Source organism: Rhynchophorus ferrugineus, unplaced genomic scaffold, assembly GCF_030347505.1.
Source record: "Rhynchophorus ferrugineus isolate W39M unplaced genomic scaffold, kcgeb_rfMv2 rfM3, whole genome shotgun sequence".
Lineage (NCBI taxonomy): Eukaryota > Metazoa > Arthropoda > Insecta > Coleoptera > Curculionidae > Rhynchophorus > Rhynchophorus ferrugineus.
In genome coordinates this window covers 38,460,682-39,614,114 of record NW_027472582.1, presented here as the reverse complement: position 1 = coordinate 39,614,114, position 1,153,433 = coordinate 38,460,682, and the positions used below count along the sequence as shown (strand labels likewise).

Sequence of the window (1,153,433 nt, the reverse complement as noted above, 5' to 3'; positions counted from 1 at the left end):
TGACTAAACACATACCGAATTTCTGACTAAAGCAAACCAAACGTTACATCTGACCAAAGGAAACCCATACCACACCTCCAACAAAGGCAAACGAAACCAAACGACTGATCAAAGCAAACCAAAAAAGCAAACCGAAGCCAAATCTCTAAAGAAAGCAAACCCAAACCAAACCTTTTACTAAGACAAATCCAAACCAAACCTTTGTCCAAAACCAACCAAAATCCAACCAAATTAAATCTGCGGCCAAAGCAAACCCAAACGTAACCTAAACCTAAAGCCAAACCAAGCCCGTTCCAAACCATAACAAATCTCTGATCAAATGCAAGCAAACAAGCAGCCGAAATTCTGATCAAAGCCAACACAAATCGAATCCCTGACCAACGCAATTCAAACCAAATCAAACCTCTAATTAAACCAAACGTAAACTCAATCCCAAAACAAACCCAAATCCAATCCTAAACTAAACCCAAACCAAAAACAAACCGAACCAAATCCAAACCAAACTCAAACCAAATTCAAACCAAACCCAAACCCCAATCTAACAAAACCCAAAAAAAAACAAACTCAAACACCAACCAAACCAAACCAAACCCAAACCCAAACCCAAACCAAAACCAAAACCAAAACCAAAACCTAACCCAAACCCAAACCCTAAACCAAACCCAAACCCAAACCCAAACCCAAACCCAAACCCAAACCCAAACCCAAACCCAAACCCAATCCCAAACCCAAACCCAAACCCAAACCAATACCAAAACCAAAATCCAAACCTAACCCTAAATCGAACGAAACGAACGAACTAACGAAACCAAACCCTAATCAAACACAAACCAAAGCCTAAACAAAACCAAACACCAACAAACATCTATACGCTGCCACTACTCCTGTCTTAATTTAGTAGATCAATTTTAATCCCTTGGATTTTTTATGCTTGTGGGCCTTAGTGTTGTCGCACACTCAAGTCAAACCTCTATGAAAGCAGACCAACACCAAACCTCTGATCTTGCTGTGTGAACTGTAAATCAGGAAATCATACAAGAACCACCAGAGGAATCGTACCTAAAATACCAAATCAAAAAAAAGCAAACGCAAACGTAACCTAAACTTAAATCCATACCATACCCGTCCGAATGGTAACAAACCAAACGGAAACTCAATCCCAAACCTAACCGAAACCAGAACCTAATCAAACCCAAACCAAGCCCTAACCAAAACCAAAAACAATCCTAAACCAAACCCAAACCCAAACCAAGCCCCAAAACAAAACCAAACCCAAACCAAAAACAAACTAAAACCAAAACAAACCCGAACCGACCCCAAACTAACCTAACCTAACAGAAACCAAAACTTAATCATACCCTACCCAAACTGAAACCAAAACCTAAACAAAACCAAACCCTAACAAAAATCCATACGCTGCAACTCCTCTTTTCTTAATTTAGTTGATAATTTTTAATTTTAATGGGAATTTTTTATGCCATCCCAAACCCCAACAAATCTTTGATCAAATGCAAACAAACATGCAACCGAAGTTCTGATCAAATACGACCCAAACCGAATCCGTGACCAAAGCAAATCAAACCATAATTCTAACCAAACCAAACGGAAACTCAATCCCAAAATAAACCCAAATCTAATCTGTGAACCAACTAAACCAAAACTCCACACAACAGACGGTTGGTTTATGTATATAGAAAAAGATTAGAATTGACACTTTGAATAATAATTTGAGGATATGAAGTGATTATAGCTTACTGAAATAAAGAAGCGATATTACAATGTGTAACCTTTTTTCGTCTTAGGACTTTCTTTTGCTTGTGGGCCTCACTGTTCTTCTTTCCCGCACGTCCTAGTCCTGTCAGGGCAAGAAGGGATTAAAGGACAAAATCGATAATCTTCAAAATATGATTATAAAGTATATGAATCTGGATTTTGATGTGCGGACAGTAAACCAGGAAATTATAAATATAGAAAAAAGTATCAGAGAAAATTTGCGCAAAATATCATACCAAACGAGATATCTGATTAAACTAAGCCCATACCAAATTTTTGAGCAAAGCAAATCAAACAGTACATCTGACCAAAGAAAACCCATACCAAACCTCCAACAAAAGCAAACCAAACCAAACGACTGACTAAAGCAAACCAAAAAAAGCAAACCGAAGCCAAATCTCTAAACAAAGCAAACCCAAACCAAATCTTTTACCAAAACAAATCCAAACAAAACATTTGTCCACAACCAACCAAATTCCAACCAAACTAAATCTCGGACCAAATCAAACCTCTAATCAAACCAAACGTAAACTCAATCCCAAAACAAACCCAAATCCAATCCTAAACTAAACCCAAATCAAAAACAAACCGAACCAAACCCAAACCCAAACCCAAACCCAAACCCAAACCCAAACCCAAACCCAAACCCAAACCCAAACCCAAACCCAAACCCAAACCCAAACCCAAACCCAAACCCAAACCCAAACCCAAACCCAAACCCAAACCCAAACCCAAACCCAAACCCAAACCCAAACCCAAACCCAAAACCAAACCCAAACCCAAACCCAAACCCAAACCCAAACCCAAACCCAAACCCAAACCCAAACCCAAACCCAAACCCAAACCTAAACCCAAACCCAAACCCAAACCCAATCCCAAACCCAAACCCAAACCCAAACCCAAACCCAAACCCAAACCCAAACCCAAACCCAAACCCAAACCCAAACCCAAACCCAAACCCAAACCCAAACCCAAACCCAAACCCAAACCCAAACCCAAACCCAAACCCAAACCCAAACCCAAACCCAAACCCAAACCCAAACCCAAACCAAACCTAACCGGAACCAAACCCTAATCAACCAAAACCAAAGCCTAAACAATACCAAACCCCAACAAACATCCATACGCTGCCACTCCTCCGGTCTTAATTTAGTTGATAAATTTTAATCTTGGGGATTTTTTATGCTTGTGGGCCTTAGTGTTTTCGCAAACTCAAGTCAAATCTCTAACCATATCAAACCTATATCAAAGCAGACCAACACCGGACCTCTAACTAACGCAAACCCAAACACAAACCCAAGCCCAAACCTATAACAACCCCTAACCCAAACCTAAACGAAACCAAGCCCTAATCAACCAAAACCAAAGAATAAACAATACCAAACCCCAACAAACATCCATAAGCTCCGGTCTTAATTTAGTTGATAAATTTTAATCTTGGGGATTTTTTATGCTTGTGGGCCTTAGTGTTTTTGCAAACTCAAGTCAAATCTCTAACCATATCAAACCTCTATCAAAGGGTACCAACACCGGACCTCTAACTAACGCAAACCCAAACACAAACCCAAACCCAAACCCATACCAACCCCAAACCCAAACCTAACCGAAACCAAACCCTAATCAACCAAAACCAAAGCCTACACAATACCAAACCCCAACAAATATCCATACGCTCCGGTCTTAATTTAGTTGATATATTTTAAACTTGGGGATTATTTATGCTTGTGGGCCTTAGTGTTTTTGCAAACTCAAGTCAAATCTCTAACCATATCAAACCTCTATCAAAGCAGACCAACACCAAACCTCTAACGAAAGCAAATCAAAACAAACCTATGACCATAGCAAACCCGAAACAAACCTATAACCAATTCAAGTCCAAACAAAAACTCCAACCAAAGCAAACCAAATGTTTGTCCAAAGCAAACCCAAACCTAAACTGTGAACATACTAAAAAAAAATTCCACACAACAAACGGTTGGTTTATGTATATAGAAGAAAATTCGAATTGACACTATGAATAATAATTTGAGGATATGGAATGATTATGGTGGACCGAAATAAAAACGCGATATTACATTGTGTAAATTTTTTCATCTTAGGACTTTCCTTTGTTGTGGGCCTCACTATTCTTCTTTCCCACACGTCCTAGTGCTGTCAGGAGAAGAATTAAAGGACAAAATCGATATTCTTCAAAATATGATTATAAAGTATATAAACCTGGATTTTGATGTGCGGGCAGTAAATCAGGAAATTATAAATATAGCAAAAAGTATCAGAGGAAACTAGTGCAAAATATCAAATCAAACCAGATATCTGACTAAACTAAACACATACCGAATTTCTGACAAAAGCAAACCAAACATTACATCTGACCAAAGAAAACCCATACCACAACCCCAAAAAAAGCAAACCCAAACCCAAACCCAAACCCAAACCCAAACCCAAACCCAAACCCAAACCCAAACCCAAACCCAAACCTAAACCCAAACCCAAACCCAAACCCAAACCCAAACCAAAACCCAAACCCAAACCCAAACCCAAACCCAAACCCAAACCCAAACCTAACCGAAACCAAACCCTAATCAACCAAAACCAAAGCCTAAACAATACCAAACCCCAACAAACATCCATACGCTCCGGTCTTAATTTAGTTGATAAATTTTAATCTTGGGGATTTTTCCAATTCTAAACTAAACCCAAATCAAAAACAAACCGAACCAAACCCAAACCAAACTCAAACCAAATTCAAACCAAACCCAAACCCAAATCTAACAAAACCCAACCAAAAACCAAACCAAACCAAACCAAAACAAATCAAACCAAACCCAAACCCAAACCCAAACCCAAACCCAAACCCAAACCCAAACCCAAACCCAAACCCAAACCCAAACCAATAACAACCCCAAACCCAAACCTAACCGAAACCAAACCCTAATCAACCAAAACCAAAGCCTAAACAATACCAAACCCCAACAAACATCCATACGCTCCGGTCTTAATTTAGTTGATAAATTTTAATCTTGGGGATTTTTCCAATTCTAAACTAAACCCAAATCAAAAACAAACCGAACCAAACCCAAACCAAACTCAAACCAGATTCAAACCAAACCCAAACCCAAATCTAACAAAACCCAACCAAAAACCAAACCAAACCAAAACAAATCAAACCAAACCCAAACCCAAACCCAAACCCAAACCCAAACCCAAACCCAAACCCAAACCGAAACCCAAACCCATACCAACCCCAAACCCAAACCTAACCGAAACCAAACCCTAATCAACCAAAACCAAAGCCTACACAATAACAAACATCCATACGCACCGGTCTTAATTTAGTTGATATATTTTAAACTTGGGGATTATTTATGCTTGTGGGCCTTAGTGTTTTTGCAAACTCAAGTCAAATCTCTAACCATATCAAACCTCTATCAAAGCAGACCAACACCGGACCTCTAACTAACGCAAACCCAAACACAAACCCAAACCCAAACCCATACCAACCCCCAAACCCAAACCTAACCGAATCCAAACCCCAATCAACCAAAACCAAAGCCTACACAATACCAAACCCCAACAAACATCCGTACGCTCCGGTCTTAATTTTGTTGATATATTTTAAACTTGGGGATTATTTATGCTTGTGGGCCTTAGTGTTTTTGCAAACTCAAGTCAAATCTCTAACCATATCAAACCTCTATCAAAGCAGACCAACACCGAAAATCTAACTAACGCAAACCCAAACACAAACCCAAACCCAAACCCATACCAACCCCAAACCCAAACCTAACCGAATCCAAACCCTAATCAACCAAAACCAAAGCCTACACAATACCAAACCCCAACAAACATCCGTACGCTCCGGTCTTAATTTTGTTGATATATTTTAAACTTGGGGATTATTTATGCTTGTGGGCCTTAGTGTTTTTGCAAACTCAAGTCAAATCTCTAACCATATCAAACCTCTATCAAAGCAGACCAACACCGGACCTCTAACGAAAGCAAATCAAAGCAAACCTATGACCATAGCAAACCCGAAACAAACCTATAACCAATTCAAGTCCAAACAAAAACTCCAACCAAAGCAAACCAAATGTTTGTCCAAAGCAAACCCAAACCTAAACTGTGAACATAATAAACCAAAATTCCACACAACAAACGGTTGGTTTATGTATATAGAAGGAAATTCGAATTGGCACTCTGAATAATAATTTGAGGATATGGAATGATTATGGTGGACCGAAATAAAAACGCGATATTACAATGTGTATACTTTTTTCATCTTAGGACTTTCTTTTGCTTGTGGGCCTCATTGTTCTTCTTTCCCACACGTCCTAGTGCTGTCAGGAGAAGAAGGGGATTAAAGGACAAAATCGATATTCTTCAAAATATGATTATAAAGTATATGAATCTGGATTTTGATGTGCGGCCAGTAAATCAGGAAATTATAAATATAGCAAAAAGTATCAGAGGAAACTTGTGCAAAATATCAAATCAAACCAGATATCTGACTAAACTAAACACATACCGAATTTCTGACCAAAGCAAACCAAACATTACATCTGACCAAAGATAACCCATACCACACCCCCAACAAAAGCAAACCAAACCAAACGAATGACCAAAGCAAACCAAAAAAAGCAAACCGAAGCCAAATCGCTAAAGAAAGCAAACCCAAACCAAACCTTTTACCAAGACAAATCCAAACCAAACCTTTGTCCAAAACCAATCAAAATCCAACTAAACTAAATCTCCGACCAAAGCAAACCCAAACGTAACCTAAACCTAAAGCCAAACCAAGCCCATTCTAAACCATAACAAATCTCTGATCAAATGCAAGCAAACAAGCAGCCGAAATTCTGATCAAAGCCAACACAAATCGAATCACTGTCCAAAGCAAATCAAACCAAACCAAACCTCTACTCAAACCAAACGTAAACTCAATCCCAAAACAAACCCAAATCCAATCCTAAACTAAACCCAAATCAAAAACAAACCGAACCAAACCCAAACCAAATTCAAACCAAACCCAAACCCAAATCTAACAAAACCCAAACAAAAATCAAACCAAATCAAACCAAACCAAACCAAACCCAAACCAAACCCAAACCCAAACCCAAACCCAAACCCAAACCCAAACCCAAACCCAAGCCCAAACCCAAACCCAAACCTACCCAAAACCAAACCCACCCAAACCCAAAACCAAACCCAAACCCAAACACAAACCCAAACCCAAACCCATAACAACCCCTAACCCAAACCTAAACGAAACCAAACCCTAATCAACCAAAACCAAAGACTAAACAATACCAAACCCCAACAAACATCCATAAGCTCCGGTCTTAATTTAGTTGATAAATTTTAATCTTGGGGATTTTTTATGCTTGTGGGCCTTAGTGTTTTTGCAAACTCAAGTCAAATCTCTAACCATATCAAACCAAAACCCAAACCCAAACCCAAACCCAAACCCAAACCTAACCGAAACCAAACCCTAATCAACCAAAACCAAAGCCTAAACAATACCAAACCCCAACAAACATCCATACGCTCCGGTCTTAATTTAGTTGATAAATTTTAATCTTGGCGATTTTTCCAATTCTAAACTAAACCCAAATCAAAAACAAACCGAACCAAACCCAAACCAAACTCAAACCAAATTCAAACCAAACCCAAACCCAAATCTAACAAAACCCAACCAAAAACCAAACCAAACCAAAACAAATCAAACCAAACCCAAACCCAAACCCAAACCCAAACCCAAACCCAAACCCAAACCCAAACCCAAACCCAAACCAATAACAACCCCAAACCCAAACCTAACCGAAACCAAACCCTAATCAACCAAAACCAAAGCCTAAACAATACCAAACCCCAACAAACATCCATACGCTCCGGTCTTAATTTAGTTGATAAATTTTAATCTTGGGGATTTTTCCAATTCTAAACTAAACCCAAATCAAAAACAAACCGAACCAAACCCAAACCAAACTCAAACCAAATTCAAACCAAACCCAAACCCAAATCTAACAAAACCCAACCAAAAACCAAACCAAACCAAAACAAATCAAACCAAACCCAAACCCAAACCCAAACCCAAACCCAAACCCAAACCCAAACCCAAACCGAAACCCAAACCCATACCAACCCCAAACCCAAACCTAACCGAAACCAAACCCTAATCAAACAAAACCAAAGCCTACACAATAACAAACCCCAACAAACATCCATACGCACCGGTCTTAATTTAGTTGATATATTTTAAACTTGGGGATTATATATGCTTGTGGGCCTTAGTGATTTTGCAAACTCAAGTCAAATCTCTAACCATATCAAACCTCTATCAAAGGGTACCAACACCGGACCTCTAACTAACGCAAACCCAAACACAAACCCAAACCCAAACACATACCAACCCCAAACCCAAACCTAACCGAAGCCAAACCCTAATCAACCAAAACCAAAGCCTACACAATACCAAACCCCAACAAACATCCATACGCTCCGGTCTTAATTTAGTTGATATATTTTAAACTTGGGGATTATTTATGCTTGTGGGCCTTAGTGTTTTTGCAAACTCAAGTCAAATCTCTAACCATATCAAACCTCTATCAAAGCAGACCAACACCAAACCTCTAACGAAAGCAAATCAAAACAAACCTATGACCATAGCAAACCAAATGTTTGTCTAAAGCAAACCCAAACCTAAACTGTGAACATACTAAACCAAAATTCCACACAACAAACGGTTGGTTTATGTATATAGAAGAAAATTCGAATTGACACTCTGAATAATAATTTGAGGATATGGAATGATTATGGTGGACCGAAATAAAAACGCGATATTACATTATGTAAACTTTTTTCATCTTAGGACTTTCTTTTGCTTCTGGGCCTCACTGTTCTTCTTTCCCACACGTCTTAGTGCTGTCAGGAAAAGAAGGGGATTAAAGGACAAAATCGATATTCTTCAAAATATGATTATAAAATATATAAATCTGGATTTTGATGTGCGGGCAGTAAATCAGGAAATTATAAATATAGCAAAAAGTATCAGAGGAAATTAGTGCAAAATATCAAATCAAACCAGATATCTAACTAAACTAAACACATACCGAATTTCTGACCAAAGCAAACCAAACATTACATCTGACCAAAGAAAACCCATACCACACCCCCAACAAAAGCAAACCCAAACCCAAACCCAAACCCAAACCCAAACCCAAACCCAAACCCAAACCCAAACCCAAACCCAAACCCAAACCCAAACCAAAACCCAAACTCAAACTCAAACCCAAACCCAAACCCAAACCCAAACCCAAACCCAAACCTAAACCCAAACCCAAACCCAAACCCAAACCCAAACCCAAACCTAAACCCAAACCCACCCAAACCCAAACCCAAAACCAAACCCAAACCCAAACCCACACTCAAACCCAAACCCAAACCCAAATCTAAACCCAAACACAAACCCAAACCCAAACCCACAACAACCCAAAACCCAAACCTAACGGAAACCAAACCCTAATCAACCAAAACCAAAGCCTACACAATACCAAACCCCAACAAACATCCATACGCTCCGGTCTTAATTTAGTTGATAAATTTTAATCTTGGGAATTTTTTATGCTTGTGGGCCTAAGTGTTTTTGCAAACTCAAGTCAAATCTCTAACCATATCAAACCTCTATCAAAGCAGACCAACACCGGACCTCTAACTAACGCAAACCCAAACACAAACCCAAACCCAAACCCACAACAACCCCAAACCCAAACCTAACGGAAACCAAACCCTAATCAACCAAAACCAAAGCCTACACAATACCAAACCCCAACAAATATCCATACGCTCCGGTCTTAATTTAGTTGATATATTTTAAACTTGGGGATTATTTATGCTTGTGGGCCTTAGTGTTTTTGCAAATTCAAGTCAAATCTCTAACCATATCAAACCTCTATCAAAGCAGACCAACACCCAACCTCTAACGAAAGCAAATCAAAGCAAACCTATGACCATAGCAAACCCGAAACAAACCTATAACCAATTCAAGTCCAAACAAAAACTCCAACCAAAGCAAACCAAATGTTTGTCCAAAGCAAACCCAAACTTAAACTGTGAACATACTAAACCAAAATTCCACACAACAAACGGTTGGTTTATGTATATAGAAGGAAATTCGAATTGGCACTCTGAATAATAATTTGAGGATATGGAATGATTATGGTGGACCGAAATAAAAACGCGATATTACAATGTGTAAACTTTTTTCACCTTAGGACTTTCTTTTGCTTGTGGGCCTCATTGTTCTTCTTTCCCACACGTCCTAGTGCTGTCAGGAGAAGAATTAAAGGACAAAATCGATATTCTTCAAAATATGATTATAAAGTATATAAATCTGGATTTTGATGTGCGGGCAGTAAATCAGGAAATTATAAATATAGCAAAAAGTATCAGAGGAAACTAGTGCAAAATATCAAATCAAACCAGATATCTGACTAAACTAAACACATACAGAATTTCTGACCAAAGCAAACCAAACATTACATCTGACCAAAGAAAACCCATACCACACCCCCCACAAAAGCAAACCCAAACCCAAACCCAAACCCAAACCCACCCAAACCCAAAACCAAACCCAAACCCAAACCCAAACCCAAACCCAAACCCAAACCCAAACCCAAACCCAAACCCAAACCCAAACCCAAACCCAAACCCAAACCCAAACCCAAACCAAAACCCAAACCCAAACCAAAACCCAAACCCAAACCCAAACCTAATCCCAAACCCAAACGCAAACCTAAACACAAACCCAAACCCAAACCCACAACAACCCCAAACCCAAACCTAACGGAAACCAAACCCTAATCAACCAAAACCAAAGCCTACACAATACCAAACCCCAACAAACATCCATACGCTCCGGTCTTAATTTAGTTGATAAATTTTAATCTTGGGGATTTTTCCAATCCTAAACTAAACCCAAATCAAAAACAAACCGAACCAAACCCAAACCAAACTCAAACCATATTCAAACCAAACCCAAACCCAAATCTAACAAAACCCAACCAAAAACCAAACCAAACCAAAACAAACCAAACCAAACCCAAACCCAAACCCAAACCCAAACCTAAACCCAAAGCCAAACCAAACCCAAACCCAAACCCAAACCCAAACCCAAACCCAAACCCAAACCAATAACATCCCCAAACCCAAACCTAACCGAAACCAAACCCTAATCAAAAAAAACCAAAGCCTAAACAATACCAAACACCAACAAACATCCATACGCTCCGGTCTTAATTTAGTTGATAAATTTTAATCTAGTGATTTTTCCAATCCTAAACTAAACCCAAATCAAAAACAAACCGAACCAAACCCAAACCAAACTCAAACCAAACTCAAACCAAACTCAAACAAAACTCAAACCAAATTCAAACCAAACCCAAACCCAAATCTAACAAAACCGAACCAAAAACCAAACCAAACCAAAACAAACCAAACCAAACCCAAACCCAAACCCAAACCCAAACCTAAACCCAAAGCCAAACCAAACCCAAACCCAAACCCAAACCCAAACCCAAACCCAAACCCAAACCTAAACCCAAACCCAAACTCAAACCCAAACCGAAACCCAAACCCAAACCCAAACCCAAACCCAAACCAATAACAACCCCAAACCCAAACCTAACCGAAACCAAACCCTAATCAACCAAAACCAAAGCCTAAACAATACCAAACCCCAACAAACATCCATACGCTGCCACTCCTCCGGTCTTAATTTAGTTGATAAATTTTAAACTTGGGGATTTTTTATGCTTGTGGGCCTTAGTGTTTTTGCAAACTCAAGTCAAATCTCTAACCATATCAAACCTCTATCAAAGCAGACCAACACCAGACCTCTAACTAACGCAAACCCAAACACAAACCCAAACCCAAACCCAAACCTAACCGAATCCAAACACCAATCAACCAAAACCAAAGCCTACACAATACCAAACCCCAACAAACATCCGTACGCTCCGGTCTTAATTTTGTTGATATATTTTAAACTTGGGGATTATTTATGCTTGTGGGCCTTAGTGTTTTTGCAAACTCAAGTCAAATCTCTAACCATATCAAACCTCTATCAAAGCAGACCAACACCGAAAATCTAACTAACGCAAACCCAAACACAAACCCAAACCCAAACCCATACCAACCCCAAACCCAAACCTAACCGAATCCAAACCCTAATCAACCAAAACCAAAGCCTACACAATACCAAACCCCAACAAACATCCGTACGCTCCGGTCTTAATTTTGTTGATATATTTTAAACTTGGGGATTATTTATGCTTGTGGGCCTTAGTGTTTTTGCAAATTCAAGTCAAATCTCTAACCATATCAAACCTCTATCAAAGCAGACCAACACCCAACCTCTAACGAAAGCAAATCAAAGCAAACCTATGACCATAGCAAACCCGAAACAAACCTATAACCAATTCAAGTCCAAACAAAAACTCCAACCAAAGCAAACCAAATGTTTGTCCAAAGCAAACCCAAACTTAAAGTGTGAACATACTAAACCAAAATTCCACACAACAAACGGTTGGTTTATGTATATAGAAGGAAATTCGAATTGGCACTCTGAATAATAATTTGAGGATATGGAATGATTATGGTGGACCGAAATAAAAACGCGATATTACAATGTGTAAACTTTTTTCACCTTAGGACTTTCTTTTGCTTGTGGGCCTCATTGTTCTTCTTTCCCACACGTCCTAGTGCTGTCAGGAGAAGAATTAAAGACAAAATCGATATTCTTCAAAATATGATTATAAAGTATATAAATCTGGATTTTGATGTGCGGGCATTAAATCAGGAAATTATAAATATAGCAAAAAGTATCAGAGGAAACTAGTGCAAAATATCAAATCAAACCTTATATCTGACTATACTAAACACATACCGAATTTCTGACCAAAGCAAACCAAACATTACATCTGACCAAAGAAAACCCATACCACACCCCCCACAAAAGCAAACCCAAACCCAAACCCAAACCCAAACCCACCCAAACCCAAAACCAAACCCAAACCCAAACCCAAACCCAAACCCAAACCCAAACCCAAACCCAAACCCAAACCCAAACCCAAACCCATACCCAAACCCAAACCCAAACCCAAACCCAAACCCAAACCCAAACCCAAACCCAAACCCAAACCCAAATCCAAACCCAAACCAAAACCCAAACCCAAACCCAAACCTAATCCCAATCCCAAAAGCAAACCTAAACACAAACCCAAACCCAAACCCACAACAACCCCAAACCCAAACCTAACGGAAACCAAACCCTAATCAACCAAAACCAAAGCCTACACAATACCAAACCCCAACAAACATCCATACGCTCCGGTCTTAATTTAGTTGATAAATTTTAATCTTGGGGATTTTTTAAATCCTAAACTAAACCCAAATCAAAAACAAACCGAACCAAACCCAAACCAAACTCAAACCAAACTCAAACCATATTCAAACCAAACCCAAACCCAAATCTAACAAAACCCAACCAAAAACCAAACCAAACCAAAACAAACCAAACCAAACCCAAACCCAAACCCAAACCCAAACCTAAACCCAAAGCCAAACCAAACCCAAACCCAAACCCAAACCCAAACCCAAACCCAAACCCAAACCCAAACCAATAACAACCCCAAACCCAAACCTAACCGAAACCAAACCCTAATCAGCCAAAACCAAAGCCTAAACAATACCAAACCCCAACAAACATCCATACGCTCCGGTCTTAATTTAGTTGATAAATTTTAATCTAGTGATTTTTCCAATCCTAAACTAAACCCAAATCAAAAACAAACCGAACCAAACCCAAACCAAATTCAAACCAAACTCAAACAAAACTCAAACCAAATTCAAACCAAACCCAAACCCAAATCTAACAAAACCGAACCAAAAACCAAACCAAACCAAAACAAACCAAAACCAAACCCAAACCCAAACCCAAACCCAAACCTAAACCCAAAGCCAAACCAAACCCAAACCCAGACCCAAACCCAAACCTAAACCCAAACCCAAACTCAAACCCAAACCAATAACAACCCCAAACCCAAACCTAAACCCAAACCCAAACCCAAACCCAAACCAATAACAACCCCAAACCCAAACCTAACCGAAACCAAACCCTAATCAACCAAAACCAAAGCCTAAACAATACCAAACCCCAACAAACATCCATACGCTGCCACTCCTCCGGTCTTAATTTAGTTGATAAATTTTAAACTTGGGGATTTTTTATGCTTGTGGGCCTTAGTGTTTTTGCAAACTCAAGTCAAATCTCTAACCATATCAAACCTCTATCAAAGCAGACCAACACCGGACCTCTAACTAACGCAAACCCAAACACAAACCCAAACCCAAACCCATACCAACCCCAAACCCAAACCTAACCGAATCCAAACCCTAATCAACCAAAACCAAAGCCTACACAATACCAAACCCCAACAAACATCCGTACGCTCCGGTCTTAATTTTGTTGATATATTTTAAACTTGGGGATTATTTATGCTTGTGGGCCTTAGTGTTTTTGCAAACTCAAGTCAAATCTCTAACCATATCAAACCTCTATCAAAGCAGACCAACACCGGACCTCTAACTAACGCAAACCCAAACCCAAACCCAAACCCAAACCCAAATCCAAACACAAACCCAAACCCAAACCCAAACCCAAATCAAACCCAAACCCAAACCCAAACCCAAACTCAAACCCAAACCCAAACCCAAACCCAAACCCAAACCCAAACCCAAACCCAAACCCAAACCCAAACCCAAACCCAAACCCAAACCCAAACCCAAACCCAAACCCACCCAAACCAAAATTCAACCCCAAACCCAAGCCAAAGCCCAAACCCAAACCCAAACCTAAACCCAAACCCACAACAACCCCAAACCCAAACCTAACGGAAACCAAACCCTAATCAACCAAAACCAAAGCCTACACAATACCAAACCCCAACAAACATCCATACGCTCCGGCCTTAATTTAGTTGATAAATTTTAATCTTGGGAATTTTTTATGCTTGTGTGCCTTAGTGTTTTTGCAAACTCAAGTCAAATCTCTAACCATATCAAACCTCTATCAAAGCAGACCAACACCAGACCTCTAACTAACGTAAACCCAAACACACACCGAAACCCAAACCCATACCAACCCCAAACCCAAAACTAACCGAATCCAAACCCTAATCAACCAAAACCAAAGCCTACACAATACCAAACCCCAACAAACATCCGTACGCTCCGGTCTTAATTTAGTTGATATATTTTAAACTTGGGGATTATTTATGCTTGTGGGCCTTAGTGTTTTTGAAAACTCAAGTCAAATCTCTAACCATATCAAACCTCTATCAAAGCAGACCAACACCAAACATCTAACGAAAGCAAATCAAAACAAACCTATGACCATAGCAAACCCGAAACAAACCTATAACCAATTCAAGTCCAAACAAAAACTCCAACCAAAGCAAACCAAATGTTTGTCCAAAGCAAACCCAAACCAAAACTGTGAAAATACTAAACCAAAATTCCACACAACAAACGGTTGGTTTATCTATATAGAAGAAAATTCGAATTGACACTATGAATAATAATTTGAGGATATGGAATGATTATGGTGGACCGAAATAAAAACGCGATATTACAATTTGTATACTTTTTTCATCTTAGGACTTTCTTTTGCTTGTGGGCCTCATTGTTCTTCTTTCCCACACGTCCTAGTGCTGTCAGGAGAAGAAGTGGATTAAAGGACAAAATCGATATTCTTCAAAATATGATTATAAAGTATATGAATCTGGATTTTGATGTGCGGCCAGTAAATCAGGAAATTATAAATATAGCAAAAAGTATCAGAGGAAACTTGTGCAAAATATCGAATCAAACCAGATATCTGACTAAACTAAACACATACCGAATTTCTGACCAAAGCAAACCAAACATTACATCTGACCAAAGAAAACCCATACCACACCCCCAACAAAAGCAAACCAAACCAAACGACTGACCAAAGCAAACCAAAAAAAGCAAACCGAAGCCAAATCGCTAAAGAAAGCAAACCCAAACCAAACCTTTTACCAAGACAAATCCAAACCAAACCTTTGTCCAAAACCAATCAAAATCCAACTAAACTAAATCTCCGACCAAAGCAAACCCAAACGTAACCTAAACCTAAAGCCAAACCAAGCCCACCATAACAAATTCCAAACCATAACAAATCTCTGATCAAATACAAGCAAACAAGCAGCCGAAATTCTGATCAAAGCCAACACAATTCGAATCCCTGACCAAAGCAAATCAAACCAAATCAAACCTCTAATCAAACCAAACGTAAACTCAATCCCAAAACAAACCCATATCCCATCCTAAACTAAACGCAAATCAAAAACAAACCGAACCAAACCCAAACCAAACTCAAACCAAACTCAAACCAAATTCAAACCAAACCCAAACCCAAATCTAACAAAACCCAACCAAAAACCAAATCAAACCAAAACAAACCAAACCAAACCCAAACCCAAACCCAAACCCAAACCTAAACCCAAACCAAACACAAACCCAAACCCAAACCCAAACCCAAACCGAAACCCAAACCCATAACAACCCCAAACCCAAACCTAACCGAAACCAAACCCTAATCAACCAAAACCAAAGCCTAAACAATACCAAACCCCAACAAACATCCATACGCTGCCACTCCTCCGGTCTTAATTTAGTTGATAATTTTTAAACTTGGGGATTTTTTATGCTTGTGGGCCTTAGTGTTTTTGAAAACTCAAGTCAAATCTCTAACCATATCAAACCTCTATCAAAGCAGACCAACACCAAACATCTAACGAAAGCAAATCAAAACAAACCTATGACCATAGCAAACCCGAAACAAACCTATAACCAATTCAAGTCCAAACAAAAACTCCAACCAAAGCAAACCAAATGTTTGTCCAAAGCAAACCCAAACTTAAAGTGTGAACATACTAAACCAAAATTCCACACAACAAACGGTTGGTTTATGTATATAGAAGGAAATTCGAATTGGCACTCTGAATAATAATTTGAGGATATGGAATGATTATGGTGGACCGAAATAAAAACGCGATATTACAATGTGTAAACTTTTTTCACCTTAGGACTTTCTTTTGCTTGTGGGCCTCATTGTTCTTCTTTCCCACACGTCCTAGTGCTGTCAGGAGAAGAATTAAAGGACAAAATCGATATTCTTCAAAATATGATTATAAAGTATATAAATCTGGATTTTGATGTGCGGGCAGTAAATCAGGAAATTATAAATATAGCAAAAAGTATCAGAGGAAATTAGTGCAAAATATCAAATCAAACCAGATATCTAACTAAACTAAACACATACCGAATTTCTGACCAAAGCAAACCAAACATTACATCTGACCAAAGAAAACCCATACCACACCCCCAACAAAAGCAAACCAAACCAAACGACTGACCAAAGCAAACCAAAAAAAGCAAACCGAAGCCAAATCTCTAAAGAAAGCAAACCCAAACCAAACCTTTTACCAAGACAAATCCAAACCAAACCTTTGTCCAAAACCAATCAAAATCCAACTAAACTAAATCTCCGACCAAAGCAAACCCAAACGTAACCTAAACCTAAAGCCAAACCAAGCCCATTCTAAACCATAACAAATCTCTGATCAAATGCAAGCAAACAAGCAGCCGAAATTCTGATCAAAGCCAACACAAATCGAATCACTGTCCAAAGCAAATCAAACCAAACCAAACCTCTACTCAAACCAAACGTAAACTCAATCCCAAAACAAACCCAAATCCAATCCTAAACTAAACCCAAATCAAAAACAAACCGAACCAAACCCAAACCAAATTCAAACCAAACCCAAACCCAAATCTAACAAAACCCAAACAAAAATCAAACCAAACTAAACCAAACCAAACCAAACCAAACCCAAACCAAACCCAAACCCAAACCCAAACCCAAACCCAAACCCAAACCCAAACCCAAACCCAAACCCAAACCCAAACCCAAACTAAAGCCCAAACCCAAACCCAAACCTACCCAAAACCAAACCCACCCAAACCCAAAACCAAACCCAAACCCAAACACAAACCCAAACCCAAACCCATAACAACCCCTAACCCAAACCTAAACGAAACCAAACCCTAATCAACCAAAACCAAAGACTAAACAATACCAAACCCCAACAAACATCCATAAGCTCCGGTCTTAATTTAGTTGATAAATTTTAATCTTGGGGATTTTTTATGCTTGTGGGCCTTAGTGTTTTTGCAAACTCAAGTCAAATCTCTAACCATATCAAACCAAAACCCAAACCCAAACCCAAACCCAAACCCAAACCTAACCGAAACCAAACCCTAATCAACCAAAACCAAAGCCTAAACAATACCAAACCCCAACAAACATCCATACGCTCCGGTCTTAATTTAGTTGATAAATTTTAATCTTGGCGATTTTTCCAATTCTAAACTAAACCCAAATCAAAAACAAACCGAACCAAACCCAAACCAAACTCAAACCAAATTCAAACCAAACCCAAACCCAAATCTAACAAAACCCAACCAAAAACCAAACCAAACCAAAACAAATCAAACCAAACCCAAACCCAAACCCAAACCCAAACCCAAACCCAAACCCAAACCCAAACCCAAACCCAAACCCAAACCAATAACAACCCCAAACCCAAACCTAACCGAAACCAAACCCTAATCAACCAAAACCAAAGCCTAAACAATACCAAACCCCAACAAACATCCATACGCTCCGGTCTTAATTTAGTTGATAAATTTTAATCTTGGGGATTTTTCCAATTCTAAACTAAACCCAAATCAAAAACAAACCGAACCAAACCCAAACCAAACTCAAACCAAATTCAAACCAAACCCAAACCCAAATCTAACAAAACCCAACCAAAAACCAAACCAAACCAAAACAAATCAAACCAAACCCAAACCCAAACCCAAACCCAAACCCAAACCCAAACCCAAACCCAAACCCAAACCCAAACCGAAACCCAAACCCATACCAACCCCAAACCCAAACCTAACCGAAACCAAACCCTAATCAACCAAAACCAAAGCCTACACAATAACAAACCCCAACAAACATCCATACGCACCGGTCTTAATTTAGTTGATATATTTTAAACTTGGGGATTATATATGCTTATGGGCCTTAGTGATTTTGCAAACTCAAGTCAAATCTCTAACCATATCAAACCTCTATCAAAGGGTACCAACACCGGACCTCTAACTAACGCAAACCCAAACACAAACCCAAACCCAAACCCATACCAACACCAAACCCAAACCTAACCGAAGCCAAACCCTAATCAACCAAAACCAAAGCCTACACAATACCAAACCCCAACAAACATCCATACGCTCCGGTCTTAATTTAGTTGATATATTTTAAACTTGGGGATTATTTATGCTTGTGGGCCTTAGTGTTTTTGCAAACTCAAGTCAAATCTCTAACCATATCAAACCTCTATCAAAGCAGACCAGCACCAAACCTCTAACGAAAGCAAATCAAAACAAACCTATGACCATAGCAAACCAAATGTTTGTCTAAAGCAAACCCAAACCTAAACTGTGAACATACTAAACCAAAATTCCACACAACAAACGGTTGGTTTATGTATATAGAAGAAAATTCGAATTGACACTCTGAATAATAATTTGAGGATATGGAATGATTATGGTGGACCGAAATAAAAACGCGATATTACATTGTGTAAACTTTTTTCATCTTAGGACTTTCTTTTGCTTGTGGGCCTCACTGTTCTTCTTTCCCACACGTCTTAGTGCTGTCAGGAAAAGAAGGGGATTAAAGGACAAAATCGATATTCTTCAAAATATGATTATAAAATATATAAATCTGGATTTTGATGTGCGGGCAGTAAATCAGGAAATTATAAATATAGCAAAAAGTATCAGAGGAAATTAGTGCAAAATATCAAATCAAACCAGATATCTAACTAAACTAAACACATACCGAATTTCTGACCAAAGCAAACCAAACATTACATCTGACCAAAGAAAACCCATACCACACCGCCAACAAAAGCAAACCCAAACCCAAACCCAAACCCAAATCCAAACCCAAACCCAAACCTAAACCCAAACCCAAACCCAAACCCAAACCCAAACCCAAACCCAAACCCAAACCTAAACCCAAACCCACCCAAACCCAAAACCAAACCCAAACCCAAACCCACACTCAAACCCAAACCCAAACCCAAACCTAAACCCAAACACAAACCCAAACCCACAACAACCCCAAACCCAAACCTAACGGAAACCAAACCCTAATCAACCAAAACCAAAGCCTACACAATACCAAACCCCAACAAACATCCATACGCTCCGGTCTTAATTTAGTTGATAAATTTTAATCTTGGGAATTTTTTATGCTTGTGGGCCTAAGTGTTTTTGCAAACTCAAGTCAAATCTCTAACCATATCAAACCTCTATCAAAGCAGACCAACACCGGACCTCTAACTAACGCAAACCCAAACACAAACCCAAACCCAAACCCATACCAACCCAAACCCAAACCTAACCGAAACCAAACCCTAATCAACCAAAACCAAAGCCTACACAATACCAAACCCCAACAAATATCCATACGCTCCGGTCTTAATTTAGTTGATATATTTTAAACTTGGGGATTATTTATGCTTGTGGGCCTTAGTGTTTTTGCAAATTCAAGTCAAATCTCTAACCATATCAAACCTCTATCAAAGCAGACCAACACCCAACCTCTAACGAAAGCAAATCAAAGCAAACCTATGACCATAGCAAACCCGAAACAAACCTATAACCAATTCAAGTCCAAACAAAAACTCCAACCAAAGCAAACCAAATGTTTGTCCAAAGCAAACCCAAACTTAAAGTGTGAACATACTAAACCAAAATTCCACACAACAAACGGTTGGTTTATGTATATAGAAGGAAATTCGAATTGGCACTCTGAATAATAATTTGAGGATATGGAATGATTATGGTGGACCGAAATAAAAACGCGATATTACAATGTGTAAACTTTTTTCACCTTAGGACTTTCTTTTGCTTGTGGGCCTCATTGTTCTTCTTTCCCACACGTCCTAGTGCTGTCAGGAGAAGAATTAAAGGACAAAATCGATATTCTTCAAAATATGATTATAAAGTATATAAATCTGGATTTTGATGTGCGGGCATTAAATCAGGAAATTATAAATATAGCAAAAAGTATCAGAAGAAACTAGTGAAAATATCAAATCAAACCTTATATCTGACTAAACTAAACACATACCGAATTTCTGACCAAAGCAAACCAAACATTACATCTGACCAAAGAAAACCCATACCACACCCCCCACAAAACCAAACCCAAACCCAAACCCAAACCCAAACCCACCCAAACCCAAAACCAAACCCAAACCCAAACCCAAACCCAAACCCAAACCCAAACCCAAACCCAAACCCATACCCAAACCCAAACCCAAACCCAAACCCAAACCCAAACCCAAACCCAAACCCAAACCCAAACCCAAACCCAAACCAAAACCCAAACCCAAACCCAAACCTAATCCCAAACCCAAAAGCAAACCTAAACACAAACCCAAACCCAAACCCACAACAACCCCAAACCCAAACCTAACGGAAACCAAACCCTAATCAACCAAAACCAAAGCCTACACAATACCAAACCCCAACAAACATCCATACGCTCCGGTCTTAATTTAGTTGATAAATTTTAATCTTGGGGATTTTTTAAATCCTAAACTAAACCCAAATCAAAAACAAACCGAACCAAACCCAAACCAAACTCAAACCAAACTCAAACCATATTCAAACCAAACCCAAACCCAAATCTAACAAAACCCAACCAAAAACCAAACCAAACCAAAACAAACCAAACCAAACCCAAACCCAAACCCAATCCAAAACCCAAAGCCAAACCAAACCCAAACCCAAACCCAAACCCAAACCCAAACCCAAACCCAAACCCAAACCCAAACCCAAACCAATAACAACCCCAAACCCAAACCTAACCGAAACCAAACCCTAATCAGCCAAAACCAAAGCCTAAACAATACCAAACCCCAACAAACATCCATACGCTCCGGTCTTAATTTAGTTGATAAATTTTAATCTAGTGATTTTTCCAATCCTAAACTAAACCCAAATCAAAAACAAACCGAACCAAACCCAAACCAAATTCAAACCAAACTCAAACAAAACTCAAACCAAATTCAAACCAAACCCAAACCCAAATCTAACAAAACCGAACCAAAAACCAAACCAAACCAAAACAAACCAAAACCAAACCCAAACCCAAACCCAAACCCAAACCTAAACCCAAAGCCAAACCAAACCCAAACCCAGACCCAAACCCAAACCTAAACCCAAACCCAAACTCAAACCCAAACCAATAACAACCCCAAACCCAAACCTAAACCCAAACCCAAACCCAAACCAATAACAACCCCAAACCCAAACCTAACCGAAACCAAACCCTAATCAACCAAAACCAAAGCCTAAACAATACCAAACCCCAACAAACATCCATACGCTGCCACTCCTCCGGTCTTAATTTAGTTGATAAATTTTAAACTTGGGGATTTTTTATGCTTGTGGGCCTTAGTGTTTTTGCAAACTCAAGTCAAATCTCTAACCATATCAAACCTCTATCAAAGCAGACCAACACCGGACCTCTAACTAACGCAAACCCAAACACAAACCCAAACCCAAACCCATACCAACCCCAAACCCAAACCTAACCGAATCCAAACCCTAATCAACCAAAACCAAAGCCTACACAATACCAAACCCCAACAAACATCCGTACGCTCCGGTCTTAATTTAGTTGATATATTTTAAACTTGGGGATTATTTATGCTTGTGGGCCTTAGTGTTTTTGCAAACTCAAGTCAAATCTCTAACCATATCAAACCTCTATCAAAGCAGACCAACACCAAACCTCTAACGAAAGCAAATCAAAACAAACCTATGACCATAGCAAACCCGAAACAAACCTATAACCAATTCAAGTCCAAACAAAAACTCCAACCAAAGCAAACCAAATGTTTGTCCAAAGCAAACCCAAACCTAAACTGTGAACATAATAAACCAAAATTCCACACAACAAACGGTTGGTTTATGTATATAGAAGAAAATTCGAATTGACACTATGAATAATAATTTGAGGATATGGAATGATTATGGTGGACCGAAATAAAAACGCGATATTACAATGTGTAAACTTTTTTCACCTTAGGACTTTCTTTTGCTTGTGGGCCTCATTGTTCTTCTTTCCCACACGTCCTAGTGCTGTCAGGAGAAGAAGGGGATTAAAGGACAAAATCGATATTCTTCAAAATATGATTATAAAGTATATGAATCTGGATTTTGATGTGCGGCCAGTAAATCAGGAAATTATAAATATAGCAAAAAGTATCAGAGGAAACTTGTGCAAAATATCAAATCAAACCAGATATCTGACTAAACTAAACACATACCGAATTTCTGACCAAAGCAAACCAAACATTACATCTGACCAAAGAAAACCCATACCACACCCCCAACAAAAGCAAACCAAACCAAACGACTGACCAAAGCAAACCAAAACAAGCAAACCGAAGCCAAATCGCTAAAGAAAGCAAACCCAAACCAAACCTTTTACCAAGACAAATCCAAACCAAACCTTTGTCCAAAACCAATCAAAATCCAACTAAACTAAATCTCCGACCAAAGCAAACCCAAACGTAACCTAAACCTAAAGCCAAACCAAGCCCACCATAACAAATTCCAAACCATAACAAATCTCTGATCAAATACAAGCAAACAAGCAGCCGAAATTCTGATCAAAGCCAACACAATTCGAATCCCTGACCAAAGCAAATCAAACCAAATCAAACCTCTAATCAAACCAAACGTAAACTCAATCCCAAAACAAACCCATATCCCATCCTAAACTAAACCCAAATCAAAAACAAACCGAACCAAACCCAAACCAAACTCAAACCAAACTCAAACCAATTTCAAACCAAACCCAAACCCAAATCTAACAAAACCCAACCAAAAACCAAATCAAACCAAAACAAACCAAACCAAACCCAAACCCAAACCCAAACCCAAACCTAAACCCAAACCAAACACAAACCCAAACCCAAACCCAAACCCAAACCCAAACCCAAACCGAAACCCAAACCCATAACAACCCCTAACCCAAACCTAACCGAAACCAAACCCTAATCAACCAAAACCAAAGCCTAAACAATACCAAACCCCAACAAACATCCATACGCTGCCACTCCTCCGGTCTTAATTTAGTTGATAATTTTTAAACTTGGGGATTTTTTATGCTTGTGGGCCTTAGTGTTTTTGAAAACTCAAGTCAAATCTCTAACCATATCAAACCTCTATCAAAGCAGACCAACACCAAACATCTAACGAAAGCAAATCAAAACAAACCTATGACCATAGAAAACCCGAAACAAACCTATAACCAATTCAAGTCCAAACAAAAACTCCAACCAAAGCAAACCAAATGTTTGTCCAAAGCAAACCCAAACCAAAACTGTGAACATACTAAACCAAAATTCCACACAACGGTTGGTTTATGTATATAGAAGAAAATTCGAATTGACACTATGAATAATAATTTGAGGATATGGAATGATTATGGTGGACCGAAATAAAAACGCGATATTACATTGTGTAAACCTTTTTCATCTTAGGACTTTCCTTTGCTTGTGGGGCTCACTGTTCTTCTTTCCCACACGTCCTAGTGCTGTCAGGAGAAGAAGGGGATTAAAGGACAAAATCGATATTCTTCAAAATATGATTATAAAGAACATGAGTCTGGATTTTGATGTGCGGGCAGTAAATCAGGAAATTATAAATATAGCAAAATGTATCAGAGGAAACTTGTGCAAAATATCAAATCAAACCAGATATCTGACTAAACTAAACACATATCGAATTTCTGACCAAAGCAAACCAAACATTACATCTGACCAAAGAAAACCCATACCACACCCCCAACAGAAGCAAACAAAACCAAACGACTGACCAAAGCAAACCAAAAAAAGCAAACCGAAGCCAAATCTCTAAAGAAAGCAAACCCAAACCAAACCTTTTACCAAGACAAATCCAAACCAAACATTTGTCCAAAACCAACCAAAATCCAACCAAACTAAATCTCCGACCAAAGCAAACCCAAACGTAACCTAAACCTAAAGACAAACCAAGCCCATTCTATACCATAACAAATCTCTGATCAAATGCAAGCAAACAAGCAGCCGAAATTCTGATCAAAGCCAACACAAATCGAATCACTGTCCAAAGCAAATCAAACCAAACCAAACCTCTACTCAAACCAAACGTAAACTCAATCCCAAAACAAACCCAAATCCAATCCTAAACTAAACCCAAATCAAAAACAAACCGAACCAAACCCAAACCAAATTCAAACCAAACCCAAACCCAAATCTAACAAAACCCAAACAAAAATCAAACCAAACTAAACCAAACCAAACCAAACCAAACCCAAACCAAACCCAAACCCAAACCCAAACCCAAACCCAAACCCAAACCCAAACCCAAACCCAAACTAAAGCCCAAACCCAAACCCAAACCTACCCAAAACCAAACCCACCCAAACCCAAAACCAAACCCAAACCCAAACACAAACCCAAACCCAAACCCATAACAACCCCTAACCCAAACCTAAACGAAACCAAACCCTAATCAACCAAAACCAAAGACTAAACAATACCAAACCCCAACAAACATCCATAAGCTCCGGTCTTAATTTAGTTGATAAATTTTAATCTTAGGGGATTTTTTATGCTTGTGGGCCTTAGTGATTTTGCAAACTCAAGTCAAATCTCTAACCATATCAAACCAAAACCCAAACCCAAACCCAAACCCAAACCCAAACCTAACCGAAACCAAACCCTAATCAACCAAAACCAAAGCCTAAACAATACCAAACCCCAACAAACATCCATACGCTCCGGTCTTAATTTAGTTGATAAATTTTAATCTTGGCGATTTTTCCAATTCTAAACTAAACCCAAATCAAAAACAAACCGAACCAAACCCAGACCAAACTCAAACCAAATTCAAACCAAACCCAAACCCAAATCTAACAAAACCCAACCAAAAACCAAACCAAACCAAAACAAATCAAACCAAACCCAAACCCAAACCCAAACCCAAACCCAAACCCAAACCCAAACCCAAACCCAAACCCAAACCCAAACCCAAACCCATACCAACCCCAAACCCAAACCTAACCGAAACCAAACCCTAATCAACCAAAACCAAAGCCTACACAATACCAAACCCCAACAAACATCCATACGCACCGGTCTTAATTTAGTTGATATATTTTAAACTTGGGGATTATATATGCTTATGGGCCTTAGTGATTTTGCAAACTCAAGTCAAATCTCTAACCATATCAAACCTCTATCAAAGGGTACCAACACCGGACCTCTAACTAACGCAAACCCAAACACAAACCCAAACCCAAACCCATACCAACACCAAACCCAAACCTAACCGAAGCCAAACCCTAATCAACCAAAACCAAAGCCTACACAATACCAAACCCCAACAAACATCCATACGCTCCGGTCTTAATTTAGTTGATAAATTTTAATCTTGGGGATTATTTATGCTTGTGGGCCTTAGTGTTTTTGCAAACTCAAGTCAAATCTCTAACCATATCAAACCTCTATCAAAGCAGACCAACACCAAACCTCTAACGAAAGCAAATCAAAACAAACCTATGACCATAGCAAACCAAATGTTTGTCTAAAGCAAACCCAAACCTAAACTGTGAACATACTAAACCAAAATTCCACACAACAAACGGTTGGTTTATGTATATAGAAGAAAATTCGAATTGACACTCTGAATAATAATTTGAGGATATGGAATGATTATGGTGGACCGAAATAAAAACGCGATATTACATTGTGTAAACTTTTTTCATCTTAGGACTTTCTTTTGCTTGTGGGCCTCACTGTTCTTCTTTCCCACACGTCTTAGTGCTGTCAGGAAAAGAAGGGGATTAAAGGACAAAATCGATATTCTTCAAAATATGATTATAAAATATATAAATCTGGATTTTGATGTGCGGGCAGTAAATCAGGAAATTATAAATATAGCAAAAAGTATCAGAGGAAATTAGTGCAAAATATCAAATCAAACCAGATATCTAACTAAACTAAACACATACCGAATTTCTGACCAAAGCAAACCAAACATTACATCTGACCAAAGAAAACCCATACCACACCGCCAACAAAAGCAAACCCAAACCCAAACCCAAACCCAAATCCAAACCCAAACCCAAACCTAAACCCAAACCCAAACCCAAACCCAAACCCAAACCCAAACCCAAACCCAAACCCAAACCCAAACCCAAACCCAAACCCAAACCAAAACCCAAACTCAAACTCAAACCCAAACCCAAACCCAAACCCAAACCCAAACCCAAACCGAAACCTAAACCCAAACCCAAACCCAAACCCAAACCCAAACCCAAAACCAAACCCAAACCCAAACCCACACTCAAACCCAAACCCAAACCCAAACCTAAACCCAAACACAAACCCAAACCCACAACAACCCCAAACCCAAACCTAACGGAAACCAAACCCTAATCAACCAAAACCAAAGCCTACACAATACCAAACCCCAACAAACATCCATACGCTCCGGTCTTAATTTAGTTGATAAATTTTAATCTTGGGAATTTTTTATGCTTGTGGGCCTAAGTGTTTTTGCAAACTCAAGTCAAATCTCTAACCATATCAAACCTCTATCAAAGCAGACCAACACCGGACCTCTAACTAACGCAAACCCAAACACAAACCCAAACCCAAACCCATACCAACCCAAACCCAAACCTAACCGAAACCAAACCCTAATCAACCAAAACCAAAGCCTACACAATACCAAACCCCAACAAATATCCATACGCTCCGGTCTTAATTTAGTTGATATATTTTAAACTTGGGGATTATTTATGCTTGTGGGCCTTAGTGTTTTTGCAAATTCAAGTCAAATCTCTAACCATATCAAACCTCTATCAAAGCAGACCAACACCCAACCTCTAACGAAAGCAAATCAAAGCAAACCTATGACCATAGCAAACCCGAAACAAACCTATAACCAATTCAAGTCCAAACAAAAACTCCAACCAAAGCAAACCAAATGTTTGTCCAAAGCAAACCCAAACTTAAAGTGTGAACATACTAAACCAAAATTCCACACAACAAACGGTTGGTTTATGTATATAGAAGGAAATTCGAATTGGCACTCTGAATAATAATTTGAGGATATGGAATGATTATGGTGGACCGAAATAAAAACGCGATATTACAATGTGTAAACTTTTTTCACCTTAGGACTTTCTTTTGCTTGTGGGCCTCATTGTTCTTCTTTCCCACACGTCCTAGTGCTGTCAGGAGAAGAATTAAAGGACAAAATCGATATTCTTCAAAATATGATTATAAAGTATATAAATCTGGATTTTGATGTGCGGGCATTAAATCAGGAAATTATAAATATAGCAAAAAGTATCAGAAGAAACTAGTGAAAATATCAAATCAAACCTTATATCTGACTAAACTAAACACATACCGAATTTCTGACCAAAGCAAACCAAACATTACATCTGACCAAAGAAAACCCATACCACACCCCCCACAAAACCAAACCCAAACCCAAACCCAAACCCAAACCCACCCAAACCCAAAACCAAACCCAAACCCAAACCCAAACCCAAACCCAAACCCAAACCCAAACCCAAACCCATACCCAAACCCAAACCCAAACCCAAACCCAAACCCAAACCCAAACCCAAACCCAAACCCAAACCCAAACCCAAACCAAAACCCAAACCCAAACCCAAACCTAATCCCAAACCCAAAAGCAAACCTAAACACAAACCCAAACCCAAACCCACAACAACCCCAAACCCAAACCTAACGGAAACCAAACCCTAATCAACCAAAACCAAAGCCTACACAATACCAAACCCCAACAAACATCCATACGCTCCGGTCTTAATTTAGTTGATAAATTTTAATCTTGGGGATTTTTTAAATCCTAAACTAAACCCAAATCAAAAACAAACCGAACCAAACCCAAACCAAACTCAAACCAAACTCAAACCATATTCAAACCAAACCCAAACCCAAATCTAACAAAACCCAACCAAAAACCAAACCAAACCAAAAACCTAAACCCAAAGCCAAACCAAACCCAAACCCAAACCCAAACCCAAACCCAAACCCAAACCCAAACCCAAACCCAAACCCAAACCAATAACAACCCCAAACCCAAACCTAACCGAAACCAAACCCTAATCAGCCAAAACTAAAGCCTAAACAATACCAAACCCCAACAAACATCCATACGCTCCGGTCTTAATTTAGTTGATAAATTTTAATCTAGTGATTTTTCCAATCCTAAACTAAACCCAAATCAAAAACAAACCGAACCAAACCCAAACCAAATTCAAACCAAACTCAAACAAAACTCAAACCAAATTCAAACCAAACCCAAACCCAAATCTAACAAAACCGAACCAAAAACCAAACCAAACCAAAACAAACCAAAACCAAACCCAAACCCAAACCCAAACCCAAACCTAAACCCAAAGCCAAACCAAACCCAAACTCAGACCCAAACCCAAACCTAAACCCAAACCCAAACTCAAACCCAAACCAATAACAACCCCAAACCCAAACCTAAACCCAAACCCAAACCCAAACCAATAACAACCCCAAACCCAAACCTAACCGAAACCAAACCCTAATCAACCAAAACCAAAGCCTAAACAATACCAAACCCCAACAAACATCCATACGCTGCCACTCCTCCGGTCTTAATTTAGTTGATAAATTTTAAACTTGGGGATTTTTTATGCTTGTGGGCCTTAGTGTTTTTGCAAACTCAAGTCAAATCTCTAACCATATCAAACCTCTATCAAAGCAGACCAACACCGGACCTCTAACTAACGCAAACCCAAACACAAACCCAAACCCAAACCCATACCAACCCCAAACCCAAACCTAACCGAATCCAAACCCTAATCAACCAAAACCAAAGCCTACACAATACCAAACCCCAACAAACATCCGTACGCTCCGGTCTTAATTTTGTTGATATATTTTAAACTTGGGGATTATTTATGCTTGTGGGCCTTAGTGTTTTTACAAACTCAAGTCAAATCTCTAACCTTATCAAACCTCTATCAAAGCAGACCAACACCGGACCTCTAACGAAAGCAAATCAAAGCAAACCTATGACCATAGCAAACCCGAAACAAACCTATAACCAATTCAAGTCCAAACAAAAACTCCAACCAAAGCAAACCAAATGTTTGTCCAAAGCAAACCCAAACCTAAACTGTGAACATAATAAACCAAAATTCCACACAACAAACGGTTGGTTTATGTATATAGAAGGAAATTCGAATTGGCACTCTGAATAATAATTTGAGGATATGGAATGATTATGGTGGACCGAAATAAAAACGCGATATTACAATTTGTATACTTTTTTCATCTTAGGACTTTCTTTTGCTTGTGGGCCTCATTGTTCTTCTTTCCCACACGTCCTAGTGCTGTCAGGAGAAGAAGGGGATTAAAGGACAAAATCGATATTCTTCAAAATATGATTATAAAGTATATGAATCTGGATTTTGATGTGCGGCCAGTAAATCAGGAAATTATAAATATAGCAAAAAGTATCAGAGGAAACTTGTGCAAAATATCAAATCAAACCAGATATCTGACTAAACTAAACACATACCGAATTTCTGACCAAAGCAAACCAAACATTACATCTGACCAAAGAAAACCCATACCACACCCCCAACAAAAGCAAACCAAACCAAACGACTGACCAAAGCAAACCAAAACAAGCAAACCGAAGCCAAATCGCTAAAGAAAGCAAACCCAAACCAAACCTTTTACCAAGACAAATCCAAACCAAACCTTTGTCCAAAACCAATCAAAATCCAACTAAACTAAATCTCCGACCAAAGCAAACCCAAACGTAACCTAAACCTAAAGCCAAACCAAGCCCACCATAACAAATTCCAAACCATAACAAATCTCTGATCAAATACAAGCAAACAAGCAGCCGAAATTCTGATCAAAGCCAACACAATTCGAATCCCTGACCAAAGCAAATCAAACCAAATCAAACCTCTAATCAAACCAAACGTAAACTCAATCCCAAAACAAACCCAAATCCCATCCTAAACTAAACCCAAATCAAAAACAAACCGAACCAAACCCAAACCAAACTCAAACCAAACTCAAACCAATTTCAAACCAAACCCAAACCCAAATCTAACAAAACCCAACCAAAAACCAAATCAAACCAAAACAAACCAAACCAAACCCAAACCCAAACCCAAACCCAAACCTAAACCCAAACCAAACACAAACCCAAACCCAAACCCAAACCCAAACCCAAACCCAAACCGAAACCCAAACCCATAACAACCCCTAACCCAAACCTAACCGAAACCAAACCCTAATCAACCAAAACCAAAGCCTAAACAATACCAAACCCCAACAAACATCCATACGCTGCCACTCCTCCGGTCTTAATTTAGTTGATAATTTTTAAACTTGGGGATTTTTTATGCTTGTGGGCCTTAGTGTTTTTGAAAACTCAAGTCAAATCTCTAACCATATCAAACCTCTATCAAAGCAGACCAACACCAAACATCTAACGAAAGCAAATCAAAACAAACCTATGACCATAGAAAACCCGAAACAAACCTATAACCAATTCAAGTCCAAACAAAAACTCCAACCAAAGCAAACCAAATGTTTGTCCAAAGCAAACCAAAACCAAAACTGTGAACATACTAAACCAAAATTCCACACAACAAAGGGTTGGTTTATGTATATAGATGAAAATTCGAATTGACACTATGAATAATAATTTGAGGATATGGAATGATTATGGTGGACCGAAATAAAAACGCGATATTACATTGTGTAAACCTTTTTCATCTTAGGACTTTCCTTTGCTTGTGGGGCTCACTGTTCTTCTTTCCCACACGTCCTAGTGCTGTCAGGAGAAGAAGGGGATTAAAGGACAAAATCGATATTCTTCAAAATATGATTATAAAGAACATGAGTCTGGATTTTGATGTGCGGGCAGTAAATCAGGAAATTATAAATATAGCAAAATGTATCAGAGGAAACTTGTGCAAAATATCAAATCAAACCAGATATCTGACTAAACTAAACACATATCGAATTTCTGACCAAAGCAAACCAAACATTACATCTGACCAAAGAAAACCCATACCACACCCCCAACAGAAGCAAACAAAACCAAACGACTGACCAAAGCAAACCAAAAAAAGCAAACCGAAGCCAAATCTCTAAAGAAAGCAAACCCAAACCAAACCTTTTACCAAGACAAATCCAAACCAAACATTTGTCCAAAACCAACCAAAATCCAACCAAACTAAATCTCCGACCAAAGCAAACCCAAACGTAACCTAAACCTAAAGACAAACCAAGCCCATTCTATACCATAACAAATCTCTGATCAAATGCAAGCAAACAAGCAGCCGAAATTCTGATCAAAGCCAACACAAATCGAATCACTGTCCAAAGCAAATCAAACCAAACCAAACCTCTACTCAAACCAAACGTAAACTCAATCCCAAAACAAACCCAAATCCAATCCTAAACTAAACCCAAATCAAAAACAAACCGAACCAAACCCAAACCAAATTCAAACCAAACCCAAACCCAAATCTAACAAAACCCAAACAAAAATCAAACCAAACTAAACCAAACCAAACCAAACCAAACCCAAACCAAACCCAAACCCAAACCCAAACCCAAACCCAAACCCAAACCCAAACCCAAACCCAAACTAAAGCCCAAACCCAAACCCAAACCTACCCAAAACCAAACCCACCCAAACCCAAAACCAAACCCAAACCCAAACACAAACCCAAACCCAAACCCATAACAACCCCTAACCCAAACCTAAACGAAACCAAACCCTAATCAACCAAAACCAAAGACTAAACAATACCAAACCCCAACAAACATCCATAAGCTCCGGTCTTAATTTAGTTGATAAATTTTAATCTTAGGGGATTTTTTATGCTTGTGGGCCTTAGTGTTTTTGCAAACTCAAGTCAAATCTCTAACCATATCAAACCAAAACCCAAACCCAAACCCAAACCCAAACCCAAACCTAACCGAAACCAAACCCTAATCAACCAAAACCAAAGCCTAAACAATACCAAACCCCAACAAACATCCATACGCTCCGGTCTTAATTTAGTTGATAAATTTTAATCTTGGCGATTTTTCCAATTCTAAACTAAACCCAAATCAAAAACAAACCGAACCAAACCCAGACCAAACTCAAACCAAATTCAAACCAAACCCAAACCCAAATCTAACAAAACCCAACCAAAAACCAAACCAAACCAAAACAAATCAAACCAAACCCAAACCCAAACCCAAACCCAAACCCAAACCCAAACCCAAACCCAAACCAATAACAACCCCAAACCCAAACCTAACCGAAACCAAACCCTAATCAACCAAAACCAAAGCCTAAACAATACCAAACCCCAACAAACATCCATACGCTCCGGTCTTAATTTAGTTGATAAATTTTAATCTTGGGGATTTTTCCAATTCTAAACTAAACCCAAATCAAAAACAAACCGAACCAAACCCAAACCAAACTCAAACCAAATTCAAACCAAACCCAAACCCAAATCTAACAAAACCCAACCAAAAACCAAACCAAACCAAAACAAATCAAACCAAACCCAAACCCAAACCCAAACCCAAACCGAAACCCAAACCCATACCAACCCCAAACCCAAACCTAACCGAAACCAAACCCTAATCAACCAAAACCAAAGCCTACACAATAACAAACCCCAACAAACATCCATACGCACCGGTCTTAATTTAGTTGATATATTTTAAACTTGGGGATTATATATGCTTATGGGCCTTAGTGATTTTGCAAACTCAAGTCAAATCCCTAACCATATCAAACCTCTATCAAAGGGTACCAACACCGGACCTCTAACTAACGCAAACCCAAACACAAACCCAAACCCAAACCCATACCAACACCAAACCCAAACCTAACCGAAGCCAAACCCTAATCAACCAAAACCAAAGCCTACACAATACCAAACCCCAACAAACATCCATACGCTCCGGTCTTAATTTAGTTGATATATTTTAAACTTGGGGATTATTTATGCTTGTGGGCCTTAGTGTTTTTGCAAACTCAAGTCAAATCTCTAACCATATCAAACCTCTATCAAAGCAGACCAACACCAAACCTCTAACGAAAGCAAATCAAAACAAACCTATGACCATAGCAAACCAAATGTTTGTCTAAAGCAAACCCAAACCTAAACTGTGAACATACTAAACCAAAATTCCACACAACAAACGGTTGGTTTATGTATATAGAAGAAAATTCGAATTGACACTCTGAATAATAATTTGAGGATATGGAATGATTATGGTGGACCGAAATAAAAACGCGATATTACATTGTGTAAACTTTTTTCATCTTAGGACTTTCTTTTGGTTGTGGGCCTCACTGTTCTTCTTTCCCACACGTCTTAGTGCTGTCAGGAAAAGAAGGGGATTAAAGGACAAAATCGATATTCTTCAAAATATGATTATAAAATATATAAATCTGGATTTTGATGTGCGGGCAGTAAATCAGGAAATTATAAATATAGCAAAAAGTATCAGAGGAAATTAGTGCAAAATATCAAATCAAACCAGATATCTAACTAAACTAAACACATACCGAATTTCTGACCAAAGCAAACCAAACATTACATCTGACCAAAGAAAACCCATACCACACCGCCAACAAAAGCAAACCCAAACCCAAACCCAAACCCAAATCCAAACCCAAACCCAAACCTAAACCCAAACCCAAACCCAAACCCAAACCCAAACCCAAACCCAAACCCAAACCTAAACCCAAACCCACCCAAACCCAAAACCAAACCCAAACCCAAACCCACACTCAAACCCAAACCCAAACCCAAACCTAAACCCAAACACAAACCCAAACCCACAACAACCCCAAACCCAAACCTAACGGAAACCAAACCCTAATCAACCAAAACCAAAGCCTACACAATACCAAACCCCAACAAACATCCATACGCTCCGGTCTTAATTTAGTTGATAAATTTTAATCTTGGGAATTTTTTATGCTTGTGGGCCTAAGTGTTTTTGCAAACTCAAGTCAAATCTCTAACCATATCAAACCTCTATCAAAGCAGACCAACACCGGACCTCTAACTAACGCAAACCCAAACACAAACCCAAACCCAAACCCATACCAACCCAAACCCAAACCTAACCGAAACCAAACCCTAATCAACCAAAACCAAAGCCTACACAATACCAAACCCCAACAAATATCCATACGCTCCGGTCTTAATTTAGTTGATATATTTTAAACTTGGGGATTATTTATGCTTGTGGGCCTTAGTGTTTTTGCAAATTCAAGTCAAATCTCTAACCATATCAAACCTCTATCAAAGCAGACCAACACCCAACCTCTAACGAAAGCAAATCAAAGCAAACCTATGACCATAGCAAACTCGAAACAAACCTATAACCAATTCAAGTCCAAACAAAAACTCCAACCAAAGCAAACCAAATGTTTGTCCAAAGCAAACCCAAACTTAAAGTGTGAACATACTAAACCAAAATTCCACACAACAAACGGTTGGTTTATGTATATAGAAGGAAATTCGAATTGGCACTCTGAATAATAATTTGAGGATATGGAATGATTATGGTGGACCGAAATAAAAACGCGATATTACAATGTGTAAACTTTTTTCACCTTAGGACTTTCTTTTGCTTGTGGGCCTCATTGTTCTTCTTTCCCACACGTCCTAGTGCTGTCAGGAGAAGAATTAAAGGACAAAATCGATATTCTTCAAAATATGATTATAAAGTATATAAATCTGGATTTTGATGTGCGGGCATTAAATCAGGAAATTATAAATATAGCAAAAAGTATCAGAGGAAACTAGTGCAAAATATCAAATCAAACCTTATATCTGACTAAACTAAACACATACCGAATTTCTGACCAAAGCAAACCAAACATTACATCTGACCAAAGAAAACCCATACCACACCCCCCACAAAAGCAAACCCAAACCCAAACCCAAACCCAAACCCACCCAAACCCAAAACCAAACCCAAACCCAAACCCAAACCCAAACCCAAACCCAAACCCATACCCAAACCCAAACCCAAACCCAAACCCAAACCCAAACCCAAACCCATACCCAAACCCAAACCCAAACCAAAACCCAAACCCAAACCCAAACCTAATCCCAAACCCAAAAGCAAACCTAAACACAAACCCAAACCCAAACCCACAACAACCCCAAACCCAAACCTAACGGAAACCAAACCCTAATCAACCAAAACCAAAGCCTACACAATACCAAACCCCAACAAACATCCATACGCTCCGGTCTTAATTTAGTTGATAAAATTTAATCTTGGGGATTTTTTAAATCCCAAACTAAACCCAAATCAAAAACAAACCGAACCAAACCCAAACCAAACTCATACCAAACTCAAACCATATTCAAACCAAACCCAAACCCAAATCTAACAAAACCCAACCAAAAACCAAACCAAACCAAAACAAACCAAACCAAACCCAAACCCAAACCCAAACCCAAACCCAAACCTAAACCCAAAGCCAAACCAAACCCAAATCCAAACCCAAACCCAAACCCAAACCCAAACCCAAACCCAAACCCAAACCCAAACCCAAACCAATAACAACCCCAAACCCAAACCTAACTGAAACCAAACCCTAATCAGCCAAAACCAAAGCCTAAACAATACCAAACCCCAACAAACATCCATACGCTCCGGTCTTAATTTAGTTGATAAATTTTAATCTAGTGATTTTTCCAATCCTAAACTAAACCCAAATCAAAAACAAACCGAACCAAACCCAAACCAAATTCAAACCAAACTCAAACAAAACTCAAACCAAATTCAAACCAAACCCAAACCCAAATCTAACAAAACCGAACCAAAAACCAAACCAAACCAAAACAAACCAAAACCAAACCCAAACCCAAACCCAAACCCAAACCTAAACCCAAAGCCAAACCAAACCCAAACCCAGACCCAAACCCAAACCTAAACCCAAACCCAAACTCAAACCCAAACCAATAACAACCCCAAACCCAAACTTAAACCCAAACCCAAACCCAAACCCAAACCAATAACAACCCCAAACCCAAACCTAACCGAAACCAAACCCTAATCAACCAAAACCAAAGCCTAAACAATACCAAACCCCAACAAACATCCATACGCTGCCACTCCTCCGGTCTTAATTTAGTTGATAAATTTTAAACTTGGGGATTTTTTATGCTTGTGGGCCTTAGTGTTTTTGTAAACTCAAGTCAAATCTCTAACCATATCAAACCTCTATCAAAGCAGACCAACACCGGACCTCTAACTAACGCAAACCCAAACACAAACCCAAACCCAAACCCATACCAACCCCAAACCCAAACCTAACCGAATCCAAACCCTAATCAACCAAAACCAAAGCCTACACAATACCAAACCCCAACAAACATCCGTACGCTCCGGTCTTAATTTTGTTGATATATTTTAAACTTGGGGATTATTTATGCTTGTGGGCCTTAGTGTTTTTGCAAACTCAAGTCAAATCTCTAACCATATCAAACCTCTATCAAAGCAGACCAACACCGGACCTCTAACTAACGCAAACCCAAACCCAAACCCAAACCAAAACCCAAACCCAAACCCAAACCCAAACCCAAACCCAAATCAAACCCAAACCCAAACCCAAACCCAAAATCAAACCCAAACCCAAACCCAAACCCAAACCCAAACCCAAACCCAAACCCAAACCCAAACCCAAACCCAAACCCAAACCCAAACCCAAACCCAAACCCACCCAAACCAAAATTCAACCCCAAACCCAAGCCTAAGCCCAAACCCAAACCCAAACCTAAACCCAAACCCACAACAACCCCAAACCCAAACCTAACGGAAACCAAACCCTAATCAACCAAAACCAAAGCCTACACAATACCAAACCCCAACAAACATCCGTACGCTCCGGTCTTAATTTTGTTGATATATTTTAAACTTGGGGATTATTTATGCTTGTGGGCCTTAGTGTTTTTGCAAACTCAAGTCAAATCTCTAACCATATCAAACCTCTATCAAAGCAGACCAACACCGGACCTCTAACTAACGCAAACCCAAACACAAACCCAAACCCAAACCCATACCAACCCCAAACCCAAACCTAACCAAATCCAAACCCTAATCAACCAAAACCAAAGCCTACACAATACCAAACCCCAACATACATCCGTACGCTCCGGTCTTAATTTTGTTGATATATTTTAAACTTGGGAATTTTTTATGCTTGTGTGCCTTAGTGTTTTTGCAAACTCAAGTCAAATCTCTAACCATATCAAACCTCTATCAAAGCAGACCAACACCGGAACTCTAACTAACGTAAACCCAAACACAAACCGAAACCCAAACCCATACCAACCCCAAACCCAAAACTAACCGAATCCAAACCCTAATCAACCAAAACCAAAGCCTACACAATACCAAACCCCAACAAACATCCGTACGCTCCGGTCTTAATTTAGTTGATATATTTTAAACTTGGGGATTATTTATGCTTGTGGGCCTTAGTGTTTTTGAAAACTCAAGTCAAATCTCTAACCATATCAAACCTCTATCAAAGCAGACCAACACCAAACATCTAACGAAAGCAAATCAAAACAAACCTATGACCATAGCAAACCCGAAACAAACCTATAACCAATTCAAGTCCAAACAAAAACTCCAACCAAAGCAAACCAAATGTTTGTCCAAAGCAAACCCAAACCAAAACTGTGAACATACTAAACCAAAATTCCACACAACAAACGGTTGGTTTATGTATATAGAAGAAAATTCGAATTGACACTATGAATAATAATTTGAGGATATGGAATGATTATGGTGGACCCAAGTAAAAACGCGATATTACATTGTGTAAACCTTTTTCATCTTAGGACTTTCCTTTGCTTGTGGGGCTCACTGTTCTTCTTTCCCACACGTCCTAGTGCTGTCAGGAGAAGAAGGGGATTAAAGGACAAAATCGATATTCTTCAAAATATGATTATAAAGTATATGAGTCTGGATTTTGATGTGCGGGCAGTAAATCAGGAAATTATAAATATAGCAAAATGTATCAGAGGAAACTTGTGCAAAATATCAAATCAAACCAGATATCTGACTAAACTAAACACATATCGAATTTCTGACCAAAGCAAACCAAACATTACATCTGACCAAAGAAAACCCATACCACACCCCCAACAAAAGCAAACAAAACCAAACGACTGACCAAAGCAAACCAAAAAAAGCAAACCGAAGCCAAATCTCTAAAGAAAGCAAACCCAAACCAAACCTTTTTCCAAGACAAATCCAAACCAAACCTTTGTCCAAAACCAACCAAAATCCAACCAAACTAAATCTCCGACCAAAGCAAACCCAAACGTAACCTAAACCTAAAGTCAAACCAAGCCCATTCTAAACCATAACAAATCTCTGATCAAATGCAAGCAAACAAGCAGCCGAAATTCTGATCAAAGCCAACACAAATCGAATCACTGTCCAAAGCAAATCAAACCAAACCAAACCTCTACTCAAACCAAACGTAAACTCAATTCCAAAACAAACCCAAATCCAATCCTAAACTAAACCCAAATCAAAAACAAACCGAACCAAACCCAAACCAAATTCAAACCAAACCCAAACCCAAATCTAACAAAACCCAAACAAAAATCAAACCAAACCAAACCAAACCCAAACCAAACCCAAACCCAAACCCAAACCCAAACCCAAACCCAAACCCAAACCCAAACCCAAACCCAAACCCAAACCCAAACCCAAACCCAAGCCCAAACCCAAACCCAAACCTACCCAAAACCAAACCCACCCAAACCCAAAACCAAACCCAAACCCAAACACAAACCCAAACCCAAACCCATAACAACCCCTAACCCAAACCTAAACGAAACCAAACCCTAATCAACCAAAACCAAAGACTAAACAATACCAAACCCCAACAAACATCCATAAGCTCCGGTCTTAATTTAGTTGATAAATTTTAATCTTGGGGATTTTTTATGCTTGTGGGCCTTAGTGTTTTTGCAAACTCAAGTCAAATCTCTAACCATATCAAACCTCTATCAAAGGGTACCAATACCGGACCTCTAACTAACGCAAACCCAAACACAAACCCAAACCCAAACCCATACCAACCCCAAACCCAAACCTAACCGAAACCAAACCCTAATCAACCAAAACCAAAGCCTACACAATACCAAACCCCAACAAATATCCATACGCTCCGGTCTTAATTTAGTTGATATATTTTAAACTTGGGGATTATTTATGCTTGTGGGCCTTAGTGTTTTTGCAAACTCAAGTCAAATCTCTAACCATATCAAACCTCTATCAAAGCAGACCAACACCAAACCTCTAACGAAAGCAAATCAAAATAAACCTATGACCACAGCAAACACGAAACAAACCTATAACCAATTCAAGTCCAAACAAAAACTCCAACCAAAGCAAACCAAATGTTTGTCCAAAGCAAACCCAAACCTAAACTGTGAACATACTAAAAAAAAATTCCACACAACAAACGGTTGGTTTATGTATATAGAAGAGAATTAGAATTGACACTATGAATAATAATTTGAGGATATGGAATGATTATGGTGGACCGAAATAAAAACGCGATATTACATTGTGTAAATTTTTTCATCTTAGGACTTTCCTTTGTTGTGGGCCTCACTATTCTTCTTTCCCACACGTCCTAGTGCTGTCAGGAGAAGAATTAAAGGACAAAATCGATATTCTTCAAAATATGATTATAAAGTATATAAACCTGGATTTTGATGTGCGGGCAGTAAATCAGGAAATTATAAATATAGCAAAAAGTATCAGAGGAAACTAGTGCAAAATATCAAATCAAACCAGATATCTGACTAAACTAAACACATACCGAATTTCTGACAAAAGCAAACCAAACATTACACCTGACCAAAAAAAACCCATACCACACCCCCAACAAAAGCAAACCCAAACCCAAACACAAACCCAAACCCAAACCCAAACCCAAACCCAAACCCAAACCCAAACCCAAACCTAAACCCAAACCCAAACCCAAACCCAAACCAAAACCCAAACCCAAACCCAAACCCAAACCCAAACCTAACCGAAACCAAACCCTAATCAACCAAAACCAAAGCCTAAACAATACCAAACCCCAACAAACATCCATACGCTCCGGTCTTAATTTAGTTGATAAATTTTAATCTTGGGGATTTCTCCAATTCTAAACTAAACCCAAATCAAAAACAAACCGAACCAAACCCAAACCAAACTCAAACCAAATTCAAACCAAACCCAAACCCAAATCTAACAAAACCCAACCAAAAACCAAACCAAACCAAAACAAGTCTAACCAAACCCAAACCCAAACCCAAACACATACAAACCCAAACCCAAACCCAAACCCAAACCCAAACCCAAACCAATAACAACCCCAAACCCAAACCTAACCGAAACCAAACACTAATCAACCAAAACCAAAGCCTAAACAATACCAAACCCCAACAAACATCCATACGCTCCGGTCTTAATTTAGTTGATAAATTTTAATCTTGGGGATTTTTCCAATTCTAAACTAAACCCAAATCAAAAACAAACCGAACCAAACCCAAACCCAAACCCAAATCTAACAAAACCCAACCAAAAACCAAACCAAACCAAAACAAATCAAACCAAACCCAAACCCAAACCCATACCAACCCCAAACCCAAACCTAACCGAAACCAAACCCTAATCAACCAAAACCAAAGCCTACACAATAACAAACCCCAACAGACATCCATACGCACCGGTCTTAATTTAGTTGATATATTTTAAACTTGGGGATTATATATGCTTGTGGGCCTTAGTGATTTTGCAAACTCAAGTCAAATCTCTAACCATATCAAACCTCTATCAAAGCAGACCAACACCAAACATCTAACGAAAGCAAATCAAAACAAACCTATGACCATAGCAAACCCGAAACAAACCTATAACCAATTCAAGTCCAAACAAAAACTCCAACCAAAGCAAACCAAATGTTTGTCCAAAGCAAACCCAAACCAAAACTGTGAACATACTAAACCAAAATTCCACACAACAAACGGTTGGTTTATGTATATAGAAGGAAATTCGAATTGGCACTCTGAATAATAATTTGAGGATATGGAATGATTATGGTGGACCGAAATAAAAACGCGATATTACATTGTGTAAACTTTTTTCATCTTAGGACTTTCTTTTGCTTGTGGGCCTCACTGTTCTTCTTTCCCACACGTCTTAGTGCTGTCAGGAAAAGAAGGGGATTAAAGGACAAAATCGATATTCTTCAAAATATGATTATAAAATATATAAATCTGGATTTTGATGTGCGGGCAGTAAATCAGGAAATTATAAATATAGCAAAAAGTATCAGATTAAATTAGTGCAAAATATCAAATCAAACCAGATATCTAACTAAACTAAACACATACCGAATTTCTGACTAAAGCAAACCAAACATTACATCTGACCAAAGAAAACCCATACCACACCCCCAACAAAAGCAAACCCAAACCCAAACCCAAACCCAAACCCAAACCCAAACCCAAACCCAAACCCAAACCCAAACCCAAACCCAAACCAAAACCCAAACTCAAACTCAAACCCAAACCCAAACCCAAACCCAAACCCAAACCCAAACCTAAACCCAAACCCAAACCCAAACCCAAACCCAAACCCAAACCCAAACCTAAACCCAAACCCACCCAAACCCAAAACCAAACCCAAACCCAAACTCAAACTCAAACCCAAACCCAAACCCAAACCTAAACCCAAACACAAACCCAAACCCAAACCCACAACAACCCCAAACCCAAACCTAACGGAAACCAAACCCTAATCAACCAAAACCAAAGCCTACACAATACCAAACCCCAACAAACATCCATACGCTCCGGTCTTAATTTAGTTGATAAATTTTAATCTAGTGATTTTTCCAATCCTAAACTAAACCCAAATCAAAAACAAACCGAACCAAACCCAAACCAAACTCAAACCAAACTCAAACAAAACTCAAACCAAATTCAAACCAAACCCAAACCCAAATCTAACAAAACCGAACCAAAAACCAAACCAAACCAAAACAAACCAAACCAAACCCAAACCCAAACCCAAACCCAAACCTAAACCCAAAGCCAAACCAAACCCAAACCCAAATCCAAACCCAAACCCAAACCCAAACTCAAACCCAAACCAATAACAACCCCAAACCCAAACCTAACCGAAACCAAACCCTAATCAACCAAAACCAAAGCCTAAACAATACCAAACCCCAACAAACATCCATACGCTCCGGTCTTAATTTAGTTGATAAATTTTAATCTAGTGATTTTTCCAATCCTAAACTAAACCCAAATTAAAAACAAACCGAACCAAACCCAAACCAAACTCAAACCAAACTCAAACAAAACTCAAACCAAATTCAAACCAAACCCAAACCCAAATCTAACAAAACCGAACCAAAAACCAAACCAAACCAAAACAAACCAAACCAAACCCAAACCCAAACCCAAACCCAAACCTAAACCCAAAGACAAACCAAACCCAAACCCAAACCCAAACCCAAACCTAAACCCAAACCCAAACTCAAACCCAAACCGAAACCCAAACCCAAACCCAAACCAATAACAACCCCAAACCCAAACCTAACCGAAACCAAACCCTAATCAACCAAAACCAAAGCCTAAACAATACCAAACCCCAACAAACATCCATACGCTGCCACTCCTCCGGTCTTAATTTAGTTGATAAATTTTAAACTTGGGGATTTTTTATGCTTGTGGGCCTTAGTGTTTTTGCAAACTCAAGTCAAATCTCTAACCATATCAAACCTCTATCAAAGCAGACCAACACCAGACCTCTAACTAACGCAAACCCAAACACAAACCCAAACCCAAACCCAAACCTAACCGAATCCAAACCCCAATCAACCAAAACCAAAGCCTACACAATACCAAACCCCAACAAACATCCGTACGCTCCGGTCTTAATTTTGTTGATATATTTTAAACTTGGGGATTATTTATGCTTGTGGGCCTTAGTGTTTTTGCAAACTCAAGTCAAATCTCTAACCATATCAAACCTCTATCAAAGCAGACCAACACCGAAAATCTAACTAACGCAAACCCAAACACAAACCCAAACCCAAACCCATACCAACCCCAAACCCAAACCTAACCGAATCCAAACCCTAATCAACCAAAACCAAAGCCTACACAATACCAAACCCCAACAAACATCCGTACGCTCCGGTCTTAATTTTGTTGATATATTTTAAACTTGGGGATTATTTATGCTTGTGGGCCTTAGTGTTTTTGCAAATTCAAGTCAAATCTCTAACCATATCAAACCTCTATCAAAGCAGACCAACACCCAACCTCTAACGAAAGCAAATCAAAGCAAACCTATGACCATAGCAAACCCGAAACAAACCTATAACCAGTTCAAGTCCAAACAAAAACTCCAACCAAAGCAAACCAAATGTTTGTCCAAAGCAAACCCAAACTTAAAGTGTGAACATACTAAACCAAAATTCCACACAACAAACGGTTGGTTTATGTATATAGAAGGAAATTCGAATTGGCACTCTGAATAATAATTTGAGGATATGGAATGATTATGGTGGACCGAAATAAAAACGCGATATTACAATGTGTAAACTTTTTTCACCTTAGGACTTTCTTTTGCTTGTGGGCCTCATTGTTCTTCTTTCCCACACGTCCTAGTGCTGTCAGGAGAAGAATTAAAGGACAAAATCGATATTCTTCAAAATATGATTATAAAGTATATAAATCTGGATTTTGATGTGCGGGCATTAAATCAGGAAATTATAAATATAGCAAAAAGTATCAGAGGAAACTAGTGCAAAATATCAAATCAAACCTTATATCTGACTAAACTAAACACATACCGAATTTCTGACCAAAGCAAACCAAACATTACATCTGACCAAAGAAAACCCATACCACACCCCCCACAAAAGCAAACCCAAACCGAAACCCAAACCCAAACCCACCCAAACCCAAAACCAAACCCAAACCCAAACCCAAACCCAAACCCAAACCCAAACCCAAACCCATACCCAAACCCAAACCCAAACCCAAACCCAAACCCAAACCCAAACCCAAACCCAAACCCAAACCCAAACCCAAACCCAAACCAAAACCCAAACCCAAACCCAAACCTAATCCCAAACCCAAAAGCAAACCTAAACACAAACCCAAACCCAAACCCACAACAACCCCAAACCCAAACCTAACGGAAACCAAACCCTAATCAACCAAAACCAAAGCCTACACAATACCAAACCCCAACAAACATCCATACGCTCCGGTCTTAATTTAGTTGATAAATTTTAATCTTGGGGATTTTTTAAATCCTAAACTAAACCCAAATCAAAAACAAACCGAACCAAACCCAAACCAAACTCAAACCAAACTCAAACCATATTCAAACCAAACCCAAACCCAAATCTAACAAAACCCAACCAAAAACCAAACCAAACCAAAACAAACCAAACCAAACCCAAACCCAAACCCAAACCCAAACCTAAACCCAAAGCCAAACCAAACCCAAACCCAAACCCAAACCCAAACCCAAACCCAAACCCAAACCCAAACCCAAACCCAAACCAATAACAACCCCAAACCCAAACCTAACCGAAACCAAACCCTAATCAGCCAAAACGAAAGCCTAAACAATACCAAACCCCAACAAACATCCATACGCTCCGGTCTTAATTTAGTTGATAAATTTTAATCTAGTGATTTTTCCAATCCTAAACTAAACCCAAATCAAAAACAAATCGAACCAAACCCAAACCAAATTCAAACCAAACTCAAACAAAACTCAAACCAAATTCAAACCAAACCCAAACCCAAATCTAACAAAACCGAACCAAAAACCAAACCAAACCAAAACAAACCAAAACCAAACCCAAACCCAAACCCAAACCCAAACCTAAACCCAAAGCCAAACCAAACCCAAACCCAGACCCAAACCCAAACCTAAACCCAAACCCAAACTCAAACCCAAACCAATAACAACCCCAAACCCAAACCTAAACCCAAACCCAAACCCAAACCCAAACCAATAACAACCCCAAACCCAAACCTAACCGAAACCAAACCCTAATCAACCAAAACCAAAGCCTAAACAATACCAAACCCCAACAAACATCCATACGCTGCCACTCCTCCGGTCTTAATTTAGTTGATAAATTTTAAACTTGGGGATTTTTTATGCCTGTGGGCCTTAGTGTTTTTGCAAACTCAAGTCAAATCTCTAACCATATCAAACCTCTATCAAAGCAGACCAACACCGGACCTCTAACTAACGCAAACCCAAACACAAACCCAAACCCAAACCCATACCAACCCCAAACCCAAACCTAACCGAATCCAAACCCTAATCAACCAAAACCAAAGCCTACACAATACCAAACCCCAACAAACATCCGTACGCTCCGGTCTTAATTTTGTTGATATATTTTAAACTTGGGGATTATTTATGCTTGTGGGCCTTAGTGTTTTTGCAAACTCAAGTCAAATCTCTAACCATATCAAACCTCTATCAAAGCAGACCAACACCGGACCTCTAACTAACGCAAACCCAAACCCAAACCCAAACCCAAACCCAAACCCAAACACAAACCCAAACCCAAACCCAAACCCAAATCAAACCCAAACCCAAACCCAAACCCAAACTCAAACCCAAACCCAAACCCAAACCCAAACCCAAACCCAAACCCAAACCCAAACCCAAACCCACCCAAACCAAAATTCAACCCCAAACCCAAGCCAAAGCCCAAACCCAAACCCAAACCTAAACCCAAACCCACAACAACCCCAAACCCAAACCTAACGGAAACCAAACTCTAATCAACCAAAACCAAAGCCTACACAATACCAAACCCCAACAAACATCCATACGCTCCGGTCTTAATTTAGTTGATAAATTTTAATCTTGGGAATTTTTTATGCTTGTGTGCCTTAGTGTTTTTGCAAACTCAAGTCAAATCTCTAACCATATCAAACCTCTATCAAAGCAGACCAACACCGGAACTCTAACTAACGTAAACCCAAACACAAACCGAAACCCAAACCCATACCAACCCCAAACCCAAAACTAACCGAATCCAAACCCTAATCAACCAAAACCAAAGCCTACACAATACCAAACCCCAACAAACATCCGTACGCTCCGGTCTTAATTTAGTTGATATATTTTAAACTTGGGGATTATTTATGCTTGTGGGCCTTAGTGTTTTTGAAAACTCAAGTCAAATCTCTAACCATATCAAACCTCTATCAAAGCAGACCAACACCAAACATCTAACGAAAGCAAATCAAAACAAACCTATGACCATAGCAAACCCGAAACAAACCTATAACCAATTCAAGTCCAAACAAAAACTCCAACCAAAGCAAACCAAATGTTTGTCCAAAGCAAACCCAAACCAAAACTGTGAACATACTAAACCAAAATTCCACACAACAAACGGTTGGTTTATGTATATAGAAGAAAATTCGAATTGACACTATGAATAATAATTTGAGGATATGGAATGATTATGGTGGACCGAAATAAAAACGCGATATTACAATTTGTATACTTTTTTCATCTTAGGACTTTCTTTTGCTTGTGGGCCTCATTGTTCTTCTTTCCCACACGTCCTAGTGCTGTCAGGAGAAGAAGGGGATTAAAGGACAAAATCGATATTCTTCAAAATATGATTATAAAGTATATGAACCTGGATTTTGATGTGCGGGCAGTAAATCAGGAAATTATAAATATAGCAAAAAGTATCAGAGGAAACTTGTGCAAAATATCAAATCAAACCAGATATCTGACTAAACTAAACACATACCGAATTTCTGACCAAAGCAAACCAAACATTACATCTGACCAAAGAAAACCCATACCACACCCCCAACAAAAGCAAACCAAACCAAACGACTGACCAAAGCAAACCAAAAAAAGCAAACCGAAGCCAAATCGCTAAAGAAAGCAAACCCAAACCAAACCTTTTACCAAGACAAATCCAAACCAAACCTTTGTCCAAAACCAATCAAAATCCAACTAAACTAAATCTCCGACCAAAGCAAACCCAAACGTAACCTAAACCTAAAGCCAAACCAAGCCCACCATAACAAATTCCAAACCATAACAAATCTCTGATCAAATACAAGCAAACAAGCAGCCGAAATTCTGATCAAAGCCAACACAATTCGAATCCCTGACCAAAGCAAATCAAACCAAATCAAACCTCTAATCAAACCAAACGTAAACTCAATCCCAAAACAAACCCATATCCCATCCTAAACTAAACGCAAATCAAAAACAAACCGAACCAAACCCAAACCAAACTCAAACCAAACTCAAACCAAATTCAAACCAAACCCAAACCCAAATCTAACAAAACCCAACCAAAAACCAAATCAAACCAAAACAAACCAAACCAAACCCAAACCCAAACCCAAACCCAAACCTAAACCCAAACCAAACACAAACCCAAACCCAAACCCAAACCCAAACCGAAACCCAAACCCATAACAACCCCAAACCCAAACCTAACCGAAACCAAACCCTAATCAACCAAAACCAAAGCCTAAACAATACCAAACCCCAACAAACATCCATACGCTGCCACTCCTCCGGTCTTAATTTAGTTGATAATTTTTAAACTTGGGGATTTTTTATGCTTGTGGGCCTTAGTGTTTTTGAAAACTCAAGTCAAATCTCTAACCATATCAAACCTCTATCAAAGCAGACCAACACCAAACATCTAACGAAAGCAAATCAAAACAAACCTATGACCATAGAAAACCCGAAACAAACCTATAACCAATTCAAGTCCAAACAAAAACTCCAACCAAAGCAAACCAAATGTTTGTCCAAAGCAAACCCAAACCAAAACTGTGAACATACTAAACCAAAATTCCACACAACAAACGGTTGGTTTATGTATATAGAAGAAAATTCGAATTGACACTATGAATAATAATTTGAGGATATGGAATGATTATGGTGGACCGAAATAAAAACGCGATATTACATTGGGTAAACCTTTTTCATCTTAGGACTTTCCTTTGCTTGTGGGGCTCACTGTTCTTCTTTCCCACACGTCCTAGTGCTGTCAGGAGAAGAAGGGGATTAAAGGACAAAATCGATATTCTTCAAAATATGATTATAAAGTATATGAGTCTGGATTTTGATGTGCGGGCAGTAAATCAGGAAATTATAAATATAGCAAAATGTATCAGAGGAAACTTGTGCAAAATATCAAATCAAACCAGATATCTGACTAAACTAAACACATATCGAATTTCTGACCAAAGCAAACCAAACATTACATCTGACCAAAGAAAACCCATACCACACCCCCAACAGAAGCAAACAAAACCAAACGACTGACCAAAGCAAACCAAAAAAAGCAAACCGAAGCCAAATCTCTAAAGAAAGCAAACCCAAACCAAACCTTTTACCAAGACAAATCCAAACCAAACCTTTGTCCAAAACCAACCAAAATCCAACCAAACTAAATCTCCGACCAAAGCAAACCCAAACGTAACCTAAACCTAAAGACAAACCAAGCCCATTCTATACCATAACAAATCTCTGATCAAATGCAAGCAAACAAGCAGCCGAAATTCTGATCAAAGCCAACACAAATCGAATCACTGTCCAAAGCAAATCAAACCAAACCAAACCTCTACTCAAACCAAACGTAAACTCAATCCCAAAACAAACCCAAATCCAATCCTAAACTAAACCCAAATCAAAAACAAACCGAACCAAACCCAAACCAAATTCAAACCAAACCCAAACCCAAATCTAACAAAACCCAAACAAAAATCAAACCAAACTAAACCAAACCAAACCAAACCAAACCCAAACCAAACCCAAACCCAAACCCAAACCCAAACCCAAACCCAAACCCAAACCCAAACCCAAACTAAAGCCCAAACCCAAACCCAAACCTACCCAATACCAAACCCACCCAAACCCAAAACCAAACCCAAACCCAAACACAAACCCAAACCCAAACCCATAACAACCCCTAACCCAAACCTGAACGAAACCAAACCCTAATCAACCAAAACCAAAGACTAAACAATACCAAACCCCAACAAACATCCATAAGCTCCGGTCTTAATTTAGTTGATAAATTTTAATCTTGGGGATTTTTTATGCTTGTGGGCCTTAGTGTTTTTGCAAACTCAAGTCAAATCTCTAACCATATCAAACCAAAACCCAAACCCAAACCCAAACCCAAACCCAAACCTAACCGAAACCAAACCCTAATCAACCAAAACCAAAGCCTAAACAATACCAAACCCCAACAAACATCCATACGCTCCGGTCTTAATTTAGTTGATAAATTTTAATCTTGGCGATTTTTCCAATTCTAAACTAAACCCAAATCAAAAACAAACCGAACCAAACCCAGACCAAACTCAAACCAAATTCAAACCAAACCCAAACCCAAATCTAACAAAACCCAACCAAAAACCAAACCAAACCAAAACAAATCAAACCAAACCCAAACCCAAACCCAAACCCAAACCCAAACCCAAACCCAAACCAATAACAACCCCAAACCCAAACCTAACCGAAACCAAACCCTAATCAACCAAAACCAAAGCCTAAACAATACCAAACCCCAACAAACATCCATACGCTCCGGTCTTAATTTAGTTGATAAATTTTAATCTTGGGGATTTTTCCAATTCTAAACTAAACCCAAATCAAAAACAAACCGAACCAAACCCAAACCAAACTCAAACCAAATTCAAACCAAACCCAAACCCAAATCTAACAAAACCCAACCAAAAACCAAACCAAACCAAAACAAATCAAACCAAACCCAAACCCAAACCCAAACCCAAACCCAAACCCAAACCCAAACCGAAACCCAAACCCATACCAACCCCAAACCCAAACCTAACCGAAACCAAACCCTAATCAACCAAAACCAAAGCCTACACAATAACAAACCCCAAGAAACATCCATACGCACCGGTCTTAATTTAGTTGATATATTTTAAACTTGGGGATTATATATGCTTATGGGCCTTAGTGATTTTGCAAAATCAAGTAAAATCTCTAACCATATCAAACCTCTATCAAAGGGTACCAACACCGGACCTCTAACTAACGCAAACCCAAACACAAACCCAAACCCAAACCCATACCAACACCAAACCCAAACCTAACCGAAGCCAAACCCTAATCAACCAAAACCAAAGCCTACACAATACCAAACCCCAACAAACATCCATACGCTCCGGTCTTAATTTAGATGATATATTTTAAACTTGGGGATTATTTATGCTTGTGGGCCTTAGTGTTTTTGCAAACTCAAGTCAAATCTCTAACCATATCAAACCTCTATCAAAGCAGACCAGCACCAAACCTCTAACGAAAGCAAATCAAAACAAACCTATGACCATAGCAAACCAAGTGTTTGTCTAAAGCAAACCCAAACCAAAACTGTGAACATACTAAACCAAAATTCCACACAACAAACGGTTGGTTTATGTATATAGAAGAAAATTCGAATTGACACTCTGAATAATAATTTGAGGATATGGAATGATTATGGTGGACCGAAATAAAAACGCGATATTACATTGTGTAAACTTTTTTCATCTTAGGACTTTCTTTTGCTTGTGGGCCTCACTGTTCTTCTTTCCCACACGTCTTAGTGCTGTCAGGAAAAGAAGGGGATTAAAGGACAAAATCGATATTCTTCAAAATATGATTATAAAATATATAAATCTGGATTTTGATGTGCGGGCAGTAAATCAGGAAATTATAAATATAGCAAAAAGTATCAGAGGAAATTAGTGCAAAATATCAAATCAAACCAGATATCTAACTAAACTAAACACATACCGAATTTCTGACCAAAGCAAACCAAACATTACATCTGACCAAAGAAAACCCATACCACACCGCCAACAAAAGCAAACCCAAACCCAAACCCAAACCCAAATCCAAACCCAAACCCAAACCTAAACCCAAACCCAAACCCAAACCCAAACCCAAACCCAAACCTAAACCCAAACCTAAACCCAAACCCACCCAAACCCAAACCCAAACCCAAACCCAAACCCACACTCAAACCCAAACCCAAACCCAAATCTAAACCCAAACACAAACCCAAACCCACAACAACCCCAAACCCAAACCTAACGGAAACCAAACCCTAATCAACCAAAACCAAAGCCTACACAATACCAAACCCCAACAAACATCCATACGCTCCGGTCTTAATTTAGTTGATAAATTTTAATCTTGGGAATTTTTTATGCTTGTGGGCCTAAGTGTTTTTGCAAACTCAAGTCAAATCTCTAACCATATCAAACCTCTATCAAAGCAGACCAACACCGGACCTCTAACTAACGCAAACCCAAACACAAACCCAAACCCAAACCCATACCAAACCAAACCCAAACCTAACCGAAACCAAACCCTAATCAACCAAATCCAAAGCCTACACAATACCAAACCCCAACAAATATCCATACGCTCCGGTCTTAATTTAGTTGATATATTTTAAACTTGGGGATTATTTATGCTTGTGGGCCTTAGTGTTTTTGCAAATTCAAGTCAAATCTCTAACCATATCAAACCTCTATCAAAGCAGACCAACACCCAACCTCTAACGAAAGCAAATCAAAGCAAACCTATGACCATAGCAAACCCGAAACAAACCTATAACCAATTCAAGTCCAAACAAAAACTCCAACCAAAGCAAACCAAATGTTTGTCCAAAGCAAACCCAAACTTAAAGTGTGAACATACTAAACCAAAATTCCACACAACAAACGGTTGGTTTATGTATATAGAAGGAAATTCGAATTGGCACTCTGAATAATAATTTGAGGATATGGAATGATTATGGTGGACCGAAATAAAAACGCGATATTACAATGTGTAAACTTTTTTCACCTTAGGACTTTCTTTTGCTTGTGGGCCTCATTGTTCTTCTTTCCCACACGTCCTAGTGCTGTCAGGAGAAGAATTAAAGGACAAAATGGATATTCTTCAAAATATGATTATAAAGTATATAAATCTGGATTTTGATGTGCGGGCATTAAATCAGGAAATTATAAATATAGCAAAAAGTATCAGAGGAAACTAGTGCAAAATATCAAATCAAACCTTATATCTGACTAAACTAAACACATACCGAATTTCTGACCAAAGCAAACCAAACATTACATCTGACCAAAGAAAACCCATACCACACCATCCACAAAAGCAAACCCAAACCCAAACCCAAACCCAAACCCAAACCCACCCAAACTCAAAACCAAACCCAAACCCAAACCCAAACCCAAACCCAAACCCAAACCCAAACCCAAACCCAAACCCAAACCCAAACCCAAACCCAAACCCAAACCCAAACCCAAACCCAAACCCAAACCCAAACCCAAACCCAAACCCAAACCCAAACCCAAACCCAAACCCAAACCCAAACCCAAACCAAAACCCAAACATAATCCCAAACCCAAAAGCAAACCTAAACACAAACCCAAACCCAAACCCACAACAACCCCAAACCCAAACCTAACGGAAACCAAACCCTAATCAACCAAAACCAAAGCCTACACAATACCAAACCCCAACAAACATCCATACGCTCCGGTCTTAATTTAGTTGATAAATTTTAATCTTGGGGATTTTTTAAATCCTAAACTAAACCCAAATCAAAAACAAACCGAACCAAACCCAAACCAAACTCAAACCAAACTCAAACCATATTCAAACCAAACCCAAACCCAAATCTAACAAAACCCAACCAAAAACCAAACCAAACCAAAACAAACCAAACCAAACCCAAACCCAAACCCAAACCCAAACCCAAACCTAAACCCAAAGCCAAACCAAACCCAAACCCAAACCCAAACCCAAACCCAAACCCAAACCCAAACCCAAACCCAAACCCAAACCAATAACAACCCCAAACCCAAACCTAACCGAAACCAAACCCTAATCAGCCAAAACCAAAGCCTAAACAATACCAAACCCCAACAAACATCCATACGCTCCGGTCTTAATTTAGTTGATAAATTTTAATCTAGTGATTTTTCCAATCCTAAAATAAACCCAAATCAAAAACAAACCGAACCAAACCCAAACCAAATTCAAACAAATCTCAAACCAAATTCAAACCATACCCAAACCCAAATCTAACAAAACCGAACCAAAAACCAAACCAAACCAAAACAAACCAAAACCAAACCCAAACCCAAACCCAAACCCAAACCTAAACCCAAAGCCAAACCAAACCCAAACCCAGACCCAAACCCAAACCTAAACCCAAACCCAAACTCAAACCCAAACCAATAACAACCCCAAACCCAAACCTAAACCCAAACCCAAACCCAAACCCAAACCAATAACAACCCCAAACCCAAACCTAACCGAAACCAAACCCTAATCAACCAAAACCAAAGCCTAAACAATACCAAACCCCAACAAACATCCATACGCTGCCACTCCTCCGGTCTTAATTTAGTTGATAAATTTTAAACTTGGGGATTTTTTATGCTTGTGGGCCTTAGTGTTTTTGCAAACTCAAGTCAAATCTCTAACCATATCAAACCTCTATCAAAGCAGACCAACACCAAACATCTAACGAAAGCAAATCAAAACAAACCTATGACCATAGCAAACCCGAAACAAACCTATAACCAATTCAAGTCCAAACAAAAACTCCAACCAAAGCAAACCAAATGTTTGTCCAAAGCAAACCCAAACCAAAACTGTGAACATACTAAACCAAAATTCCACACAACAAACGGTTGGTTTATGTATATAGAAGAAAATTCGAATTGACACTATGAATAATAATTTGAGGATATGGAATGATTATGGTGGACCGAAATAAAAACGCGATATTACATTGTGTAAACCTTTTTCATCTTAGGACTTTCCTTTGCTTGTGGGGCTCACTGTTCTTCTTTCCCACACGTCCTAGTGCTGTCAGGAGAAGAAGGGGATTAAAGGACAAAATCGATATTCTTCAAAATATGATTATAAAGTATATGAGTCTGGATTTTGATGTGCGGGCAGTAAATCAGGAAATTATAAATATAGCAAAATGTATCAGAGGAAACTTGTGCAAAATATCAAATCAAACCAGATATCTGACTAAACTAAACACATATCGAATTTCTGACCAAAGCAAACCAAACATTACATCTGACCAAAGAAAACCCATACCACACCCCCAACAAAAGCAAACAAAACCAAACGACTGACCAAAGCAAACCAAAAAAAGCAAACCGAAGCCAAATTTCTAAAGAAAGCAAACCCAAACCAAACCTTTTACCAAGACAAATCCAAACCAAACCTTTGTCCAAAACCAACCAAAATCCAACCAAACTAAATCTCCGACCAAAGCAAACCCAAACGTAACCTAAACCTAAAGTCAAACCAAGCCCATTCTAAACCATAACAAATCTCTGATCAAATGCAAGCAAACAAGCAGCCGAAATTCTGATCAAAGCCAACACAAATCGAATCACTGTCCAAAGCAAATCAAACCAAACCAAACCTCTACTCAAACCAAACGTAAACTCAATCCCAAAACAAACCCAAATCCAATCCTAAACTAAACCCAAATCAAAAACAAACCGAACCAAACCCAAACCAAATTCAAACCAAACCCAAACCCAAATCTAACAAAACCCAAACAAAAATCAAACCAAACCAAACCAAACCAAACCAAACCCAAACCAAACCCAAACCCAAACCCAAACCCAAACCCAAACCCAAACCCAAACCCAATCCCAAACCCAAGCCCAAACCCAAACCCAAACCTACCCAAAACCAAACCCACCCAAACCCAAAACCAAACCCAAACCCAAACACAAACCCAAACCCAAACCCATAACAACCCCTAACCCAAACTTAAACGAAACCAAACCCTAATCAACCAAAACCAAAGACTAAACAATACCAAACCCCAACAAACATCCATAAGCTCCGGTCTTAATTTAGTTGATAAATTTTAATCTTGGGGATTTTTTATGCTTGTGGGCCTTAGTGTTTTTGCAAACTCAAGTCAAATCTCTAACCATATCAAACCTCTATCAAGGGGTACCAACACCGGACCTCTAACTAACGCAAACCCAAACACAAACCCAAACCCAAACCCATACCAACCCCAAACCCAAACCTAACCGAAACCAAACCCTAATCAACCAAAACCAAAGCCTACACAATACCAAACCCCAACAAATATCCATACGCTCCGGTCTTAATTTAGTTGATATATTTTAAACTTGGGGATTATTTATGCTTGTGGGCCTTAGTGTTTTTGCAAACTCAAGTCAAATCTCTAACCATATCAAACTTCTATCAAAGCAGACCAACACCAAACCTCTAACGAAAGCAAATCAAAATAAACCTATGACCACAGCAAACTCGAAACAAACCTATAACCAATTCAAGTCCAAACAAAAACTCCAACCAAAGCAAACCAAATGTTTGTCCAAAGCAAACCCAAACCTAAACTGTGAACATACTAAAAAAAAATTCCACACAACAAACGGTAGGTTTATGTATATAGAAGAGAATTAGAATTGACACTATGAATAATAATTTGAGGATATGGAATGATTATGGTGGACCGAAATAAAAACGCGATATTACATTGTGTAAATTTTTTCATCTTAGGACTTTCCTTTGTTGTGGGCCTCACTATTCTTCTTTCCCACACGTCCTAGTGCTGTCAGGAGAAGAATTAAAGGACAAAATCGATATTCTTCAAAATATGATTATAAAGTATATAAACCTGGATTTTGATGTGCGGGCAGTAAATCAGGAAATTATAAATATAGCAAAAAGTATCAGAGGAAACTAGTGCAAAATATCAAATCAAACCAGATATCTGACTAAACTAAACACATACCGAATTTCTGACAAAAGCAAACCAAACATTACACCTGACCAAAGAAAACCCATACCACACCCCCAACAAAAGCAAACCCAAACCCAAACACAAACCCAAACACAAACCCAAACCCAAACCCAAACCCAAACCCAAACCCAAACCCAAACCCAAACCCAAACCCAAACCCAAACCCAAACCCAAACCCAAACCCAAACCCAAACCCAAACCTAACCGAAACCAAACCCTAATCAACCAAAACCAAAGCCTAAACAATACCAAACCCCAACAAACATCCATACGCTCCGGTCTTAATTTAGTTGATAAATTTTAATCTTGGGGATTTCTCCAATTCTAAACTAAACCCAAATCAAAAACAAACCGAACCAAACCCAAACCAAACTCAAACCAAATTCAAACCAAACCCAAACCCAAATCTAACAAAACCCAACCAAAAACCAAACCAAACCAAAACAAGTCTAACCAAACCCAAACCCAAACCCAAACCCAAACCCAAACCCAAACCCAAACCCAAACCCAAACCCAAACCAATAACAACCCCAAACCCAAACCTAACCGAAACCAAACACTAATCAACCAAAACCAAAGCCTAAACAATACCAAACCCCAACAAACATCCATACGCTCCGGTCTTAATTTAGTTGATAAATTTTAATCTTGGGGATTTTTCCAATTCTAAACTAAACCCAAATCAAAAACAAACCGAACCAAACCCAAACCAAACTCAAACCAAATTCAAACCAAACCCAAACCCAAATCTAACAAAACCCAACCAAAAACCAAACCAAACCAAAACAAATCAAACCAAACCCAAACCCAAACCCATACCAACCCCAAACCCAAACCTAACCGAAACCAAACCCTAATCAACCAAAACCAAAGCCTACACAATAACAAACCCCAACAGACATCCATACGCACCGGTCTTAATTTAGTTGATATATTTTAAACTTGGGGATTATATATGCTTGTGGGCCTTAGTGATTTTGCAAACTCAAGTCAAATCTCTAACCATATCAAACCTCTATCAAAGCAGACCAACACCGGACCTCTAACTAACGCAAACCCAAACACAAACCCAAACCCAAACCCATACCTACCCCAAACCCAAACCTAACCGAAGCCAAACCCTAATCAACCAAAACCAAAGCCTACACAATACCAAACCCCAACAAACATCCATACGCTCCGGTCTTAATTTAGTTGATATATTTTAAACTTGGGGATTATTTATGCTTGTGGGCCTTAGTGTTTTTGCAAACTCAAGTCAAATCTCTAACCATATCAAACCTCTATCAAAGCAGACCAACACCAAACTTCTAACGAAAGCAAATCAAAACAAACCTATGACCATAGCAAACCAAATGTTTGTCTAAAGCAAACCCAAACCTAAACTGTGAACATACTAAACCAAAATTCCACACAACAAACGGTTGGTTTATGTATATAGAAGAAAATTCGAATTGACACTCTGAATAATAATTTGAGGATATGGAATGATTATGGTGGACCGAAATAAAAACGCGATATTACATTGTGTAAACTTTTTTCATCTTAGGACTTTCTTTTGCTTGTGGGCCTCACTGTTCTTCTTTCCCACACGTCTTAGTGCTGTCAGGAAAAGAAGGGGATTAAAGGACAAAATCGATATTCTTCAAAATATGATTATAAAATATATAAATCTGGATTTTGATGTGCGGGCAGTAAATCAGGAAATTATAAATATAGCAAAAAGTATCAGATTAAATTAGTGCAAAATATCAAATCAAACCAGATATCTAACTAAACTAAACACATACCGAATTTCTGACCAAAGCAAACCAAACATTACATCTGACCAAAGAAAACCCATACCACACCCCCAACAAAAGCAAACCCAAACCCAAACCCAAACCCAAACCCAAACCCAAACCCAAACCCAAACCCAAACCCAAACCCAAACCCAAACCCAAACCCAAACCCAAACCCAAACCCAAACCAAAACCCAAACTCAAACTCAAACCCAAACCCAAACCCAAACCCAAACCCAAACCCAAACCTAAACCCAAACCCAAACCCAAACCCAAACCCAAACCCAAACCCAAACCTAAACCCAAACCCACCCAAACCCAAAACCAAACCCAAACCCAAACTCAAACCCAAACCCAAACCCAAACCTAAACCCAAACACAAACCCAAACCCAAACCCACAACAACCCCAAACCCAAACCTAACGGAAACCAAACCCTAATCAACCAAAACCAAAGCCTACACAATACCAAACCCCAACAAACATCCATACGCTCCGGTCTTAATTTAGTTGATAAATTTTAATCTAGTGATTTTTCCAATCCTAAACTAAACCCAAATCAAAAACAAACCGAACCAAACCCAAACCAAACTCAAACCAAACTCAAACAAAACTCAAACCAAATTCAAACCAAACCCAAACCCAAATCTAACAAAAATCAACCAAAAACCAAACCAAACCAAAACAAACCAAACCAAACCCAAACCCAAACCCAAACCCAAACCTAAACCCAAAGCCAAACCAAACCCAAACCCAAACCCAAACCCAAACCCAAACCCAAACCAATAACAACCCCAAACCCAAACCTAACCGAAACCAAACCCTAATCAACCAAAACCAAAGCCTAAACAATACCAAACCCCAACAAACATCCATACGCTCCGGTCTTAATTTAGTTGATAAATTTTAATCTAGTGATTTTTCCAATCCTAAACTAAACCCAAATCAAAAACAAACCGAACCAAACCCAAACCAAACTCAAACCAAACTCAAACAAAACTCAAACCAAATTCAAACCAAACCCAAACCCAAATCTAACAAAACCGAACCAAAAACCAAACCAAACCAAAACAAACCAAACCAAACCCAAACCCAAACCCAAACCCAAACCTAAACCCAAAGCCAAACCAAACCCAAACCCAAACCCAAACCCAAACCTAAACCCAAACCCAAACTCAAACCCAAACCGAAACCCAAACCCAAACCCAAACCCAAACCAATAACAACCCCAAACCCAAACCTAACCGAAACCAAACCCTAATCAACCAAAACCAAAGCCTAAACAATACCAAACCCCAACAAACATCCATACGCTGCCACTCCTCCGGTCTTAATTTAGTTGATAAATTTTAAACTTGGGGATTTTTTATGCTTGTGGGCCTTAGTGTTTTTGCAAACTCAAGTCAAATCTCTAACCATATCAAACCTCTAACAAAGCAGACCAACACCAGACCTCTAACTAACGCAAACCCAAACACAAACCCAAACCCAAACCCATACCAACCCCCAAACCCAAACCTAACCGAATCCAAACCCCAATCAACCAAAACCAAAGCCTACACAATACCAAACCCCAACAAACATCCGTACGCTCCGGTCTTAATTTTGTTGATATATTTTAAACTTGGGGATTATTTATGCTTGTGGGCCTTAGTGTTTTTGCAAACTCAAGTCAAATCTCTAACCATATCAAACCTCTATCAAAGCAGACCAACACCAAACATCTAACGAAAGCAAATCAAAACAAACCTATGACCATAGCAAACCCGAAACAAACCTATAACCAATTCAAGTCCAAACAAAAACTCCAACCAAAGCAAACCAAATGTTTGTCCAAAGCAAACCCAAACCTAAACTGTGAACATAATAAACCAAAATTCCACACAACAAACGGTTGGTTTATGTATATAGAAGGAAATTCGAATTGGCACTCTGAATAATAATTTGAGGATATGGAATGATTATGGTGGACCGAAATAAAAACGCGATATTACAATTTGTATACTTTTTTCATCTTAGGACTTTCTTTTGCTTGTGGGCCTCATTGTTCTTCTTTCCCACACGTCCTAGTGCTGTCAGGAGAAGAAGGGGATTAAAGGACAAAATCGATATTCTTCAAAATATGATTATAAAGTATATGAATCTGGATTTTGATGTGCGGCCAGTAAATCAGGAAATTATAAATATAGCAAAAAGTATCAGAGGAAACTTGTTCAAAATATCAAATCAAACCAGATATCTGACTAAACTAAACACATACCGAATTTCTGACCAAAGCAAACCAAACATTACATCTGACCAAAGAAAACCCATACCACACCCCCAACAAAAGCAAACCAAACCAAACGACTGACCAAAGCAAACCAAAAAAAGCAAACCGAAGCCAAATCGCTAAAGAAAGCAAACCCAAACCAAACCTTTTACCAAGACAAATCCAAACCAAACCTTTGTCCAAAACCAATCAAAATCCAACTAAACTAAATCTCCGACCAAAGCAAACCCAAACGTAACCTAAACCTAAAGCCAAACCAAGCCCACCATAACAAATTCCAAACCATAACAAATCTCTGATCAAATGCAAGCAAACAAGCAGCCGAAATTCTGATCAAAGCCAACACAATTCGAATCCCTGACCAAAGCAAATCAAACCAAATCAAACCTCTAATCAAACCAAACGTAAACTCAATCCCAAAAAAACCCATATCCCATCTTAAACTAAACCCAAATCAAAAACAAACCGAACCAAACCCAGACCAAACTCAAACCAAATTCAAACCAAACCCAAACCCAAATCTAACAAAACCCAACCAAAAACCAAATCAAACCAAAACAAACCAAACCAAACCCAAACCCAAACCCAAACCCAAACCCAAACCTAAACCCAAACCAAACACAAACCCAAACCCAAACCCAAACCCAAACCGAAACCCAAACCCATAACAACCCCAAACCCAAACCTAACCGAAACCAAACCCTAATCAACCAAAACCAAAGCCTAAACAATACCAAACCCCAACAAACATCCATACGCTGCCACTCCTCCGGTCTTAATTTAGTTGATAATTTTTAAACTTGGGGATTTTTTATGCTTGTGGGCCTTAGTGTTTTTGAAAACTCAAGTCAAATCTCTAACCATATCAAACCTCTATCAAAGCAGACCAACACCAAACATCTAACGAAAGCAAATCAAAACAAACCTATGACCATAGAAAACCCGAAACAAACCTATAACCAATTCAAGTCCAAACAAAAACTCCAACCAAAGCAAACCAAATGTTTGTCCAAAGCAAACCCAAACCAAAACGGTGAACATACTAAACCAAAATTCCACACAACAAACGGTTGGTTTATGTATATAGAAGAAAATTCGAATTGACACTATGAATAATAATTTGAGGATATGGAATGATTATGGTGGACCGAAATAAAAACGCGATATTACATTGTGTAAACCTTTTTCATCTTAGGACTTTCCTTTGCTTGTGGGGCTCACTGTTCTTCTTTCCCACACGTCCTAGTGCTGTCAGGAGAAGAAGGGGATTAAAGGACAAAATCGATATTCTTCAAAATATGATTATAAAGTATATGAGTCTGGATTTTGATGTGCGGGCAGTAAATCAGGAAATTATAAATATAGCAAAATGTATCAGAGGAAACTTGTGCAAAATATCAAATCAAACCAGATATCTGACTAAACTAAACACATATCGAATTTCTGACCAAAGCAAACCAAACATTACATCTGACCAAAGAAAACCCATACCACACCCCCAACAAAAGCAAACAAAACCAAACGACTGACCAAAGCAAACCAAAAAAAGCAAACCGAAGCCAAATCTCTAAAGAAAGCAAACCCAAACCAAACCTTTTACCAAGACAAATCCAAACCAAACCTTTGTCCAAAACCAACCAAAATCCAACCAAACTAAATCTCCGACCAAAGCAAACCCAAACGTAACCTAAACCTAAAGACAAACCAAGCCCATTCTAAACCATAACAAATCTCTGATCAAATGCAAGCAAACAAGCAGCCGAAATTCTGATCAAAGCCAACACAAATCGAATCACTGTCCAAAGCAAATCAAACCAAACCAAACCTCTACTCAAACCAAACGTAAACTCAATCCCAAAACAAACCCAAATCCAATCCTAAACTAAACCCAAATCAAAAACAAACCGAACCAAACCCAAACCAAATTCAAACCAAACCCAAACCTAAATCTAACAAAACCCAAACAAAAATCAAACCAAACCAAACCAAACCAAACCAAACCCAAACCAAACCCAAACCCAAACCCAAACCCACACCCAAACCCAAACCCAAACCCAAACCCAAGCCCAAACCCAAACCCAAACCTACCCAAAACCAAACCCACCCAAACCCAAAACCAAACCCAAACCCAAACACAAACCCAAACCCAAACCCATAACAACCCCTAACCCAAACCTAAACGAAACCAAACCCTAATCAACCAAAACCAAAGACTAAACAATACCAAACCCCAACAAACATCCATAAGCTCCGGTCTTAATTTAGTTGATAAATTTTAATCTTGGGGATTTTTTATGCTTGTGGGCCTTAGAGTTTTTGCAAACTCAAGTCAAATCTCTAACCATATCAAACCAAAACCCAAACCCAAACCCAAACCCAAACCCAAACCCAAACCCAAACCCAAACCCAAACCCAAACCCAAACCCAAACCCAAACCCAAACCCAAACCCAAACCCAAACCCAAACCCAAACCCAAACCCAAACCCAAACCCAAACCCAAACCCAAACCCAAACCCAAACCCAAACCCAAACCCAAACAAAAACCCAAACTCAAACTCAAACCCAAACCCAAACCCAAACCCAAACCCAAACCCAAACCCAAACCTAAACCCAAACCCAAACCCAAACCCAAACCCAAACCCAAACCCAAACATAAACCCAAACCCACCCAAACCCAAAACCAAACCCAAACCCAAACCCACACTCAAACCCAAACCCAAACCCAAACCTAAACCCAAACACAAACCCAAACCCAAACCCACAACAACCCCAAACCCAAACCTAACCTAATCAACCAAAACCAAAGCCTACACAATACCAAACCCCAACAAACATCCATACGCTCCGGTCTTAATTTAGTTGATAAATTTTAATCTTGGGAATTTTTTATGCTTGTGGGCCTAAGTGTTTTTGCAAACTCAAGTCAAATCTCTAATCATATCAAACCTCTATCAAATCAGACCAACACCGGACCTCTAACTAACGCAAACCCAAACACAAACCCAAACCCAAACCCATACCAACCCCAAACCCAAACCTAACCGAAACCAAACCCTAATCAACCAAAACCAAAGCCTACACAATACCAAACCCCAACAAATATCCATACGCTCCGGTCTTAATTTAGTTGATATATTTTAAACTTGGGGATTAGTTATGCTTGTGGGCCTTAGTGTTTTTGCAAATTCAAGTCAAATCTCTAACAATATCAAACCTCTATCAAAGCAGACCAACACCCAACCTCTAACGAAAGCAAATCAAAGCAAACCTATTACCATAGCAAACCCGAAACAAACCTATAACCAATTCAAGTCCAAACAAAAACTCCAACCAAAGCAAACCAAATGTTTGTCCAAAGCAAACCCAAACTTAAACTGTGAACATACTAAACCAAAATTCCACACAACAAACGGTTGGTTTATGTATATAGAAGGAAATTCGAATTGGCACTCTGAATAATAATTTGAGGATATGGAATGATTATGGTGGACCGAAATAAAAACGCGATATTACAATGTGTAAACTTTTTTCACCTTAGGACTTTCTTTTGCTTGTGGGCCTCATTGTTCTTCTTTCTCACACGTCCTAGTGCTGTCAGGAGAAGAATTAAAGGACAAAATCGATATTCTTCAAAATATGATTATAAAGTATATAAATCTGGATTTTGATGTGCGGGCAGTAAATCAGGAAATTATAAATATAGCAAAAAGTATCAGAGGAAACTAGTGCAAAATATCAAATCAAACCAGTTATCTGACTAAACTAAACACATACCGAATTTCTGACCAAAGCAAACCAAACATTACATCTGACCAAAGAAAACCCATATCACACCCCCCACAAAAGCAAACCCAAACCCAAACCCAAACCCAAACCCACCCAAACCCAAAACCAAACCCAAACCCAAACCACAAACCCAAACCCAAACCCAAACCCAAACCAAAACCCAAACCCAAACCCAAACCCAAACCCAAACCCAAACCCAAACCCAAACCCAAACCAAAACCCAAACCCAAACCCAAACCTAATCCCAAACCCAAACGCAAACCTAAACACAAACCCAAACCCAAACCCACAACAACCCCAAACCCAAACCTAACGGAAAACAAACCCTAATCAACCAAAACCAAAGCCTACACAATACCAAACCCCAACAAACATCCATACGCTCCGGTCTTAATTTAGTTGATAAATTTTAATCTTGGGGATTTTTCCAATCCTAAACTAAACCCAAATCAAAAACAAACCGAACCAAACCCAAACCAAACTCAAACCATATTCAAACCAAACCCAAACCCAAATCTAACAAAACCCAACCAAAAACCAAACCAAACCAAAACAAACCAAACCAAACCCAAACCCAAACCCAAACCCAAACCTAAACCCAAAGCCAAACCAAACCCAAACCCAAACCCAAACCCAAACCCAAACCCAAACCAATAACAACCCCAAACCCAAACCTAACCGAAACCAAACCCTAATCAACCAAAACCAAAGCCTAAACAATACCAAACCCCAACAAACATCCATACGCTCCGGTCTTAATTTAGTTGATAAATTTTAATCTAGTGATTTTTCCAATCCTAAACTAAACCCAAATCAAAAACAAACCGAACCAAACCCAAACCAAACTCAAACCAAACTCAAACAAAACTCAAACCAAATTCAAACCAAACCCAAACCCAAATCTAACAAAACCGAACCAAAAACCAAACCAAACCAAAACAAACCAAACCAAACCCAAACCCAAACCCAAACCCAAAACTAAACCCAAAGCCAAACCAAACCCAAACCCAAACCCAAACCCAAACCTAAACCCAAACCCAAACTCAAACCCAAATCGAAACCCAAACCCAAACCCAAACCCTAATCCAAACCCAAACCCAAACCCAAACCAATAACAACCCCAAACCCAAACCTAACCGAAACCAAACCCTAATCAACCAAAACCAAAGCCTAAACAATACCAAACCCCAACAAACATCCATACGCTGCCACTCCTCCGGTCTTAATTTAGTTGATAAATTTTAAACTTGGGGATTTTTTATGCTTGTGGGCCTTAGTGTTTTTGCAAACTCAAGTCAAATCTCTAACCATATCAAACCTCTATCAAAGCAGACCAACACCGGACCTCTAACTAACGCAAACCCAAACACAAACCCAAACCCATACCAACCCCCAAACCCAAACCTAACCGAATCCAAACCCCAATCAACCAAAACCAAAGCATACACAATACCAAACCCCAACAAACATCCGTACGCTCCGGTCTTAATTTTGTTGATATATTTTAAACTTGGGGATTATTTATGCTTGTGGGCCTTAGTGTTTTTGCAAACTCAAGTCAAATCTCTAACCATATCAAACCTCTATCAAAGCAGACCAACACCGAAAATCTAACTAACGCAAACCCAAACACAAACCCAAACCCAAACCCATACCAACCCCAAACCCAAACTTAACCGAATCCAAACCCTAATCAACCAAAACCAAAGCCTACACAATACCAAACCCCAACAAACATCCGTACGCTCCGGTCTTAATTTTGTTGATATATTTTAAACTTGGGGATTATTTATGCTTGTGGGCCTTAGTGTTTTTGCAAACTCAAGTCAAATCTCTAACCATATCAAACCTCTATCAAAGCAGACCAACACCGGACCTCTAACTAACGCAAACCCAAACACAAACCCAAACCCAAACCCAAACCCAAACCCAAACCCAAACCCAAACCAAACCCAAACCCAAACCCAAACCCAAACCCAAACTCAAACCCAAACCCAAACCCAAACCCAAACCCAAACCCAAACCCAAACCCAAACCCAAACCCAAACCCAAGCCCAAACCCAAACCCAAACCAAAACCCAAACTCAAACTCAAACCCAAACCCAAACCCAAACCCAAACCCAAACCCAAACCCAAACCCAAACCCAAACCCAAAGCCAAACCAAAACCCAAACTCAAACTCAAACCCAAACCCAAACCCAAACCCAAACCCAAACCCAAACCCAAACCCAAACCCAAACCCAAACCCAAACCCAAACCCAAACCCAAACCAAAACCCAAACTCAAACTCAAACCCAAACCCAAACCCAAACCCAAACCCAAACACAAACCTAAACCCAAACCCAAACCCAAACCCAAACCTAAACCCAAACCCACCCAAACCCAAAACCAAACCCAAACCCAAACCCACACTCAAACCCAAACCCAAACCCAAACCTAAACCCAAACACAAACCCAAACCCAAACCCACAACAACCCCAAACCCAAACCTAACGGAAACCAAACCCTAATCAACCAAAACCAAAGCCTACACAATACCAAACCCCAACAAATATCCATACGCTCCGGTCTTAATTTAGTTGATATATTTTAAACTTGGGAATTTTTTATGCTTGTGGGCCTAGGTGTTTTTGCAAACTCAAGTCAAATCTCTAATCATATCAAACCTCTATCAAAGCAGACCAACACCGGACCTCTAACTAACGCAAACCCAAACACAAACCCAAACCCAAGCCCATACCAACCCCAAACCCAAACCTAACCGAAACCAAACCCTAATCAACCAAAACCAAAGCCTACACAATACCAAACCCCAACAAATATCCATACGCTCCGGTCTTAATTTAGTTGATATATTTTAAACTTGGGGATTATTTATGCTTGTGGGCCTTAGTGTTTTTGCAAATTCAAGTCAAATCTCTAACCATATCAAACCTCTATCAAAGCAGACCAACACCCAACCTCTAACGAAAGCAAATCAAAGCAAACCTATTACCATAGCAAACCCGAAACAAACCTATAACCAATTCAAGTCCAAACAAAAACTCCAACCAAAGCAAACCAAATGTTTGTCCAAAGCAAACCCAAACTTAAACTGTGAACATACAAAACCAAAATTCCACACAACAAACGGTTGGTTTATGTATATAGAAGGAAATTCGAATTGGCACTCTGAATAATAATTTGAGGATATGGAATGATTATGGTGGACCGAAATAAAAACGCGATATTACAATGTGTAAACTTTTTTCACCTTAGGACTTTCTTTTGCTTGTGGGCCTCATTGTTCTTCTTTCCCACACGTCCTAGTGCTGTCAGGAGAAGAATTAAAGGACAAAATCGATATTCTTCAAAATATGATTATAAAGTATATAAATCTGGATTTTGATGTGCGGGCAGTAAATCAGGAAATTATAAATATAGCAAAAAGTATCAGAGGAAACTAGTGCAAAATATCAAATCAAACCAGTTATCTGACTAAACTAAACACATACCGAATTTCTGACCAAAGCAAACCAAACATTACATCTGACCAAAGAAAACCCATATCACACCCCCCACAAAAGCAAACCCAAACCCAAACCCAAACCCAAACCCACCCAAACCCAAAACCAAACCCAAACCCAAACCCAAACCCAAACCCAAACCCAAACCCAAACCCAAACCAAAACCCAAACCCAAACCCAAACCCAAACCCAGACCCAAACCCAAACCCAAACCAAAACCCAAACCCAAACCCAAACCTAATCCCAAACCCAAACGCAAACCCAAACACAAACCCAAACCCAAACCCATACCAACCCCCAAACCCAAACCTAACCGAATCCAAACCCCAATCAACCAAAACCAAAGCCTACACAATACCAAACCCCAACAAACATCCGTACGCTCCGGTCTTAATTTTGTTGATATATTTTAAACTTGGGGATTATTTATGCTTGTGGGCCTTAGTGTTTTTGCAAACTCAAGTCAAATCTCTAACCATATCAAACCTCTATCAAAGCAGACCAACACCGAAAATCTAACTAACGCAAACCCAAACACAAACCCAAACCCAAACCCATACCAACCCCAAACCCAAACTTAACCGAATCCAAACCCTAATCAACCAAAACCAAAGCCTACACAATACCAAACCCCAACAAACATCCGTACGCTCCGGTCTTAATTTTGTTGATATATTATAAACTTGGGTATTATTTATGCTTGTGGGCCTTAGTGTTTTTGCAAACTCAAGTCAAATCTCTAACCATATCAAACCTCTATCAAAGCAGACCAACACCGGACCTCTAACTAACGCAAACCCAAACACAAACCCAAACCCAAACCCAAACCCAAACCCAAACCCAAACCCAAACCCAAACCCAAACCCAAACCCAAACCCAAACCAAACCCAAACCCAAACCCAAACCCAAACTCAAACCCAAACCCAAACCCAAACCCAAACCCAAACCCAAACCCAAACCCAAACCCAAACCCAAACCCAAACCCAAACCCAAACCCAAACCCAAACCCAAACCCAAACCCAAACCCAAACCCAAACTCAAACCCAAACCCACCCAAACCAAAACCCAACCCCAAACCCAAACCTAAGCCCAAACCCAAACCCACAACAACCCCAAACCCAAACCTAACGGAAACCAAACCCTAATCAACCAAAACCAAAGCCTACACAATACCAAACCCCAACAAACATCCATACGCTCCGGTCTTAATTTAGTTGATAAATTTTAATCTTGGGAATTTTTTATGCTTGTGTGCCTTAGTGTTTTTGCAAACTCAAGTCAAATCTCTAACCATATCAAACCTCTATCAAAGCAGACCAACACCGGAACTCTAACTAACGTAAACCCAAACACAAACCGAAACCCAAACCCATACCAACCCTAAACCCAAAACTAACCGAATCCAAACCCTAATCAACCAAAACCAAAGCCTACACAATACCAAACCCCAACAAACATCCGTACGCTCCGGTCTTAATTTAGTTGATATATTTTAAACTTGGGGATTATTTATGCTTGTGGGCCTTAGTGTTTTTGAAAACTCAAGTCAAATCTCTAACCATATCAAACCTCTATCAAAGCAGACCAACACCAAACATCTAACGAAAGCAAATCAAAACAAACCTATGACCATAGCAAACCCGAAACAAACCTATAACCAATTCAAGTCCAAACAAAAACTCCAACCAAAGCAAACCAAATGTTTGTCCAAAGCAAACCCAAACCAAAACTGTGAACATACTAAACCAAAATTCCACACAACAAACGGTTGGTTTATGTATATAGAAGAAAATTCGAATTGACACTATGAATAATAATTTGAGGATATGGAATGATTATGGTGGAACGAAATAAAAACGCGATATTACATTGTATAAACCTTTTTCATCTTAGGACTTTCCTTTGCTTGTGGGGCTCACTGTTCTTCTTTCCCACACGTCCTAGTGCTGTCAGGAGAAGAAGGGGATTAAAGGACAAAATCGATATTCTTCAAAATATGATTATAAAGTATATGAGTCTGGATTTTGATGTGCGGGCAGTAAATCAGGAAATTATAAATATAGCAAAATGTATCAGAGGAAACTTGTGCAAAATATCAAATCAAACCAGATATCTGAATAAACTAAACACATATCGAATTTCTGACCAAAGCAAACCAAACATTACATCTGACCAAAGAAAACCCATACCACACCCCCAACAAAAGCAAACAAAACCAAACGACTGACCAAAGCAAACCAAAAAAAGCAAACCGAAGCCAAATCTCTAAAGAAAGCAAACCCAAACCAAACCTTTTACCAAGACAAATCCAAACCAAACCTTTGTCCAAAACCAACCAAAATCCAACCAAACTAAATCTCCGACCAAAGCAAACCCAAACGTAACCTAAACCTAAAGCCAAACCAAGCCCATTCTAAACCATAACAAATCTCTGATCAAATGCAAGCAAACAAGCAGCCGAAATTCTGATCAAAGCCAACACAAATCGAATCACTGTCCAAAGCAAATCAAACCAAACCAAACCTCTACTCAAACCAAACGTAAACTCAATCCCAAAACAAACCCAAATCCAATCCTAAACTAAACCCAAATCAAAAACAAACCGAACCAAACCCAAACCAAATTCAAACCAAACCCAAACCCAAATCTAACAAAACCCAAACAAAAATCAAACCAAACCAAACCAAACCAAACCAAACCCAAACCAAACCCAAACCCAAACCCAAACCCAAACCCAAACCCAAACCCAAACCCAAACCCAAACCCAAACCCAAACCCAAACCCAAACCCATGCCCAAACCCAAACCCAAACCCAAACACAAACCCAAAATCAAACCCAAACCCAAACCCAAACTCAAACCCAAACCCACCCAAACCAAAACCCAACCCCAAACCCAAACCTAAGCCCAAACCCAAACCCAAACCTAAACCCAAACCCACAACAACCCCAAACCCAAACCTAACGTAAACCAAACCCTAATCAACCAAAACCAAAGCCTACACAATACCAAACCCCAACAAACATCCATACGCTCCGGTCTTAATTTAGTTGATAAATTTTAATCTTGGGAATTTTTTATGCTTGTGTGCCTTAGTGTTTTTGCAAACTCAAGTCAAATCTCTAACCATATCAAACCTCTATCAAAGCAGACCAACACCGGAACTCTAACTAACGTAAACCCAAACACAAACCGAAACCCAAACCCATACCAACCCCAAACCCAAAACTAACCGAATCCAAACCCTAATCAACCAAAACCAAAGCCTACACAATACCAAACCCCAACAAACATCCGTACGCTCCGGTCTTAATTTAGTTGATATATTTTAAACTTGGGGATTATTTATGCTTGTGGGCCTTAGTGTTTTTGCAAACTCAAGTCAAATCTCTAACCATATCAAATCTCTATCAAAGCAGACCAACACCGGACCTCTAACTAACGCAAACCCAAACCCAAACCAAACCCAAACCCAAACCCAAACCCAAACCCAAACCCAAACCCAAACACAAACCCAAACCCAAACCCATAACAACCCCTAACCCAAACCTAAACGAAACCAAACCCTAATCAACCAAAACCAAAGACTAAACAATACCAAACCCCAACAAACATCCATAAGCTCCGGTCCTAATTTAGTTGATAAATTTTAATCTTGGGGATTTTTTATGCTTGTGGGCCTTAGTGTTTTTGCAAACTCAAGTCAAATCTCTAACCATATCAAACCTCTATCAAAGGGTACCAACACCGGACCTCTAACTAACGCAAACCCAAACACAAACCCAAACCCAAACCCAAACCCAAACCCAAACCCAAACCCACAACAACCCCAAACCCAAACCTAACGGAAACCAAACCCTAATCAACCAAAACCAAAGCCTACACAATACCAAACCCCAACAAACATCCATACGCTCCGGTCTTAATTTAGTTGATAAATTTTAATCTTGGGAATTTTTTATGCTTGTGGGCCTAAGTGTTTTTGCAAACTCAAGTCAAATCTCTAACCATATCAAACCTCTATCAAAGCAGACCAACACCAAACATCTAACGAAAGCAAATCAAAACAAACCTATGACCATAGCAAACCCGAAACAAACCTATAACCAATTCAAGTCCAAACAAAAACTCCAACCAAAGCAAACCAAATGTTTGTCCAAAGCAAACCCAAACTTAAACTGTGAACATACTAAACCAAAATTCCACACAACAAACGGTTGGTTTATGTATATAGAAGAAAATTCGAATTGACACTATGAATAATAATTTGAGGATATGGAATGATTATGGTGGACCGAAATAAAAACGCGATATTACATTGTGTAAACTTTTTTCATCTTAGGACTTTCTTTTGCTTGTGGGCCTCACTGTTCTTCTTTCCCACACGTCTTAGTGCTGTCAGGAAAAGAAGGGGATTAAAGGACAAAATCGATATTCTTCAAAATATGATTATAAAATATATAAATCTGGATTTTGATGTGCGGGCAGTAAATCAGGAAATTATAAATATAGCAAAAAGTATCAGAGGAAATTAGTGCAAAATATCAAATCAAACCAGATATCTAACTAAACTAAACACATACCGAATTTCTGACCAAAGCAAACCAAACATTACATCTGACCAAAGAAAACCCATACCACACCCCCAACAAAAGCAAACCCAAACCCAAACCCAAACCCAAACCCAAACCCAAACCCAAACCCAAACCCAAACCCAAACCCAAACCCAAACCCAAACCCAAACCCAAACCCAAACCCAAACCCAAACCCAAACCTAAACCCAAACCCAAACCCAAACCCAAACCCAAACCCAAACCCAAACCCAAACCCAAACCTAAACCCAAACCCACCCAAACCCAAAACCAAACCCAAACCCAAACTCAAACCCAAACCCAAACCCAAACCTAAACCCAAACACAAACCCAAACCCAAACCCATACCAACCCCAAACCCAAACCTAACCGAAACCAAACCCTAATCAACCAAAACCAAAGCCTACACAATACCAAACCCCAACAAATATCCATACGCTCCGGTCTTAATTTAGTTGATATATTTTAAACTTGGGGATTATTTATGCTTGTGGGCCTTAGTGTTTTTGCAAACTCAAGTCAAATCTCTAACCATATCAAACCTCTATCAAAGCAGACCAACACCCAACCTCTAACGAAAGCAAATCAAAGCAAACCTATGACCATAGCAAACCCGAAACAAACCTATAACCAATTCAAGTCCAAACAAAAACTCCAACTAAAGCAAACCAAATGTTTGTCCAAAGCAAACCCAAACTTAAACTGTGAACATACTAAACCAAAATTCCACACAACAAACGGTTGGTTTATGTATATAGAAGGAAATTCGAATTGGCACTCTGAATAATAATTTGAGGATATGGAATGATTATGGTGGACCGAAATAAAAACGCGATATTACAATGTGTAAACTTTTTTCACCTTAGGACTTTCTTTTGCTAGTGGGCCTCATTGTTCTTCTTTCCCACACGTCCTAGTGCTGTCAGGAGAAGAATTAAAGGACAAAATCGATATTCTTCAAAATATGATTATAAAGTATATAAATCTGGATTTTGATGTGCGGGCAGTAAATCAGGAAATTATAAATATAGCAAAAAGTATCAGAGGAAACTAGTGCAAAATATCAAATCAAACCAGATATCTGACTAAACTAAACACATACCGAATTTCTGACCAAAGCAAACCAAACATTACATCTGACCAAAGAAAACCCATACCACACCCCCCACAAAAGCAAACCCAAACCCAAACCCAAACCCAAACCCACCCAAACCCAAAACCAAACCAAACCCAAACCCAAACCCAAACCCAAACCCAAACCCAAACCCAAACCCAAACCCAAACCCAAACCCAAACCCAAACCCAAACCCAAACCCAAACCCAAACCCAAACTCAAACCCAAACCCAAAACGAAACAAAAACCCAAACCCAAACCCAAACCCAAAAACAAACCAAAACCCAAACCCAAACCCAAACCTAATCCCAAACCCAAACGCAAACCTAAACACAAACCCAAACCCAAACCCACAACAACCCCAAACCCAAACCTAACGGAAACCAAACCCTAATCAACCAAAACCAAAGCCTACACAATACCAAACCCCAACAAACATCCATACGCTCCGGTCTTAATTTAGTTGATAAATTTTAATCTTGGGGATTTTTCCAATCCTAAACTAAACCCAAATCAAAAACAAACCGAACCAAACCCAAACCAAACTCAAACCAAACTCAAACCATATTCAAACCAAACCCAAACCCAAATCTAACAAAACCCAACCAAAAACCAAACCAAACCAAAACAAACCAAACCCAAACCCAAACCCAAACCTAAACCCAAAGCCAAACCAAATCCAAACCCAAACCCAAACCCAAACCCAAACCCAAACCCAAACCCAAACCCAAACCCAAACCCAAACCCAAACCCAAACCCAAACCAATAACAACCCCAAACCCAAACCTAACCGAAACCAATCCCTAATCAACCAAAACCAAAGCCTAAACAATACCAAACCCCAACAAACATCCATACGCTCCGGTCTTAATTTAGTTGATAAATTTTAATCTAGTGATTTTTCCAATCCTAAACTAAACCCAAATCAAAAACAAACCGAACCAAACCCAAACCAAACTCAAACCAAACTCAAACAAAACTCAAACCAAATTCAAACCAAACCCAAACCCAAATCTAACAAAACCGAACCAAAAACCAAACCAAACCAAAACAAACCAAACCAAACCCAAACCCAAACCCAAACCCAAACCCAAACCTAAACCCAAAGCCAAACCAAACCCAAACCCAAACCCAAACCCAAACCTAAACCCAAACCCAAACTCAAACCCAAACCGAAACCCAAACCCAAACCCAAACCCAAACCCAAACCCAAACCAATAACAACCCCAAACCCAAACCTAACCGAAACCAAACCCTAATCAACCAAAACCAAAGCCTAAACAATACCAAACCCCAACAAACATCCATACGCTGCCACTAATCCGGTCTTAATTTAGTTGATAAATTTTAAACTTGGGGATTTTTTATGCTTGTGGGCCTTAGTGTTTTTGCAAACTCAAGTCAAATCTCTAACCATATCAAACCTCTATCAAAGCAGACCAACACCAGACCTCTAACTAACGCAAACCCAAACACAAACCCAAACCCAAACCCATACCAACCCCCAAACCCAAACCTAACCGAATCCAAACCCCAATCAACCAAAACCAAAGCCTACACAATACCAAACCCCAACAAACATCCGTACGCTCCGGTCTTAATTTTGTTGATATATTTTAAACTTGGGGATTATTTAGGCTTGTGGGCCTTAGTGTTTTTGCAAACTCAAGTCAAATCTCTAACCATATCAAACCTCTATCAAAGCAGACCAACACCGAAAATCTAACTAACGCAAACCCAAACACAAATCCAAACCCAAACCCATACCAACCCCAAACCCAAACCTAACCGAATCCAAACCCTAATCAACCAAAACCAAAGCCTACACAATACCAAACCCCAACAAACATCCGTACGCTCCGGTCTTAATTTTGTTGATATATTTTAAACTTGGGGATTATTTATGCTTGTGGGCCTTAGTGTTTTTGCAAACTCAAGTCAAATCTCTAACCATATCAAACCTCTATCAAAGCAGACCAACACCGGACCTCTAACGAAAGCAAATCAAAGCAAACCTATGATCATAGCAAACCCGAAACAAACCTATAACCAATTCAAGTCCAAACAAAAACTCCAACCAAAGCAAACCAAATGTTTGTCCAAAGCAAACCCAAACCTAAACTGTGAACATAATAAACCAAAATTCCATACAACAAACGGTTGGTTTATGTATATAGAAGGAAATTCGAATTGGCACTGAATAATAATTTGAGGATATGGAATGATTATGGTGGACCGAAATAACAACGCGATATTACAATGTGTAAACTTTTTTCATCTTAGGACTTTCTTTTGCTTGTGGGCCTCATTGTTCTTCTTTCCCACACGTCCTAGTGCTGTCAGGAGAAGAAGGGGATTAAAGGACAAAATCGATATTCTTCAAAATATGATTATAAAGTATATGAATCTGGATTTTGATGTGCGGACAGTAAATCAGGAAATTATAAATATAGCAAAAAGTATCAGAGGAAACTTGTGCAAAATATCAAATCAAACCAGATATCTGACTAAACTAAACACATACCGAATTTCTGACCAAAGCAAACCAAACATTACATCTGACCAAAGAAAACCCATACCACACCCCCAACAAAAGCAAACCAAACCAAACGACTGACCAAAGCAAACCAAAAAAAGCAAACCGAAGCCAAATCGCTAAAGAAAGCAAACCCTAACTAAACCTTTTACCAAGACAAATCCAAACCAAACCTTTGTCCAAAACCAATCAAAATCCAACTAAACTAAATCTCCGACCAAAGCAAACCCAAACGTAACCTAAACCTAAAGCCAAACCAAGCCCACCATAACAAATTCCAAACCATAACAAATCTCTGATCAAATGCAAGCAAACAAGCAGCCGAAATTCTGATCAAAGCCAACAAAATTCGAATCCCTGACCAAAGCAAATCAAACCAAATCAAACCTCTAATCAAACCAAACGTAAACTCAATCCCAAAACAAACCCAAATCCCATCCTAAACTAAACCCAAATCAAAAACAAACCGAACCAAACCCAAACCAAACTCAAACCAAACTCAAACCAAATTCAAACCAAACCCAAACCCAAATCTAACAAAACCCAACCAAAAACCAAATCAAACCAAAACAAACCAAACCAAACCCAAACCCAAACCCAAACCCAAACCCAAACACAAACCTAAACCCAAACCAAACACAAACCCAAACCCAAACCCAAACCCAAACCCAAACCCAAACCCAAACCCATAACAACCCCAAACCCAAACCTAACCGAAACCAAACCCTAATCAACCAAAACCAAAGCCTAAACAATACCAAACCCCAACAAACATCCATACGCTGCCACTCCTCCGGTTTTAATTTTGTTGATAAATTTTAAACTTGGGGATTTTTTATGCTTGTGGGCCTTAGTGTTTTTGCAAACTCAAGTCAAATCTCTAACCATATCAAACCTCTATCAAAGCAGACCAACACCGGACCTCTAACGAAAGCAAATCAAAGCAAACCTATGACCATAGCAAACCCGAAACAAACCTATAACCAATTCAAGTCCAAACAAAAACTCCAACCAAAGCAAACCAAATGTTTGTCCAAAGCAAACCCAAACCTAAACTGTGAACATAATAAACCAAAATTCCACACAACAAACGGTTGGTTTATGTATATAGAACGAAATTCGAATTGGCACTCTGAATAATAATTTGAGGATATGGAATGATTATGGCGGACTGAAATAAAAACGCGATATTACAATGTGTATACTTTTTTCATCTTAGGACTTTCTTTTGCTTGTGGGCCTCATTGTTCTTCTTTCCCACACGTCCTAGTGCTGTCAGGAGAAGAAGGGGATTAAAGGACAAAATCGATATTCTTCAAAATATGATTATAAAGTATATGAATCTGGATTTTGATGTGCGGACAGTAAATCAGGAAATTATAAATATAGCAAAAAGTATCAGAGGAAACTTGTGCAAAATATCAAATCAAACCAGATATCTGACTAAACTAAACACATACCGAATTTCTGACCAAAGCAAACCAAACATTACATCTGACCAAAGAAAACCCATACCACACCCCCAACAAAAGCAAACCAAACCAAACGACTGACCAAAGCAAACCAAAAAAAGCAAACCGAAGCCAAATCGCTAAAGAAAGCAAACCCAAACCAAACCTTTTACCAAGACAAATCCAAACCAAACCTTTGTCCAAAACCAATCAAAATCCAACTAAACTAAATCTCCGACCAAAGCAAACCCAAACGTAACCTAAACCTAAAGCCAAACCAAGCCCACCATAACAAATTCCAAACCATAACAAATCTCTGATCAAATGCAAGCAAACAAGCAGCCGAAATTCTGATCAAAGCCAACACAATTCGAATCCCTGACCAAAGCAAATCAAACCAAATCAAACCTCTAATCAAACCAAACGTAAACTCAATCCCAAAACAAACCCATATCCCATCCTAAACTAAACCCAAATCAAAAACAAACCGAACCAAACCCAAACCAAACACAAACCAAACTCAAACCAAATTCAAACCAAACCCAAACCCAAATCTAACAAAACCCAACCAAAAACCAAATCAAACCAAAACAAACCAAACCAAACCCAAACCCAAACCCAAACCCAAACCTAAACCCAAACCAAACACAAACCCAAACCCAAACCCAAACCCAAACCCAAACCCAAACCGAAACCCAAACCCATAACAACCCCAAACCCAAACCTAACCGAAACCAAACCCTAATCAACCAAAACCAAAGCCTAAACAATACCAAACCCCAACAAACATCCATACGCTGCCACTCCTCCGGTCTTAATTTAGTTGATAATTTTTAAACTTGGGGATTTTTTATGCTTGTGGGCCTTAGTGTTTTTGAAAACTCAAGTCAAATCTCTAACCATATCAAACCTCTATCAAAGCAGACCAACACCAAACATCTAACGAAAGCAAATCAAAACAAACCTATGACCATAGAAAACCCGAAACAAACCTATAACCAATTCAAGTCCAAACAAAAACTCCAACCAAAGCAAACCAAATGTTTGTCCAAAGCAAACCCAAACCAAAACGGTGAACATACTAAACCAAAATTCCACACAACAAACGGTTGGTTTATGTATATAGAAGAAAATTCGAATTGACACTATGAATAATAATTTGAGGATATGGAATGATTATGGTGGACCGAAATAAAAACGCGATATTACATTGTGTAAACCTTTTTCATCTTAGGACTTTCCTTTGCTTGTGGGGCTCACTGTTCTTCTTTCCCACACGTCCTAGTGCTGTCAGGAGAAGAAGGGGATTAAAGGACAAAATCGATATTCTTCAAAATATGATTATAAAGTATATGAGTCTGGATTTTGATGTGCGGGCAGTAAATCAGGAAATTATAAATATAGCAAAATGTATCAGAGGAAACTTGTGCAAAATATCAAATCAAACCAGATATCTGACTAAACTAAACACATATCGAATTTCTGACCAAAGCAAACCAAACATTACATCTGACCAAAGAAAACCCATACCACACCCCCAACAAAAGCAAACAAAACCAAACGACTGACCAAAGCAAACCAAAAAAAGCAAACCGAAGCCAAATCTCTAAAGAAAGCAAACCCAAACCAAACCTTTTACCAAGACAAATCCAAACCAAACCTTTGTCCAAAACCAATCAAAATCCAACTAAACTAAATCTCCGACCAAAGCAAACCCAAACGTAACCTAAACCTAAAGCCAAACCAAGCCCACCATAACAAATTCCAAACCATAACAAATCTCTGATCAAATGCAAGCAAACAAGCAGCCGAAATTCTGATCAAAGCCAACACAAATCGAATCCCTGACCAAAGCAAATCAAACCAAATCAAACCTCTAATCAAACCAAACGTAAACTCAATCCCAAAACAAACCCAAATCCAATCCTAAACTAAACCCAAATCAAAAACAAACCGAACCAAACCCAAACCAAATTCAAACCAAACCCAAACCCAAATCTAACAAAACCCAAACAAAAATCAAACCAAACCAAACCAAACCAAACCAAACCAAACCCAAACCAAACCCAAACCCAAACCCAAACCCAAACCCAAAACCACACCCAAACCCAAACCCAAACCCAAACCCAAGCCCAAACCCAAACCCAAACCTACTCAAAACCAAACCCACCCAAACCCAAAACCAAACCCAAACCCAAACACAAACCCAAACCCAAACCCATATCAACCCCTAACCCAAACCTAAACGAAACCAAACCCTAATCAACCAAAACCAAAGACTAAACAATACCAAACCCCAACAAACATCCATAAGCTCCGGTCTTAATTTAGTTGATAAATTTTAAACTTGGGGATTTTTTATGCTTGTGGGCCTTAGTGTTTTTGCAAACTCAAGTCAAATCTCTAACCATATCAAACCCAAACCCAAACCTAACCGAAACCAAACCCTAATCAACCAAAACCAAAGCCTAAACAATACCAAACCCCAACAAACATCCATACGCTCCGGTTTTAATTTAGTTGATAAATTTTAATCTTGGCGATTTTTCCAATTCTAAACTAAACCCAAATCAAAAACAAACCGAACCAAACCCAAACCAAACTCAAACCAAATTCAAACCAAACCCAAACCCAAATCTAACAAAACCCAACCAAAAACCAAACCAAACCAAAACAAATCAAACCAAACCCAAACCCAAACCCAAACCCAAACCCAAACCCAAACCCAAACCCAAACCCAAACCCAAACCAATAACAACCCCAAACCCAAACCTAACCGAAACCAAACCCTAATCAACCAAAACCAAAGCCTAAACAATACCAAACCCCAACAAACATCCATACGCTCCGGTCTTAATTTAGTTGATAAATTTTAATCTTGGGGATTTTTCCAATTCTAAACTAAACCCAAATCAAAAACAAACCGAACCAAACCCAAACCCAAACCCAAACAAAACCCAACCAAAAACCAAACCAAACCAAAACAAATCAAACCAAACCCAAACCCAAACCCAAACCCAAACCCAAACCCAAACCCAAACCGAAACCCAAACCCATACCAACCCCAAACCCAAACCTAACCGAAACCAAACCCTAATCAACCAAAACCAAAGCCTACACAATAACAAACCCCAACAAACATCCATACGCACCGGTCTTAATTTAGTTGATATATTTTAAACTTGGGGATTATATATGCTTGTGGGCCTTAGTGATTTTGCAAACTCAAGTCAAATCTCTAACCATATCAAACCTCTATCAAAGGGTACCAACACCGGACCTCTAACTAACGCAAACCCAAACACAAACCCAAACCCAAACCCATACCAACCCCAAACCCAAACCTAACCGAAGCCAAACCCTAATCAACCAAACCCAAAGCCTACACAATACCAAACCCCAACAAACATCCATACGCTCCGGTCTTAATTTAGTTGATATATTTTAAACTTGGGGATTATTTATGCTTGTGGGCCTTAGTGTTTTTGCAAACTCAAGTCAAATCTCTAACCATATCAAACCTCTATCAAAGCAGACCAACACCAAACCTCTAACGAAAGCAAATCAAAACAAACCTATGACCATAGCAAACCAAATGTTTGTCTAAAGCAAACCCAAACCTAAACTGTGAACATACTAAACCAAAATTCCACACAACAAACGGTTGGTTTATGTATATAGAAGAAAATTCGAATTGACACTCTGAATAATAATTTGAGGATATGGAATGATTATGGTGGACCGAAATAAAAACGCGATATTACATTGTGTAAACTTTTTTCATCTTAGGACTTTCTTTTGCTTGTGGGCCTCACTGTTCTTCTTTCCCACACGTCTTAGTGCTGTCAGGAAAAGAAGGGGATTAAAGGACAAAATCGATATTCTTCAAAATATGATTATAAAATATATAAATCTGGATTTTGATGTGCGGGCAGTAAATCAGGAAATTATAAATATAGCAAAAAGTATCAGAGGAAATTAGTGCAAAATATCAAATCAAACCAGATATCTAACTAAACTAAACACATACCGAATTTCTGACCAAAGCAAACCAAACATTACATCTGACCAAAGAAAACCCATACCACACCCCCAACAAAAGCAAACCCAAACCCAAACCCAAACCCAAACCCAAACCCAAACCCAAACCCAAACCCAAACCCAAACCCAAACCCAAACCCAAACCCAAACCCAAACCAAAACCCAAACTCAAACTCAAACCCAAACCCAAACCCAAACCCAAACCCAAACCCAAACCTAAACCCAAACCCAAACCCAAACCCAAACCCAAACCCAAACCCAAACCTAAACCCAAACCCACCCAAACCCAAAACCAAACCCAAACCCAAACCCACACTCAAACCCAAACCCAAACCCAAACCTAAACCCAAACACAAACCCAAACCCAAACCCACAACAACCCCAAACCCAAACCTAACGGAAACCAAACCCTAATCAACCAAAACCAAAGCCTACACAATACCAAACCCCAACAAACATCCATACGCTCCGGTCTTAATTTAGTTGATAAATTTTAATCTTGGGAATTTTTTATGCTTGTGGGCCTAAGTGTTTTTGCAAACTCAAGTCAAATCTCTAATCATATCAAACCTCTATCAAAGCAGACCAACACCGGACCTCTAACTAACGCAAACCCAAACACAAACCCAAACCCAAACCCATACCAACCCCAAACCCAAACCTAACCGAAAACAAACCCTAATCAACCAAAACCAAAGCCTACACAATATCAAACCCCAACAAATATCCATACGCTCCGGTCTTAATTTAGTTGATATATTTTAAACTTGGGGATTATTTATGCTTGTGGGCCTTAGTGTTTTTGCAAATTCAAGTCAAATCTCTAACCATATCAAACCTCTATCAAAGCAGACCAACACCCAACCTCTAACGAAAGCAAATCAAAGCAAACCTATTACCATAGCAAACCCGAAACAAACCTATAACCAATTCAAGTCCAAACAAAAACTCCAACCAAAGCAAACCAAATGTTTGTCCAAAGCAAACCCAAACTTAAACTGTGAACATACTAAACCAAAATTCCACACAACAAACGGTTGGTTTATGTATATAGAAGGAAATTCGAATTGGCACTCTGAATAATAATTTGAGGATATGGAATGATTATGGTGGACCGAAATAAAAACGCGATATTACAATGTGTAAACTTTTTTCACCTTAGGACTTTCTTTTGCTTGTGGGCCTCATTGTTCTTCTTTCCCACACGTCCTAGTGCTGTCAGGAGAAGAATTAAAGGACAAAATCGATATTCTTCAAAATATGATTATAAAGTATATAAATCTGGATTTTGATGTGCGGGCAGTAAATCAGGAAATTATAAATATAGCAAAAAGTATCAGAGGAAACTAGTGCAAAATATCAAATCAAACCAGTTATCTGACTAAACTAAACACATACCGAATTTCTGACCAAAGCAAACCAAACATTACATCTGACCAAAGAAAACCCATATCACACCCCCCACAAAAGCAAACCCAAACCCAAACCCAAACCCAAACCCACCCAAACCCAAAACCAAACCCAAACCCAAACCCAAACCCAAACCCAAACCCAAACCCAAACCCAAACCAAAACCCAAACCCAAACCCAAACCCAAACCCAAACCCAAACCCAAACCCAAACCAAAACCCAAACCCAAACCCAAACCTAATCCCAAACCCAAACGCAAACCCAAACACAAACCCAAACCCAAACCCATACCAACCCCCAAACCCAAACCTAACCGAATCCAAACCCCAATCAACCAAAACCAAAGCCTACACAATACCAAACCCCAACAAACATCCGTACGCTCCGGTCTTAATTTTGTTGATATATTTTAAACTTGGGGATTATTTATGCTTGTGGGCCTTAGTGTTTTTGCAAACTCAAGTCAAATCTCTAACCATATCAAACCTCTATCAAAGCAGACCAACACCGAAAATCTAACTAACGCAAACCCAAACACAAACCCAAACCCAAACCCATACCAACCCCAAACCCAAAATTAACCGAATCCAAACCCTAATCAACCAAAACCAAAGCCTACACAATACCAAACCCCAACAAACATCCGTACGCTCCGGTCTTAATTTTGTTGATATATTTTAAACTTGGGGATTATTTATGCTTGTGGGCCTTAGTGTTTTTGCAAACTCAAGTCAAATCTCTAACCATATCAAACCTCTATCAAAGCAGACCAACACCGGACCTCTAACTAACGCAAACCCAAACACAAACCCAAACCCAAACCCAAACCCAAACCCAAACCCAAACCCAAACCAAACCCAAACCCAAACCCAAACCCAAACCCAAACTCAAACCCAAACCCAAACCCAAAACCAAACCCAAACCCAAACCCAAACCCAAACCCAAACCCAAACCCAAACCCAAACACAAACCCAAACCCAAACCCAAACCCAAACCCAAACCCAAACCCAAACACACCCAAACCCAAAACCAAACCCAAACCCAAACCCAAACCCAAACCCAAACCCATACCAACCCCAAACCCAAACCTAACCGAAGCCAAACCCTAATCAACCAAAACCAAAGCCTACACAATACCAAACCCCAACAAACATCCATACGCTCCGGTCTTAATTTAGTTGATATATTTTAAACTTGGGGATTATTTATGCTTGTGGGCCTTAGTGTTTTTGCAAACTCAAGTCAAATCTCTAACCATATCAAACCTCTATCAAAGCAGACCAACACCAAACCTCTAACGAAAGCAAATCAAAACAAACCTATGACCATAGCAAACCAAATGTTTGTCTAAAGCAAACCCAAACCTAAACTGTGAACATACTAAACCAAAATTCCACACAACAAACGGTTGGTTTATGTATATAGAAGAAAATTCGAATTGACACTCTGAATAATAATTTGAGGATATGGAATGATTATGGTGGACCGAAATAAAAACGCGATATTACATTGTGTAAACTTTTTTCATCTTAGGACTTCCTTTTGCTTGTGGGCCTCACTGTTCTTCTTTCCCACACGTCTTAGTGCTGTCAGGAAAAGAAGGGGATTAAAGGACAAAATCGATATTCTTCAAAATATGATTATAAAATATATAAATCTGGATTTTGATGTGCGGGCAGTAAATCAGGAAATTATAAATATAGCAAAAAGTATCAGAGGAAATTATTGCAAAATATCAAATCAAACCAGATATCTAACTAAACTAAACACATACCGAATTTCTGACCAAAGCAAACCAAACATTACATCTGACCAAAGAAAACCCATACCACACCCCCAACAAAAGCAAACCCAAACCCAAACCCAAACCCAAACCCAAACCCAAACCCAAACCCAAACCCAAACCCAAACCCAAACCCAAACCCAAACCCAAACCAAAACCCAAACTCAAACTCAAACCCAAACCCAAACCCAAACCCAAACCCAAACCCAAACCTAAACCCAAACCCAAACCCAAACCCAAACCCAAACCCAAACCCAAACCCAAACCCAAACCCAAACCTAAACCCAAACCCACCCAAACCCAAAACCAAACCCAAACCCAAACCCACACTCAAACCCAAACCCAAACCCAAACCTAAACCCAAACACAAACCCAAACCCAAACCCACAACAACCCCAAACCCAAACCTAACGGAAACCAAACCCTAATCAACCAAAACCAAAGCCTACACAATACCAAACCCCAACAAACATCCATACGCTCCGGTCTTAATTTAGTTGATAAATTTTAATCTTGGGAATTTTTTATGCTTGTGGGCCTAAGTGTTTTTGCAAACTCAAGTCAAATCTCTAATCATATCAAACCTCTATCAAAGCAGACCAACACCGGACCTCTAACTAACGCAAACCCAAACACAAACCCAAACCCAAACCCATACCAACCCCAAACCCAAACCTAACCGAAATCAAACCCTAATCAACCAAAACCAAAGCCTACACAATACCAAACCCCAACAAATATCCATACGCTCCGGTCTTAATTTAGTTGATATATTTTAAACTTGGGGATTATTTATGCTTGTGGGCCTTAGTGTTTTTGCAAATTCAAGTCAAATCTCTAACCATATCAAACCTCTATCAAAGCAGACCAACACCCAACCTCTAACGAAAGCAAATCAAAGCAAACCTATGACCATAGCAAACCCGAAACAAACCTATAACCAATTCAAGTCCAAACAAAAACTCCAACCAAAGCAAACCAAATGTTTGTCCAAAGCAAACCCAAACTTAAAGTGTGAACATACTAAACCAAAATTCCACACAACAAACGGTTGGTTTATGTATATAGAAGGAAATTCGAATTGGCACTCTGAATAATAATTTGAGGATATGGAATGATTATGGTGGACCGAAATAAAAACGCGATATTACATTGTGTAAACTTTTTTCATCTTAGGACTTTCTTTTGCTTGTGGGCCTCACTGTTCTTCTTTCCCACACGTCTTAGTGCTGTCAGGAAAAGAAGGGGATTAAAGGACAAAATCGATATTCTTCAAAATATGATTATAAAATATATAAATCTGGATTTTGATGTGCGGGCAGTAAATCAGGAAATTATAAATATAGCAAAATGTATCAGAGGAAACTTGTGCAAAATATCAAATCAAACCAGATATCTGACTAAACTAAACACATACCGAATTTCTGACCAAAGCAAACCAAACATTACATCTGACCAAAGAAAACCCATACCACACCCCCAACAAAAGCAAACCAAACCAAACGACTGACCAAAGCAAACCAAAAAAAGCAAACCGAAGCCAAATCGCTAAAGAAAGCAAACCCAAACCAAACCTTTTACCAAGACAAATCCAAACCAAACCTTTGTCCAAAACCAATCAAAATCCAACTAAACTAAATCTCCGACCAAAGCAAACCCAAACGTAACCTAAACCTAAAGCCAAACCAAGCCCACCATAACAAATTCCAAACCATAACAAATCTCTGATCAAATACAAGCAAACAAGCAGCCGAAATTCTGATCAAAGCCAACACAATTCGAATCCCTGACCAAAGCAAATCAAACCAAATCAAACCTCTAATCAAACCAAACGTAAACTCAATCCCAAAACAAACCCATATCCCATCCTAAACTAAACGCAAATCAAAAACAAACCGAACCAAACCCAAACCAAACTCAAACCAAACTCAAACCAAATTCAAACCAAACCCAAACCCAAATCTAACAAAACCCAACCAAAAACCAAATCAAACCAAAACAAACCAAACCAAACCCAAACCCAAACCCAAACCTAAACCCAAACCAAACACAAACCCAAACCCAAACCCAAACCCAAACCGAAACCCAAACCCATAACAACCCCAAACCCAAACCTAACCGAAACCAAACCCTAATCAACCAAAACCAAAGCCTAAACAATACCAAACCCCAACAAACATCCATACGCTGCCACTCCTCCGGTCTTAATTTAGTTGATAATTTTTAAACTTGGGGATTTTTTATGCTTGTGGGCCTTAGTGTTTTTGAAAACTCAAGTCAAATCTCTAACCATATCAAACCTCTATCAAAGCAGACCAACACCAAACATCTAACGAAAGCAAATCAAAACAAACCTATGACCATAGAAAACCCGAAACAAACCTATAACCAATTCAAGTCCAAACAAAAACTCCAACCAAAGCAAACCAAATGTTTGTCCAAAGCAAACCCAAACCAAAACTGTGAACATACTAAACCAAAATTCCACACAACAAACGGTTGGTTTATGTATATAGAAGAAAATTCGAATTGACACTATGAATAATAATTTGAGGATATGGAATGATTATGGTGGACCGAAATAAAAACTCGATATTACATTGTGTAAACCTTTTTCATCTTAGGACTTTCCTTTGCTTGTGGGGCTCACTGTTCTTCTTTCCCACACGTCCTAGTGCTGTCAGGAGAAGAAGGGGATTAAAGGACAAAATCGATATTCTTCAAAATATGATTATAAAGTATATGAGTCTGGATTTTGATGTGCGGGCAGTAAATCAGGAAATTATAAATATAGCAAAATGTATCAGAGGAAACTTGTGCAAAATATCAAATCAAACCAGATATCTGACTAAACTAAACACATATCGAATTTCTGACCAAAGCAAACCAAACATTACATCTGACCAAAGAAAACCCATACCACACCCCCAACAGAAGCAAACAAAACCAAACGACTGACCAAAGCAAACCAAAAAAAGCAAACCGAAGCCAAATCTCTAAAGAAAGCAAACCCAAACCAAACCTTTTACCAAGACAAATCCAAACCAAACCTTTGTCCAAAACCAACCAAATCCAATCTCCGACCAAAGCAAACCCAAACGTAATCTAAACCTAAAGACAAACCAAGCCCATTCTATACCATAACAAATCTCTGATCAAATGCAAGCAAACAAGCAGCCGAAATTCTGATCAAAGCCAACACAAATCGAATCACTGTCCAAAGCAAATCAAACCAAACCAAACCTCTACTCAAACCAAACGTAAACTCAATCCCAAAACAAACCCAAATCCAATCCTAAACTAAACCCAAATCAAAAACAAACCGAACCAAACCCAAACCAAATTCAAACCAAACCCAAACCCAAATCTAACAAAACCCAAACAAAAATCAAACCAAACTAAACCAAACCAAACCAAACCAAACCCAAACCAAACCCAAACCCAAACCCAAACCCAAACCCAAACCCAAACCCAAACCCAAACTAAAGCCCAAACCCAAACCCAAACCTACCCAAAACCAAACCCACCCAAACCCAAAACCAAACCCAAACCCAAACACAAACCCAAACCCAAACCCATAACAACCCCTAACCCAAACCTGAACGAAACCAAACCCTAATCAACCAAAACCAAAGACTAAACAATACCAAACCCCAACAAACATCCATAAGCTCCGGTCTTAATTTAGTTGATAAATTTTAATCTTGGGGATTTTTTATGCTTGTGGGCCTTAGTGTTTTTGCAAACTCAAGTCAAATCTCTAACCATATCAAACCAAAACCCAAACCCAAACCCAAACCCAAACCCAAACCTAACCGAAACCAAACCCTAATCAACCAAAACCAAAGCCTAAACAATACCAAACCCCAACAAACATCCATACGCTCCGGTCTTAATTTAGTTGATAAATTTTAATCTTGGCGATTTTTCCAATTCTAAACTAAACCCAAATCAAAAACAAACCGAACCAAACCCAGACCAAACTCAAACCAAATTCAAACCAAACCCAAACCCAAATCTAACAAAACCCAACCAAAAACCAAACCAAACCAAAACAAATCAAACCAAACCCAAACCCAAACCCAAACCCAAACCCAAACCCAAACCCAAACCCAAACCCAAACCAATAACAACCCCAAACCCAAACCTAACCGAAACCAAACTCTAATCAACCAAAGCCAAAGCCTAAACAATACCAAACCCCAACAAACATCCATACGCTCCGGTCTTAATTTAGTTGATAAATTTTAATCTTGGGGATTTTTCCAATTCTAAACTAAACCCAAATCAAAAACAAACCGAACCAAACCCAAACCAAACTCAAACCAAATTCAAACCAAACCCAAACCCAAATCTAACAAAACCCAACCAAAAACCAAACCAAACCAAAACAAATCAAACCAAACCCAAACCCAAACCCAAACCCAAACCCAAACCCAAACCCAAACCGAAACCCAAACCCATACCAACCCCAAACCCAAACCTAACCGAAACCAAACCCTAATCAACCAAAACCAAAGCCTACACAATAACAAACCCCAACAAACATCCATACGCACCGGTCTAAATTTAGTTGATATATTTTAAACTTGGGGATTATATATGCTTATGGGCCTTAGTGATTTTGCAAACTCAAGTAAAATCTCTAACCATATCAAACCTCTATCAAAGGGTACCAACACCGGACCTCTAACTAACGCAAACCCAAACACAAACCCAAACCCAAACCCATACCAACACCAAACCCAAACCTAACCGAAGCCAAACCCTAATCAACCAAAACCAAAGCCTACACAATACCAAACCCCAACAAACATCCATACGCTCCGGTCTTAATTTAGATGATATATTTTAAACTTGGGGATTATTTATGCTTGTGGGCCTTAGTGTTTTTGCAAACTCAAGTCAAATCTCTAACCATATCAAACCTCTATCAAAGCAGACCAGCACCAAACCTCTAACGAAAGCAAATCAAAACAAACCTATGACCATAGCAAACCAAATGTTTGTCTAAAGCAAACCCAAACCTAAACTGTGAACATACTAAACCAAAATTCCACACAACAAACGGTTGGTTTATGTATATAGAAGAAAATTCGAATTGACACTCTGAATAATAATTTGAGGATATGGAATGATTATGGTGGACCGAAATAAAAACGCGATATTACATTGTGTAAACTTTTTTAATCTTAGGACTTTCTTTTGCTTGTGGGCCTCACTGTTCTTCTTTCCCACACGTCTTAGTGCTGTCAGGAAAAGAAGGGGATTAAAGGACAAAATCGATATTCTTCAAAATATGATTATAAAATATATAAATCTGGATTTTGATGTGCGGGCAGTAAATCAGGAAATTATAAATATAGCAAAAATTATCAGAGGAAATTAGTGCAAAATATCAAATCAAACCAGATATCTAACTAAACTAAACACATACCGAATTTCTGACCAAAGCAAACCAAACATTACATCTGACCAAAGAAAACCCATACCACACCCCCAACAAAAGCAAACCCAAACCCAAACCCAAACCCAAACCCAAACCCAAACCCAAACCTAAACCCAAACCCAAACCCAAACCCAAACCCAAACCCAAACCCAAACCCAAACCTAAACCCAAACCCACCCAAACCCAAAACCAAACCCAAACCCAAACCCACACTCAAACCCAAACCCAAACCCAAATCTAAACCCAAACACAAACCCAAACCCACAACAACCCCAAACCCAAACCTAACGGAAACCAAACCCTAATCAACCAAAACCAAAGCCTACACAATACCAAACCCCAACAAACATCCATACGCTCCGGTCTTAATTTAGTTGATAAATTTTAATCTTGGGAATTTTTTATGCTTGTGGGCCTAAGTGTTTTTGCAAACTCAAGTCAAATCTCTAACCATATCAAACCTCTATCAAAGCAGACCAACACCGGACCTCTAACTAACGCAAACCCAAACACAAACCCAAACCCAAACCCATACCAAACCAAACCCAAACCTAACCGAAACCAAACCCTAATCAACCAAATCCAAAGCCTACACAATACCAAACCCCAACAAATATCCATACGCTCCGGTCTTAATTTAGTTGATATATTTTAAACTTGGGGATTATTTATGCTTGTGGGCCTTAGTGTTTTTGCAAATTCAAGTCAAATCTCTAACCATATCAAACCTCTATCAAAGCAGACCAACACCCAACCTCTAACGAAAGCAAATCAAAGCAAACCTATGACCATAGCAAACCCGAAACAAACCTATAACCAATTCAAGTCCAAACAAAAACTCCAACCAAAGCAAACCAAATGTTTGTCCAAAGCAAACCCAAACTTAAAGTGTGAACATACTAAACCAAAATTCCACACAACAAACGGTTGGTTTATGTATATAGAAGGAAATTCGAATTGGCACTCTGAATAATAATTTGAGGATATGGAATGATTATGGTGGACCGAAATAAAAACGCGATATTACAATGTGTAAACTTTTTTCACCTTAGGACTTTCTTTTGCTTGTGGGCCTCATTGTTCTTCTTTCCCACACGTCCTAGTGCTGTCAGGAGAAGAATTAAAGGACAAAATCGATATTCTTCAAAATATGATTATAAAGTATATAAATCTGGATTTTGATGTGCGGGCATTAAATCAGGAAATTATAAATATAGCAAAAAGTATCAGAGGAAACTAGTGCAAAATATCAAATCAAACCTTATATCTGACTAAACTAAACACATACCGAATTTCTGACCAAAGCAAACCAAACATTACATCTGACCAAAGAAAACCCATACCACACCCCCCACAAAAGCAAACCCAAACCCAAACCCAAACCCAAACCCAAACCCACCCAAACCCAAAACCAAACCCAAACCCAAACCCAAACCCAAACCCAAACCCAAACCCAAACCCAAACCCAAACCCAAACCCAAACCCAAACCCAAACCCAAACCCAAACCCAAACCCAAACCCAAACCCAAACCCAAACCCAAACCCAAACCCAAACCCAAACCAAAACCCAAACCCAAACCCAAACCTAATCCCAAACCCAAAAGCAAACCTAAACACAAACCCAAACCCAAACCCACAACAACCCCAAACCCAAACCTAACGGAAACCAAACCCTAATCAACCAAAACCAAAGCCTACACAATACCAAACCCCAACAAACATCCATACGCTCCGGTCTTAATTTAGTTGATAAATTTTAATCTTGGGGATTTTTTAAATCCTAAACTAAACCCAAATCAAAAACAAACCGAACCAAACCCAAACCAAACTCAAACCATATTCAAACCAAACCCAAACCCAAATCTAACAAAACCCAACCAAAAACCAAACCAAACCAAAACAAACCAAACCAAACCCAAACCCAAACCCAAACCCAAACCCAAACCTAAACCCAAAGCCAAACCAAACCCAAACCCAAACCCAAACCCAAACCCAAACCCAAACCCAAACCCAAACCCAAACCCAAACCAATAACAACCCCAAACCCAAACCTAACCGAAACCAAACCCTAATCAGCCAAAACCAAAGCCTAAACAATACCAAACCCCAACAAACATCCATACGCTCCGGTCTTAATTTAGTTGATAAATTTTAATCTAGTGATTTTTCCAATCCTAAACTAAACCCAAATCAAAAACAAACCGAACCAAAATCAAACCAAATTCAAACCAAACCCAAACCCAAATCTAACAAAACCGAACCAAAAACCAAACCAAACCAAAACAAACCAAAACCAAACCCAAACCCAAACCCAAACCCAAACCTAAACCCAAAGCCAAACCAAACCCAAACCCAGACCCAAACCCAAACCTAAACCCAAACCCAAACTCAAACCCAAACCAATAACAACCCCAAACCCAAACCTAAACCCAAACCCAAACCCAAACCCAAACCAATAACAACCCCAAACCCAAACCTAACCGAAACCAAACCCTAATCAACCAAAACCAAAGCCTAAACAATACCAAACCCCAACAAACATCCATACGCTGCCACTCCTCCGGTCTTAATTTAGTTGATAAATTTTAAACTTGGGGATTTTTTATGCTTGTGGGCCTTAGTGTTTTTGCAAACTCAAGTCAAATCTCTAACCATATCAAACCTCTATCAAAGCAGACCAACACCGGACCTCTAACTAACGCAAACCCAAACCCAAACCCAAACCCAAACCCAAACCCAAACCCAAACCCAAACCCAAACCCAAACCCAAATCAAACCCAAACCCAAACCCAAACCCAAACTCAAACCCAAACCCAAACCCAAACCCAAACCCAAACCCAAACCCAAACCCAAACCCAAACCCAAACCCAAACCCAAACCCAAACCCAAACCCACCCAAACCAAAATTCAACCCCAAACCCAAGCCTAAGCCCAAACCCAAACCCAAACCTAAACCCAAACCCACAACAACCCCAAACCCAAACCTAACGGAAACCAAACCCTAATCAACCAAAACCAAAGCCTACACAATACCAAACCCCAACAAACATCCGTACGCTCCGGTCTTAATTTAGTTGATATATTTTAAACTTGGGGATTATTTATGCTTGTGGGCCTTAGTGTTTTTGAAAACTCAAGTCAAATCTCTAACCATATCAAACCTCTATCAAAGCAGACCAACACCAAACATCTAACGAAAGCAAATCAAAACAAACCTATGACCATAGCAAACCCGAAACAAACCTATAACCAATTCAAGTCCAAACAAAAACTCCAACCAAAGCAAACCAAATGTTTGTCCAAAGCAAACCCAAACTTAAAGTGTGAACATACTAAACCAAAATTCCACACAACAAATGGTTGGTTTATGTATATAGAAGGAAATTCGAATTGGCACTCTGAATAATAATTTGAGGATATGGAATGATTATGGTGGACCGAAATAAAAACGCGATATTACATTGTGTAAACTTTTTTCATCTTAGGACTTTCTTTTGCTTGTGGGCCTCACTGTTCTTCTTTCCCACACGTCTTAGTGCTGTCAGGAAAAGAAGGGGATTAAAGGACAAAATCGATATTCTTCAAAATATGATTATAAAATATATAAATCTGGATTTTGATGTGCGGGCAGTAAATCAGGAAATTATAAATATAGCAAAATGTATCAGAGGAAACTTGTGCAAAATATCAAATCAAACCAGATATCTGACTAAACTAAACACATATCGAATTTCTGACCAAAGCAAACCAAACATTACATCTGACCAAAGAAAACCCATACCACACCCCCAACAAAAGCAAACAAAACCAAACGACTGACCAAAGCAAACCAAAAAAAGCAAACCGAAGCCAAATTTCTAAAGAAAGCAAACCCAAACCAAACCTTTTACCAAGACAAATCCAAACCAAACCTTTGTCCAAAACCAACCAAAATCCAACCAACCTAAATCTCCGACCAAAGCAAACCCAAACGTAACCAGACCTAAAGTCAAACCAAGCCCATTCTAAACCATAACAAATCTCTGATCAAATGCAAGCAAACAAGCAGCCGAAATTCTGATCAAAGCCAACACAAATCGAATCACTGTCCAAAGCAAATCAAACCAAACCAAACCTCTACTCAAACCAAACGTAAACTCAATCCCAAAACAAACCCAAATCCAATCCTAAACTAAACCCAAATCAAAAACAAACCGAACCAAACCCAAACCAAATTCAAACCAAACCCAAACCCAAATCTAACAAAACCCAAACAAAAATCAAACCAAACCAAACCAAACCCAAACCAAACCCAAACCCAAACCCAAACCCAAACCCAAACCCAAACCCAAACCCAAACCCAAGCCCAAACCCAAACCCAAACCTACCAAAAACCAAACCCACCCAAACCCAAAACCAAACCCAAACCCAAACACAAACCCAAACCCAAACCCATAACAACCCCTAACCCAAACTTAAACGAAACCAAACCCTAATCAACCAAAACCAAAGACTAAACAATACCAAACCCCAACAAACATCCATAAGCTCCGGTCTTAATTTAGTTGATAAATTTTAATCTTGGGGATTTTTTATGCTTGTGGGCCTTAGTGTTTTTGCAAACTCAAGTCAAATCTCTAACCATATCAAACCTCTATCAAAGGGTACCAACACCGGACCTCTAACTAACGCAAACCCAAACACAAACTCAAACCCAAACCCATACCAACCCCAAACCCAAACCTAACCGAAACCAAACCCTAATCAACCAAAACCAAAGCCTACACAATACCAAACCCCAACAAATATCCATACGCTCCGGTCTTAATTTAGTTGATATATTTTAAACTTGGGGATTATTTATGCTTGTGGGCCTTAGTGTTTTTGCAAACTCAAGTCAAATCTCTAACCATATCAAACCTCTATCAAAGCAGACCAACACCAAACCTCTAACGAAAGCAAATCAAAATAAACCTATGACCACAGCAAACCCGAAACAAACCTATAACCAATTCAAGTCCAAGCAAAAACTCCAACCAAAGCAAACCAAATGTTTGTCCAAAGCAAACCCAAACCTAAACTGTGAACATACTAAAAAAAAATTCCACACAACAAACGGTTGGTTTATGTATATAGAAGAGAATTAGAATTGACACTATGAATAATAATTTGAGGATATGGAATGATTATGGTGGACCGAAATAAAAACGCGATATTACATTGTGTAAATTTTTTCATCTTAGGACTTTCCTTTGTTGTGGGCCTCACTATTCTTCTTTCCCACACGTCCTAGTGCTGTCAGGAGAAGAATTAAAGGACAAAATCGATATTCTTCAAAATATGATTATAAAGTATATAAACCTGGATTTTGATGTGCGGGCAGTAAATCAGGAAATTATAAATATAGCAAAAAGTATCAGAGGAAACTAGTGCAAAATATCAAATCAAACCAGATATCTGACTAAACTAAACACATACCGAATTTCTGACAAAAGCAAACCAAACATTACACCTGACCAAAGAAAACCCATACCACACCCCCAACAAAAGCAAACCCAAACCCAAACACAAACCCAAACCCAAACCCAAACCCAAACCCAAACCTAAACCCAAACCTAAACCCAAACCCAAACCCAAACCCAAACCAAAACCCAAACCCAAACCCAAACCCAAACCCAAACCTAACCGAAACCAAACCCTAATCAACCAAAACCAAAGCCTAAACAATACCAAACCCCAACAAACATCCATACGCTCCGGTCTTAATTTAGTTGATAAATTTTAATCTTGGGGATTTCTCCAATTCTAAACTAAACCCAAATCAAAAACAAACCGAACCAAACCCAAACCAAACTCAAACCAAATTCAAACCAAACCCAAACCCAAATCTAACAAAACCCAACCAAAAACCAAACCAAACCAAAACAAGTCTAACCAAACCCAAACCCAAACCCAAACCCAAACCCAAACCCAAACCCAAACCCAAACCTAACCGAAACCAAACACTAATCAACCAAAACCAAAGCCTAAACAATACCAAACCCCAACAAACATCCATACGCTCCGGTCTTAATTTAGTTGATAAATTTTAATCTTGGGGATTTTTCCAATTCTAAACTAAACCCAAATCAAAAACAAACCGAACCAAACCCAAACCAAACTCAAACCAAATTCTAAACCAAACCCAAACCCAAATCTAACAAAACCCAACCAAAAACCAAACCAAACCAAAACAAATCAAACCAAACCCAAACCCAAACCCATACCAACCCCAAACCCAAACCTAACCGAAACCAAACCCTAATCAACCAAAACCAAAGCCTACACAATAACAAACCCCAACAAATATCCATACGCACCGGTCTTAATTTAGTTGATATATTTTAAACTTGGGGATTATATATGCTTGTGGGCCTTAGTGATTTTGCAAACTCAAGTCAAATCTCTAACCATATCAAACCTCTATCAAAGCAGACCAACACCGGACCTCTAACTAACGCAAACCCAAACACAAACCCAAACCCAAACCCATACCTACCCCAAACCCAAACCTAACCGAAGCCAAACCCTAATCAACCAAAACCAAAGCCTACACAATACCAAACCCCAACAAACATCCATACGCTCCGGTCTTAATTTAGTTGATATATTTTAAACTTGGGGATTATTTATGCTTGTGGGCCTTAGTGTTTTTGCAAACTCAAGTCAAATCTCTAACCATATCAAACCTCTATCAAAGCAGACCAACACCAAACTTCTAACGAAAGCAAATCAAAACAAACCTATGACCATAGCAAACCAAATGTTTGTCTAAAGCAAACCCAAACCTAAACTGTGAACATACTAAACCAAAATTCCACACAACAAACGGTTGGTTTATGTATATAGAAGAAAATTCGAATTGACACTCTGAATAATAATTTGAGGATATGGAATGATTATGGTGGACCGAAATAAAAACGCGATATTACATTGTGTAAACTTTTTTCATCTTAGGACTTTCTTTTGCTTGTGGGCCTCACTGTTCTTCTTTCCCACACGTCTTAGTGCTGTCAGGAAAAGAAGGGGATTAAAGGACAAAATCGATATTCTTCAAAATATGATTATAAAATATATAAATCTGGATTTTGATGTGCGGGCAGTAAATCAGGAAATTATAAATATAGCAAAAAGTATCAGATTAAATTAGTGCAAAATATCAAATCAAACCAGATATCTAACTAAACTAAACACATACCGAATTTCTGACCAAAGCAAACCAAACATTACATCTGACCAAAGAAAACCCATACCACACCCCCAACAAAAGCAAACCCAAACCCAAACCCAAACCCAAACCCAAACCCAAACCCAAACCCAAACCCAAACCCAAACCCAAACCCAAACCAAAACCCAAACTCAAACTCAAACCCAAACCCAAACCCAAACCCAAACCCAAACCCAAACCTAAACCCAAACCCAAACCCAAACCCAAACCCAAACCCAAACCTAAACCCAAACCCACCCAAACCCAAAACCAAACCCAAACCCAAACTCAAACCCAAACCCAAACCCAAACCTAAACCTAAACACAAACCCAAACCCAAACCCACAACAACCCCAAACCCAAACCTAACGGAAACCAAACCCTAATCAACCAAAACCAAGGCCTACACAATACCAAACCCCAACAAACATCCATACGCTCCGGTCTTAATTTAGTTGATAAATTTTAATCTAGTGATTTTTCCAATCCTAAACTAAACCCAAATCAAAAACAAACCGAACCAAACCCAAACCAAACTCAAACCAAACTCAAACAAAACTCAAACCAAATTCAAACCAAACCCAAACCCAAATCTAACAAAACCGAACCAAAAACCAAACCAAACCAAAACAAACCAAACCAAACCCAAACCCAAACCCAAACCCAAACCTAAACCCAAAGCCAAACCAAACCCAAACCCAAACCCAAACCCAAACCCAAACCCAAACCCAAACCCAAACCAATAACAACCCCAAACCCAAACCTAACCGAAACCAAACCCTAATCAACCAAAACCAAAGCCTAAACAATACCAAACCCCAACAAACATCCATACGCTCCGGTCTTAATTTAGTTGATAAATTTTAATCTAGTGATTTTTCCAATCCTAAACTAAACCCAAATCAAAAACAAACCGAACCAAACCCAAACCAAACTCAATCCAAACTCAAACAAAACTCAAACCAAATTCAAACCAAACCCAAACCCAAATCTAACAAAACCGAACCAAAAACCAAACCAAACCAAAACAAACCAAACCAAACCCAAACCCAAACCCAAACCCAAACCTAAACCCAAAGCCAAACCAAACCCAAACCCAAACCCAAACCCAAACCTAAACCCAAACCCAAACTCAAACCCAAACCGAAACCCAAACCCAAACCCAAACCCAAACCCAAACCAATAACAACCCCAAACCCAAACCTAACCGAAACCAAACCCTAATCAACCAAAACCAAAGCCTAAACAATACCAAACCCCAACAAACATCCATACGCTGCCACTCCTCCGGTCTTAATTTAGTTGATAAATTTTAAACTTTGGGATTTTTTATGCTTGTGGGCCTTAGTGTTTTTGCAAACTCAAGTCAAATCTCTAACCATATCAAACCTCTATCAAAGCAGACCAACACCAGACCTCTAACTAACGCAAACCCAAACACAAACCCAAACCCAAACCCATAGCAACCCCCAAACCCAAACCTAACCGAATCCAAACCCCAATCAACCAAAACCAAAGCCTACACAATACCAAACCCCAACAAACATCCGTACGCTCCGGTCTTAATTTTGTTGATATATTTTAAACTTGGGGATTATTTATGCTTGTGGGCCTTAGTGTTTTTGCAAACTCAAGTCAAATCTCTAACCATATCAAACCTCTATCAAAGCAGACCAACACCGGACCTCTAACGAAAGCAAATCAAAGCAAACCTATGACCATAGCAAACCCGAAACAAACCTATAACCAATTCAAGTCCAAACAAAAACTCCAACCAAAGCAAACCAAATGTTTGTCCAAAGCAAACCCAAACTTAAACTGTGAACATACTAAACCAAAATTCCACACAACAAACGGTTGGTTTATGTATATAGAAGAAAATTCGAATTGACACTATGAATAATAATTTGAGGATATGGAATGATTATGGTGGACCGAAATAAAAACGCGATATTACAATGTGTAAACTTTTTTCACCTTAGGACTTTCTTTTGCTTGTGGGCCTCATTGTTCTTCTTTCCCACACGTCCTAGTGCTGTCAGGAGAAGAAGGGGATTAAAGGACAAAATCGATATTCTTCAAAATATGATTATAAAGTATATGAATCTGGATTTTGATGTGCGGCCAGTAAATCAGGAAATTATAAATATAGCAAAAAGTATCAGAGGAAACTTGTTCAAAATATCAAATCAAACCAGATATCTGACTAAACTAAACACATACCGAATTTCTGACCAAAGCAAACCAAACATTACATCTGACCAAAGAAAACCCATACCACACCCCCAACAAAAGCAAACCAAACCAAACGACTGACCAAAGCAAACCAAAAAAAGCAAACCGAAGCCAAATCGCTAAAAAAAGCAAACCCAAACCAAACCTTTTACCAAGACAAATCCAAACCAAACCTTTGTCCAAAACCAATCAAAATCCAACTAAACTAAATCTCCGACCAAAGCAAACCCAAACGTAACCTAAACCTAAAGCCAAACCAAGCCCACCATAACAAATTCCAAACCATAACAAATCTCTGATCAAATGCAAGCAAACAAGCAGCCGAAATTCTGATCAAAGCCAACACAAATCGAATCCCTGACCAAAGCAAATCAAACCAAATCAAACCTCTAATCAAACCAAACGTAAACTCAATCCCAAAAAAACCCATATCCCATCTTAAACTAAACCCAAATCAAAAACAAACCGAACCAAACCCAAACCAAACTCAAACCAAATTCAAACCAAACCCAAACCCAAATCTAACAAAACCCAACCAAAAACCAAATCAAACCAAAACAAACCAAACCAAACCCAAACCCAAACCCAAACCCAAACCCAAACCTAAACCCAAACCAAACACAAACCCAAACCCAAACCCAAACCCAAACCGAAACCCAAACCCATAACAACCCCAAACCCAAACCTAACCGAAACCAAACCCTAATCAACCAAAACCAAAGCCTAAACAATACCAAACCCCAACAAACATCCATACGCTGCCACTCCTCCGGTCTTAATTTAGTTGATAATTTTTAAACTTGGGGATTTTTTATGCTTGTGGGCCTTAGTGTTTTTGAAAACTCAAGTCAAATCTCTAACCATATCAAACCTCTATCAAAGCAGACCAACACCAAACATCTAACGAAAGCAAATCAAAACAAACCTATGACCATAGAAAACCCGAAACAAACCTATAACCAATTCAAGTCCAAACAAAAACTCCAACCAAAGCAAACCAAATGTTTGTCCAAAGCAAACCCAAACCAAAACGGTGAACATACTAAACCAAAATTCCACACAACAAACGGTTGGTTTATGTATATAGAAGAAAATTCGAATTGACACTATGAATAATAATTTGAGGATATGGAATGATTATGGTGGACCGAAATAAAAACGCGATATTACATTGTGTAAACCTTTTTCATCTTAGGACTTTCCTTTGCTTGTGGGGCTCACTGTTCTTCTTTCCCACACGTCCTAGTGCTGTCAGGAGAAGAAGGGGATTAAAGGACAAAATCGATATTCTTCAAAATATGATTATAAAGTATATGAGTCTGGATTTTGATGTGCGGGCAGTAAATCAGGAAATTATAAATATAGCAAAATGTATCAGAGGAAACTTGTGCAAAATATCAAATCAAACCAGATATCTGACTAAACTAAACACATATCGAATTTCTGACCAAAGCAAACCAAACATTACATCTGACCAAAGAAAACCCATACCACACCCCCAACAAAAGCAAACAAAACCAAACGACTGACCAAAGCAAACCAAAAAAAAGCAAACCGAAGCCAAATCTCTAAAGAAAGCAAACCCAAACCAAACCTTTTACCAAGACAAATCCAAACCAAACCTTTGTCCAAAACCAACCAAAATCCAACCAAACTAAATCTCCGACCAAAGCAAACCCAAACGTAACCTAAACCTAAAGACAAACCAAGCCCATTCTAAACCATAACAAATCTCTGATCAAATGCAAGCAAACAAGCAGCCGAAATTCTGATCAAAGCCAACACAAATCGAATCACTGTCCAAAGCAAATCAAACCAAACCAAACCTCTACTCAAACCAAACGTAAACTCAATCCCAAAACAAACCCAAATCCAATCCTAAACTAAACCCAAATCAAAAACAAACCGAACCAAACCCAAACCAAATTCAAACCAAACCCAAACCTAAATCTAACAAAACCCAAACAAAAATCAAACCAAACCAAACCAAACCAAACCAAACCCAAACCAAACCCAAACCCAAACCCAAACCCAAACCCAAACCCAAACCCAAACCCAAACCCAAGCCCAAACCCAAACCCAAACCTACCCAAAACCAAACCCACCCAAACCCAAAACCAAACCCAAACCCAAACACAAACCCAAACCCAAACCCATAACAACCCCTAACCCAAACCTAAACGAAACCAAACCCTAATCAACCAAAACCAAAGACTAAACAATACCAAACCCCAACAAACATCCATAAGCTCCGGTCTTAATTTAGTTGATAAATTTTAATCTTGGGGATTTTTTATGCTTGTGGGCCTTAGAGTTTTTGCAAACTCAAGTCAAATCTCTAACCATATCAAACCAAAACCCAAACCCAAACCCAAACCCAAACCCAAACCCAAACCCAAACCCAAACCCAAACCCAAACCCAAACCCAAACCCAAACCCAAACCCAAACCCAAACCCAAACCCAAACCCAAACCCAAACCCAAACCCAAACCCAAACCCAAACCCAAACCCAAACCCAAACCAAAACCCAAACTCAAACTCAAACCCAAACCCAAACCCAAACCCAAACCCAAACCCATACCAACCCCAAACCCAAACCTAACCGAAACCAAACCCTAATCAACCAAAACCAAAGCCTACACAATACCAAACCCCAACAAATATCCATACGCTCCGGTCTTAATTTAGTTGATATATTTTAAACTTGGGGATTAGTTATGCTTGTGGGCCTTAGTGTTTTTGCAAATTCAAGTCAAATCTCTAACCATATCAAACCTCTATCAAAGCAGACCAACACCCAACCTCTAACGAAAGCAAATCAAAGCAAACCTATTACCATAGCAAACCCGAAACAAACCTATAACCAATTCAAGTCCAAACAAAAACTCCAACCAAAGCAAACCAAATGTTTGTCCAAAGCAAACCCAAACTTAAACTGTGAACATACTAAACCAAAATTCCACACAACAAACGGTTGGTTTATGTATATAGAAGGAAATTCGAATTGGCACTCTGAATAATAATTTGAGGATATGGAATGATTATGGTGGACCGAAATAAAAACGCGATATTACAATGTGTAAACTTTTTTCACCTTAGGACTTTCTTTTGCTTGTGGGCCTCATTGTTCTTCTTTCCCACACGTCCTAGTGCTGTCAGGAGAAGAATTAAAGGACAAAATCGATATTCTTCAAAATATGATTATAAAGTATATAAATCTGGATTTTGATGTGCGGGCAGTAAATCAGGAAATTATAAATATAGCAAAAAGTATCAGAGGAAACTAGTGCAAAATATCAAATCAAACCAGTTATCTGACTAAACTAAACACATACCGAATTTCTGACCAAAGCAAACCAAACATTACATCTGACCAAAGAAAACCCATATCACACCCCCCACAAAAGCAAACCCAAACCAAAACCCAAACCCAAACCCACCCAAACCCAAAACCAAACCCAAACCCAAACCCAAACCCAAACCCAAACCCAAACCCAAACCCAAACCAAAACCCAAACCCAAACCCAAACCCAAACCCAAACCCAAACCCAAACCCAAACCAAAACCCAAACCCAAACCCAAACCTAATCCCAAACCCAAACGCAAACCTAAACACAAACCCAAACCCAAACCCACAACAACCCCAAACCCAAACCTAACGGAAAACAAACCCTAATCAACCAAAACCAAAGCCTACACAATACCAAACCCCAACAAACATCCATACGCTCCGGTCTTAATTTAGTTGATAAATTTTAATCTTGGGGATTTTTCCAATCCTAAACTAAACCCAAATCAAAAACAAACCGAACCAAACCCAAACCAAACTCAAACCATATTCAAACCAAACCCAAACCCAAATCTAACAAAACCCAATTTAGTTGATAAATTTTAATCTTGGCGATTTTTCCAAAAACCAAACCAAACCAAAACAAACCAAACCAAACCCAAACCCAAACCCAAACCCAAACCCAAACCTAAACCCAAAGCCAAACCAAACCCAAACCCAAACCCAAACCCAAACCCAAACCCAAACCCAAACCCAAACCCAAACCAATAACAACCCCAAACCCAAACCTAACCGAAACCAAACCCTAATCAACCAAAACCAAAGCCTAAACAATACCAAACCCCAACAAACATCCATACGCTCCGGTCTTAATTTAGTTGATAAATTTTAATCTAGTGATTTTTCCAATCCTAAACTAAACCCAAATCAAAAACAAACCGAACCAAACCCAAACCAAATTCAAACCAAACTCAAACAAAACTCAAACCAAATTCAAACCAAACCCAAACCCAAATCTAACAAAACCGAACCAAAAACCAAACCAAACCAAAACAAACCAAACCAAACCCAAACCCAAACCCAAACCCAAAACTAAACCCAAAGCCAAACCAAACCCAAACCCAAACCCAAACCGAAACCCAAACCCAAACCCAAACCCAAACCCAAACCTAACCGAAACCAAACCCTAATCAACCAAAACCAAAGCCTAAACAATACCAAACCCCAACAAACATCCATACGCTGCCACTCCTCCGGTCTTAATTTAGTTGATAAATTTTAAACTTGGGGATTTTTTATGCTTGTGGGCCTTAGTGTTTTTGCAAACTCAAGTCAAATCTCTAACCATATCAAACCTCTATCAAAGCAGACCAACACCGGACCTCTAACTAACGCAAACCCAAACACAAACCCAAACCCATACCAACCCCCAAACCCAAACCTAACCGAATCCAAACCCCAATCAACCAAAACCAAAGCATACACAATACCAAACCCCAACAAACATCCGTACGCTCCGGTCTTAATTTTGTTGATATATTTTAAACTTGGGGATTATTTATGCTTGTGGGCCTTAGTGTTTTTGCAAACTCAAGTCAAATCTCTAACCATATCAAACCTCTATCAAAGCAGACCAACACCGAAAATCTAACTAACGCAAACCCAAACACAAACCCAAACCCAAACCCATACCAACCCCAAACCCAAACTTAACCGAATCCAAACCCTAATCAACCAAAACCAAAGCCTACACAATACCAAACCCCAACAAACATCCGTACGCTCCGGTCTTAATTTTGTTGATATATTTTAAACTTGGGGATTATTTATGCTTGTGGGCCTTAGTGTTTTTGCAAACTCAAGTCAAATCTCTAACCATATCAAACCTCTATCAAAGCAGACCAACACCGGACCTCTAACTAACGCAAACCCAAACACAAACCCAAACCCAAACCCAAACCCAAACCCAAACCCAAACCCAAACCCAAACCAAACACAAACCCAAACCCAAACCTAAACTCAAACCCAAACCCAAACCCAAACCCAAACCCAAACCCAAATCCAAACCCAAACCCAAGCCCAAACCCAAACCCAAACCAAAACCCAAACTCAAACTCAAACCCAAACCCAAACCCAAACCCAAACCCAAACCCAAACCCAAACCCAAACCCAAACCCAAACCCAAACCCAAAGCCAAACCAAAACCCAAACTCAAACTCAAACCCAAACCCAAACCCAAACCCAAACCCAAACCCAAACCCAAACCCAAACCCAAACCCAAACCCAAACCCAAACCCAAACCCAAACCCAAACCAAAACCCAAACTCAAACTCAAACCCAAACCCAAACCCAAACCCAAACCCAAACCCAAACCTAAACCCAAACCCAAACCCAAACCCAAACCCAAACCCAAACCCAAACCCAAACCCAAACCCAAACCTAAACCCAAACCCACCCAAACCCAAAACCAAACCCAAACCCAAACCCACACTCAAACCCAAACCCAAACCCAAACCTAAACCCAAACACAAACCCAAACCCAAACCCACAACAACCCCAAACCCAAACCTAACGGAAACCAAACCCTAATCAACCAAAACCAAAGCCTACACAATACCAAACCCCAACAAACATCCATACGCTCCGGTCTTAATTTAGTTGATAAATTTTAATCTTGGGGATTTTTTATGCTTGTGGGCCTTAGTGTTTTTGCAAACTCAAGTCAAATCTCTAACCATATCAAACCTCTATCAAAGCAGACCAACACCCAACCTCTAACGAAAGCAAATCAAAGCAAACCTATGACCATAGCAAACCCGAAACAAACCTATAACCAATTCAAGTCCAAACAAAAACTCCAACCAAAGCAAACCAAATGTTTGTCCAAAGCAAACCCAAACTTAAACTGTGAACATACTAAACCAAAATTCCACACAACAAACGGTTGGTTTATGTATATAGAAGGAAATTCGAATTGGCACTCTGAATAATAATTTGAGGATATGGAATGATTATGGTGGACCGAAATAAAAACGCGATATTACAATGTGTAAACTTTTTTCACCTTAGGACTTTCTTTTGCTTGTGGGCCTCATTGTTCTTCTTTCCCACACGTCCTAGTGCTGTCAGGAGAAGAATTAAAGGACAAAATCGATATTCTTCAAAATATGATTATAAAGTATATAAATCTGGATTTTGATGTGCGGGCAGTAAATCAGGAAATTATAAATATAGCAAAAAGTATCAGAGGAAACTAGTGCAAAATATCAAATCAAACCAGTTATCTGACTAAACTAAACACATACCGAATTTCTGACCAAAGCAAACCAAACATTACATCTGACCAAAGAAAACCCATATCACACCCCCCACAAAAGCAAACCCAAACCCAAACCCAAACCCAAACCCACCCAAACCCAAAACCAAACCCAAACCAAAACCCAAACCCAAACCCAAACCCAAACCCAGACCCAAACCCAAACCCAAACCAAAACCCAAACCCAAACCCAAACCTAATCCCAAACCCAAACGCAAACCCAAACATAAACCCAAACCCAAACCCATACCAACCCCCAAACCCAAACCTAACCGAATCCAAACCCCAATCAACCAAAACCAAAGCCTACACAATACCAAACCCCAACAAACATCCGTACGCTCCGGTCTTAATTTTGTTGATATATTTTAAACTTGGGGATTATTTATGCTTGTGGGCCTTAGTGTTTTTGCAAACTCAAGTCAAATCTCTAACCATATCAAACCTCTATCAAAGCAGACCAACACCGAAAATCTAACTAACGCAAACCCAAACACAAACCCAAACCCAAACCCATACCAACCCCAAACCCAAACTTAACCGAATCCAAACCCTAATCAACCAAAACCAAAGCCTACACAATACCAAACCCCAACAAACATCCGTACGCTCCGGTCTTAATTTTGTTGATATATTTTAAACTTGGGTATTATTTATGCTTGTGGGCCTTAGTGTTTTTGCAAACTCAAGTCAAATCTCTAACCATATCAAACCTCTATCAAAGCAGACCAACACCGGACCTCTAACTAACGCAAACCCAAACACAAACCCAAACCCAAACCCAAACCCAAACCCAAACCCAAACCCAAACCCAAACCCAAACCCAAACCCAAACCCAAACCCAAACCCAAACCAAACCCAAACCCAAACCCAAACCCAAACTCAAACTCAAACCCAAACCCAAACCCAAACCCAAACCCAAACCCAAACCCAAACCCAAACCCAAACCCAAACCCAAACACAAACCCAAACCCAAACCCAAACCCAAACCCAAACCCAAACCCAAACTCAAACCCAAACCCACCCAAACCAAAACCCAACCCCAAACCCAAACCTAAGCCCAAACCCAAACCCACAACAACCCCAAACCCAAACCTAACGGAAACCAAACCCTAATCAACCAAAACCAAAACCTACACAATACCAAACCCCAACAAACATCCATACGCTCCGGTCTTAATTTAGTTGATAAATTTTAATCTTGGGAATTTTTTATGCTTGTGTGCCTTAGAGTTTTTGCAAACTCAAGTCAAATCTCTAACCATATCAAACCTCTATCAAAGCAGACCAACACCGGAACTCTAACTAACGTAAACCCAAACACAAACCGAAACCCAAACCCATACCAACCCCAAACCCAAAACTAACCGAATCCAAACCCTAATCAACCAAAACCAAAGCCTACACAATACCAAACCCCAACAAACATCCGTACGCTCCGGTCTTAATTTAGTTTATATATTTTAAACTTGGGGATTATTTATGCTTGTGGGCCTTAGTGTTTTTGAAAACTCAAGTCAAATCTCTAACCATATCAAACCTCTATCAAAGCAGACCAACACCAAACATCTAATGAAAGCAAATCAAAACAAACCTATGACCATAGCAAACCCGAAACAAACCTATAACCAATTCAAGTCCAAACAAAAACTCCAACCAAAGCAAACCAAATGTTTGTCCAAAGCAAACCCAAACCAAAACTGTGAACATACTAAACCAAAATTCCACACAACAAACGGTTGGTTTATGTATATAGAAGAAAATTCGAATTGACACTATGAATAATAATTTGAGGATATGGAATGATTATGGTGGAACGAAATAAAAACGCGATATTACATTGTATAAACCTTTTTCATCTTAGGACTTTCCTTTGCTTGTGGGGCTCACTGTTCTTCTTTCCCACACGTCCTAGTGCTGTCAGGAGAAGAAGGGGATTAAAGGACAAAATCGATATTCTTCAAAATATGATTATAAAGTATATGAGTCTGGATTTTGATGTGCGGGCAGTAAATCAGGAAATTATAAATATAGCAAAATGTATCAGAGGAAACTTGTGCAAAATATCAAATCAAACCAGATATCTGAATAAACTAAACACATATCGAATTTCTGACCAAAGCAAACCAAACATTACATCTGACCAAAGAAAACCCATACCACACCCCCAACAAAAGCAAACAAAACCAAACGACTGACCAAAGCAAACCAAAAAAAGCAAACCGATGCCAAATCTCTAAAGAAAGCAAACCCAAACCAAACCTTTTACCAAGACAAATCCAAACCAAACCTTTGTCCAAAACCAACCAAAATCCAACCAAACTAAATCTCCGACCAAAGCAAACCCAAACGTAACCTAAACCTAAAGCCAAACCAAGCCCATTCTAAACCATAACAAATCTCTGATCAAATGCAAGCAAACAAGCAGCCGAAATTCTGATCAAAGCCAACACAAATCGAATCACTGTCCAAAGCAAATCAAACCAAACCAAACCTCTACTCAAACCAAACGTAAACTCAATCCCAAAACAAACCCAAATCCAATCCTAAACTAAACCCAAATCAAAAACAAACCGAACCAAACCCAAACCAAATTCAAACCAAACCCAAACCCAAATCTAACAAAACCCAAACAAAAATCAAACCAAACCAAACCAAACCAAACCAAACCCAAACCAAACCCAAACCCAAACCCAAACCCAAACCCAAACCCAAACCCAAACCCAAACCCAAACCCAAACCCAAACCCAAGCCCAAACCCAAACCCAAACCCAAACACAAACCCAAAATCAAACCCAAACCCAAACCCAAACTCAAACCCAAACCCACCCAAACCAAAACCCAACCCCAAACCCAAACCTAAGCCCAAACCCAAACCCAAACCTAAACCCAAACCCACAACAACCCCAAACCCAAACCTAACGGAAACCAAACCCTAATCAACCAAAACCAAAGCCTACACAATACCAAACCCCAACAAACATCCATACGCTCCGGTCTTAATTTAGTTGATAAATTTTAATCTTGGGAATTTTTTATGCTTGTGTGCCTTAGTGTTTTTGCAAACTCAAGTCAAATCTCTAACCATATCAAACCTCTATCAAAGCAGACCAACACCGGAACTCTAACTAACGTAAACCCAAACACAAACCGAAACCCAAACCCATACCAACCCCAAACCCAAAACTAACCGAATCCAAACCCTAATCAACCAAAACCAAAGCCTACACAATACCAAACCCCAACAAACATCCGTACGCTCCGGTCTTAATTTAGTTGATATATTTTAAACTTGGGGATTATTTATGCTTGTGGGCCTTAGTGTTTTTGCAAACTCAAGTCAAATCTCTAACCATATCAAACCTCTATCAAAGCAGACCAACACCGGACCTCTAACTAACGCAAACCCAAACCCAAACCAAACCCAAACCCAAACCCAAACCCAAACCCAAACCCAAACACAAACCCAAACCCAAACCCATAACAACCCCTAACCCAAACCTAAACGAAACCAAACCCTAATCAACCAAAACCAAAGACTAAACAATACCAAACCCCAACAAACATCCATAAGCTCCGGTCCTAATTTAGTTGATAAATTTTAATCTTGGGGATTTTTTATGCTTGTGGGCCTTAGTGTTTTTGCAAACTCAAGTCAAATCTCTAACCATATCAAACCTCTATCAAAGGGTACCAACACCGGACCTCTAACTAACGCAAACCCAAACACAAACCCAAACCCAAACCCAAACCCAAACCCAAACCCAAACCCAAACCCACAACAACCCCAAACCCAAACCTAACGGAAACCAAACCCTAATCAACCAAAACCAAAGCCTACACAATACCAAACCCCAACAAACATCCATACGCTCCGGTCTTAATTTAGTTGATAAATTTTAATCTTGGGAATTTTTTATGCTTGTGGGCCTAAGTGTTTTTGCAAACTCAAGTCAAATCTCTAACCATATCAAACCTCTATCAAAGCAGACCAACACCGGACCTCTAACTAACGCAAACCCAAACACAAACCCAAACCCAAACCCATACCAACCCCAAACCCAAACCTAACCGAAGCCAAACCCTAATCAACCAAAACCAAAGCCTACACAATACCAAACCCCAACAAACATCCATACGCTCCCGTCTTAATTTAGTTGATATATTTTAAACTTGGGGATTATTTATGCTTGTGGGCCTTAGTGTTTTTGCAAACTCAAGTCAAATCTCTAACCATATCAAACCTCTATCAAAGCAGACCAACACCAAACCTCTAACGAAAGCAAATCAAAACAAACCTATGACCATAGCAAACCAAATGTTTGTCTAAAGCAAACCCAAACCTAAACTGTGAACATACTAAACCAAAATTCCACACAACAAACGGTTGGTTTTTGTATATAGAAGAAAATTCGAATTGACACTCTGAATAATAATTTGAGGATATGGAATGATTATGGTGGACCGAAATAAAAACGCGATATTACATTGTGTAAACTTTTTTCATCTTAGGACTTTCTTTTGCTTGTGGGCCTCACTGTTCTTCTTTCCCACACGTCTTAGTGCTGTCAGGAAAAGAAGGGGATTAAAGGACAAAATCGATATTCTTCAAAATATGATTATAAAATATATAAATCTGGATTTTGATGTGCGGGCAGTAAATCAGGAAATTATAAATATAGCAAAAAGTATCAGAGGAAATTAGTGCAAAATATCAAATCAAACCAGATATCTAACTAAACTAAACACATACCGAATTTCTGACCAAAGCAAACCAAACATTACATCTGACCAAAGAAAACCCATACCACACCCCCAACAAAAGCAAACCCAAACCCAAACCCAAACCCAAACCCAAACCCAAACCCAAACCCAAACCCAAACCCAAACCCAAACCCAAACCCAAACCCAAACCCAAACCCAAACCCAAACCCAAACCCAAACCCAAACCCAAACCCAAACCCAAACCCAAACCAAAACCCAAACCCAAACCTAAACCCAAACTCACCCAAACCCAAAACCAAACCCAAACCCAAACTCAAACCCAAACCCAAACCCAAATCTAAACCCAAACACAAACCCAAACCCAAACCCACAACAACCCCAAACCAAAACCTAACGGAAACCAAACCCTAATCAACCAAAACCAAAGCCTACACAATACCAAACCCCAACAAACATCCATACGCTCCGGTCTTAATTTAGTTGATAAATTTTAATCTTGGGAATTTTTTATGCTTGTGGGCCTAAGTGTTTTTGCAAACTCAAGTCAAATCTCTAACCATATCAAACCTCTATCAAAGCAGACCAACACCGGACCTCTAACTAACGCAAACCCAAACACAAACCCAAACCCAAACCCATACCAACCCCAAACCCAAACCTAACCGAAACCAAACCCTAATCAACCAAAACCAAAGCCTACACAATACCAAACCCCAACAAATATCCATACGCTCCGGTCTTAATTTAGTTGATATATTTTAAACTTGGGGATTATTTATGCTTGAGGGCCTTAGTGTTTTTGCAAATTCAAGTCAAATCTCTAACTATATCAAACCTCTATCAAAGCAGACCAACACCCAACCTCTAACGAAAGCAAATCAAAGCAAACCTATGACCATAGCAAACCCGAAACAAACCTATAACCAATTCAAGTCCAAACAAAAACTCCAACTAAAGCAAACCAAATGTTTGTCCAAAGCAAACCCAAACTTAAACTGTGAACATACTAAACCAAAATTCCACACAACAAACGGTTGGTTTATGTATATAGAAGGAAATTCGAATTGGCACTCTGAATAATAATTTGAGGATATGGAATGATTATGGTGGACCGAAATAAAAACGCGATATTACAATGTGTAAACTTTTTTCACCTTAGGACTTTCTTTTGCTAGTGGGCCTCATTGTTCTTCTTTCCCACACGTCCTAGTGCTGTCAGGAGAAGAATTAAAGGACAAAATCGATATTCTTCAAAATATGATTATAAAGTATATAAATCTGGATTTTGATGTGCGGGCAGTAAATCAGGAAATTATAAATATAGCAAAAAGTATCAGAGGAAACTAGTGCAAAATATCAAATCAAACCAGATATCTGACTAAACTAAACACATACCGAATTTCTGACCAAAGCAAACCAAACATTACATCTGACCAAAGAAAACCCATACCACACCCCCCACAAAAGCAAACCCAAACCCAAACCCAAACCCAAACCCAAAAACAAACCAAACCCAAACCCAAAGCCAAACCAAACCCAAACCAAACCCAAACCCAAACCCAAACCCAAACCCAAACCCAAACCCAAACCCAAACCCAAACCCAAACCCAAACCCAAACCCAAACCCAAACTCAAACCCAAACCCAAACCCAAACAAAAACCCAAACCCAAACCCAAACCCAAAAACAAACCAAAACCCAAACCCAAACCCAAACCTAATCCCAAACCCAAACGCAAACCTAAACACAAACCCAAACCCAAACCCACAACAACCCCAAACCCAAACCTAACGGAAACCAATCCCTAATCAACCAAAACCAAAGCCTACACAATACCAAACCCCAACAAACATCCATACGCTCCGGTCTTAATTTAGTTGATAAATTTTAATCTTGGGGATTTTTCCAATCCTAAACTAAACCCAAATCAAAAACAAACCGAACCAAACCCAAACCAAACTCAAACCAAACTCAAACCATATTCAAACCAAACCCAAACCCAAATCTAACAAAACCCAACCAAAAACCAAACCAAACCAAAACAAACCAAACCCAAACCCAAACCCAAACCTAAACCCAAAGCCAAACCAAACCCAAACCCAAACCCAAACCCAAACCCAAACCCAAACCCAAACCCAAACCCAAACCCAAACCCAAACCCAAACCCAAACCAATAACAACCCCAAACCCAAACCTAACCGAAACCAATCCCTAATCAACCAAAACCAAAGCCTAAACAATACCAAACCCCAACAAACATCCATACGCTCCGGTCTTAATTTAGCTGATAAATTTTAATCTAGTGATTTTTCCAATCCTAAACTAAACCCAAATCAAAAACAAACCGAACCAAACCCAAACCAAACTCAAACCAAACTCAAACAAAACTCAAACCAAATTCAAACCAAACCCAAACCCAAATCTAACAAAACCGAACCAAAAACCAAACCAAACCAAAACAAACCAAACCAAACCTAAATCCAAAACCCAAACCCAAACCTAAACCCAAAGACAAACCAAACCCAAACCCAAACCCAAACCCAAACCTAAACCCAAACCCAAACTCAAACCCAAACCGAAACCCAAACCCAAACCCAAACCCAAACCCAAACCCAAACCAATAACAACCCCAAACCCAAACCTAACCGAAACCAAACCCTAATCAACCAAAACCAAAGCCTAAACAATACCAAACCCCAACAAACATCCATACGCTGCCACTAATCCGGTCTTAATTTAGTTGATAAATTTTAAACTTGGGGATTTTTTATGCTTGTGGGCCTTAGTGTTTTTGCAAACTCAAGTCAAATCTCTAACCATATCAAACCTCTATCAAAGCAGACCAACACCAGACCTCTAACTAACGCAAACCCAAACACAAACCCAAACCCAAACCCATACCAACCCCCAAACCCAAACCTAACCGAATCCAAACCCCAATCAACCAAAACCAAAGCCTACACAATACCAAACCCCAACAAACATCCGTACGCTCCGGTCTTAATTTTGTTGATATATTTTAAACTTGGGGATTATTTAGGCTTGTGGGCCTTAGTGTTTTTGCAAACTCAAGTCAAATCTCTAACCATATCAAACCTCTATCAAAGCAGACCAACACCGAAAATCTAACTAACGCAAACCCAAACACAAACCCAAACCCAAACCCATACCAACCCCAAACCCAAACCTAACCGAATCCAAACCCTAATCAACCAAAACCAAAGCCTACACAATACCAAACCCCAACAAACATCCGTACGCTCCGGTCTTAATTTTGTTGATATATTTTAAACTTGGGGATTATTTATGCTTGTGGGCCTTAGTGTTTTTGCAAACTCAAGTCAAATCTCTAACCATATCAAACCTCTATCAAAGCAGACCAACACCGGACCTCTAACGAAAGCAAATCAAAGCAAACCTATGACCATAGCAAACCCGAAACAAACCTATAACCAATTCAAGTCCAAACAAAAACTCCAACCAAAGCAAACCAAATGTTTGTCCAAAGCAAACCCAAACCTAAACTGTGAACATAATAAACCAAAATTCCACACAACAAACGGTTGGTTTATGTATATAGAAGGAAATTCGAATTGGCACTCTGAATAATAATTTGAGGATATGGAATGATTATGGTGGACCGAAATAAAAACGCGATATTACAATGTGTAAACTTTTTTCATCTTAGGACTTTCTTTTGCTTGTGGGCCTCATTGTTCTTCTTTCCCACACGTCCTAGTGCTGTCAGGAGAAGAAGGGGATTAAAGGACAAAATCGATATTCTTCAAAATATGATTATAAAGTATATGAATCTGGATTTTGATGTGCGGACAGTAAATCAGGAAATTATAAATATAGCAAAAAGTATCAGAGGAAACTTGTGCAAAATATCAAATCAAACCAGATATCTGACTAAACTAAACACATACCGAATTTCTGACCAAAGCAAACCAAACATTACATCTGACCAAAGAAAACCCATACCACACCCCCAACAAAAGCAAACCAAACCAAACGACTGACCAAAGCAAACCAAAAAAAGCAAACCGAAGCCAAATCGCTAAAGAAAGCAAACCCTAACTAAACCTTTTACCAAGACAAATCCAAACCAAACCTTTGTCCAAAACCAATCAAAATCCAACTAAACTAAATCTCCGACCAAAGCAAACCCAAACGTAACCTAAACCTAAAGCCAAACCAAGCCCACCATAACAAATTCCAAACCATAACAAATCTCTGATCAAATGCAAGCAAACAAGCAGCCGAAATTCTGATCAAAGCCAACAAAATTCGAATCCCTGACCAAAGCAAATCAAACCAAATCAAACCTCTAATCAAACCAAACGTAAACTCAATCCCAAAACAAACCCAAATCCCATCCTAAACTAAACCCAAATCAAAAACAAACCGAACCAAACCCAAACCAAACTCAAACCAAACTCAAACCAAATTCAAACCAAACCCAAACCCAAATCTAACAAAACCCAACCAAAAACCAAATCAAACCAAAACAAACCAAACCAAACCCAAACCCAAACCCAAACCCAAACCCAAACCTAAACCCAAACCAAACACAAACCCAAACCCAAACCCAAACCCAAACCCAAACCCAAACCCAAACCCATAACAACCCCAAACCCAAACCTAACCGAAACCAAACCCTAATCAACCAAAACCAAAGCCTAAACAATACCAAACCCCAACAAACATCCATACGCTGCCACTCCTCCGGTTTTAATTTTGTTGATATATTTTAAACTTGGGGATTTTTTATGCTTGTGGGCCTTAGTGTTTTTGCAAACTCAAGTCAAATCTCTAACCATATCAAACCTCTATCAAAGCAGACCAACACCGGACCTCTAACGAAAGCAAATCAAAGCAAACCTATGACCATAGCAAACCCGAAACAAACCTATAACCAATTCAAGTCCAAACAAAAACTCCAACCAAAGCAAACCAAATGTTTGTCCAAAGCAAACCCAAACCAAAACTGTGAACATACTAAACCAAAATTCCACACAACAAACGGTTGGTTTATGTATATAGAAGAAAATTCGAATTGACACTATGAATAATAATTTGAGGATATGGAATGATTATGGTGGACCGAAATAAAAACGCGATATTACATTGTATAAACCTTTTTCATCTTAGGACTTTCCTTTGCTTGTGGGGCTCACTGTTCTTCTTTCCCACACGTCCTAGTGCTGTCAGGAGAAGAAGGGGATTAAAGGACAAAATCGATATTCTTCAAAATAGATTATAAAGTATATGAGTCTGAATTTTGATGTGCGGGCAGTAAATCAGGAAATTATAAATATAGCAAAATGTATCAGAGGAAACTTGTGCAAAATATCAAATCAAACCAGATATCTGAATAAACTAAACACATATCGAATTTCTGACCAAAGCAAACCAAACATTACATCTGACCAAAGAAAACCCATACCACACCCCCAACAAAAGCAAACAAAACCAAACGACTGACCAAAGCAAACCAAAAAAAGCAAACCGAAGCCAAATCTCTAAAGAAAGCAAACCCAAACCAAACCTTTTACCAAGACAAATCCAAACCAAACCTTTGTCCAAAACCAACCAAAATCCAACCAAACTAAATCTCCGACCAAAGCAAACCCAAACGTAACCTAAACCTAAAGCCAAACCAAGCCCATTCTAAACCATAACAAATCTCTGATCAAATGCAAGCAAACAAGCAGCCGAAATTCTGATCAAAGCCAACACAAATCGAATCACTGTCCAAAGCAAATCAAACCAAACCAAACCTCTACTCAAACCAAACGTAAACTCAATCCCAAAACAAACCCAAATCCAATCCTAAACTAAACCCAAATCAAAAACAAACCGAACCAAACCCAAACCAAATTCAAACCAAACCCAAACCCAAATCTAACAAAACCCAAACAAAAATCAAACCAAACCAAACCAAACCAAACCAAACCCAAACCAAACCCAAACCCAAACCCAAACCCAAACCCAAACCCAAACCCAAACCCAAACCCAAAGCCAAACCCAAACCCAAACCCATGCCCAAACCCAAACCCAAACCCAAACACAAACCCAAAATCAAACCCAAACCCAAACCCAAATTCAAACCCAAACCCACCCAAACCAAAACCCAACCCCAAACCCAAACCTAAGCCCAAACCCAAACCCAAACCTAAACCCAAACCCACAACAACCCCAAACCCAAACCTAACGGAAACCAAACCCTAATCAACCAAAACCAAAGCCTACACAATACCAAACCCCAACAAACATCCATACGCTCCGGTCTTAATTTAGTTGATAAATTTTAATCTTGGGAATTTTTTATGCTTGTGTGCCTTAGTGTTTTTGCAAACTCAAGTCAAATCTCTAACCATATCAAACCTCTATCAAAGCAGACCAACACCGGAACTCTAACTAACGTAAACCCAAACACAAACCGAAACCCAAACCCATACCAACCCCAAACCCAAAACTAACCGAATCCAAACCCTAATCAACCAAAACCAAAGCCTACACAATACCAAACCCCAACAAACATCCGTACGCTCCAAACTTGGGGATTATTTATGCCAAACTCAAGTCAAATCTCTAACCATATCAAACCTCTATCAAAGCAGACCAACACCGGACCTCTAACTAACGCAAACCCAAACCCAAACCAAACCCAAACCCAAACCCAAACCCAAACCCAAACCCAAACACAAACCCAAACCCAAACCCATAACAACCCCTAACCCAAACCTAAACGAAACCAAACCCTAATCAACCAAAACCAAAGACTAAACAATACCAAACCCCAACAAACATCCATAAGCTCCGGTCCTAATTTAGTTGATAAATTTTAATCTTGGGGATTTTTTATGCTTGTGGGCCTTAGTGTTTTTGCAAACTCAAGTCAAATCTCTAACCATATCAAACCTCTATCAAAGGGTACCAACACCGGACCTCTAACTAACGCAAACCCAAACACAAACCCAAACCCAAACCCAAACCCAAACCCAAACCCAAACCCACAACAACCCCAAACCCAAACCTAACGGAAACCAAACCCTAATCAACCAAAACCAAAGCCTACACAATACCAAACCCCAACAAACATCCATACGCTCCGGTCTTAATTTAGTTGATAAATTTTAATCTTGGGAATTTTTTATGCTTGTGGGCCTAAGTGTTTTTGCAAACTCAAGTCAAATCTCTAACCATATCAAACCTCTATCAAAGCAGACCAACACCGGACCTCTAACTAACGCAAACCCAAACACAAACCCAAACCCAAACCCATACCAACCCCAAACCCAAACCTAACCGAAGCCAAACCCTAATCAACCAAAACCAAAGCCTACACAATACCAAACCCCAACAAACATCCATACGCTCCCGTCTTAATTTAGTTGATATATTTTAAACTTGGGGATTATTTATGCTTGTGGGCCTTAGTGTTTTTGCAAACTCAAGTCAAATCTCTAACCATATCAAACCTCTATCAAAGCAGACCAACACCAAACCTCTAACGAAAGCAAATCAAAACAAACCTATGACCATAGCAAACCCGAAACAAACCTATAACCAATTCAAGTCCAAACAAAAACTCCAACCAAAGCAAACCAAATGTTTGTCTAAAGCAAACCCAAACCTAAACTGTGAACATACTAAACCAAAATTCCACACAACAAACGGTTGGTTTTTGTATATAGAAGAAAATTCGAATTGACACTCTGAATAATAATTTGAGGATATGGAATGATTATGGTGGACCGAAATAAAAACGCGATATTACATTGTGTAAACTTTTTTCATCTTAGGACTTTCTTTTGCTTGTGGGCCTCACTGTTCTTCTTTCCCACACGTCTTAGTGCTGTCAGGAAAAGAAGGGGATTAAAGGACAAAATCGATATTCTTCAAAATATGATTATAAAATATATAAATCTGGATTTTGATGTGCGGGCAGTAAATCAGGAAATTATAAATATAGCAAAAAGTATCAGAGGAAATTAGTGCAAAATATCAAATCAAACCAGATATCTAACTAAACTAAACACATACCGAATTTCTGACCAAAGCAAACCAAACATTACATCTGACCAAAGAAAACCCATACCACACCCCCAAAAAAAGCAAACCCAAACCCAAACTCAAACCCAAACCCAAACCCAAACCCAAACCCAAACCCAAACCCAAACCCAAACCCAAACCCAAACCCAAACCCAAACCCAAACCCAAACCCAAACCCAAACCCAAACCTAAACCCAAACCCAAACCCAAACCCAAACCCAAACCCAAACCCAAACCCAAACCTAAACCCAAACCCACCCAAACCCAAAACCAAACCCAAACCCAAACTCAAACCCAAACCCAAACCCAAACCTAAACCCAAACACAAACCCAAAACCAAACCCACAACAACCCCAAACCAAAACCTAACGGAAACCAAACCCTAATCAACCAAAACCAAAGCCTACACAATACCAAACCCCAACAAACATCCCTACGCTCCGGTCTTAATTTAGTTGATAAATTTTAATCTTGGGAATTTTTTATGCTTGTGGGCCTAAGTGTTTTTGCAAACTCAAGTCAAATCTCTAACCATATCAAACCTCTATCAAAGCAGACCAACACCGGACCTCTAACTAACGCAAACCCAAACACAAACCCAAACCCAAACCCATACCTACCCCAAACCCAAACCTAACCGAAACCAAACCCTAATCAACCAAAACCAAAGCCTACACAATACCAAACCCCAACAAATATCCATACGCTCCGGTCTTAATTTAGTTGATATATTTTAAACTTGGGGATTATTTATGCTTGAGGGCCTTAGTGTTTTTGCAAATTCAAGTCAAATCTCTAACTATATCAAACCTCTATCAAAGCAGACCAACACCCAACCTCTAACGAAAGCAAATCAAAGCAAACCTATGACCATAGCAAACCCGAAACAAACCTATAACCAATTCAAGTCCAAACAAAAACTCCAACTAAAGCAAACCAAATGTTTGTCCAAAGCAAACCCAAACTTAAACTGTGAACATACTAAACCAAAATTCCACACAACAAACGGTTGGTTTATGTATATAGAAGGAAATTCGAATTGGCACTCTGAATAATAATTTGAGGATATGGAATGATTATGGTGGACCGAAATAAAAACGCGATATTACAATGTGTAAACTTTTTTCACCTTAGGACTTTCTTTTGCTAGTGGGCCTCATTGTTCTTCTTTCCCACACGTCCTAGTGCTGTCAGGAGAAGAATTAAAGGACAAAATCGATATTCTTCAAAATATGATTATAAAGTATATAAATCTGGATTTTGATGTGCGGGCAGTAAATCAGGAAATTATAAATATAGCAAAAAGTATCAGAGGAAACTAGTGCAAAATATCAAATCAAACCAGATATCTGACTAAACTAAACACATACCGAATTTCTGACCAAAGCAAACCAAACATTACATCTGACCAAAGAAAACCCATACCACACCCCCCACAAAAGCAAACCCAAACCCAAACCCAAACCCAAACCCACAAAAACCCAAAACCAAACCAAACCCAAACCCAAAACCAAACCAAACCCAAACCAAACCCAAACCCAAACCCAAACCCAAACCCAAACCCAAACCCAAACCCAAACCCAAACCCAAACTCAAACCCAAACCCAAACCCAAACAAAAACCCAAACCCAAACCCAAACCCAAAAACAAACCAAAACCCAAACCCAAACCCAAACCTAATCCCAAACCCAAACGCAAACCTAAACACAAACCCAAACCCAAACCCACAACAACCCCAAACCCAAACCTAACGGAAACCAAACCCTAATCAACCAAAACCAAAGCCTACACAATACCAAACCCCAACAAACATCCATACGCTCCTGTCTTAATTTAGTTGATAAATTTTAATCTTGGGGATTTTTCCAATCCTAAACTAAACCCAAATCAAAAACAAACCGAACCAAACCCAAACCAAACTCAAACCAAACTCAAACCATATTCAAACCAAACCCAAACCCAAATCTAACAAAACCCAACCAAAAACCAAACCAAACCAAAACAAACCAAACCCAAACCCAAACCCAAACCTAAACCCAAAGCCAAACCAAACCCAAACCCAAACCCAAACCCAAACCCAAACCCAAACCCAAACCCAAACCCAAACCCAAACCCAAACCCAAACCCAAACCAATAACAACCCCAAACCCAAACCTAACCGAAACCAATCCCTAATCAACCAAAACCAAAGCCTAAACAATACCAAACCCCAACAAACATCCATACGCTCCGGTCTTAATTTAGTTGATAAATTTTAATCTAGTGATTTTTCCAATCCTAAACTAAACCCAAATCAAAAACAAACCGAACCAAACCCAAACCAAACTCAAACCAAACTCAAACAAAACTCAAACCAAATTCAAACCAAACCCAAACCCAAATCTAACAAAACCGAACCAAAAACCAAACCAAACCAAAACAAACCAAACCAAACCCAAACCCAAACCCAAACCCAAACCCAAACCTAAACCCAAAGCCAAACCAAACCCAAACCCAAACCCAAACCCAAACCTAAACCCAAACCCAAACTCAAACCCAAACCGAAACCCAAACCCAAACCCAAACCCAAACCCAAACCCAAACCAATAACAACCCCAAACCCAAACCTAACCGAAACCAAACCCTAATCAACCAAAACCAAAGCCTAAACAATACCAAACCCCAACAAACATCCATACGCTGCCACTAATCCGGTCTTAATTTAGTTGATAAATTTTAAACTTGGGGATTTTTTATGCTTGTGGGCCTTAGTGTTTTTGCAAACTCAAGTCAAATCTCTAACCATATCAAACCTCTATCAAAGCAGACCAACACCAGACCTCTAACTAACGCAAACCCAAACACAAACCCAAACCCAAACCCATACCAACCCCCAAACCCAAACCTAACCGAATCCAAACCCCAATCAACCAAAACCAAAGCCTACACAATACCAAACCCCAACAAACATCCGTACGCTCCGGTCTTAATTTTGTTGATATATTTTAAACTTGGGGATTATTTAGGCTTGTGGGCCTTAGTGTTTTTGCAAACTCAAGTCAAATCTCTAACCATATCAAACCTCTATCAAAGCAGACCAACACCGAAAATCTAACTAACGCAAACCCAAACACAAACCCAAACCCAAACCCATACCAACCCCAAACCCAAACCTAACCGAATCCAAACCCTAATCAACCAAAACCAAAGCCTACACAATACCAAACCCCAACAAACATCCGTACGCTCCGGTCTTAATTTTGTTGATATATTTTAAACTTGGGGATTATTTATGCTTGTGGGCCTTAGTGTTTTTGCAAACTCAAGTCAAATCTCTAACCATATCAAACCTCTATCAAAGCAGACCAACACCGGACCTCTAACGAAAGCAAATCAAAGCAAACCTATGATCATAGCAAACCCGAAACAAACCTATAACCAATTCAAGTCCAAACAAAAACTCCAACCAAAGCAAACCAAATGTTTGTCCAAAGCAAACCCAAACCTAAACTGTGAACATAATAAACCAAAATTCCACACAACAAACGGTTGGTTTATGTATATAGAAGGAAATTCGAATTGGCACTCTGAATAATAATTTGAGGATATGGAATGATTATGGTGGACCGAAATAAAAACGCGATATTACAATGTGTAAACTTTTTTCATCTTAGGACTTTCTTTTGCTTGTGGGCCTCATTGTTCTTCTTTCCCACACGTCCTAGTGCTGTCAGGAGAAGAAGGGGATTAAAGGACAAAATCGATATTCTTCAAAATATGATTATAAAGTATATGAATCTGGATTTTGATGTGCGGACAGTAAATCAGGAAATTATAAATATAGCAAAAAGTATCAGAGGAAACTTGTGCAAAATATCAAATCAAACCAGATATCTGACTAAACTAAACACATACCGAATTTCTGACCAAAGCAAACCAAACATTACATCTGACCAAAGAAAACCCATACCACACCCCCAACAAAAGCAAACCAAACCAAACGACTGACCAAAGCAAACCAAAAAAAGCAAACCGAAGCCAAATCGCTAAAGAAAGCAAACCCTAACTAAACCTTTTACCAAGACAAATCCAAACCAAACCTTTGTCCAAAACCAATCAAAATCCAACTAAACTAAATCTCCGACCAAAGCAAACCCAAACGTAACCTAAACCTAAAGCCAAACCAAGCCCACCATAACAAATTCCAAACCATAACAAATCTCTGATCAAATGCAAGCAAACAAGCAGCCGAAATTCTGATCAAAGCCAACAAAATTCGAATCCCTGACCAAAGCAAATCAAACCAAATCAAACCTCTAATCAAACCAAACGTAAACTCAATCCCAAAACAAACCCAAATCCCATCCTAAACTAAACCCAAATCAAAAACAAACCGAACCAAACCCAAACCAAACTCAAACCAAACTCAAACCAAATTCAAACCAAGCCCAAACCCAAATCTAACAAAACCCAACCAAAAACCAAATCAAACCAAACAAACCAAACCAAACCCAAACCCAAACTCAAACCCAAACCCAAACCTAAACCCAAACCAAACACAAACCCAAACCCAAACCCAAACCCAAACCCAAACCGAAACCCAAACCCATAACAACCCCAAACCCAAACCTAACCGAAACCAAACCCTAATCAACCAAAACCAATGCCTAAACAATACCAAACCCCAACAAACATCCATACGCTGCCACTCCTCCGGTTTTAATTTTGTTGATATATTTTAAACTTGGGGATTTTTTATGCTTGTGGGCCTTAGTGTTTTTGCAAACTCAAGTCAAATCTCTAACCATATCAAACCTCTATCAAAGCAGACCAACACCGAAAATCTAACTAACGCAAACCCAAACACAAACCCAAACCCAAACCCATACCAACCCCAAACCCAAACCTAACCGAATCCAAACCCTAATCAACCAAAACCAAAGCCTACACAATACCAAACCCCAACAAACATCCGTACGCTCCGGTCTTAATTTTGTTGATATATTTTAAACTTGGGGATTATTTATGCTTGTGGGCCTTAGTGTTTTTGCAAACTCAAGTCAAATCTCTAACCATATCAAACCTCTATCAAAGCAGACCAACACCGGACCTCTAACGAAAGCAAATCAAAGCAAACCTATGACCATAGCAAACCCGAAACAAACCTATAACCAATTCAAGTCCAAACAAAAACTCCAACCAAAGCAAACCAAATGTTTGTCCAAAGCAAACCCAAACCTAAACTGTGAACATAATAAACCAAAATTCCACACAACAAACGGTTGGTTTATGTATATAGAAGGAAATTCGAATTGGCACTCTGAATAATAATTTGAGGATATGGAATGATTATGGTGGACCGAAATAAAAACGCGATATTACATTGTGTAAATTTTTTCATCTTAGGACTTTCCTTTGTTGTGGGCCTCACTATTCTTCTTTCCCACACGTCCTAGTGCTGTCAGGAGAAGAATTAAAGGACAAAATCGATATTCTTCAAAATATGATTATAAAGTATATAAACCTGGATTTTGATGTGCTGGCAGTAAATCAGGAAATTATAAATATAGCAAAAAGTATCAGAGGAAACTAGTGCAAAATATCAAATCAAACCAGATATCTGACTAAACTAAACACATACCGAATTTCTGACAAAAGCAAACCAAACATTACACCTGACCAAAGAAAACCCATACCACACCCCCAACAAAAGCAAACCCAAACCCAAACACAAACCCAAACCCAAACCCAAACCCAAACCCAAACCCAAACCCAAACCTAAACCCAAACCCAAACCCAAACCCAAACCAGTTGGGTTTGGTAGTTGATAAATTTTAATCTTGGGGATTTCTCCAATTCTAAACTAAACCCAAATCAAAAACAAACCGAACCAAACCCAAACCAAACTCAAACCAAATTCAAACCAAACCCAAACCCAAATCTAACAAAACCCAACCAAAAACCAAACCAAACCAAAACAAGTCTAACCAAACCCAAACCCAAACCCAAACCCAAACCCAAACCCAAACCCAAACCCAAACCTAACCGAAACCAAACACTAATCAACCAAAACCAAAGCCTAAACAATACCAAACCCCAACAAACATCCATACGCTCCGGTCTTAATTTAGTTGATAAATTTTAATCTTGGGGATTTTTCCAATTCTAAACTAAACCCAAATCAAAAACAAACCGAACCAAACCCAAACCAAACTCAAACCAAATTCTAAACCAAACCCAAACCCAAATCTAACAAAACCCAACCAAAAACCAAACCAAACCAAAACAAATCAAACCAAACCCAAACCCAAACCCATACCAACCCCAAACCCAAACCTAACCGAAACCAAACCCTAATCAACCAAAACCAAAGCCTACACAATAACAAACCCCAACAAATATCCATACGCACCGGTCTTAATTTAGTTGATATATTTTAAACTTGGGGATTATATATGCTTGTGGGCCTTAGTGATTTTGCAAACTCAAGTCAAATCTCTAACCATATCAAACCTCTATCAAAGCAGACCAACACCGGACCTCTAACTAACGCAAACCCAAACACAAACCCAAACCCAAACCCATACCTACCCCAAACCCAAACCTAACCGAAGCCAAACCCTAATCAACCAAAACCAAAGCCTACACAATACCAAACCCCAACAAACATCCATACGCTCCGGTCTTAATTTAGTTGATATATTTTAAACTTGGGGATTATTTATGCTTGTGGGCCTTAGTGTTTTTGCAAACTCAAGTCAAATCTCTAACCATATCAAACCTCTATCAAAGCAGACCAACACCAAACTTCTAACGAAAGCAAATCAAAACAAACCTATGACCATAGCAAACCAAATGTTTGTCTAAAGCAAACCCAAACCTAAACTGTGAACATACTAAACCAAAATTCCACACAACAAACGGTTGGTTTATGTACATAGAAGAAAATTCGAATTGACACTCTGAATAATAATTTGAGGATATGGAATGATTATGGTGGACCGAAATAAAAACGCGATATTACATTGTGTAAACTTTTTTCATCTTAGGACTTTCTTTTGCTTGTGGGCCTCACTGTTCTTCTTTCCCACACGTCTTAGTGCTGTCAGGAAAAGAAGGGGATTAAAGGACAAAATCGATATTCTTCAAAATATGATTATAAAATATATAAATCTGGATTTTGATGTGCGGGCAGTAAATCAGGAAATTATAAATATAGCAAAAAGTATCAGATTAAATTAGTGCAAAATATCAAATCAAACCAGATATCTAACTAAACTAAACACATACCGAATTTCTGACCAAAGCAAACCAAACATTACATCTGACCAAAGAAAACCCATACCACACCCCCAACAAAAGCAAACCCAAACCCAAACCCAAACCCAAACCCAAGCCCAAACCCAAACCCAAACCCAAACCCAAACCCAAACCCAAACCAAAACCCAAACTCAAACTCAAACCCAAACCCAAACCCAAACCCAAACCCAAACCCAAACCTAAACCCAAACCCAAACCCAAACCCAAACCCAAACCCAAACCTAAACCCAAACCCACCCAAACCCAAAACCAAACCCAAACCCAAACTCAAACCCAAACCCAAACCCAAACCTAAACCCAAACACAAACCCAAACCCAAACCCACAACAACCCCAAACCCAAACCTAACGGAAACCAAACCCTAATCAACCAAAACCAAAGCCTACACAATACCAAACCCCAACAAACATCCATACGCTCCGGTCTTAATTTAGTTGATAAATTTTAATCTAGTGATTTTTCCAATCCTAAACTAAACCCAAATCAAAAACAAACCGAACCAAACCCAAACCAAACTCAAACCAAACTCAAACAAAACTCAAACCAAATTCAAACCAAACCCAAACTCAAATCTAACAAAACCGAACCAAAAACCAAACCAAACCAAAACAAACCAAACCAAACCCAAACCCAAACCCAAACCCAAACCTAAACCCAAAGCCAAACCAAACCCAAACCCAAACCCAAACCCAAACCCAAACCCAAACCCAAACCAATAACAACCCCAAACCCAAACCTAACCGAAACCAAACCCTAATCAACCAAAACCAAAGCCTAAACAATACCAAACCCCAACAAACATCCATACGCTCCGGTCTTAATTTAGTTGATAAATTTTAATCTAGTGATTTTTCCAATCCTAAGCTAAACCCAAATCAAAAACAAACCGAACCAAACCCAAACCAAACTCAAACCAAACTCAAACAAAACTCAAACCAAATTCAAACCAAACCCAAACCCAAATCTAACAAAACCGAACCAAAAACCAAACCAAACCAAAACAAACCAAACCAAACCCAAACCCAAACCCAAACCCAAACCTAAACCCAAAGCCAAACCAAACCCAAACCCAAACCCAAACCCAAACCTAAACCCAAACCCAAACTCAAACCCAAACCGAAACCCAAACCCAAACCCAAACCCAAACCAATAACAACCCCAAACCCAAACCTAACCGAAACCAAACCCTAATCAACCAAAACCAAAGCCTAAACAATACCAAACCCCAACAAACATCCATACGCTGCCACTCCTCCGGTCTTAATTTAGTTGATAAATTTTAAACTTGGGGATTTTTTATGCTTGTGGGCCTTAGTGTTTTTGCAAACTCAAGTCAAATCTCTAACCATATCAAACCTCTAACAAAGCAGACCAACACCAGACCTCTAACTAACGCAAACCCAAACACAAACCCAAACCCAAACCCATAGCAACCCCCAAACCCAAACCTAACCGAATCCAAACCCCAATCAACCAAAACCAAAGCCTACACAATACCAAACCCCAACAAACATCCGTACGCTCCGGTCTTAATTTTGTTGATATATTTTAAACTTGGGGATTATTTATGCTTGTGGGCCTTAGTGTTTTTGCAAACTCAAGTCAAATCTCTAACCATATCAAACCTCTATCAAAGCAGACCAACACCGGACCTCTAACGAAAGCAAATCAAAGCAAACCTATGACCATAGCAAACCCGAAACAAACCTATAACCAATTCAAGTCCAAACAAAAACTCCAACCAAAGCAAACCAAATGTTTGTCCAAAGCAAACCCAAACCTAAACTGTGAACATAATAAACCAAAATTCCACACAACAAACGGTTGGTTTATGTATATAGAAGGAAATTCGAATTGGCACTCTGAATAATAATTTGAGGATATGGAATGATTATGGTGGACCGAAATAAAAACGCGATATTACAATTTGTATACTTTTTTCATCTTAGGACTTTCTTTTGCTTGTGGGCCTCATTGTTCTTCTTTCCCACACGTCCTAGTGCTGTCAGGAGAAGAAGGGGATTAAAGGACAAAATCGATATTCTTCAAAATATGATTATAAAATATATAAATCTGGATTTTGATGTGCGGGCAGTAAATCAGGAAATTATAAATATAGCAAAAAGTATCAGAGGAAATTAGTGCAAAATATCAAATCAAACCAGATATCTAACTAAACTAAACACATACCGAATTTCTGACCAAAGCAAACCAAACATTACATCTGACCAAAGAAAACCCATACCACACCCCCAACAAAAGCAAACCAAACCAAACGACTGACCAAAGCAAACCAAAAAAAGCAAACCGAAGCCAAATCGCTAAAGAAAGCAAACCCAAACCAAACCTTTTACCAAGACAAATCCAAACCAAACCTTTGTCCAAAACCAATCAAAATCCAACTAAACTAAATCTCCGACCAAAGCAAACCCAAACGTAACCTAAACCTAAAGCCAAACCAAGCCCACCATAACAAATTCCAAACCATAACAAATCTCTGATCAAATGCAAGCAAACAAGCAGCCGAAATTCTGATCAAAGCCAACACAATTCGAGTCCCTGACCAAAGCAAATCAAACCAAATCAAACCTCTAATCAAACCAAACGTAAACTCAATCCCAAAAAAACCCATATCCCATCTTAAACTAAACCCAAATCAAAAACAAACCGAACCAAACTCAAACCAAACTCAAACCAAATTCAAACCAAACCCAAACCCAAATCTAACAAAACCCAACCAAAAACCAAATCAAACCAAAACAAACCAAACCAAACCCAAACCCAAACCCAAACCCAAACCCAAACCTAAACCCAAACCAAACACAAACACAAACCCAAACCCAAACCCAAACCGAAACCCAAACCCATAACAACCCCAAACCCAAACCTAACCGAAACCAAACCCTAATCAACCAAAACCAAAGCCTAAACAATACCAAACCCCAACAAACATCCATACGCTGCCACTCCTCCGGTCTTAATTTAGTTGATAATTTTTAAACTTGGGGATTTTTTATGCTTGTGAGCCTTAGTGTTTTTGAAAACTCAAGTCAAATCTCTAACCATATCAAACCTCTATCAAAGCAGACCAACACCAAACATCTAACGAAAGCAAATCAAAACAAACCTATGACCATAGAAAACCCGAAACAAACCTATAACCAATTCAAGTCCAAACAAAAACTGCAACCAAAGCAAACCAAATGTTTGTCCAAAGCAAACCCAAACCAAAACGGTGAACATACTAAACCAAAATTCCACACAACAAACGGTTGGTTTATGTATATAGAAGAAAATTCGAATTGACACTATGAATAATAATTTGAGGATATGGAATGATTATGGTGGACCGAAATAAAAACGCGATATTACATTGTGTAAACCTTTTTCATCTTAGGACTTTCCTTTGCTTGTGGGGCTCACTGTTCTTCTTTCCCACACGTCCTAGTGCTGTCAGGAGAAGAAGGGGATTAAAGGACAAAATCGATATTCTTCAAAATATGATTATAAAGTATATGAGTCTGGATTTTGATGTGCGGGCAGTAAATCAGGAAATTATAAATATAGCAAAATGTATCAGAGGAAACTTGTGCAAAATATCAAATCAAACCAGATATCTGACTAAACTAAACACATATCGAATTTCTGACCAAAGCAAACCAAACATTACATCTGACCAAAGAAAACCCATACCACACCCCCAACAAAAGCAAACAAAACCAAACGACTGACCAAAGCAAACCAAAAAAAAGCAAACCGAAGCCAAATCTCTAAAGAAAGCAAACCCAAACCAAACCTTTTACCAAGACAAATCCAAACCAAACCTTTGTCCAAAACCAACCAAAATCCAACCAAACTAAATCTCCGACCAAAGCAAACCCAAACGTAACCTAAACCTAAAGACAAACCAAGCCCATTCTAAACCATAACAAATCTCTGATCAAATGCAAGCAAACAAGCAGCCGAAATTCTGATCAAAGCCAACACAAATCGAATCACTGTCCAAAGCAAATCAAACCAAACCAAACCTCTACTCAAACCAAACGTAAACTCAATCCCAAAACAAACCCAAATCCAATCCTAAACTAAACCCAAATCAAAAACAAACCGAACCAAACCCAAACCAAATTCAAACCAAACCCAAACCTAAATCTAACAAAACCCAAACAAAAATCAAACCAAACCAAACCAAACCAAACCAAACCCAAACCAAACCCAAACACAAACCCAAACCCACACCCAAACCCAAACCCAAACCCAAACCCAAGCCCAAACCCAAACCCAAACCTACCCAAAACCAAACCCACCCAAACCCAAAACCAAACCCAAACCCAAACACAAACCCAAACCCAAACCCATAACAACCCCTAACCCAAACCTAAACGAAACCAAACCCTAATCAACCAAAACCAAAGACTAAACAATACCAAACCCCAACAAACATCCATAAGCTCCGGTCTTAATTTAGTTGATAAATTTTAATCTTGGGGATTTTTTATGCTTGTGGGCCTTAGAGTTTTTGCAAACTCAAGTCAAATCTCTAACCATATCAAACCAAAACCCAAACCCAAACCCAAACCCAAACCCAAACCCAAACCCAAACCCAAACCCAAACCCAAACCCAAACCCAAACCCAAACCCAAACCCAAACCCAAACCCAAACCCAAACCCAAACCCAAACCCAAACCCAAACCCAAACCCAAACCCAAACCCAAACCCAAACCCAAACCCAAACCAAAACCCAAACTCAAACTCAAACCCAAACCCAAACCCAAACCCAAACCCAAACCCAAACCCAAACCCAAACCTAACCGAAACCAAACCCTAATCAACCAAAACCAAAGCCTACACAATACCAAACCCCAACAAATATCCATACGCTCCGGTCTTAATTTAGTTGATATATTTTAAACTTGGGGATTAGTTATGCTTGTGGGCCTTAGTGTTTTTGCAAATTCAAGTCAAATCTCTAACCATATCAAACCTCTATCAAAGCAGACCAACACCCAACCTCTAACGAAAGCAAATCAAAGCAAACCTATTACCATAGCAAACCCGAAACAAACCTATAACCAATTCAAGTCCAAACAAAAACTCCAACCAAAGCAAACCAAATGTTTGTCCAAAGCAAACCCAAACTTAAACTGTGAACATACTAAACCAAAATTCCACACAACAAACGGTTGGTTTATGTATATAGAAGGAAATTCGAATTGGCACTCTGAATAATAATTTGAGGATATGGAATGATTATGGTGGACCGAAATAAAAACGCGATATTACAATGTGTAAACTTTTTTCACCTTAGGACTTTCTTTTGCTTGTGGGCCTCATTGTTCTTCTTTCCCACACGTCCTAGTGCTGTCAGGAGAAGAATTAAAGGACAAAATCGATATTCTTCAAAATATGATTATAAAGTATATAAATCTGGATTTTGATGTGCGGGCAGTAAATCAGGAAATTATAAATATAGCAAAAAGTATCAGAGGAAACTAGTGCAAAATATCAAATCAAACCAGTTATCTGACTAAACTAAACACATACCGAATTTCTGACCAAAGCAAACCAAACATTACATCTGACCAAAGAAAACCCATATCACACCCCCCACAAAAGCAAACCCAAACCAAAACCCAAACCCAAACCCACCCAAACCCAAAACCAAACCCAAACCCAAACCCAAACCCAAACCCAAACCCAAACCCAAACCCAAACCAAAACCCAAACCCAAACCCAAACCCAAACCCAAACCCAAACCCAAACCCAAACCAAAACCCAAACCCAAACCCAAACCTAATCCCAAACCCAAACGCAAACCTAAACACAAACCCAAACCCAAACCCACAACAACCCCAAACCCAAACCTAACGGAAAACAAACCCTAATCAACCAAAACCAAAGCCTACACAATACCAAACCCCAACAAACATCCATACGCTCCGGTCTTAATTTAGTTGATAAATTTTAATCTTGGGGATTTTTCCAATCCTAAACTAAACCCAAATCAAAAACAAACCGAACCAAACCCAAACCAAACTCAAACCATATTCAAACCAAACCCAAACCCAAATCTAACAAAACCCAACCAAAAACCAAACCAAACCAAAACAAACCAAACCAAACCCAAACCCAAACCCAAACCCAAACCCAAACCTAAACCCAAAGCCAAACCAAACCCAAACCCAAACCCAAACCCAAACCCAAACCCAAACCCAAACCCAAACCAATAACAACCCCAAACCCAAACCTAACCGAAACCAAACCCTAATCAACCAAAACCAAAGCCTAAACAATACCAAACCCCAACAAACATCCATACGCTCCGGTCTTAATTTAGTTGATAAATTTTAATCTAGTGATTTTTCCAATCCTAAACTAAACCCAAATCAAAAACAAACCGAACCAAACCCAAACCAAATTCAAACCAAACTCAAACAAAACTCAAACCAAATTCAAACCAAACCCAAACCCAAATCTAACAAAACCGAACCAAAAACCAAACCAAACCAAAACAAACCAAACCAAACCCAAACCCAAACCCAAACCCAAAACTAAACCCAAAGCCAAACCAAACCCAAACCCAAACCCAAACCCAAACCTAAACCCAAACCCAAACTCAAACCCAAATCGAAACCCAAACCCAAACCCAAACCCTAATCCAAACCCAAACCCAAACCCAAACCAATAACAACCCCAAACCCAAACCTAACCGAAACCAAACCCTAATCAACCAAAACCAAAGCCTAAACAATACCAAACCCCAACAAACATCCATACGCTGCCACTCTTCCGGTCTTAATTTAGTTGATAAATTTTAAACTTGGGGATTTTTTATGCTTGTGGGCCTTAGTGTTTTTGCAAACTCAAGTCAAATCTCTAACCATATCAAACCTCTATCAAAGCAGACCAACACCGGACCTCTAACTAACGCAAACCCAAACACAAACCCAAACCCATACCAACCCCCAAACCCAAACCTAACCGAATCCAAACCCCAATCAACCAAAACCAAAGCATACACAATACCAAACCCCAACAAACATCCGTACGCTCCGGTCTTAATTTTGTTGATATATTTTAAACTTGGGGATTATTTATGCTTGTGGGCCTTAGTGTTTTTGCAAACTCAAGTCAAATCTCTAACCATATCAAACCTCTATCAAAGCAGACCAACACCGAAAATCTAACTAACGCAAACCCAAACACAAACCCAAACCCAAACCCATACCAACCCCAAACCCAAACTTAACCGAATCCAAACCCTAATCAACCAAAACCAAAGCCTACACAATACCAAACCCCAACAAACATCCGTACGCTCCGGTCTTAATTTTGTTGATATATTTTAAACTTGGGGATTATTTATGCTTGTGGGCCTTAGTGTTTTTGCAAACTCAAGTCAAATCTCTAACCATATCAAACCTCTATCAAAGCAGACCAACACCGGACCTCTAACTAACGCAAACCCAAACACAAACCCAAACCCAAACCCAAACCCAAACCCAAACCCAAACCCAAACCAAACCCAAACCCAAACCCAAACCCAAACTCAAACCCAAACCCAAACCCAAACCCAAACCCAAACCCAAATCCAAACCCAAACCCAAGCCCAAACCCAAACCCAAACCAAAACCCAAACTCAAACTCAAACCCAAACCCAAACCCAAACCCAAACCCAAACCCAAACCCAAACCCAAACCCAAACCCAAACCCAAAGCCAAACCAAAACCCAAACTCAAACTCAAACCCAAACCCAAACCCAAACCCAAACCCAAACCCAAACCCAAACCCAAACCCAAACCCAAACCCAAACCCAAACCCAAACCCAAACCCAAACCCAAACCCAAACCAAAACCCAAACTCAAACTCAAACCCAAACCCAAACCCAAACCCAAACCCAAACCCAAACCTAAACCCAAACCCAAACCCAAACCCAAACCCAAACCCAAACCCAAACCCAAACCTAAACCCAAACCCACCCAAACCCAAAACCAAACCCAAACCCAAACCCACACTCAAACCCAAACCCAAACCCAAACCTAAACCCAAACACAAACCCAAACCCAAACCCACAACAACCCCAAACCCAAACCTAACGGAAACCAAACCCTAATCAACCAAAACCAAAGCCTACACAATACCAAACCCCAACAAACATCCATACGCTCCGGTCTTAATTTAGTTGATAAATTTTAATCTTGGGAATTTTTTATGCTTGTGGGCCTAGGTGTTTTTGCAAACTCAAGTCAAATCTCTAATCATATCAAACCTCTATCAAAGCAGACCAACACCGGACCTCTAACTAACGCAAACCCAAACACAAACCCAAACCCAAGCCCATACCAACCCCAAACCCAAACCTAACCGAAACCAAACCCTAATCAACCAAAACCAAAGCCTACACAATACCAAACCCCAACAAATATCCATACGCTCCGGTCTTAATTTAGTTGATATATTTTAAACTTGGGGATTATTTATGCTTGTGGGCCTTAGTGTTTTTGCAAATTCAAGTCAAATCTCTAACCATATCAAACCTCTATCAAAGCAGACCAACACCCAACCTCTAACGAAAGCAAATCAAAGCAAACCTATTACCATAGCAAACCCGAAACAAACCTATAACCAATTCAAGTCCAAACAAAAACTCCAACCAAAGCAAACCAAATGTTTGTCCAAAGCAAACCCAAACTTAAACTGTGAACATACTAAACCAAAATTCCACACAACAAACGGTTGGTTTATGTATATAGAAGGAAATTCGAATTGGCACTCTGAATAATAATTTGAGGATATGGAATGATTATGGTGGACCGAAATAAAAACGCGATATTACAATGTGTAAACTTTTTTCACCTTAGGACTTTCTTTTGCTTGTGGGCCTCATTGTTCTTCTTTCCCACACGTCCTAGTGCTGTCAGGAGAAGAATTAAAGGACAAAATCGATATTCTTCAAAATATGATTATAAAGTATATAAATCTGGATTTTGATGTGCGGGCAGTAAATCAGGAAATTATAAATATAGCAAAAAGTATCAGAGGAAACTAGTGCAAAATATCAAATCAAACCAGTTATCTGACTAAACTAAACACATACCGAATTTCTGACCAAAGCAAACCAAACATTACATCTGACCAAAGAAAACCCATATCACACCCCCCACAAAAGCAAACCCAAACCCAAACCCAAACCCAAACCCACCCAAACCCAAAACCAAACCCAAACCCAAACCCAAACCCAAACCCAAACCCAAACCCAAACCCAAACCAAAACCCAAACCCAAACCCAAACCCAAACCCAGACCCAAACCCAAACCCAAACCAAAACCCAAACCCAAACCCAAACCTAATCCCAAACCCAAACGCAAACCCAAACATAAACCCAAACCCAAACCCATACCAACCCCCAAACCCAAACCTAACCGAATCCAAACCCCAATCAACCAAAACCAAAGCCTACACAATACCAAACCCCAACAAACATCCGTACGCTCCGGTCTTAATTTTGTTGATATATTTTAAACTTGGGGATTATTTATGCTTGTGGGCCTTAGTGTTTTTGCAAACTCAAGTCAAATCTCTAACCATATCAAACCTCTATCAAAGCAGACCAACACCGGAACTCTAACTAACGTAAACCCAAACACAAACCGAAACCCAAACCCATACCAACCCCAAACCCAAAACTAACCGAATCCAAACCCTAATCAACCAAAACCAAAGCCTACACAATACCAAACCCCAACAAACATCCATACGCTCCGGTCTTAATTTAGTTGATAAATTTTAATCTAGTGATTTTTCCAATCCTAAACTAAACCCAAATCAAAAACAAACCGAACCAAACCCAAACCAAACTCAAACCAAACTCAAACAAAACTCAAACCAAATTCAAACCAAACCCAAACCCAAATCTAACAAAACCGAACCAAAAACCAAACCAAACCAAAACAAACCAAACCAAACCCAAACCCAAACCCAAACCCAAACCCAAACCCAAACCTAAACCCAAAGCCAAACCAAACCCAAACCCAAACCCAAACCCAAACCTAAACCCAAACCCAAACTCAAACCCAAACCGAAACCCAAACCCAAACCCAAACCCAAACCCAAACCCAAACCCAAACCCAAACCCAAACCAATAACAACCCCAAACCCAAACCTAACCGAAACCAAACCCTAATCAACCAAAACCAAAGCCTAAACAATACCAAACCCCAACAAACATCCATACGCTGCCACTCCTCCGGTCTTAATTTAGTTGATAAATTTTAAACTTGGGGATTTTTTATGCTTGTGGGCCTTAGTGTTTTTGCAAACTCAAGTCAAATCTCTAACCATATCAAACCTCTATAAAAGCAGACCAACACCGGACCTCTAACTAACGCAAACCCAAACACAAACCCAAACCCAAACCCATACCAACCCCCAAACCCAAACCTAACCGAATCCAAACCCCAATCAACCAAAACCAAAGCCTACACAATACCAAACCCCAACAAACATCCGTACGCTCCGGTCTTAATTTTGTTGATATATTTTAAACTTGGGGATTATTTATGCTTGTGGGCCTTAGTGTTTTTGCAAACTCAAGTCAAATCTCTAACCATATCAAACCTCTATCAAAGCAGACCAACACCGAAAATCTAACTAACGCAAACCCAAACACAAACCCAAACCCAAACCCAAACCAACCCCAAACCCAAACTTAACCGAATCCAAACCCTAATCAACCAAAACCAAAGCCTACACAATACCAAACCCCAACAAACATCCGTACGCTCCGGTCTTAATTTTGTTGATATATTTTAAACTTGGGGATTATTTATGCTTGTGGGCCTTAGTGTTTTTGCAAACTCAAGTCAAATCTCTAACCATATCAAACCTCTATCAAAGCAGACCAACACCGGACCTCTAACTAACGCAAACCCAAACACAAACCCAAACCCAAACCCAAACCCAAACCCAAACCCAAACCCAAACCCAAACCCAAACCCAAACCAAACCCAAACCCAAACCCAAACCCAAACTCAAACCCAAACCCAAACCCAAACCCAAACCCAAACCCAAACCCAAACCCAAACCCAAACCCAAACCCAAACCCAAACCCAAACCCAAACCCAAACCCAAACCCAAACCCAAACCCAAACCCAAACACAAACCCAAACCCAAACCCAAACCCAAACCCAAACTCAAACCCAAACCCACCCAAACCAAAACCCAACCCCAAACCCAAACCTAAGCCCAAACCCAAACCCAAACCTAAACCCAAACCCACAACAACCCCAAACCCAAACCTAACGGAAACCAAACCCTAATCAACCAAAACCAAAGCCTACACAATACCAAACCCCAACAAACATCCATACGCTCCGGTCTTAATTTAGTTGATAAATTTTAATCTTGGGAATTTTTTATGCTTGTGTGCCTTAGTGTTTTTGCAAACTCAAGTCAAATCTCTAACCATATCAAACCTCTATCAAAGCAGACCAACACCGGAACTCTAACTAACGTAAACCCAAACACAAACCGAAACCCAAACCCATACCAACCCCAAACCCAAAACTAACCGAATCCAAACCCTAATCAACCAAAACCAAAGCCTACACAATACCAAACCCCAACAAACATCCGTACGCTCCGGTCTTAATTTTGTTGATATATTTTAAACTTGGGGATTATTTATGCTTGTGGGCCTTAGTGTTTTTGCAAACTCAAGTCAAATCTCTAACCATATCAAACCTCTATCAAAGCAGACCAACACCAAACCTCTAACGAAAGCAAATCAAAACAAACCTATGACCATAGCAAACCAAATGTTTGTCTAAAGCAAACCCAAACCTAAACTGTGAACATACTAAACCAAAATTCCACACAACAAACGGTTGGTTTATGTATATAGAAGAAAATTCGAATTGACACTATGAATAATAATTTGAGGATATGGAATGATTATGGTGGACCGAAATAAAAACGCGATATTACATTGTATAAACCTTTTTCATCTTAGGACTTTCCTTTGCTTGTGGGGCTCACTGTTCTTCTTTCCCACACGTCCTAGTGCTGTCAGGAGAAGAAGGGGATTAAAGGACAAAATCGATATTCTTCAAAATATGATTATAAAGTATATGAGTCTGGATTTTGATGTGCGGGCAGTAAATCAGGAAATTATAAATATAGCAAAATGTATCAGAGGAAACTTGTGCAAAATATCAAATCAAACCAGATATCTGAATAAACTAAACACATATCGAATTTCTGACCAAAGCAAACCAAACATTACATCTGACCAAAGAAAACCGATACCACACCCCCAACAAAAGCAAACAAAACCAAACGACTGACCAAAGCAAACCAAAAAAAGCAAACCGAAGCCAAATCTCTAAAGAAAGCAAACCCAAACCAAACCTTTTACCAAGACAAATCCAAACCAAACCTTTGTCCAAAACCAACCAAAATCCAACCAAACTAAATCTCCGACCAAAGCAAACCCAAACGTAACCTAAACCTAAAGCCAAACCAAGCCCATTCTAAACCATAACAAATCTCTGATCAAATGCAAGCAAACAAGCAGCCGAAATTCTGATCAAAGCCAACACAAATTGAATCACTGTCCAAAGCAAATCAAACCAAACCAAACCTCTACTCAAACCAAACGTAAACTCAATCCCAAAACAAACCCAAATCTAATCCTAAACTAAACCCAAATCAAAAACAAACCGAACCAAACCCAAACCAAATTCAAACCAAACCCAAACCCAAATCTAACAAAACCCAACCAAAAACCAAACCAAACCAAAACAAACCAAACCAAACCCAAACCCAAACCCAAACCCAAACCCAAACCCAAACCTAAACCCAAAGCCAAACCAAACCCAAACCCAAACCCAAACCCAAACCCAAACCCAAACCCAAACCAATAACAACCCCAAACCCAAACCTAACCGAAACCAAACCCTAATCAACCAAAACCAAAGCCTAAACAATACCAAACCCCAACAAACATCCATACGCTCCGGTCTTAATTTAGTTGATAAATTTTAATCTAGTGATTTTTCCAATCCTAAACTAAACCCAAATCAAAAACAAACCGAACCAAACCCAAACCAAACTCAAACAAAACTCAAACCAAATTCAAACCAAACCCAAACCCAAATCTAACAAAACCGAACCAAAAACCAAACCAAACCAAAACAAACCAAACCAAACCCAAACCCAAACCCAAACCCAAACCTAAACCCAAAGCCAAACCAAACCCAAACCCAAACCCAAACCCAAACCTAAACCCAAACCCAAACTCAAACCCAAACCGAAACCCAAACCCAAACCCAAACCCAAACCCAAACCCAAACCCAAACCCAAACCCAAACCAATAACAACCCCAAACCCAAACCTAACCGAAACCAAACCCTAATCAACCAAAACCAAAGCCTAAACAATACCAAACCCCAACAAACATCCATACGCTGCCACTCCTCCGGTCTTAATTTAGTTGATAAATTTTAAACTTGGGGATTTTTTATGCTTGTGGGCCTTAGTGTTTTTGCAAACTCAAGTCAAATCTCTAACCATATCAAACCTCTATCAAAGCAGACCAACACCGGACCTCTAACTAACGCAAACCCAAACACAAACCCAAACCCAAACCCATACCAACCCCCAAACCCAAACCTAACCGAATCCAAACCCCAATCAACCAAAACCAAAGCCTACACAATACCAAACCCCAACAAACATCCGTACGCTCCGGTCTTAATTTTGTTGATATATTTTAAACTTGGGGATTATTTATGCTTGTGGGCCTTAGTGTTTTTGCAAACTCAATTCAAATCTCTAACCATATCAAACCTCTATCAAAGCAGACCAACACCGAAAATCTAACTAACGCAAACCCAAACACAAACCCAAACCCAAACCCATACCAACCCCAAACCCAAACTTAACCGAATCCAAACCCTAATCAACCAAAACCAAAGCCTACACAATACCAAACCCCAACAAACATCCGTACGCTCCGGTCTTAATTTTGTTGATATATTTTAAACTTGGGGATTATTTATGCTTGTGGGCCTTAGTGTTTTTGCAAACTCAAGTCAAATCTCTAACCATATCAAACCTCTATCAAAGCAGACCAACACCGGACCTCTAACTAACGCAAACCCAAACACAAACCCAAACCCAAACCCAAACCCAAACCCAAACCAAACCCAAACCCAAACCCAAACCCAAACTCAAACCCAAACCCAAACCCAAACCCAAACCCAAACCCAAACCCAAACCCAAACCCAAACCCAAACCCAAACCCAAACCCAAACCCAAACCCAAACCCAAACCCAAACCCAAACCCAAACACAAACCCAAACCCAAACCCAAACCCAAACCCAAACTCAAACCCAAACCCACCCAAACCAAAACCCAACCCCAAACCCAAACCTAAGCCCAAACCCAAACCCAAACCTAAACCCAAACCCACAACAACCCCAAACCCAAACCTAACGGAAACCAAACCCTAATCAACCAAAACCAAAGCCTACACAATACCAAACCCCAACAAACATCCATACGCTCCGGTCTTAATTTAGTTGATAAATTTTAATCTTGGGAATTTTTTATGCTTGTGTGCCTTAGTGTTTTTGCAAACTCAAGTCAAATCTCTAACCATATCAAACCTCTATCAAAGCAGACCAACACCGGAACTCTAACTAACGTAAACCCAAACACAAACCGAAACCCAAACCCATACCAACCCCAAACCCAAAACTAACCGAATCCAAACCCTAATCAACCAAAACCAAAGCCTACACAATACCAAACCCCAACAAACATCCGTACGCTCCGGTCTTAATTTAGTTGATATATTTTAAACTTGGGGATTATTTATGCTTGTGGGCCTTAGTGTTTTTGAAAACTCAAGTCAAATCTCTAACCATATCAAACCTCTATCAAAGCAGACCAACACCAAACATCTAACGAAAGCAAATCAAAACAAACCTATGACCATAGCAAACCCGAAACAAACCTATAACCAATTCAAGTCCAAACAAAAACTCCAACCAAAGCAAACCAAATGTTTGTCCAAAGCAAACCCAAACCAAAACTGTGAACATACTAAACCAAAATTCCACACAACAAACGGTTGGTTTATGTATATAGAAGAAAATTCGAATTGACACTATGAATAATAATTTGAGGATATGGAATGATTATGGTGGACCGAAATAAAAACGCGATATTACATTGTGTAAACTTTTTTCATCTTAGGACTTTCTTTTGCTTGTGGGCCTCACTGTTCTTCTTTCCCACACGTCCTAGTGCATTCAGGAGAAGAATTAAAGGACAAAATCGATATTCTTCAAAATATGATTATAAAGTATATAAATCTGGATTTTGATGTGCGGGCAGTAAATCAGGAAATTATAAATATAGCAAAATGTATCAGAGGAAACTTGTGCAAAATATCAAATCAAACCAGATATCTGAATAAACTAAACACATATCGAATTTCTGACCAAAGCAAACCAAACATTACATCTGACCAAAGAAAACCCATACCACACCCCCAACAAAAGCAAACAAAACCAAACGACTGACCAAAGCAAACCAAAAAAAGCAAACCGAAGCCAAATCTCTAAAGAAAGCAAACCCAAACCAAACCTTTTACCAAGACAAATCCAAACCAAACCTTTGTCCAAAACCAACCAAAATCCAACCAAACTAAATCTCCGACCAAAGCAAACCCAAACGTAACCTAAACCTAAAGCCAAACCAAGCCCATTCTAAGCCATAACAAATCTCTGATCAAATGCAAGCAAACAAGCAGCCGAAATTCTGATCAAAGCCAAAACAAATCGAATCACTGTCCAAAGCAAATCAAACCAAACCAAACCTCTACTCAAACCAAACGTATACTCAATCCCAAAACAAACCCAAATCTAATCCTAAACTAAACCCAAATCAAAAACAAACCGAACCAAACCCAAACCAAATTCAAACCAAACCCAAACCCAAATCTAACAAAACCCAAACAAGAATCAAACCAAACCAAACCAAACCAAACCAAACCCAAACCAAACCCAAACCCAAACCCAAACCCAAACCCAAACCCAAACCCAAACCCAAACCCAAACCCAAACCCAAACCCAAACCCAAGCCCAAACCCAAACCCAAACCCAAACACAAACCCAAACCCAAACCCAAACCCAAACTCAAACCCAAACCCACCCAAACCAAAACCCAACCCCAAACCCAAACCTAAGCCCAAACCCAAACCCAAACCCAAACCCACAACAACCCCAAACCCAAACCTAACGGAAACCAAACCCTAATCAACCAAAACCAAAGCCTACACAATACCAAACCCCAACAAACATCCATACGCTCCGGTCTTAATTTAGTTGATAAATTTTAATCTTGGGAATTTTTTATGCTTGTGTGCCTTAGTGTTTTTGCAAACTCAAGTCAAATCTCTAACCATATCAAACCTCTATCAAAGCAGACCAACACCGGAACTCTAACTAACGTAAACCCAAACCCAAACCCATACCAACCCCAAACCCAAAACTAACCGAATCCAAACCCTAATCAACCAAAACCAAAGCCTACACAATACCAAACCCCAACAAACATCCGTACGCTCCGGTCTTAATTTAGTTGATATATTTTAAACTTGGGGATTATTTATGCTTGTGGGCCTTAGTGTTTTTGCAAACTCAAGTCAAATCTCTAACCATATCAAACCTCTATCAAAGCAGACCAACACCGGACCTCTAACTAACGCAAACCCAAACCCAAACCAAACCCAAACCCAAACCCAAACCCAAACCCAAACACAAACCCAAACCCAAACCCATAACAACCCCTAACCCAAACCTAAACGAAACCAAACCCTAATCAACCAAAACCAAAGACTAAACAATACCAAACCCCAACAAACATCCATAAGCTCCGGTCTTAATTTAGTTGATAAATTTTAATCTTGGGGATTTTTTATGCTTGTGGGCCTTAGTGTTTTTGCAAACTCAAGTCAAATCTCTAACCATATCAAACCTCTATCAAAGGGTACCAACACCGGACCTCTAACTAACGCAAACCCAAACACAAACCCAAACCCAAACCCAAACCCAAACCCAAACCCAAACCCACAACAACCCCAAACCCAAACCTAACGGAAACCAAACCCTAATCAACCAAAACCAAAGCCTACACAATACCAAACCCCAACAAACATCCATACGCTCCGGTCTTAATTTAGTTGATAAATTTTAATCTTGGGGATTTTTTATGCTTGTGGGCCTAAGCGTTTTTGCAAACTCATGTCAAATCTCTAACCATATCAAACCTCTATCAAAGCAGACCAACACCGGACCTCTAACTAACGCAAACCCAAACACAAACCCAAACCCAAACCCATACCAACCCCAAACCCAAACCTAACCGAAGCCAAACCCTAATCAACCAAAACCAAAGCCTACACAATACCAAACCCCAACAAACATCCATACGCTCCGGTCTTAATTTAGTTGATATATTTTAAACTTGGGGATTATTTATGCTTGTGGGCCTTAGTGTTTTTGCAAACTCAAGTCAAATCTCTAACCATATCAAACCTCTATCAAAGCAGACCAACACCAAACCTCTAACGAAAGCAAATCAAAACAAACCTATGACCATAGCAAACCAAATGTTTGTCTAAAGCAAACCCAAACCTAAACTGTGAACATACTAAACCAAAATTCCACACAACAAACGGTTGGTTTTTGTATATAGAAGAAAATTCGAATTGACACTCTGAATAATAATTTGAGGATATGGAATGATTATGGTGGACCGAAATAAAAACGCGATATTACATTGTGTAAACTTTTTTCATCTTAGGACTTTCTTTTGCTTGTGGGCCTCACTGTTCTTCTTTCCCACACGTCTTAGTGCTGTCAGGAAAAGAAGGGGATTAATGGACAAAATCGATATTCTTCAAAATATGATTATAAAATATATAAATCTGGATTTTGATGTGCGGGCAGTAAATCAGGAAATTATAAATATAGCAAAAAGTATCAGAGGAAATTAGTTCAAAATATCAAATCAAACCAGATATCTATCTAAACTAAACACATACCGAATTTCTGACCAAAGCAAACCAAACATTACATCTGACCAAAGAAAACCCATACCACACCCCCAACAAAAGCAAACCAAACCAAACGACTGACCAAAGCAAACCAAAAAAAGCCAACCGAAGCCAAATCGCTAAAGAAAGCAAACCCAAACCAAACCTTTTACCAAGACAAATCCAAACCAAACCTTTGTCCAAAACCAATCAAAATCCAACTAAACTAAATCTCCGACCAAAGCAAACCCAAACGTAACCTAAACCTAAAGCCAAACCAAGCCCACCATAACAAATTCCAAACCATAACAAATCTCTGATCAAATGCAAGCAAACAAGCAGCCGAAATTCTGATCAAAGCCAACACAATTCGAATCCCTGACCAAAGCAAATCAAACCAAATCAAACCTCTAATCAAACCAAACGTAAACTCAATCCCAAAACAAACCCATATCCCATCCTAAACTAAACCCAAATCAAAAACTAACCGAACCAAACCCAAACCAAACTCAAACCAAACTCAAACCAAATTCAAACCAAACCCAAACCCAAATCTAACAAAACCCAACCAAAAACCAAATCAAACCAAAACAAACCAAACCAAACCCAAACCCAAACCCAAACCCAAACCTAAACCCAAACCAAACACAAACCCAAACCCAAACCCAAACCCAAACCGAAACCCAAACCCATAACAACCCCAAACCCAAACCTAACCGAAACCAAACCCTAATCAACCAAAACCAAAGCCTAAACAATACCAAACCCCAACAAACATCCATACGCTGCCACTCCTCCGGTCTTAATTTAGTTGATAAATTTTAAACTTGGGGATTTTTTATGCTTGTGGGCCTTAGTGTTTTTGAAAACTCAAGTCAAATCTCTAACCATATCAAACCTCTATCAAAGCAGACCAACACCAAACATCTAACGAAAGCAAATCAAAACAGACCTATGACCATAGAAAACCCGAAACAAACCTATAACCAATTCAAGTCCAAACAAAAACTCCAACCAAAGCAAACCAAATGTTTGTCCAAAGCAAACCCAAACCAAAACGGTGAACATACTAAACCAAAATTCCACACAACAAACGGTTGGTTTATGTATATAGAAGAAAATTCGAATTGACACTATGAATAATAATTTGAGGATATGGAATGATTATGGTGGACCGAAATAAAAACGCGATATTACATTGTGTAAACCTTTTTCATCTTAGGACTTTCCTTTGCTTGTGGGGCTCACTGTTCTTCTTTCCCACACGTCCTAGTGCTGTCAGGAGAAGAAGGGGATTAAAGGACAAAATCGATATTCTTCAAAATATGATTATAAAGTATATGAGTCTGGATTTTGATGTGCGGGCAGTAAATCAGGAAATTATAAATATAGCAAAATGTATCAGAGGAAACTTGTGCAAAATATCAAATCAAACCAGATATCTGACTAAACTAAACACATACCGAATTTCTGACCAAAGCAAACCAAACATTACATCTGACCAAAGAAAACCCATACCACACCCCCAACAAAAGCAAACCAAACCAAACGACTGACCAAAGCAAACCAAAAAAAGCAAACCGAAGCCAAATCTCTAAAGAAAGCAAACCCAAACCAAACCTTTTACCAAGACAAATCCAAACCAAACCTTTGTCCAAAACCAACCAAAATCCAACCAAACTAAATCTCCGACCAAAGCAAACCCAAACGTAACCTAAACCTAAAGACAAACCAAGCCCATTCTAAACCATAACAAATCTCTGATCAAATGCAAGCAAACAAGCAGCCGAAATTCTGATCAAAGTCAACACAAATCGAATCACTGTCCAAAGCAAATCAAACCAAACCAAACCTCTACTCAAACCAAACGTAAACTCAATCCCAAAACAAACCCAAATCCAATCCTAAACTAAACTCAAATCAAAAACAAACCGAACCAAACCCAAACCAAATTCAAACCAAACCCAAACCCAAATCTAACAAAACCCAAACAAAAATCAAACCAAACCAAACCAAACCAAACCAAACCAAACCAAACCCAAACCAAACCCAAACCCAAACCCAAACCCAAACCCAAACCCAAACCCAAACCCAAACCCAAACCCAAACCCAAACCCAAACCCAAGCCCAAACCCAAACCCAAACCTACCCAAAACCAAACCCACCCAAACCCAAAACCAAACCCAAACCCAAACACAAACCCAAACCCAAACCCATAACAACCCCTAACCCAAACCTAAACGAAACCAAACCCTAATCAACCAAAACCAAAGACTAAACAATACCAAACCCCAACAAACATCCATAAGCTCCGGTCTTAATTTAGTTGATAAATTTTAATCTTGGGGATTTTTTATGCTTGTGGGCCTTAGAGTTTTTGCAAACTCAAGTCAAATCTCTAACCATATCAAACCATCAAAGCAGACCAACACTGGACCTCTAACTAAGCCAAACCCTAACACAAACCCAAATCCAAACCCAAACCCAAACCCAAACCCAAACCCAAACCTAACCGAAACCAAACCCTAATCAACCAAAACCAAAGCCTAAACAATACCAAACCCCAACAAACATCCATACGCTCCGGTTTTAATTTAGTTGATAAATTTTAATCTTGGCGATTTTTCCAATTCTAAACTAAACCCAAATCAAAAACAAACCGAACCAAACCCAGACCAAACTCAAACCAAATTCAAACCAAACCCAAACCCAAATCTAACAAAACCCAACCAAAAACCAAACCAAACCAAAACAAATCAAACCAAACCCAAACCCAAACCCAAACCCAAACCCAAACCCAAACCCAAACCCAAACCAATAACAACCCCAAACCCAAACCTAACCGAAACCAAATCCTAATCAACCAAAACCAAAGCCTAAACAATACCAAACCCCAACAAACATCCATACGCTCCGGTCTTAATTTAGTTGATAAATTTTAATCTTGGGGATTTTTCCAATTCTAAACTAAACCCAAATCAAAAACAAACCGAACCAAACCCAAACCAAACTCAAACCAAATTCAAACCAAACCCAAACCCAAATCTAACAAAACCCAACCAAAAACCAAACCAAACCAAAACAAATCCGTACGCTCCGGTCTTAATTTTGTTGATATATTTTAAACTTGGGGATTATTTAGGCTTGTGGGCCTTAGTGTTTTTGCAAACCCAAACCCAAACCCAAACACAAACCCAAACCCAAACCCAAACCCAAACCGAAACCCAAACCCATACCAACCCCAAACCCAAACCTAACCGAAACCAAACCCTAATCAACCAGAACCAAAGCCTACACAATACCAAACCCCAACAAATATCCATACGCTCCGGTCTTAATTTAGTTGATATATTTTAAACTTGGGGATTATTTATGCTTGTGGGCCTTAGTGTTTTTGCAAATTCAAGTCAAATCTCTAACCATATCAAACCTCTATCAAAGCAGACCAACACCCAACCTCTAACGAAAGCAAATCAAAGCAAACCTATTACCATAGCAAACCCGAAACAAACCTATAACCAATTCAAGTCCAAACAAAATCTCCAACCAAAGCAAACCAAATGTTTGTCCAAGCAAACCCAAACTTAAACTGTGAACATACTAAACCAAAATTCCACACAACAAACGGTTGGTTTATGTATATAGAAGGAAATTCGAATTGGCACTCTGAATAATAATTTGAGGATATGGAATGATTATGGTGGACCGAAATAAAAACGCGATATTACAATGTGTAAACTTTTTTCACCTTAGGACTTTCTTTTGCTTGTGGGCCTCATTGTTCTTCTTTCCCACACGTCCTAGTGCTGTCAGGAGAAGAATTAAAGGACAAAATCGATATTCTTCAAAATATGATTATAAAGTATATAAATCTGGATTTTGATGTGCGGGCAGTAAATCAGGAAATTATAAATATAGCAAAAAGTATCAGAGGAAACTAGTGCAAAATATCAAATCAAACCAGTTATCTGACTAAACTAAACACATACCGAATTTCTGACCAAAGCAAACCAAACATTACATCTGACCAAAGAAAACCCATACCACACCCCCCACAAAAGCAAACCCAAACCCAAACCCAAACCCACCCAAACCCAAATCCAAACCCAAACCCAAACCCAAACCCAAACCCAAACCAAAACCCAAACCCAAACCCAAACCCAAACCCAAACCCAAACCCAAACCCAAACCAAAACCCAAACCCAAACCCAAACCTAAACCCAAACCCACCCAAACCCAAAACCAAACCCAAACCCAAACTCCCAAACCCAAACGCAAACCTAAACACAAACCCAAACCCACAACAACCCCAAACCCAAACCTAACGGAAAACAAACCGTAATCAACCAAAACCAAAGCCTACACAATACCAAACCCCAACAAACATCCATACGCTCCGGTCTTAATTTAGTTGATAATTTTTAATCTTGGGGATTTTTCCAATCCTAAACTAAACCCAAATCAAAAACAAACCGAACCAAACCCAAACCAAACTCAAACCAAACTCAAACCATATTCAAACCAAACCCAAACCCAAATCTAACAAAACCCAACCAAAAACCAAACCAAACCAAAACAAACCAAACCAAACCAAACCCAAACCCAAACCCAAACCAAAACCCAAAGCCAAACCAAACCCAAACCCAAACCCAAACCCAAACCCAAACCCAAACCCAAATGCAAACCCAAACCCAAACCAATAACAACCCCAAACCCAAACCTAACCGAAACCAAACCCTAATCAACCAAAACCAAAGCCTAAACAATACCAAACCCCAACAAACATCCATACGCTCCGGTCTTAATTTAGTTGATAAATTTTAATCTAGTGATTTTTCCAATCCTAAACTAAACCCAAATCAAAAACAAACCGAACCAAACCCAAACCAAACTCAAACCAAACTCAAACAAAACTCAAACAAAACTCAAACCAAATTCAAACCAAACCCAAACCCAAATCTAACAAAACCGAACCAAAAACCAAACCAAACCAAAACAAACCAAACCAAACCCAAACCCAAACCCAAACCCAAACCTAAACCCAAAGCCAAACCAAACCCAAACCCAAACCCAAACCCAAACCTAAACCCAAACCCAAACTCAAACCCAAACCGAAACCCAAACCCAAACCCAAACCCAAACCCAAACCCAAACCCAAACCAATAACAACCCCAAACCCAAACCTAACCGAAACCAAACCCTAATCAACCAAAACCAAAGCCTAAACAATACCAAACCCCAACAAACATCCATACGCTGCCACTCCTCCGGTCTTAATTTAGTTGATAAATTTTAAACTTGGGGATTTTTTATGCTTGTGGGCCTTAGTGTTTTTGCAAACTCAAGTCAAATCTCTAACCATATCAAACCTCTATCAAAGCAGACCAACACCGGACCTCTAACTAACGCAAACCCAAACACAAACCCAAACCCAAACCCATACCAACCCCCAAACCCAAACCTAACCGAATCCAAACCCCAATCAACCAAAACCAAAGCCTACACAATACCAAACCCCAACAAACATCCGTACGCTCCGGTCTTAATTTTGTTGATATATTTTAAACTTGGGGATTATTTATGCTTGTGGGCCTTAGTGTTTTTGCAAACTCAAGTCAAATCTCTAACCATATCAAACCTCTATCAAAGCAGACCAACACCGAAAATCTAACTAACGCAAACCCAAACACAAACCCAAACCCAAACCCATACCAACCCCAAACCCAAACTTAACCGAATCCAAACCCTAATCAACCAAAACCAAAGCCTACACAATACCAAACCCCAACAAACATCCGTACGCTCCGGTCTTAATTTTGTTGATATATTTTAAACTTGGGGATTATTTATGCTTGTGGGCCTTAGTGTTTTTGCAAACTCAAGTCAAATCTCTAACCATATCAAACCTCTATCAAAGCAGACCAACACCGGACCTCTAACTAACGCAAACCCAAACACAAACCCAAACCCAAACCCAAACCCAAACCCAAACCCAAACCCAAACCCAAACCAAACCCAAACCCAAACCCAAACCCAAACTCAAACCCAAACCCAAACCCAAACCCAAACCCAAACCCAAACCCAAACCCAAACCCAAACCCAAACCCAAACCCAAACCCAAACACAAACCCAAACCCAAACCCAAACCCAAACCCAAACTCAAACCCAAACCCACCCAAACCAAAACCCAACCCCAAACCCAAACCTAAGCCCAAACCCAAACCCAAACCTAAACCCAAACCCACAACAACCCCAAACCCAAACCTAACGGAAACCAAACCCTAATCAACCAAAACCAAAGCCTACACAATACCAAACCCCAACAAACATCCATACGCTCCGGTCTTAATTTAGTTGATAAATTTTAATCTTGGGAATTTTTTATGCTTGTGTGCCTTAGTGTTTTTGCAAACTCAAGTCAAATCTCTAACCATATCAAACCTCTATCAAAGCAGACCAACACCGGAACTCTAACTAACGTAAACCCAAACACAAACCGAAACCCAAAACCCATACCAACCCCAAACCCAAAACTAACCGAATCCAAACCCTAATCAACCAAAACCAAAGCCTACACAATACCAAACCCCAACAAACATCCGTACGCTCCGGTCTTAATTTAGTTGATATATTTTAAACTTGGGGATTATTTATGCTTGTGGGCCTTAGTGTTTTTGAAAACTCAAGTCAAATCTCTAACCATATCAAACCTCTATCAAAACAGACCAACACCAAACATCTAACGAAAGCAAATCAAAACAAACCTATGACCATAGCAAACCCGAAACAAACCTATAACCAATTCAAGTCCAAACAAAAACTCCAACCAAAGCAAACCAAATGTTTGTCCAAAGCAAACCCAAACCAAAACTGTGAACATACTAAACCAAAATTCCACACAACAAACGGTTGGTTTATGTATATAGAAGAAAATTCGAATTGACACTATGAATAATAATTTGAGGATATGGAATGATTATGGTGGACCGAAATAAAAACGCGATATTACATTGTATAAACCTTTTTCATCTTAGGACTTTCCTTTGCTTGTGGGGCTCACTGTTCTTCTTTCCCACACGTCCTAGTGCTGTCAGGAGAAGAAGGGGATTAAAGGACAAAATCGATATTCTTCAAAATATGATTATAAAGTATATGAGTCTGGATTTTGATGTGCGGGCAGTAAATCAGGAAATTATAAATATAGCAAAATGTATCAGAGGAAACTTGTGCAAAATATCAAATCAAACCAGATATCTGAATAAACTAAACACATATCGAATTTCTGACCAAAGCAAACCAAAAATTACATCTGACCAAAGAAAACCCATACCACACCCCCAACAAAAGCAAACCAAACCAAACGACTGACCAAAGCAAACCAAAAGAAGCAAACCGAAGCCAAATCTCTAAAGAAAGCAAACCCAAACCAAACCTTTTACCAAGACAAATCCAAACCAAACCTTTGTCCAAAACCAACCAAAATCCAACCAAACTAAATCTCCGACCAAAGCAAACCCAAACGTAACCTAAACCTAAAGCCAAACCAAGCCCATTCTAAACCATAACAAATCTCTGATCAAATGCAAGCTAACAAGCAGCCGAAATTCTGATCAAAGCCAACACAAATCGAATCACTGTCCAAAGCAAATCAAACCAAACCAAACCTCTACTCAAACCAAACGTAAACTCAATCCCAAAACAAACCCAAATCCAATCCTAAACTAAACCCAAATCAAAAACAAACCGAACCAAACCCAAACCAAATTCAAACCAAACCCAAACCCAAATCTAACAAAACCCAAACAAAAATCAAACCAAACCAAACCAAACCCAAACCAAACCCAAACCCAAACCCAAACCCAAACCCAAACCCAAACCCAAACCCAAACCCAAGCCCAAACCCAAACCCAAACCCAAACACAAACCCAAAATCAAACCCAAACCCAAACCCAAACTCAAACCCAAACCCACCCAAACCAAAACCCAACCCCAAACCCAAACCTAAGCCCAAACCCAAACCCAAACCTAAACCCAAACCCACAACAACCCCAAACCCAAACCTAACGGAAACCAAACCCTAATCAACCAAAACCAAAGCCTACACAATACCAAACCCCAACAAACATCCATACGCTCCGGTCTTAATTTAGTTGATAAATTTTAATCTTGGGAATTTTTTATGCTTGTGTGCCTTAGTGTTTTTGCAAACTCAAGTCAAATCTCTAACCATATCAAACCTCTATCAAAGCAGACCAACACCGGAACTCTAACTAACGTAAACCCAAACACAAACCGAAACCCAAACCCATACCAACCCCAAACCCAAAACTAACCGAATCCAAACCCTAATCAACCAAAACCAAAGCCTACACAATACCAAACCCCAACAAACATCCGTACGCTCCGGTCTTAATTTAGTTGATATATTTTAAACTTGAGGATTATTTATGCTTGTGGGCCTTAGTGTTTTTGCAAACTCAAGTCAAATCTCTAACCATATCAAACCTCTATCAAAGCAGACCAACACCGGACCTCTAACTAACGCAAACCCAAACCCAAACCAAACCCAAACCCAAACCCAAACCCAAACCCAAACCCAAACACAAACCCAAACCCAAACCCATAACAACCCCTAACCCAAACCTAAACGAAACCAAACCCTAATCAACCAAAACCAAAGACTAAACAATACCAAACCCCAACAAACATCCATAAGCTCCGGTCTTAATTTAGTTGATAAATTTTAATCTTGGGGATTTTTTATGCTTGTGGGCCTTAGTGTTTTTGCAAACTCAAGTCAAATCTCTAACCATATCAAACCTCTATCAAAGGGTACCAACACCGGACCTCTAACTAACGCAAACCCAAACACAAACCCAAACCCAAACCCAAACCCAAACCCAAACCCAAACCCACAACAACCCCAAACCCAAACCTAACGGAAACCAAACCCTAATCAACCAAAACCAAAGCCTACACAATACCAAACCCCAACAAACATCCATACGCTCCGGTCTTAATTTAGTTGATAAATTTTAATCTTGGGAATTTTTTATGCTTGTGGGCCTAAGTGTTTTTGCAAACTCAAGTCAAATCTCTAACCATATCAAACCTCTATCAAAGCAGACCAACACCGGACCTCTAACTAACGCAAACCCAAACACAAACCCAAACCCAAACCCATACCAACCCCAAACCCAAACCTAACCGAATCCAAACCCTAATCAACCAAAACCAAAGCCTACACAATACCAAACCCCAACAAACATCCGTACGCTCCGGTCTTAATTTTGTTGATATATTTTAAACTTGGGGATTATTTATGCTTGTGGGCCTTAGTGTTTTTGCAAACTCAAGTCAAATCTCTAACCATATCAAACCTCTATCAAAGCAGACCAACACCAAACCTCTAACGAAAGCAAATCAAAACAAACCTATGACCATAGCAAACCAAATGTTTGTCTAAAGCAAACCCAAACCTAAACTGTGAACATACTAAACCAAAATTCCACACAACAAACGGTTGGTTTTTGTATATAGAAGAAAATTCGAATTGACACTCTGAATAATAATTTGAGGATATGGAATGATTATGGTGGACCGAAATAAAAACGCGATATTACATTGTGTAAACTTTTTTCATCTTAGGACTTTCTTTTGCTTGTGGGCCTCACTGTTCTTCTTTCCCACACGTCTTAGTGCTGTCAGGAAAAGAAGGGGATTAAAGGACAAAATCGATATTCTTCAAAATATGATTATAAAATATATAAATCTGGATTTTGATGTGCGGGCAGTAAATCAGGAAATTATAAATATAGCAAAAAGTATCAGAGGAAATTAGTGCAAAATATCAAATCAAACCAGATATCTAACTAAACTAAACACATACCGAATTTCTGACCAAAGCAAACCAAACATTACATCTGACCAAAGAAAACCCATACCACACCCCCAACAAAAGCAAACCCAAACCCAAACCCAAACCCAAACCCAAACCCAAACCCAAACCCAAACCCAAACCCAAACCCAAACCCAAACCCAAACCCAAACCCAAACCCAAACCCAAACCTAAACCCAAACCCAAACCCAAACCCAAACCCAAACCCAAACCCAAACCCAAACCTAAACCCAAACCCACCCAAACCCAAAACCAAACCCAAACCCAAACTCAAACCCAAACCCAAACCCAAACCTAAACCCAAACACAAACCCAAACCCAAACCCACAACAACCCCAAACCCAAACCTAACGGAAACCAAACCCTAATCAACCAAAACCAAAGCCTACACAATACCAAACCCCAACAAACATCCATACGCTCCGGTCTTAATTTAGTTGATAAATTTTAATCTTGGGAATTTTTTATGCTTGTGGGCCTAAGTGTTTTTGCAAACTCAAGTCAAATCTCTAACCATATCAAACCTCTATCAAAGCAGACCAACACCGGACCTCTAACTAATGCAAACCCAAACACAAACCCAAACCCAAACCCATACCAACCCCAAACCCAAACCTAACCGAAACCAAACCCTAATCAACCAAAACCAAAGCCTACACAATACCAAACCCCAACAAATATCCATACGCTCCGGTCTTAATTTAGTTGATATATTTTAAATTTGGGGATTATTTATGCTTGAGGGCCTTAGTGTTTTTGCAAATTCAAGTCAAATCTCTAACCATATCAAACCTCTATCAAAGCAGACCAACACCCAACCTCTAACGAAAGCAAATCAAAGCAAACCTATGACCATAGCAAACCCGAAACAAACCTATAACCAATTCAAGTCCAAACAAAAACTCCAACTAAAGCAAACCAAATGTTTGTCCAAAGCAAACCCAAACTTAAACTGTGAACATACTAAACCAAAATTCCACACAACAAACGGTTGGTTTATGTATATAGAAGGAAATTCGAATTGGCACTCGGAATAATAATTTGAGGATATGGAATGATTATGGTGGACCGAAATAAAAACGCGATATTACAATGTGTAAACTTTTTTCACCTTAGGACTTTCTTTTGCTTGTGGGCCTCATTGTCCTTCTTTCCCACACGTCCTAGTGCTGTCAGGAGAAGAATTAAAGGACAAAATCGATATTCTTCAAAATATGATTATAAAGTATATAAATCTGGATTTTGATGTGCGGGCAGTAAATCAGGAAATTATAAATATAGCAAAAAGTATCAGAGGAAACTAGTGCAAAATATCAAATCAAACCAGATATCTGACTAAACTAAACACATACCGAATTTCTGACCAAAGCAAACCAAACATTACATCTGACCAAAGAAAACCCATACCAAACCCCCAACAAAAGCAAACCCAAACCCAAACCCACCCAAACCCAAAACCAACCCAAACCCAAACCCAAACCCAAACCCAAACCCAAACCCAAACCCAAACCCAAACCCAAACCCAAACCCAAACCCAAACCCAAACCCAAACCCAAACCCAAACCCAAACCCAAACCCAAACCCAAACCCAAACCCAAACCCAAACCCAAACCCAAACCCAAACCCAAACTCAAACCCAAACCCAAACCCAAACAAAAACCCAAACCCAAACCCAAACCCAAAAACAAACCAAAACCCAAACCCAAACCCAAACCTAATCCCAAACCCAAACGCAAACCTAAACACAAACCCAAACCCAAACCCACAACAACCCCAAACCCAAACCTAACGGAAACCAAACCCTAATCAACCAAAACCAAAGCCTACACAATACCAAACCCCAACAAACATCCATACGCTCCGGTCTTAATTTAGTTGATAAATTTTAATCTTGGGGATTTTTCCAATCCTAAACTAAACCCAAATCAAAAACAAACCGAACCAAACCCAAACCAAACTCAAACCAAACTCAAACCATATTCAAACCAAACCCAAACCCAAATCTAACAAAACCCAACCAAAAACCAAACCAAACCAAAACAAACCAAACCAAACCCAAACCCAAACCCAAACCCAAACCTAAACCCAAAGCCAAACCAAACCCAAACCCAAACCCAAACCCAAACCCAAACCCAAACCCAAACCCAAACCAATAACAACCCCAAACCCAAACCTAACCGAAACAAATCCCTAATCAACCAAAACCAAAGCCTAAACAATACCAACAAACATCCATACGCTCCGGTCTTAATTTAGTTGATAAATTTTAATCTAGTGATTTTTCCAATCCTAAACTAAACCCAAATCAAAAACAAACCGAACCAAACCCAAACCAAACTCAAACCAAACTCAAACAAAACTCAAACCAAATTCAAACCAAACCCAAACCCAAATCTAACAAAACCGAACCAAAAACCAAACCAAACCAAAACAAACCAAACCAAACCCAAACCCAAACCCAAACCCAAACCTAAACCCAAAGCCAAACCAAACCCAAACCCAAACCCAAACCCAAACCTAAACCCAAACCCAAACTCAAACCCAAACCGAAACCCAAACCCAAACCCAAACCCAAACCCAAACCCAAACCAATAACAACCCCAAACCCAAACCTAACCGAAACCAAACCCTAATCAACCAAAACCAAAGCCTAAACAATACCAAACCCCAACAAACATCCATACGCTGCCACTAATCCGGTCTTAATTTAGTTGATAAATTTTAAACTTGGGGATTTTTTATGCTTGTGGGCCTTAGTGTTTTTGCAAACTCAAGTCAAATCTCTAACCATATCAAACCTCTATCAAAGCAGACCAACACCAGACCTCTAACTAACGCAAACCCAAACACAAACCCAAACCCAAACCCATACCAACCCCCAAACCCAAACCTAACCGAATCCAAACCCCAATCAACCAAAACGAAAGCCTACACAATACCAAACCCCAACAAACATCCGTACGCTCCGGTCTTAATTTTGTTGATATATTTTAAACTTGGGGATTATTTAGGCTTGTGGGCCTTAGTGTTTTTGCAAACTCAAGTCAAATCTCTAACCATATCAAACCTCTATCAAAGCAGACCAACACCGGACCTCTAACGAAAGCAAATCAAAGCAAACCTATGACCATAGCAAACCCGAAACAAACCTATAACCAATTTTGTTGATATATTTTAAACTTGGGGATTATTTATGCTTGTGGGCCTTAGTGTTTTTGCAAACTCAAGTCCAATCAAAAACTCCAACCAAAGCAAACCAAATGTTTGTCCAAAGCAAACCCAAACCTAAACTGTGAACATAATAAACCAAAATTCCACACAACAAACGGTTGGTTTATGTATATAGAAGGAAATTCGAATTGGCACTCTGAATAATAATTTGAGGATATGGAATGATTATGGTGGACCGAAATAAAAACGCGATATTACAATGTGTAAACTTTTTTCATCTTAGGACTTTCTTTTGCTTGTGGGCCTCATTGTTCTTCTTTCCCACACGTCCTAGTGCTGTCAGGAGAAGAAGGGGATTAAAGGACAAAATCGATATTCTTCAAAATATGATTATAAAGTATATGAATCTGGATTTTGATGTGCGGACAGTAAATCAGGAAATTATAAATATAGCAAAAAGTATCAGAGGAAACTTGTGCAAAATATCAAATCAAACCAGATATCTGACTAAACTAAACACATACCGAATTTCTGACCAAAGCAAACCAAACATTACATCTGACCAAAGAAAACCCATACCACACCCCCAACAAAAGCAAACCAAACCAAACGACTGACCAAAGCAAACCAAAAAAAGCAAACCGAAGCCAAATCGCTTAAGAAAGCAAACCCTAACTAAACCTTTTACCAAGACAAATCCAAACCAAACCTTTGTCCAAAACCAATCAAAATCCAACTAAACTAAATCTCCGACCAAAGCAAACCCAAACGTAACCTAAACCTAAAGCCAAACCAAGCCCACCATAACAAATTCCAAACCATAACAAATCTCTGATCAAATGCAAGCAAACAAGCAGCCGAAATTCTGATCAAAGCCAACAAAATTCGAATCCCTGACCAAAGCAAATCAAACCAAATCAAACCTCTAATCAAACCAAACGTAAACTCAATCCCAAAACAAACCCAAATCCCATCCTAAACTAAACCCAAATCAAAAACAAACCGAACCAAACCCAAACCAAACTCAAACCAAACTCAAACCAAATTCAAACCAAACCCAAACCCAAATCTAACAAAACCCAACCAAAAACCAAATCAAACCAAAACAAACCAAACCAAACCCAAACCCAAACCCAAACCCAAACCCAAACCCAAACCCAAACCTAAACCCAAACCAAACACAAACCCAAACCCAAACCCAAACCCAAACCCAAACCGAAACCCAAACCCATAACAACCCCAAACCCAAACCTAACCGAAACCAAACCCTAATCAACCAAAACCAAAGCCTAAACAATACCAAACCCCAACAAACATCCATACGCTGCCACTCCTCCGGTCTTAATTTTGTTGATATATTTTAAACTTGGGGATTTTTTATGCTTGTGGGCCTTAGTGTTTTTGCAAACTCAAGTCAAATCTCTAACCATATCAAACCTCTATCAAAGCAGACCAACACCGAAAATCTAACTAACGCAAACCCAAACACAAACCCAAACCCAAACCCATACCAACCCCAAACCCAAACCTAACCGAATCCAAACCCTAATCAACCAAAACCAAAGCCTACACAATACCAAACCCCAACAAACATCCGTACGCTCCGGTCTTAATTTTGTTGATATATTTTAAACTTGGGGATTATTTATGCTTGTGGGCCTTAGTGTTTTTGCAAACTCAAGTCAAATCTCTAACCATATCAAACCTCTATCAAAGCAGACCAACACCGGACCTCTAACGAAAGCAAATCAAAGCAAACCTATGACCATAGCAAACCCGAAACAAACCTATAACCAATTCAAGTCCAAACAAAAACTCCAACCAAAGCAAACCAAATGTTTGTCCAAAGCAAACCCAAACCTAAACTGTGAACATAATAAACCAAAATTCCACATAACAAACGGTTGGTTTATGTATATAGAAGGAAATTCGAATTGGCACTCTGAATAATAATTTGAGGATATGGAATGATTATGGTGGACCGAAATAAAAACGCGATATTACAATGTGTATACTTTTTTCATCTTAGGACTTTCTTTTGCTTGTGGGCCTCATTGTTCTTCTTTCCCACACGTCCTAGTGCTGTCAGGAGAAGAAGGGGATTAAAGGACAAAATCGATATTCTTCAAAATATGATTATAAATTATATGAATCTGGATTTTGATGTGCGGACAGTAAATCAGGAAATTATAAATATAGCAAAAAGTATCAGAGGAAACTTGTGCAAAATATCAAATCAAACCAGATATCTGACTAAACTAAACACATACCGAATTTCTGACCAAAGCAAACCAAACATTACATCTGACCAAAGAAAACCCATACCACACCCCCAACAAAAGCAAACCAAACCAAACGACTGACCAAAGCAAACCAAAAAAGCAAACCGAAGCCAAATCTCTAAAGAAAGCAAACCCAAACCAAACCTTTTACCAAGACAAATCCAAACCAAACCTTTGTCCAAAACCAACCAAAATCCAACCAAACTAAATCTCCGATCAAAGCAAACCCAAACGTAACCTAAACCTAAAGCCAAACCAAGCCCATTCTAAACCATAACAAATCTCTGATCAAATGCAAGCAAACAAGCAGCCGAAATTCTGATCAAAGCCAACACAAATCGAATCACTGTCCAAAGCAAATCAAACCAAACCAAACCTCTACTCAAACCAAACGTAAACTCAATCCCAAAACAAACCCAAATCCAATCCTAAACTAAACCCAAATCAAAAACAAACCGAACCAAACCCAAACCAAATTCAAACCAAACCCAAACCCAAATCTAACAAAACCCAAACAAAAATCAAACCAAACCAAACCAAACCAAACCAAACCCAAACCAAACCCAAACCCAAACCCAAACCCAAACCCAAACCCAAACCCAAACCCAAACCCAAGCCCAAACCCAAACCCAAACACAAACCCAAAATCAAACCCAAACCCAAACCCAAACTCAAACCCAAACCCACCCAAACCAAAACCCAACCCCAAACCCAAACCTAAGCCCAAACCCAAACCCAAACCTAAACCCAAACCCACAACAACCCCAAACCCAAACCTAACGGAAACCAAACCCTAATCAACCAAAACCAAAGCCTACACAATACCAAACCCCAACAAACATCCATACGCTCCGGTCTTAATTTAGTTGATAAATTTTAATCTTGGGAATTTTTTATGCTTGTGTGCCTTAGTGTTTTTGCAAACTCAAGTCAAATCTCTAACCATATCAAACCTCTATCAAAGCAGACCAACACCGGAACTCTAACTAACGTAAACCCAAACACAAACCGAAACCCAAACCCATACCAACCCCAAACCCAAAACTAACCGAATCCAAACCCTAATCAACCAAAACCAAAGCCTACACAATACCAAACCCCAACAAACATCCGTACGCTCCGGTCTTAATTTAGTTGATATATTTTAAACTTGGGGATTATTTATGCTTGTGGGCCTTAGTGTTTTTGCAAACTCAAGTCAAATCTCTAACCATATCAAACCTCTATCAAAGCAGACCAACACCGGACCTCTAACTAACGCAAACCCAAACCCAAACCAAACCCAAACCCAAACCCAAACCCAAACCCAAACCCAAACACAAACCCAAACCCAAACCCATAACAACCCCTAACCCAAACCTAAACGAAACCAAACCCTAATCAACCAAAACCAAAGACTAAACAATACCAAACCCCAACAAACATCCATAAGCTCCGGTCTTAATTTAGTTGATAAATTTTAATCTTGGGGATTTTTTATGCTTGTGGGCCTTAGTGTTTTTGCAAACTCAAGTCAAATCTCTAACCATATCAAACCTCTATCAAAGGGTACCAACACCGGACCTCTAACTAACGCAAACCCAAACACAAACCCAAACCCAAACCCAAACCCAAACCCAAACCCAAACCCAAACCCACAACAACCCCAAACCCAAACCTAACGGAAACCAAACCCTAATCAACCAAAACCAAAGCCTACACAATACCAAACCCCAACAAACATCCATACGCTCCGGTCTTAATTTAGTTGATAAATTTTAATCTTGGGAATTTTTTATGCTTGTGGGCCTAAGTGTTTTTGCAAACTCAAGTCAAATCTCTAACCATATCAAACCTCTATCAAAGCAGACCAACACCGGACCTCTAACTAACGCAAACCCAAACACAAACCCAAACCCAAACCCATACCAACCCCAAACCCAAACCTAACCGAAGCCAAACCCTAATCAACCAAAACCAAAGCCTACACAATACCAAACCCCAACAAACATCCATACGCTCCGGTCTTAATTTAGTTGATATATTTTAAACTTGGGGATTATTTATGCTTGTGGGCCTTAGTGTTTTTGCAAACTCAAGTCAAATCTCTAACCATATCAAACCTCTATCAAAGCAGACCAACACCAAACCTCTAACGAAAGCAAATCAAAACAAACCTATGACCATAGCAAACCAAATGTTTGTCTAAAGCAAACCCAAACCTAAACTGTGAACATACTAAACCAAAATTCCACACAACAAAGGGTTGGTTTTTGTATATAGAAGAAAATTCGAATTGACACTCTGAATAATAATTTGAGGATATGGAATGATTATGGTGGACCGAAATAAAAACGCGATATTACATTGTGTAAACTTTTTTCATCTTAGGACTTTCTTTTGCTTGTGGGCCTCACTGTTCTTCTTTCCCACACGTCTTAGTGCTGTCAGGAAAAGAAGGGGATTAAAGGACAAAATCGATATTCTTCAAAATATGATTATAAAATATATAAATCTGGATTTTGATGTGCGGGCAGTAAATCAGGAAATTATAAATATAGCAAAAAGTATCAGAGGAAATTAGTGCAAAATATCAAATCAAACCAGATATCTAACTAAACTAAACACATACCGAATTTCTGACCAAAGCAAACCAAACATTACATCTGACCAAAGAAAACCCATACCACACCCCCAACAAAAGCAAACCCAAACCCAAACCCAAACCCAAACCCAAACCCAAACCCAAACCCAAACCCAAACCCAAACCCAAACCCAAACCCAAACCTAAACCCAAACCCAAACCCAAACCCAAACCCAAACCCAAACCCAAACCCAAACCCAAACCCAAACCTAAACCCAAATCCACCCAAACCCACCCAAACCCAAAACCAAACCCAAACCCAAACTCAAACCCAAACCCAAACCCAAACCTAAACCCAAACACAAACCCAAACCCAAACCCACAACAACCCCAAACCCAAACCTAACGGAAACCAAACCCTAATCAACCAAAACCAAAGCCTACACAATACCAAACCCCAACAAACATCCATACGCTTCGGTCTTAATTTAGTTGATAAATTTTAATCTTGGGAATTTTTTATGCTTGTGGGCCTAAGTGTTTTTGCAAACTCAAGTCAAATCTCTAACCATATCAAACCTCTATCAAAGCAGACCAACACCGGACCTCTAACTAACGCAAACCCAAACACAAACCCAAACCCAAACCCATACCAACCCCAAACCCAAACCTAACCGAAACCAAACCCTAATCAACCAAAACCAAAGCCTACACAATACCAAACCCCAACAAATATCCATACGCTCCGGTCTTAATTTAGTTGATATATTTTAAACTTGGGGATTATTTATGCTTGAGGGCCTTAGTGTTTTTGCAAATTCAAGTCAAATCTCTAACCATATCAAACCTCTATCAAAGCAGACCAACACCCAACCTCTAACGAAAGCAAATCAAAGCAAACCTATGACCATAGCAAACCCGAAACAAACCTATAACCAATTCAAGTCCAAACAAAAACTCCAACTAAAGCAAACCAAATGTTTGTCCAAAGCAAACCCAAACTTAAACTGTGAACATACTAAACCAAAATTCCACACAACAAACGGTTGGTTTATGTATATAGAAGGAAATTCGAATTGGCACTCTGAATAATAATTTGAGGATATGGAATGATTATGGTGGACCGAAATAAAAACGCGATATTACAATGTGTAAACTTTTTTCACCTTAGGACTTTCTTTTGCTTGTGGGCCTCATTGTTCTCCTTCCCCACACGTCCTAGTGCTGTCAGGAGAAGAATTAAAGGACAAAATCGATATTCTTCAAAATATGATTATAAAGTATATAAATCTGGATTTTGATGTGCGGGCAGTAAATCAGGAAATTATAAATATAGCAAAAAGTATCAGAGGAAACTAGTGCAAAATATCAAATCAAACCAGATATCTGACTAAACTAAACACATACCGAATTTCTGACCAAAGCAAACCAAACATTACATCTGACCAAAGAAAACCCATACCACACCCCCCACAAAAGCAAACCCAAACCCAAACCCAAACCCAAACCCACCCAAACCCAAAACCAAACCAAACCCAAACCCAAACCCAAACCCAAACCCAAACCCAAACCCAAACCCAAACCCAAACCCAAACCCAAACCCAAACCCAAACCCAAACCCAAACCCAAACCCAAACCCAAACTCAAACCCAAACCCAAACCCAAACAAAAACCCAAACCCAAACCCAAACCCAAAAACAAACCAAAACCCAAACCCAAACCCAAACCTAATCCCAAACCCAAACGCAAACCTAAACACAAACCCAAACCCAAACCCACAACAACCCCAAACCCAAACCTAACGGAAACCAAACCCTAATCAACCAAAACCAAAGCCTACACAATACCAAACCCCAACAAACATCCATACGCTCCGGTCTTAATTTAGTTGATAAATTTTAATCTTGGGGATTTTTCCAATCCTAAACTAAACCCAAATCAAAAACAAACCGAACCAAACCCAAACCAAACTCAAACCAAACTCAAACCATATTCAAACCAAACCCAAACCCAAATCTAACAAAACCCAACCAAAAACCAAACCAAACCAAAACAAACCAAACCAAACCCAAACCCAAACCCAAACCCAAACCTAAACCCAAAGCCAAACCAAACCCAAACCCAAACCCAAACCCAAACCCAAACCCAAACCCAAACCAATAACAACCCCAAACCCAAACCTAACCGAAACCAATCCCTAATCAACCAAAACCAAAGCCTAAACAATACCAAACCCCAACAAACATCCATACGCTCCGGTCTTAATTTAGTTGATAAATTTTAATCTAGTGATTTTTCCAATCCTAAACTAAACCCAAATCAAAAACAAACCGAACCAAACCCAAACCAAACTCAAACCAAACTCAAACAAAACTCAAACCAAATTCAAACCAAACCCAAACCCAAATCTAACAAAACCGAACCAAAAACCAAACCAAACCAAAACAAACCAAACCAAACCCAAACTAAAACCCAAACCCAAACCTAAACCCAAAGCCAAACCAAACCCAAACCCAAACCCAAACCCAAACCCAAACCTAAACCCAAACCCAAACTCAAACCCAAACCCAAACCGAAACCCAAACCCAAACCCAAACCCAAACCCAAACCTAAACCCAAACCCACCCAAACCCAAAACCAAACCCAAACCCAAACTCAAACCCAAACCCAAACCCAAACCTAAACCCAAACACAAACCCAAACCCAAACCCACAACAACCCCAAACCCAAACCTAACGGAAACCAAACCCTAATCAACCAAAACCAAAGCCTACACAATACCAAACCCCAACAAACATCCATACGCTCCGGTCTTAATTTAGTTGATAAATTTTAATCTTGGGAATTTTTTATGCTTGTGGGCCTAAGTGTTTTTGCAAACTCAAGTCAAATCTCTAACCATATCAAACCTCTATCAAAGCAGACCAACACCGGACCTCTAACTAACGCAAACCCAAACACAAACCCAAACCCAAACCCATACCAACCCCAAACCCAAACCTAACCGAAACCAAACCCTAATCAACCAAAACCAAAGCCTACACAATACCAAACCCCAACAAATATCCATACGCTCCGGTCTTAATTTAGTTGATATATTTTAAACTTGGGGATTATTTATGCTTGAGGGCCTTAGTGTTTTTGCAAATTCAAGTCAAATCTCTAACCATATCAAACCTCTATCAAAGCAGACCAACACCCAACCTCTAACGAAAGCAAATCAAAGCAAACCTATGACCATAGCAAACCCGAAACAAACCTATAACCAATTCAAGTCCAAACAAAAACTCCAACTAAAGCAAACCAAATGTTTGTCCAAAGCAAACCCAAACTTAAACTGTGAACATACTAAACCAAAATTCCACACAACAAACGGTTGGTTTATGTATATAGAAGGAAATTCGAATTGGCACTCTGAATAATAATTTGAGGATATGGAATGATTATGGTGGACCGAAATAAAAACGCGATATTACAATGTGTAAACTTTTTTCACCTTAGGACTTTCTTTTGCTTGTGGGCCTCATTGTCCTTCTTTCCCACACGTCCTAGTGCTGTCAGGAGAAGAATTAAAGGACAAAATCGATATTCTTCAAAATATGATTATAAAGTATATAAATCTGGATTTTGATGTGCGGGCAGTAAATCAGGAAATTATAAATATAGCAAAAAGTATCAGAGGAAACTAGTGCAAAATATCAAATCAAACCAGATATCTGACTAAACTAAACACATACCGAATTTCTGACCAAAGCAAACCAAACATTACATCTGACCAAAGAAAACCCATACCACACCCCCCACAAAAGCAAACCCAAACCCAAACCCACCCAAACCCAAAACCAAACCAAACCCAAACCCAAACCCAAACCCAAACCCAAACCCAAACCCAAACCCAAACCCAAACCCAAACCCAAACCCAAACCCAAACCCAAACCCAAACCCAAACCCAAACCCAAACCCAAACCCAAACCCAAACCCAAACCCAAACCCAAACCCAAACCCAAACCCAAACCCAAACCCAAACCCAAACCCAAACCCAAACCCAAACTCAAACCCAAACCCAAACCCAAACAAAAACCCAAACCCAAACCCAAACCCAAAAACAAACCAAAACCCAAACCCAAACCCAAACCTAATCCCAAACCCAAACGCAAACCTAAACACAAACCCAAACCCAAACCCACAACAACCCCAAACCCAAACCTAACGGAAACCAAACCCTAATCAACCAAAACCAAAGCCTACACAATACCAAACCCCAACAAACATCCATACGCTCCGGTCTTAATTTAGTTGATAAATTTTAATCTTGGGGATTTTTCCAATCCTAAACTAAACCCAAATCAAAAACAAACCGAACCAAACCCAAACCAAACTCAAACCAAACTCAAACCATATTCAAACCAAACCCAAACCCAAATCTAACAAAACCCAACCAAAAACCAAACCAAACCAAAACAAACCAAACCAAACCCAAACCCAAACCCAAACCCAAACCTAAACCCAAAGCCAAACCAAACCCAAACCCAAACCCAAACCCAAACCCAAACCCAAACCCAAACCCAAACCCAAACCCAAACCCAAACCCAAACCAATAACAACCCCAAACCCAAACCTAACCGAAACCAATCCCTAATCAACCAAAACCAAAGCCTAAACAATACCAAACCCCAACAAACATCCATACGCTCCGGTCTTAATTTAGTTGATAAATTTTAATCTAGTGATTTTTCCAATCCTAAACTAAACCCAAATCAAAAACAAACCGAACCAAACCCAAACCAAACTCAAACCAAACTCAAACAAAACTCAAACCAAATTCAAACCAAACCCAAACCCAAATCTAACAAAACCGAACCAAAAACCAAACCAAACCAAAACAAACCAAACCAAACCCAAACCCAAACCCAAACCCAAACCTAAACCCAAAGCCAAACCAAACCCAAACCCAAACCCAAACCCAAACCTAAACCCAAACCCAAACTCAAACCCAAACCGAAACCCAAACCCAAACCCAAACCCAAACCCAAACCCAAACCAATAACAACCCCAAACCCAAACCTAACCGAAACCAAACCCTAATCAACCAAAACCAAAGCCTAAACAATACCAAACCCCAACAAACATCCATACGCTGCCACTAATCCGGTCTTAATTTAGTTGATAAATTTTAAACTTGGGGATTTTTTATGCTTGTGGGCCTTAGTGTTTTTGCAAACTCAAGTCAAATCTCTAACCATATCAAACCTCTAAAACCCAAACACAAACCCAAACCCAAACCCATACCAACCCCCAAACCCAAACCTAACCGAATCCAAACCCCAATCAACCAAAACGAAAGCCTACACAATACCAAACCCCAACAAACATCCGTACGCTCCGGTCTTAATTTTGTTGATATATTTTAAACTTGGGGATTATTTAGGCTTGTGGGCCTTAGTGTTTTTGCAAACTCAAGTCAAATCTCTAACCATATCAAACCTCTATCAAAGCAGACCAACACCGGACCTCTAACGAAAGCAAATCAAAGCAAACCTATGACCATAGCAAACCCGAAACAAACCTATAACCAATTCAAGTCCAAACAAAAACTCCAACCAAAGCAAACCAAATGTTTGTCCAAAGCAAACCCAAACCTAAACTGTGAACATAATAAACCAAAATTCCACACAACAAACGGTTGGTTTATGTATATAGAAGGAAATTCGAATTGGCACTCTGAATAATAATTTGAGGATATGGAATGATTATGGTGGACCGAAATAAAAACGCGATATTACAATGTGTAAACTTTTTTCATCTTAGGACTTTCTTTTGCTTGTGGGCCTCATTGTTCTTCTTTCCCACACGTCCTAGTGCTGTCAGGAGAAGAAGGGGATTAAAGGACAAAATCGATATTCTTCAAAATATGATTATAAAGTAATTGAATCTGGATTTTGATGTGCGGACAGTAAATCAGGAAATTATAAATATAGCAAAAAGTATCAGAGGAAACTTGTGCAAAATATCAAATCAAACCAGATATCTGACTAAACTAAACACATACCGAATTTCTGACCAAAGCAAACCAAACATTACATCTGACCAAAGAAAACCCATACCACACCCCCAACAAAAGCAAACCAAACCAAACGACTGACCAAAGCAAACCAAAAAAAGCAAACCGAAGCCAAATCGCTTAAGAAAGCAAACCCTAACTAAACCTTTTACCAAGACAAATCCAAACCAAACCTTTGTCCAAAACCAATCAAAATCCAACTAAACTAAATCTCCGACCAAAGCAAACCCAAACGTAACCTAAACCTAAAGCCAAACCAAGCCCACCATAACAAATTCCAAACCATAACAAATCTCTGATCAAATGCAAGCAAACAAGCAGCCGAAATTCTGATCAAAGCCAACAAAATTCGAATCCCTGACCAAAGCAAATCAAACCAAATCAAACCTCTAATCAAACCAAACGTAAACTCAATCCCAAAACAAACCCAAATCCCATCCTAAACTAAACCCAAATCAAAAACAAACCGAACCAAACCCAAACCAAACTCAAACCAAACTCAAACCAAATTCAAACCAAACCCAAACCCAAATCTAACAAAACCCAACCAAAAACCAAATCAAACCAAAACAAACCAAACCAAACCCAAACCCAAACCCAAACCCAAACCCCAACCCAAACCTAAACCCAAACCAAACACAAACCCAAACCCAAACCCAAACCCAAACCCAAACCGAAACCCAAACCCATAACAACCCCAAACCCAAACCTAACCGAAACCAAACCCTAATCAACCAAAACCAAAGCCTAAACAATACCAAACCCCAACAAACATCCATACGCTGCCACTCCTCCGGTCTTAATTTTGTTGATATATTTTAAACTTGGGGATTTTTTATGCTTGTGGGCCTTAGTGTTTTTGCAAACTCAAGTCAAATCTCTAACCATATCAAACCTCTATCAAAGCAGACCAACACCGAAAATCTAACTAACGCAAACCCAAACACAAACCCAAACCCAAACCCATACCAACTCCAAACCCAAACCTAACCGAATCCAAACCCTAATCAACCAAAACCAAAGCCTACACAATACCAAACCCCAACAAACATCCGTACGCTCCGGTCTTAATTTTGTTGATATATTTTAAACTTGGGGATTATTTATGCTTGTGGGCCTTAGTGTTTTTGCAAACTCAAGTCAAATCTCTAACCATATCAAACCTCTATCAAAGCAGACCAACACCGGACCTCTAACGAAAGCAAATCAAAGCAAACCTATGACCATAGCAAACCCGAAACAAACCTATAACCAATTCAAGTCCAAACAAAAACTCCAACCAAAGCAAACCAAATGTTTGTCCAAAGCAAACCCAAACCTAAACTGTGAACATAATAAACCAAAATTCCACATAACAAACGGTTGGTTTATGTATATAGAAGGAAATTCGAATTGGCACTCTGAATAATAATTTGAGGATATGGAATGATTATGGTGGACCGAAATAAAAACGCGATATTACAATGTGTATACTTTTTTCATCTTAGGACTTTCTTTTGCTTGTGGGCCTCATTGTTCTTCTTTCCCACACGTCCTAGTGCTGTCAGGAGAAGAAGGGGATTAAAGGACAAAATCGATATTCTTCAAAATATGATTATAAAGTATATGAATCTGGATTTTGATGTGCGGACAGTAAATCAGGAAATTATAAATATAGCAAAAAGTATCAGAGGAAACTTGTGCAAAATATCAAATCAAACCAGATATCTGACTAAACTAAACACATACCGAATTTCTGACCAAAGCAAACCAAACATTACATCTGACCAAAGAAAACCCATACCACACCTCCAACAAAAGCAAACCAAACCAAACGACTGACCAAAGCAAACCAAAAAAGCAAACCGAAGCCAAATCTCTAAAGAAAGCAAACCCAAACCAAACCTTTTACCAAGACAAATCCAAACCAAACCTTTGTCCAAAACCAACCAAAATCCAACCAAACTAAATCTCCGATCAAAGCAAACCCAAACGTAACCTAAACCTAAAGCCAAACCAAGCCCATTCTAAACCATAACAAATCTCTGATCAAATGCAAGCAAACAAGCAGCCGAAATTCTAATCAAAGCCAACACAAATCGAATCACTGTCCAAAGCAAATCAAACCAAACCAAACCTCTACTCAAACCAAACGTAAACTCAATCCCAAAACAAACCCAAATCCAATCCTAAACTAAACCCAAATCAAAAACAAACCGAACCAAACCCAAACCAAATTCAAACCAAACCCAAACCCAAATCTAACAAAACCCAAACAAAAATCAAACCAAACCAAACCAAACCAAACCAAACCCAAACCAAACCCAAACCCAAACCCAAACCCAAACCCAAACCCAAACCCAAACCCAAACCCAAACCCAAACCCAAGCCCAAACCCAAACCCAAACCCAAACACAAACCCAAAATCAAACCCAAACCCAAACCCAAACTCAAACCCAAACCCACCCAAACCAAAACCCAACCCCAAACCCAAACCTAAGCCCAAACCCAAACCCAAACCTAAACCCAAACCCACAACAACCCCAAACCCAAACCTAACGGAAACCAAACCCTAATCAACCAAAACCAAAGCCTACACAATACCAAACCCCAACAAACATCCATACGCTCCGGTCTTAATTTAGTTGATAAATTTTAATCTTGGGAATTTTTTATGCTTGTGTGCCTTAGTGTTTTTGCAAACTCAAGTCAAATCTCTAACCATATCAAACCTCTATCAAAGCAGACCAACACCGGAACTCTAACTAACGTAAACCCAAACACAAACCGAAACCCAAAACCCATACCAACCCCAAACCCAAAACTAACCGAATCCAAACCCTAATCAACCAAAACCAAAGCCTACACAATACCAAACCCCAACAAACATCCGTACGCTCCGGTCTTAATTTAGTTGATATATTTTAAACTTGGGGATTATTTATGCTTGTGGGCCTTAGTGTTTTTGAAAACTCAAGTCAAATCTCTAACCATATCAAACCTCTATCAAAACAGACCAACACCAAACATCTAACGAAAGCAAATCAAAACAAACCTATGACCATAGCAAACCCGAAACAAACCTATAACCAATTCAAGTCCAAACAAAAACTCCAACCAAAGCAAACCAAATGTTTGTCCAAAGCAAACCCAAACCAAAACTGTGAACATACTAAACCAAAATTCCACACAACAAACGGTTGGTTTATGTATATAGAAGGAAATTCGAATTGGCACTCTGAATAATAATTTGAGGATATGGAATGATTATGGTGGACCGAAATAAAAACGCGATATTACATTATGTAAACTTTTTTCATCTTAGGACTTTCTTTTGCTTCTGGGCCTCACTGTTCTTCTTTCCCACACGTCTTAGTGCTGTCAGGAAAAGAAGGGGATTAAAGGACAAAATCGATATTCTTCAAAATATGATTATAAAATATATAAATCTGGATTTTGATGTGCGGGCAGTAAATCAGGAAATTATAAATATAGCAAAAAGTATCAGAGGAAACTTGTGCAAAATATCAAATCAAACCAGATATCTGACTAAACTAAACACATACCGAATTTCTGACCAAAGCAAACCAAACATTACATCTGACCAAAGAAAACCCATACCACACCCCCAACAAAAGCAAACCAAACCAAACGACTGACCAAAGCAAACCAAAAAAAGCAAACCGAAGCCAAATCGCTAAAGAAAGCAAACCCAAACCAAACCTTTTACCAAGACAAATCCAAACCAAACCTTTGTCCAAAACCAACCAAAATCCAACCAAACTAAATCTCCGACCAAAGCAAACCCAAACGTAACCTAAACCTAAAGCCAAACCAAGCCCATTCTAAACCATAATAAATCTCTGATCAAATGCAAGCTAACAAGCAGCCGAAATTCTGATCAAAGCCAACACAAATCGAATCACTGTCCAAAGCAAATCAAACCAAACCAAACCTCTACTCAAACCAAACGTAAACTCAATCCCAAAACAAACCCAAATCCAATCCTAAACTAAACCCAAATCAAAAACAAACCGAACCAAACCCAAACCAAATTCAAACCAAACCCAAACCCAAATCTAACAAAACCCAAACAAAAATCAAACCAAACCAAACCAAACCCAAACCAAACCCAAACCCAAACCCAAACCCAAACCCAAACCCAAACCCAAACCCAAACCCAAGCCCAAACCCAAACCCAAACCCAAACACAAACCCAAAATCAAACCCAAACCCAAACCCAAACTCAAACCCAAACCCACCCAAACCAAAACCCAACCCCAAACCCAAACCTAAGCCCAAACCCAAACCCAAACCTAAACCCAAACCCACAACAACCCCAAACCCAAACCTAACGGAAACCAAACCCTAATCAACCAAAACCAAAGCCTACACAATACCAAACCCCAACAAACATCCATACGCTCCGGTCTTAATTTAGTTGATAAATTTTAATCTTGGGAATTTTTTATGCTTGTGTGCCTTAGTGTTTTTGCAAACTCAAGTCAAATCTCTAACCATATCAAACCTCTATCAAAGCAGACCAACACCGGAACTCTAACTAACGTAAACCCAAACACAAACCGAAACCCAAACCCATACCAACCCCAAACCCAAAACTAACCGAATCCAAACCCTAATCAACCAAAACCAAAGCCTACACAATACCAAACCCCAACAAACATCCGTACGCTCCGGTCTTAATTTAGTTGATATATTTTAAACTTGAGGATTATTTATGCTTGTGGGCCTTAGTGTTTTTGCAAACTCAAGTCAAATCTCTAACCATATCAAACCTCTATCAAAGCAGACCAACACCGGACCTCTAACTAACGCAAACCCAAACCCAAACCAAACCCAAACCCAAACCCAAACCCAAACCCAAACCCAAACACAAACCCAAACCCAAACCCATAACAACCCCTAACCCAAACCTAAACGAAACCAAACCCTAATCAACCAAAACCAAAGACTAAACAATACCAAACCCCAACAAACATCCATAAGCTCCGGTCTTAATTTAGTTGATAAATTTTAATCTTGGGGATTTTTTATGCTTGTGGGCCTTAGTGTTTTTGCAAACTCAAGTCAAATCTCTAACCATATCAAACCTCTATCAAAGGGTACCAACACCGGACCTCTAACTAACGCAAACCCAAACACAAACCCAAACCCAAACCCAAACCCAAACCCAAACCCAAACCCACAACAACCCCAAACCCAAACCTAACGGAAACCAAACCCTAATCAACCAAAACCAAAGCCTACACAATACCAAACCCCAACAAACATCCATACGCTCCGGTCTTAATTTAGTTGATAAATTTTAATCTTGGGAATTTTTTATGCTTGTGGGCCTAAGTGTTTTTGCAAACTCAAGTCAAATCTCTAACCATATCAAACCTCTATCAAAGCAGACCAACACCGGACCTCTAACTAACGCAAACCCAAACACAAACCCAAACCCAAACCCATACCAACCCCAAACCCAAACCTAACCGAAGCCAAACCCTAATCAACCAAAACCAAAGCCTACACAATACCAAACCCCAACAAACATCCATACGCTCCGGTCTTAATTTAGTTGATATATTTTAAACTTGGGGATTATTTATGCTTGTGGGCCTTAGTGTTTTTGCAAACTCAAGTCAAATCTCTAACCATATCAAACCTCTATCAAAGCAGACCAACACCAAACCTCTAACGAAAGCAAATCAAAACAAACCTATGACCATAGCAAACCAAATGTTTGTCTAAAGCAAACCCAAACCTAAACTGTGAACATACTAAACCAAAATTCCACACAACAAACGGTTGGTTTTTGTATATAGAAGAAAATTCGAATTGACACTCTGAATAATAATTTGAGGATATGGAATGATTATGGTGGACCGAAATAAAAACGCGATATTACATTGTGTAAACTTTTTTCATCTTAGGACTTTCTTTTGCTTGTGGGCCTCACTGTTCTTCTTTCCCACACGTCTTAGTGCTGTCAGGAAAAGAAGGGGATTAAAGGACAAAATCGATATTCTTCAAAATATGATTATAAAATATATAAATCTGGATTTTGATGTGCGGGCAGTAAATCAGGAAATTATAAATATAGCAAAAAGTATCAGAGGAAATTAGTGCAAAATATCAAATCAAACCAGATATCTAACTAAACTAAACACATACCGAATTTCTGACCAAAGCAAACCAAACATTACATCTGACCAAAGAAAACCCATACCACACCCCCAACAAAAGCAAACCCAAACCCAAACCCAAACCCAAACCCAAACCCAAACCCAAACCCAAACCCAAACCCAAACCCAAACCCAAACCCAAACCCAAACCCAAACCCAAACCCAAACCTAAACCCAAACCCAAACCCAAACCCAAACCCAAACCCAAACCCAAACCCAAACCTAAACCCAAACCCACCCAAACCCAAAACCAAACCCAAACCCAAACTCAAACCCAAACCCAAACCCAAACCTAAACCCAAACACAAACCCAAACCCAAACCCACAACAACCCCAAACCCAAACCTAACGGAAACCAAACCCTAATCAACCAAAACCAAAGCCTACACAATACCAAACCCCAACAAACATCCATACGCTCCGGTCTTAATTTAGTTGATAAATTTTAATCTTGGGAATTTTTTATGCTTGTGGGCCTAAGTGTTTTTGCAAACTCAAGTCAAATCTCTAACCATATCAAACCTCTATCAAAGCAGACCAACACCGGACCTCTAACTAATGCAAACCCAAACACAAACCCAAACCCAAACCCATACCAACCCCAAACCCAAACCTAACCGAAACCAAACCCTAATCAACCAAAACCAAAGCCTACACAATACCAAACCCCAACAAATATCCATACGCTCCGGTCTTAATTTAGTTGATATATTTTAAACTTGGGGATTATTTATGCTTGAGGGCCTTAGTGTTTTTGCAAATTCAAGTCAAATCTCTAACCATATCAAACCTCTATCAAAGCAGACCAACACCCAACCTCTAACGAAAGCAAATCAAAGCAAACCTATGACCATAGCAAACCCGAAACAAACCTATAACCAATTCAAGTCCAAACAAAAACTCCAACTAAAGCAAACCAAATGTTTGTCCAAAGCAAACCCAAACTTAAACTGTGAACATACTAAACCAAAATTCCACACAACAAACGGTTGGTTTATGTATATAGAAGGAAATTCGAATTGGCACTCTGAATAATAATTTGAGGATATGGAATGATTATGGTGGACCGAAATAAAAACGCGATATTACAATGTGTAAACTTTTTTCACCTTAGGACTTTCTTTTGTTTGTGGGCCTCATTGTCCTTCTTTCCCACACGTCCTAGTGCTGTCAGGAGAAGAATTAAAGGACAAAATCGATATTCTTCAAAATATGATTATAAAGTATATAAATCTGGATTTTGATGTGCGGGCAGTAAATCAGGAAATTATAAATATAGCAAAAAGTATCAGAGGAAACTAGTGCAAAATATCAAATCAAACCAGATATCTGACTAAACTAAACACATACCGAATTTCTGACCAAAGCAAACCAAACATTACATCTGACCAAAGAAAACCCATACCACACCCCCCACAAAAGCAAACCCAAACCCAAACCCACCCAAACCCAAAACCAACCCAAACCCAAACCCAAACCCAAACCCAAACCCAAACCCAAACCCAAACCCAAACCCAAACCCAAACCCAAACCCAAACCCAAACCCAAACCCAAACCCAAACCCAAACCCAAACCCAAACCCAAACCCAAACCCAAACCCAAACCCAAACCCAAACCCAAACACAAACCCAAACCCAAACCCAAACCCAAACCCAAACCCAAACCCAAACCCAAACACAAACCAAAACCCAAACCCAAACCCAAACCTAATCCCAAACCCAAAAGCAAACCTAAACACAAACCCAAACCCAAACCTAACGGAAACCAAACCCTAATCAACCAAAACCAAAGCCTACACAATACCAAACCCCAACAAACATCCATACGCTCCGGTCTTAATTTAGTTGATAAATTTTAATCTTGGGGATTTTTCCAATCCTAAACTAAACCCAAATCAAAAACAAACCGAACCAAACCAAAACCAAACACAAACCAAACTCAAACCATATTCAAACCAAACCCAAACCCAAATCTAACAAATCCCAACCAAAAACCAAACCAAACCAAAACAAACCAAACCAAACCCAAACCCAAACCCAAACCCAAACCTAAACCCAAAGCCAAACCAAACCCAAACCCAAACCCAAACCCAAACCCAAACCCAAACCCAAACCCAAACCAATAACAACCCCAAACCCAAACCTAACCGAAACAAATCCCTAATCAACCAAAACCAAAGCCTAAACAATACCAACAAACATCCATACGCTCCGGTCTTAATTTAGTTGATAAATTTTAATCTAGTGATTTTTCCAATCCTAAACTAAACCCAAATCAAAAACAAACCGAACCAAACCCAAACCAAACTCAAACCAAACTCAAACAAAACTCAAACCAAATTCAAACCAAACCCAAACCCAAATCTAACAAAACCGAACCAAAAACCAAACCAAACCAAAACAAACCAAACCAAACCCAAACCCAAACCCAAACCCAAACCTAAACCCAAAGCCAAACCAAACCCAAACCCAAACCCAAACCCAAACCTAAACCCAAACCCAAACTCAAACCCAAACCGAAACCCAAACCCAAACCCAAACCCAAACCCAAACCCAAACCAATAACAACCCCAAACCCAAACCTAACCGAAACCAAACCCTAATCAACCAAAACCAAAGCCTAAACAATACCAAACCCCAACAAACATCCATACGCTGCCACTAATCCGGTCTTAATTTAGTTGATAAATTTTAAACTTGGGGATTTTTTATGCTTGTGGGCCTTAGTGTTTTTGCAAACTCAAGTCAAATCTCTAACCATATCAAACCTCTATCAAAGCAGACCAACACCAGACCTCTAACTAACGCAAACCCAAACACAAACCCAAACCCAAACCCATACCAACCCCCAAACCCAAACCTAACCGAATCCAAACCCCAATCAACCAAAACCAAAGCCTATACAATACCAAACCCCAACAAACATCCGTACGCTCCGGTCTTAATTTTGTTGATATATTTTAAACTTGGGGATTATTTAGGCTTGTGGGCCTTAGTGTTTTTGCAAACTCAAGTCAAATCTCTAACCATATCAAACCTCTATCAAAGCAGACCAACACCGGACCTCTAACGAAAGCAAATCAAAGCAAACCTATGACCATAGCAAACCCGAAACAAACCTATAACCAATTCAAGTCCAAACAAAAACTCCAACCAAAGCAAACCAAATGTTTGTCCAAAGCAAACCCAAACCTAAACTGTGAACATAATAAACCAAAATTCCACACAACAAACGGTTGGTTTATGTATATAGAAGGAAATTCGAATTGGCACTCTGAATAATAATTTGAGGATATGGAATGATTATGGTGGACCGAAATAAAAACGCGATATTACAATGTGTAAACTTTTTTCATCTTAGGACTTTCTTTTGCTTGTGGGCCTCATTGTTCTTCTTTCCCACACGTCCTAGTGCTGTCAGGAGAAGAAGGGGATTAAAGGACAAAATCGATATTCTTCAAAATATGATTATAAAGTATATGAATCTGGATTTTGATGTGCGGACAGTAAATCAGGAAATTATAAATATAGCAAAAAGTATCAGAGGAAACTTGTGCAAAATATCAAATCAAACCAGATATCTGACTAAACTAAACACATACCGAATTTCTGACCAAAGCAAACCAAACATTACATCTGACCAAAGAAAACCCATACCACACCCCCAACAAAAGCAAACCAAACCAAACGACTGACCAAAGCAAACCAAAAAAAGCAAACCGAAGCCAAATCGCTTAAGAAAGCAAACCCTAACTAAACCTTTTACCAAGACAAATCCAAACCAAACCTTTGTCCAAAACCAATCAAAATCCAACTAAACTAAATCTCCGACCAAAGCAAACCCAAACGTAACCTAAACCTAAAGCCAAACCAAGCCCACCATAACAAATTCCAAACCATAACAAATCTCTGATCAAATGCAAGCAAACAAGCAGCCGAAATTCTGATCAAAGCCAACAAAATTCGAATCCCTGACCAAAGCAAATCAAACCAAATCAAACCTCTAATCAAACCAAACGTAAACTCAATCCCAAAACAAACCCAAATCCCATCCTAAACTAAACCCAAATCAAAAACAAACCGAACCAAACCCAAACCAAACTCAAACCAAACTCAAACCAAATTCAAACCAAACCCAAACCCAAATCTAACAAAACCCAACCAAAAACCAAATCAAACCAAAACAAACCAAACCAAACCCAAACCCAAACCCAAACCCAAACCCAAACCCAAACCCAAACCTAAACCCAAACCAAACACAAACCCAAACCCAAACCCAAACCCAAACCCAAACCGAAACCCAAACCCATAACAACCCCAAACCCAAACCTAACCGAAACCAAACCCTAATCAACCAAAACCAAAGCCTAAACAATACCAAACCCCAACAAACATCCATACGCTGCCACTCCTCCGGTCTTAATTTTGTTGATATATTTTAAACTTGGGGATTTTTTATGCTTGTGGGCCTTAGTGTTTTTGCAAACTCAAGTCAAATCTCTAACCATATCAAACCTCTATCAAAGCAGACCAACACCGAAAATCTAACTAACGCAAACCCAAACACAAACCCAAACCCAAACCCATACCAACCCCAAACCCAAACCTAACCGAATCCAAACCCTAATCAACCAAAACCAAAGCCTACACAATACCAAACCCCAACAAACATCCGTACGCTCCGGTCTTAATTTTGTTGATATATTTTAAACTTGGGGATTATTTATGCTTGTGGGCCTTAGTGTTTTTGCAAACTCAAGTCAAATCTCTAACCATATCAAACCTCTATCAAAGCAGACCAACACCGGACCTCTAACGAAAGCAAATCAAAGCAAACCTATGACCATAGCAAACCCGAAACAAACCTATAACCAATTCAAGTCCAAACAAAAACTCCAACCAAAGCAAACCAAATGTTTGTCCAAAGCAAACCCAAACCTAAACTGTGAACATAATAAACCAAAATTCCACATAACAAACGGTTGGTTTATGTATATAGAAGGAAATTCGAATTGGCACTCTGAATAATAATTTGAGGATATGGAATGATTATGGTGGACCGAAATAAAAACGCGATATTACAATGTGTATACTTTTTTCATCTTAGGACTTTCTTTTGCTTGTGGGCCTCATTGTTCTTCTTTCCCACACGTCCTAGTGCTGTCAGGAGAAGAAGGGGATTAAAGGACAAAATCGATATTCTTCAAAATATGATTATAAAGTATATGAATCTGGATTTTGATGTGCGGACAGTAAATCAGGAAATTATAAATATAGCAAAAAGTATCAGAGGAAACTTGTGCAAAATATCAAATCAAACCAGATATCTGACTAAACTAAACACATACCGAATTTCTGACCAAAGCAAACCAAACATTACATCTGACCAAAGAAAACCCATACCACACCTCCAACAAAAGCAAACCAAACCAAACGACTGACCAAAGCAAACCAAAAAAGCAAACCGAAGCCAAATCTCTAAAGAAAGCAAACCCAAACCAAACCTTTTACCAAGACAAATCCAAACCAAACCTTTGTCCAAAACCAACCAAAATCCAACCAAACTAAATCTCCGATCAAAGCAAACCCAAACGTAACCTAAACCTAAAGCCAAACCAAGCCCATTCTAAACCATAACAAATCTCTGATCAAATGCAAGCAAACAAGCAGCCGAAATTCTGATCAAAGCCAACACAAATCGAATCACTGTCCAAAGCAAATCAAACCAAACCAAACCTCTACTCAAACCAAACGTAAACTCAATCCCAAAACAAACCCAAATCCAATCCTAAACTAAACCCAAATCAAAAACAAACCGAACCAAACCCAAACCAAATTCAAACCAAACCCAAACCCAAATCTAACAAAACCCAAACAAAAATCAAACCAAACCAAACCAAACCAAACCAAACCCAAACCAAACCCAAACCCAAACCCAAACCCAAACCCAAACCCAAACCCAAACCCAAACCCAAGCCCAAACCCAAACCCAAACACAAACCCAAAATCAAACCCAAACCCAAACCCAAACTCAAACCCAAACCCACCCAAACCAAAACCCAACCCCAAACCCAAACCTAAGCCCAAACCCAAACCCAAACCTAAACCCAAACCCACAACAACCCCAAACCCAAACCTAACGGAAACCAAACCCTAATCAACCAAAACCAAAGCCTACACAATACCAAACCCCAACAAACATCCATACGCTCCGGTCTTAATTTAGTTGATAAATTTTAATCTTGGGAATTTTTTATGCTTGTGTGCCTTAGTGTTTTTGCAAACTCAAGTCAAATCTCTAACCATATCAAACCTCTATCAAAGCAGACCAACACCGGAACTCTAACTAACGTAAACCCAAACACAAACCGAAACCCAAACCCATACCAACCCCAAACCCAAAACTAACCGAATCCAAACCCTAATCAACCAAAACCAAAGCCTACACAATACCAAACCCCAACAAACATCCGTACGCTCCGGTCTTAATTTAGTTGATATATTTTAAACTTGGGGATTATTTATGCTTGTGGGCCTTAGTGTTTTTGCAAACTCAAGTCAAATCTCTAACCATATCAAACCTCTATCAAAGCAGACCAACACCGGACCTCTAACTAACGCAAACCCAAACCCAAACCAAACCCAAACCCAAACCCAAACCCAAACCCAAACCCAAACACAAACCCAAACCCAAACCCATAACAACCCCTAACCCAAACCTAAACGAAACCAAACCCTAATCAACCAAAACCAAAGACTAAACAATACCAAACCCCAACAAACATCCATAAGCTCCGGTCTTAATTTAGTTGATAAATTTTAATCTTGGGGATTTTTTATGCTTGTGGGCCTTAGTGTTTTTGCAAACTCAAGTCAAATCTCTAACCATATCAAACCTCTATCAAAGGGTACCAACACCGGACCTCTAACTAACGCAAACCCAAACACAAACCCAAACCCAAACCCAAACCCAAACCCAAACCCAAACCCAAACCCACAACAACCCCAAACCCAAACCTAACGGAAACCAAACCCTAATCAACCAAAACCAAAGCCTACACAATACCAAACCCCAACAAACATCCATACGCTCCGGTCTTAATTTAGTTGATAAATTTTAATCTTGGGAATTTTTTATGCTTGTGGGCCTAAGTGTTTTTGCAAACTCAAGTCAAATCTCTAACCATATCAAACCTCTATCAAAGCAGACCAACACCGGACCTCTAACTAACGCAAACCCAAACACAAACCCAAACCCAAACCCATACCAACCCCAAACCCAAACCTAACCGAAGCCAAACCCTAATCAACCAAAACCAAAGCCTACACAATACCAAACCCCAACAAACATCCATACGCTCCGGTCTTAATTTAGTTGATATATTTTAAACTTGGGGATTATTTATGCTTGTGGGCCTTAGTGTTTTTGCAAACTCAAGTCAAATCTCTAACCATATCAAACCTCTATCAAAGCAGACCAACACCAAACCTCTAACGAAAGCAAATCAAAACAAACCTATGACCATAGCAAACCCGAAACAAACCTATAACCAATTCAAGTCCAAACAAAAACTCCAACCAAAGCAAACCAAATGTTTGTCTAAAGCAAACCCAAACCTAAACTGTGAACATACTAAACCAAAATTCCACACAACAAACGGTTGGTTTTTGTATATAGAAGAAAATTCGAATTGACACTCTGAATAATAATTTGAGGATATGGAATGATTATGGTGGACCGAAATAAAAACGCGATATTACATTGTGTAAACTTTTTTCATCTTAGGACTTTCTTTTGCTTGTGGGCCTCACTGTTCTTCTTTCCCACACGTCTTAGTGCTGTCAGGAAAAGAAGGGGATTAAAGGACAAAATCGATATTCTTCAAAATATGATTATAAAATATATAAATCTGGATTTTGATGTGCGGGCAGTAAATCAGGAAATTATAAATATAGCAAAAAGTATCAGAGGAAATTAGTGCAAAATATCAAATCAAACCAGATATCTAACTAAACTAAACACATACCGAATTTCTGACCAAAGCAAACCAAACATTACATCTGACCAAAGAAAACCCATACCACACCCCCAACAAAAGCAAACCCAAACCCAAACCCAAACCCAAACCCAAACCCAAACCCAAACCCAAACCCAAACCCAAACCCAAACCCAAACCCAAACCTAAACCCAAACCCAAACCCAAACCCAAACCCAAACCCAAACCCAAACCCAAACCCAAACCCAAACCTAAACCCAAATCCACCCAAACCCACCCAAACCCAAAACCAAACCCAAACCCAAACTCAAACCCAAACCCAAACCCAAACCTAAACCCAAACACAAACCCAAACCCAAACCCACAACAACCCCAAACCCAAACCTAACGGAAACCAAACCCTAATCAACCAAAACCAAAGCCTACACAATACCAAACCCCAACAAACATCCATACGCTTCGGTCTTAATTTAGTTGATAAATTTTAATCTTGGGAATTTTTTATGCTTGTGGGCCTAAGTGTTTTTGCAAACTCAAGTCAAATCTCTAACCATATCAAACCTCTATCAAAGCAGACCAACACCGGACCTCTAACTAACGCAAACCCAAACACAAACCCAAACCCAAACCCATACCAACCCCAAACCCAAACCTAACCGAAACCAAACCCTAATCAACCAAAACCAAAGCCTACACAATACCAAACCCCAACAAATATCCATACGCTCCGGTCTTAATTTAGTTGATATATTTTAAACTTGGGGATTATTTATGCTTGAGGGCCTTAGTGTTTTTGCAAATTCAAGTCAAATCTCTAACCATATCAAACCTCTATCAAAGCAGACCAACACCCAACCTCTAACGAAAGCAAATCAAAGCAAACCTATGACCATAGCAAACCCGAAACAAACCTATAACCAATTCAAGTCCAAACAAAAACTCCAACTAAAGCAAACCAAATGTTTGTCCAAAGCAAACCCAAACTTAAACTGTGAACATACTAAACCAAAATTCCACACAACAAACGGTTGGTTTATGTATATAGAAGGAAATTCGAATTGGCACTCTGAATAATAATTTGAGGATATGGAATGATTATGGTGGACCGAAATAAAAACGCGATATTACAATGTGTAAACTTTTTTCACCTTAGGACTTTCTTTTGCTTGTGGGCCTCATTGTTCTCCTTTCCCACACGTCCTAGTGCTGTCAGGAGAAGAATTAAAGGACAAAATCGATATTCTTCAAAATATGATTATAAAGTATATAAATCTGGATTTTGATGTGCGGGCAGTAAATCAGGAAATTATAAATATAGCAAAAAGTATCAGAGGAAACTAGTGCAAAATATCAAATCAAACCAGATATCTGACTAAACTAAACACATACCGAATTTCTGACCAAAGCAAACCAAACATTACATCTGACCAAAGAAAACCCATACCACACCCCCCACAAAAGCAAACCCAAACCCAAACCCAAACCCAAACCCACCCAAACCCAAAACCAAACCAAACCCAAACCCAAACCCAAACCCAAACCCAAACCCAAACCCAAACCCAAACCCAAACCCAAACCCAAACCCAAACCCAAACCCAAACCCAAACCCAAACCCAAACCCAAACTCAAACCCAAACCCAAACCCAAACAAAAACCCAAACCCAAACCCAAACCCAAAAACAAACCAAAACCCAAACCCAAACCCAAACCTAATCCCAAACCCAAACGCAAACCTAAACACAAACCCAAACCCAAACCCACAACAACCCCAAACCCAAACCTAACGGAAACCAAACCCTAATCAACCAAAACCAAAGCCTACACAATACCAAACCCCAACAAACATCCATACGCTCCGGTCTTAATTTAGTTGATAAATTTTAATCTTGGGGATTTTTCCAATCCTAAACTAAACCCAAATCAAAAACAAACCGAACCAAACCCAAACCAAACTCAAACCAAACTCAAACCATATTCAAACCAAACCCAAACCCAAATCTAACAAAACCCAACCAAAAACCAAACCAAACCAAAACAAACCAAACCAAACCCAAACCCAAACCCAAACCCAAACCCAAACCTAAACCCAAAGCCAAACCAAACCCAAACCCAAACCCAAACCCAAACCCAAACCCAAACCCAAACCAATAACAACCCCAAACCCAAACCTAACCGAAACCAATCCCTAATCAACCAAAACCAAAGCCTAAACAATACCAAACCCCAACAAACATCCATACGCTCCGGTCTTAATTTAGTTGATAAATTTTAATCTAGTGATTTTTCCAATCCTAAACTAAACCCAAATCAAAAACAAACCGAACCAAACCCAAACCAAACTCAAACCAAACTCAAACAAAACTCAAACCAAATTCAAACCAAACCCAAACCCAAATCTAACAAAACCGAACCAAAAACCAAACCAAACCAAAACAAACCAAACCAAACCCAAACCCAAACCCAAACCCAAACCTAAACCCAAAGCCAAACCAAACCCAAACCCAAACCCAAACCCAAACCCAAACCTAAACCCAAACCCAAACTCAAACCCAAACCCAAACCGAAACCCAAACCCAAACCCAAACCCAAACCCAAACCTAAACCCAAACCCACCCAAACCCAAAACCAAACCCAAACCCAAACTCAAACCCAAACCCAAACCCAAACCTAAACCCAAACACAAACCCAAACCCAAACCCACAACAACCCCAAACCCAAACCTAACGGAAACCAAACCCTAATCAACCAAAACCAAAGCCTACACAATACCAAACCCCAACAAACATCCATACGCTCCGGTCTTAATTTAGTTGATAAATTTTAATCTTGGGAATTTTTTATGCTTGTGGGCCTAAGTGTTTTTGCAAACTCAAGTCAAATCTCTAACCATATCAAACCTCTATCAAAGCAGACCAACACCGGACCTCTAACTAACGCAAACCCAAACACAAACCCAAACCCAAACCCATACCAACCCCAAACCCAAACCTAACCGAAACCAAACCCTAATCAACCAAAACCAAAGCCTACACAATACCAAACCCCAACAAATATCCATACGCTCCGGTCTTAATTTAGTTGATATATTTTAAACTTGGGGATTATTTATGCTTGAGGGCCTTAGTGTTTTTGCAAATTCAAGTCAAATCTCTAACCATATCAAACCTCTATCAAAGCAGACCAACACCCAACCTCTAACGAAAGCAAATCAAAGCAAACCTATGACCATAGCAAACCCGAAACAAACCTATAACCAATTCAAGTCCAAACAAAAACTCCAACTAAAGCAAACCAAATGTTTGTCCAAAGCAAACCCAAACTTAAACTGTGAACATACTAAACCAAAATTCCACACAACAAACGGTTGGTTTATGTATATAGAAGGAAATTCGAATTGGCACTCTGAATAATAATTTGAGGATATGGAATGATTATGGTGGACCGAAATAAAAACGCGATATTACAATGTGTAAACTTTTTTCACCTTAGGACTTTCTTTTGCTTGTGGGCCTCATTGTCCTTCTTTCCCACACGTCCTAGTGCTGTCAGGAGAAGAATTAAAGGACAAAATCGATATTCTTCAAAATATGATTATAAAGTATATAAATCTGGATTTTGATGTGCGGGCAGTAAATCAGGAAATTATAAATATAGCAAAAAGTATCAGAGGAAACTAGTGCAAAATATCAAATCAAACCAGATATCTGACTAAACTAAACACATACCGAATTTCTGACCAAAGCAAACCAAACATTACATCTGACCAAAGAAAACCCATACCACACCCCCCACAAAAGCAAACCCAAACCCAAACCCACCCAAACCCAAAACCAAACCAAACCCAAACCCAAACCCAAACCCAAACCCAAACCCAAACCCAAACCCAAACCCAAACCCAAACCCAAACCCAAACCCAAACCCAAACCCAAACCCAAACCCAAACCCAAACCCAAACCCAAACCCAAACCCAAACCCAAACCCAAACCCAAACCCAAACCCAAACCCAAACCCAAACCCAAACCCAAACCCAAACTCAAACCCAAACCCAAACCCAAACAAAAACCCAAACCCAAACCCAAACCCAAAAACAAACCAAAACCCAAACCCAAACCCAAACCTAATCCCAAACCCAAACGCAAACCTAAACACAAACCCAAACCCAAACCCACAACAACCCCAAACCCAAACCTAACGGAAACCAAACCCTAATCAACCAAAACCAAAGCCTACACAATACCAAACCCCAACAAACATCCATACGCTCCGGTCTTAATTTAGTTGATAAATTTTAATCTTGGGGATTTTTCCAATCCTAAACTAAACCCAAATCAAAAACAAACCGAACCAAACCCAAACCAAACTCAAACCAAACTCAAACCATATTCAAACCAAACCCAAACCCAAATCTAACAAAACCCAACCAAAAACCAAACCAAACCAAAACAAACCAAACCAAACCCAAACCCAAACCCAAACCCAAACCTAAACCCAAAGCCAAACCAAACCCAAACCCAAACCCAAACCCAAACCCAAACCCAAACCCAAACCCAAACCCAAACCCAAACCCAAACCCAAACCAATAACAACCCCAAACCCAAACCTAACCGAAACCAATCCCTAATCAACCAAAACCAAAGCCTAAACAATACCAAACCCCAACAAACATCCATACGCTCCGGTCTTAATTTAGTTGATAAATTTTAATCTAGTGATTTTTCCAATCCTAAACTAAACCCAAATCAAAAACAAACCGAACCAAACCCAAACCAAACTCAAACCAAACTCAAACAAAACTCAAACCAAATTCAAACCAAACCCAAACCCAAATCTAACAAAACCGAACCAAAAACCAAACCAAACCAAAACAAACCAAACCAAACCCAAACCCAAACCCAAACCCAAACCTAAACCCAAAGCCAAACCAAACCCAAACCCAAACCCAAACCCAAACCTAAACCCAAACCCAAACTCAAACCCAAACCGAAACCCAAACCCAAACCCAAACCCAAACCCAAACCCAAACCAATAACAACCCCAAACCCAAACCTAACCGAAACCAAACCCTAATCAACCAAAACCAAAGCCTAAACAATACCAAACCCCAACAAACATCCATACGCTGCCACTAATCCGGTCTTAATTTAGTTGATAAATTTTAAACTTGGGGATTTTTTATGCTTGTGGGCCTTAGTGTTTTTGCAAACTCAAGTCAAATCTCTAACCATATCAAACCTCTATCAAAGCAGACCAACACCAGACCTCTAACTAACGCAAACCCAAACACAAACCCAAACCCAAACCCATACCAACCCCCAAACCCAAACCTAACCGAATCCAAACCCCAATCAACCAAAACCAAAGCCTACACAATACCAAACCCCAACAAACATCCGTACGCTCCGGTCTTAATTTTGTTGATATATTTTAAACTTGGGGATTATTTAGGCTTGTGGGCCTTAGTGTTTTTGCAAACTCAAGTCAAATCTCTAACCATATCAAACCTCTATCAAAGCAGACCAACACCGGACCTCTAACGAAAGCAAATCAAAGCAAACCTATGACCATAGCAAACCCGAAACAAACCTATAACCAATTCAAGTCCAAACAAAAACTCCAACCAAAGCAAACCAAATGTTTGTCCAAAGCAAACCCAAACCTAAACTGTGAACATAATAAACCAAAATTCCACACAACAAACGGTTGGTTTATGTATATAGAAGGAAATTCGAATTGGCACTCTGAATAATAATTTGAGGATATGGAATGATTATGGTGGACCGAAATAAAAACGCGATATTACAATGTGTAAACTTTTTTCATCTTAGGACTTTCTTTTGCTTGTGGGCCTCATTGTTCTTCTTTCCCACACGTCCTAGTGCTGTCAGGAGAAGAAGGGGATTAAAGGACAAAATCGATATTCTTCAAAATATGATTATAAAGTAATTGAATCTGGATTTTGATGTGCGGACAGTAAATCAGGAAATTATAAATATAGCAAAAAGTATCAGAGGAAACTTGTGCAAAATATCAAATCAAACCAGATATCTGACTAAACTAAACACATACCGAATTTCTGACCAAAGCAAACCAAACATTACATCTGACCAAAGAAAACCCATACCACACCCCCAACAAAAGCAAACCAAACCAAACGACTGACCAAAGCAAACCAAAAAAAGCAAACCGAAGCCAAATCGCTTAAGAAAGCAAACCCTAACTAAACCTTTTACCAAGACAAATCCAAACCAAACCTTTGTCCAAAACCAATCAAAATCCAACTAAACTAAATCTCCGACCAAAGCAAACCCAAACGTAACCTAAACCTAAAGCCAAACCAAGCCCACCATAACAAATTCCAAACCATAACAAATCTCTGATCAAATGCAAGCAAACAAGCAGCCGAAATTCTGATCAAAGCCAACAAAATTCGAATCCCTGACCAAAGCAAATCAAACCAAATCAAACCTCTAATCAAACCAAACGTAAACTCAATCCCAAAACAAACCCAAATCCCATCCTAAACTAAACCCAAATCAAAAACAAACCGAACCAAACCCAAACCAAACTCAAACCAAACTCAAACCAAATTCAAACCAAACCCAAACCCAAATCTAACAAAACCCAACCAAAAACCAAATCAAACCAAAACAAACCAAACCAAACCCAAACCCAAACCCAAACCCAAACCCCAACCCAAACCTAAACCCAAACCAAACACAAACCCAAACCCAAACCCAAACCCAAACCCAAACCGAAACCCAAACCCATAACAACCCCAAACCCAAACCTAACCGAAACCAAACCCTAATCAACCAAAACCAAAGCCTAAACAATACCAAACCCCAACAAACATCCATACGCTGCCACTCCTCCGGTCTTAATTTTGTTGATATATTTTAAACTTGGGGATTTTTTATGCTTGTGGGCCTTAGTGTTTTTGCAAACTCAAGTCAAATCTCTAACCATATCAAACCTCTATCAAAGCAAACCAACACCGAAAATCTAACTAACGCAAACCCAAACACAAACCCAAACCCAAACCCATACCAACTCCAAACCCAAACCTAACCGAATCCAAACCCTAATCAACCAAAACCAAAGCCTACACAATACCAAACCCCAACAAACATCCGTACGCTCCGGTCTTAATTTTGTTGATATATTTTAAACTTGGGGATTATTTATGCTTGTGGGCCTTAGTGTTTTTGCAAACTCAAGTCAAATCTCTAACCATATCAAACCTCTATCAAAGCAGACCAACACCGGACCTCTAACGAAAGCAAATCAAAGCAAACCTATGACCATAGCAAACCCGAAACAAACCTATAACCAATTCAAGTCCAAACAAAAACTCCAACCAAAGCAAACCAAATGTTTGTCCAAAGCAAACCCAAACCTAAACTGTGAACATAATAAACCAAAATTCCACATAACAAACGGTTGGTTTATGTATATAGAAGGAAATTCGAATTGGCACTCTGAATAATAATTTGAGGATATGGAATGATTATGGTGGACCGAAATAAAAACGCGATATTACAATGTGTATACTTTTTTCATCTTAGGACTTTCTTTTGCTTGTGGGCCTCATTGTTCTTCTTTCCCACACGTCCTAGTGCTGTCAGGAGAAGAAGGGGATTAAAGGACAAAATCGATATTCTTCAAAATATGATTATAAAGTATATGAATCTGGATTTTGATGTGCGGACAGTAAATCAGGAAATTATAAATATAGCAAAAAGTATCAGAGGAAACTTGTGCAAAATATCAAATCAAACCAGATATCTGACTAAACTAAACACATACCGAATTTCTGACCAAAGCAAACCAAACATTACATCTGACCAAAGAAAACCCATACCACACCTCCAACAAAAGCAAACCAAACCAAACGACTGACCAAAGCAAACCAAAAAAGCAAACCGAAGCCAAATCTCTAAAGAAAGCAAACCCAAACCAAACCTTTTACCAAGACAAATCCAAACCAAACCTTTGTCCAAAACCAACCAAAATCCAACCAAACTAAATCTCCGATCAAAGCAAACCCAAACGTAACCTAAACCTAAAGCCAAACCAAGCCCATTCTAAACCATAACAAATCTCTGATCAAATGCAAGCAAACAAGCAGCCGAAATTCTAATCAAAGCCAACACAAATCGAATCACTGTCCAAAGCAAATCAAACCAAACCAAACCTCTACTCAAACCAAACGTAAACTCAATCCCAAAACAAACCCAAATCCAATCCTAAACTAAACCCAAATCAAAAACAAACCGAACCAAACCCAAACCAAATTCAAACCAAACCCAAACCCAAATCTAACAAAACCCAAACAAAAATCAAACCAAACCAAACCAAACCAAACCAAACCCAAACCAAACCCAAACCCAAACCCAAACCCAAACCCAAACCCAAACCCAAACCCAAACCCAAACCCAAACCCAAGCCCAAACCCAAACCCAAACCCAAACACAAACCCAAAATCAAACCCAAACCCAAACCCAAACTCAAACCCAAACCCACCCAAACCAAAACCCAACCCCAAACCCAAACCTAAGCCCAAACCCAAACCCAAACCTAAACCCAAACCCACAACAACCCCAAACCCAAACCTAACGGAAACCAAACCCTAATCAACCAAAACCAAAGCCTACACAATACCAAACCCCAACAAACATCCATACGCTCCGGTCTTAATTTAGTTGATAAATTTTAATCTTTGGAATTTTTTATGCTTGTGTGCCTTAGTGTTTTTGCAAACTCAAGTCAAATCTCTAACCATATCAAACCTCTATCAAAGCAGACCAACACCGGAACTCTAACTAACGTAAACCCAAACACAAACCGAAACCCAAACCCATACCAACCCCAAACCCAAAACTAACCGAATCCAAACCCTAATCAACCAAAACCAAAGCCTACACAATACCAAACCCCAACAAACATCCGTACGCTCCGGTCTTAATTTAGTTGATATATTTTAAACTTGGGGATTATTTATGCTTGTGGGCCTTAGTGTTTTTGCAAACTCAAGTCAAATCTCTAACCATATCAAACCTCTATCAAAGCAGACCAACACCGGACCTCTAATTAACGCAAACCCAAACCCAAACCAAACCCAAACCCAAACCCAAACCCAAACCCAAACCCAAACCCAAACACAAACCCAAACCCAAACCCATAACAAACCCTAACCCAAACCTAAACGAAACCAAACCCTAATCAACCAAAACCAAAGACTAAACAATACCAAACCCCAACAAACATCCATAAGCTCCGGTCTTAATTTAGTTGATAAATTTTAATCTTGGGGATTTTTTATGCTTGTGGGCCTTAGTGTTTTTGCAAACTCAAGTCAAATCTCTAACCATATCAAACCTCTATCAAAGGGTACCAACACCGGACCTCTAACTAACGCAAACCCAAACACAAACCCAAACCCAAACCCAAACCCAAACCCAAACCCAAACCCACAACAACCCCAAACCCAAACCTAACGGAAACCAAACCCTAATCAACCAAAACCAAAGCCTACACAATACCAAACCCCAACAAACATCCATACGCTCCGGTCTTAATTTAGTTGATAAATTTTAATCTTGGGAATTTTTTATGCTTGTGGGCCTAAGTGTTTTTGCAAACTCAAGTCAAATCTCTAACCATATCAAACCTCTATCAAAGCAGACCAACACCGGACCTCTAACTAACGCAAACCCAAACACAAACCCAAACCCAAACCCATACCAACCCCAAACCCAAACCTAACCGAATCCAAACCCTAATCAACCAAAACCAAAGCCTACACAATACCAAACCCCAACAAATATCCATACGCTCCGGTCTTAATTTAGTTGATATATTTTAAACTTGGGGATTATTTATGCTTGTGGGCCTTAGTGTTTTTGCAAACTCAAGTCAAATCTCTAACCATATCAAACCTCTATCAAAGCAGACCAACACCAAACCTCTAACGAAAGCAAATCAAAACAAACCTATGACCATAGCAAACCAAATGTTTGTCTAAAGCAAACCCAAACCTAAACTGTGAACATACTAAACCAAAATTCCACACAACAAACGGTTGGTTTTTGTATATAGAAGAAAATTCGAATTGACACTCTGAATAATAATTTGAGGATATGGAATGATTATGGTGGACCGAAATAAAAACGCGATATTACATTGTGTAAACTTTTTTCATCTTAGGACTTTCTTTTGCTTGTGGGCCTCACTGTTCTTCTTTCCCACACGTCTTAGTGCTCTCAGGAAAAGAAGGGGATTAAAGGACAAAATCGATATTCTTCAAAATATGATTATAAAATATATAAATCTGGATTTTGATGTGCGGGCAGTAAATCAGGAAATTATAAATATAGCAAAAAGTATCAGAGGAAATTAGTGCAAAATATCAAATCAAACCAGATATCTAACTAAACTAAACACATACCGAATTTCTGACCAAAGCAAACCAAACATTACATCTGACCAAAGAAAACCCATACCACACCCCCAACAAAAGCAAACCCAAACCCAAACCCAAACCCAAACCCAAACCCAAACCCAAACCCAAACCCAAACCCAAACCCAAACCCAAACCCAAACCCAAACCCAAACCCAAACCCAAACCCAAACCCAAACCCAAACCCAAACCCAAACCCAAACCCAAACCTAAACCCAAATCCACCCAAACCCACCCAAACCCAAACTCAAACTCAAACCCAAACCCAAACCCAAACCCAAACCCAAACCCAAACCTAAACCCAAACACAAACCCAAACCCAAACCACAACAACCCCAAACCCAAACCTAACGGAAACCAAACCCTAATCAACCAAAACCAAAGCCTACACAATACCAAACCCCAACAAACATCCATACGCTTCGGTCTTAATTTAGTTGATAAATTTTAATCTTGGGAATTTTTTATGCTTGTGGGCCTAAGTGTTTTTGCAAACTCAAGTCAAATCTCTAACCATATCAAACCTCTATCAAAGCAGACCAACACCGGACCTCTAACTAACGCAAACCCAAACACAAACCCAAACCCAAACCCATACCAACCCCAAACCCAAACCTAACCGAAACCAAACCCTAATCAACCAAAACCAAAGCCTACACAATACCAAACCCCAACAAATATCCATACGCTCCGGTCTTAATTTAGTTGATATATTTTAAACTTGGGGATTATTTATGCTTGAGGGCCTTAGTGTTTTTGCAAATTCAAGTCAAATCTCTAACCATATCAAACCTCTATCAAAGCAGACCAACACCCAACCTCTAACGAAAGCAAATCAAAGCAAACCTATGACCATAGCAAACCCGAAACAAACCTATAACCAATTCAAGTCCAAACAAAAACTCCAACTAAAGCAAACCAAATGTTTGTCCAAAGCAAACCCAAACTTAAACTGTGAACATACTAAACCAAAATTCCACACAACAAACGGTTGGTTTATGTATATAGAAGGAAATTCGAATTGGCACTCTGAATAATAATTTGAGGATATGGAATGATTATGGTGGACCGAAATAAAAACGCGATATTACAATGTGTAAACTTTTTTCACCTTAGGACTTTCTTTTGCTTGTGGGCCTCATTGTTCTTCTTTCCCACACGTCCTAGTGCTGTCAGGAGAAGAATTAAAGGACAAAATCGATATTCTTCAAAATATGATTATAAAGTATATAAATCTGGATTTTGATGTGCGGGCAGTAAATCAGGAAATTATAAATATAGCAAAAAGTATCAGAGGAAACTAGTGCAAAATATCAAATCAAACCAGATATCTGACTAAACTAAACACATACCGAATTTCTGACCAAAGCAAACCAAACATTACATCTGACCAAAGAAAACCCATACCACACCCCCCACAAAAGCAAACCCAAACCCAAACCCAAACCCAAACCCACCCAAACCCAAAACCAAACCAAACCCAAACCCAAACCCAAACCCAAACCCAAACCCAAACCCAAACCCAAACCCAAACCCAAACCCAAACCCAAACCCAAACCCAAACCCAAACCCAAACCCAAACTCAAACCCAAACCCAAACCCAAACAAAAACCCAAACCCAAACCCAAACCCAAAAACAAACCAAAACCCAAACCCAAACCCAAACCTAATCCCAAACCCAAACGCAAACCTAAACACAAACCCAAACCCAAACCCACAACAACCCCAAACCCAAACCTAACGGAAACCAAACCCTAATCAACCAAAACCAAAGCCTACACAATACCAAACCCCAACAAACATCCATACGCTCCGGTCTTAATTTAGTTGATAAATTTTAATCTTGGGGATTTTTCCAATCCTAAACTAAACCCAAATCAAAAACAAACCGAACCAAACCCAAACCAAACTCAAACCAAACTCAAACCATATTCAAACCAAACCCAAACCCAAATCTAACAAAACCCAACCAAAAACCAAACCAAACCAAAACAAACCAAACCAAACCCAAACCCAAACCCAAACCCAAACCTAAACCCAAAGCCAAACCAAACCCAAACCCAAACCCAAACCCAAACCCAAACCCAAACCCAAACCAATAACAACCCCAAACCCAAACCTAACCGAAACCAATCCCTAATCAACCAAAACCAAAGCCTAAACAATACCAAACCCCAACAAACATCCATACGCTCCGGTCTTAATTTAGTTGATAAATTTTAATCTAGTGATTTTTCCAATCCTAAACTAAACCCAAATCAAAAACAAACCGAACCAAACCCAAACCAAACTCAAACCAAACTCAAACAAAACTCAAACCAAATTCAAACCAAACCCAAACCCAAATCTAACAAAACCGAACCAAAAACCAAACCAAACCAAAACAAACCAAACCAAACCCAAACCCAAACCCAAACCCAAACCTAAACCCAAAGCCAAACCAAATCCAAACCCAAACCCAAACTCAAACCCAAACCCAAACCCAAACCCAAACCCAAACCCAAACCCAAACCCAAACCGAAACCCAAACCCAAACCCAAACCCAAACCCAAACCTAAACCCAAACCCAAACCCACCCAAACCCAAAACCAAACCCAAACCCAAACTCAAACCCAAACCCAAACCCAAACCTAAACCCAAACACAAACCCAAACCCAAACCCACAACAACCCCAAACCCAAACCTAACGGAAACCAAACCCTAATCAACCAAAACCAAAGCCTACACAATACCAAACCCCAACAAACATCCATACGCTCCGGTCTTAATTTAGTTGATAAATTTTAATCTTGGGAATTTTTTATGCTTGTGGGCCTAAGTGTTTTTGCAAACTCAAGTCAAATCTCTAACCATATCAAACCTCTATCAAAGCAGACCAACACCGGACCTCTAACTAACGCAAACCCAAACACAAACCCAAACCCAAACCCATACCAACCCCAAACCCAAACCTAACCGAAACCAAACCCTAATCAACCAAAACCAAAGCCTACACAATACCAAACCCCAACAAATATCCATACGCTCCGGTCTTAATTTAGTTGATATATTTTAAACTTGGGGATTATTTATGCTTGAGGGCCTTAGTGTTTTTGCAAATTCAAGTCAAATCTCTAACCATATCAAACCTCTATCAAAGCAGACCAACACCCAACCTCTAACGAAAGCAAATCAAAGCAAACCTATGACCATAGCAAACCCGAAACAAACCTATAACCAATTCAAGTCCAAACAAAAACTCCAACTAAAGCAAACCAAATGTTTGTCCAAAGCAAACCCAAACTTAAACTGTGAACATACTAAACCAAAATTCCACACAACAAACGGTTGGTTTATGTATATAGAAGGAAATTCGAATTGGCACTCTGAATAATAATTTGAGGATATGGAATGATTATGGTGGACCGAAATAAAAACGCGATATTACAATGTGTAAACTTTTTTCACCTTAGGACTTTCTTTTGCTTGTGGGCCTCATTGTCCTTCTTTCCCACACGTCCTAGTGCTGTCAGGAGAAGAATTAAAGGACAAAATCGATATTCTTCAAAATATGATTATAAAGTATATAAATCTGGATTTTGATGTGCGGGCAGTAAATCAGGAAATTATAAATATAGCAAAAAGTATCAGAGGAAACTAGTGCAAAATATCAAATCAAACCAGATATCTGACTAAACTAAACACATACCGAATTTCTGACCAAAGCAAACCAAACATTACATCTGACCAAAGAAAACCCATACCACACCCCCCACAAAAGCAAACCCAAACCCAAACCCACCCAAACCCAAAACCAAACCAAACCCAAACCCAAACCCAAACCCAAACCCAAACCCAAACCCAAACCCAAACCCAAACCCAAACCCAAACCCAAACCCAAACCCAAACCCAAACCCAAACCCAAACCCAAACCCAAACCCAAACCCAAACCCAAACCCAAACCCAAAACCAAACCCAAACCCAAACCCAAACCCAAACCCAAACCCAAACCCAAACCCAAACCCAAACTCAAACCCAAACCCAAACCCAAACAAAAACCCAAACCCAAACCCAAACCCAAAAACAAACCAAAACCCAAACCCAAACCCAAACCTAATCCCAAACCCAAACGCAAACCTAAACACAAACCCAAACCCAAACCCACAACAACCCCAAACCCAAACCTAACGGAAACCAAACCCTAATCAACCAAAACCAAAGCCTACACAATACCAAACCCCAACAAACATCCATACGCTCCGGTCTTAATTTAGTTGATAAATTTTAATCTTGGGGATTTTTTAAATCCTAAACTAAACCCAAATCAAAAACAAACCGAACCAAACCCAAACCAAACTCAAACCAAACTCAAACAAAACTCAAACCAAATTCAAACCAAACCCAAACCCAAATCTAACAAAACCCAACCAAAAACCAAATCAAACCAAAACAAACCAAACCAAACCCAAACCCAAACCCAAACCCAAACCCAAACCCAAACCTAAACCCAAACCAAACACAAACCCAAACCCAAACCCAAACCCAAACCCAAACCGAAACCCAAACCCATAACAACCCCAAACCCAAACCTAACCGAAACCAAACCCTAATCAACCAAAACCAAAGCCTAAACAATACCAAACCCCAACAAACATCCATACGCTGCCACTCCTCCGGTCTTAATTTTGTTGATATATTTTAAACTTGGGGATTTTTTATGCTTGTGGGCCTTAGTGTTTTTGCAAACTCAAGTCAAATCTCTAACCATATCAAACCTCTATCAAAGCAGACCAACACCGAAAATCTAACTAACGCAAACCCAAACACAAACCCAAACCCAAACCCATACCAACTCCAAACCCAAACCTAACCGAATCCAAACCCTAATCAACCAAAACCAAAGCCTACACAATACCAAACCCCAACAAACATCCGTACGCTCCGGTCTTAATTTTGTTGATATATTTTAAACTTGGGGATTATTTATGCTTGTGGGCCTTAGTGTTTTTGCAAACTCAAGTCAAATCTCTAACCATATCAAACCTCTATCAAAGCAGACCAACACCGGACCTCTAACGAAAGCAAATCAAAGCAAACCTATGACCATAGCAAACCCGAAACAAACCTATAACCAATTCAAGTCCAAACAAAAACTCCAACCAAAGCAAACCAAATGTTTGTCCAAAGCAAACCCAAACCTAAACTGTGAACATAATAAACCAAAATTCCACATAACAAACGGTTGGTTTATGTATATAGAAGGAAATTCGAATTGGCACTCTGAATAATAATTTGAGGATATGGAATGATTATGGTGGACCGAAATAAAAACGCGATATTACAATGTGTATACTTTTTTCATCTTAGGACTTTCTTTTGCTTGTGGGCCTCATTGTTCTTCTTTCCCACACGTCCTAGTGCTGTCAGGAGAAGAAGGGGATTAAAGGACAAAATCGATATTCTTCAAAATATGATTATAAAGTATATGAATCTGGATTTTGATGTGCGGACAGTAAATCAGGAAATTATAAATATAGCAAAAAGTATCAGAGGAAACTTGTGCAAAATATCAAATCAAACCAGATATCTGACTAAACTAAACACATACCGAATTTCTGACCAAAGCAAACCAAACATTACATCTGACCAAAGAAAACCCATACCACACCTCCAACAAAAGCAAACCAAACCAAACGACTGACCAAAGCAAACCAAAAAAGCAAACCGAAGCCAAATCTCTAAAGAAAGCAAACCCAAACCAAACCTTTTACCAAGACAAATCCAAACCAAACCTTTGTCCAAAACCAACCAAAATCCAACCAAACTAAATCTCCGATCAAAGCAAACCCAAACGTAACCTAAACCTAAAGCCAAACCAAGCCCATTCTAAACCATAACAAATCTCTGATCAAATGCAAGCAAACAAGCAGCCGAAATTCTAATCAAAGCCAACACAAATCGAATCACTGTCCAAAGCAAATCAAACCAAACCAAACCTCTACTCAAACCAAACGTAAACTCAATCCCAAAACAAACCCAAATCCAATCCTAAACTAAACCCAAATCAAAAACAAACCGAACCAAACCCAAACCAAATTCAAACCAAACCCAAACCCAAATCTAACAAAACCCAAACAAAAATCAAACCAAACCAAACCAAACCAAACCAAACCCAAACCAAACCCAAACCCAAACCCAAACCCAAACCCAAACCCAAACCCAAACCCAAACCCAAACCCAAGCCCAAACCCAAACCCAAACCCAAACACAAACCCAAAATCAAACCCAAACCCAAACCCAAACTCAAACCCAAACCCACCCAAACCAAAACCCAACCCCAAACCCAAACCTAAGCCCAAACCCAAACCCAAACCTAAACCCAAACCCACAACAACCCCAAACCCAAACCTAACGGAAACCAAACCCTAATCAACCAAAACCAAAGCCTACACAATACCAAACCCCAACAAACATCCATACGCTCCGGTCTTAATTTAGTTGATAAATTTTAATCTTGGGAATTTTTTATGCTTGTGTGCCTTAGTGTTTTTGCAAACTCAAGTCAAATCTCTAACCATATCAAACCTCTATCAAAGCAGACCAACACCGGAACTCTAACTAACGTAAACCCAAACACAAACCGAAACCCAAACCCATACCAACCCCAAACCCAAAACTAACCGAATCCAAACCCTAATCAACCAAAACCAAAGCCTACACAATACCAAACCCCAACAAACATCCGTACGCTCCGGTCTTAATTTAGTTGATATATTTTAAACTTGGGGATTATTTATGCTTGTGGGCCTTAGTGTTTTTGCAAACTCAAGTCAAATCTCTAACCATATCAAACCTCTATCAAAGCAGACCAACACCGGACCTCTAACTAACGCAAACCCAAACCCAAACCAAACCCAAACCCAAACCCAAACCCAAACCCAAACCCAAACCCAAACACAAACCCAAACCCAAACCCATAACAACCCCTAACCCAAACCTAAACGAAACCAAACCCTAATCAACCAAAACCAAAGACTAAACAATACCAAACCCCAACAAACATCCATAAGCTCCGGTCTTAATTTAGTTGATAAATTTTAATCTTGGGGATTTTTTATGCTTGTGGGCCTTAGTGTTTTTGCAAACTCAAGTCAAATCTCTAACCATATCAAACCTCTATCAAAGGGTACCAACACCGGACCTCTAACTAACGCAAACCCAAACACAAACCCAAACCCAAACCCAAACCCAAACCCAAACCCAAACCCACAACAACCCCAAACCCAAACCTAACGGAAACCAAACCCTAATCAACCAAAACCAAAGCCTACACAATACCAAACCCCAACAAACATCCATACGCTCCGGTCTTAATTTAGTTGATAAATTTTAATCTTGGGAATTTTTTATGCTTGTGGGCCTAAGTGTTTTTGCAAACTCAAGTCAAATCTCTAACCATATCAAACCTCTATCAAAGCAGACCAACACCGGACCTCTAACTAACGCAAACCCAAACACAAACCCAAACCCAAACCCATACCAACCCCAAACCCAAACCTAACCGAAGCCAAACCCTAATCAACCAAAACCAAAGCCTACACAATACCAAACCCCAACAAACATCCATACGCTCCGGTCTTAATTTAGTTGATATATTTTAAACTTGGGGATTATTTATGCTTGTGGGCCTTAGTGTTTTTGCAAACTCAAGTCAAATCTCTAACCATATCAAACCTCTATCAAAGCAGACCAACACCAAACCTCTAACGAAAGCAAATCAAAACAAACCTATGACCATAGCAAACCAAATGTTTGTCTAAAGCAAACCCAAACCTAAACTGTGAACATACTAAACCAAAATTCCACACAACAAACGGTTGGTTTATGTATATAGAAGAAAATTCGAATTGACACTCTGAATAATAATTTGAGGATATGGAATGATTATGGTGGACCGAAATAAAAACGCGATATTACATTGTGTAAACTTTTTTCATCTTAGGACTTTCTTTTGCTTGTGGGCCTCACTGTTCTTCTTTCCCACACGTCTTAGTGCTGTCAGGAAAAGAAGGGGATTAAAGGACAAAATCGATATTCTTCAAAATATGATTATAAAATATATAAATCTGGATTTTGATGTGCGGGCAGTAAATCAGGAAATTATAAATATAGCAAAAAGTATCAGAGGAAATTAGTGCAAAATATCAAATCAAACCAGATATCTAACTAAACTAAACACATACCGAATTTCTGACCAAAGCAAACCAAACATTACATCTGACCAAAGAAAACCCATACCGCACCCCCAACAAAAGCAAACCCAAACCCAAACCCAAACCCAAACCCAAACCCAAACCCAAACCCAAACCCAAACCCAAACCCAAACCCAAACCCAAACCTAAACCCAAACCCAAACCCAAACCCAAACCCAAACCCAAACCCAAACCCAAACCCAAACCCAAACCTAAACCCAAATCCACCCAAACCCACCCAAACCCAAAACCAAACCCAAACCCAAACTCAAACCCAAACCCAAACCCAAACCTAAACCCAAACCCAAACCCACAACAACCCCAAACCCAAACCTAACGGAAACCAAACCCTAATCAACCAAAACCAAAGCCTACACAATACCAAACCCCAACAAACATCCATACGCTTCGGTCTTAATTTAGTTGATAAATTTTAATCTTGGGAATTTTTTATGCTTGTGGGCTTAAGTGCTTTTGCAAACTCAAGTCAAATCTCTAACCATATCAAACCTCTATCAAAGCAGACCAACACCGGACCTCTAACTAACGCAAACCCAAACACAAACCCAAACCCAAACCCATACCAACCCCAAACCCAAACCTAACCGAAACCAAACCCTAATCAACCAAAACCAAAGCCTACACAATACCAAACCCCAACAAATATCCATACGCTCCGGTCTTAATTTAGTTGATATATTTTAAACTTGGGGATTATTTATGCTTGAGGGCCTTAGTGTTTTTGCAAATTCAAGTCAAATCTCTAACCATATCAAACCTCTATCAAAGCAGACCAACACCCAACCTCTAACGAAAGCAAATCAAAGCAAACCTATGACCATAGCAAACCCGAAACAAACCTATAACCAATTCAAGTCCAAACAAAAACTCCAACTAAAGCAAACCAAATGTTTGTCCAAAGCAAACCCAAACTTAAACTATGAACATACTAAACCAAAATTCCACACAACAAACGGTTGGTTTATGTATATAGAAGGAAATTCGAATTGGCACTCTGAATAATAATTTGAGGATATGGAATGATTATGGTGGACCGAAATAAAAACGCGATATTACAATGTGTAAACTTTTTTCACCTTAGGACTTTCTTTTGCTTGTGGGCCTCATTGTTCTTCTTTCCCACACGTCCTAGTGCTGTCAGGAGAAGAATTAAAGGACAAAATCGATATTCTTCAAAATATGATTATAAAGTATATAAATCTGGATTTTGATGTGCGGGCAGTAAATCAGGAAATTATAAATATAGCAAAAAGTATCAGAGGAAACTAGTGCAAAATATCAAATCAAACCAGATATCTGACTAAACTAAACACATACCGAATTTCTGACCAAAGCAAACCAAACATTACATCTGACCAAAGAAAACCCATACCACACCCCCCACAAAAGCAAACCCAAACCCAAACCCAAACCCAAACCCACCCAAACCCAAAACCAAACCAAACCCAAACCCAAACCCAAACCCAAACCCAAACCCAAACCCAAACCCAAACCCAAACCCAAACCCAAACCCAAACCCAAACCCAAACCCAAACCCAAACCCAAACCCAAACCCAAACCCAAACCCAAACCCAAACTCAAACCCAAACCCAAACCCAAACATAAACCCAAACCCAAACCCAAACCCAAAAACAAACCAAAACCCAAACCCAAACCCAAACCTAATCCCAAACCCAAACGCAAACCTAAACACAAACCCAAACCCAAACCCACAACAACCCCAAACCCAAACCTAACGGAAACCAAACCCTAATCAACCAAAACCAAAGCCTACACAATACCAAACCCCAACAAACATCCATACGCTCCGGTCTTAATTTAGTTGATAAATTTTAATCTTGGGGATTTTTCCAATCCTAAACTAAACCCAAATCAAAAACAAACCGAACCAAACCCAAACCAAACTCAAACCAAACTCAAACCATATTCAAACCAAACCCAAACCCAAATCTAACAAAACCCAACCAAAAACCAAACCAAACCAAAACAAACCAAACCAAACCCAAACCCAAACCCAAACCCAAACCTAAACCCAAAGCCAAACCAAACCCAAACCCAAACCCAAACCCAAACCCAAACCCAAACCCAAACCCAAACCCAAACCCAAACCCAAACCAATAACAACCCCAAACCCAAACCTAACCGAAACCAATCCCTAATCAACCAAAACCAAAGCCTAAACAATACCAAACCCCAACAAACATCCATACGCTCCGGTCTTAATTTAGTTGATAAATTTTAATCTAGTGATTTTTCCAATCCTAAACTAAACCCAAATCAAAAACAAACCGAACCAAACCCAAACCAAACTCAAACCAAACTCAAACAAAACTCAAACCAAATTCAAACCAAACCCAAACCCAAATCTAACAAAACCGAACCAAAAACCAAACCAAACCAAAACAAACCAAACCAAACCCAAACCCAAACCCAAACCCAAACCTAAACCCAAAGCCAAACCAAACCCAAACCCAAACCCAAACCCAAACCTAAACCCAAACCCAAACTCAAACCCAAACCGAAACCCAAACCCAAACCCAAACCCAAACCCAAACCCAAACCAATAACAACCCCAAACCCAAACCTAACCGAAACCAAACCCTAATCAACCAAAACCAAAGCCTAAACAATACCAAACCCCAACAAACATCCATACGCTGCCACTAATCCGGTCTTAATTTAGTTGATAAATTTTAAACTTGGGGATTTTTTATGCTTGTGGGCCTTAGTGTTTTTGCAAACTCAAGTCAAATCTCTAACCATATCAAACCTCTATCAAAGCAGACCAACACCAGACCTCTAACTAACGCAAACCCAAACACAAACCCAAACCCAAACCCATACCAACCCCCAATCCCAAACCTAACCGAATCCAAACCCCAATCAACCAAAACGAAAGCCTACACAATACCAAACCCCAACAAACATCCGTACGCTCCGGTCTTAATTTTGTTGATATATTTTAAACTTGGGGATTATTTAGGCTTGTGGGCCTTAGTGTTTTTGCAAACTCAAGTCAAATCTCTAACCATATCAAACCTCTATCAAAGCAGACCAACACCGGACCTCTAACGAAAGCAAATCAAAGCAAACCTATGACCATAGCAAACCCGAAACAAACCTATAACCAATTCAAGTCCAAACAAAAACTCCAACCAAAGCAAACCAAATGTTTGTCCAAAGCAAACCCAAACCTAAACTGTGAACATAATAAACCAAAATTCCACATAACAAACGGTTGGTTTATGTATATAGAAGGAAATTCGAATTGGCACTCTGAATAATAATTTGAGGATATGGAATGATTATGGTGGACCGAAATAAAAACGCGATATTACAATGTGTATACTTTTTTCATCTTAGGACTTTCTTTTGCTTGTGGGCCTCATTGTTCTTCTTTCCCACACGTCCTAGTGCTGTCAGGAGAAGAAGGGGATTAAAGGACAAAATCGATATTCTTCAAAATATGATTATAAAGTATATAAACCTGGATTTTGATGTGCGGGCAGTAAATCAGGAAATTATAAATATAGCAAAAAGTATCAGAGGAAACTTGTGCAAAATATCAAATCAAACCAGATATCTGACTAAACTAAACACATACCGAATTTCTGACCAAAGCAAACCAAACATTACATCTGACCAAAGAAAACCCATACCACACCCCCAACAAAAGCAAACCAAACCAAACGACTGACCAAAGCAAACCAAAAAAAGCAAACCGAAGCCAAATCGCTAAAGAAAGCAAACCCAAACCAAACCTTTTACCAAGACAAATCCAAACCAAACCTTTGTCCAAAACCAATCAAAATCCAACTAAACTAAATCTCCGACCAAAGCAAACCCAAACGTAACCTAAACCTAAAGCCAAACCAAGCCCACCATAACAAATTCCAAACCATAACAAATCTCTGATCAAATGCAAGCAAACAAGCAGCCGAAATTCTGATCAAAGCCAACACAATTCGAATCCCTGACCAAAGCAAATCAAACCAAATCAAACCTCTAATCAAACCAAACGTAAACTCAATCCCAAAACAAACCCAAATCCCATCCTAAACTAAACCCAAATCAAAAACAAACCGAACCAAACCCAAACCAAACTCAAACCAAATTCAAACCAAACCCAAACCCAAATCTAACAAAACCCAACCAAAAACCAAATCAAACCAAAACAAACCAAACCAAACCCAAACCCAAACCCAAACCCAAACCCAAACCCAAACCTAAACCCAAACCAAACACAAACCCAAACCCAAACCCAAACCCAAACCCAAACCGAAACCCAAACCCATAACAACCCCAAACCCAAACCTAACCGAAACCAAACCCTAATCAACCAAAACCAAAGCCTAAACAATACCAAACCCCAACAAACATCCATACGCTGCCACTCCTCCGGTCTTAATTTTGTTGATATATTTTAAACTTGGGGATTTTTTATGCTTGTGGGCCTTAGTGTTTTTGCAAACTCAAGTCAAATCTCTAACCATATCAAACCTCTATCAAAGCAGACCAACACCGAAAATCTAACTAACGCAAACCCAAACACAAACCCAAACCCAAACCCATACCAACTCCAAACCCAAACCTAACCGAATCCAAACCCTAATCAACCAAAACCAAAGCCTACACAATACCAAACCCCAACAAACATCCGTACGCTCCGGTCTTAATTTTGTTGATATATTTTAAACTTGGGGATTATTTATGCTTGTGGGCCTTAGTGTTTTTGCAAACTCAAGTCAAATCTCTAACCATATCAAACCTCTATCAAAGCAGACCAACACCAAACATCTAACGAAAGCAAATCAAAACAAACCTATGACCATAGCAAACCCGAAACAAACCTATAACCAATTCAAGTCCAAACAAAAACTCCAACCAAAGCAAACCAAATGTTTGTCCAAAGCAAACCCAAACCTAAACTGTGAACATACTAAACCAAAATTCCACACAACAAACGGTTGGTTTATGTATATAGAAGAAAATTCGAATTGACACTATGAATAATAATTTGAGGATATGGAATGATTATGGTGGACCGAAATAAAAACGCGATATTACAATGTGTAAACTTTTTTCACCTTAGGACTTTCTTTTGCTTGTGGGCCTCATTGTTCTTCTTTCCCACACGTCCTAGTGCTGTCAGGAGAAGAAGGGGATTAAAGGACAAAATCGATATTCTTCAAAATATGATTATAAAGTATATGAATCTGGATTTTGATGTGCGGACAGTAAATCAGGAAATTATAAATATAGCAAAAAGTATCAGAGGAAACTTGTGCAAAATATCAAATCAAACCAGATATCTGACTAAACTAAACACATACCGAATTTCTGACCAAAGCAAACCAAACATTACATCTGACCAAAGAAAACCCATACCACACCTCCAACAAAAGCAAACCAAACCAAACGACTGACCAAAGCAAACCAAAAAAGCAAACCGAAGCCAAATCTCTAAAGAAAGCAAACCCAAACCAAACCTTTTACCAAGACAAATCCAAACCAAACCTTTGTCCAAAACCAACCAAAATCCAACCAAACTAAATCTCCGATCAAAGCAAACCCAAACGTAACCTAAACCTAAAGCCAAACCAAGCCCATTCTAAACCATAACAAATCTCTGATCAAATGCAAGCAAACAAGCAGCCGAAATTCTAATCAAAGCCAACACAAATCGAATCACTGTCCAAAGCAAATCAAACCAAACCAAACCTCTACTCAAACCAAACGTAAACTCAATCCCAAAACAAACCCAAATCCAATCCTAAACTAAACCCAAATCAAAAACAAGCCGAACCAAACCCAAACCAAATTCAAACCAAACCCAAACCCAAATCTAACAAAACCCAAACAAAAATCAAACCAAATCAAACCAAACCAAACCAAACCCAAACCAAACCCAAACCCAAACCCAAACCCAAACCCAAACCCAAACCCAAACCCAAACCCAAGCCCAAACCCAAACCCAAACCCAAACACAAACCCAAAATCAAACCCAAACCCAAACCCAAACTCAAACCCAAACCCACCCAAACCAAAACCCAACCCCAAACCCAAACCTAAGCCCAAACCCAAACCCAAACCTAAACCCAAACCCACAACAACCCCAAACCCAAACCTAACGGAAACCAAACCCTAATCAACCAAAACCAAAGCCTACACAATACCAAACCCCAACAAACATCCATACGCTCCGGTCTTAATTTAGTTGATAAATTTTAATCTTGGGAATTTTTTATGCTTGTGTGCCTTAGTGTTTTTGCAAACTCAAGTCAAATCTCTAACCATATCAAACCTCTATCAAAGCAGACCAACACCGGAACTCTAACTAACGTAAACCCAAACACAAACCGAAACCCAAACCCATACCAACCCCAAACCCAAAACTAACCGAATCCAAACCCTAATCAACCAAAACCAAAGCCTACACAATACCAAACCCCAACAAACATCCAAACTTGGGGATTATTTATGCTTGTGGGCCTTAGTGTTTTTGCAAACTCAAGTCAAATCTCTAACCATATCAAACCTCTATCAAAGCAGACCAACACCGGACCTCTAACTAACGCAAACCCAAACCCAAACCAAACCCAAACCCAAACCCAAACCCAAACCCAAACCCAAACCCAAACACAAACCCAAACCCAAACCCATAACAACCCCTAACCCAAACCTAAACGAAACCAAACCCTAATCAACCAAAACCAAAGAATAAACAATACCAAACCCCAACAAACATCCATAAGCTCCGGTCTTAATTTAGTTGATAAATTTTAATCTTGGGGATTTTTTATGCTTGTGGGCCTTAGTGTTTTTGCAAACTCAAGTCAAATCTCTAACCATATCAAACCTCTATCAAAGGGTACCAACACCGGACCTCTAACTAACGCAAACCCAAACGCAAACCCAAACACAAACCCAAACCCAAACCCAAACCCAAACCCACAACAACCCCAAACCCAAACCTAACGGAAACCAAACCCTAATCAACCAAAACCAAAGCCTACACAATACCAAACCCCAACAAACATCCATACGCTCCGGTCTTAATTTAGTTGATAAATTTTAATCTTGGGAATTTTTTATGCTTGTGGGCCTAAGTGTTTTTGCAAACTCAAGTCAAATCTCTAACCATATCAAACCTCTATCAAAGCAGACCAACACCGGACCTCTAACTAACGCAAACCCAAACACAAACCCAAACCCAAACCCATACCAACCCCAAACCCAAACCTAACCGAAGCCAAACCCTAATCAACCAAAACCAAAGCCTACACAATACCAAACCCCAACAAACATCCATACGCTCCGGTCTTAATTTAGTTGATATATTTTAAACTTGGGGATTATTTATGCTTGTGGGCCTTAGAGTTTTTGCAAACTCAAGTCAAATCTCTAACCATATCAAACCTCTATCAAAGCAGACCAACACCAAACCTCTAACGAAAGCAAATCAAAACAAACCTATGACCATAGCAAACCCGAAACAAACCTATAACCAATTCAAGTCCAAACAAAAACTCCAACCAAAGCAAACCAAATGTTTGTCTAAAGCAAACCCAAACCTAAACTGTGAACATACTAAACCAAAATTCCACACAACAAACGGTTGGTTTTTGTATATAGAAGAAAATTCGAATTGACACTCTGAATAATAATTTGAGGATATGGAATGATTATGGTGGACCGAAATAAAAACGCGATATTACATTGTGTAAACTTTTTTCATCTTAGGACTTTCTTTTGCTTGTGGGCCTCACTGTTCTTCTTTCCCACACGTCTTAGTGCTGTCAGGAAAAGAAGGGGATTAAAGGACAAAATCGATATTCTTCAAAATATGATTATAAAATATATAAATCTGGATTTTGATGTGCGGGCAGTAAATCAGGAAATTATAAATATAGCAAAAAGTATCAGAGGAAATTAGTGCAAAATATCAAATCAAACCAGATATCTAACTAAACTAAACACATACCGAATTTCTGACCAAAGCAAACCAAACATTACATCTGACCAAAGAAAACCCATACCACACCCCCAACAAAAGCAAACCCAAACCCAAACCCAAACCCAAACCCAAACCCAAACCCAAACCCAAACCCAAACCCAAACCCAAACCCAAACCCAAACCCAAACCCAAACCCAAACCTAAACCCAAACCCAAACCCAAACCCAAACCCAAACCCAAACCCAAACCCAAACCCAAACCCAAACCCAAACCTAAACCCAAATCCACCCAAACCCACCCAAACCCAAAACCAAACCCAAACCCAAACTCAAACCCAAACCCAAACCCAAACCTAAACCCAAACCCAAACCCACAACAACCCCAAACCCAAACCTAACGGAAACCAAACCCTAATCAACCAAAACCAAAGCCTACACAATACCAAACCCCAACAAACATCCATACGCTTCGGTCTTAATTTAGTTGATAAATTTTAATCTTGGGAATTTTTTATGCTTGTGGGCCTAAGTGTTTTTGCAAACTCAAGTCAAATCTCTAACCATATCAAACCTCTATCAAAGCAGACCAACACCGGACCTCTAACTAACGCAAACCCAAACACAAACCCAAACCCAAACCCATACCAACCCCAAACCCAAACCTAACCGAAACCAAACCCTAATCAACCAAAACCAAAGCCTACACAATACCAAACCCCAACAAATATCCATACGCTCCGGTCTTAATTTAGTTGATATATTTTAAACTTGGGGATTATTTATGCTTGAGGGCCTTAGTGTTTTTGCAAATTCAAGTCAAATCTCTAACCATATCAAACCTCTATCAAAGCAGACCAACACCCAACCTCTAACGAAAGCAAATCAAAGCAAACCTATGACCATAGCAAACCCGAAACAAACCTATAACCAATTCAAGTCCAAACAAAAACTCCAACTAAAGCAAACCAAATGTTTGTCCAAAGCAAACCCAAACTTAAACTATGAACATACTAAACCAAAATTCCACACAACAAACGGTTGGTTTATGTATATAGAAGGAAATTCGAATTGGCACTCTGAATAATAATTTGAGGATATGGAATGATTATGGTGGACCGAAATAAAAACGCGATATTACAATGTGTAAACTTTTTTCACCTTAGGACTTTCTTTTGCTTGTGGGCCTCATTGTTCTTCTTTCCCACACGTCCTAGTGCTGTCAGGAGAAGAATTAAAGGACAAAATCGATATTCTTCAAAATATGATTATAAAGTATATAAATCTGGATTTTGATGTGCGGGCAGTAAATCAGGAAATTATAAATATAGCAAAAAGTATCAGAGGAAACTAGTGCAAAATATCAAATCAAACCAGATATCTGACTAAACTAAACACATACCGAATTTCTGACCAAAGCAAACCAAACATTACATCTGACCAAAGAAAACCCATACCACACCCCCCACAAAAGCAAACCCAAACCCAAACCCAAACCCAAACCCACCCAAACCCAAAACCAAACCAAACCCAAACCCAAACCCAAACCCAAACCCAAACCCAAACCCAAACCCAAACCCAAACCCAAACCCAAACCCAAACCCAAACCCAAACCCAAACCCAAACCCAAACCCAAACCCAAACCCAAACTCAAACCCAAACCCAAACCCAAACCCAAACCCAAACCCAAACCCAAACCCAAAAACAAACCAAAACCCAAACCCAAACCCAAACCTAATCCCAAACCCAAACGCAAACCTAAACACAAACCCAAACCCAAACCCACAACAACCCCAAACCCAAACCTAACGGAAACCAAACCCTAATCAACCAAAACCAAAGCCTACACAATACCAAACCCCAACAAACATCCATACGCTCCGGTCTTAATTTAGTTGATAAATTTTAATCTTGGGGATTTTTCCAATCCTAAACTAAACCCAAATCAAAAACAAACCGAACCAAACCCAAACCAAACCCAAACCAAACTCAAACCAAACTCAAACCATATTCAAACCAAACCCAAACCCAAATCTAACAAAACCCAACCAAAAACCAAACCAAACCAAAACAAACCAAACCAAACCCAAACCCAAACCCAAACCCAAACCTAAACCCAAAGCCAAACCAAACCCAAACCCAAACCCAAACCCAAACCCAAACCCAAACCCAAACCCAAACCCAAACCCAAACCCAAACCAATAACAACCCCAAACCCAAACCTAACCGAAACCAAACCCTAATCAACCAAAACCAAAGCCTAAACAATACCAAACCCCAACAAACATCCATACGCTCCGGTCTTAATTTAGTTGATAAATTTTAATCTAGTGATTTTTCCAATCCTAAACTAAACCCAAATCAAAAACAAACCGAACCAAACCCAAACCAAACTCAAACCAAACTCAAACAAAACTCAAACCAAATTCAAACCAAACCCAAACCCAAATCTAACAAAACCGAACCAAAAACCAAACCAAACCAAAACAAACCAAACCAAACCCAAACCCAAACCCAAACCCAAACCTAAACCCAAAGCCAAACCAAACCCAAACCCAAACCCAAACCCAAACCCAAACCCAAACCTAAACCCAAACCCAAACTCAAACCCAAACCGAAACCCAAACCCAAACCCAAACCCAAACCCAAACCCAAACCAATAACAACCCCAAACCCAAATCTAACCGAAACCAAACCCTAATCAACTAAAACCAAAGCCTAAACAATACCAAACCCCAACAAACATCCATACGCTGCCACTAATCCGGTCTTAATTTAGTTGATAAATTTTAAACTTGGGGATTTTTTATGCTTGTGGGCCTTAGTGTTTTTGCAAACTCAAGTCAAATCTCTAACCATATCAAACCTCTATCAAAGCAGACCAACACCAGACCTCTAACTAACGCAAACCCAAACACAAACCCAAACCCAAACCCATACCAACCCCCAAACCCAAACCTAACCGAATCCAAACCCCAATCAACCAAAACCAAAGCCTACACAATACCAAACCCCAACAAACATCCGTACGCTCCGGTCTTAATTTTGTTGATATATTTTAAACTTGGGGATTATTTAGGCTTGTGGGCCTTAGTGTTTTTGCAAACTCAAGTCAAATCTCTAACCATATCAAACCTCTATCAAAGCAGACCAACACCGAAAATCTAACTAACGCAAACCCAAACACAAACCCAAACCCAAACCCATACCAACCCCAAACCCAAACCTAACCGAATCCAAACCCTAATCAACCAAAACCAAAGCCTACACAATACCAAACCCCAACAAACATCCGTACGCTCCGGTCTTAATTTTGTTGATATATTTTAAACTTGGGGATTATTTATGCTTGTGGGCCTTAGTGTTTTTGCAAACTCAAGTCAAATCTCTAACCATATCAAACCTCTATCAAAGCAGACCAACACCAAACCTCTAACGAAAGCAAATCAAAACAAACCTATGACCATAGCAAACCCGAAACAAACCTATAACCAATTCAAGTCCAAACAAAAACTCCAACCAAAGCAAACCAAATGTTTGTCCAAAGCAAACCCAAACCTAAACTGTGAACATACTAAACCAAAATTCCACACAACAAACGGTTGGTTTATGTATATAGAAGAAAATTCGAATTGACACTATGAATAATAATTTGAGGATATGGAATGATTATGGTGGACCGAAATAAAAACGCGATATTACAATGTGTAAACTTTTTTCATCTTAGGACTTTCTTTTGCTTGTGGGCCTCATTGTTCTTCTTTCCCACACGTCCTAGTGCTGTCAGGAGAAGAAGGGGATTAAAGGACAAAATCGATATTCTTCAAAATATGATTATAAAGTATATGAATCTGGATTTTGATGTGCGGACAGTAAATCAGGAAATTATAAATATAGCAAAAAGTATCAGAGGAAACTTGTGCAAAATATCAAATCAAACCAGATATCTGACTAAACTAAACACATACCGAATTTCTGACCAAAGCAAACCAAACATTACATCTGACCAAAGAAAACCCATACCACACCCCCAACAAAAGCAAACCAAACCAAACGACTGACCAAAGCAAACCAAAAAAAGCAAACCGAAGCCAAATCGCTTAAGAAAGCAAACCCTAACTAAACCTTTTACCAAGACAAATCCAAACCAAACCTTTGTCCAAAACCAATCAAAATCCAACTAAACTAAATCTCCGACCAAAGCAAACCCAAACGTAACCTAAACCTAAAGCCAAACCAAGCCCACCATAACAAATTCCAAACCATAACAAATCTCTGATCAAATGCAAGCAAACAAGCAGCCGAAATTCTGATCAAAGCCAACAAAATTCGAATCCCTGACCAAAGCAAATCAAACCAAATCAAACCTCTAATCAAACCAAACGTAAACTCAATCCCAAAACAAACCCAAATCCCATCCTAAACTAAACCCAAATCAAAAACAAACCGAACCAAACCCAAACCAAACTCAAACCAAACTCAAACCAAATTCAAACCAAACCCAAACCCAAATCTAACAAAACCCAACCAAAAACCAAATCAAACCAAAACAAACCAAACCAAACCCAAACCCAAACCCAAACCCAAACCCAAACCCAAACCTAAACCCAAACCAAACACAAACCCAAACCCAAACCCAAACCCAAACCCAAACCCAAACCGAAACCCAAACCCATAACAACCCCAAACCCAAACCTAACCGAAACCAAACCCTAATCAACCAAAACCAAAGCCTAAACAATACCAAACCCCAACAAACATCCATACGCTGCCACTCCTCCGGTCTTAATTTTGTTGATATATTTTAAACTTGGGGATTTTTTATGCTTGTGGGCCTTAGTGTTTTTGCAAACTCAAGTCAAATCTCTAACCATATCAAACCTCTATCAAAGCAGACCAACACCGAAAATCTAACTAACGCAAACCCAAACACAAACCCAAACCCAAACCCATACCAACCCCAAACCCAAACCTAACCGAATCCAAACCCTAATCAACCAAAACCAAAGCCTACACAATACCAAACCCCAACAAACATCCGTACGCTCCGGTCTTAATTTTGTTGATATATTTTAAACTTGGGGATTATTTATGCTTGTGGGCCTTAGTGTTTTTGCAAACTCAAGTCAAATCTCTAACCATATCAAACCTCTATCAAAGCAGACCAACACCGGACCTCTAACGAAAGCAAATCAAAGCAAACCTATGACCATAGCAAACCCGAAACAAACCTATAACCAATTCAAGTCCAAACAAAAACTCCAACCAAAGCAAACCAAATGTTTGTCCAAAGCAAACCCAAACCTAAACTGTGAACATAATAAACCAAAATTCCACATAACAAACGGTTGGTTTATGTATATAGAAGGAAATTCGAATTGGCACTCTGAATAATAATTTGAGGATATGGAATGATTATGGTGGACCGAAATAAAAACGCGATATTACAATGTGTATACTTTTTTCATCTTAGGACTTTCTTTTGCTTGTGGGCCTCATTGTTCTTCTTTCCCACACGTCCTAGTGCTGTCAGGAGAAGAAGGGGATTAAAGGACAAAATCGATATTCTTCAAAATATGATTATAAAGTATATGAATCTGGATTTTGATGTGCGGACAGTAAATCAGGAAATTATTAATATAGCAAAAAGTATCAGAGGAAATTTGTGCAAAATATCAAATCAAACCAGATATCTGACTAAACTAAACACATACCGAATTTCTGACCAAAGCAAACCAAACATTACATCTGACCAAAGAAAACCCATACCACACCCCCAACAAAAGCAAACCAAACCAAACGACTGACCAAAGCAAACCAAAAAAAGCAAACCGAAGCCAAATCGCTAAAGAAAGCAAACCCAAACCAAACCTTTTACCAAGACAAATCCAAACCAAACCTTTGTCCAAAACCAATCAAAATCCAACTAAACTAAATCTCCGACCAAAGCAAACCCAAACGTAACCTAAACCTAAAGCCAAACCAAGCCCACCATAACAAATTCCAAACCATAACAAATCTCTGATCAAATGCAAGCAAACAAGCAGCCGAAATTCTGATCAAAGCCAACACAATTCGAATCCCTGACCAAAGCAAATCAAACCAAATCAAACCTCTAATCAAACCAAACGTAAACTCAATCCCAAAACAAACCCAAATCCCATCCTAAACTAAACCCAAATCAAAAACAAACCGAACCAAACCCAAACCAAACTCAAACCAAATTCAAACCAAACCCAAACCCAAATCTAACAAAACCCAACCAAAAACCAAATCAAACCAAAACAAACCAAACCAAACCCAAACCCAAACCCAAACCCAAACCCAAACCCAAACCTAAACCCAAACCAAACACAAACCCAAACCCAAACCCAAACCCAAACCGAAACCCAAACCCATAACAACCCCAAACCCAAACCTAACCGAAACCAAACCCTAATCAACCAAAACCAAAGCCTAAACAATACCAAACCCCAACAAACATCCATACGCTGCCACTCCTCCGGTCTTAATTTAGTTGATAAATTTTAAACTTGGGGATTTTTTATGCTTGTGGGCCTTAGTGTTTTTGCAAACTCAAGTCAAATCTCTAACCATATCAAACCTCTATCAAAGCAGACCAACACTGGACCTCTAACTAAGCCAAACCCAAACACAAACCCAAATCCAAACCCAAACCCATACCAAACCCAAACCCATACCAACCCCAAACCCAAACCTAACCGAAACCAAACTCTAATCAACCAAAACCAAAGCCTACACAATACCAAACCCCAACAAACATCCATACGCTCCGGTCTTAATTTAGTTGATAAATTTTAATCTTGGGAATTTTTTATGCTTGTGGGCCTTAGTGTTTTTGCAAACTCAAGTCAAATCTCTAACCATATCAAACCTCTATCAAAGCAGACCAACACCGGACCTCTAACTAACGCAAACCCAAACACAAAACCAAACCCAAACCCATACCAACCCCAAACCCAAACCTAACCGAAACCAAACCCTAATCAACCAAAACCAAAGCCTACACAATACCAAACCCCAACAAATATCCATACGCTCCGGTCTTAATTTAGTTGATATATTTTAACTTGGGGATTATTTATGCTTTTGGGCCTTAGTGTTTTTGCAAACTCAAGTCAAATCTCTAACCATATCAAACCTCTATCAAAGCAGACCAACATCGGACCTCTAACTAACGCAAACCCAAACACAAAACCAAACCCAAACCCATACCAACCCCAAACCCAAACCTAACCGAAACCAAACCCTAATCAACCAAAACCAAAGCCTACACAATACCAAACCCCAACAAATATCCATACGCTCCGGTCTTAATTTAGTTGATATATTTTAAACTTGGGGATTATTTATGCTTTTGGGCCTTAGTGTTTTTGCAAACTCAAGTCAAATCTCTAACCATATCAAACCTCTATCAAAGCAGACCAACACCAAACCTCTAACGAAAGCAAATCAAAGCAAACCTATGACCATAGCAAACCCGAAACAAACCTATAACCAATTCAAGTCCAAACAAAAACTCCAACCAAAGCAAACCAAATGTTTGTCCAAAGCAAACCCAAACCTAAACTGTGAACATACTAAACCAAAATTCCACACAACAAACGGTTGGTTTATGTATATAGAAGAAAATTCGAATTGACACTATGAATAATAATTTGAGGATATGGAATGATTATGGTGGACCGAAATAAAAACGCGATATTACATTGTGTAAACTTTTTTCATCTTAGGACTTTCTTTTGCTTGTGGGCCTCACTGTTCTTCTTTCCCACACGTAATAGTGCAGTCAGGAGAAGAATTAAAGGACAAAATCGATATTCTTCAAAATATGATTATAAAGTATATAAACCTGGATTTTGATGTGCGGGCAGTAAATCAGGAAATTATAAATATAGCAAAAAGTATCAGAGGAAACTAGTGCAAAATATCAAATCAAACCAGATATCTGACTAAACTAAACACATACCAAATTTCTGACCAAAGCAAACCAAACATTACATCTGACCAAAGAAAACCCATACCACACCCCCAACAAAAGCAAACCAAACCAAACGACTGACCAAAGCAAACCAAAAAAAGCAAACCGAAGCCAAATCGCTAAAGAAAGCAAACCCAAACCAAACCTTTTACCAAGACAAATCCAAACCAAACCTTTGTCCAAAACCAATCAAAATCCAACTAAACTAAATCTCCGACCAAAGCAAACCCAAACGTAACCTAAACCTAAAGCCAAACCAAGCCCACCATAACAAATTCCAAACCATAACAAATCTCTGATCAAATGCAAGCAAACAAGCAGCCGAAATTCTGATCAAAGCCAACACAAATCGAATCCCTGACCAAAGCAAATCAAACCAAATCAAACCTCTAATCAAACCAAACGTAAACTCAATCCCAAAACAAACCCAAATCCCATCCTAAACTAAACCCAAATAAAAACAAACCGAACCAAACCCAAACCAAACTCAAACCAAACTCAAACCAAACTCAAACCAAACTCAAACCAAATTCAAACCAAACCCAAACCCAAATCTAACAAAACCCAACCAAAAACCAAATCAAACCAAAACAAACCAAACCAAACCCAAACCCAAACCCAAACCCAAACCCAAACCTAAACCCAAACCAAACACAAACCCAACCCCAAACCCAAATCTAACCGAAACCAAAACCTAATCAACCAAAACCAAAGCCTAAACAATACCAAACCCCAACAAACATCCATACGCTGCCACTCCACCGGTCTTAATTTAGTTGATAAATTTTAAACTTGGGGATTTTTTATGCTTGTGGGCCTTAGTGTTTTTGCAAACTCAAGTCAAATCTCTAACCATATCAAACCTCTATCAAAGCAGACCAACACTGGACCTCTAACTAACGCAAACCCAAACACAAACCCAAATCCAAACCCAAACCCAATCCCATACCAACCCCAAACCCAAACCTAACCGAAACCAAACTCTAAACAACCAAAACCAAAGCCTACACAATACCAAACCCCAACAAACATCCATACGCTCCGGTCTTAATTTAGTTGATAAATTTTAATCTTGGGAATTTTTTATGCTTGTGGGCCTTAGTGTTTTTGCAAACTCAAGTCAAATCTCTAACCATATCAAACCTCTATCAAAGCAGACCAACACCGGACCTCTAACTAAAGCAAACCCAAACACAAACCCAAACCCAAACCCATACCAACCCCAAACCCAAACCTAACCGAAACCAAACCCTAATCAACCAAAACCAAAGCCTACACAATACCAAACCCCAACAAATATCCATACGCTCCGGTCTTAATTTGGTTGATATATTTTAAACTTGGGGATTATTTATGCTTGTGGGCCTTAGTGTTTTTGCAAACTCAAGTCAAATCTCTAACCATATCAAACCTCTATCAAAGCAGACCAACACCAAACCTCTAACGAAAGCAAATCAAAACAAACCTATGACCATAGCAAACCCGAAACAAACCTATAACCAATTCAAGTCCAAACAAAAACTCCAACCAAAGCAAACCAAATGTTTGTCCAAAGCAAACCCAAACCTAAACTGTGAACATACTAAACCAAAATTCCACACAACAAACGGTTGGTTTATGTATATAGAAGAAAATTCGAATTGACACTATGAATAATAATTTGAGGATATGGAATGATTATGGTGGACCGAAATAAAAACGCGATATTACATTGTGTAAACTTTTTTCATCTTAGGACTTTCTTTTGCTTGTGGGCCTCACTATTCTTCTTTCCCACACGTCCTAGTGCAGTCAGGAGAAGAATTAAAGGACAAAATCGATATTCTTCAAAATATGATTATATAGTATATAAATCTGGATTTTGATGTGCGAACAGTAAATCAGGAAATTATAAATATAGCAAAAAGTATCAGAGGAAACTAGTGCAAAATATCAAATCAAACCAGATATCTGACTAAACTAAACACATACCGAATTTCTGACCAAAGCAAACCAAACATTACATCTGACCAAAGAAAACCCATACCACACCCCCCACAAAAGCAAACCCAAACCCAAACCCAAACCCACCCAAACCCAAAACCAAACCAAACCCAAACCCAAACCCAAACCCAAACCCAAACCCAAACCCAAACCCAAACCCAAACCCAAACCCAAACCCAAACCCAAACCCAAACCCAAACCCAAACCCAAACCCAAACCCAAACCCAAACCCAAACCCAAACCCAAAAACAAACCAAAACCCAAACCCAAACCTAATCCCAAACCTAAACACAAACCCAAACCCAAACCCAAACCTAACGGAAACCAAACCCTAATCAACCAAAACCAAAGCCTACACAATACCAAACCCCAACAAACATCCATACGCTCCGGTCTTAATTTAGTTGATAAATTTTAATCTTGGGGATTTTTCCAATCCTAAACTAAACCCAAATCAAAAACAAACCGAACCAAACCCAAACCAAACTCAAACCAAACTCAAACAATATTCAAACCAAACCCAAACCCAAATCTAACAAAACCCAACCAAAAACCAAACCAAACCAAAACAAACCAAACCAAACCCAAACCCAAACCCAAACCCAAACCTAAACCCAAAGCCAAACCAAACCCAAACCCAAACCCAAACCCAAACCCAAACCAATAACAACCCCAAACCCAAACCTAACCGAAACCAAACCCTAATCAACCAAAACCAAAGCCTAAACAATACCAAACCCCAACAAACATCCATACGCTCCGGTCTTAATTTAGTTGATAAATTTTAATCTAGTGATTTTTCCAATCCTAAACTAAACCCAAATCAAAAACAAACCGAACCAAACCCAAACCAAACTCAAACCAAACTCAAACCAAACTCAAACAAAACTCAAACCAAATTCAAACCAAACCCAAACCCAAATCTAACAAAACCGAACCAAAAACCAAACCAAACCAAAACAAACCAAACCAAACCCAAACTAAAACCCAAACCCAAACCCAAACCTAAACCCAAAGCCAAACCAAACCCAAACCCAAACCCAAACCCAAACCTAAACCCAAACCCAAACTCAAACCCAAACCGAAACCCAAACCCAAACCCAAACCCAAACCCAAACCCAATCCCAAACCAATAACAACCAAAAACCCAAACCTAACCGAAACCAAACCCTAATCAACCAAAACCAAAGCCTAAACAATACCAAACCCCAACAAACATCCATACGCTGCCACTCCTCCGGTCTTAATTTAGTTGATAAATTTTAAACTTGGGGATTTTTTATGCTTGTGGGCCTTAGTGTTTTTGCAAACTCAAGTCAAATCTCTAACCATATCAAACCTCTATCAAAGCAGACCAACACCAGACCTCTAACTAACGCAAACCCAAACACAAACCCAAACCCAAACCCATACCAAACCCCAAACCCAAACCTAACCGAATCCAAACCCCAATCAACCAAAACCAAAGCCTACACAATACCAAACCCCAACAAACATCCGTACGCTCCGGTCTTAATTTTGTTGATATATTTTAAACTTGGGGATTATTTATGCTTGTGGGCCTTAGTGTTTTTGCAAACTCAAGTCAAATCTCTAACCATATCAAACCTCTATCAAAGCAGACCAACACCGGACCTCTAACGAAAGCAAATCAAAGCAAACCTATGACCATAGCAAACCCGAAACAAACCTATAACCAATTCAAGTCCAAACAAAAACTCCAACCAAAGCAAACCAAATGTTTGTCCAAAGCAAACCCAAACCTAAACTGTGAACATAATAAACCAAAATTCCACACAACAAACGGTTGGTTTATGTATATAGAAGGAAATTCGAATTGGCACTCTGAATAATAATTTGAGGATATGGAATGATTATGGTGGACCGAAATAAAAACGCGATATTACAATGTGTATACTTTTTTCATCTTAGGAATTTCTTTTGCTTGTGGGCCTCATTGTTCTTCTTTCCCACACGTCCTAGTGCTGTCAGGAGAAGAAGGGGATTAAAGGACAAAATCGATATTCTTCAAAATATGATTATAAAGTATATGAATCTGGATTTTAATGTGCGGCCAGTAAATCAGGAAATTATAAATATAGCAAAAAGTATCAGAGGAAACTTGTGCAAAATATCAAATCAAACCAGATATCTGACTAAACTAAACACATACCGAATTTCTGACCAAAGCAAACCAAACATTACATCTGACCAAAGAAAACCCATACCACACCCCCAACAAAAGCAAACCAAACCAAAGGACTGACCAAAGCAAACCAAAAAAAGCAAACCGAAGCCAAATCGCTAAAGAAAGCAAACCCAAACCAAACCTTTTACCAAGACAAATCCAAACCAAACCTTTGTCCGAAACCAATCAAAATCCAACTAAACTAAATCTCCGACCAAAGCAAACCCAAACGTAACCTAAACCTAAAGCCAAACCAAGCCCACCATAACAAATTCCAAACCATAACAAATCTCTGATCAAATGAAAGCAAACAAGCAGCCGAAATTCTGATCAAAGCCAACACAATTCGAATCCCTGACCAAAGCAAATCAAACCAAATCAAACCTCTAATCAAACCAAACGTAAACTCAATCCCAAAACAAACCCAAATCCCATCCTAAACTAAACCCAAATCAAAAACAAACCGAACCAAACCCAAACCAAACTCAAACCAAACTCAAACCAAATTCAAACCAAACCCAAACCCAAATCTAACAAAACCCAACCAAAAACCAAATCAAACCAAAACAAACCAAACCAAACCCAAACCCAAACCCAAACCCAAACCTAAACCCAAACCAAACACAAACCCAAACCCAAACCCAAACCCAAACCCATAACAACCCCAAACCCAAACCTAACCGAAACCAAACCCTAATCAACCAAAACCAAAGCCTAAACAATACCAAACCCCAACAAACATCCATACGCTGCCACTCCTCCGGTCTTAATTTAGTTGATAAATTTTAAACTTGGGGATTTTTTATGCTTGTGGGCCTTAGTGTTTTTGAAAACTCAAGTCAAATCTCTAACCATATCAAACCTCTATCAAAGCAGACCAACACCAAACATCTAACGAAAGCAAATCAAAACAAACCTATGACCATAGCAAACCCGAAACAAACCTATAACCAATTCAAGTCCAAACAAAAACTCCAACCAAAGCAAACCAAATGTTTGTCCAAAGCAAACCCAAACCAAAACTGTGAACATACTAAACCAAAATTCCACACAACAAACGGTTGGTTTATGTATATAGAAGAAAATTCGAATTGACACTATGAATAATAATTTGAGGATATGGAATGATTATGGTGGACCGAAATAAAAACGCGATATTACATTGTGTAAACCTTTTTCATCTTAGGAATTTCCTTTGCTTGTGGGGCTCACTGTTCTTCTTTCCCACACGTCCTAGTGCTGTCAGGAGAAGAAGGGGATTAAAGGACAAAATCGATATTCTTCAAAATATGATTATAAAGTATATGAGTCTGGATTTTGATATGCGGGCAGTAAATCAGGAAATTATAAATATAGCAAAATGTATCAGAGGAAACTTGTGCAAAATATCAAATCAAACCAGATATCTGACTAAACTAAACACATATCGAATTTCTGACCAAAGCAAACCAAACATTACATCTGACCAAAGTAAACCCATACCACACCCCCAACAAAAGCAAACAAAACCAAACGACTGACCAAAGCAAACCAAAAAAAGCAAACCGAAGCCAAATCTCTAAAGAAAGCAAACCCAAACCAAACCTTTTACCAAGACAAATCCAAACCAAACCTTTGTCCAAAACCAACCAAAATCCAACCAAACTAAATCTCCGACCAAAGCAAACCCAAACGTAACCTAAACCTAAAGCCAAACCAAGCCCATTCTAAACCATAACAAATCTCTGATCAAATGCAAGCAAACAAGCAGCCGAAATTCTGATCAAAGCCAACACAAATCGAATCACTGTCCAAAGCAAATCAAACCAAACCAAACCTCTACTCAAACCAAACGTAAACTCAATCCCAAAACAAACCCAAATCCAATCCTAAACTAAACCCAAATCAAAAACAAACCGAACCAAACCCAAACCAAATTCAAACCAAACCCAAACCCAAATCTAACAAAACCCAAACAAAAATCAAACCAAACCAAACCAAACCAAACCAAACCCAAACCCACCCAAACCCAAAAGCAAACCCAAACCCAAACCCAAACCCAAACCCAAACCCAAACCCAAACCCAAACCCAAACCCAAACCCAAACCCAAACCCAAACCCAAACCCAAACCCAAACCCAAACCAAAACCCAAACCCAAACCCAAACCTAATCCCAAACCCAAACGCAAACCTAAACACAAACCCAAACCCAAACCCACAACAACCCCAAACCCAAACCTAACGGAAACCAAACCCTAATCAACCAAAACCAAAGCCTACACAATACCAAACCCCAACAAACATCCATACGCTCCGGTCTTAATTTAGTTGATAAATTTTAATCTTGGGGATTTTTTAAATCCTAAACTAAACCCAAATCAAAAACAAACCGAACCAAACCCAAACCAAACTCAAACCAAACTCAAACCATATTCAAACCAAACCCAAACCCAAATCTAACAAAACCCAACCAAAAACCAAACCAAACCAAAACAAACCAAACCAAACCCAAACCCAAACCCAAACCCAAACCTAAACCCAAAGCCAAACCAAACCCAAACCCAAACCCAAACCCAAACCCAAACCCAAACCAATAACAACCCCAAACCCAAACCTAACCGAAACCAAACCCTAATCAACCAAAACCAAAGCCTAAACAATACCAAACCCCAACAAACATCCATACGCTCCGGTCTTAATTTAGTTGATAAATTTTAATCTAGTGATTTTTCCAATCTTAAACTAAACCCAAATCAAAAACAAACCGAACCAAACCCAAACCAAATTCAAACCAAACTCAAACAAAACTCAAACCAAACGCAAACCCAAACCCAAACCCAAACCTAAACCCAAAGCCAAACCAAACCCAAACCCAGACCCAAACCCAAACCTAAACCCAAACCCAAACTCAAACCCAAACCGAAACCCAAACCCAAACCCAAACCAATAACAACCCCAAACCCAAACCTAACCGAAACCAAACCCTAATCAACCAAAACCAAAGCCTAAACAATACCAAACCCCAACAAACATCCATACGCTGCCACTCCTCCGGTCTTAATTTAGTTGATAAATTTTAAACTTGGGGATTTTTTATGCTTGTGGGCCTTAGTGTTTTTGCAAACTCAAGTCAAATCTCTAACCATATCAAACCTCTATCAAAGCAGACCAACACCGGACCTCTAACTAACGCAAACCCAAACACAAACCCAAACCCAAACCCATACCAAACCCCAAACCCAAACCTAACCGAATCCAAACCCCAATCAACCAAAACCAAAGCCTACACAATACCAAACCCCAACAAACATCCGTACGCTCCGGTCTTAATTTTGTTGATATATTTTAAACTTGGGGATTATTTATGCTTGTGGGCCTTAGTGTTTTTGCAAACTCAAGTCAAATCTCTAACCATATCAAACCTCTATCAAAGCAGACCAACACCGGACCTCTAACTAACGCAAACCCAAACCCAAACCCAAACCCAAACCCAAACCCAAACCCAAACCCAAACCCAAACCCAAACCCAAACCAAACCCAAACCCAAACCCAAACCCAAACCCAAACCCAAACCCAAACCCATACCAACCCCAAACCCAAACCTAACCGAAACCAAACCCTAATCAACCAAAACCAAAGCCTACACAATACCAAACCCCAACAAATATCCATACGCTCCGGTCTTAATTTAGTTGATATATTTTAAACTTGGGGATTATTTATGCTTTTGGGCCTTAGTGTTTTTGCAAACTCAAGTCAAATCTCTAACCATATCAAACCTCTATCAAAGCAGACCAACACCAAACCTCTAACGAAAGCAAATCAAAGCAAACGTATGACCATAGCAAACCCGAAACAAACCTATAACCAATTCAAGTCCAAACAAAAACTCCAACCAAAGCAAACCAAATGTTTGTCCAAAGCAAACCCAAACCTAAACTGTGAACATACTAAACCAAAATTCCACACAACAAACGGTTGGTTTATGTATATAGAAGAAAATTCGAATTGACACTATGAATAATAATTTGAGGATATGGAATGATTATGGTGGACCGAAATAAAAACGCGATATTACATTGTGTAAACTTTTTCATCTTAGGACTTTCTTTTGCTTGTGGGCCTCACTGTTCTTCTTTCCCACACGTAATAGTGCAGTCAGGAGAAGAATTAAAGGACAAAATCGATATTCTTCAAAATATGATTATAAAGTATATAAACCTGGATTTTGATGGGCGGGCAGTAAATCAGGAAATTATAAATATAGCAAAAAGTACCAGAGGAAACTAGTGCAAAATATCAAATCAAACCAGATATCTGACTAAACTAAACACATACCGAATTTCTGACCAAAGCAAACCAAACATTACATCTGACCAAAGAAAACCCATACCACACCCCCAACAAAAGCAAACCAAACCAAACGACTGACCAAAGCAAACCAAAAAAAAACCGAAGCCAAATCGCTAAAGAAAGCAAACCCAAACCAAACCTTTTACCAAGACAAATCCAAACCAAACCTTTGTCCAAAACCAATCAAAATCCAACTAAACTAAATCTCCGACCAAAGCAAACCCAAACGTAACCTAAACCTAAAGCCAAACCAAGCCCACCATAACAAATTCCAAACCATAACAAATCTCTGATCAAATGCAAGCAAACAAGCAGCCGAAATTCTGATCAAAGCCAACACAAATCGAATCCCTGACCAAAGCAAATCAAACCAAATCAAACCTCTAGTCAAACCAAACGTAAACTCAATCCCAAAACAAACCCAAATCCCATCCTAAACTAAACCCAAATAAAAACAAACCGAACCAAACCCAAACCAAACTCAAACCAAACTCAAACCAAATTCAAACCAAACCCAAACCCAAATCTAACAAAACCCAACCAAAAACCAAATCAAACCAAAACAAACCAAACCAAACCCAAACCCAAACCCAAACCCAAACCCAAACCTAAACCCAAACCAAACACAAACCCAAACCCAAACCCAAACCCAAACCCATAACAACCCCAAACCCAAACCTAACCGAAACCAAACCCTAATCAACCAAAACCAAAGCCTAAACAATACCAAACCCCAACAAACATCCATACGCTGCCACTCCTCCGGTCTTAATTTAGTTGATAAATTTTAAACTTGGGGATTTTTTATGCTTGTGGGCCTTAGTGTTTTTGCAAACTCAAGTCAAATCTCTAACCATATCAAACCTCTATCAAAGCAGACCAACACTGGACCTCTAACTAACGCAAACCCAAACACAAACCCAAATCCAAACCCAAACCCAATCCCATACCAACCCCAAACCCAAACCTAACCGAAACCAAACTCTAATCAACCAAAACCAAAGCCTACACAATACCAAACCCCAACAAACATCCATACGCTCCGGTCTTAATTTAGTTGATAAATTTTAATCTTGGGAATTTTTTATGCTTGTGGGCCTTAGTGTTTTTGCAAACTCAAGTCAAATCTCTAACCATATCAAACCTCTATCAAAGCAGACCAACACCGGACCTCTAACTAAAGCAAACCCAAACACAAACCCAAACCCAAACCCATACCAACCCCAAACCCAAACCTAACCGAAACCAAACCCTAATCAACCAAAACCAAAGCCTACACAATACCAAACCCCAACAAATATCCATACGCTCCGGTCTTAATTTGGTTGATATATTTTAAACTTGGGGATTATTTATGCTTGTGGGCCTTAGTGTTTTTGCAAACTCAAGTCAAATCTCTAACCATATCAAACCTCTATCAAAGCAGACCAACACCAAACCTCTAACGAAAGCAAATCAAAACAAACCTATGACCATAGCAAACCCGAAACAAACCTATAACCAATTCAAGTCCAAACAAAAACTCCAACCAAAGCAAACCAAATGTTTGTCCAAAGCAAACCCAAACCTAAACTGTGAACATACTAAACCAAAATTCCACACAACAAACGGTTGGTTTATGTATATAGAAGAAAATTCGAATTGACACTATGAATAATAATTTGAGGATATGGAATGATTATGGTGGACCGAAATAAAAACGCGATATTACATTGTGTAAACTTTTTTCATCTTAGGACTTTCTTTTGCTTGTGGGCCTCACTATTCTTCTTTCCCACACGTCCTAGTGCAGTCAGGAGAAGAATTAAAGGACAAAATCGATATTCTTCAAAATATGATTATAAAGTATATAAATCTGGATTTTGATGTGCGGGCAGTAAATCAGGAAATTATAAATATAGCAAAAAGTATCAGAGGAAACTAGTGCAAAATATCAAATCAAACCAGATATCTGACTAAACCGAATTTCTGACCAAAGCAAACCAAACATTACATCTGACCAAAGAAAACCCATACCACACCCCCCACAAAAGCAAACCCAAACCCAAACCCAAACCCAAAACCAAACCAAACCCAAACCCAAACCCAAACCCAAACCCAAACCCAAACCCAAACCCAAACCCAAACCCAAACCCAAACCCAAACCCAAACCCAAACCCAAACCCAAACCCAAACCCAAACCCAAACCCAAACCCAAACCCAAACCCAAACCCAAACCCAAACCCAAACCCAAACCCAAACAAAAACACAAACCCAAACCCAAACCCAAAAATAACGGAAACCAAACCCTAATCAACCAAAACCAAAGCCTACACAATACCAAACCCCAACAAACATCCATACGCTCCGGTCTTAATTTAGTTGATAAATTTTAATCTTGGGGATTTTTCCAATCCTAAACTAAACCCAAATCAAAAACAAACCGAACCAAACCCAAACCAAACTCAAACAATATTGAAACCAAACCCAAACCCAAATCTAACAAAACCCAACCAAAAACCAAACCAAACCAAAACAAACCAAACCAAACCCAAACCCAAACCCAAACCCAAACCCAAACCTAAACCCAAAGCCAAACCAAACCCAAACCCACACCCAAACCCAAACCCAAACCCAAACCCAAACCTAAACCCAAACCAATAACAACCCCAAACCCAAACCTAACCGAAACCAAACCCTAATCAACCAAAACCAAAGCCTAAACAATACCAAACCCCAACAAACATCCATACGCTCCGGTCTTAATTTAGTTGATAAATTTTAATCTAGTGATTTTTCCAATCCTAAACTAAACCCAAATCAAAAACAAACCGAACCAAACCCAAACCAAACTCAAACCAAACTCAAACAAAACTCAAACCAAATTCAAACCAAACCCAAACCCAAATCTAACAAAACCGAACCAAAAACCAAACCAAACCAAAACAAACCAAACCAAACCCAAACCCAAACCCAAACCCAAACCCAAACCCAAACCTAAACCCAAAGCCAAACCAAACCCAAACCCAAACCCAAACCCAAACCTAAACCCAAACCCAAACTCAAACCCAAACCGAAACCCAAACCAATAACAACCAAAAACCCAAACCTAACCGAAACCAAACCCTAATCAACCAAAACCAAAGCCTAAACAATACCAAACCCCAACAAACATCCATACGCTGCCACTCCTCCGGTCTTAATTTAGTTGATAAATTTTAAACTTGGGGATTTTTTATGCTTGTGGGCCTTAGTGTTTTTGCAAACTCAAGTCAAATCTCTAACCATATCAAACCTCTATCAAAGCAGACCAACACCAGACCTCTAACTAACGCAAACCCAAACACAAACCCAAACCCAAACCCATACCAAACCCCAAACCCAAACCTAACCGAATCCAAACCCCAATCAACCAAAACCAAAGCCTACACAATACCAAACCCCAACAAACATCCGTACGCTCCGGTCTTAATTTTGTTGATATATTTTAAACTTGGGGATTATTTATGCTTGTGGGCCTTAGTGTTTTTGCAAACTCAAGTCAAATCTCTAACCATATCAAACCTCTATCAAAGCAGACCAACACCGAAAATCTAACTAACGCAAACCCAAACACAAACCCAAACCCAAACCCATACCAACCCCAAACCCAAAACTAACCGAATCCAAACCCTAATCAACCAAAACCAAAGCCTACACAATACCAAACCCCAACAAACATCCGTACGCTCCGGTCTTAATTTTGTTGCTATATTTTAAACTTGGGGATTATTTATGCTTGTGGGCCTTAGTGTTTTTGCAAACTCAAGTCAAATCTCTAACCATATCAAACCTCTATCAAAGCAGACCAACACCGGACCTCTAACGAAAGCAAATCAAAGCAAACCTATGACCATAGCAAACCCGAAACAAACCTATAACCAATTCAAGTCCAAACAAAAACTCCAACCAAAGCAAACCAAATGTTTGTCCAAAGCAAACCCAAACCTAAACTGTGAACATAATAAACCAAAATTCCACACAACAAACGGTTGGTTTATGTATATAGAAGGAAATTCGAATTGGCACTCTGAATAATAATTTGAGGATATGGAATGATTATGGTGGACCGAAATAAAAACGCGATATTACAATGTGTATACTTTTTTCATCTTAGGACTTTCTTTTGCTTGTGGGCCTCATTGTTCTTCTTTCCCACACGTCCTAGTGCTGTCAGGAGAAGAAGGGGATTAAAGGACAAAATCGATATTCTTCAAAATATGATTATAAAGTATATGAATCTGGATTTTGATGTGCGGCCAGTAAATCAGGAAATTATAAATATAGCAAAAAGTATCAGAGGAAACTTGTGCAAAATATCAAATCAAACCAGATATCTGACTAAACTAAACACATACCGAATTTCTGAGCAAAGCAAACCAAACATTACATCTGACCAAAGAAAACCCATACCACACCCCCAACAAAAGCAAACCAAACCAAACGACTGACCAAAGCAAACCAAAAAAAGCAAACCGAAGCCAAATCGCTAAAGAAAGCAAACCCAAACCAAACCTTTTACCAAGACAAATCCAAACCAAACCTTTGTCCAAAACCAATCAAAATCCAACTAAACTAAATCTCCGACCAAAGCAAACCCAAACGTAACCTAAACCTAAAGCCAAACCAAGCCCACCATAACAAATTCCAAACCATAACAAATCTCTGATCAAATGCAAGCAAACAAGCAGCCGAAATTCTGATCAAAGCCAACACAATTCGAATCCCTGACCAAAGCAAATCAAACCAAATCAAACCTCTAATCAAACCAAACGTAAACTCAATCCCAAAACAAACCCAAATCCCATCCTAAACTAAACCCAAATCAAAAACAAACCGAACCAAACCCAAACCAAAACCCAAACTCAAACTCAAACCCAAACCCAAACCCAAACCCAAACCCAAACCCAAACCTAAACCCAAACCCAAACCCAAACCCAAACCCAAACCCAAACCTAAACCCAAACCCACCCAAACCCAAAACCAAACCCAAACCCAAACCCACACACAAACCCAAACCCAAACCCTAACCTAAACCCAAACACAAACCCAAACCCAAACCCACAACAACCCCAAACCCAAACCTAACGGAAACCAAACCCTAATCAACCAAAACCAAAGCCTACACAATACCAAACCCCAACAAACATCCATACGCTCCGGTCTTAATTTAGTTGATAAATTTTAATCTTGGGAATTTTTTATGCTTGTGGGCCTAAGTGTTTTTGCAAACTCAAGTCAAATCTCTAACCATATCAAACCTCTATCAAAGCAGACCAACACCGGACCTCTAACTAACGCAAACCCAAACACAAACCCAAACCCAAACCCATACCAACCCAAACCCAAACCTAACCGAAACCAAACCCTAATCAACCAAAACCAAAGCCTACACAATACCAAACCCCAACAAATATCCATACGCTCCGGTCTTAATTTAGTTGATATATTTTAAACTTGGGGATTATTTATGCTTGTGGGCCTTAGTGTTTTTGCAAACTCAAGTCAAATCTCTAACCATATCAAACCTCTATCAAAGCAGACCAACACCAAACCTCTAACGAAAGCAAATCAAAACAAACCTATGACCATAGCAAACCCGAAACAAACCTATAACCAATTCAAGTCCAAACAAAAACTCCAACCAAAGCAAACCAAATGTTTGTCCAAAGCAAACCCAAACTTAAAGTGTGAACATACTAAACCAAAATTCCACACAACAAACGGTTGGTTTATGTATATAGAAGGAAATTCGAATTGGCACTCTGAATAATAATTTGAGGATATGGAATGATTATGGTGGACCGAAATAAAAACGCGATATTACAATGTGTAAACTTTTTTCACCTTAGGACTTTCTTTTGCTTGTGGGCCTCATTGTTCTTCTTTCCCACACGTCCTAGTGCTGTCAGGAGAAGAATTAAAGGACAAAATCGATATTCTTCAAAATATGATTATAAAGTATATAAATCTGGATTTTGATGTGCGGGCAGTAAATCAGGAAATTATAAATATAGCAAAAAGTATCAGAGGAAACTAGTGCAAAATATCAAATCAAACCAGATATCTGACTAAACAAAACACATACCGAATTTCTGACCAAAGCAAACCAAACATTACATCTGACCAAAGAAAACCCATACCACACCCCCCACAAAAGCAAACCCAAACCCAAACCCAAACCCACCCAAACCCAAAACCAAACCCAAACCCAAACCCAAACCCAAACCCAAACCCAAACCCAAACCCAAACCCAAACCCAAACCCAAACCCAAACCCAAACCCAAACCCAAACCCAAACCCAAACCCAAACCCAAACCCAAACCCAAACCCAAACCCAAACCCAAACCCAAACCCAAACCCAAACCCAAACCAAAACCCAAACCCAAACCCAAACCTAATCCCAAACCCAAAAGCAAACCTAAACACAAACCCAAACCCAAACCCACAACAACCCCAAACCCAAACCTAACGGAAACCAAAGCCTACACAATACCAAACCCCAACAAACATCCATACGCTCCGGTCTTAATTTAGTTGATAAATTTTAATCTTGGGGATTTTTTAAATCCTAAACTAAACCCAAATCAAAAACAAACCGAACCAAACCCAAACCAAACTCAAACCAAACTCAAACCATATTCAAACCAAACCCAAACCCAAATCTAACAAAACCCAACCAAAAACCAAACCAAACCAAAACAAACCAAACCAAACCCAAACCCAAACCCAAACCCAAACCTAAACCCAAAGCCAAACCAAACCCAAACCCAAACCCAAACCCAAACCAATAACAACCCCAAACCCAAACCTAACCGAAACCAAACCCTAATCAGCCAAAACCAAAGCCTAAACAATACCAAACCCCAACAAACATCCATACGCTCCGGTCTTAATTTAGTTGATAAATTTTAATCTAGTGATTTTTCCAATCCTAAACTAAACCCAAATCAAAAACAAACCGAACCAAACCCAAACCAAATTCAAACCAAACTCAAACAAAACTCAAACCAAATTCAAACCAAACCCAAACCCAAATCTAACAAAACCGAACCAAAAACCAAACCAAACCAAAACAAACCAAAACCAAACCCAAACCCAAACCCAAACCCAAACCTAAACCCAAAGCCAAACCAAACCCAAACCCAGACCCAAACCCAAACCTAAACCCAAACCCAAACTCAAACCCAAACCGAAACCCAAACCCAAACCCAAACCAATAACAACCCCAAACCCAAACCTAACCGAAACCAAACCCTAATCAACCAAAACCAAAGCCTAAACAATACCAAACCCCAACAAACATCCATACGCTGCCACTCCTCCGGTCTTAATTTAGTTGATATATTTTAAACTTGGGGATTTTTTATGCTTGTGGGCCTTAGTGTTTTTGCAAACTCAAGTCAAATCTCTAACCATATCAAACCTCTATCAAAGCAGACCAACACCCAACCTCTAACGAAAGCAAATCAAAGCAAACCTATGACCATAGCAAACCCGAAACAAACCTATAACCAATTCAAGTCCAAACAAAAACTCCAACCAAAGCAAACCAAATGTTTGTCCAAAGCAAACCCAAACTTAAAGTGTGAACATACTAAACCAAAATTCCACACAACAAACGGTTGGTTTATGTATATAGAAGGAAATTCGAATTGGCACTCTGAATAATAATTTGAGGATATGGAATGATTATGGTGGACCGAAATAAAAACGCGATATTACAATGTGTAAACTTTTTTCACCTTAGGACTTTCTTTTGCTTGTAGGCCTCATTGTTCTTCTTTCCCACACGTCCTAGTGCTGTCAGGAGAAGAATTAAAGGACAAAATCGATATTCTTCAAAATATGATTATAAAGTATATAAATCTGGATTTTGATGTGCGGGCAGTAAATCAGGAAATTATAAATATAGCAAAAAGTATCAGAGGAAACTTGTGCAAAATATCAAATCAAACCAGATATCTGACTAAACTAAACACATACCGAATTTCTGACCAAAGCAAACCAAACATTACATCTGACCAAAGAAAACCCATACCACACCCCCCACAAAAGCAAACCCAAACCCAAACCCAAACCCAAACCCACCCAAACCCAAAAGCAAACCCAAACCCAAACCCAAACCCAAACCCAAACCCAAACCCAAACCCAAACCCAAACCCAAACCCAAACCCAAACCCAAACCCAAACCCAAACCCAAACCCAAACCCAAACCCAAACCCAAACCCAAACCCAAACCCAAACCAAAACCCAAACCCAAACCCAAACCTAATCCCAAACCCAAACGCAAACCTAAACACAAACCCAAACCCAAACCCACAACAACCCCAAACCCAAACCTAACGGAAACCAAACCCTAATCAACCAAAACCAAAGCCTACACAATACCAAACCCCAACAAACATCCATACGCTCCGGTCTTAATTTAGTTGATAAATTTTAATCTTGGGGATTTTTTAAATCCTAAACTAAACCCAAATCAAAAACAAACCGAACCAAACCCAAACCAAACTCAAACCAAACTCAAACCATATTCAAACCAAACCCAAACCCAAATCTAACAAAACCCAACCAAAAACCAAACCAAACCAAAACAAACCAAACCAAACCCAAACCCAAACCCAAACCCAAACCTAAACCCAAAGCCAAACCAAACCCAAACCCAAACCCAAACCCAAACCCAAACCCAAACCCAAACCCAAACCAATAACAACCCCAAACCCAAACCTAACCGAAACCAAACCCTAATCAACCAAAACCAAAGCCTAAACAATACCAAACCCCAACAAACATCCATACGCTCCGGTCTTAATTTAGTTGATAAATTTTAATCTAGTGATTTTTCCAATCCTAAACTAAACCCAAATCAAAAACAAACCGAACCAAACCCAAACCAAATTCAAACCAAACTCAAACAAAACTCAAACCAAATTCAAACCAAACCCAAACCCAAATCTAACAAAACCGAACCAAAAACCAAACCAAACCAAAACAAACCAAAACCAAACCCAAACCCAAACCCAAACCCAAACCTAAACCCAAAGCCAAACCAAACCCAAACCCAGACCCAAACCCAAACCTAAACCCAAACCCAAACTCAAACCCAAACCGAAACCCAAACCCAAACCCAAACCAATAACAACCCCAAACCCAAACCTAACCGAAACCAAACCCTAATCAACCAAAACCAAAGCCTAAACAATACCAAACCCCAACAAACATCCGTACGCTCCGGTCTTAATTTTGTTGATATATTTTAAACTTGGGGATTATTTATGCTTGTGGGCCTTAGTGTTTTTGCAAACTCAAGTCAAATCTCTAACCATATCAAACCTCTATCAAAGCAGACCAACACCGAAAATCTAACTAACGCAAACCCAAACACAAACCCAAACCCAAACCCATACCAACCCCAAACCCAAACCTAACCGAATCCAAACCCTAATCAACCAAAACCAAAGCCTACAATATACCAAACCCCAACAAACATCCGTACGCTCCGGTCTTAATTTTGTTGATATATTTTAAACTTGGGGATTATTTATGCTTGTGGGCCTTAGTGTTTTTGCAAACTCAAGTCAAATCTCTAACCATATCAAACCTCTATCAAAGCAGACCAACACCGGACCTCTAACTAACGCAAACCCAAACACAAACCCAAACCCAAACCCAAACCCAAACCCAAACCCAAACCCAAACCCAAACCCAAACCCAAACCCAAACCCAAACCCAAACCCAAACCAAACCCAAACCCAAACCCAAACCCAAACTCAAACCCAAACCCAAACCCAAACCCATACCAACCCCAAACCCAAACCTAACCGAAACCAAACCCTAATCAACCAAAACCAAAGCCTACACAATACCAAACCCCAACAAACATCCATACGCTCCGGTCTTAATTTAGTTGATAAATTTTAATCTTGGGGATTTTTTAAATCCTAAACTAAACCCAAATCAAAAACAAACCGAACCAAACCCAAACCAAACTCAAACCAAACTCAAACCATATTCAAACCAAACCCAAACCCAAATCTAACAAAACCCAACCAAAAACCAAACCAAACCAAAACAAACCAAACCAAACCCAAACCCAAACCCAAACCCAAACCTAAACCCAAAGCCAAACCAAACCCAAACCCAAACCCAAACCCAAACCCAAACCCAAACCCAAACCCAAGCCAATAACAACCCCAAACCCAAACCTAACCGAAACCAAACCCTAATCAACCAAAACCAAAGCCTAAACAATACCAAACCCCAACAAACATCCATACGCTCCGGTCTTAATTTAGTTGATAAATTTTAATCTAGTGATTTTTCCAATCCTAAACTAAACCCAAATCAAAAACAAACCGAACCAAACCCAAACCAAATTCAAACCAAACTCAAACAAAACTCAAACCAAATTCAAACCAAACCCAAACCCAAATCTAACAAAACCGAACCAAAAACCAAACCAAACCAAAACAAACCAAAACCAAACCCAAACCCAAACCCAAACCCAAACCTAAACCCAAAGCCAAACCAAACCCAAACCCAGACCCAAACCCAAACCTAAACCCAAACCCAAACTCAAACCCAAACCGAAACCCAAACCCAAACCCAAACCAATAACAACCCCAAACCCAAACCTAACCGAAACCAAACCCTAATCAACCAAAACCAAAGCCTAAACAATACCAAACCCCAACAAACATCCGTACGCTCCGGTCTTAATTTTGTTGATATATTTTAAACTTGGGGATTATTTATGCTTGTGGGCCTTAGTGTTTTTGCAAACTCAAGTCAAATCTCTAACCATATCAAACCTCTATCAAAGCAGACCAACACCGAAAATCTAACTAACGCAAACCCAAACACAAACCCAAACCCAAACCCATACCAACCCCAAACCCAAACCTAACCGAATCCAAACCCTAATCAACCAAAACCAAAGCCTACACAATACCAAACCCCAACAAACATCCGTACGCTCCGGTCTTAATTTTGTTGATATATTTTAAACTTGGGGATTATTTATGCTTGTGGGCCTTAGTGTTTTTGCAAACTCAAGTCAAATCTCTAACCATATCAAACCTCTATCAAAGCAGACCAACACCGGACCTCTAACTAACGCAAACCCAAACACAAACCCAAACCCAAACCCAAACCCAAACCCAAACCCAAACCCAAACCCAAACCCAAACCCAAACCCAAACCCAAACCAAACCCAAACCCAAACCCAAACCCAAACTCAAACCCAAACCCAAACCCAAACCCATACCAACCCCAAACCCAAACCTAACCGAAACCAAACCCTAATCAACCAAAACCAAAGCCTACACAATACCAAACCCCAACAAATATCCATACGCTCCGGTCTTAATTTAGTTGATATATTTTAAACTTGGGGATTATTTATGCTTTTGGGCCTTAGTGTTTTTGCAAACTCAAGTCAAATCTCTAACCATATCAAACCTCTATCAAAGCAGACCAACACCAAACCTCTAACGAAAGCAAATCAAAGCAAACGTATGACCATAGCAAACCCGAAACAAACCTATAACCAATTCAAGTCCAAACAAAAACTCCAACCAAAGCAAACCAAATGTTTGTCCAAAGCAAACCCAAACCTAAACTGTGAACATACTAAACCAAAATTCCACACAACAAACGGTTGGTTTATGTATATAGAAGAAAATTCGAATTGACACTATGAATAATAATTTGAGGATATGGAATGATTATGGTGGACCGAAATAAAAACGCGATATTACATTGTGTAAACTTTTTTCATCTTAGGACTTTCTTTTGCTTGTGGGCCTCGCTGTTCTTCTTTCCCACACGTAATAGTGCAGTCAGGAGAAGAATTAAAGGACAAAATCGATATTCTTCAAAATATGATTATAAAGTATATAAACCTGGATTTTGATGGGCGGGCAGTAAATCAGGAAATTATAAATATAGCAAAAAGTACCAGAGGAAACTAGTGCAAAATATCAAATCAAACCAGATATCTGACTAAACTAAACACATACCGAATTTCTGACCAAAGCAAACCAAACATTACATCTGACCAAAGAAAACCCATACCACACCCCCAACAAAAGCAAACCAAACCAAACGACTGACCAAAGCAAACCAAAAAAAAACCGAAGCCAAATCGCTAAAGAAAGCAAACCCAAACCAAACCTTTTACCAAGACAAATCCAAACCAAACCTTTGTCCAAAACCAATCAAAATCCAACTAAACTAAATCTCCGACCAAAGCAAACCCAAACGTAACCTAAACCTAAAGCCAAACCAAGCCCACCATAACAAATTCCAAACCATAACAAATCTCTGATCAAATGCAAGCAAACAAGCAGCCGAAATTCTGATCAATGCCAACACAAATCGAAACCCTGACCAAAGCAAATCAAACCAAATCAAACCTCTAATCAAACCAAACGTAAACTCAATCCCAAAACAAACCCAAATCCCATCCTAAACTAAACCCAAATAAAAACAAACCGAACCAAACCCAAACCAAACTCAAACCAAACTCAAACCAAATTCAAACCAAACCCAAACCCAAATCTAACAAAACCCAACCAAAAACCAAATCAAACCAAAACAAACCAAACCAAACCCAAACCCAAACCCAAACCCAAACCTAAACCCAAACCAAACACAAACCCAAACCCAAACCCAAACCCAAACCCATAACAACCCCAAACCCAAACCTAACCGAAACCAAACCCTAATCAACCAAAACCAAAGCCTAAACAATACCAAACCCCAACAAACATCCATACGCTGCCACTCCTCCGGTCTTAATTTAGTTGATAAATTTTAAACTTGGGGATTTTTTATGCTTGTGGGCCTTAGTGTTTTTGCAAACTCAAGTCAAATCTCTAACCATATCAAACCTCTATCAAAGCAGACCAACACTGGACCTCTAACTAACGCAAACCCAAACACAAACCCAAATCCAAACCCAAACCCAATCCCATACCAACCCCAAACCCAAACCTAACCGAAACCAAACTCTAATCAACCAAAACCAAAGCCTACACAATACCAAACCCCAACAAACATCCATACGCTCCGGTCTTAATTTAGTTGATAAATTTTAATCTTGGGAATTTTTTATGCTTGTGGGCCTTAGTGTTTTTGCAAACTCAAGTCAAATCTCTAACCATATCAAACCTCTATCAAAGCAGACCAACACCGGACCTCTAACTAAAGCAAACCCAAACACAAACCCAAACCCAAACCCATACCAACCCCAAACCCAAACCTAACCGAAACCAAACCCTAATCAACCAAAACCAAAGCCTACACAATACCAAATCCCAACAAACATCCATACGCTCCGGTCTTAATTTAGTTGATAAATTTTAATCTTGGGAATTTTTTATGCTTGTGGGCCTTAGTGTTTTTGCAAACTCAAGTCAAATCTCTAACCATATCAAACCTCTATCAAAGCAGACCAACACCAAACCTCTAACGAAAGCAAATCAAAACAAACCTATGACCATAGCAAACCCGAAACAAACCTATAACCAATTCAAGTCCAAACAAAAACTCCAACCAAAGCAAACCAAATGTTTGTCCAAAGCAAACCCAAACCTAAACTGTGAACATACTAAACCAAAATTCCACACAACAAACGGTTGGTTTATGTATATAGAAGAAAATTCAAATTGACACTATGAATAATAATTTGAGGATATGGAATGATTATGGTGGACCGAAATAAAAACGCGATATTACATTGTGTAAACTTTTTTCATCTTAGGACTTTCTTTTGCTTGTGGGCCTCACTATTCTTCTTTCCCACACGTCCTAGTGCAGTCAGGAGAAGAATTAAAGGACAAAATCGATATTCTTCAAAATATGATTATAAAGTATATAAATCTGGATTTTGATGTGCGGGCAGTAAATCAGGAAATTATAAATATAGCAAAAAGTATCAGAGGAAACTAGTGCAAAATATCAAATCAAACCAGATATCTGACTAAACTAAACACATACCGAATTTCTGACCAAAGCAAACCAAACATTACATCTGACCAAAGAAAACCCATACCACACCCCCCACAAAAGCAAACCCAAACCCAAACCCAAACCCAAACCCACCCAAACCCAAAACCAAACCAAACCCAAACCCAAACCCAAACCCAAACCCAAACCCAAACCCAAACCCAAACCCAAACCCAAACCCAAACCCAAACCCAAACCCAAACCCAAACCCAAACCCAAACCCAAACCCAAACCCAAACCCAAACCCAAACCCAAACCCAAACCCAAAAACAAACCAAAACCCAAACCCAAACCCAAACCTAATCCCAAACCTAAACGCAAACCTAAACACAAACCCAAACCCAAACCCAAAAATAACGGAAACCAAACCCTAATCAACCAAAACCAAAGCCTACACAATACCAAACCCCAACAAACATCCATACGCTCCGGTCTTAATTTAGTTGATAAATTTTAATCTTGGGGATTTTTCCAATCCTAAACTAAACCCAAATCAAAAACAAACCGAACCAAACCCAAACCAAACTCAAACAAAACTCAAACCAAACCCAAACCCAAACCCAAACCCAAACCCAAACCCAAACCCAAACCCAAACCCAAACCCAAACCCAAACCCAAACCCAAACCCAAACCCAAACCCAAACCCAAACCCAAACCCAAACCCAAACCCAAACCCAAACCCAAACCTAAACCCAAAGCCAAACCAAACCCAAACCCAAACCCAAACCCAAACCCAAACCCAAACCCAAACCCAAACCCAAACCCAAACCCAAACCAATAACAACCCCAAACCCAAACCTAACCGAAACCAAACCCTAATCAACCAAAACCAAAGCCTAAACAATACCAAACCCCAACAAACATCCATACGCTCCGGTCTTAATTTAGTTGATAAATTTTAATCTAGTGATTTTTCCAATCCTAAACTAAACCCAAATCAAAAACAAACCGAACCAAACCCAAACCAAACTCAAACCAAACTCAAACAAAACTCAAACCAAATTCAAACCAAACCCAAACCCAAATCTAACAAAACCGAACCAAAAACCAAACCAAACCAAAACAAACCAAACCAAACCCAAACCCAAACCCAAACCCAAACCCAAACCTAAACCCAAAGCCAAACCAAACCCAAACCCAAACCCAAACCCAAACCTAAACCCAAACCCAAACTCAAACCCAAACCGAAACCCAAACCCAAACCCAAACCCAAACCCAAACCAATAACAACCAAAAACCCAAACCTAACCGAAACCAAACCCTAATCAACCAAAACCAAAGCCTAAACAATACCAAACCCCAACAAACATCCATACGCTGCCACTCCTCCGGTCTTAATTTAGTTGATAAATTTTAAACTTGGGGATTTTTTATGCTTGTGGGCCTTAGTGTTTTTGCAAACTCAAGTCAAATCTCTAACCATATCAAACCTCTATCAAAGCAGACCAACACCAGACCTCTAACTAACGCAAACCCAAACACAAACCCAAACCCAAACCCATACCAAACCCCAAACCCAAACCTAACCGAATCCAAACCCCAATCAACCAAAACCAAAGCCTACACAATACCAAACCCCAACAAACATCCGTACGCTCCGGTCTTAATTTTGTTGATATATTTTAAACTTGGGGATTATTTATGCTTGTGGGCCTTAGTGTTTTTGCAAACTCAAGTCAAATCTCTAACCATATCAAACCTCTATCAAAGCAGACCAACACCGAAAATCTAACTAACGCAAACCCAAACACAAACCCAAACCCAAACCCATACCAACCCCAAACCCAAACCTAACCGAATCCAAACCCTAATCAACCAAAACCAAAGCCTACACAATACCAAACCCCAACAAACATCCGTACGCTCCGGTCTTAATTTTGTTGATATATTTTAAACTTGGGGATTATTTATGCTTGTGGGCCTTAGTGTTTTTGCAAACTCAAGTCAAATCTCTAACCATATCAAACCTCTATCAAAGCAGACCAACACCGGACCTCTAACGAAAGCAAATCAAAGCAAACCTATGACCATAGCAAACCCGAAACAAACCTATAACCAATTCAAGTCCAAACAAAAACTCCAACCAAAGCAAACCAAATGTTTGTCCAAAGCAAACCCAAACCTAAACTGTGAACATAATAAACCAAAATTCCACACAACAAACGGTTGGTTTATGTATATAGAAGGAAATTCGAATTGGCACTCTGAATAATAATTTGAGGATATGGAATGATTATGGTGGACCGAAATAAAAACGCGATATTACAATGTGTATACTTTTTTCATCTTAGGACTTTCTTTTGCTTGTGGGCCTCATTGTTCTTCTTTCCCACACGTCCTAGTGCTGTCAGGAGAAGAAGGGGATTAAAGGACAAAATCGATATTCTTCAAAATATGATTATAAAGTATATGAGTCTGGATTTTGATGTGCGGGCAGTAAATCAGGAAATTATAAATATAGCAAAATGTATCAGAGGAAACTTGTGCAAAATATCAAATCAAACCAGATATCTGACTAAACTAAACACATATCGAATTTCTGACCAAAGCAAACCAAACATTACATCTGACCAAAGAAAACCCATACCACACCCCCAACAAAAGCAAACAAAACCAAACGACTGACCAAAGCAAACCAAAAAAAGCAAACCGAAGCCAAATCTCTAAAGAAAGCAAACCCAAACCAAACCTTTTACCAAGACAAATCCAAACCAAACCTTTGTCCAAAACCAACCAAAATCCAACCAAACTAAATCTCCGACCAAAGCAAACCCAAACGTAACCTAAACCTAAAGCCAAACCAAGCCCATTCTAAACCATAACAAATCTCTGATCAAATGCAAGCAAACAAGCAGCCGAAATTCTGATCAAAGCCAACACAAATCGAATCACTGTCCAAAGCAAATCAAACCAAACCAAACCTCTACTCAAACCAAACGTAAACTCAATCCCAAAACAAACCCAAATCCAATCCTAAACTAAACCCAAATCAAAAACAAACCGAACCAAACCCAAACCAAATTCAAACCAAACCCAAACCCAAATCTAACAAAACCCAAACAAAAATCAAACCAAACCAAACCAAACCCAAACCAAACCCAAACCCAAACCCAAACCCAAACCCAAACCCAAACCCAAACCCAAACCCAAGCCCAAACCCAAACCCAAACCTACCCAAAACCAAACCCACCCAAACCCAAAACCAAACCCAAACCCAAACACAAACCCAAACCCAAACCCATAACAACCCCTAACCCAAACCTAAACGAAACCAAACCCTAATCAACCAAAACCAAAGACTAAACAATACCAAACCCCAACAAACATCCATAAGCTCCGGTCTTAATTTAGTTGATAAATTTTAATCTCGGGGATTTTTTATGCTTGTGGGCCTTAGTGTTTTTGCAAACTCAAGTCAAATCTCTAACTATATCAAACCTCTATCAAAGGGTACCAACACCGGACCTCTAACTAACGCAAACCCAAACACAAACCCAAACCCAAACCCATACCAACCCCAAACCCAAACCTAACCGAAACCAAACCCTAATCAACCAAAACCAAAGCCTACACAATACCAAACCCCAACAAATATCCATAGGCTCCGGTCTTAATTTAGTTGATATATTTTAAACTTGGGGATTATTTATGCTTGTGGGCCTTAGTGTTTTTGCAAACTCAAGTCAAATCTCTAACCATATCAAACCTCTATCAAAGCAGACCAACACCAAACCTCTAACGAAAGCAAATCAAAATAAACCTATGACCACAGCAAACCCGAAACAAACCTATAACCAATTCAAGTCCAAACAAAAACTCCAACCAAAGCAAACCAAATGTTTGTCCAAAGCAAACCCAAACCTATACTGTGAACATACTAAAAAAAAATTCCACACAACAAACGGTTGGTTTATGTATATAGAAGAAAATTCGAATTGACACTATGAATAATAATTTGAGGATATGGAATGATTATGGTGGACCGAAATAAAAACGCGATATTACATTGTGTAAATTTTTTCATCTTAGGACTTTCCTTTGTTGTGGGCCTCACTATTCTTCTTTCCCACACGTCCTAGTGCTGTCAGGAGAAGAATTAAAGGACAAAATCGATATTCTTCAAAATATGATTATAAAGTATATAAACCTGGATTTTGATGTGCGGGCAGTAAATCAGGAAATTATAAATATAGCAAAAAGTATCAGAGGAAACTAGTGCAAAATATCAAATCAAACCAGATATCTGACTAAACTAAACACATACCGAATTTCTGACAAAAGCAAACCAAACATTACACCTGACCAAAGAAAACCCATACCACACCCCCAACAAAAGCAAACCCAAACCCAAACACAAACCCAAACCCAAACCCAAACCCAAACCCAAACCCAAACCCAAACCTAAACCCAAACCCAAACCCAAACCCAAACCCAAACCAAAACCCAAACCCAAACCCAAACCCAAACCCAAACCCAAACCTAACCGAAACCAAACCCTAATCAACCAAAACCAAAGCCTAAACAATACCAAACCCCAACAAACATCCATACGCTCCGGTCTTAATTTAGTTGATAAATTTTAATCTTGGGGATTTCTCCAATTCTAAACTAAACCCAAATCAAAAACAAACCGAACCAAACCCAAACCAAACTCAAACCAAATTCAAACCAAACCCAAACCCAAATCTAACAAAACCCAACCAAAAACCAAACCAAACCAAAACAAGTCAAACCAAACCCAAACCCAAACCCAAACCCAAACCCAAACCCAAACCCAAACCCAAACCAATAACAACCCCAAACCCAAACCTAACCGAAACCAAACACTAATCAACCAAAACCAAAGCCTAAACAATACCAAACCCCAACAAACATCCATACGCTCCGGTCTTAATTTAGTTGATAAATTTTAATCTTGGGGATTTTTCCAATTCTAAACTAAACCCAAATCAAAAACAAACCGAACCAAACCCAAACCAAACTCAAACCAAATTCAAACCAAACCCAAACCCAAATCTAACAAAACCCAACCAAAAACCAAACCAAACCAAAACAAATCAAACCAAACCCAAACCCAAACCCATACCAACCCCAAACCCAAACCTAACCGAAACCAAACCCTAATCAACCAAAACCAAAGCCTACACAATAACAAACCCCAACAAACATCCATACGCACCGGTCTTAATTTAGTTGATATATTTTAAACTTGGGGATTATATATGCTTGTGGGCCTTAGTGATTTTGCAAACTCAAGTCAAATCTCTAACCATATCAAACCTCTATCAAAGCAGACCAACACCGGACCTCTAACTAACGCAAACCCAAACACAAACCCAAACCCAAACCCATACCAACCCCAAACCCAAACCTAACCGAAGCCAAACCCTAATCAACCAAAACCAAAGCCTACACAATACCAAACCCCAACAAACATCCATACGCTCCGGTCTTAATTTAGTTGATAAATTTTAATCTTGGGGATTTTTCCAATTCTAAACTAAACCCAAATCAAAAACAAACCGAACCAAACCCAAACCAAACTCAAACCAAATTCAAACCAAACCCAAACCCAAATCTAACAAAACCCAACCAAAAACCAAACCAAACCAAAACAAATCAAACCAAACCCAAACCCAAACCCATACCAACCCCAAACCCAAACCTAACCGAAACCAAACCCTAATCAACCAAAACCAAAGCCTACACAATAACAAACCCCAACAAACATCCATACGCACCGGTCTTAATTTAGTTGATATATTTTAAACTTGGGGATTATTTATGCTTGTGGGCCTTAGTGTTTTTGCAAACTCAAGTCAAATCTCTAACCATATCAAACCTCTATCAAAGCAGACCAACACCAAACTTCTAACGAAAGCAAATCAAAACAAACCTATGACCATAGCAAACCAAATGTTTGTCTAAAGCAAACCCAAACCTAAACTGTGAACATACTAAACCAAAATTCCACACAACAAACGGTTGGTTTATGTATATAGAAGAAAATTCGAATTGACACTCTGAATAATAATTTGAGGATATGGAATGATTATGGTGGACCGAAATAAAAACGCGATATTACATTGTGTAAACTTTTTTCATCTTAGGACTTTCTTTTGCTTGTGGGCCTCACTGTTCTTCTTTCCCACACGTCTTAGTGCTGTCAGGAAAAGAAGGGGATTAAAGGACAAAATCGATATTCTTCAAAATATGATTATAAAATATATAAATCTGGATTTTGATGTGCGGGCAGTAAATCAGGAAATTATAAATATAGCAAAAAGTATCAGATTAAATTAGTGCAAAATATCAAATCAAACAAGATATCTAACTAAACTAAACACATACCGAATTTCTGACCAAAGCAAACCAAACATTACATCTGACCAAAGAAAACCCATACCACACCCCCAACAAAAGCAAACCCAAACCCAAACCCAAACCCAAACCCAAACCCAAACCCAAACCCAAACCCAAACCCAAACCCAAACCCAAACCCAAACCCAAACCCAAACCCAAACCCAAACCCAAACCCAAACCCAAACCCAAACCAAAACCCAAACTCAAACTCAAACCCAAACCCAAACCCAAACCCAAACCCAAACCCAAACCCAAACCTAAACCCAAACCCACCCAAACCCAAACCTAACGGAAACCAAACCCTAATCAACCAAAACCAAAGCCTACACAATACCAAACCCCAACAAACATCCATACGCACCGGTCTTAATTTAGTTGATATATTTTAAACTTGGGGATTATATATGCTTGTGGGCCTTAGTGATTTTGCAAACTCAAGTCAAATCTCTAACCATATCAAACCTCTATCAAAGCAGACCAACACCGGACCTCTAACTAACGCAAACCCAAACACAAACCCAAACCCAAACCCATACCAACCCCAAACCCAAACCTAACGGAAACCAAACCCTAATCAACCAAAACCAAAGCCTACACAATACCAAACCCCAACAAACATCCATACGCACCGGTCTTAATTTATTTGATAAATTTTACTCTTGGGGATTTTTTATGCTTGTGGGCCTTAGTGTTTTTGCAAACTCAAGTCAAATCTCTAACCATATCAAACCTCTATCAAAGCAGACCAACACCGGACCTCTAACTAACGCAAACCCAAACACAAACCCAAACCCAAACCCATACCAACCCCAAATCCAAACCTAACCGAAACCAAACCCTAATCAACCAAAACCAAAGCCTAAACAATACCAAACCCCAACAAACATCCATACGCTCCGGTCTTAAATTAGTTGATAAATTTTAATCTTGGGGATTTTTTATGTTTGTGGGCCTTAGTGTTTTTGCAAACTCAAGTCAAATCTCTAACCATATCAAACCTCTATCAAAGTAGACCAACACCAAACCTCTAACGAAAGCAAATCAAAACAAACCTATGACCAAAGCAAACCCAAAACAAACCTATTACCAATTCAAGTCCAAACGAAAACTCTAACCAAAGCAACCCCAACAAACATCCATACGCTCCCACTCCTCCGGTCTTAATTTAGTTGATAAATTTTAATCTTGGGGATTTTTTATGCTTGTGGGCCTTAGTGTTCTTGCAAACTCAAGTCTAACCTCTAACCATATCAAAACCTCTATCAAAGCAGACCAACACAAAACCTCTAACGAAAGCAAATCCAAAAAAACCTATGACCATAGCAAACCCAAATCAAACCTATAACCAATTCAAGTCCAAACAAAAATTCCAACCAAAGCAAACCAAATGTTTGCCCAAAGCAAACCCAAACCTAAACTGTGAACAAACTAAACCAAAACTCCACACAACAAACGTTTGGTTTATGTATATAGAAGAAAATTCGAATTGACACTATGAATAATAATTTGAGGATATGGAATGATTATGGTGGACTGAAATAAAAAAGCGATATTACAATGTGTAACCTTTTTTCATCTTAGGACTTTCTTTTGCTTGTGGGCCTCTCTGTTCTTCTTTCCCACACGTCCTAATCCTGTCAGGACAAGAAGGGATTAAAGGACAAAATCGATATTCTTCAAAGTATGATTATAAAGTATATGAATCTGGATTTTGATGTGCGGACAGTAAATCAGGAAATTATAAATATAGCAAAAAGTATCAGAAGAAACTTGTGCAAAATATCAAATCAAACCAGATATCTGACTAAACTAAATACATACCGAATTTCTGACCAAAGCAAAACCAAACATTACATCTGACCAAAGAAAACCCATACCACACCTCCAACAAAAGCAAACCAAACCAAACGACTGACCAAACCAAACCAAAAAAAGCAAACCGAAGCCCAATCTCTAAAGAAAGCAAACCCAAACCAAACCTTTTACCAAGGCAAATCCAAACCAAACCTTTGTCCAAAACCAACCAAAATCCAACCAAACTAAATATCCGACCAAAGCAAACCCAAACGTAACCTAAACCTAAAGCCAAAACAAACCCATTCCAAACTCTAACAAATCTCTGATCAAATGCAAGCAAACAAGCAGCCGAAATTCTCATCAAAGCCAACACAAATCGAATCCCTGACCAAAGCAAATCAAACTAAACCAAACCTCTAATCAAACCAAACGTAAACTCAATCCCAAAACAAACCCAAATCCAATCCTAAACTAAACCCAAACCAAAAACAAACCGAACCAAACCCAAACCAAACTAAAACCAAATTCAAAAAAATCCATACCCAAATCTAACAAAACCCAAACCCAAAACCAAACCCAAACGTAACGAAACCCAAACCAAAACCCAAACCCAAACCCAAACCAAAACCCAAACCCAAACCCAAACCTAAACCAAAACCCAAACGAAAACCCAAACCAAAACCCAAACCAAAACCCAAACCTAACCCAAACCCAAACAAAAAAACCAAACCCAAACCCAAACCAAAACCCAAACTTGGTTGTGGTGCCACTTTGTTCAGCGGGCTACCTAATTGTGGACCCGGGTGGACTTGTGCCTCTCATCCGTCTACTCCTCCACGATCACCTAAGCATGTCTCTTGTATGTCCTGAGTCGATTTTTGTTAAACGATTATTGATTTTGTTTTTTTTTTTAATATTTCCATTTGTTGATAAGGAAGAGTAATCTGCCAAAATATCAAAGAATAAATTTAAAATATACTTGAAAGGTACATATACTAAAAAAATATATTAACGTCATTGAGTTTTTAGGTACTCGAGTCCTTTATTTCATTAAATATGGGGGTAGTTTTTTAATGCGTAAGCCCTTTATTTGAAAAAAATTTCTATTTTTTATTTGGAAAATCACGATAACTAAAAGCAATGAAATGTATAAAGCAGCTAGTGGGATAGTACGCTGCTGGAAAACCAACCAGATAATGTTACATGTCAATAGGAAATCGAAATTATTGGCAGACCGATTCAGAGAAAACGCTAAATCTATTATATTTCTTCATAGTTAGAAACATAATATGAAAATGTACTCCATGGACCGTATATATCTATATTGAAGCTATTGTAAAAACTAATTATAGGTTAGTCGTAACGATTAGTAACAATGTAATAAATAATTTAAATTAAAAAAATGATAGATTGTCCAACTAGTAAGGGTAATAACTGAAAGACGAATATAATAACTGAAGATATATAGCTTCTGATGAAGAACTGTTTATTCCCTAAGGCGTGTTGTATTAATTAGAACAAATAGTAATAGGTCTGGTGAATACGCCGTGTACTGTAAACTCGCTTTGATTTAACTAATCCATGTGATTACGTATGTGGTATTACGATGATATTGATGATACAGACGTTGCAGGAGAAATTAATTAACTACAACTAATAACTATGGAAGATGACATTCAGTTAATAGTATAGTTAATAGTTCGAATAAACATTTAATTAAATTCAAGTGATTTACAAGACTGTTAGTTGTTATTTCTCTCGATGTGACTTCAATACTTTCTAGCAATTGGAAATAAATATTGGTGCCAATTTTAACGTGTCTCAAAACAATAAAATATGAGTCTTGTGTTTCCATCCAGAAGCAATATCTTCAAACTTTCGAGACTGTTCGACTGGCGCTAAGATCGATACCACCACTTCTAAAATGTTTTTATCAATAAATGCACTTTTTATAAGATATAATGCCAGCATCAAGAAAACGATGAATTAATTTTCATACTTTAGAATAATTTTATTTCTTGTTGAATTTGTAGAAATACAGTGTTGAATGTACTCTTTATCGGTCGTTATCGTAAACTCTACTGTTGTGAGACATTATATAACTCTCTAAAATTTTCTTTAGGTGTTCGGAAAGCTTGCATCCGATATATTCAAATCAAAAACGATTTAATTCACATTACAACAGTAATATTAATTTATCTGTAAAAACTATTTCGTATATCTGATGGCTATTTTGTAAACAAATAAAAAACGAAAAATAAAATAAAATATTTATTTGATATTAATTAACAATTATTAAGCGGTTTAAATATATCAATATATTGGCAACATCCTTGTATTTATTCAAATATAACGTATTTATACCAAAAAAGATAAATATCTTTATCATTAATAAAAATACTGTCGACCCCTGGAAAAATAAGGACAGAATTTTTTACAGTAAACTATTTTAGAATTAATGTATTAACTTACCTACGGGCGTAAGGAAGTCATCTGATGGTGGATTAGTTGGATCAGGAAGATCGGTTAGCTTAAAAATCATCCAGTAAATATTGTTAACAAAGTCTTCTTCTTGCCCAGCTAGTTTGAAAATGTAATGACCCATTCCAGGATATTCCCTTGCTTGGAAAGCAAAATTTGGATTTAGGGATGCTGCTAGCTAAAAATGTTTAAATTCTGTCAAAATACCACTTAAAATAACCGCAATAAAACCAGCTAGTGATCAGATTTTACCTGCATAACTTCATAAAAAGAGGTACCATTAGGGGCAGTTATATTCAGAGATTCTTGTTTTGTTATATCAGGATTTAACCACAACGTATATGATATGGTAGCACTAGGTTCTTCAGCTAAAAAGTTTGTTTAGCTTATTATACTAGCTTTTTTGTATACCTTTTTGAAGTTGAAAAAATGAATAGAATTAATCTGTCTACTTATTAAGTGTTAACATTCTAGTCGTTTTTTCTTCTCTTCTAGGTTCAAGTCTATAAAGTCTAAAGAGTAGAAATTCTCAGTTATGGTTTCATCACTGGCTAAATATAAATTTATACTCAAAACTATACCAGACAACAATTATTTATAACTTTCAAAATTGTGTAAGCATATTTATTAATTGTTACTTATTATTACTTTTATCAGCAAATTTATAACTTATGCAATGGTAAGTGATTGGAAATAATATTTGCTTTTTAATTTGATAAGATATTATCAACGAATATAAGTGTTTGACTAATGCTAAATTTAAACTTGATTATTGTCTGTCGCTTTGTACATGTGACGGAATAATTGGTAGTTGAACGGATCAGAATTTTCAGATGTTAACAATTCTATATACATTATTTTTTATGAAAACTGGTTTGAGAAACTTAACATGGCCTATGAATATATAATGTCGATTGATGATGTGAAATGTCATTTTGTTATGTTTCTCGGAGAGATCCTATATTTTTTTTCAATGCAAGATTCAAGTGTATTAAATGTAATCAGTAGTGATTTTCAGTTATGTTTTGATTTGGTTTTATCAGTTCATACACCCTTTTGATCCCATTAAATACTGAATTTACCACTGATATTAGTCGGATAATATTAAGCTTAGCTAGCTTAATCCATAATTTTCCATGTTTTGAATTATTGTTGTAAATCATAATGCTCATTTTAACTCACTTTTGTCACTGAAGCTGTTGAGTTTTCTTTCGCAGTGTTCCTTGACTTGATAATTTTTAAGACTATTACATTAATTATTATGTATTTAGTAACAGTTAGCTAAATTGTATAATAAAAAGTATATTTGAATATTTTAAAAATATATTACGTTAATATTGTCTATAAGTGTGTAGTTTTTATTGTTTCTTAAATTATATTTATTAAATAGCTGATTGTTGTTACCTTTATCAGCAGCTGTATATGTAGGCACTACAAATTGGAACAAAGTCACTACAAAAAATATTAAAAGGAAGCTCTTCATTTTTACATGCATGCACAATACTTGCATTGTGGAAATAATTTATGCCATAATGATTATGCTGTGAGATTTATATACAATGTAATATTTGCGTTTATCTTGATAAGATATTTTCAACGAATATACTTGTTTGACTAATGCTAATTTTAAACTTGTTTGCTGATTGTAAAATGTGTTTTAAATATTGCTTCAATATTTATGTTATTTATCTTTTAACCGTGTTAGAAAATATTGGGGGTTTTGATTTACAAATATGAATATAATCATCATACATGATCTATATTTTTCTATTATTCTATTTTGTATATGTTATGTAATGTAATATATGTTATGAAATATGGACGGACTATCCGGCCAGATGAAAAACAGATGTTTTTCTAGCTAGCTTACTGGTGAGACGAATTGGTCTGCTATTACCCTCAGTGCCGATTTTTATCACCGCTCAAACCAGTCGCCTCTATTCTTGAATAAATCAGTTTTTAAGTAACATTTTTTCTTGTTTAAAGCCTTTTCATAAAACAATTTTAAGTGTTTTCTTTATGGAAGAAAATGGTGACTTATTGGAACGATGAAAAAGACAACACTGATGGAGACACTTATGATGTAAAACCGTCACATTACCGCACTAAACACCAGATCGAATTTTTAGTCTATCCACTATCATTTATATGTAATGTAATGTATATGTAATGTATATGTAATGTATATATAATGTATATATAATGTATATGTAATGTATATATAATGTATATGAAATGTATATGAAATGTAAATGTAATGTATATGTAATGTATATGTAATGTATATGTAATGTACATGTAATGTATATGTAATGTATATGTGATGTATATGTGATGTATATGTGATGTATATGTGATGTATATGTGATATATATGTAATGTATATGTAATGTATATGTAATGTATATGTAATGTATATGTAATATATATGTAATGTATATGTAATGTGTATGTAATATACTAAATGCAAAATATTTTTTGGTTTCTAATAGAAAAAATGATGTGTACTAAATATTTTGTAGGCCGCAGTGTAAGTTATGGGAAATTACTAGGTATTATTGTAAAATGCTCATGCTGGCCTAAATAACGGTCGTATATTTGAACGTTTTCCAATAAAATAAGTTTTGATGATGATGATGCTGATTTATTCATTTAAAAAATTGTGTAATTTTAAGATTAATCTACCTAGTTCCCTTAAAACTCGAGTACGGCTGAACCAATTTGTCTAATTCTTGACTTGACATATTTGAAAGCTCAAGGTTTGTATGGCGAGAAAATATGGGGTATTTTGAGAAAGTAAGAAAAAAAAGTAATACAACAATTTTGTTTTTGCATGCAAAATGCCACTGTTTCTGTTATCACTATTTTTATTATTACAAAGGATCAACATTTTTGTTGGTTGTCAAATGTTTATGCGTTTGGTAAATTTTAATTAAATATTTAGCAAGAATAGGGTTTAGATATGTAGTGATTGTTATGGTAAAGCATACTTTGACACAAATTTAGTGCGCAAGAACTTTCTTTAGTTTATTTATTAACTAAACAACAGTTTAATTATTAACATTGCCAAGGAGATGACGATCTAACTTATATCCTTGAAGTTAATGAAATGTTTATCCAAATTAGCGGTGAACTTACGCCATCAAGATGTATGTGTATTGCCTATTGCAGTTTATATATTCATTTTTGCACCAGGCAATATTTTCCTTTTCACTTTATTCCAGATAAAAAGGGTTAGACTTGTTATGTCAATTTGTGTAGAGACTTAGGTATCTCAAAATAGAACATCAAGCCACCCTTAGCCTGATCCTAATAAAAAGGATGTAAAGAAATCAAAAGTTCGGAAACAGGTAAAAGTTAAAATAACATTTTATTAGGTATTGTAAATCATATTTTTAATAAATTATTGCAGATATATTGTTTTTCATATTAGAAACAGGAATCCATCAAAAATATTCCAACAAGTAGTCGAAAAATGCTGCAATTAAGGACTTGCAAAGCGTAAATTAAATTTTGAGATGCTATGTTAAAGAGTGAAGTATTTCAAATTGTTACTTGGTAAATACAAACGAAATGTTTAATTATTCTTTACGTAATTTACTTTATTAGTAATAGATATGAAAAAGATGCACAGTAGACCAGATATCTGAACAATATGGCCACGGGTGGTAAAATATTCCCCTTATCATTGCATATTCCATCAAATTAAATTGTTATGGGATGTGGCAAAGAATAACTGCAGAATACATGCAGGTCAAGAACATTATGCAAGCAAGAACTCTTCAATTTAGATAAATTTCATCAGGCACATAAAAGAAAAAATTGACAAATGGTGGAATTGTGAACTAGTATTAGATTAGAAATTATATTTAATAACATATACAGCTATATAACATATACATATAATAACAATAAACAGCTTAGACATTCACTTGAATAGTGACTCAGAGTGTGATAGTGAGTGAATCAAACTTTCTGGATGTGGGATTATAATTCAGTACTGACAATACCAAGACTATATAGTTAATATAGGATAACTGTAGAAAATCTTACTGTGGGGTGCAAAAGATTTACGTGCATATATATGTGTGTAATTGTTCAGAATATATAGGAGAATTTGGTTAAAATATACGAAGAGATAATGAATACTAATTGTTTTGCAGATATGGCATATGCATAAAGGAGCATTATGCATTAGGACTATGAAGTGAATAAATCTAATTTTATCAAAAAGAATGAACATAGGTAGTAATAGAAGAAACTAAAAAGAAATATAAGATTTGACAAGAAAACACAGCAACAAAGTAAACAATAACTAAATATAAAAAGGTATTTTGGTGTATATGCACAATTATGAATTAGTTCAATTAAACCTCCGGGGGATAACATAGATGGTTTAAAAAGGTGTTCTATGTAAATATAGTAAAATAACTCTAACCTACAAAATATTGTGGCTGTTTTATTTACTGTATTTATTTATATTAGAATATTATTATTATTAAAGCTAAAATAAATTAAAGTCAAAGTTTAATGCGGCAACATTGCGACGTTTTGACATCATACATTGAGATGACGTGATTCACTGCTACTTTGAATAGGCTATACCTCAGATGCTAATAGGACTAGTGACCAAGTAAATAGGTGGAAAATTAAAATTGCTACAATTGCAACAATCAGTAGATCCGCGTTTATTGGTTTCTGGAATGACAAATGGGATTCTTGGCCGTCATTAGAAATAAAATAGTTGTTTCTAAATGAGATTTTTTGACTCAAAGCATATTGTACAAAGGGCTTTTATGCTCAGTATTAAGGTATTATAAACTTGCAGATACTAGATGAGAACTTTCTCACTTAGGAGGAGGAGCTAATTTGGGGGCTCTCATATTTGAGATCGTCTACTAAAAATTGTATAAAAATATACAAAAGTATCATATGATGAATCTCCAAATGAATGATCAAAACGAATTATGAACATTTAAATATGAATAGATGTATCGAGTTTTTGAATTCATAAATGCAAGATTGTCCCTATAATGTGATAGATGAAAACGAAAATGAAAGGCACGTCAATATCATCTATATGAAGATAGTTTTAATCGAATATGATGTTGGCACATTTGGTGGTCAACAAACAATACCATGAAGAACATGCTCCAACATTTACATTTTCAATCCTTGTAGCAGCGTTTACGGCTTTAGAACATATTTTAAAGCCGATCTTGTTCATAAATCAGGTCTTATTATTTTGTCATTTTCGAGAAACCGTTATTTATTCTATTTAAATTTTAGAATTAATTAAGTAATGTCTTAATAATAAAATATTGCTTTAAACGGCTTAAGTTGTTATATCGTTTTAATTCGTTTTCCTTTATATAATAAATAACTCACTGTTTCAGTTGTTATTTTATGAAATGTTCGCATTTAAACATGAATATTAAAGATAAGTGTGTAAAATTTGATACGAAATAATTATTCTACGATAAGTTAACCTAAGCAAGATTGCCTTATAAAATAATTTTGATATTGGTCACTCCTTTGATTATGAAATGTTGATTTGAATGTTATCCACGTTGTGAACTAAAAGTTTCCAAATGTAAATTAGTGACCATGTAATGGTTTTATAAAAGCAAAAATATAAGCGAAGTTTTAAGGCATATTTTTGACATTTTTTTTTCTAACCAGTACAATATTTAAGTTATATTAGGTGTCTGTATGTATTCTGATTATTTTATTCTCATCAAAAAGGCATAATATGTTTTAACGAAAATATTTTTCATTACTTACTACAACTTTTTACCATGTATCCCACAACATTCAAATCGATACCATGTTGAAAAAATTATATTCGTTTGCCAGCAATCCAATCATCGACTCATTTTTGCAGATATTATGACATATATGTAATTAAAACCCTGAGTGTGACAGAATTTCCCATTCTGTTACAACCAGCAAGCACGAGAGCTGCAACAATATATACTTTACAATTTTTACAATGTTGGCCCAGCATTGTCATGTAATATATATATATATATATATATATATATATATATATATATATATATATATATATATATATATATGTATATATATATATATATATATATATATATATATATATATATGTATATATATATATATATATATATATATATATATATATATATATATATATATATATTAGTCCTAAAGAGCTTGTTATGATTGACCTCCAGGGCCCAATGACGCTGTATCTCTTTTTTCGTGAAACACGAAATGAATGAGATAGGCTCAGTGTGGATACAAACATTTGGGACAGGGAGGGGAGAGGAGGTTGCCGATTTAGCAGAATTGTCATAAGGATGTGTTTATAAAGGGGGAGTGAAGGTCTAAGTGAGAAAATTGTGGTAGTGGATAGAAAGGAGATGCAGCAAGTTAAATCCAACTCTGGAACGAAAACGAGCAATTATATGAGAGTTTGGGTGGAGCAGTTAGGGATATAATGGCCCAGGATGGGTGGATGACACATGGAGGCCAGATCTAAGGAGGATGGCAGAGCAAGCTTCCGGCGAACTTCATTTTAAAAAATCCCTACTATAATAAAGAGGCGGGGTTGATGTAAGACTAGACAAGCGAATTATAGGAGAGGATTGGAAGGTACCCGGCGATATTCTAAGTGCAGTACTTTGAATAGCATCAAGGGAAGGGAGGTAGGTTGAAGCAGCAGTGGCAAACAGGAGGGAACAATAGTCTAGCTTGGAAAGCATTACACATTAATATATTTTAAGTATGGTTACCTAGACTGCACATATACACCGGTTAGAAAACCAACCGCAGCATTTGCATGTCTCTGGAGTAGCAAATATTAAGATTTTTGATGTGATGGTTGTAGGACATTCAGTACAGTCAACAGTTGGGATGGGAGTGTTACCAAGAGAGAGAGGGAATGGACGTGGGTACAATTAGATCTTCGACAGAAGTGGATTACAGAAGACTGGAATAAGTAAACTCCTCCTTGGAATAAGTAAATATTGCCAATAATTATCTATGTTCTGTTAATTCCCTTGGACGTGAGTTGACCTTTTAAATAATTATTCTTCTTTTTTTTATATAGGTTGAAGGTATGGTAGTAGACGGTGTACTCAACGAGCTGTTAATAGATTAGCAAACAGTAAGAAAAAAGTCATATTATTTTCTTCTGATAATTATTTCTGATCCCAAAGTGAAGTATTGACATAAAATTCTTAGTCATATTCTGCATTTTTATAACACCTTTCTGATTTTTGAAAAAAGAAATTAAATTGCATTTTAAGTTACTAAAAATCTATATTGAAAAAGTATCGGAAAAGCAGATTTTCACCGCATGTATTAAATTATTTTCTTTAAAGTTATATTATTCATGAGGGTAAATCCAGAAAACTTAATAAAAAAGAGTTTTGAGAATCTATTTTACTTATCCACCCATACCTTGCTAAAATGATTTAATGATTATACTGAAACACAGTATATAAACACGGTATGCATTTCACCCTTTCTTCGCCCTTAAAGTACGACTATTCGATTGACAAGTCCATTGCGATACACCTTTAAGATGAAAAGCAGATCTTCTATACAGAAAAGTTGGCCACCTTTGTTTTAAGGTACTCGAGCGACTTATACCAACAAGTTGGTACCATCTCGCGCAAGCATTTGAAAATAGTTTGGTGGCTCCTAGATGAGCTGTTAATCCTTATTGTGTTTGTATTAGGTTTTCATACACCACCAGCATTTTAACTTTTGAGGCTGTTACATCACCGACTGGTGCCTAACATTGAAATCTCCGATTCTAAATGGTATGTACTAACAATTAGATATTAAATATGACGTCTTTTTTAATTGTAATTCCTATAAATACAGTACCGAATGTGCTGTTAATTAGTCGCTAGTAAAGTCAATTGTTATGAGACACTATGTAATTCACCTAACTTTGTACATATTTACCTTCTACTGAATAATGTTCTATTTTGAATATAATTTTTTTTTAATTTAAATATCAACACACAAATAGAAATGAAATATCATATGTAATGATTCTTTTAGTTTAATTGGTAATTTAATATAAAAAATAAAAAAATTAAAACGGAGTAAAATATTTATTGTTTTAGTAATTAACAATTATTAACTTGTTTAAATATATTTTTCTTCGAATATCTTTCAGAATTAATATATCAACTTACATACAGGTGTAAAAAAATCATTTGAGGGTGGATTGGATGGATCAGGAAGATTTGGTAGCTTAAAAATCATCCAGTAAATATTGCTAACAGTATCCTCTTCTTGTCCAGTTAATTTGTAAATGTAATGACCCATGCCAGGAAATTCTCTCGCTCGAAAAGCAACATCTGGATTTAGGTATGCTGCTAACTAAAATGTATAAATCCTATTAAAATACAACTGAAAATAAATACAAAAAATAATTAGCCATACGAGTGTACCTGCATAACTTTATAAAAAGAGGTACCGTTAGGGGCAGTTATATTCATTGATACTAGTTTTGATATATGAGGATTTAACCACAACGGATATGATACTGTAGCACTAGGTTCATCATCTAAAAAGTATATTGGGGAGATTATGTAAATTTTTTAAAATTAAAAAATAAATAGATTTAATCTATCTATATATAAATAAATACCATAATATATTAAATTGGTAGACTTTTTTAATAAAAATAAGGTTCACTATACTAATTTTCTTTTCAACATTTCAAGAAAAATATTGTCATTCCTTCATCCCCATCTTTCAGACAAGAGACGAATCCTATGTCTGAAAAAATACTTGCTCTTAGATAGAATACAAATCGGCTAATGTTTGGAAGTGGTCTACTATTGCGAAGTGTGCTATTGATCTTTGCTTGACAAGGCTTTAACACAAATGGATAAACTCTGCCGTGATGATTGATAATATAAATGTCATACATGAAATGTGTTCTGGCTGTTTTATATTCACCACAAGGTTCAGAATCATTAATTGCAACCGGCAGTAATTTTGTTATGGTTTCATTTGGTTTTATGAGTCAATACACCTTTTTGATACTATTAAATATATACATTGGATCTGTAACTGATATTTATGGCCAATTGTAACTTTCTGTACATTTTTGTAATAGGTCATAATATCCCTTTTTATCTCTGGTTGAAGCATAATAAAATATCTCCCAATGAGTACTGAGTATGGAATTCTTTACTACATGACAGCATCAGTTATATCAGGTTTAAACTAGTTAGCTAAGTTTTAATTCTTACTCTAAGCTACACCAGGTTACATAAAATATATTTATTAATCGCTAGTTATAATTACTTTTAGTACCTGCTGAAGTCGTTACAACACATATGAAAGCTGAGTTGCATTGCATACTTGCATTTGTATGTATAAATAATTTTTGTGACAACGAACTACCACTATATACATTTATTATTTTATAAAGTAAGTTATTAATCACCTGCATTGTGACAAAATATGTATGCGACGGTAAATTAAAATTAACGGTTAATTATCGGTTATAATATTTGTTATTCGCCTTTTGATTTGATAAGTTATTTTTAACGAGTATACTTGTTCCACGAAAATAAATTTAATCTTGTTTATTGTCAATAAAATGTTTTTAAATTGTCATCCAATTGACATTAAAGTCATCGAGTGGTAAGTGATTCAATTTAGGCCTGGTTACTGCAATGATTCTTCGTGTCGGATTTTGTACTTCTGCCAATAGAAAATCACAGTTAGAAACAATCACAAATATAAATTAGAATATGCCCCAGTGGGATTTGAATCCGCAACTTGTATTACGATACCTGTTTTACTATTAATACAGTCATCCTGTCGCATTAACCATTGCTGCTACCAAACCGGCTATTTTAAATAGGGATCCAATATAATATTATTTGTATGTTAAGTCTGTGAGAGCTATATCTTATTCTGTATTTTCATACTCATATTTAATTTATTCAATTTAGTGTCATAATTTTTAACAAAGCATTATATTATGTTAAATGATGAAATGTTAATTAAATAATTATTAAATGGCAGTGTCGTTAGAGCAGGTCACCGGCATTGTGTCTTCAATAGTAGTAGATCATTGTACACCGCATTGTAGATCAGGTACAACATTGTACACTACCCTCAGTGCACTAACTCAGTGTGACACATGAGTGTATTTCGTGCAGTAAAGCAGATTATTCATCATTACACATAACCATGAAACTCTTCCTTTGAGACAAGATGAGATTATGTGGTAATATATATGGGAAAGAGCCTTTCTTAATTTGAGTGCCAATCCATTATGTCAAGAGTTTAACTTGCGTCTAAAAAGATAGCAGAGTAGGCATCACAGGCATCTATTAATGGCGTTTACAGTGCGATGTACTTGTTCAATTGTACCTAGGAATCCTCTCGGAATCCAAATAGATAGCAAAGGTACTGATATTCTCTTCTTATATCACCTTGCACACTCTGCTGTATTATTTCGTTGATTTCTACATTGAAATACTCATAGTCTACTGTGGGTGTTATTGAACATGTTTTTTTTGTATGAATATTTCTATGAGGCTACTTAATTCTTTAGGTGTTTAATATCAACTAATGGTTGCGACAAGAGACTAGTTTTAACATAGAATTAATTTAAAAAAGACAATTTGCGGAAATCGTGAATGTGCTGGCTCTGATGGCTGTACAAATCTTACTTAACATTTTTGACATTTTTAAACTTGAATGGCTTGCAATGTAGGCATAAAATGTTAATCAGTCCTATAGCAATAATTTGCTGTGAGCTGTAGTTGATTGCCGTAATGGAATCCATCTCGATGTAATACAGTAAGACCTGACCCGTTTTAAATTTGTATTAATAATAATTATGCTTTTTGTCGCAATTATTTAAACATTTTAGATTAAATGTTATCAATTCCTGAAGCCTTTTTAGGATTGAATTCACCAATTTTTGGTCACTGCAGAACTAGTTTTATATTTGTTTGAGGCCGATAAAAGTCTTGTATTGATTGCGCGTTTATATTCATTTGTTAACAATACTGGAGCGTTGTCATGTGTTTTAATTTTATTTATTGAGTATACCATTCGAGATCAAGTAATTCAGAATGTCTTCTACTTTATTTATTTTTGTGGCCTAGTAAGTGGGTTAGCGTCTTGATGACGATTACAATTTGTAATATCAATGGCTGTTACTAATCAATTTACGAACGAACCCCAGATTTGTGGTTAATATTAAAGTATCTTTCATAAATAAGGCTTTAGCCCAATTTTGAAATTTCGTGGACTAATCTCTGTATTATAGTACTTATATTTATTTTGTATTTTAATTAAAGTTGTTCCGCCTTGACCACTTTCTCTGTGATGTGGAAAGCATCATAAAGCAGTATCTTAATATAATTTTTGTAGAAAAAATGATCCCTGATATGAAATCTATATTTATGTGATTCGTCAGCGAAAAATATTTCTAGTTCAATAAAGATATGGGCCATTGGATTTCCAAGCCGTGAAGTCTTAATAGGAAACTGAACTTATATGACTGCATATTTTAGATCTACACTTTTTTCATTCATGAAACTTGTATATTTCATTTATTTTTTAATTTTCTCTATTATATTTAAGTATATTTATTTACCATAAAACACGTCTATGCTGAATATTAACATTGAGACTGTTTGGCATAACATTAATTTTAAGTAATTTTAAGGTGATACGAAAGTTTTTAAAATTTTTGTCTGTTTTATCGGAGAAAATAAAATATTTACCAAAGAACTTAATACTTTATTTCAATACAACGGCTTTTACAAGTATCAGATCAGAAGCTGAATATACGATTAGACTTACGTTATAGAAAAAATAAATCCTACTTTCTTAACAATACGTTTTGTCATTCAACAATTGTTTTAAGCTAAATTTATTTTATTTAATTTATACATCAATTAAAAGTCAAGGTATTGTCCGATAAAACACAATTCTGTTTACAATTTCATATTGATATTTTACATAGAGGTCCATCTAAAATAATACAACTATTGTGTTATTAAATGTAAAAAAATGTTTACATTGTTCCATATAAGTTGTTAGTTTTGTCCATAAACTTCAAAAATTATTTGAATGTGTTAGAAGCAACTTATAATACTAAATCATTATAAATAAGAATATCAAAAAAATAAAATATTTTGGTTATCACAGTAGCTAGAGAAGAAAGTTGTATAGTATTAGAAACAAACTAAAAATAATTATTGAAGTTTATTTTTGAAATAATTATATGCGTATATTTATTTAAAAATGTATATACCTCACTACTAATGTATATCAGTATAATTATATATGTAGATAATTGTGGCACACTTAGATTCTTCTTATTCTAGTTGCATATAATACTAAGTCCAATGAAGGATATTAAATTATTTTCTTTTTGCTGTGATCAAAAATTGAAAATATTTACAAAGAGTCAAAATTTTAAAAAATATCTAGCTATTTTAAAAAATTAAAATACATTTATTATCAATAAATGTGTATGTTATATAAAAAAGAAGGTACAAGAAGTATAAGAAGGTATGCATGATTTCACTCTCTATAAATATTAATACAATATAAAACCTTGATCACAAAATAATTAAGTATTTGAATGAAACAATATTTTTTATTTATTAAGAATGAAAAATGTTAATTGTTTTAATTAAAAAGTTTTAAAATCTTAAATAAATGATGAATGAAACAGAAGCCAAATTTTTAATTAAAATTTATTGTATAAATAATATTTGTATCTAGCTGTAAAAACACCTAATTTTGTATATATCATAATACAGAAAAATCACTTCATTCCAATATTATTATCTGTTTTCACTACATATATGTACTGCAAGCCAGCCCTTGTAATGTCGTCTTTATATTCCGAAGTGGTAAGTTTACAGTTTCTTGTACCAAAACAGGTAATGGTCTCCTTCTTCGATAAGTAAATCGTCCACACCTAGAAAAATAGATATTATGTTAATTTATATATTTTTTGCTTTCTCTTATTATAGTTTAGAATGTTAAAAGAGGGCTGAAGTTTCTGTGTGACTCAAAATATGTATATGGCGATCGCTTGGATAACAATCCAAATTATCACTACGTAACAAATTTTTATTGCATATAAGAAATCGAAATGTAAACAGGTCCCAAATTTGTCAAAATAAAGCTTTGGAGCATCGTCAATGCTCTATGGTACGTTAGAATTGAGGACATCCACAAAAACTTGAGATTGCGTGATAATAAATCGTCGAAGTACTACAACTATTCGGTAGCAGTAGATGTACCTGGAGGTTGCCTAGACAAAATATTTTGAACTAGTATAGATATGGACCATTGGAGTTCCAAGCCGTGAAGTCTTAATAGGAATCTGAACTCATAGGACTGCATATTTTACATCTACATTTATTTCATTCAAGAAACTTCTATATTACATTTATTTTTTAATTTTCTCTATTATATTTAAATATGTTTTTTATTTACCATAAAACACGTCTATGCTGAATAATACCATTGAGACTGTTTGGCAAAACATAACCTGATGTCTTACATATTTTTTTAAGTAATTTTAAGGTGATATTAAAGTGCACGAAGACTTGAGGTTGCGTGATAATAAATTGTCGAAGTACTACAACTACTCGGTAGCAGTAGCTGTACCTGGAGGTTGCCTAGACAAAATATTTTGAACTATTATAGTTAAGTTTTCGACTAGGATTTTGAATTAATTTTGAGTGATTTAATAAATGATCTCTAGAGTAATGTTACTCTAAGTTAAATAATCACACGAAATTGAGTCATGTTTCATTTATGCAAATGCTATTATATAGTTATGTCTTATCTAAGCGACATAAATATATGAATTTATATTAAACCAAAAATTGATTTATATAACAATGGTGTTAATACTTACCCACTGGAGCTACTAGCTGATTTGCTGGTGGTGCTGATGGATCTGGCAATTCTGGTAGTCGATACAGTAGCCAGTAATTATATCCCATTGGCTCTTCCTTGTATCCAGCTAAAGTATGAACATAATGTCCATTCGGCCATTCAGAAGCTTCGAATGCAAAATGGGAATCCATATCCATAGCCATCTAAAAGAAGCATCTCAAAATCAAATTGTATTAGTTTTTCTGCAGTAGTATACCTGCATAATAGTATAAAATGAGGTATTTCTAGGGGCTGTAATTGATATAGTACAGTTTTCTGTGATATTAGAACCTATCCAAAGTGTGTAGGTGACTGTTACATTACGAATTTCGCTGTCATTCCCATGGGCTGATAGTGATTTGGTTAGTCCTTCAATGTCGACTGAAAAACATTATTTATATTAAATATTTGAATAACGACACTAATAGAATCGTATATATATTATACTATAATATATATTAGACCTATAAATTAGTTTTAAAGTAGTTTTTTTTTATTTCAAGTTTTATTGTGAAAAATCAGCACAATGTATTTTATTAAAAGTATTATCCATCGATAGTCGTATTTGTTCATATTTCAAGCAATTTTGGAATTTCATCTCGAAAAAATGATGTATCTTTTGGAACTCTACACGAATTGACTTATTTTTTGTATTTTCATAGAAAATGAAGCGCTGCTCAGACTCATATGTCGGAACAAGTATTATTCAGGAGGGGTTCTGTTCGAGTTGGGCAGTAACGCATCGTTTGGATTATAGTAATGGATCGACTTTACATCACCAGAATCAATGCGATTCAAAAAATTTTCCGATTTTGCAGTTGAAGTAGCGTTTCAAACATGACCGTTTCAATGTTTCTTGGCTTCGATTCATTCATAAAATATTAAAGCTTTTGCATCACTCCCCTCTTTCTCGAGAGATTAGAAATTATTTCTTGCATTTTATACGGATTATCATCGAGTCATGTGTTCAAATCATGGTTAAAATTTTTTTGGCTCTCCAGAACGCCCTTTATCTTCGGTGTTAAAACCATTACTTTTAAAACATCAAAACCAGTATTAACATGTTGAAATACAGGAATTATTATGAGAGTTGAATTATTAATGATTTACTCAGTAGTAAAAGTTGCATCATACTTACTCTAAGTACAGAAAGAAATGAGATAAAACGACCAAAATCGCTCACTTACTTGTTTATTTCTCTGATATATTAAAGGTGATTTAATTAAGTTTTATACAGAATAGTATAACGAGTAGTCGATATTCTAATACGTGCCTTTAATTATATTGTACTTCATTATTATAAGGTAAGCGATGTCAATATTCTATATATTCACTGGAACTGTAGCTTTTTTGTGTTTATTAATTAATAAAATTGCCTTAATCTTTCTTGACAGTATGGAAAAAACACTGTTTGAATTGATAACTCGGAAAAGTCCGGTTACGTTAGATAATCACAATTTTAATGTTAGGACTTTCATACACTATTACTCTACGAATATTTACCGTTATATTTCTAAAGTGGTAATATGTTTTAATATTACACTAAATTTTATCAAGGTTTGTTTTAATCCTTATTAATTTATTGTCTTTTGACTTGACGTCTTTTACAAAATCAAGTATGGCCACTGTTATTTAATCTTTCAAAAACATAAACATTCTTAAGTATATATAAACATGAACTAGGCATCCACCAATCATTATAATATTTACGAGAAATATAAGATTTCAGTATGGCAATTACATGTTTGCCCAGCTGATTTATTTATAATGCAACCCTAGAATATATCAGACACTTGATTGTATTTTGATCAGTTATATTTATTGGTGAAAATGCGAAGTATCAATGTAAATATCTGTTATATAATCTAACTTAACTGTAAATTTCATTGATTTGACATTTCTCTACATAATATAACAGTTTTCCATCTAATATTGTTGAGTTATTCAGTGTGTATAGGTGAAAATCATGGAACTCTTAAAATTGTAATATCATTTCGTTTGGTTTAAAGGAACTGTGGCCTAAATCCATAAAAGACTTAGAAACTTACTGCGATGCTGCTCCGTCACATCACTAGTATCAGTTTTGATTTTAAAGATTTAAAAGTGATGATTTTGACAGTGACAAAGAGTCGTTTAGATGATCAAAAAAGTTCTAAGAAAACGATTTACAGTTCAATTAAACTTATGAAACAACTTTCAAATAATAAAAGAAGGGAAAATGGCTACTACACGAATTGAAACTATTAAGTGCCATTAAGAACTTTCCAGATAAAAAAGGAGTTTTCTTTTGTGACTGAAGATGAAAACTGCATCTACTAGACAATAGTGAGCGTAAAAAGTCATGGGTTGGTCTAGGAGAGATATTCGAATCAGGTCATTCAGTGAATCAGAGTATTCATGGGCATAAATAATAAAAACTGTTAGTATCCCGCCGATATCTACCGATATAAATTAACCAAATTAAATAATGCATTGTAGCAGAAAAGGCCAATAGCTCGTAACAGGTGAAAAGTTATCCTCTCACCAGAGATAGTGCTTTCTGACAACCACTTATCTGGATCGATACAGTTTGACTCGATTCAAACGCTATAACTTCAAAAAGCTGAAGAAGTGCGAAAAAACATCAATTTATTAAATTTACAATCAATTGCTGAAAAAAGAACAGGAAAAAGTTATACAGTTACTAATATATATATACAGATTTTTTTTTATAAATCAGAATATATAAAGATATCTACTAGTTTGTAATTTATGATAATTTTAAACAAAATCGTTATTAAAATTTAATTACTTAATATAATTTTTAAAACAGATTTTTTTATATTTAACTTTTAAAATTACCATTATTTTCGTAGTCGCTATCGTGCCTTCCGCAATCTAGGAGTCTGATAACCCCTAAACCCTTTTCAATAAGCGCCAGCAAAACATCAGACGTCAAACCTGCATCCGTGTAAGCACCATCTGGATCTTGTCGACCTTCCAAATAAGCCTTAGCTGCTGTTTTGTTCCAGTAACTTTTTAATTCAGTCAAATCGTCCAAAGCCTGAGTTAAAAACATAAATCAGGTATAAGTATTTTATGTTATATCTCTCTTGTTTTACAACATTTAGATATATTGATCTCATATGTTACTTTGTTCCGATAGTCCATGTTTTCTAAACTTACTTGCATCACCAAAGCCGTGTTATAAATATTTCCGAATCCACCATCGGTCTGTTGCTGTCTGGCCAAACTGATACTGGGTCTACGTAGAGAATGTTGCAAATTTCTGTGTCTATGATCCATCACTATACACCTTAAGGCCAAAATGGTCATGGCAACTGTATCTAAAATTCGTGAACAACAATATTTGTGGAAAACCGGGGAGATACAAGGATGATTTTGTTGGTAATGGTAACGGTGATTATGGTAATGGTAGATGGAGGAATGGTAATGCTAGGTTTGCAACTGAGAAATTAAATTATTACAGAGGCGAAAGTATAGTGCTTATGTTAAATACGTTATTGATTATGAAAAATTTAAGTTAATGTAATAAAATTAGAAAATAGATCAAAACGAATGAGTTCATTTTTAAGTCTTATTATTTTCTGATCATATTGGTATAAAGTATAAAATAAAATAAATTAAATATTAAATAAAATCTCAAAAATGAAACATTCGTGTAATGAGATGAATTTTGAATGAGGTGTTAAATGAAGCTCAATTAAGAAAATTTTTACATAGTTAAAATATAAATAAAAGAATATTTTTATTAGAATATAAAAATAAAGTCAAACAAATAAAAAATATAACTTGATGAGTTCATATATATATTCAGTCCGAATAACTTACCAATATTGTGGTCTTTTGCTGTGTTGGCGATATCCAATAATCTCCTGATTTGCTTCTTCCTCACGTGGGCCCTTGCGGTACATGCGGCCAATGTTAGGTAAGCAAAATCTGGAAATAAAATTTACGATGTGTGAGAAAAATTCTCGATAATAAAAAACACATAAAACTTTACCTAAATCATTTGGAGCTTCGTGATGTTGCAGGGTACCAATCAAATCGTGTCCATGGAATTGTCTTGGGTCATAGCAGAGAGCACTTAAAGCCAAACAATATTCGGCTAGTTGAGATGGAGCAATTGGAATTTCGTGGTGTCTATAGAGAGTACACAGTAGAATTAACTGGTGAATTTAATAAATGTCTACAAAAAATATATCGTTATGAGAAGTATTTTAATTATACAAATATATATTGTGTATGTAATTAATCACAGATAATTTCTTTTCATTTTTATATCTTAAAACTTTCCAGGTAATATAATTTTTATATTAAGGCCAGGTATTTTTATGTTTTCTAGTTTCATCAATGTCGTCTTTTCATTTTATATTTACATTTTTAATTTATTTCTAAACATTCCGTATATTTCGTGGAAAATATTTTCGGTTTTCCGCGTTTACATTTTCGAGTTGCTGTAGAACAATCAATAGACAATTGTTTTTGAAAAGAAATATCGGAAGGGCATTTTGCTGGTGTACTGATAAGAAATGATAATCGATGCCAGCTGCAGAAAAAGAAAGTATATGGTAAACTGTAGAGGTAATATAGAACCATACTAAATCAATGCAAAACGACAATATTGTTGATGATGATTTATTGAGTGATGCTGATGTTGAATAAGTAATGATGAAGTTGAAGTAATGGAAACCAGGAAATATAATCTACTGCCACTATTCTAAATATTGAAAATGTAGCTTTACTTTTATTTAGTGAATACGGTTTTTAATAAAATGACTAATTTTTTGTCAAATCGTTCCATTTTTCATATAGACGCACAACGCTATCGCAGAGGTTTATTTCGCGCTTTATTGTTCTCGTCAGCTGCTTGTCCCTGATCCTGACTTCACTATGCTTTGTTGCCTGATATGCTTTACTTCGTACTTTAACTTCACAGCTCCCGTTTATTGGCCGTGCTCTCAGTACATGAGTCTCATTACAGATGAGCAGTTCGGGTTTCGTCCAAAACATTCAGCCGTTCATCAGGCATGATAGACTGGCCGCAAAAATTAACTCTTCTTTTAATCAACGTGAAAGACTATAAAGGTTAAGTAGCGAATTGTATTCGATTAGGTATACCAGATAACCTAACCACTCTTACCAAATCATTTTTTTACCAGGATGATCGCTCCAGGGGAAGATAAAATATATTCTCTTCAGCCGGAAAACCATCTACGTACGAATTCCACAAGGTCTCGTCTAGCACCCGCTTTATTTAATATTTTCCTTTGAGATATCTCTATTTTCTCTAATCTAATCCAATGCAGCCTTTAAAGAAAGATTACATTCAGTCAGCTATCTCGGTCTTCTCGACTAAAAGTTTAGGTGGAATTCACAGATTCAAAGGTACATCCAGAACTGGCAAAGAAAGGTATTGTCAATTTGCTGTTACTACTTAACAAAATCAACCAGGCCAGTGGGCTTCCGCTTTCAATAAAATCTGACTAGATGAATCGTTTTCACTACATCAGGAAGAATCAAATTCATAGAGAAGCAGATGCCTACCAATTTCAAAATTTTATATCCTAGCTCTTCTCGAGAAATCATCAAATCGCCGTCTCTCGAAAAATAGATGTATTTCGATATTTTAAGCCATTAACTCAACCGGCTCTTCACCGCCTCATTCCATCGCAGCTGACACCACCTTTTCGTGCTCTTACTCCCAATCCACCTAGCCACGTATACCATCCTTACCAACAGTAAGAAGTTACAATCAGTTAGGGTTATGGGATCAAGTGTTATGGTGGAGTTTAGTGGGTAGCCCAGAGGCAGAGTTCATATAAGTCCAACTCGCTTATTTCTGTGGATTTCCGCGACCTTCCGTCCCCTTCCCGGTTTTAGGACAAAAAAAAATCATGAGCATAAGTTTTTAATGTGACGTCAGCTTAACTCATAGACGTCAGGCTATATTTTGCTAATAATAATAATATAACATAATAAAAGCTAATTATAATTTAACATAATAAAAGCTAATAATAATATAACATGACCTTGCCGTATTGTCACAAGTTGGGACGATTTTTCCCATAATTAAGAGTAAATGAATTGCACAATACCTGGATAATGTCAGCAACTAATAAAAATAAAAGTTTTGCGATATTAAATATTAAAATTATATATCTTATTATTAATTATATATTAAATTATTTTTGAAATTTCAGTTTTATTTCTGTATATTTATGCATGTTAAAATAATTGTAAAAGTATTTATCATTACTTATTATTGTAGATACTAGTATTAATATTTAAATAACACAATAGCATAATAATATAAAGCAAAAACATTTTTTTGTGTTGATATGTTAGACTGTACTTTTTATCAATTAATATTTATCTGCAGCGGAACTACTAACTTTGCGGGTTTCGAACCAAGGAACTTAGAGAATATCAATTATAAAAAAACCAAAACTATTTATTCAAATTCATATTATTTGTTTTATTATTATTTTGACAACAAAAATAAAATATGTGAAAAAATAACAATAAAAACTTACCTCCAGAGCATAATAACAATTTCAATTTCCATTTGTTTACTCGACAGTTGTAACTCGTAGGCACTTGGTAGGATATCGTCCAAAACATCTTCGTATACGTGTAAAAGCTTCAAGGCAGTCAATACCTTCGGGGTGTCATTTCGCCAACTCCAGTCATTTTCTCTTCACAGAAAAGCATTTAAATTTTATTTTGCAAAATGACAAAAGTAACTCGACTTCGATAAATGTTTATCGAGTCAAAGGCGTTCAACGCCCAGGGCAGTATAAAGTATATATTTTAAAAATACGTCCCGGAAACAAGATAGCTTCCATAAAAGTTTTAAAGAATATATATTACAATGTCTTACCTCTGAGAAATAAGAAACTTTAATGCGTTCCTGATACTGCTTTCGATAGATTTTTCGGTTACCTTTTCAGGAAGCTGCTCGGTGATGGGACTCGTAACTTTTACAGGTTCTGTTGTTTCTGGAATGTGAATTTATATATTCTTAAAGTCGGAAACTTCTTTTTTATTTAGAAAAATCGATGCTTTATCAGAAAGAACAATATAATAGATATAAGATATTTTACGTAATTTTAATGTTTCTTATCAAAATATTACCGAAAGATTGTAAACAAATCAAATTGCTAAAATTGACACTGAAAGATCACTGTACTCGCCAAATGATTACCTGACAGAAATTTTCCGGTTTAGGGAGGAAACATTGTTACATTATAAGACCTCTCTATATATAAGTCTCCAATGAATTATTGAAAATGTACATATAAAAATCATATAAATCTCGAAGAGATAAGCAGTGAAGAGCAGGCGGCATGTAGACTTAATTAACAGTAGGCGGCTGTGTAGAAAACTTTTTTTAGATTTTATTTGTCAAAGTAAGTCCTCTGAAATCTGAGTCGGTGTTCTCTTAGATGTCCCTCTCATAGACCCATCTGATGTACACTGTTACTGAGCCATTGTTCATGATATGGTTCTCATTGAGCTGAATTGTATATATTAAAATACGAAGAATAACAAGAGATCATGGATGATTAAATGTAAAATTTTATTAAAAAATATATATGAATTCATATAAAAATTGATTTAGGATTAAGCATTCATTTTCATTGAGGATTCATTGACCCTCTAATTTTATTATTTTAAAAAAGTTTTCCAAAGGTCCGCATCAGTAACCGATGATTAAAATGTTTTACCATGGTTAAAAATGTATCAAATTTGTTTTATTATTAATAAAAACAAAACTATTAGAAATAAATCTATTTCATTCTGATTTGAATGGAGATGATGATAATGATGAAGTGCTTGAGTCAGAATTATGACTTATTGTAACAGGTTATTTTTGGGATTTAACGAATGATTCCGTATTAAAAAAATAATTAAGAAAATTGGGATTCTTGTTTTCAAAAGGTTATTCTTGCTGAATGATATATTTAGAAAATGTGTTAAAATGGGAGCTTACTTTTCTGATTTATTGTGAAACGAGGCTATTCCGCCTCTTTAAAAATATTTCAGTGATACGTCCTTATAAAATATAACGTTCGAAAGCGTTTATGGATTTGAATAAAAATGAGAACAAAAATCAAACGTTGAACTCATCAACGAGATTTATTATTCTCGACTTTTCGGTTTCTTTGACAACAATTGAAAGAATTGAGAACGATAACGATTTAAATTTTAACTTCTTGTTTGAAGATACATTTGTTACTAAATCCCCATATTTAGAGAATTTAAAAGCAATTGAGTTGATTTCTATTTTGAAAGTTCAATATATTATTATTTTGAGAGATTTGTTAAAAACATCGTCCTTCGTATTTATTGTCTGATTTATATTTTATAAACATTTTATTTATTTAGTTATTTTGTTAATAAAAATGTGCTTTTTCGATAGTGCTCTAACTTTTTAAAAGAAGTAAGTGGTATACAATCTAGTCTTTATACGACATTTCCAAATATCCATTATATATTTAAGCATACACTAATAAATTAAATTGATTTTTCATTTAAGAACATATCACAAGTCTTTAAAATTGTAAAGTATTTATTGGCATTATGAAAAAATTGCGGATGCTGAATTTCAAATTCAAATGTTAACATAACTTTGATTAGAATAAAAAGCTTTCTCCTTATAATTAAGAGTAACTTAAAACTACTTGTTGCCAAAACTCTCGAAGAAAGTTATTTCACGAGTGCAGTTCTTAAGCTAAAGTTAAAGAATTTCATTTTGTTCTAAAATAGTATTATACTAATGTAAATTTGACTGATATATATAAGGGGAAGAATTAATGTAGGTATATTTATTTTAACTGTAATAAATGATTTTGCAGATTATTTTGATATTTTCTTATTAAATTAATAATAAATACTAATATAAATAATAAATTAATAAACTTCATTCATAATTGCCTAATGTAGTTGTTTAAAAGGTTTAAAACATATTTACATGTTACAACATAAATTTTGACACTGTCTTAAGCGTGACATATATAAGGAATATTACTGATATACAACGGTTTAAATATGTTCCGTAATATCTAATCTTTAAGTTATATCGTTTAGAGTTAGCGTATTCCTGCTAAACTTTATAGACCGGTTGGATATGCTTTGCTGGATATTTATATCATACGTATATAAATATCTTAGACAAGGGCTCACTTAGTTTACAACCCCTTTTAACACACATGTATATTAATGTATGAAGCGAAGACTTCAGCTATTTATCACTAAGAATATTGTATATACAGAGGAGTGTGAGATTTGGAGTTATCAAAATTGACGTAAAGATACTCAGAATGTTAAAATGTATATACAATGTTTTAAGTGGATAATTATTTATCATACATTTTGTGAAAGACTCCTTTTAATAGTGGTAATATTTATTTATATAATATATCATCATCATCAGCATTTCGTCAAAATATATTTTCTTCTTCAAAAGTTGATAGAAATTTTAACGGCTCTAAAAATATATTAACTATGCTTCATAGGGTCACAAAAATATTATAACGGTGGCAAATATGTTTGTGATGATAGATTTAAGAGAATATAATAGAATAGAGGTTATATTTGATTCGATAAACTCAAACAATATTTAGGTCTGAAGTTTACAAACATTTTAAAAGATTAAATAGAGTAATTGACAATTGAGTCCATGTTGGCTGGTTAGTAATTTCACCACCTTCATTCCATTGATCTCTAAGAACCAAATCATTTGATGTGATGTCAATTGTATATTTTTGAAAGCCTTTTATTATAATGGCCTATGCTCTAAATTTATCTGAAACAATTGACGTTGGTTAGTCAGCTAATTCATGAGCAAATATATATAGTTGTGTACACATATGTGCTTCAAATCTAAAGTGAAAATATTAATTGAGGATAATACGCTTAAAATTATAATGCAATTAATAATATATTTATACTAGTGAAACAGATGGAAAAATGCACAAAATATCATTAAAACCCAATATAGTAAATTTAAATATAAATATACAGAAGATCTAATAATATTATTAATTCTGTGATATACCGGCAGCTACATTAACGATCGTTATGTCCTCCATATTTATTAGCAAAACTTAATTGTTGTATAAATATTGAGGTTTTAATGGAAACTAAAAGTGTTTAATGCAAGTATAACTAATTGTTCAAAAACGTCGCGCTCAAAAGATAATAAACTTTTAAAATAAAATTGCCAGCCAATGCATTGACATTTTATATATCATTTCTTTCTTTATTATTTTTCTTATTAGTTTCTTTATTATTCTGTGAATTCTCAATAAATGGTTATAATCAATTAAATTTTAGTAAATTAAATTCTGAGTTGAATTTATGCTCATTTGGGCTAAAGTAGACAATCTTTTATTTAAAAATTCAAAATTATATTATAAATTAAAAATTATATATTAAATTATAAATTATATAATTCTCTCTTAGGTTACATAAATAAGTTAAAAGTCACGAAAGTCGGAGCGACATTTTCATGGTAACCGCCGCAATAATGGCGGTTGTTATATATAGAATAAATTAAATATTATATTATATTGATATTATGTTTGTAATATTAACAGGAAAACGTATTATCATCTTCGATATATCAAGCTAAACTGAAATTAATTCCCATAACACTAATGTATTCATCCCACCTCGTATTTATTAGCTGCCTTAGCTTTTTTATTGGATATAATATATGTTCATTATAGAGTGTGTGCTAATTTATAGTAATATATTGAATAATAAAAATAACATAGCCGACATATTAAAATATTTTGCAATATTGTCATTGCCAGTTTTATTCGCAATGTGTTTAGTTATGTTAGTGAAATTTTGTCTTCATTCCTGTTAATTTTACCTTAAAAAGTGGGCTATATTTACTTGTTGTGTATCTATTAAAATCAAATGCCAAGTCTTCGACGACAAACAAGAAATATTTGTCGACTTACACATAATGCAGAAATAGTCCGGAATTATCGATTAAATAGAACTACATAACATAACACTTGATGGATAATGTAAATGTATGGGACCAAGTTGCAAACACACAATGAAAGTCTAAACAATGAACAACACAATGAATATCTTCGAGCTAATAAGCTGAGGAAACGAGATGCAAGTCACGTTCAAATATGACGACGAAATGGACTATTAGTACAAGCACAAGTCGCCATGGGCAATTTGGAAAAAAATCAGACATTGCCATGTATTTAAGTACAAAGTAAGCAGAAAGAAATTGAATTGGTCGGCCTTTTATAAGTTACGGTTTAGCTTCTATTATTAAATATGTCACTAGAACCATTGGAAACGCTATTAGCTGGAGACACATCTCACTCTCGAAAGTGTTTTTGCATAAAATTGGTTTATTTAATTCTTGCTTCTAAATGATATCATTTGGAGCAAAAAAAATCGTTCGGAATGACGATTGTCGTAGTTTTGAATCAACATAAACATTCGGGGTCAAGTGTAATATCGAATTGGTTTTTTGTTGTCAATGCCCAATATCGAACATTTTCACAAATCTATTTTAGGTTTGATGAGTAAAATTAATACATGCTATCTGTACAACCACATCGCGCAGATGGAGGAGTTAGAAATTATGGCAATTTTGGGGACTTTTTGCATAATCATAACCATTTGATCTAGTTGTTCAATACCGTTTCCGATAGACTACAAAACGATAACTGCATTATTATCATTAAACTAGACAAACCAGCATATGGAGAGAGTGAAGGATTACACAATGTACTAGCTCTTAATGAAGTAATAGTGGCAATGGCTGCCAATCAATTTAAACATCGTGATATACATATACGACACAAAAATAACACTGTAGACATGAAACAAGATCATAATCATTCTAATGATGCTTTGAAGTATCCAATAATATTTTGGAAACAAGAAGATTGGAGGAAGAACATGGATATCATTTATACAAAAAGTTACCAGTACGATAAATAAATATTTCATAGTTTCGTAAAGTAGTTTCCTCGTATTTTATTTGCCTTTTTATTGTTCCTATAACCCTATTACCTGGTACCTAATAAGAAATTAACAAGAACGTTAGCGCGATGAACTTCTACGCATACCTATCGATGATGCGTACTAATCAATCAATCTCGCATGTCGGCAGCAATTTAAGCAATAAATTGTTTATGTGTGTGCGAAAATTGAAAGCGAGCGATTACGAAATCGCAATTACCGAACCGCAATCTAATATGGATACCGAAAACAGAGCAGAAGAAACCTCAATGTAGTTAAGAGGGCTTTGAGAAACAAGAAACTGCCGAAACTATCAACACATTAACCCAAGCAAACTCAAAACCATAAAAGAAGGATAGAAGAATCCCGCCGATAGTACTCCAGGTCAAAACGAAATAAATGGAACTCGTCAGCAAATTACAACACAATATTATAATAAACAATACAATCGAACTCGGCAACACGAAGATCCGAGGGAGTGATCTTCTACTCCAAAACCGCTGACGACTACAGACTGGCAACCAAGATGCTGGAGGAGAGGAAGTATATTTTCCATTGCTTTGAATCCTTACTTGAAAGGCACCTTAAGGGCGTTATCAGAGGCCTACTGGAACCGAAACAGACGATCAAGTTAGAGAAGCACTCCAGGAAGACAAATGGCTCACAAAAGCCGGAGTCGCTATCCCACACCCAGTTCACCATATATTCAAAATTCAACCTGCTGGACCAGAGAGTAACATTTGAATCCCAAAGAGGCACCGGGCAGCTGGCACCCGCATAGGGCTATTGTGTTCCAAAACGGATTTTTCGGTATTCGGGTTCCATGCATTCTACACCGGGATGACATCAAAATTTTGGCAGATTAAACACGGATGCATCGCCATGACGTAGCTGCACGTATGTTCAAACAAAAATTAAAATCGTTGTTATACTAGATTACACACGATTCGGTAAGATAAATGACATTTGAACAGGCAACGTTCGTCATTTAGGCTGGTTCATGTTTAATGTAATGGTTGTAAAAATTAATTATTGCTAACGATAGCAATAACATATTATCTTCACGTATTCTTGTATTATCGTATTCTTGAAACCCAGCAATAGAGCGAATAGAAATTTGAGCAAATATACTCGATAACATGAAATTAAGTGCCTATTAAACATTCATTGCACCATTCCAGTGCTCTGAAATGCCGACGGTCGTTATATAAATTACGAACTTTCACTACTGGTAACATTTTTTTTCGAGAAAATAAATCGACCTTCTAAATATATAAAATGGAAAATTTAAGAGCCTACTTGACCTTTTCGTCAGTTTGTTTTTAATATTATTAATAAAACGCAAATAGCCGAGGCAGTTCGGTATTTAGAATGGTATTTTAAATTTTACGGTCGAAAACTTCAATTGTGTCGCTTGAAAAGTTCAGTCGTTTGTGTTTTCCAGCGCGAAAAGCAGCTTGGGTACGAGAACTTCGAGACATTTGCTAAAGTTTAACGATGATGCGGGATTTACTTTTCCCAGTGTATTATGGGAATTACAATTTTGGTATTTATATATTTTTTTGGTTATGAATTATATTTTATATTATTTGATAAAAATTTAACAAATGTAGAAATAAATACGGTTCACACTTTGTAACAATAATAAAATACTGTTCTCTTAGATCTATATATTGCAGTTTTATTTTAAATTTGTCTTATTTATATATATATATATATATATATATATATATATATATATCCCATGTAAGTCTCAGAATAATAAAAAATATATATAAGTAAAAAACAGAATAATGAATGTCAAAAATGTATATGTATAAATGTTTAGTTATAGCTATATTTACACAATAAAATAATATTTTATAAATTAGTACGGTCTATAAATATTGTTATACGAGAATTAAGAAGTTTTGCTCACAAGGAATATTGATATATGTCAAAAGAGTTTTGAAAACAAGTTTTTTATATTCAGATTTTTCTCTAAATATATATAGTAACCACCTATAAATTTTCTTTGTTAGAGAAAAGTATGAACCTTTTTGTTATTCGGGTCACGAAAAAGTTCACATAACATTAATTACCAAATCCCCACCGTATTATTTGAGCCCTTTTCCTGGTCTTTCTTTATAAAGACAGCAGGGTCATTCATTACTTTCACCCATTTTATCTAAAACCAACTTTAACTGTTGTCGGTTTTCTTAAAAGGAAACTTTGTTATATTAAAAGGTTTTCACCACAGTGGCGTATGTCCGGAAGTCAATCGAAATCAATTCATTGAATAGTTTTCCTTCGTGCGTGGGATAAAAACGTACTTAAGAAAAAAGGCAAAAACGAACAGCGAATGGAATGTTTAAGTAAGTATAAAAATCATGTTGATATATTATACGTTGGACCATAACGTACTTGTGGGTTTTTTATTTTCTATTTTTGGTGTTACTTCAGGTAAAAAACACAGTTGTTCAAATTTAATTGTTTGGGTGTTTAGGGACAATAAAATATTTGATTGCTAAAATAATATTATTTAACATCTGTAATTTATCTATTTTAAGAGCTGTAGTTAATTATATTTGGTAATATATTACCAAATATTAGAAATTTAGTAAGGAATTATAATAATAACTAATATAATATCTAATTATAATATAATATATAATATAATATATAATATAATATAATATATAATAAATTTTTCTATAATGCAAGATATTTAAATAAAAAATTTTGTAATAAATTAAAGTTTACCATAGAAACCTAGTTTACCTCTTCTGAAGTGAAAGAGACAAACGAAGAATCTATTAAATGGTTGCTTTTAGACCGTGAACAATCCTTGATATCCCTTTTTTGGGTTAGTTTTGACTCAGCAAGTTAGCTGGTGATATATTTCAAGGTCAAAATATAGGTATACATATAAAACACAGAGATAATAGGGTGAAAATGATCTTAATCAATTGAATATTATCTTACTCACCGTTATTACGATGCTTTGAAACATCCATTGATATTTTGGATAGGATAAGATAATCTAATATCATTTACACATTAAATCAAGAAATCCAGTATCAGGCAGAACATATACATTTTTTTAAAAGTAATTCTTTGTGTCTTTTTTAACTTCTTATTATTTAGGCATAGAAATGAACAAGAAAGTTAGCACGATTAACTTCAAGGCTTAGAATATATTAATTTTAATCAAACGAAGTTTCGTTCTGAGGACTCCATATATATGCTTAATGCTATTGCCAGTAACATAGATGGAATAACTTATATCGACAACATTGGCATCGCATATTTTTTTCCATCATCATATACTGGTAGTAAGCGCAAGAATATATTCAAGACGCCATGACTTTTGTCGAGTACGAGCATATGGTCAACCAGATCTTTTCATCACATTTACGTGCAATCCAAACTGAAATAACATTAAAAATTTTTTATTGCCAGGTCAAACATCAATTCATCGCGATAGCATTGCACGTGTGTTCATAAAAAAATTAAAATTTTTGATATACTTGATTACACATCATTCGGTATGAAGAACGACATTTGAACAGGAGAACGTCTGTCGGATCTGCTACTTACATATATAATATATTAACATGCGTGTTTGACTACTAAGTCCTTACATTGAGCGAGTAAATTAAGATCCCTCTGTATGAGTATAATAGACACTCTGTATGAGTATTGTGAAATAATTTGGTAAGACTAAATACATGGTGAATCCTACAATATACAAAAAAATTGTACACTTCTATAATTCTACCAAAACTCTTTAGCTGGTCATATTTTTATTAACGTCATTTTATTAAGGTGCAAAAACACAAAGGTTACAGTACTGAACATATCTTGGTTTATTGGTCACTTTAATATAATTAATAATATTGTTTCGGTAATACTGTTTCAACAAAAATAGTATGATGGTAACTTCAGGAAGTTGATACTCATGAAAGGACAAATTCTTTGTAACTGAAGCCAAAGCTAAGCTGAAAAATAAGTGATATGACGATCATAAAACCTTGGTACTTGACTACTGATAGAATGTGGTATGGTCCGATTAATCTTCTTTTACACTGTTTCCTGAAAACAATTTACTTTTCTAGTTTACATTGTTTGCATTGTTTTCTAGTTTAACATTGTTTACATTGTTACAAGCAAATGGCTATTCAGCATATTATTAGTAAATAAAGATTGTGTATAAGTCAGGTATTAATATTATTTTGCCCATCCCTTGTATTAATCAAAATCTTTTACATAATTTTCTACAAGTTTTTTTCGCCGCGCGTTGTCATGTCAGAACATGGGATATCCTGCCTTCTTCTGGCTTTCTTTACAACAATATGCTATTAAGTTGTTGAAATATATCATATATCAAAACCATCAAATTTAACAGTTAGGTTATGTTCTTTAACAGTTGTTTACATTGACGTGCTGCATTTTCAGAAATATAACTTTTCAAAGTGTACTGACATCTAGATATCTTTGCTGCCTTGCTTAGGGGTTTTAAGGCAGCATTTATGGCATTATTCAATTCACATAAGGAACAAATTTTTGTAAATTAATCCTTTTTATTTAATACGGCACCGTTCCGATAAAATCTCATGATTATGATTTCTTCTTTCAACTTCTCCTAAGTCTCTATTCCCTCCTATGTAAGCAGAGCAGGATTAAAACGCGACAAACTTTGGAGACGAAAACGAATTCGTCGGAAAACGGGGTTGTGGAAAATTTAAGCTTGTTGGGAATACACAGTGTGGAAGGAGTGGGTTAAAATGCCGGTAACGTAGACAAGGAAGACGAATCAATTTATGGAGGGTAAAAGTAGGAGGACGTGTATTGACTATCCAAAGTCCCAGTTATATAACATTCCTATATAACGAAACTATTCCCCTGTTTATCCTGACGAATTTTGTTTTATATCGTTGGCAATTTTTATAGGATGAGGCCGTTTTAAATTCCGCCAATGCTTCATATAATACACGTATTATTTTTAAACATAAGGCTAATTTTACAATTTTGTATCAATATTTTATTTTAAATTAAAATAGATGTTACTTTCGTTGACGATACTGCCCTAACGGCTATACGTAAAGACCATGAGGAAACACTAATGAAATTGAAAACGAGAGTAAAGAAAATTAATAAGTAGACCAAGCAATGGAGAATCAGTTTGAATGAGACTAAACCTAATATGTTTGCGGACGCTCATGCAAAAAAGAAGAAAGGAGAACTGGATATTAAGTACCTATTTTTATATGGAAAATAACAGCGAGTTGAAAAGGAGCGATCCTTTTCACATAACACATAAATTTTGACAGTTATAAAGTAGTCGATGGACCAACTGCTTCAAATATGGCAAAATCCGACTGTGTAAAAACTTAGCTTGTCTTCTTATCAGGACAGAAGCTAGAAATAACAGAATTCGTATAAATATTCAATATGGCGTGGTAACATTCCTCATCTGATGCTGTGCACAAGCTGTGACGTTAATCATGCTGTCAGAATTTGATCCCTATGATAGCAGCTATTTTATTGAGAATGATTTGGATATGCAACTAATATAAATAATGAATTAGTGGTCAGTGATACCATTATGATAGTTAAGGCTGGTGATTCACTTAAAGATCGGGGGCATTGTTGCAGTTGTGAATGGTGACGAATTATACGAACATGGGAAATATTTTGTAAAGACCTCATTATTACGTTTCCTGTCAAAGAATCTCCAGGTGAACTTACATATAATGCAGCAACATTACCGAGACTGTCCATCTCTTAGTGACTACGGAATTCGAAAAGTCCCTCCTCTTCCACCTGAATACTGTTTTAAGTATGCGGGAGTACAGATTATGTCATTTTGAAGCTGGAGCGGTAACACGACTTCGAAAACGAGCGAGAAGTTTAAGAAAATTTAAACGAATTCGACGGTCGCAAACAAAAGGAGCGCATTTTCTTCCGATTTCCCTAAAATACTACGTCTATAAGAAGCCAATCCGATCTTACTATTAAGCTATTTAAAGGTACGTGTTCCAAATGTGAAAAAAAACGGGCCATCGACAGTAGGCTAAATAAAAAGATAAACTTCGAGAATATCAATCGAGAAGTCCACTTTACCTGTTTGTACCAATTGCAATAAACCAGCCCACACTGAAAATACTTGTTGGATTAAAAATTGTAAATCAAATAAAATCTCTAAATAAGACAATCTTTATAAATACCCTATTGGTACTCTATTGTGTGAAAATAAGATATTAACATTTAATTATATTGATGACAGTGATGCAGAAATATATTTCATTACAAAAAAAAACTAATATCCGAAAACTCGATGGGTAAATAAAGTCGATCATGCAGTTATTATAGGGTCTAGTAACAGAGACGGTATTCAATCTAGGCATCTCTGAACTTATTGCGGCCTTACGGGCGGTCCCAATTGATATTTTTATTTATTAATTGTGATAACGCATTACACGAGTAATTGGATGTCGACATAGACTGAGACGTGATCATTAAAATCGATTTTAAATAAATAAATCCGCTGATGGATTGGAAACAAGGTATAACTTATTTACATTCCGAAAGTTATGGCAGGTCGGAAAGGGGTTAATATAGACAGGTTGTATGATGACAAAAAGTACATAATCAAAATGTTGCCGTATTTCGTTTCCGTAAAATGTATTCGCAGAAGCTGAAGTGTATGTGATGTGTATTGGGAAAATTTCATGCAATGTGAAAAACCTGTTGATATGCTTGACATATTGATCATGGAGGTCCTTCGATCAAAAAGCAAGGATTATACTCAAGTTCTGATTATAACGGATGTATTAAAAATACTTTTGGCTATATCTCATTATAAACAATACTACAAACGCAAGACTACAGACAGACAGTTCTCTACATAATACTAAAAGGAATACAAAACGCCATTTAGAATTATAGCAGATAGAGCAGCACTATTTACATCTATAACTTTTTTACATTTTCGTGGAACATGAAAAAGTGAAATTACATCTCATCGCTACTGGAATGCCACAAATAAATTATCATTTGTAAGAAATACTTTTATTTCTTAACGAGTAAAATGCATATATTCAACAAAAGTATTATAATGATCACTCTCTTGATATATACAGAGTACAATATACAGGATGGTATAACGGTGATTGCAATAACATTCGTCAGTCAACTATGTCAACAGGTACCCTTCGAGATACAACACTATAAAACGTAATCAATATCAATACTAACAATTTCAACGTATTTTAATTATTTTGACTAAATCCAATAGAAATTATTTTATCAAATGAACACTATGTGTTTAGTAAAATTATATAATCGTTGCAGCTCTCAAGCAACATGACCGTTGCCCTAAATGTTTACATTAAAAAAGAAATAGAGCTTAATAAAGCTTGTTTTATCTGTCCTTTGTATTCATTTTGATTTAATAGTTAACATTTATTATGATATTTTAATTGTTTTATTTTGATTTATTAGATGCCTCTTTATTCTTATAACTTACATTTTCATACATTAGCAGAATGGCCGAACGGATCTTAAGTAATTTAGCTGATTAATTTAATAAAAATGAATTTCAATGGAATGTTACAATTAGATAACTTAAATACAGATCTTACATAGATACACTGACGCGCCAAGTATCTTCTGCACCGTCGTGCTAAATACTGACAAGTTATATTTTCCGTTAATATTTTATCCTCCTTGATTCTTTGACGTTTTACATGATTTAAGAATTATTGCCCTTTGATAATTTTTTCGTCAACATTTACTGTAGATAACCGTTACGGAAGTACAGAACACTTCATAATTATTCAAAAACAAAAGGACTAATGAAACATATTTAGATTACCAGATTTTCAAATAGACATTTTTTATAAAAAAAAACGAAAATATCTTATAGAAATTGGACTGTTCTTGGAAAATCGCCTAATAAGGTTTACAATATCTGGCTGCCTTAAAAAAAGAAGCAGATAATATAGAACTATACGTAATACAATAGCAATCTTTGGGAATGAATGAGTTAAATTATGTATCATAATACAATTTGCAGTTTCTACTATAGACGGTACCACGTTTTTAATTTAATTTTACAAAAAAAAAGAGTAAATCATAAGTTCTGTCTATATTTTTTATCATTTCTATATTGACCGGTCAGTATCGGTAGAAAATGTCACCACTGGTATCGCTAAATAATCATTGGTTTTATATAAAATTAAAAAAAAAATTTTTAAATTTAACTTGGACGCATTATAAAATAAAATATTAACAATAATTAAATTGTTTATCAAATTTAATTCAAAATAAATTTTGAATAATATCATAAATTAAATTATTTTTATTATTTATTGCATCATACATTGGATATGCTTGGTATAGTCTTAATTTGCTAATTGGTTTATTGCTACCATTCTGTTGTGCTTGCTGATGCACAATCAGAGCCATGATGTACGGGATTTATACATCAGTATGTATTTCCCAAATAAAAAAAAAGGGAGGCCTCTGGTGGAAGTTTCAGAGCGACAGTACCACTGGTAAAAAAAATATTGAGAGGAAGTACCTCTGCTGAAATTTCCAGGCTGGGAGGACCGCTAGTTAAATTGTATGAGAGGCAGTAGCTCTGGTGGAAGTTTCAGAGCGGCAGCACCGCTGGTAAAAAAATGTTGAGGGGGAGTACCTGTGTTGAAACTTCCAGGGCAGGAGGAGCGCTAGTTAAATTGTGTGAGAGGCAGTATCTCTGGTGGCAGTTACAGAGCGGCAGCACCGCTGGTAAAAAAATGTTGAGAGGGAGTACCTCTGTTAAAACTTCCAGGGCGGGAGGACCGCTAGTTAAATTATGTGAAAGGCAGTACCTCTGGTGGACATGAAGTCATGACATGATGGGATGTGTAATCAAAAAAAGAAAAAATAATTAAATAATCAAAAAAATAAAATAAAAATTTGAATGTATATATTTAAAAGAGCGGGTGCACCCATTATAGAAATTATTTTGCAAATACAATGAAAAAATTCTGCTTATTCACTATAACATAATTTTCTTTAAGATTTGTCACTTCCTATGCTGCTGTTAATATCAACAGAACTGATTTTATTCAAATTTCTTTTCAGATTTTCCAGCACTTGTATTATTATTGATAACATTTGATTTTTAAACTTATTTCATTTCAGATATTTCAGTGCGATTATTAATAATAATTGATCTAAGCAAATTTTTCTTTTTTGAGATATGGTCCGAGGACGCCCCAATTTGCAGGATGGCCGTGTTAGCATGTAAATCCAATATCCAATCCCCGTACAACAATAATATACTAAGTCAGCATAAATGAGCGATGTCAACATCACGGTTACTTTAAGAAATTGATTGTTATGTACTTAAAAGGCGTTCTAAAAGATTGAAAAATATTTGTTAAAATGTTTGCGATCATTTCTGTCATAATATAATAATTTCGAACGAGGCTAATTTCTATTTTGATGATGGAGTTTTGCCTAATAATGAAAAAAATTATGAATTTTAATTATTTTTTTAAATATTATTTATGAAGACAATGCACTTTACCATGAGTTTGGGTCGATATTCCTGTAATTTTTTTTTACATCGATTAAAATACTTCCAAAATGTGCAACCATTTGCTTCGATGTGCTTTTTCCAGGAACAAATTCCGTTAGGATCTAGTTCCTCTTGAAATACCCATATACACTAATTTTGATTATTTTGGAACCTATAAACAAATATCCATGATTCGTAACCTGTGTAGATGTTACAATTTGGTGAATATGGAACGCATTTTTTTAAACATTTCGTTACCCCGATTGAAATGGGTATTTGACAGATTATGCGGAATCTCTCACGAGCAAATATTTTTGATTTTTATGGCCAAATGATCATGCAATGTCTTATGGAAAATTAAATAAAAAAGACAAAAGATATGTTATATGACGAACTTGCTTTATAAAAGCACGTACACTATTAATATTTTCTGGCCTAATAGGTAAATATTGTTTTTTTTTATAACACATCTAACACAAAGCAAAAACTTAGAGCTTATAAATTGAAAAATATTCTGTTTATACGAAGTGAAATTTCAAAGAAAAATTTTTAAAATATTACATGTAATAATCTACTCTTTATTTAGTTCTTCAGACAAAAATCGAATCCAGAAGTCTAGATCATTCTTTGTTTGGGAAGTCACCAAATAAAATAAAAGCCTATAGACCTATATCACTGCTGTCAGTAATATCTAAGGTTTTTGAAAAACTCCTGTTGAAAATAATAAAACCGATCATAGAAAGGGAAAAACCTGATACCAACACATCAGTTTGGGTTTATTAATAAGCATTCAACAATTGACCAGGTCTACAGAATAACAGAATTGATTGAAAAAGCCTACGAGAGTCAAAAAGTATGCTCAGCTATATTCTTACATGTAGCACAAGCCTTCGATAAGGTTTGTGAAGTCCTTGTTCATAAACACAGAAACAGAAAATGTTACCAAAACAAAAAAGAGGACCAAACAAAAAGGAGGGCATTTTCTTATTCGTCGCCACAAGCGACAATTACCGTAAACTCACTACCCTGCTCGAGGAAAGGAATTACCCTTACCATTGCTTCTGTCATCCGGAGGAGAGAGCATTCCGGGTAATAATAAAAAACATCCCAGAATCACTCTGCATTGAAGAAGTACGTGAACTTCTCTTTGATCAAGGCTTCCATCCCAAATTTGTGCAAAGATGGAAATTAAAATCCGGGATAGAACTACCAATTGTTCAGGTAGTTGTCCCTCGCGAAGAGCGACAGATCATATATATGACCAAACTCGGCGTCATCACAGTGAAGATCGAGGTCCAGAGGAGAAACGGCCAGCCAGTGCAGTGCTTCAACTGCCAGCTTTTCGGGCACTCCAGCTCATATTGCCGAGCCCCCCTACGGTGCGTCAAATGTGCCGGGCATCACGACACTAGATCCTGTACTAAAATCCCAGAAGCACCTCCAAAGTGCAGCAACTGCGGTGAAATTCATACCGCAAACTTCAGCGGTTGCAGCTGCCGTCCTGATCCAAGAAAACCAAAAATTCCGACCGAAACCAGACGTCCACAAGGTTCTGCATGGAGTAACCAAGGTGGCAGGAAGCTAGCCCAAAAATTAGCCAGCGCTACCCAGCCTGCTCCAACTCAAACTCCTGCTCCAACCAATACACCGGACCTTAACTCCACAATGCAGGCGTTTACTGACCCGCAGGCTTTCCTACAAGTGATCGCCCTGGCTCACCAACTTGCTCGTCTTTTTCCAAATGTCGCCGCCTAAGCGGCAACACTTACCTGTCTCGATAACTTTCAGCAGCCTTTAACTCTTCGAAATGGCTGTTCCGAAATCTCTTATACTGATGACATGGAATGCAAATAGCTTACGCGGAAAGCAAGCGGAATTGGAAGACGTCATGACATTCTATAACGTCGACATCGTGCTCATCCAGGAAACTTTCCTGAAACCTTCGCATCGTCTCTCTTTCGAACACTTTTTTGTCTACAGAAACGATAGAACTCCGGGTCGAGGCGGTGGAACCGCCATTCTCGTCAGAAAAGGAGTCAAACACGAGCTCCTTCCATCGTTATCAGTAAACAACTTCGAAACAACCTCCATTAAAATCGATATCCAAGAACGTCCCTTCGTGATCACATCCCTGTACAGGAAATCTTCTGCATTCAACTATGCCGAATACCGATCACTCGTAGAAGGAAAATTTCCGAAAATAATAGGTGGCGACTTCAACGCCCACCACCCCACCTGGGGGTGTTCCAGAGCGAATCCCGCAGGTAACGCCATCGTAGCTCTAAGTGCAGATCTGGGCTACGGTCTTGCCTTGCCAGATGAACCCACCCATCACTCTAGTACAGTCTCTCAAGGCGCAGCAAGAATCCTTGATTTCTTTATTCTTCAAGACGTAAATCGCGATTCCGAAGTTCGAGTCCTTGACGAACTAGACTCTGATCATCGTCCGGTCTTTCTCAAACTCAGAAACTGCGCCACCACTCAAGTCCCACTAACAAGATTCAGGAAAAAAACCGACTGGAAAAACTACCAATCTCTTGTCCTGAAATCCGATCCAATTCCGAAAATTAACACACCAGAACACCTCGAGGAAGCCGTACTCAAGCTAACTCGCGATATTCAGTCTGCTCACGAATCTTCCACAGTCAAAATTTCATCACAACCCCAGCCGTGGAAAAACAACCTTCCCGCTTCTCTTAAACGTGAAATTCGCATCAAAAACGGTTTATGCAGATTAGCTCGATTCACCCTTGATGCTGCAGTCAAAAGGGAGGCGAACAGAGCATGCAAGAGGGTAAGGGCGGCCGTCTCGACTTTGCGAGCAATGAAATGGAACTCATTTCTCGCGGACCAAAGGCTGGATGGCCCCCCTTCCTTCTGGCGTGTCTCCAAATGCCTCGTGGGGAACACGCACAATGTCATCCCTCCCCTGAAGTCAGCGGTTACAGGAAATTTCGCAGTCACTGACCAAGGAAAAGTCGAGCTCCTTGCAGAGACCTACGAAGCTCAAATGAAATGCCTCCCACCCGCACAGAACACTAAAACTAAAGACATTGACACTGTCATCAACGAATCCAATTCCGTCAAAAGACCAGTAACCCCCGCCTTTCTTCTCAACCATTTTGTGTCTCCAAAGTCTCTACAGACTATGATCGGCAAACTTCAAACCAAAAAATCTCCAGGTTTCGATGGAATATCGATTACCCAGTTAAAAAAGCTCCCGCATAAGCAGCTCACAGAACTGGCAAACATCATTAACTCCATCATGAGACTGCAACACTTCCCGGCGTCTTGGAAACACGCACATATAGCGGTTATACCCAAGAAAGGAGCAAAATCATCTCCATCTGATTACAGGCCTATCAGCCTTCTCAGCGCCATTTCGAAGCTTGCCGAGAGGGCAATACTCTACGCTCTCAACTCTTTCACAAAGGAAAACAACATCATTCCAGATGAACAATTCGGCTTTCGCGCTCACCACTCATCCGTCCATCAAGCTTCCCGTCTGGCTGCACACATCCATCATGCTCTTGACTAACGTAAAAAGCTTGGAGCAGTTCTTCTGGACCTAACCAAAGCCTTCGACAAGGTCTGGCACGACGGATTGTTCGCAAAGTGCGTGCGGCTAGGCCTCCCAGAAGACCTAACCGCTCTCATCAAGTCCTATCTCTCGGACAGATCTTTCCAGGTCAAGATCAGGGCATCACTTTCCAGTCGTAAACAAATCGAGGCTGGCGTACCTCAAGGTTCCCCGCTGGCCCCAGCCTTATTTAACCTCTTTATTTCAGATATGCCGAGAAAAGAGCATATTGACGTCGCCTTTTACGCTGACGACACTGCTTTCTTCACAGCCGCCAGGTTCGAAGTTACAATTCATGAACGTTTACAGAAGCAGCTCGATCATGCGGTCAAGTGGTTCAAATTCTGGAGGTTGCAAATCAACCCCCTGAAAACCCAGGCCATCATTTTCCATAAGAAGCGTTACGCTCTGCGCGTCTCGCAACTTAAGATCGACACCGCAATAATTCCATGGCTGGATAACGTCACGTACCTAGGTCTTCACTTCGACCGGCGGTTCGGTTGGCATTCCCAAATCCAGAAAGCAATCCAAGAAGGTTCGGGGATAGCAAACCTGCTATCTTCTCTGATCTGCCCTTCTAGCAGACTTCCCATCTCCATCAAATGCTTATTTTACAAGATGTTAATTCGGTCCGTACTCCTCTACGGATCTAATGTCTACTTCAAGTTTGTTACACCTAACCAGGTCAAACGGCTTCAAGTTTTCCAAAATAAGCTCCTCAGGAGAATATTAAACGCTCCATGGTTTGTCAGAAATAATCAAATTCATAGGAAAACTGACACTCCAGAAATCAAGCACTTCATATCTCAATCATTCCACAAACAACAACTCAGCTCAGCCTTTTCCAGGCTGAAACGACCTCATCCGTCGCTACAGTCATAACTTTTGCCCCCATACAACAGTACCCAGTTGTGTGTTAACTCAGGTTCGCGAATCAATAGAATCGCCGGGCCCTCGTGCCCAATAACGGCTGCCCGATCAGCGGGTGCCATATCCCCAAATTTAATGCAGTAGCAGTAGTGATCCACAGGGGTCAACTGTGAGGCGGTTTCGGTTTAGTGTATTGGTTAGCCCAGAGGCAGTCCCACATAACCCGGTCCAACTTGTCACTCCAGGGCAAGTCTCCGCGATCAGGTATGCGTCATGCATTCCACCGCCTGGTTTTTAGGCCAGAACAAAAAAAAAGCTAAATCAGGTGTACCACAAGAAAGTATACTGGGGCCAATGCTTTATCTACTCTACACTTATGATATACCACAAATGGAGAATATTACGATGGGTACATTTGCTGATGATACTGCGATTACAGCTGTCGGACACAATAGTGAAGAAGTCTCACGAAAATTACAACAGGCAAGTGACAATATAAATGATAGAACACAAGTTTGGAAAATAAAAATTAACGAAAGTTAATTAACTTAAATCTGTGCATGTGAAGTTCACTTACAATCAGACCGTACAAGCACCAATAACATCTACAAACCATTAACACCATTAACAAATAATACTATTCATTATATATCATTTCATATACCAACAACGCTAAATATCTCGGAATGAATCTTGATGAAAAACTTCACTGGAAGGAATATATAAAAAAGAAAAGAAAAGAACTGGATTTGAAATATAGGAGAATGTACTGGCTAATTGGAAGAACATCACAATTATCAGTACATAATAAATTGCTATTATATAAGCAAATACTGAAACCTATACCTTTCTATATGGACATACATAGTTCAATTATGGGGATGTTCTGCAAAGAGTAACATAAACAAAATAACATTTTTCAGAACAAAGTCCTGAGAGGTATTGTAGGCGCACCCAAATACTATAGGACTAATTATCTACATCGAGACCTTCAGATACCCAAAGTCAGTCAAAAAATCAGGAGAATTGCAAGGGGGCATCAGAAAAGATTCCATTCTCATGAGAATAATGAAGTATTGCAGCTTTTGGATACCATCAGAACAGGACACAGACTCAAATGAATCAAACCAACTGATCTTGTGTAGTGTTGTTTAGTGAGGTGCATATAATAAAAAATATATCAGTGACATGTATAAACATTATTTCACCAGAGACTGAGATAGGTCCGATGGGTCCTCTTAGTTATATACCTAGATTTATTAACAATGAACGATAGTATCAATGTAATAATAAAATAATAACAAAAAATCCTTGTCTTGTTTTCTAAAATACTATTAAGATCATTATTTTTAATTTTATGACTCTGTTCAAATATCTAGTAAAAGCCAGCTTAACATAATTTCTTTCAAACGTAGAATAAAGCTTCTCGATAATAATCTAATGAAACTCCTTAGAGAATCTCTTTTCTTATGTTATCAGCTACTTTCCAACACCAACTTTTTATGTTCTACTACTTCGTTAATAGATTTTTTCTTTAAGTATATATTTTCATATTTTAAAATTAGCACTAGTGGTCTTATCTTAAATTTTATAACAATGAATATCTTTAATGGATACTTTATCATTTATAAAGACATACAATTTAGATTATGTAAAGTTATACAATGCTTACCTTTATAATCAGTGCTAATCGATGTTTGCAACTCCAAATCTTGAGAATAACCAAATGCAACCAGAGAGAAGCCGAGAATAAGCGGAAGGTAAACCATGTTATTTCTTCAAAGGTTTTTCATACAAGATGTATTTGGGTGTCTGAAATAGAAACAAAATTGATTTGTAAGTTGAAAATTAGAATTAATTTGATTTATTTCTTGTCCCATTTAAAAATATATATTGTTTTCAGAATATATTAAAAACTTAAAAAAAGAATATTTTCTTTAAAACAACCAAATTAGGCAATTTATCAACAAATAAAATGAATCGATAAGATGACACCACAGGTAAGCCATTGTTTGCAGTTGACGGGGTAAATTTTGGTAAGGGATTATAGTTACTTTTAACTCCATATTCGCATCTGACTTGTGATAAGATATGAAAGTGAAAATATGTTAAATAAAATATCGGTGATATACATACACACATACATACATATATATATATATATATATATATATATATATATATATATATATATATATATATATATAAAGAATTGTGGACTGCATTGGAACCTAAAAGGTTTGCGATACAGATAGCAGGTGCGTGCAAGGTCTCCTGTGAATGTGTGAATGTGTGAAACAACCGGGAGGATGGAAAGTATATATATATATATATATATATATATATATATATTTACTCTGTAATTTTCCACAATCTTCCTATAGGCAATAAGTATTTCTTATATTTCTTGTATTTCTTTAATAAGTCTTTCTTCACTTCATTAAGTGATCTCCTGTATAAAATATTATCTTAATTAATTAGTCTTATTCTAAAGCTTATTCTAAAGTCTATATATGTCCAGTAATCAGTTCAGGTGGTGTTAAACGTTTTAGTCTACGCACTTCACTTGATAGTGCTCCTCGCTTATTTAGCTGGTTAGCGAGTATGTTGGGATGCACTGACGCTCTTTCGAAGTACTTCACACAAACACGTTGAATTATACTCGTTATAGGTTCAAGAGGAATATCGCGTTGTATCACTTTATTTGAAATATAGTACGGAGCATCAACAATGGAACGCAACACCTTATTTTGGAACCGTTTAATGATGGATATATTAGATTTTCTAACGGTACACCATAGTTGGATTCCATATGGCCAGATAGGCTTGAGTATAGACTCATACAGCAATAACTTGTTATCTAATGATAACTTGGATTTGCGCCCAATGAGCCAATACATTTGATATAATTTTAGTCGAAGTTGTTTTCGTTTAGAGAGTATGTGCTTCTTCCAGGTTATGCGTCGATCTAAGTGCATATCAAGATATTTAACATGCTCTGCTTGGGGGGAGTTGACGATGATTGATATTCACATGTGGACATGTTCTTCTTTGCATGGTAAACGTTACATGGATTGATTTTATTTCATTAGCTTTAATGCGCTATGTCTTCAACCATAATTGTATTTGATCCAGGTGGGTTTGTAGGTATATTGATGCTGTGACCGGAGCTTCATGAGATGCTGTGTCATCTGCGTATGTTGCCACAGTAGTTATTTTTGTGGTGGGCAGATCGGCCGTATACAGAAGATACAGTACCGGACCTAGTACACTACCTGGTGGAACTGAATATATGGGGTTTAACTCGGTATGTTCATCGCCTTGATTTACAATAAATTGTCTATGAGTGAGATATGATTTTAGTAACTGATAGCCTGGATGAGGGAGAAGTTTCTTTGGTTTAACCTGCAAGCCCATATGCCACACTTTGTCAATGTCTCCTGTGAATGTGTGAAACAACCGGGAGGATTGGAAATTATATATGTATATATATATATATATATATATATATATATATATATATATATATATATATATATATTTACTCTGTGTAATTTTCCACAATCTGCCTATAGGCAATAAGTATTTCTATTATACATATATAATATATATTATTATACATGGCATGCAGAAAGTTTCTTTGGTTAAACCTGTAAGCCCGTATGCCACACTTTGTCAAAAGCCTAAGATATATCTAGAAAAGCTGCCGAACAATACCTTTTGGTATTTAGGTCAGTGTTTATTTTGTTTACAAGTCTATGCACTTGTTCTATAATCCCATGCTTATTGCGAAACCCAAACTGATGTTCTGGAATCATTTTTCTTTTTTCTGTTATATAATTTAAGTTCTTTATGTATAGTTTCTCGAAAACCTAAATTAAAAATCTCGAAAACTAAATTATCGGTAATAAACTTATAGGGCGGTAGGGGGACACATCTTCTGGTATTATTCCTGGTTTAAGAATCATTATTATTTTAGCTACTTTCCAGATTTATTGATCTATATCAGATCTGTATTCAGATTTATTCCAGAAGTAATTAATTCGTAGCATAGCATTTAATTTAAATGTTAATAGTTTCATACCCTTTTCTGATAATTGTTTTAAAATTTTACCAGTAATTAAGTCATAACCAGGAGCTTTTTAATATTAATCTCTCTCATTATTGTTTGTTTAGCTTTTTTGATCGTTATTTTCTCTTGCGGTGAGTCCATTTGAAATGGCGAATCTAGAAAGCTAGTAATATTATTTTCGTCATCTTTATGTAGCTGAGACTGGAAAGGTTTAAAAACATTTTTAAAGTGTTTTGAGAAACTCTCGGTCTTCTTTTTATTGCTTCTAGACCAATTATTTTCGCTTGTCTTAATAGGTGGGTTATGCTGCTGGGGTCTCTTAAGCTTTTTTGTTCCTTTCCACAACGTATATGTAGCCTCAGTTGGTGTCAAATTCTCTAGGTATTCTTGAATGCCTTGTTTTTTTTTCATTTTGGATTAGTTCTTTCAGCTCTTTTATTGCCCCATTAATGTTTTTTTATTCTCTTCAGTTCTTCGCTATATATATGTGTATTTTTTCTTGGAAATGTTTCACTGTTAGGAGTAATGGAATATGCTGCCTCCTGGATATTTTTTGTAATGTTTACTGCTGCTATTTCTATGTCAATTTCAGTTTGTAGCGGTAAGTTTAGAGAGATGTTTCGGTCTAAGTTTTCTCTAAACAAGGGCCAGTTAGTTCTATTATTGCACAGAGAAGGGGGTTTATCTTTGATTATAATTTTTGAAAAAAGTGTTACTATTATTAGTGAATGATCAGAAGAAAGGTCGAAACATGATTCTGCATCACACTTTTTTGTATCAATATTATTTCTAATACAGAAATCTATAGTATCTGGTATTTTATTTCTGACTGAAGGACAATATGTTGGTTCAATAGTAGAGATATGTTGTAAATTATCTGTCTTTATTGCTTCTAGCAGTTCTCTACCTTTTGAAGTTATTATTCTTGAACCCCACATTAAATGTTTTGCATTGTAGTTTCCTCCGGCTATAAATCTATTACCTAGCGTATTGAAGAATTCCTGAAAGTGTTACGCTTTGTTGTTATGTTTGGGTGGGCAATAAATCGCAGACATTGTTAATAGTCCATGGACTTCCTCTATGGTTATACTGGTGGCTTGCAGATAATCTTTGCGGAACTTTTCGTTTTCGAAATGCTTTATATCATCTCGAATGATTATGGCTATACCTCCATGTGCTTTAACATCAGGATGATTTGTATGATAAAGTTTATATTTGGGAATTTTCAAATAATGTTCGATAACCATCATAACGTCAATATTTTGTTCAGTTACGTACATTTTTAGTTCCTTGGCATGTTGTTGGAGCCCATTGGAATTTAAGACGGAGATTTTGTAGCGAATGGTTTCAGGCGTTAGGCGAGTTTGCTGACGACGGTTGTGAGTAGACGAAGCATCGTACTCATTTGATACATTAGTTTGGCCATCATGTTTTCTTATCTAGAGATGTTGCTGCTAGTTTCAGTAATAGGTTGTGATGTGGTTTCTCGCTTTTGTGTTGAACCATTTTCAACCATTTGGGCATAAGTTATGTCTGGTTGACTTGGTCTGGTGAGTAGGCTGGTAGGTGTGGATTGTTTTTGTTGCTGTTGATGCCTTTTTTCTCTTAAGGTAGGATATAGTTTCTGCTGTAGTTGTTTGTGAACTGCGTAGTCCTTGTAGTTCGCTGGATGATTTCCGTTACAGTTAACACATTTCACTTTATCATCGCAAACTTTACGAGTACAATCTCCTGCTTTGTGTTCTCCTGCACATTTTACACATCTAAATGATTTGGGACAATAAGTTTTTGTATGCCCATGCGCTTGACACCTCGTGAATTGTGGTATAATCCTTTTTGTATGTGGTAGTTCGCATTTAATAATATTGCTTTCTAATTTGGTGATTTATGGAAAGTATATGAATTAGAAAATGATGTTTGATATATGAATAAATCAGTTCAGTCAGCTTAGGCTGAAAACTGCATGGATAATGATCACAGTTTTAAATGCAATAAAGTTAGATTTTTGCCCTCATCCGCTCTGAAAACGGAATATGTAATGACTGAGAAACACTGGCTAGGTTTAGTTAATAAACGCGACTCTAATCTGAAATCCAATTTTTCAAATGTATTTTTTTATTTTAATATATATATATATATATATATATATATATATATATATATATATATATATATATATATGTATATATATATACGGAATATATAATATATATATATATATATATATATATTATATTATATATATTATATATATTATATATATTATATATATATATATATATATATATATATATATATATATATTATATTATATATATTATATATATTATATATATTATATATATATATATATATATATATATATATATATATATTATATATTCCGTATATTGAAGCTAACATTTCAAATGGTAGTATTTGACATACATGTTAACTCAATAAATAAATCAGTAATTTATTAATTAAGGTAGTATTAATATTATACGTATGTTAAATAATGATTCCCTAAAGTCCAGCTTGATCATACCCTGTTAATAATGAGGTAAGATAATAATCGAAACCTATCTGGCCAATACTACACAGTGCCTATTTAACCGTTTCGAACTATGAATTGATTTCATGGGGTATATAAGCCGCTTTCGCGTTAAAAATAATTTTGGTTTATCTCAATATCAAATCCATTTCCTTTTTAACTCATATGACATTCGATATTTTTGTTGTTGATTAATTCCTGATGTTTATAACAAATTCAAACCTCTTATATAACATTGATCATGCTAGTAATAGCCATATTTCAATTAAATTTTCTCATGTTGCTTTAGGAAATACATGACCACCCAAAATTTCAATAAGAATCCTGGTTACTTTAGCGGCTGATAATTTAGAAAATTAGTTAGTTAACAAATATATATATATATATATATATATATATGCTTTAAAAAATATTTCCGCGGTATTTCAACATTTTACGCTTCATATTTATTTACAGTAGTGCATTGAAACAATAAATCGCGTAACAATAATTTATTTAACTGTCTAACACCATTGCATTGTTTTAAATATTAATTAATAATCAAGCCTAAAATTTAATTAACCACGAACTCTGTTTGCGATTTGGAAAACAATGGAATGTATTACATTATTTGTTAAAGTAAATCCGATTAATACGTCACATTTAAATTGTTTACCAATGAATTTATTCTAAGTCTGTCCACTAAACCTACATAGTAGTTTGGAAATCATAAAAGCCTGAACAAACTAAAATAAACCCTTTTATGGCCAATGTAAGATTTTAATTAGAAGGATTTACGAACCCACTGTATACTAATTTCTGAGCCATATTACGAAGCCTAGTTAGTCATCTCGCCTTCCCATATAGTTGTCGAATGTTCTCCAATATAAACGCTTGTCTGATTCACCTTATATATTAAGCTAAGCTGATATACTTGATTAACACGCAACTGAGTCAGTCGTATGTATTGCATGTGGAGTATGGGGAAACGTAATGCCTTTTCGTGAGTTTATCTTTGTTACTTATGATAGATATCATCTAATTTAGATATGCAATTTATTTTACTTTTTTACTTCTAAATAACTTACATTAGCTGATTAATAAAGCCTTGAAATTTATTAAAATATAGTTTATGTAATTATTTTAAATTATTAGATGCTTTTACATTTCAATCATAGAATCTGTCTATATATGTTTTAAATGGAAAATACGATTACACATTATAAGTATGTGTAGATATTTATATATTTGAATAGATACATATGATATTAAAACAAAACAATCATACTTTAAATGTTTTAATACACATAATTAATGCTTATTTACTATGTACTTGCAAATATTTTGATCAGCAATATATATTGATGAAAATGAGAAGTATTAACGTAAATAATTATTATATAACCTAAATCGGCTGTTAAATTTGATGGCCGAAACCCATACCCATACTGTTCTATCTTATTCCAATTGTTGGTTTTGCTTTCAATGATTTAAAATGTATAATTAAAACTTCAAACAAACAAGCAGATGATACATAAACTATTTACAGAACTTTGGACGCGATAAGAAATATCCAAAATTAGAGAAAACGAATTGAACGAAATGCCATCTTGAATCGTTTTAACATGTTACGTTTCATTTTATATTATTACTTGAATAGTAAGAAAGAACAATTTTCTGTAGTGTATCCTGACTGGCAAAAAGAAGTTGATCATCTACGATAATTCCAAGCGCCAAAAATTATGAGCTAGTCCAGGAGAAGCATTTATGACTGTAAAGACTTGCTGTATATATAAGATCATCAGGGTGTGCTAAAACATTAGAGCTGCTAAAACTGAATGGAACCGTTATATGGATTTTTATGGACGACAACTGAACAAAATTAATGACGTATTGTTGTAAAAAAGATCAGCAATGGCTATTAATAGACGAAAAATATATTATAATGTGTCTATTGTATATCATTAATTTTAGAGCTAACATTTTTAAGGAAAGGAAAAGGCAAGCTTTTATTTTTATTGTTGGGTGGTGTTATTAGGCAAAATAGGTTAATTTAAGTTATGTACAGTATGTATAAATTCATATATATCAAGACCCATGAAATATAGAAAAAATATTAAATTAAAGATAAAGTTGATGTCTTATTTTTTTATAAAGAATTGTATTTATTATAAAATATGAGAAACAGACAAAAGTCTTATACAAAATTTCGTCAATGGTTAGCTGCTATTTTTTCATCTTAGGGCGGCATATAATTTTATAGTATAAATAAATCAGTCTATTTTCAGATATCTTGATATAATATGCGGTGCTACTCAGGAAATGTATGCTTTCGTATTATGAAATCACTCACGATGATTTCTCTCACTTAAGTCAAGCAATTAATGATCATAGACAGTTGATCAATAATTTCTGTGTACATAGTAATTTTTGTATAAAATGCAATTATTCAAAAAATGTCTGAATTTTTAATTTTTCTTTGATTTCTTTTCATTTAATATTCAAAAATTAATTTCATAGATTTCAATAAAGAGTTATATATTCAAAATAGTATGACCATATAACATTTCAATAAGATTCGTAATTTAAAAACCCTATAAATTCTAGCTGTTATTTTTATAATATGTCGATTTTTGATTCTTAAATATAAAAAAATTTATAATATAGCTTAATAAACTTAATTATTAATATTATATTAAGCCTATCACTGAAATTTTTATTTTCTTAAGATAATTTTGCAACTGTAAATCCGAAATTAAATGCTTCCATTCTTTAAGAAGATTTGATATAAAGCAGCAGAATTCAAGCAGTTTGGATGTTTTTTTTTAAATATTGAGGCATAATAAAACAGCCGCCGCATAAATATATCAAGACTGTATTATTATCAACTGTATAACTGAATATGGAAGTAAATCCATTCAAAGGAGAGTTTCTATAAAGAGAACGACACCAAGGCCCAGATCATTTTCCTTTCCTAATATAGATCATCAAAGGGATAGACTGACAACAAAATTTGAACATTTTGCAAAACAGCCATAGTGGGTACTGTCTCCATCAGCGAACCAATAGTTGATTTTAAATTCTAAAAGTCAAACCAACGACGGCAAAACATCTTGATGATATATTTCGACAATTCGAATAAGATTGTAGACCAAATGCATCGCTACAAAATATAACTCATCACTATCAGTGCATAACTTAACTATGTTTTTGAAAAGCACAAATTAATCGACGTAAAGGGTTTGCTGCTACCAAATGAGGAAAAAGTTGAGAAACAGCTACTTTCCAGATTACAAGATTACATTCGGAGAGATCCAGATTACAAATTGACCCAGGCTCTGCCCGAAAACACCTTTCTCAGCATATATATTAGCAAAAGGAATAAGAGCAACTTCAGTTCTTGCATATACCCTGAGGAGGAACATTTGAGAAACATGCAGGTTTTAAATATTTGATTTAATTTAAAAGGATTTGAGACAGATAGGGTTACTGTGTCTTAAATCGTATGGCTACATTTGTAACCAACTTCATGTTGAAGCCTCACTGACAATCACTTTTCAGTACGTGTCATTTCGTTAAAGTATGAATAAACATATTTTTCAGTGCGTCGAAAATGGCTGAACTCGCAGCGAGTAAATCGCATTTGCTGGAAGGTTTATTTTTTTACCTCAATTTGAAGAAAAAAGTGGCTGCAGGTCATCGAACTGTGTAAAGCTTTCGTCAACCATGCTTTATCACCTTCGGCATATGAATACTAGTTTCGCCGTTTAAAAGTGTTGATTTTGATATTGATGGCAAACAGCATTCTGGAGAGACAAAAAAAATTGAAGACGAGAATTTGAAGGTACTGTTCAATAACGATGAATGTAAGGTGCAAGAAGAATATGCAGAATTGTTAGGAGCAGGACGTAATAAGAAACCATTTTCAATCACATGCGGACTATGGGAATTTAAAACTTTATATATTATAAACTTGCAAAATGCATTTCACGTTTAGTCATAAGTGAAATACTGTTTCAGCGGCAAAATCAGTAATGTTTTTGCGTAGCATTATTATTAGTGATGAAAAATGGATCCAGTACGATAACACAAAGCGAACAAGATAATGGGAACCACCTGATCATGCATCAGTATCAACGGCAAAGCCGAATATCCATAACTCCTAGCTAATATTCTGTATTTGGTAAGATCTGTTTGGTCTGGTATACTAGCCTCTAAAACCCAATGAAACCATGAAAGGGGATCGCTGCCGGCTACAACTCATGCCTCAGCAAGAAAACGCTCGCCACATGTTTGCAAAAAGTATGTTTTCATATTTGGAAACATGCCACTTGTTCGGACATATTAGTTTTGACCTATCGAAGGAGAGCTTGAGATTCTTCTCATGAATATATCAAAAAATAGGTCGGATATTCATGGATAGTCTCAAAAGATGTTTTTCAATGGACAATACTTTGAATAAAATACATTGTGTCTTTATTGTGATTTTTCACAAAAAAGCTTCAAATTAAAGAAAATCTTTTAACACTAATTTATAGACTAGATTGATATTGCTCAATTCAGAATTATATGAAATGCTAGTTAAGTGAATACTGTTTGTTCGTAGATCTCAAAAAATTAAATGGAATTAACGGCAGAAATGTTTATACATGAGCGGAAAAATCTTGTATATATATTTATTGAATTTTTAGGCCGGCAAACAATTCTCCTTCAATGCGCTATATTAAAATTATGAATTTTGTTATATAAACAAGTTACTAGAAATATTAACTGTTTAAATACTACATACCATAAAAGTTTCATGATAATGAACACAATTAAACTGTAAAAGATAACAAAACAAATGTTATAAAATAACTGACACAAAAACATAACCAATACACATCACGAACGGCTTTGTCTCAGTCATCACGCTATTTCCGTTCTTTATTAATGGCGGCAATTTTCATAAATAAAAAATTTCGACCCACTCGCGTCGGCGACAGTTAAGATAATGGCAGAGATCTTTTAGGATCAACGAAGATACCACGGTCCTTTTAGTGTCTAATTTTTTTGCTGATAAATAAATTATACGGTAGTTTTGCTTTAAAGTTTGAGTTTTTTTAGTTGTTTTAGTTAATTTTGTTGTGTATGTGAAATATTTGACCTATAGTTCTTAAATTCTCATAAATGACGTCAAATATACTTACTACCAATGCAGTTTGTAAAAATATAAAATTTACTTTAAACTTGCAGTGGATTTTTCTTTCTCATTTTACCCTAGTTAGAAAGAGATAGAATGCTCTGATACGTTTGAACATGTAACCGAATCTGTCTATAAAATTCAATTTGTGTTCGTACTGGTTGACCCGGTTGCCAGATGTCTACGAAATTCTTCAAAACATTGGTGATAATAATCAGAGGTTATAAGCCGCCATATGTTGTAAACCAAAGTTCTAAGTTAATCCGGCAGCTTTGTCACGTGCTGATGTCCTAAGTTTTGATAACGTGCATTGGCTCTTTGAGTTTGAGCAGACAAACTATATAGATGGTATTTTTAATCTTTTAACTATTTTGGTCAAACAAGATTTTGAATGTCTCAGTTATTAAAACGATGGCAACAAAAAGAAGTCATTGAGTGCCAAATCGGGGCTGTACGGCGGAAGACCCATCAATTCGATATTTTCAGTGTTCACATAGTCTCTTGTTTGAGTCGATATGTGAGAGCTCGCATTGTCATGATGAAGAACAATCTGGCGTCTCTTGTTTGCTTTCCTTATTTCACAAAAGACTTCTGGCAAACAAATGGTTGTGTACCAATCAGAATTTACTGTTCTACGATCCTCTAGAGGCACTGTTGCAAAATGACCAGTTTTCCCGAAGAAACAGGCCAGCATTTTCTTTGGAGTGCTTCGTGCGGGAACAACTTTTGTTGGATTTGGTTCATCTTTGAACACCCATACAGTCCACTGCTACTTACTTTCGGGCTCATACGAATATTTCCATGATTCGTCATCTGTCACGATTTTATAAACGTATTTCTTTGAATTGATTGAATGACACGAGCCTTTCTTTGAGCGATGGTTAATTTGTGTGGGATCCAACGCGAACATAACTTTCGCACAGCTAAGTGTTCATGTAAAATCACATATATGCTGGTAGAACTATTGCTTAGGGATACCTCAATCTCACAATAGGTGACATGATAATCTTGCTTAATAATTTCGCACACAGCATCGATGTTTTCTGGGACAATAGCTGAGTTTGGACGATAGGAAACTCGTCGGACAGCGAACTACGAGCATGATTGAATTCACTAAACCAGCGATACACGATGGTTTTTATAGATTTTCATAGCCAAAAGTCAAATTAAGTTGACTAATACACTCTTGTTATAATCCACGTCGAAAATCGGAAAAAATCATCGCACGAAAATGTTTAGGATTCAGTTCGATTTTTTATATAGATGAAACTTTCAACTAAATATAAAATATTTGTGCGTCCGTGCGATAAAATGTTCTGAGTAAAATCGTAAAAAATGTCGAACTTTACGATGGCACCGTCAGATGGGCTCACCTAACAACAGTGTTGCCAATTCCCGAAATATAAATAGAGATAATGGTCATACGGACCGATTACGACAATTAAGTTAATAATTAATCTTACAGTTAATCAGTTTGAGAAAAAAATCAATCAACTACTAATTTCCATTTGGGTATGAAGAAGCTTGTCAAGTCATTGTTCGAAACTTTTTTGTCCTGCTATTATTGGTATACTCGCGGGTTCGAACAGAATTGGAATTTCGGGCATGATGGTAAATTTATGTTTGCAATTGTCAATAAGGCAAGAGTACAAAATCGGACAAGGAAAGTGATCTCAGTCAAGCCAGGAACCACCCTGGGTAAAACTGGATGTCTTTTGGGATGACACTTTGGACACTCGTTAGTTAGTAGGCTTAATGCAGAGCACCCTGGTTTGGAGCCCATCTTGAGTAGTCGTTGTCCACTCGAGATAAACCCTAGTGGGCAAAAATACAACAGAAAACTTTTTTGCGTGAACAAAATGTTTGTTCCCTAAATATTTGATGAAGTAGAAACCTACCAGTACACATCGAACTCAAAATGAGCTCGAAAACCTGCTAATATGACTGCTTGGAGCAATAATTACCCAGATGAAAAATAGAAGTTTATAGAACATATGGTTTAGTTATATATTTTGTGTATTAAGTCTCTAATTAGGTTAAAGCTTTCATAATTTTAACCATTTTTTTTTAATTTTAGAAAGTACTTATTGATTAACATTAATACCATATATATATATATATACAAAAATATTTTCTATAGTTTTCTATAAATTTCTCCCATTATTCTGACAACATATAGTAGCGATAATTAATGTTCGCACATGTTCAGCAATATAGAACTGTACGCCAGTTAAGCTAAAATGCTGTATCGATCTGAAGAATGGTAATCAGAAAGCGCTCTGTCTGGTGTCTATACTGTATGTGACAGAAGTTCCCATTTTTACTTCAATCATGTATTCTTCACGTCTCTTGCTTTTTTTGTATATTTCAGCATATAATGACTAGCGTCTGTATATATATATATATATATATATATATATATATATATATATATATATGGTTCTAATTTCTTTACTAGAATTCGTTTTATGTAAACATAATGAAACGGCGAAATTGACAAATTCTAATTACTAAGGTTAAAGAGCAATTTTAATATAATTTCTCTCAGAAAAGTTTGTTGTTGTAATAAAACGGTGCTTTGAATAGCGTCATGGTTTGTTTAGGATGATTTTTGTCCTTAATTTGCCTGAATCTGACAGCAGTGTAATTAAGTAAATTATTTTCATTTATGAAATCGTCTTTTTATTGAAATGCTCTGGAAATGGAATTTATTTAGGAGTCATGTATATATATATATATATATATATATATATATATATATATATATATATATATATATATATATATATATATATATATATATATATTATATATATATATATATATATATATATATATATTTGTTAATATGCAATTATAATATGCAATATAATTTTTTTTAATTAATTCCAGAATATTTTATTAATCTATATTTTATATTATATTGTTGTCATTATATGAAATTAATATGCTTTATATATTATTAATGTTAATTTTATGTTATAATGGATTGGGCAACATGAAATATCATTTTTTAAGATAACTTATTTTTATATTGTTCAATATCAGTATTTAACGTAAAAGTGAACCAAATGATTTTGGCAAACCTCCTTTGAAGCCAGCTCTACAAAGAAGTTTTCTAGAGACTGGAACAAATGGCTTCGAGCTTATTTTGGTATCCAGTTTAGTTCTATAACAATGTCATGAGATGAAATGTGTCAATATTCCCCAATATTAAAAAAAAAATTGATTGTTTCATCGAATTTTCAACGTCCAAGACGAGGAAAATTCTATAGACTATTACTTTTCCAAATGCGTATTGTTTCATTAAGTAACTATCATTAAAGAAAAAAAAATTCGCATGTTTCTTCCGTCTATTTGATTTACATTTTTACAATTGGTATTTTTGATTTAAATAAATGATTATTTAATAAATTATATGAAGTAACATTATAATTAATATATTTTATTTTCAACACCTATAATTTTCAATAGACACAATAAAAGTAAATATATTTTAATTGTCAAATTTTTAAAATTTTTATTCATAATAAATTTTAAAGAGAATAATGTTGAAAAATTGGTGTATATTTTTAAGTACAATGTGCTATTTTAATATACTATTCCATATTATATTATTGAAAAACATATTTAATAGGGTTTATATTATTTTATTTGTTTTATTTTATAACAAAACATTTCATAATAAAATGAAAGATGCTGAATAGTTTTTATTTGGAATCCACAATTTTATTTCCAATAGGGCAGATTTGAAATATTGGTTAAATGATTTATAGGGAGGTTAATGTGGAATAAGGTCTTTTAGGCTTATTTAGTATTGACCTAGTTCGAATTTATCTTTTACAGCTGAGAGGAGACGCCAGGGTCTCGAGTAGTGTCGGCGACATTTGTCTGGAATGCAGATCGAATTTTATGAACTTAACATATAGGTTATAGCAGATTATACTAGAGATACCAAAAAAATAACGATATATCGAAACAAAAATATATATCAATATATTTTGGTCTATATTTTTCGATATATTTTTTAAAGCGTCGATAGTTGTAAAGGAGAATATCGAACTTTGAGTTTAAAATTAAAAATTTATATATGAATTTTGCTTGGAAGAAATGGAAAGAGTAGGGTTGGGGTGAGGAAAGATCGATATTGTTAAAAATAAAAACTGATGTTTTCGTTCGCATATATTTCCATATATGTTTTTAAAATGTCGATAGTTTTCTCCGCGGATAACATCCCTACATTGTTCAATAAATTAGTAGAGTAGCGCCAATAGTAGAATTAATGATTTGCTTTAATTTTTATAATGAACTATTCATAAGCATAATATAACCACAATTTCATCATTAAATTTAATATGAATATAATATATAAATATAAAAATACCGCAAACTAAGTACCCAATGACGCTGATATGAATACCAAATAATTATAAAGTGCTATGAAAATTTGGTCAGCGATATAACATACATGGTAAATATGCGTATCAACGTAAGTAACTTTTAAATTCATAATCCAACTATTACATTCGACGGTTTTGACATTTCTGTATCTAAAACAACAGTTTCCTCCCTGTATTATTGAGTTATTTAAATTAGCCCATTTAGAGACTTACACATTTAGAGACTTATAGTGATGGTATATCATATCGATATTATCGGCTTAAGTTTCAACGACTTAATAGTTGTAATTTTGATAGCAATAACAAAGAATCATCTGCAGAATCAAAATAGTTGTCATAAGTACAATAAGTTATTGGTAATCTAGGAGAGCCATCCACATCGCCCTGGAAGCCTGGAATCTCTGGAAGTATTCGCAGCCATAAATTATTGTTGTATGTATGAAGAATCAGAAAGGTGTAGTGTATTAGAGCTGTTAAAACCGAATGAAACTGTTACTGTAGAGTAGAACGACTTAAAATGTTTATTGTTGCAAAAAATATTAACAATACCGAGTAACAAAATCAAAGAATCATTGAATCATTTTGCAAAAAAACGCTCGGCTACACGTTAATAAATAATATTTTTTTTAAATAAAAAATGTTAAGAGTTGTTCTATTATCTACAACATAGGGCAAAAGTCCCGCTACCATTGACTAAAATATTGACCATTCAATAAATATTGTCACTATCTCTGCTCGTTCTTGTAGCGTAGATTTATCCGTAATAAAATTTGGACGTCTACACAACACAATGGTTGAAGCGAAACTGAGCCAAACGTCAAAATGGTAGCGGAACTTTTGCTCTATCCTATATTATCTATTTTATAAACAAATATTTAAGTCTGTAGGATTAATGGAATTGAGTTGTGGGTTATCATTGGGATGTAATGGATATTTAAATATTCCAAAAATAGTTTATGAGAAATGATCATTCTCTGAATTGGTTTAACGCCGTAATGAATTACCGATTTATATTAGAAGTTATATATTAGGAATTAAAAATATTTTTCAGGATCAACATCAATAGGTACATAGTTTTGAATATGAAAGAAGATGAGAAACAAATTATAATATATTCGCTAAACTATTTATTCAGAACCTTATGGAACTGGAAAGAAGAAAATTATTCTGGATTAAAATTATATTAAATTAATGAGTCATGAAATATTTTCGTGAATTAACCCACAATAGCCAACAATATCGATTCACTTAATTCGACTTTTGGATTAATGAAACGACGATGGAACACCATTTAGGTATACTATTAATCGATAGTTTGCCAGCTTTAATGATGGTTTTTAATAGTAGTTCTATTAAAAGATTGAGGTCTCTTACTTTCCTAAGTGTCGATGCTGTACGTGGACTAATATTCTACTAAAATTATTGCTGTTAAGATTATGATAATTGGTTAACCATAAATTGCATTTTATTTCTACATTAACATATACATAATTCAAAAATCTACAGGAATGTTACACTTATAATTCTTATTTAAACTTCTAAAGTTGTACGCACAATAAATAATACAATATGAAGTTGATATTAATTACAGTCGATCGTTATTGGTAAATTACTGAGACCTACATATATCAAGGTTTGATGGGAAAGCTTAATCGGTTTTAATACAATATATAATTTACTGTTGGAGGTTGTTGGAGATTCCATAAAAATAAATTATACAATAATATAGAATTACACTGCAAAAATAGTTTCATATGAGACTGATAATTACATATTAAATAGTTCTTAGTGGGTTCATAATTTGTTAATATTACAATAATAAACATATGGACAATCGGTTTCTAAGTGAATTTTATTCATAGTTATATATTTCTGAGAATAATAAACTTCTTCAGACCTCTAAATGTGCCTGTTAAATTTCCCTTTTCCGAGAATCAGTCTGCTATATTTCATTGTCGTTAATATCAAAACAATTAATTTTGAATAGTCTTTAAATTCAGAAAGTCTGAAAATTGTTTGACTGCCCAATTAATTATGGAACTAAGCCCTTCCATGACTTTTGATTACTGTTTTTTTCATGTAAATTTAAATACTTCAATTTTCATTTTTACTTCGATTTTTTTTCAAGACCAGCAAAATATTATTACCAAAAGTATTTTCAATATGTCGTTATTAAATTTGTTGTAACTTTTTCAATAAAAAATACGTTATTATGCTTTCTTATTGTTTGGACAACCAAAATATATAAGTGAAATTTGTATTCATATATTCGAAGTCGAATTCCAAATTAAGAAATTTGTTTTTAATTTTATTTTTGTAGAAACATTTTCTTATTCTTTTATCTAAACAAGCAAGGAACAACCCAATAAAAATATATTACTCTTTCAAATGTTTTTTAGGTGATCTGATGATCTGATGAACCAATAATTATTTAGAATAGGGATGCTTTTTTATCACGAATCAATTCAGGTTTCAGCATAATTTATCATAATTTGGCTCTTAACACTGACAATAATGATCATAAGAATACTTGAACAGTTTTTCATAATAAAATTACTTACGCGAAAACCTAATTTTATCGAAATAAATACTACTACGTGTTTTATTACAATTTAGATACCAATTTGAATCAATACTATTTCAGCAACGTTCTTCTTCATATTAAACAGAAAAAATTGATAATATTTTACATTTTAGATATTTTCTTATGTAAAATATTATATTTTCTTTACTAAAATCGTAATTTTAAGTTTAATTCTCTGACCAAATCGCTAGGTTTTCGATACAGTGTACAAATTTAAAATCCAAAAAATTGAAGGAACTGAAAAGATTATGATACCATAACAACTAAAGCGAACTCTTTTGTGAATTTAGTTTAGTTTTTTTTTTACTTTAAAAAAGAATTTGGTAGCAAATTTCTTTAAATGAAATAATAAATATAATGAAAATCGAAAATGTAATTATTGTAAATGTAATTGTAAGTTTGTGTGTGTGTATGATGTATACGTATATGAATTAGTCATAATCATAGTAAGACATCATGTTTCTAGTATAATAGAAGCACTTGTGTCACGTATCCCCAGTTCATTTCGGAATATTTTATTCAGAGAAGGGAAACAAACAATAAAAGGCCCTTTCCCACTTTAGACCCTTCTTTATCTCCCCAATATCTAATTGAACTACGATAATAAAAATCTATGGGGAAGTATCAAATGTTTGAGTTTAATCAGAGTTGGCTATAATAAATTCGGTTAGTGATTTTCTTATTACTTATTTTTTGCTATATATCGTGGAGCAAATGCAAAAATAATACATTTAGGAAGTTATTTCATTGTTTTACTATCTACAAAAATTTCACGTATTGTATTAGATATTTGCCCAAATAATGTTTGTTTTACATATCAATGTCATATTATCTAATTATTTTCTATGTTATTGACGATAATTATAGTCATGCACGAGAGATAATATAGATTATGGTTATATAGAGGTTATCAAAACTTTATAATCTAATTTGTATATTTATTGTCAAAGAGAGCTACTCTCCGGAGAATATTTTCAAAATCCCCGTTCTCTTTTGACAACGAAATGACTAATTGATCTATCAGAATAAAGATGATTTACTTACCCCCAAATTGATTAAGGCTGTAGATGCTTCTTTGTCAAATATAATTAATATTATTAATAATTATACATGAAACTGACAAGTAATATTTCCAGATCTAGTTTATGATTATGTTTGTTTGAATCAATAGGGGATAGTAAAACCAAATTAAAGATGGATTTAAGGATATTCCATAAATTTAATTCCGATTGAAAAAAATATATGAAATGTATAAAAGAATATTAAGAGTCTATTGTATTAAAGAGGGATTATTTTGAAAGAGACAAATTAATTTCGAAAAATAAACAACGCCTGTTACGTTTATTTCAATAGTTATTATTTTTTTGATTCATGGTGGTAAAATTAGTATTACTAGTGAGCATTTAGTAGTCAAAACTGCATTAAATTATTTTGAAATTGGTCTAGTGCCTTAGCTGCAATATATATAGTCTGTTCAAAGTTAATTTGTCATCGACGTCATTTAAATTTGTGACAGCAAAACGTCCCTATGTTGCTGCATAAACTCTGAGTTTTAGTTCAATTTGGCTTTGACCTATAACAAAATTCTAATCTAAATAAAGAAATTGAACAAAAATGTTATCAAATATATTTTACTTTATCATTATAGTACATCTAACAACTACAGTTAATTATACAGCCACAATAGTTTATAGGTTCGAGCTATAACCTCTTATCACTATTGCTTTCAAGAATTTTGCAACGTGTGACAACTGGGTGACTTTGACAGGCTGATTAGTTTACGTGTTGGGACTAATCAGACAGCATTGTGTCTTTTTTTAACTCGAATAAAATGAGAATGAAAATATTTTCTGATTCTAAAACGGATTTACAAATTGCGGCAGGCAATACATTAAACATCTTGATGATTTATGTACAAAAAAAACTTTGAATAGACTATATATTACAAACCGTTTGTGTTATCTATATTGTGTATCAAATTAATACATCAAAATACAGTTGAAAATGCACTACTAACAATTCTCATTTGCTTTTTTTTACTTAATTATTTGTTAGTTTTAAGATTATTATTGCATATAATGCCTGAAATATATGGTTGATAAATACGGAAACTAAGATGAGTTATTTTTAGACAAAATTTGCAAAGAAATCCTAAATAATAATTGTTAGGATTACCTCCTAATCGTGCTACCAAAATTATTTCGATTACTGCCATTTATTTAGCAAGAATACATTTTTCCCTGCTGTCCTTTGTTCTCTAGATATTAAATTCATAAAATTTCTTAAAACCTAAAATGGATTCTTTCTAGTTTATATTGCGAATTTAAAAAAAATGTTTGCGGAAATGTAAACGATTAAGAAAATTGTCCTATTATTTAAGGAGAGGTCGATAATTTGTTCTATTAATTCTGTTAATCCAGTTATGAAATTTTGGAATATATTTTTCTATTAAGTAGGCATAATAATTTGTTCACTAAAAATGTAAGGCGTTTCAACTCCATATGATACGACTTTTTATTCGGAATTGCCTTCGTTTATGGTTCCAACAATACTGAAATAGTCAGAAGTAATATAAAATTTTAAGTAGTATCAAAAATTAAACATTATCATTTAATATTGAATATCAAAATGAACAAAAAGGTTTAATAATAATTTAATTCAAGTATTTTTAGGTAAAACTCAGAACTAGATGTCTATTGTTTATATACGTCTAAGATAAACAATCAATCTACCTTTAAAAAGTAGCATTGGTAACACCACCGCTTAAAAGACCCTCAAATCAGGAAATAACAGGTGTGGATGGTTTATGCTCATTTGAGTTTCCATTAAATTTCATTTTATGCATTTTATAATAGTATATACAATATATACACTTTAGTTTATGTACTTCCCGATATAAATTTTAATGTACACACTCCCTTGTGTGTGCAATATTATTAACCTTTCATAATGTTTTTAAAACAATTTCAGCTTTAGCTTTATTGGATTAAATAACAATTAGATCACTAGATCGCAATCTTTGTTATTTAACTAACGTAGGATTTTTTAATTTCAATAGTTTTTAATTTAATGTTTTTCTATATCATCCAAGTTTGTAGTGCTTCTTGTGAAAACAGGCATGCATATTAGACATAGCATTTTATTTATATAATTGAATTAAAATCACCAATGTTAATTACAATAACGATATGATTAATTAATGTTCTCTCCAAAAGCTTTCATTTATCTATTTTCCCCTTTAAATTGTCAGCTGGATGACTAATTGATCTATCGAAAAACTCTGAGATGGTAAACTAGAAATATATTTTGGTTTGGTTTATATAATATAATAATTACAACTGTTCCTTATTGATTTAATTTTCTCTCCTGATTTTATGCTGAAATATTCGTTGTATATTAATGGAATAGAAAAAAAAATCTCTAAAGAGATTTAATAGTAAGTTTCGTAATCTAAGTTGTATACACGTTCCTAAAAGTATAATAAATTTTGATAGGTTTCAGCATGATATCAAACAATCAAAATTACTCCTATAAATTACCAGAATTAAATGGTTCGTAAAAACGTCGTAATACATCAGATTAAAAAATTTAGATAATAAAAATATTGCTACTGTAATATATTTTTTATATCACATAAACCTTTTTTGCCGTTATAAGCACTATAAATCTTAACAGCAGTGGTATAAAATATAAATAATGTTACACAAATGATAAGATGCCTAGGATAATAAATTATTAATTAAAAATTATATATCTATACTTTTAAAAATTGGGCCAATCAAATTACTAATTATATGTTAAGAATCAAATTATTTATTTTTATAATATGTTCATTTAATTCAGCGTATAAATAATAGCTGTATGGATGTTGAGAAGAAAAATGACAAAATAATATTACCTTTATTAGACCCTCTCTGGCACCGTGATCAACCGATGACTAATTAGGACCCGATCAGGAAAATTCCCGAAAGCAACTGATCGGCCTATCGACTAGAACTTGGCTGGAACGGGCGCCGGAAAACAAGTGAAGCTCGGACGAACGCCGCGACGCCACCTAGACCGACGCTCCGCATCGATCCGTTCATTCACTTGGTGGTCGAACGGTTGAATGGAGGATTCTGAGAGTCGAAGAAAAAACGGCGAAAAAATACGGATATGGCATTATTTCCAAGTTGAGTCGGGACTGGAAAAAGAACTTTGGATCGAGAAAAAATCCAGGAGATTGGAAATTTATGGAAGGTTTTCAGGTTTTTTAGTCTTGTACCTACAGATTTATGGGATGAGTAAATTTTGATGCATTGTTTCCCACCACTTGCAGATGATATGAATTACAATGCGATTTTCTACGAGTTTTGACTTAAGTGGGTAATCAATAGGCATAATTACTGTCATAAGGAATCATGCAAATATTTTAGTAATATTTGCAACATATGACAAATATATTCTAAAAAATATTTATTATTAAATTACATCGGTGATTACCAAGATTTTAGTAGAACTAAGAGCTGGAAATTTATAAATCCGTGATCACACATTAAAATACACCACAATATCACAAAAATTCCAATCAGAAACGTACCGAAACGTTGATGTCACTTAACGTATCCTCGCAATCATTTCCGTATACCAACGTTTGAACTTTTTTTCATAGTTCTATTTTATTTGGATTATTCATGTTATATCCCACAGTTAAAAAATTGGTTTGGATTACCAAAAGGAAGAAAAAATAAACGAAAAACTAACGGTGAAAGTAACTCAGATAATTAATTAAAGAAAAATATTAGAACCCTTATTAAACTGAAGTGAGTGAGTATTTCAGAAACACTAGATGTGAAACAGCAATTGTGTAATAGCACAATCGTCTGTTGTGAACTGTGAAAAACTATTAGTGAAATCAAGTCTCCCATATTTGTTAAAACAAATCAAAATTTAATCGATAGCAAATCTGCTGAAAAAAAAGTGTGATGAATTTTCAAAATATAGATACAAATATATTTGGGGGGACTACCAAAATGTTAATTTTACATAGTTGATAGCAACTACAAATAAAAATTTTTAAATAATTAACTTAATTAAAATTTAAATTAACAGCTCTATGGAATGAAAAGTGTATCTGGCATTGTAGCAAATGTCCTTGTAATATTTGGGTAAATAAAATGCACACATTGTAATTTTAAAGTTTTTTTTTTTTAATAACAGCCTCCAAACTTATAAGCATGTGCAAGTAAAATACTCCCATCTTTTATTTTAGTTGACTTCAGTGACAACATTTGAGTTAGTACATTGTCTATATATATATATATATATATATATATATATATATATATATATATATATATATATAATTACATTGTTCAATCAAATATGTATCACTTACTATTAATATGGTGTAGTCTAGCTCATCGAACTATATAATGTAAAGGAAACCAGATATTTCATATTAGGTTTGGTAAGATGGAATTTGACACTTCTCTTCCTATGTATTTCATTAATATATTTCTTTGTACTTTGAGAATATATGGTCACTCAGTAGTGAATGGTCAGTTTAGGGGTAGCGAAAAAATATTAATATATCGATATATCGAAATTTTTTTCATTTTGGCCGATATATTTTTAACCAATATATCGATATATCGATATTTTTTTCAGCCGATATTTTTCGATATTTTGTCAAAAAAAATATTTCTTAAACATTATAAAAACCCATTTAATTATTTTTAATAAACCCTTCAAATTGACACTTAATTTCCTTTTTACCAACCAGGATTTATCTGGACTGGAGCTACCGTTTAACGTGGGTTTCGAACCACGGTCCTCGGCATTAAGAATACCGACTTTCAAGCGACCAAATTAGAAATCATCTCAAAAGACATGCCGTCTTTCCCAGCCTGCTTACTGACGTGACTGGCATCATTTTTCTTTTCGGATTTCACACTCTTTCCTAAGACAATCACAAATATTAAACAATCACAAACATATATTTTACGACCACGCCCCAGCGGGATTAAAACTCGGGACTATTGCACCTATACAAACTGTCCAGTGCGACCAAAACAGCTACTCGTTTTTGCAGAAATAACTTTTACTGCGATTAAAGTAAGTAATTTAAAAAAAATTAGTTATCATGCTTATTATTGCAGATTTAAGAACTGCAAAATATTTTATAAAATTATTTTACATCACGGCTACTGTTCCTAGTTTGTTTTAGTATAACATTTAATAACATTACCAATCATTTGTATAAATCTCTATATTGTTTTTAAAACAAATAACTGCTTTTATTGCAAACTTATTCGTCCTTATTTAACACGTAATTAGACTTATGTTTGGGCTTGTTGTTAACTCTTGAACGAGAATATTGTTGGAAAGTCAAAGATTGGAAGAATAGTTGAAATAAGAATTATTTTTAAGTAAAAATATTTTAAAGAAAGTGAGTATAACACAGAAATGCTGTTATTTTTGGGGTGTAAGAGACACAATTGATATCGAATATCATATCTAATCTCTTAATATGGATTATTAATGAAAAGTAGTCCTTTACTAGACTAGATTTTTACTCTTAATGTAGATATGATGTTTACTCAATACTTAATAAACAAGTCTCTATATATAAATTCTGTCCTAACACTCAAAGTTCGCTTTATATATGTATAATAAAATATCAAAAAATATAAATATATGTTAAAATATAAATAGATATTATTATAGACATTAAGGAATATGACTATATACCTTAATGGCGGACGAATGTGCTCCATAAAGGGAAAAATGCCAAATTAGTTAATAATTACGTGTATCCATATCTTCCAGAATGCAAACCATCTCAGAAGATAGGTAATAACATGGTCATAGAAATATTAGCGTTAACAATGGAAAGTATTCTAGATATGTTGGAATAACTTATAACACATAATTGTTGTTGAAATATTGTTTGACTTATTGAATCAACGGCTAAAATAGCACTGGGAATTGAATCCTATTATAATGTAAACGAGACCCCTAAATTACAGCACATTAACGTCACGTCACTAGACAGATTTCTTATAATATTCAGTGCCATATTAATTGCGCTATATATAATATATATTCATATATATTTCGTTTAAGACTTTTATTTTTTAAATAAAGGATCTCTCAACTGTCTTTCAAGTCTGAATATGACTTGTCAACAATATAAAATAAAATTCCAATATATATTTTACCAATTTATTTAACAAAATATGATATTGTTTTGAAAATAAAACAAATAAATAGATATAAATAAATAGACAAAGCGTGTACGGTATTTTAACCTAATAATACAAGTCTAGTAAAACAAAATATGAATTTAATACTAAAATAATCGAAATTGAATGTTCTAGTTTCTTAAAATAAAACTAAAACGCAGATAATGGATGTTTGTTCTTAATTGATATAATACTTAAATATTAATCACTACTCTAATAATTGGTAACATAATGATTCTAATGATCATTGTAACATGTATGTTGAAAAATGCATTTCTGCTCATTAATGTAATAAACAAGATACAATTTAATGTATAATATTTGTGTTGTAAAAATGCATTATTTTATATAGAATACATAATCTATAGCATAAACATCAGTAATTTATAAGCGATGTAATATCAAATAACGTATAGTAATAAAACAGAAAATTATATGAAAGTAAGTAACTTGCCATAATGTAACAGTCTTTTTAAAAATCTTGTTTTAAGTTTTTTTTTTAATTTTGATGCTATGAATAGTCTTGTTACTAAACTTTTTTATATTACAGACTAATTTTTGACTTCTATTTTCAAATAATGTTCTTAATTAAACATTAGTGATTTTGCGAGTAAGATAAATAAGTAGAAGCGATTAAAACATATTAACGTAAATAAATACATGCATTGTATGAAATATAGTAGAATACTTTTGTTTAAATATTTTTTACGCAATGCTTATTCTAAAATCACTTTATATAAAATATCTTATAACGTATACGTTTAACCCTGTTTTATATCCGTCGCGCATTTTAAGGAACTATCTAGTCACTACTGTAATATCATCGGACTCATTTACAAAGCCATTGTTGTCTATTCCGCTTCTTTCTTTAAACTTGTTATTATTCCCGCTTTTGCCTCTGAAGTAAGCTTCAATTTCATCTAAGCTTTTATTTCTTGTTTCGGGTAAAATGTATTTACAGAATAACATGGCTAAGGTGGAAGCAGCAAAGAATGTGAAAATAGTTCCACTGAAACCGAGATAGTTCACCATATCGTAATAGATTTTTACACAAATAAAAATGAATGTTTGAGCCATGCATATTACGATACCGGCCATGATCGGGCGTACTCGCAATGGAAACAATTCACCGCATAATATCCATGGAATAGGCAACATTCCGATCATCGAAAAGAGCACATTGAACATAACGCAGAATAGGGGAAGGAGATTAAGGATTTTTTCCTCGTTCGGATTGAGTTCATAGTATTTCACATAAAGTCCTAAGATTAAAACTGAGATTGTCATTCCAAAGCTGGAAAAGGTGCATAACGTTTTCCGTCCCAGTTTATTAATAAGAATGGCGCAGACTATTGACATTATAAATCGTATACTTCCAACTGTGATGCTGGACACGTAGTCGTTAATTTGAAGATCTGTCTCGCCAAAGAACTGGACTGCATAATATAGGATGGTGTATATACCACTTAGTTCTTGAAGCAGGAACAATCCGACTAGCAGACAGAATGGTCGAACTGTTTCAGGACTCAAATATAGTTCCTTCAAAGACTTTTGTACGTTGGCCTTCTCAGGGCTAATATCTGCAAAATAAAATTAGTATTAGTTGTATTAGTTTTTATATAATATTTTAACGGATTTTTTTATATATTTGAAGAAACAAAAACAATTCGCAATATGTTTTATAATGATATTGTCGATTGTACGCTGTTAAAGCTATAAACCCTGTTAAATATAAAATGAGTAAATTATATATATTATGCCGGCGGAAAATTTTATAGTTAAATTAGTAAAAGATTAAATTAACTAAAAAATTTGTAAAAAATATATTCTTAAGCATTAAATGAGCTTAAGAAAATATTTTTATCATATCATATTTTCATCAACATATTTTTAAAAACGAATTTATTAATTAATATGTACTAATCTCAAATACAATGAGGTCAACTTTCTCAATACCTTTTTTGTATAACAATACCATTGAAGGTAATACATCAGAAACTAACAAAGTTCAGGTATAAAGTAAATATAAGTAAAGTAAAATTATTTGAGCTGCCATATTACCAATACTTTTCCAACATAACATTAATGAAATCTATAGAATAAACGAATATTAAAAAGAGAAATAATTATTTTAGGAATTACTGTGAATTAATGTTAAAGTATCTAAAATTAAACTTATCCCATAACAATATTCTATTTAAAATTTTATCATTAAGCTTTATATTTTCAACTTGAAAAGCGCTAGAGTAGGATCCATTAAACACCACTTGCGAATTTTTTTTAAATTTAATTTAAATGAATCAATGTACTTCCAAGCCACGTACACACCTACGTTACTTAGAGTAGAATTTAAAGCCTACTCGATTACGTAAAGTATAGTATAGTCGAAAGATATGGTATCATATTGACAAATGATTCAATATTCATAACATATACAAGCTAAACTAGACGAAACGTTGGATCCTGATCAACAACAATTTAGAGTTGCATCATCAATGATTTAACATCAAAAATATAAGGTACATTATGTAATCGGTTCAATTTTTCTATTTTAGAAAGGACATCATTGACTTCAAACTTACTTAGTTTAAGCTAAAGTGCAAAAAATCAAACAACAAAAGCATTGAATTTCGAAAATCACATTTTTATATGTCTATATATACTGGATAATACAATAATAATAAATGGAAAACTGTTATTAAATATAATAGTTGGGTTAAGTTATTTAACAGTTGCTGACATTGATATTTTTCATTTTCATTACATCGACAATTAAGTCATTGCCGATGAAGTATTGATACGCTATTTTTCTAATCATAGATAGCCGAGAATTCATCGTTCAAATTCCATAGTTTGTGATTGGTCTGAAATGCATTATGCTGCATATTATGAGTTACTTCAGCAAATTAAAACAATTACTGATAAACTGAATTGTTTTGAGCCATATATTTTTAGATGAAAATGCACGGAATTTGAAGAAAATTAACTAAAGCGTGCCTAACAATATATTCACAAATCAAATATATTTAGAAGCACAGAAATAGGATAATTTACTTTATTGTCCGTGTACACTAAATATTGTTGCATGCATAATGCTTCTTCTCTTTGTACTTGGAATTGGGTGGACAAATGAAAATTGTTCGATAAATGAAATATAATAATATAAAATTAATTTCATTAAGTACTTATTATTGCAGATTAATTGAAGATATGTTACAAAAATGTTGTTACCTTCCTTAACATTATTATCGGAAAATGCGGGAATTGCTAAATTTACACATCACGAAAAATTTGAAATACGAAAGAAAATACTATACATTCTCAGCAACGTTCAATGCGTAATGTAATAAACGTAACGAAAAATAAAATTCTTTCAACAAAACACTTCTTGAATTAGAGGAGATATAAAACTTATATTACGTATTTTATCTGAAATATTTGTCGCAAGAGCAAATTCAGCCTCTATATAATAATGCTATTACGTAGCATGGGGATATGATGACACGAATTTGCCTTATGCAAGAAATATAAAACAGTTTTATCATTTTCCGAGATGTTTACACACGAAGCCAGGCCAGCTCTATAATTTAAAGTGTCTCGCTCATTTGACTTGAATAAATTTATATACACATTTTCCCCTAATATATGTATCAGCCTACAATTCAGTAAAGTTCTTCATTTTGGATGAATTTATACAGGATTATTGTTATAAATATTAGGTTCTTGCATGTATTCTGATCATTATTTCATATTAAAAATTCATTTATTTATAACAAAATTTATTAACTGAAATATGTCCATAATTTTATATAACTTTTCTGCCGCCTCACGGGGCCTCACGGATTTTAATCTGGGCGCGGGAAGTTACGCTCTTAGGTCCTCAGTCTACCCCAAGGGGCTGTGGTTGTGGAGTGTCAGCTAAGGTTGATGTTCCACGACCATAGTACGGATGTAACAACCCCAGGACCCCAGTTGTCTGTTGTTCTGTGACGTCTATTTGTGTTTCTATATCCAATTTACTTTAGGAGATTCGATTACGGTCCCGCTCGGTTGTCATCCGATATATGTACAGCTCTTCCGGGAGGTGGCCAGCCCGAAGAATGGGAGTCTATGACTGGCACCCAAAAATTTGGTCTGAAAAGACCTAGGATAGTGCAACAAGATATACTCACACAAACACGTATCGAGTACGATAGATTTTAAAATATTTGATAATAAAAGCTAATAATGGTTAGTTACTTCAACTCTCTCCATTTGTATTACAGAAATGTTCTGTTGAATCGATTGGGGAAATGGAGTTACTGAAGAAACTTAGGGATTGTTCAATGCTCGTAATTTTAACCAATCATAAGCAGTCATAGAGAGTTATGAAAATGAACAAAATACATAATACGGACGTTCAGTTCCCCCTCAGCCAACGTTGAACTTCTGTAAGGGAGTGATAAACAATGTTAATTTGATGGTTTGCTCAGAAGATGAAATACCGGAAAAGTTGCAGTATCAGGGTGTTGTACTAGTGAAAAGAATATACAGAAGAATAAATGATAAGTTAACTCCTACCCCCAGCATGATATTGACATTTAGGAAATCTATGTTACCAGAGAGAATTCGCGCCAGCTATTTGAGCATAAGAGTTAGGCAATATATCAGGTGAGAAGTTACAAATGACAGAAATTTGGACATGGACAAAATTAAAATTGGGTATCTGACCCCATATGCCGCCCGTGTGGAAAAATGGACCACAATGGAACAGAATGCAACCCCCCGCCAAAGTGCGTGAATTGCGAGCAAGAACACTCTCCGAGATACAAGGGTATGTCCAGTTTATAAGGAGGAATTTTTCATTCAGAAAATTAAAGCAATGGAAACTCAATGTGATGAAAGTACACATTATGGGGAAAACACCCGTAGATACATATTTGGAAGGCTACAGATCATATAATACAAAAACATGAGTTACTCGGGAACCACCAACTCGGTTTTATCAAGAGCTACTCAACCATTCACCACCTGGTAGGTCTTGGAAATCATACAGTCAGTGGATTTAACAAAAACCAACATATAACGGCAGTCTTCCTAGACCTGGATAAAGCTTTTGATAACATCGAAAGATCCCCAATTATAAATACGCTGAAGGCGTGGAAACTGGGGGGCCAGATTTACCGATTCATATATTCTTTCCTATATGATAGAACATTTAGAGTTAAATAAGCCATTTATATCGTTCACATATCCTCAATTAAATTAGGTCCCCCAGTGATCGAGTATAAGCCCGACGCTATTCCTTATGACACTTAGCTTCATCAATAAAATAATGCCAACTCAAATACAATATCGTCCTTCCAGCATTGGCAGAAGAAAATTATTTGTCCTTTTCTCCCGGCAAATCAACATCGGTATATTTCTGCAGTATGAAGAATTGCTGTCGCATGAGCACGTTATCCATAGGACGGGGATCCAGGGGACAACATCAGATACGACGTAGAGCACACGTTTCTGGGCCTAATATTCGTTTCTCGCCTCAGTTGACGTCTGCATATTGAATACATAAAAAATAACTGCTTAGCGGATATAAACCATTGGAAACCCGAGAAAGAGATGTGAACCCACATAGCATACGAGCCTTTTCAACTAGATAAAGGATACACTTCATATACACTGACGGCTCTAAAATGGAAGATCAAGTAGGATCGGCATATACAGATAGAACGAGCGAAAGGAACTTTAGATTGCCTTTAATGACAAGTATATTGACGACCGAGTTGTTTGCCATCTATAAGATGAATCCTACAGGAAGTCAGGAATCATATGTGGTAGCCACATACTTAATGATTTCTCTTGAGACTCTTGGATTTGTGAAGTTCTGGACACCCACTGGTTAACGCCATAATAGAAAAAATCAAAACACTAAACAACACATCTGTTTCATTCAAAGGTAACAAGAGAGCCGACTACCTTGCGGGAAATAAGTCCAAATGGTGAAGACATTATTTTGTCATAAATATATAAACGCCCATATAGTTAAAATTTATAGAGGGCTAGACCAGTTGAGATGGAAATTGACAGAGGATAATAAACTGTGGGTGGTATAGAAAATATATTATGAAATACCAAATATAAATAACATACCTAGAAAAAGTCTGCCGGCAATGACTCCTCTAAGAATAGGTCATTGTAAAATGACAGACGAGTTTCTCCTGACGGGTGAACCACCTCCGATCTGTGCAGAGTGCAACACAGTTCAAACGATAAGACACCATAAGGTAGACTGTAAGATATATGAAGATCAGAGACATAAGTTTGGGCTGGGAAACGGCCTTGCAGTTGACCTCAAACTGAGACACTTGGATGGGGTAATGGCATTTCTAAAGGACACCGATCTATACACAAGAATATAACTCTAATAATTAGGTCCGTCACTATTGGTTAGACGAATACGTATAGTATATATGTTGATATGCTGATGTAGGTAGTTTCACATTTTATACAATTCTGTTTCATGTTCTATGGCGTTAAAAGTTTAGTTTAATTTATACCCAAATGCCACATCTATGTGTTATACAACTTTTATATATACAATTTCATCTTTAAGAAAATGTTTTAATGTTTTAATCTAATTTTATTTATACATCGACGTTTATATTATTTACATAAGTAATCTATTAATATTTTAAACCAATTGTAGATAAGCAAATGTCAATCTTGACCTCAAAAAGCCCTAGAGGCAGCCGGGTCGTAAATCAATAATAAATAAATAAATAGATAAAAACTTTTCAGCGATCTAATCTTCGATCTATTTTCGCATTTCTTCAGCAATTCTAAACCATTTGCCAACCAAGCTATGCTGCTTCGGACAAACGTTAATCAGAAGGCTGTCTGATACGTCCGCTGAGTACAGCAAAACATCTCATTGAAGCTGTAACAGTGCATTCTTCACTTGTAACGGGTCGCCGAGCTAGGGATTCCGCGAAAAAATATATCTATGTATCAATGTTTTAAAAACTATTGATATATCGGAGAATTAAAAGTATCGGCAAACTCCGAAAAAATATCGATACTTCATTTTAATGCGAGGGTCACTAGTTTTATTTCGGGAATAGGAAAAAAACAAATAGTTAAGCTGCGAATATATTTTTATTGTTTTCAAATTACTCGCCGCGATGATCGATACACCTTTGCATAAGCGCAACCAATTTTCAAAGCATTTATTCCATTCCGAATGAGGTATCTTCAAAACATGATGATTTCTGAACGTTTCACTAGCTTCTTCAGGCGATGAAAATCGTTGACCACGCAGTTTCAGGGCTGTACGGCGGATGACTCATCAATTCGATGTTTTTAGTGCTCAAATAGTATGTTGTTCTGGTAAACAAATAGCGTCCGTGCGACAAAATGTTCTGGGTACGTATATCGTCAAAAATGTCAATCTTTACGATGAAACCGTCAGATGGACTCACATGACAACAGTGTTGCCAATTCCCGAAATATAAATAGTGATCCTCGTAATATCGATTATTTCTTCACTCTAATCTTAATTTTTCATGTAAAAGGGGGAGCTGTTAAAATTCTATTTTGACTCTACTTCAAAAACCCTAGGATTTTACTATCGATATTTAAAAAAAAAACAAATATGTTATGGAAAATATCGGCCAAAAAAATATCGGCAAAAATATCGATTTTTTAAAAAATATCCATATATCGATATATCGATATTTTTCGGCATTCCTCAGCTAAGCGTAGCCATGCAAAAGAATTACTTTGTGTTTATTACTTGCTATTGCTGATCTTTTCTGTTAAAATAAGTAGTTCACTTTGTTCAACTAACGTCTGTAGACATTTGCAGTAGTAGTTTAATTCGGTGTTGGAATACGTACATACACATAGAAACATATTATGGCCATGTATATTTGGCCTCGGTGTCGATGTGGACGGGATGATTGCTATAGTAAATCCACTTTTCGTCACCAGACCCAACACGCCACGGAAAACTTTTATTTTTTCCTTTCCTCGAAATAAACGAAAACGTAGAAATAGCATTTTGAATTGATTCACGGAGATGTAACGGTAACCTTCTTATGTGCTTCTGAATTTTTCCCATTGCATATAAATGTTTGGAAATAGTAGTATAAAATTTGTTGAAAGGTTATATGAAAATTATTTGAGTGCAATTAATTTTCTTCGAACTCTTTTGATCCCTCTTTGTTTTATTTGGTTGTGTCTTGTTGAATGCACTCTATCAGATATATAGAAGAAGAAATTCACAAATGAACGTAATTCTGATAGTAAAAGTGACAGCGACTGACAATTACAAAGACTAAGTTATAAGTTCAGAAATAACTAAATATGTGTATATAATTAATTATTGTGTTTGTAGATATCCATGTAATTGTTCAGCATAAATATGAGAATTTGTTTCGAATGTATGAGGGAAGAATGGTTGCTAATTATTTTACAGTTATATGGAAAATGTATAGGGGGAATTTAGTGATTAAATCAGAATGTGTAGAGTGGTATTTCAAGACAAATCAAGGCAGTAAGAGAACAAAATAAAGAGAAATATACTAATACGTAATAACTTGACGCGAAAACGTGAGATAGAAATACATCAACAAAGGAAACAAGAACTAAATGTAAAAAGGTAAATATGCTCCCTAATGAAAATGTATTAAAATAAACCTAACTTACAAATTATTGTGTCTGTATAATTAAGTGCTTTGATTAAATGTACTATAATGTTAAAATAAATTAAATTTGGTATAATTATTTTTGTTTCATTGTTTTATGTACTTTAAAATTTTGAAAAAGCCAAAATAAACTAAAAGTCAAAGCTGATGCGACAAAGCCGGTAAGTTTGTGACATCATACCTTTTGATGCTGCGAGTTTACTGTTACTTGGGATATATTATAGATAGTAGTCCAACGAATATATACGTTGTTGAAACATCCATCTCCGAGAAGGATCCATCGGCCGCCCGTCGGTGTTGGCATCGAGAAAAACATTGAAAACCTCCATAACAGCAAAGGCCACAGGTGTGCCGGCGGGAATGGTAATAAATATTTTACATAAATTGATGATAAAAAACTGCCAGTGTGTTTAATCACACTACCGAACAAGCGAGAAAGGCTTTCTAAAATTATGTTTTATGTAAAAAAGTGATATGGAGCTAACTTATCAATTAACATTTTTCATCAAATGAAGCTGTCATAGAAGTATATTTCCGGACCTTTTATTACTTTCAACTTAACACTATACCGGATTCAATTTGAGGATAGTTTTTCTAGAGGAAGTCTTTCTTTTGATATTTATTATATACATGGCATGCAGAATATTACTTCAATAAGTGACCACCTGTATAAACTTTTTAGTCTACGTACTTCGGTTCTATTGCTCATATTGACTACATTTAAGTACGCTGACACTATTTCAGAGTACTTTACACTAACACTCCAAATTATACTCGATATGGATTCTAGAATAAAATTATGCATGTATCAATTTATTATGTGGCATGGAGACTCGATATTGCACGCAACACTTTGTTTCGGATAAAATTCTATTTGCATCCGACAGTTCAGTTTAAGGCCAAGTTGATTTTGTTAAACAAGTATATAATTTTATATAGGAAGATATGTAGACACGTCTAGATTCATTGGTGAACATGTTTTTTTGCAAGATAAAAGTTACATGGATAAAGTTTTCAGCCATAGTTGTATTTTTTTAAAGTGTGTTTAGTGTATCCCTTGTGTCCCGTACTGTCTGTAAGATAAGATTTCAGTAACCGAAAATGCGGATTAGAGAGCCTTGTATGTACTTGCCTGCCCTGTATTCCATAATTTATAAAAAGCCTGATACATGTAAGAATAAAGCACAGCAATATTTTTTACCATTTAACTTTGTTTTCCCGACCCAACTTGGAACTTTGTAACACTAATTGATGATCTGGAGTAATACTTTTATTTTCTTATAAAAATAAGCTTAAAAAGTATATATGCTATATTTTGCGAAAGCAGCACTGTCATAGATTTATCCTTTTTTAGAAATGTCAAGTTTCGTGCCTGAAAATGTGCATTTGCGACACGCATCACTTATCATATTTAATCAAAAGAAAAAAGCCGCTGAAAAACACGTGAGATGTGGTTTCGAAAATATCGAAGTGGTGAAAATGTTTGAAGATGTAAAACTACAAGAGTTATTGTATGAAGACTAAACTCAAACTTAAAAATAATTGACAGAAGCGTTAAATGTGGCCTAAAAAACGATTAACGATCGATTACGAGATATGAGAAAAATATAAAAAATGGGAGAGATGCCTCATCGATTGAACGACAAATGGAAAATCGAAAAATCATCTGTGAAATGCTGCTTCAAAGCTATGATCGGAAGTCATTTATGCATCGAATAGCGACATGACGACAGGAAGACAATGCCCTGTGTCTGATGGGAACAGAGTGGCGTGATGTATTACGAACTGTTGAAACCTGGTGAAAGAGTTAATTATGATCTGTTCCGAATGATCAATTTGAACCATGCATTGATCGAAAAACGTCCAAAATTGGGTCGAAGACACAATAAAGTGGTTTTACGGCATAATACCGCGTCGTCTCACAAAGCAAAACGAATCAAAGAAGCGTTGAAAGTACTTGGATGGGATATGTTATCGTATCCACCGTACTCTCTAGACCTTGCCCCGTTCGTCTATTAACTTTTCGCCTCAATGGGACACGCGCTTGTAGATATATTGTAGATATATTTATGAATTAATTAATTCTATTTGTATAACTTACTTTGCATAGCATTTTTAATTTCCTGTTGGGCAACGACTATGTTTCTGTTAAAAAATAAATATGCTTTGTATGCCTCTGAATTTTCATTAATATCTCCAACGTGGTTTTTAATAAGGTGGGGTGGGCTCTCAGGCATTATTTGCATTGTTACCTAAAAAGATAATTAAATACAATTTCTACAGGTAAGCTAAAAGTAATTTTTTTTTCTTAATAGATGAATTTATGATGAATAATGAGTCCCATCTCTAACAATACTTAAGCAATCAATCAATCAATGCAGCTACATTATAGTGTGTTTGAACTGTTCAAGAATATTCTAGATATAAATTATTTCGTTTACTCAGTCAAAAGTTATTGTACTTTGAAAATATGCATTTCATAATGTTAATTTCCCCAGGTGTTTAAGTGACCCATAATGTCAGAGCTCGTTTTCTCGATTTCGTTCCAAAATTTCGAAATATTCATTTTGCATTCACGAGCCAATTTTTTAAAAAATTAATGAAGTTTTTTAAAATATCGTAGGTCGACATATTTCATCTCAAGATACCTACATGGAACTAAACCTCAGTCGTAAAATGGTTTTGAACCATTTCCAGAAGGTTGGATAACATTATAAACTCAACACGTGGGTTTTACATAAATTACTACTTTCCATTTGTGGCTTTCTGGAGAAACAAAATGAAATTGAGCGAAGTATATCAAAGAGGGTCAAGTAGTTGGTAGCAAATACCACTACTTGTTGGTTTGGAGTACTGTAATAAAGATTAATTTTAATTAATAACGTTAATAATAATATTTTTATATTGTTAATTATGCTTCTGCATAATTTTTAAAAATAAAAAGGTAATGTTGCAGGTTATGTTAATAATAAGAGTAAGCTGGTTATTCTTTCATATCGGAGTTTATGCTCTTGCCAACAAGCAAAATGTATATTTATGTCATAGAGAGCGCTTTATTGGGCAGGAATTTTTGAAATAGGTATTGTTATAACAGAAAACAATATTTTAAGACATTTTAATATATAAACTATATTTAAGATTAAGGAAAGTTGTAGAAAATAAATGACAACAACATTTAACATTTAATCGATTATTCGAAACCAGCCGAAACATCAGACTCTGCAACATCTGCTGCTGTATTTGATAGATATACTGTTTAGATATTTATTTCAATTATGTATATAGGTCATATAGTCCCTATAGCCAAATCAATAACCCCTCTGTCCAAATGTATACTGTATCTGATAACTGATCAGAACAAGAACAAATCCAGTTATTAATATATTAAATAATTTAAAATGTCCTTATTTATTTTTTCGCACTATAAGTTTTAATATTTTAAATATTTTTTCGTGATATATATTAATGCCTTATTTATTTTACTTAGACTTTGGCAACATTACAATGTACTGAATCAGTACCAAAACTCCACTGTAATAAATGCTGATAATAATTGAGAGGAAATATTGAAATGTATTACATAAGTTTTGGGTGAATGTTTTATTATGAACTACATTTTCGTTTTGTGAGTATATGAGTTCATTAAATAAACAAACTTTTTCAATACTGATTTTGTAATTTTTTATAAGTACTAATTTCTGATGTACTAGTTGAGAAGCTATTGGCAATACGAAGGAAATGGGTTTTTGAATGGAGTAACAATTGGTGTTTCTTCATTTCAGAAAACAAAATGACAAATGAAGCTACTGTATACTGAAAACAAACATAATTTTTCAACAGTTAGTATCAGAAATTTTTGCAGTATTTTACAAGTAGTAGGAATGATTTTGTAAGTTATTTCACCACTATAAGATGAAGAATTGTTTGAATAACTTGTTATGTCAGCTTTGAAGATTATTAGGTTTGGAAAGTACATCAGAGCGACCTGGAGGACCACAGAAAACCCAGCTCAAAATGTCAAAGAACTTTCAAACAACTTAACTGTAGATGAATCAACTGTTTTCAGATGTTTATGCGCTACATATATAGATATCCATAGATCCAAAAGTAAGAAAAATGGCTACCAGACAACCTCATTGGTTACTAATCAAAAACGGGCAATTTGTAGCGTATTCTTATAGTGAAAAATACCAAGGTGCCCTGTATTATAAGCTGATAAAACTGAGTGATGACTATGCAGTTTCGTCATTATATGTGTTGGGTTATTTTGATCACGAAGTTCTATCATGAGTGAGTTAATTTAAACTAATTGTTGCCGAAATGAAAATATATCTTAAAAGTATGGAAGATTTCTGATATCTTCAAGATATTTAACGAACTAATATTAGTAATATATTGTACGAAAACATAGGTACGATTTATTACACGTATTTGATATTTGCTGGAACTGTGCGTATTCTAATAGTCAATTAATTTTTTCGCAAGAATATTTCACCATATACTTTCACAAATAATAGGACAAAATTCTTTGAAATAATGATTTAATTATTTTCTCATTTATTATATTTGAAAGGTTCGAATCTTAAACAATAATATTTGCTAATAAATGTATTTGTAGATATATACAATATTTTGAATAAATATCTATTACTATCAATTTTATATAAGTATATTAATGGCTTGAGATGAGTCACTGTAGAAGAAAAAAGTCCATGATGGGTATTTGATGGTCTAGAAATTCTTTCTTCTTTTTTCTATGAAATTTATGTGAACAGAGTTTTATGTATATTAAAAATTAAATTAAAATGCATTTTTTATTAAATCAATTGCAACAAGAATACTGCTAGATTATGTATAAAAATATTATTAATATACACCAAACAGATTATAACTAATTCGCCAGATAAATGTTACGAACAAATTTGGAACCGACAGTATGCAATATTATATTTAATTGTATAGATGTATAGAAGATTTTTTAGTAAATATTGAAGTGATCACACCGTAAATTCTGTATATAAACTGTTGTAAAACACTTGTTAAGTGCAAGCCTTTATTGAGCTGTAAAATTTACCATAACAATCATGAATACCTACAATAAGATGTTTAAGATGCATGAGATTTATACAAAGCTACACTGCCTCAATGCGATTGTGATTTTTAAAAGTAAATTCTTAAGAAAGACATTAGCATAAGCATATATTCATATTCTTATGACAACAAAAATTTATCGCATATCTCACCTTCAACAATTCCAACGACCTTAAACTTCAACAGTAATGCTATTCTAAATGGAAAGGCTCCTTGAGTCTTAATTCTTCTTTTAATTAAATTACAATAACATGACACTGCGCTGTTAACAAGTAACGCCTATGAAATGACTATCGAGAAATGTATGGTGGTGCACAATAATACTTATGAATTCCATGATTTAATTGGTATTTGTTCACTTATTTAAAAATTTGTTTGGTAATATGAAATAAATTGATGAATAAACTTACTATTGAAAAAACTGCAAAGACTGTACTTAATAGAGCTACTGTGGACCAGTGGAGAAGGTATCCTAAAATATATGTCAACAATATTCCGAAACTTGCACACACCGGACCTAATGTTTGTAAGAAACCTCTTGTTGTTGGTGTAGAAATCTCTCCTACATATGTGTATGAAGCTGTTGACATGCCTAGAACAGAATATTATTATATTAAATATGAAAAATTGGTTTACAAATTCTTTCTTGAAATTATAACGAATTATAAACGTTATTTTCTAGTCAATCTAGATTAATGCAACAACCAGATTAGTATATGCTTCTTTTATTTCAGTATTTACTTAATTTTATTAATATATGTTGAATATTATTCCCAGCTATTAGCTTACTAGCTTTTTGTAGTCGTATAATTGTTAACAGAAAAAAAACAACTTGCTCACAGAATAAAAAATAATAATAGAAAATCAGCGAACCCTATGAGTTCTGGTTTTACACATACCTCAAAGACGCTTTCATAAAGAATAATTCATTATCAAAATAATTTAAAATCATTTAAATAATTCGTAAGTATGTTGATATGTTATAAGCTATAAAAGAGTATGTTGCATACTTTCAAGAAAATCACTACAGTTGCAGGATCTATAGTTTAAGGAAGTAACATTGAAAAATATTCAATATTCTAAAAAAAATAAAATTTCCAAAAATTTCAAATTTTCATATTTAATTTCTAAAAAGATGTTAAATAACTTATTATTAGGGAATATAACTTTTATGCGTATTATTCTTATAGCTGTCAACTATTTCAATAATACCTGTAGCAATTCCTGTTATCAAACGACCAGCATATAACCAGCCGATATTTCTTCCTAGACCTATTAATACCCATCCCACAATGAAAGGTATACTGCTAATTTGAATCGATCTCCTTCTTCCTAGATATTCAGCTAGAAAACCTGATAAAATGCTTCCAACTGGATTGGTTATTGCTCCAAGACTAGCTAAAACATAAAATATTTGAACTGAAGTTGAAATACAAAAAAAACCATTTTAATATTTGAAAGTCGAACTCGTAGAAAAATAACTTGCATATACGGAACGGATATGTGTTTTATAAATAAATGACTAGACAAATATATCTATAAAACATGTCTATACTTCTTGTAAATATGTTATATAATATAATAATCGCTATGATACGTGAAAATTATTCATTAATGAAGGCATATTAGACTGTTTGGTGACATTAGTGTTATTTGTGACATTTACGATGTATTTACTTTTGGAAAAAGTATTTTTTATCTATTCAAATTTACCTCGCAATGTCGAGTATCGATCTAATGCCAAACAAATATTTATTATTTCATAACAACATTTTAATAGTAAGCCTCAAATGGCCCTAGTTACAAAAACATATTTAACTATTCTGATATGCTGATTTTTCTATTAAACTTTTGATTATATTTCCATTTCAATGTAATATTAATAATAAATAACTATAATTATAATAATAAATTGTGTCAACCAAATATTATTACCGGCAATTTGTACCACAGTTTTTACATTGTCCAACTAATCAATATTTTACCTTACTAAAGTTTATGGTATACCTTACTTGGTATGGTATACTTTCCTATTAGATTTATAAAGTATAAAGCTTGATTTTTTGGTTTCGGAAAAATCTTCAAATTGACTTAACTACTTAATAAATTATTGCACAATTTATGAAGCTGATACTTATAACAAAATACATATAAAAAAACAAATAAAAAGTTATGCCAGAATTACTAACAGGCGTAAAAGTCAGGTTAATATTATAATAAAATATTCCTTAATGATTTAATACATTACATGTAATTTTATGCTATGCTGACAAACCAGATTATCAAGCTACCAATTATAGGCATAAATTATATGTACTTGTAATGTCGATAAAAGAAAAAGGATTATGAACAGGTGTATACCTTGAACTGTATATTTTTGTGTTGAAATAGCGGTTTGATTATACTTCCGATAAAATTTTTGTCGTCAGTCTTTTAATCAATTAATAATTAATATTTCTCTCGGAAGTAATTAATAAGATAAATAGTTGATTTTCTGTGTTTTACCTACATTTTACTAATTAAGATGTATATTTAATTATATATCGGGTTGAATTATTTTGGATTTGTCTTACATTTATGTTATGTCGTTCGACTTTTACGGTCATAGCTGCGAAAACTGAGTATTCGAAGACGAGGCGACAACTTTATTATAAAAATGAATGAAGATGTCTATATTAGTCCTTAATGAAATTACCAATCTACGTCAACCAAAGAAAACTATTTTCATGATAATTAATTTGGATTGGTAGTCTCAAAATTACTCGAAGCATTCTTTATTTATGTGGAGTTTGGACAAAGGTAACGCAGCTGAATCTGCAAGGTCACAAAAGCTGTATTGGAGATGCTCAAAGACCTCTAATCATAAAATATTCCAATTAGTAAATATCAAGAGTTGAAAACCTCCACTAGTAGCAGATTCTCTAGTAGTAGATTGTAGATTCCTGATACATGCATCACAGAGTATTAGGCCACCAAACGCGGACTGAAGTCTACTGGAACTTGGCTTCTGTCCAGGGTGTATGGCACCAAAGACGTATTACATAAGTTCAGTTGATCAGCCGTATGCTATTGGAAAATGGAGTTACCAAAACATGGAAAACAATTCCATGCAAGGTGTACCATGGAAATTTGGATAGAAACGGTGCTATTCAGAAGATTATCAAAAGTAAACCGGTGGACAAAGGTATAAGCGATCATCAATAATTTTAAAAATTGCTTAAGGGAAAATTAAGAAAAGGTTGAAAATTTAAGGAATATTACTAAAACTTACTGTTTTAAAGTATGACTGAAATAACATATAATTTAATGAAGCTCCGAATATATAGATAACAAAAGCTTTAATTAACATAATTTCTGAATAGTTGTGAATTTTGGAAGATAAGAAACGATAATATAAACTCAATTTATATCAACTAATGGTTTACAAGGCGCACTTGCTTTAGTGTTATAATTTTTGATGCTTTGAAAATCTCACGTTCATTAAACATTATTTGTTGCTAGGAAAACACTATTAAAGACATGGAGTTGTATTCTAGTCTAGAAAATTTAAATAATCTTCAAAAATCTTTCGTTCTTTCAAAGCTTAATCCGTTAAAAATATGTTTTTGTATAGATTTTTCAAAATCTAAATTATTCTCCAAGATAAAGCAACTTTACGCAAAATTCTAAACGCGTTTTTCTACTTTTTTTAAGACTTTTTTAAAACTTGGTTTGAGCCAAAATTATACACAGTAAAATTATGGCTAATTTTACTAATTTCAGAAAATTAGAAAAGGTCTCGTTTTTTGGAACTGCCAAATGAATTGGTATGTAAAATTTAAATGCGGATGTACAAAAACCGATTATACTGAACGTTCCGCATAAATTAAAATTTGCTCTAGAAGATATTTACTGCTACAACCCACCTAATAGTTTTGAAAATTATCTGGTAAAATTGACTAATAAATAAAAAATATCAAATTATTAAATATTAACAGGTTGCTCTTCATTGCAACTGTACACTGACAATAACCCGTCGTTAGCTTGGTAGCGGGTTTAAATCTCGTAGGGCTTAAATGTACTTAATGCATGCAATTGTAACTGCAAATATCTTTAGACAACACTATAAAATTGTACATGGGATAATCCAGATAAAACCTAATTGGTAAAAGCATAGTTTAAAATATAATGCTCCACTATGAATCCATAATTGGAATTTCCATAAAATATATATTTTTCTCTATAAATATTAAAACCGGAGCGTTAGTAGTCAAAATAAATGTCAAGTCAAAGTAACTTTTAATCTTCAGATATATTTTTAATCTCTTTCAAAACACATTTATTAACACTTTTTATGCAGAGTTAATTATAATTTTAAATTTTACACAATTCTTAGTATGGATCAATCGAATGACAATCACCTAAGTGTTCAGCTAAACAATATTATCCTTTTAATTAATATTTATATTCAAAGCAGTGCCGATATTATAGAATAACGGATCTACATAATTTTCGTCATGGCTGTATCATATACTGCATTCTGAAAAATACTTTGAAGTATGGTTTTTCTATTTCCAATGCCACATCCACACGCTCAGCGTCAGCGCTTAGTAGTGATTATTTCATTTCGTTGGCGATTGATTAATTTAATCATTTAACTAGGTTACACGGTACTTTTTTCTTTCTGTGAAAACTTTTGCATCCCCACAATCATCGATATACAAGGTCAGCGACTGTCAGTAAATCGTTCCTAAAGTTACGTTTTAAAAATTGATACGTTGATTTCTGAGAAGCTGTTTCATTACGTTTTTTGATTGAAACGGTGTGATGACATTGAGAACATCAACGGCATTGAAAGGTGTCTATCTTATATAGTTAAATATACCAAGGTTGATGAACCAACAATATCATCGTGTGGTGCTAATACTAAACAAATAATGATTATCCATGTTTAAGAGAATACATTAAACAAGTTTCTGGCATTTATTCCAATCACATATGAATGGTAATTGTATGGTATGAGGTTTTATTTTATGGCTACATAAACGACTATATTCCACTAAGGTATCTATAAAATAGACAAAACCTTTTCACGACTTTAGAAAAATATTATACATAAATATATTTTATTTAAAATGAGTAAGTGGTAATTTATGTCCAAAATTACAGTCAAATCAACCCCTAATGAAGTTTGATATTGAAATAGTTTTAATAAGAAAAATTATAATAATTAAATGTTAAGTCAGTCATTAAGTCATTATTTGATTAATCTTTATATAACCAAGATTTTCGGTATAATTTGAAAGTGAATCAGTTATATAAATCGTATAATGGTTAGCAAATTAGGTAAATTTAGCATTTAATTGCGGTATTTTTGCAATATCTTATTATTTTAATAACTGAAGATTTAGCATTACACAATTTTGTGGGAATATTATGATATTTGGATGTAATACTTATATAATTATATTTTGCTAGTTGTGATGATTGATGCTAGACCTGAGTTGGGAAATCGAAAAAAGGCATAAGGAGACATGTAGAGCCTTTGGATTATAGGCTGGACTTTCTACATGTCTTCATGTAGAAAGTCCAGCCTCTACAGTTGTATTCACCAGATATTGTCTTTTCCGATTTTTGCTTGTCCTGATCCATGACGAAGATAAATACTAATATTAGCTGTTAATTATTTTTATAAATACAGAAAAGGAAAAGGTGCCATATGATATGTAACAATTTATGTCTGTTACTGTAAGAAAGAAAATATAATGTAAGCTAAATAATTATCACTTTATATATGGGCCTCAGTTTCGGCGATCACCTCTTCATTCGACAAAAATTTCAACCCAGCGAGCATTCTTTTGAGATATGAGAGCAGGAAATAGTCGCTGGTGGCCAGATCTGAAGAATACGGTTATGAGGAAGCAATTCGAAGCCCAATTCATGAATTTTTGACACGGTACATTGTCTTGGTGAAGCAGCACATTCTTTTTCTTCAAATGCAGACATTTTCGGCGATTTCGTCATTCAAACAGTCCAATAACGCTATGTAATAGTCACTGTTGACGGTCCTTCCTTTTTCAAGGTATTTAATGAAAATTATTCCATACGCATTCTAAAATACAGACGCCATAACCTTGCCAGCCGATTGTTGCCTTTTCACACGTTTTGGAGCGGGTTCATCGTGTGCAGTCCGCTCGGATGACTCTCGATTGGAATTCGCAGTGAAATGATGGAGCCATGTTTCATCCATTTTCGCATATCGACGCAAAAACTGGGGTTTATTACGCTTGATCGTCTTCAATCGCTGCTCCAAATCATTATCTCGTCGTTGTTTTTGGTCAAAAGTGAGCTCGCGCGGCACGCACTTTGCACAGAGCCTTCTTATACCCAAATAATCACGAATGATATGATTTACACATTCAGTTGATATCGTTAGAGTGTCTGCTATTTTATTCACTTTCAATTTATGGTCATTCAAAATCGTTTTGTGAATTTTTTAAATGTTTTCGTCAGTAACAACCTCTTTTTTTGGCGTCCACTACGTTCACCGTCTTCGATGCTCATTTCACCACGTCTAAGCTTAGCATACCAAACCTTAATGGTTGATTTTCCTGGGGCAGTGTTCGGGAACTCGGCACCAAGCCAAGTTTTTTTTCAATTGTATTTTTTTCCTTCAAAAAGCAATATTTTGTCAACACGCAAAATACCTTTGCATCCATTTTTTTACAATAACAAAAGTTGCTTCATTCATATTGCTATAATTCACAAACGAATGATCCGATAGTTGTTAAATTTATACACGCATCTTTTGAGGGCTAGAGCTAACTAAAACATACATGGATTTAATTCTAGTAGCCCCATATATGTGCCGGGCTGGGGACCTTTCAATTGACCTATTATTTAGTAACAAATTGGCTGAGTGAGAACTTTCTTTAGGTTTATTTCAATTGTTAGTCAAAGGTCAATCAAATATCCGAGTTATGTGCTAACTCATGTGCTAACCGCAATAATTACCAGAAAAAATGATAGTAGTCGTTTTGATATGTTGCATTCGATAAGCTAGATAAGTTTAGAACGCATCTATATCAAACACAATAAGCAAGCACGACACAATGGAATTTATCTATTCCGCAGACAAAGTACTTCTGTGATCCAGGAATTCTATCGGGAAATGGATTTTAGTACCAACAAATCAGTGAAGAAATGGCAATCGTTTGCCAATATTGAAAGGCATTCAAATACAGCGGTGAATCTACTAAATTATGTTGTGCCCACGAAAATGTAAAATTGCCATTACACTCATTAGTGACTGGATTAGGAAATGATTCTCAACCAACATTCAAAAATTATAATAATTGTTTCCATATTACTTTGATGAAACACATAATGTACAGAAAAATTTCAAGGTGTTATTCCGTACATTTAGTGACATTCTAATTTGTATCTGTAATTGTATACTTGTATACAATCACAAATTTATTACTTACTAGGAGTTCTGTTACCACTATCAGATGCAGATCATCAATTAATACTATGTTTATGGATAATTCAAGTACGAGAATTAACAAGCACTGTACTCACAATCCAACAGTGTGGCGAACTATGGAACTACGGCCCTCTACAACCCTATCTGCACCGGAACAACGATTTAATAAAAATGTTCGAAACAGCCTTGGATCGAATGCCATCTGACAACAATAACATCAGACCTGACAAAATACCTGCTGGGAACACACGGGAAGGTTTAATTCATCGACAATCGCTGAAGTGGATATTATTATTGCCCGAGAAAATATGAAAAATAGTTATAGGTGATAGAAGTTCACCGGATCATCTAGTATTTGATAAAAGCTATTAACTTTAATCAAAATTTATTAACTAAATTAATAAAAAAGTAACATAATTTTTAACTAAATCTTAATAAAAAAAAATTGAATTTTGATTTCACCGAGTGTTACTGTTTAATTAATCATAAGGCGTTTCGTATCTCGTAAAATTGTGTCATATGGAAATTTTCAATATCATCTCAATACAGGTTCTTAATTGATGATTGTAATTTTTTTATTATTATTAACATTACGCGACCTTCTACCCAATACAATTTCTGTATGTGGTATTTTAACGTTTTTAAGTATTTTAACAATTAATTTCACCGAATGATCAACCTTGATATATCATGCTTTAGATATATGTGTTAAAATTTATTAATCTTAATATTTATTATCTAATAATAAATAACTAAAAACAAACAATACAATTTTTAATATTTAACTATTTACTATGAACTATTTAGCCTATTATTTAAATTAATGTAGTATATTAGTTTTATAAATAATTTAAATACTTTTTACCAATATATTCAGTAGACATCAATCAATACAAAGCATAAAGTAAATTGTTTTTTAGAACAACTTAATAACGATTTGAGTAATATTATTTCATATAGCTGTAGAAAATAAGCAATTCTTAAATTAAGTACTTCCGGGTCATCATTTAACTCATGTGTTATAATTTGTGGCAATAGGTTTATTAGATCTTCTCAAAGTTTGTTAATATGCGAGAGAAAGAGACAGGAGAGTAAGGCAGACAGGATCAGCAGCTATTTTTACTTAACGTAACTCTAATGTAGTCATCGTTTGTTGGGAAAGTACTTTCATTTTGGAAAGATGTTATTTGTAAATATTTTTATAATGATTTACACTCTACCTCTTAATTGGCATTTTAGAATATGTGTTAATATTGTTGTACTAAAAATAATACATTTGTAATATCATAAAATCGGTTTGGACACTAATATATGAAATTGTTTCTAAATGGTTATAATTAAAATAATATTTTTTAATAATTATAAGAATTATTATTTTTAATTATATTTAGCAGTTAATATTACTAAAGCATAAGTCCCAACACTTGTCTTAAGCTGTTACCAGATAAAATGTTTATAATCAATGAATCACATACGCGCAAACCAAAATACGTAATGAATAGAAACTAGAATTTACAAAATAATATATGGCTATAAATTAATTTTAAATATTTTACAACAAATGTGGTTACTGTGTATTAGGTCGCATGGGGTGTATTTGTAACCAATTGAATGTCTTAGCGTCACTGATAGGCTTCAGTGACAACAAGTTCAAGTTCACTGTTTCAACGGCAAGATTTTTTTTAATCCTATCCTAGTGAGGGAAAGTGAATCCATTTGCGATTGCAATAATCCAAAACGAAAAAGTTATGGGCTCCATCTGGTCATGCATAGGCAAATCTGAAAAACTATCGCTCCAAGCTAATACTCTGGGGATTGCTATCGACCTCATCAAAAGGGATCGCTGTCGATCAGAATTGATGTATTTGAGTCGAGTACTGCACAAATTCGACAGGAATACGATCAAAGACATAAATATGTTATTCTTTAACATAACAACTATCGACCACATCTTGCAAAACCGGTGTAAATATACTTGGAAACATTAAAATAAGAACTACTATCCCAATCGCCGTATTCTTCAGACCTTGCTCCTACTGATTACTATGTGGCCTGTTTGAGCAGAGCTTCAATTCTTATGAAGACACCTAAAAATACGTCTATTCGTGGACAACCTCATCGTTCTAACAGACACATCGTTGTTTCGATATGAAATTGGTAAGTTTCTCGAAAGATGTCAAAAATTAGCGGCTATTAAATTAATTTGATTAAAATACATTGTACTGATTTTTCATTATAAAGATTAAAATTGAAAAAAAAATCCTTTAAATCTAATTTATAGGTCAATAACACCCAGCTAAAATGTTTCATAATAATTTCATTAATATAACTGTGTTAAATATGAAGGTATATGTACAAACGAAGATATTTTATAATAATTGATCAAATTTGATAAAAAATAATATCAGAATCGGTATATCTCCTATGTGATATTCATTTGATAGACGATACTCACTGGAGAAAGAAACGATAAAATCAGGTAGGTATTTGTTTCAACAATATTGAATCAAATTACAAATTAAGAAACAAATTAAATCAGCATAAAGATAATCACATATAAGGAAGCAATGTTTTATAGTATTACCCTAATTTTAAGTAATATTTAATAGTTAAGATTAATAAAAAACTGAGTAATGTTGAACATACTTCAAGTTAAATCAGCAGTTAAATATTTGGCTTTGTTAACGGCGGTACAGTTGTTTGTATATACTTTTGTTATCGACAGTAGAGGGCATTTTAATAAATATGGGTCGATATTGAAATGGATTGAAACCAGTCGCGTTTGAGATTTTAATGAAATAATTCTTTTAACAACTGGTCAGTATCCACACAACTAACCCCGATACATTAAAAAATATTCCAGATCGCCAGAGAATACCACCACTATACTTGAAAGGGTATAGAAGAACCCAATGAAGTCAATTCTTCACCATTTAGAAGAACTCGGTTTTTCACAGACTTCAACATTTCACATTTTATGTGTAGTCTTAGACCAGTACTCGTACAATGGTAAGCGAGTCAGAACCTTCAAGTTAATGACTATGTAGAACATATCAAATTTTGAACACTACGTATGTCATATGCTCTCAATTTAATAATAAAATTTTAATTTTAGGAGGTCATCGTCATTTGCTATCAATGACTGAATAACAAAAAAATCGGTTAAATAAACATAACCAAACGACATGACACCCTTTGAGTGGTCCCAATTAAAAGTCCTTTATATTATCGTTTTTACATTACTCTTCAATTATATTTGGATTAGATTACATATATAATACTGGTTTAATAACTGCATTCTTACTTACCTAACCAACTACTTTGTGTAGAAGTTATTCCAAATTCATGAGATGATTCTAACTGAGGTATCCATACAGCGCTATATCCTTGACATATTCCAATAGATATTGAAACTGAATGCGCACAGAATGCTGCTAATGCCTGAAATTTAAGACAAATATTATTATAAATAAAAGTTTTTGAAAGTGAAATGTAAATAATACAGTAAATTCGCCTTTGTCTAATATCGATTGGGACTTTTTAAATAATTCATTACCAGATGAACACAAGGCAAACGTCACTAATAATTTGATTATTGTCCACAAAGTTTAAAATGTTATTTTCTAATAGTGTTAAATCGATAATTGTTATTTATGCATCCGATTGTACTGTATAAATTAAAAATGTTTTCTTTAAATGATTACATATTCTATACAGATCAAAGTCTCAAATATAATAGTTTAATATTTTTGTTTACTGTTTTTGATTTTAGCAGCAACTAGTAACAAATGAATGATATATAATATTTTTTACGGGTTCAATTTTAAAATAACCGTACTTCAAAAGTCCTTGAAGCTGTATTTTCGAAATTTCTCACATATCATTATAGTCTCGTTATCTTTTCCTAAAGATGAAAAGGGATATTTTACTTCTTAATATAAAACATTACTGAATGGAAAATAATAATACTATCTTATATAAATGTTTGTTAATATGAGTGTAATACAAACCTGATTCATTTCAGGAGATTAGAGCCTGAGAAAAACAAGAAATAGAAATATCGCAGAAAGGGTATTATTTTTCAAAATTTTCGCAAACAAAAAGTTTACTTGTAATTGAGAAGAAAAATAGAAATGTATTTTATATAAAATAAATTACAAAATTTGGCAGAAGAATTTCAAAAGTAATCTAAAAGATATCTTAAAGGAGTTGACGGGATAGGACGCCTCCAGTCAGTTAAGAAAAATATATGGCACACAGAACACAAACGCAAACCTAACCATATCAGTTGAACATCCTGAACTTGATTGTCGGCCCGATTATTAGATTATAGTTGATGGTATAAACATTTCCTCTTCCATCTATTGTTGCAATTAGACATACTTTAGGGCGAGAAACTTGATATTACGATATTGAGGAAACTACGATATTAGTGAAGATAATTGAGTCAAATAAAATCGCTAGTTGTCTTAACGTTAAGAAAACTACTTAGAAAAATGACAGATAGAATGGTAACTTTTTAATTCTGGTTTTTATCAAAATATTAATACAAAAAGATCAACTATTAACATCTCTGTGAAGATATAATACTTCGTTTTTTAGTCAAATATGTTTAGACTGAAAGCAAAAAGTCCCAAGTGTAACGTTGTAGAAACGATATAAATTAATTCAGAAATTGCAGTTTATTGATCAAAAACGTATCAATTTCAATTAAAAGATTGGAAAACAAGGAAATAGATAATTTTAACTATTGTCATGTTTACAATTTAAATGATTTTATCAATTAATTAGTATTATATATAGATTGTAATTAATTTAACATTAGTTTTTATACACAGTTGGTTATGTAAATAAAATCTGGTAGTGTAATTGTAACTTTGGAGATATATAAGAGTATGGAATTCGAAACAAAAACGTTTAGGCATTACATTTCACTGGGGCATAAAAGGTAGAATGAGTCTAAACAACACACATATTAATGAAAGTCATGCTGTATTCTAGCAAGGTCTTAACCTAATACAAAAACTTTAAATATCTATTAAATTACACGTTAATATCGAAGGATTAATAGTCTTTATACTGAAATAGAGATTTTTTTGTTTGCCTTATCTTTTTTCATTTAAAATAAATGCTCAAAAAATCCAATATTAATATGATACAAACATTTTTCGGAATATTGTTAACGCTCCATGGAGAAATGAGAACATCCATAAATACCTATGTCAGCGCAGAAATTAGACGGTTTTTGAAAAATGCCAAGTGAGATTGCAAAAACATAAAAACATTGAAATAGTACAACTACTCAGCCACTGTAGACTTATCCGAAGTTTGAAGAGATAAAAATCCTTTTAATTAATATAGTTAAATTATATGTATAAACTGTTTCCTGTTTTAAACTTAAGTGGAGTGGCCCACTGAAACAATCAACAAAAACAATTAAATTTGAATTTGAAATCTTAGGCCTGGATTTTAAGAACAGTATTAAGGGAATATTAATAGATTGTTAATAACTAATTTTAATTTGTTCCATGTGCCCTTAATAAAACTTAGTGGTCGTCGAATTCATTTGTAAAATAATGATTTAACACAGGGTTTGCTGAAGTAAAAATGTCAACACAAATTCGGAACAAGTTCGTATCATCTTTGACATTTAAATTTTCAACATGCATTCAACTATATTGTTTTAAAACTGTAAAAACTAGAAATATTAAGTAAGCCTTTGTGCCTAAAATTATATAAAAAATATTGTCCGTACAATAAAACAGCCCAATGCACCTCATAGATAGCCAGATATAATTTGTAAAAATCTAAAATTCGTTTTAAACTTTGAACTGATTTTTCCTTTTCGTTTTCCGTAGTTACTAAGAGACAAGATGCTTTCTGATGCGTCGGAATAGACAGAAACGTCAATGATAATAATTAGATGTTATAAAAACCGGCAAATAATATAAACCAAAAGTCCAATTTGATGCAGCAACGTAGCGACGGGCTGACGTTATAAATTTTAGTGATGTATGATGATAATATGATATATTTTTGATTATTGAATAGACTATAGAAATATTTTGGCAGATTTTTTGTAGATATACTTTAAAAGGAATTGTTTTGAATTTCTTCCACCTTTTTGAATAATATATTACATTATAGTACTGAAAAATACGAGCAACAAAAATTGGATTTTTATGAATGATTGTACTAGATGACGACCAGCATATTTTAGAAGGGAATCTCAAACGCAAAATATTAAAGATAAATCCCGAGAAACCCACTAGATCAACGAAAAAATGGGACATTAACTTAAAAAAAATCGTGTATGTTCGATAAAACATGAAGAAGGGACCCTTAAAACACATGTGTGAATGTGAGATGGTGCGGAATACTGGAGTCAGTCAACGATTTTGTTGAAAACAAAATGTATATGTAATTTAATTATCTTTTAAATATACACTTAAATCTTTATCTTCTATGTTTATTCATATTAAATTAAATATAATTAATTAAATAAAAATTTATGATCACCGTATTGATAATTATAATTTAAAGTTATAAAACAATAAATATCTACAGTACAGGGTAAAGTAATTTAACCGCAAGAGTGTTAATATGCATTTATCTGAAAATGCATATTTCACTTATTATATATTGTTATTATGTATTAGTATTGTCCAACTATGGAAATACTGCCCATACTTATAAGGATATGATACAGCAGTTAAAATGATTCAGCATATATTATTATTACATACGTGTCTTGTACAAAATGTAATTGAATTGTGTTTGTTTTAACAATATAAAACCAAACCGCATGATAAAGCATTATTCGATTTTTATCATTGTCGAAAAGGTGTCCATCCTTTTAAATGCTAATTTTATGATACATCATTAGGAAGATTAAAAATACATGTCTAACATAATTTAGGAAATACGCACGTTATGGCTAATTACTACGTATGTATTTAATATGATAAGAATAATTTCAATTACAAATTAGACATATTACAAAATATAACTTAGTTAAGTTTTTTAAACAGTTTAATATGGTTTTTGTGTTTTATATTAGTATAACAGTAATCTATTTTTAGTCTTACTAAGTTTAAATAGTTATGGCGCGTAGTCCTCTGAAACATCAAAATTAAATATCTCAATGTCAAAAATATAGTAATATAATATGAGTTTTATAATAACGATAAATGTAACTAGATAAAAGCAGCCAGAAAAATAAGTGTGATAACATGATAAATATAGCAGATGGCCATATACTATTTTATAGTATTGAATATCCATTTTTTTAATCTTCTATTTATATAAATATTAATTGTTGTTCTTTAATCTCATTGAAACTTGAAAACAGCTGGACATAATTGGCTAATTTTAGTTTTGCAATATTTGTAGAAGTCCATAAGACGTTAATATGGTGGGAAAATATGGAATAATAGTTAAGGCAATAATTTTGTTTTCCCATACAAGTACCAGTATCAATGTTAATGACAACACTTTCAGTGTACGCAGGATCGGCATTATTATTGGTTGTCAAATATTTACGAATATTTATTTTGCGACTAAAATGTTGAATACTGATTAAAACTATCTTAAAATATTCTAAGGAAGTAATTTACAGCGTTCTATGTACTTAAATGTTCTACGGTGGAAAAGTAAAATTGGTCCTATCGCCAGAACTATTACATCCATTAGTTTCTGAGATGGGAAATAATTCTAACCTCTTCTTGGCAAACATTCAAAAATATAAGGTATCGCAAAAGTCCCGATTATTTTCAATAAATATTGTCACTATTTCTGTTCATTCTTCTGGCGTATATTTATCCGTAATAAAATTAGCGGGACTTTTCACCACCTTATATAATTGATTCCAAATTGGGTCACTTGCCTAAAAGCAAATTGTTAGGAGAATTAACTTTTGTAACACTCAAATTTATATAATTTATATAAACAAATACATGAAAATAACAACAAAATAAGTAATAAATAAAAAATCGAAGATTAGATCGATAAGATCGAATGCCATCTTACAGTAATAATATCGTCATTCGGCCTGCCAAAGCATCTACTGGCGAGCACCCGAAAAGGTTTAATACACCAAAATAGACGAAATGGCTGTTGTTATTGTTAGAGAAAATTTCCAAAATAGTTATAGACTCTATGAGGTTCGCCAGATCATCTAGTCAATAATAAGATAAAAGTGGGATTCGAGTATTTCGGGCTAACTAAATAATAAAATTTTGCAAATTTCATTTAATATATTTGATTTTATTATAATGTATAGTTTCCTTTTACCAAAAGGAGGAATTCTATCTGGACTTACTGCTGGCTTCGAATCAATCAAAAAATTCAATCAAGTTTTCTCATTCAACTTAGGGGCCAGTCTTACATATCAATTACAGAGGGGCTACTATAGTTATTCCTTTTCAAATTTTACTATGTTGCCTAGAGACACTTATAATTACAATCACAAATATAAAATACATACATGCTCTCGCGGGCAGTATCGCAATAGTAAGAGAATCCTTTTCAGTATTAAATATCGCTGATCAAAATACTGGGAATTATCTAAAAATAGTAATACGATTCCAAAAAGGTAAATAATAATATAAAAACAATAATATAATTTTATTAATATATTTGTTACCATCATTTCCGCTTCTCTTTTTGAGCGGCATATAGATCCCACATCAAAAAAAAACATAACCATAACAAACCTAACCATTCTTTGAAACGATTTACGAACTCATATCAATAAGTTCTCAACATAAATAATATATCTAAACAAATTATTTTCTGAAAAAAAAATTGGCTTGGAAAAAATCGGAGTTTATATGTAACGTATCTCTAAAACTTCAATTGAATACACTTACTGGTTTAGGAGATTGAAAGGCTTTATTGCAATAGCTCTGGTTATTTTCAAAACAATCGTTAAAAATAATCTGGAATGTTTACTAATCATTACTTTTTAGAGGGAAAATATAAGTTTTGCTAAATGGTGGCTTGACATATCATTTTTCGGATGTGAAATTGAAATTCAGAAAGGGAAAAAAAATGTGGCGTAGAAAATACATAAAAAACAAGAAAAAAAACATAAAAAACAAAAACAAAAAATTCAGCAATTAGAAAATTAGAGTGTTTTGATAAATGAGATGTTACAGTAAAATACTTATCCTTAGAGGATAAAAAATTTATTAGAAATCTACAAATACTGTTTTTTAATAAGCTTGTTTAAAGTAAACAACTATTAAATTTACATATAATTATTTTTCATGTTATTTTGATTAAGTCAGGAAGCTTGTAGTAGTGAATTATCATCCATGGAATACTAATTGTAACATCGGTGTTTGTTTTGCATTGTTTACCATTTATTCGATTTTTTAATGTTGTTTGAATTCATGCACATTATGTTCGTTATAATTAATTTAGTTGTTGTGTATATATGATATGATATATTATTAGAAAAAGAAAAAGTTATAAAATATAAAGGGATTTAAAACAATTTATTTAATATATACAAAAATATTTAATTTCCTTTTAAAACTATATCATTTCATGACAGTAGTATAAAATAACAGTGAGGGTAAAAACAGGAAAAACCTATATCCCAGTCGTTGGATCATTCGATCTTAACACAACCTCTTGACTGCGCAGTGCTACATAGTGTTTGGGAAAATACGTAATCAAAAATCACGGGATGTAACATCTCCCTCCTAAAGAAACAACCACAGGTATGGACGTGGTTTTGTGCTGTCTGAACAGCTTATATTTGTAAAATTATTTTTGAGTGTTGCCTTTACCTTCGTTCGCCTGATTGCCTGTATCCTTGTATAGAATGGTTTCCCAAGTTTTGTCGTCTCCACATTCTACCAGTCAACGGCTGAGATACTGAACTGTTACAATCCGCCTTTAGTGGCTACTCACCCTAAACTGCAAGTTTCTGTCCAAATTCCAGTGGACAGTGTTAGTTCAGAGCAACTTCAGTTCGCCTTTTGTCTCATTACACCCTGAACTGTAGTGCTTCTGCCGGAAATCCACGAATTAGAGGTCACTATGTTTAATAATTATAGTAATTTATGACAGTCTTTGAGCACATTCTATCCACCTTTTGTGACCTTACGCTTCAATTGCGATACTTTTGGTCGAACTCCACTTAACTACACTTAGGAAAGCTTTGAGTGTGGAACGACTGCCAATCCAACGCCAACCTGTCTTCTTTTTTTAATAACTAATTTAAAACCAGTTAATTGAATTAATTCAGAGGAGAACAGTCTTATGATCTCCTCGGAATCCTACCGACACTGTCAGTTATAAAATATGAAAGGGTTGAAAACAATAAATATTTAATTCACTTTTAAGCCTATTTTATTTTATGGAAAGAGGTGGCGACTTGTGAACGGTGGTATAAAACGATATTGAAGGTAAGACCCCCAATCTGGACAATGTCTATTTTTAGACATTTCACTCGTTGTACAACTCAATCTTAACACAAGTACTTGAATATGCCGTGTAGTTAGTCCGTATATTTGCATAAATTCTATTGAAATATGTGTGTTAAAATTGAGATTGATTAATTTTTGAATAAATATAATTACAGATCATGTGATAACGATAACGATAAAGATATGTCTTATTACAGAATAATCCCTTACAAAATTTTAAAATTAGGTAATTTAAAATGTGAGTGATGCTAAATATCTCTATGGTGTGTAAAAAATACAAAAAAATTTTGAGAAGGAAAAATTGATAACACCAACTACACTTCCAAGTCAAAAAACCAATAGTAATAACTTCTTAGCATCTGGATACACACCACTCCCTAGGCTCTTGTTTGGAATGACGAAACGACAAACAACATGCTTATAAACATTTTAAAAATCGGTTTTTGGTTCATTGTTATGGAATATATGTTCATTACGTATTTCAAAATCCAAGTATTAAGCCAACGTTCAACATAGAGGTATAGGGCTTTTACAGAATCCCGCCTGGTTAATTAATAACAGTCAATTAAATAATTTAAAAAATCTCGTATCCAATTGCGCCGTATATTATCGAATAGAAATATGTGTGTAATTAAAACTAACGGTAATTGTAAAACAATGTGGAACCATAAGAATTATATATAGTTTAATAAAATCACATCGAAAATGTTAATCGTAATGTAATGTACTTTTTTAACAAAAACATTTATATATCTATAATTATAAAGTTATAATGATGATAGGAAGCAATAAAATATTAATTAAACTCCGGTGTGATTATTTCTGAATAGTATTAAAATATTTCCATAGCATAAAGGAACTACAGCGTAAAGTTTTATCAATAACTTAATATTGAAGTAAGTAAAGTTTTTAAAGAATTTCCAGTAAAGGCGGAGTTCTTTTAACTTCTAACCTATTTCGTAACATAATTTACATTTAACAACGCTAACATCTGACCCCTGCAATTTGTTAAATATTTTTGAAGACATTTTAATGGAATTTAGGGCTAAAGTATTTTATGTGATAAAGCTTCTAATCTCATATATTTTAGAAATTAATTTTTTGATTTTATTAAATATAATATTTTTGTTTGTTATAACATAAAACGTATTTACATTTAGTGTGTAGTTAGTTATCTTTTCAGTAAGTGGTAATATTTTATTTCTTTTTTAAATGGCCCTTTAAGATCAGTGATATTAAAATTAATAGTAAAATTTAGCTATTGTCTTAATGCATTTAAAGGTAGTTATTGTTAGGAATGGATCGTTGAGATTCTTAATATATATATTTTTTAATTTAAACAGCTCACGGCACCCATGTTACAACTAACAATTGGCTATCTAGTGTATTTTTCCATGATATTGGTCTTAAAGTCCAGGTTCTAAGGTTTCAGACCAGGAGACTGGTGTACTTCACACGGCATAGTTTTGACACATAGGTTAAGTACATTGTTTCACAGCGTTTTGGTCTCTCCATCCTTCGCGTAGGTCCACTGCTGTTGAGCAGTTGTAGTTCTTCGACATTTCTACGTTCACTCAATCGAATTTATGTTTTTTTTTTTTTGGAAACCAGTTGATTTCTTCGCTGGTCGTTGATATTGTTAGGCCTTTGTGAAGGCCTTTTTTAATCTGTAAATGATTTTTTAATATTCCATAAGGCGTTAACAATGATGCGAAGAACTTTGTTTTGATAAGTTTGGATCGTATTAATATTGGATTTATTTGTGCCAATCTACAATTGCGTTCTGTAAAGTTCACACTTCCAAATTTGTTTATATTATAACAATTTGTTATGAAGTGATAAGTCGGATTATCGTCCAGTCGTACAAAGCTCTACTCGTTTTTGTAACATGCTCTTTCCACTTGAACTTGCCATCTACCGTCATGCCAAAGAAAATTCTGTGTTCGCATACGGAGTTGATCTAGAATCTAAAAAAATAACATGCGTGGTTATTTACGATTGATTTTGCAACTTCTACTAAGAGATTATTGCTTGCTAGAACGTTTTATATTAAAATAAAGTGTTTTTGTAGGAGGCATATTTTAGGAATCAATTTTTTGTATTATTGCATTAATTTTGCAGCTGTTTGTTGTTATTCTTGCACCAGCGAACAAATATATTCCATTCGAGGATATGATGGTTTTATTAACTAAACCTGCTCTAAACTAAAAATAACTTTCAAAACACAGCAATGACAAACTGAAGAGAATCTCTTGGAAGCGCTTAGAGTAGAAAAGGTATTGTTCTAATATAAATATCTCTAATAAGTCTTTCATTATGATCTATGTACATTGAATTAGAGATTGGAATGGAAAACATGGAATCAACACCGTATCGAAACTACCGAATTAATTGAATAATTGATTTAATTAATCCACATTAAAATCTAAAAGTACGAATATAATATGTTTTTAAAATAGGTAAATTGTGAGATTTTAAAATTGAAATGAAAAATTTGACATGCGTTCCTATGTAGATTACATAGCAATAACTCAATCTGCGCTTGCAACTTCGGCCAGACAAGCAGCATGTGATACAACACCAAAGAGATCAAAAATTACGTGAGACTTTAATTTAAATAAAATAAAAAATGTTATTTGAAATTTTTATTGACACTTTTATAAGAATAATAATAATTAGGTATTGCCTTTTTTTGGTAGATGTAAAGAGTCAATAGAACTCAAAGGGAAAAAATGCAAAATCTGCTTTTCAAAATATGATCAAATGAAATGACGAATGATGAATAGAAAATGGACAATTAAGATGCCTAATATATTATTTAGTTAAATATGTTCCAGTTTTAACTGTTTTTTATTCTAGTAATGTGGATTTATCATATTTGTTAAGTATAGAAATTGTAATTTAAAAATAAATAGTAATATGTATTTGTCAATATATTTTGTAGATATTACATTGAAGAGTTCGTACATTAAAAAATAAAAAGGTTCTTTCTAAATTTAGGTAATATTAAAATGTGCAATTAGAACATATTAGGAAATAGAAACTAGAAAATATGAAAATGGAATGAGATGTTTTATTTTCTACTTGATTAAAAAAAATTACTCCGGACTCCGGAACACAAAATGAAAACCTCTAAGTAAAAAAAAAATTACGAGACTTAAATATTATATTTATTTCCACAAAAATCTCATCAATATATTATGTTAAAATTAACTGATGAAAACGTCATATTGAAATAACATAACTTTGAAATATTGACGATTTGAGTATATAAATTCTCTCTTTAATGCCCTTTGATTTTAATTTTGTATCTAATAAGTGTCAATTGCAGCAACTTTCTTTAATTTATAAATATCGGTAGTAGCTAAACATCGATGGCTTATAGAAAAATATGACAGAGCTGATTTAAGTAATAGAAATTGTTGAGTTTTTTTATCAATAATTTTCAATTTATCGCCAAATCAAACAAAAATATAATGGGAGATCGCTATATATTGTAATCGATGGGTTTGAGTTAAATGTTTAATTTTTATACAATAAGAGGTTTTGAAACATGATAATGCTTGACCATATGTAAAACTTAATATGCAAAATAAAATGAAGTGAAATGGGAAAAATAGATACGTCTAAATTGGACGTCCCACTTATTAACCCATGCTATTAAACAGATATTCATTAGGGCGATGGAATTTAGGTGTAAGATAAATATAGATAAAAAAGGCTATGAAATCATATATGAACGGTGTGTAAAATTGAAAGAAAATATATACAATTATATATGTATTAGCCTTGTACTTATTAAGAATATTAATTTTTTGTATAAAATAAGTGTATTTGATTTTAATTAATTTTCGCTGGTGTCCCTATTTTTTGTTTGAGTCTTTGGAATAATATAAGTTAACAAATATTATAGTAAAAAAAAACAAATTTATAGTTGTTCCAAATGTACTTTAAAGTAAAAACAATAGTTAGTTAAAGTAAATTGATTATTTTATTGAGAAAAACCTTGATCAACGAATCTAATGCGTTATAGTAAACGCACCAGATTGCATCGAGGTAGATTATTTTAGATATATTGTTTAATAAATCGAGCACGGTTAGATTTAACAGAAAATAAATTGAAATTTACCACCAATGAATCACATAACAATTACAATGACTCCAAGGGCATTACAGAGGTAACTATATGAAATTAAATAAGTTGATAGTAAAAATGCTTCAGCCCCATGACTTTCATTCTTAAAATTGTTAGAAGAAAACAGTGACATCGTGAACGTTCCACAAATTAATATTTAGTCATACAGAAAATTGATATTGTTGAGTTGAAAAATGACTTCAAACAATATAATTGGCTATATTTCTATTTATTTTAGTACATGTATTGTTTTATATAAAATTCACAATTTAATTAATTATTTGAATCGTAAACAAATTCTATTCAATTCACATATTATAAAAAGCTACATATACCGTATGTTTTATTTTTATAATATATATTTAATATATTTAACAAATTGTAACAGTTGACTCGTTATAGGAAGTTTAAGCTTATTAAATAGTGCATAAATATATGACGAAAGGTACATTGACGTTTGTACAGATTTCTATTTGACATTATACATTTCTTACGTAAGTTTCATAATCGACTAAAACATAAAGATTATTACGATATCAGGCACTATAATAGATTCGTGGTAAGTTTATATTTATTGATTTAGCATAAACAATTATATTGTTGATTACGATTTTTATTGATAAATGAAAATTATTCACTGACATTGTTAAGCATTAAAAATACTTAAGTCTAAAAGAGTTAATGTTAATGGATGCAACCACTTTCTGAACGGTTAAAAAATTCACGAATTAATTTGACCAGAGAAAATTAAAGCTCCCTGTGTAGAATAATAGAAGTAAATATTATAACGCTTTTTCGGCGTAATCTTAATCGGTTTCTGTATTCATGAGTTATCTTTCCTAAACCATAGACGACATATAGGTAAGCTATGATAATTTAGAGGTAAAAATCATAGGTTTATGAATTGGAACTTGCCAAAGAAAGAGAAGGGGCAAAATCGACCGACAAGTTGATTTTATAAAAATATATCTAAGTTAATAACAAGTCTAAGTCCAAATTATTAACAGTTACCATATAAACTGGATTTTCTATATAAAATTGTCTTTCTTAATGGATTATTGAACAGGCATTGTTTAATTCATTTTGGAGAGATTCATTGCAGTTGTGTGACGATGGAGGGCTATATTTATCGACTTAAGCAATTATTTTATTATTATAATAAGATTACTTACGCAATCAACACAGAACTGATACATCCTAGAAAATAATATTTCGTCACAAATAATGTACATAATTAATAAAAAGAGTAAGCTACCGCGAAGTCATCTGTATATCTAACTTCAATTTTAATTAAATATAATTACTTCATTGTTCGAATTTGTGGTAGCATCAAGGGGAATGTTGATAACCTAGAACTATTCGAAAAATTTTTAAAGGTTTTTAAAATATTAAAAAAACCTTTAAAACTTTTTAAAGGAAACCAAGTATATATAATTTATACTATAAAAAACATCTATGTAAAATTTTACATCCAGTTACATATATTTAAATAAATATTACACATTTCAAGTTCTTTTAATTTATGTACCAATAAAACCGAACAGGTGAATAATCACTTACATAATACAACTTGACAGATTATTATTCAAACATTTGATAGTGTTTTAATTTGATAGACGCCTAACAGCCTTGATTTATCATTTTGTCGAATTAGTTAAAACTAAATAAGTATTTAAATTATGCAACACCATTTTTAAGGTACAATAAAATCGTATCCAATTTAACAAACGTATTTGGCTCCGTATATAAATCATTTGTTTCTCTAAGCCATTTAAACCCGTTTTGTTATTCAGCATTATATTTTGCTTTCAGGCATTTAAATTATTGAATTTCTGAATTACTGAAATAGTTCTAGGTTATCTACATTCTCCATGCCGCTATAATAAATCCCAACAATGCAGCTATTGTATTCCAACCTGCTTATGCCCTTTTAAGAATATATACAAATAGTATAGTTATAAAATATTACAAATGTTGTATATATTTAAATAATTTTTTAATATATTAGTTATATTCCTGAAATGGGAATGAAAATTTCACCATGCAATTTTACAAGAATGATTACTTTGAAATGTGGATATAGTTTGAATTCAGAGGGAGTTAGATGTCGAGAGTAAGTTTTATATTTTTCATTTTTACATTCATAATCTGAACATTCATCCAAAAAATAATTTCTTGCTATTTGTGTAATTGTTTCCATTTTAGGTATGCACAAACACCTATGACTGTGAGGAATGTTTGAAATCGACGTTTGTCGATCTTATTTGATATGCATTGATCTTATCATTGTTAGGAATCATACATTTCGTGAGTAGTTAATAGATTACCAAACCGATACGGGTGGTACGAAATAGAAATGCTACAACAAATTAATGGACGGTCTAGTAAGGATTTGATGATAAAATTAAGTGTAGTAGTTTGATGATGACTAGATTAAATTTGTGTAAATTGATATGTATTGTAAATATGTTTCTTATTTAGTCAAACATCTTGTTAAACTACTTGAATTTAATTTATGTTACTCAATAAACTTGATCCGAAGATTTTTAAAATTAATTATTTTTAAATAAATAATATAGATGTTAAGCAAGTCCAAACGACTATCGTTATTTTCTGATAGAGTATGGTTTATAATTCGCTATAAGCTACTTGAATGCCAGATACAGGTCTTCATTATTGAATTGGTAAAAATATGGTACAGAACATATGTTCAACAAATATATGTTTAAAACATTAGTTTTAATATAATGCAACAAATATAAGATATGGACTGAACTGAAAATATGAACAGGACCTCCCGGGTGTAACAAAGAAAACGCGTTATTTTTTTGTTTAAAATTGACTTTATTCATCGACGTAATCCCCATCAAGAGCCCTACAATAATTCCACTTTTGTAGAATGATTTATCTTTGGCCTCAAAATAGGCTTCAGTTTCAGCGATAATCTCTTCGTTCAAGCGAAATTTCTTGCCGGTGAGCATTTTTTTAAAGTATCCGAACAGCCAGTAGTCGCTGAGAGCTATATCTGGAAAATACGGTGGATGTTTCAAGCAATTAAGCAATTCGAAGTTAAATTCATGTAATTTTGCTATTATTTTCATTGACTTGTGACACGGTGTGTTGTCTTGATGAAAAAAAAATATTTGCCGTACGCGGTTGCTTCTTTGCAATTTCGGTCTTCAAAGGCTCCAATAACGCAAAATACCGAGGTCATAACTTTTCCAACCGATTGTTGAGTTTTCGGGTGCTTTGGTCGAGGTTCATCAGTGAAGTGATGGATCCATGTTTCATCCATTGTCAGACACCGACGCAAAAATTCCGGTTTGTTACGTTTAAATATGGCCAAACACTGCTCAGAATCATTAATACGCTTTTGTTTTTGACCAACAGTGAGCAAATGCGGCACCCACTTTGAACAGAGCTTTCTCAATATAAAACCAACACGTTCTTTTGATATATTTACTTATATTTTTTTATATTTTTGATATATTTATTGAAATTAGCTAACTCACCTAGCTTCATTTTTTGATCATTCAAGACCATTTTGTGTTCTCTTTGCAATTTTCTAGTGTTACCACCTCGTTTGGAAGTCCACTGGGTTCTTCATCATAGGTGTTTTTACTATCAGGTTTGAAGTCAGCAAACCCATATTTTATTGCTGTATCTGTTGGAGCGGAGGCCTTCTCAAGCCATTGCTTCGCTTGTACGATATTTTTCCCATTAAGTGTTTGTGTAAAATTAAAACACGAAATTGTTTTTATCCATTGTTTTGAAAATAACAAAAGTAGTGTCACTTTTAACACAATAACTAACAAACCTATGAGTAGAATATCATGAAATTTTAACAGTTTTCTTTTGAAAGTCAGTACTGAATCAAAATGCCGTGAATGCAATAAAACTATCATCATCTATATGTTAGTCCCAGCATTTTCAGCCCACGTGTTATTTAATACAGTAAATATTTCAAGAAATATATATTCCCACTGCTCTTGCTTATCCACTACTTTTTCATCTGGCGTGTGACCATTTTCAAATAAGTTAATATTTCTTGACGTATGTGAAATCCCCTTATATTTGTCCATGTTTCCACATATTAGTAGCGGTTGTTTCTATGCCTTGTGAATAGTTATTGTTATTATTGTAACAGTTTAAACGCAAATAGCATATCTGTCGAAATTATTGAGATGTGTGGCAACAGCGGATCTCCTTTAATCTTTTAATTGTAACTTCCATGATATTGTTTATTATATTTTACACTAAAACTCTGAAGTTATTGCAAATAGTCAGTGTTTCTATTTTTAATAATTGGAACTATCGTAATTTAGGGCTGGTTTTGGTATACAGCAAATATTGTTTATAATAATCCACAAAAAGAAAAAATATCAGAGGGAAATACACAGAGGGAAATACACAATAGATTTAAAATTGAAGTGCGCCAGCTATAATTAAGTCTATTAGGCTAGGTGGTATAGGAAGAAGAAGAAGAAAGTATAGAAGGTCCAAAAATCAGCGAGGACTATTGCACTATGGACATCGAATTCCGAAGGCGCACTAGGCCATAGTCGCTAGATCAGGGATAAGAAGCTGTAGAAAAATTTAGTTAAAGGTATGTCCATGTAATTAGTAGCGCTCAAGAGAGTTTAATTAAGTTTTTCAGTTATAATTGAGGATTAATGATGATTAATGACGAATATGGATTATAGTAGAATAAGGCTAATAAAATATTAAAAGGTTTCCTGTACACTATTTTAGGTGGAAACTTATCAAATATTGTGGAATACATTTTTGAAATGTCATATAGCTCAGGAACTCAATGTGTAATCAGTATAATGTTGTAAAATATAATAATCTTTCTCCAGTATTTTGATAATATTCGAAGGGTTGTAATGACACTCAGTCTGATTTAAATAAAAGATTTAAATTTAAATAAGAATTCTGAGACGAATAAACTAATATATCCTAATCCTAACTGCAAATTAAAAGACGCTATACATTTTCTAGTATTAGATCTAGTATTAGATTAAACGATAATACTGCATTTGACGAGACCGCTTCAAGGCTCTAAAAAAACCTTAAGTAAGTATTTTAATTGGCTCTTGTCTAATTCACAATCACATAAGTGGTAATATTATTTGGAGCGTTGGCCCAGAAAATATCAATAAATGGACGTGCTGACATTAGGTTTTATCTATATACTGAGAAAATGCCATGGAAACATTTAAATGGTGTATATTATTTATAGTAGCAAACTGTTTATTGTACTAGTCATTGTGGTTAAAACAGTTGTAATAACTTGTAGTACAATTAAAAAATTTTAATATTATTAATGACATATTTATTAAAAGAGCAAGAACATTATTCCATTGAAATCATTGGAACCATTCTAATCAAAATAATGAATTTATTCCTTTCTAAAGATTATTGTAATAGTTGATGAACAATATTCTGCGTTTCTTCTTTATTTTGTAAGCAATTAATTATTGCTAAAGAAGTATTACTTACTGCATTCCCTTGTGCAAGTTTTACAACATTTTATGGTTTATGCTTCATTAGCTTGTTTAAATAAACTTTTTTGTCAGGTTTGGGAACTATCAACATTTTAACGTAATCTAAAATTGTATCGCCAACCAAGTGATACAGTATTATTTAATTAAACTTTTTTTATTGCATTCTCTTCCTTGATTTTTATTTTAAATTAGCATAGGTGCAACTCAAATTAAATTAATTATATATTTTCCTGCATTCTAACTCTCGAAGGGGTACTTGATATTTGCGATTTATATTTAAAAGGCAGCAGAATAATGATTCATATTCCTTGAGTTATCTAACATGGTAGCCCTCTTGGCACTGACGTTACTTGATTCACATGGACTCGCATGGTATATTACTGTCATATAATCCTTCATTAATATTTAGCTCACTTTAGTATACCAACAAGAATTACAGTGATATAAATGCACTGTCGCTATTGACTTGAATATTATTCGTTCTAGTTTTAAACTAATTCTAATTTTATTGTTATAACAATTACTAATAGTATTAATTGTATAATGTTTGAAATTACTTTAATCGTTTCTATCCTTTCTACTAGTTTGGCTAATCCAGGAAGGTTTTACTTCGCGTTTGTTAGGAGTGGCAAAAAATTACATACTCTGAGCTGCTGTCTTACTAATAAACTGTTAATTCGAACCTATATAATGAGCAATTGAGCCATTTGAACGAAGCAATCACCTAGAATGACCAACTCCGGTCACTAGAAAAGGAATTCCATTTCATCAAGACAAGTTTAGAGAGCTAATTGAGAGGTTCCCGGTTTCCGGTTACTGTTCATGGTGAACTATTCTGTTAGTGAAACATTCGCCTCAACAGAGACTTGTGAATATCTCAGTTTTTGGACAAAAGGGAAAGGGCTTTTATGAGAGGGGCATAGTGCAATTATTTCCAAAATGGCAACATGTTATCGAGAAAAACGCATAAATCGAACGCATATTTGACCTAAGTCGAATTATTAATTAAACGAAAAAACTATAGTATGTATTTAGTGGTATCTGAAGGTTATATTGTTTCATTATTTAAAACAAAAACAAGAAATCAGCAATTGAGGTATTTTATGACAATGCCCTGAATATGCTGAGAGATATCGCCGATGTTAGTTTTTTTAACATAACATCACGTGTTTCTCACTTATTTTAATTAATGTATCATTATTAATGAACTAAAAGTTCTTTTACATTTTATTTATTTTATTCGATATCCTTGATCCTTATATCTTCCTTAAATGTAGTACTATTGGAGTATGAGTATCATAAATTGCTGTAGAAATGTCGAAGTGGAGTTTTGTTAGCTCGAGACAATTAAGCGAAATAAAGAAACTTGAATTAATCAAAAATATAATTAGTTGGGCGGTAGAGAAAGCCGTCCAGAACTATAAAATAAGCTGCAATAGCAAATATTAGCGAACAAATATTTGTCGAAATTGAGACCTGATTTCCAAAGCAAATAAAGCGTTCTACAAGAAAGATATAAAATAAAGGGTAAAGGAATGGTAGAATCACTAGGGAGCATGTTGACGAAAAAATATTAATATTCATAAAACAGTGATTTTTATATTTATATCTAAGACTAATTAAATGCTTTTTAACTCATCAATATTGTGGGAGAAATTTTGTATTTAAAACCAAAAGCTAAAAAGCTAGAGACTCCTAAGTTAACCTCTCTTATATAACGTAAACTAATATAAAGTACAAAATAAACATAACATAGATGCGATGGTACAAATAGGTATATAGAATAGTTAATAAGTAACTACATTTAATTAAAATGAGATAAACGGACATAACTTAGTTACAAATGGGGACATAAGCAAAAAATGAGCAAATTTACAGAATACAATCAGAAATCTATTAGGCTTTGATTCTATGTATGTCTTTTCGTTAGATATGTAAGAGAATAGAAGTCCTTAATGCGCCAAAGCTTCTCATCCTTCTCCATCAGATCCTACTCACGCTGCCTCTTACCTTCTATCTTATGACCCATAAACGGAAATTTATAATGATGGTTGATTAATTAGCCATTTCTAATAGCATTTTAGACTGGGATGGGAATCCAGACGAAGATGATCGTACGTAGAGACGAGATAGTCGTAATATACAAATCAAGATCTTGAACCACTAGTGATAAAGATTTAAGAACTAAATGGGAGGAAAAGACTTATTAAGCAGCTTATCAAGTGTTCTCTTATCAATCTCTTATCCAACTAATTGCGGTCAATGTCGTTTGTAAATCATACGAAATTGAAAACCTTGGTTCAAAAGTTCCATCCTAACACGCAATCCTTATTTTTTAATTTTGATGTATAAAATTATTAAGGTTTCATTCTAGGTTTAAAATTTAATTTAGTAGAGAACAAATGAAAACAAAGTAGTGTGAAATAACTAAATATTCACCCAAGCATACATTATAAAATCAGAAAATTTAATAATATTACTTTAAAAAAACATATAAACTGTTAAAAATAATTCCTGTTCTCCATCCTGTCTGAAGTGATTGAGTTTCTTGTAAAGCTTAAAAAAAGCAAAAACAAAAGATACCGATATAAATAGCTTCTTTTAACCCTCCATTTGTTCTCAAACCTGAAAAACTTCTTGATTATATGGTATTCGAATCGAATGAAAAATGCATGGGAAACTATTTCAAGTATTCCCGATATACGTTTCGACAAGGGTGGAAATTAATAAAAAAATGTTGGGAGAGGTAAATTTATAAAACCCTCAGAGGGAGGTTTTGTAAACAAGTAAAAATTCTTTTAAATTTTAAATGCCTTTTCATGTCAACTTAATGAATTTTACAACTCAAATAATTGAATATATTCAATCAGCTAATATATTCTTCATTGCAGATAACTTTCAATATAAAACTATAACAACTTACTATATATTGAGGCGTATTGTTTATCAATTGCAATATCAATTGTTTATATTAAGTGCTTTAATGTATCCGATATTTTTTCACATTAAAAGACCTTCAGGTGAATTATTAGTGCCATATATATTAACTAAAATATTTTCCATCATTTTGTAACCTTTTTCCATCTTTCTATCAACATGGAAATACTGTTTCAAATCAACGATGTTGGTTTGAATAAGTAGCAATCACAATTTGCTCTGTCTAGTGAGTACGTTGGGTGTGGCAGAACTTCCTATTGGAGCTGCACTAGCTCTTATTCACAATTCTTGCAACGTATGATCGAGCACTGTCATGAAATAAAATAACTTTGCTGTTTCATTAGCTGTTTTCAGAAGTGTGCATGCGAGGGGAAAGATTCAGAAGAGGGAAAAAGAACTTACAAAAATATGACATCGGATCGTTTCAACATCCATTTTCATTACTTACCAGGCAAAAAAAGAAGAGTTTCCTGTGACGTATTGTGACTGGCGATGAAAAGTGAATCCAGAAGGTGCAAGAATAATTTCAAAGGCAAAATGTTATGAATTAATCCGGGAGAACAATCTACATCAACATCGGAATCGAATTTTCATGTCTATAAAATCTTGTTGGGTTTATGGTGAAGTAAAAATGTATACTCTATTACGAGCTGCTAAAACCAAATTACTGTTATTATTAACGGAGATGTTCGGAAAGAAATTGTAGAAAATTGTTGAAAATATTATTATTGGTATCAATTGTTGTCAATAAATGGCTTTCAAAGTGAAAAAATGATCAGAGGACATAAATGAACATAATAATAAAGCGTTACTTGTAATTTGAAATAAATAGCATATGCTGCCAGTAAAGATGGGAGATTAATGTTTCGGAATAGGCAATTTTTCTCGTATATTTTAAAGTCTCTTTTTGACAACTAGGGTTTATTTGGACTGGACCTACTGTCGGTAACATGGGCTCCGAACTACGGCCCTCGGCATTAAGCCTACCAACTGGCTAGTAGCCGACTTTAGAGATCATCCCAGAAGACATCAGGTTTTACCCAGCCTGGTTACTGGCGTTACAGCGATCATTTTCCTTGTCGGATTTTACACCCTCGCCTAAGGACAATCACAAACACAAATTTACGACCATGCCCCAGCAGGATTCAAACCCGCGAATACCGCAACAGCAGGAGAACCGTCCTGTCGCCTTTACCACTTTACCAACTAAGCCGGCCGGCATTATTTTGAAAAAAAATAACATAAACAATTTTTTACAAAGCCTTGACATTACAAAAAATATTTCATGCTTAATTCACAGTCCATAAAATATGTTTCATTTACATTTATGAATTTTCGAAATAAATTGACTTCAAAATGTTTATTTATATAAGTTAATTTAATAAAGTTACCAAATTTAAACAATAAAACCAATTTTTTGTAACTTATGTCATATATAACACCATAATAATTATAAACATGATACTATTAAGAATAAATATTATATACTTGAGAGAGGTTCATTCACATAATTGAAGTACTTATATGCTTCTCATGTCTTGTCGATATTAACCTTCCTGCTTAATTGTTAAGCCTTACGGCAACATAAATTTCAATTAAAATAATTGAACCATATTTTTTCCAAATTGCCCTGCTCTTTCAGTTTCCTTCCTGATTCCTTGAAACCCTTATGAGAAACATTTCACAATACGTTAATTTATATCGCCAATAAACGAAAGCGAATAACGATTGTTAATTACAGTGGTGAATTTTTTTTGTTTTTCTGAGTTAACTATATATAATAAATAAAAAGTAATTTTATTGAGTAAGAAATAGATTCAAAAATTTTAAATCAAACTTTTGTTTTTTATTAGACTTTTATTAGACGTTTTAAAACAAAATTTTATATTAGACTTATAGTGTACCAGTTATTAATAAGTTAGTTATTCTTAAGAAATTTATTCAGGAAAATAGTATTCATAAAATCTTATACTTCCTCATATATTATTACTACATCCTTGTATATTAAGATTCCATTTAATTTTTTATCAATATTAACGACAAGGATATTTTGCTTGAAATATTTCTTTAATATTTATCGGTTTTCCACTTTGATATGTATCAGGGTTTATCATTTCCTGGAGTGTGGTATTAGCTACAGTACCTTGAAAAATGCCGACAATTAATACTCTATGATTATAAGAAATATTAACCTGTTTTATATTATAGGCTGGGTTATCTTTTCTTGGTTTGTTTATTTGTTTTTCAATTCAAATTTGCCGTTAATATATTAATAGCACAACCACATTTGACATTAAGAAATATGTTAACACAGATGTTAATGTCAAAACTCAGACCTAAACAAACATTTTTTTTTTGATTAATGATTTTTATGTCTGTTAACTCTTAATGAACACATGTATCGATCTGTCCATGAAATATACTCACCAACAATTGACAATGCTCTGCTAACAATCTATACATTGTAACTATATACTAATGAATGTTTTAGTCAATCCACTTGAATCCATGGAATATATTATTGGGTTGATAATAAAATTAACTGAAGATATTTCACAATGAGTAAATGATAAGTTACTGAATATAAGATCTTATTGCAAGTTACTTTTACTGAAGTATTTTCGTGGCACTATTTGACGTCATGAAGGTTTTATATCTTCTTGATCGAACACTCGCTTGATTAGTAGATTTCATGACTTAATTTATTGTGTTTTTCAGTTGCACCAAACTTGGTATATGATTATCACTGAATGCTGCAAAGGGCTGAACAACATCCCAAATTCATCTTACTCAGCTCATTGGGAAACGTGCGTAAATTTTTGGAAGTTTGGATATTTAAGCAGATCACTTTATATTGCTATCAATTTGATATGAGTCTTTGATTTAATATATTTATATAATATATTTTATAGATACGAATTTAGAAAGATATACATTTCACGCACAATGACAAATATAGCAGGGTGCCGTACTAAACACCGTACTAAACAGTTTTTCTTCATGGATGCAATGGATTTCAGAATACTTTATATTACAAGTGAATTTGTGAAGTTAGAAATTTGATAGCTTTTTCATCAGAACATTATTTGAGGCCATTTATTTAAAAATATTGGCTAAAAACACTCGAAATATTACGATGATGGAACTTGACTATGATATTATTAGTAATAATAAAGTGCATTGGTCGCATAAACCAAACTAAACAATTATTGAAAAATCTAGCGAGAAAGGGAACTATAACATTCTATAAATTTATTTAAGAAACATTTTGCTCCAACTGTGGATTAATGCTTATCTCTGTTTGGAAGAAGGAGTTTATTATTGCGTCCAAACGACTAGAGCCGTTAATAGTTCGTTTATATTTTTGAGTCAAGCTTTTCCATAAAACAAGAAAGAAACTTTCATAACATATTTTTTTCACAATTTTACAACTACAGGTTAGAGAAAAGACAATGTATTGAAAACAACGTTTTATCTACTTTACACCTGAATAGAAAAACTTGGTAGCCGAAGTGGTCAAATCGACAGAACAGTCCTATTGCTGTCAGGGGTTCGAATCTTGCCGGGATTTGGTTGTAAATGTATGTTATAATAATATGCTCTACAAATAAATATAGTCCAATAATGCAAAAAACGCCCAAATCAAGCAACCAGCAATAGTCATCAGATCGGTGACAAAATATATTAACAAGGATAGAGTTCCTAAAAATTCACACACACTTGTGTTTGTTCTTTACATTTGAAACGATATTAAAACGGAAAGTGAGTTAAAGTATTATTAAAGGAAGTTATTTAATTTTAAGCAGTGTTAATTAAGATTTTGTGTTACTTTCGGTTATTCCCGCATTGTCGAAATTATTAAAGGGTTATAGCAAGTTTGAATAAAAAAAGATTAAGAATAATATGGTCACGTAAAGTTATATTTTACAATTTTTGTAAAGGAAACAAATTAATGTGTCCGCTTTATCGGAAGGTATACAACTGTGAAATAAATACTCGACATATCTAAAAAATGCTTTCTGAACATAGATTAACAAAATTTGAGAATAACAAAAATCGTCAATTTTCTGAAGAAAAATAAAAATTATTCTTGTTTAAGGTGATATGATTTTTATTGATATGACTCTGTACACATAGTGTATCATTATACTAGAGGTAATTATAAAGGTTCTTAAGATTTTTAAATAAATTTTAGTGGTACCAACTTCTGTTTAATTTCAGGTTTCATTAGTAAATGCATTTCTTAAAAAAGCACTAACTGAATATTGCAGGTAATATGCAAGAGTTAATATGAAACTAACTACATAATTTGCATAGATGGAATGCATAGCACAAATAGAAGAAATTATTAATTTTTAACAATACATTTGTAAATACTTTAAAGCATTGATAAATATTTAGGTATTTAATGATTAATGCAATAAGATTTGTGACTATGTATGTTATTCCTTGAACCTTGTATCAATTATTTTGATTGTTTCTTTATAGACCTTAATATATAAGATAGATTATAGACTTTATATATAAGTTTTGAAAAATCAATAGTTAATTTAAGGATTGTGAAGACGTTCCTTTAATATACATTTCCAAATTGTAAAAAATAAAGTTCCTAATTATGTTATTGTTTTAATAAACATTATATATTATGTTTATAACATAAAAGTAAAGAAATATTTTATATACTTATATTTGATCATCTGAAGTTGTTTCAGTTCTGAAAATAATATTACTTATGATACTTTGTTGTAATGTTCAGTGACGTAATCATTTACTCTTATAAATACTTTGTTGATTATTGAAAGTTAATAAAAATTATATTTAATTAAATTGCATCTACATAATGTTAGCGAATGTTAGTCCTTGAGATAGTTTGCATATATTTTAATATATTTTAATACACATAAATTTATTATTTCAATTAATGTTATATACCAAATACAATTTTGATCTTATATTGAAAATACTGTGAAAACAAGTTTTGGTACCATATAATATTTAAATTTGTCATTTTACTCTATTGTGTCTGTCATTGTGGTCAAATTTCTACCACAGGGCGATCATTAGTACACAAATAATGTTGAAGAAGTGTGAAAGTCGGTAGGCAATATTGATTAAAGTATCATAGTAGAATATATTGGAAAATACTTTGATTGAACTTAATTTCTGTCACTGCTTCTTAATAAATATTTAGTCCCAAAATATTTAAGCCTAAACAATCCCTGGTCCTGGTGAAAATATTATATGTGTAATAGCTAAACAAAGTAATAAAATTGCATACCTAATTTCATTTAAGTGATTACTAATGTCAAGAGACCTTCTGTTGTTTCTTCCGACATTGTTTCTAATCGCTCTAAACAGTGACCTTCTTGTTATCGCTCCCAATGTCAACAATCATCCCTAAATTATTAAATAATCAAGTAAAACAAACTTGGGAGAAATATAATTAATAAATATTTTTAAGTTATTAGTAATTCATATTAGATGATTATATTTATCTCGAATTTAGTAATTCCATCCGTGTCGTATAAAATTAAGTAAAATTCGTTGCTACAAACTATTATTAAACCTGCAATCCTATTAAACTAGGTTTATCACCTGTTGGTACATGCCAATGTTATGAAATCTGTTCAAAGCTTTGACTAAAAGATTACCGTTACGTTATCAATAAATAATAAGCTGCATCGACGCATAACTAACGAGTTATACCAGACGGAACAGTTTCCATCGAGCGAATCGAATCCGGCCTTGGAAAACCGTTCGCCGAAAAAGTGCTGCGGCCTACCTTGATCTTGACTTAGATCGGATACGCGGGAACTGTCGATCGCTTTTGTTTCCGTAGCGATCGGTCGTTTCCGAGGGCGCGCGTTGTTCGACTTTCTTTTATCGGTTGACCGTCTAAGCACATTTGATTGCGACACCCGTTCATTTTGATGTGCTCGTAAAGGGTATTGCGGTTGATCCAATGATCTAAGCAGAACTCATGTTATTGGGAGGGTGGGTGATTTAAGGCCGACACAAGAAATGTCAAGAACTAGGATGATAATAGTTAGTAGTTCATCTCAAGGTAACCGGATTAGCAATATTTATTAGTGCTGTACTTGAAGAAACAAGGTTTTAAGAGTTTATGATAAAATGGCTACAGCTTAATTCAATTAAATATACGTACACCAAAAATTAGCCACTATTTGAAAAATAAAACTTTAAAACTATTAGCGCTTTAAAATTATTGTGATAAAATAGATAACTTAACACCATGATATCTGTTACATATTTAATGTTTTGCTGAACTGCCAATTACTGTTTGACTTTAATCTGTTCTTATTTTAATTTCATTTAGGATACATTTAAAATATTTACAAAATTATTCACATATAATAAAACATTGGTTAATGATGTCACTTTAGAATATACAGAAGCTAATCGAAAATATTGAAAAATATAATAAAATATTATTAAACATCTAAATGAGTTTGAGGAATTTCAATTAATTAAATTACTTTAATAACTGTATTTATGCCAAAACTCTGTTATTAAACTTTAATGTACTGCTTTTGAAAATTTACTTTTAATTATGGAAAAATCCCTAATATTTAATTCAGACTATTTTTACTCTGTATTAAGGATGACATAGTTTTTTTCCATTAATTAAAACTGGATGCTAATAGTTTTATTGAAGAAAACCTAACGGTATATAAACAATTTAAACAAAACACTGCTTGTGAAAATCTAGATAGCTATATATTTTTAATAAAGAGAGGGTTATACGAGTTGTAGCGTGGGATTATTACAACTCATAATATATATGTTATCTTGGTTTTCCAGGCTTCCAAACAAAACATTATGTTTCTTTTTGGCTTTTGTTGGTGTTATAACAAATAATGAACAAACGAAACGGAACGGAAACGTCATACGTCATTTTTTTTTAATTTAATAATACTAATATAAATATATAAATTTATATATAATATAAATTTATAGGACTATTTTTTCAATTTTCGACTAACAAATGTATATCAGAAACTTCTAGAAATACGGTGAATATAATATCTAGATAAATATACTGTATATATATATATATATATATATATATATATAATAATTCTTCATTGTTTACTCTTTTTAATCATTGTAGATATTTCTTTATAATGTATGTTCGATTTTCTATGTTAATGGCAATATCAGAAAGTGGTAATAATGATAAGTTTCATAATCAGTAATTATTTAACTTTGTTGGCAAATATTGGAGATATTTAAAATAATAAAAATCTGAGAATATCTTCAATGTGACTTAGAAATAAAAGTGTGCGTGTTAATTTTAACCGGCTCTACAATCTAACTCATGCAACAGCTATTGAGCTGTTCCAAATTATAGTACACATATATAATTACTTTGCGTAAATATTATGATTTTATTAAAACGCGATATGATTTTTAAAATAACATATCGATATCGAGGAATGAATAGATTTTCTCTTGATAAACAATAGATGTACAACCACAGTGCATTTATAATTTCAATCAATTAAACAATTTTCTAACATAATTTCCCCATATTTATTATTTACTTAACCTTCAACTTGACTCCAACATGAAATAGTTTGAAATTACTTTAATAATTACGCAAACTAAACAACATATTGTTTGTTTTTATATGACGTTCATAATAAACATCAACATTCATTAAAACTGTTATGTTATGTTAACATTTTATAGTCCATACATCGATGGTAGTCAATCAATATGACTGTAGCTCAGTTTATTTCTTACTCGGGTAGTATTAGAATATATAATTTATACTATGTATATATTATACTATATTATTGAATTATTTATGTGTTATTACATTTTATAATAATATATTTGAATGAAAAAAATAATGAAAATGTAACACATACATTATTTGAGTATCTTGATTTGATTTTTAGGAATTTAAATATCAGAAAAGGCGGGTTATAAATTACGTTTAGATTGGGGGAAAAAGTAATTTAGGTTTTTTCTAATAGACTACTTTAATACATTAGATTAGCATATCTGTAGTAGTACTTTTCAATTAGATGCAGAGATGTAATGTAGAACCTTACAGATATAAAGATAGATTCATTCACTCAAAAGCTAATATGCCTTGAAAGAGAAGATTCTAGGTAATTTTCGTCATATTTTGCGTTCTTGCTTCCAGAAAGTCAAAAATGAGGCATAGGTTTATCGAAAATGATGTTGTGTTTCTACAAAACTGAACTCATCCTAATCAAGGAATCGTTGAAAAAGTTGATATTTTTTTAATATCATGGTAGACCGACAAATTTTCATTTCGCAAAGTCGCTACGGAACATCAGTCAAAATAGTTTCAAATCATTAAGATAAGACTGTATACGACAATAACCTTGATATTTGAGTTCCACATTAGTTAACAGTGAAAATACAAATGGTTTGTTAATATAATGTTTTATCTGAATAATTAACATATAAGCTTCTTAAGTACTCACTTATTTTTTCGATTACTGACAAACCGGTTAAAGCTTTAAATGAGGACAAGAGGATATTGCTGCGATGATCGTTAGTTCGAATCCCTAGGTGTCTGAGCAAAATTACGTAAAATATGAGAAGTAAAAGTTATTGCGGTTACTCCATTAACCCAGCTGGCATGTTATTCAGGATATTCTGCCAGGATTCGACAACGATGGCTTAGGGCAATATTGATAAACCAATGTTTGGATAACCAATGTTGACCCAAGCTTGACCTAAGCCTGGCAACCAGGCATTAATCAATCATCGGCTACCTAAGGTTAATCCAGGTTTAACATCTACTCTAATTATGGAAAGCCCGAAATTTCAGTTTCACTTATTTCATTAGTCTTGTTATTTTATTGAAAAATCCGCAACCGAAGCATATCAAACACTTTTAGAAATCCATGGTTATATTTCTATTGCCGATTTTGGTTTCAGCGATTTAAAAGTGGATATTTTGATATCAAAGTTTGAGAAAAAAAATTGCAAGACCCAGTGAGAATTAACTTCAAATAACTATGCAGTGTAACTCGATAGAATCGAAACCGAGTAAGTATATTTATTATATAAATTAAAATTAAGCAGTAGCTGGCATTGAGTAAGGTGTTTTTCAGATAGTCTCAAATTTACCGGACAGTAATACTAGCACCTCGTACTACTATGATATACATATAAATTTTATTTAAAACTAATTTAGAAAAATTGAAAATGTTGACATTCATTTTGTTAAATTTAGTAGTTTAATAAGATTTAAATTTAATTTGTATCTAATAATAGTTTCTATTATATGTGTTTAATCTCTACCGCAAACATTATTATTGCAATCAACCAAAGCCATACTTTATACGATGTATTTTCTACAACTAGTAAAGTTATACATTTAAGCGAAAAATAATCCGGTAATCCATCCTCCATTATACTTATTGCGTATACGCACTCGTAAAATCCCAAATAATGGATTACATCTTAGGCGAGATACTTAAAGACGTCCTTCGACAAGAGAAGAATACTATTGCAAGAACGAAAACTGGTCCCCACGCTCCTGGTTAATACACATTTACAAAAAGAACCTAATTGAATCTTATGAAGTCAAATAATTGATCGATTCATTGATATCTTTAAAAGACCACAATTTCTTTCAAAACGCTTACTTATTTGTACGCTGTCGGAAAAAATAACGAACAGTGCTTCGAATTATAATTATATAACTTTAAAATAATAATTATTATTAAATGTAAATTTAAAATATTTATGTCACATATCTATAATTATTATGAGTAATGGACAATTATTGGCCCTTTAGATTATATAAGATAAATTATATTAATTATTATATAATCGAATATATATGGTACCGAATAAATGATAATATATTTAGTTATAATTACTCAGGGCCACACAACGTTCGTTAGGAGACCATTTAATTTTAACCCGACTAGACCCCGTATATAGGAAATATTTTACGGTATATAATTGATTTATAAAATAACAATCAACTTAAATGATTTACGTGTCCTATCAAATCCGGAATTTACCTTGTGCTAAATACAAGAATGATATGGCTACACCAATATAACAATCAAATATCTATCTATTGTTTTATTCTGATTTATTTTAAAAAGTATATAAAAGAAAAATTTATTGGATTGATAGAATGTCATTGTTTAGTTATTATAAGAAAATTATTATTGCTATTATTAAAAAGTTATTGCTTAGATTGCTAAAAGTGTTTTCAAATTTCAAGAATGATATAGTAAGTATATAATTGAATAGAACACTCGCTAGGCGGGAAAAAATCGGAAACAAAAAGATATTGAAAACACTGTATCCAACGAAATACGAGCTTCAGAATTATTTGGGCACAATAAGCCGTTTATAGAAACTCAATCAGAATTCAAATTCATGTGGTCACAACTAGGTGCTTTATTAATAGAAATAGACGTTTAAATACGATTTTTCACTTGGGGGTACCTGGACCAAAGTTAAAAGAAGTGTTTTTGTATTGGATTGTGACTGTAAATTATTACAACCACAAATGAAAATATATTAGGATATAGGAAATTTTATAACTGGCTAATAAAACATTTCATACCAATTCAAACATTTTTTAATTAGAAAATTTGAAACATATATAGTTACTAACCTAGTCATCCACTCTTAATAGCAATGATAAATATGTACCTTCGCATAGATTATCGGTTATCATTGTATTATTAATCGAACCATATTGATATTACTGATATATTTTACAAAATATACGGAAGATGTATTTACAACGCATTTCTCTTGTTCAACAGTTAATTCGCTTTTATCAACTTTTATTTACCTAAGGATATAATAGATTTCAATGGCCTCTAGTAGTTATATTATCTAAAGTATTTATAACAAGTCTTTCTTTGTAGTTTGTTGTTGTTGGCTTAATGGAAAATGAACTACTGCATTTAATCTATTTTATCTTTTGTTATTATATCTTATTATATTTTAAAGAGGATGTTTACTGCTTATTAAGGCTGCTTATAAATTGGTGTCAAAATAAATACAAAGTAAACACACATTTCAACAAGATTTTTATAAAGAGTTACTAATTAAATATTATATTCAACATGTCAACATAATTAATTAATTTTGTATAATTAAAACAACATATAATAATAATACAATCTAACATAATTTAATGAAAAATAACTAATCAGTGATCAATCAGTTTTATTTCGCTAATTATTAATCAAATTTAAACCCAAACTATCAAAACCAAATTATAGTTAATAACATAATATAAGATTTTACATGTTATAGGCCACTCTATATAATCGAATAGATGTTATAGCAAAATAACATGATTAAATCCAGTAAAATTATATTTGTGTTACTTACCATTCGTCCTATACCAAACTCCCAAAATTTTCCTAATTTGTTCAACATTTTGCTTTAAATGTTCTATCTGAAAATAGAAACAACGATCATTAGTTTTTCAACACATTATGCAAATGTTTTGTTGGTTTTTATCAACATAATTTCTAACCAAGGCTATTTTAATACCTTCGAAATAAAAAAAATGGTTTTATTAAATCATTAATATATATGACGAAATTTAGAGATATATTTTATTATGATTTCATGTTTTCTTGTAAATTAATCAAATTTTATTCAGTTTTAATTGTCTTCCTGGTCTGCTGTTATAAATAATAATTAAGTACGTACGTTTTCGCATATTGAAATAATACCATGGATGTACCTTGAAAATTGTTAATTGAAAAAAACACATGCACTAGATAGTAGATTTATTAACAATAAGATTTATTAAGATTTACTTTCATTTCAATATACTTTTGTAGAAATGCAACAAAAAATCTTATTTATATTAAATTATACTTATTATTATTATAATATGTAAAGTAATATTGAACAAAAATTCTCGATAAAAGACAACATTAACAATTTTCATATCTTTAAAACTGATATATATGTAAAATGAAATATTGTGAATGATTTGTTCCAAAAATAAATGAAGGTTTATAGGTCATAGACATCATATTTTAAATAAAGTTAACAAATTCAAGCATGGTATTAAATTATATATATATATATATATATATATATATATATATATATATATATATATATATTAGTATATTCTATAGTTTTTCCTTTAGCTGTGAATAACTAAAATCATAATTTGCATAATATAAATACATTTTAAATTTTATAAAGTCAACTGATCTTAGTTAACACTAACAACATTAATAACCAACTCTGTATCAAATTCAAAAATTAGTGTAAAATATATCATTTCATGGTAATTTTAGTTTAGATTTCAATTTATATAAATTTATGTGGTATTATATAAATACTACAAAAATAATTTACCTATTTCGTAATGTAAAATAGAAAAAATATTTTTGATACAGTGGCTTTACGTCGTCGTTTCTGTATTAACATTTTTTGTTAATGTTTTAAACAATTGAAAAATTCCACTTTCACCGGAAATATACCGTTTACTCTATTGCTAATTTTCAGTAGATATTTTGCAACAATATACGTCAACAATATATGAAACAACAATAAATATGGCTATAGACAAATTGAATTTGAAATTGATACAGAGAAAATATTAAAAAGAATATGAGTAATTTTAAATAGTAATTAATATATAAATAACAAGGGGCATATAAATAATAAAGTGTGTAAAATGTTTATTGTTAATTAAAAATCTAATATTATTATATATTATTAAGGCCTATTAATATTAATTTATGAATCATATTATTTATTTAATATACCAATTTAAGATTATTTAACACTTTAATACGAATGATGTATGAATATTTGGGTTATTTACTCTATATAGAATGTTTTTACAATAATGAGTGAATTCTATATTAACATTAGTAGGACTCACCAATAATGAAATTAAAATAATAAATAAAACTAAAACTAGTCACTAAAATATAAACAGAAACTCGATGAATTATCCGAGGCTATTTGGTGACAAAATTACCAAAACGTATTAGATAAATTTTCTAACCGATCATGATATCTATATGTAAATAAACAAGATCCAATTATAGATGTTCTTTTAAGAAATGTTGCGTTCAGCTTCCGATGCGCACAGATCGTTTTCGAGCGCGACGTTGCTTCTTGCGAACTACCATGGTTGAACGCGGTTCCCGCATTTTGTAAAGCCACCAAAACAAAAACGGTGCCGCTAAACGCCGACCGTTGTCCCCCCACGCGGACTGCAACAATTGCAACAGGCTTTTTAATTTCGCTTTCAACAGAATGCGTTCAATTCTATCTTATATGGAAATCCATTCACAAATAATTCGTCATATAGATTCGCGCTAAAGAATGACTTAAATTGTGAAGAGCATGACTTTTAAAAGTGTTATAAGGATACGATTACAATGACATTGTCTTAGATAATAAAATACATGCAACTTTGCGTCAACGATTTGTGATACAATGCATAAGTTGTCATAGTTCGATGAACTGTCTTACCTACGCAGAAATATTAAGCCAAATATCGGAGAGTTATGGAGCAATACCGTGGACAAAGAACTGAACAGCTTTGGAATTATTTCAAGAATTATATCTTGAGTGCAGCCAAATTAACCTGTCATATTAACAAAAGACTATCTGATCATAGACGAACAGCATAACGTTCTGAATAAATAAAAATAGAAATTAAATAAAAGGAGGAAACCAGGAGAAAGTATCTGTATAAAAAATCTACAAACCTCAAATACCTGAAATATACAGAAAAGACAGAGCAAGAGTAAATTGAATCACACAAGAGGCAATAAGAAACAGTAAAAGCAATAAGGAAAACCTGAAATATTTTTAAAAAATTTTAAAACTTACAGACGGGGAAAATTAAATAACTATACATATCGGAAAAAGATAAAAAATTATATATATAATAACTGAAGATGAAAAACCAATGGAGAGATTGGGGGAACGTTTTCTTGGGAGATTGAAGAAATTGCTTTGACCGCAGAAATCAATATATGAAAAAATATACCATCTAACAAAGAATTAAACCCCCAATCAGAGAAGAAAACGGAGGGATCTGTTTTCTAATAGATAAGGACCTTTAGTGTTGTTTTGTATCGCAGTTCAACAAGCCGCCTCTTCTTTGTGTTAAATAAAATAATATTTTCAAGTAAATTAATAGTTTTTGTTTTCAAAACCCTTTCACAAAATATGGCACATATATCCAGCAATAGAGACAAAATTTGAACAGGATGAGAAGATATATATTATCGCTTATTAGAACGACAAGGTATAAATAATAAAATTGTAAGAACAATTGAAGAAATACATGAGAGAAATATCAATGTTATTATTACAGACACCATTAAATTAAACATCTCCAATGCCCACGCGGGATAAAATCAAGGCTGAAATTTAAGATATGATTTTTTTAATTTAATAGGTTATAAAAATATAGAAAAAATATTCAGAAAATAGCAAGAGCAAGAACAAGAAGAATAGCAAGAACATTATTACACATACATTATAACGTATGAAGGAGACAAGGGAGGTAAAGAGAATCTAGGATATAAGGACCGAGAGGATAAAGACCGAATGAAAATGGAATCAGAAAGATACTACAGAAGAGACCGAGGAAAGAATGCCTATAAATCACCTATTCACCATCCTTTTCGATATTTGCTTTGTTTCTTGTTTTTTAGTTATTTTACTTATTTTAGATTGTTTTTTTTAGTATTTACTCAGTAAACTCTAATTATCGTTCTTGAACAAATAAAAATATTTTTTATTCATTTTAAATAAGCGCGGTTCCATTTCCATTCTCCCTATTTTTTGCAAAATTCAACTAACTTGAGCTTTTGTCAACTTTTTTTTATTAGATATTCAGGCGATAATTTATTTGATAGTTGTGTGTAAGTGTATTGTCATTATCTTATTATCTCGCCCCGTTACATTGCCTAGACTCTAAAAAAATATACACAATATGTAATAAAAATTTCCGGAAGCTCATAGGTTGTTTATAAAATATTACATCACATAAACTATTATTACAATAAAAAAGTATTAAAAGTTTGTTATACGTAGACTGCTATAGATAACTAACATTCAAAGATTTTCAATATTAGTTATATATAAAATGGGTTGTCGTGGGGTTGGTAATCATTACGCAGTTATTCGAAGCCTTCCTTGATATAGTTATATGAAGTTAAGGCAAAAGTTCGGATTCCTTGCACAACCATCATAGTTCAGTGTATAGGCGAGCTCAAGTTACAATAACAAACAGATGTTTGCAATTTAAAGTATGTATTGGAATTTGAAGTCATCAAAACTTCAGATAAACATTCCATTCAGTGCATTGGAAATCTATGGAAATGTTGGAAAAAACAATACAATTTAGATGGTCATCAGAGGCAAATTAGTGAACAAAAATATAATTGATATAAATAATTCTACTACAACTACAAGCTCTATAGACGGGACAACGATTACGTATATTCGTTTGGTCTTTCTTACAAGGGATGTGTTATGTCGCCCGACTGATACGGCCTTGGTTGTTAAGAAAAACAATATGTCATCCTGCGATATATGTATATGTGAGATATCTAAACTTAAGGTTTCGCTTATATTTGAATTATAAATCCTTTTCTCATTTCTGCTATCGAAAAATCTCGTTTCATTTCTGTAATATCCCGAATTGATAAAATTTGATATTGATACGATTAGTCAATGATCTAGAACTACAGTCTTGAAGTAATACATTAAAGGCAATATTTAATAAAGTTAAAATACTGAGTTCTTTTGTTTAAGATATTGTTAACTTACTTTTGATGCAAAGTTAAAAAAAATTGAAATCTTGAAAATAGACATGAAATTGTTCTATACAATATGCGCTACGCCAAACGAATAAATAATAACATATGTGAAATACATTTGCAAAACATGCCTTGTCATAAACAAAAGCTACATATTTCAACTCTATTCTTAGTAAATGTGTACTTACTCGCAATTAGACTACAATGTAAAATTACCGGTAGCACATAGTTATATCATATTTGACATATTTGTCATTATTTTTCACTTGAATTTCACGTTATCGAATTGATGTACCAATCAAAAAATATTTTCATTTCTATGAAATATAAATCGTTGCAAAGTGTTAAACAGTCAGTTCAGAGAACTTCAATATATACTGCATTATGCATTATTATAATAGCAGTTTAATTACATTTTAGTTGTAAAATGTTTTTCCGAATGCACCCGAAAATATTTCACAACCAACATCAACGTGGGTCGTTTGTGATAATGAAACTATTAATAACATTGACAGTGGCGCTTTGTATGGGAAAACAAATTTGTTGTATTTATCCTATTATATCCTATTATTCCATATTTTTTCACCACTTCCCTGGATTTCTACAAATAGTGCCAAACAAATTAGCCAGAGCTTTCTAGCTATTCTCTAGTTTTAGAAAGACTAACAAACATTAATTCATTTATATATATATATATATGTGGGATGTTGGTATGAAAATAAAACATACTTGACAATTGAAATAAAAATATATCGCCTTGTTGTTTGCTTCCCATTATTTCGCGTAGAAAATTATATAATTTAATTTAAGGCTCAATTCAATGAACAAAGGATCCATTCTTCTCTTGAGACCACATAAGTGACAATGACAACGAAAACTATTTAATGGTGTACCTAGCTTGAACAATTTTTTTACAAGCGAATATATATTTAAAAATAGAACTAAAAATTTTATGCTGATATGACCAGTATAACAATTTAAACGTGTTCTGTTCATCTTCGTTTAACATTTTCAGGACAATAATAACAGTATTTCAAATTATTGGCTTCCGGATTGAAATCGCGTTTATTTACTGAAACTAGCCAATGTTTCGTAATCGTTACAGATTGCATATTTAGAGCGGGAATTCTGATTTTCAAGCTTTCCTAACTAAGTTGTCCTGTTAAGACTATATATGAATAAGTAGGGCTAAATAATCAACCGACAAGGACTATACTTTTTCATGACCTGTTGAATAACACAAGTTTACAAATGTGGGTAAACTTTTGGGCCCAAGTAGATTAAAACTTTCTTAACAATATTGATGCCCTGAACTCAGATTTTCAATCCATGTGTCAAGATACTACAGTTTCAATATTCAGATTATTTAAGAGAATATTCAGTTTTAACTAGAATAAATAATTAAAAAATAAACATAGTGTTTATTGTAATTGTTAGTTTTGTTATCTGGTACAGAAATAAAAAATTATGATTTTCTATCTTTTGATCAAGGAAATTCACAATGAAGCATTAATGCTTACCAACAAAGGATTAACCCAATATAATATAATAACAAAAGCCAATACGCCTCCGGAGCATCCGGAGCATTGAGAACATCATTCAAAGAAGCGTTCCGCTTTTAAATGAGCAACAAAAATATGGCTACAATACGCTCATGAAGGTAGTGAACCATGAAACTCGCTGAATACTGAACTCGCTTTTTTCTTAGATTCTCCTGATATAAGTGGAAAAACTTTGTTAATATTAATAATTGAACTGCATTACATTTGCACTTACTTCATTAAGTATTGCATCTACGTTGTCGAAGGGCGATCGAACAGCTCATTCAGTACTAAAGCTGCCGGTGAACATGCAAACTAATAAAACTTAAAGTTGAATGCACACTTTAGAATCCAGATGCTTCGTATTTAAACTCAAATGCCTTGCAGTGCGGTCAAGACACGTTCATGAGTCCAATACAACGATTTTCTGTGAACTATAATCGATTGTCGTGATATAATGGAATGCAGTTCGATGGGAATTAAGTGCAACATTTCTCTGTTATTTATTTCGTTATTCAACTTCAACGTTCTGTAATTCAACTTCATTTCGCGCTGCGCGTCATGTTTGTCTTAACCATATATACCAAGTCTATCAAAACTTACACATCGATATTAAATTAAATTGCGGGGAACTGCAATGTGCACTAAGAACTGTGCACTAAGAAATTAAGAAATTAATTTTTTGATAGATATATGCCGATCGAAGATTTGTCAAACGCGGAAAACTTAAATACTCATTAAGTTTTCTTAAATTTCTGGCGCAATTTTTTTAATATTTCTTTCTGTAAACTTTAATAACCGCAAGAGCCATACTATTAGAAAATTAATAGAACGTGAGTGAAATCGGTACAGCTGTTCTCAAGTTTAGAAATTTATTTTCGTTTAGTTAGAAACTTTAGAAGAATATTTTAAATCCCCTTCCTTGTTCAAGACAAACTTAAAGTGCGCCAATACATATGATAAATTTGCCTTATAAAGATACCAAAATAATATAACTTTTCTAGTCTCCAATAGATCGCTTCCGTTAGATACGTAACAAGGCGGAAACCGAAAAGTAAATCCATGAAAATCTCGTTAACTATACAAGGCAGGTAGATTTGCTTTTTCAAATTCAGAAAATTTAAAGCCCGACGGAAGAAATTCCCGTACCGGTTTTCGACCTTAAATGTTAGAACGATATACAAACGAACGCTAGGGGTCTGGCAAGGACTGCTGATCTATGGTGAACGTGCGAATTTTTTAACACAATGTAACATTGACAAAATGTCAGCGAGTTTTATCTTGTATATTTCATATTTAATACATCAAGTATGATAAACAGCATTTAATCGTTTAACAATGGCCGGCGTGTTTATTTTTATCTATAATTTTGTCAATAAATTACAGCGAGCAAAAACAGACCACTACTACATTACGAATGATATCGTAAATATTATGTAGTTATTTTATGTTCTGTCTATAATTAGATACCTGTTATGTTATTTTAATGCCATTTAATACATCTTCTGTGTATATAAAAATGAATTGTAGTTCATTAGTCCCACTAAAACACGAGAATGGCTTTGCTGATGTGGATATTTTGATTTTGAAATACATACGGTTCATACATACATAAGTCCCGGGAATGTTTATATGGTGAGGAAATATGGAATTATTGTGAGGTAAATAGTAGAAACAACAATTTTGTTTTCCCGTACTGTTATTAAAAATTTCTCTGTTACAAAGGATCGACAGTCAATAAATTTATATTGAGACTCAAAATGTTGAATACTGATTAAAACTACCTTAATATTATCAAATCACGATTATAATAAATGGTATAATGTCTTAAACATTGAAGATGATTTCTCGGCAGTGACCCTTTAATACTGTACCACTATTTATGTTTTATACAAAATAGGTATTTTTGGTTAGGTACGTAAATTCGATAACGTAAAAATCAAGTGAAAATGACATATATCAAATATGGTATAACAATGTGCTAAGGGTAATTTTGAATCGTATTATAATTACGATCCAATAAATATTTACCAAGGATAGTGTTGAAATATCTAGTAACTGTTTAGGGTAAAGAACATTCTTTATTTTTATTATTTATAATGTCAAGAAAACGACGGCCTGAATTAAGTCTTCAAAATTAACCAAGCACAGGCGACAAGCAACAAGTTACCTCATCGAACTGATCACCAGCGAGGGACAGAACATGCTAATAGTTGCATTGGTATATTGTATTAGAAATTGACTTGAAATTAAGTGTATAGGCTTAGAATGTAAGGAGCAATTCACTGAGCAATTCCACAAACAGAGTACTCCTGTGATTCAGCTAGAAATTTGGTACTTGAAATAATTTATAATTGGACAAATAACAATAATTTCTCAATATTTTAAAGCATTTAAATAAAATTCTGAATATCCTAGCTTATGTTGTGACGACGAAAAAGTAAATTTGCTGTAATCGATCTCACCAGCAGATTCCAACTACTTCTTGGCCAACATTCAAAAATATAATAGTTGTTTCCAAAAGATGTCGTTTGGCGCAACTCATTTTAACAGGATAATTTCATGCCCAATTTTAAGGTACCACAATATAAAAGTTTTTTGTTAAAATTCAAATTTTTATCCTTGCAGATACAAGGAAATACAAGATTGTCATCGATTCTTACAAATTTATTTTATAGATAATCGAGATGTGAAAACTGACAGGCGTTCTGTTGACAATACGACAGTGTAGCGAACTATAGGAGCGAACGTGATTGTCCAACCGTTTCTTCTATCGGTAGCCATCTGACAGCTATACTATCGTCATCAGACTTGACAAACATCTGCCGGTGAGCACAAGGAGAGTTCCCACTTCTGAGTGCCACTACTCTAGTATCATTATTACTAATTTATATTAGATTACTAGCTCGATCAAGTTATAAGTAATCAATCAGAAGTGGTAGTATTTAGGATTAAAGTCTGATGAATGAATTATTCTCGATACATTTTCTCATTTAAATTATCACTTTTTAAATCAGAATTAATAAAAGAAAACAGACGAATAGATAATTACAGATGCCACTATTGTGATATGACTTCTTAAATTACGAATTTTTATTTGCTGTTTTTCACTGTGTAATACACATTGTCAAATCCATTTTAGCAGATATGAGTATTTTGATCAGGTATATCTATTCGTGAAAATACGTATAATGTAAACAACTGTCAAATATTTTGTTTATTGATTTAAAGAAATATTATATCAAATACTTTTAGAAACTTATCCTGATGCTGCTTCCTCATATCTCAATTGTCACTTTTTAATCGACTGCAAAAAAGGAGGAGGTTCTATGTACGGTTGTATATACTTTTTTGCATATTCGCCGATTTCTACGTAAATTGCGGGCCGATTTTAAAAATTCTTTTTATTCGAAAGAGTACACTTCCGAGGTGGACCCAACGGAAATATATCTGAATCTGTTGGGGGGTATATAAGGAAACTCTCAAATTTCAAAGGCATGATGATGGAAAATATTTTATACCATGAAAACGAGAAACAGCCAAATAAAAGTAAAAGTTTATATTATTAGAAAATTTATAATTATTATTAAATATAGAGAGAATATAGAGAAAATATATAGAGAGTAATTCATTCATGAGACTTTAATCCTAAATACTACCACTTCTGATTGATTACTTATAACTTGATCGAGCTAGTAATCTAATATAAACTAGTAATAATAATAGTGGAGTAGTGGCACTCAGTAGTGGGAATTCTTCCCGTGCTCACCGGCAGATGTTTTGTCAAATCTGATGACGATAGTATAGCTGTCCGATGGCTACCGATAGAAGAAACGGTTGGACTATCACGTTCGCTCCTATAGTTCGCTACACTGTCGTATTGTCAGCAGAACGCCTGTCAGTTTTCGCATCTCGATTATCTATAAAATAAATTTGTAAGAATCGATGACAATCTTGTATTTCCTTGTATCTGCAAGGATAAAAATTTGAATTTTAACAAAAAACTTGCATATTGTGGTACTTTAAAATTGGGCATGAAATTATCCTGTTAATATGAGTTGCGCCAAACGACATCTTTTGGAAACAACTATTATATTTTTGAATGTTGGCCAAGAAGTAGTTGGAATCTGCTGGTGAGACCGAATACAGCAAATTTACTTTTTCGTCGTCACAACATAAGCGAGTATATTCGGAATTTTATTTAAATGCTTTAAAATATTGAGAAATTATTGTTATTTGTCCAATTATAAATTATTTCAAGTACCAAATTTCTTGCTGGATCACAGGAGTACTCTGTGGAATTGTTCAGTGAATTACTCCTTACATTCTTAGCCTATACACTTAATTTCAAGTCAATTTCGAATAGAATATGCCTATACAACTATTAGCACGTTCTGTCCCTCGCTGGTGATCAATTCGGTGAGGTAACTTGTTGCTTATCGCTTGTGCTTGGTTAATTTTGAACACTTAATTCAGGCCGTCTTTTTCTTGACATTATTATATATATATAAATTAAAGCAAAAATATAGCAACTAACTACAAATATATTGAAAATGCTTGTATTAGAAGGTCCTACCTCACCAACTTTATACTCAGAAAAGTTGGTATTATGAAGTCAGCTTTACGACTTTTCGGAGACTATATCCGTTACATTTATTTCTGTAAAATCAATGTGTACTAGAAAATGGCATAAAGGTACACACACTTGCATTTTCTGGTTATAAACAATATGCAGATATTTTAATTCCTTGATTAATTGATTAAATTTTTCTTTGGGTTTTTAAAATTAACATAGCAATTTAAATAGTTAGAGGCGAGTTTGATATATAAACATTAATATGTATATCTTACATTGAAATATCATAAACTTGACCTTGCTTGTTACCATATATATTTTTAAATGTTTTTCTTTTAACTGTTTGTGAACTCATATTTAAATAAAAAATTTATCGGTTGTAATATTAGTGCACATTAAGAGAATAAATATTTTCATTAAAAAATTAAAAATCATAGTATTCTAAATGTTAGTTAAATTATTTATAAAAATTGTTTTATTGTTTTGACATTTGAAATATTATTTAGTTATTTCAACCTTCCGATTAAAAAATATCTAGGACATAACAATTACTTTAATATAACGGCGACATCAAATTTGAAAATAAAACATTAAATATTAAATATCATAGTACGCCTTTCATACCGAAGATCAAGCTCTTTAATATAATCATAACATACAAATTGTAACAGAGGCGTTTTATAGTGCCATTAATACAGCACTAGATACTTTATAAAATATTTTTAACAAAAAAATTTAATCGACTTAAAAATATAAATAGGGAACTCATTAAAATTAAAAGATAATCAAACTTAGATTTTTAACACAAAAAAGAACATTTTGAAATAAAATATATACATAATAATCGTTGTAATAAAGAAATAAAAATAAACTAGTTCATGGATTCTTGGCACAAGGATTGCAGTTCAGAGTGTAGAAGTTAACGTAGAAAGGAAACATATTATGAACCATCATAGTATACTAGTCTAGGCAGAAATATGAAATGTAGGGAATATGTTACCAAAGTTCCAGCTACAATTGTTCAGCCGTGGACTATTGGAAATTGATCCAATTCAAACTTGGAAAAGAATTCCATAGAAGCAATACCATATAGATTATATATATAGAAGCAATTACCCCTAATAAAAGCAAAAGATTTATTTGAAAAAAATTGACGTTTAAAATAGTGTAAATTTAAATGCTGGCTAAAAAGTTTCAAATCTGTATGGGCTGTAGTTGTTTTGGTCGCACTCGGCTATTTGTATGGTACAGGTCTTAAATTACCATTATAATGTAAGTATTTACTCTTTTAAGTACCTTCAATATGCCTAAAGTGTAATTACATTAATATCGAGGTGAATAACACTGTTGATAACATTTGGAGCTAGACCTCATTTGTTTTGTTTATTATATATGAGTCCCCAATCATTTTTTTTCATTATCCAGCTACCAAATAATGTGGAAAATTATATTTAATATAATGTGATGAGCCTTGTTGTACAAGTGTGCATGAAGTCAATATATATTATATATTATATATTATATATTATATATTATATATTATATATTATATATTATATATTATATATTATATATTATATATTATATATTATATATTATATATTATATATTATATATTATATATTATATATTATATATTATATATTATATATTATAGAATACTCACACACTTCAATTCTATAATTATTTTGAGTTCTAGTTTTCTTTTTCAAATTATTATTTCAATTATAGTCCTACAGTATAGTCACTGTCGACAAATCGATTTTAGCATATTTAGGAAATGTTTAAACTTTGAAATGCAGAAATGATGGTTATAAACCGGTAAGTAAAGCCATATTGCGTAGTACTTTTGATTGGTGTTTGATTTATCATGGCAAATTTTGAAATTTTGTGTATTTATTTCTGGTAAAATCTTAGCAACACGATTTTCAATTTTAATAGGAATGTTACATGAAACTACAATGAAACTTGTTATAACTTCTCTATACTATATTTTTATTATGAATCAATATTTTTGTGATTTTTTATTACAATCATCTAGCCTTTTCAACTATAACTATAAGCTGTCCAGGCGGAATAACAATGTACATCCCCTTCAGGGAGGAGGTGTTATGTTGTACACTAAAGGGTTTCATTTATATTATAATAGGATTGAACGGGCAGTGCCGTCTATGGAAATTATAATTTGAAAGATGCTAATAATAACTTTTAAGGAATATAACCTGTTTATTAATCGCCGAACAAAAATAATTATTTTTTTAAGTATATTGAGGTATATCGACACATTTTATATCGCTGCGTCGCTATGGAACTAAATATCGGTATAAACAGCATAAAGCAAACCAATTTTAGCAGTTAAACCAAAGAACTTGAAATCAATTATATAAGAATTGATACACATAGGAGTTAAAATTATGAATCGCAGCTGAAACTAAACCAAATGAAACAGTGTTTGAAACGAAAAATTACAGGAGTGGATAGTGGGTGACATACTATAGTAATATTCAAGATAAATAATTGTCGAAGCACCGAGAATCGTTAAGAATCATGAGTTGCTCTAACCCTTTAAAGTTCTTCAAATTAACTTCGCTCAAGTTTTCAAATTGTGACTATGACGAAATTATAGTTTTATCAGAAAAATGGCAGAAGGCGATCAATCGAAATTTCCCATATACATCATTGCTTAGTTATATATGAATAAATAAAAATTAATATATAAGTTTAATTTGTTAAATCCAGTTTATTTTAATAATTGAATGATATAAACTTACCGTATATTAAGAAGCAACGTAAACACTCCTCATATGACTAACTTTCATCTACGAGGCAAATCTAATTTATATTACGGAATAGCGAAAATTACAAAAATATTTATTCATGTGGGAATTTGAATATTTTTCTGCTGATATTTTACAGTAAATAATTAGAAATAATACCTTGATACAAATAATCTGCGTTTAGCAAATAATTATTTAATTCTAGCGCGTAGTTAAGTGACGCTAAAATAAATGCAATATTAGAAGTTTAAAAAGGAAATTTTTACACGTTTTTTAGATCATATTTAGTTGAAGTAAATTCGACACATTATCATCAACCGTTCACCGTACACTTCATTACATTTTTGACTTTCTTAATTATTTAGATTATAGAATTACATACAATTAGTGCTTATATAGAATGATAAATTTAATATGGTAATGATGATCTGAGAGATGAGCCAGGTATTGAACATTCTATAATTTTCTAATGACAAAACAGAACCACCTTTTTTCAATAATTCTGTATTGACTTATGGAACATCAGCTACATGAAAACGTATAAATTTTTAGATATATTAATAAATGCATAAAAATATACTACATCAATAATAAATGTAAATTGACTGTTACTATGTATAAATTAAGTTTACTTAAGAAAAATAAAAAAAATTATTATGAGTTGATAAAAAAACAAATGTGGTTGAAATATACGATCAACTTAAGTTAAAGTTAACAGTAAGTCATCTGCACCTACAGGTTCGCGTGGTTTGATTCGCTCTAACTTTATTGAACAGAAGATAGATTGAGTACGTTGAGATATTGAGTTGATAGATAGAGGCTGAATTGTCTAGAAACTTACAGGAGAAATACTGCATATCTAAATAATGTTAATGGTAGTTAAATAAAGTAAAGAAATTCAAAGCGTCAAGGAACAATGGTTGAAGCAACGGGACGGTCCTCCTATTACTGCTGTGTAAGCCACGACTTCGAATCTCATAAGCCATGGATGTTGGTGTAATTGTAATTATGAATGTATGTGTAAAGTCAGTATGAAGTTCAAAAGGAACAACCATCCTAGTTACCACAGCAGGCTGGGTAAGACTATTATTATTCAATAAGCCAAATGCAGAGAATCGTATTAAAATTATAAATTTTCTTAATATTTTAAAATACATTTTAATATAAATAATGTAAATACTTTATGTACAATGGCTATCAGGTTATACGTATTAATTTATATAATATCGATTTATTAATAACAGTATATTTTGTACATGGTATATTTGGTATTTCCAACTTTATGAAAATAATAGCATTGTTTTATTTTCATATTCCTAAAACAATCTGTTTTTATTTCGGAAATGGCGAAAAATAAATAGTGAAACATAATTAATATATAATACAATATTTTAACACATTTTTTTACTTTACTGCAATCAAAAAATAAACTCAAAAATCTTAATAAAACTGTATTATACAGTCCTCCTAAGTTTCCTTAAAGCTATTCCTTCTACACAGACACTAGCTAAACCGGCACAATGGTCAGACCAAACTGAAGACCCAGACGACGGTTTCACCTTGGTGGGAAAAAGGAAGAGAAAAGCCAGCTGCCAAAGGCCGGCAAAAAGGGGAACAAACAACTGATTCCAAATCACAACCCAATCCGGTAGCCAAGCCGGCCATTCAATCTACCCAATCGAAACCAAGGCTAACGTACAAACTTCGATTACAAAATTTGCCACCAGACCAGTGCAAAACAAGCCGAAAACCAGGACGGTCCCACAGCCGCTACCGAAACAATTTACCACAAGACCAACCCAGCCTACGCAGGTAAGTAGCCAGGTCACTAAACAAACCTTAACCTCCACACCAAAAACAGTACCAGCCATTTCGGCGACTGTTTCTCAAACCCCTACAAAGGAAAAAATTCCGCCTATAGTGCTCCATAACAAGAAGAGCTTCATAGAGCTCATTAGAATTGCTAAGGCACAATCAATTGATATTATAACCCGAAACAAAAAGGAGGGCATTTTCTTATTCGTTGCCACAAGCGACGATAACCGAAAACTCACTACCCTGCTCGAGGAAAGAAATTACCCTTACCATTCCTTCTGTCATCCGGAGGAGGGAGCATTCCGGGTAATAATAAGAAACATTCCAGAATCACTCTGAATTGACGAGGTACGTGAACATCTTTTTCATCAAGGCTTCCATCCCAAATTTATTTTTATTTAATTTTTATTTATTATTAATATGACCAAACTCGGCGTCATCAGAGTGAAAGTCGAGGTCCAGAGGGGAAACGGCCAGCCAGTGCAGTGCTTCAACTGCAGCTTTTCGGGCACTCCAGCTCGTATCCTGTATCAAAATCCCAGAAGCACCTCCAAAGTGCAACAATTGCGGCAAAATTCACAGCGTAAACTTCATCGGTTGTAGCTGCCGTCCTGCTTCAAAAAAACCAAAAATTCCGACCAAATCCTCCACAAGGTTCTGCATGGAGTAACCAAGATGGCAGGAAACTAGCCCAAAAACTAGCCAGCGCCAACTAAAACTCCTGCTCCAACCAATACACCGGACCTTAACTTCCCAATGCAAGCGTTTACTGACCCGCAGGCTTTCCTGCAAGTGATCGCCCTGGCTCACCAACTTGCTCGTCTTTTCCCAAATGTCGCCGCCTAAGCGGCAACACTTACCTGTTTCTTTAACTTCCAGCAGGCCTTTAAATCTTCGAAATGGCTGTTCCGAAATCTCTTATACTGATGACATGGAATGCAAACAGCTTACGTGGAAAGCAAGCAGAATTGGAAGACGTCATGACATTCTATGACGTCGACATCGTTCTCATCCAGGAAACTTTAATGAAATCTTCGCATCGTCTCTCTTTCGAACGCTTTTTTGTCTACAGAAACGATAGAACTTCGGGTCGAGGCGGTGGAACCGCCATTCTCGTCAGAAAAGGAGTCAAACACGAGCTCCTACCCTCGTTATCAGTAAACAACTTCGAAACAACCTCCATTAAAATCGATATCCTGGAACGTCCCTTCGTGATTACATCCCTGTACAAGAAATCTTCTGCATTCAACTATAGCGAATACCGATTACTCGTCGAAGGAAAATTTCTAAAAATAATAGGTGGCGATTTCAACGCCCACCACCCCACTTGGGGGTGTTCCAGAGCGAATCACGCAGGTAACGCCATCGTAGCTTTAAGTGCAGATCTGGGATATGGTCTTGCTCTGTCAGATGAACCCACCCATCACCCTAGTACAGTTTATCAAAGCGCAGCAAGAATCCTTGAATTCTTTATTCTTCAAGACGTAAATCGCGATTCCGAAGGTCGAGTCCTTGACGAACTAGACTCTGATCATCGTCCGGTCCTTCTCAAACTCGGAAACTACGCCACCACTCAAATCCCACTAACAAGATTCAGGAAAAAGACCGACTGGAAAAATTACCACCAAAAATTAACAAACTAGAACAGCTAAAGGAAGCTGTACTAAAGCTAATTCGTGATATTCAGTCTGCTCACGAATCTGCCACAGTCAAAATTTCATCACAACCCTAGCCGTGAATAGACTGTAGACGAAAGGGCGCGAACAGACCATGCAGGGGGGTAAGGGCGGCCGTTTCGACTTAGCGAGTAATGAAATAGAACACATTTCTCGCGGACCAAAAACTGGACCCTTCCTTCTGGCGTGTCTCCAAATGCCTCGTGGAGAAGACGCACAATGTCATCCCCTCCCTGAAGTCAGCGGTTACAGGAAATTTCGCAGTCACTGTCCAAGAAAAAGTCGAGCTCCTTGCAGAGACCTACGAAGCTCAAATGAAATGCCTGTAATGAAATAGAACACATTTCTCGCGGACCAAAGACTGGACCCTTCCTTCTGACGTGTCTCCAAATTCCTCGTGGAGAAGACGCACAATGTCATCCCCTCCCTGAAGTCAGCGGTTACAGAAAATTTCGCAGTCACTGTCCAAGAAAAAGTCGAGCTCCTTGCAGAGACCTACGAAGCTCAAATGAAATGCCTCCCACCCGCAGAGAATATTAATTCTAAGGACAATGACACTGTCCAACAACGTGTGATAACGAATCCAACTCCATCAAAAGACCAGTAACCCCAACCTTTCTTCTCAACCATTTCGTGTCTACAAAGTCTCTACAGACTATGATCGGAAAATTTCAAACCAAAAAATCTCCAGGATTCGACGGAATATCGATTATCCAGTTAAAAACGCTCCCGCATGAGCAGCTCGCAGAACTGGCAAACATCATTAACTCCATCATGAGGACATTTCCCGGCGTCTTGGAAACACGCAGATATAGCGGTTATACCCAAGAAAGGAGCAAAATTATCTCCATCTGATTACAGGCCTATCAGCCTTCTCAGCGCCATTTCGAAGCTTGCCGAGAGGGCAATACTTTACGCTCTCAACTCTTTCACAAAGGAAAACAACATCATTCCTGATGAACAATTCGGCTTTCGCGCTCACCACTCATCCGTCCATCAGGCTACCCGTCTAGCAGCACACATCCATCACGCTCTTGACCAACGTAAAAAGCTTGGAGCAGTTCTTCTGGACCTAACCAAAGCCTTCGACAAAGTCTGGCACGACAGATTGATCGCAAAGTGCATGCGGTTAGGCCTCCCAGAAGATCTAACCGCTCTCATCAAGTCCTATCTCTCGGACAGATCTTTCCTGGTCAAGATCAGGGAATCACTTTCCAGTCGTAAACAAATCTATACTGGCGTACCTCAAGGTTCCCCGCTGGCCCCAGCCTTATTTAACCTCTTTATTTCAGATCTGCCGAGAAAAGAGCACATTGACGTCGCGTTTTACGCTGACGACACTGCTTTCTTTTCGGGCGCCAGGTTCGAAGTTACAATTCATGAACGTTTACAGAAGCAGCTCGATCATGCGGTTACTTGGTTCAAATTCTGGAGGTTGCAAATCAACCCCCTGAAAACCTAGGCCATCATTTTCCATAAGAAGCGTTACGCACTGCGCTTCTCGCAACTTAAGATTGACATCGCAATAATTCCATGGCTGGATAACGTCAAGTACCTAGGTCTCCATTTCGACCGGCGGTTCGGTTGGCATTCCCAAATCCAGAAAGGAATCCAAAAAGTTCGGCGATAGCAAACCTGCTATCTTCTCTGATCTGCCCTACTAGCAGACTTCCCATCTTCATCAGATGCTTATTTTACAAGATGTTAATTCGGTCCGTACTCCTCTACGGATCTAATGTCTACTTCAAGTTTGTTACACCCAACCAGGTCAAACAGCTTCAAGTTTTCCAAAATAAACTCCCCAGGAGAATATGGAACACTCCATGGTTTGTCAGAAATAATCAAATTCATAGGGAAACTGACACTCCAGAAATCAAGAACTTCATATCTCAATCATTCCACAAACAACAACTCAGCTCAAGTTCTTCTGAAAACGCGAAAATATCTTTTGCCCCCATACAACAGTATACAGTTGAGTGTTCGATAGATTCGCGAATCGATAGAATCGCCGGGCCCTCGTGCCCAATAACTGCTGCCCGATCAGTGGGTACCATATCCTCAAATGTAATGCAGTAGCAGTAGCGATCCCCAGAGGTCAACTGTGAGACGGTTTCGGTTTAGTGTATTGGTAAGCCCAGAGACAGTCCCACATAAACCGATCCAACTTTCCAGGGCAAGTCTCCGCGACCAGGTATGCGTCATGCATTCCACCGCCTGGTTTTAGGCCAGAACAATTACAGCTATTCCTTCTAAGCCGAGATTATATGTCGATAACTTACAGCCTTCTGATAAATAATTGATTAATATAACAGTCTTAATTACCAAATTCACTTCCTCCATAATTGTTATTATTTCTTAATCTAAAAACTCAATTGAAGACGGAAAAACCTTGTCGTAAATGGATTATATTGAGCAGAAACGAAATTAATTTCCAGCAGGCCTACGTGCCATACAGCAGAAACTACGATTAAGATTCTGCATATTCAATTTGCGGCTTATCTCTCACAATTGTTATATAAATTGGTTACCGATATTTGACCGTACCACTGAGACTTTTCTTTTGGGGTTCTCTAAAGTCAGCCATCTAGGTCAATAAGCAATTGACCAATGATAGCTAACATAACCCAGGCCCAACAAAACTCAACTAGATCTATTAAAGCCAATTCTAAATCCAAAGTTATTTTGACAAAAACAGAAATTTCAGTACGATTCCATTAGTAATAAAATGAAGCATGGTGAAATAGAATATAAATACAGTGTAACCTTAATATAACAAGGCTCAGCATTCGAAATCCTCTAGTACTTCCCGAAAGAGCTAATACAAAATATACATTACATTACGAGTAAAATTGTTAAAAACCTCCTTACAACAAATGTTTAAACATTGCAAAGTTATTTGTAAGAAAGACATTGTTTTTTAATGACAAGTAATGTAAACAATGCTATTTGTAATTGTCGTAAAATTGCAACGACTGAAGAATGTGAAGAGTGGAAATACAATCTGGCAAAGCAGACTGAGGGATGGTATATTTAACGTCGATGAAACACGTCTTTTCTACAAATATTTACAGCACAAGACCTCACAATTCAAAGGCGATAAGGGTTATGGTAGGAAAAACAGAAAATTTCCTTAATGTTATTCGTTATATTGTTAGTAGGAACAAAATGTGCCTGAACATACAAACTTAAATCATTTATCGTCAGAAAATATAGAAAACCAGGATATTCTAAAAATATCAATAATTATCCAACAAAATACACGTTAAACACTAAGGTTTAGATAACCCGTCATGCCTTTAACAATTGGTTTGAAAATCTTCATAAGCAGATGAAGAAATAAAATCCAATCAAATTCGTAATCAAGGAGATCAGACCAAGGCATCATCAAGTTGTCGACAATAACTATGTTGATTGCCACAGTTTGAAATGAAGTAAGTAACAACATATTCACAAAATGATTCAAGAAGAGATTGGATTTAAAGTCCCATGTAATCATGAAAACGATCAATTACCACTCGTTGAAATAGCTCAGACCCGCCAAAGAGTTCAAAAAAAATTTAACTCTCAAGAAACTGAGCTCGAAGACTTTATTACATTTGATGATGATTTAACCATACGTGGAGAACTCAGTGATGCTGAAATTATCACATCTGTATTGCTAGCTGTTGATGAAGAAGCGAAAGAAGACGAGGAGGACGAATGTAAAATTAATTAACGTGTTTTTGTAATAAAAGATGCTCGCTCTTAACGCTCCAGATGTAGAAAAATTTACAATTCTCAAAAAAAGTGACTTAAGTGTTGGTGAATTGGATCACGGGTTTGAATTGTACTTTAGATAGATAACTAATAATGATGACTAATTAAGAGAAACATAATGAAGACGAAGCTACCATAATTACATTTTGACTGTGTTTTCGTTAAATTGTGTTCTCAAATATTTATGAAAATATTTCGCTTTAATAGGATGAGCTGATAAGTATCTAGGCGATGTTGATGTTAATAAACAGGTTTTCACACCTTGTTAAAAGAAATTGTGCTTCAACCTGACCTCTATATAGCAACCCTCTTTGTAATAAATAACTTGATGTAAGAAATATTTTTAATTGCCTTTATTTTTCTTATATATTTATAAGTTGCACAGTATAGTATGTGTACAAAATCCAAACAAGAAAATTGTTATACTAGTATTGTTTCGGATAATGATTTCAAGCTTATTTGTTTCGAGTAGTGATTCTCAATATTTTTGTGAATTTAATTTTTAATGATCGAAAAATTTGGTGACACAATTAAAAGATTAGATAGCACACAAAAGTATCCTATACTAGATTATCCACTAACCTAGACTAATACACTATATTTATCTTTTGCTTATACATTATATATGGTATAAAACCATGCTATAATAACCTAAAGTAAAAAAGCATCATTCAAATAAAATACATGTAATTTTGTAACAAAAATTGTATGTAAAACAATACATTTTCAGATTAAATCAGTTAAGAGAATGGACATTTTTATATTTCTTTAAAAAACATTTATATTTGAATAACCCAGAAATTTTTACATTTAAATAATAATAAAACAAAGAGATATTCAGCTTTACTTGTTATTAACTATACATGTACCATATTGTAATTTATGTATTTCGTCACAGATAATATATAAGGTGAGCCAGGTTGGTGTTGGTGAGGCTCAGGTGAGGATGGTTTAATTTTGACAATCATTGACAAACATAATGATAATACCAAGCGACCTTTACAAAGCGAAAGAAGCTTGTGAATATAACTTGATTCAGTTTTTTGCCCAAAAAAGAGACCTACAGTGAAATAACTAGATGAAATGTATAAGTGAGTAACAAGAAGTTTGAAGAACATAAAAAAGGAATTTGTTTTTCCACATTTGCAAAGTATCTATATGATTGAAGATGACATTTCAAAGAATCTATTACTACTCAGGAACTAATGTAAAAATCTGGAATTATACAGTCATGTTGGGTAGCCGTACACACTGACCTCGTACGAATGACACACCAGTTGATAACTGTTCAAAAGCTGTCGTATTTACTTTGTCCTTCATCACAATATTATTTTTGCACAGTTTTCTTATTTATTTACTTACTGGCTGTATACCATCAAACCAGTTACGAATGTGATTTATCCACTTTTGATGACACTGCAATTCAAAATACACCTTCAAGTTCTCTTGATCTTGATCAAGATGCAGTAGAAAGTCAAGAAACTCGAAACTATAAAATTATATCTGTTGCCTCAGTTGTACAAAAATTAATTGGGTCTGCGTCGACCGATTTAGCAGAAACACAATGTGAGATTCCCAACATTTCAAATATTGCTGAGAGACATCACCAAGATCCCTATCATATAAAAAACAGAATATCGAAACTGATATAAATAAAGCCAGTGAACAAAATAAAAAAAATCAGGGACCTCAAATTATTCTACCTTCTATGCTCCGTTAAAATTTTGAAGACTCACGAGTCTCATATTAATTTAGTCAATATATGTTAGGCCTATTGCCAAAAGCTACTCACACTCAGAAAAGACGCAAAAATACTACCGAAGTCGAAAATAATTACTATAGTCTGATCATAAAACCGAGTCCACTTACGATAAGAAAATATATGTGTTACCGAACCCCAACTGTTTAAATGTTGGGATGTTCTTAGTCGTGCATCAACATTAACGCCAAGGCCGAAAATATGCATGGTTTATAATATGCATAAAAATTAAAATACCAAACCAAGTAATTAACGCGTTTAAATGCGTTGCTTTACTTAAATAATTGTTTTAACCTATCACTACCAAGAAATATAATACTTAAGGCACAAATAAATATACTAGTATAAGTAATATAAGGAAAATTGTATTGTTATATTTAAATATACTATTCCAAGGAATATTATACCTAATAATAATATTATACTGTTTAAAATAAATTGAATGATTACATTTACGATATTTTTCAATGTAGGCAATATAAGTCAGAATTAAATAAAAAGTACTAAAATATAAATGGATCTAAATATCATAATCTGTCAGACTAGTATGTGTACTGCATCCTAATTATTTGATGTGTATTTGCTGCATGATTTTTTTTTCAATTACCGTATAATATTGCTTACAACACAATTTCTATCGATTGATTATTCTAACTACACATAACGCATTTCATTAGCAAATAATATGTTTCCTTTTATAGTTTACTTGCAGTAACTGTATGTGCATCATTGATATTAATCATAAAAATGCATTAAGAGCTGAAATATTGTCAAACCAGTACACACTGATATGTTTTCATGCACCTTTATAGAAATATTTATATCTGTCAGCAGGAACTAATTATTTCTACATAATTTAAAATGTGCTAATTTCTCGGACGATTAAGAAAATTTGAGGTATTATTGAATAATCATGGCATATTCTCAAAAGCTATTGGAATGTGACAGTCCCGCAAACTTTCTTTTCTAACTAAGTTCTACTAATGGCATTAGTTTATAAAGTGTATAAGTCATGACTGCATTTTTAGTTTTAACAGATAAGTTTGTAATACTATACAGTCACAAATATGTAATTTAAATAATAAATCATTATAATTTTAAAAGTATTTCAGCGTGAAAGTGGTCATTAGCTATCTATTAACTATGGATTAATTACCAAAACGTTAACAATAAATTGGCATAATATTAATATACTTCTCTATGTGTTTTTAATGACAAAAATTATAACTTTATAATTCGGCAGGTGGAATTTTGAATTTCAATGCTTTATTTTCCATGTGAGTAAACGGAGTTCAGAGATCCATGGTAGCGCATTAGTAGGTACTAATGATAATGATGCTAATACTAAATACTAATGAGAGAAAAATCGTAACTAAAAACAGCTCGTTTTAAACTTTCAATATTATAAGCAGAATGACGCGTAGCACGGATTTGTGATATTTGAATCCTTTCAATTATACTTCGCTCTTCACGTGCAGCCCGATTAAACATAAAACTAACTCGGCATTTAGACAGCAGATTTAGTCAATAAGTTCGATTTATATAGATGTATAAAAGACAATTTAATAATTCCAAGATTCTTAAGATAAATCATAAACTAGTTTTCAACATATTCCCATTTGGCTTTTCAACAACTTTTCAGTCGTTCGTAGCAGAATTGCTTTAAAAAACCTTTCTATTCAATTATCCTCATTAATATCTCAAAAAAAGGCATTACATTGTTACATTATATCAGTAAAGGTATTACTGCCGTTATATCAGCAAAAAATATCAAAACAGACACTTAAACAGAGATTTTTATTATTTCCGTTATTTGTTTAACGTAAATTACAATTGTATTACTCATAGATAAAAATGTTTTATTCGTTCAAATGTTTTAAATTAAAGGGAATTTTAACTTTATTTACGTAATAATTCTTATATTAACATTAATTTGTCGTTCATTATGCTACCGATCATTATTTTGGGTCGTCCAGAATTTATGTTATTTTCCAGACATTGTACACATAACATTGTATTAACATCGTCATATCATTATATCATTCGCAATATATATAGAGTGCATTCTAACCACATCCCTTGTTATTTAGAGTAGAAATTCTAATAAATAATATGTTTGGTTTTACCTTTCTACAAGCAGATTATTATGGATTTATTATGTATAACAATTATTTATATATTTATATTCATATGTAATTATCGAAACAGGATCGTATAAGCTATAAAAATAGTAGACATATTAGTACCAGAAGTTTTAAAACGAATCAGAAAAGCAATTTTAAAAAATGTAGTATATTTGACAAGAAATGTTCAACAAATACCGTTGCTATAATTCGCCAGGATAACTCATCTTTAAGGGAGTATTCTGGTCTAAAACATATTACACTAGAAAGGTCCAGGTCTAGAAAGTATCAGTTTTTTGCGTTTAATCTTCTAAAAATATGTCTTCAAGAGAATATTTAAAAAATGTGTTTAATAACTAATATTTATCGACAAATGATTTACTTACATCATAATGAAAACTAATAACTAAATATGTTTTTTTTTTTTGAAAAAATATAATTTGGTACTGAAGCTCACACACCTTCTATCATGAGCAAAGAAGGCTGAATTAACCATTGTAAACTGCAAACTTCTAAAATAAATGTAAATCCCAAAAAACTTAAACAAGGCCCGAAGGAATTGACGCATCAACGAATCACCAACTAACCAAATTTTAAAATTAAGTGCCAATATAAGAGTTACGTTACCCATTGTATCTAAAACTTAAGTGCTTTTGAGCGATGGCTGGAGTTATGCCGTCTTTTAGGGCATCATAGTCAAATCACTTTAAGCCAGGAACTCAAACACATATAATTCAAATTGGACAAAATGGAAAAGAAGCATGGCATAATTAACTTATGACGCTTCCAGACAATTAACAGACGACGCGATACAACATCGACATCAAAAACTGAATGTGTGCATGTACATGGTATAGTATTGATGACACTTTTCGTATGCGGCAATTACGCTTGTTAACATACACGACATTGTTCAGTCAAAATTTCCTCCTAAGGAACACTGACTTGAAAAAAAGTTATATCATTCTGACGTACTGCTCAACCATATACATATAATAGATACGACCATAACAACTTGAACCCCACAGATTAGCGACCGCAATTAAAAAATACTATATTTTTATATTTAGAGCTAAAATGCTATTTTTATGGCTTGTATATATTACATATTACTTATACTTATTGATAAGTTTTCTTGATATTAAATATTATGCTCATAATAAACTTACCTTTAATTAAAAACGTTTTCACACTTACATTAAATATAAGACTAATTAAAAACGTTTTCACACTTACATTAAATATAAGACTACACAACAACTGAACATGCCTTATTTTAATGGACAACTGACATATTAGGATCTATTGTTTAAAATACTTATCTGAAAAATGTCACTCGACCAAATCGATAAAAAACGTAATTTTACAATTCATCACTTAACTTTATTACTATGACCACAGATTTAGTTTAAAATAACGTAATAAGGATGTAATTTAAGACGTAATTTTTTTCTAATTGTGTATTAATATTAATAAATTGAATGCTGATAATTTGCATATTTTTGAATAAAGTAATAAATATATTTGAGCTGTTTAAATATTGAAAATGTCTTCAATACTTATATTAAACATATCAACACATTATAAGTTCAGAGAACAATGTATATTAGGCCTAAAAGGTGCTGTTAAATATAGATACAGACACATTTATACATATATATATTTTAGACAAACTTTATGTATAACTCTACTGATTATGTCATGTTTTAGTGAATTGAAATCAGAATTCAACTATGTTATCCTAGTATCTAATCATCTATCCGCTAGTCTATTCAGAAAGAGGATTATTGCCTGTCAAATTATATACTCTTCGATATTAATAATAAAAAACGTACATGTAAGGTATGTAGTGTTTAAATCAGCAATTTTACAGTTCTAGTCACTTAACAACATTAATATACGGTAAAACTTAAACTTGCGTTCTTGTATGTAACTGTTTCGACACTCTATTAAATTTTAATTCAGGTGCGTAAGAACTAATTTTAGTATTAATGTGCTGAAAGCACATAGTATTTTTATTGCCTGCATAGATTTATTATTCAATATTCTTATATTAAAAGATTTTTTTGTAAAAAACTGTGTACTTTAATTTTCAAAGTATACTTCATCTCTACTTGTTTTATAGTGATATTAAATTTCCATGTGGAAAAACATGTCCAAATAATCAAGTTATCATTGTTATCATCATTGTTATCAGAAATATTTTGAATTAATAGTTACCTAAAATTATACCTGAATAATTCATTTTTACAAATCATTGCTTAAGGTTCGTACGTATATCAAAAGTACTTAAAAGTTGATAATACCCAATTAAGTATATATGATAACGTGCAAATTTCTTAGTTTTTAAAGACAAGGAAATATTTTTTTTATATAAATATTTTTAAACTTTACATAATACAATATGAGTAATTTTCATAAAAATATCTCTATCCAGTTAACATCCTGTTGAAAATCCTTCAGGGCTTATTTACATAACAATACAATAATTTCTATAAAACTGATGAGTCTATTTTGTGGTTGATTTAAGTGCTAAATTTTCTTTGCGGTCAATTACAAATTATATTCGACGCTGCTTACATAGCATTCGGTTGTTATAATTAATTTGCTATATCATGATCATTCAACAATATAAATATGGCATAATTTTGAGGGTTCCGTAAACTGATTATTGAATAAGTTTCATAAATAAATGTTGTTATTGAAATAAAAATGTGATACATGGAGAAAATACCCCATGATACATGGAGAATGTTCAAAGTTCAAAGTTGAAGGCAACATTGGTTCTATAGAATTATAATGTAAGATAAGTATAATTATAATGTAAGATAAGTATAATTATAATGTAAGAAAATTATAATTATAAGAATATAATTATTGTAAAAATTATAATGCAATGCAGCAAAAAGGAATAATCCAGTATATGATAAAGAAAATACAGCATAAAATATTTGTATAAATCTAATGAACACGGTGAAGACTAATTAATAACTGTTAATTAATAACTGAATCATGCAAAAAACTTAGCCATGTATTCACATAAGCACATACAAATATATCATGAACTTATTTTTGGTTGAAAATGTTAATATGAAAAAATTTACAGCGGCAATTGAAAATGTGCACTCGAATACTTATAATAAGATCGATTTTATATTAATATATCTCAAACCAAAACGTGTGTTGCGATAAACCGAAAGTGTACGAAAACGCAATAATGAAAGTTCAAACCGATTGAAACGATAGTGATTAATTACTGTAAGATATATATTTGTTACTTGATAATATTCTAGTTAATATATCATATAGCGTAGGAAACAATTAATTTTTTTAATAGGAATATCTCTGAAAATCTACATAGACAAACTGAAACACGCCGGGTTCAATAACAATACTTTGAATCATAAACATTCTTGGTTTGTCCTACTTTAGTTATCCTATAATATATGTGCAATATATCTCCTTCACTTTTCATTCTACGTTCTATACCCTACACTCTTTCTTTATATTATTTTACTTGTTATGTTTACCTCTATTTACTATTCCAAATGATACTTTGTTCTTATTATATACTGCTTTTTTGCTATTTTTATTGGTCCTGATAAGACTTAATATTTTCCTTTCGCCTAAACTTAGTTTTTCTTCCATTTGTTTTATCATTGGCATCATGCTTCCATTATATATTATTAATGGTCTTATTAACTGCGTTTTGATATACATTTATTTTCAAGAATATTTTGTGCAAACTTGTATTACTAATTTTGTTTTTATTTTCTTTTTCGACATCTGTTTTAATTTCCTGATACTACGATTCCTGGGTATTTCAACTTGTTTGCTTCTTCAAAATGTTGTTCTATTTCCTATTTTTCTTTATGTGTTTTTATATTTGTATAATGTTTGTGCATTCAGCTCTCACTATTTTTGTTTTTTACTATTTAATTCTCGGTAATAGCTCTTGTCCTTTTTTGTTGTATATTAAATTATCCTTTTTAACGACTAAAGGTTTATCATATCTAGAACTATGGCTTAAAGTAGAGTCTGAACCACAGTCCTCGGTAGTGACCAACTTTTAGAGCACCCATGTCGTGATTGCAATGGTTTTCCTTGTTCGAGTTTTCACTCTTACCTGGACAATCACAATCAACAAACAAAACTATCAACTTTAGAAATTGAAAGCCATTTTTTGTCTACTATAACAATTGTCACAACTATGAATTGCATCAACATTTATATAGTGTTATTGAGGACGAAGATATTTCATATACAAGAGTTTTCCCTTTCCTTCTCATAGATGTCTCCGCTTCATTCCTATCTTTTTATATATCTCTTTGTATAGTTCATTATCTCGTCTTCTTTAAAAATAAAAAAAATTAACAATTATACTGCTTGTATTCCACTTTATCTATGTCTTGGCACAGTTTTAAGTTAGTATCACGTTATATTATTACATAATATATAGCATTACATTCATAATGACGTTGACATAGCGATAAAAAATTATAATGCCAACAAGTTTTTCACACTTATTTGCATTCAAATGTTGTATTAAACTACCCTTGTTAATCTGGTAATTAAACAAAATTAATTATCATGTTATAGTATATTTTGTTTGAGATAACAATCATTATGTTAAGTCACTACTAACGTAAGTGTAATATTGTAACTTGATAAAAGCGGTTAAAAATTTTAATGAAATTATTTAATCTGAAGTATTATCATCTCGTGTAATGTAATCGTATTAAGGTAACAATAGTTTACATCTATATGTGTCAAGTATTAAATTTATTAAAACAGCTTTGTTTTGGCAGATAAAAAATATATCAATAACTTTTACACATGGTAATATTGTTCTGATCTTAGGTAATGATACGAATCTCGCGCGAAAAATAATATAATTCAATGTGAATTAAACTTAGTAACAGAAGTTAAAAAATGCATTGCCTTTGGTCGTTATAGACAAACTCAGTCCATTAGAGTGAATAATGAAGTTTGATAGTAATAACCGAATAATAGTTGAACTTTTGTAAAGGCATGTATTGTGTAGCAAAGAATAGATATTAGAGAACCCTACATATCAAGTAGTAGAAACTGTTTAAAGAACTCTGAGCAAAAAAGAAAGTACCCTTTCATCCATCAACAATTTAATACTTACGATCCTCAAAAGCATTCTTCCTAGAAGGGTTCAAGCAGGTTATCTGAGCCTTAAAATATATAATATTTCAAATATTCGAACAAATGTTTCAAAACCGTTTTTTTGCCCCCCCCCCCTGTAGCAAGCATATTCACAAGTACTCAGCTTGTGGCCCCCTGCATCATATATTAGTTACGGCGAGGACCATTCCCCGAGATTCAGGGACTGCTCTGTAACAAGAGTTCTTGATACAGAAGCTAAAAAAAAAAAGAAAAACATCCTACCATAAAACTAAAATAATGTCTAAACCAAATAACTCCAACTTCGACAACGCAGTAAAAAACGCTAAAATTTCCTGCCCACTATATACTCAGCATGATGAGTATATACTCAGCAAAATAATGTCTAAACCAAATAACTCCAACTTCGACAACGCAGTAGAAAACGCTGAAATTTCCTGCCCAGTATATACTCAGCATGATGAGTCAAATTTTTAAATACAGCAACCTTCTTTCTCGATCAGTATTCAAAATAATCCCGCCGCCTACTATTTTAAGTTACTGTTCGAGAAAAATCCCCCTATTTAAGTCGTCTAGAAGACTGAGACTTCCTCGGAAGAAATATCTTTTCCTGCCCTCCCCATATTTATAGCCAATCCAAATTCTTCTCTTTCCTCTTTCTTCCGTAGAAAAAAACCATAACGAGTAAAGAGTAACAAAAAACGAGTCCATATCTTCGACGGGATCGGCTGATAATATAGAAGTCGAACCCCTGCTAATCCCAACACATCTTCCAAATTTAAACAATTATCCCCACACCCATGATGATTCAATTCAAGATATTTCAAAAAAATCGAGCAAATACCGATTCTTCCTCAGGCGGCGTCGTTATCCTAGTCCCTTACTTCCCAACACATCACATTAGAAATTTTAAAAAATAAATCTCGTTCCATATCCCTTTGCCCATATACGTACCTAATTCTACACCATTATCCAACACCAGCATAAGCTTCCTTACATTTAAATTATCCCCTACATATCTTATTGGTGCTATTTCAATACCCACGACCCTCCCTGAGATTCAACGTGTTCTGATAGAGGCCACTCACTATCCAACCCTCATATCTAATGACCATTCCTAGATGACCTCCACAGTAACGATCACGACCCTGCTACATTCCCCTAAGAATCCAATCCCAAATACCTTCAATATCTTCATGAGGCAGACTGGAACCTTTATACGACCAACTTTCAGATCGATATTTTATAGGATAAGACATTCACGGAAATCTCAACCGATTGATTTCGTCCATACATCAGCTGCCTTCCTAATATTTTCTTCTCACTCGTGCAACTCCTGCACTAATAATTCCAACCTCTCATGGACAAAAACCGCCATCACAAGAGCTCGGAACCGCTACACTTCCGTATCACTTAGAATATGACCACCTCGAATCTATGCCCAGACGTACTGTTAAAAAGCTCCCTAAAAGACCTTGTTGGAGTCCTCTCCCTACGACATAGACTCACACTCATTCTGTTAGGGAATCGACTCAATCCATTAGGTATATCACACTCCCAAAATCCGGGATTGTGATAAACAGTCAATAGCCCGAAGTATATGATCCTATTTTAGCGACACCCCTAGTGGCAAAAACCTCGAGCTATCGTTTGGTCAGCACAAAAGAACAAACTAAATCGCACTAGACTTGATCAAGTCCAATTAACTTCCTCTTCAGCCAGGCGGAATTCCAAAAATCGTTATCTAAAGGAAAACCAAATCACCGGAACACCCTTTGTAACCCAGGTGTTCCTCTCCTGTTTTATTCTACAATAATACATAGCAGTCACCTATTATTCTATACTAATAGTGAATGAGAACCCTTGTTCCTCGTATATCGAAAGCTAATAAATCCCGAGATTTTTTATCAAGATATAGACCGGTATCCCAATAGATCATCTCCTTAAAATCTTCATAATGATTCCGGACGCCACGTTTCTCTTTCTCTACTTTTTTTTATTGACGAATACACTCGCTAAATATAATATTTCCACACCAATATGAGAATAAGGATCGGTCGGTCACTACTTTTCAAAAATATATTTAATAGGAAATATGGTTTCTCGAAGCCCAGCTTTGAGCCCCTAATTTTTAACATGACACTCAAATGCATATTAAGTAATACTTACCCAGGAGTTGCAACTAAACAATTCGCCGAAGATATTTTGCTCTTCTCCATATCTTCCTCTTGTACTTAAACCACCAACAAAATTTAAGAATCCATTCACTCAATTATAAATTAATCACTTCGGGGTGAATTAAATAAATTTGGCTCAAAATCAGCAGTTATACACTTCTGTAGGACCCGGAACGGTCTAATAATGCACAACATGAAATTCAAAAACAAATTTATCGCAGTTTAGTTATAAGCTACAATTCTAAGGTTCATCGTGGACTCAAACCTAACATAGAAAAATTATATTGCTTACCTAATATGAGCCAAGGCCGACAGAGATGTTAACACAATCAACTTTCTAGCAGACCGCCGCCTGGAATTAGATAAAATACTTAATCAAAATATAAATATTAAATATAAATAACAAGATAAATAAGGCCATAATCAACATATAAGTTAAAATATCGCCAAATAACACTCCAAATAAAGATCCAAACTTTAATCAGTACATGATCCCTTCAATAGCTCCATGGGTAATTCTTGCAATTAACATTAACACATTCCTAAAATGTGCTTACCATAACAAGCTTCCTCCATCTGTCACCTGACAATACTTGTTCCGAATTATATCCGATCTCTCACCAGGTAGCGGATTCAAATCAGGCATATATAGGGAAGCAACTATATACATCCAATCGCATGCATTACAAGTTACCCCCATACACCTCCATTTTAACGGCCGAACTGTTTACCTTGCACTATGCTCTCTTTTACTGCACCACAACAGCAGACTATTTTATGCACGTCCCGATGCAGTGAAAATTGTAGAAAACCCTTATATAACTATAAGAAAGCCCCATGTAATCTCAAATCAATTGACGAATAATCTCCCATTAACCAATCTAAACAAAAGTATTGAACAACCAGTCAACTTCTCAATCCAATACCCCATAGAACATCAATATCTAAAGATATTATAGTAAGAATTTAATGTAACAGATAATTTCTAAACCATATAGCTCCAACTTCGAATACGCTGTAAAAAACCTTAATTTCCTGCCCAATATATACTCAGTATGATGAGTTTCATAACGGTTCGTCATAATGTTTAAAAAACACACCCAAAAAAGCTAAACGAAATAGTTCCAAGTAACTTATAACATGGGGAGAATTAGTTTACCTGAATTTATAATAATATAATGTGTTATATGCATAGTGCTTACTGTTACATTCTATAATTATATTTGTCCAACTTTTCCAAAATGGAAATTATCTTTATTTGAAAATATTATTTTTCAGTGCTTTCTATTGGGGCACGTTAAATATGTTAAAACAAATTTTTAAAAATATATGTCAATGTCAAGCGCGGTAATGTTACCAAGATCGAAATATATTTATGCAATAACACATACGCCACAAATAAGTTAACACAAGATTCATCGTAACAATAATAATTATGTTTAAGTACATGAATATATATGATTTTTTTAATATTTCGAATTTCTCTCCACCTTGGTCAATCCTACCGAACAAAAAGATCTTTTACCCGTGACCGGTTTTCGAATAAATGTCAATGTAACGTTTCTCCCACACTGGAATTATAATATCAATTTACAAAATGTATATCTCATTAACATTAATATGTCAATTTACATTGTAAAAATTAGTCGTTAATTTGTTTATTTTTTTAATATAGGTGCTTCTTGGAACTATGCATGTATTCTAATCATTTAGTCATTTATTCAGGAAATTTAGTACAATATATATTAACAAAAATATTTTTCATTATTTCCTACAATTTGTTTACAAATCTTTCTGATAATAATGGAATAATGTGTCAATATTAGTTTGACAGTGATCCAACTCTCAATCCATTTTCGCACTTTTTTGACATTTCCAAGTCGTATGTCACTCAAGCAAGATAATGCGAAAACAGCCGTATAAGGTATGAATTGTTAGTAATTTTTAAAATTGCTAGGAATAGGAATGCTAGAGTAACAGCCGAAGATCTATTATATTCGTTAGATTATCTGATTTGAATGTACGGAAATGGATATTGAACGACCAAATGTTAACAATTATCTATAAGAGAGCAGAACTTAAAAAAAAATACAAAATCCATATAGCTTTACAATGTTAAGGCAATTTTCAAATAAAATATTATAAAAAAAACATACAATGTAAATGTCAATCACATTTTTTGATGTCAATCAATTTAATAGTTGTAAAACACGATATTATAGATTATATATTCTGCATAGGTATCAAAGGTATACGATAAAGAATATTTTGTCTAAACATGAATATTTGGTAAGTACGCATAAGGAAAGAATGGGCACTATTTATTTTGTAGATGATGAATCAGGTGCTCTAGGAGAGACTGTAGTGAATAAATTCCAAGAATAGAAGAAAGAAAGAAATTAGAAGAATCTTAGAAGAATAACAGAAGAACTACATAAAAAGGATAATATTGGTAACAGAATAGACAGTATATATAAAGTTTTGAAATCCGTCGATCAAGAATATTAAATCGAAATCGTTAATAACATAGACGTGATGTTTCAGTGATTTCAACAAAACAATGATTCGACAGGAAAACGTAAGAAGGAAACACAGCAATACTTTCCAACGACGAAACGATAATAAATATAAATATATTTTTCACTGTTTTTCTCACTTTTACGAGTAAATATCTGTCAGGACTATTAATGAAAACTTAATGAAACACAAAAGGTGTATTGGACCAACAGGAGACTCTACTACAAAATTTAAAAAACACGCCTGAAACTTTACTGAAACTTAGATGATATAGAGGAGATTTCAATGTAAATATAATGACATATACAACCCAACAACCTGCTAAGGTTTTGGGTAGAGTCGTCTCCATTTATAAAAAAGGTATTAGATGAAATACTATGTCAAAAGAAGTTATATTAATTCTAATCTCTAACAACCCAACAACCTGCTGAGGTTTTGGGTAGAGTTGTCTCCTTTTATAAAAAATGTATTAAATATAAATACTATGCCAAAAGAAGTTATATTAATTCTAATCTCTAACAACCCAATAACCTGCTGAGGTTTTGGGTAGAGTTGTCTCCTTTTATAAAAAATGTATTAAATATAGATACTATGCCAAAAGAAGTTATATTAATTCTAATCTCTAACAACCCAACAACCTGCTGAGGTTTTGGGTAGAGTTGTCTCCTTTTATAAAAAATGTATTAAATATAGATACTATGCCAAAAGAAGTTATATTAATTCTAATCTCTAACAACCCAACAACCTGCTGAGGTTTTGGGTAGAGTTGTCTCCTTTTATAAAAAATGTATTAAATATAAATACTATGCCAAAAGAAGTTATATTAATTCTAATCTCTAACAACCCAATAACCTGCTGAGGTTTTGGGTAGAGTTGTCTCCTTTTATAAAAAATGTATTAAATATAAATACTATGCCAAAAGAAGTTATATTAATTCTAATCTCTAACAACCCAATAACCTGCTGAGGTTTTGGGTAGAGTTGTCTCCTTTTATAAAAAATGTATTAAATATAAATACTATGCCAAAAGAAGTTATATTAATTCTAATCTCTAACAACCCAATAACCTGCTGAGGTTTTGGGTAGAGTTGTCTCCTTTTATAAAAAATGTATTAAATATAAATACTATGCCAAAAGAAGTTATATTAATTCTAATCTCTAACAACCCAATAACCTGCTGAGGTTTTGGGTAGAGTTGTCTCCTTTTATAAAAAATGTATTAAATATAAATACTATGCCAAAAGAAGTTATATTAATTCTAATCTCTAACAACCCAACAACCTGCTGAGGTTTTGGGTAGAGTTGTCTCCTTTTATAAAAAATGTATTAAATATAAATATTATGCCAAAAGAAGTTATATTAATTCTAATCTCTAACAACCCAATAACCTGCTGAGGTTTTGGGTAGAGTTGTCTCCTTTTATAAAAAATGTATTAAATATAAATACTATGCCAAAAGAAGTTATATTAATTCTAATCTCTAACAACCCAATAACCTGCTGAGGTTTTGGGTAGAGTTGTCTCCTTTTATAAAAAATGTATTAAATATAAATACTATGCCAAAAGAAGTTATATTAATTCTAATCTCTAACAACCCAATAACCTGCTGAGGTTTTGGGTAGAGTTGCCTCCTTTTATAAAAAATGTATTAAATATAGATACTATGCCAAAAGTAGTTATATTAATTCTAATCTCTAACAACCCAACAACCTGCTGAGGTTTTGGGTAGAGTTGTCTCCTTTTATAAAAAATGTATTAAATATAAATACTATGCCAAAAGAAGTTATATTAATTCTAATCTCTAACAACCCAATAACCTGCTGAGGTTTTGGGTAGAGTTGTCTCCTTTTATAAAAAATGTATTAAATATAAATACTATGCCAAAAGAAGTTATATTAATTCTAATCTCTAACAACCCAATAACCTGCTGAGGTTTTGGGTAGAGTTGTCTCCTTTTATAAAAAATGTATTAAATATAAATACTATGCCAAAAGAAGTTATATTAATTCTAATCTCTAACAACCCAATAACCTGCTGAGGTTTTGGGTAGAGTTGTCTCCTTTTATAAAAAATGTATTAAATATAAATACTATGCCAAAAGAAGTTATATTAATTCTAATCTCTAAAAACCCAATAACCTGCTGAGGTTTTGGGTAGAGTTGTCTCCTTTTATAAAAATTGTATTAAATATAAATACTATGTCAAAAGAAGTTATATTAATTCTAATCTCTAACAACCCAACAACCTGCTGAGGTTTTGGGTAGAGTTGTCTCCTTTTATAAAAAATGTACTAAATATAAATACTATGCCAAATGAAGTTATATTAATTCTAATCTCTAACAACCCAATAACCTGCTGAGGTTTTGGGTAGAGTTGTCTCCTTTTATAAAAAATGTATTAAATATAAATACTATGCCAAAAGAAGTTATATTAATTCTAATCTCTAACAACCCAATAACCTGCTGAGGTTTTGGGTAGAGTTGTCTCCTTTTATAAAAAATGTATTAAATATAAATACTATGCCAAAAGAAGTTATATTAATTCTAATCTCTAACAACCCAATAACCTGCTGAGGTTTTGGGTAGAGTTGTCTCCTTTTATAAAAAATGTATTAAATATAAATACTATGCCAAAAGAAGTTATATTAATTCTAATCTCTAACAACCCAACAACCTGCTGAGGTTTTGGGTAGAGTTGTCTCCTTTTATAAAAAATGTATTAAATATAAATACTATGCCAAAAGAAGTTATATTAATTCTAATCTCTAACAACCCAATAACCTGCTGAGGTTTTGGGTAGAGTTGTCTCCTTTTATAAAAAATGTATTAAATATAAATACTATGCCAAAAGAAGTTATATTAATTCTAATCTCTAACAAGCCAACAACCTGCTGAGGTTTTGGGTAGAGTTGTCTCCTTTTATAAAAAATGTATTAAATATAAATACTATGCCAAAAGAAGTTATATTAATTCTTATCTCTAACAACCCAATAACCTGCTGAGGTTTTGGGTAGAGTTGTCTCCTTTTATAAAAAATGTATTAAATATAAATACTATGCCAAAAGAAGTTATATTAATTCTAATCTCTAACAACCCAATAACCTGCTGAGGTTTTGGGTAGAGTTGTCTCCTTTTATAAAAAATGTATTAAATATAAATACTATGCCAAAAGAAGTTATATTAATTCTAATCTCTAACAACCCAATAACCTGCTGAGGTTTTGGGTAGAGTTGTCTCCTTTTATAAAAAATGTATTAAATATAAATACTATGCCAAAAGAAGTTATATTAATTCTATTCTCTAACAACCCAATAACCTGCTGAGGTTTTGGGTAGAGTTGTCTCCTTTTATAAAAAATGTATTAAATATAAATACTATGTCAAAAGAAGTTATATTAATTCTAATCTCTAACAACCCAACAACCTGCTGAGGTTTTGGGTAGAGTTGTCTCCTTTTATAAAAAATGTATTAAATATAAATACTATGCCAAAAGAAGTTATATTAATTCTAATCTCTAACAACCCAATAACCTGCTGAGGTTTTGGGTAGAGTTGTCTCCTTTTATAAAAAATGTATTAAATATAAATACTATGCCAAAAGAAGTTATATTAATTCTAATCTCTAACAACCCAATAACCTGCTGAGGTTTTGGGTAGAGTTGTCTCCTTTTATAAAAAATGTATTAAATATAAATACTATGCCAAAAGAAGTTATATTAATTCTAATCTCTAACAACCCAATAACCTGCTGAGGTTTTGGGTAGAGTTGTCTCCTTTTATAAAAAATGTATTAAATATAAATACTATGCCAAAAGAAGTTATATTAATTCTATTCTCTAACAACCCAATAACCTGCTGAGGTTTTGGGTAGAGTTGTCTCCTTTTATAAAAAATGTATTAAATATAAATACTATGTCAAAAGAAGTTATATTAATTCTAATCTCTAACAACCCAACAACCTGCTGAGGTTTTGGGTAGAGTTGTCTCCTTTTATAAAAAATGTATTAAATATAAATAATATGCCAAAAGAAGTTATATTAATTCTAATCTCTAACAACCCAATAACCTGCTGAGGTTTTGGGTAGAGTTGTCTCCTTTTATAAAAAATGTATTAAATATAAATACTATGCCAAAAGAAGTTATATTAATTCTAATCTCTAACAACCCAATAACCTGCTGAGGTTTTGGGTAGAGTTGTCTCCTTTTATAAAAAATGTATTAAATATAAATACTATGCCAAAAGAAGTTATATTAATTCTAATCTCTAACAACCCAATAACCTGCTGAGGTTTTGGGTAGAGTTGTCTCCTTTTATAAAAAATGTATTAAATATAAATACTATGCCAAAAGAAGTTGTATTAATTCTAATCTCTAACAACCCAATAACCTGCTGAGGTTTTGGGTAGAGTTGTCTCCTTTTATAAAAAATGTATTAAATATAAATACTATGCCAAAAGAAGTTATATTAATTCTAATCTCGTTTAATATTTTATTTGGTATGTGTATATGTTTAATTATGTATTACTTATATTACTTTTTCTTTACTTATTTAATTAAATTTGTTGTAATAACATCTGTTGTATATGATGTTATTCAGTGCTTGTGAAGAATTGCACCTTTGAGATCCACCTTATTTTCCATTCTTACCTTTGCTAATAATATTGTCTGTTTTAATTTTCTATATTAATTAATAAATAATTTTATAAAACAAATAAAAAATAATGTAAACATAAAATTAATCTAAAAAACATTAGCTAACCTCTACCTTGTTCATAGTTTCAAATATCTACAACATCAGAAATTTATAAGTTTAAGCGCGTACAAATATGACTGTTTCCATTCTTGCCTTTACTATTGTCTTCAAATAAGTTTTATTTTCAAATTATCTGACAGAAATATCAGTTTGTTTCATAGCGATCTATTTTGTAGATTTATTGTAGTGTTACTAAATTATAATATTTTACTAATAATTCATATCTTACACACGCATTTTTACAATTAGATTAACAAATAGTTATATAATCTCATCAAAGAATAATGTAAACATAATATTTGCACATAAGAAAACATGCGCAACGTGCAAAACAGTAAAAATGCAGGCTGCTCGCAAAGCGTGGCTGTGAATGATATCAAGGTAGTTTGGAATAAATGTACATGAACAGTTCTGGTCAATCCGCTGACAGAGAAATATCCTTTTACTGTCGTCTATCAAGCTACGCATCGATTTAAACAAATGGTAAACACAATGCGTTAAATCTGGTAGGGTACGGCCAAAGTTCTGATTCGACTCTAACTGTGAATTCTTCAAAACTCTGGCAACGTGTCGTCAAGCGTTGCCATGTACCGGGATGAATTTGTGTCTGCTAATTGCTATTTCTGATCTATATTGCAACAATGCGTCAATGTACAATATTAATACAGAATATAAACATTCAACTTCAGTAACAGTGTGGATATGGGCTCCATGGCCAATTCTTGACAGTTTTTGGGAGTTTTGCCAATAAGTTTTGCATATCGTTATATTTGTCAAAAATTAAATCGTTAAAACCAAAACTGACAATTGGGATATGATGGAGCAGCAGGACCCTAATGATTTATAACACAATGGCAAGTAATATACATTGTACAAAACTACATGGAAAATTGTTGTTTCATATAGATAAATGGCAAAACCATCGAATTTAATAATTAGGTTTGGTTGTTTAGATTGCATTTTTACCAGTAAATATCGCTGGTCAAAATATATGTAAGCACATAATATAGCTATTATTGATGTTGATTATCCAACGCTAATTCATATATGATATTTATCACTTAATATTGATCTGACTTTTTCATTAAATATTGAATTAAATATTAAGTAAAGATTTCTACAATTGTCACTTTTTGCAAATTGTGTATACTTAATCTAATAAAAAACTTTTTGTTTTTGCTTCTATTGAATACATCCCAGTCACGTCCGGTAGCTAGCCTAGGTAAGAACAGATCTTTTCTGGGATGGTCTCGAAGTTGATTACTGGCCAGTAGGTAAGCATAACGTCGAGGACCATGGTTTGGAGTCAATCGTGATACTGTCGCCGTCATACTGATAATACCGTACTTGATAAATAAGAGACTATAAAATAAAATTTAAAAAATATTATTTAAAATATTTATTGATAAAATGACTCATGATATTAGTTATAAAAATCGCTTTAGGTTTGTAATGATCAAATTACTAAAATATGTAAACACTTTACCGGTATAATTGTGAAGTGTGTTGTCTATTTTATTGTTCTGTTATATCATGCTTATATTGATAATAGTTCAAAATATGTAAATTTTTGTAATTATTTGTTATTAGAACTGTCCATTAAAAGTCAATGTATTTTTGAATTATTTATGCAAGATAATGGCTTAATCTGATAAAATAATAAAAGTCTAGTACAAAACACGTATGTTGTGTATGCAATTTTAAACATTTACGTTTTTGTTATAAAATAGAATTTTACAGTATATTTTTATAGTATAGTTAGTTACGAAATGAGATGACGGGAAAATACAGATAATTGCATCACAAGGTAAATAAAGCCCTGTCATTGTTTATAACAAGAAGCATATTGAAAATGTCGTGCATAAATGTATAAAGGAATAATTTAAACTTTTTCATACCATATCTTATATGATATATTTTTTATGATATAAAATGTTTACATATAGTGCGTCTATCCGTGTATATATAACATAATTGAACTCCTTCAAAACGCTTGGAGCGATTTTGATAGAATATGGTGTGTATATGTGTGATTCGATTGATTCGAGAATATTTTAAATTCACCATCTACAATTTGCAACTACTAAGCGGCTGAGATAGGAAATTCCAAAAATCTCCCAGCCTAGCATTTTCATATTAAATTAGATATTTCATTATCATGCAACAATAATATTTTATTTTCCAATTAATTGTGTCGACATCTATATTTTTGCTGCCAAAATAGCTCACGTAGCAATGCATGATTTAGTAATTAATTAGCTTTTAATTCTGGATGTATACGTTCAATGATTATATTTTTTGGATGCCTTTTGTATTTTCATGAAGTTGAATATTTCCGTTTAGCAATTATTCTAGAAATGTCAATGCCAATGAATCATTCTGGAGTCGGACACGCATATTTGTGGTAAATTATAATTTATTGATACTTTGCAATAGGTATGATTCTTTCAAACATGCATTCAGTTCCTCCACATATGTAGCACGTGGAATGGTGGACAATGTCTGAGTTGAATCACGAACAGGAAATATCTGTCGACATACACATATTTATCCGATATCCGATGTCCAATATTTAGTTTTTTAATGATGTTGCGAGATGAAAATATTCGTTTACTTCCGTATATGTTTAAGGATTTCACCTGCTTTTTTTAACGATGGAGCGACCATGATCAGGTTTATCTTAACATCAAAACTTGGGTGCGGAAGCCAATAAACGAAATCTTATACTTATATTCCCTTAAGCACTCCACTATAAACACCATACAATTTTCTAATCTTCTCCTCTCCGGCATTATTTAACCCTCTAGAATATGTATTTTCAAATAACAATAAATGTTGAGTGAGTAAATAAAGGACGCTACTTTTACTTCTAGAATGTTCTATGAGCTGCTTTCTACCTTTCAAACGTGTTACTACGTATAGTAGCTTCATTGAAATGTTAGGAAATTAGTACAAGTAACCCGAAAATACTTTTTCACCAGCCTTATATATTTCGTAGATTGTATAGCATAACACCATTGTCCATATATGAGATACTTTTTATTGTTTAAGTATCACTTATGTCTTGCAACAACTGCAAGCTACTGATGCATATGACCTGAAACATATATAAACGTGACAAAATAATTGGTCTTTCACCTTTACTTAATTACCTGTATATTAATTCTATAACGCTGACCTCATCTTGCCCAGCAATAGGATCTCTTATCTTTAACTTAAATTTTAAATAATCCATTATCTTAAATTGAAGTTATCCATAAATTGTTTTATTTGTGAAAAAAACTTACAGAAAAACAAATAAATCGTAAAAATAAAATTTTTAGGAATTGATATTAACCAAATAGGAATGGAAGTTGTAAATCATAACTTTAACATTCCTAACCATAGGTTGTAATAGTAATATAGAAGTGCTGCCAATTTTTCATTACATGTATGATATGGGGAATCATTTACGATTAACTACCACACCCAATACAATCTGATTAACAAAAACATATATTTGCAGTATTTTAAAAATGTGGAAAACGCTGAAATGTGTTGTTCTTTATTTGCATTTCATCTACATAACAAACAAATAAAATATAATACAGTCAATGATAAGAAGATATCGGAGTGTGTCCGGATAAGTGTTCGGAGAGACGGTCAGTGAAAAGAAATAAAAGTGTAACATCTGTGTCACAAATGCGGAGTTAAAAAAAAATCTAACAATAACATTTTAAAGACTGGTAAAAAAGTGAATGGGCGATCGGAAAAAAGGTCAGTACAGTAGAAAATAAATACAAAGTGCCATAAAACGTTAAGGGTCGAAAACTCAACATCTGGACCACAAATGCAGCGAAGATAATTTGAAACATAAAAATAACAGTATTATTTCAACAATACGTAAAATATATGGAGAAGAACACTGCACAAAAAATAGATAAAATGGAAATATCGACATCAGGCGTATCACATATTGCAGTTTTGAATCTAGAGAACACAACTAGAACCCAGAACGAACAGGTACTCTACAATGCGTGAATGAGCGAAAAGTCGACCAGGCGCGGAGAGTCTTGAAATTGCATTAACGAATATGCAAAAACAAATAAACGCCCTCCAGCTACAACTAAATAAACAAATCTCTGAGGGCAAGGACAAAAAAAACGATAAACCACCAAGCCCACAAAAACAGTTCAATTGTTACATATGAAACAGATGAAGAAGAATTGCAGAAAGAAGTAAGCTGGATAAAGGTTAAAAATAAAAAAAGAAAAGCAAATAATTCCTCAGGATCTTCACCACAGCAAATAAAAATAGAACAAAATAACAAAATTAGAATGCCCAGGCCACCTCCAATTATCGTAAGTAATATTATCAATTTTGACTTGTTTTACAAAACACTGAGGTCCAACTATATGGTATTCAAAACAACGGTACTAAATAATGGATAAATAAAACTGAACGCCGAATGTCGTATAACATTCACAAAAATAATAGATCCTTTAGAGTTGCTGAAACTGCAACGGCACTCTTATGAAGAGAAACAAACCAGAGACATCAAAGTTATGGCAAGAGGGCTTCCATCAATGGCTAAAAGTGAAAAAATTATCGCATAACTAAACCAAAATGGGCTTAAATGCTCAAATACGACAAATATTAAAAGAAAAGACAAAAATAACAAAGGAGAAATTTTAGTCCACAAGAAGCCATTCTATTTATGTTAGCCTTTGAACATGATACGGACACAAAAACCATTTTTGATACTAAAAGGATTTTAGGGGTCGAAATAAAAATCGAACACCTTAAAAAATCGAACTTAATACCGCAATGCAAAGGATGCCAATTGCATGGACACGCTCAGAAATTATACAAAAGAGAACCTAGATGTGTAAAACATTCAGGTAAGCATATCACCATAGAGTGTAGAAAACCCAAAGAAGCTAAGCCAAAATTTGTAAACTGCAATGAAGCACATCCGGCAAGTTATAGAAGATTTGTAGTTGCTAAAACACTACAAGAGAGAAGAACTAGAGTAGCTCAACTTAAACCTCAAGAAACAATGAGTGAAAAGAAACAACCGAAAAAATATAACAACGTTAATAGGGAAATGACGTTGATAGGGATTATTGGGCGACTGATCAAGAGAAAAACCCAGACCTGTTAGATTTCTTCATAATAAGAAACATAACATCCAACTATTACAATAAACATATGACAACTGAACAATTAAATCTTGAAGCAGACAAATTCATAGTAGATATTCAACAAGCTACTTGGAATAATACTCCAGAAATTAAGAGTACAACTAAAGGAATTAATTATCCAAAAGAAGTCAAGGAAATGATAGCTGAAAATCGTAAATTACAAAAAAAAAGGCAACAAAACAGAACACTTCAAAATAAAAATAGTTTAAACAATATAACCCAAAGACTGAAAAGAGTAATATTGGAAATTAAAAACAAAACAATAAATGATCATCTGATAAATTTAACAGATGTTAAAGAAACTGATTACTCACTCTGGAAAGCTACAAAATATCTAAAGTGTTCATGTCTACACACAGTCCACCTATAAGAGACTTATGTGGGAATTGGGCACGTGACAATCACCAAAAAGCAGAAGCATTTTCTGAATATCTAGAAAAAACTTTCAAGCCAAACGTACAGTTCTTAGATATAGCACAAGCCTTCGATAAGGTGTGGCATTAAGGTTTTGTACATAAACTACAGAAATGCTACCAAAATTACACACCGAACTGTTAAAATCATATATTACAACCAGAATGTTTAGAGTCAAACAAGAAAAAGCTTACTCTACAATAAAAGAAGCTAAAGCAGGACCACAAGGAAGTGTACTGTGTGTAAAGAAGAAAAGAAAAGAACTGGAATTGAAATATAGGAAAATGTACTGGCTAATTGGAAGAAAATCATAATTATCAGTACATAATAAATTGCTATTATATAAGCAAATACTGAAACCTATATTGACATACGGAGTTCAGTTTTGGGGATGTTCTGCAAAGAGTAACATAAATAAAATACAAATTTTTCAGAACGAAGTCCTGAGAGGTATTGTGGCTGCACCCAAATACTATAGGACTGATTACCTACATCGAGACCTTCAGATACCCACAGTCAGTCAAGAAATCAAGACAATTGCAGGGGTGCATGAGGAAAGACTCCATTCTCATGAGAATATTGAAATATTGCAGTTTTTGGATACCACCAGAACAGGACACAGACTCAAAAGGATTAAACCATATGATCTTGTGTAGTGTTGTGTAATGAGGTATATATTAAAAAATTCAGCAGTGACATGAATAAACATTATTTTACCAGACACTGAGATAGGGCCGATGGGTCCTCCTAGTTATATACCTAGATTTAAGTTATCATAAAGACAAATTGTAGATTAGACGGAAACGACTAGTAACAATGTATTAATTAAGTAAAAAAAAATTTCACATTTTAAATTAAGAATCCTAATATTACGGTTTTACAAATAGCATAAAATGTACACGACAGTAATTCACTATAGCAGTTAAAATAAAATTAGACGACCACTTTTTGATATATAATTATTTATTGAATAATATTAAATGGTTATTTGACTAGCATACGTAATATTAACAACAACACGGAAGTTATTTTGAGTTATTTTAGCAAAATTATGTTTTGGGCGGTACTATTATATTAGGCCAATTACATGACATACACGAAATAATTTTCGTACAATGAATATATAGCCTGTCTAGTATTACTTTAATACAATGCGTTTGCCTTGGATCTGTTAGTTTATAGAAGATTCTACAAATAGGGCGGATCAATGCTCAAATTGAACGAATTAAGTTTTGCGTGAGTTATTAATTATTGCAGAGTTATTCTATTGATTCCATATTGATTCTAAACCTCCTCTCTAATTTTCTACCAATAAACATTTTTATGTTTGGGCAAAAAAACGACCATCCGTATTGTCATACCTACCTCTACTAAAAGATACGATATTATTCATCAACATCGATACTAAGGTGCCGCTAACTTCGCATTCTAATTCCAACGCATTCTTGTTAATATAGCTATTAATCCAACAGTCGAGATAAAATTCTAATCAAAAAATGGTTAAGCAATGATCTTCCAGATCTGGGTAATCATCTGGTCGGTCTGAAGTGCAAATAATAAATTTTCCTGTTCAGAATCTTGCGTAGGATATCGTAAAAGTTTTCCTGAAGTTTACTATTTTTTACTTTTAAAAACCGTTTCTGTATTGGAGCAGAATCATTTGGAAAATAATTAATTTTATTGGAAACATCCCGGAAAATAACAAACTCACTGATAATTTTGTAATTACAGAAATAATACTTACTTCAAATGCTACAAGAAATAGAAAAGACATACAATGGCTAAAAGACATACAAAAACCGAAAAGTAACTACCTATTCACCTGGTAACTAACAGGTGAATTGTGACACGGTGTATTTTCTTGGTGAAGCAGCACTTTCTTTTTCTTCAAATGCGGCCGTTTTTCGGCGATTTCGTCCTTCAACGGTCCAATAACGCTATGTAATAGTCGCTGTTGTCAAGTGGTCAGTCAAGTGGGTTTATCGTGTGTAGTCCACTCGGATGACTGTCTATTGGACTTCGGAATGAAATGATGGAGCCATGTTTCTTCCATTTGGGTGTATTATGCTTGATCATCTTCAAACACTGCTCGGAATCATCAACTCGTCGTTGTTTTTGGTTAAAATTGAGCTCGCGCGGCACCCACTTTGCACAGAGCTTTCTCATACCCAAATATTCATGAATGATATGATGTACACGTTCAGTTCATATCTTTGAAGTGTCTGCTACTTCATTCAATTTCAATTTACGGTCATTCAAAATCATTTTGTGGATTTTTTAAACGTTTTCGTCGGTAACAACCTCTTTTGGGCGTCCACTGTGTTCACCGTCTTCGGCGCTCATTTCACCACGTCTAAAGTTAGCATACCAATCATTGGTTGATTTTCCTGGGACAGTGTCCGAAAACTCGAAATCAAGCCAAGTTTTTACTTCAACTGTATGTTTTCATTTCAAAACGCAATATTTTATCAACACGCGAAATTCCTTTTTATCCATTTTTTCACAATAACAAAAGTTGCTTCACTCAAAATTCTATAATTCGCAAACTAATGATCCGATAGTTGTCAAATTTATATTCGCATCTTTTGAGGGTTAGGACTAACTGATAAACATATGGATTTACTACTAGTACCGCCATCTATGTGTCCGGCCGGGGACTTTGAGTTGGCCTGTTACATACAATAATATAAAATGTTTGCTTTACATCCATTTTATTGAAATTCTTACATTATTTTTGGGTTTCAGTGTGATACAAACACGATTAGGCCAAACAGTTTCTCGATACGTGGGCAAGTCACATTCAAATTTGCAAGTACATACACATTTAAATAGACATAAATTTGTAATTAGGCCCCGTAATGTTTTTAGATATAGCTAATATTTTAATTTTGTGGGAGTTTTGGATGCAACATACCAGCACATCATTTTTCTTCAGAAATCTTCACAAAGTCTTCAAAAATATACCAAAAAATACTTCTACCTAATTACACCTTCCAACAAATTAATACAACTCTTTTAATTTAATGGGCTGTGGAAAGCCTTAATTTTATATAAAATATGCCTATAAATAAATGTTCTTTTTATTAAATACACTAAATTTTAAATTACAGTCAATTACAAATTAAAAATATTTAATATATTTTTTTAAAAATTATTTAGAATATAATGCAGTGGATCAAACTAGGGGTTCAGGAATTTATAAATACTCAAATCCCAGATAATAACTTTTAAACCCCATGCTGGACCTAGTATACAACAAAGAATTGATAATTTATACAATATTTCATCTCTAGTTCCTGCTTTAACATGCACTGGCTTACCATCATCTATCGTAAAACTTTTCTGTTTGCTCTTTATTCTATAAAAATAATGTTATATTTATATATGATCTTCATGATTGCACTTACTTAAAAGAACGAGAGCGGGTTCCACCAGAAGACGTATTTCGTGATTGGACAGCAAATTTACACATTAACTGTGCAAACGGCAAAATATTTTTGTTCATTTTCGTTAAAATCAGTTCATATGGCGATATTTCTACTAAATAATTCTGACAGTGACAATGACATCTGTTTTAAACAAAAAAATAAATAAAAAAGCAGAATCCTTTGCATGATTGAGAGTATTATTGAAATTGACATGAGCTGTGTTATTGATTTATTCATTGCTTTTTAAATATTCATTACTTCCGTTATTTGATGATAAAAAATATGTTACAGAATCTCATTAAACACTTTTAAAAACTTATGAAAGGGAGGAAAAGTGCTGCCACCCGAATTGCCATTTCGAACCGTTTAAACATCGCGATTTTATTGCTTACCAAGAAAAAAGAATAATTTTCTGTAGTATATTGTGACTGGCGATGAAAAGTTGACCGTCCATATTCATAGCTATAAAGTCTTATGTGCATATGGTGAGTAAGACCTAAGACTAAGCTAGGGGTAGTGTATTTCTTAAGCAGACACAGTAATTCTCTCGTATGACAACACTTGATCACACGCTGCAAGATATGTGAAAGATATATGTTGCAGCTTGAGTGGGAAGTTCTATTGCATCCAGCGTACCCACCAGATACACGCCTTCTGATTACTACTTGCTTAAATTTAAACCTGGGGTATTAGCTAATAAAAATACTAAAAAATTTCACTTCAATGCAAAAAAAGTTCTTTCAACACGGTATAATCACGCAGTCAAAAAAATGAAAAAAAAATGTAAAAAAGAGAAATATTTTGATTAATATACATTGTAACAACTTATATCAATATACGCCTTTTAAAATAAACATCAGAATACGTGCAAGCATCTAACACAACAAATTTAAGGTATTATAATAGTCATATAAATCATACTGTACAAAACAGGGCTTTAAGTACAATATATTTTAGATAATATATAGATATATAATTTTGGTAAACTCTAGAAGTATAGTAGTATAAAATTGTGATCTTTTACACAAACAATAATATATTCAATCTATAATAAATATTCTATTATACAGATTTATTAGTAAGAACAAGATTTTTATAACAGAATCTCCAAGGTGATGCTTCAGGTCAAATAAACAACGTTTGAAAAAATATACGGAAACTGTTTTTGAAATTTTAAATATATAGTAAAAAATTGAAAATATAAAAACTATATTTTTAATATGTCTACGGCAGAACAGCATTTATTGGGAGACAGGATGGAAGTTAAATAAATTCAAACTTCATTGTACTGCATAGAAAAAAACTCGAGTCCCATAATATACAGCAGGGAGCAGGAGGATCAAATAAAATTTTTTGGAGAATGTGTAACTACATAGGAAATACATATGCCAGATCAAGGACCAAATAATCCTGTCACGATAATCATCTCTTTATAATAATTTTGACACAAATAAAAATGGCTGAAATTATCTATTAGCAAGCTCATGTTTCAGAGCAACATTCATGAAAACAAATAGTATGCTGTTGTTGTTAAAAGGGATTGATGTTATAGCTGAAGCATTGTAATGATTTTGAATTTATTTTATTATTCAATGAAAAAACAACGACCTAACCAAACGACCAAAAATTTTTTTTTATTGTTTTCATATTTTTACGATATTTTTAGTCGTTATCTTCGAAGTTTAGGAACATCCCTTCGATAACATTATCAACGCATTCAAAGCATTCAAAACTTTTAGCCAATTCGATCAATATTTTTTACTTATAGCACGAGTTTCCAAATATTCAGTTTTGTACCAAATATAATAATCGCGTTAAAGTTTTTGTAGATTAATATGATTAGTTTAGGGTATATTAATCTGATAAGTCTTACCGATAGCCGTCAATCTATGATGGTCTTCAGTCTCAAATGCCAATTTTTTCAATTTATTGCTGCTTTCAGACGAGCTGATTTTTTTCTTACACAGACACCTCCAATTATGTCATGCTACTCGCCCTTCATCGTTTATTTCGGGGAAAGTAGATGCCAATAATTTTGTTCAGTTGTCCATAACTGTGAGAATGGAGATGGCAAATATCTCAGAAGCAATAAAGACTGCGATTTGCTATGAAAAAGAGTGATTTAGGGATAATTTGGAGAAGTAAGAATATTGTTGATGATACTTTAACTAATATAATGTAAACATAACGAGAGACGAGTTATTCAAAGGTATTGAAAAAGAACTATTTGACTACCTGACTCGCGAGTTGATAGAAATCGGATTGAATATGTTTATTGCACATAATCAATCCGATATACATAATTAATCATAATTAATCCTCATATTTTAATTTTATGTTTACACTTTCCTCTAGCCAGTATATTCCAATAAACGTTATATTTTCAAAATATGGAAAAAAGATCTCTTGAATGCATATTTCTGCATATGTGTGAATGTAACTATCTTCTTCAATTTTACCTCTAAACCTAAATTGTTAGAAGAATAAAAAAATTAATAATAGAAAATGGTTTCTATTATTGGTTTTTATAGAATAATACGCTCAAATAACCAATAGAGAATGCAAATAGTAAATAATATTAACAAGTTTAGCACAGACATGCTACGATAGCCTAAAAAATATTGGATATACCGACAGACTACAATACGACAATGACATTGGTAATACTTCTTGGTGTAAAAATAAGCCCTAATGTTTAACAAAAAAGCACTCTCAGTTAAGAAATAAGTTGTCTGTTTTAGATTAGATATTTATGCGATCTCTCATATTTGAACTATTGGCTTACTTGGATTGGAACCGCGTTTGTTAGCTAAAACTAGCCGACGTTTCGCAACCATTTAATTAATTAGGCGGAAGCTGCCATACTATCTTTGCTATTAGCAATTTCGCATCCGCACAATATATTGTTTTCTTAGTGTCTATTCAAGTTGACAAACAATCATTTGAAGGGAATTTTAAAATAATATATCGTATATAACTTTTATCATATTTTTTAATTTGAAGAAAAATGATACTACTGACTTAAATTCAACAATGCAACTGCTTCTGAAAACACATATTGTATAGCCCAAAGTGTGCACGGACGAAAAAATAAAAGTTCCAACCGAATTAAACCATCATTATCTCTATAAATTGTAATTGACTCGTTTTAATTAAGCATTAAATACAAACTACTGCTGTGGGAGTGAAAGAATGCCATTTGGTTGCATGCTTCAAAATGAAGCTTCAACGTTTCAAACAAAAACATCAAAACTTACACCCTCTATTTGAAAAAAATATATTAATTGTAATAACTTGCACAAGTTTAATAAACACTATATTTAATGAATTGTTGTTAACTTCTAAAATGGGAAAATGTATAAAAAAATTGATAATATTATATACATTTTAACTAAGTCATTCAAATTGTAAATATTGTTTTAGTATATTTATACGTAACAAGAAAACAACAATAATTTTAAATAGATAATTTATTACAAATCATTGAAATAGAAAAAGCTACAAATATAGAATTGTCATCTAGTATTTGCTAATGTTCTTAACATGTAATATAATCAGTCCTTTATCTCCTTGATGATTAGCATTTATTACAATTACTTGGAGTAAAGCAACTTAAATGAAATTTTATTAATTTTATTTTAATTAATACTGACATGATGACATGTTCAAAGCCTCTTAGTGATATTTTAACTTGCAATTAGCGCATGCCGTTTATTTTCTTCCTATTAACCAATATCAGTTTTAAAATACTTTATAATAAATCTCATTCGCTAATGATACTTCCTATAGATTACTGACTTTGGAACATATTTAAATATGTATAGAATCACAAAACTTATGGACAAATTTGAAACTTCTAAATACATATATATATAATACATAATGCACTAAACTCATTTGTGATGTAATTAACAAATAGAGAAAACTGGCCATATTTGGAAGCTTCAAAATTTAATACTAAATAGGCATTTATAAGCGACTATATAAATTTACCTTCTTTCAAATTTAAACTTGTATGTGTCTTTGCCCAAAGCCAGTGATCCTACGGGTACTCTATAATCTTCATTTTGTACTGTATTAATATTGAAACTTTGCATAATGGCGCTCAAGATTCCAAAAGAGACCAACTGTACCAGTTTATACCCCATGCAACTCCTTCTACCTCCACCAAATGGAAGAAAATGCTCCGGTTTAAAGAATTTACCATTTTTGACAAAACGTTCTGGAAGAAACTTGGTTGGCTCATCCCATAATTTTTCTGACATGCTCAAGTCGTAATTGTTGAGAAACAGAACTGTCCCCTTTTCAATTGTGTATCCTATAAAATTATATTGTCTTATACATATGAAAGAATTCATATTGATGATTAATAAAATATATAACACTATAGTATATGCATTATCTTTAAAGCCTAACAATATATGATAACTATATGACTAAAATACTAAGCTTGGTAAACAATTACGAATTTCTGATATTTACCATCAATAGAACTGGTTTGATTAGCAACTCTCGGGACTATTGGCGAAGCAATAAGTCTAATAGCTTCAAATATTACTCCTTCGGTGTAAGGCATACTGCTCCTATCACATATACTAACTGGCCTCTCAGTTCCAACCACATCATCTATTTCTTCTTGTATTTTCCTCTGAACTTCAGGCTCTTTAACCAAATATCCGAATAATTTTATTAAAAAATTACCGATTGCCGAATGTCCTCCTTTAAAAGATATGAATTTATATTTTACATTAAACGTCACAATTATGTATATATCTACCAATTATATCTTCCAATGCAAAAAGTGCCATTTCCCAATCCAAAGTTGATTCTCCATCAGTTTTCTCATTTTCAATTTTCACATGACTTATTAAACTTTCTAAGTAATCATTGGGTTCAGTTTTCGTATTAAAATTGTTATATTTATCTTTAATGATTTCTTCGTGAATAAAATTTCTAATTTCATGTGTAACATCACTCATTTTCTAATAAGAAACACACTCGTTAAAGTTATTGAACAAAATCAATGAATTAATCTTACCTGCATCTTCTTCTGATGAAATGGCATCAAAAATGGTAGGAAATCGGCGGCGTAGCCTTGATTAACTTCATAAAAAATTTCATCGAAGTTCTCTACCATCTTAGCAAATTTATCATTATTTGAATCAAAATTTTCCGTGCAGAAATGGTTTAAAAATATATTTGCACACTTTTTCAATAAAATGGGTTTTAAATGCACTGATCCTTCTTGATCAATATCCTTTAGTAACTCCTGAGATTCTCTGGTTATCAGCGTATCTAAAGCGATAAACTTATTGGTAAAAGCTCTGGGGAATGTGTAAGCTTTGAGCATGTCCCTTCGAACCTTCTGCGTAGAGGACCAATCACAGAAAGCCAATGCTATAACAACAGTATTTAATTAGACAAAATTTTAAAAAATATATGAGGAAAAAGAAATTTAAATTCACTATAGCTTTGAAATATATATTGTTTTGTTTATTATAATATTATTCCCGTCATTTTAATTGTACAAGCATTAATTATATATGTTAATTTACTGGTACTTACAATTTTCCTTGTTTCCAGAAAAGAGTTGTTGATAACGTTCAAAATTTGGTCTATAATCAAAATGATGACCTTTAGTTACGAGAGCTTCTCTGATATTCCTTTGTCCGTTAACCACGACACACTTGACTGAACCCAACTGTAGTTTAAATACACTGCCAAACTTCTTTCCCAGATCGACAAAAGCTTGGTACGGTACCTCATATCCAGCCAACAAATGCATGTGACCGATAATTGGAACTTTTCTTGGACTAGGCGGTTCTTGCAGGTAAATATTTTCTGGTCTCCCATCAGTGGCCTTGAAAGTGTAGTCGTAACACACCAAGAAGATGATAACAATCAATAACACAAATATTAGAAAAACAGTGAATAAAGGCAACATTTTTTGGATTTCGAGAGAGGATTTAAAGGTTTTGTTTAGAAAATTAGGATAGGAGCTAGAAGGAGACAACAGATGGTTTGTTGTTGTGCGTGAGGCACTGGTGTGTTGTCTGAAGATCTCGGAGGCCTAGCCTGCTTATATACGCGACAATATTAGCATTATATCATGTTAACATTCATATATTCCAAATGATTTAAATCGTTTAGTATTTTGGACCGTTTTTTAAAGAAATACTGCCGATGACGTTCGTGATAATAGGTGTAAAAGAAATATATAACGTAAATTTATATAACAAAATTGTTGCAATAAATAACAATTATGTTTAAAATTAAAATAGTAACATGAAACCTGTAAGATTATAGATACATCCTATTAATATGTATTTAAAATATATGTAATCCATTAACATTGCAATTAAATGTATATTTATTAAAAAACACGCAGAAAATATATTAGTTTTGTTATTATTATGCTGTAATTAAATAAACCACACTACTCTGGAAAGTTGACAAAATCGAATTTACATATATAATTTTGATGTTGTTTTGTTATTTAAAATTTGTTTTGAATCACATACGTTGACGTTATAGGATTCGAATGGACATTAAAATATTTTGTTTTTGGAACAGTTAGTTGTAATAATAAAATTACCAGTAAATCGATACTGTAATGGATTTAACTAATCACATTTATAACGTAGCTTTAATTGCTTTAATAAACTGGAGCTAAAACACGTGGAATATTAATAAAAGCACACGGTTACGAGTGTGTTTCAAAGTTTCAAATCAATTAATTTTCCCGTGGAAGATTGAGTGTCCCATAGCAGTAAAAAAAACCTAAAGTCGTGGAATTGATGGAGCTAGCGGATGGAGATTGTTACTAAACCTAGCGAAAACTTGCCAAATCATTAAAGTACTTAAAAACCTTCAAAATGCCACCACATTAATTAAGGCCTAGGTAAGTTGAACGGCCGTTTTCACTTGTAGTACAACTTCAGTTTCAATAACAAACAACAAATGTTTTTTTGTATCCCATAGTTCCTATATTCACGACAAAATCAAATATTGGAGGTGCAAAGACCTTGTTGTGACATACTAAAACCAAGCGAAATAAAATTATTAAATAAAAATGACTGCTATATCAAAAAGGGCATAACAAAGTAAATAAATAAATATTGTTACATGACAGTGCCACCCTGAATGTAGCTTAAGAGGTTAAAACTCTAAAAGGGTGCATGATAATCCACTCGCCGTTATTTCCAAATATTCCTGTTTCAGATTATCATATATTACATTTAATGGAGCACAATTTGGCTGAACATAAGCTTCATTCTTTAAAACACATTAAAAATTGGATCGATTCTTGGATAGCCTTTATGGTCTTTGATAGGCAGAAAGAGAGTTGTAGGGATCTCAGGCATGTCGAATTTTACATCCTATAATACAAGTCTACAAAATACACAAAAAATACACAAAAGATGTTGAATATGTGCAATCTGACAGCAGCGACGACAAATTTAATACTTATAAGTCTACGTAATGTTTGGTCTTCTAAAAGCTAAATATATTATAAGTGGTACATTCGCAATGGAACAGAAAGATATTTGCATATCATTTAAAAAATTATTTCAAATAGTTTGGGCGTCGTTTCATTACCACTCATCAAATTAAACAACTATGGAGCGATGTGGAACTGTTATTGTTCTCTAATTGTCTCCAAAGAGAAAAAACAATAAATTCCATTCCTATCGAACTTATTGGACAGATTAGCTCTCCTTAAGTTTTGACTCTTCGCGCACTTCAAAAAGTCGATATATATTTTGTGGGTCTTTCAGCTTTGTAGAGAAATTCTTTTCCCTTCAATTTCTATAAATTTATCCGTAAAACAACTTTCTATCATGTAGATTTTTTAATAAATAGTAGTACTCTCGAAGAATCTTATTATATTACTTTATTTCAAATGCTGCTAAATATTGTCTTGAATTGTGATTGAATAATTCCTGTCAATATTTCATAAACACATAGTATTGATCTTAGATCATAGTTATCAAACCTTCGCCGAACATCATCATTATTATTATATTGACTATATTCAAGCATTAAAAATGTATATAATATAGTTTAAATATTAAATATCAAGAGTAGATACGTTTTGATATACCCCATGGAGTAACTTGATATCAGGAAAATGGACATACTTCGTTGTGCTGTAAATGTTTTGTTAAAATATTGATTTAGAATGTGTAACCTAATCCCGTACACAATAGCCAGAGCATAATAATATATCGTCGTCTCCAGAAAAAATCATCTGTTTCTCTGTAGTAGCTATTATTAACAAACAAAAAATGCTGTACCACTATTAAAAGCAAAGTGCATTATGCACACGATCAAAACAAACCTCATCTGCTTGCTTGAAGTTAAAAAAACGAAATCGTTGCGTTTTTATGGCATGCTGACAACACGTTATTCTAGTTAAAAAATTGCCTCGTCTTTTTCTAAAAAGTCCATGTTTACTTATTTTGAAGAAAATCGTGAAACAACTAAAAGATTTAAATGTCATTTGGTTTCTAGTATCTGGTAGGTAACATGGTAGGGAAAATGTTTTATATGGAAGACAGATAAATCGAATTATTTACTGTAAATTTCTATATTATAATCATATTCATGGTATTTCTAAAAGTTGACGATAAACACTGTTTTGAATAATATATAATATAATATTTTTATAGACCATTTCAATATGTGTAACACGTCATAAATTTAAGCCGACGGAAAATATAAAAAATCGACCTAAACCTAACATTTACTCTATATATTCGTGTTTCAGTTGAACTTGATTTGTTCTCTTAGCTTAATATTTACATTTTAATACACTATATTGTAAACAAATTAAAACTGAACAAACGTATTTTTAGTATTTTGATGAGTAAATTGTATTTGCGGGAAGTTTAACTTTTTAGTTCAATTTGAAAAGGGACAGCTGAAGTTCAACAAATACTCTGTGAAACTTATGAAAATTATACTTTGATTTCAACATGTGAATACTGGTTTGACGTATTAAAAGTGGTAATTTTGACACCATACGTTGAGCGTTCTGGACAACCAAAAAAAAAAGTAAGACAAGGATTTGAGCTATTATTTGATGATGATTCGAGTAAAGCTCAAGAATTATAACCAAAATTGTTACGAGTAACACAATAAATCGTTTCCAATCATTTCAACAACATGGAAATAATCCAACAGCTTGGATATTTTATGCCACATGAATTGAAATCAATAGACATTGAATATTGAGATTTCTTTAGTGTAATATGCTGCTTCAACAGCAAAATCGGAATGGTTATTTTGTATCGCATTATTACTGATGATTAAAAGTGAATACAGTATGATCATCCAAAGGGAAAAAGTCCATGGGGGCCATTTGGTCAGGCATCAACATTAACGACAAAGCCATATATTATTAGCTCTAAGCTAATGTTCTGTGTTTGATGGAATCACCTTGCTGTGGCATACTATAAGCTGTTCAAACCTAAAGAAACCTTCACTGGGGCCGGCTATCGACTATACTTGATGCATTTAAGTCCAACAATATGCGAAAACTCGTCGGAAACGAGCAAAGGCACAATAGATATATTCCTCAGCATAACATCGCTCGACCACATAATGCAAAACCTGTGAAAACATAATTAGAAACGTTCAAATGGGAAGTGCAATTCTACCCGCCGTATTCTCCAGAAGTTATTCGACAAGTCGTGAGCTCTCTGAGCAGCGCTTCGTTTTTTATAAAGATACCTAAAAATGGATACCTGATATATGGGAATAAGTAACGGCTATCGAGAAAAAGTACTGTGAAAATACATTGTACCGATTTTTCGCAATAAAGCTTCAAATTAAAAAAATCTATTAAAACTAATTTATAGGCCTCACATTTTAATAATAACCAGTATTTATTTTAAAAATATACTAAAACAATGGTTAAATTAATTTAAATGTTGTAAAATATCTAAAATTATATATAAGATATTTTCAGTTTGGATGAGTGCACTACGTCCAAATGATAACATTTTATTTGCAAAATAAGTTATCAATACTGGGTGAAATATATTTATTGTTTGTAAACAATAGGTGTATATTTTATCAAAAATAATGTCGATCAAAAAGTAGTGATTTGCCCACTAATTATTGAAAGATACTTGGTTAACAGAGGTTTGTAGGGTATCTTTGAAATTGTTTAATTTTTCATATTTGAATTTAACACTTGTAAGTGGATTTTAGAAATGTCTGCTTGGGTGATTAACCTTAATCGGTGATTTAACTTAGAGAGCTCTTGTTATATTTGGACCCAGCACAGCATGCAATTTTGCATCTTTAAGCCTCTTTAAAGACTCTTTGAAATTTACAATTCACTTCATCCCTTTATTTTTAACATATATTTGATACAACAAATTGATATAATTAATTGTTTAACAATCATATGTTTCAATGCTGAATATTTTTGTAAATCACATAAATTTGTTATATGCTCTGAAATGTTGTGTCGGATGTTTTGAAAACCATGAATAGCGAAAATATTTCTGTAATTATTGTGTAAATATCTATTTATACACCTAATTATTTCCATTGAATAGCATAGTCATAACATTTAGTCACAACATGTCTAAATGATTGCATTTTTTTGTTAATATTCATTTAGTATATATGATATAAAAATATCCAGTACCTACAAAAATATAAACTAATTAGGATTTTCAAATACAAGAAATCTAAGTTAAGAAATTCATTCCCTGGGCGAGAAAGTTCTTTGTTGCAACATTATCAGAACATGTTTCCTCTGGAATATTACGTGTTTGTATATATTTTGATCATGTTTTTACTTACTCTTAACTTAAGAATCTTACTGAGAAAAAAATTAACAATATATATTAATGAAAATAAATTTGAATTGTTTTTGCAAATTTTTGCTATTGTTGCCTTTGTGGCCTTTTTTACAACAATATGTCACTCCATTTGTTCAACTGGCGTAGTTAACACATCTGCAGTAACAATTTCATTCGGTTTTACCAGTTGGTAATACCGTATCTGTCAATATTCCGCATAGGCGTCGATATGAATGGTTCTCACTTGTTCTTACCAGTCACAATATGAAATGGAAAACTTTTTTTGGTCCTACTAAATTAATTGTCTACCAATTAAACCACTATGTTGTAACGGTTGGAAATTGTATTTTCTCTTAAGTTGTTTGGCAGCCATTTCCATTTTTTGTTTTTTTTATCATCATTTACACTGCATGTAATGTCTAGAAACACTTGATTCAACGACAGAAATTATTTTGACTTTGAGCTGGATTGTCCTCCATTAAGATAACATCCTCAATAACACTAAATGGAAAACTGTTATAGGTTAGTGTTATGTGGTTGTTACTCCGCGTCAGATTTTAAAACTCACATATATCTGCTTAAATAAATTAATTAACTCAATTTTAAAGCAAACCTAATTTATTTTAATTAATATAAAATTAGTGGTAAGAGCGAATTCGCTATTTGTTCTCAATCATTTATTATCAACAAAAACACGTTAAGCAAATTAAAAGGAAACTACCAACTTTTGACCTCATATTCAAATTATATTTCATGTTAAATTAAACTCTTTAAAAAACCGGTTTGACACAGTTTATTTCCTTTTTCCCTGGAATCAATGAGTTCTAAATTGATGAATAAAAATTATGTTAATAATAATAACAACAACATTCCTCCCATCTTCTACATATTTTAACTGTTTAAAAATGTAAACTGTTTATATAAGAGTTTTAGGCATATAAATGAATGATTTAAAAATATTTTTAAAAGGATATAAAATAATAAATACTAATTGTCTAAACAAGAAAAATTTAGTATGTTTGAATAATCTTTTAAAATCATTCTCAGAAGAGGAATATTCGATCAATTAAATTTATTAGAGAGATCAAATAATCATATTAAAATAGTAATGAATGAAAAAATGTATATATTGAACCAGATTGAATCATTTGCCTATATTTGTTCCTATTTTATTCCTGCAAACTATGCATTTCGTTGTTGACTATATAACAAACAAGTTGAAAATGCAAAATGTAATGCATTTCCTGCTAGCTGTCTTAGGTCAGGGATGTCATCCATATTTAATCTCTAGTCTAATTTGGTGTTTATACAGTACAATTTTCAGGAAGTAATGTAGATATCGACTTTTGTGCATACTCAGTGTAGAATATATGTAGTTGTGTTTCATTCTGGTCTTAAATTAATTCATCCGCTTCAAAAAAATTCTCTTAAGATGTTTTGTTTATAAAAATAATTCGTAGAAAGATTAGCCAATATGTAATATAGTGTTTCTTTATCAATATATTAATTATAAATACATCAGTCTGCTAGATATTTTAAGTATATATATTAAACTACTAGCTGACCCGACAGACTTCGTCCTGTCAAAAAGATTTGTAATGTGGCAGTTTTTGTGCCTACGTATTTTAAAAAATTCTCCTGAACAGAACCATCACCCTGGTGATAGGGCATTGTGAATAAAAAATAATTAAATAAAACATATATAAGGATTTAAAAGTAAGTAATCGCTTTATTGTTAATCATGTGAATCATAATTATTATTATTATTATCATTGTAGTGCTTTGTGGTATACGATGATTTTTGTTTGATTACCTGGCGCATAGATAAACAAATCTGATGGTTTTCCAACACAGGAACAGGCAACATACAATTGACCATGTGAGAAACATGGGTTTTCTAGATTAATACCACAAACACTTAATGATTGCCCCTGGGACTTGTTTATAGTCATAGCAAAAGCAAGCCGCACTGGAAACTGTAGTCGTTTAAACTCAAATGGCACATCAGTCGGAATCATTGGGATGCGCGGTATGAGAACATCTTCTCCTTTATACTTTCCTTTGAGTATAGTTGCTTCTATCACATTGTTTAGTAATTTTTTTATCGCTAACCGTGTACCGTTGCAAAGACGCGGTTGGTTGATATTTCGCAACATTATAACCACCGATCCAACCTTTAATTGAAGATTGTGAGGTGGCAATCCTGACAAATCCAGCGAGTTTAAAAATTCCGGTGGATAGTTGACTATATCATCTTGATTAGTAGCCGAATCAACTGATTTATATATCCTCAATTCGCCTGTAATTTGTTCTTGAATTTTGAAATTTAATTCATTTACATCTATGTTTTTTGCAGCCAGTATAGCTCGTTCGCTCAACCAATCATGGTTTCTGTAATTTTGAGAATCATCTGGAAACACCTTCTGAATAAGTTCATCTTTTGATCGAGTTAACTGACAAAAACTTTGAGGAAAGTTAATGCAGCCAGTCAACATGTCTATAGGAAATTTGCCATTACCAATGTCAATGAGTTGTTTAGAGAATATGTTTCCAGATTGGTCATTTTGCAACTCGACACGCATATTCTTGCTTAAATGAAGTACTTTGACATGTTTCCACAAATTGGAGGACTTTAGACATGCATTGAGTTCATCAGCTGGCGTTGATCGTGGAATCACTGGCAATGTTTGACGAAAATCTCCTGCTAATAAAATCATTGCACCACCAAATCGGTTATTATTGCTACGTAGATCTTTTAAGGTTCTGTCTAAAGCTTCGTGCATTCATCCCAAACAATCAATTTACATTGCTGCAAAACCTTTGCCATTGCAGAGTTCTTCGAAACGTTGCAGGTTGGAGTTTCATTGCTTTGCATATTTAATGGCAATTTTAGTACTGAATGGGCTGTTCGACCACCTTCAAGCAAAGTTGCTGCGATTCCCGACGAAGCGAGTGCAAGTGCAATTTTATTTTGTGAGCGAATTGTTGCTAATATTAATGAAATCAAAAAAGTTTTTCCTGTACCTCCAGGTGCATCTAAGAAGTAAATCCCTCCAGTTTCACCATTTGTTACTTTCATAAGAGTTTCAAATACATACTTCTGTTGTTCATTTAACAGTGGAAGATTTGTTTGAATTAATTCTTTCAAAGCGTTGAGATCATACAGTCTTTCTCGATGCAACTCTTGGTTAAAAGCGTCATGCATTGGACGATTGGGCGCGGTCAGGCCTAATTGAATTAATAGTTTGTTTGACATTATCAAGCACATGTCCTCAATTGAAATCAATGCTTCATTGTAAATTTCTTCACTGATTTGTATATTTGGATTTCCTATTCTATTCCGTATTTGATACAAAATATCATCACACATATAATCTTTGTACTTCATCCACAAATCAATTGGGTTTGATGGGAAGCATGTAGATATGATTATAGAAAACAATGTTCGTATTTGATGAGCGTGTGATGATATTACAGCATCATTGAGAGTTTGATCCCAATGAGCGTCATTTTCAAGCAATTGCAAACGTTGACAGGCTTCTCTGTAGGATCCACACAATTCACCATCAACAGTTCGTAACTGTTGGAATGATGTTGGGCCACGTACATTGACTAATAGCAGTCGTAAATAAAAACATTCATCATTGCTTGGATGTACTGAATAAATCCGGCCAATCGCATCGGTGGAATATACATCTGTATATCCTGGAACTGGTTTTCCTTGTTTCCGTCGTATAAATCTCCTTGAGGATTGATTCCAGGTATAATATTTTGGCATTTCAGAATATAGCAATGTTTGTGCGAAATCATCGTTTTGGCATGTCTCAAAAAAACTGGTTAATGTAGTAGATGGTGGCTGAGCAGCTCTTTGTACTGCGTTCTGTGCTGTAAAATACACTCTTTGTCCATTTTCTAAATGCACAGCTAAGTGAAGAACAGAAGAGTATCTCTCATGAATAGGAAAAGAAAATATTCGCCAAACTGCTTCATTACTACTGACATAGCGGCCCATTTGGTATTGGGTAACTTCATCATTAGAATTCTCTGCACCAATTCCAATCACAGCCATATCACTCCCTTTGGTTACATATTTGCAAATGTATTTAATCGATTTCACTGAATGGCAAGATTCAACGTTGATGTGTGCTTTGAATGTCTTTGATAAAATGGGTGAATATGGAACAATCCAACGATTATCTATTTCAATATCTTGTTGATTTAATTTGACAATTGTTGATTTTCCATTGTCTGCTGTCGATCTGCGACGATACAATGGATAACCGTCATTACCAGTAATTGTTTCCGATATTAATGTCCGTGGATATCGTTTTGAACATTTACCATCCATCATACACGGTGAATTTTGATTAAGAGTTCCACAGGGACCATGTATCATGTTTTTGATAACTACCTCATGCAGTCCAGGATGTACTTGTACATTAGGGATTTCAGCTGATATCACTGCATCAACTTCATTTGGCCTTATCTTTTCAACCAACCAAATCAAAATGTGCGCATGTGGCAATCCTCGTTTCTGCCACTCCACAGAATACATCCAGCAGCGTGTCTCACCAAACACATTATGTTTAACGATGAAATTCATTAAAGATTTCAACTTTTGTCTAAAGACTCTGGCTGTAATATCATGACGATCAATGGGTGATTGCCCAGGGAATAACTCCTGCTTAATTTCTATCCATTGCGAATTGCATGTAAATGTGATGAACAAATCTGCTGTACCATAATGACGAACATACGACATGGCATCTTGAGCATATTCGTGCATATGCCGAGGGCTTCCGATGTATGTTGCTGGAAGAATAGTCATCCGACCGACATTCTGTGCATTTCCATCAGTATTAATCGCATCTCGAAGGTGAATATACTCTTCAGATCGGAGTTTGGTTTGATTCAACCTGATGAATGTTAATCTCTCCGTTTCAATTTTAACATACATGTCAACAACATATTTGTGATATAATCGCCGACATTTCAATATGTGATTATCTTCATTTTCCCGAATCATTAGGCGGTATGAATAATAGTTCATTGAACTGACTTTTTTGTTGGTTTCAGAACCTGTAAACAGATTTTGTTTTAATAACATTCAAATACATAATATAGTGACTTAGATATTATCGCCATAGCTAAACTAATATTTTAGTTACCTGTAATGGGATTTATCATTTTTATTGATAAATCGTAGCTATCTTCACCTTGCCAAAATATAATGGGATATTGCAGTGCATCATATGAGCGGTGTGTTTCCTTTATACGTTGTAATTGGTCATTCCGACGATGTAAAACAATATCACGGGATTCCAAATTTTCTCCAACTACAACGATAGCAACTTCATCAATAGTTGGTGCATTAAAACGTCTTGTATGTTGACCTGCAGGTGTTTTATCAGCTCTGATTACAATTTTGTGATTATCGGATGGCATCAGATCCAGGGCAGTTTTAAACAATATAATCAATTGATTGTGTTGATGAAATAAAGTTTGTAATTGTTCTACAATAGACCTTTTTACTAAATTGTTATGTGCACAACGCAGATCAATTTCTTGTGGTGAATTGCCCATAAAATAAATTTGCAGGAATTTGTTGTCGCTATCTGACACTGGTAACAGTGAACCTGCTCTGTGATATATTTGCCCTTGTATCTGTAAATAAAAAAAATATTATGGTGTGGTATAAATTAATGGATTGTCAGTGATCAAACTTAAATAATATTTGATCTTAAAAAGTATATATTTAGTTTTAAATAATATCTATCAAATATAAAATATAATAAAAGTGTCACTGAAACTGAATCACCATATAATATGATGACTAAGTGATATATTTCGTAATGATTAAGAAATTGAAGATTAGTAACACATCTTAACTTTGGTGACAAAAAATTTTGTTCGCTAAAATAATTATGAGTAACTGCTATAATACATACCTTGAAAGTTGGCATAAAATTTTCCCGAACTGCATTTGTTGCCCCAAATGAAGTCATTTGAAAGCAATTGTTATATTGTTGGATATGTGTCAAAAAATGTATAGAATCTGTTCCTATTCCTGAAACCAATTAGTACAATGGTTCTGGTGGTGGATCCAATGGTATCAATTTCACTTTACCATTTGCGCAACACAATCCATTGGCTTCGTTTTTGTATTTTAATGCCTTACAGTGTGAGCAAACCAAGTTCATAGAACCAATAACAACACATTGGTAGTTACTGTAGTCAATTGACACATCGTAACTGAAAGCAGCTCGATTCAAACTTGCGCGATTATTAGTTGAATGTCGCGCTCGCGCTTCACGCGTTTGTGATATCCGAATTCTTTCACATTCATTTCCGTCGTCACGTTCTTGTGCAGTACGATTAGATCGGTAATTAGCTTGGTTTATAGCATTTCTGGTTCTTCTACCTAAATTGCTTCGTCTTATAACTAACTAAACACTCTGCACAAAACACGATATACGAATTTGTTTCGTGTATCAGTTGACAATTCATCTGTCATCTGTCAAAAGTCATCTGTAACAGACAACTTTTTTTTTTTAATTTGATATGACGAACTCAAATCCTTTTAAGCCGTACGAATTGTTTTATTTATTTAAAATTTGAATATTAAAAATAATAAAACACTGTTGGTAACGCGATTTTTGTTTGACTGATGTAATGACGTGGAAACTGATGCATTTTATCTCGCGTGCCGAAACTAATACAAAAGAAACGCGAGTTTCGGAACGCGACATTAAACTCCTCCAACTATGTATTCTGTGCTCCAACGCACACACGCACATTGTTTTGATAGATATGATCTTTGACGTTAGGAACACACCTACATTGCTTAGACAACAGTGAGTGCTTATAATTTAATATGAACTTTATACCATAGCAATAAAGCTCAAATTGACTACGTTTTAGTTACAAATCAAATATAAATTATTTTTTCACTAATCACGAACTAAACAAACACTCTGCACAAAACACGATATACGAATTTGTTTCGTGTATCAGTTGACAATTCATCTGTCATCTGTCAAAAAAAGAAAAGGGCTATTTTTAGGGTTTTTCCAGCAATAATTCTAATTTTTCTCACCGTAAAAACCATCCTTGAACTTCAACGAACATTTTAAAAAAAGATTTGGCCAAATTGGTCCAGGCGTTGTTGAGTTATGCGCTTACCAACACATTTTGCGATTAATCTTTATATATAAGATATAATATTTTATGTTATCCTTCATAGCAATACCTTTTTTGTTTGCCTTTTTATATTATTTTATTAACGCATTATTGCTAGTCGTTGTCGTCGCCTAGCCTACAGTTTATTTTTTCAATAACTTAAAAATAATGTTAGTCCTAGAAAAAACCATCGGTCCTTCAGTGAACTAAACAAATCAAATGGCTTGATTCTTTTAGGTTTTAGCTTCGCATTAATATGAGAGTGGAGTATTTCCTCAAGAATTTGAAGACCTCAATGTAAATAATTATTTCTTAATAATCTGGATGCATCTACAATACCTCTTAGAACTTGTAATGCATACCTTTTAACGCAGCTTTGCATCGAGATTAATCTCTAGTTACTTTATTTCAGATACTCCAGAATTTTTAATTATAATTGGGGTATATGTAAATCAATGTACACTTATTTACTCCCGCAAATTTTTAGTTTCCATTTGTAGATCTAGTTGTTTATATTATCGCTTGCCTGTTGTCTACACTTTTTTTTTGTTATATTTTCTCCGTTATATTTTCTGTTATATTTTTGTTATCTATTTTGTTATATGTTATATTTTCTTTTAGAAGAGTCTGCTTTTCCCCAACTAAGGACTTACTATTATTTTTAACTGAACATACTATTTAACATGGGCTCCAAACCACGGTCCTCAGCATTGAGCCTATCAAATGGCGAGTAACTAATATATAAATTATCAATTTTCTTATCGGATTTTACAATACTGTCTTTTGGATAATTACAAATATAAATTTACGATCATACCCCAGCAGGATTCTTTCCCACTGACTGGCTGTTCTCACTATTATATCTATCATAGTATCTTTTTCCATTTAATAATAACGCCGATACACTTTCTTGTAGTACATTTGATTTACACCTATTTTAGAGTAGGCTTCTTCCTGTTTAATTATTCTTGTTATGTTAGTCTAGCTGTAATCTAAGAGTTCAACAGTTCAGCCTGTTGCTTCGGTAATATTTCCTGAATTTTGTGAAGTTTAAGGCTATAGCTGAACAGATGAAGATAAGATACTTGGTCAATCTCAACTGATGATTATTTGTTTATAAAACCAAACTGATATGCAGGTAACTTTTTCTCTATAATTATTTTAGGTGAAACATATCCGGGCAAAATATCGAAGCTTAGAAATCAATAGAGTTATTTATTTGGAAATTATATAGCTTTACACAACTCCCTGTTTCATTCGTATTAGATATTGTAGATATTTAAACTTTTGAGAATATTATTATTTGGGGATTATTATGCAGATAATATGCATAATATTTCTTGAATACGATATTAACAGATATAAATAAGACTCCCTATTATACCTAAAATAGCGGCTTATGTGAAATGTCATTACGAAGGACTGCGTAACTAGGTCATCATCGAGACTGCACAACCACTGTATAAAGTAATCGTTGTCAAACAACTCAAAATAAGAAGATCCTTCAATTTGATATAAAGTAAAGTAATATTATAATCACCTCCAAATCCCATGGAAAATTCTTATATTATTATACGTGTATTATATTTATAACTATTATGGATTATATATCAGTCAAAATTATATATAACCTCATTAGCATTTTAAAAGATATGATAAAGTATGTAGGACGATAACTAGATAAAAAATATCCATTTAACATATTAGTGCATCAAATAAAATCAATATAATTTATCCAAAATCTTATAATCAATTCAAAATATAACGATACCGAGTACTACGTAATTTTCGTTCGAATAATATTATTAGGTTATGATGGTTACGCTAATATGATTCCAACGCTTTTGTTACATCAAAAAAACTAAAATATCCGAACGCTCTAGAATTGTGTAATTGGCAAAACGATGTATTACAATTTTTGCCCATCTGCATTCTTAAATTTCTTTCAATTTTTCGGCAGAAAACGGTATAGCTGACCGTTTGGCCCATATACATGTATGAATTTATTTCGGGGATATTTGAATTTTTCCACAAACTATTTTGCGTATGTATGTATTTTATTGTCCTTAAAATCTATTTCCTACTTTTTAAAAGTCGTGTGATATCTTTCTTCTCGTCTTGATTGGTTATTATTCATATGTCGGCAATGTTATTTTTTTAATTCGATATATTACTGCAAATTAAGGCTTAATGTATAATATAACACATACTAAATTCCATAAAAGTCCAAGTCAATAAATATCTGCGAGGCCTCATGAATACATTAGTGTTATAGGATTGAAAAATCCGGAATCCGGAAGATACCGCGTTTTGCTTTTAATATTACAAATAATATATAAATATAATATCATATTTAATTTATTCTACACATAGCAATGGTCATTACCATGGCGGTTACCACAAAAATGTCACTCTAACAGATATACGCCAGACGAAATAAAAAATATTTAAAAAATTGCAGCAAATTTATCCCAGCCACCTACCGGGTTTAATTGTAACTATAAAGCATTCTCGAATTCAACTTACCGCGAAATATTTTTTCTTTTGAATTTTATGTTGCTGCATTTCGAACCTTGAGTTAGAAACATAAATTAGTTAAAACTAAACACGAATAGAAAACCATGTCATTCAACTAGTTCATCAATGATAGTACAGTTTCGATGATATTTTATTATCTCATCTTTCTTCATAAGAGCATAATCAAAATTGTTTCGGTAAATTTATTGTTTATTTACAAGTGAACTTAACGTTAAAACTAACGGTGCATTTTTTAACAATGGAAACTTAAATTATTTGTAAGAATAACAGACGCTTGCTTATATTTTGGCCAGTGATATACAAAAGTTTGGAAGACAGCAGTTGATGAATCAACTGATTTCAGATGTTTACATACGATGGGAAAAATCTTAAAGATGAAAAAAGTACAATTGGCTGAAAATGTAATTTCAAATCTTTTTCAAAAGAAGAATTTTCTGTGGTGTATTGTAACCGCCGATAAAAGCATCTACTACAACAATTCCAACAGCAGGAAGTCATGTAAGGGCAGGAGAGGTCATCTATATCGATACCTAAGCGAAATATAAGTGTAATTTAGGGTTTAGCTAAAACGGGATAAAATTAGTCCTACATATTTCTACCGATGTCAATTATACAAATTTAACGGCATAATTTCAAAATTGAACATAAATCATCCTCTTCCATAATAATGCTCAGTTGTGTATTGCAAGATATGAGAACGATACACTGTTGCCTCAGGAATGATTTTTTGAAATTTTTCTGGGAGGCATAAAGCCTTCTTTTATTCCATTAACTTTAGATCGATGCAGCATAACCTGGCAGGCACATGGTCCCGACAAGATAAATAGATACCTCTGGCAGCTAGTTACTCCCACACCTCAGATGCCGTAGAGGTAATCTCTGATGTGGTGGGAAACTCATGGGATAAACGCATTGAAGTGGATGGACCTTATGTTGGAAAATAGTAGCAATTTTTGGAATTATAAATATAATTTTTCATTTTCCTTCCACCACTTTATTGCACACCCTAGTTATTATAACGTTCTCCGCCTCTGACTATGAAGTTTAAAATGGATAAAAGATTATATGCATCCAGTGAAAAAGAACTTAATCTCGAAGAAAACGTACAAAGTCCTTGACAGCAAAGATGATAGTAAAAAAAGAAAACGATGTTATTTTAATGAATTATGCAACATAAATTTATGTATGTGTATGCTTTCTGCTTTCGTTCAACTGATCGGTTGCAGCTTAAAGCCGTTGTATGTCTTTAGGTTTATAGTTTTCTGGGTTAGGAATGGACACGTAATCGCTCAGACGACGCCAATAAATAATCAGTTACTCGCACTCTCGAGAATTGAAAATTAATCGCAGGATCAAAAAATGTATTTCAAACAATTTTTAATTTCAGTATATAAATAATATTATAACTAATAATGCGAGAAATATAATATATATATATAAATTAAATAGACTAATTTTAGGAACTCGGTATGGTGTACTCATTTGATTTGTTGAATTGTTGTGAATTTAATAAATTAAATCAATCCATATCAACTAATGCAAATAAATACATAAAGTGTCTATATAGTAGATGATTGAAACTTCAAGTCAAGTTCAAGATGTCCAAGATAACGATAATGTCGATTGCTAACTTGTCTAAAGAACGATGTTAGTTTAGTAGCGACCCATTTTCTCACATCTTCAGCATTTCGAAACTCTGTATCAACCAAATCATTCTGTATCGATCAAGTAATAATCACAATTCCCTATTTCTGATAATTACACTGGATGTAGTAGGTCAGTATATACACCACAACTGTTGCAACGTGTGGCCGAGTGTTATTATGTAATAAACTTATTGTACGTCACTCGTTATTACTACTATTTTTCTTATACCAACATGTCGTTCGATTAACGTTGGTAGACGTCTGCAGCAACAGTTTCATTCGACTTTAACAGGCCAGAATACACTACGTATTGAAGATGTGTGCAGATGTATGTGCAGCAAGACTTATATATAGATATCATAAATATTCCACTTCGGTGTCGATGTGGATGGCTCTCCTGCACTAACCTATGACCGTAAATATATGATTTCATACATTTCCATGTAACATAGATTATGTTATTGAAATTGATTTTAATTGCCTTAATTTTATTGCTCATACCGAGTAAAACAACAGTTACAACAATTACAAAATGGGTTCAGGGGTCATCGAGGTACAACCGCAAAATTGTAATTCAAAATACTCATGGCATATGGGTTAGATCTAGAAATATAATTTAACAATTCTCTAAATGGAATTTTATTGAATATTTTTTTTCCATTTTGACATTAAAGCTTTTCTCATTAGAACTCTGCGTTGGAGGTATAAAACTCCCATCTATGGAGGTTGCCGAAAGATGGAAAGTATATGACATGTATTCGGCAAATAATTTATTCTTATCTTTATCTTTTATCTCCATCCTCAAATTTCTTTTGCGGATTAGGTAGTTATGGGTTTTTGGTTAATTTATTTTCTTAGCCGCAGAGTAACTTGGTTATCTGTTATTTTTATTAGAAATTCAGAAACCATTTCATTTTTAGTTAAACGAATTTTTAATTTGTTAAGTTGTTGATTTAAGACAGCTTCTACTATTGCTTACTTTATTACATTTTTTTAAAAATGTACATAAATTGCATAAGTCTGTAAAAATGCTATAAAAGCGGTGATAGCTATGTTAAAAAAAGTAAAATAAAAATAAAAATTACCAAATCAAACCAGTAAAACAATAACCTATATTACTTATCTTGTTTTTTAAATGAATATAACATGTTATTAAAAAGGATCTAGTTAACAGAAGGAAAATATATTTATAACCAAGGTAATATATGAAACAATATAAACTGTTATTGTACAAGCAAATCTTGAAGCCAGTGTAGACCTACGGTGTGCAATAATGGGGTTGCATAAAAAATATCCACTAGGATCGGAAAAATTAAAAAACATCGCGTAATCACAAAAACGTCAAGGTAGTAGAACTTCTCGACAAAAGTGGGCTTACCCAAGGTTGAAGAGATAAAACGCCTTTGCAGTAGTATAACTATGTGGAGCGTACCAAAATACTAGTCGTACATCCGTTAAATATTAACATAACATTACAACAAATTCATTCTGGAGACACGATTTTTTATGAAAATAAGGTAATGACTGCCGTAGGGTAATTTTACAGGCCTAGAAAACCACAATGGCGGAATCTTATAAAATGTTTAGAATAAGTATTTTAGCTGAACAGAATAAGTTAAGAAAAACTATACTGAAAAACAAAGCAATCGTTAGAATTATAAATAAATGTTGTCTTGTATATATGCATAGATCAAAATATATGTTTTTAGAGGTCAGCAATGTCTTGTTACCTTCTTAATAATTTTGTATATGCATAGAGCAAATTTGCTTTATCAAGTTTTAGGTTTCTAAATGTAAGAAAAAATTCAACAATATCATTAAAATAAAATAGTTCGCCACTTTTTTTTCGTTACGATTTAACAAACGAAATTTAATTAAACAAACTCATTATTATTCCGAATTTGCTTCTGAATAAAAAACAAAGAAGAAACTCTACTATTACTTAATGAGTAAATTATACGTATATATTAAATAGAATTATAATTCCGTATCATCCAACTACGTAGGCATTTTTATTCAACAGCAGCTCCGATTTAACCTGGCTATTGATAATTTATTGAAGCTGTCGTAATCTAAAGAAAGGCAGAACCTCTTTCAGTTAACCCTTAGCGATGTATTCAAAATGGCCGATGTGTAAACGAACAACATCAGCATTTCTAATTCAACTAAAGCCAAACAGAAAAATAGGGTTACCAGGTGTATTTTTATTTTATTATTTCATTATTCAAATTGATTTTTAGTAGGACATTGTACATATTAATTATATAGTATAATTACAATTTATTTTTTAGCAAATTCATCTGTATTTTATATTATAATCCTCTAAAACTTGACCTAAACTTATAACTACCGCAGATACATATAGATCAAAAGACAAAAAAAACATTGAATCAATTGAATGACAAAATATTCTAAACCATAAGTATTAAATATTAGAAAGTACTAATCAACTTATATTTTCAAAGTGAATTTAAGTTCAAGACTTCCAACTATGAAAGTTTGCAACGGATATTAATAATAATTTCAATCAGTCATGGTGAATGTGACATGGTTTGTATTATGTGATTGCATGTATTTAGATGGTTTAAAACATTTATATAAATAAAATAGTTTTCCATTTAATATTATTGCGTGGTTCAGTTTATAGAGATACTATCATAACATGCATTCATTATTTTTGCTGTTTTGAAAAATGCTGTAATGCTTTACTTTTTGTATACTTTAACAAAAAGAAATGCGGCCGAAACCAATCAATGACATTTAAAAGCTTATGGTGATGGTGCTGCTTAGGGAACCAAAAAGATTTGGAGACAATGAATTACAAATATTTACAAATACCCAAAAGTAGGGGAAATATCTACCACACAGATTGACAGACAATGCCATTACAAACCGTTTTAATGACTGTTGCATTGTTTATTTTTATAAATAATATAGAAGTCAGGTATTTATAGACGATCTATCATGTAGCGCCAATTGACATAAATTAGAAGCCAAAATAGTAATATCGGTTGATTGCAATAGATTTAAAAAAATGTCCGTAGCCACGTTACAAAAACACATTTAATACTCAGTTTAAATGCACCATTTGCAATTGATAGCTATATTAAACTATAACAAATGATAGCTAGGATGATTGTGTTCATTTTAAACCCCTTTGGTTCTTATGGTTTATCATGGAATATTTTATCAACTATGTTATCACGCCTTAAAGATAAAAATCTAAATTCATATATTTTTAAGGGAGATCTTATCCACTGTATACACTACCGAAAAATTGTATTGAACTTTAATATTGTTACGAAATAGTTCGATACGATATAGAATAAGTTATACCATCTGTTATAAATACCTTAATACTAATTCATAATAATCAGTGTAGGTGTATTTTTATAATATTTAACACAGTTAATTGCGATTTTCCATATTGGATGATGCGTAATAATATTGTTAGCTCGGGTTCGAATTAGAATCAATATTCAAATATTTTGAAAATGTGCAAATGTCCGAAATTAACATTTCCAATTAAATTAATATCAGCATAATGTTCTGTCATGTCAAGGAAGATATGTCACTGATTGAAGCGACATGGAGCGTATTAGGCACATTTGCAATACGTTGCCTGCTACTCATGTTATAATTTTGCATCAGCTAGTCATTACGTAACTAGGTTAAGGTAGTAGAATGAATTAAGGCGATATCTGTATTTAAGCTTTTAATGAAAATATTTTAAAATAAACAGAATACTTCAAAACGTTCAATACAAATGATTCATATAGCTCTTGAATAAAAATATGAAACTTTTTTAAGAAAGAAGTATCTAATAGAACATAAGTATTTTTCAAATCTCATATTAAATAAATACATATATGCCTACAAATTAGTTTTAAAAGATTATTTTTTTAATATGAGGCTTTATTGGAAAAATCGGTATAATGTATTTTATTTAAAATATTGTCCCAAAAGTAGCGGATATCGCTCCTTTTAATGTATTTTCTCTTCAATGCGTATGGCACAAAATATTCTCCTGTCCTTCAAACAATTGGAAATGCTTTCTTATGTTACTGCTAACAATTAATTCAAGTAACGCCTTCAAACCTTCGTCATTAAATGTTTTTGGATGTCCAGAGCCCCTTTACCTTCCTTCGGTGTCGAAATCACCACTTTTGAAACGTCAAAACCAGTATTCACATATTGAAATTGATGAAGTATGACTGTCAAACATTGGATTATCTATTTATTTGATTTTGAGACAACTATTATTTTAATTTATGTAAAATCTATAATTTCTCGGTTTCTTCTATAATATCATAATAAACTTCACAATATACATGCTCTGTTGAAAATGGTTTTTATTTACATAATTAAAAAATAATCACTATTTTAACACCTATTACAAAGGGCGATTGAAATCATATTTTCAAATATCTAAAGCTATATCATACGGTTAATAAGCAAAGAAGAATAACCATTTAATGGTAGAAAATTATATATTCTATCGGGACTATGGGAGAAAACCCATAACCACTGTAATTCACAGAATAGTGTACTTCAAAAGAATGCCAGTGTATCCCAATGTACTTGTAAATCAGCTAAATGTGCGTAATAACAGTGAAGTAGACGTAGACTAAAACCTTTCAATTTTATTACATCAATATTTCAATATTTAGAATAAGATATTTTACACTCCCTAGATCTCATTACTTTTTTCTGGAAGTCTTGAACGCCACATGTCCGTATGAGTTTAAGGGTTTCTTTATACAGCAGTAGTTCATTGTACGTAGACTGGGCAGAATTTCTTTCAAATAGTTTTCTGAAATAACACACATTTTTCTGAATTCCAATTTGCATATTTCTTCTTCGTTTCATGAGCTTTTCAGCGTAGTTTCAAGTCAAATGTCAGTAAGGATTTTCCTGTATTAGCCTATAACACTTGGATATTATTTATTCTGACAAGTATCTGTGTCTGTCTTTTGTCCGCGTGGGTACTGACAAGAGATGGCGAAGAAGTCATTTTTAACATTGTGTAGGTTGTTAGTCCTATCTTCAAGATGCCAATAATACTGTAGAGAAATTTTGATGAAGACTTTCATGGTGGAAAGAAGGTTTGTTGGATTCACATATTATTCAGAGGAAGGAATGAGCAAGCAGCCGACTTGACAGTTGACTTTTGTTGCTCGTTAACAGGAATACCGATATATGCGGGGATCCATACAAGTATTAAATAGTAACTATTCAACAGTATGCAACGCGCAAGAGCCAAGTATGCGGAAAAGACACTATTAAGCCCACCCTCCAGGTGAAGGGAAAGCAGTTCCAATAGTTAGGCTCTAGTGGAAAGGAGCCTGTGACTTTTCTTTCAATATTGACAGAGGAAGGTATGATAAAGGAAACGTTGAAGGTTCAATATGGGGATTCGTCCAATTCGATATCCCTAGGAAGTGCGGGATGAGCGATTAGCAGAAAGGAAATTTAGCATACCAACACGACACCAACAAATCTCAGGATAAATGTTGAGTAGATGAATTATCGCCAATAAGCAAGAGACAAAGTGGAAGTAAGACTGTACAAGCTTATTGTAGGTGATGAGAGGAAGCTCCCCAGTGATATTCCGAAAGCAGAGTTCTGAATGACCCCGAACGACTTACAGGTAAAATTTTATTATTGATTCTTGATTATAATCTGCACACATATGAGACGCTAACGCAACATATTAAGCTCTCAAGATAAACTACGCTAAGAATGATTCCTAGGAATCTAAAACGATCTGTCGCAATATCAAGGTTACCGTGTATAAAGAAATGAACTCTAATACAACTACGATTACGGCAGAAGTAACAAAGGATTTAAAGGGGTAGATACAGAATCCTATAGAGGAAGACCACGTAGAGACGCGATATAATGTTCGCTATAAAAGCGTTTGCCAAAGTTAGTTGACTTGACTGCACACTATACTAGAATGTAATCGACATAGAGCTTCGTTGTAATGAGTCGGAGATTGATATATTTAGTAATGAAGCTAATAGGCAATATCGTTGGACTAAGGATAGAGGGAGTAGGTGGATCAAAGACGATAGCCTATAAAGCGGACTTTAACGGACCTGTTGGTAAGGAATGTTAGGATGTGTGAATGTGAGGCCAAGAGAGTATAGGCTGCTTATAATCAGGTCTTAGACATTCCTAAGACCTGATTATAATAATAGTTACTATATAGGTTTATGAACAGTGCTAGATGTTTGTTTGCCAGTGGAGAAGATATTCCTGATACACCACCTTGGTTGAAAGAAATCAAGAAATGGATTTCTGGGAACCCAGAAAAACGAATAAGAATCATTCGTTCCAGAACTTTGTAAGGTGAGTAAGTGTGATGGGACGGTAGCCGGGAGGTGAGAATGGTTTAAAAGAGCGAGGCTTGCCTTTCTTCCAAATGGGAATAAAATTTCCAGAAATCATTATATATTTTTTAGAGGAAGGCATGTGTGGGGGAATGAAGGCTTTATGAATGGAAAACGGATCTCATAGGATCTAAATAGGAATATCATGGGTATTGGTAGAGGGTGTAGAGAAGGGTATTCTGATAAGGGGAGCGGTAACGCTAGAGATTGAGTAGCTAATGTTATTTGATGAAACTGAGATAAAATGCTCGGCATGTATGTTTGGGATTTGGAATGGATCAAGGTGCCTAGAACTTTCCGAGCAAAGTCTAGTGATTGACTTAAAGGGACGCTTGACCTTTGAGCTTTCGAACTCTATTCCAAAAGAAGGTATTTTATCTCACCACCAGAGGTACGAGAAGCGTTAGCTCTCTCAGTTCGAACAATGCAGTAAGGTGTAAAGAATGGAGATCTTATAAACAATAGATTGTTTAATACAATTGTTTATCTGTCATGTGCTGTGCTATGTATATTTTAGACTGGTCGATATTTTAGAATCGGTAGAAATTAACCCATTTTGTTCAATTCCGTATTTAACCGTTATTTTTTAATATCCATATTTTCTATAGAGAGCAAATTTTTAGTACAATAAATTTCCAAGTCGACCATTATTAACATTTCGAATAGTCGTAAATATATGGACAAGCGCTGCTAAAAATTCGTCTGGGCCAGGCATTACTTTAAAACATTTAAAATCCAAATTCGGGACCAAGGCCAAGGGCATCCGAAGGTGATTTTTCGCCTGTTCATTACAATTTTTTACTCATATGGTCATCATCATGCACATCTCATTATTAGATCGATTGCGACGAAGTGTCTGACGACAGCAGGTCGGGAGATGAGCTGTCTTACTAACTCGGGCTAAAACGGTATATTAGCTTTAATATATTATGTGTTCAAGCTGTATTCGTTATCGATTATCGAAACATGGCATTCATAAAACAATTTAATAAATTCGAAATATCATTCGAAATTTAACATATTATAGATTAGAACAATTTGTTAAAATTATTATTAATTAAATCCTTACAACAGAACTGGTTAGTTAATTTGGAAGGGTAAAAACGATTGTTTTATTAAAATAAATATATTAATACAATCATGAAATTTATTTAATTAATTAATGTATTCATCATCAGAGCCAGCACTCGGGGAGAGTTTTTACTTTTTAATGAATAGTTGCTGTTGATGTTACAGGATTTTGAATATTCTTTACCAAATCTCAATATTGTTGGAGATCGACCGCAACCCTTCTAGCCTCGGACAATGTTACTCTTCTATTTTTCAGATAGCTTTCTGCACAAAAGGTCGATTTCGCCCAGAAGTTTATGAGGATTATAGAGAAGGGCAAACGTTTGCATGAAGTATTTGCCTTAAACGTTGCATTTAAAAGACTCTGTCGGAGAAACTTACGGAAGAACCAGGTTTTTATCTTGATTGTAATATTTCCTCTCTTCCATATTATAAAATCAAAAGCTTGGCCAATTCGACTCATTACTTCGGCAGTAGATACTACTTTAATCGCCTGTATTATTGAATACAAGTACTTGAACTCACTTGCCATTGCTCTAATTGGATCTCGTTTAGATTCACAATAGCAAGGGATCCATCAGCTATTTTATACATATTCTATAATAACTTTGATTTTTATTAACAAATTTCAAACTGTATGGCTCTGCAAGGTCATAAAAAGGCACTAAAAGCTTAGTCCGAATCAACAAATGTATTAGCGAATATAACAGTTTCATCAGCAGATGAGATATCAGATCTATTAAAACATTATTATATCCATTACTATGTTGAAAACCAGTGGAGAAACGATACCTGCTTACCAAACAATAGTGCGTATATTAAATTATTTTGACAAAGCATTTAACAATCATGCGCATCAGTGTGAGCTTGCTTGAATAATTTGTTAATTAAATTGTTCTGCCCTAATCATATTTATAATAAGTCATGTTCTCTTCATCCATTCCAACTTTGGCCTTCCGCTTTACTTTTTCGTGCTGGTGCCAATTTTATTAATATATTTATAGTTTGTCTCTAGACACTTCTTAATTCATGTCTTAGCTGCTTGACTTTTTGTTATTTTATTTAATTTACTTTTATTTCTTATCCTTTCTTTCACAATTAATCTTTATTACCTATTTATTGCCTGCTAGTTTTATTTATCCTAATATATTTTTCAGTATTTTTCTCTTCTTATTTCTTTGCCATTAACATTGATTCGCGTCCATTAAGACGTCGCGTAAGTTTTATATCGATATATTTAAATTAGTAGTTTAGTCATTTTCTTGTAATCAGTGTCTGTTGCTATTTTTTATATTTTATCTCTATTTCCTTATTTTTGTCTCTTCTGATATTTTTATCTCTAAAATATTTAATGTTATATGCTCTGCTCCATAAATGATCTCCGGTGTAAATTATTATCTTAATGAGTTAGTCGAATTCTAAATGTTATTAAGTCTATATATGTCGTATAACCAGATCGGATAGTATTAAATGTTTTAGTCTACGCATTTCACTATTACGTCTCAAATGTTTTATTAATAAATCAAAAACATATTTTAACATTATTTTCTTTTATTTTTATACACCTTCTCAACTAAAAAAATATATAGCAATAAAATATTAAGACAGAATATATTTTTACTTTTTTAGAGAATTGATTTTTATAAAACTTGTAGAAAAATAAAATAAGGTGGGATTAAAACTATTAGAACAAGCTATGCCGATAAAAAAATGTTAATGACTTGTTATTTATGTTTAGTATTTTTGGTATTTCAAACAAATCCTAAATTTTAAACCATTTTAGGCTTGAGCCTTACGCGGTTGCTCTTATATGAATAAATAGCTTCCGGATTGGAGCACTATTCATTGCGTAAAACCAGTAAACATCTAGCATTTATTACAGATTGAATCTTCAGATCTATCATAGAAGCTCTCCTAATCAGGTATCCTATTTGAGCAAACTTGCCTGTCAAGGCTGAATGATCAGACTATAAGAATTATTTTTTTCATGGTTATAATATCAAGTTTAAATTAAACTGAGTTTAAGTATATCTTAAAGCTTTGTCTAATGGTCGATGTAAATAAAAAAAAATTCGCCCGACTCCAATAAGAGTGTTCTTACTGAAATTTTAAAAGGTATAATATAATCCTATTTAATTTCAACATTTTATACAACCATAATGAAAAAGTGTATTTATACAGCTAAAGAAAATGTGATTAATTTTTTCTCGTTTTTTAATAAAAGATAACATGATTTTATTTTTTGTTTCCGGTATGGTGAATTCTTTTCGGATAATCCAATGGAATTTTTAATGTTCTAATTTTCTCCAGTGTTCTTTAAAACTGTACGTAATTTTCTTTCCACTGTTTCGTTTATATTGTCATTGGGTTTAATTAAATTTACACAGTATACTCAGCGTACTCTAAAATTTTGCTAAAAGGCCAGACCCGAGTACATAAAACGAAATGAAAGCAAGAAGAAAATAATGATGATGAAGAAAAATACATACGTTTTTTTTTCTTATTTAAGCGCTTTAAAACTGCGTTATAGCATAAAATATTTATTAAAGAATAAGATATTAATTGTAATATATAATATTTATTATTTACTATAATTCCATTATATAGTCATTCACGGAAATTAATCCTTTCCTAATGAGCTTAATTCTCTACTAGAAAAAAGGACAATGTATCTATAGAAAAGTACCTATAGAAAAATGATAAACTTAGACCATCTACAGAAGAAATAGATAACACATTTTAGATAAAGGAACCTAATTCCAAGCATTTATATTATTGAAAAATTCTATATCAGGTGCTTGCATGTATTTTGATCTGTTATTTGTTTAAAAAGAGATTTATTGAAAAAGTTTTTTCCGTATCTATTAATTTATATATTTTCTTCTCATCATCTTACTCGGCAATATTTTCCATCTTTCTAACAACATGACTACTATGTCGATACTATGTTGAGAAGAATGATAATAATTTGACAATGAGAATTATCGATTCATTTTCGTACTTCCTCAGAATTTCGAAACTGTGTACCAGCCAAGCAATCCGCATGGATTTGAATTAGTGGTAATCAGTATACTGGGTTCAGCACAGCTTCCCATTCTAGCAGTAAAAGTGTATCCTTTATAAATTTTGCAACATGTAGCCGAGCATTGCTATGCAAGAAGATAATATGCATGTAAATATGTCATTCATTTGATGTGCGTAGCCATCTGCAGTAATATTTTCATTCGGTTTATGCAGATCGTCATACACTAAACCTTGCTAAAACCGCCATATGCATGACAAGACTTTCTGGTCATAAATATTTCGCTTCGGTGTCGAAGTGTACGGCTCTCATGAACTAACCATGCTAACTGATTTTTTGCGCTTGAAACTGTCGCAGTACCCACTTTCGATCGCTAGTCACAATACGCTATAGAGAACTTAGTGTGATAGCCATTGTCCCTCTTTTCTCATCAAATCAAACATCTAAAAATAGTTCATTCATACACTGCTGAGTTGTCTGAAAGTTCTTTAAGGATCCATTGCGTTCAAGCGATTTTGAGTGTTATTAGCCATACGCTAATTGTCATCAAATTGTCACTCAAATTGTCATTGTCATCAGAATTACCACTCTAACTCGGGGAACACTATCATCATAGGTTTCTAAAGGTTTTTGATGGGCTTCAGCAGCAGATTTCTTCACTTCTCGCGCCCGTACACTATCAACACAAATTCTATGAGTTAATGATTAAAATAATCAGTTATAGTATATTCGGTTGTAGTCCGTTGCCAAATTCATAAATATATTTGAAATAAATTTAGAATCTACGAGATAGCAGAGTCGAAGTTTAATAGTGACTTAAGACAATCCATTACGTTTAACAAAACCACAATAAAAATAAATAAATAAAACAAATAAAATAAAAACAAACAATTTTCGTTTAATTGTTAATATCTATTAAAGTACAAAATTAAAAATATTACTGTAAAAAAGAGTTTCAAATACTAAAGTTAATTAATTGCCGTTAATTAATCACGTTAAAACTTGAGAACGGTTAGAACTATTTGGCTAACTTTGGTTTTGTAATACCTGCAGGGAAGATTTATATTGTAAAAACAAACAACTTTGTATTTTGTAAGAATGATTACAATTTTGCTTTCCCATATATGGAGTAACTGTCACTATCACAAAGTTGGATGTTGGTTATTAAATGACAATTTTTATAAATATTGTAAGGCATTAAAAAACAGCAATGAATCTACTAGGCTATGTTTTGCCAGTTAAAAAGTAAAATTTGTACAATCGGTCCAACCACCAGATCAATTACACTCATTACTTACTTGGATAGGAAATGATTCTAACCACTTCTTCGCCAACATTTAAAAATATATTAGCTGTTTCCAAATGACGACGTTTGGAGAAACGCCTATTATACAGGGCAATTTCATGACCATTTTCAAGGTATCATGCCATAAAAGTTTTCTGGTAACATTCAAATTTGTCTCAGAAAGAAATTAACCAAATCTTAACAGACAAAAGGACAAAGTTATCGCCTACTATAAGTCCAGATGCAGAATCAGATGCAGATTATAATCTTTTTTAAATTTATTTTATAAGAAGTCCGGAAATCGAACAGTGAAGCAAACTATAGTTCAAAAACTACAAACGTTGCTTGACCAACAAATTAGTCAAAATTTTCAAAATAGCATTGGAACGAATGGCTTCTAACAACCATAATATTGTCATCTGACCTGACAAAACATCTGCCGGTGAGCACGCGAGGAAGTTTAATTTACCGACATTGACACGAACTTGCTATTGTTATTGTCGGGAGATTTTGCAAAATAGTTGTAGGTGTATGAAGTTCACCGGGTCATCTAGTAGTCTATAATAACTCACTCAATAAATTATTTTATATTTCAATTATATTAGTGTTATTGTTAATGCGTTTTTTTCCTTTTCAAAAGTTCAGTCCAACGAAGTTTTGCATACGCTTACTAGACTACTAATTCCAAAATAGTGAGGTTATTATATGGGATAATATGTATATTCTGTTTTCTATATTCCTACGGATCACAACGTCATCAGCAGATGTAACCAAGAATTAGTTTTAATACCAGCCAGTTTTTGTGCTATTGAGTAAACTTCCTTTTGTTTGACTCTTTGCTGAACTGAAACATACTGTCTGATAAGAAGTAATTTAAAAATTCAGTGCATTAATCGGGCAACATGTTTTAATGTTTGCCTGCTGCTGCCTAATTTTGAAGAATATAGCTCAGTAAACTTGTCCTCTTCGCAAGATATTTCAATGATGTTTGCAATCATATACACCTCAGTCACTGACTCAATGCTGACTCAATCACTCAATTGTTGGGTGTTGGGTAATCCAAACAAATCCAAATGAAATATTTTTAACAAAAAAAAATTGAACCGACTTCAAAAAATTAATAAGGAACTCACTAAAAAATACGAAATAATCCAACTCAAGTTTTAACACATAAAAAAGTTTTAGTGTAATAAACAACAAACTTATTTAACCTATCTACTACACGTATTTAATATTATACTATATACACATAATTTAATAGGTTATTTAATTAATTAAATAAGTTTTGGTAGGTATTTACCTATTTAGAACATTATTTTAACTACTACTAACTTATCACTTTGAAGTCGGTACGAGCAACAAATTAGATTTGTTTTGCTCGTAATTTAATTTTGGGTATTTGTCACAAAATTATATTATTATTTTTGTATTGTTTGAGCTTGGCACAGAATGACTTCCTTATTTATTTTTTCCAAATTTTCGATTAGTCGCTTCAATTGTTTTGTTAAATATATTTTATTTTTATTTTTGTTAAGTACTACAATAAGTAGGCCAAGTAAAGGTGCAGCCCGTATAAGGTAAAATACGAATAAATAAACAATGACTGAAAATAAGAAACGCTTCAGGCCCCGGGGTCCGCTACCTAGCCTAGATTTGACATATATTCTAACCAAACTAGAAGAATAAAAAGTCGTTGCCCCCGACAGGAATCTAATCCGCGACCCCCACGTGAGCTTTGAACGCTCTAACCACTACACTACACTACACCATAGACGCAGTTGCCTGCAATAATTCTATGATTTCTCATATGACATGGTTAGTGCTTAAAAAGCAAACTGACCGGCTTTTGCACTGAACGACTTTTGGTCTTCCGTCACATCTGTTCAGCAATAACATTATACCCAAATATCTGATTAAATTAGATTTAAAAAATATGTGAGAAGTTCATAAGGGCATTTAAAATGTGAGGGTTTCCTTGGTTCTAATGGGACCACCTCGGAAATGCACTCTTTCAAATAAAAAAGCAAATTTTGAAAATCGATCCATAATTGACGGAGAAATCGGTGAACATACATAAAAATATATATACAGTCGAATAGTTATTATTAGATTTTCAAATAGTTCAAAGGTTAATGGTAACAGCAAACTTGATCGAACATATTTTTCTATATTTAGTGATATTTTAGTTTGTGTTACAAGTTTCAGTTATCTTTCAAACGTTTGGGACAAGTTTTACTCATAATATTGCTTAAACTAGTATGTAATTTATAATTCACTTTTTGGATAGATTGCACTTAAAAAGCCTACGAACTAACTTATTGCAATTTAACTATAATACCATATCTTCTGTTTGATTTTTTTCCATTTCGCCCAACTAAAAATGTATACATCGAAATTATAACTTAATGTAAAAAGGTCGGTCGTAATTATAATGGAATCAGATTCAGGGACACTTCTTTCTCGTTCCAAGAGCTTCTGAAATCTGCTTTATTGCTGGTTTTTAATAACGTTCTCCATATGTGGGAGCAGATCTAAATATTCAAAACAGCGCGTCAATACATTATTTATCGACTGGATAATTCAATGTCGGCATTTAGCATTTGGCCGAAAGTAAATCGCGTGGATTTTGATAGTCGCCGATCAACGGTATCATAGCAGATTGTTAATAATACAACACGTGCTTAAATGACAACTCTAATTTCATATGTAATGAACTATAGTTAATTCGTAATTAAACTGATATAAGTTTAAATAATAGTGGATGTCGAATTCATGTCGTTTATTTATTAAAAAATAATTTATTTAAAACAAAATTAAAAATCAGTAGTATTCAAAACATGGTTCATCCCCATTCGTCTATCTTTCGGTTAAGAAGTCAATTATTTTAGGAAGAACTCCATGAAACGTTCAATGTTTGTAATATTTATGTGTTGTTGGATGAAATATGTAAAAGTCAAATAGAGCAATACAGTAAATGTAGAGTAAGAGTTCCCATTTACCTGGATCTAAATATTTCTTGATCCAACCAATTATGAGCTTGGAGTTGTTAATAGTGTAAAATCACTTCTTCTTGTTAATTAAGCAACAGGTAAATAATTATCTCGATATCCCTGAGTTATCCCTATTAGTCAGGAAGTAAATTCCCTTCCTTGTTATTATTTGTTGTATGACCTACAGCAACTTTTGTAAAAAACTATATTGGAAAAAATATAATAAATAATAAAAAATAAGAGCTGCCCTGATTATTAATAAAATTAGATTTTAATGTCTAAATGTAAATAATATAATATAATAAATTTCTTATTTGCTTGTTATATTCAATGATATTTACATAGTACAGTATAATAGCGTCATCTCAAAATTAAAAGAGCTATGTTTAATTCTAATATCCGAAATATTACTCTGCCATGCATTAGAGAAAACACACAATCAAATTACTCAAAATGTGCACTAAGCCAATTACCTAACCGCTCTGATTTGATGATTACATTATCACTTTGCTATATAGCATCATTATTATATAGAATGTACAAAAAGCTTCGGTCTTTCTTGTAATGTTGCATTTTACTCAAACTTGCTAGTCCAAGTTTGTTAATTGTTAGATAGTAGTTTTTCTCAACTTCAAACAGCATAGGCAGGATATTAGCATTTCAATCATTATTTTGGATCGAAAATATTTATCGTCAGATGAGGCGATTCAAAAATTTATCTAATTCTTTGGTTTCTTCGAAAGGATTGAAATGTTGGTCGCCCAAGATATTAGTCATCGACTGAAACCAGTTGTAATCGGACAATCAATATTTGTCGAATACTGTAAATAGGGTCAAATTTCCATGCAAATTTTTATAGATTTTGCAGAAATCTAAAACAGAATTTTTCATATTGCAAAATCGCATTTTCACTTCTCAGACAGTATTTATTTAATCAGTGCTTGACTCTAAGCTTACAATTTCAATTTATAACAATATTCTATGATGACTTAATGTGATTTGAATGCAAAATACATATAACAGTTATTACCTGCTTGTTCGTTAGATAATATTTTCTACGTTTTTGTGAAAACCTTGTATTAGAGGGTTTTTCACTGGACCCATCTCCATTGTTGCGTACCCTTTTTAGGACATTTTTTCCACAGCCATCTTATCCCGAATCTTATTTATTTCATGGAAAGGACTTCCCTGGGTTTACGCGTATCTGCTGGGAACCTTTATAAACTCGTTGATGGAATAAGGTTCTTGAAAAATATTATATACCCATCATGTTACGAGGCAGTCAAAGAGCAAGCATTCACGTCGAAGACGATAGGTCGAATTTTACTGTGAGTAATAGTAAATACAGTGAGTGCTTTAATTTACATCCAAGTTTAGCTAAAATCGTTAGCTATATCAATGGCAAGCGGCAGTTACACTAGAGAGCTATCAGAGAGGCATAATTTGTTTATTTATTGTTATTTATTTTTTATGGCTTTTAATGGAGGTGCAGACTGCCTTCTCGTTTCTCAGTATAGGAATTTCCAGGCCACGATGCAAATCTTCATTGCGTACATACTAAGGTGCATCTATTGCGTTACGCAATACCATATTCTGGAATACTTTATTATATATTTATATAATTTGAATTAGAGATGGTTCGACTGATTTCTGGATCGACTGGTTCTGATTGCTCTGTTCGATCTGAGTTTGATTGTATACCTTGGGCTTATATCAGGTTATTTTTTATTTTGTTAGGGATTATATGTATTAATTGAGAGGTGATATTTACTTGTAGAACTGTCCCTTCGTTTTTGCAATGTGTTTGTAATTACGCCCCCTATAGGATGTTTTCCTGAACAATATATTTGGCTTTTATTCAGCTTGCGTCAGATGTTTACTTTAACCTTTAGCCTTTAACACAGTTTGGAGTTCTGTTACAATATGCCTTACAGTGGGCATATCTTTGAAATATTTTGCAATGTGGAATAAGTTTGCTATTTCATAATGATTAATTAATGAAGGCCTTAAATATTGTATTTCATATATCTTCTAAATCTTCTGTCTTAATGAATGCTAATATATGTTATAGTAAAGGTATGTGAGAAGCTTTACCAGCCATAGTTTAATATTTCAGTGTTGCTTCTTTGATTTGATTTTTTTTCTTTTTGTTCTTTGACTATTTCTTCCATAAGTGTTGAGGGATGTAAGTTTCTAACAATAACTTTGATGGGTCTGGCGACCTTATTTTCGTATGAATGCGTATGAATTCGTATGAATTCCATATTAGTGTAATTTATTACTTCTCTCGCTGTTCTGTAACCTTTTTCCATATTAACGTTATAACTTTTAATGTCTCTTTGATCGTGTTATAATCTTGCAAATTGCTTGAAATTATTGATGTTAATTTCATTTCTTTCAATATTTTTGTATTTTGTATTGTTGGAGTTACATAGTTCTTCTTAGGAGAGTCTATACCTTTGCATTTTTCATTACATCTATTTTTCATTTTTGATAGAAGCCAATCTGTTTCTCTAGAAATGAGTTCTTCTTCTTCCTCATTACTATTTTTTGGGCTGTAATTTTCTACTGATTGATTTTTGTTCAATTTAGTTAGTAATTTGAACAGACAGATCCCTTCTTTGCGGAATTCCACACACATACTTTTCTCAAATTTCACCTTATGTGATTTTATTTCACTTGTGATTCTATATACCTAGTCATTTATTGAATGTTTGCTCATAAAGCCAAACTGATGTAAGACTTCTTTTAGTGTAACAAGTATAATAGGAAAATTTTCGGGCCCGCTCATATCATTTAAATTAATTGTTTGTTCTCAATGATTGGGGAATTCGTCAGCTTTTGTTGATTCTTGCGTACCCAATACCCCCTAGGTCCCTTATGGGTGAACTCTGCTAATGTTGTCATTTTAGATTTATAGTAGCCTACCAGAGTGAATTCTGTTTCCTTGTCATCTGTTACATATTGCAGATGGTTACTTAAGGATTAGTTTTTGATGTCCAGCAGTTCCATTTTTAACCTTTGTGTTATATTCTTTAATCCATTTTTATTTTCAGGTGTTCTATTTTATTACAATTTTCTTCGAAATATTCGTTTTTCGCCTAACATTTACTTTAATTTATTTAGGGCAATGGATTCATTTGATTTTCCTGTAAATTTCAGGATTAATATTCCAATCATTTTATAGTAAAATGCGCTATTATAACCACACATTTTCAATAATTATTTATCACTAACATAAGAATGATAATTATTAGTTTAATTACACTGCTCTGTATACTTTACGAGTATTTAATAATGACATAAAAGTTCTTTTATATTACCAAAAATCGAACTCTACTAAACAAAATTTCAAATTTAAATTGGTACCTTTATATTCACTTTCGAAGAAAAAGTTTCTTTCGCCTAATAACTTATACTTTCAGTTAGACAATTATAGTTATTTTGGTCATAGTTCAAAACAAGTTTAAAATATTTCGATCGAAGAATTCGAAAAGGTTTGTCGGTCATCGTCACGACTTAATATGTTAGGGTCAAATTCAGGAGAAACCGTTATGTACTTATGATCTAAGGTGTTTATATATATATATATATATATATATATATATATATATAAATATATATATATATTAAAGTCTCCTTTTACCAACTATGGGTTTATCTGGACTGGGCTTAAAGTTTAACGTGGTGTCCGAACCACGGTCCTCAACATTAAGCCTACCGACTGGCGAGTGACCAACTTTAGAAATCATCCCAGAAGACATCCGGTCTTACCCAGCCTGATTACTGGCACAAATATTAAACAAATATTAAACAAATACAAACATAAATTTGCGACCATGCTCCAGCAGGATTCGAATCCGCGGCTATCGCAACAGTAGGAGGACTGTCCCATCGCCTTTACCACTGAGCCATCAAGCCGGTGATCTAAGGTGTGACATTATTAGTTCACATTAACAAAAAGTGTGGTACAATCAAATTGTATCTTCAAGTAATTTAAAGATATTTAAAAAATTGATAGTCAGTTTTTAACTTTATTGGTTTTCGTAAAGATCTATGAAATATCTAAAGCACCTATTACCTCTTCGTTTAATAAAAATCGTTTTCCACAAAATAGTTTTTTGGTGTGCAAGAAGAGCCAGATGTCGGAATAAGCTGGATGTTGAGGAATGTTGGATCACTGTACATTTTCTTGTAGAATTCTACCGATATAATTCCTCCTATATTTTCTGATTAAGCCTACATTCCTAAAAGTTTCATTCAATCACTATCACTTTCACTATCTGAATCCCTGTTCAAGTCAATCAAGTCATTTACTAAGCTACTAATTTCCAATCTATCTAACACTAGTTTATGATTCCACTATTGGTCAATTTCTTCTTCCGTGTATCTGATGAAGTTCGGTTCTTTCAATTGTTTACTACACCCCCCATCAAGTTGGTGGCATTGATTGTGAAGTGATAGGATGGAAGAATGCTCTGTGGTCATATTGACCAGCCATCTGATCTACAGTGATCTTTTTTCAGATCTATCTATAAAAAAACAAATTACATAACACAATTAAGCATTTCATTTATATGTACCGAGTAAAAATTTTAAATAGTTCCCTCTCCAACATGGTATTTCAAAATTGCCTTTGCAAGGCATTTCTTAATTACATAATTTGTCAATAGACTTGTCGGGATCTTTTCCACCTGCATGCTATAGTATGATGTTTATAGATTGTATGATATTGATATTCAAACTGGACAAAAAAAATTTCTGGTTTAGTTTAAACTTTTAACTTTTTCCATTAATTTCTATTTACCTTACACTCTCTTTATTAGAGTCTTTCCATGTGTGACCCAGTAGTCCAATTAGGAATATCCATGTTTCATCTAGGTACACAAATTTAATAACGAATCTTCCTTAATCTTATTTTATGCCTTTAAGAAATGTATCATTTTAAAGGTCTGGAAGATCGACTAACTATCTTCGTAATACGAGGAGGAATCAAATATAAACGGCAACTTTGCTATTTAGCTTAAAACGTAATTCCGATGTAGAGGATTCGATGTTCGAGTGATCTTTGGTTTATAAGGAGGGGAAAAACTGATGTAGGTGCTCGTGCTGTTGGAAATTTTCACTCGTTTGAATGCACAGTTTAGGGATGGTACACTGTGTCGAAATCAAGTGTATACGTGCGTCAGAGAATTCAGTGATGGACGAGAACGCCTCGAAAATGAAAATAATGATGAACACTTACGAACAAGTATCACAACTGACAACATCTGTGCTATTCGAGAACTTATTAAAGGTGGTTGCTAGTTAAGAACTGAAGAAATCTCATCAGAATTTGATATCAGCTATTGATTTGATTGAACACTTAATCCATCATCACTAATTAACTTGGCTTTTAAGAAAACACACCGCAATTTTGACAAAGAATAAATTGAAATAAATGCACTGGGAAACCATCAAGCATCCTCCCTGCAGCCCTGACTTGTCATCTTGTGTCATTATTTTTTGTTTACGCGCTTGAAAGAATCACTTGGAAGCAAAAGATTTAAAAGCAATGAAGAAGAAGCGGAGTATGTGCACAACTGGCTGACAACTCGCCTTCAAACTTTTTTTTGAAGGGGGTATATTCAAGCTTCCAAACCGGCGATAAAAGTGTATAGAGCACGGAGGTGACAACACTGAAATATGTTAAATGTTTATTTTGTGTATACCATTGATCAATAAATTTATTTTACAAAATTGCCATTTGCATTTGATTTCCCCTCGTACTATTCGAAGCTTATGTTAAAAAATTGTACTGTATTAATAAATAATATATAATGTGCTGTAAAAAGTAAGCTAAACCATATTTTATAACAGTGTATGAAGTAATGTAGCCCCTTAAGAAAATATAATATTAACGAAAATCCATAGAAAGGTGATTGTAACAAAGCAACTTTCTATTTCAAAGGAAGGACGTAAGCATTCAAATTTTAAGTAGGTCCGACGACGTATATTTTTTGCATTGCCAAAAATCGGAATAAAATTATCTCATTTGGGATGCACTGATTTTCAATAATGCAATGTAATAATTCTAAGCATAATTTATCATGCAAAAAGATGTAACAACAACTCTCTTGAATTATGAATTAACACATACTTAAGATATGCACAAGACCAAGCGGAAATCGTAAGATGATCTTTAAAATATACGTACTAGGTTGTTCAATAAGCTTCATATCCACGAACATAATAATTTTTGTCAAGTCATTCTTTCTTCAAAGGCAACTTAAAGCCAATGTATCAGCATGGTGATTAGATTTTTGTTAAGAAAAATTTTTAAAAAAGATACACACAGCGATAGTGAATATGTGCCACCGCCAAATTGCGTCAATTGCGGCCAAGATTACTCCACCAGGTATAGAAGATATCCTGCATACAAAAAAAACTTTTTTGCACAAAATTGAAAGTAAAGGAACGAGGGAAAGTGGAAATAGGAAGATGGTTGTATGCAACAGACGAAAATTAATTTCAGAGCACTGAAACTGGATCAATGAAACACCAGAAAACTAGAAACATGTGATCTTGAGTTACCAGTAGGATAGAAGGAAAAATTATAATCAATGTAGTAAATAGTAGTGGAGTAATCCAGAGTTTCGAAAATGAACCACATGTATAATTTACAAGGATCAGTGACACACTAGTAAACTAGTAACATAAAGTCCAACAGAATCATCGGTAGGATAAAGAAACATTGTAATTAATGGAGAAGAATTCTTAATTTGTAAGAATGAAGAACAAACTTAGTTAGCAGAGTTTAGTTACAAAATATTAGAATTTTGATATAAATATCAATTAAATTGTGACTGAAGAAGATGAATAAACCTTCTTCTACATACATAGAAGCTAAAGCAACCAGGAGCCCATTTTACAGCAAGGCGAGAAGAACAAGGGCAATCGGAGAGTTAATTCGTTCGGATATTTGTGGGCTAATAACTCCAATATCTAAAGATATAGGAAGATATTTCCAGGTAATACTAGATGATTTCCAGTTCCGTGCTAGCACTCGAAGAGAACGGTCGTGTCTGGTCCGCCGAACCTACCTGCGTTTCCGAGAATTACTGGAAACTTTCTCTGAGACCGTGTATCCGTTCTCACGCTTCCACCAGTGCCTCCGCAAAAAAAAACAATTCAAAGAGCGCCTGTAAGCGCCGAAAAAGCTCGTTTACAGACAAGGCAATGGCGTCATGTACGTCAGAGCCGACGTCACCTCCTGACTACGATCCCAGCTTTCCTAAATCCGATGGATCATCTTCCGAAGATAGCCGAGAATTGCTCATCGAAGATTTAAAAAAACGATATGAAGACCTGCGAGAGCAGATAACCGAAATGAGAATGTTCACCCAGGCACAGACAGACACCCTGAACAAACAGACGGAAAAGCTGGAAAAGAGCAAAAAGGCTTCCGAAGACCTTAAAGGAGAAATCATAATTATCACCGCTACTATAACGGATTTCATGAAATATCAAAAAGACCTCATAGAAATAAAGACTGCCGCTGTTACAGAAACCCAGAACCAGACACCAGCTAAACCGGCCCAACGGTCAGACAAAAGTGAAGACCCAGATGATGGTTTCGCCTTGGTGGAAAAAGGAAGAGAGGACCCATCACTCCACCTCAGGAAAGCCAGCTTTCGAAGGCCGGCAACAATGCGAAACAGGCAACTTCTTCCAAATCAGAAACCAAACCGATAGCCAAGCCGGCCATTTAATCCGCCCAATCGAAAGCCAAGGCTAACGTACAGCCTTCGGTTACTAAATTCGCCACCAGACCGGTCCAAACCAAGCTGATCACCAGGACGGTCCCATAGCCCCGAATTTGACAATCTGCTATATTTGACAATCTGCTTTACCTTCATTTCTTTAGTCATGATTTCCTCTTGCTGCAGTTTATTCTCTCGCCTACTCCTTTTCTTTTTTTACTCTTTGAGGACCAACTCCTTTTCTGTGTTTAGCCGAGTTATAAACTTTTAAACTGTTACCTATAAATGATATAATAATCGTATAATCTTCAAACAATTTCAGACCTCTTATCACTAAATTATTATCCCAAAGTTGTCCCTTTATCCAACAGAAACTTATTCAATGAAAACTCATTTCAAGTATTCACTATCACTCTCAAGTATTATTCACCAGAATTTAGCTTGGCTTGGCTGACAATGATTTCAAAATGCTGAAAAACTAAACTGAACTAATATCATTCTTTCACTACAGTATAGCAATATCGTAAGGGTGGGCAAAATCGTATAATATGATGGAAATGATTTTTCTCAATAAATGCCTTTTGAATGTAAAAATTTATGAGAATACATGCAAGTACCTGATATATATGAGCTGCTAAGACCTAATGATCGCTGTCGACTACGATTGATATGTTTGAATGTCACACACTATACAAAAAACGGCTACGACGACGAAACGGAATACGAGCAATACGAAATACGAGAATAAGCCACAAAAATGTCATTTTTCAGGATAACAACACTCGACTACATATAGCAAAAGTGGTGAAAACACAGTTAGAAACGCTGAAATGATAATTGCTACACCACTTGCCGTATTCTCCAGATCTTGCTCCTTCTGTTTACTGCTTGTTCCTACATATGAGTCCTGACCTGTATCAGCAGCGCTTTGCTTTTTATAAAGATACCAAAAATTGACCGATTCGTCGATAGCTTCAAACGATATATCGTTTTTTCAATTTAGAATCCGTAAATTATCTGAAAGATTAAAAAAGTAACGGCTATTGATAGAGAATACTTTGAATAAAATGAATTGTACCAATTTTTCACAAGAAAGTTTCAAATTGCAAAAAAACGTTTAAAACTGATTTATAGGCCTATAAATAAAACAAAAGTATTTGTTTTGAATACTTAGACATTTTTTAACTCATGTACTTATTGGATTGTGAGATTACCGATAACTTTAAAACAGTTTTTAATTTCGCTTAACTTGAGTACTGCAGTTCACTACGTTACAAGTTATGTTACTAGTGATAGCTTTCCGAATAAATTTACCTGAGGATCGTTGTCCAAAATTTACTTTTCAAAAGTAATACATACAAAATTAAATACATCAAGTAAACCAACATATTGCTAGAAACGTAATTAAAATATATGTACCTTGTTAGAATTTTTACCGAACATTTTAAAGGAGAATAAATAGAACATCATGAATGCGAAATCGAATGTGAAACTAGTTAAAAACGATAAAATTGTTCAAGTGTATTAATTGGAATTGACTAAGCTGTAACTTGGCAAATTCCTCTAACATCATCAAAATGCTTTTTAGATCGAAAAATATTGCCTGCAAAGGAAATGTTTGTCTTCATATCAATACTAATATTTTACTTAAACATTTTAGTTCCGTGCTAGCTCTCGAAGAGAACGGTCGTGTCCGGTCCGCCGAACCTACCTGCGCTTCCGAGAATTACCCGAAACTTTCCCTAAGACGGTCGACCCGTTATCACGTTTCACCAGTGCCTACGTAAAAAAAAAAAAAAGCGTCTGTAAGCGCCGAAAAGGCGTTTTTACAGACAAGGCAATGGCGTCATGTACGTCAGAGCCGACGTCGCCTCCTGAACATAATCCCAGTGTTTCAAATTCAAATGGACCATCTTCAGAAGACAGCCGAGAAGTGCTTATAACGGAATTGAGAAAACAGAACGAAGACCTGCGAAAGCAGATAGCTGACCTTAAAACGTTCGCAAAAGCCCAAACAGACGCCCTGAACAAACAGACGGAAAAGCTGGAAAAGAGCGAAAAGGCTTCCGAAGAGCTCAAGGAAGAAATAAAAACTCTCACAGCTACGATAACACAATTCATGAAGCATCAAAGAGATGCCATGGAAGTAAAGATTCCCGCTGCCATAGAAATTCAGTCCCAGACACCAGCTAAACCGACACAACACTTAGACCAAACTGAAGACTCAGAAGACGGTTTCACCTTGGTGGGAAAAAGGAAAAGAGGGCCCGTCACTCCACCTCAGGAAAGCCAGCTGCCGAAGGCCGGCAACAAGGGAAAACAGGCTCCCAAATCACAACCCAATCCGGTAGCCAAGCCAGCCACTAAATCTACCCAATCGAAAGCCAAGGCTAACGTACAGCCTTCGATTACAAAATTTGCCACCAGACCAGTGCAAAACAAGCCGACCACCAAGACGGCCCCACAGCCAGTATCGAAACAAGTTACCACAAGACCAACCCAAGACCAGCCTGCACAGGTAAGTAGCCAGGTCACTAAACAAGTCTTAACCTCCACAGCAAAAACAGTGCCAACCGTTTCGGCGACTGTTTCTCAAAGTCCCCCAAAGGAAAAAATTCCGCCTATAGTGCTCCGTGATAAGAAGAGGTTCATGGAGCTCATTAGAATTACTAAGGCACAATCAATAGACATTATAACCCGAAATAAAAAGGACGGCATTTTCTTATTCGTCGCCACAAGCGACAATTACCGTAAACTTACTACCCTGCTCGAGGAAAGGAATTACCCTTACCATTCCTTCTGTCATCCGGAGGAGAGAGCATTCCGGGTAATAATAAAAAACATCCCAGAATCACTCTGCATTGACGAAGTACGTGAACTTCTCTTTGATCAAGGCTTCCATCCCAAATTTGTGCAAAGATGGAAATTAAAATCCGGGATAGAACTACCAATTGTTCAGGTAGTTGTCCCTCGCGAAGAGCGACAGATCATATATATGACCAAACTCGGCGTCATCACAGTGAAGGTCGAGGTCCAGAGAGGAAACGGCCAGCCAGTGCAGTGCTTCAACTGCCAGCTTTTCGGGCACTCCAGCTCATATTGCCGAGCCCCCCCACGGTGCGTCAAATGTGCCGGGCATCACGACACTAGATCCTGTACCAAAATCCCAGAAGCACCTCCAAAGTGCAGCAACTGCGGTGAAACTCATACCGCAAACTTCAGCGGTTGCACCTGCCGTCCTGCTCCAAGAAAACCAAAAATTCCGACCGAAACCAGACCTCCACAAGGTTCTGCATGGAGTAACCAAGGTGGCAGAAAGCTAGCCCAAAAATTAGCCAGCGCTACCCAGCCTGCTCCAACTCAAACTCCTGCTCCAACCAATACACCGGACCTTAACTCCACAATGCAGGCGTTTACTGACCCGCAGGCTTTCCTACAAGTGATCGCCCTGGCTCACCAACTTGCTCGTCTTTTTCCAAATGTCGCCGCCTAAGCGGCAACACTTACCTGTCTCTATAACTTTCAGCAGCCTTTAACTTTTCGAAATGGCTGTTCCGAAATCTCTTATACTGATGACATGGAATGCAAATAGCTTACGCGGAAAGCAAGCGGAATTGGAGGACGTCATAACATTCTATGACGTCGACATCGTGCTCATCCAGGAAACTTTCCTGAAACCTTCGCATCGTCTCTCTTTCGAACACTTTTTTGTCTACAGAAACGATAGAACTCCGGGTCGAGGCGGTGGAACCGCCATTCTCGTCAGAAAAGGAGTCAAACACGAGCTCCTTCCATCGTTATCAGTAAACAACTTCGAAACAACCTCCATTAAAATCGATATCCAAGAACGTCCCTTCGTGATTACATCCCTGTACAGGAAATCTTCTGCATTCAACTATGCCGAATACCGATCACTCGTCGAAGGAAAATTTCCGAAAATAATAGGTGGCGACTTCAACGCCCACCACCCCACCTGGGGGTGCTCCAGAGCGAATCCCGCAGGTAACGCCATCGTAGCTCTAAGTGCAGATCTGGGCTACGGTCTTGCCTTGCCAGATGAACCCACCCATCACCCTAGTACAGTCTCTCAAGGCGCAGCAAGAATCCTTGATTTCTTTATTCTTCAAGACGTAAATCGCGATTCCGAAGTTCGAGTCCTTGACGAACTAGACTCTGATCATCGTCCGATCCTTCTCAAACTCGGAAACTGCGCCACCACTCAAGTCCCACTAACAAGATTCAGGAAAAAAACCGACTGGAAAAACTACCAATCTCTTCTCCTGAAATCCGATCCAATTCCGAAAATTAACACACCAGAACACCTCGAGGAAGCCGTACTCAAGCTAACTCGCGATATTCAGTCTGCTCACGAATCTTCCACAGTCAAAATTTCATCACAACCCCAGCCGTGGAAAAACAATCTTCCCGCTTCTCTTAAACGTGAAATTCGCATCAAAAACGGTTTATGCAGATTAGCTCGATTCATCCTTGATGCTGCAGACAAAAGGGAGGCGAACAGAGCATGCAAGAGGGTAAGGGCGGCCGTCTCGACTTGGCGAGCAATGAAATGGAACTCATTTCTTGCGGACCAAAGGCTGGATGGCCCCCCTTCCTTCTGGCGTGTCTCCAAATGCCTCGTGGGGAAGACGCACAATGTCATCCCTCCCTTGAAGTCAGCGGTTACAGGAAATTTTGCAGTCACTGACCAAGAAAAAGTCGAGCTCCTTGCAGAGACCTACGAAGCTCAAATGAAATGCCTCCCACCCGCACAGAACACTAAAACTAAAGACATTGACACTGTCATCAACGAATCCAACTCCGTCAAAAGACCAGTAACCCCCGCCTTTCTTCTCAACCATTTTGTCTCTCCAAAGTCTCTACAGACTATGATCGGCAAACTTCAAACCAAAAAATCTCCAGGTTTCGATGGAATATCGATTACCCAGTTAAAAAAGCTCCCGCATAAGCAACTCGCAGAACTGGCAAACATTATTAACTCCATCATGAGACTGCAACACTTCCCGGCGTCTTGGAAACACGCACATATAGCGGTTATACCCAAGAAAGGAGCAAAATCATCTCCATCTGATTACAGGCCTATCAGCCTTCTCAGCGCCATTTCGAAGCTTGCCGAGAGGGCAATACTCTACGCTCTCAACTCTTTCACAAAGGAAAACAACATCATTCCAGATGAACAATTCGGCTTTCGCGCTCACCACTCATCCGTCCATCAAGCTTCCCGTCTGGCTGCACACATCCATCATGCTCTTGACCAACGTAAAAAGCTTGGAGCAGTTCTTCTGGACCTAACCAAAGCCTTCGACAAGGTCTGGCACGACGGATTGTTCGCAAAGTGCGTGCGGTTAGGCCTCCCAGAAGACCTAACCGCTCTCATCAAGTCCTATCTCTCGGACAGATCTTTCCAGGTCAAGATCAGGGCGTCACTTTCCAGTCGTAAACAAATCGATGCTGGCGTACCTCAAGGTTCCCCGCTGGCCCCAGCCTTATTTAATCTCTTTATTTCAGATATGCCGAGAAAAGAGCATATTGACGTCGCCTTTTACGCTGACGACACTGCTTTCTTCACGGCCGCCAGGTTCGAAGTTACAATTCATGAGCGTTTACAGAAGCAGCTCGATCATGCGGTCAAGTGGTTCAAATTCTGGAGGTTGCAAATCAACCCCCTGAAAACCCAGGCCATCATTTTCCACAAGAAGCGTTACGCACTGCGCGTCTCGCAACTTAAGATCGGCACCGCAATAATTCCATGGCTGGATAACGTCACGTACCTAGGTCTTCACTTCGACCGGCGGTTCGGTTGGCATTCCCAAATCCAGAAAGCAATCCAAAAAGGTTCGGGGATAGCAAACCTGCTATCTCCTCTGATCTGCCCTTCTAGCAGGCTTCCCATCTCCATCAAATGCTTATTTTACAAGATGTTAATTCGGTCCGTACTCCTCTACGGATCTAATGTCTACTTCAAGTTTGTTACACCCAACCAGGTCAAACGGCTTCAAGTTTTCCAAAATAAGCTCCTCAGGAGAATATTAAACGCTCCATGGTTTGTCAGAAATAATCAAATCCATAGGGAAACTGACACTCCAGAAATCAAGCACTTCATATCTCAATCATTCCACAAACAACAACTCAGCTCAAGTTCTTCTGAAAACGCGCTTGTTCGCGAGCTGGTCGACATGCTGGGAGCTTAGCACCGCGTCACCGCTAAGCTCTCCCCCTTTTCCAGGCTGAAACGACCTCATCCGTCGCTACAGTCATAACTTTTGCCCCCATACAACAGTACCCAGTTGTGTGTTAACTCAGGTTCGCGAATCAATAGAATCGCCGGGCTCTCGTGCCCAATAACGGCTGCCCGATCAGCGGGTGCCATATCCCCAAATTTAATGCAGTAGCAGTAGTGTTCCACAGGGGTCAACATTGAGGCGGTTTCGGTTTAGTGTATTGGTAAGCCCAGAGGCAGTCCCACATAACCCGGTCCAACTTGTCACTCCAGGGCAAGTCTCCGCGACCAGGTATGCGTCATGCATTCCACCGCCTGGTTTTTAGGCCAGAACAAAAAAAAAAAAAAAAACTTAAACATTTTATTCGAAAAAGTATTTTATAAAAAGTATGCTTTTGTCACAAGCGATCACATGGCTCTTGTAGTGGGTGGTAATTGAGGTCAATATTAATATATATCAGAATAATGTAAACTATACTGGATAACTTTTAAATCAAGTTTTACTGCTTTATGACTAATTAATGCTATTTAGCACTATTGCACCAAGAGTTTACAGTTTTCCTTTACAACCAGTCAAGAAATATGATCAAACAATAACAATTAGCTTATACAAACAATTAATTAATATATAAGGAAAAAATAAAACTTGATTCAAATTAATTCCTATTAATAAAACAGCGTAAAAAATGGACAGTGTCCATAAGTAAAAATATAATGCGCATTCTAGTGCTAAAAATCTAGGAAAGAAATACCTTAATTTGAACCTTAATATAGAGAGCAACGACTAGCTGATTAATAACATCCATGCGTATTCCCTTTTTAACACTTCTAAATATCTCGGATAACACATTATATGAAAGCCTTCTGGCTAAAGCCATAATAATAAAATAATAATAATAATAATAATAATGATAACACAAATCTCTAGCCAGCTCAAGAATAGATAATAGATTCTGATAATAAGTGGGTTTTTCTCACCGCTGTTGTAATGCCAACAACATCAGCACTCCTCCAATACTGTCCTCCTACTAATTTTCTGTCTTTATCACCTGATATCTGCTTAGAGTTAGATGTATCAGCTTAAATGCGAGTATAAAGATATAAAAAATACAAAAATAAAAAGTTAACAAAAATAAAGTGTTAAAAGAATAAGGTAATTATTAAGAAAACAATTAAACAGTAAGACACGTGTAAAATCATCAATACATATGTAGGATTTGTTGTAAATTATTTCTTTGGTGTTATAAAATGGTCAACAACTGATATTCAAGTCTTACAAAGGAAAGTTATATTTTTTTGAATTTATAGATTAAAGAACAGCGTTACCTCGAAATCTCGGAGGACGGACATTAATAAATATCGGCCAACTACTTTATCAACAGAAACAGAAGAATGTTTTGAGATGAATGATGAAAAAAAGTACAGCTGGAACGGGAAACTGGTCCACGGAAGGCTTCCAGCCGAAGCTTCCCAGGATAATATCGACACCGTAGCGCAGAACTAATGGTGCCAGGAGGGATTATTTTCGGAAACGGAAGGTCACCTACTCACCATACAGGATCAAGTGGTTCCGACCAGGAACTATTTAAAGTATAGAGTTGAAGGTCCTATAGTTTAAGATGATAGTCTACAGAGGGTTGCATCTACCGAATATAAATCAAAGACAGTTATCATCAATAAACATCAATGCCTAAAGCCACCAAAGCACCTATTCTAGATTCTAAAGGCTATTCCAGATCATACATTTTAGTGGGATCGAGTTATAGTAGTTAATAAAACAAAAAAATGTAAGAATGATTCATGTTAACATTCCTAGCAACTAACTCACAAAACAAAGTGAAAAGATATCTAAATGTCGTGATCTAGAAGAGAAATTAAAAAAGTATTGCTACTACTTTATAAAAAAAAATTTAATTAGTACTTGGTAAAAGATATCCGAACAATATCAATCAGGTATTGTTGTAAGTTTAATAGTTAAGAAACTACTGATAAATATTTGTAAACTGAGTCTCCCTCAACATTACTTCTTCTCATTTCTAATAACAGAGCTTAACCCTTTTAATATTTTTAATACCTGGGATAAGCCAATATTCCCCTGCGAAGAAATAAAATGCCTTTGGCTATTTTTAAAAATAAGAATAACTTCAAGACAAAATATCTCGCATTATTATTGGATCGTGCGTTCTGAAAATCTGAGTAAAATTGGGAAAAAAATCCAATCTTGAGCTAACACTACAAGACTACTCTACTAATATTAGGTTCTTAACCACCCAATGGCGCCCAAGTATAATGTACAATTACTATTATACAGAGTGATGATATTAACATTAAGTATTCTCATGATATGCATAATATTATTAGATAGGATAAAAGACTTACCAGACCTACATGGTTTTAAAGTTCAACATTGAAATCAGCAAAAAATATTCAACTCACATTAGAATCTCCGAACTAAGTAGAAATATTATATTTCAAAGGTGGATTGAGACATTTGAAAATTATAACATGTGTTTCATCCTAGCTTTGAAACAGATAAATATATGCCTTCAACCTTCAACAACAGACAGATAGAAACCAGACAGTACAATACTAAAAATATTAATAACTAAGCGTATTTGTGGTAATGTTATCAGCAAGAACTGTTAAAATATTTATGCTTTCAATAGCTCTTGATACACTTTAATGATATTTGCATGTCTTTTATTCTGGTATTATTATTATGTTACATTATCTAAATGTTGCTTGATGATGCCAGGAATCAATTTTAATTCATTAACGTAGAATGTTGTATATTGACCTTTTATTAATTATCAAAATTATGCACACTAATTAAATTGAAATTCTCAATTATAGTTATATCAGAAAATGTCAGTACGTTTTAATGCAATTAAGTATCTGATGCATCATTAACAGGGCATTGCAATAATAAAAATTATAATGAATTTTTTTAATTAATTAATTTAATTTTTGATATTTGAAAGTCTCATTTTACCAACTATAGTTTATCTGAAATAGACCAACAGAAGTCACCAAGAAATAAACCAACTTAAAGATAATCCCAGAGGAATCCGGATCTTATCTAGCTTTTTTTTTGTTCTGGCCTAAAAACCAGGCGGTGGAATGCATGACGCATACCTGGTCGCGGAGACTTACCCTGGAGTGACAAGTTGGACAGGGTTATGTGGGACTGCCTCTGGGCTTACCAATACACTAAACCGAAACCGCCTCAATGTTGACCCCTGTGGATCACTACTGCTACTGCATTAAATTTGGGGATATGGCACCCGCTGATCGGGCAGCCGTTATTGGGCACGAGCGCCCGGCGATTCTATTGATTCGCGAACCTGAGTTAACACACAACTGGGTACTGTTATATGGGGGCAAAAGTTATGACTATAGCGACGGATGAGGTCGTTTCAGCCTGGAAAAGGAGGAGAGCTTAGCGGTGACGCGGTGCTAAGCTCCCAGCATGTCGACCAGCTCGCGAACAAGCGCGTTTTCAGAAGAACTTGAGCTGAGTTGTTGTTTGTGGAATGATTGAGATATGAAGTGCTTGATTTCTGGAGTGTCAGTTTCCCTATGAATTTGATTATTTCTGACAAACCATGGAGCGTTTAATATTCTCCTGAGGAGCTTATTTTGGAAAACTTGAAGCCGTTTGACCTGTTTGGGTGTAACAAACTTAAAGTAGACATTAGATCAGTAGAGGAGTACGGACCGAATTAACATCTTGTAAAATAAGCATTTGATGGAGATAGCAGGTTTGCTATCCCCGAACCTTTTTGGATTGCTTGCTGGATTTGGGAATGCCAACCGAACTGCCGGTCGAAGTGAAGACCTAGATACGTGACGTTATCCAGCCATGGAATTATTGCGGTGTCGATCTTAAGTTGCGAGACGCGCGGTGCGTTACGCTTCTTGTGGAAAATGATGGCCTGGGTTTTCAGAGGGTTGATTTGCAACCTCCAGAATTTGAACCACTTGACCGCATGATCGAGCTGCTTCTGTAAACGTTCATGAATTGTAACTTCGAACCTAGCGGCCGTGAAGAAAGCAGTGTCGTCAGCGTAAAAGGCGACGTCAATATGCTCTTTTCTCGGCATATCTGAAATAAAGAGGTTAAATAAGGCTGGGGCCAGCGGGGAACCTTGAGGTACGCCAGCATCGATTTGTTTACGACTGGAAAGTGATGCCCTGATCTTGACCTGGAAAGATCTGTCCGAGAGATAGGACTTGATGAGAGCGGTTAGGTCTTCTGGGAGGCCTAACCGTACGCACTTTGCGAACAATCCGTCGTGCCAGACCTTGTCGAAGGCTTTGGTTAGGTGCAGAAGAACTGCTCCAAGCCTTTTACGTTGGTCAAGAGCATGATGGATGTGTGCGGCCAGACGGGAAGCTTGACGGATGAGTGGTGAGCGCGAAAGCCGAATTGTTTATCTGGAATGATGTTGTTTTCCTTTGTTAAAGAGTTGAGAGCGTAGAGTATTGCCCTCTCGGCAAGCTTCGAAATGGCGCTAAGAAGGCTGATAGGCCTGTAATAAGATGGAGATGATTTTGCTCCTTTCTTGGGTATAACCGCTATATGTGCGTGTTTCCAAGACGCCGGGAAGTGTTGCAGTCTCATGATGGAATTAATGATGTTTGCCAGTTCTGCGAGCTGCTTGTGCGGGAGCTTTTTTAACTGGGTAATCGATACTCCATCGAAACCTGGAGATTTTTTGGTTTGAAGTTTGCCGATCATAGTCTGTAGAGACTTTGGGGACACAAAATGGTTGAGAAGAAAGGCTGCGGTTACTGGTCTTTTGACGGAGTTGGACTCGTTGATGACAGTGTCAATGTCTTTAGCTTTAGTATTCTGTGCGGGTTGGAGGCATTTAATTTGAGCTTCGTAGGTCTCTGCAAGGAGCTCGACTTTTTCTTGGTCAGTGACTGCGAAATTTCCTGTAACCGCTGACTTCAGGGGAGGGATGACATTGTGCGTCTTCCCCACGAGGCATTTGGAGACACGCCAGAAGGAAGGGGGGCCATCCAGCCTTTGGTCCGCAAGAAATGAGTTCCATTTCATTGCTCGCCAAGTCGAGACGGCCGCCCTTACCCTCTTGCATGCTCTGTTCGCCTCCCTTTTGTCTGCAGCATCAAGGATGAATCGAGCTAATCTGCATAAACCGTTTTTGATGCGATTTTCACGTTTAAGAGAAGCGGGAAGGTTGTTTTTCCACGGCTAGGGTTGTGATGAAATTTTGACTGTGGCAGATTCGTGAGCAGACTGAATGTCGCGAGTTAGCTTGAGTACGGCTTCCTCGAGGTGTTCTGGTGTGTTAATTTTCGGAATTGGATCGGATTTCAGGAGAAGAGATTGGTAGTTTTTCCAGTCGGTTTTTTTCCTGAATATTGTTAGTGGGACTTGAGTGGTGGCGCAGTTTCCGAGTTTGAGAAGGACCGGACGATGATCAGAGTCTAGTTCGTCAAGGACTCGTACTTCGGAATGGCGATTTACGTCTTAAAGAATAAAGAAATCAAGGATTCTTGCTGCGCCTTGAGAGACTGTACTAGGGTGATGGGTGGGTTCATCTGGCAAGGCAAGATCGTAGCCCAGATCTGCACTTAGAGCTACGATGGCGTTACCTGCGGGATTCGCTCTGGAACACCCCCAGGTGGGATGGTGGGCGTTGAAGTCGCCACCTATTATTTTCGGAAATTTTCCTTCTACGAGTGATCGGTATTCGGCATAGTTGAATGCAGAAGATTTCCTGTACAGAGATGTAATCACGAAGGGACGTTCTTGGATATCGATTTTAATGGAGGTTGTTTCGAAGTTGTTTACTGATAACGATGGAAGGAGCTCGTGTTTGACTCCTTTTCTGACGAGAATGGCGGTTCCACCGCCTCCACCCGGAGTTCTATCGTTTCTGTAGACAAAAAAGTGTTCGAAAGAGAGACGATGCGAAGATTTCAGGAAAGTTTCCTGGATGAGAACGATGTCGACGTCATAGAATGTCATGACGTCTTCCAATTCCGCTTGCTTTCCGCGTAAGCTATTTGCATTCCATGTCATCAGTATAAGAGATTTCGGAACAGCCATTTCGAAGAGTTAAAAGGCTGCTGGAAGTTATAGAGACAGGTAAGTGTTGCCACTTAGGCGGCGACATTTGGAAAAAGACGAGCAAGTTGGTGAGCCAGGGCGATCACTTGCAGGAAAGCCTGCGGGTCGGTAAACGCCTGCATTGTGGAGTTAAGGTCCGGTGTATTGGTTGGAGCAGGAGTTTGAGTTGGAGCAGGCTGGGTGGCGCTGGCTAATTCTTGGGCTAGCTTCCTGCCACCTTGGTTACTCCATGCAGAACCTTGTGGAGGCTTGGATTCGGTCGGAATTTTTGGTTTTCTTGGAGCAGGACGGCAGCTGCAACCGCTGAAGTTTGCGGTATGAATTTCACCGCAATTGCTGCACTTTGGAGGTGCTTCTGGGATTTTGGTACAGGATCTAGTGTCGTGATGCCCGGCACATTTGACGCACCGTAGGGGGGCTCGACAATATGAGCTGGAGTGCCCGAAAAGCTGGCAGTTGAAGCACTGCACTGGCTGGCCGTTTCCCCTCTGGACCTCGACCTTCACTGTGATGACGCCGAGTTTGGTCATATATATGATCTGTCGCTCTTCGCGATGGACAACTACCTGAACAATTGTTAGTTCTATCCCGGATTTTAATTTCCATCTTTGCACAAATTTGGGATGGAAGCCTTGATCAAAGAGAAGTTCACGTACTTCGTCAATGCAGAGTGATTCTGGGATGTTTCTTATTAGTACCCGGAATGCTCTCTCCTCCGGATGACAGAAGAAGTGGTAAGGGTAATTCCTTTCCTCGAGCAGGGTAGTGAGTTTACGGTAATTGTCGCTTGTGGCGACGAATAAGAAAATGCCCTCCTTTTTGTTTCGGGTTATAGTGTCTATTGATTGTGCCTTAGTAATTCTAATGAGCTTCATGAACCTCTTCTTGTCACGGAGCACTATAGGCGGAATTTTTTCCCTTGGGGCTTTGAGAAACAGTTGCCGAAACGGTTGGCACTGTTTTTGCTGTGGAGGTTAAGACTGGTTTAGTGGCCTGGCTACTTACCTGCGCAGGCTGGGTTGGTCTTGTGGTAACTTGTTTCGGTACTGGCTGTGGGGCCGTCTTGGTGGTCGGCTTGTTTTGTACTGGTCTGGTGGAAAATTTTGTAATCGAAGGCTGTACGTTAGCCTTGGCTTTCGATTGGGTAGATTTAGTTGCCGGCTTGGCTACCGGATTGGGTTGTGATTTGGGAGCCTGTTTTCCCTTGTTGCCGGCCTTCGGCAGCTAGGTTTCCTGAGGTGGAGTGACGGGCCCTCTTTTTCTTTTTCCCACCAAGGTGAAACCGTCGTCTTGGTCTTCAGTTTGGTCTGACTGTTGTGCCGGTTTAGCTGGTGTCTGGGTTTCTGTGGCAGCGGGAGTCTTTACTTCCATGGCATCTTTTTGATACTTCATGAATTCTGTTATCGTAGCTGTGAGAATTTTGATTTCTTCCTTGAGATCTTCGGAAGCCTTTTCGCTCTTTTCTAGCTTTTCCGTCTGTTTGTTCAGGGCGTCTGTTTGTGCTTTTGCGAACGTTTTAACGTCAGCTATCTGCTTTCGCAGGTCTTCTTTCTATTTTGTTAAATCTATTATGAGCACTTCTCGGCTGTCTTCGAGAGATGGTCCATTTGAGTTAGGAAAGCTGGGATTATGCTCAGGAGGCGACGTCGGCTCTGACGTACATGACGCCATTGCCTTGTCTGTAAATGCGCCTTTTCGGCGCTTTTTTTACATAGGCACTGGTGAAAACGTGATAACGGATCGACCGTCTTAGAGAAAGTTTCGGGTAATTCTCGGAAGCGCAGGTAGGTTCGGCGGACCGGATACGACCGTTCTCTTCGAGAGCTAGCACGGAACTGGTCTTATCTAGCTTGGTTATTGGGTGACCGGGATGATTATGTGTGTTTTGTACTTACCTTATGGACAATCACAATTTTAACCAATCATAATCAAATTTAAAATCATACCCTAGCAGGATTCGCCAACGTCACTATCGCAACATTATCGCCATACAGTGGACTACAAAATAATAATAAAATATATTGAAAAGTCCGAATGAACAGATTGTGTGAAAACAAACCAGGGTCACTGTTCATTGGTGACAGAAACCAATAAACATAAAAAAACCAGCGTGCAAATCGGCCCGAAGTTATTTGTGAAGTAAAAAGGATTTTAAAGAAAAATTGACGTGCGATTTTAATTTGCACTAAAACGCTCCAAATCTGCGAATGTTGTCGTTGTTTTGGTTACACTTTATGACTGCACATCGATAATATATTCACAACAATAAGGCCATTTTAATGTAAGTATTTACTATTTTAAGTACCTTAAAATATATCTAGAATGTAATTAAAATAAGATCGAAGTAAATAACACTCTTGATAACATTTAAGGTTAAGCCTAATTTGTTTTGCTTATTGTATATATAAGTTCCTAATGATTTTGTTATTTTTTGTACGCATGAAGTGTGTGTACTAAACATTTTTACAAGATTTGATGCCAACCAAACGGAAGAAAATGGGTTTCCAACTGAACTCACTGCACAATCACTTCTGTTCACTACTGAACATCCATATTTCCTCAAAATACAAAGAAATATATTATATTAACTAAATTCAAGCCTTCAATAAGTGTCAATCAAATACCATCATGATGAGATTACGAAAAGCCAATATCAAATATCTGATTTCTTGTACATCCAATAGTTCAATGGGCTATACTTCGCCAGGCTAAGGGTAACTTATACATATCTGATTGAATAACGTGATTTACTCAAGTTTTTATAAACAGGTAAATACCTGATACACATGTATGTTATGGCAAACAGAAGTTTCAAACATGTCGGACAGTCCTCACGTACAGACATTGCATGAATCCAAATGTTGTCACTGAAATCAAGTAAAGTAAAAGAAAATAAGCAGAGATTTAATTTTAGAATTCACAGGAAAACTGCGTTAAACCATGTGTAAACACAGATTTTGTAAAGTACTTGATGCAGTATTGCTGTTGCACATGCTTTTAAATTTGTAAGGCTATTATGAAAATAAACTTTAAATATAATTTGTACATTTTACTTTCCCAAATGTTACAAGATAATTTTATAAAAACCAGATAGACTATTTTATTCCACAGAGCTGCTCAAAGTTTAAGAAAATCAAATATGCATCATCAAATGCATATGATTTAAACATTTTTTGTATTTTAGTTACTATCAACTATATAAAATGAATATATTGGTAGCCCTGCCAAATATATTGGCATTAGTATTTTAAAATTATCATCATAACATTTTTCAACAGGTTTGTTACCGATACAATTTTGATTTGTCTTAGAAAATAGAGGGCACTTTTCAATAAGACTATTCTCACAGTTCCCAACTGGCTATTGTGCTATTATTGGGTATTCTTTAGAGCTATCACCTGCACTTATTAATTTTTTTGCTAAATAATTAAAATAATGAATAGTAGGTGTTGAAGCAATGAAAACAAAACTACAATAATTAGATAAAAGAAATACACAGAATTATACATTCAGACCAAAATTTTAAATAAGTTTAAAACTCGTACTAAAAGGCTTACACTACTTTACGGACTTTAACATCATTAAGCTCTAGCTGAATAAAGTCATCCAATAAATATACATGCTATTAGACATACTATGGAAAAAGCCTTTGCAATTTTTTATGAAGACCTCAAAGCAAAAAAATATAGTAAGGCGCTAAAGAAAGTAATAAAGACAATAAATTATAAAATAGTATTATTAAATGTGAACCACCACATTCATTTCACAGTGTGGAATGTGTTAAGCGCATGGTTTCACAAAAAGCATACTGCCGCAAATCGTATACATGCGTAAGATGCGCAGAAGAATATGCAACTATAAACTGCCAATGTAAAGTTCGAGTCGATAAATGTAAAAGTGTTAAGTGTAACGGTAATCACCCAGCGAATTTAAAGGGTTGCGTGGTTCACAAGCAACTCCAACAAAAACATGTATCCCGCGTTACAGGAAAAAAAGCCATTAACACCAACAAAAATAGCTCACACCAACTAGTCTACTCGATAGATCAGTCAACCAAATACATCGTATGCTCCAAAGATTGATAAAAGTAATATTCAAACAACACCACAACCTATTTAAGCTGCCAGCAACATCACTAAACTGAAGAAATGATGATTAAACTAATGGAACTAATGAGTACAATGCTTAGTCTACTCACCACTGTCGTCAGTAAATTTACCTAATGGCTGATTACCTAAAATAAAGAATCGCCATCTGGAATCCAAATGACATCCAACAACACGCCAAGGAACTAAAAATGTTCTTAACTGAACTAAACATTGACATAATGATGGTTTCCCAAACACACTACAGATAAACACTGCGAATTCCCAATTATAAGTTTTATCATACAAAATATATCAGCCATAATCATTTTTGAATACATAAATCATTAAATCATCAGATAGAAACCCACCACCTAATATTTGTCACAAAAAATATTGATACAGTGTCATGCACAATCATGTTTTGATCAATCATATAATCATTCAGCAGTAATAAAACAGTATTTTCAGAAATAAGCCTCCTTCTCTGTATAATAATTAGGCTAATTGGCCACTATTTAAGGAAAATCTAGACAGAAGCATTTATCTAAACTTATCTTTAAAGATAGAAATTGATGAGACAGAGGCAACAAACATAACGTGATTCCTGATAATAATCTCCAAGGAAAAACTATATATCATCTAAAATTCAACAAGAAATTGTTAAAAAAGAAAGTTACGCAAGAATTGGCAACAACAAAGAACTGAATCATATAAAAGAAAATTTAATAAAGCGATAGAGCTGAAGAGTTAACACAAAACAAAAAAATCAAAGAATTCAAGAATACTCGAAAAATTTGATAGCAAGTGAGACTACAGATAATTATGGAAAGCAACAAGGAAACTCAAAATTCCCCAACAGTATAATCAACTTAGTTGGAATTAAAAACAATGACAATAAATGGTTCAGAAATAGTAAAGTAAAGGCTGATATCTTATTTAATCACCTAAAAAATGTACTAAAGTTGAAGAAAATTATCAATTTCCTAAAGTTCCCCTTTAGACCTACGCCACGAGAAACCCATTATCATTGTCAGAGAAGTTAAATAACAAAAACATTAATTATAAAAATAGCTTCTGCGGATTTTATCTAGTAATTTTTTTTACAGTACCTATTAGAGAAGGGCGTGATTGTGATTAAAAACATTCATATTCAACGTAATATTACAAATGAATTATTTTCCTAACGTCCCTATATAAGTAGCCAAAATGATTTTCAAAGCGGGAAATATCCGGAATATGTCAACTGCTAATAGCTGCTATGGCACTGGCTACTATAGCACCATTTACAGTCGCCACGACATTCTTAGCATCAGGGGAAGATCCAATAACAACACCAAAGAACCTCGACACCTAAATAAAAGAAAATCTACCCCATATACCTATTATACAGCGCAAAGGAATAGGTCTACCAGGGAATAGCAATATTTGTCAACTCCCGCAGGCTAATTATCTTAGAGGATGCTAAATGTCTTAACATGCATATAGACCGATGTTCATCTTAGAAAAAGCGCACACTTGCAAAACGAAGGCAACTAGGACTTAAACTATATTAAATATATTGGCCTATCGTGCCCAAATCCAATTTATCATTAGATAATAAACTATTGCTATACTTAAACCTATTTGGTCATATGGAATCCAACCATGGGATTGGACTGGCAAGTCTAATTTAGCCATCATTCAAAGACTCCAAATTAAATGTTACGTGTTATTGTTGATGCCTCTAATGAAGTGATCCAGCGTGATATCTCTTTAGAACTCATAAGGAGTGTTAAGCACATCGAAAGTGTTGCACCCTAATGTGCTTGCAATCGGCTAAATGTGCGAAATAATAGTGAAATGCGTAGTCTTACACGTTTAACGCAATCTGATTTGATTAATTAACATACACAAACTTTAGAATAAGATATTTTACATAAAAATTAGCTTCATGTAGTGTGATTTTCTAGATCTCATGTTCACTGAGGGTAATACGGTACTAGCTTTTAAAACGGGAGAAATGGATATATGACAGATCGCTGATGCCCATATCCAGGTAGCCTTACAAAAAGGTTATGAAAAAATGTTCTGCATTCGCTTATTTGCAGATCGAGCACGCTTTCATTACCAATCAAGTGCTTGTTGTCTATATTAAATTTGTTACATACACCCGCTAGACCACTTATTACCTTAATTTCTGCACCGTGGGATCCTAGCTAGATAGTTTCGTTTCAAAGAACTCCTACCGAGCCCTCATGACCTCTAAATATTAACCCGTTATGGGTGCCATAAAACGAAGGAACATAAATTATGTTATTATGTTTCAAAGTAAGTAAGAAATATAACTTAGTGGCGTATGCGAGCACGCTGTATGACGGGTCCAATTCTACAAACTTCCATTTTGAGTCTCGTAGAAGATGGGTATGCATAAAGCATTTTCTCCACTCTTGTAACCAAGCCACAAAAAATTGACAAACATAGAAGTAAGTATGTGGAAATTGAGACGAATTATATTGATTTATGAAATATACTTCTAGTGCCTTTCAAATCATAAAACAATCTTCAAACCAATCTGACATATTAAACAATAGTATTTGTACACTTACAACTTGGAATGCTTATGTTTCGACCTTCAATATAATATTTTCTGTTTTTTTTTGTCAGTAATATACATACGCAGAATATGTTTGCTATTCGAATAGTAAGTTGAAGTAAATAGATGGATACGGTAATGTTAGCCGTTTCCTTATTATTATCATATTATGGACTGAAACTGCAGTTAGAAGTAGGCGTAATGTCGCCTTTTGTTTTGATTTTACAATAAAATTTATTCACATTACGTCCAATGCCAGACGGAAAACAGGATATGAAAATATACTTTTACCTTGAGGAAGGAAATAGACACAGAGGCGCAGGGAAAATATGAGCCATAGTGTCCCATTTACACTTATTTTAAACAAACAATATATTTAATTAACATTATGAAGACTAAAATATCAGTAACTTTTTCATATAACAAATAACTCATTAAGTTGTCTTGTATTTTTCTCGAATTATATTGAACACTGGGCAATCATCCATTCTTAAAATACCATCGTCCTTTAAACCTAAGAATGAAGTAATTTAATAATTCAACCAAGTATCTAGTATGAGCATGTGAGAAATATTAAACAAGTATATATCAACTCGCTTAATCTTATCTACGTAAGACATATTTTAATAGTATACCTATAATATTATATAGATATTATAAATATTTTAGTGATTATTTTACAACTCACTAATATGAAAATTTTAATAACTCAAACACGTGAAATATATATCAAATCAATGATATATTAAATACCTAAAAAAAACACTAGTTACTAGTATATTTGAATAAATTCTCCATTTCAACCTGACACATCTACCGCTTTAAACATTTTTTAAAAAACTTTATAAAAAATCATAAAATTACTTTCTGTTTTAAAAAACTTCTATAATTCGTAAAATATAGCTATAAAATTTTAAAATTAAATTCGTTTAATAATAAAACTTTATTTTGCTGTAAAAAATATATATTGAAAAATTATTATAAGCAACTACGATTCGATATAAAAAAATAAAATTCATTGTAAAAAACAAAGTTATTTATAATTTTTTGGGGATAATCTATCTGCAGCAAACGTAGATAATGTTAAAATGGACATATTTTTGGTATTATCCAACATAGCATCAAAGTCTCTAGGCCCATCTAAACCTACAAAAAAAAACGAAAAATAATTACACAATTGTTAAAGAATTTTCTGTTAGAGTTATTTTTCGTTTTTTTTTTAATCAACCAACAAAACATCATTATTCTTTATAAATGATTTATTGAATATATACAATAAGGCAATAACAACAATGCAATATTCAGACAAATTTCTTTCATTGTCTTAAAAGTCTTATGATTCTTACAATTATAAACCTAGAAAATAATATAAATTTAGGTTTTTTTCATCTTCTAACCCTTTTAGACCTTTATGGATTAAACACTTGAGAATCTGCATTAAGAGGGAACTAATTTCAGAATATTAATATTTAACTCTTACTTTTTAACTTATTGCTTTGATCGTCAAACTCTTTATCAGAAATGTTAAGCATCAAACTATTTCCATTCAAATACACTTTATTCTGAGAATTTGCAATCTATAAAAAAATATATATTAAAAATGCCAAACCACTACTGAGAAAACCAGTTACTTACTGTTCTGGAGATATTTTGAGCAGCTCTGATCTTCCTTAATTTTAAATAACCAGGGTTTTGCGAAATAGCTTCACCTAAGTAAAATATTGTTAAGAAAAATATTCTTTATATTGTTTAACAATCAATTTAATTATGAAATCTATTTGATTAAATTTGGAAATAAGACATAAAAAAGGATATCATTTGAGCAGCTTCTGCTTCACCTTCAGCTTGCACAATTTTTTGCTGTCTCTCTTGCTTAGCTCTTTCAACAACAAATGCCGCTCTCTGAGCTTCTTGTTGAGCTACCTGTTTAGCTTCAACAGCAGCTGTATATTCTTTACCAAATGACAATTCTGTTATTGAAACATCATCTAGTATTATATTAAAATCTTGTGCTCTTTCAACCAGTTCTCGACGAACTAATAAGGAAACTTGCTGTCTCTGTGTAATCAACTGTGCTGCATTGAATTTTGCAACAACAGATTTTAAAACCTCATTGCAAATTGAAGGAAGGACTTTCTCATCATAATCTAAACCAAGCTGTCTGTAAACTGTAGGTAGTTGGTTCGCATTTGGCCTGGAAAGTACTCGAAGTGATATATTAATCATTTGTAAATCTTTTGAACCAGTTGGAGAAGATATTTTTCTTGGTCTTGACCTAAAAAAATTAATTTATAAACAATTATTACACAATTTTGTCCAAGTACTACCGTATATCAAAAATAATTGGGTACTGAAACCAAGGCATTCGAAAATGTAATCCTTCTGTGTAAATTTCTTGTTGTATACCACCTATTCTATTAAATAATATTGCTCGATGACCACCTTCAACTAAAACGAAACGTAATATATAATTATAATAAAAGAAAAATTAACCTTTATTTTTCACAATGAAATGAAATTTAAATGCTGAATAAAAACTAAGAATATTTTAATAATTAAAGCAATACTAGATACATTTTCATAAAATATTTACTGAAATATATAATACAATTTTAATTACCAGTGTACATTGACTGTGAGACTCCATAAGCCGCAATACCTCCAAGCGCTAACAACTTAATTCCCAGTCCTAAACCTGGTGGACCTCCTTTACCAAATTTACCGGCTAAATCATTAAGTTTACTTTGTGCCATTTCAGTTTTATGGTTTATAAATATTTAAGAATTCCAAAATTAATTACAAATGGAAAACACACGAGGTCCAACAAATGAACTTATAAATCTTAGTGCTTTTCATTGAATTTCAGGGATACCAATGTACCATTATAATATAAAATTATGACTTAAAGTGATGCAATAAATTAAATGATCTTATTTATTTAGTTAAATGAGTTTCATTGAAATCAAAATTACTAACAAAATGTATTAATATGACGTTACGTAATATATTTTAGTCATATTTAACAGATATTTCCAGAACAGATAAGTCATATTTTATTGGGGATATTTTCCGCACAACTGTTGGTACCACTGTTCAATATTTTCATTTTGTTTGTTATGTGTTGAGCACGAGCTTTGCTTTTGCTGTTTAAATTTTTGGAATGAAGTAAAATATAAACATTTTATCATTTATTTATAAAATATATATATATTTTATATTTTAGACTCGATCCTGAGAAGAGATATAGTTTATATATACGTTTACCAATTAAAATAATTGATAAAGAACAAATTTCAAATCTTCATCCAAACATTGATCAAATACATTTACCCCGGCAGGTATGGTTTAGCTGATTACAAAAATATATTTCTAAGTAAGTTCTGTTTTTAGAAATCTAGGCGTTGGTGTACTGTTGACTTCAAAGATAAATTGGCATTAGAAGAAGCTCAGAAAGACCTAAAAAAAGTTATAATTGAAGGAAAACATATTGTTGTAAAACCCTTTCGAATAAAGAAATCTACATCTGAATCACTTTAATAATATTAAAATGTTGGATTTTATTGGAAATCCTTTAGAAGATTTGTGTGGAGATGATGAACTGGTGTTTAACATTAACTATGATGTTAATGTTGATGAAGATGATGAATTTGACTTTAGTATTAACAATGATCCCAATGAAGATGATAATAATGATGTAGACAGTGCTGTAAGTAAATTCTATCTAATACAAATATAAAAATATTAAATTATTTATGAATGGGTGTGGGTTTTAGTCCACATTGAATCAGGCTACTGAAAACTTTGTAATAGATAGTTACGTCCTACATAGTAATTATATAAGTGGACTAGTTAGGTGGGAGGAGAGTGAAAATGATGATATATCTGAAGTATGTGCAAATATTTTAATCTGTAATATGTTTTAATTAAATGTTTTTATAAGAATAATTATTTTAGGATTCCTCCATCATGACAGGAAGCGAGTCTGATTCTGACTATGATCCAGATGGTAATGATGATGATGGTATGTATGCCTACCTCTTATAACTTTTAGGTTGTATTATTTATAATTTATTACAGAATATATTATAGCAGAGCTATCTCAAGAGGAATTTGAATGATCTTGAACCATAGTTTACCTTATTTTTTCTTGTTATTGTTATATATGTTTTGTTTTAGGAAACAAAACATTTGAATATAATTGAAATCTAATTAATAAATATTTGTAATCGAAAGTTTCTATTTATTTAAATCACTTAATATTTTTAGTAAGTTGTAATATATAGTATTAAGTTGCTGGTTTTCTATTAGTTACTGATTGTAATCAAAGTTCTTTTTTAGCTATATGGAACATGATATAAATGACTGTTTTTTCAAACCAGGCTAGTGTATTAGTACATCACCCATAATTCGTAAATTTTCTTTCTTATAATAATTATCATAGCATTTGTTTTTTTTTATATTTTATGGATATGAATTATCCAATTAATTCTCCATGCTAGGAATCCATAATGGAATATTCACAACTTTCTTTAGCTTTTTTTTTGCAATAAACTTGAATGTTTCTAGTGAATCTAGCTGCATTGGAGTTATTTTTATATTTGATTTAATTTGACTTTTCCTAATAGACAGGTTTAAACCCAAACTCAAACCAAAAATTGAATGATGATGATTACTCGTTTTTGGTCCAGATATTTCGATGTTGAAAATGAATCTCGTCTAGTCAGTAAATATTGAAAGTGTTTAGAGTGACATATTTAATCTCCCAAGAACAATTCGACATTGAGCGTTGGCCATAAAACAGTTCTGAACCATTTACATAAGATTAGATACCAAAAAAAATCCCATGAATAAACAGTGAAAATTTTAATTTATGGAGATTTTATTTTAAATTGTTGGTAAAACGAATGCGGCCGATGAAAAATGGATTATGTATGACAACAAGTGTTGTCTTCCGTCATGACAGCGTTAGAGAACACACATCTTTGGTGACTGGACAAACATTAAGAGAGATAGAATTGCAAGTTTTTATGTATCTACTATAGCCCGAACGTTTGCCTCATTTGTTCCAATCTCTGCCATACTCTCTTAATGATGTAAAGCCTACTTCGAAAAAGGCTTGAAAATAATTTGGTTAATTTTTTTCCAGCATAAATCTCAGAAAAAGTGTCAAAATGTCAAAGATTAAAACAGAACATTTATTAATTAGTATCTGAGATTTATATAAACTCGCTTTGGAAATTCATCATATCTTATATTTTAATAATTTGTTTTTTAACTTTTTAAATTATGCCTGTATCTAGCCAATTCATCTGTCTTTTTCCATTGACCTAGATGCGTCGCTGCAGTTTTTTATTTCCAAACTCGTAATTGTTGAACATTTGTCTGAAGAAATGATTATTTGAAAACTATTTTTTTATATCAAGTGAGTTTCATTACTCAGACTGAAATGCGACACAATTTTAGTCATTTATCAAACAGGGTAGAAAAATTAGCGGGCTCCCAAAACAAAAATGAGTAATATTCGTGCTTAAGAATTATAACATGGAACGCAAATGGGCTAAATCAGCGAGCCCGGGAACTGGAAATATTTCTGAAAAGAAATGGCTCTCATATCGGAGACTCATTATTCTAAAAAAATACATTAAAATACGGGGTTATGATGAATACTGTACAGTACACTCCCGTGAACGTGTTCGAGGCGAAACAGCTATAATAATAAAACAAAATCTATAGCATTTCCAACAAGACGAGATAAAAAAAAAGAAAAATACAAGCTACGATAGTTAGCATTGAAAGGAACGGCGCTGAAATAAACATAGGAGCTTTATACTGTCCACCAAGATACAAATAACAACTATACAGATTTATTTTTAAAATTAGGTCCAAGGTTTATTATTGGAGTGGACTTTAATGTTAATCACACAGGCTGGGGAATACGATTAATAATACCTGGAAACGGAAACGAATTGTAGGCAGCAACAAATATTACTAATTGTAACTTTTAAGGGCGTGAAATCACTTACTGGCCCACCGAGAGTAATAAAATGCCAGACCTACTGGACTTTTACATTTCGAAAGGCATCTCATCACATCAAATACAAATCAAGAGCGTGTGCGAACTATCTGATCACACTTGAGTATTGTTAATACTAAGCGCAACAATTCTGAAAAAAATAAAAAGGCCTAATCTTACAACTAGGATAAATTTAGACTTATAATACAGGAACAAATTAGTTTAAACCTAAGACTCAAAACTAGACGATCTTGAGCTGCAAACCCGAACTATAATTGAATAAACTCGGTCTGTTGCAAAAGAAGCTACCCGACAGCAAGAGAGAATTGATGATATTTCACCTGGGTTATTAAAATATTTGCCACGAAAAGAAATAATCATGTTGACATATATGTTCAATGCCTGTTTGAGACTGAAGCATATTACGGAATGTCTTAAAGTTGCTCGAATAATTATGTTTAAAAAACCTGACAAATCGGCAGGACAAGTTGGATCTTACAGGCCTATTTCCAGCTTGGATTTCGAAATCACCACTCGACAATCAACCAAGTGCACAGAGTAACAGCGATTGTTGAAAAGGCTTTCGAAGAAAAGAAATACTGCCCTGCAATATTCCTGGACATCTCACAAGCTTTTGACCAGGTACGGCATTTGGGATTAATTTACAACATGAGCGAATCATATGTTTTCGAAAGAAAATTTAGAGTCTCGCATGAAGGGACATTGTCAATACTTAAACCTTTTCGGCTGGAGTTTCACAAGATAGTGTTTTAGGACCACTAGTATGTCTGCTCCATACTGCTGATATCCCAACAATAAAAGAAATAATACTTGGAACATTTGCCGACGATACAGTTATTATGGCAAAAGATGTCTGTCTAAGGCTGTAAAAGCAGTACAAATAGCGGTCAACAAGATCTGTTCATATTAATTTTGCGTTATTGCAAAATGACAAAAACCTAATTATACTTGACGGACTCCTCAAGCAGAATCAGCTCGGAATATATCTCGATGGTAGGGTAAATTGAAAAAATCATGTTAGACAAAAAGCAGAGCAGATTAGGCTCAAAGTCAAGCTATTGTACTGGTTAGTCGGAAGATACTCCCTACTTGACCTAAAATCAAAGAGATTTGTTTATCAGTCAATTATAAAGCCAATTTGGACCTATGGGGTGCAAATATATTAAAAATATGGCACCCAAAACAATGGTCCACGATTAATTGCCAATGCCTATCGCTATATAACCAACAGAACTGCAAGATAACCTCGGAATCAAATGGATATACGAAGTGATCCAAGATTTTACCTTAAAACATGAAATAAATTTACTAAATCACAGGAACGTGGAAGCAATACAACAGCTACTGGGCAACACGCAGAAAATCAGAAGATTGAAGTGAACCAAACTACACGAACTTTAGTATATAAGTATATTCTGAACTTTAGCTTAAGTAAATTAGTTTTATTTTAATTTGGGAAATGCATACTGATGTATTAATACCCCAGGCCTTGTTTGTGTATTAATGCAAGTACAACAGAACAGTAGTAATAAATTAATTTGTAAATTAAGTTTCTACTAAACATATCTAATATAAGATGTAATTAATTTTTAAAAAATTTATTACAAAATTAGTAAGTTTATTGTTTTCTAAGCGAAGATCTGGTAAAAATCTTACTCGATTCGAAAATGCCATAGTTTAATAGAAAACTTGTTGTTTTCGGATTTAAGTAAATCCTGGAAAATTAGAGAAAAAGTTTATTTTATTAATATAACCGCATTTATTAATTCGATCCACGTGCGAATGGGATAAGAATAACAATAAAAAAATCTTAAATAATAACTATCCTAATAATACAACCACATTCCCGGGAAATATTTTTATCTTTACCTATTGTGGAAAGGTATATAATATTCCCATTTAAAAACCAGAATGAATAGTCATTTATTTTATTAAATTACTGCCCACTAATAAATGTATTTGAGCAAATATTAATTCAAGTATGCATTTGCATTGAGAGCTGTTTTTCTATTCAACCAAATATTGTTTTATGTTACTTAAATTCAATTGATTACGATGATTACTTGATTCAAAGTACTTTTGAGTTCTAAAGTTTTATTTCTAAAAATATTCTTGAAATCCCTTTTTTTATAAGAAGTATTTTAAGTAGGAGATTAATTCTTATTACTTGTTTATAAATCATATAAAAGGAAGTTTTAAGTTTAATATTTCAAGTTATTACCGTTCTTGTAACATGTGTTGAGTTATCTTACAGTTACTAATGTCGCTTAGCTGGGAATAATTTTAGTATCAATTAGGATTTACCTTGCTGATGAACAGTTATGCTAAACCAAACAGTTATTTTAAACTTTCTCGGTGTTTATATTATATTGGGATTACTCTTATTAACCTAATTACCTTTGATTTTGTTATTACTCATATTATACAAAATTGTCAAATAGCGTCGTGTACATATTAATGCAAGCAGATCAATATTTGCAACCTGTGGTTCTAACCATTATATTTTCAATAATCTACCTAAAGAAATATTTCTTATGGTAATTGTTGTACATTAGTACATTAATCGTTAGCATTTAAATTCAAGATATGGCCCTGTGCACCACCCATATACTAGTCAGCATAAATGAAGGATGTCAACACTACGGAATGGTTCGAGAACAATCTCCCTTGGTTATTGATTGACATTGACACATTGTCGGGTCTTGCCTATCGGACGAATAAACTAGTATTTTTATCGAATAAAGACTTTTATTTAAACAAATAGGACCTTTATTCATAATTCCTAACATCAGAAGTGAGACTCTTATTCAATCAATTCAAGTATGTGTAGTTAGAATAACAGTGAACATTTTAAAAAATGAACAATTTGCTAATATTACGGAAATAGAAAATAACAGTGGGTTAAAAAGGGGCGACCCTATTGACATAAGTGTTGACAGCAGTGGAAAATAACAGTGAGTTAAAAAAGGGCGACCCTATTGATATAAGTGTTGACAGTAACAAAGGAGTCGATGGGCCATCCGCTTCAAAAATGCGACAGCGCAAAAAATTTGTTTATCATCCATAGTATATAAATCTAGTATGGCGTGGTAACCTTCTTTATCTGATGCTTCCAATGCACAAGTTATGACGTCAATCATGCTGTTAGAATTTGATACTTATAATAGCAGCTAATTTATGGCGAATGGTTTGGAAATGCGGTTAATATAAAGAATCGATTAGGGGTAGGTGATAACATTATGGTAGTTAAGGCTGTTCATATCAAAGAATCTCCAGGTGAACTTCCATATAATGCAACAACACTACGAAGCCGAAACTGCCCATCTATTAGTGACTACGGAAGTCGAAAATTCCGCATGATCAGACGTTTTCAAAACGACCTCTCGTGGAATACGGTTTCAAGTATACTTGAGTACGGATTATGTTATTTTAAAGCTGGAGCGGCATTTCGAAATCCTGGCAACGAGCGAGAAGTTTTAAAAATTTTAAGCAAGTTTGACTGTCACAAACGAAAGGAGCGACCAAGGCCATTTTCTTTCGATTTTGCTAAAATGCTACCTCCAGAAGAACGCCAATCCGATTTTCCGAAGTAGAGGTACGTGTTTCAAAAATGAAAAAACGGGTCATCGGTAGAAGGAACGCACTCTAAATAAAAAGGTAAAGTTTGAGAATATTAGTAGTTCTGATAATAAGAGCAGTGGATCTGTCCACATTATCTGTCTGTGGCAATTGCAATAAACCAGGCACCACTGAAATTAATTATTGGTCTAAAAATTGTTAACAAAATAAAATTCTACCTCTAAATAAGATAGGCAATCTTTATAAATCCCCTATTACTGCTCTATTTTGACAAAATATTAACATTTATTTGATTTATGACAGTAGTGCAGAAATATATTTCATTATAAAAGCAAATATCCGAAAACTCCATAAGCAATTAAAACCATTCAGTTGTTATCAGGTCTAGGAACAGAGATACGGTAGGTATTCAATGTAACCACCTGACATTGATATTTTAATTTATTAATTGTGAACGATAAGGCATTACTCTAGGAATTTGATGTCGTCATAGACTGAAACATAATAATTAAAATTTTAACTAAATAAATCTGCTGATAGATTGGAAACTAGGTATGACCTATTTATATTCTGAAAGTTTGATAGGTCAAAAAGAGGTTAATATAGAAAAGACGTGTGATGACTAAAAGTGCATAATCAAAATGTTCCCGCATTTCGTTTCCATAAAATGTATTCACAGCAGTGTATATATGTATTGGGAAAATTCCATGCAGAGTGAATATCCTGTTGATATGTTTAACATATTGATTATGGAGGTCCTTCGATCAAAAATCAAGGATTATACACAAGTTCTGATTATAAAGGATGCATTTTTAAAAATACTTTTTCTATATCTTATTATCAACAAGACTACAAACGCAAAACTGCAGACAGACAATTCTTTAAAAAATACTAAATGGAATACAAAAGACCATGAAGAATTGTAGCAGATAGAGCAGCACAATTTACATCTATAACTTTTCGCAATTTCCTGGAACATGAAAAAGTGAAATTACGCCTCATTTCTACTGGAGTGGCACAAATAAATTATCAGTTGTAAGAAATACTTTTATTTCTCGGCGAGTAAAATGCAACTATTCAACAAAAACATGAGGGCTCGATCATCGGTAGCATAGCGTACCTCGCAAGGGCGGTCAAAGACGCTTGAATTTGAACGTAGGACTCGACTGAGGCCACAAAAAGGTTTAATTTGATACGTTTTCATTAAAAACATACATCCATTAAAAAATATTTTATCAAATGAAACGCTATGTGCTTAGTAAAAATTATATAATAGTTACAGCTCTCAAGCTACATGACCGTTGGCCTAAATCTTTACATTAAAAACGAATAAAGCTTGCTTTATCTGTCCGTTTTCATTTTGATTTAATAATTAACATTTATTATATTTTGATTTATTAGATGTCTCATTATTCTTATAACTTACACTTCCTTATAGTAGCAGAATGGCCGAACGGATCTTAAGAAATTTAGCTAATTATTATTCGCCTGTAATTTCTTTTATAGATACATTTCATATCATTAATGGTTATCAATTAAAATGAGAAGTCGTACGTGACAATGGGGTTCTTTTCCTTTATAAACATAGATTTATTCAGACAAAATGTCCAAAAGGTTTATGATGTGTTATATTTTCCCCAGTCATCTCTGATTAACAGAGAAACTCTACTAAATATATATCAACACACTGCATTTTTAATCGACTTTATATATATATATATATATATATATATATATATCAACACACTGCTGGGATTCTAAATGGCAATTAACGCAGCATAGTAAATCGCATTTCATCATAACAAAGGCCTACCAAACTGGAATACTCAGAATGCCTTAAATTATTGCTAGATATCAGTTTAAAACAAAAAATGTTATCTAACAGTATAAACTCAGGTAGAAGCACATACAAACTACATTTTAGATTTTTTCAATTTATTTTTATGTGGTCAAAATAAAATTTTATAAAACAGAATGTTGAAATAATTTTCGCTTATAAAATGGGTTAATAGGACTACTTTTAACTGGTGCTTTTAACAAAGGTTTTCCTGGTTTTTTAGTACTATCAAATGGAATACTTGGAGATGCAATAACTTGCCGAATGTGGTCATCAACCTCCTGAGATACATTTAGCTTTGTATTTATTTTTACTCTCTTTGGGCTTCCTGATTTCAGTGAACTTGAAATAACATTTTCAGGTGCCTTTAAAATAAAAATATAATTTTATGTAATATAGTTATGTTAATATTACTTTATTTTTTCCTTTAAGTTTACAAACATTGTCTTCAGCTTTTGTTTTGTTTCTTTCTTTCCCACTTTGTTTTATAGTTTTTTTGTAGGGTAAAACTAGTTCTTCTTTTTTAGCTGCTTCAGGTTCAGCTTTATATTTTACTGCTGCTTGTTCTGCTTTCGATTCTAGTAAAAAAAAAAATTAGTTTAACAATACACATTTTTTAAAAAATCTTACTAGTTTCTTGAACTTGTTTCCACTCTGAAGTATATCTATTAATTTCAGTGCTATTTTTGAAATTATTTGAATCTAGAAATATATTAAAAATAAATTATGAGGGATGTGTTATTTTAAAGCAACATTTTGGTTAGAAATTATACAACACAATTAGAATAAATACATCTTTATTTAGAAGTTTGATATTTTGATGATTTTACTAAAACATACCTGTAAAATTCTCATCATTTTCTTTAAGTGTGACAATCCAAAGTCCTGAATTTCTCTTGAAACAGTACTCGAATCTACTATAATTGGTCCTTGATTTTTCCTTATTGATAATTAAATTTATCTTAGTTTTCAAATCATTAAGTTCAACTGCTTCCATCTTATTAAAATTTTCTTCTAGTTCCTTTATCTGTGTTTTTAGTAATTTGGATTCAAATGATACTTTAATTTTTTTACTATCTGGGACATCTGTGTAAGCCAAGTCATCTATAAATTCTGTTAAAGTTACAATATAAAAGTATCATTTTATATGTATATAAGAACCTAATTTCCTTTTATTCGTTTTTCTGTCATTTTCCAATAGATTCTGTTCAAATTTAATCAACCTCTTGGCAGCTTTTGTAACATTTGTATCATAGTCTTTTAGTTTATCTTTCTTACCATTTTCAATTTTTTTAATGCCTAGGGGATATGTCCCTTGGTAAAGTTTTTGAAACCTATAGAACACAATATTATTCTAGGATATATATATATATATATATATATATATATATATATATACATACATACAAATTTACATAAATATATACATAAAAATTTACCTTTCAGCCCACTGAGTTAAAAAATGCCTAGTATGTTTGGTAGTTTTTGGATTTGTTTTAAATAGTAATAAAGTTTCAGCAATATCTTTGCTATTAAATTTAATTTGAGGCAATTCTACATTAACATTTCCGGCTCTTGGATCTAATGCTTTGTCTTCATTTGAATTTTCTTTCATTATATCAAAATCTTGTGCTTCATTAACTGGAACAATTACTTTTTGAATCTGGTTAATGGAGCCGGAAAACCTATGCTAAAACATCAGGATGTTTATGAATTTATCAAATTAATTTTTCAATTATTTTACCGATCTCCAGACTTTATATACTTCTTCATACTCAAGACCTAATTTATGTTGTTTCATTAGATAGTTGAAAATAAATTTATTAATCCAATCTATTACACGTTGATCTTCAGCAAATGCCAGCTTCTCAATATATGGCTTTATAAAATCAATAGTTCTTAAAGTTTGTAATTTACCATCTGCAACTTTAGCAAGTTCTTCAAGATAGATTTCAGTAAAATGCATAAATAGACCCAATGGTGGAGCTTTAGTTGTACTTAATACAGTACTTTGCAGTATCAGTGCAAACATTTCATTATAGTTTTTCTTGAAATTATTTTTCTTTATAGTAACCAATGCTTGTCTTAAAAAACGCCTAACGAACTAAAATATATGAAATATATACAAATTGATTATAATAATGTTAAAGTCTCCACACCATCATAAACTTATCCATTCGGTGCTGATCAATGCCAAACCATTCATTTTGCAATGTTACAAGTCCTATTTTGAAAAATTCCATTGCATCGTTAAAAGAAAGACTGTGAATTAAATGGGCTATATTTTCAGCACACTCTTCCTGGATTAACGGTTTATCGGACATCCAAATAGAAAAGAACAATCCTTTCCATAAAACTTTTAAGTTTTCATGAGTTAAGTCTGTAAATATTTAATAAATAAAAATATATCATAGTAATTAGCAGTTTATGTACTTACTCTTGCTCTCAGATCTCACTTGCAAATATTTTTTTAAATACTTTAGAGCGTTTCCTCGAACTTTTTCATTATTAGCAGCTAAGTTTCTAGCATAATTTAAATCTTGGATTAGTAACATATTTCTTTTTTTCTTATCGTTTGGAGATTTTATTTGTGCCATGGCAGGTTGCAATAATTGCATTACAAAGACTTGTGTTTAATATTCTGTTTAAAACTCAATTTTAGTCGTTTAACCTCTCTCTTGATATAAAATCTGGCGAATGCTCACATGTCCAAAATTAAGGTTAGAGTTTTAAACCGCATCTACAGAACATATATTCAGGGTCACCAACTTTTATTTATTCGACAGTAGCTGCAAATATAAACCCTAGATTGTTTTGATTAAAAATTAAAAATATTTTCTCATTAATATGTGTTCATGTCAGGAGAGAATTAAAACCAAAACTAAATATTAGAATTTCTATTTTTAAGTTGAAATATGTACATGGTATACATATAAATGAAAATACCACAAGGGCCCTTCCCTTAATAAAATACAAAAACAGTTTTAATTTGGCAAGTTAATATTTGGTTTAGTATAGTTTGTTACTTTTAAACATATATATTTTTTCAACCAGTTATGCTTGTCTACGTTTTATCCCAATCTGTTAGATAATCTTCGTTTGGGTTTAGAGTCTTTTTTATCCATTTTCATTTCATAGTATTCTTTATCAACGTCAATAAATCTAGCCAAACGTTTCATTTGCTTCATTTCTCTGTCATTCATCACTGGCTCTTCTACTCCGGGTGGGCTCATTCTCATCTAAAAAGTTTTTATTTATATGGTTCAATATCTAAATTTCTCTTTAGCCTCATTTCTAATTTTAATTTTGTGTTAGGTAAGCAGTCTCAAAGCAAAATAGTCCCAAGTTTAACGTGTGAAGCATAATAATATACTATTTTTAAATACATTAAGGTTGTAGCAAACCTTTGAAAGATTAATCCCTATATTTGTTTAATTTTAATTAGCTTTAGGTTATAGTATAACCTAAAGCTCTAAGCTATAAGGTTATTACTAATCATTTAGTACAAAAATGAAACATTGTTGATTGTGAATTAATTAAACCGTAAATGTACCTACCCATTAAAAAGTTGATCATGACAACAATCTGATGTTGCAGGTATTTTTGAAGGGTAAATACCAACAGCTAAATTTTTATGTCACTAAAATTCTACATTAGGAAGAGTTTAATATATAGCTAGAAATCTATCAAAAGTAATTAAATGGAAAATCTTTAGGTTAGGTAATACCACCATAGTAAAAATCATTCTTAGATACCAACTACAAAATAGCTCTTAAGTTTTAGTACTATTAAAATGTTAACTTTATTTTTGGTAGAAGATCTTTTTGTTAATGTACAACATTCAATTTGCTTTAAACAAAAAGAAGTACTAGATAGGATTATCTATTTCTATATATATATATATATATATATATATATATATATATATATATATATATATATATATATATATATATATATTATTGCAACAACATTATTCGGTTAATAAATTATTTGAAATATGAAAATTTAAACAGTTTGTGTGTATATTATGTTAATCTTTTAATGTATATAAAATATAAAATACTACAAAGCTATAAATGGATTAGTCTTTTATCAAATAAATTTCCCATCAGTTTACACTATATGCTGACCCGGTAACCAAAAAAATTAAAATAAATTAGTAAATTAGAACAGCTTCAATAACTCATAGTTTTGAACCCAAAATATTCTGCTAATTCTTAAAGTGTCTAAGTTATTGTTTGTGCAGATTTCAGTCAAAACATTATTAAAACAGTTCAAAAGGAACTACAACTACAACTAAACGGTAACCAGAACTAACGGATAACCATCTCCTTAACTACTCTAATGGTATTAATGGAAGCGGATAACAGGGGAATTAATTGTTCTCATTATCAAATTAGTTTTCTCTTGATCCGACAGGTTAGTCCTCCACTGAAGCTTTTTTAAGACGTTTCTGCAAAAAATTAATTTGTTAACAAACGTTGTGGAATTGTATTCAAATAAAGCAATTTTGGGTGTGTAAAATATTAGATATAGAATATTTTATATATAATATTTTTGTCTGTTTATTAATTTTTTAGGATTGTGAATTTATTTGAAGGGTTTTGAAATAGATAAACTAAGTTATATTACACAAGTTACATTATATTATCGGACACTTATTCTAGGTCGCCTTAAAACACTGCTATTATGCTTTGCTTTTTGTTAAGTATAATTTTGTTATGCAATGACAAAAAAGTAAATTTTTATCCAACAATATATTCCAGCAAGTTTAAATTTTTTAATAAGGACTATTGGAAATATCGATTATCGATAAAAATATGTAATATATTTAATACAGTTGTTCGAATTACGATATAACTGACCTTATATATACAGTAATCTTTCTATCCATTAATACTAGCATTACTTGATTATAGACTAATAAATTATTACTAATAATTTTGTTCAAAATACAAAAACATACAATGGAATCTATTTGTATTGATAACAGTTGAGCAGATTTATATTTACATTTTTGACACTTTTCGACTTACCTCCAAAATGATAAGAAAAGTAATGGCTGGTGATCAGTACATTTTAATATACAGAAAATACTTCCAAATTATTTCGTCTCTAAAAAGTATTTAATGATGGAGTTAATGGAAAAAGATTTAATAATTTGAATATTTTTAGTTTCTTTAATTTTAATATCATTAATACTTAGATTTCTTGTTTAAAATAAAATAAAATGGAATATAATATATTTAATAATAAATATATCGGATTATAATGTGGTATGTTTCATAAAGCTGTGTAATAAGCTAGGACTTTTACTGATATTTTACTAGTAATAGTGTCAGATTTTAACTAATTTTAATTTTTTATTAATAAAAACAGATATCATATATTTCAACATTAAATACGAATAAATACATTAAACTATTTACGGAAATTTAGAAATATTGTTCTACACCAATTAATTTCTTTTTTATCATTCGTTGGAGATTGATATATTTTATAGTTTACATTATATTTTTGTTACTAATTTTTGCAAATTTGGGCCAACGACCTGCCACATCCTTTATGTATTTAATTTCTTCAATTGGATGTAAAGGCTTATTGTATACTAACAACGCAAATGTAGTTAAATGTGTTAGATACATTTATTAGAGCTTCCGGATTGGAATGTGAAGTATTTTATTTTTTATGTTTAGTACATGTTTTAATTTAAGTTGTCTCTTCATTTTAATCAATATATGTGCTCAATACTATTTAAATTTAGGATGTCTAATCATTCAATAAAGAATTCAAACTTATATTCAGTTTAATCAGTTTTATTTAACTTATGTTTTTGTCAACTTAGTTTTCCTATATATATATATATATATATATATATATATATATATACAAAACCACATTAAATATATATGTCAGAAATATGTTGAATATGAAATTTGTAAAGAAATATGTCCAAAATATAATAAAATATTTCCTGAAAAGCTTTTTTCATATTACTTTTATATTAAAATTTATTTACAAAGAAAATTTACATATAAGCTTGTTTAAAAGCTTGCAAGGCCAATATTAAAATGATGTGCTTACTATCAGTTATTAATCGCAAGCATTCCTGCAATTACTTACCATTATTCTGTACTTTTCTTTACAAGCATAATTACTTTCGTCTATGTCTTGGTAACAGTCGCTTTTATAGTCTTGTGGAATCGGTCCGCCTTCAAATTCGCATAGTTTCTTTAAGGGCCTCGCTCTAGTAAACAAATTATTAAGGTTTTTATTAACTTTTATAACATACTTCGAGTCTTAGTATCTTTTACTAAAAACAAAACTTACTTAACAATGAGTTTTTCCATACCGGATGGCTTATGAATAGGGCAATAAAACACGTCAGGTGTATTTTTGTCGAAGACTATGCTTTTCCTCATCATATCTTTAATACCAACCGCCATAGCCAGTAGGCTGATAAATATGGTAACTAATACTAGAACATTCATGTCTGAAACAAAATATATTTAATTTTTAGTGTTAGTTGCTTAACTGTACTAGTTCATGGAATATCAACAAAAACAAAATAAATATATGGATTTATAAATATTAAATGTATTAAATATATTTATACTTGGTTTATAACATTTAAATGTCATGGACACTAGTTCCATCAGAAAGGTGAATGCAGATTTCAATAAATAATATTATTCGAAAAACATCTTTTCGTCGATTGCACTAATATAAAAAATGAATTTGTTTATTAATTTAACAATGTTTGAATGAGTACTGCCTAGTCAAAATTTTTTAAAAGTTTTTAGTCTTACGACTTGAATAAATCTAGAAATAATGATAGATAACTATTTGAGGTCAAGAGTTTGTGTGGAGTGTATCTTGAGGATATCCGTATTATATAGAAAATATTTCAAACGTTACCAAAATTATTTCAAATTATAATATTCATATATATTTCAAATTCAAATATATATTCAATTCAAATATAATTTCAAAATATCATTACAGTAGTTTGCAATTGAGAATATAAAAGGTTAAAAGAACAGATAAAACAACCTTTGAAATGTTTAATTTTGTTTCTGCAAAAAAACATCTGTCATATATATTGTAAATAAACATCTCGGAACCTATTACTGAACAGTTATGAATTTATGAATTTTTACATGTATAGTATTATAATATTAAGCTTTTCTCTGATAGCGCTTCATATATTTAACAACATTTTACTTTTAAAATTGGCCAAGCATAAAATAAGGCTGTTTTCTGACTTGCCACACATTTATTTGGGTTGCAGTTATTTGACCGGATTTTATTTTTAGTCGTGTGACTTGATGAACAGCAAATTCTAACAGTTTTTTTTAAATACATTAAGTGGAATAAATGTTAATGGGAAGTTAGAATTCCGGATTCTCGACCTCAATGAACATACTTTTATAATTATGGGAAATGAGAAATGTCTGACATTATATTTAAATGTTCATAAAGTTTAAGAATTAATTCGTATAAACGTTGATGATTTATGATAATATTAATATATGTATGAGAATAAACATTCTAGATGATTTTACATAGATTGAGATAGAGTATAATAAGTCTTTGTTAATTACATTTTAAGATACTATATACTAGTTCATTGTTTTGAACCGAACTAGGTTATTTAAAAGCATAAAAAATAAATTACAACCTTTTAATTTAGTATAAGGGTGCAAATTTTATTTATTTTATTTTACATATTGCGAACTGTATAATGGTAACCATCATGGTAGTATTTAAGATTTTACTTAGCTTTAAATCGAGCTACTAATCTGACATACTTTCAAATATGAACAGTTACAAAACTGCTTTAGTATTTATAATTTTTTTTATTTTTTATGTATATAAGGAAGTAAATTAGTAAAAGTAATTTCAGATGCAGAAAACGATTAGAAAAAATTGACTTTATATATTTTTTTCAATGACACATTCGTAAAGCAACAGCTTGATTATCGTTAAACCATATATATTTTTTATATTAAATATATTTATTATATAATGTAACCTTGTTTAGTTATTGTGCAAATCACGGATTTCCTTTTTGAATTGATAACTAGGCAGAGTGTAATAACTTTCAGTTGTTTGTTACCTTTTATTAGTTTTCCTAACAGTAACATTGTGTAAGCAGATTTGTATTAAGAAAAATATTGTTACTACCATTCGATTTCATGTTAAAAAAATATAACTTTCACCTTCAATAGCAGTAAATATTTCAATTAACCTCACAATATACCAATAACTTCATTCACGTTTAAACGGCATTAAATATATAAAAACAAAAAATAACAACTTACTTTCATGAGCGTTAAGATCAATTGCTAGAGCACTTTTTGCAAACTTTTTTTATTTCAAGATGTTTACTGACTTTCGAACCAAATTTGGCGGATGTGACTCAAGGCGCGACGTTTATCTACCTACTTACAAGAACCTCTCTACCTCTGCAACTTGGCCAAGGATACGTCATGATATGGTACCTGTAGTGGTACTTGCGGTTCCTTATAGTAAGAGAGCATAGACGCACTATCTAGATATTACTAAACACTTTTTATTCTTTAAATATATTTTATCAACATTTCTTTTTTGTGTAAATTTTTTGGTAGTAATCATGTTTAAAATATTAGAGATAACGAAGCCAAAGACAACAAACTATGATTTAGAAATGACAGTAAAATTAATAATGATTTTCTTATATTCCTTTTTTATTTATATGATACCCAGAGTTAATTTCAACTAAGGTTTATTTGGTGTGGGCCTTCTACTTAATATAGTCTCCGAATTACAGTTAAATTTAGAGTCACCCATTTAGATCCCATGCCAGAAAATATCCGATTTTACTCAGCTTAATCACTAGCGCAATTGGAATGATTATCCTTTTAATGGAATTTTACGCCATTTAGAATTTTACTTTTTTGTCAATAGATAATCACAATTACATATTAAAAACATGTCTTCTCGACTACTGCGCCACCAAGTCCGCGCTATTAATTATATTAAAAATTATGTAATTAATTAAATTAAATTTTAAAAAATATAATTAATTAGTTTAAGTAATTTAATCAATTGATTTAATAATTCTATTTTTTGTACATATACTTGCGCACTATTGTTCCTAACCTCACAGTTATTTTTTATAAATGACTAAGAGTACGTTAGCCTTGTCTATTGTCTAATGCTGATCAAGCTTCTTTAAATATACCAACATAATAAAATTCACGTACAGAATTTTATTAGGTTTGTTTTTAATATTTGTTTAAAATACTGACAAATGACAGAAATGTTGATAGTTATAAATAATGTGGTATATAATAATGATTATAAAAGAAGGCTGATGGTTATAATTAATGTTAATAATATTATTATGTTAATAATATTAATATCAATTAATGTTAAGAAGGTATTTGATTTAATTTAGTTTATTTTTTGATAGTTTGTTTCATTTTGATACATTGTTTCTAATTTATCATTAATTTTAATTATCTTGATCTAATGGCGAATGCACCGATAATAAAAACTAAAAGTAAAACTAGTTCAAAAGGTTTTTGATTATTTTTCCGGGTAGGCCAACTTTTATAGAGCAGGCCATTTTATGTCCTCTTTCTAATTTACTAACCGTTAGACTCTATATAATGCTAACACTTAAGTTTGTAAGTATTAATATTAGAAATAAAGTTTTTTTTAATAGACATTCCGTATTTCTAATTTAATTGACTCAGTCGGTAAGATACTAATCATAAAAGTTACTTAGTGGTGTAATCTTATTCAGTTAAGGTCTAGAAAAGAAATTGAAGTTTATAATTCTAACTATACTTATTAACTGTATCATTATTAGTATATTCATTATATACTAATATCATTATTTTTATTATAAAAGGAACTCTGGGGACAAGTCATATACCCAAAGATCTAAAACTATAAATGCCGAGTCCGATCATTGCCTCATGGTGCCTATCTTTTACGATGAAACTACTATAAAACAATTGCTGAACATCTTCCCAGCAAATCTTCAAGCTATTGATTCCTAGACAGTCCATTCAGTCATCTCTATTTATTAACGTACGAGAATGCATCCCAATTTTAAATATAATTATTATGTTATCATAATATCTAGGGTATAACCTTTAGTATCTAGAATCTAGAATATATAATTTTTGTAAGTATAAGTAAACTTGTAGTATTTTTTTTCTTTCGTGTTGATGGTTCAGTTATTTGTTACACATCAGGTAGTTAGTGAAACTTTTGTGTTATTGCAAATCCTTCTGCTTCAATAGTAGAAATAAAGTTTGTTTTTTATAAAGACATTCCGCGTTTTCAGTTTAATTGTACTTCGACGTTTTTATGTTCATACAATCTCACTTGGTGCTCAAACAAAAGAAAAATCTTAAGCAGTTTAATTTCTTCGCAAACTCTTGTTACACTTCGGGTATGTAATATAAGATGTAACAACTTTTTTCAAAAAGCAAATTTTTTTGAACCCCTGAATTTGAAGTTCTGCTCGTTTTTTCATTTTCAACATTTTCTCTGCCACTTGAGTTTAACATTCAGTGATAGCCCAAGTAAGGCCTAACCATTTTGTTGTGTTCACTAACAGTTGACAGCTGTCATGTACTTATAAACATACTATATTCTTAGATGAAGCACAAGCTTTCGATAAGATTTGGCATGAAGGCCTTGTTCATAAACTACAGAAAATGCTACCAAAATAACACACCGAACTATTAAAATCATACATTATAACCAGAATGTTTAGAGTCAAACAAGAAGAAGCTTACTCTACAATAAAAGAAGCTAAAGCAGGTGTACCACAAGGAAGTGTACTGGGACCAATGCTTTATCTACCTTACACTTGTGATATACCGCAAATGGAAAATATCACGATGGCTACATTTGCTGATGATACTGCGATTATAGCTGTCGGAGACAATAGTCAAGAAGCCTAAGCTAAGAAAATTACAACAGGCAAGTGACAATATAAATAATTGGACACAAGTTTGGAAAATAAGAATTAATGAAAGTAAATAGGTACCAATAACCAATAACATTAAATAACACTATCATTCCATATAGCAACAATGCTAAATAACTCGGAATGAATCTCGATGCAAAACTTCGCTGGAAGGAACATATAAAGAAGAAAAGAAAACAACTGGAATTGAAATATAGGAAAATGTACTGGCCAATTGGAAGAAAATCACAATTATCAGTAAATAATAAATTGCTATTATATAAGCAAATATTGAAACCTATATGGACATACGGAGTTCAATTATGGAGATGTTGTGCAGAGAGTAACATTAATAAAATATAAATTTTTCAGAACAAAGTCCTGAGAGGTATTGTGGGTGCACCCAAATACTATAGGACTGATTACCTACATCGAGACCTTCAGATACCCACAGTCAGTCAAGAAATCAAGAGAATTGCAAGGGGGCATGAGGAAAGACTCCATTCTCATACTAATATTGAAATATTGCAACTGTTGGACACCACCAGAACAGGACACAGACTCAAAAGAATCAAACCATCTGATCTTGTGTACTGTTGTGTAGTGAGGTGCATATATTAAAAAAATCTGCAGTGACATGTATAAATATTATTTCACCAGAGACTGAGTTAGGGCCGATGGGTCCTCCTAGTTATATACCTAGATTAAAGTTAGCATAAAGACAAATTGTAGTTTAGACGGAAACGACTAGTAACAATATATTAATTAAATGATAAAAAAAGCATCACGTTAGACAAAAAGCAAAACACATTAGAACCAAAATAAAACAACTATACTGGTTAGTCGGAAGATACTCTCAATTTGATTTAAAATCAAAGAGGTTGATCTACAATACAATTATAAAGCCAATTTGGACCTATGGGGTGCAAATATGCGGTTGCGCTAAAAATTCAAATCAACTAGTCATACAACGCTATCAAAACAAGATTGTTCGATTGATTACCAATGCCTATCGCTATATAACCAATGAAGAACTGCACGATGACCTGGATATCAAATGGATTTGCGAAGTTATCCAAGATTTCGCCTTGAAACACGAAAGAAGATTACTAAATCATACTAAAGTGGAAGCAATACAACTGCTGGACAGCGTGCAGGATGTCAGGAGATTGAAGCGAACAAAACCATACGAACTTATATAAAGTGTATACATTTAGTGTAAACTATAGCTATAAGTTAATAACTAATAAACAATTATAATTTTATAATTGAGGAATACATACTGATGTATTTTCTCGCACTCGTCTTGCTTGTTAATTAATCCAAGTACATAGGAAAAGTAGTAATAAATTAATTGTAAATTAAGATTATCTAAGCGTATCTAATAAAAATGTTATTAAAAAAAATATTTAAAAAAACTTATGATTCGGGACTGGTCGGAATTAATACACCACTTATGGCCTTGGAAAAAAAGAGAAACTTTATTTTGATTCCTGGTAATTTATACCCACTCGATACAATTCACAGCGCCCTCTACTAACTTTTCTTCCTCCTTTCTATACTGGCTCTTCAATAGTCCCCTTCAATTTAAATGTACTATATAACTTAACCTAATTAAGATTGTAAACAAAGATTACAGTATATTGAAATGAAAGAATGAAATAATGAAAGTACATTTAAGTTGCCAGAACAAAACTATTACATTGTACATACAAATTTGTTCGAACTTAGAACTATTCTATTTCTACAATGGGATAATTTCAACTTTAATTAATAATTTAATCAAATGAATCTACACAATTATGTGATAAACAAAAATAACAGTCAATTTTCTACTTAAAAACAATTCTCTCTTTGAACAAAAAATACTTTGAACAATCATAGAAAGTCGCCAAAACACTGTCCAATTTAATATCGATTATATAATTTGTTCTTGGGCTGCCAAACATACACATGTATTTCTCTTGGAATGAATTTTTTCCATGCCTCTGGGTTGTTTTTATCAAATGGTATGAATCCATTAAAACTTCCTAGTTGGTTACCATACCAGTCTTCATAACTTGCTCCTTCTAGTCCACTTCCGCCTTACATTAGTTCATGATCTTCTGGCATCACTGAGGTATCATAACTAATTGGTCATCACTATCCCCATTTTCGGCTTCTTCACCTATGACTTTCAAGTCATTCATATATCTCTTTCAAACCATTATTCTGCTTTATGAGCTTGCTTCTTTTATCTATCTCTATACTCCAAATCAATTATTAATAGATGTTCACTTTTGTTTTTTCTTTTCTTTTAACATTCTTCACCGTTCCCTTTGTTTTATTTTTATTTTCGTCTAAACCAGATTCATCAAAATCAAATCCTAATATGTTTGTTATTTCTATTACTATCAGATTCATTATCACTCCATTTCCAACTCGAAATCAGAATCTTTTTAATATAACCCAGAACTGTCTAAGTGCTGTTCGTCTTTATCATATCTTAAGTATTTTTGCTTAGAGCTTTCTTCTTCGTCTTCGTATAAAGCTTCAACTGTTGGTGTCTTTTATGGTGAAATAAGCAGACAATAGGCGACATATACCGTCGTCGTATATAGTCGTCTAATTTCCTTGGTCTTGAGGTTTTTCTTCTAGAAATGGTTTCCTCCAATTTATAGAAGATAAGTTTATTTTCATTAGGTTCGTCCGCACTGTCTGTTATCTGCTCTTGAATCTTTTTTTTTTCATCGTCACTCACATTCTTGTTTTCTTCTTCCTCTTGCAAAACTGTCTGCATCGGTTTACTTACAGATTATTCTATGGAATTTTCTATGCTCGCCTTATATTGGTCTCTCTATATATTTTCTAAACGGTATATCTTTATTTCTTCACTATTATCCATATTGAAGTTAACTTCCATTGGCTTACCAAATAGATCTGTTTAGATGCGATCTTGTAACTAACGAAACTTACATAAAACTGCCTTTTAATCTTCTATATAGTACCCTAGAATTTCTCAAGCAGTCGTTAAATTATATATTTTTGATGAATCTTTAATGTCTACTATCTTCGCTCTTTCCATTCCAATAAACTGTTTATCTTCATAAAGACTATCCATTATATCCACTATGTGTTCTTCGTATCCTCATTTTGTGTTCCAACCTTTAGGTGAATTTCTCAATCCATACAATGCTCAATTTAATTTATATTATCTTATTTCAGAGTTAAATCCTCCAATTTCTTGATATAGATATCTAGATTTATTTTTCCATTTTAATATGATCGAGCGTCAATTTGATTTTTTTTCTTTCACTTTTGGACCAGCTGTGTTGAATTGATATCAAATTCTAATGCTTTCTAACTAAACTCTTCTTCATTGGGTTCAATAACTTTTCATTCTACCTGTAATTCTGTTGGACCCCTAATTTCTAGTTTTCAATACTTCTCTGTTCCTTGTAACTTACACATGGTTGATTTTCTAAACTCTTCTCCATTACTAATTGCTATATTGATTACAATGTTTCTTTATCCTACCGATAATTATGTTGGACCCCATGTTACTCGTTTACTTGTGTTTCACTGATCCTTGTTATCATACACGTGATTGATTATCCAAACTCTTGATTACTCCATAAATATTTACTACATTGATTACAATCTTTCCTTCTATCCTACTGATGATTCTGTTGGATCCCATGTTACTAGTTTACTCGTGCTTCACTGATCCTTGTATATTATACACATGATTAATTTTCTAAACTCTTAATTACTCCATTACTATTTACTACATTGATTACAATGTTTCCTTCCTTCTTACTGATAACTTAAAGATCACATGTTTCTAGTTTTCTGGTGTTCCTTCGTTATAATGTACGTTTTCTACGTACATATTTAGATTTGAACTACATATTTAGATATACTACTATTACTACATATTTAGATTTGAAGGGAGAAATTTGGAAAGCGGTAGTTGAGCACTAGGTAGAGAGTCAAGAGAGGGCACTTTATAGAAGTCTCTCACCGTATTCGGGCGAATGAACTGGACAGTAAATTAATATATCATCTGTGAGAAGTTTATAGCATAGTCTAAGATCTGTGCATTTGTTTTTTAATAGTTTCTTCGTTTTTATTCGCTTTCATCCTTAGATATTAATAAAACACACTTAAATATGTCATTAGTTGTATTACTTGAGTATAAAGAGTTACATTTACATAATTTCTTTATTGATTTTGAGTTTTTTGGACATATGGGAAAATATGTTTGCAAAAGTCATAAGCATGGTTGTAAAATAAAAACAAGCGAATTCTACATTAACGACGACTATTTGTTTTCATTGTTCATTGTTACATTCTAATATAAGTATTCGATTTATAATACATATAGAAAATGTTATATAATAAAATATTAAACGTTACTATTAGATACAGTTAGATAAAAGCCCAAAGGTAGTAAGTTTATATTTACAAATAAAATATATTGAAATAATTAATATTAACACAATTGTAAACGACTAGCTGTGGACTCTGAGGACTTCATTAACACAAATAGAAGTACATTGTACTTATTACCAATGCTATACATGTGGACAAAATAAAAATTGCAAAATATGTTATCCAATGTAATTTAAAAGTGGCATTGTACTGATTTCACCATTTTAAACTAACGTGCGATAATGAAAAAAAGATCTCAGTAATAGGATGTTTTGATATCTGAAACATGAAATGGTGCCACGTTTATTCAGTTATACTTAATCATATTATTATTTTAATATTTCGCGCTTTCATTATTTACACATTTACGATATTGTGATTTAGAAATCTATTATCTTAGCTACTGTATTGTGTTATAATGAAATAAAATTTTCAGTATCAGATATTGTCTATATAAAAAAGAGTATTGTTTGAAGTATTGAAATATTGTATTATTGTATTAGTCTACAATTTATTGTGAGTATGATTATTTCGAAAGAGCTGTTTATTTCAATTTTTGCATACAAATTATATTTAAAGTAGATTTGCAGTTTTCAAAAATCACTAACAAAATTATTAATGATTTTTAGGTAATACATTGCTTTACCTGTCATATATAATTAATTTGGTTTGCTTTTAATTATATGTAAAATTATGTAATAATTTAACAACTAAATTGACTATTTTAACATTGATATACTTTGTTTTATTAGAGACAGAAAACGACGTTTTTGATAATGTTTTCCTATTTTGATTTTTTTACTTTAATTAATAATATTTCAATTCAAACTATACAGAAATTTTTAAATAGCGCGAGCAAAGATTTCGGATACTAAATGTTTGGTTAGATTGTATTTGTTGGCTGAAATATTGATGATTTGATCTTATTCAATTCCGTTTCCATTAATTTTATGATTTTAGTAAATGCCTTGATTATCATTTAGATCTCCATGGCTAACATTATAGTGCGTATAATACTCGTGGTTTCTATTACGAGATAATTACCCATCATTATGTAATTTTTTGATTAACTGTATTTGCTTTTTCTTGGGTATCCATTCTCACACTGGTGTAATAAATTTACTCTCACTTATTAACTTAGAATCAAACAATCTATTGGTTGTGCAATTTTATCGGAGTTTTTGTTAAGAATGTAGTTCTAAGCTCTATATTTTTACTACAAGAACGCGCTAATTTTAAAGCTCTGTGTAATTTTGAACGCACTTTGTATACTTTTATTTGGAGTAGAAAAATATTTATTGTAAAAAAATGCAAACAAAAAATTATAATAACAGCAAAATATATACTCTATTACATATATGTTTTGTAATTTTATATAACTGTTTTGAGACACATCTGTTAAATATTTACTTAAATTTTAATTTTTAATAATTTATAAATATTATTTTACAAATATAACAAATTGCATAAATGTAAATAGTTTTGACTAATAGAATATGTTCAAAATTTGTAACAGAAAATATATAGGTTAAATTATACACGACAAATTGAAATAATTAATACATCTTGTTGTATTTTATTTGAATTTTAGTTTTATACATATATAGAAAGTTATATTTGCATATACTGTAAAAATATATAGTAGTAAAACCCAAATAAAGTTTTCTAAAGTAGCTTTAGTAAATCTTTAGTGAATTAGTAGCTAAAGTATTATCAAAAAATATGTGATATTATTGTAAACATTTAATATTTGGTGAACATTATTAGTAAAATGACTTATAAATTTAATTATTTTTCTACTTTCGTATCAATATTACTTATCGATTTATATAATATATTTTTTAAAAATATATTAACATTTGTTTATATCTCATGATGATTAATTATTAAAGAAAATATTATGATTATTCTGACACTTGTAGTATAACTGACTAAAGCGATTATTGGTTATAATTATGATATGGTATAACAAAAATACAGATGTATCTAAAATTAATATTAATAAAACCTATACTGTTTAATAATGAAAATTTATATCATACATTACTTTATAATAACATAAACCCTGTTTTGTGCATATTACAGTCTTGAAAATTAGTTGTTTTGATAGTAATGCATGTATATATCTAGAATATAAGCATGTTTTATTACCTTTGTAAATAAACATATGTTCAACTATCTGTTTACAATTTTAAATTATAAATACACTTTGTAGGTGTCATAACGATTGAATGATGCAATATATACATATAAATTAAAAAGAAAAATTACAATGTAATAAAACATTCCATATATGTAAGATAGTAATGCCACATACTCTAATCGTATGAAGTAAACATCTTTATTATATTATGGTCGTTTGTTTTGCATAATTTAATTTGCTAAAAAAGCGTTTACAACATTTACAAAATTTTCTGTTAATATTAATATGATTTTTTTCTTTTGATTTAATCTACAGCGCACGTTATCAGGATATAAACGTTAAAATTAATTATCCATTACTGAATTAAAAGTTTATACAGTACTTATAAAATAGTTAAAATACAAGTTGAATATAACAATTATACTTTTTAATATAAAAGTTCTTCGTTATAAAGTTACTTTGCTAGATATATCAAAGAAAACAAAAAATGAAAACAAAAGAATAGAGAAATAATTGTATTCGTAGCTACCGATGCGTTGTTATGGACATATATTAAACTTAATGTATTTTAATTCGTTTCATGATTTCTCAATTATTAATGAAACCAAATCAATGATTGAAGCTTAGTTCCTAATGTACAGAAAAAAATTCCTAAACCATATCTTCGGTTTGATACGTTCTAACGACTGCCTATCACAAGTATAATTAACCACATCAGCACAAGTACACCTTCTCGGTAGTGTCCTCTCGTCCACGCTCCACTAGCTTGTTTTACTGAAGTTGTTAATGCTTTTTCCTGCTCCCTAAATAAGTTTTTTGCCAGCATTCGCATTTTAGTGATTTTATCATCGAAGGTCGCCGTAGAACTGTTGGTCGGTACGTTAACGTTGCAATAGTTTTGATCGCAGCATGAGATGCACATCTGAAACTTGTATAATAACATTTATGAATATCAATTTTAAGTATTCTTACCGTTTGGGCATCAATTTCTACACATCCTACTTTGTTTCTTTGGCATTCCTTTTCTGTAGTGCACTTTTTATTAACCAAAACGCTGGTGCCTTTAGAATCCATTATATGAAGCGTGTGACAAAATGTTTCACCTGTAACAAGCATATTGTTATTTAGTCTATATACTTATTATAACAGATGGCGTTAGTTTTATCGCATTCACCATTTTTTCAGTTAGTACTAACCTTCAAAAAAAAAAGCTGTTAAAACTTCATGATATTAAGAGGGACACCACATTTTCAAAACAGTGGATCAAAAAAATTTCGTGTTTTAATTTTGCTTCTTGATGGGAAAATACCGTTCAATCAAAGCAATGGCATAACAAACAAATTCATATAATTAAACTTCGAAATGCTTGGCTTTTCGCGAAATTGGCTATTCGCAGCCCTCATAAAATGCTCACCGGTACGAAATTTCGCTCGAATGAAGAGGTTGTCGCTGAAACTGAGGCCTTCACGTTGAAGAATAAAGCCAATTTTGAAAAAAAAATCCGCGATTTCTTTGTAATCCCCGGTCTTTTCAGCCCATGTGTTATACAGTGCTCTGATGTATGTGATTATATCATGATATAATAATGTGTTACCTATAATATTATGCCCAATTATACTCGGCGATATAGAAAGAAATTCGTTTTACTATATTCTAAACAGTAGCAGATCCGGTGGAGGGGAGTGCCAAGGGGCTAACTTAGGGGTTATTTTAATCAGCTATATTTATTGGTGAACATACGAAGTATCTACGTAAACAACTCTTAAATAACCTAACCAACCTTTTAAATTCTATAATTTTAACGTTTCTCTATACACAATAACGTATTTATATTTAGTGTTACTGAGTTATTCGCGTATATAGATACTGATTGATTATGGAATGCTCAGAATATCTTTTAATGCCAATCAAACATTTTAAGAGATTCATGGTGATGGTATTTCGTTATATCCAAATGGAACGACCGGGAAGACCAAAAAAGTTCGGAAACAATGGACAGCAAGGCTTAACGTATAAAAACTGAGTTCAAATTCTCAAAGAACTTTTAGATAACTTAGCAGTTGATGAATTAACTGTTTCCAGATGTTTATATGCGGTGCAATTGATCCAAATGAATGGAAAGTGGCTACAAACTGAATTGAGTAAAACTGCCGTTTCGAAGTTTCAAGTTTTTTGTAGCGTATTGTGACTAGCGATGAAAAGTGGATTTAGTATGAAAATATCAAGCGCAATATGTAATGGGTTACTCCGCAAGAACAAACAATATTGATAATGAAGTTGAATATTCACTACCATAAAAGCTTACTGTACATATGGTTCACACCGTGTACTTACAAGGCATGACTTGGCTTGCACACGGTTTCGAAACGCTGAGTAAGTGTGAAAATGGACCGTGTTCGCTACCAAACCATCATGACTCATTAACACTTTCAATTTTTAAATACCATGTTGCCAGAATGATGGAAAAAATTGTAGAAAATGATGAAAAACATGTTAACGTGACAGTACGTACATATACTCACGGGTCCATACATACATTACTACATTAATGTTTATTGAAATATAGGAAAGAGGGGAAGCGATTCAATGTGATGCCAACTCTCAAACGTTGCCGTGTTCTCGGTATATTGTGACTCGCTGTCAAATTGCATCTCTATAAAATTTAATTTACATATGATTATAATTTTAAGCTAGCAGATTTTGAGTTTCTTGGAAAAAGAGTTTATACAGGGTGACATATTAATTCTCCAGCAGACTCCTTTTTATGCAAATACCTTAAAAGTCCGATAAAATTGCAGATATTGAATCCATTCCAACCGAAACTTTTACAAAATGATTTTCTCAGAATATACAAAATGTTTGTGGTCGATTTGAAAGGCTTTCCAATCGTTAGGGACATTGTCGTGATACATTTATTTAAAAATAATTAAAAAAACTTTTAAATTAATTTTACCTACCATAGTAAAACACATCTTTTTGGCAAAATTAGTTTTTTTTATTCAACGTAATTCTCTTCACTGATTATAGAGACCCTCCAACTTTTCGATACCGTTTCTGTAGTACGATTTGTCCTTTGTTTCAAAATAGGCCTCAGTTTTGGCGATCACTTCTTCATTCGACGAAACTTTCTTCCCAGCGAGCATTTTTTTGAGATCTGAGAACATAAAATAGTCGCTGTTGGCCAGATCTGGAGAATACAGTGGATGAGTCCAATCACGTTATGTAATAGTCGCTGTTGATGGTTTTTCCTTTTTTAAGGTAGTCAATGAGAATTTTTCCATGCGCACCCCAAAAGGCAGACGCCATAAACTTGGTAGCCGACTGTTGCGTTTTCCCACGCTTTGGAGCGGGTTCATCGTGTACAGTCCACTCGGATGACTGTCAATTGGACTTCGGAGTGAAATGATGGAGCCATGTTTCATCCATTGTCACATATCGGTGCAAAAACTCGGGTTAATTACGATGATCTTCAAACACTGTTCCGAATCATCAACTCGTCGTTATTTTTGGTCAAAAGTGAGCTCGGCATCCACTTTGCACAGATCTTTCTCATACCCAAATATTCGTGAATGATATGATGTAAACGTTCACTTGATATATTTAGAATATTTGCTATTTCATTCAATTTCAATTTACGGTCATTCAAAATCATTTTGTGAATTTTTTAATGTTTTCGTCGGTAACAACCTTTTTACGGCGTCCACTGCGTTCACCGTCTTCGGTGCTCATTTCACCACGTCTAGACCTAGCATACCAATCCTTGATGATTGATTTTCCTAGGGCAGTGTTCGGAATTTCAGCATCATGCCAAGTTTTTGATTCAACTGTATTTTTTCCCTTCGAAAAGCAATATTTTATCAACAAGCGAAATTCAATAACACAATAACAAAAGTTGCTTTACTCAAAATGCTATACTTCACAAACTAATGATCCGACAGCTGTCAAATTTATACACGCATCTTTTGAGGGTTAGGGCTAACTGAAAAACATATGGATTTATTTCTAGTAGCGCCATCTATGTGCCACGCCGGGGACTTTTCAATTGACCGGTTATGGTATGACTCAAAATGTTCACGGTTAGTTAGAGAAGGGTTAATGAAGATCTATGTAATCTTTCATTTGAAGATATTTATGCCATTAGTAGAAGAGAGGGCGAAGTTCATCCTCGAAGTGCACACTTTCCAGCGGGTTATCTAAGGCAGTTCGAATAGCGGGTTTATGTATTAAGTTAGGAATTTTACTAGAGGCAGTTCCTGGTTCTGCCGAATTGCACTGTATATGATCTTTTGGGCGAAGTAACAACTTGCGCCTACCCAGACTAGAAGGGCATTCAAGCATTGCTGATGTTTTTTGAATTTTTATTTGGTATATTATTATATAATAGTGTATGGAAAATATACCAGCAGTTAACTTCATTCAGGTGGTGCAAACAATGAGTCTGCCATATAGCAAATATGATACCTTCAAACATGGTAAATGACTATTTTTAGGTGCACTGTAAAGTCTGTTAAAATCTGTTAATTTAGCTTACCAGGTTTACAAGGTCTATCTATTGCAAATTGGTTGCAAATCAGATTGTCGGATACGTTCACGCAAATGTAACAAGTGACTGCATACTGGTCAAAATCGGAAAAGTCCTTTGGCGAATTGTCCACTAAATTCGATCCTATTCCGTGTTCTTCTAGACCGGAATTAGTGATAAAAATGCAACTCAGAAGCATTCCGAGAGTGAACATCACAGTCTGAAACAATAATAAATGGTAATAAAGCTATTGTCTATAGTTTATAAAAATATTTAATATTTCATTAATTTTAGAGCATTATTTGACTAAATATTATGTATAATCTGTAACATCTTATATAAAATATTGTATAGAATTTTTTATCAAGCGGTTAATGTTGGATGAAATCAAATGAACAGTTCAAGCAGGCGCATCCATAGCTGGACGGAACTTGAGAAATAGCTTGGTTTATATATAAACTCCAGAAAATGTTAACAAAACAATACACCGAACTACTAAAATCGTACATTACAGTCAGAATGCAATAAAAAAAGCTAATGCAGGTGTGCCACAAGGAAGTGTGTTGTGGCCAATGCTTTATCTACTCTACACTTATGACATACCACTAATGGAGAATATTACGATGGCTAAATTTGCCATTGTGAAGAATCCACACGAAAATATAAATGGTAAGTGACAGTGTAAATAATTGGATACAAGCTTGGAAAATAAAAATTAACGAAAGTAAATCTCCGCATGTTCAGTTCACCTATAAACAGACCGTACAAGCACCCATAATACAAAATAACACTATCATTCTATATAGCAACAAAACTTCGCTGGAAGGAACATATAATTAAGAAACGAACTGGTATTGAAATATAGGAAAATATATTGGTTAATTGGAAGAAAATCACAATTATCAGTACATAATAAATTGCTATTATATAAGCAAATACTGGAAACTATATGGACATACGGAGTTCAATTATGGGGATTTTCTGCAAAAAGTAACATAAACAAAATACAAATTTTTCAGAACAAAATCATGAGAAGTATTGTGGGCGCAACCAAATACTACAGGACTGACTACCTACATCGAGACCTTCAGATACCCATAGTTAGTCAAGAAATCAAGGTCAAGGGGACATGAGGAAATACTCCATTCTCATAAGAATATTGAAGTATTGCAACTTTTGGATGCCACCAGAGAAAGACACAGACTGAAAATAATTAAACCATCTGAGCTTATATAGTGAGGTGCATTTAATAAAAAATACAGCAGTGACATGTATAAATATTATTTCACCAGAGACTGGGATAGGACCGATGGGTCCTCCTAGTTATATACCTAGATTTAAATTGTTATAAAGACAAATTGTAGGTTAGTCGGACATGACTAGTAACAATGTAATAATTAAATAATAATAAAGAAATGAGTAGACAACATTGAAATATAGATATATTTGCAGAATTAAACAAGTAAAGTAAATAACATATAAATTATAATAATGCAGATAGCAGTTAAGTAACTTGATATTAAAATTACATCCAATATATATGATAATGATAGCGATTAATTCCTTTTAAACATTATATTAATTCTAGTAAATATTACAATTAATATATAAAGTATATTTTCTGTTTAAACTATAAACTTTAATCAATGTGTATTAAATATTTCATTATATTTTATTTCTTTTCATTTTTGTGACCAATCTACTTATTACTTCGCTAAATATGCTGGTTAGCCAAAACCAAATTGTCGCATAGTGCCAATAAAAATGGTAATATTGTCACGTTTATCTCATAAGTACTGATCATTATGTCGTTTTTGACCCTTTAAGGCCCTCATAATAATTCACTCCTTACATAAAAACCAGCCTTCAAGTTCATTCAACTTAATATTGAGTTTATCGCATCGTGTTAAATTTTACAAGTAAATTGCTGAACTTAAAATATGAAACTTATAGGTTTTGTAATGATAGTTAACGCGTAATAATTATTTATTGGCTTTAACAGTTAAGATTAAATTAATGCAATAATTCCTTGGTAATTCTTAGTCTTAATATCTATTTCAATTCCTTTATGCTTCCATTTTCATTGATTTGAATATAACGAATTAATATAAAATGTCTTTTTTACACTTTCTAATTATTTTATTGCATTAAGCAATTTGCCCAATGGTCAATGAGTATTTTTTATAATAATTATTAAATGATATATGTACAAATATACTTTAAGAGCTGAAATAAACACGTGATTTATAAAGAAAATTGACTTGTTATAGTTATAGTTATTGAGTTATACAATTATTTTAGAGATAGGATCTTTATTACATGAATATAAATATTGATGAAGAAATCAATAAAAAGTTCAATCAATAAAATAGTGCCATCATCTCTTTAGATCCAGATTTTATTGATTTTCAACTATGTTACGATATTTTTTTAATGCTTTAATTTGAAAACTTAAACATATTTTGCCATTATACTATATGACAGAGCATTTATATAATTATAATCAGCATAAAGTCCAAGAAAGAAGCTAGGATCTAGGATGGTCATCTATGGAGAGCCGTTGATGCACAGCAAGAAAATTAATGAAATGCTACATAACAGAACTAATCAAAAATGGAATACGGATTTGAGTTTATTAGGTCAAAAGGTATTTTAAGTGAAAATTTATTTAATTTATGTCAAAGAAATATAAATTGTGACTGCAGATGAGCAATAAATACGACCTAAAACGCCCACAATACCACATTTAAAAGTGTAGTTACCATAAGTTATAAGATGTGTAGGAATTAAAACTAATATTTTTAATATATTTGAATTTGTTTTAATTTAAAAGTAGCGTTTTGTTTAATCGACGGTATGAACGGTATTGCCCACATTGCTTTCAACGCCGACCACATTAAATTTTTCACTACTTCAAGAAATGTAGAATTTATCTGGGCAGACTCCAGAAATCGCTCAACAAGACGGTCCAGTGTCTAAAATTTGGAGGATGCAAATAAATCCTCAGAAATATCCATTGGTTCGTCAAAAAATCCTAAATTCGCAGGGAGGTTCACATTCCTCAAGTCCACGTTCATAGCCAGATTTTCTTCGGGTCTTAGACTGTCGTACAACCAATTCTCAATTAAAAGTTATAGTTATAAAATTAAAGTTATAAAGTTACAAAGTTATAAAGTTATACATTATAGGCTCTTAGCCAATTCGGCCAATCCCCATTCTTTCGTCACAGTATTGACACACTCCGTCATGTTACAATTTCTCAATTATCTCAGTTTATTTTCTCGAGGGATTAATTCAATGTGATTCGCGGGTCGCTTGGTGTGACAACGAAACAACACACTCGTTTGTAAGGGTTTACCGGTCACATGTGCCATTCATACTATCCCTAAGAGGTATCAATGGCGATCATGCGATCAGCTGATAGGATGGGTTTCAGTGGGTATCCCAGAGGTAGTTTCCACATGGCCTATTCAAACTCGGCATTTCCTGTCAGTCTTTCCCTTTAGGTATCTCTTTAGAATGCCCCAACTTGATTCCAGGCCAAAAATTAACGATACTGCTGACCTACTCTTATCCTGTAATATATAAAAACGGAAACTTTGTACGATTTTTTATAAATGTTACTAATATAAAGCCGAGTATTCTACCACTAATCAACTAAAGTGTGGTAGCTCTTGTCTTGATATTAATTTAATTATAGAATTTCTCATATAATTGCAGTTTTTTATATACATATATTTATAAAAATGTAAAACATATTTAGGTTATTTTGTTTTGTTTTTAGATTGGGAATCAGAAATAAATTTATAAATAACTATGCGAGACATAACAGATGAGAGGAAAACAGGTTATTTCCTCTAAAATGCTACCAAAAATCTAAAACGATCATGTTTGAAGAACATTAAACATTTAATTAAAACATTTTCCTCGATTTGGAAGATGGCTGGAATTAATAGGACCAAAAACTTAATAGAATAAACTTTTTTTGTTTCAATTTAATCCATGAGAGTTGTCGAAAAAGTTAAAACAAATTATAGAAAGAAAAATCTCAATACCTGCCCCTCAATTTGGTTTCATGAACAAATCTATCTAGGCTCACAGAATTACAGACATCACTATTACAGCCCACGAAGACAAAAAAGTCAGATGTTGCCATAAATTTGAAGCTTGGTTCAAGCAAAGGAAACATAGCGAAGTATATTGGAATCAACTCTTTATCTGGTTTTCTCATGCTATATACTACAAATGGAAAAAATTACCGTGACTAAATTTGATGAGAAGATGGAGGACTAAAGTTAACTAAAAGAAATCGATGTATATTGAATTTATGTATAATCAAACTGCACATATAACAATAAAAATTAATAATACTCCAAATACCAAAAAATATCTTGGGATCAATTTCAATATAAATCTTCGCCCGAAGGAGTACATTAGAAAGAAAAGAAGATAACAGGATTTAAAATATAAAAAAAATATATTGGTTAATTGGAAGAAAATCTTAATTGTCTGTATGTAATACCGATTGTTATTCAGGAAGAGATGCGAGGAGAAACTCCACTCTCATGTTAATACCGAGGTTTCGCAATTCTTGGATAACAATCAAGCAGGATATAAGTTATTGTAAATACAAATAGTTGAATTGGCTACTACTACTAACAAATAAAACTAATATAAAATGCAATATTCTGTCTTTAAACAACTAGGCTTTATCTCGAATAGACCTACGCTTAACTTAGACCTCGAATAGCGGCCCTCGGTATTAACTGGTAAGTCACCAACATTGTGCTATTACCTATTATATTCTATAGAGATAGAATAAATTATTTAGCGAAGACCGCTAGAAGAAGTTACCTTTTCTCGTTCCAACTGAAATATTGATACTAGCAGTTGGAATCAAGGTGAGTTTACTTTCTAGTGTAACAGGTCAATTGTAAAGTCTCCGGCCTACCATAGTAAAACAATTTTTTTTTGCAAAATTAGTTTTTTTATTCAACATAATTCCTTTCAAGGGTAATAAACTGATTATAGCGACCCTCCAACTTTTGGATACCATTTTTGTAGTACGATTTGCCCTTTGCTTCAACATAGGCCTCAGTTTTGGCGATCACCTCTTCATTCGACGAAAATTTCTTCCCAGCGAGCATTCTTTTGAGATCTGAGAACAGGAAATAGTCGCTGGGAGCCAGATCTGGAGAATACGGTGGATGAGGAAGCAATTCGAAGCACAATTAATATATTTTTGCCAGAGTTTTCACTGACTTGTGACTTGTGACATGCATTATCTTGGTGAAGCAGCATTTTCCTTTTCTTTAAATGCGGCCGTTTTCGGCGATTTCGTCCTTCAAACGCTCCAATAACGCTATGTAATAGTCGCTGTAGATGGTCCTTCCTTTTTCAAGGTAGTCAATGAAAATTATTCTAGGCGCATCCCAAAATACAGACGACTGTTGCGTTTTCCCGGGCCTTGGAGCGGGTTCATCGTGTGCAATCTGCTTGGATGACTGTTGACTAGACTTCGGAGTGACTTGATGGAACCATGTTTCATCTTTTGTCACATGTCGACGCAATATCTCGGGTTTATTACGCTTGATCATCAAATACTGCTCCGAATCATCAACTCGTCGTTGTTTTTGGCCAAAAGTGATCTCGCGCGGCACCCATTTTGCACAGAGCTTTCTCATACCCAAATATTCGTGAATGATATGATGTACGTTCAGTTGATATCTTTAGAATGTCTGTTATTTTATTCAATTTCAATTTACGGTCATTCAAAATCATTTTGTGGATTTTCATAATGTTTTCGTCGGTAACAAGCTCTTAAAGGCCTCCACTGCGATCACCGTCTTGGTGGCTAAACTTGGCATACCAATCCTTGATAGTTGATTTTCTTGGGGTAGTGTCTGGAAATTCGGCATCAAGCCAAGTTTTTGCTTCAACTGTAATTTTCCCTTCAAAAAGCAATATTTTATCAACACGCAAAATTCCGTTTTATCCATTTTTTTCACAATAACAAAAGTTGTTTCACTCAAAATGCTATAATTCACAAACTAATGATATGATAGCTGTACAATTTATACATGCATCTTTTGAGGTTTAGGGCTAACTAAAAAACATGTGGAATTAATTCTAGTAGAGCCATTTATGTGTCAGGCCGGGGACTTTTCAACTGACCTGTTAATTATAGTTTGTTTGTGTGTAGTATAATTTTGACTACTATGATTCTAGATACGAATGATGCTGTGAAACTGAAAGCAGCATTAACTCACAAATGAATAATAAGGTGAAGAATGTACCGTAATAAAAAGTGTAATACCATGGATGTCTGCAATTAATGTAAATAATGAAGTAGCAAAAATTATACAACGATGTATTTTACTATCTTAATGAAGAGATATTCGTTTAAAGCTGTTAACTAGTATTAATTGTGCCTTTTGTGCTTCTTTATGTGTTCTAGCTATATTAGCATTATTTATGAATAGACAAAACCATTCTTCTATTAGTGGATCTAATCTATAAAAAACATACATTTGAAGAAAAATATAAAGGATCATATGAACTAAAAACTAAATGCAATTTCATACCAGCGAATCAGATCCATACCAGAAAGTACATCAGATAATGACAAATATAATGGAAAGAAGAAAAAATTAAAGGTAAAAAATTCTTGTGGATCTCTGCCGAAACTAAACGAAATAGAGTAACTATTTAAATGACTTACGAATAATGAACAGATAATTGAAGTGACTGTGTTGTGTGAAAAAAATTATGATAAAATCCCAGATAAGCTTTATCAACGGTGGTAAGGCCTGTGCTACACTAACGAAGAACATGTTTTTGTTGGGATTGGAAAAGAACGGTTCATTATGAGTTGCTGCTCTCAGTTGAAGCAGGAACTTAAAAGAAGGACAATATAGAAAATGTGTGGTGAATATACATCTTTAGTTCTTGGACATACATTGAAATTAACTGTCTGGGAAATTCTGATAAATTGACCCTTTAGCTCCGACTTTGTCCCGCACAACTACCATAATGCTATTTTAAACTTATTTAACTGATTGGACTAAATCATTGTTCTGATGAAGCAACGCCTGTTGTTCTTGGATTATAATTCGTTTCACTGTTGGATTGCATATTATCTCACAATTTCTGCATTCGAAGTGCCCATAAAGTAAATTTGTAGAAATTGATAATCTGCATATGACACAGTGAACAGTGCTCTTAGTAAGTGTTAAATTAGTTCATGCATCTGAAGTTATTTAAAATTTAAATAACTAATTTCTGATAAAAATTTGAATGTTAATTGTATATATTAGTATTAGTAAAGTATGCTTTACCGTAAACAGTCAGTACACATTTCAACTCCATTTTTGGTAAATGTTTAAAATTTTTATCGAATCGATGTACCTATCAAGAAATACATATATTTGTATGAAATATAAATCGTGATAAAGTATTAAACGGTCGGTGCTGAGAAATTATCATCAATAAATTATATATTCTCATAGCGGTTTGATAGTGTCCGGTAGTTTTAATCTATATTCAACATTTTTAGTCAGAAAATGAATTGTTGAACGAATCCATAAATATTTGACAACCAACAACAATGTTGATCCTTTGTAACGGTTAAACTATTGATGACAGTGACAGGAACACTTTATATGGGAAAACGACATTGCTGCTTTTACTATTTTCCTCGCAATTGTTCCATATTTTCTCATCATATGAACATTCCTAGAACACAAATATCGCAAAATCAGAATTAACCAAATTGATTCAGTGGTTCTCAAGTTTTAGCGAGACTAAGGAATAGAAACTCATATAATTTGGTAAGAGTCCGAGCTGCAATATAAACTTGTTCAATAGTTAACTGCTTGTGTAGACAATAAAAATTATTAAATAAAAGATTAAATAAATAAAAAATATATTAAATTACAATTCTGTCGACGTTTAACTTTCAAAGAGTAAAGACGTGTTTGTAGAGACGGTCAGTGAAAAGAAACAAAAGTGCAACATCTGTGTCACAAATTCGGCGTTAAAAAAAGGTCTAACAAAAACATTTTAAAGACTGGTGAAAAAGTGAAAGTGCGGTCGGAAAAAAAGGTTAGTACAGTAGAAAAGAAATGCAAAATGCAATAAAACGTTAAGGGTCGAAAACTCAACATCTGGATCACAAATGCCGCGTAGGATAATTTGAAACATAAAAATAACAGTATTATTTCAACAATATATAGAAAAGTATGGAGAAGAACACTGCACAAAAAACACAAATAGAACCCAGAACGAACAGGCACTCTACAATGCGTGGATGATTGCATTAAACAATATGCAAAAACAAATAAAAGCCCTCCAGCTACAACTAAATAAACAAAGCTCTGAGAGCAAGGAGAAAACAACGATAAACCACCAAGCCAAAAAAAAAATTGTCGCAGAACTAAACCAAAATGGGCTTAAATGCTTAAATGCGACAAATATTTAAAAAAAAGAAAAGACCAAAAATAACAAAGGAGAAATTTTAGTCCACAAGAAGCCATTACTTATATTTATGTTAGCATTTGAACATGATACGGACACAAAAAATATTTTTGGTATTAAAAGAATTTTAGGGGTCGAAATGAAAATCGAACCTTTAAAAAAATCGGACTTAATACCTCAATGCAAAAGATGCCAATTGCAATGACACATACAGAAATTCTGCAGAAAAGAACCTAGGTGTGTAAAATGTTCAGGTAAACATATCACCACAGAGTGTAGAAAACCCAAAGAAGCTAAGCCGAAGTGTGCAAACAGCAATGAAGCGCATCCGGCAAGTTATAGAGGATGTGTAGTTGCTTAAGCACTACAAGAGAGGAGAAATAAAGTAGCCCAAGGTAAACTTCAAGAAAAAATGAGTGAAAAGAAACAACCGAAAAATATAACAACGTTAATGGTGAAATGACTTATGCCCAAAGTATCAGTCAAAATAACCAAAGAGGCAACAAGGAAGATGAAGCAACCACCAACAAATTGCTACTTATACTAATACGAAAGCTGGACAGACAAGAAAAAATGATCGAATATTTTTCCGAAAGGATTGAAAAACTAGAAATGAAAAACATTAGGCTTGTGGCCCCAAAAACCCGAAATGGCAAATAAAGATATCCGAATAGCAATTTGGAATGCTAATGGAATCCAGCAACATCATGCTACCCTACAAGTATTCCTAGATATGCAAAAAATAGATATTTGCCCAATATCAGAAACCCATTTAACAAAACAATCCTTTATAAAATTTAGAGGATATACATTCTATCATACCATACATCCAGCTAACACCGCAAGAGGAGGAAGTGCAATAATAATAAAAAAGAACATTTCCCACCATCAAGAACCCAGGCTCAGTACAGCAACACCTAAGATACAACCAAAAAAAGGACAATTATTTGAATGTCAAAGCAACCTGGGAGAAAAAATTATAATTGGAGGTGATTTTAATGCAAAAAATACAAAATGGGGATCCAGAATGACAACAACTAAAGGCAATGAGCAGCATAAAGCAGCTACTGAACTAAGATGTAGTTACATGTCAACTGGAAAACCAACTTATTGACCGACTGATCAAGAGAAAGTCCCAGACATGTTAAATTTCTTCATAGTAAGAAACATAACATCCAACTATATAAAAGTCGAAGAAAATTTTGATATTAAAAATTATTATTTTTTTTGAAATTTTAATTTAGTGAAATGAAATTTTTATATTTTAATCTAAATACTGTATTGATCAAGTTGGTGAGTTTTACAATTCCCTTTTTTGGTAGTTTTTGCAGTAATTCTCCTGTTATTAAATCGTAGCCTGGTGATTTCCTGGGGTTAATGTCAGTTTTAATAACTTTGGTTAATTCTTTCGGCGTGACTAATTCAATCATCGAATTTTCAGCTTGTATGTCCGGCAAATTATGTTCAATATTAGTTTCGTTTGGTTTGAAAGTTTTTTCTAGATATTCAGCAAATGCTTCTGCTTTTTGGTGATTTTCACATGCCCAATTTCCACATAGGTCTCTTATAGGTTGACAGAGTAGACATGAGCGCTTTAAATATTTTGTGGCTTTCCAGAGTGAGTAATCAGTTTCTTTATCATCTGTTAAATTTCTCAGATAATCATTTATGGTTTTGTTTTTAATTTCCTATATTTCTCTTTTCAGTCTTTGGTTTATATTGTTTAAACTATTTTCATTTTCAGGTGTTCTGTTTTGTTGGAATTTTTTTCGTAATTTACATTTTTCAGCTATCATTTCCTTCACTCCTGTTGGATAATTAATTCCTTTAGTTGTACTCTTAATTTTTGGAGTATTATCCCAAGCAGCTTGTTGAATATCTAATACGAATTATTCTACTTCAAAATTTAATTGTTCAGTTGTCTTGAGGGGCGCATTTAGTTGAATTCGTTCGTTCAATTCTTCAGCAAATCCTTCCCAGTCTGTTCTCTTGTTTGTTAAAGTTGGGTTTCTTTCTTTTCTTATTATATTTTCGCTCAACCTTAGAATCACTGGCGGATGATCTGAACTTAGCTCAAAATTGGCTTCGACTTTTATATAGTTGGATGTTATGTTTCTTACCATGAAAAAATCCAACAGGTCCGGGGTTTTCTCTTGATCAGTCGGCCAATAAGTTGGTTTTCCAGTTGACATGTAACTACATCTTAGTTCAGCAGCTGCTTTATGCAGTTCAGTAGCTTTAGTTGTTGTCATTATGGATCTCCATTTTGAATTTTTTGCATTGAAATCACTTCCAATTATAAATTCTTCTCCCAGGATGCTTAGGACATTCAAATAATTTTCCTTTTTTTGATTGTATCTTGGAGGACAATAAATTGCGGCTATTGTAACCTTGGATCTGCTTGATTTAATAGTTACTGCTGTTACCTGATTTTCTGCTGTACTGAGCCCAGGTTCTTGATGGTGGGAAATTTTCTTTATTATTATTATTACACTTCCTCCTCTTGCGGTGTTAGCTGGATGTTAGCTATGCTCTAAATTTTATAAAGGATTATTTTGTTAAATGGGTTTCTGATATTAGGCAAATATCTAATTTTTGCATATATAGGAATACTTGTAGGGTAGCGTGATGTTGCTGGATTCCATTAGCATTCCAAATTGCTATTCGGATGTCTTTATTTGCCATTACGGGTTTTTGCGGCCACAGGCCTAATATTTTTCAGTTCTAGTTTTTCAATCCTTTCGGGAAAATATTCGATCATTTATTCTTCAGTAGCAATTCGTTAGTAGTTGCTTCATCTTCCATTGTGTCTCTTTGGTTATTTTGACCCATACTTTGGGCATAAGTCATTTCACCATTAACATTGTTATATTTTTTCGGTGGTTTCTTTTCACTCATTTATTCTTGACGTTTAAGTTGAGCTACTTTATTTCTCGTCTCTTGTAGTGTTTTGGCAACTACACATCCTCTATAACTTGCCGGCTGCGCTTCATTGCAGTTTGCACTTTTCGGCTTAGCTTCTTTGGGCTTTCTACACTCTGTGGTGATATGTTTACCTGAACATTTTACACATCTAGGCTCTCTTCTACAGAATTTCTGTGTATGTCCATGCAATTGGCATCTTTTGCATTGCGGTATTAAAAATGGTTTTTATGTCCGTATCATATTCAAAGGCTAACATAAATAGAGGTAATGCTAATGGCTTCGTTCTGGGTTCTAGTTGTAGCTGGAGGGCATTTATTTGTTTTTGCATTTTGGTTAATACAATTTCAAGACTCTCTCGCGTCGACTTTTCGTTCATCCACGCATTGTAGAGTGCCTGTTCCTTCTGGGTTCTAGTTGTGTTCTCTATATTCAAAACTGCAATATGTGATACACCTGATGACGATTTTTCCATTTTATCTGTTTTTTGGGCAGTGTTCTTCTCTATATTTTTTTTAATATATTGTTTGTAAAATACTGTTATTTTTATGTTTTATGTCCTGATGTTGAGTTTTCGACCCTTAACGTTTTAGGGCATTTTTGCATTTATTTTCTACTGTACTGACCTTTTTTTCCGATCGCACTTTCACTTTTTCACCAGTCTTTAAAATGTTATTGTTAGACTTTTTTTTAACGGCGCATGCGTGACGCAGATGTTGCACTTTTGTTTCGTTTCACTGACAGTCTCTCCGAACACGTCTTTACTCTGTGAAAGTCAAACGTCAACAAACCATAAATGACTATCTCAGAAATTTAACAGATGATAAAGAAACTGATTACTCACTCTGGAAAGCCACAAAATATCTAAAGCACTCATGTCTACACAGTCCACCTATAAGGGACCTATGTGGGAATTGGGCACGTGACAATCACCAAAAATCAGAAGCATTTGTTGAATATCTAGAAAAAAACTTTCAAACCAGACTAAGCTAATATTGAACATAATTTGCCGACCATAGAAGCCGAAATTCGATGATTGAATTAGTCATGCCGAAAGAGTTCACCAAAGTTATTAAAACCGATATTAATCCCAGGAAATCACCAGGATACGATTTTATAACAGGATAATTACTGCAAAACAACCAAGAAAGGGAATTATAAAACTCACCAACTTGATCAATACAGCATTTAGATTAAAACAGGTCCCAGACATTTGGAAGATGGCGGTAATTAAAATGATCCCAAAACCTGGGACGTCACCAAACGAAATAAAATCCTATAGACCTATATCACTGGTGCCAGTAATATCTAAGGTTTTTGAAAAACTCCTGTTGGAAAGAATAAAACCGATAATAGAGAGAAAAAACCTAATACCAACACACCAATTTGTGTTTATTAACAAGCACTCAACAATTGGCCAGGTCCACAGTATAACGTCCACAACAGATGTTATTGAAAAAGCCTACGAAAGTCAAGAAGTATGCTCAGCTATATTCTTAGATGTAGCATAAGCCTTCGATAAGGTTTGACATGAAGGCCTTGTTCATAAACTACAGAAATTGTTACCATAACAACATACCGAACTATATCATACATTACAACCAGAATGTTTAGAGTGAAACAAGAAGAAGCTTACTCTACAATAAAAGAAGCTAAAGCAGGTGTACTACAAGGAAGTGTACTGGGACCAATGCATTATCTACTTTACACTTGTGATATACCACAAATGGAAAATAGCACGATGGTTACATTTGCTGATGATACTGCTATTATAGCTGTCGGAGACCATAGTGAAGAAGCCTCACGAAAATTACAACAGGCAAGTGACAATATAAATAATTGGACACAAGCTTGGAAAAAAAGAATTAATGAAAGTAAATCTACACAGTTTACCTATAAGCAAACCGTACAAGCACCAATAACATTAAATAACACTATCATTCCATATAGCAATAACGCTAAATATGTTGGAATGAATCTTGATGCAAAACTTCGCTGGAAGGAACATATAAAGAAGAAAAGAAAAGAACTGGAATTGAAATATAGGAAAATGTACTGGCTAATTGGAAGGAAATCACAATTATCAGTACATAAAATTGCTACTATATAAGCAAATATTGAAACATATATGGTCATAAGGAGTTCAATTATGGGGATGTTCTGCAAAGAGTAACATAAATAACATACAAATTTTTCAGAACAAAGTCCTGAGAGCTATTGCGGGTGCACCCAAATACTATAGGACTGATTACTTACATCGAGACCTTTAGATACCCACAGTCAGTCAAGAAATCAAGAGAATTGCAAGTGGGCATGAGGAAAGACTCCATTTTCATGCAATTCATATTGCAACTTTTGGATACCACCAGAACAAGATACCGACTCAAAAGAATCATACCATCTGATCTTGTCTAGTGTTGTGTAGTGAGGTGCATATATTAAAAAAGCAGAGACATATATAAACATTATTTCACCAGAGACTGTTAGGGCCGATTGGTCCTCCTAGTAATATACCTAGATTTAAGTTAGCATAAATACAAATTGTAGGTTAGACGGAAACGACTAGTAACAATGTATTAATTAAATAATAAAATAAAAAATTACAATTTTTTCAATAGCAATTAAATACTTTCTAAGGTGTTATACCACAAAGGTTCAGATAAATACAATAAAAATAAATAAAACCGCAAAAAAATAAGCATTGGAAAAAATGAAATCCATACCTATAAATTTTATCTCCTGTCAAGTTTTTTCAATCGACGTAAAAACGCCACCTAAAATTTGATACGTTAAAAGAACTTTATTGGCCTATAAATATGCTCAATAAGGGAGTCGATTTTTTTACCACAGAATGTAAAACTGTCCGTTAGTGTTGAAAGAAGAAATATTGAGGTCAGATTTTAACCTATATGAAACGTTTTGAAATATCGTCGAATCGAACTGTTATCAATGGATTTACCTTCATATTTCTTACCTTAATAGAGTGCGTAATGATTCATACAGCAAATTTGAAACTTTCGTGTATTTAGACATAACTCAGTTTGAACTAGAATGCCACGAGTTCGTGCACATCAAACACAACAACAGCCAGCACGACATAATGAAAGTGAGCAATTCCGCAGACACAGTGCTCCTGTTATCCTGGAAGCGGCAGTAGATTATTGTAACGATAAATCGGTAACAATTGGGGAAGTGACAATAATTTGTAAATATTGCAAGGCGTTAGAATACAGTGGTGAATCTACTGGATTATGTTGTGCTGGAGGCAAAGTAAAATTGCCGCAATTGGTCCCACCACTAGATCCTTTACGTTCTTTAGTTTCTGGGATTGGAAATGAATGAAATCATTGGAAGCACTTCTTGGCCAACATTCAGAAATATAACAGCTGTTGCCAGATGATATCATTTGGCGCTACACATATTATACAGGACAATTTCTTGCCCACTTTCCCACAGTTGACCCAAAATTGCATGCAGTAGTTACCAAACACATGATACATGGACCTTGCGGAGTTTTCAACTACAATACCCAAGAGACCTGATGACAAGAGCTGAAACCATAATGGGAAATGATGGATACCCATTGTATCGTCGGCAATCAATTGAGGATAATGGGCGATCGGTAATTGTGAAGGTAAGAGGACAAAATGTTGATTGGACAATCGTTGGATTGTGCCATATTGGCCAATATTATCCAAAGCTTTTGAGACCCACATCAATGTGGAATATTTTAACATATGTAAAAATGTTGACAAAGGTAGCGATATGGCCGTCTTCGCTGTAAGCAATGCAAATAACGAAATATTACAGTACCAGATGGGTCGCTATGTGAGTAGCAACGAAGCAGTTTGACGTATATTTTGATTTGCCATCCATGAAAGACACCCTACAGTAATCCATTTGGCAGTCCATTTAGAAAATGGTCAGGAGAAAAAAAGTCGAGGATTCGAGATTATCGAGGATCTCAATGCGACTATTCAGAATTTTCTCCTTGCGATTTCCAGAACCTCGACTCTGCAATGGAACAATACTGGCTGTGAAAAAGGTGATGAATAACGTCATTGAGCCAACAATCATAAAGGGAACATACAAAGGAGATGATGTCTTGATCCCGCGTATACCGATGATTCCAACGTTTTACCATTCGATTTTAAACGTTTACAATTTCCAGTACGTCTAGCCTTTGCGATGACCATAAATAAATCTCGAACTCTGCCGGATCAGCTAGTATAGATATATATTCAGTAAAAATAAAGGTTTCACGTTTCATGCGATTATGGCGTACCATACGGATCACAAGTAGCGTATAGTCCTGATGCCAATTTTTTACTGAAAATACAGTTCGCTGTATAGATTGTGATTTATACTGATTTTTATTCATATATTATTATGTATTTTTGAATTTGCTTGTCGTGGTCTTTATTGGGATCTGATAATGGAAAAAAGAGTCTTGTGAGTTTGGCTGAGTTTGTAAGTGTAAGATCGATTTGGTTTAAGTTCCAACAACACTCCAAATAAGTTGTGTATTTTTGATGTAAGTATTTACTATTATTAATATTTTTATAATGTTTCATATTTAACATAAACGTAATGCGGAAATAACATCGTCTAGAAAATTCTGGATTATTTATTTGCTTTCATTTATACTAGTGAACGCCCTGTGGTTGAAATTCGACCACAATGTATTAAATTAATCATGTTTCTCACATAATAGAATAAAATGACTAATTATGTTACTATAGATATGGTACTAAAACTTGTTGTCAGAATATTTTCAATATAAGATCAGAAACGTATTTGATATATATATATATATATATATATATATATATATATATATATATATATATTAAATAAAATAATAAATGTATGTATTTTAAAGCATATTAAAATATATGCTAGCTATCTCATGAACTGACACTCAATAATATTTTTTAAACTGTATTTAATTAAATCTAGTTTCCATTAACTTTCAATAATCAACAAAGTATTAATAAGTGTAAATTACTACGCCACTGAAGGTTTTAACAAAGTATCATAAGTTAGATTATCAGAATCAGTTCAGAACGGTAACAACTTGAGAGAATCAAACATAAGTATACATGATCATGATGATGGTATATTTGCAATCATTAAATTAATTATAGATTTTCCAAAACTTAAGTCTATAAAGTAAATAAAAAAAATTGGCTTATTCTTTGCTTATTTTTTTCACTTGCAGAGAGCTGATCTTTAGATTGTCTTATATGGCTCTTATTTATCTATAGCTTTCTACCTTGTGTTATGCCCCGTGGGTCCCATGTCTCCATTAAAATTCTATGAAACGATTTTATAACTATTAATATTCTATGCAATATTCATTTTAACTCTTGATGTACAAATTAACTTATTTATTGCCTGCAATATTCTATTAGTGCTTTGTTAAGAAATGCGTTTACTAATGAAACTTGAAATTAATCAGAAGTCAATACTACAAAGATTTATAGAAAAATCAAATCAATTAATAAGAGTCTTTAAGCCAGAACATTTTTTTTTCTCTTTTTCTTCAGCAGGCATCAAATTAAATCAATATTGGGATTTCGAAAATCTAAATATAAGTAAACAACGAAAACAGACGATTCTTGTAATTTTCGAATTTTCTTAATCTATGTTGGGGTGAAATGGAGTTGGGGAGGTTTTTTTTCGCAGCTGTATATAACTTCGGATAAAGGGGGCATATTAATTTTTATTGTCTTCAAAAAATATTAAATATAACTTTATGTGACTGTACTATTCTTAATCGTTGTTTATTCAAATTTGCCGTAATTCTTTTATAATTCCAACAATACGGGAAAAACCGAAAGTAACATAACACACAGCTTAAAATTAAATGACGTTTAATAATGATTTAATCACTCACTTTCCGTTTTAATAGGGTTTCAAATATAAAGAATTAATACTTACTTAAGTTTAACTAACACTACTCGTTGTTTTATTTAATAAACTTATTAAACAAACTTTTAGACCAAGCGAAATTCAATCGTAGGACGTTATTGTCGCCAAGTTAAACTTTTTTTGTTACCGATCTGACGGCTACTCCAGGTTTCAATTTCCATTTCGATTTTTCATTTCGAACGATATTTCCATAAAATAGTGCACCTTAGGTGTTATCATTAAAAGTAAAATAAAATAAACTAAGCGACATGCTGAGAAGATAATTAAACACTTAAGATAATTTAATATGTTAAAAAAAATACACAACTGTTATTAAACTTCAAAATTACAAATTTTGTATTATTTTTGCTTGAATATTAAAAGGTATTTTGTTACAATACTTGAATACTTTCTCAAAATTCATCAAATGTGTATAAATTTAATGTTATAAAAAATCAATCCTTTTCATAGCTCTATAAACTATCTTTACATCTTTTAATAGACTTTTTTAGAAGGTTTTCTATCGACACAATTTTAAAATATCTTAACAGCTATAGGCAAATCGATAATATTATCATTGATAATATATCATATCATAGACATACTGAACCTGCACTTATTAGTTTTCTTGCCAAGTATTTGTCTGATAGTACTTTGTTCAAATGTACGTGTTCCAATTTCTTATTTGTATTGCGTACGTATGTTGATACAAAGCTGATTTTATCATTATGAAATATAAGATATAAACCCAAAATAAAATCGAAGCGCACCAAAAAGTTTAAACGTATTCAAATGATGCAATGCGAAAAGGATGTTACGAAAGTATTAAATATTAACATAATTAGATTATTATAAGTATTAACAAAATATCTCAAAATTTGGACTACTCAAGTCTTTAGTATTTGAGTCAAATTCCGGATATTGCAGATATTCGGCATATAGAATATATTTTGGGATTGTTTGTATATCGTCTAATAATAAATTTATTTATTAAGAGTAATATGATAACCATTATTAGTACTAATATATCAGTATAAGTATTTCCAGAATTTTCCTGATTCTATAGTAGATTTTACTGAATTAAAAAAAAAACGTTACAACAAAAATAGGACGAAAAGTTTAAATGAAGCTTATGAAAACGATTTACTTGGAGGTTTTAATCTGAATAAATTACAGTAGGCTAACGAAATCCTACTTAATTAACTGAGTTACGGAGGATTAGATGCAATTTTATAATTTTATTACATTTTCTGCACGTAAAATAACATTATATCTAAATGATAATGAACAAGAAATTCTAATTCTTATTAGTTTAAAAATTAAAAATATTTTTTAGATGAAAATAAATAGAAAAATATAGTCTTTATATATCTACTACTTAAGTTTATATGTTCCACATAAATAAAAGAATATACAACACCATACGAATACTTTAATGAACGTTAAATAGTTAAATGAATAAAAAGCATTACTTTACTAGTTTTTTCTTGTTTCAACAACGGCGTTATCTTAATTTTTAATTCTACTAAAAGCTGAGATGCGGTTATGCCTACTAGAGAACCAGACGAACAAAATTAGTTCGCAATTTTATTTGCGAATTTATTTTTCTGGTTCGAGTTGTTTTTAAAACATTGGTTTTATGGACTAGAACTTTTTAACAGTTTAAAATTAGATTTTCTTGTAGCCAGTCCAGCTAACTGCAGTGAAAAGTTTATTGAATCAATAAAGTAAAATATAACATTATATATAGCTGGTCATTGTAAATATATACTGCATATAGTCAAAAATATTAGTTTATATAGTCTATTCAAAGTTTATTTGTATATGCGTCATCCAAATTTGTGACGTCAAGACATCGCAATGTTGCCGCATCAACTCTGAGTTTTAAATGAGTTTGGCTTTGACACGACAAAATTCTAATCTATATAAAATAATTGAACAAAAATATTGTTAAATATAATTTATTTTAACATTATATTGAATCTAAAAGCTACAGTTAATTATACAGCCAAAATAGTTTATAGGTTAGAGTTATAATCTCTTATCACTATTGCTTTCAAGAATTTTGCATATGTCTGACAATTGGACGACTTTGACAGGCTCATTCATTTACGTGTTCAAACTAATCAGACTGCATTGTGTCTCTTTTTAACTAGAGTAAAATGAGAAGGAAAATATTGTCTGATTCTAAAACGAATTTGCAAATTGCCGCAGCCAATACATTAAACATCTTGATAACGTATATACAAATAAACTTTGAATAGACTATATATTCATTTAATATATTATTACATTTTTGTCACTTTAAAAGGGAATTTGTTCAGAAAAATTGGATATATAATTAATCAAAATGTTTTCCATCATGAACGCCTGCTTGGCTGCGATTTAATTATAATCCATTTTCTCATATTTTAAGCATTTCAAAACCGTATGAGCTAGCCAAACCATGCTGTATTGATTTGAAAAAGTGGGGATCAGAAGATGGGTTGTTTGGTTTGGGTCATTAATATTTCGCCTTTTGCTCTTGGCATCTGCAACAATTCCAAGGGCAAAATAATTTAAATTTTCATTATCAGTCATAATAAACCTCGAAAAACACTTTTAACATGCAACCTATGAAACAGCGATTTCGAATCAGTTCTAAATAGTATCTTCGTATATGTAATTATAGTAGTAATTCGTATGTGAGTCATTCTCTTTGTTTTTGATTATCTCCTATGGAAGTTTAGCTGCGTGGAAGTTCTTTGATAATTGGTTAAATTTAAAAGCAAATATTTTGGCTCCCGCGAGGCCGTTCTCTATCATTGTCATCCAGATCACCAATTTGGAGTAGTTGAAAATAAAATCGACAATTGTGATATCACGAAGCTACATAATTTTTGAAAGCGTTTGATGGATTTCGGTGGAGTTCTCCAGTCAAACAAAAAAAGTAATGAATATCGAAAATACAATTTTGAGCGCTCTATAATTAACGTCTCTATACATTGATTAATTAAATAGTATTACATAGAACACTGTTTATGTATACTTTATATTAATTTATATGCAAATAAATATTAAAAGCAATGAATTTAATGGTAGGGTTATTCAATAGCTGTTGACATTCTGAACACAGGCAAGTACCAATAGAAATTGGTTAAATAGGAATTACAACCAGCGTTGTCAACTTGTGGGAAATTCCCCAATTTGGTCGGTAGATCAGGTTGAATGCTGACTTCAACAATTCAACATATTTTTTATGTACAGACGAATGTGTATTTCGGATTAATAGCTGGAGAAAATATGGAAAATTAAAAAAAAAAAATGAAATGTACCTCGTGCTGCTATTGCAGATTTTTATAGAATATGGCAAGAATTTTATATTATTTTGATATTAGACATTACCAAGCGATTTCATTTTAGTGATCCTTCAGCGAGATATAAATTACTGGTACCAGTGCTGAAGCGATTTCTAGTGCTTCATAAATATGTGACAGCACAACAATTAGATGACGAGTGACGAGTATATGGCTTGGGTTTGGATTTTGAGTTCAACATGAGCTTGAACTTCATGAAAATAACATTGACGGTGAATGCTACTGTGGTAAAGTGTTTCGTCTTAAGTATGCTGCGGAAGAATATTGAAACATACAAATTGTTCTTAACTGTCATTTTTGAACGCATTGGTTGAGCTAGTTTATTGATATTAAGAATTACTTTCTATACTCATTTCATGTAATATTGATAATATGTGAAATGAATATAGAAACTAATATTTTAGGTGTCTTTAAAAAAAGGGAGTAACGCAATCGACTAAATACAGATACTGTAGTGTTTTTAATGGTGATGTAATGTAAGGAAAGCATTATGGAATTGGGCGGCAGTGTCACTGCTTAACGCATCAAGCAAAATACGTGCAATAAAAATATGTAAAAAGTGTAAGCTTATAATTCATAACATTATTCCATATTATGAAAAGATAAAAAATAAATATTATTTAAACGGTTGAGACTTGTCTCATTTCTAAAAATAATTTTGATGGAAATTTGTAGGGAATCAGCAAATTTTTCTTACTAATTGGCAAATTTTATATTGATGATTAGACAATTTGATAAATTGGCATTGGCAATCCTGATTACTACATATTTATTTCTATAGAATGCAATATTAATATATTTTCTAAAGAAAACTTACATTATAACTTTTTTATTTATTTAAGTTTATAGGTTGTTAAGTAGCAGGACTGCTCGAAGTGATAACCAGGAATGTTATTTGATTATCTGAAGAGGTTGGATTATGGATTGACTATTAACTAAACTTAAAAATCATCTTCGAGAACATTTTTATTTAACTAAGAATATCGAAGAGAGTATATTGAGAATTTTCAGCTGAATCCGCTTTGTTAAGCGATCATTGTGGAAACCGAAATCAGTAATCGTAGCAATAATTATCATATGCATTATATCTAATGGAGATCTTTTGAGATACCCTTTGCGATCTGTCTGTATAGCCAGTAACCTTAGGAGAAGTATATAGGAGTATTATATATTATTAGTATTATATTTCTCTTTTTTCATATTAAAATAGTTTGACATAAGCCTACCTTTCTGAAGATATTAGGAAATTATAACTACTGCAAGATAGATATGGGAAGCATGGCAGATTATATTATTCTTTACGTTACAAAGCACGATACTATTTACTCGTATACATATTATCGAATTAATTTAATATGCTGTGTTAGATTATCTGTTGATACTTATTCAACAAACAAACCATGAATAATATTTTTCACTTTTTCCAAAATAATTTTTCTTCTATTTCTATAGTTGCTGGATGTGTTGCGCGATTTTGATTTATTTCAAATGCTCTACTGTCGTTTTGATTTTTACTTGTAATTCTAACTAGATTTAATGGGGTTTTAGTAATAATAAGAAGATGAGATTTTTATTTTGAACAAAGCTTATAATACAAATATTAATCTAGAATGTATTATAAAGATTTTTTTAATATGCATGGGGATTTTATTAATTAATTATTATGGTGCATATAATATTTTGCTGGAGGATTTAAGTTTCACAAAGCTGTTTGAAGAAAAATGTGCTCAAAATTCGAAACATTAAAAGTTTTAGGTATTTTATTTCGCTTCTCTGGATAACATTAGGATTCTGCAGGTCAGAAATTCGGTACTTATTCGAAGTTGGTCAATGGTAAAATCCACTAAAGACAGAATTCGCATCAAGTTGTAGGTTTGCAGAAGCAAACTTCTTTGAGAATTGATCCTAATTTATTATTATAATCTTCTGGATTAAGTGGTTCTAAAAATTTGCGATGATACATTCTTAAGTTGGAACTTAACTAAATCAAGGTTGAAATATATACCCTATTCGCCAGATTTAGCTCTCCGTGATTTTTGCAAGTGTTCATATCACTATAACAGTAAGATTAAATGGTCTGAATTCGATAATCAAAACAGAACTAATTTGAAACTAAGTTAAACAATCGTTATCGCAATCCAATAATCGCAATAATTTTGTTTTCATAGTGCGTTTCTATCACCAAAGGGCCGGAGGTATAAAAGTAAACAACATCTGGGATTTGTTTCCTTTGCTTCCATGCTTTGGTCTGATAGTTAGGAAATCTTAGGTTGTATTTTTGCTGCTGTCGTATTTTATATTCAATTCGGGTGACTTTTAAAAAATCAACTTTATTTGAAATAATAGAACTGCAGCTTATCATACTTAAACAAGTAAATAAGGAACTCGCTAAAAAGTAAAAAATAATCAAACGTAGATTTTTAACACAATTTTTTAAAAATAAAATAAGTACATAATAATCGTTGTAATAACTAAATAACTATACAGCAAACCCTTATTTAACCTGTCTGCTACACGCATTTTATATTCTACTATATACACAGAATTTAGCTTAATACCTACCTAAACCTATTTATCTATTTATAATATTATTTTAGCTACAGCCAACTAATCAGTTTGAAGTCGGTGCTGAGCCCAAACAATATAAAAATAATAATATAATTTCCTGTCGTACTTTTGAATACGTAATTACGACCAATGGAACCTTGGAAGCGTACTCTTTCGAATAAAAAAAGAATTTTCAAAATCGGCCCACAATTGACGGAGAAATCGGCGAACATACATTAAAAAAATATACAGCTGAACATAGAACTTCTTTCTTTTTCGAAGTCGATTAAAAATAATAAAGTATTGCTTGTTTTGTTGATGAGACAAGTTAATATCAAAGGACAATTTTACATATATTTTCATATCAAATGAAAAGTTTTAAAACAATATTTAATAATTACAATATGATTTACATACATATATTATATTTTTTATAAAGAATATAAATAAGTATAATCTCATTTAAAATTATATTTCTGGGTCAATTCCTTTCATATTTGTTAAACATAATAATTATCAGATTAGATAGTGCTTTTAAAATGTTTGGTTTAAATGTTAACTGGTATCTAAATATATTTTTTGAAATTGATTTTTTTTTTAATTTTCCACTTTGGGCACTTTCTGATCATTAAGACGCGCAAAACTTGGTTAGAACTTTACATATGTGGGATCGCGTTCTATGTGTCTTTATTTTATGTTCCAATAAAACATAATGACAGTTAGGAAGTGTTGCTTTCGGACCGTCACTATCACAATTTATAACTATAAAAAGGTGAACAACTCAAGCATAAAACCAACAAATCTTTCAACTATCAAAGCTCCGTAATAGGAATTTATCTTTTTAGTTTGTTTTTAACCAAAAGTTAGAAGTTTCCTTAAATCCTACTGAACAAGTCTGGGAAATTAACTTTTAATGCCGTCAAGCACCAGGCGAGACTGAATCGAAAAGCAAAAAGTTTTCGGCTGTCTGTGCCAAACGAAAACCAACGTACTTACCATTTAGTCATTCATAACTTCCTGAAATCCATGCATGTTTTACAACTATCCCCATTTGGATTTTAAATCTTTTATTTATATACGTCTTAGCGACTTTACATTATTCATGTGAGCTATGTTTTATTGAGGATGATTTATTGGTAACTTTTGCTTTTATTTTTTATTTACTTTTTTAGTTCATTATACTAATATGTGACGGAGAAATCTAACTACTCAGTTTCAAATAAACAAAATGTTGCTAATATAAAAAATGATATTTTTACACAAGCAAGTTAGCCCGTCTTATCATTCATAAAGACATTTTGTCAAAGTAATTAAGATATCAATAATACTATATATTTAAATTAAATATACTTCTATCATCTTTCGAGTTAAATATATAAATTTGGGTAATCTAATACTAGATGGGTTTAATAATATATTAAATATATATTAAAGTATATTACTAGCAATACTTATTCAATGAATCGATGTTATACACGTTAGACGTTAAGAGGTAGAAAACGGTTTAAAAGAACATTCTCGATATATGTAATAAAGGTAGCGTTATTCGTTTACCAAGTCAAAGGTATTCCGTTTTTAAAATTGAGATTCCATATTCCAGAAAAATTTGATGATATTCTTTAAAATATCTAGTAGGCTCACATATGTGATCCCGAGACATCATTATGAATTTAAACAGGTATCATAAAATATTTTCGAACCATTCAGATATCTGGTTATCAAAAGAAGCGATATTTATAAGGTTTCTACATGAATTAAAAGTGAAAAAATTAATGTACTTAGTTTCCGTTTGTGAATCGCTTCTAGAACAAAAAATTAAACCTTTTTGAATTATTTTATTATATGAAAATTTGAACATGTACGACAATAATATGTGAAAAAAATCGCAGCTAAAGATCAGACAAGCTTCAAAAACGATAGAGGGCATAAAGGTCAAAATTCAGTGTTTGGAGGAAGGAATTCGTTATTATGAGCTGCTCGAACCCCATTCAACTATTAATTCGACTGTCTACTGTCAACAAATGTTTCAACAATTAAAAAATGATTCGAAATTGGTCTATTAGATTAGCGATAAATAGTGCTTCTGTGCGTGACAAATTAGATACCACATATATCTCAGCGTCTGTTAAAATCTTCATTTCATATCAAGTCCATTTTCATTATGATGGACAGACATAAGCGAAACTAATATAGTGCAATGAATTTAAAGTACGAACGAGTTTCAGAAACAGAGACCCCAATCAATCGGTTATGTAAGTATGGGCTTCATAAATATGAAGTTCATGCATGAAGTAAACATTTGCAGGTCATTACTGTTAACAAATAATTTTGAATGAAAGAATTATGTATTTTATTTTATGTTTAAGTTCCAAATATAAAAATTCATTAAAAGCATATGGAATCCATTTAAATCTACCAAAAAGTGATCATTGATATCTATTACGAAGAATCAATGTAAACAACTGTTATACAAGCTAACATAACTGTCTAATAATAGATCGAATGTGTATGTAACTCAAATTATATTATTCATTTAGGTCTATTTTGAGTTCAAGTTTTAAAATATCCGTTAGTGCTGAAAGTAATTTTATATATTCTAATCTAAGCTATATATAAGCTTAATAGGAATTTTAAGCCAAATCTTCTAACTAATTTTTTTTTCGTTAAATAGTATAGAGCTAAGGTAGAGCTCTTAACAGAATTGAAAAATAAGAAAAGTTCTATTTACAACAAAAAGTTTAAAGAAAAAAGATAATGCCCAACAGAGGCAGACTATAGGGTCCTTCGATATCCTTTAATCTAGCTCATTTATTATGAGAGATTAAGAGCCGGCTTAGTTAATTTAATCTGGAAGGCTTGGTACAATTTTAATATTTCTCGATCTTTTTCTTAATTAAATATGAACTTCTTCTGTTAGTATTATAAAACAAATTATTGACTATACGCTGAGATTTATAAAATATTTTAGGTATATCGCTTAATTTTTACATATTTTAAATAAGTTTATTTTAAATATAAACAGATTACATATACAAGAAATTAGATTCACCCAATCGAAAGGTGCGATTTGATCTTATCTCAATTTTATTTTTGGTTTATATTTATTTTTAGATTTTATTGGGGCAGTGCTAGGTGTAAAACTTACCCGAGAGATAAATAAGAAGTTACCATCATAGAAATGTTTATTGGAAATTTTCAGAACAACTTAAAGTTTTCAAGAACCTAGGCAATAGAAGTTGTAGAGATTCTTATGTTTTGCGGAAGTTGTTGCACACGAAAGAATTGTCTTGTGAGTAACAAAACTTTGTTTTAAATTTTCATATATATATATATATATATATATATATATATATAATTGTTGCACTATTTCGTCATTTATATTTAGTTTGGTATTTGAGCCTTAACATCTTTTTAAACAAGACGATGAACTTACCAAATTACACCAAATATGAGTTCCATAATGCATTGTACTATTTCTTCTATGTGCAACTGATCTACCGGACACAAAAATCACTACTGTAGTAAGATATGCAGACGACCGTTTACTGCATCAAAAAACACACTTAAAAATATAACGGGGGTTGAAAACATGGCATATTAAAGCAAATGAAACATAATCTACCCGTGTAATATTCAATTTGCGTAAAAGAACATGCCCAGCCATGAATATGAATAATTGCGTACTTCCCCAAGGCTAGGATGCTAAATATCTTGGTATGCACCTGAACCGACGCCTAACCTGAAAGAAACATATACTTGTATAATCGAAAACAACTTCTACAATAGTTTAAGTTTCAAAATATTGGCTTATAGGACGGAAATCTAAGTTATCATTAAATAACAGGGTATTTTCACGCAAATCAATACTTGAGCCTATTTAGCCCTATCAAATGCAATTTTAGGGTACTGCTAGCTATCTAATATGGTAAACATATAGTTGCAAAATAAATTGTTACGTGTTACTGTCGATGTTCTGTATTATGTCTCTAATAAAGTGATATAACGCGATATGTCCATAGAATCAATAACTAGTATCAGTGTAAATCTAGTCATCTAAATGTTGCTGAATGAGTAAGAGTAATATTTATAAAAAATGACTTACTACATCTATTATAATGTAGGTCATCATCTGGCGAAATTACACTTACACGTATCACTTACAATTATATCTTGAAAATGCTAAGTATACTCGCGTGCTCATTATTAAAGTGTTTTGCCAGGTTTGATGATGATATTATGGTTGTCAGATGGTATTCGTGCAACAATATTACCAAAACATTTTTGTGGAATAATATCTTGAAAATGAGCTTCAAATGGTGTAAACGACTTCATTTGGAAACAACTATTATATATTTGAATGTTGAGCAAGAACTGGTTAAAATCATTTCCTATTTCAGAAACCAATGAGCGTAATGGGTGTAGGTGTGAGAACAAGTGTGACAATTTTACTTTTCTACCGGCACATCATAAACCAGTAGGTTCACCGCAATATTTTAATGCCTTACAATAATGACAAACTTTTGTCATTTCTCCAATTTCCACTGATCCTCTCATATGTATCAATAGATCGTGGTATAATGCCGCTTGTTCCCGTATCAAGGGAGCACTGCGTCTGCGGAAACATCCAATTTTATTTGTCGTAGTCGCTGTTGTTATATTTGAAGTGCACGAATTCGTTATAGTCTAAAAAAAATGTAATGCAAATGTGTAATTATTCGAATAAATATATTGGCTTAAGACAACTTAGCCAAGATAGTTTGATTATTTTTCCGTTCCAAATAAATTCTAAATTGACTCTATACCTTCATTTGCCACGTCGATAATGCATATAACATATTTGTTGTTAAATATCTTTAAAAAAATGTAAATTGAAAACGTTTTGTGTTAGTTGTTCACCATATAATTGATTTTCCACATAGAATATTAAAAATAATAGGGTGCGCCATATACTTTAGATAAAACAAGTAAACAGAATTTTCAAAAGGAAACACTCAAAAATATAGAGCGTGTTAAGATACCTATGAACGCTTTTATGATTTGGTTCACGAGACAACGAAGGAAGATCTTGCAGAAGAATCCGAAGATGCAAAATTCGGAAATATCGAAATGGCTCGGTGGCAATTGGAAACCATTTAGTGAAATTGAGAAAAAACCATTTATCGATGAAGCGAAACGATTGTGGGAGGTATATTTGAAGGAAAACCCGAATTATAAATACATGCGCAAAAAATCAACATTACTAGAAACGCCGCGTATATTGCCAGCTAGTGATGATAATAGAACGACTTCTGGCGTTCAACTTGGTTCCAACAGACACATGATACACGTTACCAGCACTGATCAGTAGCAATACGCTGGTGCAAATTACGCTCGTTGTCATACGATGCAGCAGCCATACATTAAGGGTGCTTATGGGACTTGCGGCCCATCGCTCTCCCTGAAGAGTCGTCATCTGGTATACAGCACGCCGGGCCGTCAAACGGGGAACTTATTTGCGGCACGTCCTTTATTCCTGAAGGTTCGTCATCCGGTATACAACAGGCCGAACCGTTAAACGTGGGGCGTATCTACGGCATGGTCTCTATCCATGAAGAGTTGGCATCCGCTATATCACAAGCCGGAACCTCAAACGTGTAGCTTGATTAGCACATTCTGTCCCAATCTATAGAAAGACCGTGTTTCATTTTGTCGCAGAATTCGTGGGATCGGGACCTCTGGCGACCATAGCGCATATGTAGAATCACTGTTTGGGGCTGCTGAAATTGACGTATCGCTAGAGTATTCCAGATGTTTTGAATATAAACGGATATGGCACTTTTATTATTAATCAAAATGTTTATTTAAAATAAATATAAATGTATGGTGTTTTATTAAGAATAATGAGCCTTTTTATTTCTGATATACAATGAACCCTTTCTAAAACAAAAATATATTTTGTACTTGTTAAGTATTAAGCCAAGTGAAATTTGTGGAAGGAAATTCTATTTTATTATCAGCAAAAGTAAAGTATTTACGAAAATACCGCCATTTTTACTTGTTTATATCCTGTAATGATTATAAAATAGTAGAAAAATATTGACTTCATAGACCTTATAACTAGCGTTGCCTTTGATATTTCGGAATCGTGGAATCGGTATTGCCTCTTAAAGTTTGCATTATACAATTGAATGTCTTGTTTGCATATTATAAAGAACTAATACATAAGGGCGAAATTTCACCCCCAAAAACCTCTGTTTTTCCTGTATATTTTGATGTTGCGCATTGATTAATTATTTATTAGATTATAGTTGAGTTGCATTTATACAAAATTTCCACATTGTTGGTGATTTAGACATCCGATATAATAATTATTTCAATTCAACTATAAATTTCTCAAATGATCCAATATCTTGTTTTTGAAGTTGTTATAAGTAAGAAATTGTAGTAAGTTAAATGTTATAAGTTGATCTTTCGTAACGTTTCGAATCGTTGCACGTATCCATGCTATGACGATATATTTTATATTTCTTTTCATTAATTGAATTTTATTAAATAAAATTATTTCCGCCGGCTTGGTGGCGCAGTGGTAAAGGCGAGAGGACGGTCCTCCTACTGTTGCGATAGCCGCGGGTTCGAATCTACTGGGGCATGGTCGTAAATTTATGATTAATAATGTGTAAAATCCGACAAGGAAAATGATACCAGTCACGCCAGTCACCAGGCTGGGTAAGACGGGATGTCTTCTGGGATGATTTCTAAAAGTTGGTCATTCGCCAATCGGTAGCTTAATGCTGAGGACCGTGGTTGGGAGCCCACGTTAAACTGTGGGTCCAGTCCAGATAAACCCATAGTTGGTAAAAGGAGACTTAAAAAATATCTTTAAAAAAAATTTCGAAATTAATTTTTTTTCATTTAAATTTTATTGGTCAATTACACGTTACGACAGAGCTGTTACGTGCTAAATTTTATCAATGCCAATCAAATGTCTTAACAGCAAAATGTTTATCTTACAGGTGCCTATAATGGAGATTTAAATTGACCAATCAAATTATTTGAATGGCCGATATAACCCAATCTGGATGTTGGCCAAAGCCAAACTTTTCTCCAGAGACCCATATTGAGTTTTCTGTCTATTATTCTATGATTATAGCGAAGTATCAATGTAAATACGTCGCAGTTTCCCCAATCGATACCAACTGGCTAATAAGAACATTTCAAATGTTTGAAACTTTTGTCATCACAAATACCAGACTAAAACAGTTGATAAAATCACACTTCATGCAAATATGTGACATTCATTGACATGTACAAAATCTTCTAAATATTAGACACATTGATAATGTTTTTATAATCTTCTTAATGGCTTTTAAAATATGTGATCGGACTGTAGTATTTTTATCTTGTATTTCTTATCTACATGCCATTCCAATTTAAGGAATTTGTTCTGACTTCATTCGCAAAACTAAATGCGCAAACATCACATGATATTAAATAATATTTTTGATTACCGATGCCTGAACCACCGATAACTGAAAACACACAGGTTATTAAGTATTCATACTTAGAGATAGGTACTGTGATATTAATTAACAAGATAAATGAAACCTAATCTCAAATTTGATCGATAGTATTCATTCATGTTAATTATTTTCATGATGTTACTGATGATTATGATGTAGAGCTTAAAAACAAAAACGTTTCTTATATTTGAAAAAATATTTTATTTCAACAGAAACGAATAACGACGTTGCTAGCGATTAATAATTTGAGGAAGCGCGTTCATAGTAATAATTCATAGTAGTGATTAAAATAATTTACTATACCTCAACAAATAAACGATATCAAAAGCATAACATCATATTCAATTGTTTCTTAATGTTATAGCGTTTTAGTGATAATTCTAAATTCCATTATATTTAATTTTTTCCAATATTTATAATTTTTTTTTTCGAAATTTGTTAACAGGTCCATGGCTTGATCTGGTTTTTCGTTGAAGTACAGATGTGAGCTATTTAGTGTGATTGGTGTGATTATTTACCGAAACCCTCCTTTGGAGTTTGGCTGCCCAATTTAATAAAGTTTTACATAAAACGTTTGTTCTAACTAGCACCAATACTACTCAAAACGTTTAATCATTTCGATCACAATCGTGCAATTTGTTTCAATGACTGGATAACAAGCAATAGATTAAACATACACTGCTAAAAACACATGGTGGCCATAGGCTGCCAATGGCAACCCGTTCAAATTAAGAAAATATATTATCGAAATAGATAGATCGATAGATATTATTAGATAACATATTAACAATAACAACGATAACATATATGGTATAACATATATGGTATTAACATATCACCAATATCTGGAATAGATGTAGTAAATAAATAGTAATATAATAGTACATAATAATAGAAAGATATAAAAAGCAACTTTACATAAAACAGTTTTTCAATAGCACTATATATCATTTTTGTCTATGTTTTTAATTTCATTCATGCACATACACAAATTATCGCATCTTGAATATATTCTTGCACTTGACGTCGACAGCCAGTATATAATGATACGGTACCGATGTTGTTGTCAGTTCTTCCGTCTACGTTACTGATGGTAGCATTAAGCAAATCTGTATAACCCTCTGAACGAAGCCTCGCTTGATTAAACTTATTGTATCCTAATCGCTTACTTTCAATTTTCGCACACATATCAACAATGTATTGATGAAATAGCTGGCGATATCTGGATAATATTATTATCTTGATTGGTACGGACCATCAATCGGTAAGCGTAGAAGTTGAGCGCGCTAACTTTTTTGTTAATTTCTGCTCCTGAATAATAAAGAGATAAATAAGATAAGATATATAAGATATAATAAAGGGATAGATAAATAAAAGAAATTACTTGTATAAAGATGTATATGTATATGTTGTACCTATCATTTTTCTTTGTTCTCCCTTCCAAAATATCAATGAGTATGAAAAACATCGTAAGAGCGATGATTGTCCTGGGCCATCTGCATCATGGTATCTCTGTCTGTTAACACCGTCTATTATTCAATAATATTTGGTACATTGCATCTTTTTATGTGCTCTCCATGGTACTTTGTTTGGCTTAATAATGATAATAGTAGTAGTTCGAGTTGTCTCTCCGAGGCATACCTGTACCAGCATTTTATACAGCGTCGCTTTCTGTGGGATTGGAAGTTTGCTTTTTCTGCAGAGTAGAGGAAATAGGCTGTATACGCCATTTCCTTTTGCAAATTGCGTGCTGAATTTGGGTTGAGCATTGGAATCTGCGGTCGAACTGGAGACCGAGGTAAGAAACTTTCTGGAGCCATGGGATAGGAACTTTATCGATTTGGAGGCGATAAGCGCGGAACTCCTTCTTGCGGTGGAACAGAATAGCCTGAGTTTTGCTAAGGTTTATCCGTAGCCGCCAGAATTTGTACCACGCTATCGCTTGGTTCAGTTGTACTTGGAGTCTATTGCGTATTGCGTCGGGACAATAACCGCTTGTGAAGAAAGCGGTATCATCTGCATAAAATGCTGTGTGGGAAAGTTTTTAGAGCGGGAAATCACCCATATAAAGGTTGAATAGGGCTGGGGCTAATGGAGCACCTTGCGAGACCCTACTGAAATTTGTTTACGAGAGGAGACTGCGTCACCGATCCTTACCTGAAAGGACCTACCGTCCAAGTATGAATCTATCAGGGATATTAGGTGATTCGGTAGAAATAGTTGTTTCGCTTTAAATATTAGACCATGGTACCATACTTGGTCGAAAGCTTTGGAGACATCTAAGAAGATGGCTCCAGTTTTTCGACCTTTTATCAGTGCGTGGTGGATAGTTGCTGCGACGCGAACAGCTTGATGGAGGCATTAATGTTTAGCACGGAAACCGAATTGTTCGTTCGGGATTATGTAATGTGCATCTGTGAAACCGTTTAAAGCGTCTAATATCGCTTTTTCGGCAAGTTTGGAGAGTGAACTAATCAGGCTGATGGGCCTGTAGTCAGATGGGTTACACTTGGCACTTTTTTAGGAATAATAGCGACAAGTGCCTGTTTCCAGTTCTTTGGGAAATGCTTTAACCTCAGGATGGAATTGATAATGTTAGCTAGTTCAGATAGTTGCTTGCTAGTGAGGTTTTTAGATGGTTTATTGTTATACCATCTGGGCCTGGAGCTATTTTGGAGGACAGACATTTTATGGAGAGCTGAAAGTCTCTGGGAGAGACTATGCTCTTCAGCAGATGAACTGACTGGAAGTCTTTCCTCTTTAGAGAGGGGATATTATCGTTTATGATGGATAAGGTCTGTAGAGGTGGGCCCAGAGAGGGATTGCATTTCATTTGGTTCTCGCACGCGTTTGCGAGGAGCTCAGCTTTTTCTGGATTTGTGAAGGCGATATCCGTAGAAGAATCAGCCTTCACAGCGAGATGTCGTCGTCGTGGTTTTTATAGCCGGTAACCGCTTGGTACCAATCCACCACCGTAGCCAACCTTTGACTCTGATGTATGATGTAGGTGAATGCGTCGTGGCCTAAAGGCTTGTATTATGGGAATTAATTTCAAATTACCTTGATCTGTCGAAGACAGAATGTTTTACAAAGGCCGGGGCCTTGACTGGAAATCGTATAATTTCATAAAGTCTCTCGAAGAGTATCTTGTTGACGTAAGATACATAATAATATTATTTATACTTATATACTATGTTAAATAACTATTAAAAATAAGTTTGCGTGTTTAAAATTAGTCTTAAGTTTAGGGTCGCAATTTTATTAACGCATTAGTTAGCATAACCTACTTGCAAAACCATTAACTCCTTGCAGATCCGCTTATAGGGTGCGTTTAAACCAATAATATTCATTAGTGTTGCCCCTTAATCAAAGACTTTCGAAACAAGCCAATTTCCTTGGCAACCACAACACCATTCGGTTTTATATCCCATTGGGAATTTACAGCCACTCGAGGGGTCGCTCTATTTTAACGACCCTATCATAAATTGTTCAAAACTATTTGAACTATATCCACAAGAATCGTTCGTTATAAAGTGAACCCTCTAGATTGTATACAAATAAGTTTAATTATGGTTTAGGTATAGTTTTGGGTGCGTTGTTTTAATAAGCAAAATTTTATGTTATGTATAAGAAACATTATTTGTAATTATTGGGGAAGGCAACGTGGTTGCACAAGTTGTAAGTTGAATACTTTAAACAAGAAGCAGAATACATCATTGGTTTTAGTAATGATAAACCTATGGATTATTTAGTTATATTGACAGTATTTATGCTAAACGTAAGGTATGTTGGTTGAGATTACAAGTTATTCGCCGATATTACGGTAACATATACAGTTACAGTATTAAGATGGCAATATTTTTATTGTTCTAACGTTAACGACTAGGATATTGTCTATGTTAGAGTTACGTAGTTTTATTAAAAGCTGAAGCATAGGTTCTACTCGTCTTGATTTTTTTGGCTAAAGTAAGAGTGCAATTCAGGTTTTATAAAATGTATGCTTTAAATCAGCCCGCCGTACAAAGTTTTTGATACTTGAGTAGATGTAATTTTTATAATGTGCTATTATAAACAATAATATAAAGCTACATTTTATATCATAATTTTTACATTAGTATTTGTATTTTTGATTGACATTATATTGTTATTTTTGTTTAGTACTGATCTAGTCTATCCTGTAAAAGTATGTATTTTACGTATGACGAACGTAACGGCGAGGCAACTAACCGCATTTAAAAATGCGATAAAAATGTGTCAGTTAGAGCTTAAGTCATTAATATCACCTCAAATAGTGACTGGATATGGTAAAACGTTGTAGTAATTTTTTTTTATTGTTTCATTATGACATTTTTAAGGAAACTTTTATATTTTTGAAGTAAGCTTTCTATATTAGTAACTCGATTCATTTCAATATTATCACTAGCAATTAAATTTATAAGAACTTATATTTATTATATGTATATAATAAATATAAAATTAAAAATAAATTTAAATAAAAATATATATCGATATGAGTAATATGTATTTATAGAAATTTGATATTAATTATTATATAATAATATTACATAATATAGTTGTATTTTATTATTTTATTATGTATTTTTGTATTAATTAAACCAGCACCATTAATTACTTTTGACTTATATAAGGATTGAGAATGAGCCTTATATGAGACTTTTATCTTTGAATGAGAATAATTGTATATGGCACTGTTTGTAATATTTATACAGAATTTGAAATGTATGAAGGTTTGCCTCTTCAGTTCAAGGTATTCCTTGTTAAATATGTTGATATCATCACTTGAACAAATTTTTAGCTATATGAGTTATATAGTTGTATATAGCGGCGGTGCATGGTTCAACACTTTGGGATGTACAACATTAGGCAGAAAAAAACTGTCCGTCATTTTATCAAAATTCCTGTTTCGCCACAGATTATCACATCTGCGAGCTATAAGCGCACTGATTTCATGTGCACACGGGCCAGTATAAACCTTGGACTGCCGCGATATAATATTCTGAGGTAGGTATGGCAAAAAATTTCGATATATTGATATATCGATATTTAAAAAAAAAATACATATTTTTGGCCGATATTTTTTTGTCCGATATGTGGATATATCGATATCTTTAGAAATTTTTCCAAAATAAAATATAATTTTTAATAAACCTTTAAAATTGGTATTTAATTTTAAATAGAAGTTTGGTCGCTGTTCAATTTGAGCATCGATATATGATATAATATTTTCGCTAGTAAAGGCGTTAGGTAGAAAAATACACGAAAAATCTGTGATCAATATTATAGACATTAAATTTAAAAATATGGGAAGATCTGATATGTCATTAGATCATATTAAAGCATGACTATTGTTGGAAACTACTAAGAAAAAAAGAGATGTTTTGAAGATGTAGTGCGAATGAAAAATTAAATTTATTGAATGGAATTTGGTTCTATCTAACCTATCTATTAGTGTCGTGTTGAGGCCTACATGTTGCAGTATTCATTCATTGTATTGGAGTTTAGAAAACAATTTATTTAATATACAACTTGTGTTTTGCTATAATAAATACGTAAAGCGATATAAATATTTATCGGGCTATTTTACAAGAAAGTTACTGTATATTTTGGCCGTAATTGGACTGTTTTTAAATCATATATGATATAATCTTTTCATAGATAAGTTCTATCATAGTAAGATCTAATATCTCCATTGTCAACTTCCTTACCATTATCACTCAGCATCTCTTTTACTGAATTTTCCATTGTCTTTGTATGCCTTAGAAAGTCCTTCAATGTTTCAATTAACTTTTTTTTAAATTTTGTGCAATAAATAAACTATACCTAAATTTGGATAACTATCCTTAGAAAAAAAAATAACGCTTTTTTCTGAATGATTCATCAAAAGGTCTACACACATTTGTTGGTATTAGTTCACCTGGAGTTTTTGACGTCTCACTTGTACCAAATGGTAAACGGTGTGTTGTTCCATATCCTTCTTGAGTTTTGATTTCACGTGACGTTTATCTTGATGACCTCATCTTTCATTATACAAGTGTAACAGATCAGATTTATCCTTGATAACAGAATATACATCAACTCGATGTTCATATACTAATGGTTTAATGGCTGCTTTATACAGAGTATCATTTATTGCACGAAGACCACATAATCTCAATTAACCATGAATCTATAGAACAAGAGATAGGTGTTGACTCAAACTTAAAAAAATTTATTTCGAGTAGCTAGAACAGGAAACAAATTTTTGGAAATATTCGTTACATAACAGACATCCTGCAATGTTATATCTTCACCTCCGTCTTCAACTGAGTAGATGAGAACCGAATTGTTCCTTTTCCATAGGCATTTAAAAATTCTTTTCCGGCAATTTTAATGCAATCTGGGTGACTGAATGCTTCGTAGTTGATAAAATAAGCTGATTTATTTTTCACAAGTTTCACAGCCGCCCCATCGTCAATCCACCAATTATTTTCATCTACTTTTGCAGGAAAAATATCACTGCATGTCGCCGATACTACTGTCTTGTCTACTTGTCTGTCTTGTCCTTTTCCTTCTTTAGAGTTGCATCCTTGGACGGTCGTTCACCAGCAATACACCTTTGACATTGTCTAACCCAATGTCCCGGTTGTTTGAAATAATTACAAGTACTTTTGTCCTCAAGCTTATTTCTAATTATTTTACGCTTATTTACTCTACTTGATTTTACCACTAAAACTCCCTGTTCAGCTTCTAAATCATAGAGTTGTGTAAAATTCCCTTCAAACATGTAAAGTTGTGTTTTTAGCTCGAATGTCGTCATGTCATTACTTGTTAACAACGTCCAACTTGATTTGAAAGTTTCAAAGCTTGTTGGTAAAATATTCAAAATTTTACATAATAACATTAAAACAGGTATTTAATTTTCATTTTTCACTTTAAGTCTGTTTTTTAATTCATTCCAGAATCCTGTCTATTTTGCATACGCCAACTCTGTGTCCATAATTTTTTGATATGCAGCATGTCAGTGAACATGTAATCATAGAGTTAAAAAGAGCATAACTGTTAGCTTTTCTATACAAATCCCATTGCACTTTATTATGATTCTTCACCATCTTGTCATCAGCGTTTGCCGTTAACGCGCCCGGTTTCACCAACTTGCCGTCGATTGCATCTGAAGTTCCCTAATGGTAATCTAACAGTTTTCGGGTTTTACGCTTCTACATCGGCCACTCCGCTTTACTGTTTAGTGATTTAATGATGTTTAATTAAATCCATTTCACTTTTTAATCTTAAAATTAATAACATCAAAGCAAAAATATCTGGGCCCATAACCTACTTAGATTTTAACTGAATTTCTGAGATTACTTTAGCAAACAGCTTTATTGATTTAGTACACCTATCTAAACTTTTGAAGACTCTATAAACGAATAGTGAAATAATTGATATATAACATGATTTTCTATTAACTGACACATAGACACAGAATCCTTCTTTTAACTAAAGAAGAAATACTATACTTTAACAGTCAATATTAAAAACATTAAATTTAAAAATATGCGATATAAACATTGATGGTGTCATTTTACAAAAAAGCTACTGTATATTTTAGCTGTAATTGGATTGGGTTTATAACCTTTATTATTATTAAATTCTTCAATCATACACTTGAAGTTATTTCATAAACCAAATCCCATATCCCCAATCCCCAAGATGCTGATTATGCGTAACGTGAGAAATCCATCCGTTCGCTTTGCTCTGCGCTCATTGCGTGAATCGTTCACTGCACATCGGAATATTAGATCTGATTGGTTAATCTTCCGCCACCCGTACCCGTGTTCTTCGGATGCAGTGAAGTGAAGTTTTATGCTGGTCGATGTGCACTTGAAATAAGTGCCCTTGTAGCTCGCGGATGTAGTAATTTGTGACGAAACGGGAATTCTGATAAAATGACTGACAACTTTTTTTTACTAATGTTGTGCAACCCCAAAGTATTGAACCATACACCGCCGCTAACTTCAATAAGCATACGTTTGACTTTGAAAGAGTATCTTTTTTAATTTACGTGTTTTTACGTTAGAAGCAACTGGCAGGAATTTCGCAGGAAAATGTCTCATTGCCAACGATTTAAAGAATTAAATCCAATATCATGAAAAGAGATAAGGGAACATGTAAAACCGAATCACTCTATAAAATTACATTTGGGCATCTCCTCAAACGTCCATTCTTCTAAATATTACTGATAATAATTAAAGCTTACAAATCGGTAAGCCTTGTAAACCAAACTAATGTTAATGCGGCAACATTGCGACGTGCTAACATTATAAATTTTAATGATGTGAATTGGTTGTGTTATTGGATATATCATATAAGGATAGACATTATTGTCATAGATCAGAATTCAATCAACAGCTTTGGTTGTTGGTTATTCATTTATTGGTATTAGTGATTAGTATTGGTATAAGTGATCACTAAAAGTTGTTAGGAGTTTTCATTGGCCAGCTTGTACCGTTGGTCTCAGTCAATCTTCTTAATTTATAAGTATTAGAGGAAGGTCAGTTCACTGTTAAAGCTCAAATCAGTAATTTTGGTTCAGTGTAGGAAAACAAAGTATCTAATTCAACATCAATTATATTTTTAAGGTGTCAGCTACTTCAAGCAATATAACCTTACAACTTTATAAATTATTTTTCATTTTTGTTTCTTAGAACAACTGCTAATATTGGATAACTATAGAGTTCAGCTCTATCGACCGTGTTTGCATCTAGCTTGCTAATTGATAACGGCGAGGGGCTTATGAAAAGGAGTGTTTAATTAACATACAAACTTTTTTTATGTCCATTGTTTTGGAATTAAAAAAGTTGTTGTACCATATGCATAACTACATAATAGTGGCATAAATGTATCATACTTTTATGGGTTTGAATTTTATTTATTAAATACTTTAAGGTACAGTTGCCAAATATTTTGACTTTTTTTTGTAAAAAAATTAGAAAAAAAATCAGAGATAAATTAATAAATAAGATTTTAATTTTATTTTAATTTAATAATATAATTATTTTAATAAATTAACTTTAGGTTTAGTCCATCCAAAATAGTGAAAGCACAACAAAATAGAAAACAGTGAACTCACAAATTTCATGGACTTAATATTTTTATTTACATTTGCATTTACGTTTTATGGTCTCTAATTCTTATTACTCATGTTTTGAAACTTCCAGAGATTTGACAAGCAGGTGAATGTTATAGCCTAATCGCATGGTCGAACGCATTAGACTATATTTTTTACTATCTTTCTATCTTTCAACTAACTACACAATCTAATACTGCTTTATTTTGGGTGCCTATTTCGGTCCCATTGATTATATTGGGACGTTGATAACTTTTGTCAATCATTAGTACGGGTTAAGTCATTCTAATTTTCCAAGCAAGTTGTTTATCTTGGAAAAGCTTCTATGACAAACTGGGCATTCAGCGTCATCATTTTGATAATTTATTCATCAAGAGAGGTCAAAAGTGGGCCGTTATTATACCTTTCCTTGTCAGAAGACTTTCTTTTGTGATTTTTTTGTTTTTGTATTTTTGTTGTTTGCTGCTGTTTTAGTCTTTATTACATCTTTGTCGCTTTTTTATCGTTACTCATTTAACTTTCGCATCTGTTTATTTTGTGTATCCACAATTTAATGTTAATACGGTGATGTAGCGACCATAGTGGCTCTGCTCCGGTTAGTTGAGGTTAAAGGCGATTTTATAATCGGAATAGGATATATCTGCCGGCATTATAAATGGGGATTAAGAGTTATCTGATTACAATAATCGAGTAGATTATTCGCTGTCTATGGAGTAGTTCGAAGGTCATGAGACGTCATTTAAAGGTGTGTGCCTCCATCGGTTGCGAAATCGGTTGAAAAGCGCTAAAAGCACTATTCTCTGCACCTGCACGAAGAAAATGGCATCTAAATTAAAATTAAACGCGCTATAGAAATGAAATTAATTAATCAAATGCACTATTAGCTCTTAGCATAGCGACTCAAATAAGTGATAAATTCAATGACGCTTAAATGTTGGACGTCGCTAAATATGTATCTAAAATTTTCTAAAAAAAAGGGACAGAGGTGTAATAGAGACTCAAACCTCAGAAAGCAAATAAAATTAAATCTCTATTACCTCTTATATTTCACTTAGATATTAATTATTATTAGAACTATTAGAATAATTATTTATAGATATTAATAATTAAGTTCTGAAATGACTCCAGTTGTACTTGTCAACCTAAAATACCTCTCCAGGTATTTAGACGTAAAAGCGACTTGTACTGTCGGTCATTTTAATTTTAGATATCTGAAATTAAATCCAAATGAAAATTGTTTCCCCTGGGCAAATATAGAACCGCTTGCATGGTGGCGGGTGGATGGGCGGTCGACGAGATGACGGGATCCTGGCCAAAACCCCTTTTGCGACGATAAATTCAAACGGGTTCTCTTAAAACGAACGGGGTTGCGACTAGTAAGGAAATTAGTTTATTCCGGAAGTCTTTGATTACGGGAAACATTAATGGATATTGTTGGGTTAGACGTGGCCTTTGGCTAGGTTTGTGTATATTTATTAGATCTGTAAACATATTTAGATTGACATAATTCTAGTGCTTATCTTACATGTTAAATTATAACATTATTATCTATTTATATGCGCTGTTGGGGTTTGTTATGATTTAATATGGCAAGGTAAGAATCCGGTCTATCGTTACACGTATTGGGCACAGCTGACAACGTAAAAAATACTGTATCTACTACATTATATTTTCATTATTCAGATTTGCTTGACACATTTTCATGTAATATAGTCGATGTTATGGCGAAATTGTCCCAAATACATATAAAATTTGATATTTCTCTTTCTCAAGAAATGTTCCCTTCTCCCGCATTAAAGGAATTGATTTTTACTAGAATATTTTCAAGATCAACAATAAGAATTGAACAAACTTTCAAGTAAAAACATTAAATATTCTTCTAGCAATACTAATTATTTTATATAAATTGCAAAGTATTAAAAAAAGCAATTTAATATATTAATCCATAAGTTTTCATTTACTCTTCGTGATACTTCTTCAATTCGTTTCATTATCAACATCATGTATTAGACGTGTGCAGGCATTTTAACAATATTTATACCTTATTATATTCTGTATATCTTGTTTAAATTACAGTATCCGGATCGATAATTTTGACATTTTTCTACGCTAATTATGGAGCACCCAAAATTACATGTCCGCTGCGTATTATTACTGGCGATGAAAAATGAATCTACAGCGATAATTATAAGCGTAAAGTAAATATAGGTACAGAGTGCCCAACAAGGTACTAAAATGGAATGAAAGTTCTGCTCAATGTTATAGACTACCTTAATATGTCGATTATCCCCTTTTAATTAGAGAATTTATAAAAGAAAGTCGAAAAGCCAGAAGAATATGAAATACTGTAGACAAGGCAATATTTAATAGAATTTGTAATCAGACAAGTCAAAAGATTAAAGAATATAAACAGAGTTGCTTCCAATGTAAAATGTCTAGACGAAAAATATGAGCCCGGAAGACAAAGACTATTCGCTTTGGATAGATTCTTTTAAATTTCCGAGGATTTAAAAGACCAATTATTAGAGTATTGCCTATTAAAAATGATCGAAATTGTTGGGCTCGATACAACTATGAAAAGCTGAATTATTCGCACAATATTTAGCACATATAATATTTCAACCGAATGATATAGAATCAATAATAGATACAAATCCTGTTTATCAGCCCGATGTAGCTGTAAATTAGATTTCTCCAATGGAAGTTGCTACAGAAATTGACAACAACCTCAATCCTAACAAGCTGGAATTTATTATGGAATGGAATATTTCACCTGGTTTAATGAAATAGCTGCTATGAAAAGCAATAATCATGTTGACATACATATTCAATGACTGTTTAAGCATGAAGCATGTTCTGAAATACCTTAATGTTGCTCGAATAATTGTGCTTAAAAAACCTGACAAACCAGCGGAACAAGTTGGATCTTATAGACCTATTTCGCTGCTACCTGCAATATACAATTATTTGAGAAACTGCTCTTAAAACGTGTTAAACCATTTATAGAAATATCAGATTTCCATTTTGGTTTTCGAAATTACCACTCGACAATCGGCCAAGAGCATATAGTACCAATGGTTGTTGAAAAGCATTCGAAGACAAGAAATACTGCCCTGCAATATTCCTGGACGTCTCACAAGTTTCTAACCGGAGATAGCATTTGGGATTAACTTAGAAAATGAGTAATTACTGTTGACTGCTGGATCATATCTTATATTATCTAACTATCATTACCTAATTAGAGCCTCGCATGAAGGGGCATTCTCTACAAATAAACCTGTTTTATCTGGAGTTCCACTGGGTAGGGTCTTGGGACCTGTATCTTATTTTGTATCTGCTTTATGCTCCTGGTATCCTAACAACAAAAGAAACAGAACTTGGAATATTTGCCGACGACGTAGTTATCATGGCAAAATATATAATAAAAACCTAAGGTTGTAGAGAAAGTAGAGGTAGTAGTGAAATAAATACAGCTTAATAGTTCTAAAATTATCTATGTTAATTCTTCGTTGCGATGTATTGACAAAAACCTAATTATATCACTTGATGGATGCCCTATTCCTCAAGCAGAATCTACTAAATACCTTGGCATACATCTCGATAGTAGATTAAATTGGGAACTTCATGTTAGACAAAAAGCAGAGCAGATTAGACTCATAATCAAGCAACAGTACTGGTGAGTCGGTAAATACTCCCAGCTTAACCCCATGTCAAAGAGATTGATGTGTCAGTCAATCATCAAGCCAATTTGGAGTATTCCAACGTAGCCAAAACAGTTTTACCATTAATTAGCAACGCTTATCGCTATGTAACCAATGAAGAACTGCACAACCTTAAAATCAATCGAAATCAAATTGATATGCGAAGTAATACAAGATTTCCCTAACAGACGCAAAAGCATCTGGCTGTGAAGGATACACTATTGCAGATCGAATGGCAAGTTCTGCCACAGCCAGCGTACATAACATCTTCTTAATATCACTTATTTAAATCAGTGTAGCTTGCACATGGTTTCGAATTTCTGAAGTGCGAAAATGGGTAGATTGTAGGATCGCTGCCAAACTTCCATATTTCTTTCAGCACAGGATAGTCATGTTGCCATAGGATACAATCAGAAAATTATTTTTAGTATTATATGTTGTGATGAATATTTTAAGTAAATGTTCTTTAATATTTATAACTAGTTAAAACCGATTCATTTCTAATGTAACGTCTCTATCGTTGAGTTGAAGAAAATATGATTTTTTCATTGCTTAGTAGAAATATTTTTAGTCATAAGTGTAAAAAAGGAAAAAATTAAACAAGACTTTGATTAATAATATATATTTCAAAATAAAAAAAGGTTAACGTTAGTATTTTGAAATATTTATGAGGATTATTAAAATTTTATGATAATTATACTTATGATTGGGATACCAGAGTAAAATTTGTCTATATATTAATCGGTTTAGCCAAACGTTTGTCTCCTTCTTTGAGGAAAACGGGGATACTGGGAAGCGCTAAATATGGTTCAGCTAAGTTTATAGGGCGGAATAATTTATAGGAGTAATATTTTTGTGTAACATGGGCTGCAAATAGGTAAATTCCAATAAAACGAAATGCGCCCAAATCAACCAATAAGAAATAACTCTCAGATCGGCAATAATTATATAAATTGTAAGGCCCTTTTTTCATTGGACTTAGTTGACGTACTGCCAGCTTTATCATTTGGCATTCTATATAACGTTTCTATTGCGTAAAAGCCCTAAAAATGCCGGCAGAGCAATTTCAAATCACAAGACAAATCTCTATGACTTTTATTTGAAGCGATATTAAAGCTGAAAGTGAGTGAGTTAAAACATTATTAAACGATTTTATTTAGATCTAAGCAGTGTTGCGTAAGATTTTCTAGTAATTTTCATTATTCCCGTATTGTTGGATTTATTAGGAGATATAGTAAATTTGGTTAAAAAACGATTTAAAATAGTACAGTCAAATAAAGTTAAAGTTTACATTTCTTGTTGGGACAACAATATTCAAGTGTAAAAAAGAAGTCAAAAAACCTTATATGCGAACATTTTTATCCTAATGTAGATTAACAAAATTCGAGAATAGGAAAAATCGCCTGTTCTCTTTGTTTCCAAGGTATTTAGATTTTCGGAGACAACTAGTTAAGATTCATAATACAAACATTAAGCGATCTACATTGAATTTTAGAAATTTCAATACATTTCATGTTTGGTGAACACGGAGCAGCTAAGAAAAAACATTCTTGCTTAAGAACTGATCGTAATTGATATTCGGTTCTGGAGACATAGTACATTGTACTAGAGGTAATTGTAAACGCTATTAAGACACCTATGTAAATGTTATCAGTGTTATCCTCTAGTCCATTTTAGGTTTCGTTCGTAAATGTATTTCATTATAAAGCACTAACCGAATATTATAGCCAAAAAATATAATAATACAATATGGCAGTGTTTTAAAGGTTGAAGAGTGGAACAAATAAGTAAAGAACAATGCAGTTTAATTTGAAAATTTAGAAATAGGAATTATTCTTTTTTCAAATGAGAATGATATATTTATTGTTTTTCAATATATATTTTAGGTGCGACATATCGACTAAAAGATAAAGATTATATGAATACACGAATGAAGTAATGAAAATATACAGAAACAATTCAACTAACTAAATAATTTGCATAGATGGAACAGATAGGACAATTTGTTTTATTTATATATTTCGTAAAAATAATCATATATACGTATAGTATATACAATTGAAAATATTGTTAAAATAAGTTAATTTTTTTATTTATATTTATCCCAACATAGCTTTCTCTTTTCTCCAGAGATTTATTTGGTGTTAACAAACACAGTTCTTTATATTTTGTATTATAATAATTTTAATTAAAGATAATTAGCACTGGAATGGCTCCATCTTACTATGTTTTTGCATTCAAGCGAAACTTTTAGCACGTACGATTACTCGTTGGGTAACAAACAGTATTGATGGTGCAGTGTCGATAAATGACATTTGAAATATTGTGAACAGTGATGGGCGCTAATGTGAAAAAATGGTGCAAGTACGTAGAAATGTCTCAAAATTTCAAATTTCAAAGAACTGACCTTTATTTATCGGATGTACGTTTCTTAGATAACATATTGCAAAAGGTAGTTTTATAATCAAAGACCACTTGAATTAATTTTATATTTTTTTCCAAAAACTTCGAAGAGTTTCTAAAAAGTTTATTAAATTTTCCGTTATCAACTTGTAGGCGAGGAAATGTAACAATAATTATATTAACCTTCTTATCAGGTCAATGCCTTCTTATCAATATCAATTATCAATATGATATGAATTAATCTCTGATTATATTGTATTATTACCCTTCTCTTTTACAGCGCTATGATTTGTTTTTTTATTTAGCGTCTTCAAACTCTTCATCAGCATAGTATCCTTGATTCTTGCTGGTCTTTGTTTAATTTTTGTAAATTGAAATGTAATAAAAGTAAATTTTTATGAAAAAGTTAGAATTGATCGTTCTTTTTTTTTAAAACCTGCTATTTTCTCTGATCTGCCCTTCTAACAGACTTCCTATATCCATTAAATGCTTATGTTACAAGATGTTAATTCGGCACGAACTCCTCTACGGACCTAATGTCTACTTCAAGTTTGTTACACCCAACCAGGTGAAATGCCTTCACGTTTCCAAAATAAGCTCCTCAGGAGAGTCTTAAATGCTCCATGGTTTGTCAGAAATAATCAAATTCATAGGGAATCTGACACTCCAGAAATCAAGCATTTCATATCTCAATCATTCCACAAACAATAATTCAGCTCAAGTTCTTCTGAAAACGCGCTTATTCTTGCTAACCTCCCTCTTTCCCGCTTTTCCAGGCTGAAACGACCTCATCCGTCGCTGCAGCCATAACTTTGGCCCTATATGACAGTATCCAGTCGTGTGTTAACTCAAGTGCGCGAATCAATATAATCACCGGTTCTTGTACCAAATAACTGCTACCCGATCAGCGGGTGTCATATTTCCAAATTTAATGCAGTAGCAGTAGCGATCCACAAGGGTCAACTGTGAAGCGATTTCGGGTTAGTGTATTGGTAAGCCCAGGGGCAGTCCCACATAACCCGGTCCAACTTGTTACTCCAAGACAAGTCTTCGTGACCAGGTGGAGCAAAAAAAATTGATATGTATTTTGATATACTTTTGTAATATATTTAGTTTTTAATAGTGCTTTGTTGGTTATTTGGGTGTGTATACTAGGTGCTTACATGTATTATTTTTCACATTAAAAGAGCAATTTTTGAAAAAAGAAATAGTACAATATATATATTAATACACACATTTTCGATCATTTCACATAGTTCCAGTCAAGAGGTAATCAGAAGATATGCAACAGTGTATATTTCACAAGTCTTCAAAATTGTGACCTAGCGTTGTTATTCAAATGATAAATTTGCGTTTGTTACTCATTATTGCTTGTTCTATTTTATAAAAAAAATCGTTTCAGTATTGCGTAAATTCAAATGAACTCGATAAATATCTACACCAACCATTTAATTTGTAATTTATTATGCCTGGTATTTAATAATATATGGCCATGAATGTTTCGCTTCGGTCTTGATATTGATGGATTAACCCATAACTTCCTTCGTTTGGGATTGTCGCAGTAGATTCACCACCAGTCACAATAGCTTCTTGTATGCAGAAAACGCATTTTTTGCCGCAATCAAATTTTGGGTTAACTCATGTGGTAACCATTTTCTCTCCTTTTTGGCTCTTCCCGTTACGGCTGAAATAGTTAATTTATTAACTGTTAAGCTGTATGAATGTCCCGTCAGTATGACAGTTTAAGTGAGATTTTTATATATCCAGATCTTTTTTGTCATTGCATAAATGTCACCACTTTCATTGAACCAAAAGCGACAATTGGTGTATAATAGAGCAGAGTTATTATAAGCCTCTAAAAGGGTTTGATGTTCTTCGGCAATATATTTTTTTCAATCAAGCTATAAACGCAATGTTGCACATTTCATGATTAGAGTCTCTATACACTGAATGAATAATATTAATATATTATTATGAATAATGTCATTGTATTCAATAATATTAAATAAAATGCTATTACTTTATATAGGAAAGTCAAAGGCATCGCATTTAATAGCTAGGTTAGGTTATTTAAGAAACAAATATATTGTGCATATTTACCGTAAATATCATTCATCAAAATCCGTGCACTTACTTAATATATGTAGCCTTAAAGAACTTCGCACACCTACTGGCATTTCTTTAAAAACTTTACATATTAACTTATAGTGTCAGTGGAATTTATATATTATTACTGATCTCTTAGTGCTTGAAGTTCGACCACAATTTATTAAGTTAATCATGTTTTTTTTTCAGAAATGAGTAAAGAGAGTAATAAGAGTAAAGTAAGTAAATTAAAAATGATATGTTATGTTACTAATTCTTTTAATAATAGTTTCAATATATGATCATAAATATATTTGATATATAATATATATTAATGTAATATGTGTTTGTATATTGAAATATATACTGCTATATTAAAATAATGAAATGATACTTTTTTTCACAGTATAGAAATAGAGAGAATATTAAATAACTTAACTTATTGATAAAATATTGAAATATTGAAAGGGTATATATAAAATAGCTATTAATAGCTTCTAAAAATACCGTGAATCAGAGCATTGTATAAAGAATTATTCTTCAGGAATATATGAATAAAACAACTTTGAAATTATTTTTTGACTTTAGTATGTATATGAGAAAAATAACGAATACAATACATTATCTTTTACAATTCAACATCAACGTTTTTAAATAGTTAACAAATGGCTGTGAATAATTTATAAATCCTATTTGTCCTGCCTAAGCAAATTATGGAATCAGTTTTATCTTTATATATTTGAATTAATATTTCTACCTAAAATATATATTAAATAAGATTAAATATACCAGACATATTTTATAAAAGAATAATTTAATTACCTATTTTTTACATAAAATTGCTTTGTTCTAAGCTTACATGTTTCGCTCTTCGACCTATAAAATAGTAAATTTATTTATTTCAATATCTTATTCTATATAATATTTTGAACCCTCATTCTTGCAGGTAGTACATTTTCATTAGCCTTCTATGGCTTTCGATAACCTATTGTATTGTCTTGTATCTCACATGGGATCTAACAACTTACCAAAAAATGAGGAATTGAAATTCTGATTAGATATTAATGCCAATTGAAATTACATATTAATAACTTTTATAATTAACATACATCTAGTACAATGAACGCACCAGAATCGTATCAATTAATATCAGTTATTATACAATAATAATATCTTTTTAGCTGTTCTGCCTTCAGATATCAAATTAATTGAAATTCTTAAAATTCGAGATCAATGGTTGATCTTTGTGTTAGTTGTTTGAATCTGAAAAAGCTGCTTGCCACAATCTAAATACCTTTAGACTTTATTAATAAAAAATCAAAGAGTAGGGACGATTCTTATTATTCTCAAATTTGGTAAATCTAACAGGTCAATTGAAATGTCCCCGGTCTGACACATAGATGGCGCTACTAGAATTAAATTCATATATTGTTTAGTTAGTCCTAACCCTCAAAAGATGCGTGTATAAATTTCGAAATCACGAAATCACCGAAAAATGGCCGCATTTGAAGAAAAATAAAGTGCTGCTTGAAAGTCAGTAAAAGCGATGGCAAACATCCATGAACTGGGCTTCGAATTGCTTCCCCATCCACCATATTCTCCAGATATAGTCAACTACAACTATTTCATGTTCTTAGATCTCAAAAAAATGCTCTCTGGGAAGAAATTTTCCTCGAATAAAGAGATGATCGCCGAAACTGAGGCCTATTTTGAAGCAAGTAAATCGTATTACAAAAATGGCATCGAAGAGTTGGAGGGTTGCTATAATCAATGTATCACCCTTCAAGGGAATTATGTTGAATAAAAAAAACTAATTTTGGCAAAAAAATGTGTTTTACTATGGTAGGCCGGGGAATTTTCAATTCATCTGTTATATTAGGATTAAATATTCGCATATGTCGCTTTTCCTTTTTCTAATTGTTTCGTTTAATTCAAACCAAGCACAGCTCCTTAATAGTTCTAACAATATGGGAATAACTAAAAGTAATAAAAATCTAAAACAGCACTGTTTGGAAGTAAATAAGGCAGTTTAATAATGGTTCAACTTATTCACTTTTCGTTTTAATATCGTTTCAAATACAAGCCGTTAAGATATATCTTGATGTCCTATATTAAAATTACCATGTCGATATTTTGCGATACCCCGCTGCCACATTTTACAACACAACATAAAACTATGCCTCCATGGTCAAATTACGAACAACAGAAACGGCGAATAATCTATCGTGTAATAATTGGAGTTGGCAACGGGTCGGCAGGCCCACAATGTAAATAAGACCAGAAATATTTTTTTATATATTTTGTGTCACTAAACTGACAGCTATTTCTGGTTACTTGATTTGGGCACATTTCATTTAATTGGAATTTACTTATTTGTAGCGAATATTATAGAAAAATGGTGGGCCTTCTTTGTAAACCTTAACCGTCCGGCCAAATTCCACGCCACTAGGAGCCTTCGTTTTCCTCAAAAAGGGAAACAATTTTTTTCTAAGCCGATAATATATAGATATGGATACATATTTATAGATAAATTATCACATTATTGTGGTGTTATTGTATTGTGTTTTTGTATATTAATAATTTGATTAATATTTTAATATATTCTTAAAATGTACTTAACCTTTTAACTATTATTTTTATTATATATAATTTTTGATAGTTATTTGAGTGTTTATAGAACAATATGCAATAGATGTTACCGGAAATCCAATAAAAAATGCATATATATTACTTCTCTAACTTGTTACAAACATAGTATGACCAAAATCAGCTAATCTGCTATTTGAACTCTTTGAATCTAGTACAACGTTCTTCGATTAAGCATAAGATTAAAAACAAAAATAGCAAGTGGCGGCATCTGTGCCCGAATCCGATCGATTTTCTGGACAGCATTAATTCGTGGAGGAATGAAAGAGACCGTTTCGGTTTCTAACCATCATAGGCCGACTGTCGGACCGCGTAATTTGAATGCGTCATATTGGGCAGCCTTGATTCATCTTGAAAGGAGATCGGGGGTTAAGGGGTGGTTGGCGGTTTCGCTTGCGGAACGACCGCTACCGCTATTTCCGTTCGAGATCTACGAGGGAATTGAGTTCATGAATTTAAATTGTGCTATTGTTTGTTTTCGATGAGCGAAATCGATTGTTATCAAGTTGAATTGTTGCGAATATATTCGGTAATTCGCAGGTCTGACACAGATTTATGGCCACGTCCTTGCGCGGGAATTACTTGATATTAAATAAAACATGTCTAGATACATATTTAAGTATATTTTATAATTTACGAAGAAGAGGGCGATCTATATGTACGATCGATATATTAATCGACCTAGTAAAAACTTAGCCTCCCTTTTTGAAAAAAAAAAACGGCGGCACCTGTAAGCGTAAAATTTGGCAGGGTTAAAGTTTATATCGAAGAAGAATTTTTAGGCCTAATATTTTTGTGTAATTTGCGCAACAAATAAATATAATCGTATAAAACGAAAAACGCCCAAATCAAGAAACCTGGAATAGCCGTCAGAGAGGTAACACACAATACATTAGCAAACCCAGCAGGTAGTCATACGACTAAGAATTTAGCTCGCTGATAGTAACGTCCTAGGATCGAATCTCGCTGGGAATAAAAGTTTTCTTTAAGTTTATAAAACAAAATAAATGATAGTGTTTGTTAAAATTAAGTGATTTTCTGTTTGTTATATTTGAAACGATATTATTGTGACGTAATATAATTTTAAGCAGTGTTTTGTATTACTTTCAGTTTTAAAGTATTGTCGGAATTTTAAAAGATCTATTACAAGTTTGGATAAAAAACGATTAAGAATAGTATGGTCACGTGAAGCTTTAATTGAAGCGTGAAGAATTAATGTGTCCGCTTTTCGGGAAAGTATATACTGTGAAAGAAAAACCCAACAGATGTGAAAATTTCATCCCAACATAGACTAACTAAATTCGAGAATAACAAGAATCGTCTGTTTGCTTTACTTGAAAATATTTAGATTTTCGAAATCATAATATTGATTTAATTTGTTGTCTGATGAAGAAAAAGAAGAAAAGAAAAATTGTTCTTGCGTAAGGAGTGTTATTAATTGATATAGTTCTAGAGATATAGCATATCATTGTACTAAGGGTAACTAAAGGTTGTTAAGATTTTCTTGTAAATTTTTGATGGTATTGACTTGTCATTAATTCAGGTTTCATAAGTAAATGCAATTCCTAAACAAGTACTGACCGAATATTGTACATAATAAATACGTTAATTTGTGCATCAAGTGTATAAATGAATATTTCATAGACCATTAATATTTTTAAAATAGTTTCATAGAATTTTAATCGAAATACATGGGAAATAAGTAGAAAGCAATAGTTAAATGAAAGCTATAGAAGACGTGTAAGGGTCAGATCGAAGAGTAAAATAAAGAGGCAAATAATGATGCGATTTTATTTAAAAACTAGCTGACCCGACAGACTTCGTCCTGTCAAAAAGATTTGTAATGTGGCAGTTTTTGTGCCTACGTATTTTAAAAAATTCTCCTGAACAGAACCATCACCCTGGTGATAGGGCGTTGTGAATAAAAAATAATTAAATAAAACATATATAAGGATTGAAAAGTAAGTAATCGCTTTATTGTTAATCATGTGAATCATAATTATTATTATTATTATCATTATATTGCTTTGTGGTATACGATGTTTTTTGTTTGATTACCTGGCGCATAGATAAACAAATCTGATGGTTTTCCAACACGGGAACAGGCAACATACAATTGACCATGTGAGAAACATGGGTTTTCTAGATTAATACCACAAACACTTAATGATTGCCCCTGGGACTTGTTTATAGTCATAGCAAAAGCAAGCCGTCAACATGTCTATAGGAAATTTGCCATTACCAATGTCAATGAGTTGTTTAGAGAATATGTTTCCAGATTGGTCATTTTGCAACTCGACACGCATATTCTTGCTTAAATGAAGTACTTTAACATGTTTCCACAAATTGGAGGACTTTAGACATGCATTGAGTTCATCAGCTGGCGTTGATCGTGGAATCACTGGCAATGTTTGACGAAAATCTCCTGCTAATAAAATCATTGCACCACCAAATCGGTTATTATTGCTACGTAGATCTTTTAAGGTTCTGTCTAAAGCCTCCAAAGATTTTTTATGTGCCATCGTGCATTCATCCCAAACAATCAATTTACATTGCTGCAAAACCTTTGCCATTGCAGAGTTCTTCGAAACGTTGCAGGTTGGAGTTTCATTGCTTTGCATATTTAATGGCAATTTTAGTGCTGAATGGGCTGTTCGACCACCTTCAAGCAAAGTTGCTGCGATTCCCGACGAAGCGAGTGCAAGTGCAATTTTATTTTGTGAGCGAATTGTTGCTAATATTAATGAAATAAAAAAAGTTTTTCCTGTACCACCAGGTGCATCTAAGAAATAAATCCCTCCAGTTTCATCATTTGTTACTTTCATAAGAGTTTCAAATACATACTTCTGTTGTTCATTTAACAGTGGAAGATTTGTTTGAATTTATTCTTTCAAAGCGTTGAGATCATACAGTCTTTCTCGATGCAACTCTTGGTTAAAAGCGTCATGCATTGGACGATTGGGCGCGGTCAGGCCTAATTGAATTAATAGTTTGTTTGACATTATCAAGCACATGTCCTCAATTGAAATCAATGCTTCATTGTAAATTTCTTCACTGATTTGTATATTTGGATTTCCCATTCTATTCCGTATTTGATACAAAATATCATCACACATATAATCTTTGTACTTCATCCACAAATCAATTGGGTTTGATGGGAAGCATGTAGATATGATTATAGAAAACAATGTTCGTATTTGATGAGTGTGTGATGATATTACAGCATCATTGAGAGTTTGATCCCAATGAGCGTCATTTTCAAGCAATTGCAAACGTTGACAGGCTTCTCTGTAGGATCCACACAATTCACCATCAACAGTTCGTAACTGTTGGAATGATGTTGGGCCACGTACATTGACTAATAGCAGTCGTAAATAAAAACATTCATCATTGCTTGGATGTACTGAATAAATCCGGCCAATCGCATCGGTGGAATATACATCTGTATATCCTGGAACTGGTTTTCCTTGTTTCCGTCGTATAAATCTCCTTGAGGATTGATTCCAGGTATAATATTTTGGCATTTCAGAATATAGCAATGTTTGTGCGAAATCATCGTTTTGGCATGTCTCAAAAAAACTGGTTAATGTAGTAGATGGTGGCTGAGCAGCTCTTTGTACTGCGTTCTGTGCTGTAAAATACACTCTTTGTCCATTTTCTAAATGCACAGCTAAGTGAACAACAGAAGGGTGTCTCTCATGAATAGGAAAAGAAAATATTCGCCAAACTGCTTCATTACTACTGACATAGCGGCCCATTTGGTATTGGGTAACTTCATCATTAGAATTCTCTGCACCAATTTCAATCACAGCCATATCACTCCCTTTGCTTACATATTTGCAAATGTATTTAATCGATTTCACTGAATGGCAAGATTCAACGTTGATGTGTGCTTTGAATGTCTTTGATAAAATGGGTGAATATGGAACAATCCAACGATTATCTATTTCAATATCTTGTTGATTTAATTTGACAATTGTTGATTTTCCATTGTCTGCTGTCGATCTGCGACGATACAATGGATAACCGTCATTACCAGTAATTGTTTCCGATATTAATGTCCGTGGATATCGTTTTGAACGTTTACCATCCATCATACACGGTGAATTTTGATTAAGAGTTCCACAGGGACCATGTATCATGTTTTTGATAACTACCTCATGCAATCCAGGATCTACTTGTACATTAGGGATTTCAGCTGATATCACTGCATCAACTTCATTTGGCCTTATCTTTTCAACCAACCAAATCAAAATGTGTGCATGTGGCAATCCTCGTTTCTGCCACTCCACAGAATACATCCAGCAGCGTGTCTCACCAAACACATTATGTTTTACGATGAAATTCATTAAAGATTTCAACTTTTGTCTAAAGACTCTGGCTGTAATATCATGACGATCAATGGATGATTTCCCAGGTAATAACTCCTGCTTAATTTCTATCCATTGCGGATTGCATGTAAATGTGATGAACAAATCTGCTGTACCATAATGACGAACATACGACATGGCATCTTGAGCATATTCGTGCATATGCCGAGGGCTTCCGATGTATGTTGCTGGAAGAATAGTCATCCGACCGACATTCTGTGCATTTCCATCAGTATTAATCGCATCTCGAAGGTGAATATACTCTTCAGATCGGAGTTTGGTTTGATTCAACCTGATGAATGTTAATCTCTCCGTTTCAATTTTAACATACATGTCATCAACATATTTGTGATATAATCGCCGACATTTCAATATGCGATTATCTGCATTTTCCCGAATCATTAGGCGGTATGAATAATAGTTCATTGAACTGACTTTTTTGTTGGTTTCAGAACCTGTAAACAGATTTTGTTTTAATAACATTCAAATATAAAATTAAAATACATAATATAGTGACTGAGATATTATCGCCATAGCTAAACTAATATTTTAGTTACCTGTAATGGGATTTATCATTTTTATTGATAAATCGTAGCCATCTTCACCTTGCCAAAATATAATGGGATATTGCAGTGCATCATATGAGCGGTGTGTTTCCTTTATAGGTTGTAATTGAAAATTCCGACGATGTAAAACAATATCACGGGATTCCAAGTTTTCTCCAACTACAACGATAGCAACTTCATCAATAGTTGGTGCATTAAAACGTCTTGTATGTTGACCTGCAGGTGTTTTATCAGCTCTGATTACAATTTTGTGATTATCGGATGGCATCAGATCCAGGGCAGTTTTAAACAATATAATCAATTGATTGTGTTGATGAAATAAAGTTTGTAATTGTTCTACAATAGACCTTTTTACTAAATTGTTATGTGCACAACGCAGATCAATTTCTTGTGGTGAATTGCCCATAAAATAAATTTGCAGGAATTTGTTGTCGCTATCTGACACTGGTAACAGTGAACCTGCTCTGTGATATATTTGCCCTTGTATCTGTAAATAAAAAAAATATTATGGTGTGGTATAAATTAATGGATTGTCAATGATCAAACTTAAATAATATTTGATCTTAAAAAGTATATATTTAGTTTTAACTAATATCTATCAAATATAAAATATAATAAAAGTGTCACTGAAACTGAATCACCATATAATATGATGACTAAGTGATATATTTCGTAATGATTAAGAAATTGAAGATTAGTAACACATCTTAACTTTGGTGACAGAAAATTTTGTTCGCTAAAATAATTATGAGTAACTGCTATAATACATACCTTGAAAGTTGGCATAAAATTTTCCCGAACTGCATTTGTTGCCCCAAATGAAGTCATTTGAAAGCAATTGTTATATTGTTGAATATGTGTCAAAAAGTGTATAGAATCTGTTCCTATTCCTGAAACCAATGAGTACAATGGTTCTGGTGGTGGATCCAATTGTATCAATTTCACTTTACCATTTGCGCAACACAATCCATTGGCTTCGTTTTTGTATTTTAATGCCTTACAGTGTGAGCAAACCAAGTTCATAGAACCAATAACAACACATTGGTAGTTACTGTAGTCAATTGACACATCGTAACTGAAAGCAGCTGGATTCAAACTTGCGCGATTATTAGTTGAATGTCGCGCTCGCGCTTCACGCGAATCAAATATAAATTATTTTTTCACTAATCACGAACTAAACAAACACTAACTAACTAAACACTCTGCACAAAACACGATATACGAATTTGTTTCGTGTATCACTTGACAATTCATCTGTCATCTGTCAAAAGTCATCTGTAACAGACAACTTTTTTTTTTAAATTTGATATGACTTGAACTCAAATCCTTTTAAGCCGTACAAATTGTTTTATTTATTTAAAATTTGAATTAAATTTTAAACAAATAAAAAATTTTAAATAAATAAAACAATTCGTACGGATTAAAAGGATTTGAGTTCATGTCATATCAAATTTAAAAAAAAAAAGTTGTCTGTTACAGATGACTTTTGACAGATGACAGATGAATTGTCAACTGATACACGAAACAAATTCAAACAAAAAGGGCTATTTTTAGGGTTTTTCCAGCAATAATTCTAATTTTTCTCGCCGTAAAAACCATCCCTGAACTTCAACGAACATTTTAAAAAAAGATTTGGCCAAATTGGTCCAGGCGTTGTTGAGTTATGCGCTTAGGAACATATTTTGCGATTCATTTTTATATATAAGATTTAGGAAAATAAATTATTCTTTTAATTAGCTTGGTTTATTTATTGCTTTTGCAATATATATTATGAACACGTAAATGAAGTAATGAAAATATGCGGGATTTAATACGAACCTTACTACATAATCTGCATAGATGGAACAATTAGAACATATAGAAGAAATTATTAGTTATTAACAGTACATTTTAAAACATTTTAAAGCATTGTTAAATATTAAGGGGTTATGATTAGTGCAATTAGACATGTGACTGACATGACATTTTATTCTTTGAACCTTGTATCAATTATTTTGATTATTTTCTTATAGGCCTAAGTTTTGGAAAATCAATGGTTCATTTAATATTTGTAAATACATTCCTTTAATATACGTTTCCAAATTGTAAAAAATAAATTACCTAATTGAATTCGTTACTCAATTAGGTAATTTATTCGCTGAAGTTCGCACTCGCTGAAGTTAAATATCAATTTCAAAATTGTTTAATTTATATAGTCTCTGCTTTAATATGGAAACATGTATTACTTTATTTATTATTTAGTACGTTTGCTTATAACATAAAAGTAAAGAAAGATCATATATACTTATATATGATGCTCTGAAGTTGTTACTGTTCTGAAAATAATTTTACTTATGACACTTTGTTATAATGTTCAGTGGCGTAGTAATATATATTTATTAATATTTTGTTGATTATTAAAAAATAATGGAAATTTTATTTAATTAAATACAATTTAAAACATGATAATGAGTGTTAGTACTTGAGATAATTTGCATATATTTTAATATATTTTAGTGTATAGACATTTATTATTTTAATTAGTGTTATATATTAAATACTGTGAAAATACATTTTAGTAACATAGCATTTTAAAATTGGTTTTTTTGCAGCACTATGAGAGAAATATGATTAATTTAATACATTATTGTCGAATTTTTAGCAGAGAGAGATCTCTAGTTTTTATTATTAGGCCATCTGTATTTTATAGGAGTTCTACATATGAGAAGTCGTATTTTACTTGTTTTGTTTACATTAAAATAAAGTAAATACAAGAAAAAAATATTTACTACCTAGTTGCAACAAGAATAGATGTAGTGCTTTTTAATTATTTCGAATATAATTGATAAAATCTGGAAAAGTTAAAATTACTTTATTTAAATTAAACTTAAACTACAACGAATAGAGAGGTAAAATAGAGGATTAGTGACGATACTAGTTATATTTTTAACTTTGCGCTTTCTTGACTATGTATTTAAATGTTTTTGAGGGTTCATAGATAGAGTTCATAAGCGTTATAAGAGCTTTTGAAAAATTTTTTAAAAGTCCGAATTGCCATCTACTTCTCGCGATGTCATAATAATGTTATCTTATCATTATTATTAAAAGGACTCTGTTCAAATACAGAAAAGTTTTTAAAAATATATAATGATAAACTTCTCTTACGATCTGTTATATATTTTCGAATAAATATAGAATATTATTAACGAAGATAAAATTGCTAATTCTAATTTTGATAAAATAGTCTTTCAATAAAATCTACATTAATAATTGAATGGAATAACGAAATGCATAATGCGGGTATATTCACAGATTACAGAATAAGTTTAATATTGGAATCAACACTTGCTCTATTTTTGTTTGTTTGTAATCTTGCACTTTTAAAATTATAAATTAGTTGAATTAATTGTATTTTGAAGGATTTTATTATTAATGTCAATTACTTTTCCGCATGCTTATAATAGTTTATAAAATATCAGTATCAGTATATCAATATACAAAGATTTATCGAATCAGAAATATATTAAAAATTACATTATTTTGTATTCCTCAACACAATAATATATAATACAACAATAAATCACTGATCGATTGAAAATCACCTAAAAATCCATTCTTCAAAATATCGTTCTTTTGTCGAAAAAGCTTAATACATTTAATGCTATTATCTAGATGCGATAAGCTTGTGATTTTTACGACACTCTCTTGTTCTTTTGACACAATAAACGTCTTACATAATATGTTTTATACATATAATTACTTTTATCAAAAAAAAAATACAATACGTTTTATGTATTTATTTAAATATCAATCAGAGAACAAACTCTTCTAAAATGAAAAATGGAGGAGAATTCCTTTTTATGAAATAATAAATAAAGAATAAACAGAGAAATTAAAAGGAAATAAATCTGTCAATAGCAACGAAGCAAAAACCCGTATCATTTGGACCGGAATTGTTAAAAACAGACGAATACATATCGATTCATATAAGTTATGAAATATTTGGGGTTTAAAACGAAATCTTTTAATTTAAAATTTCAATTTTCAATTTAAAAGTATTTTATTTTAATGGAAAGTTTTGTATACACGTATATGTAATCTTTGTACTATAAACACATAACTCTTCACATGTTAAGGTAAATAGGTTAAATATTAGGTGATCACATAATACATTTTTTACTTTAAGTATGCATTTATCGATAAACATTGCTTAATCATAATATTTTTCAGAACTTTTTCCATCTTTCTGAAAACATGGTGATACCGTGTTGAAACATTATCGAATATCATCGAAACATTTGCGCATTTCTTCAGTATTTTTGAAGCCATATTGCATTGATGTGAAGAAGTTACAATCAGAAGGCGCTACATCTGACGAGTACGCGAGTACATTTTGCAGCCTGTGGCAGAGCCTAGAAACGAATGAGTATGACTTTGCGTTAATTAAGACTATGACTAAGAGTATGACTTTTTTTGCAACAATACGTCATTAAATTTGTTCAATTGTGATTGGTAGAAATCTTTTAATAACAGTTTCATTCGGTTTTAGCAGCTAGTAATGTACATTTGCGTAGAATGGACATGAAATCGCATTATTTAAAACGGGTTGAAATAAAATTGTCATCTAATTCCTCTGATAGCCATTTTCCCTCTATTTGGATCTTTTCAATCATATGTAAATCTAATGCCTGGCAACAGTTGGCTTATTAACTGCTAAGCTACCTAAAAGTTTTTTTGGGCTCGGCTTTCATCCTATAATTGTTGCAGTTCATTCTCTCCGTACTGTTTTGGTATTCCAGGTCGTTATTTGTCATCGACATCAAATACCACGTTGAAATTAAAACCTGCAATTAGGATATTGCAGAACATTAAATTTCACCTTAAATTTTTTTGGTATCAGATCTTCAAGTTAGGTCGATTTACAGTTTCGCGACCATTTTGTGTAATCGTAGTTCATCTAAGTTGGTTATAAGTAGGTGATACTGTACAATGCATTATCGAAACATATATACACAATGTATCTTACTCTAGGAAAAAAAAATGATCAAAAATTTCTCAATTTTTTCAAAAATACTGTACAATGCATTATCGAAATATATATACACAATGTATCTTACTCTAGGAAAAAAAAATGATCAAAAATTTCTCCTTTCGCCACGCAACCATATTATCCCAAAAGTTATTATCTCGATCAGATAAATTGCAGACGTAATCCATAAGCATCTTGTTTTCTTCTATATATTTTTTGTTATAAAAATGAGATTTGGGTCTTTCAGTTTATGGTCAGGGATTATATATAATAATAACGTGATGTAGGATTACGAAATATTTGAAAAATTGCAGGTTAAATGAATAATTCATACACATATTATTTTATTACGTAAATGCTTTTGTATTTTTGCTTTTATTATATTTATTATCTAGTAACCCTAATTCTATTTCTTACCCCTAAGTATTAACTTTTGCAAACTAAATTAATGGATGTCCAGCATACCTATGTCTTCATATTTTATAACCAATTTAATAATAGAAAGCAACAAAAAAATGAGACATTAATTCCTTCTATTACTTTATTTTCCATATTTCCGTATACTAAAATAAGTTTTCAATAGAAAAGGTATTTTATTATACAGTATATATAGAGTTTTTTAACTGATTTCCATTTATTTTGGTATGATAAAAACGAAAATAATAGTGAAAAAGTTCCAGTGGGTCAGGATATTATGAAACGTTTTTAAGATCCAATACATAAATATGAATATGATACAGCAGAATGATATGTTTTGGAGAGTCTTTTGCTAATTTAAATATGAATATCATAGTTGAAAGGTGTGCGTAGCTTTAAAATTTTGTAAATGGTCCTCGGATATGTTGGGTTTACTGAATTGCCCTGTTTACCTTGCTTTTATGTCTATGGCATAACACAGGTAGAGGAAAACACTGTATCAAAAATAATTGGCGGCCACAAAAGCTCCACATAAAGTAATTTTACCAACACTGGGCATAAAGTAGGTATTAATGATGTAATTTGTAAAATCACACATCCCGAAGATTCCACGTCTGAAAGGTAGATTGCTTTTAAGGAGGTCATAGAGAAATTTTTGCGCAATCATAAAGACCCTATCTAAAAACAAATCGTTAAAAAAATGCTAAAAACACGTCAAGCTTTAGGTTGCATAATTAATCTTAAAGTACATGTGTTTTAATCCCAGCTTGACTACTTTCCAGAAATTTGGGAATGTAATAACTTAGGTAACATAGTTACTTAGATTGTTAAGAAACATGTCCCCATATGACAAAGAGCAAGATATTTTCATATTCATTCAGCACATCCAAGAGCTCTTAGAATTTTTCGGGAACCTGTATGATGAAATAGTGTAACGTCAATTAAAACTAGTTTAAAATTTTAAAACTAATAATAAAATTAAAAGAACTAATTAAAACTAGGTTTAGAATTTTAATCAGTATCTATAAAACATGTAGTAGTTAATGTATTTTATAAAATATGTTGCGACTCAAGTTTTAAACACTCTTTAATCTTTCTAGACACTCAACATGAACTATCTAATAGGTCTGTTAATAGACTAATTTTAATTTAGAGGTAAAGATAAATTGACAATCATGTTAATACGAATTATAACCATAATTTTTGTTTGTTTGGCAACATATATTTACTGTTTTGGATATTTTTTTTAAATAAAATAATTAAATTAACAAAACATATTGAACTAAAGGATAATTTACAGTGTATATCAGTTTATGTGAGTAAATAATTTACACAAAAATATGCTACTTGCCAAATATACATATTGAAACGCGAATAATGTGAGAATGTAATTAAAGGACATGTGTAGTCATTGTGTATTGAATAGATTTTGTGTCAAATATCTTGAATATTAAATAACAAAAATAAACAAAAACTGTTTTAAACTTCTGATAATCAGTATAGAATTTTGAAACGTTATTGTTTATTATAGGGCCAAATTATTTTTTTATACAAATAAAGTAAGAGGTCAGATATATTTATTTATAATATGTGCGCTATACTGCCTATATGCATCTGTCTCTTCGATTAAATACTTCCAAAAATTTCGTTTCAAAAATTCGATTTTCAAATTAGTATAATTTAAAAGAGTACAATATATGATTGTTGCCAGGTCATGACTGTATTCTAACTTAAATATGTGAAATTTCGACATTGTTACGGGACTATGTATTGACCGGACTTCATGCTTGAGTTTTACATAAGTCAAGAATGAAAAACTTAAGGGCTCAGTGTTTGGAATCGGCGATATGAGAAATGATACTGGCTTTAAAGCGAATCAAATGTGACAATAATACGCATAAAAGATAGTTATTGATGACCGTAAAGTTTTCACAAATAGTTGCAAAGCTTTCATTGACAATAACAGATTCGATCGATATTTGGTAAAGGATATATTATTACTGAAAAATATTTGACGTGACTAGAAAATAATTATTAATAATGAGTCATTCGAAATGATAAACACATTTGTTATATTCTGCACGGCCAAAAAATCATGCGATTGAAGCTATTAAATACAGATGGTAGAATTAATGAATAGGAAAGTCGTTGACCATGGACTAAAATCACGGTATATATGACTTTGAATATATTACAAAATATAGTATGTAAAAATGTAAAATTTGTTTTAAATTAACAGTAAATTATTTCGCCTAAATTTTTTCACATATTAATTTAAAAGAGACAGAATGCTGTCGGATGGGTCGGAACATGTAAACGAATAATTCTATAAAATGCTACAGCTGCTGCTAATATTAAGAATTGTGGCTAGAATATCTCAAAAATTGAAAAATCATATCTCTATGGATTCAACGAAAAGAAAGTCTCCATATATGAAGCAGGTGATGAACCAAGATTACCTTGATACTAGCTCCATTCGAGATAAAGTTTATGAAATGTATAAAAACAGCGAGTAGTTTTTTCGAGACAAACGTAATTGAATACTATTATTTCAGAGAAAATTTTTAGTTGGGAAGTATCTAAAGAAAGTTTAGGAATATGCAGATTTTAAGAGATGTCATCCCTTCATACACTAATAAAATTTTTACTTATGCTTAAATTGTTTCTGGATTAATATAAACAAAATGTTTAATTGCGTTTAATGTAATTAATTTTTTTAGAAATATTGCTGGAAAAGAATACACTATAGATCAGAGGGCAAAACGAAATGACCACATAAAGGGCAACTTTTTAGATATGGAAAATATATTACGGACAATGCAGTGATTAAATATAATTTTATCAAGAAAAATGTGCACAGAGGATGAGATAATTAACTAGGAGAAGTGCAGTGATATTAAAATGACTTGAAAAAAGAACAGTATAACAAACAATAAGAACAAAACTAACAAGAACTAAGCGTAAAAGGTAAATATGTTCTCTAATAAAAGTGACATACATCACTTCACTCATAAATACATCACTACATCACTGGTTCATTAGATGAATTAGGAGATATCATTAGATAAAAAATGCGCTACTTCATATGTGGTGTGGAAAAGAGTTAAATGTAAATATAATAAAACAACCCTAACCTACAAACTATTTGACAATATCTGTATTAGATGTAATGTAGTGTTAAAATAAATAATATTTGATAAACTATAACGATAATACTATAAGAAACTACTGGTAAGTCAGAGTCAAAATAAACCAAATTTGATCATGACGTCATAGGTTTTTATGACGTGTACTCGCTATTTTAATGGATAAACTATATACCATTGATTAGTGTTTGAAAATTTTATGAATAAATTCGTTACAAAAGACATGAAGAGGACCAACATTACTTTTCCCCATCCCAATATTTTTATGTATAATATAAAATTACGTCCCGTTCCTAAGTTTCAGTTCGATGTAATTTCAAAGGACGCTCACAAATTGAACGAGAGTTTTTGCTTGTCAATAGTTTTCAATAGTTGAATAAAATTAAAGTCAGGCCCTTGATAGAGTAATAATTTTAAGCTAATGCGTAATACCCGACAAACTTGTTGAATATTTGTTGGGACGTAGCTGTTCCTGAAAGTTTAGAATTTAATAAAACTTCCACGGCATAACAGGTCATAATTCTTGTCGTAAGTGTGAAGACATGTTACAAAAAACTTTTTATAAAGCTAGGCTATATTTTATTATATCGCATAGAGATTAAATACGCTTTTGATGGTTTAGCTTTCGAAGATATTACACTGAAAAATGTTAATATGACATTTATTGCAAATAATATTCAATATGTTAACACATTAAATACTCATTTATTACATTGATGGAGATAATGTTAATATTATGAATGGATAATAAAAATTTATCCATTTATAATTTAATCCTAATTAAAAAGAGATAGAAAGCTGTTTAATGAGTTGACATAAAGGGACATGTTATCAAATCAGCAAAATAAAATTTGATTGGGGTTGGCACTAGTGATGTTACCAAATCTACAAAAATCTTTAAAATAATTTTCCGATTATGCTAAACGTTGTAAGCCATAATTCTAATTTGGTGCGAGAACGTTGCGAAGTGCTGATGTCAGGACAGTGATTCCAATGATGATGGATATAAAACCTGCCTCGTTAGGATTTTGGTGACGTGCATTGCCTGTTTTATTGGACAGGCTATAGTTGGCGAGCCTTGTTGGATTGGCTTGGAAGTGTTAGGATTAGGGATCAACATACAGTGACATAAGCCGAGTTTGGGTGATGTAAGTACATTGAATTTGTACAACACTGAGACGATTTACGTAACGTAGTTGAAGAATAAGTGAGAGAATAAAAGTTAAATAACATTTATGACCAATATCCACTACAAATTATATGATTATATGTTAATTATAATTGATGACTGCTAGAGATATAATGTTACCCATTTTTTCTTTAAATACTCATTTATTATTTGGTTGGTTTTGATGTTATTACTTTTTCACCTTCTCAATGTTTTACTAGATTGACTTTGATTTACAACTATTCAGTTTCATAAAGTTGAGGTTCTATCCTGCTTCATTTGTAACGAAATTATTGAGAAGGATTTGAGCTTCACAAACCCTGTCCGAAACATTGCGGGCGGAAGAAATAGGAACCTTTTCTTTTTTACTAACTAGGGTTTAAATGTGCTGGACCTATTTCTTAACTTGGAACCATGACCGGGGCTTCAACTGGCGAGTGACCAACTTATAAGTTATCCTAGAAGATGTCCAGTTTTAAGCAGCTTGGTTATTGGACTAAATGGTATAATTTTCATTATCGGATTTTGTATACTTGTCTTATGGACTTGTCTTATGGAATTATAAAATATTACAAACATAAATATAAAATCATATACCAGCAGGATTCCAATCAGCAACTATTTCAATATTAGGAGAAACATTCTGTCGCCTTGATCATTAAATCAATCAAGCCGGCATAAAATATATTGTTATATATAATAATAGCATTGTAGAATATTACAATAATAATTATGATTGAGTCGAGTAATACACATATCATTCGTAAGGACCTATAGCTGATATAAATTATAAGTGGTTATATTAATGTTATTTCTCTGGATGCTTGTCTGAATGCTTTTCTGAAGTCTGTTTTCAATTTTCTTTGCTTCTTTAGTATTCCAATTATTCAGCATAAACCACAGTCGCAGTTTATGTTGTTAAATTTAAGTGCAATGATGGTTATTATGAAGAGGACGAAATACATTTTAAAAATTAGGCAGTTCCCATATGTAACTCTTATTACAGCAGCAAAGTGGTAAAATAGATATTTGTATTACTACAGAGCTAATTTAATTCACAAAACGTTCACAATTCTGGTATAAATAATAATATTTGGATCAGTTGAGCGCCATTTTTACTAAATGTTCTCTATTAGGTACTTTTATGTTTTTGTATTTATTTTGACTTTATTGAGACTATTATTAATTGCATCTATTACTCGCTATTACTCGTCTATTTTGCAAGAATACGTTGTTCAGTTTGTTCAATTGATGTCATTAAACGTCTGTAGCAATACTATTGCAGATATCATTACTTGCACAACAAGATCTTATGGCTTTTAATATTATGCTTTGGTACCGATGCTTTTGTTCTTTTTCCAAACTAATGCATGACATTTTGGGTTCAAGATTGTCGCAATAGATCCATTTTTCTTACCAGACATACGCTATATAAAATCCTATATTATCAGTTCATGTAGTAGATATTTTCCATTCTATTTGATTTTTCCCAATATAAGTAAAAGTCTGGAAACAACAGAAGATTGACGTGGACGTTCATACGGTATGTCTTGCTATTCAATGCTTTCGCATTTTATGGTTCTCAAGGTCGTTCTGTGTGGCGGGCACTAAAATCAATTCTTCTAAATTATAGAAACCAAAATCCATTATTGAGGGACTCACGGGCTAATTTCTTCAATTCAAAGAATCAAAAATAAGGAACATAGAAAACGCAATTTTGAGCTTGAGTACTTTCTAGAAATTTAGGAGTTTTGAACGAAGTGGAAGGTGAACGATTTCACCGGAGCATTAAAGCGATGGTGAAAAATATCAAGAAAAATCTAGAGGCTCATATCAATTAAACTACTACTACACGCTTCAGAGAGACCGTCCAGATTCTGCCCACCAGAATCAGTATTAAAATAGGAACCCCATTGGGAAAAAATATTTTAGTATGTGAGGTGAACATTAGATACAATATATGTATTGTTAATGGTTTATACTCGTAAATAAAATAATATTTTTCAAGTCCATTCTCTTTTATTACAATGTAATAACTCAGGTAACATAGTTACTTAGATTGTTAAGAAACATGTCCATTCATATTCATTCAGCACAACCACGAGCTCTTAGAATTTTTTCGCTAACCTGTATAATGAAATAATGTAACGGCAATTAAAACTAGTTTAAAATTTTAAAACTAATAATAAAATTAAAAAGAACTAATTAAAACGTAGGTTTAGAATTTTAATCAATTACTCTTCGTGAGTCCACAATCTGCCCTATTGGCAATAAGTATTTCTTATGTCTATATTATATATACATGGCATGTAGAAAATCACTTCATTAAGCAATCTTCTGTATAAAATATTATCTTAATTAATTATTCTTATTTTAAGGCTTATTCTAAAGTCTACATATGGCCAGTAATCAGATCAGGTGGTGTTAAACGTTTTAGTCTACGCACTTCACTATCACGTCGCATATTTAGCTGATTAGCGAGTACATTGGGATGCACTGACACTCTTTCGAAGTACTTCACACAAACACGTTGAATTACACTCGTTATAGGTTCTAGAGGAATATCGCGTTGTATTACTTTATTTGAAATATAGTACGGATCATCAACAATGGCATGCAACACCTTATTTTGGAACCGTTGAATGATGGATATATTCGATTTGCTAGCGGTACCCCATAGTTGGATTTCATATGCCCAAATGGGCTTGAGTATAGACTCATACAGCAATACCTTGTTATCTAATGATAACTTGGATTTGCGCCCGATGAGCCAATAGATTTGATATAATTTTAGTCCCAGTTGTTTTCGTTTAGATAGTATGTGCTTCTACCAGGTTAGGCGTCGATACAAGTGCATACCGAGATATTTAACATGCTCTGCTTGGGGGAGTTGACGATGATTGATATTCACTGGTAGACATGCTGCATTTAACATGCTCTGCTTGGGGGAGTTGACGATGATTGATATTCACTGGTAGACATGCTCTTCTATGCAGGGTAAACGTTATATGCGTGGATTTTGTTTCATTGGCTTTAATGCGCCATGTCTTCAAACATAATTGTATTTGCTCCAGGTGGGTTTGTAGGTCAATTGATGCTGTAGTTGGATCTTCATGGGATGCTAAGATTGCTGTATCGTCTGCATATGTTGTCACAGTAGTTATTTTTGTGGTGGGTAGATCAGCCGTATACAGAAGATACAGTACTGGATCCAGTACACTACCTTGCGGAACTCCTGAATATATGGGATTTAATTCGGTATGTTCAACGCCTTGATTTACAATAAAATGTCTATCAATATATATAAAACATTTTCATAAATCGCAAGATTATTATTAAAATTATCTGAAACTTTCATTTGGAATATATTATTAATAATAATAATTAATAACTAAATATTATTAAATATATATGAAAAAAAGTAATTTATTGCTAATACATTTCGAGAGATGTATTTGTTAAATGATACTTTTATATTGTTTATATTATTGTACACAAAGTATCGTTTGATGCTAATGGCGAGATCTCTATATCTTTTAGGCCTTTATTTCTAGCTTATTTGAACCCCATGTTAGAATAATTATATAACTTAAAAAATATATTGCTACTTACTATACAGAAAATAAACGAAAAAACATAACTTTAAAAGTAACAAATTCCGCAAACAAGTTCAGTAATTAAATAATGTATTTTATAAAATAAGTTGTGACTAGAGTTTTAAACACTCTTTAATCTTTCTAGACACTCAACATGAACTATCTAATAGGTCTATTAATAGATTAATTTTAATTTAGAGGTAAATATAAATTGAAAATCATGTTAATACGAATTATAACCAAAATTACGGTACGTACTAGATGTTTAGCTGTATATATTTACTGTTTCGGATATATTTTTTTTAATTACATTAATTAAATTAATTGAACATATTGAACTAAGGGATAATTTGCAGTGGGTTAAAGATGCATTTATATCAGTTTATGTGAGTAAATAATTTACAGAAAGAAAATGCTACATGCCAAGTATACAAATTGAAACGCAAAGAATGTGAAAATGTAATTAAAGTACATGTGTAGTCATTGTGTATTGTATATATTTTGTGTCAAAAATCTTAAATCTTCAATAATAAAAATAAACAAAAACTGATTTAAACTTCTGATAAACAGTAGAGAATTTTGAAATGTTATTATTTATTATACGGCCAAATTATTTTTTGATACGATTAAAGTAAGAGGTCAGATATATGTATTTATAATATACGCGCATCTGTTTCGTCGATTAAACACTTTTAAAAAGTTCCGTTTCAAAAATTCGATTTTCAAATTAGTAAAATAATTTAAAAGAGTATAATATATGGTTGTTACCAGGTCATGAGAATGTATACTAACTTAAACATGTGAAATTTCGACATTGTTACGGGACTATGTATTGACCGAACTTCATGCCTGAGTTTTACATAAGTCAAGAATGAATAACTTAAAGGCTCAGTTTTTGGAATCGGCGATATGAGAAATGATACTGGCTTTAAAAAGCGAATCAAATGTGACAATAACACGCATAAAATAAAGTTATTGAAGACCAAGTAAAGTTTTCACAAATAGTTGCAAAGCTTTCATTGACAATAACAGATTCGATCGATATTTGGTAAAGGATATATTTTCACTGAAAAATATTTGGCGTGACTAGAAATTAATTATTAATAATGAGTCACTCAAAATGATTAGCGGATTTATTATAATCTGTAGTGTCAAAAAATCATGCGATTGAAGCTATTAAAAAACAGAAAGTAGAATTAATGAATAGGAAAGTATGAATAGAAAGTAGGTATATATGACTTCGAATATATTACAAAGTATAATTTGTAAAAATGTAAAATTTGTTTCAAATTAACAGTAAATTATTTCGCCTAAGTTTTTTCACATATTAAGCTAAAAAGAGACAGAATTCTGTCGGATGGGTCGGAAGATGTAAACGAATAAGTCTATAAAATGCTACAGCTACACTTAATATTAAGAGTTGTAGCCACAATATCTCAAAAATTCAAAAATCATATACCTATGGATTCAACGAAAAGAAAGTCTCCATATATGAACCAGGTGATGAACCAAGATTACCTTGATACTAGCTCGAGATAAAATTTAGGAAATGTTATTATTGAGGTACTCAGGAGCTAATTTCTTCAATTCAAAGAACAAAGGTAAGGAACATAGAAAGCGCAATTTTGAGCGTTTCATTGGAGTTTTGTAGCTCAATAGAGAGATGCAAAAATGAATTTAGGGGTTAGTATAGGTTGTTTAATACTTGTTTACATTGATATTTCGCATTTTCTATAGTATATATCGCTGATGAATATATATCCAAACACCTTATATATCTTACGAAGATAAATAAAACTTGTCTTATAAAAATCAAATGTAGTTATATAAACTTCCGGTTATGAAATAATAAGCTATACGATTTACCCATCGTCCCGTCTATGAAACTATTAAACCAGTATCTAATCCCTTATTTGCACCCTAATAAATTATGGCGTAACGTTTGCGTGAATTTTTATAACGTATCCTCACACTTAACAAGATTTATGGCCTGATGTGCCGGTAAACTTTTATTAAATTTCAAAGTTTCGCCAACAACTTCTCCCAACAAATGTTTAACAACTTCGTTTCGTGTTGCACTTTAACTTAAAAATTATTATCGTCGTAGATCGGGCTAAATCTGTCCGGATGCGGAAACTCAAATACTTTTTAGAAAAAAAAAATAAAACGTTATAGCACCTCCGTGTTATATGTTTTTTATAATAAACAATAATTTTTTTTTGATATTAAACTTAAACTACTTTAAACTTCATTTAAATCATTAAATAAACAGACATATGAATGCGATATACCCTACACAAATTTATATTCATATATAAATTATATTTATAATCAGGTTTTGGGACTCTGAGTCACTACAGAGGATGCCAAGAAGGGCATTAAAAAAAAGGATTTTACTAAAATATCTCATTTTAATATGAGTTAATATTTGAATTTTTATACTTATTTAAATGAATCGTTTTTATTCTTTAAGCTAGTTAATATAATGTATATAAATAACGTATACTTCTCATTCAATATTGTAAACATTTTAAATAATATTTACATTAAGATTTTTTTTTACACTTAATATGAAAACCTATTTAAAAAACTCCTTTGAAATTCTATTTACTTTTTTCATCCATCAAATAAAAAAAAACAATTAATTGTTATTTTTCTTGTTGCAATACGCCTTTGATGATTCTCCAGAAAATTAATAATATATTGACAGGAATGTGATAAAAATATTGGTGATTTTGTAACAACTGCCAATATTTTTGTAAATAAACAAATGCCAAATTAAGTATTGTATATAAATTTGATAATTAACAAAAAATGGATATATATTTATTAAAATGTTTGAGTTGTTTGAAAATGACACGTTGATTTAAATAGAAAAAGTGTATTTTATTTTTATTTCTGCAAATTAATCCCCAAAGACATATTATTTAGTTTCAAGTTATTTATTTGTGAACAACTTAAACTAAATTACACTAATGAAGTTTAACTTAACTTGTTATTATTCTAATTATTCACTGTTTGAATCTAGATGCTGCCGATTTGATGAACATATAGCCTTTTATTCCAGATGCTCTTCCCTTGAGTTTCATGTGCTGGTACAAACGGTTGGATCAAATACTCCTTTCTGTAGCTTGATTTGTTAACATTTCTAGATTGATCTAGTCGTGACTTTCTTATCTTGTTAAAGGACGTAGGGCTGTATATTTTTAAAGATTTGCGTTCCCAGATTTTTCAAGCTCAACGTTGTTTTCGATATTTGTCTGTTTATTGTTACAATCGGAGATCTTCCATCGATTTAAAATATTGATCGGGCATTCTCATTATATGGAGTACTTGCCTGATAACATAAAAAAATTTCATTACCTTTTAACTATACATCCAGTTCTGTGCAAACTACCGGGCAGTACAGACGTACCTTTCAGAAAGCTCTGTTTAAAAAAAACATCTGAGTTACTATTGGTGTCATAAAAGTGCCGGTCATAAAAAGTGAATACCTAATCTCAACTATTGTAGGGTGAGAACGTGATTTTAAACGTGAAATTTTAAATTTATTTTTTATTTTCGTATATTCGTAGATTAAATCCTGTTTAACTAGGATAGGTACTACCCAGATGATCTCTTTGTATTGAATTTTTCTTTTCTGATTGTATGAAAACCTATAAACTGAAGGAAGTCCTCTTGAATTTGAAACCGTTCAGGTTCCATTGTATTATTTTATACGTCATGGTTTTAATCACAAAATATCTAATTCAATATCATCCCCAGCTTTGTTTTGAGCCACCCTTATGGCCGCTACTATTACCTTTCTTACTGAGTGGCGAAGTGGGGCCAGAATGATGAGAAGTGCTTGGAGTTGAATCTCAGCTACCCTTAGAATCTGGGCGCGGTTTACCATTACCGGAGAGCGAGCCATCCCTTTTATCTAGGGATAAGAAACAGATAAAAAAAGATTGGAAAGACTGGGAAGTGGTGAGGATTTGAGAGTTTAGGTGTTAATTAAGGGAGATAGTTGTTTTTTGTAATTGGGGAAGGGATTTCTTTTTAAAGGTATCCCGATTTGTTTGTGGGAATTTATGTGTGGAGAGGTTTAATTTAACATTGTGTGATGTGGTTTCATTAACCAATATTCTTTCACTTTCCATTGCGATAGATACATAACTCTTCTTCGTTTTGACTGCATCCGCATACTTGAACTGTGTATTTCCAAGTAGTTTTCGGCCTTTTTGTTTTTCTGCAATATATAGGATTTTTTCAGTTGTTTTTAATTTCCGGATCAAGAACTCCTCTTTGTAGACTGAGCATCCCCTATGCCTAGGAGAGTGCTCCTGTCCGCTATTAACGCAAATGGGCGGTGGTATAAAGGTGGTTTCGTCGTGTGATTTCTTTCCCCATGATTTGCAGTTTGGCTAAAATATGCAATTGATAGAAATATGTCCAAATCTTTGACACTGATAACATTGTATGGGGTTAGGCATGTATTGCTTAACCCTTATGCTAAGATAACTGGCTCTGATTCTCCCAGTGAGAGAGCGTTTACGAAAAGTTAGTATCAAGCTATTGGTGGGCGTTATAATACCATCCTTTTTAGTGGTGATACGTCTCACGGAAACCACCACCTGGGTTTTTAAATTCTGCAAGATTTCCTCCTCAGAGCAGACTGACAAGTCGTCGTGTGACATTTATGTCTGCATCATGTAGTCTTTTCATTTTAACAACCCTATAAGATTGTCTGTAATTTGCAGTTACAACCAATAATATGCTGTTCTTCAATTTTCCGACAGACTTAAGCTCGTCCACAGTCGCTAGAAGGCATTTGTGTATTATAAATGGCGAAAGTTTCATCAGCGAATCGTCTGTGGTTGGGATTAAAAAGTATTTATCAAAATCTACCGAGTTATATTTTGTGGTTTCTAATTTCTTGTCTTTCTAATATTGTCTTTCTAATATATGTCTTGGGTCAGTAGCTGTTATCTGCACTCCGGCCTGGTCACTTACCGGAAGTGCTGCACAAACGACGGATAACGGTCGAGCGGGGCCGCACCCGCGCTCTCGACCGGCACTGGGGTTCCCAGTACCTGCACCGTAACTAAATTCTCTATAGTAATAACTCTCTATGGTGTACTTCCATATTTGAAAAAGGGATCAATACAAAAAACACGCAGTAGACATCACAAGACTACACAAAACTGGGGCTTCGGGATCATTACCCCCGTACTGTAGCCGCGGACCTTAAACCAAAGTCTATACCCTGCAACCACAGCCCTCTGAGACTGATTGGGGCCCCAGGGTCGTGACGCCCATGTTGGGGTCGCAGAGTATCAATCTTGGTTAATAGTCTACGAGCGCAACCCCCTGGGGGGAATAGAGAATAGAGAAGAACAGAAATTAATTGTGGTTGAAGAAAGTTTCTAGAAATAATTAAAACTAGTTAAATTACGTATAGGATTCACCTAACGCCAAGGTCACTCAAATTGCATGTTCTGTGATCTCTGTCAATTGCAGTTCTCAGAGGAATCTTAAAATTTTAACAACCCGGAAATTTACAGTTTATTGCGCCAGGAGGACCAAGGCGCGATAATAAATAGATATATTCTATTCTAGATTATGTTTCTCTCTTATGGATTGAAATAAAGTGGCTGATATTATAATTTTGAAATTTTTTTTAAAATTGAAACCAAATTATTGAAAGCGTATTTTTATGTGTTTTAGAATTTTTATAACGCTTTAAAACGATTTTGTATAAATCTACATATTAATGATCTTCTTATTTGTTTTTTGTTCTTTGTTTCATTCGGATATTTTCATAAAATGAAACTGTTACATAACCGGAACATGAAATATCGATAATAACAAATAATAATCGATATGAAGCCTGATGAAAGCGGTGAGTGTGTATGTTTTACAATTTGACATATGTATCCATATCCCTGTTTGTTAAAGATATACAATATAAATAAGTTGTAATAAAATACTTAAAGTGTTATTTATCTGATCTGATTTGCTTTCTGTAGACAAGATTAATATTGGTTAACTATATCAAAATCTCATCACTTTGAATCTTAGTGCCAAGCCCCAATTCAGCAATGCTGTTTTTGATTAAATTTGTGAGATATTAATATGAAAAGCTATAAATATTTTTATTACTCATTTTATTGAAAATATTCTTTAGAAAAATTTTTTAAAAAGTAAATAAATCCATAAGAAAACCCTCTACTGAGGTCCAATAACGTTATTAGATAGAAATATTTAATATTTCAGTTCAGTTTTTTAAGCAAACATTCAACAATTGATTAGGCATAGATATTATTGAAAAAAACCTATGAAGCAAAAAGGTTTGTTCAGCTATATTTTTCAACATTCATCGAGGGGTTACCGAAGCAATACGGTGAACTTTTAATACATTTCCTATATTTCAGCCAGGACATTTAGAGTTAACAAGAAGAAATTTACTCAACAATGAAATAATTAAAAGCAGGTTTCTTCTCTACTACTATCTGTTCCATACATGTTATATTGCATGAATATAAAATGCTGCCAGATATTAATGACAAATGGCAACATTTTCTGGCACATCGATACTTTGATATAATTGAGATAGTCGCAACAAGATATGAGAAAAAACACCACTCCGAAGTCCTGTAACTTTGTAACAATACTAAACTAGGACGCATACTCAAGAGAAACAAACCATGTGATCTTGTTCTATAGGGAAATGCACTAAATGGCAAAAATATTAAAAAGTACTGCTAACCTTTATTTTATTTTATTAGAGACTAAGGATCGATGGGTCTTCCTAGATAAGTACCTATAGAGATATAGTATTAAGTCACTATAGAGACTAATTATGACTTGAGCCTGCAACGACTAGTAATAACACCTCAGTAAATAAAAATAATTAGGTTATTGGGAAAAAATAAAATCCTAACTATTAAGAATGTCATTATTTATCTTATAATTGATCTATTACGTTTTTTCTGTTGTTCCTACTGAATTAGGTGTAACTTTTAAAAAGAATATCCTTTTAAACAAGAAAATTAATTGCCGTTATTTCGGTTTTGTTAGTTTGCAATTTAATATACTGAGCGTTGAGAAAAAAGTAATAAAAAGTAAAGTTAATAATGGAAACGTCTTGGCGTATATTATAGAACTGTTTCATTTATTTCTTGTGCATAAGAAAATTCACGATCCTAAATAAATAGATCGCAAAATAATTGGCTTACTAATTTGAATACAAATATTGCAAGCATGATATTGCTCCATAGATACTATGGTTTAATTTTTAGGAATGTCTAATGATGTTAGTTGTTGTGTAAGTGTCATTTGTCTTTGATGTTGTTTATTATTGGTTTTTGATTTGCTTTATGTTGGATTTTATGATTATCTAAGGGTGGATAATGTTTCATACCAGCATTGGAAATTGGTTAAAAGACAAATTTAAATTTAAGTTTTTGTTTAATATATCAGTAGACAATCCGGCGTATATTATTGCATTATAGTAGTTTTACAGTCACTTTAATAGGTTACGTTGGAATTCAGTTATCAATAGTTTACGTTGCTTTTATCTTTTGAGACGCCTCAGTGTGCTCAGATTCCATCATCTGAATTTTAAATGCGTCTTTCTTTAAAGTGTTCTGTTAGTATCTGTGTCTACTTTTTTGTTTATTGCTATTTCGTTTAATGTATCCATTATATATAAAACCTGTTTATATTTCTGGAGATGCATAGAAAAAAATATTTCAGAGTATATTATTTGTGTATAACATAATATTATGCAGTTACTTTATGTGCTCGTTTCGTATTTTCTTGCTTTATTTTTTCGTATTTCATCATAGTTCATCTACTAATACTTATTATTAAAACTACTACTTTCATACTGAACATATTGTTGAAAATACATTTATTTCGAACTTCAATCATTAGAGAGACGAGAGAGACGCTGGCCAGGCAGTCGATTGTGGCATGTCTGAACCGAATAATGATCAGTCAGTCAATGATGCAAAATACCCTTCAATGGTATCTGAGATCAGATTATGAGTTAGGAATATAATCAGATCATCAAAGATCATTTAATTATTATAAATTTCCTTCTTTTATCTAAGGTTTAACATATATTGTATTTCAATTAATATTGTATATCATGTTGAGTTACTGATTTTATATTGGAAGTATCTTCAAAACAAATTTTATATAATTTTTAACATCACTACATAGTATAAAACAAAGTCGCCTTTTCTGTCCCTATATCCCTATGTGCGCTTAAATCTTTAAAACTACGCAACGGATTTTTATGCGGTTTTTTCAATAGATAGAGATTTGATTCAAGAGGAAGGTTTATGTGTATAATACATGCATAATATACTAAGGCAACATTGCTAATTTTAGAGGTTTCTAACGTGATGTCGTAAATTAACCTACCTAACCCTACGAGTTAGATCAAATTAATGTACTACAGTATTGTACACCATAAAAAGGTCTACAAAAAAGTCCGCGATGGTAGTTTATCTTTTAGGGATAACCCACATTAACCATTTTTATTGTTTACTTTTTACGTGAGAAAATGGCTTATTTACGAAGCTATTTTAAGCAATACGGCATTAATCCTTATCGAATTAACTACCTTAAATACAGTGTGCAATTAATATAGATCAATATGGTTCCTTACAGCATGTAAATTAAACAAATATTTTCGGAGATATTACAAATTTAAAATTTGCGTTTAAAAATGTGTAATGTAATAAAAATTGTATGAATTTAGATATTCCAAAGATAGCAGGAAATCTTCATAGTAAGTATAGGGGAAGAGGAATTGTTTTACTCCAAATTTAATGCGTGCAGGCTAAGGGCAGTAATGAATGAACCAAAAATACTGGATCGATTTTAATCATGTTTTCATTGAGTGACATAGGCATATATATTTTATGCTCGTGCAAAGTCGGAGCGGGCCGCTATGTTTTTATATACAACGTTCATATTTTTTCTGTAGTGTATTTAATTTAGTATCAGCATTACACCCGTGCGAAGCCGGGGCGGGTCGCTAGTATAATATAATTTTTAAATAATTTTCTTTATTCTATTACGAGACAAACATGATTAATTTAAGAAGTGGTTTAAAAAGTGGTGTAATTCCGACCACCGGATAATCACTAGTATTACATATATATATTAATATATATAATTAATATATATATATATATATATATATATATATATATATATATATATATATATATATAAAATTAGACCAAATATTTAATTCCCGATGTGTTTAATGTTGTGTATACTTTCCAAAACTTGAATTAATTTATTCATTTTATTTTGCCATTTGATTAAATAATGTAGCTACAAATATGATGCAATAGTTTTATAAATAATATATATAAAATATTGGGTTTTAAAATTGTGCAATGCATATCGACTTCCAATCAATACAATGATAAAAATCCACCATATAGTTTGGAAGCTTTCCCCTAAAAAGATTGGAAATAAATATCTTACCAACTGAGCCTATAAAGCTCTCATCCACACACAAATTCCGATATAAACGAAAGACTTCAATTTTTTTGATGATCTGCTCAATTGCAGGGGAAATCCTTCTTCCTGGTTATTTTAGAAAAACCATCACGTCGCGTCCTAAATGTTTCACTCTCGACTCTGCTCTTATTCTTTTCTTTGAAAATATCTTTAAATTGACACACGAAGCAATATGTTTCTTGTCTTGACGGGAAATTACTTTCTGGGTTTCTTATATCGTTGCGTCATGTAATAGTTTGGATATAAATAATAAAATTAAAACAAAATGAAAATAGGTTTAATTAAATGTTTCATTCGTTACAATTTTTCATTTAAATGTTATATATCAAAATGTATTTTATTAAAATTCTAGTTAATTTACTAATTCTAAGTACATAAATTCTACTTAATACCTACTTAATTCAGCGATCTTTAATCTTTTTAGAACAAAAGTTGGACATTTTTATCACAGTAGAATGTTGGGTAAATATTTATTTTTCTGCATTTCTTGCAACACAAAATATTTTGATAACTGGGAATCAACTAACATATAACTGGAAAATTATCACATAAATCAATTATCTTATGGTAAAGCAGTGTAACAAAATCAAGGAAGAATTATATCAATTTGAAAGGCCATGAATATTTCAGAATGGTACAATGGGTTGCTCATGCCAAGATCATAATAAATATAGTATAAAGACAACAATGGTTCATGGAAAAAGGTAAACGTTGGAATCATAGTATGCTGGTGGAGAAAATCCTAACAAGTTCATCAACAACGGCTGCAATTAAGGAATGGCTTAAAGTACATAAAATAAGTTTCGAGGAAATCATGTTAAAAAATGAACTATTTCAAATTATTACTCGGTAAATATAAAGGAAATATTTAATTGCATTTTATGTAATTTACTTTTTTAGAATTAAGCCTGAGAAAAGATACACTATTACAATAGATATTCAGGTCGAGGAGGATATCCTAACCACAACTGTCTGGATTTATGGAAAAAAGTATTGTCGAAAATAACACCTTCGGTTTGTATGAGTTCGATCAGACATATTGAGGAAGAAAATGGCAAATGGTAGAATCTTGAGCAAGTTTTTAATAGATTAAAAATAAACAGTTTGGTTATTAACTTGACTAGTATTTCTGAAAGTGACTGGGATTGAATAAAACTTTATGAATGTTGGTTTATGATTCAATGCCGACGATTACCAAGACAGGGTGATGAGAGAGGAAACCACTAAAGCTTAGTATACAATTAATATAATTTAATTGTAAGGAATTATATTATAGAGTGTGAAAGCTTTATGAGCTTGTGTTTTATTGTTCAGAATATACATTTGGAACGTTTGGTTAACACGTATGAGTAGAGAAATAACACTAACTGTTTTGCAGAAATGGCAAATGCATTATGGAGAATGTAGTGATTAAAAGTAGTTTTATCAAGAAAGATGTATACAGATAGTAACAGGACAAACTAAAGAGAAATATGGTAATATCATAATGACTTTACAAACATACGCTGCATTGAAAGAAACACGAACTAAGCGTAAAACATAAATATGATCTCTAATGAAAGTAAAATACATTACTCAGATATACAATTGTTAATTAAGTGGATTAAGCCTTCGAGGCATACCACTACATACAAAAACGCATCTAGAACCGTACCGATACTAGAAAATTAATTGTAGTTTTAAGTTCTTCGATAATAAATGCATTTGATGTACTCTCTGAGGCTCTTTGAGGGATCATTCTTTCTTACACTATTAGAAAACATAAGATTTAAATAATGTAAAGAAATCCCACGAAGAGGTTTAAGGGCACTTCCAGACATTGCTTTTAAAATAATACAATTTTTAAGAGCATATAATAAAATTTAAGAATATATGTTATTTCAATTTATGTATATACATAGATATTTCAAAATGAAATATTATGCCACCCTAGACAAAACAAACTAAAAGTCAAAGTTAAATGTGGCAACATAGCGACATTTGATGTCAAAAAATTTCATGATGAGAATTTATACTGGATCCTCTGTACTGGTACGATTTTGAACATTCTTTGTAATGTTTATTTCGTTATCAGTTGTTATGGCATTCAGATCAGAGAAAAAACTTAAACAGCATTTTTAAATAAACTTGCTTATATCTATTTTTGAAGAAAATATATTTCTTTTGTTATAATTTACGCCTAATTTACCCACCAAAATAGAGTAAATATTAAAGGTATATACAATCAAGTGCTCTTAACATAGCACGTTGATTATCTGGTCCATTTTTTTTCTACACAACTTCTTAGTCTTCTAAAATAGCTGCAGGTCATCATGAAAACATATTATCTATTGTTGGTCCTTTTTTGATTGAGTTGTTAATAACTCATTGTTAGCCATTAAGTGCTTGCATATATTCAAATTATTTTTTGTTATATTTAGTTTCCTTTTTCACCATCTAGGGTTTATCGGGACTGGGCCTACGGCTTAGCATGGGCTCTGGACTACGGTCCTCGGCATTAAGGCTATCGACTCGCGACATTTGGAGATCATCCCAGAAGACTTTTGGTCTTATGTAGCCCTTTATTGTACTGTTCCCAGCTAGCCCGTTACTAGCGCGACTAGGGTAATTTTCCTTGTCGGATTTTGTACTCTTGGCTTTTGAACAATCATAATTGTAAAGAAGGATAAGCATAAAATTACGACCACGCCTCGGCAGAATTCAAACCCGCGATTATCGAATCGGACACAACGGTACTATCCATTTGCCTTGACCACTGCGCCAACCAAGACGGCAGATCTATTTTTCGCATTAAAAAGGCATTTATTGAACAAAATAGCTATAATAAGTACTAACCGAAATATTTTCAATAATTTTCTATTACTTTTCAAATCTTTTTGGAAACGATGTTGGTTTGGCAGTGATCCCATCGTTTATACATTTTCGCTCTTCTTTGGCACTTCAAAATCGAGTGCCTACTACGACATGCACTCTATTTGAATTGATCTGAAAAATAGTGTGCTCTCCGTGGAAAAAGTTCCCAGTCAGGCTGTAACAGCGTATTTTTGCAATAACTCTGCATCGTGTTATCGAGCGTTGTCATGCAAGTGAATGACTTTACATCTGTTGTTCGCGGGTCTTCTTTGCAGCCTTATACAGCTCAATTAATTCAATTGACGTTGATAGACATCTATGTGGGTTAAGTGGAAGTCATTGTTAGCCATTAAGTGCTTGCACATATTCATGTAGCATCATTCGATTTTAGTAGCTTGTAATACACATCTTGCTGATCCGGAGGCAGAGCAAATCTTTATGGATATTATTATTCCACTTCGGTGTCAATGTGCTATTCTAACTAACTCTCTCCTACTAACCCATCACTTTTTACACTTGAGATTGTAGCAAATCTAGTGTTCACCTCCAGTTGCAATACATTAGAGAAAAATCTTCGTTTTTGCTGGAAAACGGCGAAACACCGATGTTGAAATTGCATTTTCAGTAAATTCGTGTGGTAGTGATTTTCCCTTTTTTGAATATTTCCTATCCCAGCTAAACGTTTGCAAACAATTGATTCATATATTTATATATTATACATTCAATAATGAATGAAAAACTTTTTTTTCGTATTTCGAAATGTTTTATGTAGAGACCATCCGATTAAAACCATCCACTTTAACAATTAGATTAGATTGTTTAAACGTTGATTACATTTATACTTTGCATTTTCACCGAGATATCTCTTTGATAAAAATACATTTGCATAAAAAATTGGCAATTGGCGCGAGCTTTTACTGTTACTATATTAGATATATTTATAATATTTCCGATATATGCTAATTTTCACGAAACAGAAGCTACTGATAAAAGAAAAAAAATATAATACTATATATTATTATATACTATATTATTATATACTATATTATTATATACTATATTATTATATACTATATTATTATATACTATATAATAATATACACAGAAAGATAATTTAAAATTTCTTTGGGAATATGGACGTTGGAAACTAAAATGATATATCTTGTTATTTAATTTTCTTACTACTTCTTTGTATAATATCCAATTAAAGTCCTTTCTATTCGTTACTAAGTTATTAGAGTTTTATACTAAAAAAATCTATTTTGTTTAGATATTCCATCAGACTTGAACGCGTAAGGGATTTGGAAAATTACTAATGGGATATTTTGTTCATGCTCATGAAACACCAGCGACTATTATTTTTTCTCATTCTTCTTTTTGCCGTATTCGTACGCCTTCCAGTGTTATAAATATTTTTAGGCGAAGTAGAGTTGTTTAAGATGGATTTAGTTAGCATTTTGTCAATGTAGCTTGTTTTTGTATTAAATATATTAAGTATTTTAAGAAAAATTATTACTATATGCTATATTGGGTTATAATGTCATATAGATAATAATCGTAAAGATAAATACATAGAGTTGGTTAAGCGCAGTGAAATTTTTGTTAAGGAAATTTCTGAACAAAGCTAATACTTTTATCATATATTCAAATTTTCAATTAATAGTATCACCTTTTGAGATATCTGGGCGAAAAATTGAACCATATGATTTTCACCTAGATATCATCTCTAGATAGAGGTAGACTATTCGGAAATTTTTTTCATTCATCATTTTCCCAACCAAGCTGAATTCTTGTTGAGGCACTAAATTTATTGATCGATTATTTCTTATAGTGTCAAGTTTTTGATAGCCAAAATTAATTGTTTGGCCAGGTTCAAGCAGCCCATGATAAAAAATCTATTTCTAAATAACTAACTTTTTGTTTTTTCTTAACATAACACTAAACACCCATAATACCGCTTAACACCCAATCATCCAACATTCAAATAGTAGATAGACTCTTCGTGAAGTGACACGATGAGCGTCTCGATGAATGGAGGAAGTTTATTATTCCTTATGCAATTCTATGCAACTTTGTAGTCAAGACCCACTACAGGATTTAACAACTCCGCCAACAATACATGTTCTAATAAAACTTTGTTTCCTGATGACGAGCTACTAATGAGAGTGGTAAAACCTCTGGAGTCGAGGAAGTTACGGCGAAAATGATCAGGGATGTTGGGCAAACGTTATTTCAATGGCTTTGCCTGATACTTACATATATTTGGCGATTGGAGAGAGTACTGTCAGCATGCGATAAGAGAGAAGCGGTATTGTATTAATCATGAAAAAAGGCGATAGTTAGCAGTGTAAGAACTATAAAGGTATAAGTTTCCTATCAATTGTCGAGAAGGTATTTATGAAGATCATACAAATTAGACTACAAAAGGCATGCGAAGAGACAAGCAGAAATAAACAGGAGGGTTTTAGACCCAATCAAAGTTATCACGAATTGCCTGCTATTGTAAATATCAACGGGATCCTTTTGGAGAGCAAGTGCAGCAGTTAAAGTACTAGGGATCAGTACGACAGGAGAAAAGCTAAATTAGACGCATCGGCCAAGCTGCAGTAGCTTTTGGATCTCTAAGATCGTGCGTGTGAAAGAAAAGAGGTATTATAGTCAAGAGTAAAATCCTCCTCTTTCGAGTGCTTAACTTACCAATTCTTCTGTATGACTCGAAGATTTGAACTTTGTTGCTCTTCCAGATGATATTGAAAACGAGAGTTTTCATTCAAGATTAGATAATCATTGTTGAAACACAGTGCTGGGGAGAAGTTGCGGAAAAAATTTAGACGCAGATTGTAACGGTTTGGCCATGTCTGTTGAATGAAACGTGATACGGCGACTAGCTCCGAAAAAGACATGGGTCAAGATCATCGAATATCTAATAAATAGGAGGCCAGAAAAACTGTGGCCGATTGCCAATTGTAGCGGAATTTAGTGAATAATGTTCGAAATAGACATTCGCCTCGAGCGCCGGCTATTGATTGATGATGATGATGATGATGATGATGAAAGACTTAACATCACTTTTCTTGATTCAGACTTATCATATTTTAAGTTTCTACGAGCTTCGACTATGATTGTCTTCCATATAATACATTAATGTAATACGCAATCCACTTTAATTGTTTTTAGTCATTTACATTAGAGATATCTAAATTTTCGTTCTCATATTCATTCACAATTGAAAACTAGTTTTGAGCAAGTGCTTAATCGAATGTTGTACTGTATCATGTAGAACGCAGATATAATAAATTTTCATATTGATGTAGTTAAATTAGTGTTACATAATAATGCCAGTAAATTAGGTTACATTATATTTAGCAAATTAATTTACTATTTTAACTTACCTAACTATGTGCCTAATTTTTCTATGCAGCGGACAATCATCTGAAAACAAAATAGTCTGATTATCCTTTATCAACAAAATTATTATCACAAATATTATTAACAATTTCAAAACTTTACCAAATAATGAAATTTATAATAATTAATAATAATATAATTTTATGAATGTAAAGGGTAGAACCTTTAGTAGGTAGAAGTTTTCCTCAACTCTATTAATTCTAAATATTTTGGTGTAAAGATAGCAAATATGTTTTATGGATGAAGCAAAGTTGATTGAATATACCATCCCGTTCACAGTCCCGTCTATATGATATTCTGTAATCGATTTAGCTTTAGAGTAACTAGCCAAAAAATGTTGCAAATTTTTTATACTCACATATATGGATGGAGACATTAAAGAAATCCATACAGGGAGATATGACTGAAGTGAAGTAACGTGGTCGAATTTATTGCAGTTGCAGTTTGTAAATTCGTTTTATAATCAAACAGTATTTTTCCTTCTTATTTTATTCTAATTAAAAAGAGACACAATTCTGTCGGATAATAAGTTATAAACCGGCAAACGTTGTCTTGGTGCTTTACTCGTTTTGATAAATTTGAAATCTATTTGTGTGCTTTGTTACTGTTACTAATAAATATTAAGTTGCTGAGTTTTTTATTGCAAAATTGTTTGTAGCGTTATAGCTGCACTGAATTGATATTGTGTTCTAGATATGCTCATAATTTAATACAATTATTTTAGAGAACTGTTAACTTGGGAACTATTCTGAGAAAACACGGGAATGTGCTCCTTGAGAGAGAAATATTTCAAATTTTCACTCGGTAAATATAGATTAAATATTCGTGTTTACAATTTACTTTTTTAGAAATACTCCTGAAAGTGCCTTTTCTACCATGTTTAACTTTATTGAATTGGTATGGGATTGATAGGAATTTGTATAATGGACCTGGTGGTCGAGTGGAATATACAATGATGAACTGTTTGATCTTGGAAAGAAGCATTGTCTTGTGGACCTTCGATTTGAGTGAGGAGAAATATAAATTGATGGTGGATTCTCGAACAAGTGTTTGATATATTAGAAAAACTCATTAATTGAATATTGATTCTAACATGGAAAGTGACAGCGACGAATAAAACATTTTTGATATGAGCTTATGGCCCAACAATGACAATTACCGGGACAGAGTGACAAAAACGGAAACCACTAATAGGAGTATATAATTAATATAGGATTATTTAAGAAAATCATATTATGTCTAAGACTTATGTGCATAGATATGCGGGCAATTCTTTGGAATATACCTAAGCATTTAGTTAAAATCTATGAGGAGAGAATATGAGACAATGGATACTAGTTCTTTTACAGATGATATGTCAAATTCATTAGGGTTATGATAATGACCAAATCAGAAGTTATAGCGTAAATTGGTAAAAATGTTTGCAAGAAAAATGTACACAGATAGTAATAGAAAAAAAATAACGAGAAATACGCTCATATAAATATAACTTGACAAGAAAACGTAAGATTGAAACACCCCACCGAAGGAAAATAAAATACATTATTTGGATATAGAATTGCCAATGCCAGGGACTTCAAGGGATACCATCATATATAAAATACGCACCTAGAACCCTTCTTCATGGCATGGATTCTTGTAAAAAAGGGTTCATTGTAAATATTATGTTTGTATATAAAATGTATGTGTATGTAGTAAATATTGTATATATTACAGTAAAACAACCCTACACTACAAACTATTGTGTACACTACTATTGTGGCTGTATAATTCAGTATAGCTTAAGTCTTTCGGTTATATCAGCATTTGATGTACTATAGTATTAAAAATAAATTTTATTTTATAACATTATCTTTGCTTTATTGTTTTATTTGTATTAGAATTGAGTTATAAATCATAGTATTGTATAATGTTTACTAAATCAAAGCCAAAATAAAATAAAAGTCATTGAGACGTTGTAATGTTATATATTTTGATGACGTGGTTCACTGTTATTTTGGATGGACTCTATATAATTTGAATGTTGAAGTTGTAACTCAATTAGTCAGTTTTGATATTATGCTGTTCAAAATTAAAGGTCCTTATTCGCTTATTTTAATTTATTGTTTGTTTTTAATTTTTATTTAAAATAGATAAGGTATATATTAAAATATTTGGAGTATATAACGAAAACGAAAATATATAAGAAATATTCAAATTTTATTGATTTGTTAGTTTTAGAGCTGTTCATTCATGGAAAAAATAAAATAAAATACTCTATGTTACGCTAATATAATATTATTAGTAAATAGATTTCTTTAATTTGATATTGTTATTTTTTACAGTAAACATAAACCACTTTTCTCTTTTGATTGTTTTTTTTTTGGTATATCGAACATTCCAATTTCGATTACTAAAACATTCGAACTGTTATTGTTTGAGTTTTGTGATTGAATGTTTCTAAAGGTTGAAAACGTTCGCTCGCGGCACTGATCGTGATTACAGTTTCAGCAATATCCAGATTAATTTGTCCCTTAGATGCTATAACTATTTCGATAACTGCGCACAGATTAACGCTGGAAACAAGCCACCAGGTCGAGCTAGAGATATGCAAATGTAAATATTTTACAACCAGACGGCATAACAATAAGCAAGATCTAACACACTACAGACGAGATAGCAGGTTTACGCTCGAGTTATTGCCCGAACAAGTTATTTCAAGTCCCGGAGAGCGATAAACCAACTACACAGATTGCAGAGTAATACATGGAAGCGGTGGTTAGTTATTCGTTGTTATTTCTGTATATTACCAATTATATCTTAGATCACTTTAATACGCCACATTATAAAATTTAATATAAGTATTTCATATACAGTTTAAGGCGTAGGAAATTTATCGATTCAATTCAATTGAAAGAAACATGCTTTGTTAAAGAAGTGGTAAAGCTTGTGTGTAAAATTTTCTTCTTCTGTCCAAACAATTGCGAGAACAAACATATTTAGTAACATAAATTTTACATTTACTGTAAAAATATCTATATAAATAAAAATAAATCGCGGAAATGTATATACGCGTCTAACAGTGTAATAACTTATCGCGAATTTATAATTGTTCAAACAAGATCTAACACGGCTTAAACTCCTTAAAGTCGTTACGTTTGTGCACAAGAATTGAAAAAACGGCAAAGTTGACAACAGTAGATTGGAATGATACTTCACCAATGGCTTTACGTGATACTTACATATATTTGGCGACTGGAGAGAGTATTGTCAGCATGAAAGAAAGCGATATTGTATTAGTCCTAAAAAAAGACGATAGTCAGCAGTGTACGGACTATAGATGTATAAGTTTCCTATCAATTGTCCAGAGATTTATGAAGATCATACATATTAGACTACAAAAGGCACGCGAATTTTTCAAGCAAGATCTAATACGGCTTAAACCGATTAGATTGGAATGATACTTCACCAGATTAATATTAAGTGACACATTTTTTACTGAACAATGTTGTTTTGTCAAGTTTTCATAGCCTGGTGTGTTTGTTGAGGCAAATAGAAGAAGAAAACATTTCGAACAACACTTACGTACAGACAGTGTATGAAGCCAAATGTTGTCACTGATATCAAATACAGTCAAACAAACTAAGCAGTTTAACAATTCATAGGCGAACGTAATATGTAAAGAAATTTTAAACACATATTTTGTAATGTAACTGATCAATTATTATAGTTGCACATGCTTATAAGATTGTAATGCTATTATTAAAATGAATTTCGAAATTACAATTTGTACATTTTATTTATTCAAATATTACAAATCAATTTTATACAATACCATATGCGCTTGTTCGTTACACAGAGCTGCTAAAAGTTTAATAAAATCAATCAGCTATCATTAAATGTATATAATTTGAAGCTTTCTTTTATGTTGTAGTTATTATTAACTATGTAAACATGTAAAACTATGCATGCAACTATGTAAAAATAAATATTTTAGTAACCCTGTCAAATATATTTGCATCTGAATCTTTCAAATCAATCAAATTTTCGTCATACAATTTTTCCGTAGGTTTGCTACGGATGCAATTTTGCAAATTTTCTTAGCAACACTTGAATTCAATAATAATATTCTCACAGTTCCCAAGTGGCTATTGTTTTATATTAGGTGCTCTTTGACGTATTTCTATTTAATGTTCTTGAATATTTTAACACATATCATGATTTAGTGTGCCTGCACTCAATTATGTAAAAGCTGTAGTATTATTTTTAAAATTATTATTTCGGTTACGGTCACACAGTACAGTCATTATCGAAGAATCGATTGTGGACAAATTTGAGTAATTTGCCTTCATAAATACCAGTTCATATCTTCATTTATCCTTTCTTTTCGTTGGTTGCAAAAAACCAATTTCTATATGTGACATATAAGAAACATTATGTCTTAGCACATATGCTTACATATTTAATATTATATCTGCTTAACATCACAGTTAATTCCGTACAAACCTCAAATTTTGATTTTGTTCTGATAGCTAATAAAAGAAAATATTTAATGTATCTCATTTAATAATTGTTTTATGGAGAAGTTTTCTCTAAATACTTAAAAACCGTATTTATTCCGTACCCGTCTGAAATATCCGCAACAGAAGAAAATAACATAGTTGACTTTCTTAACATTCCGTTTCCAATGGATCTGCCGCATGACAAATTTAAGGTTAAGGAAGTAAAACAAACAACACTTAAAGAAATCAATGATAAAAAAGCTCCTGGTTTTGACCTAATTACTGAAAGAATCTTAAAAGAGCTCTTAGGAAAGTGCATCAACTTAATAACATTCATATTTAATGCCCTGCTAAGACTTAATTATTTTCCAAGCACTTGAAAAGTTGTTCAAATCATTATGATTCTTAATCCTCGGAAAAAATCAGAAGATGTCTCCTCTTATCGTCCTATATGCTTGTTACCTGTGTCTAAACTTTTCTAAGAACTATAAATTAAGAGACTCAAAATAATCGCAGAGGAGAGAAATATTGTTACAGACCATCAATTTGGCTTCCGTAATAAACACGGAACAAAAGAACAAATACATAGAATTGTCAACCAAATTAACAAAAGCTTAAACGATAAAAAACATTGCTCCGCTGTATTTCTCGATATTTCTCAGGCCTTGGACAAGGTGTGGTACTTTGGTATACGTGGTATACGCACTTTCAACTGCTGAAATCATACCTCACAGACAGATATTTTATTGTCAAACAGGGTGACCAATACACTAACCTACACTCAATATATTCGGGTGTTCCTCAGGGCTGTATTCTTGGCCCATTGTTATATCTAATGTATACAGTTGACCAACCGAGCTCATCACACTAGGATCCAATTTCAGCCATAAGGAACCTTCAACTTCATGTTAACAAAGTCAAATTAGGGATGAAGAGGTGCCGTATCAAAGCAAATGAGACAAAATCTACCCATATGATATTCATCCTTTGTAGAAGAACATTTTCCTCAGTAAAATTGAATAATCGTGAACTGCCGCAAGCAGAAAACGTAAAATATCTGGGAATGAATTCTGATCGACGTTTGACATGAAAAAAACATATTGTGACAAAACGCAAACAGCTTGGACTTAAACTAAACCAAATATATTGGCTGATAGGGCTCAAATCTAAATTATCATCATATAACAAGATTTTGCTGTTTAATAAGTCAATACTTAGGCCCATTGGGACCTATGGTATTGAACTGTAAGACACTACTAGCAAATCTAACATAGATGTCCTCCAGATGTTTTAAAATAAAGTGTTGCGAGTCATCGTCGATGCCCCATATTATATGTCCAACAAACTGAATCAACGCGATATCCCCTTAGAACCCATAACAAGTGTGATTCGAAGTGCTAGTGCGAAGTACTCTGAAAGACTATTAGTGCATCCCAATGCACTCGCCAAACAATGAAGTGCGCGATGACAGTGAAGTGTGTAGGATCAAACTACCATACGAACTGGTTAATAGACACATAGAGTGAGATTTAATAATCTCTAGAATAAGTTAGAATAGTCTTTAGAATAAGTTAGGATAGACTTTAAAATAAGTTAGAATAGTATCTAGAACTTATTGAAGTGATCTTCTACATGTTAGAGTGGTTATATTATATAACTGAAATCATATAATAATACTTATTGCCCACGGGCAGATTGTGGACGTTCTAAGAGATTAATAAAAAAATTAATGATTGTTAACTTTCGATTCTACATTTCTTGTTCTCAATTTTGTTTTACTACATATTACAATATTGTTATTTAGATTTTTATTATTTCATTTAATAATGTTTTAGTTTATTATTTCAGGTACGTATTTTTTAATTTTTCTGCTGAAATATAAATTTTTCCTATATCCATCCAATTAGTCCTATCCAATTTTGTTAAAATCCGCACTAGGGCCAAAATAGGATCTTAATCTCAAATCAGATTTCTAAATTTTTTTAAAGTCCCACTCAATTTTTTTGCACTATATCTACTGAAGTAGACCACAGTTTCGTTTTGCTGGAAATTTACTAGAGAAGACTGCAGCCCTAACTGGGTTTCTTAATCCTTAATTTTATTATCCATTTTTCTTGGTATCAGCACTGACGTAGATAGCAGTCTTAAATCAGGTTTCTTAATTAGAATTTTTTCGAGAGCACTATTTAATTTTGTTTATTTTATTTCATATTGGTGAATATTAATTTTAATAGTATTCATATGTTAGTAGAGCAATATAATTAGAAAATAGTATTGAAAAAAATTAGAATCCTGTCTATTTTAACATAGTCAGTTAAAGTCTCTAAATGTGGACAACGTCAGATATATCACCATAGTCCCATTATTATCAGACGTGTAAAGACCAGGTAAGCTATACCTAAGCCAATAAAAACATTTAATTTTCATCACCGTAGTAGATGGCTTTTTGCGACACCAAGTTTAATTAAAATATGGATTTTAAGAGCAACAGGTAAAAACAGTGGGATATACGAGACGATTCTATGAATAAATATTGTGCTGAATGGGAGATCTGAGCTTACACAGGGTTTTATTCAACCGAAGTGTGGGGTGTAGGGTTATCCAATTAGTACTCGTGGTTAAATATGTTTGATTTAATATTTTATGGTCATTGTTTGAAGTAGTCTGAATAGATTAACATGCAATGAAAATTTTAAGTATAAATACATTAGAAGTTATAATTTACGACAGTAATCACCATTACTTTGGATAACAATTCTGTTCTATAGTTACATTTTTGTAAACTATTTTTAAAGAATTTATTGTTATTACCACACAATTTTCATTCACTTTCATTTCATTCACTAACATTTTCTTACGCCTATTAAGTATTCCAAAATTGAAAACTTATTACATATACTTTATTTAAATTTGTTGTCAACAACTGTCATCAACATCAATGAAAGAATCTTACGTAATGTTGTTACTTTTTTTGTGATTTATGGCAGATTTCATATTCATCATATCTAGTTCATTTTACCAAGGATACTATAGTTGATAGCTTTATTATACATGGGTTCCTCTAATAGTAAATTAGAATAACATTTCTGTAATAATAAATAAAAATAGTTTTTCTCGAATTGTAAATTCTGGAACAAATTGAAAATTTGTTACCAATTATTATTTTTATTAGAAGATGTTTTTTTGTCATTAGTTATTTAAATTTTAGTAAAACTGTTTAATGTGTTCTTCGAATATTTATCAGAAAAAAGTAGTATAGCTTTAACGATCCTGAGGACTTGTTAAGGGCATAAGATAAATAGTTATTTGTGTTTTTTTCCTTGTTTATATTATTATTACAGCCAAATTATTTTATTTGTTTAATATGAATGTTCATAATATTCATATTAATCATAAAATAAGGTCAAAGTAAAACGCCAATATTGCAATAAATATGAAAGAAAAATAATATAGACTGCTGGAATTTCAACAATAATCGAAAAGCAACTTAGTTACTTGGAGAATTGCATTGAAGATTGTCAAAATATCAAATGCCTTGAGGGCAGAAAAATAAATTAAGTTGGTTTTAGACTTTACAATTATAACTAATTATAATTATTAATATAATTATTTATCTTTTATAGTTTTGATGAGCTATGGACTTCTGAGGTGTCGATTAAGGCAGTAAATAATAATTTGTATAGAAAAATACAGAATGAGAAGTTGAGTAATTAAAAAATATAGTTTAGGTATTGTTTAAAGACATAAGTTCTTAATTAAAATTTGAAATGAATTTAATAATTTAAAAAATAAGAATGTTAAAAAGCCGCGCATTTATTAATTTTGATTGAATTTGTATTGAGTTATCTACAACCTTGAATCGAATATAAAAGTAGCATTCTTAGTATTCACTGATTCTTATGTTAGAACCATTCATTTCAGTGGTGGCGCGTGGTTCAATACTTTGGGGGTGTACAACGTTAGGTAAAAAAAAATGTCTGTTATTTTATCAAAATCCTCCTTTCGATACAGATTATTACATTCGTGAGCTACCAGTGCATTGATTTTGATGTGCACACGGGCCAGCATATACCTTCGTCTTTCGTAGAGAACACGGAGTGCGGGCGGCGGAGGATTGCCCAATCAGATTTAATAGTTGGCTGAGCAGTGCAGGAGTTTACCGCGACGAGCGCAGAGCAAAGCAAACTGCTGGATTTTTCACGTGCATGCATACGAAATTCTATTAATTATTAATATATAAAAATATTATTGACGTTCCGAAATATTGAGAGACTAATGTGTATATTGTTTAGATTATGTGATTAAAACTATGATTGCTAAATGTTTAGACCGCAGCCCGTCAACAATTAAAAAATTAATTAATTGGTTGAAGGCAAAACACTTTACCTGTTGTTGATGTAAATATTGATATCCGGAAAGCGGGAGGAGCATATAGGTTGAGAACCGGAACGCTTTGCCATAGTGTTTGAATAAATGCTCCTAGTTAATTAAAAGAGAGAAAAAGAGAGAAAAGCGCCACGATGTTATTTTGTTATTCTAAAGAAAAAAAAATTGAAATCAGACCTCAATAAGGCGAGAAAATTGTTAAAATAGAAGGAAATATGTACTGTATTTATTGAAACTTTATATATTTTTAATTCTTAGCCAATTAATATTTTCTGAAAATGTAGTCAGAAAGTTACACTTGGATGATGTCAATGAACATCATAAAATCATTGTTGTCCTATTAAATGTGTGTATATAACACATGTGTTTGATTTTTGTATTAAATTGCATGTTAACCGGCTTGGTTGGCGCAGTGGTCAAGGCGACAGGACGGTCCTCTTACTTTTGCCGTAGTCGCGGGTTCAAAACTTGCTGAGGCATGGATGTATTTTATGTTTGAGATTGTAATTGTAAATATCTTTTTAGGCAACAGTGGAAAATCCCACAAGGAATAACCGTCTCAGTCACGCCACTAACTAGGTTGAGTAATGTGTTCTGGGATGGTCACTGTTCAGTCGGTAGGCTTAATGTCGAGAACCATGTTTCGTGAAACAGTAGATGCCGTCCAGATAAATCCTTGATGGTAAAAAGGAGACTTAACTTAATTACCAATTCTATGAGAAGTTTACTTTTAGAAAAAATAATTATATAATCTTTAAATAGGAGTTTGTAGGTAACCAACAATGTGTTTCATTTTTGTATACAGTCGTTTAAATTATTTTATATATGATTTAAATGTTGCCTATAATACAACAGATTATATATATATATATATATATATATATATATATATATATATATATATATATATATATATATATATAAATAGCGGTATTAAGTTATAGAGCACTAGCGACCAATGAAGCACTAGAAAACTAGAAACATAGGATCTAGACATCGGTAGGATAAAAAATAAACTTTGAAACCAATGGAGAACCGTTTAGTAAAACAGTCTATGTAATAAATGTAATTTACAAGGACTAGTGATGCACTGGAAAAAATCATATCAACAGATCTGGAAGATAAAGCAAATTGACGTTCTAATCCAAATATAACACAATAGATACAGATATCTATATCAGGAAATCACAGGGTTTAATTCTAAGGATTAAGGTTTAAAACAGGATACTAACATTTAAGTCAAACATTATGTGGCTAAGCCGTAGGTAAGATATTCAATAAAATGTTGGAAAATAAGAATCAAGGAAGTGACGAACAAGTTACGGTTGCGATGTCAACTGGGATGGTGACCAACTAGAAAAGATTTAGTAGATTCATACCATTTCATAAAGGCAACCCAGTGGCATGGGATAAATTCATTCGAAAGCAAATACACAGATGTGGGTTTGACAGACTTATTCAATTAAATCATTAAGAAAAATTAAATTCTCACGATGTAGAAATTGAATAGTTGCAAGTTTAAACAAATGTGTATGTAGAATGTAATGTAATTTGTTTATAATGTTAATTAAGTTAGTTGTTAGATACATCAAAATTGAGATGGGGTGTCAAATATATTATTAATGTATTTAACAAGATCAAATTACTGGTATTTGGAAAAGAAGAACAACAAGTAGAGGGCATTGTAGTTTGTCTAGAAGCTGTTAAAAATGGTATAAAAGACTAAGGATGTAAAAGATAAAAATGTTTTCTTGATCCAAAGCCATAAGTGATGTCATTAATTCCGTCCATCATAAGTGATTCGTATCATAACGTAACTATGAGACGTATTTTTAATTTAGATTTTGTATAGTAATAATGGGAATTTCGTCTTACATATTTCATACAATTCCTCGTAAATTTCAGCTGATGAATGAAGACAGATATAACTAATTCCAAAAATGAAATATCTTTATTGACGCAGCTTTTTATGGGAAACAATTACTTGTTTATGGATTAACTCCAAACTGGTTAAGGCATAATGCAAGTTATTGTTATTTTAAATTTTGTTTTATTAAATTCTGTGGGTTTTATATGATTGTTGTATTATTTATATGCAGAATTCCATTATAAAGACGACTCCGCTCCCCACTCTTGTCTATTCTGATAATATTATAATATTAATTAAACTATAAATCATCATTTTCAATTTATTTCTCTTATTAAATTCCTCTCATGGCACATTAAATATTCGAATTATATCAGAATTGATCTTCTATGCGGTGACCAGAATATGTTCGTAATTTTCATATAAATCCGTTGCGTGATCTGCCACACAATTGTGAATAATTAATTTGTAATAAATTACCATTAATGCAATTGCAATTTTCCAATAGATGGTTTACCTTGTAATTTGATTCAAACCGTAAATCATCGTTCCTATTTAAACAGGAATTCTGCTTTATACCCTTGAGAGTGTTCTTTAGCATTTTACTTTGCGAATTATAATTTTAATCTTAAGTTTTGCCGTTTTATAAGAAAATAAATGATTTTATGGTTTATATATATATATTTAATAATAGTAATAAAATATGTTTTATTATTCTATAAAATATCTTTGATTAATAACTTATTTAAGTTGGATCATGGTGACTCTATGTATAGTCATGTCGATATAATGATGCGCAACTTTTTCTAATATTTGCTTAAAATTTCATTTGAACGGCTTCTGGATGAAGATGTGCACAATTAATCAGCTGTTTAGAACAAAATATTTAACAGTTTCTATTAAATATATTGATATATTGATTAATCGGAAACTAAAACCACTAACCAAGCATCATAAATATGATGTTAATGAAAGTATGAGTCAGTGAAACCTAAGAATCCAGCTAATAATAAATCTGGAAATAAGATTCAGCCCTAGGGCTACTTACTCTATGATTTACTTGCTAACGGACTTTAATGTTAGAATATACTTTCCTTCTTGATTTATTTTGCTTTCCTGGTTTGAAAATGATAACTACTTCAGCCACCAAGCATAGTTATGGTACAGATTGTAGTCTAAACGAACCATTCATCTGGTTAAAGATCTATATTGGTGCTTTTCTTGTAAGTTTTTTTAATATTTTCCCGGTTATTTGGTTAAAACCAGGAGCATTCATTACGCTAATATTATGTTTTACATTACAAACAATACAGTTGCAATGATAAATAGCATGTTCATCCTTTTGTAGCTTTTTAGCTCTTCAACGCAAGTGTATGAATGTTAGGTTTATTTAGGTTTTTTATAGCTCTCCATAGCGAATACTTGGCACTAGTATTACTAGCAAGTTCACGTAGAAAGTTATTCATGGTGTTATATTATTCAATTTGGAAATTCAACTTTATCTTGCTAAGCCTTAGCATAATACAATTTCTTCTTCTCTCCTCTTTTTTCTTATAATAATTCTAAAATGTCTTTAGGGTACTCAATACTGTATATTTTTATTATTTTCTATATAATTTATCAGGTGTCTTGCTATGCTGAGTATCCCTGACTAAATTTAATTATCTTTTGAGAGACCTTGTAGTATAAACGGTGAAAATAATATATATAGATAGTGCTATATCATTCTTATTCTCTATTTTCTTTTAGTTGCACTTTAATTGGCTGTTAACCTTCCGCTACCAAACTGCTTTTTGGAAAAACGTTAAATATGTAAAATAATATGTAACATATTTAATTAATTCATTGAAGCACTGTAAAATGAATGTGTTTATATGTATATTAATACATTTTTGACATCGAAAACGGTGCCGTATTAATATATATTTTAAAAGATGTAAAAATCAAAGCGATCTATGTTCCATGTGCAACATTTACTGCTTTGTTGTTGTTCGCTTTATTTTAATTATGGAGCATTTCTATGTCACGAAATATATTTTATAAATATTTTAGTAAAACACGTTTACTAAAAACTTTTTTAATAAAACGTAATTTAATATTTGATATGTAACAAAACTGTTCGTATGATTTCGAAACGCTAAATTAAATTTAAATAAAGTACTATTAGGTAACTACTAATTTTCGCTAATTATTTTTTAAAAAATAATTACAGTACAAATCAGCTTTTAAAGGTAAAACGTATTTATATCTTATATATAAAAATGAATCGCAAAATGTGTTGGTAAGCGCATAACTCAACAACGCCTGGACCAATTTGGCCAAATCTTTTTTTAAAATGTTCGTTGAAGTTCAAGGATAGTTTTTACGGCGAGAAAAATTAGAATTATTGCTGGAAAAACCCTAAAAATAGCCCTTTTCTTTTTCCCATACAAATAATTTGTAACTAAAACGTAGTCAATTTGAGCTTTATTGCTATGGTATAAAGTTCATATTAAATTACAAGCACTCACTGTTGTCTAAGCAATGTAGGTGTGTTCCTAACGTCAAAGATCATATCTATCAAAACAATGTGAGTGTGTGCGTTGGAGCACAGAATACATAGTTGGAGGAGTTTAATGTCGCGTTCCGAAACTGGCGTTTCTTTTGTATTAGTTTCGGCACGCGAGATAAAATGCATCAGTTTCCACGTCATTACATCAGTCAAACAAAAATCGCGTTACCAATAGTGTTTTATTATTTTTAATATCCAAATTTTAAATAAATGAAACAATTCGTACGGCTTAAAAGGATTTGAGTTCAAGTCATATAAAATTTAAAAAAAAAAGTTGTCTGTTACAGATGACTTTTGACAGATGACAGATGAATTGTCAACTGATACACGAAACAAATTCGTATATCGTGTTTTGTGCAGAGTGTTTAGTTAGTTAGTGTTTGTTTAGTTCGTGATTAGTGAAAAAATAATTTATATTTGATATGCCACCTATAAGACGAAGCAATTTAGGTAGAAGAACCAGAAATGCTATAAACCAAGCTAATTACCGATCTAATCGTACTGCACAAGAACGTGATGACGGAAATGAACGTGAAAGAATTCGGATATCACAAACGCGTGAAGCGCGAGCGCGACATTCAACTAATAATCGCGCAAGTTTGAATCGAGCTGCTTTCAGTTACGATGTGTCAATTGACTACAGTAACTACCAATGTGTTGTTATTGGTTCTATGAACTTGGTTTGCTCACACTGTAAGGCATTAAAATACAAAAACGAAGCCAATGGACTGTGTTGCGCAAATGGTAAAGTGAAATTGATACCATTGGATCCACCACCAGAACCATTGTACTCATTGGTTTCAGGAATAGGAACAGATTCTATACACTTTTTGACACATATCCAACAATATAACAATTGCTTTCAAATGACTTCATTTGGGGCAACAAATGTAGTTCGGGAAAATTTTATGCCAACTTTCAAGGTATGTATTATAGCAGTTACTCATAATTATTTTAGCGAATAAAATTTTCTGTCACCAAAGTTAAGATGTGTTACTAATCTTCAATTTCTTAATCATTACGAAATATATCACTTAGTCATCATATTATATGGTGATTCAGTTTCAGTGACACTTTTATTATATTTTATATTTGATAGATATTAGTTAAAACTAAATATATACTTTTTAAGATCAAATATTATTTAAGTTTGATCACTGACAATCCATTAATTTATACCACACCATAATATTTTTTTTATTTACAGATACAAGGGCAAATATATCACAGAGCAGGTTCACTGTTACCAGTGTCAGATAGCGACAACAAATTCCTGCAAATTTATTTTATGGGCAATTCACCACAAGAAATTGATCTGCGTTGTGCACATAACAATTTAGTAAAGAGGTCTATTCTAGAACAATTACAAACTTTATTTCATCAACACAATCAATTGATTATATTGTTTAAAACTGCCCTGGATCTGATGCCATCCGATAATCACAAAATTGTAATCAGAGCTGATAAAACACCTGCAGGTCAACATACAAGACGTTTTAATGCACCAACTATTGATGAAGTTACTATCGTTGTAGTTGGAGAAAATTTGGAATCCCGTGATATTGTCTTACATCGTCGGAATGATCAATTACAACGTATAAAGGAAACACACCGCTCAAATGATGCACTGCAATATCCCATTATATTTTGGCAAGGTGAAGATGGCTACGATTTATCAATAAAAATGATAAATCCCATTACAGGTAACTAAAATATTAGTTTAGTTATGGCGATAATATCTCAGTCACTATATTATGTATTTGAATGTTATTAAAACAAAATCTGTTTACAGGTTCTGAAACCAACAAAAAAGTCAGTTCAATGAACTATTATTCATACCGCCTAATGATTCGGGAAAATGAAGATAATCACATATTGAAATGTCGGCGATTATATCACAAATATGTTGTTGACATCTATGTTAAAATTGAAACGGAGAGATTAACATTCATCAGGTTGAATCAAACCAAACTCCGATCTGAAGAGTATATTCACCTTCGAGATGCGATTAATACTGATGGAAATGCACAGAATGTCGGTCGGATGACTATTCTTCCAGCAACATACATCGGAAGCCCTCGGCATATGCACGAATATGCTCAAGATGCCATGTCGTATGTTCGTCATTATGGTACAGCAGATTTGTTCATCACATTTACATGCAATCCGCAATGGATAGAAATTAAGCAGGAGTTATTCCCTGGGCAATCACCCATTGATCGTCATGATATTACAGCCAGAGTCTTTAGACAAAAGTTGAAATCTTTAATGAATTTCATCGTAAAACATAATGTGTTTGGTGAGACACGCTGCTGGATGTATTCTGTGGAGTGGCAGAAACGAGGATTGCCACATGTAGACATTTTGATTTGGTTGGTTGAAAAGGGAAGGCCAAATGAAGTTGATGCAGTGATATCAGCTGAAATCCCTAATGTACAAGTAGATCCTGGATTGCATGAGGTAGTTATCAAAAACATGATACATGGTCCCTGTGGAACTCTTAATCAAAATTCACCGTGTATGATGGATGGTAAATGTTCAAAACGATATCCACGGACATTAATATCGGAAACAATTACTGGTAATGACGGTTATCCATTGTATCGTCGCAGATCGACAGCAGACAATGGAAAATCAACAATTGTCAAATTAAATCAACAAGATATTGAAATAGATAATCGTTGGATTGTTCCATATTCACCCATTTTATCAAAGACATTCAAAGCACACATCAACGTTGAATCTTGCCATTCAGTGAAATCGATTAAATACATTTGCAAATATGTAACCAAAGGGAGTGATATGGCTGTGATTGGAATTGGTGCAGAGAATTCTAATGATGAAGTTACCCAATACCAAATGGGCCGCTATGTCAGTAGTAATGAAGCAGTTTGGCGAATATTTTCTTTTCCTATTCATGAGAGACACCCTTCTGTTGTTCACTTAGCTGTGCATTTAGAAAATGGACAAAGAGTGTATTTTACAGCACAGAACGCAGTACAAAGAGCTGCTCAGCCACCATCTACTACATTAACCAGTTTTTTTGAGACATGCCAAAACGATGATTTCGCACAAACATTGCTATATTCTGAAATGCCAAAATATTATACCTGGAATCAATCCTCAAGGAGATTTATACGACGGAAACAAGGAAAACCAGTTCCAGGATATACAGATGTATATTCCACCGATGCGATTGGCCGGATTTATTCAGTACATCCAAGCAATGATGAATGTTTTTATTTACGACTGCTATTAGTCAATGTACGTGGCCCAACATCATTCCAACAGTTACGAACTGTTGATGGTGAATTGTGTGGATCCTATAGAGAAGCGTGTCAACGTTTGCAATTGCTTGAAAATGACGCTCATTGGGATCAAACTCTCAATGATGCTGTAATATCATCACACGCTCATCAAATACGAACATTGTTTTCTATAATCATATCTACATGCTTCCCATCATGCAACCCAATTGATTTGTGGATGAAGTACAAAGATTATATGTGTGATGATATTTTGTATCAAATACGGAATAGAATGGGAAATCCAAATATACAAATCAGTGAAGAAATTTACAATGAAGCATTGATTTCAATTAAGGACATGTGCTTGATAATGTCAAACAAACTATTAATTCAATTAGGCCTGACCGCGCCCAATCGTCCAATGCATGACGCTTTTAACCAAGAGTTGCATCGAGAAAGACTGTATGATCTCAACGCTTTGAAAGAATTAATTCAAACAAATCTTCCACTGTTAAATGAACAACAGAAGTATGTATTTGAAACTCTTATGAAAGTAACAAATGATGAAACTGGAGGGATTTACTTCTTAGATGCACCTGGTGGTACAGGAAAAACTTTTTTGATTTCATTAATATTAGCAACAATTCGCTCACAAAATAAAATTGCACTTGCACTCGCTTCGTCGGGAATCGCAGCAACTTTGCTTGAAGGTGGTCGAACAGCCCATTCAGCACTAAAATTGCCATTAAATATGCAAAGCAATGAAACTCCAACCTGCAACGTTCCGAAGAACTCTGCAATGGCAAAGGTTTTGCAGCAATGTAAATTGATTGGTTGGGATGAATGCACGATGGCACATAAAAAATCTTTGGAGGCTTTAGACAGAACCTTAAAAGATCTACGTAGCAATAATAACCGATTTGGTGGTGCAATGATTTTATTAGCAGGAGATTTTCGTCAAACATTGCCAGTGATTCCACGATCCACAAATTTCCTATAGACATGTTGACTGGCTGCATTAACTTTCCTCAAAGTTTTTGTCAGTTAACTCGATCAAAAGATGAACTTATTCAGAAGGTGTTTCCAGATGTTTCTCAAAATTACAGAAACCTTGGTTGAGCGAACGAGCTATACTGGCTGCAAAAAACATAGATGTAAATGAATTAAATTTCAAAATTCAAGAACAAATTACAGGCGAATTGAGGATATATAAATCAGTTGATTCGGCTACTAATCAAGATGATGTAGTCAACTATCCACCGGAATTTTTAAACTCGCTGGATTTGCCAGGATTGCCACCTCACAATCTTCAATTAAAGGTTGGATCGGTGGTTATAATGTTGCGAAATATCAACCAACCGCGTTTTTGCAACGGTACACGGTTAGCGATAAAAAAATTACTAAACAATGTGATAGAAGCAACTATACTCAAAGGAAAGTATAAAGGAGAAGATGTTCTCATACCGCGCATCCCAATTATTCCAACTGATGTGCCATTTGAGTTTAAACGACTACAGTTTCCAGTGCGGCTTGCTTTTGCTATGACTATAAACAAGTCCCAGGGGCAATCATTAAGTGTTTGTGGTATTAATCTAGAAAACCCATGTTTCTCACATGGTCAATTGTATGTTGCCTATTCCCGTGTTGGAAAACCATCAGATTTGTTTATCTATGCGCCAGGTAATCAAACAAAAAACATCGTATACCACAAAGCACTACAATGATAATAATAATAATAATTATGATTCACATGATTAACAATAAAGCGATTACTTACTTTTCAATCCTTATATATGTTTTATTTAATTATTTTTTATTCGCAACGCCCTATCACCAGGGTGATGGTTCTGTTCAGGAGAATTTTTTAAAATACGTAGGCACAAAAACTGCCACATTACAAATCTTTTTGACAGGACGAAGTCTGTCGGGTCAGCTAGTTATGTAATAAAAATGTAAAATGGTTTTGTTACCTATAAACGAATATGTAACAAATATTAGTTGAAAAAATCATCGGTGCTCTAATGACAGAAAGCCGGTTTATTTAAGTTCAGATGATGAATTAAGATGAATATATTTCGAATTTAGCTAAGTGCAGATAATACGTGTCAGCACTTCTCATGTTTGTAAGAGTGGAGAAAAGGCAATTGCCTTATTAATGAAGATATTTTTCACAAATAAAAACAGCTGGGCCATCTATGCTTTTCATCATTCTAAACCAGTGACGGTACGTTAAAAATATTTATTAATAATTAGGTGTTATTTTTGAAAATGTTTGAATAAATAATAAAAGATAAGGTTATATATAAGGAAATTAATTTTATTATTTGGATTTATTATAAGTGTCATATATAACATTGTTATTGTTAAAATTGTTATTGTTGTTAGTGTTAACGAATCATAATACAAGTGGAATATACGAAATTTACTGAAATACTATGTAATTATTTTAATTCAAAAAACCTATATTTCAGCAATAATCTTTGTACATTAGATGAACATCATCTATATATTGATTATTACCTTTCATTAGAGTTTTTTGAGCATCATCTATTTTGTAAGTCATATACGACGATAAATTGCTTTGCTTTTTAGTACTGATTGACAATACATTTGTCTCCGAGGTTTTATTATAAAAAAGAAAGTTAATTCGTATTGTCGTTTTTATTTTTATTATAAAAATAAAGATGATTCATATATTTATTTATTATGTTAATCTTATAATATTAATGCTCTATTTCGCCAATTAATTACCACTAACTTATAGTTAAACTGATTTGTTGTTAAACGAGGAAACAAAATTCTACACCTTTATAAAATATATTTAATTTTTCATGAATTGAGTGATATCTATAGAGTAGTATCTGGGTAGTATATATGAAATTTGCGAAAAAGCGAGGTAATTATTATAACAGAAAAACCCATATTTCAGTAATGGAATATGGAATGGAATTATATTGTTATTGGTAACATTGTTATATTCCATACACATTCATATAACATATAACAAATGTCCGCTGCTGCTTCTCATTGTTCCAAAGATACAAGCGGGCCAATTTTCACTGACTCTGCCTTATTCATGCCGAGTTGAATTTGATTAACAGCCTAAGCTATGTAGATTATATTGGAAAATCTTAAAGCGTTTGATACAAGTCCTAATCGGGATATTCCTCCAGTTCTTCATTACCGAATTTGGCAACTTGGAACCGAACTTTTTACGGCTATTTTTAAAATGCAAATGTCATTTTCGAGAAGTTTGTTTAATGATAATACGAGTATGATTTACTTTAAAATACTTCGCATTTTGCCATGACCTTTTACATAATAAAAGAGTGATATAATACTTCCCACAAAGACGTATTTGAAGAACAATAATGTAGTAGTTTACTCTTCAATCATATTAAATTTATTGGGAGGGAGTTTTAACAGCAGGTGTTTTGCGGGCGAATACCTAATAACATTTACAGAGGAAAATTGTTGCAATGTTTACTAACCAAAATATTTTCCATAAATTTCTATACATTGTTCCCTCTTTCTGGAAACAAGGCGATAACGCATGGAAAGAACAATATTGCTTTGGTATTTTGATCGACTCATTTTCGTACTTATTCAGCATTTCGAAACTGTGCCCCAGCCAAAAGGCATAGGCTAGGTACGCCAGAAGTTGTTAATCCTAAATCCTAAAAATATTGCAAGGTGCGGCCGTGCGTTGCAAAAGCAAGAGGATCTGCCGAAAAATGTATATGTATTCTTGACCGCTCCACAAGAAAAGCCATAGAAAACTATTTTTACCCCTCAAGCAAATCGCCTGATTAAAAGCTTCAAAATGTCATTCTCAGTCAAAAGAAAGAAATCTGGTCACAACACGAATTGACTATTTCTATGATATCTGCTATTATGTTTCTTGCTAAGCTAGTTTTTGTTCCAATAAGTCTTAAAATTCATTGTGTTCGAATGTATTTTGTCATCCAGGCTGTTCTTTGTTATTGGGATCAAAATCACCACTTTTAAATCATTAAAGCCAAAACCAAGAATGATGGAGCAGTCTCACTATAAGTTTATACAGTTACTTGATGAGCTGGATCAGCACTTTTTTCACGTCAATTAAAAGTAAAGAATATTGAAAGTGCAATTTTGAATATTTCATGATTAGAATCTGTATATATTGAATACTATACTGAAATTTCATGTAGAGCAATGTTAATGCTATTGAATGTAATAGTTGTTTCCAGTGATATTTGGCATTTTCACCAACAGATATTGCTGATATATTGCAAAATACACACGTGCGCTTAATACAACATAAAACTTTTTTAAATAGAATTTTTTTGTTTCTGAAACATTCGTATATAATTTTTTTAATATACTTTAGAATTGTTATTAAATTTTATTTTAAATATTTAAATAACATAAATTTAATCAATTTCTCTCTAATATTTTACAATATTTGTTATACTCTGATCATTCGTTTGATTTTATTAGATAATTTGTAACGAAATAATTGGCATGATTTAGATATCTGTTTGTGCAGTTACTATGCATATTTAACAGTGATAGATCCATGTTAGATAAATCCTGTTGCATTTGTATGTGATTAACAAGTTAAATAATTCTCCTTTCCTTTATATTTGGAGAGTACGGAACTCTATAATTCTAGCTGGGTAATTAAGATGAAATGTAAACAGCTTACCAAATAAAAGCAAATCCATGCCGATGGTTTCGGTATACCAACAGATTAAATCGATAAACACATCTGATATTTTTGAAGTACAGTTAAGAGATATCTAGCTTTTTAACTATTATTGTCTCTATAACTATAAATATTTCATATACATTTGCATTCATTTTGATCATCGATATCTATGTGTGCAAATTAGTGAAAAAGAACCAGTGTAAACAATTGTTAAACAACATAACTTAATTGTAAAATTCGATTTCAGTTTAGACATTTGTCTACATGAAAGTATTCATTTTTCATTTCGACATTCATTATACGATTATATTGATTAAAACGTATTGTTACCAATTCATTTCAATAAATTAAATAAGCAAAGTGGCACTAAACACATTCTTATATATAACATATAAAATCCAAAGTTATTATGTACATATGTCATCTAAATTTGTGATGCCAAAACGTAGCAATGTTGCCGTATCAATTCTGAGTTTTAGTTAGGTTTGTAACAGAATTCTAATCTAAATAAAATAATAACAAAAATACTGGTATCAAATATAGTTTATTTTAACACTATAGTAAACCTAACGTATATAATCTCGAAATACTTAAAACTACAATTAAGTACACAGTTATAATAGTGTGGAGGTTAGGGTTGTGTTTGATTATATTTGCATTTAACTCTTTCCCATACCAACTATGAGTTAGAGCTCTAGGCGCAATTGTAGTTATATCCCCTAGATGCCTAATGCACTGAATTGTATATCCAAGTAATATATTTTATTTTCGTTAGAGATTATATTTACCTTTTACGCCTAGTTCTTGGGTCCTTCCGTTCAGTATTTCTTTGTTAAGACATTTTGATATCACTGTATTTCTCTTTCGTTTGTTCTGTTAGTACTTGTATACATCTTTCTTGATAAAACTAGATTTAATCACTGCATTCTTCTTAATGCATTTGCCATATCTGCAAAGGAGTTACTATTCCTTCTCTCCTGGCGCATTTTAACCAAATGCGCATGCATATTTTAAATAATTCAGACAAATCTGTGCACATAAATCTTTTGCACTTTATAATAAGATTTCCTACAGTTATAATATATTAACAGTATACTCACCTTTACTTGTTACCACTCTCATCACCCTGTCTTAGAAATTGTCAGTATTGAATCAGGTCATATTCAGAAAGCTTCATTCAAGTGAATAACTCATCTGTTAATATCCTATTTAGCTAACATTTGTTTACAACTCCATCATTCATCAATTTCTTCTTCAATGAGTCCGATAGAATTCAGCCAAACCGAAGGTGTTATTAAATATTCCAGTTTCCAGCATGAAGTACAATATATCTGTAAGGAATTATTCATAAATGTTATGACTAATAAGACCTAATCAATTTTTTTTCCAACGTTTGCCTTTTTCCGTCAACATTTGTTGTCACTATTCTTATTATCATCTTGCCATGAGTGACCATTGTCTACATTGGTCCCATTCTGAATTATCCATGTCTCATATAAATACATAAATTGAAATAATAAGTCTTCCTTCATCTTATTATATGCTTTTAAAAATTATATTTTTTTAAAATTATTATCAGGAATTTCCATTGGACTGCTTTGATACTTTTCAAACTAACAGTTTCCTAAAATAATTGTATTAAATTATGTTTGTATTGAAACACTACTCACTGTTTTTATACGTTTCATATATTTAGTAGGTCTGATAGAGATAACATCAAGCTGATCTTGATTATATTTTTCATTTTTTGAGGTATTTCATTGACCGTGTCCATACTAATATTCAGTGCAGCTGTAATAGCCTAAAAAATATTTTCACTAAAAATCGCAGCAATTTAATATTTAACAGTAGAAATGTTTACTTCTCTAGCGAATTTTACTGGCAAGAGGAGGCATCCATTATCTCGTTCGTGTTTAAAGTAACCGACTAGAGACGCAATCTGTTCTGTCTGGCTTCCGAATTTTTAATCAGAGTAATAATAAGCAGCTATTTCAAATGTATTAAAATAGCACTAAAAGCACTAAAATAAAGTTTTCCGGTTTATAACATCTTATCACTATTGTTTTGAAAAATTTTGCATTCGTTTAACAACCGGACGACTTTGGCAGGTAGTCGGCTAACATATTCGTACGTATCAGATACAGCATTGTGTCTCTTATTGACTATATTAAAATGCGAAGGAAAATATTGTATGATTCTAAAACGAATTTACAAATTGCGGCAGGTGTATTGCCTGATTGTCTGATACATATGGATGATGTATGTACAAATAACTTTGGATAGACTATATATTAGATATTGTGTATTAATTCAGAATCTATATTACTACATATACATTCACCACTATAATTCTAGTCGAAAATCTGCCTTTGTTTAATATCGCCTTTTTAATATATTTGCCTGGAAGATTAAACAATACTCCGATTTTATTATTTTAATGTACAAAATTCCATTTTCATATCAGTTGTCTATGTGATATGTGGTATGGTAAGTCTATGTGTGTCTATTCATGTAAGAATAATTCTTTTTCAATTTCTGTTTATACATGTTTATGATACCGATTGCATTAAAATATGAAGACGTTCTAGAAGAAGTTCTAGTTGTCTAGGGATAATATCTCGTGGTTGATTGATGCAGTTTTAACAATGCTTATATATTTTATTCGTAATATATGTATAATATTGTATTATATTATATATACTTGTCCTAGAGTTTCTCATAATATCACTTGTATTATATTCGTATAATTTAAGCTGAACAATTAAGATTCGCAAATGCAAATGTTGCCGCCGTTAAATTAAACCAAATGTAATAATTCTCAACGGTGTTCAATTTGGTGTATTAACAAGGCAAATCGATGAATGCAGCTGAGGTTTTTCGAATAATGAACGCTCAAACTATTTTATCACGGCAGAAATTTGCATCGCAAAAATAGAAAAAATGAATTTGGGGAGTTGAGAAGAAAGCGTTTCATTTTACATTTTTATTAAAAAGAACTTTTGTATATTTAATTATGTTAAAATTATTGCTTTAAAGACACATTTCAAAGACAAGAACTGGGGCTTTACTTGTAGTTTTTTTTGTTTATTAATTTGCTTTTTCTAAAATCAATATATGGCTTTAATTAGTCGTAGAAATGCTATATTATTATTTTTTTTGCTTGATAGAGTGTTATTATATTTTATTTGGTTAAATGTATTAAGGTACAAATTAAAATCTGCTTTTTTACAAACAACTGTTTAAGTGACCAAAGATGACTACTTTTGAGTTCAATGAGTGATATTTGCAGTTGTATTGCTTTTGCCTTTAATTGCAAAGAAATATTTCAACCAAAGCTTAGAACTATAATGGAAACATATGTTGACGAGCATATTTGTGAAAGAACGTGAGGGGAATGATTTTTGACACTAAAATCAGGTGATTCCCGCGTAGAAGAGAAAGAACATCTCAGACTTGTAAGGAAGTGTGAAAATTCGAAATTCGAAAATCTCGCTGGCTCATTAGATGTTACACAACAAACCATTTCGTCCGTTCGAGGTCTTAGAAATAGTTAGAAAAATAACATTAGATACCAAAGGAACTAAACAGAAATTGCTCCAATGACAGGAACGAAAGAAGTCAGTGTGACAACCTCAAGCGGAGACAATCAATCGTATGTACCAACTCGGTGTGTACTACGAGTTGCTAAAACTAGGTGAAACGATCATATGAACACTTATCTCTCGAATTAAACTTTTTTATTTAATTCGGTTATTAAAAGCACGGCATTATATAAGGGATATAGATTGCGCATGTCACTCGAAAGATAGGCTAAAGTTGCGAGTAGTGTTGGTCAGTATATCCCCGATAAAAGATATAATAGTGATTGCTATAAAAGTGTGCTATAAAATTTTATTTTATTTCAATATGTATTTATAATATGAATAAACATAGTCGACCTACAGCTATTTTAACTGTCCTAACGTCCTATCAATTTCTTCGTAATATAACAGCTAATAACTCAAATTATGTAATTCTTTATAGTTAGCTAATTGGAGACGAAAAATAAATGATCAAATTCGAAATACTCAAGCAGATTGCATTTTATTTAGGACGAAATATTTTCACGCTCAAGCAGGAATAGCTATGTTTTAAAATTTTCAATTATTTAATAGTGAAATAACAATAAGCTTGGTAGAGCTAGCCTTTAACATTTTCCTTTATAAAACAATGATGTATAAAACTGTATCAATACTTTTTGTATATTTATGGAGCTCACTATAATAAAGTACACTAGGATACCGCTTTAATAGTATTTTAGATAGATTTAATAGTATTATTTATATATACTATTATAGAGTTTTTCATTGTAAATAACATAAACATGCTGAAAGTTTAAATTCACAGTCTAAAGTTTATTTTTATATTGTTCTTTCACTAGGTAGCAGACCTAGGATCTATTCTAATAGAATAACTTAGAATAAGTTTATTATTTAATTTATTTTAATGAAGTGTAAGGTTTGTTAAAAAGATTGTCCAGTATTTGTAAAATATCTGTGTGAAATAAGACACTTCATTTGATAGCACGATCTATTTATTTGATCATAATACAAATCATTTGAAAATGATGGCAGCGATATACGTTATATATAAATATAACAAATATATACGTTAGAAAGTTGTTTATCACCCTTGTGTTTTTAAAATTATTATTTAACAGTAATTAATTAATATATACTTGGTCTATTTAGTATGTGAGGTCAAAGTTCACATTGCTTGAAAATGATAGCAGGGGTGTACGTTATAATTAAATATATACGTTAGAAAATAGTTTATTAACTTTGGGTTTATGAAATAGTTATTTGAGAGTAATTGTATGATATATACTTGGTGAGCACAATTGTGTTAAAAATGTTTAAATAAAACATAAATATATCATAAAGGTAGTTTACCTGAAGCTAAGGAGAACTTAACTTTATAATACTATTACTAATTTATATATTGATCTTTAAAAATATTACAGAATAATGAGAAAAATAGACAAAACAAATAAGATATGTCTGATGGTAATGTAGAATATTATAACTATTTGCTGTGTTGTTAAGGAGAGAAAACAATTTTGTATATAAAGTACAATTTAATTTCTCTCTCCTTTGCGCAAATGAATGCACAAAGACGAGTTTGTTCATTTAACTGAATAATACAAAAATATATACAAAGGAAGTTAAATCGATACGTAATAGTGAAGGAATTCTGAATTTGGTGGAAATGACTTACCAAATTGTCTGTCTGGTTTAGCTAATAATGATTTTGACATCTTTTCTTTCTTCTTAATTCTGATTAAATCTTGACTCTCCTGACTGTTTCTTATTTCATGTTTCTGGGGCAACTTCTGTTATTCTCGTTAATTCTAACGTACTCTGATGACATTTTATTGGTTTTGGTCTTGGTTCTGTAACTATTTCTAATTATTTAGCCCATTCTTCAGTCAATTCTTTTGAAAATTCTGTATTCGTTACATTTCCGTTCTGTTCTGATAGCAAATTCTTTAGAGTTAATTATAATTCTCGTTATCGATGTATCGTATTTTATCGCTGAAGCTCTTCCCTCGGGTTCTTGGTGGTGGTTGAAAAGGATGGTTCAGGAGGCCCTTTTCATAATTCAGAATTCGGGGAGGGAAAAACTTTTCCAACTAGGAAGTTCTCATGCTGATAGAACACATGCGTTACGAACTCTTAAGTAATCGAAAATTCCACGATATTGGGCCTTCCTGAAGTTTATGCTTATATACAACATAATCTCTGCCAGGTCTAGCTTCTGACACACTTCGTCTAGCCTCGATATCTGAACCCCCATTAGCCGGAACAATCAGCAACGAGCCGATGAGACATCCTTTTTTTCAGGCGCTTGTTTCCTGTTTGCTGGGTGTCTTTCTTATATTGACCTAGCTTCACCAAACATTCGATACAATGCGATATTTTATGTTTTCTCAAGTTATAATTTGACCATGTCATAAATATCACAAAAACCAGTTAAATGGTTTAATAAATTAGAACCATAAACTATGCAAAAGATAAAAACATCGTAATATTCGCAAACTAAAATCAAACAATTTAATGATTTGCCAGAATAAAGCTTTGATTGAAAGTTGATTGAGTAGAATATATCATAAATATAAAATCCTAGATAATAGGACTTGTAAAGCAATATCAACAAAAGGCGCATGCTCACTTAAAAGAAACCCGATCTATTCTAGTAGAATTTTCATATTTCTAAAATTAAGGATATTGTGGCTATATCAAGGTATTTTAAGGAAAACATTGAATGGGTCTTGAGATTTTAAACACGAAAACAATCTTGACAAGGACAAAGACATAACATAATTCCATGAATTTCCAAAATAAAGTAGACACGATTTTTTGATTTTTCTCGTATAATAATAGAATGAAGGTAGGTATTGGAAACAATAACCAAATAATTCAATTTAACATAGAAAACCGGAAAAATTGACAGTGCACTACAACTACATATTGTTACAAACGATAAGAATTTTAATTTTAAATCTAAGGGTATTGTAAATATTATTATCAGTTTGGAATAAAATTTCCATGATGATAAAATAGAATAAGCGTTAATTATTCGAAAAACCTCAGCGACGTCTATCGATTTACGCTACCGATGCACCAAATCGAGCCTCAGTGGGATTTATTACATTTGGTTTAGTTTAAATGCGGACCCATTTGCAGTTAACGTTAGAGGATCTTAATTGCTTAAATGTTACCGCTAAAACTAAAGGAAAAGGAAATCGTTTAATTTGCTAATGACCAACGCTATATTCCAGATGTATATAAGCAGCTTAATGTGTATAACTTTAATTTGCTCTAAGTGGAATATACAAAATTTACTGAAATATTATGTAACTATTATAATACAGTAAACAATATATTTTATTATAATGATTATAATAACCAGAGCCTTTTGAGCATCAGTTTTTCCGTAAGTTATATACGAGGATGGATTGGATTAAATTATATTCAAATACTATTACAGAATTTTTCGTATTCACCGAATATTAAATTATAAAGTTCATTTTATTTATACAACTTTTTTTCACACTAATTGGACAAAAAATTGTTTTCGAGATTTTATTATAAAAAAGAAAGTTTACTCGTATATACATTTACTATATTTTTATTATAAAAATAATGATCATTCGTATTATCACTTATTATGTTTATGTTATGATATTAGTGCCATTTCCACTAGCAATTAACTATTTTATTTTTAAATGGCAAAACTAAAACAGTATACCCGTAAAAAATTTAAATTTTTATGTATTTTGTGCCCATAGGCTGCTTAATGTAATTATTATAATTCTAAAAAACTATACATTTCACTAATGATCCTTGTGATCACCTAAATATTAAAATCATCGGGATACTCATTATAACTCTATTTCATAAGTCATATAGGATGACGAATTGAATTAAACTATATCCTGATACTGTTACATTTTTATTTACAACAATTACACTATTATTACTATTACTTAATTATAAACTTATTACACTTGTTATAAAAATAAAAATGATTCATATATTCAATTTTTATTGTCATATTCTGATATTAGTTCTCTATTAGGACACCACTAACTTACAATTATAAAGTAAAAGCACACAAAAATTGTACACAAATATATTGAATTTTTCATTAATGAAATAATTTTTTTTGTTTAAGTCTAACGTTATATTCCATATATGTATGATTTATTTAATGTGTATAACTTCAGTTGACTTCACGTGGAATATTGATGAAATTTACTCAAAAACTATTTAATTATTATTATTTAGAAAACCATATATTAAATAAACTCTATTTTTAATAATTATTGTCATTAAATGAACTTTACTCTTCTGTAAAAATAATTCGGGTGCGAGGGCTCTTCCTGCAAGGGGGATCAAAAGTCAACCTCACTGTGCGCGGTGCACCCTGCGCGCAGTTATGTTATCTTATTAAAATCTCGACGAACTAAATTTAGAAGAACAATAATTTTGGAAAGGGTTTTTTTTTCTTTAATAGTGCACAGAAAATAGAGGATATGAATAATAATTTGTGTAAAAAATATAAGATGAAATGAAATTTTAGGGTAGAAATGGCCTAAAGGAGTCGAGGGGTGGGATAAGGGTATCTACTACATGCGATACAACTACACGCGAGGAACAAACCTTAGTCCCAGTGATCTGGAAACAAGCTAGCTTGCTAGCTCGAGGGAAATACTTGTCCGTTAGGAAGGAAAGCGGTAATCACCATCAGGTATCCAATCTCAGGCAAATAAACGAGCTGTGATCAAGTAGTAGAAGATGAGGAACACTCTGCTGACTAAAGGTGATTTAAAGTGAATTGGGGAGCGTCAGAGGACGATCTGTAACAACGTGTGCCACCTCGCTGATGGCTCCGAGGAAAGCTGTGTGGAGACAGTGTATTTTACTTGTACGGAGGGTTTTCGTGGCATTGGCGAAACCAAGTATTGGTTTGAGAGGCCAGTCTAAAGCCAAAAGTCAATAGGACATATGACTGATATTTATTAATTATAGAAATTATTTAGATAGTCACATACGAGAGTCGAGCTGCAGCAATTAAGTATAATGTAGAGTATTTGTCAAATATTATTTGAATCGATTATATTGATGTTTAGTTAGTATTTTTTTGAATTTATTTAGAACATATTTGTACGAGACAAGGTAGTATCGCAAGTCATTTTAAAGGAAAAAATTGTTAACTGTCATTGGTACTCACATACTGCGTACTAGTGTTTTCCATGTGAGACATGGAATCCTGTTCTCACGCCACTCTTATATATATCACATTACTAAAACAGACACAGACAAAAGTATTAAATAATGTGGTTTAATAATTGTACTGGTGAGTTTTAATTTAAATCGAAATGTTGAGCGCATAAATGCAACATCTATTTAATTATGTAGAATAGATAAATGCGTATTTTTTAGTGTTTATTTTTCATATTATATAATATTATATAATCTCTCTTTTACAACTAAGGATTTATTGTCAACGAAGTTTACTGCTTTACATTGCCATTAAACAATTCACCACAGCCTACTCGACAGCGAGCAACTTAGTGACCGTCCACAAAAATATCAGTGAACATCTCCCAACATTTCGCTGTCGTTGTTATTTTTTTGTATGTATGGTTACTTCTTCAATATAAAAGTGTTCATTTGAGTTTTTATGAATTTAGTGCTTTTAGAACTTCTTTTAGAACTTCGATAAAAGTACCAACTTTTCGATATTAGTCGTACAAATAAGTTTCTTATACTCAACAAAATATAATGCCACACGTAAATTCTGATTCAAAACGTCTTACGGATATCTTTTAATAACATCAACTTCAAATTATATATATTTTATATATGCGGTACCAGTTTTATTCGATTTATTATCGTTAATTTGAAGAAATCTCTATATGATACACACACATTTTTGACACACCTTAGTACTGAGTTATAGGTGCAAAAATTGTCGGGTTTATTGGCGAACGGTAATTTGAATAGAATAAGTAGTCAAAAATCAAAAATGAATAAAGACACATTATGGGCAGTTCAAACTGAAATGAGCCATCATGAGAGATTATTGAATAAAATCAAATCTTTAAATAAGATATATTTTAACAGTTTCTCCGTATTGAACTTTAATATTTTTTAGATATTCTTTAATGTAAATATTTTCATTAAACGGCTATACCTTTTCTATCAATTTATATTGACGCTTAATTTACTATTTAACTTTAACTTAATTTAAATTTAACTATTACTATTTAAATAAACTTTTCAGTTAACGGTTTAATTGAGTTTATATAATACAATCTGGAACAAACTTTGTGACAAAACCTAACGAATCGTGCTAAATTTTATAGAAGCTATATTTTTTGGGGCAGGCATAAAAACCGATACAAGCGATGAGGTCGTCTAATTAACGGTAAAACTATTCTGTCGCCGGTGAAAATTTGAATTTTAAATCAACAAAAATTTATCGGTACGATTAGAGGGAAATTACAGTCAATAAAATTAAGTTCAATTAAAATGATCGTGCTTCGTCGAATAGCTGTGGGTAAAGTGATATTTGTAATCTGCTCCCTGTAATTCTGACAGGATAAAATTTTCATCGCGTTGGTTCGTTTTTAATTATTTAGGGAGCGATTGAAAATGAAAATTTCTTCAGTAAAATATTTATTTTGGTGTTAGTTTGTGAAATTTTTTTTGAAAATAATATTGCAGGCGGGGCTTTTCAATCAGCAGATTGAAATGGAATGGAATAAGCTGTGGGTGATATGTTAACGGATATGTGTTACTCCATAAGACCGTGTACACCATTATGTATGGACTGTAACATTGTTTAAATGTCCGCTATGGCTTCCCACCGGTATTTTTATTTTCAATAACTCTCCGCAAATGTGACTGAAAAATAATATTTTTTAAAATAAGTATATTAACATTCCCTTCTTTAAACGATTCCTGATATTTCTCCCATAGATTGTATTACAGTCTTGTAACTCTTGAACTCATCTATTGTTTGCTTATGATGGCGCTATATTCGCTGATATGGATGTTGAAGCTTCTAGCATTCTGCATGATATAGTTGACACTGCAAAAAGTATGGCTTGAAAATTAATGGATAAAAGATGAAATTTCTGATAACTGCTATTGTAAATTTAAACGGGATCTAGTTAGAATAAGTACCTGAGTTAAAGTGCTTGATATCAGTAATACAGGTAAAAAAGTGTGAAGCTTCAGTAGCTTTTGGTTGTCTAAAATAATGCGTGAGGAAGATAAGAAGTATTGCAATCAATCTTTTCCAACGATTATCTTTTTAACTCTTCTGTCTTAAGGTGTTAAGACTCGACGCTTAAAACATATTTTCTCACTTTTCTCTCCGAGATCATATTAGAAACGAAGTCAGTCGTTTAAGACTCATTGATTTGAGGAACAAATTCAGAGACAGACTACAATGAATTGGATATGTAGAATGAAAAGTTTGCGAATTTCTCGCTCAGAATTTGATTAATATCTTATTTTGGTATTGTGTAATTTTTGTTTTAAAATAATATAGAATAAAGGAATATAATATAGAACAAAATTTTTTGAACAGTGAGTTGAAATGGAATGGAACAAGTTGTGGGTAATATACTATTAAATATTCTTTACTTCATAGGGCTATTATGCATGGAGGGTAATATTGTTTAAATGACCGCTGCGGTTTTCCATTGTTGGTACTATTTTTAATGACTCTGCGGCATAAATTTGGTTGATTCGTTTGATTTCAATTTTATGCTCAAGGAAACGTCCCTTGGGGTTGAGATATCGTATGACTTAAAGGCCAACTCATGTTACATCTGTGGGTGATAGTCATACCATTAAATTGTGTATATAGAAGATCTATCGCGGCATTCGGCAAAATTGGTTATACTCGTTGTTGATGAAATAAATAATTACTTCCAAGTACATCGCCATCACTTCAGAACCTATTCTCCTGTATAACATATCTTATCCTAAATCTGGCTCTAAAATCTATGTTTAAGTCATTAATGAGATCAGATCGTAGTAAGCGTTCTAGTCTACCCACTTTACTGTAATGACTAACATGATTGAATAATAAACAGGTTCAACAGGCGTCGCTAGAACAATCCACTCCCTATATATGCGAATACATAAAAATGTTATTAGGAATCAGAACCTTTGAAAATAAGGTATTTGAATCATTCTAGCAGAACTTCTCTACTAAATCTGACAACAATAATGAGACCTTTGGCGGGATTATAAATTATTGAGAATTTGTTGTATTGGATTATGTATGAGACTTTTAATTGAAAATACCAACAATATCTTTTGCTTATAATGTTACTAATGTTGCTTATAATGTCATGTTGCCATAATATATAATAGGGCGAATCAATTTTCATTGGCGACTCGTCAATTACTTTTTTAGGCTTCCTATAATGTAGTTATCTAATGTTTAAATAAAACTCTGTCTTCGGACATTATAAATCTAAGAAACATCCCAGTCACGCCAATAATAAGGCTGGGTAAAACCGGATATGTTTTGGGATGGTTTCTACGTTGGTCACTTGCCAGTCGCTACGCCTACGCAATATGTCTGGTCCAGATAAACTCTAATTGGTATTAAAAAAGTCTTACAAATTTATGTAAAAGGTGCCGATCTTAAATGTCTGAACAAAAATTGATCATTGGAACAACAATACAAATATTATTTGAATTAGTGGAAAATATAATAGAAACTAGCAGTTGACAACATTTTTGGACAATTTTCGTTAACACCTTACGCATATCTTGTTTTATGCTGTAAATATTTTTTAGAATTTCTTAAAAATAACACAATAACTGGATATTCAAGTTTTTGTTGATTTTATTTAATTTAATTTAGTAAATTAACAGAGTTGTATAGTTTAGTTACCGTTACTATATCCGCCCTAATAACCTAGTTTATGAATAATAGTTTAATTATCGTATTTTACCACCAAATTGCCAGAGTTCTAGGAGATACTGCTGATTCTATCATGGTTCATGACGTAACATAAAGCTAGTTAGGCATTAATTTATTAGGGTTCGGTTGCTGAGGTAGTTCAGTTTGATTAATGTTTATATAATACTATTTTAGCATAAGAATAATGTAATGCCTGATTCCAAAATATTTTATATATAAAAATACGAGGAACCAGAAATAATTTCTGCTATATATTTAATTAATTATGTAAGAACATCTTTCATATTATTGAGTAATATAAAGGAAATTGTGTACAATAGGAGATGAACATTAATCATAAAAACATAAAACTAAACTTTTTCAACGTATGCTCTGAAAATCGTAGAGATTACAAGAGGGTAGGAAATATATTTCTGAAAAAAATTGCAGCAAAAAATAAATTGTATTTATATCCATTTGTTAGAAAGGATATTGTAAGGTATTTATTGATCTGACTTCCATTTCATATATAGCCTACTGTATTTTAACTTACAATAGGAAATGTTATCTAAAGGTTACCATCGGATTAAAAAAGATATTCTGGAAAAACTTATTCTTATAGATTTTCAAACGGGAGAATGGATTAACAGTTAAAGAAAAATTAGGAAAAAAACAAATAATTAATTATATCAATATATTATAATTAAACATTTAACATACAGGACTTTGATAACATTAGTAAGTTTGTAAAATAAGTAGGAATAACCTTAACAGCGAATAAGAATACGAGAACTATGAAGGTAATATTGAATGTGAAGTTTAAAATGAATACATAGGTGAAATTGTGTGCTAAACATAATGAATTACCAATTGAACGATAAGCTTCAATTAAAACATACACATTCAAAGCAAGCGTAAATAAAAATAAATGTTTATAAAATATTGCACAAGTACTTTAGTGATCAGATTTTATTTTTATAAAAAATATAAAAAGGTTTGTTCTCTTATCTCTGTTGCAATTTTGACAGTATATTTTATATTAAAAAAGTATACAGAATTACGTAGGTAATCGTAATATAACGTAATTTTAATATATTTAATATATTTAATTATTATAATGATAGTTATCTGTCATATAAATATGCAATTATGTAACGAATAATGTAACTGAGAAATTACAAATATTATGTACTTGCATGCATTCTAATGGTTTTTCTCTTTAGAAATGCATTTATTGAGAAAAATAGGTACAATATATATTAATTAAAATAGTTTTCATGTTCTTCTTCAACTTTTTCTCATCTTTCTGGTAGCATGACGATATCCTGTCGACAGAACGATAATGGCTTAGCACGTATTTGTATGTGTGTTTTGTATTGTTATAAAAGGATATATATATATATATATATATATATATATATATATATATATATATATATAATTGAATATAAATGAAGTTTAAAATGAATACATAGGTGAAAATGTGTGCTAAACGATAATGAATTACCAATTGAACGATAAGCTTCAATTAACACATACACATTCAAAGCAAGCGTGTTAGTTAAAATAAGGAAGTAGAGTTAACATTATTTTAAAACTCCTGATTAAATTATTAGATTTTAAATTAAAATTTAAAACTGATTGTATCTAGGATTGGTACAAACCAGGACTATAAATATTTTACAAAATAGTACCATTTTACAACTTTTGCTTGACATTATTAAAACTTTGATCAGAAATATTGCAGCTCAGATGGCAAACGGCACAAGAGACGAAGGTGTAACTGATATTCATAAAACATTTTGTAGCAACTCAAAACTTAAAACAGAACTCAAAACAACAACCCTTTCGTCATCTTTCTTAGAAGGAAACAGTTATTAGTGTTAGGTTGCTAGAAATCCGGGTTCATTAATCAAGTAACTACAAGTTTAACCTCTTGTTTGAGAGGAGAACAATACATTATCTACGATATAACATTCCATTTTTAATAGAATAAGACTTAATCTGAAGTATAGTTTGTGCCACGGTTCACTTAATAAATTGCCTTTTTTTCTTATAATAAATATTCTCTAAATGAAGATTATTATGTTTTCCATACTATCAACTGCATGACTATTTTCATAAATAAGTGTTAGTAAGCTTAACTTAATAATTGATGGCAAACAGAAACAGAAGCAATTCAGTCACTATTTTAATGATTACAGTGGATAGTCGATATGGTAGTTGATCAGAATAATTTGCATTATCCTTATATCTTGACAGCTTTTTTGGGTACTATTTATAAGCCACAAATAAAACAGGCTTGAAAAGAGCTAATTAAATCGAGTTCCACATATCAAATTAATTGAATCTATGCTCCATGTCAATGTCTATGACAGTAAGCTTAGCAATAAGCACACGCACAACCACAAGCTGCCTTAGCATAAAAAGCAATATTGACATTCTCTTTTTTAAACGATCCATTTCAGATACTTCTCTAACATATTATACTGCGGAGGTTTACGGCAAGATATTTCATATATAAAAATTTTATTTTTCTCTAGCTTCTATGATCTACTATTTGCCATTCTTGTATGAACTAAAACGTTAAAGTTGATCTAGCACTATGAACATGTGGCGTATCAAAGTAAATGAGACAACATCTACCCATGTGAAATTAACCCTTTGTAGAAGAACATGTCCCTTAGTAAAATTGAATAATAATGAACTTCCGCAAGCAGACAACGTTAAATATTAAGCTAGAATAGTTTTCAGAATAAGTTAGGATATACTTTAAAATAAGTTAGAATAGTATCTAGAATGAGATTTAGATTATAAGTTGTACAGTAGATCACTTACTGAAGTGATCTTCTACATGCCAAGATGGTTATATTATATAACCGAAATCATATAATAATGCTTATTGCCCACGGGCAGACTGTTGACGTTCTAAGAGATTAATACAAAAATTAAATGCATGTTACTACACATACTACATAGGATCAAATGGTTTACAAATGGTGCACAAGCTTACTTTAGTACTTTAGCTTCTTTTATTGTAGAATAGGCTTCTTCTTGTTTGATTTTAAATATTCTGGCTGTAATGTTTTTAGTTGTAGATTTTAATAGTTCAGTGTGTTGATATAAGTGATATTCTACATGTCAGGATGGTTATATTATATAATAGAACAATTAGAATTAGAAATTTAATAGAATTCTAGGAGATTAATTAAAAAATCTAGCACTATAAGTTAAGGAATTAATTCTTCGACTGATTTTATGTTAGCTTGTTATAGCGCTATATTCACTGATACGGATGTTGAGGATAATTCTATCTACTATTATTCTATTCTACGACTACCATTATTCATAATATAGTTTGCACCGCATAACTATATGACCTGAGAATAAATTAATAAATAGTTGGTGTTATAGTAGCCAAAGTACCAACCGGATAACTGACGGATTGGTATTGTAAATCTTATAAGAATGCAGTTGGGGCAACTGCACAAAGTAATAATTCGCCAAGCTGCGTACATGAAATATTACAATCAAGACTAAAATCCGCCGTTTTCGAACTCTTTTATCTTGTCAGTTCTTTTGTATGGTTCCGAGATTTGTTCCCTTTTATAATATGAGATATGTAAGCTTGAGGTATTTCAAATGCGATGCTTAAGACAACTTCTGAATGTTTCTCTCCGAGATCTTATTAGAAATCAAGTTATTTGTTTAAGATGCTACAATCAGTGCATAATTGAGCAACAAATCCAGAGACGCAGATTACAATAATTTGGGCATGGCTGTTGGATAAAAGATGAACGAATTCCCCACAGACTTCTGTGGCCAAATCTCCTCTCCTCTTCTCTCCCCCGAAATCGGTTAAAGAAAAATACTTGGATTAATACAATCGCAAACGATCTGAAAAATAGAATAATGACATTGCCCAAGGACAGCTGCTAGGCGCCAACTGTTTTTTAAAGGATTTTAGTAAATAATGCTTGAAGTCTTGAAGGCACCAAGCCTGTTGGTTGAGAAACAGGTAATCTCTACGAGCTCCAGATATTGATTGTTGGTGATGGTGACATTAAGCAGTAAGTCCAATTAAAATGTTGTTGATAAAAAGGATAAAAAACATATCTAAAATAACAACTTTCATGTCCTGGCAAATTTATAATATTAATGCAGATTTACATAATTATCCTTTCGCAAGTTTATTTATTGCATCATGGTTTATTAGCTCTTACTATAAGCGCTTATTAAATAATTATTTTAATAATGATAGCGTGCTTTCAGTACATTTTAACGTGTACTCTCGCTACGAGTATCATTTTAAAATTTTACCATAATTGAATTTTATCGACAATAGCTTGAAATTATGTATAAACCTACGTCGCTTGACGCTACATATTTTTCATATTTTATATTCAGCATATTTTTTATCAAGCATACTATTTAATTCAAGAAGCATATATTATTAAATTTTTTTCGACAAAAGATTCTGAAAATTCTATGTTATATTTCTTAAAATATTACGGAAGTAAAAAGCACTATTGTAGATTTAATGCAAATGATTTTAATAAATGTTTATAAAATATTGCACAAGTACTTTAGTGATCAGATTTTATTTTTATAAAAAATATAAAAAGGTTTGTTCTCTTATCTCTGTTGCAATTTTGACAGTATATTTTATATTAAAAAAGTATACAGAATTACGTAGGTAATCGTAATATAACGTAATTTTAATATATTTAATATATTTAATTATTATAATGATAGTTATCTGTCATATAAATATGCAATTATGTAACGAATAATGTAACTGAGAAATTACAAATATTATGTACTTGCATGCATTCTAATGGTTTTTCTCTTTAGAAATGCATTTATTGAGAAAAATAGGTACAATATATATTAATTAAAATAGTTTTCATGTTCTTCTTCAACTTTTTCTCATCTTTCTGGTAGCATGACGATATCCTGTCGACAGAACGATAATGGCTTAGAACGTATTTGTATGTGTGTTTTGTATTGTGGATATATATATATATATATATATATATATAATTTATCTTTTTGATTTCTCATCTGCTAACTATTAACTAATAAATATCCTAGTAAAACTCTTAAACAATCAAAATATCCCAGCATATCCTTATATTGAACTATCTAGTGTAAAACCCTATAGAAAAAAGTATTATTAGTCTACAAATTAGAAAAGGAAGAAGGTTATTTCTTCTGAGATGTCTAAGTGAGTTTAATAATCCGATATAATTGCCCGAGTAGCAAAAATATTTAGACGAAGAGCGTGGGAATCTCATTATATCTAATATTTTCACACACTTTAGCAAATGGTAGCTGAAAATGTAAACCACAAGAAAACGGCAACTAAAAAGAACACCTCAAAATAAAAATAGGTTAAAATATAATACAAAGGTTAAAAAGGGAAATATTGAAAATAAAAAATTAAGCCAGGGAAACACACTATTCTCTCCGGAAGGTCACCAAAAACCTAATCGATCAAATTTTGCAAAGTCCATCTGTAAGAGGCCTAGGAGAAATTGTGTAGGCAACAATAAAATAAAGTTGAAGCATTCGCTGATAACTTAGAACAAACTTTTAATCCAAATAAAACTGAGTTTGAACATGATGAGCGAGTGCGAAAATTTTCCGATTAAACTTGACCAAAAAATCAATAGAAGTTTTCAGAGTTATAAAAACTGACATCAAGACTAAAATAGTGTAAGGCTATGACTTAATAACCGGAGGTGATGAAAAATTTACCAAAAACAGGAAATTATAAATCTCACTAACCTATTGCATTATTATGATTAAAACATGTTCCGGATGTTTTGAATAGGGTTGAAGTTATTATGATTTGAAACCTAGAAAACCACAATCATAGGAAGAAAAATCTAATGCTTGCACATGGGTTTGGTTGTATGAGAAAACATTCAACATTTGACTAAAAACACACAATCCAGATATTATTCGAAAAATCTAAATGAAAATTGCTCAGCTATATTCTTAGACATAATGCAAGCCTTCGATAAAATCTGGCATAATTTATAAACTCCTACATTTCGCCCAGAATGTTTAGAGTTAAACAAGAAGAAATTTACACAATGATGAAAGAAACAAAAGCAGGCGTACCGTAAAGCAGTTTTTTAGGGTTCTGTTCTTTACCTATTTTATACATGTGGTACGAATAGAACATGCGATACTTGCTATTGGAGACAATGACGTAGAAGTGACCAAAAAACTGCAATACGCAAATATTAATATAAATAAATGTACCCAGCGATGGAGGATAAATGTCAACGAAAGTAAATCAGTGCATATTGAATTCGTTTACAATCGAACTGTTCCTATACCAATTAATATGAATAATACTATTATCCCATACGGTAACAATGCTAACCCCTTTGGGATGAATCTTGATGAAAACCTTTGTTGAAAGTTGCATATTAAAAAGAAAACGAAAAAACTGGAATTAAAATATATAAACATTGGTTCTTTGAAAGATAATTTAGATTTTCCGTACGTAATAATTTGCTGCCGTAAAAGCAGATATGAGGACCCATATAGACCTATGGAATTCAGCAATGGGGATATTCTGTGAGAAGTACTATCAACATAATACACGTATCTCAGAAAGAAAACGTATCTCGTAAAGAAAAGATCTGAGAAATATTGTGGATGCACCCAAATACTACAGAAATAATTACTTACCCCGAGACCTCAGGATTCCAAATGTCGGAGAAAATTAAACGATTTGCAACAAGATATGCGGATATACTTCATTCTCATATTTACATGTTTACCGAAGTGCTGCAACTCTTGGACAACACTGAACTAGAACGCCGATACAAGAGAACCAAACCGTGTGATTTGTAGGTTAGTAGTAAAGTGTATTCAATAGTAAAACCACTGAAAAGTACTACTACTAAGTAAGGGCCAATAGGTGTTCCTAAATGAGTACCTAGTTCTAATTAACTGTAGAGATTATAAGTTAGTCAGCAATGGTTCTTAAAAACATGTTAATAAATTTGAAAATCATTTTAGAATTATATCTATATTAAATATTGTGTGTTAATTATATAGAACATAAATAGACATTATTTCAACCAGAATGGTCTTTTTAATATATAAATATTTGAACAAGTATTCAAATCAAATTATGTGGGATTCAGCGAGAACAAACCTGTTGGTAATTAAAGTATTCTTTAGTATTGTGTCAAAAAAGGTATAAATCATAATCGCATATAAAAAGGTCGGAACATCGTGACACATTATTGGACCGCATAGGCCGATAACGGTTTTAAATTGAATTTTCTCTCAAACGGTTCGGATTTAAAATCGAATCCGTTCTGAATTTACGACCGAGATGGGCAACGAGAAACATTATTTATTTAGCATAAATACTACTTATGCATTATTTATTGGTTCCGATTTATTGGTTTGCATTAAATACAAATGACCTTTTGATGCAATAAAAAGTACAATTTATATTCAATCAATCAAATTGTATATTGTAAATGTGTATTTGATTTCCAGTAAATGGCGAAACTATATCTATAACTTATCTGAACTAATCTACTTTATTTCTTATAATGATTTATGTTCTTCAGTTAAAGTTAGTATTAACCATTTGAAGCATTTTTGTATTCGTTATTTTCGTAGCAAATACCTGAAGTCTTTGTGTGCAGTGTGGCTGTTCATAAGATATTTGAATCAACCAAAATTACTGTGCTGGTTTTAAACATATTCTCTCCCATATCTGATCTACAAAACCATAAAAATATTTGCCATCTTTCTGCTATATAAACTTTTTCAATTAAAATTAAATTATAACACTCTAATGAAACAGATAACTTCTCAAAAAGTAATGGAGAAATAAGAAGCAAGTAACTTCAAAATTATAAAATGGAAGAAAATTAAGAAATAGAGAATAATGACATTTGACAATCACTGATTATTATTGTACTTTATTAATTAATTATTTATTAAATTTAAGAGTTACGGTATATGTAGCAAGTATATGTAGCAGGTATAGCATGCAGTCAACAGTAACAGTGCCCTTAAAATTAGCTAATAAATTGATCATCACAAAGAGATGGGACACGATACACAGGAATGTCAAGCTGCTTCCGTAAAAGTTAAAACCAAACCATAAGACAATTGTTTCGCCTTCGTCCTCTTAAACATCTATTAAGAAATATTATTTAGAATTCTGAACTTATGATTATATTTTTATCATTCGGAGATATTTCAATATTAACCAATGTCCACGTTTGAATCAAAAATTTGGATTCTGATTAATCAATATAAATGAAAAGCCATATCTACGAGTGGTACCGCATAAGTAGTCAGCCAATTTAAATATACAAAAATATCGGTTGGTAATATCAATGAATTACTCCGCGCTTATTTTAAAAACAATAGAAATCAACACATCCCTGTCAGAAAAAAATTCCATGTGCCATACAAGCAATGGTATATACTTTATTTAGATATAATTATTACATTAAGGATGAACGAATAAGATTTTTCACATGTGACAGTAGAGCTATGGATTATCTAGATACTATTATCACGATATCAGATCTATCAATACTATTATTAGATATGATCACTAGATACGTTAGCTTTTTCTATTGAATATTTTGTTTTGTCGTTGAAGTTAAGGCATGGTTGGACATTCCCTACACTATAAACTTGGTTGAAACGTTCATCTTGTCTATTATGATTCGATGCCAAAGGATCCTTCCAATTTTGCCCTTCGAACAGTTCATATGGTATCTCATTTGCACTATATTCATGACTTTGAGAAGATTTGTAATTGTTTGTTAGTTAAATCTATATTTATATAAGCTCTATATTTGATATGTATCTTGATCCAATACTTCCTCCAACTCGCCTTTAAACTTTACTGATCATCCTTTGCTTGCTTTGTCACTGTTGCCATTTAATTTATTGATGGAGTATGGTTTCGATATGTTTTAACATAAATATTGATGTTCATCAGGTTCATTTTACTTCAAACGTTCATGATGTTCAACATGGGTGTAGTAACGGAAATAAAAGTATTTTGTAAATTCCAATAAATTATTTTACAACCTTAATATATATTATATTATGTAGGATAGTTTAAAATAGCTTTGAATAATTTAGAAAATAATTCTTTAAAATTGTATTTTAATTCAATCATAAAACTAGCTAATGCTTATCTACCCTCTTGTTAAAATTAATGGCCATTTTACATTACGTGGCTACGTTTCGATAATTCAGTGTTGAAACTCTTTCTTCATTACTTTTGTAGTTATAGAAATGTTCCAGTCATCGAAATAAGATAATTCATAAAATACAACTAGGCAGTGAAGATTTTAATGAAACCATAATTGCTTCATTGTAGAACTTCTGATATTTGTGAGTTTGCCCCAAGCAAGTTTGTTCTATTTTAACTGTTCACTGTTCTACAAGCCCCTTTTGAACCCAGCTTTACACTATTAAGATAAATTTGAAGAAACAGGAACAAAATATAGTCGGAAAATGTCGGCTATATAGTGAATGCACCAAATCTTCGGATCAAAACTCGTCAATCCGCATTGCCGTGATGAAGAATAGTGCCCATTCCATAAATTTTGGCTAAATATGGCATGAGTTAGTTAAAAAGTAAACATTGAATAAATTGTTAATGCCTTAACTATTTATATTCTCATGCTATGAATTTTAATATAAAATAGTACGAGATAAAATTAATAAATTTATTGCGAATACATATATTTTGGGTCAGTCACGCTTATTATTAAATATGTATAAATATATTGTATCCTCCAAGCCATTTTAAAATATCCTACGAAATATTGATTGTATGTCCGGCACACGCAAATTAAAATCTAAAATATTTAATGTCTTTTTGCCTCGCTCGTTTGGTAATTGGCGGTCCATTGGTTCTGTTTATTTATGTTACTGACGCCTACTGAGAGTTTTTAACCCAACATGAGTCCAGGAATTTATTAAATATGTATTTATACCTGAATTTATTTTTGAAACTTTCTTTCGTATTTCATTTTGTAAACAGATATCTTTACATTTATTAATATAATTCTCAAAAAAAAAGTTGAAAATAATACTAAATAAGCATTATAATATTGTTACTACATATTTGATAAAGATATTACTCACATTTAATTTATTCACAAGAAGAGAAGTAAATAACGATATAAAACTTCAGGAAATTTTAGGGACATCAGAGGGAATGTTGAGAGGCTGCTCTTCCTTGAGCTGATGATAAACGTTACATGTTGAACCATCGCATATAAAAATTAAAGTCTGTTTAAATTCTTTAAATAATTTAAAAAATCCTAAGAAAATCCTCTCATTGGGATGCTAAAATACTCGTCCATTATTAAAATGACTTTAAAAATGCGAAAGAGTTTTCTGAATTTACGAATGGTGTAGATAACGGAAATATTCCAGAAAAAAAGGTAACATATCCGAACAGCTTTTCAAATACTATAGGAGAATTACTATATACAAACACTATTAACTAATATTCCAGGCCTGTTTTGAGAAAAATTTAATGAACATTTCTGGTTAAATCTCACCAAATACTTTTTTCCTTGTCATTAATGTGGGTTTTGATCCTTTTCTCAAGTTTCACCAGGATATCTCTCATATATTATTGTTTTATATGATCCAGTTTTCCATTGATCTTGCCTATTTTTTTTTAAATGGCTTTAGTTTTTTGATTAGAATTAATAATTAATGAATAATGTGTAACCTAATTAGTGAATATGGTTGATACATGATATATAGTATCCTTAAAAAGCTTTCCTTTCAGGAAGTTACGTAGCTAGTCAGGATTATTCCTAGAAGATTCCTTATTATTCATCTTTCTATTAATCTATATTATTCATTCATAAATAGGTTATTTATTTTGTAAAAATTGTTAAACTTATGTTTTAAATACATTGGTGAAATTATTACAATTGTTATTATATAATAAAAAAAATCTGGTTTAATAAAAAGTGTAATACAATACTATATATAAATTAAGATACTTATTTTTACATAGATTATTCAATACAGTTTGTAGATGAAATTAAAAAAAGGCATCAAATTACAGCTAGCGTTCCCATTGAATAAATTACGATCTCATGTCGGTAGATTCGTAAATTTACAATGAGGTCGTTTCGATGGATTTGCCGCTGCAAAATTCAATTTGGAGCTATGATCATCTTTTTTTATTATAGTGTACCATGCTGTTGCTTTCCCATATTTTAGAATACGTTGAAATATTAATTTTGTTGCCGGTTTTAAAATTTTATAATTTTACTTGTGTATTTAAGGGTTGTTTTAAAGTACATTTATATACATAGTTTATTGCATGGAACAGTTATACTTTCTCTAAACAGTTTTATGCGAGTGTATTTTAGTTTATGTATCCTCCGAATTGAAGCCTATTTATCCAAATGATAAAAGTCAAAATGGACTTCGTTATTTTCACTATCGAAAGCTGTTAAGTTGTGTGGTAAAACTGGTTTTCTATAAATGAGGTTATAAATTTTAATATATACCTGATCCAAAAGCTAGAATAGCATTTATATCTCAATATCTCTGATATTCTAAATATCTGAATTCACTGTTTTAATATTTTGGAAGTAATGTTTTGACGGAATTCCGTTTAAGGCATCTTTCATAATATTAAATTACATCAGTCAAAGTATCCGGTTCACATCACTGTTAGCCTTATGTAATAAAATTGGGAGGGTTAAGTTGTGGAAAAGTTTAATGTGTGAAATATTTATCATATATTTATAATAGTTTACAATAATTTTGATATTTTTTACATATATAAAATATCAGTTTTCCATTTAGACTTGTTAAGTTATTTAGTATATCATGTCGCAAGTCATGGAACTCCTAAATTTGTCTTCAATATTGTTGTTTGATTGAATTTATGGTGATGCTGTGTCATCTTATCTCCATTATGGGCTTTGGCTTCAACCAACTAAAAGTAGCGACATTGATGTCAGCGACAATTGTAGGACCAGCAAAGTTCGAATACTATGATTTGCAAAATTCACACTGCATACTATCAAATATTTTCCGCCAATTTGGTAGAAAATAAATCGACTGTCTGGTATATGTGATAGGAAAGGTCTAAAATGAAGGAACTACCACACGAATTGACAGAAAATACCATTTCGATCCCTTTCAATATCGCAGTTTCATTTCTTATTTACCAAAAAAGTTGTCTGTGGTACATTGTGACTGGTTATAAAAAGTGGATCTACTGCGAGAATATCAAGCATAAGAAATTGTGGGTGCACACAAGAGAGTACATTGAAGCGAAATATTTTGGCCCAAAAAGTTTTAATGTGCATATGGTACCATCAGCAAGATACAGTGTGTTATGAGCGGCTAGGGCCGAATGCAACAAAGTTTCAAAAATACTAATAATAGCGAGTAACGAACGTAAAGTTATCCTCTTGCTTGACAACGCTCGGCCACACGTTGAAATAGTTTAAACGATATCCTGTTGAGGCTCGATTGAAAGGTTCTGTTCCTCGGCCTACTCACCAGACATTGTGTCTTCTGATTGCCATTTCTTCAGATCGATATACCATGGTTTGGTTGCCACCTGGATTCGAAAATGGATCAAGAATCGTTGTGGAATCAACTGTGTGTGTACTTTTGATACGTTAAAAGCATAGAATCAGAAATAAAATAATCAGAAAATAGATACTACTACATCTAGATAGACTACCGATACTAAAATTGGTAACTCAAAAGGTGTCGGAGTCTTGCATTACGAGCATGTTATACTAAATATGTATATTTATATTACCAACACCCCCCTGGGGGCTATGGCTGCGAGGTGTCAACTAAGGTTGACGTGTTGCGGCCATAGTACGGGTGTGACGACCCCGGGGACCCAGTTGTGTGCTGTATTTGTGGCGTCCCCTATGTGTTCTTTGTTTCTCTTTCTCAAATATGGATATACATAATTTGGAGAATGGAGTTACGGTGCAGGGACTCGGAACCCCAGCACTGGTCGAGGCCGTGGGTGTTCGCGCTGGCCCCGTTCGACCGTTAGCCTTTGACTGCGCACCATTTCCGGTAAGTGACGGGGCCGGGATGCAGATAATGAATACTGGCACCCAGAATACTGGCCTGAAGAGACCTAGGAGAGTGAACGAGGTAATGAATAAACAAACACACAATTATTACGAGAAGAACTGTTTTCAGCGGTGGGAGATGTACAGTCAACTAAGAAACTGAGAAATGGAACAACACTAGTAGAAAAAAATATTGAAGTTAAGAAAGATTTAAGGGAGTTATATGTAGCAGAGAAATGTTTGTGTGCACGGGGGAGGAGATCCTTGAGAACTTGATATCGCAGGGGGTTACATCAGTTAAACGAATAAACACGAGGAAAGAAAGAGAATGTATTGCAACCAATAGTTTTATACTGACGTTCAGATAGGAACATATCCCTGACAGGATTAAGGCAGGATATCTTAGCCTTAAGGTGAGGCAGTACATTCCGAACCCCATGAGGTTTTACCAGTGCCAAAGGTTTGGACATGTGTCCATGAGCTGTACCTATGCACCCGCCTGCCCATCCTGTGGAGAAAAGGCACATGGAGAAGATGAATGCTCTCCACCACCTCATTGTATCAACTGCGGTCAGAAGCACTCTCCAAAATACAGGGGATACCCTGTATACAAAGAAGAATTACTAATACAGAAAGTAAAAAACCGAGGAGAAGATATCGTACTTCATGGCCAAAAATATAGCTAGACAGCAATTGGGTAATACCCAAATGAATTATGCTAAATTTGTTGAAAACAACTATTTCACCACTTAATATTGGAGGTATTGATTTAACCAGTATAGGTCGCTGATTGAAACCGCCCCAATCACTGATCATGTGGATTCAGTTATAAAAGAATTCACTGACTCCATTATCAGTGCAGCTAGAAGATCCACTCCCATCTACACCAAAAAGATAAACAAATTTCCTGTACCGTGGTGAAATGAAGACTGCGCTAGGGTGATAAAGGATAGGAAAAGAGCTCTTAACAGATTAAAATTAAACCCTACGTCCCAACTTTTCCAAAACTATAAAAGATTAAAGGCAATTGCGAGGACAACTATTCGGCAAGCAAGGTTAAGTTCCTGGAAAAAAATTACTAGTAGCATTACTCCACAAACCTCATCACATACTATGTGGAGAAAAGTAAGTATACGGAAATGCACCCCACAATCCAAAATACCAGTAATGGTTGACGGGAGTCGACGTATTGACGACCCATGTGAGATGACTGAAATTTTCGCAGCACACTATCACTCCATACTAAATAAACATAAGGAGAATAACATAATAACATAAAGAGATTAAGAGCAATGATGGGACAAGAAAGAATGCATATGATTTTATGGACACCCCATTCACAATGGAAGAGCTAAATAAGGCCGTGAATAGGGGCAGGAATACATCTCCCGGACAGGACGATATTAGTTTCCAATTAATAAAAAATCTAACCCAATCACAACTTTCCCATTTGCTTAATATCTACAACAAAGTTTGGATGAAGGGATATTGCCTTTATTGTGGAAGCAGTCGCTATTGGTCCCTATATATAAGACAGGTAAACCACGGCATTCAGTATCCAGCTACAGACCCATCGCGCTAACCAGCCACCTATGTAAAGTACTTGAGCGCATGGTCTGCTATAGGCTGATATATGTGATCAAAAGCAGAGATTACAAAATAATCGTCAGAAGGGCTTCATTAGAGGATACTCTACACTTGATCACTTGATCGGGTTTCAGGAGGACCTTTGTGAGCCTTTAATACGGGTGACTTTAATAACATGTGACTGCAGTTTTTCTTGATTTAAAAAGGCCTTTGATTCCATCAGTACTAACAGCATCCTGAAACAACCATTCAACTGGGAACTAGGGGGCAAAATTATCGACTTCATTGCATACTTCACTGGTTAATAGAGTAATATCTACAATATATCACCAAAACAACGGTGTACCTCAGGGCTCCTGTATTAGCCCATTACTATTCATAATTGCTATGAACTCCATTGACGAAGTCATTCCCAAATATATCAACGCCCGAATATATGCAGATGATGTGGTTATCTACCACAAACATATTAACCATAAGTACCGCCAATCCCTATTACAGAATTGCCTCGATAAACTGCCTTCGTGGGCCGGATGTAATTTGATGAAGTTCTTAGCAGAGAAGACCGTGAGTGTTCACTTTTGTAGATGGAGGAACTGTTCGCGAATAGCAACATCAATGATGGAGGGTAAGAACCTGATAACCAAACTATAACACAAATTTCTTGGTTTGCTATTCGATCACAAGCTTAACTGGCTCCTACACATAAATTATCTCAAGAATGTTAAAGTTCGCGATGAAAAAGTGAAATGTGCTAACTCTAATGGAAATCATCCAGTGAACTACAAGGGTTGGGCAGTTCACAAGCAACTACAACAGAAACTCTATTCTGCCTTAAGAGAAAAAAGGCATCAACAGCAACAAAAACAATCCACACCTACCAGTCTACCCACCAGACCAAGTCAACCAGACATAACTTATGCCCAAAGGGTTGAAAATGGTTCAGCACAAAATCGAGAGTCGACATCTCAACCTACTGAAACTAGTAACATCTCTAGATTAGAAATCATGATAGCCAAAGTAATGGATCATATGAGTACGATGCTTGGTCTACTCACAACCATCGTCAGCAAACTTGCCTAATGCCTGAAACCAATAGCTACAAAATCGCCGTCTGGAATGCCAATGGGCTTCAACAACATGCCAGGAAACTAAAAATGTTCGTAACTGAACATAATATTGACGTTATGATGGTTTCCGAAAAACACTTTACGGACAAACATTATTTGAAAATTCCTAAATATAAACTTTATCATACAAATCGCCCTGATGGTAAAGCAGATGGAGGTATAGCCATAATAATTCGAGATGATATAAAGCATTTCGAAAAAGAAAAATTCCGTAAAGACTACCTGAAAGCCACCAGTATAACCATAGAGGAAGTCCATGGACCATTAACAATTTCTGCAATTTATTGCCCACCCAAACATAACAAAAAGACAGAACAATTTCAAGAATTCTTCAGTACGCTAGGTGATTTATAGCCGGAGGAGATTATAATGCAAAACATTTAATGTGGGGTTCAAGAATAATAACCTCAAAAGGTAGAGAACTGTTAAAAGCAATAAGGACAGATAACTTACAACATATCTCTACTGGTGAACCAACATATTGGCCTTCAGACAGAAATAGAAAACCAGATACAATAGATTTCTGTATTACAAAAAATATTGATCCAAAAAAGTGTCAGACAGAATCATGTTTCGGCCTGTCTTCTGATCATTCACCAATAATAGTAACAATTTCTTCAAAAATTACCATCAAAGATAAACCCTCTTCTCTGTGCAACAATGAAACTAGAACTGAAAACAATAAAACTGGCCCTCATTTAGAGAAAATTTAGACATCTCTCTAAACTTACCGTTACAAATTCAAATGGATATTGAAATAGCAGCAATAAATCTTACAAAAAATATACAGGAGGCAGCATATTCCGCGACTCCTAACAGTGAAACATTACCAAGAAAAAATACACATATATCATGTACAATACAGAAAAATAAAGCAGATATAAGAGAGATAGCAGAAAAAAGAAAGTTACGACGAAATTGGCAACAGCAAAGGACTGAAGAGAATAAAAGAAAATTTAATAGGGCAATAAAAGAGCTGAAAGAACTAATCCAAATTGAACAAAACCAAGGCATTCAAGAATACATAGAAAACTTGACATCAACTGATGCTACAGACTATTCGTCGCGGAAAGCAACAAAAAAGCTTAGGAGATCCCAGCAGCATAACCCACCTATTAAAACAAACGAAAATAATTGGACGAGAAGCAATAAAGAGAAGGCCGACATTTTCTCAAAACACTTAAAAAATGTTTTTAAACATTTCCAGTCTCAGCTACATAAAGATGAGGAAAATAAAATTACTAACTTTCTAGATTCGCCATTTCAAATGGATTTACCTCACGAGAAATTAACGGTAAAAAAAGTTAAACAAACAATAATGGGACATGACATGAGGCTACTGGTTATGACTTAATTACTGGCAAAACTTTAAAATTATAATAAAACTATTAACATTTATATTTTATGCTATGCTACGAATTAATTACTTCCCTGTATTCGAATTCGTATCTGGAAAGTAGCTAAAATATTAATGATTCTTAAACCAGGAAAAATACCAGAAGATGTGACCTCCTACCGACCTAAGAGTTTATTACCGATAATCTCGAAAGTTTTCGAGAAATTATACATAAAAAAGCTGAATTATATAATAGAAAAAAGAAAAATTATGCCAGAACATCAGTTAGGCTTCCGCAATAAGCATGGGACTATAGAACAAGTGCATAGACTTGTAAACAAAATAAACGCTGACCTAAATGCCAAAAGATATTGTTCGGCTGCTTTTCTAGATATATCTCAGGCTTTTGACAAAGTATGGCATACGGGCTTGCAAGTTAAACTAAAAAAACTTCTCCCTCATCCGGACTATCAGTTACTAAAATCGTATCTCACTGATAGACATTTTATTGTAAATCAAGGCGATGAACATACCCAATTAAATCCCATATATTCAGGAGTTTCGCAAGGTAGTGTACTGGGTCCAGTACTGTATCTTCTGTATTCAGCTGATCTACCCACCACAAAAATAACTACTGTGGCAACATATGCAGACGATACAGCAATCTTAGCATCCCATGAAGATCCAGTCACAGCATCAATAAACCTACAAACCTACCTGGAGCAAATACAATTATGGTTGAAGGCATGGCGCATTAAAGCCAATGAAGCCTGCATAGAAGAACATTTCCCCCAGTGAATGTCAATCATCGTCAACTCCCCCAAACAGAGTATGTTAAATATCTTGGTATGCACTTGGATCGACGCCTAACCTGGAGAAAGCACATACTCTCTAAACGGAAACAACTGGAACTAAAATTATATTAAATGTATTGGCTCATCAGGCGCAAATCCAAGTTATCATTAGATAACAAGGTATTGCTGTATGAGTCTATACTCAAGCCCATTTGGGCATATGGAACCCAACTATGGGGCATCGCTGGCATTCTAATATATCCATCATTCAATGGTTTCAAAATAAGGTGTTGCGTGCCATTGTTGATGCTCCGTACTATATTTCAAATAAAGTGATACAACGCGATATTCCTCTAGATCCTATAATGAGTGTAATTCAACGTGTTTGTGTGAAGTACTTCAAAAGAGTGTCAGTGCATCCCAATGTACTCGCTAATCAGCTAAATATGCGACGTGATAGTGAAGTGCGTAGACTAAAACGTTTAACACCACCTGATAGAATAAGACTAATTAATTAAGATAATATTTTATACAGAAGATTGCTTAATGAAGTTATTTTCTACATGCCATGTATATATAATATGTACATAAGAAATACTTATTGCCAATAGGGCAGATTGTGGACTCACGAAGAGTAATAATAAACAAATATAAAAAATGTTTGGCAGGCATAGGTCTACTGAAGACCCTTTCCAACATCAATTGGGGAGCACACAGAACATCGTTAAGCAATACATATCAGGCGCTGATAAAAAGCAAAATAGATTATGGAAGCCAGAGTTATATTACCGTACCACCTTCATACGTCAATAAATTGGATCCCATACAAAACGCCGCTATGAGAGTTATACTGGGAGCATTCCGAGCTAGTCCAGTTGAAAGTTTACAGTGCGAAGCAGATATTTCTTCACTAGAGTCACGGCAAGAGCTCCTGCTACTGAACTATGCAAGCTCAGTCAAATTCTGTCCAGAATTGGACCAGTTCAATACCTTCTTCCTACCTAAGTCAAACTGGACCAAAATGAGGAAGAGGTAATTAAGCCCCTCATTAATCTTCCAGAGGATATATAAACGATTAATGATTGTGATCCCAGATGCAAAATGTAATCACTAATACACCACCATATCAGTTCCCAAGAATACACATAGACCACTATGAAACTTCTGAATAGGGAAACAAATAGTCCTTCTACAATAAAAAGCTTCTTTAGGCAGATAATGGAAGAAAACTATTCAAATCATTTTATCATCTATACGAATAATTCAAAACGTGAGAATTTTGTGGGTGCTGCTTGTACATCTAGTCTACTCGAGGGACACTTTTGGCTTCCATTATTGACTATCATTTTCACCGCGGAGCTGCTGGCTATATATATGGCTCTATCTGCCTTGGAAGAATCACGGATTAGCGAATACATACTAGTAGTATCGGATTCTATGAGTTTCCTAGAGAGTTTAAGATCGGCAAGGACAGTCCACCCTCTGGTCATATACATCAGAGAGATACAAAGTTACAATTTAGGGGTGTAAGAATAACATACCTCCGGATCCACTCGCATAAAGGAATATCTGGAAATGAAAGAGAACCATCTGGAAAGTAGGAAAGACGAGTCGATCAAGTTAAACGAACTGTTCAGCAAGAAAGATGTCAAAGTCTATATTAAGGGTCTAAATAATAAAAAAACAATAAATTATGGGAAGCCAAGAGGATCTTTTATTAGTCTATAGACCATAATAACATCAGTAAACACAAGTCCTCGCACGACTGCGAATGGGGCACTGTAGACTGACACATGAATATTTTTTGAAGGGACAGAGCCCGCCCTTATGTGATTTGTGCCAGATTCAACTTAGCGTCAGACACATCCTACTGGACTGCCAAAAATATGATGATTTGAGGAGACAAGTTGAGAAGTCGACAAAATTGGAACAATTAGTGCAACCTTAGCAAGTGAATATGCTGTTTGACTATCTAAAGACCATAGACCTACTTCAACACTTGTAACATACATTTATTATTACGTAATGGAATATCAAGTAATTATAAGCTGTTAATATTCATATAATATATTGTAATTCACCCTAAATGGCCCAAGAGGCTGTCGGGTTTAAATAAATAAGTAAATTAATTAAAAATAATATATTACCAACATGTTCATCAACAACAATTCATCTTAATGAACAACTAGCGGATCATTATTAACACGAAATGTAGGTATCAAAAAATCGTTCATTCTCTCAGAATGCAGTTAAAGTGTTACAACATCTGTTCTTATTTTTTTAGTAAGCTTATAAATGAAATTTACTATTCAACAAATTATTTACTTTAATGATTACTAAACGTTTTTTCAATATTTTTTCCCAAATCAATACGTTAAATAAAAATTTTCTTTTGAGACGTCTGAATAAATAGTGTAACAGAAATAATGCCTCAAATACAAAAACGTAATATAACGTTAACGTTTCTAAATAATGTCAAGCTGTCTCTATTAATCTTCCACAAAATATGCACACTGCGTATCTACAGAAGAGAAGTTACTGCAACGAAAATAGTGAAATTGAACGGACTGTATGTGCTCTTTGACCTACTAAAATTTGGTCGTGTTAAAAATATTTATCTATTGAAGGAAATAAATCAAACTCTACTACGTAAGTTATATATTACGGTTGCACAGAAAACTAATACTGATGTCGCAGTTTCGGTTGGTACCATAAATAATACATTTGAACTTTTTAAATCGTTATTTACTGTTTCTTATTTGTCTCAATAAATGATGTCTATATTTATGTCGAAATAAGATATTATTGTCAATTAATGTTAAAAAGTGTATTTATTGTTTATTATCTTAAACAACTGAATTAATATGATCCAAAGAAATAGTAGGAGTAGTAGAAATACATCCACACTTTATACATAAAATTCAATGCTTATTTATTATACAGAATAGATCGAGAAAAAATTATAAATAATCAAAAATAAACAAGAGCAGTAAAATGCCTCTTATATTATACATAAATAAACATAGAAAACATGAGAAGTATTATTGACACAAGAGTGAGACGTGAAGCAGAAATAGAAAGTGGTTACTACTTAGTAATTAGAGCAGAACTTTAACACAGATGAAACATTACGTAGCATAAAACAATGAAGAAATTTGGAATTATTTTAAGAACTAAATAGAATAAATTATTGGATAAAACGACATTGGTTTGCGGTATTAACAAAAAAAAATCTGATTATAAACGAACTAATAAACATAGAAAATGAAAATAGGAATAAAGCAAAGTAAGAATATCTGGAGAATTTTTTTAAAAAATCTAAAAAGCAATCTGAAAACTACAAAATTTACAAAAAAAGCATAGCAACAGCAAACCGAATGATGAGAAAGTATTTGAAGAGATGATGAAATTGTTGATAGTGAAGAAATCTTAAAAGCAAAGTTTTAAACACTTGTAGAGCATCAAAAGAATGTAATTATAAGCACACAAAGAAACAAAAAGATTACAAATAACTGAAAATTAAAAACGGGCAGTGAGAAAGCAGACGTGATGAAAATTAGGTTCTTCAATTTAGGAGGTAATAACTGAATAAGCCGAGAAACGGATAAAGAGTATGGGCTGGAGATAAAATAGTTCAGCAATATTGTTTTTAAAGAACGTATCAAAGGATTATTGGGAATTGAATTAGCACCTATTGTCCCGACACATAAAAAAACAAGATAGGAAGGACTGAAGTAATTATAAACAGATTATTCTCTTTTTCTATAGCTTTGAAGATATATTACAAATAATTGAAAATCGGCTAAAACCAGTCCAAAAAGTAGATAAGATACCAATAGAAACATGAGACAAATAATAGAATAAATATAACAAGAAAATGTATTGGACAGAGTAAGAAATACAAATAAATATAGGGTTACATTACAACAAGGAGATGTAATATTAATTTTAAAATTATGTGGGATAAACTCCAGTACTGTCATTGAAGATAACATGAAACTAAATACCTTCAAAAAGCCAGTAGCATTTAGACATTGCAGAAGCTGGGCTATCCAGGAAGGCTTACCCAGCTCTATCTATAAGGGATGCACTAAATAGAGTAATAAATAGGGTATAAAAACATGAAAAAAATAGAAATGTCGGTAGCAGATGAAGTATTAATAACAACTGAAAGATCGGACTGCGTAGAGAAAATATTAATGATATTAATAATCGAAATGATAATTAATAAAAATACAACAAAGTCATGGTGATAGGAGTGAGGTAATATCCAGAAGATATGAACATATAAATTGAAGATATGCTCAAAGATCCAGAAATGCAAAAACCATGCATTTCTACTTAGCTTTAGATAGTAAAGTCGTAAACAAAAAGGTAATATGAAGTATATCTAACATTCTGTTATGAAATATGAGAATTCTCTAGGGGGGATAAAAAGCAAGATACGAGCAGTATAAATCATAATAAAATACCTTAGAAAAGTCAGGGAAGCAACAGAGGTGCGCAGGATGAGAGGTAAAGAAATAAGCCTTGATATAGAGTTTGTGGATGGCTACCTCGAAAGGAGACAATTTAGTTGGTGGGAACACTATCGTATGGTGAGTACAAAAGAGGTAAAGAGAGTTTGGGGAGGAAATATGAAAGGAGCAAGACTAGAGGGCGATTTAACAGAACTTGGAATGGATATTATCAAGGCGTAGAGCAGAAGGAAGAGAAGGAAAAAAATTAAACAGGGACAGAAAAAAAAACGGACGTACATGAAGCAACTTAGTACTAAATGACGTGTACAACTACACAATTTATTGCCAAAAAAGCTGTTTAGTGCCAAAAATATATTGAAAGTGTGTAATATGTAGGACGTTTCGTTCTGATGACTACATACATTTCGCTGATACTATCATCAGTAACGTAGTTGGAACAACTATATCGCTTGATTTTGCTAACATCAGTACTGCATATATTCTTTCACTATAATTTACTGGTAGTCTGCGTCATATGTAAGAATATATTCAAAAGGACACCACGATTTTGTCGACCAGATCTATTCGTCATATTTACGTGCAATCCAAACAGGTATTACGTTAAAATCTTTTTGTTACCAGGTTAGGTTTCAAGAAGTTGATTACATATCACTCGTTATGAAAAATTATAGAGGATCTTTGTTATTATTCCTATTCTCAAAAACTAAGACAATAGATTTTCTTAAGTCGCTTTTCAGGAAAAACTTTCTGCAGCCAAATTGTTCACCATGGCCAACAAAAGGTGGTAATCCTTTTGCGAACGAACTATAACATAACAATTCCTATGTGAACGGCTAGTGTTCTCGGTGTTTCTAGAGCTACTTCTGGGCGGTAAACTCTACATTGCACCTCGATATGAAGTTGTATACTTACAAGATTAAATTAGAACACGTAGTCAGCTAGCTGCCCCTTGAATATGCTCGATTTGAGCCCAGTAAGTTAAGATAAAGGTAATCCATTTCAAAGGAATCCAATTATTAGGATTGATTTTAAAATAACTTATATTCAACTAAGTTTCAATTATAAGATACGTTAGATGACTTTTACATATAATCGATTATGTAATTCAATTTTCAAAAATACCTTCCTATACGCTGTGTTTTAAAACTGCATTCCTAAAAGATATTATCTAATGAAACTAATGAAGCTATTGAATAATTGTCTTTCAGATTTTTAATTTCATTATTCGAATATTCGTAATAATATTCATTAGAGCTTAGAAATTATGTTACTATTTAACTTGAATTTCGCTCAACTTCTTGAGAATTTTTATTGAATCCATATTATCAAGCTTCTGGTTAAGTATAGTATATTATTTTATGCTCATTATTATAAGCTTAATCCTACAGCATATGCAATATTCAGTACGAGGCAGTGACCTTTGCATGTGGCACTTTCTGTAATTAAGAGAAATAATTTCTGTATCTGAGAAGTGGTTGTAAAAGCATATACTTTACATATGTTGCCAATATAATTTAAAAACAATTATATGTTTAGTAATTTATCTTAATTTTCAAACACTCTGAGAGTAATTAAAATAACGTAAAATAAAGTATCTATTTCTAGACAATTAAATTCGAACGGAATGTGTTCATTCCAGAAGCTCTTTCTTATAGTAAGAGTTCGGTATAAGCTGGAAAATAGCTTGGAAATAATAAACATATTTTGTAAATACGACTAAATTTGGCCAAGCTTCTAAGGTATACCCTTTTTGCATATATCGTTAATCGTAAAAATGGTGAAAACCGATATTATTAGGATATTCATATTAAATTCAAAATTATAAACGTAGCAGAATACAATAGCTGGCGTGTTGATATTCGAACCAAGAATGAATCCCAATTCTTAGTATATCGCATTATTCTGACCCCAAAACAAGCAAAAATCTAGGTGGCAGGAATTAATTGAAAGTTGAGCCGATAATTGTTTACTATATGTAATTTAATGAATTTAAGGAATATAATAATACTTTAAATAAATTCAGTAAAATGTATTTGATAATGTAATAATAAAATACACATTTTTTATTAATGAAATTTGCATAATATAGAAGGAAAACAATTAAAATCCTCTATAGCTAATTTAAAAAACAGAAACAGAGAAATTGCAGTACAGCAAACAGAAAAAGTAAATGCTGACGTTTTCCAGCTGGAAACGCTAATTTTTTCTCATTAGTGTAAGTCAAGTTCTACGGCAAAATATTTCTTTTGGCTCGACTGAAAAAGAACGTCTCTGATGAAGGACCCTAAAACGGAAATGGTTTATTTCTCCACAAAATAGGGTTAGTAGTTTTTCGACATGAAAAATTAAATGCTTCTTAATTAATGAATATAAATTCATACTTTCTTAATTTCCTGCGAAATATTAGTTTTTTATTATGAAATAATTATATTATATAACTTCTTGCTGCTTTTGCGGTTAATTAAATAATATATCATGAATATATATTATTGTATATGTTACTATGTACGAGTATATTGTAAACTTACTATGTATATGCACGACTATTACGGTAATGGCTATAGACTGTGTATTCCAGGAAATGGGGCCATATGCTAAGACATAGACGTCGACATAGGTGTTCGGTTTGTCTTTTATTAGATGAAAATTCTTAGGGTTATTTTGTATCATGATTTAAAAAGTCGCCTATTCTTTCGTTAAAATGAAATCGAAAAGTAAAATAATGTTCTTTCTGTTGCAAATCTATTGGATTTCATATCTTAAAAGAACCTTTAACTTTTTGATGATGTTTTGGTGGAATTTCATCTGCCATCCTCAGATTGCCTCTGCCTCCTCTCTTCCTCGTGTTTTACTACTCGTAAAACATGATCTAAACTGATGTTTCTAAACCTGAACAGGAACAGCTGATTTTGACGCGCTTGTTCTAGTGTATTTTTCTAGTATATAGACGTTTCGCTAGGTTGACGTTTATTGGGCTGGATCAGTTCTTGGGGTGTTTTTCTATCACTACTGCTTCGTAAGCCGACTTAGTTGGCGCAGTGGTTAAGTTGAAAGGATAATCCTTCTAGTGTTGAGCATATGTTATTTAGTAAACGATTTCGGATTTGGCACATGCGCAAAATTAAGAAGCGCGCTATATTCTATAGAATAAACCATATAAATGAATAAACTATATTGTCTCCCTTTTCTAATAATGCCACGTCATTTTCGAGTCGATCGAGTAAAAATTTAAAAAAATCTAGAATACTTGAATAATAATTAAATTGTTGTGCTACTCTTGGTGGTTTAATATAAATTGGTTGTAAAATATGGAATAACTAATTAATATAAGTGCAGAATGTAATAAATGTTTTAAAATTATAAAACCGAAACAGCATCAATTTTATTTATAGTGCAAATGTTAGTTGCCAAATTTATAACAAATCATTTTCAACGACATCAAATTATTATATGGCAAAATGGATTAACATATGGCAAAATTTCACACCAAAATAGCTGCAAATTTTAAAACGATAACAAGCAGTGGAGAAAAAAATTATTCTCGTTGTTCAAATAAAAAAGGGGTATGAGAGTAATAATATTCAATTACACTACTATACTATAAATAATACTAAAGGTAATATCATTAAAACTACCTAAATAATTAAAATACAATTTTAGTTTACTTTAAAACAATTTTAATTTACTTTGAAACGATTTTAATTTACTTTAAAACGATTTTAATTTATGGAAAGAAGAGGCGACTTGATGAACAGCAGTATAAAACTATCCGACTGATCTATTAGAAAACAAACCCTTCTCGACGTCTATTTTTTTAACATCTCACTCGTGTAACCATTACATCTTAAAACATACGACTCGATTCCTGGAATACAACGCAGTCCAATTAACCTTTCTAATTTCGAAATTTTGTTTTCCCTTTTTTAGTATTTGAAATTTTGCAATCAGAGTTTACATTAGTTCTGCAATATAATTCGATCAAAGGTATTTCATTTAAAAATATTTGATTATCTTAATGTGCATAAATTAAACGATGTATTTATAGATTAGTAATTATCATACACTTAATAATGAATTGAAAATATCAAATATTTATTACCTTATTTATTGTCTAATTATTTAAATATCCTATGAATAATTAAAGTCGCCTGTCCATACTAATCATATTATTTTGACGTTTAATCTGTCGTTTGTTATTCGGTCACTAATATTAAATAGCCATGGTAAATTACATGATTGAGCAATACATCCAAATATTCAAATATTAAAATCAATAATTTTTAGTGTCTATTGTTTGTGAAAGTATGTTGTTAATTCCTCGACCTATATAAAATTTCTGATTTGTTGATTTCTTGCATCGAAGCATCCAACTGACGCAGGAGCTCGAAGTCAATCATCGTAGAGAGTTTCGCTGACAGCGGATATTTTTAAAACTCTTAATGGTTCAACAATTTGTTCAGTGTGGAACATGTAGAAAATTACTTCAATAAGCCTTGCTCTAAAGCATATGTATTCATTAATTGGATCGGATGATAGTAAACGTTGTAGTCTGTCTGTAATTTTCTGCTACCTACATTCTACGGCATATTTAGCTTATTTGTAAGTACACTGTAGTAGGTATCGCTTCAGTAAAGATGTACACGAATTAGCTATAACCTGTAACACATTATATTGAAACACCAAATGATCTCTATATTAGGTTTACTAGTAGTGCCGTATAGTTGCATTCCGTAGAACCAAATACGTGCTTCAGTATGTTCATCATCCTGTTTTGCAAGTAAACTATCTGCGTGTAAGAGAATATTTCAGCAACTAAAAATTCGCATGAGGGTGAAGCATCTCTGTGTATTTTTAATTATTACCTTGGTGGTAAAGAATCTGCCCAGTGGGTAATAAGTATTACTAATGATAACTATTATTTACATCTCTGCATTCATTATTCTTGTGTAAGCACTCCATGTCTTGTGTAAAATATCTTATTCTAGATCTTAATATAAAATCTATATTTGCCCATTAGGATCCAATTGCGTTAAACATTTTATTCTACGCGCTTCACTATCCAGTTGCACATTTAAATCTTTCAAGTACTAAACACGAATATTTTGAATTACATAATACGACATAACGACATAATACGGAACATCAGCATTACATTAGTAGATCTTGTTTAATTTGTTTTGATTCGCCATATCTTCAGGTAAAATTGTATTTTATTGAGTTGTTTTTGATTCTTTGATGCTATTATTGAATCTTCGTGGGATGCTAAGATTTTTGTGGTCCCTAGCTATGTATAGGGGATACAATATCGGAGCAGTACACTGCCTGCAATTCAAGCTGCAACCTTGTATGCCACAGTTTATCAGAAGCCTGAGATATGTTCAGGAATACTGCCGCACAACATCTTTTGGCTTTTAAGTCTAGATTTATTTTGTTTGCAATTTTTTCTGAAAAATTAATGTTCTGGAATAATATTTTCATTTCCTGTTGCAGTGTTAATTTTGGACAATGTATGTAAAAAATTATTCAGTTCAGATCCGAAGGGCTTAAATACATTTCTTAGGTAATCACAGAAGATATTACCATACATCAATTTTTTTGTCCTCATCTGTTCTTAATGGTTGCTAATTCTTCCTAACTTTTTTTTTACATATTTTTTTACTGCAATATACATTAAGTAAAGTTTTTTCTTAGAAATTTCTCTGCTTCATAGAAAATAATTTTCTGTATATTTTCTTTTATGTTTATTGCTGTTTGAATTTAGACAAATGATTCTGTTGTGTTCAACATAGTGGCGAGTTAGTATACAGCAATGGTGAATTACCTTTGATGATTTTTGAAAAAATTATATAAAAATAGTGGTAAATGATTAGAATACAGATCAAAACAAGATTCTGTCCGAAAATTGTTCGTATCAATTATTTTTGTAACGTAGTTCTGGTTATTTGTTTCTATCTAATGGTAATATGTTGGTTTACCAGTAGAGAGTTGTAAATTATCTGTCTTCAGCTTTAGCCAGCGGTGTACCTTTTTATGTTATTACGAATATAATATATCTTGTCATATTAATGCCCATATTAAATATCTAGCATTTTAGTCTCCTTCAGCAATCAATCTATTATATTATCATACTAAAAATGTTTGTAAATGTTCTGCATTGTAACTTGCATCGACGTGTATCATACTTTATTGAGCTGAGATATATTTAATAATGCATTCAAGTAATATCTTTCAGCAATTAGTTCTTTATTTACTTAGTTTGGCATACATTATAGTTCCGTGCTTATTATGAAAACTTGATTTATGCTGGCTTTTGGATGAATGGCTCTGTTAACAAGTATAATATTAAACAAATTTAAGAGTGTAAATATTATTTGTTCATTTCAACTTTAAGGTAGCTCCGATACACTCAAATACCTACAAGATTATATATTCTGTATTTACATGGTTGTTAGATAACTGAAAATTCGCGAAGTGTCGAGTATTATCTATCTGTCGAATATTTTCCCTAACTTGTTATCCATGGGAAGAAATTGCTACATGTCTTCATTTCTCTAAACGGAAAACGGTTCCTAAGACAGTAATATATTTCGTGAATATTCTCCACCACACCGCTGTTCGCAATTTATTCTTCGGGACATATCTTAGTACAAGGCGTGTTGTATGAGGCGGTTGAATATTGTTCGAGCGATATATAAAATAATAAATCACTTTTCCTTCGGGAATCTGCTACAAATTTATATTTTGTCAATATATGCGATTTAGATTTATGAATTTTAATTCGCATATTTTATGGCTTCTAGTTTTAAAATAAAGTTACCATTGTTTAATTTTGGTTTCTAATTTGGGATCACCTATGTCCTTGTTCCATAATTTAAATAAATGATTTTATACTGAATTAAAATATATAATAAATTATACCAGTAATGTTAATTTTATACTTATTTAAATTTTATGTAAAATGAAAGTAATTTTATGTACAATGTTCAACAATAATGCTTATCGAAACATTTTCGTGATTGATCATCTGAACAAATGTTAATCTAAGAATTTACAATAAATTTAAAAGATATTGTTGGGCATCAAAACCTATCACAACTTCATATGTAAAGCTTTTTTAAAAGACTTAAAACAATAATGGACTCAGTGAATTTATAATGTTGTGCATTTTGCGAAATGTTTTTATTTCTGAATATATATTTAAATTAAAAATAATTAATATATATAAAATAATACTATTAAGTTACAAACAAGACAACAATTAAGGACTTTTTCTGGGTACGATCATCATGCATATTTGACATTGTTGGGCTATTATTTTCAGTTGGTAAAAAGCTGCATATATACGGAGAATTCGTATTTGTTTTCAGTCTTGAAAATATGCATTTGCATTGTCAGGCAATAGTTTAGAAATTATTTAAGAAGAAACTGTCAGCTTGAATTAATTTTTTAGTATATATTTAATTGCCCCAACATAGTGAGGCTATAACCGTAGGCAATAAAGGGGCAGTTATATGTTACGCTTTTCGACATGTTCGCGGTCGGTGCACCAGTAGAGATTTGCCATGCCAGAGTAACAGTAGAATATCATTTGTAGATTGTAGTTTTACTATTTAATAAATACTACTTATCGTTATTGTTAAACTTTACATGAGGGAAAAAATAGGTATTAGTTTCATTTATATATTTAATGCCAAGTACCAACAATACTTGATGGACTGGACGAAAAAATGTTGAGGTCATGTTTACAATATAGTGGAAGAATCCGTACTTACTTTACAACTCCCAAGCGACCTTTTATTTATAAATCTATTAAGGAAGTGCTCGGTTGGATAGCAAAATGATTGTGCAAAATATGTAAAACTAATTCCTAAGAAATATTTATTTTATGGAAGATAAAAAATTCACTGATATTCATCTGCCATAGACTTCTCGATCTCTTCATAACTCAAAAACTTTTTTTCATAAATCAGTTTTTCAACCAGTAAAAGTTACTTATTTCTTTTTACTTATTAATTAATTTTTATCAATTTATTGTAAGTCAACAAACACAATATCTTATTATAAATAATGCTTTTGAGAGATATAGCGTGCGGTTATTTATATAATTTATAGAAAGTGAAGGGCTTAGTAGAAGTAGAGCGATTTTTAAAGCTCACGTAATAGCAGAAATTTTATGTATAAGCATCTGCTTGAAGAATGAAAATTATATATATATATATATATATATATATATATATATATATATATATATATATGTTACTAGATTAAATATACAGTTACACGAGAAAAATCACATACCAGGATAATTTAGATCACATAGGCAGTATGAAAACAACAAATATAAAGAAAATACTTCAACACTATATAGATGTACATAATTGAGTATGAAGCTTTCACTTTGATATTAAAATATACGGTACTTGACTTCAGCTTTGTTTCCTTTCTTTCGTTTTCATTAATTTTATTGGGAGTTGGGAGCTTTTATTTATATTATTCTAAGTTATTTAGTAAAGAAGAATAAAGGCATATTAGAAAATTTTAACAACATAGTCAGTTTTTGTTAATTCAAGTTTAATTTTAGTTTGAGTAAAGTTTTTCCACTTTCAATTTCACTAATAATACTAAAAATATTGATAACTGTAGCATGATGAATTATTACTAAAAGAGAAATAACAACATTAAATTCATTTTTCATCAAAATACTACCTGTAACATCATCATACATAACCTAATTAAATTGATATACTATTCATTTTATTTAAGTGCGCATGCGCTAATATAGCCGGTCATATACTATATCTTGTTCACTCCTCTGATTTACTAGGTTTAATCGCCAATTGATCCAGTCCCCCTATATTTCAATAATCCGACCATACTTCATTTAAAATATGCGAACTCTAGCCTTCTTTCACTATCTTTGAAATATTGCTCGACAATGGAAATATTTTGTGCTCTCAAATTGTTTCCTTTGATAACCGTAATCCTGTCAGTCGTTTATTTGTTTTACTGCTTTACGATTTCGAACATTTTACTGCATAAATGACGAGAAAAAAATCTTGAATAAAACCTTTTGTGGTGCCTTTTATTTATCATTTCTGAGATTCTTGAAATCATATTGCGATTTAGAAAAAAACTAATAACACATACTTTACATGAATTAGATCCGAGCAGCAAGCAGATCCACCAACGTGACATAATTATGAACTTGAGAATCTTCATACTTTAAATTTGCATTCGTGCTTCATCGGAGCGTAAACAAGCGGCTGAATAAACGCGATGGTGGCCGAGATGGTGGCAGTTTAATACGTTAAAGCGTGTACCTGCAGGGTTTGTGGATAACTAAAACTGCAAACAAGGATTAAGTTGGATTTTAGCGTTAGATTAAAATAGCAGACCGTTTATTTATACAATTTTCCAGTTTGAAGCTTATGCACTGTACATGTTATAAAACATTTAGCTGGTTCGTATAAAGCTACATAATTAGATTTAAATGGTATTAAAATTGCCTAATTAATTTCACAGCTTAATTAATAAAGTACCCTCGGAACCTGCATTCATTATTGTTAATAACAAGCAAAATTATTAAATTTAAAAATATTTAAATTATGTAAAACAAGAAAAATATTTCCTTATACTACTTAGTTTACTACGCTAGCCTATTGAAGTTAGTCAGCCAATGGGCATCGTTATTGGCTGAATCAACTATAGTCTATCCATAATTTTGTTGTACATACGTCACCAAGATGCCTATTACCTGACGCAATTTGTAAATTCGTTTTAGAATCGGTCAGTATTTTCCTTCTCATTTTATTCTAACTCTAATTCTGACTGTATAATGACTGTTAATTAATAGTAGTTTTAGTCCTAATCGATAATATTATAATTTTGTTGTTTGTCAAAGTCAAAGTTGACGCCGCAACATTGCGACTTTGTGACGTCATTCATTTTGGTGACGTCAGTGAGTTAGTGTTACTTTGAAAGGGCAATAAATATACTTGATAACTAAGATCATAGTTTATTCTAGGCCTATACCCGTTTAATTTTAAGTGAGGCATAAAAGGGAAGTTAATATAGTCTAAGAAAAAACATACCCCACATAATAGATTCACTGCTGCCAATAAAATTTCTTTTATATTGTAATAAATATAACCTTTCACTCGAAACCTTTTTTCCAATAGAAATATTACCTACCTGGAACGGTAAAAATAAATGAGCTAAAATCAAAAAACAATCCGTTCTTCCATTTTATTACCAAATCTCTTAGCGGAACCACTTAACCTTTTCCGGCATCTGAAATATTCATACGGGAAGCGAAATTTCTCTTTCCGCTCGTTTATCCGACCCAAACGACATAATTCCTTCAAATCAGTAATGGAATTCCGATGCAATTGTAAAACCAGTCTACGTAACTTTATATCGGTATTCACCGTGGAAATTCATTTTATTCAAATGGTGTATTCAAGTGGTACCAGTGATGGTATTAAGTAAGAAATACTGTAGATATACGATTTTTTTAAGGTTCTTATTGATGCAAACTAGTTAGTTTGTATTTTGTCTATTAGTAAGCTTGAACAGTTTTTTAGCTCAGTGAGCTATTGCAAGTTGATAACATCAAAACTTGGAAAATCATTGCAAATATGTTATATCATTGATTTTGGATAAAAACAGTTGACCAATAGTTACAGTGCAATATAGAATATCACGGAGGTAAAGCGATACTCATAAATAATTTTACAACGGTTTAGTGTCCAGACAACGACCGCGTATACCCAAAGTAACAGTGAACACATGCCATAATTTGTCATCATAATGTCGTCTAATGTATAGTAGTTTGTAAATTTGTTTTAAAATCAGACAGTTTTTTCCTTCTCATTTTATTCCAGTGCAAGAGAGATTCTGTCTGGCGGAACATGTAACCTAACTAGCTTATAAAATTCGCCTGGTTTTCAAAAATATGCAATGGTCTTCAAAACATTAATAATACTAATTAGAGGTTATAAACTGGCAAATACTGCTCTATATTTGTGATTACTACGATTGAAAATGCGGAAGCCAATAAATGGTCAGAGCTAGAAAGATACTATTAAATATTAAATAGTTCCCGTTTTATTGAAATATATTTTAGCTTGTTGTAAATGCGCTGAATGTTAGTATGGGCGAGGTGACTAAAGTTAAGAATGTCGGAGAGATACATATGTAAAATTGTTAATAATATTTGTAAAATTCTAATATCATTTCTCAAAATATTGCTTTTATAATATCTGCATATTTATAGCTTTGTGGCGGTATTTTGGCCAGTATTAGGGAATACTCTCTCTCATATTGCCCGTAAGTGTTTTATCACATTTCGTTACCGCAACCTGGGCTCTGGCTTATTTGGAATATGGAACAAAAATTATAATTGGTCATTGGCCAGAAGGGAAGGTGGTGGTATGATTTCAAAGTAGGGATGTACATGCCACCATAAATAGGGTGAACAGTGGTATTCTGTTTATTTCTCAAAATTGTAACTCAGGGTCGAATTAGAACAACTCATATTAAAGATCGCCTTGTTTTACTTAAATTGTAATTAGTGCAAACAAAATAAGTAGTGTAAAGTAAAGATGTTTTGTTAATTCGCAAGAAAGTCTAGCTGAGATCGACAGCTGTGAGCAACAAGGGTGTAAAGTGAATTAGCAAGAATAAACAAATAATAGAGCTCTATTGGCAGTTCTCCAATAACGACGAGAGAACTAGTTTTTCCATTGACAACTAAAGTCTCTGAAAAATAACAATAAATGTTATATTAGTCTATTTGGAATGAAATATATGAAAAAAGTTTTTTTTTTGATATTGTGTTCTAGATATCATAATTTAATTATTTAGAGAATTTCAGAGGAAACTGAGATATATTTTCAGAAAACTCGGAATTAGCAAAAATTGACGAAGAAGTTTGTGTTTTATGTAGTTTGCTTTTCATAGAAACATTTTTCAAATAACATACACAATAGACCCGATGGCAGAAGGCTTTGGCGATAGGGTATTACGACTCTCTCTATCATTGCATGTTTAATTCTATCGAATTGAAATAGGACAGAGCATTATTATAATAGATATGCTGGTCGAGAGGGATCTAGAACTGTTGGGCTCGTTGGAAGAAGAAGCATTGTCTACATATCACATTCGGTTTAGATGAATTCCATCAGATACACAGAATAAAAAATTGAGGAATGGTGGAATCATGAACAAGTATTTGAAAGACTCCAATTTAACAACTTAGCCTTGAAAACCATTACTAACGGTGAAACTAACCGTGACTGTCAGATTTGTGTGTATAAATATGTATATGATTGTTCAGAATATACATGAGCATTTGATTGGAATGTATAAGGAGAGAATGGATACTAACTATTTTACAGGCAAAAGTATTAGAGGGAATGCAGTGATTAATTCCGAATATAGAGTGGAAATCGACAGAATTTTACATAATAAGATTATTTTTATTTCATTATTTTATTTACTTGAGAATTTTATTATACGCCAACACCAAATACATTTAATATCAAAGTTGATTCGACAACATTGAAACGTTGCGACGTTATAAATGTTCCTAATCTAAGTCTATACGGACTATAAGGGCTATACATCTCCTTGGTGGTTTCTTCAGTTCGGAGGTATTATATTGTGTGGTTGATAATATCACGGCTGTTAAAAACGACCTATTTTTGTTCGACTCATAGCGAATAAATAATGCTTCTATTTATATTATAACAGTTTTTTGATTTAATTTATGAATATTTTCAATTGAAATTTTAACATTCGTATAGAATTCAAATATTCACAAAAGTTCAAATCGTCGGTCTTGTGAGGCATATTCATGAAATACGACTTTGCCTTTCGGTCCGTTTCTTCAATTTAATATCGACCATTCAAAAAAGGGACTCGGCTATGCATAGTTTGGAATATGGGTGTTTGCTTTTTGATGTGTAATCGATTCCAATTTTACGGGTAGCTGGAACAATATATGATTTACTACGAGATTGCAAGACAATAGGTTTGGTTCAGTTGGAAATTGTAAAATAAAACACTTTAAATTTCATACTGTTGTTAGTTACAAGAACACATAATTGCTTTTGTAACTTTAATTATCATAAATATATATATATATATATATATATATATATATATATATATGAAAATAATAATTAATATCGAGTAGTACCGTGACGTAATGACTGAGACGTCTAGACATACGCAGTTTGGTTATGTTCGAATAGACTAAAATCATTAGTGTTGTTTCGTATCCTCATTCAAAAAGCCTTTCGCCCTTCGTTTTCTTAAATAAAACAGTATTTTAAAGGAAAATTATCTAGGTTTCTTTTTTAATTTGGGCAGTTTATAATGTTATTTTGGTGAAGTTTGTTTAGCTTGTTTTTCAATTAAGTAATTATTGATGTTAAATTACCTTAGAAAATAGCACTTTTGAGCCGCCTCTCTAAATGGTAAGATTTTATAAATAAAATTACATTGTTAATGAAAATATTGCGCATATTTTTTGACGGTCGCGTAGCTCAAAATCGTCTGTTGTAAATTTGTTTCATATACGATTTGCCATGTACGAAACGGCGTTAATTCATACAAGGTTCACCAGGTGGTCACAAAAAACCTTGTGTGGATTTTGGCAATTACCATTAACAATAATTGCTGCTATAGAACGATAAAATTAGATTACTTTTGAGTTCAAATGAATTATATAGAAGTGTATGTGAGAATTGAAGGATGGGCAAGTGGTTAAGTGATAGAAACTAACGGGTTTATTTATGATTTATTCGATAATCTATCGTATATATTCACTCGTTTGAATGCACAAAGTTATGATCGACGCTCACGAGCAAGTCTCACAATTGACAACATTAGTGATATTCGAGAGCTTATTGGTTCGAGGGTGATCGCCAGTTAAGAATTAAATAAATCTCATCAGAATTGGGTATCAGCTATGGAAATGTTCAATCCATCATCATTAATCACTTGGTTTTAGAAACATTAGTGCCACACTTCGCAGTTTCGACAAGGAATAAATTGGCAGAAATGCGCTGGAAAAACCTCCAGTACCCTCCTAATAGCCCTGACTTATCATCTTGTGATTATTTTTTATTTGTGCTCTCGAAAGAACCACATGGAGGCAAAATAATTTTAGTAGGATATTTTGTAAGTGGTCATTGGAATTATCCAATACAATATGCGCTTTGATAAAAAAACTATTATGTTTTTGAATGTTGGCCAAGTGGTTAGCATTGTTTCCTAAACCAAAAACTACTGAGTGTAATGGATCTGATGTTGGGATCGATTTTTTGGCACCAAATCCATTTCTGGATCGAAATGGAATGCTACTCGTTCCAGAATGACAGCAGCACTGCGTCTGTGAATCGCTAAACTTCATTGTGTCGTGTACGCACACAAGCCTCGTTGTATTCTAAGCTTATTCTCTTTAATTCCAGTTGCTCTCGAACGCAACATACTAATACGATGATTATCATTTCATCACTGACAATTTGTATGGGAAGATAAAATTGGATAATTTGTTATATATATATATATATATATATATATATATATATATTCATGCTAGCTAATTGAAACTACTGATACACCTAATTTCAGATTATTTAGTGTTAATAAAGGATTATATTATATTATATTATATTTGAATTAATATCAATAATGGAATAATATTGCAACTTCAAGAAACTTTTTGGAAAATAATGTAGACTTAAACCTCACCTAAAGAGGTAACCCAACCATAACTTTAACGTTCATATATTCACGTGTCATCTCTCGCTGGGGGACTAAGAATAATCGAAGAAATCGGAAACTGCCGTATGCACAAAGAGTAAACCGGCAATAATGTGGTGCGTTTTACAAAAGTACAAAAGCGCGTTAACAAAGCCGTGTATGGTAGGATTCTCGTTTAAGTGTTTCTACTCAAAACAATATGTAATAATTACATAATTAAAACAAACGGATCTGAAACAATGAAGATTCAAATTTTTGGCCTGGACAATAGAAACACGCAATACCATGCTTATCGAAAAAAGTCCAAAAAAACCAAAAATTCATCACAAAAGGACTACATCACGCCACAGATTCAAACACAATTAAAACAGCCCTAGCTGAACAAGGTCACGAAGTAAATATACACAATATTAAAACATAATGAAACAAAGGAGCCACTGCCGATGTTTTATATTATTTTATATTTGGACCACAATGTTATTAAATGTGAGCCACCATACACACAAAAATAATCATCCCATTATGCGCCAGATGTCAAGCATATAGGCATACCAAAACATATCGTCGCTAGTTGTAGAGAAGTGTGAAATGCGCAGGAGAGCATGCGACGACAAACACGTGACGATAAAGTCAACTGTAACGGTGACCATCCTGCAAATTATAGGGGATTAAATAGTTTTGTCCATAAGGTCCATAAAGTTTTGCAAGAAAAATTTTATCCTGCACTGAGAGAAAAAAGGAACTTACAGCCACTAAGACAGCCCATACCATTTAACTCGCCTAAAGCACCAAACAACCTCCTCATATATCATACGCACAGCCACTAGTCAATAATAAGACTCAACCTAGTACGCAGACAATGCCATTCGCCACTGAACTTGTAAATGCTATTAATAAATTAGAGGAAGTGATGTGTAAAGTTATAGAGCAAATGAGTACAATGAAGAATTTACTCACCGTCGTCGTTACCAAGCTAACCTAATGAATGATAGCCATTATAGCAAATACAAAATAGCCGTCTGGAATGATAATGGACGCCAGCAACATGCCAGGGAGCTTAAAATATTCTTATATGAAAAAAATATTGATATTATGATGGTATCCGAAACACATTTCACTGATAGAAATTATTTACGGATTCCGAAATACAAGCTGTATCACACAAAACACCCAGATGATAAAGCATATGGAGGAATATCTATAATTATCCGTGAAAACATAAAACATTGTGAAAGAGAGAAATTCAGCGAGGAATATTTACAAGCCACCAGTGTAACCATTGAAGAGGTGCACGGGCCATTAACAATGAGTGCTATCAATATGAAAAGGCAGAAAAATATGACGGTTTCTTTAACACGCTAGGTAATAGATTCATTGCCAGAGGAGACTACAATGCAAAATATGTAATGCGGGGTTCTAGATTAATAACACCAAAAGGCAGAGAATTGGTCAAAGCAATGAAGGCACATAACGTACAGCATATCTCTACTAGTGAGCCAACATATTGGTCGTTACATAGAAATAAAATTCCTGATATCGTAGACTTTGTGTTACAAAAAATATTGACACCAAAACGTGCAAAGCTGAATCATGCTTCGATCTCTCATCTGATAACTCACCAGTTATTATCACAGTGAACCCAAATATTCAACAGTACTCGACAAAACAAAACCACCTTCTTTACATAACAGCAAACTAACTAACTGACTATTATTTAGAATGATATTACATTAGACAGTTTAATATTTCTAAATTTAACTCTCAAAACAGAAAGAGGTGCAGAAATAGCAGTAAAAATATAACAAAATCTATACAAGAAGCATATTTCATCTATAATTAAACAAAAAATTGCCGAAAAGAGAAAACTGCGAAAAACCTGGTAACAAATCAGAACAGAAGAAAACAAGAGAAAATTCAATAAAGCCACAAAAAGCTGAAAGAGCTAATAAAAAAGGAACAAAACCAAATTCAAAACTATTTAGAAAACTTAACGCAACTGATGCAACGGAATATTCTCTCTGGAATGTAATAAAAAAAAAATTAAAAAACATAACAACATAATCCACCCATTAAAATTGGCAATATTACCTAGGCTAGGAAAGATAACGATAAAGCGGAAGATTTTTCAAAAATCATTAAAAATCAGTATTTAATCCGTACCCGTCTGAAATATCCGCAACAGAAGAAAAGGCTATAGTTGACTTTCTTAACAATCCGTTTCAAATGGATCTGCCACATGGGAAATTTATTTTAAGTAAAAGTAAAAACAACAATACTTAAATAAATCAATTCTAAAAGGGCTCCTGGTTTTTACCTAATAACTGACAAAATCTTAAAAGAGCTATCAGGAAAGTGCACCAAATTAATAAAATTTATATTTAATGCCATGCTAAGACTTAATTACTTTCCTAGAACTTGGAAAGTGGCTCAAATCATTATGATTCTTAAACCTGCGAAAAAATCAGAAGACGCCTCCTCTTATCGTCCTATAAGCCTGTTACCTGGATCTCCGAACTATTCGAAAATCTATGTATTAAGAGACTCAAATTCGCAGAGGAGAGAAATATTATACCAGACCATCAGATTTGTTTCCGTAATAAACACGGAACAATAAAATAAATACATAGATTAGTCAACCAAATTAACAAAAACTTAAACGATAAAATATATTGCTCCACTGCATTACTCGATATTTCTCAGGCCCTCGACAAGGTGTGGCACACTGGACTGCATGTTAAATTGAAAAAGCTTTTGTCCCATACGCACTTTCAACTGCTGAAATCGTACCTTACAGACATTTAATTGTCAAACAGGGTGACGAATACGCTGACCTACACCTAATATATTCGGGTGTTCGGCAGGGCAGTGTTCTTGGCCCATTGTTATATCTATTGTATACAGCTGACCTACCTCAAGAAACACTACTCTTGCAACATATACTGACGATACACCGGTTTTATCATCACACGAGTATCCAATATCAGCCTCAACAAACCTCCAACTTCATCTTAAAAAAGTCGAATTGTGGTTGAAAACGTACACTACGTATCAAAGCAAATGAGGCAAAATGTAGCCATGTAACATTCACCCTTGTTAGAAGAATATGTCTCTGAGTAAATAGCAAGCAGGTAACGTGAATTATCTGGAATGCATTTGGATCGACGTTTGACATAAAAAAATATATAGTGAGAAAAAGCAAACAGCTTGGGCTTAAACTAAACCAAATGTACTGGCTGATAGGGCGTAAATCTAAATTATCATTAGATAACAAGTTTTGTATAAGTAAAAACTTAGACTCATTTAGACCTATGATATTGAACTGAGGGGTACTACTAGCAAATCTAACATAGATATATGAGGTTCCAGAATAAAATGTTGAGAGTCATTGTCGATGCCCCATATTATCTGTCCAACAAACTGATTCAGCGCGATATCCCCATAGAACCCATAATGAGTGTGATTCGGAATGTTAGCGAAGTACTCTGAAAGACTATTAGTGCATCCCAATACACTCGCCAAACACCAAAAACAGTGAAGTGCGTAGGCCCAAACGCAAACTACGATACGAACTGATTAATAGACTCATAGAGTGAGATTTAATAATCTTTAGAATAAGCTAGAATAGTTCTTAGAATAAGTTAGGATAGGCTTTAAAATAATTTAGAATAGTATCTAGAATAATATTTAAATTATAAGTTCTAGAGTATACCACTAACTGAAGGGATCTTCTACATGCCAGGATAGTTATATTATATAACTGAAATCATATAATAATACTTATTGCCCACGGGCAGATGGTTGACGTTCTAGGAGATGAATAAAAAAAGTGTTTCTAAATTAGTTTTGTAAGTTGTACGTAGTGTGGTGTTGTAAGAGAAAAGTTATGAACAAATAAGGATTATTCTCCATATATATTCCATTATAGGAATCCTATTATTTTGATTCCACCCGATGCTGTTATATAAATATATATATATATATATATATATATATATATATATATATATATATATATATATAATATAAACCATTGTAGCCATAGTTGAGTTAGTAGGTTAAAGTTGCGTAAAGGGTTAAGGTTATGGTCATCATGAAAAATTAATATTGAAGAAAGAATGTTAGAACAGAAGGTGTTGTTAACCGATAATGTTATTAAAACTCTCTGTAAATTTATCATCTAAAATTTATATTGAAATTGTAACATTCAATTACAACTTCCTCAAATTGACTGATAAATGCATTCGCTATTGAAAGGATCACCATTATTTTTAAGGACTTTTGGATACTTAAAGCGATGATAATGAACAAAATTAAGAAAATTTCTTACATTAGAAAACCAATGTTCTCATTTTTGAAAAGTTATAAAATTATTTTGGAACTCATATTCTGCAAAATATGCGCACTTGCACAAACCTAACATAATTTCCCTAAGTTTTGTTATATAATATCAAGTTAGATTTTATAGATATCGTATACTCTAAAACATAATTAACTTTTTGGTAATTTATAGCTTAACCGAATCTATCGCTGTAACCCTACCTAAATGGCTACCATAACGATGATACAACCGCATGTTTAATTACGTTCCGATGAAGCACGAATGGAAAATTAAAAGCCGAGTTTCCTCGGCGTGGAGTAATTTCATCAGAACAGCGCGTCCGTCCCCTTCTTTTTGTCAATTCTATTACATAGCGATGTGCTACAAAAAATATATGAATATTAAATATGCTTAAAATCTGCGTCAAATACTTGGCGAATATATATACTTCTACATTTTCTAAATATTTTTATAAATCTTAACAATTCTGAATTAACAAATTGTTTGTCAATAAATTAGTTATACATTCAGTTTTTTTTAATTGAGGGAGCAATTATTTCCTTTATAGGTGAACTTTCTGGTCAAATTTCATAATTTTTATAAGAGGAGTTGCCACTTAATGGAGGCTCCGAATAACGGACGTGAACGTGAATATGAAGATCATTTTTAAACATCAAGAGTAAGTTATACCTAAACTGATAAATGGTGAGTTAGACATGATTAATTGTACAAACACAAATACATTGTACTGTTGAATTGTGAAGAAAACTGGAAATAGTCCGAATATCTACAAATAAGAGCACATCGAGAGCCACAATACGATATAGAAAACCCTTACTTTTAACTCTAGAAACTCGCAAGAAATGAAACAGTTCTAAATGGTACATCGTGTTAGTTCTTGCGCTAGCCATTTTCCTACTTTGTGGCTCTTTCCCACAGCATATAAACATTTGGGAAAAGGTAATTTATGAACTACTAAGCTGTGCTGAGTTTGAAATAGATTTCCATCCAATAAGTCTTTCAATTCTTTCGTATTCTTTGTATTCAATCTTGATGGGCCCTTCAAGTTGGTCTTTGCCATTGGCATCAGAATCAGAACATTTCTATCATTTAAATCAAAACCCATAATTATGATATGATGAAGTAGCATCACCATAAGTGTCTAAAAGTATTTGATAAGCTTAGGCAGCAGATGTATTCAAATTAAACAACAAAACTAATGAATAATATATATGAATCGAATTTAATAGTTAGGTTAATTGGTTTAATAGTTCTAGATTGAGTTGACGCTTGTATGTAGTTTTATCAGTAATATATTGGTTTGAGTGTATTTGTAGGATGTATAAATTGGTATAATTTCTAAATCGACTATATATCTAAATAAATCAAATTTATTAAGGTTAGGTACTGATTCAGAAAACATATTCCCAAAATATGTTTGTTACATTTGGTAATAAATTATAAAGTTATTTATACAGACAGCAGTAATTATATTTAGTAACAGAGATGACAACATTATTTATAAAGCGAATTTTTATCTAATTTCATATAACTTACTGTTTTGATGAAAAAATTCCTGAACCTAACGATTTATTTGAATTATGTTTTCTATGCGAAACAAAATTATCGCGCTTTAAAGGTATGGAAGATGTAGAAACTTGAACCGATATTCCAAGAATCCAAATCTGATTTATGCGGTTAGGATTTATTCTTATCTACATAAGTTTAATTGCCTGATCTTAATTAACTGCTCTGTTGGTAATCCGAGCAGGTTGGTATATACGTCACATTACTGTAAAAGCGAGAATAGAATAGGTCTTTATGTTATTAAATTTTCAAAGTACAATAATTAAGTATATGTAATTTGGATATATTTTCAAATATATTTGTTTAAAAAGTAGTAGTAGTTAATAAATATGTAAAAATAAAGCACACTGAATAAAATATCGCCTTTTTTGTAACAACAAATATTTAATCGCAAAATGATTATTACAATGTTTAAATCAATAAAATTGTGTATGGCTGAATTGTGTTCATCGGAAGTCAATAAATACAGAATAGAAACTTGGATTCATAAATATTCGGATATATAATTATTCTTGTTTTATAGCGAGGTTTTTTTTTATCTGGCATATAATATATATGGTCAGCTGTGGCGAATTTAACACCGTCTTGTAGAAAATACATGTGGCCCATATCTATATCTTTTTTATATCTACTCCGACTAAGGAAATCGAACCGCCTCCATTCCGTTGTATAACGTAACAAATTTAAGTTCATTATTAAATAATTAATATAAAAATAAAAAACGATAAAATAAGAAACGATGTCTTATTCAAAAATCAAGGAGGTGTGTAATTACAGATTCTACATTACACTTCAGAAGAATGCACATGCGATTGATTATTTTCTTCTTCAAAATCAAGGTCGCGAGATGTTGCATGCTTAAGTACAAAATTGCTGTCTGGAATATTCTCCAGTTGGAGGCTTACAAGTGAAGAAAATATTGACATAATAATGATTTTCGAAACGTACTTCACTGATAATGACTATCTGCGAATTCTAAAACACATCATAACTACATCATATATAACACCAGGATGACAAAGCACATGAAGGTATAACCGTAGTCATTCTTGAAGACTTAAATCATTACGAGAAAAAGAGAATTAAGACTGCCTATAAGCAATTCAGCACTAGTAATCATAGTCTTTTCATAAATGATCATCAAATATAGCTGTTCTCTAAGTAATTATAAAACTAAGTGGCCACTATTTAGAGAAACGCTGAATAGAATAAATTATTTAAATTTACCTTTAAAACCGAGACAGATATATAAGAGAAAAAGGTATAAATATAGCAAAAATATACAGGAGACATTATGTTATGCGTCTTCCAACAGAAATATGGATATAGGATGCATATTATTATCCATAACTCAACATAAAATTGCAGAAGAAAGACCTATAAAAATAGGCAATAAGTATACTAAATAAATCAAGAGAAAATTTAACAATTCAAGAAAAGAGTCGAAAGGAACAAAAGTCAAGATTTCGAGAATACCTCATGCTAACTGAGCCAATGGATGATTCATTATTGAAAGTAACAAGAAGTGGAGCCGTAACTTAACGGAGTAGTTCACCCGCTAAGTAATGATAATAATTGAACTACGAAAAATTAAATATATTAAAAATATAAGAAAGGAAAATATTTTTTTCTAATTAAAAAATCATGTAAGCCTTTCTCGTTTCAGCTATCTGTGGATGACAAAAATGAAACTACCAACTTTCTAAAATATATATTTCAAATGTACCGAAAGAATTAATAAGAACAATTAGGAAAATTAATAATATTCATCTTTATCGAAACATTACGAGTAAATCACTCTCCAATATTATGAAAGTCTATGAAATAATTATAATTCTCAAACCGAAAAAAGAGCCATGTTACCGACTTATAAGTTTATTACCTATAATGTACAAAGGTTTTCAACATCAATGTCCAACATCAAGAGGTTTAATAAAATAATAGAAAACGATATATTATTCCAGAACATCAATTTAGGTTTCGTAATAAGCACAGAAGATCGGTGAACAAAATTCGGCTGCATTCCATATATCAGGCTTTTAATAGAGCGTGGTGTGTACCGCTGCAAGATAAATTAAATAAATTTCTGTATCATCTGCACTTTTGGTTATCTTATCTTATAGATGACGGTTTATTATAAAATACTATGATGAACACGGTGAACTATATTTATATATGTATGTAGGCAAAAATAGTTTTAGCATCTCACATCAACACGCCTTAACAAAATATTCTGTTTTCATGCGCCTGAAAAAATAACTTTTATTTCAAAAAGCTTATTGATTCCATCCTCTGAGTTTCACTGGCTCTGCTAACGATTCTGAAAATTGTGGATATATATGTTCTTCATAGTGAGTCGTGAGTGGGTCGCACTCTTCGCAGGACTTCGACGCGGCATCTGCCTGTTCATTCTCAAGTATCTCAACATAAGAGGGGACCCACATTAACGTCATCAAATAACCAGTCAGTAAGTGTTATAGTAGGAGACTTGGGGTGAGTGAGCCTGAAAAGGCAGATATTCCCATTACAGACAAGGGCCAACCAACTCCTGTAATGGATTTGGTGCCATCAGTATAAATGTGCCTGTGCCAAGGATAGAAAGAGAGTTGCTTATAAAAATTGTCTCGTGAAAGAAGGAGGGTGCTCCCTCTTGGAATATTGACGGAGGGAAGTGTCTATAAAAGAAGCCGTGAAAGCCCGGGGGGAAATTTGGGAAATTCAATAGGGAGTAAAATAATAAAGGGAGCTAAATCTAGTTTCAGAGAGCATGTCAAACATAACGTACACGGATAGAGGGGCGGCGGTCGGGGGCAGGAGGATGAATCTATGAAGGGACCAGGTATGGGAAGGATGGTAATGTAATCGATCTTGCCTTGAATTTAAAGGAGAGGTGGTTTCGATGGTGATTAAATGAGATGATTAGTAATGGCAGGTGTAAGGCTGCCTAAATTATTAGTGATGATGATAGGAAGGGATCCAAGGTTATTGTGAGCGCTAAGTTATTATACTTAGTTATATATATACTTAGTGTATGACCTTAAGTGCTTTGAGGTATATGTTAGAGGCAGCGTTGTATAAGAGACATTGAAGTATAAAAAGACCACGAGTACACAGTTTCTTTAGATCGACAATGTGGTGCTTCCAGGTCAGCCAATGATTAAATATGACTTCCAGGAATCTAAATTCATCGACTGTTGGGATAGAAATATTGTTTACACTGATATAATGGACATGAGAGCATCTGCGTTTACGACAGAAATGGATGAGTGAGGACTTTGGAGGTGAGATATGGAACCCGGTGGAAGAAGACCGTAACGATAATGTATTCACAACTCCCTCTAGAAGTCTCTCTCCTAAGTTTATGGATTTAACTGCATAGTAGGCCAGTATATCATCTGAAAACAAATGATGGGTAAGTTTAGTAACAACACATGTAGTAATTCAGTCCATAGATATTAAAAATAGCATTGGATTCAAGACGTATCCCTGAGGGACTCATTGTTTTAAGAATAGGTGGAGGAGACGAAACCTTCTGAACAGACTCGAAATGATCTGGCCATGATGGTGGAAATAGGTGCATCGTCCAAAACTTATTGTAGAGAAAAGTGGGAGCCTGTAAGGAAGAATTTTATTAGGGGAAAAATAATCTTGTGAGACTCAGGAGTAGATATGGGCAATGTGCCTGGAATAGTTTGTCAAGAATGAATGGCATGTTGATAGGAAGGTCGTTTGGGTTACGGGGTGAAGAGGAGGAACATATTCGGACTTGACTTAACCTTGGAGAACAAAATGCTGCTTTACAAATCAATACCCATTTGGTCATACGTACTCCAGTTATGAGGTTCCTCTAACAAATTTAATATAGCTAAAATATTATTAAACCATTACAAAATACAAAGTGTGAGATATATCATGGCTAATGAAAGCATACAGCATCATATCTCTATAGAACTCATAAATAAATGTGTAATGAGTGAAAACTTAGTGCAACTAATGAGTGACTGCTTGCGTTAAGTACTTTGAGAGTCAGTGTGTTCAGTATGTTTGAACCAATATATAACTAATGCATTTGGAAATAAAATATATCGACGATATTTACAACATAAAATGTAAATTGATATTTAATATTGGTAAATATTATCAATGGATAATATGCACTAATATAATATAATATATCAATAATTATTTTATAATGATAAAACCATTCCTTCTGAACATTTCGTACAATATTTAAAATTTTTAACATTTGTCCAAGTATAAAATATTCACTAAAATTATCAAAAAATTCACTTCAAATATGTTTAAAATAACTAATTTGCTCTATAGCTTTTTATTTTAAAAAATAAACAAATATAACGTCAAAATAATAATTATGATAAAATATAATAAACATGATATACAAACATTTTAGCATATCGAAAATAAATAATACACAGAGTGAAATATTTAAATATATAAACCCAAATTAAGTTAATACAAATATTGTAATCTTTTTATGTCATATGTGACATTAGATTGTTTGCGTTTGTATTTCAGAATTTAAGGAGATATTTAAACAGTTTGCAGTTAAAGCCTATGTGGTGTACTCACTGAAAATTCTACATTCGAACCACTGTATTGGCTGAGTATTAGTTTCTCGTAAAATTGGATTTTAAAATATATATAGTAATAGGCTACTAAGATGGTAATAAATTTCTAACGAGCTAGAGGTAAAGTTTGTTTTATTAGGTCGTATGTCGACGGGCAAAGTGGACCCTTAACTGCCTGGATATGATTCCAATTTGGGAACTGAAGGGCTGGAGGTTCATGGGTTTATGGCTTCTATAATGTTGGCTGTGTGATCCATCTACCGCGTCAAGCGTACGCTTATTTAATCTAGTTGGCCGTATTTAGTTTGTCGAGATATTCGGCAAGACTGTAATTTCGGAATATATAAAGTGACGTAAAGGATTTGCTCCTCCTTAGTCGACATGTTTATTTACCTACTTATGCACAATTTGTTTAGTCGATTTGGAATATTATGTGTAGGACTTAATTACATTTAGTTAGAACATGATAAATTATACGAATTCATAGTATTACGTCCACAAGGAAGTGTGAGAATTGGAGTAATTAAAGTCTATATATAAAAGTATGCGAAGAGTGCAGAAATCTAAAATGTATATATAATATTATTAATTATAATATTATACAAAATATTTCGAGTATCCTCATGTACTTTTTGAAATATGGCTTAGCTTAGCATTTTGTTTAATTGTAAACAATTTGAAACATAAGCTTTTAATTAATTTAGATTATTCCTGTATTGTTGGCTGTAAACTACGAAAGAACAAAGCAGTTCAGATAAAAACTGGTATAAAAAATTAATGTATCTTATCTTAATAATAAAATTTGAAAATAGAAGAGTCATGTGCCTTCACAAGGGAATAATTTTCTCATAAACTTAGATTTCCGCAAATGTATTTTTCAAATTTATAAAATAAATATTAACTAATTTTAATTTAAAGAATTTTGATCAATTAAGATCTATATAATAAGACAACAGGGATAAAAATCTGGAAATGGTACTTAAAATACAGGATTTTATTGTAATTGTAAGGGCTACTAAGATTTTTCTGTAAATGTTTTGTAAATCATCTCAGATTTTATAAGAAAACGCAGAAAGCACCAAAATCAAATGTTTTTGTTAATACATATATTAATCTGGTTTTTACATCAAGAATAAAAGTAAATTTTGCAAAAAGTGGTAGAAACAGAAAACCTTTGGTAGTAATTTAATTAATTTTCACATATTAGCGTGATTCATATACACAGTTAAAGTTATTGAGGTCTAAACATACTTTTGAAATGGTGTTAAGAGTGATGAGTGTTCAATTGTAGGTCAGTGTCTGGATGAATTAGGCTTAATCTAGAATTGGTTAGAATGAGTTTATTCGTTTTTGAACTGGAAAATTGCGATACTCTCCATATTGGCCAATACTTAAACATATTCAAGCACTTAGGTTTCATATTTAATAGTTGAAGAGAAGAGAAGAGTCACAAATGGTTATAATTCTTGCATTGACAGCAAGTTGATGCTTTGGCGTCATATAAGAAGGAATGGTTCTGAAGGAGTGGAGAAGATTGTAAAAACCAGATCATAAAAATAAATCGATCAATAAGAAATGCGCTGTCTTTCATTACGACAATGCTAGACAAATCCTTAGTCACTCGGTAACAATTGAGAGAGATTGGCTAGGACGTTTTATTGCTTCCATCGTATTGATTGTTCTTAATTCCATTTGACAACCAATTTACACATATTAAGGTTTCTACAAAATCCATTAATAATGTAAAGTTGGCGTCAAAAGAGTCTTTTGAAAATGACGTCGATATCTTAGTTCTAAGTGACGTAACAATGGTTTACAACCATAAAACTACCAAAAGGTCTTTTTTTTCAAGAAATCAATAAATATGCTTTAACGTAATATATAATTAAATACACTAAACTAAATAATTTTTCCCCCTATCTATTATAAAATTAATTATATTTTTATTTGGTTCTATATATAAGTATGTATATAATATTAAAAATTAATGGGAATTTTTACTTTTGCATTTATCGGTGACAATTTAATAATATAAACATAGCCCGATTGATATAATGTGATTAATATAACTATGTCATCTACCACATATTGAAACATACTGAATTTCGAATTGAAACCCAATTAACACATTCGAAGAATTAATAAGTGCTTATGCAATGAAAGTCTACTCAGCCTCAGGCTACATATACTATACTGGTTTATATCTATGATACATGATATATAATGTAAAGCATAAAAAATATAAAATATATGTTATTACAATAATACCCCATCCCCCATTATGATACGTTATAATACATCTAATGAATATATAATCCAATGCATTATTATACAGCCATACCAGTTTCTAGTGTAGGCTTGTTTTAATATTTATATTGAGGTCTTTTCCACACTCAATATATTTTAGTATAATACGAACTGGACTTCTAGGTGTATTTTTTATGTAGTGGTATTACTTGGATACGTAATCCACCTAATTAATATTTTTATATGAAAGTAGTGTCTTATATTCATTGGAGAGCATATTTAACTTCTTACGTCCAGTTCTTGTTTTTTTCGTTGCTAATGGTCTGTTTACTAGCTATGTTTAAAATCTCCAAGTTATTTTGATATGAGTGTATTTTCAAATATTTTCCATTGTTACTAATTTTATTAATTTTTCTTGCAAAATTCTACTGATTTCCATTTATAGCAAATAGAAAATGTTATCTATATAGTATCCACGTTATTCTCATACATTCCAACCAAATGTTCATGTATATTCTAAACAATTACACACATATCTCTGTATACACATCCTATAATACGATTTTCTACAACTATACTATAATAATTATATACTTATCTTTAGTTGTTTCTGCTCTGTCTTGGGAATTGTTAGCATTGGACGACAAGCCCGTATCAGGAACATTTCATTCAGTCACTGCCACTTTCACTCTCAGGAATCACCTTTCGAAGTCAAGCCAATCGCTAAATTGTTAATCTCTAATCTACCAAACATTTGTTCTCTCTTCATTTATCAATTTATTCTTCTTCTGTGTATCTGATGGTATTCATCTAAACCATTCCTTCCTAATATTAATTCATTCGGATAAAATATTCAATGATATCTGATCATATTTTTCTTATATCTGATCTACAGTGTATTAGTTTCAGCTTCTAAAAATTCCTCATTATTAGATTAACAGTTTCCTCTGAAATAATAGTATTAAATTATGATTTATATTGTGAGCACAATATCGAAAAAAAACTATTTTCGTATATTATATTTTATGCATTTGATTTGGAATAACATTCAAATTTCATTAAAACATTAGAATGATTACAAAACTGTAACACAGAAACTTCTCAGCGAACAAGATAAAAGTAAATATATATACTTAAAAAATGGTAACGTCACAAGTGTTAAAATACGGCAAATCTGCATTACCATTATTATCCAATTAATTAATAACACAAGTTAATTATAAATTAATAATCGGAAACTGTTATGTTTATGTATGCAGGATACTTTTTAAAAAGTGTGATGTGTAAAAAAAGTATATCTAACATATATATTTGACATAATTAAATTATCAATTATATTATGTATTACATTTTTTTGTTTATTATTATTTAATTTCTAGAAGTATATCTAGTAGGCACATTATATAATATTTCTGTATACATTTTAATGTAGGTTTAATGGTAATAACAAAACGTGCAATACAATAACATGTTATTTTTATTAGTTTATTTTATGCCAGTATTAGAGAGAATGAACTTATGTTTCTTTGGGAAATTTCGATAATATTCAATTATTCATCCTCAAAATAAATTAATATAAAATAGACTTAAACAACGGGCGATCACTAAACAATGCAGCATTGTATTGAGAAAATAATCCAGTGAAGCGATCGTCCTTTTGTCAGGTCTCATTTACACTAATGCAAACGGTTTTAATATTAATGGAAAGAGTGCGGTTTTCCACGGCAAACATTGGCCGAAGTTTCCATGGAGAAGAAAACAGTAGAGCGGCTGAAACTGAGAGATTTAATAATGCTAAAGTCAATATTTGACTGTATTTGTTAGGAAAATGCCGTCAATTCTTTGCAGAATTTAGGAATTTTAATGTTGGCTTGCAACAAACGTTATAAGGAAGTACTAAGCGGCAATACCACAATAAACGTTATTAAATGTATTTAAAATTAATATAAGTATATTTTTATAATTTGCGTCTTTAAAAGTTGTTAGGGTATGTGTAAGGAAAGAAAATCTCATGTCAATCAAAAAATAATATGTCATACTTTAAATTTATCGTAGAATCAAGTAGTCCTTTTAGTTGCTGGTTTTGTTAAAAAATGAATGTTGATCATGTCAGTGTGCCAAATTGTACTACATTCTACCAGAGGAATTTGGATAATAGTAGAAACCTTAATGAAGAATAACGTGATTACCATTATTCGTACAAAATGTAGTTTTGTAATAGATAACCATTATTATTTTAAGTAACTCTTAACAAAAATTTCATGTAATGCCTAAATATTGTTATGTTAATAACTAAGTAGATATTCAGATTATTGACACAAGGGTTATAGTTAGCAATAAAACAAGGTAAGGTTCTTCTGGTAGTTTTCAACTGAATATTCGGCTAATCATAATATTGCTGTTACAAATGCAGCGCTTATTGTTTGAATTAGTTTCCATAAGAAAATAGATTTCACATCACGGTGTTTTTTTCCGAACAAAAAAATTAAGAGATGCTGCTTTACTTTTAGAATATTCAACATTGTTAAGAGAACGCTCATTGCGATATTTCAATTCAAATTAAGAATATTTTTTGCTCTTTGCGTTAAGTCACTTTCTTCTACAATAAGCTCTATTAAAAAAATCCTTCAAGTTGTAATCATGCTCATCTTTTACCTAATTTCTATTTACTTCTAGAATATTTCTGTCGCACATAAAATAATTACCCTGCTGATTTGCTTTGAGTTCATGGAGAATTTTGGGTTGAACAGAATTTTCAAACACAAGAAGTATATTCAAGGTACAGTAAGTGCTGACTAGTAATGACAGGTGGTTCCTCTAGCATGTCGACTAGAATGAATTATACATTCAAATACATCATAATACAGATATATTGGTTGGTTGTTAGAATAATGCAATTATTATCAATTGTCTTTTCTTCGAATGAATATGCTAGAGCTACACAGTACATAGTCACGAGAGAAAACTCATTTTACAGATATATTCAGCATAAAGACATAAGAAAAGATTGTTTGAAGGGCTTTTGGTAACTAGAGTTTTACATATGCATGTAACTTTTTAAACTCAGTTCCTGTTATAAAACTGTGCATGTGAGTATAAACCTTTTGTCAGAACCAAATATTACAATAATAATTCGTATGGGACCTACCAAGTAAGGGCTAAATATTCCTAAAGAACATAAGAGTTAGGGGTTACGAGGTCCTGATATTGGGTCAATTTTTATTGGATTAAAATGCAATGCGGATTTGATTCCTCTTCATATTCGGATAAATGAAATACCACTTCAATTCGGATATGTATAATTAATTACTGGAATAAAGATGTACAGTTCTCACTAGTATATTGCCATTTTGCTTTTACTTCCAAAATAGCAAAAAATAGGTTCATCGAAAATTATGTGGTGTTTACGGCAACCTTATTTTGTCTCTCCACTTGTTGAAAAAATCGATAAAACATATCAAGTTAGAATGTCATCTTGCGACATCGCTAGGAAACTAAATGTCCACCAGAAGACAGGCTACAGAAATAATATGTAATATTACTGATTATGTACTGCTGTATGCGTACTCACTAAAATAGCCGTCCGAAATGACACGAAGGTTTAATGCTCCAGAATATGTCATTTTGCTACTATAAATGCATTTAAATCGCTTTGTTATGATCACCTGAATGAAAAATACCTTATTTTAGTATAAAATATTACACTATATTATTTTGTAATGAAAACTTAAAATGTATTCCTTCACAATGAATTAATTTAAGTAAAAAAAAAACTATTTTTGAATAATTAAAAGTAAGGAAAACAGTATCAATATATATAGAACTATATCACGTTACATTTGCGAAACCATCCAGGTTCAGCAAAAATATATTTAAAAATCACCATATTAAATAACGATCAATCAACAAATCTAATTTAAAAAAATTGAAATCTGCTTCATCTGCATTTATTCCGCATTCGCATTGCTTTAACCAATAACCGAGTCCTTCTGCCGCAAATTTGATTAACGAACACTCATTTTTATTTTACTTTTGGTGTTTGCCTCGTTACATTTGCCGAACTAACGTGAGTGTATTTGAAATGTTATTTCAATATCTAACAATGAGAATTTTATTTAAGAGTAACATAACTGTTTTTTAATCGACTTCAAAAAAGGAGGAAGTTCTATGTTCCGCTGTACCTATTTTTTAATGTATGATCTCCGATTTCTCCGTCAATTGTAGGCTGACAAAATTAGTTTTTTATTCGAAAGAGTGCACTTCCGAGGTGGTTCCATTGGAACCAAATCAGGATATATTGGGGGAGGGGGGAAATCGAGATAAACGCTCAAATTTCAAAAGCACGCATAAAATTGTCACATACTTTTTATCTAAATTAATCAGATATTTGGGTATAATGTTATTACTGAGCTGAAATGCCGATAAATCGGAAGTCGTTCAGTACAAAAGCCATTCAGTTTGCTTATAAAAATACAGTTAGCCCAAACAACAGAAAAATAAGAATATAATTTTGTGAAATATAAAAAAAAATTAATTACCAACAAAACAAGTTTTAATTAATTAATTGTTTGGGTTCGGCATTGAATTCAAAGTGATCAGTCCGTAGTAGTTAAAATAATATTTTAAAAAGATAAGTAGATTTAGGTAGGTATTAAGCTAAATTGCATGTATATAGTTTATATAGAATATAAAATACGCGTAGTAGATAGGTTAAATAAGGTTTGTGTTTATTTTTATTTAGTAATAACAACGATTATTATATACATATTTTAATTTAAAATATTTTTTTATTAGAAATCTAATTTTGATAATTTTTTAATTTTTAGTGATTTTTTTATTTATTTTTTAAAGTCGGTTAAATTTTTTGTTAAAAATATCTTTGAATTACTGCGAATCAATTTTATTATGTTAAAAAATTGCATATTGACTATAATATAAAAAATCACAAAAAAAATGATTTGTGATAATAATACATCTTTTACATAATCTGAAAAAAGATTTGTTTTTAAATTACAAGTGTGTTTGCTAGTATTTTAGTAGAAATAAAAGCAGAAAATATAAAAATTCACCATATTTAATCAAACAACTGTCAGAAATATTACGAAACATTGACGTTACTTAATATTTCGTTTAAACTCTTTGACGCCCTTTGATATTATTTAAATGGTATCATGCTACTAATGGGAAAGAAAAATGAATGAAAAAATATATCTGGGTTAAAAATGGTCAAGAAATGACATAACTTTGACCAGAATCGATTCGCTGATGGTGTAACTAACAGAAATAATAATTGTAGAAACACTTCATAAAATATTGTAGAATATTGAAAAAATTCTTGACAAGAAAATAAATATGCGCAAATAATAACTTCAACGAGAATAGTATTATAGAAATCAAGTGTTCTATATTTGCTAAGGTAAATAAAAATTGCATCGATGGTTAACTTACTTTAGTGTTATAATGATAATCTTAAAATACAGATGCAAATGTATTTGTCAAGGCAACCAAATTTTACATCGCTGGAAGCTACAACATAAAAAGGTTTAAATTATATGTATTTGATAATCGATAATCGATTTGATAATTGAATTACTTTATAATTCAGAGAAAACTGTTAGTGTAGGAGGTATTCATGGAACACTTGAATTATGGAGCTCTTCAGAGGACTTCTCCTTTCATAAACAGTTGGGAAACTTTGAATTTCAATGGTGTGAAGAGAAACCAAATTGATGGGTAGATCATTCGGAGTGAATTCATAAGGAAAATTGAAAATGCGCATGAGTAGAACTGAATTCAGCGAACATTTGTGCCGAAAACTTTCAAAATTCAAGGTCGTAGTGCGCATGCATGCTGAGTTCAAGTGTTTGTCGCATGATTTTCAGCGCTTTGCGACGGACAGAATGTTGTTCCACGAGTCGCGGATCGGGCCAACAAACTTGAAGGAATGTGGGAAAAATTGGGGGGATTATGAGATACATGGGTTTTGGTTTCGATAAAATAAGCTTGTTTTTTCCTTGTAATTTAATTATTACTACAAAGATTTTTTAAAATTATTTTAAAGTCTCCTTTTTACGTACAATTTAACGTGGGTTAAGAAACACAGTTCTCAGCATTAAGCCTACCAACTTGCCAGTGACCAACTTAAGAGATCATCCTGGAAGACATCCGCTCTTACCTATGATTACTGGCGTGACTGGGATGACTATTCTTTGTCGGATTTTCCACTGTTGCCTATAAAGACATTTGCAATTACAATCAGAAACATAAAGTACATCCATTTGAACCTGCGACTACCGCAACAGTAGGATAGACTGCTGTCTTCTTGATCACTGCGCCAACGAAGCCGCTACATAAAACTTTAAAAATAACATAACAAATTAAGTTTGGTAAGGATCATTATTTTTCAATGTATTATGTCTGGAACATATATGAAATTTAATGCTAGAATAGCAAATGGAAAAATACAATAATGTCATATTACTATTAATTTTAATTAATTCATAGAATAATGCAAATGTATGTAAAATGTATGAAACACATCGACAGTAATTAACTATAGTCATTAACATAGTCAACAATTAGTTATTTCTAGAAATATTACCACATTTTGGACCTAAAATATAAAGTAAAATCCATTAAATACAATAACTTTAGAAAAGCTGTTATCATATCGCGGTTTCAAGATGTTATTCCTTCATATTTTTTAAAGATGTGTCTCAGTCATTAACATAGTCAACAATTGGTTATTTCTAGAAATATTACCACATTTTGGACCTAAAATATAAAGTAAAATCCATTAAATACAATAACTTTAGAAAAGCTGTTATCATATCGCGGTTTCAAGATGTTATTCCTTCATATTTTTTCAAGATATGTCTCAAATGCACTTGTTAGTAAGTTTTTTGTTTTTTTTTATATTTGAAAAGATATTAGCATAATATCTTCTTATGAGGACGGTGGCTCCAATCCAAATCACCTTGTATTGTTTCAAATAATTTAAACCGCTAACAAACATTTGATCTTCAAAACAGTAATTCTCATCACGGGGCTCAGATTCTTTATCTGAGTTCATGCAGTGACGCCCCCAGAGCCCGAGTCATCCCTTAAGTCAAGATGTAACGCGACCCGTGACGATGGCTAAATGGCAACTGAGGGTTATATTTAAAACTGACCTATTTCTCCCCCTTATTAGGGTCGAAAAGAGCCCGGATCGCGTCTACAAATTTAATAAAATGAATAGAAGATACAGAATTTGATAAATTCTTTATAATTAAACGGTTAGAAGAAAATTACATGAAGGTATCTGCGTTTTTAATAAACAAGGTCCTAACATCGAAACTTTGGCGAAAACTTTCAAATAAAAAAACTTAAAGATGGTACTCCGCTTGTTCAGGTAGAAACAAGAAGACAATCCGAAAAGATTATCCAACTAACATCTTTTCATGACTTTGGAGTTGTTTTTTCTCCACATTCCACGCTTAACTTTTGCAAAGGAGTAATATCCAGCTAAGATTTCATGCACTGTGATCTTGAAGAAATACTCGAAAATATGAAACCTATTGGAGTAACAGCAATTAAAAGAATTATAACAAAAAAGAATGGCGAAATTATTAATACGCCGAGCATAATATTAACATTTCGTAAAACCTCTCTTCCATCGAAGATTAAGGCTGGCTAACTTTCTCTGAGGGTTAGACCTTTTATTCCTAACCCACTGAGATGCTTCTCTTGTCAAAACTTCGGACATGTCTCTGCCTCATATAATAATAATCCTATCTGTCCTTCATGTGGATACAATATTCATGAAGGTACTTGCTCTCGCTCTCTCTCTCACCGACAAGCTCTAAATATAATGGTAATCATTCTCCAAGATACAAAGGATGCCCAAGCTATCAACTCGAGCTGAAAATAAATAAATAAAATCAAGGTCTTGGAGAAAATATCTTATTATGCAGCTAAAAAGAAGGTTAGTACTCCAATATTTAATGAATCTAAGTCATTTGTTAGCGTCACAAAAAGCACAGTATCTTGCGCCACTCAATGCAATTTAGACAATGAACTTAGAACTCATTAGAACATTTCCTCCGTTAAAGGAGGCGAAACTATCAATCCTCCCCCTCCATCTTCCAATACCACTCCCGTATCCATTTCATCCCGCCCTCGCCCTGTTTCCAAATCAAGTAACTCCTCTTCCCAAATATCTACCGCCTCTCTCCTACAAATTCTTACTTCTAATAATACCCCACAACCATCAACATCTCATCCTCTTACGCACCCTCCCCAATCATCTATCTTAAAAGTCCCTAAAACAAATAAAGTTAAACCGCCAGACAAAAAAAAAGAAAACAAACAAACTATCTACTACAAACATCATCGATAAGTTCCTTAGAAGATGACAATATGGAAATTTGTGAGACTACACCACACAAATAATGGGTCTAAATCAAATAATCATACAATGGAATCTTAACGGTATCCAACCAAGAAATGAAGAATTTAAATTAATAATTGGTAAATATAATCCAGCTTTCCTGTTATTACAGGAAACTAATCTTAGACCGATTGACCAGTATTAATTAAATCATTACACAATATATAAAAAGGACAGAGTTGATACAGACTGCGCAGCGGGTGGTAGAGCTATTGATTTACATGAAATGATTGATTAAAAACTCCTTCCTCAGGCTCTCAATCCTCTATTGATTTGATCCTATATTCCCCCTCTTTATTTCCTATTGTGGATTATTGTGGACTTGTGCTGATGATTTATATGGAAGGGATCATTCTGCGATATTAATCCAATCACATTCAAGACATCGCTATTCTTCTGATTCAACAAGAACTCAAGATACACCTAAATTTCTTTATTCCAAAACTGACTGGCATCGATACGAATCATTCATTGTTCCTTCTTTTATTGAAGGCGATGCTAACGGAAACTTAGAGCCTTTTATCATAACTATTACATAACTATTGCAGCAGAAGAATCAATCCCAATCAGTTCTTCAAATCGTCATCCACCTACAGCACCATGGTGGATCAGAGAATGCAAAGAAGCAATTAAGAAGCGTAAACGGGTTCTAAAAAGTTTTAGAATAAATCCTACGCAGATAAATTTAATAGCCTATAGGCACGCAAGAGCTTTTGCCAGAAGAACGGTTAATGAAGCTAAACTGACTTCATGGAATACCTTTATAAATAACATTTCATATAACTAAACTACCGACACTTTTTGGAAGGGTATCAAGCGACTGAAAGGTATTTCCCCTTCACAAATTTCGGGAATTGCTTAAGATAATAGATGGGTGACGAATATCGATGATATTTTCTCTTTACTGGCCCTACATTTCTCTAATGCAACAGATGACCATCATCTTAACGAGGATTTTATTAGAGCTCCACTGCCCAATATATCTTTTAACGAGATTGAAGACTTACCTATTAACAAACCATTCAGTCTACTTGAATTAAAGAGATCGCTCTCCAAATGCCGCTCAACTGCTCCCGGTTCGGATGGTATATCCATTCCACTTTTAAAAAATCTTCCTGGCCCTGCCATTTAACATTTGCTCAATATTTATAACGACATGTGGGTTCAGCATTCTTTTCCCTCTAGATAGAGGCAAAGCATTATTATTCCGATTTATAAAAACCAGAAACCCCACAATAGCCTCTCTAGCTACAGACCAATCTCTCTTACGGACCACCAATTCTTGAACGGATGATTAGCGAGAGACTGAATGGGCTTTTACAGTCTAAAGGGTTAATTTCGGTCCATCAATATGGCTTTTCACCTAGCAGATCCACAACTGAACCTTTAATAGAACTGGAAACTGTAATTACCGATGGCTTCAGCAAAGGTAAACATACAATCGTAGCCTTTTTGGACATTAATAGAGCCTTTGACCTTGTGTGGAGACAATTAGTTGTTAAACAGTTACATTCTTGGGACACCCGGGACAATATATTGTTCTATATCTCCAATTTTTTACATGGCTGTAAATTTCGTTTACGAATGCACCGCTATTATTCAGCTGTTTATCCTCATTAAACATACTTAAATTCATCGCTAATCGCAAAAACGGGCTCAACCAAGATGTTATTCTACATGTTTATAAAACTATAATACGTGCCGAACTTGATTATGGAAGTTTTCTGTATAACACCTCTTGTACACCCTATCTATGAATGCTTGAAACAGTTCAAAATCATGTCCCGAGAATATCTCTTGGGGCATATATATCTAGGCCAGTTGTTAGCCTACAATGTCTTGCTGGTATTGGACCGCTTAAATATAGACGGTTGAAGCTAATTCTTAGAGCAGCCTACAGATTTTGCTCCATACCAACAAGCAACAAAATAATAAATCAGTCCATTAGGAGCCTCATTATACCGTCATGTAGGACACGATCTTACAAAGACCAGTTATTTAAGGTTATAAAGATGATCAACCTTAATACAGATAAACTTAACGTCTCCAGATTCACAAATTTCCCGCCATGTGATGTTTCTATCGCTGCCCGCAGATAGATCTCTAACGATTTAGAGAGGATAATTTTGGTCCTAGAATCTTCAAGGGCCTGTTTGGTCATCTTCTATCGCTGTATCCAAGCTATAAAGTTTTGTACATGGACGGTTCCAAATCGTCCGAGGGAATAGGTGCAGCTGTTTTTAGATCCTCTAGAATAGAAACTTACAAACTTCATAAACATTCATCCATACTATTGGCAGAATTAACTGCTATCTGGAAAGCTCTACAGATTGTATTGGAGGTTGAGTCTGGTGATTGGTTGATTTGTACTGATTCCCTGGGCTCTATCCTGGCAATTGAAAATGCAACTTTTAGACACCCTATTATCGTTAGTTTCTATAATATCTATCATAATCTTGTTGAACAGAAAAGAAGAATATCAATTATTTAGGTCCCCAGTCATGTGGGCATAGATGGTAATAAGAGAGCAGACAAAGCAGCTAAAGAAGGCATTCCACTCTAAGTGGTACATATAAGGATCTGTATCCTATTATTACCAATAAAATCGATAGTCTTGTCCAATTGGAGTAGGACTTGTTGGAGGGCGATAATAAATTGTGGTTTATTAAGCAAGATTTTTTTATTCCTATAACATTATCTACTAATAGGTATAAGCAGGTACTGTTAAATAGGCTAATGATCGGGCATTGTCACTTCTCACATTCATATCGTATGACTGGCGATGTTCCTCCGTTGTGTGATTATTATGGACTATTAAAAACAATCCGATATGTTTTACAATATTGTGAGGCTCTACGGTTTATTTAAATTAGACATAACATGCCTAGAAGTCTGAAAACTATTTTCACTCCAAATCACATCGATAAAATATTTCATTATTTACATGAAAGTCATTTACAGTATTCTAATTTATTATCTCATATTTAATTATATTTTAGAGAAACCAAACTATTTTATATTTATAACCTTTACGTTATATTCTATCTACTGCTTTGGTTTCAATAAATTAATATATTATGTATTATGAATTATAATTATTTTATATGTGCTTTTAAGTTAATTTCATTTATGTATTTATTTTTATATTCTATCTATCTATTGACATTATTCAAATGTATAATATTTATTTATGTTTTATCTCGTTTTATATATTGATTGATTATTATTTTATTTATACAATTTGTGTTTGTATCGTATATGTATTTGATACATGTTTATTCTGTTTTGATTTTGTCAACTAGACATACTTAATAATATATATCACAGTGCTAATAAAGTAAATATACGTTTAACCAAATAACACAACAGTGTTGATGTGACTATAAATTAAAAAAAAACACTAATTACATTTGTAGAATATAATAATACATAATGCAGTAAATACAAATTCGTATCTTTTTATACACCTGTTGTCTCTATCCTTGGCTGATAAATTACCTGATGACTCCATTTATACATTTTGTGCTACCACGTAAATATAATATTCACAATGTATGGTTTTTTATGTCTACGTCATAGTGAAATTTTCTTATATAGTCTTTTCTCTTGGGGCTCAATATATCTTCTGATAATTTTGAATTGTTTGAAATAGAATATGCTTTTAGAATAGAAAATTATATAAACGTAAGAGTTTTATGACATCACGTATCAAAATCTTCAAACGATTTGGATTTCAATATTATTCGTATTTTCTTCCTTACCATAACAGTGTTTATTATGTTACTGGCCATATTTGACAATAATTTGATATTCTTTAATTGCTTTTTACGAAAGTAACGCGAACGGAGACCTAACTCATGCCGAATCTTCCCCGAATATTCGCATATGATCGTTTGAAGGCCTCTAACCGTTCGGTTCGTACATGTCTGTATCACCATAATGGAACTTAAAATAAAATCAAGGAAGATTTGCTATTTCAATTTCTTATTTCAATAAAAATATTTCAAAATTAAACACCAAATAAAAACAGCGTAAAGACAACAAAATTTAATAGATTAATGTAAACGTTAAAATAGCATTTGATTAAGTTTTGTTGGTATTCTTTTTTATGTGGGAAATAGGAATGGTTTTATTTCAGGCGCTTTATATATTTATTGTATTGTCTGCTATAACATCATCGGCTTGTATGAACTCCACCAAAAAACTGATGAAGAAATTGACAAATGATGGAATTGTTGGAATGGAATGAATGAACAAAGGTTTGCAAATTAACAGCTTAGTTATTGAGTGACGCGAGGTGAGTTAAAAATGACTCAGAACGTGACGGTGACTGATTGAAACTTTTCTGGAGTGAGACTACGATCCACTGTTGACAATTACCGAGACAGGGCAATAAGAATGGAAATAATTAGAGTGTGTATATAATATAGAATATGTGTAGAAAATCGTATTGAAGGGTTTGAAAGATCTAGGTGCATAGATTTAAGCGCAAATGTTTACGACTATTTGGTTAGAATGTATGAGGAGAGGTGGAATACTAACTGTTTTGCAGATATGTCAAAAAACTTTAAGGAGCATGTAGTGATTAAATCTCATTTTATCAAGAAAGATATACATAGGTTTACAAAATAAAATGAAGGAGAAATACAGTAATATCAAAAGGACTTGACTAATATACAAGAATCAAACGTAAAAAGTTAAATATGCTCTTCAATGAAAGTAAAGTACATTACTTGGATATATAATTATTAATTAGGTGAATTAAGCCTCCAAGGGATACAACTACATAAAAAAACGCGACTAGAAAGTATAAAAGAAGAAGACTAGTTCAGCTAGTTCTTCACGTCCTATGGTCCCGGATTTAAATTAAGGACAAGTAAAATACTATATCCAAGACAACAGTTTGTTGAAGTTTAATATAAAATGTTTATTATGTTTATTCATGTTTATTTAGTATGTTAGTTTATATTGGCTGAATACTATACTATATGATGAGGTGAGGGCATTCATCGCATCAGTAAAATATTCAGTAGCTGATATTAACACACATAAATAAATTATTTTTAGAAATATTAATTATAGCGATCTAATTTTTCACTTAAATTAATATAACTGTGTAACTGTATAACTGTGTCTGTGTATGCAATGCATTTCTGTGGAACAATTTCAAGAGATGAGATTAAAAACGGATTTATTATTTGCGTACTTCGCAATTTTTCCGAATTGAGTTTTATCGCTATTTTTCAGCGACCATTCTGTTGTTTTTATTGCTATTTTTTGTTGACGAAATGCTTTTCCTCCGGCATTCAGCACATAGTAGATTCTACATTATTTCGTTTTATTTTGTCAATTTATAATACATTAGGAATATAACCATGGGAAGATATGATGAGAAAGTAATAAAAGTACATTATTTTTATATTAATTTCAATATAATTATTAGATATTAATGACATCAAGTTGAGACATTTAAATAAAGCATATGTACATGTATAATAAAGTCACCAAATATAATTAAACACACATATATTCATAATCTATGTGCAAGATTTTACTCAAATACTGGCAGACCCGACAGACCTTCTCCTGTTCAAACGCCATTTTTCTTACCGAGTCATGTATAATCAAGTTTATCAACACTTTTCATATTTCATATTTCATATTTAAATGTATTGCTCACAACGTAGCTTCGCTTGATGATATTTAATTTCTCGTAATGGTTCACTTTCAGTTTTCGTATCAACACATATACAACATACTAACAATATACTGACAAAAAGGCATCAGAGAATATTATTGTCTTGATTGGCACTAATTACTAATCGGTAAGCGTAAAGAACATTTCTTAATTTAATGTTTAAATGATATCCATGATATCCCCTCCTTTCCAAAATATCAATAGATATTGCAAATTATTGTAAGAACGTTTGAATGGGTCGTCAGCCATAATAAATGCAACTTCATACAACAGTTGGTACATTGCGTAGATAATAGTGTATCATCATAAAAGTGTATCACCCAAATAAATTCGCTGCCCATATCTTTTAGTATCTATTAATAATTATATGCTAAACTCTCGTTAAATAATATCATATTCTATATTTGGTATATGTAGCTTTTCTAGAAATACTGGAAAAGCAATAGAACAACAGAAAAGCAAAAATAATCTACTGCCAAGCCAACTCGGACGTGCTATCTATTATCTAAAAAAAGCCGATCTATTTCGAATTAGCGTAGAAAAACATCGATGAATTCGGATCGCTAAAATTATAAATTGAACGGCAAGATATATCGTTTTTTAATCCATTGTTTTCCAGACAGGTCATCGTATGTCAGTAAAACGTTAAATAATGATTGTGTTAGATATATACTGTTAAACATGTCTTGTTAGTTTTAATAAAAAATATCGGTAATATTTATGAGCCCTATTCGTTTCCCTTTCCGATTATGTATTAAGTGGACATAACTCTCCTATTAATTGTTGGAAAAGTACTTGTGTGATGCTTGTAGGTATTTTGATCAGCTGCACATTTTTTGGCAACAGTGTTATATTTTATATATAATGCCATCTGTAGTCCTTTGAAATAAAACAGAATATTGTTAATACCTGACAAACAATCTGTTTGTCAATTCCAACTCGACGTTATTATTGACAATTTTGTAGATTAATTGCTACTGAAAATTTACTGCAAATATATTTAATTCCAAGATAGTTAATAAGGCTAAGGAAAATTATATTAGGTACTTGTATGTATTTTTGTCAGCGATATCTATTGATAAAAATACGTAGTATCAACGTAAAGAACTATTAATCAACCTAATCTAACTACTAAATTCGGAAGTTTTGACATATCTCTACATTAAATAACATTTTTTACAACAGTTTCCATTTGAATAAATAAATAATCTGTTTTGAGAAATTTATATGTGTACTCCGGCAAAGTGGAAATACTTTCTATGAGTATTGTGACTGGCGATGAAAAGTAGATCTATTACGATAATCCCAGATACAAAATATCATGGGTTAGTCCAGAAGAGCCATCGACATCGACAGCGAACCATGTTCCGATTCGAACTCATGGCCAATTTTTAGGAAAAATTAAAACTTTATAGATTTCGGATTATTTTACGAATTTTTCTGAATAAATGATTTTTGAGGAGAAAAATTATCGACTGCATGCAAATACCTAATACAAATAAAACTTCTAAAATGTTTACGATTCAGTTCCATTTTTTGCCGAGAGGAAACTTCCAAATAAATATTACGTATATCGTCAAAAATGTCAAACTGTGCGATGGAACCGTCAGATGGACTCACATCATAACAATGCTGCCAATTCCCGAAATATAAATAGTGACTCTCGTACTTAACACAATTAAACCCGGCCCTCTACTGCGATAACGTGTCCAGGGATTCACACAATATTTTTGATTTCAACTTTTCATGGTAACTGCCGCAATAATGGCGATTGCTATAAGTAGAATGAATTAAATATTTTAATGTATTGTTTTATTATCTGTAATATTAAAAGCAAAACGTAAGATATTCAATAGATCAATTTAGTGTCTACATCCGGCGTCGCAGATATTTGGTAACTTCAATGAGATCTAGTGTGTGCTACATTATAAAGTGTGTATTGATTTAGAGTAATATTTTGAATAACAAAAATGTGTTTAATAATTTTAATAACATTCCTTTTACATTCCCGATAATTTTAACATGAAAAGTTACTTATATTTATATAGTGTATGTTTATTAAACAAAATGACATATCTTCGATGTCGAACAGGAAATATTGGTCGAAGAACACCTGACGCATGATGTAAATTTAAGAGACTAGCTTGCAAATGCACGTGTAAATGAGAGTCGAGTGCCACACAATGAACGCCTTCGAGCTAATAGTTTGAGACAACGAGAGGAACGTGACATTCAAATATGATGTCCGAAATAGACTATTCTTTACATATACAAATGGTAATCGGCATTATGAAAAAAATGCGAATATTGTCATGCATTTAAGTACAAAGGTATATATTTTATCGCAAATCATTTTCCTGAACCAAGAAAACTTTTACTTCCATTATTAAATATGCTACCATCGAAAACTCTATTAGCTAGAGCTACATCTCACTCGAAATTATGTTTCCGTAAAATTCGAAAATTCAATTCTAGCTTCCAAATGATATCATTTGGTGTAATGAAAATCATTCAGAATGAGAATACTCGTAATTTTTAATCAACACTAAGAACCAGGGTTATGTGTGGCATTAAAATTAGTTCTTTGTTTTCAATACTTGATTTCAATCCAAATTACTGCAACTCTGTTTTATGGGTGACAAGGAGCAAAAACTAACACCCGCTGGAGGAGAGCGAAATTATCGTTCTTACTATATCCATTGATATTTTGGAAAGAAGAAGATGAATATCATTTAGACATTAAACAAATAAATCCAGTGACAGGTACAATAAATATAATTTTTGTACAAGTAATATTTTTGTATTCTGTAGATCTTTTTATTGTTCAGATATATACATTAACATTAACACGAAAGTTAGCGCGATGATCTTCTACGTATACGAATTATAAATGTTAATCAAGCTAACAACATTCTCCGATACTGCCAGTTATTCTATATACTTTTTATACGGTTACGATAGATTAACTTTAATCAAGCAAAAGTTCGTTCACTCCTCAGAATATAGATTTTCCTGATGCTATCATTAGTAAGGCAGATGTAACTACTGATATTAAGAATCTCAGTACCGCATATATTCATTCAACATCATATACTGGTGGTTCATGTCATTTGCAAGGATATAATATGTTCGTCACGTTCACGTGCAATCCAAATTGATTAACATTTGATTGTTGATAGGTCTTAATTGATGACTCGGTATGAAAAATGATGTTTGAATAGGATAATGTCTGCCGGGTTTGTAGTATATTATTAGTGATTATTAGTTACAAAAACAATAGAAGCAAAGAACAGCTTTAGCACCACGCGACGGACTTAAATACTATTAAGATAGCCTAAGCTGAACAAGGCCACGAGGTGATAAATTTACACAATATTAAACATCGCACTGCAAAAAAAACCATGTCATGTTATATATCAACATAAATACACTTGAAACAATATTGTTAAATGTGAACCACCACATACAAAAATGAAATACCACAATGTACAAGGTGTCAATAGTATAGGCACACAAAGAATGTCGAAAATCATATAAATGCGTAAAATGTGCAAGAGACCATCTAACAATAGATTACACTCACAAAGCTCGTGGGGAACTACAAGGCTCGTCGTCTACATGCAATTTAAACAAAAAAATGCAACAAAACCATTCACACCTATCAGTCCACCCAGCAGGTCAAAACAAACAAATATAGCTATATAAAAATTAGAAAGACACCTTACCACATAAATTGCAAGAAGAATTTATAAGATAGTATGAAAGTTAGACGAAAAACTAATTATAATTTTAGATTAAAACATTTCAAATCTTTCATAAACTCCATTATATCAATTTAACGATCTGAATTCATCGATGTTTTGTGCATTTATTCGGAGGCAATCGCTTTTTCCGCCAATAGATAGCACGTTCCACTTGCCAGTAGATTCGGTGTCGTTCTTTTGTTTTTCTGTCTCCCTATTTCGAAAAAGTTACAATCGTCGGACAAACAATATTGGATTTTGTAGCGAGGCTATGACTTTTGGCTTAGTTACAAAAAGCAATTAATACTGCTCAAACTACGAGAATTAAACGTCGATGAAATGAATTGGTTGCCAAATGAACTTAACATGCTCTAAGTTGTTATTTATTATATGATATATCGATTATTAGTTATTCGTTGAATTATTTAGCTTTGATTCTTAACGATCTTAATTTAATAAACTAAATTATATAATTTTCTTAAAAAATACCGATAATTATATTGACGATTTGAAAAAAATTTGAATTAGATTTGAAATGTGTCTTTTTCTCTCATGAACCAATTCATAATATATTATATATTTCATAACTAGCCGATTACCTATGTGTTTTGCTGTGGTATTAGTAGCACTTGCATTATTTCTTTTTAGTAAAATACCACACTTGATTGATTGATTGATTGATTGATTTAAAAGATTTTCGAATTTGTCGTCAATTCAGACTACAGACACTCAAAGATTTATCTTGTGATTTGATAATCCTCATGGCGAATGCAAGACCAATTCGTTTAAACTCAAATTGCATATGCGTTAGAATGATCGGAATTATCGGAATGAGCACTTTCTAACCTTTGAATTTTGCTATGAGTACCATCAGGTGAATCACATTATTCATCATCAGTTTTCCTTTCACCAAACGCGTTTCATTGCATAGATTTCGGTTGGTTTAGATTTTGAATCATGATGATTACCGACCCGACCTTCAGTTGTGAATTGTGCGGCATTGTGCATCCACATTTTGTTCTTAGTCGCTAAAAATTGCTTGCTCACTTAGCCACTTGTTATTTTTGAGGTTAGCAATGGTGATCGGGAATACTTTGTTGATGAGTTTTTGTCGATCTGTGATGGGATGAGCTATGTTATATGAAATTAATCCACAGGATTCATCGACAGGAACATATCAGTCACCGATACTCAGCAATAGCTTCAAAAAACTTCAGCAGATAGGTCATTCAGCAATACAATTCTTGTATTTACTCCCAGCTGACATTTCTTCCTATAGAACCACAGATTTGATAATTTGAGACAAGCATATACTTTATCGAGTGGAAATCGCTAAAAAGTAATATCATTGCGTTTAAATCATGTCGATCATATTCTATGTCTTCTATGCTATTTTCGCACTATTTTTCGCTTAATTCATATTTCGTATTTATACATCGTTATTTATATAACACCTTTATCCATCAGTACTACTAATTATCGATGTTATTAACTGCTAGTAATACATACAATTATATTTCATTATTATTATCTAACATTAAAAGTATTTGTCATTATAATTACGTATTCTTGTTATGCTTCAGTGTATTTTAATGCCATCACTGTCAGTAGAAAATGATTGCTCAGAAATGTTTAATTTTGATTTCACAACTGTCTATTGACCATTCGGATTTCAAGATTGATTTGACGCTTAAAAATAGTTTCATTTAAATTTGATTGATAGCGCTGAATATATTTGTGGCAATTTACCCTATAAATAAGCCGCTTCTGATCAACTAAAAATACACCACCTATTATGTAATAATATTGTTTAGTTAGAATATATTGCAATTGTACATCTGTAATGTGTAAGTAACAATATGACAAGTGTTATATCAGTATTATATTTTTCTTCTATATAAAATGTTAAAAATGGAAAAATTATAACAGTTACAATTAAATATTACAGCTAAATCGGTAGTACGTTATAAACACCGCAGGCATCACTTAGTATGTTTTTAAAACGGAATTTCTATGTTATCTGCATAACATAAGAAAATCCAGATCTAATGATGGATAGTTTTTATATAAATATATGGCACCACCATCAAAGCTTATTTATAAACAATATAATCAATAATGTAAGAATAACTTACAGCTACATATTATCATTTAACATATTTATGATAAAATTGATTACTAGCGAAAATAACGTATACAACACTCGTGCCTCTTTATCGATATATAATTTTCTTTTTATATCTCTATTTTGCTCTATATAGGTCTGCGCCAAGGAAGCTGCAAGTACTATTGGGTTTTGTAACAAGAATTTATTTATCTTTAAGCTTTGGCTCGGTAGCGAACTGTTCATATAAAATACTGAATATATGGTTTTATTTTGGGAGGGTTTCGAATGATTTCCCCGAATGATGAATTTGTTAAATTTGTTTCTAATTAAACATGTATAAAATCGTTTTCTCTGAATTTGTATAGATATGCAGAAAACTGCTACAAACTAGCATATATATATTAATATGTTTTAAATTTAAAATTTAAAAAATTATTATATTAAATATAGAGACAGAAAATATGGTCAAAGCTGAAGCACATCATAGATTCTGGCTTAGTAGTGATTATATTATAACCTTGACTGTCAGTTTATCTTTACTGCCTGTATATTTTTATCACGGCGGTTTTGTATGAACTCCAATAAACTAATTAAATACCAATTTCTAAATAATTGCGAAAATTGGTGGCGCAGTTGTTAAGGTGATAGGACGGTCTTCCTGCTGTTGCGATAGTCGCGGGTTCGCATCTTGCTGGCGCATGTATGTACGTATGCATGTTTATGTTTGTAATTGTAAATGTTTTTATAGATTATATATATATATATATATATATATATATATGTATATATATATATATTTATATATATATATATATATATATATATATATATATATATATATATATATATATATATATTATCAAAAGCCTTTCAAAGTCTCTTGACTTCAATTCATACGACAAAAAATATCCTGGCTTTTGGATCATTCTCCAAATATCAGGGGATTGAAAATATTTTGTTATTGTGTTACATCCAATAATTTTGCATATTTTTCTTGTGTTTCATCATCGATTAATTTCCTCAAATTACCATCACCTTCGGTGTTAAAATTACCACATTTAAAACGACGAAACCAGTATTTCGAAACGGAGCACAGATGGCATAAGCTTCACGCAGCATTTGATGGACTTCAGCAGTTATTTTTAAATTTAAGAACAAAGGTAAATCCCCCAAATTCGATTTACTCGGTACAAATTCAGACATATTCAACGCATTGAAGAAAGTGTCTGTTTTATATTTTGACGCAATCACATATGCTGATAATTGTCTGTCAGTGACGCTTCAACATGAAGTTAGTTATAAATGTACCCGATGTGGTTTAATACACAGTAAAACTATCTGTTGTAAATCCTTTAAAATAATTTATATATCCGTGCATATTTATAATTTTATTAAAAGTGATGAACTAAAACCAGAACATGTAAAATTTACTGCAAAAGATGCTTTGTTTCGTTGTAATAGGAGAGCACCAGAAATGGGAATTTTTGTTAATTTTTAACGCTTCTATTGATACATAATAAAATCTAAAGTTTAATAATGGAGCTTTAGTATAACAAACATTTTTAAAAATAGTTAAGTTATGGTTTTATTCGTTTTACAAACGAAAAATAACTGTTATTGTAGGGCTGTTTATATCAATTTCATACCAAATCAGCTTTATTTCATTGAAACTAAAGATAAAACTGATCAAAGCGCTAATTAACTTTTCATAAATACATATATTGGAGACTGTCTCTTGCAGACTATATAATATATTATGCTATAGAAAACATCAATTCAATCTTCGAGTTAATAAACATTTTGTGTACGTTTATATCAAAATATTTATATTAATTTCTAAAGAGTACATCAATAACAAAATAAAACAAAACATATTACATATTCCCGATTAAGGTTACTGTACGACGTATTTTTAATATATATTTATTTCTTTCAGTAATGTTATAAATCTAAGGAATTCATATAAACTCTATTTATTATATGGTTATGGTTTATTTACAGAGGAAAACTGGTAGATTATTGATTAAAATTTCTTCCCTAATTCTTTTCAAAATTTTTGTTCAATGTTCACTTCATTTTTGGACATCTTCAGAATTTAAAAATCATATGCCAGTCAAGCACATGCTGTAGACACCTCAACAAGTGGTAATCAGAAGTAGCTACGTCTGATGAGTACCCTGATACCTGCAGAACTTCCCCTTTAAGCTGCAAGAGTGTATCCTTCACAACCGGATGATTTTGTTATTTGTCTTTACAATACGTCATCTAATTTGTCCAATTGAAATCGGTAGTAACGATTTAATTCAGTTTTAGTAGCATGTAACACTTAATGATCTATATCATCCATATCAGTAGATCATGATATGAACATGAAGACTTTATATTCAGCAAGCATGAATATTCCTCTTTGGTATTAACCAATTCAAGTGGCAATCATTTTCACTTTCTTTAAATTTTAAACTACTTTAAGCTACTTTAAATTACTTTAAACTATTAAGCTGTTTGAAAGTTCTTTGAAAATATGAGCTGGGTTTTCGATCAGTGTTGCTATTCATTATAATTAACTTTATAGGTCCACCAGGTGGCTTTTTTTCAATTGAAAAGTCCCCGGCCTGACACATATATGACGCTACTACTATAAAATCCCTATGTTTTTTAGTTAGCCGAAACCCTCAAAAGATGCTTGTATAAATTTGACAGCCGTCGGATCATTAGTTTGTGAATTATAGCATTTCCAGTGAAGCAGCTTTTATTATTGTGAAAAAATGGATAAAAAGGAATTTTTTGTGTTGATAAAATTTAGATTTTTGAAAGGAAAAAATACAGTTGAAGCAAAAACATGGCTTGATGCCGAGTCTCCGGACACTGCCCCAGGAAAATCAACCATCAAGGATTGATATGCTAAATTTAGACGTGGTGAAATGAGCCCTGAAAACGCTGAACACAGTGCACGCCCAATAGAGGTTATTACCGATGAAAATATTTAAAAAATCAGCCGCATTTAAAGAATAAGAAAGTGCTGCTTCACCAAGACATTGCACCGTGTCACAAGTCAGTGAAAGCGATGGCAAAAAATCGATGAATTGGGCTTCGAATTGCTTCCTCATCCACCGTATTCTCCAGATCTGGCCACCAGCGACTATTTCCTGTTCTCAAATCTCAAAAGAATGCTTGCTGGGAAGAAATTTTCGTCGATATGATGAGGTGATCGCCGAAATTGAGGTTTATTTTGAAGCAAATGATAAATCGTACTACAAAAAAGGTATCGAAAAGTTGGAGGGTCGCTATAATCAGTGTATCACCCTTGAAGGGAATTTTATTGAGACAAAAAATGCCAAAAAATGTGTTTTACTATGGTAGGCCGGGAACTTTTCAAATGACCTTTAAAGGACATTAGACTACGGGCGTATAATTTTATATTGTGATGTAAATTTGGCAGCGCTGTACCGCAAAATGCCGACAGAGACACTTTATATTGGGAGACAAGTACTTATGTTTTGTATTGAATGATTGGATTATTAAATGATTTTATTTAATTTTAGGCAGTGTTGTTTAAAATTTTGTATTACTTGTGGTTATTCCCGTATTTTTGGAAATATTTAAGTTTTTTTGGTAGTTATGACTTAAAATTTAGGAAAAGTATGATAATAATAGTTACATTTTGTATTATTTGTAGGAACAACAAATTAAGGTGACCTTTTTATCGGAAGGTATATTCAGCTGTGTAAGAAAAAACAATAAATGTGAAAATTTCATCCTAATATAGATTAACAACATGCCACAATAGCAATAATCATCTGTGCTCTGTTTACAAGGTATTTAGATTTTCACAAGTACCTTTTCAGAATCATATTATAAACATCAATCAATCCATTTTTAATTTTAAGAATTTAAATTAATTTTCTATCTGGTGAATGATGATAGTTTTACGTTCTTCGTATATATGCATTAGATGTATTATAATGTTAACATAAATTATATTAAATAACAATTATTTTTTAATTTTTTATTACAGTTTTATACTAGAGTAGTTATATTCTATTACTGGAGTGATAGTAATTGATAAGGTTCTGAAGATATATCATATTGTATTAGTGGTAAATGTAAAATGTATTAAGATTGTTCTGTAAACTTTATTGGAATTAATTTCTAATTAGTTTTAGATTTCATTAATAAATACATTTCGTAACAAAGCCGTAACTAATATTGCATGTAAAAATACATCAATTTAAGCATCAAGAAGTAAAATGAATGTTTTAGTTTCTTATTTATTGGTGAGTTTTTGGTCCTCATGTGGGACACAAGGCAAAGTAGAAAGTAGCAGATTAAGCCAAGATGAACTATCCGCCCATAAATTTGAAGATGTTTAACGATTGATACAAAAAAACATATATGATAATATGACAATTTATTCTTTGAACCTTTTGTTTAGTTATTATAAAAACATTACTTTAATCTAATTTTTATATTGTAAGCAATAAAGTTCCTAATTCTATTCGTTATTGTTTTAATTAATAATTATTATTATCCTTAATAATAATAATTAATTAATAATATTAATAATAAGAATTTTAATATTAATAATGATAATTTTAATTAAATTTATTATTATAACATGAAAATAAGTAAAAATCATATATACTTATATTTGATGCTCTGAAATTGTCTTGTAGTACTGAAAATAATTTTACTCGTGGTACTTATGTTATAATGTTCATTGATGTAGTAATTTGAACTTATTAATACTTTGTTGTTTATTAAAATGTAATTGAAATTACATTTAATTAAATGGAATTTGAAAAAGGATAGTAGGTATTACTTCTTGAGAAGTTTGCAGATATTCTTTAACCTATTTCTGATCTTATATTGATTAACATATCATTTTTAAATTATTCCCCTTAGTCTAGAGAAACATGATTAACTTTATAAACTGAGGTAGAATTTGGACCAAAGGGCGATCATTAGTAGCGGTTGTTAGATAAACTATATTTATTTATGAATACATCTAATTACATTTACCATTGCGTAAGGGGCAATCATTCCGTATTTGCAAGATTAATTTCCTAAACCATATTACGTACTAGGTTTTTTAATCACTTTTCCTTCTTCCTCTTCGCTAGGTTTGACGTTCAATTATCCTAACAAATCGAATAAGCATATGTTAAGGGCAAACTTATAAAAATTCACAAGTGGGCTTAAGCAAAAACTTATTCTTCTATTACCCAACATTCATCCCCTAGCGAGCGATTTTATTGTAAGTTATAGCCGGTAGTTTATGTAACTTATATTACCCTGAAGACTTGAGGGTCATATATAATGTTAAGGCGCTCCTTTAAAATTGTTTATGAAAAGTATGGGGGTAAATATCTGTTTTTTCTCTCCGACGGAGATTTCTGTTTAAATTATGTCAGTGAGGGGTCCGCTATAAAAACAAGATATATTTTTACAGTTTACGTTCTTTGAAATGCAATAAAACCTTCGAAATATGAGAAAAATGTGGACGGAGGAAAAATATAACGTTTTATCTAACAACTGTATACATGTTTAGGTTACACATGCATTCTGTCAAAAATATGGATAATAAATTCTTTGAACATTCCGCTTAAAGCGACTCTCAAAAATAAATTTGTAGCAAATTATTCGAGCTGTGATATGAAGTTTGAAGCTCATCTGTCATTTAGTTAGTCTGCAATACTCGATTTAATCGTTTTACCTCAAATTTGGATTATTACAGCGGATAAAAATACTAAACAAAGAATTCTAAATGTTGTAAGGAAAAGATTTGGGTTGAACACGGTTAGTCCACTTGCGTAAACTAAATCATAATGTCGAGCTAAAAACTCCATAAATACTATAACTCCGGTCCATTGCTTCGAAAATTCATATTACTACTTCGGGGTACCCATTTGTAATCGATAGAAAAGAATTCACGGCGACAGATAAAGTCCATAGATTAACAGTTGGGTTATTGGCTTAATGGACATTTAAAAAGAATTAATATATTATTAGTAGTTGTTGCCGATTGGTCACTATTAGTAGCATCTTTCAGTGTATTTATCTTCTTGTACCCTGTGATACCCCACAAAACTTCTCAGTACTTTATTATGAATTCCTTGTATGTTGGTACTAGAATATCCTACTAGCAGAATATCCCATAATTGAATTCCATAAAACCACGTTGGTATTGATATCTGATTGTACAGCAGAAACCTATTATTTACGGCTAATTTAGATTTTCTTCAACTTTAGAATTCAATTCAACTGAATTGGATACAGTATTACGATACAGTATATACTCGTTTACTATTATCCTATCAGATATGAGTCCATATCTGATTTCCACTTTCCAGATTTTCTATTTGTGGTATGTCACCTGTATAGAACAGTATCCTAAACATTGTCTTGCGATACACTTGCTTTTTTTTCTTTCATTGTTCATTATATATTTTGTTATTTAACTAAAAATATCTTGGCTGAGATGTACGAGTTCAACATATTACTTCGGTAACCTTTTATGGAACTTCAAGGGTGATACACTGATTATAGAGACCCTCCAACTTTTCGATACTATTTTTGCATTAACTTGGTGAAGCAGCACTTTCTTTTTCTTCAAATGCAGCCGTTTTTCGACGAATTCGTCATTCAAACGGTCCAATAACGCTATGTAGTAGTCACTGTTGATGGTCCTTCTTTTTTCAAGGTAGCCAATGAAACTTATTCCATGCGAATCCCAAAATAAAGACACCATAACCTTACCAGCCGACTGTTGGCGTTTTACCACGCTTTGGAGCCGTTAATCGTGTGCAGTCCACTCGGATGACTGTCGATTGGACTTGAAATGGAGACGAGGATTGGAGAGAAATTATGGAGCCATCTTTCATCTATCGTCACATATCTACGCAAAAACTCGGGTTTATTAAGCTTCATCATCTTAAAACACTGCTCCGAATCATCAACTCGTCGTTGTTTTTGGTCAAAAGTGAGCCCGCACGGTGCCCTCTTTGCACAAAGATTTCTCTTACCCAAATATTCGGGAATGATATGATGTGCATGTTCAGATGATATCTTTAAAAGTCTGCTATTTCATTCATTTTCAATTTACGATCATTCAAAATAATTTTGTGGATTTTTTAAATGTTTTCACCGGTACAACTTCTTTTGGGCGTCCACTGCGTTCACAGTTTTCGGTGCTCATTTCACCACATCTAAAGTTTGCATATCAATCCTCGATGGTTGATTTTCCTGAGGCAGTGTCCGGAAACTCGGCATGAAGCCAAGTTTTTGCTTCAATTCTATTTTTCCCTTCAAAAAGCAATATTTTATCAACACGCGAAATTGCTCTTTATACCTTTATTAAATTTGCAATTTTAAATAGCCACCAAATAATATGAAACATTATGTAATGGATTTGGTTTAAGTCAGCCAACCAACTGGTTGATAACTATCAACCAATGATATATTCCTACCAGTTTTGAAAGGTAATCGGACGAATAATTTTCTTAAAAAAACAGCAGACAGAAGGCTTCAAAAATGCCAATAGAGCTCCATCATTGTCGCATTATAAAAAGAATTGTTAAATATTTTGTCTCTTGTATATCCTATCATTTAGAAAATTGAGGTAAAAGATTGCAAGTAAAAAAAGCAAATAGTTGAATTAAAAATTATTATTAAAGCATTTTATGAAATGTTGTAGTTCCTGACCGCCATATAAATTTGCAAGCGTGTATTATTAAAATTAACTTAAGAAATTGGTATTTTTGCTTTATTTACATAAATATCACGAATTATTAGTATAATAGTCCCAACGTTACTAAAACCTTCAGATCAAATATCTATAATTTCGACAATTTAATTTATGTTTTTCACAGCCTTATCGTATACTTCTGCATCTGCAACATAAAGTTAGCATAATAAAGTTGTATGTTTGTCATAACACAACTTTAAAGATTTATTTATAATATCATTTGGCGGCCGTGCTATTTGTGAATGCTCTTTCGACAACATGAGCCTGTACTTACATACGTATACATACAACATTTTAGTCATACATTTTACGTTAATTAACAAATATAAGCAATACGTGGAAGTTTTAAAATGTCGATATTAAGTCCGGCAAAATCCGAACCAAAAATGCTAATACCTTCGACGAGTCGATTCTTGACAAATTTAAGTTGTTTTCTGTGATAAATTGTTGTTCCATTTTATGGTTCTTTTCTGGTATTATTAGAATTATTAATTATCTCAATTCAATGTGTGACTGTGTAAATATGTTGTGTCTTACTGGCAATTCTCAAAAGTGCTCAAAAAATACTATAGTATGTATACGTATAAACTTGTTGAGAAACAAGTTTAGACATTTGTAGTATAAAGTAATTTAATCTTCTATTCATTAAATTTGAATTACATTTATATGACGCTTTCCTGATTTTTTTGGGTTTTTAGTTAAAAGTGTATAATACTTAATAGTATATATCTGTTATGAAAACTTAAACGTACAAAAATTATGGCAGGTATTAACTGCGAAAAAAAAACACTGGTACACTAGTTGGTACGTAATCATATTTTAACTTTAATAATCATAGTAATTTAGAACTAAAATTAATAAAGGTAAAACAATAATTTTAAATCTATTAATGAAGTCACAAGTTACGTGATTAATCTTTTAGTTGAAACATCATCGAACGTCCTTACCGCTTGATTTAACAATGTTTATCTTGCAATACTATTATATATTTTGGCATCTGTGTATGATTTTCCTCATTGGGAATTTATTTTAAAGATTTGGATATTAAAGATGTATTCATCACTATTAATCAGAATATTTTTTGTTTTCTGGTAATCAGTGTGCTCATATGTTGACTTACGTTGTGTTCAGTTAACATATGTGGGATCCACCTTACGGAAGATTTATAGCTGAACTGAAAGGCCTTCAAACAGGAACTTCAAAGCTTCAAGAATATGTTATTATATAACGGACTTAAATTTATCGTTGTAAATGACTAGATCGCTTCAAAGTCTGCAAGTTTCTTTTACGAAGAAATTCTTAATTTAGTTTCATCTGAGAGTTGGCGCAAGGTCAAATAGGACCATGGGCAATATTTTCGAAATTTAGTTTGAAAATATTTAATAAGCTTATTAAATAAAAGTGTTGAAAAGCTTAGAGATGAAATATTTCAGTAAATATTTATACATTCAGTTCGAGCGCTAAAACGTACGGTTTTATTTTTTTAAAGGTGTTGCTAATGCAGTTTTTTAACGCTTTCTTTTTATTTGCGTTTTAATGCCTTGGCATTTTGGAAATACGCTAAAGTTTTGTTTCACACCTAATGGTATTAAAAAGTTTTTACGATGTTTTCGAGAATTTAAATAATTTTCGAACTTTTATAAATGTATTTATAAAGCTTTTAAAGGCTCCGGAGGCTTGATTAACTTTTATTTTAGAGTCAAGTGTATTTTTCCTTTTTTATTTAATTATGACACCATCTCTGTGAAGAATATTTAGGTGCGCTTTTACTTAATTAATATTGAAAACCTTAAGAATGTTTTAAAAAGTTGTTCATAATAATTTAAAATTAGGACAGCTATAATTCAAAAGTTTCAAAATTTGCCTATCGAACGCAGTGTGAATCAGATTATATTTTAAATGTACAATGAGCATACCTGCGATATAATTTCATGATATTTCGTTTCAGTAAAATTTGTATCATATACTAGATTATTTTACATATTATGTACATACATGTTACATACTTTACGTGAATTGTAAATTAACCTGTGCGGTGAGGTAACAATATATAAAGGTAAGGATAATTCTGAATGGAATATGATATATAGTACAGGTTTGATGAAATATTGAATTGTGGAAATTTTGTCATGACTAATATTGCTAGTTTTGTGGATCGGTTGATCTAAATATCAGTTTTTCTGGCTTGGTGGTGCAGTGGTAAAGGCGATAGGATGGTCCTCCTACTGTTTCGATGGCCGCCGGTTCGAATCCTGCTGGGACATGGTCGTAAATTTATGTTTGTGATTGTTTAAAATTTGTGATTGTCCTAGGCTAGAGTGTAAAATCCGACAAGGAAAATGATCCAAGTCACGCCAGTAACCAGGCTGGGTAACGACCGGATGTCTTCTGGGATGATTTCTAAAGTTGGTCACCGCCAGTCGATAGGCTTAATGCTGAGGACCGTGGTTGGGAGCCCACGTTAAACCGTAGGTCCATTCCAGATAAACCTATAGTTGGTAAAAGGAGACTTTAAAATATATAAAAAAAATAAATATCGGTTTTTGTTTAGTTGCTGTTACATCAGTTTGATTTCTGAAATATTCTAAAAATTTTCAGTAGAAAGCTGAAATAAAATTATTACTTAATAATTATAAAGTTAATAATTGTTTTAAATTAGATTAATGAATTACATTTTATTACTCGTAAGGAAAAAAATCAAATATTGAAAAAAAATTAAGATGTTCTTGTGAAATTACTCAAAAATATGAAAATGGTTATGTTGAATATCACATGATCTAGCTGATCAGTAATATTATAAATAAACTAAAAAAGGCAAACCCGCAAAAACTGCGACGAATAATTGAGAAAGATTAAAGAAGTAAGAGCCAGCGATGTGCAATAATTGGAAACATGAATAACGCCTTCTATCGTTCTTATCTCTAGTGGAATACGAAGTAATATATCGTTTTTTTTTTTAATAGAAAATATTTTAGATTACATGATTTTTGGGAGAGTTATATGGTCATTTATGTCCACCTAAACAACTTACTAACCTTTAGACTTAAGAATAGCTAACACAGCATAATTTTACTATAAATGTAAAGGCAGAATGCCTAGATTTCAGTCCCGCCTATTCCTCTGTATTGTGCATATCAGTGTAGTTAAGTCTCGCTTATTGTAGTCTTAATCATTGTATTGTATTGTAACAATTGTTGTAAACCTCTTCATTATTATTTTTGAAATAAAGTTTGTTTTTTTTAAAGACATTCTGAGTTTCAAACTTAATTGGCGCAGTCGGTAGGATACTTCCGGAATATCATATAGTTCGCTGTGAATTGTGATCACCGTTTGTATCTACAATTAAGAAGAAAGAACCACCACTCAACGTTGTTACTTCAATTGGAAGGCGGACTCCTGCTTTGGATCTGGACAAAGAATCCCAACCATTAGCAGTTAGCATAAGGAACCAGGACAACTTGGCGTAGCTAGTGTCCAAGGCGTATAGCAGACCAGTCGAGAAGTGAATTCTCCTCGCAGACGGCTTCTACTATTACGACATCAGGAGCAATCCAGAGACGAATACATTACTGTAAGTCACTTATTGGTATAATCCTGATTAATTAAGAAACAAGAAGAATAATAATTATTGAATTGAAAATCTTGATATTTATATAACAATTATTGTAAAAAAGGAAATCCAAGGACAACTTATTCATTAAAAGTTGTATCCCATTGGTGCATTCCATATAATTTCATTGATATTTATATACGATTTATATAACAATTATTGTAAAAAAGGAAATCCAAGGACAACTTATTCAATAAAAGTTGTATCCCATTGGTGCATTCCATATAATTTCATTGATATTTATATACTAATTTTATATAACAAATATTGTAAAAGGAAATCCAAGGATAACTTATTAAGCTAAGTCGTATCCTATTGGTATATTCCATATATGTATATTGTAATTTCATTATTTTTATAAACTAGTTGTATGAAAAGATTTACGAAAAAATTAGAGGGAATAACATACCCAACTATTAGAAACAGAAATAGAGAAAGCTCCGACGAAAGTTTAGAAAATATTTATTCACACCTAATTAACTTTTTTGATACCGATATGGCAGAATCATTAAGATCAACTGTTCAGTTATTGAAAACATTCGACGGAACTTCATCTAAATTAGATAGCTTTATTAACCAAATAGACACATTTTATGCTCGATATTATACGAATGATCAATCCCAACAAGAATATGTGCTGTTAGCAATCAAATCAAAAATAATTGGTGAAGCTGAAGATTTCATACTTACACGTCCCGATCTAATTTCTTGGGATCAAATTAAAATTGCTCTTCAACAAAAATTCAGTGACCCAATAACTAGATGTAACTTACAACAACAGCTCATCTTCTTGGTGAGAAACAAAAACGAACCATGCTTAGATTATATTCAAAGATTGAAATCCATTAATACCCAAATTAATACTAAGATTTGTACAGAAGTACAAAACTTAGAAGCACGAAACATCTTAATTAAACAAAACGAATTAACAGCTACACAAAATTTACTTGCTAATATATCGAACGAGTTAAGAACTTTATTGATTGTACAAAATCCGCAAAATTTAGATTCCGCGATTGATATTATTACTAATTACGAAATATTGTCAAGTCAAGACAGATTTAAGAATAATTTTACACAGAATTTTGAGTCAAAAAGTCAAAACATTAATTTAAAACGTAACTTGTTCCTTAAACAAAATATCACAACATATCCAAAAAATCAATTCCCTAGTCAACCAATACCTATTAGACCACAACAGGTTAAAACATATTTTCCCCCAGCCTATGCAACATTTGGCAAAAACTTCCAAAAAACTCAAACTCCTCACGTTAAAAGTCAATATCCAAAACCCATGTCAGGTGTTAGTATAACTCCACGACAACCCCAACAATCAAACGTTCAACATCAATATCGAAACAAACCACAACATTTTAATACCAATCAAAATCATTTCAAAAATCAATACCCTCCAGGTCAACAAAGATTTAAGATAGAAGAATTAACTCACGTCGAAAGAAACTTACCAGAGTCATCCTCAGAATCAAACGACTCTGAAATGAATGATCCACCTAATGATTATCCTTTCCCTTATGATGACCAAAATCCAGAATTTTTATATTCAAATGAAGAAGAACAAAATTATTACGTAAACTTTCCCCCAGAATTAGAAGATAACGAAAATTTTTGTTCACAAGCTTCGGAAAATCATGTCTCCAATTAAATACTTTTCAAGTCAACCAACTTCCTTATATCTATATCCCAAATTTAGATTTAAAATTATTAATTGACACAGGTTCTCATGCCTCTCTGCTTAGACCTTCTATAGCCGAACATTATTTCCCAGAAACAATCAAACCTCATATAACAACACTCCACACTTGTACAGGCAGTCAGAAAGCATTTTCAAAAGCTAGAATTCCTCTATTTCTTAGTTTAGGAATATCCCAATCCGTCAATTTCGTATTATATTCTTTCCATGATTACTTTGATGGAATATTAGGAATCAAAGACCTCAAAAGATTAAATCTAAACATCAATCTTGAAGAAAACCTATTATATAATGACTATCTCAGAATACCATTCTATTTTCGCGAAGACTTCAGTACATTCATTGTAGAAATTCCTCCTAATACGATAAAAAACACAAGACTATTCACCAATCTTCCTGAAGAATCTTCTTGGTATATCCATGAATATAAAACCGACCAACTAACAATTCAACCTACTATCGTAACAATTAAAAATAACTCTTTCTGCGTGGATATTAAAAATCCAACTAATAAACATCAATCAATTAGGTACTCGATAACAGAACATCCCCAAATGAGTCCATTTAACGAAAATAACTTTGAAATTTATAACTTTGATATTGGAACTAATAATAATTATTATAAATCAAACGAAATTAGCGACAAATTAAATTTAAAGGAACTAATTAGACATTCTCATTTAAATCACGAAGAACAAAACAGTCTATTCAAATTATTACAAAAGTACCGTCACGTTTTACATAAAACTGGAGATAAACTGACATTCACGAATGAAGTGAAACACAAGATTAAAACCACTGATGAAATTCCAGTGCATGCCAAGACATACAGATATCCCTATGTCCATAAGAATGAAATAGAAAAACAAATCGCAGAAATGCTTGAAAATAAAATCATACAACCATCAAGCTCACCTTGGAGTTCTCCCGTATGGATAGTGCCTAAAAAACTAGACGCATCAGGACAAAGAAAATGGCGCTTGGTAATTGATTACAGAAAACTTAACGAAAAGACCATCGACGATAGATACCCCATCCCGAACATTTCCGACATTCTCGATAAGTTAGGACGAGCACAATATTTTACAACTTTAGATCTTGCTAGCGGTTTTCACCAAATCGAAATGGACCCAGAATCAATTCAAAAAACTGGTTTTAACGTAGAACATGGTCATTACGAATATTTACGAATGCCATTTGGTCTAAAAAACGCACCTGCTACTTTCCAGCGTACAATGGATAACGTATTACGTGGTCTACAAGGAAAAATATGTTTAGTATACATGGACGACATAATTATCTTCTCAACTTCCCTACAAGAACATTTGGAATCTTTAAGAAAAGTCTTCGATCGCTTAACCTCCTATAATCTAAAAATACAGTTAGACAAATCTGAATTTTTAAAGAAATCAGTAGAATTTCTTGGACATGTAATTACTCCAGAAGGAATTAAACCAAATCCTAAAAAGGTATCCGCAATAAAAAATTTTGAAATCCCGAAAACTCCTAAAGAAATAAAATCTTTCCTCGGATTAATAGGATACTATCGAAAATTTATTAAGAACTTTGCAAAAATCACAAAACCTCTCACACAATGTTTAAAGAAAAACTCCAAAGTTAATCACGATAGAGCTTTTATAGAAGCATTCGAAACATGTAAGAATATCCTTATGAATGATCCTATTCTTCAACACCCAGATTTTCAAAAACCCTTTATCTTAACAACAGATGCTTCGAACTTTGCTATCGGTGCTGTATTATCTCAAGGCACAATTGGAAACGATTTACCTATTGCATACGCTAGTCGAACCTTAAGCACAACGGAATGCAATTACTCCACTATAGAGAAAGAACTATTAGCCATAGTTTGGGCAACCAAATACTTCCGCCCTTATCTTTTCGGTAGAAAATTCTCAATAGTAACTGATCACAAACCTCTTCAATGGCTATTTTCTATTAAAGAACCTAACTCAAAATTAGTACGATGGAGATTGAAACTCCAAGAATTCGACTTTACCATACATTATAAAAAAGGAAAGCAAAATCTAAACGCTGACGCTCTTTCCCGTCCTCCTCTTAAACATTCAATCGAAATACATCCTGTAGAAATACCCAAACCTCCTTTAACTCATATCTCAGAAATAAGTGATAGACCAGATGTAAATACTGAAGATCAATACCTATGGCTTGATCGAGTAAAACACTTTTTCGAAACGCAAGAACAAATACCAATATTTGAGAAACCAAAAAAGATAAACAATAATAATAGTGAATATGAAATTTGGAACAAAAACTGGATGAATATAGAATACTCAGAAAAAATTCGAGAAATTAAAGGAAATCTCTTCGAACAATCAACAGATTACTCATTAGCGCACTGTGTTGCAGCTGACCTTCGAATGAACAAAGGAATAGCGTGCATATTTAAGCACAAATATAAAAATCAGAAGGAACTATTAGAGAAAAAGGCCAGAGAAGGAGAAATACTTATATGGCCAGATCAAAAAGAATCCCGTAACATATATTATCTAATTACAAAACGAAAATCGGAAGACAAACCAACGTACGAACTTCTATGGAAAACATTAGTCCTTATGAGCGAACATATAAAAGAAAATCACATTCGAAAATTAGCCATCCCAAGATTAGGATGTGGCCTTGACCATCTAGATTGGAAAAAAGTAAAATCCATGATAGAATACATATTTAAAAATATAAGCATTGACATACTTGTATGTAATTTGGAAGAACCAATGATATCGATAAAAGAAAAGCCTAAGATCAAAATCATTTCAGACATACAAATTAGACCACCCTACAGTAATTCAAATATTCAAGAGAAATCGCAAAACTCCAATGAATCAAATATCCCTGAAAACGCTCAAGATAACATTTCAGAATCCGATACGATACACACCTCTTTGGAAAATCCTATCCTTGGTGCTCCGTATGTGAATAAAAGCATCAACACTTTCAAAAACCAAATCGTCTTCAAATGGACAAATAAGATTAAACCATACGTGGTAAAACAAAACTTGTTTAACGAAAAGAAAAGAACATTTATATTTGTAAATGAAAATCCCACTACGGAAGAAATTCAAAATTTAATTATCAGTTATCTACCTCCAGATACATATTGTCTACACTTCCCATTTAAAGAATTGGAACCACTCATTCTTCGAGTATTCGCAGAAACTTTCAAAAACAATGCTTACAAATTAACTATATCAAACACTCTATTAGAAGATGTAACCAATCCTGATAAACAGAAGGAAATTATCGAAAAATACCACACGACAAAGACATCTCACAGAGGTATTACAGAAAATATAAAAAATATAAAGCAAACATATTATTGGCCAAGCTTAGAACGAGATGTAATAGACTATATAAAAACATGTGAAACATGCCAGAAGAGTAAATATGAAAGACATCCGTACAAAGTAATTTACAAACCTACACCTATCGGTTCTAAACCCTTTGAACATATATACATGGATATATATACCATATCATCTCAAAAATTCCTAACGATTATAGATAACTTTTCCAAATTTGCCTCTGCTTTTCCTCTAAACGATAACTCGATAGAGATATGTCAAAATCTAATCAAATTCTTTTCTCAACATGGCACTCCAAATATTATTACCACCGACAATGGCACTTCTTTCAAAAATAACCTCCTACAAGAATTATGTAAACTTTACCAGATAGAACTTCACTTTACTACTCCCTATAATCCGAATTCAAACTCACCAATTGAACGATTTCATTCCACATTAAAAGAAAGCTTAGTTGCATTAAAGGACGAACATCGTTCTAAAACAATCCAAGAATTAGTAGACATTGCCCTCTTAAACTATAACAATAGTATACATTCATCGCATGATTACACACCGTTTCAAATAATTAAAGGAAATTTGAATTACCAATTAAATTTCAATAGAAGTCTAAATCAAATGCAGACAGATTACATATTTGATCTATCAAATATTTTCAAAGAACTGAACGAACATATACACTCTAAATTAAATGCAAGAAAAGCAACCACTTTAGCAAAATTAAATAAAAATCGAGAAAACGACCCCGAAATACCAGAAGGCACAGAACAATTAATTCAAACTCCCCATAGGCTACCCACGAAAAATCTCAATCCAAAATTTATCAAAACTAAGTTTACTAATCAACGACATCCAAAAGACGTTAAAAGATTTAATTAACCAATCACTTCCAGATAAAATCCCTATAAACAATCCTCTTCTTTATAAGTTACATGTAGGAACAATACAACATAGAAACCTAAGACAAATCAAGATAATATACTATGATGGGTAATCTTTCTGTAACGATGTCAATGACAACGCTTACTACACACTTTATCCTAACAATGGACAATATAGAAAGTAATTTGCGTATCATATCAGAATTATGTAACAATATACAAACCGCAATCAACTTTGCTGAGACCGGTACCCTACATCACAACATAATAAAAATCACAGACCTAAATAAAATTATCTTACAGATAAATCCCAAGGCGCGAATCCCATTCGATAACATAATCAAATATTATGAAACAGCACACGCTGACGTTCTAATAAAAAATAGTTTAATCATATTTCATGTTGCGATCCCGTTAATCTCGGACATACCATATACATTATACCACCTTTTTGCTATACCGATTCAAATCATATTGTATCTATTAAAAATCCTTTCCTTTTATTAAATAAGAATGATTATTTTAATACCCGAGAAAATTGCATTAAAATCGAAGAAATAATATTATGCTCAAAATTTAACTTGAATAAAGATGAAAAATGTATAGTCCAAACTATTAATGCTGAATTCGATCATTGTCCCATGATACCCATATTATATAATCAAACTAGTGTAAGACAACTGCAAGATAACTCCATCATAATTATACCAGCACTTGAAGAAAGAATATCACTATTTTGTCCTAAACAAAATTCTATTGAAATAGTCAAAGAACCTTCAATTATTTTCCCAAAAACATGTAAGGTTAATGTTAAAAATGAACATTACGAATCCCAAAAAATCAATGTAATTAATCTACGGCTTAAATTGCCATCCATAAAAATTAATACTGGTTTATTCCAACAAAATAAACCTGTAAAATTAAAATCAATAAATTTAGAAACTTTGCATAATGATATAAAAGCTGTTGATTCCCTATCAATTCATCCTCTCCATTCTTTTAATGTAGGAGAAGGAATTTCAATTTTAACTATAATTATTATATGTATTGTATTTGTAACTTTAGGAATATATATGTACTTTAAATATATTAAAAAGGACGATGTAAAAATGAGCATAAAACTAGACCCACTCGAGAATGCCACCCCATTCTCTCATACTTAAGGAGGGAGGAGTTATATGGTCATTTATGTCCACCTAAACAACTTACTAACCTTTAGACTTAAGAATAGCTAACACAGCATAATTTTACTATAAATGTAAAGGCAGAATGCCTAGATTTCAGTCCCGCCTATTCCTCTGTATTGTGCATATCAGTGTAGTTAAGTCTCGCTTATTGTAGTCTTAATCATTGTATTGTATTGTAACAATTGTTGTAAACCTCTTCATTATTATTTTTGAAATAAAGTTTGTTTTTTTTAAAGACATTCTGAGTTTCAAACTTAATTGGAGCTTTATATTTTTTTAAAGTGTAAAAGTTTTATAACAGGGGTTATACTCATGCAAAATATTACATAAATATTACATATTACATAAAAGCTTGATGAGGATTAAGTATTATGTTTAATCACAGGAAAATGATATTAAGAATAAACACAGCCGTACGAACTTTGAATATTAAATTTATGTTTGAACTGCAATAAATCTGAAAAATATCTTAAAGCGCTAAGAAGTTAGACTTAAATAACCAATGCAAACGTATGTTAATAAATAATGTAAAGGAAATGAAGCTTTGCTTGAATAATCAAGTTATTGTCCTTCGAGAGTGATATACATATATACGTTCGTTTTTTATATTATGATTCTAGAACGGCTTATCTATTTAATAGGCTTTTAACATAAGCTTTAACTTCGCCACTAATTTCTCCATTTGGCACAAATCTGTTTTCTTAATAAGCATTTCCAATGAGGTATTAGGTCTGCCAACAGCCAGCCTATAATCAATTGATTTGAACTGTATTGGGCTGGTTGGGTGGTAATGGGATTCGAAGCGTATTTCTTTGAGTTTTAGTATGTTTATCACTAAATGGTGATGTGGTGCATTATTTTCAATTTGAGGTATTTTCTATATGGGCATTTTATTGCCTGTCCACTTTTTAACCGTTGTTGTCGATTGTGTATTTAATCCACGATGACATAAAATTATTATTTTGTACAAAACACAAAGGGTTACACAAAATTATTAAATTTAAAGCTTTAAAATAAAAAAAATCGAGATGGCATCCGAAAATTCTCTGAAAGATGGGAAAAATTAGTGGTTATACTTACTAGAAAAACTAATATTGTTCTACCCTGCGCTGCAATTATTTAAAGACGCTTTTGGGACGTCGATGACAAATTCCTCGGTACTACCTCATACAGTTGACATCTCCCTTCTAATAAACATATTTCCCTCAATATTTATGTGTTTATTGATCGCCCATATTGTCTTAATATGTTTATCACGTTATATATTGTATTGTTTGTTATATTGTTCACGTTTAATTTGCTGTAATTATTTAAAGAATAGTTTTAAAATATGTGTTAAATCCGCTTGAATATTTTCTTATTATTTTAATTTGTAACAATATACATTTTACAATAAAGATTTTTCACAATAAAGCTTCAAATTAAAAAAAAATTATAGGCCATAATTATAAAAAAGTATTAATAAATTATACTAAAAATTATCATATTTATTTGTAATCTATATGACCTTTTCGTATGCTTATTTCATTCAAGTTTATAACATTAGTCTCGTTGTTTTCTAACACCACCTCATATATTATATACCTCTATCGATGAGATTTTGATGATGAGGATTTTAGTCAGTTTTCACGGAAGAGAATGAAAATAAAATATAACTGCCTCGTTACTGGACAATAAAAGTCATATGTCAGATTAAACAAGAAATATTTTTTATTTAAGATCAGTTGATGAGTATATTTTTATAGCTATTCTCTCTGTTACAGTCATCAATGCTAGATACACTTTAATATAATAAAAGGATTATTGTTTTCTAAACATGTCGGGTTTTGTGGCGTCAAAATTGTTTTTGTGAATAATTTATTTTCATTATATTAGTCTTCAGAAGCGCCAAGATCAGTGATAAAATCTGGAAGAATTTAAAAAAGAAGATCCTTTAAATATTATATAATATTTGGGAGTTGAAAAGAATCCTTGGAAATAACAAAGAGAAAAATAAATCGACTTCTTTATGAATTGACTTTATATATCAATGACTAAAACAAATAGGTTTTTTCAGCAGGTTGTTACCAATGATAAATAGATGTTATAACAATCCTAAACATAGAAAGATATGGGTTTAGACCGACGAGCTATCAACGCTAAATTATTATTTTCTACTTTATAAATAATTAATATGTGATTGTTCAAAATTGCGATTCGATGTTGAAATAGGATGAAGCAAACTTTGTGAGTGATGTTTAATTCGTTTTATATTGAAACGCCCGTATATGGCATTATAATATTGAATTAAGTGTGAGGTCATCTGCTTCTTAATATAGCAGGGAAGCCTATGTTCGAGTTTTCAATGATTCGATCATGAAGAGCATCGGTAAGCTGCGTTTATGGACGTAGACCTGCTACTCCAGAAATATCCATAAGAATAGCTAAAAGGATATTGAGTCATGTCATTTATGATGCCAACGTTGACAGTCTCAATTTAGGAAATGAATGAGTTGCAAAATTTATTAATTATTTCATGAATAAATTCAAGAAGGGTATGTGATATAAATTTTAACAATATTGGTGTTACGATAAATAGAGCATGTTATACAAACTAATATAAAGCGATGTTATCTATTGTTGATAGATTGAAGAATTAATGTAAACAGTCCTTAAATAACCTAGCTTAACTATTAAAGTTTTGATATTTTTTTACATAAAATGACAGTTTTCCGTTTCATATTATTGAGTTATTCACTGTACATAGGCTCTAGCTATGACATTCAGAGGATTTTATTTGATTTGCTTACACTTGTCGATGTCGATGACACGGAACGAAAATTTAAAAAAAACGAAGACACTGAATCGCAACTCTTATTAGACAAAAAAGCCAGTTCAAAATATTAAAGAAATTTTAGAGACCTTAGCCGTTGATGAATAAATTGCTTAAATATATTTATTTGAGGTGGGAAAGGAAATGGCAATCCCATATATTAACTGAAAATGCTACTTCGCACCATCTCAACATCGCGGTTTCATTGCTTGTTACTTAAAAATGAACTACCCATGAAATGGAGACCTGCTATTATAATCTCGAGTGCAAGTGTCTTGCCACATCGACACCGAAGCGAAGTATTCATAAGCACTAAAACAGCTATTAAAGACCAGCTATAGGAATAACGTAAGCAGAGTCAACCAGTTTGATGACAAATCTCGATCATACATGGCGACCATGAGAAGAGATGCAGCTCAAACTCGAAGCCTTGTCACGGGTAGTCGGAAGTACTCACCAAACATAGCGCCATCTCATTACTGTTTATTTAAGTCGATACAGCATGGCTTGGATGGCACAGTATTTAGAAATGCTGAAGAAGCGCGAAAATGAATAGGTGATTGCGAAACTAACAGTGTTCTTTTAGCACTGTATTACCATGTCACCAGAACGGTGGAAAAAAGTTGTAGAGATGAAACATATTTTAAAAATATATTATAAAAAATATATGTTAAAAATATATTGCACCAATTTTTCTCAATTATAAAGAAAAAATTCTCAAAATACATACAAGACTCTTAACATAAAATATACATATAATTATATTTCAACATACGATGTTTCATTTATAATTTAATTGTCGGGATTTAGTCAATGTGCCGCAGTGTAATATAAAATTTTAATACCAACAACCTTTATACGAATTTACGGTCGTTCGTAATTTGACAAAAAATCAAATCAAACGAAAATGTCACAATTTAGCCAGATAATAAGGTAAATCCCGCTGAACAATATTCGATCAAAGCATGTTGGGTACGAAGTGGAAGAGACAAACGCCTGGCCGGTGTCTTCGATAACACTTCCTGTCTGTTTCCTGATTCAATTTAACTTTGCCTAATGACTTGGAGATTAGTGGATCGATAACCCGAATTTTGATTTGGATGCGGCTATTCCAGCCTATTACATTAATCGTTTAAATGAGTTACAATTTCAAGTTGGATTTGCTTCAATTTTACAGCAAATACTGCACGTTTAAACTTGGAATTGTAGTTAGTTTTAAATTTATTATGTCTCTAAAAATATATGTTTAACTAAAATTATAAGGACATGTAATAAAGTTAACAGTCACTCAAAAATATAAAATGTTATTATAATATTGTCATATCTCTTCTAGTTTAATATTTATCACGCTCTATATCCATCGCTCTTTAGAGTTTCTTTCAGTTATAGAGATGAGTTTAACAGTGAGTTTTGGCTCATAGTGATATACATACGACGGCGATAGAACATTCAATGTGTTTCAACTGCTATATCTGATACTTTTCTTTGTATGGCTTCTATTTACATCGTTATGCTGTTATATATTTCTTGAGATGAAGTTAAGGATACCAAATAATATAATACATTATTAATTGTATACATTTTACGGCCTTAGGATGTGGGCGAATCACCAGCGGATCAAAAGTGTAATCAAATTACCAACTCTAACTAAAAGTCTGTCTTTAAATATGCGGCATCAGTCGGATAGTTAACTAGAAATGATAATATAAACTTATATGTAAATCTGAAACTTAAATTTATATTTATATTGCTATATGTGTTATATCACGCGACTGTTAATGCGACTGACTACGGAAAGTGTTTGTTTGAATATGAAACACGGTGCTTATATTACAGTTTATGTTCCAACAGATAAATAGTCAGTATCGTTATGTATCGCCGTACAATAAATCGTCTTTTTTTCTGTTAAAATAAAATACATTTTCTTAATAGGCGTAGTCGGTAGAATTCCGGGGAGATCATTACACTATTCTCTTTTGAAATCGTTCAATTAACCCGAATCAAATTATTTATAAAGTCAAGAAGGTTACCCGAAGCATTTGTTGGTGTAGTTAAGTAGAGCTCAGACAAAAGTATCAGTTTTTCTCTTGAGGTGACAAAAGATGCATTGAAGGTGCTTACATACTCCTAGGCAAACCCATGCTAATTAGAAAACATTAAAGCTTTAAAAAATGCCCTAGACCGCGGATTCCCGACAGAAGCATCATAGTTCAGGGTGTATGGCCAATAAAGGCGGCCTGAAGTTGTTAATTAATGTAGCCTATTGGAATTTCGACAGAAGCCTGCAGTTCAATGTGAACGGCCACCAAAATCAGATAATATTAACTCAGAAGCTTTTTAGAGTTTTGCAGTGATTTGAAAAATGGTGGTCAGATGGAGCAAGCTCCGACCATTATGGTGAATGTATCAGGACAATATGTCTCAGCTGAGTTACTAAAGTTGTACGCGATCTACAATATATCTAGGGCAAACTGGTTTAATGTTATTAGTTGTTGCGAATAGATAGGCGATTAATAGTTTGGCCTGGTTCGAACAGCTTAGATTAGTAATTATTTCAATTCCATAGTAACACGTAATATTGCTTTCCTTAGCGCCAACGCTATTTCTCCGGAATTTGACAATAAAGCTGGTTTATTTTAAGTGATAGTTGTTAGCACTTAAAACTTAACTTTCGTATTGAAATGTATTTGAGTCGCACTTAGTAAAAACCGATTTATTATTGCATTACAATTCTCTTCAAATATATTACAAGTAAATTCTAATTCTCGATATCTGAGATAACTTCGTTTCCAATAATTTGCGAAAAAATATTATAGCTAACATGTTAGTCGTATAAAGTACGTACAATTTCAAGTTAAATTTACTTCTGTTTTACTGCAAATGAAAAGTACTTTTAACCCTAGAATTATTTCTAATTAAATTTTGATGTTTTAATAATAAAAATGTTATATGTTATGTTGGAAGATTTATTTCAGTTTTACTACAAGTGAAACGAACGTAAACGTTAGTATTGTCTCTAATTAAAATTGGGTAACGATATCTGCGTAATAAAATATTACACGCTGAAATGAATGTTATTTATCCAATTTGGTTTAGGGCCGTGATATTTGTTGGAATCGTTGAATATTAAGGAGGGTATTATAATGAAAAAACGATGTTTACTGAAAGAATGAACTAAGAAAGACGCTGAGAGAAAAGAGGTTGAATAAATAAATCTGATCTAAACATTTAAGCATAAGCTGTTTGCTAAATTAGTATGAATAATTTTTACTAATCAATATGATTTAAGGCGGATGTGATTTAGTGATGTAGAACCAAATTCTAATTTCTATGATTTTTTAACGAAAAAAAAGAGATCACATCTCTACTTTACAGCACGACCGTGCAAAGATTTAAAATGAGAATTAAGTAATTTCGACTATAATTTATTGATATACCTTGTTATGTACAATATCTTCCGGAATGAAAACAAATAGCACCGATAGTGTACCGACTATCGAGCTTATGACAACTGCTTATACGAAAAACGCCACAATTCTAGATATATTACACATACTTGGAAGGACTGACTTGATGTGGCCAATTGATCGTCTTGACTAATGCAAGGCGGACTGGAAACTCGACAAGCTTAAATTCAAAATGGAACTCAATATGAGTTAGTGATATTCTTGGAATGAGTCCATTTTCACCTTTGAATTTTCAGATAATTTTTGTTATAATTTAATTACGTTATACAACACCTTTTTAATAGCAAATGTTGATCCATTACGTAATTTTGATTGATTATCGTGCCAACCCTGTATGCTTTAGGCTGTAAAGTATATGGCGGCATACTTGACATATCCAATGAATAGGCAGGAATGACTACTTCTGAAAAAATACTTTATGGCAATTCTACGTGTATACCTTACTTGGAATAAAAAAAATTTTCTGTAAAAAAATTGATATCAAAATATTGTAATTTTAAATGCGCGCTAAAACACCCAAAATCTGAGCGTTTTGGTCGCACTGGACGGTTTTTGCGGCTACGGCTACTAATGGGTATGAGTAGGCTAAGGATTCCTAAAATAAGTATAAAATAATCCTAAAATTATAATGAAATGTGATTGTCTTGCAAGGCGCGAACCAGCTGCTAGTGTTTGTTAATGTTAATTAATTTAATGTACTAATAATTACTAATTTAATTCACCGCAACAAGGCTATTCTAATGTAAGAACTGACTATTTTAAGTACCTTTAGTTATAACTAAAGTGTAATTATCGTAATTTCGAGGAAAATAAAATTCGAGGTTAGGCCTCACTTGTTTTATTTAATGTGTATATATGAGGTCTAATCACATTGTTCTGTTTTCAGTTACCTAATAATATAGAAAATTTTATATAATATACTATAAAGAGTTTAGTCACACAAGTTTGTTTGAAGTCAGTATATATTTTTACAGTATAATATTCAAATCCTGGTCAAACAGAAGAGAATAGAGACTTCTAACTGACAACATTCACTGCTATTCATTATCGAACGACCACATATTCTCAAAATGCAAAGAAAAAATTTAATTAACTACAAGCCTTCAACAAGCGTCAATCGAATCCAGTTAGGGTTGGATTACAAAAAGCCAATATCAAGTATCTGACTTCTTGTATATCAAATAGTTCTATGGGCTTCACCACAACAACACAACACACGGCAACCTTTAAGGATAACTAATATATATTTACTCAGACAACGTTATTTTACTAAGTTTTTACAGCGTGATATCTGTGTGTTATGGCAAACAGAAGTTTCAAACATTTCGAACAATACTTTCGTATTGGAAATGTAAAATATTATCAAAATGAACCACAAAATTATAATTTGTGCAATTTTTGTACCCAAATATCACAAAGTTATTTGATTCATCACTGAATACACGTTTTCGTTCCTTTTTTTTTGTTGTAGTTACTATCAACTATGTAAAATGAATATTTTGGAAACTGTTTCAAATACAATAACAATAAATGTTAGTTATAAAATTGATTAAAATTATAATTTGATTTGTGTTACCTTTAATGCACTTGATTTCAATAATTCTATTCTCACAGTTCCCAAATGGCAATTCTTCTATTGTCGGGTACTCTTTGAGTTATACTATCATATATTTAGCAATATTATGTATAGTATTTTTACCTTAATATTCTTCAATATTCTCCCACATTTCATGGTTTTATTGGTTACTTAGTGTGTCTGGAATATTCGCTCACATCAATTCTATGTTTTTCTAAGAGCTCTAGTATTTTTTTTAAATTATTACTTTAGTTACAGTTACATACTACATTTACCATCAACGAATTAATTTTGGGTAAGTTTAAGTTATTTGTCCTGAAAATTACTTGTTTAGTTTTTTCGTTGTTTATAAATTTTGGTTGCATAAAACCTATTTTTCAACTGAGAAATAAAAGACGATAAATAAGCCATATGACGTTTTAGGGTTTCGGTAAATGAAGGTAAAACGAAATGATACAGTGGTGTTTACATTATGTGACCGTTATTTATTGGAGTAATATAAAAATGTGGAAGATACAGAAAGGATAAAACGGATGGCAGCGCTGTTACCTGAAGACGAGGCTTGGGCAGTCAACGGTAGCACGTCTAAACCAAACGATGGTCGAGTACTGAATAAATGGAAATACCCTTGAATAACATCCCAGATAAACGTCTCGGGGTTACCAGCTATTCGTTATCGGGTTCTAGTTGGCGCTGCTGGCATCCCGCTCGTGTTCGTCATCTGGAATTATATTTCTAGGTATTTTGTAAACCGTTATTCCACTATGTAAAATTCGACATGCCTCAAGGTCGCTACAAGGTCATTGTTTCGTAGCGCTTCTGATCGGTGATTAACTTAACATTTGAATGAATATTTAACATTGAATTTTGAAATTTTGAATTTTCATTTTCTAAACACCGTAGTAATGTTACTTTTAGTTTTAATGTTTTTAATAATCTCCCTATTGTATATTATTATTTTAAATCAATATTTTTGTTATTCTTTGTTACAATCGTACTCAAGAATTCAATTTTTAATTAACGATTTCATGAGAGTCGGTAATGGAATCGGTGGATTTAAATTACATCCTTACATCCTCCACTTACATCTTTATTTTTTCTTCGTATCCGAATGGTTCCTAAAATCAATGAAATGTACAATGTTTTTTGAGTTCTGTCGGGTACATCCAGGATCATTACGTAATGATAATATACTGATTTGACAATGTTTTACAACTTTTTTAATACCTTTTTCATAAAATCACTAATACAACGAAGTTCCTCCGCTTAGTTGATGAAGTGGTCAAGGTGATATAATTGTTGCGATAGTCATGACTGCAAATTCATGTATGTTGTTCATTATAATTGTGATTGTACATAAGACAAGAGTGCATAACTCAATAAGGAAGATCATCTCTTTTATGTCAGTAACCGAACTGATTAAGTACATAGGTGGGAGGTTAAATGTCGAAGACCGTGGGTCGAATCTTACGTTAAGCAATAGGTCTAGTCTAGATGACCTCTAATTAGTAAAGAGAAGACTCTAAACTGTGACAAAAAAAAACACAAAGTAAGTTTTTCGGATTAATTATTGAATCGATTAATCTGGAATATATAACAGCTAGTATAACGTAAATATAAACTGAACAATAGTTCTAAAGCCACTTTAAATTAAAAAGATTTCAATAATATTGAGGTTAAGTAGTGATGATCCTTCTCGGCTATGGATACACACATATATGTGTAGTATAACATTGGCGCTCTAAAAATGAGTTTTTAAATCAATACGTGGTTGCGCGTTATCAACTAGTAGCACGACCAATGACGATACAAGATATATTGATTTTTAAACTTGAAAGTCGATGTATGATTAGTTCGTTAAGTTAGCTAAATCGGAATGTTCAAATGACGATTGTTTGAACTAGGGTCGTGATTTATTTTGTGTTGATTAGTCCAAACAACCTACTCAAAAATTTTCATATTATTAATTAAAATTTAAAGTTCCAGACTTTTTATTTAGGCTTAACGTCTGAACCTATTTCAAATGAAACTATATTTAAACTATTTGCTTTTGATTTAGACTATTTATTATCTGGATTTACCGAATTAAATAAAATTAACACACACACTTTTCTTTTTAGCTTTATAATCATCAAACAAGTTGAATTTTAATAATATTTAATGTGTTGAGCGCTAAGATTTGGATATGTTCCTATGTTTGATGAAAATTTGCGGATTAGTATATAGTGTTACTAGTTCAGTGTTACTCTGTAAAAATTATATAGTTCGGAAATAAGTGAAGGAGAATGAAAACGCAGAATTAAAGTAAAGATACCATCTAAATGGCTCTAACGTCTGGTGATAACACTCAGCGAGTGATAGCAAAAATTACCAATAATTTTAACATGTGCTAAGAGCAACTTAGCGATATGGAACAAGTGAAGAACACGGTTGAACAGTTGAAGTTAACAAGATATAGTATATGGAAAAAGTGGCTTCTTCAAAAAAAATTATTAGGACAATTAATGGAATTAAAAACTAACACACTTGTATCAATAGGCATTTTTAAGACTCAAATTTGTTAATATGGGTTTCTTCTTCACTAACTAACTTAAAATAATAGGCATAAATACAAATACTGAACTGAGGTATTGAAAACTTTAATGGTATTGTAACATCTAAAAAATATTATAATTTTTACCCATAGTTTAATTTTAGTTACGTTATCGAATGATTTCTTGTCCTTTAACATATAGTATACTAAGAGTTATTGTCTGTGGATATTGTAGAGTATACTAAGTGTATTTTATTTGTCGTATTAGCTTTACCATAATTTGTTAAGAGCATGTGCTTTCTTATTTCTTTCTGAATATCATTAAAGTTTCACAATTATATATAAGAAATTACGAAGTAAGTGAATACATAACCTTATAATTAGAAAATAATAAACATAACCAGATGTAGATTATCGAAACGCGCAAGTGCAGATCTAACCAATTATATACATCTTATTAATTTCTTTGTAGTTTTGAAATTATTGTATGCTCTTGTTATACGTGTTAGATGAGAGAGTGACTAACACATGTTCTCTATGTGTTGACTTTGATTATGTTGGGCAACATAAAGAGATTACCTTATCTAAGAACATGTTTTTTTATATCTATAGATGAAAATGTTGTTTTTATTAGAATGTTATCTATTTTAAGTTTAAATCACAAGATAATTAAATATTAGTTAAAACAAATTGGTATCAAGTACAATGTATAAATTTTTGAAAAAGTCATTTATATTATGCAATAAAAGGTACTCAAGCTGATGTCGCAAAATTATTTATTACTATATTATGTTTATATCTACTCATACGTAATTTAATAGATAACTTACATATTTTTTATGTCAGTTAAACATTAATCCAACGCCGCTATAAACAATCAATTAACATATTATGATAAGGGACTATACAAATCCAACGAATGAATTACAATTTACCCGAAATCCAGTTCGTATCGAACATAATATATTCGGATCCCTTTCAGACTAGCCACCCATACAGAGCCGTTAATCTGACAATCCAATTAATTAATCTCTGTTTCGCCTAACAGAAATCCCGTAAAAACGAACTAGATAAACGATGCCAGAAATTAGCAAGATATTTAAGTAGATCTTGTTCTATAGATATGTTATAAGAAAATGTATTATCAATATTTCATTATATGTTACTGTTATAGTAAGATTAAGTAGAGCGGTTTTAATATTTTCAAATTTATTTTCTCCGTTACAAAATAATATTCTTGCGTCCTATCTATCATGGGATTGCAAGTGTTTTGATCAGCGATACCTATTAGTGAAAATGTATAATACCAATGTAAATAACTGTTAAACAATATAACTCATTTATTAAAATCGGTGGTTTTTATATCCCTCTAAATTTCTACAAGAGAAGCGCTGCTCAGATAGGTCACGACCCATATCTCGGAACAAGTAGTAATCAGAAGAAGCAAAATCTGGAGAATACGGCGGCTGGGGTACTTCCTATTTTAATGTTTCCAAATATGTTTCTCCGGTTTTGCAAAATGTGGTTGAGCATTGTAGAACTACTATTGTTGCATATTTGCTCGTGTTCCAGTCGTTTTTCGCATACTTGCTCAATTGTAGTCGATAGCGATCCCCATTGAAGGGTTAATCAAGTAATGCCTTCAAATCCTGGTCCTCAATGTTTTTTCTGCTATTTTTCGTTGTCAAAATCGCCGATTTAAAACGGCGAAACCAGTATTCACTAGTTGGAATTTCTCAAATAAAGAAGTTAAACTTTCCGCGAATGCTATTTACTTGATACAAATTCAGATTTTCAATTTATTGAAAAAAATGTTTGTTACACAGGCAAATCATACTGAAAAAATTAACCTGTATGTGAGGCTTCAACATGATTTGGACTAAAAATTTAGATAATGCGATTTAATGCACAGTAATATAATCTGTTATAAATCCTTAAATACGAATTTAGTTTATATGATAATGACAATTGTGTATTTAGTATTCTTGAGTTATTTAGTATGTATTTAGTATTTAGTTATTATTTATTTATGCTAATGATGGAATGCTTAAATTTACATTCTTACTTTTCATTTATACTTTTGTTGTTTTATTTTGAGAAATTTGCTGCCGAAGCCCATGAAATAATTTTGGAAACATATAGTTATGCTGCTCCACCAAATCTCTGTTGTTGGTTTTGGTTTCAATAATTTGACAATGGCGATGTTGATGTAAATGACAAAGAACGGCTTAGAGAACTGAAGCAGTTCGAAGCCATCTATCCGAACAAATACTGGTATATCACTTTAGTTATACCCGATTTTCCAAACAGAATTAGAGAAATACCTCAGCATCCATCTCGGTGATAGGTTAAGCTTGAAACAACATTTTAAACAAAACGTAAAGTACATCAACAATCAAAGGACTATATTGATTAATAAAAAAATACTCCCAACTTGATCTAAGATCAAAGATATTGGATTATCAATTAATTATAAAGCTTATTAGGACTTATGACAATTATCTGAAAATTTGGAGTTAGACTAAAATATTAAACCTACTAATAATCTAATGCTACAAAGTTCTTCGACTATTTATCAATTATTATTACTTCGTAATCAATGAAAAACTGCACGAGGTCTTCTAAAGATTTTGCCTTAAAATATGAAATAAAGTTACTAAATCGATTTGGATTTATTTCTAAAATGTGATGTGATTGTTTGATGCCTACTGAATAAGTTTATTTTTGAAACGACTACAAGTAGCCATGATTAATTACCATTATGGAACAGAATTTGGAACAAAAGTAACTAAATGGCAATTACGAAAGAAATATCAAAATCTGTATTCCTGTCATACACTTTTTGAAAATACTGTTTGAATTAGAATATTGGAATTGAATTCTTATGATCGGTTAGTATATACTCATGTCTAAATTAATTTTAGGTGACAGATACAATATAATATACCATATTATATTGTTATATATATATACAATAATATTTATTTCCTTGTATATTTTTATAAATTTTTTAATAACAATATGCTAAAATTTTCCCTTATAAAAGCGCACTAAAATCAAGAAAATTTTAATATATTTAGAAGGTTTTATCAGTTTTAGTTCATATACGACGTTTATATACATCTATCTGTACTTACTTCATACACTTAAACTATATCCTACAACCATTGATCTAAAGTTATTATCAGTGAAATATAAGTTAACGGTTCTCGATTCAACTATAAGGAATATTGGCGTCAAGTGAATAACTCGCAGGCGGTTATGATCAATTTCATAAAATAACCATAAACGTTAGTGCGCATAAAATGGATAATATAAACTTATACGCTTTAAATAAGTGATTATATTAACCCAGGAAAATATATTGTCGTGATGTTATTGGTCAGTTCCCTTCGATTAAAAGTGTGGCTTAATTAACAGATGGAACAAGTGTTGTGTAACTCAATGTATTGGTAAGCGCATAACTCAACAACGCCTGGACCAATTTGGCCATATCTTTTCTTAAAATGTTCGCTGAAGTTCAAGGATGGTTTTTACGGCGAGAAAAATTAGAATTATTGCTGGAAAAACCCTAAAAATAGCCCTTTTCTTTTTCCCATACAAATGATTTGTAACTAAAACGTAGTCAATTTGAGCTTTATTGCTATGGTATAAAGTTCATATTAAATTACAAGCACTCACTGTTGTCTAAGCAATGTAGGTGTGTTCCTAACGTCAAAGATCATATCTATCAAAATAATGTGCGTGTGTGCGTTGGAGCACAGAATACATAGTTGGAGGACTTTAATGTCGCGTTCCGAAACTCTTCCGAAAAACTTAGTTTCGGCACGCGAGATAAAATGCATCAGTTTCCACGTCATTACATCAGTCAAACAAAAATCGCGTTACCAACAGTGTTTTATTATTTTTAATATCCAAATTTTAAATAAATAAAACAATTCGTACGGCTTAAAAGGATTTGACTTCAAGTCATATCAAATTTAAAAAAAAAAGTTGTCTGTTACCTAATCTACTGAGTTTGCTTTTGTCAACTGATACACGAAACAAATTCGTATATCGTGTTTTGTGCAGAGTGTTTAGTTAGTTAGTGTTTGTTTAGTTCGTGATTAGTGAAAAAATAATTTATATTTGATATGCCTCCTATAAGACGAAGCAATTTAGGTAGAAGAACCAGAAATGCTATAAACCAAGCTAATTACCGATCTAATCGTACTGCACAAGAACGTGACGACGGAAATGAACGTGAAAGAATTCGGATATCACAAACGCGTGAAGCGCGAGCGCGACATTCAACTAATAATCGCGCAAGTTTGAATCGAGCTGCTTTCAGTTACGATGTGTCAATTGACTACAGTAACTACCAATGTGTTGTTATTGGTTCTATGAACTTGGTTTGCTCACACTGTAAGGCATTAAAATACAAAAACGAAGCCAATGGATTGTGTTGCGCAAATGGTAAAGTGAAATTGATACCATTGGATCCACCACCAGAACCATTGTACTCATTGGTTTCAGGAATAGGAACAGATTCTATACACTTTTTGACACATACCCAACAATATAACAATTGCTTTCAAATGACTTCATTTGGGGCAACAAATGTAGTTCGGGAAAATTTTATGCCAACTTTCAAGGTATGTATTATAGCAGTTACTCATAATTATTTTAGCGAACAAAATTTTCTGTCACCAAAGTTAAGATGTGTTACTAATCTTCAATTTCTTAATCATTACGAAATATATCACTTAGTCATCATATTATATGGTGATTCAGTTTCAGTGACACTTTTATTATATTTTATATTTGATAGATATTAGTTAAAACTAAATATATACTTTTTAAGATCAAATATTATTTAAGTTTGATCACTGACAATCCATTAATTTATACCACACCATAATATTTTTTTTTATTTACAGATACAAGGGCAAATATATCACAGAGCAGGTTCACTGTTACCAGTGTCAGATAGCGACAACAAATTAATGCAAATTTATTTTATGGGCAATTCACCACAAGAAATTGATCTGCGTTGTGCACATAACAATTTAGTAAAGAGGTCTATTGTAGAACAATTACAAACTTTATTTCATCAACACAATCAATTGATTATATTGTTTAAAACTGCCCTGGATCTGATGCCATCCGATAATCACAAAATTGTAATCAGAGCTGATAAAACACCTGCAGGTCAACAAGACGTTTTAATGCACCAACTATTGATGAAGTTGCTATCGTTGTAGTTGGAGAAAACTTGGAATCCCGTGATATTGTTTTACATCGTCGGAATGATCAATTACAACGTATAAAGGAAACACACCGCTCATATGATGCACTGCAATATCCCATTATATTTTGGCAAGGTGAAGATGGCTACGATTTATCAATAAAAATGATAAATCCCATTACAAGTAACTAAAATATTAGTTTAGCTATGGCGATAATATCTCAGTCACTATATTATGTATTTGAATGTTATTAAAACAAAATCTGTTTACAGGTTCTGAAACCAACAAAAAAGTCAGTTCAATGAACTATTATTCATACCGCCTAATGATTCGGGAAAATGAAGATAATCACATATTGAAATGTCGGCGATTATATCACAAATATGTTGTTGACATGTATGTTAAAATTGAAACGGAGAGATTAACATTCATCAGGTTGAATCAAACCAAACTCCGATCTGAAGAGTATATTCACCTTCGAGATGCGATTAATACTGATGGAAATGCACAGAATGTTGGTCGGATGACTATTCTTCCAGCAACATAAATCGGAAGCCCTCGGCATATGCACGAATATGCTCAAGATGCTATGTCGTATGTTCGTCATTATGGTACAGCAGATTTGTTCATCACATTTACATGCAATCCGCAATGGATAGAAATTAAGCAGGAGTTATTCCCTGGGCAATCACCCATTGATCGTCATGATATTACAGCCAGAGTCTTTAGACAAAAGTTGAAATCTTTAATGAATTTCATCGTAAAACATAATGTGTTTGGTGAGACACGCTGCTGGATGTATTCTGTGGAGTGGCAGAAACGAGGATTGCCACATGCACACATTTTGATTTGGTTGGTTGAAAAGATAAGGCCAAATGAAGTTGATGCAGTGATATCAGCTGAAATCCCTAATGTACAAGTAGATCCTGGATTGCATGAGGTAGTTATCAAAAACATGATACATGGTCCCTGTGGAACTCTTAATCAAAATTCACCATGTATGATGGATGGTAAATGTTCAAAACGATATCCACGGACATTAATATCGGAAACAATTACTGGTAATGACGGTTATCCATTGTATCGTCGCAGATCGACAGCAGACAATGGAAAATCAACAATTGTCAAATTAAATCAACAAGATATTGAAATAGATAATCGTTGGATTGTTCCATATTCACCCATTTTATCAAAGACATTCAAAGCACACATCAACGTTGAATCTTGCCATTCAGTGAAATCGATTAAATACATTTGCAACTATGTAACCAAAGGGAGTGATATGGCTGTAATTGGAATTGGTGCAGAGAATTCTAATGATGAAGTTACCCAATACCAAATGGGCCGCTATGTCAGTAGTAATGAAGCAGTTTGGCGAATATTTTCTTTTCCTATTCATGAGAGACACCCTTCTGTTGTTCACTTAGCTGTGCATTTAGAAAATGGACAAAGAGTGTATTTTACAGCACAGAACGCAGTACAAAGAGCTGCTCAGCCACCATCTACTACATTAACCAGTTTTTTTGAGACATGCCAAAACGACGATTTCGCACAAACATTGCTATATTCTGAAGTGCCAAAATATTAGACCTGGAATCAATCCTCAAGGAGATTTATACGACGGAAACAAGGAAAACCAGTTCCAGGATATACAGATGTATATTCCACCGATGCGATTGGCCGGATTTATTCAGTACATCCAAGCAATGATGAATGTTTTTATTTACGACTGCCATTAGTCAATGTACGTGGCCCAACATCATTCCAACAGTTACGAACTGTTGATGGTGAATTGTGTGGATCCTACAGAGAAGTCTGTCAACGTTTGCAATTGCTTGAAAATGACGCTCATTGGGATCAAACTCTCAATGATGCTGTTATATCATCACACGCTCATCAAATACGAACATTGTTTTCTATAATCATATCTACATGCTTCCCATCAAACCCAATTGATTTGTGGATCAAGTACAAAGATTATATATGTGATGATATTTTGTATCAAATACGGAATAGAATGGGAAATCCAAATATACAAATCAGTGAAGTAATTTACAATGAAGCATTGATTTCAATTGAGGACATGTGCTTGATAATGTCAAACAAACTATTAATTCAATTAGGCCTGACCGCGCCCAATCGTCCAATGCATGACGCTTTTAAGCAAGAATTGCATCGAGAAAGACTGTATGATCTCAACGCTTTGAAAGAATTAATTCAAACAAATCTTCCACTGTTAAATGAACAACAGAAGTATGTATTTGAAACTCTTATGAAAGTAACAAATGATGAAACTGGAGGGATTTACTTCTTAGATGCACCTGGTGGTACAGGACATACTTTTTTGATTTCATTAATATTAGCAACAATTCGCTCACAAAATAAAATTGCACTTGCACTCGCTTCGTCGGGAATCGCAGCAACTTTGCTTGAAGGTGGTCGAACAGCCCATTCAGCACTAAAATTGCCATTAAATATGCAAAGCAATGAAACTCCAACCTGCAACGTTTCGAAGAACTCTGCAATGGCAAAGGTTTTGCAGCAATGTAAATTGATTGTTTGGGATGAATGCACGATGGCACATAAAAAATCTTTGGAGGCTTTAGACAGAACCTTAAAAGATCTACGTAGCAATAATAACCGATTTGGTGGTGCAATGATTTTATTAGCAGGAGATTTTCGTCAAATATTGCCAGTGATTCCACGATCAACGCCAGCTGATGAACTCAATGCATGTCTAAAGTCCTCCAATTTATAGAAACATGTCAAAGTACTTCATTTAAGCAAGAATATGCGTGTCGAGTTGCAAAATGACCAATCTGGAAACATATTCTCTAAACAACTCATTGACATTGGTAATGGCAAATTTCCTATAGACATGTTGACTGGCTGCATTAACTTTCCTCAAAGTTTTTGTCAGTTAACTCGATCAAAAGATGAACTTATTCAGAAGGTGTTTCCAGATGTTTCTCAAAATTACAGAAACCATGATTGGTTGAGCGAAAGAGCTATACTGGCTGCAAAAAACATAGATGTAAATGAATTAAATTTCAAAATTCAAGAACAAATTACAGGCGAATTGAGGATATATAAATCAGTTGATTCGGCTACTAATCAAGATGATGTAGTCAACTATCCACCGGAATTTTTAAACTCGCTGGATTTGCCAGGATTGCCACCTCACAATCTTCAATTAAAGGTTGGATCGGTGGTTATAATGTTGCGAAATATCAACCAACCGCGTCTTTGCAACGGTACACGGTTAGCGATAAAAAAATTACTAAACAATGTGATAGAAGCAACTATACTCAAAGGAAAGTATAAAGGAGAAGATGTTCTCATACCGCGCATCCCAATGATTTCGACTGATGTGCCATTTGTTTACTACAGTTTCCAGTGCGGCTTGCTTTTGCTATGACTATAAACAAGTCCCAGGGGCAATCATTAAGTGTTTGTGGTATTAATCTAGAAAACCCATGTTTCTCACATGGTCAATTGTATGTTGCCTGTTCCCGTGTTGGAAAACCATCAGATTTGTTTATTTATGCGCCAGGTAATCAAACAAAAAACATCGTATACCACAAAGCACTACAATGATAATAATAATAATAATTATGATTCACATGATTAACAATAAAGCGATTACTTACTTTTAAATCCTTATATATGTTTTATTTAATTATTTTTTATTCACAACGCCCTATCACCAGGGTGATGGTTCTGTTCAGGAGAATTTTTTAAAATACGTAGGCACAAAAACTGCCACATTACAAATCTTTTTGACAGGACGAAGTCTGTCGGGTCAGCTAGTATATATATATATATATATATATATATATATATATATATATATATATATATATATATATGCCAGGATTGCCACCTCACAATCTTCAATTAAAGGTTGGATCGGTGGTTATAATGTTGCGAAATATCAACCAACCGCGTCTTTGCAACGGTACACGGTTAGCGATAAAAAAATTACTAAACAATGTGATAGAAGCAACTATACTCAAAGGAAAGTATAAAGGAGAAGATGTTCTCATACCGCGCATCCCAATGATTTCGACTGATGTGCCATTTGTTTACTACAGTTTCCAGTGCGGCTTGCTTTTGCTATGACTATAAACAAGTCCCAGGGGCAATCATTAAGTGTTTGTGGTATTAATCTAGAAAACCCATGTTTCTCACATGGTCAATTGTATGTTGCCTGTTCCCGTGTTGGAAAACCATCAGATTTGTTTATTTATGCGCCAGGTAATCAAACAAAAAACATCGTATACCACAAAGCACTACAATGATAATAATAATAATAATTATGATTCACATGATTAACAATAAAGCGATTACTTACTTTTAAATCCTTATATATGTTTTATTTAATTATTTTTTATTCACAACGCCCTATCACCAGGGTGATGGTTCTGTTCAGGAGAATTTTTTAAAATACGTAGGCACAAAAACTGCCACATTACAAATCTTTTTGACAGGACGAAGTCTGTCGGGTCAGCTAGTATATATATATATATATATATATATATATATATATATATATATATATATATATATATATATATATATATATATATACATATATATATATATATAGATCTTTTTCCATCTCACTGTCAGCACGATGTAACTATGTCGATAGAACATTTATAAACCACTTTTTTAAATTACTAGTAATTAGAAGACGCTATGTCTAGAGCTTACGCTGTTGGTAACAGTGTATCCTGCAGTATCACTTGCAGCGTGTAACCGAGCGTTGTCATGCACAAGGGCGACTTTGCATCTATTACCCACTATGTCTGGGAATTTTTTTAACAACATGCCATTTACTTTGTTCAATTGATGTCAGTAAACATCTGCAGTAACGGTTTCATTCAGTTTTGGCATATGGCCATGAATATTTCGCTTTAGTGTCGATGTCGCCTGGTCTAACCCATGGCAGTTTTCGCTTGGAGTTGTCGTAGTAGATTTATTCTTTTTCATAATCTGTTCACTTTTCGCAAACAGTCTTTTATTGTGTGAGTTCAAAACTCTTATTGTGTGTTTATTATTCCTCTTAAATATAATGAAACCGTAAATCGGGGTGGTTGACAGACATTTTCCCTTTTTTTGTACAACAGCGATAGTAATGAGTGATGTATATACAGAACCACTCAATAATGGAAGATAGAAAATGTCAAGTTTATGTATAAAAAGGTTTCAGGGTTCGAATTTAACAGCTATGTTTACTTAACAGTTCTCTACATTGATTATAATTAATTATACTGAAATTGAAATAATTTTGTTTAGTTTGTGGAATAATTATTAATTATTTAAGTTTTTTCCAAAATCTATTTTATTTTTAATCCAGCCTGTCAGATTTGATTCTTCTTCAGTGAATAAATAATTAAAGGGATGCGATTATGTGTTTTATAACTTATTTCTGTTGCCTAACAAGATTTAATTATAATAAAAGATAATCCGAGAAAAAGAAACAAAACCCAAAACCTAATTCTCCTGGAATCGAACGTACTCCCTACTCATTCAACTCATCCATCCATCCAGAGTCGTTAATCCGACAATCCAATTAATTAACCTCTTGTTTTGTCTGATAGAAGTCTGACAAAAACAAACCAGATTAACAACGTCAGAATTTAACGAGATATTTAAGTGGATCTTGTAGAACAATTTTCACTCAGATGTTTTTCGAGTGAAAGGTGCTGAAGATCAATGTGTTGGAGTCGATAACATTTCCTTGCTTTTTCGAAGCTTTAGTTTTTCAGTAAAACTTTTTTTTTCATAGTATGATATATTTAAAATAACAAAATTTTTGATTAACATTTTTAGTTAAATAAATAATCATAATCTAAATGTGTCGCAAGATATTAAAGTCAATAAAAAAATACTATAATATTAGCAGACCCGACAGACGTTGCCCTGTTCAAATGTTTTAAATCCGAAGCTTTTTTAAAAACAATAATTTTTTTTAAACGTCGTCTTGATTGGCACTGTGGTCAGCGCGACAGGATGCTCCTCCTACTGTTGCGGTAGTCGCGGGTTTGAATCCTGATGGGGTATGGACGTACTTTATGTCTGTGATTGGTATTGTAAATGCCTTTATAATCAACAGTGGAAAATTTGTCAAGAAATAACCATCCCAGTCACGCCAGTAATCTAAGTACGATGCGATGTCTGCCGGGATTGTCTCTAAGTTGGTGAGTGGCCAGTCGGTAGACCTAATACCGAGTACCGTGGTTTGGAGCCCATGTTAAACAGTAAATCCAGTCCAGACAAACCTTTGTTGGTAAAGAGACTTTAAAATATAAAAAAGAAAATTTAAAACATTTTGTAATTTTTTGGAATATTTTATATTAGATTTCTATAATTAAATTTTAAATCATACCTATCTTCTCATTTCCAAAATGTTGATGGATATTGCAAAATGATGATTGTCTCGCGTCATCTGCCATAACAATTGCAACCACATTAGCAGTTGGTGATTGGTGTACATTAACGAGTAGTTTATTTCGGAATCATATTCGAACGCAAGACCGTGATGTGATATACGTGTGAATGTGCAATTTCTTGCAGGCGCTGTTGATCGAGTGCCCTGTGTGTGTCGGTGGCTCGTTGACGCGTCTCTCGTTGTACCAATCTATTAAATCGACAACGTTCATTATGTTACAATTTTCATTTACACGTGTTTATTATGTACACTATTTTTACATTACGTGTATGTCCACGAAATGTTTTCTGTTCGTTCTCGCAGACGTGGCGTTTTGTTTTAATTAATACACAAGAAACAAACTTTACTTTAGATGAAATTTCTTTAATATAGCTAAGCACATTGTGAAGAAACTGATAATAACAATAATTCAAAATATTACCAATTTACATATGTTGGCAATATAATTTTTGTTATTCAAAATATTACTATACAATAACATACCCTATTTAATATAATAAACACTATATCCCATGAAAGGGCTAAATGTTATGGAAACTAAGTTCACTTTAGCATTATCTGTCGAAACAGTACACTTCATTTTTAATATTACAAATAATGGTTAGTGTTAGTCTGATCTGAGTCTGAGTCTATTAAGGGATAGTTCTGACTCTGGCAGTATCAGCACCCAATTCAATCAATATAAAACTGAGAAATATACTGAACACCTTTTCATAATCTCGGACGATTCCAAGAGCGATGAGTATGTGGGGCCAGCATTTACATCGGTAATTCAGGCTCCCCGTCTCATCGAGTGCATTGACGGCTGAACGGCTTGCTATGTATAGGGCCCTGACCTCAGTACTAGATGTGCAAGACAAACGATTGGATATCGCTTCCGATTCAATGAGCTTCTTAAAGTTCTTCCAACCATCTACTTCTACACTCGATAGGAGCGCTTATCCGTGAACTAACCTCTAAATTGGAAAGGAGCGGCAAAACTATCACCTTTATGTGGCTCCCTTCTCATTCTGGAATCATTGAAAATTAAAGAGCGGATTACTTAGCCAAGAAGAGGGAGGAATCACTTACTAAAAATTTCCTCTTCTGGAGTAAAGATACGAAGCACCATTATACTAGAATCTTTAGACATCTAGACCAACTCAGATTGGATCTAACAGAAAGCAACAAGTTTAGAGAGCTCGCTTATTCTTAGCGTCTTAGAATTGATCGATACAAACTGACCCATGAGTTTCTTACTAAGGGAAGAAGTCATTGTACGTTGAATGTGGTTCCTCACTGTCAACCAAACACATACTAATTGAATGCCGAAGATATAACTGGCAAAGACGGTTGGTCAACCTGGAGAGACGATGGGCTAGTATCTTAGGGTGGAGAACCTGGGCAAGTTGATTACTTTTTTATCCGTAACAGGACTATTACCAGAAATATAATAGTGTGCATCTTGTAATATCATGCATGATCATTTGAATTTTTTGTATCTTGTATCCTTATCACTGTCATGGGTTGGGCGACTATTATACTGTAGCATTCATATATTAATACATCTCTATGCTTTTACATATTTTGCTTGTCATCTTGTAATATAGTTGTAATAACATTGTATACTTTAACTGATAACTGATACTGTTAATGTGTTGTATATTGCATATCTGCAAATGGATATCATTATTTAGGTTGTAGATTTTATTACAAAAAATCATAATGAAGCAAAATATATATTAACATTTTTATGAAGTATTTGTTCTTTGTATATATAATTATTTTAAATATATTTTGGTATATTAAGTTATGAATTCTGGTAGAGTTCAAAATGCAAAAAACAGTAATCTACTTCAAATTCTTATTTTATTTTGTGGGAAAATCAGGCGACTTGTTGAAGGGCGATATGAAACTAGGTAGTTTCTATCAAACCTAAACAATTTACGCTTACACCCTGAATTGAGATGCTTGTGCAGAAAACCTACGAACTATGGGCATTTTTCAAAGCATGTATTAGTTTTTGAGAACCTTCGGACCACGTTTGGTGACCTTACAGTTTCAGCCTTACAGAAACTCTTCAAGTAACCGCGGATCGACTGTCCACCTGTCTTCATTTCTTGATAATTTGATTCCGGTTAATTCAATTAATTAAAGAAGAGCGATGCAGAATGACACTGAGGGTTTCCATCAAACCCAATCACCACCTATCATTTTACATCTAACTGTAATCGAAGTTTTTATCCGTTAACAAGAAAATTGTATATAGTTAAAGCGTTGCAGCCGAAATATGACCTTCTCCAATCAAGGTCCTATATTTGCTAATTTATAATGATATAACCTATTTGTTGAGGTAGCTAATTAATATTAATTATACTAATACAAAATATAATGAAATTTTAACATTTTAATGTTTTAGCAAACAAGTTGATTTTCAGTCATATTGGATTAATCAATTATATATTAGTTGCACATATGCGTGTGGTAAAGTTGACCGTTTAATTAAATGAATTGTGATTGATTATGTTTAGTTTTAATTAAACTAAATGAATTGTAAAACATTGTTTAGGGATTTTCATTTGCTCTATATATTTGATAAGTATAACGTTTCGTGCACAGCATATATAAATTATTTAAAAACCTGAATCGATTATATAAATTAATTTCACTAAAACACAATATTGCGACTCATGATATTTAAGACCAGTTGAGCGACCTACAGTTTCAATTAATAACCAAATAAGTTTAACAATGAACTTTGATACCACACGGATCTATATACGTAGAAAGAAACAAAAAGGAAAGAATAATAATGGGTCTTACAATTGTGAATTCATTAATTAGTAATCATTAATTAATTAATGACTCTGATATGTTACGTTGATCAAGACTGCTGGAGTTTTCCAAATAACGATGGTAATTATTGATATTTTTTACTGCTGATAGAAGCCATGCGTCAGTGTTATCGTTGAAAGGTGATATCTCATTTTATCTATCGATTATATTAGTGACAGAAACTTAGCTCTGTTTCTGATTGTATATCAATATTTGAATAGTAATATAATACGAACCTGAGTTTGGTTAGTTTTGAATGCTGAGAATGTTGCCTTAAAATTATTAACCGTAAAGTTACGATAGTTTCGGCTCATTTAAGAACCGAGTTGAAATTATGCAAAAGTTTTTAAAACCAGACATAGCATTCAACATGATGCTACAAGTTCTTTGACCGATCTGATTCTCACTGATGATAATCCTATATTCGATGATACAGATGATGAGGTTTACAGCATTATTTTTGATATAGTTCGCATTGTAAAGACATATGGCCCGAGAATTAATAAATAAATCTCCAGAGTATTGAAAACTGATGTATCTGATTGGAATATTCTTAGAGCAAGTGCAAGAGTTCAAGTACTTGGAATCAATCGGTTAATTTGCAGCAGCTTTTATATTTCTAAAATGATTCGCGCGAAAACACTTATATTACCAATCCTTCTACATAGCTCTGATACTTGATCTGACACTATTATAGTCTGACATTTATATGCTTGATGTTTATCTTGAAGGCGACGTTTAAAGCAAATTCAACGTTTTTCTCTTCGTGATAGTTATAGAAAAAAAAGGATAAAAAGGAATTTCGCGTATTGATAAAATATTGCTCTTTGAAGGGAAAAAATAACGGTGGAAGCACCACCTTGGTTTGATACCGAGTTTCTGGACACCGCCCCAAGAAAATCATCCATCAAGAATTGGTATGCTATGTTTAGACGTGGTGAAATGAACACCGAAGACGGTGAACGCAGTGGACGCCCAAAAGAGGCTGTTACTGACGGAAACATTAAAAAAATCCAAAAATAATTTTGAGTGACCATAAATTGAAATTGAATGAAATAACAGACACTTTAGAAATATCAACTGAACGTCTACCTCTAATCATTCACGAATATTTCGGTATGAGAAAGCTCTGTGCAAAGTTGGTGCCGCGCGAGCTCACTTTTGACCAAAAACAACGACGAGCAGGGTTTGAAGACGATCAAGCGTAATAAACCCGAGTTTTTACATCGATGTGTGACAATGGATGAAACATGGCTCCATCATTTCACTCCGAATTCCAATCGACAGTCATCCGAGTGGACTGCAAACGATGAACCCTCTCCAAAGAGTGGGAAAACGCAACAGTCGGCTGGCAATGTTATGGCGTCTGTATTTTGGAATGCGCATGGAATAATTTTCATTGACAATCTTGAAAAAGGGAGGACCATCAGCAGCGACTACTAAATAGCGTTATTGGACCGTTTGAAGGACTAAATCGCCGAAAAACGGCCGCATTTGAAAAAAAGGAAGTGCTGTTTCACGAAGTCAATGCAACGTGTCACAAGTCAGTGAATAGGATGGCAAAAATTCATGAATTGAGCTTCGAATTGCTTCACCATCCACCCTATTCTCCAGATCTGGCCACCAACGACTATTTTCTGTTCTCAGATCTCAAAAGAATCCTCGCTGGGAAGAAATTTTTGTCGAATAAAAATGTGATCGGCGAAACTGAGGCTTATTTTGAAGCAAAGAACAAATCTTACTACAAAAATGGTATCGAAAAGTTGGAGGGTCGCTATAATCACCCTTGAAGGGAATTATGTTGAATAAAAAAATTAATTTTCCCAAAAAAAAATGTTTTACTATGGTAGGCCGGGGACCTTTCAATTGACCTGTTAGCTGCGGCCGATCTACTACCGGGATATTTAGTGAAGTATTTTCCGTCCTGTGGAAATAATAGCAGCGTATGAGTCTCCCTGATAGGGGGCTATGAATTAATGAAGATGACCACTAGAATTGCAAGAAGGTGTAGAGCATGGAAATATTTTCAAAGAGGCGCAATTAAATAAATAATAACCCTCTTTTGGATAGTAATATAATACATATATGTTCATCGAAATTAAATTAGTTTGACATTCAGTTGCTGAAAAATAGGCATCTATGAATGCTTTATTACAGAAAATATTGAAAAGCAATAAACTGTTTTTCCCTAGTTTATATCTGTTTTGTATCAACTAAATTAGGGTGTACAAATTGGTTCTGAATATTTTTTGTAACCCTGAAGCTTTACTCAGAGAAAACAGTTTTTATCATCTTTCAGACAGAACCAGTTTTTGGTTTCTTTGCAAAAAGTTGATATACTGCTCAGCTGTGGTTATGACTGGTCGTAGTCGGAAAAGGCAACTTCTAGTGAATATAAGTGCAAGAGCGCTTTTAATAAAATAAATAATTACACGTTTATTGTTACAGGTTTCCCAAAAAATGGCTGAAGGTTTTCATATTACAAAATCACTTTCATACTTTCATAACGACAAGTAATATTTAACTTATATCTTCGCTCCTTCCGTCCTTTTTAATTTAATCCTGTCTTCAAAAAATTAGTTTTAGTTAGAAAATGCTAAAATTTAACTGGTAGCGTCTTATTTTGTTAAACGTAAAGGATTTACTAGTACATCTGTAGTATAGAATATGCGATTATCATTTATTTTGTTTAAAGGTATGGCAAATAAGTGGCAGAATTCTGAAGAAGTCAAAATCAAGTATGTAATTTCTGTATCCAACATTCTTATTATTATGAAATGTCATTAAGATCTAAACACACACGCCGTTTTTTTTGGCAGCAGCATAAAAAATTGTTTTATGCAGCTGACTGTTTAGGCGCTGACTGCAGTAGTCATGCACACTCACTAAAATTAAACGTTTTTCTAAAAGTTTTACTCTAAAATGTTCTTGTTTGATTGAATTAAACGGCAATGAAAGAATAATGAAGCGTAATTTAGCTCTGAGTAAGAGCGTAAGAGCTCTGATTGCTGTTCTTTTAAAAGTGTGCTATTCGGTGTGACATTTTAGCGTCAAATAAGATTATTTCCTATCACAGTAAAATTTAATCGCGAAGAAAATATGCCATGTGTGTTTACACTTATTACTTAATGTCATATTCTTCAACGGTGATTAATTTGGTGATCGTGTGTTTAAAAAGTGGATTATATTTTTATAAGTTATTGTTATTAGTTAAATTGTTAGCATTGTTAAAGCTAAACTAAATAATTCAATTTTAGTTTATCACTATTGGCATTTTGAGGTTAAAAAAAATTAACAAAAATTACTGTTTCGAAAGTGGATTATTCCACTTATGTTCGATTCTATTTTTAGGTTTTTCGATATAGAAATGAAGGGAGGTGAAAAATACAGATTTATTTCTCCAGTTTATATCTGTTTTGGAGGAGATCCAAACCTTTATCGATACAACAAATGTTCTTTTAATGTACATCGAATACGAATGAGGTGCTGGTTCTATATAGCTTTATATAGAGGCCGATTTCCTAACGTCGATATTGATATGCTAGAATTTTGCTTTTCTCAGTAAACGTTATACTGTTATATATATATATATATATATATATATATATATATATATATATATATATATATGTGTATACATATGCACAGTATACATATGCATAGTTTTAACTTGTCCAGTTTAATGCCAAATACATTTATGTAGTCTATCATTTGTACAACTTGTTAAAACAACTATTATTAGGTACTTTTTAATTTGTTTGATTGTACTTTAATGGATCAATTGAACACAAAGAGTCCCGATAAAAAATGATTTATGGTACAGAAGAAAAATTCATTGTCCATAATAGTTAAGCTTTCCAAATCTCTTAAAAACCAACACTAAAATCATTTATATCAGAATTTTTACAACTAGTTATTCTCTATTTTGCTTTTAGTTTTTAAATTGCTTGGCAGTCTTCTTCAACTCTAGCAAAAAAAATAATGAATGTTGAAAATATAGTTTTGAGCGTTCCATAATTAACGTCTGTATGTAGTCAATAACTTAGTAAAAGAAGATAAAAAATTGTTATATAAATTTCCTAAACCAATTAATATATGAGTTAAGATAGCATTATTTCCTTGAAATAATATAATAATTAATAGGAGATTATTTCATATAAACCACTCTAAAGCACATTAACTGGAAACTATAATCAATAAGGGTAGATACGATTGTAAAGAAAAATCATAGTAATATAACAGTAAAAGTGTAGGAATTAACTACTCTAACAATAAAACTTTTAATGTGTTTTCTTTAATGTAGTTGAAAATGTATTCTGCACTAAATAAAATATCAGAAGGAACATTAACTTGATCTTAAGGGTCTTTTAAACTATTTTCGAACTAGACTATAAGCAGCAGCTAATATTATATAAAGTAACATAAACTTACTTAGAGATGAGGATGTATGTATTTTATCATATTTTAACTTAATAATTTTAATTGAGAAATGGTGCGTGTTGCAAGGACAAGTTTCAAATTATTGAGATGGAGTAATTGATTCATATTGACCTTTTCTATTTATTCAGGAACGGTTTAGCACAATTCATTAAAGTGGTTCGTAGTTTATAGTCGATAAAAGTTATTATGTCAAATACAGTTTATTAAAAAATCTATCCTCCTCCGTTTTTAGTAAATTTAATACAGTTTTAAAATATCTAAGAAAACATACCAATTTTACCCTAGTTGAAAATAAATAACTAATAATTTTTTAGACTATCTTATATATAAAGGATGTAAAATAAAACAGTTAATTAGTATGCAAATTTATATTTTTCCATAATATATTTAATTAGAAAGGCGAATATATTGCAAATTAAAATTACTTTCGTCATGGTTAAATTGGGACTAATTTGTATGATAAAAATTGTTTAGTTAACTCTACGCGCATGCCAAAACCTTCTATAAAATTGATAAAAAGTATTCGATGTACTTAATAGTGATTGTTGATTGAAATCTACGTTCGCATTATATTTGAGCAGTTATCTAAGAAATCGAGAGTGGTTTCCTTATTACAACTGAAATATGTTTTGGCACGTTCAATGTATAATCCAACATTCTAAAATTTGCCACAGGATTATAGAGTAAATTACCCACCCTAATGCTACAGTTAGTTACCCGTATATTCTAATTGATATTCAGACCGCCTTTAGGAAATATCACTAGTTCAATATCGTCTGGATCTCTGCCAACTTCCTCACAGAGCTCTAAAGGAAATTAAATTGAAATCTTAAAGATACGGGCATATTACTATTCGGGACATATTGGCAAAAAGTTCTAGCATAGTATAGTTTTACAGATATACTAATATGGGTAAATAGTTGGTATACAGATACTATTGCATATACATTTTGTATATAATTTACATACCTATATATTGTTTTGTATATAATCTAGGAATACTTTAAGGGTTTTAGTATTCTTTTATTAACTTATATATTCATTTAACTCATAACGGCTATCCAGGTTAATTATTCAATGGCTTCCTAGACTTTTAAGTGGCGCATTTCAGCAAGAGTTGAATTTATTGAAAGATTTCAAAATAGTTTATGTATCAAGTATTTGATTGCTTGCATTCTAATTAATATTTCCAATTTAAATAGGCATTTTATAAGAAAAAATATATATTATACGTCACTATATTATCCAACATTTTTTGTAACTATATCTAATTTTTCAGGCAAGATATTTCTGCTGGAACCGCGTCAAAAGAACAACCTTACTTTGGGAAAAGTCCAATAATTGAACTATTTTCTCACTTCTCCAACATTTCAAAACAGTGTGCAAGACAATCGTTGCCGTTTTGATCTGAAGAAGTGGTAAAAAAAGGCTCTCTGATAGGTAAATATGTTGGGTGCATCCTATTCGAACTGCCACAGTGTAGACTTCAAAACTCGTGCAACGTATGACCCGGCGTTGCCATGCAAGAGAACGACTTTGCGTCTATTACTCGCTATTGCTGATCTTTTTTGTAACAATATGTCGTTGAGATTGGTTATTTAACGTCGGTAAATATCTGCACTAACAGTTTTACCCCTTTTTGGCAGCTCCCAAAATACTACATCTTGCTGGGCTCACCATATGCTCAGAAATCATAGCATATCTACTTTATTACTTAGATACCCATAATTAAATGCAAATGTTGGAAATTGTACTTTATTGTTGATGAATTGTTATTTGTTAATTTGAATATTATTGGTTACATGTTATAACTTAAATAAATTAAATAAATTAAAAATGAGAATTATTCAGCCACAATACCATTTGGGTTAAATAAAATAAATATTGTTTCTCTAAAAAAAGTACTGCAAAAGTTATTATTCAGGACGCCAGTTCCTAAATAAATATTCCATAATATAAAATTCAGTTTTATAATATCCGCAGTTAAAAAAGTTAACGCAGTTATACTTTCAGAATATCAAATATGCAGTAGGGTAAAATTGAAAAGCCTACGCACAAAAGCTTTCCACACTCATTAATTATTTAACGTATAGAAGTGTTCTTTAACATGTGTTATTAATACAATAAATGGGCCGATTAAAATTCACCAGTTGTTATTCAAAAATTATTTTGCAAATATCACTAGAATTACTATGGATGTTTATAATTTTATGAATAGCAGCTCGATCCTATATTGTCGGATCAAATATGAATAGTAATAATTATGTTGCGTATAATGTATCCACTAAAATTTCAATGTAGTATTGACAGGAATAATCTATTTACTATCAGTTTCTTTTAAATATTTTAACAAGTGGTCAAAATATGATATAATATTAATATAATAAAATAACAATTGTGTAAGAATATAAAAATAACATAATAATATATACTAGTGATAGCACAGTGGTTGAACTTCAACATCAATTTATTAAATTAATCAGGTTTCTCTCATAATAGAGTAAAATAATATAACTTAAAAATGATATGTTATTATGATATGACTAAAATTTGTTTTCACGGTGTTTTCAATATAAGATCAGAAATTAATTTGATATATAACATTAATTAAAATAATAAATGCCTGTATATTAAAACATATTAAAATATATGTAAACTATCTCAAGAACTAGCACTCACTATTATCTAACAAGTTATTAAAAAATGTAAAATACTCAGTTCAGTGGCGGAACATTATAATATAGAATCATAAGTAAGGTTATTTTCAGAACAGCAACAACTTCAGAGCAACAAATGTAAGTATACATGATATTTACTTTTATGTTATAATCATAAGTATGGAATAATAAATGAAGTAATACATGTTTATTTATATTAGAACTATTGATTTTTCAAAACTTATAGATCTATAAAGCAAATAATCAAAATAATTAATATAATAATAATAATATCAAAGAATAAAATGTTATATAGTTATTATCGCATTAATCATTAAGCAGCTTAATATTTATTAATGCTTTAAAATGTTTACAAATGTACCATTAATAATTCATTATTGCTTCTATTTGTCCTATGCGTTCCACTCATGCAAATTATGTAGTTAGTTTCATTTTAACTAATGCATATTTTCATTACTTCATTTATGTTTTCATATAGTCCTTGTCTTTTATCCATATTTATCATCTAAAATATATATTACTTAAACAATAAATATACCAGGCTGATTAAAAGTTAAAGATTCAAGTTTCTTAAATTAATTATTTTAATAAAATTGAATTGTTCTTTACTTATTTATTTCCCTCTTCCATCTCGCGCCTTCAAATAGCTTATCCTTAGTTTGTCTTCTATGGATTTTATTTAGCTATTGCTTTCTACTCTGTCTCATGCCGAACATGGGAACTATCAACTCACCAAAAATGGGGAATTAAAATTCCCTGAAATTACTTTATAACTGTTAATATTCTATGCAATATTCATATTAACTCTTGACGCATAAATCAACGTAATTATTACCTGCAATTCGGTTAGTGCTTAGTTAAGAAACTCAATTAATAATGAAACCTAGAATTAATCAGAAGTCAATACCACAAAAATTTACATAAAAATCTTAACAACCTTTAGAATTATCTCTAGTATAATGATATACTGTGTCTATAGAACCATATTAAATAATAACAGACCTTAAGCAAAATATTTCTATTTTTCTTACTGTTCACCGGACATCAAATTAAACCAAAAGCTGATATCGAAAATTTAAATATCTTATAAGCAAATAAAACACACGATTCTTGTTATACTCGAATTTTGATAACCTATGTTGGGATGAAATTTTTGCATAGGTCGGGTTTTCTACCAGCTGTGTATACCTTCCGATAAAGCAAGCATATTAATTTGTGTTTTTCTGCAAAACATGTAAAAATAGCTTTACGTGGCTATACTATCCTTAGTCGTTTTTTATCGAAACTTGTAATAGTTCTTTAGTAATTCCAACAACACGGTAATATCCGAAAGTAAAACAAAACAGTGTTTAAAATTAAATAACTGCCTTTAATAATGTTTTAACCATTGACTTTCCATTTTGATATCGTCTCAGATGTAAAAATCAAACACTCACTTAATTTTTATGGACACTATACTTTATTTTATTTTATAAACTTCTTTAAGTAACCTTTAGCCCTAGTGAGGTTCGATGCTAGTTTTTCTATGCTAGTTTAGCCCTAGTGAGGTTATTGTCGGCGCGCTAAACACTTAGCCCGCACGGCTACCCTGTGGATTTTTTTAAATATGTTGTATCACTGATCTGACGGCTTCTCACGGTTGCTTGATTTGGGTGTTTTTTATTGGCGTTTTATTGGAATATATTTATTTGTAACACATATTACACAAAAATATTAGGCCTAAAAATTCTTTCTAGATATAATCCTTAACAGTACCAAAGTTCGCGGCTCCAGGTGCTGTTGTCTTCTTCCAAAAGTTAGGTGAAATTTTCGCTAAGCTATTTAATATATATATTTTAATGTGTAACATATTAATACAACAATAATAATACCGACGTAAAGAAAATCAAAATTAATTCCTAAAGTATAAAAGCATGAACCAGAACTAAGAGCTTCTGGAATAAGGTTGAGCCCGTTTAAAAGATACCACCTGATTGTAGTGAAAGGGTTTGCGTCGATAAAGTAAAGCACACCAAGTATACCACCTTCCAGCAAAAGTGACTTTTGGTTCAAGTAACCCCCAATCTGCGTGCGGGTCTACCCGAACGGTTCGATAAAATCATATAAAATTCATATAAAATCAAAGAGAATTCGAAATCTCTTGATTATGTGCATACCAACGATGCTTAAATTGCTAAGTTGTAATTTTTGATAACAAATAAATAATTTCACCTAGCTGAACACTTTCGAATAAAAATATTGATGGAAAACTTGTCAAGCACTAACGGGCAGCTGCTAGTAGACAATATTGAATTAATGCAAGACGACTTATTTCGATCCCTTGAAATCATTAGATACTATAAAATATGAAGTAATATAAAAGAGCTGGTAAGAAACAAAGAAAATACCTTAGAATTTGTTAAAATAGGAAAGGTAAAATGGAATATAAGTTTACGATTAATTAACCATTAACAGATCGGTAATGTTAATATAAAGAGATGCTTAAATTCTTAAGATACAATTTTTTATAGCAAATAAATCATTTCTTAGGCTACTTCTCATCATTTCTCAATTTCGTGCTTATGTAAGCTTTATTTCCACAAAAAAATATTAAATAATACCGTGGTGGGATATCAAGTATCAAATAAATCAAAGAAAATCAATCATTTGATTTACATGATTTAAAATTGTATGTTGAGTCAAAAAGAAAACGATTTTTGCTAAATACGGTAATAATATTCATCAGTGAAATTATTGAGGAAATCTGCTATCGAATCTTTTCAAAACACTTTCAGAAATTTGTGGTGGCATTCCTTGATCAAACTAATTGAACGATATCCTGGTGGAACAAAACAGTGTGAAGACAACAAATTAAAATATTTATTAAATGAAAACCCAACTTAAACATAAAGTTTCCAGGCAAAAAAATACTTGTGGCGCGTTGTAATTGGCAGTGAAAAGTGTTTCTATTATGACAATAGCAACCGCAAAAGCAATGGGTTAGACTTGGAAATCTGTAGCAAGCTCTGCCACAAAAAGGTCTTTACGAATAAAGTTCGGTTATAGGTATCTTATTTTTGTCGTTCATTGGCCAGCTATTAAACTGAGGGTAAACTTTTATAAAAATGCGTTAAAAATCGATATTACTTACATAAACTAAGAATGCATAAAGATATATCACTTATTTATGTTAAATATATACTACAAATTCATGAAGTAAACCCATTTTATTTAAGAAAGTTATCGGTGGCAGACATTTAATTGAAATTGTTATATACATATACATATTTGGACATGTTATATACATATTTGGACCATGTTATATACATAATTGAATTAAGAAACAAATACTTAAAATATTTACCGGTGTGCTAAATTAAATTAGACCCTCTCTATATACTTCGTGTTCTATAAAGTTAGAAATTATCTTACGCAATATATCCATCAATTTCCATTATGTTGGTAGCGTAACCGGATATTATTGTCGAAAAGCGACCTGCCATTGTTCACTTAGGCTCAATTGAACAAAAATTATTTGAAGAATATCTAATATATTAGATCATGATAAAAATAAATAATTTCTATTTATTTGTTTTACTTACCAACCTATTTCCGCATTCCCTAACAGCATTATCAGGAACTGTAGTGCCTTTCGGATTTATCCGAGTATGAATATCCTCAATCTGCAAAAAAAGATACAGGATTGCTAATATCAAAACATACAAATTTATTTAAAAAATGAATTATAAAAAATGTTTTAAATGATTGCGTCTAATCAATTTAGAGTCTAATCAATACTCAATATAAGTAGACAATCTATATGGGCTTTTATTTAAATACACTCTCGCATCACCAACCGGCGAACTATAGACAGAAGTATAAGATACAGACATTTTAATCATATAATAGGAAGTGCTAATGAATTCACAATGTAAACAAAAAGAAATAATAGAGAAAACTCTGCTACTGAGACTAGTATTACTATACAGAGAAATAAATAAAACGAGCAAAAGACTACTAATGAGAACATACGGGGAAGAAAAAGTGAAAACATTTGGAACTACATGCGTGCCATACATAAAAGTTACCACAGTAAATTATAAACAGTAGAATATATACAATGAATCATAAAGAATGTATGTTACATTGATTCAGCAGATTCAGTTTCTCAGGTTGGACCAATTTTTCCAATGTTGTTGGCATCTCAAGTTGTCTCCTCAAATCATCATATTTTGGCAGTCCAGTAGGATGTGACTGATGCTAAGTTGAATCTGGCACAAATCACACAAGGTTCTGTCCCTTCAACAAATATTCATATGTCAGTCTACAGTGCCCCATTCGCAGTCGTGAGAGGACGCTTAACTTGTGTCTACTGATGTTATTATGGTCTATAGATTGATAAAAGGTCCTCTTGACTTCCCATAAGTTATTCTTTTTTATGAGAAGGTCCCATTCTAATTGGATCAACTGCCTATTTAGGCCCTTCATATAAACTTTGGCATCTTTTTTGCTGAACAGTTAGTTTAACTTGATTGACTCTTCTTCCCTACTTGCCAAGTGGTCGGCTCTTTCATTTCCAGATATTCCTTTATGGGAGGGGACCCAGAGGTATGTTATTCCTGCACCTTTAAATTGTAACTTTGCCGATCTAAAACTCTCTAGGGAACTCATAGAATCCGATACTATTACTATGGATTCGCTAATCCGTGATTCTTCCAAGGCAAATAGGGCCATATATTTAACCGGCAGCTCCGCGGTGAAAATGCTAGTGAATAATGGAAGCTAAAATTGTCTCTCAAGTAAACTAGACGTATAAGCAGCACCCACAAAGTTCTCACGTTTTAAACCATCCGTGTAGATGATAAAATTAGCAGAATAGTTCTCTTCGATTATCTGTCTAAAGAAGCTTTTCATTGTAGAAGGATTATTTGTTTCCTTATTCAGAACCTTCTTAGAGAGCTCTATGTGTATTCTTGAGAACTGCCATGGTGGTATATTAGTGAATCTACATTTTGCATCTGGAATCACAATCATTAATCGTTTACATATCGTCTGGAAGATTAATGAGGGGTTTAAGTGCCACATTCTTATATTGGTCTAGTTTATCTTAAGTAGGAAAAACGTATTGAGTTGGTCCAACTCTGAACGGAATTTGAGGGACCTTGCATAGTTTAGTAGCAGTAGCTTTAGCCGTGATTCGAGTAATAAAATCTCTGCTTCGCACTGTAAACTTTCAACTGGGCTAGTGCGGAATGCTCCCAATATGATTCTTACAGCGGCGTTTTGTATGGGATCCAATTTCTTGACGTATGGAGGTGGTGCGGTAATATAGCACTGGCTTCCATAATCTAGTTTGCTTCTTATCAGCGTTTGATATATATTGCTCAACGATGTTCTGTGTGCTCCCCAGTTGATGTTGGAAAGGGTTTTCAATAGACCTGTGCCTGCCCAACATTTATTCTTGAGATAATTTATGTGCGGGAGCCAGTTGAGCTTGTGATCGAACAGCAAATCAAGGAATTTGTGTTCTGGTTTGTTTATCAGGTGTTCACCCTCCATCACTAATATTCCTATTCGCGAACAGTTCGTTCGTCTACAAAAGTGAAAAGTTGGTTGTATTGGTTGGTTGTACTTATGGTTAATATCTTTGTGGTAGATAACCATCTGCAATAGATTCGGGTATTGATGTAAGTAGGAATGATTTCGTCAATGGAATTTATAGCAATTATGAATAGTAATGGGCTAATACAGGAACTTTGAGGTACACCGTTGGTTTGGTGATATGTTGTAGATATTACTCCATAAACCCTGACCCGGAGTTCTGTTAGTCAAGAAGGATACAATGTCGAGCATTTTGCCCTCCATTTTCCCAGTTAGATTTCAGGATGCTGTTAGTATTGATGGAATCAAAGGCCTTTTCTAAATCAAGAAAAACTCCAGTCACATGTCTTACCTTATTAAATACCTCACAAAGGTCCTCCTGAAACCCGATCAAGTGATCAAGTGTAGAGTATCCTCTAATGAAGTTGTGATTGGGTTAGATTTTTGATTAATGGGAAACTAATGTCGTCGTGTCTGGGAGTTCCAGCCCCCACTCATGGCCTTATCAAGCTCTTCCATTGTGAATGGAGCGTCCATAATATCATATACATTCTTGCTTGTTCCATCATTGCTCTTAATCTCTTTCTCCTTATGTTTATGTAGTATGTAGTAGTAGTGATAGTGTGCTGCGAAAATTTCAGTCATCTCATATGGGCCCTCAATACGTCGACTTCCGTCAACCATTACTGGTATTTTGGATTGTGGGGTGCCTTTCAGTATACTTAGTTTTCTCCATATAGTATATGATGAGGTTTGTGAAGTAAGGCTACTAGTAAATTTTCTCCAGGAACTTAACCTTGCTTGCCGAATAGTTCTTCTCGCAATTGCCTTTAATCTTTTGTAGTTTTGGAAAAGTTGGGACGTAGGGTTTAATTTGAATCTGTTGAGAACTCTTTTCCTATCCTAGCGCACCTAGCGCAGTCTTCATTCCACCACAGTACAGGAATTGGTTTATATTTTTGGTGTTGATGGGAGTGAATCTTCTAGTTGCACTGACAATGTAGTCAGTGAAATATTTTACAACTGAATCCACATCATCAGTGGTTGGGGTGGTTTCAATCAGCGACCTATACTGGTCCTAATCAATGCCTCGAATATTAATTCCAATCCATTGTAGGAAAGTGATCGCTCTCGTGCATATCGGCTATAGTTGTCCATCTCGCCTGTCCAACCAATGAGGAAGAGTACAGGCTCAAGTGCAGATATGATAAAGTGTCTGACAAAGTAGATATAAATGTAGGCGATCCATCATTCATAACACACAGATCATTATCATCAATTACCTCAACAATCCATCGACCCTTTGGTTGTACTTAAGCGAGCCTATTCGGGCGCATGAGAATTGAGATCCCCCATGATTATTTTGAGATTAGGAAGTTTTGAAAACAGAGCTTCTATACTGGTTCTTTCAATGCTCGCAGAGGGAGACAGATACAAATTACATATTGAGATATTCTTGTCAGATAAATATGCTCAAACCGCTACTATTTCAAGCTCTGTTATGACGTTAAGCTTCTCTTCATGCATATCTGTTCGGATTAAAATAACTACGCCTCCAGATGGACCTGCATTGTTTGTCCTGTCCTTTCTTATGATATTGTAGCCCCGCATCTGGAATGAGTCTTCAGGGGATAAATTGGTTTCCTGCAAAGGCATGATCGATGATTTGTATAATCCCATGATAAGTCGAAGCTCTTCTTGCCTTCTTTTAAGTCCGTTGATGATCCATGGTATTATGATAGTCATTGCGTTCATTATACTGGTTCCTCTATATCCATGTCACTACTAGATTTATTTTTGGTGCTTTCACTAGTGCGGTCGTTAAAGTAACTTTTATTGTTCCTTTTGCTTGGTGGTGACGATCCACGAGATGAAGCAGACGATGAGTTTCTACTGCTTTCATGATCAGTTTGTTTCTCTTTTCCCCTAGTAGGTAAAGTGGAGGAGAACCTTTGCTGGGACGTGGATTAGGACGAATGGGAATGGGGAATAGGAGGTGGATGAGGAAGGGATCGATCCCTCTCACCCGAACTTACTCGGGATTGTGAGGACCTTCGGTGTGGAGGTGGAGGGGCCATCGCCCCTCGAGATGTAGCCGTGAGAAATTCTGTGATTGTTTTATTTCTAGTCTGAAGGGTTTCCCGAGAGGAGGTGGATGCTGCCGATTTAATTGTCTCCTTTGTTTCACGATTATCTAAGTTACACTGTGTGGCTGTAGTGACAGTCCTTTTTGGCAACTTTAGCATAATCCATTTGGATATTTCCCAATTGCTATCTAGCTATATTTCTGGCCATGAAGTACGATATCTTCTCCTCGGTTTTTTACTTTTTGTAGTAGTAATTCTTCTTTGTATACAGGGCATCCCTGTATCTTGGAGAGTGTTCCTGACCGCAGTTGACACAATGAGGTGGTGGAGAGCATTCAGCTCCTCCATGTGCCCTCTTTCCACAGGATGGGCAGGTAGGTGCATAGGTACAGCTCATATATACATGTCCAAGCCTTTAGCACTGGTAACACCTCATGGGGTTCGGAAGGTACTGCCTCACCTTAAGGCTAAGATATCCTGCCTTAATCCTTTCAGGGATATGTTCCTTTCTTAACGTCAGTATAAAACTATTGGTTGCAATACTTTCTCCTTCTTCCCTCGTGTTGATTCGCTTAATTGATAAGAACTAAGTTCTCAGGGATCTCCTCCTCTGTGTACACAGACAATTCTCTGCTAGATATAACACCCTTACAGAAATTTAACGTCGCATGTGGGATTATTGTCACTACTACATTATGAATTTTTCTTAGTTTCAATATTTTTTCCGGCTGTCTAGGGTTTGCTACTACTACCAGTATTGTTCCATTTCTCAGTTTCTTAGTTGACGATACATCTCCCACCGCTGAAAACAGCTCTCTGTATATCACAAATGGCGAAAGGCCCACCAATAGATTATTTTCTGAAGTTATCACAAAATATCTATCATAATCATTCAGCGTTTTTTTATTCATTAGCTCGTTCACTCCCCTGGGTCTCTTCAGACCAGTGTTCTGGGTGCCAGTATTCATTACCTGCATCCGGCCTGATCATCTACCGGAAATGCTGCGCAGTCAAAGGCTAAGTATCAGTTTAGTAGTAACATTTAAATTATATGTATGCTATTTATACATACATATAATAATTACCAGAATATGTGTATCAGGAGAACAAATAGGTAATAATTAAGTTAATTAATTACTTTTAACAAATTTATTAATCATAGATTTTGGTCTAGTGTGCTTTATTTAAAGCATACACATTTCTAGATGACATTAATAGCTTTTTTTGCAACGACCCAAAAATCAATGTTTGCCTTCTTCATAAAAAAATGAAGGGATGATCAGCCAGATTATGATCGGAATGCATGGTAGTTGGAAGGAATTATTTTATTTTGTTTAAAGCCTAAATTATTACTAGCTTCTAAAATCACTCGTCTTTTCCGAATCTTACTTGTGTTAAAAACTTAATTATTATATAAGTCGAAAACACCGCCACTTTTTATCGCAGTCGTAGAAATATTTTCGCACTTCTTCAGTATTTCGTCAGCCAGCAAAGCCATGTATAGTCGATCAACACGCACTGTAAACAGAAGACGTTATGTGCGGTGAGCACCAGTTCATTCGTATTCAACATTAAAATTTATCAGTTGCAGTTTTCAAATCATTTGAGAGTTTGAGCTGAGTTCTCGTCTAAAAAGTATTTGCAAGTATAAATTTATAAAAGTGAAAATGAAAGTAGTTATTAGAACGAATGAGTAAAGGGCAGTTAAGGTATACGACTCAAGGGGAGAATAGAATCGGATGGATCTTTTTTTTTTCATAATTGTGCTTATATTCGGGTTATTACGATTACTACACAGATTATATTCATTCTTTATAATCCCATATTAAATCCCACGTCCGCCATGTGTCCTTTTTGTATTTGTAATGTAGTATGTGATATATCTAATTTAAAATAACATAAAGGGAATAATTATATTAGTGCTCTTTGTCGATCTGATACGATAAAGGGAGGATTTTAAATGACATGACGCATATACTTACATAGCGGACGGATGGTCAGGACGTCGTTTCAGTTAGGATTATATGTATAGTCTATTCAAAGATATTTTGTAATTATTTTCTGTACATTTAGTTTGTCAACAAGATTTTTAAAACTTTATTATATTTAAATATTTTCCTTTTAATTTTATTCTAATTAAAAAGAACCGTTATTTTAATGCTTTGCTAGTTTTGATAAATTCCAAATTGCTGCTTATTGTTACTCTGATTGAAAATTCCGAAATCAGCCAGAACAGATTCTGCATCTAATCAGTTACTTTGAACAGGAACGAGATAATGGCGGCCCCTCTTGCCAATAAAATTAGTTAGAGTCGTAAGCATTTTTACTGTTAAATATTTTCTACGATTTTTATTGAAAATATTTTAGCATGATGCAGCTACACTGAATATTAGTATGGACACGGTCACTGAAATATCTCAAAAAATGAATAATATATCACGAGCAGCTCTATCAGATATTAAATATATAATATATATAAAAACAGTGAGTAGTTTTTCAACACAAACATAATTTAATACAATTATTTCAAAGGAACTATTGTTGTCTGAAAAGTATCGAAGGGCTATAATGGAACTTCCGGTATTGCTTTTAAAAGAATACATATTTTAAAAATCATATAATAAAATGAAGACTTCTTATTTCAATGTATGTATTTAGATGAGACATGGATATTTCACAATGGTATCAATATACTCCATGGTCATTCATGGCAAGATGATAATAAAAATAGTCTTATGACAACAAAAGTTAATATCAAAAGGTAAACATTGGAATAACAATCTATTAGGTTTTATTAGTCATAACATTTATTAATAATTCATTGCAGATATGTTGTACTTTATGTTGTAAATAGGAATTTTTAATAACACCTTCGGTTTGGATGAACTCGATCAGACATTGGAGAAGAAATTGACAAATGATGGAATTGTTAACAAATGTTTGATAGATAGGAAATTAACAGCTCAATTATTCACTCGAATGAAACTTTCTGAATATGATCTGATTCAATGCTGCCAATTTCTAAGAGAGGGTAATGAGAGTGGAAACAAGTAAAGCTTTGTACATAATTAATATATGATAACTGTAGATAATGTTATTGTATAGTGTAAACGATACATGTATGTGTGTATATATGTATGTATGTGTGTACATACAGGTATGTACATGTATGTAATTGTTCAGAATATATATGAGCATTTGGTTAAAATGTGTCAGGAGAGAAAGAATAGTAACTGTTTTGCCGATATGGTGCAAATGCATTAAGGAGAGTGCAGTGATTAGTCCTTTGATAATATATGCATTAAATTTACTATAATGTTAAAATAAATTATATTTGACAGTAGTATTTTTGTTTAATTATTTTATTTATATTAGAATTTTGTAGTAGGTCAAAGCCAAACTGAACTAAAACTCAGAGTCGATACGGCAACATTGCGACGTTTTGACGTCACAAATTTAGATGACGTTTTTTAAAGTTTATGAAATAAAATATTACATGTAATAATAAAATATGTTTATATAATAAATATGTAAGGATAGATTTCATTAAAATTAAGTGTAAAATTAAATTAAAATGTTAGTTTTTTACATTTGAAATTATATTAAAATGGAACGTGAGTGATTAAATAATTATTAAACGCAGTTATTTAGTTTTAAGCTTTTTGCGTTACTTTCCGTTGTACAGGTATTGTTGGAATCATTAAAGATTTAGGTCAATTTTGGATAAAAAACGATTAAGAATAATATTGTGTTTATATGTTTTGCAGAGAAAATCAATTAAAGTGCCCGCCTTATCGGATTATATACTTTTAGCTGTAGATTCCAACATATATTAACGAAATTCAAGAATAACAAGAATCATCTGTCTTCTTTGCTTACAAGATATTTAGGTTTTCTAAATTAGAATATTGATTTAATTTGATGTATGGTGAAGGAAATTATAAAAAGAAATTTTGTTCTTGCTTAAAGACTGTTATTATTTGATATGGTTCCTTGTAGAGACAGTTGCATGTATATGCATTCTAAAGATTGTTAAGATTTTCCTGTACATTTTAGTATTATTGACTTTTGATTAATTTCAGGTGTAGATAGAAAATGTATTTCTTAACAAAGCTCTAAACGAATATTGCAGGTAATAAATGCTTTAAGGTGTGCATCAAGAGTTAAAATGAATGTTGCAAAGAAAGTTAATGGGTATAAAAGAGTTTCATAGAATTTTAATTGGGACATTAATTAAGACAAACTAAATAGCTATCTGCAAATGGCGAGATATTAATGTAATTTTATTTAATAATTTAGGTAAAGAAATTATTCTTGTAATCAGTCTGATATATTTACTATTTTTGTAATATACATTTTAGGTGAGAAATATGGATAAAACAGATAAAAGCTTTATAAATATATAAATGAAGTAACTAAAACGTACAGGATTGAAAATGAAACTAACTACACCATTTGCACACATGGAACACACAGAATAAATAGAAGAAATTATGTATTATTAACAGCACATTTATAAATATTTTAAAGCACTGATAAATATCAATGTACTTAATGATTAATGCAATAAGATATCTGACTATATAACATTTTATTCTTTGAACCTTTTAATTTAGTGATTGTAATTTACTAATTTAGTGATTGTAAATACACTTCCTTAATATCCATTTCCAAATTATAAAAAATCAGTTATATAATTGTGTTCCTTAATTTTAGTTAATATACATTATAAAATCAAATATGAATTTCAATATTGTTTTATTCATACATTTTCTGCTTTAATATACAGGCATGTATTATTTCATTTGTTATCCCATAAAAATACTGTAACAAATTTCCATTAAAAACATAATGATTATAACATAAAAGTAAAAGTAGATCATGTTTACTTATATTTGATGCTCTTAAGGTTATTTTGTTTATTATGAGAGAAACGAGATTAATTTAATATGTAGTGGTCGAATTTCGACCACAGGGCGATCACTAGTTTTATTTATTTCAAGTCAGGCAGACATATCATATTGTTTAAATTATCTCATATGAGACAATAGGCACGATACGGGTATCAGAGTAGAAATTAATCGGCCCTACCTAATTGTGAAATGACAACAGACTGATATTCTGACAGACTGATTCTTTTTGATTTAGTATAGTTAACGTGAAATAATTTATGATGCAACAAAATTATTGGATGTTTCAGATTCTTAGTAGTGTTTCAGGAGGTTGGTTCAAACGACCCTGATATCTGGTTCGGTCGATACCTTAAACAGACTGCAAACATTCCCTAATGTGTATTAAGAAATAAAAAGCTAAGAAACTCAGATGGAAACTATGGGCTTGCAGATTCTTAGATGATCGGATATTAAGGCGCAGCAGATATGCTCCGTTTTTATCATCCCAGTTGGTTTGCGCTTCGATGAATAGTTATTATGTACTTAGTATTTCATTTCTCTAAATAGGATTTTATTTACTTATTTTTCATCATTTTCTACAACTTTTTACTATCGTTGTGATAGCATGGAAATATCCTGTCGAAAAATCGATGTTAGCTTGGCGGTGTTGCAATCCTCAAACTATTTTTGCACGTTTTCCATATTTCGGCAGTTTTTCGAATCTGTGTATCTGTGTGCCAGACAAGCAATTCTGCATTGATATGAACAAGTGGAAAAAAGGGCTTATATCTGGTGACTACATAGGATACGACAGAACTCTCCATTCGAGCTGCAAGAGTCTCTGCTATTGCTTTGGTTCTGTTGCTCACTATTGCTAATTTTTTTATAACAATACATCGCCCAATTTTTTGATGACGTCAATTGGCATAAGCAGACATCTGCAGACATCATTTTTACGCTTCGTATTACCCTACAAGGTCTAAATTTTTCTATAGTTATAATATGTCACGAAAACTGTATCTCTTTTTTTTTGCAATTAAAGATATTCTCTTTTTTATTTTGACGAAATGATTCAGAATAGCGTTTTCGGTCAATTAGTGTGCCATTTTCCCTGTATAAAGAGAAAAATATAACATCAAATAAACTGTTGTTGAGTTTCAACAGTCATATACAGTCACCAATCTCATTTGACTCTCATCTCTCTTTATTTTATTAGTAAACATACCTTGTCAGATTTATCAAATAGTAACTTCGATGTAATGATAATTACATATTTAAACATGACGTATTCTTAATAACTTTAATACAGAATATAATAAAATTTATAATATTCAATTGGTGCGATGCGCATAAGTTCCAGTTTAGTTCTAGATATCATAAATAATAACGAAATCCAATCACGGAACTTGGTAAATGGTAAATAAAATGGTATTCAACAAATGATGAATCTAGGTAGTAAAATGCAGCAAACAATTTGAGTGCGTGATTCAGATTAGAATGGGAGGCCGAGTAATTAACAAAAGACTTAAAGGGAAGCATTCCATGGGCGGCATTCATTTTATTGAATTATATCTCTCGACTGATTGTAAAATAGAAACGTTGCACAATGGCAAAAATTGTCGAAGTTAGCCAGAATTATTTGTTCAGTACTTAGGAAAGCACTTCTTAAGCTTATCTTGCTTCATGATATAATATTAATATAAATAAAAATAAATATATTAACCTAATATTATATGCAATAGTTTCAAAGATAAAATAAATTTAATATCTAAAAGGCTCAAAGGTATGATCTAACAACTGGCCAAGTATAAACTGCTGCCAAAAAGGGTATAACAAAACAAACGCATCTATTCAACCCCACGTTGCAATTGCTATGTGAGCCTATGCAAAGGAAGGGTACAAATATTATTGTGATTTCTAAACCTAGTAAATAGCCCAACGATAAAATACTATATCGACCAATATCTCTCATTTATAAATTGATCGAGAAGCTTCTAGCTAACTCTGGAGAATCCAATATCAATATGATCCACAATTATTAAAAAAAGAAGTTCGCAGCATTGTTAATCACAATAACCTAAGGGTGCCAACGGTTAGCAAGGAAATCAGATGGTTTGGGAAGAATATAAAGGAAAACAAACCTGGTGAGATTGTTGAATAAGCATAAAAAGTATATCTGCTCGACAACGATGGACCTACCAGGAGGTTGAGGAGACAAAATTTGTTTGAATGAGTGTATTTAAGCTTTTTTTGAAAATTGTGCCATGTTAAACATATGTGGAGTGAGAATACATTCATCAAATGCTAACTAAGTTTAAGTCTGAAACCTTAGATTGGGCTTTAAGAATCATACCAAAAAATTATTACTAGACAGTGGAGTTAGTTATAAGATATAGTTTGAGGTGAAACATCCTACGGAGTAGAAATCCTTATTAAATTTAACTATTTAAATAAAGCCTTGCACTAATATACGCCCCACATCAATATACCGATAATACGTTTTCTCTTCGAAAAAAAAACTGCAATTGCTATAGAAGAAATCAAATGAAAACTAGCTTTTTTGAACTTATCTGGGTCTTTATTGTTTACAAGCAGAAAGCTTTTTCAGTCAAGTACATGCCAGAAATGTCGAAACAATGTCAAGAATTTCGTTGAGGTTTAACTAAATTTATACTTACCAATTGAGTTAATGAAATAAGATTTGATATAATTTCTAGTAATATTTGCAATACTTAATATATTATATGTAATGTAATGTAATTATATCTAATATTATCAATATATAACATTCAATAGCATTGTTACAAGTATTTGTACGAAAAGTAAAATCATTGGTAAAACATGTTATACAACGAAAACAATATTAGATTGTTTTCGTTTGCTTTTTTCCTCTGCAGAACTTAAAATATTTATCTAGCTTGCCTCTGGAGCTTCTTATTACATTTCTGGGAAATCCTTGAAACTTCCGTTGATTTCTCATAAAAGCGGTTCGTATCCAATATCTGGTTTTCCCCGTTGTTCTTGACAATAAAACAAAAAGTGGTATAACAGCATATTTCTTACATACAATTCTAAAAATATACAATATATATTCGAAAAAATGTTTATTATATTATGTGGAAGGGAAAGCGAATTGGCTCTCAAACAAATACTGTATAAGGGAAATATTTTTATAGGCCTTCAATTTCTTTAGTCATAAAGCTATGATTGAGCAAAAAACGGTCTGTGTGTCTATCCGCTACAGATATTTATTTGTCAGTTTTTGTCATTCGTGAGGTCTAAAAAAATCCAGTTATCGTTCACTCGGAGTAGAAAAATAAATCTCCCTTTTCCACAATAATTTAGTTCTAATTAGCATTTTTAGATATATCAGATATATGTCTTCTGGTGTATCAAGATTTGATAAGTAGTTTACTAATTCGAACAGATATAGAATAAAGATCGAAGAAATAGAAAATATTTTTAACGATATTGTGTTCTCGGTATTAAATATTTATAAAGTTCGTGTATGTAGATATGTATGTAACTATTCATAGTGTATATAAGCATTTCATTGGAATATATGAAGTGAGATACTAATTATATTACAGAGGATATGGCAAGTACATTAGGGGAAATACAGTGTTTACATCATCAATCACAAAATGTATACAGGTAGGAACAGAAGAAAGTAAAGAGAAATATACTCATATCAAAATGGTTTGAGAAGGAAATTTGAGACAACCAAGGAAAGCAGAACTAAACATAAAAAGGTAAATATGCTCTACAATGAATATAAAATATAGTACTTGGATATAAGGTGTTAATTAGATGGATTAGGCCTCCAGGGAATACACTGCTAAAAGTAAGATGTATAGAACTTTTTTGGCTGTATAACTAACTGTAATTTACGTCCATCGATGTTAAGATGTGCTATGATGTTAAAATAAATTATATTTCAAAATATTATTTTTGTTTCATTATTTAATTTCATTAGTTTATTTACATTCTAATATGTTGTATATCAAAGACAAAATAAACTAACAAATGAAATTTGATGAAAAGGGTCCACTGTTATTTTGAACGAACTATAGAAACTTTGCTGTTATACTTTAAACAATGTGTAATTGCGAAAAAAACCAAACATCAAAATAAAGCAACATAGGTATCTATACATGTGAATAACTAGAAGTAAATAAAATAACAAGAAATAACTTAAACAAGTTATTTGTTGAAGTTTGACGCAAATTAATGCTAATTCGGTGATTTAATCCTGCACACTGAAATCCAATACATTTAAATTATTAATCTATTTACGTAAAGATAATGTTGATGTAAGTTTTTACTTTATATAATATATAATGTAAAATGGTATTAATGGTGTAGGTTCATAAAAATAATTAGAGGTTTGATTTCGTCCCTCGAAAACACACATCAGTTTACCTCTTAAGGGCACTTTATTGATTTTTCAGTTGTCAAATAATATAGTTAATTTATGTAATAGTTAGCCATCATTATATGGTTATTGACTTTATTCAGAAAGAATGAAGAACGATATGGTAATAAGCAGGAGTAAGCACCATAATTTAAAACTTTTGCCAGAGGCCGTTTAGTTTGATCTGCTATAAAACTATAATTATAACCTACTATGCTAATAATGTTTAATACATAAAGAAGTAACAACAATTACCTAATGTTTTCAATTTCATGTATAGTTGCTTATTTATGTATTGTATGTAGTTATTACCAGGAATATTATTTAGTAGTATGTACTAAATACGTAATCTGATAACATTTCAACATACCATATTTCATAAGAACATTTCAGAATTAAACTCAATACAAGTTTTTCATTTTGAAGGCCCCTAAATTATGTGATGTTACATACACCATAACCAAAGAAACAATAACACGTTAGAGATATTTTAAATATATTAATTAATTTAATAATTTCTCTCTGTCTCTTCATTTACTCTAAATAAGAGAAGAGATTAAAGAGTGGTGTTAACCGGCTTTTTCACTCTGAAGAGCCATGTATTAGGAGATAATATATTATTTATTTTAGTTTATTTTTAGCTCAATGTTCTGACTAATTACATATAAAAAACACGTATAATCGAACTGCCCCAAAATCAAGCTTATTCGCGAGATTTAGCTCTAGTTCTTCCCCTGTTCTCCCTCCGCCACTCAAAAAAATATTTACAGAGCTTCTTTACCCCTATAGTGGTGGGATATATAAATTGGAAGATCGTTGAAATTATGGGTAACCGTAATTATGGGAAACTATACCGAACAATAAGAATTTTCAAAACTGTAAATACATTTTTATATTTCTGTTTTATTTCTGTAAACGCATAAAAAAAACTAATAACCAAATAAAAAAGATAGATACAATCAAAATAAGTGATATTTATATTTTATGCCACATAATAAAAATAGCGCAACGTGCAATGTTTTATAGCTCGGTAAAATTACTCAATTTATTAGCGATATGATACTATCTAGAGGTAAATAGTGGCTAATTCACATTTAAAGATTCTAAAATGAGCCATTTGGGAACGATACGTTACAGCGCGTTACAAAGCGGACATTCGAAACACTGTCCGTTTAAATGGCCACGGAGGGTCGCTATTTATTTAAGGGAATTTAGAGGGACAGTAAGAGCATTTTATAGAGCCAGTTTATTATGCGGAAAGGGTAGCGTTTTTTAAAGCAAAAGGAGTTACGGTAAGAGGAGACAATTTAATTCAGACATTCATACTTTGTTTAGAGGTGAACGAATTTCAAATGGCTGACGGAAAAGCAAAATGGTGTGTAAAGTGATAAAATAACAGGCTATTTCATATATTCTTAAAATCATTAATTTATTAAATGGTAGTAACTAAATAAAACCATATACAGAAATGTTTTTTTCCGATCTAAAAAATTAGCAAAAATTACTTTTTTAATAGAAGTTCCATATAGCGGAGTATTTGTTATTCACGTGACCTCTGCAAGAAATAACCATCTTTTATGAAGAACATCTAACGTGGCTTCCGCTGTGTGGCACCTAGTCCTATTTCTCTCACCATTCATGATGATGGTTTCATTAACATTGCTTTCAAAAAACTGCAGATGAATGAAGGCGGTGGCCTTAAATCCACAGCATAAAGCATTTTTGCGGACCAAGGATCTTGTGTAGTTTGGCGTCACTTATTGTAAGATAATGATGACGTAATTTCTTGTATGCTTGCTGACATGATATTAAGTAAAAAATGGACCTCGCCAAATAAATGGTTTTTTGTCCAAAAGCGACCTTTAAAACATCCCAAAGCTAACCAGGAAAAAACAGCGTTGTCTATTGGCAATGGCTTTAAGGTCCAGAGTCAGTTGTCTACAATTACTCTGACAATAGCGATGTTTTAGGCCGATCTGACCTATTTTGACGTACTGGTGTTGAGTCATTTTCTAATCGGCGGTTTTGAATTTGGTTCGATAGTTAAATTTAAGCGGTCTATTAAAAAACTGGAGAAAATTTTTGCAATAAGTAACTTCGACAGTTTACTAAGAATAGCCGCGAACTCATGTCGTCACGATGTTAAATGTATTACCTATAGCAGTTCGTAAATTTGTTTTGAACTCAAGTTTAAAATTGATTAAAATAGCTTTAAAAAATAGACACGGTGTTCAAAATGATGCTACAAACTGTTTGACGGATCTGATATTCGATGATGAATGCGCTATATTCGTTAATAGGGATGTTGAGCCATTTTTATATTTTCATGATATAGTTCGCATCGCATAACCATATGGCTTAAAAATTAATAAGTAAAAATACCAAAGTCCTGGAAATTGACGGATCGCATGCTATTGTAATTCTCAACGAGGTCCAGATGTAGCAAGTGAAGCATTTCAAGTACTCACAGAAAATATATGTAGGAATTTTCGTCTGGTCGGTCGGAATGCGTGACTGTCGATGAGATTGTTTGTCCGAACACTCACTACTATTTTGTGAAAGGAATTCGCACGGGAACTGAGAACACTGGTTGAATAACAATTTGTTTATTTCGATATTGAGTGATACATATGGTGGATGGGAGAATGAGCAGGGTGTTAGGCTAGGTAAAGGAATTACGGTAGCGCTGTGGAAGTTGTACCGTTACAGGGGGTAGAGAAAAGAAAAGAGAGCGAGGCGTCGTCGTGAGTAGGTGAGTCCTGTTATTTGGATTTTACTATGTAATTTACCAGTTCGTTCGGGATTATTTTATGGGTCAAAGGCTTTTATTAATTTCTTAACGAGATAACTTGGAAAACGTATGAAGAACAACTTGTTTATTTTGATATTGAGTGATACATATGGTGGACGGGAGAATGGGCAGGATATTAGGTTAGGTAAAGGAAGTACGGTAGCGCTGTGGTAGCGATACTGTTACAGGGGGGGGTAGAGAAAAGAAAAAACCACCGTCGTGGTGCTCTTTTATAGCCGGGAATCACATGGTACCAATCCACATGAATTGCAAACCTTTGAACTTGATGTAGGCGAATACGTGGTGGCCTAAAGGGTTGTAGCGGTCGCTACATACAGAAGGAAAAAGTGCCATCTATCGCCGAAGTAATAAGCCAAATTGACAAAGCGGTAGCTATTATCTGAGATAGTGAGTGTAAAAAGGCAATACAATGTACACTGAAAATGCGCCTTGCCAATTGCTATGGCTACGAGACATGGAACCTGTTACAGTCTAACTGATATGGATACTTGAACTTTTTCAGATGCGATGATTAAGACAAATGCAGATCGCAATAGTTTTGTTGGGTTTGGTTTGGTCAATGTCAAAAATAGGAGTCTGACATTGTTCGCAAAACATATAACTAAAGAAGGGAACTTAAATGAGTGAGAGGGTTAAACGAGAACCTGGGATCATGTTTTCCGCGTCCGAATAACTAGAGGACTGGAGGTAAAAATATTACAGATACCTCTTACAGATTTACAGATCTTTTCTTTCATTCGATTTCAAATTATGTGACATGTTTGTGATAAGTTATGTTTGTTTTTTATTTTTGTGTATACTTATAGGGAAATTTGTTGTTGTGAGGCTATTTTTTTAGCATTTAAGGTAAATATTATTTCTTCAAATACAAAATCATAATATGGATGTTATTTTCCAGGAGATGAAAGTTCAAATAAAATTAAAAATTTTGTCAAAACATTCGGGTCTATCACAGAAATGGGTTTGAAAAGTAAATAATGATAAATCTCAGGAAACCTGATTTGATCTCCTGCATACATTATTCGAACGGGAAGGTTTATTATTTGCCAAGATGCAATTCCTAATTGCAATTAATAATAGTAAGTCTTTCATTAAAATTTACATCCATAATTGAACTGAAATACATGGCTGTAAGTTGAATATGGAAATTAACAGTTGCTCAACCCACATTAGGCTCTTTAAAAAGGAAGTAAAAATATATAAATATATAAAATATATCAAATATATATTTTTATTAAAATGTTATTATATTATATTATATAAAGTTTATTTAACCTTATCAGGTATATTTATCCTAATTCATTTGTATGGGAAACTATTATTAGAGTTTTTTATTTCTTGTAAAAGTATGTATATAACCAAATATAACGAAAATTGTCATTCAGATATTGTCAGAAAATGAAGATCCTTTTACAAATGATTAATTGTGCACAACTTACTGAGTATAAACAATGAATAAGAAACACAATAATTAGATGTTGTTCATTCTGGGGGAAGACAAAATAAATAGGATTGTAAAGGTCAAAGTTGTGCATTTTTTGTATTTTGCAATATAAAGAAGAAAATGAGGTTTCGAAATCAAAATTGAAACATGTATTTACTATATTCAGTATTTAATTATTTTTCTAAACTTTATAGTATTTGATTCAGCGAAAAGAAAGCGTCCATATACGAATGAGGTGAGGGTTTTAGATCACTTTGATGTTGGCTCTATTCGAGAACAAATTTACGAAATGCATAAAAAATTAATATTTTCGAAATATAAATATAATGGAATTTCTTGAAATTGTTTTTAAAAGACAACTACTTTTAAAAGCTTATAAAATATTAAGGAATATTTTGGGTCAAATTGGGTCATGGTAAGACGATAATAGAAATAGCGTAAATACAACAAATATTGATTAAAAAGGTGTCATTTAGAATAACATTTTATTAGGTTTTGTTAGTCATAATATTTTTAATAATTAATTGCAGATATTTTGTTCTTTATGTCGAAAGTAGGACCTTGTTTTCCTCCAACCATGACATGTTTTTGCTTTGTTGTGAAAATCAGTTGGTAATGAACATGGAGGAAATATCAGTTATTGTTATGGAGAATGCACTATATCATAAAACATTTGTGGAAAATATCCGACAAAGACTTACAGGTTAAGGAATGGCTTGCAAAACATAAATTATTATATTATAGAATTATTTTAAATTCTTATTTGGAAAGTATAAATAAAATGTTAAAATTGCCTTTTATGTAATTTGTTTTTAAAAATAGGCCTCAGGAAAAGATACAAATTATATCATGTCATATAGCTAATTATATTAATTTTATTATCTCATATGAACACATGGCGGAACAATATGCCCACAGAGTATTATGTCCTCTCCCTGTCACTACATATTTAATCCAATCAAATTCATATTGGGTGTGGCAAATAATGACTACAAAAGAGATGCAGGTCGAGAAAAATATACAAGCAACAGCGGTTAGGTGTAAAGAAGTATTGCTTACAATAACATTTTCCGTTTGTATGAGCTCCATCAGATATACAGATCATTAAGTTATAACAAGAAATCGTATTCGTACCTTCCAAGAATATCGAAAATGCGCATCTAGTTCAAAAAAAATAAAATGTACTTCAAATGTGTTCACTTCAGTCATCACATTTTAAAAAAATGTAATATAGATACAATTAAAATAAATATTATTACAAGCTGGGTTAGAAAATATCATGTTTATAAATAATTATTGACGATGCTGATAATGATTTGGAAAATATACCGTTGGCTCAACTGGCTAAACACCATCTAGCGAAATAAAGTATGCAGATTGGAAAACATGTTAAAAGGTATAGAAATACTGGTTCATTATATATGCATTATATTCACTACTATATGTGGAAGACTAAAAAGGATTACGATGTAGAAAAAATGCTTAAGACTAAGGATATGTTATATGCTTTTGAGCCTTAAAAAAGAATTTGTTTATTTGGAGAAGAAAAAGATAAATATTGAAGGAGTTATGAAAATATAATATATCTCGATTTCATACCGGCAAAAAACCTGTACCGAAACAATGTAACAATCTAAAAATTATATAAAAACACACACAAACAGGGTAATTATTCTTATATATTGCAAGTTACATAAACTCTTGTATTGTATTTTATCCAATAGTACTCTTTTCCTGTTCCAATCCTGAAGCATTTTAGGCGAGTCGTGTTATTCGGATTTTATTATGTAATTTACCAGTTAGTTAGGGATTATTTTAAGGGTTAAGGGCGTTTATTAATTTCTGAACAAGATAATTTGGAATAGGTATGAAAATGTTATTTAAATACCAATGGATAATACTGCTGCAAATATGTAGTATGATATTAGAGTAGCAAAGCAGGAATAGGTTAAATTAAGTTATTATTTGGTTGCTTGATGGGTTGATTTCGGTGATTGTGATTGTGAATTCAGACAATAGTGGCATCTCTGGTGCTCGACGTGTGTTTGTTTATACTTGGTAAACAATTGGATACTCAGAAATATCCCCAAAATCTTATTTTGGAACGTTTCTTTTCTTGTTATTATGCAAGTATTTTAATTTTTAAGACTTGTTATTTTCTTAATCTATATAGGCGACTGAAATTAACTCTCGATACGCTGTAACTCTTCGGCTGTGGCTTGGTGGATCTGATTTATCTTTAACTGCAGCAGAAATGAAGTCCGAGGTATGTAACTTTGTATAACTGTGGACGGGGAAGTTCTTCATACAGTAAATTGATTGTAGAAAGGGATCCTTTACGATAGAACATTAGTTTTCTTGTCGACTAAGTTATAGTTTTCAAAATTTGAGCCATTTTACAATAAAATTTCCTTAACTTTCCTTGACTCTTGACTTTCCTGGAATTTGAGGCATATCCAGAACATAAAAAGAAGGTAGCGTCTTCCTTACCAAACCTGGATTTTACTATTTCAGCTTTACATCTAGATATTAAACAGGACTGACTCGAGAAAGGAACGCTATGGAACTCGAGTTTGTAAAAGTCTCTTTCTCTTAAACCCCTAGTTGAAAATTAAATAAAAAAATTAATTAAATTAGTGCCAACGTTACTTCTGGAAACACGAAATTTAACCAAAAGAAATATCTAAAGTAAATAAAACTAAAAAGTAGCGAAAGGTTTACATTTTCTAAATTCTTCTTTACCATTAAATGAGACCTGCTTGTGCCAATAATGTTAAGTACATACAATTATTAAAGTAAATTCCATGATGAAAGAAAATGAGAAACTCGTGTTTAAATTGATTTATCAACAAAATAAAACCATAATAGATTGATTAAAATATAATGGCAAAGGTTTTTATATAATTAACCCAAATGACAAAATTGTTCATTAAAGTTAATGGTTCTCTAAAAGCTTTCCCTTTTTAAATGATTAAAGATCTTTTTTGATGAAACCCTTAATATTATACAAAATACACAGACCGATTATAAACATCTCATCATGTTGTATACATTCAACGTAATTCCTGCATTTCCTGCATAATATTTTTAATAATTAATTGCAGATATTTTGTTCTTTATGTCGAAAGTAAGTCAAATGACAAAATTGTTCATTAAAGTTAATGGTTCTCTAAAAGCTTTCCCTTTTTAAATTATTATTTTTTGATGAAACCCTTAATATTATACAAAATACACAGACCAATTATAAACATCATTCTCATCATGTTGTATACATTCAACGTAATTCCTGCATTTGTTTACTTTTTCTATAAATATATAATCTTTCTATTTGTATAATTGAAGTAAATTTGTCAGAGCTAAATACCATTATTAAATGTCGAAGTTATGAAATATGTAGGGTCCACAAAACTTGCGTTTTATATTAAAAGATTGTTTTAGTTTTGAAAAACTGTTAAATGAACGCCGAGAATTAAACAAAATTACCAACTAAAATATATTCTAATATAAACGAAACATCTAAGCCTACACATTTTAGCCAGATTCATCATATTCCACAATCCGTTTTTATTGCGAATATGCAAGACCGTATCAGTCATGTTATGTAACGTTTTGTTATATTTTAAAGTCTTCTTTCTACAAACTAGGGTTTATCTGGACTAGACCTACACTTAACGTGGGATCCGAGGCATAGTCCTCGGTATTAAGCCTGCCAACTGGCCAGTGACCGACTTGGAATCAATAATTCCAGACATCCGGTCCTACCTAGCCATTCAATTGTTCATCAATGCTAATCTCCAACGGAACCTCACCTGGGAAGATTAGTAAATGCAAATGTTGAAAGCTATTGAAATAACTGCAAAGTATAGGCTTTGTATGTCATATGAGCTGTATTCGACAGACCTGAAAAGGCATATTGTACATCCGAAAAGTTACTGAATCGCTAGAGCTAGAGAAGTTCTCTGATAGAATCAACACATTGCACAGAACCGATAACAATTCATTAAACTGAAGTTAGTATATTAGTTTTCAACATGATGAAGATTAATTTCATGTTGAGCGACAGGTTACCCCATTTGCCTATTACTTGTTTCAATGGATATTTTGGAAAATCCAAAATACAATATAGAAATCCAACATTTCTAACTAGTATTTACGAATTAAGAATAATGTTATAAAATATTTAAAATATTATGAAATTGATACCATCTATAATGTAAAATGTACCTTAAATCCAGAAAACCAAACAACGACGTAAATTTGTTAAATTGTTTCTGTGAATTGGTCTCGATAAATAGGTACCTTTTGTGGCCCTTTGAACTGTGGCCATTTTGGCCGTACGTCTCCCAATATGCTTTAGTCCATTGTTCGAAGTTCGGGGGATGGAGGATCTTTAACTGTCCGAAAACTTCCTTTCCATTGTCCCTTTTTCTTTGAAAGGGATGGATTCAATCTCTGCTTGTTAACTAAATGTCTTCAGTCTTGAAGACAATTATGTATTTTTGTCTATAGTGTTAAGTAATTTGTCTTATGTAAGTTTTTAATAACCTTTTTGATATATAACTTATAATATTATATTACATAATGTATTTGATTCCTATTTTAGTAAATATTATTAATAATAAATATTTTCCGGTATCTGTAATTAAATTCTGTATTTTCTCATCTTCCAAATATTTGTCGAACTATAATTTAATGTATCAGAACTGTGGGAAAATTTCAAATAAAAAAAGGAACTTGGAACAGGATAATAGAATTTTGATTTTGAGCCGGTATAGTGAAATATTAGTGCAAAAGCAGATAATAGAGCTAGTGTAGACGTTAGTGAAAATAAGTAAGATATTTTATATGGAAACCTTATTTTGTAATTTGGGATTGCATATGGTATTAGCTTTGATACTCATCTGCAAAGTTCTAATGTTTCTTCTCATTTAATGCATATACTTATAGCTGCTTGTATTACTTCTATTTAAGCTACAAGCTCTTATCGGTAAACTTTCTAGATTGTCCAAGGATTGCTTAGATATAAATAACAGTGATACTTTTTTAAAACTTGTAACAAATGATACTACTTTAAAACTTTTTTAATTGTAATGCTACATTATTTACAAATTATTACAAAAAGACGTGTCCGCTTACTGACGATTAACATGTTCCGTGCTTCATGTTTGTTTCATGTGTGTTTATTAAGTCTTGCAGATAATTCTTATACATATTAATTGGTTGAATCCGTTTGGTTGAAGAAATGTGCTGCCAATCATATCACGGCTCTCGAATTTCAACAACATATTTATTATGCATTAGTAAATCAACGTTTATTATACAGCGAGTAACACGGTATGCTTTTATTTATATTTAGTTGAATATGTTTAGAGCTTAAGAGAGGACTAATACATAGTAATTTTACTGTCGATAAAACCCCCGACGTGTTAACATTTTGTTGCTACTAATTTGAGACAGTTCAGTAACTTTTGTGATTGGACCCAACGGAATTAACGCAATATATTTAAACAGATACGTATAGTATATGTATATCTGATTCGCTCTAGGGATATATTTTCACGCATGGGATGTATTAAAAAAAGATAACTGGAAAATGAAAAATTAATATAATTATTCAATAGATTTTCTCTGAAAATAATCGTGTTAAATTTTGTATAAAAACATAGATAATGTAAAATAACAACTTGTTTTATACTTGAAATCCTTAATATGTTATCTTATCTCTTCCTGTTGATTTAGACATAATCATAACATCGACCAACACTCAGGAGCAGAAAGAATACAATAATTAATTTAAAAAATGTAAATTAACCGCTTTAAATAATTTATTAAATTAAATTAAATACGACACTTAAACATAAAAAAAAATTTAATAAAAAAATGGCCAACATTTGAAGATATGGTCTCTCTGAAGCATGAAATGTGAATACATATAATACGTTCGCGGAATTTAAGTACGAATTATAGAGTTAAGTTTTCTCGAAAAATTAAACCGGACCATTGCAGGTCCTCCAGCTGAAGATTCTCGAATAATAGATTAAAGCATAGCCAAAGCCAGACAATCAAACTGACGACTCCCGGAATTCCCTTCGAGCCACTAATTTATCGAAAAGAATAAGCAAAGTCAAGTCAAAAATATGTGTTTTCGTAAACTGTCTCTTTCTCTCTCTATCTCTTTATTTATGTTATAAAACATACTCCATTTTGGGAAGGTTTTACTACAGGTCCGTACTGCAAATCTTAATTAATTCACGGAAAATACTTTCTAGGGCTAATGAGGACTAACTGGGTATTATTTGTAAATCCATTAATGGGGAAAGGTCTTTGGAAAATATAATATTCTCTCATTGTGGGGTTGTATATTCGCCACGTCACGATGCAGCTAGAGAACATTATATGATTATTTCGATTAAGAGGTCGAGTTGAGAAGACCTGGAAAAACCATCACCTTGATTCACTTCAGTGTAAATAGTTATTAATAAAATAGTACTAAGTATAGAGTGCTTTATTATTTACACTCAAGCCTAGATGAAATAATCAGTTGTGACCAATCAGGGTAAATTGAATTTAGCGTCAGTCCGTAATCCCTGGTGCTAACAATACGAACAAATAAAAGGGCTTCAAATGAAGTTTACTACTGGATTTACTACTTTACTTCCGAACCATGATATGTTCCGTTTATTTATAAACGGAACATACCTTTACTTGATACGTTTACTTGATCTACATAGGAGAGAGAATAATCTCTCGGTAGATATGCCGAAAAAGTATCGATACTCTTGGATATTTTTTAAAATCTATAAAAATAATAATAAAATATATAAAAATATGATATATAATAAATATTTCGGATTAAATTTTTAGCACTTAATTTTAAAGGTTCAAGGCGGTAATTTTTTAACCCATATTTTTGGTTTGTTTCTCAAAAAAGTAATAGTTGTTGTGAATAGTTGAATTTCCAGCATTTAATTTTAAAGGTTCAAGATGATTTTAGTGTTTAATTTTAAAGGTTTATGACTTTTTCAGTATAAAGTATAAAGTTTTCAGTATAGTTTAAAGTGTTTTTGTGAAGGCATCGATTTCCTAAAGATTTCCTTCTTTTTACAATATAAGAAAACAACAATAATAATTCTAATAAATTGATGGCTTTAAAGAAGTAAAAAAGCAAGGAAAAGGCGCTTTAGAACATTTGGTTATATTTGCCAGGAGCAATTAATTTGGAATCTCAATTATGTTCCTAACTATTTTTAATTTAGCCTATTAACATTTACATATGTACCTTTTATATAGGATTTTTTAGTTTAGTTTTGGCCAGTAAACTGTGTTGTCAGAAATCTACAGAAGTATGATAACTAACAACTGATAGCGAGTTAAATATTGAAATCCTGAACTGAAATCATAATACAATATTATACCAAATTATTTTCTTTACGGGTGTCTGTAATGTTCATTACAGTTTAGCCCAGCAAATACCGAGTTGTGTTGTACTTAAAATAATCAAAACAAACCTAGATAACTCCTTTAAGCATACTTTTGCCCTGTCAAGTGTCAAGGATCAATTACCGCTATTCTTTTGTCGAAACCTATTGTTGTTATAAAAAACGTTATTATCACTACATAGTATAAAACAAAGTCGCCTTTTCTGTCCCTATATCCCTATGTGCGCTTAAATCTTTAAAACTACGCAACGGATTTTGATGCGGTTTTTTTCAATAGATAGAGTGATTCAAGAGGAAGGTTTATATGTATAATACATGCATAATATACTAAGGCAACATTGCTAATTTTAGAGGTTTCTAACGTGATGTCGTAAATTAACCTATTTTTTTAGGCTTATTTAGCAATTAGCAAAAACGCTGCCTAACCCTACGAGTTAGACCAAATTAATGTACTACAGTATTGTACATCATAAAAAGGTCTACAAAAAAGTCCGCGATGGTATATGTTTATTTTTTAGGGATAACCCACATTAACCATTTTTATTGTTTACTTTTTACATGAGAAAATGGCTTATTTACGAAGCTATTTTAAGCAATACGGCATTAATCCTTATCGAATTAAGTACCTTAAATACAGTGTGCAATTAATATAGATCAATATGGTTCCTTACAGCATGTAAATTAAACAAATATTTTCGGAGATATTACAAATTTAAACTTTGCGTTTAAAAATGTGTAATGTAATAAAAATTGTATGAATTTAGATATTCCAAAGATAGCAAGAAATCTTTATAGTAAGTATAGGGGAAGAGGAATTGTTTTACTCCAAATTTAATGCGTGCAGGCCAAGGGCAGTAATGAATGAACCAAAAATACTGGATCGATTTTAATCATGTTTTCATTGAGTGACATAGGCATGTATATTTTATGCCCGTGCAAAGTCGGAGCGGGCCGCTATGTTTTTATATACAACGTTCATATTTTTTCTGTACTGTATTTAATTTAGTATCAGCATTGCATCCGTGCGAAGCCGGGGCGGGTCGCTAGTATGTCTATACAAATACGCTTAAAGGTATAATTATAGTGACTGGTCAGATAAACACTCTATAAAAAGACGTTTACTTTCGTCAGTTAACGGTAACGTCTATTTCAGAAAGGTTCTCCCATAATCGCTTGTCCGGCTAAAAAAAATACATCAGTCCATTAACTTGCTAGGAAATGTCCTTTTTTGCCGACCCAACGGAACTACTTAAACTTTAATTTGTTTAATAAAACTTTTTGTTGCAAGGGAAGTTAAAGGGGCCACGTGTAACAACGTCCCAGATCCGCATTTGCTTTGTTGTTTGTGCTTATTGTATGAGGGTTCTCAAAACGGGATTCATTTGTTTCTTTTTTTTGGCTTTGTGTTCTTTGAAAAATACAGTTGTTTTCCTTCTTGAAAGCGTTTAAATATACCATGTTGCTTTTAAAATATTTTTGTTATGTTGTGTGTTTTGTGTTAAATGTTTGTTGTTAAATAATAACAAACATTTAGCACAAAACTGTTTGTTATGTGATAAATAATAACTTAATAGCTTTTCTATATATGCATTTATTGAAATATGCATATATATTACATAAAATAATTTTATATTTACAATAGATCATGTTGTATTAGAGTGTATTAAAAAGTTAGTGTGTATTAAATCAGATCGGGTACATTTGTAACCAACTTCATGTTGAAGCCACTCTGACAGGTTTCATTTATCAGTATGAATCATTCTGTCAAAATATGATCAAACATGTTTTCAGTGCGTTGAAAACTTTTAAATTTCTACCGAGAAAAGAGCACTTGCGAGAAATTTTACTTTTTTACTTCAATTTGATGTAAAAAATGGCTGAAGCTCATAAAATCCTGTGTGAAACCCTGGCAACCATGCTTAATTGATTTCATCATGTGAATACTGGTTCCGACATATTAAAAGTGCTGATTTTGACGTCCAGGCCGAAGGACATTCTGAGCAGCCAAGCAAATCTAAAGATTTAAATTTGAAAGCATTACTTTATGAACATCCATGGCTTCAAGCTAGTGCTCTGAATTTGGTGGGATAAGCTTTGTATGGTATACTATGAGGTACTAAAACATAATAAAACTATCAACGGGGATAGCTATCGACTAAAATTGATGCCTTAAAGCCTAGCACTATGCAAGAAACGGCGGAAATATTAGCAATTAATGTTTTATTTGGAAATATTAAAATGAGAATTGCTATCCCAAACTCCATATTATCCAGGCCTTGCTCGTTATGATTACTAGTTGTTTCGACATATGTGTCGTGAGTTGTCTGAGCAGCTCTTTACATCTTATGAAAGGAATAAAAAATGGGTTAATCGTGGATGCCTCAAAGGATATATTATTCATAGAAATAAAATTTAATTTAAAGCACTTCATTTTTTAAAAATGAATGTTGAGTACACACTAGCTAATTACCAGTTTATTCCTTTATAATATCCTCCGTATTTATTTTCTATTCTCTCACTGTTGTAACATAATGACGTATTGAAGGCTTTGCTTTGTTTGTCTCGAATAATTAAAACCGATATTACTGTTAGACTCGAATACTTTCTGGCATACGGTATGAAAAGGAACGTTGTTACTTCGATGAAATGTTTAAACATAGTACGTATTCATCATTTTATATATTAAATATATCTGTCATAAATATTGAAGGTAATTATTAGTAATTATAAGTATGCAAAGCAAAATTTAAAAAAAAAACATTTTTTCAGCAATCAGTATTAAAGTGTTCTTTAGTTAATATTTAACCGTAATTTATTGACGAGTAGAAGAAGGTTATTACATTCAATCAAAAGCAGGAAAAAAAAACAAAGATATTTATAAGTATAGTTAAGAATAGAAAATTTAAACCAGTTAATTGAATATAAAATCAAGGTCATATTGATGAAGACGCTGTTATGTTATATACCCATGATCAGCCAGAACAGCATAACAAAGTGGTTAGAAAATATCGTAAAAGTCATCCTGGACTGTCCATATAAATTGTTGGAAAAATAGTTAATATCTGATACATGTTAGTCTGATAAGTCTGATAACGTCACGAAGTCAGATACGCTGACGTAGCACTAAATTGATGAATTTTGAATAATAAAATACTATTCCAATATACTTTAACGCCCAGCCAAGTATCAGCATGGGTACACCGTACTGTACACAATCAGTATATTCAAATTTTAAATTTGCCGTCTTGGTGGCGCAGTGGTAAAAGCGATGGGACGGTCCTCCTACTGTTGCGATAACCGCGGGTTTGAATCCTGATGGGGCATGGTCGTAGATTTATGTTTGTGATTGTTTAAAATTTGTGAATGTTCTAGCCAAGAGTGGAAAGTCCGATAAGGAAAATGATCCCAGTCACGCCAGTAACCAGGCTGGGTAAGGCCGGATGTCTTCTGGGATGATTTCTAAAGTTGGTCACTCGCCAGTCGGTAGGCTTAATGCTGAGGACCGTGGTTCGGAGCCCACGTTAAACTTTATGTCCAGTCCAGATAAACCCATAGTTGGTAAAAGGAGACTTACAATATTACAATACACTTATTTCTCTTCCTCAGCGAAGCGGGTGGGGATCAGTTACTATCATTATATTTCTCCTGTCAGTTGTAGGCAAAAAATTATTTTAAAAAATAAAAATAAAATCAATGAATATATTTTTATTCCTGAATAGCTCTCGGTAATAAAATACGGACATGTGAAAAACCTTTAAAAGACCGAAGGAAAATTAAAGAACCGTAAAAGACCCAAATCCCAATAGCACTTAGCCCATAAATATTGAAGCAAAAAACAGAACCGTAGAAAAGGCCACTGAAGGTATCCATTTATTTGAAACAATTTTCTGGATAACATTTTTTATTGGAGTTAGAGTTTCAGAATTTTATAACATTTACTTTTAATCAAATAGTTTATTAATTAAATAGGCCATTTTAAGCAGTTTTATATTGAAATTACTGAAACAATTACAAGGACAGAATTAATTTTTAGTTATATATGAAGCTAATAATATGTAATATATAAAATAAGTTAGATTTGCTTAATTCTCTGTAATATTATTCGCGTCAACACTCTTAAGTTAATGCAATTTTCAACAATCTGTGGAGCTCTTAATTGCTAGTTAGCAAAACAACATTTGTGAAAATTTAACTTTATTACTATTTCAGTGCAATGTAGAAAGTCGAGGTAAATGAGGTAAAGTTGAAATCTGAGAAAATGTTCCAATAAGAAAATAAAATTAAATCGATATCACAAAGAACACCCTAGCCACCAATAAAAAACGGAGCAGAATATCTATTTAAAAAATACACTTATTAGTAAGCGCTCGACGCTTATAGTTTTAATAATTTTCGGCAATTGAATGTTTTGTTAGGTGCTTGCATATATTCTGATTATTTTTTCAACTTAATAGGACACTGGGAAGTATTGGTGTAATATATGTTAATCAAAATATTTTCAACCATTTTTTTCCACTTTTCCTATTTTTATCGCACCACATTTACCGCTGTTAGAAAAAGATTACTAACAAAAATTATTGATCATACGATGCTCAACAATGTTTTGGCATAGATTGGTTGTAGATTTGACACATTGGTATTCTCAAGAGGAATTTACGAGATACAACCGTAAATTGTGCTAATGACACTAACGTTGGGATATCAGCAATTTATTGTAATTGTAAGCCAGCTCACAGAAAATCGTAAAAATTGCCAAAATAGAGCATGTCTATAAGTATTATGAAATTAAATATCTTAGGAAAGTGTACCCATTTTCCTTAGCGTAGATACAGCGATACAAAATGGATGCGGTACAATAATTACAAGTGTCTAATATCGGTAATACTAGTTCTTGTGGTTCGAAACATATTTCGCATATTTTGTACTATAAACACCACTAAAGAGAACAGCTAAGAAGAGCAGAACTGCTCGTGCGCATGTATTCTAAACTGGCCTGACAAATTTCACTATTGGTTAGGATTTATTTAAGATTACTTCTATGTTTACATTGTTTTTGGGTAAATTAGTTGAGGTAATATAATTATTTATTATATAATAGAGAAAATTAGCAGCAAATAATACGAAAATACGTATAAAATGTTACAAGGGGATATTTAGGTTAAATAATATGAAACCAGAAATAGTTTGAAGATTATAGTAAATATAATAATGACAAAAAGAGAACCTACTAATTAAAACATAAGATAAGGAATAAATTAGAAGATATTACAAGAACAATGTACACAGGAATGAAAAAATTAAATAAGGAGAACTGTAAAAGAATAGACTGTATATGAGAAGTTTTGAATTCAATCCGTCAAAAATTCCAATATTTAAGTATAGTTGTTTTCTGTGATTTATTAGATTATATGCTATTATGTCAAACTATATTAATTCTAATATTAGTTGTAATATTATTACATTGTTATTTACATAGGTTAATTATATTGTTAATTAATAAATTACTTGATATATATATATAACTATATATTTATATCGCTCACTTCTAACAAACAAGATAATTTAAATATAGTATAAAATATTTATAACTCAATTGTGTTTTACTTGGATTACGTTTTGTTTTTAATTTTCGTCGGTTTATTGTAATAACATTTGCTATACGATATATTATTTAAATATTTCTGTGTAATTTATTACGCACTATATCGGACACTTACATAAACCGAATGTAATAATAAATAAATCACAAACCCCTAAATTTATTTTTTATTTCACACACATTCTATTAGCCACATGTCACATTTACTGTGGTGCTAAAATCTGTTATGCTGATTTATAATAGATGCGCAAAAGCAGTTCTCGGCAACCCACTGAACGTCTATGTGTTTTTAATCGAGAATTTAAAGGAGAAAGTTCTGAGCGCTGCTTTTGCGCATTTACTCTCAACTAGCTCAAAAGATTTCACAGCTACGCACTGTTGCTTAGGAAGTCATTTTTTGGTTAATTTTATGCCCCTAAAAGTCTCTTGAGGTAATATAATTATTTAATGGAGAAAATTAGTAGCAGACAATACGAAAATAAGTGAGCGTTGCAGCATTCAGGCAAATTTTAATGAATATATCAGAATAAACCATGCATTTTAAATGTCAGTAAAATTTGTGATATGTCATAAAACACTATATTATAGAGTATGTAAAATTTGTGTGCAAACGTATGTTTGTAGCTGTCCAGATTATTCTACAAATAATGTTGTGCATGTAAGCAAGTACATTTAGTACGTATGCACGAGGAGAAAAGGGGCACTCATTATTTTATAGATGATGAAGCAAGTGTTCTAGGAGGGGTGTGTAAATCACAAGTAAATGAATAAGTTAAAAGAATATTACAAACAAAAATATACACAAGGATTAGCAGAAGAACCAAATAAGGACAATAACACCGGCAACAGAATATATATAAAGTTTTGAAATCAATCGATCAATTATCTTAAATGCAAATAGATAAGAAAACGTAGGGTGAAAAACACATCAATACATTCCACTAACCAAACGTATAAAGATTTGTTTTACCGAAAGCGCAATATATGATAATTAATGAAAACCTCTAACTCTTTTTAATGAAAACCTATAACTCTACCTCATAGGTGGTGTGGAGAAGAGTTCATTGTAAATATAACAAGGATGCAAACACAATCCAATAATCTGCCACCAGTTAATATTTGTGTATAATTGTCTCCTTTTATGGAAAATGTTAGATATAAATGCTATGTCAAAATAAATGGTTTTTATTCTAATTTTTGTTTTTTTTTTAATTATATTGTTTTTGCCTTTGTGTATGATTGTATCTTACTTACATTACGTTATTGTTTAGTCCTTATATTAATAACAGCAATAAAATTTGTTATACTATATATCATTTTAATTTTTCTGCATTATTTATCTACTATCTTATGAGTTTATTTCATACTTTCTAAGCATGATCCTTCATAAAATAGATTTTAATTCTCTTTATTAATTAATCTTGTGAAATACCTGCAAAATTAGACAGTTATAGGTATAAACTGTACAAATATTACAATTTTTCATTTATCACCCAATATCATATTTTAAATTTTTTTATTATTTATTATTTAATCATATAATTTAACTGTAATATCCACTTGTTCTATAGCAATTTATAAAATAAGTGCTACAAAATTAGAATATTTTACTAATAATTCACATTTTGTATACTTATTTTCGTATTGTCTATTGCTAATTTTCTCCATTAAATAATTATATTACCTGCAAAAACTTTTACGAACATAAAATTAACTTCAACTCTCGTAGACAACAACGCCAGCTGTGAAATCCGTCAAGCAGGTTTAGAATAAATACGCATGAGCAGCGGGCACGTCTTTCGCCTTTTATGGTCATTTTTTTAGTTATTTTTTATGAGCCGCTTCAAGCAATTGACTTTATCAATATTTGACGTTATTAAATACGATGGATATCTATCGATGGATGTTATATTTAAAAACTGCTACGGTTCTAGCAACAGGAAATTAAAAAATTCGTTATATTTTAACATCGCGATTAAAATACTTTTAAGAGCTATATATCAACAACTGTTGCTTATGCGTGTTATAAATCTTAACCACGTTATTTTTTTCTTTATTATATTTCATTTTAGGATCTTCCATATAATTCCAAAATAACTAATTTTTATAACAATTTATTTTTATTGTTATTACGTAAATTAGGGCACTGGACCTATTATTGTCTAACATATTGGACGAAAAATATCACTAACACGTCCTTAATTACCTTGAAATAATAATTATTTAATTCTGATATAAAATATTTCAAATATGCCATTTAATATTTAAGTAATTTTGGCAGGCTGGAACATAGCTCAAAGGGTCCAGAAGTTCAAAGAGGGATATTAACGACCGGTTTCAACTCCCAAAAAGCTACAAAAATAACATAAATCCGTTTGAAAAAAAAAGGACCGAAAAGGTACAAAGAGTGTCTATTTATTTAGGGGAATTTACTGCGAAATCCAAAGCATTTCCGGGAATGAGTTTATTTTCTGGATTCGCTATTTTTTTTCAGAGTGCTTCAAAAGAAACAATTTTGAAAATGAGAACGACTATTAAAAACATCAATATAAAATAATTATTTTAGAGTTTATGTTAGGCACATTGATCCAATAGTCTCTGATATTACTCTTATTTTATTTGTATAAATACCGTAACTAATTCTTAATTTACGGAGCTCTTTTGTCAAAAACTGGATACAACTTATTTTTCAAAAGATTGTCTATGGAAGAGTGAGAACTATTAAGATTTTAGTAGACAAAAAAGCACAATATTTAAAAATTCCCTATATTAAATTAAACACCATCAGAAGCGTTAAGAAACACACATGTCACTTTTCGTTTCCTAACCACCATTTATCTAACTTTTTTTATCTCACTTAGCCCAACAAAATGACAGACATTGATTGTAAACTTTTAATAGAAAGGAACAATACCTTAGAAACTAATCATTATTGTTCATGTAATTTTGTTAAGTAAGATTTAAAATTTGGCAAGCCTTTTAAAATTAAATGAAAATGGATTATTTTGTTATCAACGGTTCTTATAGTCTTCAAAATAGTCACATAATTCGATTGCTGGAATGGCTTTTCAAACATTTTTTGATTTACTTCATTTTATACAAATGTTTCTTTTATGACAGATACAAATTTTATATACAAAATTTGACTACTTTTACACTCTTTTACTACTATAAGACTTTTTAAGTTTAGGAAAAATCCAACATCCCCATATAATTAAACTATATTAAGTGGGCTGTGATAGAATCATATAAGTTGGTCTCTAAATGAAAAAGCTAGGAATCTTTGAATGGATGGTATTCTCACTCAACACCAGGATACTTAAATCTTTTCATATTTGTATCATAGTAGTATACATATGGTAAGTAATTATAATAATTTTTATTGCAATAATTTTATAATTTAGTAATTTTTAAACTTCAAATACCATATTATTCACCGTAACTATATCTTTGTATATAAAGGTATGTGAGATAATATAAAAGCAACATGACATGCAGTGTGAAAAATTTTCGTTTCTTATTTTTCGTTTCGTTTGAAGTTTCAAGACACTCAATAAAATTAGTATTTCAGTAATATCAGTAACACATTTCTGAACCAGTTGTAGTTATATTCTATAAAAATAATTATATTTGTGTGCACACAGTGCTCGACAAAAGCTTTTAGAGAGAACTGAAATGATTCGGAATAACAGAAATAAATGCGTAACAGACAATATAAGGCTCTATAAAAAATGTGTTAAATTGATTGCAGTAGACGGTTTAATGCATTTTTAAACGCCAAGTATCAATGCAAACAATTGTCAAACAACCTGAACAAATCATTTCAGCATGATAATTGTTTTTCCATCAGTATTATTGAGATGTTTTGTGTATACAGACGTTAAACATAGAACGTTCAAAACTGCATGTCCGATATTATGTGATGCATTAGTTTTGTTATATAATTTAGAGAAATCTCTAGTCGACCACTTTTAGAGAATAGAACTAGTTGGAAGCTTCGAATTCAAAATTAGTGATTTTGATGTCAATCAAAGAACAGCTTAGAGCGCCACAAAGTTAGAACATAAGGCATTTCAAGACGAGAACCGATCCCACACCATCTAAGAAAATATAAGTGCAAAAAATTCTGTCCATTTATTTCTTGATTAGTCCAAGAAAAGCATTCATACTGATACTAAACGAAATATCCATGACCATGAAGTCTTACCACGCTCATGAAGGGATCAACAAGGTGTAATTAATAACGAGCAGCTAAGAGCGATGTTTAAAGATAACAGTTGTATAAATTCAACTACGTGTTATTGCAAAAATGACCAGCAATAGCGATTAACAGATGCAGTCATTCTCTTGAATGCTTATGTTCGGCCACACATGAGCCTAACACAATTCAAGACTTGTGTCATTTGAACGAATTAAAACTGTATTGCTGTACAAAGATTAGTCATAACGTAGTAGCAGATTCAAAATCATCTACTTACTTGACAATACCCGGCTAAATGTTCCAAGAGTTGTGAAGGATACAATGTTGCAACTCGAATGAGAGGTTCTGCCGCACATTGCGTACGTAAGTTATATAGCGCCTTCTGATGAATTGGATGATAATCAGTGATTGGATCGCTGCCAAACCAATATTTATCTTTCAGTGAATAGCGCCATGTTGTCAGAAAGATGAGAAAATGTTGTAAAATAATTGTGCTTTACTAATTTTCCCAATAAATACCTTTCAAATGTTGACAAATTACCATAAAATGTGTACGTAACTAAAACAGTATTTTTGTTATTGAATCAATTTGTAATAATGCTGTAGTACAAGCCTTGTGTGATAAAATCCGTTATATATCAAATCCTCGTTCATATGGGTTTCAAAATAATTCTGAAGATAAATTATAGCATTTATGGTAAAATATATCGCATGTAGAAATTTCAAAATGACTACGATAAAAATACATACAAGGAATAATAATACAGAAGCTCACTTCTCGAATAGCACCGGGTCCCAATGAAATTACCATCCGACAACTTCAAAACAGACATCACTCAGTAAACAACTCACTGAGCTGATAAACGCCACAAATTCCATCTTCAAGCCGCAAAAATTTCCATTGCTCTGAAAACACGTCCATATTACTGTTATTGCAAAAAATTCAGTTAAATGAGCACCACCCAACAACCGTCCAATCAGTTTTCTGAGTCCACTACCAAAATCGCAGAGGGAGTAATTCTCTATGCTCCCATTGAAGCTGCGAAAACGGAAAACATCATAGAAGGTGAGCACTTTGCATCCAAACATCCGTTAATCCAACCACCAATGTTACAATAACCGCCAATCCGAAAGGCTAACGGGCGAAATAAACCGCAATTTTCATGAAAAGAACCTCATGTTGTACATCATGATTTAATATTCTACATTGAAAAACTTTGGTAATGACACTGTTAGTGATCTTTCAAATCTGACACAATAATATTTGGAAAACCGATCATTCCTACTCAAAGTCGATGAATCTTTCTCGAGTAGGAGCTCCATCCGGTATGGTGTTCCACAAGATTCCCCACTTGCCTCGGTGCTATTCAATATATGGCTGATATCCCTAAAATCCTTCTTTTTAACCGTTTAATCGCCCAAATACATATGACTCAAGTTAAAAGCAGTTCAGAGCAGCTGAACATATAAAATTTTATAATCTGTAAACTAAACTACAAGGAAACAAAGCTATAATTTCCGACCTTAAACGTTCCCTTAGTAAAACCAGTTTAATTATCGAAATAGTGTTCATTCAGAGGCTACAAAAAGTTACATATCTTGGACTTGGTTACGGTGTATCAAGGACACTGTTCTATCTTACGTGTTGATCAAGTAAACTACCAGTTTACTTCATTACAATCATTATATAACTGTATATTTTACGTTCCGTTTTTCTGTATGGTTCGCAACTATGGTCTCGATTCTTTAAACCCACGAAGATTCGAGAACTTCAAGTATTGAAAAATAAATTGTTAAAATTAATTGTTATTGTTGTATTGTTAAAATCAATTGTAAAATGTTAAAAACAACCAAATACATCTAGAAACGAGGATGTCATTAGTCTCTTAATTCACAAACTTAATCACAAAATGTTCATAAAGGGGACCTCCAGCATAAATAATACGTTAATTCGCTTCATTCCAACTTCTCTACCTCCATGTTGCACCATTGTGTAATTAAGGAAAGTCTGTGTAGCATTACCGAGTCATGGATTCCAGAAATTGAAAAACGCCCTTGATCCATCTTTTGCGTTTTCTGCGACAGTTCCATTTTCTAACGGCAAATTGCACACTGCAAGCCCGAATATCAAGACTAAATAACTGATCAGAACATCACAGGAACCTGATATGTTTCGTTAAAAAATATCTATTGTCAAATAAATCGATAATGAGATTGGGTGATGACTTTTTAATCAATATGTTATGATTACATTATGTATTGGACAAATAACAGAAATGACCAAACATAACAGAAATGAAAAAAATTAGAAAGGTGACCTTTCCATTTCATTCGAAAATTTCCGAACCTAATCTTTAATGCTCATGTTATAACCGTAACATTAATAAAATTACACCTAACTTGAACTCCCTTGTTGATCATGGAACGTGTATAAACACGACTGCCAGTTAAAAATTCCATTTACATTCCTCTAGGGGTTGGCTACTGAAGGGCACCGTGCCGGGGCTACCCCCATCGTACCTTTTTTTCCCTCGATGAAATAAACGTCGTGTTCGGGATCGAATGCCAAATATTTACCTCGCAATTCTGGATTTAAACGCAGAGGTAGAAAGAAATTGGCTAAAGTGTAATTTTCGTTAGGGCTCGTTTATACGACTCTCAGAAAAATTGTTATTTTTGCCATTTTTGCATTCTTCGAGTTCTGATTAACAATCGCACAGCATTCAATCACAATTAGCTTAAAATTAGTTTCCTATCGATGATATCCAGATATTGGGTACGTGATGCTATCATTTCGCTTAGCATTTTAATATTTATGCTTTCGTAAAAACAAAATTTCATTATTTCATAGTGGTGTAACTTTGGTGATCATCATAATTCTGACAAATCAGCATAACTTTGAATAAAAACAAGATGTTAAAGAGTAAGGTAAATGTACCTCTTCAGCCCTAAAGCGAGTTCTGGTTCAGAATTACTTCAAAGATATTTTAGGGCATAAAAAGAAGTCTGCTAGTGTATTACCTCCAAGCTAGCAAACAATTGTTTGATGGAGCTGGATGCACAAAATTTGTAAAAAAAAATATTAAGATAACCCAGTTGCACCTGCATCTGCAAGTTACCCATAAATTGAACAATCCATGGAAAATTGTATTGAAGTCGAAGGAAACTATATTTTTCTTTCTGTTCTAGTGCAACATAAAGATGATTTTCGTAAAAACTATTAGGTACGACAAATTTTTAATAAAAATTTTATTTTAATTTATTATTATAAAAATAAGAATGTTTAACTTTAATATTTTTATAAATAACTTATATTTATATTTAACTTCTTATATTCATTATATTCTCGGGTTAACAATTCAATTCATTTAATTATCCCATTATATTTTAATTAGTGAATATCTACAGTCTATTCTAAATAACAGCGAACATACGTCATCATAGTGTAGAATATTATGCCTATCCTAGATTGTAAATAGTTTTAAGTTAAAATAGTATTTATCTTGTTCTAGTAAAAAATAGTTCTAGTTTATTCTAGTTGTCCTCTGATGCGTTGGAACATGTACAAATGAGCTATAAAAATTGCCTAGTTGTCAAATGTTAAACAAAATTCTTTTAAACATTAATGATAACAACAGGTTAAAAATAGCAAAACTTATTTTGGTGTATTGTTTGTTTTAACATATTTGAAATCGCTACATAATATTTATTATTATTCTAATTGGAAATGCTGAAGCCATTAAATACATAGAGGCAGAAAAATATTGCGTCTCTATAATCAGTTACTTCGAATAGGATCGAGATAATCAAAGTATAAAAACAGTGCTTATATATGCAGCTGTATATGATATTGGTAGTTTTTGAAGGAATGTAAGACATCCCTTCGTATACTGTTGGGAATCATAAGATTCAAATGGTGTAAAGATAAATGAGGAAGCCTAATGGATATTTTAGACAATGCTTTTAATACTATATAATTTTTAAATCCAATACAATCTACCATACCATAGCACACTGGTGGAAATATCCCAAAAAAAAGGATCGACCAAGGCCGTAATTAATGAATGGCTTGGAAAACGTATACTAAGTTTTGTAGAGACTTTAACGTGGCAAACAAAGCGAGCTATTTGAAACTGTTACACTGTAAATATAAATGAAATGTTTAATTGCGTCTTATGCAATTTACTATTTAGAAATAGGCCATACAAAACATATATAGTAGATCAGATGTCTGAGCAGTATGGCCACATAGTATTACATTTTCCTTACTGCAACTGCATCTTCAATCCAATTGAATTTATATGGAGTGTGAGAAAGAATTACTATAATGCACATACAGGTCTAGAAGAATAAGAAATTGACAAATAATAAAATTGGGAACACGTATTAGATAGACTGAAAACTAACAGCATAAATATTGACGTGTGTGACTCGAGATATTGATATTTTTATTTAAAACTGCAAATGAAGGGCAGAATTCTGAAAAAATCACGATGCTCTATTTTAAGAACGCTAAGACGGCTAAAATAAATATACTTCACAAATATTTGTTGATATATGGTTATATTATATCTTTTATGGAATTATAAAATTGCGATGTAATATGAACTGTAGACATCACCTAAACTGTTTACTAATGAATGCTATCAAAATAACCTCCATTAAACAATCCATTGTCATTTCCTAATAGCTCAATTTGTCAAGAAATACATACAAATATAGTAATAATTTTAAAATATTCGTGAAACACTGCATCTTTAGGATGTCGTTTGCTTTGATGAGAACGAACTTCTGAATGGGATAAATTGTTTTCTTCTTCCTAATATTAGATGTATAAATAGTATATTTCTTTGAAGAAAATAAATATATTATTTATCGGTTATTTCGTTGTCATCGATGCCTTTTAATTTGATAATGGTACATGCAGATATCAAATTCGTTTAGTAATAATTAGTTAGATTTGCGAGTAATAATTTATAAACCCCTATGAAAAGAATGCTGAATGCTGATGAAATATGTGAATGATTGCCAGTAGTATTTTATATTTTACCGGATGCATTTCTAATCTATGTGTTTAACAATAAAATTAATAATTAAAAGTTAGACGTACTGGTAATTGAATTTATCAAGTATATGGATAATACTAAAATTAATTTATTCCAAATATATGCTAGTTGATTTAACAATTATCAATGTTTCAACTATACCCTGATATTAATTAAACTGGAAATATATTATTTAGTATAAGCACTGTTGTCCGTAAAATCGTGTTAGTAACTATTATATTTTAATTTTAAGTTACTTTTTAAATTAATATTACACATATTGTATTGTTGATGAATGTAATATTTTTTTAACTTTAATTAAAAATGTATCCTTTTTTATTATTTAAAAAAATCAACTTGATTATTATTATTATTCAGATCTGCATTATTGAACAATATTCAATAATGATTTGACAGTAACCAATAACATTGTGTTGGGCCATATTTGTTCGTGAAATTCCAAGGTATCAATGTGAGCTACTGCTAAGCGGCCTAATCTAATCATTCTTGCATTTATATATGTCATTATGCTAATGTGGCTCCATCATACTCCAATTGTCAGTTTTGGTTTCGGCGATTTAGAGTGGTAATTTTAATGTTAGTAACAAAAAACAGCCTACCGGACTAAAAAGTTTAAAGATAATGAACAGCAGACTTATTGAACGATGACCTAGCTCAAAGCTACCTCTAAAGAGCTCATATGGTGAATTAACTGTCTCCACAACTGGAAGAAAAATGTGTACTGTAGAAATTGACTGAAAATGCAATTTCGGCCATTTTAAATATCGGAGTTTCATTACTTATCAGGTAAATGAGGCATTGTTTTCTAGATCATATTGTGAGTGGCCGATGAAAAATAGACCATATACAAAAATTCTAAGTGAAAAAGTTGTCTAATACCAACCGTTTATATCGATATCGAAGCGGAATACTGCCATGTTATGTCAATTATTGCTGTAGTTACTAGCTACTAAAGCCGAATGGAACTGTTATTGAATATATTCATCATCATCAGATGAACCAGTAAAGTATTATTGCAAAAAAAATAGGCAATAGCGAGTAACAGACACAAGTCGTTTTCTTTTGCATTGACGAATGTCATAAATCATAAAGTATAAACTGGTGCAGATCGAGTAAGAAGCATTCTAGCGCATCCAATGTACAAATTGCAAAAAATAGGCAATAGCTAGTAACAGACACAAGTCGTTTTCTTTTGCATTGACGAATGCCATAAATCATAAAGTATAAACTGGTGCAGATCGAGTAAGAAGCATTCTAGCGCATCCAATGTATTATGCAAGCTAAACACTACTGGTTCAAATTAATGTAGCATTTCTTAACTGGAATACAGTACATTCATTGTGAAGTACAGTAATGGATCAATGATTTGATCCCTATCAAATCAACACTGATCTTTCAACGTTAAAAACAAAAAATACAAATAGATAAAAGATTAAGTTGGTTCATAAAATTGCAAGTGGCTCAAATAATTCTCCGATATTACAGAGCTATTTGGCTGCTGCTTGCGAAATCAAAATTATGGGTATGGCATTTGCGACTAAGCTATGAGATGAGCAATTTGCTACTGCAGAACTATTGTCCACTACAAGAGTTATATCTCGTCGAAAGGATATATATATCGTTATATCAGGGCAATGTCTTGGAAACACTTCTGTATCTACTCAACACTGCTGGTATCCCAACAAAACAGAAACAATACTTGGAACAGTTATCGATGATACAGTTATTACGCAGAAAGATATATGACTTCCAAGCTGCAAAATAGGACAAGTGGCAGTTAATATGATGTAGAAGTTGACTAAAGATAGGAAATACAGCTTAATAGCTTCAAATCTGTCCATATTAATTTGGTGTTGTGACGAAGTGATAAAAACCTAATTATATTACTTGACAGATGTCTGATTCCTCAAACAGAATCACCTAAATACCTCGGTATTAATCTTCATGGTAGGGTAAGTTGGAAATTTTATGTTAGACAAAAAATCAACCCATTGTACCAGTTAATAGGAAGATAGTATCAGCTTGACATAAAATTATGGAGATTAGTGTATCAGTCAATAAAGCCAATATGGACCTATAACTGCAGGATAACCTCGAAATCAAATAGATTAACCAAGTTATCCAAGTGGAAGTAACGCACTACTGGACAACATGCAGGAAATCAGAAGATTTGCACCTACCAAACCATACGAAGTTGCATAGTATGTGTTACACGACTTTAGCTTAACTTGTTTAATTTTATTTTAATTTAGGCCAGACATACTGCTGTATTTATACCGCACTTGCCTTTTTTGTGTAATGATATAAGTACAACAAGACAATAGTAAGACTTTTAGAACTCAAGATGTTAAAATTTAAATGGTAAAAAAAGAATTGCGTTTTAAAAAATGCATGAGAATTGAAATAACTCGTCAGTATCTATCTTGTAGCATATCAAGAATCGACTAGTGAATCGGTAGTATATTACCAAACCAACAAATAACGGTCCCTGCATTATTTATGGACATCGGGAAATCTGCATTTGTCACATATCCGATTCCCTAATGGAATTGCAGAGAAAAATATATTCCAGCCATCGTTGCGGGCGTACCGTAAAATCAGGCGTCGCGTATATAGATCCGCATTCCCATTGCCCAATGTAAAAACCCTTTCTGATTTACCTAACTAGTTCTGGAAATGGAAGAGATAAAGTTATTTATGGACCATTTACTGTTCTTCTTGTTTGTTGTAACTGAAAATTGAATCTTGAATTTTACCAACATAATATTTTGAAGTCAAGCAATATTATATGTAAAATAATTTATAACATGGCGCTTTTAATAAAAAAACATAAAAAAAAAACTAAAAAATTACATATGTGTATTAGCTTTATTTTATTTAACTCATACTGCTTTTAATAAAACCACTAATTTCTGGTAAAACACATTTAGGCCTTCATATTTTCATTCTCAAAAAATATTATAACTTTCAATTTCAATTTTCTAATTCTTTCAAATAATAATATCAATTTTCTAATACTTGAAAAATTGTTCTGCTTAATTTTCACATTTTCATTCCATCTCTGTTCTATATTAAATTATTATTTCCGATAGTCAACTCTACCACTCTCTACTGGAGAAGGCCGTAACCTTTACCAGTGTTCCTTTTTTATGTACTGGCTTTAGTTTTATCCAACTTTGTTGGCATCAGCACTATCTACTGGAGAAGATTACAGCCTTAATAAACATTACATATGTGTTTTGTCCTTTTTATTCTTTTTTTTGTGATTTATATTATTTCTAAATTAGTTTTTTATTCCATTCCAGCAACCGTAGCTCTCTGCTGACCATTAATTCTCCTTAGAATAAATCTGTTGTTTTCTAACTTTGTAGTCATAATTTATTATTTCAAAATTGGTGTTATACCTCGGACTCCCCCCAATTAACTTTTATCCACATTAACTAAACCTCTTGCTTGAAATTATTCTACTACTTGTTACAATTAACTACATATTTTCGTACGTTATTAAATCACCTTTTTGTCTCTTGCTTTAATGTCATTCTTTTGATTATTCTGTTTTCCATTATAGCTTATTTTTCTCTCTTCGCGGTTATTCCACGCTGCTGTATCCAGTATTTCATATCGTCAAATCTGTTTAAATTATGCTGAAATTTTTCAAGATTTTCTGTCCATTTTCTCTCTTTTTGCTCATTGAGTATAGCTCTCAACATATTGTAAATATCTGTTATCATTCTCTCTAAATGACAACAATGAACAAGTCTCCCTCGTAGAACCCTTGTAGCTATCAAATGTAGTTTAACTTCTTGATTTTTATTTGTCTCAATGCATATAGATGAGAAGCTAGCTACGTGCACTGGAATTTGACTTCATAACGGCACCAAAAATTACTAATATTTGAATTTTGTCATTAGATTTTGCGAATGGTTTTGGTCGAAGAGGCTGATGTTTTATATATAATTTCAATTTTTAGCTACTTTGTAATGACGGATAAAGGTATTAAACTATTAGCCTCCTTTAATAAGTATTAAATCTTTAATATGTTGTTTTGTGACTTTCCATATTGCATGTCAAGGCCGTCTTGCTTAATGTTAAACCATCTTGTCCTTGAGTGTGAGTGATTCCAAATCCTATTCAAGAATGCTTCGTTATGCAGATATGACTGTTATTTAATTTTTTTTACTATTGAAAGGTGGTAATTGGCGTACTATTTACTCTAGTGCTCGGTATAATTAGCAGTGGTTTTTTTCACATAAGTCTTGTTCATTTTAATTTTTAGAAATTTTTTCTGTGTATCTCTTTCGTTTACAATTGGTATATGTTACGGGAGTATTTTCCGTTGTTGGAGTATTTATTTTTTCTTCATAACTATATCTATATGGCATTATTCTCGCACTGATATGAAAAGGTTTATGCCAATATTCCTTGCAGATATATAATTTTCCTGTAAAATGGTGGCTGGGGCTTGGCTTCGTGTCATGTTGTGTTTTGGCACGTTTTTTGAAATTTCTAAAGTCGTAGGTGTTATCTTTTTATGTCTCAGCCTCTATTCATTGTCCAATCACCTCATTATTGAAAATAACTCTGCTTGATTAATGAATCAAACATGGATCAATGGATCTCATCTACTATCGCTATCTACTTATTCGCTAATTCATTTTACCTCTTCATTTTCTAACAAACTCTCAATAGACCTAGGTATTAAAATCTTCAATTCTGGAATTTACAATAGAAACAAGGACTAAGTATGGTCTTGTAGTAAAACATAATGAGCTAATTATTTTGCTAGTAGATTCCAAGTACGTTGTCTGATTTCAACATTTTTATAACCACTATAATGGTTTCCAATGGCAAAACTAGAGCGTTTTTGTAAGGGTACACCTATTTTTAAAATCATGTCATTATCGATGATATTATGGCGATATTATAATTAATTTATAGTTGTTTTCATTTCCTTATCAGCCATTTTTTTCACTTTCACTAGTTGCTTCAATTTAGCACATAGCCGTTACATGATATATTCGCTAACACATTTAATGTATATAAATAACCAGATGTCGTAAGTTTTGACGCCTTTCTAAGCATACGTGAAAAATACATGTAGTGGTAATGTATTGAATAATTAGTGCCTAATTACGTATTTCTCAGCAATTTCCACTTATACAATAGCGAAACAAGTATACCCTCCTTTAAATCAAAGTTCAATCTAGTTATCTAATTGCCTTTCTGCAATAACAGTCGAGCAATTGTAGGTAGATAATTGTAATTAGGAATTAAATGGGTATTTGCTTATTTAGATTAGCAGCGTAATTTTAAATGTATAAATTGGTTTCTGATGCTCAACAAATGTTGACTTTCAACTGTAAGTAATTCTAAATTACATCTTTTTTCTTCTGCTCAAATTTTGAGCCGAATAGGCATTATTTTTGTGTTATATATTTTGCATTGTTGAATTATGTAGTGTAAAGAGATATTAATCATTGCATAATTGCGTCTGCGATATTACTTCTATTATTTTATTTGAAGATATATTAAGTACTATTTTCTGTGAGTTATACGCTATGTTTTACTTTTGTTAAAGCATGGAATAATGCTGGAAGCAATAAAAAACTGCCGCTATATCAGAAATCAACACTCACCTGCTTCGACAAAAACAATACGGCGGAAACTCCAAAAAGCTAACATTCATGAAAGCGAGAGTGTGCTACAACGACCATAAAACCTGAAAAGTTTAAGGTTGGAAGAACATGTTATAGTCCCATGAGTCATCGCTTATATTGTTTGTTAAAAAGGGCAGGATTTGTGTATAACGTTCCCTAAAAAAAACCTCCTGTTTCCTACAATCAAGTATAGGGAGGCTCCATTATGTTTTGCGCAGTACTATCGTAGTATTCAGTATTATTGCAGCTGTCATTATTTTGTATAAATTTCTCGGAATCCCTAATAATAAAGTTCTCACTATGATCAGCATATTACTATAAAAGAAATAGCCAAAAACGCTCACTCTTGATTTGATCAGAATATCATCTTTGGCTAACATAACTGAACCGTTATGGGGAATTTTAGAGAAAAAATTGTAGTAAATTTATATCGTCAATATCATTGAATAAATTGGGGGATTCTTTGGCCCAAGAATGGGATAACATTCCATTGGAAACTATTCAGATACTATACGAATATATTCTATTCAGTAGACAGTTTTTAGGAAGATGTCAATTGGGGTAGTATTCAGAAAACGTTATTTCACCACAAATGTAACAAAAGTGGTACACTGAATTTACATATTTCCGTTTTATGCTGATGTATTAGGACGCATAAACCATTCCAAAATATGATAACCTACACCGATTACAATAAAAATATTTTACCGTTCAATAAAAATTCACCATCGCTGCACAGTATCTCAATTTATAACTTTAGAACTGCTAGAATATTTGTGCTTTGATAAACGAAAAAACTAATTTTCAGAAACTGAAAATAGTATAATATAGAAATTATACTCTATCATTGTAACCCTTTTATTTTATTTATATATCATATTTTTAATTATTCAAGATGCAACGGTTTCTTCTCATATAGATATGATATTTGGAGCGCCAAGTCAGTTAAATGTATTTATTTAGGCATTCTACAGAGATGAAAATGGTCTTCTCTGCAAAGACATACCTTAAGAAACCGGAAAATCCTTCAGATTAATATTACTCCAGAATATTAAGAGTCTCTTTAAAAGCATTTTAATTTTAACGATGATCTTAGAACGGTTGTTTACGGTTACGTTAAAGTGTATATCAATAAAAATTTTATTAAAATAACAAATAAACCTGATCCTTTAAGCTTTAATACTTTGCCCCATAAAATTGGGAGTAGCTATAACTTTTAGTCGAACTTTAAAGTCTTACATTCAACATCAATTTAATAGATATATGTTATATGCATAAACTTAATATAGTCGTAACTTCAATAATTATATTAATGACTCAATAATTTTTTCTTGTTCTCAATATATATTAGTTAACTAAATAAAAACATCATGTTTAATTTCCCTCTTTAAAAATACTGAAAAATTAAAGCTAAGCGAACAAAAAGAAAAGCATAAATCATAATCGTATTCGCATGGCAAAAGTTAAAATTCATAATTCATTATGCAAATAACCGAAATTCGGATAAGGTTCAAATTAAAAACTTTATAAGACATTTCTTTCAAAATTTAGCGAAGCATGGTAATGCCAGTTTACACTCGGGTGATGTTAATAATAATTCTTTTTAATCCTATTCAGATAAAAAATTTGAATTCGCGCTGCGAAAAATATTGAAAAGAATTGTTGTATTTATGAAGTTGCTTTGATTCATTTTATTATATTGGAATTTTATATTTTGCAAACAAATATAAAGCCAGTTTTAACTGTGTATACATCGTATTTTAAAATTTATATTAGAATAAATAAATGTAACTGAACTCGAGTTACCTGCCCGACAATAAAAGTGTTTCAGAGTAAAATATAGGTTCCTCTTATTTATTTGAATGTAATGAAATCAAAAATTGCCTTAAACCTATTAGGTTCAGTTTTACCAGATAAAATAGATATATACAAGAAAAGATACAAGTGTGATTAAGTAGCTATTTAAACATTATAACGGTGATAATATTGCAAAAACAGTATGTTTCATAATACTTTTTGCATGACATATTGTAAATATGTAAACTATTTTTGTAATTTTTACAGTGAAATAACATTTTCCTCACACAAAATACAATTTGACACCTCCTATTAATACTGTCTACTAGCATTATCTTCGTATGAAGGTATAGGATGTAGGTCAACTTTTAAAGGATCTAGCGTTTGACTTAAATTTGGGAGAAAAAGGGAAGTAAGTTCGCAAAGTTCTCAAGAATGCTATATATTAATTTTTAAAAGAAAAGGAATGACACCTAGTTAGTGATATAATATTAACAAAAATGCACTTGGAAAAACAAACATGGATTTAAAATCTATTTTCTCCACTTTCACCTCAGAATATATCTAATTGTGAAGTAGTTGGTGACAAGCAGAAAAAAATATTATATAAAGATATTTTTGCTATTAAATTGAAATATAAGAACAGCTACATTTCTTAATCACTGCTGATTGAACATAGGGAAGTTCTACATATCACTACAAGAGATAAATTACAATAGTGATGCCATTAACCACCAAACGATTATTTTTAGATTCAATTACCTGGTAGATGTTTTTTTAACAATTTAGACTCAATAAAGATAAATATCATTAAAAAGACACATTGTAAATTATTTAAGCACATGTAACTGTTATTTAAAATTTAAAACATTAAATTGTATTCTTTAACATCTATCGTATATTGCATATATTACAATATATGATAAAAAAAATTTTTGTTTTATATTATCCAAAATCAAGGCTTATTTTACATTACACAACAGCGAACTTTTATATAAATTGAGTGAATCAAGATCTAACTTATTTTTATTTTTAGATTTGTTTTTTGTAGATCAAAAATGCGTAGAATTTGTACCTTCATAGATTAGATATTTAAGCAATAATTGGGTCAGTACTATCCACAAAATTACAGGTTCCACCTTTATTTGTAGCCGATATAAATGTGTTATCTTGGAATTAAGTAGCATAAAGATGTTGTATATTTATTTATTGTATTTTATTTATTTATTTGTTTATTTAACCAATCAGCCTCTTGGGCTACTTAGAGTGGATTAGAATGTGTTATGAGACATTAAGTACTATACAAACATTAACATTATATATAAGTTAAGCAGATCTGCGGTCTTCAGGTGGCTAATCAGCAGGTTCAGCTGCTCAGGTTGGGCCAATTGTTCCAATGTTCTCGGTATTTTTAGATGTCTCCTCAGATCACCATGTTTCTGATAATCTAGAAGGATGTGTCTGATGCTAAGCTGAGTCTGGTATAGATCACACAAGGGTGGGCTCCGTGGGATTATCATAGCGGCATTTTGGACGGGATCCAGTTTCTTCACATATGAAGGGGGTGCAGTAATGTAGCATAGTCTAATTTGATTCTGATCAGCGCCTGATATATATTGCTTAAAGATGTTCTATATGCTTCCCAATTAATACTGGAGTGATTCTTCAGTAGGCATATGTCTGCCAAACTCTTATTCTTGATATTATTTATGTGTGGGAGTCAGTTGAGCCTATGATCAAACGTCAATCCAAGGAATTTGTGTTCTGGTTTATTTATTTTCTTAACTTAACGTTCTTAACCTCCATCATTAGTGTAGCTATTCGCAAGCAGCTCCTTTGTCTAGAGAAATGAATACTTACGGACTTCAGCTGAGAATTTCCATTCATTCCGTTCTGTAATAGGAATTGGCTATGCTTATGATCTATATGTTTGTGTTAATGGAGTTCATGGCAATAATGATTAGTAATGGTATGATTTAGGAGCCCTGGGGGACACCGTTAGTTCGGTGCTATGTTGATTATATTACTCCATTAACCCTGACCCGAAAGCTTCTGTTAGCCAAGAATGAGGTAATGAAACCAAGCATTCTGCTCCCTATTTCCCAGTTCGATAGTTGTTTCAAGATTAAGTATATTAGCCTATGGTAGACACATGCGCTCAAGTACTATACATAGATGGCTGGTTAGCGCGATGGGTCTGTAGTTGGATACTGAATGCTGTGGTTTACCTGGCTTATATATAGGGACCAACAGCGACTGCTTCCATGACAAAAGCAAATGTCCTCTAATCCAAACCTCGTTGTAGATATTAAGCAAATGGAAGAGTTGCGATTGGGTTAGGTTTTTGATTAATAGGAAACTAATGCCATCCAGTCCGGAAGATGTGCTCCTGCCCCTACTTATGGCCTTATTAAGCTCTTCCATTGTGAATGGAATATCCAAAAAGTAATGTGCATTTTTGTTTGCCACATCATTGCTATTCATCTCTTTCTCCTTGGGTTTGTTTAGTATGGAGTGAGAGTGCGCTGCGAACATTTCAGTCATCTCACAAGGATCCTCAGTACGTCGACTTCCGTCAACTATTACTAGTATTTAATCTTGCTTGCCGAATAGTTCTTCTCGCAATTTCCTTTAATCTTTTATAGTTTTGGAAAATTTCGGACGTAGGGTTTAATTTGAATCTGTTAAGGGCCCTTTTCCTATCCTTTATCATCTTAGCGCAGTCTTTATTCAACCACAGTACAGATAATTTGTTTATTTTTGTGGCTTTGATGGGAGTGGATCTTCTAGCTGCACTGATAATGGAGTCGGTGAATTCTTTTAGGACTGTGTCTATATTTTCAGTGATTGGGGTGGTTTCAAGCTGCGACCTATATTGGTCCCAATAAATGCCTCTAATATTAAGCCTAGCCGTTGTAGGAGATATGCCAGATGAGTCACTGAGTTCAATCAGAGTGGTAACGTGATCGCTGTCATGCATATCAGCTATAGCTATCCATTTCGTCTGTCCAACCAATGAGGAAGAGCACAGGCTCAAGTCCAAGTGAGATAAACTGCCTGACAAGGCAGATACAAATGTAGGCGATCCATCATTCATAATACACAGATTATTGTCATCAATTACATCAATAATCCATCGACCCGTTGCTTGTATTTAGGCGAGCCGCACTCAGGCGCATGAACATTGAGATTCCCCATGATGAGTTTGGGATTTGGAAGATGTGAAAAGAGAGCTTCTACAATAGTTCTTTCAATGGCGGCGGAGAGAGAAATATGCTCTGATAGCTTCTGCTTAAAGCTCTGTTCCTTGTTTCGTGCAAGAGCATAATTGATGTATAATCCTATGATTATTGTATTGTATTATTGTATTATGATCATGTATTATGGTCATTCTGTTCGTTACGCTGGTTCCTCTATTTCTATATCGCTACTAGATTTATTTTTGGAGCTTCTACTAGTGCCGTCGTTAGAATGACCATTATTGTTCCTTTTGCTAGGTGGTGACGATCCACGCGATGAGTCAGACGTCGAGTTCCGACTGTTTTCAGGATAGGTCTGTTTCTCTTTTCTCCTAGTAGGCAAAGTGGAGGAGGCATCTCCCCTTTGCCGGGACGTGGATTGGAACGAATGGGAATGGGGAATAGGCCGAGGACGGGAAAGGGATCGATCCCTCCCACCCGAAGCAACTCGGGATGGTGAGAACCTTCGGTATGAAGGTGGAGGGGCCATCGCCACTCGCGATGTAGTCGTGATATTTTCTGTGGTTGTTTTCTTTCTAATCGAAATAGTCTCCCGAGTGGATGTGGATGCTGCTAATCTAATTGTCTCCTTTGTTTCCCAATCAACGATATTACATTGAGTGGCTGTGGTGACATAGGTCTTTTTGGCAGCATTAACATTGTTCATTTAGGTATTACCCAGTTGCTGTCTAGCTATATTTCTGACCATGAAGTATGATATCTTCTCCTCGGTTTTTATTTTTTGTAGTAGTAATTCTTCTTTATGTACAGGGCATCCCCTGTATCTTGGAGAGTGCTCCTGGTCGCAGTTGAAACAATGAGGTGGTGATGAGCATTCAGCCTCTCCATGTGCATTATTTCCACATTAGAGGCAGGTGAGCACATAGTTACATTTCATGGATACATGCCCAAACCTTTGGCACTGGTAGCACCTCATGGGATTCGGGATGTACTGCCTTACTTTCAGGCTAAGATATCCTATCTTGATCCTTTTAGGGATATGTTACTTTCTGAACGTCAATATAAAGCTATTGGTTGCAAAACTTTCTCCATCTTTCCTCGTGATGATTCACTTAAGAGACGTGAGCCCATGCGATGTCAAGTTCTCAAGGATCTCCTCCTCCGTACACATGGATAGTTCTCTGCTAGATATTACTCTCTTACAAAAATTTTGCGTCGCATGTGGGATTACTGCCACTTCTACATTATGAATATTTCTTAGCTTCAATATTTTTTCCGACTATCTAGGGTTTGGCACTACTATCAGTATTATTCCATTTCTCAGTTTCTTAGTTGACTGTACATCTCCAGCCGCTGAAAATAATTCTCTGTATATTACAAATGGCGAAAGGCCCGCCAACAGATTATTTTCTGAAGATATCACAAAATATCTATCATTATCATTCTGCGTATGTTTATTCAATGACTAGTTCTCTCTCCTGGGTCTATATAAACCAATGTTTTAGGTGCCAGTAATCGTTACCTGCATCCCGGCCTGGTCGCCTACCGGAAATGCTGCGCAATCAACGGCTAACGCTCGAGCGGTGCCAGCGCGATCACCCACGGCATTGACCGGTACTGGGGTTCTGAGTCCCTGCCGCGTGACTCTATTTTCCTATTTATGTAGATCTAGATTTGAGAAAGAAAAAACATAGAACAAATAGGGGACGCTACAATACAGCACACAACTGGGGCCCCGGTGTCGTCACACTCGCACTATGGCCGCGACGCCGCAACCTTGGTCAACACATTGCGGCCACAGCTGCCTGAGTACAACTGGGATCCCGGGATCGATACACCCGTACCACCGTCGTAGGTTCGGTCGTATAAACCGTAGTCCACCACCCACAGTAACTGCTCCCTGAGAGAGAGACTTGGGCCTCGGGGCCGTCACTACCCGAACCCAGACTATCAGTCTGAACCCCGTGAGGGAAATATGTTGTATAATGCGGCAGCCTATATATAGTGTTAATATATACTACCTCATTCGATGGCTGATTCTCTGATTGTCTTTAGTCTGATTTAAATAAATAAAAATAGAATACAATAGATAAAATTAATGTTTATTATAACTTTGTATAATTAACAAATTTTGTTATAATTTTACAAGAAGTCCAACTGAACCAACTCAAAAAAATACTATTATTTATCTGTGGATATTTTGAATTGTGTTGATTATATGATGTATGTATGTTTTGGTAAAAAAAAATATAAAAAAGACACTAAAAAAATCTACCAATAAACAAATCCAAACAAAAACGCATAGCACAGAAATCAAGGAGCCAACAGTCATTGAAATGATGAAATTGTTCCATTAGTTTCTGACTGAAATACGGCACAATTTCAATCAGCAAATAGAGTAGAAAAATTGGATATTGGAAAAGTTTCCAACGCAAAGCAAAGAAAAATAAACAAATTTGGATTCCTCTTCCCATTATGAGAAGAGACCCAGCAGAATATGAATTAGTTACCAAACGTAATTAGAGAACTAATAGAAAAAGGCGAATAGCTAGGAGATTATTACACATAATCAGAAATACTGTAGACAAAAACAATTTTTAATAGAATTAGAAATCGGAAGACCCAAAAGATTGAAGACTGAAAGATTTAACCTCGAAATCAAGTGGATTTGCGCAGTTAGCGGAGAAATATGAAATACAATTGCCAAATTATAGCAACGTGGAAGCATTAGCTACTGGATAACGCAGGAAATTACATGATTGAAGAGAACTAAATCACACAAACTTGTATATAAAATATTCTATATAAAGTGTTACACTTAACTATTAGCTTAAGTAGCTTAATATTAATTTGGGAAATACACACTCATGTATTTATTCCCTAGTCACTTTCCCTGTGTATTTATGCAAGTGCAACAGTAACTATACTTCTAAGAAATAGATTAATTTGTAAATTAGATTGTACTAAGCATATCTAATGTATGATGTAATTTAATTTTATATTACTATTTATTATTCATTTCAAATTTCATTCATGTAAATTCATGTCGTAGCCATTTTCTCACCTTTTAGATCTTTCCAGTCATATGTTCCAATCAAATGTCTTGATTCAGTTCATTTTTCAGTTGCCAAGCTGTTTGAAATTATTTGTAAATTTGAGGTAAGTTTTGGTCCAAAAGGTGTTGCAATTTGTTGTCTCTGAACTTCCTTCCAGCTGTTTTAAACCCTTGAAACCAATATTAACAATTGGGATATGAAGGAATATCACAATAAGTTTCTAAAAGTCTTGGTTTCAGCAACAGAGTTTCACGATTAGCGTCTGTATAAGGTATATAATGAATAATTTGCTATTTCAATAAAAACCAAATTATTCAATAAAAGTATCAATAAAATATAAATAAAAACTATTATTTTGCGCCAAGAAATGCTAAATATATTGAATTGAATAGTTATGTTCGGTTGCTTAACCAACATATATCACTGATCGAAATATATACAAGCACCTAATTAATTATATACAAAACACAACAATGCTTAACATATGTATTTAATAAGATATTTATAATAAACATATACATATTATTTGGTCTTATATATTTCGTATTAATAAGCTAATTTCAATAGATTTGTTAACTTTTTTTTCTATTGACGTCATCATGGTATTATCGTTTGTAAAAACACAAATGAATTTTATTAGGAACATAACACTGTCCAAACATTTAATTAAAAATACCGACGAGATACAATGGCCTAAACATGGCAGTTTCAAATGTAACGAATGCGAATTAAAAGCAGTTTGCATTTATAATAAAGTTCGATTTTTTGTAGAGGCGGGCCTGCACACATCGTAATTTGATAGCAGTAAATTTAACAATAACCCCAACAATAATCGATTATAAATCATGAAATACTTTTTGTTAATTTATATTTCGCGTATTATTTACCATAAGTTATTTAAAAAAGTTGTTTTATCTGGTTTATCAGGTCGAGATACAATGCAAATATTTGGTTTTGTTCTAACTGAAAAGGCATATCAAATGGCTATCCTGATCAATCAGTGACGATGAGATGCATTAATTAGGTTCACGTTCTTGCATGTGATGAGTACAACAATGAATTGACTACATCAAACCAAAATTTGGTAGTAATGAGCCTCGTATGGATGTTCCCTTTCATATTTGTCGGTAAACAGCGCCATGCATTGTCATCAGCCGCAACAAACGGGCACATCCTTTACTTTTTGCTTTAAACTAAGTTCTCTAAATTATATTGTAAAGTATTAACATAATTAACTGTTAACAAATTAATTGTTAGACATAATTAATTAAAATATTTTCACTTAAATTTGCATTCATGTGATTTTTGATTTTCCTAATACTATATTATATATTAGATAACCCGGTGAACTTCGTAACACCTACATCTACCTCTAATGCAGGTAGGTGTGTTATCAGGTCTGATGGCTGTCAGATGGCATCTGATAAAATGAAATTTTGAAAATTTTTGCTATATTGTTGTTCTAATGACGAAACGTTCGCAGTTCTTTGGTAATAGTTCGCTTCAATGATGGATTGTGATGAGCTGTGTTAGCTTAATAATTTCAGCATTCGGATTGCCGTACATTATTGACTCATGATTGTTATTTACCCTATTATAACTTATTTGCTGGCACCATAATCTATTTCCGGATCCTAGATCCTAATGAAGTAGCAGTAGAAACAAATGAATTTGAAAATATTTTTCAGAACAACTAGTCTTCTATGATTTGCCTATGTTAGATTCCGAAAATCTATGTCTGTGCTAGGGAAGCCAGATCATTTGTGGTTGATATTAGCACAATTTGATTGGAACACTAACCAAAAAATGTGGAAGAGTAAGTTATAATTTGAAAATTATTTAATATTGCAAAAAGAGAGAAAGAAAAGTCATGAGAAATAAGATGTTTACTTTAATTAAAGACATTTTTTAGAAAGAACCTTATAAATGATACAGTGTAGATTAAATAACAGAAGAATGTGGTCACTGAGCAATATCGAATTGATATGGAGGTGGCAAAGAATTATTATAACGGACATGCTGCTCCAGATGGATATACAATGAAAAAATCTTTAGAGATGTCGAATTAAGCGTTATCTACAATAACACCTGCGGTTTGCATAAGCTCCATAAGACACACAGGCAGAGAAATTGTCAAATAGTGGAGTTGATAACAAGTATTCGATAGACTAGAAATTGATAATTTAGTAGTCAAACTTGGAGTGATTCTGATAGTGGGAGTAACGGTGACTGAGTGATAAGAACGTAAATTGCTGAAGAAGAGTATATAACTAGTATACGATAATTGTAGAAAAGTGTATTATGTGTAATATATAAGTATGTAGATAAATATAACATAGAATATTTCAGAATATGTAGGAGCATTTTGTTAGAATATATGAGGAGAGAATGGATATTAAATTTTTTCATGAGATATGCCAAATATATTTGGAAGAATGCTGTAATTAAATGACAGTACACACAGGAAATTTGTACAGCTTTACAAGAAAAATGTACATAGATAAATATAAGTATAAAAAAGTACTAAACGTAGAAAGGTCTACAATGAAATTACATTGTTAATTAAATGAACTAGGGAACACTACGACATAAAAAGGCGCCTTAAATTCTACTTCTTAGGGAACCTGGAAAAGAATTCAATATAAATATAATAAAACAACCCTACATTACAAACTATTTTAGATGTATAATGTATTGATGTGTTCTTCGTTAACATATACATTTATTGACAGCAGAATTTTATTATATGCCAAAGCCAAACTAAACTAAAAGTCAAAGTTGATGCGGCAACATTGCGACGTTGTGACGTCACACATTTTGATTACAAGGGTTCACTGTAGTTTCGAACGGATCATATGTTATGAAACAGGTAAATATTATAATTTTTTTTTCGTTTTAAGATTATTTTAATTGAAAGGAAATAAATGGTGTCCGACAATACCGTCCGTTTCATCATATTATAATGCACACGAGATATTTACAGCTCATCATTCCTCGAATCATTCCCGCTATATACTATATAATTCCTTTTCTGGCTGTTAATTATATTTAATAATTTTATTCTAATAAAAACCAAATTAGCAACAATTTTATAAATACTCTCCAGATAATATAAAAAATGTGCTTTAATTAAAATGCAATTAACAATTCCATTTTGGAAAGATGCTCCTGAAAGAATCATTAAAATTCATTTTACGATTCACTGAGATTACCTTAATACCATAATTTGTTCCGGGAACTTTTCAATTTTTATATTTATTCCGATATTTTTTCACAACTTTTATGACAACCAAATCCAGATTTAGTATTTTCTTAATATTTGTGAATATCTAGACTAAAATATTGCAATTTATCCACACCTAATAATTGATTATTTTCTATTAGATTTTCTATTTTTATGTAGTTTCGGTATAGAGATCAGCCCTCAGGAGCCAAATTTACGTCATCTTATAAAGCTGATATATTTCTGTAAAAATAGGGGGTAGAAAACGTTTTACACTGTTACAGTCACAAATATAAAGTACATGCCCTGCTAGATTCGAATCTGCGACTATCGCAACTGCGAAAGGGTAATCCAATCTTCTTAATAATTGCGATTGCAAAGCCGGCTCTATTAAATTGTTTATATAAATAATTCGTTTGAGAACAGAAACTTCTAATAAGCACCATTTCTGTTCTATTAAGATTTTGAATGTATTAAATATTACCCTATTATATATGCCACAAGAACAATGTTTCAATGTATTCGAAAATAGTAGATTTAAAACTCTGATTCGAAATTTTATTCTTTCAGAAAATTTTTCACGGACTGAAAGGAGTACTTGAAATATCAGTTCACAGTTCACTGGAGCATACATAACGCAGTTTGTTCCGGTTCCTTAATATTTTAAAAATTTATTCATGTATATTTTCATCAGGTTTAGAGTAGGAATGTATGCAAATTAAAAATGTCTGACACTTTAGTGCCAGTGATTTTTAATGAAATTAATTTTAAACGGTTTGACTTTTTTATGATAGCAAGATTGTATATTTTAATGTTTAAAGAACGGAGAGTTAACTAAATAAGCAAAATGCTAAAGATTATGTTAAATAGGTATATATAGGTATAGGTTATGTAGATTACGTATATAAATAATATTTAATACATAGAAAAAATAATATTCTAGCAATTAATTTTGTTAAAATTGTTAATGTGCGTTTGCAATATATGCCTTATGTATGTTTTCTGAATTTTCTTTTTATATTTCCGAGTTTTTCAAATCAAGGTACGGTATAAAGTATTTTTTCGGCATGATAACCACATACTGATGCAATCGCTGCAAGCTAATTTGAATAATAAAGACTTCATACGAAATAGACAAAATTAATTTGCATTTCGATAAACTATTAACATTAAGTATTACAAAAACAATTTGAAAAATATATTTTACAATTACGACTCTCAAGTCTTATTATTATGGCATTATTTTGAGTTCAAACGTGATTTGAAAATGCTCACTAAGAGAACATTTTAATAGTACTATGTAGTAATATTTATTTAATATTCTTCTTCAAATCTAGATCTAAGGTAGCAGACTTCAACTTTGATAGCGCTTGAGGATGCAAATCCACTGGATAATACTGATGCCAAAAATTTCATTAATTCTCTCGTCTCATTTATTTGGATTATCTACGGTATGACATTCACCAGCAGGGTGTAGCAGGACAGTATTTACTAAATCTCCTTACTAAATAAGATTGATACTCTCTGTTCAGCGCTTCTATATTTTCAAGTATGTCTTTTTGGGCTAACTTTCGGTAATTAGAGAAATATGAAATCAACGTACTCTTCAGTAGCGTTCATTTTAGTTCGTAGATAGATATTTAGATAGTAGTTTTTTCAGTATAATTTATTCTATTTTACCGTAGTTTTCATCGACTTTTGACATGGTTAACAAAACTTATTTCAATAAAATCACGATTTCAAAATAAATATCAGGTTGTCATCAATATAGGTATCAAAATTTTCTTGTAGGGTTTAGAAAAACTGGAATATTACCTCATTTATATGTCAAGTCCAGAATTTATTGAATGATCTGTTACTCAATATTCTTTTTACATTTTTAATTTAGCTATTCTATCTCTGAAGTACTGATCCAAAACCTTATTGAAATACAATTAAGTGCATTACTTTTTAAATTTGAGAACAATTAGTCGATATGATGGATAAGGTAGATGTTCTAGCAACTCGTATTTCGACTCAATAATATAATCGATAATTCAGCTAACACTAACTAAGTGTGAAATAGTTATTCGTGAAAGAAGATCTAGTATTTCAAAATACTTATCTGTAAAAAATGTCTATTTTTATTAATTTGTTCTTATTGTTTTGAAACTTTACTCCAATATTGAATTCGATAATATATACGTTATTCAATGTAAACGGTCCAAAAACAAAAATATTTAAGTTACTTTGCCAACTAATTTGTTTTATGGAATGAAGTGGCAACGTATTGAACAATGATATAAAATAATATTATGGGTCCATATCTATTCTAACGTAAACTAAATCAGTTAGTTTAGACATTTTGCTTTTTAAATCATTCAGTCTTAACATAAAGGAGCTGTTCCGTCCCTTCGAATACAGTCTTCGTAGCCAGAAACGTATCAACCGCGTGACATAAAACTCCATCAAGAAACGACCAAAGTCGTCCTTGTTCCGCTTGGACAATCCGCTTCCATTCCTTCCTAGAAATCACGCATACCATGAATAAAGGTTAATAAAGCTGATGATTATATTATCAGCGTTATGACAAAGATGTGCTTTTTTGCTACCATTCGAAATTAAATATTAATGAATAGTTTTCTATATAACACTAGGAAGTACATATTGTAGAATAATTACATGGGTTATGAAAATGCGCCTCTGGCTGCAACATGTTTAAAACGCTTAGACGCTTACACGCGGTTTCATTGTTACATACAATTTATGTGGAATGAAAATTTGTTTGGAACTTTTGCATTTTTTTAAGAGGTGAAAGTGCAAAGCGTTAACACAAACGTCTATTAAACACATTACTAACTAAACCTAACCAAATTTTTAAATTCAACATTACAATTATGTTGTTCTTAATATTATTAAATGTTTCACTGTAAACTGGAGCTGATCATATAATACTCAATTAATTCCAATCAACTGTTTTCAGAACCTTACATACCATAGAAACGATCGAAATGCACAAAAAATGATTACCACAAGAATAGACTGAAAATGTAACGCCAAGTTATGTGAATATGGGGGTTTCGTTGGTTGCCGGCATACAGTAATAGAGAGAAAACTCCATAGGGGTCTCTGGAGAAAAATTTTGATTTGCTTAACCTCCAGATGGGGTTATATCGGACATTCAAGTAATTTGACTGGTCAATTTAAATCTCTATTATATAACCTGTAAGATGGATTAACATTTTATTTATTAAAAGCCCATCAGCCTCGTGGGCTACTTAGGACCTATGCACTATATACATTGTCGAGAGTCCTGGGAAGAAATCTTCGCCTCACAAAGTAGACTGTCAATTGTATCGAATGCTCCTAGAGCAATCCTTAGTACTGTGTTCTGAATTGAATTTAATTTCTTTATTTATGATGGGGGCGCAGAAATGAAACACTGGCAACCATAGTACAGCTTACTCAACGTAAGTGCCCTATAGATGTTCAGAAGAGTGGTTCTATGAGCACCCCAATGAAAGTTGGCGAGGGATCTAATTAGGCTAATATCAGTCAGGCATCTGTTTTTTTGTATGTTTCATGTGTAGAGGCCAGCTGAGACGTGAGTTGAATATAATTTCCAGGAACTTATGCTCAGGTTTGTTATTTATATCAATGCCATCAATAAAAAAAGCTGCCATTCGGGGACAATTCCTTATTCTTCAGTAGTGCACGCTATTCGATTTATCAGGTGAGAATCGAAGGCCATTTGTTTTTGCCTAAGAAGGGAGAGTATCGAGGCATTTTTTCAGAATTTCGTGACATCTTTTGTGATCCTGATGAGCATGATAAATGACAATCGACGAAAAATTGTGCTTTAATTTGCCCAGGTATATGTTCTCTGGTATTGGCTCCAACCCGGAAAGTACGATCCCTTGGGAAATATAAAACAAATTGATAACCATTACCACCTATCTTCTTATAATTCGTTCAGAATTTTGGATGTCTTGATGGAGTCAAATGCATTTTCTAGGTTTAAAAAAACCGCTGTAGTATGCTGCTTGTTATTGAGAATCTTAAATATATCGCTTTCAAATCCCACTAAGTGATCCAAAATGGAGAAAATATTGACGAAGGCTAGTCGATGTTCACTCAACAGACTATGTTTTTGAATGATATAAGAAAGTATATTATTAATTATGCTTTCCATTAGCTTACACAGGTGACTTGTTAGCGCTATTGGCCTGTCCCATCCACCGAATGTCTGGGTATACCTGATTTGTGTATCGGGATCACACTGAAAACTCCAACATAGTATGTAGCTGTCCATTGTTCGATATGATGTTGTATATGTTCAAGAGATACAGCTTTTGAACTTCACCAAAGTTTTTAAAGTATATTCATCTAATACCATCTAGGCCAGGATAGGTGTCTCTAGCTTTATATACTGCTTAAAAGACCTCATCGTATATAATAGGATCATCCAAGCAATCATAAATGTTACTAGCTTTCAGAGTGTTCTCCATAATTTTATCATCGTGATGTTTTGTAAAAAGAGTATGATACGGTTTACCAAACAGTTCTGCTAGTTCCAGTTGGTCTTCTATATAGCGTGTCCTTTAAACGATCATTGGTAGTTTAGATATTGGTAATCCCTTTAGTTTTCGAACGCTCATCCATATATCCTGAGTTGAGGTTTGGGGATTTAAATTGTTAGTGAATTCCATCCAGCTTTTAGCTTTTGATTCCCTGACATTTTTTCCTGGTTGAAGCCTTCAGCATCTTATATTCTATAAAATAGGTGATGGATGATTTTTGAATCGGTTGAGTGCCCACCTTCTATGTTCGTGTGACGGCTCTAATGACAGATTTAGTGAATTCTTCCACTATAGAATTTATATCCATATTAAGAGAATGTAGTGTGATGAGCCGCCTATATTTATCCCTACAATATTGCGCAGATCTACCCTTGTTGATTCAATAGTAGGGTATGTGAAACCTTCTAATACAGTGAGTGTGGGATAGTGGTCACTGTCATGTAATGTAGCCAATGTTGTCCAAAATATGCAGCCCATTAAGGTTGCCGAACAAAGCAATAAATCAATGCAAGAGCGGCTTCCAGTCGCCGAAGAGATGAAGATGGGCGATCTGTCATTCAATATGTGGAGTCGAAAAATTGTTTATTAGGTCCATTATTATTCGACCTCTTTCACTGTAGTAATGTGATCCATATTTAGGCGTATGGGCGTTAAAGTCTCCCACAATCAAAACCGGTTGAGATAGCTGAGTCAACAACTCTTCCAGTTCCTTTTCAGTCACCACTGCCGAAAGGGCAAAATATAAATTACAAATTGTAACGCATCTACCTGTGAGATATATTTTTATGGCTACTGCTTCCAGGTTTGTAATTTAATCGACTTCTTCATAGATTAAAATCTGTTTAACCAATATAGCTACTACCCCTGATGATCTGTTTATATTGGCTCTTTCTTTTCTGATTGCATGAAAACCTCTAAACTGAAGGAAGTCCTCTTTTCTTAGAAAGATTAATTTCTTGGAGAGCTAGGACTGACGATTTATGAAGACCTGCTATCAACTTTAGTTCACTAGATTTGGATTTGAAACCGTTCAGGTTCCATTGTATTATTTTATACTGCATGGCTTTTATCAAAAACTGTTTAAGTCCATATCACCCCCAGCTAAGTATTTTGAGCCACCCGTATGGCGGCTATTAGAATGGCCAATATTGATATTCTTACTGAATGGTGAAGGGGTCGAGAACGATGAAAAAAGCTCGGAGTTGAATCTCTGAAAAAAATATCAGAATACAATAAGCTGAATAATTTAATATGTCAATGAAATATTAGTTCAGTTAGTGACAAAGAACTAAATGTAAGACAAATAAACGATACTGATTAATGATACAATAAATGAACACAACTTAGAATGCTTGACCAAAGGTGGCATAATATTAACATTAAATAAAATGGTAATATATCAGTGACTAACATATGTGCCATTTAAACAATAAAACTTTTTATTTTGGTAAAATAAATGTAAACGATATACAGAATAGAATTTAAAAATCAAATAAATTTCAGTTTTATTTATTTATTTAGTTTCCATTTGGCCACATAAATAACCTTACTGCCACTTAGGTAATGAACTATGTTAGTATTGCTCCACAAAGCAGTTAACTGATTTTTTAAACGTTTCCGCTACACATTTATTTCTTACGGACGAGAGCTTTCAGTGGTTTAGCTTCAGCTTAATTTCCGGTTTATGTATACCGAATACCTTTTTAAATTGAAATTCTTCTACTGGTATTTCCCGCATATTTCAGGATGTACTTTTTGAATATTTCGCTGTATTCTCTCTGGAATATACATTATAAATTACATACTATTCAGAGTAAACAATAATTTAATTAATTTTAATTGGCTTATTTTTGAATCTATTGTATTTAATGATTATAATAATGCATTAAAATATGTAAGATCCTCGATTAAGACACAGTTCTATCTGTGTAACATATAATTTTTTATAGAATATTTGATTAAACATCACATTAAGTTTGATTACATTATACAAGTTTTGATTTAAACTAATTACAGCATATAAAATTGTAACAAAAAATATTACAATGAAAAGTGATGTAATCCTTTCACAACACCGTTCATCAGGTGTGCTGGATACTTATTCTTATTAATTAATAATTAATTAATTTCTAATTTATTAATATTCTAATCTAATACTTAGATAATTAATACTATTACTGATTATATTATAATTATATTATAAGATTATGATTATATTATAAGATACTATTATATTTTATTTAGATAATCTTATTATTAATTATGGCAAAATATAATAAACATAATAATAATGATCTTAAAAATAAAATACAACAAAAATAAATAGCCTCTTATTATTTCATATCATATATCATATTTTATATTCAATACCATCAGAAATAGACAATGGCATTCAGACAATCATTGACTTGGTATTGTAAGGTTCATTCGAAAAAATTTTAGCCAAACGATAAATAGATTGTTAGATATACGGAGAAATTGGACTTGGAACTGAATTATACTACGTAGCACTTTCAATCAGCTGTCTAATCCATTTATTCATAAGTATGTTGTATTAATATTTAAAATACACAATGCGAGATTTGGCCACATCCATCATACGCTTCAGATATTTGTTCATGCGATTATTATGTAGTTTTGTATTTATTTAACCTTTTGACGATTATAACGTTGAATTACGATTAAAATTTATTCTTATAATTACTGTTTTATTCAATTTCTTTTAAACTCTGCCCGAACTCTGGTAAACTATGTTAAAACGTTTTTTAAGTATCTTCGGAATTATTGACGATCTAGCTAGCCAATTTGGTTTTCTATTAAAAATATATTTGATCCCGTGACTAATAAATTAGTGATCTGGTAGGAATAATACTACTGTCCCTGCCACATTTTATTTTTATTAAAACTTAAAATACTCTTTTCACATTGTGATATAACTTAATACAAATTTTATTAATCTATAATCCTCAAATGCTTCTAGAATAAAAAAAAACTATGCCCACCTCATTGGAATGTGTATTCATAATACGGATGTTGGCCACAGAAAAATATATCCAATAATTATTTATTTTTAAATATATCGATATTTATAACAGCTGTGAAAAGGATCGAAATATAATCGCGTTAGCAGCATATCGGAGAAACAATATTGATATTTCTTTGAAATTTATTGATATCTATAATAGCTAGGAAAAATATAGATAATAAGCTTTTAAATTTAAGTACCATAAACTAGATTACAATTGAATACCAAAATTCTCTGAACTTACTAGCCCTTTATCGTTTGAAATTATTATTTTTTAAAAATTATTTAATTAATACATTGTTACTAATCGTTTCCGTCTAACCTACAATTTGTCTTTATGCTAATTTAAATCTAGGTTATAACTAGGACCCATCGGCCCTAACTCAGTCTCTGGTGAAATAATGTTTATACATGTCATTGCTGAATTTATTAATATATGCACCTCACTACACAACACTACATAAGGTTTGATTCTTTTGAGTCTGTGTCCTGTTCTGGTGGTATCCAAAAGTTGCAATATTTCAATATTTGTGTGAGAATGGCGTCTTTCCTCATACCCCCTTGCAATTCTCTTGATTTCTTTATTGACTGTGGGTATTTGAAGGTCTCGACGTAGATAATCAGTCTTATAGTATTTGGGTGCACCCACAATACCTCTCAGGACTTTCTTGATTTTTTTTATCGTGATTTTCTTCCAATTAGCCAGTACATTTTCCTATATTTCAATTCCAGTTCTTTTCTTTTCTACTTTATATATGTTCCTTCCAGAGAAGTTTTGCATCGAGATTCATTCCAAGATATTTAGCGTTGTTGCTATATGGGATGGTAGTGTTATTTAATGTTATTGGTGTTTGTACGGTCTGTTTATAGGTGAACTGCACATCTACAGATTTATTTTCATTAATTTTTATTTTCCAAGCTTGCGTCCAATTATTTATATTGTCACTTGCCTGTTATAATTTTCGTGAGGCTTCTGCACTATTGTCTCCCACAGCCATCGATATATTTTCCATGAGTTTTTCAAAAACCTTAGATATTACTGGCAGCAGTAATATAGGTCTATAGGATTTTATTTCGTTTGGTGACTTCCCAGGTTTTCGGATCATTATAATTTCCGCCATCTTTCAAATGTCTGGGACATGTTTTGATCTAAATTCTGTGTTGATCTGTGCTGTGTGATCAAGTTGGTGAGATTTATAATTCCCTTTATTGGTAGTTTTTTCAGTAATTATCCTCTTATTAAATCGTAGCCTCGTGATTTCCTGGGGTTAGTGTCAGTTTTAATAACTTATTCTGTTATCATCTTATCATCTGTTAAATTCCTGAGATAGTCATTTATGGTTTTGTTCTTTATTTGCAATATTTCTCTTTTCAATCTTTGGATTATATTGTTTAAGCTATTTTTATTTTCAGATGTTCTATTTTGTTGCCATTTTTTTCATAATTTACGTTTTTCAGCTACCATTTCCTTCACTTCTTTTGGATAATTAATTCTTTTAGTTGTACTTTTAATTCCTGGAGTATTAGTCCAAGCAGCTTTTTGAATATCTACTACGAATTTTTCTGCTTCAAGATTTAATTGTTCAGTTGTCTTGAGGGGTACATTTAGTTGAATTCGTTTGTTCAATTCTTCAGCAAATCCTTCCCAGTCTGTTCTTTTGTTTGTTAACTTTGGGTTTCTTTCTTTTCTTATTATATTTTCGCTCCACGTCAGAATCACTGGCGTATGATCTGAACTTAGCTCAACATTCTCTTCGACTTTTATATAGTTGGATGTTATGTTTCTTACTATGAAGAAATCTAACAGGTCTGCGGTTTTTTCTTGATCAGTACAGTAGCAGCTTTATGCAGTTCTTTTCCTTTAGTTTTTGTCACTCTGGATCCCCATCTTAGTTATTATTATATAATATATATTATATATATATATATATAATATATATATATATATATATATATATATATATATATATACATATATATTACATCTATTGTTACTGCTGTTACTTGATTTTCTGCTATACTGAGCCAGGTTTCTTGATGGTGGGAAAAGCTATTTTTTATTATTATTGCACTTCCTCCTCTTGCGGTGTTAGCTGGGTGTATGGTATGATAGAATGTATATCCTCTAAATTTTATAAAGGATTCTTTTGTTAAATGGGTTTCTTATATTAGGCAAATATCTATTTTTTGCATATCTAGGAATACTTGTAGGGTAGCGTGATGTTGCTGGATTCCATTAGCATTCCAAATTGCTACTCGGATATCTTTATTTGCCATTTCGGGTTTTTGGGGTCACAGGCCTAATATTCTTCATTTTTAGTTTTTCAGTTTCATCAGTTTTTCTTGTCTGTCCAGATTTCCTATTAGTTTAAGTAGCAATTCGTTGGTGATTATCTTCCTTGCTGTCTCTTTGGTTACTTTGACTGATACTTTCGGCATAAGTCATTTCACCATTAATGTTGTTATATTTTTTCGATTGATTCTTTTCACTTATTGTTTCTTGAGATTTAACTTGAACTACTTTATTTCTCCTCTCTTGTAGTGTTTTAGCAACTACATTTCCTCTATAACTTGCCGAACGGGCTTCATTGCAGTTTGCACATTTCGGTTTAGCTTCTTTGGGTCTTCTGTACAACACTCTGTAGTGATATGTTTACCTGAACATTTTACACATCTAGGTTCTCTTCTGCAGAATTTCTGTGTGTGTCCATGCAATTGGCATCTTTTGCATTGTGGTATTATGTTCGATTTTTTTAGAGGTTCGGTTTTTATTTCGATCCCTAAAATTCTTTTAATACCAAAAATGGTTTTTGTGTCCGTATAATGTTCAAAGGGTAACATAAAAAGAGGTAATGGCTTGTTGTGGACTAAAATTTCTTCTTCGTTATTTTTGGTCTTTTCTTTTTTTTAATATTTGTCGCATTTAAGCATTTAAGACTATTTGGGTTTAGTTCTGCGATAATTTTTTCACATTTAGCTGTTTTTGGATGCCCTCTTGTCATAACTTCGATGTCTCTGGTTTGTTTGTCTTCATAAGAGTGCCATTGCAGTTTCAGAAACTCTAAACAATCTATTATTTTTGTGAATGTTGTACAGCATTCGGCATTCAGTTTTATTTGTCTATTGTTTACTACCGTTGCTTTGAATACTATATAGTTGGACCTCGGTGTTTCGTATAGCAAGTCAAAGTCGGTAACATTACTTACGATAATTGGGGGTGGCCTGGGCATTCTAATTTCTTTATTTTGTTCATTATGTAGTTTTATTTTAATTTGCTGTGGTGAAGATCCTAGAGAATTATTTGTTTGAAATTATGATGATTATATCTTTGAAAAAATATAGAAAATTGTCGAGCAAAAAATTTATATATACAATATATTTTAAACATAGTTAAATAAAAAGATCTATATTTTTAATAGACTATTAAAATTAATACTGAAAAACTCTTACGCTTACTTAGTATATATATTATTTTATTATTTATATAATATTTTTCTAAAAATATCGGTTTAATAAAATATGAATATTTTTTCGGTATCGCTAATTCAGAAAAACCTTTACTCTACTGAAATGTAATACATTTATACATGTTTATATTATTTTAAATAATTAACTACGTCGTAATTAAGAAATTTAATTACTATAAACATCCTACAAAAAACGCTTTAACCTTCTTCTTCGGTATAATATTAATCAAGATGCCTTAACAACATACCGCATCAATTTGTCTTGTTATTTGACTGACAAGGCTGAAATGGATTTTCAGATGTATAAAATTACAAAAATAATTTTTCGTCAGTGGAAACACAATCTATGAGGAAGCTTTTAAATCCTTTAATTACTTGTTTGTTCGTACGCTGTTTATCTGCGAAATTCTATAATAAGGTATTTTAGAGAACCTCTTCGTTTGCGCGTATTCCTTTTGCTGGCGGTTTAATTTGATTCGGCCAACAAAACGAGCCGGAAAGGGAAACATTGAAAGAGAAAAGCGGGAACGAGAGAAAAACATTTAATTTCGACTTAAAAACTTGGCAATTTTAATTTCAAAAGATCGGAACCGTAGTTAAGGCTTAATTTTCGAAGTTAACGTTTGCTGTACAAACATTTTTGTCCGATACGTAATTAATTGGTCATTCTCAATCAATAAACTACCAAATTAAGGACACAGCAATATTTTATATTTCTTTAATAGCGACTGATTAAATGAGGCTAACAGTGACGTTAATATTTTTTTCAGAGATATATCGATAGATGTAAATGAGAGTATCGAAAATAATGATTTTCGAAGGAAAATATCGAACATTTTTGAAATATCTTCCCCCAAATATGAAGCGAATTTTGCGTAGTTTCGTCTCGACATTATTTGTTCACCGATTTATCGATATTATTTTGAAATTATCGAATTCTATATATAAATAAATATCCATATTCTTACCCGCGGCCGACATCCCTAATTCTGATTATTTTTTATAACGTCGGGATTTCAGGATTGTCAAGTCTATGACAGGTAATAAAATAATGAAATATCGGAGCATAATACAATAATCAGATTTTTATTGACCTTCCCTCAAAAAATATAATTGAACGCACTTAAAACTATGAGTAAAAAGTACAAAACCTTCAAGAGACTTCAACAAATAGAATAAAATTCAGCAAAATGGAGCTAAAACCTCTAAAGACAAACAAAACACAACGCAACTTTAAACTTCCAAATCAATAATCGACTCAGTTACATTCAACTGCCCAAAATAAAGTTATTCTTCTTCAGAAACGAATTAATACCAACTATTAAGTTAAAATAATCAAATTATATAAGAATGCGAGTAATTCAATTTTGATAAATTAAACTCTGTAACAGTGTAAATAACTTGACTAATTTGTCTTAACTTCATGGTAACCGCCACAATAACGGCCTTCGACAGACTGAACTTCATTTTCATAACATTCATGTATTCATGTTTTTAGTCCTTTCACGGGATATAGTGTGTGTTACATTTTACAGTGCATTTTAGTTTACAGTAATATTTTGAAAAATAAAAATAATATTCCAAACACATGGTAATATTTTGAAATATTGTCACTATTAATTTTAGTTGTGTTTAGTTATATTAGTAAAATTTTCTCTAAGTTTCTGTTAATTTTAACATAAAAAGATATTTATATTTATTTTTTCAGCATTTATTGAAAGAAAGAGCCTGCACGTCCTTGAGGACGAATAGGAAATAATGGCTCACGTATACATATTGCAGAAATAGTCCCATATTAAAGTCCCTAGGTTCAATAAAAGTACAGAAGAACATTTGGTGGATAATATACATTTAACGGACAAGGTTGGAAATACACGTGTAAATGAAAATCGAAAGCAACATAATGATTGTCTTGCAGCTAATAGATAGAGGCAATGAGAGGCACGTCACGTTCAAATATGATCCCGAATTAGACTATTCGTCCCATCAATAAGTTGTAATTGCCAATATTAAAAAAATAAAAACATTGTCATATATTTATCTACACAAATTTATCGGCCAGTTTGTGCCGCGCGTCAGGAAAAGTTTCACTTCTATCATTACATACGCCAACAGAACTATTAACCAATCGAGTTATAAAAGAGGGTAATAGTTCCACTCTCCAGAACCACCAGACCCTGAGTAAGACTAATAGCTTTACGGCTAGAGAATATTGAAAGTAATTGCTGCATATTTAGGTTACATTTTACTATTATGTTTAAATTTAACTAAAAGAGTGCGTAGAAAGAAGATATTTAATATTTTTTTAAGCTGTCGCCTGAAATATATTTGGAGCAATATTAGATATTAGATAGAGCGAGTCATGCTACAAGCCTAGTCATAAAATGCGTTGGTTGCCAGAAAGCATCACAATAAATGAGAGGTAAGAAATCTAAAATCTTGCAAGTCATTCCTCAAAGGTACATTACAAAAATCATGAAATAATCCCTAGAAGGAACAGGAGCCTGGAGCCTAAGAGTATTTTGTTTATAGCATTTTAAATACGACACCAATTACAAATACAATTTAGTACAATCTTTTATTGAAACATAAATTATCATCGTATTTATAGTTTCTATACTATTTCTTATATACTATTTGTTTACCATTACTATCTATGAGAAACCGAAACAGAATTCGACTAATCTAATTTTAAAACAATTTGTAATCTAGAATATGCGGGGGGGGGGGAGTAAGTAATAATAAACCATACTATTGACAGAAGATTTACCACAGATATTTATATACCTTTTCATATAAAATGCATGTTGAATTAAACAAAATATGACAAATTTGGGGAAAGTAAATTCGGCTTTTCCTAATAAAATGTTTAAATTCATGTCTCTAATAATACACATTCAATCAAATAATATTATAGCATCTTGATATAGTCTAGATTAAAATTACTTTTATATATGATAGCAAAATGACAAAACACATAAACAATCAGACCCAATTGATGGACTACACATCAACCATACCAACTTCCATAACTTGACAAGAACTCAGATATATTTACTTGCAATTTTGGATACGTCTACCGTGTAGTTCCGGCACTGCCTCTCCAAATCATATTTATTCCTGTTTTTGCAAAATTCCCTTAATGAAATCATCACTTAGATCACTGTTTCGCCATAATCTGCAGTGATAAAATTATGGTTTTATCAAAAAAAAAGAAAAAAAAGATAACGGATCAAACAGTTCATATATCATTATATCATATATCATTATAATTAATGTTTGAAATACATAAAAATAAATTAACTTTGGAGAACATTTGTAAACAAACCAAAATTACTATTTCACCAAACCATTATAATTATTTTCATTAGGTTTTTGAATGTTCTGTTTTCCCAATGTAATACAGCAAATATATCATTTAGTAGGTATTAAATACTGTAAAAGTACTTTTTCATTATCCCTAGCAGTATTAAAAAGTCACCCCTTTGCTTCAGGAAATCGGACTACCGCAACAATATACGGCATTAATTTATTCAGTAATCCAACCGTAATGCTTAAAAGGATTTTCAAATATATAGAATTACACATTAAATTTGCTCAAAGAAATTCCACAACAAAGCTTTAATGTTATTTAATTGTTATTTGTTTTGTAACGATGTTTTAAGATTTCCTTAGTACAAAGAGAATTTCTTATTTAAAACTAATTGGAAGGTCCGATTTTTGTTCGCATAACAGGTTATTCAATACTGAAACACGAGCTGAAATTAATTTTGTATTTTCTAATATAATATATGCTAATTGTCTTCTAATATATAAATATAACTCTTGGCATGTATACTCCCAAGGCTGTTTCTCAGTCGTTTAATTTTCTATATTGTTTTGAGGTACTTCAAATGGACTGAAATTTATAAATATTCTGCGCTGAGAAAGTCCCAAAGATTATTTGAAAATGTACATAATTGTACATACATTTTTCTAATTAAATGTGGTGGCATCATAATCGAGATTAGAACTGCAGTGTTGTCTGTTTCAGAACATATCTTATCTTAATTACCTTCATTGACCTTTAAACTTTTGAAATTAATATTAATTATGTTTTTAATTGAAAATTATTCTCAAAATATCTCGCTCTGTCACTCAATAACCCATAATCTACTGGAGCTTTGAGCTTTTAAAAATAAAAATAATCAACGTTGAAACTTAAATGCTTAAAGAGCATATTCAAAAATATAAACATGTATTATAAATAGTTTTATCTTGAAGTCGAAATGGAGGTATTGTCTATGACAAAAGTTAGCCCCCATTATAAGTGATACATATTTATTTATTTTTAATATAAATAGAATGTTTATAGAACTTCATATCTTGAATTTCATGGTACAAAAAAACAAGTAGAAAATATAGTATTAACATATTTCATTTAAGTTAGTCACCACATAAAACCCTCTGATCTACCATATAAAAGCCTTACATTTCAATTGTTAAATATGGTTAGACAATTAAAGAAATTACGGGCCAAACCTAAAAATAACCCAATGGTTGGTAAAGAAAAGAGACATAAAAGTATAATTACTTGCTTTTTCTTTAAAAATAATTATGTTAGGCGTTCAATATAGGTACTTTGAAAATGTAACTAAAAATTTTAAATTAAATCAAATACAAATATGTAATAATAAAATGATTCAATAAAAATATCTCAGGGAGTAATCTGTTATTATTATAATAACGGTCAATAATTTTAGCTGAAATAGCGTTAATTTTCGGTACAGAAATAATAGTTTCGTTTAACTAAAAATCTTAACAGTCGAACAATGAAATGAAATCATTAAATTAATAACTTTTTAATTCGCAACACAGAAACTGTTTAAGCCGATATAAAATTGTCAAATTAATTTTGCGCTGGTTGTAAGAAAACACCAAAGAAAGCTTTTAAATCATAATAATTTGTTCGTTGTCAACGGTATTTATTTTAAACTTCCACAATGAAATTCTTTAGAGGCGGTCATTGTGGGTATTTTTCCTTTGCTGGTTATTTAATCAAATTCGGAGAACAAAAGCAAAGCGAGATAAAGGAAATGTTTAGAAGATCTCTTTACTATTTTAAATATTAGGATTTACAATTAAGAAATTATCATGTTGAGTTAAAACAACTTGGCTTTTAAAACAAAATAAAATAAATAGCTTTAAATATGTCTTAAGAAATATGTTAGTAGGTTTTCAGTAGATATGATAATGAATTTCTATAGAATTGGTACTATAACATACATAATGTATGTGAAACTGACCATGAAAGATAATTTATTTTGACACGATAAACGTTCATCGTTCACATGAATTTTATATGACAGCGTGCAGGTGCAAATATGCCTTTTAAAAAGAAATATTTGAATCTTTTATGAAATTCACTTAAGTACTCAATTAAAAAATTTTTTAAGTTAATTCTAAATAGGAATCGGAAAGAAAATGATTTTTTAAAGGTTCTTAACATTGAGTAACCCCAGAATAATAGAATGGAATGCAAACACAGACTTACATAGGAAAAAACTTACAGCAGTCCGAATCCCTCATCAAAACTAAATCGTACAAGGTACACATCTTGAAAATATTAAGGCTGACTTATTACCAAATAATCGATTATTCATCATTATGTACTAAAGTTCCAAAGGCCGAATAATAACAGGCTTCCAAGTATCAAAACTTATGATGTTATATTCTTGTATAACATCTTCAGTATAAAAGTTCTAAAATGCATTTAAAAGGCAACAAAATCCTAGATTTATTATTGGAGGGTGGCTACCATGAAGAGACAAGACTTGTAAAAACTAACAATGATAAGAAGAGCTCTTTCAAGTAATGAATGTGAATTTCTTTCAGTTTTGAATCCAACGGACTCAAAAATACCTGAGTGACTAGATTTTGTTACGAGAAATATTCGTACAAGTTATATTTAAGTTAAAATATAAATCAAAAATCCTCCACATGTCCTCCTTTGCCTTGCAAAAACATTATGCAAACGTAAAATAAGATTATTTAATAAAAATTATTAAAATTGAGAATATAACAAACTTGTTTATCGAAAAAATAGAGTTACTTGGTGATTTAAAATGTCCAACAAGTTGCTTTGAGTAACAATCTTTGAATTATCCAGCATGTGTAGAATTGAAGACAGTAGTTGGGTATACAAAAAGATCTAGTATATAAAAAACTGTCCCCAAAAGCGAACAGTAATTGTAGACTGTGAATTACCTATCAAGAAGTGTTAAACATTAGTTTAAATTTTCTAAAATATATTGAAGAATGGAGTTAAAGAAAGCACGAAGCTAAACAGAGATAAAGTATTAAATATCATACTGAGATATAAATCTTTTAGATATTAAATGTAATTAATTTTTATTCAAATTGTATGCACCAATTCAGTCTGTACCTTGTGTATCACTCTAGATTCCATTACTCTAGACGCAACTGTAAAACCCATTTTAAAAGGAAACATTAAAAGGAAAATCTGGTGATGATATTATCGCTGGTATCGATATTATCAGATGGCATTCAATCTAATGCTATTGGATTGTGACTGCAATATCTATCAATTTACACATGAATTGTCCATAAAGTAAATTTGTAAGATTAGATGGTCTGAATTTAGTAGTTGTAAGGGTATAAATTTGTCCTTGCCTCTGAACAGATTTTTTTTTCATTAACCTCCTAGAAGGTCAACAATTTTCCCGTAAGCATAAGTATTATTATATGATTTCAGCTATATAATATAACTATCCTGGCATGTAGTAGATCACTTCAGTAAGTGATCTACTGTACAGCTTATAATCTAAATCTTATTCTAGATACTATTCTTACTTATTTTAAAGATTCTTACTAACTTATTTCCTATTTATAACTTATTTATAAAACTATTCTAGCTTATTCTAGAGATTATTAAATTTCACTCTAAGTGTCTATTAATCAGTTCGTATGGCAGTTTGCGTTTAAGCCTACGCACTTCACTATCATCGCGCACATTTAATTGCTTGGCGAGTGCATTGGGATGCACTAATAGTCTTTCAGAGTACTTCGCACTAACATTCCTTATCACACTCGTTATGGGTTCTATGGGGATATCACGCTGAATCAGTTTGTTGGACACGTAATATAGGTCATCGACGATGACTCGCAACACTTTATTCTGGAAACTCTGGAGGATACTATGTTAGATTTGCTAGTAATACCCTACAGTTCAATACCATAGCTCCAAATGGGCTTAAGTATTGACTTATACAGCAAAACCTTATTATCTAAAGATAATTTAGATTTATGACCTATCATTGACCTATCAGTCAATACATGTGGTTTAGCTTAAACCCAACCTGCTTGCGATGTGTAACTCTATGTTTTTTCCATGTTAAACGTCGATCGAAATACATTCCCAGATATTTAAGGTGCTTGCGGAAATTTATGATTATACGTATTGTTGTCAATTTTAATGAGTGGATTATGTTGTTGAGGTTTTTTAAATTTTCTTGTTACTTTCCAGAGAGAATAATTCGTTGCATAAGTTGGCGTTAAGTTTTCTAACTAGTTTTGAATTCCTTCATTTGGTCCTTATTTATTAGCTCTTTCAGCTCTTTTGTGGCCTTGTTGAATTTTCTTTTGTTTTCTTCTGTTCTGAATTGTTGTTTTCCAGGTTTTTCGCAGTTTTCCCTTTTCGGCAATTTTTTGTCTAATTATAGGTGAAATATAATTAAACTTTTGATATGTCACGTTATTAAGTGTTGCGTACCATATGGCCTCTTGTGTAGATTTAGTTATATATTTTACTGCTATTTCTGTATCTCTTTCTGTTTTGAGAGGTACATTAAGAGATATTAAGCTGTCTAATTTATCTCTGAAGAATGGTCAGTTGGTTTTGGTTTTATGCAAAGAAGGTGGCTTTGTTTTGTTGAGAATATTTGAGTTCACTGTTATAATAACAGGTGAGTGATCAGAAGGTATATCGAAGTATGATTCAGCTTTGCACGTTTTGGTGTCAATATTTTTTGTAACACAAAAGTTTATGGTATCGCGAATTTTATTTCTATCTAACGGCCAATGCTCACCACTAGAGATATGCTGTAAGTTATTTGCCTTCATTGCTTTGACCAATTCTGTGCCTTTTGCTGTTATTAATCTCGAATCTCACATTACATGTTTTGCATTATAGTTTCATCCGGCAATTAATCTATTACTCAGCGTGTTAAAGAAACCGTGGTATTGTTCTGCCTTGTTGTGTTTAGGTGGACAATAGATTGCACTCATCGTTAATGGCGCGTGCACTTCTTCAATGGTCACACTGTAGCTTAATTTCTCTCATTCACAGTGTTTTATGTTTTCACGAATAATTATAGATGTTCCTCCATGTGCTTTATCATCTGGATGTTTTGTGTTTGAACATTTTAAGCTCCCTGGAATGTTGCTGGAGTCCATTAGCATTCCAGACAGCTATTTTGTATTTGCTGTAATGGCTATCAGTCATTAGGCTAGCTTGGTAACGACGATGGTGAGTAAATTCACCATTGTACTCGTTTGTTCCATAAGTTTACCCATCATTTCCTCTAATTTACTAATAATACTTACAGGGTCAGTGGTGATTGGCGTTGTCTGCATGTTAGGTTGGGCTGACTGTTGGTTACAGCGTGTGCGTATGATATATGAGGGTGTTGTATCGGCGCTTTAGGTGACTTAAATGGTATGGGCCGTTTTGGTGGCTGTGAGTTTCTTTTTCGCTCAGTGTTAGATAAAATTTTTGTTGCAACGCTTTATGGACTAGGCATACTCTATAATTTGCAGGATGGTTACCGTCACAGTTGACGCATTTTACTTTATCGTCAAGTGTTTTGCGCGTGCAATCATTGGTCGCATGCTCTTCTGCGCTTTTCATACTTGTGTATGGTGGCTCACATTTTTCATATTTTAATGATATTGTGGCCCAAGTACTTAATCTCGTAAACATTTGTATTATTTTATTTTGGCTTCAAATCAATATAAAACATTGGCAGTGGTCTCTTTGTTGCATGGTGTGTATTATTATGTATATTGACAACTTTGTGGCCTTGTTCAGCTAGGGCTGTTTTAATTGAATTCGAATCGGTGGGGTGATGGAGTCTTTTTTTAACAAATTTAAAAGTTTTCTCGAACTTTGGTGGAAACGCATGGCACTATTTTGAGCAACTCATGCAGATGTTTAACAAACCCTACCTTATATATTGTTATTGGGGGTGGCCTGGGAATTGCTTTCGACTGGTTTTCTTTGTAGTTCTGGTTTTCTTCTGTCTCTTCTGTCAGGGCACTGAAACTGTTGTATGTTTGGATAGGTTTGTGAAGCCAGTAGTCGCTGATTTTCGTCCGTTTTCGGACGACTTGTTCTTCGGGGCTTCCCAAACGTTTTTTGTTAGAAACAATGTTCCATTCGTGCATTTGTGGGGCTACAAATATTTTCAGTTGATCGTTATTTCAAATAGCAGGTGATTCAAATGATAAATCGACAGAAGATATTATGGATTAGCCTTTACGTATTGAAATTAACCGTACAGATCACTAAATAGTTACTAAATGTTTAATTTAATTTTTTTTACGCGCGTTTAGTTTTGCTCGCTCGATTTACCGTTCCGAAAATAAGAAGGTAGAGCCTTGCTTGTAAAAAATAAATTTTAAATTTCACGTTCAACAGTTCACGTTTTAAATCACGTTCTCACCTCTGAATGGTTGGGACTAGGTTTTCGCCTTTTATGCGCGACACTTTTATGACACCAACAGACAACAGACCGTTCTGAAAGGTACGTCTGCACTCCGCGGTGGTTTGAATAGAACTATTAATCAGAAATTGATAATAGACGTATTAATTATGTTACGTTCGAGGGTGAGTGGAAATGAAATGGAAAATCTTAGAATGAAATAAGTTCATGCACGTCAAACACAATAGCGACCACAACAAAATTAAATTGGGCGGTTCCATAGATGTAGTGCTCCTCTAATCCAGGAACCGAGAAGCATTCCCCTTCGATCCGAAAATGGATTTCGGTAGCAACAAATTCGTTATAATTAGGAAAATGACAATCGTAATGCATTAAAAAAACAGCGGTGAATCCGCTGGTTTATGTTGCGCTGATGAAAAATTAAAATTGCCAAAACTAAGTAGTTTTAGTTTATCGTTTTTTAACTAACTTTTATGTGATTAAAACCTTTTTCTATATATATAAATATATATATATATATATATATATATATATATATATATATATATATATATATATATATATATATATATCATGTATATATGTCGTAAAAAACCAAAACAAAAAATACATAAAAAATTACTGTTTGAAATGCGTAAGATAGAAAGCACCTGTTTACATATCCGATTTTCTCACGCTTGACTGTATATTGAGACAAGTAACATATTCGAAAAACCGATTTATCTTGCACCGTTAGCCCTCGCCTTTTTTATTCGCGCCCTGTTGAACAAACGAGCACTGTTTTTTTCGAACGCTACGTAATATGGCATTGCTGAGTTGGTGTTTCAGTTTTCGAGATCCATCCAAAAGTTTTAATTGTATCTTTCACATGAAAACATTTGATTTTAATTTAGATTTTAAATTTGACCCGACGAATTTAAGTTATTACGTAATTTAATGTAATGAAAATGAGTATTGTAATTAATATCTAATCAAGAGATAATTGGTATGACATTGTTTTTCTTTCTGATTTGTTTTTTTTTTGATACTAAAAAGAATTCATTGTTATATATGAAGAATTAATGAAGGAGCATACAAAATTAAAAAAGTATAAAATGAATGGAGGAAAAATATAGCCTTTGGTCTTACATTTTGTTTATATCAGCTTATTTGGTGCAGTGATCAAGGCGATAGGACAGTCCTCCCATTCCTTGAATCCTGCTGGGATATATTCATTCTTAGAAATTAGATGAAGCATCCAGAGTCGAGCCATTTTATCACTTATTAAGAAACCAAAATTAACGACTGAAAGGGGGTTCCTATGTTGAAAACTAAGAGGAGAAAAGAGTAACGCCTCAAAATAAATTAGCCATCTTCTTGAAACTTGATGGACTATTAAATACGCAATAAATGAATAAACTGTTAACAGCCTGTGAAGGATGATCGCGGTCAGCAATAAATATAATATAACTAAAGATTTATATTATGAGCATTATAATCTATATTTATAATATGAGACTTATAATCAATCAGTTCAATCCTTTAAATTTAGAGTTATGTTAATATATACAATATTATTTATGTTGAAGCTCACCCTGACCCATAAAAGTACTTATATAGCCGAAATAGCTCAGTTGGGAGAGCGTTAGACTGAAGATCTAAAGGTCCCTGGTTCGATCCCGGGTTTCGGCAATTAACTTTTTTATTTAAGATAATTTTGAAAATACATATTTCATAATTATGATTAATTTTTATTTTTATAAGATTAATTAGAAGAAAATAGTGTCAGGTCTTCTTAATGGACGGAAAAAGAAAGCTGTGCTTTTGAACGATTGAAGGTTCAGTCGACCTTTATTACATTTTGAAAATAGAGATTCCGTGTCATTTTTGTTATATCTCCAGAATAGAGAAAATTTAAAACGGGTTCAATGAAGATTGTGTGATATTTATGGTGAAGACTGCTTAAGTTAATGGTGGCGCAATTACTTTGGTCGTTTTCCTTCCAGAAATTTCGCTGTTAACTTCAACCTGACTGGTCAGATATTGAAAAATCCGATCAACTTATTTCAAGAGGGTTGATAAAAACCACAAAAAAATAACAGTTAAAAATTGAATGGGTCTAGTTTCCCTTTGTAAATCACTGCTGAAAATATATGACTGAAAAAAGGTATGTAGTATATCAGATAGCTAAACAATGTGGCCACAGAATATTTTGAATTCCGTCAAATCACTACATATTTAATCCAGTTGAAGTGAATTGGAGTGTGGCAAAGAATTATCTCAATGGATATGTAGGTCGAGAAGGATATATAAGAAGCATTGTTTACAATAATAAATTTAGTCTAAATGAATCGGATACAGAAGAAATAAATAGAGAAATGATGAAATCATGAATAAGTGTTAAATAGATCGGAAATTAACAGTTTAGTTTTTGACTTGAATAGTGACTCAGAAAATGAGATTGTGTTCAGTTGCTAGCAATTACCAAAACAATAGATTAGATGTGATTAACAAGTGATTAGAGTGGAAACAACTGAACGTGAATATATAATTTATATAGGATAATTGTTGAAAATCGTAATGAGTGTGAAATATATGTGTGCATACGTGAGGAATTGTTCAGAATATATATAAGGGTTTATTCAGAATGTAGTAACGGAAGAATTTTAGCAGAAATACACGAACGAAGCAAACAAGAACTAATCCTAGAAAGGTAAATATGATCTGTAATGAAAGTAAACTAGATTACTTGGATACATAATATTGTTGCTGTATAGTTAACTGTAGCTTCAGTCCTTCGATAATATATGCATTAAATATGCTATAATGTCAAAACAAATTATATTAGATAACAATATATCTGTTTAATCATTTTATGTGTAATAATAATCGGTCGCCAGTTGAAACTAAATAATTGTCTTCTCATAAATCGATCCGACAAGTATCCTGTTCCTTCCTCAAAAAATCACTTTCATGTGGCATGCTGTTTCTCTTAAAATATTGGATTAGTTAAAAAAACAATCTCACAAAATTAATCGTTAAAGAAAATCTTCGCATCCAAAGAAGTAATTCCTGTTTTAATATATTGAACATATTTTTCTGAGACCTGGGAAGTATAGTTGCAAATATTTCACGTAATTAAAAAATATAAAAACATAGAAATAATATGAAACTGTCAATACTTAATTACCATAATATCTAAAATAATTTTATGCTTTTTGTTACAGCAAAAAACAGAAATGATCAAAGTTTAATGTGCAATGATCTTTAAAATATTTTGGTGACACAAAGTCTTTTCACGTAGTTAAAAAATTAAAAACATACAAATAATATGATACTAAAGTGTCAATATTTCCATAATATCTAAAACAATTTCATGCTTATTGTTACAGCAAAAAAATAGATATGTTTAAAGCTGTGCAAGTGGCGGAATAAAATGTTTATTTTACAGTTACAGTTACGCAGTGACAAAATAAGCTAAAATGGTTTCCCTGCAAATTGTTTGCTATAATATTCAGTGTTACTTCATGTCCCAGTACAGTAGGTTAAGTTTTATGTCTTTCATCTCCGAGAGTCGTTAAGTACTTAAGTAATAATATTATTAATTACTGGCACTTAAAACTCTTGTTTGTCTAATTATATGCTATTGTATGAAATTTATATGGTGATTCAAATCCTAATATGTAAAAGCGACGCGTACAATTTCAGAAATGTTTTTAAATGCCATGATTATCACATATTGTTAAACGTGTAACACATAATGCGTTTAGGTTACTATTAGGATGAAAAAAATGATAGAAATAATGATAAATTGCATTAAAATAATCCAGACGACGTATGTCAGTCAAGCCAGTTTACATCGGAATAAGTAGTAATCAGAATCAGGCGCTATTCTTGGTGAGTGCGCTGGGCAGGAATATGTTCGAGCTCTAAAAGTGTACCTTTCACAGCTTTTGCAACATAAAATCGGGTATTGTCATTCAAGCGGACTGTGCGTTCCTCGTTATTTCTAGACTTTTTTTTGCAACAGTACGTCGCCTAATTTGTTCAATGAACGTCGGTAAATATCTACGGCAATAGTTCCATTGGGTTTACCAGCATTACACATTGATGGTTGCAATACATGACCAAGACCCTATGGCCATGCATATTCCGACTAGATATCGATGACGATGCCATTTCTGGATTAAACCATAACTTTTTGCAGTTGGCATTATTGTAGTAGGTCTGTATTTCATCGCTAATCTTGAATATATTATGCAAAACTTTTCTTTTTTAGTCTGTTAAATAATGTATACTCAGTTAATTCGAATGGTGGTCATTTACAACCCCCCCCCCCCCCTTCTTTGGATCTTTCCTAATACACGTTAACATAAATAGCCTATTCATTCCTGGAGTCAAATTAGTGTTTTGTTACTCGGTATGTAACTCGGTGTTTTATGTAACTTACTTTTTTTAGGAAAAATCCTATAAAAAGATACACTGTAGAACGAGGTTCATGTGATTGGGTTATATATGCATTATGTGTACTATAATGTTAAAATAAATTATATTTTAATATTATAGTGGTAGGACTATGGGTTAGGCAATTTTATAGTTGTAATTTTAGAATATATAGCGCTAATCAAAATATACGTATAAATATACGTTAATATAAAAGTTATCCCATAAACCCTTAATCTAGAACATAGGTAATACCCATGTTGAAATACCTTATGTGATTTATTGATAGTATTATATTGCATGCAAAATACTTGCCGAACAGATAATAATGCAGTAGAAAATTCCTCACATATCTTCATCAAAATGAATATGTCGATTATCTTTTAGTTATGATATATTTTTGTTTGCTTCATCTTTTCAAAGTATCCACAAATTTACACAAATTTTGACAAAAAAAGTAACAGTTAGAGTCGGAATTGGAAGGAACAATATCACAATATATAATTATCCTAAATTATTCTGCCCATTATTCTAACGAAAACCAAACTCTCTCGCTAATCATATTCTTTAGTCAAACATAAACATACCGTCGTATTTGCACAACCATGGCAGTATTAGCCGCAATATATAAGACATTCCTCCTAAGGAAATTATTGTAGTAAATTATTTGTGATTATCGTCTCAACCTTTCATAGCCTGTTTACCTTCATATCATATCATATCTTATCATCACTTATATCATGTCATTGAGTCTAAAACACCAGGTGTGCCGGAGAGTTATTACCGGTATGCAATGTTATGATTTTATACATATGTAATTTTATTCTGTTGACTTCAAGCTTCAAAGCAATTCATATTATATTTAGCGAAACTAACACCACCACTCTTTGAAAATGTGTGTGGTTCCTGAATACGAGCATTACTTTTGTAATTTTGATTAAAAGAAAAGCCGCTGAGAGTCATCGTTTGCTGGTAGAAACTTATGGTGAGCATGCTCTAACCCTAAAAATGGGGGAGGCGTTGATTAGAAAATTCAAAAGTGGTAATTTCCGTTAATAACGTTCAAAAACAAGAAATGACTAGCCATCGATTACGAGCAATGGAGAAAATCCAAAAGATGCGAGGATGAGTGATTAATTAATAATAGTCAAATGGAAATTCGTCTGTGAAATGCTGCTTCAAAGGTATGTTCGGAAGTCATTTCTGCATCAATGAGTGATGGGTCATGGAAAGTGGATTTAATTTGAAAACCCCGAGCGTAAAAAATCAGAGCTCGACTCTATGGTCAAATCGTTTTGGTCGCAAGACAATGCTCTGTGTTCGGTGGGACCAGACTGACGTGGTGTATTACGAACTGTTTAAACCATCGATTGATCGAAATACGTCCAGAATCGGCCTGAAGTTACGGTAAAACGCGTCATTTCATAAAGCCGGTCAAGCAACTATTAAAGACACTTGGATGGGATATAGTATCGCACCCGCAGTACTCTGCAGACCTTGTCCCGTCTGACTATCAACTTTTCTCATCAATGGGACACACATTTACAGAGCAGCAAAGAAACAAATTGCCAATAGTTTGACTAAAAAATACATTTCTCCATTTTCTTAAAAATTATGTAGTTTCCGATAAAAAAAACCGGTAATGACTATCCAATATACCTGGTAAGCACACCCTCTTGATTTTTTGATTTTTGGACAACGGAGGCCGTATCAGTCGCGCTATATAACATCATGAATATATTTTCATTTTCGTCATATATAATAGCATTTTTTATTGAAGCTATAAAAATTATATAGTTCTTATTCGAATAATTTAATTATAATGCAAGATTGCTGGTGAAAGTGAAATTTTAATGCAATCGTAAAGTTTAGAGGTAAAAAGCCTTTATGATAATACAACAAAGTCATAAAATGAAGTATAAAAATTGGATGGGAAAAATTTAATTTTGTTCTATATTCATATCAACTATTTTATAATTTTCACAATACATATTTTCATTATAAATTATTTTTATTTTAAATCTGATTACTCAGTTCCTACATATTTTTTTAGTGTATGGGATAATTCATCAGATATTATAATTCGAAAAATTATTTTGCAGACAAAAAGACAAATTAAACATGCAATAATAAATGCGACTTCAACTAAGAAAATTACATTTTGATATTTCTGCGAGAAGGAAATGAACAATAAAATATTCAATTAATTCAGATGCTAAATTTTGACAATGAAATTATCTTTGAAAGTTCCGAAACAAAGAACACAAATGAAAATTAAGTTATGCATCCTTAACATAATTTCCTCTGCCCTCCTGTAATAATGAATCGTTATGAATAAATGAATTGCAATGTGAATCAATAATTAATAGAAAGAAGTCGAACTAAAATTAATTCGAATAAAGGAAATATTTTTAAAATTTCAATTTCCACTATAAGGGAAAACAACCGGCTCATCGAATATAGATTTTATGTAAATTGATTTGGGAACTGCGAATATTTCATTCGTTTTATATTTGTCGCAAGTTGTATCCAATTTATTCTATTGAATATTTGATGCTTTGTGTGGGAAATGGTGGCTTTTTTACATTTTCTTCATTGACTTTTACATAATATTGAATTTCCTATTAACATCGCTGATGTAACATACTTTACATGTTCTTATGTTAGCTATAGAGGTTTGAAAATAACATATTGTAAAATTAAGTTGCATTATCAGTTTTGGAGGTTGCAAATCCTGAATTACACACTTCTCTCTAAATTGCTTTCCAGTATATTAAGTTGGTTAACAGTAGCCTCAGTCTGCCATTGGTGGCTTTATATATCGAACTGTGATGTTTTTGTTAGGAATCTACGGACTGTATGTATAGGCAAAAGGTATTTTTTCAATTAATTATTTATTATAAAAATCTGTAAGTTAACACTAATAAGCACACACAAATAGCTATTTGTTTTAATCCTAATTTGATACGGTTTTAAAATTACAAAATACTTATTCTACGATGGACATTTTGGGATTAACATCTATGTCACTTTCACAATCACTTCTTCACTTTTTAATCTTCTGACTAAGCTATCATTATCTGTGAACCAGAGAACTTCAAAATTGTGGGGCCTCTGTCCATGTCTATGAACATAGTTGGAGCAAAAACAATGCCTCGCAGAAACTTGTTTGTACAACACCAGAGTTGAACACCATGAATCCATACCATACGTAAGATTATTCAACTTAGATTTATCGTGCTAAGCTCTGGAATAACGCCATTTTGTTCTTCGCTCTCTTTTTTTACTGATATTAATTGTAGAGCTCCTTTAAGGTAGTTATTCTCGTTTAGTTTCCTTCTGATTTCTGGTGAATTTTGCTGAATGGGAAGTGCTGTATATCCATGATCAACTACTCCATCTCAAAATCCAGTTCTTTATCAATATCTGGTTTTCCAAGTTGATTTTTTCTTCTAATGATATTTTAAATTTTATCCAATCACGACGGGGATCGTTTGGCTTTGATATGATTTATTCGCTTACATTAAGCACAGTCGTTTGAGTTTATTTCTAGATTATCTTCAGATTGTTTATAGTTGCTTAAAATGTTTTTAATAACGTAGAAATCCAGAAGCAGGTCGGCAACTTAAATCAAAGGTAAAATATATAAACAGTAACTTTGAAATCATGTATATTAGCATAAAATTGAAACACATTCAAGATCTAATTATATCAGGGATAATTTCAATATACCATCAACCAGTTTCAAAATAATATTGTTTCATCAATTAATCGCATATGAGAACATAACTAAATTATTCGAAATTAATTCATCTAACAGTCTGTAATATAGATTTGTTTTGGGTTAATATCGATTTTGCATGGTCAAAAGAATTTTAAGAATATTAATACTTTGGTACATAGGTCATTTGTTAACATTATAGGTGGTATTTCTATCTGCAAGATTAACTGCAATGCAAAAAAAAACAAACAGTGAACGACTTTTAAACAACACTGTAGCTCAGTAATACAATAAAAAATTTTGTTTTCTTCGACATTCTGACACCTACTGATTAAATTTATAGAACCGGGTACTCATACCATTTATAATACGAGGGTGGTTAATGGCGAATATGCTCGGGACAAATACTTTGACACCTTTAGTTATTATTGAAAAAATTTACAGTTTTCTTAGGCATTTCCCCTCCCTAATTACGCATTTTGTCCGTCTTTCTGGAAGTTGTTTGATGCCGGTAGCGAAGAATTCCTTGGGCGACACGGACAGCCATGTGCCCACGAACTCCTCTATCTCGTCATCGGTGCTGAATCTTTGACCTCCGAGGGTGGTCCTTCTTTCAGTGGTCCAAACATCTGGTAGTCGCAGTACCTCTGTTCGTGTTTCAGTACCTCCCACCCTAATTCCGTTATTGTATCGAGCGTAAGATGCCTCGTATCGCGTTAGCAAGCGGCGGCAAACTTCCAACCACGGAAATTTTTGCGAGAAGTTCAACAGTTTAAGAACCCATCGCGCCGTTACTTTGCGATATTGAAGGTGTTCGAGGATGATAGGCTCTACACTACCAATACTGATGCGGAGTTCAGCCGAAATGTCTCGAACATCATCCTACGGTCCTCCAAAATGAGTGGCTCGACGCGGCGAATGTTGTCTGCTGTGATGCTGGTGGCTGGCTCATCCTCGACGGTTTCGCGGCCATCCTTAAATGCTTTGGCCCATTTAAACACGGCAGCTCTATTCAGTCACGCACTACCGAACTGATTTGGCAAACGCAGAACAATTTCCGTCCCTTTAATGGCTTTCCACACTAAAAAATGAATGACTATACTTTGCTTTACGGCGGTCGGCACTTAAAACATGCGCTTCCGGTCAAAACTATGCCAGACTGTTCGCAAGGCACCCCTCTATCACTACTGAAGCCATAACCATATATGCGCGCCATCTACAGCATATTTTAACCACCCTCGTACATTGCATATCTACAGTAACTGGACGAAGGTTATATTTTAAGGAAATTCATGTCAATGCCAATCATTTTTCACCAAACTCCGGGATATTTTTACGAGATAGTTCTAGATCACCTGTATCCTATCAACTTAAATTTCAAAGTAAAAGCGTATATATATATATATATATATATATACCTATATATATATATATATATATATATATATACATATATATATATATATATATATAAATATATGTATATATATATATATATATATATATATATATATATATATATAAATATATGTATATATATATATATATATATATATATATATATATATATATATATATACATATATATATATATTTGATGGCTTCTATACATAAAATAATAGTTTCCATTTAGTATCATTGAATCAAGAACTAAATTAACATAACTTTAATATCCATCAAATTCAAGCTTATCAATATCTTTAGAAAGTTATGGTAATTCAGTTGCGATATTCTAATTTGTCAGTTTTGATATTAATATTTGAAAAGTGGTTATTTTGCTTTCAATGACATCGAATCTAGGCCATTCGATAACCGAAAGTGACAGACCGAAAATTGTCCTACTGCATGACAACGCTCGATCACATGTTGCACAAGATGTGAAGGACACCCTGTTGCAACTCGAATGGCAATTTCTGTCTTACCTTGTACACTCACCAGATCTAGCGCCTTCTGATTAACTACTAATTGCCTACTACTTTAAATGTGGCTTGTCTAGCATAGGGTTTTGATAAACTGAAGAAGCGCAGATGTAATAATATAATTGTAAAAATAATAAAACAACCCTACACAACAAACTATTGTGGCTGTATAATTAACTATAGTTTGAGTTTGTTAATATTTGCATTAGATGTACTATGATACTAAAATAAATTATATTTGATAACATTATTTTTGTTTCTTTATTTACGTTAAAATTTTGTTATATCACAGTTAAAATAAATCAAAAGTCACATTTGATCTGACAACATTGTGCCACACCACAGGTGTATTAGTACTATGACTTATAGTATGCAATATTACATATACATTTTCGTTTACCCATTAGAGAAAAGTAATAATAGTAATTAAAATATTTATCCAAAATAATAAGTTCTTATTCAGTTAGTACGCAAACAAAACAGGTAATACTTAGCCAATAGTAATCCCTGTGGTTTTATTCCAACTGACTACAATTTAATACCAAAGTAACAATATAAATACGCAGTAGTGAGGAACACTTCAACTACAATTTAAGTAACTTTGGAAATAAATTTACTCTACAGTGGAAAGGTATTTACAATGACGAATAAAATGTACACCAGATTTTAATTGGGCAATTAAGTAATTAGAAAGTTAACTCCCCTCAAATTAAATTCCGGTGTTAGGAAATTAACTTTAAAAGCCGACAAAACAAATTTTATTAATATGTAGAGACGGTGAGTTGCGGTAATGAAATTATGCTAAAGTTTGTACCGTAAAATTCAGTTTTGCATAATAAAGTCTTTTTTTTCTGTTTTGGTATAGTATATTATGTTAAATCTTTAGCGAATAACCTTATATTAAAATTATTGTTAAATTAAACAAGACTCATTTCAATATAGTTGATACAATAAGTTTATTCAGAAATCGAATAAGATATTTTCATTAACAATGGTTGTTTAAATTTTTAAAAAAGATTGACGTGACGTATTGACGTAAAAATTATTTATGACTCAGTTTAATTTTTATATCCATTATTAGCACTTCATTCGAAGAAATGTAATTCATTTTAGCATTGTGCATTGATCAGTTTTAGCAAGTTCCAGCCTGGATGTACAGAGCTCAGAGTATTAAAATGTTTATATTCAACTTTTTAAAATAACGTCTAATTGTTAATGTTAGTTCTGTTCTAGTTAAAAAACTTTAGCGAACAATTTATTAAAATAATGCCGTGTTAAAAAATGAAAAATGTCTTTCCTTAAGTTGTATTCAATTAAGTTAGGTTGGAAGTTCTTAGCAATATTCATTAGTGAAGATGCGAAATATAAAATAACAATAATAATATAAAATAAAAATAATAATATAAACAATTGTTAGAGAACCTAACCTAATTTCTAATCTCAATGATTTTTATATTTTTCTAGATAAAATAACAATTTTTAATTAGTGTTTCAATTCAGTTCATACATTAACATCAATCTATAGCCGGCACCAGTAGTGATGCGTAGGTAGTATTCAGTTCTCAACAAATAGGCTGTTGCTGGTGTTAACCACATTTGGAAATTTAGTTAGATCATTCGTCTCCTAATTTTCAAATTGCTTTCTATTATTTTCGTACATGTTTTGGTGACTTTCCATTCGATATACATATCTGAACGAAAATTGAAATATGAGTTTCTGAATTGGTTCTTTAATCGTGCACTGATTTTCACATTTTAAACGAATATCTTGGCTTGATATAGGATCTTGCTGAGAAACATAGAGAAATTTCCTTATGTATCGGATTTGAAAGGCTTCAAGCTTATATTTTTCAGAGTGCAATATTGTTCAAGTCTCGGAGCCATAGATGAGGATTGGCAAGATAACCATTCCAAAAAGGCGGATTCTAATTTTGATAGCAATATTTTCTCTCTTCCACGCGCATCGTCTTAGAGAAGTAAAAGTTCCTATAACTTGACTGATTCGGTTTATTACTTCAGCGGTTAATGCCTCTTTTTCTCCAGTGTTACTGATTCTAAATACTTGAACTCCTGCTCTTGATTCTGTTGAGATATACAATAGCAGGCGATCCGTCAGCTGTTTGAGGTAAGTTGTTATTTTCTTCATTAAATTTCAAGCTATATGGCTTTGCAGTGCGAACTATATCATGAAGAAGTGAACATCAGATCGGGCAAGGAGTTTGTAGTACTATAAAATAAACAGAATGTCTGCTTTAGAAAGTTTCGCACAATTGTATCCAGTACTATGTTGGAAAGCAGTGAAGACACGACATATCCTTAGCGAACACCGGCTGGAACTCAAAGGATTTTGACAAATAAGGTTGCACTTACACATGGTTAATAGAAATATCCTAAAACTACTCAAGAAATGTAATAACTTTTAGGGGAACATGTTCAGCTTCCAAAGGTGTCCAAAGTGAGGGTGGGTTTATAGAGCCGAAAGCAGAGATAATAATAAAACCGACATTCTGATATATCCCCCTATCAGCTGGCGTTGGCCATCTCGATAGTTGATAGGATATTTACACCTCGATAGTTCTTACACTGTTTACTATCACCTTTTTACTGCATGTAGGAACTCTGGCAAGGACGATCCCAAGACCAACTGTAGGCTGAGTGGCCATATTACCGTAGTAATCAGAACTGGGAGACCAGGAAAAATAGTTACCCATGGAAGAACTAAAAATGCCTATAGACGCTTTTTTCGACATCATTACTTTTGTTGTTTGATATGAAGAAATCTGCTACCGAATATGCACAAACACTATTAAAAATTTTTTGGTATATTTTAGAGTCTCCATTTTATTAATCGCAATTTATCTGGACTGGGGCTTCTGTGGGCATGGTCCTCAGCATTAAACCTAGCAATTGCCGAGTGATCAACTTGGAGATAATCTTAGAAGACTTCCGGTCTTATCCAGCCTGGAAATTGGCGTGACTGGGTTTATTTTTCTTTGTCGGATTTTGCACTATTTTCTTAAGGATAATCTCAATTATAAACAATCACAAACATAAATCTGCGACCGTGCCCCAACCGGATTAGCCTTGACCAATGCTCCAATAAAGCCGGTATTTTAGAAACATACGGTGATTCTGTTCCCGCGTATCCTAATTACCGATGTTGATTTCATTAATTTAAAAGCGTTAATTTTATTGTTAATAAATATAAAGCTTCAAGAAAATCGCAAGATTTAATGGCCAAAAATCGAGATCAATCTTACAAAGAAATTAATAACTTAGTAATTGATAAATCAACTCTTTCTAGACTTTTGTATGTTATTGAAAACAGACAAAGGGATTGCAAAAGGCTACCAGACGAATTGACAGAAAATGTAAATTCACACCGTTTCAACATGGTGGCTTTATTACCAGCCAGGCCAAAAAATAAATCTTCTTGCTGTATGTGCAAGAAAATGACTGGTAGCGAAAAGTAGATCCGGTTTTCACAAGGCATAATTTCTAGTGTATAATAGTCATTAATTAATCCAGGAGAGTCATCCATAACCCTGTTGTACATTTGGTGGAGTTAGCAAGGTGTAGTATATTAGGAGCAGCTAACACCAAATGAAACTAAATTACTGCAGTTGTTTATTGATGCATAATGACATATTGTTAAAAAAACAGATGGGAGGTTATCCAACAACGCAACGCAAAGCATAACAACGCTCAATCACACGCTCCATAAATTGTAAAGGATCCACTGTTACAGCTCGAGTTGGATATTCTATTACATCTAGTATTCTCACGAGACACACCGCCTTGTTAATATCATTTATTTATATTAATGCAGAATAGCTCGGTGCGCACATGGTTTTCAATAGCTGAAGACGTGCGAAAAACATATAAATACAAACTAGTGATCGCCCTGTGGTCAAAATTCAACCACAATGTATTAAATTAATCATGTTTGTCTCATAATAGAGTAAACGCACTAATTTAAAAATGATATGTTTCTACAACTTGTTTTCACTGTATTTTCAATTATAACCAAAATAAACTAAATACAAGCAATAAAACAACGCAAAACAAACGAAGTAATTACAAGCTAATGCTGTTCAGATATAAATCGTAACGTTTCCATTAATATATCCAGAAACGACCTTGCTAAACAAGTCTTGAACTCGAAACGGCATAGACTAAAAGTTCTCCTCTGAATTGAAAGTTACGGACCAATGTTGCCGAAACGAAGTCGCAAACAAAACAAAGCTAATTAAAACTAAAACAGCATCTGCACAAATTTGAATCATTGTAAACGAAATCCATGCTAAGCTTCGGGTGCATTCTAAAATTCAATAAGTCTTCGTTGTCACTATCAGGTTAATTTCTAATTGTAACATTAAACAAGACACATGTTCGAGAAAGGAGAAAAAGATTTGATAAAGCTAGAATATGGCATACGTTAGTAATGTGTTGAATTATTTTAAGAGGCTACGAAAAGTTCTATTTATTTATAAATAGATTCTATTTATATTTATATTTGTCATATTATTAAGTTATAAGTAGAATATATTTAAAAAATAAAGGCTTAATATAGAAAAATAAATTATTCATTTTTAAAAGATTGCCCCACTACCACTAATAAGATTCCATAACTTATATATTCTGACAGCCTTTAAATTCCACGGCGAAAAATAATAAATTTTTTCTAAAATTTTGCCAATGGAAAGGACCAACGGAAAGCCATAAAATAAAATATGCAAAAGTTTATTTTCGGATTTGGAACCGAATGTGGCCGAGTGGACGATGAAGGAACGATATTTTAGATTTCGTCTACAGTCCAATTTTTCATCAAAATTTTTCGGTTTACCAGAGCGTGCTTAAGCAACTTCGAAATTATTTGTTCTAAAACACTGAAATCAATATTTAGACTCCTTCATCGATGAAGTACAGGTGCCTCAAAAAAAACTTTAAATATATAATTCTTCTGTCCCTGGGTAAATGTAATTAATTCCTCCTAAAAGGTTGAACCGATATTGATAAATTCTTTTGTTTGTATTTTGTAAGAAAATACATAACAGCGTTGTTGGTGGTGAATTATGGAGAGGGCACCTGACGACTCATTGGATAATCGAGGCAGACGTTAAATCGGAACTGGGCGATGGTAATGCTGAGATTAACACTTCTTGATATAGTAATATATTTTTTAAATATTCATATATGACAGGAAAGAAAATATCGATTTTTTTGCAATAACTCCGATATTAAAAAATACTTTAAAATTAAGTGTCAACTTTATAATATTTTTTATATTATTTAAGAAATATCTTATTAGAAATATGCCACATCTTTGAAGATGATCAGGGAATATTGGTTGACACACACATAATATAGCAATAGTCCCTATAGCTTAGATAAAACAATGATTTCTTCCAAATGACATCATTTGGAATAACAACAATGGTTCAGAATCAGGATGGCCGCAGTTCGGAAGCAAATAGTTTTTTATCTTGTTCTGTTTTCAATGCCTGAGGTCGATACAACATTTTGCAAATCTATTTTATGAGTGACGATGAGCAAAAATTAATACACGCTATCTATACCACCATATCGACCTGATGGAGGTCAGAAAAATTGTGGAACCGACGTTTTTCCAACCAATTGGCCCAGTTGTTTAACACCGTTTCCAATATATAACATAACGAAAACTATGTTAATAAAGCCAGATAAAGTACCATATGGAGAGCACTCAAGAAGGTACAATTTTCCAACTGTTCATGAAGTTGCAATTCTTATGACTACAATCCAGAGATAAGAGGGTGCATTCATCTCAACATTTAATAAAGAAATCCTGTGACTGGTACATATAATTTGTTTTGTGCAAGTAAATTATTTGTATTTATAATTATTTATCTTTTTAATGTTCAAGCGCAGAAATTAAGAACAAAGTTAGCGTGATAAAATTTTACGAACCTATTGATAATCCGGGACAATCAAGATCATAATATTTTTCGATGTCGCCAGCTATTTCATTAATATATTGTTTGTATGTGTGTAAAAATTGAAAGCGAGCGATTATAATACATTAAGTTACAGTTTGCCTAATTAGTAATGTATATTGAACAACTAATACAGACAAAATTGGTACCGCATATATTCTTCCATCATCATATAATGGTAATCCTCTTTATGGCGACCAAGGTCATCAGTAGAAGGGATGGTGTTAATTGGAAGGGTGTCACTCTGGAAGATGTTAATGTCTGTCATTTTGTACGAGTACAAGTATTTGAAAAATGCGTAGATCATTATTATACGGCATTATCACAAAGCCTAAATTTGGTTTAGTACTAAAAGATTTAATTCATACAAGAGTTAAATTCCGTGACACCAGTGAGATGCCTGACTTCGAAAACTGGGTAAAAAACTAATTATAATAAGTAGAGCTGGCGTTATTATCATTACAGATAATTTCATTGGCCTAAAATGGTTGTATACCATTTAATTGATGAATTATAGATCTTTACTTTTTACAGATGGCTGAAGTTTATGAAGTTTACATTGAGACTATATCATTATTGAAAATTAAATCATAAAATATGTTATGTACTTGCAACTTGTAATAATTAACATTTATTTGTAATAATTTGCATTAAATCTGCAGTAATCAACATTATTTAATCAATGTAATTAATCATCATGATGCGATATATAAGTTATATATAACATTAATAAGTTATTATATAAGTCATATATGTCATATAGCTCTATTAACATGACACTCAGTCGTGTTAGCTGCCTGGTGATGTGATTTTTATAATTTCAAAGCACTGATAGTAATAAAGTGCCAGACTAGTGGACTTTTAAATTTCAATAAGCATCTCATCAAATCAGTTACATCAAGAGCTTGTGCGAATTATCATTTGATCACACTCCAGCATTGTGAACACTAATCACGACAATTCTGATAATAAAAAAGAAGCTTAGTCTAACTATAACAAATTTATTAACTGGGATACGTTTACATTTCTAATGCAGGAACAAATCAGTTTAAACGTCAGACTCAAAATATCGACAATCTTGAACTGCAAAACCGAAATATAAGTGAACAAATTCGGTATGCTGTAAAAGAAGCTACATCAAGAGAAAAATCAGAAGGTAAGGTAAATTAACCCCGTGATATTAGAAATTGGAAATTGAAAAATAATTGGGCTAAGCCCGGCAAACAAAAATTAGTGGTAATGGAAAGCTACTCTGAGATTAAAAAAACCAATTATTAGAATGCCGCCTATTAAGAATCATCAAGATGAATGGGTTTGAGGCAAAGATGAAAAATCTGATTTATATGAAAAACATTTTGCTAACGTATTCCATCTGAATAATATATATTAAATATAAATCCTGTTTATCAGTTCGATGTAGCTGCAAATCTGATTTCTCCAATGGAAGTTGCCACAGAAATTAACAGCAACCTCAATCCTAAAAAGGCTTCCGGAATTGATGATATTTTACCTGGGTTATTAAAAGAGCTTCCACGAAAAGCACTAATCATGTTCAGATATATATTCAATGCCTGTTTGAGACTGAACCATGTTCCGAAATGTCTTAAAGTTGCTCCAATAATCATGCTTAAAGAAGCTTACAAACCGGTAGACCAAGTTGGATCATACAGCCATATATTGCTGCCACCTGCGATATCAAAATTATTTGAGAAACTGCTGTTAAAACGTGTTAAAGTATTTATAGAAGTACCAAATTTCCAGTTTGGATTTCGAAATCACCAGTCGACAATCGACCAAGTGTAACAGCGGTTGTTGAAAAGGCATTCTAAGAAAAGAAATACTGTCCTGCAATATTCATGGACGTCTCACAAGCTAATGACCGGGTATGGCATTTGGGATTAATATACAAAATCAACAAATTGCTACCGCGGAATTACTGTCTACTGCTGGAATCAATCAAGAAAATTGAGAGTCTCTCATGAAGGGGTATTCTCAAGACTTAAACCTATTTCGGCTGGATTTCTACAGGGTAGTGTCTTGGAACCACTCCTACATCTGATCTATACTGCTTTTATCCGAACAGCAAAAGAAATAGTCGTTGGAACATTTGCCGACGACACAGTTATCATGACAAAAGATGCATCTCTATCTATTGCGGATGCCTGATTTCTCAAGCAGAATCAGTCAAATACCTCGGAATATATCTCGGTAGTAAGTTGAACTGTAAACATCATGTTAAACAAAAAACGGAGTAGATTGGACTCAGAGTCAAGTAACTAATTGGTTAGTCGGAAGATACTCTCACATTGACCTAAAATCAAAGAGATTGGTATATTGGTATTGGTAATCATAAAGGCAATTTGGACCTATGGGGTGTAAATATGGGGTTGCACTAAGCGATCAAATCAACTAGTATTCCGTCGTATCCAAGACAAAGTTCTACAATTGCTTATCACTACGTAACTAACGAAGATCTACACGATGAACTTGAAATTAAATGGATAAACAAAGTGATCCAAGATTTCGCCTTAAAACATGAAATAAGGTTGCTAAATCACAGCAACGAGGAAACAATACAGCTACTGGACAACACGCAGGAAATCAGAGGATTGAAGCGAACCAAACCACAGGAACTTGTTTAGTGTATAATTGTATTCTTAACCTTAGCTTAATTAGATTTTAGTTTTATTATTATTTGGGAAATACATACGGATGAATTAATCGCTTACTCGTCTTGCTTGTATATTATTGCAAATACACGAGAACAGTAGTAATAAAACAATTTGTAAATTAAGATACTAAGCACATCTAATATAAGATGTAAGTAATAAAGAAAATTAATCATCGCGAGGCGATATTTAAGTCACATATCGTTAATAAGTTATTGTATAAGTCATATAGGTTATATGGCTCTATTAGTATGGCACTCAGTAACCGATCAGGTGCTTGACGTGATTTTTTTAATTTAAAAGCACGTGGCATATATAGTGTATCTAATTATTTACTACATCTATCTCGTAATTTTTCTTTATACAGTTTCTAAACTCCAGATATAAGATTTCAGTGCTAAATTTAATTAACATTTGGTGGATTAACATTTGGTGGATTAACATTTGGTGGATTAACATTTTGACACCCAACTATATTAATCCAAAGGGTTTTCATCTTTTTAATCTCCGGTTCGAGCAGTTGTACTTAGACGTGTTTGTGATAATGCGTTTTTAATATTTCTTCGCAAACTTCACTGACCGTTACTATTCTTAGATCTTCATAGTTGTTTTGTTAAATTTGGATAAAGCAACAATAACATTTATTTCATTCTTATATAAAGTTCTGCTCATTTTTGCTAGCATGCTGGTGACATGATGTGTCGACATATAATATGTTATACTACTTATTGTTAGTCTCACAACTATTTGAGAATTCTTCAATAAAAGTAAGTATACGCCTAACCCCACCTAGCGTGTTAATAATAATGCTTGAACTGAACAGAGTGAACCACCTAAGCGGATACACTATTGGTCTATAAGAAAACTATCACTAATGATAATAATAATATAAGTACATACAAAAACTTGAGCGCCCCCGAATTGAAAAGTTCAGACCGTCATGAACAGTTTGATTAAGATTAGGTTTAATTAGACTATTCTATTCTATTTTCTATTCGAATCATCGCTTTAGTAAAACTCCCGCAATGATAAGGTGAATAATATAAATCTTATTTTTAAACATATTGCAGGATGTCCGATGACAATCACAATTATATATGACTTAAATACGATTGTAACTGCAATTAAATATGATTTAAATCAACGTTCAATTTCAATAATATAATAACTACGCAGTTAATATCCTTTATCTCTCTGATATATGTTTCAATTTTATATTGTCTTCTGTAGCTAAATTTAACAAAGCAAATAAAGTTTAAAACTTTTTGGTATTTTCATAAAGAACAAAGCGCTGCTCAGGCAGTTTGGAACCCATATGATGGAACAAGTAGTAGTCAGAAGAAGTAAGGTTTAAAGAATTGGGCGGGTAGCATGGCACTTCCCATTTTAATGTTATATCCCACCAAGTATCGGTTCTACACCATGCGGTCGAGCGTATTCCGGCCGTTTTCGCGGAGTGCTCGACATAAAAGCATCAATTGCAGTCAGTTCTGGAAGCTTATAGTAACCTGTCCAAGCAGATCCCACCAAATAAAGAGCATTAGCTTGGATTCATAGATATTCGGCTTTGCCGTTGACGGTGATAGATAACGGTGACCAGGTGGTACCCATGCTTTTTTATAGCTTCAGATTATCGTTATTAATCTATATTTCGTTATCAGTAACAATACGATGCAAAAAAACCTTTTCTATTTTGCCGTTGAAGCAGTATTTTATACACGACCAAACATCTCTTTTTCAAAAGTTTCAATTCATAATGCACAAAATATACAAGACTTCGGATTATTTTCATGTTCCTCAGACAATTGGAAATTACTTTTTGCATGACTCTCAACAATTCTGCATATTCCTCTTGCGTTTTGCACGCATCGTCATCGCGTTGCGTTAAGTTTCAGATAATATATTATTCAATGAGTTTCAGCCGCCTATTTCTTCAAATTGGAGTAAAAAGTAAATTTTCCAGCAAATTTAAAATACTTGGTATAAATTCCAACATTTTCAATGCACTGGAAAATGTTTATTCACATTTAGACAAAATGATATCACAAAATCAAACTGAAAAGTAAAACCTGTCAGTGAAGCTTGTTTACAAATGCACCCGATGAGATTTAATACACAGTAACATCATCTGTTAATTTTAAAACTGTTATTTTAAAAAAATTAATATATATGTATATGACCTACTATTTTATTTCATAGAAATAAGAGGCAACTTGTTGAACGGATATATAAAACGAGACTGAGGGTTTTTATCTAACCCTATCTATGATATCTTACTAATTGGGCTATTTAATTTAACAGAATGTAATGTAATGAGCCATGTGTTACTGTGGCGTACTCAGATTAGTTATTAACAGGTTAGGCAATACACAATAAATGATGTCGTACACAATGTCATAATGCTGGAGGGTACAAAATATATTTTTATTATTTAATTCTTTGTGTATACCATTATTTAAGATAGAAATGAATGAAATCGGATAAATGCGCTTAATAAAATGCGTGTATTTATATATTGAGTTAGAGATTCATAATTTATTTCATAAAACAGCATTCCCGTTATTATTTGAACACTAAACAAAGCGAATAAAATCAGTGTTAAAATAGTGTCAGCCAACTTTTGACGACTACTAAAAAAATCCAAATTCACTACCTCGATCACCAATAAATATATCTTCGTTATAGGAAACATCAGTTGCAGCAAAATTGTCTATTTTATAAAAATGTCGATATTGTATGTGAAATCTTCGAATTTTCAGAATTTCTGGAATTTTGGATTGGCACAACCAAGCACCATTTATATACTTTACAGTTACATTTCATTAGAATTATACTTAAAATTATTTACACATATTCTGTACATTATATAGTACTAACAAGCGTTTTAGGCTAATCTAAATCTTTAAACAATGGACAAGGGTTTTCTTATTGGAACTATTCCTGTATATCCTAGAATATTATAGAATAGTTTCTAAATGTCAATTACAGAACTGTTTTTGGTATAGACATGAACAAAAAAAACTTTTGTAAAAAAAGTTAAATCCTGAATTCAATACCATTATGTCGCTGTTTAAATAATGAATTAATAATAACGAACAGGCGCGAACAAAGAAAAAAAGTTTAATTAAATTTGCCCCTGAGGACTGAACAACATATTGAATATTGCCAAATCCTGGTTAAAAAATCGCATTTAGATTATTCGATATAAAAAAAATTATAGAATAGGAAATTGTTGTTCAAGTTTTCGAGAAGTTTCTCATGAGAGTTTACAGCATAAGCTCTCTGCCCAATATCTCTATATAACTCGTCAATACTTCAGAGTCTAACAAGAATATGCCTACCCTGACCTGCGTAAAATAAAAGCAGGTGTGCCACAGGGAAGTGTATTGGAACTATTATTTTATCTTCTGTACACTTGGGACTTGTCTACGTTCAATGAAAATATTATTGCTACATTTGCAGATGACACTGCAATCCTAGCTATTGGAGATAATAACACTGAACCAACCCAAAATTTACCAACAGCAATTACTGAAATACAATGCGATGCAATGGATAGAAAAATTATGCATCAAAATAAACAAAAATCAATCAGTACTTATTGATTTCATCAACAAAAGAATCAAGCACAAGCCAGTGTATGTAAATCAGCAAGTAGTGCAGTATGGAAAAACAGTCTAGTATTTTGGCATGACCCTTGATATTGAACTTAGGTGGAACGCACATGTTAAGAACAACTCAAGCTGAAGTACAAAAAAACAGTTCTGGTTCTGGGTAGATATTCAGCCCTGTCAGTGTGTAATAAGCTGTTGCTTTACCAACAAGTCTCGAAACTAGTATGGACTTATGGTGTTCAACTCTGGGGTTGTACCAGCGAAATCAATATAAATATCGTACAAAGATTCCAAAAGAAGGTGCTGCGAGATATTGTTGATGCTCCATCGCATATTTGTAAGGATAATCCGCATAAGATTTTTAAGGTAGACACTGTCGATAACGTTATGAAAGGCAATGCCCAATGACATAAACAGTGGCTTTCCAGCTCCTAATTAGTGTTGTCTGTCAAAGTGTCTACAATAGAATAAGTATTTCGCATTTTAAACCCATAGCAAATTGAATTACTTTACTTTGTGTGCACTTTTATATGGAAATCTAACTGATTCAGGTTTGTAAAATAATATATACAGTATTTTTGCAACAATTGTCCTGTGTCTTGTATTAGTCGTGCTATATAACACCTCATCGTTGTATGTTATATAGTGTGTTTATAGTGTACTAATATCAACTGTACCTTCGCTTTATACTTTTAATTCTACCTTTGAACGCGGCATTGTTAAATACCAAAATTGTGTTTTCTTTCGTACGTTGTTCAGACGTCTAAAACCCGTATTAACTATTTTTGTATTGATTTCTTATTTTGAAATGCTCTTCTGGTAGATAAGCTTCAAAGCTTGCATGACTATATTAAAATGAGAAAATGAACAACTGTAAATATACAAATGAGTTTATAGATTTTCAAAAACTGCAGACGCACCGATAAAAATATTACCATTTTTAGAAAATTAATACGACCATATTTTCGATTTGCCGAATTTTATCCATTTTTAATCGAATGACTAACTAAAACTATAAATATATCTAAAATACATTTAAGAATCAGGTATAAATTTTATATCGAAATTTTAAGTTTTGTTAACATTTTAAATGGTCTTCATTAAAACAAAATAAACATATTAGATATAACACAAATTAGATGTTCAAATAACATATGGTTACATGTGCAAATTAAATGTTCAACCCAAAGAGAGTTAATTTGTAGAAATAGCATTTGCAGAAATTCAAATTATTGGTACGTAGGGATATTAGGTTGGGTAAGCAAGCCCCCTGGTCTCATCAGCTCCAATAAAATTAGGGTAAAATTGAAAGGATCCGGATTGTATCTCCTGTAGAGAATGTAATTACAGTAATAGAAGGTATATTTTCAACCAGACATCGTGGAACATCATTAACAGTAATGAAGATTCTTTGATTATCTCTGTCATGTAGAAGATATTCTTAATTTCTTTTAGGAATATCAAAATACGAAAAATAGAATACCAAAAAAATTGTTAAATAAATTAATAACAATTGCTTAATGAACATGTTTATTGCGTCAATATGTGAGTATTTACTACTGCTGAACTAAATGGCGGATTTAGGTCATTTTCTGGTTTGCATTCGACGCCAGTTTTAAAATAGCGAATCAAGATTACCCTATAAAACTACTCTATAATAATCTACCCTCTAATAATCTATACTACTCTACCCTATAATAATTTTTGTTAAGTCTTGAAACATATGTTGCTCTTATAGCAACTTCTTTAAGATACACGCATACTAATAAATATTCACCTGACCAGTGCATTATTTGAATTTAAATTAGAGATGCCGAAAAAATGTCGACATTTTTGGCCGACATTATTTTGACCGATATATCGATATATCGATATTTTTTAAGCCTATATTTTTTGCTATTTTTCCAAAAGATTTAAATATATCTCTTAAACACTATAAAAAAAAGTAATTATTTTTGGTACTTAATTGTAATTGTTTATTTCCATATATTTTTCTCGGCGGCCGACACCCCCCATTGTATTTTATATTGTTATACAGTCCAATTAAGACGGCACTAGATATTGTGTGAAGTCACTGTGATATTGGGTGGTGTGATATAACGAGTGATGTGTTTGCATTATTGCAGGATTTCGTTTATAAGGATAAGATTGGACCGGCTTATTGTCTGCAAAGCCGTTTGAACAAGTCGCCACCTGTTTCTAAAGTTTTGTTTGTTTCATACCCCTCACGTTTCATAACTGGAGCAATCGATAAAAATCTAGCGAAGTCATAGGAAAGTTCTACTCTTAATTTATTTAACTGGAATCCAAACTAACCTATATTAATGATCTAATATTCCTTCCATATTACTTGCAAAGTAATAATTCTAGCCTGAAAATATTGCCAGTTGTATGGATTTGCAATAATTAACACTTGAAATACCTGTATATTTTCTATCGACAAGCCAGAATAATTTCTAGCTACGCAGTCGAGTATCCAACTGATCTAAAACACGCATTCAATTAGATACTCCATGTACTTCTAATATTACAAATTGTGGTTATATTCTCCCGCACGCATAATATTTTTCTTTTAAAGTTTGACGCATTCTTATCGAAATAGGATTTTTCGCAAATTAAAGAATTACAGATCTAAATTATAAGAAGTACACTGTTATGATACGCGTAGTAATAAGATTTTAGAGTTATATTGTCAATTTTATTTCTTATTTTAGAATTTTGCTCTTATCAACCAGACACTCGAGATAATCGAGTACAGACGCCAAAAAGGACGACAAAGTATATCGAGATTTTAACCGGATAGAAGATTCCCGATTATGACAATAACAATACAAACATGCAGAAATATATAGAACTACATTGATTTACGCTTCGATATAACCACCAAGAACCTTGCGGAAAAAGCCTCAGGGGTAAAATTCGATTTTTTTAATTAAATCGACATAGTCTTCATTCTAACCCAGAATATGCAAGCTAGGATAGTATCAAACACATAATCATCTTACTGTCAAACAGAGTTATCTAAGTGAAGCTCGTATAGCCTGTCTATAATACAGCCCATGCATGTTATTCAAATTTATGACGTAAGCACCTCACTATTTTGCTGCATCCACTTAAATATTTTACATTTTCCAGTTTATTAATTGATAGTTTTATTAACCAACATGTAATTATTATTCACTAGTACCGACATCATGTATCACATATTATCCTATCCGTTTTAAATAGGTTAAAATATGAAAATTTTTAATTATTTCCTTCCACTCCAGGATTAAATGGAATCTTACCTTTTTACAATCTTCAACTAGCAACATAGCTGTTTAAATTGTGCAGACTATAAGTATGGATGATCAAAAATAACAGTAAACTCACATGATAATTGGTGTACAACATGTTGGCTATCACAGTATCTAAATTCGCTTTAAAATATGATAGTATTTTTCCTTGTTATTTTATTTTGGAAAAAGAGAGATACAATGCTGTATGATCCGTCCGAATATGACCCACATCAGCCTATAAAGTTCCTCAGATTGTAAAATGTCTCCAAGGTTCTTTAAAATATTTGTGATAATAAGAATTTATAAAGAAGAAAATGTTGTTTTGGCGCTATACTTGTTTTGATACTTAAATTTACAATCGCTGTTTAGTATTTGTGATACCTTTGATTGAAAACACCAAAGCCAAATAGTCAGTCAGATATTCTTACCAGTAAAATGCGTTAGAGGGGTACGTATTGATATTATTAAATATTATGGTAAACTGCTCCGGTTTTATTGGAAATATGTTTAGTGTTTTGCAGATGCATATAATATTAGGATAGGTTTGATGACCAAAATCTCTCTCCAAAGAAACCAAATGTGAAGCGGGTGACGAATCAAGATCAGCTAGAAATTAGCTCTGTTCGAGATAAAATTGAAATGTACAGCATTACATTAGCATGTTACATTTACCAGTTTTTTCAACATAAACATAATTTAATAGAATTATTTCAAAAATAATCTATTAGTCCGGAAATTATCCAAAGAAAGCTTAAAGTTATGCAACTCTTTGTAAATTGTAGAACATCGCTTCATACACTCTTCGGAGGCATAAAATGTTGTTTTTTTTCTGGTTTGAAAATAAGTTCTTAAAGAACTTGGAGGAACCATTGGTTATTATTATGGACAATGATCCTTGCCATGGCCTCAGTTAAGGAATGGCTTGCAAAATGTAAATTAAGAACTGAAGAAACCATATTAGAAGAATTATTATAAAATACAAGCAAGTCGAGAAGTATATACAATCATGAACTGTCTGCATATATGCAAAGAAGCTTATTTTATTTAGTCCACAATAAACTTTCGGTTGAATTAGATCAGACACATTGAAGAAGAAATTGACAAATTGTGGAATTGTAAGTAAATCTTAGATATATTGGAAATTAACAGTTTAGTTTTGACTTGAATAACGACTCAGAAAACAACAGTGACCGAATGAAACTGTCTGGATCTAATATTATAAGCTTATGTTGATAGTTAACGAGATAGGATGATGAGAGTAAAAAGAACTCTAAAGGTGAGTATAAAATTAATATATGATTACTCTATGATTAGTGTGTGCACAGATATGTGAGTGATTCTTCAGAATATACCTGAGTAATTTGTTAATATGTATGAGAAGAGAATGAATACTAACAGTTTTGCAGATGTAGCAAATGTATTAGAGAGAATGATGTGTCCAGTAACAGAAGAAATTTAGGAGAAATATAGTGATACCTAAATGACATAACAAGTTAATACTGTAAAGGAGGAAGCAAGAATTAAACATAAAGTTGTAAATACTATCTCTTATGAAATAAAAAAAAACATTAGTTTGATTTACATTTGTTAATTATGTAGATTAGCCCTTCAGGGGATACCACTATATAACAAATGTGCATAGAACACATAAGTGGTGTGGGAAAGTTGAATGTAAATATGATAAAATAAACATAATCTACAAATTATTATGGCTGTATACAGCATTTTCGATATCTATTTTTATTTCATTATTTTATTTAGATTATGTCAAAGTCAAAATGAAATAAAGCTCAAATTGATTCGACAACATTGCGACGTTTTTACGTTAAAAATTTAGATGTCGTGAGTGGAGCAAACGCGTAAGATTCTTTTCATCAGCGATCAGCGCTTACAAGGAAGCGTATAGTCTGCACCATAAAGAAACGAATAACACACCACTTGTAATAAAGCAGAATCTAAGTTCAAATTGAAATCAGGAAGAATATAATCATCTCCCATAGCGGTAGACTCTCGCCGGACATCGAATCTAAACTCATCAACATCTAAACTTTTAAGATAGACATAATCCTAACCTTCGGCATCTTTCGTAACATTTCTATGTTTATTCAATATTATTAAAATTAATTAAAGTTATTTTATTTTAAGTGGATGTCTAAATAAATCTTTTAAACTAGTTGCGGCTTTGTGAATTTATTTGCGGGAAGAGAGCATTATAGGATGACAATATTATATGAAACTTACCCGTTTCTACATTTCGTAAAGATTTGTCTGATATATATTATACAAATAACTTGGTGGTATTTTATGTTTCAAAAGTAAAAGTTATTTCTATGTAATGACGAAACATCGCGTAACAGTGGGAACAACGAAACGTAAGTGCATCATTAATGCATCATATCACGAACCTCTAAGTATTGCATAAACGTCGCAAAAGGTGCTAAAAGTGGAAAGGAAGCTTTAAGCTGCTAAGTGCCACGCTTGCCGATTTTCACCCGACGAAACTCATGGTCGTGCATATAATGCAATGCAAATTAATATGCGCAGCGCTGTCAAAGGCCAATTTGAATTTGCTGCACCGATGCTTTCAACACTAGCTACGCTTATCTATTTTTCTCTCTCATATTTATATGAATATAATTGAAATTTTCACATAAAATATCTTAAATAATTAACAATAAATATATCAAAAAATATTAATCGGCAATTGGAAAACATAACAATGGTTGAATTTAGAGCCATAAAATAAATCATCGGTCATTGGATAAGAACACTAACATGCACACTGCACACAAGCAGAAATGAATAAATATTACATATTATTTTAAATATGTTTCCTTAATAGTAACAAGTCTATTATTCTATATCATATAGGTATGTTCATTTGCTGAGTGTGTTAATTTTGATTGTTTGTCCAAATATGCAAGTATTATGCGGAAAGAATTTCCACACTAAGAGAAATACTGCTTAATATAAGCTTCCTTATCAGTTTTGTTAAAATTGACAAGTGGTCGACGGGAGGATGGATAGCAATTGGATTAGGTCATTTTTATGTGTAAGTAGTACAAGAAAGTAATGAAATATAAAAGAGGAAGACACTCATGCTGATCTTTTATAACCGGAACCGCACGGTACCAATAATCTAGCATTGCAAACCTTCGAATTCAGGGAAGGTACCTCTATGGTAAGAAAGTTATTGAGTAGCCTTACAACTACATAATCAATGACCTAGGGATTGTTTGAAAGAAGGAGATTAGTTTTACACTAGTCTTAGTGAGACGACTTTAACCATTTTCAATACAATAATATATGACAATGCATAAATCATGGATGCAAACATGCAAGCTGTGTGGCCAGTCAATGAAGGCCACTGAAAGCAAGTGAAAATTCAAATCTCAAGTGACACGATTGTGACCTGTATTGCTGTTCCTTAATTACTTCGAGAAAGACGGAACCATTATAAGTACATATTTCATGGCGATATTTGATCGCTTGAGTGAAGAAATAAATAAACAAATAAACATATTTAAATGGAAAATAGATAAACGCTTTCTCCACAATAAAATTTAAAATGAACGATGGTCGTCAAATTGGATGAGTTGCGCATCAAAATGTTCCCTCAGTATAGTCCACATTTTCAGGTCACCAACCAAATATTGGCCTATAAATTAATTTTAAAGGATTTGTAATAGATGGTGTTACTATTAAATCAAATCGGGTACAGTTGTAACCAACTACATTGTTGACATGCAGGAGAGAAAATAAGGTTGTAAATTAAATACTGATATATATATATATATATATATATATATATATATATATATATATATATATATATACATTTAAATATATTAATTAATATGTCATGGAAAAAGGATTATGATTCAGATCGCATGTACTTACTAATAACGAAAGCATAATTTGGCTATTATAGACAGGAATTCTATGCTTTTTTTAGCCAAAACCCGTAAATTTTATACTTCAGAAGAAAAAAAGAGAGTCCCACACAATGTTCAAAGACGCCTAAATTATAAAATGAGATATATCCATATAAAGTAATCAGAAATATACCTAAAGAATAATTATCTGCAAAACTTTTTTGAATGATCGCCTGCATTTTATTTTCATAAGACTTTATACATACAGAGAAGTTTAGTACAGATTGAAAGGACAATGAAGAAGTTTTATGTTCGTTATAGCTCCGATATACTGAACTTTCAGTTGGAGGAAAATTACAGGAGAAAACGAGTTCCAAAATATTTGCGACGAACGATATAAGAAAAAAAAACTTTGGTGAAATTATCAGAATGTTTCTATGAAATTTATAATTCTATTGCTTTTTGTGTCGTCATTTTTGATAGCAAAATTCAAAATCACAAATCTGCGTTACTCTTGTTAGGATACTGAATACCAATTCTCACAAAATTTAAGACTTTTTTTAAATAAAAACATCAATACGAAAATAATTGTTCTGATGGATATAGCCAAAAAATTTTCGTTTTAGTTTGTATTTTGACTATAACGATAAAAATAATTAAGAAATGACTTGTCATTTGTCGACGTTGTTGTTTGTACGACTATGAAGATATTCATAGCCAAATACATTTTTATAAATAAAAAATACTGTTTAGTATAATTGACAATGAAAATTTAAACAATTAAAACGTCAAACGGTCTTGAAGAAAGGTTTTACGGCGTCCATTATCCAATTGCCTCTGCAATTGCTTTTTCTAAGTTGTTTTCATTATTTTGTTTAAATCGTTATGCTAAGAATTATTTCTTCCTTTTTATTACCATATCATTTTCGGTTGTAATATAGCATTTTCCTACGATTTTATTAATACTAGTTTATAAACAATATTTCTTAAATTAAATCAAAATTAAAGATGTTTTATTCAGATGTGTTATTCATTATCAGATACGACTATTTGACATTTGTTGCGTGCACCTAACAAAAAAATTAAATATTCTGTATACAAAAACATTTCGATCCATATATTATACAACCAATATATCTTATTCTACGTGGCATTCAGGGTACCGCTAGTAATTGATAAATTGGTATATGTTCAAAAACATTTTTCTCCATAGAGTAATTAGTTCTGTACGCTTTGTGGTATTAAATTTTTATTAGAAAATAAAAATAGTGCTTTTTGCTAGCTCTTTTGAATATATTACTTCATCTATTAACTACATAATTTATCTACGGTTAGTATGTTGGCAGGGCAGTTCAAATGTAAATTTGGAAAATAATTTAACATTTAATGATGATGCTTACTCCTCCGCTGCATTCTATTCACAAAACTTACAGATCCATGGAACATAATGCATAATATAATGCATATAATACGGGTTTTAACGTCAAAGGCAAATTTGAATTTGCCGCACCAGCGCTTTTAAAAGGCTAAGCGGCGGCAGCTGCCAATTTTTACGGTCCCACCAATGTGCACATTTGTAGTTAGTTTGAAACTTTATCAAAGTTCGTTCACCTACTTAAATTATTAAATAATCATCAACGTATAATATCCTATATATAAGCAGGATACAACAAGGTATATAATTGTATTAGGATTGCGAATAAATTGTGCGAACGAACTTCTGACGTTCACGATAACACAAATAACATTTTTTCGATTTTCTTTTCGAAATAACGTTATTATCCGTCAATACTCACCATATTCTTTATGGTTACTTAAATTCATTGCTTAAATGTACTTAATTTAGTCACAAAAGTACCTTTAGCATGAAAAGCGTAGCTCCTATGATCTGTCTCCTAACATATTTTCTTTGCCTATCAGTAATTTTGAATATATAGAAATCTAATATACTCACAAAATGATTAATTTTAAAAAACTATAATAAAAATCTCGTAATTTAATAAATAAATTACACAATATTTACGTATAATAATATAACTAAACAAAACATCTTGACCTTCCAAGAAATATCAAGAAATCAAGCTGCCGAAAGAGTTATTAAAATGAGTATGAAATATACATAGAATAGATGCTACCTTATGAGAAATAAATTTATAAAGAAATCTGCAAATACAAGCATCATTAATGTTTTCATTGCCCCAGTCATAAACTATTGCCAAGATGAAAAACCAGACATCCAAACGCGCCAATTGAACTTTTAGCGTTTAATTGTATGTTATGTAATATATTGGTTAGTAGATTAGATTACTAACAAATTCGTCGATTTCGGAACATTGGAACAGTTTGGAGTTCCTAATTCTTAATCTCAAGGTTGGCTCGGTAATAATCATGCTAAATTTGATCTGTTATCACGGTGATGTGAATTGGTGATGCGATCGATGTTCTAGGAGCCAGCAGAAACCCGGCAGTTGCTCAAATTTTGTCGGATATAAGAGGCAGAAACATTGAAAATTGGATCACGTGGTGGTATGAAAAGCGGTGAAAGACATTTGAGCAATAGTATATAACATACATAATGCGGTAACGACCTCTTAGATAAAAAAAAAATAAATTTCATACGTTATACACCGCTTGTTTCGCTTCATTTAAACATCGATCCGCACTAATAGAAAAAAAAATTAATAAAGTAATTTAGTGGTAGATTATTTATTGAGTACTTTAATATAAATTTAGACCATACTATACCTACAATTTTGGGTATAAGAAATCGCAATAAAGCCATCTACTATGTCGACATTTAGAATATTTGGAAAAACTTTCTAGTATAAGAAAAACCTAATAAATAATATATTCATGATTCTAAAAAACGGATTGAATTTATTTTATCATTGAATTTAAATAAATATATGCTTCGTCCTATGCGATGTGAAATGTGATGTAAAAAATATATCATGTCAGGGTAAATGACTCTTTCCAATAGATATTTACATTTTAGCTATATCTATATTGGATTTTTATCTGCTCACAAAACTTTATGGATGCTTATCAAGTTTTCCTAAGACATATTGTTGTTTTGGAAAACAAAATTCGTGCGGTTTGTATATCATATATAATATACAAAGTGTCATTGGAAAAGATCATATATTAAATTAGGGTTACGCGGTAACGGTTGGTAACGTTTACGTAGAACGGGCGCTAGTAATCATAATGATAATCTTCAATGTTTGGCTACAATAATTCAATATGTTCAATTATGTTCAAGGTTAAAATATTAGAGATATCTATAACACTTTAGAATGCAGCTCATATTTTTTTCGGAATATAAGGAAACCGCCAACGTAATTCAAATTAATATCAATATTAAAAAAGCTCCAGTGAATGATTTAATAAGTGACGAAGTACTTAAACAACTACCAAGAAAGGACATAATAAAACTATAGTTTATTCAAAATAGCAATTAACTCAAGTCATCTGAATTGATGACGTCAAAACGTAGCAATGTTGCTGCATCATCTCTAAGTTTTAGTTCATTTTGGTTATGACGTATAACAAAATTCTAATCAAAATAAAATAATTATACTGTTATAAATAAGAAATTAAGAATACAAATAATTATGCAGTTGTAATAGTTTGGAGGTTAAGGTTGTGATTCAATATATTTACAATATATATTTTCTATACCACCTATGAGCTACAATTCCAGGGGCGTTTTTTATGTAGTGGTATCTTCTGGAGACCTCATCCGCCTAATTAACAATTATATTTTGGATTCAGACATAAACCAAAATTGATCAGGTACAAAATGTTAAGAAAATTACGTTTTTGCAGTCACATTTCTAAATACGGCCCAAGCGTTGGATAAAGTATAGAATAAGGGCTTACAATACAATTTGGTAAACAAATTACCTGGGTAGATTAGTCACGTCGTCAAATTCTATATTTCCAGGTTCCGTTCCAGAATAAAATATAGTGACGATTCGACGACGATGTTCAGATACGAAACCCATCTCTGTGGGTGCACTACAAGGTAGGACCCTTCCACCAATATTTTATCTAGTGTAGGAGTAACAACGGCCATATATGCTAATGACAGTACACTACTCGGTACATCCAAAAATGTTAAAACAACAGTAAATCGGGTACAAACTGTTAATAATATTACTCAGTGTACTAAGAAATAAATTAACGAACTGCGAATAAAATTGAAACGCTACTAAGTCTACATATGTGCTACATATTACACTTACAAAGTAATTGATATATGCTAATTATAAGTGGTTCTAGAGTAATTCCGTGAGTAGAGAAAGTATATTACGATTAGAGGTTTATATGAGGCTCAAATAATAGAGTGGTTGCTGGGGAACAATCCGAATTAACAGTCTACAATAAACTGTTACTATACAAGTAAATTCTGTAGTTAGTGGTCCGCACTGTGTGCAAACGGTGTGCAATTGTGGGGTTGCAGAAATAAATGTAGTATTAACATGATTCAAACTTATTAAAACAATTTTCTCCATCGTATTATTTAATGCCCAATAGTACGTTAAAAATGAGGACATCCATAAACATTTACGGGTACCAATACTCACCGAAGAAATTAAAAGTTTTGTGAAAAAGTATCAAGAAATCATAGAAATATTGAACTACTACAACTGTGGCAACTGCTCGACAATAGTGGACTTACTAGGAGACAGAAATCCTTTGACATAATATAGTTATGTATGAAAGCTGTGGCGTGTTCTATATACATCAAACGTTATTTAGTTGAAAACAGTTTGAAATACATAGTTACATAGAGTACATAAAAAGAGTGTTATAAAGTAAATTATAGAATTATAGACTTTTCAGGAAAATGGTTTATATCAAAAAGAAAAAGAAAATTGCATTGATAGTTTAAAAATAGTGGGTGCTTTGGTTAAAAGCACTTTGATTTTTTGGTTAATATATTATTTAAGCTTGGATAGTAACACATTTTTTCTTATATTCGGAAATTTCGTTTTCGCTAAAATATTTTTCAGTCAGTGTTATGTTATTATACTAATTTAGAACTCTAAAATACTTTAATTATTCATAATTTTATATTAGGTTTTTATATTGAAACTTTCTTGAAACAAATAGCATCGCTTGAAAATAGAGGCTCAAAATGGGGAACAAATTGACAATTTAATTATAAAGGTAAATAATTTGGCCACAAATCCTAATAATAAGCCCAAGTTAGGCTAGTGAAGAACACTAATTCTCCAAATAAATATGTAATCGTTTTAGTATAATAAAGCTCTAAAACTTCAATAATAATAGCTATTTTTGATTCCTGCTACTAATAATTTACAATAAATTTGCCAAGGGCATTTAACAAATTATTGAAGACTTTATACCAAGACATTATTTACACAAAATAATTTTAATTTTTTATTTACTATTTTAATATATTTGGTGAATTTTAATTCTTATAACTGGGTTTACGTATATTAGAATTTTAATAGATGTATCGCATTCCTTGTTTGATATTCTATTATGTTTGTTATATATTATATTATAAATTATATTACCTATGCTCATATTTGAATAAGTAGATTATTGTGTTTTGAAATTGTTATATTACTATTCAAAGCACGTACAATACTCCCCACTAATAAACTGAACTGTGAATAGCTCAAGAGAGTGGCCCAAAAAGTAAGAAATTCGGAATTAATATCGCAAGAAAATTCTAGCTGGATACTGAACGAACAACCAGCCTTGAATATTTAACATAATTCAGATATAATTTTCAGTCGCTTCTTATTTTCTTGTAGTAGGTAACTTTGCTGTGAGAAAAATATTTATTTCTATATATAAATATACATTTATTTCTATATATATTTATTTCTATATCTTAGATTTCTTTCATTCGTGTGCTGCTACTGGCTAAAAATTAGTGGTTGAATTATACTAGAATATTAGATTAAATTAGTTGAATATACGTATTAGGCGTAGTTAGTTCAGTTTAGTTGATTTAATTAATTTTTCTTTTCAACATAGAAAAGTCAATATAAAGAAATTGTAGTATGTAGATAATGTTGAAAAATAAAAATCAAATATTGAAAGGAAAACATATTGTTGAAGAAAATTAAAAGATATAGGAAACACAGCACCTATATCTTGGTGCTGTAACGAAATTATTAATGCTTAAATCAGGTATTCAGTGTTTCTACAAATAGAGCTACACAAAAAACTTAAGATATGGAATTAATTGTAATTTTATAGTTAATGTAATTTAAATAATTTTCATAGATATAGTGACGCGAAATCTAAGCCCGGGCATCTGAAAATGAAAAAATATATATACATTCTTTTATCGTACTAAAGTATGCATTTTAGATGCAGTACTTCAATTTAATAGCATATTTTTGAATGTGTCTTTATGACATATTCCATTTGTTATAGAATATCAGTTTCATTGGAATAAATTGATAATATTCCTAAATTCTACGCACTTATTTTAGATCTATCTATTTCTTACAGATAATTAATGATATATCTGTTGTACAATTATGTATGTATTCTTATGATTGTATGTATTCTTGAATTATTCTTGAATAATAAATGTCTGCAAAGAATGATTTTGATCTTTAGACCTAATCTTTCTGTCTTAGGGTGTGCTGAATCTGACAATGACTTCCTTTTTGTTATAGGACTCGTTTCTTCACAATTTGGGAAACTATTTGAAATGAGTTGTTACATTACAATAAACTATAATAGGTTTGAAAACTATTATTTTATTCACAATCAATTAACGATGCGAATTTTTTATATAATATACGTTCACCAGTACTACGTTGCTCTTTGTAGATTATCACTTATTGAAAGTACCTGGAAGGCCTCTTTGAAGCGCCCAATAGTAGTCTAATATTATTGATTCTTGAGATATTTTGTCCATTTATTCAATTTGCTGATATTTCTTCCTCATTCACATTGCTTTTCGATAACATCTTTCAAATTTTCCAGAAGGCGTCGAGGCGGGAATAACGAAAATGGACTTTCTTATTCTATTATTAGTAAATTTAAAGCTTGAAATGCCTATAGTATTATTCCGACGATTTATTTATACTAGGTCTTTACGATTTCACACTTATTTTTGAGGATCCGTCATGGTGGTGATTAATTGTTGATCAGGCATAAACCGTCTAATTTCTGGTCTGACGAAAAAACCTTGCTTCACCTTTGCCTCTAAAAGGTCTGAAAATTTTGAAATTATATATTTGAATCAATGGCTATCTTTCGGAAATAATTTTACAAATTGTTTCATCCTAATTTCAACGATCCAAGCTGTAAAAAGATTTTTCACATGCAAAAGGGTGTCCAAATGATGATGTATTTCGAACTTCCTCAAAATTTCCAAATGGTGCCAGCCACGTTGCATCAATCTGAGCAAGTGGTACTCAGAAAGCGCTATGTCCGGGGAGTACGCTAGGTATAGCAGAAATTACCATTCGAATTTACCATTAGAAATGATCAAATAAACCCTTTTATTAACTACTTTGTTACATGATTATGGTAACTCAACAAAATAATGAGTGTTGCATGATAAACCTCTCTTACGTCGATCATGCAAGTATATTTTTAATAACATATGATATTTCTTACAGGTATTTCCACATATTTTGTTGTTATTTATATGTATTTTTCGGCTCTGTGAGCTTTTCTGAAAAGAAAGCAAAGAAAGTGTCATTACTTTAAAATCCATAATAAGAAGTTTTATCGAATAGTAAATGAAATATGAATATTTTTTTTATTATTTCAGATATATTAATTAGAATTAATCGAAGAAACTGATAGTAAGTATTATTAAGCATTTATTGCTTTATTATGCAATATGATTCTATTATAACCTAATGATTTCAAAACGCAATATTACTATATATAATACTATATACAATAAGTATAATACTCTCAAAATACGATATAATAAAAAATTAGAACATTAGTGGACAATCTACCAAAAAAAAAAGAAGTTACAGACATTAAACATATATTTATTAGACAGCTATATAAAGCAAACACCTAAATGCACAGTAAAATCGGTTATTTTGTAAGTGTGAATGTAACAACCATGTTTAATTGGAATTTCATTCGATAATTGGGCTTTTAGCGGAACTTGAAATCTGTTCATTTTCTGCTACAGTAAAATTTATCTTGTAATATTAATGCATTAACGATTATTTAAATTATTAAATATTGTTTCTAAGTATTATATTAGGCTTATCAATTTTAAATTTGTTAAATATAATCGTCATATTATTTTGAAAACTATTAATGTTAGCTGAGCTTAAAAACCATAATTATAAAACTTTATCAAACCTAGCAGAGCAATAAAGATAAACTAATCATAATAACTTAATAATTAATAATACTTATATTATTAGTTAGTTAATTAATAATTAATTACCTTATTAAAATTTATAATTTTATGTTACATTTAAAAATAAATTTAAAAATTAGCTCAGTTCTGGGATTGAGTATAATTTTCTTTGGTTCCTTTTCTATCTACAATGTGCATCTTCAGCATTGAGTAGACGTTCGTAATCGGTAATTTTAAAATTTGCAGTAGATCGACTGCATTGTGCGTTACTACAAAACTCTAGAATATTCAAATGTTGTGCTGCATTAATAATTCTATAATAATATTAATTACATTATTGTGTTAATCTTGGCGTTTGAATATATATTTGTTTAAGAAAATAGAAGAAAAAAGTAAATGCAGAGTTGCCTTATTACTAAAATTATAACCCAAACAGCATCAGTTATGTTTATAGTGGATAAAATGTTTGTATAATATAAATTAAGTTCTAAACTATATTTATAACAAATAAGCCGTAAAAAAGAAACAGAGTATTTCAGATAACTGCACAATATGGCCACATAATCTAAAATCTTCCTGCTTATCATTGCACATTCAATCAAATCGAATTGTTATGAGACGTGGTAGAGAATTATAATACACTACAATACACATGCAGGTCGACAAAGCGATACAAGCAAGAACTGTTTAGATATGTGAAAAGAAGGATTGTTTACAATACCACCTTTCGGTTAACATAACATTGATAAATGGTGGAATTGTGAACTAATATTAGATTAAAAACTGTTTTTGGAAATTAACAGCGTAGCTATTGACTTAAGTAGTGGGTAAGAAAATGAGAATGATTTAATGAAACTTTCTGGATGTAGGATTATGATTCAATGTTGACAATCACCAAGACTAGATGAGGAGAATGGAAACAACTAACGGTGAATGGAGTGTGAAAAATGACTGAGGAGAAAAATAATACTAACTGTTTTGACTAACTGATAATGCAGTGAAGTTATGTGCGGGAACATCGCGACGTCTTAACGTCATAAACATAGAAATCTTGAGTTTACTGTTTTATTATTGTAACTAACTATTCATTCTATTATGAATATATCTTTCGAATTCAAGGTAACTGGAACCAAATTATCAAAATATACAACATTAATGACACCCTAATGATTTAATCGCAACTTCTCTGAAAGCGGAAGCGTGGAATAAATAAGGAATAAACAAGGAAAGAATGCATTTTTATATAAGAGAATCAGTAAATAAGTTATTGTTTTATATAATAAGGATGTATGAACTGGGGACTTCATCCTGGAAAAATTTGCAAGATAGATCTATGTTTACCGAGTCACCTACTCGTAGTATATTAATATACATACATTAGTATGACCAACGTGATGCACAAAATATATTGAAGAATAAAGTAGAACTTATTTTCTTTCATATTTTACTATATATTTAATGACTGTGTAGCGACCTTGAGGCATGTCGAATTTTCCACATCATTTACCCTAAAACTGTATTATCACTGAATATATTATATTTTGTATATAATAAACAAAATATTAAAATAACAAAAATGAGTAACCAGTGAGATTATTTTAGACCAATATTACAACATTTTTTAAAATTATTTTATGTAGAACAAAAATGGAAAATCAGACCAATTTAATAACGTAACGTCATCATTTAACCCTTTCAATAAATTTCCTTTTGAACTCAACCTACTTCCGATAATTGCGGCTACACTGAGAACCAAAATCCTAACGATTTCCATCAAGCAGTAACAGGAGAAATTATTAATTATATTTTAATATTATTTTAATTATTTATAATATATATATATATATATATATATATTTAAGGTTATATAGAAGAATGTTATATATATATATATATATATATATATATATATATATATATTTATATATATATATATGTATATAATTATTTATATATATATATATGTATATAATAAGATATATATATATATATATATATATATATATATATATATATATTTATTACAAATTGCTTCATCATTCCTAACTTTATATGCAGCTGTGGCAAAATAAATTTATATAGACGTACCATTGTTTCATGCAAGAATGTTCACTTCATCAACTTTTTGATCCTTTGAATTACTCGGTCCTGACAGATATCATATAGACACAAAAAGTAATGGAATTTGGTAAAAACAGCTTGTCCTACCAATATGAGCAAAATTTTTAAATCGCCGCACGCCTGTCAATAATGGTTTTCATATTTCAATATGCGAGGAAATTATTACAAGTTTTTTGTATTTTTTTTGCGGTGTACAGAATGACATACAGAAATGAAAGCATAAAAAACCGTCGTTATGAGGCGGAGCTGAGCTTATTTAAGGCTTGTTTTTGAAGAATGGATTTGAAAGTTTTTAAAAAATGTTTAAATTCTGACGTTCTGAAATTTTTGTCATATTATTTTCATTTTCAGCATACCACATAAATGATTTTTATGTATACTTGTTGTATTAATGTCAATTAACACCAGAAACTGCAATATTTTGTCAGAGTTTAGGTAAAGGAGGTACTGGTAAAGGTACTGGAAATACACTTTAAAATACCAAGTTTTTTATTATCATTTCAAGTTAATATCTATTAATTTTTATTATTTTATTATAATATTATTTTAATTAATTAATATTAATATTATATATATATATATATATATATATATATATATATATATATATATATATATATATATATATATATATATATATATATATATATATATATATATATATATATATATATATATATATATATACTTTACGTACAATAATACTGAGTTGACTATGAAAATGATTATGATGACTAATAGCCTACTGGTTTATACCTGCTGGTTAAGCCTACTAGTCTAGGTAAAACTTAAACAACTTAGTTAGAAGATGTCCGAAGAAAACCATAAATTATAATATTATAAGGTTTCCATATTTTTTTATATAAACGGTTTTTGCTGAAAGTTATTTTATCTATACAGAGATTAATCATGGAAAGTTCAAAATTACATTTTCTACATTCATTATTTTTGATAAAATTATTTGAATAAATCAGCTGTCTATTATATTCTTTTAGAAATTTATGGTGATGCTACTCCATTATACTGTCAATTTTTCGTTTTAGTTTCAATGATCCAAAATTGCTGATTTTGACATTGATGACAAATAATGGTCTGGGAATTTCAGACGATTCAAAGTAATTGAATGGCGAAACTTATTGAATCCAAACCCAGCTTAAGCTAACAAAGAACTTTCAAGAAGTCCAGCAGATTTTCTATTGGTGAGCGTTCTCTATCGAGAAGTTTACATGCGATTGGAAAGATCCAAAATTGTACAAAATGGCTAGCATATGAATTTACTGATTGTACCTTTTCAACATCATGCTTTTATTGATTGTACGAGAAAAAAAGAAAAAATGTTTTTTGTAGCGTATGAAATGGTGATGGTGAAATATGGGTTTATTGCGACAATTTCAAGTGCAAAAAGTTATGAGTTAGTCCAGAAAACTTTCCACATTGACACCAGAGCGAAATATTTGTGATTACCAAATTTTGTTGTGCATGTGATGATATCAGCATGCTGTATTCCAATCTAATTTAAGTTAATTAATATTACATAATCCATTAAATACATGTGTTAAAATGAAACGATCAAAACGCCACTGGTTATCGTGAAGGAGTTGTGCTTTAATACCCGGTCAAAAAGTTTATATGTCAAGCGGATATGATGTAAGTTTTTATTAAGATTAGAATACGAAAGAATATGGAACTTTTTAATGCATCACTGAAGTAAGTTAATTGCTCAGGTGCACACCAGCTCTATCCTGTATAATATCCAGATGGCTGAACAAAACGGGAGGAGAGTATTACGTTTTTACAATAAGTCCAATCGAATTGATATGAGGCGTGGTAAAGAATTATTGCAAAAGGCATGTTGGTCGAGAAAGATATACAAGCAATATACAATTTGTTCTCAATTGTTTATAGATGTGAAAAGAATTATGGTCTAGAATAACACCATTGGTTTGAATGAACTTCGTCTCAGACACATTGAAGGAGAAATTGACAAATTGTGAAACTGTGAGAGAGTATTTATAGATTAGCTAGATTAGATTAGCCACTGAAAATGTGGCAGTGAAAATGGCAGATGTGAGATTACGACAATTACGGGATGTTGAAACGACTAAAGGTAAGTCTATAGTTAGTATAGGAGACTGTATAATGAGTGTGTATGGGTCAAGAAAGAATATACATGAGCATTTGATTAAAATGTATGAGGAGAGAACGAATGGTGTATTCTATATATAACAAATGTATTAGGAGAATTCAGTGATTAAATCTAACTTTATCAAGAAAGATGTATATAGTTACAGAAGAAACTAAGGAGAAATATGTATACAGTGAATGACTCGACAAGAAAACATTGCAGCGAAGGAAATAAGAACTAAACGTAAAAAGGTAAATAAACATGCTCTATTATAAAAGTAAAATATATTTCTTGAATATACAATTGTTGATTAGGTGGATAAGGCCTTCAGGGGATACCACTACACAAAAAAGCGTCTAGAACTATACGTCCATCATAGGTTGTGTAAAAAATGATTAAATCTAAATATAATAAAACACATCCCTAACCTACAAACTAGTATGACGGTATAATTGACTGTAGTTTAAGCCTTTCGATAATATATGCTTTAAATGTGCTATAATGTTAACATAAATTATATTTGATAAAAAAAACTTTTCGTTATTTTATTTAATCATGTCAAATTATTTACTCATATTTATTATGTCAAAATGAACTAAAATTCAAAATAGATACGGAAACATTGCGATGTTTTGGCGTCGTACATTTCGATGACGTGGGTTTACTGCTTTATTGAACGGGCAATTATAAACTTTTTTGTTTAAGTTAAAATACGAACAAGTCGGCAGTTAAACAATATATAGTAGTGCACCGGTGTATTAAATCAAAGTCGCCAGCTCTTACTTTTGAACTGAAATTTTTCGTAAGTACAATGTCTTCTGATCTCTAAACAAATGAACAGTTACATTACAGGTTCTAGTTATTAACTTAATTATTAATCTAATTAATAATCATTAATATTAACATTATTTTCATTAATTTAAAAAAGTTACAAAAATGCACGTAAACATAGAACATACAACTGAACAGTAATTTATAAATATAACATGTTTATAAATAACTTATAATTATTTCTCTCTTAAGTTTTGTTATTATGTATGTAATTTGGAAAAGAAAATATTTGAATGTCATAAAAGTGTCAGAATTTAAGCAATTCCACAATGTAAATTTCAAAGAGTATTATTTTAATTTTAAACTATGCTTCTTATTTATATAATATAGTATCATGTTATTTATACTTCGATTCATATCACTTTGATTGGAACAGAATGAAATGTATAGGATTTGTTCGATCTGTCATTCCCTTTCAGTTATCTCTTTTTCTCCCAGCCTGATGGAAAGTCCTTTTTGCCGTTGTGAATGAACGAGGTCTCCAGGTGTGGCGTCGCACGATTTATGCGAAAGATTTACGAAAGTTCCGGAATACAAATCTCCTCTGACGGATGGGGTCAATGGGACCGCTGCTAGCTGTTGCAGCTCGAACGGTTACTACTGTTGCTCCTACTGTTATTTGATCGATTTGTCGGTTATAGTATTGATGGCGTAAGCTTCACGGAGAGTTCAGTAGGGACTGCGTAATAACGGATTTAAAATGGCGAAGATTCTCGAATTGTCCAATATCATATAAATAATATTAGGAATTATTATTTTTGCTTGTATTTTTGAGACCTATGTTATGAATATCTATTATTTTATATTAAATTATATGTTCTCAAAGTCATTTTTGAAATTTATAAAACTACATCATTAATTAGTTTATTAAAATTAAACAACAGCAATAATGACAATTAATTTGTTATCAATTTATTTCAATAAGAATGTAGGGTTTTCTTTCGATCCTGCAATCTGTGGCTACCGTGTTGATTTTGACGTTTTCTATTCAAGCTGTTATTTATTATTTAGTTACTAATGCCAATTTACCATGACGAGTCACACAATCGACCTTATAACCCCTCAAAAATTGTACACTAAACTTCCAATAGGGCTTTCTGAAGGCGAAGGTTTATACTTTACAACCCAAAAATGACTAATGCCTTTAAAGTGGAATTAACCCAGATCATTGTTTAAAATCAATCAGATGTATTAGCACTGTGCGGTTATTTTTATCAGCGTAATCAATAGGTAATCAAAATTAAATCATATGGTTTTAATACTTTTTGTATAAAATAACATTATTCTGTTTAGCATTACTCAGTTATTCGCTAGATACAGCTATTAATCATTAATCAATTTAATTTTTTGCTTGACTTGAAGACATAACAAATTTGACTTGGTTTTAACAAATCAAAATTGATGATCTTGACAACGAACGACCTAAAAACTAAAACACTTTAATGGAATTGCAATACTTACTAGGCGAATCTGGCTAAAATTAGATAGCTTAGCAATTGATGAATGAACTGTTTCGAAGCGTTTAGTTGCCGCGATAAAGACTCAAATGTAAAGAAAATGGCAACTATATTAATTGAAAGTAAATAACAATTTCAACCATTTCAACATAGGAGTTTCATTGTTTGCCAGAATAAAAGTACTCGTGATTGTGACTGGCGACGAAAACAGGATATACAACAGTCTCGATTTCACATGGCCATCGGTCAGCCCAGGAAACTCATCCACATTAAAACCATATAATATTCATGGCCATAAAGTTCTGTTGTGCATATAGTAGGATGAGCAAGGTGTAGAATATTACGAGTTGTTAAAATCGAATGACACTGATCGTGAGCGAAGAATATTTGCAAGAAAACCAGCAAGAGCGAGTAAGATAAGCAGCTCTCGCATGAAAAACGCTATTAAAAAACACACACAAGCTATACATTGTAAGAATTGAGAAGGATATATTGCGCAGATCGAATGGGAATTTCTTCCAGCGCTTGCATCGGGCAGCGGGTCTTCTACTTACCCAAGTGATAAGATCGATTTCCCATGGCTTTCTTGCGACACGGTATCACGATGTAAAAATTATTGGATAATAGATAAAAGATAAAGTCAAATAATGGCTAGAATACGCGCATACACTAAATATGGCGCAAAGTTACCTTTAAGTTTACAGTGTATTCTATATATTACGGCACATATTATTTCATTCTCAAAATATTAATGATAATGTTTTCACTAATATTCACAGTGCCTAACGAAATTTCTTTAAATATATCATATTTTAGGTACGCTTATTACAACATAAATTATAAATAAATTAATGGCTAATAATCATTTTTCCTTCGATCTAGCAAGGCGATTGTGGGATAAATAAGTAAGTATGTATATCCTACTGCCTATTTGTATGTCTTTAACAAATATTTTTCTGTTAATCGATCACCCAATAAATAATAGAAAAATAAAAGACGGTCCTATCCTATCCGGTAAGAAATTGCTTCAAATGAATTACATTTTATTTTTATTATTCTCAGTATAATATATAGTTATATTTAACTGATTACCATTTTTAAGGAAGTTAAGCTATTGTAACAGCACATTTCGGTAAATATCGATTTGGCAATATTATTACATTACATTTCACATCACTCGATCCCACGAAATTGTTAAAAAAGGAATCTTACAAGAGTTGGAAAGGTGGTAGATCGAAGAAGCTTATCGAAATGGAAAGAGCAAGTAAAGTAAAATTTATGGGACTTGATCCAGGGTGAAAATCGAGCACGAGGTGTAACTACGCCAACTATCTATCTATTTGGGTAAAATAAATGGCTGTTTTGGCGCTTTTTATTGATATAGCGGAAGCTCTTTTTACTTTGTATCGCCATGATACCGGATTAACTAGATTCATTGTCGCTTAAGAAAAATAGGTTATATTTTAAAAACAATGTATAGCGTGAAAATTATGTAAAAGCCACGCAACTTATTTATAGTTAAATCATTTCTATTGATGTTTACTATAGATACGATATATACATTAAAAAATACTATTAGGTGTTGGAAGTGTTTAGTAACATCTTATGATGATGACGTGGACCATTACTACAATATATTATGTATTAAGTATATATATATATATATATATATATATATATTCCCCGCAACTATTCTTAAGTGCCTATTTGAGTAATTCGGTTAAAGAGTAAATAACAATAATTTATATTTTAAAAAATATATTATATATATTATATATTATTATATTTTAATGAAACTCATACCCTGAAAAAACTTGCCGAAAGTATTTGAGATTGAAAAAATAACGATTCTGATCACAAAACTTTGAGATATAGAATGGACGCATACGTAATCATGTTTCGACTGTGCGTCTTAGCCATTAGAGGGTCGGAAATACAAACGCAAGAACAAAACAAATTTTTCTTTTTTTCCAATCTGAAATTTGGTAGGATCTTTTAGGTTATTTAGTTTTTTTTAATCTTTGTGTATAATTTTAAGCAAATTTATTGCTATTTCCTATACAGACGTTATTTTTGCAGCATTTAAGGTAAATATGATTTATTTAAAAGCTAAACCAGAAAAAAAGTCTTGTGTTCCAGGATGTGAAAGTTTAAGTAAAATTAATATTTTCCAAAAGATTGTGGTCTTTCGCACAAACGGTTGTTCAAAGCAAATATTAATAATGAAGGTGCATCTAGATTTTTTTATTTATCACCAAACGTATGAACATAACTATATTTAACAGAAATTCTCAAGTAACAAAATTCAGAAAATATATCTGAATATTCAGATATTATGCAAGCAAATGGTGCTCTTTTTTGAATCGATTAAGTATGTACAACATCTTGAGCAAGGCGGCGTAATGAGGAATATAATAATTAGGTGTCATCTATTTTATTAGATGAAAAAATAAATAGGATTGCTAAAGGCAAATATATTTTTTTATTGCTACATATAATATACACAGTATCCAATTATATACATAAAAAGATTAGAAGTTTAGGTAATTAAAATGTAAATATGTAATTCCTATATTCCTATAATTTAGTTTTCAATAACTTAAACTTTGTATTTTTAAATGTTTTTTTAATTAATATTGTTTAATTTATTAATTTTAATTTAAATTAATATATAAGACAGCAATGTATAATTATATAATACGTTAGTATCAATTATCAGGACAGATAATGTTTTTTATGTATTTTGAAAATTTTTAATACAAGTATTAACTAGTATTTAAATAAAATATTGCATCAAAATTATGTTTTTAATCTCCCTAACATCGATGAATGGTAAATGATTTCAAACAGTCTACTGATTATCTAAAGAATTGCAAGTTAATACTTAAAGCCTTGAGTGCAATTCGCAAGTAAGAAAAGTGGAAAATTAAATTTAAATTCATAGAAATTTTTAAAATTTTAAACTTACTGCTTTGACAAACAAGAGTGTTTCAATAAAGACCATTAAATTACCAAAAACTACCAGATTATTAAAAATTTTCAATACCAAATAAAATCGCCTTTTAAACTGGTCGCCGCCGACTCATATATATACAATTTATAGCTGTTTGTTACAGCTGATGTTTCTCTTACGTCAGTTGTACTTTTACTCCCCAAAACAGTCGATGAGTTTTGTCTGTAGTTCTTTTTTATTTGGTAGCCCCAATGATTAAAGCGCCAAGATGGTCCTCCTACTGCTGCGTATGTCGTCGGGATATGATTGCAAATGTATGTTTGCGATTGTTTCTAATTATGATCATCCATAGACAAGATTCTAACAATTACTATTATGCCATTTATATCAGTAACCATTTTGAGTAAGATGTCATGTGAGATGGTTCTTAATATGGACACTAGTCTGTTGACAGGCTTAGTGTTGAGTGACGTCCTTATGCAGAAGGTATAGTCCAAATAAACATTAAGCTTTTAAAATGGAAATTTTATAATATAACAAAAAAACACCTGAAGGATGATAAGATATTATGAGTTTATGAGATCCGGCGATATAAGACTGAGGATTTTACACTGCTTAACTGATCGCGGTTTATATTGTTGGACGTTAGCAGCTTATTTATACACTTTATAAAATATATTCATATATTAACAATTGACTAAAAATAATATAAATTGTCAAAAAACATTATCGCGGTGAAACGGAAAAACTACCCCCATATGATACACCTATTTACTAATTTCAGCTATAATGTAAATATCTAATTATTAGCTTATAACTAAACATATTCAACCTTCAAAATCAACTAAAACTGTTTTAATTAAAACATATTGTGTTTAATATAACTTCAAATGAACATGTTGCTAACATAGATACCTTTTAGACATATTAATTATTTGCGTACCAAAACTTGTTTAATATAGGCATATTAAACAGAGGTTAATCTTAATTTTTGATGTTAAAAATATTAATTATAGTTAGTACTTGTATGTTAGTAAAATTTTCGTTAGTAAGTAAACCTACTGTAAACTTTGTAAGTCTGCTTTGAACAGTTTGTTAGTGACACATAACAGTTCCAATATTCTGATGGTTGTTAAATTTGGGGCAGCTTATTTAAGGTGAGTTATTTATTGTATTGTCGCTTATTAAGTGCGTATTATGTTAATGTAGGTGTTATAGATCTGCCTTAAAAATTCCATGGCTTTTTTTATTATTTTTTAAATTGATGGATGTTCTACACAAATTTTTATGGCATTATTGACTTATAGCTATGTATCATGTTATACATATATTTGTTATACATAACAAGATTTAATCGACCATATTTTACAATTGATCATCATAACCTTGAAATATCGATTATAGAGCAAATGCGCGTCAATAAGTGAAACTAGATAATTTTCCATTGATTATAAAACATAAATATAATTATAAACATAAAATAAGTAAATAAAAACTAAATAACTATAAGTATATACATTAAAAAGGTAACTTTGTTACTGATATATTCCTATCATTTTGTTTTTGTTGTCAAAAATTTTTAAAAATGTTTAAAATCAACCAGCCTACAAATATTCTAATAAATTTATTAATCCTAATATATAATGGATATCTAAACATTATTTTTGAAATTTTATGGATCAGGCAATATTGGTTCAGATGTTTATTAAAATTATAATTATGCTATTAGTTGATAAAATCGAAACATAAATTAAATGGATAGTATAAAGATTACTAATTGGGACTTGAGATAATGCCATGCCTCTTTTAGTATAAAAGGTAAGCAAAACTCGTGAAATATAGAGAGATGTAGAGTTAATTTTGATGATATTTAAATTCCCAATCCTTAATAATACATCTCCATCAGAAAACAAGGAAGATTAGGATGCTTATTCTTTTAGCAATTTGAAATGACAAGTATTTTGCCAATTTATGCCAATAAAATAAATATATTGAATGCCTTTGGTCAAACAATCTTCATGTAGTGTAGCCATCTGTAACAGACATGGTGATCAATGTGATTTCGCAAACTGCTTCACAAATCTGATGCCTGATGATGAGAGTGCTATATTCGCTCATTTAGATTTTGAGGCTCCTAGCATTCTTCATTATTTAGTTCGCATTGCAGAACCACATGACTTGGGGATTAATAAAGAAGGCAATATCCGCAAGAATTGATCAATAACAAATCGCTTGCTATTGTAAGTTTCCAGTTAAGTGCAATAGTTTAAGAAGAAGAGGGATAAACAAAAACAAGTTAGGCCCTGTCTTCAACGCTTCAGAAGCCGTCGTGCTGCAATGCAATAATATTTCACAAAGATTTCTTGGGTCAGTAATACAGGAAAATAAAGTAAAATCGCCAATGCGGCCAAGCTATAAGTACTTTTGCTTCTATAATATGGACGTATGTTACAGGTTGAATTTGGTTTCATTGCTTGTTATTCCGATTAAGCGTTACCGCGGTTTATATTAAAAAAATTGTATTGAGTTTATACGTATATATAATGTTTAATAAGTCAATACGAATCTGTGAAACGGTGATCTTTATTTGAACAAAAAAGGTTTTGCAGGGGTTTCGTATATTATAAATTCAGGTCCTTAAATAGAGTGATTAAGTATGCCTGGATAGACAAATAGATTTTACATGATAATTTGCCAGCGGGACTGAAGAATTTGGTAATAAAAAGTTTGGTATATACATGAATATTATAAATTAATTTACGTTTAAATTAATAAAATTATTATTTTTTTAAGGAAAAGGGCACACACTTATCACGTACGTACGTACACGTACCAAATTTTGATATTATTATATTTCTTGACATTATTTACATCTTTTTTTTTCCACTTCCAAATTTCCAAATTCCCTAATTAGTTCTGTTTTAATTTATATTCGGGTTCAGCTTAGTTATCTATCTATCCTTGATGGCTTAAAGGAAAGTTAAGGGTTCGATTCGGTCCATTTAGATCACGAGTGGTTCGATATCACGTACGGGATCTGAGACATTAACATTTCCAATATCAAAATATCAAACGCTATTCGACGTGGAATAAAAGTCTAAAATATTTCATCAAAGGAATTTATATATTCCGAAACTATCCGATGAAAACATTTAAAAAATCCACAAAATGATATTGAATGACCGTAAATTGAAATTGAATGAAATAGCAGACACTCTAAAGATATTAACTGAACGTGTACATCATATCATTCACGAATCTTTGGGTATGAGAAATCCCTGTGCAAAGTGGGTGTCGCCCGAGCTCACTTTTGATCAAAAACAATGACGAGTTGATGATTCGAGGCAGTGTCTGAAGATGATCACGGGTAATAGACCCGAGTTTTTTCATCGATATGTTACAATAAATAAAACATGGCTCTATCAATTCACTCCGAAGTACAATGGACAGTCATCTGAGTGGACTGCACAAGGTGAACCCGCTCCAAAGCGTGGGAAAACGCAACAGTCGTCTGGCGAGGTTATGGCGTCGGAATTTTGGGATGCGCATGGAATAATTTTCATTGACTTCGTGAATATATATATATATATATATATATATATATACATATTAGGTCCATTGAAAAGTCCCTGGCCTACCGTAGTAAAATATATTTTTTCGCAAAATTATTTTTGTTATTCAACATTTGCTTTACCCAAATGCTATAATTCACAAAGTAATGATCTGACAGCAGTTAAATTAATACACGCATCTTACTATTATATAACTAAAAACATATGGATTTAATTCTAGTGGTGCCATCTATGGGTCAGGCCGGGGACTTTCTAATTTACCCGTTATATACTATTGTATATATTATAGTATTTGTAATTATGATTTAATTTGAAATGAATGAATTGAATGCTTGATGATTGAACTAATCAGTTTTCGTTGTAACTTTCTATTGTACGTATTGGCAATAAAAATATCGTCATCTTTTAAGGCTGTCCAATAATAGATTCAGAATTTAGATTTTTCTCTAAGAAGCGCAATATCGCTGAATAATATCGTAATTCCGGAACAAATAGTAGTTGTAACATCAATTTGAGCAACTTGTGGAATCGGTGGGTCTAATATGCCGATTATGTCGGCTTGGTAGTAGTAGTTGTAAAGGCGACAAAACAGTTTTGCTAATATTGCGAAAGTAAGGGGTTCGAATCCCGCACAGCATAGATGTGCTTTATATTTGTGATTTTATTTATAAATGTATTTAGACATGAGTGTGAATTACAGCAAGAACTAACCATGATTTCCGCAGTTCTTCACTTAGATGGGCTTCATAAATGGACCGTAGTTGAGAGCCCATATTAAGCTCAAGTCAATATGAAACTTAATTAGTAAAAGATAGGCTTTACAACGTTGTAAACAATTTATATTCATAAAATCATTATAAAAAACATGCAATAGAATATGTTTGCTAATAACTTGATCATATTATTACATTTACAATAGTATTCCATGTTCAATTTATTACTTTTGCTATGAGGGCTTTCGACCATCCTTTACTTTTTTCCTTTAATATCTAACTAATCATGCTCTTAAAACGATTCCTGACAAAGTTTTATCTAAGTTAGCATTATTATGCCCATTTATTTATATTAATGTAAAATAAAGGTCCACAAATATAAATATAATAGAAATAGGATACAAGAAAAATTATATTTAAAAATATACTTACGTGTTCGTTTACCTGATGTAATTGAATTACTACCTCCATAATAATTTCATATAAAATAAGAACGAAGTTAGCGCCATTTAGCTATATACTACAAGTTAATACCTGCCTTAAATTCTAATGGTGCAAATAAGATTAAAATTGCATGTTTCGTTCAAGACACTTCCTTTAAGGAACATTCGCTATAATGCAATAATCCAGAAGACAGCTCTAGTGTCTTCTGCAGATACTTAATTTCAGAATACGGTTCACTTTAAACAGTTCTGTCAACATAAAATAGTGGAAAAGGAAAACGCTCGAGATCTATAACGGCAGCACGTTTCATTCCAACCTGGAAACGTAAGTAAATACATAGGCGCACTGCTTGTTATTCCGGGTCAAATAACAATTCACCTGTATGCCATAAGTACTAAAACATGCTTTTTAAAATCGCCTTTATCTCTGCTAAAATGAGGAACAGGTCGCGTTTTCATAAATCAAGAGCAACTAAAATATACACAATACATTAAATGATATCATTAATCTTCGTAATAAAGATGTGTAGATATATTGTCCAATATTGCATCCAATAATAAATTATCATTATTAAGAAAGCTTAAATTAAGAAAAAAAAAACGATAAAATATGCTGATAAACAGCATTTTCAATATTAACTGGTAGGTTTTTTCCGATTTTTAGACAAAACCAGATTAATTAACCGATAATACCAACTATCAGCACTTCCGTTAATCTTAACTTAATTGAGAAAAAATTCTTTAACATCAGCTACCTTAAGACATGCCGAATGAAACGTGTATCAAAAACGGCCAACAAAATATGCAAAAATGTCATTCTAGATGTTGAATACGCCCAATATGCCAGAGGTGATATCAAACCATCGGAAACGAAGAGCTGGTAATTCCAAATCATAGACACCCAAAGTTAAAATCCATTTTTCTAAATAAAATGGTATGTATGGTCGCCGGTTGATCTATTAGAGATGAGCTTCTTATAAACGTTGATTTTATTGATTAAAAACTTTCCTTTAAACCACCCCGCTAAATTTTTCTAGTCTCCTTTATAGAAATGTTTGTTCTCAACAGGGGCTTCAGTTTTACCTCTCACTTTCTCGTTCATATCACTAGCAATCAAAAACAATAACAACAGTGAGTGAGATAGAGTTCAAGAAATTATTCATAATTTATAATGCTGAAAATTGGTCACCTTTGAACTATACTTATTAGACCTGCTCCACAAGGATTATCGCCTATATATTAAGGGAAATACATTTTAATCAGGCTTTGAAAAGATCTGATAAAATATAGAAAAGTGTGTAAATAGGTGTACATAATATGTTTTGTAATATGTAAAAAAATAAACAAAATATATTCGAAACGAGAGAACAATATCAATTTAAAATGGTCATTTTATATTCCATAAAAGTTTAATGACCTCTTATAATACACCACAAGATACTAAAATATCCCATTTAACAAAACTGTATTACAACGTTGTATCTAAAATACAAATTCGTATTCCCAGTCTTACGAATTTATAATACCTCTCGGTCCCAATTTCCATTAAACCGCACCTAAAATATTACTCTACGTTCGAGCTCTTTCTCTCGACTGACACCTGTTTTCCATCGGTAAAATAATTAAATAATAAATATTTTACACTAACGGCCGATTGCTGATACCACCTATAGTTGACAGCTTCAAAGGATGTTTTAAATATCATAATCCCCATCGTTCCCCATCTGAAGTCAGCGTCAATAAAACTTTTATGTTCCATCATTTTCAAGAATGATTAGTTGATAGAAATTTTCTTCCTGACATTTTTTGACGCAAGTATTATAATATATTCTCCGAGCCCTAAATTTTACATTTGCAATATAGTTAAAAATGAGGCTGTGTTGTAGAATCATGAAGAAAGTTTTAGGGAAATTTTTCTTTGTGTAAATAACTGACAATGGTTTGCGTCTATTGCCATTTCCCTCAGTAAATAATTCTGTGGTAAATTCTGTACATATTCTGAACAATTCTGAACAGCTGATATATCGAAGTCCTAGAGATATTGTTTGAGTTAATGGTGTCGGACTATATTTTGATTAACTACCGATTTCGCTGGACGCTCAACGATAATGCTGATGATCACCTCTATGAATAATGTAATTCCAACTCTATGATCAAAATGTTAAAAGCTGCAAATTATAAATCGCAATGGCTAAATGGCTAAATGGTTACTACAGGCGAAATCCAAAGCATCAGAGGAAGTTCCAAATTGACACCAAAAATAAATTCCAGGCACTAAAATACTTAAGCGGTACAGATATTAATGTAATAGAAAAGAAAACATCTAAAACAATTGTTGAGTGTGCCTCCAAAGTCCACTGGCTCAACATAAAACACAGCCTTGGATATCCGACGAATTTAAGGTGTTAAGCAAAAACTTAGAGGAGTTGTACATGTCTTGTTGTTATCAGACGTTGTACTAAGCTCTTAACAGACTGAGTCATAGGGTAAATTTACTAACGACAACATTCAAAACGATGATGGAATAGTCTAAAGTCACATGATGAGCATCTCGAAAGAAGAAGGGAGTTCTTTATGCAGCTCTTCAATCCTGACCTATCATAGAGTTTACCAACTTACGCTTATTCTAATCGTTTTTTAACGGCTTCATCTCTTATGGATAAATATTTGTAGATTGGAGTGAGTACCGGAAAGCGCACAGCAGCAATTTTTTAGACAATCCGAGAACAAGAGAAATTTAGATCTAATCGCGGATGTGTTTCACACGGTTTTCACACTCCATAAATTTAGAAAAGAATGCATTAGATGTGATCATTTTTATTATTTTGACTGTGCTTTAAATTGTATACATTGGTTCTCAATTTGTTTCCACAAAAAGCTATTTACACTTCTTCGGACATCTTACAATGGTTCAGTTATCTCTGTACGAATGCGAAATAGTTCGTTAAATTTACAGATTTATTGATACAAGTCGTCATGCTTCTAGCATTCTTTATTATACTGGTCCCATTGTAGTGCCATATGGCTTGGGAATTAATTAAGAAAAGACCAAAGTATCCAACTGACAACGCTTGCTACTATATGTTAATGGGATACAGTTAGACCAAGGGCGGGAGTTCAAATACCATACTTGATATCAGTTACAAAGGAGAATAAACTGGCATCTACCACTGAAGTAATAAATCGAAATGGACAAGTTAAATGCTTCTATAAGTTGGTAAGTTTTACACTTACCTATCTTATAGATACGGAGGATATATTGCAATAAAGGCTGAAGTCGATGTCTTCCGAACGCCTATCCTGTTTCAGCACGGCTCCCAGATTAACTACACAGAGGTCTGTTAAAAGCTGTAGTTAAGGAATTCTCAAAATATTTCTCTTCGATATCGTATTAAAATATAACAATTATTTTAAGATGCAACTACTCTTAAGTTCACTCTTAAGGAAAAAAAGCCAGAAGCGCACATTACGATGGTTTGGACATGTATGTTAAATAAGAGGATAACGAACACCTCGAAGACTTTTGTTGCTAAATCGTTCACGAAAGGTGGGTGGAAAATGTAGCGAATAGCTCTGGAAATAACATGAACGCAACAAAAGGCCAGAACAAGTGCGCTCAATTGCCAGTTGTGATGAGAAATTAGTGAAGAACATTCAAAGTCCTGCTGCATTAACCGCAAAGTATTGGTTAAAATGTCTCCCCAAACGCCGTTAATACCTGATAATGATGATGATACAGAATACAATTAGATGTTAAACGAATCAGACTAACTTAAGTCTAAGGATTAATTATCTGTCTTTTCCCCGAAAATCAATTGAAATTCGGCAACCATTAATAATCTAACAGATATTCTGGGGATATACTGGGACTTGTTATGAAGATATTAAAATACATTAAACGCTACAGGAATTTGAAGTATGTCAGACATTTTTAGTCAAAAAAAAAAACTACGAGTCCGATTTAGCCGAACGGAGACCGTCTACGAGAATGTACTACACGATACTAAATTTCTCTTACAATCGGGCGGTGAGTACTTATCGCACCGATCTCATAAGTTGCTAATATCGATGTAAATGATTACAGGCTCGCTGTCGAACTTTACTTACACTTTTGAATCAGGTCATAACAAAGAAAGACAAGTTTAAATTTATCTTGAAATCTGGTAAATTCTATTCCACCGGCTGCCTGGTTAAAAAAGATTCGCTCCTTTAAAAATTAAGTCAATTCTCGAGTTGCCTATAAAAAGTACGAATTTTATCGACACAGAATCCATGTAATACCATACATAAGGATGTATTTAATACTCAGAACAAGTATTAAATAATTTGTGTATAGTAAAGCTTAATATCTTCAAAAATTACAACGGCCCAATTTGTACTCCTAATATATAAACAGTCTGTGATTTAGAGTTATAGTTGCGATACCATAATACTCCAATTATCTAATTTATTAAACCTTTTAAATATTTTTGTGATATAACAATAGACTTATGACTTGAGACTATGTACAAATAACGCATTGCATCAAGGTGCTTGTGAAGCCAAGCTACAGTAGGAAAGGCGCCAGACAAAATAGAAAACACACGGCTAACGAAAAACATGTACGTTATTTGCTCGTTATCGCCATAATGGGGGAACATGCATCAAGCACCGAACTTAACAGACGAAGCTTAACTGTTACACAAGTAAGACCTGCGAGTAGGCTCCTTATTATGACGTCATGCTGCCCTTGAATGTCCTAAAATATCCAAGCATTCAAAAAATTTGCAACACTCATCCCGTTCTAGTTAGAAAATCATAGTTAGAAGAATCTTTCCCTCTCCGAAAATCTGAACGAATTGGAACGCAGAAAGAGGTTTTTCGAATCAACCTTCTAAGCTACTACCAAAAACCCAAGGGAGAGCCTTTAGAGATAAAACGGATGTATCGATCGGATAACATCGAATCACATCAATCACACAAAGAATATATCAAGAAAACGGGCGATTTTAGTCAGTGACCAACTCGCAGAAACCAGAAATATAGTTCGAAGAAAACATCGTTAATCAATCTCACATTAAACTGAACATTGGATATCTCATCAGCAACTTTGTTCAATCAGCAGTTAGGTTCGAGGGTGGAATCTGAAATATAGCGACACTTAGATTCTTACCAAAATCAGGCAACCGATTAAATAATAGAAACTTATTTCATAATGCTACTTCACTATACGTACCCATTTGTAATTGTAATTCAACTCTTTCTTTTACATATGTTTTCTTTATGGGTCTTCCTTTCCTATTATATGCCTCGTTAATTGCTTAACTAAATAAACTCGTCTTTGTGGATTAATTTACGCAAAGAATAGAAAAAATTAATTCTATTTGATTACAACGTTGTTGTCTTTTCCTAATATTCAACAGTTATTTTTAATATTTCATTTATTGCTAAAGATTGCTACTCGCTGTATTTAAAGTGAATTTCCACTCTAGATAGAGACAGACAATTCCTAGACCACCATAGCAGAATAATATACACACATATTGGCATTTACTTTGAAAGTTATTAACAAACACTCATACACATGAGACAAGTTTCAAATCTGTGAGCCTGACATGAATTACGATTAAGTTAAACATAAACTACCACATCAAAATAGGGAGGTGGACTTAATTTAAATATATATATATATATATATATATATATATATATATATATATATATATATATATATATTATAGTACTTTGAACAATTATTTGCATTTTCAACAATATCTGCTTGCTTACTTAATTTAAGCAAATGCAAATGTTGAAAGTCATCAAACACCTATTCAAGATTAAGGTGATATTGCTCCGCCATATTCTAATTATTTACTTATCTTATTTTTATTAAACAAGGCCACGAACACCCAAATACTTCAACAAATAAGTTTATCTGCTATGTTACTTTAAAATTGGACAAATAATAGAACTCTCTGAAGAAACCAATCGTGTCCAAAATAAACAATATAAGGTGTTATAAGTTATAAATACATTGTGGGGTTTGATTATTAACTTGTCGCTAAAATTACCAAACATTTGTTTTGAGATTTTACTGTTATGCAGATGAAAAATTAACCACTTTAACGTTAAACTGACTACGTGACCTTATCAAAAGAGTGAAAGTGTAAGAGCCCCTCTAAATTAGAACTATATCCGTTGAATATTAACCAGGGTGATCGTTATTCGGTAGTGCGTTTTCATAACAAATTTGAACTTCGTCAGCGTATTTTCCAGGTTTAAATTAAACCGTCTAAAGCCGGATTTGATGGGCCTAATTTTTTTGGGTACGAAAATTGGATGTTGCAACTGTCAACAAATTATAAACTATCGCATTAAAATATCTCAAAATTCCATATCGTTCAGAATATATTAATATGGAACAGCTTATTTAATAGTTCATTTACTTACCTATTCAAAATATTTGGAAGTTGCACAGTATACCTGAAAAATAATTAAAAATAAATAAGATTACCTGTTAAGCTGCAGCTAGGTTAACTAAAACAACTACTTTCTAATTATAAATTTGTGATATACAGTTATGTAAAAATTTTTAAAAATTAAATAGTTACTTTACTCAATGGATTATTAGCCATGGATTAAAATCCTTTAATATTTTGTTTCGGTCGAATCTACCATGTTCAGGCCTTGCTTCTTTGTTCTCTTTTCCTTGTAGTTGCGACGTAAATTACATTTATTTACATTAAAGAAATTTTCCAAATTTTAGTTTACGAAAATTATGCTGTTTTTTTCTATTGTATTGGTTAGTGATTTTAACTGTTTCTGGTAATATTTGTAACATGAGAAAACAATTATAACTTGAAACAGTATAAAATATCGCATTGTTCGAATGTCTGGTAAAGCCACGTTAAGATAAGGAAGGCTTCGAGCAAACAGAAAACACGTGACTGGTAAAAAGGATGTCTCATCGGCTCATTATCGAGTTTTTCAGGTAAATGACTCCTTATGGTGGTGGCTCTAGACTTCAAGAAGGCCTGAGATCGTGGAATTTTGGAGCATTTCATATGAGTCCGTAACATATGTTCTATCAGCATGAGAAGTTCCTAGTTGAACGAATATCACTCCCCGAAATTCTGAACGAATCAGGATACAGAAAAGGGTTTCTTGAACAAATTTTCTCAGTCGCCACCAAGAACCCGAAGGTGCACAAATAATAAAATTAAAGAAAAACAGAATTAAGTAATTAACAAGAAGCAAAAGAATTATAGAATTAATCATGAGACATGTATTAAGAAACAGTCAAAAAAATTAAGATTTAATCAGAATTAAGAAGAAAGAAAAAGCATTAAGAAGTAAAGTCAAGAATCAAGAACTGTAGAACTGTAGAATATTTATGTCGTATGTTTAATCTTTAGTTGGGCCCGATGATGGATTCAGTATTAGCCAGACATACGATTTAGTACGCCACTTCCACTTTTCACTTCAGTCCCTCTTCATAGCCAGCCATAAAAGAAATAACGATCCTCTACTAATTGGCTATATTTAGTTCATGAAATGTATGTTGTTGTCTTTCTCTATTTCTAACTTTTATTAATTTCAAAAGTCCCTTATCGGGCCCGCAATTATTTAACAACGCAACGCAATTGTTATTGTGTTCGGCAACATATATTTACAATCGATTGTTTGATAATGTTATCTTAATTGTTTGGTTGTCTAAATTGTTATTAATATCTTAAACTCTATTATCAAACACATTAAATTAAATAGAAAACTGAATGTCCTCAATTTTTTAATGAGTTTAGCAGCAGAATTGTTAAAATTAATCAGGAAAAGTAATGAAGGCTGAATATGCAACATGCAATCAAATCTTGATTTATAATGACAAAATATGATAGACATATAATAAAAAGGGTTTATTTTTAAACAACAAGTTTGTTGATCAAGCTTTTAATAGAAATAAAAGCAGAAAATTTAAAAAATTGCCATATAAGGCAAACACCAATCAGAAGGGTTAAAAAAGATTTACGCCACTGATTAACGTTACCTTATCATCAATTTCGCATTATAACATTAGATGTTTTAAAGCCCTTTGCTTTAATTCAGATTTTAATATCCTATATTTCACAATTAAAAAATCCTTTTTGTGCTACCAAATAAAAGAACAGATAAACAAAAAAATTAAACTGGAGTGTATCAGAGAAAATAATCTAAATAGGCCTAGAAAAGATATATCAATAGTGTGACTATATGTGAAATAATAATTTAGGAATAGTACTATTATAACATTTATAGAATTGAAACAAGTTACTATTCCAGGCATACTAGCCATGAAATGTGATACCGTTGGACTAAAAAATTATTAACTCTAAATAGCACCCAATAATAGCGCATTGGTATATTGGGATTTGCCTGAATGATTTATTGAAATCAAGTATCCCATATTTACTACAACAAATCAAGAATATTACTACAACTTCGATTTGTTTTGATTTGCAAACCTACTGAAAAAATGTATGATAATTTAAAGACAAAATAAGTTTCAGATTATAAAAATTTGATGATGGATGTTTGAACTTCTTAAATTTTTATAAAATTGCCTTTCAATATTTGGATAATTACAATGAATACATTGCAACTTAGAGCCTTATTAACTAATAACTGCATGCTAGTACGCTACGCCATCAAATACCTTACCTAATCTATCTTTAAAAATATTTTTGCTCATTAAGTTTTATGAATTCTTAAACTATATCTCAACTTTTTATTTTATTTTACTTCAGCGATAATATGTGGGTTCATCGTGCATACGTAAACAATCTTCGAAATGTTTGAAACTCTAAACTAGAATCAAGTTGCTCACAATATTTTTAACTTAAATAGGTAAATTGTTGTTCTTGCTTCGTAATGTAAAAATTATAGTTACTAGTAGGATATTCGAAAAGTTTGTCAATCGAGTTCATATCTACAAATTAGCTGAGAAGTTGTGAACAGATTAGTAAATAATGTCAGTTTTGAAATCCTGCTTTTCACGAAATTTAACTGCTTTAAACTTCTGTTCCTAACGGGAGAAAAAACATTTTGTTGAAGAAGTTATAGCTGTAGTGGATGGGTATTGTATAGCCCATTAAAAAAAACTAGTACAGTGGTGGGATTGGTGAAAAAGCCGCTCTAAGTAGTCGAGGAAATTGTACTGAAATAGTCATTTACAAATAATTGTTTAATACTTCTTTACGGAAATATCCGTTTAATTTACAAAATTAAAGAATTTTAACTTTTTAATTTATAATATAAGAAAGAAATTTCAGATTTTCATATTTAAAAATAAATCTGAAACGCCCTTTAATAAAAATATTACGAACACTAAACGTATTATATAAACACGTCCTATAAAGTCATATAGGGTAATAACTGAAAACTACTAGGTATATATATTCAAACATTCATAAAATGTTTGTTAGAGTTATAAAAAAGAGTTTTCAGGTTATAACACACGACGACCGAGGGACATATTCCTATGTAAATGATGTTGAATTGTTTGCGTAAAAGTTGTTTTTATTCATGGAGCTGTCCGCATTTATTTATTTTGACAGATATGTTCTTAAATACGACATTCTAGACTTTAATGAATATACGCTATTTCTCTTTTACATTCCATAACAATACAAATTGTATTCTACTTATTGAATAAGTAAAAATGTAACGGAAAATAATGTTAGTTCCATTTATATTGGTATTGGAGGGCTAATACCAAAATACATTACGAAATACTACTATCGTATTAAATAAGTTGATCTTCGAGTATAATTTAAGGAGCTGTTCATGTACAAAAGAAATACAACATATCGAAGAAGATACTAATCTAAAAAACATTGTCTCAATAGTATATATTTTATGTTTAAAGATACACGATACCAACAAATGGAAGCATGCTCGATTGATATTTTCATTATGTTGACGCATAGAGAACAAGCAAATTCTCATTCTTGGCCGTATTGCCAGACCAAAAAGAAATTCTTGGATACTCAGTATACCGAAAACCAACCCATACAGATCGTTACTTCAATACCCAGTCGCCCCATTACCCGGTACAAGTTCAGGCAGTAATAAGCACCTTAATCATAGTATCGTAAGGTTAATGGTTTGACAATATAAATTAAAACAATTAGAGATAATAGAGAGAACCACCTCAGATAAAATAAGCCGAGTCCTTAAACGAGTTTAGAGAATTTCCTACTAAGACTGTGAAAATGTCTACAAAGAACAAACAAATAGAATAATAGGCTTACGCAAAAAGGAAAATTGCAATGCTGTCAATAAAAATTAAAAAAACATCGTCTCTCGCACAACATAAAAGAATGACTTCAGACAGGATTGAGATAGAAAAATATCCCAAGAATCTCAACATTAGAGATGATACACAGCGCCTAACAACATTCTGGAAACAAGGGCTACAAAGTTCAATGAACCAAGCAGAACGTTCGTACACTAAAAATCAAGCACGATCAGTCAAGCGCACTGATAAGTGGCTACTAAGTATAAGCCGTCGCCGGAAACTTTGACTCAACGTCGTTAAAATATTAAAGATTCTTTTCAGAAGCAAACGCAGATAAAAGCCCAGAATCTACTCCAACATCAATGATTATTTCTTAGTAGATCATGTATAGCGTTGGCAACAATCGACTGAAAAAATTCGAAACAGTTGATAGTCGCAAAACAGTCAAAACAGTCGATAGTCAAAAAACTAGCAAAATTCTATTTTCAGTCAGATGCACGGTTCGACTGTTTATTTCAATTTGTGATGTCAGACCAAGGTGTCCTAACCCTTTCCTGTATAAATTGTGAGGGAGGAAAGAATGGAGATAATTGCTTGGAGCAGTCAATTTTTTATGCGCTTATATTTTCCTTCACATATCAATATGCCTTCACGTACTAACTTTAAGAAAGAAAAGAAAAAAAATTACTGAATACTATTAACATGTAATTAATAATTTCATTTTGAACAAAGTAGAAATACTTCTATATTTGAATCTTTTGTGGATCTGTAAAAAGAATGGACTTTTTCTATGGAATGGAATAATAGTCCACAAATGTTTTATCGTATTTTAATATGTTAATTGCTATTTTCAAATAATATACTATTATAATTATAGACAATACAATAGAACTTAAACAAAACCTAAAAACTACAGATATAGAATAAACATAAATACTAAATAGTAATTAAACATATACCTAATCACAGAAAAAAAATTCATGACATAATTAAAAATGATCGCGAAATAACTACTAGAGCTTTTTTAAATAAAGTAAATTCTGTAATTATTATTGAACGGAAATATATTTTAACAAAAATCGAGAGCGTAATCGAAATATTACCTATTATTGCCATAAAAACAGTCAAAAGTATTTTACTATTTATCATTCTCAATTTACATTAACCTATTACATTAATAATCTTATCTAATATCGAAAAATATCGTTCCAAAATGCTGTTATATAAATCTATGTAATGCATAAATTGGGTATATTTTTGTCAAGCTCACAGCTAGGACGACAGAGCCAGAACGTTAAAAATCAGTCAAATGAAACTAGTGGAACCTGGTGTGGTGAAAAACCTGGTGGAAAAACTAGTAAAAATACACGACTGAAATATTCGATAGTAAATAATAACAAAACCAGTCCGGCTGAAAATAAAGACTGAAACAGTCGATAGTAAAAGTAGTATTAGTAAATAGTCGATAATCGATTTGATTCCATGGTTCCCAACACTACTCATGTACATTACGTTATAAACTTAACATACATAATCATTTTCATATTTTTGAATTGATTCACATTTCCGTTATTATTACTGTGCCAAAAATAAATAAATGAAGTACGGAATGTTAAATGAAATCTGTCTTTGTGATTTAATTGTATATTTATATTATTTAATTAAATAATTAAATAATTTCTAAGTAAAACTTTTTGAACACTGAAAAAATATAGTGCGAGTGATTAAATCCTATTGCATTTAAATTTATTATATTTCTAAAGCAATTAAAAAAATATTTAGAGATATTTTATATTTTACGTTATCATTTCTCTACCTAGTCAAAAAGATCCTATTAATTTATACATTAATTCATTTTTGGCAATGAAAATCTTGATAATATTTCAAGTTTTCTCTATCTATCTAATGGCTACAATATTCTTCAAAATATTAGTGATAATATAATAAGAGGCTACAAACCTGTAAAGGTTGTAAACCAAGATTTCAAATTAATTAAGCAACATTGCCACATGCTGACGCCATATATTTTGATGACATGTATTGACTGTTTCATTGGATACACTACAGATGTCACAATTTTTAGTTTTCATTACCAGTAGCGTATTTTAAAGAACTAAATTGTATCTGATGAAATCGAATATTTAAGATAAGCTGGTATCGAAAAATGTTTTATTAAGCAATAAATTATTTTTAATCAAAGTATTACTAGATCATTAACAAGAAAAATACTGGTATAGAAATCTATCTGTCAATGTCAATGTTACATTCATTTCCCTTTTTTTACTCTTCATGTTAGAAGAAGAAAAAATGAGACTTTAAATAAAAGATTGTTTTCGTATATCAATCGGAGCTTTATACGAAATATTTAAAATTAATTTTAGTTCAGCTCCTCAATTTACCTTATAACTATTTGGGTGCTCAGGTCCAAAAGCGTATATATGTTTACAACTTAACTAACCTGATTTTGTTTTTGACGTCTAAGTCTTCTCTTTTCCAATGAGGATTTATCTGGATTGGATCTACTGTTTAACGTGGGCTACGAACTACAGTCCTCGACATTAAGCCTACCGACTGGCAATTGACCAATTTAGTAAATAAACCGAGAAGACATCCGTTCTCACTCAATCAGGATACTGGCGTGACTGTGACTCATTTTCATTGACGGATTTCGCACTCTAGCCTATGCAACAATCACAAATATTAAACAATCGCAAACATAAATTAATGACCATGGCCCAGCAGGATTCAAACCCGCAACTATCGCAACAGCAGGTGGATCGTTCTGTCGGTTTCACCACTGCGCCGACCAAGCTGGCACTAACCAAATTTAATGGATTTAATACAGAGTACAATGAAAATGTCATTTTACATTTAAGATAAATTATCATATTATTTAAGGTATAATTATCAGCAAAATCTCAGCACCGTCAAAACAAAGATTCAGAGATCGATATGTATGAAAAACAGTGAAAAAATGAAAATAAAAAGAAACAAGAACGTGGAATCTAGAAACGATGTTGCAATACGCAGACTAATGAGATAATATATCAAGAGTATTTCAATAGCGGAGAGTGCGCGGTAAGAGATTCTATGAATACCGACAGAACACTCATCCAGTAAATCAAAAGAATTTAGAAACTGTTTTTTGATGAGACGATACCTCTCAGAGGGTTAAATTATTTATTCAATGATACATTTTACGCAACAAAAAATGATAAACAGAGCAATACTTTTATAACACTATTTTTATCAAGGTTGAAGATATAAGCCATCAAATTACGTACATCAATCGGCTTTAATGTGGAATCTCGAAGAAACTATATTCGACGATGATATCGAGTTATTTTCCTCTCGTGCTTGGAATTCGAAGCCCTTCCATTTGTAACGAATTCCATTAAGATATCACGCGCGCGGAAAACAACACAAATATAGGGCGAATTCATTTTAGTCGACCCGTCGACCAAAAGTCATTTGTTTTTTTCCGTTCGGCAACGGTGTTGCCGTGATCTTGTTAACCTCAAATTTAAATTTATTCGGTTCTTGCCTCTTTTATTTCCCCTTTGGACGGGCAGTTTTTCTCCTCTATTAAATGGGAATATATACACCAGAAATCGCTTAGCGTATTTTCGCCCAATGCCTACATTATTCAAGAGCTATCAGTAAATTTATTGGTTCTTTTAAATTTAATGTTGCGCATATTTGAAGCCTGTGCGCCTTTTACCTATTTAAAATGTTTTAACTCTATCGATTATATTTGAAATACAATTAAGAACAATAATTATTTTATTATTTTAGAACGGTTAGACATAAATAAATAACGACAATAGTGCGAGAATAAGAGGTCATGAAACAATAATAAAATAGAGATTAAAAAATATAGTACAAAAAAGATATAGAGAACTAAAATATACGGGAAGTTAATAATGAATGTTCAATATAGATAACATATAAGCAAAACATATAAAAAAACAAAAAATAATGAACTTATGCATTATGTACTTTATTTTTAAATATCACATCTTTTAATTTGGAGGGAATTTCGTTAAAATTCCGGAAACAAACACATTTTTAACCATATATCGATTCGATTCATTTTGGTAGATGCACAAACAAAAAATTATTTATTGTTTTGTTGCTCATTGATTTTGCAGTGGTTTGATTAAACTCAATTTTAAATTTATATTCATTTCTGTTTTTCGCTCAAAAATTCAATATTTCCCATTTTTTGACCTAATAATAAAGTAAAACAAATCCTCGGAAATACTTTTTCACATAGTTTTAATCCTATTATAACTATTATAATAAGTATATATAAATCTTGAGCAGTAAAACCCGTTGAACTCGTCAATTGAAAAGTCCCCATCCTACCGTAATAAAACACATTTTTTTTTGCTCCAACTTTTCGATACGATTTTTGTAGTTCGATTTATCTTTTGCTTCAAAATAGGCCTCAGTTTCGGCGATCACCTTTTCATTCGATGAAAATTTCTTCCCAGCGAGCATTCTTTTGAGATATGAGAACAGGAATAGTCGCTGAGGGTCATCTGGAGAATACGGTGGATGAAGTAGTAATTTGAAACATAATTCATGGATTTTTGCCATCGTTTTCACTGACTTGTGATACGGTGCATTGTCTTGGTGAAGCAGCACTTTCTTTTTCTTCAAATGCGGCCGTTTTTCGGCGACTTCGTCCTTCAAACGATCCAATAATGCTGTGTAATAGTCGCTGTTGATGGTCCTTCCTTTTCTAAGGTAGTCAATGAAAATTATGCTACGCGCATCCCAAAATACAGACGTCATAACTTTGCGTAGACGACTATTGCGATTTCCCACGATTTGGAGCGGGTTCATCATGTGTAGTCCACTCAGATGACTGTCGATTGTACTTCGGACAGAAGTGATGGAGTAATTTTTCATTCATTGTCACATATCGACGCAAAAACTCGGGTTTATTAGGCTTGATGATCTTCAAACACTGCTACGAATCATCAACTCGTCGTTGCTTTTGGTTAAAAGTGAGCTCGCGCAGCACAAACTTTGCACAGAGCTTTCTCAGCCCAAATATTTGAGAATTATATGATCTACACGTTCAGTTGATATTTTTAGAGTATCTGCTATTTCATTCAATTTCAATTTACGGTCATTCAAAATCATTTTGTGGATATTTTTAATGTTTTCGTCGGTAACAACCTCTTTAGGGCGTCCACTGCGTTCACCTTCTTCGGTGGTCATTTCACTCATCTAAGCTTAACATACCAATCCTTAATGGTTGATTTTCCTGGGACGGTGTCCGGAAACTCGGCATCAAGCCAAGTTTTTGCTTCAACTGTCTTTTTTCCCTTCAAAAAGCAATATGTTTTCAACACGCGAAATTCCTTTTTAGACCTTTTTTCACAAAAGTTGCTTCACTCAAAATGCTATAATTCACAAAATAATGATTCGATCGCTGCTAAGTTTATACACGCATCTTTTGAGGGTTAAGGCTAACTAAAAAATATATGGATTTAATTACAATAGTGGCATCTATGAATCAGGCCGGAGACGTTTCAATTGAGCTTTTATTTCGAAACCTATTGTGTAAGAATATATATAGCAAATTATACATCACAAAATAATTATCTTCACATCCCTACTTCAATACCTGCTATTCAATGAGTGAAAGATTTTCGTATTTTCATTTCTTTGTTTGGATCAACTTGTTCACACTAGCATTAACGTGTACATTAACGCTTTGGCCTGCTTTTGCATCAACACCACACCACACCATCCCAAAATATCAGGCCTCTCGCATTGATATGGTAAAGAAGAAAACATTGGCATAGAGAGTCTTTGCTTATTACTTTGGATGAGTTTATTAATAGTCTAGTTAATGGTGTCCAATTTAAATTTCCTAAGAAGTTTGCTAGTAGAAAAACAGTAGGTATTAAAAGTACTCCTCTATATAGTGTTCTGAAAGAGTTCAAATATATCTAAATAATCTTTTTAGCACAACCCTATATCTGGATGTCATATGTACACTTAAGTCTAAGGATTTGTTTACGTTATTTTATGTTAAATGGGCAGAATTTGTTCCAAATAGCCAATATTTTCTTCCATATTTAACATCCAATGTATATATCTTTCTCTTTATATAAGCTATACAATTTAATTTCCGGTTATTATTATCAATATTATATCAATATAGATTACTTTAAATGATAGTGAAAATGGTACCTGGATATTATTGCGTTAGATACGTGTTGATATATATTATCTGTAAAATTGGAGTGGACAGATTTAGTCCCATTTAGATTCTTCATTGCTTTCTTCAATTATTCATTATGCTGACCCAATCTTCGCATTTTTGCTACTATTCTATTCGGAACATAAGATTCTAAGAAAGTCTTGCTTAACTTAAAATTAGTCCCATTATCGTATTAAAAGCCTTCGCCACATTAAGAATATCTGTAGAACAAACTTTCCTTTCCTTATATCATCTTTCAATTATATTCGTATTTCTATATATATTACTAGTTTCTATAATTAAGCGTCTTTCATCAAGCTAAACTTATGTACTGGGTATATTTTATTATCGTCTAATACAGGTTTATATCTCTTAAGCAGGATTATTCCAATAATACGGCTTTACGGCTGCTTTACCTGGAAAATACTTTTTTAATCCAAATAATGATTAAATACAATGATTTTAAACGCTTTATATTTGCAACCAAATTCGGGGTGGCTACAAAATTATACCGTCCACTGATCTGTCTATTACTGGATACTTAGCATGGATAATAAAACATGTTATTCATTCCAGAAACTACGTGTAACATAAAATGGCTTCTGAGACATTCCCCATATCAACAAAATGAATATTTTTGACACTAAAACTAATAATGCACCTATAGTGATCGTCGATGGGCCACGTAAATTGATCAATGGCACAAATGTAGAGATGTTCGCCGTAGAGAAAAATATAGAAATATCGGTATATCCAGCATATAATTATTTAATTAAACACTTATAATTTTTCTCATAAAATGGGTTATTAGTACTCTTGCTACGGGCACAAAAACCATTTTTGGTATTAAAAGAATTTTAGGGGTCAAAATAAAAATCGAACCTCTAAAAAAATCGAATTTAATACAGCAATGCAAAAGATTCCAATTACATGGATACACACAGAAATTCTGCGGAAGAGAACCTAGATGTGTAAAATGTTCAGCTAAACATATAAGCTAAGCCGAAATGTGCAAACTGCAATGAAGCGCATCCGGCAATTTATAGAGGATGTGTAGTTGCTAAGACACTAAAAGAGAGGAGAAATAAAGTAGCTCAAGTTAAACCTCAAGAAACTATGAGTGAAAGAATCAACCGAAAAAATATAACAACGTTAATGGCGAAATATGCAAAAAATTGATATTTGCCTGATATCCGAAACCCATTTAACAAAAGAATCCTTTATAAAATTTAGAAGATATACATTCTATCATACCATACATCCAGCTAACACTGCAAGAGAAGAAAGTGCAATAATAATAAAAAGAACATTTCCCACCATCAAGAACCCGGTCTCAGTACAGCAGAAAATCAGGTAACAGCAGTAACTATTAAATCAAGCAGATACAAGGTTACAATAGCTGCAATAAGCAACCTGGGAGAAAAATTTATAATTGAAGGTGATTTTAGTGCAAAAAATGCAAGATGGGGATCCAGAATGACAACAACTAAAAGCAATGAACTGCATAAAGCAGCTACTGAACAAAGATGTAGTTACATGTCAACTGGAAAATCCACTTGTTGGCCGACTGATCTAGAGAAAATCCCAGACCTGTTAGATTTCTTTATAGTAAGAAACATAACATCGAACTATATAAAAGTCGAAGAAAATTTTGAGGTAAGTTTAGATCATACGCCAGTGATTCTGACGTTGAGCGAAAATATAATAAGAAGAGAAAGAAACCCAATGTTAACAAACAAGAGAACAGACTAGAATTGAACAAACGAATTCAACTAAATGTACCCCTCAAGACAACTGAACAATTAAATCTTGAAGCAGAAAAATTCGTAGTAGATATTCAACAAGCTGCTTGGAATAATACTCCAGAAATTAAGAGTACAACTAAAGGCATTATTTATCCAAAAGGAGTGAAGGAAATGGTAGCTGAAAAACGTAAATTACGAAAAAAATTACAATAAAATAGCACACCTGAAAATAAAAATAGTTTAAACAATATAACCTAAAGAATGAAAAGAGAAATACTGGAAATAATAAACAAAACCATAAATGACTATCTCAGAAATTTAACAGATGATAAAGAAACTGATTACTCACTCTGGAAATCCACAAAGTATCTAAAGCGCTCATGTCTACACAGTCCACCTATAAGAGAGCTATGTGGGAATTGGGCACGTGACAATCGCCAAAAAGCAGAAGCATTTGCTGAATATCTAGAAAAAACTTTCAGGCCAAACGAAACTAATATTGAACATAATTTGCCGGACATAGAGCTGAAAATTCGGTGGTTGAATTAGTCACGCCGAAAGAGTTAACAAAAGTTATTAAAACTGACATTAACCCCAAGAAATCACCAGGCTACGATTTAACAATAGGAGAACTACTGCAACAACTACCAAGAAAGGCAATTATAAAACTCACCAACTTGATAAATACAGCATTTAGATTAAAACATGTTCCAGACATTTGGAAGATGGCGGAAATTATAATGTTCCCAAAACCTGGGAAGTTACCAAACGAAATAAAATCCTATAGACCTATATCACTGCTGCCAGTAATATCTAAGGCTTTTGAAAAACTCCTATTGAAAAGAATAACATCGGTCATAGAGAGAAAAAACCTAGTACCAACACATCAGTTTGGGTTCATTAACAAGCACTCAACAATTGATCAGATCCACAGAATAACAGATGTTATTGAAAAAGCCTACGAAAGTCAAAAAGTATGCTCAGCTATATTTTTAGATGTAGCACAAGCCTTCGATAAGGTTTGGCGTGAAGGCCTTATCATAAACTACAGAAAATGTTACCAATACAACACACCGAACTATTAAAATCATATATTACAACCAGAATGTTGTGAAAAAATGTGTGAAGAAGCCTCACGAAAATTGCAACAGGCAAGTGACAATATAAATAATTGGACACAAGCTTGGAAAATAAGAATTAATGAAATTAAATCTGTACATGTGCAGTTCACCTATAAACAGACCGTACAAGCACCAATAACATTAAATAATACTCTCATTCCATATAGCAACAATGCTAAATATCTCGGAATTAATCTCGATGCAAAACTTCGCTGGAAGGAACATATAAAGAAGAAAAGAAAAGAACTGGAATTGAAATATAGGAAAATATACTGGCTAATTAGAAGAAAATTATCAGTACATAATAAATTGCTGTTATATAAGCAAATATTGAAACCTATATGGACATACGGAGTTCAATTATGGGGATGTTCTGCAAAGAGTAACATAAACAAAATACAAATTTTTCAGAACATAGTCCTGAGAGGTGTTGTGGGTGCACCCAAATACTATAGGACTGATTACCTACATCGAGACCTTCAGATACCCACAGTCAGTCAAGAAATCAAGAGAATTGCAAGGGGGCATGAGGAAAGACTCCATTCTTATACAAATAATGAAATATTGCGACTTTTGGATACCACCAGAACAGGACACTCAAAAAGACTCAAAAGAATCAAACGATCTGATATTGTGTAGTGTTGTGTGGTGAGGTGCATATATTAAAAAATTCAGCAGTGACATGTATAAATATTATTTCACCAGAGACTGAGATTGGGCCGATGGGTCCTCTTATTTATATACCTAGATTTAAGTTAGCATAAAGATAAATTGTAGGTTAGACGGAAACGACTAGTAAAAATGTATTTATTAAATAATAAAAAAGTACTCTTGCTGATAGAATGGGTGACTTTATAAAACTATGGAAATACTCAAATTACTTTACAATTTATGCACTTACACTTCGCCCTCACGAGGGCATCAAAAACAATAATAATAATAATGGCTTATCGAAACTTATGCTTTATTCAAAAGTTTTACTATTGATAAATTAAATGGTCTTAGTACTCACATAGAGTTTTTATAACTTATTTATAACTAATTCAGGGAAAAACAAGATTGAACCATATAAATTTAAATTTGAGTTTAATTAAACCGCTGTGAAATCGAATGAGGAACAAAATAACAAATAACTTTCTGTTTGTGCGTCGACCAAAATCATTTAAATCGACGTATGGTTAAATCTTTGCTTACGGAATATTATCCTAATTTTCTACGAATTACAAAACGTTTTATTTAAAAATAAGGTATATGTATTTCTAATGATTGATACGGCTTTTGTTGTTTAAAACAAGGATGTTTATATCAAAATATGAGAGAGATGGAATTGTACCGAATATTTGACTTTGGGTCGCCACTTCCTTCCGTTAAAATTAAATCGATTTAAAAATATAGCAGTCTAATAAATATATTCGATTTTTTGTGTTTCTAAGCCCTACACGTTTTGGAAATGGTCCAGTCGGTAGAATTCAGGAGAGATCTTTTGCTTTGGCTGCACTTTTTTGAATGTATTCAAATAATCTGTATCGAATTGCTTATCAAGAAAAGAGACCATATTAACGTAAGATAAATTGAAGGCTATGAAAAACACTACCAAAATGTGAATTCCTGGCACAAGCATCACGGTATTGCCAGTACTAGTTCAGAAGGAGTACTTGCGGGTAGTTGTTTAGTGTTCTAGCGAATTTGTCAAAATATGTGTTAGCTATGGAATCAAACTAGGAAACAAACGGAGTTATAGCCAACAATAGGCTTCCTTATACCAGTTTTCTGAGTAACAATTCGATGGGTACTCTGAGCCAAGCGCCTATGCTCCAGCTGTCTCAGAATAAAAATGTATACAACGTGTTCAGAGACCTATGAACGCTTTTATGATTTGGTCCACGGGACAACGAAGGAAGATCTTACAGAATAATTCGAAGATGCACAATTCGAAAATATCCAAATGGCTCGAAGCCAAGTTCCCAGAACTTGTCAGTAGCAATAGTCTGGTGCAAATTACGCTCGTTGTGATACGATGCACCAGCCATACATTAAGGGTGGTTATGGGGCTTGCAGTACCACCGCTCTCTCTGAGGCTTCGTCATCTGGTATACAGCACGCCGGGCCGTCAAACGTGGGGCGTATTGGCGACACTACGGCTTTCCCGCTAGAACCGCCATACGAAATGGCGCAGTCACTTTCGTCGGGATACAGTACAGAATCTGAACTGGAGCATAAGGGAACTGATGAGAATATTTTGTACTAATCTATAGAAAGAGAGTGTTTCATTTTGTTGCAGAATCGTCGGTGGGATAGGGACCTCTCGCGCCCATAGCGCATATGTCACGGTTTGGAGCTGGTGAAGCACCGAAGCACTTTTATTATTAAATAAGATGATAATTTAAAATAAATATAAATGTAATTAATTTATGGTGTTTTATGAAGAATAATGAGCCTATTTATTTTTAATATACAATGAACCCTTGCTAAAAGAAAAATATATCTTTTATTTGCAATAAAAAATGTTAATTTCTATTACAAAAATACTATTTTCTAGGTAAATCTGCAATAGTATTAACAGGATCTTCGTAATTTTTTATTATAAAAGATTTATGGTATGGTAAATACAGACTGATGTATTTTTTTTTCCTGGAACTAATTAAATTTAAAATGTCATATAATTCGTTTTAATTATAATGGAAATTTGAACTCCACACATATAATGTAAAATCCCTTAATTTAAATGGATTGTTTTATAAAAATGGCAGTATTAACTATTTACGATCATATAACGAATTAAATTAATAATTCAGAATAGGATTATTATAAACTAATTATTATTCTATAATATGATTTCTTCGAAACAAGAATGCTTAAAAACTAAGAATATTGTCAATGTTTAATAATAACAATAATAACATTTTTATTAATATAACAGTCTGTTGCAAAATTAATATAATTATGTTAACTATTGCGGAAGAATTTGGAATTACTAAATTATATATAGAATAAATGTTAAAAAATATTAATTTATACATAATTACAGTAACAAATATATAAATATTAAATCATTTTATTCAGTCAACGATTATTAGGCGTTAATACAAATCTGATAATCTCGAAACGATGTATAACGAAATCTGTCAATTACGTCGTAATTAAGTCATTGCCCCTTTGAAGCATAAACATATATATACCTAAATACGGCAACGGTGTCGGATTTCTACTTGCCGATAGGGTGTCAGAAAAAAATATTATATACACGTTGGATCACATCTTGTATTACAAATATATAAAAATGCATGTATATAAATTTTTGAAAATAACTTACACCTCGGATTTCGCCTTAAAGTTGTTCTGTATGTTACGCAATACGGCTCAGGCTATCGGCCATCTGATTTTAACTACCTGAATAGTGACTGAGTGAGACGGGTTGGTCTGGTTTTACACTCAGGGTCGCTTTGTATCGCCGTTCAACCAGTCGCATGTTCTTTGCATATTTCCTTCTTTAAATATTTTCACATATTATAACTGGCATAGTGAGTAGGATTTCGGGGAAATCATAACACTGTTCCGTGGATTTCCGCCACATGCGTCACAGTTGAGGGTGTAAGGCCACAAAAGGCGGCCGGAAGTTATTGTGAATTAACATAGTTTGCTAGAATTTTAACAGAAGCTTGTAGATCAAGGTGAAAGGCCACCAAATTCGGATTACTGTAGTTCATTTTCTTATTGAAATATGAAGTCACCAATCCTGGGGAAACCATTCCATATAGGGATACTATTGGATATTTGGATAGAAACAGTGCAATTTCAATGCTCAAACAAATACAACTCTAAGCTCTCCAGACCGAATAACGACCTGTGACCTGCGTACATCCCTGTGGCCTTTTCTTTACGAGGGAAGTGGTACGTAATATGCAAAACTATTCAGCTATCTGTTTTTTGACTACCGAAGGGTGAATGATTGAACTAAGGGTGCCAACGATTACATTTTAGCTTAATTTTAGATTTTTATACTACATGTTTCATGTTTTAATTCGTGATTAAGATAAACAAGTATTATCTGTTCTTATACATTTTAAGTCGTATTTATATTCGTATTTACTTCAGTTAAATTTGCATTGAACGCGAATCCATTGTGTACATTACTTACTTAAATCTCTATGTTAAGCCAAACTATTGCTGCCATAGTGTAATAGAATAACTACAGTTTGGAACAATACAGACAGTGCCTGGAACTCTGAATTTATTTTTCAATTGCGCGCAGAAAATGACATAAGCAAAACATGAATTTATTCACGGTTACATATATCAGACCTTAATATTGTCTGCGTCTCGAAGCTTATATCTTTATCTTTATTGGCAAATATAATACATTATACTGGACAATATGTTTGTTTTAAATACTTAATAATAAGGCAGATATTAGCAGTAGCATTACATATAAGTCGTAGTCCATTTTGAAAATGAGGATAGATTGATATATTTTAATAATAGCGTTTATTATAACAGCTACCGCAAAATGGGAAGATTATGACGGTAAGTGTTCTTCAGTTTGCTAATATGGTGCTTTTAGGTGAGCTAGTGGTCGAATATGGCTCCGAGGTATGTAATCCTGTTAACTATTGGGATAATGATTGCATTACTGTATGAGTATTGCATACTGGACAATATGTTTGTTTCATATACTTAAAAAAAATATTTTGAAAAGCAATGGAGGGCGATTTCTCCTTCTTCAATACGAGCTAGGATCTCAAAACTGAAATTTGTAGACGTCATAATTTACTAATTTTATTGCAGGTTCTAATTAAAGGACAGCGGAATTGTCATCAGGAAATAAAGTTCCTGGAATGTCAATTGTTGACGAGTTAATCAAAATATAATCTAATGCAGCTGACAAACCTGGCATTGCTAGCTGGTGCTTAAGGAGACGCTAGAATACAATATTAGTCAACACAAACGTATTTAATGAAGGAAATACTATAGCCGAACTTTTGTAAAATTTCTTCCCAGGCAGTTTTGGTTAGTAATTCATTATCCAAATATGAGGAGAGAACGGCGAGTATAACCATATATTTTACTAACTCTAATGCGATAAATGCCTTTCTCCAGCTGACAAAAAATTTAGTAATGAAAATTTTCACGATTTTTGACTGATAGTCCATCTTTTACCAACTCCTTGGTTCACTTATATCTACGCATCAGTTACGCAGGATGTTTGTATAAAGACCAAAACTTTTTCTATATGAAAAAAAATTTAAATAAATTTCAATTTTATGCTAGAATTCCTTTATTTTTCATCAAGTGATAAAATCGGTTTTACGAGATGGATGTTAACGGGAATTTTAAATTGCAGATAACAAATAGGGAGTTTTCCACTTATGGTTAGGCTATTAAAATAAAACGAGTAACCAGGGATTTTCCACTATTTTATTACAGCAGCTCTGTTTAATGGATATATAAGGTTAATTTATTGACATTTACATTATTAAATTCCCACAAAAAGTTAATGGCTATACTAAACCTGTGACTTATGCCTTTTGAATGGTTTCTGGTAGATTTTATTTTATAGATAGGAATATAAAACTTAAACAATACCTTTATTTTAAATTGAATTCTTCAGATAGATATTGTATTATTAGTAGGCACTGATATAAATCAATTGTTTGGAGAGAAAGACGTAATTTCATTTAGTCATTTAAAAAAAGTCACTTTCTACGAATTCCTCAGCATTTAGCGATCATACGATTGTTTTTTTTGACACGTTACCTTATAAGGAACAGAGACAAAAACAAATATATATATATATATATATATATATATATGGACAAACAAAATGTTTATAATATATTAAGGTATTTAATATTTAATTTTAATTAAGTAATATGACATACAAGGGTTTATTTATGGAGAAAATAAGTGGTTAAGGAGTAAGAGAGAACAAGATATCAGGATTTATAATGAATTGAAGGGATAAAACAGTTGGAGGATACGAAGCCAATTATTGTGAGAAATTTGGGTAACCAATCATTTAAGTTAATTTCTGTGATAATAACCAATCCGTCTTAGATAAATCTGTCCAAATATCACTATCATCACCAAATATGTGTTCCTATCATGTTACTGTGTTTTTGTAAAAAATTAGCATTAGAGCATTGGCAACAATCAGAGCAAGACATCAAATGGTCCTGAGACAAGTAACTGGATCCTAGTCTCAGCCGACTCAGTTTCACTCAGTGGGAACAAGGGAACGAAAAACATTCTCAAAGTTTATGTGGTGCATAGGATAGAGGTCACGGTGAACGCCTATTTTCTCGATAGGAAGTTGCGAGTGGGCTACAGATTTTACCGCAACATCTGCTTGTTAATTCCTAGGTATCCCAATGCGAAAAGAAATCCACGCTAATATTAATACATAACCATTCACTAAGAGGGAAAGTATATGAAATAAGGACTTGGGGACTAGAGGATGACTGTATTGCTCTTCACCTTCTGTCTAGCTGGGTAAACTCCTCTTTTGGACGCAATTTGGTCGCGTCGATATAAATATGTTTATAGTCCGGATAGAAGGAGATAATGTTTGGAACATTTTGACTTATTTTTTTACCTGAAGACCTAAAATTATTTACTGTCCTGTTATGTAATATAATATACTCGGAGAGTGAACATTGTAGATACGGCGAGTGCACATATAACACAAAAATGTTCGTGCCTAAGAGGTCGAATTAGAAAGACCTAAATTAAATCGTCGCCTTGTTTCACTTCGTTGAAAATAGTAGAATTAATAAATTAATAGTAAAAGACCACAGTGAATGTTTTAATTTACGTCCGAGATTAGGTGAAATTAGTAGCATCATATTAATTAATTGGCTCTTTAATTTATTAATTGCTGCTAATACACAAACAAAAGGTCAAACATCTTCCAAAAAAATTACACTACAGAAGCTATCAAAGAGGTTTTCCATTATCGACAGGAGAACACAAAATTTGATTATTTGAGACAAATTAAGAGTTAGAGAACGAGTTAATAAAAGGTGGCTCCCGTGAAAGAGGGAGAGTGCCCCTTCAGTACACGCGAGAGGAGCGGAAAGAAGCAGTAAAAGTTCAAGGTGAAAAATGAACATGGAGTAAATGAAGGGAGAAAAGTATAGCTCCGGAAATTATGCCTGTTAATATAATAATACAAGTGCGGTAGTAAGTGGACGGATAGAGGGGTGGTGATCGGAGGCAGGAGGTTGTGTGTACAAGAAGAGACTAGGAGCAATAGGCCTTACAACAGATTTCAAAGAGATGTTGTGGTGAGTGACGGGTATGGTAGATGATAAGAGATAAGGCAAACTTATTCTATAGTGCTTATATAAACTCAAGACATCAGCAATATTCTATGCAATGAATTCTGGATAAACTCAAGTTAATTCAGACAGATATTAGCAGTAGCATTACATAGAAGTAAGTCGTAGTCCATTTTGGGAAGGATGATAGATAGATATATTTTAATTATTGTATTTATTAGAACAGCTGTCGCAGAATGGGAAGATTATGAGAGTAAGTGTTCTTCACTTCGCTATATGGTGCTTCTAGGTGAGCTAGTGGTCGAATATAGCTCCGACGTATGTAATCCTTACTGGTATGATAAAATTATTTTGGTATAATAATGATATGGATTGCAAAAAGATCTATGTTTGTGCAAAAAGTAAGGAACTGAGTATTCAGTAGGTAAAATATAACTTATAAATTGTTAATTTTTTAGCTAAAGGTTAAAAATAAATCTTGGGAAATATAAAAATATGGCATTGCATCCAATTAGCGTGTAAATATATTCAATGTGAAAGCGCCATAAAAAATCTCTAAAAATAAATATATGGATGAAGAAATGGCTTACTTCATTATGCTCTAATCATGTTAAAGTTTAAGGAGTCTTAATTTGAAGTATAGCACAGGAAATCGCCATCGGTAAATATATGAAACATATACGCAGCATGTTCAATCAATAAAAGAATGTACATAGTGGTTTAAAACTGCATATTTCGAGACATATAAGCGAGTCTGATGATGTTGCAATATGCTGGATCATATACCATGAATATGGCACAAAATCATGGAAATTGGGTATAGTATATATTTAAACAACAATTCTAAATGTTAAGTCGGAAATATATATTGTATACAGTATTGACTACAGACGAAAAATAAATTCACTACGATAGTGCGAAATAAAACAAATTATAACCTTTAACACCCAAATCGAATATCATTGAGACTAATAAACCCATAATTTAGGAAAGCCAACAATGGTTGGTGATTATAGATGTTATCAGAAAGTTGTACCTAAATATACTCTACCAATTTCTCTCATTAAAACTTCTAAGTCTGCCTGTAAATAATTCTATAGTTTTTAATCAGTGTATTAAAAAGGAATGCACGCCTTTCTAGCGCTTATCGACCATGATGAGAGCTCTTGCAAGTGAAGATGAACCATTATAAAATACATATTTATAGTAACATAACAATTTATGTATAATGTAATGTAATAAAAGTAATGTCTAGTATCCGGATTTAGAGCGACAATAGAATACAAAAGGAGTTATTTTTTGGAGTGTTACGAAATAATATAATATACCATATAATATAATAGACCATACCATAATAAGCATTAGAAAATTTGTCAATATAAGACCTGTGATTTAAGTGTGAATAATATTTTTTTGCAGTATTAGGCATTGTTATGAAAAATATTGTACATTTTCATTCTTAATTTATTATAGTTTGAGCTGATAATCGTTATAAAATATATTGTCCAAATTTCTTGTAATTCTCTAATTTTAATCCTTACACAATGTCTGTCAAAAATATCTAACCAACGTCAATATATCAAGATATAGTGGTTTAAATCGAACGATTCTTATTTTCAAAGCAATAGATAAAAAATTTAATTTCGTATATAGGTTAAAGTAATTGATGAATCCAAAGACTGACTCATGTATGTATGCATGTATTATCAGCACTTCTTCCCTTTAAAAAGGCAATTACAACATTCCTTTTCAGGCTGTAACCGTCACGACTTTTGCGATATGTAGAAGAGTCATACAAGAGGATGATTTTGTGTTTATTACTAGCCATTACTGGATTTTTGCAAAAATGCACCTTTTTTTCGGTCGACAGGCATCAGTGATTTTTGTCACTTGGTTTTACCAGCTCGTAAGGCCGTAAATATTTCGGTTCGTTGCCGATGTGGATAGCTCTCCTGAACTAACTTAAAAAAATTTGTGGTTTGGATTATCATAGTAGATCCACATCTCATCGCTAGTCAAGTTTAAATGTTGCCTGCTACCATGGTGCTGTAACGGTTCGAAATAACATTTTCAATTACTTCGTGTGGTAGCTATTTTTCCCTTTCAGATAGTTTCTATAGCACGTAAACGACTAGAAGCAATTCATTGATTTACTGGCAAGTTGTCTGAGAGTAAGTCCTTTGAGAATTTGGACTATATCCAATAAGTCTTGCAATCCACTATTTCTTAACATTTCTGGTTCGCCAAGTCGTTTCCTGTCATTGACATTCAAATCACCACTTTTAAATCGTTCAAACGATAATTATAATATGATAGAGATCGCCATATATTTCGAAGAGACTTTAGCGGACCGTAGATTTTTCAAATCTAATATCAAATCAATCAAATCAAACTCTTATGTTATGCAGAGAAATTCCATAAAATTTAACAATTTTTGTTTAATACTTTGATTTCTTGCCAATAGATATCGCTGACCAATATACATGCACGCCCCTAATATTAAAGACTAAATATAAATACCGACCTGGTATCATAAATATTTTGAAACATATTATCTATTCTATTTAACTCTCAGGATATATTTGCCAAACTTACAGAATAAACAGTCTAAAAGAAACCAAGTTCTCAACTGAATTCAAGAAATATTTGCTAGGTTTATTAAACAATCCTTAATTGTTCACTATCCATCTCTGTAAATACGGAATCCTCTTTATGATTTTATTGAACTACTGTTAGACGACCAACTCTGTGGCAATTAAATTTATTTCAAGTTGTGCTTTAAATTTCCGTAATTGAACAATATTAATCAAGAAAGTTTACCGGGCTTGTTATATAAAGTTTGTGATAAAGCCAAACTTAAACAAAACCTTCGCTATTTTCCTACAGGTATTTTATAAATCAGCTTAATTTACGTTTGGCAATAAATAATATAGCATAATTATATTTCTAAATTTATGAACAGTTTCAGACAATAAATTTCCAGGGTGTATTTAAAAGAAAATTTCTCGGTATACTTTTCTGACAATAAAAATTGATTAATGAAGATTAATGAGATATTAAACAAATTTAGACTAATCAGTTATAATTATTATTTCCCATTAAACCTAATTGTAATGAAACACTAATTAAATTTGTTCTCTCAACATTTTGCTGATACTTTTACAGAAATAAAAAAAAATTTTGGTTAACAAATTTACTGATACTTTAATGTTTAATAAAAATACATTAATTCATGATCATAGTAGTCATAATGTTTATAATAAACATGATATTAACCAAATATTCAAAATTATTTAATTTTCCAGGCTAGGGATGTTGTTTTATATAGATTTTTCGTTCACAAAAACATAATAACTCTGTTACGAGAAAATAATTTGACTTTGTAATAGTTATTAATCGCACTCAAATAATCATCAATTTCATTAGAGATTTTTAATGAAAATATTTGTAGACGAATTATTATAGTGTTTATTGGTTTTAAATTAAAATATCGATTTATAAGCAATCAGACTTGACATAGTCATATTATTCTTTCTAATTTCTTTCCTTTGGATCAAAGTATCAACAAGAATTTGAGCGATTTATCTCAAAAGGTCGGTCTGATAAATTGGTAAATCTTCGTCTAATCATGATAATGAGCCTTCTAACATCACACTAATATCATAAAGAAAAAAATCAGGTCAACTTTTGGACCCGAGTAGATCAGAACAATTATAAACACTATTTGATGCCGTTAACTCAGATTTTTGAATGCGTTCAAAACCGCGCCCTTATAACGTCTATCATCTATCTAAAGTCTATTGAAAAGAGCAGTGAACCCACGTGATCTGAATTGATGGAGTAATGTTGCCAAATCAACTCTAAGTTTTAGTACATTTTGACTTTGACATTTAACAAAGTTCTAATCTAAATAAAATAGTTAAACAAAAATGTTATTAAATATAATTTATTTATTTTAACAGTTGAGTACATTCAGTTCATTTATCGAAGAACTTACACATTAAACTTTTTTGCACACTAATATACATAGAGCTGTAGGAACGATTTTTAAGCAGTGGTATACCCCAAGGCCTAATGCACCTAATTAACAATTATATATCTGTGTAATGTATTTTAATTTTGTTAAAGAGCACATTTACCTTTATGTTTAGTTCTTGTTACCTTCGATGCAATGTTTCATTCTAAAGTCATTTTGATATTACCGTATTTCTCCTTAGTTTGTTCTGTTACTACCTGTATACATATTTCTTGATAAAACTAGATTTAATCACCGCATTTTCCTTACAGCATTTGCCATATCTGCACAACAGTTATTATTTTGTATTATATATTATTTGCCTCCACGTACATTTTAACCAAACGTTCATTTATATTTTAAACAATAACATATATGCACATAAAGCTTTCACACTCCATAACACAAGTTCCTACAGTTAAAGTATATTAATTATATACTGACTTTAATATAACGACTTTAATCAGCCTCCCTTGGTAATTACCAGCATTTAATCATAAAACAACATTCATAAGATTTTATTCAATCACTATCACTTTCAAAATCGCTGCTCTAGTAAATAACTAAGATATGTATTTCCAATCTATCAAAATCTTGCTCACGATTCTACCGTTTGTCAATTTCTTCTTCAATGTGTCTGATGGATCTCATTCAAATAGAAGATATTATTGTCGACAATGCTTCGTTTCATAAATCCATACAGTTCTGGTTTGAATATTATTCTCTACCTGAATGTCTTTTGTAATAATTCTTTTCGATGTCCCATATCAACTCAGTTGGATTGTATATGCAGTGATATGGAGGAAAGCATGATACTCTGCGGCCATAACGTTAAGGAATCGGATCTACCAAATATCTTTTCTCAGGCTTATATCTAAAACAGTAAATTATACAAAATACATTTAAATATTTCATTTGTATTTACGAGTAACAAACAAAGAAAGTAACAATTTCAAACAATTAATTCATTAACATGATTTCTTCAACACTTATTTTATGTACTCTAGGTCATTGCAGTAGCCTTTGTTAATGCACTTGTTAGGATATTCTCCACCAGTGTACTATGATGCATTCTCCACCAGTGTACTATGATGCATTGTCCATAACTGCAGATTCCTCCACGTTTTCTAAAAGCTGATTTTTCAAACCATTGCAAGAAAATTATTGTTCATTTTTCCATGGTAGTCACCATTGGGCTTAGAGGAAGGCACAAATTCTGCACCAGGAATAAAACCATTCCTGTTTCTAGCATAAAGAGCTATATATCTGTAATTAACTATTAATAATGGTAATAATTAACAAAACCTAATAGATAGTTATTCCAACGTTTACCTTTTCCATCAACTTTTTTTGTATTTACACTATTTATCATCTTTGCATGAGTGACCCAATCTACCATTCTGAAATATCTACGTTTAATCTAAATATACAAATTGATATAATAATTCTTCCTTGATTTTGTTATATGTTTTTAAAAAGTGTATTATTTTAAAGGCAATATCTGGTTCCATTATACCCCTTCGTGGATTACCTTTACACCATTTAAATCCTACATTGCGCAACAGTGTATGAAGGGATGTTTTACATATCTCAAATAGCTGCATATCTTTCAGCTTTTTATGGATATTTTCAAGATTAACAATTTTCTCCGAAATAATTGTATTAGATTATATTTCGATTGAAAAAACTACTTACAGTTCTTATAATTTTGCGTACATTTGATATCTGATATAGCTGACATCAAGCTGACCTTGATTCGTCCCCATATCGCATAAAGACGGGTTCTTTTAAGTGAATTTAAGGTTATATTATTTTTTATTTTTTGAGATATTTTGGTAGCCGTGCCCGTACTAATATTCAATAAAGCTGCAACAGGCTAAAACATATTTTCAAGAACAACTGCGGCAATTAATATTTAACATTATAAACCTCTCTAGCACATTGTACTGGCAAGTGGGAGCCCCCATTATCTTGTTCCTGTTCGAAATAACTGATTACAGATGTAATCAGTTTTTGACTCTGACTGTGTAATAAGCGGCGACTTGAAATTTCTTAAAACAAAGTCTTAAAACAATGCTTGCCGGATTATAACCCGTAATTATATTATTTTGACAAATTTTACAGACGTTTGACAAACGGACGACTTTTGCTGGCTCATTCGGTTACATGTTCGAAATTGTCAAACAGTATTCTATCTCTTTTTAAATACATTTTATGGTATAGAAGGAAAATATTCTCTGACTGAAACAAATTTACAACTTTCGACAGCCCCATATTGATGACGTGTAAGAAATATTTTTATTTCTTGGTAAATAAAATACAAATATTCAACAAAGATTATAATGGTCACTATCTAGATAATATACAATACAATAACAATCGTCTATCGACTATGTCAGGCAGACACTTTTCTCTATGAGGGACTCTATGAAACTATATTCTTTCCAGACAGTGCGTTGGCCTTTATATCCAAAAGTGTACATCTCAGTATTTCCATCGCACGTTCCCGATACCACGCCCGCCTTGATTAGCGAAACATCAGAGTCATCAGATGCCCTCTATGTAATTCGTCAACAATGCCGTTCTCTATTTTCTTACAGACGTGAGTCACTACTGTTTTGAATAGATTATAACTTACATTGTTCAAAATTTAGAACTTATTTTTGTGTCGTAATTGTGCTTCGGAACATGTAAAAATGCAGAGTCGATTCAATGTGCTTTTGTTACGTTTGTGGATGTTATATACTCGGTAAACGTGGAATCAGAAATACACCGATAGGTATAAATTTGTATTATTTTGGCTTTGCTGTAGCATACACTGATATGGGTATTAATAGTGTTTAATTTAAAAAGTCATACTTTTGTACTAAAACTGGTTATAATATACTGATTTGATAAAATTTATTATAACATGTAGCATGTGCATTGAATTTCACTGAAAATATTTTGAAAATATCTTTTTCCCTACATATAATGCAAATGCTTATCGCATAGAAAGTATTTGACGGTGTAACATCCAAAAGATTCTATACGTTTGGTAATAGTGGTAGCCTCTGATATTTGGCATATGCAAGGTGATTGCAGTAATACTACTTTACTTTATAAACCTAGTACATTTAGTATTCTTACTTTTCATTACTTAACACAACTCAACACTGTCTTATTTAGTTATGTCCGCACTTACTGAGTTATACACCTAAAATGACATAATGCGATGTAACCAACCTGTTATCGATTTAATATTCGCCAGTTATGTAAAAAGTGTTTACTAATATTAGGAGTTTTTTAAATGGTGTGTCATTATATTTTTCACGTGTCAGAGTTTGAGCTATAATTAATTTAAATCTAATTAGTTGCGCACCCTCGATGGAACTTCTATGTGTAATCATATTACTAATTTTCTGATATTTTCATAAAAATAGAAACAAGAACTCAGACTAGGTGGCATAAGTAAACACTATCTGCACAAGTAATTATTAAAAAGTATCAAAAATATCGAGGACGAAAGATTGTAAACTTTTTCAGTAACTCATTTTCGCCCTTCCATGTAGGTTTTGTAAATTTTATATGTCTACTGAACTTACAGTGTCTTGCTGCAAAATAGCTTTGTTGAGTATAAGCTTATATGTTACAGCGATATTTTAGAACACTTGTCAAATGCATATATATCATATTTATTGAAAAAATGTTTAATTTATGTTATAGTTGAATGAAATGAAAAATAACAGACTCTAATTGATTTAAAAATACAACTTCGATGTATATTAAAACACAAAAATATAAAATTAACTCAAAATTAATATTATTATTAAAGCATTCATAAATTATATAGCATGATCAGAAACTGGTGATAGACTAAATTGAAATATTAACAACACTATTTGCTGTTGTGATGTATAACAAAAGATTTAATTAATGAATCAGTACAAATATAATATTATATATACAATAAAATCAACGGACCCACATTTATGTTGACTTTTATAAATTGTAGCGATTAAAGTCATCGAATTTTACAATTTTAGAAATATCCACCATTTTTTAATAAATCAGAGTATTCCTTTTACTAATACTGAAAATTGTTCTCGAAAACACTTACGAGATATACCACACAAACTGAAATGAAATACAGATTTACACTTCATTTACTCTTCAATTAGGAAACAAGATATATTTTTGGGATTTATATATAGTATATAATTTTTTAACATGCCAGGCTTTAGTGTTGTCTTGCCTTGTATTGGATTGGAAAATCTACCGACTGACGAATAACTAACTTCGCAGAAGACCTACACAGTCTGATTACTGGTCTAACTAACATGGTCTTCATTGTCAGATTTTAAACCTATTGCCATATATATTTCTTTCCGTTTTCTTTCATTTCACCTCAAGTGTGAGAAGATCAAAAGTCAGAACGGCCTTTCACTATTTTTAACTCATTTGGAAGCCGACTGCATTATACACTCTTTATATATAACTCCATGTTCTGATTTTATATCATGGTGCTTTTTAATTGAATTTTTGCCACCCAAATCTTTTAATTTTTACTAAATCGCCCATATTATTGTCCTGTTGTTAGTAAATAAGACTTACCATAGATAAAGTTTTCTGTCTTTATTTTTATTCCTACTGTTGATCAATAGATAGTGATCCGAGAAACTACTGAATGACATAATAGCTTTACTATCTTCTGTACATATCAAAAACGTAACTGAAATATTATGATTAGCACTAACATTATTATTTAAGATTATAGAAAGTATGAATGAGCCTAAAAAGAACTAATGCCTATCAATTGCAAGAAAAGTCGATCAGCTATAATGATGTTGATGATGCACAGTTTGGAAACATTAAAATTAAACTTATTTACGATTACTACGATTAATTTCATTTTCTTATATAATTTCAACATATAATTTATAAAACATGTAGGGATTAAAATTTAAAAAAAAAGTTTTAATTTACTTTATAGCTATTTTATTTTGAAGAAAGAAATGGCGATCTATTGACTTAATGATTCAAACAATACAATCTGTTTAATCATATCTTAAAAAAAAGACCAATATAATGCAAACACATGACTAGTCACGACAAGTTACTGAACCCCTGATATCTTAGGATATCCTCCGCCATATTAATCGCTGTATATTACATATATACATAAATATTACTTAAATATTAAGTCCCTGCTGATTTAGAACTATATCTATATATTATTAAATATAAAAAAAGTAAATATAATATAAATATGGTAGTTTTTATTTCCGTTCATGGTACATTTTCAGATAACATATTTTAAAGGAATTTTATTCAATGTGCGAATAGTTTGTCTAATGGAACTTAGACTGAAAGCCGTCTCGTCTTATTAGACTTGAAATTAGTTTATCAAAGAGAAAGTTTCAAATGGTATTTAAACCGGAGTTTCTTAAACTATAACATTGCCTTTAAAAAGGTTTACTACAAGTATACTACTACTTTATAATTTTGAAGATGATATCGATTAATTTACATTATTAATTTAATTTAAAATATTAAAGGTATTATAAGACATTTGATCGCTTTACTATAAATATAGAAGTTATCAGTAAATATAAAATATGAATATAAACTGACGACGAACTGAACTGATAAATGAAACTACTTGAGTGAACAATTGAAATACAAAAAGGAAGCAAGAACAAGTATGAAAACTAAAATTAAAATGCAAACAAAAATATAAATAAAATAAAATATAAAAACTATATAAATGTAAATAATAAATTACATCGAGCTTAAAATATGAAATATTAAAAATATAGAAAATTATAAAATAAAATATATAAGTAAAAATTTGAAAAATATTGAAAGTACTACATTTATATATTTAGAACAAATACAATAAATAGGATGACTGATTTCATAATATGATGATAATAATTTAATAACAATGCAATAATATGTATGATGGTAGTGTACTGTACAGGTAATTAGCGGTATTGTAAGGTAAAGATATGAAGGGTTGAGTATCAGCGACTCGGTGCTAATATCAACACAGTGAACACTTAATTACATCTTTATAAGATGAGCGTGAGGGAACCGGCCGTGGGAAAGTCTATGTAGAGACCTAAGTAACTTGGAGGACAGGTTGGTGCACCGGCATATTTTATTATATTGCTTAATATTGTTGTGATATTGAAATTGGGAGATGAGGGGTGGGAGTGATCAAATTCGAGAAAATACAGTATTGAATCGAACGAGTCTGTTACGATTAATCAGTGTTTCTAGTTCAAAATAGTTATTTATTGTAATTCCACAAGGACGGCATATAACTCAATAAACCAAATCGAAGCATGATCAGATGGTTTAGTAGAAATGCTATTATTGTTACTGTAAAAAGCAAAGCCAACGCCATTGGTAGATTTGGTGCCATCTATAAATATAATATGTAGTCAGGATAGTTACAGAGGAACTCGCGAAATTTTGTTTTAAGGAACGAATAACAATAGTTGGAGTACAAGCGTAATGATATATCGATTGGCAATTTTGGAAATGTCTAGAAGGGGATGTTTGGAGAGAGAACGGCTACTTAGAAAGCTTCCTTAATATAATCCTTAGTTCAGACTCATTATAGGAGCTCCTAGAAGATGTGAAATGCTGTAAAGATGGAAAAGCTTATGATATTATTGCAAACTTAAGGGCAAGGGAATTTAGTTTAAAACAGAGTGGAATTGTAGTTGAAAGAATATATAAGTTAATGAGTGGGAAAGATTTGAAAGCATATAAGGAAATCTCGATTGCTGTGATTAGGCAACATCCATGAATTTAAGGAGAAAGTATTGGCAGGAAGTGGACAACCGTAGTCGAGCTTCGTAGATCGTTTGGTAGATTTTTGTTGTGGTTAGCTACAAATTTATTACAGACAAGCAATCTCATCGTCGACTAATCCCTGTTACAACGGTTCTGTTACAAGTCGTTGAGATTTAATCTCCTAGATAGTCTGCTTTAGAATATAATTCCTAAAAATTTGAAGTATTGCATTGTAGCAATTTTTTCTTAGCATGTGTATTTATTTTTTATCACTCTTTAATTCACAAAAACAATTTATCTCTATGTTTATTATTCATAATTGGATCTCTATATTTAACTTCAATCTATTATGTAAAACAATATTAATACATATTCCATTATTGTTTAATTATAAGAAAAAGTAATTTACTTAACTTCAGTAAGATGAAATATTACTTTATGAAATTAAATTACATATTGTGTAAAATGATATGTGTTTATACTGTCCATAATCTATTATATCTATCCAGAAAAACTTTTTATGCTTTTATATATTTTTGAATAACTTTACGTAATATAAAAACATATCACAAGAAGAAAAAATTACCAATCAGAATAAGATGCAGGATTCAAATAATCCCATATATGGAAGTTATAATTATTATTAAAATGTGGAGACAACACGTTTCCTCATATTTGAAACTTCATAACAAATAGTGTTTGAGAAATCATTTATAAAAACTTTAAATAATTTGGAATCTTGGTGTTCGATAATGCATAATAAAAAAACCAGACCAAAAAGTTTTAAAACATTTAATGGATCAAAGAATGACTATTAACAGTAGTGATCAATAATTACAAAGTCAACAGCCCATAGTAGCTGCATTTATATACTATATATTAGAAGAATAGAATTTTCTTTACAATATTCTAAATAATTTAAACCAATAATTAAATATTGAAATTGATGAGTCTCATTGTAAAGTGCAAAAGGGAATAAATTATTTTCAGTGGCATTTTTCACTAACTGGGTTTATAATTTAGTAAAACGGCCATTAATTACAAATTAGGCTAGAATGAATTCAGCTGTAGAAGTAATTCGAACAGAATGATCTAACAGCATCAATCGATTAAAGTTATTGAAAATCGCCATATTCGAAATTACTTGTTTAATGAAATACTTCTATAAATTAGGTTCTATAAAATGAAATGTGTATATACTAATTTTACCTGATAATTGATGAATAGCTAATGTTCACAGAATGCTGAGTTTAAAATAAATAAAATATCCGGAAAGCATCTGATTATATAAGGCGATAAAATTATAATTTTTGCGTATTTTAAGCGCATGCGCGCTAACGCTGTTGAAGGAACGTCAGTCTACTCTAAGAGACTAATTAATTCTCTCCACGCTTTCTACTGTCCTTAATACTCCGGATTTTAGTTTTACCTGAGAGTTGTACCAGTCTCAATTTTTTTTAGTTTTCGAATGAGAGGAGTACTTGATAGGAGATTCTTGACATACAAGTGTTAAAACTCAGAGTACATTCCCAACACTCTGCCTACCGACCGATATATCCCTCGCGTTCCTATGATTCGTAATGTCCATGGAATAAACTGAAAATACTAAACTTTCTATAATAACTTAAATAACTGATTTTAATAATATAAACCTTAAATATATAAACAAATAAATATATTAGTATTCTATCAAAAAGCTTCCATATTATTAAAAGCAAATGAAACTCAGACCTGGAAATGAATTTAATATAAACCGAATTTATTTAGTAACCTATTTATTAATTATGTATGCACCCACTCTGGTTTTAGTCCCGTTAATATTTGTTAATTGTTGGTTGGCAAAAAGCAGACTTCAAATTATAATTAAAAAGCATTAAATTTCAGAAAATAAAATAAGCACTTTATGGCAAAACCCAATAACAAAACCACATTTATTCGGGCAACATTATTTCAAAAATATGCCAATCTTTATAAATAATGTTAGTTTGATATTAGTAATAACAAATCAATTGAAAGGTACCCGGCCTGACACATAGATGGCGCTATCAGAATTAAATCCATACGTTTTTTAGTTAGCCCTAATCCTCAAAAGATGCGTGTATAAATTTGACATCTATCGGATCATTAGTTTGTGAATTATAGCATTTTGTGTGAAACAACTTTGTTATTGTGAAAAAATGGATAAAAAGGAATTTCGCGTGTTGATAAAATATTGCTTTTTGAAGGGAAAAAATACAGTTCAAGCAAAAACTTGGCTTGGTGCCGAGTTTCCGGACATTGCCCCAGGAAAATCGACTATCAAGAATTGGTATGCTATATTTAGGCGTAGTGAAATGAGCACCTAAGACGGTGAACGCAGTGGACGCACAAAAGAGGTTTTTACCGACGAAAATATTTAAAAATTCCACAAAATGATTTTGAATAACCCTAATTTGAAATTGAATGAAATAGCAGACACTCTAAAGATATCCACCCAGCGTGTACTTCATAATATATTATTCACGAATATTTGCGTATGAGAAAGCTCTGTGTAAAGTGGGAGCCGCGCGAGTTTACTTTAAAAAAAAAACAGCAACGACGTGTTAATGATTCGTAGCAGTGTTTGAAGATGATCAAGCGTAATAAACCCGAGTTCTTGCGTCGATATGTGACAATGGATGAAACATGGGTCCATCATTTATTTCCAATCCACGTCTCCAATTCAACTCCAGTCGACAGTCCTAAGAGTGGACTGCACATGATGAACCCGCTCCAAAGCGTGGGAAAACGCAACAGTCGACTGGCAAGGTTGTGGCGTCTGTATTTTGGGATGCGCATGTAATAATTTTCAATGATTACCTTGAAAAAGGAAGGACAATCAACAGCTATTATTACATAGCGTTATTGGACCGTTTGAAGGGCGAAATCGCCGGAAAATGGCCGCATTTGAAGAAAAAGAAAGTGTTGCTTCACCAAGACAATGCACCGTGTCACAAATCATTGAAAACGATGGCAAAGAAATCCATGAATTGGATTTCGAATTGCCTCCTCATCCATTTCCTGTTGTCATATCTCAAAAGAATGCTGACTGGGAAGAAATTTTCGTCAAATGAAGAGGTGATCGCCGAAACTGAGGCCTATTATGAAGCAAAGAACAAATCGTACTACAAAAATGGTATCGAAATGTTGGAGAGTGGCTATAATCGGTGTATCACCCTTTAAGGGAATTATGTTGAATAAAAAAACCAATTTTGCCAAGAAAATATGTTTTAAAATGGTAGGCCGGGGACTTTTCAATTAACCTGTTATTTCGCAATCTGTTATACCGATTTATGTATCAGATTACATATCTTTGTCGCATTATTTTTTGCTGCAGGTGATTTTCCTATTATATTATATAAGCAGATTACATATTATTACAATAAACAGTATTACATGTAATATGTTGTACCGAGATATCTGTCGATTCGATTCAAATACACCCTTTGAGAATAATCTATTAAAGTTGTCTTGATTGAATCGCACGAAGGCCTAGTTCTAGGTTACTGGACCGTTTACAGCAGCTGAACAAGGAGACAACTGAGATGAAAGGCGACCTCCTCGAGCTTAAATCCGGTGACACAGTTTCAGGCCGCTGTGTCGGTTCGCATTTTCCTACTATGCCCGTCCGTGGCTTATTGGAAAACTTCGGAATGAGTTTTAATTTAGCGAAAACCCATTAGAACAGACTCTCGCCTCCTTGTCTTTTATCCTATAACGAAAGGTGGTAATAGCTTATAGTTATTTTGTATTCTAATGTTATTTTATAAAAGTAACTTGTTAAAAATTTTGGTTTTAAATATGTCTACATTAATGAAACATTAAATATTAACTATACCAAAAAATTAACTTTATTGTAGCATTATGACATGAATTAGCATTTGTCTGTTATTCTATAATTATGATTATCATAATATTCGTTATACGATGAAAAATATTAAGTGCTTGCATGTCGCAGACATTACTGAATGTCTGTTGACGAAAATAATAAGTATCAATTTAAATAACGGATAAACTAACCCAACTACTAAATTAGAACTTAGCAGTTGATGAACTTATTAAGTTGATGAACTGATGAACTGAGTAGTTAATGAATCAACTGTCTTTACATGGGACTGACTTTTACATGAGATAGGAAACATATAAAATGTGAGAAAATGGTTACTACACGATGTGATGTCAGAGATTTATTGCTTGCCAGGAAAAAGAAACATATCTGAAGCGTATGACGACTGACGACAAAAAGTATAACTGGCGACAATTTCAAGTGCTGAAGCCAAGCCACGAAGTCAACTGTTAGCTATTTATATTGCCTTGCTGTGAAAATAGTGGGTTCATCAAGGAACAGTATTACTTACTTACTTATATTATATTACTTGCTGCTAAATCTAAATGAAACTGTTACTATAGATGTTTCCTGGCGTATTAATAAAATGAAGCGTATAGTTGCAAAAAGACAACATTGGACAGTAAAAATTTAAATGCAAAAAAGTTTCATAAAAGTTCTGTCAAACCCAGAGTATGCGCTATATACGCCTTATAATTATTTTGCGTAATTATAATTTTATTTTCTATTAAGAAATCAACACATTTCTAATTCATTTGAATTTTTACAATATTTGTGACACTGGAAAGGTTTTATTACTTGGTATAATTATTAATGGAATCAAATATCTGATTAGGTCCGGTCATAGCAGGAAAGGCACCGCGAGACATAGAAAACACGTGGGTGGTAAAAAACATCGTTGTCAAGTGCTCTAGATAATGGGGGTGGAGGTAATAATAGTAAGCGAAGAAGTTCGACCTGGTAGAAAACCATTTATTGTGACTATAACCATACAACTCTAGAAGACACGAGACCGAATCCCACGTCTTCCATCCAGGTAAAAAGGTCCTAGCTGGAATAGTATTTCGTCCTAAATATATGAATGTGTCGTGATAGAGAAGGGGGTTCATTGAACCATCTTTCTCAGCCACCTCCAAGAACCCGAGAGAGAAGCTTCAGCGATAAAACACGATGTATCCATTGAACATTAGTATTTGTAAATCACAAAGTCAAGACAGGCGAAAAAATAAGAGTTAAAAATTAAAACAGAGAGAAACTTTCCAGATCAAGGACCAATCAAAAACAGAAACAGATCAACCAAGTATCAACATCCATTACAGAGAATCATGAATTAGTCAGCAACAAATCAAGAAGATTTCATCAGAGACCAACTCACAAAAGCGATATCTCCGTTCAAAAAAAACTTTCATAGAACAAGCTCACGCCAAACCGACCAGTAGAGCAATTGGTAAAATTACAGAATCGGCATTAACAAACCCATACATACAATTTTTATAGGTTCTCAGTTTAATTTTTTTAAAACTTTTTTTCAATTTTTTTTTAAATAAGCTCTTCCTTGCGCATTAATTTACGCAAAGAACAGGTAAAAGACGTTGAATTATTTTCACAATGTTGTTTTCTCTCCGTAATAACTCAACAACAGGAAATTATATACAAATATTAATTCACACATATGTTAAATTTTTTATTTCATCATTTATAAGGCCATAATCAACTTTCCTGATTCATTTTTCAAAGAATCTGAATCAAAACAGGAAGTAAAAAGTTGGTTCTTTGAGTTTTCAAAAATGAATGGGCTTTGAATTATTTTATTTGTTTAATAAGTTGCTCTATATGAAGATGATAAAAATCTTTTTTAATGAAGATAACAGAGCTTATTAACTTTAATAAGAGCTTTAATGGTCGTCATATTAATTATTATAGAATACTTTACAATTACAATTGTATTCCAGTCATGTTATATACAATGTTTAAATAAAGACAACTCAAAAATATTATCGACCCTGAAAGTAATATTCATATGAAATATATTAAAATATTTATTAAAATATATATATTAAATATACTATATTATTTATTTATTAAATTATATTTCACAAATGACTATGCTTATAAAAAATTTAAATTCTAATTTTTCTTTAAATTGGTCCTTTGGTAAAAGTATAAACTTTTTTCATCAATACACCATAACTCGTGGAACATATTTACATTACTTTTATTATTTTAAATTAAACATTTGTAACTATACAGTAACACAGGCTCTTCTGTTCCGTTGATTACTGAAAACCGAACTTACTATACTCAATTAATAGTCAACCTCAAAAATAAGTATTGAAGGTACTCATGAAAGGGAAGGAACTTAATTATGTCTGACAAATTACTATAGGTTTTTGATAGTTTTTCCTTTGCCAATTCCATTTTGCTACAATAAGAAAATATCTAGAATATCAATGTTACAAACTACATTCACAAATTTGTTTTCAAATATATTAAATACTAAGTGACTCGATAAACTTCCTATCATTTGTACTGGAAATTTTCTCTGATAATAGTAGCCACTTCGTGGTAACAACTCAATTAAAAAGTCCCCGGCCTACCATAGTAAAACCCATTCTTTGGCAATTTTTTTTTATGAACATCATTCCTTTCAAGGGTGATACACTCATTATAGCGATCCTCCAAATTTTCGTTAACATTTTTGTAGTACGATTTGTCCTTTGCTTCAAAACAGACCTCAGTTTCGTCGACCACTTCTTCATTCGACAAAAAGGTTTTCCCAGCGAGCATTCTTTTTAGAAATGAGAACAGGAAATAGTCGCTGGGGGGCAGATATGGAGAATAGGGTGGATGAGGAAGCAATTCGAAGCCCAATTCATGGTTTTGACACAGTGCATTGTGTTGGTGCAGCAGCACTTTCTTTTGCTTCAAATGCGGCCGTTTTTCAGCGATTTCGTCCTTCAAACGGTTTATTCGGTGTACACGAACTCGTTGTATTCTAAGCCGATCAACTTAATTTCTCGTAACTCTCGAATGCAATTATGAAATACAAATACTAATCATTCAGTTCACAGCAACTCCAGTCCGCCTTTGCTTACACCTTTACCGCCTTACCCTCTGAACTGTGATATTATTGCCGGGAATCCATGGACTACTAATATTTTTCAAACCTTGAATGTTTCCTAATTGGAATGGTTTATATGGTATTGGAGCACTTTCAATTAAACTTTTGTTACTTTATAGCTTATTATAGCTGGAATACTTTGGCCCGAACTCCACTTAACTGTACCAGGAAATGCTTCGAGTAAGTGCGGAATTATATCCAATCCAACATCAGCCTATCTTCTTTTTTTTGAAAATTAATTTGATTTTAGTTTATTGAATCTCAAAAGAGAACACCCTTATGACCTCTCCAGAATCCTGCCGATTGTGCGACATATACAATGTGAAAGGATTTTAATTTACTTGAAAAACTATTTTATTTATGATAAGAAGAGGCGACTTTTTGAACAGCGATACGAAAAGACATTGACGATTTAGATCTATTCGAATATAAACCAAGTTTCCTATGTCTAGACGTCCCATTTATAAACATCATTCAGTCACCTATGTACCCCGCCTCGTGGGCGAATATATCAGGACCGTGAAAAGTCGAATAATATAACATGTAAGCTATGTTAGCTATAATACTTTTATTTACTACCTTAATTTAATCAATATACTGATCATATATTGATCATATAAAAATAAAATCTAAAGTTAATAAACAAAAGTAAAACGTTTCTTTCAATCCGCCAAAGAACACAGTAATATTAAAAACTACACTTCTCTCTTAACTCTATGGACAGCTAATCAATAAATTATTGACTGACATACTGGAATATTAACTGAGCTGACTCCAACACTACAACGCACTAACTAGATAGAACATGTTTTGGCTATAGCCCTATTAAACTTGAACATGTTCGGCTTTTTTCTTTCCGCAAATCTGACATATTGCGGCTTGAATAGCATACGGTTTAGTATGCGTTCAAAGGTACACCGTAGTTCGAAACTCTCTTTCACGATAGGAATCAAAATGCAAATTAGCCACGGTTGAGCTGCGTCAGTTTGACTGTTTAATCACCTCGAACCACATTTGCATTATCCGAAAACTATTCTGAATGGGCGTAGGCGAAGCCGAAAATAATGGGCGCTTAGAGATTGGAGGGTTTATTTTTCCTTTGGTTGCTCACTTTGTTTGACTGTGTGCGCATGTTTACCGTTACATAGTTCACACTGATGTCATTTATGGTGTATAAAAATGTCTGTTTGGATATTAATCACTGACTCATCTGGAAATCCTTCAAAACTATACACCGACTACTTTCAAATTTTGATATAATTACTTGATTCACGAAGTTGCCATCTATGTATGTTTGTGTTAGTAAATCTCAGAAAATAGTAAATGGATTGTCTTGAACTTTTGACAGAATACTGATAACTGCAACTCACACATATTTCTGGTATTATAATAATTTTTTGTTACTATTTTGTCTGTCTGTTTTAAAATAAACCTATATTATAGAGTTATAATATGTTTTGGAAAAAGTTAGGTAATCTGTTAATTTGATAGATAAGTTCAATTAAGTGTCAACAACTAAACGTTATTTTGATGTAAATAAACCAGCTGTATGGAGATATTTTTCTAATAGCCCACCAGATTTAGTCAGATAAGACATATTTGAAACCAAAGAATTAATATCCAGGAACATGCTATAGTATTTATACTGTCCATGCAATTATGCTTTTACTGTGAACCGTGGTACCCAAATCGATTAGGATTTATTTTCATACCATTTTCTTTCCATAATTTATAAATAAATGAATGATTCAAATGACAACCAGGAACAAAAAAAAAGTCCGGGAGGGAAACTTGACAACATATATAAGTCTAAAAGTATATAATATCTTAAAACGTAAATGAATCATAAAGTAGGTAAACTCGTGGCTGTATCTTATCATCTGCCTTTATTTCTTCAGTGACCGTTTGGATTCACTAATTCATTGACACATTCACTGAACCGATGGATTGTCATTCATCAAATTCAAGTGTTAAATGATAACTCTTCTCATGAAAAAATATAAATTATGTTACGCCCATAGAACCACGTGCTCATAAATGAACACATTAATACCTACATTACATAGAATGACAATATTTTTAATTTGTATTTATCACCTTGAAGTTCAGCATATTGTTTATATTTTACGTCTAGTTTTCGCAATAAAATTTAAATAATTTTGTGTGACCAGTAAAGCGGGCAGACATTAGCTATTAAAAAAAAATTAAGATGTTTCTTTGCAGGAAAGTTTTCATGCAACCCCCATATAACGCAGATCCGCCACTGCCTACCATATATTCCGTATCAAACTCACAAAACTTAATACAATTCTTTTAATAATAATAGTTTAAAGGAAGCCTTGTAAAATTAGTTAGTTCAGTTTTTCGCCCAAAAATCTTACAAGTTCTTCTACACTGACTGATATAACAGTCGCATTTTTTTTTTAATTAGCACTAAGGCCTTTACAATAAAACAACCAATACAAGTCACCAACACGTTAAATGTATTGAAAAATTCAATTTGTAAAAACTTTTAGACTCGGAGAGGACCGTTCTTTCTCATTTTACTAATTTATTAGTGTTAAAAAAAGGGACAGAATTAGGTCTGATGCGTCCGAACATGTAACCAAATCGGTCTATAAAATTTGATTTGTGTTGGTGTTGGTCGATATTGTCGTCATATGTCTCCAAAATTATTCAAAATATTAATGAAAACAATGAAAAGGTTTTTTAATACATTTCTAACTGTTGTTTAAAATTTGCAGTAATTTTGATTAATAAAAGGGCAAAGTCATTAAGTCAGTCAAGAACTATTACGTCTCTAATCAGTTATTTCGAACAGGAACGAGAGTGCCATGAGGGCCCCTTCTCACGGCATGGGAAAGTACTCATACTATTAAATATGAAGTTATATTGGATGCAGTTTTATCGGAAATAGTTTTAGGATTTTGCGACTGCATTTAATATTAATATAGTTATTGAGAGCCGGTGAATATAAAGAGCACAATAAACAAGGCAGGTGACGAATCACTTTGATCTTGATGTTAGGTTTACTTGACGAATTTAATTTATTTTAATTTATGTATCTAGACGAGACATAGATATTTCAAAAGTGAACATTGGGCCACTCTTGGCCAAATATTAATAAAGAATGTAAAGACAACATAATTTGAAGAAAAATGGTAAAATTTAGAATAACATTGGTTTGGTACTTGGCGATGGCTTTATTTATGTAACTGTATTAGTGTTTTGTTCCTCGTTATAAATTAAATGTTGGTGTTTTTTAATTTACTTTTTTTAAACACAAGCATGAAAAATGATACATTGTAAAACGATGCATTGTCTACAATAACAACTTTGCTTTGGACAAACTCCATCACACACAAAAAAGAAAAAAAAAAGAAACTGAGATATAGTGGAATCATTAGCAAATGTTCAATAGATTATAAATTAAAAATTTGAATAAAAGAGAGACTGAATAAAATTTTTTGTTGTGTGCTTATGGTTGCTTTGCTTATAATTGCCAACACGGAGTGATAAGAGCAGTAACAAGTAAAGATGAGTCTATGATTAATGTTAATATAACTCTTGAAAATCATATTGTGTAATATGAAATATATTTGTATAATAATTTAGAATGTACATGAGCATTAGGTTATAATTTATAAGAGAATATATAATTAATAGTGTTTTGCAGATATGGCAAATGCATTGGAGAGAATGTGGTGATTAAATCTAATTTTATAGAGAAAAATGTAGAAAAACAGAAGAAACTCAGGAGAAATTCAGAGATACCAAAATGACTAAACAAGGAAACATAGGAACTAAGAAAACTAAATGTGAAAGTAATAAATAAACTTTCTAATCAAAGTAAAATACATTACTTTTATATAACAATGTTAAAGAATAAGCATATTAAGCCTCCCGGTTATACTATATACAAAAATGCATAAAACTCACAGTTGGTGTGGAAAAAGAGCACGATGTAAATATAATAAAACAACGACAACCTACAAACTATTGTGGCTATTTAATTGGCTGTAGTTTAAGTCCATCGGAAATGTATGTATTAGTTGTACTACAACGTTAAAATAAGTTATATTTGATAATGTTACTTTTATTTTATTATTTTATTTACATTAGTATTTTGTTAATGGCCGTGCCAAATTAAATTTGATGCGGCAACGTTGCATTATGACATGCAATGGCTATTTTATTGGAAGTGTTATATATAGTTTTCATATCCCGCAGCAAAATTTAATTTAATTCTTAGTCAGTCGACTGTTGTAAAAAAAAACGGTAGTGAAACGTTGCTCCTATAATAAGTTACTTAGAAAAGAAAAATCTGTCAAGATGTTCAAATATATATATATATATATATATATATATATATATATATATATATATATATATCTATGGACATTTTGTTGTTGAATGAGTATTTATTGAAACAAAGAGAAGATTTCTATCGAGAAGATCGTACCCGTAAAAAATTTTAGTAGTAACTTAACTTTAATTTTATTTTTATTTTATTTTTGTAACTTATCTCTATATTTATTTAATATGTTTCTTTATTCGCAAGATGTCAAAGAGGAAGCTGTAGGATACTTATGCAATAGAAAAATCTGTTGAAGCTGTACGAACGAAATTGGGTTATAAAAAAGCAATAAAGTTATGTGACGTGCCAAGAGCTACTTTGAAAAAATCTGTGAAAAATCTTGATAAATTTGTAGAAAGCGTAGTTTTTGAAAAAATGGGACGTTTTAGCGGGTAGAATGTCACTGGTAAACTATTGGTTCCAGAGGCATCATAATTATTACAGCGTACTTTCTATTAAAGAAATTATTTTCATTGACCTTCCATTCCCACTTTCGCAGACCAAAAAAGGGACGGGCAAAAATGAATGAAGTTATTCTGCTCGTCATTTTGATTTGTCGTTCTATAAACCGGAGTCGTTACCACGAAACATTAAGACTTTTTTAACATATCTAATCCTGGACTGCAAAAGATTTATTTCACACTTAACAAAATAAACTAATAAAATTAACAAGAATCAGCGGTGTTCAGCATAAATTCAGAAAAATCCTTACTGTGAAAGGCAAAAGAGAAGGTCGCCAGTTATCATCTGCTGAGAGTGGAGTAACTATTGAAACTTTTATATCGGTTACTAGTCTCTAAGAAAACACATGAAGGCTGAGCTACTTGATATTGGCGGATGTGGTATCTGACTCTAACCATGTGACTGAATTCTGCCAAGTGTTCACAAAATTGCTGAAACACTTCATGTCCATAATAAGGCGATCTAATGAAGATCCCATTTTGTTGGTATTAGATGAACTTGGTGATATTAGCCTGACTGTGAAAGGCAAAAGAGAAGGTCGCCGGTTATAATCTGCTGAGAGTGGAGTAACTATTGAAAATTGTGTATCCGATACTAGTCAGTTTATTCCTACATTGATTTTCCTACATGAATAATACGGATGCGGAAAAAAAGTAAAATGAAAAGGATGAAATATTAGCAAGGGACAAAATAATAATAGCAACGAATAAAGGTCAGTGACAAAACAAATAGTCTTCTGAGTAGGAAAAATCTGATGGCTACCCACTTTCGGTCTCTAGTGACATTATGGAAAATGAGGATTGTCATACCTATTTGGCGATAAAATCTATTCTAATGACAAAAAGCGAGTAAAATGCAGAACCTAGATTTATCAGTATAACCTGCCTAGAAAATCGGACTAAAGAACTGTGGCGAAGACTAGCAAAAAAAATCTAATACCGTATATATTTCATTATTATTTGGTCATGAAATTCCAACAAAGGCTTTTTTAAATATAATTTAATTAAAAGCAAGTATATTAAAAAGCAGTCCCTACAATAAATCCTTAATATAAAATTTTCTTACAGATTTTTGGAATTCGACAAGCCCTAACAATATTTCTTTGTGCATATTTAACAATAAACAACTTTTTATCTAAATTAAAAAATTATCTTTGAGAGATTAGGGATTTTAAGATATCATTATAAATTTATAACATTTTATGTCATGATCATATTTTCTTAGATTATCTTAGGAAGATAATTTATTCTTAAATTCAATGTTTGCTTTAAGACGGCTAAGTGGAAGTAATGGAAATCGTTAAGATTGTGGACGTTCGCAATTTTCAATCAATCTTTAAGATTCTGTGTTAAGTATATCTATTTGAGATTTGCTTCTTTAATCTCAATATCCAATACTAGTCCAAAATCCTTGCATATCCACATCATGATTGATGATTAGCGGGCAACCGGCTTAAAGCATTGTACTCGCATGAGAACGTTAGTCACACGTTACAAGAGTGAAGAGTATACTGAGACAGCTCGAAAACTAAGTTCATCCACATCCAGTGTATACAGATAATTCTATTTATATAGCATTTTTTCCCGAGTTTTAAACATGTCTTTAATAATATACATTAAGTCGCGTAATTTAAGCAGGTTAAGATTTATCTGTTATTACTCAACATCGGTGCTGCGTGGCTTGGCTGGCACACGGTTTCGAAATACAGGAAAAGTGCAAAAAGGGATGGATAATTAAGGAAAGAGTAAGAGTTATAAGAATATGGAAAGAGCTATATTATATATATATATATATATATATATATATATATATATATATATATATATATATATATACCAACCCTTCGTAATCAATGCCTTTTTAATGTACAAAAATGATCATATTACATGCAAGAGCCAATAATCTTAGAGAGATGGAAAAATGAGTGACTCTCAAAGAACGTATCGCTTTTAAGACGGAAACTTACGCTGAGTCCTAAAAATAAAACATTTCCGTATATATTATATTTTAGAAAAAAAATCATTAAAAGGCGACGTAGGTTTTTGCTATCCGCTTGGAGAGTCAAAAGAATAAATTTGAATTTTAACCCTGACTGCAATTTAATCACACTCGAATAATAAATGTTAACCGATGAAAATTTATTCTACAATTGAATGAATGTTTATATAATGAAAATCATTTAATCAAAAAATCATGCTAATATATTTCTTTAGTAATTAATTGGTTATTCGCATTATAATTTAATTCAAATAGGTGTTAATTAAAATCATCAGCCTGCCTGTAACCGTGTTTTCTTGTATATGTTTAAAAACGTAGAATTTTCTATACAAATTTAAATAAAATTAATTCAAATTGAACCTTGAACATTTGTTACTTTCATTAAACTGAAATCAATTGATATTAAGAATTTATGAATTAACTCAACATTACTACACTTTAATAATTGTCGTTTGTTTTATTTAACAAGTAACGTTTTTAAATTTATATTTAATATTATAGATATAAATATTGTATATTTCACTACTACGTAGGCCAATTTTAAGTAAAAATACTATCATGTTGCTTTCTTCAAAAACTTTAATCATTATTTGCTGAAGCTCTGATAATTAAGTTATAAATTTCACGGTAAATAAACATACATAACCAACCCCCAGTATTAAATTTTCTTTAGCGAAGTCCACAGTTCAAACCTCCCCGGGAATTTTCTCTGTAATCTTTATAATTAAACTTTTCCTCGGTAATATTAAAATAACTCTCTAGCGAAAGAAGACTGTGATATTCATTTAAAAATAAACTAGCTCCAGTCTAAATTGCTAATTTACTTTGCAAGATATAATAATTGTCATAAATGTTAAAAAATCGGTCATTGTACTGTGATTAATACGGGGTCCTGGAGAACTTAGTGATGATATACGAATGTATGTGACATATTTTTATGTATTTAATAACGGCTTAATTTTTATATTTATAATAATTATTGTAACGGCCCACATCGCACTGTAGTACCAAATAACTTATTATTGAATTAATTAATTAATGAAGAAAAGAACAAAGCCGTGGTACTGACGGCTCGCTTATTATTGTAAATTTAATTTAGGTAATATACGAGAAAAAAATGGCAACAAAGTAATAAGCAGAAACAGTCAAGCTGCAGTAGCTTTGGGTTCCCTGAGATGATGCGTGTGGAAGAGCACTACTATAGTTAGGACCAAAATCATCCATTTTCGAACGACCATTTTGTCTTATATATGGTTCCAACATTTAAACTCTGTTACAGCTTGACATATGTAAATATGAAGTATTTCGCATGAAACGCTTATATCAAATTTTCCATCTTTCGTAGCTGAACGAATTCTTTAGAGACTTCCCTGACGAAATCGATCTTTTATGTAGAAGATACAATGAACCTCGTCTATCAAAATCAATCGCAAACAATCTTAAAACGTAGAAGACTGAGGTTATCCGAGGCCATAACAGCTACCGCTTGTCGCGAACTGTGGCAGAAGTCAGTGAAGCATATTCAAAGCCCTGCGGCACCAAAAGCAGCGGATTGGCTCCACGAGCACTGCCTATTTATTATTTTTGAATACATTGTTCACTTTTCTATTACTTCTTCCAATATCTTACATATTACACAGCCTCTTGCCGATGCTCTCTTGCCATTTATACTCCACATAGATGAACAAATGGCCGTTAATCATTTTATGCGTACTAGACCAATTAAATTTTGCTTTTCTTTATTCTGGCCTAAAATCAGGCGGTGGAATGCATGACGCATACCTGGTCGCGGAGACTTGCCCTGGAGTGACGAGTTGAACCGTGTTATGTGGGACTGCCTCTGGGCTTATCAATACACTAAACCGCAACCGCCTCACAGTTGATCCCTGTGGATCGCTACTGCTACTGTATTAAATTTGGGGATATGGCACCCGCTGACCGGGCAGGCACGAGGACCCGGCGATCCTATAGATTCGCGAACCTGAGTTAACATACAACTGGATACTGTTGTATGGGGGCAAAAGTTATGACTGTACCGACGGATGAGGTCTTTTCAGTCTGGAAAATGCGGGGAGTTTAGCGGTGACGCGGTGCTAAGCTTCCAGCATGTCGACCAGCTCGCGAACAAGCGCGTTTTCAGAAGATCTTGAGCTGAGTTGTTATTTGTGGAATGACTGAGATAGGTAGTGCTTGATTTCTGGGGTGTCAGTTTCCCTATGAATTTGATTATTTCTGACAAGCCATGAAGCGTTTAATATTCTCCTGAGGAGCTTATTTCGGAAAACTTGAAACCGTTTGACCTGGTCGGGTGTAACAAACTTGAAGTAGACATTAGAGAATTTGACTAGAAATTTGAATTAGAAATAAGAATTTGACGGAGATGGGAAGTCTGCTAAAAGGGCAGATCAGAGAAGATAGCAGGTTTGCTATCCCCGGACCTTTCTGGATTGCTTTCTGGATTTGGGAATGCCAACCGAACCTCCGGTCGAAGTGGAGACCTAGGTACGTGACGTTATCCAGCCATGGAATTATTGCAGTGTCAATCTTAAGTTGCGAGACCCGAAGGGCGTAACGCTTCCTATGGAAAATGATGGCTTGGGTTTTCAGGGGGTTGATGTGCAACTTCCAGAATTTGAACCACTTGACCGCATGATCGAGCTGTTTCTGTAAACGTTCATAAATTGTAACCTCGAACCTGGAGGCCGTGAAGAAAACAGTGTCGTCAGCTCAAAACGCGACGTTAATGTGCTTTTTTCTCGGCAGATCTGAAATAAAGAGGTTAAATAAGGCTGGGATAATGAATGGGATGTTAAATAAGGCTGAAAGATAAGACTTGATAAGAGCGGTTAGGCCTTCTGGAAGGCCTATTCGCACCCACTTTGCAATCAAACCGTCGTGCCAGACCTTGTCGAAGGCTTTGGTTAGGCCCAAAAGAACTGCTCCGCTTTTTACGTTGACCAAGAGCGTGATGGATGTGTGTGGCCAGACGGGTAGCCTAATAGACGGATGGTTACACCATGTAGAACCTTGTGGAGGTCTGGATTCGGTCGGAATTTTTAGTTTTCTTGGAGCAGGACGGCAGCTGCAACCGGTGAAATTTGCGGTGTGAATTTCACCGCAGTTACTGCACTTTGGAGGTGCTTCTGGTATTTTGGTACAGAGTCTAGTGTCGTGATGCCCGGCACATTTGACGCACCGTGGGGTGGCTCGGCAATACGAGCTGGAATGGCCGAAAAGCTGGCAGTTGAAGCACTGCACTGGCTGGCCGTTTCCACCCTGGACCTCGACCTTCCCTGTGATGACGCCGAGTTTGCTCATATATATGATCTGCCGCTCTTCCCGGAGGACAACTACCTAAACAATTGGTAGTTTTATCCCGGATTTTAATTTCAAACGTTGTACAAATTTAGGATGGAAGCGTTGATCAAAGAGAAGTTCACGTACCTCGTTAATGCAGAGTGATTCTGGGATGTTTCTTATTATTACCCGGAATGCTCTCTCCTCCGGATGATAGAAGGAATGGTAAGGGTTATTCCTTTCCTCGAGCACGGTAGTGAGTCTCCGGTAATCGTCGCTTGTGGTGACGAATAAGAAAATGCCCTCCTTTTTGTTTCGGGTTACCTCTTCCTGTCAAGGAGCAGTATAGGCGGAATTTTTCTTGAGGTGGAGTGATGGGTCCTCTCTTTCTTTTCCCCACCAAGGTGAAATCGTCGTCTGGGCCTTCAGTTTGGTCTGACCGTTGTGCCGGTCCCTCTGGTGTATGGGCCTGGGTTTCTGTGGCAACAGGAGTTTTTATTTTCATGGCATCTTTTTAATACCTCATGAAGTCTGTAATTATAGCGGTGAGAATTTTGATTTCTCCTTTAAGATCTTCGGAAGCCTTTTTGCTCTTTTCCTGTCTGATTGTTCAGGGCGTCTGTCTGTGCTTGAGCGAACATTTTCACTTCGGCTATCTGCTTTCCCAGGTCTTCATTCTGTTTTCTTAAATCCTCAATGTGCAATTCTCGGCTGTCTTCGGAAGATGGTCCATTAGAATTAGGAAGGCTGGGATAGTGGTCAGGAGACAACGTTAGCTCTGACATACATGACGCCATTGCCTGTAAATTGTCTGTAAATGCGCCTTTTCGGCGCTTACAGAGGCTTTTTTGGCGTAGGCACTGGTGGAAACTTGATAACGCATCGACAGTCTCAGCTTTCTCTGAGACGGATAATTCGGTAATTCTTTCGGAATTTCGACTAATTCTCGGAAGCGCAGGTGGGTTCGACGGACCGGACACGACCGTTCACTCCGAGAGATAGCGCGGAACTTTAATTGTTGCTTCAGTTATTCAGAGTTCCAATAATTATTTCAATTTCCTTTCCTTACCCATCAGTCCTCGTATGTCCCAATTTTTAATTTTCTCCGAACCTATCTTTACTCTCCTTATCTCCTCATCCTGTGATATCTTTCTAGTTTTTCCATTTCCGTATTCCATTTAGACATCTGTCTATCTATTATTAATTTCTGATATATTACCTTTACTGTTATGCTTCGTTCTATTTCTTAATATTACCTATATATATCTCTACTCTTAGATATGTCCTTATTAATTTATTGTCTCTTTATTTAACTAGCTTATATTTATTTCTAGTCGTTATTTCTTTAGCACTATTATATCATAATTATACAAAATTGATCTTTTTTTAACAATTTGCATTAATTTTTAATGACACTTATAAGTTCAATTTTGTTTCTTAAAAGTCTGTATATACATTTTTAAACTCATTCACAATTTTTGTTTTTACAACCAGTCTCTTTACAACGACATGATGTTTCCTTTTTTCTCTACCTGTAGTATCAATTACACTTCATATTTGATTTATTTCCATATTAATTATATTATATTATTCTCAATATTCAGTATTTTATTTTCCTCCACGGTCTTGTTTACCTCTTAGTTCTTATTTTAAATTTCTCCAACTCTTGTACATCCTCCGCAAAAGCTTCAATAATGACAATGCAAACTTTCCCGTGTATATTTTTTTACTATCTTTGTGTTCATATGTAATTTTCTAATCAATATAACAGTGTGATCTGCTCGTATAATTCTTATTATTTTTATGTAACTTTATTTATTATTTTAACTCATTTTAACTTTTATTTGGCGTATCATAGTACCTGCTATTGGTCTTTACATCAGGTAGCCTCTTTAACCACAGACTATCTGTATTTACAATATTCCTCTTTCTATATTCACAATTATGTTTCTTGGAATTCGCAATTTACTAATATCATTATCTCTGCTTGATTAGAAAATCATTTGGTTTTGCATTGTTTCTTATTATTCTTAATTTAATGTGTTTATTCCAATTCCAAAATTTCCACTCAACTATGTCTGTCGCTATATAATTGGCCATATTTTGTTACAAGTTAATCACTATTACTACCGGTGGCCTAATACCAGAAGAAACAGAAAACATATAGCTGTCTAAAGAGCCAATAAAGATGATATGTTATAGTCACCCTATACCATAAGAAAATGGGTCTTAAGTAGCAAATGAATAGGTCCACACACGCTTATTGATCAGATTTAAAATTGTAAACTAGAAAGCGCTTGTCTAATCGAAAAATTGTTGAGTATGAAATGAAAATTGATGTTTATAATTATTTTGCTTATTTGAACGAAAAGTTTTTAAGAGAAGCGGTTATTGGTGGGACGTCGATACTAGTATATCAGAGACCTAACCGTTGATGTTATAATCTGATATTGTATGATATGTATATGTTAAAAGCAGAATATAAAAATTATTCGCAGGAAATTCTCACGATTGGAGTGATACATACAGGTGGTCTAATTTTCAATGATTCAACTCCAGAAATTCCGCAAAATTCAAGTAATGTTAACTTGACTCAATCAACCTTATTAATGTAAACCTATGAATTCAGAAAACCGTACAAGAAACATAAAGCATGGTAAATTGCATTGATTTTGGTGGTCAATGGATTACAACTATACGAGAGATAATCACGCCTACAAATCGCTCATACAGAATATCCATCATGGCTTCGACTATGTAACACGTAACGACGTCCTGCTGGCACCACATACTGTCACAAAAATTAAAAAAGTGTTGAAATAAAATATATTACGTATTCTCTAACTTTGGTCCTTTTAATTCCACTTTGGATAAAATGTATTTATGATAAGATTAGTATTTTTGTCTTTCTTTGAAATAATTCGTTAAAGTAAATTTCGGTTGAGACTGATATTTGAAAGAATATTTAAAGCCTTATTCGGTTCTGTTTTAATATCTTTGATCATCTCATTCGTAATAAACCTCTTTTTATAGAGTATTTTTATGCTAACTATCTTTTTTTTGCTTTTTGGGTTTATGATGATTATGTTAATGCCTGTTAATGAAAATTGTTAAGATTGAAAAATAGCTAAAAGCGCTATGAAGATAAATCAAGCGAATAGTGTTTAATGATATCAGCTGATTTTTTGAAACTATGCGAAACATAGAGAGATAATAGGTTGTTCTAATAGTTTGCGAAAATAAAGTGGTGCTGGTAAGAATTAATATCCTGAAAAATAATAACATATATCTTCAACTTGTTTTAAAAATAACTTAAAATCATTCAACGCACTTTTATGGTAACGATTTCAGATGAGTTAATTATGATTTTATTTTTGATATGACGATTTAAAATCTTGTCGTTTCTTTAATATACTTTGTTATATAGTGAAATGTTATATGGGTTTCTTTTAAGTATATATAGGATTGAGATGGCAGTCTTGTCGGTAGAACTTATAGATATGGAAACGTAACGCTTTTCTAGGTGTGAATCAGAATAATTAGAGGGTCGGAGGTATAAAGGCAAAAGCAGACTTACAATAAATACGTCAAATTTATTATTTTTGCTTCTGTTAATTGGATATCTTTTGTTTCGTATATTTTCTTATATATCTTTGGTTTGGTTATATTTGTATGTTCTTATTTTTAACTTATTTTATTTATATTATCCAAAGTCGTTTGGATAAAATCTGTTACCAAGCAACTAATCCTTTAGAATAGAGAATTCTGCCGCAACATGTGAATTTGTGGAATTACAAAATTAATAATTTGATTTATATCAATAAGATAGACAATTTTAAAAAATTCTTACGTGGTTCTTACGAAAAAATTGCATTGTCAATATAGAAACAACATGTATAACTATTATTCCGAACAACAATCACTAAATTAATAAATTCAATTTCATAATAAATTCTGTATAATTATCTATCTGTATATCTGTATGACAATTTTTACATCTGTTAAAAAAAATTGAAATGGTTTAATAAACAATAAGAATATCACATCTCATATCAGATCAAATCATAGTAGATCATATATTATATCACCACCTAATAATCGACCAAGCGCACAGAGAGCAGCGATTTTTGAAAAGGCGCTTGAAGAAAATTAATACTGTCCTGCAATACTCCTGGACGTCTCATTATTGCTACCGTGGAACTCTTGTTAATTGCTGGAGATATCCTCATATCTTCTCGAAAGGAAATTTAGAGTCTCACATGAAGGGGCATTCCCAACATTTAAATCTATTTCGGCTGGATTTTACCAGAGTAGTGTTTTGGGACCAGTTCTATGTCTGCTCTACACTGCTGATATTCCAACAACAAAAGAAATAGTTTATAAAAATATTTGAATGAGTCATTTATTATAAGAAAACATATATCTGGGCCTAAAACCGCAGAAAATGTACAAGTGGCAGTCAACAAGGCCTACAAATAGACCAGAAATTGGTAAATATAGATTAATATCTCCAAATCTGTCCACGTTAATTTAAAGTTGAGGCGAAATAACAAAAACTTAATTCTATCAATTGACGAATAATGATATAGGTTCAATTGGAAATATCATAAAAACAGAGCATATCAGACTCAAACTAACGCAACTTTACTTGGAAGATATTCTCAATTTGACCTACAATCAGAGATTGGTTTGTCAGTTAATAATAAAGTTAAATTAGAACTATGTGGTGCAAAAATAGGGTTGCATCAAACCACCTAGTAATCCAACACTGCTGAAACAAAGTGTATTGATAAATTTTTAGCAATGCTTATTATATAAACATAGTATATAAACAGCAAAGAGCTGCCCGATGACTTCGAAATTTAATTAATTTACTTACTAATCCAAGATTTCGATTTAAAACATTATATAAGGTTACTAAATAAAAGCAATGTGAAAGCAATGCAGCTACTGGACAACACCGGTGATACGGTATACACCGGTATAAGTGTTACCCTTAAATTTAGCTTAGGTAATTTAATTTTATATTAATTTGGGTATTTATATAATATTGATGTATTTATGCCATACTCGACTTGCTTGTATATAGATGCAAGTACAATAGAACAATAATAATTTGTAAATTAACATTTTACTAAGCTATGTAATGTAAGATGTAAATTATATAAAAAAATTATGTTTATACATTTGTGGAATTCATACATACATTGCAATATTCATACATTCCTTTCTGATTGTAATAATAATTACGATTTAATTTAATGTTATATTATATTTTTACATTAAATCTCATATATTCAAAATTAAATGTGCAAATCATCGAAGTCGTTTTGAAAAAAACATATCGAACCGTTTAAGGGAAAACGTTACTATAACTCTTCCAATATTGTGCTTATACCTTTTATCAAGAGTCCAATTGCTCTACATAACTTTTATTTTTCTTTTATTTTCTCGTTCCGGAAAACTTCCCGATCGTTTTCCATTTGGTCGATCATTTATTTTTCAACACCGGGCCCGGTCAGAAAACCTTTTAAAGTTCTTTGTGGTTACAAATTGAACAAAATCACTTGCTATAATACTTTTCCTACACGGCAGCTAAAGTTTCGCTGGAAAATTTTCCAAGACAATAGGTTTTTAATATATGCTTATCAAGACAGAACATATAAAATGAGCTATTTTTTTGGAATTTATTTATATATATATATATATATATATATATATATATATATATATATATATATATACATATATATTTATATATATATATATATATATATATATATATATATATAAAATTGTAGTGTCTTCCGTGTGTACCCCAGAGTGTACCCTCTCAAATGATTGAATGATTGGTCCGATTTTAGTGAGTTCTTTTAATTTGTTATGTGGATTCAAAAATGGTTAAATAGTCATAGAATTTATAATAATAAAGAGGAAACTTAATAGGCCTCTATTATAGGCATCTATAAACAAAATAGTTTGCTGTGAAGACATTTTATTGGTTCTTTGATAAGATGTGCAATTCAGGTGCGTCACGTGCTATTCCTGACGTCACATTACATGGACCAATGAAACATGAATAACAATTCAATTTATGAGAGAAAAGATGAAATAGAATTCAATAACACCAATATTCTAATAAATTCTTTAATCCAAAAATATGTCATATACACAAGATTCATATTCTTAAACTAATAATTATAACTCTTTATGCTGAAAATTATTAAGTATTTTGCAGCGAAAAATTGTTAAAAGAATATAATTTATATAAAAGAATATAGAATATTAATATAATATAAAAAAATAAAAGAATTTATAATAAAATAATAAGAATTTAATGAATATTATTATAGTAAAATGACTAGTATAATATTGACATAGCGGAATCTAGGAACAAAATAAGGCAGATAGCTTAAGGACATATACACAACATCATCAAATAATCTTGACGACATTTCTAAGTATGGTATGAAATATTTGGCTTGCTTCCATAGACTTTATCTCACCTTGGTCTATAAAGTTAGCTATAACAGATTGTTAATATTATTATAAGATTATAAACAAAAATTTCACTTATTTTTTTTTACATAATTGTTAATCCAAAACAAAAATCCAAACCGTCTTGGTTAAGAAGCCTTATGCTTATAGTCACAATTAGACATAGTAGGTGTCTTCTATAAGGTTTGATAAACTTTTTAAAGATTTTTTGTTTCAACTGGTGTGCATATCTGTCAGAGCGGTATTGTCATGGTAACCGGCGCAATAATGGCGGTTGCTATATATAGAAAACTAAATAATATATTGTATTGATGAAATTGAAAGGGGTTATAATAAAAGTAATATAAAGCGTGTTGTCTTCGACAGATCAAGCTAAACTGAAATTAATTCTCATAACACTAATACATTCACCGAGCCTCGCAGATATTTGCTGATTTAGATCTTTGTAGGATATAGTGTATGTTACATAATAGTGTGTGTGTTAATATACAGTAACATATTAAATAAATAACATTACCAAAACACAATAATGTTTTGAAATACTGTCAATTTTACTCTAAATATATTTATTTATCTTAGTGAAAATTTAGTCTATTTATTATACAAAATATTGATCGACGCAGATATAATGCAGAAATAGCCACTTATCTATTGGGTAAAAATAAGAGAAGACTATACGTAATGTCTACCAGTATACTGAAAACCAGCGCTACAAACTGAAGTCAACCAAGTGAATCGATACACTAGAAGTCCAAAATCAATCGAGTGCAATGACATATAACCGCGCTCGTGTATATAAATCGCGGTCGGCAACAAGTTCACTCATGATATAATAATTAGAAACAAAAAGCAAGACTTGAAAATGGCAGATGAGCAGAAATATAATCTAAGAATGATAAGTTCTTCTCTGAGAACCAAACGCAGATAGAAACTCTAGAATAGAAACTCGTATAAAATATGTTAGCATCAGATTATTTACAATATTGTAAACAAACACCATAAATTATTATCCTTTAGACCTCCCTCTTAAAAAGTACGACTACCTGGTACCTAATCATCATTCCAATCTGGCTAATATAATATATTTTATTGAACGTTATTTTTTCGTAAGAGTAATTTAATATTAATAAAATAAAGGTGGCGCATATACTTTAATCAATAGTTTTTTTGTTTAGTTTCCTTATTAAGAAACTTTATAACGAAAACATCCACAATTTTAGTAACGAAAAATTATTACATCAAGGGCTTGTTTCGAATTTGGAGTCCCAAAGAGCGTTAAAAGGTTTTCTAGTTGGACCGAGCTAGAAAATAAACGACAAGATGGAAAACGATTGGAAAAGCTTTCATGGGAGGGATTATAAGGAGAAAAGCAACGTTATGCAGAGCGATTTCCTTTACGATGGGAAAAGTAACTACTGCAGTAATTTGTGAAATGAAGTAGTTTACTAACAGTTTTTCTAATTAGTTTTATTGGGAACAAGCTTCTTGAGTTCAAGTTTTAGAAAATATTCCTTTCCCAAGATTGAGGTTTAATTCTGAGGTTAATATTTCTGAATTTGTTATCAAGAATCTGTTAAATATGTTTACTTTTGAGTGAAGATTATTTGAAACAGAAGAAAGTAAAAATTTTGTTTCAATCAAACGAATTTATTTTACTAATCATTTGTTAAAAAGGGTAATTAAAAATTAATATTTTAACTATATATTAGAAAAATTATATTTTTAAATATCCGTCCATGTTAATATAGACTGTAATAAATAGTAACTGAGGAATTAGTAACATTATATTTTATTTGGAAAAACTGTTACTATTCAAATACTGCTTAGTGCTAAATACTTTTCAGTTATTCGTATTCGAATTCTACTAAATTTGAGCAATGACCTGGGTCATACTCAGTTTATCGTCTTTAAATATAACCTAAACTTTACGAACATTAATCGAATAGAGTTATTGACACAGACCTGTGTCTTCAGAAAACTTGCCAATAAAAACTCTACCTAGGTTAAAAAGGACGATCTTGAATATCACTTTATCACCTATGCGAGAAAGAGATACATTCTCGAATAGTTCAAATAGAATATCACAGCTTGGCAGTTAGGGGACGAAAAACTCTAGAGCAATGAAAATTACAACGCTGAATTAGCAACAAACACTATTTGTGGATTAAATTCCTCCTGATGAATCTCCTGTTGATTTGCACTGTTTTATGTACTGCAATTATGCTTGTAAACGCACCTATTTATACAAAAATGCGCTTTATTGATCAGTATACTCCAACCTAAAATGTTTGCTTAATAAACAAACATTTTGATAATGAATCGATTGGACATGCTACTCAGTCATGATACTTTCAATAAAGACTGTATGTAAGTACATTTTTAACTTTACCTTTTAATTTTTCTTCTTTCTTTCTTTTTCTTCCAGATATCTTTGTATATCCTAATATTGACCATGAATAAATCATTAATAAATAAAATTGATTAACAGAATATAAAAAATTGAAGCAAACTTATAATTAAAGAAAATTAATATAATAAAAATTTTAACGAAATTCTACTATAACAACGAACCAAATTCAAAAATAATACGTATAATAATATAGCGAGTAAAAATTGAAAAGATCAAATACAATATTTTTTCGTGTGTATTTATAAAGTACTAAATACACATTAAGATGGTAATATAACGATTACACTTAATGAATGAATGAATACCTTTATTTACCTTACGTACAGAATTAGTTAAGTTATATACTGGACACACAATGGATCAAGAAAAGTTATGAGCTAATCTAATTTCAGACATGTTCTAAAAGTTTATACCTCAAGGTAGTGTTCTCTTTCGAACTCTAATTCAGAAACCTTGTTCTTAATAAAACTAATTACAAGGAATGTAAGTCAATTATATTTAATCGGCAAATTAACACATTGGCACTGACACGTTCTGTCCAAAATAAATAATTTTGCATAATGACATGTTTCATACTGTTCTCCCTGATCTGATCGTTTTGTAAATAAATAACATGAATCAGCTGACTGTTAGTTTAAAATAGCACGTATGAAAGAAGAGATTATATTTTTCGCTTTGGTTAAAGAGTCTGTGGAATTAAACACCTTTTATAGAGTCACATCAGCCTTAATATTTAGTTCATTTTGGCTCTTATATATGACAAATTCTAATACAAATAAAATAGTTCAGCAAAAATAATATTACTAAATATAATTTATTTTTACGTTATAATCCATCTGGTCCACATATTATCGAAGGACTTATATACTATCATACAATAGTTTGTAGGTTAGAGCTGTTTGTAAGGACACTTAATTATTTACCTTTGACTCTTTTCGGCACGGATTAAGAGGTAGACTTCTAAGCGCCTTTTTTATATAGTGGTATCCCCTGGAAGCCTAATCCACCAACTCACTTGCCATATCTGCTAAACAGTTAGTACTCATTCTCTCCTCATACATTTTAACCAAACGATTATATAAAATCTGAACAATTACGCCAACAGCCATGCATGGAAATCTTTCACATTTTACAGTACAGTTTTTAAAGTAGAGATATTAATCATATACTCATTGTTCAGGACGTCAGAGAGATAAATTAGAAAAATTGTTTAGTATGTTTATAAAATTCTTATATGTATTTCTCAAAATATTGTTTTCATAACATCTGCCTTTTTATAGCTTTATGACAGTATTTTGGGTCTCTCTGGTAGAATATATTATTGTCACAGCCTGGCATCTATTTTGTTTGGGTAAAGAAGAACCCGTATACGTGGGCTATTGGTTCCACGAATATGTGACCGTAGGATACCGTATAGTTTCAGAGTGGGTGTGGCATACACACCACCTTAAATAGGGCGAACCAAGAGGTTCGCAGGCTCATGAAGCTTGGTTTCAATCCAATCCATGTAGAACGGTAGAAAACAAAGAGGGGAAAACCAATCGCCATCGTGCAAGTAGTTGTTCCACGAGAAGAACGCCGTTTCTTCGCGGTCGACCGCCCAATGTTTCAGGTGGTGGAACACGACTCACGCACCTGTCTCAAAGACAGAAATTCCCCGCCAAAATGCGCCAACTGTGGAGAACTACACACCGCAAATTACTCGGGATGCAAATGTCGACCTACTCCAAAAACATCCAAATCTAAAAGACCATCCAAATCCCTCCTCCCGCTCATGTATGGGAAACTCAGGATAACAGTCTTCTGGCTGGTCCTTCCACAACAACACAAACCCGATCTCCATTGGCAAAATACCCTCCAGAATATCTTCAGATGATCAAGGAGACCATTTTCAACGCCATCAGTATACAGCTACTGGAAGAATTACTATCGGCTTGCCATGGTTAATTCCTATCCACGATGGAATGCATTTTCCGTGCGTGGTAGGAAGGAGGAAATTATCACCGCACTGAGGACTCATAATGTCGACATATTGCCTCTCCAGGAAACGTTTCTGAAACACTCCATCCGCTTTAAGATTCCTAATTACTCAATTTATCGAAACGACAGAATAACAGGCCACGGCGGTGGCACAGCCATCGCTGTTAAACTGCAATCGCAGTCTCTCTCAAGTCTTGAACATACTTCCATAGCAATCGAATCAAATAGCAGGCGAATTCAATTCACATCAATCTATCGGAAAAACGATAGATTTATTGAAGATGAATTTAAGCGATTATTTCAAGGAAATACCTCCAAATTCACCGGGGGAGATTTTAATGCACACCACCCACTTTGGAGCACAAGCAGATCAAACACTGCTGGTGCGGGCATCGCCAGAATAATGGATGAGATGGAAATTGGGCTAATTGCTCCAAGCGAACCAACTCACTACTCCTCCAATCGACCAACAATAATTGACTTTTTTATCTACCAAAATTCGAATCAAGCCTCTGACCTCCAAGTACTCCAAGATCTCGATTCCCATCACAGGTTAATCCTCCTCACCATCAGCGACTTTTCACTGATGAGATGGAAATTGGGCTAATTGCTCCAAGCGAACCAACTCACTACTCCTCCAATCGACCAACAATAATTGACTTTTTCATCTACCAAAATTCGAATCAAGCCTCTGACCTGCAAGTACTCCAAGATCTCGATTCCCATCACAGGTTAATCCTCCTCACCATCAGCGACTTTTCACTGATTTCCATTGTCCCTAAACCCATGAAAACCACTGACTGGAGTTTGTTTCAACTCGAGCTTCAACGGACGAGACCTATCCCAAGTATTAATTCTTCAGACGATCTAGAAAATGCAGTATCCAAACTCACTCTAGATATTCAGACAGCCGCAGACAGAGCAATTAAAACAAGTAGCGAAGTAGTAGTAGAGAATTAAAAGAACTAATCAGGCACAAGAACCGATTAGAGAGAAGAGCCCGGGCCACAATGGACACGGAGGACAAACGCACGGCGCAGCGCGCAATAAAAAAGAAGTCAGGGACAGTGTTAGAGCCTCGAATGAGAAGAAATGGGAATCATTTCTTCAAAAGCTAGGCAACCCCTCTACCCAAAATGACCTCTGGCGCGCCGCCAAAAGCATAATGGGGAAATATTCCAACTCAATCCCTCCTCTGACTGCTCTAGGGATATCGCCTTCACAAATCCAGAAAAAGCCGAGCTCCTCGCAAACGCGTTCGAGAATCAAATGAAATTCAATCCATCTCTGGGCCCACCTCAACAGACATTATCCATCATACACGACACTTTTCCCTCTCTAAAGAGGAAAGATTTCCAGTCAGTTCATCTTCTAAAAAGCATAGTTTCTCCCAGAGACCTTCAGCTCTCCATAAAATGTCTGTCCTGCAAATAATCTCCAGGCCCAGATAGTGTAACAATAAACCATCTAAAAAACCTCACTAGCAAGCAACTATCTGAACTTGCCAACATTATCAACTCCATACTGAGGTTAAATAATTTCCCAAAGTCCTGGAAACATGCGCTTGTCGCTGTTATTCCTAAAAAATGCCAAGTCTAACCCTTCGGACTACAGGCCTATCAGCCTGATAGTTCACCCTCCAAATTTGCCGAAAAAGCGATATTAAACGCATTATACGATTTTACAGACGCACATCACATGATCCAGAACAAACAATTCGGTTTCCGTGCTAAACATTCATGCCTCCATCAAGCTGCCCGCGTCGAAGCAACTATCCACCAGGCAATGATAAAAGGTCGAAAAACAGAAAAAGCCATCTTCTTAGATGTCTCCAAAGCTTTCGACCAAGTATGGCACTACGGTCTAATATTTAAAGCTGAACAACTAGGTCTACCGAATGACCTAATATCCCTGATAGATTCATACTTGGATGGTAGGTCCTTTTAGGTGAGGATCGGTGACGCAGCCTCCTATTGTAAACAAATCTCCGCAGGAGTCGCTTAAGGGGCTCCATTAGTCCCAGCCCTATTCAACCTTTATATGGCTGATTTCCTGCTCCACAAACTTTCCCACACAGCATTTTATGCAGATGATACCGCTTTCATCACAATGGGATACTGTCCCGACGCAATACGCAATAGACTCCATATACAACTGAACCAAGCGATAGCCTGGTACAAATTCTGGCGGTCACCATTCAGATGATATTCAGATTAACCCGAGCAAAACTCAGGCTATTCTGTTCCACCGCAAGAAGGAGTTTCGCACCTATCGTCTCCAAAACGATAAAGTTCCTATTCCATGGCTCCAGAAAGTCTCATAGCTCGATTTCTAGTTCGACCGCAGATTCCAATAGTCTGCCCAAATTCAGCACGCCATTTGCAAAGAAAATGGCGTGTACAGCCTATTATTTCATCTACCCTGCAGAAAAAGCAAACTCCCAATTCCACAGAAAGCGACTCTGTATAAAATGCTAGTCCGTCCAATCTGCCTCAATGGAGCACAGGTGTGGTACAAGTATGTCTCGGAGAGACAACTTCAACTACTCCAAGTGTTTCAATCCTAAAATGTCCGTGCGTTACTCAAAGCCCCATGGTTTATGAGGAACGTTACTACACACCTCGAATCAGGCATCCCGTTTGTGAAAATTTTCATAAACATGCTCAGTGTGATGTTCTCCATCGAAACCTTAGAACACGATAACACCTTTATAAAATCCCTGCCCGGCCACAAATCCCGGTAAACAAACTACGACAGCCCCAGTCCTAACCCAGGGTCTGCGTCGCCCGCAAAACAAAATCATATCCCGAAGCTGAAGCGACATCAGACGAAGACCAGTTGGTTCTAGCTGGTCATTCTAGCAAACGAAAAAAAAAAGTTTCGCAGGCATTCACGGTATGCACAGTACGGTATGTTCATGTTGTCCTTCACGACTAGTTATTAGTCTAAATTTGCATATTAATATCGATCCATATGATCGACTATAGTTCTGGTATTTATAGTATTCTATTGTATTGTAGCTGTATTCATAAGTAATATAAGTAATTAAGAAACAGTTATATTATTTATAAAGTTACCCACGAACTAATTGATGTCAGTTTCGTGAATGACTGACATCTCCAAGAAGAACTTATTTTTAATCTTACTGAACCAGCGTTCCGGAAAATCAGTTTATGAATTAATCAATTAATTCAACATTCATTTTAATTTTTTTCCACACTCATTACCATGTTTTGCCACCTCAGTTTTCAATCATAATTCCACAACCAGGAAGTTTTCATTCGGCTACTCTCACTTTCGGAGTCACTCTTCATGTTAATAACTAAAATGTTAACTTCTAATATATCTAATATTTATTCGCAATTCAACCATTTGCCAATTTCTTCGTCTGTGTATCTGATGGAGTTCATCCAAACCGAAGGGTTTTATTACAGAAAATCCTTCTTTTTGAATGGCTCTTGCTTGTATATCGTTATCCGCCCTACAACAATTCGATTTGATTGAATATGCAGTGATGTAGTGGCATATCGTTAAAAAAAATATCGATATTCTCTAAATATTTTAAAAAGTAGGGAAATTTTTAATAAACCTTTAAAATTTTTTTTTAATATCAAGAAATTATAGTAAACAAAAGTATCGAAATATCGGCCAAAGAATATCTGTCAAAAATACCTCTATATCGTTATTTTTCGGCATCTGTATAAGTCATTACTCATTACAGCATGGTGCATTTTCCACAACAATAACTGATCGTTCCTCCAGATTTTTTAACAGTTGATTCTCAAGCTTGAAGAAATTATTAAAATTATTATTACTAAGAAAACATAATCAAACGCTTTTCTAAATTTTACTTTTTCTTATCAACTTTTGCTGTCCTTACACTATTTTTATTAACGTTTTCCGAAGAGTGGCCCAATGTTCCATTTTGAAACATCCATGTTCCAATACAAAATAAATTGAAATAGGAAATTTCGCTTAATTTATTGTATGCTTTTAAATATTTTAAAAGCAAAGTAAAAAAATTCAATTAGACCTCCCCATATCTTTACACTATTTAAATCATATTTTTCTTAACTGTATAATAGGATATAAGATGTAAGTCATCCCATTATAATATATAATGGGATGACTTATATCCCTCAAACAGCTGCGAATCCCTAAATTCTATACAGATACTTCCGAAACTAATGTTTTTCGCTGGCATAATTGTACCCATTACTCACAATTGTATTAAAAATGTGATCTTGATTTGTCACCCGCTTCGTATGTGAACGCTGGTGAAAAATTTTCTTTATTTTTCAGAAATTTCAATCACATTACCCATACTAATATTCAATGTAGCTGCAACATGCTAAACATATTTGCAAAAAAAGCACAGCAATTTAATATTTAATAGTACCAATACCCTATTTTCCAAACATATGTCATTCGATTTTTTATAGGCTTACTCGATTATATGTCCGAAAGCATCAGACAGCATTTTATCTCTTTCTATTATCTTCTATGTCTCTTTTTAGTATACAATAGGCAACAAGAAGACAAACAGAAGGCAAAAAATACTATATCTCCGCTTCTTCTGTTTACAACTTGTTTATAACCGTTAAGTACATATTTACAAGTGTCTTACATACCCGTCCGCAAAATTATTTATTAGATCGATCACAGACATGATCTCAACACCGTTAGATAAGTTTTTATTTGTATTTATTACTAATACATGAAGCCATGTGCTCATTATATTATAAGTGCTTTGGTTTTCTAAAATATAAGTAGTATAATAGAAATATAAACATAATAGAAAATCATTAAACCATCTAAAAATGTAATAAATTTCAGCCATCTCTAGTTATGTTGATGATTAAATTATATACTTTATATTCTGATTAGTTTCGTTGGACTATCTATCCTTTAAATTAAAAAAAAACTGATGGAAAATCCATTTAGATTAAGATGATTATTACCGAACCGAAAAAACGACTTCAACTAGTTTGTTCGTTATTATTTTTTGAACACAATAATATATTAATTTAATGTTTAATAAAATATTATATGTTACGCTGTCCTTGTGTTAAAACATTATTCTCCTTCACATTTAAACTCAACTAACCAAAACAAAATATCTGCATCCATAAATAAAGTATTGATTAAAAACTTTATTTCTGTTAACTAAAATTTTAATTTAAAATTAGTTAAAACCATAAATGCTCTTACTACTACTATATTTTAATAAGTTACTATTAAACTAAGGGCTGAAATATTTATTTATAAGAGTTTTAATCGATTTCCAAGCAATCTTCAGCTTCAGTGCTTTTTAAACTAAATTGCCTGCATCATTATATTGACGGCTTTATTTATTCAACCAAATAATTTAGTAATATAATGTTGGCAAAATATATAGACGCATATATCCAGTAACACTTATTTTATAAAACAACACTATAACATACATTTGAAAACTAATAGTCAATAGAATATTTTAGATAAAATGGTAATATTATTTATTTAGTCAGTTAAAAATTGAAATACCAAACTATATTTGTTATATTTTACTTTTACTTTTAAAAGGGAAATTTTGTAGTGGTTTTGGTGAGTAATATTAAATGGAAGCTAGTGTCGGAATTGGTCTGCTGACAACATCCATAAGGATCTGCTATATATCTAATATCTATACACAAGAATTAACTGCGGAAACTAAGTTCCATTTGTGAATTTTTGACGAGTATAAAGACGAAATAAAATCGAACCATCTAAGAAACGAATGATCAAAACTGGATCAAGTCCAGGAGAAAATTTACATAAGATTATAAAGCCTCCATTTCGGATTTTTATACAAACCTTTCGATAAGCATCAAGAAATATTTTCAAATGAACTATGTTGCCCAGCCTTCAGAATCAAAGCTTGAAGAACCCTAAGTCGAATAAGCGGAACTTAGATTCACCTAAGCCTGGCCATCTTGATGAAGCCTGACGGGTCCTACTTAGATTATAATGCTCGATCGACTTAAATATATAAAATCATGGCTAATTTCAATTAGAATCGTCGCTGTAAATCTATTTTGCATTGCCATATACCCAAATTTCAATGTGATAGTAATTTTTTCCTTCTTTAGGATCTTTCCTGTCGCATATTAACATCAAAAAACGGATGATTCATCACTGTCTACACTGCTTGAAGTATTTCTGTAACTTTAAGCTGGATGTCCGCCCAATAAGTATAGCATTTCATTGTCCATCTACTTTTTTGACAGCCTTCTGTCATTTACATCAAAATCACATGTTTTAAATTGTTAAGACTGGCTGACCGGATCATTTGGTGAAAATTGCGATATAGCAGATCCTTATAAGTTTCTAAAAATGTATGATTAGTCTGTTTACAAAGATAGCATAATTCAATATTATTAAATAGAAATCATTTTATATATCATAAAGTCAAAACTATTAAAGTTAACAGTTAGACTAGGTTGTGCAACAATTGTTTAAATTCAACTCTTGTATTTTAAATAATAGATATCGCTGAACAAAATAATGCAAGCACCTAATATTTATGTGAAATAAATTTGCTGAGAAGCTGGTGAAATTTAAGGCCCACACCTTAAAATCGCACAAGGAACTTATTTTAGAAACTAAATAATAAGGCCGTCAATTAACTGATTGAATTTTTTAATGACTGACAATTCTTTTTCTGTATTTGTCTAAAAACTTATAAAACGGTTTATGTAGCTAAAATATAATATGTTGTATGATGTTTTGTAAAATATTTAACATATAACCATGGATGTATCATATTTATGCAAAGAAAATCTTCATGCTAGAAAAAACACATAAACCCCGACATGTAATCTCTATTCTCACAAACAATGTTTTCACACGATTATTCATGTTTAGGATAGTAGTCACTTGTTTTTGCTAGTTAAAGTAAGAGCTTACGTTGATTAATTTGCTATCTTACACTTTCGGGAATATTGTAGATGTTTCGCAGTTTAATAAATAATTTTACGATTCCAGGTGGTACTTCGGTTCGGATATTAACACACAAACCGGATTAGATCGGGCTTTATTTACAACCCGACGAGTTAAATCGAAAACACGAATTATATTTAGCGTAGAAGCGGAATTTAGTAGTTGCGGGCGTGAGGTTTCGGCTAAAATGTAACATATTACAACACCTAATAAAATGTTTTATTAATTACATGAAACAACAGCTAGTAAATCAGTTTTTTTTTTCAGTTTCCGATAATACTAAACGTTAAAGTGAAATCCTATTTTTTGTACTATAAAACGTAGATAGGATTTTCACTATTAATTTTTGATAAAGATATGTCTTGAATAATGCATCTTTTCAATAACATTACCTGCCTTTTTAATATAAAAGTCCCGAATAATATTTAACATGAAAATTGATTTTCGTATACTGATATATGTTTACTTTCCTGAATACTTACCTCCTAATAGCAACACTCAAAAGGCCGGTGAACTAAACCTGAAACAACAATACAAAATTAGTGTTATTAGGAATTGTTAATAGTAGCGTTAGGAACTGTCAACTGAAGATAGCACAAACAGTCGATAATCGCAAAATAATTGTATTACTCGATAGTAAAAAATCTAGCGACTGAAAATAGTAAATACTATTTCAGTCAAATCCAGGCTTCGTTTGTTTTTCTTTTCGTGATAGCAGACGAGGATGCGCGAATTCCTTCCCGTACTAATTTTGGGAGAAAATGACCTGGATAATAATTTGTTTCCCTCCAACGGACAGATCAGTTCATTTTAAATTCGCAAATGGCAGTTAAAAAAGGAATGGAATAATAATCTCAGATATGTTTGATTGTATTTTAATATGCGGAAACAATGATATAATATAATGAAAGTAGTTGATTTATTTCTAATTCATTCCAACATGTGCTTATAACTTTTTTCAATTGTGCCACAAGAGAGGCCGAGATGTACCTTTCCGAACTATCCGATAATGTAAAATTAATTTTATGTTCTATATATATGACTTGATAATTAAGAAAAATGGTGTAATTACTACTAAATATCTTTAAAATGCCAAATCAGTCGGACCGAAAATATCGATTGAAACAGTCCATAGTATAAAGCAATGAATTACAAAACAGTTAATAGCCATTTTCAGTTGATAGTTACCAACGCTAATTAATAGTCACGAGTAATTCAGGAACTTTTATTACATTAGATAATGAACTATTCTATTTATATTATTATAAAAAAATCACATATAACAATTTAAGTCTTAACTAACAATTTATCTACTAAACATACATTGTAACATATGAACAATTGGCTTCTGATTTGGAGTCGTAATTGCTAGCCAAAGTTTTGCAGTTATAGAATGAATAAAGTGTATCTTTAGTACGGGATATCTAAAAATCTGACCAAATTTGATTAACTGCTGGATAACCTAGAGAAATTGAGGATGAATGCTGGTATATCAAATAGGGTTGATTTTGTATCCCCCATCTTAGTTGAAAATATCTTTTATTCACGAATCTCAAAACAAACTCAAAAACGTCAAATATTTATTTCAAAATAGCCCTGTGAAGCAGCTTAAAGCTAGACTTTATTGAGCCCAATAAGCTTTATTTAACCTCTTACTTTGGGGATTAGGGAGTGCCTGACAAATCTCCCTATGTAGTTTAAATACAATTTTGATGTTGGGTTTTTTATGGTATTTTAGGTTACTATTTATTGTTTCTTGAAGAAACTGGATGACTGCTAGGTACAGTTTTTTTCCGTCTTATCTTCTTCTGTTTGTCCTTTAATTGTGGGTGAGCCTGCGTCTTATTACTCGTTCAACTTTATATCCCTCAAGCTGTATAATCTAAGTATAATATGTAGGTGTTGGTTTCCTGTACCACAATAAAACTAGCTGCAGTCTGAAAGTCAATAGTTGAGATGTGGTTAACCGCGTAATGTTCAAATTTAAATTGTACTTTAATAATTAATAACTTTTAATATAATATATTAACAAGGCTTTTGATGGAAGTTTTAATTAACAAACGCTTTCATATAAATATTTTAAAGACCTTAACAAATATTCAAATACAACAGGCAAACTAGCATATACCGCAATAAATACTGCCTAACAAATAGATGGCACAATAGAACTATACGAGTTGACGCGATAGATTTTGACTGACCTATGAATATTCAATTCGAGCTGGAATGAATAATTTTATTTCATAATTTTAGTGGTTATTGTAATACTTTTTGATTCACACCATTGTTAGTTTTGTTTTCTGACATGTAAATAATAATGTTGATGATTTTCTATATTTTGAACGGTTAAATTCAAACGAAATTAATTTTAATTGAAGACATGTGCTTGATGCTGACCAACAAAGGCTTCTAATCTAAATGAAATTATTAAATAATAATACCGTTATCAAATATAATTTATTTTAACATTATAGTACATCTAATGCAAATATTATCGAAGAACTTTCGAACTATAATTAATTATACCGTTATAATTCGTTGTAGGTTAAGGTTGTGTTTTATTATTTTTGCATTGAACTCTTTTCCATATCACCTATGAGTTAGAATACTAGGTGCGTTTTCTATGTTGTGGTATCCCCTGGAGGCCTACATAATTAACAATTATATATCCAAGAAATATATTTTACTATCATTTCAGAACATATTTGCCATTTACGCTTATTTTTAGTTTCCTTCGGTACAGTGTTTCATTCTAATCATTTTGAAATCACTGTATTTCTCCTTAGTTTCTTTTGTTTTTACCTGCATACATATTTCTTGAAAGAAAGAGATGAAAAGAAATAGATTTAATCCCTGCATTCTCCCAAATGCATTTGCCATATCTGCAAAACAGTTAATAATCTCTCTCCCATCACACATTTTAACCAAATGTTAGGTATATTCTGAACAATTTCACATTGTGACTATAAATATTTCACACTCTACATTCCTACAGTTATTGTATATTAATTATGTGTTCACCTTTAGTGGTTTGTAGTCTCATTACATCTTCTAGTCTTGGAAATTTTAAGATTTGAATCATAATCCCATATTCAGAAAGCTCCATTCAAGTGAATAACTAAGCTGTTAACTTCCAATGTATCTAACATTTTCTCATGATTCCATCATTTGTCAATTTCTTCTTCAATGTGTGTCATCTAAATAGTAATGTCTGGAAGTTCCATTAGACTTTGATACTTTTTGGTCTTATAGTTTTCTTTGAAATATTTGTATCAAATAATGTTTATATTTTGAAAAACTACTCACCGTTTATATATATTTCATATATTTGATCTTTGATAGAGCTAACATAAAGCCGATCTTAATTAGCCGCTTCGTTTAAGGATGGTTTCTTTTCGGTGAATCCAAGACTATATTAATTATTTTAGGATACTAGATAATCTGACAAGAGGGGGCCTCCATTATGTCGTTTCTGTTTGAAGTAATTGATTGGAGTTCTGTCTAGCTTTGGAATCTTCAATAAGCAGCAATTTGAATTTACTACTTTCTTCACGAAAATCGCATGCTGGTACAAGCACAATGTCATATTATTTAAAATAGCCAATATATTAAAACATATAATATTTGTCTAATAAACGCATGCTACTATATTCTGTTCATTCAGCATAAATGCACAATTCTTAATAAAAAAAGGATAGATGTAATTTATACCTCCAATATAATAATGGAAATATATTGTCAACACTTGTTATATAACACTTTTGAAAAAATTTCCAAAAGCAACAATTTTAAATTAATTTTTAATTCTTAAAACTTAGCAAAATACTTTTAAATGATAATAAAATTAACACCGGAAAAATTAATAATATTTTAAGGTTTATAAGGTAAACACAAAAATATAGAAGCAATTTGAATGTTCTTTCGTCAAGATAAGCGACCATACTTAAAAAGCGTGATCTCTGCTCTCGGCCTCCATTAATTTAACTCAAAAAATAATTTTTTAAGAAAAGTAATTTTGCTCTCTGAATATTTCTGCTTCTTTTATGCATCCAAGTGCTAATTTATGTTCATTACTACGCTTATGTGTCATCATTAGAATTTAGTTAGTAAAGGTAAGTTAAATAGGCGAAATCGAGATACATTTTTAATAGAAAAATCAAAAAAAATGCATCTTTAGATGTAAAAAGTAGCTAACTATAAGTAATCAATGCTTTTAACACTTAATTCAAGAGTCTCAGACAATAATAACAAATTTATTTGTAAATCAAAGGTTTTGACTGTTTTTATGTTGTTCTGACAATATGAATTTTATTACATTTTGTACGATGGAATATTTTTTAAATTATAACTGATGATTAAACTATATTTTTCATCTGGTATTATATTTTAACATAACATTGACTTCATCTCGCAAAGTCATCTCGGCGAATGCTAAGGAAATAACGAGATCACGATTCCAAGCTTATGAAAGAAATAATTAGCATGGCAAGTATTTGGTAATCACTCACAAACAATACGTGTAAAATTAGTTTGAATACCAAATAAAACCAAACCAGACTACTACCAAATACACTCTAGTACATCTGCGAGTTTTTTCACTTTCCTAAATACATAACCGTTCAAAAGTTTGACATCCAATTTTTAAGTTGCCATGAAAACATACTGCAATAAATATTTAAATAAACCTGTTGATATTAAAGTTTGAATTAGAGACTAACTGTAATCATAAAAGAAATAGACTGAAGTAGGCTAAAAGATATAAAAACTAAATGCAAAAACTAGAAAATGCTTTATAGACGGATGAGTCCAAATTTGTAATATTTGGATATAACAGACATTTTTGCGCCACGATCATAGAGCTACTGGGCTTCAGAAGCATGCACTCTGCAGACCGGTTTTCATAGTAGCCTGATTATTTGGAGATATTTTGGTAATAAGCCCAGCCAAAATACTTATAATTATATATTAGAAAAATACAATTCCTTCTGTAATGAATCTATCTAGCCGAACTTTTGTTTTTTAACGAAACACATACTCTAAGCATTTTTTAAATATGTCAGGGGTTGCTAGAGCAAATACGAAATAATTTCTTGCAGTTAATGAAATTATCATGGAACTTAATAGAAAAGTGAAGAAGTGTTGACGGCTGTCGACCTTTTCACACCTGCAAATACTTACTAAATGTATGGAAAATACTCCGAGCACTAAAGTGACGTAGAATTACGAACGAATAAAATGAATGTAATGATAAGTAATTAAAATTGTGAGAAAACATTGTGATGAGGCGAAAATTTAACAAAAAATACATTAAATATTTTTTATTCCTAAACTTTTGAACGGTAGTAAACAAAGAGGGGTGGTCAAAATAATATAATAAATAACACCATACCTATACACACCATATATTTATTAGTAACGTATTTATGCACTATTTGCTTTTGATATAAAAGAAATACTCCCCAGAATGGATTTCTGCTCTAAAACTCCCTACAACAGCTCAATTATGTTGAGGTCTGACAATTGCGCTTACCAGGAAAGATGATTTGGTGATATTCTCATACTCTTTAAACTAGGAGTGAACTTTTTGGCTGTATGTATATTTGACACATTATTAACTAACAGTGCTTGGAAGAAATATACTAGTCGTAGAGAAAATATAATCCTTGGGGATATGAGATATTTATTCGTAGTAATCCGGCTATTGATGTGAATGAGAGGACCAGCTGAATATTACGATATTGCCGTACAAATTATAACGAAACGTCCACAATGCAAACTGCAGAAATTAGTCCGGATCGTAACATTCCTTTGGGTTTTTTTATATATAAATTCGGTGAATCGTCCCGTCCCCAGATTTTACAATTGTTGTAACACTTCTATTGTAGCTTAGCGTTGGTTTTCGTTATAAAGGGTTTCGTAACCGCTAAAGTTTTTTGGTTTCGTAGTCCTTTCATGAGTGTTAGCCTCGTGAAGCTCCAACCGTACTGTTTTTGTCAAAGCGGTATTTCCCAAGTGAGTATTTAGTTCTACTATTACTTTTGTCTGGCTACAGGCAACTTAAAACTACCGCGTTTTCTTTCGCCTTTACAGCCCTTTTCGATCGTTTTTAATGTTAATCGATCTCACTCAGTTAACTTTGCTCTTCACCAATCGCTTATTTTAGCTATTGTATAAGAAATCACTGAAATATCTTCTACTTGGCATGTAAACGAAGTAATACATACGCGGTGCATTATTTACACGGAAGAAGTATTGCCAGCATGCAAAAAAATGTTATTATGTCTATCCCCTGCACGTACATAAATATTTTAATAACCTGCCAATACGAAAACCAAAACAAAAATTACACATCGATAATATGAACATGAATACTAACAAAATAGCTATTAATATCCTGTTAAGGGCACATTTTCCTCGCGTTGATGCCAGTTTATGTTAATTAATTTACTTACCTTATAGTGCAGTTACTGGTTGCTTTTCAGTTTATTAAACTGGCTACTGTATTCAACTCAATTTTTTTAAATCCTTTATAATTAATTGATGCTTATTAATATAAGAAACATTTTCTAATTACATTTATTATAAACTGTATTTCAGCTTTGAACTTGCATACAAAACTTTACCTACAGTACTAATATTACAAGAATTAAAGCATTATAGATTGTTTGGTCCTCTTAATAATAATCGTTTAATGTCTTCAGAATTGATCTTGCTTTAAATAGTAATATATCACCTATAGCTAATATCGCTAATTTTATCTTAAAAACCAAAACCGACAATTCAAATATAACGCAGTATCACCATAGGTTTTTAAAAGTATTTTATGGACTTCGGAATCACATTTTATATTTTTCATTAGACAATTTCATAGAAAAATGTCATCCCATAAGTGTCATGAAAAATTAAAATCCCATTAGATTTAATAGTTAAATTGTTTTAACAGTTGTTAACATCGATACCTTGCATATTAATCACCAATAAACATATATGCACAAATCTATCGCATAAAAGTTATGGTAATTGTTAAGTTGGGTAAATTCGCAAAACAAAAATTAAAAAAAGGATTTTTATTTTTAAATTGGCTTATTTTTACTATAATTCTCAATGCACTTATTCCAACGAATAAATTTATTCGTGCCTCCACTGCAATATTTCTTTTCATCATAAAATTAAATCGAAAATAATTTAAATAACTTATGCCTTAAATAAATGGGTTACTTAATTAATGGGATTTAAATTTACAACACTCGAGAACAAAATTAGTCATAATTCATTTATTTGACGAAAATACGAAGCAGGGTACTATACATTTACATAGGTAAAAGAACTTAATAATATATATAGTAATCGTTTCATTACATACAATATACGGAAACCAGACTATTGCTAATTACTATTAAATTATTCTATATTCCATATACCCTATGTATAGCATTATATTAGATATAATTACAAATTTGCATTTGTTTGATAAAGCGCTTAAGATATTTGCACTGTATTGTAGTTTCGTGTCGTTCTCTCGAATGGCTATTTACATGTATGCATCTATAACACAAAAGCTGTGTTGCGCTTTCTCAACTGAATATTGTTCAGTGAACAAATTCTCGAGCATTGCAAATTGCAAATTTTGTCTTGCACCTCTTGTTGACGAACAATTAACCATAATTGAACTTTTCTTATTTAAAATATCATTTCAATATATTACTTTCAATCATTTTTCTTATAGTAATATGGAAATATTAAATAAGCTATTAATCACTCTCTTGAAAGAAATTATATTTTTAAATATATCTACTTAAACTAGTGACTTAATCTAGTGTTCCAAATTCGACAATGATTTATTAAGGTAATCATGTTTTGCATATAATAAAGATTATAATTTACAAATGATATGGGATATGCTACTAAAACTTATTTTAACAATATTTTCTTAAGTCACTAACCTTCTGTGAATTACATTTAATTAAATCTAATATCCATCACTACACCATTAGGCACTATAACAAAAGTATCATATGTAAGATTATTTTCATAACTAAAATTTCATCATCAATATCACTCATATATTGCTCACAAAGCATTTGATATATACTTATATTTCATTACTTGTCTTTCTTGACTTTTATGTTAAAACACAAAGGTGGAATAATAAATGAAGTAAATCATGCTTGTATATTAAAAGAGGTAATTTATGAATAAAACAATTTTGAAGCACATATTTGACTTTAGCAAGTATATGAAAACAATAACGAACATAATTAGGTTATTTATGTCCTACAATTTATAAATATCTATTAAAGCATTGTGTTTATATTAATTAAATAAACTATTGACGTTTAAATGTCTGTTAAGAATTCATAATCCCTTCTATTTGTCCTATTTGTTTCATCTATGTTAATTATGCTGTTAGCTTCATTTTAACTGCTTCATATTTACATTACTCCATTTATGTATTCACATAATAATTATCTATTATCCATATTTCTCACCTAAAACTTATATTGAAAACTAATAAATACACCATACTGACTAAAATAATAATTGCTTTAACATATCCACATTTTTAAGTGAAATTGTATCTTTCGTTTCTTATTTATTCTATTCCACTCCTAAATATTCAAAACAGTAACTGTATTTTTTTCCTGATAGTAGATACAATTATTTGAAGCTTACCAATAAATAAGAAATTAAAATTTTATGAAACATGCATATTTATTATTGATGCACAAATTAACGTATTTATTACCTGCAATATTCGGTTTATGTTTTGTTAGGAATTACATTTATTAAGGGAACCTAAAATGAATTAGATGTTAAAACGCGCACGGACGCGTAATTTTTAAAAACGAAATTTGGCTGGCTGCTTCCCAAGATGTCGGCATAGGAAGTTTAAATCGAGAAATAGACCCCTTGATTTTACATTTGAAAGAATATTAAAACATAAAGTGAGCGTGTTAGAACAATATTAAATAAATTATTTAATTTTAAGTAATGTTGTTTAAGAATTTTAGTAAGAATTTAAGTTTCCGGTTATTCCCCTATTGTTGGAACTATTAAAGAGTGATGGCAAATCTGGATAAAAACGATAAGAATAGTATAATCATGTAAAGTTACACTTTACATTTTTTAAACAGAGAATATATTAATGTGTCCGTTTTATCGGAAGGTAAAACATACATACAAAACATAAACATAAGATACAAAAAGAACACGAGACTTGTTCTCTTTGTATGCAAAATATTTAGATTTGAACTGGATGTCTGATTAACACAGAACGGCGAGGAAAACTTGTTTTTACTAAAAACTGGTACTTATTCCTTGATAAGTTATTGATAAGGTTCTGGAGACATAATATATTATTGTACTAGAGACAATTCTAAGGGTTATTAAGACTTTTCTATAAATTTTGGGGTATTAACATCTAATTCATACGTACAAAGAAACGACGAAACGACGAATCTACCGCATAAGAGCTGGTAGCGCGTCGGCCAGAGCCTAAAATATTTGTTTATATATTTTGTCTCCGAGCTGATTCATGGTTGCTTAATTTTGGCGGACTTCCTTTTAGTGGAATTTACTGATTTGTAGCGCGTATTAAAATTTTAGGCCTCAAAATTCTTCCCGATTTCTTCAAAAAGGGATGCATTCTTAGTTAAGCTAACTAATGTATAGATTAATTTGGAATTTATAAAATGTCCTGGAAATAGCGAAATAGGAATATAATACACTATTAATCCAAACAACTTTGAATAAGGGTTAGTAAAGTTTGGAGAATAGAGAGAGTGCATTCTTCCTGTTTAAGCTTTTCGATAGCTTAATTACTTTTGAGTTTTATTTAGAAATACTCGTCAGTGTATATACATATATTATTGCCACTTCCTAGTGCAACAGTCGCATTACACATTTTTCGGATACGTACAGATTCCTCATTAACATTTTGGTCTTGACTTGAACGAGGCCCAATAAAACCTTTAGACGATAAACTGAATATGGCGGCAAGGTCGAACTTTTCAATTAAGCATTTTTAATTGCCATTGCAACGAAGGTCCCATGGTGCAAAATTACCATCCCATTATTAACTCTATAATAACTATTTCTGTTCAAAGCTTGCCCAATACGTATTAATTTCAATTTATTGCGATCTGTTTTCTTTCAGTACCTAACACCAGCCATAAATTTTTCCAGTCCTTAGAACTTATATCACTTAAATCGACATTACCGTGTATCATTTTAATAATAATTGATTTAACTTATCCGCAAATGCAAATAAAGATATAAAATAAAGTTATTATAAAATAAACAACTAAAAGATTAAATACTAACTGACTATATAATATAATACTATAAATATAAACTCAATAAAAAATTCAGCTCAAAAAACTTAAAATAAGAGAAACATTTAATGATTATAGAAAATCGCTAATACTGATATACACAGTATATTCAAAATAACAGTGAACTTACGTCATCAATATGTACCTGTCGCACATTCTAATGTCGTTTTAGAATTAGACAATATTTTCCTTCTCATCTTATTCTGTTTAAAAAGAGATGCTGTCTAATATGTCCGAACATCTAACCGAATCAGCCTGCCAAGGTCTTCCAGTTGTCAAAGATTTGTAAAAATTCTTTAAAATAATAACTACAGGTTAAAAACCGACAAACGTTACGTGAACGCTTTACGTGTTTTGATAAATTTTAAATCGCTGCTTATTACAACTCTGATTCGAATTGCCAAAGCCAGACAGAACAGATTGAGTTTCTAATCAGTTACTTCGAACAGGAACGAGAAAATGGATGAAAAAAATTCCAATAAAATTATTCCAATAAAGTTATGTTAGTAAAAATGCTTATCTCTTTAAGCATTTTTACTGTTAATTATTAAGTTGCTGCGGTTTTTATTGGAATATTACTATAGACAATGTCACTGAAATGTCTCAAAAAATCACCATCCTTATACTAAGGGGGTGGCGAATTAAGATCAGCTTAATGTCAATATCAGAGATCAAACATATGATATGTATAAAAACAGTGGGAAGTTTTTTCAAAATAAAGTTAATTTAATATAATTAAATTAATAATAAATTATATTAATCTGAAAAGTATCCACAGAAAGCATAGATATATGCAGATCTTTGAGTGATATAGAGCAACATTTCATACATTGTTAGGTAATATAGAATTTAAATGGTGTAAAGGTAATCTACGAAGGGGTCGAATGAAACTTCCAGACATTACCTTTAAAATAATACAATTTTTAAAAGCATATAATAACATGTCAATTGAAAAGTCCCTGGCTGGACATAGATGGTGTTACTGGAATTAAATCCATATATTTTTTAGTTGGCACTAACCCTCAGAAGATGCATGTACAAATTTGACAGCTATCGGATCATTAGCTGTCAATTATAGTATTCTGAGTGAAGCAACTTTTCTTATTGTGAAAAAAAAATGGATAAAAAGACACTGTACCAGGAAAATCAACAATCAAGGATTGGTATGATAAGTTTAGACGTGGTGAAATGAGCACCGAAGACGGTGAACGCAGTGGACGCACAAAAGAGGTTGTTACCGAAAAAAACATTTAAAAATCCACAAAATGATTTTGAATAATCATAATTTTGAATAATAATCATTTTGAATTCTAATTGAACGAGACAGCAGACACTCTAAAGATATCAACTGAACGTGTACATCATATCATTCACGAATATTTGGGTATGAGAAAGCTCTGTGCAAAGTGGGTGACACGCAAGCTCACTTTTGGCCAAAAACAGCGACAAGTTGATAAATCGGAGCAGTGTTTGAAAATAATCAAGAGTAATAAATCCGAGTTTTTGCGTCGATATATGACAATAGATGAAACATGGCTCCATCATTACACTTCGAAGTCCAATCGACAGTCATCCGAGTGGACTGCACACGATGAACCCGCTCCAAAGTGTGGGAAAACGCAACACTCGGCTGTCTAGTTTACGACGTCTGTATTTTGGGATGCGCATTTTCATTGACTACCTTGAAAAAGGAAAGACCATCAACAGCGACTATTACATAGCGTTATTGGACCTTTTGAAGGACGAAATCACCGAAAAACGGCCGCATTTGAAGAAAAAGAATTCCTCATCTACCGTATTCTCCACATCTGATCCCCAGCGACTATTTCCTGTTCATAGATCTCAAAATAGCGCTCGCTAGGAAGAAATGTTCTTCGAATGATGAGGTGATCGGCGAAACTGTGGCCTATTTTGAAGCAAAGAACAAATCGCACTACTGAAATTGTATCGAAAAGTTGGAGGTTCGTTGTAATCAGTGTATCATCCTTGAAGGGAATTATGTTGAATAAAAAAAAATTATTTTGCCAAAAAAATGTGTTTTACTATGGTAGGCCGGAGAGTTTTCAATTGACCTTATAAAGTCAAGAAATCCATATTATTTCAATTTGTGTATTTAGATGAGGCATGGTTATTGTAGAATGGGACATTGGGTCATTCATGGCGAAATGATAATAAAAATAACTGTTAAGACAACAAAAGTTGATGGAAAAATGTAAACGTTGGAATAAAACTCCTTAGGTTTTATTAGTCCTAATATTTTGCAGATATATTGTTCTTTATGCTGGAAACATGAATAGTTAATACCCCTTCGGTTTGAATGAACTCGATCAGGAACATTGAAGAAGAAATTGACAAATCCTGGAATCGACACCATGATAAAAATGGTAACAACTAAAGGCGAGATATAATTAATATACTAGAACTCTAGGAAATATTATTCTAGAGTGCACAGTGTTTTTGTAGAATGTGTGTAATTGTGCCGAATATACATAAGCATTTGGTTATAAATGCGCAAGGAGAGAAAAAATACTAACTGATTTGCAGATATGGCAAATGCATTAGGGAGCATGCAGTGATTAAATCTAGTTTTATCAAGAATTATGTGTATAGATAGTAGGAGAACAAACTAAGGAGAAATGCAGTGATATCAAAATTACTTAGTATTAAATCTTTTGATAATATATGCATTAGAAGAACTGTATATTTTAAATTAATAATATATTTTTTTATTTTTTACCGTTTAATTATTTTATTTGTATGTCAAAACCAAAATGAACTGAAACTCAGAGTTGATGCGGCAACATTGCGACGTTTTGACGTCATGAATACAAATTAGATGAGATCAATTCGATTAAGATTACGTGAGTTCACTGTTTTATTGAACGAACTATATTTACGTTTGTTAACAAGAGTCTTATGATATAATATTTTAAGCTAGACAATTTTACATTCGTTAGCTATTTGCCACTTCTTTTGCTGAACAAGAGTTTTATGGGTTTTGCAACATTTGATTATATATATGTTTTTACACCTACTCAGATAATTAAAATAACACACAAACATGTGAGATTTGGGCTTCATCTATATTACATCTTCATTACAGACAACCCGACCGATTTAATAGACCGCTATGTTATAATAGAGAAATGGTTTGTGTAAATTGTTTTCATTAGTTAAATATTCAGTTAAAAAAAATGTAAAGAAAATTTAGGTTTTTGCCGGCTTAGTTGGCGCAGTGGTCAACGCAACCATTCGTAATTCCTTTGCAACTCTTCAAGTCTACTGGTTGGTTATTCATCAATATTGCTGATCGCATCGGTTTACATTAGCACTTATTAAGTATTGGCGATACTGAGATTATTATGATCTGTCAGATTTTTATAGTCTAACAAAAACTAACAAAAAATATCTCTAACGTGACTGTATATATATATATATACCATCAAATCTTTTCAAAAATAATCTATAATATAATTATATTTATTGTTAAATTATGATTAGTTGTATTTGCAGTTAAGTTTATTCATCTTATTATATGTGAGAACTATTAACAAGGCAATAGATATTCTAAGAAATCGGTATAGTGTCTGATGATTGACGTGATGCGCTTGGATTCATCAATCACAGCAACATCAATTTTATCAGAATAAAATTGGGCTGATAATATTGCTTGTAATCGATTTCGTAATTCAGTGGCCACTTCTTTCAATGAAAATAAAAGAATAAATAAAAGTGTAATAAAATAACCCCACATGTTTCATAACTGGCGCACTCGATAAGATTACATTTAATTAATTATTTGATTTGGTCGTTTAAACTTTTATAATATTTTTTCGGATATGCAATTATAATCAGAAATTAAAACATATTCTGCATATAAATAACTCGTATAGATGTTGTCACTTATTCGACTTAATTAACATAATAACAAGCAAGAAAAGACTGCTAAACCCCCGTATTGAACTTCGTTTTTCTATATTGTCAACTTTTACACGTGTATATTATCCTGTAATCCACGCCTTCAGGTCAACCACATTCTCCAGGTTATTCATCTCTATTATTAATACTTAATTACTCTAACCGCCATTAAGGTTGGATTTATGTTGATTAATTTCATTAGCTTGGAGTTGCTGGTACATCGTGAAGTCAATATACAGTTTATTAAATAAATGAAGTTAGGTATAAATGAAAGGTTTTCTAAATATATATTTTTATTGTAGTTTCTACTAAACAACGGTGTTAATTAAATCATGCTATTAGTATCCATAAAAATATTTTTAGCACACTTTAATCGGCCTAATACGGTTTGGTTTTACTATCCCTCAAAATCCCTCAGGTTTTATCATCTCCTAATTCACTAGGTATTTAAGAAATGCACAGTAAGACATGAGTATCAAGACTGATAATTAAAATATGATGGAGCATCATCATCATAAGCTTTTAAAGGTCCTTGATGCGTGTTGGCGGAAAATTTCTGCAAATCAAATGTAATGGATGTCAAAAAATGGCAGTTTTAAGAGTGAATATAAAGATTAAGAGAGTTAACTCGATAATACTAAATATAAAATTGTTATATTATGTAGATAAATTTAAAACAATTTAATTTAATAGTTGCTTAAAATAACACTTTGCATTATCACCAACATCTTGCTGACCAAAACACATACAATCACATAATATAACGTATGGTATATAAAGAAAAGTTAAGACTAATTAATATTGCGGATTTTACTGCATTATGCATTTTATTATAGATTTTTTATTACATCTTACATAATAGAGACGCTGAAAAAATTCGATCTGTCATCGATGTTTTGCAAAAAAATGGTTGTTTTTACCTGCTTTTTTCCGATATGTTTTTCTAAATATTGAGAGCTTTAAAAGCGTCGAAGTTTGAGTTTCAAATTGGAATATCGTTATTAAAAACCGAGAGTTTCTGAAGTAGAATATCAAACTTTTGTTTTGACATTTCTCCCCCTTGGTCATCAAAAAGTTTTTCGCTGAAAATTAAGAGAGGTATTAAAACCTAAAGTTTTAGAATGGAGTATCGAACTATTTTTGAAAATTCTTACAAAATAATGTTTAATGAAAAATTAGGGTTGATGTGAAGAAAAATCGATATTTCGGGATATTCCAAAATTATTTACACTCGGATATATCAATATATTGAAATATTTTATAAAATATCGAGGGGATTATATAAGCTTAATGAAATCTTAATTTACAAATTAAATTATTATTATTGTTCTGTTATAATTACATCATTTCACAAGCTATATAAAGTTAAATACATCGATATGCAATTCCCAGTTTGGCACTATATAAAGTTTTATTATTCGATCAAATTACAAACTTATCTCAATTGTCGAATTAGCATAGCTTTATAACCTGTCAGAGATCACTTTCGTTCTTAGAAAGTTCTAAAAGTAGGTCAGTTTTTGTTTGGTCAGGCAAAGTACTCGAAAATTATGGTAATTAGGGTTTGGGCCGGTGGTTTTATTGACTATATGGGTTTAGAAAGAAACATGTTTAACATGGGATAACTGGTCATAAACTTCCGAGCGAACAATATATCAACACTGGGAAAAGTTTTGGGTGCTTTATGTAGGTTTTTGTATTACGCAAAAAATGTATATCAGGCTATACGAGCAATTCAAAATAATTCGCAATGTTTTAGACTTTTTATGATTTATGAAACATCAACTTTATGTAAAACAAAGCGAGATTTAAGATTGAAAATAAAATTACAATTTTTAATAATATTTTGTTGTTACTATTTAAGTAATAGCTCTCTTGTATCTTTTATCCGCATCACATTATTTCCAAGCCATTTGTGGTGAGTTTTATAAAAACTTTTTTAATGTAAAAATTTTAGATGGTCCTGGTGCTGACTTATTTGAAACAAATTGTTGGGAACTCCTTTACTTAGAACCGCATTATCGAATAAAACGCCATCATTAGTGAACATTAAATTAGTCAGTACCTTTGCAGCATTTTAATCACTTCTTGGTGTATAGTGACTGTACCCTCTACCATGTTTAAAAGTAGTGTAGTGATGACATCTTCTTGGTGAATACAGATTCTCAAATGAATTATTCAAGCAGCTCATTGAACTCTGGTAAGATGCTTGAAGGAAAGTAATAATCCAGGGAGGACCAGACTATAAGTTGAAATTAGAGTAAAAATTAATAGACACGGCAATCGAACATTCCTTATATCTACGTTCTCCCTTAAAGTGCAGAAATTTTATGTAGACAACCACTATGTTGGTCTAAATCATGTGTGCTCTTGTGGTCTTATTTCCTCGCGAGCTTCTTGAAGTCTCATTTGTTTGATTTCTATAAACACTACATCACTAAACATTATAAAAAGCATCATAAGGAAGATAGTATTAAAAACTGTAACTACTTCAGAGTTTCAAATATAAGAAGATATACAGATTTTCCTTAATGTTATATTATAAACATAAATATGTATGAAAGAATAACACATATTTGTATATTAAAATACACAATTAGGAAATATTACAATATAGAAATTACATTAAAATATTATACCATATTTACAATCATTAAATGAACTATAGATTTTTCAGAACTTATGTCTAAAACGGAAATAATTAAAATAATTGACAAAAGGTTCAAGGAATAAACTGTCATATATATCATACATATTTTGTTGCATCAACCGTTAAACAGTACCAAATTACTGTTACTGCGTGCATGATTACTAATAATGCATGATTTATTTAATTTGTCCAATGTGTTCGATCTATGCAAACTATATAGTTAATTTCATTTTATATTCGTATTTTCATTTCATAATTGTTATTTTTATACACATTTTCACCTAAAATTTATATTGAAAATCAATAAATATACCAGACTTAATGTTAATATTATGAATCTGAAAAAGCTTGCAAAAATAAAAATAACTTATAAACAGAGAGCAAAAATCAAAATAACTTGAAAACAGAGAGCAGACCATTCTTGTTTTTCTGAAATTTCCTTTACCTATATTAGGATGAAATTTTCGCAAATGTTATTATAAAAACTCAATAATGCCAAAATGTATAACCAAGATGGTATTATTTTAAATTAATGCTTTTCCATTGTTATAAATAACATAACCTGCGACTACTACTTTACTAGTTACTGGAAGCATTTCATATATCACTGCTTAGTTAGTATCGTTTATACTTCTGTTCATTTAACAAGTCTCCATTTCTTTCTTTTTAAAAATATTAAGTAAATACGCGAACAAGAATGTGTTTTATTCCTCCCTAAGGTCTTGACTTAATGAATACACGTAATTAAAAAATGTTCTAATAATAATCATTTGCCATATTAATACTAGAAAATATATACTATTAGACCTATAAGTTAGTTTTAAAAGATTTTTCTAAACTTCAAGTTTTATTGTGAAAAATTCCCTACTATGTGTTTTATTCAAAGGATTGTTCAACGATATCCGTTACTTTTCCCATCTTTCCATATATATATAGGCTATCCACGAACTTACCATTTTGTTAGTATGCTCATAAGAAATGAAGAGCAGAAGGCGCAAGATCTGTAAAAACGGCGAGTTGAATAACACTTCCCGTTTTAGTGTTTCCAAATATTTTTTATCGATTTTACATTTACAACATGTGATTAAGTATTGTCATCCTGAAAAAGCTTTAATTGTATTCCGATCATTTCTTGCGCAGTGCTCAGTTTAAACGCATCATTTGTAGTCAACAATGATCCCTGTTGATAGTTGCATCGAGTAATACCTTTAAATCTTCGTCTTCAAATGTTTTTGGTTATCCAGAACACCCCTTGTCTCGGGTGTCAATATAACCAGTTTTAAATCGCCAAAACTGCTACTCGAATTTTTAAATTGATGGAGCCCGGATGTCATAAGCTTCACAGTGCATTTAATGATATTTAGCTGCCATTTTCAGAAGTTAAACTTCCCGCAAATACGATTTATTCGGTACATTATCAGACTTTTTCAATGCACTGAAGAAAAATTGTTTAGACTTCGAAGTCGTTTATAAATGTACCCGATGCGATTTAACACAGATTAACTACATCTGTTATAAATCTAACTATAATTTTTTATGACTTAAAAAAAATTATAATTTTATTTCATACATTTAATGATATTTAGCTGCCATTTTCAAATAGAAGTTAAACTTCCCGCAAATACGATTTATTCGGTACATTATCAGACTTTTTCAACGCACTGAAGAAAAATAGTTTAGACTTCGAAGTCGTTTATAAATGTACCCGATGCGATTTAACACAGATTAACTACATCTGTTATAAATTTAACTATAATTTTTATGGTTTAACAAAAAATTGTAATTTTATTTCATACATAGTTAGGGTTTAAATAATCTTAACGGTTTGTCTAATAGCAAACAGTTATTAAAATGAGAAAAATGTTATAAACTTGATAGAGATATCTGATCACAAAGAAAATACATACCATGTTGGAGAACTCGCGAGACATAACAATAATTAAAATGACAGCAACTCCGGCAAAAGTTCCTGTACTGTACTAATATTTTCAGCAACGAATGTTGAGCTCTGCAACATTTGTCAGTTATTATTTCAGGAACAGGATTAATTTGTACGTGACAAATTTATGATGAAAATATCGCTCTTAGTTTAATAGTATGAAACTTTTGCGCTATATGTCCCTAGACGTAAACTTTAGACCGTATGGACCAAACGTCAAAAATTAAAATTTAATTTCTATCCATACAATTATGAAAAATATTATTCAAAAACTAATTCAAATAATTCAAAAATATAAAACTTATCAAACTGTTAATACTATTCATATTATTGGATATTTATGGGTTGGATATATTTCTATAATATGTGGTCTATGGTCAAACAAAACCGTTGGATCAAGTATTTACTAAGAGGGTGAATTTATAATACGCATATTTTGAAAAAGAATACTCTCTATTTTATTGAAAATTTTCTTATTTTCTTTCCTAATTTTAATTGTTTTTAATATCATGAAATGATTTCAACTCATGAATTATATGACATAGTGCCTTTTGATTTTTATTATTTTTAACAATTCATTGGTGACATTAAACAAATTTAATAATTTAGCTCATTAAAAGATGGAATTTCGACCACTAGGTGATCAGTACTTCGTAATAAACCTTTAATCTGGCTCTAGTAGAGTCTGTCCCTATCTATCTAATAAATATCACTAGTATCAAGTATGTTAATTTAAATGTAGTAAATTGACACTAGTAAACTATTTGTTTTGATCCTAATTTACGACGTTTTAAAATTATAAAATACTTACACTGGGATAGTCAAGTTCCCCAAACTTATCTGCGCTCCCGAGAATTACCCGATACTTTCTCTAAAACGGTTGATCCGTTATCTATAAAAAAAATTTAAAAAAGTCAAAAGGCGAGTTTACAAACAATGCAATGGCGTCATTCACGTCAAAGCCGACGTCGCCGCCTGATGTCCTAAATTTGTGCAAATATTGAAATTAAAATCCGGGATAAAACTTCAAATTGTTCAGGTAGTTGTCGCTGCGAACGAAACCTTCATATAGTCTCTCTTTCGAACACATTTTTGTCTAGATAATTGAAAGAACCCCTGGTTGATGTGGCGCTTCTCGTCAGAAAAGAAGTCAAACTCGAAGTCCTACTCTCGTCATCAGGAAACAACTCCAAAACAACCTCCATTAAAATCGATATCCAAGACCGTCCTTTCGTTATTACATCCCTGTATAGGAAATCTTTTGCATTCAACTACACAGAATACCGATCAATCTTCGAACGAAAATTTCCAAAAATTATAGGCGGCGACTTCAACACCCACCATCCACGTATGCTCCAGAGCGAACCCCGCAGGTAACGCCATTATAGTTCTAAATGCAGATCTGGGCTACTGTCTTGCTCTGCCAGATGAATCCACCCATCACCCCAGTTCGGCTTCTTAAGGCACAGTGTGAGTCCTCGATTTCTTTATTCTTCAAGACGTAAATCAGCTTTCCGAAGTTCGAATCCTTGACAAACTAGACTCTGATCGTCGTCCGGTCCTTCTCAAACTCGGCAACCGCATACACTTACATGCACCACCACATGCATGTAAGTGTATGCGGTTAGGCCTCCAAGAAGACCAAATCGCTCTCATGAAGTCCTACCTATCGGACAGCTCTTTCCAGGTCAATATCAGGAAAACATTTTCCAGCCGAAAACAAATCGACGCTGACATACCTCAAGGCTCCTCGCTGATCCCAGCCTTATTTAACCTTTTTATTTGAGATCTGTCGAAAAAAGAGACTTGATGACCTCCAGGTTCGAAGTTGCAATTGAACAACGTTTACAGAAGCAGCTTGATAATGCGGTCAAGTGGTTCAAATTCTGGAAGTGGCAAATCAACCCCCTGAAAACCCAGGCCATTATTATCCATACGCACTGCGCGTCTCGCAATTTAAGATAGACACCACAACTCCATCAAATGATTATTTTACAAGATATTAATTCAGTCCGTACTCCTCTACGGATGTAATGTCTACTTCAAGTTTGTAGATGGAAGGCTTCAAGTTTTCCAAAATAAGCTCCTCAGGAGAATCTTAAACGCTCCATGGTTTGTCAGAAATAATCAATTTCATAGGGAAATTAACACTTCAGAAATCAAGTACTTCATGCCTCAATCATTCCACAAGCAACAACGAGTTGTTCGCGAGCTGATCGACATGCTGGAATCTTGGCACCGCGTCGCCGTTAACCTCTCCCTTTCCCTCCAGGCTGAAACGACATCATCCGTCGCTGCATAAAACTGGGATAGACACTTTGGGATTAACTTTTATGTCACTGTTTTTAATGGACTCTGAATTTTGGCTATAACTTCACTGAACTAAATCAAATGGCTCTATTCTGTTTAATCTTCTGACTAAGCCATAATTATCTAGGAGCTGAAAAATCATTGAGGTGCCCTTGTTCAATACTAATTCAACAATACCTCGCAGTGCCGATTTATGAATACTGGCTTATTCTTGATTATTTTATTGCTGCAATTAATATACACTGATTTATTTTAATCCATTTTTCTGAATGCAGTGCTATCTGCAAATGTAGCAACAACATTTTCATTGAATGCAGGAAAGTCTGGGAATACAGCAGATAAAGAATTGGTCCCATTACATTATCCTGTGGTACACCTACTTGTATTTTCCTCAAGTTAGAATAGGCATGTTTTTGTTTGAATTTAAAATGACGGTCAGTTATATATAACCCCAAATTTCTTCAATTATTGCTTTTATCGTTTCAAATAAAACTTTTAGATTTTTAAATAGTAATTTGGACATTGCCGGCAATAGTGATATTGACTGATATGGTTTTGTTTCATGGGCTCAGAAGCTGAAAAATATATCACAAACATTTGCCCTTCAATGAGTCTTAAAATCAGGTGAGTGTATGTATTTTTATCAGCGACATCTATTGGCTGGTCAATGGGACAAAACCTAATTGTTAAATTCAAAATGTTTGACAATTTTTATATAAAAGAACACTTTTCCTTTTAATTAATTAGATTAATGATTCGAGTGTATATATACGAATACTCAAAATTGCATTTTGGACACACACTTTCAACTCATTCATATGGGAAATATTTTGAAGGAAAAATAAAAAATTGGAATTAGAAATTGGGAAATGCAATTTAGCACTGTTTCAATGTAGCGATTTCATTATGTGACAGCAAAAACGACGACGGGCAAATTTTCGGTGGAGTATGTTTATTAGCAATGAAATGTGAATCTATTATGACAAACCTAGGTACCAAAAGTCATGGGTTAATCTTGAATAGTCAGTCATAATAAAATCGAGGAGGAATATTCATGGCCATATAGTTTTACTATGCATATGGCAGGATAATCAAAGTGTACTGTTATGGCTACCAATTTTAATTCAACTTTAATACAACTGTTCCAAGAAAGACTAGGAATAGCCAGTATGGGACGCAAAGTCATTTTCTTGCGTGGCAACACTCGGCAATATATTGTAAAGTTAATACAAAATATCAATTTTTATATATTATAAAATACCATAGCAATATTCTCAATAAAAGACTCTTAAGGTTAAACAATGATCATTGTACATGCACTTCACAATATGTTTTTTATAGTAAACCAACATATATCACTCCAGTTTATATTTACCTATAGAATTCTATTTATGGTATAATTCCTAATAAATTTACTTTTTTCAATTTTCAAGGTTTAATTTCATTTAAGTCAAAATGATATTCGAGATAATTAGTCTACGATGAAGTGCATTATGATAATTAAAAATTGGAAACTTAACGACAATCATTCCGGATCCTTGGGACCATTATTTTCACAAAAATGGCATATAACAATCAAATAATATTACCTTTTAATGCTTTGGGCGGACGGAAATAATTAAGACTATCAACACTATGATATTTACGTCGTACCAAATTTCACTCTTGTTATACGAAAATAGAAAATTGTATGAGGATGATACAAACGAATAGACGTATATTATTTTTCATAAACAGGGCTAGTCTAAATTCGTGCATTTCAATGTTAATTGATAATTTTTATTACAATTTTAGTTGCTCTAAACTAAACGATACGTTGTTCAGAATATTTTTAAAAAGCACTACTTTTATTTATGAAATGTATTAATATGCCATGTTTTATTATCATGTTAAATACAGAATACTAATTGTAGAATATTTATATCTACTTTCTATTAGTTCCAAATAAAACATATTCGTAATACAATTTATATGTGCACCTTAGTGATAATTTAATTTAATATTTTTGATTGCGGCTGTAAGGCTCGCCCAGCAAGAATTTCAGGTTAAAATATAATAAAATTAGCGTTATATCCTCAGAAGAGATTCATTAGACGGCACGTCCGCGGTGCATTATCTCGGCTACCGTAGTTATGTTTATCTTAATTTTATAAAAAATCGACGTGAATTTAAAAACACCAACAATCAAACTGTAAATTATTTTATAACAGATTATTTAGTACAGTAATTTGTTAATCAGATGTAACCAAATATATAAACAATGGATTAATATTATGGATTTTTTTGATACTTTGGGCTGCTTTATGAAAGATCCTATACTTTAATAATTAGTCAATAAATATACAGCTAAATTAAATAAAAATTTTTAATTCGGTTTTTATTCATCAAAAAAACTATTTTTAAGATTAATAATATAATGACCTTTTCTACAAATCTTTCTAATGATCGTTTCTCAATATTCGACCACACCAATTAAAATTGTTTCATAATTATTATAAAATCCATTTTTTCTTAAACTGTATGCGTTTCCAATTTCTTAGTAATTTTTAGATTTCCTACGTAGGCTGCGTTCAGGGATTTTATTGTTTGATTTTACTTGTCCTTTCTTTTTATATATTTTTTTTATTGTTTGTTTGCTGTTTGCTTCTTAATTTAAGCTGTATATTCAGTTGGCTATATTACTTTTGCAACATACAGAAATTGTTGTTCGAACATGCTTCCTAGAGAAAGGAAATGCTAAAAAAAGCTTTCGGGTACATTTCCAACATAATAACAACATGACCATTCATCAGAACGAAACACTTAATAGAACTGAAAACATTATCCAGCATAAAAAATATATTTAACTAATTTAACTTAAAAGGTATTTAGTTCATATGTATTTAATTCATATGTTTTACACATATGTATAATCCTATCTAGCAGATACATAGAGATGTGGCAATAAACTAGAGATCCTTCAGATAAGACTACATTTAGCGATAAAATTCATCAGATTAGGTGATAAACCAAAAGGTTCAAGAAGAACTAATAAACATGTATTTAAAATACAAGTATATAATAGTTATTATATAATATAAATATTTTGAATTAAAAACTTATAAACTCAATAATATAACACCAGTTACCCCAGAAGAACCAGACATATTTCATTTTCCAGTACCCAACAATCACATATAGATATTATATATATATATATATATATATATATATATATATATATATATATATATTTTATTGTCTGCATTGTATATGTATTAAGCGCTTCCGTCGATCTAGTAACGCAACTTCAGCCGGTACAGTCCTCAAGCCAATTTGTGGTGCTCTCACGGGATTTGTCGACACGAAAGATCAAAATAAATGTTCTGGTCAGTTGTAACGTTTTTAATTATGTTTCGTATTTGCGGAAGAGTTATATTGATTTTGTTGCAACGTGACTTTCGGTTTAGTCTCCACGGTACGGATCGATTTCTGAAGCAATAGCGGATTTTTCATTATTAACAAAAGTAGTTTCAGTAAATCAGTAGAAGTCATTCAGGCTATTTAAATCATTAGTCAAGATAGTAGATTGATTAATATTTCGATTTAAATATATATATATATATATATATATATATATATATATATATATATATATATATTTACAGTGTTGCTGTGTTACTACAACTCTGTTTGGTTATTGGGCTAGATAGATTTGGATTTCGATTATACTCTAATAAAGATAACTATATTTCATAATACCAGTATGTCATTTTACCGCTTAATTAAAATTATTAGCACTTATTAGCTTTTGATTAGGCGAGATGCGATATTTGTAAAAATTGTTACTCTTACTGAAGAAACTTAAATCCAAAAATAAATCCATAATTTAAATAATATGGAATTATTTGTAGCAAAGTAAGAACTGACAATTGATACAAGATTGATTACCAAACGTGTGTCCCAATTTTATTATTATTAAATAAAATTTGGCTTCGATTTCAGCTCTTAGAGGAATTAAAACGAATACTAGTCTAAAAAATGATTCCAACAACTTTTTAGAAATTTCTTAGAAACATAAATTATAATTTTTCTTGTTTTGGTAAAACATAATCGAAGATTACTCTTATGCCCTAAAAATTTTATTCAAATTGTATAGTAAGCTCAAATTTAAGTGAGCATTCCTAAGTTTATTAAGATCCTTGTTTATTTATATAGTAATAATAATAATTACTGGGTGTCCCAGAAAAACTGCATGAAATATTTTAAGTGATAATTTTACTAATTGGAGAACTATAACATAGACCTTTAACAAGCCGATTTCGAAGTGGCTTCCTCCCGTGGCTACAAACAGGTTTCAACATAATTTGAAATTGTTGGCTTCTGATAAATGCAATAATGAAAACTGTCTATCTTATTGTCAACGCAATGATTGCTTCAGCAACTCCAAACTGTTATGGCGCGTAGCCTTGTGTTGCCAGGGCTTGCTCTGACCTTTAAAATGTACCACATGATGTTAGTCCGGCCAATGGGCTACGCACCACTCTTGCATTGTTTTTACCTTATGGGAAGAGGCAGAGTCCTGTTGGAACATCCAATTTACATCACCGAAGTGCTGCTGAGACTACGGAGGTACGACAGCCTCGAGAGGGTCGCACCGATACACTTCCTGATTGATTTTGATTCCTTGATGCGCAAAAACGAGGGCTGAATCTTACTGCTGACGTAAATTCTGCCCCAGACCATTAGGGACTGCGGTGATGGCCGACGTGCCGGGAGCCTCAGCGGACCCCGCTCCTGTCATTTTGGTGGTGGTGCGTTTGCTATGGAGATTCTAGAATTTGGCTGCACTTGCTTCTTGATGTGGTTGGTGTTAGCAGAAGTGTCGGCGGCACAATTTTTTTCCATTTCTTGGATGCCGGTCATCATTGCCTAGTGCTTTGAAACGATTGAGAGTTGACTGCGTAATATTGAGCAGACAAACAATTTGACATTAGCATTTTCCTTGACGAAATAGCTTCATTATAGCACTAGGTTTGTTTGTTTGACATCTTAAAAACACGACAAATGAGTTAGCACAGAGTGAAAATATAACACAATGGTACATAAACCGATGCCGAAATACCCTGAATCAAAAATTAATTTATTAGTGTACAATACTTCCGTGTTAGGATAAATTCAACTTTCATGCTGTTTTTCTGGATAGCCTGTATAATTATGAAACTGCTGTCAACAATTAGTAGCTTAAAAATATTTTATTTTATCAAGAAAAAACAAATAAATTAATAAATAAATAAATAAAGACACCCACCCAAAATCTAATATTTATCTAAGGGCATTCATTAAGGTGACTTTTGTTGGAGTTGCCATCACATTAATTACCTCGAGATCTCGTGAGAATCGCCAGTTTCCAAGACTGCAGCAAATTCGTAGGAGGATCGCGGCATTATTAATAATTTTCGACTGACGGTATGTCGCAGAAAGTAAATTGAATTAAACGTATCATCATCTAACTAATTGAAGCAAGTTCATTAATTACTCTATTACAACATCATCTATAATAAATATTAATATAATGACTATCTAAAAGGTTAAATATTATAGTATTATAAAATTAAAATATATTATTAATTATAGTATTTAAAATTCATCTAACATAACTAATATATTTTGGCGACATTTCCCAACTATACAATTGAGTTACTGTATTTAAAATCGTCCATTCCATACAAAGCACGTGAATAGGTATAAATGTCTATAAAATAAATGATAAACAAATATTTGACTGTAGATAAAATTAACGTCAACAACGAAATGTTAACATTCAGAATAACAGGAAGGGCTAGAACAGTTGAATAAAACAAAGACAAACCAAAATTATTTAATCAGGGTTCATATGAATAACATTCTGCGTTATCAGTCTATTGTAGATGTATATATGTATGTATATAATCAATCTATTGTAGAAATTCCATCAACGTGTCATCACTGTTGTCGACCATAATATTCGTATAAAATTTCTGTATAATTTTTATTATCAGATTGAACCTTATTCTAGTAAAAGTCGATGGTAATCGCCCTAAAGATAAAAAATGAAGACAGGGGATTGGTCACAGAATTTAAAGCTTTTTGGAATGCTAGCGGACACCAAGTAGTCGTGAGAGAAATAACGGTGTCCCAGTCTCAACCGATTAAATTTTACTCCAGGGTAACAGGAGACACTTGTGATTTAAAGAAGTCACTTTTGATTTCAAAAACTTTGTTAGATTCAAGGTCCGTGTTGAGGAATATAAGTTGGATGTCCAAACTTATGAACCATAATTGCAACGCTTCCAAAGGCGTGGATTGCGATGGCTCTAACTTTTCTAAAAACTGTATATCTACGGAAAGACGGGCAGTCAGCTGGGCAAAAGTTAATTTTTTGCAATTACACGAATGGAGGTCTGACTGTTCGACATACTTGTTTAATTCGGCGAATTTCTGAAAAAAAAAACCGTAGAGATTCCATTGTTCTGATTCCAATAGGTTCTGAGTTTGAAGGATTCAGATGTTTTGCGGCTTTTGGAATAGGATCCCTGATATCATGAGTCCTGCTGATGAAAGGAAGATGACTAATTTTACTATAGTACCAGGAGGTGTAAGGGAGGGACTGGAGATAGTTCTGGAGGGTGGGCTTGTTGTGGGATCGAGGGAAGAGAGGAAAATCCTCAGAAAGGAGGTGGAATTTTAAGAAGAGCCGGCAGAATTGCCGGTACCCCTACCCTACTCTTTATTGGGTACTGAAGTTTTTGAGGTTATTTGAAGGTTTCTGAAGTTCCAATGAGCATTAGATAGCAATAGTAGAAGTGGGAACTCTCTAGCAAGCGCAATAAAAGAGTTAATCGTTTTCAATTATCAATCGTTGGCAAAATATAAAATATTTTTTCAAGCTTCCTTATATTACTCCCTCTGTTGTTCTCATTTGCTGAATTGCCAAGTATATATTATACTATGAGGGGGCTTAGTACATAAAGTTAGTAGTCCACAGTACATAGTCCACACGAAAGACAAATAGGGTCTGTGGAACAAGAGGATTTAGAATACCCGAACTGCTGACACTTTTAGCAACGCAGAGGAGAAGGACATATGAATGAACCAAAAGTAACAGATAGTTAAACTTTACCGTTTTAGATAGATATTTCCTTTTAAAGCTCTGCATAATTATAGTTGTAGTTGTGATTATGGCATCCCTTGTCTGAGTAATCCTACGTAACCAACTACTCCAAATAGATTAAAGTTCACTATAATTTCTTACAGAGTATATAAAGAAGAGAAGAATGGTAGAAAGTAAAACTTCAGAAAATTATATCATAGTGTGGAAAAGATTTGCAAAAGGATGCAAAGATATGTGTGTAATTGTGAAGACTATACATGAGCATTTGGTTATAATGTATGAGGAGAGAATGAATATTAATTGTTTTGCGGATATGGCAAATGCGTTAGGGAGAATGAAGTGATTAAATCTAAATTTTATTAAGAAAAACCTTTAACGGAAATACAATGCTACCAAAATGGCTTAACATGGAAACACACTAACGAAGGAAACAAGAACTAATTGTTAAATAATAAATATGCTCCATAGTGAAAGTAAAATACATTAAGTGGATATATAGTTTTTAATTAGGTGGATTAATCCTCCGGTCGTTATCACTATACAAAAAATGTACCTAGAAATATAACTCATGGTGCTGCGGGAAAGAGTTGTGAATATAAAAAAACTCTAACCTCAACTATATAACTTTCAAACTATTGTGGCTGTATAACTATAGTCCTTTAGCAATATATGCACAAGTAATATACTATAATCATAAAATAAATTATACTGGATATTATTATTTTCGTTTCATTATTTTGTTTACATTAAAATAAACTAAAAGTCAAAAGTGATGCGGCAACATTGCGAAGTATTGATGCGAATTTGAGCTAATCGTAATACACTACACCTTTCTGGTGCATATGCTTTGAATGCAAAGAATATTTATAGACTCGAATATTTCGCTTCAGTGTTAATGCAGATCCAACATTTATATAATGTAGATTAAACAACAGACACGCTTTTCATCGCCAGTTGCAATAAACAATAGATACGCCAATTGCCCGGTAAGCAATAGATCGTGGCATTGAAATGGTTCTTAATGTCATTTTCAATAAGTTGTGGTAGCCATTTTTGCTCCCTTTGAAATTTTGCATTGTATGTAAACGCCCGGTGGCAGTTGATTCAATAGCTATGCTGAATAACTGAAAAGTTAAATGGTTATCAAAAATGCAATTTTGAACACTCCACGATTAGCGCCTGAGTATGCTGATTGACTCTTCTAATAATATATGGAAAACTGTTAAAAATATTAAAACTGAACAGTTAAATTAGGGGTATTTAACAGTTCTCGATATTGATATTTCTCATTTTTACCAGTAGATATCGCTAATCAAAATACATGCAATCATTAATGATGATTGGTTTCCGAATAGGTTACTTAATATTGCTCTCAAAAGTGTAACAGTTGTTTGTGGACAGTCAAACAATGTCTTTTTTTTTGTTCTGGCCTAAAAACCAGGCGGTGGAATGCATGACGCATACCTGGTCGCGGAGACTTGCCCTGGAGTGACGAGTTGAACCGTGTTATGTGGGACTGCCTCTGGGCTTACCAATACACTAAACCGAAACCGCCTCACAGTTGCCCCTGTGGATCACTACTGCTACTGCATTGAATTTGGGGATATGACACCCGCTGATCGGGCAGCCGTTATTGGGCACGAGGACTCGGCGATTCTATTGATTCGCGAACCTGAGTTACCACACAACTGGGTACTGTTGTATGGGGTCAAAAGTTATGACTGTAGCGACGGATGAGGTCGTTTCTGCCTGGAAAAGCTTGGCGGTGACGCGGTGCTAAGCTCCCAGCATGTCGACCAGCTCGCGAACAAGCGCGTTTTCAGAAGAACTTGAGCTGAGTTGTTGTTTGTGGAATGATTGAGATATGAAGTGCTTGATTTCTGGAGTGTCAGTTTCCCTATGAATTTGATTATTTCTGACAAACCATGGAGCGTTTAATATTCTCCTGAGGAGCTTATTTTGGAAAACTTGAAGCCGTTTGACCTGGTTGGATGTAACAAACTTGAAGTAGACATTAGATTCGTAGAGGAGTACGGATCGAATTAACATCTTGTAAAATAAGCATTTGATGGAAATGGGAAGTCTGCTAGAAGGGCAGATCAGAGAAGATAGCAGGTTTGCTATCCCCGAACCTTTTTGGATTGCTTTCTGAATTTGGGAATGCCAACCGAACCGCCGGTCGAAGTGAAGACCTAGGTACGTGACGTTATCCAGCTATGGAATTATTGCGGTGTCGATCTTAAGTTGCGAGACGCGCAGTGCGTAACGCTTCTTATAGAAAATGACGGCCTGGGTTTTCAGGGGGTTGATTTGCAACCTCCAGAATTTGAACCACTTGACCGCATGATCGAGCTGCTTCTGTAAACGTTCATGAATTGTAACTTCGAACCTGGCGGCCGTGAAGAAAGCAGTGTCGTCAGCGTAAAAGGCGACGTCAATGTGCTCTTTTCTCGGCAGATCTGAAATGAAGAGGTTAAATAAGGCTGGGGCCAGCGGGGAACCTTGAGGTACGCCAGCATCGATTTGTTTACGACTGGAAAGTGAGCCTGATCTTGACCTGGAAAGATCTGTCCGAGAGATAGGACTTGATGAGAGCGGTTAGGTCTCCTGGGAGGCCTTAACCGCACGCACTTTGCGATCAATCCGTCGTGCCAGACCTTGTCGAAGGCTTTGGTTAGGTCCAGAAGAACTGCTCCAAGCTTTTTGCGTTGGTCAAGAGCATGATGGATGTGTGCGGCCAGACGGGTAGCCTGATGGACGGATGAGTGGTGAGCGCGAAAGCTGAATTGTTCATCTGGAATGATGTTGTTTTCCTTTGTGAAAGAGTTGAGAGCATAGAGTATTGCCCTCTCGGCAATCAAACAATGTCTGCTGAGTAATGGAAACTATATAGGTTTATCAACAAAAAAAAAGAAGTCAGAAACTAGAATGAACTAAATCTTACGAATAATAAGGATGATGCAACGCATACAAATATTATACCAGTCAAAATATTACTCGCGTGTCTTATAAAATGCCTATTTATTCAATATCTTCCCTTTAATCTACGATGTAATGACCAATCATACCACGAATATCCGAACACAAAACTTACTAAACAGTGGAATATATTTTACAATAATGTACAAACCCATTATTACTCTTAATCCAATAAATTCTAAACGTCACCGAAATTATTCTAAACAATTCTGATCCTTCAAAACTAAAATTTAAATTTCAAAAAACCACATCGTCTATAAAACAAACTATAATATAAATCCGAACGTGCACGGAATGTTTAGATTTTACCAGGTGTGTATGTCTAAGTAAGTGAAAAAGGGGTGGGAGATATAGATTACGACATATATATTGTGCTTGGAAATCCCTACGATCATCACATCCAAACTTGTGTTTTGGAACCCAAGGCAGTTTCAATTAATTTAACCGTCGAGTTCTTCACTGATCTCTATTAGAAAAATGAGATTCGCTCAAATTTTGTGCGCTCTTGTTGTAGTGGTTGTGTGCAGTGCTTCCCCTGCTAAGCATCATAGTGAGTTCTCTATAAAATTATTTTTATTGCTTTATAATTATTACATTTTTCTCTTAGGGTCAATTCCAAAGGGTCAGGTGGTTGGTCGTAATTACTACGGCAATCCACGATATGCCAGACAAGAAGCTGAGGTATGTAGAATCAAGAGAACATTATATGAAACACATACTAAAAAGTTTTCTAGTTGAAGTTATCTCCAATAACTATAATTCGTAATATATTATATATATATATATATATGTTAATATGATAAATATACTACCACAATCATCATTTTTAAAATTCATACAAAAGGCCAATAAAAATTTTCACAGCATTATTTTTGAGTAATAATTTATAGACAAAAATCACAAAATTAATATCGTTCTAAATTAATCATTCGGTATGATTTATAAATATATTTATTTAACTCAACTGAATTGTATTAACAGACTTGTTAAATTATTTAAACTGATTTTTTATTCAAATGGCGATTTGTAATGACCTATTCTTGAAGTGAATTGCGCAAATATATGGTAAATATCCGGCAAACTCTTTGCTGTTTAGTATTAATTACTACAATCTGATTTTGATTAATTAGTATTCAAACCCATTTCATTTCGGTATTTCTAGTTTATTTATGTACTGATTCTTAAAAACAGTTTTGTCTAGCATTAGTTTCATTATTTTCTTGATGCTTATTATAAGCCTTTGAAATCTCTTATTTTTTCTAAACTGTTCTTCATGTTTATTTTAAACTGAACAGAAAACATAAGCACGGTTATTACGTAAGCTCGGTTTCACTTTTAATTTTCGAGATCTTAATAACTGACATGATTACGGCGAATTGAATTACGATGATGCTTGAATTTTATATCAGAAAATTAATGATACAATATATCTCTTTTAATAATAATGTTATTACTATATCCCAATTTTTTAAATGTTGGCTTATCCAAGAAAATTCATACAGCTAAAAGCATTCTATGAGTAATATCTTAGTTAAAAATAATTTTAAATAATACAAAATAAATCAACTGGTCAAATATTTGTTGCTCTAATTCATTGATGGTTTAATGGATATTATATCATGTATCGCCGTTCGATACCACGGTTAACAAACTTTATAAATAGATTTTCAAATTATGTGCCAAATTATACCGTTTGAAAGTTTTTCTATTTTCATTTTCATTTCTAAGCGGAAAAGGCCAATACTCAAGAATAATACAATTTGGTTTTAATAACGAAAATATGTATATATTTAAACAGCAGCAATATTGCCAATACTAAATCAAAACACACGTACTTTAAAAATAAATATGCTAGGCCAATTGGAAAGGAATTAACTATTTAGAATAAAAGTACTGCTGCTACAATCTCGTTCGGTACAAATTACACTCTGTGCATAACATGGATATGTTTTGTCTCATCGATTTTTCCCAAATCGTAGGCTCCAGAATTGGCAGAACCTTTAGCCGATCTTCCTCAAGAGCCAGATTTCCTCAATGAAACCGAACCACAAGAGGATTTGCCGCAAGAAGACCAAGGAAGCAACATTGACGACCAAGTCTCCCTTGAATCTGGAACTACTGAAGCTACTCTATTAGCTGCTGAACCATCTTCCGATGAGGCCGCTGAACCTTCTTCTGATGCGGCTGCTGAACCATCGCCAGATGCAGCTGCTGAGCCATCTCCTGAACCAGCTGCTGAAGTTCCAGCCGAGGTACCTTCCGACGAACCAGCCCCTGCCGCCGAGGATGCCGCTCCTGAAGCTCTTGCACCACCAGAACCCATTCCAGTGCCAGCTCCATCGCCCGCTCTAGTCGCTCCTGCCCCAGCTCCAGTTGCTCCCGCTCCGGCTCCAGCCGCACCCGCCCCAGCTCCAGTTGTTCCAGCACCTGCTCCATCCAGAAAAAACAAAGCCAGTAAGGGTAGAAAGCCAGCTGCCGCTCCAGCTGCTGATAATAGTGCCGCTGGTTGGCCTTTTGGTGCTCCAGGAAGAGGTATTATATAATTTTTTCTCAAACTCTATCCGCTTATTTAATACTATATTATATTAAGGTGCATCAGCCTACAACACTTTCTTCCCAATCTTCATCGGTGGAAACTCCCCTTCCGGCAGAGCTCGTACTCGTTCCGCCAATGGTGAAGAAGGAAGCTTCCCAGGATCTGCTACCGCTATTGCCAACGCATTCTCCACTGGAAAAGGAAGTGCAGCTACTTCCCACGCCACCTCCTTTGGTGATCCATTTTTCGCTGCTGCTTTTAGAAACGGTGGACTAAGCTCCAGATTCCAAGCTATTTAAATTAACTGTGCTATTTCAGGTCATCAAGTGTTGCAACAGTAACCACTTTTTGATATATTGATTGATCATTATGTTAGGATAAAATAATCAAATATATACGTTAAGTATATACTCAAAAATAACTTTTTGAATTTCATCAAAATTGTAAGTTATAAAAGTAATAAAAATTAATTATAAATGCATTTAAATGTTTTATTATGTTCTCTAAATTTATGGCAATTAGATTTTTTGTATTTTATTTCCATTTATATACACAATGGTAAGATGGTAAAATGTATACGATCCTGGGCGGTACTCAATTAACCTGGAGCGTGTAAATATTGCTCATTTCTTTTTATGATTTATTTTCATTTCGAAACTCATTATGCGTAAATCTGAAAAGTAGCATTAAACATGATACAATTTTAAATAATTATTTCAGCATTTTAACAAAAAAAATCTGGTTTAAGTTTTCAAATGGTGAATGAGTGTAAGGGAATGTGAAGAATAAATACCATGTACTAATGAAACAGATGTAGGACATGAAAATAACTTAGCCAAGTTTTTTTCTATAAAAAAGAGCTACCAATATGGTTGTAGCCAATGTATTAGCTAAACTCTCAAGCTATATTAAATGAAATTCCAGACAAGTAGATAGTGTAAATTTGGAAATGTTTGTTGTATTGATTCACAAAGATTTAAATAATATCCAGTATGCAAATAATTATGATAGTACAAATGTTGAAGCATTTAACCATGCCAGTCTTACTATGCTTATTAATGACTGAATATTTTGGTGAATAATAATATTGGTTAAACAACCAAAATTGAGGCATGATTTTGTTATATCTCTGTGTAAAATAAGATTTGTTATTATTAAGTTAAATACACAAACGTTAATAATGGAACGAATACTATATTTTTGACATTCATTACTTTTATTGTTTAATTTGCGTAATATCGCAATTCTCAGTTTTGTTTTATGTATCAACAGTTTTTGTTACAATTAGACTTGGAGAGGTTTGGAATTTGTGATCATGTACACTGATGAGTAGCAGTGAGTCCGAACAGCATACAATAAATTATAACCAAAAAATATATCCAAATACACAACGGACAACTAAATAATTTGCCTTGCCGTTACTTTATCGATCGATTTGCCTGATTTGTCGATACTATTGACACCAAGGTACCAAGGCACCATCTTTTATAATAAATTGTTGGAATCTAAATTACTTTATCGAATGGGTAATAACTTATTTTAATATAATAATTATTTTTAATGTACGAACCGTATCTTAAAGCATTAATGCGTTTGAAATTATTAATTAATTTGAAATTATGAAACGAAGTTATTAAAGCAACGTAGAAGCCACTTAGTCCATCTCCGATTCTTTTCTTCAACTTTCGGTATTTGGTTTTCAGAGAAGCCACGTTATAGCCCATTTGAACTATAATAACAAGGCACTATAAATATAAAAGTAGGGTCATTTGCTTAGCTAGTTTATGGATATTACGATTTGGAGATTATAGAAAGTCATTTTCGTCACATTTTTGAAAAATTCCGTTAAAATTAATTTGCTTGTTTTCATTGCGGATATTTCTATGTAAAATTATTAAAGAAAAACTGAAGAACGCACCGTGGTCAGCTAATCGCTGAAAATATCGATATCGACTATATATCGAAGTATACTGATGACTATTACTATATTTCATTTCAATATATCTATATACTAGACTAAACATAGACCATTAAATAATTTTGGGCATTTTATATAAGACTACTAGCGGACCCAACCGATGTTTCCTGCCTGAACTTTGCCTTTTTGCTTGTATGCCATAATGTGTTTCGAAAATAAAACAAATACTATAAGATGATTAAAATTATTATTGATGACTACCTTCACATCATCTTTCTCAGCGTCTAAGCTGTATTATATTTGCACTATACACGCCTACCTCGACGTTGAGATGGGTCGTAAGAAATTACCAGTCATAAAAATTGAAGCTTCATTAACAGTTAATGACAACACAAATTTGCAAATATTTTGAATCATTATCTGATATTGAAAACAACGAAGCAATTTGGTATACTTGGCCCTGAATCTTGAATGGTGATTCAAATTACTATTATAGTCATTCTGAACGATTTTCGTTTCTCCCAATGATTTCATTTGATAACAAAAAATTAATTTACAAATTTTACTTAAAACAATTTCAGTAGAGATGTAGTTCCAGCTGATAATGTTTTCAATGGTACTGATGATATAGTTAATAAAGGAAGCGAAAGTTTTGTTAATGAGCAACAAAAACCGGGGGATTCATCTTTATAGCTAAATGCCCGCCTCTGGTTGTCTCAATTCATTAGCTGAAAGATGTATATTATGTTATGTATAGATCATGTAGTCTGGATTTTCATTTACACATGTATTTGCAATCTGGTCTTTTAAATTTACATTATCTCTCAAGTATTTTCTGTGGTTTTATTTAACGAACGTTACGAAATGTTTCTCTGTTAGTGTGCGTTATTCTAATAAGTACATAATCAAAGTATAAGTAACTTTTAGGATAAAATTAACGGTAATGTAGACCAAATTTTACTAATATAACCAAACATATTGGGAATAATATTGACAATAACAATATTTTAAAATATTACCATATGTTGGTAACTCTATTTTTATCAGTCAGTACACATAATTTTGTATTTTTTGGTTATATTTTAAGGTGTTATTACTAACTAAGATTTATGTGGACTGAACATACTGCTTAACATAAGTTCTGACATCTACTGGCGAATGACCAACCTGGAAGTTACTCTACTTAGTCTTACAAAACATCCGACGTCGCCCGGCCTGTTTACTGGCATGACTGAGGTCATTTTCCTTGTTGGATTTTACACTGTTATGCATCAGTAATATTCGAACCAGCGACGCAGGAGTAGGAGGTCCACTCTCCCTGGCAACTGCTTAGTTAGCAAACCGACATTTTTTATTTGTGTTTGAAATGTATATCAATTGGTTAACTTTTAAAAAGATATTACTGTTTCCTTAACTTATTATATTCAGATGATGCAATTTATTTATTATAATAACCTTATAATTGTAAAATAACATTTTACTATGTTGAAAGAGATAACTTTCTATTGAATAAAGTCTTTAAATATATTTGACTGCTAAAAAATCGAATTAATTAATAACAATCACAAAATAAAGTAGGCAGCATTCTTTTAAAACTGAAGAATTTAAATTTGAAGTCAATTATTTATATTCATTAATATTACAGTTCGGCCATAGAATCAACGGCAAATAATTTAAAAGACAACATTCCCAACAATGGCACTGCTTGGTCCTTTTCTCTTAAAAGGGACATTAAGATGTAAAGCCCTACTTTGACATCGGCTTTTCTTCATCACAGTTTTAATTTCGCGTTCTCGGGACGACATTTTTCGCAATTTCCGGGAACAATACGACTTTAGAACCAACCCAACGAAGGCGGCAGGTGGAAATCGCGGAGGTTGAAATGAACGTGTTGTAAGGAACACGGCACTTCGCATCAGTACATCTTGTTTATGACTGCACTCAACGTCCATGAAACATGTTAATAAATTAGCTTTATATAAGGTATTTACACGTATATTGATAATTTTTTCGCTTTAAAAAGATGTATATTAGGAAAATTACAAGAATATATATTCTTCAAAATATTTTCCATCAATTTTGACAACTTTTTCTATCTCTTTCCATCTGACAACTTCGATGACAATCTTCGAGTTTCACAGTTCTGCAGCCATTCAAAACCATGCGCCAGCCAAGCCATGCTCTATAAGTCTGAACAGATAACAGTAATCAGAAGGTGCTGTGTTTGGTGACTACATTTGATGCCGAAGAACTTCCCATTAGACCTACAATAATGTATGTAGTGTTGCGAGCAACGCCTAAAACAGGATAGCTTTTCGTTTTTTACGCGCTGTTACACCAAGTAACTGATTTAGAATAATGCGTCCTTAAATGTGTTCAACTAACGTCGGTAGACATTCACACTAATAGTATAATTCGGTTTCATTATACTATACCTTACTGATCCTGTCGTAGGCATACCAACACTTTATGTGTCTTCATGAAAATTCCGCTTCGATGTCGATGTGGATGATTCTACTGCATTATCTCATAATTTTATGTGTTTGGGATTAACATATTTTGGATCTAAAATATATTAATTTCATTCATTTTCAGTCACTTCGATAGATTTTGGCATTTAAGCATTAAGTTGATTCTTCAACTGCTAAGGTGCCCAAAAGTCCTTTGAGAGTTTATCTGTTTTTTAATAATTCAATAAATTTTACGAGAAATTGTCCTCGAAGTTTTCTGGTCCTCTAAGCCATTCTTTACCATTGTCTCAATATCTTTATAAGTGTATGTTACCATAAGTCTCTAAAAATCATTTTTTGATTTTTCACTCTCACTACTGTTATTTTTTAACAGTACTGAGAGTTAAAAGTACAAACTAAAGTTTATATCCACTAAATACCTCAATAATGTTAAACAAAAAATTATTACTTTATGTAGGGAATCATGCTGTAACCACCTCAAGAGATCTTAAATAAAAATACCGCTGATTAAACATCATTGTTCAGCTTCTACCTCTGAGTTGCAGCAGATCAGTCTTATATTAAATCTAATATAATTCCTACTTTTCAATAAATTTAATGTTCCATCTTATTCTATATGGATTATTATACTATATATTATCACTACTGATCGCAGTGGTAGATTATGAGTTATAAGTTATTTAATAAATAGACAAAATGGTCACTTCAACAAAAGAGAATGCCGGGAAATAAGTAATGTAAAATAATCTCGTTTTAAACGTTATATCGTAAAAATTAGTATGTCTATGTAACATAATTATTTTAAATATTATATCAGTATTCCGTATATTTTAAACTGGTTGAGTTGAGCTTTACCTCTTATAATAACGTCAAAATGGCCAGGAATTTTTTCCAATGCAAAGTTTATATGCTGCCATAAGTCCATGAAAAATCGAAGGTTATCATGGAGAAATATTTTGCATAAAATACATTATAGCATTTTCTCTAAATAAAGTTTCTAAAGTTTCTAATCTTAATAAAAAAAAAGTTGTATATTTAATATTGAATAAACGCAAGTTATAAAAGGTGAAAAAGTATTAAACAAAAAAAAACTTTATTTTACTTCAAAAAAAACCTTTCGTTTCACGAAGAGAAAAGGCGACTGATTTAATGGCTAAACAAAGAACCACTGAGCTATCCTATCTATTAGAAAACAGAGAAATGGCAGGAAAAGGACCTCAACGTGCATGTCGATTGGCTAGAATTGCTCATACGCATTTACTCTAAACTAGCTTGACATATACGCACACGCCACGCGTAGTTGTTTATAAGAGTTATGGTTAATTTTGTGTTTACAAGAGTTGTGGAAGTAATTTTTAGGTTAATTTTATTTTTACTAAATTTTGTTAATGTAATATAATTATTTATTATATAATACATTATTACGAAAATTAACATCAAATAATGCGACAGTAAGTGTATAAAGTATGCAGCTGGTGTACATTACAAAATTACAACAGCTGGCGAAGTTGAATTTTTCAAATTATTTGTACAAGTGCTACTACTACTGTACGAATAATTATTTTTTGGTTATATCATCTAAAAACAAATACCCTAAAAACGAATGCTAGGGTAAGAGTTGGAAAATTATTAGATTCATCAGATAATTTTATTGATTTGAAAGTATGGAAAACGATTTCTTATAATCAACGGCCAAATGCTAATAACTATCAAAATAGAATAATTATCAGAGTCTATAAGAAAACAAACAAAAGGTAAGTACATAATCTATACAGTTTTACAGCGTTCAGGCAAATTTGAAATAAAATATCAACATAAAACTTTAAAAAATATGTTAAAATACACTATGTCGAAAAAACATATTTTATTTGTTTTATATTTTATTAAAATATATTATTTATATTGTTTGTGTGTATATTACTTACATTATTTTCTTTATTTGTTTTTTTTTTTCATTTGTTGCAATAAATTGTGTTATAATATATTATTCCAATTTTTCCGCACTATTTTTATGATCCGAAGAGTTATGTAAACTGAAAGAAATAACGAAACAGAAAGCTTTAAGTCTTAAGTTGTTTGATATTGTATACTTTCAATTAACTACGTCTTATATCTACATTATCGTAAAAATGCAAAATATTTCAATTAAACATCCACTTTTTGTTAATATTTTAACATGCCTATAAAATCAGACAATTAGAAGCCTACAAAGTATACAAATACGACCATATTTAATTCTTATTTAATAAGTTTTATTCTCGTTATTATCGTTCGATTAACTAGCACATTCAAAGAGAGATCTATTATTATTAGAGCCTTAGGCATCTTATTAGTTGGTGTAAACAACATTGTAGCTACTTCATAATAATAATCAAGAATTCGCGGTGTTTCTTGAATGAATCCGCCTTAAAACTAGCTAATCGCATAAAAAAATTCTATATAAATTACTATAGAGTTATTCGTTAAATAAATACAATTCATGTAATTTTTTATTTAGATATACCAACTCAAATTACGGATATAATATTAAAAGAGATAATAGAATATAACTGTAGTTAATCTAAAATATTACTTTCAAATGGTACAGAAATGTTAAAATAGACAGAATATTCTGTCTTCAAGACATTAATCCCCTCTAAAATTATATAAATCGAGAACTATTTTGTTCTTATCAAGTGACCCTTGTACATTTTCAATATAAACACTTTCATTCTAGAAAACAATAATATAGGGATCCATCTTTACTTTAATATATGTTTCTCGGTAAAAGTGACAATAGGCCTTATTATAATGGCTTGATATATACTTAATAGTGCAGATATTAATTATCTACACTAGAAATACCACCTTTCCAGAACAAGAAATTGACATATACAAATATACTGAGGGAATATTCAGTTCTTTGTATGGAAAAGCTATCCTTATTCTTATATAAGGTAGATTTGAAAAACCATTTCTTTAATGATTCTGCTGATAATAAATAACTGTAGTCCAAAAATATTATTAATTGACATATTCGCCCTGTACCGTCCGGATTGTATGTTTTTTTGAACTTACTTATCTTACTGCATAATTTCCATTTTTTAAACATGCTCACCAAATTCACCACTGATGGCGTAAATAAAATTATACATGGGATCTCCAGATCGCCCCTTCAAGCACAAGAGATGTTGCAGAATTTTGGTTACTGAATTTTGCATCGGATCTTAGGTCTAAAAATAAGAGAATTTTGATCTACAATCTTTGGAAACTTTTAAGGACGCCAATCCACACTAGGTTCACTAAATCGTAAAACGTTTATAAGCAATTACTGCATGATGCTAATTTTGACTCTTATCGGTGAAAATTTTTTCGAAAATGACGTTGGCAGCTACGGTGAGGGCCACAGAACTATGATAATTGATTTATATTTTCTCACTTGGCTGAACATATTAGATGTCACGATATGACTATTCATGAGTAATGAATTTGAAAGTTTGATTATCTCTCGCAGGATATAAATTTACTATCTATTGAACCTCGCTAGACTTTTACCGTAATTCAGATATATAATAATAAGCCACTATTAACAAACGCTCTTAAAGCAATAACACCCCAACCATCTGTCAAATTCAGCCGAATATATTAAATCAAAAGCAGCGGATATTTGAACGATGTTACATTCCAAATATAATAGCAAACATGGACACTTGAAATAAACTATTTTATAATTGAAATAGAAAAATAACTTTGTCATTAGCTCACACGTAACTTATATCATTGCAATTCAATAACGACACATATTGAAGGAATTCCTGAAAAGTTTATTTACAGCGATCAAACATCCATATATTTAGTATAACTTTATAACTACTTTTTATTCACAAAATTGAACAATTTGCACTTATAATTTATTTCACAAACTACTATATTTTACATGCATATTCAAATATAGGAATGTTCGTATAATGTTTGGACATAAAAGTTTAGATGACTTAACTCCTTAAACTGAGTAACAACAATATTACGCCATTACAACTAATTTCTACTTTAAATTGGCCTCTTTTTCTCATTGTCTTTTATGTTTGAGTTTTCTCCGTACTGTTGTTGGTAATTTTCTGAACAATGCTCCAGAAAAGAAAAGCCACCCTCGACAGGTAGAAATCTCGGAAGCTGAAATGGAAAGCGAAAAATCTTTTTACGGCACTCTTGAGATCGCGCACCGCGTTCTTCTTATTTTCTTAAGAAATATTTGCCTACTGCTAAGAGATTATAAAGAAACATTTTCTTGAATTAAATATATAACAATCCCAGAGAATATGCCATTTATGCCTGTGGTTTAATTATTTTATAAAAATACTTATATATTTATAAAAATAATTTTACTTAGATATTTATATTATTTTAGAGAATTTCTTGTAAGGGAAAAAATTATAAATATGCCTATGTATCTATGTAATATGCGTATTCATTACATTTTATATAATATAAATATATAACACAGACCAACTATAAAAGCGTTTGTAAAAAAATTGTAACTAAATTTATTTAATTATTTTATATTTTTGAATATTTAAACGCTATCTGATATCACCTACAACATAGATGGCACTACCAGAATTAAACCCAGAATTAAATTTGTTTTTTAGTTAGTGCTAAACCTTAAAAAATATATGCATGTATAAATTTGACAGCTGTCAGATCATTAGTTTGTGAATTATAGAATTTTAAGTGAAGCAACATTGGTTATTGTGAAAAAAATGGATAAAAAGGAATTTCGTGTGTTGATAAAATGTTGATTTTTGAAGGGAAAAATACAGTTGAAGCAAAAACTTGGATTGATGCCGAGATTCCGGACACTGCGCCAGAAAAATCAACCATCAAGGATTGGTTTGCTAGGTTTAGATATAGTGAAATGAGCACCGAAGACGGTGAAAGCAGTGCACGCCCAAAAGAAGTTGTTACCGACAAAAACATTTAAAAAACCCACAAAAAGATTTTGAATGACCGTAAATTGAAATTGAATGAAACAGCAGATACTCTAAAGACATAAACTGAACGTGTACCTCATATCATTCGCGAATATTTGTAAATCCGTGTTTTTTCGTCGATATGTGACAATGGATGAAACAGGTCTCCATCATTTCACTCCGAAGTCCAATCGACAGTCATCCGAGTGGACTGCACATGATCAACCCTCTCCAAAGCGTCGGCAAACGCAACAGTCGGCTGGCAATTTTATAGTCTCTATATTTTGGTATACGCGTGGAATAATTTTCATTGGCTACCTTGAAAAAGGAAGGACCATCAACAGCGACTATTACGTAGTGTTATTGAACGATTTGAAGGACGAAATTGCCGTAAAACGGCCGCATACGAAGAAAAAGAAGTGCTTCTTCACCAATGCAATGCACCGTGTCAAAAGTCAGTGAAAATGATGGCAAAAATCCATGAATTGGGCTTTGAGTTGCTTCCTCATCTACCGTATTCTCCAAATCTGACCCCCAGGGACTATTTCATGCTCTCAGATCTCAAAAGTATGATCAAAGGAAATGCTCTCAAAAGAACTTTTCGTCGAATAAAGAGGTGATCGCCGAAGCTGAAGCCTATTTTGAGGCAAAGGACAAATCATACTACAAAAATGGTATCGAAAAGTGGGAGAGTCGCTCTAATCGGTGTATCACCCTTGAAGTGAATTATGTTGAATGGAAACATTAATTTTGCCAAAAAAGTATGTTTTACTATGGTAGACCGGGGACTTTTCAATTGACCTGTTACATCTCAAAATTTTATACGACAAATTTTATATATAAAAATTAAAAATCAGAGATTTTTATAAACCTTATTATCATTTTACGAATATCAAGCCCAACATGGATATGTAGTTTCAATTTATTTTATGAGAAATTCTCCTGAAAAATATTAAAAAAGTCACAATCTTTAGAAAAAGAATTTACAATGTTCTGTCATTAACTCTATGTAATACTGATGGAATAATCATTTTGGGATGTGCTACAGTTAATATAAAATCTGATCTAATCCACTGGTCGGCTGTTATGTTAATCCCTTGATATATTAAACATGTCATATTGCATTCCATGTTCCAACAAAATGGCTAGAAATCGGATGATCACACTAATCAACCTTTACAAAAATATCGAATTTATAAATTTTACTATCTTAACACACAAAAAATGTCCTTGTTCAGAAAAATATAGCGGTTTGGAAACAAAATATCTCTTTTGGTACTTTTCACATATTCAAAAAGAAAATTGTTATGGATTTTACAGATATATCGATATTTTTTCATTTTTTTTTTACCGTTTTAACCTGACATTGACCATTTTGTCTGCATTTGTACAAGACTGCACACCACTTACATACTTTAGAATCTTTGAGTTAAAATGAATATATTTTCTATCTAATTATTCAACATTATATATGCTGTATGCAAAGTAGCAGTGAACATTGAACCATAATGTTAAAAAAAATTATATATTGTTGTTGGATGTTGGATTTTACATTCTTGTCGAGGAAAATCACAAATATTAAACAATCACAAAGATAAATTTATAATAATGCCCCAGCAGGATTCGAATCCGCGACTATCGCAACAGTAGGAGGACTATCATATTGCCTTTACTACTGCGCCAACCTAGCCGGCTTTAACATTTTTGTTTCATTATTTTAATTTCATTAGAATTCTAATACAGGAAAGCTAAAATAAACTAAGAGTCAAAGTTTAATGAGGCATCATTGCGACGTTTCAACGCCTTAAACAGAGATGACTGGAATTCACTGCTACTTGTAACATTACATTATATATGTAATTACGTATATTTGCATATGTACAGAGTGTGAGATGCTAATATTTTTATTTTAACTTTTCGACAATTATAATTATTTCCTTCAGCGGCTATCTTATCAAACCGGTAGATGTTTTTTTTGTTTAAATGACCTGAATTCTCAATATTTATGTATATTTATAACATTTATAAAGTAATTTTTTGATACATTTATAGACTGCTAGGATATTACATGAACGGTGATGTACTCGCAGAATATTCTGTCCGCCCCTATTTTAGAATATTCCTTATGTAGGCAGACAGAATGTCTAGAAGTTAGCCAGTATATTAATTTTTTTCTTGAACTTCATGTTAATACTTTTATTTTTATTTTTAGACATACAGAGGTGAAGATAGTTTTCAAAATTTAAGCCGTATGAGCCGAAGTCATTATTAGGTTGTTAAAAAATATTTTTAAAAAATTATTAAACAAATTGAAATAAATGGATTTATGGTAATAGGTAAGTTCAGTTCACTTATTGCAATACGTTGCATCAGTTTTAAAACAGACCTGTAAAATACTTTTCTACTGCATCTATTACCTCTTCATTTTATGAATTTTTAAGTATTAGAAAATCCCGGGACCAGCTTATATTTTAAATCACAGATTCGTCATTTTCATAGAAAATAATAATTTTTCATCTAAAAAGGGGAACTTTTTGATGATATTTTACATTAAACGTTCACCAAATAATCTGATTTAGTTGTTTTACTAGTTTCTTTTAATTTAATTTCGGAAAATATTCCTTTTGTATTTTAAAAATTTATAGTCACTTCAGACTAATAGCTCGTTTTGTAGACGAAATATCAATATGATCTAAGTTTCTTATCCAGGTTGCAGAACAAGGCGGTTAGCCCAAGACAAACCTATAATGATAAAACCGCAGAAAATATTCTAAATAATGCTCAAAGTGGTATTCGAATGAATTTTCTCTCCATTGTCAGCAAACGTATCACACATTTTAAACAAATCTTTTTAGATAGTTCCGTGCTAGCTCTCGAAGAGAACGGTCGGGTTCAATCCACCAAACCTACCCGCGCTTGCGAGAATTAACCGAAACTTTCTCCGAGACGGTCGAGCAGTTATTACACTTCCGCCAAAAAACTTTAAAAAAGCGTTTATAAGCGCCGGAATTCCGCGTTTACAGACGAGGCAATGGCTTCATGCGCGTCAAAGCCGACGTCACCTCCTGATAACTATCCTAGCTTTTCTAATATCGATTAATCATCTTACGACGACAGCGACGACGGGAATTGCTCATTGAAAACTTACAAAGGCAATATGAAGACCTGCGAAAACAGGTGGCCGAAATAAAAATATTAGCCCAAGCACAGAGGCGTCGTGCGAAGATAAGAAAGTCGAAATCAAAATCATCACCGTCACCGTAAGAGAATTCATGAAATCTCAAGAAGAAGCCATATAAATTAGGACTGCTGCTGCCACAGAAACCCAGATGACAGCAGCTGAACCCGCACAACGGTCGGACGAAACTGAGGACCCAGATGATGGTTTCCCCTTGGTGAGGAAAAGGAAAAGAGGGCCTGCCACTCGATTTCAGGAATACCAGCTATCGAAGGCCGCCAACAAGGCGAAACAGGCAACTGCTTCCAAACCAAAATCCAAGCCAGTAGCCTAGGCGGCCATTCAATCTACCTAATGGAGAGCCAACGAACAGACCATTGAAGGCTAACATACTTCTATAACTAATTAATAAATTCACCACCAGACTAATGCAAACCAAGCCGGCTATCAGGAGTGTCCTACAGTAACCACAGAAACAAATAACCACCAGACCAACCCAACCTGCGCAGGTAAATAGCCAAGCTACTAACCAAACTCCACAGCAATAACAGTGTTAACCAATTCGGCGACTATTCCTCAAACTTCCCCAAATGAAACAATCCCACCAATAGTGCTCCGTAATAAGAAGAAATTCATGGAGCTCATTAGTATCTCCAAGGCACAATCAATCGACATTATCACCCGAAACAAATAGGAGGGTATTTTCTTATTCGTCGCCATAAGCGATGATTACCGAAAACTCACTACCCTGCTCGAGGAAAGAAATTATCCTTATCATTCCTTCTGTCATCCGAAGGAGAGAGCATTCCGCGTAATTATAAGGATCACTTTCCATTGATACGAGGTAACTTCTCTTCGATCAAGGCGTCCATTCCAAATTCGTACAAAGATGGAAAATAAAATCGGGGATAGAACTACCGATTTTTCAGGTAATTGTCCATCGCGAAGAGCGACAGATCGTCTGCATGACCAAACTGGGCGTCATCACTGACAGCTTTTCGGGCATTCCATCTCGCATTGCTGAGCCCCCCGCGGTGGCTCAAATGTGCCATCATGCATCAGGCATCATGACACTAGATGCAGTATCAAATTCCCAGAAGCACCTCCAAAGTGCAGCAACTGCGGTGAAATTGACACCGCAAACTTCACGGTTGCAGTTGCTGCAAATCTTCTAGAAAACCGAAAATGTCGACCGAATTCAGACCTCCATAAAGTTCTGCATGGAGCAACAAAAATGGCAGGAAGCTAACCCGAAAACTAGCTAGCACCAAACAGCCTCAAAAAATGCACATGTAACGGTTATCCCCAAGGAAGGAGCAAAATCATCTCCATATGACTAAAAGCCTATCAGCCCCCGCAGTACCTTTCCACTCGAAAACAAATCGACGCTGGCGTACCTCAAGTTTCTCCGCTGTAACCAGCCTTATTTAACCTCTTTATTTCAGATCTGCTAAGAAAAGAGCACATTGACGTCGCGTTTTACGTTGACGACACTGCTTTCTTCACGGGACCTCCAGGTTCGAGGTTACCATTCAAGAATGTTTACAGCAGCAGCTCGTTCATGCGGACAAGTGGTTCAAATTCTGGAGGTTGTAAATCAACTTCCTGAAAATGCAGGCTATCATTTTCCATAAGAAGAGTTAGGTTAGGTGTTAAATGATATATAATATTTTATGAAACAGATACGAAAAATATTTTCCTCTACACAATTTTAATATTCTAAATGTGCAAACATTGTAATCTAAAGAATATTGTAAAGACATCAAAAACCAAAGACGGTTATTTGTCCTTTTATTTTAGCTTCCGAGATTTATTTCAGCTTTGACCTGTCAAGAAATGTCCTTTCCTAACACCGCATTCTTCATAAAAACTTTACTCAAACGCCATAAACCTAAGACAGCGAAAACAAAGTAGCGACACAAAATAAAAATTAACCGAGAAAAGGTTCTTTCCATTTTACGAATGTAATTTTATAGCAAACATAAACAGATTAAATCTCTAATGAAATTGTCTAGCATCTCGAGAGAATATATTTCCAATTTCCTCAAAAGAATTTTAAAAACAAATAATAAAAATCAACGGAAAACAATAGTAAACAGGATCATGAAATAACTTAGGCAATCATCAAAATAATGTGTACGAATTCTCTTTAATAACGATAAATAGAGAGAGAGAGAGAGAAGAGAGAGAGAGAGACGCGTTCAAAGAAAATTGCCAGGCTTCAGTTTATACTTCGCCGTTTTAATTTCAACTTTCTTCGATGCCGTTCACCGTAATTTTCCGAACAATGCGCGGCCACTGAGAAAAGTCGTCGACGACAGGTGGAAATCTCGGAAGTTAAAATGAATGTGTTGCGCCGCACAAAGGATTCGTCATGGGTCCCTGATCTCTTTATGTGGTAGTTGAACTTGTAGCCAGTGCTTTTTATTTTCTCGCTTTTAAAATCCTTGATATAAATTGGATTGTTTTACAGATATCTGCAAAAAATAATGAAGTATATTTCAAGAGAGCTAATCTTAAATTATTGATGATTGGTGTTCTTCATTAATATATGAAGTAAAGTATTAATTCATAAATGTTTTAGAACACAAAAACTATTAATTACTTTAAAATGGTTTAATTCAAAAAAAAAAATAAGAAGCGATTTGTTGAACGGTGATACAAGGAGAACTGACAGTGAGGATTTTTATCTATTTGAATACAGACCAAACCCATCTCACTCATTAACCATTCACGTAGTCTTAAAAAAGATGGTCCTTGCACATAGCCACGTTAGTCACCTCCCTGCTAAAGACGGCTAAAATGGCTTCGTGGTTGCTATCCCTTCGGGACAACTGATAAACTAACTATTAACTTTTTTAAAATTATTTTTGAGTATCGCATGTACCATCCTCCGCCAGTTTGCCTTTGAGGATCATATTGTCTCTCTATGGAATGGTTTTCCAAAATTTGATAACTCTAAATTCCAATGGTCTAAGGCTAAGAATTTTTTAAGAAGACTAGTTTGCCTTTAATGATCTTCTAAATAGAATTATGTATACCCAACATCGGTTCCCAAATTTCAATATCCTGCGGCTGAGAAACTGAGCTACTGCATTCCGCCTTATGTAACACTACACTTGTGCCAGAAATCCACGAATTAGGAGTCTTTCTTAATACATAGACGTTTTATATTGCGTAATTGCAATAGTTAATGACTAGGCTCTGTGAAAACCTTTGTGACCATACAGCTTCAACTACGATAGTTTTGCCGCAACTCCACATTCCGACTCAATTCCGTTCTAATGTAAACGAAATTCTATGTCTTGCTCATTACATATATTGGTATAAAATAAACACACCGTATATGTTAATTAATCTCTATATAAGAAAACGATTTTATCGATTTAATTTACATTTTTTGTTTTAGTTTTAGGATACCTTGTAGAATGTAAGAACCTAGTAGAATAAGTAGAAAGAACGAGACATACAGATAAAGAAAAAATAAGGAAATTGCGGAGAAAATTGAAATAAGAAAAAGAATTAAGAAATTTTAACAAGTGTTTAGTCTTCGCACGCTTTAAAATGACAGTTTGACAATTGTTTAATAGATTTATCAGTCAGCATATATCGATAAAAATATATTTACTAATTCCTTAATGTACAGTCTGCTCGATCTGAAATATTGTTCACTTTTGCATTTATTGAGCAAGTTTTTGTTCATCGCAGTTAGTTCATCACAATTACGCCCACCGTTAAAATTTTAGTTTAATACGGTTATACAGAAACATTAAGAGAGTCAATTTTTTATTTTCATTTGAATTTAGTTTCTCAAAATGGCATCAATTAGAGTTACCAAGTTAGGTCGTGGAAGTCGCGATGCTGCAAGCCAAAAATATAAACGAGTATGTCAAACAGACGAGAATCGCGAAACGCAAAACGAAACTGAACGGAATCTATGGAATTGAAATGAATAACGTAGAAATGTTGGGCTTAATCCTCATCGAGCTGCATTCAATTATGACGCGGTAATCGGTTACACTTCACATGTTAAAACTGGTCTCCTACCACTACTCATTAATATATTCAAAACATTTTTATTAAAATTGCAGCATTAAAATGTTTATTTATGAATTATTTTACGTTTCTCTATGACTCCAAAGACTTTTTATGTGCCATCGTGTATTCATCAATTTGCGATCAAATTTGTAATTTGCTGTGCTGCAACACTTGGGCTATCGCAAAATTCCTCGAAATGTTGCAAAGTAAAGTTTCATTAGTTTCCATGTTCACTTGCAGCTTGACTGCTGAACGTGCGATCGCCTTCCAATAACGTAACTGCAATGCCGGATGAAGCAAGCAATTCTACTTTGCGATCTTAATATCTAACAAAATTATCGTTTTAACCATAGTTTTTTTTTTATTAAGTAACGACCTGGAGTAATTTTTATATGAAACACATTGGGTAAATTTTTGTACTGCATGGTCTTTGGCCGAACAAAATAGTGCGATAGAGTAAATATTAAAAGTGTGAACATACAACATGAAAATATTGAAAAGGAATATTTTCTACTTCTAAGAATGTTTATTATGTCTTACATTGTTCTTTTAAAACAGGATTTGTATAGGCAAAACAAATGCGAGATTAACGAGACTTTAGTGCGAAACTTAAGCTAGTAAGGGTGAATGAATTTTATTATTAAAAGGTTTGGTTCAGGGTGATTTATTTCTATCCACAAATTTGTAATTTAATTGTAATTGTAATTGTAATACATTATTTTAAGATAGGAAAAAATGTTAATAAGCAAAAATTTATTTTATAATTTACTAGCGACCCGCCCCGGCTTCGCACGGGTGCAATGCTGATACTAAATTAAATACACTACAGAAAAAATATGAACGTTGTATATAAAAACATAGCGGCCCGCTCCGACTTTGCACGGGCATAAAATATATATGCCTATGTCACTCAATGAAAACATGATTAAAATCGATCCAGTATTTTTGGTTCATTTATTACTGCCCTTGGCCTGCACGCATTAAATTTGGAGTAAAACAATTCCTCTTCCCCTATACTTACTATGAAGATTTCCTGCTATCTTTGGAATATCTAAATTCATACTATTTTTATTACATTACACATTTTTAAACGCAAATTTTAAATTTGTAATATCTCCAAAAATATTTGTTTAATTTACATGCTGTAAGGAACCATATTGATCTATATTAATTGCACACTGTATTTAAGGTACTTAATTCGATAAGGATTAATGCCGTATTGCTTAAAATAGCTTCGTAAATAAGCCATTTTCTCACGTAAAAAGTAAACAATAAAAATGGTTAATGTGGGTTATCCCTAAAAGATAAACATATACCATCGCGGACTTTTTTGTAGACCTTTTTATGGTGTACAATACTGTAGTACATTAATTTGATCTAACTCGTAGGGTTAGGCAGCGTTTTTGCTAATTGCTAAATAAGCCTAAAAAAATAGGTTAATTTACGACATCATGTTAGAAACCTCTAAAATTAGCAATATTGTCTTAGTATATTATGCATGTATTATACATATAAACCTTCCTCTTGAATCACTCTATCTATTGAAAAAAACCGCATCAAAATCCGTTGCGTAGTTTTAAAGATTTAAGCGCACATAGGGATATAGGGACAGAAAAGGCGACTTTATTTTATACTATGTAGTGATTTTGATTATGTATTAGTATTAGAGATAAGATTATTAATAATACTTTGTGGTCACTAATATATTATTATATGGTAAGTTAAAAAAAGAATGCACAACACTATGAAAAATGACTTCCCTATAGCAATATGTCTCCATCTCTCTCGATACTTATTTTCCACATGGCCGCTCGAACATACAAAGGTAATTGACTCTATTTTGCTAATATAGCGACTAAAGAGTACGTTCCTTTCACAACAAAACTTTTTTCCATGATGAATATTAAGTTGTAACTTGATAATAGCATTTATAAGTCAGAACTCAATGAGATAGTGTTCGTCTACAAAAAGCCCATTTAAATTGCATTCACACGACAGAAATGAGATCTAGATTTTTCATTATGAACCCGAATCAAACAAGAGACACGAACTGAAATAATTCGACTGAGTAGAATTAATTCGACCCTTGGGCTTTAAAGAGAGTTTGTGTTGGGAGAAAAAAAAACTTTTACTATTAACGGAATTTAAGGCTGTAAAGAACATTCATTAATTCTCTCGAACTGGTAAAACAATAAATTAAAAATATGCTTCTAAGTTCTTGGAAAAATTGAATGCAAAATTTCGTAAACACCTTGCAATAATAATTCCTGGAATTAGCGAAAAATAATATTATATTTATAGTTACAAAAGGTTTGTAGTGTCCTTATCTGGCAGTATTCTAATAATATCTATTAAACAATAAAAATACAATTAACTACATTCCAAATATGTAATATGACTGTGTCAAATTTGAGTAAAATTTTTCATAAAAGAATGAAAATATTCGAATTAATTCAGGCGAAATTTAAGTAATAATTCAAATCTATTTGTTCTGCCTGATCGTCGCCATTTATCTTGTGCCACCGACATGAAGCGCAAAACTTCCAATCTTGAAATTGACTGTTCAAATGACAATTAATCCTATCAAACAAAGAGTGTTTCCCATTATCTGTCTCATTTTGCGCCTGTTATTTGAACCTTTTGTGAAAATATATTTTCATGCTTTGATTAAAAAGGTTTATTAAAAATAAATCAAATTACAAAGGCGACTGGTATTAAATTAAATATTTAAAATATATAATACATTAGGTTATCACTAAAAGATATTACAGATTCAAGTAGAATAATTGTTATAATACATTTATTATATAAAACATTAGTATTATTACTCAAGTATGTTTTAAACAAAAGATAATATTATCAATGCTGTATTTGAACGATACATGATAATTATTTCAACAGCATTATTTAAGTAAAAATATTTAATTATGCGGGTTGGAATAGCTTGGTTTTATTACTTTTTTAGTGATAATATTTTAAACTAAAAAATCGATAATGCCAAACATTGAAACATTCAGAAGGGTATTATTTCCGTGGTAAAAAAAAACGTAAGGCGTTAAGATTATGATGACTCTTCTCCGAATCAAATGGTTCAAGAGATATTATTCAAGTGCCGTAAGGCCGTTTACGCATTGCAGGAGCAGAATTGTGACCCGATAAATCATGTCAATTATCACGATAATACGCCTTTCTATACAACATTGATTCATCCACACTTTTCCCAAAAATGTAACTCATATCATTCAGCAGTACGGTCCAATAGTTGCCAATATCATCCTCCTGAAGTTAAAATATTTCCCATAAAATTAGAAACATGCGCCTGTCGCTGTTATCCCCAAGAAAAAAGCCAAGTCAAATCCTTCCGACTACAGGCCCATCAGTCTGATTAGTTAACTCTCTAAACTTGCTGAAAAAGCGGTATTACACGCTCTAAACAGTTTCACTGACGCGCACCACATAATCCCTGACGAACAATTCGATTTCCATGCCACACACTCAAACTATGGAAGCCAAGTTGCTCGCGTTGCAGCAACTATCCACCAGACACTTATAAAATGTCGCAAATATGGTGCCATCTTTCTAAATGTATTCAAAGCATTCGATCAAGTATGACACAACGGCCTAATATTTAAAGCAAAACAACTAGGTCTACCTGATGACCTAATTTCCCTTATCCACTCATACTTGGAAGAGAGATCCTTTCAAGTAGACATTGGCGATGCAGTCTCCTCTCGGAAACAAACATCTCTACGAGTCCCGTAACGTGCTCCACTAGCCCCTAGTTCAACCTTTACATGGCTGATTTCCCACTTCCCAAGCAATCACTCGCAGCATTTTATGCAGATGACACTGCTCTCTTCAGCACCGGTTACAGTCCCGACATCATCCGCGACAGACTCCAGGTCCAACTCAGCTAGGCGATTGCGTGGTATAAATTTTGGTGACCGCAGATTAACGCCAGAAAAATTGTGGCTGTACTTTTCCACCGCAAGAACGTCGGAACTTCTCCGCGCATAGAGCTTCCAAATTGAAAAAGTCCCTTTCCCTTGGCTCCACAAGGTCATCATACGTTTGTCTTCAATTCGACAATAGGTTCGAGTAGTTAGCTTAAATTCAGCACACTATTTGCAAAGGCAATATCATCTACAGCCTACTATTTCCACTCTACAGCAAAAGCAAACTTCCAATTCCCCAGAAAGCGACTCTGTACATAATACTGGTCCATCCAGTCTGAGTATGTTCAGTGTGACACTGAGTATGTTCATGAAGATTTTGGCGAACGGGATACCTGACTCCAGGTGTGTATTCGCGTTTCTCATAAACCATAGGGCACCGAGCAACGCGTGGGCCTTTTTGGATTGGAACACTGGAGTAATGCAAGTTGTCTCTCGCAGACGTACCTGTAGCACACCTGTGCTTCGTAGAGGCAGACTGGATGGACCAGTATTATGTACAGAGTCGCTTTCTGGGGAATTGGAAGTTTGCTTTTGCTGTAGAGTGGAAATAGTAGGCTGTAGATGATATTGCCTTTGCAAATAGTGTGCCGAATTTCTTCTTAGGCGCCATAGAACACCAAAACAATCTGATCAAATTCCTACCCATCCACAAACCCAAGTAGTCAAAGCAACTACGGCAAACCCAGTCGTAATCCAGTGTCTCTGTCGCCCGCAAAACCGTTTTATCTTAAACTCGAAGCGACATCAGCAAAAAACCATTTGGTTCTAGCTGGTCAACTTGGAAAAATAAAACAAAAACAAATCCCTATCTCTTGTAGAAATAACTAGATTGCAAGAACAAGCAAGCAAGAATAACAGCAAGTAAATGATTTTACTCTCGAAAAAATCTTTATGGTTTAAATAATTGCTTCCGAACTGATAAGACAATAAAATCCGATTACTATTGCAGCCTTTAGCTTCAAAGACAGGTAGAAATCCACAAAAAACATTGTTACAGAAAAACGCATCATTTACTCTCCGGATTTTGCACCTACTGACACAGATAAAAATCTTATTACATTTCGTTATAATGAGTGATCGTACTTTACGATTTATTTTACTATGAAAATATATTTTCGCGTAATTATTGAGTAATTACTCGAAAAATACCGTTTCTATAAATGTAAGATAAAAAATGTTCATTATATCGAGGACCACTAAAATACCATATAAAGCAATTATTCAATAAAGCAAACTATTGAGAAATGTGGTAAATAATTCTAATTAGAAATAAACCTTGCTTGATAATATTTTGCTTTTGTTCTTTTTTTGGGGATATTTATGAAATAATGCCACTTAGTGGTTTTACCATTCACCTTACAGAAATTACTTTTTACTTCAATAATTACTTTTTTAATTTTAGATTAATTAATTTATACAAAGAAACATTCAAAATATAATCCAGATTATGTAATATAAATTATATAAAGAAAAAAAAGAATATAACTAAAAGCAACATAATTATATTTCACTTTTAAAGCAATAAAATATTCTTATACAAAATGTTATCCAAAAACATTTTTACATCAGAGAGCGATCTATCTGATACTAAGAAACATTTAATTAGAGTTAAAAATTACATCACAGTGATAGGAAACCAAACTAATTTATATCTGCCAGTTATATTTGTACATCGTTTATCTTCTGCCATTGACATGATTAGAAATTAAGTATCTCGAACACAACTGTTTAAATTACAAATTAATCTGATCAGATTTTCCTTCAAACGTTTTGTCATTTTGCTTTCAACTTCAGAAATTAATCAAGAAATTAAATAGGATAATAAGGAACTATTGCCGGTTATATTTTTTTGTAATTTAATGTAAGTTTTATGTAAATTTACATATTAATTTTATTTATATTGATAGACTTTCATACTGTATAATATATTGGTTCAATTAAAATATTTTCCATTATATTCTCTAAATTTTTTCTAGCTTTTCCTATCTTTCTAGCAAGATAACGATACTGCGTGATTTGGCAGCCATCCATTTATCGACACATCTTCGGACATCCTCGCCGTCTCTAAACAGTGCGACTATCCAGCTATGCTGCATCGATGTGATAATTAAAGGGCGCTATGACTGGTAAATAAGCGGGATGCGGCAAAGTTTCCTGTTTGAGATGCAACAGAGTGGTGATACACTTCCACCACGCCTTTCTCGACATGTGAACGAGCGTTGTCAGGATTGCCGCTGTTCCTCTTTTTTTCACCAATACGTAGTTCAATTTATTCATTTGTCTTTGTTAGACATCGGCTGTATCTAAAAAAAAATTAATATTAATAATCTACTATCATAAAATAGTAATAATACATGAATTTATAATTCAACCATGCAAATAAACATGCCATATATATGTAATATTTATAGCTTGATGGTATATTTTTATGTGAATTAAAGGAACATACTATGGAAGAATAATGTTTAAACTTATATTTTACCTTTCAACACACTCTTATTATCCTTTACCCATCAATTTACGATTCTCTTTCACACAAGTGTATTTTGTTCTCCGTCGCCACCGTCCTTCTTCTGTACCTGACAACATTTCTTTCCAATAGATAAAGAATTTTTCTCCCCAATTATTTCCTCTCCTATTTAACCTAACTATATATTAATTAGGTATTGAACTTAATTAATGATTGACTTGATTAATATTGAACTTAATGAATCTTACCGACCATTTATGTAAGACATTTCAGCGTATGATCCTCAACTGACTATCTTCGTTCCTTAGGACCAATTCGTTAATATATCACTTTAAGTATGGATTTTATACTGATCAATGCACAGTTAACTATTTGGTGAGCTTAGAAAACGATATAAGAATTATTTAATAGAAGAGGAAACACGTCTTAGGATTATCATTGGATCTACAATATTCGTTTTATAAGGTTATTAGGGCTTATGAAGATACTAGATCTTTATGAAGAACTATCTCAGCAACAGATCAAAAGAAAACTATATTTCAAAGTCCGCTGTAATCGACTTCTGTTGGAGACGTAACTATGCCCACGTTCATTCCCGCTCTATTAATAGCACTCTAATTCCAACTGTCGACGGTATAAGGTTCTTTGGAGTAATTTTTACGAAAGATTCTGACTGACTCTCGAAGTTCCCTCGAATGTTTCCTGGAATAATTCCTGGTCATCGACTCACTTTCAAGCCTCAGCAAACATATATGTAAGAATGGTATGTTTGATCTTAGAGAGTTGTATCTTATAAAGAAATTACTAGTACTGTACAACAATTGCGGTTTATTCGAGCGAATGGTGTTGTACAATTGAGTCAAGATATGATTCACGGAGCCGAAATGATCAATAGGCATGTAGGGCCTAGCCAGACATCAATCCAATCTCTCCATCTGACGAGCCGTAACAATCTCGTGTGGATAGCAACGCCACCTCTTCCATGCAAAAGAACGGGTACACATAAATACATGTGCATTGAAATACCAGGAAACGAGTGCGCAGAGAGTGTAGCTTAATCGGCAGCCTCCTCTCCTCATCACAAATAACAGTATCTGAATAATGGCACACTGATCTTATCTCAATCGTTTCATCTTTCACTAGGAACGAGGTACGTAGCGTTGTTAAGCCAGGTTGTTATTTAAAACTCAGTTTTTCTCGTCTTCTCGCGTTTCTTCCTTCCATGATCATGCCGTAACTTTGATTGGAATCATCGTCATTTCGCGCACGGTTTCTTGATGACTTCGAGCCTGCGTGCTCACTGGGAAGTTTGTCATCTTACCCTTACCACAATCTACCACTGGCAGCTGTCAACGTCTCAGGTAGTTTAGAGCTACCTATGACTTACACAACTTCAGAAACTCCTTGACAGAAAAGACTACAGATCGAGCCCTTGAATTTATACGAGAGATCTACTATATTGACAGAATCTAGACCACAATAAAATTAGTGTTACTCACACTTCGCCACTTCAATGTAAACGCTAATATCTGAATAAAGTCTATAGTGATGAGATGATACACTCTGTGTTTGTCCCCGTCCCCTTTTATAACAACACCATAAAGATTTATAGTCGCGAAATAATGACACTCGTTAAAGTAGCAAAAAGCTCACATTTGCGGAGTTCACATAAAGCTTATATACAAATATCATATTATCAATTCCATTGATTTGATAAATATTTTAATGCAAGAAGATTTTTAATATCTGAAACCTAAAAATGCCTGAAACAAACATTTAATCCGCTTACGAGTATATATAGATAATTGAAAATAAATGGGTATTTTTAGAAAAGCTTATTGATTTATCCTAATTTAAAATACGTTCACGAATTTATTTATTAGATTCCAAAACATTTCCAATTATAAACACCAAACGTGTCAAGAAAAAACTTTTTAGCTTGTATACTATTTCGGCACTTATTCGTCTTTTCTAGTATAATTTTCTACAAATAATCTAAGTGGTTAAATAATCATAGGCGTATCAATAAATTTCCATAAAAATTTGTACACTTAACAAAAACTTGTGGTATGGTATGATCAAGGCGAATATCGTTCAGAGCATTGGTGGTTTTATTTACGTTTGTGATTGTTTATTAGCAATGGTAGAAAGACGCAGAATCGACCGCGCCAGAGATAATTTTTGCGATGATCTCAAAGTTGGTAAATCTCTAGTAGGTAGGCTTAATGCCGAGGATCATGGTTTAGAATTAAGCAGTAAGTACAATATGGAAATATGAATTTTATACCCTTGTGCGAACAACTTAGCATATGTTTCACGATGTTTATTCAAACTTTGTAGTTTTAACGAAAAAGGGTACGATATTTGAATACCCAAAATGAGTGCGATATCTAATTATATTAGTACGAGAAGGAATACGTATATCTCCGTCTGTTATCGCGATTGGAAATAACAGTCCAAGCGTGAACTTGACTGAAAAGGTAATGACGACCTTTTTATCGACTTTTTCACTATCTAGTCGTCTATCAACTGTTTTGGAACTATCTATTGTGTTCAGTCGCTAATTCCCAACGTCATATTAAAGCAGAACAACCTTTAATTTACTTTAAATACTATTTTATTTAAGGATAGAAGAAGCGCCCTATAGAACCGACTGTGAAACGACACTGACGATTGAAATCTATTAAAACATAAATCAATCTGTCTATGTCTACTGATATAACATATAAAACAGTTTAGTTCTAACTTGTTAATATTATTATGCTTAAAACGTAGACGAAATGCATGTAGGGCAAAAAGATGACAGCAGATACCAAGGATCGGAGGCAGTGCCCCGCCGTTTTAACCCAATGAAACATCCAGTACTAGATCAACCGATACAAAGCGTAGAATTAAATCAACAGTATACTACCATTTTCGCTTTTACACTGAAGTTGGTTAGATCTTTAGAGTCACTGAGTTATTTATATCTGATATACAGCTCTTATTTATATTTTTTAGTTTCCATATTATCTGTTATCCTGAACCAGGTTGTTTGTTATTGTACTGTTCAGATTTTAGTTTTAAATAGTAGGGAATAATGGATTCAATGGAATTAATGGAAGTCATTTAGTTGTGAAATTTCGTCCCATTGAGTATACATTCTATTATTTATTTTGATATTTATTTTGTACTTTCGATTCAATTTTATCGTAAATTCATCATATTTTAGAGAAACTTGAGCTTATGAATGTAAAAGTTCAAGAAAATATCTCACTATCACTATGTTAAATAGTGAGTATCACACTTGTGATAAATATAATGTTGATAAATTATAATATGCGAAAGGGTATTTAAAAAGAACAATTATATTACTTAAAAAATTGTTTAGTTTTATGGAAATAAGTACTACCGTTCTCACTCTTTTACCATTCAAGTACTTTTAAAACACATGGCCTGATAATCAGAGCAGTAATACATAACACCTCCCCCCTAACGAAACGGCCACAGTAATGTTCATGGCCGTTTTCCATCTGGACCGCCTATAGTTGTTATAAAAATAGTTTTTGAATATCGATTCTACCTCTTCTGTCAGTTTACCTTTAAAGATCTTCGAAACGGAACAGTTTCTAAACAAATTTCCTTGAAACAACTCTACAATGGTCTTCCAAATCTTGGTGAATCCATATTCCACTATTCTACGACTAAGAAACTGCGTCTGTCCAAATTCGAGTATACCATTTCAAGTGTGATGAACATGGATCAATATTGACCACTGAACTCTTTCCAACACTCAAAGCTCTACCCTACATTACAACAGAATCTTTCGAAGATTGACTATTCCTTACCTTAATGTTTCCTGGAATAAAATCCCATGGTCACCCACTCACTGTCCTAACACATATCGGGAAATGAGCGCGCGGGTAGTGCGGCTATATCGGCAATCAGCTCTCCGCTTCCCATCAAAATATTTGTATTCACACCGACCTTATCCAATTCATTTCGGGTTTCATCAAAAACGAACACGTCATTGTACCCACGACGCTAATCATAACCAGCTCTTTAAAATTTAAACTGATTTTTTCTCATCTCTTCACGTTCCTTCCCTTGGTCACCATGCTGTAGCTCTGAATTGACTGAGATTAGGTCACTATCGTTTCTCACACGATCACTTACTTCCGTCTTCTTACTTCAGTCTACCGTATATTGGACAACTGTCTACAACTCACCCATATTAGAGCTATGTATGGGCTACATAATTCCTGGATTGCCCGGATTTAAGTTGTATATAGACTATTTATACTTTCAGTCTACTCAGTTTGTGTTATTAATTTTATTTTATTTATTGCTATTATATATTGATAGATCCAGTTTATGTCTTTTCCCGTCACCTCCATACCAACGCCATACTGTTTTATAGACGCAAAATGACGAGATCCGTCAAAGCGACAAAAAAATCCGGTGGATTATGTTAACTTACAGCATCTTCGGTCTGCTTTTGGTGGCATTACACCTTGAATTGTGACGCATGTGCATGTGTAGAATCCATGGACTAAGAGACTTTTCCAAAGATTGAATATTTCTTACTTGGAATAGTTTATAACTAGGGGTCTTTGAACACCTTCAACACGCAAGAAGATTCTCGGCATCAACACTTACAAGGAAGCGTAGACGCTTGGAAAGCAGAATCTAATTTAAATCGAAATCGAATATCATAATGAATTTTATTCTAGAAGCAAATTCTCTTCAGTTTGTTAATATGTATCAAGATCAGAGCGACAGATTCTCATCCAAAACCAGATATTTCACCTAAACTCGTAAGTTAAACTATTCTCAATTCTAATATCGTACCGAACTACATTTAGTCTTATCAGCTTAGTAACCTTAATTAAGCTATTTTATATCGTAAATTGATTCAAGTTGTTTCGGAAACAAAATTTTGAAGTTAGTTAAGGCTTGCAAGAAGAGACAAAATATTTGTGTGTATTTGTATATATTTTTTTGATACAACATATATCCTACACTGAAACGGCTAGAGATTTTACGTTTTCTAAACTACAATTGCAAAATATTTACTAAAAGTTATATGGTATGGTTAGGTAGTGTTACCTTAAAAGTTTTTGGTCAACTGATGAATTAAAATGTAAAATATGAGTCATTAAAAAATGTAAAACTGTATATTAACTCATTAGATTACTTAACCTTACTATACTTGGCTCTTTAATTACCTTTCAAAATATCTTATATATTCTTATATGTTTGTTAGTTTTATTATAGTACGATTATAATTTAGATCCAGTATCATCTCATATTTAAAATTAATTTTATCTGGTGATAATTATTAACTTTTCGTATATTCTAAAAAGTTTTGAATTTTTAATTTGAAATTCTGATACATTACTATGAGAGCCCTTTAATGTTCTAAAATTAATAAACTTTTAAATTCAAGTCTCCAGTCAAATTATAATTGAAGCTCTCAAATTCCTATATGTTACCCTTACAAATAATCTCTACAAGTTTTAGTAGGCTAGACAACCTATTTTCTATGAGTTATTTATTGTTTTGACCTTATTAAGCTAGCTTAAAATATTTTCCTCAATGTATTAACTATTGACCTGTATTTACACATTTAGCCTAATATATCCTAGTTAAATATAACTCATTAAATATTTAAAATTACTAATCTAAATTCTTAAGTTTCTATGTAAAAATATAACAAATAATTTTTACTATATATTCCAAATTTCTTAAACGGATCTGTTTTTCTTCATATATATATATATGATTCTAAAAAAAATATAGTAGATTTGGAAAGTATTAAACCAACCGAGTAATAATATTTCCCTCAAAATATCTACGAGAAAAATGTGGCAGTCTTAAATAAAAATCATAAAAGCAATTCCTTTTCATGACTTCGTCACTGGGAAAATAAATTAGGTAAAATTTCCAGAGAGTAGCAATATATAAAAATAAGAAGGGCTACCCAAAAAATACGCATTACCTCATCATTTCAATTTTTTCTCGGGTATTAAAGCGACATAAAATCGAAGATGGCACAAAAAGGACATAATTTCTAAAACAAATAACAATTACACATACTTTTATTATTTTATATATTTTTTGTTTCATAATAGGTAAAAATTGTTAGACTATAGTATGTGTAGTTATTGTTGCAAATAGTATTAACAATACTTTTTATTGATGTAAATAATACTTATGGAGTCATTTAGTTTGTGTGTAAGGTATTATTATTATATATTTATATATTATTATGTATTATAATATTCCTATATAATTCAAACTAAATGTGATATCACCGCAGATGACCAAAAAAATTTCAAGATAAAGAATTGAATGGTAATAAAAATATAGATTCGCATTACCAGGAAAATTATATCTAATCCGTTGCATTCACGAAAGATTGCTCTCTGCTGTGGAACTACAAGGTGTCTGCAAAGAAAGAAAGTCTATATTTGTGCCCTAAAATTATACATTGGTGTTTACGTGAGCAATGGTTAGGTGCTATGTTTTTATGTTAATTTTACATTTACTCTAATTCTTCAATTAGCGTGTAGAGATAATATAATTATTTATTGAATACAAAAAATATTGAAACAGCAGACAGCATGAACATTCTTGTGTATAGTATAAATTATGTGAAAAATAATGTGAAAATAGTATAACTGATTTGAAGATGGTAAATATGTATATGAGGTATCGCTACAAATGTAAAATGTTGGCTTTTATATAATTGCTAATTCTCTGAAAATAGTATTGGAGGTCAAGTGTAAACATTCCTATTGTGTGCCTTTTGAGGAGAAGAAGCGGGACTATCGCAGCTAAAAATAACGATGACATTTTAATTACTAATAAGTCCTCGATCAGCAACCCATAATATGGGACATTTTGTTTGTTTGTTGTAAACTAGCCAGTGATCAAAAAGACCACATGCCTACTGATTTCGATATGAAAAAATACTATGAAAACCTAATAATACATACTATTTAATCATTTGGAATAAATTAAAAGAAAATAATAATCATTTCGGGAAGATAAGAAATCAGTACTCAATGTCGCTAAAATTTGAATTGGATGAGGTGCAAAGATCAAGTCACAAATGCGTCTGGTGCATTTTAATAACAATTAATAAATAAATGATGTAGTTAAAGCAAAACTTTAACAAATAATAATGAGTACCATTGCTTATAAAGCCACATAAGCGTACATAATAATTCCTTATAATTAATATATAGTTGTTATAGTCATGGCAACCACAGACATAAATTAAAAGAAAGAACGGCGTGATTGTAGTAGCCCTAAGAAGCCATTCTGTCGCTTGGAAAAGGAAAATTATTTTAGGTTTCCAACAGGATGCTCCACATTCATAAGAAAATTGTTTTGTTACATTTCATGATCTTGAAATATCTGCGCCCATGTCCAATATATCCAAGCAAGATTCAATTATTGCATATTGCATATTTCAATTACCCTACTGCGAGAATAACATACATATAAATTCATAATTTTATTTTTTTTACTAGAGTAATAGCGTATTTACACCTAAATAGGTAGATGAATATAATAATTCAATCACCGATCTGGTATTAGTCGGTATTGGTAGATTACATATAATAAAATTTCACCGCTATTATTGATAAATAATTTTTGGTTTTATATAAATTTGTTGTGATAAAGCTTTGAAAAATGTTTAAATTTAATTTGAGGCCATTTTTCAAGCTTTGACACCGCATAACTTTGTCCATATGAACCTGACAATGTTTTGCCTTGACACATCACATTCCCATTCGCTATTTTAAGCCTCCATTACTATTTTCTATAAAACTGTTGACTTCAATTTGTGCACTTAATTATTTTTTTAGTACAATGTGTTTTTTTTTCTAACATTTATATTTTAAACCTTCCAAAGTTACCAAATTATAACTAAAAAATTGATTTGCCTGTGTACTATATCTATATTTTCTATATATAATAAACTAGTTGTTAAAAATTAAGAATCTTTTTAATAAAACAATTTTTTTTTAATTTAATTAACCATAACACTTCAAATAATATATGTATGTAATATTATTTGCTGCGTATATCTGTACCACCAAAAATAAGTTATTCATTTTATATTTATGGCACTAAACTTCGTATTTCGCATATCACAATGTTTATAGTAGTGTGTCATAAAAAGGCACTCTTCTTATGTGTCATTTTATAGCAGGCTTATTACTCGTCCTTCTTTAAAAACCGTTTACATTTTTCGAACAAACTCGAATTAACAGGAATAAACTGAGAAGGAAAATCTTGTCTGTTTAACAAAGGAATTTATAAATTACGGTAGGCAATACATATGACATCCTAATGACGTGAGTTCAATGTTATTTTGAATGGACAATATAAGACTAACTTTAACATTAATCTAACGGGGAACAGAAACACTGATTACTACTCAATTATTTATTTGCAAATTTCACATTGAGTGAGGGGGACCAACGATTGACAAATTAACTGAATTACTTGAATGGATACTACCTCTACAAATAAGTTATGAGAAAAAGATATGTTGAAAAATATATTTTGAAATTTTCAATATGATGGAATAACACTAAATACTAGTAAGCCATTATAGACAGAGTAAAGGCATTCCAAATTTGAAATGGAAAACATTGTTCGATAAGCAATCTGCCCTATAGGTAATAAGTATTTCTTATGTCTATATTATATATAGACGGCATGTGGAAAATCACTTCATTAAGCGATCTCCTGTATAAAATATTATCTTAATTAATTATTCTCATTCTAAAGTCCATATATGTCCAGCAATCAGATCAGGTGGTGTTAAAGGTTTTAGTCTGCGCACTTCACTATCACGTCGCATATTTAAGTGGTTAGCGAGTATGTTGCGATGCACTGACACTCTTTCAAAGTACATCACACAAACACGTTGAATTACACTCGTTTAGGTTCAAGAGGAATATTGCGTTGTATCACCTTATTTGAAATATGGTACGAAGCATCAACAATGGCACGCAACACTTTATTTTGGAACCGTTGAATGATGGATATGTTGGATTTGCTAGCAGTACACCATAGCTGGATCCATATGACCAAATAGGTTCGAGTATAGACTCATACAGCAATACCTTGTATCTAATGATAACTTGGATTTGCGCCCGATAAGCCTATAATACATTTGATATAATTTAATCCCAAGTTGTTTTCGTTTAGAAAGTTTGTACTACCTCCAGGTTAGGCTTCGATCTAAGTGCATACCAAAATATTTAACATGCTCTGCTTGGGGGAGTTGACAATGATTGATATTCACTGGTGGGTATGTCCTTCTACGCAAGGTAAACGTTACATGGGTGGATTTTGTTTCATTGGCTTTTATGCGCCAGGTCTTCAACCATAATTGTATTTCATCCAGGTGGGTTTGTAGGTATATTAATGCTGTAACTGGATCTTCATGGGATGCTAAGATTGCTATGGCGTCTGCGTATGTTGCCACAGTAGTTATTTTTTTGGTGAGTAGATAAGCCGTATACAGAAGATACAGTACTGGACCCAGTACACTACCTTGCTGAACTCCTGAATATATGGGATTTAATTCGGTATGTTCATCGCCTTAATTTACCATAAAATGTCTATCAGTGAGATACGATTTTAGTAACTGATAGTCCAGATGAGGGAGATGTTTCTTTAGTTTAACATGCAATACTTTGTCAAAAGCCTAAGATATATCTAGAAAAGCAGCCGAACAATATTTTTTGGCATTTAAGTCAGTTTTTATTTTGTTTACAAGTCTATGCACTTGTTGTATAGTCCCATGCTTATTGCGAAAGCCAAACTGATGTTCTGGAATAATTTTTATTTTTTCCATTATATAGTTTAGCTTAATATATTATATAGCGAAAACTTTCGATATTATCGAAAATAAACTTATAGGACAGTAGGAGGTCACATGTTCTGGTATTTTTCCTGGTTCAAGAACCATTAATATTTTAGCTACTTTCCAGGTACTAGGGAAGTAATTAATTCGTAGCATAGCATTAAATATAAATGTTAATAGTTTTATATACTTTTCTGATAGTTCTTTTAAAATTTTACCAGTAACTACTATTATTAAATACTCATTATTGTTTGTTTAACTTTTTTGACCGTTAGTTTCTCGTGCGGTAAGGTTTAAGGTTTTTAAAGGTTTAAAAACATTTTTTAAGTGTTTTGAGAAAATGTCGGCCTTCTCTTTATTGCTTCTAGCCCAATTATTTTCGATTGTTTTAATAGGTGGGTTATGCTGCTGGGGTCTCTTAAGCTCTTTTGTTGCTTTCCACAACGAATAGTATGTAGCCTCAGTTGGTATCAAATTCTCTAGGTATTCTTGAATGTTTTGGTTTTGTTCATTTTGGATTAGTTCTTTCAGCTCTTTTATTGCCCTAATAAATTTTCTTTTATTCTCTTCAGTCCTTTGCTGTTACCAATTCAGTCGTAACTTTTTTCTACTATCTTTTTCTGTATTGTACATGATATATGTGTATTTTTCTTGGAAATATTTGACTATTAGGATTGCTGCCTCCTGTATATTTTTTGTAATGTTTATTGCTGCTATTTCTATATCCATTTCAGTTTGTAACGGTAAGTTTAGAGACATGTTTCGGACTAGGTTTTCTCCAAATAAGGGCCAGTTAGTTCTACTATTGCACAGAGAATGTGTTTCGCAAAATCATCATAACGTCAATATTTTGTTCAGTTACAAAAATTTTTAGTTCCCTGGCGTTCTTTTGGAACACATTGACATTCCAGGTGGCGATTTTGTAGCTAACAGTGTCAGGTATTAGGCAAGTTTGCTGACGACAGTTGTGAGTAGACCAAGCATCGTACTCATTTGATCCATTAGTTTGGTCATCATATTTTCTAATCTAGAGATGTTGCTGGTAGTTTCAGTAGGTTGTGATGTGGTTTCTCGTTTTTGTGTTGAACCATTTTCAACCATTTGGGCATAAGTTATGTCTGGTTGACTTGATCTGATGGGTAGACTGGTAGGTGTGGATTGTTTTTGTTGCTGTTGATGCCTTTTTTTCTTAAGGCAGGATAGAGTTTCTGCTGTAGTTGTTTGTGAACTGCGCAACCCTTGTTGTTCGCTGGATGATTTCCGTCACAGTAAGCACATTTCACTTTATCATCGCGAACTTTACGAATATAATCTCCTGTTTTGTGTTCTCCTACACATTTTACGCATCTAAATGATTTTTGCAAAAGTTTTTGTGTGCCCGTGCGCTTGATACCTCGTGCATTGTAGTATAATTCTTTTTGTATGTGCTGGTTCGCATTTAATAATTTTGTTTTCTAATTTGGTGATTTCATACATCGCCTTATTAATTCCATTAGGTTTTAAATCAATTTAGAACATAGGCAGAGGTTTTTTTGTCGTGCGATGTCGTATATTGTGAACATTTACGACCTCGTGGACTTCTTCAGCTAGGGCTACCTTAATGGTGTTAAAGTCCGTCCCGTGATATAATCCTTTTGGCCTGAATGTATGGTACTGGGTGTTTCTTTTGTCTAATCCTTTTACTAAAACTTTAAAGTACTCCGTTTCGAACAATTGGATTTTTATTGTTTCATAGCTCACTGTTTTAATTGTGTAGTTTGTAGCGATGGTTTTCAATAGGTCATGGATGTGTTTTATAACTCCTACGTTATAGACTGTTATTGGTGGTGGTTTGGGAACAACTTTTTCAGAGCTTGGTTGTATATTCTCTTCAATTTCTTCCGATAGGTCGCTAAAGCTGTTTTTTGTCTCTATTGGTTTCTGTAACCAATAGTCACTGATCCTTGTTTGTTTTCTCGCGATTTCTTCTTCTGGGCTTCTCAATCATTTTTTGTTAATGACTGTAGTGCATTCTTTTTGTGGGGTTTGCATTATTGCTGATTGTTCTAATCTTAAATCATAGTGTGCAGGTGATTTGGTTGAATCGCTATGGTTTGCCATTTTTATATTGTCAATATTTTATTTCTTTTACTTCCAAAGGATACAACAATAAAATTAATACATTGTTTACTTCACGCATTTCATTTCTCACTCACGTATTATTTTTTGCATTAGTTTTTGACCAAAAATACTATAAATGAATTTCAAAAGGGCTGTTGTAGAATAAGAGAAAATAATTTTAAAATATAAAAATGAGATGCAGTCTTTTTGTCTGGTCACATAAACACGTATTCGCTACACTTTGGGTCCACTGAGGGACGGACAGTCGCATCTGTTATGCGTTTTTAACACTCATTTAAGTAACCTTAATAAAATACTAGATATTTTTGTCGAAAGATATCTTTCTAGAGCTTGGGGCGTATTGAAAATACGTCTTCACCATACGAAGGTTGGAACCGAACTGTTTGCAGAATATACATTAAAATAATATACACATGATTTTCTAGAAGTAAATGATAGACCTTCAATAAAATAATCATAGTAATACAAATATAAAATAGTAATAATAATATATAATAATAAATAATGTAATAAAGATATATAATAGTAATAAATAGTAATAAAAAAAGGAATTTAAAAATACCACTCAAGAATGTCTATCAGTCAAAACTTATATACCTAAATGATAATGAACTTGAAAGGAGTCCGTACGAATTTAAATTAATGTAATTTAATGATCTCTTATTTTTAGTTTCTAAAGAAAATTCCATTTATGCAGTACTAACCATAAAATTATGCTTTATCCTGTAACAATAGCTTTTTCGCTATTTCAAATCAGATCATTCAAAATAGTTATGAAATCTTGAGTTGTTCTTGTATACTTTATTGATTTTCTCTTTCAAACTAGTTAATTTTGAATGAAATAGTAGCTGGTAAAATGGTCTGGTGAATGGTCTAGTCTGAAGGTGGAATTTCATAAATAACAGATGGATGAGATCGCATTATCTATTTTTGTGATTAACAATCATATATGGTTTGTAAGCTCACTTCGTTAATAACTGACTATAACTTGCAACATATATCTGGAGCATACGACTTATCCTAGTATCCTACCTCCGTACCAAAATAATGCCAATAGTCAGTCTTTATAAAATGCATCAAATTTCTTTTCTGCACAGAAAAAAATTATTTCAACAAAAATATAATAAAAGTAGCTGACTTAGTTACGTATATTATTGGCATGTAACAGATTTTTCTTCTTAATATAATTAAAAAAAGGTATTCTATACCAATTACAACAAAAACACTATGAAACTTTGGGTTATGTCGGTTTTATCAATAGGTCAGCAATTGATATAACATATGTATGTTATAAAATTATAAAAAAAAAACGATCCTTTCATAATATGAACATGTTTCAAGAAGACATTCAAGAGCCAAATATTATCTCCATAAAAAGACACTTGCTGCTTAGCTAGGTTCATCGATCATATGATAATTAGGACAGGGTAATTATTATATCTAAAATAAATTACATTTATAATTCCTTCACTTTTTTTCACATAATAAAGCATAATAAAGCCCAATAATGAGAGTTTTTGATGTAATATATTAATGATACATATTAACATAAAGGGAAATTTTAGGATGCTTTTATTTCATACTAGCTGACCCGACAGACTTCGTCCTGTCAAAAAGATTTGTAATGTGGCAGTTAAACAAATCAAACAAAAACAAAACAAATCTGATGGTTTTCCAACACGGGAACAGGCAACATACAATTGACCATGTGAGAAACATGGGTTTTCTAGATTAATACCACAAACACTTAATGATTGCCCCTCGGACTTGTTTATAGTCATAGCAAAAGCAAGCCGCACTGGAAACTGTAGTCGTTTAAACTCAAATGGCACATCAGTCGGAATCATTGGGATGCGCGGTATGAGAACATCTTCTCCTTTATACTTTCCTTTGAGTATAGTTGCTTCTATCACATTGTTTAGTAATTTTTTTATCGCTAACCGTGTACCGTTGCAAAGACGCGGTTGGTTGATATTTCGCAACATTATAACCACCGATCCAACCTTTAATTGAAGATTGTGAGGTGGCAATCCTGGCAAATCCAGCGAGTTTAAAAATTCCGGTGGATAGTTGACTACATCATCTTGATTAGTAGCCGAATCAACTGATTTATATATCCTCAATTCGCCTGTATTTTGTTCTTGAATTTTGAAATTTAATTCATTTACATCTATGTTTTTGCAGCCAGTATAGCTCGTTCGCTCAACCAATCATGGTTTCTGTAATTTTAAGAAACATCTGGAAACACCTTCTGAATAAGTTCATCTTTTGATCGAGTTAAATGACAAAAACTTTGAGGAAAGTTAATGCAGCCAGTCAACATGTCTATAGGAAATTTGCCATTACCAATGTCAATGAGTTGTTTAGAGAATATGTTTCCAGATTAATCAATTTGCAACTCGACACGCATATTCTTGCTTAAATGAAGTACTTTGACATGTTTCCACAAATTGGAGGACTTTAGATATGCATTGAGTTCATCAGCTGGCGTTAATCGTGGAATCACTGGCAATGTTTGACGAAAATCTCCTGCTAATAAAATCATTGCACCACCAAATCGGTTATTATTGCTACGTAGATCTTTTAAGGTTCTGTCTAAAGCCTCCAAAGATTTTTTATGTGCCATCGTGCATTCATCCCAAACAATCAATTTACATTGCTGCAAAACCTTTGCCATTGCAGAGTTCTTCGAAACGTTGCAGGTTGGAGTTTCATTGCTTTGCATATATAATGGCAATTTTAGTGCTCAATGGGCTGTTCGACCACCTTCAAGCAAAGTTGCTGCGATTCCCGACGAAGCGAGTGCAAGTGCAATTTTATTTTGTGAGCGAATTGTTGCTAATATTAATGAAATCAAAAAAGTTTTTCCTGTACCACCAGGTGCATCTAAGAAGTAAATCCCTCCAGTTTCATCATTTGTTACTTTCATAAGACTTCCAAATACATACTTCTGTTGTTCATTTAACAGTGGAAGATTTGTTTGAATTAATTCTTTCAAAGCGTTGAGATCATACAGTCTTTCTCGATGCAACTCTTGGTTAAAAGCGTCATGCATTGGACGATTGGGCGCGGTCAAGCCTAATTGAATTAATAGTTTGTTTGACATTATCAAGCACATGTCCTCAATTGAAATCAATGCTTCATTGTAAATTTCTTCACTGATTTGTATATTTGGATTTCCCATTCTATTCCGTATTTGATACAAAATATCATCACACATATAATCTTTGTACTTGATCCACAAATCAATTGGGTTTGATGGGAAGCATGTAGATATGATTATAGAAAACAATGTTCGTATTTGATGAGCGTGTGATGATATTACAGCATCATTGAGAGTTTGATCCCAATGAGCGTCATTTTCAAGCAATTGCAAACGTTGACAGGCTTCTCTGTAGGATCCACACAATTCATCATCAACAGTTCGTAACTGTTGGAATGATGTTGGGCCACGTACATTGACTAATAGCAGTCGTAAATAAAAACATTCATCATTGCTTGGATGTACTGAATAAATCCGGCCAATCGCATCGGTGGAATATACATCTGTATATCCTGGAACTGGTTTTCCTTGTTTCCGTCGTATAAATCTCCTTGAGGATTGATTCCAGGTATAATATTTTGGTATTTCAGAATATAGCAATGTTTGTGCGAAATCATCGTTTTGGCATGTCTCAAAAAAACTGGTTAATGTAGTAGATGGTGGCTGAGCAGCTCTTTGTACTGCGTTCTGTGCTGTAAAATACACTCTTTGTCCATTTTCTAAATGCACAGCTAAGTGAACAACAGAAGGGTGTCTCTCATGAATAGGAAAAGAAAATATTCGCCAAACTGCTTCATTACTACTGACATAGCGGCCCATCTGGTATTGGGTAACTTCATCATTAGAATTCTCTGCACCAATTCCAATCACAGCCATATCACTCCCTTTGGTTACATATTTGCAAATGTATTTAATCGATTTCACTGAATGGCAAGATTCAACGTTGATGTGTGCTTTGAATGTCTTTGATAAAATGGGTGAATATGGAACAATCCAACGATTATCTAGTTCAATATCTTGTTGATTTAATTTGACAATTGTTGATTTTCCATTGTCTGCTGTCGATCTGCGACGATACAATGGATAACCGTCATTACCAGTAATTGTTTCCGATATTAATGTCCGTGGATATCGTTTTGAACATTTACCATCCATCATACACGGTGAATTTTGATTAAGAGTTCCACAGGGACCATGTATCATGTTTTTGATAACTACCTCATGCAATCCAGGATCTACTTGTACATTAGGGATTTCAGCTGATATCACTGCATCAACTTCATTTGGCCTTATCTTTTCAACCAACCAAATCAAAATGTGTGCATGTGGCAATCCTCGTTTCTGCCACTCCACAGAATACATCCAGCAGCGTGTCTCACCAAACACATTATGTTTTACGATGAAATTCATTAAAGATTTCAACTTTTGTCTAAAGACTCTGGCTGTAATATCATGACGATCAATGGGTGATTGCCCAGGGAATAACTCCTGCTTAATTTCTATCCATTGCGGATTGCATATAAATGTGATGAACAAATCTGCTGTACCATAATGACGAACATACGACATGGCATCTTGAGCATATTCGTGCATATGCCGAGGGCTTCCGATATATGTTGCTGGAAGAATAGTCATCCGACCGACATTCTGTGCATTTCCATCAGTATTAATCGCATCTCGAAGGTGAATATACTCTTCAGATCGGAGTTTGGTTTGATTCAACCTGATGAATGTTAATCTCTCCGTTTCAATTTTAACATACATGTCAACAACATATTTGTGATATAATCGCCGACATTTCAATATGTGATTATCTTCATTTTCCCGAATCATTAGGCGGTATGAATAATAGTTCATTGAACTGACTTTTTTGTTGGTTTCAGAACCTGTAAACAGATTTTGTTTTAATAACATTCAAATACATAATATAGTGACTGAGATATTATCGCCATAGCTAAACTAATATTTTAGTTACCTGTAATGGGATTTATCATTTTTATTGATAAATCGTAGCCATCTTCACCTTGCCAAAATATAATGGGATATTGCAGTGCATCATATGAGCGGTGTGTTTCCTTTATACGTTGTAATTGATCATTCCGACGATGTAAAACAATATCACGGGATTCCAAATTTTCTCCAACTACAACGATAGCAACTTCATCAATAGTTGGTGCATTAAAACGTCTTGTATGTTGACCTGCAGGTGTTTTATCAGCTCTGATTACAATTTTGTGATTATCGGATGGCATCAGATCCAGGGCAGTTTTAAACAATATAATCAATTGATTGTGTTGATGAAATAAAGTTTGTAATTGTTCTACAATAGATCTCTTTACTAAATTGTTATGTGCACAACGCAGATCAATTTCTTGTGGTGAATTGCCCATAAAATAAATTTGCAGGAATTTGTTGTCGCTATCTGACACTGGTAACAGTGAACCTGCTCTGTGATATATTTGCCCTTGTATCTGTAAATAAAAAAAATATTATGGTGTGGTATAAATTAATGGATTATCAGTGATCAAACTTAAATTACATTTGATCTTAAAAAGTATATATTTAGTTTTAACTAATATCTATCAAATATAAAATATAATAAAAGTGTCACTGAAACTGAATCACCATATAATATGATGACTAAGTGATATATTTCGTAATGATTAAGAAATTGAAGATTAGTAACACATCTTAACTTTGGTGACAGAAAATTTTGTTCGCTAAAATAATTATGAGTAACTGCTATAATACATACCTTGAAAGTTGGCATAAAATTTTCCCGAACTGCATTTGTTGCCCCAAATGAACTCATTTGAAAGCAATTGTTATATTGTTGGATATGTGTCAAAAAGTGTATAGAATCTGTTCCTATTCCTGAAACCAATGAGTACAATGGTTCTGGTGGTGGATCCAATGGTATCAATTTCACTTTACCATTTGCGCAACACAATCCATTGGCTTCGTTTTTGTATTTTAATGCCTTACAGTGTGAGCAAACCAAGTTCATAGAACCAATAACAACACATTGGTAGTTACTGTAGTCAATTGACACATCGTAACTGAAAGCAGCTCGATTCAAACTTGCGCGATTATTAGTTGAATGTCGCGCTCGCGCTTCACGCGTTTGTGATATCCGAATTCTTTCACGTTCATTTCCGTCGTCACGTTCTTGTGCAGTACGATTAGATCGGTAATTAGCTTGGTTTATAGCATTTCTGGTTCTTCTACCTAAATTGCTTCGTCTTATAGGAGGCATATCAAATATAAATTATTTTTTCACTAATCACGAACTAAACAAACACTAACTAACTAAACACTCTGCACAAAACACGATATACGAATTTGTTTCGTGTATCAGTTGACAATTCATCTGTCATCTGTCAAAAGTTATCTGTAACAGACAACTTTTTTTTTTAAATTTGATATGACTTGAACTAAAATCCTTTTAAGCCGTACGAATTGTTTTATTTATTTAAAATTTGGATATTAAAAATAATAAAACACTGTTGGTAACGCGATTTTTGTTTGACTGATGTAATGACGTGGAAACTGATGCATTTTATCTCGCGTGCCGAAACTGATACAAAAGAAACGCGAGTTTCGGAACGCGACATTAAACTCCTCCAACTATGTATTCTGTGCTCGAACGCACACACGCACATTGTTTTGATAGATATGATCTTTGACGTTAGGAACACACCTACATTGCTTAGACAACAGTGAGTGCTTGTAATTTAATATGAACTTTATACCATAGCAATAAAGCTCAAATTGACTACGTTTTAGTTAGAAATCATTTGTATGGGAAAAAGAAAAGGGCTACTTTTAGGGTTTTTCCAGCAATAATTCTAATTTTTCTCGCCGTAAAAACCATCCTTGAACTTCGACGAAGATTTTAAAAAAAGATTTGGCCAAATTGGTCCAGGCATTGTTGAGTTATGCGCTTACCAACACATTTTGCGATTCATTTTTATATATAAGATTAGACGACCCAGTGATCTTGACGACGATGAACTAAACTACCTCGCGTGTCCACCAGCAGGTACTTTGTCAGGTCTGATGACAATATGACTGTGAGATGACATTCGATTCAATGCTATTATGAACTTTTTGAGTAAATCGTTGTTGTTAATGAAAAAACTTTTATCTTTTTAGACCATAGTTCGATTAACTGTTGGATTGTGAGTACAATACCCATCAATTTCCGCATCCATATTGCACATAAACTAAATTTCAAAGAATAGATTAGCTTCGTCTGATACTGGTAAAAGCACTCCTACTAAGTGATAAATATGTCCTTGTATCTTTTAAAAATATAAAAGCAAAAACTTGTAAAAACGTTTATGGTATGATACCCCAAAAATGGCCATGAAATTGTCCTATACAAAATGCGCTTCTCCAAACGGCGTCATTTGGAAAAAAATCTTTTATTAACATTATTTTCGAATGTCGACAACGAAGTAGTTAAAATAATTTTGCATTCTAGAAACTCGGTGTAATGAAAGTAATGTAATGATTGTCTAGTGGCAATTGCGGCATTTTTAGTATTTCATCAGCGCAACGTAACTCAAAGACACCAAAGTGTAATTATGCTGGTTCCTGGATCACAGGAGAACAGTATTTACGATTTTCTGTATTGAGATATTGTATTTCATGTGTACGAAATCGTTGCATTCTAGACTTGTTCACTCCATTTCTGGTTCTCTGGAATGCAACATTCCATAAATAATTCCAACATATTTCAACATTATTCTTCGTAAATGTTTACTTGACCGTAATTAGAATACGATTCCAAATTAGCACATATTTGACAAATATGTCATTATTTTTCAATTAATTTTCATATTATCAGATCAATGTACCTATCAAATAAGACCTATTTTTGTATGAAGTATAAATAGTGGTAAAATATTAAACGACCAGTGCCGAGAAATTATGTTTAATATTTAATACATTATATATTCTAATCACGGTTTGCTAACAGTGGCCGGTATTTTTAATCAGTATTCAACATTTTTAGTCAAAAAATACATTTTCAAACTTGCTCATAATAAATTGACAACTAACAACAATGCCGAAGACCACGACAGTGACACTTTGTGTACAAAAACAAAATTATTAATTTTACTAGTTTCCTCGCAATTATTCCATATTTCCACACCATATTTATTATTATTATTCATTTTTTTAAGCTTTTTTCCCATCAAAGAGCAGTGTAAAATTAATATACGAAATTGTTTTTGATCCATTGTTTTGAAAATAACAAAAATAGTGTCACTCTTAACACAATAGCTCACAAACATATGAGTAGAATATCATGAAATGTTAACAGCTTTCTTTTGAAAACTACTACTGACCGAAAAACGTCATGCTTTTTCAGTTAGTACGATATAATTTTAAATAGTGGAAAAATATAGAAACTTAGATTTTTCTACTATCAGAAATGATACTATCAGATAGTCACCAAGCCGAATTCTTAATATCCGTTGTATTGTTCTATATTCTTCAACGGAACGTAGTAATGGAGAAAAACGATACGGACCAGTAACGAATAAAATAGAGTTAGGGTGACAAATTATATTTCCCATCGTAAAAAGGATAATCCGCTTTTATTTTGTCTGTCGCCTGATGTTCTTGATTTTCTAGCTTACCTTGGTCGGAAAAGTCAGTTTCACGTCCGACCAAATAAAACCGTATCGATACCCTCGTCTGTCGTTATTTATTTAATAGAATTGTTACGGAAATTGTAGAGCCCATCGGAGTTTTTCCAATTTTAGACCGTAACTTCTGAAATACCGGGTTCTTAATCAAAATTTTCTGAAATATGAGGCGTATATTAATAATGATTTACGTTGAATAACTTATTTCCATAAATAATAGCAAATAATATTTAGCACAATATTAATAAGTAGTTATACTAATTTTAGTAACATAGTAAAATAGTATTACAATAAAGTAGTTTATGTTACAGCCTATTTCAAAAAGGTTACTTTTTAAGTTAAAACTCATGATTTAATTGACTACTAACTATTTAGAAATGTTCGTCAATATTCCATCAAAAAATTAATAATTCATGATTTATTAGATGTTTGTATGTACCCTTCCAATATTCACTCTTCAAAAAAGGCTTTTGTCAAAAAAATTGTAGTGTACATATATATTAATCACAATATTTTCGGTAATTTTATGGAAATTTATTCCCATCTTTCTGGCAACATGACGATATCGCTTTCACTTCTCAACTTTTAAACATTTTGAAAATGTATGCCTGCAAAGACATTTAATGATGGGTACAGACCCTAGCATTTGGGACGAATTTCGTGAGAAAATTGAAAATGCGCTTAAGCATAATTGAATTGGCCGAACATTCGTGCCGAACAGGTTTCAAAATTGGTTCGAAGTCGTAGTGCGCAAGCATTTTGCTTGGTTCCAGTGTTTACCGCATGACTTTCAGCGCTTGGCGACGAGCAGAACGTTGGAAGAGCCAGCGGATCGGGCCAACAAATATGAGCGAGCGTGGAAAAAATTGGCGAGGTTATGAATAACAGAGGTTTTGGTTTCGAGAAAATAACACTATTTTTCCTTGCAATTTAGTTATTACTATAAAGAGGTTTTTTATTCATAAATATATGTTTAGTATGAATTAATGATTAATAATGATTAGTATAGTTACTTTACAAAAAGCATGAAAAATCAAGAAATATTTATATTCTACTTGCAACCTTGTTGTGAAATCTGAAATAATATTTAACTTTGAATTCTATTTTTAAAATGGTAATTAAAAAATTACTACTAATTTTATTTAATTCATAGAACAATGCAAACATCCCACTATACTCAACAAGCGGGTTTTAGTTTCTTTCCAAAAAGATTACCATAGTTTTGACCTAAAATAGAAAATAAAGCTCATTAAATACAGTAATTTTAGAAAAGAGTTACTTACCTATGTTATTCTTTAGACAGCAGATATATCACTGTAGTTTCAAAGTGTTACTCCTTCATTTTTTCCAAGATATGTCTCAAATATGTTTGTTAACAATTTTATTTTTACTTTAAAATTTGAAAAGATACTAGCATAAGGTCTCTGGCTCTTTATCAAAATCTTTTTTTACTGCTCAGCTTTTATTTTTTCATACTACTTAGCCGTTGTGTCTGAAATAATTTAAAGACAGTTAACAAATATTTCACCAAAATAATAATAACATTTCAAAAATATCATCATACACCATGCATGAATTCATATCTGTTTCTTGTCTCTATCACTGAAGGATTAATTGTCTGATTACTCCGTTTATACAATTTATACCACCAAATAAAGGTAATATTCCTAATTTATAGTTTTATTGGGACTGAATATATCTTCTGATGATTCTGGATTATTTTGTAATCGTTACAGAATTGTAAATATTTGAAACCTCGACAGAAATCTACAAATAGAATACTGAAGTCGTTTAAACATAGGAGTTTTATGACATATTACCATAATCTTCAAACGAGCCAAATTTCAATAGTATTCCTATTTTCTTCCTTATCGTAACTTTGTTTTTTATTTTATCGGCCATACGTACAATAATTTGATATTTTTTTTTAAATGCGTAGACAGTACATATTATCTTTAACATAAACATTGCTTTTTAAACATTGTTTTTAAGAAAAGAACACTACGCGTACCGTCGAAAGATGATTCACAAATATTTTATTTTGACTTGTCATTGTGAAAAGTATGGTTAGAAACATAAGAATTGGCGCCTCATAACCAACTGATAAAAACCGTCATATGATTTTTGAAGACCAAAACGTTCCGAGAAGAACCGAATGCCCCACAAATTGATTTCGATCACTGCAACCGGAAAGATATTCGTCGAATCTTCGCACATGGTCTCCGGCTGACCCTGAATCGTTCGCTTCGCTCATGTCTGTACTCACCATAAGGCATCTATATAAACAAGTGTTAATCAGAAAGCGCTATTTATGGTGAATTTCGCAAAACTTCCTAGTCGACATACAAATATAAATCCTTTATATTTTTGCAACGTGTCATGTGTCGTTACGTCGGTTACTAGTTATTTATTATCTTTTCAGTAATAACCAGTCATTTGTTTAAATAACGTTGGTAGACATCTGCAGTAACAGTTTCACTCACATTAAGCAATTAGCAGTATACTTCACCTTGCTGATACCACCATATGCAGAGCTAGACTTTGTGGCCATATTTCACTTCAGTGTAGATGTTCAGTTGTAGATCAGTTGTGGTGTGAATCGCATAACTTTTTGCACTTGAGTTTATCGTAGTAGATCCACAACATATATTAAAAATATAATACCTTCATCCCTACACAAATAAAAACTTGCATTCATATATTTTGCACTAATTTAGATCTAATTTTTAACTCGTATAATTTAAATAATTTTCTATTTGTGAAACCAAGATAGTTAATTGCTTTAATTTAAATATGTTAACTCCCAAATTATATAATTTAATCACACATTCATTTATTCAAAATAATAAATTCTTATTTCTGGTAGCAGTTTAATTTTATTAGTTTCTAAATGTATAACAATGTATAATAGAGTAATTTAATAAAGTTTATAATGTAAAACATATTTTACATTAAAGGTAATTGTCGATTTAACTAACACTAAAGTTTAATACACTAAGCAAGCAGAATTTATTTAATATTTTATATTTACTTTTGAAAATCTCTTATTTACTCAGGCTTATCTGAATGAGACCTAATGCATAATGTGTACTAATTCGCAGTTCTGAACATTAGGCCCACAAACTGACGAGTATCCAAGTAAAAGAGGATCTTTCAGCAAATAGTTCAAGAAGACATTCGGTTTTACTCTAAAAAATGGCTAATATTCGCGGGGCGGAACTTAAAAAGGCTCCACCAATATGGTTGCCACAGCTTACAAACCTCAACTAGCACCAGTTGGAAAATTATAATAGAGTAGATTGTATGCATATTAAACTGTAAATTGCTTCGACAATGACAAGAATAGAGCTCTTGACATTAATAGATATATTTTATTGTGAAATATAGCCTTTAAAATTCCTTTTGTATTGTTTTTTTCAATTTCAAACATAAATAGTGAAAATTTGTGGTCGAAAAATTGTGTTTTCGAGTGGAGTTACCCGAACAGTCTTCAGAATAAACTGAAAAGTTAATTTTCTAATGTATAATATGGCTCCAGTCTAAAGACTGATAATAATTTAAGTGACTAATATTCAGTGCATAGGTTACATTTTTATTATTTTAATTGCGTGTATGGTTATTATCCGCATCTTAACCTCTTCACAATTAAATCCACAATTCTTACTACAAGTTTAAAGTAAATTTCAAGCAATGGGCTAGAGGTAAACCCTCCCAGCTCGACCAGCTAAGTAATTTGTTTGAAAACTCCAGTTTGTATGGGATAAGTTAATTGTATAAATATATTTTGTAATATTTTTTGTACTAATAGCGTTAGGATAATTATATATTTAAAATATAAGTTTATTGTATATGAATATATAAAACATCTTTATCCAATATTCTAAAATAAGAAACGCCACTAATTAAACTTAAATAGTCTTGAATAAATTCGGGAACAATCAAAATAATCTCCTAAACGCTCGAATATAAACTGTTATTAAAACAATGCTAGACGAGGATTTTCTATATGATTTATGTTTTGAACTATGACCACAATAAAGCCATTTTCTTAATTAATTACTGTTTTTTATTACTAGGCTCAAAATATAAATAACAAAGTTTGTACTACAAGAAACCATCAATAAAATATAAAAGAATAATGATGTGGTGGCCTAGGCAATATATTAAAAAGTAGTTGATAAACCGACTAGTTGATTGATGTCCAGCAGCCAAAGAAACCTTTTCAAATAAAAACCAGTAAATGGCAGACTCAAAATGTGAAGATATAAGTCAAAAATATCCTCACTGTCGAGTCTGTAATGAACAGTCTGGTTCGTAAAAAATGACTTATAACCAATGTTAATTACCCTAAATCTATATTAGATTCGTAAAAAATTTTACGACTGGAAAACCTTAAAAGGAAATATACAGAGCTAAAGCAAAATATCTGAGCTTATTTCTTCATACGTCTTAAAAAATCTGAAAAAAATCAATCTTATCCACACTGGGAGTGAAAAAACCGTCATGTCAAATCAGCCAAGTGGCATACAAATATATTAGTTAACTGAATTTTATTTTATTAAAAAATCGTACATTTTACGAGTATTGCTATTTTACGTGAGTTTCCGTAATATTTATGTAGTATTACAAAATATGCATGTTGACTTTAGCATCATAAATAAACAATAAAACAAATATCTGATTTACAAAAAAAAAATAATACAAATATGCCTATAACTTTTATAACAACTCTTGATCATATAAAAAATACGTAAAATTTAGTTATACAATAGTTATATCATTCCTACCTGGTAAGCTCAATAAATGCATAATCTTGAACATTTTAACACACCAATTTTTAACAGGTCAATTGAAAACTCCCCGGCCTACAATAGTAAAACACATTTTTTCGGAAAAATAGATTTTCTTATTCCCTTCAATGGATAATGTGGTGATAACATTTTTCTAGTACGATTTGTCCTTTGCTTCAAAATAGGCCTCAGTTTCAGTGATCATCTCTTCATTCGACGAAAATTTCTTCCTGGCGAGTATTCTTTTGAGAACTGAGAACAGGAAATAGTCACTGGGGGACAGATCTGGAGAATGCAGTGGATAAGCAAGTAATTTGAAACCCAATTCATTGATTTTTGCCATCGTTTTCACTGACTTGTGACCCGGTGCATTGTCTTGGTGAAGCAGCACCTTCTTTTTCCTCAAATGCGGCCGTTTTTCGGCGATTTCGTCCTTCAAACGGTCCTATGAGGTTATGTAATAATCGCTGCTGACGGTCCTTCTTTTTTTAAGGTAGTCAATAAAAATTATTCCAGGCGCATACTAAAGTACAAAAGCCATAACCTTGCCAGCCGACTGTTACGTTATCCCACGCCTTGGAGTGAGTTCATCATGTACAGTCCACTCGGATGAGTGTCGGTTGGACTGCGCAGTGAAATGATGCAGCCATGTTTCACCCATTGTCACAAATCGATGCAAAAACTCGAGTTAATTACGCTTGATCATCTTCAAACACTGCTCCGAATCATCAACCCATCGTTGTTTTTAATCAAAAGTGAGCTCGCACGGCACCCACTTTTCACAGAGCTTTCTCATACTCAAATATTCGGGAATAATAGGATGAACACATTTAGTTGATATCTTTATAGTGTTAGCTATTTCATTCAATTTCAATTTACGGTCATTCAAAATCATTTTGTGGGTTATTTTAATGTTTTCGTCGGTAACAACCTCTTTTGGGCGTCCACTGCGTTAACCGTTTTCGGAGCTTATTTCACCACGTCTAAACTTAGCATACCAATCCTTGATGGTTGATTTTCCTGAGACAGTGTCCGGAAACTTGGCATCAAGCCAGGTTCTTGCTTCAACTGTATTTTTTCCCATCAAAAAGCAATATATTATCAATACGCAAAATTCCTCTATATCCATTTTTTTTTCACAATAACAAAAGTTGTTTAACTAAAAATGTTATAATTCACAAACTAACGATCGGACAGCTGTCAAATTTATACGCGCATCTTGTGAGGCTTAGGGACAACTAAAAAACATATGGATCTAATTCTAGTAGTATATAGTTGTTTGAAGTATATAAATACAATCATAAGGCGCTTAGTAATTTAGTACAATTCTCATAGTGCGATACTTGTAGTCGTCTACGTACAATCTTATTACGATATTAGATCGTACTTAGTTTATTAATTTTAATATATCCTGTAATATCTTATTTTAAATAGTTTGTTTTTCATAGTTCAGAAATAGTTAAATAGTTCAGAATATGGAATATGTAAATATTTCGGGGACGTTAAAGTTTCGTTATAATTGAACAGGCAAACATTTTTGCTTAGCAAAGTGACACATGCTGCAACAGCCATTAATAAAGAAGAATATCGGTTTGATTCGTTGAGCTTCTAACCTACATTATATGCACATATAGGTTGGAACTATCATAGTAATTAAATAGGTTAGAGTTTGAATGTCAAACAACAACTTAATTTAAAGGCAACCTATTAATCTCAGATTTATATTCTTAACACCTACAACTATGCCCACCATTACCTAATGTAATTATTTTAATCTTTGTTAACCAAGAGAGAACCATTGTTTTTTAAGAAATAAAATTAAACGTAAAGTGTTGAAACTACAAAGATATAACATTATTATAAAATGTTAAAATTCTCTGGAATATTTTGTTAAGTATAATTTTACTAAAACAATTTTAATTTTAACGATTGTATTCTTGCGGCACATTTGCAGAGTACATATTTTAAAACATTTACGACTTTAATAATTACTGAAAACGTAATGACAAAATTCCTCAAAAAGCATTTTCTTAATAGCGTTACAGAATTTTACTCATTTTATTTTACTGTTACAAACATTTAACTGCTTTCATTTTGTCTGTCTATTACTACTGCTGATAAAAAGGGATATTATAATGCGCTATAATAAATATAATATTGTGTCCGTATAATCCATTATGTTTGGATTGTATCCTAACTATTATCCTATCCCGTGTGCTAATACATTAACCATTCAGCCAGGAAAAAATAGAAATATCTTATTACAACTATTACATTTTAGGTAAAACTAATTAGTTATCAATCATTAGATAGAAAATTCAATTTTCTTCGCGTGACACAAGAAGATATCACCAACAAATTATACTCGAACATAACGTAAAATTGGCTATATGACAACAAAATGATAAGCATGTATGTTTTTCTCTATTCTATTTGATTTTTGAACCAAATAGGAGACATTTTCTGTAGCTGCTGGTATTAGTACATATACAGCAAAGCTTACCTAAGTAAAATAAGTTGTCGCGTAAGTCATTTCAATAGCTCAACAGGAAATTAGTATAAAATTGGACGTTCAAACCAGAAGAAAACACGAACGATCGCTTTTTCGAACGATTTATCCTTTCAATACTGAAGCCAAACTACTACTGAAGTCAAACGCATTTATAGAAATTTGTAGCAACACGTAGAATATCTATAGCTTTACATACAAAATCTCTTAAAGTCTACATTTTAAATGTTTAAATAAGGTGTTCTGCTTCATCAGCTGTATCCGATCGACATTACTTCATGCTTTTACCTCTTATATTTGATATTAAAATTATTATACTGAATACAATGTCTATTTAGGTTAAATCGTATAACTGTAAATAACAAACTGCTCTTTGTCCAACAAATATTCCTGCAACTTTCCACTTAAGAAATTAATTATAGATTTTGTGATATATAATAGGCAGTTTTCTAGTAAAAAAATTTGTAAATAACATTTGCATATGATACATGTTTAATGCCGTTTATATTCTAAATTGCTGAAAACTTTATTAATTGTAAAAAATAACCAAAGTGGTGGATTACCGGCTGTACATACAGTTTAATAATGGGTCATAATATCGCCATCTACTATTTTATTGCTTTATATCTTATAGCTTCTAAAGCCTCCCTTACAATAATTTACCAGCATTGCTTCATTCCAGCAACCCTTGTATCTTCCTCCCATCCCAAAATATCTTGATGGGATTTTTTCCACTTTTGTCATTGAAAATTAATTATTTTCTAAGGATAACTTGCACCAAAGTTAATATTTTTATACAAATCCTGTAGGTGCATTTATCACTTTAAAACTCCATGTTGAGAGATTCTCAAGCTACTAGTGCCAATTCCAAGGTGAATGGAGGATGGTTTACAAGTAAAATTTTTATTTTGGTCACAAGACTTCAAATAAATATAATATAAAGGCTGCGTGCTCATAGAAGGGACTTTCTCGAAGGTGAATTACTGTGCGGAAAAGTTATTTCTCCAGAAATGTAAAATAACTTGTGAAAATAAACTTGTTTCTGTGACAAGAAGTGGCTTTTGAAGTTACAAATTTTACTTTACTTTATTTATTTACTGTAAGTAACCAAATAATTATATTCAGCTTCAATTACAACAAATCCACTATCAGATTCACCATTATAGCAACACAAACGCCGTTTATGGCATTCTAAGCTAGATTATTTGCATTTTGACAGTCAACAGGTACTCTAATAGTGAAAAACAAATTTCCCATTAAGAATGTAGAATGTAGAAAATAAAAAAATCGTACATACATATGTAAAACTAGATCTCATAGGTATTCTTTATAGTAATTTTTAGTTCAGCAGATGATTAACACATCGGAAGAGTATATTTTCAGTACTAAATATTTTATAATAATAAGAAATAAATAAATTATTATAATAAAGATGAGAAGCTTAATAATGGATTTAGTATTATCTTCAACAGTATTTTCTATTGTATTTTGTTCAACACCACTCTTTGATGGTTGTGACAGCATATGTTTATTGACGCTTCTATTTAAAAATTCCTGTAACAAAACGACATAACAAATGATACTCTTAAATGATAATTACTATGATATTCAACATTACAGTAATAGAAATCGTAATAGTATCACCATATATAAAATACAAATAGCTAGATAAATGACAGCTAATAGATATAAAAAAAACTATTTGACCACTAAGATGTAGAACATAGAAAATATAAACCTCTTGTCACTTGTATGTCTAAATCTAGAGCTAATGAAATAATATTGTTCATAGTAAATTTTAGTTAGCAAATGATCTTAATGTCATCACAGTACATTTTGAGACCTAAACATATTGAATTTAGGGCAATTTTTGAAAATGGAGAAATATATAGGAATGCATTTATAGTTTACAGATTACTACAAAATACTGTATACATAACGTCACTAAAATATTCTTCAGTTGGTAGGATATTTAATTACTAGAATATTGTTCATAATCCTGCAATTCAGAATCAAAGGAAGTGTATATCCATTATCTCAATCTCACATACGATCTGAGCATTAAGTACAGTACCTAATAGTAAGCTTGTCTGATAATAATAGTTTAACTAAAATATTGTCTGTTATTAGGTTAAATGGATCTTGTAAGCACCTTAACATTCCCTATTTAAATAGCCTGAAATTTAACTAATGATATTAAACATACTTCTTTGCGAAACATTTAGCTAACGTCCTGTTGACATATTTGAGACTGGAGTATGTTCCAGAAAGTTTCAAGGTTGCTCAAATAAGAATGCCTAAAAAGCCTGACACACTGGAAAAACAAATTGGATCCTACAGGCCAGTTACCTGCGATATCAAAATTATTTCAGAAATTGTTAAAACGCATTCGACCACCTACAAATATTCAAAATTCCCAGTTAGGAATTCGAATTGCCTACTCAACTACTCGACTAAAAAATATAAAAAATACTGCCTTGCAATATTTCTGGACATCTCAAAAGCTTTTGTCCGGGTGTGGCATTTGGAACTAATCTACAAGATGAGCAAATTACTACCGTGAAACTATTGTCAACTGCTGAAGTCATATATTGTTCGAACGAAAATTTAAAAAATTTCAGCTGGAGTTCCCCAATGTAGCGCTCTGGGAACACTGCTTAATCTGCTCTATATTGTTAATATCCCAACAACACAGGAAACTATTACAATCTTTGCCTAAAGCTGTAAAAAAGTGGCAGATGGACTGGATATATATATATATGTATATATATTAACGATTTAAGGATAACAGAATATTTTTTAATTTTTTTATTATTATATATAATTATATATTTATTATTATATATAACTATTTTTTGACGAACTAGCTCGTTTAGTCATATAAATTATAGAACTAATGTTCATTATGGATCTGTGTTGTGTAATAAATATCCATCAATGAAAATCTATGGAAGTTCAGAAGTGTTTACCGAACATTGGCCAATCTATAAACTGTTTTGTAATTACCATATTTCCCGAGTTTAAAATTCCATTAAGTTTCTTTCAAGCCGATTTTCCGTCTTAACCCTTTTCCGTCTTAATTTATTCGGAAGTGAAAGAAGCGACCCGATGTATAACGAGAACTGCGCGGAATAAGGAATTATTATAACTGGGCCGATATCAAGAACAGGAGGAGGCATAACAGTAAAGAGGCCGAGCAACTACGTTTGCGACAAAGATACGAACAAAATTAGAATAATAACGCTATCGGCAATGGGAATTTTAAGTAGAGATATCAGCTTAATGATTTAAATTTGCAAAAGGGGAACATAGATCGACAACAGATAAATGACATAACCTATGGCATTGCGGTTAACTAGTAAGTAAAATTGATATAATATTATATATATATAATCATATTAAGGAGTGTTGCGACGCAAATTTATTATGAATGGTTGGGACAGCCCTGTAAAATGTAAGTTACGCTAATTGTAGAATTCTTTCGGTTCTATTGTTAGAGGGCCTAATTTATTAGACCTTTTAAGTGAAGCTTTTAATATATATGACATGGAAAATAATTATGACCTGATAAAAAAACATAACGTTCGCAGTATATTGAACGACTAGTAAGTATAGACAGGCAAAAAGATACCAAGTAATCAGCATCAGTTCGTTCAGTGTGAAAAGTTCCTAGCTGGAAGAGTGTTTCCCACCCAGATATTCTCAGTGAATCGGGGTACAGAAAAGGATTTCTTGAACTAGCCTTGTCCACCACCACCAAGAACCCGAGGGAGAAACTTCAGCGATAAAACACTGTGCATCCACAACGAGAAGATAGTCTGACAGTAATTTGTATGAACACGGAAGAAAAGAGCGTTATTGAAAATGAAGGAGTTTGGAGAAGAAAGTATTGAGTTGGAAAATGAAGAAGAAAGAATTGAATGAGCATTAATTGAAGAAATTATTGTATTAATTGAAGTATTATTGAAAGCATAGAATTCCTGTCTACATTAGCCAATCTACACTTTTCGTTAACAGTAAGTACATGCGATTTGAATCATAATCCTTTTCCCATGACGTACTAATTAATCTCTTTTAAATATATATTATATATATTATATATATATATATATATATATATATATATATATATATATATATATATATATACATGAAAATTCATATAAGCCAATATATATTTTTAAAAAATTATTAACATTATTTAAAAGTACAGGTAGTTTAAAAATGCCACTTATATTATCTTAATTTTTTATTTTGCAATTAACTCAGCGTATGAATTATAAATATTTTATTTTATTTGGGCAAAAACTAAACAGTTTTCATAAATTGTATAGATACTACAGACCTATTGATAGCATTGGCTAGTATACATTTCTTATGTTTTATCAAAATATTTAACATATAGACGACAATTAATCTTAAGGAAACTTTATAGTCTTAAGAACGAATGATATATATCAAGATATTAACTTTTTCCGAATTTTTTTTGACAACATGGCAAAACATGCATGGAATGTTAAAAGAACGATACTGGTTTGGCAACGACCTAGTCATCAATATATGTTTCAGCTTTTTCAAAATTTGAACCCGAAACAATCTGCTAGCCAATCCATGCTGCATTGATCTGATCAAGTGGTTACCAGAAGGCGCTTGCTTTCAAAAGCTTCTGTTCGAGCTGCAACACTGTCTGCTTCATAACATTTGAAACGTGTGACTGAACGTTGCCATACAAGAGCCTTTTATTCGTTCAATTTATTCAACTTATAATGGTAAACCTCTGCAGTAACAGTTTTATTTGGTTTTAGGAGCTTCCAATATTTTAACCAAGAGTATTCCAAATATTCCACTTCAGAACTAACTCATTATACTTTTTGCTTGAAATTGTAGTAGTTGATCCACTGTTAATTACCATTTACAATATACAAAACTTTTATTTTTTGCTTGGTGACAAATTTATCCACGATGTTGGAACGGTTATAAATGGGATTTTCAGCCAGTTCGCTTGGTAACCATTTCCCCTTCTTTTTATCTTTTCCATCACATGAAAATACATGGAGACAACTGATTCATCAAGTGCTAAACTGTCTGAAAATTTTCAGATACTCTAAGCTATTTTTATGCAATTAGTTTTGGACCTGCTGTAAATTATGTATGTAAGATAGCTCAACCGAATAAAACCATGCTAGTAAACTACAAGCTAAGGGTAAACATTACTTAACAACAATAAGGTTTAAAGTTTAAAATCAGTTTAATTAATTCAACATTAATTAGATACGAGTAAAGGTTGTCCTCGTTATATCAAACATTTCGCTATAAAAATGTAAAACAGGGTTTCTTTAAATTCAAAATATGACCATTCAGAATCTATAACAAACAAAAAGAGAGAAAAATCAGTTCTGCTGGTTGGTAACTTAGTTCGATATATTTTTAATTGCTTGTCATGTCCCCGAGGACAAAAAAGTATTTCAATCAAGGCTGTTTGATAGACGTGTGCGGAAATCGAAAACCGTCCCTTTGGAAAAATTTTTGCCTTTGGCCTTTAATACCAACATTTTTTCGATCGCCTGTTTCATTTTCTTGACGCCAGTTTGGCTTCGCATACGCGCCTTTTCGTTTAGATATATATATATATATTTTCCCATTGTTTGATTAGTTTTGCACTAAATCACGCGACGAAAAGAAATCTAATCGTGCAGAAAACAAGATAAACGGTTTTTTTATTAAAATCTCGATTAGAGATAGCAACAGACCGCAATGTACCGAAAATGAATTAGTCGTAAATCTAAACAGGGTGTATTTAATTTATATAAAATTCGGTTTTAAAACCAGTTAGTATTATTTTTTTAGTTTAATTTTATATTCATATAAAATGATATTAATTTGATATGAAATAAATTTTTGAAACATTGCATATTTTTAAATTATACCATTGGTAGAGAAAAGAGGTATCAGTATAAAAAGCCTATTTTGAATATAATGAAAAAATAGCGTGATTTCTGTATCCGTATCTTTAACTTTCGATATTGTTTAAATACCCGAAAATTAACTTAATAAAACACAAATTAATGCGAAATTATTATCTAATTTGAAATCTCAACATTTTTTGAGAAACCGTACATCAAGGGGTATAAAGTCTTTCAAAATAAAAAGTTAATCCAAAAGATCAGGTTGGGTTCGGTAATAACTACAAAACTAAAACAAATTCCAACACCAATGGTGAACCAAATAAATATGGACCTAAATACTTAAAGGTATTACCCTGCTACGTTCTTGGATACATATCAGCCTTTGTATAAAATATGGCACATAGGTTGCAGATTAAACAAAAATAGCTTTCCGCTCAACAATCTTACCTTACAGATACATATGAAGATTATGAACACACTGAACTAAAACTAATACATTAAGGAGTTTCACAGAGCAATGTACTTTATCCAGTATTGTTATTCTATATAGTCTACGAACGTCTAAATCTACGAACTACAAAAATCACTACTGTTGCAACATACGCAGACGACACAGCTTTTAAGGACGTCATGTAACTTGGAAAAAGAATATACTTGTTAAACGAAACCAACTTGATCTTAAACTAAACCAAATGTTTGCTGATGCTTGTTTGATGCAACTCGTCATTATTTTTAGATGACAAGACATTGATGTAGAAATCAAAATCCAGCTACGGGGTACTTCTAGTAAATCTAATATTACCAACATTAAACGGTATGGGCAAACTTGCATTGCGTACTATAATCGCAGCTCTTGATATCTCTCTATGTAAATGTTCAATTGGACTGAATTATAGTATTTATAAAAATGCATTTATTTTCATATAATATAGAATTTAAAATTTTATTTAGTAAAATATAACCATAAAATAAAATATTCCACCTAGCAAAATCGCAATCAAAGCGACTTATGCCAATATACAGTTACAGACACTACAGAGATATCGATACAGATAAAATATTTAGATATATTCATATATTTTTTATATCAAGAAACTGGTGTGCGATCGTCATTTTACCTCTGCGATCTGTAGTTATTTCTGTTGAATTTTTGATCGGAGTTTGATTTGGTAAAAACGATACAATTTTTACCTAATCAAACTCCGCTTATACACTATATACTACCGTAATATTATACAGTAAGCGTTTTAAAACGAATTTAAAATTTAAAATTAGAAAATGAAACCTGGCGACTGACCAACTTTAACAATCATTCCAGAAGACATCCGGTCTTACCCAGCCTGGTTACTGGCGTGACTGGGATCATTTTCCTCGTCGAATTTTACACCTTTGCCTAGAACATTCACAAATTTTAAACAATCACAAAGATAGATTTACGACCATGCACCAGCAGGATTCGAACCCGCAACTATCGCAACAGTAGGAGGACCGTCCCATCGCCTTTACCACTGTGCCACCAAGCTGGCTACTGTTTTTTTTGAAGGTCATTTTCAGCATAATACATATGTATGGTATATATAGTTTAATATAAAACTTATGAACATTACCCTTTATTTTAATAACTAATACGGAGTATATTTTACGCCTCGAAGACTAACATTATGCCGATATCAGAAGTTTGGGTATAGCCCTTTGAGAATATTAAGCCTTTTAAAATATAGATTTGATTAACATCTATATTATGGATCCGACAAAGATGCTGCCGAAATTCAGTAATTTTGTATGGATACTAAAATAAGTAAATTGGAAATACAGAGAAGGCTTTAGTTGTGTAGCAAGCTCATGGTGAAATCTTTCTTTCTCTTGCTACAAAGTATGTCATATTATAAACTTGATATATAAATTTACTTTCACTGCAAAATTTAAGTCATTTAATTAATTTAACCTATTTGTAACAACTGAAACCAAACCTACCTTTGACTCTCCATATTTGTAATCCTGTTAAAACGCTGAAATGTTAAACTACAAGGCCTTCATTTTAAGTAAAAAGGGGGATCACAACATAACTTTTAAAATGCCATATCAAACGCTTTATTAATTAAACAAATAAATACCCAACATAAATACCCAACATCAGAGCAATACAGTTTATCGCCATTTTTATGAAGAACGCTTGGCTTGCAGCAGCCTGTAGTGTTGCCAAATATAAAGCTAGAACTATGTATTGTACTAAATAGTAAAAACGTATTTAATCTATTATTATTTTTTGTTTCAACACAAAGTATAAAAGTTAATGTTGCAAAGTCTTGTTAAATATATTATTTTTCTAAAATAAAATATATACTAACTATATATAATACTATATAAAATATAATACATCCATAAAACAAATAGCCTAGCTGTAAATTTGGCAACATCGACTTTTAGCATTTCGGCTTGCGGCGAGTAGGTTGCACCGATGAATATACGAATTGTTCCGAAAGTAGCCGAATCTCCAGACCACGATTATTTTTAATTCACTCTAGTGAGCGACCAACTTAGAGTCAATTTCAGAACAGATCCTATCATCCCAGCTTGGTTACTAGCGTGACTGTGACAGTCACAATCATAAACAACAACGAACATATATTTAAACTATGCCCGAGAAGGATTCAAAACCGCGACTGTCGCAACATCAACTGCGCCAACCGAGCACGCATATTAGGGTAATCTATTATTAACTAGTGTTTATCTGAACTAAAACTACTGTTTTACATGAAGTTGTCGACATTAAGCCTGCTGACTGCAGTATGCCAACTTAACGACATTTCAGAAATTTCATTTTACCCAAATTTCTGACTCTTTCTGGTGTCTCCTTTACATGGTTATATTATACCGGATGGACACTCATAATTGAAATATATCACAATTATAAACATAAATTTATTACCGAACTAATCCAACACAATCGCTGCAATGGGAGGACCGTCTATGAACACCATGGCTACAAAAACCGGTTACTTTTGTTCTACAGATGAAGTTTCACAAAAATATGCAACCGTTGTGGGACACAATTCTTAAAATAATAATGATTCGGTGACATTATTAATGAAGACAATTTAATTCGGCATTTAGCATGTCATTATTCTGAATGAAGGCTTGAATGGTTTCTTGGAAAACTCCTTATCAAATAGGTTATAGCGGTTCAATTTTATTTTACTAATGAGTTTCGATAGAATTTTTAAACATTTAGATAGGATTATAATAATTAATTTTAATGGTTAATAGGCAGTTAGGTGTTTGTGCATTAGTATAAAAATTCAACGCCCAACATTCAGAATATAATAGAGAATATAACAGACTGAATATAATACTTGCCAATAATCTTATTCGCCTTTACGCTGAACTATTTAATACCTAACCATAATTGTTCAAACGCAAATTCGCATTTAATCGCATTTTGAGCAGATTGTAATTCTTCTAAACCGAAATATTGGCTGTCACAGAACCAAATTTTAGCGGTATTCTTATCTGGAAATCGAATAGAGGTTTTAAAACATATAACTTTCTTAATTGTAACATTACCTTTATTTTAAGAATATAATTAAATATAACAACGGTAATTATTAGCTTTAATCTTATTATAGTGATATACCTAACAAATTAGTATCAATTTATGAAACCATCTCGCGTTGACGAAAATGTTAAAAGGGTGAGATATTCCCCCTCCGCCTTCCTTCGAATTCTCTTTGGTTTTCAGATTTCACGCTGCATCAGCCGTTCAAGACACTTTAGTTAAATAGTTCTGGACCGAACATCCACTAATTTCAAGTGTCCGTAGTTCCCTCTCTCTTTCTCCCTCTCTCTCTCTCTCTGTTCTCTTTCAGATGGCGTGACAATTTTGCATTCCAGCTGCGTAATTTACTTCATGCATTGTCTAAAAAGGAATGGCGATAATGTAACTCGATTCACGCAAATTAAATCAAAGCGATACAGATGTGAAAATTTGGAAATTGAGAAGCAACAGAATAAAAATTTCAAAGGCATTAAATTATGAAATATTACTATATTACTAGGCGCTTAAAAGTATTTATTCATAATTTTTCACTTTTTCACTTTAAAAGGGTATTAATTGAGAAAACTGGTATAATATATGTTAAATAAAGTATTTTCGAGCATTTTCTTTTTTTTTTTCATCTTTCTGACATGACCATACTGTGTCGAAATAATGATGTCGGTTTAGAAGGGATTCAATCTTGGATTGATTTTTTGCGCTACTTTGAAGCTAGTTTTTTGAGCACTTTGAAATCATATGGCAGCTAAAAGATGCTCGATCTGAACAAGTGATAATCAGAAAAGACAATTTCTGGCGAATATGCTAATTGAGTTAGAATTTCCCGTTGAATTTGTTCAAATGATGACGGTAGATACCAGTGCTAACAGTTTCGTTCAGTTCTAGCAATTCGACAACTGGGGTATGACGGAGTAGTTTCACCATGGGTTTTCACAAGAATTTGATGGTGTTCGGTAGCAAATTTCTTCTTGTTTCGTGTTTGGTATCTATATAATTGAATAACTTGTATATGAAAAACTGTTATTTTATGTAAAAAATCGCAGTTGTTTACGTTCATATTTCGCATTTTCAGAAACAGATATCACCACTTACTTCATGTAAGCTGCAATATATAACAAAAATTATTTTTACATTTATTCAAAAATTCAACATGAACTTTTAGAAGAAAATAAATTTATCAATTTATTGTTTCCATACAATTTGTAATACTTCATGTATTGTAGCCTAAAATTTGTTTTAGTTAATCTACATTAGTCATAAATTCATATATGTGGGAAGCCAGAATATGATATACTAAAGGAAGTGATGGAACTTGGCATGCGCAAAATCGGCTATATTGGGGTCTCTCTAATATTTTGATTTTGTGATGGATTAACAATTTTATCACAATAATAATTAAATTATTATGTTAATTTTAGTATTGTAACATACATTGGTTTTAAAATATGGAATATCAAATATAAGTACGGAATATAAGATTAAGTGTTATAAAGTTAAAATATCCAAACAGCATCAAATTTGTAACAAAACACTTTCAAGGACATCAAATAGACGTCAAGATATGCTAAAGTTTACCCCTATATAGTTGTAAATTTTGAAACGATAACAGGTAGCAAATAAAAAAATTATTCTTTTGTTCAAATAAAAACGTTGCGAAGGGTATGAGAAAGAAATTTTATACAACTGTACTAGAAGTGATACTAAAGGTAATTATAACTCTTATACACATTTTGTTGTAATTAAACATTAATTCGTCTCAAGTCGGTAAATGTACAATACGTCAACGAAAAGCCAGTCAGTTCAATAATCAATTCATTATTGGGGTTTGTCTATCAAAAATAGTAGCAAAAATTGCAAAATTGCGGTGACTGATAAATATTAAGTATTTACTTTAATCATGATATATTTTAATAATAATTTAATTTTTATTTTATAGCTGAATGGTTGCTCGAGTATATGCTGAAGAAAGTCAAATTAGAATAAGAGAAGGAATTAGAGATAATTTTGTGATTTGAAGATACAAGAATTGTGGAGGACGATACTTTAAAATGATCAAATTTACTAATAAGAATTGACCTGAATTAAATAAACAAAACATATAATATTAATCATTAATGATACCTTAATAATCTGATGATTACTACACTGAAGGTGGAGGAGTGAATCAAACATTCAAACAATAAATGATTATCTTGTAAAAATAATGATAATCTTTCAGGTGAAAAGTACAGTGGTCTGCAAGATATGATTTAGATAAATATGATTTATGGGCTTTCCTTAAAAATGTTTAAATATGACACCACATTTTTCAACACCAGTTACAAAACAAAGTATATGCTCGTGCGTAGGGCTTTCCAGAAAAGCGTTTGTTCACTCAGACTATTAATTCAAATAAATGAATATGCGCATGTGCTAAAATGAAATTACATTTAGTTTACTGTATCCTAAGAGGTCTCAAGGATGTGAATGTTACAGTGAAAATTAATCACCTACAAATAATTATTAAATTGGTGAAATTTATTCTCTACTCGATGAAAGTCTACTCTCTTAATAAGTTAATGATATATTGAAGGAAACACGTCCCACAACGAGTGCATAATAAATTGTGAGATTTACATATACAATTTTATATAAAGCATGTGTGACAAAAAAGAGTCATTCGTTTTTTTTAAATCATATTTCAGATTACAAGTGCCGACCAATCATTGGAAACGTCAATGATATAATTCATTTTAGTAAAACAGCTCATTTTATACTATGACAACTAGAGATATTTCTAATCAGGAAATATATTTCTGAGTTCTTAAAATTTCGATTTCATTTATTATTCGTTATATATTTTTAATTTCACACTTAGTGATGGCCAGTTTGTGTTTTAGACCCACCAATTAGAAAAAGAGTATTTATTTACAATCAGCGATCGAAACATTTTTCGAATCATGATTAGCATAAATATATTTTAAAATATAACAATTAGTAGGTCAAAAAATATTACATCACTCCTTAAATATTGAAATGTATGCAAGATTATTTTGGTATAATAGATTAAATAATTTGGGTGGCTAACTGCTATAAGGTAATCAGTTATCAAATAACAACGCGTTTTCATTCCATTTTACATCTTCGAAAATAGCAAAAGCCATTTAAGATGATTAGATATTTCTTGGTAGAGTACTCGCTCTTTTCAGAGATCAAAATAGAACAATGGTGAATGATAATGATCGAGAATAATGAAAAATACAATTCAAAATAAAACTATATCTATTTGATTTAAATATTGTGTAAAGAATTGTGTAAAAAATTGTGCCGTTAAGTATGTATTTTTCTATGATACGCTTATATTATAAACCTTAAAGATCACTAATCACGTAGTAATTATAAATAATCGAAAATACAAAATACTTAATTAATAATAAGTATTAATTAGAATTTTCAAAATAATTAAGCGTTTCATAAGCATATGTGACTCCAAAATTATTGTTTGTTAAAATTTCCTCATTAATGTTAATTAAATTGAGTACCCTTGGTTTATATTTTAGGCTCTTCCGCATTCAGTTTAATCTAAGCCTTAACTCCGGCTATATATTTTGTAACTTCTATTTAGACCCATGCATTCCGTACATTGCACATTCGGAATGCAAAACTGTGATTCTCGCCGCAAGAGAGCGTCACGTGCTAAAGTTGCCCAGAGGAATAGAATAGCGAATATTTCGAATTACTAGACGTAACGTCCACAAGACTGTCGTAAAACTGATGTGAATATTTAAAGCTCTGGTGACTGCAAAACGTCGACGTTCATCAAACATGATTTATATGTGTAAGCGGAAGTGAATATGTGTAGTAATTTACAAATGAATTACGTTAATATTGAATTTAAATAAAGGGCTGTCTCTGGAGAAAAATATAATTTTAAATAAAAAGAAAACTGTCACAAACACGATCACATTTATACAGCTAAACTAGATACCCCTTTCAAGTAGCGCTTCAGGTGTACAAGGTTGATAGTAATATTTATTCTCAGTTAACTCGTAACTGTTCAACTAAAATATTTGAAATATACTAAAATTGTATATTAGACTATCCTCATATCAAAGCCATTTCAGAGAGTGATATTATGTTAACGGAATTATAAGTTAAAGAAGTCAATAACGCAAACCAATATATCAAGAAAATAAATCTTAACGTTGATTACTCAAAGCATACGTAGTCTACTCGAATTGCGCATAAATATCGCAGTCCAGATTGTAGAGCTACAAAAGTCGAATTGAGATACTTCAAAATATCCCTAGCCGTCTATTACTGGAATGTCGAAATACCGAAGCTTATGAAACGATTATGCATCAATAGGTATACCATGCACATCTGAGTGAAACAATAGCAGCTCATAAAATAATCAAACAAGACCGTTTAAGTTAAAATCACCTTCGAGTCTATAGTAATATAGAGTCTATCTTAACTTTTTTGTACATACGTCATCAAGATGTTTAATGTATTGCCTACCGCAATTTATAAATTCGTATCAGAATCAGACAATATTTTCCTTCTCATTTTATTCTAGTTAAAAAGAGACACAATGTTCTCTGATACGTTTGAACGTGTAACCGAACTAGCCTGTCAAAGAAAATTATTTAAAGCAATAGTGATAAGAGGTTATAAACCGGCAAATGTGATTTTAATGCTTTGCTTGTTTTAATAAATTTCAAATCGCTGTTTATTATAACTATGATTGAAAATTCTGAGGCCATACAAATCAGATTGAATCTCCAATCAATTATTTAGAACAGGAACGAGATAATAGAAGCCCCCTCTTGCCAGTAAAAGTCGTTAGAGAGCTAAGCATTTTTACAATTAAATATTAATTTGGTGCGATTTTTGGTGAAAATATTTTTAGGGTGTTGCAGCTGCACTGAATATTAGTATGCACACGGTCACTGAAATATCTCAAAAAATCACCGAAAAAAAAAACGTCCTCATACGAAGCGGGTGAGAAATCAAGCTTAATGTTAATTCTCTTAGATATTAAATATATGAAATATATCAAAAACTGCGAGTGGTTTTTCAATACAAAAATAATTTAATACAATTACTTTAAAAGAAAATGTTAGTCCGAAAAGTATCGAAGAGTTCATATGGAACTTCCGGAAAATGCTGGTTGGAAAATCAATTTATGTATTTAGATGCCCATAATTAGTTCAGTTCCAACCTTCGTAGGGTGAAGACGTATTTTCAATACGGTCCAAGCTATAAAAAGATACCGTTCTTTAAAAAAACCCAGTATTTTACGGTTATTTAATTGAGTGTTAAAAACGCATAACAGATGCGGCTATCCGTCTCTCAGTGGACCTAAAGTGTAGTGAATACGTGTTTACGTGACCAGACAAAAGGTCTGCATCTCATTTTTATTAGTGTTTAAAATTATTTCATCTTATTTTACAACAGTCCTTCTGAAATTCATTTATAGTATTTATAGTAAAAAACTAGTGCTAAAATAACGTAAGTGAAAAATGAAGTGCGTGAAATAAACAATGTATTTATTTTATTTTTTTTATCATCTGGAAGTAAATTAAATAAAATATTAAAATATTAAAAAATGGCAAACCATAGCGATTCAACCAAATCACCTGCACACTTTGATATAAGATTAGAACAAACAGCAATAACGCAAACTCCACCATCAGAATGGACTACAGTCATTAACAAAAAACGATTGAGAAGTCCAGAAGAAGAAATCGCGAGGAAACAAACAAGAATCAGTGACTATTGGTTGCAGAAACCGATAGAGACAAAAAACAGTTTTAGCAACCTGTCGGAAGAAATTGAAGAGAACATACAACCAAGCCCTGAAAAAGTTGTTCCCAAACCACCACCAATAACAGTCTATAAGGTAGGAATAATAAAAAACATCCATGACTTATTGAAAACCATTACTACGAACTACACAATTAAAACAGTGAGCTATGAAACAAATAAAATCCAATTGTTCGAAGCGGATCACTTTAAAGTTCTTATAAAAGAATTAGATGAAAGAAACACCCAATACCATACATTCAGGCCAAAATCCGAGAGAACATTTAAATTCGTATTAAAAGGATTACATCACGGGACGGACTTTAACACCATCAAGGTAGCACTAGCTGAAAAAGGCCACGAAGTCGTAAATATTCACAATATACGACATCACACGACAAAAAAACCTCTGCCTATGTTTTATATAGACATAAAACCTAATGGAAATAATAAGGCGGTGTATGAAATCACCAAATTGGAAAATAATATTATTAAATGCGAACCACCACATATAAAAGAATTATACCACAATGCACAAGGTGTCAAGCGCACGGGCACACAAAGACTTACTGTCGCAAATCATATAGATGCGTAAAATGTGCAGGAGAACATAAGACAGGAGATTGTACTCGTAAAGTTCGCGATGAAAAAGTGAAATGTGTTAACTGTAATGGAAATCATCCAGCGAACTACAAGGGTTGCGCAGTTCACAAGCAACTACAACAGAAACTCTATCCTGCCTTAAGGGAAAAAAGGCATCAACAAAAACAATCCACTACTACCAATCTACCACTACCCACCAGAACAAGTCAACCAGACATAACTTATGCCCAAATAGTTGAAAATGGTTCAGCACAAAAACTAGAGACAATATCTCAACCTACTGGAACTAGCAACATCTCAAAATTAGAAAATATGATGGCTAAACTAATGGATCAAATGAGTACGATGCTTGGTCTACTCACAACCGTCGTAAGCAAACTTGCCTAATGCCTGAAACCAGTAGCTACAAAATCGCCGTCTGGAATGCCAATGGGCTCCAACAACACGCCAGGGAACTAAAAATGTTCGTAAATGAACAAAATATTGACATTATGATGGTTTCCGAAACACACTTTACGGACAAGAATTATCTGAAAGTTCCTAAATATAAGATTTATCATACAAATCACCCTGATGATAAAGCACATGGAGGTACAGCCATAATAATTCGAGATGATATAAAGCATTTCGAAAAAGAAAAATTCCGCAAAGACTACCTGCAAGCCACCAGTATAACCATAGAGGAAGCCCATGGACCATTAACAATTTCTGCGATTTATTGCCCACCCAAACATAACAACAAGGCAGAACAATTTCAAGAATTCTTCCGTACGCTAGGTAATAGATTTATAGCAGGAGGAGATTATAATGCAAAACATTTAATGTGGGGTTCAAGAATAATAACCTCAAAAGGTAGAGAACTGCTCAAAGCCATAAGGAAAGATAACTTACAATATATCTCTACTGGTGAACCAACATATTGGCCTTCAGACAGAAATAAAAAACCAGATACAATAGATTTCTGTATTACAAAAAATATTGATCCAAAAAAGTGTCAGGCAGAATCATGTTTCGACCTGTCTTTTGATCATTCACCAATAATAGTAACAATTTCTTCAAAAATTACCATCAAAGATAAACCCCCTTCTCTGTGCAATAATAGAACTAACTGGTCCTCATTTAGAGAAAACTTAGACCAAAATATCTCTCTAAACTTACCGTTACAAACTGAAATGGATATGGAAATAGCAGCAATAAATCTTACAAAAAATATACAGGAGGCAGCATATTCCGCGACTCCCAACAGTGAAACATTTCCAAGAAAAAATACACATATATCATGTACAATACAGAAAAAGATAGCAGAAAAAAGAAAGTTACGACGAAATTGGCAACAGCAAAGGACTGAAGAGAATAAAAGAAAATTTAATAGGGCCATAAAAGAGCTGAGAGATCTAATTCAAATTGAACAAAACCAAGGCATTCAAGAATACCTAGAAAACTTGACATCAACTGAGGCTACAGACTATTCGTTGTGGAAAGCAACAAAAAAGCTTAGGAGATCCCAGCAGCATAACCCACCTATTAAAACAAGCGAAAATAATTGGGCGAGAAGCAATAAAGAGAAGGCCGACATTTTCTCAAAACACTTAAAGAATGTTTTTAAACCTTTCCAGTCTCAGCTACATAAAGATGACGAAAATAAAATTACTAGCTTTCTAGATTCGCCATTTCAAATGGATTTACCGCACGAGAAATTAACGGTCAAAAAAGTTAAACATACAATAATGAGAGAGATTAATATTAAAAAAGCTCCTGGTTATGACTTAATTACTGGCAAAATTTTAAAAGAACTATCAGAAAAGGCTATAAAACTATTAACATATATATTTAATGCTATGCTACGAATTAATTATTTCCCTAGTATCTGGAAAGTAGCTAAAATATTAATGATACTTAAACCAGGAAAAATACCAGAAGATGTGACCTCCTACCGACCTATAAGTTTATTACCAATAATCTCGAAAGTTTTCGAGAAATTATACATAAAAAAACTAAACTGTATAATAGAAAAAAGAAAAATTATTCCAGAACATCAGTTTGGCTTTCGCAATAAGCATGGGACTATAGAACAAGTGCATAGACTTGTAAACCAAATAAACGCTGACCTAAATGCCAAAAGATATTGTTCGGCTGCTTTCCTAGACATATCTCAGGCTTTTGACAAAGTATGGCATACGGGCTTGCAGGTTAAACTAAAGAAACTTCTCCCTCATCCGGACTATCAGCTATTAAAATCGTATCTCACTGACAGACATTTTATTGTAAATCAAGGCGATGAACATACCGAATTAAATCCCATATATTCAGGAGTTCCGCAAGGTAGTGTACTGGGTCCAGTACTGTATCTTCTGTATACGGCTGATCTGCCCACCACAAAAATAACTACTGTGGCAACATATGCAGACGATACAGCAATCTTAGCATCCCATGAAGATCCAGTCACAGCATCAATAAACCTACAAACCCACCTGGATCAAATACAATTATGGTTGAAGACATGGCGCATTAAAGCCAATGAATCAAAATCCACGCATATAACGTTTACCCTGCGTAGAAGAACATGTCCACCAGTAAATATCAATCATCGTCAACTCCCCCAAGCAGAGCATGTTAAATATCTTGGTATGCATTTAGATCGACGCCTAACCTGGAAAAAGCACATACTCTCTAAACGGAAACAACTAGGACTAAAATTATATCAAATGTATTGGCTCATTGGGCGCAAATCCAAGTTATCATTAGATAACAAGGTATTGCTGTATGAGTCTATACTCAAGCCCATTTGGACATATGGAATTCAACTATGGGGTACCGCTAGCAAATCTAATATATCCATCATTCAACGGTTCCAAAATAAGGTGTTGCGTGCCATTGTTGATGCTCCGTACTATATTTCAAATAAAGTGATACAACGCGATATTCCTCTAGAACCTATAACGAGTGTAATCCAACGTGTTTGTGTGAAGTACTTCGAAAGAGTGTCAGTGCATCCCAATGTACTCGCTAATCAGCTAAATATGCGACGTGATAGTGAAGTGCGTAGACTAAAACGTTTAACACCACCTGATCTGATTACTGGACATATGTAGAGTTTAGAATAAGCATTAGAATAAGACTAATTAATTAAGATAATATTTTATACAGAAGATTGCTTATTGAAGTGATTTTCTACATGCCATGTATATATAATATAAACAGAAGAAATACTTATTGCCAATAGGGCAGATTGTGGACTTACGAAGAGTAATAAAAAAAAAAAAAAATGTATTTAGATGCAATATGGAACATATTTCAGAATGGAGCATACCCAACGGTCACTCATGGCAAGATGATAATAAAAATAGTGTTATGACAACAAAAGTTGATGGAAAAAGGTAAATGTAAAGGTGAGTATATAATTAATATATGATAACTGTAGAAAATCTTATTGTAGAGTGTAAGAGATTTATGTGCACAGATATGCGCGTAGCTGTTCGATTCAGAGTAGTTTCAGAACTGTTTTGCAGATATGGCAAATACATTAAGGAGAATGCAGTGATTAAATCTAGTTTTATCAGGAAGTATATATACGGGTATTAGCAGAACAAACAAAGGACATCAAAGTGATATCAAAATGTCTTTACATGGAAACACTGTACCGAAAGACACAAAAACTAAGTGCAAAAGTGAAATATGTTTCCTAATGAAAGTAAAATATATTACTTGGATATACAATTGTTAATGAGGTGGAATAGGGTACACAACTACAAACGCACCTAAAATTCTATCTCATAGGTGGTATGGAAAAGAGTTCAATGTAAATATTATCAAACACAACCCTAACCTACAAACTATTATAACTGTGTACTTAATTGTAGTTTTAAGTTCTTCGATAATATATGCATTAGATTTACTTTAATGTTAAAATAAATTATATTTGATAACAATATTTTTGTCTAATTATTTTATTGAGATTAGAACTTTGTAGTCAAATCCAAACTGAACTAAAACTCAGAGTCACAAATCTAGATGACGTATGTACAAAATAACTTTGGATTGACTATATATCTTAATTATTTGATAAATATTATTTCTTATATCTATATTAAATTTAAAACAGCAGCTGTATGTATGAAATAAAATTATTTTAGATCTAGATCTATAGTACATTAACAACATAATTAAATAAACAATTTAGAAAATTACTAATGGCAATTTTCTTTTTTATTGGCAATTAGTTTGGCTTTTTTTAAAGCAAAGGTTTTAAATTGTAATATGTGAGAGGGTTATAAACAAGAAATCTATTATTTTACGTAAACACTTTTTTATTTTACAGAAATATTTATTGCATGTTTTATAGAATTAAAAAATTAAAAGAAAATTTGTATTTAAATCTAAGAAATTTAATAGTACAGTTTCATGGCTATATAATAATTTATTTTTTTTTAAGTTTACACTCTAAAAGTAGTGCGAACGACAGCTAACGAATCAAGTAATTGCCTTACTTTTTAACGAGAAAAATTGGGAACATTATTCATGCCTATTTTTTGCGTAGAATACTTCATGAGAAGTGAACTAATTTAGAAAATAATTAACTTTTTTTCTTTTTTAGTTTATGCTAGCCTTAGTAAATTCTGCGTTTTTCCCATGTCAAAAAATGTTTCGAGCATTAATGTAGTTTTCTCATTTTGTGGAATTGTGATTTTATTTGAGAAATTGTAACTGACTAGTGAAGGGCGTACCGTAAAAACTAAATACAACATTAAAAATTAACTACAATTGTTATGGTAACTGTTAAAAGAAACACATGCATAATGTGTCACCAATTCATGCTAATATTTATCTCATCATAAGACCTTTCTCTTAGAAAACTAAGCTGATTAAGTGACATTTACCGGTATTGGATATCCTGATATGACAATCGAGTTGTTTCTGCATGAATTAGATAACTCTATGTTACTCCCATAACTAACCTATGACTAAAATCACTAACTTAAAGTTCACAAATTCAACATATGTGAAAATCAGATTTAGCTCCCGTTGACTACCAACTTCCATCGCTCTTGAAAAATTATATAAAAAAGTGAATTTTTTCTTCCAAGAGTCTCATGGAAAACTATTAAGTGACGAAATTCATAAACCGAAAAATTCTTGGAATAAGTGAATTTAAATTGAGGGAAGGCTTTTTATTACAATTTTCAGATAATTCAATTTTGTTCCTGAGATCTTATTGAACACTTTTATATGAATTTTATATGAATATGAATAGGTGAATAATAGCAACTTGACCATCTTATCAGGTGCTTGTATAACAAACTTGTTTAACACTAATAAAGCTACGGTAACTGCTGTATAAAAGCTGTGTAACTCTTAAATCCTGTAGTTTTAAAATTTCTCTACATAAAGCAGCAGTTTAGTATTTAGTACTATTGAATTATTATGATATAACAAATATGCATTTTCGATATTCATTAATTTTTTATTTAATTTAAAACAATCTGCCATCGAAGGTTATCAATACCCATAATGTTATTGAAAACTTATAGCGATACTATCTAAATTGATATCAGTGACAAAATAATGACTTATTGCGATAACTCCAAGCACAAAAGTCGTTGGTTAGTCCAGGAGAGTCAGCCCATTCACATTAATATCGATCATCACGACGATATTCATGACTATGAGGTCTTGCTGTGCATATGGGATGCACTATAAATGCAGATCTTACTGTGAACGTCGTAGGGTCGTTGGTACACCAACTAAATAAATTAAGCAATGAAGCTATTAAAGACCAGCAATAACCAGTAGCTGACCCAAAGTCATCTTCTTACATGCCACACGTTACAAAAGTTGTGAGGTAAATATTGTTGCAGCTCTAATAAATTCTGTCACCACAGATTCCTCCTCGAAAATAGCGCCTCCTACTTGTAACACTTGTTTAGATTGGTGAAGCATAGCTTGGCAGGCGCAGAGCTTCACAATGCACATGAAGTATAGAAATAGATGAACGTTACCAAGAAAATGGACATGCGTTGTAAATAATGTTCGAAAATATTTTGATTAATATATATTATAACAAGTTTTCTCAACAAATATATTTTCTAAGTAAAAAATTATCACTTAATATTTAAAATACAATTTACAAAAACCCAATAGTAACAGCTTTATCATCTTATTAAATTTCCATTTATTATAGTTAGTAATATGTTACAATGTAATGTGATATTAATATCACATTTAATTTCATACAGCAACCTTTTATATAACTTAACTAATAAAATTACTAGAATTGATTATTATATGTCAAATTATTTCTACATATAAACGAACAAATGATTAAACCCCAACAGGGTGAAATAAAAACAAAAACACACTACCGAATCATTAATTCGATTAAAGCAGTAACATATTACATATGAATGAGATAATAAAATAGATAATAGGCGTACTAATAAAAAAATCATTTAAAATTCCTGTTACGTTTCTAAATAATATAAAAGGGTTTTGCTCACAATTCAAATAAGAGCTATACATTGGCGAAAACAAGAATTACGCAGGCAATTTTCGAGACGATCGAGTTTTTTCTCTGCCATCTTCTGTCTGAGTCGCCCATCACGACCATCCACTAAACTTTTCCCTTCTTTGGCCATTTGCGGGAAGCATCGTAATTTTTTCAATCTTTTATTCCAGCAAGTAAATAGCCCCCTAATTCCGACAAACAACGGCTAATGGAATTCCAGAGCCGTACCAGCACATATGCAGGCCGCGTTCAACAAATAACATGATTTTTATTCATGCGTCCACTCTCCAAAGGGACTGGAGAGAAATAACGAGATTGGCTTTAGTGTTTGATTTACTTACACAAAATAAATTTTAGACAAGATGTTTTCATAAAAAAGATCTACAGAGGTCACTACAAAAGAATACAAATTTATTCTCTACAATATAAGATACAATATAATTATTTTTGTTTAATTAAATTACTTCTCTTCTTTACTGAATATATAAATTCTCCTAACATATTTTAATGTTGATAAAACGTGCCTAATGATCTTAATTACTTTTTTAGTTACTTTAGTACATTATAGCAATTCAAAAAAGAAGCTTTAGCACAACCAGGTTATTCACCCGACTTGACACCTTCAGAATATCACTCGTTCATTCGTTCTTTAATCAGCGTTCATTATTGCTCATTTAATTTCAAATTATCCAAATTCCATGGTCAGAACAAGCCACCTAGCTCGATCTTCTCTTCAATCGAAAGCTTAGGTGGAATTCCCAGATTCAAAGGTCCCTCTAGGAAGGTCAAGATATTGTCAACCTGCTGTTTCCGTTCATGAATCGGACCGGTGGACTTCCTCTTCCAATAAAATATCTCCCGTATAAGATGCCGGCTCTATCAGTGGTTCTATACGACTCCAGTGTATATCTCAAATGCATCTCAATTAATCAGGTGGAACGTCTTCAAATTTTTCAGAACAATACTTCAGAATAATATTAAGGAATAATCAAATTTATAGAGAAATAGATGTCGCCTAGGTTTACGGTTTTATATCCGAGCTCTACTAAAGATGTTCCTCCACTCTTCATTCGTCTGTATAACCGAGCTGGCCGATATTATAGGCCAATAACTCATCCGGCTCTTCGTTGCCTTATTCTATCACAATCGACACTACCCCGTCGTGCTCTTGCAATCGTCTAGGCTATTTGTAGCTCTTAATGGTATGAAGGCGAAAACTCAGACGGCTGATACATTGTTTATTAATGTTTGAAATGTATATTGTTAGCTATCCACGATTGGACTACTGCCATTTGACCGGTACCATCTACTCTTTCTTCATGGCCCTTGGCATGTATTACAAAAGGAAAGGTACCATCTAATATAATTCACATCTCTCTTATAATAATAATAATAGTCCTGTTCATATTTACGTATTTATTGTATTATTCATTGCCTTACCTAATATATGTCATTATCCTCGTTTTTATTTTTATTATTTATAGAATTAATATAAAATACGTCTTAAACCCGCTCGAGTATTTTATTTTCCGATCTAAATATCTTGTTCCCCATCGAATTACAACCAAATATCTATTTACCCACGATTAATAGGTAGTAGGTGTCCATCTTTAGTTGATACATAAAGAGGTAGGTCGAATAACATATAGCAGAGCGTTCTGGCGTAAAATGACTTAATGCTTGCTTGCCATAGATGCATATCGTCTTAAAGCGATCAACTGTAATCGGCAGCGAACTCCTGCGACGAATTATTTTACTTGCAAGTGCTCAATTAGAAATTTCGTTCGGTTTAAATAAAAAAGTAAACGTACCTGCAACAAGACACGAACGTTAAAAAATCTTATACAATCGCATGAGTTGCACATTGTAAATTATATTCAGAATTCTATATTTTAAAAAGTTAATAATTTGTTATAAATTTTGTTTCTTATTAAATTTTTATTAAGTAACTCCACATTTATAAATAATATGGTGAATAGTATAAATGATATGGTATATATAATAATTTAAGAAGTAAAAAATGGATAATACTTAGCTTAACAAGTGTTTTATAATTTGCGAACTATTTAGTGAACACAGAAAAATAGAAGCGTAATGTATAATACTTATTAACGGGAAACATTCATGTTTTATTAATAGAAATATTTAGGCGATTTTAAAAAGGCATTCTAGAAAATTTAACTTAATTTAACAACTTAAAGTTCGAACAACAATTATATTTAAGAATATTAAAGTGAGAATAATAGTATAATATAATGTAAGATTATGTACATAATATGTTATGAATTATGTGTCTTAAATTATTTAGTGTAACTTAAATCTATATAAATATCTGGCACTCGGCTATATAGTCAAACAGGCATCACATGATTTTAATATTCAATTTTTCATTTTTTTTAATGGCACCTTAATCTATGGTTGAACATAACCAAATCGCTTTTTCGTTTGCATCTGAATTATGAACACGAATACTCTGCGTTTACTGTAGCTGTATTCTAATTTTATTATTACACTAGCCTATCCTTAACTAATCAGTAAGCACCATTACATAATCATAGAATAGATAGAGTGCGATCTCCCATGTTTAAACCAGTAGCCAAATTTTGTTCGTCTAAACAACCCGAGGACGCGCCAAGCAGGTTACTACAGAAAAAGTTTTACCCAATATTTATATTACAAGGGGAAATAAAAAATGTAATTCTAATAAAATATTTTATTTAAATACTATTTAACACTTTTATAAAACATATTCATAATACATAAAAGCAATATCTACTCAGACAACTTATAACTTATTTTTAAATTGTACTTTGTTGTTATTGTGTGTATGTATTTTAAGGTACTTAATATGATACTTTTAATGGAAAACTTTTCATTTTTGCTCTTTGAAATCCTATTTATCTTTTTCATCCACCAGCACAGCAAGCCTACATCTAATTATTATTTTCCTGATTATTATTTTCAGGATATTGTATCCAACTAATCGATTTGATCGCCTTTTACTGGCATAATATCAATGAGATTTTTCGTTAACTTCGATTTTGCATATTATTTTTCCAATAAATAAGAAATAGTGTAAAATATAAAATAGAAATTGTTTCGCGCACAAGCGAATTAAAATAAGTTGGTGGTACCGTTAAATAACATTTAGATATTATAATAGCATGAATCATTATTCTTGCTTGCAATATTATCACATATTATCACTTGTTCGCATATTAATCTTGTTGATTCTGCAATCTGCTGATTCCAGTATTTAACTTGTAGCTATATTTTCCTTATCGACAGGTTTAAGAAAAATGATCTGTGACAACACACATATGTATTTTAATTCAATTATGGATGTAGATTTTAATGAAAGAATTGTTATAAAAAATTATAATTGCAAATTTAATCTTGGTTAAGCAATGATCTTCCACATGTAGGTCCATAATCATCTGATTGGTGTAAAATACAAATAATAAACTTGAATAAACTAAGTTTTTCTTACACTCTGTTTCAATCACTAGAGCGCTGGAGATATAAAAACAAGAAAAGCTAATAAATTTTTTTTTTTGTTTCTGCGCTTGGATCTGAAATTGTATAGGACATCTAATTCTTTTTTATTTTTGGGTCTAAGTTCAAGGAAAATTACTTTTATGGCGGATTAACGGATTATTAACGGATTATTTCCCAAAGGTTCTAGTCTAATGAAAAACTTAAAACCATCTTTAATGATACCCTATATCAAGCTTACAGATAGGAATGTTTGTCCTTTGTATTGTAGACGCAAATATGAAAAAGGATTGCTTAACTAAGATGTAATTGCTAATTATAATTTTTATAGTAAGTCTTTCATTAAAATCAAAATTTTACCCTTACCAATAGTTCACCTGTCTCTTAGTCTACATTAAAAATCTAAACTACAAATATAATATTTTCAATAAATTCAGAGTTTTGGGAACTGATAATTATAACATATTTCCCCACAGATTCTTGAAACAAGCGAATGTATGCCCTCATGCAACTTCATGTAGATAGATACCAGACAATGCAACACCAAAAATACTTAAAAATAAGTGTTTATCTGGCAATACTGCAAGCAAGAATTGTGGGTAGAAATATAGTTTAATTCGTTAGTAAATTATTATATGTTATATTATGATTTTTACTAACATTATATCAGCGAATGGCTTTTTTATATAATTTTATTTATAGATAATATAGAGCCTTTTGGTGATTAAGATTTAAAAAACCTAATTAAAATATAATATATCGGAGATCGCTTTCCATTTCTCTTTATTTGATGCTTCAAAATGTTTTTTAAGAAACACTTTCGAAGTATCTGGAATATTTAAAACACATACACATTATGAAATACTAAGAGCAATATTTGAAAAATACGTGTAATGTAGATTATTTCCATATATTTCTTGAAATGGCTGTACTGCATTTTACATGAATATTATAAAAAATTTAAAATACGATGCATTATACATTCGTAGTCCGTTAGCAGAAAATTATTATTTATTCAGAATGAATTTTCCTTTTATTCTGCAAGCTTTTTAATAAAAATACGGAAAAATAAGAATAACAATGCATTCATCTCGTAAAATTAAAATAACTTTCATATTATTTAAATTTTAAACAAAAATATAAATACATTGCGTAACATAACTTTTTCTGAGTAGTATTAAATAATTATATATAACTATTTATAACTATTGTATAACCTATTTATTATAATGATTTTGAAATTTGTTTCTAATAATATTCGTGTAGCGACCTTGAGCATGTCGAATTTTACATCGTGGAATAACGGTCTACAAAATACCCAGAAATATAATCCCAGATGTTGGACACGGGCGGGGTGCCAACTGGAACCCGACAACGAATAGCTGGCGGCAACCCCGAGACGTTTATCTGGGATATTATTGAAGGGTATTTCGGTCATTCAGTGCTCAACCCTCGTTTGGTTTAGACGTGCCACCATCGACTGCCCAAGCCTCGTCAACAGGTAACTCCGCTGCCATCCGTTTCATTATTTGTATTTTCACATTTTTTATATTGCCAATAAATAACGGTCACATTATGTAAACACCACTGTTTCACTTCTATTTACCTCCATTCACCGAGCCACATCAAATTACCCTAAAGTGGTGACCCCGACGTGATCTTTCGGAAAATTGGGTTTGGACTCGTGAATGGAGGGTACGTAGAAAATGGTGTATTTTACATGACCGTTATATATTTTTTTTTCGTTTCAAAATTTTAAATATTTTTAATTCGATCCGTTTTCAATTTTACCTTCAAGATTCATTTTCATTTTATTCCGATTAATTTCATTATTTCCAATTCATTTTTTTTTAATTTTTTTTTGTCAAAATTTTTATTTCACAATCTTTTGGAATATTTTTACGTCACTGCTTAATCATCAGCGTCTCGGCTAAACATTTCTTTCGGCGCTATGTTTAAATCATAATGTCTTCCTTCGCTCGCCGTCTCCGTCATAATGGCAGATATTTTGATTTAAAAGGCTTTGTGCAGCTTCGGTCGGATACCGTCGTTATTTGTTTTTTCTGAATTAACCTAACGTATGTGACTACGGATTAGTCACAGAGCAGCTCCAGAAGCTAGGTACCGATTGCAGTCACCGTAGACTCGTTATGTCTTCGCCGAAGTACCAGAATTGCTAACGTCTCGTCGTCGAAGAAAATAAGCTACCACGTCGTCGAACAGTCGATCCTCCCACAGCGTCGATTACGGGAGCCCTGTCTGAAGAATAGCTTGTTTTCAACGTCGTCGATGGACCACATTCAAGTGCCAAAGCGACGATGATGCAACGGTATCTGTAGGACCGGAAGATATCAACAGCCGTACCAGATCGCAACCATACCAACCACAACCGTTTCAAACTATCATATTCTTCAAAGCCCATTTTACACAGCACATTTTGTTTGGTTTTTTTTTGTATTGATATTTTTTTTTCAAACATTTTTGTATTTTTGTTACTTGAAATAATTTTATGTGAAATTCTGGTAGGGGAGTATTGTAGCGACCTTGAGCATGTCGAATTTTACATCGTGGAATAACGGTCTACAAAATACCCAGAAATATAATCCCAGATGTTGGACACGGGCGGGGTGCCAACTGGAACCCGACAACGAATAGCTGGCGGCAACCCCGAGACGTTTATCTGGGATATTATTGAAGGGTATTTCGGTCATTCAGTGCTCAACCCTCGTTTGGTTTAGACGTGCCACCATCGACTGCCCAAGCCTCGTCAACAGGTAACTCCGCTGCCATCCGTTTCATTATTTGTATTTTCACATTTTTTATATTGCCAATAAATAACGGTCACATTATGTAAACACCACTGTTTCACTTCTATTTACCTATATTCACCGAGCCACATCAAATTACCCTAAATTCGACATTTTTAAAAACTGATAGTCATTTTATTACTGGTGTGATTAAAACCAAACACATTGATGATCGAGACATATAACCCCAAAAAGACGGGAATTATACAAGGCTGCTGTCTGTTATAGATCGATTTAAACTCGCGTCATCGTACATACAGATACAATACAACTGAGAAGAACATGGTATCAATCCTGAAACTTATCTGAAAAAACTTTGCTAAATATAGCCACACAGTAATTAACAAAGGAAATTAAAAAATCATCAAACATCAACCGCTAGATTGCTTTCAAAACCCTCTGTGAATATTAATGTTGCATATTCACCCTGGAAAGCTACTAAACATCTTAAATATCCCATAGCTAAAGTGCCTCCTCTTAGAAAGCCAAATGGCAGGTGGTCCCGAAATAAATTTGAAATAGCAAATCTATCTATAGGACATCTGGAAGAAAGATTGCATCCAAACTGAGAGGATTGCAATGGATTGCATTTTACTCCCATGGACGTGTCGGAAGAAATTACTCAATATAGAGTCCAGGAAAATGTATTGGTTGCTTGACCGAAACTCCGAGCTATCATTTTACAACAAGCTTATTGCATAACAGCAGATACTGAGACTAATGCGGAGGTATAGATTTCAACTATAGGGCTGGGCCAGTGTTAAATTGATTCAGAGGTTCCAAAATAAGATACTGAAGTGTACTGAAGTATTTGAAAATAGATTCATCCTATCTTGCTTTTTTCCGAAGAGGGTAAAATTGCAGCGCAGGCTCACCGAAAATTGTATAGAGTTTATAATGTGGGTTTAGATAGTTTATAGACTTAAGTGAACATCAGTTATGAAATTTCAATGTTGTAATATAGAACGCATGCTGACGGATCATCCGTGGGAAAACTCGATTTAATTCTTTAAAATATCGATTACATATTTCATCTTAAAACATTACTAAGTCAGCGTCGACCACAAAATATTGTCAATACTTTTAAGACTAACAATTTTCTCAGTAATAGTTGTACTAAATTATGTTTCGATTGAAAAAACTACTTACTGTTTTCATACATTTCGTATATCTGAACTCTGATACACCTAACATCAAGCTCATGTTGATTCGTCATCCGTTTCGCATAAAGATCGTTTCTTTTTGCATAATTTAAGGTTATATAGTTTTTTTTTGAGATATTTTAGTGACTGTGTCCGTACTAATATTCAGTGCAGCAGCAGCACACTAAAAAATATTTACAGAAACTCTTCAGTCTTTGACTCTTGTTTCAGTAATATTAAGGAGCGAATTACATTTATTAAAACAAAACGTTAAAAGAACACTTGCCGGTTAATAACCCATAATTATAATATTTTGAAGAATTTTACAGGCGTTTGACAAATGGACGACTTTGGTAGACTCATTCGGTTACATGTTCAAACTTGTCAAACAGTATTCTATATGTTTTTATATAAAATAAACTGAGAAGGAAAATATTTTCTGACTGTAAAACGAATTTACAATTTTCGACAGGCACATATTGATAACGTGAGTTCACCGCTGTTTTGAATAGACTATAGTTTTAGTGGCATTGGAAAAAACTGTTCAATGCACTACTCGAACTTGAACAAACTGTTGTTAGTGAATTTTCGGCAAATCGGCAAAAAATGAGAGAAACTGGCTCCGAAGTTTTGTTGCATACATCGTATAGGCCGAACCTTGTCATATTTTATTACTATTTGTTACGGTCTATATAAAACATTCCTAATAATGTAATGTTGGCCTGAAAGATGTTTGTTGAAGTTAGTTCTATTTTTCGCTTAGAGATATCAGTAGTTCTCCGGTGACATAGTCACAGTAGTCTATAAAGATGACATATTAAAACATACAATTGATTGGTATTTCAAAATTAAATTATCTTTCACCCAACCGACTGTTTGACACATATAGTTTTGATAAGCGTTTTTCATCCATTATTACCACTAGTTTTATTTACGTTATCTGTTGATCTATGTTAAAAGAAGATTAATACCACATAAATTGAATGCAAATGATGCAATTTCAAACTATTTCAACATTGCAATTTAGTTTCTTTTCGTGTCAGACAAAAAAGAAGAGCTTTCTATGTCAAACGCAAAAAAAATGATTTAGTCCAATATTGGCTATATTGGACTAAAATTCCATATTAGCAACAAAGCTATTCATGATATATATATGTTAAGAAAATAGTGGGATCAGCAATTTGTGGTATATTTCGAACTTCTAAATCGGAATGATACTCAGAGTATTCCGATATCAACTGAATAAATTGACAAATAAACGGCGTAAACAAATGACGTATCGTTGCAGAATACACCAACAGTTAAAAAAGCGCGAGAATGGATCGATGATTGTTTCGTTACTAACGCAACATCATTCTTTCGACACAGTATCGTCATACTGCAAAGATGCGAAAATGTTATAGAAAATAATATAAAATATTTAGGATAGAGCAGAGTGTGAGTAACATCTACAAAGTTTTATTTTGTTTGAACAGTATTTTTCCTTAAAAAAAACAATGCCAAATCAACACCATAATTATTCATTTCTCAATGCTTTTGAAAATAACGAAATTAGTTTCACTAAAAGAGTTACTGTTTTAAAATTACCTTCTTTAAAGTTTAGGTTTATCAAGTTATTATCTCTCAGGTCCACGGCTTTACGAAAGAATACCAGAACAAATAATAATTAATGTTATTTATATAAATCAATATCAATAAATCATTTATATAAACAAACTTATAATTTGGTTTGTAATTATTGTCCGAACTATTTATAAAAGCTATTATTATTTAAACCAAATATTAATTATATAACACTAGAATATTAAATGGAAATTTATTTTCTATTTGTTGAAAATAGGCAAATTAAATTAATAAATTGATGAATTTAAAGTAAAACAGTCAATGAAAATTGTGAGATTCTGAAATTCGTTTCTGTTTGGCTTATATTATAAGTTCATATATTAGTATAGTAGATTCATTAACTGCTAAGCTATCTAAGAAAAATATTTAAGAGTTTGAGTCGGGTTTTCGCACGATAAGAATTTTAATTCATTATTCCGACGTTTTAATCCTCCAAGCCATTTTCTTTGCCATTATATTGGAATATAATAACCATGAGCTCTTAGATATATTTCATGAGCTTTTTATAAAATCAAACAAGCAAAGAAACTATGTGGAATATTTTGTACTTTCCATGATTAGCGTCGTTATTATGTTTATGTTATTGTTATGTTTATTGAATAACTCAATAATACTAAATTAAAAACTATTACTTTCTGTAGAGAAGTGTCAAATCCACCAAATTTAACGGTTAGATTAGATTGTTTAACAGTTGTTTATATCGATGGTTTATATTTTCACCAATATAATTCGCTGATTAAACCATCTCAATTACAACATTAAAAAATTAAAAAACAAACACTTTTATTAAGAAATACTTTTTGATAAATACAGTTCGTAATTAAATATTAAGAAGCTCATTTCTACTAATTATCTTTTTGAATTATAACTATACTATATTATAGAATATTTTAACTTCCTAATGTTATTATAAGAATTTGCTTATTTTATTTATTTATAGACACACAACTTGGGGTAGATAATATATTTTACATGCATATACTGAATCTATCTCCTAGACGTTTCTGCTTTTAGTTCAGGAGCATGACGTGTAACATAAAATAGGTCGACGAAATTAGAAACTTGCTGAAAATTAATCAGCTTGTTCACTTTCACCAACAAACACGTTCAAATTAATCAAGCTGAAAACCGCACAGACCTATTTACCCTCACGGTGTTGCACTATCAATTTCCATGCCGCAGAGTCCTTTCGGTTGAGACGATAGCAGCTCTGGTGTAATGTTCGGAATGTGTGAATGTGCTTGAATACCACTTAACATTACCAACTCGTAGTATAAACATTATATATATATATATATATATATATATATACAGAGCTGTTTTTTTAATTAATATTCTTTCTTTTTTTTTGGCTGAAAATGCATGTGCGGGTATAACTTCAGAAGCACTGAAACAGATTGGATAATTGCTTTTTTGTGTTAACCATTGTCAGCACAAGGATGGCAATAACATTGACGAAAAAGCTACAGAAAAGGTTTTTTTGTATTCAAATATCATAATATAAAGAGAGTGACACAGAAAAGAGTTGACAGATTCATGGTTTTTTTTATTTATTGTTTTATTATTTATTTATTCTATTAAATAAACAAATTTACATAAACTAAGACCTAATACTATAAATACTAGCTCTATTATATACTCATATAATGAAAAAAGTGAGTAGAGCAAGAAAATATTTAATAAGAAAAATATGTGTCAAATGTAATGTGATTGACAATAAAATTAAATATTCGTTTCATCGATTTAAAATAATTAATTTTACAACTTATAACCATACCATATGCGTCACAAATTGAATACCCTGCACTTTTTATGTTGACTAAAATTAAAATAAATTTGGAAGAATTGGTAACCCCATATATTAATCTAAAGCAACAAATCAGTAAATTTTAGACCACTTTTTCTTATGAAAGATGAAAATTCTATATTGTATCTCCTAGTTAACCTAATAAAAAGAAAATATGCTCAACGATAACAGTTCACTTTAACTTATTAAAATTTTCGTTTGGCCTCTAAGGATTAAAAAGTATACCATTATGATGTATGAGTCGTCAATCTATGATCAACAATCAGTGAAAATATCCAATATTATAAATAAATTAAAATAAATACTACTAAACTAATTTTTGGGTTGCATTCTTATATTTTATAAACATTACCATACATTGTAGGATATATTTGTGGGACGCATAAAAAAATCAAGTCATATCTAGGTCAATCAATATGTGATTGTTTTCCGAAAAATATTAGGCTTTGGAGATTTAAATTAATGGTGTATCAAAGAAGCAGTGTTACTCTATTATCGAAGACCATTCAGATCAAGATAAACACATCAATTAATACAAAGGAAATATTAAAAATGATAGATAGATATGAATATGCCAAATACATTAACATATTATTTTTATTAAGCAACTGACGGTTACATAGGTCAAAAAAATAACTCACTTTAAAATGATACTTTAAATAAACTTATTTAAATAATACCTAAATTATGCATAACAGTTTATCACAATATGTCCTATAAAAATATTGAGAAAAGGCCCTCTAAATTCTATTTTCTTGAAACTAATGAAACTAATACACAGCAAATAATTTTATATTTATTTTCATAGTATATACAGGAGTTCCGTAAGGTGCACTGGGTCCAATACTATATCTATATACAGTCGATCTATCCACCTCAAAAATCACTACTGTGGCCACATACGCAGACGACACAGCAATATTAGTGAACCTACAAACCCACCTGGAGCAAATACAACTGTGGTTGAAGACATGGCGCATTAAAATCAATGAAACAAAATCGACCCATACAACTTTTACCCTGCGTAGGAGAACATGTCCACCAATGAATATCAATCATTGTCAACTCTCCCAAGCTGAGGGTGTTAAATATTTTAGTATGCATTTAGATCAACGCCTAATCTGGAAGAAGCGCATACACTCTAAACGAAAACAACTTAGAATTTTTATAACAAAAATTATATCAAATGTATTGGCGCATCATTAGGTATCAAAGTATTGCTGTATAAATCTATACTCAAACCTATTTGGTCATATGAAGTCCAACTATGGGGTACCGCTATCAGATCTAATATATCCATCATTAAAACGGTTCCAAAATAAAATGATGCGTGCTATTGTTGATGCTCCGTACTATGTTGCAATTGAAGTGATACAACGCTATATTCCTCTATAACATATAACGAGTGTAATCCAAAATGTTTGTGTGAAGTACTTCGAAAGAGTGTCAATGTATCCCAATGTACCCGCAAATCAGCTAAATATACGACGTGATAGTGAGTGCGTAGACTAAAATGTAACACCATCTGTTCTAATTATTGGACATATATAGACTTTAGAATAAGACTAATTAAAAATAAAAATAAGAAATAATATAAACATAAGAAATACTTACTACTTATTAGGCAGATCCTGGAACCACTAAGAGTAAATTAAAATAAAAATTTCATGTGTTAATTATCAAATAATTAATAATCCCTCACGAGACTCAGACTTAACGTCTAGGTGCGGGGATTAACGGCCCTGAGGCCCGTGTCTTCCTCAAGGGGTTATGGTCGCGAGGTGTAGACTATGGTTTATGTTCCGCAACAATAATGCGAAAGTGACAACCGCAGGCACCAGTCCTGTGTTGTCCTGAGCTGTGCCCTATATGTTATATATAGAAAATTTTCTAATATGGAGAGCCGCCATACAAAATGTTGTGCTACGGTGCAGGGATTCGGACAATATTATCTAGAGTAATTCTGTATCCGAACACAACAAAATATTAGACTACGACAGTGGACATCAAGCTTAAGTGGTAAGTAAAATATAATTAAGAAGAAACGAACAAAAAAAATATCAAGCAATACTGCATAGAACTACTTAACAACAGTTGACTAACGCAGAGGGTGAAGGAACAAAAACCCTTAGAACTAGCCTAATTAAGCTGAAAATTAGAAGTGAAATATATTATGAATGAAAACTATCCCATGTGAGGTTCACTAGTACGAATAGATATATGAAGTTTATTTAATAAAACTATTTCAAACACCAAATGGATTTTTGTGATCATATTTATTAAACATTATAACGTGTTGAAACATTTTTCATCTCAATAGACAAGTTTTTACTATATCAAGACATTATTAGGATAATTTTCATAAGAAAGTGTTGTAGCATAATAGCCATAATTTTAAATGAAAAATGTTTATTCGAATTTTCCATTATAATTTTTAGTAATGTTTATTTGTTTTTATTTCCTAATAATGCTTTCAAGCTGACAAAAAAAATTATCTCTTTTCTCCATCGACTAATGTTCTTTATGCGAAACCCTATATTTTCAGTATCCAAAGTGAGACCCAGCCTATTCAAAGTGTCGAGACGCAAAAATCTCAACATAAATTAAAAGAGAATCTGCTTGACGGCAAGTATAAATCTTACTTCAGTGTCTCTTACTTCAAAAACAAAGAGATAACAAGAAATTTAGTAGCGGAACTTTAACTATGATGTTTTAGACTGTTGAAAATTTAGTACACACCAAAAAATATCATGTCTAAAGGCTTGATATTAAGTTGAAATTAATTAGACAGTGGCCTAAGTATTGCTCATAGCTAAAATATAAAATTTTATTGTTGGAATGGATTAATTTGGATTAAATTGGAATGATTAATATTCTTATAAAATGGTTATAATTAATATTCCATTTGTACATTTTTATATTTAAATCTATTTCATTTATTTAAAGTATTTTGGATAACAATGTATAAGTAGACAATAGAATAATATTAGATGATTCCCAGTATTGATACAGTTCGGTGTCCTCTACAACGATCGAATTTAAGACAAGTCAATGCTTAACTTCCTTTAAAACAAAAAACAAACCATAATGTCGATTTAACATCATATAATTCTAATATACTAATGTTTTAAAAAAATTTTCAGGTATTAAGCAACATGGGTCAATAATACCAAGTACTAATATTCCAAATAGAATTTTATAGGATTATTCATTTACATGTTTCGATGCGTCACATCTCAAACTAGGATAAAATGCGAGAGAATTCTAATGTTATATTTTTATAATTTGCAATTGGCAGTATATTCGATGCCCTCTAGGACTTCTGTAACACATCAAAGCTTTCTGTAACAGCATCAAAGAAGAAATATAATTGCTGGACAATACGCCGAAAAGCAGAAGATTGAATCGAGCCAAATGACATGAACTTGTATAGTAAGGAGAATACTCTAAATCGAACAGTTCGGATATTTACTGCAACAATACAAATTTTCATTTTCAATAATATATTTATAACCTTTTATTACAATTATAACATTATTAAAACTATGATTAGAAGTAAAATTAGGAGTAATAATTCACTTAATTCTTACATATAATAGAAAAATATATAAGGTAATTAAGTCAAACAATGCATGTTATAAAATATACGTTTTTTTTTTCATTATTTACCTACAGTATATAGTCTGCTTTATTTCATTTATGTTTTTATTTTACGCTCTATTTCAAGTTAACTAACAATTTTTTATTCGTTTAAATTCCCATTTTATGTTTCGACAAAAAGGTACTATTCCTAACGAGGCACATCATAATTCTTGCTTTTATTCATTTAAAAGTTACAAAACATAAAACACTTTTAAAAAATCAACAACCATTACTTTTCCTGAACCTAAACAGGCCCCTAAATTTTCCCGGGTGCGCTAAAATAATAATTATTTTGCCGTCGCTCCCAAATGAAAATAGAATTATACTCGCGAGCCTTTTAAATTTTCAACCACGATAATTTTCTGCACCAACGACCTCAAACATTTGTTGGCGATAGTATGTTATATGTCTTGTATGGTGATTTTTACATATTTATAAATTTACTTTCATTGGTCATTTCCCTTTCTATTTCCAATTTAGTCGTTAAATTATTGCTGCTTTCTTATTATTAAGAAAAAAAATTAGATTTTTGAATGATTATTACGCATTTTACTAGTTATTGCTGAACTTTTTTCCATCGTTCAACTTATTTAATTGACGTCGGCAGATAGTAATAATTTTAGGATTTTCGATTTAGCAGCTTCACGAGAACCTGCTGATCCCATCATATAGCAAAACTTATGATTATGAATATTCCACTTCGATGTCGATGTGAATGGCTCTCCTGAACTAACTAATCCAAGGCTCCTTGCATTTGAGATTACCCCAATAAATCCACATTTTATCGCTAATCACAATAAGCCAAACTCTTCTTTTTTCTCTAGCAATCAATTCAATCCAGATGTTGAAAGGGCGTGGAATGATGTTTTTAAAGTAATAGTAATTTTACTGTGTGGAAACAGTCGATTCGTCAACTACTAAGCTATTATTTGATTGTAATTTAATGTGTAATCATAAATGTTACCTAAAATTTCTGCCATCCGATCAGTAGAGGCACATCGGGCACCACTTGTTCCATTTTCTATCAAAGCTCTGTGTGGACTTGACGTCTGCCGATTAGTAAGAATCTCCCAAAGGGATAATAGTGTAATTGAAAGGAAGTACATGCCGTTAGAAAACCCTAAGTACAGGTAAGGCTTTTGCTCTTCTTATGCGTGAATTTATAACACTGTTTGTAACAGGATTTTAAAGCTAAGATATTTATAAGGTAATTTTTATACAAGGACATTTTCATGACGGAACATTTTGATTGTTTAGAAGTTATATTCTGATTTATTTATACCAGATGGTTTGCATATAAAAGTCCAAAAAAATTAATGTGATATATATCGTCTTCCCAATAAAACAGTCAATGCACGTCATCAACGACGCTGAACGTATTGCCAAATTCAGTTTGTAAAAAAGTAAAATTTGTTTCACACTCCCAGCGGATTTTTCCTTCTCATTTTTTCTAATTTGCATTACTCTAGTTAAAAAGAGACAGAATAGAGTCTTATGCGTCCGAACGTCTAACCAAATCGGGTTATAAAATTCAGGTTGTGTTACTACTGATCGATACCGTTGTCATATACCCGCAAAATTATTTAAAACACTAATGATGATAATCAAAGGTTATACATTATTAATCTGGGAACTATCGATAAAAAAATGCAGGGGATATGCAGCTGTTCGAGTATATGCCTCAATCATCGTCCTTCCATATACGAAGAGGTCTAATGGAAATTTAGGATATGGTTTTTGAAAGAATGCCATTTTTAAAAGCATATAATAAAATAAAATAAGATTTATTTACGTATATACGCTATTTTTTACTAATCCTTCGAAGATATATCATTGTTTATGATGGAAACGGGCATTGTATTATTCCTAAAGCTGGATTACTGTTTTGTTTTGTTCGCTCGTTAAATATAAATTATATAAATAAAATTATGTATATCTTATTTTAGAGCAATCTCAAAAGATATACCGTAGAAGGAAGCATTGTTTACAATAACACCTTCGCTTTGGATAAACTCATCAGACAGACAAACTTGACAGATGGTGAACTCATTAACTAGTCTGCGATATATTATAAAATAACGATTTGGTAATTGACTAATTCTAATAGTGAAAAAGACTGAATGAAGCTTTTTTGTTGTTGGCTTATGAATAATAAAAATATGAAACAAATGAATGAATGAATATAAATTATGAAATTAAAAATAATGAATATAAGATCACTGTAGAAAGTCACATGTAGTAGAGTGTGAAATATTTATATCCTTAGATATATGTGTAACTGTTTATATAAAATCAAGCTCAGGTATATATAATAAATATATCTGAGCATTAGGTAAGAATTTATGAGGAGATAATTAATATTAATTATTTTGCAGATACGGCATAACAGAAGGATTTCAGGACTAATACAGAAATATTATTTTAGAGATATTAAAATGAATTGAAAACGAAACACAGAAGCGAAAGAAATAATATATAAACTTAAATGCATTTACAATAGTTAATTAGATAGATTAGGTATCCAGAATATAAAACAAACGAATCTAGAACTCAACGTCATAGGTGGAGTGCAGATCATATTACTTTATAGGTGGGATATCGGAGAAACCCAAAGCCTATGTGGCGCTCTGCAAGAAACCCCTATTAATAAAACGTCGCATAGATCGGACTCACGATCCACAGATTGTCCAAGCGAAGATCGCCGTTCGAATGGCCTGAAGACAATCTAGCAAATTCAGATTACCAGAGTTTGGAGAAGAATTAAGCATCCAATTAACCCAATATAAACTCTTTTTAAGAGAATACAATTTCTAAATAGGAATTACGTGTAATTAATCTTTAGATAAACTAAAACATTCCATGGAAAGACTCCCTTCAGATATTCATAGTTTGAGAATGTAGACAATGATTGGATTTTACATTTTATTTTTTCTTAGCTTACTGCTTAATGATAGGTAACAATTAGTAAACTTTCTTGAAAAATAACCTTTTTCAGAATATTGTGTAATACTTAAACATATAATTATTTTAACTATGACTAGTGTATTGCTACTTCTTATTTTCTGAAAAAAAAACTTGGTATAGCCAGCAGTAATTGTATAATGTGAAGGGTTAAAAATAATATGTTGTAGTAAGGAAAATTAAGACAAGTTTAAACATATATAAAGGCTACATAATATACATCTCTCCCTTCCTTAGGAATTACACACTATTTCAATACATTATTTCAATAAATAAATATAACCATTTTATTTTATATAGATCAAAAGATTTTACTAATGCCTTTGGACAAGCCAATTGTTCCTAAAACACAGAATCTCGCCATCTAAAAAACCCAATATTTTCATCATTCAGAGTGAGGCACATTTGTTGCAAGCAACCATGTCGCAAAAGTCTCAACATAAATTAAAAGAAAATCTGCTCCACGGCGAGAATAAATCTTACTTTTGCGTCTCTTACCTCAAAAACAAATAGATAACTGGAAATTTAGTGCCGAGACCCATTCCATTGGGATTTGTTTCGCTGTTCGAGGTCTAACAAAAAAATGTTAGGGTGATGTACGATCGTCGGCAACCGTTGTGGAAGCTTTTATGCCGGGTTTTTAAGGGAAAGCGCGATGTCAAAAATCAAACGGCGATACCTTTTTACGACTTCCTTTTACTTCAACCTATTTTGGAACCTAAAATGTTGAAGAATAATTAAAAGAAAATATATAGAAATAAAAACGGAAAATTAAAGCTTAAAAATGGGAAATGGTTTTAAACCGAAGAACTATTAATTTACTTGAAAAATATTTTAATTAAAAGATATAAGATGCGACTTGTTAAACGGCGATACAAAACAGCACTGAGAATTGTTATGTATTCGAAAACAAACCAAACCCGTCACTCACTCGAGCGCCGTTCAGCTAGTCTTAAAACAGATGCCACTTGCACTTGACCACAATAATCAGAACCCAAACCAGCTTTACACAAGACCTCTCTTATAAAGAAATGGCCACAGGGATGTACGTTGTCGTTGCCCCGTCCGGACAGCTTATAGTTGTCGTAAAATTGTTTTTGAGTATTGATATAATGCCTGTAAAGTTAGTTTGCCTGTAAAGATCTTCGAAATGTCACAGTTTTTACCCAAATGTCTATTGTGTCCCTCTATAGAATGGTTTTCCAAGTTTTGGTGACTCCATATTTCAATAATCTACAGCTAAGGAATTACGCTATTATAATCTACCTTTGGTGGCCATTCACCCTGAATTGCAAGCTTTTATCTAAATTCTAATAGAATAGGTTAATTCCAAGCAACCGCCTTGGTGCCAACTAATGGAACCAAAAATACAACTAGGCACGAAGGAAACTAAGAAGAATCTTTGGCGTCATTAATTGAGAAAATCAAAGTTGACGTTGCGAAGAAAATTAAATATTTAAAGAACATATAAATATTACACATGGAAACACCAGAACGCATTTTAGTATATAGTAGCTAGAGTACTTTCAGTGATGCCAATGACAGAAACACAAATAATATTTTTCAGTACATAACCGTTCGAAAAAATCACACAATGTTGGTTTATACTTATATTTTTTTATCAGCAATTCCTATTTTAAATAATAGGCTCATCTGCTATAAAATAAAATTTCATCATATTATTGCGCAACTCTTGCGCTAAATGACAATCGGAATCCAAAGTTATTGGTGTAAGTAATAATTCCTATAGTACCTAAGTGCATCTATGATATTAAAAAAGTGCTAATTAAAAAAATTATTTTTTTTCAAAATTCTTTACCACAATAATTAATTGAGATATTTTATCGCGCCCAACTTACTATTACTCCATGAATATTGATGGCTTAAATAATATCTGTTACTAGTTATTATATTTATATTTGATTATATTCTGATTAATCTATTCATTCATATTGTAAGGAAATGTTATTTTGGTTACAATAGGATCCAATTAATTCATACTCACTAATTAACCAAACCTAAATACTACCGATGTAGCTAAATATGATGATATATATAATGTTATAAGTTAAAATCATAAAATCTGACATGTAACAATAATTTTAATAGATTGGTAGCCAGAGCTAATATCTTCTGAGAAAGTACGTTAATCACTAATCAGTATGTAGTTTTTACAAACCAAAAATTGGACATAAACGCTCAAGGAACTTTCTTATAGCTTGACGCTTACATACCAGAGACACAAAGATCAAAAATGAGAAAAAATTACTGAAGCCGAATGAAACTGTGACTTCCGAAGTATTCCCAAAAATAACTAACGTTACGTTTTAACTGGTGTTAAAAGTAACAAAACTGTTTTACATTGTATAATATGCGATATATTTAAGGTATTATTATAATATATTCCAAATGTTACTAATGTTGACCGTGCATTTTAATAATTAGAAAATTCGACGCTATAGCGTAACCTAAATATTTTACGACGGTAGATCCTCAACATTTCAAATAAAGCCAGCTTGTTTTGTTGCGGACAGTTACCACGCCCTATCGCAACACAGAATTGAATAATTTCCAACCAAGCGAAATGACATTAACTGGCAACATACTTTGTTTGATGAGAAAAGTTTTTAAAACCACCGTAGTTTTTCTTTTATACGCTGCACTAAAAGACTTGGGTATATTACAATAGTGTGGCAGGCGTCCAACAGATTGTTAACTTAAACGGCTAGTTTGGTCATAAAGGAACTCCGTCCTTGTTGCTCTAGTTTGTTTTGTTTCTGGCGTTTCTTTTTACCTCCAGCTATCCGTTTATTGTGAGATAATATTACCAAACATAACTTTTGTGCATATTTTCAGTCAAACATGCAAAAGATAAAAATATTATTCAGTGGCTTGCAAATTGCTACTTTTAAAAGTTATTTTTTAACTATTTTTTATTTATAAAGAAATACATTAGTTGAAATCACTCGTCATCCTATTTTTGTATTATTGGCTAAATATGGTATGACAGTAGCAGAAGCCTTTGTGAATGAAACATATATTTTTCGGCAAACAAGAATTTTATTCCTCAAAATTGATCGACTATCGGTTTATTTCAATACATTTAGTCTTACTTTATTAAAATATTTTTGCTATATCGAAATAATAGGTTTTGTCAGTAATCTTAAAAAGTACTCACTAATACTCACTGGACCAAAAATACTTAATGCAGTTATTTATTCAAATTTGGGAAGTCACAGAAAATAGCCGCATTGAGATAAAACTGCAAATATTTAGCCGAATGTGTGGATTTTCCTAACGGTAGTTTAAAAAGCGGTAGTTTTTGATTCAAATCATTATAAAATATATCTAAAAAGTCTGAACAATATTAGCCGACAGTCGTTCCAGATAATCAAAATGAATATTACCGCGTATATCCCAAATCATAGTGCCCGAACGATCAAACTCGGCGTTCTTTCATGCACATTCAGTATTTTACATTTTATACATCATCAGTGGTGATAAAATGGCGAAAAAAAGGGATTTAGATTGTGGGTGGGCATTCCCAAATACTTGCCTTAAAAAGGTCATGCGGTTGCCATTATAGTCAAATATCAACAATCGAAGCTCCCACGGCGCGGACCTTTACTACATCTTTAAAAACACACCCGCGTGTCATTTCTCTTAGAGACACTGCCCCTCTCTTGATGTGTCCAAATAATACCCTCTTATTCTGGGTTTTCAACATATTTACATTGATGGCGCCAAATCGCATAATGGGCTTGGCAGTGCATTTGTCCAACAACCAAATATTCAATTAAATGTCCCGCAACATAGCTCTATATTAACCTTTGATCTCTTTGCAATAGTTAAAACCTTATCTTACATTTACAAACAGAATCTTCCAAAGGATAAACCATCCCTACTGATACTCGAAATTCTCGTAAATGTTTGCTGGAAGAGAAATCTAAATCTTGGTCATTGAATCACTATTAATCACTACTTCCTCACTCTCTTTCTAATTAGTTACAAGATAACTCTAATTTGTATCCCCTTTAACATCGGAATACCAGAAAAGGCACGTACAGACACAGCTACCAAATCGGCAGCCTTCTCTCCTCACCCCATTAAAAATATCTGCATAGACACTGATCTTATCGTAGTTGCTTCGTATTTCATTAGAAACGAGGTACAGTGTTGTTGAGTCCGGGAGACCAACCACAATAAACTTTTCACGTTCCTCCTCTTCGTTCTCATGTCGCAACTCTGAATCGACTGAGGTTGGGTCACTATTGTTTCGCGCACGGTCACTTGATAACTTCGAGCCTGCCTGTTCACTGCAAGTTCTGTAATGTCGCTCTTACGTCAGTCTACCACATGATGAACGACTGTCCACTTCTCATCAGGGAGTTAGGCTTACTTATATTCCCAGCTTCAGGAACTGCTTAACAGGAGAGAATACAGATCGACTCCTTGAATTTCGACCAGAAATCTTCACAGAATAAAATAACATTAATTTCACCATTCACCACTTCAATGTAAATGCTAATTCGTGCTATCTGATGCAGCCTCTATCATGGTTGTGTTTGTTAGGTTGAATTTATCTCAATTTTATATAAATTATATAAAGTATTTATTATTTTAATCTCCCTTGTGCGTCATTATTAATTATTCATTTTATATTATTTACCATTTAATATAACTCCCTTTCCTGTCTTTTTCCCTTTTCTGTCAACAACTTATTAGTTTACTATCGGAAAATTACGACATACTTGAAAATGACAAATAATAAATAATGCCTACTATCTTAGCCACTTCACTTACTTTTATTACCATATTACCCAATGGATTTCATCGATGATATCTGATGTGATAATCTCATATGGCCCACCTAAACAGTAGGCCTCATTTGTGTCCCCACAATGATAAATATCAAGCCTCCTTTAGGTTTCGGTGATATTGTATATAATAGTATAGTTTTATTGTGCAAGAAATAATGCTAAATCAGCAAACGAACATTATTAAAATTCAAGGGCTTGTCTGCCGTCAATTGCTGTCAAGCACAAATTAAATGACGCAGCTTACTCAAAATTTCGCAGTAGGCCATTAATAAACGACAGTTCAGGGTTGTTTTGGTGTAATCAAAGTTACTGTGCAAAAATTCAAAAATTCGTTGATTCGTCAAACTGTCCTCGTATATTGGTTACAAATCATCACATATAGCCAGAGCAAATTTGAATTTTAAACCTTATCAAGCCTAATAAGTCATAAACTACAAATGTGCGCGAAAAAACTTGATCACAGAAAGGTGAAAAAATTATAAAATATACTATATACAAAACAACATTGAACTCTACTCTAATAATCAGTAACTTCTAACAGGAATTAGATAATTAAACAGTAAAATGTGTTAGAGAGGTAAGTATTAATACTATTTAAGTTGCTGTGGTTTTATTGGAAATGTTTCTTAGCGCGTTAGCGAGCAATATAGCTACAGAATATTACATCTGCCTATCACTGCATATGGGGCGTGGCAAAGAACCACAATGGACATGTAGGCCAAAAAAAATATACAAGCAAGAATTGTTTGGATATTTGAAAAGAAAGATTGTCTACGATAAAACCTTTAGTCTTGATGAACTTCGTTAGATACATAGAAGAAGGTGTTTACAAATGATGGAACCACGAACAAGTTTTAGACTGGAAATTAACAGTTTAGTTATTGACTTTAATAGTGGCTCAGAAAGTGACAGTGTCTGAATAAAACTTTAGGAACGTGGGATTATGATTCAATGCTGTAGATTGCCAAGACAGCGTAACCAGACTAGAAAGAACTAAAGGTCAGATATAAGTTTATATTAATACAGAATAAGAGTAAAAAAATCATATTGTAGAGTTTGAAAGATGTGTGTGCGTAGATAAGTGTAATAACGTTCGGAATATATATGAACATTTGGTTAGAATATATGAGGAGAAAATTAATATTAATTATTTTATACATATGGCTGATGCATTAGAGATTGCACTAATTAAATTTAATTTTATCAAGAAAGATATACCAAGGAACTTACAGAAGAAGCATAAGAACGAGAAATACATTGACCTCAAAATGGCTTGACAAGGAAGCACAGGTTCTAAGGAAACAACAACTAAAGTAAAAAAGATAAATATGCTTTCTCATGAAATTAAAATATATTATGTGGGTATATCATTGTTAATTAGGTAGATTAGGCCTCTAGAAGATATCACTATATAAAAGTACGCTTAGAAGTCTACCTCATAGGTGGCATGGAAAAACTTTAATGTAATTATAATAATAAAACATTTCTAACCTATAAACTATTGGAGATATTTTATTAACTGTAATTTAATGTACTATAATGGTATAATATTTTTTTGTATCATTATTATTTTTATTTTTTCATTCTAGTAGTTTAGTTTCGTTGATTTGATATTCGTTTAGCTTAAATTCAGCTGAATAGTATTTGAAAAATATATTTACAAAATAAAATTGAACCGACTTCAAAAAATAAATAAGGAACTAATTAAAATACAAAAAAATATTCAAACTTAGACTTTTAACACAAAAAAAATTTAACATAAAATATATACGTAATAAACGTTGCAATAACTAAATAAAAATCAGTTTGAAGTCGGTACCATGCCTAAACAGTTATATAAATTACATTTGTTTACTTCCTTTTTAATTTTGTGTTTATGACATAAAATTATATTATTATTTTGCGGCCTCCGCGCGTGAGTTTAACATTTTAACTATTACACCATAGACACAGTGCTTAAAAAGCAAACTGAATAGCTTTTACACTGAACTACTTCCGAGTTTTCGGGGGCACATCACATTATACCCAAATATCTGGGAAAAAATATGTGAAAACATTGTGCGTACTTTTGAAATTTGAGGCCACCTTCCTCCTATCTGATCCGAACTTGATTCCAATGGGGCCACCTTTCGAATAAAAAAAATATTGTGAAAATCGGCACATAATTGACGGAGAAATCAGCGATCATACATTAAAAAAAATATACAGCCGAACATAGAACCTCCTCCTTTTTTGACATTGGTTCTACATCATAGAATAAACGTATCTCTATAAAAAAATGCAATTGACACACATTTGTAGGTTCGGTGGTATAAATAATGGAATAAAGCTGCTGCTATTCCCAAAAAGATTGTTGAAACTAAAAAAACGTTGAAAAATAACAATCCAATTTTACTCACACTGTAACAGAATTCTAACTGAAAATAGATTTAATATATTATTTTTGTAGCACTTCCATGTTACAAATTTTCTGATATGAATGATATAATATACGCATTTTAAATACATCCCTAAATAGTATTATAATTTTATCGTTCACTATATGAATAAAATATCATACAATAGACCTGCAAAACGTCAGATAATATCAAAATGTATAATTAAAATATCTTTATAGCTAAAACTTGTAAGTGAACCGCTTATGCACATTTATAAGGTAAGTTAACTAAACTTTGAACATTATTCGCATAAAATTCCCATTATATGCTCATACTGAAGACAATATTAATCGCATAATGTTTATATTTTCAAAGTTAGGGATAATTATACCAATTCCAATGTAAACTTAAATCAAAACTGTATAATCTATATACATTTAAATTAATGCTTATTAACTTTAATTATATGCTAACTTATACTCATTGACATATTATTGACAGCTCCATATGTTATATAACAGTACCATTGATATATCATAAATATATTAACATATTTTAAATATTTTATTTCCGTTTAAATTGATAAAATTAACTCACACAAATGTCAAATGAACCGTTATTATCCATTAGATAAAACTGTTAATTTGTCTAATATAACATATTTATACTTAATGTAAACATATTTATCATATATCCTATTGTAATATGTCTTCTTATAAGCTCATGCCATATAACGTTCACACAATATAAAATTAATTCACTTTTTCTCCAAAAAGTTATGTCATCTCCCATGTCGACACCGCGACGAGTCATCTCTGTTTATTGTTCCTGTCCCAGTGGAAAACCGAGAAACCAAGAACATTATTTAAGACTTAAACGCTTTTCTAGAATTCTAAACAGGCATTTAATTTATTTGTAGTTGCGGCTCCAGTAACGGCAATTGTTCCTTGAAAATTATCCTTTTATGCTAACTAATGGCTGAAACATTGTTTTATAGGAAATGTAGCAGGAAATGTCTAGCAACAGGAGACAAACAAAACAACGGGTTTATATCTGCTTCTTAAAAGATAAATAAATGCTAAAACTCTAGTTTAAAATAACTGTCGACTGTTACAAAATGAGAAAAAAATCTTTTAAAATACTAACATAAAAATTAAGAAGCATATAAGATAATTTCATGAATAAGAATTAAGATCTACAACTATTTAGGAATGATATAAATTGTAGTGAGACCTGAGAAACTTATTGCTTGAAACAAATTCCTAGGATTCAAGATCAAAATTATTCAATGTTGTAAACACTTAAAGATAGAGGATTAAATAACAAAAAATTAAACTAAATATCAAGACTTATCAATACTCCCCGCCTATTATGTCGTTCTTAATGATCTCAAAATCCGGGTTTTTTTATTTGATCGTTGTACCACCACTCAAAATTTTTTAGCCTATTCTCGGATATCGCTCTTTTAGTAATTACCAATATTATTCTAATACCGCATTCTAATACCGCATTATATCTAATCGCATCAATTATTTTCAGTTTCATACACCCTGGTATTAGATATTCTTTGGTAGCATTCCAAAGTGCCTTCCAAAATTTACTCCTGGTATATCTCTTAATATTATTGTTAAAAGATTGTATTTAGAAAATATTGAAAGTCTACATCTCTTTTTTGTGTATTTTAACTTTCATTTTTGCTGCTCTTTTTTGTGTATTTTAACTTTCATTTTTGCTGCTCATGCAGACCATACGGCCACGGTTCCATTTTAAATTAGTTTAATTAACTATAATCGAACGACGTAGACGAATCGAATCGAACGAATGAAATGCAGGTTGGTAGCAGATCACTAAAGGCTCTGCTAAACTGAAAGAGTCAAGTTAGTCTAATAGAATTTGAAGGAAAGAAGAATGCAGCTGCCAAAAGCGGTCTAAAATATTTCTTAAAATAACTTTAGCTATTGACTATGGGAATTTGGAAATATTTTTACAATTATCCCTAATTTCTGGGCTTACTCGTGGCTCTAAATAACTGGAATATTAAAAAACAAACATTTAGGTCTGCAGAGTGTCCATAGTCTGTCTAACATTTAGTTACATATCTAAGATCTGAAAGTTAGCGGAAGTAAACTGGCAGATGAAGGGACAGCCACAGAAAATATTGTTGCACCTGAAAGCTGGCCAGATCGTACTATGACTAGGCACCATGAAAGGAATAATGTATTTTATTTCTACACTACCCCAAACTTATAAATCATTCTTAATTTAATTATAACTAAATAAGAAGGCATCCCGAGAATAACATTTCAAATTCAACAAAACATCCAGTATATGATGAAAAATGCATTACATCATATTAATATGAAAAACTCGTTTTTAATTACGAATATTAAATTATTCAGCGATTAATTTTATTAGACATTTAACATTATATTCAAATAACAACCTACAATAAAATGTTTTTTTAATATTATTGAGAAAACATGCCGTCGGAAGAATAAATTGAAATATTTCAAAATATATATAATAAAAAATTATCGACCCTGCAGTTTAGTTTTAGTTTGAAATAAAGTTAAATAAAAAATGTATTTATAATCGACATACATATGTGCTGATGCTTGTCTATTTAATTATTATTCTGGTGTTATTATATTATATATTCATATTATTCAATGCAAAATACATCATGTGCACTATATCGTAATTCATTTGAATAATCCATTCTAACAAAAACCAAGAGTGCAATTATATCACAATTTCATTAAATTAAGTTACGGTGGAATTAGTGTTAATATTTTTACTCCCGTAAAAAATTACTATGAAAAACTTAAAAATTGTACCAAGATCGTATATATTTCAATAAACCGCATTGTTGTTTCGTGACTCTAACAATCTATATTTGGTGATATAATTAAGCAACTAACATGCCAAAGTGGGTTAGAATAGAATTTGAAGATAATGTACTGTTGAGATTCGATTAAGCTTCTTGCCCGAAAAGAAGTCACCAAAATTATAAGAAGTAATATCAGTCCAAGCAAAGCACCAAGCTATGACTTAATAACCGAATAATTTCTGAAAAATCTACCAAAGAAGTCAATTAGACAAATCAACAACTTGTCTAATACAGTAATCAGATAACAAAAATATCCATAATATTTGCAGAAAGGCTGAAGTTTTATACTTCTGAAACCTAGAAAACCACCAAATTACCAATGCATTTTTAAAAAGGCTAAAACCAATCATATATGTAAAAAATATAACGTATAAAAAATCTAATACCAGTTTGGTTGTATGAGCAAACATTCAACAATGGACTCTATGTACCAGTAGAATCACAAACATTATTGAAACAGCTTATGAAGAGAAAAAAGTTTGCTCCTCTATATTCTTGGATGTATAAATCCCATAAAATGTTACGGAAGCAATATGTTGAACTTTTAAGCTCCTACATCTCAACCAGCATAAGGTAAACAAAAAGCATACAAGACAATGAAAGAAAGAATAACACGTGTACCGCAAGTTAGTGTTTTGGGCCCTGTATTTACCTACTCTATACATGTGACATAGCACAAACATTGCTGATAACACCTGCTATTGGAGAAAACAGCGAAGAAGCAATTAAAAAAACTGCAACACGTAAGTAATAATATAAATAATCGGGCCTAGATATGGAGAAAAAAAATGCATATTAAATTCACCTGCAACCAAACTGATCATATACCAATAAGTGTGAATAATACTATTTCCCACACAGTAAGAATTCTAAGTGGAATTAACTTCGTTGAAAGCATATAAAGAAAGAAAAGTACTCGAATTAAAATACTAAAAGAAATGTATTGCTTATTTGGAAGAAAATCTAAATTACTCGTACATAATAGGTTGCTGTTGTGCAAGCAGATACTAAAAGCTATACACATGGAATTCAATATTGGGGATATTCTGCCAGAAGTAATATTAAAATAATATAACAGCCGGCTTGGTGGCGCAGTAAAGGTAAAATTTGGTAAAGGCGATGGGACGGTCCTACTACTGTCGCAAATAGCCGCGGGTTCGAATCCTGCTGGGGCATGGTCGTAAATTTATGTTTGTGATTGTTTAAAATTTGTGAATGTTCTAGGCACGAGTGTAAAATCTAACAAAGAAAATGATCCCAGTCACGCCAGTAACCAGGCTAAGTAAGACCGGTTGTCTTCTGGGTTGATTTCTAAAGTTGGTCACTCGCCAGTCGGTAAGCTTAATGCTGAGGACCGTGGTTCGAGTCCACGTTAAAGGTCCAGTACAGATAAACCCATAGTTGGTAAAAGGAGACTTTAAAATATATTAAAAAAATTATAATAATAATATTTATTTATATAATAATAGTATTTCATAAAAAAAACCCTGAAAAATAATGTAAACATATAAAAACCGAAGGGCTTAATCTCATAGATAAAAATTAACTAGGATGCAGAGTAAAGAAAATGATCACGGTATTTTTCAAATAATACTTTTTTAATAATAAACTAAAAAGTTATACTAAAAAAAGACAAAATATAATAATAAAAATATTTTAAATCATTTGAAATCATTGAATATTTATGTTAGTTTAATTTCATTTATGGACTATTTAGACGTTTAGATATACTACCCGCCCAAATTAATGTATTTGAATTTATATAAAGCCGATTATTGATATAAACTGTATTATAAATTTTCACAGTAAGGTCCTAAATAAAAATAAAAATTTATTTACCGGAAAATCGAATATAAGATAATTGAACCAACATACTGTATCAATCACTATAGTTTTTTAATTACTATCTTTTGACATTTAGATGTATATAATATAATTACGCTATAAAGATTACCTAGATCTTATTACCCACTCTTAAAATAAAACGAATAAACTACATACTCACCATAATCACCACTAATTATATATGTATACTAATTATGCCACTATGTTTTATGGCAATTAATATATCTCTAATAGAGTAAATTAGATAAAGTTTTCAATAATTAATAGAAATTCCACTTCATTTTTAGCATGAAAAAAATATAAATTTGAACTTACCCTATTATTTAAGACGATGAAAGAGTATACTCCATCAAACTGTAAGGTTCCTGAAAAAAAGTTAGGAATGATTTAACAAAACGGACAATAGACCATCAAAAACTTCTTAAAGGGAAAACTGAAAGTTCTCAAATTCAAAACAAATTAAAAATAAATTAATTTTATTATTCAGATAACACGCGCCAACGGAGTGGAAAGGCTTTTTAAAAATATATATATTTTTTCATCCTTAAGAAACCGAACCATAAAAGCTACCAACATAAAAGGAAATTCCTTTCCAACGAATTCCCGAAACCGAAAGACGGCCCTCAAGCATAAATTTAATAACATTTATTTTTATTGCGGCAGCTTCAAGCGATTTTTCTAACTTTTTTTCGTCTCGTGAAAACTTCTCCACCAAAGATAAAAATCAAAATTTGCTCTAAGCCAATCCGGACATAATATCCTTAAAAATTAAGTTCAAGAGATAACCATCGATCTTTAATGCTAAAGTTCTAAATTTTTACGGGGTATCGCCTAGTATCTCTCTTGAACTGAAAGAGTTATGAAACTAAAACTATTAACATTAAATCATCAGAAATTTAATGGGTTAAACATAAAATAAATTTATATTTAACTAATATATCAACATTTATTAATCCACAGTGAACATTTATATGTCTTAGTCAATACGCTATAGAACTTATTTAAATATTGCGAAAGTTCTTTCGTTTAGGATATAGACAATGTTAGTTCCATGTCTTTTTCGAAGCTGTTAACTAGGTCTTCTACCAAAAGGTCGATTTGTCCATAGACCACCTCAAAGAAACAAATTATCTTTCAACTGCGCTTCCGATTATTACGAGTACTCTGACAGGTCAATTGAAAAGTCCCTGGCTTACCATAGTAAAACATTTTTAGCAATTTTTTTTTGTTCAATATAATTCCCTTCAAGGGTGATACACTCATTATAGCGATCCTCCAACTTTTCGATACCATTTGTGTAATACGATTTATCCTTTGCTTCAAAATAGGCCTTAGTTTCGGCGATCACCTCTTCATTCGATGAAAAATTTCTTCCCAGTGAGCATTCTTTTGAGATCTGAGAACAGGAAATAGTCGCTGGCGGCTAGATTTGGAGAATATGGTGGTTGAGGAAGCAATTCAAAATACAATTCATGGATGTTTACCATCGTTTTCACTGACTTATGACACGGTGCATTGTCTTGGTGAAGCAACACTTTCTTTTTCTCCAAATGCGGCCGTTTCGCATTTTACATTCACCGATTTTGTCCTTCAAACGGTCCAATAACGCTATGTAATAGTCGCTGTTGATGGTCCTTCCTTTTTCAAGGTAGTCAATGCAAATTATTCTATAGGCATCCCAAAATGCAGATGCCATAACCTTGCCAGCCGACTGTTGCGTTTCCCCACGCTTTGGATCGTGTTCATCGTGTGCAGTCCACACGGATGATTATCGATTGGATTTCAGAATGAAATGATGGAGCTATGTTTCATCCATTGTCGCATATCGACGCAAAAACTCAGGTTTATTACACTTGATCATCTTCAAACCCTTCTGCGAATCATGAACTCGTCGTTGTTTTTAGTCAAAAGTGAGCTCGCGCGGCACCCACCTTACATAGAGTTTTCTCGTGCTCAATTATTCGTGAATGATACGATGTACACATTTAGTTGATATCTTTAGAATGTCTGCTCTTTCATTCAATTTCAATTTACGCTCATTCAAAATGATTTTGTGGATTTTCAAAAAGTTTTCGTCAGTAAGAACCTGCGGGAACCTGGGCGTCCACTGCGTTCACGTTCTTCGGTGCTTATCTCACAACATCTAAACTTGGCATACCAATCCTTACCTGTCCTAGCGCAGTGTCCGAAAACTCGGCATCAAGCCAAGTTTTTGCTTCAACTGTATTTTTTCCCTTCAAAAAGCAATATTTAATCAACACGCAAAAATCCTTTTTATCCACTTTTTCACAATAACAAAAGTTGCTTCACTCAAAATGCTATAATTCACAAACTAATGATCCGATAGCTGTCAAATTTATACACGCATCTTTTGAGGGTTAGGGCTAACTAAAAAACTATGGATTTTATTCTAGTAGGGCCATCTATGGGTCACTTTTCAATTGACCTGTTATATCCTTTTCACGTATTGTTGATCTCAAGTACTTTCTTCCATTCTCTAATTCGGGCTTGATCAGTACTCAAACCATATAGGTCTGCACGAACTATATCATGAAGAATATTAAAATGCCTCAATACCTTATCGGTGAATATGGTGCTATCATCAGCGAACATCGGATCGGTTAGGAAGTTTATATCATCATATGGAATTCTACATATCTAAAATAATTATTTAATGGCTTTTGCACGATTGCTATTTTAAACTCGACTGAATTTAAAACGGACTACACAATTAAGAAATTTATTTATAGCTGTAAATAATTTTTCAGTATGATTTCTCTAAATTTTACCCTTTATGTTATCGAATCGAAATGTCGAAAAATCGAAATGTTATCGAAACAATTCGTACTTTAATTCACAGTAACAGCAAAAACGTTATTGTAATGATACCTTACTTTTAGCAATTATGGATTTTTATATGGCTCGGTGAATGGTGGTAAAACGAAATGAAACAGTTAAGGTTACATTATGTAACAGTTATTCATTGATATTATATAAAATAGCTTTAAATACAAATAGATAAAAGTCGGCGGCGCAGTTTTACCTGAAGACGAGACTTGGTCAATCGATGGTGGCATATCTGAACTAAACTATAGTCAGTGACTGAATCATTTAAAGTAATTAAATATGAGATAAGAGTCAAAAACAGTCGTTATTTGTACATAAAATGATTTTCGATATACAGAGTTCTACAATTATTTGAATTCGAGAGTATAATTCGATAAAATATTTAATGAAAACATATAACGACACATTCAGGAAAATATTTCAAAAAGACTTGTTACATTAGAGTATTACGTAAATTTAGTGATCATGTTATAGAGTCTTCACCTGCCAATCACAAAATAAAGTTTCCAAAATTAATCAGTGAGGGTTCTTCCTAGCAATTTGACGCTAATTCACAACTAAAGTGTTTTAACATGACCCAAAAAAAAACACATTCTTAATCTATTTGAACGAATTCGATTTAGAAATAACCAGCCGCGTTCAGGCCACTTCTTAATATCTTGTTGCAGGATAAGATTGTAGTGGTAGATTTAAGTCCATACCCATAGCGATAAAACAATGCACAAAACGAGTTTGAATGTGTCGAATACATTATGCATACCTATTGCTCTGTCTTTTACAGGAAGAAGTAATCAGAATAAATTTTGGTAATATTCTTTGGCCCTCAAACATATTAAAAACCCACTATACACTATATTCAATTCAATCAAATACCAATGGATCCACAAATATTTTGTGTTGTTTACCAAATTGGTCATCATCTTAATCACAATATAATATGTAAATTATCTAAATATTTCTCAACATTTAATAATTATCCTTTCCTAATGTAATGTTAATTGTGTATTCAGTAAGCGAAGTGAAGTTAAGATAACAAAAATATTTAGAATAATAATACATTCTTAAAGATATGTTCCAGAGAATCATAAGTGAACTTTAACTGTATCGATAGCTAGAACTCACACTGATTGGCACCAGAGTGAGCAAGGTATAGAAACAAACTAAAACTTAATCCGTTGTCTTTCATGATTATAGAGATTCTCTTCTATAATAATAGATCCAGCCCATCTGTAGTGAGGGTAGACTTTTTAATAAATCTTAATTGTGCTGCAATTCAAATTGTTTGCAATTACTGACAGTGAAATAGAACTGAAATAGAATCATATTAATATCCTAGCTACACACTGGTGTATTTTATTGTGTATATTTATTAGATTGCAAAAGCTAAATCAATGAGTTAATCAAAAACCAATTGAATTGTGTTGAAACTACGTGCATGTATTGTACATGTGTATTTTGATCAGCGATATTTATAAATTGAAAATGTGAAGTATCAATGTAGACTACTGAACAACCTAGCATAATTGCTAAATTCTATAGTTTTGACATATTTGTACATAAAAATATTTATAAAAAATTAAACCTATTTCAAAAAATAACAAACTCAAAAGCTCTAAAAAGTAATCAAACTTAAGATTTTAATACAAAAAAAGTTTTAAAATAAAGTATGTACTTAATAATCGTTGTAATAACGAAATGAAAACAAACAAGCCTTTCTACTACTTGCAATTTATATTTTACTATATACACACATTTTAGTTTAATACCTACCTAAACCGATTTATCTACTTACAATACTATTTTACCTACTGACCTACTGAACTACCAACTGATCAGTTTGAAGTGGGTGCCGAGCCCAAACAATACAAAAATAATATCATTTTGTGTCATTACGAACGAAACAAATCTAATTTGTTGCTTTATGTTTCTCTTTTTTGTATTAGATATTTACTCATTAAATTACGCAGTTACGTATTACAATGAGTGCGCCAAGTAAAGGTGCAGCCCGTATGAGGAAAAGTAGGAATAAAGAAACAATGCTTGAAAATAAGGTACGTTTCAGGCCCAGGGCTCCGCAATATAGCCTAAGCGATTTGGCAAATGTTTTAACCAAACTAGAAGAATAACAGAAAATTGCTGTCCCCGTCGGAAATCGAAGCAACGAACTCCGCGGATGAGCTGAACGCTCTAATCACTATACCACATTGGCAGGTGCCTGAAATATTTCTACGGTTTCCCATATGATATGGTTAGTGCTCAAAAAGCAAACTGAACAGCTTTTGCAGTGAAAAGCTTTGGTAAGAAACCCTTACTAAACCACCTGAAAAACCCTGGAGTGTATAGCGGCCTGGTCACTGCTGCTTTCACCATCAACTTACCTAAATAACTTCAAAGTATACAATTAGTTATCTGTACGTCCCAATAATATTTAAAGAAAGATCCTCTAACTCCTAATCATTGACGAGTTATGTCTTCCATCACATCAGCTCAGCAATAACATTATACACAAACACCTGATTATTTTAGATAAAAATATATTTGAAAGCATTGTACGTGACCTTGAAATTTGAGGGTTTTCTTTGAATTTCCCGCATTCCATCATCAGATCCTGACTGGGTTCTAATGGGCCCACCTCGGAAGTGTACCCTTTCGAATAAAAAAAATTGAAAATCGGTCCACAATTGATGGAAAAATTGGTGAACATACATAAAAGAAAATATACAATCGAACATAGAACCTCTTCTTTTTATGAAGGCGGTTAAAAATAGTAGCTTTTCATATAATATTATTGAGTTATAGAGATTAGAACCATGAAAAGAACTTCTGATAACCACTTGTTTAAAATATAGGACATGCTCTGGATTACTGTCAAATCAACACCATCTTTTAAACAAAATTAGATCGTGTTGTCAGTACAATGACAAAATTTTGTAGAAATTAATGGAAAGTATTTTTATTTATATGTACAATCTGGTGCTACATGTAGTACCAATGATTCCTTAAAAGGCTTTTTTAAAGCAAAAAAATTATGAGATTATATGCAAGCACCTGCTGTAAAACGTATTATAAGATATATAAAGGAAGCCATCAAAAATATAAACGCTTTTTAATGAATCAATTTTTGAATTGCCAAAATATAATTTAAACAAATCATGTTCTCGATCATCGTAAACTGAAAATTACGAAGTATCCATCCGTGTAACATTCTTCTCGCTTTTTCTCTTGGGCAAAAATAGACTGCCGTTCGTTGAAAAGAGGGTGGAAACTTATTACCGACCAAATTCACGTCTGGCATTTTTAGTTTTCTTTTTCGGTTGGCTTTTTACTCGACATCAGACAACCGCTTAATTTTGAAATTGTTTAATATATTTTTAGGGATAATTTTTTACTATTAACTTCTACGGTAAGCATGACTAAGCAGGCGTCAAGGAAACATATTTAACCTTTACCTTTAGATCTATTATATTTTATTGATCTCTGGAATACGCATTTAATGATAATATAAATTAATCCAGTTATAAATTAAATATAAAAAAATCAAATAATACTAGACAACAAATTCCTTTTGTACACCGCAACATATTATTAATATCAATAATAACGGTTAAGGTAAGATCTGGCAGGGTTACGAATTACAAATTTTGGATGCAGGAAAATAACATTTTTCTATTTGTAAAGTAATTATTACCACAGAGATGTTTTGAATAAAAATATTTATATATATATATATATATATATATATATATATATATATATATATATATATATATATATATATATATATACATATATATATATATATACATATATATATATACATATATATATATATATATACATATATATATATATACATATATATATACTATAACAAGTAATAGGGATGATTGATATATAGATATTTATATGTAGATGAAGAGTTGTCTTTCTTCTCTTTAATTAAAATGAAGGAAATTTCATTTCCATATTCATATTCATATCCTTCATAGCAAAAAAATTTTCAAAGAATATGGAAAAACTATTCACAACTAGTGACCAAAAAGATTTAAAATAATAATATCATATAAAATAATTATTAACAACCTAATAAATTCAGTTTACCATGGGTTGTTGGAATGCTATTTTTAAATATATTATTGTTCGCAATATATATGTATGTATATATGTTTAGCATATACTAGAAATTACAATAGAAAAGATGTTGAAACATTAAAATGGCATATAACTAAGACTTTTACTTAATTCATAGAACAATGCAAACATTTTAAAATATATGAAATATATCAACATGTAAAAATAATCTCGATGTAAAATACATAGATTAAAACCCATTAAATACATTAATTTTTAAAAATAATCTCTGTGTTATACTTTGGGCAGCATTTTTTTAACTGCAGTATCAATATGTAACTCCTTCATATTTTACTGTGTACGTTATGTCACAATGATGTGCGTTTGAGTCAGTTTTTTGCTGTATTATTCTAAATGATACTAGCATAATATCATATCCTCTTATAAGGAGTTTAATTCTTCCATCCAAATCATCTCGTACTCGTCAACTTTTTATACCATGTGGCCATTTTTGCAGCGTTGTGGCTGCAATACTATCAACACAGTTAACAAAACCAATTAAAGAAATATAACCATACAACATGTATTTGCGGATTCAAATCCTGTTGGAGCATGGAATGGATGTTTGTGATTGTAATTTAAAATGTCTTTATAGGAAACAGTGGTAAATCCGACATGGAATAACCATCCCATTCACGCCAGTAACCAGGCTGGGAAAGGCCGGATGTCTTCTGGGATGGGCTCTAAGTTAGTTAATGGCCAGTCGGTAGGCTTAATGTCGAGGACCGTGATGCGGAACCCACATAAACTAGTGTTTAAGTGTAGACCTAGTGGTCTAGACTCGATAAACCCTCGTTGGTAAAAAGAAACCTTTAAATTGTGTTAAAAAGATACAAAAATAGTTTCAAATTTAACTTTTTACTTTAAAAAGTACCTTGAACTATATTAGGCTTTTATATAAACACAGCGGTCTAATTCCTAAAATTAGCGAGCAAAAGAAATTCTTCAAGTCAATTTTTACTAATTTCGAATTAATAAAAATGAAACCAAACAAAAATCTCTGGCATTTGAATAAGTACAATAGATTTTAAAAGTTTTCATTCACATTTTGGTAGGCGGACACGCCTAACTTAATTCCTAGCCGGACTACCCCACATACATAAAAAAGCAATAGTATTTGGTGTACCATAAGAGCATTCAATTACAAATTTTACTCTTTAAAACATTCCAAATCAAGATATTCTACAATAATATTATGAAATTCAGAATTACAAAAATAGTATCGTAAAAATGTATAACATGTATCTTGAATTGTGTAGGAAATGTGCATACTCACTACGTTGAAAAGTACAGCACAAATGCATTTTAATGTTCTTTACTCACATTAACCGTTAATAACGTATCTTAGTATATTAAATATTTATTGGAACAACTTTTAATAAATTTAATGAAATGACTTTACAAAAAGTTACACATTACTTTATTAATTATACTTTATTAAGATTAAAGTTTAGATAATATTGATAATTTTTGACGAGAATCTACCTTTCTGAGTTTGATACGATATTACTTACTTTGACTAAAATTCTGTATGAACAGTAACCATCTTGTTTGTTCGGCATTTTTGATATATGTTATTGATTTTCTTCGAAGACCCGTGCCCTTTTTGGTTACTTTAGATTATTAATATATAATTTTCAATTGATTTGCATCTATACAATTATTTCATACTGTTAAGACCGTTTAAAACTTGTCGACTATTCGGCCCAAAAAGTTGTCGCTTGGCTTTTACATTTGTGGGTACATTCAGTCCCATATCCTAGTTACATGCAATTTTCTAACAAAGTAGCATTATTAAAAATAACTAATATAATTAAAAGTAGCTTAATTTGTACATTGAGATTTTAGTTAATTTATTAAATAGTTTGATGGTTGTACTTCCTTTTCTTTGTTTTTCCACAGCACATTACATCTCAAGTACTTTTAGTTTTCTTGTTCCTTGAGGAATCTCGCTATTGGCTGGCGAATCAGCTGATTATTGATCAACTCGGCATACTTCAGGAATCTAGCTTGCAGAATTTATATAAATTCAAAATCCGTGTCTACGGATCGAATGAGTAGATATAATGAGTATTCTTGATGGACCATGTTAATTTCAGGGTCATTTTTAGTGCATCATTCTGTCTGGTTTGGAAACATTTCATGCTGAGGTTATAAATCTATACCAAATCTGGAATCTGACTTTTAGCAATCAAGAGATTGCTGCTTGTATAAATAAAGGGGTATGTTACTTAGAAGGTTATGAGGTAATTTTGGACTTCATTCATTATACTACTTAAATATTCGATAGGAGTTAAAACAAAAGTGGCCTTTTGCAGCTTTTTTTGATCGTAATGCAAGTAAGACTCTACCATAAATTGATACTTCCTTCAAGTTCTGGTTGGTTCATGGTTAATTTCTCCATGATAGTCGCCCTTGGACTTAGAGAATAACACTAACTCAGCTCAAGGAATAAAACCATTCTTATTCGCTGCATTAATAACAATATATATTTTCTTGCCAATTGTGGCCCAATATACCATTTTCAAATATCCAAGACACAAATTCAAATAACAAATCTCACTTAATTTTATTGTATGCTCTTAACAATTGAATTATTTTAACATCAAGATGGTTTTGATTCGTTACCCACTTCGTATGTAAATAGATTTACGTTGGAAAATCTAACATATTGTTCTCCATTTTTTCAGAGATTTTAGCTACAACGCCCACACTAAAATTCAGCGCAGCAGCAACACGCTAAAACACTTTCAATAAAGCTGCAGCAACTTATAATAGTTAATATAACCATACCTGTTTAATGGAATTTACTGGCAAGCTCCCATTATCCCGTTGCTATTCGAAATAACTGATTAGAAAACCAATCAATTTCTGACCCTGACCATCCGTTACTTTCGACATTTTCAATCAGAATAATATGATTTATTAAGCAGCGATATAAAATTTATCAAAACAAGCAAAGCGTCAAAACAACGTTTGCTAATTTATAAATTCCTATTATCACTAACTTTTTGAAGAATTTTGCAGACATTTGATAACCGAGCGAATTTTGCAGGCTCATTTGTTTACATATTCGAAAGTATCAGAAAGCATTGTATGTCTTTTCAATTCGAATAAAATGAGAAAGAACAATGTCTGATTCTAAAACGATACATGCGATTTACAAATTACTATAAGCAACATATTAAACATCGTAATGGCGTAGGTTCATTGCTACTTTGGATAGCTAGAGTTTGGTTGTATATACGTTCACCTTGCTCTACTTGGAGAGGTTGACCATATAAATATTGAATGTAACCGAGGCAAGAAAATTTTGAAGAACCCCGTTTATTGAATACATTGTTGGTTTGCCTTTAAGATCAGTCTGTCAGGACATAAGATTTGGTGAGATCTAGACCGTTCCAATTTTTTTCTTAGATGAAGTGCCTGATACAGGTCTGTGCTTCATTAAACGGATTCGTTGTATATCATTCTTTATACTACTCCCTCGGGCTCTTCATTATTTCTTTCTATAATTTGGTGATATTTTTAGTAATAAAATCCAATTATAACATTATTCTCGATGGGATACTGGGCCCTACGCAAATTCTGAAATGGAAGGATAATTAAGTGTAACGTACCTTCTTAAAAATTTATTGAGAGGTTTGTTGAAAGATTCTAAGAGCAATAAATATGACAAGCCACAAACCTATCATATAACTTAAATATGTGGACGATTCTTTCGTTATATGGACACACGTGTAAAAAAGGTTTACAATGATTTCACGAGCATGTAAATGAAATACCCATTCTTGGATATATTGCTACAATAAAAGGAAAACAGAATGCTTAAGTATTCAGTATACTAAAAACAACCCACAAGAACTGCTAGTTAAATGTCCAATTATGCCACCACCAAGCGCACTACAAGCAAGGGCGAAGACCTTAATCATTCAGAAAGAGTAACGGATTCAAAAAACAAACAAAGAGGAGAGAATACCGAAAACCCACACACACATGTGTAAAACACGAAAACAAATAAAACGAGCACAAAAATAACGTTCAAAGAAACAATAATAAGAGAAGTAGAAAGCATAAGAAACGAGCATAAATAAGGGAAAGACTTGCATGTCATATACCACACACCAGATTAGTCAATTCCTTAGAAAGCACAAAATCGAAACACTTTTCAGTACCAACAAAAAGAATAGCGAAATCCTACCAACCCCAAGAACCAAGGTCGAGCTGAAAAGCCAAGAAGCATACAAAATTCCCTGTCACAAATGTGAAATGAAGGGTGTGTGTACGAAGGGGAAAACATCGCAATGCGATCAATAAAAACGAAAAAACATAGACTCTCGCACAACATGCTAGAATATCTTTACATTGATTCACTATTGATTTTAACAACACAAAAGCAATAGCTAATATAATAGCATAAGGATGACGAAAACAATTTATAATAACAATAATATATATATATATATATATATATATATATATATATATATATATATACGCAGCAGTGTTCGGGGCTTCCATCCGCGCTTGATTCTTAAAAGAACCTTTAATGTATTGATGACCTTTCGGCATAATCTCATTTGCCATCTCCTGCTTTCTTTTACATTACTTCATCAATCAGCATATCCAAATATATTACCAAAATGAATCTTCCAGGGCTCCAATCTTGTACGAGAGATTATATTTAGCGACGGTGATGCGCCTATTGTGAAATACTGCTATAAAAACTATTAAAACTTTCTCATCATTCACTATATTTCTGGAAATATTAATCCAGAATTATAGTTCACAATTACTCTCATCTACATCGCCCAAATTATCTAAACGTCTTTTAAGAACAAACACATACACTCTCAACATTTGAATATATTTATTTGCATCTTTATATGTAGGGCATAGGCTGCATCCAACTAATCCCTTCAATTCTATTCTAGGTCTACTGTTTATACACGTGCTTTACTAAAAGTTATATCGAGTTTACTACAAGTACTAAAACTAAGCGACATCATTACGAGAAAACTTATTTAAAAAATTACACATATATCCCTATTCCTTAACTCTGAATAACATGATGTCTGTTAAACAGTCTCCATATTTTTTTTGTTAAAGTAGAGAGATTGCGGACTTCCTGAAAAGAGGGTGAAAACTTATTGCCGGGAAAATTCGCGCCAGACATTTTTAGTTTCCGCAGTAGGTTTTCAGTCCGTATTCCGACAGCTGACAGCCGCTTCGTATCGCAATCCTTTCTGGGATACGTTGGAATCGAATTCTTATCGCTTATTGAATGAAATGAAAAAAAATTTTTGACATAAATACATTTATTTATAATAGAAATATTTGCTGTTCTGGAAAACATCTCACGTACCCAAAACCAAAACTTTTGGTAGAATATGTACATATGGAAATTATAACATATTGTTAACAGAAATATAAAATATTATTAAAATAATTCATTCATAAAACATTTTATTTTTTGAACATTATTTAAATTATTACATGGATAAAGTAATTTATTTTCAAAGTTATATAGAAAGATACCAAATCATTTTCAGTCTATACCTGGAGCTCATGAAGAGTACCAATATATATATATATATATATATATATATATAATATATATATATAAATTATTTAAAATTTAAATATTACATTATTTTTTTTACTTTTTGGTAAGTTCCTTATTAATTTTTTGAAGTCAGTAAAATTTTTTTTAATAAAAATATTTTTTACCTTTATTTTGTTAAAATTTACATAAATAAAATAATATTTCAAAAAATACCTTACTACCACAATGACTCATTTACATCTCTAATTCTAGTGATAATGAAAAAAACCTACCTAAAAACAGAGAGCACATATTACGTTCTTCATTCATTTTTCCGACAAACGATACCTTATTTCAGTTGCTAGATGCCCAACAGTTGAAAATGCACTTTCGAATTTACTGGTGGTTGGCACAATATGTAAGTATGGCAATAGCAGTACATTTATTCAATCTTTCAAAAGCAAATCATTTTTATTTTGAACATCTACTGATGCGGATAAGCCACATTATCAAGTATAGCCATATAATCGTTTCTGGATTTCCTGGCGTTGAATAACCTTGTTAGGTAATTTAAAAGTGTCTTTACCTTTACATACTTACAGCAATTGCCTTTTTAACCCAATTGACCAGCTTTTCCGATGGTGGTATCTTCAAGTTTCTGTTCGTCAATTTATGTTCCGGAATTGATCTTGTAAAATGATGTTAAAGTTTCGTGACATCAAGTTCTCGCTAGACTAGATCATTATTTTAAAGTCGGTTTCAGTGATTTTGACATCATACTATAAAGCTTGAAATTTTAATATTGTATACGAGGTATAGTGTCCATAATACTTATACTTAATTAGTACTACTAATGATATAATATATTTTGTTTAATATATATTTAATTATCATGCCAAAGATTAATTAGTAAACTTAAACTAATTTACATGTGTACATTAAATTTATGTTAGAATGGTCTTCCGAATTTATAAGTAATTTGGGGTTACTTAATTAACCCAAAATACTACCACTTTGATAAATTTTAGCCAACGTGGCTACGAGAGAATCAGTATTTACAGGACAAAGGGATTTATTTAGATCAAAAGTGCCCTAAATAAACTTTGCAGTGCTTGTAAAATGCTTACTATCTTCCAAACTTCTGAAGGTTTAGGTTAAATTTAACGTTTTCGTAAAATCTCGTATAAGCAATATATATATATATATAAATAATAAAATATAATGAAAATACAAATCTTTTCACAGTTTTTTTATAGTTTGTCTTTTAAATAAGTACACATTTCCTGTTAGTGAACGGCATCTTGCGATATGCAGCATTGCTCAGATGCTGTTTGTGATTGAAATAAGGAGGAATACGAAGGAGCGATATGTGGTAAATACAACGAGGGGTGTAAAAGCTATTCTATAAAGTATATTTAGTAATTTTCAACATGTAACCAAAAGCCATTATCTCTTAAAATCATCTTTTAAAATCACAATCACACACAAGATGTAATCGTAAAAGCGTGACCGTTTCGTAAAATGTGGGGCACCATCCTGTTGGAAATCGTTCAGTTAGCCAAAGCGTAGACCTACCAATAACCATTATAAAAAGTCCGTTATATTGCCGTTATAGTCATAGGTATAGTCAGTGAAAATTTAAAACAAGCTTTCTTGGTCTTCATAAGCTAAAAGAAGAAAATGAATTTCATAGAATCTACTAATTTAATACAAAGTATTGCAATCCAAGTAGCAATATAGAGAACTGAGAGACCTACCAGATATGCCAGATAAACTATGATTATGTTTATATGACTGCTGATGACTGCTGTGCTCGAGCAAGCTTAAGTAAAGAAGCATTTATCTTTAATATTAAGGACACAAAATAAAACGCATGACTATTGAATCATAATTAATTGAAAACAAATGAATTAAAGAGTTATATAAAACCTATTAAATTCTTGGACGATTCGCTCACAATTACTAAGATAGGGTGATTGCTAAAAGCTCTCAAAGAGCTCCACTCACTAAAGATGAGTATTAGTATGATTAAAATTAACATATCCACAGCTTTAAGGCAAATTCGAAATATAATCTCTTTCATTTAATATAATCTCTCGTTCTATTTGAATTATTTGAATTACCAAGAATATACAATAAAACATTCCTTACACTTATGGAAAGAAGAACTAATTTCCTTTATCTAGGGATCTAAGTAAACTTGTTATATTAATATAAGTAACGCCAAATAGAAATGAAAAGTCAATTAGGAGGATGAGGCCCTTAGGGAATACAATCACAAAATGCACCCAGAACTCATGGTATAAGCCTTCCCTTCTAGGTCGTGTGAAGGAGAAGAGTTCAGTATATATATATATATATATATATATATATATATATATATATATATATATATATATTAAAAGAAACCTGCACCACACAACTATTGTGAATATTTCTTAAGTGTAGTTTAGCAGGGTAGTTAATGTGTTATTTTATTTGTTGAAGTGTAGTTTATTAAATGTGAATAGGCTTAGAAAACAAAAACAAAAAATTTACTTTAAAACACTATTTTATTTGACGAAAGAAGAGGCGACTCTCCGAATTATATGACGAAAGAAGAGACGACTGTTCGAACAGCGATACAAAACGATACAGAGGATAAAAACAGGTCAAAATCATCCGGGCGTCTATTTTTAGAAATCTCATACAAAACGACATAGATGATAAAAACAGATAAAAATCATCCCGGCGTCTATTTTTAGATATCTCATTCGAGTAACACGATTCAAATCAGATGGCCCGTCATATAGCACTGCGGTCCATAGCCAATGCAGTACTATTTATATAACACCTCCCACCTAAAAAAAGACCACATGAATGAACGTCGTCGATGACCCGTCTGAATAAGTTATACTTGTAATAAAATTATGTTTTAAGTATCGGCTGTACCTTCAACCTTTGAAGATCTTCGAAATGGCACTGTTTCTGCCCAAATTTTTATTTTCTATTTCTATCCTCTATTGAATGATTTTCCAAGTTATGATGATTCCAAGTTCCAATAGTCTACTGCTAGGAAACTAAGCTACTACAATCGGCTTTTGGTGGCCTTACACCTTGAACTGTTATGCATGTGCTGGGAATCCATGGACTACAGGTGTTTTTCAAAAATTTAATGTTTCTTACTTCAAATAGTTAAAATAAATTATATGTTCCTATTATTACACAAATATACACGGTCTTGAACCTGTAGCTATTTGTAAGGAAATTGGAATCCAAATCATGAGCCTGTTATTAAAAACTTGTTCTAGTATTTTTAATATTTAATAAATTAATTACCTTACTATTTTTTACAATTAACAGACATTTATTGAACTAAATAGCATAAATCAGAAATGAGCATAGGTTGAAATGAGTCTTTTATACTGCTTGAGGTCTGTTTCGCGCTATTGGGGTCCAACAATAATCACTTATAATGCCGTCACCTCAAAATCCTTGGTATTGCTTTTCAATTTTCTCTACATTCGGTGTAGCTCTCCTTGCTAGTCGCACAAATTTTGTAGGAAAAATCATAATATGAATGAAAAAAAATTATTTTGAGGCATTCGAGTTCCAATCTTGAGATAATTTTGCAACAACTTTACTTATTTGTAATCCAGTGGTTTGAGGTCAGTTCACTTCGGAACACTTCAAAACGATGTCCATGCTTCATCAGGCGTTAAACATTTTGTAAACTTTATCAGAAACTTGCAGGAACTCGAAAACTGAAACCAATTTTGACACATGAATTGAAAACATGAGTTCAAGGCATCAAATAACGTTAAGAATAGTACCTTCTCAGTTCCAAAAGTTCACCCGAATTTGTAAACTTGTATTAACAAGTCAACTGAAAAGTCCCCGGCCTGACGCCATGATAGATGGCATAGATGGCGCTACTAGAATTAAATCCATATTTAATGAAATACATAGATTTTTAGTTAGCCCTAACCGTCAAAAGATGTGTACAAATCTAACAGCTGTCGGATCATTAGTTTGTGAATTATAGTATTTTGAGTGAAGCAACTGTTGTTATTATGAAAAAAATTAATAAAAACAAATTTCGTGTGTTGATAAAATATTGCTTTTTGAAGTTGAAGCAAAAACTTGGCTTGATGCTTAGTTTTCGGACGCTGCCCCAGGAAAATCAACCATCAACGATTGGTATGCTAAGTTAAAACGTGGTGAAATGAACACCGAAGACGGTAAACGCAGTGGACGACCAAAAGAGGCTGTTACCGAAGAAAACTTTTTAAAAAATCCATAAAAAATTTTTGAATTACCGTAAATTGAAATTGAATAAAATGCAGACACTCTAAAGATATCAACTGAATGTGTATATCATATCATTCACGAAGATTTGTGTATGAGAAAGCTCTATGTAAAGTGGGTGCCGCGCGAGCTCACTTTTGACCAAAAACAACGACGAGTTTATAATTCGGAGCAGTGTTTGGAGATGATCAAGCGTAATAAACTCGAGTTTTTGCGTCGATATGTGACAATGGAGGAAACATGGCTCCATCATTTCACTCCGAAGTCCAATGGACAGTCATGCGAGTGGACTGCACACTCCAAAAACGTAACAGTCGTCTGGCAAGGTTATGACATCCGAATTTGGGGATACGCATAGAATAATTTTTATTGACTACCTTGAAAAAGGAAGGACCATCAACAGCGACTATTACATAGCATTAATAGACCGTTAGAAGGAGGAAATCGTCCAAAAACGGCCGCATTTGAAGAAAAAGAAACTGCTGCTTCACCAAGACAGCGCACCGTGTCACAATTCAGTGAAAACGATGGCAAAAATCCATGAATTTGGCTTCGAATTGCTTCCTTATACCCCATATTCTCCAAATCTGGCTCCCAGCGACAATTTTCTGTTCTTATATCTCAAAAGAATGCTCGCTGGGAAGATATTTTCGTCGAATGCAGAGGTGACCGCCGAAACTGAGGCCCATTTTAAGACCAAAGATAAATCGTACTACAAATATGTTATCGAAAAGTTGGAGGGTCGCTATAATCAGTGTATCACCCTTGAAGGGAATTACATTGAATAAAAAAGCTAACTTTGTCAAAAAAATGTGTTTTACTATGGTAGGCTGGAGACTTTTCAATTGACCTGTTATTATTTGATTATTCTCCTGCTGGCCCACTCTAAACTTGGTTAGATCGATTTTTTAATTTTGATAAATTATTTTATAAAACTTTGTGATTTTATACATAAGAATGTATAAAATTATTACCATATGTCTTGTCTATATATTGTTGTACTTCAATTACATATTTTTGCAGATATTATATTTTATTTCGCTAAAATATATAATTTACAGAATTTCTTCTACCTTCCGCTTTCAGAGATTGATGATATATTACATCGAAACATCGAAAGATATTTTGTTTCATAATGGTAAAAGCTTCTTTACCCATCCGCAGTCTTAATGAATTAGAAAATATGAATTGTTGTTTTCCGTGCATTATAACTTATAAGAAAATATGTTCGTGCTGTATTTTAACGCAGTGTTGTAACTTCATTAGTTGTACAAAATAAGCTGCCAGCGATTTATTTTTAATAAATCAAAAATCATACATTAGATTTTAAGTGTAAAAAATATGTTTGCGTTATTAAATGATACTGTAAAATTGTATAAACTTGTATCTAACTAAATAATTGAAAACAAATTTAACCAAAATTATACTTTTTCTGTTACACGCAGCTTTTACTTATCTATTTCAGCCAATTACCTATCCTTTTAAAGAAATAATGAAGGAGTAATATTACTCAATAGTAAACTGAATGTAAAACTGATAGGTATGATGAATAGGAATTATAAATGTAATCAATTCAACCAAATAACTTGGAAATGATTTCCTACTCTATTTTTTATATATACAAAATATATAAGTCTAACCATCGTACTTGATTTTTTTATTAATTCTTTGGAGATTAACAACGTGTCTGGAGGCATTGTATATATTTTTGTTAAATCAGATACTCAAGAATACTTGAGAAGTTGATGTATGTGACATGAATTGTTGCTTAGAGAAAAATAATAATTATAGCAAAAAACTAAGTTGAGTTTAGATTTTGATATCCATGACAACCTGCACCACCAAAAATATTCGAAGATAATGAATTGGAAAACCTATTGGGCAAAAAGCTAGCTCAAACCTTTCAAGCAGTTTGACACTTGTTGAATGAACTTCTTGTAAACGTTTACAAGAGATGGGAAGACGCAAAAGGAGAGAAAATGGCTAATTGGATGATTTCGTTACAAAAAACACCAACAATTAGAAGGAACACATTTAAAGTGATCCTCTTTCTGACAAAGTTCAGCCACACGTTGCAAAAGTTGTAAACAAGGTTCTCTCCCACGCAACATACTCACCAGACATAACACCTTCTAACTACCAATTGTTCAGATCAATGCGAGATGATTTGGCAGGCACACCGATTCAAAATGCCCAATAAGTGGGAATATGGATCGATGATGATAATAGTAGTAATTAAAAGATAGTAATACTAAAGAATATGTTAAAAACTTCTAATTCAATTACTTACTATACTTGTCTGGGATTGAGTAGTAATTTTTCTCGGCAACATTTAAACACTATTTATTTTAAAAAACACACATTTCCTTTGTTTTGTAACTTAAAAATAACTTAGTTCGTAGATACGACATTGACAGATCGATTTCTATACTCATTTTTTCTCCTATCAGGAAAAAATAGCCTGGCTTTGGATTAGCAATTGTTCCTCAAGGCATTTCTTGGCATAATTAAGTGGATTTTGGGTAAATGTATCGCAGATAAAGCTGTAAGGTCAAAAAATATCCATAAACTATTACAATTAGGAAACATTACAATCACAATAAAGAACAGTAAAATCTTTAAAAAAAAAATAGTCCACTATAGCTCTACTATACAGATTCCCGATACAAGCATTGCAATTCAGGGCGTAAGGGGTCCAAAAGCGGACTAAAGTTGCTATGAACTATCATATGAAGATGACAGTAAAAAACATCCCATCCATGCCTATATAAGTTTCTATTGGCTAGGATTGTACATGCGCACTTGTTCTAATCTAACCTGACAGTTTTCACAACTTTCGTCCTTTTCTACCACACCTTTCGTACCACAGTCTTAGATGTCATTTTTAGGTTAATTTTGTATTTACATTTTGTTGAGATAATATAATTATTTCATAAGCAAAATTAGCGGCAGATAATACGAAAATAAGTGTATAAGGTATGAATTACAAACAAAGTATTATCATTTTATAACACTAATTTTGTAGACTGTTATGGAACAAAAGATATATTTTTATAGTAAATATTACAGAAACGGAAATTATATGAAGATTATAGTAAAGGTAAAAATGAAAATGTAATTAAAAGATAGTAATACTAAAGAATAGGTTAAAAACTTCTAATTCAATTACTTACTATACTTGTCTGGGATTGAGTAGTAATTTTTCTCGGCAACATTTAAACACTATTTATTTTAAAAAACACACATTTCCTTTGTTTTGTAACTTAAAAATAATTTAGTTCGTAGATACGACATTGACAGATCGATTTCTATACTCATTTTTTCTTTTCAATTAAACTTAATCATGCGTTCACTAAAAATTGTTTGTTTATTTATTTCTTCAAATAACATTTATTTCTTATTTAATAATATATACCAATTTTACTCACCACTCACCATTTTTTATGGAAAATAAAATGGATTTAAAATTGAATAAAAGTTTATGTTGTTTTAAACTCTTCACATATCATAAATGACGCATTTGGTACGATTTTGTGAATTACGTTCTCTTTTGACTTCATTCCATTAAACAGAAACAAATTACCTATCAGGAAAAAATAGCCTGGCTTTGGATTAGCAATTGTTCCTCAAGGCATTCCTTGGCATAATTAAGTGGATTTTGGGTAAAAGTATCGAAGATAAAGCTGTAAGGTCAAAAAATATCCATAAACTATTACAATTAGGAAACATTACAGTCACAATAAAGAACAGTAAAATCTTTGAAAAAGAAATAGTCCACTATAGCTCTACTATACAGATTCCCGATACAAGCATTGCAATTCAGGGCGTAAGGGTTCCAAAAGCGGACTAAAGTTGCTATGAACTATCATATGAAGATGACAGTAAAAAACATTCCATCCATACCTATATAAGTTTCTATTGGCTAGGATTGTACATGCGCACTTGTTCTAATCTAACCTGACAGTTTTCACAACTTTCGTCCTTTTCTACCGCACCTTTCGTACCACAGTCTTAGATGTCATTTTTAGGTTACTTTTGTATTTACATTTTGTTGAGATAATATGATTATTTCATAGGCAAAATTAGCGGCAGATAATACGAAAATAAGTGTATAAGGTATGAATTACAAACAAAGTATTATCATTTTATAACACTAATTTTGTAGACTGTTATGGAACAAAGGATATATTTTTATAGTAAATAATACAGAAACGGAAATTATATGAAGATTATAGTAAAGGTAAAAATGAAATATGGTCATGTTTGTATACGTTTTCTCTCTATTTGTTATTATACTTATATATTTCTGATTATACAGATATTTTGAAACATATTTATATTAAATATGCCAATATAATCTTTGAACAACGTATTAGAAACAAATATATTAAGAAGGATTGCTAGGGTGTCAGTTGACAAACTATTAGATTCATTAAAAGATTTGATAGATTTGATAACATTGAAAAGGATTTTGAACATTGAAAGATTGAAGGCTTGTATCTATCAGGATCGTGTTATTATTAATACATACAGTCCAACAAAATTCAGGCAGATTTGAAGTCAAATATTGCAACAAAATATACAATGTAAATATCGATCAAATCTGCGAGAATAGTTGTAAAAGTTTGTATTGTAGGGTGTGTAAGATTTGTTGGTATAAGTATGTCTGTAGCTGTATAGTATATGATAAAGAATAATCTGTGCAAGTATGTGCATTGGGTATATATGTATGCAATAATATGGTATATATGATTAAATTGCAATACAAGAAATTACAACAATCATACCAAAAAAAAACACAGTGAGGAGCAGAAGCAAACAAGGAAAATGGCATCGATAACAGAATTAACAGTATATCTACAGATTAGAAACCAGGCAATCAGAAATCCGATATTCAAAATTGTTAATAACATAGAGTGCTTAAGAGATTTTAACAAAAAAGCAATTCAAAACGAAAATGTAAGATAAGTTATTTTGATTCAAATCTTTGTTTTAATATTTTATTTATACAATTTATGTGTATGTCTCTAAATGTGTAGTGTTTAAATTACATTTTCTTTATTTATTTTATTCCATTTATTGCAATAAAATTTGTTAAATGATGTAATATTTTTACATTTATTTATCTCAATGTTTATGCTCTCAGGAGTTATATAAACTGAAAGAAATAAAAATGGCGAAGCTTCAAATCCTATATTATCAATTTATTCCAACCCCTTTCTATTAAGTACACACTTACTTTACACTATGCTGAAAATGCATGACACCGCTTAAGCTTTAGCGTTTTTCTTCTCTTGAAATATCTGTAATATCAGAAAGATATAAGTATAATGACAAATAACCAGAAAACGTTTACAAACATGACCATATTTCATTATTGACTATAATCTTCAAATAAATTCTGTTTCCATATTACTTAACAAAAATATATCCTTTGTTCCATAACAATCTCTAAAATTAGTGATATAAAATGATAACATTTTATTAATAATTCATACCTTATACAATTATTTTCGCGTTATCTGTCGTTAATTTTACCTATGAAATAATTATATTACCTCAACAATATGTAAATATAAAATTAACCTAAAAATGACATATATTTCTATGATGACATCTAACCGCAAGTAAGACTGTGGTACGAAAGGTGTGGTAAAAAAGGACACAAGTTGTGAAAAAAGTCAGGTTAGATTAGTTGTCATAATGTTGTTTCGTGCGCATGTGCAGTCGTAGCCAATAGAAACTTGTATAGGCATGGATCGAGAGTTTTTTTACTGTCGTCTATCATATGAAGTTTGGAGTTGAGTGTGAACAGCCTTCAAAGGCGGATTACAGTGACTACTGAGAGACTACTGAAATTTGGAGCCATCAAAATTTGATCAATCATTAATATCATGGAAATTTCGTTAAAACAGTGCTATTCGGAAAATCAACCAAGTTAACATACCATTAGATATGTATATATTTTACTTTTGCCGATATAGTATTTTTTGCATTAAAATATTATAGAGACGGCTACGATCACTGCCAGACATAGTACATGTTAACTAGAAACCTATGCAAAACATTGTAGATAATGATGGGAAATAATTCTCAGTTAAGGTATTTTAAATAAAAACACGTATTTATTTTTATTTTTTTACATTCAGCAAAATGACACCTTATAGATAGTAAAACATATTAACGACATGAATATATTTATAATACAATATCACCCAAAACGTCTTTTTATTTAAAATATTAATCAACTTCTCATTATTTATGATGCTTTAGAGCAAACAAAATATTAATTATCTTTGAAAATTTCGGTTTATAATACTCTTTAGAAACACTTTCGAAGAAATTCTCTTTATAATTCTGCATTTATCCTATTTTTCTGTTTAGCTTTTTACTTGCAAATTAACTGATCTAAAATTTTCCTTGAAGTTTAATATTTTGCTCGAAGAGCTTCGAGGAAGTTAGACGACGTTTAGAAAAACTTAGCTGAACGTTTTTCCTTTAGAACTTTAGCCGCTAACAATTTATTTCTAGACAGGCCACACTTAATTTTTTTTTCTAGTGCGGTCTTCCGATCTATTAATCTTATTTTTCTTATCTCTCCATTAATCGATGTTGTGTAGGGTGGATAATTTACTTTGCCAGGAGATGTCAAGGCGGAGATGGGAAATTGGAACGATTATGGCTTGGCCTTTAGGCATACAGTTATAAACTCCAGAACATATGGGACACACAGTTCTCTTAAGGGCAAAAAAGTCCTAAACGCGGAACTTGAAAAAAAGTGTCACGTTTACGTATTGAATAAAACAAGTAGTTTACGACATGAAAGTCATGCCATTAATGTACTTTCTGTTAGTAAAAAATGTTACGTATTCGATGCTAAAGAAGTAATCGATGAAAATAAAATCAATTTTTAATCTAAGTAAGTTTTTAATTTAAGTAATAATTTTTAAACACTCCGGTATTAGTCGCATAAAGCGAATAAGTTTTACATTAGATTAATGGTAAATTAACTATCGCATGATCGCATGTATTTTGTTAAGCGATATCTATTGGTGAAAATTTAAAGTATTAATATGAATAATTATTAATCAATCTAATTATATGCTGGTAAAATAGAGACTTTTAAAAAAACTTTTAAAAAAACTACTTTATATTTCTAAGACAATTGTTAAATTCGATGATTTTGCCAGTTCTCTACATAAAATAATAGTTTGCATTTAGTATTATGGAGTTATTCGGTATACATCTTATATCTGAGAGATGTCTGGACATAGGAAGTTTGGTTTGTGTTCGAATAGATTAAATCATCAATGTCGTTTTGTATCGCCGTTCAACAAGTCGCCTCTAATTGTAACTACGATCGGGCATGCATTTAAAAACTATAATTTGATTTAACCATACTAATAAATACAAAAATTTATACTTTATAAGTTCGTATTCCAAAAAAGTGTTTTCACAGATCGCAGTGCAGTACCACTCGTATGACATCATATGTATGTATGTATAAATTGACAAATAAGAACAAGTAAAACATGCACAATGAGAACGTTCAAATAAATTCAATTTGTAGAACAGTCAGTAGCATATCACAAACAGTAACATAATAGATAAAACGGACAGTTATATACCTAGGCAGTAAGTGAAAGGATCTAAGAATGGATGGGAGAAGTTGGGATGATAGAACGAGATAAGAGAGCAGGAGAATGCATATGACGAACAACAATTTGTTGAGGATTAATACGATATATTAATAAGATATTCATGCTAATGTCGCTCATAGTTAATATACTAGGGATACTGGAAAGTCATTATCGTCTTTTTTAGGAAAAAAGTACATAAATTTGAACAAAATAGAAAAGTTTATTTATTCAAAATCTTGGCCATTTAATTCTAAACATCTTCCCATTTTTCTAGCAATGTATGGATTCAATCTCAAAAAAACTGTTTGACCTTTGAGCAAAATCATTCATCGAGACATTTTCTGTTTTTTGTCAAAGTACTGTTACTGGTTGGGGGATATGGAATATTCAAGGCAGAATTCGCAGTTTGGCTGTGAATAATAGAGCCGATTAATATTGCCAATCTTGTTAGTCCTAGGTTCCAACTAGGTCCCATCTAGGTCATAATGAGAAGAAGGTCTCCATCGGTGCAAACATTATTGATAGGAAAGCTTGAGGAAATAGCCGACTTTGCTCTAACATCAGCGTTATGCTTATTGTCATGACCATTATATATACGGGGATCCTCATTAGCGTTAAATAGTAGCTATCCAATAGTACAGAGAACGTGAAAATCAAGGATAAAGAGACCAAAGGATGATTATATTTTTCCATGTACAAGGGCTTTTTGTATGACAAAGAAATCTCCACTAAGTATTGAGTCTTGATCGGGGAACTTAATTTTTTAAGCCTTTTAAGGAGAGCTTGCTTGTATAATTGGAGGTCTTCTGTGTTTTATACGTGATTTACGCCAGATGAATGATTACCCATAGTTTGGCCATACCCATAAGTTAGATATGGAGGAGATGAAGAGATGCAGATGCAGCAGTAAGAGAGTAGCAAGAAGTAGATCCTGCATAGATGGTCAACATCAGGAGCAGATCCGGTCAGAGGAGAAAGGGAGGAATTATCATCGAAAAGCAAGAGGAGGTTTGGTGAGTAGGAGCAAGGATGCATAAATGTATTGCAGATGATGAGCGGAAAACCTACAGTGATACTCTAAGGACCGAGTTTTGAAGGACATCAAGTAGCAACAAAAGTAATGTACAGGAGGGAACCATAGTCTAATTTGTGGAGAACCATCAATAAGTAAACATTTATCATTTATTCTTGATGAACACCTGTTTGTCGGTGGGATAACCAACGCAACAATTTATGATTGCGAGAGCAGCAGTTCTACATTTCAACAATATGGTGCTTCCATGAGAAACGACGGTTAAAGATGTATTTTTTACCTCTTACCATTATTGTTCAAATCATCATCAATCCGTGGCCGGCGTACCACTTAATACCGCAAGCCCAATATTCTTCACAAAATCTCGCCACAGTCGGCGATCAGCCGCAGCATTTCTAGCCTCGGAACATGTTAAAATCCTATTTCTAAGACCGTTTTCAATGATCATGATCCGTAAATTTTCCAAAACAGTTACTGCGCCTTCCACCCAAGAAGTTTGTGAGGAATTAGTTCACACTTGATTCGACAAACATATCCAAATAATTATCATCTGCAACTCTAAATTTTTTCATCAGCTATTCCACAACTGTATTTTGATCATAATACTTTGCAAAATTACAAAAAATTATTAAGCAACCAAATGAATACTATTAACCATAATATATAATTTTTATCATAATATAAAGACAGATGTCTAAAAGATTATCTCAATAAATTGTACACAATTATTAATAACGCCCGCGCAAAAATAAATAGATATTCGTTGAATGAATTGTTCCATAAGAATATTTCCGTTGGCATAAAATATTGTCATCGCGTTTTCCTCTTAATTGACCAGATACCTTAAACCGCAGAATTATTGTCGTTCATTTTCCATTCGCTGTTCATTCACAAAAGGGACAAAATTAAATATCGCAACCGCTGTTGGACCTCAAAAGAAATTTTCACGCCTTTGAACCGTTATACTAAGAGCCCTATCGAAAAAGTCTATCAATACGAAATGGAACACGAAAAAAAAAATTTACGACGCAAAGGTAAATTTTCCGGAGAGAAGAGAAAAAGAATAAAATTTGAAAATCGATTGATAAAAAATATGTTTTACGATCTAGTAAATTATTGCCTCTTGTAATACTTCGAACAAACATGTATAGCATTACAACAAATGTTCCGAATATTGTTACAAAAACTGAAACAAAAATACGCAGTACGAATCATAAACAAGATAAGAAACCGAAATCTTCAATATACTCGTATATAAAAATGAATTTCTATTGGTTAGTGTCACTAAAATTAAGAACGATTGAATCGATTGGTTAGTTCTGGTTTTGCAATATTTGGCTTGGTTGGCGCAGTGTTAAAGGCAACTGGACGGTCTACCTACTCTTGAATCCTGCTGGGGCATGGTTGTAAATTTATGTTTGTGATTATTTAATATTTGTGATTGTCCTAAGCAAGAGTGCAAAATCCGACAAGGAAAATGATCACAATCAAGCAAGTAAGCAGGCAGGTAAGACCGGATATCTTCTGGGATGATGTTTATGTTGGTTACTAGACAGTCGGTAGGCTTAATACTGAGGACGGTGGCTCCAAAATACCAATTTCGCCTCAGAAATATATACCTTTGTAAAATTTGTCTACAATGCGAAAAAAATTATTTTTGCACATATTTTATTACTGTACATCTTTATCATCGCTATAAAGTTAAAATTTCTAATGTTGCACACTGCATAATTTTGTTATATTGCATCTTACAGTTTATAATGTTTGACGGCGAAATATTTTGAGTATAGTCCCTTCAACAAAACAGTGAAATCACGTCATCTAAATTGATGACGTCAAAACGTTACAGTGTTGCGGCATCAACTTTGAGCTTTAGTTCATTTTAGCTTGATAACGAAATTTTAATTTAAAAAATAATGAAACCAAAATAATGTTATAAAATATGTATTTTTACATTATAGTACATCTAATACATATACTTTCTCATTCAAAGCAAGCAAAGCACCGAAACGTAGGTTTGCCGGTATAGAACCTGTAATTATTATATCTAATGTTTTGAAGAATTTTGCGGAAGTTTAACAACCGAGCGAATTTGGTTGGCTGATTCTCTTACGCGTTCGAACATATCAGGCAGCATTACATCTCTTTTTAACTTAAATAAAACGAGAAAGGAAATATTGTCTGATTTTAATACGAATTTACAAATTGCAATAGGCGATATATTCGACATCATGATAATGTGAGTTCACTTTTATTTTGAATAGAATATATTTTAGTGGTTACATATGTTTTCACATGCGGAACAATTAATATTTCTCTGTTTATAGGACAATGTAATATTCCAACAAACGATTGATTGTATACATTAATTTAATTGAAAAAATGGATTAGGTGTAACAATCACAGTCTCCACAGTTGAAGTAGAAGTATAATTGCACATTAATGAAAATATCGCTAACTGCTCAATGAAAATTGTAATCACCTCTCTGAAGTTGGTAAAATGAAACTGTAAAATTATCATATAATGTCATATGAACAAATCAGTATTTCCGTTAAAAATAGCATTGTATTTAAACAACTATGTACATTTTATTTCAGCAGCTAACACATACATGCAAAATATTAAACGTATTTTACTAAGTGTATATTCCAACAGGACCAATATGTCAATAATACATGCTCGATGATGCGGCATAAATGTTTTTCATAAAATCTGTAGCAGACCGCCATATTCCACAAACTCAAAGAAAGCATTGTCGTTTCTTTAAAAACACGACTAACGCTCCAACGATTTATCTTTCCAAATCCGCCCCCAGGAAAAAATAGCGGAACAAGGTCAGTATTTTAAAGGAATTTGCCTCCTTTCTATATGTAGAATACTACGTAAGAAAAGGAAACGGGTACAAAATCCAAGGCAAGTTTTTTTGCAAACTGGTATTTTAAATTTCTTCATTCCTTTTATTCCGTTTGATACGTCACAGTGAAATTTAAACTATTACTATTACTATAATAACAATAATAGTATAAAGTATATATATATAGCAAGAAAAAAATAGATACAAGTTTAATAGAACATAAAATATAAGAAGAAGCTAATACTCAATTTCAACAGACTTGCATGGTTATATTTAATTAACAACTATAATTGAACATACACATAATTATTTACGAATAAACATTAAAAACTATTCATTTTTGTCAACGTTGTATTCTTTAAAACCTTAGCGCCAGTATAAACAACTTATAAACTATTATAAAACGTCCATCCATAATAACAGTGAACTTACTTCATTAAGGGGTCACATGTATTATCTCTTACAATTGTCCAATTCCTGGCTTTAAAATCTGAATTTAAAATCCGAATTTTTCATTTTAATTAAAACGAGAAATAATGCTGCCTGATTCATCTAAGCAAAAGTGTTAATAATTAAAGGTACATATATTAGGCGATATATTAGGGTCATAACCGTTGTTTTGACAATTTGCTTCATTTGATACATTTCAAATATCTGCTTAATAACTGTGATTATTCTGATCGAAAATACCAAATCCAAAAATAGTCCAAGTTTGACACAGATTGCGTCTCTAATCAGCTGCTTTGAATAGACATGAGACAAAAAATTAATGTTTTTGCATATACATTGAATATTAGTATAACATATTTCGAAAAGTGAAGAAAGGCATAATATTAAATTCACCAAAAGAAATCATCCACATGCGAAGCGGCTGACGAATCAAGTTGATATTGGCTGTATTCGGAATCCAATATATGACATTTTGAAGAAGTAAGTAGTCTTATTTGATATTGCATTCTTGTTATAGTTATACAATTATTTCAGAAGAAAATGTTAATATGAACGGCATTTTCAAAAAATTCAGAAATATGCAGCCGTTTGAGGAAGAACTATTTGAAATTATCACACGATAAATATAAATGAAATGGATGTTATCTGTTTAATCCTACCGAACTGGCCAAAGAATATAGAAAAAATTATCATTATGAACATGCTGGTGGAGAGGGATACACAATATAAAACTCTTTGATTTAGTGGAAAAAGCATTACTACTGTAGCGACCTTGAGGCATGTCGAATTTTACATCGTGGAATAACGGTCTACAAAATAGACGTGCAACCATCGACTGCCGAAGCCTCGTCTCCAGGTAACACCGCTGCCATCCATTTTATCTAATTGTATCTTTCACATTTTTTATATAGCCAATAAATACCGTTATTTATTACACATAGTGTAAACACCACTGTTTCATTTCGTTTTACCTCCATTCACCGAGCCACATCATTTACCTTAAACTACCTTTGGCTTGGATGAACTCCGACATCATAAACACAGAAGAAGACATTTATAAATGGTGAAATCGTGAACAGTACTTTATCTGGGTAAATATGATCCTCAATGAAAATAAAATACATTACTTAAATATAAGCATAACACAACACAACATAACATAGAAAAAACGTCGAACTCTACTACATAGATAGTGTGGAAGAGATTTCAATACAAATATAATGAAACAACCCTAACCAACCCTACAATCTACTGTAGCTGTATCAATTAACCGTATTTTAAGTCCTTTGATAATATATGCATTAGATGTTTTTGAAATGTTAAAATAATCCACTAACATTATTTGTGTAGGCACATTGCGATGTTATAACGTGAATTCACTATTATTTTGAACAGACCATCCATTCTAGGCCATATATACCACATTTTGTTACTCGAAAGAAATAATTACATTATAACCGATCACCAGACAATAACAAAGACATCGCCAAATAGTTATAGAAAATAGAGGACAAAAGCAAAAACTTTAAAAAAAGTTTTAACTCCGGTTATTACTCCAAAGCGAATATGTTTTATAGGTAAAGTCCAAATAAATAAATTAATTTATTTAGAGATGTTTTACTGAATTTGAAATCCTATATACCTACGTTTACCGATCCTAATATTATTAGATCCTACTCCTGAGAACTCTTAACCTCGTACATAGCTCACTGTCTGGATATTATTGTGAAATCTGTATTATAATGACCGAATTCACTATGTACGCCCTTAGCTTCAGTCTAACTCCATCAGTACCAGAATCCGATTTTTAAAAATTTACTTTGTTTCCTGCTAATTATTAAAATAAGGAATAACATAATAGTGAGCTATCGGTCATATGATTATCATTTCGAATTAAAGAGAAAGTTTTTTCAATATACCATACCGAAGGACTCGAAGCTGCAACATTTCCCGGTGTCCTGGAAATATGCACATGTAGCAGTTATTCCCAGGAAATGAGTGAAATCATCTCCAACTGATTATAGGCTTATCAACCTTCCCAATACCATTTCAAAGTTTGCCGAGCGGGCAATACTCTATGATCTCAATTCTGTCGCAAAATAAAATAACATAAATCCTGACGATCAATTCGGATTTTATGCTCACCATTCATCCGTCCATCATGCTACTCGTCTGAGGGCACACATCCATCACACTCTTAACGAACGTAAAACGCTCGCATCAGTCCTCCTAGACCTAGCCAAAGCTTTCGGCAAAATCTGACACGACGATCTGGCCACAAAATGCGTACAATTATGCTCCCCAGATGACCTAATGGCTCTCCTCAAGTCATATATTTCGGCCAAGATAACATACACTCTTTCCAGTCGAAAATCAATCAACGCCGAAGTACCTCAAGGTTCACCGCTGGTCTCAGCCTTATGTAATCTCTTTATTTCAAATCTACCTAGAAAAGACCACATTGATGTCGCGCATTCAAGTTCGAGTATACCATTCAAGGACGTTTATAAAAGCGGCTCGATTATGCGGTCAAGTTATTCAATTTGTGGATGTTGCAAATCAACACCCTGAAAACCCAGGGCATCATTCTTTTAAATCTCTTAATCAGTATCACCTCTGATCTGCTCTTCTAAAGGACTTCCCATCTTCATAAAAAGCTTGTTTTACAAGATATTAATCTGGTCCATACTCCTATATCTAATGTCTATCTCAAGTTTTTACAGCCAACCAGGTGAAACTGCTTCAAGCTTTCCAAAATAAACTCTTCAAATCTTAAACACTCCATTGCTTGTCCTAAATAATCAAATTGATAAAGAAACTGACACTACAGAAATCAAGCACTTCATGTCTCAATCAATCCACAAACAACAACTTAGCTCAAGTTCCTTCCAAAAACACGCTTGTTCGCGAGCTAGTCGGCATGCTGGTAGTTTAACACCGCGTCAAAACTAATCTCCCCTTTTTGCAGGCTGCAGTATTAACGTGCAAGCACGTGTATTAACACGAGATCACGAATCAATTGTTAAGTTCTTTCACCGGGTTCTCGTGCTCAATAGCGGTTGGCGGATACCAGATCCCCAAATTTTATGCAGTAGCAATAGGGACCTACAGAGGTCAACTGCAAGGCGGTTTTGATTTAGTGTACTCGTAAGCCCACAGACTCCCACATTACCCGGTCCAACTTATTACTCCAGCGCAAGCCTCCGCGATCAGGTATGCGACATGCATTCCGCCGCCTGGTTTTAGGAAAATAAAACCGGATGACTTACTGAAAACCAATCTAAACGAAAAATGCATCAACATCAGGAATTGAAACAAAAAAATTATTTTGAATTATCCTTTATTAACTGAATAAGTTATCCTAATGTAAAATGTGCATTAGGTAAAAACAGCGTTTTCAGAAATCAAGCAAAATATAATTGGAAAAATCATTATTACTTAGTATCCATCGTCAGTTAGTTACTGATATAAATCCCATGATATTTTATAATGTTTGGCAGCATATTAACACACAATAAAAACAATTTAGGCCAATATTATATATATCCAAATTATCATGCTTGATTATAAGAAAATTTCAATTAATAGTGTATTTATGAATTTATTTGATAACTATTTAGATAACAATTATAAAATTGTTATTAGTTCATAGTAATTGATTTAGAACATGGAGAAATCAATAAAATATTTTATTACACAACAGTTTTTCAAAGAATTTGTCACTCAGGCTTCACACCCCGCCGTTTTCTATAAACTCCAAGAAAGCAGCGGCCTCTTTTTTGGCAAGACGACCGGCGTTTCGGCGATTTATCTTTCTAAATCCGTATCATGAAAAAACCCCGAGAAGCAAGGTCAATATTTTAAAAAGAATCCGAGGAAAGGGATGGGATATGAAATCCAAAACGAGTATATTTCAGTTTTTATTCCTTACGTTTGTAGTTCTTATAGATTTTCTGCTGCCTATTTGTTCATATGAAAATATGTTCGAGATAAACTGTATCACTTAATAAATAGACATTTTAACAATTTTTTGCTTGGGATTATTTCAACCATGTCAACTGTTAGGCTTAACATTTAAACATAGGATTTGATCCAATCAATAACATCTTACAGTACTACTTAACTAGCGAATTTCCAGCACATTATTCTTAAAAAGATTTCCTAATACTATATACAGTGTTATTAGACATTGCATTCTTGTTTACAAAGATAAACGTTATATCTCTCTCACCACTTTCATTAAAAATGTATTTGTATTCTTACTAGTTCATTAGTATTCCCAAAGTTTTTGCAAATACGATATAAATCGCAAAAATATTACGAATAGGAGTTCTTGTACCTAGAAAGTGGAGTTACATAAAATTGCTGAAGAATATTATCCAAAATGAGCAGTTCGAATTACGAACCACTCTCTCTGTACCAAATTATGAGATTAACAAAAAAGCAAACAAATAGTGGAACCGTGAACAAATGTTTGATAGATTAGAAATTAACAATTTAGTAATTGACTTCAACAGTGATTCTAATAGTGAAAGTGGCACGAACTGGAAGATTTGTGAGAATAGATAACATGTCAATTGAAAAGTCTCCGCCCTGACACATAGATGGCGCTACTAGAATTAAATCCATATGTTATTTAGTTAACCCTAACCCTCAAAAGATGCGTGTATAAATTTGACAGCTATCGGATCATTATTTTGTGAATTATAGCATTTTGAGTGAAGCAACTTTTGTTATTGTGAAAAATATGGATAAAAAGGAATTTCGCATGTTGATAAAATATTGTTTTTTGAAGGGAAAAGATACAGTTGAAGCAGAAACTTAATGCCAAGTTTCCAGACACTGCCCCAGGAAAATCAACCATCAAGGAATGGTATGCTAAGTTTAGACGTGGTGAAATGAACATCGAAGACGGTGAACGCAGTGGACATTTAAAAAATCCACAAAATGATTTTGAATGACCGTAAATTGAAATTGAATGAAATAGCAGAAGCTCTAAAGATATCAACTAAACGTGTAAATCACATAATTCACGAATATTTGAGCATGAGAAAGCTCTGTGCAATGTGGGTGCCGTGCGAGCTCACTTTTAACCAAAAACAACTACGAGTTGATGATTCGGAGAGTGTTTAAAGAGGATCAAGCGTAATAAACCCGAGTTTTTGCGTTGATATGTGACAATGAATGAACAGTCGGCTGGCAAGGTTATGGCGTATGTATTTTGTGATACGCATCGAAATCGCCGAAAAACGGCCGCATTTGAAATACAAGACATTGAACCGTATCACAAGTCAGTGAAAACGATGGAAAAATTACATGAACTGGACTTCGAATTGCTTCCTCATCCACCGTATTCTCCAGATCTGGCCCCCAGCGACTATTTCCTGTTATAATATCTCAAAATAATGCTCGCTGGGAATAAATTTTCGTCGAATGAAGAGGTGATCGCCGCAACTGAGGCCTATTTTGAAGCAGAGGACAAATCGTTCTACAAAAATGGTATCGAAAAGTTGAAACGTCACTATAATCAGTGTATCACCCTTGAAGGGAATTATGTTAAAAAAAATTTGCCAAAAATGTGTGTTTTACTTTGGTAGGCAGGGGGATTTTCGATTGATTTGTTATGTGTGTAATTGCTCATAATAAACTTGAGTATTTAGTTGGAATGTATTAGACGGTAATGGATACTAATTATTTTACAGATGGAATCGGCAGAATTTCCAAGAAAAATGTACGCAGATAGTAATAGAAGAAAATAAGAAGAAATATACTCATATTAAAATGACTCTACAATGAAAATAAAATAAATTACTTGTAATATAAGAAATAAAGTTAACGAATAAAGTAAACCGCAGCTCTCAATACAAATGAAACTAACACAAATTTTATAGAAAGTGTCTGTAGGAGTCTACATAAAACTTACTGTCCTGATGTTACTGATAAACTATGACACCAAAACCAAAAACATTGAAAATTTTCTCTATTCTAGTCTTTTGTCTATTGGCAAAACCATCCAAGAAATCGAATTTAACATTGAACTGCGATTTATTTAAAAAATCTAATCACAATCAATAAAAATAAATTAATATATAGGAGTAAGTTGCATATCTTGATATGCACCAAATAAACTGATGCTTAGCACACGAGGAAGTAATTCCTTATTAGTAATTTAAGTATATAAATATTGTTTTTTAATATGCGGATTATTTCAAAGGTTCCAATTTATTAAAGAAATAAAGCAAGTGAAACAAAATAACTTCTATAAATGATCAATCTGAATTAAAAAGAAAATGAGACATTATAAAGCCAAACTACACACACATTTGAGAACAAGCATAATATCAATAAAGATACAGAACAAAATATACTTACAAACAAACAAATAATATAACAGACAAAGCAACGGAGAACAATAACACGAGAAGTCGTGAACAAAATGCAATGATCCAATTTAAAATGCGATTTCTTGAGGTAAAAGTTGATTACCTAGTAAAAATATCATCAGGGAAAAAATATAACCTATATAAATATTGATCAGCGATATCTAAATCCATAACTTGATGTTTTCCAGTTTTCCATTTAGTATTATTCAGTATTTCAGTCTGTAACCCAGCAACTGGCAGTATGGGCTGAGTTTTGCTTACCAACAATGACATATTCAGATTAAAACTCGCTAGGACTAACAAATTGAATGACGTGTTGGTGCAAAAGATCAGCAAGAGCGAGTAACGGACGGAGTCATCATCTAGAGGACATTACTCGGTCACATGTTACAAAAGTTGTAAAGAACACTATTTCAACTTGAATGAGAATTTATGATTTACCCAACGGATTCACCAAACATAACACCTTCTGATTGCCACTATTTGTATACGATTTTTTGATATTATAATCACTTCTTTGGGTAAAAACGCATTTTAGTTATTCTTAAAATATCAAATAATTAAATCAAATTAAAACTAACAAATAATAGCCTACACTTATTACTATGAAATTTTGAATTAGACACTAAGTTTTGATCTATTCCAATTTTAAAATTATTGGTGTGATAATTTTATTTTCATGACTTCTTGTACAAAATAACTCATTTGAATACGAAAAAACTTTCCGCAAGATGTTTATAGTAATTACTATCAAGTGTTCACTACAAAACATGTATACATAAACATTGGCATTGTTGTAGTAAAATTTCATCTGCACGTGCACGCGCACCATATTTATCAAAATTCTGTCATCGAATGTATCCAATTCTGAAAAAATATTAGCCAAAACAAGCCCTAACGCCCCCTAGGTCCAAAAAAAAGTTATTTTGAAATGCTCAGCCATTTTTTAAACAAAATACCAAAGATACAAAAAATTTTGAACTAAAATAGAAATAAAAAGCGTGTATTTATCATACGATAGGCACGTAAATCAGTTTTTATATAAAATAAGCTGAAATATAATATATAATAAACAGACATATTAATATGCCAATTAAATTTGTTAATCTCATTTAGAGTGTCTAAATATATATTTGTTTAGTCATTTTATAACTACTAAAAAACGTATGAATGCAAGTTTAAATATTTAGAATTTATAAGAATATATATAAGACATACAATGTATGCTGCAAAATAAAATCAACAATGACAACAAGACATTATTTTCATTATTTAAAAAATGTCTGTAGCAAATATTCTGCCAATTTCGTAGACGTATAGTATAACGATAACAATTACAAAAATAACATTTTTCGGACATTGTTTTCCTTGGACGAACGTAAGCAACTAAAAAAAAACGACAAACACTACAGTAAATCAGTAAATCAATAAATACTTCCAATACAACACATAGCTATTTTTCATTTCGGTCAGATAGAAAAACACAGCCTGTTGTTTTAATAATTTCTTAAGAAGTATCGTCCCCTTCTGCCGAGACAACTGGGGTTCAAAAGATTTATCTTTCCAAATCCGAGCTGGGGAGAAAAAGTGTTGAAGCAAATTTAATGTAATTATTTTCATAAGTGAAAATATTTTTGTTTTGCTATACTTTAGATGAGATTGATGTTTTTAAAATATGTATTTTTGTTGGAATATTGCAGTGTTATTATTATTTTTCTAATATTAATTTATTTACTTTAAAAACACTTGCAAAGTAAAAAAATTATAACTAAAAATAACTTACCCTATGTATTTTAATGCATCCAAAAAAATACATTAAGATATTATAAGGAAATAAGAAATTCATGGTTGGATTTTCTAAAATTTTTGAGAAAGTATTCAGAAAATTGTAATAACCTAGGATGTCATTAAGCTTTTGTTAATTATGTAAACAAAAAAACTGTCAGAGTTGGGACCTATCAATAACTGCATGTAATGGTGCTATAATTGTTAGGTGTCAATTCTTGCAGTCTTTATTAGGCAATTTAGATTTGGATCTCACCAGATGGCATAATATACTACAGCATATGGTGGTTTCTATATACAAGGGTTGATTCAGAAATAAGATTCCAATCAATCTTACAATACAATTTTACAATTTTAATAGATAACATTGTTTACTCTCCTAGAAATTTACATCGTTATAACACAGGACATTTGCTCTAATCTCTAATTTTCTACGCATTTTTGTAGACACTGCCCACTTTCTGTATGGCGATGTCGTAGAAATCTTTCGACAACCCGTTGAAGAAGCGTTTCACCTTATAGTTGCTCCCGAAACGTTGACCACTCAAATGTTCCTTTAACTTGGGGAATATGTTATAATTAGGATTACGCAAGATACGGTCCTGTAAGGTGGGCGAGGCAAACAGTCCACTCAAAATGTTCCAAATATTCTTTTTTTACAGAAAACATCATGATATAATGGCGATGCATTGAAGTTTAACCAGGCAGCAACATTTTAATTTCATCCCCATTTCGATAACACGTAAATGTGATGAACAAATTTGGTTGACCGTAGCCCCGCACAGAAGTCAAGGCATTTTGAATATATACTTGCATATAATGGGGCTTACCGGTATATAATGATAGAAGAACGGAGGCGGCATCGGAGAATGTTATTATCTTGATTAACACGGATCGTTAACTTTTTTGTTAATTCCTGAGCCTGAACAATAATACTGATATTATAAGATACAAAGAAATTACTTGGAGAAAAAAATTTAATAAAATAATGTACATGTTGACCCTGTCACATCTTATCCTTTCTAAAATATCTGTGGATATTACAAGGCATAGTAACAACGATGCATGTTTTATACCTCTGCACGATGTTATATCCACGTTGTATTTGTATATCTGAATATTTAAATAGAGTCCCAGCCAAAATATTTGGTACATTGTATCTTCCTAAATGCTCTCTATATTGTAATTTAGTTTAATGAAAATAACGTAGTTGTATTTAAACTATCTGTAAGCTATTGTAAGCGATGTTGAACAACTGAACCAATTGGTTATGATTTTACAAAAACCCAAAATCCCAAGAGTTAGTTATTAAGTTAGTTAATTTACTTTCCATATAGACAGCATGTGTTTTTTACTCCTCATCACCTATAAAATGGATTTGCAAAAAATATTCGATAAACAGCAGGCAATAAAAAAAAGATTTTACGCGTGGCCCTCACTCTTGATGTTGATTCAAAGTTATGACCATTGTCTTTAGAATGACGATTATTGTTGCCAAATAATATCATTTGGAAGCAAGAACTGAATGTGCGAATTTTGTGAAAGACATTTTATTCTGAGATGTGGCTCCAGCAAGTAGTGTGTTCAATGGTTCTTGAAGCATATGTAATAACAGAAGTGAAACCGAGGAACCAATTCCCCCTTTTACTTACATGCATATCTAGACTATTTCGGCGTCACATTTGAACGTAACGTGACTCTCATTTCCTCAATCTATTAACTCGAAGACGTGTTGTGTTGTTCTCGACTTTTTTTTATCCAATATACATTAAATACCAAATGCTCTTCTGTAGTTCTATTTTTAATGCTCGGGGGAAACAAGCTGACTCCCAAACAGTTAGTTCATCAAATTCCACTAATATGGAGGGCCTTGTTTTACGGAGAATGATGGCGTTACGGCCATCATCGCAAATACTGTAATTGTTGGAATTAAGACTTGTACCTAATGTACCAAAGATTAGTGCAGAAATTAACATAACAAATATGTAAAAACGAAGGTTACAAATTAGAAAAATCAACACAAGAATAACTAAAAAACGAAAACAAATATTTTCTAAATTGTGTGATGATGTTGTAGTAGAGGGTTTAAAATAACAAAAACTTGTATTTTACTCTAAAAACAATTTTACTAAAAGTCGCCATTTCTTTCTATAAAACGGCGATAAAAAAGATTATTGAGGGCTTAAATATATTCAAACATAAACCAAACAAAAAATAAACCACGATATAACATATATATTAGGATTCAATAAGTATATCACTATATAAAACCTTTTTAAATTAGACTTATTTTTCTTGAAATCTCTCTTGAAACCTATAAGTAAGCGATATATTAGGGGAAAATATTAATTGTTCGAATATTACGGAAAAACCTTTGAACAAACCTTGAAGTGGCAGTATCCATAGATAAATCAGCTGTGTTGCAATATTATGTAGGATATTCGAATAAATTGTAACGAATTTACAACATACTTCATTTATTTACACTGATAAGGTTCATAGAGATTTTCATTAGGAGTTTATATTAAAATAAAATTTGACAGAGTACAAACCACATAGAAGTGTCGTCGCAACAAGTTGCCATATTTTCCGTTAAAATAAAACAGTTTTCAAGTAATATAAAAGTTTTTGTACTAACTAAAACACTCGTCATAGCTTGTTTATATCAAAGCGTTGTCATTTCGCTTAATTTCTTATAAGCTCAATTTAAAACAAAACGCAGCGCAGAAAACCGTGGTGTAAATCTCGAATATTAAAAATTACAATGCTATGACAGAATTTACTATGAGCTACATCAGCTTAATGATACCATAACCGACGATCATTAATAATAGTATTCTGCACATATATTAAAATATATGAGTGAAAAAACTTTTTCGAGAAATCAGCAAAAACTGCTTTACCAGACATTGCTCCTTCCATATACCATTTTTACCGATCTATAAATTAAACCAAAAGTTAAACCCGCTTGAAATGATAAACAAATACGGTAGATAACACTATATCGATTTCTCACAGTTGAGTAAATTTGCTTAACCAGTTGATTCAGGCAAACTCTACGACAATTCTTATACAATATATTAATTAGAAAATAATAATAATTTAAAAATAATTTCAGAATAGGATCTAGGATAAATTATAAATATATTTACTGAATTTATTTTCATTATTTATATTTTAAGATTAGTAAATATTATTATAAAAAATTTAACTCCAAATCGTTATATCGTAAGTATTATTTCATTTTCCAATCAAATGAACAATGTATTGTAAGTCAATAACATAGGAATAAATCGCGTATAATATACAGTAAACAGTTATTAGATATGTGTCAACCTACGAAAATTATTAATAGCTATCGCTTGATTATTATTTAGACTCAAAATGTATTTCATAGTCTCTCGAGTAAAATGTCATTTAGTTATCTTATTATTTTATATGATAATAACACAAAAATTATAATTTTTATTCAAATTAATAAACAAAATAATAAAAAATATCATTCAAAATTAAAGCAATTATTACATAATTTTAACTTCACAAATCATCGTTCTGATCGACGAACATAGCCTTATGTTACAATTAGCGAAAAGATAATAGGTATTAAACAGCAACGTTAAAATATATTAATTTTGAATATATTTATTTAGAACAAATCACCCTTTGTAATAAAAACATATATACAGTAAGTCCGCAGAAAACACAATACAAGTCAGAGAGAACTGAAATTAACAGCAGAAGATCGTTTATTGAAACTGATACTAGCGGTTTGGTGTGATAACGTATTGGACATTTCATTATCGATATTTGTTGAAAATAAGGCGATAGGAAGATTTACTCAGCACTAGCACTTAATATTTCAATTAGAACGACTAATTGAAATATAATTTATTGCGCAAAACGACAAATATATATTTAATAATAAGTTTTCCGTATGACTGAAACATTTTTTTCGCCCTACAAAATTAAAATTATTATTTTTATTCGCAAATAAAAAATTAAAATATTTAAAAAGACACATTCGTATTTATACAACAAAAATCATCATTTGCTTTACTATTAAAAACAAGACTATACTAAATGATATTTATATTCTGTATTTACCATAATAAGCTGTGAAACAAATTAATATATAAATAAAACAAAACAATTACTATAATAAGTATATATAATAACAAAAACTATGTAAAAACGTTCAAAATATCAGATGTCAATACATAGATGTCATTGTTAAAACGTCGTATGATTTAAAATTATACACATAAAAATGTTGTGTCACTTATGATATTAAAACTGTATAACTGTAAACTAAAAACTGTGTATATATTTAATTAAAATAAATTGCGTATTTATAAAAACTGTGTTTTATTATTTATAATAATGTAATTTGTGTTCTATATAATCTATAATATGAAGTGCATAAAAATGAACTTTTAGTCATTACTACACTCACCAGTAAATGTAGACTTGTTTTAGTTTCAGCTGCAAAAAAATCCAGTTTCACCAATCACATAAATAACTTCCCGGCGTTTACCGTTCGCGCGATATTCCACACGGCTCCTGCGGCAGGATAAAGAACATCCCTTAATAACAGCCTCCGCGAGCTATACTGAAACCACCGAAATGTCGAAGGCCTGGGAACTGGTCGAATCGTCTCGAAGCGAGCCGAGCAGGAACGACGAGCGTGGGCGACTAGATTCTTTCGCTGAAAAGTGGCGTATAGAGGACAATAATGGAGCAGTGTCCAAGTTTTCTGCACCGGATTTGACATTAATGTAGGGCAGGGTTACTGACACTACACTTAAAACGGGTTCCTGTATAAAATTCTTCCTGTTTTAAAATATGAAAATATCTTCATTAAGTTCGTACGTCATTAATATTCATTAAATCCAACAATAAAAGCGATTAAACTCAAGAGGTAAGAATCTTAATTGACGAAAGCGATTTAAACCAATTAATAAGTTGCTATATTATTATATATCAGTATTTTATTATTTAAAATGTATTGTTATTAATGCATTATATTATCCAGGAATTAATTTATAAGAAGAATCATTTTTAGTCTTAGAACATAAAAACATCAACTTATTTATTATCACTATTTTTATAGTAATTTACATACATTATTATCATAAGATTACTAGTCACCATCTTGTTTTGCTATTTCTCTTATTTACTTACTAATTTTTTTAAAATTTATTCTTCCACTTTCAAGTTAGGCATGGAAATAATAACCTTCTTATAGATAGTTTTTATTCCCTCTACATTTAGTTTACTGGAAAAAAATGCCAATAATATTTAAGAATAATTGGTACAATACACTAGAACAAAAATATTTTACATCACTTCTAACAACTTTGCTTCAAATTTTTTTAATTTTCAAAACGTTTTATTTTCGCAGCTTTTCATAATTTCGAAAGCGTTGGCCACCCAAGTCAAACCGCACCCATCTAAAAGTAGCATAATCAGAAGACGCTCTCTGGTAACTACACTGGATGCATTCGAACATCCCATTCGAGCTCTAACACTGTATCCTTCACAACTCAATTTATTTATTTATTTTAAATATATATATATATATATATATATATATATATATATATATATTTATTTATTTATTTTAAATTTATATACATATATATATATATATATATATATATATATATATATATATATATATATAAATTTAAAATAAAACACAAAATTAATCAAAAGTTTAACTGCAAATCCACTATATTGCAATTTATGAGGTTGCTTTAATTAAATCATTAAAAGGCACCTAGGCTCATATTTCGAAATTCTCAGGAATATTCGATTTAAATTAAACTTTTCTCATGGCAGCTTTTCATCGGATTTACCATTCTAGTCTAAACATTTTCACAGAGATGAATCAGCGGCTTTGAGCCAAAACGTGCTGGACTGGATAGTTGTTCTTTAAATAAAAACAAATATGAATTTAAAATTATATTTTAACAGTTTACGTATTTTGTATGAAGAAGTAATTATTTGATAACATCTTTATTAGATACGCTTAGTAAAATCTTAATTTACAATTAATTTATTACTACTTTTCCTATGGACTTGGATTAATTAACAAGCAAGACGAGTGCGAGAAATTACATCAGCATGTATTCCTCAATTATAAAATTATAATTATTTATTAATTGTTAACTTATAGCTATAGTTTACACTAAATGTATAAACATTATATAAGTTCGTAGGGTTTTATTCGCTTCAATCTCCTGACATCCTGCGCGCTGCCCAGCAGTTGTATTGCTTCCACGTTAGTATGATTTAGTAATCTTCTTTCGTGTTTCAAGGCGAAATCTTGGATAACTTCGGAAATCCATTTGATTTCCAGGTCAACATGCAGTTCTTCATTGGTTACATAGCGATAGGCATTGGTAATCAATCGAAGAACCTTGTTTTAACAGCGTTGTATGACTAGTTGATTTGAATTTTTAGTGCAACCCCATATCTGGACCCCATAGGTCCAAATTGGCTTTATAATTGTATTATAGATCAACCTCTTTGATTTTAGATCAAGTTGAAAGTATCTTTCAACTAACCATTATAGTTATTCTAATGTGTTTTGCTTTTTGTCTAAGGTGATGCTTCCAATTTAATCTACCGTCAAGATGGATTCCAAGGTATTCAGCTGATTCTGCTTGAAGAATCGGGCATCCATTGAGTGATATAATTAAGTTTTTGTTATTTCGCCTCAATGCAAAATTAACGTGGAGAGATTTGGAGCTATTAAGTTGAATTTTCCAATCTTTCGTCCATTTGTAGATTTTGTTGACTGCCACTTGTACTTTTCTTTTTGCCCTAGGCAGAGATATATCTTTTCCCATAATAATTGTGTTGTCAGCAATGGTTTCAAGAAGTGTTTTTTTTTTGTTGTTGGAATGTTAGCAGTGTAGAGCAGATACAGGAAAGGTCTTAAGACGCTACCTTGTGGAACTCCAGTCGAGATATTTTTATACGTCGAGAACGCCATTTCGTGTGATACACTAATTTTTTTTCCGAATAAATATGACTCCAGCAATTGACAATAGTTACGCGGTAACAATTGGCTCATCTTACAGATTAATCCCAAATGCCAAAACCGGTCAAAAGCTTGTGAGACATCCAGGAATATTGCAGGGCAGTATTTCTTTTCCTCAAATGCTTTTTCAATAGCCGCAGTTACTTTGTGCACTTGGTCGATTGTTGAATGGTGATTTCGAAAACCAAAATGGAAATCTGGTATTGTTACCAAATGTTTAACACGTTTAAATATCAGTTTCACAAATAGCTTTGATATTGCAGGTAGTAGCGAAATAGACCTGTAAGATTCGACTTGCTCTGCAGGTTTGTCAGGTTTTTTGAGCATAATTATTTGTGTCACCTTAAAGCATTCCGGGACATGCTTCAGCCTTAAACAGGCATTAAATATATATGTCGACATGATGATTGCTTTTGTGATGAATGTCATCTATACCATGTGCCTGTTTAGGATTAAGGTTATCAATTCCAGTAGCAACTTCCAGTGGAGAAACTAGATTTAGATCTACATCGGGTTGATAAACAGGAGATGTATCCATGGTAGATTCTATATAATTAGGCTGAAATATATTAGCTAAGTATTGTGCGAACAATTCAGCTTTTTCATTGTCGCGTCGAACCGATTCATTTCCATCATTTTTAATTAGCGGTACTCGAATAATTGGTCTTTTAAATCCTCGAGTTGTTTTCCATAGCGAATAATTTTTGTCTGCTTGTGTGCTTAATTCAGTTACAGGCTTTTGAAAGCAATTCTGTTTATATTCTTTGATCTTTTGTTTCGTTTGATTACTAATTCTATTAAAAGTAGTTTTGTCCGCAGCATTTCTGGCTCTGTGCCATACTCTTCTAGCTTTTCGCCTTTCTTTTATCATTATATTCTGATTTCTCTCTTGTTATTGGGGTAGCATCTTTTGCAGCTGACCGAATTTGTTCAGTTATATGTTTGGTTTGTTGCTCAAGATCATCTATAGTTTTAAGTCTTACTTTTAAACTGATTTGTTACTGCAATATTAATCTGAATTTGTCCCAGTCAGTATATTTGTTGGTAAGATTAGAATTTTTCTGCTTTTCTTAGGATGGTCGCGCCTAGTGTTAACAATACTGGAGTATGATCAGATGTTAGATCGCACAAGCTTTCTGTACTAATTTGATTTAATGAGATACCTATTGTAATGTAGAAATCCAGCAGTTCTGGGACTTTATTACTGTCTGTGGGCCAGTAAGTGGGTTCGCGCCCTGAATGATAGTTACAATTTGTAAGGTTAATGGCTTTTACTAATTCGTTTGCTTTTCCAGGTATTATTATTCGTGAAACCCAAGATGTATGTTAACATTAAAGTCTCCAATAATAATAAACTTTGGGCCTAACTTTCAAAAGATATCTTTATATTGTTGTTGTGTCATTTTATGTCTTGGTAGACTATATATAGCGCTAATATTTATTTCAGCCCTTTTTTTTTCGATACTAATTATCGTAGCTTGTATTTCTTCATTTTTAATCTCTTCTTGTTCGAAATAGTGTATATTTTGTTTAATTATTAAAGCTGTTCCGCCTAGAGCCCTTTCACTGGGGTGTAGTGTCCAGTAAGCATCATAACCCCGTATTTTAATGTAGTTTTTTAAAAAAATATGTTTTCGATCTGAGAGCTATATTTATGTTATTTGTTTTTAAGAATAATTCTACTTCCCATACTCTTTGATTTAGTCCATTTGCGTTCCAATTTGTAATTCTTAAAAACTAATTACTCATTTTTGTTTTTCTTTAGCTTGTTTTGGGTAGTTTTCCCCAATACGGATTTCTGCAATTTTTCCACCCTGTCTGCTAATTTCTGACTGAATTTCTGTCTCATTTCGGTCTGGAATTCTTTGGGCAATTTCATCATGTCGACGATAGTTGACTCGTTCGCCACAGCTTTCTGCGGTTTCGTATTTATTTGTTTATCATTTAATATTTTGTGGCGTTTATATTTTTGACCAATGGTTCTTGGGTTTTTTTATTTTCAACGGTAGATGTTGTTTCAGAGTTTTTGGGTTTGTCAATTTGGCTTAAGCTTTGTTCTGTTGTAATTTTCTTTCACTGAAGTTCGTTTTTCTTTTTTTTATATATTGCACATCCTTTATAATTGGCAGAGTGACCTTTTTCATTGCACAACGCGCATGTCGCTACACTATTGCGTTGTTTTCTGCACTGAGTTGTATGATGTTTACCAGCACATTTCAGACATCTTGGTTCCCTACTGCAAACATTTTTAGTGTCTCCAAGATTTTGACAGTTTGTGCATTGTGGTATATTATTATTTTTCTTCGGAGGTTTCACTTTTATCCTACAGTCTAGTAAATGATTTATGTCATATATATTTTTATTATTTTCATTTTGTGTAATGTCTACGTAGGACAACGGAAAATTTTTAATTTGTTTGTCACCATTTACATTAGTTGCCTTTTTCAGCTCGTAATTCCGATTTAATACCGTCCTGATTTGTTGTGGACGGTAATAATCTAATGACTACTCTATACCACTTATCACTTTTTAACTAATAAGTGTGTTATTCGAGTTTATTGAATGAATTGATTTTCTGAAATTGAACTTCTTCATCTCAATGAGATGGTTTTTTACATTCCTGTTTCATTACTAAAGGTTACGTTAATATCATCGTTAGGCAAAGCTTTACTCTGCACTTGATCAGACGCTACTCCCTTTATTTGTGATCTAAATAAATTAAAATTGGCAACATTGCTTACCTTGATCGGAGGGGATGGAGGGATTTTGTCTTCTTGCTTCTATTTTAATATTTATAACACTTTTTGCGATTGGCGAAGGCGTCATCCCTAACTTCTTCCTCTTTTTATCCTTCCTGTTTGCTAGTTCGGGCCAGTCAGACTGTTCCCCTACTTCTAATGCTAGTTCGTCTTCATCAGTGTAATAGTCTTCCGCATAATTAGTATGCTTTTTGGTGCATCTTGCATGTGACCTTGCAGTTGCAAGCGGATAGCAGCCATACCCTTAGATAAGTGCAACAGTTGTTGCTTCAGACGCTCGTTATTCGTTCTTAATTCTTCGTTTTCTTTCAATAATATATTCAAATCCATGTTTTTGTCCATCATATTGTATTGTTATAATTAAATGTTTTTTTTTCACTAACTTTCACTTTTCTCCCTTTTTGGAAAACGTTCCTTGTTTGAGAAAACACGAAGATGAAACGTCTTTTGTTTGAGAGCACGTATTTCCTTCACTTTGGGTTGGCCGTTTCACCGTATCCCGTACCTGGGAGTTCTTTGAAACCGTTAGCCGAAGTTGACCGTAAAAAATATATAGACGTATTTTTACTTGATATTTACAGAGACTCGTTCTCGGGAATGAAAAACCACGTCTTGACTCTATGAAGTTCGGGACCTAACTATGTATTCTTATATACGATCGCAAGGATATTCATACAAACAATTCCTCCATTTTCGCCTCTTCAAAAACCTCTGTTGTTTCGAGACGCTCCTTTTATTTCAAGAAAATCATCTAGTTTGAACTTTGAACTTTCAAGCTGTTGCAGATATTTAAATTATAGTCTGTTGAAAATAGCAATGAATTCACGTCATCATGATCTATAACGTATTGCCTATTGAAGTTTGTAAATTCGTTTGGAAGCTTTCTCATTTAATTCTCGTTAAAAAGAGATACGATGCTGTCAATCAATAACTTCGGACAGAAACGAGGTAATGGGGTTCGGTTATTTTTAGCTTTAAAAAGCGTTAGAGAAGTAAGTATTGATACTGGCAAATATTAAGCTTCGATGGTTTTGTTGAAAATATTTTATTGCATTGCATCAGCACTGAATGTTAACTGTTAATATGAAAAGTATCTAGGATTTCAATGGTGTAAAGATAACCCATGAAGAGGTCTTATGCAACTTCGACTGATGCAACCAGACATCGCTTTAAAAAGAATATAGTTTCAAACAGCAAATAATAAAATTGACGAAGGCTTGTTATTTCAATACGGTGATATCGGAATGACTTGACAATGAAACATAGCAACGAAGAAAACAAGAACTAAACCTAAGAAGGTAAATATGCTCTATAATGAAAATAATAATCATTACTTGGATATAACATACAATTGTTAGTTAGGATTGGATTGGAATTGGATTAGGCCTCCAGGGGATACCATAGGTGGTTTAGAAAAGAGTAAATATAATAAAATAACTCTAACCAACAAACTATATTGGCTTAAACAATAACTTTGAGTTTAACTTTAGTTTAAGTATTTCGATGCATTGGATGTACTAACAGGTCAATTGAAAATTCCCCGGTCTATCATAGTAAAACACATTTTTTTGCCAGTTTTTTTTTATTCAACATATTTCCCTTCAAGGGTGATACACTGATTATAGCGACCCTCCAACTTTTTAATACCATTTTTGTAGTACGATTTGTCCTTGCTTCAAAACAGGCCTTAGTTTGTACGCCGGTGGTGGCCAGATCTGGAGAATACGGTGGATGAGAAAGCAATTCGAAGCTCAATTCATGAAATTTTGCCATCGTTTTCACTGACTTGTGACTCGGTGCATTGTTTTGGTGAAGCAGCACTTTCTTTTTCTTCAAATGCGGCCGTTTTTCGGCGATTTCGTCCCTCAAACGGTCCAATAATGCAATGTAATAGTTGCTGTTGATGGTCCTTCCTTTTTCAAAGTAGTCAATAAAAATTGTTCCATGCGCATCCCAAAATATAGACGCCATAACCTTACCAGCAGACTGTTGCATTTTCCCACGCTTTGGAACGGGTTCATCGTGTGCGGTCCACTCGTATGACTGTCGATTGGACTTCGGAGTGAAATGATGGAGCCATGTTTCATCCATTGGCATATATCGATGCAAAAACTCGGATATATTATGCTTGATCATCTTCAAACACTGCTCCGAAACATCAACTCGTTGTTGTTTTTGGACAAAAGTGAGCTCGAGCGGCAGGCACTTTGCACAAAGCTTTCTCATACCCAAATATTCGTGAATCATATGATTTACATGTTTAGTTGATATCTTTAGAATGTCTGCTATTTCATTCAACTTCAATTTACGCTCATTCAGAATCATTTTGTTGATTTTTTAAAATATTTTCGTCGGTAACTACCTCTTTTGGGCATCCACTGCGTTCACCGTCTTCGATGCTTATTTCACCACATCTAAACTTACCAATCGTAATAGCATACCGATCCTTGATGATTGATTTTCCTGGGGCAGTGTCCTGAAACTCGACATCAAGCCAAGTTTTTGCTTCAACTGTATTTTTTTCTTTCAGAAAGCAATATTTTATCAACACTACTTTTCTTTTATATCCATTTATTTCACAATAACAAAAGTTGCATCACTAAAAATGCTATAATTCACAAAGTAATGATCCGACAGCTATCAAATTTATACACGCATCTTTTGACGGTTAGGGTTAACTAAACAACATGTGGATTTAATTCTAGTAGCGCCATCTATCTGTCAGGCCGGGGACTTTTCAATTGACCTCTTATAATTTTAAACTAAATCATATTTTAAGAAATTGTTTTATTATGTTATTTGTGTTAGAACGGTGCTGTATATCAAAGCTAAAATAAACTAAGCGTCAAAATTAAATGAGGCAATATTATGAACTTATTACTTATTACTTATTATTACTTATGATGTCTAAATCATAAATCGAGTTCACGTGAGTTCAATCTCAATCAAGTCAGTCTATTGTTTTATTTTAATTATGAAAGTAATAAACGCAACACTAAATGGCAAAAGCTCTTAGAATACTTTAATATATTTGGTAGGTAATTATTTTTACCGTTATAACACAGAATAATGTATCTATTTTTCTTATTAAAACATATTTGGACTAAAGACACTCCTAAATAAATCTTGAGTTATCCTTTTATTCCCCCCTTGTCGACAAGTCGTTTTCTGAAATCACAGCACTTTTGGCTTTAACGACGACTTTCATGGTAGTTGAACCTCTAGTGGATATTTGCGAAAATTGTCAGTATATAAATTGTGCTAGATGCTGAAACGGTTATATTATTAGTGTTTGTCTAGAACATTAGAATTTTATTACAAGCATTTACCAAAACATATCTTTCATATACTAGCAGACAACGTGTATGTAATTTGTCTGTTAAAATATCTCATAAAGTAAGCAGAATTTTTTTAGATATATAAATAATAAATTATTAAAAGTTTAAGGAATTATATATATATATATATATATATATATATATATATATATATACATATATATATATATATATATATATATATATATATATATATATATATATATATATATATATATAACTTAACCCAAACTCCTTATTTATTTCCCTTTATAGTAAACTCCTATATATACCATAGATTATTATTAACTGTTTTTCTAGTCTTCCAAATATATACTGAATATGATTTGTAGGATGGTCCTATGCTCTTCGAGTTAGTTTCCAAATTCTAAATATACTAAAAATGTATTTATTTATATTGATTTGTCACCTCGACCATTAAGATTTTTAAACATTTAATACATTAAACATTTTTTTAAAAATTCTTGAACGTATTCAACGCATCGATGTTACAAACTGATAGGTATTCCTTGAGACTGTATTAAAGGTTGATTTATTGTTGGAATGTTTTTAAGGTTTCAATCACGTGGGTTATAATCCATTATATATCCACAATATATTTGTGTTGGCTCAGCAGAAGGAATTCATGCAGATGATGTTATACAAGATGGAATACGCAATGAATTTCGAACCACATACATATCTCACAAACTTAATCTTACAAATATTCTCCCATAATAACAATAGTCACTTGTCGATTTTCGGCGAAATAAATATTCTCGTGTATTCAGCAGCAAGTTTTCTGACAGGTCTGATGATGGTATCCATACAATTTAAATATTTTAAACTAAATCGTTGTTCTCATGAAGAAATGTTTGTAGTTCCTAAACAAAAGTTCACTTCACTCTTGGATTGTGATCATAACGCCAATTAACTTCCGCATCTGGATTGGCCATAAAATAATAACACCATAAAATGTGAAATACATTGACAAAGTATGTTTTACCATAAACAGTCACTATATATTTCAACCCTATTTTTGGTAAATGCTCGACTTGACAATAATTAGAATACCATTCAAAATTACCGTTAGTACATAGTTTCATATTTGACATATGTTCTTTTCTTTCATTCTTTTTAATATGATTTTCACCTTATCGAATTATTTTTTAATTACAATAGTATATTAAAAGTTTTGAGTAATTCTGTAAACGCTATATTTCCTATATTTTTTCTTACTTTAGTGCATTCAAATAAGATATATGAAATGTGGTGATGAATATATTTGCTAATATGCTAATATATATTACAAGGGTAAATCGTCATCAATATTGATTGTTCCACTGAGAAGAGATTGATATCGATATTGAGTTCTAATTTATTAGTATTCCTGAAAACTGCTGAACATTTTTAAACCACAACAGAAGGTTTCATTGAAAGTGTCATAATAAAGAGCAATTACTGTGAATATATAGGCTTTTCAATAAGAGAAAACGTCGAAACTGACAAAACAAGGTTTCATATTTTTAACAATACTAATAGTGTTACATATTTTTTTAATTTTTGAAGATTGTTTTGTGTTATTTTAGCTGCAGAAAATAGAAAACAAAATTACGGTGCAGGGATATGGAACTCCAGTACCGGTCGAGACAGTTGGTTGCACAGGTGTTCGCGCGTTAGAAGTCGATTGCGCAGCACTTCCGGTAGGTGACCAGGCCGAAATGCAGGTATTGACTACTGGCACCCAGAATATAGGTCTGAAAAGACCCAGGAGAAAGATTGAATTAACAAATAGATACACGTAGGAAGACTTTGACAGACATTTTGAATATCTTTAGAGAATGATTTATTGAAAGGTCTATCGCCATCTCTAATATACAGAGAATTATTATCAGCAGTGAGAGCATTAAAATCTGTGAAAAAAAAATGATAAATAAAACTATTCTCCTAACCTCATGATGTAAAAGTAACAGTTGCCTCATATACAACACTAAATTTCTGTAAAGGTGCATGGATGAAGAAATTTTGGAAAATCTAACATCACAAAGAGTAACCGTCAGTTAAGCGGATTTTTGGAAAGAATGGAGAAAATATGGTTACAATCAGTTTTATTCTTACATTCAGAAATCGGTCCCTTTCCTGTCCTCCTCCTAACCCCCATTCCCATTTGTCCCAATCTTCATCCTAGCGAAGAAGGGACATTCCTTCTAAGGTGCTCGACAAGGACAAAGAAAGGCAAACCGATTGCAAAAATAGTTGCAACCGGACGCCTGGATTCTCGCGTGGCTCTTCGCCACCAAACAAGAAAAATAACACAAATCACAAAAAAGATCACACTACAATAAGCTCAAAATTCTTGGAGTGATATGGACACAGAATTTCAAAAACAACGCTTATTATGACCATCATAATACAATGCAACAAAAATCAATGTAAATAAAGAAGAAGCTTATTTTAGAGGTTATTAAATCTCACCCAATATGTCTATTAATAAGTTCGTATGGCAGTTTGCGTTTGAGCCTACACACTTCAATGTCATCGGGCACATTCAACTGTTTGGTGAGTGCATTCGGATGCACTAATAGTCTTTCAGAGTACTTCGCACTAATACTCCGAATCACATTCGTTATGAGTTCTATAGGAATATCGCGCTAAATCAGTTTGTTGGACACGTAGTATGGAGCATCGACGATGACTCGCAACACTTTATTCTGGAACCTCTGGAGGATATCTATGTTAGATTTACTACTAGTACACCACAGTTCAATACCATAGATCCAAATGGGCTTAAGTATTGACTTATATAGCAAAACCTTGTTATCTAATGATAATTTAGAGTTACGCCCTGTCAGCCAATACATTTGGTTTAATTTAAGCCCAAGCTGTTTGCGTTTCGTAGCTATATGTTTTTCCATGTCAAACGTCGATCGAAATGCATTCCCAGATATTTAACGTTGTCTGCTTAGGGAAGTTCATCATTATTCAATTTTACTGAGGGACATGTTCTTCTACAAATGGTGAATGTCACATGGGTAGATTTTGTCTCATTTGCTTTGATACGCCACGTTTTCAACCACAATTCGATTAATTATTAATTCTTTGTTAAGATGAAGTTGGAGGTTTCTTGTGGCTGATATCGGATCCTTATATCATGATAAAACCGCTGTATCGTCAGCGTATGTTGCAACAGTCGTATTTCTTGAGGTCGGTAGGTTAGCTGTATACATAAGATATAACAACGGGCCAAGAACACTGCCCTCTGGGACACCCCAATATATTGGGTGTAGGTCAGTATATTCGTCACCCTGATTGACAATAAAATGTCTGTGAGGTACGATTTCAGCAATTGAAAATGCGTATGGGGCAAAATCTTTTTCAATTTAACATGCAGTCCAGTGTGTCACACCTTGTCGAAGGCCTGAAAAATATCGAGAAATGCAGCGGAACAATATATTTATCGTTTAAGTTTTTGTTAATTTTGTTGATCAATCCATGTATTTATATATTCCATGTATTTACTCTATTATTCCGTGTTTATTACGGAAGCAAAATTGATGGTTTCGAATAATAATTCTCTCCTCTGCGATTATTTTAAGTCTCTTAATGTATAATTTTTCGAATAGTTTAGAGATCACAGGTAACAGGCTTATAGGACGATAAGGGTCTAAGAATCATAATTATTTGAGACAGTTTCCAAGTGCCAATTAAGTCTTAACATGGCATTAAATATGAATGTTAATAATTTGATGTACTTTCCTGACAGCTCTTTTAAGATTCTTCCAGTTATTAGGTCAAACCCAGGAGCTTCTATAGAATTTATTTCTTTATGTATTGTTTGTTTTACTTGTTTAACAGTAAATTTCTCATGTGGCAAATCCATTTGAAGCGGAGTGCTAAGAAAGTCAACTATATTATTTTACTCTGTTGCGGATATTTCAGACGGGTACGGATTAAATACTGTACGTATTAAATATTTAGAGAAAACTTCCGCTTTATCTTTGTCATTCCTAACTCAGGTATTGTTGTCAATTTTAATGGGTGGATTATGTTGTTGAGGTTTTTTAATTTTTTTGCTAGTTTCCAGAGAAAATACTCAGTTGCATCAGTTAGCGTTGTTTTCTAAATGGTTTTGAATTTCTTGATTTTGTTCCTTATTTATTAGCACTTTCAGCTCTTTTGTGACCTTATTAAAGTTTCTCTTCTTTTCTTCTGTTCTGATTTGTTGCCGGGTTTTTCTTGTATAGATTTTGTTATATATTTTGCTGTCATTTCTGTATCTCTTTCTGTTTTGAGAGGTAAATTTAGAGATATTAATCTGGTTAATTTCTCTCTAAATAATGGTCAGTTGGTTTTGGTGTTATGCAAAGAAAGTGGTTTTGTTTTGTTGAGAATATTTAAGTTCACTGTTATAATAACTGATGAGTGATCAGATGAGAGATCGAAGCATGATTTAGCTTTGCACGTTTTGGTGTCAATATTTTTGGTAACACAAAAGTCTATAGTAT

General features: G+C 33.1%; 16 protein-coding genes, 2 long non-coding RNA genes and 1 other non-coding gene across 31 annotated transcripts; 5 read left to right on the top strand and 14 right to left on the bottom strand.

The window, feature by feature from the left end:
- Positions 1–250,790: 250,790 nt before the first annotated feature.
- On the bottom strand, positions 250,791–252,574 carry LOC143192487 (uncharacterized protein CG3556). The gene is made up of 4 exons (XM_076397866.1): positions 252,418–252,574; positions 251,266–251,381; positions 251,005–251,191; positions 250,791–250,942 (listed from the first exon to the last, which is right to left on the bottom strand). The coding sequence occupies exons 1-4, from the start codon at positions 252,521–252,523 to the stop codon at positions 250,872–250,874; spliced, it is 480 nt and encodes a 159-aa protein (XP_076253981.1). The 5' UTR covers positions 252,524–252,574; the 3' UTR covers positions 250,791–250,871.
- Positions 252,575–258,442: 5,868 nt separating this feature from the next.
- Positions 258,443–260,468, bottom strand: LOC143193660 (uncharacterized protein CG3556-like). Its single transcript, XM_076399983.1, has 4 exons — positions 260,338–260,468; positions 259,464–259,579; positions 259,210–259,392; positions 258,443–258,460 (listed from the first exon to the last, which is right to left on the bottom strand). Exons 1-4 carry the CDS (start codon positions 260,381–260,383, stop codon positions 258,443–258,445), a joined length of 363 nt encoding a protein of 120 aa, XP_076256098.1. The 5' UTR covers positions 260,384–260,468.
- A 2,308-nt stretch (positions 260,469–262,776) lies between these two features.
- On the bottom strand, positions 262,777–313,746 carry LOC143193904 (uncharacterized protein CG3556). 3 transcript variants are annotated; one of them, XM_076400344.1, is made up of 11 exons: positions 302,340–302,477; positions 292,639–292,778; positions 271,838–271,955; positions 271,491–271,652; positions 268,958–269,097; positions 268,786–268,893; positions 268,120–268,280; positions 267,796–267,997; positions 265,172–265,335; positions 264,935–265,118; positions 262,777–263,983 (listed from the first exon to the last, which is right to left on the bottom strand). In XM_076400344.1, exons 2-11 carry the CDS (start codon positions 292,733–292,735, stop codon positions 263,922–263,924), a joined length of 1,398 nt encoding a protein of 465 aa, XP_076256459.1. In that variant the 5' UTR covers positions 292,736–292,778; positions 302,340–302,477; the 3' UTR covers positions 262,777–263,921. The 3 variants fall into 3 exon arrangements, with proteins under 3 accessions (XP_076256459.1, XP_076256460.1, XP_076256461.1); XM_076400345.1 differs by lacking the exon at positions 302,340–302,477 and adding an exon at positions 313,615–313,746 and having other exon boundaries at positions 263,741–263,983; XM_076400346.1 differs by having other exon boundaries at positions 263,741–263,983; positions 268,120–268,274.
- A 3,162-nt stretch (positions 313,747–316,908) lies between these two features.
- Positions 316,909–374,384, bottom strand: LOC143193903 (facilitated trehalose transporter Tret1). The gene is made up of 7 exons (XM_076400343.1): positions 374,105–374,384; positions 372,580–372,646; positions 341,491–341,623; positions 331,930–332,115; positions 331,128–331,309; positions 327,728–327,878; positions 316,909–318,522 (listed from the first exon to the last, which is right to left on the bottom strand). Exons 2-7 carry the CDS (start codon positions 372,625–372,627, stop codon positions 317,741–317,743), a joined length of 1,482 nt encoding a protein of 493 aa, XP_076256458.1. The 5' UTR covers positions 372,628–372,646; positions 374,105–374,384; the 3' UTR covers positions 316,909–317,740.
- Positions 367,122–370,421, top strand: LOC143193538 (uncharacterized). The gene is made up of 3 exons (XR_013005046.1): positions 367,122–367,264; positions 370,144–370,254; positions 370,320–370,421. It is a non-coding gene; the product is annotated as an uncharacterized LOC143193538 (long non-coding RNA).
- A 45,943-nt stretch (positions 374,385–420,327) lies between the features above and the next one.
- Positions 420,328–420,784, bottom strand: LOC143194126 (uncharacterized). The gene is made up of 3 exons (XR_013005194.1): positions 420,631–420,784; positions 420,544–420,581; positions 420,328–420,468 (listed from the first exon to the last, which is right to left on the bottom strand). It is a non-coding gene; the product is annotated as an uncharacterized LOC143194126 (long non-coding RNA).
- Positions 420,785–424,181: 3,397 nt separating this feature from the next.
- LOC143193161 (cytochrome P450 307a1) lies at positions 424,182–426,692 on the bottom strand. Its single transcript, XM_076399172.1, has 5 exons — positions 426,217–426,692; positions 425,690–426,048; positions 425,429–425,633; positions 425,134–425,370; positions 424,182–424,969 (listed from the first exon to the last, which is right to left on the bottom strand). The coding sequence occupies exons 1-5, from the start codon at positions 426,593–426,595 to the stop codon at positions 424,641–424,643; spliced, it is 1,509 nt and encodes a 502-aa protein (XP_076255287.1). The 5' UTR covers positions 426,596–426,692; the 3' UTR covers positions 424,182–424,640.
- A 6,548-nt stretch (positions 426,693–433,240) lies between these two features.
- Positions 433,241–620,315, bottom strand: LOC143193658 (ATP-dependent DNA helicase PIF1-like). Its single transcript, XM_076399982.1, has 2 exons — positions 620,245–620,315; positions 433,241–434,148 (listed from the first exon to the last, which is right to left on the bottom strand). Exons 1-2 carry the CDS (start codon positions 620,258–620,260, stop codon positions 433,241–433,243), a joined length of 924 nt encoding a protein of 307 aa, XP_076256097.1. The 5' UTR covers positions 620,261–620,315.
- LOC143192672 (uncharacterized) lies at positions 434,239–436,667 on the bottom strand. Its single transcript, XM_076398148.1, has 2 exons — positions 436,640–436,667; positions 434,239–436,550 (listed from the first exon to the last, which is right to left on the bottom strand). Exons 1-2 carry the CDS (start codon positions 436,656–436,658, stop codon positions 434,239–434,241), a joined length of 2,331 nt encoding a protein of 776 aa, XP_076254263.1. The 5' UTR covers positions 436,659–436,667.
- Positions 485,283–487,218, bottom strand: Phb2 (Prohibitin 2). Its single transcript, XM_076400314.1, has 6 exons — positions 486,961–487,218; positions 486,668–486,788; positions 486,156–486,615; positions 485,976–486,053; positions 485,821–485,917; positions 485,283–485,486 (listed from the first exon to the last, which is right to left on the bottom strand). Exons 1-6 carry the CDS (start codon positions 487,091–487,093, stop codon positions 485,374–485,376), a joined length of 1,002 nt encoding a protein of 333 aa, XP_076256429.1. The 5' UTR covers positions 487,094–487,218; the 3' UTR covers positions 485,283–485,373.
- LOC143193881 (uncharacterized) lies at positions 487,393–488,572 on the top strand. Its single transcript, XM_076400315.1, has 6 exons — positions 487,393–487,505; positions 487,564–487,678; positions 487,731–488,046; positions 488,114–488,227; positions 488,295–488,361; positions 488,418–488,572. The coding sequence occupies exons 3-6, from the start codon at positions 487,888–487,890 to the stop codon at positions 488,456–488,458; spliced, it is 381 nt and encodes a 126-aa protein (XP_076256430.1). The 5' UTR covers positions 487,393–487,505; positions 487,564–487,678; positions 487,731–487,887; the 3' UTR covers positions 488,459–488,572.
- On the bottom strand, positions 495,872–498,509 carry Nnp-1 (Ribosomal RNA processing protein 1 homolog Nnp-1). Of its 4 annotated transcripts, none has more exons than XM_076400037.1 (9): positions 498,228–498,509; positions 497,950–498,170; positions 497,535–497,894; positions 497,230–497,480; positions 496,952–497,124; positions 496,631–496,903; positions 496,421–496,492; positions 496,205–496,368; positions 495,872–496,155 (listed from the first exon to the last, which is right to left on the bottom strand). In XM_076400037.1, the coding sequence occupies exons 1-9, from the start codon at positions 498,406–498,408 to the stop codon at positions 495,916–495,918; spliced, it is 1,935 nt and encodes a 644-aa protein (XP_076256152.1). In that variant the 5' UTR covers positions 498,409–498,509; the 3' UTR covers positions 495,872–495,915. The 4 variants fall into 4 exon arrangements, with proteins under 4 accessions (XP_076256152.1, XP_076256153.1, XP_076256154.1 ...); XM_076400038.1 differs by having other exon boundaries at positions 496,631–496,894; XM_076400039.1 differs by lacking the exon at positions 496,421–496,492.
- LOC143193719 (uncharacterized) lies at positions 498,673–504,266 on the bottom strand. Of its 5 annotated transcripts, none has more exons than XM_076400047.1 (5): positions 504,118–504,266; positions 502,124–502,286; positions 501,917–502,040; positions 499,348–500,246; positions 498,673–499,029 (listed from the first exon to the last, which is right to left on the bottom strand). In XM_076400047.1, exons 2-4 carry the CDS (start codon positions 502,282–502,284, stop codon positions 500,214–500,216), a joined length of 318 nt encoding a protein of 105 aa, XP_076256162.1. In that variant the 5' UTR covers positions 502,285–502,286; positions 504,118–504,266; the 3' UTR covers positions 498,673–499,029; positions 499,348–500,213. The 5 variants fall into 5 exon arrangements, with proteins under 5 accessions (XP_076256162.1, XP_076256161.1, XP_076256159.1 ...); XM_076400046.1 differs by lacking the exon at positions 504,118–504,266 and adding an exon at positions 503,913–504,040; XM_076400044.1 differs by lacking the exon at positions 499,348–500,246 and having other exon boundaries at positions 504,118–504,265.
- On the bottom strand, positions 513,869–1,140,391 carry LOC143194144 (uncharacterized). Of its 3 annotated transcripts, XM_076400724.1 has the most exons (9): positions 1,140,258–1,140,391; positions 1,099,164–1,099,213; positions 962,795–962,832; positions 896,375–896,407; positions 760,261–760,341; positions 602,562–602,601; positions 517,853–518,063; positions 514,294–514,424; positions 513,869–514,243 (listed from the first exon to the last, which is right to left on the bottom strand). In XM_076400724.1, the coding sequence occupies exons 7-9, from the start codon at positions 518,055–518,057 to the stop codon at positions 514,001–514,003; spliced, it is 579 nt and encodes a 192-aa protein (XP_076256839.1). In that variant the 5' UTR covers positions 518,058–518,063; positions 602,562–602,601; positions 760,261–760,341; positions 896,375–896,407; positions 962,795–962,832; positions 1,099,164–1,099,213; positions 1,140,258–1,140,391; the 3' UTR covers positions 513,869–514,000. The 3 variants fall into 3 exon arrangements, with proteins under 3 accessions (XP_076256839.1, XP_076256841.1, XP_076256840.1); XM_076400726.1 differs by lacking the exon at positions 602,562–602,601; XM_076400725.1 differs by lacking the exon at positions 1,099,164–1,099,213 and having other exon boundaries at positions 1,140,258–1,140,388.
- Positions 570,467–574,713, bottom strand: LOC143194142 (uncharacterized). 2 transcript variants are annotated; one of them, XM_076400722.1, is made up of 4 exons: positions 574,401–574,706; positions 574,222–574,340; positions 573,442–573,937; positions 570,467–573,339 (listed from the first exon to the last, which is right to left on the bottom strand). In XM_076400722.1, the coding sequence occupies exons 1-4, from the start codon at positions 574,471–574,473 to the stop codon at positions 571,397–571,399; spliced, it is 2,631 nt and encodes an 876-aa protein (XP_076256837.1). In that variant the 5' UTR covers positions 574,474–574,706; the 3' UTR covers positions 570,467–571,396. The 2 variants fall into 2 exon arrangements, with proteins under 2 accessions (XP_076256837.1, XP_076256835.1); XM_076400720.1 differs by having other exon boundaries at positions 574,222–574,713.
- Positions 617,434–619,221, top strand: LOC143192671 (uncharacterized). The gene is made up of 3 exons (XM_076398147.1): positions 617,434–617,565; positions 617,655–618,217; positions 619,192–619,221. The coding sequence occupies exons 1-3, from the start codon at positions 617,547–617,549 to the stop codon at positions 619,219–619,221; spliced, it is 612 nt and encodes a 203-aa protein (XP_076254262.1). The 5' UTR covers positions 617,434–617,546.
- Positions 839,518–839,590, top strand: TRNAF-GAA (transfer RNA phenylalanine (anticodon GAA)). The gene has a single exon. It is a non-coding gene; the product is annotated as a tRNA-Phe (tRNA).
- On the top strand, positions 993,976–996,591 carry LOC143192637 (uncharacterized). Its single transcript, XM_076398104.1, has 4 exons — positions 993,976–994,124; positions 994,182–994,255; positions 995,554–996,106; positions 996,165–996,591. The coding sequence occupies exons 1-4, from the start codon at positions 994,052–994,054 to the stop codon at positions 996,407–996,409; spliced, it is 945 nt and encodes a 314-aa protein (XP_076254219.1). The 5' UTR covers positions 993,976–994,051; the 3' UTR covers positions 996,410–996,591.
- LOC143194143 (uncharacterized) lies at positions 1,033,690–1,036,593 on the bottom strand. The gene is made up of 2 exons (XM_076400723.1): positions 1,036,104–1,036,593; positions 1,033,690–1,036,014 (listed from the first exon to the last, which is right to left on the bottom strand). Exons 1-2 carry the CDS (start codon positions 1,036,516–1,036,518, stop codon positions 1,033,832–1,033,834), a joined length of 2,598 nt encoding a protein of 865 aa, XP_076256838.1. The 5' UTR covers positions 1,036,519–1,036,593; the 3' UTR covers positions 1,033,690–1,033,831.
- Positions 1,140,392–1,153,433: the final 13,042 nt, after the last annotated feature.

Excerpts from the sequence above, each read along its gene's own strand:
- LOC143192487 (XM_076397866.1), bottom strand. The coding sequence starts at position 252,523 with ATGCAAGTATTGTGCATGCATGTAAAAATGAAGAGCTTCCTTTTAATA. Across the intron at positions 251,382-252,417 it reads ATATACAGCTGCTGATAAAG|CTGAAGAACCTAGTGCTACC; the intron begins GTAACAACAATC and ends CAAACTTTTTAG. Across the intron at positions 251,192-251,265 it reads CTTTTTATGAAGTTATGCAG|CTAGCAGCATCCCTAAATCC; the intron begins GTAAAATCTGAT and ends AAACATTTTTAG.
- LOC143193660 (XM_076399983.1), bottom strand. The coding sequence starts at position 260,383 with ATGCAATGCAACTCAGCTTTCATATGTGTTGTAACGACTTCAGCAG. Across the intron at positions 259,580-260,337 it reads TGTTGTAACGACTTCAGCAG|ATGATGAACCTAGTGCTACA; the intron begins GTACTAAAAGTA and ends TATACTTTTTAG. Across the intron at positions 259,393-259,463 it reads CTTTTTATAAAGTTATGCAG|TTAGCAGCATACCTAAATCC; the intron begins GTACACTCGTAT and ends TATACATTTTAG.
- LOC143193904 (XM_076400345.1), bottom strand. The coding sequence starts at position 292,735 with ATGGTTTACCTTCCGCTTATTCTCGGCTTCTCTCTGGTTGCATTTGGT. Across the intron at positions 265,336-267,795 it reads TAGCGACTACGAAAATAATG|TCGACATTGAAGGACTAACC; the intron begins GTAATTTTAAAA and ends AATGTTTTTCAG. Across the intron at positions 263,984-264,934 it reads TCAGCTAGTAGCTCCAGTGG|GTGTGGACGATTTACTTATC; the intron begins GTAAGTATTAAC and ends CTATTTTTCTAG.
- LOC143193903 (XM_076400343.1), bottom strand. The coding sequence starts at position 372,627 with ATGTTGAACAAATTAGGAAAATTTTGGGAGTTTGGTATAGGACGAATG. Across the intron at positions 331,310-331,929 it reads GATAACAGGAATTGCTACAG|GCATGTCAACAGCTTCATAC; the intron begins GTATTATTGAAA and ends ATTCTGTTCTAG. Across the intron at positions 327,879-331,127 it reads TCTTTGCAGTTTTTTCAATA|GTAACAATGCAAATAATGCC; the intron begins GTAAGTTTATTC and ends TTATCTTTTTAG.
- LOC143193161 (XM_076399172.1), bottom strand. The coding sequence starts at position 426,595 with ATGTTGCCTTTATTCACTGTTTTTCTAATATTTGTGTTATTGATTGTT. Across the intron at positions 425,371-425,428 it reads TGCATTGGAAGATATAATTG|GAGGACATTCGGCAATCGGT; the intron begins GTAGATATATAC and ends TATCTTTTAAAG. Across the intron at positions 424,970-425,133 it reads TCAAACCAGTTCTATTGATG|GATACACAATTGAAAAGGGG; the intron begins GTAAATATCAGA and ends ATAATTTTATAG.
- Phb2 (XM_076400314.1), bottom strand. The coding sequence starts at position 487,093 with ATGGCACAAAGTAAACTTAATGATTTAGCCGGTAAATTTGGTAAAGGA. Across the intron at positions 486,789-486,960 it reads CTCACAGTCAATGTACACTG|TTGAAGGTGGTCATCGAGCA; the intron begins GTAATTAAAATT and ends GTTTCGTTTTAG. Across the intron at positions 485,487-485,820 it reads TCAAAGCAATAAGTTAAAAA|GTTTAGATGGGCCTAGAGAC; the intron begins GTAAGAGTTAAA and ends TTTTTTTTGTAG.
- LOC143193881 (XM_076400315.1), top strand. The coding sequence starts at position 487,888 with ATGTTGGATTTTATTGGAAATCCTTTAGAAGATTTGTGTGGAGATGAT. Across the intron at positions 488,228-488,294 it reads AAAATGATGATATATCTGAA|GATTCCTCCATCATGACAGG; the intron begins GTATGTGCAAAT and ends TAATTATTTTAG. Across the intron at positions 488,362-488,417 it reads AGATGGTAATGATGATGATG|AATATATTATAGCAGAGCTA; the intron begins GTATGTATGCCT and ends AATTTATTACAG.
- Nnp-1 (XM_076400037.1), bottom strand. The coding sequence starts at position 498,408 with ATGCAATTATTGCAACCTGCCATGGCACAAATAAAATCTCCAAACGAT. Across the intron at positions 497,481-497,534 it reads TATATAAAGTCTGGAGATCG|CATAGGTTTTCCGGCTCCAT; the intron begins GTAAAATAATTG and ends CTGATGTTTTAG. Across the intron at positions 496,904-496,951 it reads AACGAATAAAAGGAAATTAG|AATTTATAGATGACTTGGCT; the intron begins GTTCTTATATAC and ends TAACTTTAACAG.
- LOC143193719 (XM_076400043.1), bottom strand. The coding sequence starts at position 503,940 with ATGTTACTGTTAGGAAAACTAATAAAAG. Across the intron at positions 502,287-503,912 it reads GTTAGGAAAACTAATAAAAG|ACATGAATGTTCTAGTATTA; the intron begins GTAACAAACAAC and ends ATTTTGTTTCAG. Across the intron at positions 499,030-501,916 it reads AAGAAAAGTACAGAATAATG|ATGAGAATGAGCCCACCCGG; the intron begins GTAAGTAATTGC and ends AAAACTTTTTAG.
- LOC143194144 (XM_076400724.1), bottom strand. The coding sequence starts at position 518,057 with ATGTTCACTCTCGGAATGCTTCTGAGTTGCATTTTTATCACTAATTCC. Across the intron at positions 514,425-517,852 it reads AGATAGACCTTGTAAACCTG|GTGAAACATTTTGTCACACG; the intron begins GTAAGCTAAATT and ends TGCTTGTTACAG. Across the intron at positions 514,244-514,293 it reads TAGAAATTGATGCCCAAACG|ATGTGCATCTCATGCTGCGA; the intron begins GTAAGAATACTT and ends TACAAGTTTCAG.
- LOC143194142 (XM_076400720.1), bottom strand. The coding sequence starts at position 574,473 with ATGAACTTGGTTTGCTCACACTGTAAGGCATTAAAATACAAAAACGAA. Across the intron at positions 573,938-574,221 it reads ATTTTATGCCAACTTTCAAG|ATACAAGGGCAAATATATCA; the intron begins GTATGTATTATA and ends TTTTATTTACAG. Across the intron at positions 573,340-573,441 it reads AATGATAAATCCCATTACAG|GTTCTGAAACCAACAAAAAA; the intron begins GTAACTAAAATA and ends ATCTGTTTACAG.
- LOC143192671 (XM_076398147.1), top strand. Across the intron at positions 618,218-619,191 it reads AGAAACGAGGATTGCCACAT|AGAAGCGTGTCAACGTTTGC; the intron begins GTAGACATTTTG and ends TGGATCCTATAG.
- LOC143192637 (XM_076398104.1), top strand. The coding sequence starts at position 994,052 with ATGAGATTCGCTCAAATTTTGTGCGCTCTTGTTGTAGTGGTTGTGTGC. Across the intron at positions 994,256-995,553 it reads ATGCCAGACAAGAAGCTGAG|GCTCCAGAATTGGCAGAACC; the intron begins GTATGTAGAATC and ends CCCAAATCGTAG. Across the intron at positions 996,107-996,164 it reads TTTTGGTGCTCCAGGAAGAG|GTGCATCAGCCTACAACACT; the intron begins GTATTATATAAT and ends TATTATATTAAG.
- LOC143194143 (XM_076400723.1), bottom strand. The coding sequence starts at position 1,036,518 with ATGGGCAATTCACCACAAGAAATTGATCTGCGTTGTGCACATAACAAT. Across the intron at positions 1,036,015-1,036,103 it reads AATGATAAATCCCATTACAG|GTTCTGAAACCAACAAAAAA; the intron begins GTAACTAAAATA and ends ATCTGTTTACAG.